The 1,153,433-nt window shown below is 44.8% G+C and overlaps 1 protein-coding gene across 1 annotated transcript; it reads right to left on the bottom strand.

Moving 5' to 3' along the window:
- Positions 1–232,145: 232,145 nt before the first annotated feature.
- Positions 232,146–854,463, bottom strand: LOC147711210 (rap1 GTPase-GDP dissociation stimulator 1-like). Its single transcript, XM_086921991.1, has 14 exons — positions 854,312–854,463; positions 661,542–661,646; positions 503,112–503,234; positions 447,532–447,657; positions 446,328–446,456; positions 411,523–411,648; positions 391,236–391,379; positions 383,726–383,857; positions 334,802–334,936; positions 326,815–326,940; positions 323,063–323,202; positions 296,537–296,663; positions 250,642–250,770; positions 232,146–232,758 (listed from the first exon to the last, which is right to left on the bottom strand). Exons 1-14 carry the CDS (start codon positions 854,313–854,315, stop codon positions 232,607–232,609), a joined length of 1,698 nt encoding a protein of 565 aa, XP_086778117.1. The 5' UTR covers positions 854,316–854,463; the 3' UTR covers positions 232,146–232,606.
- Between the last annotated feature and the right edge of the window lie 298,970 nt (positions 854,464–1,153,433).

Genomic DNA, 1,153,433 nt, shown 5'->3' with positions numbered 1-1,153,433 from the left:
AACATTGTTGCGGCGAGAGCGGTTCTCAAGGTCCTCCGCCTGCCCCTGTAGTTCGACGTGCTGTTCCTTGAGGAGAATGATTTCCTGTTGTAATACCTCAATTTCTTCATCCCACCCATTTTAGTGGCCCTCCAAGGTCGCCACTCTGTTGCCTATCTCCGAGACGTCCCGGCGGACCTCGCGGAGGTCCACCGCCAATTGGTCCTTGAGCTCCTGGAGATCCTCCTTGAGCGCTGAGAAAAGCGAGGTCATAAATGCCTGTGTGGCCGACGCATCCGCTCCCTCCGCCGCCTCTACAGCCGATACCGGGCCCTGACCTACAGCCTTAGATTGTAGCATGTCTCTGACTGAGCGGTCATTTCTTGGTCGTCCCGTTATCATGAAGGCCAGCTGCTCGTAATGCCTTATATGGGAAGTCTCTGTCACCGAATGACTCAGCAGGCCATACAGAGATGCTGGTAGCGGGTGGGCCATATACCGGGGTTAGCTTGGCAGGGCCTGGACCATTAGAATGTGTGTTCCCTGGTACTGGGGTCAATCTTGCGGGGGGCTTGTAGGCTGAATCCGTAAGCCGATGGGATGTATGTTGAAGAGCAGAGATCAGGCACGCAATTGGGTCAAGCACTTCTGTTTTGTCCCAAGATCAGCAGTGCCGACAGAGACTAGTGTGGTGTCAAATATCCAGAAAGGCACAACAGACAATCGCGGCCCAGAGGGGGGCCCGCCTCATTCGCCGGGGGGGATCGATAATGCCTGAGCAGCCACCGAGGGCAAGAGCCCTGCCTGTGTATCCCGGGCGTAGATAGTAGGTTTTGTGTAAAAGGCACAAGGCCTCCCTCAGGAGCTATGCCCAGGCAAGGGCGGTCAGGACGCATGTAGGAGCGCCGCCACCAGCGGGACAGGCCAGTGCCGCAGAGTAATTTGCACAAGGGTAAGTTCCTTCCGTGGTACTGACACGTTGCAATGGTGGGCGCCCCTACCGCCCCACAGTACGGCTGGTTGCAAGCACTAAACTGGCCTCTAAGTGGGCTTGCTACAGGGAAAGCACACCTCTGGGTCCCTCTAACACACTCTCACCCTCAAGAGAAGAACTGTGCAGAGATGCAAAAAAAGCTGCAGACGGGCAGGATGCAAGATGGCGGGCGCTCCTGCCCCCCCAAGGCAGTCGCGAGGCACGGGCCACGGGCACCGATCCCCGCCCCGAAGCAGACCCGCGCCGGCAGACCCAGATGTGAGCAGGAGGGCTCTACACAGACCTCGGGATCACGGAGGCTGCCCCTCGCACCAATCCCATCAACAGAATAAGGCTGCTCCGTCGAGTAGCGTGCCCGATAGCAGGTTCAGCCCACAGTACAGGCATTCCGAGATGGGGGTGCCCCCACCGCTTCTGAATTCGGTGGGCCGCGGGCCCTGGACCTGCCCCCCGGTGGGCCCTCAACAGGGAAGCACACCCTCAAAAAGGAAAGGAAACGGCGATGTGCCGAGCAGGCAGGACTCGTCCCAGGAAGAGCTGCAGCAAGGTGGCGGGCGATCCCGCTCCCCAGGCAGTCGCCTGCGTGGGCCACGGGCACCGATCCCCGCCCCGAAGCGGACCCGCGCCGGCACACTCAGGTGACGGCAGGGGGGCTTCATTTCGTCCCAGGGCCGACGAGGTCAACCCCGCGCTGATACCACTCCGGCTGGGCTCACCTTCAGTAAAAACCTCCCGCCCCCCCCCCCGGGGGTAGCAAGGCGTCGGGTACCCTGGGGAGGCAATGCAGAAGCAGGTACCTGGAGCACACAAAGGGCAAAAGTCCAGCCAGTGGGGTCTCGATCTGTATGCGGGGCTCAGCAGGGTGATCCGGTGCAGAACCCAGGCTGCAGCACTCCAGGCCTCTGCCTGTGATCTCCGGGCCGCACCTCATGGTCTACAGGCCCGTGGTACAGCACAGCGTGTAGCAGGTACTCAGCGGCCAGTTACGACCACCGGAGGCAAGCACAACAGGTCAGGCGATCGTTACAGGAGGCTGCTGCCTGCCGAAGCTCTGGATGGAGTGCTAAAGTAAGGTTTTTGATCTCAGCGGGCCGGAGCGATCGCTAGGCACGTCATAAGCAGTCGCCATCTTAGCCACGCCCCCAAGGAACTATTTTTAAAGCATATTTTGATAAGTGAAGATTTTGAAGTACTGTATTGTGGATTTTTATTGTTTTTGGTCATGTGTCTTAAGTATATAAACATATTGGATATTTTCCTAAACTGCTGTGCTGTCCTTTTGTAGTGCTTACGCTGTATTACTGTTGGTTATGTGCAAATGCTTTACACACTGCCTCTAAAATAAGCCTGACTGCTCGTGCCACGCTACCAAGGGGGTGAGCAGGGGTTATTTTAGGAGTGTAACTCCCTTATCCTGACTAGATTGGTGGTTTCTACCTGACTTTGACACTTGCCCTAGCCTGCCAAAAATCCAATTTCTAACAGTGACGAGCAGTGAGTCTGAACTAGATTTGTCTCAGCCACAAAGTGCCCAATCTTTGCAGGAAAGTGGACAACTGTAGCCACAGCCAGCAACAGTTTTTCCTGAAGTCAGATCAGAACAGGTGGTTGTGCTTCCTGCTGAGCGTGATGTTGTTCTTCAACCATTAGCTTCACAGTCTCAAGTGAGAAAAAGAAAAGATTTTCCACCATCTTGTCCAAGCCCCCCTTCTAATGCTCAGCAAATGGATTGGACCCCAGCCAAGTTTGGGACCCACCCATTGAGACCAGGGAAAAGGAAATTTCCAAAAAAAGCCTCAGAATTAATTAAAGTGACAGTTGTGACAAACCTGTGATTGTTAGTATGGAGGGCGGCTCAGAGGACACCTGAGGTGACCCCTCCTTTTCAACCTTCTCAGAGGGATGTGGTTCAACCACCATTGGTCTCCATAGTAGTAAGACCCCCGGTAAGACATGCATCCCCCACTGTCACAGTCGCCCTACAGAGAGGCAAAGACACAGCTAGCTACCTTCAGTACTATAGGCACTGGTACACTAAAAAAGTTATCCTCCCCAGTTTGGGACAATACAACTAGCAAGCAGGAAGCTAACATCCCAATATGCTCAGTTTGCCATGCAGGTGTTCGGGGTAAGCCAAGTTTGACTACGGTAGTGGAGGCCAAAAGTCTCATCTGAAAAAACATAACACAATCCGGTGGGACAGAGCACCTTAAAAAGATAGGTGGTGGTGGTGGTAGTGGTGATGATAGAGAGGGGAAGTAGCTCAGTTCACAGTGATAGATGAAGACGGTCATGAGGAAGAAGAGGATAATGTCATTACACAAAGAAGCAAACACAAGGAGATGATGGATGGAGTGCTGAAACTTTTCAAACACTCACCCCCAGTCACAGATCTGGGTTGAATCCATCATCATTGTTTAGCTCACTTTGCCACCCCAGTTCAGACACAGCTACATGCAAATCACTCTTGACCCTGTGCCTCATGGGAACAGTCCAGCCCGAACTGTCAAGCCATGTCTTCCCTGGACCAGAAACAAGCATCCTGGGACTGCTTTCGGGCTAACAGCCCTCTTCAGCCAGACTAACTTGAATCCAGTGGCAAAGAGAGCAAGGGACCCACGTCTGGGCATACCCTGCCAACTAAGGTCGTACAAAGCAAACACAAGGAGGTGATGGACAGACTGCTGAAAATTTTCAAACACGCACCCCCAGTCACTGATCTGGGTTGAATTCATCATCATTCTTTAGCTAACTTTGCCACCCCAGTTCAGACACAGCTACATGCAAATCACTCTTGACCCTGTGCCTCATGGGAACAGTCTAGCCCGAACTACTAAGCCATGTCTTCCCTGTACGGGAAACAAGCATCCTGGGATCAGTTTCTGGCTAACGGCCCTCTTCAGCTAGGCTAGTTTGAATCCAGTGCCAAAGTGAGCAAGGGACCCACGTCTGGGTATACCCTGCCAACTAAGGACGAACAAAGCAAACACAGGGAGCTGATGGACGGAGTGCTAAAACTTTTCAAACACTCACCTCCAGTCACAGATCTGGGTTGATTCCATCATCATTCTTTAGCTCACTTTGCCACCCAGTTCAGACACAGCTATATGCAAATCAGTCTTGACCCTGTGCCTCATGGGAACAGCCCAGCCTGAACTGCCAAGCCATGTCTTCCCTGGACCGGATTTCTGTACTGGAGTGAATGTATGACATTGTTCTGCATTCTGTCCATCAATTATTCTTTTTGCATTTGTCACCCCGAGTGGGACGGGTATGCCTAGACTTGGGTCCTGTGCTCTCAATGCCACTGGAGTCAAGCTATCCTGGTTGATGAGGGCTGAAAGCCCGAAACCGGTCCAAGGATGCTTGTTTCCAGTCCAGGGAGGACCTGGCCTGGCAGTTCGGGCTGCACTGTTCCCATTGTGCGCAGGATCAAGAGTAATTTGCATATGGCTGGGTCCCAACTGGAATGGCATGGTGAGCAAAAAACGACAGATTTAGGCCCATATCTCTGTACTGGGGTGAATGTATGACATTGTTCTGCATTCTGTCCATCAATTGTTCTTTTTACATTACACAAAGAAGCTCTGTCCCCTGTAGGGTGTCGGCATCACTTGCATCAACAACCTACAAATGGCACAAGACTCCGATGCATAAACTGCACCATATGGTGATTCCCACAAGACACAAATTGAGTCTATCAGCTCTGTTTCTCTCTGGACGTTGCCTGTGTCAGTGGCACCACAAAATAAATTAATCCAAGCTACATTTACAGGCATGTTTAGGCAGTAGGGGCCCCACAAATGTAATCAACTAACATCACTTTTGTACAACTGGACGCTGGCTGAAATGTTAGCACTTCACCTTCTCCCTTTTTCTTTTGTGGAAGGAACAGAATTTTTAGAATTTGAGGTCGCCATATGCCCAAAAAAGAATGTTCCTAGCGGGACCTATTTTGCCAGAGTTGGTGTTCCAGTACTCCATCATGATGTGTTGCAATTGGTTGGCCAAGCTATGCAGCAAAGTGCTGTTCAGACTATCTACCTGGTGACAGACATGCGGACCAGTTGTCAAGCAACAGATTACATGTGTATTACTGCACAATGGATCTCATTTGTGGGGTTAGGTAACAACTATATGCAGGTCTCCGCACTGAATACAGTTTTAAGGGCTTTCGGCGGCATGCAACAGTAGCAATGTTTGCAATGGAAAAATCTCATACAGCTATAAACATTGTGGAAGAGTTTACAATCAAGGTATTTGAATAGCTTTGACACAGACTTCTCCGATTTGGGATTTTTTATTACAGACAATGGCAGTAAAATAGTTAAGGTCATGACAACTTGTAGATATTTCAGGGTCCTGTGTTTGACATATTGGGTCAACCTGATTGTGCAGGACTTTCTAAAAATAAAAGATTTAGTCAGCAACATACTGGACACCTGCTGAAGAATCTCTGCTGATTTCAATCATTCTTTTAAAGCCTGGCAGCGGTTGAGGATCATTCAGCATGCAAATAAAGTATACAATGGCTGGCTGTGTAAGTGGGTGTGTAATTGTGCAGTGGGTGTGTCAGTGTGTGTTGATTGGATGTGTGGGTCTGTGAGTGGGTGTCAGTGGATGTGTGGGTCTGTGAGTGGGTATGTCAGTGACTGTGTGGGTCTGTCAGTGGGTTTGTGAGTAAAGGTATAGATGTGTACATGGATGTGTGAGTGCGTGCCTCTGGGCATGTGAGTGGTTCTCTGGATCTTTGAGTGGGCATGTGAGTGGCTGTGTGAGTGTAAGTGGATGTGTGAGTGGTTCTCTGTGTCTCTGAGTGGGTGTGTGAGTGGCTGTATTGGTGTGGGAGTGGTTTTCTGGGTCTCTGAATGGGTGTGTGAGTGGTTGCATGGATGTGTGAATGGGTGTATTATTTTTCTAATTGGGATCAGGATCTACAGATCCATTGTGGATTGACATTGGGGCTGTGTTGAGCATCAAGGTGGATCCGCAGTTCCTCGGGCGCCCCAAAAAACGTTTCGGGATAATTTCTTGCCCATGAGGGGTCCTTCACAGACTTCTCGATCAGTCCCATGGGGTCAGGATACCTCTATCCTAACCCCTAATATCATATTAACACTATATGCCCCCTCCCCTGGGAACCGTTTCCTGATTTACAAAATAACGACCACAACTTTTCTCTCTGGTTGTGTCCAGTCAATCAGGGTATTGCTGTTGGTGAGTGGATCTGCAGATCCAGTCAGTTAGAAAAGCTTTATTTTGACCATACATGCCATAAAAGCACATAGAAAAAAAGAGAACAATGCATACATTGTGATACATAAGAAGGAAAAAAACCACAACAAGAATACAATTTTATCATTATAAAAACTACATGCATGGTGTCTACGTTTTAAAAAATTGGAGTAGTCCAAGTTATAGAAGCTTTTGATAAATTCTTAGATTTACTCCCTGCTATATGTTCTATAGTTTGATAAAGTGCAATGTACAAGATATTTGTAGTTACTATATTCGTTTACAAGATAAAATAAAATAACATATTGCGACTAAAAGCGAATTCATTGATAAAAATGCCTGTCTGTTACTAAAAGCATTTTGACTTTATCTAAAAGGTATTTGTAGGGGATGTTAAAAAAGGGTCAGAGTTAAAACAGATACAATTCTATGATTAAAAAGGCCATCAAAAGAAGTTGATTTGCAGTGAGAATAACTATAGTGTGTATATGTGCAAACCGCATTGTTTCGTCTCTTGCATAACTTAACAAAAACGTATATATGTGGGAATTATTAGTAAACTACTGATTTCCAAGGGGAGTTTGCTTAAGGATGGCTCTGCGTGTGCACCACATAGAATATAGAAACCGTGAGATGGCAAACATAATAAGTGAATCAGTTTAGTACTTTAAAAGCCTATACACCTCTGCGCAATGTCTGATCCCTATGTTTCTGCACAGTTGCAGAAGCCACCATGTTCTAGACTTTCCATAGGCAGGGCAAAAGAAGAGGACGTGCATTTCATTTTCCTTAGCTTGGTCACACCCGGGGCAGTCTAAAGTGTGGGCTCAATGCCATTTGTTCCTGAATGCCCGAAGCGGGAGTGCCCCATGTCTGAATTGGATATATAGCTTTTTGGCTAGAAGCGGCTGTATGTGGTCAAGAGCCGTTTCCATCCTGTATTGCTGCTTAATGTCCCGAAACCTGGAGGTTAAACAGCCGGGCTTAGACCCCAGCCATAGTAGATCTAATTTAAATTCCCTATAAGAATCAAGTAGTGACCTTCTGGGGATTGTTGGACACATCTCATCTGGGATTGTCCACATATTTGACCTCCCTAGGGCCTGGCATGTATACCTAATATAGGCTAGCCAAGGGAGTTTCCCTGCACTGTGGATGTGCATGACATCCTTCAATTCATCTCTATATTCAGCCAATTCAGGTGTACTCCAGAGGTGTCACCAATATAGGAGGGGTCTGGAGGATACCACATCTGCTATAGGGTTGATCCCTACGTCCATCCTAAGTGGTTTTATTGGGGAGCTCATAGGGTGGCCCAACAATTGTCTGAGAAATGAGTTTTCGGTCATTGAGAGGGAGGTAGATGGGCAGTGGCCCCACAGTTCTGCTCCATACAATGACTCTTCCCTAGCCTGGGTCCTATATATTTCTGCTGCAGGGTCTATCACTTTTTGGGTGCAACTCTTGTAGACAAGGAAAGGGGCGGATAGTTCACCATTTTTTCAGTATCTTATTCTCGCATAATTGTCTTGGTGGAGATGTTGCAGCTGATGGCAAAGATAATCAGGAACTCCCATATCGAGAAGTATACCCCACAGCGGATCTCGTTGCACCAAGTAAGAAGCAGATTTAAGATCCACGAATGTGAGATAGAGGTTGCCACCCTCTAAAACCAACGCTGTGTATCTCTAATCACCCTTCGCTCTGCCGGCACCCTGCTGTAGGCAGCTAAGCTGTGTATCCACATCCATGTCACCATTCAATAAAAATGATTGATTCGAAAACCACGGTTTTCCAGTGGATAAGCTGTTATCTAAAGATCTAGTTAATGGTGGAGATCTTAGCCCTAAACCCTGCTTGTAGGAATGTTAATACATTATTCTCTTCTATCCAGGTTTGCAGACGCTCCAAAAGTACACAAGCGAAAAAAAATTGGGTGACATCCAGGAGGCTTATGGGGCGATAATTTGCTGGATTAAGTGGTGAACCCTTTTTTGTAGATGGGGATAATTTCGGGCCCGGCCCAAGTAGAGGGCAGAGCCATGCCTTGTAAGATAGCATTAAATATTAACCAAAGGTAGGCTGTGGGTTCAGAGTGAAATAGATCACCAGGAATCTTATCCAGCCACGGTGCTTTAGCTGTGAGGAGCTTACCCAGTGCCCCTGTAGTTTCCTTCATTGTGCAGAGTGGGGCGTCTAGATTTGGGGGTTCCACCTCTGGAGGTGGGTGTTTCTACCCTACCCTCATCTTCTGGTGTCCTAGAGTATAGCAATTTGAAATGGGCTCTCCAGACTTCTTCCCCCAAGGTTTGGTGCTATGGCCTGTTGGCCTTCAGATTTCCCTGTCTTGATTAGATTCAAGAAAGCTTGCATGTCATGGTTATCCAGTGCTATTTTTATTGCTTCCCATTAATCGCTTTCCCAGTTCTTTCTGGCTCTGGCTACAACTTTTCTATACTGATATCTGGCCCGGTGTGTTACCGCTACAACGCATCTTTTACAACGTAATGCTGTTACAACGCAGCTAATACATCGCAAATACCATTACAATGCATGCCATTACAACGCATGGCATTACATAGCAGATGGTATTACAACGCATACCATTACATCGTAAGTATTGGTAAGTATTTAATTTTTTTTTTATTTTATTTAATATGTTATTATTGATTTAATTATTATTAATTATAAAAAAATATTTATTTCGTTTTTAAATATTATAAATTAAATATATTAATTTAAGTATTTTTTAAAATAAGTATGAGTATAGGAGTATATGTTTTGGGGTACTGGTGTATATGTTTTGGGGTGTTTGGGTATTTTTAGGTTTTAGGGCAGTGTTTGGGTTTTGGGGTACAGGGGTGTTTTTAGGTTTTAGGGCAGGGTTTGGGTTTTGGGGTACAGGGGTGTTTTTAGGTTTTAGGGTAGGGTTTGGGTTTTGGGGTACAGGGGTGTTTTTAGGTTTTAGGGTAGGGTTTGGGTTTTGGGGTACAGGGGTGTTTTTAGGTTTTAGGGTAGGGTTTGGGTTTTGGGGTACAGGGGTGTTTTTAGGTTTTAGGGCAGGGTTTGGGTTTTGGGGTACAGGGGTGTTTTTAGGTTTTAGGGCAGGGTTTGGGTTTTGGGGTACAGGGGTGTTTTTAGGTTTTAGGGCAGTGTTTGGGTTTTGGGGTACAGGGGTGTTTTTAGGTTTTAGGGCAGGGTTTGGGTTTTGGGGTACAGGGGTGTTTTTAGGTTTTAGGGCAGGGTTTGGGTTTTGGGGTACAGGGGTGTTTTTAGGTTTTAGGGCAGTGTTTGGGTTTTGGGGTACAGGGGTGTTTTTAGGTTTTAGGGCAGGGTTTGGGTTTTGGGGTACAGGGGTGTTTTTAGGTTTTAGGGCAGGGTTTGGGTTTTGGGGTACAGGGGTGTTTTTAGGTTTTAGGGTAGGGTTTGGGTTTTGGGGTACAGGGGTGTTTTTAGGTTTTAGGGTAGGGTTTGGGTTTTGGGGTACAGGGGTGTTTTTAGGTTTTAGGGCAGGGTTTGGGTTTTGGGGTACAGGGGTGTTTTTAGGTTTTAGGGTTTGGGTTTTGGGGTACAGGGGTGTTTTTAGGTTTTAGGGTAGTGTTTGGGTTTTGGGGTACAGGGGTGTTTTTAGGTTTTAGGGCAGGGTTTGGGTTTTGGGGTACAGGGGTGTTTTTAGGTTTTAGGGCAGGGTTTGGGTTTTGGGGTACAGGGGTGTTTTTAGGTTTTAGGGCAGGGTTTGGGTTTTGGGGTACAGGGGTGTTTTTAGGTTTTAGGGCAGGGTTTGGGTTTTGGGGTACAGGGGTGTTTTTAGGTTTTAGGGCAGGGTTTGGGTTTTGGGGTACAGGGGTATTACGACTTTATATAAATTAAATTAATTAAATTAATTTTATTTAATTTAATTAAATTAATAACAATATTTACAAATATTAATTTAATTGTATTAATTTACGATTACAATTAAATTATATTATTTAAAAAAGTTTAATTAATTAAATTCTTTTAATTTTATTAAATATAATTATATTATGTATTATTTATAACTTAATTAAATTATAATTATATTTATTGTAATTAATTGCATTATATTATTTTCTATTTATAAATTTTTTATATATCATTAATTATATTATTTTAAATATATTAAATTAATATATTATTAATTTAATTGTATTAATAAACGATTATAATTAAATTATATTATTTAAAAATGTTTAATTAATTAAATTCTTTTAATTTTATTAATTATAATTATATTATGTATTATTTATAACTTAATTAAATTATAATTATATTTATTGTAATTAATTACATTATATTATTTTCTATTTATAAATTTTTTATATATCATTAATTATATTATTTTAAATTACTATAATTAAATTAATTACTGTTTTAAAAATGTTATATTATTTTTATTATTTTAAATTAATTTAATTAACTTTATTACATTTTTAAAAAAAAAGATATACTTACCAATACTTACGATGTAATGGTATGCGTTGTAATACCATCTGCTATGTAATGCCATGCGTTGTAATGGCATGCATTGTAATGGTATTTGCGATGTAAAAATCGCGTTGTAACGGAACGCGTTGTAAAACATCGCGTTGTACTGACACCAATCCATCTGGCCCCTTTAATCAGTGGTCTATCATTTGTTCTAATGGAAATTAGGAGGTCATGTTTTGATGCCTTACAGTGTGGATTAAACCAAGGATGTATTTGTTTGGGTTTCAGCCTTTTCCTGTTGCTAGTGTAGAAGAAATGGGCCAGGGCAGAAAAAGCAGGTCCTGGTAGTTTTTGGTGATTATCTTTTGGAAGGCTAAAGTACTGCTGGACACAGGTAGTTGGAACACAGCTTCTAGTAAGGGGACAATTTGTTGGTATTAAGAAGCAATTCTATCCGGTGCTTGGGTGAGTTCCCCCCAGTGTACCCGCCTCCCTCCTGCAGCCAGTTTGGCCTTCAGCAAGCAGAAGGGATATTTCTAAAACCAGAGGATCGTGGTCACTCTCGTGACGGGAGATGATCGTAAGGTCGAGGAGCCTATGCCATAGGCTAACATCTACCAGGATGTAATCTAAGATTGAGGCCAGCCCTGGTCTATTGAAAGTGAAGTTTCCGGGACTGTCGGATGGGAATCTACCATTACAGGCCCTCAATGAGTAGCTTAGTGTAAGCACATTCATTTGTAGGGCCAGAGGAGTCCATGCCCGTATTGGTGGGATACTGGGCTCAGGAATTGACCAAACTGAATCCTCTTCACTTGTAATGCTAGAATATAAGCCGTTAAGGGGTTCGAATTGGCAATTAAAGTCCCCACTTAAGATAACCTAGCAGTTCTCCGGTATAGTGGGGAGAAATGAGGATAGACAATCAAGCATATGAGAGGATTGCCCATAGCATACAGGACACACAGAATGTCAGAGGAAGGGGTCTCTAGTTGTTTGGCCTTGCAGACCAAGTGCACTCCGATCCAAGTACACAAGCCCCCTGAGGATCTCCCCCTGGCCCCTTGGACTGCTGGCACATGATATGACGCATAACCCACTCTAAATGTGTCTTCCCTTGACCATGTTTCCTGGAACATGCATATATCATTTTGGTCTATGAGTGCCCCCCAATCTGGAAGCTCCAGTTTTGTTTTAAGACCTGCTATGTTCCAAGAAAGAATCTGCAACCTTTGTGGGCCTACCATGTTGGCCAAAGGAGCCTGTGGGGTGGGGCATGCCTTTAATGGAGCCTGGTGTATACAATCAGGCCGCCCACCTCCCCTAAAGCTACATTTGTTGGCAGCTTAAATGTTACTGGATAGGGTAGTGTTGGAAGCTGGGGGACCACCCACCTTTGTCTGCTCCTTAGCTCTTCCTTGTTTCCCGTTCCCATCATTTAATACTGGGTCACCGTGTTTCTCACGCAGCCATGTGTTGCGCTGACCAATGAGCTTTAGTCAGTCAACCCAATCCAAAGGGCTGAATCTGTTAGTAACAGGGATGTTATATGTCAATGGTATAGAACAATCCCAGCCTACTTGCGGCTTTGCACCTCCCTGGTCACTCAACTCCCATCCATTGGCCATATTTCCCACATTGTGTGGCTTTTGCCTAGAAGGATAACAATATCCCAGGGGCAATGAAAAAATACCCCTGCATCCCTAAAGTGTCCCCAATCTAAGATGTGTTGCACAACCCAGGGTTCTGTGAAATTAATCACTACAATCTCCAGCAATGTCTTTTTGCTTCCACCCCAGCCAGCTTACCCTCCAGGTAAATATAATTTTGCTACAGTCTTGGTTAGGAAGAGGCCTATTGTTGGTTAGTCAGTAGATACATTTAATTTTTGAGTTCAGAGTGGGACTCCCGTGAGCCCCTTTCCAACTCTGGTACTCCGGCTAACACAATAGCATATGGAGTCGAGGCTGGGGGCAGGTTGATGCATGGTAGTGCGATCAGGGTTTCCCTGGGCTTTATGTCTGGTGGGGTCCTCTTGCGTCCCTCATTACTATAGCCAGCTTGTTGTGAATCTAGTGGGCCTAGTGTGATCGGTCTTAGCCTATCTGTGGGCTCTGGAAGAGGAATAGGAATAGTCCTCTGCCGGGAGTTGGCTCAATCCCAACTTTGGGGGGCAGTAAATCTAGGGCTAGAAGAGGCATTCTCGCATGTGTCTGTGTTGGGCCCAACAGGGACAGGTGTAGTGGCAGGAACAGTTGTTGTTACCTTGTTGGGGTGTGAGGCTGGCTCTAGTGGAAGAGATTTAATAGGCTCATCATTTTTAGAGAAGAATCAGCATTGCCCACCCACAGGTCCACCAATGATGCTACCTTGCCCATACAGGTTGTTAAAGCGTCAAGTTCATCTTTTATGACCGAACTATAGTGTTTTTTAAGGTCCAATACCAACTTAGACACCCAGAGATGTTGCTCTAAGGTCGTCGATAATTGCTCGCCAGCTCCCTGTTCCCCCAAGGGGCTGTCTGGTGGCGGAACTGGTACTTCTTTGTTCCTCTTTACTCCCTTACGAGCAGCGTGTTTCTGTTTCCCCCCTATCTTCTTCTTTCCTCCACTTCCCAGAGAGAACTTGGGGGCATGGCCCACTCCTGTCTGGGCTTGTGTCCTTGGGGGCTCTGGAGCTGGGATCGAGGTAGGATAATAAAAATGAAGAAGGAGTCCCATTGGCAGATGGAGTGGGGATTGGTGCTAAGATCAGTGCCAGTGAAAGGCGTCTCTCTGGGTGTTCAATTTCATTAGATTTTGCTCCAATTGCCCACTGTAGCATTTTATCAATTGCAGTTGGTTGTACTGTAGAGAATGCAGATGGAACTTTCTGGTGGGTAATAGTACCCTTTGCTGTGGGAGTGCGTTTACCCATAGCTGTTTACTGGGTCGGTCTCGGCAGTACAGTACTTGTGTGCCTTAATGGTTTTAATAAGAATACCCACAGTGGATCTGCAGCTCTAGAAATACATACATCTTGGATCTTTAATATCTCCAAAACTACTAAACAGATTTACACTAAGTTACAAAAAGCACTCTTTCCAGACCAAGATCTTGCTTTCTGCAAAATTTGGTGTACTTCCATTCAACGGGTTTGGCTGTAGTTAAGTCTAAAATCCCTAAGGGAAATTGCATGGGGAAAATGCATTTTGGGAATCCCCTTTTTTGTCTGCCCCTACTTGAAGAATCGCCCGAAACTTTCCAGACAGTAGCTGAAGTAACTGCTGCGCTAGTTTTGAAAATGTTATGAAGATTCATCAAATGGTGCCAAAATCTTTAGCTAAACAAAAAATGCTTTTCCGATTGAAACTAGGTTCTAACTATAAGTTCCTCCTGGCGACTACCAGTAGGTAATTAATATATATACATATGTGTGTGTGGGTGTGTGTGTGTGTGTGTGTGTGTGTGTATATATATATATATATATATATATATATTCACTGAAAAAACCATAGGTTATAGACCATATATAGTTAGGAATTAGCATTTACAAAACCTTGAAAATTCACTGAAAAAAACATAGGTTATAGACCATATATAGTTAGGGATTAGCATTTACAAAACCTTATTTTACTCACACAAAACCATTGAAATTCGCATATATAGTTAGTTGCACTAACTATATATCGCGCACCCGCAATCCACTGCTGATGATGTCACATATTACATCATTCATGACATGGTCAGTGACATCACTGATGACATCACTGATGACAACATCCAGTGACTGTATGTTTCTGTAAAATTAAAATATGTCTTACATATTGAAGAATGAGTGGATGTATAAGTGTCTGGATGAAAGATTTAGTAGGTGCATGACTGACTGTATGAGAGAGTGATTAAATGTGTCTCACTGAGAGCATGGGTTAGTGACTAAACTGTCTTAATTTGTGCATCATTATATCTGTTGTTCTGTAAACTGCTGCATGTGTTGATCAGTAGCTATATGATTAACTGTATGGGTTATTGATTGGTTGCCCAAGTATTTGTATGGGAGAGTGAGTGTGTGTGTGGGTGGCTGGGAAGTGTGTGACTCTGTGCATAGATGTGTGAACAGTTGATTCACTAGATGTATGGGTTCAAAACTGCATGTGGAAACAGCTGTATGGGTGGTTGACTGCGTGCATGAGTGTATTGGTGAGTGAATGGATATCTCAGTGCTACATGTCAAAGTAAGTACATATGTAAAACACAGTACATGTGAGAGTTGACATATATAAATTACTGTGTATATGAGCCAGTGAATGTGTGAGTGGCTGCATGGATCATTGAAAACTTGTATCAGTGATTGTATAAGAGAGTAAATATGTGTTAGAATATGTTTGAATAAGTAAGGTGTGTATAACTGTATAGTTGAGGAAATGGAGGTGTGATTGATTCTTTACATGGCTGACTAGGTGTATGAGTAACTCCGTGGATGAGTGACAATCTGTGAGTGTCTGTTTACACTGAGTGTATCTAAGGTTATATTAGAGTCTGAAGAGGTTCATCGTATTATCACATGAATGATGTCATCAGTGATGTTGTCAGTGATGTCATTTGAGTGGTCATCAGTGATGTCATCAGTGATGTCACTGGCCATGAATGATGTAATATGTGACATCATCAGCAGTGGATTGCCGGTGCGCGATATATAGTTAGTGCAACTAACTATATATGCGAATTTTAATGGTTTTGTGTGAGTAAAATAAGGTTTTGTAAATGCTAATCCCTAACTATATATGGTCTATAACCTATGGTTTTTTCAGTGAATTTTCAAGGTTTTGTAAATGCTAATTCCTAACTATATATGGTCTATAACCTATGGTTTTTTCAGTGAATTTCAATGGCTTTTTTAATAGCAAATATAAAAAGCTGTAAAATGTATTCTTCTTTTAAAGGAAAAATATATTTTATATCTTTTTAATATAATTTTTTTATGCATCTGCCAAACCCTGACCTCTTAATAGTGCACTGTGGTGGAAATGAGTTTGGGACTATGACTGGGGTTGGTCTGGAAATGCTTTTAAAGGACACCTTTCATCAATTGATGACACTTTTTCCCCAAACTGCCTTGGTATATTCCAATATATGCCAAAGACAGAATTGAAACTGGTCCAACCAATTTTGCCCACAATTTGAGAAAGCACGGAAACATGTGAATAAATCTGTTTCTGCTTACATGAGAGACTTTAGAATGGATTTAATATACAACAATAACTTGTGTTACAACATGTAAGATATCTACAGAGGAGATGGTGTGCACTTCTCCGATGAAGGGAATAGAATATTCCTCCTGAATTTAAAACTGTGCATTTGAACCTACTTGTAGGTACCTAAATTAGCCACAGAACCCAATAGCTCTTTTACCCTACCTCTGATCATTCAAAACGTTTATCTTTTTCTAACTTTTTTCACTATTTTTCACCAAAGTACGCTCCCCGGTTCGCTTACCGGTGCGCGTACCGGGCGCTCCCCATGCGTTTATTTGTTTTTTTTTGCCTATATGAGCGTCCTAAGCCCCCCTCAGAAAACCTAGAGGCTCAAGAAGTGTCAACCGTGCCCCCTTCTACCCATTCCGAACATTGTTTCCCCTCCATCTTGTGTCTCAATTCTACAGATACACAAAATGGAGGACTCCCGTAACGCTGCCGGTACGCGTATCGGGGCGCGCACCGGTGAGCGCTTGCTAAAAAAAGGTGGGAAAGTAATTTACAGAAAAACCACTGGAGACACTTTCATCAAATATAGAATAGGCCCTACTACATAGCAGTCCCTACCATTTACCCAAATTTGATGGAATTCCATTGAGACATTTATACTGTAGGCCTGACTAAATATCCTGAGGTAAATTACATGACAAAAACACATATGAAGTGTTAGAATTGACAACCAATTAAAATGTTACTTTCATTTTCATGTTCTACTATTATTTCATGACATTTGATTGGTTATGTACCTGAATATATATAAAGAAAGAGAGAGAAACACAGCCATTTTGACTACTACTTCCTGAAGTACATTTCAAGCGCATTTTCACTGACAACTTTAACTTCTTTTTGAAAGGTAAGATATAATTTAAAAAATTTGAAAGGAGAACTATGTTATGCACTTTAAATTAATTTAGGAAAACGTTTTCAGATAGTTACATATTGTCCCTCTATAAGAGTTAGTCATTGAGAAAGACTTAATTATTTAAATTATTGATTGAGTTAGGCTTCTGTGGTATAATTATGAATTTACTTAGGCTTCATCACAGGCACTTTTTAATAGTTCTACTTCCTGCCTGAAACCATGCACTGCCCAAAGATAACTTTACTGTTAAAAACTCACAAGTACCTGTCTGAACTTAACCCCTTCGAAGCTAATGACGAGCTGGGCTCGTCATGGCGCTTACCTGCCGTGCGCGGATGACAAGGCCAGCTCGTCATGAAATAAAGTAATAAAGCAATTCCCAGCACAGGACGGGAAAACGCCTAGCAGCCATGTGGTTAAACCTAACAGTGCCCTATCTCCACTGATATATTTATTTTGTATGCAATTTACAGCAAGAAAATGGAAGCACAGCAAAAAGAAAATACAATTTCATTTCAAATTAAGATTGAAAACAATCCTAACGATGAAAAAGAAGAAATAGACTTTTTTAAAATATACTGTGCAACTTTTTTGTGTTACATAGTACGTTTGCTCATAGTTACTTCCTTTCTCCCACTATATTATCTCCAATGTGTATTTAACATCTCTTTATCATCTCCTGCCTCCATGTTCTTTCTGCTTTCCTGACAGACTATGCTATGAATTCCATATACCACAATAACTTCTGAAACAACATGCAAGATATCTACAAAGGAGACGGTGTATATTAATTTTTAGACTCTGCATTGGTACCTACATGTTGCTACTTAAATTAAAAAAAAAACAAAAAAAAATACAACAAAAAGAACAATCAATAAACATACAATATTTGAAAAGTCTTTCATTCTTTTTTCCCCATATTACGCTCCCCGGACCGCTTCCCGGTGCGCGTACCGGGCGCTCCCCCCGCAAAAAAAACGATAATAATTTTTTTTTTTTGCCCCGCGGGGCCCTTTTAAAGCCCCCTCATCAAACCTAGGGGGTCAGGGAGGATGTACTTTGCCCCCTTATGCTCATTTCCCCCTTTGTTTTGGCCACCTCTTCTGTCTCGATTCTACTGAGACACAAGATGGCGGCCGCTCTGGACTGTTTAGAATGTTCACAGTCACCGGGGAGCCAATCCGCTTCTCCTCGCGAAGTTCCGTTACGCATCAGGTACGCGAACCGGGGCGCTAACCGGGACGCTGTCACAGATATATATATTTTTTTGAACGTTAATTTCTCAAAATCATCCACTGGAGCACATATATTGAGACCTAGCAAAGGCACATTGGGCTACCAGTCCCTACAATTTTGCCAAGTTTCATAGAAATCCATTCAGCCGTTCGAGCTAAAAGTGAGCCCAACCGCCCTATGGAAAACTCAATGTTAAAAACACGTTTTGGGACCCCCCTTTTTTCTCGGCCCCCATTTCAAGAACCCCCCCCCCAAACTTTCAGCGGACGCTCAGAAACAAAATGCGCCATTTTCCTGAAAATTTCAGCCAATTCCGTCCTTCAACGCCAAAGTTATTCAACATAGAATTTTCAGAAATCCCTATTCAAAAAAATCCTAACTATATATACCTACTGGCGACTGCCAGTAGGTAATATATATCTCTCTCTCTATATCTATATGTGTGTGTCTATGTATATATGTGTGTATATGTAAATATGTGTGTATATGTATATATGTGTGCGCATATATATATATGTGTGTGTGTGTATATGTGTGTGTTTATGTGGGTATATACATATGTATGTGTATGTTTATTTGTGTGTATGTATGTGTGTGTGTGTGTATATATATATATATTCAATGAAAAAACCATTGGTTTTAGGCCATATATAGTTAGGGATTTGCATTTACAAAACCTTATTTTACTCGCATAAAACCATTGAAATTCCATATATAGTTATAAGCGCTAACTATATATCGCGCACCCGCAATCCACTGCTGATGATGTCACATATTACATCATTCATGACATGGTTAGTGACATCACTGATGACATCACTGATGACATCTCAAATGACATCACTGATGACAACATGCAGTGACTGTATGTTTCTGTAAAGTTAAAATATCTCTTACATATTGAAGAATGAGTGGATATATAAGTGTCTGGATGAAGGATTTAGTAGGTGCATGACTGACTGTATGAGTGAGTGATTAAATGTGTCTCACTGAGTGCATGGGTTAGTGACTAAACTGTCTTAATTTGTGCATCATTATGTCTGTTGTTCTGTAAACTGTTGCATGTGTTGATAAGTAGCTATATGAGTAACTATATGGGTTATTGATTGGTTGCCCAAGTATTTGTATGGGATACTGAGTGTGTGTGTAGGTGGCTGGGAGGTGTATGACTCTGTGCATAGATGTGTGAGCAGTTGATTCACTAGATGTATGGTTTCAAAAGTGCATGTGGAAACAGCTGTATGGGCGGTTGACTGTGTGCATGAGTGCATTGGAGAGTGAATGGATATCTCAGTGCTACATGTCAAAGTAAGTACATATGCAAAACACAGTACATGTGAGAGTTGACATATATAAATAACTGTGCATAAGAGCCAGTGAATGTGTGAGTGGCTGTATGGATCATTGTGAACTTGTATCAGGGATTGTATAATAGAGTAAATATGTGTTAGTATATGTTTGAATAAGTAAATTTTGTATAACTGTATAGTTGAGGAAATGGAGGTGTGATTGATTCTTTGCATGACTGACTAGGTGTGTGAGTAACTCCATGGATGAGTGACAGTCTGTGAGTGTCTGTTTACACTGATTGTATCTAAGGTTATATTAGAGTCTGAAGAGGTTCATCGTATTATCACATGAATGATATCATCAGTGATGTTATCAGTCATGTCAAATGAGATGTTTTCAGTGATGTCATCAGTGATGTCATTTGAGATGTCATCAGTGATGTCATCAGTGATGTCACTAACCATGTCATGAATGATGTAATATGTGACATCATCAGCAGTGGATTGCGGGTGCGCGATATATGGGAAAAATGTTCTAAACCAATGAAAAGTGTTATTTTTAGGTCATATGACCAAGCCTTCCATCTTTAGGAAACCAAAAGTAAAATAAACCAATGAAAAGTTTTATAAACAAGTCACATGACCTGTTATGCGGCATAGGGCTACAAAAAGCGTAGAAAATCCGTTGGCACGTGAGGCGGCGTCAGTAGCGGACCGATGTGCGAATAGGCCGAAGGCAGCACAACGCGCCGAGATCCGGATGGCACCGAGGTGGTGTCCAGCAAATTGCCGCACTGGTGTGGCCATCCTACAATGCTGCGCCGAAAGACGGCGTGTCCAGCTGAGTTGCGGTCACTGTTGCGGTACAGTGACTCGAACGCGCCGAGATCCGGATGGCACCGAGGTGGTGTCCAGCAAATTGCCGCACTGGTGTGGCCATCCTACAATGCTGCACCGAAAGACGGCGTGTCCAGCTGAATTGCGGTCACTGTTGCGGTACAGTGACTCGAACGCGCCGAGATCCGGATGGCACCGAGGTGGTGTCCAGCAAATTGCCGCACTGGTGTGGCCATCCTACAATGCTGCGCCGAAAGACGGCGTGTCCAGCTGAGTTGCGGTCACTGTTGCGGTACAGTGAGTCAAACGCGCCGAGATCTGGATGGCCCCGATGTTGTGTCCAGCAAGTTGCCGCACTGGTGTGGCCATCCTACTATGCTGCGCCGAAAGTCGGCGTGGGGTGCCCCGTTGGCTTATGAGGTGATGTCAGTAGTGGACCGATGTGTGAATAGGTCGGAACCAGCACAAGGCGCCAAGATCCGAATGGCAAGTCCTGGATGTTGAGTGCCTCAGTTGAGAGTTCTGAGCAGTGCTTGTAAGACTATCTGAAGTTTATTATAAGAATCAGAGTAAGTTGAAGACTGTCTGAAGCTTATTTGCACCTTTTGCAGCTTCACTATTGCCCAAGGTGGTGTCCAGCGGAACTTTTTTCCTTTTCCTTTCTGCTTCTTTTCCTACAATCCGTTTCATCTGAAGACACGACCAGGTCCCTGAATGTGTGTAGGGGGACGCTATTGAGTGAATGAAAATGGCGGCTTGACACAAAGCTGACTCAAGCGTTACTGTTGATGCTATACAGACAAAAATTGGTTTTCAGTTTGTACATTCTTCAGGTTTTTTTTTTCCATCCAAGTCTGATTGAGAGTTTGTAGAAAAATGGCTTCAGATTTTCCACATACTACTCTTCAACATTCTTCCTAAATGTAACAATGTGAAACTCACTAGGAGAACGGCTGTTTCTGTTTCCTTTCAAAATGCTGCCAACAATATTTTCTGAATGGAAGACACCATCTTGTAGCATAAAGGGCCGAAAGGGGTTCTGGTCTGGCCGATGGTTGGTGGAGACATTTTGACTATATCTTGGACCTGCCCGGCCTCGCCCAAAATGGCGCCGGTATAAATGGGACTCGTAACTCCTTGCCCGCAAATGTATATCTAGAAAATGTTATTGTAAGTGGCCCTGTCCTATTTTAATTACAAAATGTATGTCCACCGATTCCGCAACTGTTAGACACCTTAGTTCTTGCAACCTAATGGCCCGCTCGTTACGTTCCTCTACAGTGTAAATGTCTCCTCATCATATACGATTTCAGTTTGCTCCGTGGCCGGCCCACGTGGTTATAGGCCCGTATTTGTATACTGACATTTTCACAATAAAGGTTTTTAAAACAAAACACGGTAGTAGTATTTACATTGGTAAAGTTTTTACTTTTAGTCACTGTTTTCGAATCAGTAAAAGGCAAGTGAAATAAAGCAGTCCAATTACATGACGGATAAAAGGTATAATATGTAGGAACGCAGTAAAGATAAATGGTCAAGGGCAGTTGTGTTTTTCATGTCTGCAACACAAAGTGATCGATAAGAATCTGATAATCAGGCGTATCGGCGACTAAGACAGCAGGCCGAATCTCTTTTACTCAACGGCTCCGTCATGGAAGGAAGAAACGCCCTTTTTCTCGAAAAAGGGATATATTTTACTTGCAAGACAGTTGTAAATTTTCCGGGAAAGTACATTAGCCTGGAATATTATAACATATGTTTGAAAAAAAAATATTGTTCGAAAACAATAAAAAGCGTAATTTTTAGGTCATATGACCAAGCTTTTCATCATTAAATTAACAAAAGTAAAATGAACCAATGAAAAGTTTTATTAACAAGTCACATGACCTGTTATGCTTACGTTACGCGCTGCGCGCCGCGCCTCGGATCACTTCCGGGTGCGCTAACGCGGCGTGTCATATAACGCATTACGCGACAACGTAGGTCAAGAATATAGTCAAAATGTCTCCACCAACCAGCGTTCAGAACACAACCCCTTTCAGCAGTCCAAAAAGTTCTGTTAAATGACAACAGAGGGGACAGGCAACAAGAACCATCAGTCAAAGAGGGGAGGGCAAGTTCTTCTCTTCCGGGTCATGTTGGGGCGCTACCGGAACTGATCGAATTGGTAGTCTACAGTGTTTCTGGATGTTTCAGACTAAAGCTGGCGTCAGCATGAGACCACTACCATCTCGTAGCTCCGTCGTGGCCATTCCACGAGCAATCATGGCAGCCGCTCCCCACCAGAAGCCTGCGGGAGTCGGAGGCCCCCAAGACTTTTGTAGAATCTTCACGGCTGAGGGGACGCTTTTCGAGAATGGGACCCAAGCCCTATCAGGGAAGCGTCCGAGTTCCAAGGTGTCCCAGGGCCATTTTAGTGGACCAGGCCCAAAACCGAAGAGCCGGCCGCCATTTTGAGAGTCCTGTGGCAGCCGCCTATCGCTGCACCGCAAGAGCGGGAGCAACTCAACTACATGATGAGCGAGACGCTGTAGTCGCAAGAGCGGGCGGTAAACAGCTGAATGGCGGAAGAGGCACAGTGTAGCAAAAGCGGGCGGAATGGCAACTAAAACGGTAAAGGGGCGCCCCACTACAGCTTGTCTTCAGGTCAAACGGATTGTGGGACAAGGTCCAGAATTGAAGAGTCATCAAAAGGCAAAAAGTTCCGCCGGACCCCGGGAGCCGGCCGCCTATGTCGGGGGCGATCTCAGGCTACACCAGTGCTATAAGACTTGGGGAGGGTGTCGGAGCCAAGCGTCTTCTCCGAGTCCATGGCCATCACACCGCCCCTCAGGGGCCTCCGTCAAGCTGTTTAGGAAGCTAACATATCACATTGTTTTCTAATGCAGTCAGGTCCACAAACGACACTCACTTACTTTGAGAATAGTGAAGCTGCAGTAGGTGGAAATCAGCTTCAGACAGTATAACAAGCACTGCTCAGAACTCTTAACTATGGCACCCAACATCCAGAACTTATGCTATTTGAGAATGGCAGTGACATCGAAGCATCTCAGGGACCAAAACCATTAACGTACTTTCACGTATGAAAATCTTACTTGGGGAGGGGGCAGGAGCGAAGCGCCCCCTCCCAGTCAGCGCCACCACACCGTATGTTGAAAATTTGAAGCCATCGTTCTACAAAGTCAACCAAACTTGGATTGAAAAATCTAGAAAAATGTACAAACTGAAAACCAGTTTTGGTCTGCATAGCATCAGTAGCAACGCTTGAGTCAGCTTTGTGTCAAGCCGCCATTTTGATTCAACAAAGCACAGGCATTGAAAAAGGCTCAAATTCAGAACTCTAAACTATGGCACCCAAAATCCAGGAGCTTGCCATCCGGATCTTGGAGCCTTGTGCTGCTTTTGATCTATTCACACATCGGTCCACTACTGATATCATCTTATAAACCAACGTTATGTAAATAGTTTTTTAATAAAATGTTTTACCCTGTTTCTTTGCTGGTGTGTTGTCTATATTTTTAATATTTGCATAGGGTTTGTCGTTATTTTGTGCGGGATGGGTGATGGAGCCGAGCTGTCTTGCAGCCCTCATGGTGTGGAGCTCAGTTCATCTCACTATTTTCGTATTTCTCATGAAGGGTTGTTCCTAATATTTCTATTTTAGCGAGGTCAAAAAGAGATCCAATTAGTGGCCTACTGATTTTGCTCGATTACTTTTATTTTTTTTACACGATTTTTCACTATCTGCAAAGACTAAACAGAGTATTGCGAAGCGCGAATATCTCCAAAATCTAACACCTGCCCTGAGCAGTTCTTAGCCATGTTATCCAATGGGAGGTGGATAACATGGCTAAGAGCATTTGCTCGATAATACATGAATATCGCTGACTTTTCTGCGATAATAGCAAGGTTTATCTGCGATAAAAATCGCCGATGTGCGGCGATAATTTTTGTCTCTAAACAAGTTAGAGACAAAAATTATCGCTAGTTGTTCGTAATATGCCCCCGGGTTTTTGCTTGCAGAAATCGGGAGGCGGGAGACTAGCACTGAAATCAGTAGTCACACGCCTGAATCGGGAGGGTTGGCATGTCTGAATTCTCTACAGCTGGGGCCATAAACTACATCCGCAGGGGTAGGTGATAGCCTAGGTCCGGCCTGGACAATCGGACACAGAGGAAGAGGAGTGTCAGAGGGTGCGGTAGTGAATAGGGTGAAAGAGAGGTGTCGGGAGGGCACAGGGTGTGATTCTCAGAGAAGAGCAGCGCAGATGGGGGGAAGTATATGGCCCATGCATGAGAGAGAGAGCGGGGATGACCAGTGCGTGGGGGAGATGCTTGCGAGGGTGGGGAGCCATGCTGAGGATCGGCGGCGTGCAGAGAGTGGGCCTGGTCAAGGCATCTAAAATGGCTGCCGTGCACGACAAAATTGTGGCATTGGACAAAAAGGCAAGATGGCGCAGACAATGTTTTTCAATAAGGATTCATTTATAACAAAATATTTACTCGCAGTGACAAAATGGTGGTCAACACTTCCTGATTTCCATCGAATCGAACGTTAACAAACGTCACGCAGCAAAAAAAAAAAAAAAAAAAAAAAAAAAAAAGCTCACGCACAGAGCAGTTTTTAACCATGTTATCCAATGGAAGGTGGATAACACGGCTAAGAGCATTTGCTGGATAATGCATGAATATCGCTGACTTTTCAACGATATTCATGCATTGTGGCCGATGTGCGGCGATAATTTTTGTCTCTAAACAATTAAAACGAAGCACAAAATGGCGAATTCCCGTTTCGCTACCAGTTTGCGGCCCAGTTCGCGGCCCGTGAAGCTCTTCTACCGTGAAAAATCATTTTTTTTTTCTTTTCCCCACGGGACCCTTTAATAACCCCAACAACATTCCTAGGGGGTCAAGAGGGGGATACCTTGCCCCCTTTCATTAAATTCCCCTTTCGTTTTTCACCTCTTCTTCTCTCTCGATCCTACCGAGAGACAAGATGGCGGCCGCTCCGGACTGTCACGCAGCAAAAAAAAAAAAAGCTCACGCACAGCCGCTGGAAGAGATGTATCAACATATATCAGCCTCCTCAGCCACCCTCAGGAAACATAGGGGATTAGGATACGTCTCCCGCACCCCCTTATACCTAATAATTTAATTAACGAAGCACAAAATGGCGAATTCCCGTTTCGCTACCAGTTTGCGGCCCAGTTCGCGGCCCGTGAAGCGCTTCTACCGTGAAAAATCATTTTTTTTTCTTTTCCCCACGGGACCCTTTAATAACCCCAACAACATTCCTAGGGGGTCAAGAGGGGGATACCTTGCCCCCTTTCATTAAATTCCCCTTTCGTTTTTCACCTCTTCTTCTCTCTCGATCCTACCGAGAGACAAGATGGCGGCCGCTCCGGACTGTTTAGAATGTTAACAGACACCGGAGAGCCAATCAGCTTTCTGCGCGCAAAGTTCCGAAACGCGAAAAGTAAGCGGACCGGATCGCTGCCCGGAGCGCTGTTACAGATATATATCTTGATTTAAACGTTAATTTCTCAAAATCCACTGAAGCACATATATTGAGACCTAGCAAAGGCACATCGGGCTAACAGTCCCTACAATTTTGCCAAGTTTCGTGCAAATCCATTCAGCCGTTCGAGCTAAAAGTGAGTCCAACCGCCCTATGGAAAACTGAATGTAAAAAACGCGTTTTGGGACCCGCCTTTTTTCTCAGCCCCCCCTTGACGAAACCCCACCAAATTTTCAGGGGCTGCTCAGAAACAAAATGTGCCATTTTCCTGAAAATTTCAGCCGATTCCGCCCACAAACGCCAAAGTTATTAGACATAGAATTTTCAGAAATCCCATAGGGAATTAATCCTAACTATATATACCTACTGGCGATAGCCAGTAGGTAATATATATATGTTTGTGTATATATATGTGTTTGTGTATATATATGTGCATATATAAATATGTATGTGTGTGCTTGTGTATATATATGTGTGTGTGGATATATATATATATCTGTGTGTGCATATATATATGTGGTTGTTTATAGATATGTGTATATGAGTGTGTGTATATATATATTCACTGAAAAAACCATAGGTTATAGACCATATATAGTTAGGGATTTGCATTTACAAAACCTTATTTTACTCGCATAAAACCATTGAAATTCCATATATAGTTAGTTGCGCTAACTATATATCGCGCACCCGCAATCCACTGCTGATGATGTCACATATTACATCATTCATGACATGGTCAGTGACATCACTGATGACATCACTGATGACATCTCAAATGACATCACTGATGACATCACTGATGACAACATCCAGTGACTGTATGTTTCTGTAAAGTGTAAATATGTCTTACATATTGAAGAATGAGTGGATGTATAAGTGTCTGGATGAAGGATTTAGTAGGTGCATGACTGACTGTATGAGTGAGTGATTAAATATGTCTCACTGAGTGCATGGGTTAGTGACTAAACTGTCTTAATTTGTGCATTATTATGTCTGTTGTTCTGTAAACTGCTGCATGTGTTGATAAGTAGCTATATGAGTAACTATATGGGTTATTGATTGGTTGCCCAGGTATTTGTATGGGAGACTGAGTGTGTGTGTGGGTGGCTGGAAGGTGTATGACTCTGTGCATAGATGTGTGAGCAGTTGATTCACTAGATGTATGGTTTCAAAAGTGCACGTGGAAACAGCTGTATGGGCGGTTGACTGTGTGCATGAGTGTATTGGTGAGTGAATGGATATCTCAGTGCTACATGTCAAAGTAAGTACATATGTAAAACACAGTACAAGTGAGAGTTGACATATATAAATAACTGTGCATAAGAGCTAGTGATTGTGTGAGTGGCTGTATGGATCATTGTGAACTTGTATCAGGGATTGTATAAGAGAGTAAATATGTGTTAGTATATGTTTGAATAAGTAAAGTTTGTATAACTGTATAGTTGAGGAAATGGAGGTGCGATTGATTCTTTGCATGACTGACTAGGTGTGTGAGTAACTCCATGGATGAGTGACAGTCTGTGAGTGTCTGTTTACACTGAGTGTATCTAAGGTTATATTAGAGTCTGAAGAGATTCATCGTATTATCACACGAAGGATGTCATCAGTGATGTGATCAGTAATGTCAAATGAGATGTCATCAGTGATGTCATCAGTGATGTCATTTGAGATGTCATCAGTGATGTCATCAGTGATGTCACTGACCATGTCATGAATGATGTAATATGTGACATCATCAGCAGTGGATTGCGGGTGCGCGATATATAGTTAGCGCAACTAACTATATATGGAATTTCAATGGTTTTATGCGAGTAAAATAAGGTTTTGTAAATGCAAATCCCTAACTATATATGGTCTATAACCTATGGTTTTTTCAGTGAATTTTCAAGGTTTTGTAAATGCAAATTCCTAACTATATATGGTCTATAACCTATGTTTTTTTCTGTGAATTTCATTGGTTTTTTAAAAGCTAACATCGGTAACTGTAAAATGTATTCTTCTTTAAATCTTAAAATATATTTTAGATGTTTATTAATAATTTTTTTTTTAATATTTTTTTTCTTCGCTTCCAGTTCGCGAACCGGGAAGCTTTCCGTTAGCTCATCTTGATGCCGCGACCTAGTCCGCGAACCGGTCAACGTTACGTTAGCGGAACTGTGACGCGTCGCGGAAGCGCGACGTATCACGTTGTCGCGTAATGCGTCTAATGACGCGCCGCGTTAGCGCTCCCGGAAGTGCTCCGGACCGCGAACCGGAAGCGATCCGGGACGCGGCGCGCACCGCGTAACGTAAGCGGAACAGGTCATGTGACTTGTTTATCAAAGTTTTCATTGGTTCATTTCACTTTTGGTTTCCAAATGATGTATGACTAGGTCATGTGACCTAAAAATAACACTTTTCATTGGTTCAGAACTTTTGCTTTTCCCAAATCATGTAAACCCCTCCTTCTTTCCTCACTCTGACTTTCATCTTGGTGAGAGAAAGACCATTTTCCTGGAGTTCAGCAATGGCTTCTATACTTGCTGCAGCTGGTGCACCCCCACCACCACCTCCACCTCCTCATAAGAAGAGAGGACCACCAAGTCCATTTATCTCCAACAGAGATGAGGAAGAGGAGGAAGAAGAAGAAGAGGATAGAGATCAACCACAATTTATCCCAGAGTTGCCCCGTGTTTCTAAGAGGAAAACAAGTTTCATCTGGCAGTTTTTTTCCATCCCTCCAGGGCAGAAGAAGGTGAATGCTAAATATGCCACCTGCCTCATCTGTAAATACAGATTGTCTAGAGGCACAGAGAAAAAATATAGTATGGGCAACTATACTATGCATCGCCATATGGCCAGGTGGCATCCCTTAAACTACAGCCGGGCTGAGTTAAGGGACCTACAAGACAATCCCCCGACAACTCCTGTGGCCAGATCTACGTCAACAATGTCTTTGACAGGAAGAGAGGCACAGGAAACTGTGCCAAACATTCAACCAAACTTTAAACATATGAAGTTCACCTGTATATATTGCGGTGCAATGCTCTCGTATGGGAACATGAGTGTGAACCTGATCAATATGGTGTTCGAAAACCATAAGTGCCCTAATGCACCCAAGCAGTAATTTTTTTTTTGCTCCTGTTGAGCCCTTTTCAATTCCTGTTTTTTTGTTGTTTCCCCTCCATAAAAAACACAAAAAAAACATAAAACTGTTCTAAAAATACAAAAAAATCAAAAAATGTTCAGAAAAAAAAATAAATAAATAAAACAACAAAAACAAAAAAAAAAAGTTCTTTTCAGAACTACCTCCCCTTTCAAATAAAATTGCTAGAATGTTTATCACTCTGGCAAGCTCTATTTCTTTTGGTTCGCTTCAAGTTCGCTGACCGGTTCGCGAACTTGAAGCGAACCGAAAAAATATTTTTTAAAAAAAAAGAAGAGTTAGTATAAGGGAAATAAACAGAGAATAATGTAAAAAGAAAGACAGCTATAGAGAGTAAATCAGAGATAGTGTCAGTGACATCATCAGCAGTGCATTGCGGGTAAAAAGAGTAGAAAACATTTACCTTATAATTCTTGTTACCTTTTTAAAATATTTTTTCATACTTTCAATCTGTAAAAGAGAGAACAAACATTTCCAAAAATATTAAAACATGTATTTAAAAATTAGAAAAGACAAGGCAAAAGGTTCAAGAACAAACAGTTTTTCAACAACTTTGACATTTACAGAAGTCTCTGCTTCTCTACGTCCCCTACACAATCCTAAAGATATATATTTTAAAGAAACTGTATCTTGATGTTGATGAACTGAGGCCTATTTTGGAACATGGTGCTTTTTTTGCACTGCTAATGTCTCACAATAGTGATGCAATAGCAGCGCAAAAAAGATGTAAAGCCATCATAAAATTGTGTCTAACATTTTAAATGATTGTTTCAGGATGCAAATAAGATGTGTGCTTTCAAGAGCTTTCTTTGAGGTGAGGCCTATTCATTTTTTTTAAAAAAAAAACAGTACCCAGGAGTACAGCACTGTAAGCATTAAAATTGACACTTACAGAAGACTCAGTTTCTCCATATCTACCTCACATTTCTAAATGTATATCATAAGTACAAAAAGCAGAACATTAATTATACATATTAAATGGTTTATTTTTGCTGTTCTCAGAATGTATCAAATTTCACTTAAATCAGTGACTTGAAGGTATTCATCATGTAACAGCGGGGAAAAAAAAACACAATCAAAATGATTGTGTTTAAAAAACCCATTCAACATAAGAAATCTGAATTCAAAACTCCTTAAAATTAACTTACTTTCAATGACGTCGAAGGATGTCCTATGAACAGCGTCCACTGTGTTGTGCTATAAATATTGTCAGCCCGCCACTTTCTGAAAGAAAACCTCCAACGATTCGAAAAATATGTTACATACAAGAAAAGACTTCTCACATTCTACCACATGTTTCCACTTGGCCAAATCATGTTGCAGCTATTCACAAGTCTTGTAATTCTTCCAATCAAATCCCGTCATTTTCTATTTTCGCAACTTTCTAAAAGAAAACATTTAAGATAATTTTCACAATCCTGGACTACTAATATCTTACCCTTCTTTGTCACTCATGTTCTCCTTTTCCTATGACACTGATACTGCTTACTATGAAGCAGACTTACTTGCATCAGGTTTATATAGTCGGATTTTACAAAATAACATTATAATTAAAAGTTTTGGACCAATAATCTAGACAGCATTGCAGACTTACATTCCCTCAACTTGATGAACCTTTTCCAATTCTTCACAGGAAATCCCAAGATTCTTTCTTTAAAATTTTGGTTTTAAAAACACCAGGTAAGAATTTTTAAGATCAAACGGCAATTTTTTTTTGAAAGTTACAACGGAATCATTGCAGAATGACCAGCCGTTTCGAGACTTTAAATAAGCTGTATAATGTCCTGAAGTTGTTGAAGGACCATCGTGATAGATAATTGCTACAGTTACAAAAGTCCTTCCTGATATTGAAAGCTGAGAAGCCACAAAATTTTTTATTAAAGTTGACAATTTTGATCCATCAGGCCTACATCGTTGCATCATTAAAATGACATACTGTCCATATCTACGTATAAGTAATGTTGACATCATTTCAGATTTACATTGGCTACACTCCATGTTGTGATCCGCTGCATTTACTAGCTTATTAAAGGAGACTGATTTACTGTCTGGCAAAGTTAAATATATAAATCTTTCTGAGTCTACACTAGTAGTACTTGATACCCTACAATTCTCGCAGTCATGCTGCCATTGATAAGAAAGCCCAAACAGTTGATCTACATCTACACCCTCATCTTGCAATATATCAAGCATATACATTAAAAACTCCTGACAATCTTGCTGATTATTTTCAGAGAAGTCTGTTTGACCTGAACATTCATCTAACAGATAACGAACTTCAGACACACTTTCTACTTTTGTTCGATCAGTGCTACATTTCTCGAAAACAGAATTCAACAAACAGCATAAAATTTGTTCTGAATTCAACAGAATCTGTTCTTTTAAACTCTCTAGTGAAAAGAGAACATTAACCACTACATTTGCATAGCAGTTGACACCAGAACTGTTTTCAAATTGAAAACCGACAACATCTTCAACAGAATCCACTTTCTTTCTGCTAACAATTTTCGGTTCATTGACTTTTAGTCTTTTTGCAACAACCTCCCTACTATTACTGCTATTTCTACGTTTCCGGCCTACCACACGTTTCTCAAACAAAGGATATTGAGGCAAATGTGGCGCATACTCTCTTCTTAACCTATTGTATTCCTTAACACAATCTAGATCCGCACAAATATTTGTGACATCACAGTCAATTAAGTACAATCCCGATAAAGTTCTAACTCGTGACAATGCCACATATGCCATACCCTCCTTGAACACAGAACTGCCAATATTCACCAATGCACAGTCTACACTTAAACCTTGCGATTTATGGATTGTCACCGCATATGCCAAGCAAACAGGAAACTGTTTACGGCGAACATATAAGTCTTTAACAAGCAAAAACCTAGCAGAACAACGACCAATTTGCTGTACTTCCTCAATGCCATCAAATTTAATTCTTAAAAATTCTATTCCATCTCTATTTCTGTATTTCTCAAAATCAACAACATTACCCATTGATCCATTTACCAGACCTCTTTCTACATGTAAATTCCTTCTCAAAATGATTCGGCAATTTAAACACACATTCAAAGTCTTTTCAAAACCCGCTGTTTTAGATATAGTCTTCTCTAATGAATCCAATTTTGATTTCAAATTGTCTGACAAAATAATTGTTGATCCCATATGCTCTAATTTGTTGATAGCTTCAAGTTTCACAATCTCTTGCTTTTCTAAATTCAACATTTTGTTGTTGAAGATGGCACATTCTGCAAGAGTTGGCATGAGACATATCCCGGATTTCTTCTCAGTAATTTTCTGAAAAATATTCTCAGGCACAATCTCTTGTTTGGGATATAAATTTGACAGTAATCGTGCATTTAAAGCTTCTTTCCCATGCTCAGTCACTTTTCCAATTCTAATATCTTGTAGAATATTCTTGTAATCTTCATCCTTTGCCTGACGCATATTTTGATGCAGTTCTGCATAATTGAAGTTTAACCATATATTGACGTTGCCAATGCTCCCTAGGCACTTCCTGGTATCTTCATGCGTGAGTATTTTGAACACAGGTTGACCTTTTACTGGTGTCAGCTGCAGAAGATCTCCGAAAACAATGATGTGTTTCCCACCAAATAACACATCATATTCAGTTTTAAGTACTTCTTGCATTCTCAAATGCACAAAGGCAAGCATGACATTGGAAACCATGCTTACTTCGTCAATGATAAGTAGTTTCATTTTCCTCAAGACTCTTGAAACTTCACAGCAAGCATCTCCAGATAACTTGTTGTATTGTAATTTGTTGTCATGCTCCACCGGCAGCATCAGTAGACGATGCAAAGTAATACCTTTAATGTTATGTGCTGCCAGTCCAGTAGGAGCGGTGACAACACAAGACAGCGATGACTCACTCCTTTCCTGCAAATAACAAGAGATTGCTTTAATGAGGAAACTTTTTCCAGTTCCCGCTTCTCCACTCACGTACAGTCGGACAGGCTTCAACGATGTACATGAGCACTTGTTCTTCTCATGACTTAATCCGTGCTCAATTTCCTTGGTAACTTCATCATATATTTTCCTCTGCTCAACGTTGAGTTGTTTTTCCAAGTCTTCTAAGTTAACTGAATCCTCCTGAGCATGTGCCATGGCTCTTTCTACTTCATTCATAGCAGTGGCAGCTTCATTTTCGATAATAGGTCCTCCAAGTGGATCTTGACTCAATGAAACAGAACTCTGACTGTCCTGAGAACTGTCTCTGGCAATCTCGGCTGCAATCGTTGCTTCCTGCTCAATTTCCAAAGTTAGCATTTCTTGATATTTAGAAAAAGCAGGACATTCTATGGACTCCTTGGCTGCATTGAAAGAGTCTTCGTAACAGAGGAAATCTCCAAGCAGTTCCTCTTCTGCACGCCAAGGCTTAAAAAGTTGCAAAAGTGCTAAATAAAAAAACTCCTTTTTTTCTGGAGATTCACCACTCAATTTTCGATGGTTTACTAATTGGCATTTTCTTTGCTTGACCAGGCATCCCTCACTTCCAATTACAGCATACACTCCTTTCTCAATATCTTCTTTGATGTTCCTCTTGAATATATAATTTTGGAGAACCTCATATAGACAAACATTCTCAAGGTGACTGCTTCGATTTGGATAATATGTATCCAACATGTTGGTCTTCAAAATGTCGGTACTGTTTGGTTCCTTTTCTGCCAAATACTCAATTTCCCGGACAGGTTTTAGAACTCGATTTCGCGTTGCAGCAAGACCAAGACTCGCCCAAACGAGACTCCTGGATTTGGCATAGAGACTTGCTGAAGACAATCGATCAGAACATTCGTAAGCTCCGATTTCTCGATGCGACAACATCTTCAGACTGAAACTGTACAACTTCTTGCTGAGGCTCTTTTCATGGGAAATGTCCTCCCACATATCCTTCAGTTCGGTCTTTTCTTTTTTGGTGATGTAAGATGTCACATACCGAGCCACAGCCATACAGTTGTCAGCCACAAACTGTATATCCATGTTAGCATTCCACATGGACAAAATCACTGGGTTGTAGTCATTGATGTACTTGGACTCTTCGTTCCTTTTCAAATTGTATGTATTCTTGGGTGATTTCCTCGTCACATTATGTCGCAGCGAAGACATCAAACTGTTCACTCTTCCTTTAGAAATCACCGGTCGTGGAAAGTTGAAACGACATTTGGTGTAGAACTTCTCCTTGTTTCTGAATTTACGACGACAGTACTTTCCACAACGATGGCTTTGGAAACGTAGAACTTGTTCTCTTAGACTTTTGTTCTCCGTTGCGTTTGGAACAGCACACGTAGAATATTGTTCGATGAAATTCATCACTAAGTCATCCGGATCTGTTCCAAATTTAGGTGCATCCTTGATCCACAACAACATATGTATATGAGGGGCACCTCTTGCTTGGTACTCCTTTCTCCAGAAGAAATCCAACACCTCTCCAAGAGGTGGATTCTTTTTATTTGTGATGAAAGACATCATAGCTTCAAATCTATGATTGAAGTACCTGCATACATTCACTGGATCCAAAGAACACAGTTCTCCAGGTGTCTTGAATTCAATGTTTTCAATATTTCCATTTGCCTCTCGTAGAAATTCAAGTAAGTCTTCCCAGCCATACTCGGCACAGCTCAGAGTGAGGAACCATGTTGGAGTTCCTAAGTTCCTCAGCATACATTTTAAATCACCATGACGACGGTACCAGTACTCATTAGTACCACGCTGACACGCCATGAGATTAATTAAGTGAGAATCCAAAATACTGTCTTGGACATTGACTTTATGCATAAAGTCACTTGCCGAGATGTTTCGCATCTGTATACCACTTTTTAAGATGTGGTTCACTGCATATGACAGTCCAGACAGATCGCTTTCAAACAGGAGATGAAACAAATAGGGAATGCATTGCCGAAACCTAGGATCTTCTGCATACAATCGTAAAGTCCGGTATTCAGACGCAGGAATTTGATGAGGTCGCTCATCATATCTTCCTCCTTGACCTGTGGGAAATAGCTGTGGGAAACACCGAGCTTCCAAACTTTCCTCCCAAACACTAATGGGACTCCCTTTGGCTTGTTTCATTTGAAAGAACTCAATAGCATTCCCCATGACTTCCTTGGAATGCAAAGGATGAACACTATAATGTTCATATATTTCTTCACTTTTAGAGGCCTCTACTTTCTCAATTTGGCCAGCACACAAATCGCTATCCTCTTCATCACTTACTTCCTCTTCTGCAACATATACATTCTTATAGTACTTATTATTTTTCTTCAAATACACTGTTGCCTTTTTGACTTTCCTAACATCCACTAAATCTTGCCATATTTTCTTATTCTTTGTCGGAACCCCATTAACCAAGATAACCAGAGGTTCCTCTTCCACTTTTTCTATTCCAATTGTGTTAATGTTTTTGTTCAAATCTAGAGGCAAATAAACAACTCTTCCCTTTAATCCTCTCTGTAAATCTGCTGGAGGCAACTTCCCTGTCTTTGGCTCCATTCTTACAATAGCCTGAAAGGGATGGATACTTTGAATCAAAATAGATTCATAAGTATTTAAATCCTTCAATTCAGAAGGAATCTCAACCAATTCCAGATTATTATGAACTGCCCTAGCAGGCATCTGGTTTTGGTTTAATTTATTACAACAATAAGTACACACACGTTGATCCGATCCCAAATCAAAATAATTTTCTACCATCAAGTATGTGGCAAAATTCTTCCATTCACTATTATTTTCCCTTTCACTTTTTGCATATAAATCCACTACCTTAGTCTGATTCTTATAATAAGTGCGTCGACAACATACACAAGTGAAATTAGGCCTCTCACTTGATTTCATCTGAAACGTGGCAATTTCCTTCTGAAAATTATCTGTACTGGAAACCTGTACATTATCTTCCACATTACCCTCTACTTCAGGGTCAATTTGAACATTCTCATCTTTACTACCAAAGTAACAAAACTCAATTTCTTCACAAATATTCTTCACATCTATTTCAGAACCATGCAAAAGAGCAGCACATAATTGTTTAAGCATAATTGCTGGACTCTTAGCATAATACAACATTCTCACTAATTTTCTCACTTTATTATGATGCACTGCTAGCATCCTGAAATGATGAAAAACACTCTGGCATACTCTCCTGGAAAGACAAGCCAGTGAATGACCACGCAAACCTGTCATTTGTCTCACTCTGCAAGGATCTAAATCTTGCAACAACTTCATTTTCTGCTTCAAACTTTTCTTATTAAATGTCCGTATAAAATCACAAAGCAAATTGATGGAAACCTGTCGCACACTGCAAATAGAACTACACTTCCAAATGTACACAGGACCCTTAGGACGTCTTCCTAAAACCTCATCACTTAGCGCCTCTTCTGTCTCTGTTGTCACAAGTTGTTCTTTTTCAACTGGACAACCATCCTTCACTTCATAAGCTCGACCACTGGTGTCAACTGCAAACACCAAATCATTATCCTGAAAATAACTCTCCTCATTAAAAAATGCCTCACAACTTGAACTATGCATCCATTCTCCGGAAAAAACTTCACAAAAGTTAGTACGATTTACTACTCTCTTCCATCTACTTTTTGTTTTGAAATCAGAAATTACCTTGCTTAGTTTCCTAATTCTATTGATTACCAAAATAAACAACTTTCGCTTAATTTCAAAAGCATGATCAATAATTTTCTCTACATTTTTCTTCTTCTTATAAAATGCCGCTTTCTGTTGGCCTTTCTTTTTAATATTTTTCAATAAATTAACTAATATCCTATTACGGACATTCGATTTCGAATGTCCCTAAACTGTTGTTTCCTTCTACTATCATGCACAGAGTTATCTCTTCCTCTACCAGTAACATTTGTGATGGGTCTCTCCTTTCCATTTAAATTACTTTTTTTTTTGTGGACTGAAACATTTTTTTGAGCAAAAGTTTTTTTACTACAAATATTTCTTAAGAATGATTTCGTGCTCTTACCCGGACCTTTGTTGCTGTTTTGACAAGTATTTGGGGAAGAGGACTGCTGCAATAAAACATCATCCTGCTGTCTTTGACGTTTTCTAGCCTTTCTTATTCTACTTTTTGTAGGCATTTTCCAAACTATGAAAGAATCTGCAGTTGAATCTGTGGAAAAATATAATATAAAATGTCATTAACCACTATTACCAAACAGTAAATAAATAACAGTCATCTAAAACTTAATGCCGTACTAATTATTTAACATAGCAAATGTTTTCCACCAGCACTGCATCACAAAAATGACACTCAATGGTACAAAACAGGCATACAACAATCATAAATCACTCCCTAATATTTTAAATGATTAATTCAGGATGACGATAAGATGTAGCCTATCTAAAGATTTGTTTAGGCCCAGATCTTTAGACTGGGGTGAATGTGTGTCATTGATCCACATTCAGTCCATCACCTGTTTTGTTTATTTGAGGTGAGGCCAACACATGGTTGCAGATAAGATTTTCACTGAAAAAAACCAAGGTAAAAAAACATGTGAAGGCCTACCAATGAAGTAAATCATTAAATGAAAACCAATACATTTCTGGAAATATGCACTACTAGTGCTTCATAAGATGTTTTGGGTCATATTTATAAGGCATTTGAGTGTCTATTATGCTATTTTACGTTCTTCATGGTGCAAATTTATTGTAAATACGCTCCCACCTGCGGTTGGCAAATTTAGATTTTGATTATGGGAGTTACATAGGCATGTTAATAATTTCCCAAAAATGGTGTATGACCCCAAACAACCTTTGAAGCAAATGCTCTTAGCCATGTTATCCACCTCCCATTGGATAACATGGCTAAGAAGTGCTTGCAAATGGGAAAAAAAACGTCCGCAATGCATGAATATCGCAGAAAAGTCAGCGATATTCATGCATTTTCCAGCAAATGCTCTTAGCCATGTTATCCACTTCCTAATAAATAACATGGCTAAGAACTGCTCAGGGCCCCATGAGGAACGCTTTCCATTTAAAAAGGGAAAAATAACATCAAAGACCCTAAAATGCCTTCTAAATATGACCCCAAACAACCTATGAAGCTCTAACAGTACATATCCTGAAATTTAATTGATTTCAAAATTCGTTTTTAAACACAGCATATAAATCAATTGTATACCTGCATTCATGAAGAAATGACTAAAAATGTCCTTGAGACACATGAAAGTGTTTTCTGGAATGCCCTAGCACCATTTTTTGGACACTATTAACATGGCTAGGTAACTCCCATAATCAAAATCTAAATTTGCCAAGCGCAAGTGGGAGCGTATTTACAAGACACTTGCCCCAAGAGGAACGCTTTCCATTTAAAAAGGTAAACATAACATCAAAGACAATCAAATGCCTTCTAAATATGACCCCAAACAACCTATGAAGCTCTAAAAGTACATATCAAGAAATTTAATTGTTTATCACAAATGCGATTAAAAACGGCCGCAATGCATGAATATCGCTGAAAAGTCAACGATATTCATGCATTATCCAGCAAATGCTCTTAGCCATGTTATCCACCTCCCATTGGATAACATGGCTAAGAACTGGTCGCAAATGCGAAGAAAAACGGCCGCAATACATGAATATCGCAGAAAAGTCAGCGATATTCATGCATTTTCCAGCAAATGCTCTTAGCCATGTTATCCACTTCCTATTAAATAACATGGCTAAGAACTGCTCAGGGCCCCATGAGGAACGCTTTCCATTTAAAAAGGGAAACATAACATCAAAGACACTAAAATGCCTTCTAAATATGACCCCAAACAACCTATGAAGCTCTAACAGTACATATCAAGAAATGTAATTGATTTGAAAATTCGTTTTTAAACACAGCATATAAATCAATTGTATACCTGCATTCAAGAGGAAAGGACTGAAAATGTCCTAGAGACACAGAAAAACGTTTTCTTGAATGCCCTATCACCATTGTTTGGACATTATTAACATGGCTATGTAACTCCCATAATCAAAATCTAAATTTGCAAAGCACAAGTGGGAGCGTATTTACAAGACACTTGCCCCATGAGGAACACTTTACATTTTAAAAGGAAAACATAACATCTTAGACACTCAAATGCCTTATAAATATGGCTCAAAACAACCTATGAAGCTCTAGCAGTACATATCCAGAAATGTAATTGATTTCTTAAATCGTTTTTAAAAACAACATATCTGTTTCAGCTTACATAACAGACCATGGAATGGGCTCCATGTACCACAATAACTTGTGTTACTGCATGCCAGAATGCTACACCAAATATGCAATTACAATTTCTCTATGAAACTAATTCTATTAGTATATCACTAGAGACAAAACCACATTTTAAAAACACAGCTTTCTTCATCATTTTCTCCTTAAATCATACTATTCTCTATCTAAATTAAATAAATCTTTTCTCACCTTAGCAAATATTTTTTGAGTTTTGAAAACAGTCTCAGAAATACACCAAATTGTCTTCAGCAGAAGAAAAAGGATGCACTCCAAAGGCTGCAGCTATTGAAAGCACAGAAATACAGATATTCATTTCACATATCTCTCATATTAGCCAATCATACCTCTTCCCTCACTTTTTTCAAATCAAAACCCTTCCCCCCTCTGCCCTCTCTGCCTTGTCTCCATAGCACCCACCTCCTGGAAGACCTCTCATGTTTGCAAATTCACACAACAATGTTTCAATTGAACTCTGAACTCTCAGTGCACCTGCGTATCCAGTGCAATCTTTCATTAAATGTTTCTTCCTTGACCATTCAAATTACATGTTTCAAAGAACACATCCATGCACCCTAACTTTCTGTTTTCAGAAATGGAAATGCACCAATCACTGCTAATGAATCATTAGCATTGGAAATCCACACTTTTTTTTCTTTAGAAACTCCTACTGTTTCAACTGCCCTTTCATTACCACACTTCATCTGACTGCAGAACAACCTTCTCCCACCATGTTTAAGGTCTGGATTGTTGGACATAGTTACATCCACTGGGCTCAAAGGTATGCTGAGAACAGAAATTTACCTAACCTCAATTTACAAGATGTGGAAATTAAGTGGTTGGGCCAAAGAGGATTAAAATGTCACCAATTGATACCATTGGTGAAAACCTTTATGCATTTGCCAAAACCTGACCTGTTAATAGTGCACTGTGGAGGTAATGATTTGGGCACTTTGACAGGGGTAGGTCTGGAAATGCTTTTAAAGGACACCTTTGAGCAATTAATGGCACTTTTTCCTCAAACTGCCTTGGTATATTCCAATATATGCCAAAGACAGAAATGGAGGTGGTCCAACCAATTTTGTCCACAAATTGAGAAAGCGAGGAAGCATGTAAACAAATCTGTTTCAGCTTTCATGAGAGACCATGGAATGGGCTCTCTGTACAACAATAACTTGCGTTACTACATGCAAGATATCTACAGAGGAGATGGAGTTCACTTCTCAGATGAGGGCAACAGAATTTTCATTCTGAATTTAAGACTGTGCATTGGTACCTACTTATAAGTACCTAAATGTACCATAAACCCAAAAGCTCTTCTCAGAGCTACCCTTCATCTGATCACTCACAATTATTATTTTTTTCTAACTTTTTTCATTAATTTTCCACAAAATTCGCTCCCCGGGGCGCTACCCGGTTCGCGAACCGATAGCTAACCTCGCGGAATTTTTTAAAAAAAAATTTTTTCCGCACATATAAGCCTCCTCAGCCACCCTCAGAAAACCTAGAGGGTCAAGATAAGTCTACCATGACCCCTTCTACCCATTCTAAACATTATTTGCCCTCCATCTTGTATCTTAATGCGACCGAAACACAAAATGGTGGACTCCCGTGACGCTTAAGGTTCGCGAACCGGGCCGCTTCCCGGAAAGCGGTCCTAAAAAAAAGGTGGGAAAGTAATTTACAGAAAAACGACTAGAGACACTCTCACCAAATATAGATTAGCTCATACTACATAACAATCCCTTTCATTTTCACAAATTTGATTGAAATTCCATTTAGCCATTAAGCCTGTAGACCTCTCTAAGTACCGTGAGGTAAATTACTTCACTAAACACATCTGAAGTGTTGGAATTGACAACCAATGAAAATGTTACTTTCATTTTCTACTTTTATTACCTGACATTTGATTGGTTATATACCTGTATATATATAAAGGAAGAGAAGGAAACACAGCCATTTTGACTACTACTTCTTGTTGTACCTCACATTTCAATAGCTTCCAAAAACTTCAACTTCTTTGTGAAGGTAAGTTATAATTTCTAAAAATGAAATATATTGTGCACTATAACTTAATATAGTAGACTTTTTCTGCTAGATATACACTATCCCTCTGTAGTAGTAATGTATTTAGATAGACTTCTCTGTTATAGTTATGAATGGAGTTAGGCTTGTCTTGGTTACATCACATACACTTTTTTATAGTCCTATTTCCACTCTGATACTATACACTGCCAAAAGATAAATTCACTGATAAAAACTGACTATCTAAAATTAATCCCAACATTGCCCTATCTCTACTAATATATATTTTTTTAATCCAAATTTCAGGCAAAATGGAAGGCGAGCAGCAAGTTTCTTTTGAGATGGACCTGCAAGAGAGCAGCCAGGAATTGATTGAACAAATTGACATGGAATTTATGGATGAAAGCTTGGATAATGAACTGCTGCAATGTGTCCAAGCAGTAGATGCCCTCCTTGCAAATGAGGACATTTTACAACCTCACAGATTGCAAAGAATATTTCAAGAAAATAATGACATTTCAGACACTGAAATGTTAGAAAGTTTAATAAATTATGAAAAACAATCAAAATAAAAAAAACTTTAAAAAAAAGAAAACAAAAAAAACGAACAAAAACAACAAATAATTAACATACAGTATTAGAAAAGTCTATCATTCTTGTATCCTTAAAGTTCGCTGCCCAGAACGCTTTCCGGTTCGCGAACTTGGCGCTTACCACGCAAAAAAAAAAAAAAATTTTTTTTTTTTTTGGGACCCTCCTAGGCCCTTTTAAAACCTCCACATAAAACCTAGGGGGTCAACGAGGATCTACTATGCCCCCTTATGGTAATTTCCCCCTTTGTTTTGGCCTCCTCTTGTCTCTTGATCCTACCGAGAGACAAGATGGCGGCCGCTCCGGACTGTTTAGAATGTTGACAGACACCGGAGGGCCAATCAGCTTCGCATCGCAAAGTTCCGATACGCGAAAGGTTCGCTAACCGGATCGCTGCCCGGAGCGCTGTTACAGATATATATCTTGATTTAAACGTTAATTTCTCAAAATCCACTGAAGCACATATATTGAGACCTAGCAAAGGCACATCGGGCTAACAGTCCCTACAATTTTGCCAAGTTTCGTGCAAATCCATTCAGCCGTTCGGGCTAAAAGTGAGTCCAACCGCCCTATGGAAATTAACATTGAAAAAACGCGTTTTGGGACCCCCCTTTTTTCTCGGCCCCCCCTCCACAAAACCCCCCCTAATTTTCAAGGGCTGCTCAGAAACAAAATGTGCCATTTTCCTGAAAATTTCAGCCAATTCCGTCCACAAACGCCAAAGTTATTAGGCATAGAATTTTCAGAAATCCCATAGGGAAAAAATCCTAACTATATATACCTACTGGCGACCGCCAGTAGGTAATATATACACACACATATACATATGTATGTATGTGTATGGGTGTATATATATGTGTGTATATATATGTGTGTATATATATGTGCGTGTGTGTATATATATATATACATATACACACACACACACACACACACACACACACACACATATATATATATATATATACATATATATATATATTTTTGAACAAAAGGGGGCGGCACAACTGGATACTATATTAAGCTTTTATTCACACAAACACTCCACCAACGCGTTTCAGCCTCACGGCTTTTCTCACGGTCAGTAAGTCCTTTTTTGCTTTTGGTTTATATACTGCCCCATGTTAGCCCTTAAGTGGCATTAGTTAGTTAGTACTATACTCAGACAATTACAGCACACCAGTCCTTTGTTTTAATTTTAATTTACTTTATTTTACTGTTTGCAATACGTTGCTGGTAGAACTACATATCCCATAATGCTACTTAAGGGCTAACATGGGGCAGTATATAAACCAAAAGCAAAAAAGGACTTACTGACCGTGAGAAAAGCCGTGAGGCTGAAACGCGTTGGTGGAGTGTTTGTGTGAATAAAAGCTTAATATAGTATCCAGTTGTGCCGCCCCCTTTTGTTCAAAAATTAATTTTGGGGCTTCGATCCAGCTCTCGGGTTGAGCACACACTGTCGAGCGCTCTCAGGCTTGGAAGGATCGTGTTGGATTCATATATATATATATTCACTAAAAAAACCATTGGTTTTAGGCCTTATATAGTTAGGAATTAACATATAAAAAACCATTGAAATTCCTCCTAGTTAGTTAGCTGGACATTTTATTGACATAAAACCCAATGAAATTCCATATATAGTTAGTTGCAATAACTATATATCGCGCACCCGCAATCCACTGCTGATGATGTCACATATTACATCATTCATGACATGGTCAGTGACATCACTGATGACATCACTGATGACATCTCAAATGACATCACTGATGACATAACTGATGACATCTCAAATGACATCACTGATGACATCATGACACACCAATACCAGTTACTACATACGCACTCACTGATTCCTACGTCTACGCACACATTCACTCATTCACCCATACAATCACTCGTACATACAGTCACTCATTATTACAACACTGTCATATGCACTCATACACCTATGCAGACACTCACACACTGCCACTCATCCATGGACTTACTCACACACCTAGTCAGTCCTGTAAAGAATCAATCACACTTCGATTTCCTCATCTATACAGTTAAACACAGAACACCTTACTATATAGGAGGAATTTCAATGGTTTTTTATATGTTAATTCCTAACTATATAAGGCCTAAAACCTATGGTTTTTTTAGTGAATTTCATTGGTTTTTTAAAGGCTAATTCCTAACTATATATAGTGTATAACCTATGGTTTTTTCAGTGAATTTCATGGGTTTTTTAAATGCTAATATATAGATATGTAAGGGCAGAAACCTATGGTTTTTTCAGTGAATTTGCAAGGTTTTGAAAATGCTAATTCTATTAGCGGATAACGTTTAAATATGTTACTATCCTTGTAGGACCACCTGAGCAGCCCTAGGGATCCGATTTTTGATGCATGAACGATGGTTGGATGCATGATGGATGAATGATTGTTGGGTGGATGCATGGATGGATGCATGCATGATAGATGGGTGAATGGATGCATGAATGATGGATGGATGCAGGATGGATGGATGGATGTGGTGCATGAATGGTGGGTGGGAGGGTGGGTGAGTGTTGGATGGATGCATGCAAGAGCTCATAAACATGAGACTCGCCTGCAACATCATTCACACTACAAAAGTTGTGGAGATGCAGCAATATCAACACAAAAATAAGATGCATCAGCCAACATGCATGGAGTATCAAACGACAACATACACCACTTATTGCCAAATCATAGCACGAATCATCTACAACGGGTCAGAATGGTACTAAAATGTGTCATCATATGAATTTAAAATTTGCAATGCAGATGCTTGAATGTAAAAATGAACACTTGGCATAGTACAGCCGATTCCATATGCAGCTGTAATTATAATTAACTTTTACGATCGGCTCAATAAACAACTTGGGCCAGGCGCAGGCAACAAGCAGCTCACCGACCCCCAGGCAGGCCGCCAGGCAGCAAGGAATCGCTCACCGAAAACCGGAAATAGACATAAGCAATCGACAGCTGAGCTTCTCTGCACAACGGCTGCAAGAAAGGAGCCAGTAGTATTTTTTTGAAAACTAACCTATACACCGGGTTATGTGTTTGTTTCATGAACTCTATCACACATTGGTATTAGATAGATTGGAGTGACAAGAATTATATATTTATAAAACTTCTTTTTAATTATTCTTTTTTTTAAATAAACTTCTCACAAGTGATTATGTGATTTTTTTCTCCTTTTCACACTTTTTTATATATATACATAAATAAACATTGATATTCTTTTACACAATTCCTGCAAAATACTAAACATAGATATATATCTAATTACAATAATTGATATACATATATTGATACATAAGTCAACAACTGATTATTCATAACCAATACAAAACTAGATCCAACAACGCGTTTCGCCTTCATCGGGAGTTTTGTATTCTTTACAGTGGATACTAAAATAGTAGAAAACACTCAATTAATTTTTCTCAAAGATGGAACAATCTATAATAGACAATATGTGACAGTAGTTATACCTATAATACACTAAATCTCTCTATTCTGTAGTTGATTCTGAAGCACCCTCTCCCAGTGCCAGAGACCCTCACCCTAGATGACTACAAGCTCTATCTTTATACATCAGTATCCACATATTTACATAAAACCTATACATGCTATATTTACATAAAACCTAAACATGCTATATTTACATATGTACATTCTTTATCTATATACACAACTTATTCATCTGATCCTTACATTAAACCTTCTCTGAGTTTGTATTATTTCGGGTTAATTTTGACATTTTCAAACTAGGTGCCCATTTAGAGATCATTTTAATTTTAAATGCCTGCAGAAGATGCCCAATGCAGTGATAGGGACTAAATGTGGATGGCTTGTACGTAATGTATCCTACCTTAAATATAAGAAATGGTGATTCTATGCGAGATAAAGTGAAGCAGTGTTTGGATGGCGACGGCTGGGACGGTCCTGGACAGATTTAGAATCTAAAGCAATAGTCTGTAATGAGAATACAGAGTCAACGGAGTCTGTCTAATGATCTAATGTGAAGTGAACCTTAAATTTGAAAAGAAGTACATGTGAGAGGATCTATTTAGGTGGAAATGCAATCTTTTGATTAAACACTACACATCGAGGTGTAGTTAGCGATATGTTCCTGATGTGGGGTTCTGCCAAATTATACAATTATCTGTCAAAATATAAAAATGAGATAACGCTTACTAAATGCTAAATGTTACTATCCATTAGAATGTAGCAGATAAGTCAATGGTACCTACTTGAGATTACGGTTTGAGTGTGTGCCGGCTCTGATGGCTGACTTTATGTTCGTGCAGGACGCACTAAAACCAGTGCTGCATAGAGAAACCAAGATAAACCAGGTGTAAGCACTCAATAATTCTTGAAAAGAGTTGCCATAATCATCTACAGCTGTGGCAGGTGAGCGTATCTTGAACGGGGCGGCATTGTAATGTTATCCTCATAAGATGAAGAGTAATACTAAAACTGTGCCACCCAAATAAACTTCTGGCAGAAATGATAATCTCATCCCATCAGTCTAAGCGGTATTCATAGCGAACTTGAAGCCTGCGAATGTTGCTGGCGTGCTCAATGCTCGCTAGGTAAACGCCACTTGTGTCTAAATATGCAATCATGTAGACCCTCAGCTAAGGGACCTCCGGCATCTAAGGGGATAATTATTCTACCGGATCCCCCGTCTATCGATATGGTCCTTACTTACTTACTTAAAAACCGTCCGTCACACCGTGTGTGTGTGTGGTATTTAAACCCACAGAACGCGCTTTCGTGCGATACTTCGGCGGAGGCATCGCGATGATAAGGATAGCGAGACAGAGGGGTTCTCGATGAATACAGTTTGAAGGCGGAATGGGCGCCATCTTTGAATATGTTCATGATTACGAGGGTACTCTCTTAATCTTTAACATTTGAAAAGACTGGATTAAGAAATAGAGATTCAGTCACTACTTGGCTAAAAAATGATGGACTCAACTATTAATGAATGAAATTAACTGAATTATTAATGTAGGTAAATTACCCAAAACGATGATTATATTTAAAACGGGATTATGTTTCCGCATTTCTGTATATAGAGATACAAAACCTGAATGCTGTATGTTTGACATAGAATCGATCCAATTATGAACAGAGTGCCGAGTATAATTGCAATTGGAAAATGTTCCGGTTTCTCGCAAGAAGGACCCGGCCAGTAGTAGCCAATCCTGATGCTGCGAGCCCCCGATGACGGCCAATCGGAGCGCGGCTCCTTCGTGCCAGCAGCCTATCAGAGCACGGCTCCTGCGTGCCAGCCACCAATCAGCTAGCTGCCCCTTCGGTTTGGTCTCCGTGGCTCTGGAGATGCGGGCAGCAATTTCTAGGGCAGTCTCAGGCCCCGGATAAATGTTAACAAGCACCTACGAGGACGAGGGGAGGGGGGGCGGGAAAGCACACGGAGGGGGCGGGAATAGCTCCAGAAATCACTTTAAGTGAAAGACAGGGAGAAGCGGAAACCACGTCCTCCCGGCCCCGCCCACAACCAGGCGGCGGCCATCTTAAGGCAGCTCGGGCGGCGGCGGTGATCTCGGGGGCCAAAACGAGGGGTGGGCACCCTCGAAATTAAAATTAAAACATTAAAATGAAAGAGAGAAACCCCCCAAGCCCCCCCCAATCCCCCCCCCCCCAAAAAAATCGCGAAAAATCGCGGGGTGCGCGCACGCGTTCGCGCTTATAGATATATAATTGATTTCTCTTCTAATTTTCTCAGGAACCACTGGAGGGATTTACACAATTTTACCAAAAGCGTGATCTGCATACCAGACACTACCATTTTGACAAGTTTGGTGTAATTCCCTTCAGCGGTTCAAGCTGTAGCTGAGTCTAAAGGTCCTATTGAAATTAACATGGGGAAAACACGTTTTGGGACCCCCCTTTTTTCTCAGCCCCCACTTGACGAATCCCCCCAAACTTTCAGGGAAGGAGCGGAGCGGAGTGAGCCATCTTCTTTGAGAAATTTGCGAAGATTCATCAACCAGGGCCAAAGTTATTCCCAATAGAATGTTGGGGATTTCCTATGGTAAACCGTCCTAACTATATATACCTACTGGCGACCGCCAGTAGGTAATATACATATATATATATATATACATATATATATATATATATATATATATATATATATATATATTCACTGAAAAAACCATAGGTTTCACACCAGTTATAGTTAGGAATTAGCATTTAAAAAACCTATTAAATTCACTGAAAAAACCATAGGTTTCACACCAGTTATAGTTAGCTGGAAATTTTACTGATATAAAACCATTGAAATTCCCACGTTATAGTTAGTCGGACTCACTATAACTTGCGCGTGCAATGCACTGCTGATGACATCACATATTACATCACTCATGACATGGTCAGTGACATCACTCATGACACCATCCTTGTGACATATTGACAGACCTCCTTTCACTATAATGTAACCCTTGAGACACATATTCAAAAATAGAAACTGAAATTTTTAAAAAAATGGAGATACCTATATCAGTTACAACAAGCAATTCAGTAATTCCACTATCTATATACACATCCACTCATTCACCAACAGTTCTATATAGTCACTCATACATATACTCACTCATCATATGAAGAGATACACCTATACATCCTGTTACACACCGACATTCATCCAAAAGTTACTCACACACATATTCACACGTGCAAATAAACTATTGAACAACCATTTATTTGAATATAGAGTTATACACACACTTCCACCTTACTTCTATTGAAAATTACACATATTTATTCTCTTAAACAATCACTTATAGAAACACATACTTATTTAAACAGGAACTCTTACAATCTCTTACTCTCACATATACTCACTTATATACATCAATATTCATATATACTAGATTAAAACATATGTAGTTACTGATAAAGACACTAGTGAGACAGTCATTTACTCACTAACAAACACATATAGACACTCATCCACCCATACAGTCCTGTACATATGCTGTCTTCAAAACACATACAAAGAAAGAGTCAGTCACTCATGCATCTATGTGCTAAGTAATACCCCCACCAAACCATATAGACACTCATACTGATACTAATAAAAATATCTAATAACCCATATACATACGCATGTAGCTACTTATCAACACATGTAGCCACTTATACACAAAGTGAAACACTAATATATATATTTAAATATTTAAACATAACTCACTAATATTTATTTTTCAGAAAGACACATATTCACTGGATGGTGTCATCAGTGATGTCATGAGTGATGTCACTGACCATGTCATGAGTGATGTAATATGTGATGTCATCAGCAGTGCATTGCACGCGCAAGTTATAGTGAGTCCGACTAACTATAACGTGGGAATTTCAATGGTTTTATATCAGTAAAATTTCCAGCTAACTATAACTGGTGTGAAACCTATGGTTTTTTCAGTGAATTTAATAGGTTTTTTAAATGCTAATTCCTAACTATAACTGGTGTGAAACCTATGGTTTTTTCAGTGAATTTCATAGGTTTTTTAAATGCTAATTCCTTTGTATATCGAGTTTCTTACCTTTTTTTTTTTTACAATTTGCTGTTTTTTTTTAAGTATTCATTTTTTTTATAATTTTTTTCTTTTGCGCTCTGGGTGCGCGCTCGGGGAAGCTTTCAGCTAAGCTCTCCTGTAAGCTTCTCCGTGCGCTCATCTGAAAGCGCACCCAGAGCGCAACTGTCGTTCGTGAAAAAAAAATATGAATGAAAAGTTAATAATAATGCAAAACATTTCGTACCATACAAATAAAATTTTTTTTTTTTAATATGGAAAATGATTATGCATTTCTATGAAAGATTGATGACGTCACTTCGGCGCGCAACGTACGTGCCCTCGGAAGCGCCTACGTGCGCGGCTCCTAAACGCACGCAAAAGCGCCTACGATCGCGCCACGTTTGCGCCCCGGAAGCGCCTACGATCGCGCCACGTTTGCGCCCCGGAAGCGCCTACGATCGCGCCACGTTTGCGCCCCGGAAGCGCCTACGATCGCGCTGCGTAAACGCACCCGGAAGTGCACCTGAGCGCGCAGCGTAAGCGCGTCGGGTCATGTGACCCTAAAATAACACTTTTCATTGGTTGCTAACAGTTTTTTTTTACAATGAATGAAATCCCCACCCATTTCCTTCACTTCTTCTTTCACTTTTGTGACTGAAAGACCTGCCTGTTTTGCTCTTGCATATTTCTTGGATAATCATGGCTGCCAGATCATCCAGCAGTGAAGATGACTTCATTGATGAAGAGCCACCTACCCCAAAGAAGAAGGGACATTTCATCTGGAAATTTTTTAAGTTTCCTGCAGACCAGAAAAAGGTGAATGCACCAAAAGTAGAGTGCAGGATCTGCAAAAAGGTCCTGTCACGGGGTAACCCCCTAAAAAAATACTCTTTTGGCAACTTCACCATGATTCGCCATGTGGAGACCAAGCACCCCCAGAATTTTGCCCGGGAAAGTGTCAGGGCTCTGGCACAGGAGGTTCCTAGAGATGGGGCCTCTACATCAACCGGAGGAGCAACTTCTTCTGGAAGAGAACAAGCTCAGGGGCAGGTAGCAAACATCCAACCTGCATTCAACCATGGGGTCGTCAGATGCAGATACTGCAATCAACTCCTCACCTATGGGGAGCAAAGTGTCCTGCTCATGGTTCGGGCATTAGAGAACCATCACTGCCCTTCCCACCCCTAATTTTTTTCTTTTCTTTTTGCTCCTGTTGAGCAGTTTCTATTCCCTGTTTTTGTTCCTCTTCAGTTAAAAGAAGAAAACCAAAAGTTCTTTTCAGAACTACCTCCAATTCTCATCAAAGAGCTATAATCTTAAAAAATGAAGAGTAAGTGAAATATAGTGCATTGATAATTGAAAGGAGAATGAGTAAGAAAGAACAGAAAGGTATGAGAGGTGAAAGGAAGTGAAGTAGGAGGACTGAAAGAAGGTGAGTGTTAGAAAAGAAATTTATGACACAGTGAATAAACTGGAGGCCTCATTTCTGAAAAGTGACGCATCGCTACGTGAAAATAGCGATGCGTCACTTATCTGGACGCACTCCTTATGACATTCCACATATGTCATATTTAATATATGACTAATCAATTCGCAAGGAGTTACAGATATGTCAGTATTTCTGACATATCTCTAAACACAAAAGTAACGCATTGCAGGAGTGCGTCACAAAAGTGACGCAACTCCAGTAATGTGTCCTTTCACATGGAAAAAGCACCATGTGAAAGGTTTGCTGTGAAGCAGGCGCAAGATTTTGGCGCAACTGCATCCTAAAAGTGACTCACTGCGTCATTATTACCAAGCTTTTTGCAAGGAACACCCCCTCTGCATGCATTATACCTGACACTATTTTTTAAAAAGTGACGCATCTAGGTACATGGGTCACTTTTTAAAACTCTGCGCCATATTGTATCTGCATCAGGTATAATGTATGCAGAGGGGGCAATCCCTCGCAAAAAGCTTGGTAATAACAACGTACTGAAATCTATGAGATTTCCCTGCGTCACTTTTAGGATGCTATTGCGTCAAAATTTTGCGCCGGCCTCGCATCACTTTTATGTTTACACATATGTCAGAAATACTGACGTATCTGTAACTCCTTGCAACATGATTCGTCATACATTAAATATGACACATCTGGAATGTCATAAGGACTGTGTACAGAAAAGTGACGCATCACACCAGCAGTGTAATAAAATGTGCCTCGTTGCACTATATTTAAAGGATGCAACAGCATCCTAAAAGTGACGCAGTGAAATCTCAAACATTTCACTGCGTCGCTATTACAAAGCTTTTTGTGGGGGAACACCCCCTCTGCATGCATTATACCTCACGCAGATATAATGTGGCGCTTGATTTTAAAAAGTGACCCATCTACCTAGATACCTCACTTTTTAAATATAACGCAACGCAACACATTTTTTTACACTACTGGTGCAATGCGTCACTTTTCTGTGCGCACTCCTTATGACATTCCAAGTAACGCATTGCTGGAGTGCGTCATAGCGATGCGTCACTTATCTGGACGCACTCCTTATGACATTCCACATATGTCATATTTAATATATGACTAATCAATTCGCAAGGAGTTACAGATATGTCAGTATTTCTGACATATCTCTAAACACAAAAGTAACGCATTGCAGGAGTGCGTCACAAAAGTGACGCAACTCCAGTAATGTCTCCTTTCACATGGAAAAAGCACCATGTGAAAGGTTTGCTGTGAAGCAGGCGCAAGATTTTGGCGCAACTGCATCCTAAAAGTGACTCACTGCGTCATTATTACCAAGCTTTTTGCAAGGAACACCCCCTCTGCATGCATTATACCTGACACTATTTTTTAAAAAGTGACGCATCTAGGTACATGGGTCACTTTTTAAAACTCTGCGCCATATTGTATCTGCATCAGGTATAATGTATGCAGAGGGGGCAATCCCTCGCAAAAAGCTTGGTAATAACAACGTACTGAAATCTATGAGATTTCCCTGCGTCACTTTTAGGATGCTATTGCGTCAAAATTTTGCGCCGGCCTCGCATCACTTTTATGTTTACACATATGTCAGAAATACTGACGTATCTGTAACTCCTTGCAACATGATTCGTCATACATTAAATATGACACATCTGGAATGTCATAAGGACTGTGTACAGAAAAGTGACGCATCACACCAGCAGTGTAATAAAATGTGCCTCGTTGCACTATATTTAAAGGATGCAACAGCATCCTAAAAGTGACGCAGTGAAATCTCAAACATTTCACTGCGTCGCTATTACAAAGCTTTTTGTGGGGGAACACCCCCTCTGCATGCATTATACCTCACGCAGATATAATGTGGCGCTTGATTTTAAAAAGTGACCCATCTACCTAGATACCTCACTTTTTAAATATAACGCAACGCAACACATTTTTTTACACTACTGGTGCAATGCGTCACTTTTCTGTGCGCACTCCTTATGACATTCCAAGTAACGCATTGCTGGAGTGCGTCACAAAAGTGACGCAACTCCAGTAATGTGTCCTTTCAAATGGGGAAAGCAGCATATGAAAGGTCTTGCCTCAGTCTAACACCTGCTGTAAAGCAGGCACAAGATTTTGACGCAACAGCATCCTAAAACTGACGCAGTGAAATCTCAAAGATTTCACTGCGTCGCTATTACAAAGCTTTTTGCGGGAGAACACCCCCTCTGCATACATTATACCTGACGCTATTTTTAAAAAGTGACGCATCTAAGTACATGGGTCACTTTTTAAAACTCTGCGCCATATTGTATCTGCAACATGATTCGTCATACATTAAATATGACACATCTGGAACGTCATAAGGAGTGCGCACAGAAAAGTGACGCATAACACCAGCAGTGTAATAAAATGTACCTCGTTGCACTATATTTAAAAAGTGACGCATCTAGATAGATGCGTCACTTTTTAAATATTGCATAACAATGCGCATTTTTTTACACCGCTGGTGCGTCACAAAAATTGACGCACAGGAAGCGCAAAACTAACAGCGCAAGGCCTTCATAAATATAGTCCTGGATTTTCCCCGTGCTTCCGGTGCGCGTACCATGCGCTTCCCCCGCGCAAAACGAAAAAAAATTTTTATTGCCCTGCAGGACCCTATTTTAGTCCCTACATCAAACCTAGGGGGTCAGAGGGGGTCTACTCTTCCCCCTTATGGTCATTTGCCCCTTTTTTTTTCAAACCCCTTGTGTCTCGATTTTACCGAGACACAAGATGGCGGCCGCTCCGCACTGTTTAGAATGTTTACAGACAACTGAGATCCAATCAGCTTCCTGTGCGCAAGTCGCGTGTCGCGCCTGGAGCGCTCTCCCGTGCGCGCACGGGAGAGCGCCTATCCCCGCGCAAAACGAAAAAATTTTTTTAATGCCCTGCAGGACCCTATTTTAGTCCCTACATCAAACCTAGGGGGTCAGAGGGGGTCTACTCTTCCCCCTTATGGTCATTTGCCCCTTTTTTTTTCAAACCCCTTGTGTCTCGATTTTACCGAGACACAAGATGGCGGCCGCTCCGCACTGTTTAGAATGTTTACAGACAACTGAGATCCAATCAGCTTCCTGTGCGCAAGTCGCGTGTCGCGCCTGGAGCGCTCTCCCGTGCGCGCACGGGAGAGCGCCTATCCCCGCGCAAAACGAAAAAATTTTTTTAATGCCCTGCAGGACCCTATTTTAGTCCCTACATCAAACCTAGGGGGTCAGAGGGGGTCTACTCTTCCCCCTTATGGTCATTTGCCCCTTTTTTTTTCAAACCCCTTGTGTCTCGATTTTACCGAGACACAAGATGGCGGCCGCTCCGCACTGTTTAGAATGTTTACAGACAACTGAGATCCAATCAGCTTCCTGCGCGCAAGTCGCGTGTCGCGCCTGGAGCGCTCTCCCGTGCGCGCACGGGAGAGCGCCTATAGATATATATATTTTTTTGAACCTAAATTACTCAAAATCCACTGGAGCACATATCTTGAGACATAGCAAAGGCACATCGGGCTACCAGTCCCTACAATTTTGCCAAGTTTGGTGGAAATCCATTCAGCCGTTCGGGCTAAAAGTGAAATCGACCGCCCTATGGAAATTAACATGGGGAAAACGCGTTTTGGGAACCCCCTTTTATCTCGGCCCCCGCTTGACGAATCCCCCCCAAACTTTCAGGGAAGGACCGGACCGCCATGAGACCATTTTCCTGAAAATTTCAGGCAGATTCGACAACCGGCGCCAAAGTTATTCAAAATAGAATGTTGAGATTTAACATTGAAAATTATCCTAACTATAACTACCTACTGGCGACCGCCAGTAGGTAATATATATATATTACCTACTGGCTATCGCCAGTAGGTATATATAGTTAGGATTAATTCCCTATGGGATTTCTGAAAATTCTATGTCTAATAACTTTGGCGTTTGTAGACGGAATCGGCTGAAATTTTCAGGAAAATGGCACATTTTGTTTCTGAGCAGCCCCTGAAAATTTGGTGGGGTTTCGTCAAGGGGGGGCTGAGAAAAAAGGGGGGTCCCAAAACGCGTTTTTTACATTCAGTTTTCCATAGGGCGGTTGGACTCACTTTTAGCTCGAACGGCTGAATGGATTTGCACGAAACTTGGCAAAATTGTAGGGACTGTTAGCCTGATGTGCCTTTGCTAGGTCTCAATATATGTGCTTCAGTGGATTTTGAGAAATTAACGTTTAAATCAAGATATATATCTGTAACAGCGCTCCGGGCAGCGATCCGGTCCGCTTACTTTTCGCGTTTCGGAACTTTGCGCGCAGAAAGCTGATTGGCTCTCCGGTGTCTGTCAACATTCTAAACAGTCCGGAGCGGCCGCCATCTTGTCTCTCGGTAGGATCGAGAGAGAAGAAGAGGTGAAAAACGAAAGGGGAATTTAATGAAAGGGGGCAAGGTATCCCCCTCTTGACCCCCTAGGAATGTTGTTGGGGTTATTAAAGGGTCCCGTGGGGAAAAGAAAAAAAAATGATTTTTCACGGTAGAAGCGCTTCACGGGCCGCGAACTGGGCCGCAAACTGGTAGCGAAACGGGAATTCGCCATTTTGTGCTTCGTTTTAATTGTTTAGAGACAAAAATTATCGCCGCACATCGGCCACAATGCATGAATATCGTTGAAAAGTCAGCGATATTCATGCATTATCCAGCAAATGCTCTTAGCCGTGTTATCCACCTTCCATTGGATAACATGGTTAAAAACTGCTCTGTGCGTGAGCTTTTTTTTTTTTTTTTTTTTTTTTGCTGCGTGACGTTTGTTAACGTTCGATTCGATGGAAATCAGGAAGTGTTGACCACCATTTTGTCACTGCGAGTAAATATTTTGTTATAAATGAATCCTTATTGAAAAACATTGTCTGCGCCATCTTGCCTTTTTGTCCAATGCCACAATTTTGTCGTGCACGGCAGCCATTTTAGATGCCTTGACCAGGCCCACTCTCTGCACGCCGCCGATCCTCAGCATGGCTCCCCACCCTCGCAAGCATCTCCCCCACGCACTGGTCATCCCCGCTCTCTCTCTCATGCATGGGCCATATACTTCCCCCCATCTGCGCTGCTCTTCTCTGAGAATCACACCCTGTGCCCTCCCGACACCTCTCTTTCACCCTATTCACTACCGCACCCTCTGACACTCCTCTTCCTCTGTGTCCGATTGTCCAGGCCGGACCTAGGCTATCACCTACCCCTGCGGATGTAGTTTATGGCCGCAGCTGTAGAGAATTCAGACATGCCAACCCTCCCGATTCAGGCGTGTGACTACTGATTTCAGTGCTAGTCTCCCGCCTCCCGATTTCTGCAAGCAAAAACCCGGGGGCATATTACGAACAACTAGCGATAATTTTTGTCTCTAACTTGTTTAGAGACAAAAATTATCGCCGCACATCGGCGATTTTTATCGCAGATAAACCTTGCTATTATCGCAGAAAAGTCAGCGATATTCATGTATTATCGAGCAAATGCTCTTAGCCATGTTATCCACCTCCCATTGGATAACATGGCTAAGAACTGCTCAGGGCAGGTGTTAGATTTTGGAGATATTCGCGCTTAGCGCGAATATCTCCAAAAGTTGGTAATAGAAGATAGCGATGTTAGGGACTGTTTCCAGTCGCTAACATCTTGGCACGCCACTTTGCATGTCATTAGTGATAAGTATCACTGACATGCAAAGCGGGGCCCAAGATGGTCGCTATCTCCTTTTAGCTGTCACTAACTGGTGTTAGCAACAGCTTGGTAATAGGGAGATATTTTTATCTCCGCTTTCTTGGCTTTTAAAGCCAAAAAAGCGGAGATAAACCCCCTTGATAATATGCCCCACGATTCCTTGGGGGTTTCAGCTGTTAATGTTATGTTATGTTAATGTTAAGCTACATTTGTAAAGCGCACTGACACCGGAGGTTTCCTGGCGCTGACAGGGCTTGGTATTGTGTTACATGGTAATTTTTCCAGGAAACGTCAGAGGGTCGATGCAGGGGTTCTAGAAGAGGTGATAAACCATTTAAGCCTCATGAACAAGCGCATGGTCTTTTAAAGATTTGTGAAGTACTCGGGGCGGCGGTGTGTGTGTGTCCTCTTTCAGGAGCGGGCGGGGGGGGGGGGCACTGCCAGCAACTTGCCAGGTCAGGTAGTGTTCAACACGTGCATCACCCTTTCTCTGCCTGCTATTGCGCTCCATGCTTCGGAAAGGTAAGAAAAAGAACGTGCATTTGAGTTTGAAATGTCCGATCCTGCAGCAGCACACTTCCAAAGCCCACACATGACAATAACCCGATTCAAGGCCCCATTCACCCGTTTTAAAAAAAATAGATAACACTCCAACAAAGTAAGATTATAAAACTTTATTAACTATTAACTATAACGAACGGAACAAAAACTAAAAACATTTAAACATTTTTCAACACAAAAAGCAACAATGGTTAGAAGCTGTCTTTTGTGCGAATAGTCCCAAGGCAGCACAACGTGCAGAGTTCTGGACGGCACCCAGGTGATGTCGCCTGGGTGCCGCACTGGTTTTGGGATCCTACAATGCAGCACAGAAAAACAGCGTGGGGCGTCCCGGGTGGTGCGGGGGGAGGCCTCGTCAGTAGCGGTCTGTTGTGCGAATAGTCCCAAGGCAGCAGAACGCGTTGAGATGTTGATGGGACTGTGTCCAGTGTCACATGGCTGACACAACATGTACGACAGGCACCCAGGTGATGTCCAGTAAACTGCCGCACTGGTTTTGGTATCCTACAATGCTGCTCCGAAAATTGGCGTGCGGCGGCCCGGGGGTGGGGGAGGCGGCGTGAACGGGCCTCCCCAGGTGGCGGCCATCTAGCTGAGTTGCGCTCGCTCTTGCGGCTACAGCGTCTCGCTCACCATGTTGTTGAGTTGCTTCCACTCTTGCAGTGCAGCGATAGGCGGCTGCCACATGGCTCTTAAAATGGCGGACGGCTCCTCGGTTTTGGGCCTGGTCCACTGAAATGGCCCTGGGACACCTTGGAACTCGGACGCTTGCCTGCTAGGGCTTGGGCTCCATTCTCGAAAAGCGTCCCCTCAGCCGTGAAGATTCTACAAAAGTCTTGGGGGCCCCCGACTCCCGCAGGCTTCCGGTGGGGAGCGGCTGCCATGATTGCTCGCGGAATGACCACGACGGAGCCACGAGATGGTGGTGCTCTCATGCTGACGCCAGCTTCAGTCTGAATGATCCAGAAACAAGGTGGGGCTTTCATCGTTTGGGAAAAAAAAATGTTCTAAACCAATGAAAAGTGTTATTTTTAGGTCATATGACCAAGCCTTCCATCTTTAGGAAACCAAAAGTAAAATGAACCAATGAAAAGTTTTATAAACAAGTCACATGACCTGTTATGCGGCATAGGGCTACAAAAAGCGTAGAAAATCCGTTGGCACGTGAGGCGGCGTCAGTAGCGGACCGATGTGCGAATAGGCCGAAGGCAGCACAACGCGCCGAGATCCGGATGGCACCGAGGTGGTGTCCAGCAAATTGCCGCACTGGTGTGGCAATCCTACAATGCTGCGCCGAAAGACGGCGTGTCCAGCTGAGTTGCGGTCACTGTTGCGGTACAGTGACTCGAACGCGCCGAGATCCGGATGGCACCGAGGTGGTGTCCAGCAAATTGCCGCACTGGTGTGGCCATCCTACAATGCTGCGCCGAAAGACGGCGTGTCCAGCTGAATTGCGGTCACTGTTGCGGTACAGTGACTCGAACGCGCCGAGATCCGGATGGCACCGAGGTGGTGTCCAGCAAATTGCCGCACTGGTGTGGCCATCCTACAATGCTGCGCCGAAAGACGGCGTGTCCAGCTGAGTTGCGGTCACTGTTGCGGTACAGTGAGTCGAACGCGCCGAGATCTGGATGGCCCCGATGTTGTGTCCAGCAAGTTGCCGCACTGGTGTGGCCATCCTACAATGCTGCGCCGAAAGTCGGCGTGGGGTGCCCCGTTGGCTTATGAGGTGATGTCAGTAGTGGACCGATGTGTGAATAGGTCGGAACCAGCACAAGGCGCCAAGATCCGAATGGCAAGTCCTGGATGTTGAGTGCCTCAGTTGAGAGTTCTGAGCAGTGCTTGTAAGACTATCTGAAGTTTATTATAAGAATCAGAGTAAGTTGAAGACTGTCTGAAGCTTATTTGCACCTTTTGCAGCTTCACTATTGCCCAAGGTGGTGTCCAGCGGAACTTTTTTCCTTTTCCTTTCTGCTTCTTTTCCTACAATCCGTTTCATCTGAAGACACGACCAGGTCCCTGAATGTGTGTAGGGGGACGCTATTGAGTGAATGAAAATGGCGGCTTGACACAAAGCTGACTCAAGCGTTACTGTTGATGCTATACAGACAAAAATTGGTTTTCAGTTTGTACATTCTTCAGGTTTTTTTTTTCCATCCAAGTCTGATTGAGAGTTTGTAGAAAAATGGCTTCAGATTTTCCACATACTACTCTTCAACATTCTTCCTAAATGTAACAATGTGAAACTCACTAGGAGAACGGCTGTTTCTGTTTCCTTTCAAAATGCTGCCAACAATATTTTCTGAATGGAAGACACCATCTTGTAGCATAAAGGGCCGAAAGGGGTTCTGGTCTGGCCGATGGTTGGTGGAGACATTTTGACTATATCTTGGACCTGCCCGGCCTCGCCCAAAATGGCGCCGGTATAAATGGGACTCGTAACTCCTTGCCCGCAAATGTATATCTAGAAAATGTTATTGTAAGTGGCCCTGTCCTATTTTAATTACAAAATGTATGTCCACCGATTCCGCAACTGTTAGACACCTTAGTTCTTGCAACCTAATGGCCCGCTCGTTACGTTCCTCTACAGTGTAAATGTCTCCTCATCATATACGATTTCAGTTTGCTCCGTGGCCGGCCCACGTGGTTATAGGCCTGTATTTGTATACTGACATTTTCACAATAAAGGTTTTTAAAACAAAACACGGTAGTAGTATTTACATTGGTAAAGTTTTTACTTTTAGTCACTGTTTTCGAATCAGTAAAAGGCAAGTGAAATAAAGCAGTCCAAGTACATGACGGATAAAAGGTATAATATGTAGGAACGCAGTAAAGATAAATGGTCAAGGGCAGTTGTGTTTTTCATGTCTGCAACATAAAGTGATCGATAAGAATCGGATAATCAGGTGTATCGGCGACTAAGACAGCAGGCCGAATCTCTTTTACTCAACGGCTCCGTCATGGAAGGAAGAAATGCCCTTTTTCTCGAAAAAGGAATATATTTTACTTGCAAGACAGTTGTAAATTTTCCGGGAAAGTACATTAGCCTGGAATATTATAACATATGTTTGAAAAAAAAATATTGTTTGAAAACAATAAAAAGCGTAATTTTTAGGTCATATGACCAAGCTTTTCATCATTAAATTAACAAAAGTAAAATGAACCAATGAAAAGTTTTATTAACAAGTCACATGACCTGTTATGCTTACGTTACGCGCTGCGCGCCGCGCCTCGGATCACTTCCGGGTGCGCTAACGCGGCGTGTCATATAACGCATTACGCGACAACGTAGGTCAAGAATATAGTCAAAATGTCTCCACCAACCAGCGTTCAGAACACAACCCCTTTCAGCAGTCCAAAAAGTTCTGTTAAATGACAACAGAGGGGACAGGCAACAAGAACCATCAGTCAAAGAGGGGAGGGCAAGTTCTTCTCTTCCGGGTCATGTTGGGGCGCTACCGGAACTGATCGAATTGGTAGTCTACAGTGTTTCTGGATGTTTCAGACTAAAGCTGGCGTCAGCATGAGACCACTACCATCTCGTAGCTCCGTCGTGGCCATTCCACGAGCAATCATGGCAGCCGCTCCCCACCAGAAGCCTGCGGGAGTCGGAGGCCCCCAAGACTTTTGTAGAATCTTCACGGCTGAGGGGACGCTTTTCGAGAATGGGACCCAAGCCCTATCAGGGAAGCGTCCGAGTTCCAAGGTGTCCCAGGGCCATTTTAGTGGACCAGGCCCAAAACCGAAGAGCCGGCCGCCATTTTGAGAGTCCTGTGGCAGCCGCCTATCGCTGCACCGCATGAGCGGGAGCAACTCAACTACATGATGAGCGAGACGCTGTAGTCGCAAGAGCGGGCGGTAAACAGCTGAATGGCGGAAGAGGCACAGTGTAGCAAAAGCGGGCGGAATGGCAACTAAAACGGTAAAGGGGCGCCCCACTACAGCTTGTCTTCAGGTCAAACGGATTGTGGGACAAGGTCCAGAATTGAAGAGTCATCAAAAGGCAAAAAGTTCCGCCGGACCCCGGGAGCCGGCTGCCTATGTCGGGGGCGATCTCAGGCTACACCAGTGCTATAAGACTTGGGGAGGGTGTCGGAGCCAAGCGTCTTCTCCGAGTCCATGGCCATCACACCGCCCCTCAGGGGCCTCCGTCAAGCTGTTTAGGAAGCTAACATATCACATTGTTTTCTAATGCAGTCAGGTCCACAAACGACACTCACTTACTTTGAGAATAGTGAAGCTGCAGTAGGTGGAAATAAGCTTCAGACAGTATAACAAGCACTGCTCAGAACTCTTAACTATGGCACCCAACATCCAGGACTTATGCTATTTGAGAATGGCAGTGACATCGAAGCATCTCAGGGACCAAAACCATTAACGTACTTTCACGTATGAAAATCTTACTTGGGGAGGGGGCAGGAGCGAAGCGCCCCCTCCCAGTCAGCGCCACCACACCGTATGTTGAAAATTTGAAGCCATCGTTCTACAAAGTCAACCAAACTTGGATTGAAAAATCTAGAAAAATGTACAAACTGAAAACCAGTTTTGGTCTGCATAGCATCAGTAGCAACGCTTGAGTCAGCTTTGTGTCAAGCCGCCATTTTGATTCAACAAAGCACAGGCATTGAAAAAGGCTCAAATTCAGAACTCTAAACTATGGCACCCAACATCCAGGAGCTTGCCATCCGGATCTTGGAGCCTTGTGCTGCTTTTGATCTATTCACACATCGGTCCACTACTGATATCATCTTATAAACCAACGTTATGTAAATAGTTTTTTAATAAAATGTTTTACCCTGTTTCTTTGCTGGTGTGTTGTCTATATTTTTAATATTTGCATAGGGTTTGTCGTTATTTTGTGCGGGATGGGTGATGGAGCCGAGCTGTCTTGCAGCCCTCATGGTGTGGAGCTCAGTTCATCTCACTATTTTCGTATTTCTCATGAAGGGTTGTTCCTAATATTTCTATTTTAGCGAGGTCAAAAAGAGATCCAATTAGTGGCCTACTGATTTTGCTCGATTACTTTTATTTTTTTTACACGATTTTTCACTATCTGCAAAGACTAAACAGAGTATTGCGACTTTGTGCTTGTTTGTAAATAGAGAATGATCCAAAGAGAACCAATTCTAAAACAGTAAATGCTTGGACAACAATCAATCAAATGGAGAGACAAGCAGGCACGACGGATTACAACGGGGGCAAAGGCTTGCGTTAACTACCGTTCACTATCTGCAAAGAGAGAGTACTACTAAGACAAAAGAGGGGGGGGGGTGCAGCGTTCAAAGCACATCAGCGTGCATAAATACGAAAATGTTTTTATCTATCACGTACTTGACATTTTAAAGCTTTTCATATTTGCTATTAAAAAACCAATGAAATTCACAGAAAACACCATAGGTTATAGTGGATATATAGTTAGGAATTTGCATTTACAAAACCTTGAAAATTCAATGAAAAAACCATTGGTTTTAGGCCATATATAGTTAGGGATTTGCATTTACAAAACCTTATTTTACTCGCATAAAACCATTGAAATTCCATATATAGTTATAAGCGCTAACTATATATCGCGCACCCGCAATCCACTGCTGATGATGTCACATATTACATCATTCATGACATGGTTAGTGACATCACTGATGACATCACTGATGACATCTCAAATGACATCACTGATGACATCACTGAAAACATCTCATTTGACATGACTGATAACATCACTGATGATATCATTCATGTGATAATACGATGAACCTCTTCAGACTCTAATATAACCTTAGATACAATCAGTGTAAACAGACACTCACAGACTGTCACTCATCCATGGAGTTACTCACACACCTAGTCAGTCATGCAAAGAATCAATCACACCTCCATTTCCTCAACTATACAGTTATACAAAATGTACTTATTCAAACATATACTAACACATATTTACTCTATTATACAATCCCTGATACAAGTTCACAATGATCCATACAGCCACTCACACATTCACTGGCTCTTATGCACAGTTATTTATATATGTCAACTCTCACATGTACTGTGTTTTACATATGTACTTACTTTGACATGTAGCACTGAGATATCCATTCACTCTCCAATGCACTCATGCACACAGTCAACCGCCCATACAGCTGTTTCCACATGCACTTTTGAAACCATACATCTAGTGAATCAACTGCTCACACATCTATGCACAGAGTCATACACCTCCCAGCCACCTACACACACACTCAGTATCCCATACAAATACTTGGGCAACCAATCAATAACCCATATAGTTACTCATATAGCTACTTATCAACACATGCAACAGTTTACAGAACAACAGACATAATGATGCACAAATTAAGACAGTTTAGTCACTAACCCATGCACTCAGTGAGACACATTTAATCACTCACTCATACAGTCAGTCATGCACCTACTAAATCCTTCATCCAGACACTTATATATCCACTCATTCTTCAATATGTAAGAGATATTTTAACTTTACAGAAACATACAGTCACTGCATGTTGTCATCAGTGATGTCATCAGTGATGTCATTTGAGATGTCATCAGTGATGTCATCAGTGATGTCACTAACCATGTCATGAATGATGTAATATGTGACATCATCAGCAGTGGATTGCGGGTGCGCGATATATAGTTAGCGCTTATAACTATATATGGAATTTCAATGGTTTTATGCGAGTAAAATAAGGTTTTGTAAATGCAAATCCCTAACTATATATGGCCTAAAACCAATGTTTTTTTCATTGAATTTTCAAGGTTTTGTAAATGCAAATTCCTAACTATATATCCACTATAACCTATGGTTTTTTCTGTGATATATATATATATATATAAAGAACCACTTCCCTGAACAGAAAAGCGCGGAGGTCAGAGAGGAAATCTTTGAAGGAGCTTTATTTCTCAGATGCAAGCGTTGGTAGCAGCAAATGCATTTCGGCATGTCAAATGCCTTCCTCAGTGCCCATGCACCAACAGAAAGTCTCGTAGTGGCTCCATCAATGCTGCTTCGCTATATGATGCGGTTGACACTAGACTCCTCCCCTAGTGAATTTGGCTCACCTGTTGGAGATCTCGTGAGGGTATGGGAACTCCAACTCCCAGCATGCAACATGTCCATGCTGCTGGGCCGGCGGTGTGGGGTGGCACATATATATATCCACAACTTTTGATCGCGCAGTAAGCCAAGCCTCTTCCAGCGGTGGGCTGTGACGGGGTCGCGGGCCCCTAATCTCCACCACAATCGTTTGTTGAAAGTACATATAAACATTATCACAGCCAGTGAATCCTTTCACAGCATGCTTATTTAAGTTCGGTTTCGGACAAAATCACTCGACGCGTTTCGGAGTCCAACTCCTTTCTCACGAGTACGGGTGTATTGCAAAATGCAAGTGTATATACAGTTCAAGTGACACACCTCCTTCATCATAAACAGTGAGAACAGACCCAGCGGCATATCACAGTGTAAGGAGCTTGAAAAACCAGATTTGTATTTTAAGTTAATGAATGAATCTCAAATCAAAATTCAATAAATACAATGTTACATCATACATTTCAAAATAAATAAACATTTGCGAAGCTAACTGCGTTGCACAATTTGATTTACACGGTGCCTTACTACCTTGCATATGCTTCTGCTCGCCATTTCGGACAGAGCAGTCTGAATGGAATGACTTTATTTTTACTCAGCGGTTCACGCGCAACAGCCTCATTCAAGCCCATGTGGGCATTGCAGTTACTTGGGTACATCAGATAACTAATCGACTAATTAATCTTACATGCTCACTGATGCCCTCGCCGCACGCATATATATATATATTCACTGAAAAAACCCTAGGTTATAGACCATATATAGTTAGGAATTCGCATTTACAAAACCTTATTTTACTCACACAAAACCATTGAAATTCCATATATAGTTAGTTGCACTAACTATATATCGCGCACCCGCAATCCACTGCTGATGATGTCACATATTACATCATTCATGACATGGTCAGTGACATCACTGATGACATCACTGATGACATCTCAAATGACATCACTGATGACATCTCAAATGACATCACTGATGACATCACTGATGACATCTCATTTGACATTACTGATCACATCACTGATGATATCATTCATGTGATAATACGATGAACCTCTTCAGACTCTAATATAACCTTAGATACAATCGGTGTAAACAGACACTCACAGACTGTCACTCATCCATGGAGTTACTCACACACCTAGTCAGTCATGCAAAGAATCAATCACACCTCCATTTCCTCAACTATACAGTTATACAAACTTTACTTATTCAAACATATACTAACACATATTTACTCTCTTATACAATCCCTGATACAAGTTCACAATGATCCATACAGCCACTCACACATTCACTGGCTCTTATGCACAGTTATTTATATATGTCAACTCTCACATGTACTGTGTTTTACATATGTACTTACTTTGACATGTAGCACTGAGATATCCATTCACTCACCAATACACTCATGCACACAGTCAACCGCCCATACAGCTGTTTCCACATGCACTTTTGAAACCATACATCTAGTGAATCAACTGCTCACACATCTATGCACAGAGTCATACACCTCCCAGCCACCCACACACACACTCAGTCTCCCATACAAATACTTGGGCAACCAATCAATAACCCATATAGTTACTCATATAGCTACTTATCAACACATGCAACAGTTTACAGAACAACAGACATAATGATGCACAAATTAAGACAGTTTAGTCACTAACCCATGCACTCAGTGAGACACATTTAATCACTCACTCATATAGTCAGTCATGCACCTACTAAATCCTTCATCCAGACACTTATACATCCACTCATTCTTCAATATGTAAGACATATTTTAACTTTACAGAAACATACAGTCACTGGATGTTGTCATCAGTGATGTCATCAGTGATGTCATTTGAGATGTCATCAGTGATGTCATCAGTGATGTCACTGACCATGTCATGAATGATGTAATAGGTGACATCATCAGCAGTGGATTGCGGGTGTGCGATATATAGTTAGTGCAACTAACTATATATGGAATTTCAATGGTTTTGTGTGAGTAAAATAAGGTTTTGTAAATGCTAATTCCTAACTATATATGGTCTATAACCTATGGTTTTTTCAGTGAATTTTCAAGGTTTTGTAAATGCTAATTCCTAACTATATATGGTCTATAGCCTATGGTTTTTTCAGTGAATATATATATATACATACATATATAAACATATATCATCTGTATATCTATATAAATACAAACATAAATGCATGCATACATATACTTATATGGATACAGATGCATGTTATTTACATGAAAGTTGAAAAAACACTAATAAAAGCAAAGCTAAAAAGCCACCTCATTACAAACAGAATGGCTTTAACTTAAACGAGGGCGAGATCTATTGCATTTTCGATGCTTGTTTACTTTGGTTCCATCAAGAAGGCATTCAGATGTGTCACACATTTGCCATAAATTCTGAATGTTAGCACTCTAGTTGCACATTAGATCACTGTAGTAAAGCTACTGCTCACCAGGGACGTCTGCTGCTGGTATTCAAAGTGCATGTTTCAGTCTGCATGTCAGAATTTTTTTAATGAAATAGAAGAGGATTTGTGAAGTCACTCAAAATGATCCCTAATTTTTCTTTCTGAAGCACTAATCATACTTTCTATGGCAAAATTAACCCCCTCATGTTGTTCCTTTTTAAATTGAGTGTTTTCAGACTTACCACTTCATTCCAATCAAGATGGCTTCTGGTGTGCCATACTTTTGTCATAAGTAAGACTGTTAGCGCTCTAGTTGTTCTTTAGAACACTCTGGGACATTCTGTCATTGGGCTATACTTGGGGTACATCTGTGTGATATTTGGGCTACATTTAGGCTCTTTTGTCTCTGGTGGCCATCTTGGGAGACTGTATGTCAGAATTTTTTTTAATGAAATTGAAGAGGGTTTGAGAAGTCACTCAAAATGTGCCCTAATTTTTCTTTCTGCAGCACTAATCATAATTCATATGGCAAAATATACCCCCTCATTTTGTTCCTTTTTAAATTAAATGTTTTAAGAGTTACCACTTTATTCCAATCAAGATGGCTTCAGGTGTGCCATACCTTTGTAATAAGTAGGACTGTTAGCGCTCTAGTTGTTCTTTAGAACACTCTGGGACATTCTGTCATTGGGCTATACTTGGGCTACATCTGGGTGATATTTGGGCTACATTTGGGCTCTTTTGTCTCTGGTGGCCATTTTGGGAGACTGCATGTCAGAATTTTTTAATGAAATAGAAGAGGATTTGAAAAGTCACTCAAAATGTGCCCTAATTTTTCTTTCTGCAGCACTAATAATACCTTCTATTGCATAATATACCCCCTCATTTTGTTCCTTTTTAAATTAAATGTTTTAAGAGTTACCACTTTATTCCCATCACGATGGCTCCAGGTGTGCTATACCTTTGTAATAAGTAGGACTGTTAGCGCTCTAGTTGTTCTTTAGAACACTCTGGGACATTCTGTCATTGGGCTATACTTGGGCTACATCTGGGTGATATTTGGGCTACATTTGGGCTCTTTTGTCTCTGGTGGCCATTTTGGGAGACTGCATGTCAGAATGTTTTAATGAAATAGAAAAGGATTTGAGAAGTCACTCAAAATGTGCCCTAATTTTTCATTCTGCAGCACTAATCATAATTCATATGGCAAAATATACCCCCTCATTTTGTTCCTTTTTAAATTAAATGTTTTAAGAGTTACCACTTTATTCCAATCAAGATGGCTTCAGGTGTGCCATACCTTTGTAATAAGTAGGACTGTTAGCGCTCTAGTTGTTCTTTAGAACACCCTGGGACATTCTGTCATTGGGCTATACTTGGGCTACATCTGGGTGATATTTGGGCTACATTTGGGCTCTTTTGTCTCTGGTGGCCATTTTGGGAGACTGCATGTCAGAATGTTTTAATGAAATAGAAGAGGATTTGAAAAGTCACTCAAAATGTGCCCTAATTTTTCTTTCTGCAGCACTAATAATACCTTCTATTGCATAATATACCCCCTCATTTTGTTCCTTTTTAAATTAAATGTTTTAAGAGTTACCACTTTATTCCCATCACGATGGCTCCAGGTGTGCTATACCTTTGTAATAAGTAGGACTGTTAGCGCTCTAGTTGTTCTTTAGAACACTCTGGGACATTCTGTCATTGGGCTATACTTGGGCTACATCTGGGTGATATTTGGGCTACATTTGGGCTCTTTTGTCTCTGGTGGCCATTTTGGGAGACTGCATGTCAGAATGTTTTAATGAAATAGAAAAGGATTTGAGAAGTCACTCAAAATGTGCCCTAATTTTTCATTCTGCAGCACTAATCATACTTTCTATGGCAAAATATACCCCCTCATGTTGTTTCTTTTTAAATTAAATGTTTTAAGAGTTACCACTTTATTCCAATCAAGATGGCTTCAGGTGTGCCATACCTTTGTAATAAGTAGGACTGTTAGCGCTCTAGTTGTTCTTTAGAACACTCTGGGACATTCTGTCATTGGGCTATACTTGGGCTACATCTGGGTGATATTTGGGCTACATTTGGGCTCTTTTGTCTCTGGTGGCCATTTTGGGAGACTGCATGTCAGAATGTTTTAATGAAATAGAAAAGGATTTGAGAAGTCACTCAAAATGTGCCCTAATTTTTCATTCTGCAGCACTAATCATACTTTCTATGGCAAAATATACCCCCTCATGTTGTTTCTTTTTAAATTAAATGTTTTAAGAGTTACCACTTTATTCCAATCAAGATGGCTTCAGGTGTGCCATACCTTTGTAATAAGTAGGACTGTTAGCGCTCTAGTTGTTCTTTAGAACACTCTGGGACATTCTGTCATTGGGCTATACTTGGGCTACATCTGGGTGATATTTGGGCTACATTTGGGCTCTTTTGTCTCTGGTGGCCATTTTGGGAGACTGCATGTCAGAATTTTTTAATGAAATAGAAGAGGATTTGAAAAGTCACTCAAAATGTGCCCTAATTTTTCTTTCTGCAGCACTAATAATACCTTCTATTGCATAATATACCCCCTCATTTTGTTCCTTTTTAAATTAAATGTTTTAAGAGTTACCACTTTATTCCCATCACGATGGCTCCAGGTGTGCTATACCTTTGTAATAAGTAGGACTGTTAGCGCTCTAGTTGTTCTTTAGAACACTCTGGGACATTCTGTCATTGGGCTATACTTGGGCTACATCTGGGTGATATTTGGGCTACATTTGGGCTCTTTTGTCTCTGGTGGCCATTTTGGGAGACTGCATGTCAGAATGTTTTAATGAAATAGAAAAGGATTTGAGAAGTCACTCAAAATGTGCCCTAATTTTTCATTCTGCAGCACTAATCATACTTTCTATGGCAAAATATACCCCCTCATGTTGTTTCTTTTTAAATTAAATGTTTTAAGAGTTACCACTTTATTCCAATCAAGATGGCTTCAGGTGTGCCATACCTTTGTAATAAGTAGGACTGTTAGCGCTCTAGTTGTTCTTTAGAACACTCTGGGACATTCTGTCATTGGGCTATACTTGGGCTACATCTGGGTGATATTTGGGCTACATTTGGGCTCTTTTGTCTCTGGTGGCCATTTTGGGAGACTGCATGTCAGAATGTTTTAATGAAATAGAAAAGGATTTGAGAAGTCACTCAAAATGTGCCCTAATTTTTCATTCTGCAGCACTAATCATACTTTCTATGGCAAAATATACCCCCTCATGTTGTTTCTTTTTAAATTAAATGTTTTAAGAGTTACCACTTTATTCCAATCAAGATGGCTTCAGGTGTGCCATACCTTTGTAATAAGTAGGACTGTTAGCGCTCTAGTTGTTCTTTAGAACACTCTAGGAGGCTGCAGTAGAACACAAAGGAATCAACTGACAGTCTCTGTCCTTGTTGGATGTACATGTTTTACTGAGAATGTCAGACTTCATTTTCACATGACTGAGAAAGATAATGTGAATTTACAGAAAATATGCTTTCAGTTTAGCTTATAGATCCCCTTCCAAACCACTGTGGGAAAATCATGAGATATTAGTTTTCTTTCAAACAATATTCATGATATCACAGCAGAAGGTTTTTTCACATGGTAAAATCACCTTAGAACCCACCACAATTCCTAAAACGAGTATGGTACCATCAACAAATGATTTATAATGTAACTAAAGTCCTAAAACCCTCTATTAACTACAATGCTTTTTAATGAGGTGCTATCATGTATATTGGTCCCAAGATGGCTGCCAACACTTCTTGGATGAAGTGCTGACAGCCAATCAGATCAGATGTGTGGTTAGGCTCCTCCCAGATATATATCTTTTTTTGAACCTAAATTACTCAAAATCCACTGGAGCACATATATTGAGACCTAGCAAAGGCACATCGGGCTAACAGTCCCTACAATTTTGCCAAGTTTCGTGCAAATCCATTCAGCCGTTCGAGCTAAAAGTGAGGCCAACCGCCCTATGGAAATTAACATGGGAAAAACGCGTTTTGGGACCCCCCTTTTTTCTCGCCCCCCCTTGATGAAACCCACCCAAATTGTCAGGGGCTGCTCAGAAACAAAATGTTCCATTTTCCTGAAAATTTCAGCCAATCCCGTCTACAAACGCCAAAGTTATTAGACATAGAATTTTCAAAAATCCCATAGAGAAAAAATCCTAACTATATATACCTACTGGCGACCGCCAGTAGGTAATATATATATATGAATATATACCTGAATATATTTGGTTTGGTGTCTGGCTTATGCTGTCCCAGTTAGTGGACTAGTGTGCTCATGAAGCCTCCTTTCGCCTAAAGGACGATCATTGAGTTGATGAATATTGCGTTTGTCTTAGTATCACCTTTCCCCAACTCCCAATTCCCATCCATTAATAAAACCCTAACCCTCTTCCACCAGGTTTTGTGATCTGTTGAGGTGTGGTTTAATAATTTATACCATAATGGATCACCCACTTGTGGTGGATGTAGCTAAATCAACACCAGTTGTTACAGGATCTTCGTAACTTAACAAGAGCCCACACCAGCCGTGTTACCCTCCTAGACATGAAACAGACATCATTATAGTGCATAGTCTTAGAGCAATTTCTGTCCAAGGATAAGTAGTACTAGTGTGCACTATGGCCTGATTCACAACACCTAAAGTTATACTTTTGATGTAAATTTACTATTGCAGTGTAGCTGTACTACCAGTTACTTCACAAGTAATAGGAGTTACTACTTATAAAGTTACTACGTATAATGTAAGTTAAGAGTCATAAACTTACACTGTATGAGTAAAGTAACACCAAAAGTGTAACTTACTGTACATTTGTGAACCAGGCCTTGTGCTGCTTACAACATCTATGCAACATGGAGTAACCTCCTTGTGACTAAAGGTTTTTTGTAAGTTTAATTTTATTTTTTTAATAAATTAAATACTAGCACCCCAGGTCGCTTGCTAGTTGTTTGACGTTTTTGTCATGGTGGTCTCAGTCTTGGTAACTCACTGTTTTTTTTGTTTAGCTGCCAGTGATTGATAATCATTCTGAATCTTTTTAAAGCTCGAGTTCACCTTGCAAGCATCATTCGGAAAAGGTGGAACCTCGTTTTTTTATGTCTTCCTCGTTAGCGCTAGCCCACTAAGATCAGCATTAAGAAGACCCTTTCGGACACCCTGCAATAAAGTTTGGGAGGATTGAGAGAGGTGTTAGACAATGCGCAATCTATTCAGGTAAGAACTAGTTAAGAACTAACAGGTAGATTCATCAAGCCGAAATCGGCTCGCAAAGGGCCAGATTCTGAGAATCTGGCCCTTTGCGAGCGCTATTTTTGCATTTGGGATTCATCATCCCAAATGCAAAAATCGCAATTCTAGAAATCGCTAAATTGCGATTCATTGCATTTAAGGAATCTCAATTTGAGATTCCTTAAATGCAATTCATGAACCATTTAAAAATTGCGAATTCGCAATCTGGGGCCGCTATTTACTGCGAAGTCTAACTACGTGGTAAATAGCGAAAACTTAAACTGCACTTTAGTGCATTTTTCTAAGTTGTATGTTACACACACACATGTCCTTTGGACATGTGTGTGCGCAACACCAGTGTACATTACCATTTCAGGGGTGCAACAGGGTGTCCTTTGGACACCCTGGCACCCTTGAAATTGCTTCCTTATTGGCGATTTGCGATTTGCTAATTGCTAATCGCAAATAAGGAATGACTCCCCATTCATTCCTATGGGCCTTTAGGCCCATAGGAATGAATGGGAAAGCCATTCCTTATTTGCGATTAGCAATGAGCGAATCGCAAATAAGGAAGCAGTAGAAATCGCATAAAATATTGCGATTTCTACATGCATCCCGTTTTGCGAGTCTTTAATAGCGAATCCTTAAAATTCGCTATTAAGGACTCGCAAAACATGACCATGATGAATCTGGGGGTTAGTACTGAAGTTGTTCTCGGGAAGAGGGGATTGCGATTTTTGTGTATGTTGTTGGCACACTCACTACAACAAAGGTACCAGAGGGTCAAAAATCTTACAAAGGAATGTTTGGATAACGGTTGGGAGTTATTACCACTAGCCATTCAACAACTCTTCTTTGTGAAATAGACAAGAGCCAAACTAGTGTCTAGTCTCTAACACCCATCAGTCACCACTCGGAACCGCCCTTCATCATTTGGGGTTCTGAGGACCGACACATCACCTGGTCTGATCTCTATCAGGAAGGGGCCTAGTAGATAGTACACGGTCCTTCCTGTAGGCAGGGCGGGATCACCTTTTGTTGAAAGAATCTGATTGTGTCAGAGTGATGTAACTGACGGGGTAAATTGAAAAAGTGCAGTGCAAAGAACAATGTGATACCAAGAGGTAAGGAAAATGTGAGTAAAATTGGTTTAGGAAGCAAAAAATTTAATTTAATTGGATACAGCTTCCAATGCCAATATTAAAAATAGCCAAGACAGGGAAAATATATAGACTGTCTAGTAGTGGAACGTGGTCAACATGTTTCAGCAAATAGTGGCCAAGTGGCCTTGCTTTCTTCAGGACCTTGTCATAACGACTAATGCTACTGCAAACAAAACCAAAGTGTAAAGAAATAGTGTTTTAAAAGTGAAACAACATGGATACTGGTATTTAAGTCACCTGGACCTCCTAGGTGTACTGTTCCGTATCTTCTCACAAATTCAGTTGTTCACTGATTTGTAAGATGTAGAGACCTCACCCCACCTGGCTGCGGCTCAGGACATAGGTGAAGCACCGCTCTTTCCGTCGGTACTCCAACGCGGCATCTGTGCCGTCTGGGGAGGTTGGCACACCACATTAGCTGTCAACAGTTACAGAGAGTAGGCCAAGATCAGTAACAAACTAATATACAAGCATCATTGGTAGGTGGCTGTGTGCTGAAAACCTCATTAATGAATAAAGTCAAACTTATATTTAGTCAGTTTTTCATTCCCATTCTGGTAGCAGGTTAGACTGGACTGTAGGAACAGGTAAATAACCTACAGAAGATTAAACACATTGCAAGGAACTTCAGGTAGGGGTAAATCTAGGGGGAGATGTCATTGTACAGTATAACAATTTTAGAGGAAAGCTTCTTGTCTCACTCTTGTCACAAAACCACAATGCTACACAAACTAGCAGTGCAAAGTCAAAATCTAAAGATAAAGGCCTCTTTATTTTCCTGACATTGGAAAACTCCCTTTCCACCCACAACACGGCCCACAAATTCCCCTTTCCAAACTCCCCTTCTTACACTCGCCACCCAAAACAGACCACTCCCTCTCCTCAAGCAAAACACAAAAGATTTCCCCTTCCATTCCCACGTTCTCCACCCACAATGGGCACTCTCACCGAAAATAAGCATAATAATAGGTCTTTGATGGCATCCAGGTCCTTTCAGACATCAGCCACCTCCTGGGCCAAGTTCTGCTGGCCGCACCTGATGAGTGCCAGCTCATGAAGGATGCAGTGGAAGAGGTGTTGGTTGATGATGATGAGGAGGAGGGCGTCTCCTGGTGGTTTATCCCTGGTGCTAGTTGTGGATCCCAGATGCAGGCGGTGGTGCTGCCGGTTTGAAGGTGGGTCTGGCTAGCAGCCCAAAGAACTAGAGGCCCGTTCCCACTCCTCCTCCTCTTCCTCCAGGGCCACCAGCCTGCAGTAAATCAAACTTCAAGTGTGATGTTCAGCACAAACATTTGTTTATATTGTCTATAGTAGCACAGTAGCAGAACACTGTTGGTCCCCTAGGGACATTGGAATTATTGATGTGATTAGTCACAGGGCCAAGTTTTTCCTGCACCTGCATCACAAAATGCAACAGCTCTGTCTGAAAGGAATTAAGCCAAAACTTCAACATAATCAGAAAGTGATTTCAGTTTAAAATATTTCTTAGGATGAAACTGAACAGAGGCTTTGTGTGTTAATAAATGAATTTTCTGCCATCAATGAGTAAGGCATATCAAAATTAATGGAACTATGCTGGCGGGTCTGCTTCTCTGCAGCAAGTTTTTGGGGCAGCCTTAACAGCGTGTTTTTAGCTTACTATCATTAATTCCGAAGGCCCTGCTCTTTTCCTAGTCACTTTTCAGTTCTACTCTGAGTCCAGACGCCAAACGTAGGGGCTAGTAGAGTTTGCCAGATGTGATACTCCGTCACACATGTGGTGGATAATAGATGTTACATCTTCAGTATTACAGAAGACAGTGCATAGAATATAAATGATACTTTTTATAATACAAGGGGGACCCAACGGATAGCTAAGTACCATGGGTATAACTAAGTTATCAAACAACAGCGGTCCTTAGCTAATTTACAAATCAACATAATACAGTATAGAAACACAATGGAAAGCTATACGAATTAAGATTTCCAAACCCAGCCGGGAGAGGAGTTTATTTTCTGGAGACAATGTCCAATCTTAGAATATACACAAAATAGTTTGACACAAGCCTGTGCCATACATAACAAGAAAAAGAGGAATAGAGTTAGGGTGAAAGGGGTGTCTTTCAGGCAAAGGAAGAGAGCTAAGACAGGGTACTGTAAGCAAATCAAAAAATAGTAATGACAGTATCGCCTGGAGTGAAGTATACACAATCACATTTACCAATATTATTAGTGTAACCCCACTTATTAATGTCGACGTTTCGATCCCTTAAGCTCGACTAGATATATGGGATCATCATCAGGACTTTTTGATAAAACATGCCTGAATGAAAAAGCCTGTTAAGGAGAAAAAGAAGAAGACAGAGATTTTTCATTGACTTTGGAGAATTCTGCACATATATACCGACTTTGTAACGATTTGCCAGTGCGTAACCAAGTGCATAGTGTTTGTGCCCTGGTGAAAAACATAATAACAACAGTAATGACATAATTCTCGGAAACGCGGTGCCATGCGTGAAAAAATTGCGTCAAGGAAGGTGCTTAGTTTGCTGGAGAAGGGATTTCCAATGTGAGTGATGGTGTCAGGCTTAGTGACTACGGGTAGTGTCCCTAAAGGGTTCCTACATAAGGATTGGTTTACTCATACCTCGGTGTGGCGAGGTGGAAGACCTCACAAGAAGGAGTGGAGGAGGGATGGTCCTTCTGCTCAGGTTGCAGTGTGAGTACTACAAGGAGATTCGAAAATAATCAGATTTGGGTTTGTAAATCTGAAGAAACACAAAAGCAGTGGAGAAGGGGTAAATATAAACCTACCACGTAGCTTTTATGTCAAGGAGGTCTTAACGGGGGTCCAGAGGAGAAATACTCAATTCAATGGATGATTATGAGGGTCCGTTTGAAACTGCATAAATTGGCAGTTCTGGAGACATAAGTGGAAACAAACAATAAAATATAATGAGCCCAGTGGGGTGGCAAAAGCCGGGAACCCAACTAAGGTGGTGAGAACATGAAAGACATACCTTGCTCCGCTGTTACTGTAAACGCGGAGTAGCTTGGATAATGCAGGCAACAATGGCCATGCACGTGGTTTTCCAACAATGTGGGGTTATAGACGCTAAAATGAAAAGGGAATCTCATGTCAGGGCATGGCTTGTTAGTGTGCCATGGAACATGCTGGGGAAATTAACAGGAGAGAAACTCACCGAATCTCGCTGGAGACGCGTCTCACCGGGGGCTGCTTGGACAATGCCGGATGCAGCAGAGCGACTACGGAACGCGGGCGGACTGGATACAATCTCGCCGGTCACGTGCCTGCTAAAGCGGACGTCATGGTTGATAGTAAAGGCGGGGGCCATTTTGGAGTGGATATTGGAAGGCGCTAAAGCTCTCCACGTGAAGGGGTGCACGCAAATAAGAACAGTGATAAAAAATGTGACAATCCCAATTAGTGACAAGTGTTATAAAGTTATTAAAATAAGTTCCCAGGTATTGAGTTTTAATCCTTTTCACTCTGCATTTAAGGGTGCCAACAATTGTTAACTTATATTGTGAGTCAGTTCATGAGTCCTGGATTGTAGCTTTACCAGGATATAATTGCATTTATTCTTCTGTTCTTGGACGGTGTGGACTGTTGCTGTCACACAGTCCGGATTCCATCAAAGCAGTGTGGTCCAGTCCTCGTTACGATTGAGTCCTTTTTGAATTGTATTGAACTGGATGATTGATTTCAGTTCCTCACGGTTCAGAATCTGTTGCAGGTTGCCACCTCTCTGGGGTAGTTTGATGGCTTTCAAAACGGTCCAGCGGAGATCATCTGCTGTATGGTTCAAAAGGGCAAAATGTTCGACAAGGGGTGCATTCGGGGTTCCACATCTTATGCGACTACGGTGTTGGCTTATTCTTGTTTTTACTTTTTGGGTCGTCTGGCCCACGTACATCATAGGGCACGGACATAGAATTGCATAGATCACATTGTGACTGTTACAGTTTGTGAAGTCCCTCATGTCAATAGTGATATTATTGTGATTAAACGTGCGCCCCTCAAGTGTCAGATCACATACAATACATTGCCCACATTTAGCATGACCTCTCAGTGGGGGCAGGCCCCAGTTAGACTCAATTGTGTTCATGTGAGGTGTTGCTGGTAGGGCCGCTCGAACCAGATGGTCTTTTACATTTCTACTCTTTTTAAATGCAAACAAGGGTTTGTCAAAGGTTAGTTGTCCAGAGTTTAGAGTTGGCCAATGCCTTAAAATTGTTTTGCGAATTTTATTGGAGACTGGCGAGAAAGTCGTGACACAGGCTATTCTGTCTGAACTGGGCCTAGTTTTAGGTTGGAGCAAGACTTCCCTGGGACAGTACCAAGCCCGTTTTGAGGCATTCCTTACTATTCTGCTTGGATATCCCCTTGCCTTAAGTTTGGAGCACAGGATATCTGCCTCTCTAAAATAATCAACTTTTGAGGAACAATTCCGTCTTATTCGCAGGAACTGCGAGTAGGGAAGTGAGTCCTTGAGGGCCTTGGGGTGGTTGCTGTCATACCTGAGCAACGTGTTGCGCTCAGTGGGTTTCCTGTAAAGGCGAGTAAGTAGCTCACCTGACTCATGGTAGATCATGAGATCCAGGAATGGTATTTCGGTCTTATGATGTGTGAGAGTAAACTGTAGATTGTCACAGTTATTGTTAAGCCAGTGTAGAAATGAATTCAGACTTCCGCTCTCGGAATTCCATATTAGGAAAATATCATCTATGTATCTGCGCCATACACCTATACTGACATTGAATGGGTTGGTATCAGCTAGGATGGTGCCTGTCTCAAGTGCATCCATGTACAACACCGCCAGGTGAGGAGCAAAAATTGCTCCCATCGCGGTGCCTTTTATCTGCTGGTAGAAGGTACCATCAAAGACAAAATAGTTTTTAGTCAGGCATAGTTCAAGTAACTGCAATATAAACAGCGTAGGTACTCTGTGAGGTCTTGGTCTGGAGTCCAATGTCTTCTCAACCACACGTAGAGCCGCTCCTTGGGGAATATTAGTGTAGAGTGACTCTACGTCTAGTGTACACAATGTCTGGGTGCTAGGGTCATAAGGCTGATGTTCAACAAGGTTGATCATTTGCATGCTGTCACGGACATAACAACATGTGGCAGGCACAAAATCCTTGATAAAAAAGTCCACGTAAGACCCCAGTGGCTCCAAAATAGAACCACAGGACGATACTATCGGTCGTCCTGGTGGGTTCTCAATACTTTTGTGAACCTTTGGGAGGGTGTAAATGACGGGGAGACGGGGACATTTGACATTCAGAAACGTATATTCCTTTTTACTGAGAAAGCCCTCGTCTCTGGCGTCTGTAGTAATCTTTTTAATCAGAACCTGGATTTCAGCCGTCGGGTTGCGGCCAAGTCTTAAATAGTGTTCCTTGTTGTTCAGCTGGCGTATGATTTCATTTTTATAGGTATCAATATTCTGCAAGACGATGCCCCCACCCTTATCCGCACTTTTAATAATTAACTCAGTGTTAGATTTGAGTGAGTCTATTGCTTCCTTCTCAATTTTGGGGATATTGTAAGGAATATACAATCTCTTCTTTTCAAGAAACTCAAGCTCTTTGAGAATGAGTTTTTCGAACGTGATTATCTCTGGCGGAACCATATTTGCCGTTGGTAAAAAAGTAGAGGGGGGACAAAAAGGAGTATTGCGATTAGGTTCGGGCGCTGGGTGTAATTGAAAGAATGCTTTCAACCGAACCAATCTGAAAAAACGGAGTAGCTCTGTCTGTAACTCCATAAAATTCGGACGTACAGTGGGAACAAAAGAAAGACCTTTCTTCAAGAGTTCCAGCTCAGAATGTTGTAAGATGTGATTGGATAGGTTAAAAATGGGCAATGTTTCAGTCAAGCTTTGTGTTGTGGGTATCACCACTGGTAAAAGTTGTTGCGGGTCCTCCGCTCTCCTGGGGCGTTGAACCATTTCCTGGGTTTCTTGGCCCTCCCTCTCAGTGGAGTGCCTGGCTGGCCTCTGGGTAAAAAATTCCCCTGTGCTCCTCCGCGTCCTCGTCCACGGTTGCTACCTCCCTCACCTGGATCTGAGTTGTCAGATGAGTCTTCTGAGGTGTCTGAGAAGCCTACTATATTTTGTCGTTTGTTAAAACGTCCCCAGGGTCTATTCTGAGGATTGAAGTAGGGTCTGTTGGTGTAGAAATCTTTATTTAGATAAGGATAAGTGGTTTCAGCGCTATAATTTTTAATGTCCTTCTTAATTTTGTTGGACTTTTTATTCTGTTCAATGCGATAATAATCAGCTATTGTTTTATCCACTTGCTCCAGTAATTTTTTACATTCAGCTGTGGGGTCGGAATCATTAATTTGTTTAAGCAGATCAGAGATTTCTGTCTCAAGTGTTTTTAACGTCTCTGAGGCAATATCAATACCAAGTGCCAACCACTGTCAAGAACATGTAGTTCCAATGTGACTGAAATTTGATATATATTTCGGATTATCTGTAAAGATACCCGGGATATTACGCACTTGAAGTCCAAGTGGGATTACTCCTGATTTGAGATAATCAGTTAACATTAAAACCATCAGTTGAAGCCTGACCTGTTTTTTCTTTAACTTTTCTAGCTGCTCTGGTAAGCTCGACTCAGCAGGTGTTGGGGCATCTGGGGTTTCTGATAAGAGTGACGGTAAGGTGCATAAATGTTTAATGTGGTCTACCGTATATAAAGGGGCATGGTCTGACATCTCCTAAGGCAAAAGGTAGAAGGAAAGAAGTATTCCTGGATATATAGAAGTGTATGTACAGGAGCACTAGGAAGGTACACCTCGAAGACGAGGTAAAGTGAGTTTAGAACCATTAAGACCTCCTTGACATAAAAGCTACGTGGTAGGTTTATATTTACCCCTTCTCCACTGCTTTTGTGTTTCTTCAGATTTACAAACCCAAATCTGATTATTTTCGAATCTCCTTGTAGTACTCACACTGCAACCTGAGCAGAAGGACCATCCCTCCTCCACTCCTTCTTGTGAGGTCTTCCACCTCACCACACCGAGGTATGAGTTAACCAATCCTTATGTAGGAACCCTTTAGGGACACTACCCGTAGTCACTAAGCCTGACACCATCACTCACATTGGAAATCCCTTCTCCAGCAAACTAAGCACCTTCCTTGACGCAATTTTTTCACGCATGGCACCGCGTTTCCGAGAATTGTGTCATTACTGTTGTTATTATGTTTTTCACCAGGGCACAAACACTATGCACTTGGTTACGCACTGGCAAATCGTTACAAAGTCGGTATATATGTGCAGAATTCTCCAAAGTCAATGAAAAATCTCTGTCTTCTTCTTTTTCTCCTTAACAGGCTTTTTCATTCAGGCATGTTTTATCAAAAAGTCCTGATGATGATCCCATATATCTAGTCGAGCTTAAGGGATCGAAACGTCGACATTAATAAGTGGGGTTACACTAATAATATTGGTAAATGTGATTGTGTATACTTCACTCCAGGCGATACTGTCATTACTATTTTTTGATTTGCTTACAGTACCCTGTCTTAGCTCTCTTCCTTTGCCTGAAAGACACCCCTTTCACCCTAACTCTATTCCTCTTTTTCTTGTTATGTATGGCACAGGCTTGTGTCAAACTATTTTGTGTATATTCTAAGATTGGACATTGTCTCCAGAAAATAAACTCCTCTCCCGGCTGGGTTTGGAAATCTTAATTCGTATAGCTTTCCATTGTGTTTCTATACTGTATTATGTTGATTTGTAAATTAGCTAAGGACCGCTGTTGTTTGATAACTTAGTTATACCCATGGTACTTAGCTATCCGTTGGGTCCCCCTTGTATTATAAAAAGTATCTAGCGCAATCACCAGGATTGCAGGGTTGTTCTAAACTCACTTTACCTCGTCTTCGAGGTGTACCTTCCTAGTGCTCCTGTACATACACTTCTATATATCCAGGAATACTTCTTTCCTTCTACCTTTTGCCTTAGGAGATGTCAGACCATGCCCCTTTATATACGGTAGACCACATTAAACATTTATGCACCTTACCGTCACTCTTATCAGAAACCCCAGATGCCCCAACACCTGCTGAGTCGAGCTTACCAGAGCAGCTAGAAAAGTTAAAGAAAAAACAGGTCAGGCTTCAACTGATGGTTTTAATGTTAACTGATTATCTCAAATCAGGAGTAATCCCACTTGGACTTCAAGTGCGTAATATCCCGGGTATCTTTACAGATAATCCGAAATATATATCAAATTTCAGTCACATTGGAACTACATGTTCTAGACAGTGGTTGGCACTTGGTATTGATATTGCCTCAGAGACGTTAAAAACACTTGAGACAGAAATCTCTGATCTGCTTAAACAAATTAATGATTCCGACCCCACAGCTGAATGTAAAAAATTACTGGAGCAAGTGGATAAAACAATAGCTGATTATTATCGCATTGAACAGAATAAAAAGTCCAACAAAATTAAGAAGGACATTAAAAATTATAGCGCTGAAACCACTTATCCTTATCTAAATAAAGATTTCTACACCAACAGACCCTACTTCAATCCTCAGAATAGACCCTGGGGACGTTTTAACAAACGACAAAATATAGTAGGCTTCTCAGACACCTCAGAAGACTCATCTGACAACTCAGATCCAGGTGAGGGAGGTAGCAACCATGGACGAGGACGCGGAGGAGCACAGGGGAATTTTTTACCCAGAGGCCAGCCAGGCACTCCACTGAGAGGGAGGGCCAAGAAACCCAGGAAATGGTTCAACGCCCCAGGAGAGCGGAGGACCCGCAACAACTTTTACCAGTGGTGATACCCACAACACAAAGCTTGACTGAAACATTGCCCATTTTTAACCTATCCAATCACATCTTACAACATTCTGAGCTGGAACTCTTGAAGAAAGGTCTTTCTTTTGTTCCCACTGTACGTCCGAATTTTATGGAGTTACAGACAGAGCTACTCCGTTTTTTCAGATTGGTTCGGTTGAAAGCATTCTTTCAATTACACCCAGCGCCCGAACCTAATCGCAATACTCCTTTTTGTCCCCCCTCTACTTTTTTACCAACGGCAAATATGGTTCCGCCAGAGATAATCACGTTCGAAAAACTCATTCTCAAAGAGCTTGAGTTTCTTGAAAAGAAGAGATTGTATATTCCTTACAATATCCCCAAAATTGAGAAGGAAGCAATAGACTCACTCAAATCTAACACTGAGTTAATTATTAAAAGTGCGGATAAGGGTGGGGGCATCGTCTTGCAGAATATTGATACCTATAAAAATGAAATCATACGCCAGCTGAACAACAAGGAACACTATTTAAGACTTGGCCGCAACCCGACGGCTGAAATCCAGGTTCTGATTAAAAAGATTACTACAGACGCCAGAGACGAGGGCTTTCTCAGTAAAAAGGAATATACGTTTCTGAATGTCAAATGTCCCCGTCTCCCCGTCATTTACACCCTCCCAAAGGTTCACAAAAGTATTGAGAACCCACCAGGACGACCGATAGTATCGTCCTGTGGTTCTATTTTGGAGCCACTGGGGTCTTACGTGGACTTTTTTATCAAGGATTTTGTGCCTGCCACATGTTGTTATGTCCGTGACAGCATGCAAATGATCAACCTTGTTGAACATCAGCCTTATGACCCTAGCACCCAGACATTGTGTACACTAGACGTAGAGTCGCTCTACACTAATATTCCCCAAGGAGCGGCTCTACGTGTGGTTGAGAAGACATTGGACTCCAGACCAAGACCTCACAGAGTACCTACGCTGTTTATATTGCAGTTACTTGAACTATGCCTGACTAAAAACTATTTTGTCTTTGATGGTACCTTCTACCAGCAGATAAAAGGCACCGCGATGGGAGCAATTTTTGCTCCTCACCTGGCGGTGTTGTACATGGATGCACTTGAGACAGGCACCATCCTAGCTGATACCAACCCATTCAATGTCAGTATAGGTGTATGGCGCAGATACATAGATGATATTTTCCTAATATGGAATTCCGAGAGCGGAAGTCTGAATTCATTTCTACACTGGCTTAACAATAACTGTGACAATCTACAGTTTATTCTCACACATCATAAGACCGAAATACCATTCCTGGATCTCATGATCTACCATGAGTCAGGTGAGCTACTTACTCGCCTTTACAGGAAACCCACTGAGCGCAACACGTTGCTCAGGTATGACAGCAACCACCCCAAGGCCCTCAAGGACTCACTTCCCTACTCGCAGTTCCTGCGAATAAGACGGAATTGTTCCTCAAAAGTTGATTATTTTAGAGAGGCAGATATCCTGTGCTCCAAACTTAAGGCAAGGGGATATCCAAGCAGAATAGTAAGGAATGCCTCAAAACGGGCTTGGTACTGTCCCAGGGAAGTCTTGCTCCAACCTAAAACTAGGCCCAGTTCAGACAGAATAGCCTGTGTCACGACTTTCTCGCCAGTCTCCAATAAAATTCGCAAAACAATTTTAAGGCATTGGCCAACTCTAAACTCTGGACAACTAACCTTTGACAAACCCTTGTTTGCATTTAAAAAGAGTAGAAATGTAAAAGACCATCTGGTTCGAGCGGCCCTACCAGCAACACCTCACATGAACACAATTGAGTCTAACTGGGGCCTGCCCCCACTGAGAGGTCATGCTAAATGTGGGCAATGTATTGTATGTGATCTGACACTTGAGGGGCGCACGTTTAATCACAATAATATCACTATTGACATGAGGGACTTCACAAACTGTAACAGTCACAATGTGATCTATGCAATTCTATGTCCGTGCCCTATGATGTACGTGGGCTAGACGACCCAAAAAGTAAAAACAAGAATAAGCCAACACCGTAGTCGCATAAGATGTGGAACCCCGAATGCACCCCTTGTCGAACATTTTGCCCTTTTGAACCATACAGCAGATGATCTCCGCTGGACCGTTTTGAAAGCCATCAAACTACCCCAGAGAGGTGGCAACCTGCAACAGATTCTGAACCGTGAGGAACTGAAATCAATCATCCAGTTCAATACAATTCAAAAAGGACTCAATCGTAACGAGGACTGGACCACACTGCTTTGATGGAATCCGGACTGTGTGACAGCAACAGTCCACACCGTCCAAGAACAGAAGAATAAATGCAATTATATCCTGGTAAAGCTACAATCCAGGACTCATGAACTGACTCACAATATAAGTTAACAATTGTTGGCACCCTTAAATGCAGAGTGAAAAGGATTAAAACTCAATACCTGGGAACTTATTTTAATAACTTTATAACACTTGTCACTAATTGGGATTGTCACATTTTTTATCACTGTTCTTATTTGCGTGCACCCCTTCACGTGGAGAGCTTTAGCGCCTTCCAATATCCACTCCTAAATGGCCCCCGCCTTTACTATCAACCATGACGTCCGCTTTAGCAGGCACGTGACCGGCGAGATTGTATCCAGTCCGCCCGCGTTCCGTAGTCGCTCTGCTGCATCCGGCATTGTCCAAGCAGCCCCCGGTGAGACGCGTCTCCAGCGAGATTCGGTGAGTTTCTCTCCTGTTAATTTCCCCAGCATGTTCCATGGCACGCTAACAAGCCATGCCCTGACATGAGATTCCCTTTTCATTTTAGCGTCTATAACCCCACATTGTTGGAAAACCACGTGCATGGCCATTGTTGCCTGCATTATCCAAGCTACTCCGCGTTTACAGTAACAGCGGAGCAAGGTATGTCTTTCATGTTCTCACCACCTTAGTTGGGTTCCCGGCTTTTGCCACCCCACTGGGCTCATTATATTTTATTGTTTGTTTCCACTTATGTCTCCAGAACTGCCAATTTATGCAGTTTCAAACGGACCCTCATAATCATCCATTGAATTGAGTATTTCTCCTCTGGACCCCCTTTAAGACCTCCTTGACATAAAAGCTACGTGGTAGGTTTATATTTACCCCTTCTCCACTGCTTTTGTGTTTCTTCAGATTTACAAACCCAAATCTGATTATTTTCGAATCTCCTTGTAGTACTCACACTGCAACCTGAGCAGAAGGACCATCCCTCCTCCACTCCTTCTTGTGAGGTCTTCCACCTCGCCACACCGAGGTATGAGTAAACCAATCCTTATGTAGGAACCCTTTAGGGACACTACCCGTAGTCACTAAGCCTGACACCATCACTCACATTGGAAATCCCTTCTCCAGCAAACTAAGCACCTTCCTTGACGCAATTTTTTCACGCATGGCACCGCGTTTCCGAGAATTGTGTCATTACTGTTGTTATTATGTTTTTCACCAGGGCGCAAACACTATGCACTTGGTTACGCACTGGCAAATCGTTACAAAGTCGGTATATATGTGCAGAATTCTCCAAAGTCAATGAAAAATCTCTGTCTTCTTCTTTTTCTCCTTAACAGGCTTTTTCATTCAGGCATGTTTTATCAAAAAGTCCTGATGATGATCCCATATATCTAGTCGAGCTTAAGGGATCAAAACGTCGACATTAATAAGTGGGGTTACACTAATAATATTGGTAAATGTGATTGTGTATACTTCACTCCAGGCGATACTGTCATTACTATTTTTTGATTTGCTTACAGTACCCTGTCTTAACTCTCTTCCTTTGCCTGAAAGACACCCCTTTCACCCTAACTCTATTCCTCTTTTTCTTGTTATGTATGGCACAGGCTTGTGTCAAACTATTTTGTGTATATTCTAAGATTGGACATTGTCTCCAGAAAATAAACTCCTCTCCCGGCTGGGTTTGGAAATCTTAATTCGTATAGCTTTCCATTGTGTTTCTATACTGTATTATGTTGATTTGTAAATTAGCTAAGGACCGCTGTTGTTTGATAACTTAGTTATACCCATGGTACTTAGCTATCCGTTGGGTCCCCCTTGTATTATAAAAAGTATCTAGCGCAATCACCAGGATTGCAGGGTTGTTCTAAACTCACTTTACCTCGTCTTCGAGGTGTACCTTCCTAGTGCTCCTGTACATACACTTCTATATATCCAGGAATACTTCTTTCCTTCTACCTTTTGCCTTAGGAGATGTCAGACCATGCCCCTTTATATACGGTAGACCACATTAAACATTTATGCACCTTACCGTCACGCTTATCAGAAACCCCAGATGCCCCAACACCTGCTGAGTCGAGCTTACCAGAGCAGCTAGAAAAGTTAAAGAAAAAACAGGTCAGGCTTCAACTGATGGTTTTAATGTTAACTGATTATCTCAAATCAGGAGTAATCCCACTTGGACTTCAAGTGCGTAATATCCCGGGTATCTTTACAGATAATCCGAAATATATATCAAATTTCAGTCACATTGGAACTACATGTTCTAGACAGTGGTTGGCACTTGGTATTGATATTGCCTCAGAGACGTTAAAAACACTTGAGACAGAAATCTCTGATCTGCTTAAACAAATTAATGATTCCGACCCCACAGCTGAATGTAAAAAATTACTGGAGCAAGTGGATAAAACAATAGCTGATTATTATCGCATTGAACAGAATAAAAAGTCCAACAAAATTAAGAAGGACATTAAAAATTATAGCGCTGAAACCACTTATCCTTATCTAAATAAAGATTTCTACACCAACAGACCCTACTTCAATCCTCAGAATAGACCCTGGGGACGTTTTAACAAACGACAAAATATAGTAGGCTTCTCAGACACCTCAGAAGACTCATCTGACAACTCAGATCCAGGTGAGGGAGGTAGCAACCGTGGACGAGGACGCGGAGGAGCACAGGGGAATTTTTTACCCAGAGGCCAGCCAGGCACTCCACTGAGAGGGAGGGCCAAGAAACCCAGGAAATGGTTCAACGCCCCAGGAGAGCGGAGGACCCGCAACAACTTTTACCAGTGGTGATACCCACAACACAAAGCTTGACTGAAACATTGCCCATTTTTAACCTATCCAATCACATCTTACAACATTCTGAGCTGGAACTCTTGAAGAAAGGTCTTTCTTTTGTTCCCACTGTACGTCCGAATTTTATGGAGTTACAGACAGAGCTACTCCGTTTTTTCAGATTGGTTCGGTTGAAAGCATTCTTTCAATTACACCCAGCGCCCGAACCTAATCGCAATACTCCTTTTTGTCCCCCCTCTACTTTTTTACCAACGGCAAATATGGTTCCGCCAGAGATAATCACGTTCGAAAAACTCATTCTCAAAGAGCTTGAGTTTCTTGAAAAGAAGAGATTGTATATTCCTTACAATATCCCCAAAATTGAGAAGGAAGCAATAGACTCACTCAAATCTAACACTGAGTTAATTATTAAAAGTGCGGATAAGGGTGGGGGCATCGTCTTGCAGAATATTGATACCTATAAAAATGAAATCATACGCCAGCTGAACAACAAGGAACACTATTTAAGACTTGGCCGCAACCCGACGGCTGAAATCCAGGTTCTGATTAAAAAGATTACTACAGACGCCAGAGACGAGGGCTTTCTCAGTAAAAAGGAATATACGTTTCTGAATGTCAAATGTCCCCGTCTCCCCGTCATTTACACCCTCCCAAAGGTTCACAAAAGTATTGAGAACCCACCAGGACGACCGATAGTATCGTCCTGTGGTTCTATTTTGGAGCCACTGGGGTCTTACGTGGACTTTTTTATCAAGGATTTTGTGCCTGCCACATGTTGTTATGTCCGTGACAGCATGCAAATGATCAACCTTGTTGAACATCAGCCTTATGACCCTAGCACCCAGACATTGTGTACACTAGACGTAGAGTCGCTCTACACTAATATTCCCCAAGGAGCGGCTCTACGTGTGGTTGAGAAGACATTGGACTCCAGACCAAGACCTCACAGAGTACCTACGCTGTTTATATTGCAGTTACTTGAACTATGCCTGACTAAAAACTATTTTGTCTTTGATGGTACCTTCTACCAGCAGATAAAAGGCACCGCGATGGGAGCAATTTTTGCTCCTCACCTGGCGGTGTTGTACATGGATGCACTTGAGACAGGCACCATCCTAGCTGATACCAACCCATTCAATGTCAGTATAGGTGTATGGCGCAGATACATAGATGATATTTTCCTAATATGGAATTCCGAGAGCGGAAGTCTGAATTCATTTCTACACTGGCTTAACAATAACTGTGACAATCTACAGTTTACTCTCACACATCATAAGACCGAAATACCATTCCTGGATCTCATGATCTACCATGAGTCAGGTGAGCTACTTACTCGCCTTTACAGGAAACCCACTGAGCGCAACACGTTGCTCAGGTATGACAGCAACCACCCCAAGGCCCTCAAGGACTCACTTCCCTACTCGCAGTTCCTGCGAATAAGACGGAATTGTTCCTCAAAAGTTGATTATTTTAGAGAGGCAGATATCCTGTGCTCCAAACTTAAGGCAAGGGGATATCCAAGCAGAATAGTAAGGAATGCCTCAAAACGGGCTTGGTACTGTCCCAGGGAAGTCTTGCTCCAACCTAAAACTAGGCCCAGTTCAGACAGAATAGCCTGTGTCACGACTTTCTCGCCAGTCTCCAATAAAATTCGCAAAACAATTTTAAGGCATTGGCCAACTCTAAACTCTGGACAACTAACCTTTGACAAACCCTTGTTTGCATTTAAAAAGAGTAGAAATGTAAAAGACCATCTGGTTCGAGCGGCCCTACCAGCAACACCTCACATGAACACAATTGAGTCTAACTGGGGCCTGCCCCCACTGAGAGGTCATGCTAAATGTGGGCAATGTATTGTATGTGATCTGACACTTGAGGGGCGCACGTTTAATCACAATAATATCACTATTGACATGAGGGACTTCACAAACTGTAACAGTCACAATGTGATCTATGCAATTCTATGTCCGTGCCCTATGATGTACGTGGGCCAGACGACCCAAAAAGTAAAAACAAGAATAAGCCAACACCGTAGTCGCATAAGATGTGGAACCCCGAATGCACCCCTTGTCGAACATTTTGCCCTTTTGAACCATACAGCAGATGATCTCCGCTGGACCGTTTTGAAAGCCATCAAACTACCCCAGAGAGGTGGCAACCTGCAACAGATTCTGAACCGTGAGGAACTGAAATCAATCATCCAGTTCAATACAATTCAAAAAGGACTCAATCGTAACGAGGACTGGACCACACTGCTTTGATGGAATCCGGACTGTGTGACAGCAACAGTCCACACCGTCCAAACACAGAAGAATAAATGCAATTATATCCTGGTAAAGCTACAATCCAGGACTCATGAACTGACTCACAATATAAGTTAACAATTGTTGGCACCCTTAAATGCAGAGTGAAAAGGATTAAAACTCAATACCTGGGAACTTATTTTAATAACTTTATAACACTTGTCACTAATTGGGATTGTCACATTTTTTATCACTGTTCTTATTTGCGTGCACCCCTTCACGTGGAGAGCTTTAGCGCCTTCCAATATCCACTCCAAAATGGCCCCCGCCTTTACTATCAACCATGACGTCCGCTTTAGCAGGCACGTGACCGGCGAGATTGTATCCAGTCCGCCCGCGTTCCGTAGTCGCTCTGCTGCATCCGGCATTGTCCAAGCAGCCCCCGGTGAGACGCGTCTCCAGCGAGATTCGGTGAGTTTCTCTCCTGTTAATTTCCCCAGCATGTTCCATGGCACGCTAACAAGCCATGCCCTGACATGAGATTCCCTTTTCATTTTAGCGTCTATAACCCCACATTGTTGGAAAACCACGTGCATGGCCATTGTTGCCTGCATTATCCAAGCTACTCCGCGTTTACAGTAACAGCGGAGCAAGGTATGTCTTTCATGTTCTCACCACCTTAGTTGGGTTCCCGGCTTTTGCCACCCCACTGGGCTCATTATATTTTATTGTTTGTTTCCACTTATGTCTCCAGAACTGCCAATTTATGCAGTTTCAAACGGACCCTCATAATCATCCATTGAATTGAGTATTTCTCCTCTGGACCCCCGTTAAGACCTCCTTGACATAAAAGCTACGTGGTAGGTTTATATTTACCCCTTCTCCACTGCTTTTGTGTTTCTTCAGATTTACCATCCCAAATCTGATTATTTTCGAATCTCCTTGTAGTACTCACACTGCAACCTGAGCAGAAGGACCATCCCTCCCCCACTCCTTCTTGTGAGGTCTTCCACCTCGCCACACCGAGGTATGAGTAAACCAATCCTTATGTAGGAACCCTTTAGGGACACTACCCGTAGTCACTAAGCCTGACACCATCACTCACATTGGAAATCCCTTCTCCAGCAAACTAAGCACCTTCCTTGACGCAAATTTTTCACGCATGGCACCGCGTTTCCGAGAATTGTGTCATTACTGTTGTTATTATGTTTTTCACCAGGGCACAAACACTATGCACTTGGTTACGCACTGGCAAATCGTTACAAAGTCGGTATATATGTGCAGAATTCTCCAAAGTCAATGAAAAATCTCTGTCTTCTTCTTTTTCTCCTTAACAGGCTTTTTCATTCAGGCATGTTTTATCAAAAAGTCCTGATGATGATCCCATATATCTAGTCGAGCTTAAGGGATCGAAACGTCGACATTAATAAGTGGGGTTACACTAATAATATTGGTAAATGTGATTGTGTATACTTCACTCCAGGCGATACTGTCATTACTATTTTTTGATTTGCTTACAGTACCCTGTCTTAGCTCTCTTCCTTTGCCTGAAAGACACCCCTTTCACCCTAACTCTATTCCTCTTTTTCTTGTTATGTATGGCACAGGCTTGTGTCAAACTATTTTGTGTATATTCTAAGATTGGACATTGTCTCCAGAAAATAAACTCCTCTCCCGGCTGGGTTTGGAAATCTTAATTCGTATAGCTTTCCATTGTGTTTCTATACTGTATTATGTTGATTTGTAAATTAGCTAAGGACCGCTGTTGTTTGATAACTTAGAATATAAATGATGCACTATAGTACAGCGAATGGAATATATTATTCATCACATTTGTCACAGAGTATCCCATCCTCCAAACTCCATATCAGGCGCTTAGTCACACATTATACACTGGCCGTCACAACAAATTATTTTCAACAAATACCTTCACTTGGCAGTGGGGAGTTAGTCTATGGGAAGGTAATTTATAGGGATTGGAATAGGTAGAGGATTAGCTATGGAATGGTTGGGTGTCACTGATCATGTACTTTAACGTATTCACATTGGTTGGCGGAAGGAAAAAATTGGAACTGTGAATCTGTAATGAAAGCCATGAAATATAAGCGACCCTTGACCTTCCAGGTAGGTCGCTCCCCCCCCCACTGCAGCTCCACCTGCGCTTGTGCCGGCATTTTGGTCTGTTTTCTGCCCATTCCTGGACGCTGCTCTTTCCCTCGCCCCGCGTGCCCACTGCTCATTTCCCGCCGCTGCTGCCCCTGCGGCCCTGCCCCCCGCGCCCACTCGCAGTCTCCCGCCTCCCAGCTACTCCTCCCTCCCAGCTCCCTTTCAAATGGCGGCGGCTGCGCAGCCGTACCTAAGGCAAGCCCGTCTGTGCCCGTCCATGCCTGCACCGCGCCCAGCACCAGAACCCCTGGACCCCGCGAACACCACAACACCAGACTCCACTACAACGCCAGCAGCCTCCACGCACTCAACGTCGGCCAAAACCACACCTGCTTCCAGGCCACCCCGAAACGGACCCACAGATCCTTCTCCTGCCGCACCTGCAGCTTCACCTGCGACAGAACAACCAAACCTCCAAGGACAGGACCCAACCACCTCCGCTGCATACTCCTCAACACCCACTCCGCTCGCAAACACGCCATCGAGCTCTTGGATCTGCTCGACACCTCTGCCGCAGACGTGCCTTCCTGACCGAGACCTGTGGAACGACTCCTCGGCGCCCGAAATCGCCATAGCCATCCCGGACGGCTACAAGATCACTCGCAGGGATAGCACCAACGGAACCGGAGGAGGAATAGCCATCGACCACAAGTCCACCCTCAAGGTCGCCACCCATGGAGACGACACCCTCTACACCACCGAACACCTGCACTTCCGGATCCACACCGACCCCAACACCACCCTCCGAGGCACTCTCATCTACAGACCCCCCGGACCCTGGGCTCAGTTCAGTGACACCATCGCCAACCTTGCCAGCATCCATGCACTTGCCTCTACGGACTACATCCTCCTCGGGGACCTGAACTTCCACCTCGAGAACAACAACGACGCCAACTCCGCCACCCTAATTTACAACCTCGGCCTCAAACAACTCGTCACCGCACCCACCCATGCCACCAGCCACACGCTGGACCCCGTCTTCTCCACAGGCACCCACGTCACCTTCGACCACACCACCGACCTCCACTGGACCAACCACCACTGCATTAATTTCACCTTCAAGAAACCTACCACGCACCACCGCACCCAACAGCTGCCTCGCCGCTGTTGGAGCAAAGTCACCGACGACCGGCTGATCACCACCCTTGCCCAGAACCCACCGACCGACCCCACCAACCCAGACGCCACAGCCCGCAACCTCAGATGGTGGATCGACGACTGCGCCAACACCCTTGCCCCGCTCAAGAAATCCATCAACAGCCACGCCAGCAAGAGAGCCACCTGGTTCACCGACGAGCTCCAGACCTCCAAACGCACATGCCGGAAACCGGAGAAAATATGGCTCCACGAACGCACACCGGACAACCACGCAGCCCACCAGGACGCCACCCGCAGACATCACCACCTCCTCAGATTTGCGAAGAGATCCTCATTTAAATACCGATTGGACAACAGCGCACACATCAGCAAAGAGCTCTTCAGAATCTTAAAGGAACTCTCCAACCCCAGCACCAACGCCAACGACATCCCGCCCTCACAAGAACTGTGCAACTCACTAGCCATAATCTTCCACCCCAAGATCGCTGACATCCACGGCAGCTTCAACATCACAACCACCCGACTACGCCAGACTCCACCGCCCCTGCGAACACCACCAGCACCATCCGCCTGACCTCCTGGTCCAACGTCAACGACGACGAGACACGCAAGGTCATGAACTCCATCCACTCAGGATCTCCGTCAGACCTGTGCCCACACCACGTATTCAACAAAGCAGAGGCAGCCATCGCACTCCAACTACGGAAGGCCATCAGCATCTCCATCAAATCAGCGACATTCCCGGAAAGCTGGAAGCACACCAAAATCAACGCCCTCCTCAAGAAGCCCAAGGCGGACCCCAAGGACAGCAAGAACTTCAGGCCCATCTCCCTGCTCCCATTCCCGGCAAAGGTCATCGAGAAAATCGTCACCAGGCAATTGGCTTGCCACCTGGAAGACAACAACATCTTGCACCCGTCCCAGTCCGGATTCAGACGAAACCACAGCACCGAGACAGCTCTCATCGCCGCCACAGATTACATCAGGACCCAACTAGACAACCGCGAAACATCAGCCCTCATCCTCCTAGACCTGTCGCCCGCCTTCGACACTGTCTGCCATCGCACTCTAAAGACACGCCTCCTAAAAGCCGGAATCCAAGAGTAGGCCCTTGACTGGGCCACGTCCTGTCTTTCCGGCAGAACCCAGAGCGTCTGCCTCCCACCCTTCCGATCCGAAGCCACCGACATCATCTGCGGCATCCCCCAGGGCTCATCCCTTAGCCAGAGGCTGGTAAACATCTACATGGCCCCCATCGCACAAGTGGCCCACCAGCACGACCTCAACATCATCTCCTACTCCGACAACACCCAGCTCATCCTCTCCCTCACCAAGGACCCACACAAGGCCAAAACCAACCTCCATGAGGGAATGAAGGCCGTCGCCGACTGGATGAGGAGCAACCGTCTGAAGCTGAACTCGGACAAGACGGAGGTACTCAACCCCGGACCCACCCCCTCAGCCTGGGACGACTCCTGGTGGCCAACCACACTGGGAACAGCACCAACACCCACCGATCATGCACGCAAACTAGGTTTCATCCTCGACTCCTCCCTCTCCATGGCTAAGAGGATCACCTTCAAGCTCCTCACCCACGCCCACAAAGCACTCCACAACGCCGGACCAGCCTACCTTAACAGCAGACTCAACTTCTACACCCCCATCCGCCAGCTCCACTCCACCAGCCTCGCCCTCGCCGCTGTCCCCCGCATCCAACGAACGACCTCCGGTGGCAGATCCTTCTCCTACCTCGCCGCCAAGACCTGGAACACCCTCCCTACCCACATACGGCAGACCCAAGACCTACTCGCCATCAGAAGACTCCTCAAGACCGGTTGGTCTATGGTCTCTCACGTTATCACCACTCTACACCCCTCCTCAGGGTGCTTCACTGGCTTCCTGTCAAGGAACGTTCCCTTTTTAAGACCGGCTGCATGGTTTTCCAGGCCCGCCAAGGCACTGCCCCGCCTTCATCTCCTCGCTTATAAAAGAATACGTCCCCACCAGAGAGCTTCGCTCTTCCTCCAAGTCTCTCCTTCAAATCCCATGCTTCAAACGCAAAAAGTGGGGTGGGACCAACTTTTCTACCTTGGCTCCCACTTTCTGGAACTCCCTCCCCGACCACCTTCGTTCTGCCACTCCTTATCTTTCTTTCCGTAAAGACCTAAAAACTTTCCTTTTCAAACAGGCTTTCTCCGTGTAACTTCCCCCTCTTCTCTACGACAGGTTTTATTTTGCCTCTGTTGCCGAACCCTCTACTAGCGCCAAGAAACCGTACGGTGCACGCTGCGCTCTATAAATGTTTTAAATTGGAAATTGGACCTGGCTGTTCGAGCAGTAGCAACACCCCTCCCCTCAGCGCCTTGAGATCCTCACGGGTAAGTAGCAGCTCTATAAGTACTCTGATTGATTGATTGATTAAGTCACTTGGGCGGAAAAATGCGGCACATGCCGAGATGGAATTTACATTTTTGGGTAGGCTGGGGCAGAAAGAATGACGAAGAGAAATACTAATAGGTGACTGAGTGGGCACTGGAAACACACCTTGTCTTCGGTTTATATGCTTTGCAGACTTTGTGCTGTGCTGATAACTGAGCAAATGTACATTTCACTGCCTTCACTGCAGCGACAAATTAAACTGTGCTGTATTTTTAGGTGGAGAAATACATGGGCAGGGAGGTGATGTGTTGGATATCTGCCTCGCTTAACTAATACAGTATTGTCAATAAGAAAGCAAGATGACTTGCCACTTGTCCCTGCCACCACTGGGACTGCTCCTACGACCTGCTGGGCCTCCTCCACTGTCCCTGGCTGGTGGCGGCGGCAATGTGCCACGGCTTGCCTGGACAAAAACATAATGCACCTATTTAGATACCAGGTTAGCCATCTAAGTCATTATTTTGAACAAGGTACAAATACCTCACTAAAGCTGTTATCTATCAATAGCTTCTATCAAAAGTATCACTTTGGGAGGTTGTGTTGACATTTTAAAAATCATTACGTCCAGTAAAAACATTTTTCTCCTAATGAAGGGACAGCGATACGAACAGATAAGAATGAAACACAATGGAGGGGTGGAAAGGAATGCAAACGACAAATGGTATTGGTTGTTAATGGTATCTCGTTCCTGCCATGCTGCACTGTCATAGAAACTGCAGGTATAAGAGAACATTGGAGGGCCATGACCACTCGACCTCCGTCCCTGTGCTTTTTGACTATTTCATCAATAAAACCTTCTCAGTCAATGTGGTTGGTGGATACTTTGGCTTATGATCATCTGTACTTTACCAAAAATCTGTTTGAGTACCCCTAATATGACTTGTTGCTCTCCACTGATGAAGGAATTATTCAAGAAACGCGTGTCCAGTGGTATACAGCACAGGCTGCACTGACAAGGGTGAAAAATTAAGGACTATTCCTGAAGTAAGTGTTATCATACCCTGGATTTACCATGATGTATTGGCACAAAATAGGTGGTGGGAAGTGAGGCAGTGTGTTCCCACCCATCTGTTTAAAAATGCCCTCTTGAGCTACAGAGCTGACCAGCTTGTGTTGATTCACCTGCGCCCAGTGAGTGGTACAGAGACCTGAGAAAACTTTGGGAAGCATTTCCAGCACCCCCAAAATGACTTGTTGCTCTCTACTGATGAAGGAATTATTCCTGAAACTTGTGTCTAGAGTTACACAGCACAGGCTGCAAAAATTAAATACTACTACTGAGTAAGTGTTATCAAGTGCTGCATTTCGCATGATGCATTTTGGCAAATTGAGTCCTGGGATATGAAGCAATATGCTACCAACCTTATCTAATCTCTCAAATATACACTTTTAATTTACTTTTTATAACAAATGTACATATTCATATGCCGGAAAAACAACTGTCAAAGGAGGGTCTAGGGGACTATATTTACCGACCTATCAAGCTCATACCCCTCATGAACTATGCTACAACAACAAAAAAACTTGAAGTACTGGAAGGTTGAGCAAAAGAAGAGGCCACAAAAAAGTGTCACACACCACTATCACAACTAACGGTGAAAGACCATCAGATGTAAAGAAGTCCTATCAGCCCACCCATGTGGCGGAACTTCGTCATCTAGGACCTTATCAGCAGGTTCTTGTATGGCCAAGCCCAAAGGTAATGGCTTGATGCCAGTAGATCCTAATGCTGAAAGAAGATGTGTCCTCACCGAGAGTGGTGCTGATAGGGTGCAGTGCTCAGAAAGATACGTGATGGTGATTAAAATGACGGTCAGGGTAAACAAATATGTTTATTGGTATCTACCAAGACGCCAAATATAAAAACAGTGTGATGACAGTGTGAGAATATCACTGTACAGTAAGCATATAAGATTTAGGCCAACATGTTTCTGCCGTTGTGGTATCAGTTTACCGGCATTCTTCAGGGCCAGGCTGGATTTATAGCTACTGCAACATCCACCATAGTTAGTGTGAAAAAATGATACTTAAATCAAGAAAACAACATGATTACAAAGATGGAATGGTGTGGCTTAGATAAACCACCCTACCGTATCCTCGTAAATAACCGTGTAACGAGGAATCCTTTCCTGCAGACATCAAAAAAAGGAAATTTTGTATGACAACAATGGAGCAACGTGCATTTAAATAAATGTGTGGACTCAAATTGTGGCATTCATTCACTCAGTGGGCCAGTCAATTTCATGACGGCCAAATTGTATCCTGTGCATTGTAAATAGTCACGTACAGATAATCTGTGTACAATTAAAAGTAATAAATCCAACATACATTTAACCAGCTTTGTGTGGGAAGTAAGCCTCACCTCACCCGGCAACGGCTCGGATAAAGAGGCCCCGACATGATGACTGTCACTATCTCAATATGTGCTTAGGTTATAATACAAAAAACAGAAAAACTTGGTTGTTCAAAATAGCCCATAAGGTCGAAAAACACGATGCGCTGCGCTGAGAGGGCTGCATCCCATTAGAGATATTATACTGATACTGAGGACCCTACCACCAGAATTGCACATGAGATTAAGATCCTTATTGAAGAAGCATCAGGTGAAGGCTGGATCACGCCCCAAGAGGCGAGATATTTGATCACGACCCACCCTGTTATACCTTACTTCTATTGCCTACCTAAGGTACATAAAGAAAAAAAGCCACCACCAGGACGTCCCATTATTTCGGGAATAGGCTCACTTTTGGAGCCTCTGTCCACGTTTGTGGATTTTTTCTTGAAACCAATTGTATCAGAAACACCAACATACTTGCAAGATACTGGTGATGTTTTGAGATTATTGGCGGAAGTGGAATTCGACGTCACGACTGACCTCTTGGTCAGTTTTGACGTCGAGTCTTTATACACATGCATTCCACACCAAGAGACACTGGACTGCATCAGAAGTCTCCTTGAATCGAGACAATTGAACACCATCACCCCGATAGGGTTCATCATGGAATGCGCCAGGTTGGCCATGATGGAAAACTTTTTCCAATAAGAGGACGAACTCTTTTTACAGGTCTCTGGCACCTCTATGGGGAGCGTTTTTGCCCCGAGCCTTGCCAATTTATACATGCATCAATTTGAGCAAGACCACGTCCTTCATAACAGCAACCCTTTTCTCCACCAGGTGTTGCTGTGGAGAAGATATATTGATGACGTGTTAGTTATCTGGAGAGGTTCCACCAATGACGCCGAGTTGTTCCACAATTGGCTCAACTCACAAAATCAATATCTGAACTTCACAATGGAATCCAGCAAAGAGAAACTTCCATTTCTAGATATCCTGATTTTCCCAGGAACAGGAGGCCTACAAAGTGAACTTTACCGGAAACCGATGTCACGCAATTCCTTGCTGTCCTATCATAGTTTCCACCCCCAGGCACTCCGGGATAACTACCGGTAGGACAATTCCTAAGAGTCAGAAGAAATTGTTCTTCCAAGACCTTATTTCAACAACATGCAAAAGAATTATCGATGCAGCTAAGGGAACGACATTATCCGAACCATCTGGTTAGACGTGCCTGTAAAAGAGCGTCTAATAATAACCGAGAAGCGCTCATTGAACCCAAGAGCAGACAAACATCCACAGATCGTATGACCATGGTACATACTTTCAACACCCTTTCCAATGGGGTGAAGAAGATTGTCCTTAAACACTGGAAAATACTGAATACAGTGTCGGGAGATGTTCCACGTCCCTTGTTTGCCTTTAAAAGAGGCCCTAGTATCAGAGACAATCTTGTCCACACTAGACCAAGATACCATCAAAAAGAAGTCACTAACACTCTTTGGAAAACAGAACCGGTACGTGGTCATTATCCGTGTGGAGGGTGCGCCGTCTGTCCACAGACATGTAAAACCCTGACAATAGATATAGGGACCAACAGACCATGGCGCCTAAATAACCACACAAATTGTAATTCAGAAAAACTGATTTACATGATCACATACCCGTGCAAGCTGGTGTACATCGGACACACTACCAGGAAGATTAAGCTCCGTATAAGCGAGCATAAAAGCACCATTCGGTGCAATAAACAATTTACTCGCTTAACAAATCACTTTTTGGAACTCAAACATAAAGCAGACAAACTCAAATGGGTAGTGCTGGAACAACCGTTCATCCCCCCGCACGTAACTGATGTGTCACGTTTTTTGTTCATAAGGGAACAACGTTGGATTTTCAAACTCAGGACGGATGTTCAGGGGTTGAATGATAACATACCTTGGGTATCTATCTGAAAGCTGATAAACCCATTCAAAGTATCAGGTATAGTTCACCCATTAGTATTTTCCAGTTTAGGACACGTGCTTTACCATATAGACACGTGTCTCTCCACATTGTAGGAAGCTGGCCGCGTTACATTGGGACTTGTAATACATTTGAAACATGGAGGTTGCTTGTCCTATGAACAGCATACACCACTAAGGGCCATTACAATTGTGTCGAAACCCAACATATGATATGCGCCCTCTCTGGTTTTCACTTAACAAGTTCCTTTAGAACAATCTCCTAAACTTTGGGTATGTGAAGAAGATACGCTAATTGCAGTGTTAGCAGGTCTATGACAAGATCTACTTTGTCATTTAAACCACAACCAATGCGTGAGAACATCTATAACAAGATTATACTATTATACACTGAAGCAGCGTTCCATGATAGTATTTTTCCAGCTGCACATGCGCGAAACACATATATCCAAACATCCAGTAAGATAGGTGTAACTCCCCCGACAGTCGCAGACTACCCTACCGAGGTAGCATTCAAGACACAGCACCATACGAGTCTGTGCATGCGCGAGGCAGTGACACCAGCCCGCGGCATGATGTAGCGGCTAGATAGGCGCGCATGCCCAGAATCGAGCCGTTCTGTGCCGCGCTTTGATTTGACGTCCCGGATGAGGGACGTACTTCTTCCACAGGTGTTTGATAGTCTGCGCATGCGTGAGGCAGTGACAGCTGCCCGCGGCATGATGTAGCGGCGAGACAGGCGCGCATGCTCAGAATCGAGCCGTTCTGTGCCGCGCTTTGATTTGACGTCCCGGATGAGGGACGTACCTCTTCCGCAGGTGTTCGGTATTTGCCAATGCCATTGCAATTAACGGGGGTATAAATACGCGGTTCCTTCCGTCCATCGGCACCTCCCCTTCGGTTCAGGCACACTCCTGGAGGTACCGACGGACAGGTAAGGACGCTAGGAACCCGCTCTTGATTCCTACCCGCTAGCCGCCCTAGTCTCTTTTTGCAATACTTCTTATGTTATCTCACTTAACCTGGGCGCAGGTTAGGAGCCTTGTAGTCGACTTTAGATTACAATACTGCAAATACAAATGCTGATTTTGTTACTCAGTCTCTAAAGTTGTCTTCATAATCCCTAATTTTTAATTTTGAATTCTGTAAACTGGGAATATTATTTAACAATAATATCTCTAATGGGATGCAGCCCTTTCAGTGCAGCGCATCGTGTTTTTCGACCTTATGGGCTATTTTGAACAGCCAAGTTTTTCTGTTTTTTGTATTATAACCGAAGCACATATTGAGATAGTGACAGTCATCATGTCCTGAAATTGTCCTTCTCCATATGTCCAATAGAGCGGGGCCTCTTTATCCGAGCCGTTGCCGGGTGAGGTGAGGCTTACTTCCCACACAAAGCTGGGTAAGTGCATGTTAGATTTATTACTTTTAATTGTACACAGATTATCTGTATGTGACTATTTACAATGCACAGGATACAATTTGGCCGTCATGAAATTGTCTGGCCCACTGAGTGAATGAATGCCACAATTTGAGTCCACACATTTATTTAAATGCACGTTGCTCCATTGTTGTCATACAAAATTTCCTTTTTTTGATGTCTGCAGGAAAGGATTCCTCGTTACACGGTTATTTACGAGGATACGGTAGGGTGGTTTATCTAGCCACACCATTCCATCTTTGTAATCATGTTGTTTTCTTGATTTAAGTATCATTTTTTCACACTAACTATGGTGGATGTTGCAGTAGCTATAAATCCAGCCTGGCCCTGAAGAATGCCGGTAAACTGATTCCACAACGGCAGAAACATGTTGGCCTAAATTTTATATGCTTACTGTACAGTGATATTCTCACACTGTCATCACACTGTTTTTATATTTGACGTCTTGGTAGATACCAATAAACATATTTGTTTACCCTGACCGTCATTTTAATCACCATCACGTATCTTTCTGAGCACTGCACCCTATCAGCACCACTCTCGGTGAGGACACATCTTCTTTCAGCATTAGGATCTACTGGCATCAAGCCATTTCCTTTGGGCTTGGCCATACAAGAACCTGCTGATAAGGTCCTAGATGACGACGTTCCGCCACATGGGTGGGCTGATAGGACCTCTTTACATCTGATGGTCTTTCACCGTTAGTTGTGATAGTGGTGTGTGACACTTTTTTGTGGCCTCTTCTTTTGCTCAACCTTCCAGACCTTCAAGTTTTTTTGTTGTTGTAGCATATGCATATGCAGGGCTTAATTTGTGCCGGTGCTTTCCGGTGCTTAGCACCGGCACTTAATTTACAGGGCCGGGTCTACAGCAGTCACACAGCAGAGGTGACTGCGAAGATCACACTATGCTATGCCTCAGACGGTGCTTCGAAGTGCAAGGCAATAAGCAGGCGCTACACAAAGCTGGATCACTGTTCCGTGTTCAGTGGTGTCCCCTCTGTGTAACTCTGTCCCATTTCTCAGAGGCTGCCGGAGCCCGCAGACTCGAGGTACCCAAATTTCGAGATAATTGCCCACTGAGAGGGGGCGGGGCCCAGAAGGGTCCTGGGAATGATGTTGTTGTGGCACGAGAATAAAGGAGGCCTGTCTCGTGGTCATGGGTAATCCTCCGAGCTCATTTGAATATCCTGCACTGAGTGCTAACAAGAGCTAATGCGCGATCAATGGGCCAAGGGGACACACACACTCTGCCCAGGACCCCGAGCCCCCAGCCCTTCAGAGTCACGTTTACAGGGCAGGGGCAGGGCACCCCTCTGGTCAGGACCCCCAAGCCCCCAGGCCCCCAGCCCTTCCCCTTCAGAGTCAAGTTTACAGGGCGGGCCTGCTCTCTGGCATCAGATTCTCTCCCCTCAGCTCACTTACTTAAAATAATAAATACACGAGGCCAGGGGGCATCCTGACATCTCAGCGGCGATTGATCCTAATGAAAGTTTCCATCAACAGCCCCCGGGGAGGGATTGCCCGATTTACAGCCTGATCCGCAGGGTGAGATCTGATGAGCCCAGGAGGAGGGGGGGGGGGGGGCGCCGTGCAGCGTATGGTTGGTATTACTTTCATTTATAGAAATGTTGTCAGGGGCAAGCAAGGGCAGAGGATTCACACTTCCAGTAGTACTTTCTCCTTGCGGGAGGGTCGGTGTCTGGACAATACTATTGAGGAGAATACTGCAAGCTCGTCTCTAACTGCTCTCTGCAGAGACAAGTTACGTTCCTAATGAAATGCATCAAATACCACTCTCTTTAAACTTGTGCAGTCAAACCTGCTTTCTGCTGTTCCCCGGGTAGTGTCAGGAGGTCCCGCATTGACACACTGTTGCAGAGTAGCCATGTCCGGTCCGCGCGCATTCTGTGGCAGGATGTTTATTTCCTGTCTGCAAACCGGGCCCCATGGCACCCAGGAAACCTCCTACTGCATGGCCCAGAGTTAAAGGAGAAAGCCGGTCTTCACTTCTTCCTGACCTCCACGTGTTCTTTTGCTGTGCCCTGTCCAGCCCAACTTGTGCTGAGTCTGGGTCATAGTGAGAGCAGGTGGCACAGATTGAGGCAAGATAGCTCGCTCTCAAACTCTGAAGAGGCAAGATAGTTCCACAGTGCCACGCCAGCAGCAGCTCCTCTCCGTGGATCATTCCGACAGCTATAAAGAGATTCGGGTAAGTCAGATATTAATTTATTATTCTGCTACTGATGACATTTGGTATGTTTTTACTAGAATAGGGAGGGGGCTCCAGCACGTCATAGCGTCTTGGAAAATGGGCACACTAAAGTTTTCTCTCTGTGCTGTAAATGCAGTGCCATCGAAGGTGGATATTTTCTCTAAACTAGCAGCTTTTATGATTTATTAGTGAAAAGTGTTAAATATCAGCTTTTATGATTTATCAGTGAAAAGTGTTAAATATCAGCTTTTATGATTTATTAGTGAAAAGTGTTAAATATCAGCTTTTAGGATTTATTAGTAAAAAGTGTTAAATATCCGTGATTGACAGTGGCACAATGAAGCAGCAGCCTTTATTTTCCCAGTGCAAAGAGACTTGTTATGTCAGAGATGAGGCGGGCGATTAATTTTCCCGCTGGAGAGAGGCCAGATTTTTATCTAGTGGCCGTTTCAGTTTTTACTTTAACCATGGAGTAGCCCAGGGGGTTAATATGCCTACTGGTACCGGCATATTGTATTGTATTTAACTGTATTGTATGTGGATAGCTCAGTGGGTTGCAGCTTTTGTCACAGAGATCCCTTTGTTACATGTGGTTCATCCACAACTGAAGCTGAGTTTGTGAGGGAGGGTGCTGATTTTTTAGAAATTAAATAATCGCTTTAAAAGCACCTGCTGCAGAGTTCGAATTTCTTGTTGCTCAAATGAGTGTGATTTCTGATATTTGTCTATTTCTATTGAATTAATTGCATGATTTTGGTCGCAAGAAAGTGCCACACATTTAGTCATTGAATGACTCATAAATCCGCTGAATGTATGAAAATGTCACACATAAGCAATCTGAAACATTAGCAGCTAGACTCAAATGGGTGCAATTCCTGATATCTATATGATTCCCTCGTCTTCATTGCTTGATTTTGCTCACAGGAAAGGGTCACTCATAGTGGGACACATTGGTGCCTCAGACAGTGCCAGCCTCAAGGGGCAGAGTCACAGCGACATCACAGAGGCCACAGAGTACCACACTTGGGGCAGGGGGCAAAGGGACATAACTGGTGCCTCGCAGCCTCAGACATTACCACCAGACACAGGGGGCAGACGGCACGCAGAGACACATCACTGGGGGGACGCAGAGAGTGCTAGACTCAGGGGTCAGAGAGGCATCACCAGCGAAGCCACAGTGTGTGTGAGGACCGCTAAGGTGGTACCGAGGGGGTCTTAGGTCACAGTCACAGACAGTAAGAGACTCCGGGGTCAGAGAGAGGTGGCGTAATTCGAGAGAACTCACCCCCTGCAGCGGTGTCTGTTCCCACTTCCCAGGCTCCTGTTGAAATAGTCATGGCGCCTGAGGCCAGCGCTTACCAGGCTGAGCCCCGTGGCCCAGCCGGTGGTACCTCAGGCAGCAGGCTAAAGGAAGAAGTGCTGGCACTGGCCCTGGGCAAAGAGGTTTGCCTCAAACTTCTGGCAGCGAGCAGAAGGGTCCTCGGAGGGGTGCAACAGGCTCCATAGGGTCTGAAGGAGAAGAGAGGCAGAGAGAGGCTCTTAGTAGACAATGTTGCAACAAAAGAGGCAGCATGGGACTGTGGGGAGAGGTTCCTAGAACAGGGACAGCTGCCAGAGGGAGCTATACCCGGGGGTGTGGACAGGTCACAGGTGTTCTGATAACAGCAGTGCTGTGGGAGGGGATAGGCTGGGACTATGGAAAGATGCTCCTAGGCCAGGAATATTCAGAGCCAGGAGGGAAAGCCCGGGCTTGTGGAGAGAGCAGTACTGGGAAAGAGGTTCTTATTTTAGGAATCTTCAGCTCAGGGAGGTACAGGCACAGGCTGGGGCTGTGGATTACTTGTGCAAATACTTCGTTAGGTATGTTTAACTGCAGCTACAGTTAATTATTTGAGCCAAATGCATTCAGTGCATTTTACACCGCCTGGGTGCTGCTTCAGGACTGAGGAGTATTTCTGTGATATCTTTTTTAGTGAGTTTCTTGTGGCTGTAAAATCCCATTTAGAGCACTGTATTATCAGAATGTTGTGCTTTTCTAACCTGCCTACAGTTAGGTAATAATGTTTTTTTAAGACAGACTGCATGTGTGATTTGAGGCTGATGACATATTGAGCGTCAGACACTAGCCTGGATGTTCCTAGAAGTAGAAGTAGTAGGGGAACCCCCTATCAAACCTTACTGTGAGGAAGGCTCCTTTGCTGAAATTCATCTGTCTTTTTGCAGTGCTGGTTGAGAAAGTGGGTGGAGCTCATATAGGAAGTGGGTGGGGCCAATGAAGGAAGTGGGTGGAGCCAGCGAAAAGTAGGTGTGGCCTCCGACAAAGATTTGAGCACCTGCACTTCATATTTTACAAATTAAGCACTGTTCATATGCCTGCTCAGTTAGCAGGATTCAGGAGGCGAGCTGGGATGGGAAGGGAAACAGGAAGACAGAGAGGACAGGTCAGGAAAGAAAAACAAAAATAGAGTACAAAAAGTCACACAAAAATACACACAATGGAAATACACGCAGGGAAAATCCGAAAGTAATACAATAGAGTAAAAAAAGAAGTGTGGAATTGAGAAAAGTGATCAAATGGGGTAGATATAATGGGATTGGATGTTGTACAATCCGATATTGTCTGGCTGTTTATTCTCAGTTTTAGGATGAAGACCCCGAGACACCGACCCAAGCAAATAATGTCCCCTGAGATTCACTTTAAATAAGAGAATAATTTCTGTCTCCGAGTGTTTTGTAGCTTTGCAGCGTATAAATTCGCATTGTTTGCGTTAGCCTGCCATCTAGTGGACATGTAACGAAATGCGCTGTTAAGATTTTTGAAACCCATTGAAAGCAAATATTTGCACCAATTCAATCGGCTCGCTACATTACCTCCCTCACTTGAGGGTCAAGAAGTGTGAAAAGTTCACTCCAGAAATCCATAAGTTGGCGTGGACTGAGGAAAAGTTACGAGTGACATTGCCATGAAATGCCCCCAAAGACATTGGCAACAAGAAAAAAATGACAATCAGAGCTGCTGTAATAAAAAAAACTGAGAATGTTTCATTGACAGAAGGTAGTGACATTCATTGTAATCGGTCACCACTGAAGTCCATTAAAGATTAAGTCAAAAAAAATTCTTAGTGCCATTGGTGGTTCTTCTAGTGGGAATGTAACAAAGGGCTGCAGGTGTAATAGACCTGCCTAAATATAAGGTAAGAGAATAATTGGGGACGCACTGCAGAACGGACGCTGCATTTGGGACCTTGCTGATTACCTTTCTTGCCGATCACCTTTCTCCTCCACCCCTCGCGGTACCCGCTCCGCGGGTCCCGCATCGCAAGGGGAGTTTGACCATCACCGGGGGCCACTGCTGAGGGACGTGCAAGGCGGAGTGGACTGAGCGAGGCGGGGCTGCGAGCGCGGGTGCTGGGACTCTGTTTCCCAGGAGCACCCGCCTGCCTGATTGTGACCACCTGGGCTGCTCTCCCCGACCCCTCCCCCCTGCCCTCGAGCCTTTTTAAACTCTTGTGCCTGGACTGCCCAGCGGGACGCACTGCAGAACGGACGCTGCATTTGGGACCTTGCTGATTACCTTTCTTGCCGATCACCTTTCTCCTCCACCCCTCGCGGTACCCGCTCCGCGGGTCCCGCATCGCAAGGGGAGTTTGACCATCACCGGGGGCCACTGCTGAGGGACGTGCAAGGCGGAGTGGACTGAGCGAGGCGGGGCTGCGAGCGCGGGTGCTGGGACTCTGTTTCCCAGGAGCACCCGCCTGCCTGATTGTGACCACCTGGGCTGCTCTCCCCGACCCCTCCGCCCCCTAGTCAGTGATTACCATATCTGGAGGCCAGTTCTCCCGCGGCGCGGGAGCGCGCGGGAGGGCGCCGGGAGAAGCCCGGGAAAAGGGCGGGACCGTCCTAGGCCGTCAGTGGCCGAAGGAGGCCGGGCTGGGCCCTCTCTCTTGATCCCTTCCCGCGCCATAACCAAGGAAATGCCCTCGCCTACACACCGGGAAACCCCCTCAAGGGATGGAGCCTCCAGCTCCGGGACTTTGGATAACTATTTCAAACCCAATAAAGGTGAGGCGGACATGGACGGTTCTCTTGAGAAACGCAGGGCGGACCGCAGGCGCTCCATTGAATCTATAAAAAACAGGCCCTTGATCGACATCAGCCCCTTCCCCACCACTCAAGAGGGAGGCGTGCTACCCAGTAGTCTAAATATTTCGACACTAGAGGATTTCCCTGTCCTATTAAGGGAAATCCCCCCCACCCCAGGGATAGCGCTTGTACAAAACATAGAGCCAGTCCCCCCAGAGACCTCTCATTCTCCCGTCAACCTGGTAACCCAAATTCCACCTATCCAATTGGCCAATAAGAGCAAGCCCAAAATAAATGTAGTGGTGGAGTTACATAGGCCCCCACCCAGTAAACGTGCTCGGAAAACAACGGGGGGCGGGGGAAACCCAAAATATCCCATCTGGATTTTGGCAAGAAACGGCCAAATATTGCTCTACCGGGGAAGCACATGGAGATAGTGCCTCCTTCTAAGCTCTCAAACACCGGAACCACTGCCACCACCAAAGAACAAGAGGGTACCACGCCAAATCCAAATAATCCACTCTCTGCTAAGGGGAACATTGAATTCCTACTCCGCTCCCTTCTACAGCCCATCACTGACAGCTTAAAAAAGGTCGAGATTAGGCTCACCTTACTAGAAACTTCTCTTACCACCCTGAGCACTCTAGTAAGTAAGCAGACAAAGTTAGTGGGGTACAGAGCAGGAATATCGCCGCAAAAATATCGCCTAACATAAATATCGCCGCAAAAATATCTACAGGAAGAAATATCGATGACAAAAATATCGTCTGACCAAAATATCGATAGACAGGTAAGTAATATCGTTAACATTAATATAGTTGTAATAAATATCGTTTACAAAAACATAGTTTACAATAATATCGTTTTTTAAATAATTATAAGTAATGTAGTGTTTTTAATGATTATTTTTAGTCAAAGTAGTATTTTTAGTAGTATATTATTATTTAATAATGTATTTTCAGTTGAATTTAGTATTAATAGTTCCGTAGCGGGTTGTGGGTTTATAGGGGAGTAGGGTGGGAAGTAATTTAAATATAATGAAATAATACATTAATTAATGTTTTAAATGAATATAAATAGTGTAATAAATAATAGTTAATTAATTTCAATTAGTTAATTGAATAATAAATATGTAATTAATTATGTTAATTTTTTAATTATTTTTAGGTGTGTGTACAGGATTTTTTTAGTGAAAATGTTTTTGGGTAAAGGGGTATTTTTAGGGTTCAGGGTCAGTTTTCAGTTTTTGGGTAAAGGGGTATTTTTAGGGTTCAGGGTCAGTTTTCAGTTTTTGGGTAAAGGGGTATTTTTAGGGTTCAGGGTCAGTTTTCAGTTTTTGGGTAAAGGGGTATTTTTAGGGTTCAGGGTCAGTTTTCAGTTTTTGGGTAAAGGGGTATTTTTAGGGTTCAGGGTCAGTTTTCAGTTTTTGGGTAAAGGAGTATTTTTAGGGTTCAGGGTCAGTTTTCAGTTTTTGGGTAAAGGGGTATTTTTAGGGTTCAGGGTCAGTTTTTAGTTTTTGGGTAAAGGAGTATTTTTAGGGTTCAGGGTCAGTTTTTAGGTTTTTGGGTAAAGGGGTATTTTTTGGGTTCAGGGTCAGTTTTCAGTTTTTGGGTAAAGGGGTTTTTAAATATAATGAAATAATAGATTAATTAATGTTTTAAATAAATATAAATAGTGTAATAAATAATAGTTAATTAATTTTAATTAGTTAATTGAATAATAATTATGTCATTAATTATGTTAATTTTTTAATTAATTTTAGGTGTGTGTACAGGATTTTTTTAGTGAAAATGTTTTTGGGTAAAGGGGTATTTTTAGCGTTCAGGGTCAGTTTGGGGTTTTTGGGTAAAGGGGTATTTTAATTATATATATGTATTATTGTTGTTATATAAAGTAATGTGTAAAATTAATTTATATGTCCACATTTATTAAGTTTATAATTAAAAAGTGTAGTAAATTTGTTTGAAATAGTTATAAAATAAAAGTAATGTAATGTATTTTGTTAATAGTACTTATATTTATTTATTATTTAATGTAATTTTAATTATTTTAAAAAGTCGATATTTTTTACATCTATATTAATTACAACGATATTTTGGAGTCGATATTTATGTACTTACCTGTTTAAGTATAGGGTGTCGATATTTTTGTAAACGATATTTTTGCAACGATATTTATGTCAGCTATATTTTTGTTATCGATATTTTAACACCCTACCGTTAGTGGAAATCCCTCCCCCGGCTGAGGAACCTTCCAAAGAAGATGCCGCAATTAATGCCAATAGAGCCCCCCCCAGAAGCATGCCATCTGCTCCCCCTCTGCAACCCCTTATGGCCATTCAAATTCAGGCACGGCACAACAACCAAAGCCCCAGACCTACTTATCATGCGGCTTTAACCCCACATAGCTCACAAATAGAGTCCTCTGGAATGCATCAAGGCCAGGTCAATGTTCCCCCACTCACGCCCGTTTGTCCAACTCCCAGACCCCGGAGGCCAGACCTTCCACCTGAGGCCAACAGATTAATGGTGGTTCTAGCGGGTGCCCCTCACTTAAGATCAGGGGAAAACGAGGATTACCAGTCACTCAAGAAAAAGGTAATCAAATGGCTCAATTGGAACCGACCTTTGCCTCCCCAGTATAATAACGAAATCATCATGGTGAGAAGGGTCCCATGGCTAGGGAAGACCAGGAAAACTATAGTGGGGGACTGTATCATGGTAACCTTTAAGGATCCAGGCACGGTTCGACATATTTGCAGAGGAATGAACCGTTCCCTGGACTCCACCATACAGACCCTCCCAGTATCTTTTTTCTTTCCCCCGATTCCTAAGCGTCAGGCCCCAATATACGATGACTGGACAAGGGTGGAACATAGACGCAATCACAAAGGCTCTGTACAACCCCTGTATTTTCAACCACCGGATACACCTTTTTGCGATTTCAATCGCTTCAACTGTCTGGACGGCTTGGATGGGGTCGACTGACTTACTGCCTGTAAGACAGCGTCAGGGGTTTTGGGTTCTTGTGGGTCGTTGGAGCATTTCACTTTGTCCTCCGGCCCAAGTTTTGGCCTATTGAATGACCCACCTGCCATAGATCACGGCAGAATCGAATTCTCTCACCTAGCCACTGATGGAGTAGTTGCTGCCGAGGGGATAACTTTGGTTCCCCTCCCTGTTGGCGAGGGGGAGAGGGGAGCCATGGTGCCATATGTAACTTACGCTGCTCTCGCTCCAGGCTTTGCAACTCAAGAGGAGCCAGGACCTACCTCTTCCAACCCTTGCGTTTTGACACCTCCCACTTCTGAACATCTGAGGATAATCTCCTGGAACATCGCGGGATTAGCAAACAAATTGGAAGAGCCGACCTGGGAAAAGTATATAGAAACTGGCGACATATGCATGTTCCAGGAAACCTGGGCTAGAGAGGACCATGGACACCAAGGCTACACATCATTCTTTATTCCAGCTAGGTGGGAAGGTAAAGGCCGCCCTTCAGGGGGCCTTGTGACATGGGTTGCTGTCCATCTGGGCTGTGTGGCATCACGGCTCCCATGTAACTCTGATGACATCCTGGTGGTCTCATTAACATGGCCAAATAAAGCAAACCTCTTGTTGGTTAACATCTATTCCAGGCCGATGGGAAAGGCAAAAGAATCACCGACTTTTAATGAACTCTCGAACTTTTTATCTGAACTGTCGACTGATTCATACTATGTGGTGGGTGGGGATTTTAATTCTCACTTTGAGCCACTCCCCGGCCTTCAGGAAGGGTTTTTATCAGATGAAGAAGCTAGGTGGGCAGTACCAGGGGTTGATGTTCCATCTCCGAAAGCTTGGACCCCATTAGCGTTGCAAATCATTGCCCTTACCTTAAGGTATGGACTTAGAGCGTGTAATGGGAGAGTTAAATCGGACACACCAGGTAAAAATACCTACAACCGCCGGGGAAGAGAGTCACACTTGGACTACATTCTGGTCCAACTAGCGAGGTGGTCAACTATACAGGATTTTAGGGTAATAGATAGGTTGGATAGTGACCACAATGCCCTTGAGTTAGATCTTGTTCATCCAGCACCTCAGGGCTTAGTGACCCAGGAAGAAGGGAACCACCCCACGCTCCTTATAGACAACAGTAGGAGAAGAATTAGGTGGGAGCATCTGGTCACAAAAAAGGACAAACTCCCACTGCTCTATGCAGAGATTACCCCTATCCTGGAAATTGTTGGGGACCTTGATAGTGTAGCAAGAAAAATAGATATAAGGAGCAAATTGTCTGATGCCCACAAGGAACTTATAAAAGTTGCGGCACCCCACTTCACATGTAAGGTACGAAAGCCAAGAGAGAGGTGCCAAGGCAAAACCCAATGGTACAATGTGGCCTGTAGACGGGCCAAAACAGAACTCCTCGGAGTAATAAAGGAGGGCAAAGGAGGGGAACGCCTTAAGCAATATAGGCAAGCCTATAAGAAACTTCTCGCCCAGGCTAAAATAGAATGGGAGGAAAACCAGTGGGAAGAACTCACTAAGGCCCTAGCAGTGCAAGATCAACGCCTGTTCTGGAGAATGGTGAACGGGGGATCAGGGAGTTTACATTCGGCAGTGGAGCCTAACATAGCTCCTGGAGTGTGGCAGGCCCACTTCCAGTCCTTATACAGCGCTGAGTCCGGAGAACTTCCTGTGTCAATTGAACCAGAAAGGCAGGGCTCTCAGGTGGACCAAATAACACTGAGTGAGGTCACTGCTGCCATTTCAGGCCTGGCTTCGGGGAAGGCCCCTGGGCTGGATGGGCTACCGGGAGACCTGTACAAGCAGGAGCCCACCGTCTGGGCGCCCTACCTCGCTGCTCTTTTTAATGGTATCCTCGGTGGGATGGAAATCCCTAGTACTTGGCTGGGGGCTGAGGTGGTCCCGATTTTCAAAAAGGGATCCCCCCTCCTCCCAGCCAACTACAGACCGATCAGCCTGATAGATGTAGCGCAGAAGTTGTTCGGCAGGGTTCTCCTGAATAGGCTTCAGGAATGGATTGAGGAGGCAGGCGCCCTCAGTCCATACCAGGCAGGCTTTAGGAAAGGGGTATCGACTGTGGACCAGGTCTTTAGATTGAACCTGGTGTACTGGAAGACAGTGAGGTTCGAGGGTGGCAGTTTGTACACGATTTTCGTGGACCTACGAGCCGCCTTCGACCTCGTGCCCAGGGGAAAACTCTGGGTCATTCTGGCAGGGATGGGCGTACCACCAGACATCTTATTGACCTTGCAGAGGCTGCACCATAACAATTATGCCCAGGTGAGGTGTGGGAGGTCGGGGGAGCTGACTGACAGATTCCCCGTGGGCAGAGGGGTAAGACAGGGCTGTGTGCTGGCGCCGACCCTGTTTTGCCTCTTTGTCAATGGGGTAATCGCTCATCTGAACGCCACCGACTACACAGATGCCCCCAAACTAAATGGCAACAGTGTGCCCGCAATAATGTTTGCGGACGACACACTGTTGGTATCTAAAACTCCCATGGGCATCCAAAGGATACTTGATGCCTTTGTGGCCTTCTGTCAGGACAGAGGACTGGAAATCAATGCCACAAAAACCAAATATATGGTATTGAATCCAAGCCCCAAACAGCGCCCGAATCCCCTGCTGGGAGCAGCACGGCTGGAAAGAGTAGCCACGTTTGAATATCTCGGCGTGACACTCAACGAAAATATGACCTGGGGGACCCATCAAACCAGGGCTAACCTTAAACTAGTACAAATTACCGGGGGTATCTCCCGGATGATGACCGGTTCGACCTATCGCCCATTGGGGGCCCTAATTCAGATATATAAAGCACAGGCCAGGGGGGCGATTCTGTATGGGGCTGAACTGTGGGGCCATACCCCATGTCGGAATCTGTCATCCACGGAAAACAGATTCATAAGACAAATTACCGCACTTCCTTCTAGCACCCCACTTCTCCCTTTGAGGCTTGATCTAGGGCTACGGCCTCTCGCCGACGAGATAAGTCTAAGACCCATTGCCTTCTGGCGCAGGCTTTGGAGCAGCGACGATCTCGCCGACTATAGGGCGGAACTGGTCGAACTATTAAAACACCCCAAGGCGCTCAGTATCCCCTGGGTCCAAAATATCCAGTCAACCTGCACAGATCTGGGGCTCCCCGAACTGTGGACTAAACCAGCAGATACAGCACCTAGAATCTCTAAGAGATTTCTGGCGAATCTGTATCATGAACACAAAAGGGTAAGGGCTTTAGCTACCCAGACAGAGGGGTCCCTTTCTTCTAAATTCCTGCAAAATAAGGATCTCTATGCACTTGAAAAGGCTTTTGATCCCATATATCCCGTACTCACTAGAAAGTTATTTCTCCAGTGGAGATACGGTACATTGCCTTTGCGCTCCTTTTCTAGCACCTGGTCGCAAGTCCCTTCCACTAAGTATTGCCCCCTTTGCGCTGACGAAGAGGAAAATGACTTACATGTGATCTTTTTCTGCCCAGCATATAAGGCAGCCAGAAAGTACTGGCTGCTGCCTTTGATTAAGAACTTGGGTGGCAGGGAATATATACCTATGTACAGGATTTTAAAATGTGATGTTTCCGGCCCAATCGTTTTTGCGCTTGCCAAATTTTTTACAAATGTATGGCATACGCGTAATCGTCTTTTAAAAAATGCTGGGTAGTCTGTAGATTGCTCTATTTTTAACATTGTTAATAATGTTTGAAGTGGATTCTTAAATCACGCACTGATGTTTTATCAAATGTGACAGAATTTTTGCGATTTTAATGTATGTGTATCTTTTATGACCAAATGGTCGAAATAAAGATTGGAAAAATGAAAAAAATGAATAATCGAAAAGGCTAGTTTGTAGAAAAGAAGAATGTGACAATGTATCCAAGTTTGAGGGACTCTTCTTGACTCAGCATTGTGCCTTGCCCCATTCGAAGATCCTGAAAACCAGAAAAGTAACAAAGACCACATTTTAAACGTATTGGTGTGATCCACTAGGCGTACCTGATCCCTGCGCCAAGGCATACTGACTCAAAACACGACATGGGGGCATATTATCAAGGGGGTTTATCTCCGCTTTTTTGGCTTTAAAAGCCAAGAAAGCGGAGATAAAATTATCTCCCTATTACCAAGCTGTCGCTAACACCAGTTAGTGACAGCTAATAGGAGATAGCGACCATCTTGGGCCCCGCTTTGCATGTCAGTGATATTTATCACTAATGACATGCAAAGTGGGCGTGCCAAGATGTTAGCTACTGGAAACAGTCCCTAATATCGCTATCTCCTATTACCAACTTTTGGAGATATTCGCGCTAAGCGCGAATATCTCCAAAAGCTAACACCTGCCCTGAGCAGTTCTTAGCCATGTTATCCAATGGGAGGTGGATAACATGGCTAAGAGCATTTGCTCGATAATGCATGAATATCGCGGACTTTTCAGCGATATTCATGCATTGCGGCCGTTTTTTATCGCATTTGCGATAAACCTTGCTAATAGCAAGGTTTATCTGCGATAAAAATCGCCGATGTGCGGCGATAAATTTTGTCTCTAAACAAGTTAGAGACAAAAATTATCGCTAGTTGTTGGTAATATGCCCCTTGGTCCCATTAACATTGACTTTCAATTCTTTGTGTTTTATTGCCATTTCATGCCTTAAAAATATAAATTGTTCTGTCTAGTTCCCTATATCTGATTTCAGTAATTATCTGTTTTCTTTCTGCTTTATATAACTTTTTTGATGCTTATATGTTAGTTTGGGATTTTCGTGTTCTTTACTTTAATGGCATTTGATGCTGCTTGAACTTAGCACACAATTCCATTGGGTATTTCCTGCTAATTGCACGATTGCTACCAATGGATATGCAGAGATTCACGTAGGAGTTTTGTGACCTGATGCCGATAACCCCACCTTGTGACCATCAAAATTATCAAGATCGATATTGAAAAAAAACCGCAATGCTGAATATTGCTATTGAAAGTTCCCCTACCGGGTGTGGACTAGTGTTGATGGGTCTTCATGCTGCTTCTCACCTTCGCTACTAGGTTTCTGATCAATAGAGCCTAAATGGTTCATCCAGTTCAGAAAGTGGTTTAGATACGAAGAGAGGGCGACTTAAAGTTGCTTACTGTTGTGTGTTGGTCTGCTTTCTTGGATGTCAAGACTATTAAGAAGATGTCAATTTTTATTTCTGTTTTCTGGCCTTGTTCTCAGAATTATATTTTAAGCAACCAGTACCTAAAGATGACACCATGCTGTTTTCATTGGCTTAGAATCCCGTCTAACCCTGTATACGCCCTCTTCTCATCTACCCACACACGTCTATCCAATCACCACACCAAGACTTTGTCCCTACCTACTTGGACCCTAATCAGAACTATCTGCTATGTTGCATTTGGCTTTAGATACTTTGTTCTGCACAGTTAGGGCTTCACTCCAGGAGCAATCCACCAGATCCCTCCAGGGACAGATCAACACAGTGACATGATCCCACAGTTGTAGGCATACCCAACCTGACAGATTATAGCCCTTGAGGAGGTTTGGAGTACTGTAGTATGGGCAACCTCTTTGTACACACTTAGCCCCAGATTTGTAGACCGCTCTAAAGGAATTGGGGCCACACAGGGGTCCCCCTATGAAGGCGGCCACCTCAGTGCCACATGATGGTACATAGCCCGCCGGGCTAGTGTTTCTGACCCTCTGGTGTCCAGCGGGTCCTGCTCATTTCCAGGAGCCAGGTACTACTGCTCCCGCCCACCTGACGATCTCTTTTCCAAAAGATCTGGGATTCAGCAACCTACGATAGACCAACGCAGAGTAGGTGCATATTGGTAGGGATACAGTGCCTAATGTGTTGTTTTTCCATCCTCGTATTCAGAATAACCATCGATTTTTCGGTAGGGCGAATGCCATCATCGGGTTACAACAAGGTCAATACATGGAATAAGTAAGTACGGGGAAGCGGGGAATGGTGTGAGGACGTGATGGAGACATGGGACGCACTGTGTGCCAGGCAGAAGCAGTTGGGAAGACACAGGGTTTTGTCTTACACACAGTTTTTTCTCCTTCAGATCTGTTGCGCGGTGCCCTTCGACCCAAAGAGCGGCATGGATAGCCAGGGCTCCCTTACTCTATTTTCTCAGATGTCCCCGGTGGAGGATTCTCTGCCAAGCACGTCACAGGAGGCACATTGGGCTGCCTTCATGCAGATGGCCAAGACCAAGGGGTTGGCATGGGCGAAGGGAATTTTGAACTCACATGAGCAGGAAGTTTCAGGGGTCTTTAAGTTTCAAGTTTATTTATTTATGGTAACAGAACTCAATTGAGGTCCACATAATAATTCAACAAAAAACAACAAGATTTCTTAAAAAAAGAAAAAAGAGAAATTTAAAATATCAATATAATGGTAAAAAACATTTAAAGAAATGAAACAATTGAAAACAAAACATTTCGTTCGGAGGGTTAAACATTGCTTCAATAAAGTCAAAAGCAGTAAAAATACCCAATTGAAGGCACATAGGTCTTAACCATTTGCGTCTAAAAGCCATAAGTACCGGAACAACAAAAATAACATGGTACATATCCTGGGAGTTAGAGTTACAAAAATCACAGATATCTGAACCACCATACCATTTGGACAGAAGACACTTCAGAGGGAGTAAATTATACCTTAACAGAAGGGTAAATCGCCTAACTCCATGAGGGAGATTCCAGCAAATGTATGGCTGGGGTTTTTTATTTCACAAAATTTACCAGTAGGGAACATTCCTCTCTTTGCTTTACTTGTCCCACTATCTACTCTAAAACTCAACTCCCAAGAGGCAGACTTTAAGGATAACTTTAATTGGGCTGCAGATAATGAAAAAAGGCCTTGTTCATCTAGCTGTAGTAGTATAACAGCCTGTCGGAAATTCCTTACAATTGAAGAATAAGCATTGAAGGAACCCAACAGCTCATTTTTTATTAGGTACCTCAGTGTGCCAGGCATCCCTCCAGCTATATTGAAAACCCAACGCACCACACTCGCAGCTGCCTGAGCCCAAGAGCTGCGCAAACCGAATTTTTGTCTTAACGAAGACGTAGAATGTGCAGTATTTACAGAAGCTAAGTTGCGTAATATTTTTCCTTCGGTAGAATCCCAAAAATTCCAACATGCCATATCTACTATTTCTAGTCCGTAGATTAGGGATGCGGGAATTTTTGCTCGGAAAACCTCGAGCAATATGGAAAAGTGCCTTCTACCTGTCGCCTTGTAAAGAGAGATAAGGCTCTTCCCTTGAGCAAGTGCTTTCCTGCTATTGTTCTCAGTGTGGGTTTTTTCATTTAAATTACTCGTGACACTCTTTCCAAGAAAGGGGTAGGATTTGACTACTTCTAGTCTTTCGCCCCCAACGGACCAGTAATAATTTTCATATTTGGATTTTCTCCTTCCCTGGAAGCACATTATTTTACTTTTTGAAATATTTATTTTTAAGAAATGAGCCTCAGCGTAGGAGAACAGAGCTTGTAAACGGCCATTCAAACCTTTTGGGGTAAGGTCCAAAATTAAAATATCATCTGCGTACAGTAAGCACGCTATTGGAGATCTCCCCAAAACTGGTGCAATACCATTACTAGATGATAATAGAGCCTTAGGGAGGTCAGCAATATATAAAGAAAACAACAGGGGAGCCAATAGGCAGCCCTGTTTAAGTCCATTATTTGTAGGTATAACCCTGGATAGGCCTCTCTCACCACCCATTAATACTCTGCACCAGGTGTCTGTGTGCAGTGCAAAGACTAACTTTAGTAAACTAGGGGGCATCTCTAATTTAATTAACTTGCTCCACAGCAGAGATCTGTCCACCTTATCAAAGGCCGTAGAGAAGTCAATAAAAGCCCCATTTGCACCTCCTCTACGAACTGTAACATATTTTTCTACCAGGATTTGAAGAGCAGTAAGGTTGTCTAGGGTACCATGTTTTTTCCTGAAGCCAGTCTGTTCTAACGGAAGTATTGCGGACGCAGATACCCAGTCATTTAAAGAATTCAATAAACATTTAGCAAAAACCTTGCCTATGGCATCTAATAGGGCTATTTGTCTGTAATTTTGAGGTAAATCTCTAGCCCCCTTTTTGTAGAGAGGAATTAATAAACTCCCTTTCCAGGAATGCGGAACGGTGCCATTGTTAAAACAAAATTTAAAGACTGGATATAAAATGTTCCCCCATAAAGTACTATGTGATTTTAGCACTGAAATCGGAATTTCATCTGGGCCTAATGCACCAGAAGAGCGCAGAGCTTTTATTGCAGCAACTATTTCCAATTCAGAGGGAGGATCGTATGGGAACAAGTCCTCCTGCAGCTTACCGGAATCAAACTTCTCACCATTACTGCTATATAGATTCTGGATAAAGTCAACCCATGTCTGTTCATTAATAGATATCGGTGAGGGTCTGGATCTTACCCCACATCCTTCTCCAATTAATGACCAGAAGGTTTTTGCCAGCCCGCTCCTAGTTGCCTCACGAAGTTTAATCCAAAGGGCATTTTCTTTCTCCCGTTTTAATCTAGCCTTCATCCTTTTTCTCCTTCTTCTCAAAAGGGATATTCTTTGTCTACGTTCGGGAATAAAGGAGAGGTACTGGGCCCTGACCAATTTATTTATTTCTGTATTTAGATGACGAAGATCAGAGGGAATTTTAGGAATTATCTTTCCTGATGGGGGCTTTTGAACTTTAGATTTTAAGGTATGCAGAAGGGACGCAAAACAAAGTAGCTCTCTACCTTCCCATAAGATTAAGTTCTCTGCAGTGTATTCTAATATATTGGTCAAACTTCTAATGGACCCTGAATTCCAATAACATTTCCCTTTTTTATTATTAACGTTCAACAAGTCATCCCCAATATTCCAAAGGACCCTTTGAGATGATGTTATATTTAATTTTACAAACAAAACATTATGATCACTAAGATCAGTAACAAGTACAGATAAATCCTTCAGGGAACTAAAAAAGGTGCTATCAACTATCATATAATCCAGGATCGAACCACCATTCCCTGACTTGTGTGTAAGATGAGCAGGACTATCCGAGGGGAGCCTTCCATTGATTATTATACAATCTGTTTCGGCTATACTCTCCAGGATTAGTTTCCCTCTTTTATTTGTTTTAATGTTCTCTGGGAATATGGCTTTAGGTATCAGGAACGTTTCCTCCTTTACCTTATTCCTGAATAACTCCAAGGCACTATTAGATATTTTACCATTTAGGTCACCTAATAATAAAATGTGAGGGGGGAAAGTAGATTCCTGAAGATTTAATATGAAAGAGCAAATCGTCTTAATACCAGAATTATAATTTATATCTGGAGGTAAATAGGCATTTATTATTACGAGTGATTTCTGGGGGGCATCTTTAGCAAAATGTATTAAGGTTATTGCCTGAAATAATTTATTCGAATCTAAATAATGGGTATAGTTCCAATTGACTTTATTTGACAAAAGGCAGTTTAACCCTCCCTTTGCACGGCCTCTCGTAGAGGGAGTAGCATTACTCTCCAATACATAATAGTCTTTTACAACCGGGAAATTCCCTACCAGCCATGTTTCCTGCAAACAAATGATGTCTGCTTCTAAAGAATGCAAGAATAGCAACTTTTCGGTACTCTGGATTAATCCAGCAGTGTTCCACGATATTATTTTTAAATTATTGTTAAAAATCTGAATTCATTCTAGGTGTAAAACCAGATTTATCTGATAGAACAGCGGGCAACCAACTCCACTCCAGATTGGCGTCCTTTACCCTGGTTTGTTTTATAGATAGCGGATTATTTACTGTCACCTGTCGCTCATTTTTTTAAATGCGTATTTTTAACTCTTCGGTCACTGCAGAGGAACCATCTGACGGACAGGATTTTATACCCTGATAAGTTAACATTTTTCGGGGTCTTTGGCTTTCTATTTTAACCGGAATAAAAGGATCGACATCGATTCCTCTTATTTGAAATTCTTCTGCCCATTGTAGGACGTGATTTGTTACCAATTTGGAATAAAATTTTACCCGTGCTATCTTTCCATTCTCTGAGTTTATTATTGTTATTACATCTAGATCTGCAGATTGAATCAATTTTAAGCTTTCTATTTCATGGAAACAGTTAACTAATGCAGATCTGTTTAAAATAAGATCTGGATCGAAAATAGGTATAAAATCAAGGAAGAAGGTATCCACATTTTCTATAATCTTAGGCACTGTCTTAGATACATATTCAGTTGAAACTACATCTGAGAAGGGAATAGCCAGAGGGTTAAGAATTAATTTTGGTTTGGAATCTATAATTGGAATTAAATTTTGATCATTTACCAATTTAATCTGCTCATCGAGGTACTGTTGATTTATGTGAGATGAAAATTCTTGTTGTATCTCTGTAGGGATCAACTTTGAAGTTCCCGTTGGCTCATGTAACGAATTAGAGACCAAATCCACAGGATTGGAATTATCCAGAGAAGGCTCTTGTTCACCTTCAAAAGTAATTTTCCTTTGCCTTTTTTTATAAAATCTACGGTTTGGTTTTCTTTTTTTGCATCGTTGTTTTTTAGATAGTGTTATATCAGGTTTTTTCTCCTTTAACGGAGAAACTTTATCTGGGAAAACAGGGAGGTTTAGTGTTTCTTTATTTGTTTGGGGAATGAAAATGGGGAAGATAGGGGGTAGAGTGTTAGTCAAGTTATCCTCCGTAGGTGATAAGGCCTCGATCTCTTGGCTAATAAGAGCTACACAATTACCGTTAATTGGATTCTCATTCCTATATACGGAAGATTCAGAAGAAACTGCAGTATGAGTGTTAGCTTTAACCAGGGGATCAGACGGTAAAGATACCTCAAGCGGTGTTTTTACATTTACTTCCTTATTTCCTTCCTTACTTGGATTTTTGGATGGAGTAATTATTTTTGGATGGGTGACACCTTCCAATCCAGTGTTATGACTCAACAGCGCCTTTAAAATCAGAGTTACTGTATCAAGTACGTTATCTGACCCATTAACTAATTTTTCCAAAAGTTGTAAAATAGATGAGATGAGCCGCTCTAAGGAGGATATGGAGTTAGATATTACATTATCTTCTCGTATATAAGAGTTTAGGGGGTCTTTATTTTGAATATGAGTAGGGCTGGGAAAAAAAATCATTTCGGGGGTGGAAAACTCAGAGTTTTTTGAGGGGGTACTGCTAAATAGATGTAACCTAGGAGTAGCTACAATATCCTGTGAGATAATGGAGTTCTGCGCTTTAATTAATCCTTTCTGGGACTCAAAATTTATATCAGGAAGGGTGAAGTCCTCTGGGGAAATATGCAGAGAGGAAGAAGTACCAGGATGGATTTTTTGATCTGCCTTTGGAGGGGGAGGAAGATTATGTACTACAGCCACAATAGGGAAAACAGAGGTGTTGCCTAAATCTGCAACGTTTACAGCTTTATCTTGGGTTTCGGGAAGATGGGCGGGATCTCCCTCTTGGTTCTTGTAGAGTATATCTTCTAAAGGGGGCAGGGCAATGATGCCTGATAAGGTACTATCAGTTTTAGTAACAGAGGGGTCTCTCACCTGTTCTTTACTGTCAATATTAATATTTTCAGTGAGGGCCCCCTCACGGTCTACTTTGTCTTTACCCTTATCCCATAAAGAGTATAGTTGACATTTACTTTTTAATTGTAAAGCTGACCCATCTCTGTTTCGCAAGGGGTTATATTTAGTTTTGGAACAGGCTCTACCTACTAAAACTCTTCCTGATCTCAATATTTTAGTAGTCATCTTGTCTAAAGGGACAATATACGATACCACCTTAAAAGTAATCAGTTAAAAGAGAAAAAAAGAAAAAAACACAAAAGAGTAAGAAGGAAACAGAATATATTCCACTAATTAGCAGTAAACATTAAACACTCTATCAGTCCTAAAACAAGCAGACTAAAGGGGAGTGGCCCAGCCCAGCTTCAATCGGTCTCTGTCGGTCACAGTCGGTCCCGCCCTTGTCCCGGGCTTCTCCCGGCGCCCTCCCGCGCCCTCCCGCGCGCTACCGCGTGCTACCGCGCAGCGGTGTTAATGTTCTACTTTTGTATAGCGGGGAGGATTGGGGGGCGTGGCCAACAGGGAGAGCGGCACCAGGTGTTTGTGGTGAGGTCAGCAGCAGAGACTCTTGGATCCTGTAGTCCTGCTGCTGCCGCGCTTGCAGCCCTGCTGTGCAGAAGTCCTCACTAGGAATCAGCAAGACCTGCTCCCCTCACAGTGCACACAGAAGCAAAGCAAAGCGCCACGGGACCCGCGAAGCGGGTCCGGCTAGGAGTAGTGCTCTGTCGTGGAAATAGCGCTTAGGAAGAGAGGCAATAGCAATAGCGAGCTCCACCGGTGTCAAGAGCCCAATCCAGCACAACTCTCTCGCTTGAAAAGACAATCCAGTGAAGGTAAGCGACCAGAGTTCTTTTAGTGTTTGAAGGGGGGGCGTGGCCAACAGGGAGAGCGGCACCAGGTGTTTGTGGTGAGGTCAGCAGCGGAGACTCTTGGATCCTGTAGTCCTGCTGCTGCCGCGCTCGCAGCCCTGCTGTGCAGAAGTCCTCACTAGGAATCAGCGAGACCTGCTCCCCTCACAGTGCACACAGAAGCAAAGCAAAGCGCAGCGGGACCCGCGAAGCGTGTCCGGCTAGGAGTAGCGCTCTGTCGTGGAAATAGCGCTTAGGAAGAGAGGCAATAGCAATAGCAAGCTCCACCGGTGTCAAGAGTCCAATCCAGCACAACTCTCTCGCTTGAAAAGACAATCCAGTGAAGGTAAGCGACCAGAGTTCTTTTAGTGTTTGAAGGGGGGGCGTGGCCAACAGGGAGAGTGGCACCAGGTGTTTGTGGTGAGGTCAGCAGCAGAGACTCTTGGATCCTGTAGTCCTGCTGCTGCCGCGCTCGCAGCCCTGCTGTGCAGAAGTCCTCACTAGGAATCAGCGAGACCTGCTCCCCTCACAGTGCACACAGAAGCAAAGCAAAGCGCCGCGGGACCCGAGAAGCGGGTCCGGCTAGGAGTAGCGCTCTGTCATGGAAATAGCGCTTAGGAAGAGATGCAATAGCAAAAGCGAGCTCCACCGGTGTCAAGAGTCCAAGCCAGCACAACTCTCTTGCTTGAAAAGACAATCCCCAAGTTTCAGGGGTCGTTGTCTACGGACCCATCCTGGAGCAGCAGACAAACACAGACACAGGACCTTCAAGGCCGAAACAGGTATGCAGACCCACAAAGATTTCCCCGCAAAACTGTCAGCACACAGAAGTAGAGCAGAGTTGATCCCTCGAGAATTCATCCCATCGACATCAAACCCCACCATGCACAGGACTGAGGCCTGGGGACCTGTTAGACAGTGGGTCAGCTTCGGCAAACTCTATCTGTGTGGACAAAATGGGTAAACTCATGGACACTATGGTCAGTTTCATACCAGAATTTAAAACACGTTTATTAGGATATGGCCCCAGGTTATTTCAATACAGAGATAACAGTGGCGGGGAGGTGGGACAATCAATTGCGAAAGTGTGGGGGACACAGTCAAGGCAAACTCAAACACCCAGCAAGGATCCTGCAGTAGCCGGGCCGACTATTCCTGCCGAGGTGGGAAAGCAAACAGGGCCTGAGCTGACCACAGTGGTTACAGCACAAACAAGCAGCGTGCCAGCATCCACCCTCCCAACCCACCCAGGCCCTCCTCTGCTATGCCAGATGCAGCCGTCAGTACGCCAGCTCCCCCGCAGCAGTTCCTGTCACACTCGTCCAGGCCCATGTCATGCCAAACGCCGACCCAGGCTCCAAGATGGTTCCAACGCTGGTACCACCCCTCCCGCCTCCTATTACTGTGGCTCCCTTGCTGTCTGGTTGTTGCTCCCTAGCATGTCAGATCCCTCTGGCAGCCACGGAGGGGATATTGCGGTGGGGGTTCATTGACATCTTCACCCTCCTTATCCATGGGCGTGATGGGTTAGACACAAGGAAGAAGGTAGGGGGAAGGAGGATGAGAAAAATGTTAAGTACCAAGCATGGCCGGAGAAGACAATTGAAAACTGTCTCGAGGCTTTCTCCATATTGACGGCAGTGATAATGAAAAAACACCCTGAACTGGGCCAAAGTTTATTCCAATACTCCAGGCCCATCCATAACGAAGTGCTCAAGTTGGGGGGGGGGGGGGGGGCATGGTTTGGTATAATTATGATACGGAGTTTTGGAAAAAGATGACCTGTGCCCCCAGATGAGATGGGACCAGAAAAAAGTGCAATTATGGATGGAAAACATGAGTAAGCACACCCCACAGCACAAGAAACACCAAACTAAATACCAGGGTGGGGACTCAACAGGAAGGGTTTCTTTCAGTCTGGGAGGCATAACTTTAGACATCCCTTTCGAGGAGTGCTGGGGGGGCAAGTCCGAGGGGAGGCTTCAAACGCACATTCTCGGGGACGTGTAGGCTGTTCAACGCCCGTGCTTGCTCCTGGGGCAAGTTGTGTAAATTTGCACACATGTGCAACAAGTGCAGGGCCCCACACCTCGCAGCAGCATTTTACAGCAAGTACGAGCAGCAGCCCCCTGGCAGGAACAAACAAGACAGTTGAGAAGGAACAGGTAAACCACCATCCTCCCCCCTTGCCTCCGACACCACAACACAGGTCGCCTCTGGTTCTACCAGCCCCTCTAACACGTGCCGGCCTCCTAGCTGGGCCAGACATTGTCCTAGCTGCGGAGTGCGCAGTCAAGGGCCCGTCTCCGGTAGCTCTTGATCACCTCATCCCGTTACTTAGCCGTTACCCCAACAGGCAGGACAGTCAGCTGTTAGCAAAAGGCTTTACAGAAGGTTTTAAAATCCCTTATGTCTGCACCTTGGCAATTAGAGAGGCAGACAACCTTAAATGTGCCAAGGAGCATCCGGCAGTGGTACAGGCCAAAGTTGAGAAAGAATGGGCATTGGGTAGAGTGGCAGGACCCTTTCCCGCTCTCCTCTTCACAACTTCGTTGTTTCCCCGCTGGGGGTGGTACCAAAAAAGGATCCTGGGCCATTCAGGCTGATACACCATCTCTCTTACCCTGAAGGTGAGTTACTGAATCATGGACTGGAGGAGGGTACCTGCTCGGTGTCATACTGCACCCTTGATGTAGCTGTGGATCTGGTCACGAGGGTGGGAAAAGGGGAAGGGGCATAGCTGCCAAAAGCGGATATCGAATCGGCCTTCCGCTTCCTGACAGCCCACTGAAGATAGTCAACATTTACTAGGGTTCAAAGCGGACAGCATGTTTTATTATGAAAGATGCATGACCGTGGGTTTTGCAGTCTCCTGTGTGTATTTTGAGGCTTTCAGCTGCTTTTTGCAATGGGCGCTCCAGGTAACCTATGATGTGAAATGGGTCACCCATTACCTTGATGATTACCTATTCATTAGGGAGGAGGGGACGCAGGACTACTGCAAAGCTCTTTCAGATCTTGGAAGGTTAGCTAACCAGTTGGGGGGGGGCTAGGTAAGACTGAGGGTCCAACGCAGGTCCTGACTTTCCTAGGGATTGAACTTGACACTATTGTGGCTAAATCTAGATTGCCAGCAGACAAGGTACAAGCATTAGTCCTGGATAGTCAGGCAGCCCTGGGGAAAGAGAAGGCATCCTTGGGGTCTATCCAGAGTCTCCTAGGGAAATTGAACTTTGCAGCTAGAGTGATCCCAGCTGGTTGGGTCTTTGTGAGGAGGTTAGCCAGGGCCACGGCCAAAGTCTAGAAGAAACACCACCTAATTAGGTTGAGTAAAGGAATGAAGAAAGAACTCAACATGTGGGCAGAGTTCCTGGCTAATGTCAATGGTTCAGTCAGCTGGAGAGCCCCCAGGGCTGGCAGCCCTGAGCTATCCTTGTTCGCAGACGCAGCGGGGAGGGAAGGCTTTGGGTCAATCTTGGGGAGCGAATGGTGCGCTGAGAAGTGTCCAAACGCATGGCACAAGAGAAAAATCACAGCTGTTGTGACGGTTCTGGAACTATTTCCAATAGTTGTTGTGTTCCACCTCTGGCCAGAGGCGCTGGCAGCCAGACGAGTGCTTTTCTGGTCAGATAACATGGCAGTGGTTCAGTCGATAAACATACAAACAGTGAGCTGTCCTTTGGTGCTATACTTGTTGAGAGAACTGGTGCGGGCGTGCTTGTTTAACAACGTGGAATGCAGGGCTAGACATGTTCAAGGGGTGCAGAATGTGGCAGCTGACTCTCTCTCTTGTTTTCAGTGGCGCAGTTTCCAGGAAGCGTGGCCGAAAGTGAGAGAGGAGATGACCCCTTTCCCACCACACCTCTTGTTCCTCTAGTTCTTCCTCCAGTGGAACAACGACTGAGGGAATTAGGTGAACGTGCCTTAGCACCAAGGACCATGAAGTGCTACAGAGCGTGCGCTGCTATGTCCTGCAATATAGTGGGGGCCTGGGAAGAGGAAATGACAGCCTTGGTGCAAAAGGTCCAAACCCTTGTAGTGTTGGCTAAGGATCAGGGCAAGAGCCACCTGGCTGCAGTAGGTCATTACCCTAAATTGAAGGGCCAGATTGATCCCACTAAGTCTGGGAAAGGAGATCTGGTTACAACAACTGGGGGACATGAGGTACTGTCAGGTGGGCCTGTTTGCAGCTTACCTGGCTCGGCGACCCTCGGGGGGAGGCTACTTATTGATCCAGGAGGAACGCACGCCCCTGACTAAGTTTCAAGTGCAACAAGTTATGAAAGCATGCATAACATTGTCAGGTAATACTGGTCCTGGCAAGTGTTTTTGCAGCCATTCATTTAGGATAGGGGCAGCTACTTCAGCATTCAAGGTAGGCATGTCACCAGACCGCATCAGGCGGGTTGCGCGGTGGGAATCCCAGTGTTTCAAACGGTAGGCTGAGTGTGCATGGTGCCACCATGTATTAATAAGGGTCCAGTCAACTTCTGTGTAAACTTAGGGGCCCATTAGGATCTTGGGCGGATCGCAACCGCCCGCATGGGGGTGGCGATCCGCTCGAAATCCGTCCCCGCCCACCACCCATCTCCCCCGGCCATATTACTATGGTGGGGGACCATGGTGGACGGAAAGACCGTCCGCCGTTTTTATGCCAGGTCAACAAGTCGACCAGGCGGAAAAGAGTTTAATAAGGTGGCGGTGCCTGTTAGACACCGCCAGCCATATTTTCATTGGGGAAGAAACATGCCTTTCCGTGGCAGCAGTGCAGCCACGGAAAGGCATGCGGGAATTGCTTGTGGGGCCCGTTACGTGCCCCCAGGGACCCTGGGGGGGTGGGGGATGCACATGCACAACATGGTGCCTGTCATGTTGTGCATGGAAATGCACAGCATGCCTTCCTGGCATTGTGGAGGGCGATGCTGAGTGCACCGCCCGCCACCATGTCAGGTATTCAGGATGCGCTCGCCACTGTGGCATGCGCATCCTAATGGCCCCCACGGGACCCCCGCCCTTATGGCGGGCTGTCCCATTTCCTGATATGATGGCGGGCGGACAAAGTTTCGCCCGCCATCCTAATGACCCTCTTAGTGCCAGCTTGCATGGCACCATGGGTAACGAGGTGAGCAGCATGCAGTTTTGGAAAAATTATGAGCAATTTTGCGGGGCATTATGTGGTATTGGTCTAAATATCAACTTTTTTATTTCGACAGAATAATATCGAGTTCAAAATTTCGAAGGGACAGAATATCGAAATCAAGAATATCAACGACCAGAATATCAACCTGAAGGTAAGAAATATTGTTTTTGTTTATATCGAAGTTAGTAATATCCATAGCAAAAATATTGATGTTACTAATTTCGGTATTAATAATAGTTTTATGTATTTTATTATGTATTTTGTTTGTTTTTTATAATTTTTGTTAATTATTGTACTAGTTTTAAAATATATGAATTACATTTTTAGAAGTTAGTAATAGTTTATTTAAGTAAATTATGCATTTTAATACCGTAGCGGGTTGTGGGTTTATATGGTAATAGGGTGGGAAGTAATTTAATTGTAAATAAGTAAATATTTCATTTTTATTTATTAGTATTGATAAATATTTTTATGTTAATTATTAATCGTTAATTAATTTGAATTAATTGGTAATTAATTTATATTAATTGATTAATTGGCAATTATAATAAGTGTATTAATTTATTCTTGAAGTGTGTTGTGAGGTTAAAGGGTAATGGGGTGAGAAGTAATTTAATTGTAATAAATTATTTTTTGTGTTGAGTATTGATAATTAAATTGTTGTTAATCAATTACTAATTGGTAATACATTTGTAATTTAAAAAAAAATCATTAATTATTAATTGGTAATTATATTTTTTATAATGTATTGGTATTAATCAATAATTTGTTAATGACTTATTAATTGCTAAATGTTTTTTTAAATGATTATTTGGATTTTTTATTATTATTTGTTAATACATTTGTAATAACTATTATTTAATTGTATTTATTTTCATTGTTAAATAATTATTTATTGGTAATTATTTTTAAATAATTATTTATTAGTATTGTTAACTAATTTGTTGTAATTTAATTATTAAATTATTATATTTCAAAAAAAAATATTATTCTAATTATTAGAAAGTTATTTGGACCCCTATGCTATTCAACACTTTCCCTACTGTTGCACCCTCTGGAGTTGGAATAGTAATTTTTACCCCTACACTATCCAACACTTTCCCTACTGTTGCACCCTCTGGAGTTGGAAAAGTAATTTTAACCCCTACGCTATCCAACACTTTCCCTACTGTTGCACCCTCTGGAGTTGAATAGTAAATTTTGCCCCTATGCTATCCAACACTTTCCCTACTGTTGCCCCCTTTGGAGTTGGAATAGTAATTTTTACCCCTTCGCTATCCAACACTTTCCCTACTGTTCCACTCTCTTTAGTTGGAACAGTATTTTTTACCTCTACACGATCTAATATTTACTGTTTTAGTTAATATAGTGTCTAATTTATTAAAAAAAAAATTTTTTATTTGTTATATATAGTTTTGATATTTGTATTTATATTATTGTTGTATGTGTATGTATGTATTTATAATTTATAAAATGTTTAACAATAAGTTATTAGAGTAATTAATTGTCTACAAGAAACTCATATTGCCTGGGCAAAGAGGGGATGTCTGAAAATTTTTGGATTAGAATTGGTGGCATGTTAAAAAAAAAGTTATTAGAGTAATTAATTATAAATATTAAGTAAGTATATGCTATATTTTATATCTATATGTTTATTTGTTTTTACATTATGGGGCCGATTCCGATTCGGGAAAAACCACTCCAAATAGCCGTACGGAGCTTTTTTCCTGTGCAAATAGTACCCTGCAACGTCCCCGTACGTACGATGAAGTACGATTCATACCAGGAACAGGACTCCGTACGAATCGTACAAAGTCCGTACGACTCTAATCTCCGTATGATTCTCCCTCTGAACCTGCTGTACGCGATATCCGTACGGTTCGAGGCAGGTTTTCCCGACCCAGCAAGTACGATTTGTGTCGGGTACGCACCATACGACGCTTTTGTTACAGGAGCCCAAAACGTCCGGAGAAGCAGAGTTCGCCTTGAAACAGGTACGGAACGCCCCCCGGGTACGGTGCATACACCCCATGTCTGCAGGGGTATGGTGCGTACCCCCGCGATCATGGGGTGTATGCACCATACCCCATGATCGCAGGGTGTACGCACCATAAACCATTATCTCAAGGTGTACGGTGCGTACACCCCATGATTGCAGGGGTAGGCACTGTACCCCTGCAATCATGGGGTGTATGCACCGTATGGTGTCTATGTGATTGTGTGGTTGTCGTACGAATCACCCTTACCTGACATGGACCGTACGAATCGCGTTCTCATACCCCGGTCTGGATCGTACTTGTCGGGTCGTACAGCATGTTTACGAATCGTATGGTTCACTGTGAGGGTCCGTCCGTGTCATACAGTTTCTCCCTTGCAATTCATACGGTTTGTGACGATTCGGACGGATTGACGAGATACTGTTCGTACTACGTGATTCGGACGGACGTGTGCGATTCGTACGGAGAGGGCTCCGGATACGATTCGGACGGACGCTTTTTTCCCCGAATCAGAATCAGCCCCTATATGTATTACTTATAATTTTAAACATATTTTAACTGTTTATTTTAATTATATGTATTATTTATTTAATTTTATATTATTTTTAAACATTAAATAAACAATATTTTTTACAACGATATTTTTTACAATATTTTTTTTCTTGATATTTTTGTACTTACCTTAATGAGGATAGGACTTCGATATTGTTGATGTCGATATTCCACCTCCGATATTTTTGACGTCGATATTTTCGACGTCGATATTATGTCAAACATTCTGAGGTATTATGTGTGCAGTTTTGATCTCTGAGCAAACTGTCCAATTTGTGTAGTATGTATAAAAATGTGTGCAGTGTTTCAAATAAATGGTGTGTTGCAACTCTGCATTTCTTTATTTTGCCAGCATCAAAGGGTTTGGATGATTGGCCATTCCCACATTTCCAGAGTGGCGTGGTGGGCCGAAAGCAGGAGTTGGAGACATGGGGTTTCCTTCCCTGAGATAGTCTGGTTGTGGTTCCCAGGCATGCGTTGGTCGAGTTTGCTGAAGAAGCTGTGGCAAAGACTGGGAAGGCTGATCCCTGTCCCAAAATTTGGTCATACACCTGGGAGGCAATGACTTGACTTTCTTGGGTAGAAAGGTCCTGCTGCAAGCAATGAAAGCCACTATGTGTAAACTGAGCAACCAATTAGGTGAATGTGAATTATGGTGATCTGAGATTATGCCACGTGTAATCTGGCAGGGGGCCAGGTCTGGTGAGGCCGTGAAAATCTCTTGCAGGAGAGTAAACAGCACAATGCGCAAATTCGCAAAACAAAGGGGTTTTGGATTTATTGGACACAGACTCTTACATGCCAAGTCCACAGGATATTTTGATGTTGATGGCGTTTACTTGTCCAGAGTGAGCATGGACCTGTTTCTTTTGTACTTGTGGGATGCCTTAGAATCAGCGGGGTGTTAGTAATAATGGTAAAGAAGAATGCCTGCCTTGGTGCGGGGGAGCCCTGGGTGTGACGGATGCCCCACCCAGCGCCATGGCGGAGTTACAGGGCGATCCCTCTTCAGGAGCACAACAAGGGTGCAAATGCCTAACAACTCCAGGAAGTCCTTACGGCAGGACCCAGGAGGAACGACGGCACCTCGTTAGTCCTGCGGGTGGTTGTAAACCTGAGCAACCAGAGGCTTGCCTGGATATGCTCTGCCCCCTCAAGGGGTGTGAGTAAATGGGTGGACTGGTGGTCCACATGATGTAAGGGGTAATCCTACAAAATCGTGAGCACCGATTGGTTAGGGCCATGGTGCAATTTGGCTCATCAGGTGGGCATGGCAGCTTAGGGCTGTCACTGCTGCTTGCCCATGGATCGCCTCTAAGTTGACCCACCATGTCGGCATATTTTATTGTGCAAATAAACCTGCAGCAATGTTTTCTCCAACAAACAATGTGTCTTGTATTTTTATTATGAGATTGTTGGGTTTTTGCAGGAGGGATATGTCGCTGATATTGGCAGTAAGCCGTAGTGCATAAAGATAGCTGTCTCCCCATCCTACACATCGATCTGCGCTGCTGTCCCTCAACCACCTGTTGTTGGATAGCTGGTGTGTGCATTTGGTTCTGAACTTAAATCCACTTCAATGTTGCAAGAAGATGTCTTTGTTTTTTGCCTACCCGGGATCAAATTGGTCTAGCAGGTCAGCCTTTTCCTGTGCAGCTTATGAGATACTGATTTCCATTGGTGTGAGTTGTAGCAAGAGAACATTCGATAGCCATGGCTCCCTCCAAAATTGAAAAGGCGGGTTTCAACATGAGTTGCTTGTAACCTGACCCTTCACTAGCCTTGTTTCTGTATGTAAGATGGGCCTGGTAGACTGGCATCCGTATATCTCTTTTTACTCAGTACAGAGAAGTGGGTTGGACAAGAGGCTGGAAACATGCAAACGTGTCTCTGCTGTGTCATAGTCCCCGCCAAACCACTTGTAGGAGGGACAGTCTAAAGGGACTAAATAGCACGTCACTGTTCTATCTCAAGAACGAAGGTAAAATGGTTTATGGGTTTAGATTAGCACCTGCATGAACTTGCTGAAAGAAACTCCTCCCCAGCCAACTGTGATTGTGATGCTCGTACCACTTCCAAATAAGCTCCTGTTCCCCCTTCATGGGTGTTGCCACTGCACGTTTCACGGAACCAGAGTGAGCTGCAAATTCCTCTTTCTCCACATCTCCAGAACGAGCTGTTAGGCTTTCCCATGCACACTACACCCGAGTACTCGTGTTTGACCATGACCATCCCAAGATCCCAGTCGGAGCCACTACCTCTTCCCCTCCAAACACATTGGCTCAGCCAGACACCCCAAGTATATGTGAGCTCTTGCCCACTGCTTGTAGGCACAGTGACGTTCTAGAAAACAAACCACACACACGCATTGCTCCTGGTGCCATGTAGTCCAAACACGCAGTTGCTCTTTAGGTGTTGTGTAACAAAGTTATTATTCGTAGAAGACGTCACTACCCTTTATCGAGATTGGAAAGTTAGAGTGGGGCTCACAGTCAAACAGTTGGCAACTTACATCCGGTTCCTAAAAGCTGTGTTCGAAAGATGAAGTTTATAGGTCAACTTCCAACGTCCAACCGAGAGAGAGAGAGAGTTGGTTCTTGACACTGCATGCAGGCCAAGCAAGGACCGGTGCACAGATTTTCAGCCCCCCCTCACTCGCCCCGACTACCAAAATATTACTTTGTCATCTGGAGCATTCTGCACCCATTGAAATCAACCATTGACAAAGCCAATATGATTGAAATTTGTATTGTGTATGAACAGAGACACAAAACAGCCACACGTTCACATTTACATAGGTGATACATGCAAACACGGGGCGTGGCTACGGCGCATAGCGGAATGGCTGCAGTGCCTCGTGAGGGAGCTCCGCACGCCGGAATCCTATACTGGACCATTACCATCCTTTTAATCAGCTGGGCACCAAAGTGTAGTATTCAAAGAAGTTCAATAACTTATAGTTAAATTGTAGCTTTAATGTAAGAAGAAAAGCACATCCATGTACTTCAGTGTCTGGTAGTAGAATGACCTAAAGGTACATCATAGCATTCTAACAGTGCACTGTAGAATACAGAACTCCAGAATCAAAAGGATACACAAGACATGAAGTCATGCAAGAACGAGACATTTAAAGGGAAATACCAGATACTACATATCCTCCCTTTTTCTGAAATAACAAATACCAAACATCCTCCTTTTTCTAAAACAAAAAAAATAATATTCCTAAATTACGTTCACATGACAATTTTCTAAAATCCCTAAAGTACAAATAGAAGATTCACTATCCACAACAATGCACTGTATTTAACAGTAACTTTTAACACTCTTGTCAGTACATATCACCATATTGCATTGAAACTTTTCAGATGTAGATTGAGTATCGTTGTCAGAATCATAATCAGAAGAATCAGTATCATTAACATTGAAAACTTTAGATGGCTGTGAAGAACTTCTATTACAGACTTTAGCATAATGCCCCACAACCCCACAATTAGAACATTTAGCAGATCTAGCGGGACATTTCTCAAATCCTGCATTGTGGCTCTTATCTCCACAACGATAACAAGCAAAGGAAAAAGAATTACTATTATTATACATTTTCTTGGAGAAAGATTTTGAGTTATAAGGCTTTCTGCGAGAATTCATATTAGATTGAAACTTCTAATCATCTTTCTTGTCCGGTAACTCCTTATTAGTTTTTGCCAAAACTTTATTAACCGTAGAAGTAGAAGTAGTAGCTCCAGATTGATCAGCTAAAGCTTTAGAGCTTCTATCAGATAATTCAGCTTTTTTCAATAAAGTTATCACATCCTTCAGACTAGACTCTCCCTGAATCCATAGTCTATCTTGAATACTTTTATTCTTAGAAAACACAACAACTTGATCCCGAATAAGTTCATCGTGCAGAACTCCAAATTTACAATGCATGGCTAGCAACTTTAATTGTGAAAAGTACTCCTCCACTGTCTCATTTTCCAATTGTTTTCTTTTGAAGAATGCTCGTCTGGTAACACCAATACAAACAGTAGGAGAGTAATCTTCAGTCAAGTCAGAAATTGCATTTTTGAAGATGTCACCATTGCCTGCTCTATCCGGTTTCTGCATTTGATTATAAACTCTCAAGCCTTCAGGACCCAAGCTATGTAAAAGCATACGCATTTTCCGTTCAGGAGATAATAATCCAACATTATCCTCCAAAGTAGCAATATAATTAAGAAAGTACTCTTTCCATTCAGACCAAATCTATAATTGGTTCTCCAAGTGAAGTCAAAAAGTCTTTAGGTGTGCTAATGTTTATATTAATACACGAAGCAGATGTAGGCATAGAACTAGTACTAGGTACATTACTAGTAGAAGCAGGAGTAGTGTTTGTCATGATGCCAGTGAAGACAAATTAATTGAGTGAAGAGAAAGAAAAAAAAAGAAAAATGGAACAATATAAATAAAAAAAAATAACTTACAAATTTGCTTCACTTTCTTAGTAACGTTGCCAAAAACAATGAAGATGAAGAAGAAAATGAAGTACTGATGTGCTTGTATGAAGGTGTAAGCAGCGTAACTTTTCAATAATGATGCATGTTGAGATGCCGATGCTCGCAATAAATATGCGAAATAGCCCGTTGAAGAAACTAAGCCAAAAGCATTAACTCAAGGAAATCCAATATGGCGGCACGTACACGTAGCGTAGGGTCATGTTGATTGACCTCTGACGTGTCACAAGTGCGAAGAAAACATCTTCCTGAAGCGTTGCTAAGCACTAGCGCAATGGAGCACTGAAGCGCGAGGCAGCAACGTTTGAAGGTAAACACTGTAACGCACAATGTCAGAGTGCGAGAAAATCCACTAAATACTACACTTTCCACGAAAATTTGTATATTTACTCACAGTTCTCGAGTAGTTCAGTACGGCTCCGGCAGTTGTTTTTCTTTTCCTCTTCTTTTTTTTATAATCGTAAAATATTTCAAAAAATATATATATATATTTCAATGGCTTACAGGAGTAGAATCGTAGGATACTTCGTTGGTTCGTTGGTTAGCTGAAGTAGAAGTACAATAATGTAGCTGAACAAAAATGTTCTCATGAAGAAGAAAACGGCAAAATAAATGAAGAGTTGGTATCATGAATCAAAAATATAAGTTACAAGGGTTTGTTCTTCTTTATCCCATCCTCGTCGCCAGTTTGTAGTATTCAAAGAAGTTCAATAACTTATAGTTAAATTGTAGCTTTAATGTAAGAAGAAAAGCACATCCATGTACTTCAGTGTCTGGTAGTAGAATGACCTAAAGGTACATCATAGCATTCAAACAGTGCACTGTAGAATACAGAACTCCAGAATCAAAAGGATACACAAGACATGAAGGCATGCAAGAACGAGACATTTAAAGGAAAATACCAGATACTACACAAAGATAAACCCATCTGAGGGCTTGTTTTGAGGTGGCACAGAAGACTTGCCCCCGCGCTTATACCCCGAACTCTGAGGACCAGTGGATTGCGGAGCAGCTGAGAAAATGGCGGCGCTGTGCTGGGTGATCTGAGCGCTCCCTGGCTGTTTGGGCTTCCGGAGCGGCTGCTGTGTGTGGCCGATGCCGGGGCGTGTGGAGCACTCTCAGTATCGGAGCCTGATCTGAGGCTGCCTCTCTGCGGCTGAGATGTGGCCCGCGGAGGCGTAGTGATCTGGTCGGCGAGGTGGGCCTTGACTGACAGAGGGCCGCATCTCGCTCTACTGGCAGTCCCCAGCCTGCGCTGCCTGACGTGAGGTCGCTGGCCCCCCGCTGCAATCAGGAGGCGGAGAGAGGAAGGCTGTCCGGCTCGACGACTCTGGAGGCTGCGGGGGTGAGGACACGGAGCGGGGCACTACACGTGAGGTGCTGTCGAGGTGAGTGGGGCACTGGTGCGGTCGGCCTCGCTGGGCCGGGCGGCGCAAGGATGGAGGGGTGCTCTGCCCATCTAGTGCGGAGGTGCCCTGCGGGACTTGCGGGGCCCATGGGGGGCATTGTCCAGGGTGGCGCTGCTCACTGTGACTAGCCGGGTGCTGGGCTATTCGCGGGGCCAGAGGGGCGCTTCCTGTCGGCCGCCTTGACCCACTTTTGGGCCGGATTCGGCCGCGGACGGGTGAGGTTCTGCGGGGGGGGCCCTGAGGCGGCCGTTAACGGCGGCAGGGCCCGTGTTGGGCTGCAAGTGTCTGCCCCAGGTGTAATAAGTGGAGAGCTGGCAGCGAAGAGCGGTGTGTTTCTGAGACGCGACGCACAGGCATTATGCCAGGAGCACCTGCCTTCCCGGAGATCTGCCACACTCTCTGGCTGACTACTAGTGCTATCGGCCTGCTGGTCCACATGGTGGGACACCATGGGCAAATCGGAGCCTAAGCAAGCAAAATGGACCTTTGAGAACAACTTTTTAAACCTTCAACTTAATAGAGCCCTGCTGAAAACTTCGGGCAGGGAGATCTTTTAAATACCTGAAAATTCTAAGACCTACAAAATTGATCAAAATTAAAACTATCCTTACCCTCAAGATTTATCCGGCAGGCGGGATGTACCAAATCAGACCATAGTACATGAGCATTTGAAATACATCAATTAACCAGAAAATATTTAGACATCAACTGAACGTTCCATCGACCTGTGACGCAAACCTTGAATATTACCTAGCTTGTGTGGCTACTCCAGAAGAAGGCGCTGGTTCGCCGAAACGCGCGTAGAGACTCAATTTGCCACTTTCTGTTTTTTAACTTATTTTATATATGCTGTCATTAATTGTCACCACTATATAAATTTTTAATTTTCCATTGTGTGATATATGATTTTACTGATGTTGAATGCTTCTCTCTTTATTTGTGTTATATGTTGTATTTTACAAGCTTCAAAATAAATAAAAAACATATATTTTTCCTAATTTATTGTAGCCACTTGTCCTTAAATATATTACATTGTTCAGTGTAGGTTGCCTAGGTTGTTTTTTGTCACATACCTTTGAGAACAAGCGGCAGACGCGCGCTGTGGATGGCTCGGGCGAGCAGAGCAACTCACTATGCCTGATGATGCAGAAGACGACAACAGGACGATACTCCTCGAGCTGCGCGCAGGGATGAAATCCATCAACAGCAAAATAGACGCCTTGGTGACCGGACTGGATATATTAAAAAAGAAAGTGGATAAACATGAACACCGCTTAGATGTCCTAGAGAACCGGGTGTCCGATGGACATGATGCGCAGGCTGAAACTCGCACTCAGATCTTACAAATGTAAAAGATACTTGAGGTGATCAGCGCAAAGAACGAAGACTTAGAAGCGCGCTCCAGGCGTAATAACATAATAATTATGGCCTTTGAGAAACCACGCCCATATCTAAGATGGAGCCTTTCATCGATAGCATGTTACGCGAACTCTTCGGGCCTGCTCTATCAAGTATGATGATCATGGAAAGGGCCAATAGATCGTTGGGGCCCAGGCCTAAGCCGGCAGCGCCACCGCGCCCGATCATTGCACGATTGCTTAACTATGCAGACAGAGCTGCTATCCTGAGAGTAGCGAGAACAAAGGAACCGGTGGTTTACAAAGGGGACACATTATCTTTTTTCCCTTACTACACTCCAGCTGTACTGTCGGCACGGCAGGAGTTTGTCTCAGTAAAAAAGTTGCTGAGGGAGGCGGCGGTGCCCTACACCATGTTATATCTGGCGAAGCTGAAGATCACCCACGAGGAGCAGTCTCTCTTCTTTACAGATGTGAAATCTGCGTAAAAAGTTCACGAAAGATATCTGCAAGGCAAAGCCGCGACGGAAACAGGCAGATGATGAGCAGACGGTGTCCGGATTGGATGACGCAGACTAAAAGACAGTATATTAGCATGGTCGCCTGTGGCCCTCTCTCTAGTTTGATATGTCTTTATTGGTCTCGGCTGTGTAACGATGTCCCACGCAGTATGTTATGGCGGAGCTGGGGGAGGGCGGGGATGCTTGCTGTACTTGATGCTTTCCTGGGTGTCCCGGATGGGTCTGTGCAATGTTCTTCAAGTTGTTCTCTGACTGAGACCTAGCAGTTATAATATAGAAATAGTTCCGGCGGCCGCACCTCGGTGCGTGTATACGTTGCTGTTCCTCTTCCCCAAGATGGTATGACCCGTATGGTTGTAGTAATGTGGGTGCTGGGGGGATATGGTCTCGACCTGATTGGGAGGTTGAAGTGGGTGGTGGGGTTTGTGAAGTTTTTGTATGATATGTGTTTCCTCAGTATTGAATTCAGTCACTTGTGCGAACTACGATGCATGTTTATTGCAGTGCTTGTGTTGCTCTACTGTTGCTTCCGTGGTCTCCCTCTGGATTCTGTTCCACGAACTGTTATTGTTAGGATTTTTTATGTCTAATGGCAGATAACTGTGCAATGCTAACTTGGAATATCCGCGGCCTCAATTCTCCCAAAAAGGTGAGGTAGGTGTTTGCATACTTAAATAGACACGAGATACAGATAGCGTTAATGCAGGAGACACATCTGGCTCTGCTTGCGGCATGTGGGACTATGGGCAGGTTTTTGTCTTACTGCTTCATATTCTTCCTATGCGAGAGGTGTGTTGATATTGGTTAAGAAAGGTGTAGATTTTCAAGCGTTACACAGGTATACGGATGAAGAGGGGCAGTGTGCTATGGTGTGCGGGAAGCTGCGGGGCACGTTAGTCACCATTATAAATATGTATGGGTCAATTGTGGACGATCCGGCGTGTGTGGACCGAATATGTGGATGATTGAGAGAATGGCCGGCTGCTCCTGTTGTCTGGGGGGGGATCTGAATACTTACTTGAATGTGCAGCTAGATAAGTCGAACCCTGAGACGCATCGCACCCCCAGAGTTGCTGCGAGTGTGATGAGGGCTATGGAGGAGTTCGGGCTGTGTGATGTATGGTGAGCACAGAACCCGTGGTTGCAGGAGGGTACACATACGACACCCATGCATGGGAGTTGGTCTAGGCTTGATTATTGGCTGATTGGTGATGAGCTAATGGAGTGGGTTGCTGAGGTGGCGCCACTTGCACGCACACTGTCAGATCATAATCCGGTGCGACTGGTTCTGAGACATCTAAAGGGAGCGCATTGTCCTTTCACATGGAGGTTGCACTCTGAGGCGCTCCCCGATCCTGTGTACGAGAAGACCATACATGAGGCTATAGTGCAATATTTCATGTTGAATAAAGGCACTGTTGATCAACCTGCGACACTCTGGGAGGCCTTCAAGGTCACCATCAGAGGGGTGTGCATTGGGACTGCAGCAGGCATACTTCGTGATATACAAACGCAGCTTCAGAGAATTGAAACCGAGCGGCGCGATTTTGAGCGCGACTATGCTAGCCGCCCTGAGCTGCCCAAACTGGCTCGGATACAAGAACTGATTGCGGAATATAATTCGCAGGCGGAGGCAGAGATTAAGTACGTATCTCGCAGACATGCAGCTAGACGGTACGGGGAAGCGGGCAGGCCAAGTCGGACGCTGGCGTTTAAGATTAAGGCGCAACTTGAACAGCAGCGCGTGGACAGGATAGTGGATGACGCAGGAGTTGAGCATTACACTCCGGAGGCTATCACGGAGCCTTTTCGTGTGTTTTATGCAGACTTATATAGCACGCGAGGTTCACTGCCGACAGAAGATGTTGACGCGTATTTAGAAGATATTGCATGTGCTTGGCTATCTGACATGCAGCGTAAATATCTATGTCTTCCCATAGATGAGCAGGACATTCAATTGGCAATTGCGGCGCTGCCTAATGGCAAGGCGCCTGGCCAGAACAGGCCCTTGGTTGAATTTTATAAGAAGTACGCAGATCTGATTGCGCCGCACCTACTGGAAGTCTATGCAGAAGCATACGACGCCGGGATGCTTCCCCCATCATTAAGAGAGGCACTAATTGTCACATTGCTTAAGAGGGACAAACCGGCGGAGCGTTGCGACTCATACCGCCCGCTATCATTAATTAATATAGATGCTAAGATTCTGGCTAAGATCCTCGCCACCAAATTGCAGCCGTTGCTGCAAGGGCTGATCTTACCTGATCAGTCGGGTTTCGTGCCAGAGCGGTCCACCTCGCATAACCTCCGCACACTCTTCTCCATGTTCCATGTATTAGAACCCACACTGGAAGCTGCGGCGGTGCTGTTGGACGCCGCCAAAGCGTTCGACTCTGTGGAGTGGCAGTATATGCACCAGGTTCTACGACGCATGGGGTTCCCCCCAATGTTTCTCCAGAGGATAACGGTGCTTTACACAGCGCCGTCAGCGAGGGTGCGGGTCGGCAGTCTGACATTTGAATCGTTCCTTATCGAGAGGGGAACTCGTCAGGGCTGCCCCCTTTCGCCCCTGCTGTTTGCGATCATTTTGGAACCACTGGCCTGCGTTATCCGTCAGCGTCATAGGGAGACCGCAATGAATTTTAATTATCGGGCGGTATCCATATCACTGTACGCTGATGACATGGTTCTATATGTGTGCAAACCGTCCAGATATCTGGCGCAATTGCTGCGGGAATATGTATCGTATATTTCTGGCCTACATATAAATTGGGAGAAGTCATTCATAATCCCGCTAATGGCCGGGACTGCACGGCCTGATCTGGAATTCCCACTGGTGTGGTCGGCAGACCCTGTTAAGCATCTGGGTGTGTGGGTGCACCGAGACCCCGCAGTTGTAGTCAGGGAGAATTATGGAAGGGTATGCTCGAAATTGGAGACCACAGTTGAGACCTGGCTGTTGTTACCACTGTGGCTGGCGGACTGAATCGCTCTTGTTAAAATGGTGGTTACCCAGGTTTCTCTATCTGTTCGCAAACGTGCCAATAGTGCTCAACATGGCCTTTTTTAAGACCCTCAGGGCCATTTGCTTCGGCTGGTGTGGGGGAGCAAGGCTGCGAAAGTGCAGCGGTCGGTCCTCACCAGGGGATATGAGCAGGGCGGATTCACAGCGCCAGACTTCTATGCGTATTACCTCAGTGCGCAGGCTCAATATCTTTATTATTGGTATAGGCCGCATGCCTTCACACCGCATGTTGCGGTGGAGGAGGGGGATGCGGCTCCCGTCCCACTGCACAGCGTGGTCACTCACCATTCGAGGGGCACCCCGAAGTCGGAGATCAACGCGGTTGATGCCACGGTCTCGGCTTGGCAGAGGATAGGGAAGTTAGCGCAGAAGTTGCGATTATATGCACCAGAAATGCGTCTGGAACATCATGCGCATCTGTCGGTCATGCACGAGGCTCCGTCTATGAGGGTTTTGAGGGAGGCAGGTCTCTCTCATATGCGGGATGTTTATCCCAACGGCACATTTGTCGCGCAGGAGGACTTAAGTCACATTACCAATCAGTCGCTTCTCTTCCGGTTCGCGATTCATAGGCTGAGGCATGCAGCCTGGGAGCATTATACCACCTTTCCGATTGAGCCTCCTGAACTGTTATCTTTACAATCTGTTCTCACCATACCCAATAATAAGAGACTGATATCCAAATTATATAACTTTATTAAAGATGAAACGGTGACTGGAGTGGATAAGAGCTGGGTCAAGTGGAATGCATGTCTGCCTGTGGATATTTCTGAGGACAACTGGAAGCATATCTGTGGACTAACGGGGAAACTCTGTATGAACGGTAATCTTAAGATTATCCATTTTAAGTACATGCATCAGGTGTATTACACCCCGGCACGATTGTATAGGTGTGGACTGCGTGAGTCGGCTTGCTGTGACAGATGCGGTCAGGATGATGCAGACTTTATGCATTTAGCGTGGAATTATCGGACGGTAGCTGCTTTCTGGGTCACGGTGGTGAATTGCTTGCATGAGATGGTCGCTGCGGACCTCCCCTGTACTCCGCTGGTGTGCCTTCTCTGTTGTGTGCCGCATGTGAAGGGGGTGAGTGGCATCTTTGTGTGACTGGCGCTGCTGATGGCTGCACAAAGAGTGGCTATCACGTGGGGGAGAGGGCGCCGGCCTGCCCTTAAGGCGTGGCTGACTGATCTGGTGTATTGCCGCGATAACCTCAACATCTATGCGGAAGAGCTGCCCCTCACATCGAGGCCGAGGGACATCTGGGAGCCTTTACAATTATATTTGCTTGAACACTCAGAGTAAGGCATTGGTTGGCACTAGAGCTCGGTGGGGGTGTGATATGTGGTGTAAATGGCTGAGGGGATCCTTCAACAGGAACAGGACACAACTAAATGAGGAATTTCCAGGCGGGCGGCTCGCACTGTGATTGTGATTTGTAGATGACACTGTTTTGTGATTGAGAATGTTTTTTATTTCTTTTTGTCTTGTTCTTGGGTTTTTTTTGCATTTTATTTTGGATTACATCTGTGTTTTTGTTTATTTGCTTGTTTACCAAGTAGGAGATTTTCATTGCGTTTCATGTAGATATTCTCAGATTTGTGAGATCGTAATTGTAGATGCCCTTCTTGATGTATTATGTATGTGCTTTATTTACAACGCAGATCTAGTTGTTTTCTTTGTTTTGTTGATTTGACAAGATAAATAAAACAAGCATTTACAATGCAATGGTTTTGCCTTTGTTAAAGTTAGAGCTATTGGCATTGCTCTTGACATTATTTTTATTTATGTTTTTTTTAACATAAATAAATGGCATTGTCATTTACAATGCCACTAGCTTTATCTCTCGCAAATGACACACACAAACACACACAGAGCCCCCCCACACACACAGAGCCCCCCCACACACAGCCCCCCACACACACAGCCACACAGAGCCCCCCACACACACAGCCTCACAGAGCCCCCACACACACACAGCCTCACAAAGCCCCCCCCACACACACAGCCACACAGCGCCCTCCACACACTCACACATAGCCTTCCACACACCCACACAGCACAAGCAGGCAACAGGGGCACACGGAGGCACAAGCAGGCAACAGGGGCACACAGAGGCACAAGCAGGCAACAGGGGCACACAGAGGCACAAGCAGGCAACAGGGGCACACGGAGGCACAAGCAGGCAACAGGGTCACGAAAACAAGCACAAGCAGGCAAAAGGGTCACAAGCAGGAATTGTAATTTAGACGGGGCTGAAGTGGAGAACGGTCAGTAGGGAAGTAGTGCGGCGGTACCAGGCCGAAAGGTGAGAGGGGCTGTCTGCACCCCAGTTTGGAGAGTTTCCACTACCTAACAGGGATTGGTGGGAGGGGGGCGTACTTCTTGCTTGCTTTAGGGCTGTTACTTTGGGGACGCAGTGCACGCTCTTGCCTGCTGCCGCCGGGACACGACAACAGGCAGGGAGAGGACAGGCAGGGAGAGGGAAGGGAGGGGACAGGCTGGGAGAGGGCAGGGAGGGGACAGGCTGGGAGAGGGCAGGGAGGGGACAGGCTGGGAGAGGGCAGGGAGGGGACAGGCTGGGAGAGGGCAGGTTGGGAGAGGGCAGGCTGGAAGTGGACAAGCTGGGAGAGGACAGGCTGGGAAAGGTCATTGAGGGGACAGGCTGGGAGAGGGCAGGCTGGAAGAGGACAGGCGAGATTTGCATAATAGAGTTTTTTCTTAAGTATAGGGCTGGTACCAGTGCAGATTTTAGTTAGAGACACTCTTCGTCAAACCAAGCTATATACATACTGCCTATAGGATCCAGCAGGCAATGAAAGAGCGGACTACTAACTGATACTAGCTTTGATGTTGGTCTCCGGAATGTAGCAAGTTTGACTGGAGCAGTTGGATCAATTTGGTCTTGTTGCAGTACGAGGTCGTCGCGTTCTTGCTTCCAGCAATTAATCATGACTAAATTTGTTGGTAGAGCGACTGGCATGCCACGTGATTTTTTTCCTACTTGTTGACACGATTAAATTAGTTGAGCTGTAGATTCTAGCCACTTCTGTTCCCAAGCCGAGCTCCAAGCGCACATTTAAAGTAGCCATTAAAGGTCATTGTCACTTTCTAGCCACCTCATGATGGTCATGTCAGCGATGATATGCCAGGATTCACTGTACATAAATATGTATTCAATCAAGGTAGCTTTAACGCATGCTCTGAATGTATGACCAGGACAGTCTTGTATAGTGCGACCATTCAGGGACCATAATTAGGGCCTATTTAGGAGGACTCTTAAAATTCTGCTGCGCTTTGAAGATCCTGTTTTGTGGACGTTCATATGGGGGAGGGGAGGGGGGGAAGAGACCATATGGACTTTTGCTTGCGCAGCTCCACATGCAGCATAGTTGAGTCAGAGCTAATATTCAAGTCACCACAGACAAGGTGTGAGGTCTGAGGTTTTTGCTACAAGGGGGAATAACATCTAGAAGCTCAACCTTTAATTTGGAGATACATCACTCCAGGTCATTGATGATAGTGCAGTAGTTCTTGATAGTATCAGGGGGACAATAGTATCAGTTGTACGCAGTTCACTATCTATTCTTACAAGCAGGATGTTTTAATTACCTTTGTGATGTTTTAATCTGTTAGAACAAGTATTTGTATAAACCCAAATTGCTAAACCACCATTCGGGCCTTTCTTTGCCTTCTCTTGTGACGGTTGTGCAGAAAGTCAAATAACCATCAAAGACCACCTCGCTGACAGACCCAGTTTCCTGGAAGCAGCAAATATTGTGCACTTAAATGAAGGCATCTCAATCCAGATCATCCAATTTAGCCCTGAGCTTCACTAAAGAGCAAAGAAAGCCCTGGAAGACCAGGCTTTGGATGCAGGACGCCAGCTGCCTTACCTGAAGAACAGGGTGCGGTACATCTGGTGCGCTTCATAGTGGTCCCCCTTCTCCACCCTAGCACGGAGTTTGCCCTCCACGCGTTGTACCCCTCCCCGGTTCCTAGCGCTGTTCTTTGAGCCCTCCTGCTCCGCCATCATTACGGACATTATTGGCCCGACTGTAGGCTGGCGTTGCGGGGCCGCCGTCTTGCCGGCTTCCGTAGCGTTTCCCGATTGGCTACGGTGGCTTGTGAGGATGGGGCGGGCGTGTCACTTCCGAGAGGAGAGTTCATTTTTCATCGCGTCCGCTAGATTCGTCCAAGTAGGTTAACGTGGCGGCCATACCTGAATGGTGCCTTCTGGCCTTAAATAACGCAAATTGTTAGGCTGCCTCTTTTGAAAAGTACTTTCAGATACCATTATGCCGTGACCTTCCTAGCAACAAAACCTCTTAGTAGGGCTATGTTTTCATTATAACTGTGACCAACACATTTCAGCATTATTACTACACTATCCGAACGCTTCTTGGTCAGATTTTTTATACATTGGGTTATTGATGGGGGGGGGGGGGGGGAAGAGCCTCGGGACAGACGATGCAGGCTGCTTCCTGCTCTCTACTCCTCCTCCTCCCGATGACGCGGCGGAGGCTCGGCCGGGCCAATCCCAGCGCGGCCTTGGCTGGAGGCAGACAGCTGCTTCCCACAAACAGGAGACAGGAGACAGGAGCAGGAAGGCGGGTGCCCTCAATCCCGGACCAGATTCGGGGGCGTTGACGAGAAGAGGCTTTCGGCTGACGTAGCCAAAAGCCAAAAATTCTCGGGAACGCCCCCGAATCTGGTCCGAGATTTACGGACACAGCCTTCTACCAATGGCTAGCCTCCATTTATGGAGCTAGCCAATGAGAGAGTGGGGACGGTCCAGTCCTCACACACACACATCATAAAGTTTTTTCTAGCCATGCGTACTTCGTACGCATTGGCTAGTCAAAACCTAAAAAGGATGAAAACTCGGTGGTCGTCAATGCCACCTTCCCTGCCATATGAACGTTTGAAAAATACCTGTCTAATTGAATTTCTACATAAGAAACAGCTTTTATACCCAACAGAACCACTATTTTCTTGACCTATCTGTGCCCAGGTTCTGAGGGATACTGGGTTGCCCCATTGTATACGAAATTCCTGCCATCCAGAGCAGAAACCTTGAGTCTTACCATCACTGTTCTCTACTTTCCGAGTACACATACTCACTCATCCGTACAAGTGGGGGGTATTAAATATCTGTGCCTTCTGCAACATATACAGACACGTTAATGTATAAGCCAATTGAGCAACAGAGCTGAGAAACATTTAAATGAAGCCATTCGTGGGGTGAGTCATTGAAACGGCTCTGGTGTGTTTTTTTGTCAGATTAAATAAACGTAAATTAAAATGACGCACATTAGGAGCTGGCAGTGGTCAGTAGCAGTGTTTTGCAGCAATGGTCCCTGCGGGAGTGTGCCAGGCAGAGAGAGAGCGGAGGGGCAGAGAAAGACGGGGCGAGGCTGCGGATGCACCACTGGGCTGGGTTTTCAGAGTATGTCCCGGCACCATGGCACAGAATCCATGAGCCCACCAGGGGACACTGCTGCATTGCGTCAGAGATGGGGGTCCAGCTTGAATGATGGCGCTTTTAGGGGCTGAAGGTCACACTCTCATATTTAGTCACTAAAACGTCAAATGCGCCATAAAGGGTAAAACCTCCCCAGAAGGAACCCACAATTTATATTCTACATGATAATGTGTTCATGGTAACCCAGCACACCTGTGTCGAGGAATAGCATCCCAGAAGCTGTCAAGCTGCCTGCTCCAATATCCTGAAAGTACTTTTATAAACTCGCAAATATGCGTTTACCGAGACAGAATTGAAAAACAAAAATATGCTGCAAGTAGATTTCCACAATAGGAAACCTCAGCAGCGAAAGGTACGATGAACAAAATAATTTTCCTTAAAACAAGGATTGTGCAGGGAAAATCACCTGCACAAAAATGTCAAATCTACGAATCGCCAAACTTCAGGCACGGAGGATCTTCGCCGGCAGAACTGTGAGCAGCGGAAAAAACGAAATACTGTCCAGAGGCTGCGGGCTCTCCCCGGATAATAAAGGTGGCAGCTGTTTGAATCCAGGGGTGATGCGGGAGCATCCCTCCGGGGGGGGGGGGGCGAAGAGCACAACTGGGAGAAAATCAAACAAAAAAGACGAGGATCAAACCGCTAAACGATCAGGGAACGAGCACATATGACGCGTCCTCTTATAAAACCAAATGTGCAGAATGTAAGCCGCAAACAATCTGTCTTTTAACGTTTCGATAAATTAACAAAAGCTTCAGGATTAAACAAATCCTAAAAGTGCATTATCATTGGCCACTGGGCAAAGTTTGCTTTGTTTATTCGTTTAGTAAATTAGTTTTCATATTACGATCGTGGAAAAAATGCATTAATGGTTAATTCACAAAATAAAAGACGTAAAAATCCGGAAAACAAAATATATGATTAGAAGTGGTGCTGAAAGCGCATTTTTTTTTTTAGAACAAGAGCGCTAACACATCTGGATAGGGGCGTGTTTCCTCGCCATTATAGTTCCGATTTTGCGGGTTCTTTCGCTCAGTCTCGTCTATTCTATTTTAGTTAACTCCTGACCAAACATATTTCTTATTTTGAGCCTCTGAGCCCATCCTAACAGTCCCGCTCGTTCAGTCACCCCGTCCCGAAGAGCTGCGCTTCTCTCTCAATCATGGCCCATCCAGGGAGGGGGCATCTCTGTGCAACCTGTATGTGTGTGCGCGGGTGTGTTTACAAGTGTGAAAGCAAGCATGCCATGTATATTGCATGAGGTTAGAAAACTATTGCATACCGCACAACTCGGGATTAATAGTGCCGGACTTTGCTCAGAAACCCTCTGCTCTCCAAGGGTTCGGCCCCCAACTCTCGGAACTCGAGCAGGCACTATCGGTCAGTGTCCATCTGTTGGAGGGCCCGAAAGAGTTCAGGGGCGTCCCCAGAATGTTCCCTAAACCAGAGTTATCGCTGAGGAAGGCAGGGTCTCGGGAGCGCGCCATGGCGATGCTATGGCCTCGCTGGTAAGGGCTGGTACCCAGGACGCTGGCTTCAAAGAGACTGCGCGGGCTCGACCCATCTCTGGCCGGTTGCCGCCTGCAGTGTCCGCGGTCCGGCAGCCCTCGCCGGCCCGGCCTTCCCGGTGATTAGCCCGGGAATTGATGGGTGGGGGGAGCCTCGGGACAGACGATGCAGGCTGCTTCCTGCTCTCTACTCCTCCTCCCGATGACGACATCTGGAAAGGGGCGTGTTTCCTCGCCATTATAGTTCCGATTTTACGGGTTCTTTCACTCAGTCTCGTCTATTCTATTTTAGTTAACTCCTGACCAAACAGATTTTTTATTTTGAGCCTCTGAGCCCATCCTAACAGTCCCGCTCGTTCAGTCACCCCGTCCCGAAGAGCTGCGCTTCTCTCTCAATCATGGCCCATCCAGGGAGGGGGCATCTCTGTGCCACCTGTATGTGCGTGCGCGGGTGTGTTTACAAGTGTGAAAGCAAGCATGCCATGTATATTGTATGAGGTTAGAAAACTATTGCATACCGCACAACTCGGGATTAATAGTGCCGGACTTTGCTCAGAAACCCTCTGCTCTCCAAGGGTTCGGCCCCCAACTCTCGGCGCCCGGGAATTGATTGGGGGGGGGGGGGGGGGGAGCCTCGGGACAGACGATGCAGGCTGCTTCCTGCTCTCTACTCCTCCTCCCGATGACGATGACGTGGCGGAGGCTCGGCCCTGGCTGGGGGCAGATAGCTGCTTCCGACAAACAGGAGCAGGAAGGCGGGTGCCCTCAATCCCGGACCAGATTCGGGGGCGTTGACGAGAAGAGGCTTTTGGCTGACGTAGCCAAAAGCCAAAGATTCTCGGGAACGCCCCCGTGTCTGGTCCGAGATTGACGGACGGAGCCCTCTCCCAATGGCTAGCCTCCATTTATGGAGCTAGCCAATCGGAGGAGGGGGCGTATCCCGACCCACACACACAACTCAAGAGGTTTTTTGGCACATGCGCAAAGCGCATGGCCAGTCAAAACCTAAAAAATAAAAAAAATAGGTGATACATGCAAACACACATATATATTTATATAAATACAGAGCAACATAAATACAGATATCCATGCACAAGCAGACCAATACATATCCAGGTATCCAGTCATGTTGACTAGCAGACAAATGTATACATAGACCACTGAATATGGAATCACTGTTTCACACAGACCGAGAGACATGTGATCCTGTGCTAGTTACGTGTGTAGCACATTATGCCAAGGCATATACTAGATGTGGTAGGGGAGTGACCAGGAGGAAACAAGAGAAAGGGCGCAAGGAAGGAACCATATCAATGGAACTGCTTTTCCTTAAAACGGAGCTATGAGGAACAGTTCTTCAGACATCTGGCATATTTACCATTAAAGTAGCAAAGGGTGTCTTTAAGCCAAGAAGGCTAACTACACGATCCGTCACTTCGGAAACGCTGGGCAGCACCATATTTACGAGAATATGGTGCAGTCTTGTTTTTCTCCATGCGCTGGCAATAAATTAAGCAGCCTAGCACCACTGCAGGCACCCTTGCACCATAGCGCAAGGGTGTCTGTGTTGCAGGGAAAGATTGTTTATGTGCAGGAAGGTCCCCCCTTCTTTAAATGGCGTTTGTAACTTCTATGTGGGCTGCTTAATGCAGCACACATAGAAATTGCAAAATGTCTTTTTTTTTTTTAAATGATTGTTTATATGCAGGAAGGAACACCTTCCTGCACATAAACAATCATTGGCGTTTTGCTCTTTCCATGTGTGCGGCACAATGCACCACACATGGAAACAGCCAAAACTAGGAGAAATTAAACATTTCTCCTCGTTTCGTCAGGGTGACACCAGGTTTTTCCTGGTCTTAATGTTGGCACTGCCCCATATTCACTCCACCCTTGTAAATACGGGGCAACATCAAAATCAATGGGAGATGCGGTGGAACACCCACAGCAACATCCATTGCCCTCCCCTTTCGTGCTAAGTATATCGTGAAAGGGTGCCTTATTTACAAGGCAGAGTGAGGCCATGTTAAGTTGCTTAACGCTGCCTTGTAAATACGGCGAAGCCCCTTTCACCACCACAATGTCACTAAAAGTGATGTTCCTGTGGCGATAGGGGCTTGTACATATGCCCCCTGGTACTTAAGGCAGAGGAAGCAAGGAAAACAGGGTGTAAGAGAAAGAAGAATACATAGATCAAGGGATGTTGTTTTAATGTGGCACTCTAAGTGCAACATGTATGGCCAGACATGGATCCCATGCTCACTGTGCTCTAGGGTCAAAGCTGCACCTTCCTGATGTCCTAATCCTGAGCGTTAATCTTCATTTCTCTTGGTCCCGTTGTCCTCGTCCTCTTCATCACATATAAGATAGTCCCATCTCCTGAACAGAAAAAAGAAAGAAGGAATGCTGGACCTTCCCCTCCGCCTCCCTCTGTGAGTACATAAGCTTAAAGGGCCCAGCATTCCTCCTGACAATACCAAGCCCAGATGAAGGCTGGCAAGTCAGGGAGGGAAGCCATGAAGGGGACGAGGACAACGGGACCAGGAGTAATGAAGATTACCGGTAAATAATAGGACATTTCCCCCAGGTCCCTCTAGTCTTCGTCCCCTTCATAACATATGAGAATACCCAAGCAGAAGCCGGCCATCATCAACAATAAACCACCAAAACCAACCGAAATGCAAAAAGGTCAGGGATTTATTGAACAGCTACAAGAAATTCAGGAGCACACAGCATTCAGTACACACAATCCAAAATTAACATCGTCCCCCAACAAATTCTGAAGGCGATAATGCTGAATAAAGGTGTTAGAGGATGCCCAAGGTGCTGCCCGACAGATCTCAGAGAGAAGGACACCACCAACCTCAACCCAAGGAATTGCCATTCCACGGGTTGACCTCCCCTGAACCCCTGAATGAGGAGGCGACCCAGAAAGAGAGTAAGCTAAAGCAATGACCTGCTTCAGCCAGGGACCAATGGAGGCAGAAGAAGCTTTACCCCATGAGATGACACACCGAAAGAAACAAAAAGGGACTCAGATTTACGAAAACCCGTAGTGCGGTCCATGTAGATACGCAAAGCCCTGCACACATCCAATAAAGACCAAGGAGGATCCCCCGGAGAGTCCAGAGCAGACCCCAACGCAGGCAACACCAGCTCCTGAGACCGATGAAACTGGGAGGAAACTTGCGGAACAGATGCAGAATCCAAACAGAGAACCACCCCATCCTCGGAAAAGTACAGAAAAGGCTCCTGTGCAATCAAGGCCCCCAACTCCCCCAGGCGACAGGCAGAAGTAATAGCCACAAGAAAGACCACCTTGAGAGTCACAAACTTAACGTCCACCTCCGACAGAGGCTCAAACAGAAGGGACACCAAAGCCCTAAGAAATAAGGGCAGATCCCACAAAGGAAAAGTAGGATGCACCACTGGACGAGACAGAGAAAAACTCCGAAGGAAACGCGAAACCACATCCTCAACATCAGACAAATTCCCCCAAGGGGAACGAAAAGCCCAAACAGCAGCCCACTGAGCTCTCAAAGTGGAAACTGCCAAACCTTCTGAATACCCTCCCAAAGGAGCTGCAGCACCACTTGCAAAGAGCACCCCAAAGGGGACAAACCCAGAGCCACACACCAACGACGAAAATTACCCAAATGGCAGTCATAAGACTTGAAGGTAGACAGGCGGCGGGAACCCTGAAGAGCCACAGCCAAATGCTCAGGGAAACCCCTCAGACGCCACCCCTGCCTTTCAACTTCCACACCAATAGACGCAAACCCAGAAGAAAACTCGACAGAGCAGACCGCAGGGGGGAAGGAGACAGAGGAAGAAACCAGGGACCCTGCAGGGACCCTGCACAGCCAACAACCGCAGAGTCGGAAACCAAGACTTAGAAGGCATAGAGAAGCCTGGACGGCCAGGGTAATTGTCAGGGCATCCACTCCCCAGCAACCCTCCTGATGACCCCGAGAGCAGAACCGGGGCAGCTGGGCATTGAGCCGGGAAGTAAAGAGGTCGAGAAAGGGAGACTAAACCTCCTGCACACAAGACGAAAAGCCACAGGAGTCAGAGACAACTCCAGAGAGACAGGGAAACAAGGGCTGAGGGCATCCACCACTCCATTGTCCGCACCCCGAATATGAACAGCAGACAGAGACAACAGACGCCCCACCGCCCAACAGAAAAGAGGAATCACCAGCCCGTTCAGGGAGGAGGAGCGAACCCCCCCTTGACGATTCAGGTAAGCAACCGTCACCATGTTGTCCGACCGCACCACAACATGGTGACCGAGCAACTGAACCCGAAAACCCATCACAGTTCCCTCCAATTGGATGAACGACGACTCTACGGAAGGCACCAAGGACCCTGAAGGGACAGGGAACCCAGGGTACCACCCCACCCGAAAGAACTGGAATCCGTGGTCAGGACGTCCGGGGAAGACGGCTGCAGAGGCAGACCCTGCGACAGAGGAGCCGACACAGTCCACCAAAGAAGGGCAGGGAGGACCGAAGGGGACACAGGAAGAATGTAATGGTTTCCAAGCAAGTTCCACAGGAGCATCAGGAATCCGAAGAGTAGTCCGGAGCCTTCCCCTACGGCCTTCCGACTCTATCAAACACTAGAGTATCGGATGGCTCGCCAGGGGAAAACAGGGAAACAAAACAAGGAAAGTGGGGGAAAACAATAGAGCTTGACTGTGCACTTCTGACTGGATGCTGGATAACGGGTAGGCTGAAAAGGAATATATATTAATGTCTACCTTTGCCAATCACAACATCAATGTGCACAATGTCCATAACATATATGACATACACTACATACCACACTAGATTCACTGGGCGGTGGAACATATAGTATTGTAGTATTAGGTGTTCGTTGTTCTTTTTTCTGTTTTAAACAAGACAGGAAAATCGTTATTAACTACTTCTCACTCTAGGCTGTGAAGTATCAATTTCCAAGGGGTAATTCTTACTCTTGTATGTTCTGGGGAATAACCCGGAAGAGTCCTTGTGAATATGTGTTTGAACCAATGCCTTGTATTTAACATCTGTTAAACAGGAAATACATTTAGTTCTTCACGCAAGATAATCACCAAATATATATATTGAAAAAGGCAGCGCACAGCGCTGTTACAGTGATTCTGTGAGAAGGCGCCTGGATATGACAAATTCTGGTCCACAATAAATCCCCACCAGATATATGGATGGCCCAGGAATGGATGAACCTGAACAGTGCACCAGGGAACCCAGCTACCAGAGTGGCGTAAGAATGCACAGGCAGTGCTCAGCCTGATGGCGGAGAACCAATCCCGGCCGCCGGGCGAAGCACCAGGAATGAGGGGGAAACCAAAAGAAAACCTAACGACCTACAGGAGCTGTATGGGATAGGCGCCCAGCCGGATGGCGGAGAATGGACCCGGCCGCCGGGCGGAGCGCTTTAGGACAGGGGGAAGGAAAGTGGAGGCGGAGCCCAGCCGGATGGCGGGGAATGGACCCGGCCGCCAGGCGGATCTCAAGGATAGGGGGACGATGAGCAAGGAAGAGAAAGCGGTAACGACCGCACAGGAGGACGAAAGGATAGGAAAACGTCACTCCACTGGAAAATACTGCCAAGAGCGCGAAGGAAGGACTCGAAATCTCAACCCTCCGACAGCGGGCAGGAACGCAGAGGAAGCAAAACCGGAACAAGCAATAACCAGAAGTCAGGCAAAACAGGTTGGGACGGAACCCACAACAACGGGAGCTAGACGCAAGAACGTGAAGCAACGTTCTGCTGGTCTACCCGTCTTTTATAATCATGTTCTTAAAGTTACAGTGCAGGAGGGATGTTGGGGCATGACAGCACACTCCCCCCACAATGTCCCCCTCCGGGTTTGGGCTTGTCAGGATGTTTCAGATGATACGCACGGACCAACCTGGGTGCATGAACATTAGATGCTGGTTCCCAAGTGCGCTCCTCAACCCCATACCCCTTCCAATGAATCAAGTACTGGATGTTCCTCCCCACTCTACGGGAGTCCAGTATGGCCTCTACCTCATACTCCTCAGTGTCTTGAATGGTTAGAGGAGCGGGTTTCTTAGGCAATCTAGTACCCGGAGCCACCGGCTTCAGCAGTGAAACATGAAATACAGGATGAATTTTGAAGGAAGGGGGTAGTTCCAATTTAATCGCCACAGGATTGATCATTTTGAGTACCTTGTAGGGACCTATATATTTGGGATTGAACTTGCGTGGACCTCTCAGTGCAATGTATTTCGTGGATAACCACACCTCATCCCCTGGTGTGTATATAGGTTCTAGCCTCCTGTGTAGATTTGCCCCTTCTGTGTTTCTCACCTTTGCCATTTCTAGCCTGTCCAATGTATGCTTATGAACTTCCTGTAATATCTTTATCCTGTCAGTTGCTGCGGGAGTTGGACTGTCTGTAGGGATCCCTGAGGGCAACAACTTCGGATGGTAACCATAGGAACAATAGTAAGGGGTGGCATTGATAGAGGTGTGGGGGCTGTTGTTGTATGATATCTCAGCTAACCATATTAGTTCATCCCAGTCTATCAGGGACTGCAATACCTGATTCCTTATGTACTGTTCAAAACATTGGTTAACTCTCTCCGTTTGCCCATCTGACTGAGGGTGGTGACTCGAGGACAATCTAACATCTATCTGGAGCAATGAACACAAACACCTCCAGAAATGCAATACAAATTGGGCTCCTCTATCAGAAACCAAGACGGAAGGGAAACCATGGAGTCGGACTATTTGCTGCATGAATATAGATGCCAGTTCGACAGCTGTAGGTAAACCCCCCAAGGGCACGAAGTGAGCCATCTTCGTGAATAGATCGACAACAACTAACAAAGTATTATTTTTCATCTTAGTGAGTGGCAACTCCACTATAAAGTCAAGAGATACAGTTTGCCAAGGGCCTGGTGGAGAAGCTAAAGGCATGAGTAAGCCCACTGGGTTCAAGTGAGATACTTTGGTCTGAGCACACACATGGCATGTTTTGACAAAGAATTCAATGTCTTTCAGCATAGTAGGCCACCAGAACCGGTCGCGTACAGCTTTGGTTGTTTTCTTGATCCCTGGATGACCGGCCACCGGATGGCTATGATACCACTCCATGACCTGTTCTTGTAACTCATGTGAGGGCAATACCACTCCACCCTGAACGTAAACATAACCTCCTTCAGTAGAGGTTGCATGGGCACCTACTATAGCTTGCATGTCTACTGTGGTCTGACTTTTCTTAACTTGCATTGCAAAATCCTCTTCAGTCCATATGCCCCCTATGATGTTTTTTCTGGGAATGATAAAGGTCTGATCGGCTGACTCTATGGGGTGTTGGAACCCCAATCGGGATAGTGCATCCGCCTTGCCATTTCTTTTCCCTGGTCTGTATTTCACGGAAAAGTCATACTCACTGAAAAATTGGGACCAACGCAACTGCCTCATGGAAAGAGCTTTAGCTGACTTGATATACTGTAGGTTACGGTGGTCGGTATACACTACAGCAGGATATCTAGCGCCCAATAAGTATTGCCTCCACTCCTCAAATGTCTTTTTGATTGCTAGGAGTTTTTTATCTCCCACTGCGTAGTTGTATTCAGCAGGGGTAAATTTATGTGAGTAATAAGCTACTGGGTGACACTCTCCAGACACCGGATCCGCCTGTGATAGAACACCTCCCACTGCCACCTGGGAAGCGTCTACCTCCACCACAAAGGGCAGGGCCGGATCTGGATGTCGTAAAACGGGGGCACTAGTGAAGGCCTCCTTAAGTAGCTGAAAGGAACAATTAGCTTCAGTAGACCAAAAGAATGGCACTCCTTTCCTCAACAGGGCCGTAATGGGTGCCACCAGGTCTGAAAAATTCTGAATAAACCGTCTGTAAAAATTAGCCAGACCCAAGAAACTCTGAATGTCCTTTACATTACGAGGGGCAGGCCATGAAAGAACTGCATCTACCTTAACGGGATCCATGCGGAGGCCCCAAGGAGACACAACATACCCCAAAAAGGGGACTTCTTGAGTGTGGAACGTGCACTTGTCCAGTTTGCAGTATAAACGGTTCTCCAGCAAACGTTCCAATACGTTACGTAAGTGATGCCTATGTTCAGTCATAGTAGTGGAGAAAATCAGTAAATCGTCTATAAATGCTATTACATATACGCCAAGCATGTCTTTTGGGACTTCGTTTATAAAACTGAAACGCCGCAGAGGCATTACAAAGCCCAAAGGGCATCACAAGGTATTCAAATAGCCCGAACTTAGTACAGAAAGCAGTTTTCCACCCGTCTCCCTCCTTGACACGTACGAGATGGTAAGCCCCACGCAATTCCAACTTGGTGAAATATTGGGGGTTGCGTACTCTGTCAAGGAGGGCGGCGATAAGAGGCAGAGGATAACGGTTTTTTATGGTAACATCATTTAGCTTTCTATAGTCTATGCAACAGCGAAGACCCCCTTCTCTCTTTGGGATGAAAAATAGAGATGAAGAGGCAGGAGACCGAGAAGGACGAATAAAACCTTTCTCAAGCATGAGGTCTAAGTACTCTCTCAAATACACGTTCTCTTTTTCTGTGAGTGCATAGGCTCTGCTACATGGGATTCTTGCCCCTGGCTCAAGATCAATACGGCAGTCGTAGACCCTATGTGGAGGAAGGATCTCCGCTTCTCTAGCATCAAAGACCGACTTCAGATCATGGTAACAAGACGGTAGTTCTGAAATGTTCTTACTGCTTTCTATACCAGTGGGTATTTTTTCAACAGCTGCCCCTACTGGGTGTGGACAAGTAACAGAGGGGAATGTTATTGTAGAGGTTTCCCAATCTATAGTAGGATTATGAGACCTCAACCAAGGGATACCCAAGAGTACTGGAAATTGTGGTGAACAAATGAAATCAAATGTTATATCTTCTTGATGGTTGGGTTCCATGTTCATATGCATTTGTATTGTGCGATGTGTAACAGGACCAGAGATAAGAGTGCTGCCATCTATGGTAGTGACTTTACTAGCTATCTCTTTTGGTACACAGGGTATCAAATTTTCTTTTGCTCACTCCTCATCCATATAGTTCCCGGATGCGCCAGAATGTATAATCACTAAAACATGTAGTCCGTTCGTTCCATGAGTTTGGTATGCAGACACATATAAATGGTTGGTAGGAGTGGAGGAATAATCAGAAGAGGAGACTGTAAGATCAGACCTACCCGGGATCCTTGTCTCACAAGATCCCGGGCTACCTAGTTTCCCGAGTACTTTGTTTGTGCGGGTTTAATAGGACATTCCTTTAGAAAGTGACCTGCTTTGCCGCAATACAGACAAAGCCTAAGGGTTCTTCTTCTCTGTCTCTCTTCGGGCGTCAGAGGTCCTCTTACTATGCCTATCTGCATGGGCTCGCTATCATCGCTAGTCTTCTCTGAAGTGGTAGTTTTCTTTTCCCAAATAGGGACATATCTAGCTTCAAACTTTCCTTTTTCTTGCTTCCTTTCCTGTATTCTATGTTCAATTTTGACTACTAAATCAATCAGATTTGTACAGGATGTAGGAAGGTCAACTATTTGTGAGAGGGCATCTTTTAAATCGTCTCTTAAGCCCCTATAAAACAACGTGCAGCGTTTTTCTTCGGGCCAATTGGATTCAACTACCAATCTACAAAATGAAGTTATATAAGCAACAAGATCTTGATTCCCTTGTTTAAGATTTAACAACTCTGTATCAGAGGAATGGGTATACATGTGCCTGTCAAAAAGTTTACGGAATTCTCTCTTGAATGCTGCGTAACTATGCAGTAGCGGGTCATCCCTGTCTACCAAAGGTATGGCCCAATCTGCCGCAGCACCACTCAAATACGAGATCACAAAAGCCACTTTGGCCTGATCAGAGGGAAAGCAATTACCCTTACAAGAAAAATGCAACTGGCATTGACCAAGGAAGTCGGCGCATCGCGCCGCATCTCCTGCATACCTTTCAGGGGGTGCTAGAGGAATGAAAGGAGGTGTAGTGACCTGTACAACAGATGTTCCTCCACCCGTAGCCCCTGCAGTTTGTTGTCTTTGTAGAGTATCTACCCTATTAATCAAAACCTGGGTTTCAACCTGCAAATTTCCTAACATGCCAGCTACATCTGCTAAGGAAACTGCTTCTAGATCCATAACGCTCGGGCAGAACACACCACGTGGGCTTCACGTTCTGTAATGGTTTCCAAGCAAGTTCCACAGGAGCGTCAGGAATCCGAAGAGTAGTCCGCAGCCTTCCCCTACGGCCTTCCGACTCTATCAAACACTAGAGTATCGGATGGCTCGCCAGGGAAAACAGGGAAACAAAACAAGGAAAGTGGGGGAAAACAATAGAGCTTGACTGTGAACTTCTGACTGGATGCTGGATAACGGGTAGGCTGAAAAGGAATATATATTAATGTCTACCTTTGCCAATCACAACATCAATGTGCACAATGTCCATAACATATATGACATACACTACATACCACACTAGATTCACTGGGCGGTGGAACATATAGTATTGTAGTATTAGGTGTTCGTTGTTCTTTTTTCTGTTTTAAACAAGACAGGAAAATCGTTATTAACTACTTCTCACTCTAGGCTGGTAAGTATCAATTTCCAAGGGGTAATTCTTACTCTTGTATGTTCTGGGGAATAACCCGGAAGAGTCCTTGTGAATATGTGTTTGAACAAATGCTTTGTATTTAACATCTGTTAAACAGGAAATACATTTAGTTCTTCACGCAAGATAATCACCAAATATATATATTGAAAAAGGCAGCGCACAGCGCTGTTACCGTGATTCTGTGAGAAGGCGCCTGGATATGACAAACTCTGGTCCACAATAAATCCCCACCAGATATATGGATGGCCCAGGAATGGATGAACCTGAACAGTGCACCAGGGAATTCAGCTACCAGAGTGGCGTAAGAATGCACAGGCAGTGCTCAGCTGGATGGCGGAGAACCAATCCCGGCCGCCGGGCGAAGCACCAGGAATGAGGGGGAAACCAAAAGAAAACCTAACTACCTACAGGAGCTGTATGGGATAGGCGCCCAGCCGGATGGCGGAGAATGGACCCGGCCGCCGGGCGGAGCGCTTTAGGGCAGGGGGAAGGAAAGTGGAGGCGGAGCCCAGCCGGATGGCGGGGAATGGACCCGGCCGCCGGGCGGATCTCAAGGATAGGGGGACGATGAGCAAGGAAGAGAAAGCGGTAACGACCGCACAGGAGGACGAAAGGATAGGAAAACGTCACTCCACTGGAAAATACTGCCAAGAGCGCGAAGGAAGGACTCGAAATCTCAACCCTCCGACAGCGGGCAGGAACGCAGAGGAAGCAAAACCGGAACAAGCAATAACCAGAAGTCAGGCAAAACAGGTTGGGACGGAACCCACAACAACGGGAGCTAGACGCAAGAACGTGAAGCAACGTTCTGCTGGTCTACCCGTCTTTTATAATCATGTTCTTAAAGTTACAGTGCAGGAGGGATGTTGGGGCATGACAGCACTCTCCCCCACAATGTCCCCCTCCGGGTTTGGGCTTGTCAGGATGTTTCAGATGATACGCACGGACCAACCTGGGTGCATGAACATTAGATGCTGGTTCCCAAGTGCGCTCCTCAACCCCATACCCCTTCCAATGAATCAAGTACTGGATGTTCCTCCCCACTCTACGGGAGTCCAGTATGGCCTCTACCTCATACTCCTCAGTGTCTTGAATGGTTAGAGGAGCGGGTTTCTTAGGCAATCTAGTACCCGGAGCCACCGGCTTCAGCAGTGAAACATGAAATACAGGATGAATTTTGAAGGAAGGGGGTAGTTCCAATTTAATCGCCACAGGATTGATCATTTTGAGTACCTTGTAGGGACCTATATATTTGGGATTGAACTTGCGTGGACCTCTCAGTGCAATGTATTTCGTGGATAACCACACCTCATCCCCTGGTGTGTATATAGGTTCTAGCCTCCTGTGTAGATTTGCCCCTTCTGTGTTTCTCACCTTTGCCATTTCTAGCCTGTCCAATGTATGCTTATGAACTTCCTGTAATATCTTTATCCCGTCAGTTGCTGCGGGAGTTGGACTGTCTGTAGGGATCCCTGAGGGCAACAACTTCGGATGGTAACCATAGGAACAATAGTAAGGGGTGGCATTGATAGAGGTGTGGGGGCTGTTGTTGTATGATATCTCAGCTAACCATATTAGTTCATCCCAGTCTATCAGGGACTGCAATACCTGATTCCTTATGTACTGTTCAAAACATTGGTTAACTCTCTCCGTTTGCCCATCTGACTGAGGGTGGTGACTCGAGGACAATCTAACATCTATCTGGAGCAATGAACACAAACACCTCCAGAAATGCAATACAAATTGGGCTTCTCTATCAGAAACCAAGACGGAAGGGAAACCATGGAGTCGGACTATTTGCTGCATGAATATAGATGCCAGTTCGACAGCTGTAGGTAAACCCCCCAAGGGCACGAAGTGAGCCATCTTCGTGAATAGATCGACAACAACTAACAAAGTATTATTTTTCATCTTAGTGAGTGGCAACTCCACTATAAAGTCAAGAGATACAGTATGCCAAGGGCCTGGTGGAGAAGCTAAAGGCATGAGTAAGCCCACTGGGTTCAAGTGAGATACTTTGGTCTGAGCACACACATGGCATGTTTTGACAAAGAATTCAATGTCTTTCAGCATAGTAGGCCACCAGAACCGGTCGCGTACAGCTTTGGTTGTTTTCTTGATCCCTGGATGACCGGCCACCGGATGGCTATGATACCACTCCATGACCTGTTCTTGTAACTCATGTGAGGGCAATACCACTCCACCCTGAACGTAAACATAACCTCCTTCAGTAGAGGTTGCATGGGCACCTACTATAGCTTGCATGTCTACTGTGGTCTGACTTTTCTTAACTTGCATTGCAAAATCCTCTTCAGTCCATATGCCCCCTATGATGTTTTTTCTGGGAATGATAAAGGTCTGATCGGCTGACTCTATGGGGTGTTGGAACCCCAATCGGGATAGTGCATCCGCCTTGCCATTTCTTTTCCCTGGTCTGTATTTCACGGAAAAGTCATACTCACTGAAAAATTGGGACCAACGCAACTGCCTCATGGAAAGAGCTTTAGCTGACTTGATATACTGTAGGTTACGGTGGTCGGTATACACTACAGCAGGATATCTAGCGCCCAATAAGTATTGCCTCCACTCCTCAAATGTCTTTTTGATTGCTAGGAGTTTTTTATCTCCCACTGCGTAGTTGTATTCAGCAGGGGTAAATTTATGTGAGTAATAAGCTACTGGGTGACACTCTCCAGACACCGGATCCGCCTGTGATAGAACACCTCCCACTGCCACCTGGGAAGCGTCTACCTCCACCACAAAGGGCAGGGCCGGATCTGGATGTCGTAAAACGGGGGCACTAGTGAAGGCCTCCTTAAGTAGCTGAAAGGAACAATTAGCTTCAGTAGACCAAAAGAATGGCACTCCTTTCCTCAACAGGGCCGTAATGGGTGCCACCAGGTCTGAAAAATTCTGAATAAACCGTCTGTAAAAATTAGCCAGACCCAAGAAACTCTGAATGTCCTTTACATTACGAGGGGCAGGCCATGAAAGAACTGCATCTACCTTAACGGGATCCATGCGGAGGCCCCAAGGAGACACAACATACCCCAAAAAGGGGACTTCTTGAGTGTGGAACGTGCACTTGTCCAGTTTGCAGTATAAACGGTTCTCCAGCAAACGTTCCAATACGTTACGTAAGTGATGCCTATGTTCAGTCATAGTAGTGGAGAAAATCAGTAAATCGTCTATAAATGCTATTACATATACGCCAAGCATGTCTTTTGGGACTTCGTTTATAAAACTGAAACGCCGCAGGGGCATTACAAAGCCCAAAGGGCATCACAAGGTATTCAAATAGCCCGAACTTAGTACAGAAAGCAGTTTTCCACCCGTCTCCCTCCTTGACACGTACGAGATGGTAAGCCCCACGCAATTCCAACTTGGTGAAATATTGGGGGTTGCGTACTCTGTCAAGGAGGGCGGCGATAAGAGGCAGAGGATAACGGTTTTTTATGGTAACATCATTTAGCTTTCTATAGTCTATGCAACAGCGAAGACCCCCTTCTCTCTTTGGGATGAAAAATAGAGATGAAGAGGCAGGAGACCGAGAAGGACGAATAAAACCTTTCTCAAGCATGAGGTCTAAGTACTCTCTCAAATACACGTTCTCTTTTTCTGTGAGTGCATAGGCTCTGCTACATGGGATTCTTGCCCCTGGCTCAAGATCAATACGGCAGTCGTAGACCCTATGTGGAGGAAGGATCTCCGCTTCTCTAGCATCAAAGACCGACTTCAGATCATGGTAACAAGACGGTAGTTCTGAAATGTTCTTACTGCTTTCTATACCAGTGGGTATTTTTTCAACAGCTGCCCCTACTGGGTGTGGACAAGTAACAGAGGGGAATGTTATTGTAGAGGTTTCCCAATCTATAGTAGGATTATGAGACCTCAACCAAGGGATACCCAAGAGTACTGGAAATTGTGGTGAACAAATGAAATCAAATGTTATATCTTCTTGATGGTTGGGTTCCATGTTCATATGCATTTGTATTGTGCGATGTGTAACAGGACCAGAGATAAGAGTGCTGCCATCTATGGTAGTGACTTTACTAGCTATCTCTTTTGGTACACAGGGTATCAAATTTTCTTTTGCTCACTCCTCATCCATATAGTTCCCGGATGCGCCAGAATGTATAATCACTAAAACATGTAGTCCGTTCGTTCCATGAGTTTGGTATGCAGACACATATAAATGGTTGGTAGGAGTGGAGGAATAATCAGAAGAGGAGACTGTAAGATCAGACCTACCCGGGATCCTTGTCTCACAAGATCCCGGGCTACCTAGTTTCCCGAGTACTTTGTTTGTGCGGGTTTAATAGGACATTCCTTTAGAAAGTGACCTGCTTTGCCGCAATACAGACAAAGCCTAAGGGTTCTTCTTCTCTGTCTCTCTTCGGGCGTCAGAGGTCCTCTTACTATGCCTATCTGCATGGGCTCGCTATCATCGCTAGTCTTCTCTGAAGTGGTAGTTTTCTTTTCCCAAATAGGGACATATCTAGCTTCAAACTTTCCTTTTTCTTGCTTCCTTTCCTGTATTCTATGTTCAATTTTGACTACTAAATCAATCAGATTTGTACAGGATGTAGGAAGGTCAACTATTTGTGAGAGGGCATCTTTTAAATCGTCTCTTAAGCCCCTATAAAACAACGTGCAGCGTTTTTCTTCGGGCCAATTGGATTCAACTACCAATCTACAAAATGAAGTTATATAAGCAACAAGATCTTGATTCCCTTGTTCAAGATTTAACAACTCTGTATCAGAGGAATGGGTATACATGTGCCTGTCAAAAAGTTTACGGAATTCTCTCTTGAATGCTGCGTAACTATGCAGTAGCTGGTCATCCCTGTCTACCAAAGGTATGGCCCAATCTGCCGCAGCACCACTCAAATACGAGATCACAAAAGCCACTTTGGCCTGATCAGAGGGAAAGCAATTACCCTTACAAGAAAAATGCAACTGGCATTGACCAAGGAAGTCGGCGCATCGCGCCGCATCTCCTGCATACCTTTCAGGGGGTGCTAGAGGAATGAAAGGAGGTGTAGTGACCTGTACAACAGATGTTCCTCCACCCGTAGCCCCTGCAGTTTGTTGTCTTTGTAGAGTATCTACCCTATTAATCAAAACCTGGGTTTCAACCTGCAAATTTCCTAACATGCCAGCTACATCTGCTAAGGAAACTGCTTCTAGATCCATAACGCTCGGGCAGAACACACCACGTGGGCTTCACGTTCTGTAATGGTTTCCAAGCAAGTTCCACAGGAGCGTCAGGAATCCGAAGAGTAGTCCGCAGCCTTCCCCTACGGCCTTCCGACTCTATCAAACACTAGAGTATCGGATGGCTCGCCAGGGGAAAACAGGGAAACAAAACAAGGAAAGTGGGGGAAAACAATAGAGCTTGACTGTGAACTTCTGACTGGATGCTGGATAACGGGTAGGCTGAAAAGGAATATATATTAATGTCTACCTTTGCCAATCACAACATCAATGTGCACAATGTCCATAACATATATGACATACACTACATACCACACTAGATTCACTGGGCGGTGGAACATATAGTATTGTAGTATTAGGTGTTCGTTGTTCTTTTTTCTGTTTTAAACAAGACAGGAAAATCGTTATTAACTACTTCTCACTCTAGGCTGGTAAGTATCAATTTCCAAGGGGTAATTCTTACTCTTGTATGTTCTGGGGAATAACCCGGAAGAGTCCTTGTGAATATGTGTTTGAACAAATGCTTTGTATTTAACATCTGTTAAACAGGAAATACATTTAGTTCTTCACGCAAGATAATCACCAAATATATATATTGAAAAAGGCAGCGCACAGCGCTGTTACCGTGATTCTGTGAGAAGGCGCCTGGATATGACAAACTCTGGTCCACAATAAATCCCCACCAGATATATGGATGGCCCAGGAATGGATGAACCTGAACAGTGCACCAGGGAATTCAGCTACCAGAGTAGCGTAAGAATGCACAGGCAGTGCTCAGCTGGATGGCGGAGAACCAATCCCGGCCGCCGGGCGAAGCACCAGGAATGAGGGGGAAACCAAAAGAAAACCTAACTACCTACAGGAGCTGTATGGGATAGGCGCCCAGCCGGATGGCGGAGAATGGACCCGGCCGCCGGGCGGAGCGCTTTAGGGCAGGGGGAAGGAAAGTGGAGGCGGAGCCCAGCCGGATGGCGGGGAATGGACCCGGCCGCCGGGCGGATCTCAAGGATAGGGGGACGATGAGCAAGGAAGAGAAAGCGGTAACGACCGCACAGGAGGACGAAAGGATAGGAAAACGTCACTCCACTGGAAAATACTGCCAAGAGCGCGAAGGAAGGACTCGAAATCTCAACCCTCCGACAGCGGGCAGGAACGCAGAGGAAGCAAAACCGGAACAAGCAATAACCAGAAGTCAGGCAAAACAGGTTGGGACGGAACCCACAACAACGGGAGCTAGACGCAAGAACGTGAAGCAACGTTCTGCTGGTCTACCCGTCTTTTATAATCATGTTCTTAAAGTTACAGTGCAGGAGGGATGTTGGGGCATGACAGCACTCTCCCCCACAATGTCCCCCTCCGGGTTTGGGCTTGTCAGGATGTTTCAGATGATACGCACGGACCAACCTGGGTGCATGAACATTAGATGCTGGTTCCCAAGTGCGCTCCTCAACCCCATACCCCTTCCAATGAATCAAGTACTGGATGTTCCTCCCCACTCTACGGGAGTCCAGTATGGCCTCTACCTCATACTCCTCAGTGTCTTGAATGGTTAGAGGAGCGGGTTTCTTAGGCAATCTAGTACCCGGAGCCACCGGCTTCAGCAGTGAAACATGAAATACAGGATGAATTTTGAAGGAAGGGGGTAGTTCCAATTTAATCGCCACAGGATTGATCATTTTGAGTACCTTGTAGGGACCTATATATTTGGGATTGAACTTGCGTGGACCTCTCAGTGCAATGTATTTCGTGGATAACCACACCTCATCCCCTGGTGTGTATATAGGTTCTAGCCTCCTGTGTAGATTTGCCCCTTCTGTGTTTCTCACCTTTGCCATTTCTAGCCTGTCCAATGTATGCTTATGAACTTCCTGTAATATCTTTATCCCGTCAGTTGCTGCGGGAGTTGGACTGTCTGTAGGGATCCCTGAGGGCAACAACTTCGGATGGTAACCATAGGAACAATAGTAAGGGGTGGCATTGATAGAGGTGTGGGGGCTGTTGTTGTATGATATCTCAGCTAACCATATTAGTTCATCCCAGTCTATCAGGGACTGCAATACCTGATTCCTTATGTACTGTTCAAAACATTGGTTAACTCTCTCCGTTTGCCCATCTGACTGAGGGTGGTGACTCGAGGACAATCTAACATCTATCTGGAGCAATGAACACAAACACCTCCAGAAATGCAATACAAATTGGGCTTCTCTATCAGAAACCAAGACGGAAGGGAAACCATGGAGTCGGACTATTTGCTGCATGAATATAGATGCCAGTTCGACAGCTGTAGGTAAACCCCCCAAGGGCACGAAGTGAGCCATCTTCGTGAATAGATCGACAACAACTAACAAAGTATTATTTTTCATCTTAGTGAGTGGCAACTCCACTATAAAGTCAAGAGATACAGTATGCCAAGGGCCTGGTGGAGAAGCTAAAGGCATGAGTAAGCCCACTGGGTTCAAGTGAGATACTTTGGTCTGAGCACACACATGGCATGTTTTGACAAAGAATTCAATGTCTTTCAGCATAGTAGGCCACCAGAACCGGTCGCGTACAGCTTTGGTTGTTTTCTTGATCCCTGGATGACCGGCCACCGGATGGCTATGATACCACTCCATGACCTGTTCTTGTAACTCATGTGAGGGCAATACCACTCCACCCTGAACGTAAACATAACCTCCTTCAGTAGAGGTTGCATGGGCACCTACTATAGCTTGCATGTCTACTGTGGTCTGACTTTTCTTAACTTGCATTGCAAAATCCTCTTCAGTCCATATGCCCCCTATGATGTTTTTTCTGGGAATGATAAAGGTCTGATCGGCTGACTCTATGGGGTGTTGGAACCCCAATCGGGATAGTGCATCCGCCTTGCCATTTCTTTTCCCTGGTCTGTATTTCACGGAAAAGTCATACTCACTGAAAAATTGGGACCAACGCAACTGCCTCATGGAAAGAGCTTTAGCTGACTTGATATACTGTAGGTTACGGTGGTCGGTATACACTACAGCAGGATATCTAGCGCCCAATAAGTATTGCCTCCACTCCTCAAATGTCTTTTTGATTGCTAGGAGTTTTTTATCTCCCACTGCGTAGTTGTATTCAGCAGGGGTAAATTTATGTGAGTAATAAGCTACTGGGTGACACTCTCCAGACACCGGATCCGCCTGTGATAGAACACCTCCCACTGCCACCTGGGAAGCGTCTACCTCCACCACAAAGGGCAGGGCCGGATCTGGATGTCGTAAAACGGGGGCACTAGTGAAGGCCTCCTTAAGTAGCTGAAAGGAACAATTAGCTTCAGTAGACCAAAAGAATGGCACTCCTTTCCTCAACAGGGCCGTAATGGGTGCCACCAGGTCTGAAAAATTCTGAATAAACCGTCTGTAAAAATTAGCCAGACCCAAGAAACTCTGAATGTCCTTTACATTACGAGGGGCAGGCCATGAAAGAACTGCATCTACCTTAACGGGATCCATGCGGAGGCCCCAAGGAGACACAACATACCCCAAAAAGGGGACTTCTTGAGTGTGGAACGTGCACTTGTCCAGTTTGCAGTATAAACGGTTCTCCAGCAAACGTTCCAATACGTTACGTAAGTGATGCCTATGTTCAGTCATAGTAGTGGAGAAAATCAGTAAATCGTCTATAAATGCTATTACATATACGCCAAGCATGTCTTTTGGGACTTCGTTTATAAAACTGAAACGCCGCAGGGGCATTACAAAGCCCAAAGGGCATCACAAGGTATTCAAATAGCCCGAACTTAGTACAGAAAGCAGTTTTCCACCCGTCTCCCTCCTTGACACGTACGAGATGGTAAGCCCCACGCAATTCCAACTTGGTGAAATATTGGGGGTTGCGTACTCTGTCAAGGAGGGCGGCGATAAGAGGCAGAGGATAACGGTTTTTTATGGTAACATCATTTAGCTTTCTATAGTCTATGCAACAGCGAAGACCCCCTTCTCTCTTTGGGATGAAAAATAGAGATGAAGAGGCAGGAGACCGAGAAGGACGAATAAAACCTTTCTCAAGCATGAGGTCTAAGTACTCTCTCAAATACACGTTCTCTTTTTCTGTGAGTGCATAGGCTCTGCTACATGGGATTCTTGCCCCTGGCTCAAGATCAATACGGCAGTCGTAGACCCTATGTGGAGGAAGGATCTCCGCTTCTCTAGCATCAAAGACCGACTTCAGATCATGGTAACAAGACGGTAGTTCTGAAATGTTCTTACTGCTTTCTATACCAGTGGGTATTTTTTCAACAGCTGCCCCTACTGGGTGTGGACAAGTAACAGAGGGGAATGTTATTGTAGAGGTTTCCCAATCTATAGTAGGATTATGAGACCTCAACCAAGGGATACCCAAGAGTACTGGAAATTGTGGTGAACAAATGAAATCAAATGTTATATCTTCTTGATGGTTGGGTTCCATGTTCATATGCATTTGTATTGTGCGATGTGTAACAGGACCAGAGATAAGAGTGCTGCCATCTATGGTAGTGACTTTACTAGCTATCTCTTTTGGTACACAGGGTATCAAATTTTCTTTTGCTCACTCCTCATCCATATAGTTCCCGGATGCGCCAGAATGTATAATCACTAAAACATGTAGTCCGTTCGTTCCATGAGTTTGGTATGCAGACACATATAAATGGTTGGTAGGAGTGGAGGAATAATCAGAAGAGGAGACTGTAAGATCAGACCTACCCGGGATCCTTGTCTCACAAGATCCCGGGCTACCTAGTTTCCCGAGTACTTTGTTTGTGCGGGTTTAATAGGACATTCCTTTAGAAAGTGACCTGCTTTGCCGCAATACAGACAAAGCCTAAGGGTTCTTCTTCTCTGTCTCTCTTCGGGCGTCAGAGGTCCTCTTACTATGCCTATCTGCATGGGCTCGCTATCATCGCTAGTCTTCTCTGAAGTGGTAGTTTTCTTTTCCCAAATAGGGACATATCTAGCTTCAAACTTTCCTTTTTCTTGCTTCCTTTCCTGTATTCTATGTTCAATTTTGACTACTAAATCAATCAGATTTGTACAGGATGTAGGAAGGTCAACTATTTGTGAGAGGGCATCTTTTAAATCGTCTCTTAAGCCCCTATAAAACAACGTGCAGCGTTTTTCTTCGGGCCAATTGGATTCAACTACCAATCTACAAAATGAAGTTATATAAGCAACAAGATCTTGATTCCCTTGTTTAAGATTTAACAACTCTGTATCAGAGGAATGGGTATACATGTGCCTGTCAAAAAGTTTACGGAATTCTCTCTTGAATGCTGCGTAACTATGCAGTAGCGGGTCATCCCTGTCTACCAAAGGTATGGCCCAATCTGCCGCAGCACCACTCAAATACGAGATCACAAAAGCCACTTTGGCCTGATCAGAGGGAAAGCAATTACCCTTACAAGAAAAATGCAACTGGCATTGACCAAGGAAGTCGGCGCATCGCGCCGCATCTCCTGCATACCTTTCAGGGGGTGCTAGAGGAATGAAAGGAGGTGTAGTGACCTGTACAACAGATGTTCCTCCACCCGTAGCCCCTGCAGTTTGTTGTCTTTGTAGAGTATCTACCCTATTAATCAAAACCTGGGTTTCAACCTGCAAATTTCCTAACATGCCAGCTACATCTGCTAAGGAAACTGCTTCTAGATCCATAACGCTCGGGCAGAACACACCACGTGGGCTTCACGTTCTGTAATGGTTTCCAAGCAAGTTCCACAGGAGCGTCAGGAATCCGAAGAGTAGTCCGCAGCCTTCCCCTACGGCCTTCCGACTCTATCAAACACTAGAGTATCGGATGGCTCGCCAGGGGAAAACAGGGAAACAAAACAAGGAAAGTGGGGGAAAACAATAGAGCTTGACTGTGAACTTCTGACTGGATGCTGGATAACGGGTAGGCTGAAAAGGAATATATATTAATGTCTACCTTTGCCAATCACAACATCAATGTGCACAATGTCCATAACATATATGACATACACTACATACCACACTAGATTCACTGGGCGGTGGAACATATAGTATTGTAGTATTAGGTGTTCGTTGTTCTTTTTTCTGTTTTAAACAAGACAGGAAAATCGTTATTAACTACTTCTCACTCTAGGCTGGTAAGTATCAATTTCCAAGGGGTAATTCTTACTCTTGTATGTTCTGGGGAATAACCCGGAAGAGTCCTTGTGAATATGTGTTTGAACAAATGCTTTGTATTTAACATCTGTTAAACAGGAAATACATTTAGTTCTTCACGCAAGATAATCACCAAATATATATATTGAAAAAGGCAGCGCACAGCGCTGTTACCGTGATTCTGTGAGAAGGCGCCTGGATATGACAAACTCTGGTCCACAATAAATCCCCACCAGATATATGGATGGCCCAGGAATGGATGAACCTGAACAGTGCACCAGGGAATTCAGCTACCAGAGTGACGTAAGAATGCACAGGCAGTGCTCAGCTGGATGGCGGAGAACCAATCCCGGCCGCCGGGCGAAGCACCAGGAATGAGGGGGAAACCAAAAGAAAACCTAACTACCTACAGGAGCTGTATGGGATAGGCGCCCAGCCGGATGGCGGAGAATGGACCCGGCCGCCGGGCGGAGCGCTTTAGGGCAGGGGGAAGGAAAGTGGAGGTGGAGCCCAGCCGGATGGCGGGGAATGGACCCGGCCGGCGGGCGGAGCTCAAGGATAGGGGGACGATGAGCAAGGAAGAGAAAGCGGTAACGACCGCACAGGAGGACGATAGGATAGGAAAACGTCACTCCACTGGAAAATACTACCAAGAGCGCGAAGGAAGGACTCAAAATCTCAATCCTCCGACAGCGGGCAGGAACGCAGAGGAAGCAAAACCGGAACAAGCAATAACCGGAAGTCAGGCAAAACAGGTTGGGACGGAACCCACAACAACGGGAGCTAGACGCAAGAACGTGAAGCAACGTTCTGCTGGTCTACCCGTCTTTTATAATCATGTTCTTAAAGTTACAGTGCAGGAGGGACGTTGGGGCATGACAAAGAAGACAATCCAGCTTGCGAGACACAGGATCCCAATGAGACAGAAGGTACAACCAGAGAGGATGGAGGTGAAAACGAGCCCAACCCACAGTAAACACTGTCAGCGCCATGAGACCCAGAAGGCGCAACAAGAGGCAAACTGGAAAGGAACCCCCCCTGCAAGAACCGCAGAGCCAGAGATACCAACATCAAGACCCGAGGCACAGGCAGGACCACCCTGCCAAGATTGGTCCGAAACCTGGCCCCAATGAAAACCAAGTCCTGGGAGGGAGACAGATGACACTTGGGGAGATTCAGAAGGAAACTTTGATCCCTAAACACAGAACACACCACCCCCTGATCCTCCAACAACAGGGAATGAGACGGAGAATGGATCAACCAGTCGTCGAGGTTAGGGTACACCATGAGCCCTCGAAGATGCAACACAGCCACCACCGGAGCCACAACTTTGGTAAATACTCGTGGAGCAGACCTCAGGCCGAATGGCAGGACCTGAAACTGAAAATGACCCCCTGAACACAAAACCTCAGGAAGCGACGTGAGTGGGGATGAATCGAGACATGGTAGTAAGCATCCTGAAGATCAAGGGTGCACATGAAATGGCCTGGAAGTACCAAGGGAATCACCCTCTGAAGAGCCTCTATATGAAAAGGCAGACAAACCACCCACTTGTTCAGGGCCTTCAAATCTAGGACCAGGCGGAACCCCCCTGTCACCTTGGGAACCAGGAAAATCCGAGAGTGATACCCCAGCCCGACTTCCAGAGGAGGAACTACCTGAAGACCACCCTTCCGAAGAAGAGCATCTAACCCCAGAGACAGCTCGGACCTTCTTGGACAGACAGGACGGCCAAGTAGTCGGACAAACCCCTGAGTCCGGAGGAGGACAGGAAAACTCTATCACATGACCCATGCTAATGATGTCCAACACCCAAGCGCCTGAACAGAACCTCACCCAGGCCGGCATGAAGAACCGCAGCCGATCTCCTACCAATGATCCCGGAACCCCAGCCACATAGTCAGGAACGAGGTTTCAGAGGGGGGGACTTAGCCTTTCGATTTCGGCCACGTCTGGAAGAAAACCGTCCCCGACCCCCAGAAAACTGCCTACGAGAGGAAGGACGGAAAAAAGACTTGGGTTTAGAGGAAACAGAAATAGAGGAGACTTGCTTAAAAGAAGAAGAATGATACTTCTCTTTAAACAACTTATGCACTTTTTTCTCCAATTCCTCCCCAAATATCATTGTCCCCTTGAAAGGTAGACGTAAAGAGCAAGCCTTCTGAGCAGAGTCCGTCTTCCAGTCTCAAACACAAGATTGCGACGAGTAGCCACACACGTCCCACTGGAAAGGGCAGGGGCCGCACCATTTCAAAGGACACATCCGAGAGGAACTACACTTGCCGCTCAATATGCTCTAGAAGACTGGAACAGCCAGTATTATCGTCCATAGACTGGTACAGGGACTTGAGATCCGAAAGCAAGGACTGCGAAACATAAGTCCTGTAAATGCCTGCCCTCAATGCCAAATGGGAACCATAATACACCTTCTTGAGGGAGTAATCAACCTTTTTAACCACATGGTCCTTCAGCACTGCATCCTCTATCAAGGAAGTGCGACCCACCAGACTGGCCACAAAGGAATTAATAGGGATGGAATCCTGCAATTCAGCAGCTATATCCTGCAAAGGGTACAGTTTAGCCATAAAACGGGGCAGCAAGATCCGATCAGGATCCACCCACTCTCTCTGCAGCACGTCTTTAATGAAAGGATGAATAGACACATCAACAGTGGCAGAGCTCTGAAACTGGCGCAACAAGGGACCACCAGACGTACTTGGAGCCTCATCATCCGGAAACCCCATGTTGGATATAACATGCTTCAGCAGCCCAGCCAACATGTCCTTGTCGATGTACTTTCCCTTGTGTTCAGAGTCACCCAACCACTCAGCCCACCTTCAGTGGAACCAGAAGACACCGGATCGGCGCCCTTAGACCAAGCACCATCACCTGTCATCTCATCTAGCAAAGTGTCTCTCTAATCAGACGTTTAAGCCTGGCATCACCGACTCCCTGCGACGCCGAGACCTGGCAGGAGAATGGGAGGAGAAGGAATCAGAGGAAGAGGAGCGCTCCCTATGGCGGCTCTTCCTCGCATGTTTTCCCATGAGGACTGGACTCAAGCAACCCAGCCAGCCAACAAAAGCCCACAAGGATCAGCAAATAAAGAGCACCACATCTTTGCAAATGATAGAGATAATGCAGCAAACACAGCCAAAATCCGCTATGCTGTACTCACCCGAGCGGGCTCCTAAATCCCCACAAAGTGAAGGAGCCCGCCTCGGAACGCCTGACGTCCGCCTTGCCATTACCGGAAGACAGGCAACCCGCCTTCGGATGGCCGAACACACCGCTCCCCCCCCGGCAAAGCCTTGGAAACCAGGAGGGGCATGCAGATGACCCCAGACAGCAAAATGGGGCCCAAACCACACCTCCCAAGCCCGGCAGGGAGGGTGAGGAACTGGAAACACACAAGGACACTTGCCCAACAGCATCCACGTGATTGAAATCCAAAACCACAGGAGCAGGAAGCTCCAGCAACGATCTCTCTCCGTATAGGCAGAGACAGAAAAAAGAACAGGAGGAATGCTGGGACCTGTACGCTTATGTACTCCCAGAGGGAGGGGAGGAGTATGTCCAGCATTCCTTCTTTTTTTCTGTGCAGGAGATGGGACTATCTCATATGTTATGAAGGGGATGAGGACTAGAGGGACCTGGGGGTAATGAGACCCAGCAGGGCGCAAGTCAGGCGGGTCGACGGCATCCACCCACTATTTTCACAGGGTGAATGCTGTACACTCTGCCAAGAAGTTGGGCCCTACAGAATAATGTGCTGAACTCGTCCTGGTGTAATTTTCAAACACCAGGACACATTCAGCAGCCCTTCACGTTGTCTGCTTTTGATCAGCAGCAATGCGCAATAGGGGAGGGGGCTTTCTCATTTCAGACTCCAGCTGGGACAGTAACAAAGGCTGAATTTGAGGGGTCATCAGGCCTCCTTTGGTTCCAGTACCCTGGCTGGGATTAGTTAGGTGCCTCACACCTAGATGGAAATGTAGTGAAGTGGAAACAAAGGCTCATGCCTTTTTTGCACTTCACAAATACAGAAGAGGTAGCTTTTCACTTTTTTTATGCTCTGTTTACGAGATTCACATGCGCTGTAAAATAGTCAGATGTGTTGGTTTTTCCCAGTGTTTACACTAAATACATGTAATTTATATATCACTAGCTTACCCGTCGCGCGTTGCTGCGATCTCAGAAGAAAGGAAATTTAAGGAAACTTGTTATGATAACATTCAATTTACATTGTGTCATTTTTATTTAAACTTATTCATTTTAATATGGAAAACATTTTGAAGTGTTGTGTTAATTCTGTTTATTTATTCAAGTGCTTGTGGATACACGTTTTTTTTTTGTTTTTCCGTCTGGTGCGTACACGAATAAATCAGAAGGTTTTCCAACGCGTGAGCTGGACACATACAGTTGTCCATGTGAGAAGCACATATTCTCCAAATGTAGTCCACACACTTGCAGCGATTGTCCTTGTGCTTTGTTGATGGTCATTGCAAAAAATGAGTCGCACCGGAAACTGTAAACGTTCAGTATTGGAAAGATTATGAGGGCCCTGGGAGGCCGGGGGGCCGGGGGCCCGATATTTAATTTTTTTTATTTTTTGCCAGAAACCTTCGTGAAGTGTACTCAACAACTTTTAACAAATGTTTTTTTTTTTTTTTATTATTATTATTTTTTTTGCCAGAAACCCTCGCGGGAGTGTACTCAACAACTTCCCAAAGTTTCATGGCGATCGGATGAATGGTGTAGTAATGCATAATGGACAAACAGACAGACAGACATACATTTGTTTTTATATATATAGATTTACTACCTATGAGGAGGTGTTGAAATAATGTAAGTGCCACTATTTTTCTTAATAGCTCCACTCATCCCAATGCAGGGTGTCAGAGTGTTTTACATCACATGTACATATTAAAAATATAATAAATAGATGCATTTGTAAATCAATGTACAAGATATGTTACAATAAAACTGGGGGAATTACAAGATGGAAAAGTCACACAAGATCTTCCTTAGCTCACTGTGCTATATTATAAGGATGACAATGCAATTGTGTTCAAAGACTTACTATCTACATAAAATAAAATCTGTCATTTGAATGTTACATCATGTGCTTTGCATGAGACACATTAACCCTCTATGTTACTTTGAGTAATACTGAGACGAGAGGAAACACAGAACTTTCCAGCAAGTGCATTAATCTCCAGAGTTATTTTAGAATTAATATTCACTCAGATTTACTGGGAACACACAGATCTCTGCAGCAGTGGCTTAACCTCATAAGATCTTTGCAACCAATTAATCAGAACAGATGTAATGTCAGTTTTCTTCTTCTTGTCACTTTCTTTGTGGCAGAGGTAAAATCTGAGGCCCAGATTTTGCATCAGTGTTAAGTCACTTTTCTGGCACAACCCTGATGCGAAATCCATTTTGGGATTTACAGTACCACACAAATCTCATTTGTCTGGGTTTGTAAAACAACCCCCCCCCCTCAAAGTTAACGCAAGGCAGCACATTGCCGTACCTTGCACTAACTTAAATTAGGTAGGTATTACGTGGGTGGTGCTAGGGCGTTCCTGTGCATCCATTAATGTTTTTTGATGCAAAACCATATTTACAATGACTTGTAAATATAGGTTTGCACCAAACTGGTGAGTTTATATGAGGCTGGTATAAGAAGAAATATGTCAAGTTCTGCTTATTTCGTCTTGCCATGTGTGCTGCATTCTGCAGCACACATTCAAAGAGGAAATAGCCTCATAGGAAAGTTTTTGCATGGCTTTGAGAAAAAAAATACACAAGGCAGCCCATTGCACTGAATTGTTGTTACTGTGCGTCAGGCAGGTTTTACATGATTGGTGTATTGGCATTCCCATATATCCACCAATGTATTTTGTGTGCAAATAATATAAAGGCAGGCACATTAGCTTTCCTTGGATCAATTCTCAAGTTCCACTTCCCTGTAAAAGAATCAAAGTTATTCTCTGTTTATGCGAGGCAGCATTTCAGCTAGGCCCGCTAATAAGTTCAAGTCTTAGAAGTTCCATGATGGCTTTGAGAAAGTCAAAGTGCCTCTGTGCTGCAGCGTGTCACTCAGACCCAGCCCAGTATTATCAGAACAGTATTCAGTCTTACCCACTCTCGCTGCAGTGGTAGGTCGCAGTGCCCTGTCACACATCTACAGCCCGGTAGTGAGCAAAAGACTGGATGCTACTGTAGAGGCTGCAGGCATCCACACGCACCTCTCCCTATGTTGTAAGCCTCCCTGAATTCAGCCACAGGTCTTGGGTCATCCTGGATTGTTGGGTTGATGAATCGTTGCTCTTCCTCCACGAGTAATGATTTGCTTCTCCTTCAAAGCTGCACGCTGCACCAAGGCAACAGTCCTATCACTTCACCACAGTCCCCCTCCTGGTATAAGGAGTTTGTGACAGTGCACACAGGGAAATGACCCCGTCATGGCACAGCATTGCAGAGTGCGACTGCCTTCTTCTCGACAGAGCATTGCACCAGGACGACAGACCTCAATCATCACAGCAGTACCCACCTGGCATACAGAGGTCATGGACTGCACACAGGTTTTCTGCATTCACTTTGTGCAATTAAGCCACTAAATAGACATCTCTTTATTTCTCCTATTTCACATCAAAGGTCAATGTTTTGTCTTTAATTCTTCGTGCATGAGGTTAGAGTGTGGCTTTCGGGCAGAAGTCACATAAAAGCCAAGTGTCAAATGTATTATATATGTGGCTTAGATTCTTATTACTAAATTCCAAGAAGGAGTGAGCAGAAGTTACACAGGGTTTGCATACCTTCCCAAACACCTAACAGTAGAAAAACAACAGGATCGAACCACTACCTTGCTTAGCCTATCTGTCTATACTAGCCCAAGGGGAACACCCTATGGTATTAAAAGAGCTCTCACCCCACTGGAATTCTAAGTGGCATGCTTCATCATAGAGTCCTCATCCAGACACCTAGGGGTCGAATCCGATTCGGGGAAAAGCACTCCGATTAGCTGTACAGAGCGTTTTTCCCGTACGATTCGTACACCTACAACGTCCCCGTACGAACGAGCAAGTACGATCCGAACCCAAAGCGCCACTCCGTACGACTCGTACCAAACACCATACAACTAGAAAGTACATATGGATTGTATCCGGCTGACGCGGTACGCTATGTCCGAACGTAAATAGGCCGCTCTTTCCGGACCTGGAAGTATGCTCCGTGTTGACGACACTCCGTACAGCCCTTTTGCTACGAGAGCTGAAAACTGCCGTAAAAGCAGAGTCCGGCCCGAACCGCACCCCGGTACGCGACATACGCGACATGAACCTCATCGTCCGTGTCATCCCAGGCCTGTATGCCTACGGCCTCGTACATCGAAACCGACGATGGCGCAGACGGTGAGTACAATGTACCACAACAACCTAAGTATACCTGTACGGTGCGCCACACGCCCACATCACCATTGCAATAGTGATATGTCCCGCACAGACCAGGTGCTGTGAGCGTGAGGGGTAGGTGTTCCGCCGATCCAGTGCCTGTCTAAAGGTGCATCTAACCTATCAGCGCTGGCCTCACGGGAGTATGCTGCGAGGCCCTAATCATTTCCCTTAGGGTCGCCTAAATAGAGCAGGACCCCGTGGCCCTCCTTACCTCCGACCCAGAGAGGTTGTATCTGTCTTCTTCAAAGTGAATGAGCATGTGTTTTTGTGTAGTACTTTGTTGAGGTCCTGACGAATCGCCGGTTGGCGAGAAACATGTTGACCACACCAGGGGGTTGAGTTAGTTTTCTGTATACCTATACGGCCTCTAGCTCCCCTCCCACCCCTTTTAACCAGGGAATCAGCCACGTTAATAAAAGTCAGTGTGGACTGATCACCCTTTTTAACTTTCACTCACTTTTGCACCGACTACACTTTCTTTCATCCTCACTCACATCCACCATCGGCAAGGAACAAAAGAACCCCGCCAAAAGAGTGCCTTTTGGTGCTCCGTCAGACATTGCAGCGCCGGTCTGTCGAGGGGCAGTGAGTCGATGATGACACTGGACACCCTCCAGTCAGGGTGTGTTTCACACCTAATACTCTGGGTGTGTGAGGCTCTCTAACTTCCGACAAGGGAACCCATCCAGTCACTTTACTATTTTCTCCACTCTGTCACACTTCCCCTGGGGAACTTTGTACTCTGCTGTTAGCTCATGTGCCGCACATACGCCATCAATGTCGGGGTACGTTGCGCCACACGCACACGCATATCACCATTGCAATAGTGATACGTGTCACACAAACGCCATTAACGTCGGGGTACGTTGTGACACAGGCACACGCATATCACCATTGCAATAGTGATACGTGTCGCACATATGCCATTAATGTCGGGGTACGGTGCACCACACGCTAGCGCATGTCACCATTGCAATAGTGATAAGTGCCGCACACACGTCTGAAAAGTATGTGTATGGTGCGTCACATCTGAGTGGTGGGTGCACAGGACTCCCAGCAGTGCCCAGACAGTATAGGGGGTGGGTGCACAGGACTTCTAGCAGTGCCCAGACATAGGAGGGGGGTGTAGATAGGACTCCCAGCAGTGCCCAGACATAGGAGGGGTGTGTGCACAGGACTCCCAGCAGTGCCCAAACAGTATAGGGGGTGGGTGCACAGGAGACATGTTTTGTGGTGTTTTGCGACTCGTTTGCATCCTCCTTGTGCTGGTTTAGGGATTTGCATGCTTTATTAGTGCGGGGTGTGTGTTTCGTATTTGTTGGTGCGGCTGGCTGATATGTGACGTTTTCGGGGTGGGGGTTTGGGTACGCTTCATTGAGGGGTGTGCGGTTCGTATTTGTTGGTGCGGCTTGCTGATACGGGCCATTTGGGGGGGATGTTCGCGTACGCTTTATTGATTGGTGTGCAGTTCGTATTTGTTGGTGCGGCTCACTCATGCGCCATGTTTTCCATTCTTTAAGCGCAACTACGTTTGCCCGTACAAATCGCATTGGCCCCGGTCTGGATCGTACTTGTTTGGTCGTACGGCATGTTTACAAATCGTATGGTTTGGGTTCCGACACCATTTCGTACAGGACTTCCATTATGGTTCGTACGGTTCGCTGATATTCGGATGTATTTTCAGGATACGGATCGTACTACGCAGTTCGGACGGTCTTTTTCCATTCGTACGGAGACGGCTACGAATACGAGTCGTACGATCTTTTTTTGCTCCCTAATCGGAATCGGCCCCCTAATGTATCTGGGCTGGCTCAACCTTGGTTGCCAAGGAAACTCTTTGGTTATTGGGTGGGTTCCTAGATTTAAAATAGTTTAAAGTGATGTAGGAGGCTGGCTTAGTTTATGTTTCTCACTCATGTAAGTGTAGCACCCTGCATTAATCCAGACAGACCTTATGGTGATTTTAGTGGTCTTAGACAACCTTAGAAAGCTCTCAAAGTGGTAGCTGTGAAGAGCAGCTTCAGGCTTAGTCCAGAAGGACTGTAAAGCAGCTTGTTTTACCAGATCTTAATCGTATTGCTACAGTTTAAGTGAAAAAAGGCCACACAGTATATTCATAACAAGCATTGGAAATGCAATAGGCCTCGCATTAGGAAAGTTTGAGCTATTGGTATTGTAAATGACACTTTTTTTATTTATGTGTTGGTTTTGAAAGAAGCAAAATTAATAGCTTTGTCAGTTACAATGTCAATAGTTTTAACTTTTGCAAATGTGACACCTATAGCATTTGTAATGAAATGTGTGTTGTATTTACGTGACTTAGATGTATTGATATTACAAATAACAATGTCTTTTAATTTTGTAAATAATTAATACTTAAATAAAAGTTATTGTAATTTATAATGGCAATAGCTTAAACGTTTGTAAATAACTTTTGTGAAGATTATGTTCAGTGTATTTTATTGTGACGAAAATCCAAGAACATTGCATTTGCACCTACACACACACAGAGCCACACACATATAGATGTGGTGGTGGTGGATCTGGGGGATATGGTGGTGGTGGATGTGGTGGTGGTGGTGATGGTGGATGTGGTGGTGATGGTGGTGGATGTGGGGGTGGATGTGGTGGTGGATGTGGTGGTGGTGGTGGATGTGGTGGAGGTGGTGGATGTGGTGGTGATGTGGTGGATGTGGTGGTTGTGGATGTGGTGAAAGTGGTGGTGGATGTGGTGGTGGAAGTGCTGGTGGTGGGTGTGGTGGATGTGGTGGTGGTGGATGCGGTGGTGGATGAGGTGGTGGATGTGCTGGTGGATGTGGTGGTTGTGGATGTGCTGGTGGATGTGGTGGTGGTGGTGGATGTGGTGGTGGATGTGGTGGTGGTGGATGCGGTGGAAGTGGTGGTGGATGTGGTGGTGGTGGTGGATGTGGTGGTGGTGGTGGTGGATGTGGTGGTGGTGGATGCGGTGGTGGTGGATGTGGTGGATGTGGCGGTGGTGGATGTGGTGGTGGATGTGGCAGTGGATTTCATGGTGGATGTGGAGGTGATGGTGGATGTGGTGGTGGATGTGGTGGTGGTGGTGGATGTGATGGTGGATGTGGTGGTGATTGTGGATGTGGTGGTGGATGCGGTGGTGGTGGTGGATGCGGTGGTGGTGGTACTGGTGGATGGGGTGGTGGTAGCAGTGGATGTGGTGGTGGGTGTGGTGGTGCATGCGGTGGTGGTGGAAGCGGTGGTGGTGGATGTAGTGGATGTAGTGGATGTGGTGGTGGATGTGGTGGTGGTGGATGTGGTGGTGGATGTGGCGGTGAATGTCATGGTGGATGTGGAGGTGATGGTGGATGTGGTGGTGGTGGGGGTGGTGGATGTGATGGTGGATGTGGTGGTGATGGTGGATGTGGTGGATGTGGTGGTGGTGGATGTGGTGGTTGTGGATGTGGTGAAAGTGGTGGTGGATGTGGTGGTGGATGTGGTGGTGGAAGTGATGGTGGTGGGTGTGGTGGATGTGGTGGTGGTGGATGCGGTGGTGGATGAGGTGGTGGATGAGGTGGTGGATCAGGTGGTGGATGAGGTGGTGGATGTAGTGGTGGATGTGGTGTGGTGGATGCGGTGGTGGATGTGGAGGTGGATGTGGAGGTGGTGGTGGTGGATGTGGTGGTGGTGGATGCGGTGGAAGTGGTGGATGTGGTGGTGGTGGTGGATGTGGTGGATGTGGTGGTGGTGGTGGATGTGGTGGTGGTGGATGTGGTGGTGGGTGTGGCGGTGGTGGATTGGGTGGTGGTGGATGTGGTGGATGTGGCGGTGGTGGATGTGGTGGTGGTGGATGCGGTGTTGGATGTGGCAGTGGATGTCATGGTGGATGTGGATGTGATGGTGGAGGTGGTGGTGGTGGATGCGGTGGTGAAGTGGTGGTGGATGTGGTGGTGGTGGATGTGGTGGTGGTAGTGGATGTGGTGGTGGATGTGATGGTGGATGTGGTGGTGATGGTGGATGTGGTGGTGATGGTGGATGTGGTGGTGGATGTGGTGGTGGATGCGGTGGTGGTGGATGGGGTGGTGGTTGTAGTGGATGTGGTGGTGGGTGTGGTATGTGGGCCCAATCAACCTGTTCTCGTCTGCAAAACGAATACCTCATACACCACTATCGCCTCATACACCAGCTAAATTTGCACTGAAAATGATGACATCAGGAAATTATTAGTCAATGGACCACAGCCGAGCACCCACCTAAAATCTTTAACAGTTACCCGAATGGAAGTGATTAAGAACACCTGCTTGAGTTAAGAACTTTCATGCATTCAACTCCTATAAGACCACCAAACCTGTGCAAGTTGAAGGTCCACGATAGAACATAGTGTGAAACAAAGTCCTTCAGTACTCCTCATTCACTCTAGCCGTGACTTGTCAGTAAGAGAGGACTCAATAAAAATAGTATACCTTTCTGCAGTGGTGGTATGGTATTCGACCACTGTAAACTCCAGTGATGGTTTCACAAAAGCAGCCAAAAAATCCAATGTTGCAATGTCACAGGACCGGGAACTAGACCGAGGGAGTTTAAAAGTATACGCCAGTATCTACCACTTAAAGTTCAACTATCTTAACATGATTTAACCCCGGAAGGAGGCATGTTCGCATGAATCACACAAGTTCAAAAACATACCCAACTTGACACAAGTCACAAACAAAAACTTTCAAAACTAGAAGACCATTTCAAGCTACCAACGCTGTCATAACCTAAAGAAAAAATTATCCAACCTCACACCATTCTTTTAGCACCCATCAACAAATTAACCAGGTCAACCTTGACCTAACCACCTCCACAGATATTCATGGCCCAAATGACAAAAACATCTTATAATTGGGTTGGTGTGCTTCTCCCAACCTGGCAAGCCAAGCCATTAAAAGCATCAAAAGTCAGGGTCTCATGACATCGCAAGAACCAAAGGTAACAATCAAAACTATGCATCAACTTCAAGACTCACCACTGCCACTAAAACGTACTATACCAGAGTTTAAAAACTGCACAGTCTTCATCGATTTCCACCACAGGCTTTCAAAACCTTTAGAATGGGCCACTAAAAAAATAGATGCCTGTGCAGCAACAACATTTTTGCATTAAATCGGAAATGCTGCCTTCACAACATAATCGATCATCTGAGGCATAATTTACAGATCTTTTACCAAACATTTGTCTGGCTCAGAACAAGCAAACAGTTTTCACTACTGTGAAGTTAACGGAATGCCCTCAGCTGTAGATTGCTTTAATCAGGCTTTTAAAGAGGTGTGATAGAATTGAGTTTTCGATGCCTCACTCATCCCCATAATTATATGCAAGTTAGCATCATGTGACTAACTGATACATTACTCTTGCTTTTGACATTATTATTCACCCATATGTGTGACGATATTAGTTCCTTAGCTTAGCCCGTGTGCCTCCATTTTGTGTATCCCCCTGGGCCTGCGAGTCGCACTCGCTCATCTGCCCCTCCCGTAGGAATAGAGAATTTCACTAAGACAGCAGTTTCTGTTTCTCAGCTAACGGTGGCTGAAACTAACAAGTCTCTTTATCAGTAATGTTCTCATGCCCCAGAGACGCTGAAGCCTAGCTCCACGACCTTGAGTAAAGATAGTGATGTATCTCTTGCAGGTGCAGATGCCTACTGTATGAGGACATTGTTCCTCTGTCTGGGTTTCAGTAATTTTCCAGAAGGGGCGTACCCCAATGTACTGTGTTGCATTATAATGTACTGCTGTGATGCAGAGAGTCAGTCCTCTCGTTCGCACTCCTAGGAGTGAGGTCGGACAGGGCCCTCTCATATGAGTCTATTTGGCCTAATAAAGACTGTTGTTTATTCTTCTCCACTGTCCGGCTGACTTTCTACAGAATACCTATAGGTGAGTGCGGTAAGTCACTCGGGTGGATTTGAGCCACGCTTATCAGATGGCGCCCGGATAGTGACCCCGCGATAAAGATCTTTCTCACCCGTAAGGGATTAGCAGAAGACCGGGGACCCGCTGGTCGGCACGGTGGGCCCGGGTACCCATCTGATGCCGAGCTTGGTTCTCGCAGCGCTGCCCCACCCTGCTGATCGTGAGAGGTCCCGGTTCGGATCTTACGCCGGGGTCCAGAAGGCGGAACCTGGAGCTGACCGTGTTGGTCCTGGCAGCCGGAGGTGGAGAACGGTAGAGGTCGGTACCGCGTAAGGTGAGCGGTCCACCTGTGATTGTTTGAGGAGCTGGAGTGCTCCGGGAGACTAGGGTGTCTCCAATGGTTTGAGGAGCCGGTGCGCTCCTGGGGCTAGTGTGCTCCGGGGAACTCAGAGTGCGAGTGGTGCTCTGACAGACTTAATGGAGGTTGGGAGGACATTTGTTTTTGGTCATCCGACCGGGTGGTACTGTGGTGGAGGCGTGGCTCATTGCGGGTGGACTCCGGAACTCACCCCGAACCCCTAGGGTGGCGGTTCAGCGGGAGTGGGTCCTGGGTCCCCTGTGGTAAAGTGCGCAGCGATCCTTAGTGCCACCCGGGTGGCGGATGTGTTCTCCATCCTCAGAACAGTTAGTGTACTGTTCGGTCTGCGGTAGGGTCCAGGTTCCCCAGGACTTGGTCGACGGGCCTTGTCCCATTATGGTAACACGTGTTTGGCAGGGACTTAATGCATAGGATGTACGTGCGTGGGCGAATGTAAGTGGTTGTGTGTGGAGATACTTGCTTGGTCTTTTGTGTCCAGGTATGTGTGGGTCTTTTTGGCGGTATCTGATTGAGTGAGTTTAGTGGTGTTTGATTGAGGGTGCAAGATGCCGCGTTTCAGTAAGTTGCAATGTTTTAGGTGTTGCTGCAGTTCAACTGATGTCAGATTGGCCGAGAGCCAACGCGCTCCTGTAAAAGATTCTTTTTAATTCTGAGATGTATGTGTAAATGGATTTATCCTGATTTTGTTTAATATTTTGATGCAGTTAAGATAGATTACTTACAGGAGAGACTGTTCGCTATGTACAGCTGTCAGAGCATGTTTAATTCCTAAGGGTGAAGATGAGGGCTTACTGAGAAAAAAAAGCCTGTAAGAAAGTACGTATGGAAATTAAATTGGCCCTAAAAGGAAGGGTTGTGGCCGAGAGAGGTTCAGCAAGGACAGATATGAGGACTTATGATAGCTTAGAATATGGACTACAGTTTAGTTTCAAAAGTAAAAAAAAAAAAATGTGTACATTTGAAGGTGCAAGGCGTTCCTATTTAAATGTGCTTGTATGATTGGGTATGTAATTCATGTAATATGATTTGGTTATAATTGGCCCGGTTTGAGAGCAGTCTGTGGGTTGCCTTTTGTTTGTGTAAATGTTTGTTTGAATGAAGTGAGTGTATCTTTTTTGCATGAGTTAATTGTCTGGTCCTTGTGAGCTACCTGAGACGGTTGCGCCTGGCTATCAGTGTTTTTTTATGTAGTGTAAAAGTGCATGCAGGGCTGTGCTCTATAAACAAAAATTTGGTTTCTTTCATCCCTTTAAATTGTGAGCAGTAGAAGATGAAGAAAAGAATGAGGATTTGATTACAAGTAATTAGAATGTATATTGATAAGAATGTAGTAAGGGTGTAAAGTTAGGAGGAGGAGAATTTTTTTTTTCTCTTTTAAATATGGCATGTCGAAAAGGTTAGAAAAGGCTTCTTGGCTTTGTCAGCGCCTGAGCAACGAGCACAGACTGCGAAGCAGATTTGGCCTTGGTGCTGAACACCAGGGGAGGGCTAGGAAGGCTGGCTAACAGCCCAGAATTTTTAGCTCTTGGAAGATGGTTGGGTGGAGTGTGAGATGCATTTTTCTGAACGACAAAGGAAGACTTTGAAAATGAATTTGGGACTCTGGGCTGGGAAGATTTACTATGGCAGTGTGTGAATTCTATTCCGTTCTGGAAGGGTTAAATAGAGAAAAAAAAGAAGAACGTGGGCAAGGCTATTGTGTAAGGTTTAGACGAGCAGAGCAGCAGTGACCTTGTGTGATAACAGCATTCCAATGGGTTCGCAGAGCGCAGACAGAAGATGATGGGGGGCTAGGAGGCCCAGGCAGAGATACACAGTTGGAGCCATGTAAAATGTGAATTTAGAGCGAGTTTGCATACTAATTAGTGCAACATGGATTTGTATGAAGGAGTTGATGAGAATACATGTGATTTAGTATAAGGAACAAATTATGAATAATTTTCCACAGGTTATTCCATTTGGACCAGTCAGAAACAAAAAAGGGGATTGTCTTGAGAAAAATTAATTTACACGATATTCTGTTTTACTGTTGGTCCATGTCATAGTATACAGGTTTTCTATTTGAATAAATATTGAATTGAAGGGGGGTCTCAGTGGAGAGAACGGTTGATCCAAGGGTACATATATAGTATTGATTGTGTCCCTCATAAGAATGGTCTGGTGAGAATGTCTATATAAATGTATATATTGGATTCGTATAAAAGTCTTTGTATGTGGTTTGTCCATAGGACACCATTGCAGTGGGCCCAGTGCCCCACCCGCTGAGTAGAGGTGCAGAGTGTGTTTGTGCAAATGTCAAAATGTTAACATGACACAGTTAGAGCTGTTATTTTATACAGAAGTAAGATGTCTGTGCAGAACAAGGGTTTGGTATATTTAATAAGAAGAATAAAAGTCTTGCACATGGACAGTAAATGTATATCTTTTCTCTTTTTGATGCTGCCTTAGATGTTATTATAACTTAGTCATGTGATTTTCATTGCTGCTACATGTTTTGTTCTTTTGGCTGGACATTGGGGATTCGTCCTGTCTAAGACAAAGAAATAGGTTTCTTTTTAGATTGAAAGGATGTGAGGGTGTGAATGAGCTCCGAGAATGGGTTTAAGGTGAGTATTTATACACAGTATTTTTACTAAGTGGTTGCTTTTTTTGGCCCAATATTTTGTGTGTTGTTTTTTTTGTGGTTTGATTTGTTTCGTTTCAGGGCAACGGGAAATATTATCTCTGTGTTATGGTGAGTATTGATGCAACTTTGTGTTAAAGATGGAATTACATGTGCACTGACACCACACCGCATGATGCATGACATGCATGAGAAGGATATAGTCCTCTGAGTAACTAATATTGTGTTTCCCTTTTGTGGTTTTTTGTGTTTGGTATATGTATTATTGCGTATTATTTTATGATATACGCATGTGAATATTGTGAGTTTTATGTTTTCTTTGGCTTATTGTGCATTGTTTGTTCTGTTCTGCGTGGTAGGTATGTTGATGGACTTTACGGCTGACACAAAATGCGTACTGGGTTTTGAGCTGCATGTATGGCATTTTGTTCTGTGTCACAGCTCCTTTGCATGTGTGGCTGGGATTCGTCTATGTTTTCTGTGCTTGGCACAGCCACTATACTTGCTGCTTTGGTATGCTTGTTTCTGTTTTGTATTGTTTTGACAAATTCATTTTTGATAACAAGTACAGGTTCCTCTGTGGGGAATTTGTTCTGGCCCTCAAATTTTATAGACAGCACTTTTAGTAGTGTATGTCTATTTTGTTACATGGTTGTTCCTTTATAGATTTCCCTTTTTGCCGCCATTTCCCTACTGTAATGGCGCATAGTGCCTGGTTATGGGGGATTTTTTATACTTTCCTTGTCCTGACTCCTTAATGGGAATAGAAGGTCTCAATAGAGGTTGGGTGTTCTGCAATGGATAAATGATAAGAATGAATTCTCGATATTAATAGGCACACACATTATTTTATGGCAATGACATTTGTACGTGTGTTTCTAGCCCTCTCAAAAGTGGTATGTATCTCCTACAATTTTGTTTCTGCCCAGTGCTACACTCAGGGGGGGTTGATGGTTTTGACTGAAGAGAAATACGTTTCAGATTTCCTTCTGTCAAAAATGGGGGTGGTAGCTAGCGTTCCGCTAGCTCTCCTATGAATTAGAAATAGGTAATATGTATATCGCTCTCTCCTCTTCTCCAGTTTTTATTAGTCTGTTCTGTTTTTGCTCTAAAAGGGGAATTTGATGTGGGTACCTTAGTTTTACAAGTGTTGTGTTTTAAAATTGTGCGGGCACACTACTAGTTCTTCATTAGCTAGTCTGTGAAAATTAACGCCATGTGTATTTACAAGTATTTTCCATACTACCTGCCAGCTTGAAATTATCTTCTCTCATTATGTGTACCAAAGTTTCCTCTTCCTGATGTGTTTTGACATTTTGTGCTGCTTTCTCCACCCGACCATCACAAGACATGGTCTACATAGTGAAATAGGTGAAAGATACTTATGTGATTCTCACAAAAATATCCTCAGCAAGTGTTTGATGATTTGCATAACAGTGAGGGTTCACAAAGTAGATGCTGTGTGCATACTATAGGAATAGCGTTTTGAAATTCCCTTTTCGAGGCTGTGTTGTCTTATTTTTTTTCTCTTCTCTTAGAATAAATGCATACGTCCTACCACAGGTAATACACTGGAAACGTCAAACATGTACTATATTACATATTGTTAGCCCAAATTTATTGACAGGCCTGGGATGTTTTTTTTCATTCAAATTCACACCGCCCAGCAAATGTTTGTGGCGCTTTGAGATAAGAAATTGTTTTGACCCTTTGTATGCTTTGACTAAAGATATTCGTTCTACTCATCAATAGGTAGCAGACACCCTGAAGCCGTTGCCGGAGGGGCCTGAACATTTCATCGATCAGCGGAAATACTGTTTGGAGCTCAGACGATTGGAACAACGACGGGTGCTGCTGACGACGTACACAGCACTTCGAGTTGAGGGCAGGAAGACGTGGACCCATGCGTCGATGTGTCGCATGTCGAGGAGGTCCCCCTGCCGTTACGCTAATACAAGTGGATAAAAGAGGGTGTTGCTGATGAAGAACACGAGCAATTGCCTAGCCCGATCTCTTGATCCAACGCCACACTGAGGGGAGGGGAGCGAAAGGTCACGTGCAGAGCCAAGTGCACCACAGAAGACAAAAGGCAAAGAGAGAAAGATTTGCAAGCTCCGATACTCCCGTTGATACTAGTGGTCAGGCGTTGAAGGGTCCGGTTCATGTTACAGATACACCCGTTTGTTCACTGACCCTGAAGTGCGAGGGAGCACTCGCTATAGTCTGCGGCCCCGGAAAAAAAGTGACAAGTGTAATGGACTGAACACTGGAAGAAGGGCTTAGTGGAGATTACAAAAGAAGATTTAGTGATAGGGATGGACTTTTAAGAGCCCTGGTGTTTAGCCGAAGATTATGTTCTATGAGACTATAGAGTGGTGTGGGGGGCCCAGACTAAGTGCTCCTCTGTTACAGCTGCCGTGTAATAAGCGACGTGGGATAAAGGTATGGATGGTAAAAGCCTGCCTGTGAGGCTTTGACGGACACAGGGAGAAGATCCCTCTTTAGGGTTGAAGAACCCCTCTGGCCGGTTTTAGGAGGACTGTCTGGGACTATTTTTTTAGTGTATGTTTTCATTTTTATATTTTTTGCATTTTTATATGCATCCTTTGGCCGTTTCATTCCCGACAAGGAGCAGCCTTTTGCGGCCCCTCGTAGACATTAGCCGGTTTCCCCCCTGGTTGACACTTGCCCGAAATGGAATAAGACTGTTTGTCATGATAGTGCTTATTGCCTTTCTTGTGACACTGGGTACATTGTTTGTTTCCTTTTTCTGGATAAGGCTTATCACGTACATGTGTTTGCACCCACACCTTCTGCTATTCTTGAACACAATATGATATAGTGGACAGAATTCAGAGAGAAGTTCTACTGTGGATTACGGTGAATGAATTCGTAGAAGAGGTTACAAAGAATATGTTTTTATTAAGATTTTGCATCACGCCCATGTTATTTATCACATTAAGGGTTGTTGGGGTTGTGGGTTTTTGCCTTCTGCTGCTTACAAGAAGAATAGATTTTTAGCACTTCCTTTGACACCTGTGCATAATTGCGTGGGGTGGTATACTTTGATAGGTCTTGTCGAATATTTCTAACAGCCAGATTTCCTGACTCCTCGACTGCAAGATAGAGGATAAAGAATGACAATGCGAGCTCGCCTTATGCCCCCCCTCTTCTCTTGGACGGTTATATACTGTCGGACGCTTTGATAAAAATTTTTACAGAGACATGTGAAAGGAAAGTGGGACGGTTTTTGGCTCCTAATGATACTGAATAAGACAGACAAAGTTTCTTACAGTTAAGTTCTTCCCTGTCCTACAGACACCCACCGAAAGGGAATGGTAGTGTTAAGTCTTTAGTACAATTGGCCGTAGTGGGTCCTATCGAGGTTAGCAATAGTTCTTGTAATGTAACAGCATCAATACGTTTACACCTTAGTCCCTCTTTGGTTACTTTCCCCAGCATCTATTTTGCGTGCGGGGACAATGGGTACTATGGTTGCCTGAAGGTTGGGGTGGGATTTGCTACATAGCTTTTATGATTCCACCTGTGTATGTTGCACTTTCTGACTATCACAAGACTCATCGTGGGTTTTTTTCAGTTCATCAGAGCAGCGTAAAAGGAGGGAACTCCAGGTCGGTGACGTAGACTAGGCAGATACTTCCCTGTAACAATGGACGGATTTTTCTAAGGGTCTCTTGCCTTTTTGCCATTCGACGACTGTCCAGGTAGTGCAGAAAATACATAGATTAGCGACTAAACTTCATCAGGATAATGGGACATGGTCCTTACAAGGGTGGCTCTGGGGTGTTTTCTCCTCTTGGGGTTGGAAAATATTGAGGGGTTTAGTTGGTGTGGTGAGCATATTACTGACGTGCTGCCTTTGCGTATACTGTTTTCCCCCATGTTGCTCAATATGTGCCACAAATTTGCGACAACAAAAGAAGGTGTCAGGTCAATATACTGCCTCTATTATTACTGAACTTCCTGATGCACATTGGTTGATGCTTATTGCTGATGATGTTTTGAATAAATATGATGCCCTGCGCTTAGAATGGTTGTGAAGGCGCTACCTTTTGGCAAATAAATGAATGGCACACAGTTAGCCAATGATGCTAAAAGGAGGGTCTGATCGAATTGAGTTTTCGATGCCTCACTCATCCCCATAATTATATGCAAGTTAGCATCATGTGACTAACTGATACATTACTCTTGCTTTTGACATTATTATTCACCCATATGTGTGACGATATTAGTTCCTTAGCTTAGCCCGTGTGCCTCCATTTTGTGTATCCCCCTGGGCCTGCGAGTCGCACTCGCTCATCTGCCCCTCTCGTAGGAATAGAGAATTTCACTAAGACAGCAGTTTCTGTTTCTCAGCTAACGGTGGCTGAAACTAACAAGTCTCTTTATCAGTAATGTTCTCATGCCCCAGAGATGCTGAAGCCTAGCTCCACGACCTTGAGTAAAGATAGTGATGTATCTCTTGCAGGTGCAGATGCCTACTGTATGAGGACATTGTTCCTCTGTCTGGGTTTCAGTAATTTTCCAGAAGGGGCGTACCCCAATGTACTGTGTTGCATTATAATGTACTGCTGTGATGCAGAGAGTCAGTCCTCTCGTTCGCACTCCTAGGAGTGGAGTCGGACGGGGCCCTCTCATATGAGTGTATTTGGCCTAATAAAGACTGTTGTTTATTCTTCTCCACTGTCCGGCTGACTTTCTACAGAATACCTATAGGTGAGTGCGGTAAGTCACTCGGGTGGATTTGAGCCACGCTTATCAGGTGAACATATTGCCCTGATAGTGTAACAATCCCCATTTAATGAACTGAGGGAATGGTTTTTGTCTGCAGCAGGAAATAAAGGTCTTAGGTATTTATAATGAATTAAAAAAGGATGTCTAGAATGATCCTTTTACTATGATTTTTTGTTTCACTATCAAGGCAGAGTCATGCTGACATCATATAAACGTCATTCTCAGGGCGGTATTTATTTCAACAAGGCACTCATACTTTAGAAGAATCACAAATATTTTGCAGCTTTAAAGTCTCCTATCTTGAGCCCTAAAGTGTCTGACATACAAATAGGACACATGCCATGATCCGCTGAGTTGTATTTAATGGGAAGTTTGCAGCACAAATTCTGAATTAAACTGGCTTTCCCTGCTGCATAATGCAGTCAACCCTGCTGCATAATTTGGTCTCCCGGTGCCAAATACTTCCAGTGGCACTGCTTGTAACACGCTGATCCCCCTCAGGTTGCACAAAGGTAAAAAAAAAACAGATAAGAGCAGTAAAACCAGAACAAATAAAAGTCTCTGACATTCCGCATTGGGTTTTATGGGTGATGTCTTCAGGTGTCAAGACTTGTTTCAGCTAGATTAATTTTGGCAGGGAGTCAGTTGGAATGAAAATTGCACTTGCTGATTCTAGAGATGTATAATGAATGCTTTCTCTGGCAGTATACAGGTTTGAAGGGTCCAGGCACCTGTTTCTGTTAAAACTATGATGTTGGCAGCCCATACTAGTAAACACAGAGCAGTGGTTGCCTACTCATGTTTATGAACAGCACTGTGTACAGCTTATAAACTAATGCATGGAATTTCTGTGCTAATGTATGCACTAAAAGTCGCATACTTGCATCAGTACAGCACATATACTCCTTCTGGGCCAGGGTATGGGCACTGTACATGTTCATGATAAGGGCCCTGATCCATTTATGTGAGGGGAATAGGGCTGCACATCCTATTGGCATGCTCTGCAGACCATCACATTCTAAACCTAACAACAGCAGTGTTTCATTGAGGTGTGTTTTAAGAAGAAATTAATTCTGGAGGCATACATATGCACAGCATGAACTATTTTAGCAACACTCCGGGTACCTGAGCTTTCAGAGAACAAAACACTGTTTTACTGTCAGAAAATGAGGATAACATCATTGAGGCACAGTTTGCCGTCGACTGGGACACTGCTGAGAGTACATCTGCTCCTTGCTAAACAGCAACTTTCAGTAAATAGTGAGCTGAAGCCATGTGATGTCAGCCATGCGGCCAATAGATGAGTAGAAACAGTGGCGTGGATAGACCTTTAACCGCCCGTGGCGGTAGCTTCTCTTGCCGTCTGACAGCGGCGTTGCCGGTAAGAGGGGGGCTGCTGACGATTATTGTGTTTGCCACACAGCCGCAGGTAAGCCACTGGGTGGAAGTAGATCGTGCTGGTCGTGAGACCTTGCAAATTGTCATAAATGAATATTAAGTGGCCCGACTGGTTAACAGTGAGAGCACTGATTGGTCAGAGGTAAGTTCTTAGAGGTAGAAGCAGCACATACAGTGTTTGAGACAAGTGGGAGACAAGGCAGTAACAAGCCCTCAGCATTGCTGTGGTGGGAATGGGGGGCTGGGAGAGGCAAGAAGGGAAGAATAGGGGCCGGGAGCAGCAGCCTTTGATGTGCCAGCCGGCCGGCCGTGAGTGAATAATTAGGGGAGGAGAAATGCCGGCTGGGGGAAGCTTGAGATGCCTGAGGAGGCTGGTGGCTTTGATGTGCACGCGCTCTCGGGCACTGCAACAAATCGCCGAGTTAGGTAAACTCTGTTTAAGCTGCAATATAGCTCGCCAGCTATGCGCATGCGCATCAGCAGGCGAGCCCTAAAAATAGGTATTTATGGGGCGTGGCTAACAGCAGGCAAGATGGCTGCTTACTGAGAAGGCTCAGGTGAAGAGGTGACCTTCTAAGCCAATCCGTACATTTATCCTGCGTGATTATAGACGCGGGGGCTCCCGCTGAAGCTGGTGACCGAGCGGCAACAGCTGAAGTGGCTCCGGTCAAAATCCGACGACGGGAACCGAGGTCTGCTGCAGCCACACGGTGACGGCCTGCTCCGTCTACAAAAGCCGGGGCCTCGATTTTGGCGCGCACCTGGGCGGACTCCGGGGAGGCGTCGCAGCCGATACAGCAGTGGGAGCGCCCACAGCCCATCCGTCTACGGAAGAGGGAGGCCTGAACACATACAGAGGCTACAACGGAGCCGCAGCGCCGGCCACTATACTTTGGAGTCCAGGGGCTTACACCGGGGGAGCGAGACCTACGTTTGGGAGAAGCCAGGGCCTGGATTTGTTGGGTTCGTCGGGCCCGCTCCACGCGGGGGCTCGGTGAGCAGACGGAGAGAAGGCCCGAGTGGCGGGGACACTGCAGAGTGTGTCTCCCCAGCAGCATTTCCCCAGCCCGCTGGCCCACTTGCAGATCTCCACAATGAGGACCTGAGTCACGGGGAGGATACTTGATTGTGAGGCCTGCAGACTACCTTGGAACCAGGCCTGGTTCTTCGACCAGCACTGAGGCCCCCCTCCGAGACGCTGGGGACTGACTGCGACTGGTAAGGGGCGATCAAGCCGTGGCCCCCCACCCGGCACTGGAATGGGGGCCCATTAACCCTTCAGGAACATTCCATTATCGCTGGCAGGAGAGACCTGGGTTGCCAACCGACCACTATCCGTGTTCGACTGCTGGTCCCGGGGTAACACGACCGAAGGCCAGGGCATATAGAGGGGCACCACCTCGCTTTCCTCCCCTCCCCCCCGTTAACGCATTTGACAGGGATCCTGTGGGGAGTGCGACACAGCAAGCGGAGGGCCAGCATTCTTTGGAAGACTGCCAACCGCAAACAATTCCATAACAGCGGGCGGCGCCACACCGCAGACCCCACTGACAACCCTACACACCACCATGACGGGCAGAGGCCCCAGGAATCAAAATACGCAAGCCAGGCTGGATAAATACGCCTATGGGAAGGACTTTCCGCTGCTACCGGAGGGGAAAGACTCCTCCGGGAGGGCCACAGGAGACAACACTTCCAAAAAAGTGACTCTGGAAGACATAATGGCAGCGCTCACCAGCGTACAAACCACAGTGGGTTCCATCTCCGCCAATGTGTTCTTACTGCGGGCAGACTTTCAAAAAATCACAACCAGAGTTACAGAGGTTGAGCAGGTGACAAAGACCTTGACTGTGGACACGGCTGCATTACAGAAAATGGTCTCGCGACTCGAAACGGAGAACAAAATACAGGCCGAGAAACTGGACGACCAGGAAGGGCGCTCGCGCAGAAATAACGTACGCATTCTGGGAATTCCAGAAAGTGAGGGTATCCAGGCGATGGATTTATATGTGGAGGATCTAATAAAAACCAGGCTGCAGCCAAAGGGGCTCTCCACCTTCTTTTCTGTGGAGCGGGCACATAGAGTACCAGGTGGAAGGCCTAAACCATGGGCGCCCCCCCGGCCGGGGCTCGCGCCTGTTCAATTTCCACAACAGAGATGTCATCCTCCAGACTGCACGAATCTCCCCGCAAATTTGTTTGCACAACTCCTCAATCTCCTTCTTCCCTGACTATACTGCAGCAGTTTCACGGCGCCGTCGCAGTTTCTTGGAGGTCAAAAAGGCGTTGAGAGCCAGAGAGGTACCCTACTCGATGTTATTTCCAGCAATACTGAGAGTCGTGGCGGAGGGGAAGACGTGGTTCTTCGACACACCTGAGGAGGCATATGACTGGCTTGAGGGATGGCGGAAAGCGGAGGGACCCCGTCACGGAAACAGAGGACAGCACCTTCGAACCGACAACGAAGAAGCAGGCAGCCAGGAATATCATCAACCCGAAGAGGACAATTCGCAGAGGGTGGATGCAGACGACCTCTGCAATGGATGAACCGGACCTGCGGAATGCGAACTGTAACATGGACACCTGTTTGTAAATAACACTATGGACAAGCCGACTCAGGACGCTGGGCTGATGCGGGCCCTGCGGAAAGGGAGGGTTACACTCTTCCCGGACTTCTTAGCCCCTTCACGCAAGTACACTGTTTTGGGTTGGGATGGAGCACTCTGCTATGTTGGGGTGTGGGCAGTTCGAAGTCCATCGGGCAGGGAGGCAGGGAGGAGGGTTGGACTTTGGGGTTGGGTAGTCAAGGTTTTTTGTTTCTTTGTTTTGGTTCACATCGGAAATGGCACTATAGCGTGGTATGTACAGCCGGACAGATCCTTATACGACATGACTGAGTTACAACCCCCTATACTTCCCACAACTCTAATGGCGGCAAACACCCCACTCACTAACGCCCAAGCTGAGGCCCCTGAGGTCCCCATAGACCCCTCACACTGCTCATGTGGAACGTACACGGATTGGGGGACAAAATTAAAAGAGGGTTGGTACTATGGGCCCTGAAATGTCAAGCTCCCACATTAGCACTCCTGCAGGAAACCCACCTCACAGGCGCGGCATGTAAGGCGATGGATAGGTGGGGGCTCAAGATGGTGGTGCACTCCGAATTTTCTTCAGGGTCTAGAGGAACGGGAATCTTGCTATGAACAAATTCTCCCTTTATAGCACTACAAACAAGACGTGACGATCAGGGGAGGTTTGCTGCACTGCAGGGTCAGTGGGAGGGTAGACTCATTAACGTGGTTCAGTATACATCCCTCCAGCGCTGCATATGGTGGCATTCCCGGCCCTCAGTGAATTTTTGCTGTCTTTGCCAGAAGGTGACTTTCTTATTGGGGGGGATTTCAATACAACGATGGATGCCAGCATTGACCGACACCCAGTGAGGACCTTGATACCTGGGGCCTCCCACTTATAGAGCTTCACAGAAGCATTGGGAATGGTGGATGCATGGCGACATACTCACCGAGTAGCTAAACAATACACATTTCACTCCACTGTGCACAACAGCTTGTTGAGGATAGATTACTTCCTGGCCTCAGAGTCCAGCCTACAGCATATAGAAAACATTGAGATTGGGCCCAGGGGTGTATCTGATCATTCGCCAGTTGTATTAGTCTATTCTTCCCATCACACTTCTTGCAAGTGACTTTACCGTATTTTTCCAGGGTACCTACAGGTCCCGCAGGTACGTAAGGAACTCCTTAGAACCACCAAACACTTCTTTACCGAGAACGTGGTACCGGTTAGCTCCCCAGCTATTCTGTGGGAGACCTACAAGACAGTTCTCAGGGGACTGGCAATAGCCTCCATCACGGGACACAAGCGTAAGAAGCACCACGACCTCGTAACCTTGGAACGGGAGTTGCAAGCAGCTGACACCGAGCATACAACTGACCCAACACCCGCTTCGGCACACACCCTCCACTTAAAATAACAATACAGGGAACACCTTAGACACGAAATGACGACAGCCCTTACGGCAACCAGACACAAAATCTATGATGTAGGAGTTAAAGCAGGGAAGTTGTTGGCCTGGTTGGATAGGCGGGCGCGTGGCACCAGGATTATAGCACCACTACGGACTGCCGAGGGCCATCTCACGTCGGACCCGGGGGCTATAGCACAAGCACCAGCTGGACACTTCCGGGTGGTATATACTTCATCCTCGACTACATAAGAGGCTGAGGCATCGGCTTTTCTAAAAGACATAGCAATGTCTGGTCTAGCGACGGAAGCTTCTTTGGAGCTTGAGGCAGAGCTCGCGGCAGAGGAGATACGCGCTGCTATCAGATTGTTACAGTCGGGTAAAGCACTGGGACCCAACGGGATCCCAATAGAACTATCAAACTTATGGCAGACACTCTGTGCCCACACCTCCTTGATATGTTCAATGAAAGTCTGGAGAGGGGGCAGCTGCCTTTGGATCAGAGAATGGCCAAGATTGTGGCTTTTCCGAAACCCGGGAAACCGCCGTCTGAGTGTCTCTCTGTTGTAAATAAAACAGCGATAATGTTAAGCATTCGCTGAAGACATGTTATTATGCCTTCGTTATAGTTTTCCCGCTCATACTTGGAAGTACGGCCGGACTCCATTTTGTTTTCCGGCGTCCATCTTATAGGCTACATTCCGCCATGTGCTCGCCACGAGGCAAGTCCTACCTCACTGATTGTCACCCCTGGAGTTTGCCCAGCAACAGGCTAAAAATAGTTCCAGCTTATCTAGCGCATGCCGAGTACGTGTAACATCTGTTTCTGCTTAGAGAGGATTGGAATGTGCATTCGAGGGGTTCCATGAACCGTTAACTCCACCCATGTATCGATCATGCTTGAGAAATGTCCTTATATGGTTGTAAATCACACTTTTTGAGCTGTAACCACCCACTTATAAGCCCCTTCTTTGTGTATAAAAGGGGACCGCATGTCCGAGTTCTTTGTGCTACCTTGTACAATACTGTAGAGTGTTGTGTGGGCTGTAGTACCACCTTTAAAGGTCTTTTAAACTATGTTTTTGTATTTCCAGTTTCCGTGCCAATTTCTTATGTAGTCTGAGGACTTTTCGTACAGAAGGGTCAACCCTTTCGCACTCACGGGCCTTGCTGAGGCCTGTACTCATCAGATTTTCGGAAATATTCCGATGTTCTAGAACCAGCGGATGTGATAGCTGATGTAAAGGAATTCCGTAAAGGTCTTTTTTTTTCTCCCCAGGTACCCGATGCTATCCGACGGTTATTTGCGTTACAGGATGAAATGTTTCGGCTACGGGACGACGCACAGAAACGGAAAGCTGGCGAAGAACAGTTGAATCGGAGTGGCGGCGGGAAGCAGTCATCCATCTTTTATTCAGATAAGATCGATGCAGTGCATGCTAAACCAATGCGGGAGGCAGCGCCTTTGTATGTTCCTCCTAAAGGAGCGGGTACTAGTTCGAATAAAGGGTCTCCTGATGCTCAAGGGTATTTTATCTATAACTGGGTTTATACTCCTTGGAATAGGGCCGATGTTATGGCATTAAAGGCAGCATTACCTGATCCCCGAAAGAATCCCGCAGCCTTCTACGAGGAAGTTGAGGGAGCTTTAAATTCCTGCACTATGACTCTGTCTGATATTGATTTATTCTTCGGCCTTATATTACCCCCAGATATGTGGAGATCAATACGAAAGGTTGATGATCTTCAGGCATTTAAAGCTCGATGGAGGGATCTCGAGGATGAGGACAGGAAGAGGAAACCAGCACAGAAACCGCCCCAGTCGATTTTAGACCTTCCGGCTGCTATTGTAGCTAAATTGAAAACGCTTATCCCCCCTAAAAAGATTGATTGGACTATGTTAGCGTCATGTAAGCAGAAGGTAGATTAATCAGTTTCAGATTTCTTTACTCGGTTTGAGGAAACTTTTCATGATTTTAGTGGGCAGTCGCTTGCGGACGACACGGGCTGACACCTTTTTGTTGATAAATATGTTTCAAATTTATTGGCAAGTATAGCAGCTCGATTAAAAGCGAGTGAAAGTTCTTGGACAACTTCGACACCAGCATCCCTCCTGACGATGGCTCAGTATTACGAGCGTCAGGAATTAGAAGCGAAGGGTAGTGAGGAAAAGAAATCTAAAGATCTAAAAACGAAGGTTATGTTAGCACAAGTATATGGGCCGCCTCGTAAAGGGAATGATCGGGGCGGCAGGAATTTTCCTAACTCTCCTTCGGGCCGTACTGATTTGGCCCGGGATCAATGTGCGTATTGTAGACAGAGGGGCCATTGGGCGAATGAGTGTCCGTTGTTGCGCGCTCAGCGACAGGAACGTGGGAAAGGGTCTATGAGGGGTAGAGGAAACTTTCCAGGCCCTAGAAACAACACGAATGACCAAGCTAGATTTGATTCTAATGTACGATCCCGAGATGGGTCCAATGTTTTTGATCGACGGAATCAGTATCAAATGTCTGACTATGCACCTCCCGAACAGCATGATTCACAATATGCATAGGATTGCGTAGGATGGGGTAAGGAACCAGTTGAAGTGCCAGTAGATCGGAGGGGTCCTTATGTTACAGCACATGTTTTGGGCTCTACTGATAGGTTCCTCGTTGACACAGGGGCTACTCCTAGTGCTTTGTCCAAAAAATTGGTTCCGAGGGCTCCCCTGTCTGGCTCAATGATTACGTCAATAGGGTTCGATGGAACGCCTTCTGTTAGCCAACTGTCACAACCTCTTGCACTCTATGTAGATCAGTTTGCTGCACCATGCCCATTCCTACTTTCCCCGAACACTCCTGATAATATCGTCGGCCTGGATATGCTCAAATATTTTCGGGCCACGATACGGTGCTCCCCTGAAGGAGTACATGTTATTTTAAATGACAATTATCCACCAATGGAGAGGGTGTACATGATTACTGTAGAGTCTGCATTGGCCTCTTTGCCTGAATCTTTGTGGGCCACGTCCGATACCGACGTGGGACAGATGATTATCCCTCCGGTACACATTAGTGTAAAGGAGGGAGCTGTGCTGCCACGCCTGCCTCAGTATCAGAGTTCACAGGAGGGGGAGGAGGCGCTCATACAGATAGTGCAGGATTTGAAAGTTGGGGTGGTTGAAGAAGTGCCATACAATGTGTGTAACAGTCCTATCCTACCGATTTTGAAGAAAGACACTGACACCAGGATTTACAGATTTATTATCGATTTGAGGGAGGTTAATAAGATAGTGATACCTCAATACCCAGTGGTTTCTGACATTACGACACTCCTTACTTTGGTCCCGCCAACTGCAACAACGTTCTCTGTTATAGACTTGAAGAACGCTTTCTTTTCGATCCCTATTCATCCTGACAGCCGATACCTTTTCGGTTTCACGTTGAATAATAGATCGTACAGATTCTGTAGGGTTCCTCAAGGCTATACTGAGAGCCTTGGCATTTATAGTCAGGCATTGAAACGACAATTGGATTCCTTTGTCTTACCGGACGGTGTGGCGCTTATACAATATGTCGATGACATCTTGTTGGCCGCCGACACCCTTGACCAATGTGAAGAGTGCACTTTGTCATTACTTACCTTTTTGGCATCTCACAACCACAAAGTCTTGTAGAAGAAACTGCAATATTGTAGACCAAAGGTAACCTACTTAGGTCACCTTTTGTCTAAGGAGGGGCGTGCACTCACACCAGATCGTATTCAAGCTATTTTAGACACACCAGTACCATCCACGCAGAAAGAAGTTCGAGCCTTTCTGGGTCTTACATCCTTTTGTAGACAGTGGATATTGGGGTTTTCATACATAGTTAAACTACTGTTAGGTTTGTTGACAAAGGATACCCAGTTCCCCTTCCATGGACGGATGAATGTGAGAGTGCTTTTCACCAATTACGTCAGGCCCTTTGTTCAGCACCAGTATTGGGCACCCCTGATTACACAAAGCCCTTTACATTGTATGTGCATGAGAGAGATGGATGCGCGTTATCAGTGTTAGTGCAGATGCACGGCGATAAGCAGCGCCCATGTGCATACTTCTCGGCAGTACTTGGTCCTGTTGCCCGAGCCTTGCCTGGGTGTTTTCGCTCAGTTGCGGCGACAGCTGTGTCAATACGCCAGAGTGAAGGGATATTATTATCTCATAAGCTGTTGGTGTTGGTCCCCCATGCTGTTGATGCCCTTTTGAATCAGACGAAGACGCAGCATTTAACTAGTGCTCGTCTGACAGGATACGAGATGACATTGTTGGCTCCTCACATAACGTTGAAGAGATGTGCAACACTGAATCCAGCTACGTTGTTGCCCTTTCCAGTGACTCAGCCTGAGGTGCAAGAGATGCATGACTGTGTCTTTGTGACCGAGGAACAGACAAAGGGTCGTATTGATTTACAAGATACGCCCTTTACAGATGTGGATGGAGAGCTGTGGGTGGATGGGTCCTGTTTAAAGTTACCAGATGGAACCACTTCCGCAGCATATGCAATTACCACATTACACACGATAGTGGAGACAGCACGCATACCACAGAAATAAGCTCAGGCAGCAGAACTGATAGCGTTGATACGAGCTTGTGAGCTTAGTGCAGGATTATGTGTGAATGTCTACACAGATAGCCGCTATGCTTTCGGAGTAGCGCATGATTTCGGCCTGCTCTGGAAGGAAAGGGGCTTTTTGACATCAGATGGAACTCAGATAATGTATGGAGAATTAGTACAACAACTTTTGACCGCACTGACGCTCCCTAAGAAGATAGCTATAGTGAAATGTAGTGCACACAAGAAAGTGACAGACAAAGTGGGACAAGGAAATGCTTTTGTAGATCGGGTGGCACGTGAAACTGCGATGCAGCCTGGCTCCACTTCGATGTGTGTTGTGAAGTCACAAGCTGAACGGTGGCATGATGCTATGGAGAAGGTACTAGAAATGCAAAAGACTGCTACTGAGAAAGAACGAGAGCAATGGTCCAAAGATGGAGAATTGGATGATGAAGGTTGTTGGAGGAATAAGCAGATGGATAGGTGGAAGTTACCCACAGCCTTCGTACAACCTATGGTTCAGATGGCACATGGGCTAGCACATGTTGGACCTTCGGAAATTGTGAAATTGCTTACGCGAGTATGGGAGCATCCAGAAATTGCTAGCACGGCTAAAAGAGTGGTACAGACCTGCATGATTTGCCTTAAATACAATCCGGGAAAAGGGACACGAACTCCAGCAGGAGGATTTGCAACACCCACTGCACCTTTTGAAGTATTGCAAATGGATTATATTCAGCTGGAACGCTGCAATAATCTAAAGTACGTCCTGGTTGTGGTTTGTGCATTCAGTAAATGGATTGAAGCATACCCTACTAAGGACAATACTGCAATGACTACTGCTAAGGTGCTTCTGAAGGAATTCTTTCCTCGTTTTGGTGTTTGTAGATTGTTGTGGAGTGATAACGGGCCCCATTTTGTGTCGGACGTTATTAAGTATGTCCTGAAGGGATTAGGCATTGTGCAAAAGTTCCACGCAGTATTCCACCCTCAATCAGCAGGGTTGGTAGAAAAGTACAATGGCACGCTCAAACTAAGGACTGCGAAAATTCAAGCCTCCACTTCTCTGACTTGGCTAGATGCTCTGCCTTTGGCGCTGTTGTCTATCAGATCGGTACCACACTCTCGGACGGGCTTAACGCCCTATGAGGTAGTTTTCGGGCGCCCCATGAATATATGGGGGGTGCCCAAACCAAGTTCAGTGTATGATGTACCTTGTGTTTTAATGAATGACTATTTGGCACAATTAACTGATAGCTTGGTTTCCATTCATAAACAGGTTCGAGAAGCACTCCCTGATCGGTCCACAGGAGAAGGTCATAATCTCCGGCCTGGTGACTTTGTCCTCGTGAAATCGTTTGAGAGGTCGAATAGTCTGGAACCGAGATGGTGTGGCCCTGAACAAGTCCTCCTAGCCACGAGAACAGCAGTACGGGTGACGAATCGCAAAAACTGGATTAATTCGATACACTGCCAGAAAGCGCAACCTGATCTGGTGGAACCTGCTGTACTGACTGACCATCAAGATATCCTGACTACGGAGAGAGGCCGTGCTGTGGTACCTGACGATCCTGAGGAGTTCTTCCCGGACCAGACAACGCCTGCATCAAGAAGATACGATCTGCGTCCAAGGAAAGAAGCTGCAATTGTATGAGAAGTTGTCAGAACGGTCCCCAGGTTTGTGAAAAGGAGAGCCAATGAGGCAAGGGGGGGGGGATCAGCCATGCATTAGAGTAGTGACACCCGTCTTGGCCCGATGGTGAAGAAAACAAAGGCTGCCTCAGGGGTAAGAGTTCTGACAACACTTTAGTTTCAGGAAGATACTGTGCACATTTTCTGCTCGAGATGGATAAAAGGAAGATTTTTGGTTCTGTAGGATTCATTTTCGTTATAGCAGTCATTGCTACAGTCATGTGGTTTGTTGAGGAGTAGGCTCCTGCCCGTGAACTGTATGTTGTTTCTACTCCAGTCCCTGATGAGCACTTTTTCTATACACTCCCATATCAAGAGCTGAAACATCGACAATCATATTTGAATAACACTTTCATTCAGATGTTGCATCATACCCACGTTGCTACAAATGCCACAGACTGTTGGATATGTGGGATGATGGCCAGCGCATCAAAAGAAAGGGGGAACGCCGTTCATACCACTTCCCTTTTCTCACAACGGCTCTTGTAGAGCATGGTACACTTTGCTTTTTGCCACAAGAAAGCCCACAGTTGGACGACTGATTTTCAAACTGAATAAAGAATGTCATCAAGATAAAGACGGCTATCCACAAGCTAACTGAACTATATGGGAGTGGGAAGAGTATCGACCGGACAATGAATCGACCCCTTATATCTTCACGAACACTAGAGACACTGTTGGACAAGAGAAGTTTGTGATTTCTGTGGTCCAAGCACAAGCTGATTTATGCGTACAAAGTGTAGGCCATATTCCTGTAGGTGTTAGTGATTGTATTGTTGTATTGAACATTGATGGCTAGAACAACAGTACTTTCATTGCTTCACATAACACCTATTTTGTATGTGGGAATAAGGGCTATTATCGATTACCAGCCGGTTGGTCTGGAGTATGTTATGTATCGTTTTTATTGCCACCTGTATTTTTGGTACCTGCATCACATCATAAAGACTTGAACTTGTTGAATAATGTAACAGTGAACAGATTCAAACGGACTTTATCCATCGATGATGTTGATCAGACGGACACTAGTCTGCAACAGTACATAGATTTTAACCCGGGATTGTTTTTCTTTGTGGGAGCTGCTTTGAATAGCAGAAAGATATGGCGATTGACAAGAGTAGTGGAAGCTGTTACTAATCAAACTGCTGCAGCTCTTGGGAATCTTACTAAAGAGCTACAAATCACTAGGATTGTTGCGTTGCAGAACCGAATGGTCCTCGACGTTATGTTAGCAGATAGGGGTGGAGCTTGTAGAATTATCGGAAGTAGTTGCTGTGTTTTCATACCTGACCATACTCCCTCTGTGTATAAAGCCATTAACAAATTACACAAAATTGCAGCTGATATACACCAAGAAAATGGGTCTTGGACTTTCTCTGGGTGGTTCTGGACCTTAATTTCTACATGGGGTTGGAAGGTCCTCCCTGGACTATCTATAATTGTTGCCGTATTATTCACCTGCTGTGTATGCATCCAATGTAGCCCTATGATATGTTCGTTATGTGTTTCACTTTGTGTACCCAATAAACAAGCTGTTGCGGATGCTGCCCATAAGAAAACTATAACTAGAGAGATAGCGGATATGATGAGCATTGATATAAACGATGAGTATTTAGTTTATCCAAGAAAACCGAATGTCTTCAGCAAATGCTGAAAGGGTCGTCTGTTGTAAATAAAACAGCGATAATGTTAAGCATTCGCTGAAGACATGTTATTATGCCTTCGTTATAGTTTTCCCGCTCATACTTGGAAGTACGGCCGGACTCCATTTTGTTTTCCGGCGTCCTTCTTATAGGCTACATTCCGCCATGTGCTCACCACGAGGCAAGTCCTACCTCACTGATTGTCACCCCTGGAGTTTGCCCAACAACAGGCTAAAAATAGTTCCAGCTTATCTAGCGGATGCCCAGTACGTGTAACATCTGTTTCTGCTTTAAGAGGATTGGAATGTGCATTTGAGGGATTCCATGAACCGTTAACTCCACCCATGTATCGATCATGCTTGAGAAATGTCCTTATATGGTTGTAAATCACACTTTTTGAGCTGTAACCACCCACTTATGAGCCCCTTCTTTGTGTATAAAAGGGGACCGCATGTCCGAGTTCTTTGTGCTACCTTGTACAATACTGTAGAATGTTGTGTGGGCCGTAGTACCACCTTTAAAGGTTTATTAAACTTTGTTTTTGTATTTCCAGTTTCCGTGCCAATTTCTTATGTAGTCTGAGAACTTTGCGTACAGAAGGGTGAACCCTTTTGCATTCACGGGCCTTGCTGAGGCCTGTACTCATCATCTCCTATCACCCAATCTCGCTACTCAATGCGGAAGCAAAAATACTAGCCAAGGTGCTGGCAAATAGATTATTAGCGCACCTTCCAAATTTAAACCATCCGGACCAATCAGGCTTCATGCCAAATAGAAATACAGCACTCAATCTCAGGCGCCTACATAACGCGTTAGCGTCGACACATGTCCTGCCGGAACCGTCGGCGGTCCTTTCCCTTGATGTAAGAATGGCCTTTGAAATGGTGGAATGGGCCTACCTTTATGCTGCGCTACCACACTTGGGCTTTGGCCCAAAGTTTTGTGCGTGGATCCGGCTCCTCTACACTGAACCGATGGCATGTGTGGCGGTGAATGGGCACCTATCGGAAGCTATACCGCTGGCAAGAGGGACTCGACAAGGTTGCCCTCTATCGCCGCTTTTTTTTCGCGCTGGTATTAGAGCCCCTGGCGGTGTGGCTTAGGGGGACCCCTCTGCTGCGAGGTATTAAATGGACGGAGGGATGGGAAGACCGAATTTCCCTCTACGCTTATGATATTTTGGTATACCTTACAGACCCAGAAAGCACTCTATCAGTGCTCCTTGAGATTTGCGACACTTTTGGGACAGTCTCCGGATATACGATAAACTGGTCTAAATCAGTTCTATACATACTAAAGGGACCGATGCCGCGACTTCCCCCGAACTGTCCACTGGCGATGTCCCAAGGCTCTTTTAAGTACCTGGGTATTCATATAACGACAGACCCCGCGGCCTTCTTCACCAAAAATCTGGTGCCCCCCTTGGAGCGCTTACGAAGAGATGTGGCGCACTGGGAATCTCTACCCCTGACACTGTTGGGAAAAGCGGCCTTATTTAAAATGATAGTCCTGCCCCGCTTTTTATATGCGCTAGAAAACACGCCATTTCCGGTACCCTTGAAATATTTTAAACAAATAGCAGCGCTGGTGTCTACGCTCCTGTGGGGCAGCAGGCCTTGCGCAATCAAAGTTACACCACAGCTGGTACGACGGGGGCATTGCGCTTCCCAACGTACACTTATATTATTGGGCTGCGCACCTCAAAATTATCAACCAATGGATACATGCCTCGCAGGCAGATCCAGCATATATGGCGGATAGGGCGCACCTTGGCATGGGCAACATGATGGCGGCCCTGTATTATAAGAGACAGGTGATGAAGCTAGAGGGCCCGACAAAACAGACAGCAATGCTATGGTACGCAGAGCAAGCAAGTTTGGGGTGGAGGGAGGACCATCACCAAACGTACCCCTCTTTGGGACGCAAAACAGTTGGGGACACCTAGGAACAGCAGGGGCTTTGATCAGTGGGATAACATAGGTATATCCACAGTGTGCGACCTATGTGACAAGGGGACGGTCATCCCATTTGACCAGCTTAGACAACAATACGAGCTTGCACCTACTGAAACATTCCGCTACATACAAATTCGCCATGCACTCCTGGCAGTACTACCACAAGATGTAGACATACCTGAGGATTCCCCCCTAGAAGACAGACTACTTACAGATTTCATGCCTAACCGCGCCACATCATGCACATATCGCAAATTGGTTAATAACCTACCAGCTCCCACTGCTGCATTGAAAGATAGATGGACGACAGACATTGGAGCCATGGACGAGGCAGAATGGCAGAGGCACTAGCCTCACCCAAAGAGGTGGGGATCCCGGCAAGACTCAGGCTTGTTCAACTCAAAATCCTACACCGCTCTTACCTCACCAGGAGCATGCTTCACAAAATAGGCAGGATACAACATCCATACTGCCTTAGGGGATGTGGGGACGAGGGATCCTTTTTTCATACAATATGGGACTGCCCGCTGATAACTGACTACTGGCGGAAGATCCTGCGAACAATATCCCAGACTGTGAGTGTATCCTTGCTGCCTGAGCCACGTCGATGACTTCTAAATATATGGGTACCTAATGACTTATCACAACATGGACAAACAAGGGTGCCATTTGGCCTCATGGTGGCTAAACGGAACATAGCGCAGAAATGGGTGGCCATTGAATTACCTTAGTTGGAGGCTTGGTGTAGGGACATGGACATCAATATGATAACTGAGAGGACTGTCTATATAAATGCCCCCAAAAGTGGACCAAAATATGGGCAGCCTGGAACGCTTATAGGGGGGATATTGGCAACCCAATGCCTGACTCTGATGATGATAGTTCAGACAATGAATCAGGGGAAGATTAATGAGGCGGGGTGGGGAGGGTACACTTTGACTTATACCATGATTAACTGGGAGGGGATAGGGGAAGATGAGAATTTTTGTCAAGATCGACTCAAACTTACTGTAACCTTTGAATATGTCCATGCTGATTGTCTCACTGATGTTTTGTGCAAAACTAATAAAAACATAAAAAAAATAGGTATTTAAGACACTCACTAACACATACCAATAACTCCTACTCGGAGATATACCATAATGCACATAATACTTTGCAGATAAAACAGGTAAGAAACACCAATAAACTGAGGTCCCCAGGGGGAGACCAAACCATATACTAAAATAGTGGTACACGGACCACGACTCAAGTCAAGACCATACCCAGAAGACGTAGAAGTGCTGGGGACCCAAGGAAAGCAACCAAGATAAGTAGCCAGGACCCCCACAGAGGCCGTGTTCAGAGTGGAGACACGCTGTGTGCTCATTTCTAGTCAATAGGTAAGTCGTGTTGCAATTTTAAGAAGAAGGACCCTTGCCTCTGGACCCTGAAGTAACCCCATGGAAGACAGAAAGTTGGAGAGCCACCCCACCCATGCATACCCTAGGAACCTTGATAACTACACCAGGGAAGCCGGGTGCACAGATGTGTGGTGGTGGTGGAAACACAGTCAAACTCAATAGAGAACTTCAGGAAGATGCTGTAAAGTGTGAAGTAACTGCAAACATAGGGGACATAATCTATGCCCCTCAGTAGTGACCAAGCGACATGGAAGATGAGTGCCCACTGATGCTTTGGTGATGCATGAGAGTTGACCTTGGAGCGGCAGCTGTGTGGACCAGGCGATGCTGTGGAGGACCAGAAGCTGTTCACGAGCTGTCCCGCGTCGGATGTCGAGAGTCGAGGGGTCGGGGTGTGTTGGAAACACCAACCAGCCTATGCAACTGCAAACAACGTGGCATGCAAAAAAGGTTGAGTGTTGGGACCAACAAGGTCCAAGTGACTCACCACACACAGGTAAGTCGGAGCAGGCCCCAAACAAGCAAAGGAGCCCACTTGATTCAAAGAAGTCCATTGAAAGGGATCCGAAGATCTCTGATGACAAGAGTCGTCAAGCCTTAGCAACAGCAAGCCTACGACGTGGTGCACAGGGGCTCGGTTCCACCATTGCCGATGAGGGTTACTGGCTGCAGACTCGGTCTGTAGACAGTGCAGGCCTCGAGGGAGTTGTAGAACTGCCACCTGTGTTACTGAGGCTGTCGAAGTCCATAAGAGCCTAACAAAAAGAGGGACAGAGAGGGCTGTTTAACGGGGTCCAGCGTATGTGCCCTGATGTTAGTAGACCAAAAAAGATAGTACGCTGTTCCCCAGTGTTAAAAGTTGACAGATGGAACCAAGTGATTGAAGGCACAGAGGAGGTGAATCCTCCTTGCTGGAACTAGAGTCCTCACATACCCAGCAAGCTAGGTGTCATGCTTCATCATATGGGCTCGGTCCTCGTCGGGTCGGGGGTGCAATACCCGATGGGAACGCATAAAGGGGCTCTTTAGCGGAAATCTTTTGTTCCTGCTGTATGGTGCTGTGGGTGTGAGAGCCCTAGGGAAAGAAAGGGACGGTGTAGATGTGTGTGGGTGGTTAAAAAAGGTTGGGTTGTCCGCAACGGAATTTTTAATAGAGTGTTAACCCACCTTGCTAAAAGCAGAAAGCGCGGCTGCTGTCTGGCTTAAGGGTCCAGGAGAGCAGGGTCCTACTCTATATCAATGGTCGACATGTTTCACGCAATTTGTTCTAAACAATACAGTGCATTTCATCAGGACCAAATAACTATCTACACTAAGTGGTAAGGGTGAATGGTGTCTACCCCTCACTAAGCAGTGTGCGAGCACGGAGTCCCGCCAAGGCTATTGGAACCTGGAGGGGATTACATAAACACAAAAAAGAAAAGCAGGCAAAAAGAGGTCAGTTATGTCAACCGGTACAGACTCACAAAGCGTGGTTATACACACACAGCAAGGAGTTCCAACGCAAAGCAGACCGTCTCAAGTGGATGGTACTCGAGGCGCACCAGAGCATCACACAGCAAGAGCTGCTCAGGATTGAGCAGAGATGGCTACATCACCTGGCCACGGACAGCACTGGCCTGAATGACAATATACCATGGGCAGCACTGAATAATAACTAACGGTTTGGCCCCACTATCACTGATGGCGGAGTAGTAAATAGGTCCGGTAGACGCTATCGGCATTCCAGACAGGCGGATTTATGCCGGAGATACTAAGGAAATTGAAAAGATGCTACTGATAAGCTTGTATATTGGAGACAGACGATGAAGTGGTAGGAACGGACATTGTATTCCCTTATGAAGGGCTGAAATAAATGCCCGAAATGCATTGGATGTGTTCCTAACAATGTCGAATGTTACATATATAAAAATCAAGTGATAAAGATGAAATGAGAAACAATGATTGAATAAGAATTACAAAAAGTGTGAAGAATAAAAACACTGAAATATCAAAACATTAAATTTGTGTTGAAACCCTCATTTTGCGCTGAGGGAAGATGGTGTGCCCATAGGTATGGATCTAGTGGCTCACTAGAAACACAAGTGTTTTAACCTAGAGGGGATGACATAAACACAAAAAAGAAAAGCAGATAAAAAAAGGTCAGTTATATCAACCCGTACAGACTCACAAAGCGTGGTTCAATGGTGAGAGACGATAAAGTAAACTCTCTAAACTCTATATACATATGAACGAAGGGTTAAAAAGCCAGATGACTGGTATCAGCCGCAAAAGAAACTAAAACAGCCAGGGGTGGCATGGAATGACACACCTGGCTCCTAAGAAACGTCTGCTTCAAAGGTTTCCCCGGCAGTTGACACCTCATAGTGGACGTCCTGGAGAAGGGGGAAAGAAAAGGAGGAAAACATGTGGGGCCAGACAGAAGGATGGGGACTGTTGGAATCCATACTTAGAAGAAGGAGGATTGGTCGTGGCACCAAATAAAGCCCAGATCCGGTCCCTGGAAGTATGACTCATTACAGCAACCAGCGCGTGTGTGGTCAGTCGTCTAGGTCTCCATGCTGGTTCGCCATATGCAGGCAAAAGGAGTGGGATGCCCCAAAAGCCAGTACAATGCAGGGCGGAAGGCAAATATGACGCTGCACTATGTCGTGGTCACCAGTGCGCTTCACGCCACCTCTGAACCCCAAAGCACTGTACAGTAAAAGGGGCTCCCCAGATACTGACTGCTGGTGATTACAGCAGAAACCCGGTGGATAGTCAGCGTGATGTGTTTTATCTAGGAACCCGATTCAATATTGTGACTTTATGCCCCTATACGGCTATAATCAATAATATCCCTATAATGGCATAAAAATCAGATCCATATTTCAGTAAATCGCCCTTGCAGCCCAAGGCATGGCTAAAGCTACTTCCTTAGATTCCTAGAGAGCACACTGAGTTCTTTCGACACACCAAACCTCCAGCAACCTGGGAAAGCCCTGCTTGCTTTGTTTTGATTTGTATTAGAACTCCTGCGAGCACTGTAAGAACGACCAGTTCTTAGTGACATCTTTATTGACGTCTTATGTCCAAACCTTATGTCAAACTCGGCACCTTTCAGGTATAAATATACCAACGTTGCCTTAAGCAAACACACAGTGGTGATTCTGGAGCAGAGCAGCTAATCTACTTTCCGAGAGCCCAGCAGAAGCGAGAAGCCCACGGACACTGCCCCTCCTCTTTGACGCGCTGAGAAAGACGGTGTCTTTTCTCCTGCCGAGAAAATCCAGCTCTGGCGTTTCCAGCCTACCCTTGCGGGTGACTGGAATATCGAGTCCTGAGAGAGAGATACCAGACCTCCTACATTCTCTTCCCAAGGTACAGTGCTGACTAAACCCTTAGAGAGAATTCTTGAACAGATCCATGGCAACAAACCTACTTAACTTAAACTGCTACTTACTTACTCCTTCCCACGTATTAGGCTTAGGTCAGGTACACCGGGGTAGGCGTAGTTTAGAAGCACCAGTTGAGGACGTTAGCCTATATGTATATATATATTTTATCCATTTTAAAGTGTCTTATGGCTAAGAAACCATATCAATGCTTTTACAGTATTATTTCATAATACTCCTTTTACTGTATGTACTTTACTTTACAATAAGTTTTGCAATTGTGGCAATTCATTTCTCTTGCATGAGAAGGAAGACTGCTCAATAAATAATACCTTTTATTGAAAACGCCCGTCTCTCTATTCTCTGCACCCTGGTGAAATTAAATATGCACAACTGACTGAGTGAAATAGCTGTCTATTGTTTCACACGACTCTAGAGATTGACTCTTATTCTGAGGGAGCAAAGTTGTCATGTTTATGTGGTTGTCGGAAGCTGAATCCCTTCTTGTCTGAGCCAGGGAAGCTGATCACTTCCTATTCATTCAAGAAAGTTTCCAGTGACCTCTGAGCTAGCTGGCGCAAACCTAAATTAAGTCTAACATAGTCAGTAGAGACCTAGAGGACCTCAGTCCTACGTCTACACTGCTGTTTATGTTATTCCAATGCGCAGGGCCTATAGGGAAAATAGGAACTACACTACAAGCGTACCCGCCAAGTAGAGTAACGAGTGGTACAGGCAACTCAATGGAATGCACACCAATCAAGGAGGCCTCCCAAGTACTAGCACAGCAGGCTAACCCACTCCAAAGCACTTACCTGTCCTCCTTGGGACCAGCACGGGAATCCTGCCCCTACACCTTCGCTGGGGAGCCGGTTGACTGCTATGCCATGATTGCAGCACATAAATACACCAGGCGAGTGGCGCCAGACCCAGCGGCGTTACGTGTGTCTGGACCAACGTGCGTCACGTGGTGGATGACGCGGGGGTGTTGCGTGTTGTACTGAGAGACCCTGCCATGGTATCCGCCATCTTAGAGTTGCCTACATCCAATTTAAAAAGCCGGTCTCAAGCTAATATTCTAGGGGTTATCAAAACTCTAGTTGGGACCATGGTGGCGGAGGGTGTAAATACACCTAATGAAACTGTGACAAATGTCAAATTGATTCCAAAGCAAATTGTCAAAGTGAGTAAAAATGGCGTGTTTCCAAAATGTCAAATTAATTCCAAAGCAAATTGCCAAAGTTAATAAAAATGGTGTGTTTGGAGACGTGTCCGCCATTTCAGGCAAGCCTGGTTACCAGAGGTAGTTGGTTCCTGGGGATTAGAAGTGGTTGCAGTGACCCATGGAGAATATATAAATCGTCCCTGTTGTACCCAACAGCAGTCTGCTAAGGTGGTCAATGGGCAGGAAAATGCTGTGTCTCCTGTGCGCGTTGAACCACTTGGGCTGGTTAACGCCCTAATAAGATCCTGGTGGGAAGTCGTATGCCACTGTGAGTGGATCAGTGACCCAAGCTGGATCCATAAGCCGTCCCAATTTAATCAGCCCACAGTTTGGCAAAAAAAAGAGAGCAGGGGGAAGGGGGGAGGGGGGTTGTTGTTGCTAGGCGTTCCTGTAGGATGTGACTAGCAACTAAATAGGGTCCAGGGAGTTGGGCATAATTCAGTAGCAAACTCAGTGGTAGTGGGACCAAACCGTTAGTTATTATTCCGTGCTGCCCATGGTATATTGTCATTCAGGCCAGTGCTGTCCGTGGCCAGTCGATGTAGCCATCTCTGCTCAATCCTGAGCAGCGTTTGCTGTGTGATGCTCTGGCGCGCCTCGAGTACCATCCACTTGAGACTGTCTGCTTTGTGTTGGAACTCCTTGCAGTGTGTGTATAACCACGCTTTGTTAGTCTGTACCGGTTGACATAACTGACCTCTTTTTACCTGCTTTTCTTTTTTGTGTTTATGTAATCCCCTCTAGGTTCCAATAGCCTTGGCGGGACTCCGTGCTCGCACACTGATTAGTTTTGTAGTTTTGGGGTAGACACCATTCACCCTTACCACTTAGTGTAAATAGTTATTTGGTCCTGATGAAATGCACTGTATTGTTTAGAACAAATTGCGTGAAACATGTCGACCATTGATATAGAGGAGGACCCTGCTCTCCTGGACCCTTAAACCAGAGAGCAGCCGCTCTTTCTGCTTTTAGCAAGGTGGGTTACCACTCTATTAAAAATTCCGTTGTGGACAACCCAACCTTTTTGAACCACCCACACACATCTACACCATCCCCTTCCTTACCTAGGGCCCTCACACCCACGGCACCATATGGCAGGAACAAAAGATCTCCGCTAAAGAGCCCCTTTATGCGTTCCCATCGGGTATTGCACCCCCGACCCGACGAGGACCGAGCCCATATGATGAAGCATGACACCTAGCTTGCTGGGTATGTGAGGACTCTAGTTCCAGCAAGGAGGATTCACCTCCTCTGTGCCTTCACTCACTTGGTTCCATCTGTCAACTTTTAACACTGGAGAAGTGCGTACTCTCTTTTTTGGTCTACTGAAGTATAGGAGCCCAGGATCAGTAAACTGGTCAGATATGTTGCGGTGCCTGCAGATGCTGGGGAGTGACTCCTTTACTGCAAGGGAGATTTCTTCGGGTGTCTTGGATCTCCACAGACCCTGTGAGAGACCTGTATGAAACATGGACACTGATGGTGCAGCAGATTTGCAGAAGGCGCAGACCTGGAGCAGTCGGAGTCTTCCCGGTTGCTGTTTTGATTCCTAGAGCGAAGTTCGATGCGGTCGGTCCGACATGGTCAGCCCGACGCAGTCAGGGTGTCCAGATGGATGAAGATGATACAGAGTTGAATCTCACGATGAATCTAGTTACCCACCCACAGGTAAGCCCTTAAATACCCTAAGAAAAGGGTTGGGATGAATCAGAGGTCCCTCCCAGAGGAGGGGTTGGACAGGGGGAGGATACTCCCATGTCCTTTGTCCAATTTTGTGCCAGAGAGGAAGCAATGGCTCCCTGAACTAGTTTGAAATGGAGTATGCAAAGATGGCACCAAATGCGCCCTTTAAGTATTCTCAGTGGTGCTAGCAAGGACCTCCACCCTGCCCAAATACACTAAACCCTGTCTGGGAGGTGGTCACACCTCCCTGTGACAGGATATCTATTGTTCTGCTCTCCGCTGTTCTAGATTGGATCAGCAGCAGGAGAGCAGAAACATGTATGTAATCTGCAGCAGCCCTAGCTTGCTGTCCGGTTCTGGAAGACCGGTACCGGGAGCACTGAGGGTCTCCTGGAGGAGCTTTACAGTGCATGGAATCATACCTCCCACACCGGCTCGTGTGTAGGTGTATGATTCCAACATGTTTGATATGAAACATGATAGGGTTTGTTTCATCCAGTTTAGAGATGGTCATTGTGTAATGACGTATGGCCACTCTACATGTGGTAATGGCTGATGCACTTACAACCCGGGAGAATGGACTACGAAGGTTGTAGGGGTATCTCACTATTTCAGGGACACCTTCACGCTCAGAACTGAGAACTCTGCACTTAAAACCTATAAGTCACCCCTAAGGCAGTGACCTCCGAAGTAGATCTTATATCTGTCGTAAGTGGTGCTAGCACCAGCCTACACAGGCTGCAATGGCAGGCCTGTAGTCACAGTTTGAGTGGTCTCTCATTGGTGGCATAATACATGCTTCAGCCCATGGGAGACTCCTGGTGTACCAATGCCCTGGGTCCCTCAGTGCCATATACTAGGGACTTATAAGGGTACACAAGTAGCCAATCTGGGGTGTAACTTAGAATTTACCAAGCCAATTTGAGGAGAAAGCACAGAGACGGGTGTCCTGGTTAACAGGATCCCAGTCAGACTAGTCAGAAACCGCATCACACCAGGCAAAAAGTAAGGGTAACCATGAAAGCAGATCCTACTTTTCTACAAGTGTCCTGAGGGTTAATTTTATTTTTACAGGACACCCTGACAAAGTTACAAATAGGTGGGAATGCACTAAGGAAATTAGTATCCTCTGTAACCCTGGGTCAACATGTTTCAGCCATCACACCAATGCCTCACAGGGCTAGTTGGCTTTCATCAGGACCTCACAAAGATCCCATTATCATCCTTTTTGTTTGCATTCAGTTGTGAAACTTTCATTCACCATACCCATACATACTGACTCATTTGGTCTCTATGTTCGCATTTCTTTAGTAGAGTCCTATCTAGAGCTCCATGAGGGTAAGGAGGCAGGTGGAACTTTATGTCAAACTTTCATCACTGGTCACTTCCCAACTGTAAAACTATTTAGTTCCTCCTTTCCCCACATCCTAGATTATTATACATGGTGCAACATTACAGCCTATTAACCACATCGCTGCTGTGGTTATTTTTCCCCTGTGCTGCAAATTGCCATTTTGCTGGTGTCATGACAAGCTCAGCTCGTCATCAGCACAGCTCAACTGTGCCTCATGACAAGCTGAGCTCGTCATGAGCATGGAAGGGGTTAAATCAAACACAAGAGAGAGATTAACCTAGGATCACAGATTTTGATCTAGTTGGGAAGCCGGGATTCATCCCAGGTTTTCTTCTTTAGCATTGTTTATTTCAGCCATTAGATGGACATACATTTATTTCTCCAATTTCTCCTGTTTTACATCAAAGGTTAATGTGAGAAGTTGGCCTGGTATATGCTGTTCAATATCTAGTCAACACCTTGCATCAGTTCAAACAACCTTTATGGTGATGGTTTTAAAGTCAACCTTATAAACCAGCTATCCTAGAGGTAGCGTGGACAGGACAGTCTTAGGCTAAAAGACTCTAGAGGGCATGTAAAGCCAGCTGTTTTATCATATGTAACCCCTTGAATATCAAATGAAAGGACACCACACAGGATATATATGAAATATATATGTATTTATTTACTAACACTCTCCTCTGAACTCTTTATGAGATCAGAGGCAAAAGCACATAACAAGTTACACTTAGAAATACTTTAAATAGCACAATTTACAGTTAGGCCGTAGGGGCACGTAAAACCATATACTAAGTAAGTGGTATAAGAACCATGACTTGGGAAAGGAAGAGGCCTAGGGCCTAGGGAATCGCTGGGGCTACACTATCTGACCCTTAGGTTAGGAGTAGGAGGCCCACAGGCGGCGTGTGCAGAGTCAGTACTCTCACGCGAGAGTCAATAGGAACGTAAAAGGTAAGTAAATGAAGATTTAGGACACTTACGGTCTAGCTAGAAGGATGTAACAACTAAAAACCTAGACACTTGGATAGTCAATACCCTTGGGAGCACTGAAGTACTCGCGTTACCTCACCCACAGGAAGAGGGTGCATAGGTGTGAAGATGTGTCGGGTTTCGCTGTTGCCGTCTATGGAGCCTGTGAAGAAAGATGCTGCAGGCGACCAGGAGGAAGATGTCCGGGTGGATCCAAGGCTGGATCGGAGTTGAAGAAGACCTGAAAGCAGAGGGGACAGAGTCTAGGTCACTAGCCAGTAATCGGGTGGAACCAGGAAGTAACCAGACGTTGTCGAGGAGCCATCAGGTGCTGGGGTGAAGCTTGTCGTTGCAGCCACGCGGGCCAGGAGGCGTCGAGGATGACCAGGTGCTGGAGAGGAGCTGTCCCACAAAGGTTCTCGCAGATGAAGGGGTCGGCTTCAAGATCGGTGCCAACAAGCCGAAGCAAAAGCAACCCACGCAGGATACACAAAAGGCTTCTGGTGCAGACGAGGAGGGTCTGAGGTACTTCATCTATGCAGGGAAGCAGGAGCCAGTCTGGAGCAACCAGACCAGTGATGGAGTTTCAAAAAGGATCATCGCCAGGGGCTACTAGCCAACGGGCCAGCAACGGGACAACGCGTCGAGCAGAACACAAGCGGAAGGGCCCCACGCAGATCTCGTGGAGTGTGGAGGGCTGGTCTTCGGTGCAGGTGGAGCTCGGCGTCGGGGTGTCTCAGTCCCCAGTGCACAGCTTCGAGGAGGCCTCAGGAGCTGTGCTGTTAGCAAGTTGCAGACTTTTCAAGTTACCTGCTTCCACGGGTCCCAGCACCTTCCACGGGGCTCAGCTGTGCTGGAGTCGTGCAGTGGGGTCAGAGAGATCCGGGAGTCAAGATCTTGTCAGGCTCTGTGCTCGGGTTCCGGCGGGAACGGGGACAAAGCAAGCCGTCGAGTTGCTGATGGTGCCTGGTTGCCCAGGGTGGTCACTCCTTGGCCACAAGGGAGATTTCTTCAGTCTTCAGTTGAATGTTGAGGTCCAGAGTTTTGTCTTCAGTTCGATTCCACGATTAATCTAAAGTCTACTGGTTCAGCTCCTACCTTTATACAACTAAAGGGGGCTGGTTTGGTCACTAGGTCCCTCCTATGGGTGGGACCAGGAAGGGGGGGGTGTTTACACCCCCTTTCCTTTGTGCAATTTCGCGCCAGAGCTGGGGCTGGAGTGCCCCAGCAACCGGTTTGAACTGGGGTATGCATGGAGCACCAAGAGTGCTCCAGGCAGTGTCTGATTCTATTCAGCCCTCCCTGTCCCAATACACATCCTCCTGTCTGGGGTGGGGCTCGCACCTCCCCAAGCAGGAAACCTATTGTCCAAACCTCCGTGACTGGAAGGACTCCCAGCAGCAGGAGGTCAGACTTGTGCCTGTGGTAGCAGCATCAATTTTGTGATGCTGGGGCTCTGGTTAACTTTAACCGGGATAGTCAGAACTAACATGTCTTCTCCCTCTAGAAGAGTGGAATGCAACCCCCTTTGCCAGAATTGGCGAGAGGGTAGTATTCCAAAGCGTGTGACACCTTACAAGACATGTTTGGATAAAGCCAAACCAAAGTTAGCATTTAACCGCGAGTTCATAATGCACTTAAGAGTATATGGTATGGCAATATCATAGAACAGCTATAAGGACATGGTTCCGAAAGCTGCCGACAGGCTCAGCTCATGCTAGAGCACCATCTCACATATAACCAAGCACTCTGCCTCCAGGATTGTTAAGGCCTGCCATAGGAGTGACTTATAGGTTACTATGTGTCTATATGTAAGTAGGTAAAGGAATACTACACCTAAGCAAGGGGTGGTTACACGACCTTGCAACAGCTGAGTGATCAGCCAGTTGTGTCTATTTGAGTGGCCAGCCAGGGGTGGCACAATACATGCTGCAGCCCCTGGTAGGCCTTGGTCACACCTATGCCCTGAGTACCTAGGGTACCCTTTTACAGGGGCTGACAAGGTGACCCAATTCCCAATTGTGTATGTACCTAGAATAACTGGTTTGAATTTAGAGAGAGTGCATCTGGGCTGTGGGTCTGATTAGCAGGCCCACAGCCACATCTAAGTCGAAAACCAGTAAAGCTAAAGCAAAAAGTGCGGGTACCATAGGAAGCAGACCCTACTCTCCTACAGTTAATGCTTTGTTTTAATTATTGAACAATTAAGTAGAAGATTGGGTGGTGGGCAGATGCTGCAACTGTAAACTTTTCACTTCAAATAAGGACTGCCTTGCATAATCCGGCTTGCTCCTTCATGACCCAGATATTTCAGTTTTGTTTCAGAAGAATCTAAATCTGTCACGCCACAACAAAAAATGATTTCCAAAAATTGTTTGCTTTATTGACGAGTTGCAATAACTTAATGTTGAAGAGCTGTTTTCCTTGAAAGGATGACAAGTTGCTTTTTTGTAACTCTGGAAATTCGAGAGCACTGGATATGGCTGTGTTAAATTTTGCCAAATTGTTACCCTGCCGAGGAATGGGTGGTTTTGTTTTTTTGCCCTTCTCACTCCTACCTACTGCAGCAATGTTGCAAAGTTTGCAATGCACTTTATTAAAACACAGTAACACAGGTTAGCTTTGTTGTTAGGATGCTCTTAGATTTGGGAGACTGATGTAATTCAAAGTAATGCTATCTATGAAATCAAAGATCATGTGTGCTTACCTAGGACTAGCTCCTTTAGGGTGAGGTTACAGTGAATGCCCACAGGTCAGTGTTACTGTAAACAAGTAGGCAGTGTATGGTGCACCATGTTGCCAGTGTAACATGTCTAGAATATGCAGATGGCTTATTAGCGAGCATAGTCTAGTATAGATTCTGATTACTGATGATAGTTTGTGGTGTCTCGCTGTTCCTACATCTCCCCACTTGGGTGTTTTTTTCTACGCAAACTAGTTCTATTTCCTTCGGAAGGCCAACATTTTCTTGAAAGTGCTAGTTGGCACTGAAATTGCATGTGCCTTTTTCTTGTGAGTAACCTTTGGCAACATTTCCTTCTCATCCTTGGAAACTGTACAGCTTACCATTATTTTGATTTGGAGCTGATAACTCTTACTCTGAAATGTATGGTCCATTCTTGGTGTACATTTTGCTGGTACTGATACCATGATGAGCAGTCAGGTTGCGCTGGTAAATTAGATGGTGGTTTAGAAATAGGTATGCTAACAAGAATATAAGAGATGCTAAATGTGGAGGTGACATTTTGGGGGTGCAGAGTGTAATTTGTAAAAACATAAATGCAGAGCCCCAAACCTTTTCTTAGGGTCCTACTGCTGATTGCTAAGGTTATGATAACCTTTTTCTGTCACTACCTTAAAATTGCTTATTCTTGCAGTTTCTTTTTTCATCCTCTTTTCTGCCTTCATCATTATCTTCTTATCTCTCTTTCTCATTTCTTCCCTTTCGGTCTTTCTTACTTGCTCTGAGTCATGGTATGTTGGTGAAAAATGAGCCCCAATCTCCCAAAATGACTGCAGGTGGGTAGCGCTAAGTAATAATAATTTGCATAAGAGAGTGGTCTCACCACTGGACAGCGCAGGCAGCTGAACCAATCACATTTACATGGAAATGTGCTGCATATGGAATATTATGTCAGGTAGAGTAGGCTGGTTGTAGAGTTAGTTTGTTCAATCCCTTGGTAAAGGAAGCTTTATGCTAACAAAAGGCAACAGAGTTTTATGTGTAGCTTACAAAAGTGTGAATCTTCTGCCTAAATCAGGAGGGTTTGCATGTATACTCAAATTGCGCTCAAATGTACTCATGTTAGACCTGCTAAACATATATGTGAGGGCTTAAGATCTGATGTCAATTCTTGTGATGCCACTTCCTGTAAAATGTGGCTTCTGATGTCACTTTCTATGATACCAATTCCTGTGATGACACATGTGATGTCATGTACCTTGATGTCACGGGCAAGGATGTTACGTGCCGTGATGTTACGCGCCGTGATGCCACATGCAGTAATGTCACCTAAATACTGCCTAACTAGGTTAGTCCCCCCACTTCTTTTTTTAGGACTTGTGCCCTGAGGTCCAGTGAGGCTGAACTCTGTCTGGGGTTGCTCGTGTTCCTGGTCAGAGCAGACATTAATTGGTGTTTCAGACTAGGCTCGTCCTTAGACTAACTTCCATGTGGCCGCTCCCAGTCTGAAGTGGTGCACTGGGCAAGAACACCTGGATGATCTGAAATGCCGCCCCAAGGATCGCAAGTGGACGAGACTTTTGTAAGCATTTTGCCTACTACGTTTGGGTATTTTACTATCCAGGTACAGGCATACACAATCAAGAGGAGGGAATACAAGTTTACATGTTTAGGGCAATGATTCTGCTCATCAACTCACTCTGAGTAAATGGGCAGAATCCTGTGCACACGAAAAGTGTAGTGGTTCCCTGGTGGAGACCTTGATTGAGCAATGATTATCAAAATGATTCAGAAAGATTCGTCTGGTTTGCAATAAAGAGTTTTAATGGCAAAACAAAAGATCAGTACATCCAAGTAGCATGTTGTAAATGAAAAGATACTGAAGCCGACACCTGTTTCGTCACAGCGTGAGGCAGCTGTGACTCTTCAGGGCTGAAGGAAGGAAAGGAGGTCGGTGTGTTAGAAGATTAATAAGCAAAATAAACATATGAGAATGCAGTAGGGATACGTGACCATGTGTGGGAGTGGGATTAAGAGTGGAGACCCTAAGTATCCAAGAAAACCTGGAACATATGTGCAGTGGAGAGCACCGAAGAAGAGTGACAAATGTGACAATTGTGTGGGAACAATCAACACACGTACACGCGGGAGTAAAAAGCACAACAGGTCGTAATGGCTGGTAGTAACAGTATTAAAAAAAAATTGGCCATGGGTGACCAGAATGGTAAAACTGACGTGCTAGTTGAAGCTGCGTCTAAAAGAAGACCAAAGTAAATATAAACAAAAGTGCCTGTGGATGGGCAAAAGTTATAATAGTTAGAGCCGTCCCGATAGGAGGTGTGGATGGTCAAGCCCAATTACAAAAACACGATACGTAGAGCACGGTATTGAGTAGTAGACACAATCTAAGAGAAGACAAAACACAAATGAATGAGCTGAAAGGTCCCTCCGTTTGTGGCTGTGTGAAAGCGAGTATAATACAGCTTGACTGGTTCATAAACAGCAAAGGTGTGAACCAACATAGTGGATACAAAGGTCTCAAAAGCGGTTCTCTTGACATGAAAGTATCGTATATGCAAATAGATAGTTGTACTCGAAATTATAGCCAAAACATAAACGAGCTTTAAAACGTAATACGTGAGTGTAAGTATTATACGGCAATGGTTAGCTTATTGTTGGAATTACACATACCGATAAGTACTTTATAAATGAACCCTGTTGGTATGGCGGTCCATCACAGATGGTAGTGGAATAATCAAACATAGTGGAACACAAACGGTCTCAACAACAGTTCTGTCGACATGAGGGTAACGTATGTGCAATAACACAGTTATACTCAAACCATAGTCTACAAAGAAATCATGCCTTAAACGCTGTCCGTGGATGTCAATATTGAACGACAAACGAGTGCCGAGACAGGTACAGTAAACATGTGGTTTCTAAAGTAAGGAAAAGGCGTGGGTGCATTGGTATTTTGCGGAGTGTCTAACGTGCGTGGAGATCGGGACAGGTGAAAGGGGCAGGTCCGTGTGTAAAAGACAACGGGATAAGGTAATGTTCAATCCACGTTGTGACGGGGTACCTTCCTAGCGGGGTACGTAGGTAAATGGGCATGGCGGGAACGGAAATGAAACGTACCTGAATCGCAGCGGTGGCGATCTTAAGTGAGTCTGCGGCGTGCGTGGTGATCGCAAGTCTTAAATGAGTAAGTGGCGAGACGGGTGTAGTATTCTCTTTATATCCATTATATGAACAGTTCTTGGAACTTAAAATACTCTGTGTAGGATATTCCTAAGGTTGTCAGTTGATGCTTGGTAGCTGATGGTTAGGGTGTTATGAATAAACCTCTACTTAAGAACAAGATAACTTAATTGTATTTCTTACAACTTTTCATTGGCGACGAGGACGGGATACAGGAATATACAGAAGAAGGACACCCTAACATCAAGCTAAGTAATTTTTAGTGAATGCCTGGTGAAAAGAGACTAAAAGGAAAAAACATTATATTTATAAAAAGAGGAGGATGATCGCTGTGGTAATTTTAAAATATAAAGAAATTACAAGCGAAAATTAATACGAATTTAAACTTCCCCAGCGGCTGTTGTTTTGTTTGGGTAGTCTATATTCTTTCCCTGCGACAGAAATGAAAGTTATTTGAAATTTGGGAAGGTGTGTGAAGAACTTTAATTTATTTTCGTGATTGCTTCACGTTTGAAATATATTTTATTCTCCGGCAGGCGATTGATGTATTGGGAAGTAAGCGTTATTCTTCTGTAACAGATTTTTAAAAAAAGGAGGAAAGACGAAAGAAAATAATAAAGGCGTTCTGAACGTAGGATGAAAAGAATTAACTTTGGAGGTATAAATCTATAAGAAAACATTTCTTTTACGGGTGTAATTCTTCAACCGCCATCGTTTTCAAGTATATTGGGAGTTCCTCTCTCTTCGGTGTCTGCTGCCAAATGATGACGCATTAGAACGTATGCATGCGTGTTGGTGAAAAGGATCAAAGGAAATAACGTGTGATCTTGTGTGCGTGTGGCTCATCGGCGAGTGAAGATACGTCACAAGGAAGTTGACTGAAGTCTGCGTCACATGGAGTCTGACTGAAGGCGTTTATGTGCGAGTTTTCACGATAGAAATAGAGGAAGCAGATTAAATTATCTTCTGGTTTTCGTTTCTCATTTTATTTGGAAACTGAAAGGAGGAGTACATGTAAGCTGCACATAAGAAAGTACTGAATGTACATTTTCATTATTTAAGAGAGGAAAACTGAACTGAATCTTTTAAGAAACATTTATATGTACATGAATTTTTGACTTGAATTTTTATTTTTATTTTTAAATTGAAATAAGCATAGAATATTATTTATGAGATAACCATACATGTGAGACTTTGCAGTGCTGTAATTTTAATTTAAGATGCAAAATGTAACAACACCACCGTTTTTTCTGAGTCATCCTGGAGAGCCAAAAGTTAAATGGAGTAAATAGAAAAAAATCTTTGCACATTATGCAAGGGTTTGTGGCACTAATTTAAGTGCAGAAAGAAAATATTCTTTGTTAATGCATTGTCTTGGGGGTGAAGGACAAGAAGTGCTAGAAAATCTACCAGCTTTATCTCCACAGGAGCAGAGAGGTTTAGATGAATATGAGGTATGTTTGTTACAACTTGATGAACATTATTTACCACGTGTGAGTACTATTATGGAAAGGTACCATTTTGGTAGAAGAGAACAAGGAAAGAATGAGTCAGTTGAGGAGTATTTACCTGCGTTAAGGAAATTATCATCTACATGTAAGTTTGGTGCTGCAAATGAAGAACGTTTAAGGGATCAGTTTGTTTTGAAGTGTAGAGAAGATTAGGGAGGAGTTGTGGCTCAAGGATGAGCCACCGTTGGAAGAAGTTATAGGTATAGCTAAGAGGGTTGAACATATGTTGAAATGTGTGAATGAGTTAAAGAATGAAAAAGCGAAGTGTAAAGAAAAAGTGGAGGAAGTGAAGGAGAGTGTTTCTCAGATAAAAGAAGTTAAGATCTGTCCAAAAGATCTAAATAAAGATGAGTCAACACCATCAAATATAACATGTTTTAGATGTGGAAAGACTGGTCATAAAGCAAATTCAAAATTTTGTCCAGCTATAAGTTTTGTGTGTCATGGGTGTGGAAAAAAAGGTCATTTTGTAAAATTTTGAAAATCAAAAGACAAGAAGGTAATTAATAAAGAGGTAAAAGAAATTATATGTCAAATAAAAGACAAGGAAGAAAAAGATCATCCTACTAGAAAGGTTAAGATTGATGATAAGGAAATAGAAATGAAATTTGACTCTTGTGCACACATTACCAATATTCCTAAAGAGATTTATGAAGAATGTTTTAAAAGGAGGAATAAGCTTTGTAAAATGGATGTGTGTCAAGGGGGATATGGTGGTGCTCCAATAAGATTGTAGGGTTATTTCGATGCTTCTATTGCAATGAAGAAAAAAATAATTGTGGGAAAGATCTATGTTTCAAAAGTTGGTGATTGTTTAATTGGGTGGCCTCATCAACGTTTATTAGGTGTGATATTGAATCCTAATTCTAATCCTCAAGTACAAATTGAAGAGGCTCAATCTAATTCTAACTCATACATAGATGAGTTTCCAAAACTATTTCGAAAAGAATTGGGTTGTCTTAAAGGTTATAAACATGGTATTAAGTTAAAAAAAATGCTGTACCTGTTGTTTCTAAAGTTAGAATAATTCCATTATCAATACAAGGAAAAGTTGAACAAGAATTTAAAAAGTTGCAAGAGCAAGATATCATTACTTCTGTTGAGGCTTCAGAATGGTTGGCGCCAGTTGTTGTCGTGAACAAACCCAATGGCGATATAAGATTATGCTGTGATTTAAGATCACTCAATTAAGAGGTTGTAGTGGATAAATTTCCTTTGCCTAATATAGATGAATTATTGACATCTTTAGGTGATTCAAAAGTTTTTACAACACTGGATCTAACTCAAGCTTATCATCAAATAGAGTTGACGCAGGATTCACAAGACTTAACGGCTTTTATCACTCCGATGGGTGCATTTAAGTATAAGAGAATGCCATTTGGACTTGTGTCTGATGCGTCGGTTTTTCAACGGGTCATGGCTTCAATTTTAAAAGGGGTAAAATCAGTGAAATGTTATCAGGATGATCTCTTGATTCATGGTGGAAATCAAGAGGAACATGACAAGACTTTGGGAACAGTTTTAAAAAGATTGGAAAATGCTGGTTCAGTCAGTGAAGTGAATTATGTAGGTCATAATATATCAGCAGTTGGAATTTCACCTAAAAGAGAGTTGGTAGATACCATAGAAAGATTGGTTTCTCCAAAAAGTAAAGAGGAAGTTGTTTCTTTTTTGGGGATGGTTGAATATTATGGTAAATTTATCAGAAATTTATCAAGTAAAACATGCAATTTTAGAAATGTACTAGGAAAAAACAAAGAGTTTAAGTGGTCAGAGGATTGTCAAAGAGAGTTTGAAGATATAAAAAAGATTTAGTTGATGGTCCAGATTTGCAGGCATTTGTTCCTTTTGAAGAAACCTTTGTAATAACAGATGCAAGTTCAAAGGGTTTAGGGGCTATTTTAAAACATAGGAGGAATGGACATGATAAGCTACTTGCTTGGTCTTCAAGGAGTTTGAGGGGTGCAGAACTGAATTATTCAGTTATAGAAAAGGAGGCACTAGACATATTTTGGGCTTTAAGAAAGTCAGGAATTTTTTATGGGGCATGGAATTTAAAGTATGTACAGATCATAAACCCCTAAAAGAAATATTTATGTTGAAAGGTTTAGATAGTGTTTCTTCGAAAATCAGAAAGTGGGTTATTGGTCTGCAAGAATTTAATTTTGCTATAGATTATATCCCTGGTGTAGAGAATCCTTCTGCGGATTGTTTCTCACGTTTAGTTGATGATGTTCAAGGGGCTGAAGTTGAGGAGGATGTTTCTGAATATGATGTTAATGTATGTGAGATTACTTCTGGTGCCAAACTTGAGGAGTAGTGGTTGGAGGAGAGCAGTAAGGATGGTGAAATTAGTAAAGTGATTGATTTACTTATGAGTAATTTCAATTTGGGCAAATCTTTGTCTAAGGTTTGGCACTTGGTTAAAGATGAATTATCTGTGGAAAATGGAATTCTGTTAAGAGGTTCCAAATTGATTCCTCCTAGTACTTTGAGGAAGAGGTTGATTGAAGAGGCTCATCAAGGTCATTTAGGTATTGTTAAAACCAAGGAAAGGATTCGATGTTCATTTTGGTGGCCAGGGATGGATCTGGAGATTGAAAGAGAAGTTAGGGAATGTTTACAATGTAAAGTTAGTGATAAAATGTTGGTTTCTCCACTGCTCCTATGGTTTGTCGCAATCTTCCTGATGGACCTTGGGAAGATATTGCAATAGATGTTGTTGGGCCACTTGCTGGTGAGCAGCGAACCCCTTATTTGATAGTTTTGATTGACTTGTATTCTCGATGGGCTGAGATTTTATCTGTATCTGAGGTCCTTCTTTCACAGAATGCAAGCGCATAATCCATGTAGCTTCCAGTCTTCTTATTCTGAGTTCTCGGTTTCCCCTCTCGGGCTCGGGTCGGTGACGTCAATCCCAAAGAAGGTGATGCTTTTCTTGGGTCCTTGTGTAGGCGCCTCCACATCGTTACACTGGACACGCTTTCAACGCCATATTACCTTCGCACCCAGGGAGACATTACCTCATCCTCCAGGGGTTCTGCCCCGCTCCTCTTACCGTAGTACGCATGTACATTGCATTCACTACCTTCCCTTCATTCTCGGTCTGTCCTTGACACACCCCACTTTTCGTTTTTCATTTTCCTTCAATTGTCCAATTTATTTGTCCATTGCTTCACACCCACATTCACCTGGCTGCCCCTCATTTTAGTACGGATTGCGCAGCTGCTATTGCGCTTGTGCTCCACTTAATTGGGACCTTATACTTATCATGTTCTGGCCCCGTAAGCACAGCGCGTTTTACCTCTGTTATGATTCACAGCGCATGCGTGCCTTTTTTGCCTCATCATACCTTCACGGGTTTTACAGTCTAGTCATTCACGTATCACGTGTCATATTAGTTCTTTGACCAATCAAGGCACGCGCTTCCTTATTTAGGACACACCCCACCACCCATGCCTTCATCCACAACCCGGATGAATACTAAGACGCCCGCACGGACCTGTGCTTATTTTCTCGCCTCTAAGGTAAGAGTCTTTAGACTAGGCGTAACCTCCATTCGAATTATCGCCACTGACCGTGTCCCTAGAGCCGGGCACATTGTTAATAGACCTTTCTCTTTACCCCATTCCGGCAGTGTGGAGACATACCTGTCTCTCCACTTACTCATTTAAGACTTGCGATCACCACGCACGCCGCAGACTCACTTAAGATCGCCGCCGCTGCAATTCAGGTACATTTCATTTCCGTTCCCGCCATGCCCATTTACCTACGTACCCGGCTAGGACGGCACCCCTTCACCTCGTGAATTGAACATTACCTTATCCCATTGTCTTTTACACACAGACCTGCCCCTTTCACCTGTCCCGATCTCCACTCACGTTAGACACCCCGCGAAATACCAATGCACCCACGCCTTTTCTTTACTTTCAGAAACCACATGTTTACTGTACCTGTCTTGGCACTCGTTTTTCATTCAATATTGACATCCACGGACAACGTTTAAGGCATGATTTCTTTGTAGACTGTGGTTTGAGTATAACTGTGTTATTGCACATACGTTACCCTCATGTTGACAGAACTGTTGTTGAGACCGTTTGTGTTCCACTATGTTTGATTATTCCACTACCATTTGTGATGGACCGCCATACCAACAGGGTTAATTTATAAAGTACTTATCGGTATGTGTAATTCCAACAATAAGCTAACCATTGCCGTATGATACTTACACTCACGTATTACATTTTAAAGCTCATTTATGTTTTGGCTATAATTTTGAGTACGACTATCTATTTGCATAAACGATACCTTCATGTCAAGAGAACCGCTTTTGAGACCTTTGTTTCCACTATGTTGGATCACACCTTTGCTGTTTATGAACCAGTCAAGCTGTATTATACTCGCTTTCACTTACGCACAAACGGAGGGACCTTTCAGCTCATTCATTTGTGTTTTGTCTTCTCTTACATTGTGTCTACTACTCAATACCGTGCTCTACGTATCGTGTTTTTGTAATTGAACTTGTGCATCCACACCTCCTATCGGGACTGCTCTAACTATTATAACTTTTGCCCATTCACAGGCACTTTTGTTTATGTTTACTTTGGTCTTCCCTTAGATGCAGCTTCAACTAGCACGTCAGTTTTACCATTCTGGTCACCCTTGGCCAATTTTTTTTAATACTGTTACTACCAGCCATTACGACCTGTTGTGCTTTTTACTCCCGCGTGTACGTATGTTGATTGTTCTCACACAATTGTCACATTTGTCACTCTTCTTAGGTGCTCTCCACTGCACATATGTTCCAGGTTTTCTTGGATACTTAGGGTCTCCACTCTTAATCCCACTCCCACACACCGTCACATATCCCTACTGCATTCTCATATGTTTATTTTGCTTATTAATCTTCTAACACACCCACCTCCTTTCCTTCCTTCAGCCCTGATGAGTCACTACTGCCTCACGCTGTGACAAAACACGTGTCGGCTTCAGTATCTTTTCATTTACAACATGCTACTTGGATGTACTGATCTTTCCTTTTACCATTAAAACTCTTTATTGCGAACCAGACAAATCTTTCTGGACCATTTTGATAATCATTGCTCAATCAAGGTCTGCACCAGGGAACCACTACACTTTTCGTGTGCACAAGATTCTGCCTATGATTCTTGGTACAGGAGACGTATCTCCTTACCGTTGCAGGGGCTGGTTTCCGTTGGGTTTGTTCCCCTGACCTGTATGCACCAGACTTTTACGCTCACAGCGACAACCAGAACCTAAGGAACACGCAGAGCGATATTACTTCCTTACACCTATCCAAACCCATTCTCCCTCCCTGAGTACCACTCTGAGTAAATGCTGTGTTGAATACTGTGTCGTAGTAATAATGATCGAGGTCACGAAACTAGGCATCGGATATTCTCTGTGGTTTTCCATCAATGGGAAAAAAAGGTCTTAAACCTTTAAGTTCCTGCAAGGGGCCGAACTAATTCATTGACCCTTCCCTCACTTGCACTCAAGCACACACTCCGTGGGTACGACTGTTTCAACGAAGAAATGTGCGCAGAATACAAACATTTAAAAAAACGTCTGGTGTGAAGTGCAAATTGGAAACACAGAGTGGTTGTTCAGTCACTAACCTGTTTGTGGGCAGGTTCCACCCTAAGCTTTGGTGTCAGCCTGTTCAAGGGGGTTGCAGTAATGCTCTGTGAGAGCCTTCCGTGCCCTCCTTTTGACAGTTCTCAAGGTGCAAGGTCCTCCTGCGGAGCTAGTGAAAATATGGTTCCTGTCTCTGCTTGGTACTCCCACTCTCCCTTTGAAGGGAAGTCTGGAGTCCCCTCATGAAGGGTATAGTCTGGTATTCTGTGACTGCGGTCTCAAGACGGGGAGCTCTTCGTGGGGCAGCTTGGGAGTCTAGTGGGAAGGACATCAAACCTGGGCTTCTACTGGAATTCTCTAGGGCATATTATCAAGCCCCTCATTGCCGCTTTAGCGGCAGTTTCCTGCCGCTAAAGGGGCGATAATATTACACCCGTTCTTGATAGTATGGCCCACTGTGTCTTCTCCAAAAGGGTCCCCAAAGGGAGAGTACCCTGTCCACCAGTTAGAATGCTCCTCTGAAGCTTTTTTTTTACCAGAGTCTGCAATATGGTGCAGGTGTATGGCAAAGGTGCTATCTCATTTTAACGGGGTCATACCCGTACTATTGAGGGAATGGCTGCATTGCATTGCCTAGGCGTTACTCTTGAGCCCACTTTCAGTGCTACGTGTAAAATCATGAACCTGTCGTTTTCTGTTCACTGCTGAAGCTATGGAGAGTAGAAGTTGTAAAACCCCTAGTACTATGTTAGATGGCGAAACTGGTAATGCCAAGAAAACTGCTTAACATAGTTTACATCAAATTGTTCATTTGACCAATCAACATGCGGCATCCTGTGCATGTCATTGCACAGGCCTTGTTACAGTGAAGCGACTGCTGTACACTGGTGGCCATCCCAACACAGACTCCACACAAGTCCAAGGACAAGGCATATAAGACGGAAGCCGATTGTTTGAAAATTAGGAGATAGTTTTTATTGAAAAATATTGTGACATGCACCCTGATGACTACAATGATTCGTATGCTCACAAAAAACACATCAGAACGGAGATTTGGGGTTGATCAAATTTGCATCAGGTGGGCAGATACACCTAGAAGGTGTTCGCTATGCGGAAAAAACCAGCATGCTTTCCAGACGAATTGGGTAAGGATATGGGGATCATGGGTAATGAACTGGTATTTGTGGTGCTGAGTGTGACAAGAACATTTTTATTAGGGAGTAATAAGACCTCTATGATTAGTTTTTTTGGTACATAGCCTGTAATAGCTTTAACTGATCAGTATAAACGTACATATTTTTCCAATCACAGGTTGACGAGATATTCATGAAATTAGGTCAGTGTGAGGCGGTTTAGTGAATTATTGCTAGACAGCAGGTTTTGCATTACCTTGCAAATTCATTTGCTGCATAAACAGATATAAAACAACACTGTTTTTATTTAGGTTGCGTGCCAGTTGGCTACACTTCTCTGCCTAGTGTTCAAAGACATCACATATCTGACGAGAAAGCAAAATTTACCAACACCCACTGTGGTACACACAATCTTTTGCCCCGTCCCTAAGCTGACAGATGCAACACCCTTCCTGACACCTTCTACAGTCAGCAGCGGTCGGTAGTAGGTGTACCTGCAGGGCGGTGACATGGGGAGGGGGAGGGGCAGGGTGGGGGATCAGTAATCTATGGATTACGGAGCTTTACAGGTAAGTAAAAATATAAATAAATAAAATGAATTTCGTTGCGCACACTGCATCGCATTTGGGGATGCAGTGCATGCAACGAAATTCGTCTTATTTATTTATATGAATACTTACCTGTAAAGCTCCGTAATCCCTATCTTACTACTCGCCACCCTGCCCCTCCCCCTCCCCACGTCACGCCCTGCAGGTACACCTACTACCGATCGCGGCTGCCTACAGTGTTCAAGGTCTGGGAACACTCTGTAACCGATACACAGATATCCGTCAAGAAGGAGGGGTGAATGGAATTCATAGGGACAACATTTATTATAAAAGAACATTGTTGGTGGACAAGCCCATCTTACACTGAACCACTGTGTGTCGCATGATATTGGCTCATTTGCCACAGTCACCAGGTGAACAGCCAATATCACACAGTGAAAGAATTGAGCTGGAAATCTCTACATAGAGTACATTTTTTAGCTCGGTTGTGGTGGGGCTACACCTTTATAAAATCTCTTATAGTTGGTTTCCTACCCAAGATACAGGGAGCAGCATTTTAAATCTTTGTTCACTCTTGGAAGGGTAAGAGAGTCTACTCAATCCCTGACTGGCTCTAGGTAAATGTAAATCCGTATTTGTAAAGGGCAAACTACTCACCCATACGAGTCTCAAGGCGCTGGGGGCAGTCGTGGAAATTAAGTGAGCTATTGCCCAGAGTCACATGGTGCTGAGCTGAGCTGCCCCCGGAGCCGAGGATTGAACGTGAATCCTGTGCTCCGAAGTCAGCTGCCCTAGCCGCTGCACCACACCTCTCCATTAAGTCGAGCCCACTCGCTGTGTCCCCGCCTCTCCATGACGTTTCATACAGAAAGAACTCAAAGCTTCACTCCCCCATTAGCCCAACCACCTCATTCATTGTGAAAAATGTTTCAGGGTTTGCTGGACTGTTTTGTTGTTAATTTTCTTGACCTTTGGCGCATCATTAGAGTGTATCTAGAGTGAATCTTGATCGACGACAAAATGAACTTTAAGGACCAAATAAATCAGGTTGCTTCCACCACATCGTACATCCTTAAATCATGCAAATAAAATGATGCCCCTATTACCTAAGGAAACACTACAAACAGTGGTATCAGCCCTCATAATGTCAAGACTAGACTATTGTAATAGTCTCTACCTTACTGTTCAAAAGGGATCAATGAACAAGCTGCAGATTCTACAAAATGCAGCCGCAAGACTTATAAAAGACACACCCAATTTCAAATCCATATCGAACAAAATTAAACAGCTCCATTGGCTTACGGTCAGCAAACATACTAGATTCAAGGCACTTTGCCTTGTATTTAAAGCTCCAGATGGCATAGGACCTAATTTTCTCCAACAACACTTTACCTGGTATAAACCAAATAGAGCATTGCGGTCAGCCTACCAAAAGCTCATCCGTATTCCTCGAAGAAAAAAAAGGGAATTGGGGAGGAAGGAGTTTCACGTTTAATGCGGCGAAATCTATCACTATCTTTGAACATAAGAAACATTCCCAACCTTTTGCCTTTTAGAAAGGCACTGAAAACTTGCCTGTTCACAACATAATTAGATAGGTCCTCTTGCTAAGCTGATTGTAGGTCTTCTCACAGCCCAATGACACCTTTGGGTATCAGTTAGCGCTTTACAAGTACAAATAACATTAACATTAACATTAACATATAGATGAAGGAAAAATCCTTGACATTAAAAAAATCCCACTGACAACCTAATGGAAATTAGCTACTTTTCTGACTTTTATGAATGAAACACCAGAATTTTTTTTTTAAAGGGTGAAGGTGTGTTCTACTTTGCACAGAAAAGAATTTTGTGGTGTCTTTGGGGACAATTTAATGATTTTTCATTTGAAAGACTGCAATTATATAAAAAAGGATTTAGATTTGAGCTGACTATCCAAAAAAGTGACTGCGGTGCTGGTTTTCGTCGCTGAGTATTTCTATGGCTGTCACCGCCTGCTTGACCACGTTGGCATTGCTGTGTCTACAGAGTCTCTCCAGAGTTTCTCTCATGTTGGATTCCTCCACTTGCCGCCTCAGCTCCTCTGTGGGAAATTAAAGGCAGAACTTTAGTCGAGCAGGGCCATAAACTCTCAACAGCAAAGCTCAAATTGTTCCTCAGTAGGTTGGTCAACAGGCTGGTTAGAAAAACACATATTGACATTTTCTCTTCAATTTATGTTTAATTCCTAAAATAAAAAGTTTTACTGTAAATGGTTTATTTAGAGGAGGGCGGGAATGGGGTTTGTACTTACCTCTCGATTCACCGGCCTTGTTTAGAGTCTGTGATTAGTTTTTCTTCAACCTGCAGCTACTGTCGATTACTGCTAGGAGGTAAACCCCCGAAGTAGACTGACCTCGGACGGGCTCACAATTTGGAGACCTTATACTCATACATTTAACATTGCTCACAGAGATTACAACCAGTGCCAGCTGAACAGTAAAACTACTGATGACTGTTGAAAAAGACCACTGCAGGCAATGTAATCCTTCTTACATGGAAAAATTGATTCCTTTATACCCATCCATCCATCCCTTCAACCTCAACATCCCATTATCATATTGCCATACATCAGTTTGTTTCATCAACATGTAGTTGGTTGTAAGGCAAAATATATAGTATGGCCAGAGATAAACCTTCTATGTGCAGTGGTAAGACTCATCAGGAAGTACAACCTCATGAAAAAATTTAAGAGCAGTCCTACATGTTCCACGTACACACACAGAATCCAACGCCCCCTCCACTTTTTCAGATGGACACAACTTCCAAAACCCTGAGAATCTGCAATTCAATAAAGAAGGCCTTATTATGCACCTAGAACTTGTTAGTTTCCTTTTTTTGTCTTCTGTCAGATTTGTTTCCAGAGGTATGATCTGATAGAATGGTGATAAGGTGCCTCCCTTTTCCTTATCCTCCTGGTCCTTGCCAGTCTCAGAGAAGAGGTTGTGAGGTCTGTTTTTGTTACATCTCGGTTGATCCCCAATATATACCATACACAAATATTGATGCAAAAATATCAATGTCAAAAATATCGACATCCTATATTTAAAATTGTAAATACAAAAAAGCCGAAACAAAAATATTGATGTAAAAAATATATAGGTGTATAAAATATCTATTTTTTATTTAAATACAAATTTATGTTAAATATATTAAATAACAAAATTAACTTTCGAAAAATTATTTAGGTTTGCTATACATTTTAACAAATATAATAAAATACATTTAATGTAAAAAATCTTTAAACATACATATATAAAATGTAGTATATATATCTAATTCCTTTAAAACAAGGAATAATCTGTTAATTTTAATTTATTTTATAATTTTATGAATATATAAAAATTCACAAATTACTATATATTTACATACACTTATACAATAAAATCTAATAAAAAAAACATTATATTATACATTAAAAATGTAAAATATTTAAAATTGATTTTTGCACTCCATTGAGTGGAACAGTAGGGAAAGTGTTGGCTAGCGGAGGGGTAAAAAATACTATTCTCACTCCAGTGAGTGCAACAGTAGGGAATTAAATTTATAACAAAATGTACCTCCATAATTAACATAATTAATTATCAATTAAACAAATATTATTCATTTCATTTTTTGTAAACAAATAAATAAAAATTAATTCCCTCAAACATTACCCGTATAAAAACAAAACATACACAAAATAACAATAAACACCACAAATATTTATCAATTGATAAATTAATAATAATCAACTAATTATTAATTAATTAAACAAATTACTTTCCACCGTCTACCCCAATAAACACCAAAATTACTTCGCACCCTTTACCATTATAAACCCCACAAATTACAACAAAAATTAATTACAGAATTGCCATATTTTAATTTTAATTAATTAATTATCATTATTTAACAAACAATTATTAATTATTTATAAATAGATTACTACCGACCCTATTCTCCTATAAACCCTACCACCCACTCCTAGAAAAATTACACAATTAACATCATTAATTAGAAATTATTTAATGATATGAACAGCCAATTAATAAATATTTAGAAATAAAATAACTACCACACTTAACACTATAACGTATAAATTACATAAATATTAAGAAATAAAAGATATGAATACATTTATCATAATTAAATTAGTCCACCCTATTCCCCTATAAACCCACAACCCACTCCCAAAAAAATGAGATAATTAACGTAATTGCCAACTAATTCATTAACAGCCAATTAATTATTAATAAATTAATTCCCACATTTAACACTATAAAATCTAAATTAAAAATATACCAATACATAAAAAATTATAATTAATTTTTTTATAATTAAATTACTTCCCACCCTATTCCCCTATAAACCCACAACCCGCTCCTAAAAAAGACAAAATTAACATAATTGCCAATTAATTAAATAATAATAATTAACAGCAAAATACTTAATAATAAATTAATTCCCACTTTGAGCACTAGAAAATCTAAATGAAATAAATATTTATACATAAAAAATAATCATTATTGACTTAAGAAGTGGGGCAAGATGGCGGCCGCAGTTGTGGCCGGTGAAGTGCTGTGAGCTGCGTCCGGCATGACTCCTCGCTAATCCCTCCTGCTAGATTCTCCCTACACCCCTACACCCATTAGACGGCGGCTTACCGTAGACATCAACACCGTCCTTCATCCATAGAACGTGAGGCTTCTCGAGCAGGAGTACCCTGGGCACGGAGGTGTCGGCTCGTGTCAGCGGTTTGGGGAAGCGGCTGTGGAGTTCGAGGAAGAGGCGGCCCCTGGAGTGAGCAGGGAGTGTCCGGCCGTTAGCCTGCAGACGCACTGCAGCTGTGTTCCTGCGGCCAGTTTTTTGGATTGAGTGCGGCAGGGGAGAGCTGTAACGCGGCGGCTGGGACGCTATCGGTGTAAAAGTAACTCCTGATACCGAATCCTACATCGAAACGGTGAGCTGCGTTGAGGAAAAAAAAACCAATTGGTGCTGCACTCCGTATACCGTTGTATACTGTCTATTGTATGCATGGTGCTTTAGTGCTTTACTGCAAATGAGAACCCAGTATAAACTATAGTGGGGAAAAAACAGCAAAGCAAAACGCCCAATTTTTTGGAGGTCTTTGAAGAGGTCTTTGAAGAGAGACCCTGCTCTCATATTCGTTTTCATATCGGAGCATAAATGGCGCCGAAAGGGAGAGGTGGCACGAGGAATCTGGGTGCGGCAGTTGCATCAGCCCCTGTGAGCACGCCAACAGAAGGGGGTGCAGAAGGGAATATGGCAGGTAATACAGCGCAACCCTGTATTATAGATGGAACTCTGGAGACTGTACTCACTGGCGTACATTCCATGGGCGCGAGTAATGCGCAACAGGATGCATCAGCTACTTTGCCTATTCCCAGCTCTCAACTGCCTCAAAAAAATGCTTCGACTTTATCAAGCCAAGGTTTACAAGAGGGGGCAGTGAGACAGCGAGTCGTCCCAGCAATCTTCAATAAAAAGGGTAACAAGTCCAAGGTCGACGTCTCTAACTTGGAGTTCCATAGTGATCAAGTGATGGCTGGATCTCAAAACGACCCGCAGAAAACTCTGTTACCTGATAACGATCCGCCCTTAATATCCCAACCCGAACTTAGGGAAGAAATTGAAATTGTCAATAGCGAGGAAGAGCATATACCGAGGGAGGCACATGGTGCTCTCAATACTACTAGTATAGGGGCGGATAATATTATAGTAACAGATACCCATCTGGGGGTTGAGAGCGGCAACGGGTCAGAATATGCAGGCTCAGATGGAAAATTTTACCCAATGTCAGATCTGACCATTCCATCAGATAAGGAAAATGAAGGAAATGATGAAGACAGCCTAAGCAACCTTGGTGACTGGGGACAATGCCGGGTGAGGAAGAACATGACGGCTTTGAACACGGCGCAACCTGTAAGACAGTCAGGAAAGTGGCAGAAGCGGCAGGAAACTTAGACCAGAACCAAGGCATCACATGTGCCCAGTTCAATTTGGATGAGGAGGAGATTAACGAAGATGCAGTCACTTTAGGGCTGATATACAAAAGCGTAATGGCTCACCGGAATGGGACCAGAGCTGAAGGACTGCGGACACAAGGAGCGGTGAAAAAACTCCAAAATGCAGTAAGGCGCCTAGTGAAAACCTGTACCGAGGTAACCACCTGGGTGACGGAGGTGGAACAGCGAGTTTCCTCAACTGAAGACAGCCTGGGAAAACATCAATCGGCCATTGAGACACTGCAAAAGTCAAAGGCGGACACAGAATGGAAACTCACAGATCTTGAGAATCGGGCTAGGCGCAATAACTTACACATCCTGGGCATCCCAGAAGGTAAAGAGGGGTCGGACCCCATTAGCTTCATCATTCAGGTCTTCAGGGAGGCTTTTCCGGAATTGAAATCTTGGAACTGGGACATTGCAATTATTCGTGCACATAGGTTTCCCTTCGTGAATCGTCGGCGTGACATTGGTCAGAATGCATATCCAAGGGCCATTCTGATCTGTTTGAACAACTTTCTTTTGAGAGAAGCTTTGTATGATCTTGCACGTCCAGAGGAAAGGAGGAACGGGGGTGGGTGTGAGTTTTTTGTCCGCCCTGACTTTTGCCCAACAACGGTGAATGAGAGATGGCAAATGCGGAAATTAATCGTGCTGTTCCAGGCAAAAGGCGCCCAATGCTTTCTACTCAACCCAGCCAAACTGAAGACTATATTTGAAGGACAAACTCGATACTTCACTTCTGGGTCTGAGGCTCAGCTATATTTGAATCAAATGGACAAACAGGCGAAAATTAAATTTCAAGTACTAACCCTAAGAAATAAGCTATAATGGACATTTTGCACTTTTAGGAGGGCATTTGAACTGAGTTGCAATCTAAGAGGGTGACTAAGGGTGACCAGGGGTGTAGGGGTGGTAACTTTGTTTTGTTTTTAGAATATAGGCCCTGCACATTTAATGGTTTGTTTTTCCCCCATCTAATTTTCTTTTAGGCAAATTTTATTATGGAGTCAGCATTGGAAATTTAGTGCAGGAATAGTGGATAGGCAATTGGTGCCCTGGGGACAAGGGCCTGAAATACTACAAATATGATGTAATGTTTGACTGGGTCATAGATCGAGGCCTGATCCCTTAGACTATCTGCGGATTGGAGAAATACTATATGCATGATGTAATGCTGATATGCTGGCTCTTGAAGTCGAATCAATGGGGGACATCCTGAAGAGGATATAAGAAGCTTGAAGCAAGGCTGATGTTTCAGGGTGTGGAATGATCAAATCTGTGGGGGGAGAAGGAGAGTCATGATATGCAGTGAAGGCACTTCTACATCGCAGAGGACATGGTCCTTAAGCCTCGTGAAGGGTGGTGGCGAGGGTGGGTGGGTGGGGTTGGGGAGGGAGGGGGTAAGGGGTGGAGTGGGGAAGTGGGGTGGAAAAAGAAAATAACACAGGAGTTAAGGTTGGGAAGAAACTTGTATTTTGTTGTTGTCGGTGAGCACGTTGCTAAAATTAGTTGGATCAAAGACGCAAAATTTGAAGTGGCTAAATGGCAGGTAGGGGTCTAAGGGTGGGCACGCTGAATGTTAGGGGGCTGAACTCAGTGGAGAAAAGACGAAGAGTTACACAGGAGATATGGGCTTTGCAATGTGATATCATATGCCTACAGGAGACTCATGTGGTTTGGTCTAAGAGACAACTTTTAACAGAACTAGGGTTCAATTTAATCGTATGCACTAAATATTCAGGGGCGGCTGGAGGAGTGGCAATTCTTGGCAAGAGTTATATAGGTACTGCAGGGAGGATACAATCTGATGGGCTAGGACGTTGGGCAATAGCAGAATGTGTTGTGGGCCACACTAAAGCTACTGTGTGTGTGGTATATGGGGCAAATCTAGATGAAGCAGAAACTCTCAATTTTATAAATGTGGAATTAGCAGCTTGGCCCACACCATTGATCATGTGTGGTGATTTTAATATAAACCTAGCACCCAACGTGTTAAATAATGAGAAGTCGAGATATACTGGCAGGAAGCCGAGAGTATTCAAAGCCCTAAAGGTACTCATGGGAGCTCATGGATTGGTGGATGTATGGTCGTTTTTAAGGGATGGGTCACCTGGGTACACTTTTCTTTCTTTTCCACATCGTACATTGGTTTGATTAGAATATTTATTTACTTCTGTATTGATGTTAAATCAGGCTGCAATTCAAGTATATCCTAGAGTGACATCAGCCCATGGGCCAGTTGTATTGACTCTATCTAGCATCATTTCTAGTGAGCGTCCACGACAGTTCTCCTTTGATCGCAAATTATTGACTGAACAATTTTTCATTGAGCATATGAATGAGTGGATCGTATCTTTTTTTAACATTAATCGGGGGAGCAGTAATGAGGGTTGTGTGTGGGACTGTTTCAAGGCTGCCTTTCGTGGGGAGACACTGAGTTTGGGTCTGTATAATCAAAAAAAGCAGGCAGCTGAAATAAAGGCACTCTACCAGGAGTTGATCAGGGCTGAAGAGGCGCTCATGGTGGGGATACAGACAGGGATCAATATAGATGATGAGATTAATGAAGTAGTGCATCTGAAGGCAAGGGTAAATCTGAGGTGGTCCCAGGAAGCAGCCAAGAACTTTGTTGCTAAAAAAAAACCCAATATGAATATGGCGAGGCAAGTGGCAGATGTCTCGCCCAAAGATTAAAAGCAAAAATTGCAGCCCAGCGCATCGAGAAGGTACTAGATCAAAATGGTGATTCTGTCAAGGACAAGCAGAGTATCGTGGAGGCATTCAGGCAGTTTTATGAGACGTTATATCAGAGTGATGAGTATAATGGTGATAATGCTGCATTATTGATTAGTCAATACTGTCCGAAGGATCTTTCGGTAGAAGATAGGGCAATGCTGGAGGCGTCCATTACTTTGGAAGAATTAGAATTAGCGGTAAATGGACTGGCTCTGGGAAAGGCTGCCGGTCCAGATAAATTACCTTTGGAAATATACAAAACGTTCTTTACGCTTTAAAAAAAGGATCTCTTGGCAACAATGCTAGCAGCACAGAAAGGCTCATCTCCCAAATCATGGCAAGAAGCAACTATAGTGGTATTTCATAAAAAGGGTAAGCCAGTGAATTTACCGGGATCATATCGCCCTATATCGCTCCTAAATGTAGATGGTAAAATATACTCGAAGATTTTAGCGAATAGACTTTCCATGGTCATCTCGGGTCTTGTATCAAAAACACAGCATGGGTTTATCCCTCAACGCAGCACTACTAATCATGTTGGTCGAGTGATAACTTTACTTGACTATGCTAAGGCTACTAGGGAACCCTTTTGTTTAATTTTATTAGACGCCGAGAAGGCCTTTGACCGCATTGCATGGTCTTTTTTGTGGGATATTTTGAAGGGTCGAGGATTTGGTCCAGAGTTTATTAAATCAGTACAGGTCCTGTATCGTCATTCGGTAGCCCGGATCAGTACCATGGGTTTGGAATCGGCGGTAGTACAAATCTGTAGGGGGATCAGGCAGGGGTGTCCCTGCTTCCCCGTATTATTTTCTTTATACATTGAGCCTTTTTTAAGAATGCTGGATTCTAATATGCATATAATCCCATTAAAGGTTCATATATATCAGGTTAAGGTGTTCGCATATGCCGATGACGTGGCAGTGGCCACGTCCAAACCCACCATGGCAATGCACGCTATTGAGTAGCTGGCGGTAGAATTTGGTAAATAGTCAGGATACAAGCTGAATTCGGCCAAAACCCAGCTACTCAGTATAAATATACCAAGCTACACTGATTCAAGACTATGCCAAGAGGTGGTATATTTGGGAGTTACGCTACGAGCATGTACAACTTCTTTAGTTAAAGTTAATTGGGATCAACTCCTGGCTGGTGTACGGAAAAAATTAGATCAGGCAGAATGCTTATATCTCTCATTAGTGGGACGATGTAATCTATTAAAAATGCTGATTCTTCCTCAAATTTTATATTTCTTTCGATGTGTACCCCTAGAAGTTCCCAAGACAAGTTTAGAACAACTGCAGGCAATATGTATGCGCTTTATGTGGTCCGGGGGTAAAGCACGAAGGGCTAGGCGCTTTATGATTCTGCCAAGAAATTTGGGGGGCTGGTCTGTACCAGACTTTACATTATACTACTACGCTTGTATGTTGCAAGGTATGGGAATTTTACTAACCGGCAAAGGGTCAGCAAGGCCTGCGGATTGTCCTTCGATCTATCGAATGTTGCTGGGGGTAAAAGTTAAAAATTGCCTATTTATGCACCTAGAACAAAGCTATTACAAACGTACGCGTTTTAAGACAATGGAGGCTGCATATAAGGTCTGGCGCATAGTTAGGGGGCTACTGGGCCTGGGGAAAATAAGGTGGTACACTCCATTGTCATCGTCGTTCTTCTTACCTGTAGATGTGTGGGATAGAGTAGTATACAATTGGAGGGAGAAAGGCATTAGAGTGGTGGGTGACCTGTATGATGCTAGCTATTTTAAATCTTTTGAACAACTACGAGAACAATATTTTCTCCCTAGAGAGCATTTTGTGAAATATCTACAGATTCGAAATTATCTAATGTGCACTGGGAGTAACCTTAAACCGAATCCTTTGATTGAGGACATTATGAAAGGGGCAAGGATTGGTGCTCTATATAATCATATGTTAGATACTAAAGAAGATGATATAGAGCAACAGAATAGTAAATGGGGCGCTAAACTAGGCAGACAGGACATTCAAATAGAAATTTCATTAGGTATGGCTAAAGACTTACTCCTGTCTGCAAAGTTGGCGGAGCAACATTTTAAATCAATTTACAACCTATATTACACCCCAGACAAGGTGTCCAAATGGCCAGGCGATGCAATACGGAAATGCTTTCGTTGTGGGCTTGTCTCAGCGGATGATGCCCACATTTTTTGTACCTGCACTGTATTAGCTCCCTTGTTGTCTCAGATAGAAAAATGTATTTCGGCAGTTGTGGGTAGCCAGATACAGTTATCAGCAGCACAGATATTATTTGGTGTTGAAATGGGCATATCGAGCACTAACATTCCGAAGAAGCATGTTAAGTTAATCTTCTTAGTGACTGCAGTTTATAGGCTGTGTATTGCATCTGCATGGTTGCACAAGGAACCGCCCGCTTTTGAAGCGTGGCGGTCCCGGTTTTTTTCGGTACATAATATGGAGCACAGCTTGTATGTTTTAAAGGGCTCCCGCAGAAGGAAGATTGGGAAACAGATATAGGGGTTAATCACAAATTATTTGGAGATGTAAGGGGGATTTGAGGGGAATGTTTATAATTTTTGTGGTCCTAATTGTGGCTGCTCATATGAAATGTATACCTAACAGCTGTTTCTTTTTGGTCTTTCTCTGTCTTTTTTTTTCTTATATCATTTTTGTAATTGTATGTGTCAAAATGACATGATCTGAATTAGTATGTGCTGGACAAAATGTCTTCTTTTTTTTGTTGTTGTACCAACCAACTCATGTGTTTCTGCATAAATAAATAAATAAATAAAAAATAAATCATTATTTACTATAATTAAACTACTTCCCACCCTATTCCTCTATAAACCCACAACCTGCTACAGAACTTAAGGATAAATGGTGTTCCCAGAAGACAAGTAATCTGCAAATCGGTTTAATCCAGCGTGAACGTTGCCTTTTATAGGCCCTACAGAAAAATAGAACATGATCAATGGTCTCTACTGCCTCGACTACCGTTAGGGCTGGTATTTGCCGTGTATATCTTATTATTCCACAAACAAGTAAAGGCTGCTAATGGTAAAATCCCCAATCTAAGTTTGACATTAAGTGAATGTGCAAAGGGTTTGGACACTACGTCTAGATATGAATCAAATTGAAATGAACAGTTAAATTATAAAAAGTAATATGTTAAGCTTCCTGAGACAACCCTTCAAATTTTTTCTCCCAGGGCGAAGTTCCAGTAGTACAGTTTCAACTTTTCAGGTGCCTTTCCTGTAAGCGCTGAAGGATATAGCCAAAAATTCTCCAGGCCTAGCTTAAATAGCTAACTTTTTATATGGGCAAGCCAGGGAATCTTTTCAGCATGGCAACCTTCCAGTAGAATCCAGGTCCATTCCCTATAGGGCTCTAAATCTTTGGTGGACCAAAGCCTTATCCAATATTGGATGCACGTCGATGCAGCTATATCCAGATTTAATTCCAGGTGAACTGGAAATGTTGGAGCACTTGGAAGAATTTTTAATAATGACTTTAGAAATGTATTCTCTGCTTTATCTAAAGTGTCCAAGTTGTAGTGTCCCCTAAGATCCACTTCATGTAGGGTGGCCCCACAGGCTTGGATCTTGTATATTTCCATGGTGCTGGAGATGGAAAAAGTGGATGCGCTATTTGCGAACCTTGCTGTGTACCCAGCTCTTTGCTTTTAATGTCATGGTGATCTTCCACAGCTGAGCTGCCCATCTTGGCTACTCCTCTAATCTAACTCCCAAATAGTCGAACTATGTACCCTCTCTAACACCTCAACTTTTGCAATTCTTAGTCTCCAAACCATAATCTTTGCCGAAAAGAGAATCTTTTCTAGCAAAATAGATAAACCTTTGGGGCTCTTCAGTAACAGCAAAATGTCATTAGCAAAAAGTAGACAATGTGATCTAGATCCGCCTCCGGAGGGAGATGTTCTTTTGCCGGACTGACAGTGTTGATGTTCTGTCTAATCCCTGCCTGAGGGTGGGATAGCACCTTAGATTGTTTTATCCAATCCCATAGTCTGGTTAATATTTGTGGGCTAAACACTTTCTGAATATTGTCAATTAAATGTATGGGCCTGTAATTAACCAGGTTTGATCGTTCTCCATTCTTGTAGATCAGGATTATTATGGCTCCTTCTTTTCAGGAGTTTAGGATCGTAGAATAAGTGTCTATGGTGCCTGCACCTAAAGGGTACATGCTAATTTTTTGAAAATTCATTGTTTGCAATGGATTAACCAATTTCTTAATTGGATGTCGCTAACAACCACAAAATATACATAACTGGTGAATGTGCATTAGACATTAACATTTTTCTTTATACGTTTGGGAAAATCACCAAATCCAAAAAAGTCACCAAAGGATGGAAACATCACAGTGCAATAAAAATTTGCGAAGTGAAAATCCTTGTTAAAACTCATGTGCATCCACATTTGAGACAACAAAAAATTGTAGAAAAACACAATGGGGGTGAGGGGATGGCAAAAACAGCCCCCATACTTTCTCATTTCACTCCCCGCCTTTAGGTAAGGTGGGGGGGGTTATTCCCAACATACCTGGTGAATGGAAGGGTGGGCATTAGGACGACAAGGGCAGGTTTGAGGTACACAAGTAAGATATTTCCCCTTTCACACTGTTTAGCAAAGTGGGGGAGTGTTGGCTTACTACTTCATGGCCCATTGGGAAGGCCATGGAGGGGGCTGTACCTCAAAAGATGGAGGGCAATACTTTTGCTCTTGCTGCTTGACAAGCTTTTTTGCTACCCAGCCTAAAAAGGTCAGGGTATATTTGTAACACCCTCGTCCCAGCAAGATGAGGGGGATATGGGGGGCGGGGTGAATGATAGAAAGGCCTTTGTGACATAAACATTTCTTGGATTTTCTATTAGTGGATAGCAGCGGCGGTTCCTTCGCTTTTCAACAATGAAAAAATAAAACGATATCAAAGTTGTTATTATCATTTTATTCTTCCGTTTTGAATCCAGTGTTGGGGTGGGGTGGGCCTTGGATGTCATCCCAGCCAGCAGAAGGAGGAAGAAATATTCGCACTTAAGTGCGCATGATTGTTTGGCTGGCTGTCGTAGGCCGGCCAAACAGTCAAGCACACTTTTTTGGGGAAAATATCTTTATTGGCATTTTGTAATCATACACAACCTTATACAGTAGGGTATTAAGTAAAAATAGTAAAAGTTGAACATGGCTTTTCCGATTTCTTCTCGTTTGGGCACATAATATATATTACAAGGCATTATTGCATCATTTGTATTTTTGTAGGCGGCCAGCAATGTGGAGGGTAAGAGACAGCCTATTAATCAGCTACACCCACCCATCTCTCTCAAAGGGGCTCTAGCTTATTATATTCTGCCCTTTTTTTCGTATTGTAGATGCGCTATGCATGCCATGTTTCTTACACCCTGGGGCTTACTAACTGATAGGGAATGCCGTGGTACTCACCAGCAACTCCATGCATCAGACATGCCGTAGATAATCACTAATTAACAAGATATTAGAAAAGGAAAACAGCCTCAAACAGTGCATGCGGGTGCCCATATTTCTGAAAGCCTTTATGTTAGATGTGATTAGACCAGTATACAGTCCTGCACACTTACTATGTTCTCCACCGGACTGTAATGCACAGCCTGGGGAGAGATCATGCACAGGATCGCAGTCCTTGTCCGAACGCCGAACCACTGTGCTCAGACCAATCACAATGCTGAGGTTGTGCTGGTGACAACAGTCTCGTGATTAGCTCAGGAGAGCCTATGTGCTTCCTGCTTCCGTGAGGAGAGACGACGGAGGAGAGATGGCAGCATGTCGAGGAAGTTATTTTTTTCCATTTTCACCCCCCTGCCCCGTCCTGTACCAGCCGCCACTAGTGGTTATGGTTGGAAAACCTTTTCTATGAACAAGTTTCATATCAGAAAGTTTTGGAACCCCCCATAACATTTCATTCATTTTACCAATGTGCCCCAAATTTGACATTCTCAAAGACAAGGTTCACAGTTACCCAAAGGTGCGGGGCGCACTCTCCCAACAGCGCGTTCAAGTTTTAGGCAAGAAACAGGAGCATCCAGCGTCAGCAGCGCCTGACGCGTTTCGGGCTACGCCCTTCCTCTGAGGCTTGCTGCTTACTCAATAAATGCCAGCACAAGGACTCCAGGTATACTCCCACATTTATTCAAATGTTATACACTCAGGTGAGTATGATCACCTCAAAGCTTTCTGGGACTGGTAGTCCTTAACATCAACACCCCAGTGGGCTGCCAGCAGAAATTGAGTCAAATATGATTTCCAATCACAAGTGCTTCTGTTCAGTTCTCACCCATGTAGATAAGCGCCAGTTGTATCTGCAGCGTTGATCATGGACTAGCCGCGGAACTGTCTGATTCCACAGCGGTGCGCTCCACCGGCCGGGTCGGCCATCATTAATTCAAGGTTCACAGTTACCCAAAGGTGCGGGGCGCACTCTCCCAACAGCACGTTCAAGTTTTAGGCAAGAAATAGGAGCATCCAGCGTCAGCAGCGCCTGACGCGTTTCGGGCTACACCTTTCCTCTGAGGCTTGCTGCTTACTCAATAACTGCCAGCACAAGGACTCCAGGTATACTCCCACATTTATTCAAATGTTATACACTCAGGTGAGTATGATTACCTCAAAGCTTTCTGGGACTGGTAGTCCTTAACATCAACACCCCAGTGGGCTGCCAGCAGAAATTGAGTCAAATATGATTTCCAATCACAAGTGCTTCTGTTCAGTTCTCACCCATGTAAATAAGCGCCAGTTGTATCTGCAGCGTTGATCATGGACCAGCCGCGGAACTGTCTGATTCCACAGCGGTGCGCCCCCCGGCGTATATACATATATATACAGATGTGCAGCACGTAATATATTGTTCATTAATACTGCCTACTGCGAAGCAGGGCCTTGACTCAGATCACAAGAGAAGTCTCGAGTGGCTCATGAGGCCACTTCATTCTGTCAACAATGGACGTAAATAAAATATCATTGTATCCGCATCTGTATATATGGGTTGGTACATGCTGTGGTTTCACATACAATAATGTAGAGCAAAGAGATGTATTTAAAAACCAGGATAAATCAATGTAGTGAATCACACTGAAAAGGCCTTTTGAGCATTAGCTGCGTTTTTATCCAATGTACAGTCAGTTTGTGAAGACGTAAACATTGGGAAGTCTGTGTTAAGTTAATAACATGGAATTTTACCTTTGCACTATAATATATCCATTTATCAATCAATCAATCAATTAAACAAAGAAATGTTATTAGGCCAATTATGGCAAAAAGACACAGATTAATATAATACAATCATAGCACAGAATTTAAAAACAAAACCATGCACAATATCAAAGCTCGGGTATTCAAAAGGTAACACTAAAACCACTTTGGAAAACCAAACCAATGCTTCAAATACATAACATACTAAAACAAAACTAGTAATAGAAACATCACACACCAAAAGGAAAACATTGGAACAATAGTTCCTCATGAACGATTAAGCATGGGCATTAACCTTCCACGGTTTTCATGGCTCGGACTGCAGTTTTAAGATAGAAGCTCACCCTGAAACATATCTGGAGTATTCAACTGCTGCAGATGATACACAGCTACACTACATCTGCGATGGCCCAATGACTTTAAAAGAGGTTTCAAGAAAACTCTACAGGAATAATCAAAGAAATTACAAAAGAACATATAACATAATAGTGACTGTGCAGAGACCCTATCACAAGGACAACAGATTACTGGTCTCCCAAGCTATCAAACAGATTACTAATACTCATGAGCAGCCAGACCATACCGGCTCTGAAACGGAGGAGGAGAGCCCGCTCCAATGGTGTGAGTTCTAATGAAGTTTAAAAATGGGCTCTGTGCTGGCAAGGTACCCATAATATGCCAGCACAGTGTTTTTCTTCAGTTCAATTTGTAACCTTCTGGTTTCATAGAATTCTCAGAAGAGCCTCAGAATCCTGGACTTGTCTGCTTTCTTAACCCCTTGCATGCGTGACAAATTTTCTCGCTGTGTGGGTCATTTACATAGTGGGCGGGATTCGGACTGCCCCGGGCCTTCGTGAGCACACGCCCCCCATGACTCATGACGACTGGGGGACGTCATGAGCATGCAAGGGGTTAATATTCATCTGGGACATTAAAAATTAAGCCAGTCCCAGCGCATATCGGGGCAGATTCACAAGCCCCTTGCGACACTTTTGCACCACAGCTGCGTCACTTTTTGTTATGCAGCGGTGGCGTAAACAATGTGTCACTTTGCTGCCCATTTTCAACGTTATGCATCTAGGGAGATGTGTCATGTTGTAAAGCCCTGCTCCACATTATACCTACGTCCGGTATAATGTCTGCAGGGTGGGCGTTCACACACAGGAAAGCCTTGTAGAAGTGACGCAGTGAAATCTACAAGATTTCACTGCTCCACTTCTAGGATGCCACTGCATTAAAACCCTAAGCCTGCTTGGAGCAGGCATAAGGAGTGACGCAGTGTATTGGGAATAGGCCACCCCATGCATTGACGGAGGTGCGTTGTGCTTGCGGGACCACACCAGCAATGGGAGACTTTTGTGCCAACAGATGCGTCAGAATTTCTGTCAATCCTTGCGCCATGGTGCACCATATTGTAAATACAGCCCAAAATAATGGGAAACCCAATCTACCCTTGACGGCCTGGGCGAAATCAAATAAACGGGTAAAGGTGCCTTCAAGGGATTTGTTTACAATACTTAGTTATATTATTTCAATTTATCATTCAATACAAGAGTTTTCAATCACTTGTTGAATAATTTCTTTTCCTATATAGATTTCCTGTGAAAAATAATTCTGTGATATTCAGTTCTATATAAAGTAAGAACCAAGATTAAATCATAATAAATATAACCAAAGGATATACAGACACAGGAGTATATAAAAGAGAATTTTATCTTGGAGCACTAGGGTTGGACGCTAATATGCGCAGTTTCTCTGATTATCATCGTATGTATATATCTATAGGAATCATCATGTCAGTCTACATACGTGAATACCCATGTGTATATTTGCATTTATGGTAGATAGTGGAATATTTGGGACTGTTAAAATATGATGCCTAGATCAAAAGAGATCAGCATTGCTCAAGTAGATCAAAGATAATTGAATAATGTGAAGTGGAGTTATGAATAGATAAGCTATGCCTAAACAGACTGAACGTAATAAATTGTTGAGTTGACTGAAAAAATAGATTAATAGACGTGCTCTTTATACGATCTCAGTTAAGACAATAATTTTTATATGAAAGATGATACTATGTGAATAATACATATGAATTAACATGACTGTTCGAATTTTAAATGACAAATAAACTATATTTAGCAATTTTTTTATATTGAATAAATAGGAATCAAGTCATTATGTAGGATGTGATTTTATTTATAAATACATAATTTGAAACTCACTGTCACAGGTGTTATAATTGATTTATGAAAATCTGAATTTCTATATATAGATGGTAATTATTGTTTATTCCATGTTTCAATAGGTGTCATCCATATTATACTCAATAGTCCTAAAGATGGTCTCACGGACAATTGCGTGAGAGACCGAAACGTCGACAAACACTTTTTTCTGAAAATAAATGGTATAAGAAAAAGTGTATACAGTTGTGACATTGTAAGACCATTGGTGTATTTACGATATTCTCTTGTTACATTGTGTGTTTAAACTTATAGTACCCTTTATGAATTTTTGAAAGATAAAATTCTCTTTTATATACACCCATGTCTGTATATCCTTTGGTTATGTTTATTATGATTTAATCTTGGTTCTTACTTTATATAGAACTGAATATCACAATATTATTTTTCAGTGGAAATCTATATAGGAAAAGCAATTATTCAACAAGTGATTGAAAACTCTTGTATTGAATGATAAATTGAAATAATATAACTAAATATTGTAAATATGGCGCATCCAGGGTAGCGCAAGGGTTTCGCATGGAGGAGCAGGGAACCTGGCACATCTGTACACATGGGTCAGTTTCTTGTAAATCTGCCTTCAAATGTTTTAGAGATGTATGTAACTGGTCAGCTGAGGCTGCCAGGAGCCTGTGGCATTAAAGATTGCTAGTAGATAACTAAAGTCTCTGACACTGCCCAAAGTCTGACCCACAATGATAAACCTGCAAGTATCAATACTATCTGGCCTACAAGCCATGATACTTACTGTAATTGGTGACCAGGCCTAAACTGTCTACAAAGTGGACAAAGCTGTCCACCAACAAACGCAAAGTATTAGGGGTCTGGGCCAACAGGACAGCGTCATCTGCATAGAGCAGAGCGGGCCCCTGTGTGCCTGCAACCTTAGATACATCGACCAATATATAATTGGTGGCTATTGAAATGCAATGGTGCTGTGGATTAACATATGGGCAGGATTGCAAGGAATGAGCACACACTAGTCTTGCAAAGGAAGAATCTAGGTTACCTATATAACCTTCACAGGAAGGACACTTTTCTTCCTTCCGGAACGTCCTTCTCCTCCTGATACATATGCCTGGTCTTTGAGTTTGCCGCTTTCAGCTTGAATACCGCACAAGGTTTGCATGCCTGATCTCTGGTACTGCACACATCTACTCCGATTGCTTAGTTCACTTCACTATCCCACTTCACTTGTTCCTCGCTTTTCACAGCGCACATGGTGCTCCATCACCTGGGGAGCTCTAACCTTGAGAGTCTGGTTCTTCTGCCTTCTAGAAGAATGTTTTCCTCCAGGCTTGCACAAGGACCAGGATTATATGAAAAGAAATCTTACGTGGTGCAATGATTATTGCAGTCAACCTTTTTGGGTTTCCAGTGATTTTGATTGTGTTGGATAGTTGGTTGTCAGCCTTGGTTTTTCCAGGACTTTACAGGTTTCACAGGGATTTTATTGAGTGCCCTTTTGGCTCTTCATTTTGGCCACTCACATAAACCCCATGTGAAGAAGTAAAGTATTCAATGTGCGGGTGCCCCATGTTTGTTATGCATAAGTAGTCAATTACAGTTGAATCGGTCCTGGCAACACTTATCAGCTCTCAAATTATCTGCTTCATTATGAGGAAAATGATAAACCATATGGGAAGGGGCAATGCAATACTGCTCATGATTGTGCATTTAAGGTTTAGGATAATTACCTGAATTCAGAAGGCTGCAAAGTAGTCCTATACAGTTGTATTTCACCTCGGGACCCATGCTGTCATCATCAAGGACCTTCTGTAGGATTGGAATCAGTCCTGCGTCCATGAATGACTCTTCTACAACATCTTGGAGCAAACAAAATAGTTGAATTAGTTATGCTGTGGAACAAAGACTATTCCCTTGGGGCAATCTGTTGGGATTGACTGCGTCCATACCCTGTTTTCCCTGGACAACCAGCATTATTTGTTGGGGTGTAAGCACCTCGTTTCCATCCCTCTATTTCCGCTCTGTGTACTGTGGACTTACAACACAGATCACTATGAATCTATATATATATATATATATATATATATATATATATATATATATATATATATATATATATATATATATATATATATATATATATATATATATATATATATATATATTCACTGAAAAAACCATAGGTTATAGACCATATATAGTTAGGAATTAGCATTTACAAAACCTTGAAAATTCACTGAAAAAACCATAGGTTATAGACCATATATAGTTAGGAATTCGCATTTACAAAACCTTATTTTACTCACACAAAACCATTGAAATTCCATATATAGTTAGTTGCACTAACTATATATCGCGCACCCACAATCCACTGCTGATGATGTCACATATTACATCATTCATGACATGGTCAGTGACATCACTGATGACATCACTGATGACATCTCAAATGACATCACTGATGACATCTCAAATGACATCGCTGATGACATCACTGATGACATCTCATTTGACATTACTGATCACATCACTGATGATATCATTCATGTGATAATACGATGAACCTCTTCAGACTCTAATATAACCTTAGATACAATCAGTGTAAACAGACACTCACAGACTGTCACTCATCCATGGAGTTACTCACACACCTAGTCAGTCATGCAAAGAATAAATCACACCTCCATTTCCTCAACTATACAGTTATACAAACTTTACTTATTCAAACATATACTAACACATATTTACTCTCTTATACAATCCCTGATACAAGTTCACAATGATCCATACAGCCACTCACACATTCACTGGCTCTTATGCACAGTTATTTATATATGTCAACTCTCACATGTACTGTGTTTTACATATGTACTTACTTTGACATGTAGCACTGAGATATCCATTCACTCACCAATACACTCATGCACACAGTCAACCGCCCATACAGCTGTTTCCACATGCACTTTTGAAACCATACATCTAGTGAATCAACTGCTCACACATCTATGCACAGAGTCATACACCTCCCAGCCACCCCCACACACACTCAGTCTCCCATACAAATACTTGGGCAACCAATCAATAACCCATATAGTTACTCATATAGCTACTTATCAACACATGCAACAGTTTACAGAACAACAGACATAATGATGCACAAATTAAGACAGTTTAGTCACTAACCCATGCACTCAGTGAGACACATTTAATCACTCACTCATACAGTCAGTCATGCACCTACTAAATCCTTCATCCAGACACTTATACATCCACTCATTCTTCAATATGTAAGACATATTTTAACTTTACAGAAACATACAGTCACTGGATGTTGTCATCAGTGATGTCATCAGTGATGTCATTTGAGATGTCATCAGTGATGTCATCAGTGATGTCACAGACAATGTCATGAATGATGTAATATGTGACATCATCAGCAGTGGATTGCGGGTGCGCGATATATAGTTAGTGCAACTAACTATATATGGAATTTCAATGGTTTTGTGTGAGTAAAATAAGGTTTTGTAAATGCGAATTCCTAACTATATATGGTCTATAACCTATGGTTTTTTCAGTGAATTTTCAAGGTTTTGTAAATGCTAATTCCTAACTATATATGGTCTATAACCTATGGTTTTTTCAGTGAATTTTCAAGGTTTTGTAAATGCTAATTCCTAACTATATATGGTCTATAGCCTATGGTTTTTTTCAGTGAATATATATATATACATACATATATAAACATATATCATCTGTATATCTATATAAATACAAACATAAATGCATGCATACATATACTTATATGCATACAGATGCATGTTATTTACATGAAAGTTGAAACGAGGGCGAGATCTATTGCATTTTCAATGCTTGTTTACTTTGGTTCCATCAAGAAGGCATTCAGATGTGTCACACATTTGCCATAAATTCTGAATGTTAGCACTCTAGTTGCACATTAGATCACATTAGCTACTGCTCACCAGGGACGTCTGCTGCTGGTATTCAAAGTGCATGTTTCAGTCTGCATGTCAGAATTTTTTTAATGAAATAGAAGAGGATTTGAGAAGTCACTCAAAATGATCCCTAATTTTTCTTTCTGAAGCACTAATCATACTTTCTATGGCAAAATTAACCCCCTCATGTTGTTCCTTTTTAAATTGAGTGTTTTCAGACTTACCACTTCATTCCAATCAAGATGGCTTCTGGTGTGCCATACTTTTGTCATAAGTAAGACTGTTAGCGCTCTAGTTGTTCTTTAGAACACTCTGGGACATTCTGTCATTGGGCTATACTTGGGCTACATCTGGGTGATATTTGGGCTACATTTGGGCTCTTTTGTCTCTGGTGGCCATTTTGGGAGACTGCATGTCAGAATTTTTTAATGAAATAGAAGAGGATTTGAAAAGTCACTCAAAATGTGCCCTAATTTTTCTTTCTGCAGCACTAATAATACCTTCTATTGCATAATATACCCCCTCATTTTGTTCCTTTTTAAATGAAATGTTTTAAGAGTTACCACTTTATTCCCATCACGATGGCTCCAGGTGTGCTATACCTTTGTAATAAGTAGGACTGTTAGCGCTCTAGTTGTTCTTTAGAACACTCTGGGACATTCTGTCATTGGGCTATACTTGGGCTACATCTGGGTGATATTTGGGCTACATTTGGGCTCTTTTGTCTCTGGTGGCCATTTTGGGAGACTGCATGTCAGAATGTTTTAATGAAATAGAAAAGGATTTGAGAAGTCACTCAAAATGTGCCCTCATTTTTCATTCTGCAGCACTAATCATACTTTCTATGGCAAAATATACCCCCTCATGTTGTTTCTTTTTAAATTAAATGTTTTAAGAGTTACCACTTTATTCCAATCAAGATGGCTTCAGGTGTGCCATACCTTTGTAATAAGTAGGACTGTTAGCGCTCTAGTTGTTCTTTAGAACACTCTGGGACATTCTGTCATTGGGCTATACTTGGGCTACATCTGGGTGATATTTGGGCTACATTTGGGCTCTTTTGTCTCTGGTGGCCATTTTGGGAGACTGCATGTCAGAATGTTTTAATGAAATAGAAAAGGATTTGAGAAGTCACTCAAAACGTGCCCTAATTTTTCATTCTGCAGCACTAATCATACTTTCTATGGCAAAATATACCCCCTCATGTTGTTTCTTTTTAAATTAAATGTTTTAAGAGTTACCACTTTATTCCAATCAAGATGGCTTCAGGTGTGTCATACCTTTGTAATAAGTAGGACTGTTAGCGCTCTAGTTGTTCTTTAGAACACTCTAGGAGGCTGCAGTAGAACACAAAGGAATCAACTGACAGTCTCTGTCCTTGTTGGATGTACATGTTTTACTGAGAATGTCAGACTTCATTTTCACATGACTGAGAAAGATAATGTGAATTTACAGAAAATATGCTTTCAGTTTAGCTTATAGATCCCCTTCCAAACCACTGTGGGAAAATCATGAGATATTAGTTTTCTTTCAAACAATATTCATGATATCACAGCAGAAGGTTTTTTCACATGGTAAAATCACCTTAGAACCCACCACAATTCCTAAAACGAGTATGGTACCATCAACAAATGATTTATAATGTAACTAAAGTCCTAAAACCCTCTATTAACTACAATGCTTTTTAATGAGGTGCTATCATGTATATTGGTCCCAAGATGGCTGCCAACACTTCTTGGATGAAGTGCTGACAGCCAATCAGATCAGATGTGTGGTTAGGCTCCGCCCAGATATATATCTTTTTTTTAACCTAAATTACTCAAAATCCACTGGAGCACATATATTGAGACCTAGCAAAGGCACATCGGGCTAACAGTCCCTACAATTTTGCCAAGTTTCGTGCAAATCCATTCAGCCGTTCGAGCTAAAAGTGAGGCCAACCGCCCTATGGAAATTAACATGGGAAAAAAGCGTTTTGGGACCCCCCTTTTTTCTCGCCCCCCCCCCTTGATGAAACCCCCCCAAATTGTCAGGGGCTGCTCAGAAACAAAATGTTCCATTTTCCTGAAAGTTTCAGCCAATTCCGTCCACAAACGCCAAAGTTATTAGACATAGAATTTTCAAAAATCCCATAGAGAAAAAATCCTAACTATATATACCTACTGGCGACCGCCAGTAGGTAATATATATATATATATTACCTACTGGCGGTCGCCAGTAGGTATATATAGTTAGGATTTTTTCCCTATGGGATTTCTGAAAATTCTATGTCTAATAACTTTGGCGTTTGTGGACGGAATTGGCTGAAATTTTCAGGAAAATGGCACATTTTGTTTCTGAGCAGCCCCTGAAAATTTGGGGGGTGTTCGGCAAGGGGGGGCCGAGAAAAAAGGGGGGTCCCAAAACGCGTTTTTCCCATGTTAATATCCATAGGGCGGTTGGCCTCACTTTTAGCCCGAACGGCTGAATGGATTTGCACGAAACTTGGCAAAATTGTAGGGACTGTTAGCCCGATGTGCCTTTGCTAGGTCTCAATATATGTGCTCCAGTGGATTTTGAGAAATTAACGTTCAAAATAAGATATATATCTGTAACAGCGCTCCGGGTAGCGCTCCGGTTCGCGTACTTTTCGCGTAACAGAACTTTGCGATGCGAAGCTGATTGGCTTTCCGGTGTCTGTCAACATTCTAAACAGTCCGGAGCGGCCGCCATCTTGTCTCTCGGTAGGATCGAGAGACAAGAGGAGGCCAAAACAAAGGGGGAAATTACCATAAGGGGGCATAGTAGATCCTCCTTGACCCCCTAGGTTTTATGTGGAGGTTTTAAAAGGGCCCAGCAGGGCAAAAAAAATAAAAAAAATTTTTTTTTGCGTGGTGAGCGCCTAGTACGCGAACCGGAAAGCGTTCTGGGCAGCGTACTATAAGGATAAAAGAATGATAGACTTTTCTAATACTGTATGTTAATTGTTTGTTGTTTTTGTTGATTTTTTTTATTTTCTTTATTTTTTAAGCATTTTTTTTTATTTTGCTTGTGTTTCATAATTTATTAAACTTTCTAACATTTCATTGTCAGAAATTTCATAATTGTCATTGAATATATTTTGTAGTCTATGAGGGTGTAAAATGTCCTTGAACTTGCTGCTCGCCTTCCATTTTGCCTGAAATTTGGATTAAAAAATATATATATTAGTAGAGATAGGGCACTGTTGGGATTAATTTTAGATAGGCAGTTTTTATCAGTGAATTTATATTTTGGCAGTGTATAGTATCAGAGTGGAAGTAGGACTATAAAAAAGTATATGTGATTTAACCAAGAGAAGCCTAACTCCATCCATAACTATAACAGAGAAGTCTATCTAAATCTATAACTACTACAGAGGAATAGTATATTGGGGCCATATGTATCAAGCTATTTAGAATGCTTTGGCAACATATTTCTGCTGATAAAAGCTGCAAAACTTTTATTGCCTATGTTGATGATATGGATCTATGTTATTTACATTTCTTTGCTGTTTCAATTAATCTTTTTCTGTTATTTTTTCTTTTCTGTTTTCTGTTTTTTCTCTCTGTTATTCCACATGTTTTAATCTTATTTTGAACATTCACTCACATTCTCCAAGAAACTCTTCTTTGTTATTGTTCTACTCTCTTTTTTTTCTTTCACTTCCTTATCCATTTTGTTTTTCGCAATTATACCCTTTTCCATCTTTTCTTCGGTAAATAGATCTATTAAACAGTATCTCTGGTTTACTCCCTATAGCTGTCTTTCTTTTAACATTACTCTCTGTTTACTTCCCTTATACTTACTCTTCTTTTTTTAAAAAAAAAATGTTTTGGTTCGCTCCTAGTTCGCGAACCGGTCAGCGAAAGGGGAAGCGAAGCAAAAGAAATAGAGCTTGCCAGAATGCTAAACATTCTAGCAATTTTATTTGAAAGGGGAGGTAGTTCTGAAAAGAACTTTTTTTTTAATGTTTTTTTTTTTTTTCTGAACATTTTTTTTGTATTTTTGAACAGTTTTATGATTTTTTTTTGTTTTTGATGGAGGGGAAACAACAAAAAACAGGCGTTGAAAAGGGCTCAACAGGAGCAAAAAAAAAAATTACTGTCTGGGGCGGTTAGGGCAATTATGATTTTCATAAGCAACGTTCATTAACGTTATGCTCATGTTACCACATGAAAGCAATGCACCACAATACAAACAGGTTAATTTCATATGTTTAAAGTTCTGCTGAATGTTTGGCACGGTTTCCCGTTCCTCTGCTCCTGTCAATGATATTTGCGAAGTTGACCTGGCCACAGGAGTTGTTCTTGGATTATCCTGCAGGTCACGCAACTCTGCACGGCTGTAGTTCAATGGATGCCACCTGCTCATATGCCGATGCATAGTATAGTTCCCCATGCTATATTTTTTTTCAGTGCCTCTTGATAACTTGTCTTTACAAATGAGGCAGGTGACATATTTAGCATTTACTTTCTTCTGCCCTCGAGGGAGTGAAAAAAACTGCCAAATGAAACTGGTTTTCCGATGGGAAACATGGGGCAACTCTTGTATGAATTGTGGTTCTTCTGTCTCCTCTTCCTCTAGTTCATCCTCTTCCTCCTCTGTGTTGGTGATGAACTGGGGTGGTGGTCCTCTCTTCCCATGAGGAGGTGAAGGTGGTGGTGGGGGTGCACCAGCTAAAGCAACTAATGAAGCCATTGCTCAAATATCAAAAAGGGTCTTTCTCTCACCAAGATGAAAGTCAGAGTGAGGAAAGAAGGAGGGGTTTTCATCATTTGGGAAAAGTATAAGTTCTAAACCAATGAAAAGTGTTAATTTTAGATCACATGACCTAGTATTACATCATTAGGAAACCAAAAGTGAAATGAACCAATGAAAAGTGTTATTACCGAGTCACATGATCTGCTGTGTTTACGTTTCGCGCTTTGCTCTGCTTTCCGGTCCGCTTCCGGGTCCGCTAACTTGGCGCGTCAAATGACGTATTACGCGACAACGCGAAACGTCATTCTAACGTAACAGTTACGCTAAAGGAACGTTTACCGGTTCGCGGACCGAGCCGCGGCTTTAAATTGAGCTAACGGGAAGCTGACCGGTTCACGGACTGGGAGCGAAACATAAATTTTTTTTTTAAAAAATTGTATAAAAAACATGTAAAATATATTTTAAGATTAAAAGAAGAATACATTTTACAGCTACAGATATTAGCTTTTAAAAAACCATTGAAATTCACTGAAAGATGAGATGTGATGTCATCAGTGATGTCACTGACCATGTCATGAATGATGTAATATGTGACATCATCAGCAGTGGATTGCGGGTGCGCGATATATAGTTAGTGCAACTAACTATATATGGAATTTCAATGGTTTTGTGTGAGTAAAATAAGGTTTTGTAAATGCGAATCCCTAACTATATATGGTCTATAACCTATGGTTTTTTCAGTGAATTTTCAAGGTTTTGTAAATGCAAATTCCTAACTATATATGGTCTATAACCTATGGTTTTTTCAGTGAATTTTCAAGGTTTTGTAAATGCAAATTCCTAACTATATATGGTCTATAACCTATGGTTTTTTCAGTGAATATATATATATATATATATATATATATATATATATATTACCTACTGGCGGTCGCCAGTAGGTATATATAGTTAGGATTTTTTCCCTATGGGATTTCTGAAAATTCTATGCCTAATAACTTTTGCGTTTGTGGACGGAATTGGCTGAAATTTTCAGGAAAATGGCACATTTTGTTTCTGAGCAGCCCCTGAAAATTTGGTGGGGTTTCGTCAAGGGGGGGCTGAGAAAAAAGGGGGGTCCCAAAACGCGTTTTTTGCATTGAGTTTTCCATAGGGCGGTTGGACTCACTTTTTGCCCGAACGGCTGAATGGATTTTCACGAAACTTGGCAAAATTGTAGGGACTGTTAGCCCGATGTGCCTTTGCTAGGTCTCAATATATGTGCTTCAGTGGATTTTGAGAAATTAACGTTTAAATCAAGATATATATCTGTAACAGCGCTCCGGGCAGCGATCCGGTTAGCGAACCTTTCGCGTATCGGAACTTTGCGATGCGAAGCTGATTGGCCCTCCGGTGTCTGTCAACATTCTAAACAGTCCGGAGCGGCCGCCATCTTGTCTCTCGGTAGGATCGAGAGACAAGAGGAGGCCAAAACAAAGGGGGAAATTACCATAAGGGGGCATAGTAGATCCTCGTTGACCCCCTAGGTTTTATGTGGAGGTTTTAAAAGGGCCTAGGAGGGTCCAAAAAAAAAAAAAAAAAATTTTTTTTTTGCGTGGTAAGCGCCAAGTTCGCGAACCGGAAAGCGTTCTGGGCAGCGAACTTTATGGATAAAAGAATGAAAGACTTTTCTAATACTGTATGTTAATTATTTGTTGGTTTTGTTGATTATTTTTTAATATTTTTATTTTTTCAGCAATTTTTTATTGTTGTGATTGTGTTTCAAAATTTAATAACATTTCTAACATTTAACTACTTTATGAATTACATATAAAAATGATTAAAGACTCAAACAATTTTTTAATATTACATATAATTTTATTTTTCGGATTGTTTTTCGAAATTTAATACAACGTCTAGCATTTCACTGTCTGATATGTGTTCTTGTTCAGTGAACATAAGTTCAAACATTTGACCGTCATCATAATGAAGTAAATGATCCACTGATTCCACACATTGAACTAATTCATGGTCCCGTGATTCATCCATGAAATCAGAGTCATCATTGTCCTCAATTTCTTTTTCTGTGTTGGTCTCCAGAACAATTTCGAAGGAAACATTCTGCTCACCTTCCATTTTATTGCTGTAATTTGCATAAAAAATAAATATATCAGTAGAGATAGGGCACTGTTGGGTTTAAGTTCAGACAGGCACTTGTGAGTTTATAACAGAGAAGTAATCTATGGGCACTGTATGGTTTCAGGCGTGAAGTAGTACTATTAAAAAGTGCCTGTGAAGAAGCCTAAGTAAATTCATAATTATACCACAGAAACCTAAATCAGTCCATAATTATAATAAAGAAGCCTTTCTCAATGTCTAACTCTTACAGAGGGATAGTATATAACTATCTGAAAAAGTTTACCATATTTACTTATAGTGCACAATATACTTCAGTTTTAAAAATAACAACTTACCTTTAGAAACAAGTTGATGTTATTAGTGATATTCTAAATGATATATACAACAACAAGTAGTAGTCAAAATGGCTGTGTTTCCTTCTCTCCCTTTATATATATACAGGTATATAACCAATCAAATGTCAGGTAATAAAAGTAGAAAATGAAAGTAACATTTTCATTGGTTGTCAATTCCAACAATTCAGATGTGTTTTGTGAAGTAATTTACCTCACGGTACTTGGAGAGGTCTACAGGCTAAATGGCTAAATGGAATTTCAATGAAATTTGTGAGAATGGAAGGGATTGTTATGTAGTATGAGCTAATCTATATTTGGTGAGAGTGTCTCTAGTCGTTTTTTTGTAAATTACTTTCCCGCCTTTTTTTAGGACCGCTTTCCGGGAAGCGGCCCGGTTAGCGAACCTTAAGCGTCACGGGAGTCCACCATTTTGTGTTTCGGTCGCATTAAGATACAAGATGGAGGGCAAATAATGTTTAGAATGGGTAGAAGGGGTCATGGTAGACTTATCTTGACCCCCTAGGTTTTCTGAGCGTGGCTGAGGAGGCTTATATGTGCGGAAAAAAAAACTTTTTTTTAAAAAATTCCGCGAGGTTAGCTTTCGGTTAGCGAACCGGGTAGCGCTCCGGGGAGCGAATTTTGTGGAAAATTAGTGAAAAAAATTAGAGAAAAATAATAATTGTGAGTGATCAGATGTAGGGTAGCTCTGAGAAGAGCTTTTGAGTTTATGGTACATTTAGGTACTTATAAGTAGGTACCAATGCACAGTCTTAAATTCAGAATGAAAATTCTGTTGCCCTCATCTGAGAAGTGAACTCCATCTCCTCTGTAGATATCTTGCATGTAGTAACGCAAGTTATTGTTGTACAGAGAGCCCATTCCATGGTCTCTCATGTAAGCTGAAACAGATTTGTTTACATGCTTCCTCGCTTTCTCAATTTGTGGACAAAATTGGTTGGACCACCTCCATTTCTGTCTTTGGCATATATTGGAATATACCAAGGCAGTTTGAGGAAAAAGTGCCATTAATTGCTCAAAGGTGTCCTTTAAAAGCATTTCCAGACCTACCCCTGTCAAAGTGCCCAAATCATTACCTCCACAGTGCACTATTAACAGGTCAGATTTTGGCAAATGCATAAAGGTTTTCACCAATGGTATCAATTGGTGACATTTTAATCCTCTTTGGCCCAACCACTTAATTTCCACATCTTGTAAATTGAGGTTAGGTAAATTTCTGCTCTCAGCATACCTTTGAGCCCAGTGGATGTAACTATGTCCAACAATCCAGACCTTAAACATGGTGGGAGAAGGTTGTTCTGCAGTCAGATGAAGTGTGGTAATGAAAGGGCAGTTGAAACAGTAGGAGTTTCAAAAGAAAAAAAACTGTGGATTTACAATGCTAATGATTCATTAGCAGTGATTGGTGCATTTCCATTTCTGAAAACAGAAAGTTAGGGTGCATGGATGTGTTCTTTGAAAGATGTAATTTGAATGGTCAAGGAAGAAACATTTAATGAAAGATTGCACTGGATACGCAGGTGCACTGAGAGTTCAGAGTTCAATTGAAACATTGTTGTGTGAATTTGCAAACATGAGAGGTCTTCCAGGAGGTGGTTGCTATGGAAACAAGGCAGACAGGGCAGAGGGGGGAAGGGTTTTGATTTGAAAAAAGTGAGGGAAGAGGTATGATTGGCTAATATGAGAGATATGTGAAAAGAATATCTGTATTTCTGTGCTTTCAATAGCTGCAGCCTTTGGAGTGCATCCTTTTTCTTCTGCTGAAGACAATTTGGTGTATTTCTTAGACTGTTTTCAAAACTCAAAAAATATTTGCTAAGGTGAGAAAAGATTTATTTAATTTAGATAGAGAATAGTATGATTTAAGGAGAAAATGATGAAGAAAGCTGTGTTTTTAAAATGTGGTTTTGTCTCTAGTGATATACTAATAGAATTAGTTTCATAGAGAAATTGAAATTGCATATTTGGTGTAACATTCTGGCATGCAGTAACACAAGTTATTGTGGTACATGGAGCCCATTTTATGGTCTGTTATGTAAGCTGAAACAGAGATGTTGCTTTTAAAAACGATTTAAGAAATCAATTTCATTTCTGGATATGTACTGCTAGAGCTTCATAGGTTGTTTTGAGCCATATTTATAAGGTATTTGAGTGTCTAAGATGTTATGTTTTCCTTTTAAAATGTAAAGTGTTCCTCATGGGGCAAGTGTCTTGTAAATACGCTCCCACTTGTGCTTGGCAAATTTAGATTTTGATTATGGGAGTTACCTAGCCATGTTAATAGTGTCCCAAAAATGGTGCTAGGGAATTGCAGAAAACACTTTCATGTGTCTCAAGGACATTTTTAGTCATTTCTTCATGAATGCAGGTATACAATTGATTTATATGCTGTGTTTAAAAACGAATTTTGAAATCAATTACATTTCAGGATATGTACTGTTAGAGCTTCATAGGTTGTTTGGGGTCATATTTAGAAGGCATTTTAGTGTCTTTGATGTTATTTTTCCCTTTTTAAATGGAAAGCGTTCCTCATGGGGCCCTGAGCAGTTCTTAGCCATGTTATTTAATAGGAAGTGGATAACATGGCTAAGAGCATTTGCTGGAAAGTGCATGAATATTGCTGACTTTTCTGCGATGTTATTTTTCCCTTTTTAAATGGAAAGTGTTCCTCTTGGGGCAAGTGTCTTGTAAATACGCTCTCACTTGCGCTTGGCAAATTTAGATTTTGATTATGGGAGTTACGTAGCCATGTTAATAGTGTCCCAAAAATGGTGCTAGGGCATTCCAGAAAACACTTTCATGTGTCTCAAGGACATTTTTAGTCATTTCTCCATGAATGCAGGTATACAATTGATTTATATGCTGTGTTTAAAAACGAATTTTGAAATCAATTACATTTCAGGATATGTACTGTTAGAGCTTCATAGGTTGTTTGGGGTCATATTTAGAAGGCATTTTAGTGTCTTTGATGTTATTTTTCCCTTTTTAAATGGAAAGCGTTCCTCATGGGGCCCTGAGCAGTTCTTAGCCATGTTATTTAATAGGAAGTGGATAACATGGCTAAGAGCATGTGCTGGAAAATGCATGAATATCGCTGACTTTTCTGCGATATTCATGCATTGCGGCCGTTTTTTTTCACATTTGCGAGCAGTTCTTAGCTATGTTATCCAATGGGAGGTGGATAACATGGCTAAGAGCATTTGCTGGATAATGCACGAATATCGTTGACTTTTCAGCGATATTCATGCATTGCGGCTGTTTTTAATCGCATTTGTGATAAACAATTACATTTCTTGATATGTACTTTTAGAGCTTCATAGGTTGTTTGGGGCTATATTTAGAAGGCATTTTAGTGTCTTTGATGTTATGTTTACCTTTCTAAATGGAAAGCGTTCCTCTTGGGGCAAGTGTCTTGTAAATACGCTCCCACTTGCGCTTGGCAAATTTAAATTTTGATTATGGGAGTTACCTAGCCATGTTAATAGTGTCTCAAAAATGGTGCTAGGGCATTCCAGAAAACACAATCATGTGTCTCAAGGACATTTTTAGTCATTTCTTCATGAATGCAGGTATACAATTGATTTATATGCTGTGTTTAAAAATCGAATTTTGAAATCAATTAAATTTCAGGATATGTACTGTTAGAGCTTCATAGGTTGTTTGGGGTCATATTTAGAAGGCATTTTAGTGTTTTTGATGTTATTTTTCCCTTTTTAAATGGAAAGCGTTCCTCATGAGGCCCAGAGCAGTTCTTAGCCATGTTATTTAATAGGAAGTGGATAACATGGCTAAGAGCATTTGCTGGAAAATGTATGAATATCGCTGATTTTTCTGCGATATTCATGCATTGCGGCCGTTTTTTTCACATTTGCAAGCACTTCTTAGCCATGTTATCCAATGGGAGGTGGATAACATGGCTAAGAGCATTTGCTTCAAAGGTTGTTTGGGGTTATACACCATTTTTGGGAAATTAGTAACATGCCTATCTAACTCCCATAATCAAAATCTAAATTTGCCAACCGCAGGTGGGAGCATATTTACAATAAATTTGCACCAGGAAGAACGTAAAATAGCATACTAGATACTCAAATGCATTATAAATATGACCCAAAACATCTTATGAAGCATTAGTAGTGCATATTTCCAGAAATGTATTGGTTTTCATTTAATGATTTACTTCATTGGTAGGCCTTCACATGTTTTTTTATTTTGATATTTTTCAGTGAAAATCTTATCTGCAACCATGTGTTGGCCTCACCTCAAATAAACAAAACAGGTGATGGACTGAATGTGGATCAATGACACACATTTACCCCAGTCTAAAGATCAGGGCCTAAACAAATCTTTAGATAGGCTACATCTTATCGTCATCCTGAATTAATGATTTAAAATATTAGGGAGTGATTTATGAGTGTTGTATGCCTTTTTTGTACCATTGAGTGTCATTTTTGTGATGCAGTGCTGGTGGAAAACATTTGCTATGTTAAATAATTAGTACGGCATTAAGTTTTAGATGACTGTTATTTATTTACTGTTTGGTAATAGTGGTTAATAACATTTTATATTATATTTTTCCACAGATTCAACTGCAGATTCTTTCATAGTTTGGAAAATGCCTTCCAAAAGTCGAATACGAAAGGCTAGAAAACGTCAAAGACAGCAGGATGATGTTTTATTGCAGCAGTCCTCTTCCCCAAATACTTGTCAAAACACCAAGAAAGGTCCGGGTAAGAGCACGAAATCATTCTTAAGAAATATTTGTAGTAAAAAAAGTTTTGCTCAAAAAAATGTTTCAGTTCACAAAAAGAAAAGTAATTTAAATGGAAAGGAGAGACCCATCACAAATGTTACTGGTAGAGGAAGAGATAACTTTGTGCATGATAGTAGAAGGAAACAACAGTTTAGGGACATTCGAAATCGAATGTTCCGTAATAGGATATTAGTTAATTTATTGAAAAGTATTAAAAAGAAAGGCCAACAGAAAGCGGCATTTTATAAGAAGAAGAAAAATGTAGAGAAAATTATTGATCATGCTTTTGAAATTAAGCGAAAGTTGTTTATTTTGGTAATCAGTAGAATTAGGAAACTAAGCAAGGTAATTTCTGATTTCAAAACAAAAAGTAGATGGAAGAGAGTAGTAAATCGTACTAACTTTTGTGAAGTTTTTTCCGGAGAATGGATGCATAGTTCAAGTTCTGAGGCATTTTTTAATGAGGAGACTTATTTTCAGGATAATGATTTGGTGCATGCAGTTGACATCAGTGGTCGAGCTTATGAAGTGAAGGATGGTTGTCCAGTTGAAAAAGAACAACTTGTGACAACAGAGACAGAAGAGGCGCTAAGTGATGAGGTTTTAGGAAGACGTCCTAAGGGTCCTGTGTACATTTGGAAGTGTAGTTCTATTTGCAGTGTGCGACAGGTTTCCATCAATTTGCTTTGTGATTTTATACGGACATTTAATAAGAAAAGTTTGAAGCAGAAAATGAAGTTGTTGCAAGATTTAGATCCTTGCAGAGTGAGACAAATGACAGGTTTGCGTGGTCATTCACTGGCTTGTCTTTCCAGGAGAGTATGCCAGAGTGTTTTTCATCATTTCAGGATGCTAGCAGTGCATCATAATAAAGTGAGAAAATTAGTGAGAATGTTGTATTATGCTAAGAGTCCAGCAATTATGCTTAAACAATTATGTGCTGCTCTTTTGCATGGTTCTGAAATAGATGTGAAAAATATTTGTGAAGAAATTGAGTTTTGTTACTTTGGTAGTAAAGATGAGAATGTTCAAATTGACCCTGAAGTAGAGGGTAATGTGGAAGATAATGTACAGGTTTCCAGTACAGATAATTTTCAGAAGGAAATTGCCACGTTTCAGATGAAATCAAGTGAGAGGCCTAATTTCACGTGTGTATGTTGTCGACGCACTTATTATAAGAATCAGACTAAGGTAGTGGATTTATATGCAAAAAGTGAAAGGGAAAATAATAGTGAATGGAAGGATTTTGCCACATACTTGATGGTAGAAAATTATTTTGATTTGGGATCGGATCAACGTGTGTGTACTTATTGTTGTAATAAATTAAACCAAAACCAGATGCCTGCTAGGGCAGTTCAAAATAATCTGGAATTGGTTGAGATTCCTTCTGAATTGAAGGATTTAAATACTTATGAATCTATTTTGATTCAAAGTATCCATCCCTTTCAGGCTATTGTAAGAATGGAGCCAAAGACAGGGAAGTTGCCTCCAGCAGATTTACAGAGAGGATTAAAGGGAAGAGTTGTTTATTTGCCTCTAGATTTGAAGAAAAACATTAACACAATTGGAATAGAAAAAGTGGAAGAGGAACCTCTGGTTATCTTGGTTAATGGGGTTCCGACAAAGAATAAGAAAATATGGCAAGATTTAGTGGATGTTAGGAAAGTCAAAAAGGCAACAGTGTATTTGAAGAAAAATAATAAGTACTATAAGAATGTATATGTTGCAGAAGAGGAAGTAAGTGATGAAGAGGATAGCGATTTGTGTGCTGGCCAAATTGAGAAAGTAGAGGCCTCTAAAAGTGAAGAAATATATGAACATTATAGTGTTCATCCTTTGCATTCCAAGGAAGTCATGGGGAATGCTATTGAGTTGTTTCAAATGAAACAAGCCAAAGGGAGTCCCATTAGTGTTTGGGAGGAAAGTTTGGAAGCTCGGTGTTTCCCACAGCTATTTCCCACAGGTCAAGGAGGAAGATATGATGAGCGACCTCATCAAATTCCTGCGTCTGAATACCGGACTTTACGATTGTATGCAGAAGATCCTAGGTTTCGGCAATGCATTCCCTATTTGTTTCATCTCCTGTTTGAAAGCGATCTGTCTGGACTGTCATATGCAGTGAACCACATCTTAAAAAGTGGTATACAGATGCGAAACATCTCGGCAAGTGACTTTATGCATAAAGTCAATGTCCAAGACAGTATTTTGGATTCTCACTTAATTAATCTCATGGCGTGTCAGCGTGGTACTAATGAGTACTGGTACCGTCGTCATGGTGATTTAAAATGTATGCTGAGGAACTTAGGAACTCCAACATGGTTCCTCACTCTGAGCTGTGCCGAGTATGGCTGGGAAGACTTACTTGAATTTCTACGAGAGGCAAATGGAAATATTGAAAACATTGAATTCAAGACACCTGGAGAACTGTGTTCTTTGGATCCAGTGAATGTATGCAGGTACTTCAATCATAGATTTGAAGCTATGATGTCTTTCATCACAAATAAAAAGAATCCACCTCTTGGAGAGGTGTTGGATTTCTTCTGGAGAAAGGAGTACCAAGCAAGAGGTGCCCCTCATATACATATGTTGTTGTGGATCAAGGATGCACCTAAATTTGGAACAGATCCGGATGACTTAGTGATGAATTTCATAGAACAGTATTCTACGTGTGCTGTTCCAAACGCAACGGAGAAGAAAAGTCTAAGAGAACAAGTTCTACGTTTCCAAAGCCATCGTTGTGGAAAGTACTGTCGTCGTAAATTCAGAAACAAGGACAAGTTCTACACCAAATGTCGTTTCAACTTTCCACGACCGGTGATTTCTAAAGGAAGAGTGAACAGTTTGATGTCTTCGCTGCGACATAATGTGACGAGGAAATCACCCAAGAATACATACAATTTGAAAAGGAATGAAGAGTCCAAGTACATCAATGACTACAACCCAGTGATTTTGTCCATGTGGAATGCCAACATGGATATACAGTTTGTGGCTGACAACTGTATGGCTGTGGCTCGGTATGTGACATCTTACATCACCAAAAAAGAAAAGACCGAACTGAAGGATATGTGGGAGGACATTTCCCATGAAAAGAGCCTCAGCAAGAAGTTGTACAGTTTCAGTCTGAAGATGTTGTCGCATCGAGAAATCGGAGCTTACGAATGTTCTGATCGATTGTCTTCAGCAAGTCTCTATGCCAAATCCAGGAGTCTCGTTTGGGCGAGTCTTGGTCTTGCTGCAACGCGAAATCGAGTTCTAAAACCTGTCCGGGAAATTGAGTATTTGGCAGAAAAGGAACCAAACAGTACCGACATTTTGAAGACCAACATGTTGGATACATATTATCCAAATCGAAGCAGTCACCTTGAGAATGTTTGTTTATATGAGGTTCTCCAAAATTATATATTCAAGAGGAACATCAAAGAAGATATTGAGAAAGGAGTGTATGCTGTAATTGGAAGTGAAGGATGCCTGGTCAAGCAAAGAAAATGCCAATTAGTAAACCATCGAAAATTGAGTGGTGAATCTCCAGAAAAAAAGGAGTTTTTCTATTTAGCACTTTTGCAACTTTTCAAGCCTTGGCGTGCAGAAGAGGAACTGCTTGGAGATTTCCTCTGTTACGAAGACTCTTTCAATGCAGCCAAGGAGTCCATAGAATGTCCTGCTTTTTCTAAATATCAAGAAATGCTAACTTTGGAAATTGAGCAGGAAGCAACGATTGCAGCCGAGATTGCCAGAGACAGTTCTCAGGACAGTCAGAGTTCTGTTTCATTGAGTCAAGATCCACTTGGAGGACCTATTATCGAAAATGAAGCTGCCACTGCTATGAATGAAGTAGAAAGAGCCATGGCACATGCTCAGGAGGATTCAGTTAACTTAGAAGACTTGGAAAAACAACTCAACGTTGAGCAGAGGAAAATATATGATGAAGTTACCAAGGAAATTGAGCACGGATTAAGTCATGAGAAGAACAAGTGCTCATGTACATCGTTGAAGCCTGTCCGACTGTACGTGAGTGGAGAAGCGGGAACTGGAAAAAGTTTCCTCATTAAAGCAATCTCTTGTTATTTGCAGGAAAGGACTCAGTCATCGCTGTCTTGTGTTGTCACCGCTCCTACTGGACTGGCAGCACATAACATTAAAGGTATTACTTTGCATCGTCTATTGATGCTGCCGGTGGAGCATGACAACAAATTACAATACAACAAGTTATCTGGAGATGCATGCTGTGAAGTTTCAAGAGTCTTGAGGAAAATGAAACTACTTATCATTGACGAAGTAAGCATGGTTTCAAATGTCATGCTTGCCTTTGTGCATTTGAGAATGCAAGAAGTACTTAAAACTGAATATGATGTGTTATTTGGTGGGAAACACATCATTGTTTTCGGAGATCTTCTGCAGCTGACACCAGTAAAAGGTCAACCTGTGTTCAAAATACTCACGCATGAAGATACCAGGAAGTGCCTAGGGAGCATTGGCAACGTCAATATATGGTTAAACTTCAATTATGCTGAACTGCATCAAAATATGCGTCAGGCAAAGGATGAAGATTACAAGAATATTCTACAAGATATTAGAATTGGAAAAGTGAGCGAGTATGGGAAAGAAGCTTTAAATGCACGATTACTGTCAAATTTATATCCCAAACAAGAGATTGAGCCTGAGAATATTTTTCAGAAAATTACTGAGAAGAAATCTGGGATATGTCTCATGCCAACTCTTGCAGAATGTGCCATCTTCAACAACAAAATGTTGAATTTAGAAAAGCAAGAGATTGTGAAACTTGAAGCTATCGACAAATTAGAGCATATGGGATCAACAATTATTTTGTCAGACAATTTGAAATCAAAATTGGATTCATTAGAGAAGACTATATCTAAGACAGCGGGTTTTGAAAAGACTTTGAATGTGTGTTTAAATTGCCGAATCATTTTGAGAAGGAATTTACATGTAGAAAGAGGTCTGGTAAATGGATCAATGGGTAATGTTGTTGATTTTGAGAAATACAAAAATAGAGATGGAATAGAATTTTTAAGAATTAAATTTGATGGCATTGAGGAAGTACAGCAAATTGGTCGTTGTTCTGCTAGGTTTTTGCTTGTTAAAGACTTATATGTTCGCCGTAAACAGTTTCCTGTTTGCTTGGCATATGCGGTGACAATCCATAAATCGCAAGGTTTAAGTGTAGACTGTGCATTGGTGAATATTGGCAGTTCTGTGTTCAAGGAGGGTATGGCATATGTGGCATTGTCACGAGTTAGAACTTTATCGGGATTGTACTTGATTGACTGTGATGTCACAAACATTTGTGCGGATCTAGATTGTGTTAAGGAATACAATAGGTTAAGAAGAGAGTATGCGCCACATTTGCCTCAATATCCTTTGTTTGAGAAACGTGTGGTAGGCCAGAAACGTAGAAATATCAGTAACAGTAGGGAGGTTGTTGGAAAAAGACTAAAAGTCAATGAACCGAAAGTTGTTAGCAGAAAGAAAGTGGATTCTGTTGAAGATATTGTTGGTTTTCAATTTGAAAACAGTTCTGGTGTCAACTGCTATGCAAATGTAGTTGTTAATGTTCTCTTTTCACTAGAGAGTTTAAAAGAACAGATTGTGTTCAATTCAGAACAAAGTTTATGCTGCTTGTTGAATTCTGTGTTAGAGAAATGTAGCACTGATCGAACAAAAGTAGAAAGTGTGTCTGAAGTTCGTTATCTGTTAGATGAATGTTCAGGTCAAACAGACTTCTCTGAAAATAATCAGCAAGATTGTCAGGAGTTTTTAATGTATATGCTTGATGTATTGCAAGATGAGGGTGTAGATGTAGATCACCTGTTTGGGCTTTCTTATCAATGGCAGCATGACTGCGAGAACTGTATGGTATCAAGTACTACTAGTGTAGACTCAGAAAGATTTATATATTTAACTTTGCCAGACAGTAAATCAGTGTCCTTTAATAAGCTAGTAAATGCAGCGGATCACAACATGGAGTGTAGCCAATGTAAATGTGATATGATGTCAACATTATTTATACGTAGATATGGCCAGTATGTCATTTTAATGATCCAACGTTTTAGGCCTGATGGATCAAAATTGTCAACTTTAATAAAAAATTTTGTGGCTTCTCAGCTGTCAATATCAGGGAGGACTTTTGTTACTGTAGCAATTATCTATCACGATGGTCCATCAACAACATCAGGACATTATACAGCTTACTTAAAGTCTGGAAACGGCTGGTCATTCTGTAATGATTCCGTTGTAACGTTCAAAAGAAAATTGCCGTTTGACCTTAAAAATTCTTACCTGGTGTTTTTAAAACCAAAATTTTAAGTAGAGGGAATGTAAGTCTGCAATGCTGTCTAGATTAAAAATCCAACTATATAAACCTGATGCAAGTAAGTCTGCTTCATAGTAAGCAGTATCAGTGTCATAGGAAAAGGAGAACATGAGTGACAAAGAAGAGTAAGTTATTAGTAGTCCAGGATTGTGAAAATAATCTCAAATATTTTATTTTTGAAAGTTGCGAAAATAGAAAATGTCGGGATTTGATTGGAAGAATAACAAGACTTGCGAATCGCGGCAACATGATTTGGCCTAGTGGAAACATGTGATATAATGAGAGAAGTCTTTTTTTCTATGTAACATATTTTACGTATCGATGGAGGTTTTCTTTCAGAAAGTGGCGGGCTGAAAATATTTGTAGCACAACAGAGTGGATGCTGTTCATAGGAGATCGTTCGACGTCATTGAAAGTAAGTTAATTTTAAGGAGTTTTGAAATCAGATTTCTTAGGTTGTATGGGTTTTTTAAACACAGTCATTTTGATTGTGTTTTTTTTTCCCCGCTGTTACATGATGAATACCTTCAAGTCACTGATTTAAGTGAAATTTGATACATTCTGAGAACAGCAAAAAGAAACCATTTAACATGTATAATTAATGTTATGCTTTTTGTCCTTATGATATACATTTAGAAATGTGAGGTACATATGGGTAAGCTGAGTTCTGTAAATATCAATTTTAATGCTTTCAGTGCTGTACTTCTGGGTAGTGTTTTTTTTAAAAAAAGAAAAGAGGCCTCACCTCAAAGAAAGCTCTTGAAAGCACACATCTTATTTGCATCCTAAATCAAGCATTTACAATGTTAGACACAATTTTATGATGGCTTTACATCTTTTTTGCGCTGCTATTGCATCACTATTGTGAGACATTAGCAGTGCAAGAAAAACATCATGTTCCAAAATAGGCCTCAGTTCATCAACATCAAGATACAGTTTCTTTCGAATATATATCTTTAGGATTGTGTAGGGGACGTAGAGAAGCAGAGACTTCTGTAAATGTCAAAGTTGTTGAAAAACTGTTTGTTTTTGAACCTTTTCCCTTGTCTTTTCTAATTTTTAAATACATGTTTTAATATTTTTGGAAATGTTTGTTCTTTGTTTTACAGATTGAAAGTATGAAAAAATATTTAAAAAAGGTAACAAGAATTATAAGGTAAATGTTTTCTACTCTTTTTACCCGCAATGCACTGCTGATGATGTCATTGACAGTATCTCTCATTTACTCTCTATAGCTGTCTTTCTTTTTACATTATTCTCTGTTTACTTCCCTTATACTAACTCTTCTTTTTTTAAAAAAAATATTTTTTTAGTTCGCTTAAAGTTCGCGAACCGGTCAGCGAACTTGAAGCGAACCAAAAGAAATAGAGCTTGCCAGAGTGATAAACATTCTAGCAATTTTGTTTGAAAGGGGAGGTAGTTCTGAAAAGAACTGTTTTTTTTTTGTTTTTGTTGTTTTATTTATTTTATTTTTTTTTGAACATTTTTTGATTTTTTTGTATTTTTAGAACTGTTTTATGTTTTTTTTGTGTTTTTTATGGAGGGGAGACAACAAAAAACAGGCATTGAAAACGGCTCAACTGGAGCAAAACAAAAAAATTACTTCTTGGGTGCATTAGGGCATTTATGATTTTCGAACGCCATGTTCATCAGGTTGACGCTCATGTTGCCATATGACAGCATACCACCACAGTATATACAAGATAACTTCATATGCTGGAAGTTGGGTTGAATGTTTGGCACAGTTTCTTGTGCCTCTCTTCCCGTCAAAGACATTGTGGAGGTAGATCTGGCCACAGGAGTTGTCGTGGGATTGTCTTGAAGATCCCTTAACTCAGCCCGGCTGTAGTTTAAGGGATGCCACCTGCTCATGTGTCGATGCATCGTATAGTTGCCCATACTGTATTTCTTCTCTGTGCCTCTCGACAATCTGTAATCACAGATGAGGCAGGTGGCATATTTAGCATTCACCTTCTTTGATCCAGGAGGGATGGAGAAAAACTGCCAGATGAAACTTGTTTTTCGCTTAGAAACCCGGGGCAACTCTTCGACAAATTGTTGTTCCTCTCTGTCCTCTTCTTCTTCTTCCTCCTCTTCCTCCTCTCTGTTAGTGATAAATTGACTAGGTGGTCCTCTCTTCTTATGAGGAGGTGGAGGTGGTGGTGGGGTTCCACCAGCTGCAGCAAGTACAGAAGCCATTGTTCAATTCTAGCTAAATGGTCTTTCTCTCACCAAGATGAAAGTCAGAGTGAGGAAATAAGGAGGGGTTTACATGATTAGGGGAAAGCAAAAGTTCTGAACCAATGAAAAGTGTTATTTTTAGGTCACATGACCTAGTCATACATCATTTGGAAACCAAAAGTGAAATGAACCAATGAAAAGTTTGATAAACAAGTCACATGACCTGTTCCGCTTACGTTACGCGGCGCGCGCCGCGTCCCAGATCGCTTCCGGTTCGCGGTCCGGAGCACTTCCGGGAGCGCTAACGCGACGCATCATTAGACGCATTACGCGATAACGTGATACGTCGCGCTTCCGCGACGCGTCACTGTTCCGCTAACGTAACGTTGACCGGTTCGCGGACTAGATCGCGGCATCAAGATGAGCTAACGGAAAGCTTCCCGGTTCGCGAACTAGAAGCGAAGAAAAAAAATATTAAAAAAAAAATTATCAATAAACATCTAAATATATTTTGGGATTTAAAGAATAATACATTTTACAGCTACAGATGTTAGCTTTTAAAAAACCAATGAAATTCACAGAAAAAACCATAGGTTATAGACCATATATAGTTAGAAATTTGCATTTAAAAAACCATTGAAATTCAATGAAAAAACCATAGGTTATAGACCATATATAGTTAGGGATTTGCATTTACAAAACCTTATTTTACTCGCATAAAACCATTGAAATTCCATATATAGTTAGTTGCGCTAACTATATATCGCGCACCCGCAATCCACTGCTGATGATGTCACATATTACATCATTCATGACATGGTCAGTGACATCACTGATGACATCACTGATGACATCTCAAATGACATCACTGATGACATCTCAAATGACATCACTGATGACATCACTGATGACATCTCATTTGACATTACTGATCACATCACTGATGATATCATTCATGTGATAATACGATGAACCTCTTCAGACTCTAATATAACCTTAGATACAATCAGTGTAAACAGACTCTCACAGACTGTCACTCATCCATGGAGTTACTCACACACCTAGTCAGTCATGCAAAGAATCAATCACACCTCCATTTCCTCAACTATACAGTTATACAAACTTTACTTATTCAAACATATACTAACACATATTTACTCTCTTATACAATCCCTGATACAAGTTCACAATGATCCATACAGCCACTCACACATTCACTGGCTCTTATGCACAGTTATTTATATATGTCAACTCTCACATGTACTGTGTTTTACATATGTACTTACTTTGACATGTAGCACTGAGATATCCATTCACTCACCAATACACTCATGCACACAGTCAACCGCCCATACAGCTGTTTCCACATGCACTTTTGAACCCATACATCTAGTGTATCAACTGCTCACACATCTATGCACAGAGTCATACACCTCCCAGCCACCCACACACACACTCAGTCTCCCATACAAATACTTGGGCAACCAATCAATAATCCATATAGTTACTCATATAGCTACTGATCAACACATGCAGCAGTTTACAGAACAACAGACATAATGATGCACAAATTAAGACAGTTTGGTCACTAAGCCATGCACTCAGTGAGACACATTTAATCACTCACTCATACAGTCAGTCATGCACCTACTAAATCCTTCATCCAGACACTTATACATCCACTCATTCTTCAATATGTAAGACATATTTTAACTTCACAGAAACATACAGTCACTGGATGTTGTCATCAGTGATGTCATCAGTGATGTCATTTGAGATGTCATCAGTGATGTCATCAGTGATGTCACTGACCATGTCATGAATGATGTAATATGTGACATCATCAGCAGTGGATTGCGGGTGCGCGATATATAGTTAGCGCAACTAACTATATATGGAATTTCAATGGTTTTATGCGAGTAAAATAAGGTTTTGTAAATGCAAATCCCTAACTATATATGGTCTATAACCTATGGTTTTTTCATTGAATATATATATATATATATATTACCAACTGGCGGTCGCCAGTAGGTAGTTATAGTTAGGATTTTTTTCAATGTTAAATCTGAAAATTCTATTTGGAATAACTTTGGCGCCGGTTGACGAATCTGCCTGAAAATTTCCTCAAAATGGCCTCGCGGCGTTCCGGTCCTTCCCTGAAAGTTTGGGGGGGATTCGTCAAGCGGGGGCCGAGATAAAAGGGGGGTCCCAAAACGCGTTTTCCCTATGTTAATTTCCATAGGGCGGTCGATTTCACTTTTAGCCCGAACGGCTGAATGGATTTCCACCAAACTTGGCAAAATTGTAGGGACTGGTAGCCCGATGTGCCTTTGCTATGTCTCAAGATATGTGCTCCAGTGGATTTTGAGTAATTAAGGTTCAAAAAAATATATATATCTAAAGCCGCGCTCCGGTACGCGCACCGGTACGCGCACCGGGCGCTTACCGCGACTTACGCGCAGAAAGCTGATTGGCTCTGGGGTGTCTGTAAACATTCTAAACAGTCCGGAGCGGCCGCCATCTTGTGTCTCGGTAGGATCAAAACACGAGAGGTGGCCAAAACAAAGAGGGAAATGACCATAAGGGGGCAGAGTAGACCCCCCTTGACCCCCTAGGTTTGATGTGGGGGCCATAAAAGGGCCCCGCGGAGCAAAAAATAAATACATTTTTTTTTTGATTTTCGCGGGGTGAGCGCTCGGTACCCGCACCGGTACGCGCACCGGTAAGCGTACCGGGGAGCGTACCATGGGGAAAAAGAATGACAGTTTTAAAAGTAGCTGTTTAAAAAAAAAAATGTTTTGTTGTTTTTTTTTATACATACACATACATATATATATAAATGCATATGCATATATATATATGCATATATGTGTATATGTGTGCGTGTATAGAGAGGTAGAGGTGTAGAGGTAGAGAGGTAGAGAGGTAGCGGTAGAGAGGTAGAGATTAGTAGAGAGAGAAGAAGAGAGAGGTAGAGAGGTAGAGAGTAGAGAGTGAGTAATAGAGAGTAGAGAGTGAGTAGTAGAGAGTAGTAGAGAGCAGTAGAGAGAGTAGCAGAGAGTGAGTAGTAGAGAGTAGTAGAGTGAATAGTAGAGTGAGTAGTAGAGAGTAGTAGAGAGTGAGTAGTAGAGAGTGAGTAGTAGACAGTAGTAGAGAGTAAGTAGTAGAGTGAGTAGTAGAGAGCAGTAGAAAGTGAGTAGTAGAGAGTAGTAAAGAGTGAGTAGTAGAGAGTGAGTAGTAGAGAGTGAGTAGTAGAGAGTAGTAGAGAATGAGTAGCAGAGAGAATAGTAGTGAGTAGTAGAGAGTGAGTAGTAGAGTGAGTAGTAGAGACTAGTAGAGAGAGAGTAGTAGAGAGTGAGTAGTAGACAGTAGTAGAGAGTGAGAAGTAGAGAGTGAGTAGTAGAGAGTAGTAGTGAGTAGTAAAGAGTGAGTAGTAGAGAGAGAGTAGTAGAGAGTGAGTAGTAGAGAGTAGTAGATAGTGAGTAGTAGGGAGTAGTGAGTAGCGAGTAGTAGGGAGTGAGTAGTAGAGAGAGAGTAGTAGAGAGTAGTAGAGTAGTAGAGAATGAGTAGTAGACAGTGAGTATTTGAGAGTAGTGGAGTAGGAGAGAGTAAGTAGTAGAGAGTAGTGGAGAATATTCCAAAGTTTGGCACAGCACCACTTTCACAATGAGTCCAATCAAATCATATCACTTAGAGTCCTTATTGAAGCGCTGAATCTTGGTGTATATTCAAATGCTTTTATTTTCCTTAAGTTTATGTACCACAGCCAGCCGAAAGGTTTCGTTCTGTACAACAGAACTTCTTCAGGGCGTTCTTATTTCCTTCAAGTTATGTCGGTATCCAGTTGTCATATAACTAGATATTTCTTCCAAATGTTAGACGAGACATAAGTATATTCTTATTCAAAGTGACTAGGTATCAATTTTACCCACACAATTCGGGCAGACTTGAGTAATTTATAGCATCCTCAAAGTCAGTCTTTCAAAAATTCCAAAGTATAGGACATGATAATCCAAATCCAAATGTTTCTCAAGAAAAGTAATTTACAATCGTTCGGAATATCGGTGTTTGGGCAGATATGATCCAGGGACCCCCAGTATGCAAGGGGAATTAGTCCCCCCTCTACAAACGCGCCAGTGGCGTGCATTGCAGAGAGGTGTAACAAGGGTGTGGCCTCATTACACTTCTCTGCAATGCAGCTCCCTCGCGCATACTGGAGGCTCCTGGTGGACCAGTTGACCCCAGGGACCCCCAGTATGCAAGGGGAATTAGTTCCCCCTCTGCAAACGCGGCAGTGGGCTGCGTTGCAGAGAGGTGTAACAAGGGGCATAGTCTCATTACACCTCTGCAATGCAGCCCCTGGCGCATACTGGAGGTTCCAGGTGGGCTAATTGGCCCCCAGGGGCCCCCAGTATGCAAGGGGAATTAGTTCCCCCTCTTCAAACATGCACGGGGGCTGCATTGCAGAGAGGTGTAAAAAGGGTTGTGGCTTCATTACACCTCTCTGCAATGCAGTCCCCTGGCGCATACTGGAGATTCCTGGTGGGCTTTCAGGTGTTATATAGTTAGGAATTAGCATTAAAAAAACCTTTGAAATTCACTGAAAAAACCATAGGTTTCACACCAGTTATAGTTAGGAATTAGCATTTAAAAAACCTTTGAAATTCACTGAAAAAACCATAGGTTTCACACCAGTTATAGTTAGGAATTAGCATTTAAAAAACCTATTAAATTCACTGACAAAACCATTGATTTCACACCATTTATAGTTAGCTGGAAATTTTACTGACATAAAACCATTGAAATTCCCACGTTATAGTTAGTTGGACTCACTATAACTTGCGCGCCTGTAATGCACTGCTGATGACGTCACATATTACATCACTCATGACATGGTCAGTGACATCACTCATGACATCACTGATGACACCATCCTTGTGACAGAGTGACAGACCTAATTTCAGTGTAATGTAACGCTTGAAACACATATTCAAAAATAGAAACAAACATTTTCAAAAAAATGGAGATACCCAAACCAGTAACAACAACCAATTCAGTAATTCCACCATCTATATACACATCCACTCATTCACCAACAGTTCTATATAGTCACTCATATATATACTCACTCATCATATGTAGTGATACACCTATTCATCCTGTTACACATCAGCAGTCATCCAAAAGTTACTCACACACATACTCACACATGCAAATAAACTATTGAACATCCATTTATTTGCATATACATTTATACACACACTACCACCTTACTTCTAAGGAAACTTACCCATACTTACTCTCTTAAACAATCACTTATAGAAACACATACTTATTTAAACAGGAACTCCTACAATCTCTCACTATATATACTATACTCACTTATATACATCAATACTCACATATACTAGATTAAAACATATGTCGTTACTAATGAAGACACTAGTGAGACAGTCATTCACTCACTAACACACACATATACACACTCATCCACCCATACAGTCCTGCACATATGCTGTCTTCAAAACACATACAAACAGTGAGTCAGTCACCAACCCCTGCAGCCACTTATACACAAAGAGAAACACTGATACAAACATTTAAATATTTAAACAATACTCGCTAATATATGTATTCACTAAGATACACGTAATAAGCCAGTTACCCAACCAATTTTTTTTTAAAAAAAAATCCATTTACACACTTATTTAAACATTTATTCTTCCATCGACCTTTACAAATACATATATAAAACAAATTTATTTTTCAGAAAGACACACATTCACTGGATGGTGTCATCAGTGATGTCATGAGTGATGTCACTGACCATGTCATGAGTGATGTAATATGTGACGTCATCAGCAGTGCATTACAGGCGCGCAAGTTATAGTGAGTCCAACTAACTATAACGTGGGAATTTCAATGGTTTTATGTCAGTAAAATTTCCAGCTAACTATAAATGGTGTGAAATCTATGGTTTTGTCAGTGAATTTAATAGGTTTTTTAAATGCTAATCCCTAACTATAACTGGTGTGAAACCTATGGTTTTTTCAGTGAATATATATATATATATATATATATTACCTACTGGCGGTCGCCAGTGGGTATACATAGTTAGGATTTTTTCTCTATGGGACTTTTGAAAATTCTATGTCTAATAACTTTGGCGTTTGTGAACGGAATCGGCTGAAATTTTCAGGAAAATGGCACTTTTTTTTTCTGAGCAGCCCCTGAAAATTTGGGGGGGTTTCATCGAGGGGGGGCCGAGAAAAAAGGGGGGTCCCAAAACGTGTTTTTAACATTGAGTTTTCCATAGGGCGTTTGGCCTCACTTTTAGCTCGAACGGCTGAATGGATTTGCATGAAACTTGGCAAAATTGTAGGGACTGTTACCCCGATGTGCCTTTGCTGGGTCTCAATATATGTGCTCCAGTGGATTTTGAGAAATTAACGTTTAAAAAACCAGATATATCTGTGACAGCGTCCCGGGTAGCGCTCCGGTTCGCGTACTTTTCGGCCGCCATCTTGTCTCTCGGTAGGATCGAGAGACAAGAAGAGGAGAAAAACAAAGGGGGAATTTAATGAAAGGGGGCAAGGTAGATCCTTCTTGACCCCCTAGGAATGATGTTGGGGTTATTAAAGGGTCCCGTGGGGCAAATAAAAAAAAATTGATTTTTTTGCGGTAGAAGCGCTTTCCGGTTCGCGAACCGGGTAGCGAATCGGGACGCGAAACGGGAATTCGCCATTTTGTGTTTTGTTTTAATTAAATTACAAGATGGAGGAAAAACAATGTGAGAAATGGGTATAAGGGGGTACGGGAGACGTATCCTGACCCCCTATGTTTTTTGAGGGTGGCTGAGGATGCTCATATATGTTGATACTTGTCTTCCAGCGGCTGCGCGTGGGCGTTTTTTTTTTTTTTTGCTGCGTGACGTCTGTTAACGTTCGATTCGAAGGAAATCAGGAAGTGTTGACCGCCATTTTGACACTGCGAGTAAATATATTGTTAAAAATAATTGTTATAATTTAATCCGTATTGATAAACATTGTCTGCGCAATCTTGCTTTTTTTCCAATGCCACACTTTTGTCGTGCACGGCAGCCATTTTAGATGCCTTGACCAGACCCACTCTCTGCACGCCGCCGATCCTCAGCATGGCTCCCCACCCTCGCAAGCATCTCCCCCACGCACTGGTCACCCCCGCTCTCTGTCTTATGCATGGGCCATAAACCTCCCCCCATCTGCGCTGCTCTTCCCTGAGAATCACACCCTGTGCCCGCCCAACACCTCCCTTTCACCCTATTCACTACCGCACCTTCTGACACTCCTCTTCCTTTGTGTCTGATTGTCCAGGCCGGTCCCAGGCTATCACCTAGCCCTGCGGATGTAGTTTATGGCCTCAACTGTAAAGAATCACACCTCTTCAAAGGAGTTACAGTAGATCAAGGCCCCGACCTTATGAGATCCGTCACACCACACGCGTTCCTACTATCTGATAACGATCCTATATTGTGATTGGGGAGGGGATTCTCACTGTGAGGGTGTGTGGGACCGAGCCTGAAGCGGAAGATTCCAGGGATGCCTTTTTGTACATCAAAGTCTTCACAATTATGTGTCACATTAAAAATATATAGCACTCCAACAAAGTATTAGGATTATAACACTTTAATAACTTATAAATATATACAACGCATCAAAAACAGTAAACACGTTAAAAAAAAATTTTTTAAACAAAAGCAACAATGGTCAGTAGCGGTCTGTTGTGCGAATAGTCCGAAGGCAGCACAACGCGCCGAGATCTGGACGGCACCCAGGTGATGTCCTTTACTTGCCGCACTAGTCTTGGCATCGTACAATGCTGCACCAAAAAACGGCGTGGGGCGCCCCGGGGGTGGGGGGGGGGGGAGACGGGGGTGGGGAGGCGGCGTGAACGGGCCTCCCCAGGTGGAGGCTCGTCTGCTGTAGTGGGGCGCCCCTTTAGCGTTTCACTTGCCATTCAGCGGTTTTCCGCCCACTTTTGCTGCACTGTGCCTCGTCAGTAGCGGTCTGTTGTGCGAATAGTCCGAAGGTAGCACAACGCGCCGAGATCTGGACGGCACCCAGGTGATGTCCTTTACTTGCCGCACTGGTCTTGGCATCCTACAATGCTGCAACGAAAAACGGCGTGGGGCGCCCCGGGGGGGGGGGGGGGGGGAGGCGGCGTGAATGGGCCTCCCCAGGTGGAGGCTCGTCTGCTGTAGTGGGGCGCCCTTTGACCGTTTCAGTCACCAATCATCAGTTTTCCACCCGCTTTTGCTGCACTGTGCCTCATCGTCCATTCAGCTGTTTACCGCCCGCTCTTGCGGCTACAGCGTCTCGTCCACCATCCAGTAGAATTGTGCCCACTCTTGCTGGCTGCTACAGGACTCTTAAAATGGCGGCCGGCTCTTCGGATTTGGGCCTGGTCCACTAAAATGGCCCTGGGACACATTTGAACTCGGACATTTGCCTGCTAGGGCTTGGGCCCCATTCTCGAAAGCGTCCCCTCAGCCTTGAAGATTCTACAAAAGTCATCGGGCCCCTGACTCCCGCAGGCTTCCGGTGGGGAGCGGCTGCCATGATTGCTTGCGGAATGGCCACGACGGAGCTACGAGATGGTGGTGCTCTCATGCTGACGCCAGCTTCAGTCTGAAACATCCAGAAACACTGTAGACTATCAATTCGATGAGTTCCGGTGGAGCCCCAACGTGACCCGGTAGGGAAGAACTTGCCCTCCCCTTTTTTGAGTGATGGTTCTTGTTGCCTGTCCCCTCTGTTGTCATCTAATGGAACCTTTTTGGATTGCCGAGTGTGAAAAAAAAAGGTGGGGCTTTCATCGTTTGGGAAAAAAAATGTTTCAATCCAATGAAAAGTGTTATTTTTAGGTCATATGATCAAGTATTTCATCATTAGGAAACCAAAAGTAAAATGAACCAATGAAAAGTTTTATAAACAAGTCACATGACCTGTTATGCGGCTTTGGGCTATAAAAAGCCTACAAAATCCGTTGGCCTGTGAGGCGGCGTCAGCAGCGGACCGATGTGCGAATAGGCCGAAGGCAGCACAACGCGTCGAGATCCGGATGGCACCGAGGTGGTGTCCAGCAAGTTGCCGCACTGGTGTGGCTATCCTACAATGCTGCGCCGAAAGACGATGTGGGGTGCCCGGGGGGGGGAGGCGGCGCAAATGGGCCTCTCCCCCCTCCCTAGGTGGAGGCACCTCATGTGCAGTGCGGCGTCCGTTGCCGTTTCACTCGCCGTTCAGCAGAGTTGCGCCCGCTCTTGCGGTACAGTGACTCGCCCGCCATCCAGCTGAGTTCCGCCCGCTCTTGCGGTACAGCGACTCACCCGCCATCCAGCTGAGTTTCTCCAACTCTTGCGGTACATCGACCCACCCGCCATCCAGCTGAGTTCCGCCCGCTCTTGCGGTACAGCGACTCACCCGCCATCCAGCTGAGTTTCGGTTACTCTTGCGGTACAGTGACTCGAACGCGCCGAGATCCGGATGGCACCGAGGTGGTGTCCAGCAAGTTTCACTGGTGTGGCCATCCTACAATGCTGCGCCGAAAGACGGCGTGGGGTGCCCGGGGGGGGGGAGGCGGCGCAGACAGGCCTCTCTCGCCTACCCAGGTGGAGGCACCTCATCTGCAGTGGGGCGCCCCTTAGCGTTTCACTATCCTTCCTGCTGCATTGCGCCCGCTCTTGCGGCACAGTGCCTCACCCCCCCATCCAGCTGAGTTGCGCCCGCTCTTGCGGCTACAGCGTCTCGCCCACCATCCAGCTGAATTGCGCTTACTCTTGCGGTGCAGCGAAAGGCGGCTGCAACAAGACTTTCAAAATGGTGGCCGGCTCTTTGGATTTGGGCCTGGTCCACTAAAATGGCCCTGGGACACCTTGGAACTCGGACGCTTGCCTGCTAGGGCATGGGCCCCATTCACGAAAGCGTCCCCTCTTTTGACTGATTGTTCTTGTTGCCTATGTCTTCTGTTGTCATTTAACGGAACCTTTTTGGACTGCCGAAAGGGGTTCTGGTCCGACCGCTTGTTGGTGGAGACATTTTGACTATATCCTGGACCTGCCCGGCCTCGCCCAAAATGGCGCCGGTATAAATGGGACTCGTAACTCCTTGTTGTGTACTGGTTGTCCAACCTTGTTATCACGAGATACATATGCAGTTTTGAAGCACATGGCGGGCGGAGACGAGTACTGATTGAACATTTGGACATCCCTATTGATATTAAGTTCTGATGTGTTATTGATTACTGTACTATTGAAAGATCGAATTAACGTCACCCATGGTACTTGCCCGCAAATGTATATGTAGATAATTTTATTGTAACTGGCCCTGTCGTACTTTAATTATAAAATGTACGTCCACCGATTCCGCAACTGTTAGACACCTTAGTTCTTGCAACCTAATGGCCCGCCCGTTACGTTCTTCTACAGTGTAAATGTCCCCTCATCATATACAATTCCAGTCACTGACCATGTCATGAATGATGTAATATGTGACATCATCAGCAGTGGATTGCGGGTGCGCGATATATAGTTAGTGCAACTAACTATATATGCGAATTTCAATGGTTTTGTGCGAGTAAATTAAGGTTTTGTAAATGCTAATCCCTAACTATATATGGTCTATAACCTATGGTTTTTTCAGTGAATATATATATATATATATATATATATTGCCTATGCGACTACGATTGATACTACAATAACTAACTAGGTAGTTTTTTTTTAACTTTGTATATTTTTTCGATCTACTTTTTTGTTACTTTTCTGATAAGAATAACGTCAAAATACAATATTTCACTGCATAATTTCAAGACCACTGCTTATGTTTATCCATTAATGAGACACCTACTGATGAGTGGTTGCCAAGCAAGTAATGGAAAAACGAATTCCATTGGGGACCTGTTTTATATTTTGTACATTTCCTTGGGCAGGGCATTTGCCACTGATCTTTTCTGTCCGGGACTGCTATTTAAGACATTGCAGAAGAGGAGAGGAAAGCGACTGATGCACATGAAGGAAAACTCCCTTTACTATAGTTTTATAAATGCCACAAGCAGCTAGAACTCTAGCATGTTCATTAATGGATCCAAACACAGGAAAAATTGTTCTTCCGAAGTGCCAAGATCCACAGCCGCAAGAGGTTGCTACATTGGTTAAGTAGGCATCCAGTCTAAATGACTGGTATCAACAATTCATTTCCAGGCGTCTCACATCCTACGACCATCACACACACTGGATCAGATTGCTACTACACACTTTTGTTCTTGGTAGTGCACCACAGGATGTAACAGAAAACTGTTCCTTGACTTTCGTACTCTGTAGGAGGGGCGCAACCCCCCTAGTGGATCATCGGTCCACTCTTGGGACAGGAGGTGCTCTGTGGAGAGGGATGAGCACAGCCATGTACAATCATCATCCGCATTTCTGCCAGAAAAGAAAGGTGCTGCAACATTTTACAAGGTCGAGGTGTTCCACAAAGTGGGTTGTAGGGATCCTCTTCCTCCAGTGATAGCTCTAGGTCCAGGAGTCATCAACAGTGATGCGTACATTCTAGCTCCAGTGTGATGGACACACTGGAGGGGTAGATGCTGCAGCTACAGAGTGTAGACATTTAGGAAAGTCTGTCTATGTTGTGAGCAAGGCAAATTCATCTTCAGTATCCCAATAACATACATTCTTTTTAATTTTAGCCATAATGCTGTACATATGCCTAAAACATTGACAAAGTCAATGCTTCGTGAATGCGATACCAATTGGCTTTGTCAATGCTTGTCTAACAACGTCAGAAAATCTCAGCTTGCCTCACCTAGGCAATGCAGGGTCCAGATCTCAGAGGAAGGGAAGTCCCTAGGAAGGGAAGGAAATGGTTACCATGCTACAGATCTAAGATCTCCATGCACCAGAAGAGGTATTGCTGTCTTAAAATGACACACTGGGAACACTTCGTGATGTGACTGTTTAGAAGTCAGAGGATAATGTCCTTTTGTGAGAAGTTTTTTTTTGGTTTTGCAAAACTTTGTTTAGAGTAAATTGCATTACAAGTTATGCATTCAATTACATAGTATGAGCTATTGCACGTTAACGAGGCATTCTAGTAACAACAGGACATTGAGAGTGCATGACGGTATAATCAAAATCTGAGCACAGAAACAACATTTTGTATTAGCATATATATTATTCCCAACATCACATTGCCATGGGGGCTTGGTCTGCAACTGTCATTGTGAACATCCTCGTTCGCGGCCACAGGGCCTGGGGGGCAGTCAGGGGATTCGTCAGCTTCATCAACCTGTTGGAGATAGGACACCTGGGGGGCCCAGATATCATTTGGCCTGCTCGCTAGGGGCATTAAGTTCCAGTATTCGCTTCAGGTGCAACTGACAATGTGCAGCGTCTGCTAGCCAGTATTTGGTAAATTGTGCCGGTTTACGGCCCCTGTGAATCGCCACCCTACGCCTGGCCAGCACCAGTAGCATTGCAACCAGTCTGCGGTTAACATCTGGGATTTCCTTGACATATCCCAGAAGGCATGTGAGGGGGTCGGGTGTAAGGGTGTCAGAGGTGATGGTACTAGTTTTCTATCTTTGGACATGACCAGGCTAAGTGTGCAAAAGTTGCGTAGGGGGCAGAGCATCACAAGCATCTTGCATCCTCCAACAGGCCCATTTTGTGAAGTGCTGCAGGGGTGCGATATAGTCTGTGTAAAAATGTTAAATGTATCAGGCGAGTCGATAATTGGGAGAGAGTTTTGGGGACCAGCCGCGGTCGGTAGTAGGTGTACCTGCAGGGCGGTGACGTGGGAAGGGGCAGGGTGGGGGGTAGTAATCTATAGATTACGGAGCTTTACAAGTAAGTAAACATATAAATAAATAAAATGAATTTCGTTGCGCGCACTGCATCGCATTTGGGGATGCAGTGCGCGCAACGAAATTCGTTTTATTTATTTATATGTTTACTTACCTGTAAAGCTCCGCAATCCATAGCTTACTACCCCCCACCCTGCCCCTCCCCCTCCCCACGTCACCGTCCTGCAGGTACACCTACTACCGACTGCGGCTGTTGGGGACTGATTGCAGCAGTACTGCCACTGCTCTGGTGAAGGCTCTGCGACTAAATCTGCTGCCCATTCTGTGTCCACCGGGGAGGCTGCGATAGTCACCGCCTACAGTCTAGTGGCGAGTTTACACTGAAAGGACGCTGTGCGGATATATTTGAGTGCTGCGTTTGACGGTGGAGGGCTGGGGAATGCATCATTCATGTTTCTGCAGGTTGCTCTTATCTGATAATATAGCAGATTGTTTAGTGGAGTTGCGTTGTCCGGGAGAGAAAAGAACTGTCCATTAAGATAGAGGTCAGCATTAGTGCAAATGCCCAGAGCCACGGCTCGACGTGCCATACTGCTAGTTTGCAGTGGAGGAACGGAGGGGTTGCTAGAAAGTTCCATGCGCGTGTAGGGCCTTATCCCCTTACTAGCCCCTTGCAACACTTTTACGCCGCTGTTGCGTCACTTTTGTGACACAGCGGTGGCGTAAACAATGCGCCACGTTGCGACTTATTTAGAACGTGACGCATCTAGGCAGATGCGTCACGTTGTAAAGCCCTGCACCACATGAAACCTGCGTCAAGTTTCATGTGGGCGTTCTGTCGCAGGGTGGGCGTTCCCTCACAGGGAAGCCCCGTAAAACTGACGCAGTGAAATCTACAAGATTTCACTGAGTCAGTTTTACGACGCTGCTTCGTCAAATCCTTACACCTGCTTGAAGCAGGCGTAAGGAGTGACGCACCACGTTGAGTATGGGTGGCCCCTGTGCATTGCAGGAGTTGCCTCGCGCTTGCGACGCGACTCTAGCAATGCGCCGCCTATACGCCACAAGATGCGTCACGCATCTTCCCTTCCTTGCACCATGGTGCATCGCATTGTAAATGCGGCGCATCTCTGGTGGCGGAAGGAGGGGATTGCATGACGCATCTGTTCTGGCGCATCCCTGCTGATTTGCAGAGATGCGCCAGAACATGTAAATATGCCCCTATGTGTCTGCGGGTTCCCTCCCAGGCCCAGCGAATGCTTGCAACAGTGTCTATTTTGCCTCTCTGCCGTAAATGGTAAGGACAACGTTGTTTGTAGCAGCCACGGGGAAGCAAGGTCTGCCTCGACTGCAAAACTTTGTAAGAAGTTGCGTCCTAATTGCATCGAGAAGATCCAGAACCCTTATGTTTGACCTATATCTCCCTTGTGCACTAGTCCGGCAGTTATCAGTGCATGGTGCAGCAACTGTTACGCATGACCATGATACAGCTGTTACCCATTGCATGGGTTAGCCTTATTGTTGCAATCAGGCATTTCAAATGGTATTTGAACCATTATTGGCGACTAAATCAAATCAACGACAGAATAGCCAATTATTTGCTCAATGTAATGTATTTTCTGAACAAGGGGCTATTGGCATACAATTAAATACGTTTCCATCAATAATGGAACGGCTTGTTTTGGCAGGTAAAACTTGGGTAGTGCTCATAGGGCAGGTCAGCTTTGCCGGATCACTGTGACTATTGAGAACACACTCAAATCAACTGACTTGACGAATGCCCCTGCAAACTTTCATCTGAGAACCAGGCAGTGGCAGAGCTGACCCACATCATGGTATGTTATGTAAGTTTTTAAAGCGCACTGAGGCGCAAAGTGTCCTGGCGCTGAAGAGCATCAAATCCTCGGCTACTTACTATCAGGTTATAATTCTGGGCGACTTTAATGTACATTTATGTCAAGTAGATTGCACCCTCACGAAAGCTACTTTGGATGCAATGTCTATGGTCACCCATTCTGAGCACACTAACCAAGGGCATTGTTTGGAGGAGTTAATAGCGGAAAACAATTTGCCCAATCTGGTGATTTTGTCTCCTTTTTTTTCTGGTAGGGGTTGCTCATCCATTATTGATTTCATCATGCATCTACTCCTCTGCTTGCTGCTGTTACTGTCCTAAATATTTCTTGAAATATCTTTAGTGACCATAACCCCGCAACGTTGGTTTTGGCCTGGAATTATGATCTTAACAGAGAGGTGGGCAAGAGTATCCCAAACACTTCTATCAGTCCAAGGGATCAAGCCCGTAGGCTGATAGCTGAGTTTTTTTTTTTCGAAAATGTATTTTTTGTAAGCAGCGTAGAAATTGCTTTATGTCTGGATAGTGGGACACATGACAAGTTTTAGATGCTTTTAATAGAATAACCAATCATATTGCTGAAAATGTGACTGCCCCAAGAAAGTCCAATGCTGGTAAAGGGGAAAGTGGTGTGACGGGAACTGTTCCAAGTCCCATCAGAATCTAATGGCTGCACTTAAGCACCAACCCAGGGACAAGAGCCAGATAAGGGTTTGTCGGAAAGCTTATAGACTAGCGATCCAGCGGAGGAAATAAAACATAGAAAAGAGGCGTGGGAAGGCTTGTGTGAGGCTAGTGTGTTGGCTAACAGCTCCAAGTTTTGGGAAATAGTAAACAGTGATTTACTTTCCGGCTTGGTAAATTCTAGAGTAGATTGCACCATTGCCCCAGAGAGATGGGTTCAACACTTTGAAGGGATGTATGACTGGGAGGTTCTGGGGGCGCCGAACACCCCATGGGAACCTGGACCTTAAATCTCACCTTTGATTTTCAACACTGAGGAAGTGCTTAAAGCCATCTCGGATACAGCCGGGGAGAAAGCTCCTGGCCCGGATGGGGTCCCCCCGTATCTCTACAAAGCCAACGCCCTGTTCTGGCCGAAGATTCTGACACACATTTTTGACGCGATCAGCAAGAGTGGTTTTCCAGCTTCATGGTCTAAAGCCAACATTTTACCATTTTTTTTAAAAAGTGGTAAGGGATGACCCAGTTTGTTATCGCCCCATTTCCCCCCTTGACTCTGCTGCTAATCATGGGGAAGGTTGTTTTGGCACAATTAACCTGCTAGCTAGCTAATCATAATGTTATTCCAGTGCTCCAATGTAGCTTTAGGCAGAGCAGAGGGACAGTAGATCAGTGTATAAACTTACAATTGGTAGTGGGAAGATATACCATACCTAAGAGACATATTGCCTTTATGGACCTAACTTTGGCATTCAAGCCAGTTAATAGATCCAAACTTTGGCCAATTCTCCTGGAGCTAGGTATGGACGCAGACATGGTGGCTTTCCTTCAAACATCTCATCTCAATCTCACGCATCGGTCAGGTATGATGTAAATGGTAGCCTGTCCGCCTTATGGGGGGTTAAGAGAGGGGTACGGCAGGGGTGCATTTGGCTCCCCTGCTGTTTACCATATATATCAATAAACTTGGGGATGCCTTGACAGCGGTTTGTATAGATATACCCAGGGCAGGCATGAAACTAATACCTGCATTTTGTTTATGCCAATGATGCAGTGTTGCTTGCACTTAATGCAGTGGGCCTCCAAAATCCAAAATCTTTTAAACGTTTTTATCGATTTTCTGGCTTCTCTGGATCTCTCTACTAATTTTACTACATCGCACACAATGACTAGTGGGAGCCTCAAGGCCGCTGGGTGCAAGTTCTTTTGTAGGGGGCCAGAGCTTACTAGGGTGTCAACTTTTCCCTACGTGGGAGTATTGTTTGATGACAGAGGCTCCTGGGTCGCCCAAAGAACTCTCAAAAAGAATACATTAGAGAGAGCCGTTGGTGCCACTATGGACTTTGCTAAGAGACTAGGGGCTAACCCTGTGCCCACCCTTTTAAAGGTTTTTAAAGAAAAACGCATCCCTATAGTAAGCTATGGTTGCGATTTGTGGGGGTACAAGGATGTTAGAGAATTACAGGCAGTAGAGAATACATTTTTGTGCAGACTTCTTGCCTTTCCGATCACCACTCCCTCTTTTATTATTTATGAGGAGCTAGGAGGGGGTTATATATCTGATCATATTGCTGTGGCACCAATAACACGCTGGCTGAGAATTTGATCAAATCCGGTTCCTACCCTGAGTAATCAAGTATTAAAGGACTGTAGTGCCCTATAAGGAGCCCTGCGTATTCTGTGGTTGGGATACGTTCAGGAACAGCTGATGAGCCTAGGCTGCTTGGATCTGTACAATAACCCAAAACCTTTAAGCCCAGGTGATGTGCAGGCCATCAAAAGCGTATTTCTGTCCAGGCGGCTTGGGGAAAGGTAAGACAGGGAACTTATGAAAGCCACAGTATGTCAGAACGCCTTGTTGCCAACAAGTTTGAGCGGGGAGGCCCTACTCTCATTTGTCAATAATCCCCACCATCATTTTATATTGGCCAGATTTAGACTCAGCACTATACACTGGTTCCGAACAGTCCCAATGGTTTTTAGGGCTCACCTGCTGTGCGCATGCGCATAGCTGGCGAAGCTCTAATGTGGCTTATCCAGAGGTTAACCACCACTGGCGATTCCACTGACGATTGCATGGAGTGCGTGCGCTTTTTAGGTGATTGCGCAAGCGCAAGCCCTAAAAAGCGCGTGCACAATGCCACCAGCCGCCTGCCTGCCTGCCTCGCATTACCACATCAAAGGCAGCCCTCCCAGCGCATTTCTCACCCGCTAATTATTCACGGCCGGCCGGCCGTACTTTCAGTTTCACGGCCGGAGGCCGTGTCTCCTTTTAAAACTTGTTTAACTTGTTTCTTTGAGGTATAAAGAAATTAGAGACAGGCGTTTTATTTAGGGATTGTAGACTTCCATGCATGCTGATTACCCATTCCGGGGACAGTTCCATTTCTATTTTCCACCTGCCCTGAACAATTGATAAATCAGCATCTCTAACCAACAGAATTCAGGGGCTATTCGGGAGATTTCTCTGTAGAGAGCAGGGCAGAGAAAGCCAAGTAGGGCTATGTCTTCCCGCCTTTCCCGCGCATGTGAAGGGGCACAGACGTCAAACACCATGCCTTTGAAATGCACCAACCTTTCATTAAATCTCAGATCCCTTAAAAGCAGAGGCCAATACCGCACGTTTTCCCTCCAGCTTGCCATGTGTCTTGCATTTCCGCCTCGTTTCTGGTGCTTTCTGTTTGTTCTTCACAGTCATTAACCGCCGCCTGCCATTAGAAGGCTGTAAAGTATTCCATGTGCCATTAAGGCATCCAAGGGTCTTTGAATGCGGAGTGCACGCATCCGCCTCTTTCATTCCAAACTCAGCTGTGACGCCAGCGCCTTAGTGACAGCTCCAATCTCTCGAACGAGTGTATTTGCATTGTGTTCGTCACACCGAAAATATCTGCACACAAGGAAGGAAGATGGAAAAGCTACCAGGTTACAATGTCACACACACAACTCCCTCGAGATTCGGGTTTTAGCACGAGCTCGGAGTGTGGAGTAGAGTTGTGTGTGTTGAGTGTGCTCCCCAAACATATTGCATCATAATTCGCACGAAGCACACCTGCAGCTCAATTTCTGTGTCACCCTCCCCTATCAAGGCATTTTTTTCTGAGCGGTGTCATAGCTAAGTGGGTTAATGTGCATGTTGTAGAGAACTGTGTGCAATTTGAAGATCATGGGTCCTGCGCTCACTAATGCAGCTCTCATTGTTAATGTGTCTATGGCCAGTGTTGTAACTTTCGTGAAAGTTGAGGTGTGTTCTCTAAAGGGCATGACCAAAAAAAGTGTAACTAGAAATCCTTTCTAAGATGCATGGCCTACGTAATATGGCTGTGGCTTAAAGCACGTGACCTGGCATGCATGAAGAAATTGAATGAACGCCACAAAACAGATTTATTTGTACCGTACTGCACAATTGGAACGAAACCAGTCGATCCATGGTCAGCAGTTTAACCACTCTGATGCTGAGTGAGTAAGCACTCAGATTCTAATATTGCTAAACAAATTTCTTGAAGTTGATTTGAAATACATCTCCAGATAATGTACTATCCGTTGTTTTATTACAACATGAGTGTTCTGACACCAGGGCCTCCTCGTAAAAGACCATTGAATCCAGCTCCACCGAGGCACCCATCATACAGCTCCACCGATGCACCCACCACACAGCTCCACCGAGGCACCCACCACCACCCAGCTCTACCGATGCACCCACCACACAGCTCCACCGATGCACCCACCACACAGCTCCACCTACACAGCTCCACTGATGCACCCACCACACAGCTCCACCAATGCACCCACCACCCAGCTCCACCGATGCACCCAGCACACAGCTCCACAGATGCACCCACCACACAGCTCCACCGAGGCACCCACCACACAGCTCAACAGATGCACCCACCACACAGCTCCACCTACACAGCTCCACCGATGCACCCACCACACAGCTCCACCGATGCACCCACCACCCAGCTCCACCGATGCACCCAGCACACAGCTCCAACCACACAGCTCCACAGATGCACCCACCAGACAGCTCAACAGATGCACCCACCACACAGCTCCACCGATGCACCCAGCACACAGCTCCAACGACACAGCTCCACCGATGCACCCACCACACAGCTCCACCGATGCACCCACCACCCAGCTCCACCGATGCACCCAGCACACAGCTCCAACGACACAGCTCCACCGATGCACCCACCACACAGCTACACTGATGCACCCACCACACAGCTCCACCGATGCACCCACCACACAGCTCCACCGATGCACCCACCACACAGCTCCACTGATGCACCCACCACACAGCTCCACCGGTGCACCCACCACACAGCTTCACCGATGCAGCCACCGCACAGCTCCACGGACACAGCTCCACCGATGCACCCACCACCACTGATGCACCCACCACCCACCTCCACCGACACAGCTCCACCGATGCACCCACCACACAGCTCCACCTAGGCACCCACCATACAGCTCCACCAAGGCACCCACCACCCAGCTGCACTGATGCACCCACCACACAGCTCCACCGAGGCACCCACCATACAGCTCCACAGGTGCACCCACCACACAGCTCCACAGATGCACCCACCACACAGCTCCACCTACACAGCTCCACTGATGCACCCACCACACAGCTCCACCGAGGCACCCACCACACAGCTCCACCGATGCACCCACCACACAGCTCCACTGAGGCACCCACCACACAGCTCCACCGATGCACCCACCACACAGCTCCACCTACACAGCTCCGCCGATGCACCCACCACACAGCTCCGCCGAGGCACCCACCACACAGCTCCACCGATGCACCCATCACACAGCTCCACCGATGCACCCACCACCCAGCTCCACCGATGCACCCAGCACACAGCTCCAACGACACAGCTCCACCGATGCACCCACCACACAGCTCCACTGATGCACCCACCACACAGCTCCACCGATGCACCCACCGCACAGCTCCACCGATGCACCCACCACACAGCTCCACTGATGCACCCACCACACAGCTTCACCGGTGCACCCACCACACAGCTTCACCGATGCAGCCACCACACAGCTCCACAGACACAGCTCCACCGATGCACCCACCACCACCGATGCACCCACCTCCACCGACACAGCTCCACCGATGCACCCACCACACAGCTCCACCGAGGCACCCACCATACAGCTCCACCAAGGCACCCACCACCCAGCTGCACTGATGCACCCACCACACAGCTCCACCGAGGCACCCACCATACAGCTCCACAGGTGCACCCACCACACAGCTCCACAGATGCACCCACCACACAGCTCCACCTACACAGCTCCACCTACACAGCTCCACCGATGCACCCACCACACAGTTTCACCGAGGCACCCACCACACAGCTCCACCGAGGCACCCACCATACAGCTCCACCGATGCACCCACCACACAGCTCCACCGATGCACCCACCACACAGCTCCACCGAGGCACCCACCACACAGCTCCACCGAGGCACCCACCACACAGCTCCACCTACACAGCTCCGCCGAGGCACCCACCACACAGCTCCGCCGAGGCACCCACCACACAGCTCCACCGATGCACCCACCACACAGCTCCACCGATGCTCTAACTAAGCCCCACCAATGCACCCACCACACAGCTCCACCAATGCACCCACTAAGCTCCACCAATGCACACACCACTCAGCGCAACCACAGCATCACTCAGCACCACCACAGCATCACTCAGCGCAACCACAGCATCACTCAGCGCAACCACAGCATCACTGGTTCAAATATGTTCTTTCAATGTTTCAAGCGGTTTTCAAGCTTTCTTGCTTTATTAAAAATCACAAAAAGATGTTAAGATTTCACTTCTGTTTTTGGATTTTCGTCACAATAAAAAACACTGAACATAATCTTCACAAAAGTTATTTACAAAAGTGTAAGCTATTGCCATTACAAATTACATAAATTATTTAAGTATTAATTATTTAAAAAAATTAAAAGCCATTGTTATTTGTAATATCAATACATCTAAGTCACGTAAATACAAAACATGTTGCATTACAAATGCTATAGGTGTTTGCGAAAGTTAGAACTATTGGCATTGTAAATGACAAAGCTATTAATTTAGCTATTTTAAAAAATAACACATAAATAAAAAAAAATTCATTTATAAGACCAATAGCTCAAACTTTCCTAATGCGAGCCCTATTGCATTTCCAATGCTTGTTTCAAAAGCCAGCAGCCTTGAAACCTTGCCCTTGTGATAACTTTTCGGAACAGGACGCATGGAATTTTATATTTTTCTACGATTTGTATAGCTCTCTGAGGCGTACATTTATTATTCGCTGGTAAGAAACAACCAATTTATACAAGTAAGGCCTGCATTGTTGTTTTTACAAAACGTACCCTCCTCTGCGACCTGTTTTAGGGTTGCAAGTTTTTTATAAGGTGCCCTCAGATTGGAGAAAAAAGCTATTTGTGGCCTAGAGGAGCCATCCTCCAATACCACCTCACAGGGCAGTTTTTGTATTTATTGAAAAATCGAATTTTATTGTAAAAATCTGAACCTGTTGAACCTGTTTCAGTTAATGCACCATGGCACTAGCATTTTATACGTACATTTTATTATGTTTTTAATTTGCACTCAGTAATACTTTTTTAGATTGTCCTTATGTCTGTAATATATTCCTTCTTTGCTGTAACTAAGTATTCAGTCAGTATTTATGTGATATTCATGTTTTATGGGCTTGTATGGTCTACACTGATCGAATAAATATTTCTTGACGATGATCTGGCAAAGCTGTGTGTGCGTGCACACGTGTGTGTCTTTGCATATGGAAACTCTGAATACACTTCTGAGTGAAGAACATAAGTTTGTGTGATAGACTCTCACTCCCGTCAACATTTAGACCTTCATGTCTCCACTTATGGAGTCGCTATAAGTTGGCCTTGTGAACACGTGGGGGTGACTTTTAGCATAATTTGTGATTTCATGTTAGATGGACCACTTGATTAAAGTTGCAGGTGAGGCAGAGAACACTTTTACTGGGTGTGAGCACTAGATGGACAGTATACTGTTCCAAAACGATACTCAAGCCCAGGAGATGTTAAGCCTCTTGGTAGGGTAGCTGGAGCAGTTGCACACGAACATCTTCTCTTGAATCCTCTTCTGCACTCATTTATTTGTATTCCAGGCGATAGCTTGAGGAGCCATTGACCTATAGGAGAGGTCACTTGAGAAGGCGATATACACTGGCGGAAGGATGAACCAATAACCTCTCGCGTATTCCCCCTCTACAGGCAAAAAATACTGCAGGTTATGATTGTGCCCTGCTTTCAACCCCTGCACTAGATGTTTTCTCTTGGACAATGTGAACAATCTGAGACAATGAAACTATATAACTCATCTCCTAAGAATATAGAATTATATTTGAAATCAATTGTGCATTTTGTAGACCTAGAATTATTTTGGATTTTGTAAATAAATATGAATATTTTTATAAATGTCTAAGGTGTGTTTGATTTTTGACTTCCAGTATTAATTGAAATCTATCCCAGAAAATGTTCCCCTGGGTGCTGGTGTCCACAGCTTAGAGATATGTGCTCATGGGACAGCCTGTTACATTACCGGATGACTCTTTATGTCAGGGCCTCCATCCACCTGGAGTTAACTTGTATTTTTGACAAAATTTGAGTTTGCAACACATTTATTAGCATTAATTAATAAAATGCAAGAGGCATATGCCAGATAAAAGCGTGGATTACTTTGGCTCTTCCATGCATAAGAAAGATCAGGCAACAGAAACAGATTGGCAATTAGAAACATCTCAACACAAAGCAGCCAATTATCAAGGTCGCCACGTTTTACCTAGACTGATCGCTGATGCAATGGCCAGAGCTATGAGGGCTTCGTTCTGCATAATGACGTGTGCGCTTGTTGTCATGGAGACCAGATGTTTGACTCCATGTGCTTCCTGCACAGCCTTCACCACTTCCTGTGGAAACCAAAACACAGCGTCACAACTTCCTACGGTTAGATCCAATGCATTTAGAATAATAGTCATAATAATGAGTATCATTTGTGACCAGCAGCTCCCCTTCCCAGTTCTGTACTTGTTATCAAGCTCTTTTAAAGGAAAACATCTGCAGGAAAGAATTGGAATCCTTTCAGTTGAAATAATATAAACCAATATCCACTTCGCCATTTACGGCAAGTGCAGGATGGAAAAGTCCTGCATGGGGACAGAGCTGCTCCCCTGCCCTAAGTGCCCCAGCTGCATGGATATCTGGATCCTGGTTATCACTGAGTGACCACGGCCCAGGGGGTGTCTTGTGGTAATGCGGTCTTGTTAGACAGGGAGGAGCACACCAAGCACAACCTTCATAGTGGTGGAGGGCTACAGCTCTTGCCAGGAGTTGAGTGACATGAGTGCAATGGTGGCAGTAAACCCGTTTGTTTTTACCCTTTTTAAACAATTTTTATTGAAATTGTACAATTTTTTTCCCAAGGTATCAGCACAGTAAATTACCAACATAAACAGGACAACAGAAATGCTAGATTTCAAAGGGGATAAAAAACAGCAAATCATAAGACCAGGCAGATGCTTAGGCAATATCACAAAAGACAAGCGACAAAACATGCCAAAGACACGAAATGTAGCCAATTACCGGAGCAAAGAATATACCATAAATCAAATTCAGCATAAACCCGTTTGAGTTTAGTAGTGGTGTGAATAGGTCTTTTTACGCGTGTCACAGGATGGGTGCTTATCGGACAACTTCTGTAAAGTTTCACGTCTGTGTACTTAACTCACCCTTGGCCTACATAGTGAATAGTGAATGTTATGTTATGTTAAGGTGTCTTATAGAGCGCGACAGCTGCCCCAGCGAAGGGGCGCCTCGGCGCTAGAAGGAACACTGACAGATAGCAGAGTAACACCAGCTAGTTAGTGGGGAAAAGAAGAGTCTTGATGCCCTTCCTAAATTCCAAGTAGTTATTAAGACCCTGAATCTGCACAGGAAGTGTATTCCATAAAGTGGCTGCTCTATAGCGAAAAGAGCGACCACCAGCCTGAACTCTAGGTATCCGAGGAACCACTACCAAATGCTGACCCTCTGACCAAAGGGGACGTGATGGGAGATACGGCGAAAGAAGATTGGTCAGAATAGGCAGGGTGGGAGATTTCAAAACCTTAAAAGAGGTACATAAGGCCCTAAATTCAATGTGCCTGGCCACCGGTAGCCAATGGAGGCGACGGATGGCACTGGACACAGAGCAGGACTTGCGCAGGTTCTAGGAGTGTTCTGACTGCTGCATTTTGTGTCCTTTGCAGCCTCTGGACCTCTGCTTTATTAGACCCTAAGTAGAGGGAACAGGCATGATCAAGTCTGGACAAAACCATCACTTGAATGATGCCCTGACGTGTAGAGGCATCAAAGAAGCCCATCAGTGGCCTGAGCCCCCGTAAAATTCCAAAGCAGATCCCTACTGTTTGTTTGGTTTGGGCTCAGTAGATTAAAGATGAGCTCAACCAAACCCCTAAATTCTTTACTGCTTGTTTGGGGGAAGGGATACAAAAGGGGATGAGTGTTTGTATTGTCAACGCTCCGTCCATCATCCCCTTTGGTTTTTCTTTGTTCGCCCTAAATTGGCAGGGTATGCTCAGACGTGAGTCCCTTGCTCACTTTGCCACTGGATTCAAGCAAGCCCGGCTGAAGATGGCTGTAATTCCAGAAACCGGTCCTGGGAAGCTTGATTCCGGTCCAGGGAAGACATGGCTTGGCAGTTCGGGCTGGACTGTTCCCATGAGGCACAGGGTCAGACTGATTTGCCTATGACCATGTCTGAACTGGGGTGGCGGAGTGAGCTAAGGAACAGTGATGGATTAAACCCAGATCTGTTGACTGGGGGTGAGTGTTTATATTGTCAACGCTCCGTCCATCATCCCCTTTCGTTTTTCTTTGTTTGGGGGAAGGGGGCATGCCCAGACTAGCAGGCCACCAGAGATCACTCCACAGACCATGGTCTCTGCCAACCAAAAGTACCTCTGACTTGTTGGAATACAGTTGGAGGCAGTTAGCAGTCATCCACTCTGCCACTGCCGCAAGGTCGCCCTGAAACTTGAGGGCATCTTGATTGGTGTTATTCGAGAGTGCCACCACTAAATGAGTGTCGTCAGCATATGAGACCATGGTCAGGCCCCTACTCAAGGCTAAAGCAGCCAAAGGTTGAACATAGATGTTGAAAAGTAGGGGACTAAGGGAGGAGCCCTGTGGAACCCCTTGTTTGATACAGTATTCACTAGACACAAACGGGGGGTCAGATACTGAGAATCACCTCTTGTGCACAAATGAGGCAAGCCACTCTAATGCCAGACCCTTGATTCCTACCTCCACCAGGCGTCTCAACAGAATATCATGCAACAATGTGTTAAATGCGGCACTTAAATCCAACAGGATCAGCGCCGATGATTGCCTCTTATCCATGGCTGACCAGAGAAGTTCTGTCACAGCCAGGGGGGCTGACTCCATGCTGTGACCTGGCCTAAAGACATTTTGAGAGGGATCCAGTATGTTATTAAGAGTAAGAAAATCCGACAGGCGAGAGTTCACATATGCCTCTGTAATCTTAGCAGCGGAATTACTTTAGCCTGTTTCCAGGCCCTAGGCACCGTAGCAGTACTGAGAGATTTATTGATCACCTGCGTCAGAGAGGGTAAGATGGTCGGCAATACCCTCTTAAATTGGTCAGGTTTGAGAGAGTCGGCAGGAGAACCCGACTTGATCATACTACACAGTATTCGTAGCTGATCTGCCGAAATCGGGGAAAAAGAATGAAAGGTATTTAGCCGCCGGCAGATTGCTGTGTACGGTCGGGAAGGAGCTACAGATATCGTCCACCTTTTTAACAAAAAAGGTGGCCAGCTCCTCACACTGCTTATTGGACTTGATGGTAGACCCGGCGCCATTTTGCTGGGATTGCAAACTGGCAAGTATAGAAAACATGCTCTTAGCAGGGTTGGCACTTTCGCGGATTTGAATAGAGAAAAAAACAGCTCGAGCCTGGTAAATGACTTCATGGTATTTTTTAATTGCTGCCCTTTAGGTGTCCTTGGCTACCGTGCAGAAATCCCTTCTCCATATCCGCTCCAGTTTCTTGCAACCCTTAGGCATGTCAGCGAGTTCAGTCTTATACCAGGGCCTTGTTTTGGTTTCACGACTACCTGACCATTTCATGGGGATTAAGCTATCTAGTGGATGCCTAATCCATTCTGAGAATAGCCTATGTACCTCATTGATGTCCTCTGGCAAATCAGGCCGAGTGGCCCAGGAGACCAGCCTCATATTGATCCCAATTCAGTTTGTGCCAGGGTGGTTTCAGCGAGGGCAACCGACCCTTGGACTGGGTGGGAATGACTCTGTGAAGGAACATAGAAACCAAAAAATGGTCTGTCCAACCCATCTTTACAGGTGCACACATTGTGATATGGGGTATATTGGTAAAGATAGGATCTAATAGATGACCCGCACTATGCGTAGAACCTACGACCAACTGCAGTAGTTGACACGCTGCAAGGTCAGCTACGAAATTCGCTATATCAGTGTCCTCGGTGTTGTCCAGATGGAGATTCAAGTCCCCCAACACCATGAAGTTGGGGGTATTAACTGCCAATGTGTTAACTGTATCTACAAGGGCCTCTCTAAAACCTCGGGAAGGTCCCGGAGGTCGCTACACAAGTAACCCAGACATAGTATAGTTTGGGCTCAAGGTAACCTTAAAATGGGCACTCTCACAACCGATAACCAACTGTTTAATGAATGAGCAAGGATAGCAGGATTTAAAAATTATTGCTATGCCCCACACTCTAGATGCTCTATTCAATTAAAGAATACTGTAGCCCTCAGCGAGAGCCAGGCCGGGTTCAGCTGTCGTGGCATCAGAGAGCCATTTCTCAGTGAGAAAGAGAGCATCCAGGGAAGCCTCCTCCAACAAGTCAGGAATGTCGGCATGATGTTTGACTAATGAGCGGAAGTTAAGGCTAAAGATGCTTGCATGCATCCTAGGCTTAGACGGGCGGTGACACAAGGGAAGAGTATATGTGGCTTGAAAGCCACATATTAAACAACAGAAAGGGCCCTCAACAGTGAGCCCACAGACCTGCTTACACCCACTTACGGAGGACCTCAGCTCTAACAGGTTCTCCCGAGTATAGGTGGCAATATCTCTCCTGGAGATGTGTGACACTTGTGTGTATGTGATGGGATGAATGTGTGCCTGGTACATATAATAGAGGCCTGTGGATTCCATTGCGGAAGTCCAAGGCCTGGAAAGGTTAGTGGAAGTGAGGACTGCAATCCAAAGACAGATGTGGATTGCTGACATTCCTGAGGGAACACACACAGGAGGGGTGGACTAGGGTATCCTTTGTGCACATCAAACGTGTCTTTGATACCGGGAATATTTTTTTTTATCACTGGGCCTGAGCTCATTGCCTGGGGATGGAGGGTCTGATAAGGCTGACACTGTAAGACCAGGGAATCTTGATAGAGGGGAAGGCCTAGGACTTTGAACCTTTGTGAGGCATATTTCAGTGGCGGCTGACAGCCAAGTGTGGCCCCATGTTACTCGCTTAGCCTGTTTTGAGAATTTGAGCTACTGCAGTTAAGGCAAACTGTCCCTTTGACAAAGGGCAGTGCAAAGGAGAGAGCACTTCAAAGGATCTGCCACTCACAACCCACATTGCAAAGGACTAGATACTAAATCACATCTAAGTTTTGATACTGACAATAAAGATGGGAGCTTTAGTCCCACAAGTTGTTCAACTGCACTGTTCTACAGCAGGGATCAACTGTGCTGTGCCTTGGCATGAAGAGAAGCTCACACAGCGTGTAACTGCTAAAACCAGGACTAGGGACCTTGATCTGCTAGTCTTCCATCGGTTGGAGAGGCTATCACCCGGAAAGCCAGGAACACTTCCTCTGTGACTGGAACATGAGTCTTCCGCCTGCATGCCAAGTCCAGTGTGCCGTGTGAGGGGAGGAAAGAGGCTGGACGGAGCAAGGCTCAACAGGGATCCTGGTGAGTGGTTCAAGTTTATTTTATTTGCATAGTTAATTGAAAATATTGCATACCAATACAAACATTACAAATACATTCAGAAAGTAAAGGCTGCTTCAACAACTCTCGAAACCTTTAAAAATGTTGACATTAGGAAGTGTGTTCCAAAATTGTGCAAAGTTTCCCGAGATTAAAATACTATTATGAATAAAAAGCTATTACATGGGTAAGCAAGTGTGCAAATCGTTTGTTAAAACCTATGTGGCACCTATGCTTACTCTATTTAAAAGTGCCTTGCGTGGACGTATGGTCTAACCATTGTCAGGCCTTACTGATTCAATTCACCCTGACAACGAGAACAATAATACAGGTCCTTAGTCAATTCGCAAGTTATAGTGCTGATGCCTTGTGCAACCTGAATACTTGGATCACCTGTGGGGTACGAATCTGGCATAGTAGGTGACTGAAGTGCGATTACCTTGTACAGTTTAATAGTTTTAGATGTAGCCATCCTTATTGGTTCGATTGCTCCATAGCAGCAAAAAAAAAAAAAAGCAAAAAAAAAAATATATATATATATATATATATATATATATATATATATTACCTACTGGCGATAGCCAGTAGGTATATATAGTTAGGATTTTTTTCCTATGGGATTTTTGAAAATTCTATGTCGAATAACTTTGGCTTATGAGGACAGAATTGGCTGAAATTTTCAGGAAAATGGAACATTTTATTTCTGAGCAGCCCCTGAAAATTTGGGGGGTTTTCGTCAAGGGGGGGCCGAGAAAAAAGGGGGGTCCCAAAACGTGTTTTTCCCATGCAATTTTCCATAGGGCGGTTGGCCTCACTTTTAGCCTGAACGGCTGAATGGATTTACACCAAACTTGGCAAAATTGTAGGGACTGGTAGCCCGATGTGCCTTTGCTATGTCTCAAGATATAGGCTCCAGTGGTTTTTACGAAAATTAACTTTGAAAAATGTAAATTGGGCTACATTGGGCTATATATATGTTGGAGCCCAAATGTAGCCCAATGTAGCCCAATGTAGCCCAATGTAGCCCAAAGATGGCCACCAGAGACAAAAAACCAAATGTAGCCCAAATATCAGCCAGATGTAGCCCAACTATAGCCCAATGACAGATTGTCCCAGAGTGTTCTAAAGAACAACTAGAGTGCTAACAGTCCTACTTATTACAAAGGTATGGCACACCTGAAGCCATCTTGATTGGAATAAAGTGGTAACTCTTAAAACATTTAATTTAAAAAGGAACAAAATGAGGGGGTTCATTTTGCCATAGAAAGTATGATTAGCGAATATATGACGAAATCCCGCATACCATCAGTCCGCAAAAAAAATCCCGCATGTACTATTAGGCCGCAAATTAAAATAACGAAAACTTTTAGAACGAATATGCCTTTAGCATACACTAAACAACTAAACTACCCTAAACCCTAAAACACTACCCCCAGCATGACCCTACACTACACAAACAGTACAACACTACCCTAAACCCTAAAACACTACCCCCAGCATGACCCTACACTACACAAACACTACAACACTACCCTAAACCCTAAAACACTACCCCCAGCATGACCCTACACTACACAAACACTACAACACTACCCTAAACCCTAAAACACTACCCCCAGCATGACCCTACACTACACAAACACTACAACACTACCCTAAACCCTAAAACACTACCCCCAGCATGACCCTACACTACGCAAACACTACAACACTACCCAAAACCCTAAAACACTACACCCCAGCATGACCCTACACTACGCAAACACTAAAACACTACCCTAAACCCTAAAACACTACCCCCAGCATGACCCTACACTACACAAACACTACAACACAACCCTAAACCCTAAAACACTACCCCCAGCATGACCCTACACTACGCAAACACTACAACACAACCCTAAACCCTAAAACACTACCCCCAGCATGACCCTACACTACGCAAACACTACAACACTAACCTAAATCCTAAAACACTACCCCCAGCATGACCCTGCACTACGCAATCACTACAACACTACCCAAAACCCTACAACACTACACCCCAGCATGACCCTACACTACGCAAACACTACAACACTACCCTAAACCCTAAAACACTACCCCCAGCATGACCCTACACTACGCAAACACTACAACACTACCCAAAACCCTAAAACACTACACCCCAGCATGACCCTACACTACGCAAACACTACAACACTACCCTAAACCCTAACACACTACCCCCAGCATGATCCTACACTACACAAACACTACAACACTACCCTAAACCCTAAAACACTACCCCCAGCATGACCCTACACTACGCAAACACTACAACACTACCCTAAACCCTAAAACACTACCCCCAGCATGACCCTACACTACGCAAACACTACAACACTACCCTAAACCCTAAAACACTACCCCCAGCATGACCCTACACTACGCAAACACTACAACACTACCCTAAACCCTAAAACACTACCCTCAGCATGACCCTACACTACGCAAACACTACAACACTACCCAAAACCCTAAAACACTACCCCCCAGCATGACCCTACACTACGCAAACACTACAACACTACCCAAAACCCTAAAACACTACCCCCAGCATGACCCTACACTACGCAAACACTACAACACTACCCTAAATCCTAAAACACTACCCCCAGCATGACCCTACACTACGCAAACACTACAACACTACCCAAAACCCTAAAACACTACACCCCAGCATGACCCTACACTACGCAAACACTACAACACTACCCTAAACCCTAAAACACTACCCCCAGCATGACCCTACACTACGCAAACACTACAACACTACCCAAAACCCTAAAACACTACACCCCAGCATGACCCTACACTACGCAAACACTACAACACTACCCTAAACCCTAAAACACTACCCCCAGCATGACCCTACACTACGCAAACACTACAACACTACCCTAAACCCTAAAACACTACCCCCAGCATGACCCTACACTACGCAAACACTACAACACTACCCTAAACCCTAAAACACTACCCCCAGCATGACCCTACACTACGCAAACACTACAACACTACCCTAAACCCTAAAACACTACCCTCAGCATGACCCTACACTACGCAAACACTACAACACTACCCAAAACCCTAAAACACTACCCCCCAGCATGACCCTACACTACGCAAACACTACAACACTACCCAAAACCCTAAAACACTACCCCCCAGCATGACCCTACACTACGCAAACACTACAACACTACCCAAAACCCTAAAACACTACCCCCAGCATGACCCTACACTACGCAAACACTACAACACTACCCAAAACCCTAAAACACTACACCCCAGCATGACCCTACACTACAACACTACCCAAAACCCTAAAACACTACACCCCAGCATGACCCTACACTACGCAAACACTACAACACTACCCAAAACCCTAAAACACTACCCCCAGCATGACCCTACACTACGCAAACACTACAACACTACCCAAAACCCTAAAACACTACCCCCAGCATGACCCTACACTACGCAAACACTACAACACTACCCTAAACCCTAAAATACTACACCCCAGCATGACCCTACACTACGCAAACACTACAACACTACCCAAAACCCTAAAACACTACCCCCAGCATGACCCTACACTACGCAAACACTACAACACTATCCTAAACCCTAAAACACTACGCCCAGCATGACCCTACACTACGCAAACACTACAACACTACCCTAAACCCTAAAACACTAGCCCCAGCATGACCCTACACTACGCAAACACTACAACACAACCCTAAACCCTAAAACACTACCCCCAGCATGACCCTACACTACGCAAACACTACAACACTACCCTGAACCCTAAAACACTACCCCCAGCATGACCCTACACTACGCAAACACTACAACACAACCCTAAACCCTAAAACACTACCCCCAGCATGACCCTACACTAAACAACCACCACAACTCTACACTACACTAACACAACACTACACTACACAACACTACACTACACTACACAATCACTAACCCACGAAAAAATTAACACAAACCCACTTACCTCTCTCGTCATCGTGGTTTTCACAACGCAAATGCATTTACCATACATGCCTTTAAAACGTAATTCTTTGTAAAGGCATGCGCGATAAATGCACATGCGTTTTGAAAAAATGCGGGATAATGGTATGCGAGCTCAATGACCTTGCGGGATAATGGTATGCGGACTGAAAGTCTGCGGGATAAAAAATGCGGGAAAATGGCTGCAAACCATGATTAGCAGCAGACTTCCCTGGTGAGCACTAGCTTTACTACAGTGATCTAATGAGCAACTAGAGTGCTAACATTCAGAATTTATGGCAAATGTGTGACACATCTGAATGCCTTCTTGATAGAACCAAAGTAAACAAGCATTGAAAATGCAATAGATCTCGCCCTCGTTTAAGTTAAAGCCATTCTGTTTGTAATGAGGTGGCTTTTTAGCTTTGCTTTTATTAGTGTTTTTAAAACTTTCATGTAAATAACATGCATATGTATGCATATATGTATATGTATGCATGCATTTATATTTATATAGATATGCAGATTACATATGTTTATATATGTATATTACCTACTGGCGATAGCCAGTGGGTATATATAGTTAGGATTTTTTCTCTATGGGATTTCTGAAAATTCTATGTCTAATAACTTTGGCGTTTGTGGACGGAATTGGCTGAAATTTTCAGGAAAATGGCACATTTTTCTTCTGAGCAGCCCCTGAAAATTTGGTGGGGTTTCGTCAAGGGGGGGCCGAGAACAAAGGGGGGTCCCAAAACGCGTTTTTCCCATTCATTTTTCCATAGGGCGGTTGGACTCACTTTTAGCTCGAACGGCTGAATAGATTTACATGAAACTTGGCAAAATTGTAGATATGGTTTGCCCGACGTGCCTTTGCTATGTCTCAATATATGTGCTCCAGTGGATTTTGAGAAATTAACGTTTAAAAAAATATATATATCTGTGACAGCGCTCCGGTTAGCGCCCCGGTTCGCGTACCTGACGCGTAACGGAACTTCGCGAAGCGAATCTGATTGGCTCTCCGGTGTCTGTCAACATTCTAAACAAACCGGAGCCGCCGCCATCTTGTCTCTCGGTACGATCGAGAGACAAGATGTGGTGAAAAACGAAGGGCGAAATGAAGGAAAGGGGGCAAGGTAGACCACTCCTGACCCCCTAGGATTGATGAGGGGGATATTAAAGTGCCCCGCGGGGCAAAAAATATTGCGATTTTACGCCGTAGAGGCGCGTCCCGGTACGCGAACCGGGCAGCTCACCGGGCAGCTAACCGGCAGCGTAGCTGTCAACATTGTAAACAGTCCGGAGCGGCCGCCATCTTGTCTCTCGGTAGGTTCGAGAGACAAGATGTGGTGAAAAAAGAAGGGGGAAATGAAGGAAAGGGGGCAAGGTAAACCCCTCCTGACCCCCTAGGATTTATGAGGGGGATATTAAAGTCCCCCGCGATTTTTCGCGGTAGAGGCGCTTCCCGGTACGCGAACCGGGCAGCTAACCGGCAGCGTAACGGGAGTCCACCATCTTGTGTTTTTGGAGCGTCCGGTTCGCGTACCGGGTAGCGTCCCGGTAAGCGTAACAAGGGGAAAACCAAGAGAAACAGTAAAAAAAAAATTAAGGGAATAGATTTCCAGCAAACTTGGCAAAATTGTAGGGACTGTTTGTTTGATGTGCCTTTGCAAGGCCTCAAGATATGTGCACGTGTGGATTTTGTCTAATTAATGTTAAAAAAAATATATATATCTGTAAGCGTGCTCTGGCACGCTTACGTTACGGGTTTTGTTTGCGCTGCAGAACCGATACGTCACGGTTATGCGACGCGTCATGAGGCGTCTCACGTGGCTACGTGATACGTCACGTAATAAAGAATATATTTTACAGCTATAGATATTAGCTTTTAAAAAACCAATGAAATTCACTGAAAAAACCATAGGTTATAGACCATATATAGTTAGGAATTTGCATTTACAAAACCTTGAAAATTCACTGAAAAAACCATAGGTTAGAGACCATATATAGTTAGCTGGACATTTTATTGACAAAAAACCAATGAAATTCCATATATAGTTAGTTGCACTAACTATATATCGCGCACCCGCAATCCACTGCTGATGATGTCACATATTACATCATTCATGACATGGTTAGTGACATCACTGATGACATCACTGATGACATCTCAAATGACATCACTGATGACATCACTGAAAACATCTCATTTGACATGACTGATAACATCACTGATGATATCATTCATGTGATAATACCATGAACCTCTTCAGACTCTAATATAACCTTAGATACAATCAGTGTAAACAGACAGTCACAGACTGTCACTCATCCATGGAGTTACTCACACACCTAGTCAGTTATGCCAAAAATCAATCACACCTCCATTTTCTCAACTATACAGTTATACACACCTTACTTATTCAAACATATACTAACACATATTTACTTTACTCTCTTATACAATCTCTGATACATGTTCTCAATGATCCATACAGCCACTCACACATTCACTGGCTCTTATGCACAGGTATTTATAGATGTCAACTCTCACATGTACTGTGTTTTACATATGTACTTAATTTGACATGTAGCACTGAGATATCCATTCACTCACTAATACACTCATGCACAGTCAACCGCCCATACAGCTGTTTCCACATACACTTTTGAATCCATACATATAGTGAATCAACTACTCACACATCTATGTACAGTCACACACCTCCCAGCCACCCATACACACACACTCAGTTTCCCATACAAATACTTGGACAACCAATGAATAACCCATACAGTTACTCATATAGCTACTGATCAACACATGCAGCAGTTTACAGAACAACAGACATAATGATGCACAAATTAAAACAGTTTAGTCACTAACCCATGCACTCAGTGAGACACATTTAATCACTCACTCATACAGTCAGTCATGCACCTACTAAATCCTTCATCCAGACACTTATACATCCACTCATTCTTCAATATGTAAGACATATTTTAACTTTACAGAAACATACAGTCACTGGATGTTGTCATCAGTGATGTCATCAGTGATGTCATTTGAGATGTCATCAGTGATGTCATCAGTGATGTCACTAACCATGTCATGAATGATGTAATATGTGACATCATCAGCAGTGGATTGCGGGTGCGCGATATATAGTTAGTGCAACTAACTATATATGGAATTTCATTGGTTTTTTGTCAATAAAATGTCCAGCTAACTATATATGGTCTCTAACCTATGGTTTTTTCAGTGAATTTTCAAGGTTTTGTAAATGCAAATTCCTAACTATATATGGTCTATAACCTATGGTTTTTTCAGTGAATTTCATTGGTTTTTTAAAAGCTAATATCTATAGCTGTAAAATATATATATATATATATATATAAATTAAATTTAAAATTAAAATACAAAATAGATGGGTGCCTAAGCGGTGTACTGGCCTGACAAATCTACGGTCTGCTCGTACAGACAAACAGTTTTTGGTTTTTGTGTGAACCATGATCTTAAGGGTCGCCAACTTGTTAGTTTTCAGGGTGCTTGATGATGGCTGGCTGTAAAATGTTGTAGTTGGAGAGTACTCCTGTCTTACACCAAACACTGCTCGTTATTTTTAGACAATTCTTTAAAAAGCGGATGTAAGAACTTTACCCCTTGCAAGATAGGGGAATTGAAGTGCCACTTAACCAAGTAATTGCCGCTTGTCTGCAAGAGCGAATTTTCAGCTGTTTTTTATCTTTGTTCCAAGGGCATACACAGAAAACGTGCTAGTAATTCTGCCTTGTACCCACAAAGTTGACAAGCTCGATTTTGCGACTGGAATAAGGTCTTTACAGCTAGATTCATCAAGCATTTTTGCGAGCGCAAATGGTGCGAATCGCTAAATTCGTCCGTTTGCGCCCGCAAAAATGGCATTTGGAATTCATCAATGGGTCATGAACTCGCAATTTGAAAAATCACAAATGATTGCGATTTTCCAAATTGCGATCGCATTTAAGGAATCTCAATTTGAGATTCCTCATATGCTATTCATGAACCTTTGAAAAATTGCGATTTCGCTATTTTTTGCCGCTATTTACCGCGAAGTCTGACTTCGTGGTAAATAGCGAAAACGGAGAAAAATGCACTTTTATGCATTTTTCTCAGTTGTATGTTATACACACACATGTCCTTTGGACATGTGTGTGCGCAACATCAGTCTACATTTTCATTTCAGGGGTGCTACAGGGTGTCCTTTGGACACCCCTGGCACCCTTGAAATCGCATCCTTATTTGCGATTAGCAATTTGCTAATCGCAAATAAGGAATGTGTAGGAATCGCAATTTATTTAGTGATTCCTACATGAATCCCGTTTTGCAATTCCTTAATAGCGATTCCTTAATAATCGCTATTAAGGACTCGCCAAAACGGAACAATGATGAATCTGGCTGTTAGTCTCCATGGTACCAGAACGAAATAGCATAAACTGGTGCTTGAGAACATAAGAAAAGTGAGCTGACCAATACAGAGTTGAAGTGTTGATTGTACAATTGAATGCAGATTTTCCCATGTTCGCAGCCCAGGCTGCCTGCATGCATAGATCCTTAATGACCTGGTTTAGATGGTTGCCCCAGGAGCCTTTTAGGTTGCTGAATTGTTGCTCCTCAATTTCCTTCCCACATAAGTTGTTAATAGAGCGCCTTTCAGAAGCACGCAATCTCCAGCACAGTTTGACGTAAGCGCTTTTGTATTGAAATACTTGATTTTTCAAACAAAACTCTAGGCGTACTTGGGCTGGTGAGGCTGAATTTGGAATGTGAAACACAGGATTTATAAACTTTCGTTTGTATTTTATTAAGAGTAACAGTTTTGGATCTTCATATAATTTCTGCACAGTAGGACAACATTGGCATCAACCGAGCTGACATTACGGAAAGAGGAGATGGCTAAACGATGGACAACTCAGTTTCTGCTTTAGTAGTTTGAACCCGTAGGTTAGCGGCTGTGCTTTTGCCTGAATAGCGACTAAATGGTATTTAAACGTCATTTGATGACCCACGTTAAATCCCAGATATTTTTATCTGGGTGTTACCGCCACTTTTTTCCTTCTAAAAAGTAGGAGTATGACTTAAATTTGAAGTCGATCAGCCCAACCACTTCAGTTTTGTTCAGGTTTAGCTCTAGCCCTTGGTTATCTATATAGCTTTTTAGGTCGTTCATGATGCGTTGCAGACCTACTGGAGTTTGACTCAATAGGACAATGTCATCCGGGTATTGTAGGCAGCCTAATATTTCTGAATCCAGAGTAGGTGGGTGGCACTTATCCAGTGGGAGACCGGAAATTCTTTGTGGAAATTTTGTTTGTGGCCGCTCTCTCAAATTTTGACTTGCGCCCAGGTCTCTGTATGTAATTCAATGACTGTCATCAATAGGCCTCTTATAAGGCCCTATTCTTCCGGTTTTGTCAATAATCATCCTTGGGGAACTTAATCAAAAGCAGACTTGAGGTCCATAAAACACACTAATAACCGCGATTTTGTATATTTGGCCTTCTCTACTAAGAGAGTTAATGCTGTTAGGTGTGTTAGTGTCCCCATGCCTGCTTTAAATCTGTCTGAATTCGTGCTATTAGTTGTTTTTCATCTGCTCCAGCTTTTAAATGAAGGAGTAGACAAGATGCATCTTTGCTTCGATGTTGATAAAAGCTTGGAGCCTGTGGTTTAGTGGAGAGGCTGGATTTCTCTTTTGTAGATCGGATATAAGATGTTGCCTTTCTATGAATCTGGTATTCGATTGATACAATAGAGATCATTAAAAGTGGTGCAAAATAATAGGCCCAGTAAGTTACATCACATTTGAATACTGTATTTGGGATTCCATTGACTTGCCTCACCTGGTTTTAATTTCTTTAAAATTCCCTTCAGCGGTTCTGTAGCCACAACTGAGATGTGGAGATCATGATTTGTGAACATCTGGGGCCTCATTTATGAAAAGTGACGCATCATGTCGCAAGGAGTTACAGATACGTCAGTATTTCTGACGTATCTGTAAGCGCAAAAGTGACGCATTGCTGGAGTGTGTCACAAAAGTGACGCAACTCCAGCAATGCGTCCTGCGTCCTTTCACGTGGGGAAAGCCCCATGTGAAAGGGCTTGCGTCAGTCTTACGCCTGCTGAGAGGCAGGCGCAAGATTTTGACGCAACAGCGTCCTAAAAGTGACCCAGTTAAATCTCATAGATTTCACTGCGTCACTATTACAAGGCTTTTGCGGGGGAACGCCCCCTCTGCATACATTATACCTGATGCAGGTATAATGTGGCGCAGGGGTTTAAAAAGTGACGCATCTACCTAGATGCGTCACTTTTTAAATATGGCGCAACAAGGCACATTTTTTACACCGCTGGTGCGTCACAAAAAGTGACGCACCGGCGGCGCAAAACTGACGCAAGGCCTTCATAAATAAGGGGCCTTATGCTTATCAGAATTCCCTTGGTTGCAGTGATTTGTGATGATTGAACTTGTCTTGCATTTGGCTATGGCAGGCTGGCTTTCCCCTATGCCCTCTAGCTCTGACGCTGTTTATATTGCAAGAACATGAGCTTCCCATGTAGGTGCATCAATACCTGGGTTGTTCTGTCTGGCTTTTCCAGATGCCAGCCTTATTACCAGCCGCCAGAATTGTTTACTATTGTGATGTTTGCTGGACATATGGAGCTTCATCCACAGATCCTCCTGTCAGTTTATTTTCTCTCCCCAGCAATTTTTATGATATTGTATTTTGAAATTTTGTAGCCTGGTTTTATCCAGTCTCTTACCTAGTCTTACCCCCTTTGCCACTTTTTTTGTTTCACGTGCTTTGAGGTTTTTGGTTCATAGCTCTCAGAAGACTTGCCTTCTGTGACTCCCGTTTTTGTTGACTCCATTTATCTTTCTTGGACGTAGTTTTTTATTGGAAAATTTGACAATTATAGCTCATTTAAAAGTACCCATGCCTTTTCTTGTTCCCCTGCTTCTGTTCTTACTTTTTCCTGTTTTTCTGTTTCACTTTTATGACCTTGATGGTTCCAGCACAGTGGAAGACCTCTGCCATCAGTTTCTCTACCCCAGGACCACACCATTTTAATCTGTTAAATTCTAGGTTACTGGGGCGGAGATTAAGTTGTTTATTTTACACAACTGATAGAACTTGCACAATTCAGGGTGGACTGAGGGAAGAGATTACTCTCTGTGCGGGGGAGTATTTGAAAGTGACACACCTGAGGAAGAGCTGCTTTGCCAATTAAAGTATAATCAATTGTTGAGCTTTGTCTACCTCTTAAGAAAGTAATTGAAGCAGGCGAGTCCTATTTCGTATTGCCATTCAGGAGCGTAAGCTCAAGTTTGTCCAGCCTCTCTCTGAAATTGGTTCTGCTGTGGGGAGAACCCCTATTTTAACTGAATTGCCTAGATCTGTAATAAAGTCTCCAGAGATGGTCACAATAGCATGCTTGTATTGCTTCTGTAGAGATTTTGATATTTTGAGCAGTGTTTCCATGTTTTCCCGTGTTTGTGCTTTCCTGGGGTGAATATTTACATTTATAAACAGTGCTGCTGTCTGAGTGGGGATTGGCTTCTAGTGCTCCTGCTTACTTGCTTGCATCCAACTTACTCTGAGGTCTATTTGTTCTGTAACCTAGTTGAATTTGGTGGACCAAAATAAGGAGAGGGCCCCTTTGGGGTGTCCAAATTTCAATGACTTTATTGCTGGAACATGATACTCTACGTAGCCTATGATTTGTGTTGGTTCTACACACCAGGTTTCTTGAGACAAGATGATATCACAGTTCTGGATAAATTTTATTGCATCATCTTCTTGCAGTAGGTTCACCAGCCCATGTGTGTTCCAAGAGCAGATGTTTATGCTGTTCGACTCCGTTGCAGAGATTGTGTTCTTCTTGTCAGGACCAGTTGATGACTAGACCTTTGCAAAACCTGGGCCTAGCCTGGTTGTTGGGAGACGAGGAGTCAAAATACACTTGCTGGAACTGGCCCTGATGGGATGTGCTTGACAGCTTCACAATTGTTAGATTTTCAAATGATCTCTGATTCATACCAGCTCCTGCCACTCCCCTTAAGACTGTGTTCCCTCTTGTTTTTGTAGGTAGCAATGGTTCTGGGTATCAGGAATTGGATTTTTGCACCATGAATTAAAGATGATTTGATTTGCCAGAATTTGAACAACTATATCGGAGGAGGTCCAGGTTGTTAAAGTTGCTTCTTTTTCACTTCTGTAGGGATGTGGTCAGAGTGGATCCCGGTGAACAGAGGGTGAGGTGAGCGGTCCAGTCAGGACTCTTGTCAGGGCTACTGTGAAGTTGCAGGACGTTGACAGGAACAACTGACATTGTTAGGGGCCATAACCAGTGTCTGCCAGAAGGGCAGCCACGAGGACTGTTGGGGCTATTGCCTAGTACAACTGACCTTGTTAGGGACGTCGCTTATGCCTGTGACTCCTTTATGCCAGGAGGGGCCCACTAGGACCGTTGTGACCATCGCCTGTGCCAGAGGAGTTGCTGCAACCAGTAGAAGGACTCGGGCTCAAGGTCAAATGCTGCCCTGCAACAGCGGTGCTGCCTCGCCAACTTACTGGCAAGAATCGCAAAGGAGAAGTCGCTGCACCCAGAAATTGTCCCGTCAGCGTGTAATCTCGCCAACCACGGAGAGCCATGTTGCAGCCCGCTCATTGCCAGAGTGTGGGAAGATGCAACCCGGCCCCAAACACTTTCTCAGGCTGCTGTAAGGTAGAACTGGAACAGGACCAGCAAGTCCTTTTAGACTTGCACAAGCCATGGGGAGCTCAGCCCTCAAAGCTAAAGCTAGACTTTTTGTGCATCACTAGTGCGTGCAGCACCTGTGGAGTTGCTTCCACCGAAGCGCCAGGGATGCATTGGTTAGTGTGGAGGAGGAAGTAAGAGGTCCTGGGAATGACACTACCTAGACTAGAGCTAGTGTGAGAGATTTTTAGTTTGTCTTATTTAATGTGCTGTGTTTGTGTGTAATAAATACAACATTTCTTACCAAAGGTAAGTACTGAACTGGACAATCAAATTGTTAGGATCATCGTGGGTATTTTGAGTATTGAGTATTTGCATTCCTTGCACCCATCTCCCCCTGAAAAGCCTTAGATTGTTCGACCTGTGCTACCACTGTGAGTCTAGTGATGGAGTAGTTGTTCAGGACCCATAATAGGTCAGGCCGAGGACAGCATGAGTAAAAGACCACAACCTCCCTGTGGGAGGAAGAAGGCTAAATCCGATCCTCACGATGTCTGCATACTCTGCTTTCCATCTACGCAGATTCCTGATCAGTGCCTACACTGTAAGAAGTTTTCTCATTGAACCCCGAGGGAGAGATAGATAATTTGCCTTCAGGACATGGCAGAACAGCGCAGGCAGCAAGTCCAGTCTCAAGGTGAGACCCCAGAGCAAGGAGAGGATCAGTCCTCTACCAGGGCTCTTACATCCACATCTGCAGGACGTGGAAGGTTCAAACAGAGAGTTCCAGCCAGAAAATGTCATGGTTCCTGGTTAACGTTGAGGGACTTGAGGTTGAGACCAGATATGGCTCTGACTTGCTCGCCATCCAGGACTGGATCACTGTCAAGGAAGAGATGCAGTGCAATGTTGAGGCACGGTAGACCTCATTTGCCGTCAACGCGCTCTGCAAGATCGATGTTGAGGAGCATATTGATGTTGAGGTGAGGTGCTCCATCGACTCTGAGGAGCGGTCGAAGTCGAGGCTTCAGAGGAGATCACTACCAAAGAGATGGTCAACATCGAGGACACAATAAAAGAGGAGAAAAAGATGCAAATCTATTCATCACATGATTCAGAGTACTTGAGGGCTTACTCTCCGGCTTCTCCAATAGTACTTCCAGATTCTCCATCTCCTCCAGCTCCACCTCATCCTCCACCTCTGGTGCCTACTCTTCCAGCACCCATGCCTCCTGTAGCACCGCAAAGGCCTAAATCGCACTCTAAAACACGTCATTGGTCATACCATCATAGGCGTCATTCAAGGCATTCATCCTCTAGGTGCTCTCGCAATCGCAGCCGTAGATCACAATCCAGGACACGTAAATCATCCAGACATCGATCAAGGCACACAACATCCTCTTCTATGTCAACTGGAAAATATTCACAGACACTATCCGATTCTTCACCACCTCACCTCTCTTCTGTGGATTACTTCACCACATTCCAGGAGGTTCTTGAGAGAGGGGCTGCAACTAAATATTTAGATATCAATCCCGCACCTACCACATCTGTCATCTTTGAAAATCTACACCAGCGGTCTGCTTCAAGACATCTGCCTCCATTGGTTCCGGTCTTTTAAAGCCAGCGAAGGAACTGTTTCTGGCACCAGCCTCAAACAAAACAGCTCCTTCGAGGCTACAGAAAAAAATATTGCCCTCCTGAGCAAGATCCTCTTTTTCTTAAATCGGATCCACCTCCTGACTCGGTGTTCTTTCTGGTAGCCAAGAAGCATCATGCCACCACCTCTGCTTCTCAGTTATTCCTTCTCAGGGACAAACAGGAAGCCTAACTGAAGGTAGTGAACAAAGGCCTCATGGTGTCCAACAAAGTCATCAGTTCCGCAGCAGACTCCTCCCTGTTGGCGGCACATTAATATTGTCATGGCATTGCCTTAAGGTGGCCTTCCTGGCTACACCTCATGTCTCGGAAACAAGAGTTGCAGCAAAGGATTTTAAATCTTCCTTTTTCTTCTGAGATCTACCCTCTTCAGCAGCTACAATGACAATGAGATGGCTTGCATGAACTCTGAAATGGTTACTCTTAAGGCTGTCGGCCAAGAAAGACTGAAAGAGAAAAGGTGTTACTTCAGGCCGTTCCAACGCTGGCTTCTCTCAGAGGGTTCAAACCCCTCATTGGTACCAGAGTTGTCAACAACTTCAACAACAGCAGCCATTTTAGCAACAGCAGAGTCGACAATTTAGAGGACGCTCTTCCCAACAGGACGCCCAAGGGGCTAAACCCACAACAGATGCCAAAACCTGAATCTTCGATTTCCCTTCTTCCGTTACCCACTCTGGTAGGGGGAAGCATCACCCACTTTCTGGCAGAGTAGCAGCAAATCACAAAAGACACTTGGGTTCAGAATATTATTCAAAAGATTCACCATTCCTCCTCCGACTATACAACCAAAACCATCCAGCTATCATCTACACATGCTTCCGGTAGAAGTCAACATCTTGCTACAGAAGCGTGCGTGGAGGTCATCCCCCACAATCAATGGGGTACATGCATCTACTCCAGATGCTTTCTCGTGAAGAAAAAAGGATGATTTCAGATCCATCTTAACTTAAAAGTAGCCAACAAATGGATTACGGGAGAAAAGTTGAGATGCTGGTATTACATCAGTTCTATCCCAACTACATTGGGGGATTGGCTCTGTTCCACAAACCTCCAAGACCCATATTTTCATGTGCCTATCGCCAAAAAACATTGCAAGTTCTTGAGGTTTTCTAGTGAGGCAGGACCATTATCAATTCCACGTCCTTCCATTCTGCCCCAAGTCAGCTCCCAGAACCATTTTGAATGGCATGGCAGTAGTTGCTGCTCATCTCAGGAGGCACCAAATCTTCGTAAATCCCTATCTAGATGATTGGTTAATCAATTTGTCAACTTCATAGGATGCCCAATGACATTTCAACTGGACATGCAATGTCCTTCAACGGTTGGGTCTTCACATCAACCACAAGTCCGTCTCCACCCCGAATCAGACTCTGTAATACTTAGGGGCCACCATCGACGCACAGCAGGCAAAAGTGTGTCCTTCGGAGGAGAGACTTTTATCGATCTGTCAGAAATGCCACCCTCTAATGGAAGCCTCTTATCCCACAGTAAGGTCAGTATCATCCCTTCTTGTCTCCATGGCCTCATGTATCCTCCTCACCCTGAATGCACACCTCCACATGCAACCCTCTGCAGGAATATCTCAAGGATCAGAGGGATCAAGCAGTAGGCAACTGGGAAGACTAGATCATTCTCCCCCTCATGTAAAGCAATCTCTTACATGGCGGTGCTCTTCGACCAATCTCCTTCACAGGATGCCTTTCCACCAACAGACTCCCTCTCAAACCATACTGACAGATGCATCATTACAGTGGTGGGGAACCCACATGGATCATCTCCAAATTCAAGGCACATGGTTTCTGAAGGAGATGACCTACCACATCAATCTCCTCGAGTTCCAGGAAGTACACCTTGCACTGAAAGCATTTCACCTGTCATGCTTGCTCAGATGGACAATATGACCACCATGTATTACCTCAACAAGCGGGGGGACATGGTCCAGACCTTTATCCCACGAAGCCCAAACAATTTGAGATTAGATAGTAGCCATGTACCTGCGGATCACAGCGACTCAGCTCGCAGGTGTGCAAAATGTGCAGGCAGATGCCCTCAGCAGGCTTCTGAAGTAAAACTATGAATGGGTCCTTCAAGATGACATTGTGCAAGATATATTCCTGCTGTGGGACTCTCCACACATCAACTTGTTTGCCGCTGCAGGAAAAAAAATGGCAAGACTTTGCTTTGAGGTACTTCCAACCAAGGACTCTGGGATATATGCTGTGCAGTGACTGGTCAGGTAAATGTTTTTATGCCTTCCCACCATTCCCTCTGATCCTGGCAGTCTTCCTCAAGCTGCCCCAGACTCATCCTGATAGCCCCGGAGTGGCCAAATCAATGGTGGTTCACAGACCTCTTTCACCGGTAACAGAGTCCACATCTCAAGCTGACATGCCGACCAGACCTGCTAACAAAGTTCGAAGGCCGGATGGTTCACCCCAATCTCTCCTCTTTGAATTTAACAGCATAGCTCCTGAGCTAGGGCAATATGGACACTTGAAATTGCCACAAGACTGCACGGAAGTCCTCAAGGAGACTAAACAGTAACCTGTTCAGCATGCGCCTTCAAGTGGAAGAAATTTTGCATTGGTGTTCCTCCAAGATCGTAGATCCTACTACTTGCCAGGAAGATATCATTCTCCCCTTTCTTCTGCATTTGTCAAAATCTTGCTTACAATTCTCCTCCATACGAGTCCATTTGGTGGCACTCACTGCTAACAGAAAATGTACTTCCTATTAGGCTTCCTTCAAATCCCTGGGTGCTTAACATTGTCCTTTCACGTCTCATGCAGGTCCCTTTTGAACCTGTTCATAAGGTGTCCCTACAGCATTTCACATGGAAAGCAGCTTTCCTTGTAGCAATTACATCAGCTCATAGGGTTAGCGAAATTCAGGTTTTATGCTCTCATGAGCCCTACACTGTCTTCCACTTTAACAAAGTAGTTATGAGGACCCACCTTAAATTTCTCTGCAAAGTAGTTTCAGACTTTTATGTCAATCAGACACTTTCATTGCCAACTTTTTTTCAGCACCCTTCAACTACAACTGAAGGAACTCTTCTTTCCCTGAATGTGAGGTGGGTCTTGAAGTTTTATCTTAGCAAGACTTGTGACATATATAAATTGGACCAATTTCTTTGATAAATTACCCCGTGATCTGTACAGGTTAAGCCTCTTCCAAACAATCCATCTCATGATGATAGTGTCTTGCATTCTCTTGTACTATCAAAAAGCCAACAAGACCTTATCAGCTAGACCTAAAGCCCACTCGCTAGAGGTAAAGCAGCTACTGCCACTTTGATGAAAAACATCACTATAGCAGAGATCTGTAAAGTGGCTAAATTGGGGTCTGTTCACACATTCATCAAGCATTGTTTGGATTCGGATGCTTGAGCAGACGCTCATGTAGGACAAGCCTCCATCAGAAATATATATGCCTAATTCGAACTGATTATCATTCCGCTGTTGTTTTCCTCCGCTCTTGGTGGGGATGGTCTTTATATTCTATTCAAATGCTTAGGACTATCAACGGAGATGCCGGGATACTTGGGAGCCGAACAGGTTATCAGTGTGGCAGGACATTTGGAGTACGTTTTACTACAAGCCTACCCCTTTCCTGCCATCCGTGAGAAACATTTATTCCACTCAAATTGGGCCGAATTTTTACGTACATCTCAGATGGAGAGATAAGTATACCCTCCATTCCTACACAAAGGGATTTCTAACTGTCCCTTCAACATAAAAATGTATAGGAACATTCTTTAACTAAATCAAGGGAGGGAATTTGTTGTTTTGCCCTAATGAAAGCCCAGGACCAAGCAGGCTGCTAAAAAGGGATGAAACATGTTGGCAGATACTTAGCGTCATAGGACCACCACCTCCAAAAATACCCGCAATTTTACATATTTTTAATATCTGCTACGTCCCTGTGAATAAAGGGATAGCTTGGGAACGGAGTAGGATTTTTATCTTTAGACCCCCTGGCCTACATCTCCTAAGCGCTCCCTGAAATACGGTCGAGCCCACCCTGACCTTTAGGAGTCAGGGTGAACACGATGATGAAGCATGACACCAATAGGGTGTGTGAGGGTTAAAAAGAAGGAGTTGCCTCTTTTCTGCACCCAGCGGTGTAAGCCACGTACATTTTATTGTCAAGCTTGATGGTTCTGGATACCTTACAGTAGTTATATCAATGGAGATCCCCTATGAGAGAAGGATGTGTTTCTTACCTGTAACTCCAGTTCTCTCATAGGGGAATCGCCATTGAAGTCATAGGTGACACACCTGCCACACGGTGGTTATAACAGAGGATATTTTTGGGTTATCCTATCCCTAACACATTCCTTCAAAACTGCAACTGCTACCTACTAGGCATGAGTGGATACTGGTGATTCCTGAGTCATTAAAGGCACAGACACTGTTTAAAACTCACATAATAGCAGCCTATATGGCTAAGCTGTCCTGCTATCCTTTAGCTCCTTACTTTAAAAAAAAGGATTTGTGAAAGAGATTTAAGTTGTTTTATTAAATTTTCATTTCAAAATTATACATCTGCAAGTACAATCTGAAGTATTTCTCCTATGTAGGCTGCTATCTAGGCTGCCCATTATGTTCTTTCTTTAGTGTTTATGCAGGCTTTCCTGTAGAAAGGCGCACGTCTAGACTTAAGATATTCAATGATGAAGCGCTCTGGGTTTCCTACGTGTAGGCGGAACCGTTCAAATTCTTATGGCTTCAATGGAGATTCCCCTACGAGAGAACTGGAGTTTCAGGTAAGAAACTAATTCTTCTCCTGTGATGTGCAATAAAACTAAAAAGGGTTCCAACTAGGAAGCACTCATACTATTGTAAAAAAATCATATGCAATGGTTATTTGTATTTATTTATTATTTTTATTAAAGCACGTGGTTTCCTTTTTTCTCCTCTTTTTATTTTTGTGGTATTATATGCTTGCAGTAAAGAAATGAAAAACAAAGGATTCATCACACTAGCTTGCCAAGGCCAGACCTATTGACCTTGCTACTGCTAGTTTTGAATTTGGTTACGGGGACAAATTGGCATTGGAATTGAATTGTAAACTGTGTTAAGGTGTCAATTTTCCTCAGTAAAAGATGGTGTGATTTTTATAAGATTTACATTTATGAACAATGAGTTACTTTTTTTTTTGCACATCAATAAGTTATTTGCGGCTAAATGGCTGATTTGTGTGCATATTTCTTAATTTCTCTTGGACAGTACTCAATCTGTAGCTTTGGGAAACTTCATGTCACCATCCTTTTCACTGCCATGCGGGGTACTACAGGGGTATTCTTTAAGCCCCACCCTTTTCAATCTGTATGTTACCCCACTGGCTGGTCTTAGCAGAGATTATGGATTCTCCCTGGTCTCATATGCCGACGATACTCAAATCGTCATATCACTAGCATGTAATCTTGAAACAACAGCTACTCAGTTCCATAACTGTATGCTTCACATAGGTACCTGGATGAGGGACAAATGTCTAAAGTTGAAATCCTCAAAGACGGAGGTCCTACAATTCAGCAACAATCCATCTTTCTGAACCCCCCCCCCCCCCCCTTCCCCCCGCAAGTGGTGTTCGTGTAAACCTGGAACTCTTCAAACCGAAGTGTTAAAGCCAAGAACCTGGGAGCGATCTTCAATACAAAACTATCTTTTGTGGTCCAGATCAACCCCATCACCTCCTAATGCTTTTGTGTTGTAAAAACAATTAAGAAGGTCCTCCCCCCATCCTGTCTGCCTCACAGAAAACGATGGTCACAGCACTTATATCAGCTAGACTTAACTACTGTAACGCCCTGTTCCTCAGTTCCCAAAAACAGGGCTTAAATAAGGTACAGACCCTTCAGAATGCGGGTGTCCGCCTTCTCCTAGGCAGTCCTAGACATAAATCTGTATCTCGTCCTCTAGTCCAGTTACACTGGCTGCCGGTTGAAAAGAGTATTAAGTTCAAGACCTTATGGGGCAGATTTACAAGCCCCTTGGGCCAATTTTGAGTCACTTTTCACATGGGAAAAGTGACGTAAAAATGGTGCAAAGGGCTTGTAAATCTGCCCCTATATATTTGTTTATAAAGTAGCGCACACAGCCTGGGCACAACGCAACTAGCACAGTTTTTCCAGCCTTATGTTCTGTCCAGATCTCTTTGCTCTTCTTCTAGTGGCAAACTTGTCGTTCCCAAATCTAAAACTGTCAGATGGCGTGAGAAGAGTTTTGTCACTAGTGCGCCACGGCTGTGGAACTCTGTACCCCTTGTGATTAAGAATAAACGAAATCTGCTGGAATTCAGGAAAAATCTAAAAACCTGGTTTATCATGGGTCTCTCATTTTGTCTATCACACCTCAGAAGCTAGCGCTTAGACACCTCCGGGTACTAACCACGTTTTATAAATATTATTTTAATTTCATTATTTGTGGGTACTTTGGTAAAATTCTTACTAATAATATTTATATATTTATAAGCAGAATACAAATTTAAGTCAACATCTGCCTTTTTCACTCTGCTCGTGACTCTCGCATTTATTACAATCTGTGAATAAAGTATTGAAAACATGACATCTTATTTAGAGCTTACATATTCGAGACAGTCGCAAAGGTTTGTTAGGTTTGGGAAGCTGTATAAGATGCCTTTTAATCCCTGGGTGTCCTCAAATTACAGATGTAAATGACTTGAATATTCTCCGAAATGACTGTGGGCATTTTACGACCTGAGGAATAACAATACATCCCAGCGCTACAACAGGAGATAAAGGGCAAAACTTGATACAGCCTACAGGCGCAGTTGGAGTGGTGCAAAATGTCTAGAAAGCATTTGTCTCTCACCTGGGATTTACTGTGGCGTAAGAGGGATGCCAGTAAACGATTTGCTTCTCCCCGCACACCTGCGTGATCCTTGGCTTCACACCACTGCACAAGCCTACTCAGGAGAATGCGGTCCTGTCCCAGTATCCTCGCTGCATCAGCTTTTTGGTAAAAATAGATATTTGAAGAAAATATTACACACTTATCTTAGATGATGTGTAACCAGGCTGAACCTATATGTGTTGGATCTAGGAGGCATTTAAGCTTTCTGTGATAATAGGTTAGAGCTGCTTCAGTCCAAATAACATAGGGGCATATTAGCAACAACTTGCGATAATTATCGCAAACCGCACATAGCGCGATTTTTTTCATTCGCCTCCTATTGCTGGATTTTATCGCGGAGATAACTCAGTATTACCAATGTTTATCTCCAAGGAGATAAAAAATCCAGCGATAGCGGCGAATTCCATCTTTAACGTGAGATTTCCAGTGATAAAAATCCTATTGCTAAGGAAAATCTCGCTAATAGGTGGGGACGTAGCCGTAGAATCCACCTCCGTTTGATTATTATGGCTAAGTCAGGTTTTTACCAGGTGTAAAATCCTGGCGCTAATCGCGGTTAGGGCACGGTTTTTTATCGCCTTGCGTGTATTGCTAATAGGCGATAGCTGTGTTAGCGACTGCTTTCAGTCGCTACCAGTTTGGGTACGCCCGCTTTGCATGTCATTAGCAATAAATATCGCTGACATGCAAAGCGAGCCCCAAACCGGTCGCTATCGCCTGGAATCTGTCGCTAACTGCTGTTAGCGACAGTTTGGTAATTGGGCGATAAATAAATCGCCGCTTTATCAGCAAAAAGTGCAGCTAAAGTGGCGATGACGCCCTTGCTAATAATGCCCCATAGTTGGATTACTGCAAAGATCTGTCTCTGAGGGCCTGAATTTGACTTCCCCAGTCTCAACAAAATTAACACCATTGCATTACATCAGTAGCTAACACATTACCAATACAAAATATCATCTGGGCCACAAAACATTCTTGATGAGCCTTGCGCCAAATCCTGCCATTGTCATCTCTTTTAGCTTGTATATTTTGCGAGGCTCCTCTTTACCTCAGGGCCAGTGAGTCATCCCGCCAAGGTCCATGGCCATAATACATATGCACTAAATTGCCTTCAATGGAGAGCCCCAGATTTTTTCAGGAGGAGTAGGTCAATGGCAGCAAGAGGGCAGAGCCTGTGACAGTTAGTCTGTAGTCTATCAATACATACATATCATTTTTACAAACTCTTCCCCCAAAGAAATTGACACGTCGAAACGGTTTTGTGTTTTGTGTGGTCACAAACAGACCACATTTAAAAAAGTCCAGTTTTCTGTCACTCGAGTTAAACCCCCAAATTTTCTTAACCCCTTCAGCGCGGCAAGAATTTTCGCGCTGTACTGAAGGTTCTATTGGGCCAACGGACTCATGACGGAACGGTTCCGTCATGAGCACAGGCAACCGACGCTCATGACGGAACAGTTCCGTCATGAGCACCGAAGGGGTTAAAACAACCTCGGTCATGTTTCCGATAGAAAGAAGCACATAAACCATAGCAACAAGAGAATGTCAAGCCTGGTTACCGTATTCAGAAGAAGGTGTGATCGAAACTAGATGCCAAACTTGACTACATTACTGTGGCGCTCTACCATGCAAACCACCTCCAAAGGACATCGCTGAAATTTGACTTTAGAAATTTTAAATGTGCGGCTGTATACTGAGCGGTCAGTATAATGGTGGGGTTAGGAGTTTCTAACTTCTTCACAAATAAGTAGCCAGAATGGATTTTAATCACGAGTCTTAATTAAATTGGTATCAGTTATTAGTAGTCTTCTTATTTTATTCTAGTAAAATTATCTCTGCTTGCGTCTGGTTTGGGGTTAATTCATATTCCAAATCGTACACTACAATTAATCATTGTCACAATCAAATCTTAGGGCCTAATTACGAATTTGGTGGTGTACAGTGGTGGTTTGGGACTGCTGCACCAGTGGTCCAACAGCTGTATTATACCGACGGCTGTCGGACCTCCAGAGAACCAACGCAACCGACAGGGAATCAGCGATCCCTGGCTTTAGCGCAGTGGTCTTGAGGGCAGCATATGCTTGGTGGTGCCACTGCGGCACCGCAAATAATATTACGAGTTACCTCACTCCAGGGCTCTCATGCCATGAAACTTAAGCCGGTGAGGAAACCGAGGAGGCCCTACAGGACCCTCTCCTGCCCCTGTGCATGGGGGTGCACATGTTGTGCCCCTTGTGTGCATGTACCCCTGTTCCTGCACGGCATGGACGGCACAGTCCATGCCGTGCAGGAATGTGCGTAGGCGGTCATGCAGCAGTGCAGTTCTAAGGCTCACATATGAGCCTTTGTCCTGCACCTCCGCGGGACCACCACGCCACCCGCCAACCAGATCTTGAAATTACTCTCAATATGGTGGGCGGCGGTCCTGTAGGGCGGTGTGGGAGTGGGGTGGTGGGGTGGCAGCCTGTTCCCACACCTCCAAACTCGTAATCGGACACTTAGTCTATAAAGAGCCTTTTTCATAATTGAAAGCTACTGCAAAATTAGGCTTTATTGAGCCCTAAAGAGGGCTCATATTTCCCTCAAGACTTGTAGGTAGCTGTGAGGATGATTCTCTGCAGCACAACATAACCTATTTGTTATGACTTTACATGTGCATGACTCCAGGGTAGGAATGGTGAAGGTTACATGCACAGTATTATAGTTCTTCAAGGTTGTTTTGACTCTTGAATTTCTGATGAGAGGTGTTGTGACCATGATCGAAAGCAGATTATTTTGTGACCCCTGGAAATGGACAGTTTATGAAGTGACCTACTAGTACATAGATTACACAGCAAAGTAAATGGTGGGCCTCAAAACCGGGTGAGAAACTTGAATGTTCTATTTACAATCTCCCTGTTCTAACATCTGGCCTTCAGTTTTTTACAATGAATCTGAAATATTTTAAAGCAGCCGCAGACCGTGAAGGTAAGAGCAGTGGGGCTGGGTGGGGGGGATACCGAAGACGACGAGGGAACATTATGTATTTATTGTGGTCTTCTGTCTATTTCCCCACAACCCCGTGCTACTGCTCTTACCTGCACGGGCCGCAGATGTTTAATAGCCCTTTTGAAACAAGTCTCTATGTATTCTTCATGAGTCTCTCCCTTAAAATGTATTTTACTTTCGGTTACTTTAGTTCGGAAATCAAAACCAGACTACTGGTTTGACTGAAGTGGTACTAAAGTGGGTGGGGGGCGAGGGACCTGTGATCAAAATGCAAAAAGATAGAGGGAGATGCCAAGGCAAAATAGCCATTCACCTGAAGAAAAATCAAATTTAAACAAACGTAAAATAAAGCAAATATGGTCTGTTTGTTATCAGTCCCTAAACAGTGAGAGGGGAAACAATCTACTTTCTTTCCCACAACCCCAAATAAATATGCATTTTTGCAATTTCGATGAAAAAACATTCATGTAAAGTACATTCATGCACTGCAAGTATTAGCACGCCATTGAACCATTTTGACAAGTGGTCAAGATGGGGCTAGAATTGAGGAAACCCAGTTACAAATAAGAAAGCTTATCCACAAAACCCTGCCTATCTTACTTTTTTACTTCTTTCGCAATTTAGAATTGTTCAGATATTCAGGCGGATCGGTTTTAGAAATCTTTGATTATCTTTCAAAGCTTCGAAGTTCCAGATGGCCTGTTCTGGCTAATCATACCTACCTTGGCCATCTGTCAACATGCGTAAGGTTCCCAGGAGTTTAAACTGCACTGGAGGCATCTCAGACCTGAGCAGCATCTGGATCCGGTCTGCCACGCCCTGCTCCAGCATCCTCACCTTGTTCATGACTGCAGCAGGAAAGATAGACATACCTTTTACACGGGGAGAACTAACCAAAGGCATGTTGCGCACACAGAGAAAATATGGAGATAAAGGGAAACTCACACATAGGCCAATTTAGGTCTTACCTTTCGGTCCTGTGCCTTTGAGAGGTTGGGATAGCTGTAAGGCATGCTAATCAAGCCTGGTAAATTTAAGCCTCTCAACCCTGCACCACGGGCTTATCAGGAAGAAACTAGGGTCCGGATTTACTAAGATTTTGTTATGTTATGTTATGTTATGTTATGTTATAGGTTGTTTTGTAGCGCGCTCTGCTACTGGGGAGTATCCTGGCGCGTTGCGGAGGTGACCAAACATAACACAGAGAGACAGCCTAGACCTAACAAACAAACAGATGGGTCTTGAGATCCTTCTTAAACTTGGATAGACACTAGGCGGTACGCAAATGAAGAGGGAGAGCATTCCAAGCCTTCGCAGTTACCACAGAAATAGATTGGCCGCCCAGCCTAGCCCGCTTATAGCGGGGAAGAGTCAGTTTGGCCAGCGAGGCTGACCTGAGACACGGAGAGGGAGTGTAGAAAGAGAAGCGCTTCCTCAGGTAGCCGGGGCCAAGCTCGTGGACAGCTCTAAATGACAGCACGAGAGATTTGAACATAATTCTCTGAGCTACAGGAAGCCAGTGAAGTGCGCGCATGTGTGACCGAACACTCTGCCATTTCGGAATGCTAAACAAAAGGCGGACCGCGGCGTTCTGGACAACCTGCAGTCGTTTGACTAGATACGCCGGGATACCACAAAACAAAGCATTAGCATAGTCCAATCTGGACAAGATGAGGGCACGCGCAACCGATTCCCTAGCTTCTCTGGGCAGCAGAGGGAAGAATTTTCTTAAAGCCCTTAGCGTAGCAAAACAGGTCCCTGACAGCTTCTTGATATGGTTCTCAAATCTGAGGTCTTCTCCAAACCAGGGGGTTGGGGGTTGGGGGTTGAATCACTTTTCTGGCACATCCAGATGCAAAATCTATTTTGGTTTTTACAAAGCCACACAAATACTGATTTGCATGTCTTTACGTGGTTTTGTAAAAAAAAAAATGTAGCGCATACTGCTGCCTTGCCTTACCTTGCTACTGTAGGCTTTAAATGGGAGGTGCGTGAGTGTTCCTGTGTATCCATCCATGTATTTTAACACAAACCCATATGTAAATAGACTTGCAAATATGGGTTTGCGTTAAAATGGCGCGAGTGTCTGAAGATGGTGTACTAAGGAGAAATATCTTGATTTCTTTCGTTTTTTTCCTCTTTGGATATATGCTGCATGACATGATGCAAGGGTGTCTGTGTTGGAGCAAGGCACCCTCAAGCACATCAGTGCTGGGAGCGAACAGAACTGGGCTGCTTCTTCGAAAATATGCAACTTCGCTTGCTGCGCTGTGTGAAATGTTAGCAAATATGCTCCTAGTTGTATAGTTGTGTATACGCCTGACAGCACCCAAAATTGACATGACTTGTAAAATAAGCTTGAGCAATTTTTCTTTTGTTTTGAGGAGCGCAGTATCGAAACCACTTTGGTTTGGGGAACAGTGGCGCAGCTAGACCTTAGACCATCCGATCCCTGTGTGTTTGAGGGGGGGGGGCTGCCCCCAATCTCAGTCACCCTTCCCCCCTTCCTACGCCTCTGTGAATTTATCATCCACAAAGCAGAAGAAAAAGACACCCAAAAAATGACAGGAACATGAGATTTTGTTAACTTTGTCTTTTTGTTGTGGTTTGTGAACCACACAAACGAATATGAAATTATAAAATGCTTAACATAAAGCCCCAAAACAACAGAATGCCGAAATTTAGCAGAGGTGGACCAGCTACGAAAAACCCGCGGTGAATCAATTCCATGGACACCATTACTTTCGGGAGGATTTTACACTTTTTACGCTTTGCAGAATGCTTCTCCCAAAACTATTCCAAAGCATTATGGAAAGATTCATGGGATGCATTGAATCTTTAAAATTCGGTGCTAGGGAACAAATGTCAAACAGGAGGAGCAAAATTATAATGGCCACTGATGAAACCTTTGTAACTGGGCAGTGTAAGGAGAAGTGTGGCTCACTGGTTGGAGCAGGCAGACCCTGAAGCAGAGGTCAGACCGGGGACCAGGGTTCGATTCCCGACACAGCAGGTTCTTGAGCTCAAATGTCCACGGACTCGATAATTCTCGCTTCGGTGCCTGACCTAATCATGGGCTCACACTTTGCAACTCTGGGCATTAAGCTTGCTTAATCTCCACAACGGCCCCCTGCGGCGGGATGCCTGGCTTTCACCTTGGGGATGCCCTGTAGGGGCTATCTCACAGTGAGGTAGTGTGGCTCACTGGTTAGAGGCGGCAGACCCGAGAGCAGAGGACGGCCCGGGACCAGGGTTCGATGCGCGGCAGGTTTCTGGACCCGGGTCAGCGGACTCGATAATTCTCTCGCCTCGGTGCCCACTCTGATCAGTGATCACACTCGGCAACTCTGGGCATTAGCTTGCCTCATCTTCACTAACGGCCCCGCCGGGGATGTCTGGTCTCACCCTGGAGATACCCATTAAGGGACCATCTCTCAGGGAAGCCAGGAAGGGTTTCGAAGCGCGGAGATACTCCCCCGGGAGTGATTCTAGCGCTATATAAACACGCAAATTAAATAAAATTAAAAGCCAGGACGGGTTCCCAAAGCAAGCGCGGAGATACCCCTTCAGGGGTCGATTCTGGCGCTATATAAGAAACATAATAATAACTTCAGGTCACACTCACTTGTCAAAATCTTGGATCTTTTATAACCCATCTATTTCATTGCGAGGTGGTTTAATTTGCTGCACTCTAACCCAATAGAGTGGCACACAAGTCACTTAACACCTAGTAACATGCGGCCATTGATGTGTTGTGGTGTGTTTGGACTTCATGCAAGAAATGGACTTATTGTGTGGATATGTGCACTCAGAGATACTGTAGCCTGGTGAACACGTTTAGAAAATACAGAAACGAGAAGAAACAAACATACATTTACAAAACGGACTCCCCAAAAATATATTTCTCGTGAATGTGTGTGCACTCGATATTCTGTAGCCTGATGAACACTCCTATTGTGTCAAAACTTTTAAAATATACAGAAACATGAAGAAAATTACTTACAAAATTAATATACTCAAAACGTACACAAACAGAAAAGAAAAACTAAACAACAACGGTTGGTTCATTGGGGGAAGCCCCCTCCACGACCTTTTAGAGTTTCTGTCTTGTTCGCCACAGTGGTAGAAGTGGACGGGGACGGAAGGGCACGGCGTGCCCCTACTTCTAAAAAATATTTCAGTCCGTTCCCCTACTTCTTTCTGACAAAATATCGTCCCGGGACGGCAAACAAAAACTTTTCCTTTCACCTTCCAGGGGCTGCTCGCACTTCTCTGTTGAGCTCCAGAGGCTGCAGCAGCTCCTCCCTGAGCGCGCACAGACCGAGGGTGGCCCATTGTCATTCTGATTGAGGTCGATTATCTCCTTTCGAATGACAATGCGCCTGGTAGATGCCTTTCTAGGAAGCCCTTGGGCCAGCGGGGAGTGTGGTTAAAGGGTGACAGAGATATCTTTAGTGCACGGAGAGTTTACACATCAGCAGGGAGTTTACACATCATTGGGCGTTTACAGTGAAATGGCAAAGTCCGCTTTTCCGCCATTAGCAGAGCCCTGGGGGTTTCCTTGTAAAATGAAACCACTCTGGTACAATATCCAAAGTTACCTGTTCAAGAACAGCTGGCTCCGAGAATGCTGCCGCCCTGACGAGGCACATTTGCGTTGAATGCATTGAGTCACTGATCTGCTGACTGCCAACTAAATAACTGAGTCAAACATAAGTAAACAAGGTTGTACTTCCAGGAGCCTATGGGCAGCTCAGTAGGGCTGCGCGCTATTCTCTGGTCTATGGGCAGCTCAGTAGGGCTATGCGCTATTCTCTGGTCTATGGGCAGCTCAGTAGGGCTGCGCGCTATTCTCTGGTCTATGGGTAGCTCAGTAGGGCTGCGCGCTATTCTCTGGTCTATAGGCAGCTCATTAGGGCTGCGCGCTATTCTCTGGTCTATGGGTAGCTCAGTAGGGCTGCGCGCTATTCTCTGGTCTACGTGCAATTATATCAGACACACAGTATGCAGGCCCAAAATCCTAATCTTCCAAAGAATCCCCAGATATAACATCCTCGCTACAGTGAGGCACTATAAATATTGTGAATGGGAACAGACGGCTTTTAGGCTGCACAGCACTTGGGAACATGTGCTTCAGATGCGGGACAGGAGAGGTGACAGGAAAGGAGAGGTGATGGGACAGGAGAAGTGATGGGGCAGGGGAGTGAAGGGGCAGGAGCGGTGCTAAGGAATGGGCAGGAGCGGTAACCGGCAAGAGCAGTGAACTGATAGGGGCAGTGAACGGATAAGAGCAGTGAACAGGGCAGGAGAAGTGATGGGACAGGAGAAGTGATGTGGCTGTAGCGGTGATCGAGCAGGAGTGCTGACCGGACAGGAGCAGTGAATGGGCAGGAGCTGTGACGGGGCAGGAAAAGTGATGGGGTAGGAAATGTGACGGGCCAGGAGCAGTGACAGAGCAGGAGAGGCAACATGAAAAAGAGATGACTGGGCAGGAGAGGTAACTGGGCAGGAGAGGTAACTGGGCAGGAAAGGTGACTGGGCAGGAAAGGTGACCGGGCAGGAGAAAGGGCAGGAGAAGTGACAGAGCAGGAGAGATGACAGGGCAGGAGAGGTCATGGGACAGGGGAGGTGACGGGCAGGAGTGGTGATGGGGCAGGAGAGGTGACGGGGCAGGAGCGGTGAACGGGACAGGAGCAGTAAACGGGGCAGGAGCGGTGAACGGGACAGGAGCGGTGAACGAAGCAGGAGCGGTGAACGGGGCAGGAGCGGTGAACGGGGCAGGGGCAGTAAACAGGGCAGGAGAAGTGATGGGCAGGAGAGGCGACGGGGCAGGAGAGGTGACTTGGAAGGAGAGGCAACAGGACAGGAGAGGTGACCCAGCACAAGAAGTGACGGGCAGGTGACATGACAGGTAGGTGATGTGATGGGCAGGAGAGGTGATGGGCAGGAGAGGTGACGGGGCAGGAGGGGTGACGAGGCAGGAGGGGTGACGGGGCAGGAGCGGTGATTAGGCATGAGCAGGAGTGGTAACTGGGCAGGAGCGGTGAACAGGGCAGGAGCAGTGAACGGGGCAGGAGCAGTGAACGGGCAGGAGCAGTGAACGGGGCAGGAGCAGTGAACGGGGCAGGAGCAGTGAACGGGGGGAGCAGTGAGCGTTGGTGATCAATGTACCTGCTGGAGAGAGATGGGAGCATGTTTTGTCTAGTGGCTGTTTTACTCATCTAAAGTAGCGCAATGGGGTAATATGCCTGCTGCAAAGAACATGTACCATGCATATCAAAGAGCAATATGTTATGTGCATAGTTCTGTGGGTAATGCTTTGTGTTCACTTCCCGAATGAAAAGACTCTTAAATACAAAGGACCTGGCAGTTCGGGCTAGACTGTTCCCATTGGGAGCAGCATGAAGACTGATTTGCATATGGCTGGGTCCAAACTGGAATGGCATGGTGAGCAAAAAAACTATGGATTTAGGCCTAGATCTCTGTACTGAGGTGAATGTGTGACATTGTTCTGCATTCTGTCCATCAATTGTTCTTTTTGCATTTGTCACCCCGAGTGGGACAGGTATGCTCAGACATGAGTCCTGTGCTCTCCATGCTATTGGAATCAAGCTATCCTGGCTGATGAGGGCTGAAAGCCCGAAACCGGTCTAGGATGCTTGTTTCTAGTCCAGGGAGGACCTGGCCTGGCAGTTCAGGCTGGACTGTTCCCATTGGGTGCAGGATCAAGATTGATTTGCATATGGCTGCCTCCAAACTGGAATGGCATGGTGAGCAAAATAACAATGGATTTAGGCCCAGATCTCTGTACTGGGGTGAATGTATGACATTGTTCTGCATTCTGTCCACCAGTTGTTCTTTTTGCTATATTATGAGTGAGCAGCTAGCTGGCTGACATGAAAATGAGGGAGCCTTTGTGGGTTTGAGTGAGTCTTTATTCTCCTGAAGAGTCCCTACAAGACAAAAAATAATCATGGATTTCTGAACAATGAGAGTAAAAGCATTAAGGTAACATGTTGTTCCTGCTTACATTTCACACGCTTTACATAAACCTGTATTCCCTATGAGTGTTTGCTTTTCCTGAATAAACCTCAAATAAACATGTTTATCTATTGTTTTAATTAAATAACGTTATAAGCTGTAACTGGTCAGTGAAATGCTAAACGTTCAAAAAATTGGTATGTTTTGCTATTTCTAGCCACACCCCTGACTCCGCCCACTGATTCAATCTTCGGTTATTCCCGCCCCCCTGATTCTCCACCCACAGTTCCCCTACTTTTTCTTTCCCACTTCGACCACTGGTACGCCATCACTACTAAGGGCGCGGAAGATGAAGTAAAAGTCACCGTTTGTGAGCTCTGCCACTTCATTCTGCACACAGGCGCCACATTTCACAGGCTGTACTCCAAAGCGTTTTGAGTGGTAGTTTAATGCAGCTAGCTGGTGTAACCTTTCTGCCTTAAACACTGCGGTTGTGCCAATAAAGGCACCTGGTGTTGGTGTTCACTTCAGAGGCCCACAACACCACCGACATAGCCACAGTATGAACAAGCATTTGCAAAGCAAGCAGGTCTGGCGTTGGTTGCAAGCTTTTTGGCTTGGTGAGTGCCTGTTTCCTTTTGCCACGATTTTTGTAAAACGTTATTGCTATGGGAGCTAAAGGATCAATATATCCCCCAAGAACCTTGTTTACAAGCAAAACAATATTTTTGGTTTCAAAAAGCAACCATTTACCACTGCAGTCCCTGATGCTGAAAGGAACTACTGTGTGCTCCTTCTGAAAAAGATGAATGCTGCCACTCACAGGGTTGTTAGCTAGTGGGAGAAGTGGCTAGACCCAATGCCCCATGCTACAGAGGGCGCAATAAAAATGTGAATGACAAAGCAACCGACCAATAAATGAAGATAGCCTGCTGAAAGTTCCTATGTGAATATTATGTAGATCATTTTAAAATCAAAAGGTCTTGTCTAGCCAGACCTAATATATCATTTTAGTAAAATCAAAAGGTCTTGATTCATGCCAGACCTAACAAAGGAGTGGCATGGTGAGGTAATCAAGTTTAGAGCAGAAAGAAAACCCAGAGGCAGAGGTGGAGTTCTCTAACAAACACTTAAGAGGCCTCTGTGCCCCCTTCAGTTGGCAATACCAAACAAGAGAAAGGTGAGTCCAGTGAAAGGGATATATTTCCCAAGTGTACTGAGAACCTCCCTGCAGCATTTGCTTAACGTTCATTGGTCACGGGTGCTTGTCCTGGGACGGTGCGGTTCCGCAGTGCACTCAGCATAGCATGCTGTACCGAGACGTCGTGCACTAAGCACCACCCTCTAGCATTTGCTTAACGTTCATTGGTCACGGGTGCTTGTCCTGGGACTGTGCGGTTCCGCAGTGCACTCAGCACAGCATGCTGTACCGAGACGTCGTGCACTAAGCACCACCCTCTAGCATTTGCTTAACGTTCATTGGTCACGGGTGCTTGTCCTGGGACGGTGCGGTTCCGCAGTGCACTCAGCACAGCATGCTGTACCGAGACGTCGTGCACTAAGCACCACCCTCTAGCATTTGCTTAATGTTCATTGGTCAGGGGTGCACATACCTGGGACGGCATATTTCCACCGGACACTCAGCGCAGCATGCCGTACCAAGACATTGTGCACTAAGAACTACACTCTATAATTTGCTTAACATTCATTGGTCACAAGTGCACGTACCTGGGATCGCGAGGTTCCGCAGTGCACTCAGGGCAGCGTGCTGTACCGAGACATCTCCATTTTCCACGTGCTGCTCCAGCAAGTCCAGGAGTTGATGCACCACGCCAAGCTCCACCATCCGGCCACAGTTGCTGTCTGCAGAAAGGGATCAGAAAATCAGAATGAAGGACACTCAGTCCTAGCAACCCGTGCCTTCACAGTCTTGAGGGAAAGTTGTCGTCAGCTTTGTGCGTTAACTGCCAGGGTCAGGAAAGGTAACAACCAACATCCAACAATGAACAACACTGCCCATCAATGCAGTGACATACACCCTGACCGAAGCAAGGAAAATGCCACTGCCCACCAGGTTGGGTAGCAATTGGGGGACAGTGGGCCTATGATGCCACTGGGACTTGGCCCCACCCACCTGCTGTATCAGGGTCGGATTGGGATCACAATTAGGCCAGGGCACTCCCCAAAAAGTGGCCAACATTCACAGATGGCCCCTTTCATGGATCACCATCTGTTAGTCTCATTGGAATCTGGCCAGTTATTTTTTGTAAATTAATTATTTTATTTTTTTATAGTGTGAACTCGGTCCTAAGGCATTAGAGCAATGTACACGAGCATCACTTACCTTACACAATCGATTCCTATTTTAGGTATGGAGAATAAGTGCTTTGCTCAGAATCACAGATTGTTGAGTGACGCTGGGACTCGAACCTGGTTCCAACGTTGACAGCTCTAGCCACAATGCCACATCCAATTTTATGCAATCCCCCTCTCCCCAACAAGGCCTAAAAGACGCTGGGGCAGACGTGACAACACCTGGCCCCTAAGAGGCCACTTCTCCTACTCGCCTGCTCCCTAGCTGACTGTAGCCCCAGGGCGATGACCTGGAGGGGAGGGGTCAGCACTTAGGTGAGAATGGTCAAATGGTGCAAAATCACCTGCCTCCCCCAGCAAAGCCCCTGCATACTACCGCCCTCTCCACACCCATCATGGCCTAAACGCTATGGCCCAGCGGGGGGGGGGGGAAACATTGCTTCTGGCATGGCAGGTCACACGAGGCAGGGCGCTGGGGTGTGCATACCCCAAAGGCCAAAGCAACACCGGGACCCCAGCTTCAGTTTACAGCATGGCAGGGGAGTGCCCTTGATGCTGGCACCACATTAGAGTGGCCTGGCAGGGACTGGGGAAGAAATTACGTCTCTGAGCCTCCCCCAGGTGACCCTCAGGCACCGGCATTTCGCCCAATGCCCAACTGCCCGCCTTTCCAATCCACCCCTGTGCTGTATCAATGATAGCTAAGCACCTGCAACAACGCCATAAAGATACAGGGCAGTAAAAGAATGAGAATTCCCATCAGGATGGTGCCTCTGAAAGGCACAGTGCCAGTGCAGTCACTTGAAAGGCCCACCTGACTTCATGAGCCCGGGGCCTACCACTAAATCTCTGATTACCCAATAGATCTGTCATCTTTGTCTAAGAGCTTACGGATGGTTAGAGGCAGTCCATTCAATTGGAATAAATGAAATACAATATACATTCAGAAATGTAATACATAAAAAGGAAAACAAAATAGACCATGGCGTGACTAAGGATAACAATACCTCATCAAAAGAAAATTGCATTGGTAAAAAACTGAAAGCTGTCAATTCAATCATAGCATTTGATTTTCCATATTGATGGAGTGCTCATTTGAAACCCTGCTCAATTTTTAGGTCTAGCTATAGACATCTTTGGTTCTCAAGAAACAAACCTAATGTTACCCCTTCTTTATTAAAGTACAGTAAGATGTTATTAGAGCGAACGTACCTCATTTATGAAAATTGTCGCATCGCTGTGATAAAACAGCGATGTGACACTTTTCAGTGCCACCTCCTTGCGACACATGAAAGTGGCGTATTTACTGTACGGCGCTCCATGTCGCAGGGGTTGAAAGATACGTCAGGAATCCTGACGTATCTGTTGGTGCAAAAATAGCGCATTGCTGGAGTGTGTCTGGCAAAGGCCTGCATCACCACTTATGCCTGCTTCAAGCAGGCGTATGGATTTGATGCAGTGAGGCCGTAGAAGTGTTAAAGAGAAATCTCATAGATTTCATTTCAACACTTTCGGGAACCTTTTCTGTGCCGGAATGCCCATCCTGCATACATTTTACCTGTCAGAGGTATAATGTATGGCAGGGTTTACAAAGTGACGCATCTGCCTAGATTCACTTTGTAAATATGGCACAGTCACAAAAAGTGATGCAACAGTGGCACGAGGGCCTCAGAAATAAGGCCAACTTGTTTTGAACAGTCCCCTTCAGCCACCGGCTCTCATGTGGTTCATGCTTTTCCACTACTTGAATAGGATGTTCATCATGTCCATGGTATTTCATTTTCTGGGAGCGAATATCAATCAATTCTTTTGTTAGAGGGGGCATCAAATGCTCCTCCTTTTAGACTGAGGATGTGATATGACTGCAGCTTATAATTATGGAAAGCTCTTGAAGCAAAGCCACTCTTTGATGTATTTACTTGGCTGACACAACATAACACAAGTTATCCTAAGATAACACAGCACAACATGACACACAATACAGCATTGCACATCATGACACAATCTAATAGCATTCTGTAAGATAGCATAGCAAAGCATAGTACAACATAACGCAAAATACAGTAGTGCAAAGCATGCAGTAGTGCAAGCTTTAAAATAGCACATCCTAAAATAACATAGAAGGATACAACATAACTCAACACACTAAAGCATAACATATATCCTAGGACAGAATGGCATGTAGCATGGTCTTAACACAGCAATGCATAGCACAATATGAATTATGTAAATGTAACAAATAATTGAATAGAATTAAATATAATAGTATAGAAAAGTACAACCTAACACATGTAGAGTGTAAGGTAAGATCACTTAATTGAATAATAGCTTCATAGAAAATAGCTGTACATCACCTGAAACACAAGTATTTGAATCACTGAGTGTTTGTGCATATATGTTTGCTTCCAAAGTTGAGAGAGCAAGAACCAGTGAATTGGGTAATAACTTGTTATACGTGTCTAGCGACATTGTCAGTAGTGCCTGAATACCCTCACGGGTGACAAGAAGTGCTCTACAAATCCATTTTACATTACATTACATTATGCTATTTCCCTCCAATCTTACCGGGTCAGCAATGCTTCGCAAATGCAGGTTGCGGCATGTAGACACTGGTGGAGTTTCACATCGGCGGTCCCCAATTTATATGTGGTAACACCGTGTGACATACAGACAATCATCACTTAATTCTATATATAACAGGAGAGAGAAAACACAACGAATCGCACTACTGGCATGATCAGTTGCATCACCTATGGTGAGCAATCGAACCAATAAGGAAAAAAACGAAGAGTACCCTTAAATAAGTATCAAGAGTGACTGTAAAAATAAATGGCAGGTTATGGAAAAAAAGAGAGAGGGAATCACAGAAACGTGTCTTCGTCCCCAGAGTGGAATACATTAGTTGTTGTGAGGTGAAAATATTTTGGACATCACATACTCTCAAGCTGTTCATGGGACTCTGGATCTTGTCTAACATTTCTTCATGGTTTTCTTTAATGAATGTGTCCATGTAGCATTGCCTTTTGTTTATTGAATTACATGTTGTATATGGTGTTAATTGTAATATGTATTGTAGAAGAAAAGACCAAACATTTATGAAATTCTTTATTGATAAAAATAATTGCATAAAATAAATATGAGATTAATTCTTTAACACACTATGGGGCATATTACCAAGGGCATTATCGCCGCATTAGCGGGACTTTTTCCCGCTAATGCATGGCTAAGAGCATTGTCACGATAATGCATGAATATCGCTGATTTTTCAGCGATATTCATGCATTTTGCAGGATTTTTACCGCTTTTGAGATAAACCTTGATAGTATCAAGGTATCTCAGCGGTAAAAATCCTCGGTGCTCGGCGATATTTTTTTCCCGCTAACCAAGCAATAGCGATAATTATCGCTATTACTTGGTAATATGCCCCTGGATTCGTGTAGATGTTGTGTTAAAAAAGTGGTTATATATTGATGACCATGTGGTGCTTACATTTTTGTGTTATGTAGTATAGATTCCTCCCCACAGTTGGGCATGACTGGATCAGACCCACTTTTTTGGTGAAGCGAGGCAATTTAAACACCTGCTGGTGGCGCTTTAGTGGACTAGCCACATAAGTAACCTAATAACAGCAGTATTTTTTGTCAAGTGTTGCAACTTTGGATAACCACTGTGAGGTATGTCTTTAGATGGAGCTGGGTGAGGGGAGACTGCACAATGTCAAACAGCAGGAGAGCACAGAATAAAAAGAAATGATAATTAGACAGGAGAGCTGAAAAACAGGGAACCATTTATTCCCCCCAAAATATTTCTCCATTTTTATGTCTACTCCAATATATTATGTACATTATTAAAATACGAAAGGGGTACTTTTATGTTTCCCCAACTATACTGCAGTTCTAACATTTAATAGTAATAATAATATGAATTGCAAACCCGACCTATAGACTTTGACAATGTTTTCATAAGAGATGATTTTAATGTGAATGTGCCTGTCAGCTAGCTCTCAAATATGTTCACCAATTATGGGATCATTAACCCTTATTTGAGGCATAAAGATGTGAGGTTTATTTGTATCTTCAGGTTTTTACAGTCTATATTTTTGATTGCTTCATGGAAGCTATAAAGTGGGGGTTCTTCAGTAAAATATGCAGTTTTGAACGCTCACTCAAGCTGCAACTAAAGGTTTACAAATTAGGAAATGAAGACTAACACAAGAATGTAAGTTTAACCAATTTCTCTAGACATTTAAAAGTTGTAAAGTGGAGTATTTTGTTGTCCATGCCAAAGTCTGAAGGTTTCAAGGCTTTTGTTTGCATCACCAAGTGGATCATTTAAGGTTCTGTATCTAGGAATGAGTAGGTCAAGAGTTTCTTGAATTGCTTTAAATCAGTTATCATTTTTGGTAGGAAGGGGCTTAACTTGCCAACTACAACCCCCCCCCCCCTGAAGAAGTTGTGTGTGCCACATGAGTTTTAAAGATGAGATTATAAATTAGTCCAACACAAAGCTTCCACAACTTAAATAGAAGCATCCAGTCCATAGTAGAAAATACATTCAAGCTGGACTAGATTTCATTTAGTTACATGGCAAATCCTGCTAACGTATTCCAGCCCTTAGGACATATTATTTAGCAAAAATATGAAGCATTCCAGTAGACAAGATCCATTGTGTAGACTATAGAAAGGTGCTGAGGAAAAGCTTGACCATTATGTATGTCTCGGTACAACATTTTATACTAACAGAGAGAAAATACTGCAATCAATGTTTAGTAATGAGAGGAATAGAAATATTAGAAAGCTGTGTTCTGGTGAAGGGTTTGGAGTGGGTCTCTGATCTAGCATCGCTCTATGCAGACAACTTGTGGGTGCATCTCCGTGAGCCGCAGGAGTCGAGTGCCAGAGTCCTCCGCATTTTGTTGATCGTCTGTGTTTTCCTGGCTTATGGTGAACCCTGCTAAGTTGGTGGTATATCCTAGAGATCTGCTGTGGGCCTAAGGGCTGCAGATCTCTACCAAGGGGTTTAAATATTTGAGATATTGCATGTGAGGAAGTGTGGGAATATAATATACTCAAGTGTCCAAATTAAATGGAGACCTCACGGTTTAGTCATGCCTCACCATGGCCATCATGGGTAAAGCAGTTATATTTAAAATAGTCTCTCTGCCTCAAATCCTTTCCCAAATTTAAAACTACACATTTAAAATACCACGTAGCTTATTGGAGCATATCCTGTCGCTGATCAGAAATATCTGTCTGGAAAGGTAAAGCCTATGAAGAGCAATGGTAAAGTATAGTAAATCACTGTTTGACAGCGCATAGGGGCTGAGGATGTCCTGGCATATTACTTGATAGCACATATAATGGTGGCTAAGGAATGGCTACATGCAGCCCAATTTGACCCCGCCAATACAGCCGGAAGAAGGGCAATGGGAGATGTTGACTTTCTCACTGTCTGTCAAGGGTAGGCAACACTGCCCCAGTGATGAAAATAAGACCCAGAACTCTGGTGGGAGACACTTTGGGCCTAATTTCTGGCAGTTCATGAATTGCCAGACTCACAGTGGCATAGCGGCACTGGTCCAGCCACTGCTGCAACAGCGGTCTGACCGCCCCATTACAAGTTGGGCAGTCGGACCGCTATTGCACCGCCGCAACCGTCAGAGATCCCTGACAGTGGGGCAACGATCTTGAGGCTGCAATATGCTTGGCGAGACTGCTGAGGTTCCCACAAGCATGCACCCCAGTACATGCACGGCATGGACTGCACCAGTCCATGCCATGCAGTCACTGCCTTTGATGTTTCCATTGCAGTGCCTATTTTATGGGCACTCCAGTGAGAACGCCAAAAGAGCCATCCACCAGTGACTAAAAAAGTCATAAACTGGCGGGCAGTGCGCACACAGATTTGGCAGTGCGGGGCGGCGGTGAAGCAGTCCTGCTCCCTCATCGCCACACTCATAATCAGGCCCTTAGAGACTTAGGATGGCACAAAAGGATGACTAAAAACTCCCATTGTGGGTTCAGAACTATGCTCCATGAAACTGTTGTCCCAAAGGGCTTCCATGGATGGGACGCAATAGGAATTGCTAAGTTGGGTGACGGACGTTATGTCTGGTAGCCAGATGAGCTCATTCCTCAGTCTCCAGGAATCATTTGGTGTGTATAAACATCAATTCTTTAGATATTACACCACTAATTGAGAGAACTATTCACCCCAATTTTAACCTACTTGAAGCCAAGATCTTAATGGGCCATATGGCATGTAAGAAAATCTCGTCACTATATCGTTCATTGATTATACATGCACCTGGCATCTTTGGTTTGCTCTAGTCAACGTATCACAGAGATGTGGGAGTGATCACAGGTGAGGAATGGCAGGTGGCTTAAATGGCTGTTGGAAGGTGGCCATTGCTGCTCAGCATAGAATAATTCAGTAACAGTTCCAACACAGAGTCTACATTATCCACCTCAAAATTTGGCACTTTGGGAAGATTCAGTCCTTTAACTGTCTGTGTAGTGGAGGTAGCCCTGGGGATTTCCTGCAAGCAACATAGTAATGTCCAGTGCTGTGGGGCTGCTGGCAGGGTGTATTGACCACTCTTGGGGAAGTGTTAGGCTAGATATTGGACGCAGATCCCAAGCTCACTCTACTCCATGTAACATCTGGACTGACACTGATAGATAAAAAGAAACCTTCAGGCACATAGTCTTGTTGGTTGCCAAATATGAGATTGCTTGAAAGCAGAGAAGCGGTCATACTCCTGCCCTTAATAAATGGACTGTGAGGTTAGCAGCAACAGGGGACTGGATCTACCGGTCAAAGAGGACTGTCAATGGCCTGCACACACATACTACAATTTAAGAAGGCTCGTGGGAACACAAGGGTATAACTCAGGACCCAACGAGAAAGAATAGCAGCACTTGGTGCACATTGGTTGCTTAAGGCATATTAGAACAAGAGGCACCGAGAAGCATGTGTGTGGTGGGAGCAGTGAGATGGTGCTTGGTTTGTCTCTCACTCACCTCTCTGCACTGATTGATACGATTGATTCCTTATGTCTTGTAATGTCAATTAATGCCAATAAACCTATTAAGTAAAAAAGAAAAGCTGTGGTGTTTGGTGTTCTAGAAACAGAATAGTTTAGTATTCTACCTCCAGTCCTCGGATGTTAGGGGAAATTGTACTTATGGGAGTCTTGTCAGACTCCATTCATGGAATGCATTCCCATTCGCAGCAGAGAGAGTGTGGAAAATTATAGACCGGAAGATTCGAAGGATCGACTACTGCCTCTTTTATACCCAACATTCTATATTTGTCATATGAGCGGGCTCCATTTTAGGCAATTCCTGTTTTTCCCTAAAAGAGTCTCTTCAATAAATGTGCAATAGCAGTGGCGGCTCATATCTACTGAGGGGAGAGTGGTGGGCAAAAAAAAAGAAAAAAGAAAAACACTTACCCGATTGTGTCCGACGACGTTCTCCTCACTCCGACCTCTTCTGCTGGGACTGCAGTACCGGCCCCAGCAAACTCCCTCGACCAATCTTGGCCTGCTCACAGGATGTTAACCAGCATATGAGCAGTGCCCTGATTGGTGGGAACGGCCTCTTCTGGCGCTCCTGAGGTCACTGGATGCCTACACTTTCTCTCAACCTAGCTGTCTTAAGACAGCTGGGTTGAGAGGTTTAAAGTGCGCATATGTCTGCCTGGTCGTATCAAGATGGCTGGCCAAAGAGACATGCACACTTTAAACAGTGCAAAGGCAGCCCTGTGCCCACCACTCCTCCCTGCTGTCACTCTGCAGGCTCTGCACCATCCTGACATTCGGTTCTGGACTGACGATGAAAAATAAAATGGTAATAAATTCCCATTTTATTTTTCATCTCTGGGGCTTTGGGGGGCCCTTAAGTTGGGTGATACTCTTCCGCTCCAATGGAGAAGCCGCCCCTGTGCAATACATGTATTCATGCCCCATTTGACGATGGGGAGATAGCCCATGTAATAAAATCAAACGCTCTCTTTAGGAAGCTTCTAATATGTGCAGTCTTATGTGCTTGAGCAACCAGAAAAATAGACTTCATTCTCAACAGAGGGAGAGGAACAAGCACCAGTAAGCAGAAATCCTGCATCAAGGTACAGAACTAGGGCAACTACCATAAAATCTGTGCAACACATTGTGCTTGTCTTTTCTAAAGACCAAAACAAGGAGGGATGCATTATAGCGATTTACAATTACTATGTCACTATGCAAAACTGTGGCTGAATATTTTATTATCTACGTCTGGGCAAATTTAATAATTTCATTTAATGCAGCGCAACATCCAAAGTCACTACATTGCATTGTGAAAAAGGTAGAGAAGAGAACAGTATCATATCTACTAAGATATTGTGCTTCTGCTCTCTCTCCAAGTGCTGGCCAGTAGTGGCCAGCACAGATCCAGGGTGGCGGGCGGTGAGTAGTGGGGGAAGAGAGTTGTAAAAAACAATGGAAAAAACCCGTAACACTTTGTTGAATCTCTCCTCCGTCGTCGCCGCGTGTCTCCTCTGTCTTCTTGCCGCATCTCTCACAGCCAGGAACAGGAAGCGCATCCAGGCTCCCATGACCAATCACAACACTGCAATGCAGTGTTGTGATTGGTCTGAGCGCTGTGGCTCGGCACTCAGCCAGGGAATGGGAGCCTGGGTATGTTGTCCACCCAGGCTGTAATGAAGCCTGGGTGGAGAACATGCATAGTCTGCATGACTGCTTGGCTGGCCCGAGAGTGTTACTACACAGGCTTTGCATCAATACCCATGGTAAGTAACATGGAAACACCCATGTACCACTCAAGAGATGCCATCTTGGCACAAAGTAACACTGAGCAGCACATACAATGCATTGCATTATTTTTAGGCAACTTTCCAGCACAACGCAAGTTTGCACCAGTTTGGTTCACTTTTGTTTACTTGCACTGGTGCAAAGTGTTGATAAATCTGGCTGTAATGCCAAAGGATTTTGTTATATTCTACTTATGGCATATTTCTATGCATGCCTTTATCCACTTCATGTTTTCTAGTGGAACGCCTTTGGAATGCCTCTGCACTGTGATTCATCATAGAATGTTGGCTGGAGTTATTTACAACATTTTGATGGCGACGAATTGATCCTACCCACGTGTTCAGCTCAAGAAATCAACCTTCAAGAAACCAAAACTATCAAAATCTTCATCAATGAGGCAAGATATTCTAAAGTTTCATCTATTTCAAACTCCATCTCTTCAAATACTAATTCTGGCACCGAGACCCACCAGTGACCATTTCACCGGTCGCCCCCAACTTTTTTGTGCCAGATTCCTCTTCAAGTCTAAAAATTGGTTTTCACAACAACAACACTTCATCAATTAAGGTAACTGGCTGTTTCCTTTCTGACGCTATGCCTTTGCACTGTCTGGTAAAGAAGTGTGCTCTGATCTACACTAATTTTGTATGCTGTCTTAACAACCAAGTCATCTTAACTTTCAAGCATCATTCAAGAGTCAAACCACTATGTTCACAAAGTCTCTACTAGCAAGGTTCCTGCCTCAACAAACGCTTATGGACTATCAGAGGAGTATCTTGTGAACATTTTGTCCATCTATAAGGGAACTACAGCGCACTTGGTTCTGACAGCACAAATCTGTTCCTGATGTTTTTACAGTGCTTCTTCAATTTCTACAAAAGTTCATGGCTCAGGGTCCTGCAGGGTGCTGTTTCATGTTTCCGGCGCTGCTATTTACAAGGGTAAACACATCATCTAAATCTCAAAAGGAAACTCACAGTAAAGACATCTTCTACATCTCAAAAGGAAGTTCACGTTTCCGGCACTGCTATTTACAAGGGTAAACACATCATCTAAATTTCAAAAGGAAATTCACAGTAAAGACATCTTCTACATCTCAAAATGAAGTTCACGTGTAAGTTTATTTTATTTATATTTCAGCCCTTTTATCCCTCGACACAATCTCCGTGGGACAATCTCCACTCATTTTCCAGTTTAAAGGGAAGTGGTTCAAGACCGTGTAATCCTGTACTTTATTTCCAAAAGGGGAGGACTCATGCCCAGTGCTGTTTATTTTATTAAGCACTTTCCCGTTTTTTGGTACATTAGCGGTACTTGCTCTGTTTATCTATGGCAGTTTAACTGCTGCTTAGCTGTTCAAATTTGCCTCGCGCTGTCAAGTTTAAGCGCATGCAGGCCTACCTGCTTCTTCGAGTTCCGACATATTCTTTGCTGGTTGTGGACGTCCGCATGCCTAGACATGCTGTGAGACACCCGGCTCAGCGTTACCAACGTGACGCCATTTTGGATTTCCATCGTCACACAGAGGGGGAAGTTGCGGCACGACAGAGTGTTGCTGACGTTCAACGTAGATCTTGACAGATAAGTTTTGACTTTTACCTCAGATGACGATGTACAGTGGACTCATGGCACCAGCTTGAGTTCAAGTAGTCATTATTTTTTTTTTGCACACATGGGATTTCGACTTCGATTTCTTCCGTAATTAAGACAACCTAAGAGCATGGTGAAACTGTTTTTTTTTTTGGGTACTTGTGGTTTACCTACCAACAATATCGAAGTAGAAGTACTAGGTTAATGTTTCTTTTAGGGTAATTTAAGCAGTAATGCTCGAAGATTTTTCAATTCATCGATGTACTTGTATAATCCAGGTTTTCTGTTTTGTACATTTTGTTGCTTCAATGTACATCAACGGGGTTTATACTGTACTTTAGTACTTTCTTCTCAGTGTTCTATTACCCAAATGTTGCAATCCATCAGGGTTCGCATTTTCGAAGTTGCACATTTTCAAAAGTTTGTATTATGTTTTTTTTTTTCTTCAATATTTTCAATTGGTGCAACATTATTCTATTTCAATGTATGGTGATTGCCTACAAGGATTGCAAGCTTTACTTTTAGAGAGATACACATGTTTTCAATTTCACTTTTATTTGTGTTTGTGTATACGAACATGTGTTTTTTTTAAATGTGCATCAAATCTGCATCCAGTCCAGTTGTGTTCCTTCTTGGGATTACATTGTGGTACTTTTCGACGTACTCACATTTTTCAAATAGTCACGTTCAAGGTATTTTCTAATGTTTTCAATGTGTGACTTTTAAGGTTTTCAATTTCTATTGCTGCCTTTCAATATTTCAATGTTTGACCTTCAGAGGTTGTCGACATGGAGGATTTTCCATCTCAATGTTTTTGAGGATGTAATTTCTATTACAGCCTATCAATGTTTTAACATTATTCATTAATCATTTCTACAGGTTGTTTATGAGGTTCTTTTCCAAATATTTCAATATCTATTCAACTTGTTTATTAATGCTGTTGAACAGGGTGGTATGAAAGATCTTTATTTGTTCTTTCCTCTGCTTCTGTTTGGAATTTCCATCATATAGTCAATGTTTCACCTTTTTCATACTCTCCTTAGCTGTGGGTGTGTCTGGAGTGATTGTTGGGTTGTTCTTTTTATTCTCTTTCTCGTCATTTTCTGTAGAGGAGAATGAAAGCTCTTATTTTTCTTGTGTTCCAGTCTTGCTACCTATCTGTTCCACGTTTATGTTTTCGTTGGGAACAAAGGGCAGAATAGTTTCTATTTATGTCCTTCTGCTTTTCTGTCTCAGTTCCTATTTATGTCCTTTTGTTTTTCTGTCTCACTTCTCTAATCTCTGTGTTCTTTCGCTTTTTGCTTTGTCTTGTGTTTACAGAGTGGGAATGTATCTGATCTATTTTCATTCATATATTCTCTGTAGTTTCTATGCTTCTTGCTGTTCATTCCTTCCTGTCACATCTGTCTGGCCAGTGGGTGTGTCAGCTCATAATGATTGGTACGCTTTTTCTTTCTTTCATGTTCTATGTTCCTATGTTCTCTATTTTGTTGTCGAAGAAAAGGAGGTATGTTATATTCTACTTATGGCATATTTCTATGCATGCCTTTATCCACTACATGCTTTCTAGTGGAATGCCTTTGGAATGCCTCTGCACTGTGATTCATCATAGAATGTTGGGTGGAGGTTGAAAGAAACACACAGTTATGATGGGGCTGAGCTGCCTGCTGGCTGCTCCTGGTGGGTCTTGTTCTGGACGTATTCCTGATTACTTAACATCTCAATAAATACCTCTTGGAATACCTCAACTTGGCTGGAGTTACTTACTACAGATTTATAGACATATCTCAAAGCTGTTTATCTGATCACAAGAAATGGGTTCTGTGTTTACAAAGAAAGCAGTCATACTACTTTAGACTGTCACTGCATGATTTAGAAGAAAGAGTACGAGAACAGAAGTTTCATCAAACCCCACCCAAAAAAACTCCAAATGCAATGCAGCGCGCACGCAATGAAATTCATTTTATTTATTTCTTTGTATACTTACCTTGGTTAAGCCATAATCCGGAGTTTACTACCCCCCACCCTGGCCCTCCCCCGTCCTGCGTCACCACCAGGCAGCACTCCCTCCAGGAGCCTCTACTGTAATAGAATAAATAACTGGAAAGGGTTGCAGTTAAAGGCCAACTTGTGTTTAGCAGGCTTGAAGTAATTTAGCACAATAGCTCACCGACACAAATTTTGTGCTTCAAAATAGATTGAAACTTGATTAGACAATAGGAGGAAGAGATTCAATTAATCAAGAACACACAGCTGTCTTAGGTGCACAATGATAAAGCAGTAGTAGTAATAGCTTTATTCGATAAAAACATATCATAAAAGCTAGTTTTGAAACAACAAATTGAGACCGGCTGCCTACCTGTGTGAGGAGGGTTGATCTCCCTGTCACAACACTAAAGAGCTGTCTTCACGCTGCCAAAGAGGAGTCTGACGTTTCTTCATTTTTAGTTTTCAAATTACCCAGCAACACTGTCTATAAGCCAATGCTCTTCCATCAAATGGAAGTAGCTAAACCTTTCAAAATCAAGATCTTGTGAAGTGGCACACAAAAGTGGCAGGAAATTTGAAACTGCTGTCTGTAAAATGTGACTGAGTTCCGCATGAATGTCTATAGTTAGACATTCATAGTAGGACTAAGGTAATACTTCTTATTGTAACAACAGACAAGAATTTTAGGAATTTTTAGCCTCACCTCAGTAACTTTCTAGATTACATCCTAAAAATGTTCTAAACACCGAGTCATCTTTTCATCATTTTATTCCTTTTCACAAGATGAATCTATCATGATTCAGAACTTAAATGTTCACAAACCTAGATGTTCACAAACCAAGCATAGTCTGTGCTGCCCTGGTAGTCCCCCCTCGCCTCGAGGGGGGCAGGGGCCGTGCAGCAGGGAGATGTGTTGCTAGCCGCCCCAGAGCCTCTGACGTTTGGTGGGCATGGTCAGTAGGCCGCAGGGCTCCTCGAGTGGCAGCGCACACTCAAGCTGATGGCTGTGGATTGCTGAATAGGCCTCAGCGAGGCGTGACAATCATCAGGCTCACAGGGTCGGTATCACCCACTGTGCGGGGTCACATGTTATGCTACCCCCTCATGGTTAGTAGACCCCAGTGGGGATGGTGGGGCGGGCGGAGGCAAGCATTCAGGTGGGCAAAACTCTCTGTGGGCTGGAGGAGCTTCACACAGAGGTGGCAATATCCACCGACGGCCAGACTCCACCCCCTGATCTTTGCTTTGACCATTTTTTGTGATTGTAGACTGTTACTATCCATCTCTCACTTTTCACTACCTGCCTGAATGGTCAGTGATCCTGAAAGGCCAGTATGGCTGGGGAAGCCAGATACATGTTCAGCTCGCCTCTGGGAGAACTGTGAGGCAGAGGTAGTTTTAGTCATGTTCTGCATTTACATCTGGAGAGTCCTGGGGAAGAGTGATTCACATGCCAAGCTCACATATGAAGGGCCAGGAGGATTGAGGCTAAAACAATTATGTCAGTTCCCACTCTGAAAAGCGGTCTTGGACTGGCCTATCAGGAACTCTGGCGCTACCATGTGAGGCAGCTTGAAGGAGTCACTATGTGGGATGCTTTTCTGGTCCAGTGGGCCCAACCCTGACACACTAAAAACGTTCCACATCCTGGCCCTTTCAAGACAGCCCACCTGGCATTGCCAGAGTGCCCCACAGCCAACCCAACATTGGAAAAGCCAAAATAGATAGGACAGAACAGATCTACATACCTAGGACTGAGGAACAGTCACCAACTATCTGTATATTCATCAGTAGGGATGAAGGAGGGTCAGCCAGAATCCAGATGCCCCTCTGGTGGACCATTCCAGCTAGCTAAACCGTTAGAATTTATCAGCATATTTCAGGAGCGCCCCTTCAGAGGTACCTGTGAAACCAGGGTCATTTTAACAAGTTTATTTGAAAACTGCACTGTAAAATGCAACAGTTGGTTCCACAAACTTTGCAACATATTCTTCGGGGAAAGTCGCTGAAACAACCCCTGCGGAAGTGGGGTTTTATTCACTCAATTATTGGGATTTGGGGTGGCTATTCCAAAGATCAATAGCGAGTCCAGTTTACACTACCAACCCTGAGCCCTGTTTTATCTTCATGGGCTTGCTTTTTAAAATCTTTACAGCTTCTTCCTGACCCATCTTGCTTGTCACTGTGCACACTTTCTCCAATCTGCTGCTCTCGCCTCCTCTGCCTTTCCCATTCCCTTTAACGTGTGACATCACTCGCCATAAAAGCGTGTAATCCTCCGCAGAACTCATCCAGGTTTTAGAAGACTGAGCTTTTAATCCTAAATCCTGCGGCGATCTAATAATAGAATCAGATCTTATTTGACATGTGGTGCACATATATTTTTCAGTGATTCTAAAAACCTTTTAAATTCTTTGAGGTAAAAGAGTCTTCAGGAATTGATACGAGCTCTAATGTTTTGCAAATTAAAGATAACGTTATAGAGACTGATTCCCGAAATATTCAGCAGTTCAATTTAAGTATGCACACAGCTTAATTTGCAAGTACAGATTCACCTATCTGTGTGTTATTTGAATCGGAATATGACCCAAATGGTAAGAAATCAGGAACAACGCAAATGAACAGATTTTGTGCATTTTTTAACCCACGTTATCGACCCTTGCACACAATTTACTTTAGCATTTACCAACCGCTGCATGACAGTAGCAAATGTCCATGAAAAACAGCAACACAAGAGCAGTTTGAAGCAAAGGTCTCATGGGACCAAGTGCTAAAATGGTTCCAAATGTTCATTGCTCCCATGTGAGCAATCCAATAAGCATCAAGGTAATGGAAGGAGTGTTTGAATTAATCTCATCCACTGACAATTGCTGAGGCCGCCTTCCAGTCCATTGTTCTTCCCCACTTGCCATTCTAGACAAAACCTGCAATAGGACTGGTCCAACAGGACTAGTCCAGCCACACCTCCCAAGCCAGACCCCTTCCCAACAGAAACACAAAGCAACCCCAGACCTTTTTGAGTCCCTGTCTGGGGGGGGGGGGGCGGGGGGGGGGGGGGCTCCAGCCTGGCAGCTTGGATTGGAGCAGGACAACGGCTGTTTTGCATATGGCAGGTCTCTCGCTTGGTGGCCAAAAAAACAATGGCCTAGAAGCCTGAGTAATGACCTGGGCTGAGATTAAATCACACATTAATTTCATCACCTTATTGTTTGCAGCAACAGACACCTATTTTAGTGCTGGCTAACAAATCTAAATATTTTAAATGCCCTGCAAAGCTCAGAGCTGAAAACCATACTCGGAAATACAATAATGAGTATTCATAGACGTCGAATCACCATAATGCCTGGGGTAACGGAAGTGAGATCATGTACTCTTTGGCCCTGTCTCTGCAGCATCACAAGAAGTGACATCACATGACCTAATACTCTTATGACACAAGAAGTTAAGTCACATGACTGTATACCCCAATGACGCCACAATGACCAAAAAAGTGAGTAAAGGAGATGAAAGTTTAATTTAGTCACCACCCATACATTACCTAGAATGCATCAATCGTGTGCAAGGGTTGCATCATTGGCTACACATGATACACCCGTCTTATGCCGAACAGTAATCATATGTCTTAGTATAACCGTATATAATAAGGCAGAGCGCCAATGGCCCGAGTACAGGTACCAATATGTGGACACTGCTCCAAGACCACCAACCCAAATTTTTTAGAACTTGAACACTGCCTCGAAGCCATTGATCAATGGGAATTTATTGACAGTGAGATTCTAAAATGCTGCAAAATAAAGAAATGCCAGCCTACAGCCTTCTAGCCTCTGTAACTCTGCCCGTTCTCGGTGACGTCTCCTGAAGTGAGATATCTGGGAGTTAGTATGGATTTGCCCTCGAGTGAAATAAGTGAAAATAAGTGTCATGTGGTCGGGGGGATTCGACAAACGACCATGCAAGAAAATTAAATAAATAATTAATTTTCCCTCTCTGTTGTCTGTCGTAATCCCCCCCACTCCCCACCTGGCCCCACCCCTCTTACTTGCACGGGCCATGGCTTGCTAGGGGACCCAAGGAAGTGCCCAGTGGTAGCAAGGGAGTACTCAGGGGTCACAGGGAAGTGCATAGGGGTTGCAGATACGTCCCCTAATTTACATACATGACCGTATTGCGTCGGTTTTTGCACCCATTTAAGAGTTTTCCCCAAATTATTGAGGAATAATAGCGAGAAACTGTCTTTGCACAGTTTTACACACATGATTCTCACATGCAGTCCCAGATGTACTAAAGGCTTATGTTGCCCTTGGGTCATGCAAGGTGACGCAGGGGCAATGTAAGCCCTTAAGTGAGATTTGCTATGCGCACCGAGCCACTTTGCGTGGCTCTGATTGGCATAGTAAATTGCAAGTTGCTGCCTTTCATTACTCTGCCTTGGAAAGGCATGCCATGGGTGGGGGGGGGGCTGTTCCCACAGGTCCATCCATGGGTTTTGACTCATTCGCAGATTTACTATCAATAGTAAACCTTGAATGCATCAAAAGGCAAAGCCTTTCCAGGGGAGATGAAACAAAGGGAAATCATGTTTATTTCTCCTTTTTTCCTCTTTCTTCGTGTTCTGCTCTACAGCATAACCTTAGAAAGATGAAAAAGCCTTATGGGATTGCCTTCGTGCAGGAAGGTCTCCATTCCAGCACAAAAACAATCCTGCCTGCAATGCAGGCACGCAGGCACCACGGTGCAAGCTTGCTTGCATTGGTAACCACGAGAGCAGGAATGCACCATACCTTAGTAGATAGAGCATATTCCTGCCCTCTCCACTTGACTCACAAACAAGTGGTTCTGTTGGGTATTGGCAATCTCTTTGGGTTAGGCTGAGGACAGCTCCAAAACACACAAACAAGCAAAACTCTCTGATATTCAAAGTTGTATATATATTAAAAAACAGGAAAAAGAAACAATAAATTGGAATTACTTCATTCCACTAAGCGTCGATACGCTTAGTGGAATGAAGTAATGAAACGTCGACGCTCTTCCATTTGGCCAAGCTAATTCCAGGAATATGGACACTAACCCCTTGTTTTCCTTGGAACTTTTACTCAGATAAAACTGGCCACAAAACGATAGAAAATACATCGTTCTAACTTCCCTCGGTCCCCCTTTTTCTGTGATTTTATTGTAAATAAACCTCTCCACTTGACTCAGCACAGAGCAGCAAGTTGTCTTGCTGCATTAAGCTGTGTCAATGTTATTAAATCTGCCCTGCAGTTTTGCCTATGAAATTTCAACTAAGTACTACATGGAGGAAACTGCATGTACATAACTTCCAGCACGAAACACACTTTGAGTGCAACACATGATTTAATATCAGTTGCAAGCACCCCTAGCGCCAGGAAACCGTTGGGTGTATGTGCGCTTTACAAGAATTTTAACATAGCACATAACATAACCCCTTAGGAAGCACTCACAAACAGAGCATAAGTATTTTGCTGTTTGAGAGCTGCAGGTGGGAGACACAGGGATCTTTAAAAACCAAGAGATCAACAATAGCTGTAGCTGAAAGAGTTAATTTTCAGCAGTGTCGCCCGGTTTGCCATTTTGTAGAGTTTTTGACTGTCAATCGATACCATTAATTACAATAGCATATGTTCAATGATCAGAAGCGCTTCGGGGCACATTGATTATTATTTCATGAAACGTGCAACAGCAAGGGAACTTGCTGCACTGCATGAACAAGAGAGAGCACCAATGCTCCATATTTACAAACATATGTAGCACGTCTGCCCTCTCTTTGCGCTGGCGCACTATGTGCCGCCTAGTGTCAATGCAGGCGCCCTTGCACTATAATCAACGGGTGCCTGAGTTATGGGCAGGATTGTTTTTATTCAGGAAGGGGTACCTTCTTGCACAAAAGCAACACTTAGAGGTATATTCCTCTTCAATGTATGCTTCAGAATGCAGCGTACATGGAAAGAGGAAGGAACAGGAGACATAAGATGTTTCTCTTTGTTATGCCTCTGTTCGGAAGAAGCACCATTTCAGCACAAACCCAGTGTTCCAAGAGTTGGAAATCTGGGTTTACATCAAAATACATGGGTTGATGCACAGGAATGCCCATGCTCCATCCATGTAACGCCTACCTGACACAAAGTAACACAAGGCACAGCTATGCACTGAACTATGCAAAGCCACACAAGTCGACTTTGTGTGGCTTAGTAAATGTCGAAAAATATTTTGTGTCAGGGCTGTACCACAAAACTGATGCAACCCTGAAGCAAAATTATAGTAAATCTGGTGCACTGCCTTGTTCTACATAAACATGAGTATCCCAACAAGTGGCATAAAGATGTTCAGCTTCTTTAAGCCTGAAATGCAGAGATAGATCTTCTGGTGTGTAATGAGGCAGAAATTAATTTAACAATACCACATCATACCTTTTCCTCATCCCAATCGTTTTCCAGTGAGTTGAGTCTGTCTTGTTTACAAACCACTTGCCAAACCAGGAGCCCTCACTTGAAGCCTGAATATACTTAGTGATATTTTCCAATATATCAGCTCGTTCTGCTAAAGCGGGCAGTGCCCTCTCCTGTATGAGATGATGGATTTCCATCTCCCTGGTGGAGCGGGTATCAGACTGACTCGAGGAGCAAAGGACTGAGAGTGGTACAATGCCCTTCCACAGTGGGTGAACAGAGATGTGGTTGCACAGGGATGTGGGTGTCCTAGGGAATGATCCAGCCCTGAAATAAAGGTATTTATTTTAAAGGATACTCACAGCAAAGACGTCCTGGTAGTGTGGGAATGGTTGAGGCTTAGATGCTCGGTTGACGTGAAACACTTTTTGTTTTTTGCAATGTGAGTCAAATGGGCATACCTTATCTATGGGTAACTGTTCACCATAATGTTATTTTTCCCCAATTGGAATGAAATGACTGCGGACGACAGAAAGCACAAGAGTGAAAAGTGCTACTTTGGCCAGTGTTAGTGCTTTCCTTGTACGAATTTCATGGACTATGAAGCACTGTCGGTCAACAAAACCATGCATTCAATAAATGTGAAAGACATTAAGCTCAACAAGAAAGGCAGAGAATGCTTACGTTTTCAAACCATAAAGGTTTAGTAAAGGTTAAAGGTTTACAGAAGGCAAAAATCAGATTATTATCATTTAATGATCAATATCCATGATCTTCAATGAATTTGCAATTGGAAATTAAATCATAATCTTATATAGCAGAGGACAAACCAGCATGGAGTCGCCGCAAAGAGAAAGACAAAGGAAAGTTAGTTCTCTCACTTGAGAGAACACTCTAAAATCTCCTGCTCTGCTCTATTCTAATTCTGAATCCAAGTCTGACTGCTCAATTCAAATCTGCATTATAATATTATTATCATTAAAGATTTGTAATGAGCACAGCTACCCCGAGGGGTGTCCCGTCGCATGGCAGGAGGGAAGTATGAGGAGAGCAAAGTGGTAAGATATAAAGAGCCAGGTCTTCTGGCCCTTGCGAAAAGCAGGAAAAGATGTGCTGTTCCTCACAGAGTCTGAAAGAGAGTTCCAAAATTTCGGGCTTAAATATGCGAAAGAGCTTCCTTTTATGTGGGACAGACGGAACCAGGGTACTGTAAACAAGACCTGTTACGAAGATCTCAGATATCAAGAAGGATGGTAAGGGCGTACCAGATCTAGAATGTAGTTAGGTCCGACTCCAGCTTTCGCCTTGAACATATAGCATTGTGCTTTACATTTGATGTGATTCAATATTGTAAGCCAGTGCAGCTCATGAAAAAGATTTAAGACTGAGGCAATTTGGGCAACTAATAAAGAAGCCTGGCAGCAGAGTTCTGTACAACCTGCCGCCGACGGATGGTAGTTTTATCGGCTGTCAAATACAGTACTTGCCGTAATCAAGTCTGGAGAAAATAAGAGCTTGGATCACCATCCTTTGCGCAGAGATGGGATCAACCAAAGAATCTTTTTAAACCACTTGAGCACTGCAAAGGAGGTGGACATTACCTTAGCCACTTGCGGCTTCATGGATAACAAATCATCCACCAGGAAGCCCAGGTTCTTAACCTTAGCAGATAGCATGTGTAAAGCACCTAAGGAAGCAGGCCAATGCTGTGGGCCCCAGAGAGCGGGGTTCTTGTCCAGAATCATGATCTCAGTTCAATCCCCATTGATCTTGAGTAAGTTGTTATACATCCAAGAGGAGATACGACTCAAGTGCAAATTGAGGTCAGAAGACCCATGATTCTGAGCAGATGACAAAGGGAAGATGATCTGAGTGTCATCGGCATAGGAAAAAGGGACAGCTCATTGCTCCCTATCACATCATCCAAAGGGCAGATGCAGATGTTAAATAACATCAGGCTCAACACCGACTCCAGAAGAAAGTTGTTGTAAGTAAACTTGTAGAAATGACCGAGGTAGCCAGGAGGTATATTTTCATGTAGAGGGTTTATTCATAAGCAGTTACAGGTTACAAGAAGGTTTCATGAAGATCTCATAAAGGTCCCACCAGGAGCAGCATCTTGGCTACTCAGCCCACTCTCTCCAACTGTCATTCTCCACACAAGCAGGCACACCAACATTCCAATCTCTCTCTCATCAGGCACTCCAACATTCCACGCAGACACCACATTCATCCTGGCTGAGTAGCTAAGGAGAGGATGCATCAGAGGTAATCAAGTTACAACAAAAGGGCTTGAGACTTAGACCTGACAGTGGTAGAGAAAACCTGAAAAGACCGATATTTAAGAAAAGATTGGAACCATTCCAAAGCTGAGCCATCAAGACCAAGTGCCATCAGTCTTTCTATTAGAATAGAGTGAGACACAGTGTCTAAGGCAGCACTAAGATCTAACAAGATGAGTGCAGCTGTTTCTCCATCATCCAAGTCCTGCCTTAGAAGCTCAGTAACCACCAGGAGGGTGGGTTCAGTACAATTTCTATCCCTAAAGCCAGACTGAGAAGTGTGAAACAATTCTGAGCGTTCACAAAAGAAGTCAACTGGGAGTTAACATGCTTCTCCAGAACCGTGGAGAAAATGAGCAACAGAGAAATGGAGCAGAAATTAGACAGATTAGCTGGGTCCAGAATAGCTTTTTTTAAAAGGGCAAGGACCATCGAATGTTTCCACTCTTGGGGGACAACCCCATCATACAGGGAGGCATTAAGAAGATCCATAATCATTACTAGTAGGTTGAAATCCAGCTGGCTGAGCAAGTGAGGTGGTAAAGGATCCAGGGGGGAACCTGACTTGGTGGACTGCAGACTACATTTAAAAGATGTAGTGTCCAAAGGGGACCATAAATTAAGTTTAGTTTATTGATTGGAGGTGAACTGAGAGCCCTGACAAGCAACAAGGGACACATTCTGACTGTCAGATATTACAACAGTGTTGTTTGGTTATACTCCCTGTAAGTGGTCACTAGGCAACTGAGAGTGAATCTTTTCAAGTTTTTGAATGAAGAAAAGAGCAAGCTCCTCACGTTGGATTTGAGAAAGCGGAGGACAGGAAGGCAAATTGCAAAGGTCAGATAATTCCTTCACCACCGTAAAAAGTGTTTAAGAGCAATTTTCAGCGCTTAAAAGTTTATAAGAGTAAAAAGCGGTAGATCTGCTTTTTACTCTTACTATACGATTCTTACGAAATTACTAGCAATACGTTTTAATTCAATTGCAACAGATCTTATCCACCCAGATCAGAATGGTTTTGTGGCAGGCCGGCAATTAGCAACTAATACCCATTTTCTTACAGAAGCGTTAGATTATTTTCAAGTTAAAAAAGTCCCAGCCTTAATTTTATTATTAGATGCGGAGAAGGCTTTTGATTTAGTAGTTTGGTCAACTTTATTTGTTATTTTAAAACACTTTGGTATCCCTTCACAAATTATTAGTTTAATCCAAAATGTATACACGGGAGACAGAGCAAATATAATTATAAATTCTGTTATGGTAGGCGCAGTTTCTGTCGGACGGGGCACCAGACAGGGTTGCCCCTTATCCCCTATCCTTTTTGCTTTTTTTTTATTGAACCGCTAGCCATTGCTATCCGTGAATCTGTAAATATCCCTCCACCTATTACATCTTTGGCAAAAATTAAACTCTATGCCGATGATATCATGTTGATAACTAAGACAGACATCCAATCTCAAACCGCTGTTTAGCAGCTCTTTGAAGAATTTGAGGCTCTAGGAGGATACCGAATTAACAAAAAAAACCCAGAAATTTTAGTATGTGGTGGCGGGGAGGTGGTTTTACACGCGGATTTAGCTGGCTGTATCAATCCAAGACCAAAACGATATTTAGGGGTTATGTTTTCCACCTTGGTTGCTGAGTTATTTACGTTGAATTTTGACCCACTTGTACGAAAAGTTCAATCCTTATTTACTAGATGGGGCTCACTACCACTCTCTATTATGGGACGGGTGGCACTGATAAAGATGTCTGTTTTACCACTATTCAATTTTTTATTTTCAGCTGTCCCATGCTTTCTACCCAGTAGTTTTTTTTCTAAAGTAGAATCCCTATTCTCGAATTTCATATGGGCTAAAAAACGCCCCAGGATAGCAATAAAGATACTTTACGTAGATACTGAATTGGGAGGCTTATCTCTCCCCAATCTCAGAGATTATTATAGCGCATATTTTGCTCAGTATTTAGAACGATTTAAATCAGAAAGACAGAATCCACATTTTTTTATTAATTTTTTCTTTGACAAAATTAGTCAAGAGGCTCAAACCCCTGTTCCTTTGCACATCCCTAAATCGCCAAAACTCACTCGATATAAAATAATGTATTGGTTTTTTAAACGTCGGGACGCTCTCCTGAAAAAATATTCTCTTCCGCAGTTCAATTCTAGAACTCCTCTAAGGAATGCTCTCATTTTTATGAGAATTAAAATCGGATCTGATATTGTTTATCAATGGGAGCGAGCTGGGTTTAGTACTTTATTTGACTTTATAAGAGAAGGGACTTGGCTGTCACCAAGAGAAATGCAACAATTAATCCCAGGGAAGTTTTTGTTATTTAACTCATATGTTTCGATTTTTAAAGTTCTGGGACAAGTGGAAGTAAGAATGATTGATTCTCCTTGTCAGCTGTGGGATGATCTATTTCTGATTTCTCAGAATAAGAAACCAGGAGCATGGAAACGTTATTTGGCTCAATACACTGATTTAGACCTTAGTACAAGAGCCATTAAAAAATGGCAAGAACAAGAAAATCATGCTCTTACTATGAATACCTGGAAGTGTATAAACAAATTGAATTTTAGTGTTCTTCGTGGATCTAATTGGAGGAGAATGATTTTTTTTACTAAATGGCTTCTTTATCGAACTCCTGCTGTCATCTCAAAAATGTTTACGAACGTTAATGCTGTCTGTTTTAGATGTAAGCAACATAGTCCCGCCAATTGGTCCCACATTACAGTTCACTGTACTAAAATCGTTCCCTTTTGGACTGACATATTCAAATACTTACAAAAGTTTTGTGGGATTCAGATTGATTATAATGTTAAATTAATACTTTATGGATATGATAGTGATCTCGGCTTGTTAGGACAGTCGGTTAAATTGTTATTTATTGTGATGGCAGTTGCGAGGTCCTTGGTTCTACAGAATTGGAAATCAACTCAAGCTCCTTTGTTTAATATCTGGCTTCAGAAAATGAGAAATGTTAGAACAAGCGAATTTCGTTATGCAAAGCGAATTGGGGGGATAAGGAAATTTGATAAAATTTGGAAATCATTCTTTGAGTAATTTTGGAAACTGTATTATGTAAAATGATTTTGAATTGTTTGGATGTCAATATACTAGTTGAAACTTGATACAAAAACTTCAATAATAAAATGTGTTAAAAAAAAAAAAGAGTAAAAAGCGGTTCAAGCAAATTTACAGAGCCCATGATATTTTTTAATGCTTCTCTGTAGTTACTTTTGGTGTCCTCTGTATAGGACTTTCTCCATAGCCTATCCAGGACCTTGCATTGTTTCTTCTCAAGTTTTAACATTTCAATAAAACTGGGAGCTGGCGGCAAAGAGCGGCCTGAGCTTTATACAGTAACTGCTAAAAGCACAACTCTACTTGTTTTGAAATAATTCTATTATTTTCAATATTAAACATAAAACAGAAGCTCCAAGCGCACAGAAAAGGTTGTTAAGCAAATATATATAAAAAATAGATAATAAAAAATAGTTTTGAATGTAGCTTTCAACTAATACATATAGTAGGTAATAAATAATAATTTTAATATTTTGCTTTAAAATTTTTCAGTACATAAATTCAAGTAATAGATGGTTTGAAAGCTAGTATATACAATAATTCGATCTGAGTCTAAAACATATTGCAATAACCGTTTAAATCATTCCTGTTCCAACTAGCAGTGAATAACAACTAACACCCCTACCTATAGTTTTCCCCAGTCAAGCTGCAAAAACTAGAACGCCCTAATGGCCAGGATCTCAAAGTTCAGTAGTTCATGGTTCCATCCTTGAACTCATGCAAGGTCGGTTATTACCACCCTCTAAATTATCCTGAATTATCAGGGATCTATTCAGTGCAATTATATCCGCTTCCAGGGTCAACAAACAGTCCACAAGGTGTTTCCGTGTTCGTGCATTTTCAATCTTTCTCCACCCTTTTGTCAATTCCCGAAACAACATATCATTCTCCAGTCCCTCCCATTTAACCAGTACTTTTCTCTATCTAGTTATTTGAGGGCCACACTTAGGCTTCCAATGCATTGTTAATTCACATTTAGCCAGAATCAATGCCAAAACCTTAAATCTATACTTCGTTTTAGGGCAAGGATATCCCCCAAGAAAGCAGGTTAAGGGAGTACAAGTAATCCCCCGTAAAATGATGTCATTTACACAACTCACAACCTCTTTCCATTACCCAGATAAACCTGGCAGGACCAAATCATGTGGAACAATTCTACCCCCAACTCTCCATATTTCGGACATTTTGCAGCAGCAGTCACATAGAACTGGTTGATTTTTCCAGGTGTAAGGTATGCTCTTTGTATAATGTGCATCAGGTATATGTGCTAGAATCCCCTTCCTCTCCATATCTGCAATCTGGAGCTCTAGGTCCGTCTCCCACTTCACTTTCAGCTCAGCGAGAGGAGCAAGGACACCAGCATGCATAGCACGAAATGGTCACAAAACCGCTTTTACACGGCCCGTCGTAGTAAAGAGTAGTCGACATGCTTGATGTGTTACAGCTCAGTCCCTCCATTCCCCCAATGATTCACAATCGTGGCAACCACAGCCCTGTGTAAAAAAAAAATGGCCACCAGAAACATCAAACTCTTCTACAAAGTCTTGAAATAAAAGTAATGCTCCATTCCGGTATAAATCACCTACATGAGTAACCCCATAATCAGCCCACCACTCAATTCCTCCAAGTGCACCCACAAAAGCCACTGACTTTATCTATCCAAGTGGGAAATCAAGTTATTAGGGCACTGGGACGCGGATCAGCTGTAACCAACGATGCCAGCACTTTTGTATTACCAGGAGCTCCTGAGAGGCCACTGGCAACCATCGCGAGGAACCAAGAGGACTTGCGATCATTCCTGCAAAACAGGCAGCGAGACACCTATACCCTCACCAGGGTTCTTTCTACTGTTAAAAGCACAATTATAAGAGTTTTCACCCATACTCACAGTTCTCGTAAGTCTGTCCAATCAGATTAAACCAAGATGACACAATTATGTGCTTGTTAGGCTGTCAGACTCCTCACAATACGAGTTTCTCCCAGACTCCTTCAAATGTACACTATGCTTAACAGGATGAGATACAGGGGCCAGCCTGTCCTCTTTTAGTGTCTTCATAAATGTGACACTCCTTAAACATTCTGTTATTATCACTAAGAAAAGAAGTCATTATTTCTTCAATTGGGAAAGAAGGCACTTCTTCACCAAGAAATAAAAAGTTTAAGTGTCACAAAGCAAGATAGCAAACTACAGTAGCCATTTTAAAACGCAGGCCTACATTAACTCTAGTCAATCTAAACGGAATTAAACATAGTTTCTCTCCTACAAATAGTAATTGCATGTCTTTGCGTTACTGGCATTTTGATACAAAACATAAAGACAAAGTATCATCATTATCAAAATCTGGTCATATCCTGCAAAAGCTTTAGCTTAAAATAAAACAAAACACTGTATTAAACGTGGGCATTAGCTTTCTCCTTCTACCTCCACTTCCCATCTCAGCACCCCTTCCCTTCCGCTCCTCCCCATCTTTCCTTCCACTTCTCCCAAGGGATCAATGCAGGGAAGCTGACTTGGAGACGCTGTAGAGGGGCTCACCGCCTCACACCTAAGCAAACTGGTAGAGCACAGGGCCGGCTTTAGGGCGGTGCCACCAGTGCGGCCGCACTGGGCGCTGACCTAGAGGAGGGGCACTTACCTCAGGGAGGGCGCTGTGTTTAGCAATAACTTACCATTTAAAGCCACCTGCTGCAGAGTTCCTTGTGCTCCAGCTTTCAGGTACCAATGAAGATGTCAAGATAACTCTTATAATTAATGCTCCTGCTAGAAAGAGATATCAGACTTTTGTCTATTGGCAGTTCTGACTCACCGTAAAGCAGATGTTTCGTTGATCACAGAGAAGCAGTGGAAGCCTGGGTGTGTCTAAGAATGTCCGGTGACATTTTTGGAGAGCACCTCTGCGCTGTGCAACCCCCCACCTAGCACCAGTTTCAGAAAGAACGCTACAGCTGTGGTCGTTCTGCAGATGTGTCGAAAGGAGGGGCTAGGTGACGCCTCCTTACTGCTGTATGTAAGCATTGTAGGGGATTTGTGAGCGCTGCGATTGACAAGTTCTCAAAATTGGTGAAATAAATCCAAACTTCTATTTCAAATGTGGACATTTTTCCCTGATATAAATTTGACATTTTAATGGAAAAAAGTTGATCAAAGTTCGAGAGTTCCCAGTGACAGAGATGCATAAAGAGCATATGAAAATGTGTTTTATTTTTTTGCTGAATAATATAATTATGATAACAATAATAACATGATTACTATATATAATTAATAACAATATCATAGTAATAACTATAGAAATAATAGAACAGCATAATTAATATGAACGCGTTTGATATGTGAATATAGTTATCATATTTTCTTCTTGCTAATGAAGTTTATTCCTTATGAGACGCAGTGAAACAATTCTGTGAATTGTATTCAAGAGGTTCATTCCACAATATTTGTATAAATAGCCTGTTTTTTTTATCTTAAAAATGTTATGACTTAGTGAACTCTTATTTATAGTGAGGAATGTAGTTCATTCAGGGGTAGCTTTTCTGCTATGGCGGAGGAGCTTTTCCCTCTGCTTGATAATAACATTATTTTATTATCATTTTATTTCTCACTGAGCCAGCTGAATCACAGGGGTGGGTCGGGCCATACTGGGCTTCAGGGAGGAGGAGTGATGGGCTCTGTAAGTGTGCATGTCGGTTTGGCCGGCCATCTTAGGACGCCCAAGCCGACATAGGCACTTAGCATTTCTCCAACCCAAGCTGTGTTTCACAGCCGGGTGAACACACAGGCTACTGGCCCTGTGTGAGCGGCAAACTAGGCTGCTCAGACCAATCCTAGCATTTCTCTCATGCTGGGTAATAGTAGGCCAAGCATGAGAGGAGCATTGGGATTGGCATCTAGGGTCTGCGCAGTATACCCCAGCAGTGGCAGCTGGTGACATTTGAAAGTGGTGGGGGGCGTAAAAGTTCGGATTGAGTGCCCAGTGGTAAGCAAGGGGGGTTTGGGAGGGTTCTCCCCCCAAAAAATTTTGGAAAAAAGAGTGGGTTAATGGTGTATTTTCAAGCATATTTGAGAAAGCAACAAGGTTAAAAAACAATTATTAAAGTATAGTTATGACATCAGTAAAGAGATTTCATATGATAATGATCTTTGAGACTTTTAGGGGGGTAATGGCCATCTGAGTCTCGATGTAGAGGCCAGAGAAATGTTGAGCATGGTTAAGTAGCATCTGTCTCTTACTGGAACCTGTGATGTGTGCAGAAACCGGGCACTAAACCCAGTACTGAGATCGCCTCTAGAGCCAGCCTATATTATAACTGAATTTACATGCCTGGGAACTCAACTCACCCTGACTCCTGGATGCTTATTTTACAACAATTTAGTTGTCAGCTCCTTTTTTATGTTGACCCTTTCAGATCAGAGTCTTCAATCCTGGAAAGTGGATTTCTCTGGATGACATGGCATGTAAATCACAGCTCTATGGTGCATACATCATGACACACTGAGGCCTTCTTACTGCAGCTCACAGTGGGATAAAATGCTGGTAGGTGCCTTTGGTCAATTACAGAGAAAGTGTTTGACTCCAAGCCCCTCTCTTACATAACATAACATATGCATTTGTAAAGCGCACGTTCACCCCAGCAAGGGGCATCTTAGTGCTGAAATAACAGATGTATATTTTTACCCAACTCAACGGTATTAATTTTATTGACCTCAAATGGATGAAAGGCTGGGTGGACCCATTGGGATTTGAACCTGTGACCATGAAGTCGAACACATGCCTCTGCAGTGGATGCCTTAGTCCACTGAGCCACCGGACCATATCCTCTGTCCCTGTGCCCTATGTGCATCCAATGAAAGCAAAAATCACGTCACAAGTTTTTTTCCTGGAAACAGACTGTATTGCGGAGTTTAATTAATCACTTGAGTAAACACATTTCGTATTCCAGGAATCAAACGTTAATGTGAGAAACAGATGCACAACATCAGGGTCAGACTGGCGAACTCACAATAAATAAGCCCGAGATAGCTAATAAACCGGCCCACATGCCTGGATGCAAATTTGAACTTATGAAGACAGAATAGACACGGTGACGGTGTAGCTATAATTTTACAAGGCTAGGGTTGATATTATTAAGCAGTTTCACTTTCACGCATTCCGTCAACCAAATGTTAGGTGGGAAAACCAGATGCACGCACAACATCAGGGACGTAGGAGACACTAAAATTCTGGGGGGGACAGGGACAACCTTGTGGACTTTCCAGTGACCCTATACAAATCACCGCCCGTTAAACAAATACAATCGCATACTTTCGAAGTGAAATATTAAGAAAAGCAGGCATGTTGTAACAATTTTCATTTATGCTTTATTGTTATTTACATTCTTATAGTAATCAGACCAAATGTTAAAAAAAACATGCATATGAATCATCTTGATGCACCAAGCAAACATAGGTGGCTGACTTAGGGTGGGGGCGTCGTGTTTGCAAGTGCATTATATATTATGATTTGAAAAGTACCTGCTGCTGCATTCCTGGTCTCCAGCAATTTTCAGGCAACAATAAAAATGTGAAGATAACTTTGGTGATTAAAGTTCTTTATTGAGAGAGATCGAAGGTTTGTCTAGTGGAAGTTCTGACTCTTGGTAAGGTAAACACAGTGGGCTAATATGCATGCTGCAAAGAATGTGTACCATGCAGATCACAAAATGCATATCATGTAAATTGGTCAGTGAGTTACTACCTTTGTCTGAGAGATTCTGTTGGTATTTGCAGTTTATAAGTTAAAATCCTAACATTTAACAGTGAGCTATTAACCGTCATCAAAGAGCTGCATGAAAACTTCAAGGTATAGATTAGAACATTATGATTTTTCCCCAATATTTCCTTATCCAAATGTTGGAAAATGGGTTCATTAGGATAGAAATCAATTCTGATTATTAAAGAGAACCCCCCAACCATGGTGTTTTGTTTTAAATTCTGAGTGTGTGCTTCTTTAGTGTTGCAAAGCCATCCTGTGCCCTGGGCACTCCCCAACGTTTTGATGACTGGTACTGGTGGTATCTGACTCTGACTGACCCTGGCCTCTGCCTGAACAGGCACAGGGCCAGTGCTATTCTGAAAGAGACACTTAAAGATACTGTGAAAACACCTACATACACTAGGGTGCACTATGGGTTAGGGTACCCCTATGATTAGCGTGACCTCTCCTATAATGCCCTAGTTCATAATAGGGCAGGGAGATTAGAACTACCTTTAAGTCCCTAGAATATATTAGGGCATGGCAGTTTAGAGGCCAGCAGCCCTTTCTGTGTTTGCATGTGTGCACTGCTGAAGCCTGAGGTCAGTTTAAAAGTAGCCCTGTGTTGTAGGACTGCTTTTAAAATGCAAATTGTGCCCGAACGCGACTTTTGGGTTTGAGGAACTTATAAATTGATCAACTACAATACTGGGGCAAAATTAAGTTAAGTGGAAAAAATGACAACCTAACTATGGCTGTATCATATTTGCCACATAATACATCATCTGCTGCATAATCTAACGATTTGACCCAAACAATTTTGTAGCTCAAACGGTTAAAAAATTACTAAAATAAATTTGACTTATGTTGCTGTGAAGTGTAGGGCCCTTTGCAAAGGTTGACTGGTCACCTTTCCCTGTGCTGCATTTGCATGTTACACAGGTACTAATGAGGCAAAAGCTTTGCAGAGGCTGTTAGTATGTATAAATATGTTAAAATAATAAAGTATCAGGTCAGCTAGTCAGACTGGCGAACAAAAAAAGTGAATTGCTAAAAACCGGGCCAAATGATTGAGGACAATGACGTGCAAATTGGGGCAAATTTGAAATTGTAAAACAGTAGAGACTTTCAGTGATGATGTAGCTATGAATTTACAATGGTAGACCTCATTCATTTGTATTTTGTAGTCGGTGTTTGCTGTTTGCAGTAATATTAGGGAACAAGTGCACAGCAGTAAACACCAACCCAGGTGACTGCTGGCAGCAGCAGAACACAAATCAGGCCTACATTTGACGGCGCTGTGACTCCTGTGATCTTGATACTGTAGAGAATTTTATGATCAGTATTAGGCAGCTTCACTGCATTCCGGCTACCAAACATTAATGTGAACAAAACAGATGCACGCACAAACGTGAGCATGTCGGACACCAAAATAAAAGCTGCCCGAGATAGGAAAAACACCGGCACAGCACACATGATGATATGTGCAAATCGGGGAAAATTTGAACTTGGAGCTACACGGTGACTGTGTATCTATTATTTTACAAGGGTAGACTGCATTAATTAATGTTTTGAGTTTAAGTCGATGTTTGTGCCAGTAATATTAGGGAACAACACAACAGTAAAACAACACCAACCAAGGCGGCAGCAGCAGAACACAAAACAGGCATGGCCAACATATGTCAGTGCGGCGGCTTCTGCGATCTTGTACTTGTAGAGAATGTTATGACCATTATCAGACAGTTTCACTACATCACACATTCCGGCAACCAAATAAATTTTAATGTGAGAAAAACAGATGCACGCAGAACCCAAGAGTCACTGGTTCAGACTGGAGAACCGAAAATAAATCAGATTCAGCACGTGAGCACATCCGGTACCAAAATAAAGGCATCCCGAAATGGCTTAAAAGTTTCAGCATGACTCGCAGGTGGAGGGAGAGGCAGTCGCGTGGGGAGGGGGTCTTGCGGGGGTGTTCAATTTAAAATACAAAATAAAATAAAAGTTAACTCACCTTTGTCGGCCTGGTTCCGCGCCGTCTTCTCTGCAACAGGAAGCAGCCGCAGGCAGCCTCTCTCCACTCCCCTAAGCCAATCACAACGCTGCAATTGCAGCATTGTTATTGGCTAGGACGCCGACTACACAGGCGCCTATGGGGAGGCCATTTTCTCCATGTAGGCTGCATGCAGCCTAAATGGAGAAAGGGCAGGGGCGGCTCCTCCATGCAGACAGAGGAGCATCACCCCACTGCTTTCTCGCAGTGCGAGAAGCAGAAACATGAAGTGGTATTATAAATACAATTTTATGTTTTTGCATCTCGCACTGAGAAAAAGCAGAAGGGTTTGATTGGGAGCGGGTGGGTAGGTGGCCCTGCTCCAGGGCAGGCAAGGAGTGGCTTGCCCACTGTTGTGGGCCCTGACTGTTTAGTCGGCCCTCTGGGGCTGACCAAAACAGTCATGTGCACTTGCCCTTTTCTCCATGTAGGCTGCATGCAGCCACCATGGAGAAAATGGCCCCCCATAGATGACTGTGTTGCTGCAGCTCAATATGGCAAACAGATTGTTAAAATGTAACACCTCAACCAAATCAGAAAAATTGTTCAATAGTTTTGGTTGCCTTCATGTTCATGGGTTTCTATTTACCTGTTTAACAGGACCTCAATAAGAGAGACGCATGTCCAATGTGATACTTGATCCGTGAATCCTGAACTTCTGAGTCCGTAATCAAGTGTTTTTCCTACATTCCTCAAGATGCGGCAGACATTTATAGAGACGTCATAATGTTGGGGGAGTTCAGCAGGGCCGACATGGAAACCAAATCAGCCCTGGGAAAAATGTTTAAGCCAGTTCCATGAAGCAGGAGGCAGTGACCAGAAGGGATCCTTCGGGCGGGGTTGGGTAATGGCAACCTATTCTGCAACGAACACAGCCCACCAGCCTGCAGCCTACGTGGGAAATGCCAGAGTGGGACAATAGGCAGTTCAGCTCTGGAGCTTAACACGTCTCTTGAGGGCAGATTTACAAGAAACTGATGCATCTCTGCATCATAGCAGGGATGCATCAGTTTACTTGTGTCGCGCAAAGAAACCCTTGCGCCACCATGGATGCAGCTCATTTATAATGTGGCGCACCATGGCGCAAGGATTGACAGAAGCGTCATACGTGTGTGGGCGCTAGGTCACGCATTGCTGGAATCGTGTCACAAGCACGATGCAACTCCAGCAATGCTTAGGAAGGCCTATACCTATTGTGCTGCGTCACTCCTTATGCCTGCTTCAAGCAGGCGTAACGTTTTGACGCAGTGGCATCATAGAAGTGTCACAGTGAAATCTTGTAGATTTCACTGCTTCACTTTTATGAAGCTTTCTTGTGTCCGAATGTCCACCCTGTATACATTATACTTGATGCAGGTATAATGTGGCGCAGGGCTTTTCAAGGTGATGCATCTCCCTAGATGGGGAAAAAGTGATGCAACAGCTGTGCAAAAGTGTTGCAAAGGCTTGTACATCTGCCCCAAAGTTTGTATTTTGTGGATTTCTGCGCCATCATCCCTTAGCTAGATCTCAGGAGTCAATACTGTTGTCCTCCGTGGAGTCTGCACACCAAACAACAATGTGGTTAATGGTGCTGATGATGAGCCCTGATATGTTTGGGCTATTAAGTTACCAGTCCTTGTTGCTTTGAGACTGCAGGAATCCAGGGAATCTAGGGATGCCTCCTTTAAGGGAGATTTATCCTTCCTCAAACTACTGTACTTTGCAGTTTCACACAGTTTTTAAGAGAGGTTGATCGTTACGCAGTTGTTTCAAGAGCCGAAATGTGAAATGGGAAAGTAAAGATTGTTCAGCCTATGTTCCCAGGGCTCTCCTCTGACATTAACTTCAGGGGTAGGAAGGGGTGAAATGAGGAATTATGGGGCATTCTGAAACTTTAACCCTGCTGTCTCTCGCGGTGGCATTAGGTCAGGCATTTATGTATCTTGAACCTTCTACTAACACAATGTAGTTGCTGAGATATGTCAGATACCTCCCACCTACACAAAATGATGTTTCTTTCTCATGTTCTGCATGATCCCCGTGCTTTGGGAAGCAACAGATTGTATGGCTGCATGACAAAGAAAGCGTCAAAGAGGAGAGGTCAGGGATTTGTAGAGGAAAGAGTGGACAGGAAGTAGAAGGGAAAGGAGGGGAATAATAAAGCAAGAGAGAATATAATCACCATTAACTGTGCTATAATATGTGCTTCAGGAACCACAAAAGATGGATTGTGAAAGATAAATGTAAAACAAGACGCTACCATTGATGAAAAAAATGTATATGTACAGATCTCAACTTGTGTCCTCTGACCTCCTGACCTGTGCTCCTCTCATCAACACCAAGAATATCAGTGCAGGCCAACTTTTCTCCAGTGCTAACCCTAGAAAATGCAAGCCAGCCTGTTCTGAGATATCTACTGTCCCTGCAAATAATGTGCCAAACATCCCTGTGGATGGAAGAAGTGGCGCATTCTAATCATCACCTATTTGGAAACTTGACCTGTTTCTGACTGCAGGCAGCCTTGTTAGACTTATGTCGCTGACCACTCAAGCCTAATAACCCTGTCTGTACAGGCATCGGCTTGTGGGAAACCAGATGACTGCTGATGATGGAGATGGGGTCGTTTTTTACCTGTAACTCCAGTTCTGTAGTAGGGGCATCTCTATGTGATAGTCATAATCATGTGAATAGTCCCGCCCATATGCATGAACCCCGGAGCACTTCAATAGATATAGTTTCTTAAGTTGTCCTCTTCTGCAATCCTGCATAGGCACTTAAGAAATAATAAAAGACAGTAATGAAGCCTGAAACCAACTAGGCTACACTGGCCAGTACTTCATCCTGAAGTAAAAAAGATAGCCAGGTAACAATTAAATTTAATTATTTTACTAAGTTTCACACATAGCGAAACTCCCCTTCACAAAGACCCTTTTTTCATGATAGAGATGAAGGTTTAGACAGACAAGCTCCATAGGCTGCCATTATGTGTCTGTAAATGGATATCGTGCCTTTAAGAATCCTTCCAGAGACCCTCTACATCCCATGATGCACAGCCAAAGACCAGTTACTTTCAGTTCTTTCTGAAGGTGTATAAAGCAAGGCCTGCTGCATTCAGGACATTACTGTTTCATCCACCGGGCAGGAAGGCGGGTTGCTTATAACTTTCACAGAGATACCCCTACTTCAGAACTGGAGTTACAGGACAGAAACTACTCCTTCTGTAGTAGGGGATCTCTGTGTATAGTCATAATCATGTGAATAGAATGGCAAGCCTATCCCAAAAAACAACCCCAGTGGAGAAAGGAACAGACAGACCCACTATTGTGCAAATAGATTCCTCAGTGAACTCAGCCTGCCCAACCTGAGCATCTGCCCTGGCATCAGAGTCCAGGCAGTAGTGTTTAGCAAAGGTATGGACTGACTTCCAAGTGGCAGCCTTACATATTTCTGCAATAGGGATTTTACAAAGTAAAGCCGCTGTAGCAGCTTTACCTCTGGTAGATTGAGACCTAGGCTTACTAACTAATGTCTTGTTGGCTTTCTGATAACACAATTGAATACAGAACACAATCCACCTAGAGATGGATTGCTTGGAGGTAGCAAGACCTGTCCTGACAAATCCATAATTAACAAATAATTGATCCGATCTAGGAATCTCCTTAGTCTTATCTAAGTAGAATTTCAACACCCTTCTCACAACGAGAGAATGAAGGGACCTCTCCACAGAGGAGGAAGGATGCTGAAAAAACGTGGGCAAAGTAATCATTTGATTCACATGAAACTCTGACACAACCTTAGGAAGGAACTTTGGGTGAGTTCTCATGACAACCTTAGATGCATGAAACACATTATAAGGCTCTTGACAACAGAGAGCCTGGATTTCACTCATCCTGCGAGCCGATGTTATGGCTATAAGGAAAGCTGCCTTTCAGGACAGATGCTGGAGAGAAGCCTTATGAATGGGCTCAAAAGGCTCCCTCATTAGTCTAGACAGCACCACATTAAGCTCCCATGGAGGCGAAGTACGTCTAATGGGAGGAAACACCTTCTTCAAACCTTCCAGAAAATCTTTGATGACTGGATTTGGAAAAAGGAAGTTTGTGAAGGGCATTTCCTATAAGCAGTCAAAGCTGCTAGGTGAACTTTGATGAAATTAAAATTAAGGCCGGATTGAGCCAAATGCAGCAAGTAAGGAAGGATGATGTCCTCCTTGCAGGCATGTATGGTCTGCATCTTTAGAAGCACACCAAATGCAAAATCTCTTCCATTTATATGCACAGGAAGTCCTTGTAGATGGTCTTTTTGCTTCTTTTAATATATCCATGCAGTTCTGAGGGAGATTTAAATGTTCACACTGCACTAGCTCAGGAGCCATGCTGCCAAATTCAATGACGAGAGGTTGGGATGCACCATCTGCCCTCCGAAATTCATTAGAAGGTCCGGCCAACACGGAAGTCGACGATGCGGCAGGAGAGACCGGTGTAGTAGGTCGGTGAACCACCACTGAGGAGGCCACTCTGGAGCAATGAGTATCATCTTGGCCCATGATTGGGAAAGTTTGATCAACACTGTCGAGATCAGGGGAATGGGTGGAAACGCGTAGAGAAAGCTGTTCGGCCAGTTGATCCACAGTGCATTCCCCAGCGTCCCTGGTTGGTAAAACCTGGAGGCGAAGTCTCACCATTTGCTATTTTCTACGGTGGCAAACAGATCAATTTCTGGAGTGCCCCATCTTCCAAAGATTTCTCTTAACTCTTCTTCGTTTAAAAACCATATGTGATTTTCTTGAACGAGTCTGCTGAGCGCGTCTGCCTGAGCATTCTGCACACCTATAATAATAAATAATAAAGAGCTTATAGAGCGCTCAGTAACGCCATCTCGGCATGTCCCCGCGCTAAAGCTACCAGCGATCACCATGAGAGCCAATGACCTACGCAGTGTATAGTTGTGTTTTAAGCTTGGCCCTGAACAGCGCTTCACTGCTCTCCAGTCTCAAGGCAGGAGGAAGTTTGTTCCATTGTTGAGCTGCTTGGACCGCAAAAGATCGTCCACCTATTCTAGCCTTCCTTATCCTGGGGACTGTCAGCAACCCGGCACCCTCCGAACGGAGGGTCCTTGTTGGTTCATATCGGCTGACTAGATCCTTTAGGTAGGCGGGCGACCTGCCCCAGACAATTCGGTGACAGAAGAGGAGGCACTTAAACAGGACATGTTTCTTCACAGGCAACCAGTGAAGCGCATCCAGCGCCTTTTTCGAATTAGCCCTCCTAGGTCTTCTTAGCACCAGTCTAGCGGCGGAATTCTGTATAACTTGCAGGCGGCCCAGGCTGCCCTCGGTGGCCCCTAGGAACAGAATGTTTCCATAGTCCAACCGAGAGGTCACCAATGCCTGTGTTAATGTCCTTCTGGCCGCTATGGGTAGGAGGTCTAAAGTTTTGTTTAGGGTCTTTAGTACTCCAAAACATTTGCCCACAAGCCGCCTTATGTGGCCATCATATGAGAGAGAGGGGTTCACCCAGATTCCTAGATTCTTAGCCTCCTCACAAGGTATGGGGGTAGGGCCCAGGCATGAAGGCCACCACTCAGCTGACCAGTTGTTGCTTTTACCCCCCACCACCAACACCTCTGTCTTAGAGCCATTGAGTTTTAAGTAATGGGAGTCCATCCACTCAGCTAGTGCCTGCATACAGGATTTAAAGTTGGTGGGGGTGTTGGAGGTGTTCTGCGATAGGGAGATCAGCAGCTGGGTGTCGTCGGCGTAAGACACCAATTCCACCCCAAATGATTGTACAACCTTCGCCAGGGAGGCCATGTAAAGATTAAAAAGAGTAGGGCTCAGAGCTGAGCCCTGAGGCACTCCCTGATCTAGTGGCATCTCGTCTGAACGACATGTCCCTTGCTGTACCTGGAAACATCTTTCCGTGAGAAACGACTGTAACCAGCACAGCGCAGGACCAACGACCCCAGCTTCGCTCAGACACCGTAGCAGGATGGAATGCGCTACGGTGTCAAAAGCCGCGCTTAGGTCGAGCATGATCAGGGCCATTGTGTGTCCTGCATCTGCCCCTGCTCTTAAGGTCTCAGTGGCCCGTAGGAGAGCTGTCTCCGTAGAGTAGCCCGCCCTAAATCCTGATTGTGAGGGATGAAGTAAATTCCATCTCTCCAGGTGCTCCGTAAGCTGAGCATTTACCACCTTCTCAGCCACTTTCGCCACGTACGGCAATAAGGAGATAGGTCTGAGGTTTTCCAGCACCTCCATGCTTACATTCGGTTTTTTCCTTATTGGCAGTACTATGGCCTTCTTCCACTCCATAGGGACTTGTTGCGTGGAAAAGGAGGTCTGTAATACATGTCTGATGTGAGGTTCCAGGGCTACCAGGCCCTCTGAGATGACCCAGGCCGGTGCCGGGTCGTTGGGGGAACCGGACTTCACACTGCGACAGATCTTTATTAGCTTGTCAGCGGCGGGAACCTCGAAAGTTAGCAATGAGGGGTCAGGGGCTACAGGCAAGCTACCTGCTATAAAATCTATGCCCTTATCTGGTTGTTGGGTGAAGGAGGCATAAATAGCTTTAACTTTGTTAGAGAAGAAGTTAGCGACTCTATTGCATCCCTCCCTGGTGGCCTTTATGGGGGTGTTAGAGCTGGAGACTAGTGATATTTCTTTATATATTTTAAACATTTCGCGCGAGGAGCTCTCGGCAGCCTCAATGCGTGTTTGGAAGTATTTGTCTTTAGCTCTGCGCACCGCATATTGGTAGCTTCTGTGTGCTAAGCTATAACTGTTTTTAGCTTGTTCGCTCGGGTTCCTTCTCCAGCTCCTTTCAAGTTTTTTACAATTAGACTTGATTTGTTGGAGTTCAGGAGTGAACCATGGGGCAGTACGTTGTCTGCCTTCTCTTGTTTTACTCTTACTCATGGGGGCTAGCTCATCCAAGGTGGCAGTCACAAGCAGATTAAATTCCTTATTCGCCTGATCACTGTCCGTGGCACGCAGTGGTTGCGCTTTCTGGATGGCACCTATGAAGTTTTCTTGAGAGTATTGTCTCCATTTACGTCTCATAGTATTTCCCAACCCATTCTCAATGGCCCTAACAGGCTGGTAAAAACATTGGAAAGGGACCAAGAAGTGGTCGGTCCAAGGGAGCTGACAAGGAGTAAGTGCTTTTATCATGTCCCAACTGGCGAAGATAGGGTCCAAACAGTGGCCCCTCTGATGTGTAGCTGCACCTAGCACATGAGTGGCCGTTATCGTCAAGTCCCTGGCCAGCAGCCAGTTCCAGATTGTCTGTGCTTCCCGGGACAATGTGCAAAATCTCGAGTCCCCCTGCTTGTTGAGATAGTACATTGTTGTTGTATTGTCCGTCTGTACAAGCAGGGACCTTGTTCGAAAGGACAGCTGGAAGGCTTTCAGCGCTAAGTGAACCGCTGTGAGTTCCAGGAAGTTGAAGTGATACATGGTCTCCTTCAGGGACCCCGTGCCTTGCATCTGAAGGTGGTCTGAATGCATCTGTCACAATGGTCTGAGCCAGTATCTCTTTGTGGAATGGAATCCCTCAGAGGAGATTGTGAGGCGAACACCACCACTTCAGGGAATGGACAGCATGCTGCGACAGCTAAGTCCTGTCCTCCCAACTCCCTTGTTTCTGGTCCCACTGATCCTCCAGAAATTCCTGGAGAGCCCGCATGTGGAGGCGTGCATGTGAAGTGAGGAAGATACAAGAAGCCATGGAACACATAAGAGAAGACACCGTCCTCACCGTCGGCAAGGGAACCGACATGAGAGCCTGAGCCTTCCGAAGGATTGATAAGCGTCGCTCCTCCAAAGGACACACGCTTGACTTGCGTGTATCAATGGAGGCTCCCAGGAACTGCAGACACTGGACAGGAGTCAGGACAGACTTTGACAGATTGATGTGAAGACCCAAGCAATTCAGCAGAACGGCCGTCCTGTTGAAATGCAGTTGCGCCTCTGGAAACGTGGCAGCTTTGATCAGCCAGTCATCCAGATACAGATAGACGAACACCTTGTTCTTCCTTAGGTGTGCTGCGACCACCGCCATGCATTTTGAAAAGGTCCTGGGCGCAGACTTCAGGCTGAATGGAAGCACTGTATATTGGTAGGGATTAGTGCCGATCAGGACCCATAGGAATTTTTGATGTTTCCTTGCTATGGGCACATGAAAGTACGAGTCTTGCTCATCTAGTGCGCATAGCCAGTCTCCCTGATGCAGCTGAGGGTAGATCTGGTGCAGGGACAGCATGCAGAACTTTTCTCTGCAGATCCATTTGTTTGCTTGTCACAAATCGAAAATGGGTGTGAATTCGTTCTTGTCCTTTTTGTGTACGAGAAAGAACCTGGAATATAGACCTTGTCCCCTCTGAGTAGGAAGAACCAATTCTATCGCCCTTTCCCTTAACAGGGTATCGGCCTCCACCTGAAGTTCGCGCAATAGGTATTGTCAGAGAACTGGTGGTATCGATGGAGGAGGTCTGGTGAAACGTAAACAGTATCCATTGCGAATAATTTTCAGCACCCAATTGTCCTGACTCATCGTTCTCCACTCTGCCAGATAATTTTGAATGCTTCCCCCCACCGGAGTGGGTAAAAGAAGAGGGGGAAGTAAACTCTCAGGCCTTATAAGCAGCGGGGGCCTTGTTCTCCCGTGTTGACTGCTGGTTACCCCTGCCTCTCTGACGTCTCTGAAACGGTTGCTGTTGAAACTGCTGCCGCTGTTGTTGCTGTCCAGCCTTACGGCCCTGCCCATGCTGGAATTGTTGAGAATGATAACGCAGTTGGAAAGGGCAGGAACTCCTACGCTGCTCCTCAAGCTTCTCCAAGCCAACAGCCTTGAGGGTCTCAACTTCAGCCTTCATCCGGGCCATCTCCTCGTCCGCATGGGAACCAAAGAGAGTGGCACCCGAGAATGGGAGGTTTGCGATGCACTACTGGACTCAGGTTTCAAGGAGGTGAGATGCAACCATGAATGGCGTCGCAGAGTAACACCATGGCAATACCCATGGGCTGCACGGAGGGAGGTGTCCGCAGCCGCACTGATAATCTGATTAGAGACCATCAGTCCCTCGTTGAGTACCTCCTGGAAATCCTCACGCTTGTCCCTAGGTATGAGGTCCATGACCTGGTGAAGAGACTCCCATAAGGAGCGGTCGTACCAGCCCAGGAGGGCAGTAGAGCTCGCCGCCTTCATCGAAGTGGCTGCAGTGTTGCAGACTTTCCTCGCCGCAGAATCAAGCCTACGGCTTTCCTTGTCCGGAGGGACTATGGTCGAAGGAACCATAGCATGCTGCTTCTTCGCCGCCACCACGATGACTGAATCCGGGGTGGGTCTGCCCGAAGAAATGCAGGGTCTGAGTCCGGGGGGGCGGTATTTCTTCTGGAGCCTCGAAGGCGCCGATTTTACTGAGGCAGGTGTCAAGAACAATTCCATTGTCAGTTCCTCCAACCTGGGTACCAAAGGAAGCAGAGGACGAGAGGCTTGCTTCCGTTGTAGTGTTTCAAAAATCACCGATGTAGTAGGGGCAGGGACCGACAGCGCAATGCCCAGTTTCATCGCTCCCCTTACAAGAACCTCCTGAAATGCGGTAATGTCATCGATAGGCGACCCTCGCGGAGGTGGAGAATCAGACAGTGTTGGTGAGTATCTTCCCCCACTAGAGGACTCTGTGTTTCTGGTATATCGGGAACGTGACGACGACGTCAGCGCGAACTTGAAGAAGACCGGTGCCGGCTGAGAGAGCGATGTCTTGGCCGGGATCGTGATCTTGGCTTTCTTGGTTCCGCCGGGACCACTGGCAAAGGTGGAGCAGGCGGAGCTAAGGAGGAGGCAGAGGTGGAGGAGGCAAAGGAGGAGGTGGAGGAGTAGGCATCCTGGGCCATAGAGGCGACTGACGAGGAGCCACAGGCTGAGCAGGTTCCAGTGACCTGGTTGGAGAATAGGTCCTGGAATACTCAGAGTCCGAGGTAGATATTACCCTCCTCCACTTGAGGACTGGTCTCGAAGAGGAAGCTCTGTAAGTGGTGCCCCTTGATGGCGAGGCTGACCACAGAGGGTGACTGGTCTCTTGACGTCGAGCTCCGATGGAACCTCCTCGACGTCGACCGATTCCTCGACGGCAACTTTCTTCATGATGTCGATCTTCGCCTCAAAGGTGACCTGCCTGTCGACGGCGAGCAAAGGTGTCATCTCGATGGCGAGCGCCGATATCTCCTAGACCCAGATCGACGGCGATGATGTGTCGACATTGACTGGAATGTCCTCGACGGCGACCTCGGCCGAGGTCTCGACATTGGTGCCCTCGATGCTGATCTTCGACGTTGTTTAGACTCAGAGCCCTTAGTCGACGGGGAGCATGTAGTCGTCATACATGGTTTCGACGTCGATGTCGTCGACTTTGATGCCAACTGGGACCGGCGTCGTTTTTGAGCCTTTTGTCGACTGGGGAGTCGCCCAGAGGCCTACGCATGGGTTGTGGAGGAGGAAAGGCTCTCTCCATGCCCAGATGTCCCACCTGCAGCCTGTTGTCTTCTGTGCTCCAGGCCTTGAAGACAAATCTTCTCCTGGTCACGTCGGGTCCTCCTGGAGAAGGATTTACAGATGGTGCAGGAGTCAGGAACATGAGATGCAGGTAGACAGAGTATTCAAACTCTATGGGAGTCCGACTTGGCCTTCTTCCTGCCACATTCCGGGCACTCGTCAAATAAAGATGGCATTTTGACAAGAAAAATGTGGGCTAACTGCCCAAAAAAGACAGCAAAAGGAAGGTAAAGGCCAAAGACGTCGAATGAAACACTCAAACAAAATATAAAGCTCAATAATTGAAAGATATACCACTAATGGTAGAGCTCAATGCTCCAGGGTCCTGCTAGCAGGAGCCAGAAAAAAGAACTGAAAGTAACTGGCCTTTGGCTCTGCATCATGGGAACGGAGGGTCTCTGCAAGGATTCTTAAAGGCATGGTATCCATTTACAGACACATACTGGAAGTCTATGGTGCTTGTCTGTCCAACCCTTCATCTCTATCATGAAAAAAGGGTCTTTGGGAAGGGGAGTTTCTCTATGTGTGAAACTTAGAAAAATAATTACATTTAATTGTTACCTGGCTATCTTTTTCACTTCAGGATGAAGCACTGGCCAGTGTAGCCTAGTTGGTTTCAGGCTGCATTATTGTTTTTTATTATCTATTAAGTGTCTATGCAGGATTGCAGAAGAGGACAACTTAAGAGAATATATATATTGAAGTGCTCCGGGGTCCACGCACATGGGCGGGACTATTCACATGATTATGACTATCACAGAGATCCCCTACTACAGAATTGTATGAATGTATGTATGCATGTTCTCGGTCTCAGCCAGAGCCTGATAACTGACTTGGATCTCCTTACCAGTTAACACAGTACCTTGGCACATATATATAAATGCCTATTCAGGTATTACCTGATTAGATGTGAAAGTGTGTTTTTTATTCTTTATTTATCAATGCACAAGGTTGATTATCGTAGAGTGAGGAGAGGAATTACAACAGTAATGTTGGTAGACAATCTAGACCCACGAGGAGACATCATCACTTCCTTGTGCTAGACTATGACCACTATTCAATTCTGGCACACGCTGCTCCTGCAAGCAGCCCATCTTAGTAGTTGGTTACATTTGTCACCCTGTCATTTTATACTTAACAAGAAGCTGTGGTCCCTCCCAACATGAACTGGACACAATATATAGACGGGCATTAATGGCGAGCATGTCCTTTCTGCGTTAATAAATCTAGCGTCACATTTTGTTTTTTGTGAAATTTGTTCGTGCCACATGGTGTTTGTTCTTGAATTTTACACCTTATTATAGAGTAATCACACAAACAGCTTCATTCATTTAAAACATTTTTGACAGCAGTATGCTCTTTAAAATGTTTTTTTAAAGGAGCAATTGGCACCCGGTGTTGTGTGGAGATGCTCCATTCACCGCAGCTGGATCTAAAAAGATATACAGTGCAGTTTTCTCACAATTGGTAAATCTTTAGCCAGATCACATGTCTAAAATCTGTGGGGCATATAACCAAGGGCCATTATCGCCGCATTAACGGGACTTTTTCCCGCTAATGTGGCGATAATTTCATCGCCCTATTACCAAGCTGTCGCTAACACCAGTTAGCGAAAGCTTGTAGGTGATAGCGGGCATTTAGGGGCCCACTTTGCATGTCAGCGATAAATATCGCTAATGACATGCAAAGTGGGCGTGCCAAGATGTTAGCGACTGAAAACATCGCTATCTCTGATTACCAACTTTTGGAAATATTCGCGCTAAGCGCGAATATCTCCAAAAGCTAACGCCTGCCCTGAGCAGTCCTTAGCCATGTTATCCAATGGTAGGTGGATAACATGGCAAAGAGCATTAGCTCAGTAATGCATGAATATCGCTGACTTTTCAGCGATATTCATGCATTTCGACCAATTTTTACCGCTTAGGAGATAAACCTTGATAATAGCAAGGCTCCTAAGCGATAAAAATAGGCGAAGCACGGCAATAAAATTATTGCCCCTAACCGAGCATAGCGATAATTATCACTTATGCTTGGTAATATGCCCCTGTATTTTTTTGCGTATCTAATAATGAAAGTGCAACTCTGCGCTACCATACTAGGAAAGTATTTCCCCATTGCCGGCTTCTACTTGCCCTCTTTGATTTTTGAGAGGTGAATTGTATGCTAACTGCAGCACTTCTGGAAGTCTCCAATCAGTGCTGGACTGGCTGTAGCGAGAAGGGTGAGCCGGTTTTGGACCCGTGGGGGCAGTTTTTTGTTTCTGGGGGCTGGTTTTGCAAAATCGTCCCCTTGTAACAAACCGCACGCTGCAGAAGAGTTCTTAGACGCATCCCCCCACCTTCGCCCCATGGGGCTTGTCGGATCTAATTGCCAGGGCTGGTTTTGTGATCCCAGTCCGACCCTGTCTCTCCATTGCACGCTATCTCTCTGCTCAGTTGAAGGGTAGGCTTGTCCATCTAGGGACAGCACTGGAAAGAGAACATGAAGCGGAAACAAAACATTAGCACTACTCATGCTACATTTTAACCCCTTGCACGCTGCGCTAATTCTCCCGCTGTACTGGCGAATTAGCGAGTGGGCGGGATTCGGACGGCCTCCGCACACGCCCACCGTCACGTGGGACGGCCGGGGTTCGTCCGCAACACCAAAGGGGTTAAGCTTGCACAATGAGTGTTTACACAGCATGTGGACTCACGTTACAGATTTGAGTTATGAGTTTCGAACTCAGGGGCCTCATCTACAAGAAAATAACGCAGCGCAGCACTGTAAGACATTTAGCTACTCCGTCATTTTCAAAGCATAGGGATGCGTAGTATTAACAACAATACGATGCATCTCTGTGCTTTCCCCTCCGTTGGCGCACAATTGGCTGCCATGCACCAGTGCTGGCACCCTTTTGTCATTTTGCAAGGGTGCCTGTGCTGTGATGATGATTGTTTTTGTGCAGGAAGGGACACATTCCTACACAAAAATAATCATTAATGGCATTTTCCTCTTTCCATGCATGCTGCAAAATGCTGCATGCATGGAAAGAGCAAAAAACTAGGAGAAATAAAAGTATTTCTTCTCGTTGCACCATTCCTACGCCTCCCTTAGGGAGGTGTAGGATTCGGAAGCATTCCAGTTTTACAAAATGTTATAAATCTGGGAATGTGTCAAGTTCCATGGATGTTGCGTGGGAACACCCACAGCAACACCCATGGACCGTCCTTTTCACGCCGAGTAATGTGTGAAAGTGACCCAAATTTACAAGGCTGTGAAAAGTCACGCAGGATGACTTTACGACAACGTGGCCTTGTAAATATGGGCAAGCCCATTGTGCTGCCAGTGTGTCAAAAAAAGTGATGCACCGGCGGCTCAATGGGCTTGAAAGTCTCTTGACTCTGACACCATCTCACAAGGTCACAGACTGTTCAGCCCTCATGCATCCTCTCCTTTCACCCAAGCTCATTCCTGCACTAGTTACAAGATTGATGAGGTTGATCCAACATTACCCTGTGATGAGTTTGGAAAGGGAGCTGACTGGCCTCCCTGCTGGTTCATGTGGAGCACCAGGCAGTACAGGGCTAAAGCCTCAAAAGCCTGGGATGGCCTTTCACAGTGAGGCTCCTGCATTCATGTGGGAGAGGGCCCCTCAGCATAGCAGACCAGGACTGTGAGCTGGTAAGCCCCTCACTGGTGGTGCATGTGCTGTTGCAGACTAACCTGTGATAATTTCCTGGCTGCTGCCTGACATTCCCTAAGATGGGGGTCGAAGGGTGACAGCCAGGCACACTGCCTCACAGTCTTACCAGTATTGTATTTTTCACAGCACTGAACTCATTAAAAAGCATAAGGAGTTTGACTATAGGGGTGGTGGGGCCCCAGAAGCCCATACAAACAAGCAGCCATTGCTCTGTTTCAAAGTTGCCTAGCGCCAACCCTACTGAACTTTGGGGAATCGTTCTTGAAACACAAAGTTCCATTAGAAGTGTTTTCATCATTCCAAGCTTGAGGATCAGATAAAGCAACATATGTGCTCCCAATTGCTAACAAAAGTCAATCAAATAAACTCAGGATAAGCTGGCGGAAAGAGCAACATTTGTTTATTTATTGACTAGTCTCAATTGTAGTTAGGTGGCTCTGCTGCCCAGTGGTGACTAGCCCTTGCAGTCTAGAGTCCCCTGCAAGTTCTTCTGGGAAGTTTTATTGACAATATGTCCACCATCACGTCAGGAGAACTTTCGGCAAAGAAGCATTGACAGGCAGCCCGTCATGCTGTGGAAACATGGCCGACGGATCAACTACTTTTTTTCTTTCGAAGACAGACCCATAAATCTCGGGAATGTCTTCGAGAAAGCAAAAAACCAACCTCCATGAGATGGCTGTGGAACATTGTGTTTTACAAAGAAATAAAGTCTGAATGGTCTACGCCACGCGATTTTCTTAGATTGAAAAAGAGTGATCCTGCAAGAATATTGATTGGAGAAGAGTGCTGATTGCACAAAGGATAAAAGTTACTACATGTGATGTGCTCTGGTGTTTGTGCTTGTCAACCTCCATGAGATGCAGGGAGTTTTCTCCCTCCATGTGGGGGACATTTGAGTATTTTTTTCATGTTTAGGTCTGCCCTGATACATGCATCGCACCCTTCACCTCTAACTCTAAATAAAGCAGATACTAATTTAACTCCTTTGTTATTCATATTGTAGCACAAAAGTAACAAAATTCATTAAAGTGGTGTAAAATCTCAAGGGAAGAACAGACGGCACGGAGCAACCGTAGGCTACGAGGTTACTAAAAATAATATTGCAGGAATGACCAGCACAAATAAAAAAAAGGCCTTAATGGTTGACACTTTGGGGATACTTGTCTATCTAAACTATCCAAGTGTAAGTGTGCTGATCACATGCGAGCCGTCATTCTATTACAATAACTGCCAGTGCTTTCACCATTAATAGACATTTTTGCGGTCTTCATCAAGACCGAAAGATTGGTTTCATTCAGTAAATGGGCACCACCAATTTAGAATATAAATCAACATGTGAATATAAAGAAATTATTTTTCTGGACAAAAATGAAATGTAAGCCCTTCTATAAAAAAATTGAAGCATTTACTCACTTTGATTACAAATTATGGGGGTTAGTGGCAGTTTGTGATATAGATGGTTATTTACTAAGGTTTTTTTCTGAGTATTCATAGTCCTTGAAAGATGAAATGCATTGCATCGCCCCAGTGGCATAGCTAGCCCTTTGGCTGCCCATGGCGGTCCATGCGGCGGCCGCCCTGCGTTGCCGCATTGAAGAACAGGTGCTGGTGAGGTTTCTCCGCATGCCGCTCTGCTACAGTCGTATTGAGGAGTGGGTGGGGGGGATGCTTGTGATTGTCGCCCTGAGGTGGCAGGTAAGAGGGGGGGGGGGGGGGACGAAGGGTGGGGCGGAGGAAGCTGCTGTCCCCAAAATTCGTGCTGACTGGGCGGACCGCCCCCCACACCCTCTTGCTACGCCACTACATCGACCCTTCCACGAGTGAAGAGCAAAATGGCACAGCACAGTGATAACGCCTGCACAGAGACGTTTTAAGGCTTGGGCAAAGTGGGCAATTGCCCAGGGCCCCCACCTTCTGAGGGTATCTTTTGGAACGTGAACCTTCTCTCTACTAGACATCTGCCACTATCCATACAAAACTCCATCGACAGAAGTCATCTAGTCTATTTCTCTAACTAAACATCTCTACCTCCCTGCCTTCTGTAAGATTTGTTTTTGTCGGTGTTTGAACGAAAAAGAATAACGATACATAAAGTCAGATTTGCAACACAAGTAAGCAAAACAGTGAACTCCTTCGTTCTCTTTGATAGGCCAACTCACCATTTCTTGCAAAATTTGCAATGGCCAGAGCTCCTGTCATCTGCAGCACGGTGTGCCTGGAAGACAGCCAGGCAGGGACATTCTTGTAGACTGTACCACAGCCATTGTCAAACAATTTCTGCATGGAATCATCTGGTGTAAAAAGGGAATGGAGGACACACTTTATGTTATGTTAATATTTTCTTTAATGCATGACTACTGCATGCGGCCTCTCATCAAAGGGGCACAGCAATCTTAAGTTATATTATTACTTTGTTAAGCATACATTGACTGCATGTAGCCTCTCAGCAATGAGACATTGCAATCTTATGTTATAATATTACTTTGGTAAGTGCTTATTTACTGCCTGCAGATCGTCAACAATGCGACAGAACAATCGTATGTTATATCATTATTTTTTAAAGCACATAACTACTGCATGCAACCTCTCCACACTGGGATAAAACATTGTTATGGTATATTATTACTTTTTGAGCACGTCACCTGCATGCAGCCTCTTAAATATGGTGCATAATAAAAATATGCTATATTATTATGTTTTAACAATATATCCACAACACACATCCTCTAGGCAATGAGACATAACAACCTTCTGTTATTACTTAGTTAAGTTAATATATATTGCATTCAGCATTTCAGCAACGGCATATACCATTCTTCATCTGCTGTTTTTTTTGTTAAGTGCATGACTGAGCCATATAGCCCCTCAGTACTGCAAAGTAGCTTTTCTACTGGTTAGTATAGAGATTCACAAATTAAAGTGCCTCTGTCCCCACATACTAAACCAGGGGTTCTCAACCTTTTGACTACTGGGGACCCCCAATTTATTATTACTGGAACCCAGGGACTCCCGAATCATTATTGGAATCCGGGGACTCCCTCCACTGAGTCATGACTGCTAGCCGAGGGCCACAGCCTAAGCTTGTGGATGATTTGAACCGCAAAACAATACACAGACATACAGAAAAAACATGCAAACAAATGATAACATATTTTATTTAATTTGCAAACACACATAAACAAATCTAAAGAGTTCTTATAACTTCCTGTGAATGGGCATTTTAAAAAGTGACATCATTCGACCTTTGATGATCATTTTCACTCACACATGCATGCTTACACATACACACACATTCTCATTACACACACTTTCTCTCATGTAAAGACACATGTAAACCCACACCAGCAAACAGACATACAAAACACATTTAAAAGCATGTTTTTGTATTTACCCCAAAAGCGGTACAAAAGGGGGTGGTGATGGACGGAGCATCCAAACCAATCAAACACTCACACCCAGTCAAAAGATCTGGGTTTAATCCATTACCGTTCTTTAGCCCACTCTGCCACCCCAGTTCAGACATGGCTATATGCAAATCAGTCTGACCCTGTGCCTCATGGGAACAGTCCAGCCCGAACTGCCAAGCCATGCCTTCCCTGGACCGGAAACAAGCTTCCGAGGACCGTTTTTTTGCATTCCAGCCGTCTTCAGCCCGACTTGCTTGAATCCAGTGGCAAAGTGAGCAAGGGACTCACGTCTGAGCATACCCTGCCACACTTATGGCGGCCAAAAGCGGTACAAAAGGGGGTGGTGATGGACGGAGCATCCGAACCAATCAAACACTCATACCCAGTCAAAAGATCTGGGTTTAATCCATCACTGTTCTTTAGCCCACTCTGCCACCCAAGTTCAGACATGGCTATATGCAAATCAGTCTGACCCTGTGCCTCATGGGAACAGTCCAGCCCGAACTGCCAAGCCATGCCTTCCCTGGACCGGAAACAAGCTTCCGAGGACCGGTTTCTGGCATTCCAGCCGTCTTCAGCCCGGCTTGCTTGAATCCAGTGGCAAAGTGAGCAAGGGACTCACGTCTGAGCATACCCTGCCACACTTATGGAGGCCAAAAGCGGTACAAAAGGGGGTGGTGATGGACGGAGCATCCGAACCAATCAAACACTCACACCCAGTCAAAAGATCTGGGTTTAATCCATCACCGTTCTTTAGCCCACTCTGCCACCCCAGTTCAGACATGGCTGCATGCAAATCAGTCTGACCCTGTGCCTCATGGAAACAGTCCGGCCCGAACTGCCAAGCCATGCCTTCCCTGGACCGGAAACAAGCTTCCGAGGACCAGTTTCTGGCATTCCAGCCGTGTTCAGCCCGGCTTGCTTGAATCCAGTGGCAAAGTGAGCAAGGGACTCACGTCTGAGCATACCCTGCCACACTTATGGCAGCCAAAAGCGGTACAAAAGGGGGTGGTGATGGACGGAGCATCCGAACCAATCAAACACTCACACCCAGTCAAAAGATCTGGGTTTAATCCATCACCGTTCTTTAGGCCACTCTGCCACCCCAGTTCAGACATGGCTATATGCAAATCAGTCTGACCCTGTGCCTCATGGGAACAGTCCAGCCCGAACTGCCAAGCCATGCCTTCCCTGGACCGGAAACAAGCTTCCGAGGACCGGTTTCTGGCATTCCAGCCGTCTTCAGCCCGGCTTGCTTGAATCCAGTGGCAAAGTGAGCAAGGGACTCACGTCTGAGCATACCCTGCCACACTTATTGCGGCCAAAAGCGGTACAAAAGGGGGTGGTGATGGACGGAGCAACCGAACCAATCAAACACTCACACCCAGTCAAAAGATCTGGGTTTAACCCCTTCGGTGCTCATGACGGAACGGTTCCGTCATGAGTCTGTTGGCCCAATAAAACCTTCAGCACAGCGCGAAAATTCGCGCCGCGCTGAAGGGGTTAATCCATCACCGTTCTTTAGCCCACTCTGCCACCCCAGTTCAGACATGGCTATATGCTAATCAGTCTGACCCTGTGCCTCATGGGAACAGTCCAGGCCGAACTGCCAAGCCATGCCTTCCCTGGACCAGAAACAAGCTTCCGAGGACCGGTTTCTGGCATTCCAGCCGTCTTCAGCCCGGCTTGCTTGAATCCAGTGGCAAAGTGAGCAAGGGACTCACGTCTGAGCATACCCTGCCACACTTATGGCGGCCAAAAGCGGTACAAATGGGAGTGGTGATGGACGGAGCATCCGAACCAATCAAACACTCACACCCGGTCAAAAGATCTGGGTTTAACCCCTTCGGTGCTCATGACGGAATGGTTCCGTCATGAGCATCGGTTGGCCTGTGCTCATGACGGAACGGTTCCGTCATGAGTCCGTTGGCCCAATAGAACCTTCAGCACAGCGCGAAAATTCTCGCCGCGCTAAAGGAGTTAATCCATCACCGTTCTTTAGCCCACTCTGCCACCCCAGTTCAGAGATGGCTATATGCAAATCAGTCTGACCCTGTACCTCATGGGAACAATCCAGCCCGAACTGCCAAGCCATGCCTTCCCTGGACCGGAAACAAGCTTCCGAAGACCGGTTTCTGGCATTCCAGCCGTCTTCAGCCCGGCTTGCTTGAATCCAGTGACAAAGTGAGCAAGGGACTCACGTCTGAGCATACCCTGCCACACTTATGGCGGCCAAAAGGGGTACAAAAGGGGGTGGTGCCCCACATAGCATTTGCCGCACGGACATTTCAAAAGATAAATGACGTTGTTCGAGTTACAAGTAGCGTTCACTTTGAGTTTGATGGGATACCCTTTCATGGGATGGCTGATGACATTGCCAGTAATGCAGTTGTTGCAGTTGGAACAGTTATAACAAGGTCTAAGTCCTTTGTAAACCATCTGTGTGTCGTCTTTGTAGGGTTTAGAGATAATTTCTTTTAAATTCTTGCCCCGTGTAAATGCAAAGATGGGAGGTCTGTTGAACAAGCCCCTGAAATCAGGTTCCAGGGTGAGGATGGACCAGTGTTTTCTGATGATAGCCTGGAAGCGGTTAGATGTTTTGGAATATTTTGATACAACAGTCAAACGTTCAGAACTATCTTTAGGTTTGTGTTGCAGCAATGCAGACCTGCTTGTTTTATCACATCTTGTCTTGGCTAGATCCAGTATAGGGATAGGGTATCCTCTGGCTTTAAGTCTATCAAGGGTGTTTTGGATTTGCCTCTTGCATTCATCTTTGTTGGAAACAATTCGTTTTATCTGCAGAAGTTGTGCATACGGTAAATTGTTTTTAAGGTTTGGACGATGGAAACTGCTGTAATGCAAAGTAGAATTTCTATCTGTGGGCTTCCTGTACACAGTGGTGGACCATTCCCCTTGGTTCCTGTGGATTTCCACATCCAAATAGTGGATGAGTCTCTCATTATGTTCCCAAGTGAACTGAATTCTGTCATTGAATCGATTCTGAGGACCGGTTTCTGGCATTCCAGCCGTCTTCAGCCCGAACTGCCAAGCCATGTGTTCCCTTTGTATTTACCCCAGCAGCCAGGGAAGGTCAAAGTCCAGCTAATTGTACTCCATGTTTATTATACTAATAATAAATTATGAAACATTGTTCACTATTAGTGCAATAACAAATTGAGAGAAAATAAAGAATGGAGCCTCAACCGACGTCCATAAGGACACTGTGTTCATGGCACGCACTAATTTTACGATCTGAGTCCAGGGGTCGTAAAGGCAGTGCCAGGGGTCATAAGGGGAAAGCCAAGGGGCGCAACTGTGAATCCTAAATGACGTCCATTGATCTGAGAGGGTTAGTTGGCTTGGGTCGTCCATGCACTTAGGTTATCTAACAGCAACGAGTAGTCCAGTCTGGACCATAAGTTGTGGATGAGTTCCCTCATTCGCTTGGTAATTTCTCACATGCCTTGCAGCTTGAAAGTGCGGTCTCCTGCTGTCACTAGATCTGTCTGCAGTGGGGTCAAGTATCACATAGATGTCCTCACCCGAAACAATAGATCCCATGCTAAGGTTCCACCTCCTAGGCCACAAATCACCCAAAAAGAGGCACGGTCCATGTTTGGCCCATGGGTGCATACTTTTGCCGTGGGTAGTGTATGTATACGCGCATGCTAAATGTAGCGCCCTTCCGGGTCTGCAAATTTATGAAGTGGAGCGCCTGGGGCACCCTGCCTTATAAAAACAGCAACACCACAAGCATATGACGAGTAAGGTGCTGAAATACTGAATAACTTTATATTCTCTTTATGCATAGAGATTCGTGCTCCATAAGTTGAGTTGCTTCAGGAGACCTTTTACTGAAGTAACATGTTCACTTCACAACTCACCTACACTCACTAAACTCAAACTACACATACATTCCTTCACCAGACTGTAATGATCCCAGCCAACTACTGCTCTTATTCGGATCACGAGCCAAAAAAAACTTATTACATGAACTGTAATAGACCATTAATGCTCACTTTCCAGTCTGGTGGTCACTTAACCATCAGCCCCCACTAACCAGAGGCCAGACTGTGTGCCAGGAACTACTGCTCCAGAGCTCCTTCCTGCCTAGCGATCTGTGCCCTCTGTCTCCCCATGAATCAGCAGCAGAATGCTTTATGAGACTTCAGAAATGATTTATGTCAGCACATTCAGATAATAATATCGACCTGTACAAATATCACACCCGCAATATCGACTACAGCTAAATCATCAAGGAAGCATTTAGCCTACATAGGAAAGTATAACATTACTATTCCTTCGACATGTCGTTCGACATTGTTGATGGTATTTTGACTGCTCTATTATGACCCAGGTAGCTTTAATGGAACCAGGGTCCATAGTTTTTGACAGCCCCTGTTTAGTTTCAGGTCCTAGAAGCGACTGGTAATTAAGAAACCATATGTGGGGAAAAGGGAAGACACAACTTTTGGTGTCTCCTAAGTCTTCTATTAGTATTGCAGTGCCAGCTGCATAACAAAGGAACAGGTCAGACCTGCTTTTTATTAGATAAATACAGTTTGTGACAGGAGTCTGGGCCTTCAAACAGGGTAGGTCTGGAGCCAAAGGTCGCCACTCCCCTGGATGCTTGACAGCTCTGTGTTGACCTCTCACTTCTAAGACTCATCTAACCTAGCCACCACTTATGTCCTTATTTGGGGCGTTCTCCAGGAGAGTGATCCCTGTCTCAGGGCTCAACACATCCAGAACATTCATCCATAACAAAGAGATCTAACCTGCTGCCAACTTTGACTTGCAAAGTCCCACATTTAGGACAACAGGTCTTCCATGCTTACCTAATCTTTATCAGAGAACTATAAACCACGCTCTGGTTCTAATTTATCAGCACCCACTACACAAAAACGAGTCTGCCTTCTCTCCTTCACAGGTTTATGCATCGTTTTCCCCTATTCTCTTTCATGAAGAACCAGAAACAAAGCTCCTGAAGTGTAACTAAGGTGTGGACCATCGGTTCTGGAATGCTACTATGCATGTTTCAGAGCTTTGCTGCAGAAATTACAGGCCTTATCTACAACAAAGTAACGCACCGCGGTGCCACAAGCTATTTGGCTGCGCTGCACTGTGTTACTTTGGAAGCAGAGGGATGTGTCATATCTACAACAATATGACGGATCCCTCTGCTCTCGCCCTGCGCTGGCGCACAATTGGCTGCCATGTGCTGACGCAGGCACCCTTGCACCATGGTGCAAGGGCGCCTGTGTTGAGGGGATTATTGTTTTTGTGCAGGAAGGGACACCTTCCAATACAAAAACAACCATAAGAGGTGGTTTCCTCTTTCTTTGTGTGCTGCAGAATACAGCACACATAGAAAGAGGAAAAAACGAGGTGAAATGACATTTTTTTCCTAGTTGCACCTCCCCACGCCTCCCTTGGGGAGACGCAGCATTCTGACTCATTTCCAAGTTTACAAGTTCTTGTAAATCTAGAAATGCGGCAGAATCAATGGGTGTTGCATGGGAACATCCCCAGCAACACCCGGGGCATGCCCATTTCACGCAAAGTGATGCATGATAAGGGGCCGTATATACAATGCCACGAAAAGCCATCCATGGTGGCTTTACATGGACTTGTAAATATGGGGCAGCACACTGCACCGCCGGTGCATCACAAAAAGTGAAGCACCCGCGGAGCAAGGGGCTTGTAAATTTGCCAACTGATGGATGAAGGGGGTAGTAACTTGCCTCCCTTAAACATCCCTAGCCTTATTTTAACCACTGACGGGGGACCAGTTATTAAAATTTAATTTACCCTCGGGTACTGTGACCCTCGCCAAGCCGTTTTAACTCACACTTCACCTTACACCTCACACTGCACTCTCAGTAATAAAACCAGCTCCGCTGTAATCAGGCGTCGCAGCACACCCGGGACACATTAGGTGTCACTGGGTGGGCCCGATGATGAAGCATGCCAACAACTAGGTTGGTTGGTGAGGGCTTCATGAACTCACCAACGAGGTGCCCATGACAAGTCTAATCAGAGTCCTAACAATATTGGTTATATTTAAGCTAGTCTCTTTTGATAGCACAACGCTTTTAAATTTGCCCCTTCAAACCCATGAAGTCCTGGTCTTGAGGAACATGCTGGTGAGTAGAGGCTTCAGGGAGTAAAAAAAATGAAGGCACAAGGAAAGATATTGCCACAAAGCATTGAACAAAGCCATAAAATTTAAATGTATCATGACCTTAACAACCCTTACCTCCGAGAAGCAGTGATACCATAAGATCAGAAGAGGCCTTCATGCTGCACATATCGCGTGTCTGTGTGCTGTCCTGCAGTCGGGTTAGGATCTCACAGAGGTTCTCCTGCACTCCTTCTTCAACTAGCTGAAGCTTTAACGCATCTAGAGAGTTCCAAAAAATTTACAAGCCATGTAATTACAGCCAATGGGAATCGCTTAAACATTATAGATGGAGATTGACATAGAAGAATTTTGCCATTACTTTTCCAAATTACCTGATAGAAGTCCAAAGATTAACAGTTAGAGGACATTTCTATGTGAATATATCTACAACAGGACTATTAGTCCATTCATGTTTTAAGACAATTTTACCAAATTGAAAGTGCTTTAAGGGCGTGAAATACACAAATACACAATATGGTTATGTACTCTGTGAGACATCATCACAGGCCTGTATGTAGAGCTTTAGCATCCACTTCCCTCACATATGATAAGTACTTACAAATAATTTCTTAGGAGCTCACCGCCCATTCTGCCCAATGCCAGGTTTCCTGCAAACCATGGTTGCCTAATCTTGATTCCACCTCATCCCCTTTTCAAACACCACCCTACACATCCTATATCTTTAGTTCACTCTACAAGTTCTTTTTTATCCCTGATTTCTCCCTTCCTCCCAATTCTTCTATCTTTCTTTTCCTCCTTGTTTCTCCCTGTCTTTGTCTCTCTTTTTCAGAATCAGTCTGATGTTGAAAAATCAATGCAACTCCCAAAAAACGATTTAGAGTGTTGAGCGTACTGATGAGTTCTTGGAAGTTGCCAAACAGCCAGCTCAGTGAACAGTGTCTGTTGCTACGCCTGCAAGGATGGAGTTTGAGCTGGCCAACCTGGATAACTACACTGTGGCTGAGCTCAAAGAGTTCTGCAAAGAGAGGGGACTTCCAGCCAATAGAAACAACAGGATGTTGGAGCTCCAGAGGGCTCTGAAGGCCTGGGCGGAGGTTCATCAATCACTTGAAGCAGCAATAGACCAGGAGTAGGAGGATGATGTGGAGGAGCAAACTGAAATCTAACTCTAACATCGTGACTGGCTGAGCTCTACTATTCCTCACACCCGCACTTTAAAAGCATTTTTGCACCACTCATAACCGGATTCGCCGTTTTTTCTTCTTATCTCTGTTTTAACTTTCGAATTGAGCGCTTAGCACAAATCTCATATTTTAGATATTTGGGCAGAATTTGGTTTTATCTATTGCTTTATTCCTTACTTGCTCGTGTGGCACTCCTCTCTCCCTCCGCTTCTGCTTGGTGCTTTGCCGGCAGGTCATTGATCGTGAGGCTGTTGGGGAGCGTCGGCCCGATTTTTGGGCGCCATCTTGGTGTGGTAGCGGCCTAGTGTTCTCACTAGCCTGACTATTTCTGGATGGCCACACAAGTGTACAGCCCCGTAATTGAAATCTAACTCTAACATCGCGACTGGCTGAGCTCTACTATTCCTCACACCCGCACTTTAAAAGCATTTTTGCACCACTCATAACCGGATTCGACGTTTTTTCTTCTTATCTCTGCTTTTAACTTTTGAATTGAGCGCTTAGCGCAAATCTCGTATTTTAGATATTTGTGCATAATTTGGTTTTATCTATTGCTTTATTCCTTACTTGCTCGTGTGGCACTCCTCTCTCCCTCCGCTTCTGCTTGGTGCTTTGCCGGCAGGTCGCGGATCGTGAGGCTGTTGGGGAGCGTCGGCCCGATTTTTGGGCGCCATCTTGGTGTGGTAGCGGTCTAGTGTTCTCACTAGCCTGACTATTTCTGGATGGCCACGCAAGCGCCCAGGTCGCGCGCCGATGGTGTGCCATCAGTGCCAAGTCAGTGCTCAGGGCGAGCCACTCTGCTCCGAGTAACATCGTTTCCATGCAATGGTCCAGTGATGTGATCAAAGCCCTGAAGCCCACAGTATATTCCACCCTTGGAGGTTGCTCCCTAGACCCCACAGAGAAAATTATGTCGGTGAGAACTCTGGGTTTCGCCTTACGCCTAATCCTAAGCCTGGTCCTTCGGTCACTAGAAGGTACAAGGCCTGCTTGATCAATGCAAGGTCAGTAAAGAAACACTCAGTAGATATAGCTGACCTTATCACTGACAACCATCTTGACATTCTGTTTGTTACAGAGACATGGCTGGATACCTTCTCCAACCCGATTGTGGCCCTTGCCACTCCGGCTGGCTTTGAAGTTCACAGGGTCGACCGCCCCACTGGGAGAGGCGGCGGCCTGGGTATTTGTTATAGGGATGAGTGGTCTTTGCTTTCTGAACCATCTGTCCTTTGGGGCGATTGTGAGTTTCTGAATTTTTGCCCATTTTACACTTGGGGGCTCTCTGCTTTATTGTCCGCCTGGCCCGGCTAGGGGCTTTTTAGACTCCTGTGGAGACGCCCTGGCGGAACGAGCATTACGCTATTCGAAATTACTGATCCTGGGTGATGTGAACTTACACCTTGATCTTCCAGAGGCCTCCGATGCCTTAGACTTTGTTGATGCTCTTCATTTGGCCAATCTTTCTCAAAGAGTGTTGTCTCCCACGCATTGTGGAGGGAGTTTCTTTGCTTTCCCTTTCATCCATTCCAGCGTTCCACACTTACGGTTGGGGTGGAGGAAGCGGAAGCGGTCTAGTGCTCTCACCGCTCTCCCCCATAAGACCTGCTGTGCTGGCTGCCGCGAGACGGACGCGCCCTGCCCTGCTTGAGTGGTAGGCTTGTTTTTAACTCACAAACTGGCAACTGTAATTTTTTTTTAAAAAGTCATCTTACTTGATCTTATTGGCACCACTGTACCTTCTCTGGGACGCTAGCGGCGCACTAATCAATCTGCTGCTACGCTTACTTTAGGGACACATTTTCACACTCCCCGGTCAACCGCGAGCCAGACTCGATTGTTGTGGAGGGAGTTTCTTTGCCTTCCCTTTCCGCCATTCCAGCGTTTCACACTTCTGGTTGGGGTGGAGGATGCAGTCTAGTGCTCTCACCGCTCTCCCCCATAAGACCCGATGTGCTGGCCGACACGCAGCGGGCACACCGGCGGCACACCAGCGGTGTGCCAAACGCAAGCCCGTCTGCGCCCGTCCGCGACAGACCTGGACAGGAGCCAGTACCCATGCCCGGCTACTGGCATTTTCAGCAGCTCAATTAGGATCTCTTCAGGGGATGTACGATCTAGATGGAACCTCCATGGCTGTTCAAGTGCACAAGGGCATGTTGGCCCACAATGCCAACTCAGCTCGCTTCGGCCACCCTCCACCTCAGGAGCGCTGAATTAGCCCACATCAATCTAGATGCGGAAAAAGAGCCTATTGCCTGCACGAAGAAGCCCAGCGATTTGGAAATCTATTATCTAAACACACGGTCCCTTGGGAAACACCAGCTAGAGATATTTTCTCTGATAGATACACCAGGCCTGATATCCTATTTTTGACAGAAACGTGGCTGGCCCCTGATTCGATCCCTGACATCTTGGCAGACATTCCGGATCCGTACTATATAATTCACGTAAATAGGGAAACCGGTAAAAAGGGCGGGGTGTGGCAGCAATCATTAACCAGAAACATCAATTCACCTCGCTCACAACCAGACAGATCCCTCATATGGAAAGCCTTACAATCAAATTAGAATCGGCCCAATCCTCCCTGGCATGCGTGATCATTTATCGACCCCCCCCAATCTATGCCCTCTTTTCCCCATGAATTCGGCGACATGATTGCGCAATTGGTGATTAATCACTCAAGAGTACTAATAATAGGGGACTTCAACTACTTGCCCGAGGACAAAAATGAATGCATATCCTCACGAGAATTCACGGAAGTCCTTGTTAGCTTAAATTGCACGCAACATGTACAATTAGCCACACACATCAAGGGTCACTCCCTTGATCAAGTGTGGACACAAAATTTGACCATCTCACAGTTGGCAATCTCCCCTTGCACCTGGTCCGACGACTGTCAGATTACCTTTACAATCTCTGACATCCCTGCTCCTATTATCTCAAAGCCAGGCAGTATGAAAGCAAGAAATTGGAGCAGAGCTTGCCTCGATACTTTCCATTCCATCCTGGTAGATACGGCTCCCCTTACCTACACCGGATCCATTGCCACCGAAACCAGGAACCTTACCTCTTGGTTAAAGCTGGCTAGTGATAAAGTAGCCCCCCTGAAAAATATTAAAACAAAGGGCATATTACCAAGCAATAGCGATAATCATCGCTATTGCTTGGTTAGAGACAAAAATTTACCACTGAGCTGCAGTGATTTTTATCGCAGATAAACCTTGGTATTACCAAGGTTTATCGCAAATGCGATAAAAATCAGCCGCAATGCATGAATATCGCTGAAAAGTCAACAATATTCATGCATTACCGAGCTAATGCTCTTAGCCATGTTATCCACCTCCCATTGGATAACATGGCTAAGAACTGCTTAGGGCAGGTGTTAGCTTTTGGAGATATTCGCGCTTAGCCGAATATCTCTAAAAGTTGGTAATAGGAGATAGCGATGTTAGCGACTGTTTCCAGTCGCTAACATCTTGGCACGCCCACTTTGCATGTCATTAGTGATAAATATGACTGACATGCAAAGTGGGGCCCAAGATGGTCGCTATCTCCTACTAGCTGTCGCTAACTGGTGTTAGCGACAGCTAGGTAATAGGGAGATAATTTTATCTCCGCTTTCTTGGCTTTTAAAGCCAAAAAAGCGGAGATCACCCCCCTTGATAATATGCCCCTTGAAGAGCTCATGATGCCCAAAGATGATTTTCTCCTAGCCTAAAAGAACTCAAACTAAGACTCAGACAAGCTGAGCGAAAATGGAGAAGGAACTATAGACCGGAACTCAAATTATCTTATTTGTCCCTCCTCAAAGAGTATAAGCTCTCCATTCTCTTTTGTAAAACCGAGTACTTTTCGTTAAAGATACAAAATTCTGCCAATAAAACAAAAGAGATCTTCTCTATTTCGGACGAATTGACTGGCCCCGGGAGAGTCTCTGCGCAACCAGTACATTCACAACCTCTTTGTGACTCACTAAACCACTACTTCTTTGATAAAATAACTATAATAAAGGCCAGCATCCCTGTGAACAACACCTCCATGGGGCCATCTGTTGTATGGCAAAACCGGGTTGTATTAAACCATTTCCCCCCTATCACCACGGAAAACTTCCTTAATCTGATCAACAAAGTTAAATCGGGGTCTCCCCTTGACAGTGGCCCACCTCACATTTTGCGGGAAGGTTTCCGCATCTGTCCTGACCCTCCTATCTCTCTACTTAACACCTCCATTAGTAGTGGCACGGTTCCTGAATCTTTCAAAAACGCGGAGATACTTGCCATTCTAAAGAAACCTGGCGCTAACCCTCAAGTGATGAGCAACTATCGCCCGATCTCTCTATTACCTTACTTGAGTAAGATCTTGGAGGCCCACGTGGCTGGCTGTATGAGCTCTTTTATAGAGGAGTCACACCACCTTGACCCCCACCAGGCAGGTTTCCGACGAGCTCATTCGACAGAGGCAGTCATTCTGACAGTCTTGGATGAATTAAGAGGGGCGCAGATCAGAACTCTCCCCAGGCACTGATACTTCTTGATCTGTCAGCTGCATTTGACACGGTCAATCATAACATCTTGATCGACCGTGTCCGCAGTGCAGGGATCGGCGGCCAGGCACTGAAATGGATCCAGTCCTTTCTGACAGACAGATATCAATCAGTTCGCCTGGGCAATTTCTGCTAAAAAAAGGAAAACTTCAATGTGGAGTCCCACAGGGCTCCTCTCTATCCCCGCTCTTATTTAATCTGTATCTGCACCCCTTGATCCTCGCATTGAAGGAAATGGAGGTTCTGGTCTTCAACTATGCAGACGACCTCCAACTAATCTTCAACATACAACCTACTAGCTCCTCAGAGTCCAACTTGAAGTTTGTCATGACATACATCAGCAACTGGATGAGTGCTAACCAGCTCAAGCTGAACCCTGAAAAAACGGAGCTCATACTGGCAGGAGGCACCCTCAATGCTTGGAACACCAATTTTTGGCCAACATCTTTGAGCTCCTTGCCTGTCCCGGCACTTAAAGTAAGAAGTCTGGGGATAACAATAAGCAACAACTTATCAATGACTCCTCAGATTAGCTCCTTAGTGTCGACCTGTTTTTTCCTTCTACGGAAAATAAAGAAAATAATATTTAAATATAATAGGATTCCTCTCAAGGGAAGCACCAACTTTGGTCGTTATGGCGCTCATCATTTCCCGACTGGACTATGCCAATTCTCTTTATGCTGGAATTCCGGCTTATCAAGTCCAGTGCTTGCAGCTGATTTAGAATCATGCAGCCAGACTTATTCTCCAACTTCCTGCGCGCCAGCATGTGAAACCAATGCTGAGACAACTCCATTGGCTCCCGGTGAGTCAACGTAGTGCTTTTAAGCTGACCTGCATTGTTCACAAGGCGCTACATGGAGCAGGAGCGATGGCCTCGCTATCGGCCCCATGTCATTAGAAAGTGAGGACGGTTTCTCCCTCTAAGCCTTGGTTTTCCCCAGAATTGAGGATTCTGAAACACACGTGTAAAAGGACTGAGAGGGCTTGGCGGTCCAGCGGTTATTTGCATGAGGATAAAAAGATTCTCAGAGCTAAACAAAAACTCTACTATGGAGCCATCAAAGAGGCAAAAAGCCTCCACTTTGCGCATCGCATTGAAAATGCAAATAATATCTCGAAATTTTTTTTCGCCATAGTGCAGAGTTTTTTGGTCCCTAGCGCGCAGGCGGCTGTGACCCCTGTCTTGGACTCCTGATGTAATACTCTTGCCTCCTTTTTCAGGGACAAAACACTTCGTATCCAGGAGTCCCCTGTGTCGGTCCCTAGGAATACTAGGGTGATTCGTTCTGAGTCTTTATCCAGTATCAACCCTACATCCAGCTTTCCTGAGTTTAATAAGGTCACTCTTGCCGATTTTTTAAAAATTCTCAAGGCCCTTAGATCTGGCTCACCGAACGATCCTTGTGTAGCCAGACTGTTGGCAGATGTAGCGGACACGGTTAATGGAATCTTATGATTAACAAATCATTGTGATATTCATGGGTTCCTAAATCTTGGAACTATGCCCTAATCCTCCCTCTCCTTAAGAAACCTTCTTTGGATCCAGCTACTCCGGAGAACTACAGGCCGATCTCGTTGTTGCCTGGTCTAGCAAAGATTTGCGAGAAGGTGGTCACCGCTCAACTTACTAGATATGTTGAGGGGGCCAACCTCCTCCACCCGGCTCAATCGGGCTTTCGCGCCTCTCACAGCCCCGAATCGGCATTGTTGGAGGTTTCAGAGGCGATTCGTGAGTGTCTGGATGCCGGCGGGAGAGCAGCATTGATTATGCTGGATCTCCCCGCGTCATTCAACACTGTGCCCCATGCCATGCTCCTCAAGCGCCTCAGCGAGATTGGTATCTCGGGCTTGGCCTTGAAATGGATATGTTTGTCTCTGGAAGATCATCAACAGCAGATCTGGCTTCCCCCGTGTGTGTCTGATCCTCTTCCGTTGCTGCCTGGGGTCCCGCAGGGGTCATCAATTAGCCCTCTTCTTTTCAACCTGCGTGCTCTTCATTGGCTTAATGTGGATTCACCCATAAAATTTAAAATGCTAACAATCGTACATAGAGCCCTTTATGGGTTAGGCCCGGTCTACCTGCAGGCCAGAGTGGCCTTTTATAAACCAGGGAGACAATAACGCTCTTCCAATCAGCTTTTACTACAGAATCCCCGTTTCAAGCATCGGCACCTGGGTGGCAATTCTTTTTTGCGCCACGCAGGGTTGGCTTGGAATAACTTGCCTTTCTCTCTGCGAAACATTCAAGATCCTCTGATGTTTAAAAAAAACTCAAAACGTTACTCTTTTAAGTCTGTTCTTATGCTGGTCTACTTTGGATTTCGGAAGCGAGCGATGGGATACTCTTGAGTAGCTAAGCACTTTACAAATGTAACATAACATAACATAACATAAGGAGGACCTGGGTGCAGGTTCTGGAGTGCAGCCCACAGGCGAGGGAAATGACTTGTTTGCTGAATTGGAACTCTCTCCCAGAGTAGAAAGCAGTATGTTCTGAGGAGCTGGCAGAGAGGAAGGATGAAAAAGAGTTTAGGCTGCAGATGGCCAAACTCAATATCAAGGAAAAGATACTAGCCATGGAGGTTGAACAAAAGAAGGCTGAGGCTGAGAGAGCCTGGGCAAGGGAGAAACTGCCCATGGAAGAAAGGAGCTAAGTCTCAGGGAGCTGGGTATCAGAGCCAGACAGGGAGAGTCCAGCAGTAATGGTGGCAGCAATACCACAGAGATCAATGGAGATAAAAAAAGTCCACATTTCTAAAGACCTGGGGCTAGATGTAGGTAATAGCAAATTACCGAATGGTAAATACCGAATTTTACCGATTCGGTATTTACTAATCGGTAATTGCTATGTAGGAAAAAAAATTGGTAAAAATACCGAATCGGTAAGATTCGGTAATTACCGAATACCGAATCAGTATTTGCCATTGATTCCTATGGGCCTTGAAGCCCATAGGATTCAATAGCAAATACCGATTCGGTAATTACCGAATCGGTAAAAATACCGAATTTCCAAGGGGGACAGGGTGTCACTTTGACACCCTGTTGCACCCCTGTTTCTGGCTTGTGTGCCTTGGGACACACATACATGCCCTTAGGGAATGTATGTGTGCCACATAGCTCAGGTGTACATGCACAGATGTGCATGTACACAGAAATTAGTAATTTACCACCCAATAGTATTGGGTGGTAAATAACGAATTTCTAAGGGCCTGTGGCACTGTAAACTGTGCCGCCTACATATTGAATTACAGAATCGGTATATTTACCGATTCGGTATTTTACCGAATCGGTAAATTTACCGAATCGGTAAATATACCGATTCTGTCATTTTCTAGCCCCCTACATTACAATACCCAAATACTGGTCGGTAACGGCCGAAATCGGCCGTTACCGACTGGTATTTGGGCTCCTACATCTGGCCCCTGGTGCCTTGCTTTGTGGTGGAGGATGATATGGACAAGTTGTTCTCAGCCTATGAATTAGCCCTAAGGATGCACAGAGTCTCAGTGGAGTATTGGGGGTCTCTGGAAGTATATACCTGCTGTGGGGAGGGACAACCTGCTCACACTAGAGGTAGGAGACCAGATGAAATATGCCCCCATGAAAGCCATTGTTGCCACCAAGTTTGGATTCACCCCAGAGTAGCACCGCTTGTCGTTTAGGGACAGTCAGAAACTGCCAAAATAGTCTTGGGTGGATTTCCTTAACCGCATCGCTGCGGCGGCTTTTCCCGCTGTGTGCGGCAATTTTGAAAAAGCCGCGTTACATGACTAGCTCAGCTCGTCATCAGCACACGACCGCCGTAGCTGATGACGAGTTGAACTCGTCATCAGCAGCGAAGAGGTTAATCATTCCAGTAAAGCACTGAATGGCTGGGCGTGGGGCAGTAAAGTGAATGATTTAACTGGGTTGTACAATCTTGTTTTGAGAGATCACATGCTTTGTGGAGCTGCATCCGCACGTTGATGACAGCAAGCTCATTGACCCCAGAGAGCTTGCTAAGGAGGCAGACCTCAAGGTCAGCACCAGAGTGTCCAAGAAGGTATCGGGGAGGGGGATCAATAAAAGGGTGGACATTGTCCCTGTCAGAAGAAGGAGGAGGGAGACAAAAATTAAAACAAGGAGTTCTCTAAAAGACCCCAAAACCGATCCACCGGGCAAGATTCCAAATCCCCACCTAAGCAGAAGAACACATTCCCTGATCATAAATCCTCAGGGAAGTTCACCCCCAAGTGATATGAGTGCCATCGGGCTGAGTACTTCAAGGGTGATGCCAAGTGTCCAAAGAGGTACAACCCCCCTCCCCCCCCTATTGTTGGCGGACACCAAGGTTGAAGTGTAGTCCTTGGGGAGGAGATTGCCCCAATTAGAATGGGCGGGGAGTGAAGAGGTTACTCGTTGTCCCTGGGTGATGGAAAGATGGTGCCAAGGGCCCACATGCCTAACAACACTAAGAAGGCAGTGGGTCACCATCAATGGATAGCGGGTTGAGGCTGTGAGAGAAATGGGAGCCAGCATGACAACAGTCATGTGCCATCTGGTGTCTTCAGAGCAAGTAATCCCACATGTATTCCACCAGGTTATATTAGCTTACAACCATGAGAGTCACTAGCCAGTGACTCTGGCTCTCTTTGAACAGGTTCCTTGAGGATATCTGTGAGTCCATCCATGCATATGGACTGTCTGTTGGATAATGACATGGAGCACATCATCTGGTAAGAGGTGAAGCTCTGGTTCCACCTAAAGATGTTGGGGTTGCCTGAGTGGGTGTGCCTGAACACACTTTCCATTGAAGCCAGAGAGGGTAATCAGGAGGACCTGGAGCCTAGAATAATGGCCCATGTACTTGTCAAAAAGAGGAAGCGCAAGTGGTGTGGGAAACCCACTCCAGAAAGTACCCCAATCAGGGATGAGGCTGAACCTGAACGCGACGCCCCAAAACCTCCAAGGGAGGATATTGCCACCTTGGGAAACCTACCTGAACGGGTAAGTTGGCTGAAGGAAGCGGGTCACACCAGAGAGGAGTTCTGTAGAGGGCAGATGGCTTGCTGTCCCCGGAAGACCTATAGTGGCAGTCCGAGGCCCAGGCAGCTGTTACACCTTTGGTGAGCACCTGATTTACGGGGAGAATGGTCGCATGTACAGTGAGCCTAAGATTCTTGAGCCTGGTGCAACTAGTGTGGTGGTAGTCACCCAGCTACAGAACCTTCCTACTGTTACTGGTTCACGATGTTCCCCTTATCAGGTCCTTTACAGCAGGCAAAACCTTTTGGCAGACTTGTCACCCACTTTTACCTGCCCTTGATGAAGGCGACATCAGATGTTTTCTGCAGGTCACGTCCCTCCTGTTAGGCCAACGGGAAGCCAGTAAGGTTCTTCTTCCTGTTGCTGGCCCCCCTTTGAAAGTGTGGGCATCACCATTGTTGAGCCTCTGGGCCCCAAGACAGCCCTAGGCAACAGGTTCATCCTGATCTTAGTGGAGCTTGTCACCCAGTACCCAGAGGCTATACCTCTGAGGACAGTGTCTAGCCCTGCCATTGCCAGGGCACTGAGTCTACCACTGCCATTGCCAGGGCACTGCTGGGGAACGTTACCTGAGTGTGCTTCCCAAGGAGATAGTATCGGTCCGAGGTACCAACTTCATGTCAGAATACATTAAGTCCATGTCGGCAAACGTGGGGTAACCGACAGGTTCTCCACACCCTATCATCTGCATGAACTTGTTGAGCGACTTAATAAGAGCCTCAAAGGCATGATCATGGGTCTGTCAGCGCCCTCGAGGCAGAAGTTGAATGTCTTCTTGCCTTGCCTATTATTTGCTTACATGGAGGTACTGCAAAAGGGGCTTGGATCCACCCCCTTTGAACTTCTGCACGGTCATCCTGTCAGACGGCCTCTCATCTTGGTAAAGGAGGGTTAGGAGTACGCTTCAGAGAAAACCTGTCAGTATGTGGTCAGATACATGCTGGCCCTCCACACCCAGATGAAGTGCTTCTGGAAGAAGATGAAGGAGACTCTGAAAGCTAGCCAGGAGGTTATGAAGCTCTGGTAGCCAGAAGGCAACTCTGGATGAGTTTCAGCCTGGCCAAAAAGTATGGGTGATGGAGCCTGTAGAGTCTCGGGCTCTTCAAGACCAATAGTCTGGGCCCTATGAGATGAAAGAGCACAAGGGGGAGGTCACCTACCTGATGAACTTCAAGACCCCCAGGAGCCACTTGTGGGTCCTGCACATCAATTGCTTCAAACCCCACCTTGAGAGGTCCGCAGTTATCATGGTCCTGGTCACGCATGATGGAATGGCGGATGAGAGCGAACCTCCCCCTGACATCCTTTCTTAAATGGAGCAGGATGGGTCAGTGGAGGGTATCAACCCCTCCCCTACTGACCCTAGAGATATAGAGGGACTGTTACCAAGTGTTGGGGAAGTTTGCCTCTCTCCTCTATAACCCCAGGGCTCACAACAGGGTTACCCATGATATTAACGCTGGGGACAGTATGCCTGTGACGAATAAGATCTACAGGTTATCTTATAAGATGAGAGCAAGCATAAAGGTGGAAGTCTCCAAAATGCTAAAACTGGGGGTAATTGAGCTTTCAAGCAGTCCTTGGTCCAGGTCAGTGATGCTGGCCCCCAATATTGCCCCTCCAGGTACCAACCCCGAACTCTGGTTCTGCGTGGATTTCAGCGGGATCCATGTAGTTACTACGACATCATCCCATCCCCGAGCCAATTAGCTCATTGATCTGATGTCTTGGTACTGGCTGATCACCTTGACTGAGGAGGCCAAAGAGAGGTCTACATTCTATATACCAGAGGCCCACTTCCAGTTTTGCGTGATGCTGTTTGGGTTGAAGAATGCCCCTGACACCCTCTGTAGGTTGGTCAATCAGGTCTTGACAGGGTTGGAGAACTTCAGTTCCGCCTACATAGATGACATTGCAGTCTTGCATTCCAGCTGCGGGGCACACCTATGCCACCTCAGGGAAGTGCTTCAAGCTCTGCAAAAGGCCTGACTGACTACCAAGGCTAGGAAGTGCCAGATAAGGCAGAGTTCCGTGGTCTACCTGGGTTTCAAGTTTGGAGGGGGCAAGGTACAGCCTCTCTAGGCCAAGATTCAAAGCATTCTGGCTTGGGATCCTCGCAAGACCCAGACATAGGTGAAGGCCTTCCTGGGCATAACCTGTACTACAGGAGATTTGTCAATGGTTATGGCACAATTGTTGATCCCTTGACAGATCTGACTTTTAAGATGCAGCCCAAGCAGGTGATCTGGATGGAGGTTTGCTAGAACGATTTTGATACCCAGAAGAAGGCCATGTGCACTGCACCCATGCTCAAGGGCCCTGATGTCTTCCAGAATTTCATCGTGCAGACAGATGCCTCCGAGCATGGCATAGGGGGTGTGGTGTCACTGCTAAATGAAGAGGGCCTAGATCAACTAGTAGCTTTCATCGGCATGAAGTTTCTTCCCAGGGAACAGAGGTGTAGTGTGATAGAATTGAAAGCATTTGTAGTGGTCTGGGCACTAAAGAAGTTAACACAATACCTGTTTGGGGCTCAATTCCAAGTGCAGGCAGAGCACAGAACCCTCTGATGGCTAATGCAGATGAGAGGTGAGAATCCCAAACTGTTGAGTTTGTCATGCTCCCTACAGCGAATGGACTTTACGGTGGAGCTTCGCCCTTGAGCTGATTACACCAATGCTGATTGTCTCTCCAGGTTCTTCTGTCTTAGTCATGAGAACTCCCAGGGTGAGTAGTTCTCTTTGCTTTCAACTAGGGGGGTGTCACATGTTAGACCTTGCATCCTTGGTGTGGTATTCCCACAACTTTTTGCCTTCAATCCTCCTGTTTTTTGCTGACTTCAGGACTCTGCGTACTTTACCACTGCTAACCAAGTCTAAAGTACTTGTGCTCTCTTCCTAACACATGGCAACATTGGCTTCCACCCAGTTAGCACATTTAATTTACTTATAAGTCCAAACTAAAGTGGTATTATCTGTAACCAGGGCCTGTAAGTATAATGCTAACAGTGGGTCTGAAGCATTGATTGTGCCTCCCACTTAAGTAGCCCTTTTAAATATGTCTCAGGTCTGCCATTGCAGCCTTTGTGTGTAGTTGTAAACTGCCATTTCGACCTGGCAAAATAAACTTTCTTAGAGGACTAAACCTTATTTTAAATTCATGTCATCACTAGAATAGACACTTAACAACCCATAGGGCAGGGTGCAGAGTGTTTAAAAGTTGAACATATACCTTTAACTGTTACATGTCCCGGGGATGAAAAACATTTACATTTGTTTTTTACTTCTGAAAGGCTTTCCTCTCCCATGGGACAACATTGGGTTACCTTAGTACATTTAATAAGTTATAACTTTCAATTGAGAGTAGGTAGGACGGTCGAGCTTGGTGTCTAAAGAATTTTTATTTAAAAAAGGTAAAGTAGGATTGTAAGTCACAATTCTGAAAATGCCACTTTTAGAAAGCTAGAAGGTAAAGGTGCCTACAAGGGATTCATTTAACAATTATTGTTCAAATTAATTCTATGTTGGTTTGGGTGACATCTAATGACAACCATCGAAAAAAACTCAAAAGAATGAAAAAAAACGTTTTAAGGAAATACAATTCCAACAGCCAGGTGTATCAAAAAGAGAAATTAATTTTATATTTAAAAAACATTAAAGTAGGGGCACAAAAATAAAAATAATCAAATCAAAAACATACAATGACAACAGAAAACATATATATTAAACATACAAAAACATCCTGATTCTCAATGTACAAAAAAACATCTTCATTAGTTCAAAACAATGGGTGGCACCTGATGTGCTGCTCTGCTTCTAGAAGGACTGCTACTCTGTTGCCCTGCTGCCTGGGTGAGATGGACTGGATCTGCATCTTCAACCCAGGACCACCAGAGAGACTTCAAGGGCTAGTTAGCTTGCCTTCTGACCAGAGCCTCAATGACAGAAAAGGCTCCAATACGCCATCGCGTGATGCACCCTCGATGCAGGACATCTCAATGCTCTGCAACCTGTATTTAAGGCACTTTGTTCAGCTGGCCTATCTTGGTCGCTGTACCCGGCCCTCGCTCCAACCCGATTGGCTTGAACTTGTGACTTTGCCTTGGTCTGATGTGACCAAATAACCCCAATTTGTGATTTATGCAGAGTGGGCCCAGTTTATTGATATGCATACACTTGGAAGCTAGATCCTCCCTCTTAATCGCCATCAAACAGCAAGCTAGGAGAGAGATAATAGCAAGAAGGGAGGCCTACAAGAAGATTGTTAAAGTTTCCAAAAGGGTTTGTGAAGAAGGGAAGTGGGAAGGCCTACTGGATTTAGCTAGAAAGGGCAATCAGCGTACCTTTTGGAACTTAGTTTCAACAGGGAGGCAAGAGGGCTATTGTCCAATCGAGACCAATATTGCCACAGCAGACTGGGTTGATCACTTTTCCAGCCTTTACTCTGAAAAGGGAATGGATATTGATACCCTGCATTTCTTGTGGCACAACAGATTAGTAGATGGGGGCAAAGAGCATATCAGAGAAGGAATCCCATCTATCACAATACTGGAAGTAAGCACTGCAATTAGTAAGCTCATTCCAAACAAAGCCCCTGGGATGGACAAGATCATGGGTGCTCTGTACCTAAGTGAGACCACTGTTTGGAGCCCATATTTGACTTTACTCTTTAATGCCATCGTGTTAGGTGCACCAATTCCCTCAACTTGGGCAGGGCCCGAGATTATACCAATCCATTAGAAAGCTCCCCCCTTGCAGCTGTCCAACTATAGGCCGATCTTCTTAATAGACACCTCACAGAAGCTGTTAAGTAGAATAATACTTGAAAGTTACAGGAATGGATGATTCTAACTCCATTACAGGTGGGCTTCCTGGAGTGTACTAGTACTGTGGACCAGGTCTTTCGACTCCAACCTATATTCTGGAAAACTATGGTTTTGAGAGGTGGCCGGCTCTATGTTTTTTTTGTTGACTTGCGGTCTGCATTCAACCTGGTCCCTAGGCCCACATTCTGACTGAAATGGGCGCACCCAATGAGCTCTTAGCTATCCTAATGAAGCTCTATGAACATAACTATGTCCAGGTCTGTTGTGGCCAACTGGATGAGCTGACAGAACCATTCTGTGTAAACAGAGGGGTAAGACAGGGTTGTGTTTTTGCCCCTACCCTGTTTTTGTCAATGACCTTATGACATATCCCAACCATTGTGATGGTGATGCCCCACATCTGACAGGCATTAGGTTTCCTGCCCTAATGTTTGCCGACGATACATTGCTACTGTCTAAATCACCAATGGAGCTTCAAAAAATCTCAGACTGTTTTGAAAACTTCTGCAGGCAAAGGGGCTTGAGATCAAACCCTAAGCTCAAATGGTCCCCCAAGGAACATGTGCATACCTTTGAATTCCTGGGGCTGGGACTGGCCCTCATAGAGCAGCTAGATTAGTGGTGCCATATTAAAAGTTGTAGGCTTAAACTAGATCAAACCACCGGGGGTTGTCCAAAGCACAACAAGAATCTCACTTTCGCCCAATCTAGCAGTAATTCAAATAAACAAACAGCAGGCCCTAGGAATAGCCTTATATGGGGTGGAGCTTTGGGGCCCTAAGGATATGGCCAAAATGGTAATAGTGGAATATCGATTCTACAAAGGCTGACAGGTTTACCAATGAACACCCCTTTGCTTCCTCTAAGGTTAGATATGGGACTCAAGCACATTTCAGATGGGGCTGGAGTGATAGCAATCTTTTATTGGAGACATATTAAGGCTAACCCTGAGCTCCATTCCTATTGTGAAGGGTTAAAGGAAGTCCTAGACATCCCTGAGTCGGAAAGCATACCCTGGATCAAGCACGTAAGAGAGAAACTGGGTATGATGGGGGTGTGGGAACCTGAGGGATAATCCGCAGGTAGCTGCCTCAACTAACAAATTATTTTTGAAGAGAAACTATGGGCAGTATAAATTGTCTCAATTGCACATTTGGCAAATTAACCAAATACTGTCATTTGAGGAACGACGAATTTAAGCTAGAACAGTTTCTTGATGAGATTGAACGCCCAGCAGCAAGGATTTTATATCTCCAATTTCACCACCAAATGGGCCCAGACTCATGAGACAGTCAGGTTTGCATGGCCCTCCTGTAGTTATAACAATGAATCAGAAGAGCATGTTTTGTTCTTCTGTCCAGCCTACTGGAAAGGAAGGAGAACATGGTTAGCCCCTGTTTGTTGGAATCTAGGAGTCAAGAAATTTGAGAGGACTTTCATATTTCAAAATCAGATTCGAGCCAAAGCCTGTTTTTTGCTGTATCACAGTATTTGTTAATTGTGTGGAGGATTAGGCAAAAGATGAGCCAACAACCAACGCCCTGGCATTCATGAGGCTCTGTGTCCTCCCTAATTTGTTATCAACCCTGTCTCTGCAAATGACTCAATGGACTTTTCAAGTCCACGTAACAGAAATGTTGCCGAGGTTTGACACGGTTCTTCTACAGCTGGTACATGCCAAACAAGAAAGGTCTATTACTGTAAATTCATTGTATACGCTTGATTGTTCCCATTTTAATTCATACAGTATAGTTTGCATCTAAATATGTTTTAATATTTGCATCTGTACTTTTATGGTTCAGCGAGCCGAACTAAAGTTATTGCCTGTCTGCTTTTAATAACTATTCCCACTTAAATCTTTAAATTCCATATCTCTGTTTTTACTGATTATTGTGTCATTCTGGTGTCAATAATTGATTACATTTTCCTCTATTTTTCTAACTTGATGTGGAATTTTTCTTGTGATGTATTTAAACCTTATTGCCGTTTATGTGCTGCATAAATACTGTAAATGTTGTCTCTAATTTAAGCCTGACTTTAATGTGCCAAGCTACCAAAGGGGGAGGCACAGGTTAATTTGGGGTACACTTGTGTTGCACCCTGATAATAATTTTGGTTGCTGCTTGAGCAGGGCTTCACCCCCTTCAACCAGTAACCCAATTTTCTACACCTGTGTACCAATGCATAATGTCTGTAAAATGGCCCCCAATGCATAGTTTGAGTAATACCAGCAGGCCAGTGGTTCAAATGACTACCAGTGAGTAGTAAGTCGGATTTTCATAATTTTTAAATCTGTAATAAGTGCTGTATAGTAGAAATGCCTCTCAAAACAACAGGACACTGCAAGGCTATGTTAGAGGTGTTAAATGATTTTTTCTCTTTAACTAAAGTTTTACTCTATTACTGTAGTCTGAATTATAATTATGCCCCTGATATGGGTCAGTCCCCTTCATGCTGCAAAATGAATTACACAGTGTGAGAAACAAGATAGTGCGTCTGTCATTAGAGTGGATTGCAGATTCCTTAATTTCATTGCTCGTCGAATTCTTCACTGGATATGTAAAGAATAGGTCAGTATGTTTGTCTGATTTGTGGGTGGTTACCTCCGTTCTCTGTGATTCTGGGTGGGCTGGTGCTCCTACACCCTATTATCACAGGGTTTGGAACACTGGGCCTGTTTAATGGAGCAATCATTCTGTCTGGTAAAATCATGAGGCTTTGGCTCCAGTAGCAGACAGGACTCTTTTCCCATTTGTGTACTTGTAGTGCGAAAATGCAATGTTCCTCTAAGCCTATTCATAGGTAACAAGGACCCCCTGAAAATATGGATATGGTAATTCCTAGGTTAGGGATAAACAACTCATGAAATGTAACAACCTAGGCAATTCAGTACTTGGTGCTCATAAATGGAGTGACAAAGGAGAGAAAATTACTAAAAAGAATAAAATTAGTGACACTTTATGCCACTTTACCCCTTTTTCTTCTTATACTTTTTTTAATTGTAATTTTTAACTGTATTGTGATATTATGTAATGCTGATTTTACTATTTTTGCAGTTGATTAATTATACTTGAGAATCAACTTTTTATTAGTGTTTTTTATCTTTCATGTTAATAAAATCAAAGTCGCTAATGTTCCTCTAAGCCAACAGTTAGCTTGTCTTCCCCACCCACCTGCCACTTTCTCCAACCCCACTCCACACAGAGTCTGCAGAATTCACCTCATCAGCACAGGTGGTAAAAGTATGCATTAAACCCCATGGAACTTGGAGTTTTGGTAATTCCCCATTCGAAGGGGATTAATTTGCACTTGAACATTACTTGTGTAGTTTTACTGCACAGTAAAGTACATTTTGTGTGCAGCTTTACCACCCTGCCAGTACCATGAAGCTTGACAGCAGGTTCCTTGAGTCATAAATATCTGTTTCGATTGGCCGGGAGGAAGGTATGGAAGACACTTCAGCATTCCCTACACTTTTGCCCTTCTCATTGTGGTTATAATCAAGCAGACCCTTCCGGATCCAATTAATGTTTCCTTAGGTGCAGTGTTCCAACAAAACTCCCCTTGTCCCTGGTGTTTTTCAGTGTTTATGTGAACCCATTGATGGGTGCTACCCAAAAGTTGCTTCTATTCAGTGCTTTCATTGAACAGGACTCAGAAATTAAATCTAATAATCAGCGCGCTCAGAAGTGGTTGACAGATGGCTGGCTTGCCCTGACCACTGAGAAGAGGGAACCTATTTTACTTTGATCTTTGCATGCTATGGCTAAACTGGAGAATCACGGCTGAGTTAAGGGGACACTGACTTTAGAAATAAGTTACGGGTTTGACAGCACTGGCTACAGAGTTCCTTGTTTGTCCAGCAGTTTTCAGACAATAATTAAAATATGTCCACATAACTCTAGTGATTAATGTTCCTGCTAGACAGAGATCTGAGTTTTTTCTAGTGCTAGTTTTGACTCATTACAAAGTAGTACGGAAAGTTAATATGCCTGCTTCAAAGAACATGTACCAGTCAGAAAGTAGAACTGTATTTTATGTGGATAGCTCAGTGGATTACTGCTTTTGTCACAAAGATCTTTTTGTTACTTGCAGTTCATGGTTTAGGTTAGGTGTTTTTCCCCAGTCTTGCTTTATCCTAATTTTGATCAAAAGGGAGTGTTTGAGTAGAAATACATACTTATAAGTAAGACCAACCTCTACCACTGTGGTACGTTTTAATATCTGAGTTTGTGCTTCTCCTGGCCAAACACTCCTGAAATGTATTGCCTACTGGTATGGATGACGTGATTCCTACAACTTGCAATCCTCACAGACCCTCTTGGTGAGTAGTGCGCTATACAAATTCTTAACTTGAACTTGAACTCTCTGTATAATGTAAGTGTATGATGTGAAGTGCTCTGACACCCCACACTGATATGAGTTGTGCTATAAAGCAAATTAAATGTATGTGAGAAATGGGCTGTTAACAAGTGAGGGGGAACCGTTGGAGGGTGGTAGTAAGTGAATTCATGGAGAAGGAGGTCATGGGGGGGGGGGGGGGGGGCGGGGGGGTTGGTGTGAAAAAAAATGATTATTCAGCCAAGACCCACCAGCGCTAAAGCCGGCCCTAATAGCCAGAGACATTGCTGGTGTACTGTTTCAATACTCAAAAATCAGCCCCAGGGGTTGGGATTGAACCTGTGTAAAGGTAAAAAAAAACCTATGCAGAGCAACAACCCACATTGAATTGCCACAATATCCATAATGCTTGTGCACCAGGGCCTTCTCACCCACACATGCACACCACAAAGACATAGAACACTTAAGACACTTTACCATTCTCTGCCAACACCTGAAGCACCTCGATGATGATTTCCAGGCGCTCGTGGCTCCCCGCTCTCTTCAGCTGCTTCACCAGCTGCTCACACACCTTGGTTCTGCTTAGAGCCTCCTTCGCTGTCTCTGCTCGGTGAAAGCAATGGCTATGAATTTAACGTTATCCTAATTGGGAACGGCACAGAGCAAAACCAAAATTCTTTGCTTAATTAGAGGTTAGTAAAGTATAATACATCATGGTGTCATCAGTTTTTGGGACATGGAAAAACAGACAATAGGAGATGTATGTAGTCTGCAATTCGGTATGTAACTGTTACAACGCGATTTTTACCACGCATACTGTTACCACGCATACCATTACAACGCAGGACCCTTTACAACGCATACCTTTACAACGCATGACATTACATCACAGATACTATTACAACGCATGCCATTACAACGTAAGTATGGGTAAGTAAATATAAATTAAATTAATTAATTAAAGTAATTTTATATATAGTTTGGGTTTTGGGGTACAGGGGTAATTTTAGGGTTCAGGGCTGGGTTTGGGTAATGGGGTACAGGGGTATTTTTAGGGTTCAGGGCTGGGTTTGGGTTTTGGGGTACAGGGGTATTTTTAGGGTTCAGGGCTGGGTTTGGGTTATTGGGTACAGGGGTATTTTTAGGGTTCAGGGCTGGGTTTGGGTTTTGGGGTACAGGGGTATTTTTAGGGTTTAGGGCTGGGTTTGGGTTATGGGGTACAGGGGTATTTTTAGGGTTCAAGGTTGGGGTTGGGTTATGGGGTACAGGGGTATTTTTAGGGTTCAGGGCTGGATTTGGGTTTTGGGGTACAGGGGTATTTTTAGGGTTCAGGGCTGGGTTTGCGTTATGGGGTACAGGGGTATTTTTAGGGTTCAGGGCTGGGTTTGGGTTATGGGGTACAGGGGTATTTTTAGGGTTCAGGGCTGGGTTTGGGTTTTGGGGTACAGGGGTATTTTTAGGGTTCAGGGCTGGGTTTGCGTTATGGGGTACAGGGGTATTTTTAGGGTTCATGGTTGGGTTTGGGTTATGGGGTACAGGGGCATTTTTAGGGTTCAGGGCTGGGGTTGGGTTTTGGGGTACAGGGGTATTTTTAGGGTTCAGGGCTGGGTTTTGGTTTTGGGATACAGGGGTATTTTTAGAGTTCAGGGCTGGGTTTGGGTTTTGGGGCACAGGGGTATTTTTAGGGTTCAGGGCTGGGTATGGGTTTTTAGGGTTCAGGGCTGGGTATGGGTTATGGGGTACAGGGGTATTTTTAGGGTTCAGGGCTGGGTTTGGGTTATGGGGTACAGGGGTAATTTTAGGGATCAGGGCTGGGTTTGGGTTATGGGGTACAGGGGTATTTTTAGGGTTCAGGGCTGGGTTTGGGTTATGGGGTACAGGGGTATTTTTAGGGTTCAGGGCTGGGTTTGGGTTTTGGGGTACAGGGGTATTTTTAGGGTTCAGGGCTGGGTTTGGGTTTTGGGGTACAGGGGTATTTTTAGGGTTCATGGTTGGGTTTGGGTTATGGGGTACAGGGGCATTTTTAGGGTTCAGGGCTGGGTTTGGGTTTTGGGGTACAGGGGTATTTTTAGGGTTCAGGGCTGGGTTTTGGTTTTGGGATACAGGGGTATTTTTAGAGTTCAGGGCTGGGTTTGGGTTTTGGGGTACAGGGGTATTTTTAGGATTCAGGGCTGGGTTTGGGTTTTGGGGTACAGGGGTATTTTAGGGTTCAGGGCTGGGTTTGGGTTATGGGGTACAGGGGTATTTTTAGGGTTCAGGGCTGGGTTTGGGTTATGGGGTACAGGGGTATTTTTAGGGTTCAGGGCTGGGTTTGGGTTTTGGGGTACAGGGGTATTTTTAGGGTTCAGGGCTGGGTATGGGTTCTTAGGGTTCAGGGCTGGGAATGGGTTATGGGGTACAGGGGTATTTTTAGGGTTCAGGGCTGGGTTTGGGTTATGGGGTACAGGGGTAATTTTAGGGATCAGGGCTGGGTTTGGGTTATGGGGTACAGGGGTATTTTTAGGGTTCAGGGCTGGGTTTGGGTTTTGGGGATCAGGGGTATTTTAAGCGTTCAGTTTTATAAAAAATACTTACATTTAATTAAATACATTTATTTTAGAAATGTTAATATTTATTTAAAAAAGTATATATATATATATTTTTTTAAAAATTACAATGACATTAATAAAAAATGTATTTATTAAATAAAAATAATTAAATATTTATTAATTACACTTTAAAAAAATAATATAATAATATTTAAAAATAATATACTTACCTATACTTACTTTGTAATGGCATGCGTTGTAATAGTATCTGCGATTTAATGTCATGCGTTGTAAAGGTATGCGTTGTAAAGGGTCCTGGGTTGTAAAAATTCCGTTGTAATGGTATGCGTGGTAAAAGTATGCGTTTTAACGTCATACATCCCTGCAATTCACTCCTTCAGATACTTTGGGTCCTGATCATGATACATCTAGAGCAGTGGTTCTTAACCTTTTGACTTCTGTGGACCCACACTTAATTATTACTGGAACCCAGGACCCCACTGATTCATGATTGGAAGCCGGGAACCTCCACCAGTCCTTAATGTGTGAAAAAATAAATAAGTGCCAGGGCCTTTGTTAGGAGGCCACTTCAGCTCTCACCCCCCTTAGCCCCTGCCAGCACTGCCAAAGAATACAGACACAACACTAGCACACTCTTACAAGATTGACAATTCAGACCTTTCCAGGCCCCCTAAGCTATTAGAATGGCTAGGACGGTGTGTATTAGTCATTTTGAAGGTATATTGAATTTATAAATATATGTTATTGTGCTCATCTCTAAATAAAATATATAGCGCCACAATGTGGCAGACTATCATAGGTGCAGTGTTGAAAAGTGCTGGTGCCAGTGATGGAAACCACCGGCTCAAATTAAGCAATGACCCCCCACTGAGTAACTACTGGAGGTCGCTTACTTTGATCTAAGTTTATTTGATCATTTGAACCACAAAAAACATAGAAACACAATCATTCATCAAACAAATATACAAATGATGAAATATTTGATTTAATTCACAAACAAATTTAAAACAAGCTACATTTGAATTTTAATGGGAAGGTTGGAGCTTTTCCACATTCAATTGACGTCACTCATCCATATTATATTGCGTTCGATGCAATTGCCCTGGTCCCATGAATCAATCTGAGGATAGTAACTTAATTTTTTTCCTCCAATTTCAAACTCCTTCCCATGTGCCGTAAGCTCTAAAATGTTCAGCTCTGCATTTTTCTTCTCTATTTCTGCACACTTGATTAATTTGATAATTATATTTAATTATATTTAATTTTCTAGACAATCATGAACCCCCTGAGTAGGCTTCAAGGATAGCCAGGGGTCCCCGGACCACAGTTTAGGAGCTACTGTTCTAGAGAGCTAGGTGCTATTTATTGCACCTGATAAACCGGGGTTTGGAATGTATCAAGAGCGATGAATTGAACCTATTCGGGCTTTTGGGGATTGAGCTCTGGATCTTGGTGCTTCCTGCACCAAATTCCACACGTGATGGTAAATACCATAAAAGGCACAATATTCAACACCTAGGAATGATAGTAAGTTCCCTAACGTATTTGAGCATCATATGTAATCACACTTAAACGGATTCTGTATCAATATTTGCACTGTTAAATAATCATGCAAAGCTGTAGCCTTTATGCTCCGTCATGGGTGCTGTAGGGGTGGCACACATTGCTTGTGTGACATTTAGGTGGTATGTTACTCTCCAAACCCTCAGATGTCCCAGATCGTCCTGTCTCCTGGACATGCAATAAAGCTGTTTATTGTCAAAAGCAGAATAAAGGGAAGCTGCAGTCGATTATCTCACTGTTTCAACGTGGTTTTAGGTGTGGTGAAGCAGGGTAGTTCAAACAGTCTCCATAATAACTCCCTTACTGCTTGACCATCTCACACTCACATAAGGCAGAATCTATATGGCTGAGATACCCGCCACCCCCTCTCAACACAATCCCCAAGAATTGGGAAACCGGAAACAGTTCTTGAACTTTTGGAAGGCGGGAAGGGAGTCACCCTTCCCGGCCGTATTTATTAAAATATGAAACAAAAATAAAACATTAAAATAACAGTTTCATATTATGTACAATTTCATTTCCATATTACGATGTTTGGCTAACCTTAACAGATCTCTAATACAGAGGTTCTCCTAGCCGAACTAACATCCTACAAAACATTTGACTTGAAATTGTACATCCTAACGTTAAGGGCCAACGGCAAGGTCGTAACCGGTGTCAGATCCCTAAACCAGACATACCCCCCTCACTTGTGAGAGGAGCGACCGCACAGAGGCGTACCTCAAGTGCATCTACCAATTTCCCTTTGTACTTGACGGGGGCCCCAATAAACTCGACGCCATTTAACGGTCGTTCGAGGACTCGTGTGAGGTGTCTAAAAGGTAGCGTAAACCCCCTCCCGCACCCCACACGAATTACCCATCTGCCGTCGCAGATGTCCTGGCCCCGGGAAATTCCCCAGGAGGGGCCGTAGCCCCTCCTATCCAGGAAGGGGCCTTGACCACCTTTCCTTTCCTTCCGGCGGCCTCTCCTTAGACAGGACCGCCTCCCCGTTGAGGGGCCAATTGGCCACCTCCCCCGCGCGCTCCCATCCGTAATGGGTGACGCCCCCTCATAGGGATCTTCGAATTACTGCTCACCGATCATGACCTTACCGCCCGACCAAAATAAATACGACAATTCTACCTAATTTACTAAGATTAAAAAACGAACATGACTTATTACAAGCATGAATACTGATCAACATTAGTGCAAAATTACTTTATTTGCAAAAACATACTGAAAATAACCATTCTTTATTGCATATTCAAAAATTTCACGACGATCATCACAACCTGCAAGAAACAGAGTTACCAGATCAAAACTTTATTCAAAACAACTAGCTGTCCTCAGGGGCTGGTGGGTGGGTCAAAATTGGCTCTTCGTTCCGTCTCGAGCTCACGTGCAGCGGGGAGGTGCAGCTTCAGAGCACAGGAACAAGAGGATGCTTTCTTGGCTTCCGCTCCTTTTATCCGTCTTCAGGGTGGGCGTAAACCCGCCCCCGCCTGCCTCCGAGGGCGTGGCCGGCCGCGTCGGTGTCTAGGCCAGCCCACTCCCGGGCGGGAAAAAGGCGCGCCCCGGCTACGCCGCTTCAGGCATACCAGCCGAGACACGCCTCCCGCCCAAGATGGCTTCCCGGGGGGATCGTGGTACTCCACCATACGTTCGGGGGGACCGAATGGTCGCCCCTTTCCATATGGCTGAGATACCCGCCACCCCCTCTCAACACAATCCCCAAGAATTGGGAAACCGGAAACAGTTCTTGAACTTTTGGAAGGCGGGAAGGGAGTCACCCTTCCCGGCCGTATTTATTAAAATATGAAACAAAAATAAAACATTAAAATAACAGTTTCATATTATTTACAATTTCATTTCCACATTACGATGTTTGGCTAACCTTAACAGATCTCTAATACAGAGGTTCTCCTAGCCGAACTAACATCCTACAAAACATTTGACTTGAAATTGTACATCCTAACGTTAAGGGCCAACGGCAAGGTCGTAACCGGTGTCAGATCCCTAAACCAGACATACCCCCCTCACTTGTGAGAGGAGCGACCGCACAGAGGCGTACCTCAAGTGCATCTACCAATTTCCCTTTGTACTTGACGGGGGCCCCAATAAACTCGACGCCATTTAACGGTCGTTCGAGGACTCGTGTGAGGTGTCTAAAAGGTAGCGTAAACCCCCTCCCGCACCCCACACAACTTACCCATCTGCCGTCGCAGATGTCCTGGCCCCGGGAAATTCCCCAGGAGGGGCCGTAGCCCCTCCTATCCAGGAAGGGGCCTTGACCACCTTTCCTTTCCTTCCGGCGGCCTCTCCTTAGACAGGACCGCCTCCCCGTTGAGGGGCCAATTGGCCACCTCCCCCGCGCGCTCCCATCCGTAATGGGTGACGCCCCCTCATAGGGATCTTCGAATTACTGCTCACCGATCATGACCTTACCGCCACAGGCCGGATAGTTGACCGGCTATCCGGACCCCCCACAAAACACTCCTACCTAAAGGTCATGCTGAAAACCCTTTAACCAGGCTAAGAAGTCTCCTATGAGTAACTCGTTCCCCACCCGGGACAAATGAACACCGTCCCCCAAATACATACTGTCCCCTTTGATACAACCATGCGAAACAGAATGCAGTGTATTTGAACGAAACAATCTACTCACTTTGTTATTTATCTTCTTTACTGAATGATTCAAAGCAGTAACCGAAATAGCCCCCCGCCACACTTTCCGTGGGATCATATGGGACCATGCAATTGTGCACCCTGGAACTCTTCTTGCCAACCAACTTACCGTGGAAAGCATCGCCTCAAGAAGAAGTTGTCTACCAGTGGCCACGAGATCGTTACCCCCAAGATGGACTATGATTATAGACGGCGGTGACCTCGTCCGCTCTAACAAACCCTCAAAAAAGAATTGAAACTGGTCAATACAGAGCCCGCCCTTTCCGTAGAAGGACACCCTGTACCCGTATTCCCCAGCCACGTGACTCATATCACCTGCTTTGAATACGTCCGCGGCACGCCTCACGTATGAGTGGCCCACGACCCACACCTCCTTATTCGCAGACGGTGATTTCTGACCGCTGTCCCCCAGGAGTCGGGTCGACCGCACAGTCCGCCCTGCTTCGTAAGCTTGCGTAACTGAAAATTAAACAGAGACAAGAAGCGTGAGTATACCTTACAGCGTCACAACATGTGCAACCGCACATACCTTTTGTAACAGTTAGAGGACCAACGCCCCACACGCTTCACTTGCTCCACACTCAGACCCCTGGCTGTAGCCTCAGTAGCAGCCCCTATCCGAAAGGAATGGGTCCCGAACTCGCCGGGGTTCAAGCCCGCGGCAGAAGTAGACATTGCAAGCACCCTCCGGAACTGAAACCTCGTCAGTGGGGAGGCGTCAGTGTGCCTCAACAAGGTCCCCCCCCATGCTGCTACCCTCTGTGCCAAATATTCCTCTACGCACACCACAGGGCACATGGAGGACCCGGGGATCCTCTGAATGATTACACAGTCCCTGATCGGATTTGGACCTAACAAACGAGACCGTCATGGTCTCCCCCCTGACCTGAATGTGTTCTCGGCACAGCCCCCCCATCGAATCCCGCTTGTTCTTTGCCACTAATTCGCTCACCCGCATAGCCCCATGGAATGCTAGTGCAAATGCGGCTCGGAACAACACTGCTTCGTACTGGGATGAACACGTTGCCGGAAGTACGGACAACAACAGGGCCAATCTATCCAGACCTATCGGGTGCCTATCGTCTACTCTGCGACCCTCAAGGCGTTGCCACCCACGTAGCGCTTTCTGCACAACGAAAGATGCTGTCGGGTCCTGGATCCCATGAGCCTTTGCCACAAAGGAAATGGCGGCCCGATGCCTCTGGGCCGTAGCCACTGATTTACCTGCCTGACGTAAAGAGAGCAGGAATTTCACCACAAACTCTTCCTGACCCCAAAGCTCCCCCCCGGCAGCACCCAAAAAGGCCCAATATGAACGGAACGCCCCTTCATATGCCTTCCTCGTCCTGGGTGCTAAACTCTCTCCCACGAGGTTTTGTAGTTCGGGGCACCGAGAGACCAGAGAGCTTCGGGAAAGGGTGCCGCCAACGGGTCCGCTGTGGGCAGAAAACCCCAGAAAGCCTGCATACGGAAACGAGAAAGCGCATCAGCCGCTTGGTTCATCACCCCCGGCACGTGTCGCGCCCTAAACAGTACATTCAGTTGCATGCATAACAACACAATTTCCTTGAGCAGTCTCAGAATCAATTTGCATCGTGCTGCCTGACTGTTGATACACTCAACCACGGTCATGTTATCAGACCAGAATACCACAGAGTGATCCCTAAACCCTTCCGGCCATGTTTTCAACGCCACCAGAATAGGGAACAATTCGAGAAAAGCAATGTTACTCGTCAACCCGCATTCATGCCACCATGACGGCCATTTTTGTGCCGACCAATGTGTACCCAATATGGCGCCAAAACCTATACTCCCCGCCGAATCTGTCCAAAGCCCCAACTCCTCGGAAGACACCGCTGGTTTGTTCCAGACAATTCGACCATTGAAATCCGCCAGAAATGCGATCCAAATGCGCATGTCCTGGCGAACCTCTGCCGAGAGTCTAGTGCGGTGATGTCCTTCCTTCAAGCCGACCATGGATTGCGCAATCGAGCGGGAAAAGGGGCGCGCCATTGGTATCACTCTTAAGGCAAAATTCAATTGACCCACCACCTGTTGCAATTGATGCAGGTTTACTTTCATTGAACGAATACATGTCACAAGGGATAACCTGAATTTTAACACTTTTTCCATGGGTAATCGAAAACAACCTTCCACTGAGTCGAGCTCGATCCCCAGAAACTCGATCAAGGTCGAGGGACCCACAGTCTTACCTGGCGCCAATGGCACACCAAATTGATTCATTAGAACACAAAATTCATGCAAAGCCTGTCCACACTCAGGATCCCCGGCTGCCCCCAAAAACAGAAAGTCATCGAGATAGTGCATAACATGTTGAAAACCTGTCTTCTTTGTGAATACCCACTGCAGAAAACAACTGAATTTCTCGAAATAGGCACATGAAATCGAGCATCCCATTGGTATACATCTATCCATGTAATAGCGACCCTGAAATTGAAAACCCAGGAGACGCTGGTCGTCTGGATGTACCGGGAGCAACCGGAACGCTGACTCGATGTCCGATTTTGCCATCAGCGTCCCGGGCCCCAGGCGATTTAACATGGCAACGGCCTCATCGAAAGATGCGTACCGCACCGAACACACTTCCGGGTCTATCGCATCATTCACGGAAAGACCACGTGGGGCTGATAAGTTATGTATCAGCCGAAACTCACCCGGGTCCTTCTTGGGGACCACCCCTAGAGGGGAACAAACAAAGTTAGCAACTGGTGGCAAATCGAAGGGACCGGCGACACGACCTCGAGTCACCTCTTTCCCAATCTTTCCCTGCACCACCGCCGTATGCTGCAAGACCGACAGTTGGTTCTTACAGTTCGGTACACCCCGAAAATCCCCCGCCGGGATGCGGAAACCATATGAAAACCCGTTTCGTAACACCCCAGCGGAAGCATGATCCGGGTATTCGCTGAGCCAAGGAATCATTGCCATGGTATCAATCGGGGTAGGTAAAGGCGCCCCTCGGACTGTATCAGACCTGTTTGGCGCCTCCCTTACCCCCGTTATCACCCGTTTTGGCTCTGCACATGGACTCAGGATGGGATGACTGCCCACACCCCCCACACTCATGTCTGAATTTGCATGACCCCTGGGGCCTTGTACATTTCCCTCTGTTAAAATTCCAACAGATCCCCCTTTTACCTGTGCTGCCACTCGGCTTCGAGTGGTACTCGCTACCTGCACCCGTCCGAAAGGGTGTCGCAGAGTTTTGGCGGGAAGATTCCCCCCCATTACTCCCTACCAATGGTACTTTCAACATTCCCGTACTCTCCATTTTTTGCCATGACACGGAGTCATAACAATCCCAAGACAACAATGGGTTGTGTTCTTTAGCTTTTCTAAACAGATTGTCATAGCAGAACCACTGATTGCCCCCATATGCCACAGAATACTCCATAATACGTGACTGATAAATGGGTAACTCGGTCAGCAACTCGGGCCTGCGCTCACTCATGATGGATGTAAAAATTCCCCACGCTCTGCCCCAAGTACCAATGGTCTCGTCGACCTTAAAGGCGGCCATTTTTGCGCGCCAAACACTCGGATGCATGAGCTCCTTTTGACTCTTTACATGCTCTATCTCATAATGGTCGGTAAGCAATGAAAACATATTTATATACTTATCCGCCCAAATCAACTCTTTAATTTCTAGCGGGACATGCTGTGCAATCTTTTCCTTTCGAGAAGGCACAGACCCCTCCCCCACAATCGGCAATGGCCGCTTACCTGAAGTAGACCCCGTGCTTGTCGCCGAACTTGGGCCTGCTGTACTTCCAGCCGCCGGAACCTGTAAGGGAACAGAAGATGTTGCCTTCGCAGTCTCCCTCGATTCCCGCAGCTGCCTCATAACTGCCCGGGGGTCGTCAGCCGTGGCGCCCTCGCTATCTTTTCCCAACCACGCTGCCAATTGTGCCGCTAACTCGGGGGCATATCCTCCCTGTTCACGGGGGTGACCACCACAGGAATTGGATTCCCTTCTTTCGGCACCGGGATTGGCTCCTCACGTGGGGTATCGGGAACCGGGGTGTCTCCCCCAAGTGCTCCCCTTCTGGGCCTCTTACTTTTTTCACCGGGAACCGCTCCCTGTAAAGGCCGTTTCGTTCCTCCCGGCCCGTCTTTAGCCTCCACCTTTTTCTTCAGATCGGCTATCTCCTTCATGAGCATGCGGAGCATCTGCTCGGTACCGACCCGCTTTCCGACTTTCTTAGGCATTCTCAGACGGGATATCTGTAAGACAAAAAGAAAGATTACAACGCTCAAAATTGGCTCTTCGTTCCGTCTCGAGCTCACGTGCAGCGGGGAGGTGCAGCTTCAGAGCACAGGAACAAGAGGATGCTTTCTTGGCTTCCGCTCCTTTTATCCGTCTTCAGGGTGGGCGTAAACCCGCCCCCGCCTGCCTCCGAGGGCGTGGCCGGCCGCGTCGGTGTCTAGGCCAGCCCACTCCCGGGCGGGAAAAAGGCGCGCCCCGGCTATGCCGCTTCGGGCATACCAGCCGAGACACGCCTCCCGCCCAAGATGGCTTCCCGGGGGGATCGTGGTACTCCACCATACGTTCGGGGGGACCGAATGGTCGCCCCTTTCCATTTGTCTCATGTCCATCGCCCACTACTTATACCAGTCAACAGTAATAAACCAAACTTCATCAGCAGGACAAGCATGTAATTGGACAGATCTGCCACATACCTCTGGCCAATGGAGAAACTTTTTCTTGGCCCTTCAGGGCTCAATGGGTGCAGAAGTGTGGCTCAATGGTTAGAGCGGCAGACCCTGATGCAGAGGTCTAGCCTGGGACCAGGGTTCAATTCCCCGCCTCGGCGGGTCTTGGGCTCAAAATTCCATGGACCTGATAATTCTCGCCTCGTGCCTATTCCAATCATGGAGTCCCACTCTGCAGCTCTGGGCAATAGCTTGCCTAATCTCCACAACGGCCCCCACAACGCTAAGGATGCCTGGCCTCCACCTTGGGGGTACCCAGGAGTGGACGCCTCACAGGGAAAGCCAGGATGGGTTCCACAGCGGTATTCGTACAAGCGCCTTGAGACCCTTGTGGTTGAGTAGTGCGCTATACAAGTATCAATTTACATTTTTTCAATATAAAGAAATGCACAAGCTAAAAATGTCAAGCAAGAAAAACAAGGTACTGCCTTTTGTTGCTATATGAGAACATTGGTCCCTATGATCCTTGTAAAATAAGGATCCACAACTTGTAGGTAAAAAGTAGAGGTTTATTCCAAGAAAAGATCCCATCCACAGGTGAACATCCAGCCAGCAATAAAGTAAGATAGCAACTGCTTAGTGGTCAAAGGATAACATTCCATCTGAGAATCCAGTGTCTCATGACATCAGCGCAGCTATGTCATGAGGCACAGACACACAGGACCAGGATGCCACACATCTCCCTTCTAATAACAACAAGACAATTATAAGAGAAAACAAAACAAAGCTAAAACAATAATCACACAGTGACGTAGTCTTTTAAATATTTAGGAGAATGAGAAACCCTTGCAGACTTGCGAAGAAGTGAGGAGGACTCAACTCTAGGAGTTTGAGAATGACGACTGCAAGAAGCTTCCACAAGATCATTTCTAACCACCACCACCCTGTTCAAATTCCAAACACGATGATCAGCAGTTTTGATGGCGTTCTTGAAAACTTTGATGACACGAATAGGCTTCTTAAAGGTAGCAGAAAGAGCCTTATTGTTTTTGCAGGGATTCTTAATAAGTACCCAATCTCCCACTTTAACAGGTGTGACCTTAACAGAATGTCTCTTATCAAACATCCTTTTTCTAGACTCAATTCTAGAAAGTTCACGCAACATCCACTCATCAGAGTCATCACGAGGAGGTGGTTGCAAGTCATTGACCCATGCCGGTACCACAAGGGTATTAGGAGTGCGTGATCTAAAAAGTTCAAAAGGAGTCTTTCCAGTAACGGCATGGGGAGATAACCTGTAAACCTTAACCTTCTTAAAGACATCTGTTCTCCAATCTGTACCAGCAGACTTAGCCATTCTAATAGTCTCTTTAAGGACACGGTTAAATCTCTCAACCATACCATTGGTTTCTGGGTGGTAAAGGGAAGACCTTTTGTGTTTAACTCCTTGCCCTAACAGAAAATTCTCCATCTCTTTAGAGACTAATTGGGGACCATTATCTGTGAGGATGGCGTTAGGGATGCCCTCTCTAGCAAAAAGTTTAGTTAAAAAATCCACTACATGCCTAGTCTCGATACCACGAGTTATGGCAATTTCTGGCCATCTAGAAAAGAAATCAACCAGAACAAGAACATACCACTCACAACCTGCTGAAGTAATAGGCCCCAAAATATCCAAACCCACTTCTTTCCAGGGCGCATCCGGTCTGTCTCTAATCACCATGGGTTGGACTTTAGGTTTTACTACCTTCTCACTAAGAGCACAGTCAATGCAATCCCTAACTTTGCGCTCTACTTCCAAATCCATATTTGGCCACCAATATGAGCTCCTTAAAATCTCCTTAGTCTTAGAGATTCCTAAATGACCGATATGTGCTAAAGACATAAGCTCATCCCGAAGAGCTAAGGGTGGAACCAATCTAGTTCCTCTGAAAAGTAAACCATTTTGTTCAGAAAGCTGATCCTTGACATGCCAAAATTTCTCAAGACCTTCATTACACTTAGGTTTAATCTTCCATCCTGTCATTAGGAGTTTAAGTACCTCAACCAGAGTCGAATCTTCCTGAACCATCTTCAACCACCTCTCTTTATCAACGACAGCCTCTTCTACAACACAAACCATCTCATCATCAACATCACAATCTTCCTCATCCTCAACCTCAGAACTGGGAACAAGGCGAGACAAAGCATCAGCTACTTTGTTTTCTACTCCAGGTAGATACTTTACACTAAAATCATAATCCTGTAAACCAACAACCCATTTTGTGATTCTACCAGACACCGCATCTATACCTTTTTTCTTTAAAATTTCACAAAGCGGCTTGTGATCTGTCCTGACCTCAAAATTGGTTCCCCACAATAAGTTTTTAAGCTTCTTGACTGACCAGTAAACAGCAAGAGCTTCACGCTCAATCACTGAGTATCGAGTTTCAGCTCCCTTCAAACTCCTTGACAAGAAAAGAATGACCCTCTCAATACCTTCAAATTTCTGTACAAGCACTGCACCTAAACCTTTCAGGCTTGCATCAGTAATCAAAATAGATTTCTCAGAAGGATCAAAACTGCTCAATTTCGGAGCAGAAGCTAGCCTCTCCTTGATGACCTCAAACTCACGCTGACATTTCTCCCCCCAAATGAAGTCTACACCCTTCTTCAACAAATACCTCATATTGGTACACAAAGAGGCAAAGTCTTTCACAAATTTGTTATAATACTCAGCAAGTCCCAAAAAACTCATCAACTCTTCCTTGTTCTGCGGGGGAGACATCTTAGAAATTGTAGAGATAAGATTTTCCTTAGGCAAAATACCTCCTTCTGTAATGGTGTGACCTAGATAATCAATGGAAGTTTTTCTAAATTTACACTTCTCAATCTTAACAGTCAAACCTGCATCACACAACCTTCCTAGAACAGCAAATAGCCTAAGATCATGTTGAGGATTATCTATGCCAAACACAAGAATGTCGTCCTGATAGACTCTAACACCATGTAAACCTTTTAAGACTTTCTCTAATGCCCTCTGAAAAACCGATGCGGCTGACACTAAACCAAATGGTAGTCTAACGAACCTAAAAGTGCCATATGGTGTCACAAAAGAGGTTAAGTCTTTCGAATCCTCTTCCAATCTAATCTGATGGTACGCGGACCTTAGATCAATGGTGCTGAAAATTCTAGCACCTTTAAGAAGCATAAGCATGTCCGCAATCTTGGGTAGAGGATAGTGATCAGTAACCACACACTTGTTGAGTTCTCTTAAATCAACACAGAGACGGAGAGAGTTGTCCGATTTCTTGGCTGCGACAATCGGGGCGACCCACTCCGTTCCCTCTACTGTCTCTATAATGCCTCCCTTGACCAGCTTATCAAGTTCATCTTTAACTTGTTCTCTGACCGCTACAGGTACATTACGCACTTTGCAGCAGACAGGTACAGCATCCTTCTTCAAGATGATACGATGACAATAGTCATTAAGGCATCCTAAATTTTCCGAAAAAACTTTAGGGAATTTGGATTTCAGTTCACTAGTGAAATCATGAGAAACTAATGAAACAATTTGAGGTGTGCAGGGAAAGGGTTCTTTTAGGAGAATAGGGGGTGTCGAATTCGGATCAAGCATAACACCCAAATCCTTGAGAGCAAACCAGCTTATTATGCTATCTCCTTTTTGAGAAACATAAATTTTTGCTTTGGCCAACCTATTCTTATAATTAATCATACCTTCAAAAACTCCAAGTAGTTTAATGGGTTGACCAGCATAACCAAATGGTCTTATATCGGGGCGTGAGAGCTCAAGTTTATGTCCCAACTTACTCAAGAAGAAATCTTTTGCCACAATAGTAATCTTTGCCCCAGAATCGAACAAAACTTTGGTAGGATAACCTTCTACCAAAATTTCATCACAAGGGGAATTCTTTGCTTCCTCAGCACTCACAGTTTGAATATAAATTTGCCCACAATCTAGGTGTTCATCTAGATTATCATCATTTTCAAAATCATAAAATATTTCATTCACTCTACCTCTATAGTTTCCCCCTTTACAACATGAGGTGAAGTGTCCTTTCTTTTTGCACTTACTACAATAAGCTTTCCAACCTGGACATTGTCTATCAGTGGCAAAATGCCCTATTTTACCACATCTGTAACACTTTACTTGAGAGAAATCCAAACTGTTTTCCTTTCTTTTATAAGGAATTTTGTTCGAAACATTTTCATTTCTAGAGTCTTTTTGCTGATTTTCACTTGTTCTAGCAGTAGATTTCACAACATTCACAGTCTCTTTCGTAGTTTTGTTGTCACCATTCTTTTTGATGACTTCTACACACTTAATAGAATGTTCTATCCTCTTAGCAATAGTAAGAACTTCCTCTAAAGAAGGTTCATCCTTTTGCCACAATTCCTCTCTCACCTTTTCAATATAACACCCAAGCATGAACTGATCTCTAATATGCTCATCAAGACTTGCCCCAAACTTACATGAGGACGCAAGTTTCCTTAACGCTGTAATATAGTTCTCAATTGTTTCTTCTTCCATTTGTGTTCTCCGACCAAAATGATATCTTTCTAAAATTGTACTGACTCTAGGAAGATAATGCTCATCCAGTTTTGCAATACATATTTCATATTCATTTAAACTACCGTCATCAATGTCGGGTAAATGATCGAATACCTCTTGTCCTTCTGCCCCCAAACAGTGTAAAAGTAGAGCTGTCTTCCTTTCAGCACTCAAACTAGATCCACACACCCTTGCATACCTTTCGAACACTTTACGCCATTTTTTCCATCTAATAGGTGGATCCCCAGGTGAGGACAAGAAGAAAGGGGGAGCAGTGACATTTTGCATTTTGTTGTTGAATAAAGAAAATTAGAGCACAAAATGAAAATAAGAAAAGAAATATCTACTATGTGTGCGTGTCACAGAAGTGGGACACACAAAATCAGCTCCAAGTGAGTGTATCAAATAACAATGTGTGTGTGTGTCACAGAAGCAGGACACACTATAATGTGTGTGTGTCACAGAAGCAGGACACACTACAATGTGTGTGTGTCACAGAAGCAGGACACACTACAATGTGTGTGTGTCACAGTGGCAGAACACACAGCAGGGCTTTCCAGTGAGTGTGTCAAATATTAGAAAAGGAAAGAAAACAGTACCTTAAAATTGTTGATAGAGAAGGTGGCAAATATTGTAGATAATAAGAGAGTTCAGGGTAAAATAGAAGAATAGCGATGACTAGCGGTGTTCATAACGCGATTACCGCGTAACGCGTATATTGTGAACTGGAAATCGAAAAATTCCCCAATCAAAGATGGCGCCCACGTCTGCGTGACTCCCAGGGTGCCTTGCGGCACGTTTGCGTGTCTCCCGGCAGGCTTTGTGAAGAGTCGAGAAGCGAGGTGAAGCAAGATGTTTATCTTCCAAAGCTTCCAGATTCTGGCAATGGCGTTCTCTTGGAAAAGGCAGCTCGTGAGGACACTCGCTCGTGAAGGCGCTTGCAAAGACGTTGGCAGGTAGGAGACTATTCGAAAAATGCAGGTTGCAGAGATCGAGTGCGCTATATAAAATACGCGCAAAAGTGTCTGAATTAGTAATTAAAAAGTCAATAAAGTTAGCACCGCTAGGTTACACCATCAGAAATATGCAGGAAGAAAACAAAGTGGTTTGTTTTCTTGTTAAAAATTAAGTTGAAATCTTCTTACCCTGAAAACGGAGATAGAAGTCTCTTTCTCTTTTAAAGTCCAGTGCAAAGTTATTCAATTATGTTCCATGTTGAGAGTTGAATGCCACCAGGGTATCTCGGGTTGTTCCAAGTATCCAGGAATTTTCAAAGGAACAAATCCTTTTTAAAGGAACAAATATTTTTTTTTTAAAAAAAAATCTTGAGATAGGTGTTGAGATCTTATCTTCTTCATCCCATCCTGCGTCGCCAAATGTAAAATAAGGATCCACAACTTGTAGGTAAAAAGTAGAGGTTTATTCCAAGAAAAGATCCCATCCACAGGTGAACATCCAGCCAGCAATAAAGTAAGATAGCAACTGCTTAGTGGTCAAAGGATAACATTCCATCTGAGAATCCAGTGTCTCATGACATCAGCGCAGCTATGTCATGAGGCACAGACACACAGGACCAGGATGCCACAATCCTGGGACCGGACCTCTACGCATACCTTTGATATCATCTCTCAAGTCAGCTTTTTAATATGGAAGGCTATGTAGCTGTTTGCTGTTATATGCTATGTGTTTTATGTGATCCTTTGAATGGAGCCTGTGATATCAGAGCGGTGGCATGGTGTGAAAAAGAACAATGGATTTGACCCAGACTGGGTGCTTGAAAAGTTCCAGCACTCCACCCATCATCTTGTTGTTTTTACTATGCTCATACTAAGTGGTCAGGTGTATGCTCAGACGTGGGTCCCTTGCTCGCTGTGCCACTGGATTCAAGCTAGCCTGGCTGATGAGGGGTGACACCCCAAAACCAGTCCAAGTATGTCTGTTTCCTGGCCTTGCAGTTCGGGCTGGACTGCTACCATGAGGGGCAGGGTCAAGACTGATTTGCATATGGCTGGGTCCCAACTGGGGTGGCATGGTGAGCAAAAGAACAATGGATTTAACCCAGATCTCTTGACTGGGGGTGAGTGTTTGAAAAGTTTCAGCACTCCATCCATCATCTTGTTGTATTTGCTATGTGCTATCAAAGTGTCACAGGTTGACTGTCTCGAGGTGCGTGGAATGATGAAGCAGATACAGAGTTTGCCTCTGAATGGTTTTCTTTTGTGTTTTAATGTTTTTGTTGACACATTTGAAAGTATGAAAAGCATTTTTATTGACAATAAGCAAACTATGGTTATCACTTTATAAAGAAGTATTACTACTATTAAACAACATATTCATATTAAAATAACTATCTTAATAATAGATAGTAGAATTGAAAATAAAAATAAGAAGAGAGGAATAGATGAAAGAAAGAAGTAATACAAAACTGCATTCCATTTAAGTGTATTAAAGCAGTTGAGTGGTCATACCACGTAAGTAACATTACTGTTCATACTATTTCATTAGCTATTTCTTTAGCTGCATAGAAGCCCCACACGTCTTTACTCACATGATATATATCATAGTTAGATCAGCATTTCCCTGGGAAATGTGCTTTTTTGTATTACTAATAACTTTGGCACCGTTTGACGAATCTCCACAAAGTTTTCCAAAAAAGTGAACTTTTCAACCTAGTGTGTGCATGGAAAATTTTAAGGTCATCCGTCAAGCGGCGGCCTAGAAAAAGGGAGGTCACAAAACGCAAAATCCCCATGCAATTTCCATAGACTTCTTTAAGAAACGCAACCACAAACTTGCTGAACAGAATGACACCAAATTTGGCAGGAAGCTGGATCTTGGTCGGCAGATTGAGATTTTTGTGATTTGATGTAAATCCGCTCAGTAGTTTTTGAGAAATTAAGCTTCAAATGTATTTGTATGTCTGGGCGCTCTAAGCAGCTGGCAGCATCATGAGAAAAATGTTGCTGGCAGCAATTACAGGACTTGGGGACTCAGTCCCCTGTTCATAAACTTGTATTACAAAAATTATATAAGAGGGCAGAGTAGGGATACTCTGCCCCCTAGAACCTGTCGGGGGGGGGGGGAGGAATCCCAGAGGCACCACCTTTGAGCCAAAATTAAAAAACAACCCAGCAATTTTTGCTGTCATATCATGGGACTCCTGCTGGATTCTGGCAAAAACAACAAAATAGTGGCCGGGGGATGCATTCTTTGATTCCGGAGGGCACACGGCCCTTCTCTGAGCTGGTCCCAGGAACCTCCATCCCCAGGGCCCAATTCAATAAATTTGGAGAGGGGGCATGCAACCCCCTTCCCCAAACCATATTTGCCCCAGGCACTCCATCCCCGAGGCACACTATATTAATATGGGAAGAGGGGAAGAGAGGAGTAGCCCCCCACCCTCCTCAAGCATTTTTCAGCCGGGGATCCAATCCCTCAGGGTATATATATGAGCCCAATTCCTTTTGGAGTGAAAGCTTATTTAATTGAAAACAGCGAGAAACGCCTGACGCGTTTCGGATCAGCCGCTCCTTGATCACAGTATACATTACCTACTAGCAGTCACCAGTATGTAGTTATAGGTAGGACAATGTTTCCATGTGGAAAAGCGTTTATTGTTTTGCCAATAACTTTGGCGCTGTTTGGTGAATACTTATAAAATTTTCAAAACTAACATCACTCACTTCAGCTCCTGTGTTTAAAGTTTTGAGATGATCTGTCAATCTGGGGCTGAGAAAAAGGGGGTGGGTACCAAAACTAGTTTTCCCATTTTAATTCCCATATGGATTTTGAACGTGCCTGGAGCCCGAACCGCATAACGGAATGACACCAACTTTAGCAGAAATCTAGCCCTTGATCCAGAAAGCATGCTTTTTGTAATTTGGTCGAAATCCGTTTAGTGGTTTTAGAGATATTAACTGAAAACCAAATTTGTATATCTATGGACTCAGATCCTCTGCTGATCCCCTCGCGATGAATCCGCGTCTCCACGAGGCAAAGCAAGCCCCTGAATAACTGACCGCAAGTTCACATCATTGATTTGATGAAAAGAAAGTTAGTGCGCATGCAAGGTATGTCAGAGAGTACAATTGGTTAAGAAGTGTATATGCTCCTCACTTAGTTCATCATCCTATTTATGAGAAGCAGATAATCGGTCCTAAGTAAGCATGGGCGGATTTTGCGGATCCACGATCCGCGGATTTTGCGGATTTGCGGATCGTGGATCCGCAAAATCCGTGGATTTTGCGGATTTGCGGGTCCGCAGATTTGGGGCGGGGCTTCCATGCGAGTGCACATGCCTCTTGTGTGTTTAAAAGGTCAGAGAAAGATCAGTTCAGCAGATGAAGAGAAAGAAGCCCCTGGTCACAAGAACAGCACGGGTATTGTGCTCGTGAAAGTCAAGGATGCAAAGGCCTCTATCCAGCATCACAGCTGATGTTCCACGGTAGATTTGGGATGAAGGCACACCTGCCCAGCCTCGACGACGCTCACGATTGTTTTTGGGCTAATGAATGAGTCACTGAATTTGAGCTTCAACTAGTTCGAGCGACCATGTGTGTGTTACTATGCAATCGCCCCGAAGGGCGCAGGGGTCCCTGAGTGAGCTGTCCATCATAGTGGGTAAATGGCGGGAAGACGGTGCAAACCGCGAGTGTGTGGGCGGGGCCAAACAGGCATGGCTTCAATGCGAGTTCACATGCCTCTTGTGTGTATAAAAGGTCAGAGAAAGATCAGTGCAGCAGATGAAGAGAAAGAAGCCCCTGGTCACAAGAACAGCACAGGTATTGCGCTAGTGAAAGTCAAGGATGCAAAGGCCTCTATCCAGCATCACAGCAGCTGATGTTCCACGGTAGATTTGGGATGAAGGCACACCTGCCCAGCCTCGCCGACGCTCACGATTGTTTTTGGGCTAATGAATGAGTCACTGAATTTGAGCTTCAACTAGTTCGAGCGACCATGTGTGTGTTACTATGCAATCGCCCCGAAGGGCGCAGGGGTCCCTGAGTGAGCTGTCCATCATAGTGGGTAAATGGCGGGAAGACGGTGCAAACCGCGAGTGTGTGGGCGGGGCCAAACAGGCATGGCTTCAATGCGAGTTCACATGCCTCTTGTGTGTATAAAAGGTCAGAGAAAGATCAGTTCAGCAGATGAAGAGAAAGAAGCCCCTGGTCACAAGAACAGCACAGGTATTGCGCTAGTGAAAGTCAAGGATGCAAAGGCCTCTATCCAGCATCACAGCTGATGTTCCACGGTAGATTTGGGAAAAGAAAGCACACAAGCCTGGCCTGTTGTAACTATTTTACGATGGCGCCGGCAATCTGCCAGCGCCATCCTAAAATAGTTACTAAATTAGCTTCAACAGGAAGCTCTAATAGATAAAATCGAGCACCTGCTTTATTTTATCTATTAGAGCTTCCTGTTGAAGCTAACTTAGTAACTATTTTAGGATGGCGCTGGCAGCTTGCCGGCGCCATCGTAAAATAGTTACAACAGGCCAGGCTTCAACTTTTGCCCCCGGATCCGCCGCTCACGGATTTGCGAATTCTCGGTAAATTCGCTGGAGTTCGCAGATCGCGAATTTACTGAAAATTCGCAAAATCCGCGAGCGGAACGGATTTTTTGCTCATACTTAGTCCTAAGCGGAAGTTTACAAAACAATCGATGGATGTTGCTCAAAAGATGGAAAAGAAACAAGGAAGTAGGTGTTAACCTGAAAAAACTGGAAAAATGAGGGAGATATTGTAGGTTTCCAGTTGGAAAATAGTAATAGTTTCAGCTGCTATTCTAATGTTTCTCTCAATATACACTTCCATTTACCGTATCTTATAAATGCAATTCAATATAAAGCAGACAACAGATTCTGTTCCCAACTGGGTCATTAGACAGAACATTTACATAGTAGTAGAACTGTAGAACATTCTGCTTTAAGTATTTGAGATCTGGGGCCTTGCTGGCTTGGAAGGCAAGAGAGGAGAGATCTCGCAACATGATTAAGGAGCTGGTGGTAAGCCCCTTGCGGGAGGTTTCAAACAAACTTGAGGTTATGCAGAGACCTCTGTTCTCCCTCTTTTCTGCATTTTACATGGAAGACACGTTTCCTGACCTCCACAAACTTAGGGAATGGCTTGGAGGGATGGGCCTCCCTGGGCTTTCAGAGGAAGGGAAAGAGCTTATGGAGGTGCTGATAACTCGGGAGGAAATTAGTGGTTTTCTGTCATGCAGTAAGAATGGGAAGGTGGCAGACCCAGATGCCATCAAGTCGGAAGTGTATAAGCTCTTAAGGGAGGAAATTGTCTCAGTCTGGGAGACGTTGTTTAAGTCGATCTATCAGGAGGAGGTACAGAGCCCTGACTCATGGAAGGGATCTACGATTGTTTTGATCTTAAAACCAACAAAAGATTCCAGGAAGGCCGATTCATATCGTTCAATATCTCTTTGAATGTGAACTATTAGGTGTATAGAAGTATTTTGGCAGGGAGATTGGCTAAACATGCTCCTTAACTTATCCACCGAGATCAGAAGGACTTTGTTTCGGGGAGGCATATTCACAAACTCACTGAGCAGCCGATAGGTTGTACAGATCTTGCCACGACCCATTCGCTACCTTTGGCTGTTGCAGCCAAGGCTTTTGACAGGGACTACTTGTTTTGTCTCAATGTTACAGGGGTTCTATGAGAAGACACTGAGAATTTTTCTGTTTCAAGGGGTACTAGACTGCCCCCTCTCTCTATTAATATTTAGTATTTACATGGAGCCGTTAGCTTAGCTCCTGAGCACTGATGGTCAGGTCATTCCCTTCATGACATCGCAGTTCAACAATAGAATTCCGCTGTATGCAGATGACCTAATCATTTTTATCTCAGACCCTGCAAGCACTATCCCTGGGGTGGAATTTCTGCTAAAGGAGTTTGAGGCCCTTTCAGGCTATCTAGTGAATAATGCAAAGTTGGTGTTGATGTGTTGGAATACACCAGAATAGAAAGGGAAAGTGCCAGCCATGATTAAATATCTGGGTATCACGATCTCAAACCGTTTGTTATTACGAAGTTTAACTTGGAGAGGGTGGCAAAGGAGGTGGACAGTTTACTATCCAGATGGAGGAACCTTCCGCTTACACTATATGGGCGATTCAGTTAAGTTAAAATGATGATATTACCTAAACTGATCTACCTGTTTAACTATATTCTTTTAACTTTTCCAGTCTCTGTATTGGATAGGATTCAGGCAACAATAGGAGGCTCCATATGGGATTCTAGGGAGGGCCATACTCGCATGGAAAAACTACAGTTTAGGTTAGAGAAGAGGGGCTTGGCCCTCCCAGATCTGGAGCTTTATTGTATAGCCTTTCAGTTCAAAAACTGCAGAATGCTCCTGGATAAAACAGTAGCCTCAACGTGGGGGACAGTGGTGGGAGAGATGGGAAGAGAGTGTGGCTCTGAAGGATTTTTATATAAATTTGGGGCAAAGATATATTTTTTAAAAAGGTTTGTTTGAAGGTCTTGAAGGCTGCTTTGCTCCTCTGGCTTGGGGTGAAGAAGAGATTGGATATGGGCTATTATTCAGATTTTTCACCAATCTGGGACACCCTGGGCACCCTGGAGTGTCTGAAGAATGAGTTGAGCCCTCCCCTGTGGAGAGCAGGGATTAAGGTTTGGGGGGAGCTAGTAACAAAACATGGCATTCTTCCTTCGGAAGTTTTAGCAGCTAAGACCCAGAATTCCTTTTCCAGATTTAAATATATTCAGCTGTCTTCTTGGTTTGGGGCAAATTCAAAGGAGATAGGTGGAGTGTGGGAATTTGAGTCAGAATTGACGAATGGATCTCCGAAGGATAAAGCGGTGGCTATGTGGTATTGGAGGCTACACGATGCAGAGGATAGAAAATTGAAGGCCCCACACTCAGTCTGGAAAGAAGGTATTCATGGGACCAAGACACAAAAAGTTTGGGAAAGTTCTTTAAAATTACTTTACTCAGTGGTTAAGCCTGCCAACCTGAAGCATAATCCCTTCTTCACTATTAATAGACTGTATTGGACTCCTCAAAGGATAGTGAAGTTTGTACAAGAAACTACCCCCAGATGCTGTAGGTGTGGCCTTTTAAAAGCGAATGACCAACATGTTTTTTTTATATGCCCAGAGAGGACAATTTTCTGGCGGGGTGTTGAGGATGTGGTTAGGGATATTTTTGGGATGAATATAATCGTGAGCCCAAATTTGGTTTTAATGGGGGTGGATACCTCTCCCAGAAAATTTCAGCCATGGCCACAGCAAGCTTTTCTGTTTTTTCTGATGCTTTTGTCTAAGAGGGAGATCTATAAACGATAGACAGGACCGCTACCTTCAAGAGTGGGGGATTGGCTTCAAGCAGTGAGCTATAATTGCTGAATGGATATAGTCTGTAGACCTGAGGGAGCTAAGGAAAAGAAAATCTGGGCTGATTACCAAAGATGGGGCGATATGAGGGTTGAATAGGCAATCTAATGAGTGGTCCTATGATTACACCTGTGCACAGCCATAAACCATGGATCTGGTCTAGCCTGAGTGGCAAGGGCTAATAATTGTATGCAACAGGCTAAGGGCAGGAAAGTGTTCATTGAAGGGGCCTGACTTTTAAGTAATGGTGATATGAGGACAAAAAAAGCATTTGAGATCTAGTAGACATATATAGTCAATCTGTAGTATTTACTCTCAAAACTCAACTAGATGCATAGGAATTTATTACGGCCATCCTTGGAGTTTCGGAACATGAAGAAGTAGATTTTGATGACTTATTTGGACTGAGGTATGCATGGAATCATGCGTGTGAAGATTTCTCTTTTACATCAACCACTCAAAGTGATTTCTCTACTTAATATCTCTGGATTCTAAACTGTGCCTTTTGACGGATTGATTAAAAAGGCTAGCCAAATTATGACCTCCCAAAATTCTAGATCATACTGTGTGTCTACATTACGATTACAGAGAAGTGGGAAAGACATAACATAAATCCTACAACGATTCAGAGCAGATGGATCTAAAATTTAAACTGAAATTACAAACTTCAAAGCAGGACACATTTCAATTTCTGGAAGAACATGCACTATACTAGCTATCATCTTTCATGAAGGACTTCACATAACTTCAGGACACTACACTGTGTACTTAAGAAGTGTAAGTGGATGGATTTCAATAACAGCAAGCTTACAATGAAGCAAAAACTGCCTTCAAACTTCCAAATTCATACCTCTTCTTTCTTCAACCAAAGTTCTAAGGAGCATTACTGTTTAAAAAGTGGTATACAGTGTTTTTTGTTCTTCATGGATCATCAGTGTTTAACCCCTTCCACGCTCATGACGAGCTGGGCTAGTCATGGTGCAGCCTCCTCGCACGCTGATGACGAGCCCAGCTCGTCATGTAACATGGGTTTTTAAAAATCTCAGCATACGGCCGTAATTACAATAGCGCCCATGAGGTTAAGACATCATGCAGCCTATCAAGGGTGAGGTCTTCAAAACCGACTCCGAAATTCCAATGTACTCTACATCTCTTTCAAGTAATGGACTACTTGCAATATCATAACAGTAAAAAACAATTCTGATATGTTTCTTTAAATTAGTTCAGTAGCTATATCTAAAGTAATTGATCAATTATTTGTAGTGAGTGCAATGCACAGTGTCGCTTATTTATAGGGCCATACTGTGCAGTTCTGTTTTTTTTGTACCATCCACATGATTGTTTTTTCCCCTCTGTTCAAGGATGAATATGTATTCAGTACATCGTTTATGGTGTACAAATATGAAAGCTGAGAACAGAAAAAAGGGAAAATGAAATGTTTATATCAAATGTATCATATTTTTACAGTGTTACAGCTGTGTAATGCTTCATTAATAACAGAAACATTTGAATTGCAGAAAGTTAAACTTTACTCTGGAAATGTATATTATGTAACATGAACTTCTACAGTTTTCTCTCTTTTTACAGATATCAATGGAACCCTTTTTACAGTAGGTGTAGGTGACTAATTACTTCTTTAAATTATAATACATCCAATAAGACATATTGACGAACACTGCTGGATACACTGTGAAACTAAAGCACACACTTATACAGATAATAATATAGCCTGTCACACACTGATGCACATAGCGAGACACCCATGAACACACTTATTCATACTTTGACATGCCCAGTTACACACTGATTCAAACACCGAGACAGCTACAAACACACCTATCCAGGATACACTCATACATACAATGACACACCAAAGCACACACTGATACATTCCATGTCTCACTCAGACACACACTCACTCATACATACATACACTAATATACCCCAGGACAAACTCATACATGTATTGACACAGCATAGAAATGCACTGATGCATTCACCGACTCACTCAAATTCTCACTCATGCATACACCCACACACTCTGGGACACACTCACACATACAGCGACACACCCATACACACTGATGCATTCACTGACACACTCAGATACTCAGTTGCACATGCACTCAGACACCCAAGGACTCACTTATATATGTACTAACACACCCAAGCACACACTGATGCATTCACTGACACACTCACTCACTCACTCATGCATACACTCAGACACCCCAGGACACACTCATATATATACTAGCACAGTCAAGCAAATACTCTGATGCATTCACTGACACACTCAGGCACTCACGCATGCATACACTCAGACACACTGGAACATACTCATACATCAACTGACACATCCAATCACACAATGATACATTTACGGACACGCCCAAGCAAACAATGATACATTTACTGACACACTCAGACATTTCGCCATACATATACTCAGACACCCCAGGACACACCGATACACATACCTACACACCAAAACACATACTGATGCATTCACTGACTTAATTAGACACCCCAGAAGACAGTCCTACATACACAGACACAGCAAAGCAAATACTCTGATGCAGTTGCTGACTCACTCAGACACTCACTCCTACATACACTCAGATATCCCGGGTCACACTCATAGATACAGTAACACACCCAAGCACTCACTGATGCATTCATTGACACACTTAGACACTCAGTCGTACATACACTCAGACGCCCCAGGACTCACGTATATATATACTGACACACCCACATACAAAGATATATTCACTGAGTCTCACTCTGACACACCTATTTATGCATACACTCAGACACCCAGGGACTCATTCATGCATATACTGACACAAGCAAGCTCACACTGATGAATTCACTAACTCACACAAACACTCACTCATAGATGCACTTAGATACCCCAGGACACACTCATACATGTTCTGACACTGGAAAACACACACTGTTGCATTCACTGACACACTCAGAAACAGTAAGTCATACATGCACTCAGACACCTTGGGACTCACATATATACACAGTAACACACCAAAGCACACACTGATTCATTCACTGATACACTAACTCATACATACAGTCAGACACCTTAGGACACACCCACACATGTGCTGACACAGTCAAGGAAATACACTGATGCACTCATTCACAGACTCAGGCAGTCACTCCTCTATACCCTCACACAACCTGACACACCCAAGCATAAATTGATGCATTCACTGACGCACTCAAACACTCAGTCCTACATAAACTCAGATGCTCTGGGACACACTGATACATACACTGACTCACCAAATCACACTCTAATTCATACACTGAGCCATCCACAGACACAGTGATACAGAGACTAAGACACCCTGGCACACACTCATTCATCTGCTTTTTTACCCAGACAACATTCATACATACACTAACACATCCAAGCCCACTCTAATACCTACCCCCGAGACACCCACATACACAGTTTTACAGATACTGAAATACCCTGGCAGACACTTATGTATTGATTGACATACCCAGACGCAAACTCATCCTTACACTGAGACACCCAGCAACACACTAATAAATACAATCGCACACCTCCACACACACTTATTCATGCACTTATTCGCCCAAAACACACTGATACATACACTGATACACCCAGGCACACTCTGATCCATACACTGACAACCAGGCACACTCTGATTCAAGAACTGACACACTCTGGTACAGACTGATTCATACAGTTACATACCCAGGCACACACTCCTGCATATACTGACACACCCAGGCACACACTTACACACACACTGATACACCCACACACACATACACTTATACAGCAAAGCACACACTGATATATATACCTACTTGCTATGCCATTGTAAGGTATACAGTTACACACCTAATATCATAGAGAGAAGCATAAACTACAATAATAAAGAGATAGAGCCAGTTCTTCCATTAATTAAATGGTGGTTCTAAGAACAAAGTTTTTTTGGTAGAGTATTGTAAAAAGTTTTTTTAATGTTTTTTTGGGAAAACTAACAAAAATACAAAAAAGCACAACAATAAACTGGATACAGCATACTTGCATTGCTCTGGAAAAACAGTCTCCTGTAACAGCAACAACAAAATGTAAGCACAACAATAAAATTGACAATCATGCTTTTAATAGCATAAAGAAAATCAGAAACATTAACAATTTTAAGTGCCACAAGTTTGTGACAGTTGTCATAGTTTGTCACCATCCCATCCAATATATCTGGTATGCTAATTTCAGCGGGAATTAGAGTCTGTGCTTAACTTGAGGCACCTGCAGCATTCCCTGGTGTTGTCTCGCTCTCCCTCAGCATCCACAGGGAGGCATGTTTGTGGATGGGCCTCAAGTGTTTCCACATGGTTGCAGTCCTGTGACTGTATTTTTTGGCAGTGCCACATGACAATTGTTTGCCCCACAAGATATACTGCACATATCTGGCACAAACCTTTTTGTGCTATAACTCAAAAGAGAGCCCCCCTTTATAGTTAAAATTATTTTTCAAAAATTCGGCGACCCTTGAGTAAATTCCGATCATGTGATCCGAACAAAAATCAAAGAGTAGGACCTGTCTATGTTTGGCAGAAGGACTACGGTACCTAACATTTTGGGAAAAACAAATAAAATGATACAAAATGTATGCTCACTACTTTCTCTTTCTTTTACCACCATATGTCTCTAACTCCTCCTTCCTCTACTGTGTTTTTACTGCTTCACCTTGCTGCTTCTGCCATTTGTTTCACTGCTTTCTCTTTTCTCCACATTTTTTTATGTGTGCCTTCTCCTTGCTTTTAACTTCTTCATACAACTCTCTCCTTCCTTTTTCGCATATTACTTGAGTGCTTTCGCCTTGCTTTCACCTCTTTCAGACTTCTTTTGACTTTGTTTTTTATATTACCAGTCCTTGGTTACCCTTGTTATTACTGCTTTTGCCTTCATTTTTCCTCTGGATTGTGTACCCTCTCCTTCCTGGTCCCTTATTTTCAGTGCTTTAACCTTGCTATTTCTCTCCTTTTTCTCTGCCTCATCATTGCTTTCTCATAGTTTTCACAACTTTTTCCACAACTGTTATAAGTTGCTACGGCTTGTTTTTCCCTTATAATGTAGGGTTGCAAACATATGGGTGGTTGGCCACAGGCAGGACCTGGCTGCAGACAGGCACTGTGGATGCCCTCCCAATGAATTTTAAAAACCATTGATATACACGGAAAAACCAGGGACGTTATAGTTAGGCTCACATTTAATTCATACAAGACCATAGGAATTCAGCAGTTATGGTTACCTGAGCTGACTATAACTTATGCCCCTGCAATGAACTGCTTATGACCTCAAATATTACATCACTCTTGACATGGTCGGTGACATCACTAGTGAAGTCTCGAATGACATCACTGATGACATCATCAATTGATGATGAGTGTTTTGTTAAAGTTTATGAGGGTTAAACATACATTCTAAGATACTATAAAAGTTAAATTAGTATACTTGTCACCACTGGGTAATTATGGTTAGGACTACGTTTCCATAGAAAAAGCATTGTTCACTTTCCCAATGACTTTGGCACAGTTTGGCGAATTGTCACAAAATGACCCCCCAAAAAAGCTTTTCAACCTCAGATATGTCCTGGAAAGTTTCAGGGAGGTCCGTCAAGTGGGCGCCAAGAAAAAGGCGGAGTCCCAAAACAAGTTTTTTCCATTCATTTTTCTATATGAACTTTAGACACAGCTGCAGCCCAAACCACTGAATGGATTTACACCAAATTTAGCAGAAAGCTAGATCTTGGTCCAGAAAGAATTCTTTTACTGATTTGGTTTTAAATCCATTCAGTAGTGTTTGAGCAATTAATGCTCAAAACATTTCTATATATTAAATTGAGGAGGACCGAACAGATTTTTAGGAGAGATCTGATTGGCTGTCATCACATCAACAATTATATGGCAACAGCCATCTTAGGATTCAGAATTCAGTCTTGAGTCCTAAAAACAACATGCAAAAGAAAGATATAAGGAGGCAGGGTAGGAATACCCTGACCCCCTAGGCCTGGCGGTGGGGTTTGCAAACCTGCAGCAACATTAAACAGGCACCGGCAAAGCCAATAGGTCTTGCCTATACAAGAGCTAGTGACTTTGACAATGTGGTTTTGCCATGTTGTACACCAGTGTGGCTGCTGCTCAGCATGGATTAAAGTTGGTGGCATGGAGTGTCCTAAAGTGGAGTGGGAGATGTAGAGTGTCGTAGACTGGATTTGTTGTAGTAGAGGTTTGTACAGTGGAATAGGGGGAGCAGAGTGTTGTACAGTTGAGTAGAGGCTAGTATAGTTCAGTGATTCAGTGGCAGAGAGTGTTATAGCGTACAGTGTTGTGGAGTGGCATAGAGTGAGTGGAGTGGAATAGAGTCAAGTGGGTTGGAGTGGTTGGAGGGAGTGGGTCGATTGGACTGTAGTGGGGTGGGGTGGATTGGAATTTAATACGCTGGTTTAGAGTGTGGTGGGCAGGACGGATTGAACTGAATGATCTTTAGCACCTTCAGACCATGGTATTTTAAGTGAATACCCTCTCTTTGGACAAGTTTTGCATAGAGTGTAAACTGTTCTTAGTAGATACTTTGTAATACTCTGTGTTGTTTTCCCATGAGAGTTTCACTGTCTGCAAACAGTGAGGTAAGAAGCAAACTCTCTCCATAGAGTAAACACTGTTTACAGTACCCACTTTTCTACTCATATCCACTTCATTTCTCAATGTAGGTTCAATGACTGTGAGGGGTTTGATACAGGTAAAGTGTGTCCGTACGTAGTAGGGCATTAGTTATGTAACAGGGCTCGAGTATCCAGAGGAACTTGATTTTCACTGAACAGTTGTATAGAGATTGAACACCGTGTGCAGTACAGGTTATCCTTATACCAGTGGCTGATACTCAACATGAACTCGGCTACCTAGGAAGTGTATGGTACAGGGTCAATGTTGCATATAACACAAGCTAGCTTCACCATTGAGGGTTTTATATATATAAAAGAAGTAATAATGCTTCATATTATTCTGAGCTATTCTGCACGTACTTTCATAGTCCTCAAGCCATAACCATTTATTGATCAATGTGAAGAACAGAAGCTTGGATGATGTTATCAGTGATCTCATCAATGATGTCATTTGAAATGTCATAAATGATGTCATAGAACATGTCATGAGTGATGTAATATGTGAGCTCATAACAGTGCATGGTGGGAATGCAAGTTATAGTTAGCTCTGTTAACTATAACTGGTGAATTTCTACATTTTTTTAGTTCAAAACGTTAATGTTGCCTCTGACATATTCACCTAACTATAACGTCACTTTTTCTAGTGAATTTCTAAGATTTTTGCTGCCGCACCACAGTCACTCAGCTTGGACTGGTTTTAGAACGAACAAATCAGACCCGAATTCTTGTGCCAAACAGTGCTTTATTCCATCAGTTACAGAATAACACCCAGCAAGTCCGCATGACGCGTTTCGCCTCTAGCCAGAGGCTTGATCACATGATACGTTGCTAAAAAGGGATGAGGGTACTTATGGAGCTCACAGACTACAAAGGGGTGGCGCTAAATGTCACTGGCCTGCCCCAATTGAAGGGCTTGATTAGGATCGCGGTTTTCCCGCATCCTCCGGGCCGGCGGAAGCCACCGCCGGCCCGGAGGATGCGGGAAAACCGCTGCGGAGGCACAGAGGACCCACTGCCAAATTAGGATGGCGTGGGTCTCAAAATCCGTCTGCTGCTTTTCCGCCGCGGTCGCCTTCCGACCGCGGCGGAAAAGTTCTAACATGGCTGGCGGTGTCTGTCAGACACCGCCAGCCATATTAGGATAGCGGAAAACATATGCTTTTCCACGGCGGCTTTTCCGCCGTGGAACAGCATACGGAGATTGCCTTCGGGGGCCCGTTGCGGGCCCCCTTGTTGACGGGGGGTGGGGGGTGCTCATGGGGGGTACCTATGGTACCCCCCTGCATTTGCGTGGACAAAGCGGCGGGCACCGCGCGGTGCCTGCTGCTTTGTGCACGCAAATGCCGTGCATGCTTTTTTAACATTGCGGCGGGTGCAGCTTGAAGCTGCACCCGCCGCAATGTTAAAGATTGGAGATGTGACCGCCACCCTGGCGGTCACATCCTAATCTGCACGGAGGGACCTCCTACTCTATGGTGGCAGACGGACTCAGGTCCGTCTGCCATCATAATCGGCCCCTTACTCTTTAGCGTTAAAAACTGTTCACATTAATGGGACGGTGTCTGTTTATGTTAAATCATGGGCGCAGTGCCCAATTAATCACAAAACATGGTCATCAAATGACTGTGCAATATAAATGCTGTGCAAATATGTGCAGTAATAAGTTAACATTCTATATACAATGATAATACCGTATATAAGAAAAACTCAAAAATAGAGAAATGCATATAGATAAATATATACAAATTTTGTTATAAATTTCATGATATATACATTATTTACAATAAAAGACAAAGTGTCTAGTTTTAAAAATAAATTTCCCCCAATTTCAACTAGTAACCTAGTAGCAAATATAATGTGCAAATTTCGGCAATATATATATAATTCTTATCAAGAAAAACACTTGATATAAATTATGCTTTTTTTTTATATAAGACCAACCGTCACAGAGACATGTTGATATATATTTGATAGACACCATTCCTAGCTAAAGAGAACAAGAAAATGTATAAGACATTCTTAACCATCATAATTCATCTGAGCTCCAAATACCAATACTCATCGTGAACCCCAAACATAAGAGCATAAAAGTGCAATATTTATCTTTAACAATCTAATTTTCATAAGTTTAAAAACATTTCTTATCTTTCAAGGGTAAGGAAGGAGGTCATATATCATGTTTAATTTTGTAGGTTAACACACCACCTTAGATGTAAAAAATGCTAATCTCATCATATTGGACATTGTAATAGGCATAAAAATGAGGGTGATGCTCACTAAAAGAGCTTAGCCTAAAATCACAGTAAACACACCTCTTCATGTATATCCCTCAATTATAGAACTAAAGACATGTATATAAATCTTCACTCACGTTAAGACCTCGTGGGGCCTTACTGTCCAGTTCAATTATATACCTCGTTTCTAACAGCCGGAGCTTCACATCTCTGTCTCCCCCTCTCTTAAGTGGCATTACACAATTGATTGCATAGTATTGTAGAACTGATGGATCACTTTTGTGAAAACTCTCAAAATGGCGGGCCACCGGGTAACACTGATCTTTACCCACGATCGCCCTAATGTGCTGCAATACCCGTTTGTGCACCGGCAAGCGAGTGCTGCCCACATATCATAACTCACACGGGCATTGCAGCACATAGACTGCAAAATCAGTCCTGCATGACATGCGTTTCTTAATCAGTATAGGTTTACTGTTGAATGGCACCGTATACTGGGTTTTGTTACACCCATTTGTACAGGCTTTACATACAGCGCACTTCTTAAAACCACAGCTGAGGGCGCCCGAAGTGTCAGAAATCGGCTTTTCAAGAAAATTACTGACTAATCTGTCTGACATTGATATGGACTTTCTGAATGTGATGTTGGGTTTGCTCACCACATGTTCACCAATAACAGGATCCCCTGTTATTAAATTCCAATTTTTATAGAAGATTCGCCAAATCTCCTTGTGTTGTTTACTGAATGTTGTTATAACTCTGGGCTTGATTGTTGTTTCTTTGATTAACGATGCACTAGGTTTGTCCTTGACTGCTAACGCTTCTTCCCTTGTGATGGCTAATGATCTATTAATTGCCCGCTGTATGATTTTTACAGAATAGCCTCGGGACAAAAAACGAGCCTTGCTTTCCTCCTGGGCTTTCTGACACTCGATGTCAGAGCTACTTATCCGCCTAATTCGCAGCATTTCCCCAAAGGGAATGCTGCTGATTAGGTGGTGGGGATGCTGACTGGAAGCATGCAGTACGGTATTACCAGCCGTGGGTTTTCTATGCATCCTAGTGGCTAATCCAGTGTCTGTAATGTATACCTCAGTATCAAGGAACACCACTGACTTGTCATCTATATGTGATGTAAACTGCAAGTTTAAGTTGTTTTTGTTCAAATCCCCCACAAAATATTGGGTCTCTGTCATCGACCCTCACCATATCATGAACAGATCGTCTATGTACCTTAAATATAGGCATACATGTTCCTGCATTTCTGCCAGTAGTGTGCCCCCCGCGACATGCTCCTCCCAGAGTCCCATGTGGAGACATGCCAGACTCGGGGAGAAGCATGCCCCCATCGCGACCCCTCTAACCTGCTGGTACATTTGGTTGTTGAATAAGAAATAGTTCTGTTCAAGGTAAATTTGGATCATAGATAGAAGCATCCTATTGTGTGCTGAAAAATTAATCGGTCGCTTGTTTAAATAGAATTCTACAGCTTGCATTCCATCAGAGTGTTTGATCGAGGTATACAAAGAAGTTACATCGAGTGTTATCAATAAACAATTTGAGCTCCAGACAACATTGTTCAGTTTTCTAATAAAATCAGAAGTGTCTTGTACATATGATTTTAAACATTTCACCCATTCCTGAAGAAAGAAGTCTATGTAGCGTGATATATTCTCCGTTGAACTGTTTATAGCCGTTATAATCGGGCGTCCAGGTGGTGTTGTTATGTCCTTGTGTACCTTCGGTATCAAATAGAAGGTTGGAATTACCGGATGGTCTTTTTTCATAAATCTGTAATATGTATATATATTCTGCTTATGAAATGTATAGATTTGAGAACATGATCTATAAACTCTCTACCTCAGATGTTGGAAATTTTCCTTTGTCTTTTTATCACATCACAGTAAGAGTTGGGAATGCAATAGAGAGACCCTACTCACCTAGGTCTGCAAGATTGGACAGGGCTACCAGCCCCACGCTCACAAGGACATCATTGTCTGGAAAGTCTGTGAAAATTCGGACAAGTGAAGCAACTGCTCCAGCCTCTACTAGCTGCTCCTGAAGTTCACCTAAATGTAAAGCAGGGAAAACATAGTTCATAATGGAGACACCTCCCAAAGAGGCAGGGAATACTAACACGTGTTGAGCAAAGCAGAGGTAACAATTACAGGCCCAAGAATCTCCCAGTTAGATCTTCAAAGGGAATTATTCCTTGCAGCGATGATAACCCAGAAGTTTCAGTTCATGCAGTACAGATTTGTGGATCATCTAAAGTAATATCTTTGAATAAAAGCACAGCCAATTCACTTATTTGCCCTTTCAGGGGTGATAAAAGGAGTACAATTAAGTAAAATGACAAAATCATATATTATTTAAGGGTAAAGGATGATTTGGTGTGTAGTGTAAATGGCCAACATTATCTTGTGCATAGCTATGGAGCAGTCTTGTTACCTTTATATCATGTCTCCTAATAAAACCCATGTTAATCACTAGAAAACACCTCAGTGTGTTGAGTGATATGAGTAATATGGCTCAGTGTATAGAGGCACCCTATTCAAGTAGTACGGCCAGGGGCATTAGTAGATGATGCCCAGCACAATCCTGTAGCTCCTTGATGGGCAATGTGAAGTAAGGTGTTTACCAGTCTGTCTCACCTTGGATGGCCGATTCAGCAAAGCAGAGGAAAGTTCAAAGGATATGGAACCCGAATGCCATTCACTGCTACCACAGACAGCAGGGGTCACATCAACTGTACAGTGTGGAGAAACTAGCAATGTTTGGCTTCTATTCCATACACTACACACATTATGTTTTGTGTGGTGTAATGTGGTATTGTTTTACAGCACAGTCCTCACATCTTATCCCATGGTTGACTATTGACCATTGAGGACACTTAGTATAATGAAATGAGAGGCTACTGCCGATTTTACACTGTACTGGTTTCCACAGCATAAGCACATGAACTATACTAGAACCCAGTCAATTATTAATTGTAGACTTCACCTGAGAGGCCAGTGGTAGTCAACTAGGATGGGAAATATAATAATGTTTACTTTCCGTCATCTGAATGCTGGCATTCCGCAGAGAGTGAAAAGGCAAGATTGCTCTAGAAGACTCGCTTTGCAGCACAGTCTGGACACTTACAGTTTTCGTAACAGAGACGACCGATAGCCCTGCCAGCATGGAGAAGAAGCTCTTGGTCTGATCTCTGCAAAAGGGAGACCAGTTCCAGAATCAGGCCTGCATCAATACAAGGCTTGCGCATTTCTTCTGCAAAATGAGGGAGAGAGAAGAAAAGATCAATCACCAGGACAAAGAAAGCGGGATGAGAAAGTATAATACATACACTAATACATAACACTTAGCAGTTGGGTAGTTAATTGTAGTTCACACAGACTGCATAATATTTCTATATACTGCTTCATACTCACATTAAACAAAACTGCTTTGGGTCATATCCATCACCCAGTAATGTACCAGTCCACAGTAATAAACCACCCAGCAAAAACTGAACAGGTATGGAATACTTGAAGAGATCTGTCAAATGCCGCTGGCCAATGAAGGACTTTAAATGGTTCACCACTGCAGGCCCCAACTAGTGACATGCCTTAAGAGCCTATTGAATTTTCACAATGGCAATCGGAAGTGGGATGATAGTAACAAAGTCCATCCGTGATCCCAGCAGATCTCTGATCCATGTCTTTCTCTAGCCTACGCCAACTTCCAACCTTAAACTTTAAACAAAATATCTCAGAATTGATAACCCAGTGAAGTAACCCACTAAAGTGGACTAAATGAAAATAAGAAACACCTGCTTACTGAAAACCATAAACTGCGTGCCTGTCTCCCACTTCCTCATCCATTACACTGCTAATCCTTGCGCCCCAAAACACGATAGGTGCACCTCTGTGGTCCTCACACCCTTCTAAAAACACACCCTACATGGTGTAGCATACTATCAATGTAGGCACATGCTTAAAGCTTCTCACATAGGGGTAGTAAGCATTATATAAATATTGTAATACAATATAATATCGCAGAGAAAGAGGAAAACATGAACTGGAAAAAGTGATAGGGAGCAGTTAGAATGATATACCTAAGAAAAATGAAAGACAGTGAGGTTGGAAGAAGTAAGGGAGGTGAAATGAGGGAAATGAGTTAGAAGAAAGATGATGTAACAAGCAGGAAAGATGGGAATTGTTAAGTAAAAGCAAGGATCGAAGGGGAGGGTTAAAGAGTAAAAGGAGAGACAAATGATGGCATAGAAAGAGCAAAGAGAAATACAGAATGGAGACAGAGAACTAAAAAAGAAAGGCAATTAGTGGAAAAGTGACACTTTGACATAAGGAGCAAAAAAAAGAAAACGTGAGGCAAAAAGGAGAGTGGAAGCAAACGGTGGGAAATAGTAGAAAGAAAAACATAAAAATCAAAGAGAGAGAGAAAGGATTTCCTCCTTTCTCTCTCTCTTTGATTGCTTTTGGTGGGAAAAAAAAGAGAGCAATTTTTTTCCAGCTGATGAATTTCATAAGTCCGTAGCAGTAAAAGAAACACAGACGAAACGTATAGTCATTACATCAATGGCCATTAATTAATTTACATCCCATAAGGTATCAGAGTTGGCTTCAAGTGTGCCCACCCTTTTAAAGAATGCACAGTTTTGGTTCCTGTGAAAACATTATTCATCATAGCCTGTATGACATTTACTTGTAAAGAAATGTGGTGTATAACCACCATAGACTTCAATGGAGTGGTCCTAATGTAAGGATACAGGATGAAGGCTGCTGTAAGATGCTGAGGATGCTGTGCAGTTGATGGGGGCTTTCTGGGTTTGCTCCCTGGTCAACAGTCCAGGTGTGGTGACTTTGGCCAGAGGGATCAATGCCCCCTGAAGTACTGTTTGGTCCAGCAAAAGTCAAGTTGCCACTTGACTACTGGTCTCTGGTCACAGCTAAACCAGCGGTTCTCTTTGGTGAAGGCTAGTGTCTGTATTTGGTGGCAAAGCTGCACTCATATGATTCTCCCAGGTCCAGCAGACTTGGACACAGCTTTTGAGTGTCAGGGTTCAGTCTCCCGGCTACATGTTGGCGGTCCATGCTGATCAAGCAAATGCGGCAACTGACTTGCCAAAGTGAGCTTCTTCAGCTTTTCTGGCCCTAGTGCTGTACCAGAAAGTCAGCCAACTAACTCTGAGGCTCGGGAACAACTTTTCTATGAGTCAGGCACTACAGGCATAGTCCTATCTTTGCTAGCCCAAGGATCAGCAGGTGCAATCCAACGGTTGGTGCAGTCTCTCTTGCCAAGTCCAGGGAACAGAAGGACAGCTCTCCATCGATCCTCTTTCCAGTCCAGACACGATCTGAGGTCTGGGTGCTGGGGTACTATATTTATGCCCAGAAACTGTCCTCGAGGGATGTGGTGGTTACTAGCCACTGAACTATCAGGTCCCCTCCTACCTGGTGACCACTTCCTACAATGTGTAGCATCTGGCTATCCCAGAGTACACTACTCTGCCAACTTCCACAATGGATAAACACTTCTATTGGTGTGTGGAGCTTTGTAGCCCACCTAGAGAGGTGGCTACCTGAGGGCTGCATCTCCACGGAAAAACTGGGTTGTCAACTGGATTTTCCTCTCTGTCCCTTAAGCTAACCGGTCAACTTGAACAAAGAAGCAACCTCTGTCATGTGTGTCCATCATTTTCCCTTCAATGGCAGCTTCCCCTTTAAAGCTTGCCTTTTGGGCTCACACCCTGTGTGGCTTTCTGCCAGGGAGAGGTAACACCTCTTCCAAAGACAGGCCATTATTGTTCCTGCTTCAGGGAGTGGTTCACACTTCTCTTGTGGGAGACAGAAGGTTGTCTTGTGGCCAGCATCTGCGAATGGCCACTGGAAAACTTGAGCAACGTAGTGGCGACTTTCTAAAAACTGCATTTACCTAAAAGTCACATTAAATTAGACTTGGTCATCAAGTTGGATTTAATGCAATTATTATTTTGATACCTTGAAGTATCAACTTTAGTATTCCTACTCAGGAGTTAATACAGCGGAGTTGTCCATGTGTAGCTCTGTACTCACTAATAGGGCTACTAGGCTTTCTGCAATAAAAACTAAATTTGGTGTTTTTACTGTTAGGGCACCTAAAAAAAACATGATCACATTTTAATACACAGCACCCTGGCTTAGCACTCGGTAGACCTGCTGGAGGGGTAACTAATATATATATATGAAATTACACACCTGCTCCACAGTCACAGGGAAAACAGGTACGGACCATAGCTCGTTGTTGAAAATAAAGTGCTTTTATTCGGAGCAAATAGAATTCAGCAGCATTTAAGTCCTGAATGGGTCAGTACCCATCATGACGCGTTTCGACCGCGTTTCCACGGTCTTGATCACATGACACGTAGGCGGGACCCGTGCATTTAAATAGTAAATCAAAACACACCATTTAAAAGTGAACACACCCCTAGGCAATACAACTGGATGACATACTAATGTGTATAAATGGTTTAACATCTTGATATATTAGTACAGTGACTATTGTAAAACCGAGAGGGGATGTAAATAGTTAGACACGCTGTCAACACCAAAATCTATGTTTAAAGGCATTAGAAAAATCTATGATAAATCTGAATAAATCATACCATTAACAGGTGAATAAATGCCTAAAATGATAAAAACATGTGTAAAAGCAATATGTCTAAGAAACCCTCTGTTCAATAATGGATGTTAAAAACATCATGAAACATGAATATAAACATTTCATCCTGCAATGATATTGCACGCTTCCCTATAAAAGTGCAAGTAAAAAAGTGCTGGTGCTTGCTAAGTGCAAGTTGCAAAAATGTGTGAAATCATTAAGATCACCATAAACAAGTGAAGCTGCTTTAAAAAGACCTGATAATCCTGAATAAAGAGAAAGTGCCATAACAATGTTAGAACTAAAAGGCAGACACGAGTGACAGTGTGATTCATTTAAATTCATATGATGTAGTTAGTAAAGTACATATGGAAAACAGACATGTTTGGAGAATGCACTATTCTTAGATTCAGCAAAGAAGGAGGCAGTCAACAGTAACACAGGTTATAGAAAATTATAAAGGTCCTCCCCTGTGTTCAACCCATTGGGCATTCTGGTGTCGAGTTGGAGTGTGAAATGGGATTCCAGTTGGCGAAGTTGTTTATCCCTATTGCCACCAAGGATCGATTTGGTCACAGAACATATGACCAAGTATTTCAGATCATTGAGGTTATTATCGTGGACCAGTTTGAGATGTGGGGCAACTGGGTAGGAGGGGTCGGAATTGATAACTGCACGTAGATGTTGGAGAATCCTGTTATATACTTGAAGCTTAGTGCTTCCCACATATTTGAGTGTACAGGTACATTCCAACACATAAACCGCATACTCAGTGCGGCAAGTATAATGACCTTGGATTTTAACTGGTCTAGTGTCAAATGCAGTTGTGTACTCCTTAGTATTAACCCCAAATTTGCCGGCCCGACAGGAACTGCATTTGTTGAATCCTGTTCTGGGCAATAACCAAGAGGTAGACATACTGGTCTATGGGCTGCTTTTGACGAGTGCATCCTTCATAGAGGGTGCACGTCTAAATGTTAAAGCAGGTAACGGAGGTAGATGTTGAGATAAGGTCAGGTCTGTCAATGGCCTAGTGGAACTGTGGCCAGGGGTGATGGTATTAGACTTGCCCTGGAGACATTCTTCTCTAGTCAGACTATTGACCATATTAAAAGGGGAGGTTTGGGCACGGCCATTAGTTTAAATGGCAAAGTTGAGTTAGCAGTTTAAAACTGATCTGCCGGGCTGCAGGCTGAAAGACATGTTTTAATTGTCCTACTCATTGTGGTACAATAATTGCTTCAGCCCTGGTGAGCCACTTTGACTTACAGGCAGTGCTTAATTTGAGCCGGTGGTTTCCGTTGCTCAGCACCAGCACTTAATTCTTAGCACCAGCGCTTGTGATAGTCTGACACATGGTGGTGCAGTCTGCAAAATGTGGGTTTGAGCACAACAATAGCTGTTTATTAATTTAATATACATTAACAATCACTAATATGTGCCACCCAAGCCATTCTTATAGCTTTGGGGGCCTTGAATAGTATGAATTGTCACATTTGTAGGAGTGTGATGGTTAGTAGATGTGCTGGTATTGTAATTGACAGCATTCGCAGGGGCAACGGATGGTGCAAGCTGCTTTGTCCCCCTGACAAGGGCTCTGGCACGTATTGTTTTACAGATTACCACTGCTTACAGGCCCTGGGTATTCGTGGCACCATATACTAGGGACTGATGAGTAGGTAAAGATATATCAGTTGAGTATAAGCCAGTCAAAGATATACCTTTAAGGGTCAGGGCTCTGGCTAGTTAGCAGCCACAGCACACACTAAGAGTTGAAAAACCAGGACCATCAGTCCAAAACTTTGGGGGTGATCATGGAAAAAGAGGCATTTCCTTACATCACTGTTTCATGATTTATCAATACTTTATTTGTACTGAGGGTCTCAAGAATTGAAACATTCAGTCTTAAAGCATAGTGTCTTCCATTCATTTTAACCCCGGATTGATCAGCATCCAGTTATTGTATCTCAGAAGTTCAAATTTCGCTTCTGCTACCTAAACCTCCTTGTATACACTTTCTATTCTCCCTGCTGAGGGTATTACCCATGGCAGAGGGTACGGTCTCGCCTTCTGTGTCTAGGCTCACTCTGTAAATCAGCATCCACCCCATGAAGCCAGTCAGGACATCGGCTTTGGCCATTTTCATGTGGGCCACCAAAGTAGGTTTTTCTGACTCTGTATCCCTAGGGATTCATGAATGTGGAGGCCACGACATGGCATCATATCTGAAGCACTGGTATCGTGATACAGACCTACATGATCCTGAGTGGCCGGGGAGCTTATGTCTTTACCGGCAAGGGTCAGACAAATACTTCCAAATTACGAATGAGCAGTTTTTCCGAATCTGTGCCAGGTCCTCATTTTCTGTTCCTTTTGTATGTCCTGCATTTGTTGACATTTTACTGATCAAGTACTTGATTTGAAAATCTGTTGTCACACTTTTTTATATTTTGCACAATGCAGTATGGTTGTGCAAAAGATAGTACATTTAGGCCCTATTTTCACTGCCTTTGCTGAAAGACATCGTAGCATGGTGAAGAGCATTGTTAATCTCCAGGAAGGACTAAAATCGATGGGTCACACATTTTTCAAGCTCCTTTCTGCTGGGAAGAAGTTGGGGATACTTTGGAAGTGTGAAGGCTTTCTTGAAAAAGAGATAACTTTTTGAAACGGCTCCTTCTTAAATTCAATTAGGACAGTGTCAGAGGATAAACGCATTAATTAGATTAAAAACAACTGACTTTGTCGTCTCAAAACATTTTTTTCCATATTTGGGGAGGACAGATTTCATCAGAGGAGCCATCATCCCATCAAGGCATCTATAACAGCAAAGCTGATGGTGAGAAGGGAAGAGTTTGCACCCTTTGAAGTTCAAGGATTCCATGTCAAAATTGATTTTTTTTTTAACTACAAACTTGATGCTTAAGGGTCTAAGGGTCTGACAGCGAGGTCTGGGAGTCTGGCCACTTATATGGCTTTTTGTTTTACACCATAGTCATGCATGCGTAAATGAGTATTTATTAGTAGAGTTGCGCTAAATAAGATGTATGATTGTGCCACATTTATTTTCAGTGGCAGCCGGCACCGATCGTAGGTAGTTGGGTGTGTGCGGTGAGGAAGCGGTTGTAAAATAAAAAAATAAAAAAAATGTACCTTCTCTCCGCTTCCTCACCGCCTCTCTCCTCCGTAGTCCCTCGCTCCAGCCTGAACAGGAAGCATACCCAGGCTTTTCATAGCCAATCACAATGTTGCAATGCAGCGTCGTGATTGGTCTGAGTGCCGTGGTTTGACGCTCAGACAGGCAGTGGGGGACTGAGCATGTTCGCCACCCAGGCTGCAATACAGCCTGGGTGAAAACATGCAAAGTGCACATGAATGCTTGGCCGGCCTGAGACGGCAGGCGAAAAATTCATACACAATTACAATGTGTGCTCACGACTCCCCCTGCTCCTGTTGTCAGAGTAGCTGCACCCCACCCTGTAAAGTTGCCACAGCAGGAACAAATAAATTGATAATAACACTGAGTTATTATCATTGTATTTTTCCTTTATTTCACTGTTAAAAAGCAGTGGGGCGAAGCTTCTCCTCCTCTGTTTATTTTCACAGCAGTGGGGGAAAACAGAACAAGGTGGCTGGGCAGGATAATTCACACAACAATTCTCAAATCACACAGTCAGAATGTACTGTGTAACCACTGGTTTGTATTCCAAACAAATTTATTTTCTTTTTCACATAATTTCAAAATCTTTTGAAGGAACAGGCACAAACAGAAATACTGTCAGATCAAAAGGTTCATATATCCAGTATCTACAAACATACACATTTACAAATGTACAAATGTATCACACTTGCAACAACGAGTCAAGCAAAGCAAATATTGACACACCAGAAAACACCAGAAAACAATAGAATATATAATGATCCAATTGAATTGCAATTATATACAGTGAAAAATTAGTGCATGAACGCAGGAAGAAATCCAGTCCTTGAAACTAAAAAACCATGAGACAGGCGGGAAAAAGAAAATAAATTTGTTTGGAATACAAACCAGTGGTTACACAGTACATTCTGACTGTGTGATTTGAGAATTGTTGTGTGAATTATCCTGTCCAGCCACCTTGTTCTGTTTTCCCCTATTGTTGAGATCCGGGCTGGCCAGATGTAGGATCCAATACCTTCACTGTTTCACATATTTTCACAGCAGTGGCATAAATATAAATTAGTCACCACTGTGTAGTTATGGCTGAGACACACTTTCCATTGAAAGGGCATTCATTAATGTGCCTAAACCTTTGCCTCTTGTGAATGGATCAGCAGATTTGGCAATCTAATAGTGTAGTCAGCTAAGGTTCACTAAGCCAAATGTTGTGCTCTGATGTGCAAGTGAAAAAGGTTAATGGGGGATGAAAAAAGATTAGATTTCCAGTTTTACCTCTCATATGAGTTTTTGCTCAAGCTTACAGCAAAATTTGCTTTTTTTTACAGCAAAATTTTCTGAATGGATTTATACAAAACTTGGCCGGAAAACATAACTTTATTCAAAAGCTTGTGTTGCTGTTAGGTAAAAATCCGTTCATATCTCTGCAATTTAAATTCACCTATGCAGTGTTCGCGAATGCTGTCAATCACATTTGATTTTTTAGCTAAATGTGATTGGCTAGTGAAGATGCTGAAAGTTTTCTTTTTGCCATCATAAAATTTGCAAATTGATTGTGGAACAAAATTCCCAAAGGAACACTATTGTAATAGCAGCCATTTTAAGTAGGAGATTTGTCTGCCAATTTGTGCAAAAAGCTTGTAACTTTCACAAAAGGTTAAAAAAAGACAGTAGGTGTGCGATAGAAAGATAGGTAAAAGAAAGAGAGAGACTTAGAAAAAAGGAACAGATTGGGAGAGTGAAAGACTGTGTGCAACAGGTGTTGTGTGCAGCTGAGTTTAGGCACCTGTGGCAGACAGACAGACAAGGCTCCACAACTAAAGTCCACTGAATATGGCTTAAGGCTTTGGGATTGGGTGCTTACAGTGAGCTGGGCACAGGCCTCCACACAGGCTGATTTACGACCAATACCTGCAACACATAGTTAAAGGCTGCACATGGTAGTACGTTCTTAACAGTTCCAACCCCTACAAAATGAAGATTCATTTTTGGACAAGATACATAGATGAAATCCTGATGATCTGGCAAGTGTCAACCAACACCATACCGGAATTCCTTCGATGACTCAATATTTGTGACAAATGTCTTAAATTTACATGTACAACACATAAGAACACACTAGGCTTTTTGGATGCCACCATTTTTGCTGATGGCTCAAACCTCAAAATGACTTATTACAAATCTACTGCCAACAATAGCCTTCTCTCTTTTTTTTTCAAAGGTATGTTTATTGATATTTTAAACACAGAGAAAAAATGTGACAGTCCTGCACAACGTACCACACAGGGGGTAGGATTGAAATCAGCCCAAACTCATCACTTTAAGCCGGACATAGCTCCCTTCAACCAGACCCTTAACATACAGAGTAGCGCTCTAACAGGTGCAGTTCCTGATATAGACGGGGTGTACCAAACAGCCTGTGAGGTAAGTGGGAGATCGGTGAAAGACAGGGCAGATGTCCCCACATCAGTTCGGCTGAAACCTAAGTGCCCCAGGCAGAAACTAACAGCCGCCACCTTACGCTAGGTCAAACGGCGAGCTTCCACGTGCAAGGTTCCTGGTAGGCATTGTCATGGAAGGAGCGATATGAGGGAATCACATTAACAACAACAAAATACAAAAGCCCCCCCTTCCCCCCCACAGCCCTCCCCCCTCCCCAGTGGTGTTAGCGACTTCAGAGGACAAAGGTCAAGGCACGTAATGTTGGGAGTTCACAGTTGAAATAGGTGAATAGGCTCTAACGCTAGCAGGAAACACTGCGGACGGCAGACCGTTGGAGAGAAAAGTGACCAATGGGCCCCAGCGGAATTCAAAGTTCTTAAAATCATCCAGGAAGATGTCAGCCATCCTCTCTAAACTCAATAGCTTCCAAAGGCGCGAGTGCCAAAGGGAAATGGCTGGTGTCTCCCTCCGTTTCCACGCCGCAGCGAGGGTGAGCTTGGCCGCCCTGATGCTGATCCACATAATCTTTTTGTCCGCCCTAGTCTGATGTTTGAGACTAGGATCACGGAGACCCAGTAGGGTAGTGGCCATCGAGGTAGGAATGGGGTATCCCAGCATCTCCTTAATTTGAGCAAGAGGTTCCTCCAAAAATGGACGGATGATAGGGCAATCCCACCAGATATGCTGAAAGTCTCCTAGTAGCCCACACTCCCTCCAGCATCTATAGGAAGTGTTAGGGAATATCTGTCGCAGCTTGGCCGGATGTAGGTACCAATCCATCATGGTTTTCATGTGTGCCTCCCTAAGTTCCACGGAGTGGTTAAACTTGGCTATGTCTGACCATAAGTGTGTCCACTCCGCGTCAGAAATGTCCCGTTGAAGGACCTCCTCCCACATGGACATGTATTGAGGCCTAGATGAAATCGCAGTGGAAAGTAGGAACCCATATATAAAGGTGATAGCACCCTTCATGGAGGAGGTTTTGGTCAGAAAGGCTTCGAACTTCGTGAGGGGTCATGTAGCTGCATCTCTCACCTGAGGAGACAGTGCCCAGTGGAGTAATTGGGCGTGGTGATAACGTTCATTCTCCTGAACCCCATAGTCCCTCTTACAGTTGTCTAAGGTGAGTGGGTCAAAGTTATGGAATAGGTGTGTTAGTGCCAGACAGCCCCCTTCCTTCCAAGCATCAAAGGGGCCCTCAGTCAACGCTGGGTGAAAAGCGGGATTAAAGTGTAGTGACGTAATGGGGGAGGGGAATGTAGTCCACCTATCATCCTTGGAGACAGAGTCTCAAACCTTCACAGTGGTGCAAGTGGGGGTTCTGAGGTAGGCATTTTTGGGCCTGTCGCTCTTGGGCTTCCATACCAGGTCCCAGATCATCCTCCCAGCCACGCTCCGATCCATGTGCAGCCAGTGTTTCTCTGACTCTTGTTGTGACCATTCTACTATCACTCGAAGTTGCGCCGCTTTATATTACAGATGAATGTCAGGTAGCCCTACGCCAGCCTTCTCTCTTTTAACAGCTCCCATAAACGTCAATTGAAGCAGAATCTATCCTTCAGTCAATTTTTGCAGATTAGTTGCAACTGTAGCGACATAGGAGATTACAATAAGCAAGCACTGGACCTGAACAAAAAAACCTGAAAGAGAGAGACTATCTGAATCACATCATCAACAAGCGCCAAAAGAGAGCCAGGAACCAGAATTTAGACAACTTTCTAGAACAAATGGAGGAAACCACGCATGACAACTTCATCACTTGTGTGACTATGTACTGCACAGGCCTAAACCTCATTAAAAAAGCCATAAACAAGCATTGCAGTAAAATAACATCAGTTACCCTAAAATGGCCGAAGCCCAGATTTGCCCACAAGAGGAGTAAAAATATCTGTGACCTATTGGTCCATAAGCGACCTTTAACAAGACTAGAACAAGCATTTGCAATGCAATAGGTCTCGCAATTGCGAGATTTTGAGCTATTGGCATTGTAAATGACAATGCCTTTTATGTATGTGTTAAAAAAAACTGTAATAATAAAAGGCATTGTCATTTACAATACCAATAGGTCAAAGTTTCTAAAATGCGAGCCCTATTGCATTGAAAATGCTGGTTACAAATGTTGTTAATTACACTTGTTGGCTTTGAAATGTTCTGAGAAACATAAAAAAAAGAGTTAACGCGCACAGGTGATAAATGAATGACAGCAGGGTGATTGGGTGTTCTTTTAAGATGTAAAATAGTCCATCATGCATTCCGAAGTAAGCTTTTTCTGGAAGTAATGACTTAAAAAACAGGGATCAGTGAGGCCTAGCTATGCAGTCACACTGGAAGAAAAAGGCCTCCTCGTTCAAAGATACCACACAGCCTAGCAGAAATGAGAAATCTACTGCTGAGAAAAAGTCACTGCATCTGCCTCAGGGGGAACGTTTCGGTCAAAAGGAAGCTGAACATGAGCCTGATGGGGTAGGGGACACAAGTGTATCTGGCAGAGAGGATTATCAGGATGGCAGCGCCTGGCTAAACATGCATGCGTTTCTTTAGTAATGCGCGTACATCCCGTCATTAAGGTGCATCATATCACGTTACGTTCCCAGAACATACAGAAAAAAATGATTGCCAGTATTCTTGTCGTGCATTTTACACATTTGCCAATATAAGTGTGCCATAGAGGCATGTCATAGGATATTGTCATTGTCTATTGAACAGCGTTATAAAGCGAAGCAAACCCCCTTTGCTCTACAGTCCGAGCGCTTCAAAATTTGCATCGGATCGTATGAGGCTGAGTAAAAGGGGACACACGCTGTATTTTACCTTCACCGCCCCTTGGAGGAAATAAAGATAGTACTAGTACAAATAAAGACCCAAGTCAATTATGACTACTGTGATGTTTACACGCTTCTCCTCTCCACTGCCAAACCAAAACTATGCTTTCTTATACTGATGCTACTTAGGTAAACAAACCAGACAAGCGACTGCTCGCACTCTATGGTAGAGTGTATGCAGTGTGTGACAGCCGCATGCAGGCTCTCCTACTGCCCGAGTGCTATTTGAATGGTGACCAGGCATTTGGGGGTTTAACTTTCCTGGCATAACCGGTGCGAAGGACAGCGATTTGTGAGAAACGTAACACTCATTCTATGTATAGCTGCGCAATGTGTTTATCCCTCAAGATGTGCCTTCTCCGCTCCCAATGACAAGACCAAAGACTGTAAAATAAAATGCACGTTCACAATTCTCCCAGCCTCACAACATGTTGGCACGCGCATTCAGTCCCTCCTCACACCCCTACCGAAGGTATGCATTAGCTGTGGCCTCCAGCTGCACACCAGAAGGGTAAGTCCACTCTTCCTCCAGCTGCACGCCGGGAGGGAGCCCCTTCCCAAGCGGTACGTTCACTATCTGCACAGCACCAACCGTGTGGACTTTAACACTCCTTCTAATTGGCTTGTACCCACTTTTCCAACAGTTGCACGCATCACCACCAGCCCTTACGTGCCCATACATTTAACCTGTCCCCACAGCTACACACTCTGCCGGCAACACTTCATGAGCCCTATATTGACAGGTACTAAGCCCCTGCAAACGTAGCCCTGTCCAGGGGGGCCTTCATTCACACTATCAAATCATTGGTACCCGTTCCCAGATGATGCATTCACAGCTGTACACACTGGTGGCACCCCTCAAGGGGTCCTGCATTCACTAGTACCCCCAAAGGTCCACGCTGGTCAAGCGCCATTTTATGAGCTCTGTATTTGCCTCCCCCACCACAGCTACACTGTAGTGGCACCCCTTCACGGGGCCTGCATTCACTCTATTCCCACAGCTGCACTCTGCTGTCACCCCTCCATGGGCCCTGCATTCGCTCGTACCCTCGCAGCGCTCGCACACCTCCTCAGACCTGCATTCATATTTCGCACAGCTGCACATTGCTGGACTGCCTCTATCCCCCACAGCTGCACCCATTCGCCAGATGATGTATTCGCATTATACTCAGGACAGCATACTCTGCTGACACTACTACATGGGCCTTACATCACACTATCACAGTAATGGCACACTTTTCCTGGGCCCTAAAGGCAGCTGCTCAATTAACTTTTGGCCCTCACAGACTGCCCCACAGCCCTTGTCCTCATTTATAAGGGGCTGCCGACAGACAAAGGACACATCGGTGCTACCATCACTGAGCCTCACACTACCCAGCAGGGACAGGCTTTGAAGAAATCCTATCACGTTGGTTGAAGGAAAACTAAAACAAGCCGCAACCAGACACACTGACCTACCAGAGAAACTGCTATGCGCCAGACGTGCAGAGTAAGACTTTGTTCCCTGCACCGCGCACGCGCGTCAGCCGTTTTAAGCCTCATGCAGTTTCACTTTTTCAATGTGCCCGCGCACTTTTGTATAGTATTTACTTACGTACGTGACGTCTATCACTTTGCATTGGTGATAACTGAAAGTTAAATGCTTTTATTCGGGATTAGACCCACTGCAGGTCCCCAAATGGCCGGACCCTGGCGCTCCGAGCGGCCCACTCCCGCCGGCGCAACAACTCGAGGAGCCCCCTACTGCGTGGCGGGAGGATATGCGGAGGTTAAAGGGTGGCCCTAGCGGCTCCTTCCTGCTCATCCTGCTGCTGGTGCTGACCCTGACCGAGCCGCTGCAACCAGGTGAGAATGGTGGGGCTGCTGAGAAACCCTGAGGTTGGGCTTTGGGGGGCACTGTGTGAAGGGGTGCATTACGACCCCCTCTCCATATTGTATCAGAAGGAGCAGATCGGAAGAGAGATGATAGAGTAGGAGCAGGGGCGAGTCTGTATTCATTGCCTCTGGTTCAGGCTGAGAGGGGCTTATAAAACAAGCGAAAGCGTGTTGCTCACCGGGGCTTGAGGACATCCTGAGCTGAGTGCGCGTGCACATTGAGACACTGAAACTGCATGAGCCTTGCGACAACGGAAGGGGGACAGGAGATGTGCACATCACAAGTTAACTAGCGTGTGTTCAAGGGCATGTTCACAATCCCCAGTCGCCCCTGCGCGTGCCCATCTCCTGCCTCCCTTCCAAAGCAAGTCAGTAACAATAGATCTTGCTAGCGACAGCGCTTTCGCGCTGCATTGCCAGGCGAGACTTAAAAAAGGATCATGGTCCTCACCATGTGGGGCCATCAACCTACAGTAAGACATAACCCTTATGGATCCTGTGCAGTGTGTCTTCTGACAAAAGCGACAAAGACCCTGACATTGAGTGATAACCTTGAATGGACCCTGAAACGGCATACTAATTGCAACACCACTCCTTCAATATATATGTTCATGTGCCTATGCAAACTAAGATACATCAGTATGAATTGCCATAGAGTTAAAACAGATTGGAGAACACCATACCAATATCCGATGCAGGAAAGCCACCACACAAATGAGTAACCATTGCCTTACTTTACAATGCACTGCAAATGAACTTGAATGGGTGATCCTGGAGATATTGGATGAAATACGCAGTGTTGCAGAACGTATTCTCTTTCAAAAAGAACAAAGATGGGTATACATCTCAGAGCTTTCGATACAGGGTTGAATGACAATAACTCCTGGTTAGCATCTAATCGGCAGTAAATGAGATGACCTATCAATGACATAAGAATAACTGGACATCACGGTTAAAGTGGAACCCAGCGAATATATGCCCCTTATTATTCTTATTTTTCAGTGTTTTGTCACTGTATTTCTGGTTTTTCGGACATGATGACAAAATAATGTCAACTACTAGGTGTCTATTCTAAAAGCATTATGGCCATCATTTATCATGCACTAGTGAAATTTATCAACAGCCACAGGTCAAAGAGACGAGGTATTCGGAGTCCCTCCATATTGAGTTCTAAGTTTCTGCCTAGTTTGCATGTGTAGTAATCCGGAGTGGGGAACACCTTGATATGTATGAGCGCCGGGCTCTCTCTGTCAGTCTGACACTTTACACTTCAGAATCCCGCTAACATGATATATATGAAGCTGTGAAAAAAATACCAAGGAAGATAAGAGACATAATAAATGGAAAAGAAACAACGGGATAGAGAAACGATTAAATAAAGCAAACGATTGAACAAAAAAGGAGACAGAAAAAAAGGTCTGCGAACACTCAAAAGAGATTGTAGTAATGTTTATGGGCCTCTTTCTGCGTGCATGTTAAGTTATCATGGCTTATTCGAAGTTTAAACACCATTTTTCCTTTTTGCTGCTTTTGCACACAACACTACTTGGCTGTTTTTGCTGAGTTAGCTTTCACGAAGTTCTATACATGAGAAAAGGTTTGTTTTCGACATCTTGAGACATACATCGTGTCCCCAGTCTGTACAGTGAGTGCTAAGTCGCCAAGGTTATCATAACGTGCAAGCCTGTTTATCGGCGTGTCAGTGTAACACATTCTAGACACAACAATTTGGCAGCTGCAAGCCGAGTAGGATTCTGGCACCTTTATCATAGCACACTTGCCAGAATTGAACACACTTGGAAGATTCCAGGCATGCAGAGAGACTAACCGGTCCTGATGTAATTTACACTTATTAAGCGGACAGGTAAATGGGGTCCCCCTAAGAAAGCTCAAGACCTTCTATAGTTTTATAATACATAGTTCCTAGATAGGGAGGGTGCTTTAAATAGGCGCTTTTTATCACCAGTTTGCACTATCATTGTAGCATGATTCCTCCTTTTGTATTTTATGGAATTGTAACCATGCTGTCCGTATTATTATTATCCATATGTATGCTTATGTTGATTAAAATACTGCGCTTGAGATCACGTCGTTAAAATAAACATTTTAACCTTACCATGTCTCTATTTTCCTCCTGTTGTGGACTGGTATGAGCAGAAAATAACAAAACAGTGTTCTCACTTCACACCATTCCTGAGATGGCCCTAAGTTGCATGTTCTAGGTTGTCTAATCATTGGTTTCTTTGCTATGGGACGAAGAACTAATGTGACGCTGATTGCTAGTCTGGTAGGGGATTTTGGGTACTAAGGTGAGTTTTGGCACACCCTAATTCACTGATGTCCTAAGTTTCTGTGCACAGTTCTGTATTTGCACAGAATCTCTGTTACAAGATAAACAGATTAACACACAAATGAAGGAAATGTGACGATTTAGAGAACTGCCAGGAATTAAATACGAATAGCAAAATTAAATGAAAACTAAAAAAGACAAACAGAAAGCAATATATTGAAGAAAGGCGAGAGAAGAAAACATGAATTAAATTAAAATACCAGGCGGAAGAAATGATGAAAAATAATCAGGGGAAGAAGCTGAAGAGAAGGAAAGAGATTGAAATACCTGGTAGAAGAAAGGATGGAAGAAAATAAATTGGGGTCGAAAGTTAAGAAGAGATAAAGAAATAAAAAAGAAAGGTAAATGAAGAATTGTCAACAGCTGGGACTAGAAGGAGGAAAGGGGACGTAGATTTAATTAATTAAGGGCATACTAAACTAAGAAAGAGTGTTTCTATGTTTCAGTAAATAACAGTCACCAAACTCGAGACATATGTAGTTGTATACACACGTAATGGCCGAAATATTTTGTTTTAATAGGTGAAATAAGCATCCTTTAATGTATATACATGCAATTAGAGTGCAATACAGGGTATTTATTTTCGCAGAAAATCTAATTTTCCCCAACTGCAGGCACTGTGTGTGTGAGAGAGACTGTGTGTGTGTGAGCCTGTGTGCGTGTGTGAGACTGTATGTATGTGAGATTGTGTGTGTGTGTGACACTGTGACACACTGTGTGTGTGTCACTGTGTGTATGTGTGTGTGTGAGACACTTTGTGAGTGTGAGACACTGTGTGTGTGAAGCACTGTGTGTGTGATACTGTCACTTTCTACTACTCTCTACTACTCACTCTATTACTCACTCTCTACTACTCACTACAACACACTCGCTACTACTCTCTACTGCTCACTCTATTACTCTCTACTCACTCTACTACTCTCGAATACTCACTCTACTACTCTCGAATACTCACTCTACTACTCTCTGCTCACTCTAATACTCTCTCCTACTCACTCTCTACTACTCTCTACTACTCGCTCTGTACTACTCTCCACTACTCACTCTCTACTACTCTCTCTCTACTTCTGTCTACTACTCACTCTGTACTTCTCTCTACTACTCACTCTATACTACTCACTCTCTACTCTACCTCCTACCTCTCTCTACCTCTTGTGCTACCTCTCGCTCTACCTCGCTCTCTGCCCCTCTCTCTACTACTCTCCACCTCTACCTCTCTACGGGCAGACATATGCACATATATATATATATATCGGCGTGGTTCTGCCGAAGAGGTCACGCACCGCCATAAGAGCGCCAATGCTCTCCCAGCAGGAACCAAAGTTTGGACCGACAAAACGGACCGGGAGAGAGGTGCCGCCGAGGACTGGACCTCGGTATTGGTCCCTAGTCAGCTCGAAAAGTGGGCTGACACGGGGTAACTTCAAGCCATTAAAACTGCTCATCTGGACAGCAAGATTAATTCACCGCCCACTGGAGGGTTTTAAAACAACAGCCGTCGGAACCACAGGCTCCAAAATGCAACATTAAATGGGAATGCTTTCCGTATTAAAATTCCATCGAAGGAAATGTGGCAAAAACATCAACTAAACTGTGGAACCCACGGACTGGATTTGAGGTGCAGGACACTACTTGAAAAAGTTTCCTGGTGAAACGAAACGCGTCGTAAAGTCCGGTATCATGCTGCTCCTTTAATTAAAATGACCCATAACGAAATCACGTGTGCGACTCAGCTTCTTTCAGTGTGGAGAGAGGGTTTGAACATTTACATCGGCGTGGTTCTGCCGAAGAGGTCACGCACCGCCATAAGAGCGCCAATGCTCTCCCAGCAGGAACCAAAGTTTGGACCGACAAAACGGACCGGGAGAGAGGTGCCGCCGAGGACTGGACCTCGGTATTGGTCCCTAGTCAGCTCGAAAAGTGGGCTGACACGGGGTAACTTCAAGCCATTAAAACTGCTCATCTGGACAGCAAGATTAATTCACCGCCCACTGGAGGGTTTTAAAACAACAGCCGTCGGAACCACAGGCTCCAAAATGCAACATTAAATGGGAATGCTTTCCGTATTAAAATTCCATCGAAGGAAATGTGGCAAAAACATCAACTAAACTGTGGAACCCACGGACTGGATTTGAGGTGCAGGACACTACTTGAAAAAGTTTCCTGGTGAAACGAAACGCGTCGTAAAGTCCGGTATCATGCTGCTCCTTTAATTAAAATGACCCATAACGAAGTCACGTGTGCGACTCAGCTTCTTTCAGTGTGGAGAGAGGGTTTGAACATTTACATCGGCGTGGTTCTGCCGAAGAGGTCACGCACCGCCATAAGAGCGCCAATGCTCTCCCAGCAGGAACCAAAGTTTGGACCGACAAAACGGACCGGGAGAGAGGTGCCGCCGAGGACTGGACCTCGGTATTGGTCCCTAGTCAGCTCGAAAAGTGGGCTGACACGGGGTAACTTCAAGCCATTAAAACTGCTCATCTGGACAGCAAGATTAATTCACCGCCCACTGGAGGGTTTTAAAACAACAGCCGTCGGAACCACAGGCTCCAAAATGCAACATTAAATGGGAATGCTTTCCGTATTAAAATTCCATCGAAGGAAATGTGGCAAAAACATCAACTAAACTGTGGAACCCACGGACTGGATTGAGGTGCAGGACACTACTTGAAAAAGTTTCCTGGTGAAACGAAACGCGTCGTAAAGTCCGGTATCATGCTGCTCCTTTAATTAAAATGACCCATAACGAAGTCACGTGTGCGACTCAGCTTCTTTCAGTGTGGAGAGAGGGTTTGAACATATATATATATATATATTCACTGAAAAAACCATAGGTTTCACACCAGTTATAGTTAGGAATTAGCATTTAAAAAACCTATTAAATTCACTGAAAAAACCATAGGTTTCACACCAGTTATAGTTAGCTGGAAATTTTACTGATATAAAACCATTGAAATTCCCACGTTATAGTTAGATGGACTCACTATAACTTGCGCGTGCAATGCACTGCTGATGATGTCTTAATAAGCCAGTTAACCAATCAATTTTTAAAAACCATCCATTTAGACACTTATTTAAACATTTATTCTTCCATCAACTTTTACATATACATATATAAAATATATTTATTTTTCAGAAAGACACACATTCACTGGATGGTGTCATCAGTGATGTCATGAGTGATGTCACTGACCATGTCATGAGTGATGTAATATGTGATGTCATCAGCAGTGCATTGCACGCGCAAGTTATAGTGAGTCCATCTAACTATAACGTGGGAATTTCAATGGTTTTATATCAGTAAAATTTCCAGCTAACTATAACTGGTGTGAAACCTATGGTTTTTTCAGTGAATTTAATAGGTTTTTTAAATGCTAATTCCTAACTATAACTGGTGTGAAACCTATGGTTTTTTCAGTGAATTTCATAGGTTTTTTAAATGCTAATTCCTAACTATAACTGGTGTGAAACCTATGGTTTTTTCAGTGAATTTCATAGTTATTTAAATGCTAATTCCTTTGTATATCGAGTTTCTAACCTTTTTTTTTTTTACAATTTGCTGTTTTTTTTTAAGTATTCATTTTTTTTATAATTTTTTTCTTTTGCGCTCTGGGTGCGCGCTCCGGGAAGCTTTCAGCTTAGCTCTCCTGTAAGCTTCTCCGAGAGCTCATCTGAAAGCGCACCCAGAGCGCAACTGTCGTTCGTGAAAAAAAATATGAATGAAAAGTTAATAATAATGCAAAACATTTCGTACCATACAAATAAAATTTGTTTTTTTTAATATGGAAAATGATTATGCATTTCTATAAAAGATTGATGACGTCACTTCGGCGCGCAACGTAAGTGCCCTCGGAAGCGCATACGTGCGCGGCGCATAAACGCACGGAAAAGCGCCTACGATCGCGCCACGTTTGCGCCCCGGAAGCGCCTACGATCGCGCTGCGTAAACGCACCCGGAAGTGCTCCGGAGCGCGCAGCGTAAACGCGTCGGGTCATGTGACCCTAAAATAACACTTTTCATTGGTTGCTAACAGTTTTTTTTTACAATGAATGAAATCCCCACCCATTTCCTTCACTTCTTCTTTCACTTTTGTGACTGAAAGACCTGCCTTTTTTGCTGCTCCATATTCCTGGATTCATCATGGCTGCCAGACCATCCAGCAGTGAAGATGACTCCAATGATTTCATTGATGAAGAGCCTCCTACCCCAAAGGTGAAGGAACATTTCATCTGGAAATTTTTTAAGTTTCCAGAAGGCCAGAAGAAGGTGAATGCACCAAAAGTAGAGTGCAGGATCTGCAAACAGGTCCTGTCACGGGGTAACCCCCAAAAAAAATACTCTTTTGGCAACTTCACCATGATTCGCCATGTGGAGAGGAGGCACCCCCAGAATTTTGCCCGGGAAAGTGTCAGGGCTCTGGCACAGGAGGTTCCCAGAGATGGGGCCTCTACATCAACAGGAGGAGCAACTTCTTCTGGAAGAGAACAATCTCAGGGGCAGGTAGCAAACATTCAACCTGCATTCAACCATGGGGTCGTCAGATGCAGATACTGCAATCAACTCCTCACCTATGGGGAGCAAAGTGTCCTGCTCATGGTTCGGGCATTGGAGAACCATCACTGCCCTTCCCACCCCTAATTTTTTTCTTTTCTTTTTGCTCCTGTTGCGCAGTTTCTATTCCCTGTTTTTGTTCCTCTTCAGTTAAAAGAAGAAAACCAAAAGTTCTTTTCAGAACTACCTCCAATTCTCATCAAAGAGCTATAATCTTAAAAAATGAAGAGTAAGTGAAATATAGTGCATTGATAATTGAAAGGAGAATGAGTAAGAAAGAACAGAAAGGTATGAGAGGTGAAAGGAAGTGAAGTAGGAGGACTGAAAGAAGGTGAGTGTTAGAAAAGAAAGTTATGACACAGTGAATAAACTGGAGGCCTCATTTCTGAAAAGTGACGCATCGCTACGTGAAAATAGCGATGCGTCACTTATCTGGACGCACTCCTTATGACATTCCAGATATGTCATATTTAATATATGACTAATCAATTCGCAAGGAGTTACAGATATGTCAGTATTTCTGACATATCTGTAAACACAAAAGTAACGCATTGCAGGAGTGCGTCACAAAAGTGACGCAACTCCAGTAATGTGTCCTTTCACATGGAAAAAGCACCATGTGAAAGGTTTGCTGTGAAGCAGGCGCAAGATTTTGGCGCAACTGCATCCTAAAAGTGACGCACTGCGTCATTATTACCAAGCTTTTTGCAAGGAACACCCCCTCTGCATGCATTATACCTGACACTATTTTTTAAAAAGTGACGCATCTAGGTACATGGGTCACTTTTTAAAACTCTGCGCCATATTGTATCTGCATCAGGTATAATGTATGCAGAGGGGGCAATCCCTCGCAAAAAGCTTGGTAATAACAACGTACTGAAATCTATGAGATTTCCCTGCGTCACTTTTAGGATGCTATTGCGTCAAAATTTTGCGCCGGCCTCGCATCACTTTTATGTTTACACATATGTCAGAAATACTGACGTATCTGTAACTCCTTGCAACATGATTCGTCATACATTAAATATGACACATCTGGAATGTCATAAGGACTGTGGACAGAAAAGTGACGCATCACACCAGCAGTGTAATAAAATGTGCCTCGTTGCACTATATTTAAAGGATGCAACAGCATCCTAAAAGTGACGCAGTGAAATCTCAAACATTTCACTGCGTCGCTATTACAAAGCTTTTAGTGGGAGAACACCCCCTCTGCATGCATTATACCTCACGCAGATATAATGTGGCGCTTGATTTTAAAAAGTGACCCATCTACCTAGATACCTCACTTTTTAAATATAACGCAACGCAACACATTTTTTTACACTACTGGTGCAATGCGTCACTTTTCTGTGCGCACTCCTTATGACATTCCAAGTAACGCATTGCTGGAGTGCGTCACAAAAGTGACGCAACTCCAGTAATGTGTCCTTTCAAATGGGGAAAGCAGCATATGAAAGGTCTTGCCTCAGTCTAACACCTGCTGTAAAGCAGGCACAAGATTTTGACGCAACAGCATCCTAAAACTGACGCAGTGAAATCTCAAAGATTTCACTGCGTTGCTATTACAAAGCTTTTTGCGGGAGAACACCCCCTCTGCATACATTATACCTGACGCTATTTTTAAAAAGTGACGCATCTAGGTACATGGGTCACTTTTTAAAACTCTGCGCCATATTGTATCTGCAACATGATTCGTCATACATTAAATATGACACATCTGGAATGTCATAAGGAGTGCGCACAGAAAAGTGACGCATAACACCAGCAGTGTAATAAAATGTACCTCGTTGCACTATATTTAAAAAGTGACGCATCTAGATAGATGCGTCACTTTTTAAATATTGCATAACAATGCGCATTTTTTTACACCGCTGGTGCGTCACAAAAATTGACGCACAGGAAGCGCAAAACTAACAGCGCAAGGCCTTCATAAATATGGTCCTGGATTTTCCCCGTGCTTCGCCGGTGCGCGTACCATGCGCTTCCCCCGCGCAAAACGAAAAAAAATGTTTAATGCCCTGCAGGACCCTATTTTAGTCCCTACATCAAACCTAGGGGGTCAGAGGGGGTCTACTCTTCCCCCTTATGGTCATTTGCCCCTTTTTTTTTCAAACCCCTTGTGTCTCGATTTTACCGAGACACAAGATGGCGGCCGCTCCGCACTGTTTAGAATGTTTACAGACAACTGAGATCCAATCAGCTTCCTGCGCGCAAGTCGCGTGTCGCGCCTGGAGCGCACTCCGGTGCGCGCACGGGAGAGCGCCTATAGATATATATATTTTTTTGAACCTAAATTACTCAAAATCCACTGGAGCACATATCTTGAGACATAGCAAAGGCACATCGGGCTACCAGTCCCTACAATTTTGCCAACTTTGGTGGAAATCCATTCAGCCGTTCGGGCTAAAAGTGAAATCGACCGCCCTATGGAAATTAACATGGGGAAAACGCGTTTTGGGACCCCCCTTTTATCTCGGCCCCCGCTTGACGAATCCCCCCCAAACTTTCAGGGAAGGACCGGACCGCCATGAGACCATTTTCCTGAAAATTTCAGGCAGATTCGTCAACCGGCGCCAAAGTTATTCAAAATAGAATGTTGAGATTTAACATTGAAAATTATCCTAACTATAACTACCTACTGGCGACCGCCAGTAGGTAATATATATATATATATATATAAATATATGTATTCATATATGTATATATGTGTGTGTGTGTGTATATATATATATATATATATATACACATCTGCATATCTATATAAATACAAATATAAATGCATGCATACATATTCATATTTGCATACATATGCATGTTATGTACATGAAAGTTCGAAAGACACTAATAAAAGCAAAGCTAAAAAGCAACCTAATTACAGACAGAATTGCTTTAACTTAAACAAGGGCGAGACCTATTGCATTTTCAATTCTTGTTTAGGACTTGTGCCCTGATGTTTACCGTCTTGAATATGAACCGTCTTTCTGGGATGTATGTTGCCCATCTTGTCGGCATTGTTTACTTTTGATTTAACCTCGGTCGGTCACAAGCATATTTCCTAGCATGACAATATACACAAAACAGGTCCCTGGTGCAGGGGCGGCTCTAGGCTCATGGCGGCCCTGTGCAGGGAGGGTAAGTAGGGGGCCCCGGAAGAGGGGGTCTAGGCGGGGCGGAGCGCGGAGGCCAATGAAGAGGGGGGGGTCAGGGTGTTTGGAAGTGGAACAGAGCCGGAGGCCGCCAAATCCCTGCCAGGGGCCGCCACGCAAATATGTATCCATCCTCAGAGGATTATTATATTAAGGATATATATTGGCGTGGTGGCCCCTGGGGTTTGGTGGCCCTGTGTAGGTGCACAGCTTGCACATGCCTAAAGCTGACCTATTGACAAAAGATAGCTGCACCTACTTTATCACCTCTCCACCCCCCCACTCACACACACAAAGTGGCTAGCTACGCCACTGTTTATCACCGAGTGGTGCGACTATTAATATTTTCAAAGTCCCGTCCGCTCCGCAGCCTCACTTCCATTTCATTTCACTATGTCGACTGTCCAGTGGGAGACGTGCGATACATATCCCATCAACATCTTTAATTTCTGGCTGAATCGTAATGAATGTATAAACGCTTCTGCCGGCTAGTCCCGTGTTTAAAATACTTTGAAAGATCCGATTTATGATGGGCATAGGTGGAATACATTTAGAAGTATAACCAACAACAAAAGCATTATTCCAACGCCACATTTTAACAACATGAGCCCTCCACGTCTATATGGGATGATTAACGACATTAACATACACAGCATGTTTTCCTTACCTGCGAGCTCAGAGTCAATTAAAGATTATTGTCTTCTCCTCACTTTTCACCTCCCTAATTAAGGCCACCTGGAAGAGTAGACAATCACCCTCTCCTCAGACCATTTTAAGATTCGGGATGAGAGAGACACGCAGCAGCTCTGCGCAGGACGGTTTAAGCCAAGTTAGTGGAAGGCTTGGTACTATTGAGCGCTTAGGTGCAATCATTTTTATACTGTCAAGCTTAACCTTGGCCCCTCAACCTTACCCTTAGGCTAAAACATATTCGTCCTAAATCCTCTATCCCGTGTTAATTACACCTATTTTAACTAAGAGTTTCTTATGTTTTCCATAGATTTCTATTTTCACAGATGCTTTTTCACCACCAACACAGATTATTTAAGGTGCGTATCGTTCCGAGTAACATAGATATTACCACACACTTATTTTTAAAGGGTGTTTTCAAGAATGGGGGAGTCACGTTAGTGTCTTTCTGCCTAAGGGCAAATGGCTTATTTTCTACTATTTCTTTCTACTATTTCTTTCTACTTACACATGCTATTTGGTACCTTTATGTCTCTATTAGTGATGGTATTAGTTACTGCTTTATTAGTGTCTCACTGGGTGAGTTGGGAAATAGCCTAAATATAAAACAAACATTTGCAATGTAATAGGTCTCGCATTGACGCAAGTTTAAGCTGTTAGCATTGTAAAGGACAATGCTTTCTATTTATGTTTTGGGTTTTAAAACATAAATAAAAGGCATTGTCAATTACAATAATAATACAATAGCTCAAACTCTCGTGAATGCGAGACCTATTGCATTGCAAATGCTTGTTCAGAAAAGTGCCCACGACATCCGGCTTCTGCTCCTTGCAACTGGACAGGACAGATATTTTGCTTAATCACTTGCTGCTTCTTAGTTGGGGGCTTTTACAGAACCCTTTTTGAAAGCAAAAAGGCAAGGCCAATTTCAGTGGCTAAGGCTGCTTCGAATGAAGCACAGTTTCATTATGGCTTTCGTTTTAAAGTGATTTTTTTTGTGGTCATGAAAATACACAAAAGTAAGCTCTCTATGGTTTGTACAATATTGCACTGCTTAATTTACAGACCCAAACATATGAAAGCTTCGCTGTCTATATATTCCATTACCAAATGTATATAAGACGTAAACATTAATATTTAAAGAACTCACTCAAAGGTGGCCAAAACTGGAAATACGCGGTAGCGTAGTATTGTCGTCCCCTGAAATAGCACTTGCAGGGCATGTCTGGAAGGTCAAAAAGAGAGTGGCCTTCTCGGAAAAGCGAGATATGAATTTGAGTAGATAGTGTGTATTAATTGTTCATTTCAGAACTATTTAATTTGGAGTCAGTTGGACTGATTATTAATAGTTTTAAAATGCATAGAATTGGCCTATCTGTCTTGTGCCTTTCACTGTCCTTTAGCCTTAGTGCGTTTGTCACCTAATAACCATCTTGGAGGGAGGAGGAGTTACAGCGTTACCTTGTTAGGAGACTTCCTGAAGGTCCTGTGTTGCGCTGATGCCGTGCACGAGCAGAATCTCCAGGCAGGGTGGGCGGGGCCTAATGGCGACAGAGCGGACATAAACCCCGCTTCCGAAGAACACAGACAGAAAACCAACGACTATAGGTCTCGCCAAGGCGAGCAGCGCATGCGCTGCAACGCAGGCGAGACCTAAATAATTACTCTACACAAATTGTATTGTTGCATTAATTTTCTTTTCAGTTATGGGCCAAAGACTGTTTTTTTTAGTTTTTTTTGTTAAACTTCTGTTTATTATTTTCTTAATGCAGAACCAAAAAAACCCAAAAGCTGTACATTCACGTCATTTTGCTGATACAGCACAATACATTGGGATACAAACAGTACTGTTATACATTTCATCATAAATAGTGAGGGCACTTTAGATATCAGTGCTATACAGCAGAACCCACAGCAAGATACATTGCAACCCTCAGCACACAGAAGCATTGTACTGCATGTGTTGCAACTTAGCATGCAAGCATAAATCAAGTATTTTCAACAGTATGCTTCAATAATACCATACAGTGCTGATGAGCTTCTCCATGTCGAATGTCGTATATAGCTCGGCACGTCACACAGCACGGAATGTGGCAACAGCTATATCAACTGAACAGCTTCTCATCCTGTAAGGGAACATTTGGGAACCTGTGATACGTGTGGGCGACAGCTACGGTGCATGTAGTACGGGGCTCTCTTGTGGGTGCTCCAACAGGTAACATGTCAGGGGGCCCAGATGTCTTTAGTTCTGGAGGCACTCCGTAATAATTACGCATATGTAGTGAGTTGCTCTTGACAGTGCACTAGGTCATTAATCCATATCTTAAACTTTGGTGCCCTCCCCCTGCCCCATCGGCAAGCCACCTGTCTTTTGGCCATTAGCAGTGCGAGTGCTACGTATTTGCGGTGCGCCGCCTGCAGCGGCTTAACATTGCCCAGCAGGTCCAGCAGAGGTGTAGGTTCAATGTGCACGTTGACCATTAAATCCAGAGCTTCAAAACCCAGCTTCCAATATTTGTGTATCCCTGGGCACTCCCAGGCTAAATGTAGAAAATCTGCCCCCAAGGCCCCACATCTGTCACCTATCGTATCCCTAAGCTTATAACGATGCAATCGGGCAGGGGTGTAATATAATCTATGTCGAAATTTATAGTGGATAAGGTGAAGCCTGCTACTGGCTGAAACCTGCTCTGTTTGCGACAAGCAGAATTCCCACTGGTCATCCAATAAAACGAAGCCCAGTTCCGAGTCCCAGCACTCTCTAGCCAACGCAGGTGGCTCTTCTTTCTGCCAGTGTACCGTGTGATAGATCAACGAAACAAGGCGCTTGGCCAATGCGTTTTGAAGAGTTAACTGCAGTGGCGCAAGGACTTCAGGTTCAGTCGGAAAATCTGGGGTGAGGGCCCGGATTACTTGTCTCAGGGGGATGTATAAGAAAACATCAAGTGGTGTCTGGGGCAAGTCCTGGAACATATGCTTCAATTTCCTGAATTGTCCCTCATGATACAGATCCCCAAGTTTTAATGTGTGTGCGCTCCTAAAACTTGTGAAACACTGCCTCTTGGAGTAGGGGCACAGTGGGGTGGTACACCAGTGGGAGTAGCGGAGAGTATAGTAGCAGGGTACTCAATACCGACCTATGTAGGCCCAAGCTGCGACAGTACAAGTGACAGTAGTCGGTGCCTTTTTCCTTACGGTAGGTGTCTCATACAGTGCACCCTTTATAGGAACTGGATGTGCCAGCCAGTTTTCTGCTTCTACCTGTGGCATATATCGGGGCTGATGTACCCAGACGTAAGCATAATGGGCCTGTGCAGGGTAGTAATACAATTCAAAGTTGGGGACTCCGAATCCCCCTTGGGAGTAGGGCAGATGAGGACATTCCATTTCAGTCTTAGTTTTTGCCTCCACATACCAAGCGCAGCAATTCAGATCTAAGCATCTTAAAAATTAGGTCTCTTGGTGAAATAATATGTTCATATATAAATAACGCAATTGTGGTAGTATCACCTTTTTGATTAGGGACGCCCACCCTGCCATGGAGAGTGGGAGCGTGATCCAGCGAGAAACGTTCTCCATTATATGCATTAGTGTCGTACCATAATTCAGTCGCATCAGCTCATCCCTATCCTTCGTGACACGAATACCCAAAAACCTCAGCTTGTCCTCGCACCATTCTAAAGGATAATTTAATGGAAAGGGAGGCGTTGCGGTCGTCAATGGGAAAATACAAGATTTGTCCCAATTGGTTTGAACCCCAGACAGTTGCCCAAAGACAATAAACTCCCTGAGGATTGGATTGAGGTTGTACTGCGGATTTTGGACATACAGTGTAATATCGTCTCATATAAAGAGATTAGTATCTGCCTCATATTGCACCGTACTGCTCTGTCCTGATAGTGCTGCCACAGCTTGGCCGCCAATGGCTCAACTGCCAGTGCGAACAGTAAGGGTGACAGAGGGCACCCCTGCCGGGTGCCTCTTGTGACCTGGAACGCCGGGGACACCCTAACGTTAATAAGTACCTTGGCGACTGGTGAACCATATAAAAGCTGGATCCAGTAGAGAAAAAGGGGAGGAAAGCCCATCCGCAGCATCACCCCAAAGATATAGTTCCATTCTATTTAGTTGAATGCCTTTGTTTCGTCCAAAAAAATGCAGCTCCGAGGGTGCATTGTTCAACACAGTAAAGAGTGTCCGCAAATTGTGAGACGTGGCCCTTCCGGGAGCAAAGCCGGACTGGTCGGGCAGAATTTGATTCTCCATCAATAAGCTAAGCCGAGTAGCAAGGAGTTTGGCCAGTATCTTTACATCACTATTGAGGAGAGACAGCGGTCTATAAGAGTCGCACTTTTGGGGCAACTTCCCCGGCTTTAGAAGCAAAGTAATAAGGGCCTCTCTCATGGAGGAGGGGAGGTGGCCAGTTTCTAGAGCATCTTCATAGACTTCACGCAGTATTGGGGCAATCTGATCAATGTAAGTTTTGTAAAATTTGATGGGAATGCCATCCGTCCAGGTGGCTTTCCCGGATTGCATATGCATGATTGCCTCCTTCACTTCATCCAGCTCGAACGGGGCACACAAAAACTTTCACTGTACATCGCTCAGCCACCCAATTGTCATGTCCCCCAAATAATTATCCAGGTCTAACTTATCAACTCTTTGTGTGGTGTACAATTTAGCGTAGTGTGCGGCAAAGGCATTGAGTATGTTTGCAGTATCTCTATACAGTATCTCCCCTGGACCCTCAAGATCCAGCACATAGTTTGTGTATCTCGGCCGTCTAATTGTGTCTGCGAGAGCCTTGACCGGTCTCTCCCCCTCTCCATACTGCTGGGCCGTCCAGTAATGACCTCTAAACCGCGACTCTCTGTGAGCTGCATCCATGTATTGCGTGAGCGTTTCTCTGAATTTCGATTGTGTTTGGCCATCTGGTTGCGTAGCAAGGGTAGTCTCTAATGCCTTGAGCTCCATGTCGAGCTTGTGCAACATGTTCATAATATCTCGGAATACCCCGCTCCCTTTGATATGCAATAACCCCTAAGTGTAACTTTAAAAGCCTCCCATACAGTCTCCACACAGTCCACTGAGTCTTTATTCCGCACACAAAAAATCCCCTATTTCCTTCCTCAATTCCTCCTGAAACATAGGGTCTAATAAAATAGAGGTTTGCAATCTCTAACTGTTACGGTGGGCCATAATCTGCGGAGGATGAAGTAAGCCTGACAGGCGCATGATCCGAAGATGTACGAGCCAAGTGTTGTACCTGGGAAATGGCTGGACACAATCCCCTGGATAGAAACCAATAGTCTAATCTTGCCCATGATGCTGCCTGTGCAGTGTAATACGTTCCTTCTAACTTGTGGGGGTGCATATGTCTCCAGGCATCGATCAAGTTATACTCATCCAGTGTATCATGCAAGACAGCACGCGCTTCAGTCTAGTGGTGGAGGCGGGGTGAGATCTTTCCACATCTGGGCTGCGTGCAATGTAGAAATCACCCCCCAAATGATGTGGTTGGAGCCTATGCCAATTATTTTTGCCCACAACTCAGTGTAGAAGTCTGAGTCATCCACATTCAGCCCATAACAGCACGCCAGGGTGACCGAATCAACCCCTAACCTACCCCATGCCAGACAATACCTCCTCTGGGTGTCCCGGGTGGTCCCAGCCAGCATAAAAGGTGTGCGCTTCTTAATGAGAATGGCTGTTCCCCTCGCATATGTGGAGTAAGAGGAGAAAACCCTGTGCTCAGACCATCTACTGGCAAAAGTGTTGACACCGCAGGGGCCAAAGTGCGTCTCCTGCAGCATGGCTATGTGCACCTGATGTCTGTTCAGGTAAGTCAGTATATGTTGCTTTTTGCGCGGGTCCCCTAACCCCCTTACGTTCCATGTAAGTATATGCAGCTTCTCTGGACGTGTATCATCCATGTGTCCATGTACTCGTCGTATAAGCGGCCTGCATCCAAGTGATACCGGTCATGGTGTGTACGCGCGAGTAGTGCCTCGCTAAGCTGTGTGGTAACAAACCAACACTGAAATCTCCCATTAATAATGCTGATCTATGATGAATACTGTTCTGCTCAATGACGGTCATGCAGGAACTCCACCAAACCCCCCAAATACCTCCCTCCACCCACTGAAGAAGCCCCAACTTGCCAGAAATATTCTCCTGCCCCCCTCCCGTACCCCAACAAAGACCACTAAAAGAGAAAAAACATCTTCAGTCTGCATACTGATAGCACAATCCTGACGCAAAACCCTTATGCAATGCATCAAACATAACTCTCCCTCACCACCCCCTTCCACTGAAACAGCCCCAACAGGACAGTAGTAGACTCCCATCCCCCCACCCTCTCCAGTACCCCAAACAAAAACAAACACAGAAACAAAAACAAAGGCAACACTACAAGTTCAGTTAACATTATGCAGTGTACATTCCCGGGGAATATCCATCAGGGGACATTTCTAGGTGGCAGCACAGAAACCCCTCCCCCATTTGAGTCCTCCTAGGATGGAACCACTGGACTCCAATGGGGGTGGGGGTGCCCGGTACATGACAGGTACAACTCCGTAGTCCCATCAAAACGTCACGCCAAACAGTCCCTGGTGCCTAGCTTCACCTCCACCCCCCACTTTCCGCACAATACCAGTTAATACTCAAGTAGTGATGATAAGGATATGTGTCACCGCGAGTCGTCTTCGGCGCCAGTCGATGCAGACTGTTGTGAGCCCGACATGGCTCCGTCAGTTCGATGTGCACATTTCACTTGTTTGAGGAACTCCTTTACTTGCTGTGGGTTGGTAAAGAATTTTTGTTCGACCTGATGAGTATTCCTGAGTCACGCCAGGTACAATAATACATAAATCGATTTGCGCCTTCCTCAATTTACTTTTAACGTCTAGGAACTTGCGTCTCGCCTCCTGTACTATGGGAGTGAAGTCCGGGTAGCTGGAGAACGTGTTTGCGTCATAGGACATGGTCTGCTTGCTCCTTGCTGCGCGTAAGGCCACGTTGCGGTCCCTATAATTCAAAAGCCTCGCTATGGTGGGCCTTGGATTGGCTCCCGGGGGGGGCCGCGGCCCAAGTGAACTGTGGGCCCGCTCCACAATGAACTGATTCGAGAAGGATTCAGCTCCTATCGCCGACAGTAGTATTTTTTTTCTTTCTACATACTCTTCCATTCATCCTGTGTTTGTGGATTCTGGGATTCCAATTACACGTGTATTATTGCGCCGACTGCACGCTTCCAAATCCTCGTTCTTGGAGGCTATAACTCTTAGTAGTTTGTCCATGTGGACAAGCTGTGTGATGTGTCAAGATGTTGTGTCTTCCGAATCAGAAATGCGCCGTTCCGTTTCCTTAATTCTGTCTTCATGACCCTCCAGTTTATGCGCAATTGCGTCCATACGTGAGGACATGCGATCAACTTTGTCCACTATGTTGGCGAAGCCTTGCCGGACTTCCTGCAGTATGCTCTGCACGCCGTGAGCCTCTGCCGCTGTCGCATTCTGGGCCTCGCCCCCTTCCTCCAGACCGCGATCCTCCTGTGCGCCATGTGTGCTGCGTTTCGCTTCAAAATTCTATTTTGGCTGCCTAGTGTCCGGCTTCCCCATGTTGGCACACATTTGGGGAATATCTCCAAACCAAGTCACTCCGCACTCCCACACCACAGCTCTTAGTGGCCTCGGTCAGTCTATCTCGTCGCCAGTGGTCAACCTCCCAACAGCTTTGTGAAGACTCTCAGGTATATAAGTCAAGCATGTATCTGGCTCTCTAGCCTCCGTGTAACTCTTTCAGAAACCCCACACACAACAATTCCAGGGCTAGCAGCACAGCATCGGCATTAACAGCCTATAACACTCTTGTCACCTAGGCAAGCTCCTGCGCCATTTACAACAAGCTGGGGAGGCTACTGTTCTGGGGGTGCCTTCTCTCAGTGCGACGCTGTGCATTCAGGAGAGGACATTCCAATGATCTCTCCAGCAGTATGTGCCCCCAGGGCCGCCTTTTGCTCTGCCCGAGTCGCCTCTTCCAGAAATGGCGCCACAGGCCTGGGCCAGACTGGTCTTTGTCAAGTCTAGTGGGGGTTCACTGGCCCTAGCACTCACTTTCCTTCCTCCTCTCAGGCGCGATCACAGGTGGTGGCAGACCGCTCCAGGGAGGGGGGGCGCAGCGTCGGGCGAGACTCAGCCGGTCTCTGCAGCCGCCACAAAACCAGACGCTGCTCATAGCCCACGTACTCCCGCCGACACTCCCACAGGGCAAATCTCTTTGCGCGTCGCTCTGCGCCAGTGTCTCTACCTTTCAGCAGCGCAACTCGGGCCCCTCTCCACAGCTTGCACACCGCTGCCGCTAGTCCCCGCCGTCCTGCAGAGTCCTCAGTCACCTCTTGCTGGTGTGTCCCAGGGGCTTCCGCCACCCAGCTCCGTTCATGCACGGGCGGCGCAAGGTGCTCAGGGCTGCCACTCTCGCCCGTTCTGCCTGCGTCTGCTCCTCGGGCCTAGTCGGCCCCAATGCAGCCTCGGTCTCCGGTAGTTTCTGTGTTCCCAGCAGCGTCTCTCCTAAGGCCACTCCTCACCTCGGGCGGATCTTTCACTTGACAGCAAAAGGTCAGGGCAAGATCAAATCACCTCACATTTTCAGCGATTCTATCTGGGGGGTTCCTCTGCCAGGCAGCCAAGTTTCAGTTGGCAGATGGGACCAGAAGTACGATAAATGACAGGATAACAATTCCGAGCTGCTTGAGTCCCACACTAGTGCGGCCATCTTGCTAGTGCACCACCTAGCGCCCCCATGGGCCAAAGACTGTGACTATAACAGACTTCCGTCTTGAGGGGAGTGTGCTCTTTGACGAAGGACGGATGAGTCAATACACTTACCTGCACTATCTGTGGAATGCTCTGAAGTTTTAGGTCTTCCGTACTCCTGACGAAGTCCACAGACCCATATGGACAGTTTCCGGATGAAACATGTGGACCCGGCCACTAAGTGTTGTGGATCAGTAACCTATCCACAGAACAATGGTCTCTTCTCCCTATCCTGATTTTCTTCCCTGAATAAAGATTTACCTACAGGATAGGAGATAATTTTAAACTGTTCACCACTGTCGACATCCACACAGTCTCCCTCCTGGTGGAGGCTGTGGTGTCACTTTGAGAACAGGGTATTCAAGTGCTAGACCCACTGTGACACTATCCACCAAACCACATTAAGTGGAGATAATATACGCAGGGTACTGTGAGCGTGTGGTTGAGGGTCTCTGAGATAACATTCCTGAGATTCTTGTATAGAGAGTTTTTGTGGTTCATTCTTCCCTTTCCTTGATTAATGACTATGACTACAGACTGGCCATATGGCCAACCCAAGCTACACATAGCCAAAGGCTGACACATGGTGGAGTTTGGATTCATGCGGCCCATAGGGCACTGGTGTTGCCTAACCCCACAGGGTTGGATGCAGGGGTTGGCATCAGGGCACATGCTGCAACCAATCCTCTCTGTGCATTGCGAAATGCATTGTGCAGTAGGAGTTAGAAATAAAAAGTTTTATTAAAAACATAGACATTAGCTAAAAAAACACAATTAAAACTTGCAAAACCCCTAAAATTGGCCAGCTGTATATTGGAATGCACACTATGCAGATCATAATCCACATTGATTGCTATAAGAAAAATACTAATGTGTTAACGTACTTGAAAAAGGTTATCAAACATGAGTTAAACATGCCAGGAGATGCAAGTTATTGGGTGAAATGTGTGTGTGCATGTGAATTCAGTGGGTTTGCATGTTTGAGCCATAACCATAATTCAGTTTTTAACTGTGGTTGTTTTCAAGAGAACATTTAGGATACATAATATGTATCTGTGAAGCATGGTCCAATATTGTAACTGAGGGTTCTGGTGGCATCATAAACAAGAATGCCAAAACCCAAGTAGTTGGTAAATGTCACTAGAACCCCAAGATGGCAAAATAGGACCATAGTAAACGTGTTACCCGTTATATATTTTTCTATTACATGTTATTTGAGTTAGTTATCTTGGTAAAGCTGTTTTCTTCAAAGTACTGCTTAAAGAGGGCACTGTGCCTGGGCCAATTCAATCCCCTAGCAGATCTAGAAGTAAGGAAAAACTGCAGGCCAGATTTATTAAAGTGCTGTATTGCCATTACGTTACACAAGATAACGCAAGGGCAATGCAACACTAAAGTCAGATTTACCAAGCCTTGGGAGGCCCTGCGGTACAAGGTAAATCTGGAGTAACATAAGGCAGTGCAAGTTGCTGCCTTGTGTAACTTTGCCCAAGGGAGACATTTCATTGATGGGGCTGGGGTGTTCCACCCATGGACCTTAGCGCATTTCCAGATGTACCTTGAATGATACACCTGGGAATGCGTCAAAATGCTACGTCTTCCCAGAGGAGGCGTAATGAGGAGAAATATATTTATTTCTCTTCGCTTTTTCCTCTTTCAATGTGTGCTGCATTATGCAACGCACAGAAAGAAGAAAAAATACTCAGAGGACTGTTTTTGTTGAGGAAAATGTCTCTTACTGCACAAAAGTAATCCTGCCTGCAACGCAGCCAACCATGCACCGTGATGCAAGGGTGCCTGCATTGGCGCTAGACAGTCAAGGGAGGGCAAGCACAAGGAGAGGACAGAAATAGACCCTATAATGTTAATATGGCGCATTCCTGGCCTCTACCTTTCCCGCATCAAGGTGTTTTGCTGCGTTGGGTGAAATATTGATAAATCAGTCCTTGAGTCACAATGGATCGAAGCAAGGAGACGTGCACTCTGGATCCACATAACACCAACTAAGGTACAGCTTAGGCTTTTTCCGCATGAAAGTGCAATGTCAGATAGAGTCAAAGCACAGTTGCATTTGACTTAATTGTGTGTTTGGAATTAATGCAGCAGAGTGTGGGCCTGGCTGTTTTTCTCAGACTATTTAAAAGCATGTCTTTAGCTAATAGCACTTCTTGTCTTTTTGCTCCTGTAATCACCCCCTCTAGCACTCGAGGTGACACTATACGCTAACTCCCTTCACCGACAGCACAGCATGGCTTCGAGGCCCAAATTTCTATGAGCTGCCTTTATCGTACAAAGGAGGGATGATCATATAACTAGTGGTGTACTTTAATTTCCTCTTACATACATTATCCCCATCTAAGTGCTCCTCCACTTTAAACCAGGCTCAAATCTAATTCCATAATAATCAGACCAGTCTCCCTTTTTTAACCCAATGCGACCAATTTGGAATAAGGTTTTCGAAAAGTGGCAAGAGTAATATTTGTCATTATTTTCATTTCGTTATGCACTTGACCATAACGGGAAAAATACGTCATTTCCTCCGTAGGCTTTCCGTGCCTAGATATTAAAGTCAAGGATGGCGTAACAGCGTCATCTGAAATGAGCAATCTATACGCCAGAGTGGGAATTTAGGATAATCTAAATGCAATGCACAAAGGAGTTTCTAAATATCACTTAACAATAGTGTCAACAGTGGGGGCTCCACCATCTTCTCTTGTGTTGGCTTTGGTTACTAGCACCAGTTTCAGATCTTAGGTCCACTTGGACATTTGTCAAGCCCTTACTCTCATTCAACCAGTTGTGGATGCAAACAAGAAGAACTGGAGAAACCATTTCCCATTCGTGCCCAGCAGTCAAGTGGCGTATGGTTCTCGGTGTCATTTTTTAATACCCTTCTTGTTGGCCAGTATAAAAACTGCAGATTTCTCAGAGGATGGGGTCTGTCTGGCCAGTAGGAATCACAACTTCTATGAGTTACATAAGGGCATAGTCCCAGAGCGTTGGGTGTGCAAAAAATCAGTTGGTTCACACATAGTGGTCCATGGATTTATCCTTTTTGCACACGTCTTCAGGCTAAAGTGAAAAGTGGTATAGCGCCTAGAGGACCAGCGTGTTCTCCTTTCGCATCAGTGGTCATAGGTTCTATTTTGTGTGGGGCATGTAGCTTCTGGAGAAACTTTACATTGTCATTAGAGTAGATAGAGCAATTCAAAAGGATTACATGCACAAGCTGAAAAGGTCTCAACCAATTTCTAAACATCGTCTCAATCCTATAACAGTGTAGCTTTAAAGATGGTACCCATCATACCTTAAATTATGCATTATATTTCTTATCATTGCGTAACTGATCAACTACTTATAATTGCTTGATTACTTTTGGCTGCCTTCAAGTGCACCCACCAGAAGGTATTCTTGATGACACTAGTTTTTCAAAGCTACAGTAGTTTTCCTGTGTCCTGATCTCAAAGTGCAGCATGCAAGGGTGTTAGACTCTGTCCTTCCATTTATAACACAAAAGACAGAAGAGTTTATGATTTCTAAAAGTCAGATCCCTGTTTTGTTAGTCTGAGTTGTTTGTAAGATTATTTTAGGGAACCCCATGTACAATCCTCATCTCCCTGATCAGAGTCTTGCATACGTTTGCTGATTATTTCAGCATAGACGTCCCACCCCACTCTACCAACATTGAGTGGCCAGAGGTATGAAGAAAGTGAAGAATCACTTTTTCTCAACAAAATCACTAGGTTATGTTAGAAGTACCCTGTTAATTAATTCCTGTGTTATAAACATTTTCAATACTCCCTTTGAGTCCTTCCACCACTGCAAATCTGATCTGCATCAGTTTAATGCTCTTAGAGGTTCCACATGTCAGCAAACAATGGACAGAATTTGAGACCCAAATCCTGTGGGCAGCATATGGTTGGAGCTTTTGGCATTTATTTTCCATCACCCTAAAGGCTGTATACCCTTTTAGATGAAAGTTGTCCCTAGCCCACGTTTCTTGTACAACAAGTACCAAAGGGGAATGCAAATGAAAAACATTTGTGTCTTATAGCCAAAACCTGCTATTGAGTTAATGCACCCTCTTTGAAACAGGGTAGGGCAGCCTCTCAATCATGTCCTGAAATTTCTCATCCTTGGCCATGGTTACTAGGTACCGAATTCACATTTGCAATGCCCGCTACATCCTCTTGGCAAAGTTCATGCTAACAGTTCTGTGGCCAGTTCACAAAATATTTTCAGGCTTATTTACATGCCCCTTGCACCACCGGTGCATCTCTTATTTTGACACCCAGACTGCATAGTGCGCTGGTCCTGCGTGGCTTTTCATGGCCTTGTAAATATGGCCCCTTTTCAAGCATCACAGCACAGAAAGAAGAAAACACCATCCATGGTTGTTTTGTGCAGGAAGGTGTCCCTTACAGCACTACAACAACCATCCCGGCAATGCAGGCACCCTTGCACCAAGGTGCAAGGGTGCCCACATTAGAGCATGGCAGCCAATTGTGTGTTGCTTTGTTGTAAATACAATGTATGCTTGTGCTTTTAAAATGATGCAGCTCGGTGCAGCAAAGTGTCTTGCAGTGCAGTGCCACGTCATTTTGTTGTAAATGAGGCCCTCTGTGATTACTGGAGACTCCATTACTTTTTTTAAAGTACTTTCAATGGAAAGAGAAGACAGTGCGTTACAATTGTCTTGATGAAACTGTGACAAAGTTGATTAAAATAAGGAATGAATCAAACCCAATAATGTTCTGATATTTTGGCCCGTTCCTCGGCTGTTTACGGAGAGCGCAAAGTTCTAACCACCTCACCTTCACTTATCGCCAGCCTCTATATGATTGTTAAAAATATTATGGGTAGTATTTGCAAGCCCCTTGCACCACCACAGCCTCACTTTTTTTTCAACGCACCAGCGGCGCAGTGTGGCTGCTCATATTTACAAGGCGTCACAAAGCCACCCTGCATGGTTTTTCATGGCCTTGTAAATATGGCCCCTTTTCAGGGGATGTATGACATTACAACGCATGCTTTTACCACGCATGCTTTTACAACGCAAGTATTACAACGCAAACATTTACAACGCATAGCGCTTTGGGGTGCTGGATAGTGTATAGTTTAATTTACTATTCCAACTCCAGTCCCCGTGGACACTAGGGAAGGTGTTGGATAGTAAATTAAATCTATTCCCTATCCTAGAGCGCCCCCCAGCGCAATGCGTTGTAATGGTTTGCGTTGTAATAGTTGCGTCTTAAAGGCACTGCGTGGTAAAAGTTGCGTTGTAAAGGATGTTCCCCATCTTGCTGCATTCCCAGATGTACAACATTTTGTAAACCAGGGAAGGCATAAGGAGTTGCAACGAGGAGAAATACTTTTATTTCTCCTCATTTTTTTCCCTCTTTGTATGTGTGCTGCTTTATGCAGCACACATAGAAAGAGGACAATGGCATCAATGATTGTTTTTGTGCAGGAAGGCGTCCCCACAATGCAAGCACCCTTGCACCATGGTGCAATGATGCCTGCATTGGCACATGGCAGCCAATTGTGGGCCAGCGCAAGGGAAAGCACTGGGATGCGTTGTATAGTTGTAAATACGCTGCATCCTTGTGCTTTTAAAATGACGCAGCACAGAGTAGCAAAATGGCTTGTAGCGCAGCATAATTGTGTTGTGAATGAGGCCCTATACATTTAGTAATTAGCATGACAGTAACTTGCACGCAGTTCGACCAAAGAGTAAAAAGCTGCCAATTTGAACTGCAGAAGATCAGTGAGCAAAAATGGAATCAGAACCCGAAAGCTTGCCCTCAATTAGCCTCTTCTAGCCTTTGGCAAGCCACAGACTGGCCCACTCTTAGCCAAGGCTTCACCCATGTTGAACCTGCCATGGATGCAACACCGGGTCCTGATTGGGGAGGGGGTGTCTTCAATAGACAGGTGGTAAAGGAAGTGCCTTTCAGGTGTAACAGACCCTCCAGGAGCAGGGGCGGTGGGTGACATTTCAAAGTGGTGAGGCGCAAAGTGATGTGCATACAGCACCATAGCGAGTGAGCGCAGCGAGCGAAGCCCGACTCCGTAAAGAGGGGCTTGGGGGGATTAGACCCCCCCCCCCCAAGAAAACTTTGAAGAAAAATTGTGCATTTTCAAGCAAATTTGAGAAAGCAGGAAGGTTAATAAAGCAATTGTGAAAGTGCAGTTATTACATTAATAGATGGCATAACATAGGTAGCAGCTTATTCAGTATAACCACAGAGCTTCATACATTCCGTCCTATTACGCTCAGGTGCTGAATTCAGACTATAAGACTTTCATGAAAATCTCAGCTCTAAGAGTAGAAGAAGTTGCACAGCAGTTGGGAAACAGCCTTCACAAAGCATTGGGAAAATGAGAGGCAATTACTTGAAAGCAAACTGAAAGCAATGCATCAAGTAGTAACTTAAAGCAATGCATCCAGCAAAACAGTGCATGCAGTCAACCATACAAAAGTAAACTAAAGCAAGTGTGAACCTTCACTTTGAAAGCAGGGTGCTAGTCAACAGGCCAGTCACATACATTTAAACTGAAGAAGAGTACACCTCAGCATGCAGGCACTAACATAAAAGCACCAAGCAAGTCAAACAGTTTAATGAAAGAAAAATGAAAGCAATACTTCCAGCAAACTAGACAGTGACTCAAAAAGTAAACTGAAGCAAGTGCACACTGAAAGGAATGCGCAGTCATAAGTCAGACATTCACATAAAAGCAACTTACCAAGATACCCAATCAATTACATGGGAAAAAACTTGAGCCAATGCACCCAGAAAACCAGATCAGCACACCAAAGCATTCCACCCCTGATAGGATGGCAGCTGTGCTCTTAGGGTCACCTCTCAGTTTTTTGGCAGGGTTGAGCACCCCCCAGTTTTATGCCCTGTGCGCCTGAAGGGGAGACAGGCAAAAGGGGTCATAATGGGACATCTGGCACAGCCACTTTGTAATCGAGGTCACCCACCCAGCTCAAGACTGAGTTACAGGCTGATCTTAAATCTTTAAACAACCACAAGGGTCTCCAGCTAGTTGGTTCTTGAGCCAAAAGAGTCCTCAGCTCACTGGGAGTCTTTACATCGCGGCTGAGATGACATGACAATGTACCTTAATCCGGAGCAACTGTGGGGACTGGTCTGGGTCTGACTTGGTACATCAGAACTGCCCCATACCTTACTGCATTAAAAACATTCAACAGTTTCTGGAGTGAGCCACTTGTACAAGTGGACATAAGTACACAGAAACTCTGGAACTGTCACAAGTAAGCAATCTGAAGTCTTGGCAGCTGTAAATAAACACTTTGACTGTCAGATCACCAATTAGCAATTAAAAGGCTTAAAAGCTCACAAAAAGCAACTTAATTACTCCAAATGTGAATGTCACTTCAGACCAGCTTTCGCCTTTCCCTTTATTTTCACTCTACACACTCCAGCAGGCTGCAATCACCAGGGAGGAACACATCCAGCTCACAATTTGACTTCCCAACAATAAAACCAGCAATTTACAGAGTATTGGGTTGTGACAATCAAGGGTTCACCGGTTTGGACAAATGCCAAACACCTTCACAAGCTTTCATACAATGAAATCTCCTAGCTTTCCCAGACTGCAGCCTTCAATATTTATGCTGTTCGCACGCCATATGCAGAGCTCTTTTATCATGCGCAGAAGATGGTGCAGTCCTGTCACATACACACAGTCCAGGCACTGAAGAAACATTGTTCGAGCTTCGAGAGATTACTTTTGAATTCCAGTGACGTCTACATTCCTTCCAAATTGTTATGAAAAATGTGAAATAAAGATGTTGCCAGCTCAAACACATTTTGTCAGTAAGCCTTTAAATTATCTTAGTGAACAAAGAGCGAGGCTAAGACTCGAACAACACTTAGTGCTTTTTCTTGAGTCTCCGTTTCACATTGTGTTGTGTGCTACATGTATACATATTTATGTACAGACTATAGCTCCATACAGTGAAAACATGTATACTTGTAGTAGCACACGTGGCTAACTGGAGGTCCGTGAAAAAAGTCAAAAAAGCACTAAGTGCTTTTCGAGTCTCAGCGCCGGCTCTAATAGATCCTGTGATTCGGGGCAAATCGCTTCGCCTTGTGGTGCTTACAAACCTCTGAGATAGTGTAATGTAGCCAGGGTGGGTGCACAGGTAATACCCACCAAATCCTTTGGGTCGAGTTTGTAAAACAACAAACTCTCCTGAGTGAACACCACGAGGCTGTTAGACTGCACAGCTTAAATAGAAAATGCCTGGGCTACCAACTGGACTCTGTTGGACCTCACCTGTGACGCAACAAACAAGGGCTCAGCTTCAGCTACAGAACGATATCCGTACCTCCTACCGGTGATTCAACGCTACAGGGAAAAGTGCTGAAACGGGGTCACCACTATCCCCTGGGAATAGTTTTTTTCAGGACACCTTCCCTTTTCTCTGTAAGTGTCTTTCAGTCACCACTTAAAGGGACTGCAAAGTGCCGATTAAAAGCAACTGCCCACATAAGATGACGGTAAAGCTGAAGCAATAAAACTGACAATTATGAATAAAAACAGAGAACGAAACACCACATTTTAGCAGCGTGGCGAGTCAAGTCAGAAGGAACATCGAGAACAAGTCACTAATAATAACAAATTAAAGAGAGAACATTCAAACCCACAGTTGCAGGTGTTTGGAATTTTCAACACTGAACCCCCCCAAAAACGGTATCCCAGCACTTCATCAGAGTGGAAGGTAAAATCCTGCAATTTGGTGTCTGTGCAACTGGGTCAGACCACCTCTGAACAGCGGGATGAGGTCTCACGAGGGCATAGGAATATCAGGAACAGGCTCTGGACATCCGCATGGGAAACAGCATATTGGTCTTAATCTTGTGCCCAGGACCTCTTTCTATTCTCTATCTGTCTAAAGATTCAGGCACCCTCTTGCCTTCCCACGAAAGGTTTGCACGCGTACATTGTTAGTTTTTACATTTTTGACTTGATTCTGCATGTTGTTCACGTTTGGAGAGCTCCAGTGTAGTTTGTAGCTGCTGAAGGCACTTCTGCTTTGGGTGTGCAGATACTTATTGCAGCAGTGCTGGGTTCTAGGCAGGGCTCTCTTAAGGTGTGTGACCAATGCTAGAGACAGGCCTCACTCTATGCACATTGATGCCTCCTTTGCCCTTGAAAAGTAGTTATTCTTCATTCTTCATTGTAACTTAAGTTAATGCTAGAGGCTTGAGCAACTTAGAGCACGCAGCCTCTGCAATATTTTACAACAGTTAATTGCCCGTCCACAATATTTTATAAAATGAGCCTTGCATGCAGACTATTTCAGCAACATTTACAAATTAACATCTGTTATGAAATGATGGAATTATACAACAGACAAACATAAATACAGGTATATGAGTCCGCCATAAGTTCATCCTAGTTTGCATGGAGACAAGCACATCGATCTTTTGCTAGTGCTTGTGCGTTACTTTACACATAAGAAAGATGTAGAATTGTTTGGAATCATCCTGTAGGCGCAGATTGCAAACGGCTAAACTGAGTTTGGGAAACATGGGCTGGAGCTTTATGCTGTTGTTTTTGTCGGGGTCTGAAGATTAAACAGCATAATACAACGCGAAACCCTGGCTTCTGCCTTTTGTCACAAAGTGCATTGTCGAATGACATGGTGTCTGCAGGACAGATGTGAGGCAATACATTCCACCGCTTCCTTTACCAACAACGCAGAAAAGGCAGTATTTTGGTATTTGGCGAGAGACCTTGAAGCTTTGCAAGTAAATAGTTGTCAGCGTAGCATATGTAAAATGAGTCGGTGGATAAAGGAAAGGACTCGGGCTACTTCACCAAGGTTTTAGAGGGAATATTGTAGTATGTGGTCGGCAGGGAACCCGTGGGATCTTTTTTTGTAGTTGTGTTTTTTAAATTTTATTTACGAGACGAGAATCTACTGTAATATGGTGTGGTGATTGCACCGAAAGGGGTCCTGCGATAAAGTTTACCGCAATATTGCAGTGAAAAGCCAGCGATGCAGGCTGCTTTAAAAGCACGATAGGAGTGTACTCCTTGCTGTTTGGATGACATATCATTGTCTGCAGTGTACACAAACTGGTATTTTAATGTAGATTGCCATTCTTGCAATAGTTTATATGCGCTTTGTTTGCTGGAGTTGGATGTTTTGTTATGTTATGTTATGGTCATTTATTATGCGCACAGATGCTCCAGCAAAGGAACGTCCTGGCGCCCGACAGGGTACCAACACAACACAACTTAAAGAAAGAATGCAAAAGGAGCAGATTTAAGAAAACAAAAAGGTCTTGACAGCCCTACGAAAAGAGAGCAAATCACTGAGGGCACGTATCTCTGGGGGAAGAGAGTTCCACAAGACCGCAGCGCGTACACGGAATGAGCGGCCGCCAGCACGGCTGCGCTTAAAACGGGGAACTGCAGCAAGTTCAAGGTCAGAAGATCTTAAAGAATGGACCGGAGTGTAGGGAGACAGAAGATTCAGAAGAATCAGGGCAGGAGAGCCCTTGAGGATTTTGTAAGACACACAGAGTGCTTTAAATTGGATCCTCTGCTTAATGGGCAGCCAATGGAGAGAACGCAAGGTGTTGACAACAGAACAGAACCTGGGAAGACCCGCGATTGCATTCTGCACGCGTTGAAGGCGGGTGATTTCGGCCTGATTTAGCCCCACCAAAAGGGAACTGGCATAATCAAGGCGAGAAATCACCGTCGCTTGCATTACAAGTTGCCTGGTAGCTGCGTCAAAAAATGTTAGCACAGGTTTTAAGCCGCGCAGGATGCCAAAACAACATGCTGCCATGCGCTTTGTGTGGCAGACAAAGCTGAGGGAAGGGTCCCCGAGATTTTTTACCTCCAACACCGGTGCCGGCGTGGGACCCAGTTCCGATGGCCACCACATATCGCCCCAGAGTTCCGTTTGCTTGCCGAAGATCATAATTTCTGTCTTTTTTGCGTTCAACTGGAGACAGTTGGAAGTCATCCAGCTGGCGACCGCCCGAAGTCCATTCTGGAATCTAGGGGCGTCCACGTCCGGGTCCCCACTGAGCGTGACGGCTAGCTGAGTATCGTCAGCGTATGACACCATGGTCATACCACAACGCTTGACGACCTCAGCCAGCGGTTTCACATAAAGATTGAATAACGTGGGGCTTAGCGAGGAACCCTGCGGGATCCCAAGATCCAGAGGATAGAGTTTGGACTGATGGGGCGGAACGGCCACGCAAAAAGAACGGTCAGCAAGAAAGGAACGGAACCACTGGAGCACCGGGCCGACAACACCTGCTTCCTCTAAGCGCTGCAGAAGAATCCTGTGCGAGACGGTGTCAAAGGCGGCGCTAAGATCTAATAACACAAGCGCCGCCGTTTGACCTGAATCCAGCACGGAGCGCAGATGTTCCACCATAAAAAGGAGGGCAGTCTCCGTGCTGTGCCCAGCTCGAATTTGGATTGCAGGATTGCCCCTGTAACTAGGGTGACCAACTGGCATAGGTGGAAATTCAGGCCGGGGAGTGTAAAAATTCAGGACCGAGGTCGCCCCTTCCCTGGGCCTTGTATGCTTTAAATGGCAGAAGAGGCTCGGTCTCCCGTGTGCTCTCCATTCACAGCCCAGACATGTCCTTCCCGGACCCCTGAGATTCTCCTGCGCCCGCCGCAGTGACACCGAGAGCGTGCAAAGAAAGCCAGGGTAGTTCATTTCACTGCCCTGATCTCTGGAGTCTGACTTCAACAGACAAGTGCCCCTTCTGCGTTTCACTGGAGCGAGGGATGCTGGAAGCAGCCTACATCTTGCATCACCGCTCTTAAATAAGGCGCCTCTCTTGCACCGGCCGACGTGACTGGAGTTTCCTGCCTTTAAACCCGGAGAAGAGACAGCCCCGAGGTTTAAAGATGGGAAGCCACAGCTCTTTCTTCATCAAATCAAGCCATACTGCGAGCTCCAGCAATGCGCCTCCCTCCCAGCCTCCTGCAAACAGGAGCACGCGTGGACTCATGGTCGGTTCCTGGCACCGCAGCTCTTGTCTTTGCCTCTCCTCCAATTGGAGGACCTTGGCGCCTTCACTGGAGCGGAGACCCCGCCCTCCGTCCTCAGCCTATCCTGGCGCTGGAGCAGCGCCAGGATTGGCTATGGAGGCACATTTGCTGCTCGCCCTGTCGCCCTTTGGAAACCCGGGCTGTGGCAGCAAACAAGCACCCCTGGGTCCCGCTGGGGAACTTACAGTGCGCATGCTTGAGAAAGTTGCCAACTTTCCCAAGCAAGTAAGTTCCCCAGCGGGACGGTCTGCTGCAGCCTGAGTGTGGACCGTCACTCAAGCTGCAGCAGGCCACCCCCCCTGTGCAATTCCCGCCGGCGGCTGATCTGTTGCAATGCAATGTATTTTATTTAGAAGATTGGCCGGCGGCCGCAATGCGGGTCCATGGTGGCTGGTGGGGCTACGCCCCGCCCTAATGGACGCACCGCTGCTGTCCAGGAGGCCGGCCACTGCCCCAGTGCAACTATAGTTACAGATGTAGCACCAGGTGGGGTGGGAGACAAGCTTCCGTGGACTGATGCAAATGAAAGATTTGCTGCTTGTAATGGGCCAAGCTGGCAGCACAGCCCCATCCAACATAGAACCAGTTGTAAATGTAGTAGAAGGCCACAAGGATGGGGAGCTGTGTCAATAGCCGAGTAGCAAGCCCTTGGTATAAGGGGCTGTCCCGGCAGCAGCCCACAACTCCAGCAGAGCTTCAGACAGATTTGGAGGACCAGGATGTGTACCCTATGTGTCATAGGGACCGGACAGCAACAACGACAGGCGAATGGCAAGAGATGGAGGGGCATATTCCCAACAACTAGCGATATCTATCGCTAAATGCGCTTAGCGACTTTTTTTTATCGCTGCCTATCGCTGGATATTTTAGCGGAGAAAACATGCTATTAGCAACGTTTTTCTCCAGCGATAGCGGCGTAATGCGAGAATATCGCTGAGAATACAGCGATATTCTCGCATTAGCGACAAAATGGTCTTAGCCATGTTATCCACCTCCCATTGGATAACATGGCTAAGAACTGGTCAGAGCAGGCGTTAGTTTTTGGCGATAGCGGGAATATTTCCATCTCTACGCCAGCCTTGTGAATAGGCGATAGCGACGTTATCGACTGCTTTCAGTCGCTAACGGGTTGGGTACGCCCACTTTGCATGTCATAAGCGATAAATATCGCTGACATGCAAAGCGGGCCCCAAACCGCTCCCTATCACCTTCAAGCTGTCGCTAAGTGCTGTTAGCGACAGCTTGATAATAGGGCGATAGAATTTTCGCCGCTTAGCGCCCGAAAACGGCTGCTAAACCGGCGAAAACCGGTGGAAAGTGCCTATCGCCCCCCTTGATAATATGCCCATTGGTATAACAGACTTTCCTGGCACTTGAGTAGTTTGTACATATATTAACTTATCATTACTCAAAGTGGTCAAAGGTGTATTTCACAAGCAGTGCTTAAGACAATATTGTGATATGTTTTATGGAAGAAATCTTTCAGATGTAAGGATTTGCATATGTAATTCCTATAACTGAAGGGGTTCTGTTTGCCTCTGTAGGGATTAAAAGATGTTTTGGAAATAAATGGGATAGGACATAGGAGGTAACTAAAAAGCAGAATTAATCCAGTCGTACTGCCTGCACTTGTAAAGTTGTAGCATAAAGATTACCAAACTATTCAGCAAAACTGTTTTGATCTTCCTACTTTATGCAGCTTCTGACATCAGCTTGTAGTCTGCACTTTTCTTTGTAAACACATTTTATTGAAATATATAAATTTAGAACAACATGGCCAGTGGGGCCCATTAAAATAAAAAATAAAATAGTTCTGCTGGTTTCTCTATGCTGCGCATCAGGTCACACGTGCTGGCATCAGCCCAGCTACCTCTTGTGGCAGAAGAGACTGTGATTGGAATTGAACCACAGCCTCTCACTGATATGAGTCAACGCCCATAGCTTCACAATAGCTCCTAAAAGCCATTAGGCCTTGTCATCTTTTGCCATTGCCAGTGCCTTTTACTGATGCTGGTCAACTTCGGGAAAAAGAAGAAAAATAGTTATTGCTGATATTGTTAAGCATCGGCAGAAAAAAGGAAGCTTTAACGTGGTGATACGCATGCATGTGATGATTATACATCAGCCAAAGCATAATGACGGGCACATGCGCCTGTATCAACACGCATGTGCACGTGTGCCTCATGATGTTGTGGTGCCATTTTAACTTTTCAAATTACCACTTCAAGATGGCAGACACCCAAAATGGAGCAGTAAATTAAAAGACAGACTATTCAGAAAAGAACAGCCTGACAGCAAATTGTAGTTGCCAGGCTACCCCCCTAATAAAACAATAAAAAAAAACAAGAGGGAGCAGCAGGAAGTAGTGAAAGACCAGATAGGAGGAGGGAAAGTAAATGCTGCAGAGCAGCAGGAGCAAATGCAAGAAGAGGCTCCCCATCAACACCAGACGCATCGTCACCAAGGCCCAAATCACCAGCTGTCTGGACTACGGCAACGCACTTTACACAGGAATCCCCTCTCACCTCCTAAAGGGACTTCAGACCATTCAAAACTCCGCAGCCAGACTCATCCTCTACCTCCCCAAAAGGACCAACATCACCCCTCACCTCAGGAAACTCCACTGGCTCCCCATACAGACAAGATACGAATTCAAGATGTTGATCCACACCTACAAGGTCTTGCACAACCAAGGTCCAGCCTACATCAACTGCTCCATGGACTTCCATCAGCCCTCCAGGCACCTGCATCCCTGACCTTCGCCTACCCTTTTGCATTCACTGGAGCAACAGTAGAAGATGCTCCTTCTTCTACCTCGCAGTGAAATCATGGAACATCCTATCTCTGCACATCGGAACCTCTACCTCTCTTCTGGAATTCAGGAATGCACTCAAGAACTTGCTGTTCAACTGATCTCTCGGCAGCTGCCTCTCTTACAGCGCCTGTATACCCTTCCGGGTGATTAGCCGCTCTTTACAAATCCACTGATTGATTGATCGATTGAAAGGGGTGGAGGAGCAAGTGAAGGACCAGGTGAGGGGGTTTAAATAATAAAAGGCAAGAAAAGAAAGCCGAGCAGGACATGGAAGGGTGGTGGAAGCAATGATGCTCTTTGGGGAGCAAACCAGAGGGGGCAGGGGCGTGAGGGAGAAGCAGCACACAGGAGAGAGGGATAGACTAAGAAAGCACACGCTCACTCTTGAAGTGCTGAAAAATAAACATAAAAATGGTGCTCCCTGATGTGGAGCGATAGAAAAATAGAAGGCATCCAGTCGAAAAGGAGGTAAATAAGCTATTCTACAGAGTAGGCGGAAACAGAAGAAGAGATGGGACATAGCGGAGCCCTAAAAAGAGTAGTACCCTCACCACATCTGGGGAAACACACACATTGGTGTACTTTTCCCTAACACAGAACGTACTTAAATCCGAAAGATAGGCCATTCCACTTAGAGAGGGTGACCCACTTATTACATATGGTAACATTACCGCAATTTTGTATTTACAATGATATTGCAAGTCACCTTGGAGTTACACGCCTTCTGAATTGTGCCTCTGCATGTTCATTCAGCTTCTTGGAGACTTGCATTATCTTTGGAAAATAAAGCAGTGGGTATATTATTCCATGTATCAGTATGCTAAGAGTAGAATGGACACTTGTTTAGCATTCATTTTTGGGATATCTGCTTTCTATAGATCCTGGACGGTTTAATCAATGTTCAGTCGATTGGATCCATGTCAGATTTTTGTAAAACATAACTTTACATTCAAACAATCAGAATGGAATTCATTTACATAATCAATTGTAGCCCTTAAAATATGGCAGGGCCTGGTCTTCCTGACCTTATTTTGGATACATCTGCTGTGGAATAAATGGTATCGAAAACAACTGAACACAAATGTAATAACGTGATTACTGCAACACAAAATAATGTAGGATACACATGCGTAGAGAGCACTTCATTTCAAAATAGTAGGAGTCTGGACGTTTTTGTAACAACCTATGATGAAATGAATTTTATTGCATCTCATGCTTTTACAGGAACACAGTGCATACTTGGGTGACATAATTTGACTATTTAATAAGTGTATAATGTAAAGTGTTGCATTTATAATTTAACACAGAATGAGTTTTTTATATTTTCTATGGAACTTGTAAACATTTTTAAACATTATGGTATTTTAATTGGGAAATACGAATAAAAGATTTATTACCATGCCATTCAATATGCAGTAGTTTGTTTAAGATGATCCTGTGGACATAAAACCTGGGGTAGATTTACAATAAAATAGTACAACGCAGAGCAACAACCAACGTTGCTGTGTTGTCGGGGAGAGAGAGCAGCGTAGAGCAATGTCTACTAAAGATGATCTGAAACTTTCTTTCCCTGCGCTGACACACAAACATGCAGCCTAGCGCCATGCAAACACATTTGCATCATAGTACAAAGGTGTGTGTGTGTGTCTGTGTGATTTCTATCATAGATTTTGTACTGAAAGGTGCTGCTAGGCAGCTAAGCCTAGACATTTGTAATAAACAGTTCACAGATTGAATGAGTGCGGTAGCATGCAGCAAACATGAAATGTTTGAAATGTAAGGAGAAATAGAAACACTGCACCTACTATCTGTCTGTTTCAAAGAGGCATTAATTCTTGTAGCAGAGCTTCATCTAACAATTTTAGCAGATAACGCTTTCGGCATATTTACAAGGAAGTAGCGGTGCGCAGCGTTAGCCTTCCTGGCTTAACGCCACGCTCAGCAACTTCTGAAACTAAGGGCTGCATTGTATTTACAAGAATACAGTGCCGCATTGTATTTCCCTCTGTGCTGGTGCTAATATAGCTGCCTAGCACCAATGCAGGCACCCTTGCACCATAGTGCAAAGGTACATGCTTTGAGTGGAATGATTGTTTAGGTGCAGGAAGATGTCCTTTCCTTCACATAAACAATCTGAAAAGGCGTTTTGAAACTACTATTTGTGCTGCTTAATGCAGCACACATAGAAGTTACCAAACATCATTTTTGTAAATTAATGTTTATGTGCAATAAGGGTCACCTTCCTGCACATAAACTATCAATGGCATTTTGCTTTTTCTATTTGTGCTGCACAACTCAGCACACATAGAAACAGCAAAAATGAGGAGAGATAAAGCCTTTCTCCTCATTTCGCCAGGGTAAGACCAGATTTTTCCTGGTCTTAATTTTGGCGCCACCCTTGTAAATATGGGGCAGCATCAAAATCAATGTATGTTGCAGTAGAACACCCACCACAACGACCATTGCCCGCCCCTTTCACACTAAGTATAGCAGGAAAGGGTGCCTTATTCACAAGGTGGCACTAAGCCAAGTAAAGTGACTTTTAGTGATGTTCCTGTGGCGATAGGAGCTGTAAGTATTCCCCTTTGTGTCAAAAACATGTGTGGTTGCATTAGAATGCCAAAATGCCCATATTGAACCAAATTAGTGCATAACAGGCAAAGTTCTATTTGCAGTACTAAAAGGGTATATTTTGTGTTCAAAATATTGTATTGAATTTCAAAGGGAAAAGGACAATACAAAAAAGAATAACGAATGGTAGATAGTATATTGGGAAAATACAATACATAAATTCAATTAAAAGTGTATAGGTAAAAGGTAAGGGCCACATTTATCAAACTTTCATGCAGTGCAATTCAGCAAGACACCTTGTATGAAAGAGGGAGAGCAAGAATGCGCCATATCTATCAGGATATGTTGCATTTCGGTCCTCTGTCTACACTGCCGCACAATAAGCAGTTTCACTTTAAATATTTTATAAGAGGACCATAGACAAATAAACAGAATAAAATAATTTGTTTAACCCCTCCCCTGCTGATGACGGAGCCGCTCCGTCATCAGCTACAGTTGAGCTGTGCTGATGATGGAGCGGTTCCGTCATGGCCCGGCCGCCGCGCCTGCGCGGCGCTGATTTCGCGCCTGCGCGGCAGGTTTAATGAGCGGGGCGGGTCATGACGGAACCGCTCCGTCACCAGCACAGCTCAACTGTAGCTGGTGACGGAGCGGTTCTGTCACCAGCATGCTGCGGCCGCCCCGCCCCTTTAGCGCTGCGGCGGAATAGCCGCCGCAGCGAAAGGGTCAATATAGGCCACAGGAAGCCCACCAGAAATGTTTTCCAACTGTATTTTTTTCACTAAGAAAAAGTACATTGACTTCATTTGTGTTATATAAGTTTTTGTAAAATTTTAAAACAGCATGTGGAGATGCAGGAAAACCATTCATGTAAATTCCTGAATCAAAGATTTTGATACTAGGAAACCAGTTTGTGAAACAATTACGAACAGAGTTGCATAAAAATTCATACTTCCACGGAAGGCAATAGAAACTTATGTTGTAAATCTAAAAGGGTAAAAAGGCACCACTATTAAAAATATCACTAAGATAAAAAATATCAGCGTTAAATTAATCCAAGATTCCTAGAATTTGATGGTGTGAAGAAATTGTATCAGGGGATTATGCCATATAGACATTTATGTAGTAGCAGAAACAGGTGATTGGAAAACAGAATCAAAATCTTGCAAAAGTAATTTTGTAGATTTTAAAATAGTAAAAGATTTTTACTAAAGTATTAGAATTAGACTTGGATAAAAAAGCAGGTAGTGTAAAGGGTGAGACTAATCCCTGTTCATTATGAATCCATTTGCGTGAGTTAGTTAGGTAACCCTGACTAAGCAATAATGAACCTTGTTTTAAAATTAAAGCTTTATGATATTTATGAAAGTTTGGTAAGCTAAGACCACCATTGATTTTTACAATTTTGAGTTTAGTATAGCTTAAACGTGGCAGTTCGTGATTTCAAATAAATTGAGAAATGTTTGGGTAATTTTTTATAAAATGTGAGAGGTAATTGTATTTCAATCATGGATAAAATATAAAATATTTGAGGCTCGATGACCATTTTAATGGATTCAATTTTACCCCACCATGAGAGATGCATGGGAGACCAGTTATGAGCTTTTTCTGTGATTTTAGAGTAGATATTCAAAATTCAAGTTAATGGAATGTTTAATAGAGTGTAAGAATTGAATACCTAAATATTTCATTTTCTATTTTTTCCATATGATATCAGTAATATTTAGCATATCAGGAATCCAAAGGACATTTAAAGTAAAAAACATGTTTTATTAGTGTATCCTGAATCAAGGGAGTAGTTATGTATAAGAGTGAGAATATTAAATATGGAGTTTTCTGGATTGCTAATAAATAGTGAAAAATCATCTGCACATGCTGAGGTTTTAATGATATTGTTTTTAATAGTGATAAGAGCTGATATAATTTGCATTAATGAATTGCTAAAATTAAAGTCAGAAAGAGTTTGAAATAAATATAGCTAATGAACTTTATTAACAGCTTTCATAGCATCAAGTGCTAGAAGGTCAGAGGGGAAAGATAGAGATAGAATATCTTCAATTGCATAGCATAGAACAAAAGCCTGATGTTATTGACAGAATATCTATTTTTCATAAAACTTGTTTGATCTCAGAGAATAATAGTTGATACAATGTTAAGTAATCTAGTGGCAAGAATGTTTCCATACATTTTACAGTTGTGAATAATTAAAGTTATAGGGCGATAGAAACTTTAGTATGATCTTTATCTGGTTTTGGGAACCTCAAATACAACAGTAGTGATAACGTTAGAATAAAATAGAACTCAGCATACATTCTCTCACAACACAGCCAAGACCTGGAACGAGCCACCAATAGACATCAGACGCGCCCCCTCCCTGGACACCTTCAGGAAGGCCCTCAAGACCTGGCTCTTCGGCTGAACCGAGCGACCCCCCCCCCATCACCTGAGACCCTTACGTGTGGGTAGCCGCTTTATAATATCCTGATTGATTGATTAAATACACTCGTTTGGACCTTCCGAAATCAGTTTAGGCAGGCAAGGCATACTCCAAGCACTTAATGGAGTCCAGAGGAAATCACTAGTCTTGTGTGCAAGCGTTGCCATCCAAAACAGCTACTGATACCCATCAACCATTTTCACATAAGTTGTCCTCCACTTCTGCAAAATCTACTTATATATGTACTTTAGCAGTTAATGAAGGTGTAACTCAGTTTTTAGTTACTCAGACATTTAAGTGTGACCGTTCATGCTCAGGTCCTCTAGCAATAAGAACATACCTTCTCCTAATATTAAAGATGACCATATCTTTTGAATAATAGAGTGGAGTAAGCCGACTCAGAGCGTATGGTATTAGGGGCACACCAGAGGTCAATACTCATTTAGTGGTTTTATTTCTCAATTGCTTTGCAGCCAAGAAACTGCAAACTGTTCTCTGGTACTGCAAACCTGTCATCTGTAGTACACTAAATAATTTGAAAATGTGGCCACTGCAGATCAATACATCTGTCAAGTAGAACAGATCGATATATAGGAGGTGCTCTTAAAGGCCTAGAAACTAGAAAAAATGATGGGTGAGCCAATAGTGAATTTAGGATGGAAAGCAATGGGTTAATGGCTCGGAAATCTGGTGCTGGTGGGATAAAATCAATGAAATGCTAGATAGATACCAGACTGTGAAGAGAGCTTCAACTTCCCTGCAGGTCATCAAGCTTGTATTTTCATGATCATTCCTTCATTTTGAAGTCAAACAAGCTTTATTCGACGATTGTCATAAAAGCAACGTACAAATAAATATAAACATATATCAGAATTAACATTTTTTAGGTACAAAATTTCTAGGTACATTACATGTAAAAATATATATCCATTTCATCATTGTACATTGATTTAAAATTTAAATTTAAATTTAACACCATGGGTACAAATTAATCATTTAACAATCTATTTCTAATGGTCCAGGCCCAGCCTAAAAATGTTGCCACAGGTATATAAACTGGCATATCAGTGCAGGAGCGGATAATTCTAATTGCCACCGACCCTCTATCGGTGCCCATCAACCTGCACATTGGGCGAAGCCATATTCTCCGGGGAACTGCGTACATTTTGAAGATACCTTTTACCAGCACTGAGTAATTAACCAAACTTTCGTGCAAGGTAAAATATCCTTTTGCAACGGTCTAGTCTGCATCTGCTTCACATCTGACTACTGGCTCCCAAAAAAGGATTTCTGCAACTCAGGAAGTTCACCCTATTTTTAAATTTAATGAGGCACTTATGATCCAGCCATGCAAGAATAGAAAGAATAATACTCTTTTTCATATTGCACTTACTAAGGCTACTTAACAGCAACATAAATGGTAAGCTTTGTTATCCTGTTCCATGGTACTGGACCCCAGATGGATGAAAGACTGCGGAGTCCTCTGTAGAATTCAAACCTGAGAATTGCAGGTCACACTGTCATCTGGGCTGAGCAGACCTACCAGCTTGTGGCACAGTACAACAAACTTAACATAACTCAGACAACAAACTTAATAAAACTCACAGGCCGTCATTTAGAGCAGGATGCTGAATCTGCTGTAATACACAGAATATTAATCATATTGAAGGGGTCATTCAGTGAAAAGATTTTTCTTATAACCTGTTGTTACATCATCAACAATCACTAAATATTAGAATTACGTAATGTCCTTTTGTTTGATGACAATTTATTGGGTTGTTAAACCTATTGGGACACCTTTCACTGGATGGCAGCTTTAGCACAGCCAAGATGTGCTGTGTTGGACTTAGAGTGTTGTACACTTGATTGAGGTATAAATTGCAGAATATTTATTTTTGCAGAGTTGCAATTAGCTTTGTGCTGGTCGTAATGAGTCTTGTTATTTCTCTGCTGTGATACAGAATGACCCGATTGGGAATGCAATACAAGCACTTTTCAATTGTGATAACAACACTTCATTGTAAATCAATAGAATATAATAAATGCACGACTATCTCATTACTGCACACTTGTCACATGTTTCAGCCACTCTAAATTAGTAGCTTTGTATTTATCTGTGGAAGTTGTTTTTTTACCCCTGGGATTCCCAGTGTGGTTTTTGTGGGGTCAATACAAACCATAACCTCTGATAAGATGGCAGGTGCATGATGCTGTAGTCTTACATCTTTGGTAGAGCCTATAGGGAAGCCTGTAAACTGAATTTAGTTGAAGGAATTCGTCTCACTGAGCATGCAATAAATAAAATAGAAAACTTTCAAGTACAATATTCCAGTTTACCATTCTTGGCCAGCTCTGCCAGTACTTGAGCTGCCTTCTGAGCCCTCCTTGCGTCCCCCTTCAGGAGCCTCGCCAAAGCCGGAAGAATGCCATTGTCCGTCAGAAGGGTGGCACATCGTTGTTCTGTAAAGATAGTGACTTTTAAGTATTTGCATCCATGCCTTCCCATAACATATGTAATTAAGACACATACATGTTTCATATTAAACTAAATTCACTTCCCGGGTTCATTATACATATTACCTCGTCATCTTCTTCCCAAACAAACCACCATGAAATAACTGAATGTGAAGAGGTATTCTAAAGGAAAGTATCATCAAAGTAACTATAATACCCATAAATAACTATATATCTCTACATTTAACTTCACATATAAATCAATTCTTGATTCCAGATTATGGCCACTTTGTTTTCCTCCCTCCTTGCCATGTTCTGAATGGTAATTGATTCATAGACCATATCTGTGTGACCTGAAGAAGGTGGGTGGTTGGCTGATCACCAACACCGAAACGTGCATTGGCACCAGCGATATGGCCTTTGGTAACACCGCTTGTAAAGAATGTATGATCAATAGTGTAACGAGGTAGGGATGCGTACCCCTCGTGAATGGTGGAGTCCTTGCCCTGCTGACCATACATCGCCTCCTTATTTACAGACTGAACAGTGGAAGGACGGTCTGATCGGCCCTGACGACGAGGAAGAAAATAGTGGCTCCTTTAACTGGGCGTTTGCATCTGAGGAGGAGGAACTGCCCCCGAAGGACGTCAGCGAGACAAGACTGGTCAAAAGTCGGGAAGCGATATACGCAGGGTGTGTGATCACTCCGGAGGAGCGGAAGGGGGAAGCAAGCGGCACGGAGCAGAGCAGAGGAAGCGGAGGAGACGAAGAAAGAGGCATCCTGAAGGAACATCGCGGAGAAGACGGAGGGACTGAGAACGGAGGAAAGCCAGGAGGCCAACGACCCCGTGAACCGCTGTGCTACACTCCCTAGGGAGGAGTGTGGCTGTCACAGGTACGGCGGCGTTGGGCAGCCTGAGTGGGGAGCCGGAGCGCTCGAGTGTAAATAGTGTAAAAATCCCGGTTCGTCCCTTCCCTCTGTAGTTTCCCTTCCCTTCCATTACCCTTTTCCTCCCCGATACCTCACCTCCACCCCCCCCTTGTTCACCGAGCACTGTACAAAGATTGAGAATGTTTCACTGGGTTTGCCCTCACATTACCCGGTCCCTCTTGGTGCACCACCCCTAGAGGACTTGATCTAACGGCCTCCCTCTTTGTTGGTCTCTTGCATGTCACGGAGCCGGCGGTATCCAGAGTGACGACCCACCAAGCCCCACCAAAAGACGGGAGAAGACCACCGCCACGGACCCAAGTGCTTTTGCCCGAGAGAGATTGACCCTGCGGAACCGAAAGACGTTTATGTCCAAACCCCTGAGACCTATAAAAATAAAACCATCTTTGACCTCACTACCTGGTGTCACGGTCGTCCCTACTCCCACGCCCAGAAATACAAAATGTATATTACATATGTGTAACAAGAGGTGAAAATAGGATACAATATGCAGGTCAAGATACAAAACAAGATGGCTCTATGAGAAATATTTGTAAATTGTGTTTTGTGTGCAAATAAGTCATCAAACCTATTGGTGAGAGTATGGAATCAGGACGTTTCTGCTATGGCTATACACATTTGATGTTTTTTTAGAAGATGTAGGTTAGATTGAAATGCTTAATTATGGATGGTGTGTGTGATTTGTGATTGTGAGGAAATATATATGTTGATGGTTGGGAGGACGGTAATTGTTTTACCATAAGTTGTTTCTCTAATGATGTATATTTAAAATAGAAATGAAAAAGTTAAAAAAGAAAATTTTAGAAATAGGATTTCTGGTTGGCTAGGGCATGCGCATAAGCCAGGCAGAAACCACCACTCTAGTCAGGGCAAGGGAGTTACTCACCAAAGATACACCCTGCTCACCCCCTTGGTAGCTTGGCAGAGCAGTCAGGCTTATCCTAGAGGCAATGTATAAAGCTTTTGCTCAAAACACTCACACAGCACTGACACACTAGGCACACCACAAAAGAAACCCCACACAAGGTTATATCAAAATAGCCTTTGGATTACTCATAAAACACATTAGAACACAATCACATATATACAGTGTGCCACCTTGCACTAGGTATGACTTTACAGGGGATTATATACATTACAGGGGCAATCGGGCCACTGTCAAAGCCATTAGAATTCACAGATAGTGAAAATAAAGCAACCAGTAACTACTGGCAAGAGGCACTTAGCATATACACATTAGGCATACATCATGGCCTTACTGAGAGAAGCATATTATGTAAAACATTATTAGCCATAGCGCAGTGCATATTCCATACACGTAGCAGACCCCTCTTAGGGATAAAACAGCACCCTAGGTGATTCCTAGACCATATCACCTCAGGCCCCACCTAAACATAGGGGGTGACCATCAGGCTGACTGGCTTTAACCTTGGGGGCCCGCCTTGGTCTTCCCAGCAATGCCCTTTGTCCATAAGTCAGGGCTTCTACTAACTAGGTGTCTCTTAAGCATCTTCCTGCAATCTGGTGTTGCAGCTGCAAACACCGATCCTTGCCCCCAAACTCACAGCAACACAAAAGCGACCCCGGACAGTCTCGGTCCCCGAGTGGGGGGGGACCCGACATCTTGTTCCCCCTTCTCTGCCTCTGCCCATAATGGGTAATGCTCCTGCCCTCACAGCGACCGGAGCTAAATGCAAGAAGCTTAGCCCCACTAACCGGGGCCTCTACTCTCCTCGGAACAGTCGTGGGAGACAGGCGGTCAATGGCAAAAGGGAGCCCGCAAGGCTCCGGTTCTTCTTCTGCGTGGTCCGGTGAGGCTGTGAGGCTTCGACCCAATTGCGCTGCCCCAACAGACTCGGCAACAGGCGGGGCTCTCCTCGCCACTACGAGAGCCCCGCCTCCAACCAGGTATGGACGTTGCCTGACTTCCGGACGTCGTTCTGGGCTGTTTCTGCTTGCGGCCTCGGCCCTGCCCACAACCAGGCAACAGCTGCATGGGTTCCTGGACGCTGCAATTTCATGGTGTGAGTCTCTGTCGTTTTTGCCGCTTTCTGGCCACTGCGCCCACCGTCCTTAGCAGATGGAGCCCACTCCTGGGGCTCGTACACCAGGCACACGCTACCCCGCAATGAGTAGGCCACCAGTGCTGCCACTCACAAGAGTGCTCCTTCACAGGCAAAGTTGGAGCCCCCCTCCTTGGGCTCAGGCAATGAAGATGTAGTGCCCTCGAGATGCTAAGTCCAAATTTTCCTAGGGCAGAGCTGGGCACAGGCAGGTCAGCACGTAGGGACCCTCAGGAGACAGCAGCGGGGTCTCACGACGGTTCCTTCTAACGCCCAGCAGTCTTTCAGCTCCAAGCAGGTACCACAGCACACTTCATGGGGCTACAGCTCCAATATTTATACCAGTGCAAGTTTTTGTTCTGCCCTGGCACAGGGCTCTGTGCTCGGTCTAAACCAGATCTGGGGGCACTCACACCTCTCTTTTTAGGTGCACAACAACCCTCATTGTTAGTGCAGGCTCTGGCCCCAGACACCACAGGTGGGCGGAGCCAGCATTGTGGAGGGCAGGCACAATCCTATTTAGTGCAGGTGCTACTTCTCCCAGTACTCCAAAAGCAGATCGGCTATTCAGCCTAGCGCTGACTCACCTAGCCCCTCTGGAGCCACTGCACTTCCCCAGCAGTCCTGTTGGAACCTCGAGCCCTGAGGGAGCCGAGCTTTCATGTGTCTTCCTTTTCACAGCCAACTTTCCTCTACACAGGATGTGGTGTTACGGCCATGGCTGTCAACTTCAGAACTGGGCAACCAGGTTTGAGTATTGGCATCAGCTCAACATCCTGTGCTTCTGAGCAAAGCACATAATCACCCATTTCTATATCCTAGGCTAAAATTGTATTTCACCAAAACTTTTTTTCTTCATTATCACGTATGCTAGTTCAGAATACCAGTTGTACAAAAACCTATTGTGTGAGATTTAATAGATTATAACGTCGCTCTATAATATTCTGAGCAACATACTTGACAATTGTCTTGCCTCTTAGTTCACTAATGGTCCATGCTTAAATAGTAGCACTTTTAATAAGTACTTTGCAGTGCTATAATGTGATGTATTAATGTCAAAGCTTCCACAAGTAAAAGAAATAAACTCTCTTCACTATTCGAAAAAAGCGTATCATATTTTATGTCATGTTTGTTGAATAATTTATATAGCACACATTTTTGCTTGTGCACGGGCTGTAATATCTGAGCCAGACTCTTGGCTCGGCTCTGCCTTGGCTCTCCCTGTTAAACTGAAGGTTCACCCACCTCTGTCTTCACAAGGCAATGCAGGTCCTGTTTTGCGTTTAGTACAAAACTTACTCAGATAAAACTTGTCAAAACTCAATCGTACTTGTAAGTTAAATAACGTCAGGTTGTTTAATGTGCCTTAATATTAGCAGTTGGGTAGGGATCTCTGACACCTATATGAGCGGAGCTGCTTAAACTGAGATCCAAGTGACCTCAAACAAACATGAACTGGGCTTGGCCAATCTCAACAATTTTACTTTTCTATCTGGAGGATGGTATTTTGCAAGACCGGAAAAAATTATATGTGTATATTGTATTACGGTCTAATGTGACCACTTTCACATTCCAGCTTCACATTGTCGTTCTGTGAGATCTATGGTATTTTGCACTTGTTTATTCAATTTCTATAACTCAGGGGCATATTACCAAGGGCCATTATCGCCGCATTAGCGGGACTTTTCCCCGCTAATGCGGCGATGATTTCATCACCCTATTACCAAGCTGTCGCTAACACCAGTTAACGACAGCTTGTAGGCGATAGCGGGCATTTAGGGGTCGCTAACATCGCTATCTCCTATTACCAACTTTTGGAAATATTCGCGCTAAGCGCGAATATCTCCAAAAGCTAACGCCTGCCCTGAGCAGTTCCTAGCCATGTTATCCAATGGTAGGTGGATAACATGGCTAAGAGCATTAGCTAGGTAATGCATGATTATCGCTGACTTTTCAGCGATATTCATGCATTTCGGCCGATTTTTATCGCTTAGGAGATAAACCTTGATAATAGCAAGCCTCCTAAGCGATAAAAATAGCCGAAGCATGGCGATATAATTATTGCCGCTAACCAAGCATAGCGATAATTATCGCTTATGCTTGGTAATATACCCCTCAGTGCTCACAATTAAAGTAAGTTGGTGTGCCCTGCTGCACCAAGCAGCTACTGGAATAAGTTTACAAGGATCCTTTTGTGGACACCCCAATTTTTTTTTTTTTTTTTGAAAGACCTTTATTAAAAGCAAAGTCATTGTCATCACCAATTCTCTTACAGTTTCATATTGCACCGGATTACACAACACAGGGACCTTGTGGTCAATAACAAAGGATTACCATACACAGCCATAGCGCCGGCATCCCGGAGGCCCGGCAGCGTGATTTAGAGACGTTAGTCCAGTGTAACCAAGAGAGGAACCCCTCCATGAGCAGCAAGTAGAACAGTGTGACAACTGGCCATCCCAGAATGCAATCGCGGCAGCAAGGTCTTATTTCGAAAGAAGGTCAAAGGAAACTACCCCAACTACCATCCCAACACCCCCCCCCCTCTCCCGAGTGTGACTGTGGAACTACTACCATCTTGTAATCGTGAGCAAATCATGGTGTGTCTACTGTGTGTCCCATATCATCCCCCGTCAGTGTTGTAGTCCCCCCCAATTACCACTCTCACCCGCCTCCATGGATCATAATTTTCGATGCAACACCCTCCCGCTCCTCCACACATTCCATCCCTCGTCCCTCGGGGAAAGAGCCTCATATGTCCAAACCACTAGTCCGACACCTGGTCTTGGAGGTCAACAACCTCGGAGGTGTCCGAGCCGTCGTCCTCCCCCTTTTGCAGGTGTTCCTTGTAAAGGTTCCAGAAATTTTTTGGCCTGCTCCTGGGCGGCAACAGTTCGCTGTACAGTTCTGTTTGAGTGCAGCAGTATTGTAGATCCCTCAGCCATCTAGTCTTGGCAGGGAGGGGCCCGCGCATCCAACAGGCTGCAACCACTCTCCTGGCTAGCAGCAAAGCCATATCCACCAGCCGGCGCAGGGAAGGGGCCAGAGGCTTAGAGTAACCGAGGAGCGCAAGTGCCGGAGTACGCGGCAGCGACTCCCCCAAAATCTGGTCAAGTTCAGTAAACACCTCCCCCCAAAAAGCCTGTACACCGGGGCAGAGCCACGCCATATGAAAGAAACCAGCTACCAGTGTTCGGCAGCGCTCACACTCCGCCGAGGGGCGGAGGCCATAGCGATGTAAGCGTTCGGGGGTGTAGTACACCCGCTGAAGGAATTTGAAATGCACCAGCCTGTGCCTGCCATTCAGGGAGATCTTGCGCGTGCTTGAACAGCAATATCGCCACATGACGTCATCTATGGGGGTTTGAAGATCGTCCTGCCAGGCTGCTCTAGCTTTAGAGGGCTGTAAGCGCTGATGCGTCACCCCTAACCTGTTGACCTGTGAGACTAATTTGGCTGGCGATTTGGTTTTAATAATATGAGTTAGTTCAGGGATCTCCTCAGGCTCCGCCATGGAAGAGCCCAGAATCTCCCGGAACGCCGAACGGAGCCTGTGAAATTGGAATTTCTGCAGCAAGGAGGGGCCCGACTCTGTGGGAGCGAGCTGATCCCAGGTCTTCAGTGTACCTTCGGAGAACAAATCCTCCATTTTCACTATGCCAAGAGCACGTAAAGCCTCAACTACTCCCTTCTCGCCCAAGGGGTCCAGCCAGAGAGCCCATTCCACCGGCATCAATGGGGAGTACAACAGGTCACAGCCGCGGGCTCGCGCCAGGGCGTGCCATGCGTGGTTGGTCACCTTAAGGGAGTCCATCCGGCCGAATGAACGATCCGCCGGGAGGCAGATCGTGGCAGGCAGGGGGAGCGGGTCTGCGAACAGCCTTTCCAGTATAAGATGCGGCGTGCGTGCGTCACCATGAACCCATGAGTGCAGATGAGCAGCTTGCGCCACTCGGTAGTAGCGCTCCAGGTCCGGAGCCCCTAGACCCCCCATCTCGCAGGGGAGAGTCAGAGTCGCCCATCGTACTCGTGGCTGCTTGTCGCCCCAGGCCAGTCGGACCAAGACCTGTGTGAGTTGTCTAAAAAAGGTCTTCGACAGAACCACTGGAATGTTAAGAAAAAGGAACAGGAATCGGGGTAGCACTATCATTTTCATGATGGCGATCCTGCCCAAGAGGGATAGCGGGAGTCTAATCCATGCGTCGACATCTTCGACCAATTTATTGAATGCTACGCCGTAATTGTCCCGAACCAGGACCTCGGGATCAGTGTGCAAACGGATGCCCAAGTACCGGACCGAGTCCGTAGTCCACTGCAGCGGGTACTCCATGTCAAAGGGTTGTGTGACCGGGGTGAGAGGGAAAGCGATGGATTTGTCCCAATTCACCCGCAGGCCCGAGAGTGATCCAAAGCGGACCACCTCCCTAAGAATCGCGGATAGGTTCGACTCCGGGTTCCGGACGTACAGCAAAGTGTCATCAGCGTACGTCGAGATCCCTATTTTGTAGGTGGGAAAGCTTATACCCTCCAGACTGTGGTACTCCCGTATAGCACAAGCAAGGGGTTCCGCCACCAGCGCATAGAGCAACGGCGACAGAGGGCAGCCCTGTCGGGTTCCCCTGCCAATGTAGATCGGCTCCGACACTCTATCTCCCAACCGCAGTCTGGCCGAGGGGCGATGGTACAGCGCCCCGATTCTCTGCAGAAACGGTTCGCCCAAGCCCAACTTCCGTAGTACTCTGATCATGAAAGGCCACTCGACCGAGTCGAACGCCTTCTCCATGTCTAGGAATATCGCCAGCGCTCGGTTCTCCTGCTTGACATGTTGCATCGTGCCCAGCACCGTGCGTATATTGTAGGTTAAATTTCTACATGGGACGAATCCAGACTGTTCCGGAGCGACCAGCTCTGGCACCAACAGAGCCAGGCGATTGGCAAGGACTTTGGCATAAATCTTTGCATCCACATTCAGCAGACTAAGTGGCCTGCATGAACTGCAAAGATCCGGGGGTTTCCCTGGCTTTGGAATAGTGACCAGCAATGCCTCACGCATGGTGAGTGGCATCTCACCATCCTCGCAGATAGTGTCAAAGAGGGCAACTAAGTGCGGGAGCAAAATATCTTTGAAGGCTTTATAGAAGCCAACCGTAAGGCCGTCGGAACCCGGCGCACTTCCCGATTTCATACTCGCAAGGGCCTCCAGGATTTCGTCCTCGTGGAAGGGGGCCATCAAAAACTCCCTATCCGAATTCTTGAGGAATGACATGGCGATATGGTCCAAATAATCGTCCATTTCGCTCTCCACGCCCTGCGTCTTGGATTGGTAAAGTTCAGCATAATAGCCTCTGAAGGTCTCTAGGATCTGTTCCTCCTCCACGACCGTATCACCCTTCGGGGTCCTCAGTTCTTCAACAACCAGAGACCTCCGAGAGCCCCTAACCATGCGGGCCAACAGTGCACCTGGCCTATCCCCCTCACCGTACACTCGGGCCGTGGCGTATTTGCCCATGTAGAGAATTTCTCTGTCCGCCAGTGCTTGATACTCTGACAGCAACTGGGTGAGTGCCGGGCCATCGTCAACGCTAGGAGCCAATAATTGTCGGTTCTCTAGTTCCGCTAGCTTAGTTTCTAAAGCAGTAAGTTCCCGCCTGATGGAGCGTAGCACACTGGAGTGCTTAGACATAGCCACTCCTCTAATGAACACCTTAAAAGCCTCCCAGACCGTAAAAAAGTCATCAACCGAGTCTAGATTAGTTGCAAAATATTGTTCTATGTCTTCCGCCAGTTCACCTCGAAAGGCATCATCCAGCAGAGCGAAGGGAGGGAACCTCCAGGTGAAGGCCGGTATCCCCTTCCTGGCAGTGGAGAGGTGCAACAGAATGGGGGAGTGGTCCGAGAGTGTGCGCGGGAGAACCTCGCACGCGCTAATACCACTAAGGACCGGAGGAGAAGCTAACCAATAATCTATCCTAGTGTGCACGTTGTGATAGGCCGAGTAGTGTGTAAAGCCGCCTTTCGTGGGGTGTTTGTCCCTCCAGACATCTACCAGGTCTAGTTTAGTCATCTCGGCTCTCATATAGGCAGCGGAGGCCACCGGTCGCCGAGCAGGGCCCGCAGAGCGGTCCCTGACAGGGTCAAACACAAAATTGAAATCCCCCCCCCCACAACATCCCAGGCTGTGCATGAGACCTACAGTGGGCGGATAGGGCCGCGTAGAATTCAGGGTGATCATAATTGGGGCCATAAATGTTAACTACCAGCAGGTCAAGTCCCCTACCCACACACCTAGCTAGGACATATCTACCCTCCGTGTCCGCCTGTACTGGGATCAATTTCAATTGTGAAGAGGGGTTGGCCCAGGTTAACACTCCCCGGGCATGTGTCGTGAAGCCAGCTGCCACTATGTGTCCCGCCAACCCTCTGGATTGTAACATCCTACTGTTGATAGGCAAGTGGGTTTCCTGCAACAGGGTCAAATCAACATGGTGTCTGTGTAGGTAGCCGAGGACCTTTCTCAACTTTCGGTAGTCGTTCAGGCCTCGCACATTCCTGGTCATCAATTTCAGCGTGTGTGGGGCACGTGTGGGAACATTCATCGCAGTATCAGCCATTGCAAGGGCCTATGAACCATGTTAGCACCAGGGACGGAGAGAACAGGACATAGCAGTACACTATTCCCCATAGTAGCCAGCCGGCATTTCCATACAGTTACAGTTCCACAAAGCAGTCCACTCACATCAAGCACATACCCCTCAGACAGACCAAGGCAAAAACCCCCAACAACCCAGACCCCAAATCCCACCCCCTGCTCCCCCGCCCACCCACAGCCGACCACCCCCAACCAGGTCAGACAGGTCCCAAAAACTACCCCCATCAACCCGAGAACAGCAGAAAGTTAGTCGTTTCGAAACGCAACTCCCTGGGGAGTCACACAACCAAAGGCACCGGGGCGAAGCGCGCCTGAATAGTACACCACCACCAACTGTCCCAATGTATCTGGTCAATTCGGCACTTCATCCCAGCCCCGCCAGTAGTCCAGTGTCCATAGTAAAGCACGTCAAAAAGCCCCCCCCAACCCCGCCAACCCCCCGACAATGGTATGTTGTTCAAATCTCACTCCTCAGCAGTGTTAACCAACCTCCTCACCAGCAACCTTTATATCACTAGACTGTGCAGTGCGTTCGCTGTCCCTCCAATCAAAATAGTCAGTCCCCATGTAATCCTGACTTACCGCCCCCAGGGGTGTGGCGCAGCTCTACCATTTCGAGGGAACGTGTCCCACCCTCGGTAGGGAGAGCCAAATGTTCCGGCAGAACCCCTCTAGTCTTGCTCCTCCAGGTTCGAAGCTGAACCTGCGTCGTCTTCCTGGCTCTGCCGAGTCTCCTTGCGCTCCCGTGTCCATACCTTCAGGGATTTTTGAAGTTCTTTGGGGTCCGTGAAGAAATATCATCGCCCTCCTGTGTTAATGCGAAGCTTGGCAGGGTACAGCATCGCATAGTCTAGGCCCAGCGTACGCAGTTGCTTTTTATACGGCGCAAACTGTCGCCTCTCCTCCTGTACCTTGGCCGTAAAGTCCGGGTAGAGGGAGATGTCCATGCCCTCATGTTGGAGCTTACCCTTGTCCCTCGCCAAGCGCAAAGCAGTGTCCCTGTCGCGGTAATTGAGGAGCTTCGCGATGATGGGGCGAGGAGGCGCGCCCGGCTGCGGTTGTGGGCCCAACGTACGATGTGCCCGTTCCACGATGAACATGGGGGAGAAAGCCTCCTCCCCGAGTAGAAGTTTCAGCAATTTCTCGACATAGAGCTCCATCTTGCCAGTTTGAGTCGTTTCCGCCACTCCTGTTATACGGATGTTGGACCTGCGGGAGCGCGCCTCCAAATCCTCCGTCTTATCACGGATAACCTGCAAAAGTCTACCGAATTGCTTTCTATCCTTGTCCCATTCGGTCTGCACCTCCTCAGCTTCCGTGAGTCGACGTTCCGCCATATCCAGGCGCTCCGCATGCTTGTCCACTCGCTCCGCCATGCGGTCCATGCGGTACGACAGAGCGTCTATTTTGGAGCCCACAGACGCAATACTGTCCTGAATGCCCTTCTCCATGGCGGCCAACATGTCCCGGAGCTCTGTAGGCGCTTGGGCAGTCGCAGCGGCTCCCTTCGGGGACGCCTCCGGGGCCGTTGCATCGGTTCCCTTCGGTCGACGCCGGTCAAAGGAGAGCTTTGCCTGAGTGGCGTCGTTTTTCCCCATGTTTTTCTCCTGCCGCAGGGGGACACAAAAACAATTAGTACCCCGCTGCCTCCAGGCAGCGAGGGCAGCGTAGGAGATACACCAGCCGGCGATCCACTGCCACTAGACACTGGGCCTGCGCCAGAGGCACGATGCATCCAAGATGGCGCCCGGTAAGGAGGTTCAACGATCTCCGATCACTTTGGCGATACCCGCCCTCGACACTGGGCGATCTCAGTTCTAATGTCTCAGCACCGAGTACTACCATTCAGGTGTAGTATAGGGACGCGGGGACAACAGGACACACCAGGATAGACATGTCCCCGCGATCGCTCCGAAGTGGCGACTGCTCCGCCTCGTAGTTCAAATGCACAGTGACCGCTCCACTGGAGACCACGACGTGAGGGGTCAAATGGTCCCGATATGGGGCGGCAGCAATTACGAGCGGGACGCTCCGGACAAGGAAAGTCCACTTGTGAGTCCGGCTTGTGGCCACCGCGCCCCTGCCAGGTTCCGAGGCCGCACGTCAGGCGACGTCGCACGGCCTTCTCCCCAGGATAGTCCGCGGCGTCAGGCCCAGTCCGCCGCCGCCAGGTCGCCGTGGAACCTCGTTTCAATCCACTCGGTGGGGCTCGCCAGCCAGGGTCTGTAAGTCACCCAGTAGAACCCAGGGGTGCCGGAGGGTGCAGGAGTGCAAGATACAGCAGATTGGACACTTCGAAGGATAATTTAACAGGATATTTCCGGGGCTAAGGCGAGGAGCCGAAAGCTCACGCGTCCGCCATCGACGCTGGCTATCTCCGCCCCCCCGTGGCCCCAATTTACTGCATGTGTTTATCGTCTGATGATGAACAGGAATATTGGGAACTTTAGGAATACAATTATTACACTGTGACAGATGAACTGCATTCTGCTCTTCTGGCTACTGGTTCAATGTAGAGTATACTAGGGCTGAGAGAGACACAGAGAATGGAGGGAAGGACAATAGCAAAAATAATAGTTATGATAATAAATAATAAGGGCAACAACTTCTAGAACAGTAATAACCATGATTAGCATGGATAGGTGCACACACACATTTAAAGCAGAGAGGCGGATAAATATGTATCTGGCAGAGATATAAATAAGCTGGTGAATAGATATATAGACAGCTAGACCAACAAACACTGTATAATTATTGGGGAACTTTAAACAAGATAGAATAAAATATCCCTACAAATATTTCTGTAGCAGGACACAGATGGTGATCTGGGTCACCTGTCATTCAACCACTAAAAAGGGGGACCCCTGACAAGTAAATGGAGGCAGATATAGCAGGGGAAATAAGGACAGCCAACAAATGAAAATTACCTGCATGAAAGGTTCAAAGAGGCCCTAGGGAAGGGTCCTGATACTTACAAACACACGCCGGTGCGAACAGAGGCAAATATCAGAATGAGATTGTTTAATCAAAATTGTTTTTCACTTTTATTTTCATGTTATCAAAAAACACTTTATCAGACATTAGCAGAATAAATACATTACAAAAGGATACTCAACATCCAATTTATACTGTTTGTAAGTATCAGGACCTTTCCCTAGGGTCTCTTTGAACCTTTCAGGCAGGTAATTTTAATTTGTTGGTTGGCCACCTGTCATTTAAGCCACATTTTTTGTTGTAGTATTGATATAGCTTAAACTTGACCCTGAGGTCAGGCGTGTAACAAAGCCCCCCCCCCCCCCTCCCCGCAGCCACCATGGTGCGGGGGTGCGCCCACGCTCCAGGGGGCCCCCTCAGCACAATAATCTGGCTGGAGAGCTCCTGAAAGATTCTGGAGGGGGCCCTCCACGTACCAGGGAGGCCCCCTTAAGTTTCATTACAGCCAGTGCCGGGGGTATCAAAGCGCGTTACATGAGCACCAGTTACATTACAGAAGGACACATTCATTTTTTTGGGCACGGGAGATTAAGTGATTTGTCCCAAGTCACAGGATGCTTGAGCCTCCAGCCAGACCCGAATCTAGTTCCACAGCTTTAAAGTCGGCTGCCCTAGCTGTAAAGCCATACCCCGTCCCATATAGATATAGATATAATGTATGACAATGTAAATTCTCTTTGATAACATAAATCAAGACAATCATTTCATTCATACTGAAGGTCCTGAGAGCGGCTGTTTGCACTAACTCTTTATAAATGTTTCAAACATGAATTTGTACTGCCAGAGAAATATTACCCAGTGTTTGAACGCACAGACGTTTGTAATCGAACTGGGTAACACCACATAATATAAGTGCCACAATGACAAGTTTCACAAGGCCTTTTTGGAAAACTAATTTCCTCAAATTAAATTTGCTTGTAATTTGTGGAGTCAGTTCAAAAAACAGAAACAGTCACTGAAGGAAAGAGAGCCTTTTGTGCTAGTGAAGATAACAGACACGGGACAGGACAACTGCATGTGAAAAAGGTATACTATCCAAACATAGCTTGATTAAGGGGAGTAATGAAGACCCTGGCAGTAAACAGTTTACAATTGTCCAGCACTAACGTGACTTGGTCACAGAAGAGAGGAGAGCAGTGTCATATGGCTCTCAGGCCTATCTCCTACTGACAGCAGGCTGCTGCAAGCAGCCCTTGTCATGGGCATCCATGTACTTATTTTGATTGCTGCAGAAAAGAGGGGTAGAGGGAACACCGAGGTGGGCAAGACCGACAAAGGAGGATGTAGCAGTGGCCGGTGTTTGGGACGAGTGGCAGGTCAGGTGGGCGCAAAATAAAATAAAAATGTCTAAAAATCGTACCTTCAGCCGGCCGCGTCGCGCTTGCCTGCTCCTCTTCTACAGGCGGCACAGCCTCCCAGAATGTTCTGCCGCCAATACTGAAGCTGTTCATACACAAGGGAGCAGCTTCAGTATTGGCCTGTGCACCCTCGATTTGTGCTCCAGGACAGACTGCGGGTCTGTGCCTGCTCTCTCTAGTACAAAATACACAATTAGAAAAAGGGGTCCAAGGAGATAATTATTTAGAGACCAAGTAACAGTCTACCCCCAATCACAGTATGCCAAAACACAGTGACTATTTCTGGTCTGTTAAGCAAAAAATCCTACAGTTCAAACAACATAGTGAGGGTCGAAGGTTAACCTGTGTAGATATGGAAATGAATCCCATCAGCCCACCGTAAGGCAGAACCTCATCATCTGGGATTGTGTAGTACTGGTGTATGGTAGGCGTCTCACCCAGTGTGTCGTGAAACGTCCTAATGAACACCTCCATTGATGGAATTAGCCATGAGATGATGACTCAGTGGTGCTGGAAAAACTATATGCAGTGTAATATAAGTGTAGAAAGGTGAAGTGAAAATTGACTTGTATGATACCAAAAAGTGAGTTTAATAAAGGGATATCATTCATTTCAAAACTTTATTCGATTCAATGCAAAGAATCATAAAAGTAGAAATACATTTACAACACACAGTAAAAATTCATTATAAAAGACAGTTTTACAGTTTATGGCACTATGAAAATTCATTGGCAGGTAAAGTCACATAACCATATTATTACGTTAAATTAATCATCTCTGGGTAGTACATAATTCATCGAGCAAGGGTATTTTTAGGAACAAGTAAAAAAAGAACCACGGTGCAGGAGTATAAAGTGTACATATCAAGTGGTCTGATTCTTGGGGCAAAATTTTAGCCATACCGTTTCCTAATCTGAAGTGATACGCGTATAAAGTTCAACATTGCACAACAGACTGTAGGGGATGACAGAGATATTAAGAAATCATAACCCTCTTTGTGATGGCGTATTTGTTTTTCCTTGAGAATCGGTTTGATAAACCTGGTTCTCGGGTCTTTATATAAGGAACAAAAAAGAACAAGATGCATTGTGTTTTGGCTATCTTTGTTATTACAGTTGCAAGGGGGGAGTTCCTCACACCAGCCCCTCTGTATAGGGAATGCAAAAAGAAAATGCAAAGTATGTAGCCTAAATCTTGTCAAGTAAAAACGCCATTGTACATGGTTTGTGAAGGTCAGATAAAACTGATGCTGTAAGGCAGCCTTGGGGGCATAGGGGCTGTCCATGCAATTTACAATCGAAGATTTCCAGTAATTCGATTTAATTACATTTTTAATATCTCCCTGTATATTTTCAGGATTGTCGAAGGTATCACCCAAGCCTATTTTATGAAACATTTCATTTACGTAGGATATCCAGGGGATTTGATTCATATTTGACAATTTTAAACAGTCCTGGATGATATCCTTAGTGAGCTGTAAATCCTCCGATAACCATATTTTGCCCCATAACAATAGAGGCGAAAGACGAATAATGTCACTTACATAATTTAAACCTAGTTCATTGTGGGCGAATTTGTTTGAGGAGCCTGATGGGATGGCCAAGACACGTTTTAAAAATTTGTTTTCCATAATCTGTACCGTGTCGGGGCTATCTGTCCCCCAGACCCCTGCCCCGTAGGTGGCAATCGACAGACATTTGGCTTTATACAGAGTTTTTAAATGTATAATGGGTTTTTGGCCTAATTTGCCACAGAAGCGGAACAATCCCTCTATTGAGCGACTAGCACTCTGGACTCGTGTCTTCATTAACGGTGCCCAACTTAATTTGTGATTAAAAAGGTTTCCCAAGTAATTAAAATTTTCAACCTTGTCAATGACGGAGGTACTCACTGCAAACTGTCTGCTCTTGGTGCCCTTCGGGCCACAGACCATGATAAAAGACTTAGCAAAATTCACTTTAAGATCTAGGTCCAACATAAATTTGTGAAAGGCATCAAGGCAGTGCTGCATACTATTTGCAGTAAGTGTCATGAGTACCGTATCGTCGGCATAGGAAAGCATTGGAATGCTTCTGCCATTGACTTTTGGGAAATCATGGCAATGGTCCAACAAGTATTTTTCCAGGCCATTAGTATATACAAGGAATAAAAAAGGAGCTAATATGCATCCTTGTCGGACACCCTCGGTCGAGGGAATGGACTTGGTTTTCTCTCCCCCTGGCCCAAACCTTATGGCCACCGTAGTAGATTCATGAAGTCTGCGAAGAAGAGTGACCAGGGGTTCCTCGAAACCCATTTCCTCCATCATTTGCCACAACTTACTACGACACACAGTGTCAAATGCACTTGATAGGTCCATAAAAGCAAGATGAATTGAGGATTTTCTTGCCTTTGTGTATTTCCCAATAATTAGGGCCAAATTAAGGCACTGTTCAACAGTGCCTTTGCCTTTTCTAAATCCATATTGGGAATTTACAATGAGACCCACCGAATCCGCCCATGATTCTAATCGTGCTAAAATAACCCTGCCCAAAATCTTACATGATGCGTCAATTAAAGAGATTGGGCGATAGCATCGGGGATCTGATCTATCGCCCTTCTTAAAAATTGGCACCACCACTGCCTCCTTCCAGGATGCCGGAATATGGCTAGTGACAACTGCTTTAAAAACATTCAACAACACAGGTGCCCAGACTTTGACATTGTGCTTAAAAAAGTCCAAAGGTACTCGGTCGGGGCCAGGTGCTTTTAGTGATGTGCCTTTTAATAACGCATCCTCCACTTCTTGCAGAGTCAACGATAAACTCAGGGAAAGGGAAGATTGGGGGACCACAGATACCCTTACATCTCCTGACGATATCACGCTTGGTTGGATTTTATGAGGATTAAAAATGTTCCCAAAGTGAGTTTCCCATGAATCACAGTCAATCTCCATCACAATATTATCCATATCATTATTTGCAAAGAGGGGGCGATTGATGACTTCCCAGAAAAGTCTGCTATCCTTCAATTCTGTTGACTTTTCTAAGTCTTCCCAGGCTTGATTTTTTAAACCCAACTTCCTTGATTTAATAGCTTCTTTATAAGCTAATCTAGCTGCTCTAACCGATTCTATATCCCTAGGTTTTTGTTTTAATGCTGCTTTCAGCGATCTCTGTGTTGCTGAACATGCAGCATCAAACCATCTGGGGCCTAACTTTTTATTTTTACCAATTGGTTTTATTAGGCGCTCAGCTACATGCTCACATAGGGATTCAAAATTACCTATAACCTCTTCTGGACTGGTTGTAGGTATGAGGCAAGCCTCATATTCAGCACTATATCCATTTAGGATCTCTGCCTCAAGACCCACCGCGTCTATTTTGCCCCATTTAAGGGTGATACCTTGATTTTTACTATACTTTACCGGTTGCTCCCAGATAGAATGTTTGGGTTTAACCGGACAAGACAAGGTTAGAATTAAAGGATTGTGGTCACTGGCAGCATTAGGTATTACTTCCAACTTATCGACATAGGAAAGGTGCCCACTAGAGACAATTACAAAGTCGATAAAACTCATAGTGCCCCTAGTTCCCTGAAACGTCGGTATAGGCACAGAGTTTGGGCCAACCCAGGGCTCCAATATGCATAAATCATTTAAAATAATGATATTATTTAACGCATCCCCCTGAGGTGTGTGTTTGAAATGTGACAGCGGTTGATCATGTGAGTCTGTCAAACCACACACCTTTGAATCACCATGGGCACATAATGAGCAGTTAAAATCTCCCAACCAAATAACAAATAGTTGGGGTTGTTCTTGACGTACCCCAGCTATGGCCCTTTCTAGTTCTGAAATTACAGTTGTCTCGTTGTTGTCAAAGATATTGTAGTACCAATTGATCAACAACAATGGTTCAGGGAACAGATTAACCAGCATCAACACTTGAAACCAAGGTGAATCAACTATTATAGAGGCCGCAAGTTTACATAATTTTAAGGAGGTTGCTGACATTAAACCACCTTTTGCCCTGCCCATTTGAGAGGGTATTGCTAAGGTGTTAAAAGCTTGAAAACCCTCCATACTCTGGGCAGTTCTACTCCATGTTTCCTGCAGGCACAGGATGTCACAGTCCCCCACAAAGTCCAGCCATGCCTCATCCTCAAGTCTTGATGCAAGTCCAGCAATATTCCATGAGATTAGGCCCATCTTTTGATCATTTTTGTGTCTCATGTCTGGTTCTGTTACTACTTCTAGATTGTTCCCAAAAAGGATTGGACTTGAATCACATTCTCTGGCAGAAGATACCTTAAGAGCTTGAGCATCGGAAGTTTGGTCATCATCGGTGGGAGCAATCTCCAGTGAGTTGTCATTGCCACTTTCCCCCTTCTCCCACAAGCTAGGTTCTCCTATTGCTGGATTATCCATAATCCTAGGAGGATCTTGTGATGGTCAATCGATCTCTTCCATACCTACAAGTGGGTTAAAGCGATTTCTCAAGGGGACATTATTTGGGGGCCATCCTACATAGTCCTCTCCCTGATACCTTGGTCTTAAGTTGTTATGCCAAGCTTGCAGGGGGTAATTGTTATTACTATGGATTGGGCCCCAGGAGAAGGCATCACTCTGTTGGGAGAGTCCCCAGTTGTTCTGGCTTGGCCATATAGCCCTATTTCTGTGGGTCCACATAGGATACATTTCATTGTTAAATACCTGCCTAGCATTCTTGTAAGGGAGGGTTTGGGGTACAAAATTCAGGCTTGGGTAGAAATACTCCAGACCTATACACTGGATATCCCCAACTCTAGCAAATCTCGGTTTACTACAGATGATATCTTTTACCCAGGTGTTACTAAAATTGATCAGGATACAATCCCCCTCAAGATCCTTCTCACTCGGGCCCACCCAGGGGACTCTACGTACACTAAGTATATTTGTTTTAGAGTCAGAGGGGAGTGGTCTGTTAATGTTAAGCCAATGTGTTATTTTGTTTCTTAGTTCCTGGGTAGATTCTGTTTTATTAGGAAGGAGTGGGGGTACTCCGGTAAGTATTACCATAAAAGGGGCTGAATCTGGCGGCAAGTTCAAGGGTGGTGGTTTCTTTCTATATACTGTCTCACTATCAATACTTTTTGTATTTTTTACGGAACCCTGTAAACCTGTTTGTTTTCGCCCTTGAGTACTTCCCTGTTTGGGGGTCGCGGCTTCCGTCGTTGATGCCACATTGCCCATTTTTTGACCAGATGTCCCTACAACATCCACCAAAACAGGTTTAGAACGGGGTTGTGGTATAGGTTTTGTTCGAACTAGAGGGACCGGTACCACCTTAGGGTTAGCAGTTATAGGTGTTTTAGCGTTTTTGTTCATATTTTTATTCTCACTCCCCTTTTTTGGGTCACTATTGTTGACATTACAATTTTTATTCTTGTTGCTTATACCCCCCTCTTCAGGCAATTTGTTCTTACTTGCTAGAGTTTCAAGAGAATTAGTATTAAGAGAAATAATGTCTTCCAGTTGATCTAACTTCAGATTAACAATCTGAATTTTCTCTAAAACAGGTAACAAGAGCATCTGGACTAGTTTCTCAATTTCCCCCAGAAGGCGGTCATTGTTGTTGGTATTAAAGGAGAAAGTTTTCTGTCCCATGTCAGCTAATTGGGGACCCTTTTGCTTAGTAGGGATTGTTAGGGTTTTAGATGGTACTGACTTCGCTAACTTTGGTTTTGCCCCTTTCCTATGAGTGCCACCTCTCTTACGTTTATTTGGGTTATGGGGTTCCTGCTGAGATACCACTGTCTGATCTTGTGTAAGGGTAGGCCCATTATTACTTAAATTACTCGGGTTGCTATCTATTACATTTACCCCCGTAATATCTGGTGAAATGGGTATGGGAGTAAGTGTAGATGCTTCAACTTGGGAATCCCCTGGGTCTGCTATCAGGACTGTCTGTGACTCAGGGATTATCTCTAGATTTGGGCTAGCCTCCAAATTACTATCAGAACAAAGTAAACTTTGCTCAGGAGTAGGTGGTTTAGTAGGGGTAATTTTCAATGCAATATTCCCCAGGGACGAGCGTTTTCCTGTAATCAGGTCAAGTGATAGACGCTTTTCTGTGAGGGCAATTTCCTTTTCTAAAATTCCAGTTGCCCGGCTTATAAAATCATCCAATGTTCCAGTGGCTTTACCATTGTTTGTTTTAACGGTAATCTGTCTGCCCTTCCCTGAGCGTGTGGACATCATGAGAGTTAAGAAAAAGGCACAATTTGTAGTGCCAAGATTTATAAAAGAATAGTTAAAAAATTGATAATGGAACAATCTGGGATCGATAGTAAAAGAGAAAGGGAGGTAGCCCCGACCCGACCTTGTACGTCCTTGGACGGCCTTAGACGGCCCCGCCCTTGTCCCGGGCTTCTCCCGCTCGCTCCCGCTCGCTCCCGCTCGCTCCCGCGAAGCGGAGGTACTACACTCTTGATATACTACAGCTATGTTTCCAATTGGTGATAGGCGGGGGGCGTGGCCAGCGGGGAGAGCAGCCCAGGTGTTACTGGTTGGGCGCGCAGGGGCTCCTGGTCACTGGAGTCCCCTGCCTTGCTCGCAGCCCCGCCGGTTCACTTGCCTGACCCCCGCGCTCCTCCTCAGCTCCCGGTGCAGCCCTCTGATGAAACGACGCGCTGCGGGACCCGCGAAGCGGGTCCGGCGAGTCGTAAGGTCAAGAAGAGGAGGGATAAATCCACAGGGCAGCTGGTCCGCCGCAATCCTCCAGCAGGCAAACAGCAGGTCGCTACAATCCGTTTAAAGTGTCCCACAGGCGTTGGTGTGGAAGCAGCTTTTGTCTCCGTTGGCGGGGGGGGCGTGGCCAGCGGGGAGAGCAGCCCAGGTGTTACTGGTTGGGCGCGCAGGGGCTCCTGGTCACTGGAGTCCCCTGCCTTGCTCGCAGCCCCGCCGGTTCACTTGCCTGACCCCCGCGCTCCTCCTCAGCTCCCGGTGCAGCCCTCTGATGAAACGACGCGCTGCGGGACCCGCGAAGCGGGTCCGGCGAGTCGTAAGGTCAAGAAGAGGAGGGATAAAGAAGAGGAGGGATAAATCCACAGGGCAGCTGGTCCGCCGCAATCCTCCAGCAGGCAAACAGCAGGTCGCTACAATCCGTTTAAAGGGATATCATAGCGTCAAAGCTAAAAACAGCGTGTGGGTAGTTTGACAATATATACTTGGTCTCTAAATAATTATCCCCTTGGACCCCTTTTTCTAAATGTGTATTTTGTATTTTGGAGCAGCTACGGCTGCGGGTCTTGTCGTACTTTGTACTTTATGTCAGTTAGATTACAAGATGTCTTTGCTCACCTTGTTAACTTTTTTGTTTTCTCACACCCACGATGGCAGACTTTGTTGGTCTCTCCTTTGACGATGTGGTACTGAACTCCATCCTTACAGAGAATCCAAGTATTTTGGATAGTCTACTCACTGTTAGACCCATCCTCAGGCTGACTGGGCCACTGTGCCTTAACCTTAAAAAGACACACTCACGCACCTGTATCCATGGGCAAGTCATGGCTGAATATTTACATGGCAAATGTTCCCCTACAGGGTTGATAGTCGCAAATACCCCAAGACTATTTCTTACTGACAAAACCTATCTCAATGATTGGTCGTTGATCGCGTGGCGATGTACACGCAACTGGCTTATCTTGATTATAACAACAGCCAAGAGAGTGGCGGATGCTATCCTCATTGAAATTCAAATTCTCGAAGGCCAGATCAAGACCACCCTCTCAAGTACTCTCTATCAAAAGAATCTAGAAGAGACAAATACATCTAACAAAGAGTATAAAGACTCTATCCTTTTCACTAAAATAGATAAATTCAAAAAGGATTTGGCGAAGTTCTCTTCAGACAAGATTTTCCCCTACACCAGCGACACCTTTACACGACCCGAGTACAATAAGAAGGGTAGACGCCATGGTTCCAATTTTTCCACCTCTGCCCCTGACCAGAGTTTAAGTGACTCAGATCCAACAACCAGCGGTACCCCACAAGGGAGGGGTAGGGGTCCACAACAGAGTTTCAACCGGAGAAGGGCTACACACAACACTTATTACCAACAGGGTCCGTGGTGGCCTCCAACCCCATGGGGTTCCCAGCAACCACAATTCCAATACCCCATGCCACATTTTCAACCTCCGCTCCTTGATAACCAGGCCTTTTCAGGGCAAGGCCAAGGTCGTTATAGAGGGAGGCGACGAGGTCAACCCCAAGTGCATTGCGAAGACGAACCAATCTTCCGTAACACACGGAGCAGGCGTGGCCAATTATTACAGCAACAACAAGCAGGACCTAACACAGAGGGCAGGATCACTTAGCTCTCGTACCATCACAGAGACCGAATAGCCAGGTTTTGTAAAAAGGCTCTGGCTTTGTTCCAACAAATCAGGGGCACCCTTTTTGACTACGATGTGAAATTTTGTTTGTAAAGTGCGTCTTCTACCTTTTGGAATTGGGCAAAATCAGCTCTGAGTCTGTCCTCATGCGCAATAACATACATTCTAGTGGAGCCCAATGACCACAAGATTTAGTGCTGTTTATGCTCATAGCAGCCAAGCTGGAAATAAAGAACCACCGGCCTCTCCAGTACGCACGCGCACAATAGTTCTGCTTGCGTTTCAAACTGGCGCATGCGCCTAAGATGAATTTACGTAGATTCTCATTTGGGGTATGCACAGATGAGCGCCCCCTTTTCTGCGCATGCCCGAAGCCAGCAGCGGACGCTACTTGGAGAGTTCCCTCTGCGGTCCGCTATTCTCTTGTTAGTAACATCGACCAATTGTCTTTAAGCCGGTCAGCAGGCCGACAATAACGAATCATAAGCAGACACCCTGCCCTAGTCGGTACCTCCCCCTCGGCTTAGAAGCGATTCTGAGGTACCGACGGATAGGTAAGGGTTATGGTACGCCTGGGAGCTAGAGTCTTTGAGCTTTCCTTTTTTGTTTGGATTCTTGTTATGACCAAATCAGGGCTTTGGAGTCCCCTGACATCCCCTCTGGTTTGAAAGTGCTTGTGTCGGCCCTCTGACTATGGGTCGTGTTTGAGACCGCTCCACTTACAGTATAGCGGTATTTGCTGGTGCATTTCCGACACTGTCTGGACTGCATCTAATGAGCTCTGCTATGGTCTTTTCCGCCGTTTGGTGGAAACAAAGCACGGGGAGCCAGTGGCTCATATCGTGCTTGTACTTCATCTAGAGGTTTGGAGTCTATTTTTCTGCAATAATAGATATAGACGGGAAGCGTAGTGAGACACGCATGTTCCCCCCTTTTTTCAATTCTAAAGGTTTTTTTATGGATGCATCATTCAAAGTGAGAGACCTTTTTTCTGTTTTGTCACCTGGGTGTGGGATTTTAAGTAACAAGGTTTACTAAAGGTTCTAGTCTTTCTAGAACCGGGAGAAAGTGAACAGAGAGGCACTAATATAGGCCGCTGTCATTTTTATCTACCTACAAAGCAGGGCCTCTTCACCTGAGCAGTCGCCAAGAGAGGTGAGGTCCACTCCCAGGAATATTTGGGTAAGTGAACAACAAAAAAACCTTTTTGCAGCATTATTGTATTAGAATCCCTTTTTGGATCAAATTCAAAAGAATTTTTCATACAGTCAACACGTAGTGGTTTTAAGTTGAGTTGCATTGTGTACTGTGTTATCTCTCTCTCAGGAAAGAATCCACTATTGGAGTACTCAACCTACACATTGGAAATTTATGGTAGGCTGTATTGTATTAAAAATCTTTATTTTGACATTTATCTTTATTTAGATTCACCAATGCAGTAGTGTAAAAAATATTTCTGGTCCTGAAGAAAGCCTGTAGTTGAGTTTTGAATACGACCGGCTGAAACATGTCGACCTTCCTCTGTCAACTATAGGTAGTTATATTGTCAAACTACCCACACGCTGTTTTTAGTTTTGACGCTATGATATCCCTTTATTAAACTCACTTTTTGGTATCATACAAGTCAATTTTAACTTCACCTTTTTACACTTATATTACACTGCATATAGTTTTTCCAGCACCACTTAGTCATCATCTCATGGCTAATTCCATCAATGGAGGTGTTCATTAGGACGTTTCATGACACACTGGGTGAGACGCCTACCATTCACCAGTACTACACAATCCCAGATGATGAGGTTCTGCCTTACGGTGGGCTGATGGGATTCATTTCCATATCTACACAGGTTAACCTTCGACCCTCACTATGTTGTTTGAACTGTAGGATTTTTTGCTAAACAGACCAGTAATAGTCACTGTGTTTTTGCCTGCTCTCTCTAGCCCAGCTGCGTTACTGGGTTGGAGAGAGCTTTCACTGTTCATGAAGGTTTGGCCAGCCTGAGACAGCTGGCCAAATCGGCATGCGCAGTGCAGAGAGTGCACATACCACTCCCCTCAGTGCCTGTCACCCTCAGGCCCCGCTCCTAAGATTCGGGCAGATTGGAAATGAAAAATAAAACAAGTGTTTAATATCATTCTATTATTTTTTCTTTCCTGCTGTTTTTGGGGTGCGACGTTCTGGAGGAACCGCTGCTGCAAGGATGTGGAAGGAAAGAAGTGCTATGACTCAGTCAGTGTTATAGCTCTTTTCTTGTAATGTCAGGTGGTGGGGGGAAATTAACAACTGAGAGAGGGAAGGTGTGGTTGAGGACAACAGGGACAGAGGAAGAGTGAGGACAACACATAAAGCTAAAGGAGGGAATGCGGGTGGGGCAGGCAGACGAACAGGAGAGAAAAATTGATGGGAGAAGGACATGAGGGAGAAAGTTGAAACAGATGCACTCCGTTAGAGTGCTTTAACTGAAAGATGTATAATAGCACCTAAAAAATGAGCAGTGTAGGGACACAAATAATGCGTCTATGCTCCAGGCGAGGGTCCAACAAAGAGGACGGAAAACTACGGCATCTGACCTACAAAACCAAGCAAATGAGAGTGACAGTCAGTGGCTGCCGGCACAGGTAAGGACGGTGGTCGGGGTGGGGCGGGGAGTCGAGAGATGACGGGATAGGTAAAATGAAATAAAAAAAATAATAAAACCACTTACCTTGTGCTTGCCGCTTTGCCCACTGTAAGCGAACTATACATCTCACAACAGGCAGATATGTAGTAGTCTAGACTTAAAAAGAGACTTCCCTTATTCTGCTGACTGACAAATAGAATGATTTTAGGACAGGCTCAACACCTCAGTGAGGGCAATTAACTAATTAACAAACCACTAACCTTGTGCTTGCCGCTTCACCCACTGTAAGCGAACTATACATCTCACAACACAGGGTGAGTGGCCGATCTACCCTTCACTTCTTGTTTTTCTGCAAATACTACACAAAGTATAGCAAGGGGCTCCTTTTCCCTTTCTTCGACAGGAGCAGGCCCAATAGTCTGGACTCTGCCTTTTTGAGTAAGCTCTTCCTGACTGATGAAGAGCTTGTTTTTCGTATTAGCACATTTCTGAGGGTTGCCACTCGGGCATGTAAATCAATGTTTAATCCTTGGGTTTTTAAAGTACGAATGGATACATTTTACAATTGTTGTCAATGAATTTACCGTTTTTAGGTCTCACCAACACAGCAGGCATGCGCTGCATAGGAGAGAGACCTAATGCCATTGGCACAGCTTTGGGAGCAAAAACATGCACGTGTTGCATTGCTTGCAATGGCAACGCGTGCACGTCTGGCGATTTCCTAGCGGGAGCGCACGACTCCATATGGTGGCACCATATGGTCGCAATCATCATTGTTGGATTTAGTTTCAGACTCGCTTTGCACTTTAAGTGGCTTTTTTGACGTTTATATTTATAACTTTCTTAAGACGCACACTCCCTTGCGCTCTGTATTACTTACTTATTTTTACCTTTTGAAACATGGTGGGCTGCTTTTCTTCACTTATGTTGCCCCGAGGCTACATTATTCATCGTGAAGAGCGACGGGTTTGCACTCTCCCTTAACGCTCAGTGCGTGCGGAGCTACTCAATAAATGTTTGGGAGTACGGGCCTTCGGTCTCCTCTGTAGTTATGCCTCACATAGCTTGCACGTTTTCAGGCTGCTTACCTGTGACATTCAAAAGTATTGACACGCACCCCCCCATGAGCTCTGTATTACTTCCTTGCTATTCTGTATGTTTATTTGCAGCGCTATCTGATAGGCAGGACCTTTATTGACATTTGCCATGGTACACTTTTTATTAAAGGGTGATTTCCTTTGTGAAGCCATGTTTTTTACCAAAATTACAGGTGAATAAAGGAGTGAGAAAGTTTTGTTTTCCTAGTATATTCATACATGTCTCATTTGAACTTGTAGCCTTCATTGCCTATTCCACAAACATTAAGTCCAGTGTATATTGAAGCTGATTTTGTTGGAATAATTTCGAAATTTGTGGTGCGGACACATGTTTTGAAGTCTTGGTTTGTTGGTAAACCTTGGCTTTGTGTTCTTTGTAAGTGCTGCTTCTGGTGTCGGGTACCTTTCTGCTGCTGTGGGAGTTAACTGAAGCAATGCGCTGCTTTGTTGCCACAGATGTGAGCGCTGCTGTGATTAGACTATGCATGGGTTGGATGACTGGGGACTTAGTGAATTTAACAGGGCCGGTTAAGTGTGTGTTTCGGAGGCATTCACTGGCTACGACTTCCTCTGAGGTCCTTCATCCGTCACGGGCCACACTGAGAAATCAGGACAGAGCTTGGTCAGCTTTTCCTGACTGGCTACTGACTCTGCCCCGGTCCTACTAGCTTGTCAGGAAACACTACCCTCCTCTTTGCTAGTCCATCCAAATGTAGTGTGTCAGAAGTAGTGGTGTTCCTTAAAGTCCCTAACTACACAGGGGTGTAGTGGGCGCCACATAGCACTAAGATTAGCAGCCAGCTTGGGGACTGAGCTCGATTTTCAAGTCGGCTGAACTTACTACAAAGTCCTTATGCATTTTCTTTTTAAAAAGGCGCTACTGCTTTGTAATCAATGGTAACCCAACTCTGGAGGGAGACAGACCATGGTAACTGTTTTGGTATTTCGCCCTTCATGACCATAAGCTACTTAAGTGGCTTGTGTTCAGTTTGCACCGCAATGAATGTTCCGCCACATAGGTTTGAACCTGTTATAGAGCAAGCAGTGGCACAGTAGTCTTTCTCAGTCCTGGTCCAGTGGTATTTCCTAGGCAGTAATGGCCACTTGAGGAGGATCATTGACTGTTCTGTGCCCTTTTGTTCTGATAGGGAGAATTCGCTCATGCCCTGTGGTCAGATGTGCAATTTTTCATGGCGCATGGTTGGATAAAATCAGTTGGCTGTAGAAAAGATGTGTCACAGAATCTGTTCCATCTTCTGAATCGCTTCTACACATTCTTGAGTTTAAATGAATCTTGAACAGCTTTTTGGATCACTGTCAGTGCAACTATGCTGCCAAAGTACTCAACAAACTTACAGTAATGCCTGTTAAAGCTTAAGAAGGCCTCTATATGTCATTAGAACTTGGGGGGCTACCAATCAATGCTCATTTCATTCTTTATCTCCAAAGGTGTACCTTGCTGCCATCTTTCTAGTGCCAAAGGTAGACCACTCAACTTTGTACCACTTGGGTGCCTTAATGGCATACTTGGCATTGAACACAGCTGTGTCGTCCAAGTGGCGGACACAGAAATCACACAGCTCAGTGAGGAAGTGATTCAGTAACCTCAGGAATGTTGCAAACAATCTCTTCAAACCAAAAAGCATCACTGAGAACTGGGCCAGCTAGTCCTTGTGGTGTTGACAACACAAATTTCACATTGTAGCGGTTGGGCATTCTGCTAATAACCACTGGCCAGCGTTGACTAAATGTCGAGAACCAAAACATCGTGCAGGTACATGCATATAGGTAAGTATACATTTACTATTCCTAAATCCAAATGTACATACACTGAAGACGCATATATGGTTACGGTACATATATCTACAATTAAGTACTGTAAACCTATACTTATCTATATACACTTACCTTCACAATATTTTGTTTCTTGATATTCAGGCCTCACAATATTTTGTGCCTGATATTTTATATGCATATCCCGATCAGCTCACAGAATAAGGCAGGCACTTATGTGGTGACAGCATGAAGCCTCAGCAGACTGCACTGAATCTTAGATCTCCGCAAAAAGCGACAATACTCCAGTAGGCCATAGACGCATTTTACGTCAGTTGTAATAAGTACACATGCCTATTTAAAGTCCTTATCTACTCATTTTTAGGTCGAGCCTGGGCGGCTAATGCTCTGCGATGCATGCTGTATTCAGGTAGGGACTTGAAGCTCTACCCACTCTCCACCCTAAATTTTAATTGGCTTGGGTCATTGTCCACTATAAACTATGGCTGTTCATTGGTCAATAGGCTTAGTAGTCCCGCCTTAGTACCGTCTTGTCCAATTTTGTAACCTGCTATTGCGACACCCCTGTTACATGTGCTGTTACTCGGTAGGCTTAAATTACAACCTCCAAGCACTATTTTCTCAAATAGCTCTGTCCTGCAACATAAATAAAAGGCATTGTCATTTATAATGCCACTAGCTAAACTCTCGTAAATGCGAGACCTATTGCATTGCAAATGCTTGTTATTTTTGAGTGTGTAACATTGTATCATACAAATAGTCAACTTTTTCTTGCTCTTATTGCTACTCTTCCCTTGTCATTTATAATTTATTATGTACTTTTATGGATACAATGCTTATCCGAATAAAGTTTCATGAACTGAACTACATCTCACAACAGGCAGCTATGTAGTAGTCTAGAACTAAAAAGAGCCTTCCCTTATTCTGCTGGCTGATAAACAGAATGATTTTAGGACAGGCTCAACACATCAGTGAGGGCAATTAACTAATTAACAAAACAAAGAGGTCAAAGAGCCCCAATAGAATTTGCTAATCAGAATAAAGCACTTCAAGCAAACTTAGGCGAGGTGCAGAATGGCTTCAGAGAGACAAGATCTGTTTGCCACTGTTCATTTATACCTCAAACTCTGGGGGTGGGGAAGGTGGTGATATTGTCCAGTGTGTCCTCCCACTCAAAAATGTGGGTGTAGCTAAATCCTTACCAGTTCACCATAGATACTACGACTATGTCCCCTCTCCAACACAGTAGAGAACTGATCTATTTCGGAAGTCAGAAAATAAATGTTAAGAAAATTTGAATTTTGCCTCATCAATGCACAGATGTATATGGATATGCACAGAATGCACACACGACATACTCTATGCAAATTCCACAGGAATAGCAAGCCTCCCAAAGCTAAAGACATTAGGTCTGGTCTTTATGATCTACTGGCCTTGGCAATGATTTTTTGAAGACACTGTGATACATTGGCTAAAATAGAAAAGAATTAAAAAAGAGTATAATAGCATGTACACATTTGTACGTATCATGGTGCTATGGCAGCCCAGTACGAAAACATCTGTGCGTGCCTGCGCATACAGAAGGACTCAATTGCCATTGTGTTTATTGATAACCTTGGGTGAAAAAACACAGGGGCCCATTAGGATGGCGGGCGGATTGCCCTGGCCAGGCTGCCGGTAGCCACCGCCAGCCTGGCAGGGGCAATCCGCCCTCCATCCGCACCTAAATTCCCCCCCGCCATATTAGGATGGCGGGGGGGGACAGCGACGGATGGAAAGACCATCCGCCGCTTTTCCGCCCCGGTCGCCTTGCGACAGGGGCGGAAAAGGTTTAATATGGTGGCGATGTCTAATAGACACCGCCAGCCATATTATGATGGGCTCCTTTAGATGCGTTTCCGCGGCGGCGATGCTGCCATGGAAAGGCATGCGGTCTTCACTCTGGGGGCTCCCTGCAGGCCCCCAGAGTGAAGGAGAGGTGGGGGGTGCACACGGGGCACAAGCGGCTGGCACCGCGCAGTGCCTGCCTCTTTGTCTATGCAAATGCATTAATGCATTTTTAGCATTGTGGCGGGTGGTGCTGAGAGCACCGCCCGCCACAATGCTAAAAATGCAGAATGTGCCCGCCACTGTGGCGGGCACATCCTAATACCCCCCACGGGACCCCCTCACTTATGGCGGGCGAACCCAAACCCAAAGTCCGCCCCGTCATTGTTATAAACAAAGATGAAGGCTATACACCAGTGTCGCTTTGGTTAGGCACTTTAATGAGAACAGACGTAGAAAACCCAACCAGCAAGACCGGGACCAAACGGGCATCTAACTGCCGTTGGACCGAACACTCAACACGTTAACAGAATCAGAAAGCACGAGCTCAGCACGCGACACAAGCTGAGGCAGATAAAGGCACAGGGTGAATATAACACATATCTTTCCTTAAACAATAAATAAAGAGAAAGTAACAAAATCAAGTTAGGCAAGAATTTACATCAACATACTGTAAAGATCAAATGAAGCACGAAAATTAATGATACTACATTCAACCCACAGTTTTCCCTTGAGATCACAATGGACCATGTAACCCCACACCCTTCCTTAAACAAGCTATATTACACAAAGTCTTTTAAATAGGCAGGTGTAACCCTTTTACGAAGTGGTCTGCAAATCTTTTCTCCAACAACTTTTTAAGTGTCCGGCACTGAAATTGTTGGCTTGTCTCTCTTTTGGTAAAGTGCTACCCTGCGGAGATTCCAAGTTTGTCCATTCTGTAACTTTATGTAGTTACCAACAACAGATTTAACTTGGTAAGGCCCTCTAAATTTGTTAAACATCCTCTGATTTCCACCTGGTTTCACTTTTACCAAGTCCCCTTCAGCTATATTAGTTGAAGCACTGTGATTTTTCGGGATGTTGCAACCCACCTTCACCACTTTCTCATGTAGCCAAGTAGGAATCAGTTTCGTACCTGCTGATCTCCCCCTCATGAGTTCAAAAGGCGTCATGGACATGTTGCTATGAATCGTTGTGCGGTATGCCCACAGCATTTCTTTTATCTCTTTCTGTACTGAACGACCTGAGGCTAAAGCAAGCTGCATAGTGCCCTTAACAAGTCTGTTTACCCTCTCGCATAGTCCATTCCCTTGTGGGTTGTAAAGCGAAGTACGCAAATGCTTTAAACCCAAAAACACAAAATAATCCTCCATAATAGCAGAAGTAAGCTGTGTGCCATTATCTGTCAAAACCATAGAAGGAATCCCTTCACATCTAAAGATCTCATCAAGAACTTTGACAGTGGACTCAGCAGTGATACTTTTCATAAAGGCAACCTCTACCCACCTAGACGCCGAATCCACTAATACCAAAGCAAATTTCTCAGAATCCAATAGGTCATGAAAGGGACCTATGAAGTCGATGCAAACCTTCTGCCACGCACCATCCTCAGAAACAATCTGCCCCATAGTATCCTTGCTTGCACAAACCTGTAACCTCTTCTCAGATTCTTTGCAAGGCTGACACTGTTCAACCCAACTCTTTACTAGTGCATCTATTCCCGGCCACCAAAAGTCAGCCTTAACGCGTTTGCCAGTAAGGGTTTGGCCTAGATGGCCCTCATGCGCCAAGGCAATGATACGGCGTCTAAGAGATGCAGGTGGTATATATTTTTCACCCCGCACAAGAATGAACTCGCTCTGTAAAGAAATTTCATCTTGTAACTGAACATAAGGCCTAAGAGTAGGTGAGACCGTACTTTGGCTGGACACTCCTTCCCTACACATCTTAATTAAACTTTCCATGACAAGATCCTTTTTCATTTCCTCCATCCACTCCCGCTTAGATATAGAACAGGGTAAATCACTTGCCAAGTCATCTAAAAATGCGACCACACTCTCGGTCACCATCTCTTTAGGCTGCACCTTAGTGTCTGGCAATCTTGATAAACAGTCCGCAACACTGTTGCACCAACCAGGTAAGTACTCCACATTGCATGTAAATTCTTGGACACTAACTGCAAGTCTTGCCAACCTCCCTGAGCAATTTCTAATACCCACCGGGGCTAGAACCTTCAATAGGGGCTTGTGGTCAGTTCTAAGTGTAAATGTGATTCCCCATAAATACACTCGGAAATGTCGGGTTGCCCATGCAGCCGCTAATGCCTCACGCTCTATGACCGAGTAATTCCTTTCGGTCTCAGTCAGAGAACGCGAAGCAAACGCAACAGTGTTTTGTTTACCATGACCCTTTTGTGTCAGAACCGCTCCGATCCCAACAGAGCTTGCATCCACAGTGAGAATGGTGTGAAGTGACTGTTCAAAACTTGAAAGTATATTAGCATCCAAGATATTCTGTTTGATCAATAAAAAAGCATTTTTCTGATCAACACCCCAAGTAAAGCCCTTCCCTTTTCTCATGATGATTCGCAAAGGTTCTACTTTCCCTGCAAAATTTTTTACGAATTTTGCATAGAACTCCACCATGCCCATAAAAGATCTCAGTTTGTCTTTATCATCAGGTTCAGACACATTACATATTGCACTGACAAGATTTTGTTTGGGTTGTATCCCATGGCCAGACACGTGATACCCCAAATAATCTACTTCTTCAACAGCAAATACACATTTCTCCCTTCGCAACGTTAAACCAGCCCTTGAAAGAGTGGTTAGGACTTTATCCAAAATTACATTATGATCATCAATGTTCAAACCATGAATCAGGATGTCGTCCTGGAAAAATACTACTCTTTCAATGTCTTTGAGAACATCAGTAATAATTCTTTGGAATGCCCTTGCTGCTGAACAAAGGCCAAAAGGAAGTCTCTTGAATTGGTAAGTTCCTTCCGGAGTGATGAACGATGTGAACTGCTTGGAGTCCGGATGAAGTTTTACCTGGTGGTATGCGCTGCGAAGGTCCAATTTAGAAAAGATCTTTCCTCCACCCAAACTTAGGACAATTTCGTTTATATTGGGAAGTGGGAAGTTATCCATTATCACAGCCTTATTAAGACTTCGCATGTCCACACCGAAACGCAAAGATTTGTCCGGTTTCTGTGTGGTCACTACTGGACTCAACCACTGTGTAGCCTCTACAGGTTCAATATGTTATCATCCAATAACTGTTTAATTATCTTTCTGACCTCATCCCTAGCGGATAAAGGTATTTTCCTCACGGTGTGTTTTACAGGTGCAACGCTCTTCTTGGTTTTTATAATATGTTGGTAACCAACAGAACTCTCCCAATTTCTCACTAAAGATGTTCTCATGCCTTTTGGGAATAGTTTCTAAATCCCCTTGAACGCTATTGCATTCATTTTCACCGTCTACACACATTACAGGCGGATCTGCTCTCGGATTCACTCTCATGTTTAATTCATACTGATGTAACCATCCCAGTATTGCAGGACCATGTGGGGATACATAAACTTTACCTTGAGTAGTCCTCCCCTTAAACTTAATACTGGCCTCAAAGAAGCCAAGAACACCAATGCTCACCCCTTGATAACCTCTCAGAGTGATATCAGATTTGATTAGATTTGATTTGGTGCATGAAGAATCATACAATTTCTTTGGAATAATAGTATAAAGTGACCCAGTATAAACCATTAGGTTTACTATGCTCCCATTCAGCTCAAAATCTGCTTTAGGTCGAGACAGAATAACACCTTCTGTTATCTGTTGGCTCCCAGCACCTGTAATCATCATTACCTCCGCCTCATCATCTGTGGTTTCACTCTCAACCATAGCAATCTTTCTTGAACTATTGGTTCTACACATACGTGCAAAATGCCCTTTTTTTCCACATTTTAAACAATCTTTAGACAAAGCTGTACAATTCTTGGAATCGGCTAGGTGAAAAGGGCTACCACATCTGTTGCATGAACGTGTGGTCTGTCTGAACTTGTTTGTTGTCCCACTTTTATTAAACGAGGTTGTGGCTTTCCCCCCTTTATTCGCTTGCCTCCCTTGTATTAAACCAATGCCTTCTGAAACATCTCCTTGCAAAGTTGCAATTTCTTGACTATTTGTATGCCCATGTTGTATTCTCTTAAGCTCTTTCATACATCTATCACTCTCTTCAGCAACTTTAGCAATAGTAATAGCCTCTGTGAGAGTGGGGTTTTTAGCTGCCCACAATTTTTCTTGTGTTTTCTTGCTAAGACATTGCACAATTAATTGATCACGGATCATTTCATCCTGTATGTTTCCAAACTGACATTTCACTGAAAGTTCTCTCAACCTAGAGACAAATTCATCAATTGTTTTATTTTCCCTTTGAGGAGCAGTGTAAAATTTATGTCTGCGCATTACTACATTTTCCTGCTTAGCAAACCTTGTATACAATCTAAACAAAGCGTCTTTATAAACATCATCAATGTCTAAAGGCGGACTTGGTAAATACTTAAAGATTCTTTGTCCCTCCTTCCCTAAAGCACCCAGTAGCAGAGCCTTCTTCCTGACAGCAGAAAACTTTGTGCCATCCAACGCTACAATGTAATTCTCAAATGCCTCACACCAATCATCCCATTCCATGGATGGTTCACCCGGGGCACTTAGGAAAGGGACAGGGGCTTGGATGGTATTATTTACATTCATTATGAACACTTTAGATTAATATTTACAGCAATATAATCAGTTTAGGCAACAATACTAAGACAGAATATAAATCAGGATGAAAGTCTCTTTACAAGTGAGTGTATCACTGTTGTAGATCCATAATACTCGTGATACACCAATTTAAAGTGTGTGTGTCACTGTTGTCTGTAGTTATGATTGTGTGACACACTGTGTAAAGAAATTATTTTAAAGTGTGTGTGTCACTGTAGTCTAAGTTTAATTTCAATTGTAGCCGTTTTTCTCAAATGACGCTAGTATTAATATTAAAGGTACTGCATTTCTTCAGTTAGAATGCAGCTCAAGTACGTTTCCCTTTTAAATTGTTTTTCCCAGTAGTGGGGCCCGCTGATAGTGTGTTTCCGTTTTAATGTTATTTCCCCTTTAACTGTGATGCCGTAGGGGCGCTGTTGCCTGCGTTGACGGGCTGAAGATTTATAGTTAGAGCTCCGTCACGCTTCACACACGATAACTCTTCTCCCGGTGAGTAATTTCAACATGTACCTTCTTGTAAGGCTTACGTTACTTGTCTTTAAGTAAGCGATCCTTCCTCAAGAGATCGCAGGTGCTTTTTCCGTGGTCGGGTTTTCTTTTCCTGTCAATTTCTTGACGCGCCGTTCGTTTGTCAACCTCTGCCTTCGTTCTTGCTCCGATGTCGCCAAAATGTTATAAACAAAGATGAAGGCTATACACCAGTGTCGCTTTGGTTAGGCACTTTAATGAGAACAGACGTAGAAAACCCAACCAGCAAGACCGGGACCAAACGGGCATCTAACTGCCGTTGGACCGAACACTCAAAAACGTTAACAGAATCAGAAATCACGAGCTCAGCGCGCAACACAAGCTGAGGCAGATAAAGGCACAGGGTGAATATGACAGTCATCCTAATAGAGCCCACAGTGTGTGCATGGGTTCAAGGGGTGGCTGTTGGACTTGGCCCTTAGGGCAGGTTCACCCCTAGACTTTTTGCCTTATGTGTAACCCTGTGTCAGTGATTTTTGGGTCTCTGCGCACTTTCCCCTGAGTCCCAGAGTGAAAGTGCGTGCGTGTAGTATGGCTGGCCTGCCCTCCCATAGGAATGCATGGGGAATGTGTGTGTCCCTGGTAGTTCCTGATGCGTGGGGAGTGCAGGCTCGAGTTTAGTATGTGTAAACTCGTGAGAGTGAATGCTGCGAGATGGTGTCTGCGGCATGTATGTGTCTAGAAGGGAAGTGCTACTTCTGGACATTGAGATATGTGTGCAGTGAGGGTGCTGGAGCGTGATTGGCTGGAGCTGGCTGGCATGCCAGGCTCCAGGAAGTCTGGATGGGTCTGCCCGGTGGTGAGTGGGAGATTAGCATGAGTGATGTGTGGGAGGAGTGTACCTGTGTCCTGGATGGGCTGGGTTTTCCCCACACAATGCTGGCTCCGCCCCCCTGTGGTGTGTCTAATGACCCTAGCCTCCCCAGTGAAAGGAATGGGTGGTTGGGCCATCAAGAGTGCTCCAGAACCAGCTGCGACTGGTTTTTCCCCCACCCTGCACCTTGAAACAAAGGATTTGTTAGTATAAGAAGGGGCTGTGTCCCCTTGAAAAATGTTCTGCTTTTGGATCCTGCCAGAGGGGGCTGTTGCTGCTGCTGGGGCCAGGAGGACCGCCACTTGGGGAGTCTCCCTGCCTGGAGACCCAGTGTGCTGGCTCTGGCCCAGCCTTGCCCCCCTGCCTGCCTCCAGCCCCTGCTGGAGCCTTGTCCTGTCCTCCAGTGCTGGGGAGCACTGAGGACGCCTTGCCTGCAGCCTGAGAGCGCTGCTCTCTGCCCTTCAGCGCTGGGGAGCGCTGAAATCCCTGCCTAGCGCTTGGAAGCGCTGGATTTTGCCCCTAGCGCTGTGAGCGCTGTATTTTGTCCTGGAGGCGCTTGGGAGCGCCTGCCCTTCGTTGCTAGCGCTGCTAGCGCTTGGTGTGCACAGCCGGTGCCCACCCGGCATCTGATCGCCCCGTGTGGTGATTTGGCGGCGCGGGTGCCACCCCGCTCATTGCCGCGTTGATTTGCCCGTCTTTGGTTGATTCACGAGGGAGCCCACTCCTCGGATCCTAGGAGCCCGCCTGCCTGCCTAAAAGCGAGCCGCCGCGCTGCCCGCGGCGACCCGGAAGCACTGGGCCGGCTGACCAATTGCAGCGCGGCCCGAGACAGGCAACCCGGAAGTCCCGCCCCTCGCAGCAGAGAAGCTGCCTGCCGGGTCCCCGAGGCTCCCCGAGTGGAGAGGAGAGCCCCGGGACGAGAGAAGAGGAGCCCCGCCGCCCAGGAAGAGTCCTGGACCTTCGAGGCCCCGGAGGAGAAGTGTGGAGAGAGCCCCCGAGGAGCGGGAGCTCTCGTGCAGGAGCCGCCGCCCGGGAGTGAGGAGCCCAGCAGCCGGTGAGTGAAAGCCGGCCAGGGAGAGAGGCGCGAGGTCGCGCACCCTCTCCGCCCCCCCTGCCTCTACTCGAGCGGCCCCACGTGACAGCGGGCCGCTCCACCAGGGTGCACAGTTGTTTCCCGAGTCCCCCAGAGGTGGGGACTCCCACAGAAGCGCCCCACGTGGTCGAGGGTCCCCCGTGAGGGGCCCGACGCCCACATCATTGTTGAAGAGCCCAGAGAGGCTCCTGGGGGCCATTTGTTCTTTGAGCCCAGAGAGGCACTGAGTGTGCCATTCCCTCGTTTTTGGAGCCCAGAGAGGCTCCAGCCCTTTTGCGTTGCAAGCCTAAGAGAGGCTCGAGCGCCCATTCTGTTGAAGAGCCTGAGAGAAGCTCAGGAGGGCCAGTTCTTGTCCAGGAGCCCAGAGAGGCTCCACAGTGCCACGGCGGTGGTTCTTGAGCCAGAGAGGCTCCAACGTTGCCCTAACTTTCCCTGCACCAGTTGCCCAGCACTTTGTGGACAACTGCTACGTTTAGGCCCTGACATTGGGACACAGGGACTGTCACAGGTGGTGACTGATTTTAGTTTGGCTCAATAGTTATTGATTTTACACCTCTGAATGTTAATACATCATGTGTTTTATCCTTGCACCCCTACAGGTATTGTGATATGTAGGTGGTTGTTTTCTCCCTAGTACAGGTGGTGCTAGTGAGGTCCTGCAACCAGTGATTACTGGTTGTGTGCCCTATGTTTATATTGTGTGCTACACTGACTTTACTTTCTAAAGTGCTATTACTGAAAGTATTGCTTCTAAAGTGCTATTACTGAAAGTATTGCTTCTAAAGTGCTGTTACTGAAAGTATTGCTTCTAAAGTGCTATTACTGAAAGTATTGCTTCTAAAGTGCTGTTACTGAAAGTATTGCTTCTAAAGTGCTATTACTGAAAGTATTGCTTCTAAAAGTGCTGATACCCTTGACGGTGGTCCAAGTGGCCCTGTCCTGTACAAATATCCCTTGTAAATTCCGCCCGTGCCTGTTGGCACAGTGTAACAAGATGTGTGTTTTATCTGATGTATATTTATTATAATACAAAGGCTATTTTTATATAACCTTGTGTGGAGTTTTCCTTTGTGGTGGGCCTTTGGTTGTTGTTGCTGGGGTGCGTGCGCAAATACTTAACTTACATCGCCTCCAAGTTTAGCCTTGCTGCTCGCGCCACGTTACCTAGAGGGCGAGTGGGGGTTACCTTGGTGTGTGCCTCCCTTGCCCTGACTTGGGAATGGTGGTCTCTGACTGACTTTGGTGAAAGCCCTCGCCAGCCAGGGATCCCATTTCCAACAGTGGCTATTTTGGGGAAAACACCACACGAGGGAGAGAGCAAGAAAACACATGGACATCCATGCAGTGCTAAAAGAAAAAGTAACAAAGTTGCTTCTTGAATGTGAGCAACGGAAGCATGCGGCTCATCCGTACAAAAGTATGGCAAAAAAGCTATTCTCCAGGAAACAAGCTTAGGAAAGAAAGTAATTAAATAAGAAGGAAGAAAAAGAGAGTGATAGGAAAATTAACCAATGATAAGCAGTGGGTTGTCCCTAAGCCACCTCTGAGTTTTGATTTTGTTAAAAAGAGGTATTTTCAACAACAGGCAGTTAAAGATGATCGTTGGCTGAGACCTAATAGATACTCAGCAATTGTAGCATTTCTGTGACATTCCTGTACTGCATTGTTATCACCCAATTGAAATGTGCACTCAATTTATAAATACAGATTCACTAGTATTGTGTTACATTTGTGTCTAGAATGTTTTCATTTGGGATCAGTGTGGGTAAAGAAAGTTAATTTTCGAACAAGAAAAATCAGACCCCAGTTTGCTACGAAACTGGGAACCATGTGGGATAGTTAGTAGCACTTCTGGTTGTGCTTTGTGGTCCTACCAACTGCATAATGTGCGCTATACACTGTACAAATGTCTCTGAATCAATAGGATAGCTTGGATGCCATAGGCCTTGGTGAAAGCAAGGAATATGACCCATTTAAGTGCTGTTGGCGGTGGTAAAATACAGCACATACCGGGGATCAGTGGGTCCCGGTGGTGCACTGTGCCACTGTACCTGCAGTACGCCCCTGCTCTTAACATAACATAAATTAATGACATCTATAGTACTTGCTTCTCAAAACTAGAAAGCAGAAAATTCTGAGTGTAGGGAAGTGGGGGAAAAAATTTCGCTTCGGGTATCACGTTCACAGAGTATGATTTGCAGTTTTATTTTAAGCACTGTCAGAAATGATCGGGCTGTGCTGAGAAACGGCGTAGCCTCCTTTAGGACTGAGGTTGTATTGCCATGGCAACAGAACGAATCTCTGATGCTTGGGATTTTAAAAAGCTCACACTTCTGTCCTCTATTTACTGACAGGTAAAATAACCGGCTGTCACCTCGAACAAAACATACATGAATCTGCAATTAGCAGCGCATAATTAGCACCGTCAGAAAGGCCTTTAGCGTGAAATCTAAAAAATGTAGATTTGAATGTTGGGGCTTTTTCATATGGGATCCTTCAACTCTAGGAGTGAGTTAGCCAGATTGTCCCACACGGTACGTTGAATGTGTCACTGGCCGCACGTCCTGATGGGAAAATGTTTGAACACCAGCCTCTCTTAATAACAAGCCGCGTTGCCTAATATAGGTGTACATTGTATTTAGATCTCAGAAAAAAATATCTGGTGCCAGATGGAGTGTAAAAATACTATACACTAGAGTATGAATGGGAGTCAAAAAAATGTAGGGTCGATAATATTAAGCAAATACACAAAAGGGAAGAATGCATGCACATAGGTGAACACAAACAAAACTTATTCACAACTAAAAATGACCTCAGTGATATGATCTAGGTTTATAGGATTCGTATGTATTAGGATTTGTATGTATTCATAAAAATCGTTTTTTCTGTGGCACTTAATAGCACTTTTTCTCCTTTCTAAGAACTGTAAATGCAATTTTATCATACTCAGTTTACCGGCGTCGGAAGGATAGATGACTGAATCAGCCTTGCGGTGATTCAAAATTGTCACCTGCAGATCACTAGATAAATCACAGGAGTGCACAATTCACTATGTCATTTTGAAAAAGCAGGTAGAGTGTCAGTAAAAAAACACATTAAAAAAAAAATACTTGTTAACTTTCATCACAAAATAATGTGTGATACCCAATCACAATTGCTCCCAAAGCACGGCTCATGACTTCGCACATCATGTCACAGAGCCCATCAGACATGTTCAAAGGCCTATGCGCTCAATTCACAAAAGTAAATTTGGTCTTGAACATAACTTATTGACCGAATGTACCCTTTTTGCATCTTCCAGAAATTCACAAGGGGGTGTTTAGCTGGTGTAAATGGTTTATGAGGAACAATCCACACTTGAAGCTCCCACACCAGGGGTGGCAAATGAGCATCCCAAGGAATGGTTTGCCTTGGAAATTTGGATGCGCCCACAAACTTGAATGTTTGTCGGCATTCACAAACTCTGATCCAACCCTTTCACACACTGGAAATGGACAAAGATTGACACCAGGCTATGTATGGAGTAACCCCTCTTCCAGGATTGGAAGATGAAAGGCTCGCTTCCACATTTGGTGGACATCCACTATGGGGAAAAATGTGTTTCTGGTAGGGAAGAAAATGAAATTGAGATTACTATCGAGAATGCCTCACATGGGAACAGGTGGATAGATTCACCTGGCATTTACAGTAGATGCCTAGAAACCTACACTTCATCCTGCCATTCAGGCAATCCATTGAGAATTTTGATGATTAGCAAACCTGCACTTACCTGTAGATTCAAGTGTATTGGTGCAGATGTGCTACTTTGTTTGCGAATCTGACCCTATAGTTTCATAAAGCTTGTTAGAGTTGGCTTTTTCAGTGGGTTCACCCCCAGACTTTTTGGCCTCCTGTTTTTGACCCTGTGCTTGTTGGCTATAGGACTCTGTGCACTTTACCACTGCTGATCAGTGCTAAAGTGCATATGCTCTCTATATAAATTTTACATATGGATTGGCGTTTCCATGATTGGCATATTTGATTTACTGGTAAGTCCCTAATAAATTGCACTGAGTGTGCCAGGGCCTGTAAAATAAAATGCTTTTAAGTGGGCTTGCAGCACTGATTGTGCCCCCCACATGAGTAGCCTGAAAATGTGTCTCATACCTGCCACTGCAGTGTCTGTGCGCAGTCCGAATAGCCATGTAAAGCTGGCAAGTGAGCCCAGGCTCTAACCTTCCCTTGTCTTAAATGTAAGGCACCCCTATGGAAGGCCCAAGGTACTACCACCGGCAGAGTGCAATGTCTGTGAAAGGTAGGACATGTAACTATTGTGTGTGACATGTCCTGATAGTGAAATACTGCCAATTTCGTTTTTCAATATTGAAAGGCTATCTGTCCCATAGGATAGAATAGGAAACATTTTTTAACTTCTTACAGGTATAACTTCCTATTGGGACAAGAAGAAAAATAAAGTTAAGGATCTCTGAACTCAGAATTTAAAAACACATCTTTCAGTAAAGATGGTTTTTAAATTGTGTGTTTGAAATAAGGGTGGGCGTAAAATCCGTTTCGCGGGCGAATTTGCGGATTTTCTGCGATTTCGCGATCCGCGAATCTTGCGAAATCGCGGTAAAATCCGCGAATCAGCGGGGACGAATTTTCAGCCAAGCAAGGGTTACAGCAGCAGGTGCAAAAGTTGAACCTAATTTCTTTGTAACCTTTTACAAAAGGGTTACAAACAAATTAACTTCAACTTGGACACCTGCTGCTAATTGCTTTCTGGCGCCTCATTGCCTACTTGCAACTATTCTCTGACCCTGCTCTGACCCTTGAAGCAGGGTCAGAGAATAGTTACAAGTAGGCAACGAGGCACCTGTCCAAGGAATTAAACCTCATCAGGAAGCATTTACAGATATAAAAAACAGGAAGAAGGGAGAGGATGGCAAATACACCCATTTTGAGTTGTCAGGAGGGGTTAAACTAAAAGAGACCTTTACAGCACAATTTTCATATGCATTTTGCTAAAAATAAAAAGCTGTATGTTCTGTAGGGGCAACTCAGGAATCTGGCCCTTCAGGGATCCGGCCTCTCTTTCTTTCTCTCGTTCTCTCTCTCCCTCTCTCTTTCCCTCTCTTTCTCTCTCTTTCTATCTATCAATCTATCTATCTATCTATCTATCTATCTATCTATCTATCTATCTATCTATCTATCTATCTATCTCTCTCTCCCTCTCCCATAAACGACTGCATGGGTAACTTCGCTATGCAAGCGGCTCGCGAAGACGCAAAAAGCCCCGCGAACACGCAAAAAACCCAGCAAACACGCAGAAAAACAAGAATCCGCAAATTCGCACAAATTCGCGAATTTTGCGGATCGCGAATTCACAAATCCGCAAATTCGCAGATCGCGAATTCGCAAAATTCGCCCATGCTTAGTTTAAAAATGCCACTTTTAGAAAGTAGGCATTTTCTTGTTTAACCATTCTGTGTGCCTCTGTCTGTTTGTGGATTGACTGTCTGGTTTTGAAGTGACAGGGTCTGGGGATGTGAATTCACTGTAAGACAGCCACTGGTGGGGGGGAGGGTCGAGGTGTGCAAGGCCCTTTCTGGATGACTAGGAGCTGAGCCGAATAGACCTTGGCTGCATTTAGAGTAGTGAGAGGAGTTTTTCTTGCACTTGAATAAGGCCTGTCTCCCTTGCACAATGCTGTCTCCACCCTGTCATCATACTGCACCAGTGAGGACAGAACTAATTTGGACTGGGCTCAGGGACCCTTGCACCAAGAGAATAAAGACAAAATGGGGTATAAGTAGTAGACTTTCAACCCCAGAACTTTAGATAACTTCTGGCCTCAAACTGAACCTTTACCATGGAGAAGAGCTGAAGAGCTGTAAGGAGAAGTACTGCCCCTTTGCTGTGTGCTGTGTGGGGTTGGCCTGCAGTTGCTGTTTCTGCCAAGAAAAGGACAAAGACTGGAACTTTGCTGTGAATCTTCTTGAAGAAGAATCTTCAAGGGCTGTGCGTGCTGGTCTCCTATTCTGAAGTCTAAGGGACACACATACTTCACAACCAGCTCCCCAGAACTATGCTCCTGAGAGTTCTGACCTACCAGGAGGTGCCCAATACAGTTCTGAGCCTCTGGATGTTGTTCCTGCTGTTTGAGGCTGCAAGAAACCTGAAGAACTAGAAAATCGATGCATCACTCTTCTTGTGGCTGTTTTACCTGGCGCATCACCGCTGTGCGAGAAGAATCTCCATGCATCGCCGCGCTGCTGCAGAGACGACGCAGAGACAGTCGCGGCTGCAAGAACTGATGCAGCATCGGATTGCGGCTCAAGAAACCGACACAGTGCCGCTTGCCGCACCGATCGCTAGCGCATCGCACCAGTGCGGTAAGTTTTCCCGACGCGTCACCCACGGACCAGAACCGTCTTCGAGTCGATGCATAACTTCACCCTACAGTCCAGATTCGGTGTATCACTTCTCCTGCATGCAGCAGAACTGTTGCATCACCACCCCAAGTACTCAGGAACTGATGCATCTCTTTGTTTCTCAACACTTCCTCTCTGTGCAGATTTTTGGCCCTGTGTATTTTGATGCATCTACATGTACTTTGTGTAGAATCACGCATCCATAGTTTTCTATGGACCAATTTGCTTTAAACCTTTTTAAAGTCATATTCTTATTACATGTATGTTGGATTTTTGTTGTTTTGGTCTTGTTGAGTTTGGATAAAGATACTTTAGTTTTCTTAAACTAGTGTGGTGTCCATTTGTGGTGTTATCACTGTATTACTGTTTGTTTTGAGTACAAATTCTTTACACATTGCCTTTGTCATAAGTGTGTCTGCTCATGCCAAGCTACCTTGGGGCGAGCAGGGGTTATCTTAAATGTGTATCCCCCTTACCCTGACTAGAAGCAAGGGTCCCTATTTGGACAAAGGTACTCTGCGAACTAGAGACCCCCCTTTTATAATCAGGCTAGGCTATTGTTTGAAAAATAATGGGTGCCCTCTGTCCCTCTGAATCCTGTGTGTCTCCAGGGAGCCATGGAATCATGGTTGCTTCCATCTACACAGAGGCCAATGTGGTAATGCACATTTTCAGGTTACCAGCAATGCACATTCTCCTGAGGCTCAAGGCCACAGCAGGATGTCTTGAAAAGTGTGCATGAGTGCTTAATTTAAACTGGTGGTTCAGGTGGAGTCCACCTGCACTAATTTTTTCAGAGACCAGCACTTATTTTTCCTCATCAGACTTTGATCCAGATCAAGAGAGCGAAAGAGAAAAACTGTAAAACAGAGACAAAGGAAGAAAGCACGGATGAAAGAACCTGCAAGAGTGAGTTACAGCAGCAGAGAGTGTCTGGGGGCAGATGAAAGAGCCTTCAGGGGGAATCAAGACTACAAAAACCTTGGTATTGGCACCCCCAATATTCTTAGCACCAGCTGCGGGCATCAGACCAAAAATGTAGGCACCGGCACTTATTGTTTTACAAATTAGGCACTGGAAGCTGATCGCGTGATTTAAATAGCACTCCAGTGCAGGGTGGTGGTTCACAAACGTGCAGCTTCATCTGCCAGAGAGCTTTAGCAGCACCTTGTGACCATTTTCCCTTTCCTAGGACCCACAGGTGGAGGCTGATGAAGGCTTCACTAGCCCTGGACATGCAAGCCAAACACAGGGGTTGCATTCAGCCTGTCTCTGCTGTCTACACGATATCAAATCAGGAAGTGGGTCATTTTGTTTCACCCTTTCCAAGATGGCCCCTCAGCGTTCACTTGAGCAGCCATCATCCCTATCCGTTATGCAGTTACACTTCTGTCTTCAATTTCCTGTTTCCTCCTAAATAAAGAGCTTTAGCCCCCAGTCCGATGCCTTGTAAATGCTCCAGTAAGTTTTTGTTAACATGAACTTTACCACTCAAAGCTACTGATTTTTGTCCATGCGTCATGCCCCTGCTTTTTACCAACTCTTTTAGGAATCCTTCTTCTGCTTGGATCTGTGCCTTTCATGCCCTGCTCTGCAGCGCAGTCTGAGTATGTGACTCCTCTGCTATCTTGATCTTCTCATATGTTTCCTTGCTTGTGTTTTTACATCCTAGCCTTTAGGAGATTTTATGCTACCTGGGCGTTTTCTTCCAAATAGTGTTTTTTCTTGAAGACACCTTTGCTTCAGGAGGGAAACATTTGAGTGGAGCAGCACCGTGGTCGCAGAACGGAGTCCCACTCTCCTGTGGAAAGCAATGTAGGAGAACAACTGTGGCTTGCATTCAGTTGCTGTCTGTTACTGCAGAAAGGCTGGCCATTTCTGGGTGGAGATGTTCAGGGTGAGGCAAACTGGAAAACTGCTTTCTGCTTCATTGTCTGCTGCACTGGAAATATCGGTTGGGAATCTGTCACAGCTATACAAAAGGGGATGATGGACGGAGCGTTTAAGCAAATCAAACACTCACTCCCAGTCAACTGATCTGGGTTTAATCCATCACCATTCTTTAGCTCACTCAGCCACCCCAGTTCAGACATGGCCATATGCAAATCAGTATGATCCTGTGCATCATCGGGAAAACAGCAGACAGCTGTCTCGGCTGCCAGAAGCATGATACTAATTGGAAAGAGTCATCTGTCCATTTTAGCCCTCTGATCCGTACTCGATTGCTGAATGTAAAGGGTGTGTGAGCACTTTGCCTCGGTGTTTTGCTCCATGTCTGATATAGAATGACACTTCGACAGTAACAAGTATGCTGTGGATGCACTCAATTACCCACCACAATTAGAGAATGCGGATGACTTTTGTTTAGTCCAGAGTATGCTAGGCCTGGGTTCTAAGCTTTGACCAGGCTCAGTACTTTGATCTCTTTGCTTCCGCTGGAGCATCCTGGGCCTTTGCAGCGTAATGTCTTAGTCAAGCCATCAATGACTTTCCCAATGGCCGCTCAAATCTTTTATAGCTGACACAAAACATTGGAAGGAAGAAAACATCAACAATCTCATTTAACTTGTGAGGTCCAGGTGACTTCACATTAGGGACCAGGAATCACTGAATACAATTAGAGTTTTATTTTGATTACCAATCAATCCAGTAAATATGCAAGCCAAATGCAAATTCAAAAAGTACATTAGTCGGATAGGCACAATAGAATATCTCAATTGGTTGAGACAAAACAAAATGAGATACAGAACTGTGACAGGCACAATTATACAACAACAAATAAATGTGAATAAATGTTCCATAAAGAAACTGTCCTTCTCTACTGTAACATGGTCAAGTGTAGGATCATCTATTAACCTTTTCTGTGCTGATGACGGAACCGCTCCGTCATCAGCCGCGGTGGCGCTGTACTGATGACGGAGCGGTTCCGTCATGGCCCGCCCAACGCGCCTGTGCGGCGCTGATTTTGCGCCTACACGGCGCGTTCTATTGAGCGGGCGGGGCCATGACCTGAACCGCTCCGTCATGAGCACCCCTCAACCGAGGCTGGTGACGGAGTGGTTCCGTCACCAGCATGGGCGCGCCACGCGGCCCCCCTGCCCCCTTAGCGCTGCGGCGGAATAGCCGCCGCAGCGAAGGTGTTAAGGGTTTCTAATTCGAGAGCCCTTAAGAAGAAGGTATCAACATGATCAGACTTCAGTAGAAGTCCAAAGAAAAAGGAATACGTGTTTAGCATTTCCACTTGTAAGGATAGGGCAAACGCAGAGGTCTGTATCTCTCAAGTTTAAAAGGGAATCTTCCTTACTCAAACTATGGAAACAAAGATATAAAAAGAAACAGAAGATTCAAACACATGTTATCTCTGTTCGCACCACCAAGAACCAATCAGAGCACTCCTCAAGTGTATCGGAAACATAGCTCTGAATTCCTAATGCATCGAACTAAGGCTGCCGTTCTCAGTTTTGAACAACTTGCCATCTTGGTACAAAGGGGCGGCTCTTCCGCTAAGGCAGAGGAGTGTCGCCCCACTGCCTTTCAGCACAAAAATAAAATGATAACTACGCAATGTTATTATAATTACATTTTTCCATGCTGAGGCAGTTTTGTGGTGCGGGTTAGGCAAGGCAGCGCAGGGGGAGGAGTAGTGGCAAAACCTTTTCATTCTGCCATGAGGGGAGCAGCTGTGTTATTCCCTCTGCTCACCTTACCTGCACCATTCCAGCGCCGTGAGGAGAACGGCAATCATTGGGGCATCCATGTTCCCCATCTACCGCTTTGCCTCCATCGTCTTTCTTGTCTAATGCCATGTTCATGTTTGTCATGTTTTTTATGAATTTCTATGTTGCTGTTGTATTTAAAATTGATTACTCTCTAAAAATCTAACAGCATGAAATCTAACAAAGAATTATAAAACAAAAATATTGACATAAAATAAAATAAAAAAATTAAATAATTTTTCAATCAATTTGGTGATTAGTCTTTTCTATGTGGGCTCCTTCCATTACTTTGTAGGTTATCAGTTTAGTCTACTTATTGTTATTTGTTTACTTAGCTATAGACCTTTTTCAAATTGGCTGTGAGTGGAACGGCCAGGCTGAGATTCCATTACCCAGGAGGCTCCCTGTGGTGCCGGCGAAGGGCATCACTGTGGGGCGACTGAGGCCCTCAAAGGCAGCTCGGCATCACCGCAGCGCAGGAGGCGCGCGGGAGGGGCGCGGGCGGCGCCCGGGCATAGCCCGGGCCAAGGGCGCGCCCGTCCTTGCCCATCATCGCCAGGAAGAGGCAGGGCAGGGCCAACCCCTTCTCATCTGCTGACAAGGTCCTCCAAAAAGGTACTGTTGCCCTTTTGCGTTTCTACTAGTATAGGTGCTGCCCTGTGACTTGTAAATTGTGAATGTTCCCTACACAGATGGACAAAAGAGTGACTAACTCATTATTATTTTCTTGTACTTGAAAGACACTTTTGGATTAAAGACTCTGTCCTGAGTGCCTGGAATTTTACATTGTATCTTGCACTTTATTGATATTTCAAAGATTGACAGTTTTTATTTTTAGTCGTCAAATAGAACATAAACACCTAGCACTTTCCGAGGATTGCAACAGTGGCTCTGAGGAGCATTTTTATAGTTATTTTAAGTTACTTGTGTCCCATTTTTGATTTGCATTCTTGCACATTGCTTGTTGCACATTTGTATATTGTGCCAAGGAATTAGCCACCTATAGCAGGTTTGCACTTAAATAGGGGCTGGTGTATTCTCCATAGGGTGTCTTTAGATCAACTAATATGAGTAAGGGAAAAGTGTGGTCGGTACATTAGATGCCTTCATTTTGAGGGCCGAATCGTCCCTCATTCACGACATACAAATGACAGAAAGCAGGTTATCACTTGACCCACAATCCCTGTTACGTAGACTTTCTCTAACGCCTGCACTCCCTGACTCCCTGCCAATAATATCCCAGGATGCTTAGACAGGTTGAGCCCACGTACAGTTGTGCCCTCTAGCATAATGATAAATTCTGGCTCGTGCCCTCTTAGTGAACATGAACCCACACCCGCGAAACCAAAGGCGACCACCAGAGGGCAGAAAGCTAAGCTTAAATCAGGTGGCAACAGTGAACCCCCTACCACAAAAAGAAAGACTCAAGGGTGTTCAAAATCAAAATCTTCCCAGGGAACCCCAGAAGGGACAATATCATCTATTCCCCTCATCAGTGATGATAACAAAGGTAATCCCATTCTAAGAAATTAGACTACTTCAGGGCATTTGAGAGTACTGAGGAGGGGAATTTTTCGAGAAGGTCAGAAACCATGTTATCCACCTTGCTAGAGCCCATGTTCCAAAAAATAAGTGTGATAGATGCAAGGTTGGCTAAGCTAGAGGGATCCATTAGCTGTAACCCCCCAGCAGTCCCGGGAATGAGCTCACATTCAAATACAGATGACTCAGCCAAGAGGGGTAACAAAGATGTGGAGGAAGGGGCGAGGGGTGGGTCCACTGCAAGGATTCTAGTGAACAGTGAGGGACCAGATAAGATTAGTGTAAATAGCACCAGCGCCAGCAGACATAACACCGGGATTACCCCATGCCAGCCACCCAATAGACCAGGATTGCCCGGATTGTATAGGGAAAGGGGGACAACGGATAGGATCCACCAACCCTTGGGTCTTCGGTTATAGATCTTCCATCAGAAGCTATTCCATATGTTGTGATACTGGGAAATGTACCCCCTCCGTCGTGGGGTAAAAGAAGACTATGTGCAATTGAGAAACAAACTGACACATTAGTTCTCACATAATACCACCCTGGGCCATTGTGTAGTTAAAAACATTCTAATGGCACGCAGGGTTAGTTGGATAGGGAGTTCAAGTAAACCGGACAGTGGTGATTGTGTTATCGTTGATTTTGATAACCCCTTCACTGCTTGATGTATTTTATCAAGGGACATTAGTCTCACTCCTCTAACTGGATCCGTTTTAGAGGCTCTACGACTGGGCTATTTTTATAAACCAGCCCCCCAAAGGGAATCGCCGGAACACGATCACAGGGCATGCCAACTAGGAAGCTGGTTAAATAAACAAGTACCCACACAACAGCTCTCGGCTTTAGCCCATTCTGCTTCTGCACTTGATGGGCAGTCTAATAGTACCCATGCACTAGCTCTAGACAATAGATTTGAAGTCTTATCTGGGCATTAGAATTGTGATTGACTGCCCGCTCCAGTATCTCCAGGACCATACTGAGATACACCCCCTCAGACCTATGAGGAGTTAGCTGTGAGGCAGACAGTTGCGAGGCACACTAATTTTATTTCTTGGAATATTGGAGGGCTAGCCAGTAAACTCCAAGATCCACAGTGGATAGGTTATGTGAAACAATACTCTGTAATTTGCCTACAAGAAATGTGGTCGATGGATTGCAACCTCTTCCTTGAAGGCTACAAAGCATTTTTTGTCCCGGCCACTCCTTCAGTGAGCGGAAGATCAAGGGGTGGTTTAGTTACTTATATTTCTGTGGCACTGGACTGCAAGTTACAGGTGCTCCCAACTACACATCCAGGAATTTTGGCACTGTCAGTTTTGAGGGGAGATATCAGATGGGGAATCTTTAATTTTTACAACTCGGTGGCTAGTCCACATGAGGAGTGTAACATTACCAGCCTGAGAGCTATCCTAAAACAATCGAGGGGTGCCCGACTTTTAAACTTTATGGTCTCCGGTGATTTCAACATACATCCCTGTGGCAAACCATTTACTTCCTGCATATCGGAGCTGGATTGCCCCTGTATGATGGATTTTCATTTTGAACACCACTCTCAAGGGGAACTGCTGAATAACCTGTTAGACAAACTAGACTTGGTGGTTATGATGTCTCTAACTGACCCATCCACCCATTTCCTTATCCCAACGTTTAAAGGAAATGGAAGACAATCTTTTATTGATTTTATCCTACTCTCCTCATTGTTGCAATCCTCTTTTAACTCTTTTAACATTTCAGCAAGTGAATTTAGTGACCATAACCCCCTAACAGTTTACCTGTCTGGTCCATTCTCGCCAAAAATTGGAGAGGCCCCTAAAAGAGGCATCTTGAAACCGACGGGCGCTAAGCGTAGACTAAAGTGGACGCAGGTATCTCCCGACAGTTTCTACGACAATGTGAAATCATCTTTTGCCTATGAACTGTCACTATACACATCGAAGAAGGCCACCCCCAATGAGATCCTTGGAGCCTACGAGATAATAGCGCTAAAAGTGGGCAACATATTAAGTGTTCCAGCCAGAGGTACTGCATCACATGGCCCAAGATGGTTTGACTCACAATGCTCCAAATCAGTTAAGTGACTGAGGAAAGCCTTTGTGGCCCAACCAAGAGTACAATCTGAGGTCAGTGAATGCCGCAGGGCCTACAAGCTAGCTCTGGCCAAACGAAAGTGTGCCTTGAAGGATGATGCTTGGCAGGAGAGAATTTATTCCAGCGCCCTGAGGAATAGCGCAAGTGTCATGAACGGGCCTCTGTTCAATAAAGAAGGGAGGAGGGATGGAGACACACATTATGAGGAGGAGTGGGCAATCACGTTTGACTCCCCGCTGGAGCCCACACTTAGTGAACCCTGGAGCAGCGAGGTCGCTGTGATAAGTTTTGACGGGAGTGAAATCATGGACGGAATCCTGGGGCTTACCATCAATAAAGCCCCAGGCCCAGATGGGATCCCTCCTGATTTATTCAAGTCAGACCCCTCATTCTGGACCGCGGTTCTCTCATCACTTTTTAATGCTGCTGCAAAATATGGGTGTCCCCAGTCATGGGCTTCCTCAACCATAGTCCCCGTTTTCAAAAAGGGCGATCGAAGTACTACCCACTGCTACAGACCAATTTCACTTATTGACTCGGTGGTCAAAGTGGTGGGTAGGGTTCTCTTACAGAGTCAAAATACATGGGCAGACGAGAACAGGATTATGTCGGATGTCCAGTGTGGTTTCCGGCTGGGGCACTCCACTGTTGCGCAATGCCTCAATTTATATATGGTATTGAGTAAATGCACTGTCGCTCACCTCAGAACCATCCACCTTGCCTTCATGGATCTGTCATCTGCCTTTGATTGCGTAAACAGGGCAAAGCTGTGGCAGTCCATGAGGGCGATGGGGGTAGAAGATAGTATTGTTAATTTTCTTGAGGACCTGCACTCATCGACCAAAGCCAATGTCAGATTCTCACAAGATCTGCATGTAACAATGGACTTTGAGACCAAGAAGGGAGTCAGGCAAAGCTGCATTCTTGCGCCTTTTTTATTTAATTTTTACATCAAAGAACTAGAAAGTGTGCTGTGGGCAAGTAGAGCTGACTTTCCTTATGTAGGACAACGGGGTATTCCAGTTTTTCTTTACGCAGATGACGCCATCTTATTATCTAGAACTGAACTGGGTTTACAAACCCTTTTAACTGCACTCTCGGGCTTCATGTCAAAACGGGACTTGGCTATCAATAATTCGAAGTCCTATGTTATGCAAGTGGGGAAGCATACAAAAAAAGAGTATTCAATTCAGAACTGGCAACAATCAGATCCCCCGTGCAAGTGTTTTTTCCTACCTGGGGGTCTTATTTGACGATCAACACAAATGGAAGCCCCTAATGTGACACAGGTTAATGCAGCTATTTTTAATGTTGCCTCTAAGGTGGGGAAGAAACCAACAGGAGCCATGTTACAAGTGTACCAAGCAAAAAGCTTAGCCATAGCAAGCTACGGCAGTGAGATCTGGGGGCACTCGGCAATAGAACCCCTCCAGGTAGTGGAAAATGGGTTCTTAAAAAGATTATTATGTGTCCCGAAAGGAACCTCGAATATGGAAGTACATGAAGAGTTGGGGGTCTCATACCTATGTGATACTCTTGCTTTGCGCCCCTTGACTTTCTGGTTAAAGTGTTGGCTCAATGATGATTTAACCCTTACTAAATTGATCCTTAAAGAATGTTTGTTCTTAGATAACATGAACCGTATTTCCTGGCTCAATTATATTAAAAGAGGATTTGAGTGGTTGGGGAGGGGTGATTTATTCTCTAAGCCAGATGTTATTGAAAAAAGGACATGGAACTTAACCAAGCTAGCCTTTTTGAACCGAAGGTGTGCAGACCGAGAGGCAGTAGAGGCCCGGAAACCGAGTGTCCGGGCATATCTTCTTCCTAAATCGACACCCCTAACAGAACCATATCTTATGGGATCCCTAGCGTCACACGAAAAATTTCTTCTAGCAAGGTTCCGGCTTAATCTTTTTCACCTACTGTTAGCAAGACCTAAGGGGGCTTCAAGAGGTCAAGTGCTAGCGGCCTGTGGCTGCGACAGTAAGTCTCCTCAGGATCTGCTACACTTCCTGCTTTTTGTAGACTGTATGAAGTCCCAAGGAGGGATTTTTTTAGTTCCGATTTTGAAGAAATTGAGTTTTAAACAAGTCAGACCAGCACTTATGTATCTTCAACTGTTGAAGGACGATTGTATTATTTTTATTGTTGAGTTTTTAAAGGCATCCCTGAAATCTAGGCACTTTATGGACATGTAGAGTCTACCAATCATGACAAGATTTTATATGATTTTATGTGTAATAATGGAGCATGGGTGTCCCCTTTTTAAATTATGTCAATATTTTATTATTTTTATGTATTGTATTTGTGTAACTTTTATGGTTTTAAAAACCGAATAAAGTTTATTGACTGACTGACTGAGTAGTAGCACTGTCTAAGTGCACTTGATTGTTTAGCCTTCCGTCTTGGTCCAGCCAAACAGTCATGCACACTTTGCCTGGTCTCTCCCCAGGCTGTATTACAGCCTGGATGGGGAACATGCCACGCCCCGGATGGAAAACAGCCTGGTCTCCACCCAGGCTGTATTACAGCCTAGATGGAGAACATGCCCAGGCTCCCATTCCCTGTCTGAGTGCCAAACCACAGTGCTCAGACCAATCACAATGCTGCATTGCAGTGTTGTGATTGGCTTAGGGAGCCTGGCTGCTTTCTACTTCCTGTTAGCAGAAAAGCCAGGAAAAGAGGACAGAGGAGGCCAGCCAGCCAGTAGGTAATCTCATTTTTTTACACCACCCTCCCTGCCTCATTACCAAATCACAACTAGGGGTGTGAGTGGCTATATGGGTGTATGAGTGGATTTATCAGTGGCTATATTAGTGGATGAGTGGGTGTATGAGTGGCTGTATGGATGAGTGAGTGGATGTGTGTGTAGATCTATGGTGTGTAAGTACTGGTATGCGTCTGTGAATGGGTTTGTGACTAGTTGTGTGGGAGTGTATGAAAGGTTCTATGGGTGTGAGTGGGTGCATTAGTGATTTTGTGGATGATGTCATCAGTGATGTCACTGATCATGTCATGAGTGACATAAAATGTGAGGTCATAAGCAGTGCACTGTGGGGGTATGAGTTACAGTTAGCTCAGCTAACTATAACTGCTGAATTTCACTAGTCCCTGTAACCTTTGCTCATCCCCCAGGTCCTGACCTTTTAAAAATGTATTTATAATAGGGAGTGGGGCTGGGACTTTGGCCCGGGCTCCACATTCCCCGGGGCCCAGACTTTTAAGTTGTGTTTTTAATTGGATAGGGGTCCACGCAGTCCCCTCTCACTGGGCCGATTTTGTCCCTGGGTCCCCCATCCTCCAGGGCCTGGTCCTTTTCCAATGGAGGAGGGGGGACGGGTGGACCCCCTCCCTGGGCCGATTTCAGCATTGAAACCCACTTCCCCCGGGGTCCAGCCATGTCTATGGGCGCACCTAGGGCAATAAGTGTGCTACTGGACAGCAGGGGAGCCTGAACGCTCCTGCGGACCCTGCTGGCTCTCGCCTCCTGTGGGAGCCGGCATTGCTTTCAGTCGAATGCTCAGCTTTCAGCAAGGGTGATCATTTTCATAGCTTTCGCTTGCTGGAAGCGGATTGGTTGCTGTGGCTTGGCGGAAGCGGTTGACACACTCTAACCAAGTCACAGCAAACAGCTATGTCCTGGGTTGGCCACCCCATGACGTTGGAGGAGCTAGCCCTAGGAGGTTTGGAGGTGGCTGTCCCCGGGGCTGCGGAGGGTAGCATGGCCCCCAAATTAATGTGTTTAGCCATGGGGAGGATCCCAGGATGCCGGCAGGCCCAATGGGCCCCCACACATACATATTCTTTGAAGCCCGGTGATATAGAAGTCCTGGGGGCTGCGGGGCTACAAGGGCCCCCTACATTAATTTCACATTTGCCACGGGGAGGTGGCAGTCCCCAGGTTGAGGGGGTTTGCTGTGCAGGCATCCCTGCATAAATTAAAAACGGTGCCCCAGGGAGGTGGCACTGAGCACCCCTCTCCTTTTTGTACCTCCTCATCCCCAAGGACCTGGCCCACTCGGGGGCTAAAGAATGCAGCAGCGTGGGAGCCCACACTTCTTTTTACAAATATTTCTATGGATCCCGCGGACCCAGCGCAGATCCTGACTTTTTTTTAATGCTTTTTTGCCCTGGCAAGGTCTCTCTGAGCCCCCATGAGGCCTAGGTGATCAGGGCATTCCTACCTTGCCCCTTCTCTTTTTTTGTAATGTTTTTTGTGGGACTCAAGCAGAGTCCCAAAATGGTAGCCAACATTCCCTGATTTCAAGTTTTGGCAGCCAATCATATTTGAGACCAAGACCTGTTGGATCCTCGGAGGATCTGCATCCCTATATGTACAAATTTGTATTTTCCATAATAGTTCCAAAATGACTGAACAGATTTACGCCAATTTAGAAAAAAGTCACTTTTTGGACCAACAGCTACCTTTCTGCCAAATTTGGTGTAATTCCGTTCAGTAGTTTGAGCTGTAGGCAAGTCTAAAAAAGCTATAGGAATTAACATGGGAAACACACGCTTTTTGACCCACCCCTCTGCTTTTTTTCGACCCGCGCTTCACAGATCACCCCAAAACTTTCATTGTGCAAGAAGAATAATTGGGGCACTTTTTTGGAAAATATTGTGAAGATTCATCAAATGACACCAAACATATAGGCAAGTAAAAAAACACTTTTCCTATGGAAACTAGATCCTAACTATAACTACCCCCTGGAGCGCACTTAAGTGCAGTAATGTTTTCAGGCAATCATAAGGATTGCTAAATTATTTAATCCAGTAGGACTCCAAGCAAATATAAACCAACGTGTTTTCGCATTGCACACACCTTAGTCTTGCCACATAATGCAAACATAAGAACAACCACCAGGGGTCACTGCCTCCCTGATGTGAAGAGCAAAAGCTCTAGCTCCGAGAATGCTTGAAAATGTCTTAAACTTTTTGTGGAGTCATATTTGACAGACCCCAGGAAACATGGGGCTATTTTATGTAAACTATTTCTGGGGTGCTGCTGCACTACATGCAGAGCCTCAACACGCTGTACTAATATATTGATGGTGCACCTGCCAAAATTGGGGCACCACAGAGCATAAAATGTATTAGAAAATTAGCCCACAAAGGGCATTATGGGGGGCTCTTTCCCAGGAGCTGTAAATAATAATTGAGTGGGTCCCGGCTGATTATGTATTATGAATTTAAGCGTCCTCATGCTATATTGTTTATTTTTCTCTGGAGTGCTCCGGTCCTACCCAACACACCCTAGCTTGTTTTTTCATTGAAGGGGCTGCGGGCAAAGCCCGAAGTCCTATGTGGCCATATCTTCTCCAATACTCCCTGTAATCAGCTCCTGTGATCTGGGGCAGCGTGGGAGCTGGCATTGTGAATCTGCTTGCTTCGGGCAGGAACACCTCTTTCTTTCAGCTCCAGCTGGCTGGAGGAAAACATTATTCCCCTATCCGCCTTGCCTGTACTGAGGACAGGCAGAGAGATAGTGGCCAAAGTGACCCTCCCTGCGCCAGACATGGGTAGATGGAGTGGGTAATGCACTGGCCATTACTGTTTTTGTGTCCCGGAGGTTGGGGTCACCAGGACACAAGTTTGCATTTCCCTGGGGTCATAAGTTGGCACGGGAGTGGGGCCTCATGTCCCCATCCAAAATAAATAATGAGATGTGAACCGACTTCCTGGCCCTGGCCCAACCAGAGGGTATTTAAATAATATGGAGTGGGCTCCATTTTTTTTAACTCAATCTTGCAGTGGAATCCCAGGATCACAGTAATTTTTTTTTATCTTATAGACCTGTTTTTCAAGACCGGGGACCACACCCCCGAGTCCTGTAACGGCCGCCGCCACATTTCTATTCATGTTGCAGGCAGCGAATCAGAGCGTTCGCTTTGAAAAAGCTCCCACCGCCAATCAGAAGCTTTACATTTTTTTAATTTCAGACCAACACTCCAGATATACATGCATTTTGAACCTTAATTTTTCTAAAACTACTGAATGAAATTACACCAAATCACAAAAAGCACGCTTTCTGGGTAAAGAGTTACCTTTCTACCAAATGTGGTGTAATTCTTTTCAGCCGTTGGGGCTGTAGCAATATTAAGAAATCCCTATGGAAATTACATGGGGAAATTGTGTTTTGGACCCCCATTTTTCCCAGCTCGCGCATGATGGGCCACTCCAAACTTTCAAGGAAGGAGCTGAAGGGAATTAATTTTTGGGGAAAGTTTTGTGGAGATTTGTCTAGCGACGCCAAAGTTATTAGCAAACCATAAAACCTCTTCCGATGGTAACTAGGTCCTAACTAAACATACAGAGTGGTATATATATATATATTAGATTTGGAAAAATGTCAGAATGAGGCGCTGGAAAGATTCCGTGCTCGAGGGTATGATGTCACCCTTTTATTAGAGGCAAAAGACAGGGCTAACCAACTGGACAGGGATAATTATCTGGCCTCCATAAATGTGGACGTTACATCTAGTCCAGTTGAAAGGGAGGTTGAGACAGAGCGTAATAACATCAGTCTAATAACAACATTTAATGAAGAACACAAAAAAGTGAGAGGAATCTTGAAAAAACATTGGCCCCTGTTGAAGACAGACATTAGCCTAGCCCCACTCATACCAGCTGAACCAGGGGTGGTGTTTAGAAGAGCTCCGTCCATGAGGGACATGTTGGTTAAATCTAGTCCAGAGGTAGTAATGAAACCTCACCGGATCTCCAACAAATGCGTTTTTTTTAAATGTATATCTTGCAGAGCTTGCAAGTTCGGTGTAAATACCAGTGAGTACTGCTCTGCTTTTGACCCTAACCCTATTAAGATCAGGGATCATTTCACCTGCCGCACGGACTTTGCAGTGTATGTGCTCCAATGTACCTGTGGACTCAGGTACGTTGGTAGTACAAAACTACAGGCTTTTAACCACATTTTGCAACACCTACGAGCTGTGGTCAATTCGGATGGTAATTATCCGGTAGCCCGGCATTTTGAATTGGTTCATAATAAAAATCTAAACGAACTGAGATATTTCATCATTGATGCGGTGCCCAAAAACATCAGAGGGGGGAACAGGGAGAAAGCGTTGAGACAGCTTGAAAGTAAATATATCTTGTTGTTAGATACCAGAATCCCGAATGGATTAAACACGGGGGAGGACCTTTATTGCTTCCTCTAGTAGGGTGCAGTATCGGGAGCACTGAAATCCTACCTGCCATAGCACCAACTTTTATGAATCTGTTTGGGCAGGGGCAGGGGTAGAATAACTTATAAAATGTAACACCGAGTGGACATGAATGGATATATTGTCTATAAGCATTGGGTACCCCTGTTTGACCCCGTATCCCTTCAAGCTGTCCACAAACCATGGAAAGGGCGCTATGCCATAATATTTTCTAGATGTTATACCCCTGTTTGACCCCGTATCTCTCCTAGCTAGCATTATATCATGTAATGGGCACTTTGCCATAATGTTTTCGATTTGCTATATTACAAGCTGTGTCTAATTTGGTTTTCAGCGTTGATAATATTGTCAAATGCATTTACTTCTGTTAGTGGGTGGCATGTAACTCTTCATAAATAGAGAATTAATTAACGTGCCATCACCATTGTACTCCCCGTATATATATGAGTTGGATACTTGGTTTTATCAAGCACAATTTTGCACATCAGCACTATTTTGCACCTTTTGAAATAGCATATTTTGCACGTTCCCTGTAAATTGAGACTTTTGTATCAATTTGAGACTATAGATTCATAATATGGAGTGAGTCAAGAATTTGATTGGCAATGCACTTTAATCCATAGGTAACAGTATGGAAGGATATATTTTGTAAATAATGTGTAAATATATCAATTTACCTCATCAAGTGTTTATATATGTATATATTAATATGAATTTACTTTGCCTTTTGTATATGGACCAATGTAAATTGTTAATTGGATCTCAGACATTATCTCCGTTCATGAAGTATTTTTTCCATGTCTATGTTTTGCCTAAGTCTCAGTGGGGACACTCACAGTATATAAATTGCACTTATTGGTTCTTTTGGTCATGTGATCAAGGCTGCCGTGTTGCAGCCGAAACGCGTCATGCTGGGGACAGAAGGTCAATAAACCACCTTTAATTTGAAAAAAGCGCAGTTTTTGTGGTCTGTACCTACGTTGTGGAGTCGGTATCTAATGCCGATGAGTAGGAGTTGGAACGGATATATATATATATATATATATATATATATATATATATATATATATATATATATATATATATATATACATATATATGTATTTATATGTATGTATATGTATGTATGTGTACGTATGTATATGTATGTATATATAAATATATATGTATTTATATTCAAGGCACATATATGTGGCAATAGGTGTAGAAAATCTGTACATACTAACCTGTCAAGATTTTTGCCCTCAGTATTTTGACTACGATATTATGGTAGCACAATATTACATACTCAATCATACACAATCAAAATAAGGAAAGATATCTCAGTTATCCTGATATCTTTAGATGCAAAAACCTGTCTGACATGGTGAGTATGGAATTCCTTAAAGCAGTTTTGGGAAAGATAGGACTAGGTCCAAATATGATACAATCGATCTATTTTATTTAATAATACCCAGGCCAGAATCATAGTGAGTCAGATACATTTCAATTTACAGGGAGGGGCTAGACAGAGCTGCCTCTTGTCACCTACCCTTTTCATCCTTAACATTAAGCATCTCTAAGAAGAGAAAATGGACCTATTAACAGATTGTTTTTCGGAGCTGACAGCATAACATTAGTCTGTGCTCCCAACTCCCGAGGACTCTTTAATTACAATTGCAAAATGTCATGAGGACTTTGAGAAAGTTTTGGGATTCAAAATGAATAAAGATAAGTCAGAAATTATTAATAGCTCAATCCTGAAAGGAGGAGAGGATCAATTCAAAGCCTGAAGCTTGATGAAGTGGGCGAAATCATCTATAAAATACCTAAGAATAAATATTACTAATTGGCTCCATCTTAAAGTCCAGATTATGTCAGCCATGGCAAAATGGAGAGGTTAGTTTATCTCTTGGCTGCAAAGGATCAACACTGAAAATACGCATCCTCCCTTGAGTATACATGTCCTTCACAAATTACCAATGATGGGCCCATTTGCTGAGCTTAAAGACTTCTTAAACCAAGTAATCAAATTCATATGGGCGGCAGATTCAGTGAGGCTCAACAGAAGGTTACTGATGGCTCCACTACACAGAGGAGGTCTAGCAGGCCCGAATATGCTCCACTACTACAAGGCAACACAGCTATGAATAATAGGGGAATGCTTGTTTAAGGATTCGGGAAAACGTTGGACATTTTGGGAGTGGACATTAGCGAGCTCTTCCCTTTGGGATATCCTATGACTAAAAATAAAAGTGAGGTTGCAAAAACTATATATCTCAGTGATTACTAAAACTCCCCAACTGATAAGCGATAAGGTGGGAATCACAAGTGGTCTGACATCTTCATTGGTCTCATAAACACCAATCTACTGTGACCCAGCTCTCACACCGGGTATAGACAGTGGGAGGTGTGACAATTGTAAGAAAGAGGAATGCTTGATGACTAAAGATTAAGGCTTGGTAAGGGCAAAGGCGAAATCCTTCTCAGAATGCAAAACCGTCTTCCAGATGATCAAATGCAATATACCCAAATTAGGTACCGAGTATGGAACCCGCAAATATAGAAGGCCTCCACCAGACCCCTGACCCCTTTGTGACATTTCTAGCACTGTATGACATGAGGAAGGGCCTGGCTATGAAACTCGTATAGCTCAATATATTACAGGCAAAACATAGAACTGTAATTATCAGGAAAATTCTGAACAAGAATTAGGGAGCAAGAAAAGTGAAGGAGGATGGAACAGCATATGCATAATAGCTTTGAGAAAATATCTATTTTTTGAATGTCCATCTCCCTTTTTTGCTGAATGTAGTTGTTAATTAGTAAACTCTGCACATTGGAGCACTGTTGGCCAGTGCCCGATGTATGTGCAGTGACTCCTATATAAATAGAAATTGGTGATTGGCACATTTGACTTGCCTATGATGGTTAAATTTACCAAGGACATAGAAAGTTAAATGTCACATGTGGACTGCAGCACTTATTGTGACGTCCATTATTGTGACAAAGGAAAATGGCTTCAGACCTACCATTGTAGCTTAACTGGTGCAGTTTAAGCTTGTAGCCCGACCTGTCAAAATAGCCCTTATGAAAACCTTCCATTTAATTAACTAAAAATTAAATTCATATTTGTTAAGCGCAGTGTTATCCCAACCGGGAATTCTGGGATTAGTCCAAAAGCGTATGTGCCATTCAACATTCCCTACTTTAAAAAGGAAAAAATTCTTATAAACAGAAGGAAATGCCTACAATAAAATAATTTCCAGATCCTAAGATGCTTCCTAAAAATCACCTAATTTCCCACTTGTGTCAGGGAAAGGGGAGCTGATTCTACGCTTTGCTCCCAAAAACAGAGAAGGAACTTCAACATCTGGTTTTCAGTCTGAATTTCGGGATCTGAAAAAGTTTGGTACTGGATCTTTTAGGTCTCCCCATTCATGAAAAGGTCTGAAAAAAATTACGGGCCAGTTTGATGAAAGGCTTTGAAAGTAATCATTAAAGATTTAAACAGGATTTGTTTCTCCATCAGTAGCCAATGGATCAGTAGGCACCTGGACACTTAGCTTGCCACTTGCCTGTGGCCTTCAGTTCCTGCTTGTTCCAGGATGATCTAGTAACACCGCAGCTGCCTGGGGTTTTGCCACTGGGTTCTTCCCGACTGGATTTTCCCACTCACGTTCTTCCTGGAAACAGAAGTCTCACCAATCCCAGGACCGTTCAGCGGGCACATGCAACTGGCATGCTGCTGGTGCACCGGTCTGCGCCTGGACCGTGCCCAGTGCAACGTCCCCTAGCCCACCACCCCCCTAAACATACACCATCATCCATCTTCATACCCTCGACGCCACTACAAACACTGCCACTGCGCAGATCCATGTTCCACTGTAGGACCTTTCACATCACCCACCGCCACTTCTCCTGCCACCTTACACACACTAGCTTCACCCCCAACACATCACAGACATCACCTGAGAAAAAAAAACTTGCATTCGCCCTCCACAATACACGCTCACTATGTAAGCATTCCACTGAAGTATGGGATCTCATTGCCACCCTCACAGCTGCCATCGTCTTCCTCACTGAAACCTGGCTCAAACCCATATCCGCCCCAGGCATTGACACAGCTATCCCCGACTGATATAAAATCACTCACCAGGGCCGCACTAATAACCTGGGAGGAGGAACAGCCATCATCCACAAAGAGACCATATAGTGTATGGCCACCACTGAAAATACCACCACCCCCATGGAAGATCTTAGCTTCAAGCTCCACACAGATAACAAGACAACCATCAGAGGCACCCTCACATACAGAGTCCCAGGCCCACGCTCCAGATTCTGCACCACCATTGCAGACTTCATTGATCCACTAGCTCTAGACTCCGAGGACTACATCTTCCTCTGCACCTTAAAATTCCACATCAATGACCGAAATGGCAAAAACACTGCACACCTCCTCGACAGTATGACCAGCCTCGGATTGACCCAGATCATGCATGATCCTACACACACCGCAGAACATATACTGGATCCAACTTTCACCTCCAGCAACCACAGCCATATGACAGAACTCACATGGACCGATCACTCCATGCAGTGGCGGCTGGTGACATTTGAAAGTGATGTGGCATAAAAAAATTGGGGTACTGTACTGTGGCAAGGGAGCGTAGCTAGTGAGCCCGAACACTCTACAAGGGGTTCGGGGGGGGGGGGGCTGGGGGGGTCTTTCACCCGAGAAAAGTTTGAAAAAGAGTGGACAAATGGTGCTTTTTCAAGAAAATTTGAGAAATTAAAATAATAATAATAATAATACATTTAAATAACCTAACACATTAAGTCAAGTTGGAATAAAGTAATTAGAAGTAGCAATAAGAAGTAGACCTTAAAAAATTTCAAACAAATTACAGCATGGGTTTTAGTGAAACGTAAGGTGTAATATAATGACTTTCTCAAGTAAATGTGCTGGAGATTAGACTCCCAAAAGAGTTGATCTCTTATTTAAATAAGTGTATGGCACACATACTTTATGATGAGGAGGCATACTTTAATTCTATAATTTTTCCCTGTGCCGAAGGGCTCATTATTTTTTGCATTTTCTAGCATGTCAGAGATGCTATACAAGCTAACACAGAGTTTACTCATGTCAGACTTCTACGGTATTCCCGTTGGGGAGTCATTCACAAGGAATAATTCATTAGTTGACATTTTTCATCTGCTCCTGTCAGAGGTAAATCCCAGAGAAGAGCCTGTGTCGTCTCACCACGATGGCCTTGCTCCTCGATTCTCTTCAGAGATTCAGTGATGAAGCGGGGCTCATAGCAGCAGCTCAGCGCCTATGGCCTCAGTTACTGACAGTGCATCGCAAAGTGAGAGAGCATAGTTTAAGCAGATGATTTTCTTTTAAAAAGGAGACATTTCTCATTAATATTGATTAATATTGATATGCAAGATTTGGAGACCAGGGGTATCATGTGGAGGTCATACTATGGGATAAGTGCATGCTGTGCTTAATTTGTGCCACTGGTTTGCGGTGGTGGGTGCTAGCTTTATTTGTGGGGACTGCAACTTATTTTTCATCAACAGGCTTAGCCCAGAGCAAGGGTGATAAAGTCAGAAAAGGGAGACAGACAGAAGTAAAGCAAGGTAAGAAAAGAGAGACAAGGGGATAAAGCAGGGATGCAAAAGAACCCACAATTAAGTTAAACAGAGAGGAAGTACTGGGTGGTGGAAGGGAGAGACATTAATTTGAATCAAGAATAAGCAGCATTTGTAGTGTGCAACCCCAGCATGTGGGAGAGCTGGCAGCAGCTTTCTACAGGAGTTTTTTTTGTTTGTTTGTTGTTGGAGTTTTTTATAGCTCGAATTCGACCAGAAGGTATCAGGGCACTTTACATGATCACCGATTGCATTAATGATGGACATATTAATTTTGAGATTAAGTGAGTTGTCCAGAATCTCAGGAAACTCTGGCCCGACTCAACCTAGACCCATGGAACCACATGTCAGAGAGATGCAAAGATGCCAAGACAAAACTAACCCATAGTCCACAAAAGCACCCCATACCTGTTAAATCTGATCTTTCCCAACCTCAAAAAGAAACAGACTTCTCACTACCGAGGGTTGGTATAGCGAGGCAACATAATTTATGCGAAAATTGCATTTGTGTTCACTGCAGGAATATAAGGTGCAAGACAGTGAAAAGGAAATGTTGGGAGGCGCTTTTACTAAACTTATTGCTGATCTAGCCAGACACTGCCGTGAAATGGAAAATGTAAGAAGCGCATTTAGCGAGCTTGCCTGAGCAGTGCATGTATATGTCCAACACAAACACAACCTCAAACCCAATAGTTCTCTATTCGGGTTTTCTGCATTGACTGTGTCTCTGTGCTCTCTTCTTTCCTGTGTCTCTATCTAAAAGGAACAGCTGAACTTTAGGTGGAGTGCACGAGCCGGGGCTGTCTGTCCTCCATATGAGGCTGTCCCCGAGGCTCCTTGGGTAATAACCTGAAATAGTCCATCCACCTTGGTTTTATAATCTCGAGTAAATTAGTGCCGGATGTTGTGAGCTTTGCCAGCAGTAACAGAGGCCTATTGTTGTCACGTTAGCGTTCTGAGGGTTTCAATGGAGGTCTCTGCACATTTCCAGTTCCGATTCCACCTCACATCGGGACTGGATTATACCCCAGCACACATGACCTCATCTGGATCTGGGGTGTTCCCTGTAGAGCTTGCTTTTTAGGTATCACGCGCTGCTTAGGAGGGACCTCTTGTCATTGCTCTGTACTTTATTGGAAACTCATGCACGTTTTGCACTGTTTCCATTAAGTACTCATGCATGCGTTTGCCTTGCGGGAGCGAGTAGGGGCGCCATCTGTTTGCAATTATTATGCATTGATGTGTGCACTTTGTGCACTTTCAAAACATTATTTCTCAATCAATATGCAGGTTAATAATTCTAGCAGTCGCGTCCGGCAAGTGGGCAGGCAGGTGGGGGGACGGTAATGAAAATAAAATAAAAAACATACCTTGGCTACCTCCGGATCACGCGCCACTGCCTCAGCTCCTGCTGTTCATGGCCACTTTTAACCAAGGCAGCCTCCCTCCCCTAAGCCAATCACAACGCTGCAATGGCAGCATTGTGATTGGTGCTGTGCAGTAGACTGCACCCCTGCCGGGCGCCTAAGGTGAGGCCATTTTGTCTATGTTGGCTGCATGCAGCTTACATATAGAAAATGTAGAGTGCGCATGACTGGTTTTGGCGGCCCTGGGGCTGACCAAACAGCCAGGGCCCATAACATTGGGCAAGCCACTCCCTCCTGCTCTCAAGCAGGACCGCCCACCAGCCCGCCCCCAACCAGGCACTTCTGCTTTCTTGCAATGCGATAAGCAGAGACATAAAATGGTAGTTTTACCATTTTATGTTTCTGCTTCTTGCACTGTGAGAAAGCAGTGAGACGATGCCCCCATGCCCCAATGGATGAGCCGCCACTGCTTCACCATCCAATTCAGCATCTCTAATCCCCGCAGTGCCACCCCACAAGATGGCCAATGCCCCCTACCAGAGCTGGAACAAAATTTCAGAGACCAGCTGAGCAAACACCCTCAACACCTCCAACCCTGCTACTCCCACCAGCCTCAAATAGGGAGTGAAAAACTTCAGTGCCTGGATCACCAATTCAGCAGACAGCATTGTCCCAATCAAGAGCACCAGCCAGGGACAAACCTCCAAAAAGGTCATCCAAGAACTCAGAACAGTGAAATTAGACAGCGAATAGTTAGAGAGGAGATGGTGCACCAGCAAGGACACCTCAGACAGGACTGTTTTCAAGACCTCCCTCAACCTCTACCACCCACTGCCTACTGAGGGCAACAAAGAAGACAGCCATTGCCACACACATAGAAACCAGCGCCCGCACCAAGGAACTTTTCAACATTGTTAAGGAATTATCCAACCCGGCTGCCAGCGAAAACAACATCACACCCTCACAGGAGCTGTGTGGCAACCTCACCCACTTCTTCCATGACAAGATCACAACCATATACAGAAACTTTGAACCCCAACCCACACCTACAGACATACTCAACAGATATGCTACCACAGTTAACAACACAAACCACACACTGACCACCTGGAACATGCTCTCCACCCAGGACACCACCCCACCATGAAATCAATCCACTCGGGAGCTCCCACAGATCCATGCCTGCACCATGTCTTCAACCTCGCAAACTAAAGGATGGGCTAGGAACTCACCACCCTACTCAACACCTCTATCACCACAACAACATTTCCCTACGCCTGGAAACATGCCAAAGTCAGACCACGACTCAAAAAACCCTCTGCTGACCCCAGCAAACTTAAAAACTACCAGCCAATCTCCCTGCTGCATTTTCAGCGAAGGTACTGGAAAAAATCATAAACAATCAACGCATGACACACCTCGAGCTTAACCAGCTACTAGACGCCTCCCAATCTGGCTTCTGCAGCAAGCACAGCACAGAAATCACCCTGATTGCTGCCACAGATGATATCCAAACCTTCCTCTAGTGAGGAGAAACAGCAGCTTTGATCCGCCTTAACCTTGTGGCAGCCTTCAACACTATATCCCACCACACACTGATCGGAAGACTGCACCACATCAGCATCCAAGGGGACGCATTCAGATGGATCCCCTTATTCCTCACATGAAGAACCATCTTCCACCTTTCCCCTCCGGACCCAAGGAGATCACCTGTGGTGTCCCCCAGGGCTCATTCCTCAGCCCCAGGGTCTTCGATGCATATATGACCATGCTAACCAAAATCGGCATATACCACAGTCTCGACATAATTTCCTATGCAGACAGCACCCAACTCATCCTCTCACTCACTGATGACTCCACCACCACCAGAACCAACTTTCACAGATGCATGACAAACATCGCTGACTGGATGAAGAACAACTGCTTACAGCTGAACACTGACAAGACAGAAGTATTTATTCTTTGGCAACAGCAGCAACAAATGGAATGAATCCTGGCAGCCATCAGACCTAGGACCCACACCCACTCCCTCCAACCACGCCAGAAACATCGGAATCATCATTGACATCAAACTCACCATGAAATCACAGATCACCACCATCTCCTCCACCTGCTTCCTTTCTCTGAGCATGCTACTTAAGATCTTCAAGAGGCTACCCCTACACATGAGACACACCCTGACACAAGCCCTCATCACCAGCCAACTGGACTATGGCATTGCCCTCTACGTAGGAATTGCCACAAACCTTCTACAAACCGTACAGAATACCATAGCCAGACTCATCCTCTGCCTTCCCTGACAGACCCACAACACACCCCACCTCAGGAAACTCCAGTGGCTCACTATACAGAAGAGATGCCAATTCAAACTGCTGTCCCATGCACACATAGCTTTGTACAACCAAGGACCTGCCTACATGAACCACCACCTGAACTTCCACCCACCGTTGAGAAGACTATGTTCCCACTCGCTTTCCCTTGCCCATACTCCAGCCACTATGATGCTTCATTTTCCACATCCCAGCAAACACCTGGAGCAGCCTCCCCATGCACCTCCGGACTATCACCTCACTTCCAGAATTCCGAATGGCCCTTAAGACCAGGCTGTTCAAATAAGCCTCCGGGGCCTGCAAGAGCCTAGATACCCTATTGAGTGATTAGCCACGCATTATAAATCCTGATTTATTGATTGAGTGGAGAACCCTCAGCTAATACTATGGGGAACTCCTATGAGGGAGTTTAAGCACCAGTATTACAACAGTGTTGTGCACAATCTGCAAATTGTTAATTAAATATATTTGGACATATCCAAATAGAGACTGTTACAATAGTCAGTCCTAAAGGTAATTAAGGCATGCTCTACCGTCTTCCTAGCCACAAGAGGGAGAAACTCAATGATTTTTTTTAGAGATTTGATGAGAATGCAAGACAGGTTCAAAACACTGACCTTAACTTGCTGACTGAAGAAAAGATTCCTGTCAAACTTTACCCTAGATTCCTTGATAAAGTCGTAGAAAGGACAAAGCGAATCCAAAGGGGATGATGGACGGAGCACTTGAGCAAATCAAACACTCACTCCCAGTCAACTGATCTGGGTTTAATCCATCATCATTCTTTAGCTCACTCCACCACCCCAGTTCGGACCGGTCTCAGGATGCTTGTTTTCGGTCCAGGGAAGACATGGCTTGGCAGTTCAGGCTGGACTGTTCCCATGAAGCACAGGGGCAGACTGATTTGCATATGGCCATGTCTGAACTGGGGTGGTGGAGTGAGCTAAAGAATTATGATAGATTAAACCGAGATCAGTTGACTGGGGTGAGTGTTTGCTGTGCTCAAATGCTCCGTCCATCATTCCCTTTGGTATCGCTTTGTTTGCCCTAAGTTGGCAGGGTATGCCCAGACGTGGGTCCCTTGCTCACTTTGCCACTGGATTCAAGCTAGTCTGGCTGATGACAGCTGATTAGCCAAAAACCGGTCCCAGGATGCTTGTTTCCAGTCCATGGAAGACATGGCTTGGCTGATCGGGCTGGACTGTTCCCATGAGGCACAGGGTCAGATTGATTTGCATATGGCCATGTCTGAACTGGGGTGGTGGAGTGAGCTAAAGGATGATGACGGATTAAACCCAGATCAGTTGACTGGGGGTGAGTGTTTGATTTGCTCAAATGCGCCGTCCATCATCCCCTCTGGTATCGCTTTGTAGAAAGGACGGGCAGGCAAGTCCATCCTGCCGCCAGCCCCAGGAGGAAAACAAGTTGGTTTTCCCAAAGGGAACAATATCTGTTTTCTTCGTATTGCACCTGAGGTGATTACGCTTCATCTAACTCATGACTTTTGTAAAACAGTTTTAAAGTGTAATTCAAAACCAAAGGAAATCTTATTGAGGGACAAGATCAACTGGGTTTTGGCTGCATGTGAACATTGGTAATTACAAATGATTCAATAAGAGATACCAGCAGAGACATGTGTACAGTGAACAAAGTAGGGCTAAGAGAAAAGCCCAGCACAACCCCATACATCACACCATTCCCTTTGAACAATGTGACAAATCGTAACTGCCCATTTCCTATCTGCTAGAAAAGATTGAAACCATGACCAAACACAGCCATGGATTCTGATACTGGGAAGTTGCTGTAGTGATAGATGATGTGATAGTGTTGAAGACTGCTGACAGATACAGGAGAATAAAAACTGAATTCTTGCCAGTAGCAGAGTGATCTTTATGGACTTTGAAACTTTGAGAAGAACTGACTCAGAAGAGTGCCATGGTCTGATTCTAGATTCATGAGAATGAAGGAGCTTAGGTCCAAATAATTACCTAAGTGAGCATTGACTAACTTTTCCAACAGGGAAGTGCTTCTGATATTGGTCGGGATCTTGGGATTTACTGTAGGCTTTTTAACAGGGGTTGAACCACCAACTTCCATCTGTTCAGCAAAAAGGCCTGTGTTGATGTTAGGTTTATAATATAATTCAAAATAGTATTTATGATGTCAAAGGCTTTCATCAGAATTGGTGGAGTACATGGATCAATGGGCGAGGTGGACTAGCAGAGTTCATGGCACATTCTGATTGCTGCAACGTAATCCGCATGAACTCAGCAAATGAAATTTTAGAGTTTAGGGTGTAACAATTAAAGATCCCAGTAACACTTGAATTGCTTTGATCTTCTGTTTGAAGAAATCCAATACGCTATCACATAAATCTTGAAAGGGCTGAATTGCAGTGGAACAGACTTTAGGCTGGAGAAAGCCCTTAGCAATCTGAAAAATCTCCTGTGCCGCATTTTTTGCCAATTCTGCTCTAGTAGTAAATTTAAGTTTTTGAGCTCCCTTAATCGATGTATGATAGCTTGTAATAGCTAATTTGTAACTGGCTCTGTCATCTGGGTGATAGTGGGATCTCTATTCCCTTTTCAGTCTATCCTTGCAAGCGATGAAGAAAACCAAGGAGCAAATAAAGCCTGACACTTACGACTGTGTGTTAGACCTGGAATTTATTGGCGTGTTTCCCCAGTCTTTTTGCTTTCCGACCTCCTGGTATTGAGGGCGTGCTGGACTTTGTTGTTGCTGGTTTTGTGTCTCTTTGCACTTTCTTACTGCTGTTCAGTGTTGAAGTGCAAGTGCTCCTACTGTAAATTGTGTCATGATTGGTTTTCCATAATTGGGATATTTGATTTACCAGTAAGCCCCAGTACAATGCACTGTGTGTGCCCAGGGCCTATAAATCAAATGCTACAAGTGGGCTTGCAGCACTGGTTGTGCCACCCACAAACGTAGCCTTTCAAAGGTGTCTCAGACCTGCCACTGCATTTAAAGGTTGACTGACAGGGTCAGATTCTGCATCAAAGAAGAGGTTTCTAATATGTTGGTGTTAGGGGTGATAGAGCCCTCCAATACTAGTTGGGCCATCCCAGTGATATGGGTCCCAAAGGCTGCAGCAACCGGTGCCACTCCGGAACTTTGGTTCTACATGGACTACCGTAGGTTCAATGCCATCACTAGGACTGATGCACACCCTATCCCTTGAGTTGATGATCTCATAGATCGTTTGAGAGCTGCCAAGTTCCTCAGTACGTTTGATCTAACGTCTGGGTACTGCCAGATTGCCTAGACTGAAGGGGCCAAGGAGAGGTTGGCATTCTTAACACCAGAGGGGCACTACCAGTTCCGGTTGATGCCCTTTCGGTTGAAGAGTGACCCAGCCACCTTTCAGAGGTTGGTCAACCAGGTGTTGACTGGAGTGGAGGATTTCAGTGCTGCCTATTTAGATGACATTCCAGTGTTGAGTTACAGCTGGAATGATCACTTGCACCACCTCTGGGAAGTGTTGAAGGCTCTGCAGAAGGCAGGCCTCATGATCAGGTACAGTAAGTGCCAGATCGGGCAGGGGTCTGTGGTGTACTTAGGGCCACCAGGTGGGAAGTGGCCAGGTGGCCCCTCTACAGACAGATTGACACCATTCCGGCTTGGGAGCTCCCCAAGACCCAGACAGAGGTGAGGGCCTTTTTAGGTCCCCCGGGTTACTATAGGACATTTGTCAAGGGCTGTGGCACCCTTGTTGCCCCTTGACTGAACTGACTTCTATGAAGCAGCCAAGGGAAGTGATCTGGACTGATGCCTGTCAGACCTGAAGGCAGCCATGCGCCCGTGCTGAAGGCACCCATCTTCTCCAATGAATTAGTCGTGCATACTGACACTTCAGAGCATGGTGTGGGAGCCGTGCTCTCACAACCGAAGGAATAGGGCCTCGACTAGTCTTTAGTATTCCTTAGCAGGAGACTACTCCCCAGGGAAAAAAGGGGGAGTGCCCCAGAGCGAGAAGCTTTTGCAATGGTCTGAGTGCTGAAGAAGCTAAGACCCTAACTGTTTGGGACTCACCTCCGAGTTCAGACAGACCACAGGCCCCTCAGGTGGTTAATGCAAATGAGGGGTGAGATCCCAAAACTGTTAAGGTGGTCCATCTCCCTACAGAGAATAGACTTTACGGTGGAACACCGCCCTGGCACGGAACACGTCAACGCTTATGGTCTGTCCAGGTTCTTCTGCCTTGATGAAGAGAATGAGTAGTTCTCCCTACTTTCAGTTGGAGGGGACATGTGTTAGACCTGGCATCTTTTGGCGTGTTTCCCCTGTCTTTTTGCTTTCTGACCTGGTTTTGAGGGCGTGCTGGACTTTGTTGTTGCTGGTTTTGTGTCGCTGCACACTTTCTCACTGCTGCTCAGTATTGAAGTGCAAGTGCTCCTACTGTAAATTGTGTCATGATTGGTTTTCCATGATTGGGATATTTGATTTATTAGTAAATCATTAGTACAATGCACTGTGCTAATAGTGGGCATGCAGCAGTGGTTGTGCCACCCACTCAAGTAGCCTTTCAAAGGTGTCTCAGACCTGCCACTTCAGTGTCTGCTTGCAGTTTTCACTGCCATGTCAACCTGGCAAGTGCACCCACTTGCCTGGCCCAAACCTTCCCTTGACTTACATGTAAGACACCCCACAGGTAGGCCCAAGGTAACCCCATGGGCAAGGTGCAGTATTTGTGAAAAGTAGGGGGTGTACTGGTGTGTGTGACATGTCCTGATAGTGAAATACTGCCAATTTCGTTTTCACTATTGAAAGGCTATCTGTCCCATAGGCTAACATGTGAGTTGCTTTGCAACATCTTACAAGCATAACTTTACTTTGAGACAGGAAAGAGAAATTAAGTTTAGGCTTCCTAAACCCTTGAATTTAAAAATACATTTTTTAGTGAAGATGATTTTTATGTTGTGTGTTTGAAAATGCCAGTTTTAGAAAGTGCAAAAAGAACAATCAATGGACAGAAGGTTGAACAATGTCAAACTTTCACCCCGTAAAGAGATCTGGGCCTAAGGCCATCATTGTTTTGCTCCACATGCCATTCCAGTTTTAAACCAGCCATACGCAAATCAGTCTTGACCCTGTGCCCATTGGGAAATTTTAGAAAGTGGGCATTTTCTTGTTTAACCAATCTGTGTGCCTCAGCCATTTTCTTATTCACCGTCTGGGTTCCGAGTGACAGGAGAAGGGATGTGCATTCACATTAGACAGACACAAGGGGGGTTGAGGAGGGTGACTCATAGCCAGGCTGAATAGACCTGGTTGCATTTAGAGTAGTGGTAGGAGCTGCCACTTGCACCTGAATGGAATGGGCCTGTCTTCCAGCAAACTTTCTCCCCCTCCTGGAGTGAACCTGACCTGAGCCAGGCAGAACTGGTTTATGTATGTCAGTTTAACTTTATTTGCTCCCACTTCAAAGGGAAATGTGGTAGAACTCTGTTGGATTAGGAAACCTTCCAAGAAGAAGAGCTGGAGAAGCTGTTAGGAGAGACCTGGGGCCATATTATCAAGAACGGCGATAATATTATCGCTGCTTTAGAGGCAGGGCACTGCTGCTAAAGTGGCGATAAGGGGCTTGATAATATGCCCTTGTGAATTCCCATAGAAGCTCAGGTTCTGGTGTGAACCTGGGCTTCTATGGGAATTCACTAGGGTATATTATCAAGCCCCTCATCGCTGCTTTAGTGGCAGTTTCCTGCAGCTAAAGCAACGATAATGTTATCGCCGTTCTTGATAATATGGCCCTACCACTTTGCTGTGGTGGCCTGCAGTGGCTGCTTATGCCTTGGGCAGTGGAAGGACTGGACTGGACTTTCTGCCTCTTATTTTCCTGATTTTCTCCAAGGGCTTGAGGTAGAGCTTGTCCCCAATTTAAGAAGCCTCAGGAACAAGAGGGACTTCAAGTTCATCTGCTACCAGCACTGGGTACTGTGTGATTGTGCTGCAACAGAAGAAAAAGCAACCCAACGCCATTAACGATGCTGCTGCCTATTTGATCTGAAGGCACAGCAGATGGCACCACCACATCTCGCACTGCAACCCTGGTCTCCCCGATGCCACAGTCCAACACCGCCACTGAGCTGCTGCTTGCACCGTGACCTGTGGGCACCGCTCTTTGCACTGCCTCACTTCACATCGACGCCCTGGTATCCAAACGATGCCGCTCCATGTCAGCATCGATGCTGCTGCATGCACCACGGTTTGGGGGCACCACTTGTAAGTTACACCACAGCATTGGCACACTGACGCTGGCACCATCGACTCCAGTTCGTCAGCTGACTACAGTGCTGCAACAACGATGACGTTGTTACCTTCACCATACACTGCCAGCACCGCAACGAGCACCACCCCATTTCGCAACGCAGTCCTGTTCTCACCAACCCTGCTGGACACAGTCACTGATCCACAGCTTGCACAGTGAACTGAGGGCACCGTACCGCTGCACTTCGCACCACAGCCCCGACGCGTGCCGATGACAGCTGTCCCGTCTTCAACCACATGGAATTCGAACTGCAACTTGTGTGACTTCAAGGTTCCAACGACTCCTGCACCGGCCTCTGGAACCAACGTCTTCCGACGCCAGCTCTTCGGAGCTCACCGTGATGTCCCGACACCCTACATTTCTAAAGGTGCAGTTTGCGGGTCTTCCCGACACAGTAGCTGGCCTGCGATGCGTGATAGCCCCGGACGAAACTATTGACTTCAAGGAACTGGATTTAAAGTCTACTTCTTCTTTATGTGTATTTTGAATAACTGTATGTTGGATTGTTCTCGTTTTGATCTTGTTTTACACAGATAAATATTGGCTATCTTTCTAAAATTGGTGTGGTGGCCTTTTGTAGTGTGTTCACAGTATTACTGTTTGTTATATGCAAATGCTTTACACACTGCCTCTGACACTTCTGCGGGCTCCGTGTCCTGAAAGCACCGCAGAGGGCACCGACGCACTTCGCACCACAACTTTGGTCGCACCGACGACTGCCACCGAGCCACTGCTTGCACCGTGATTTGTGGGCTCTGCCCTCCGCACCGCCTTGCAGCACTCTGCCGACCTGGTCTCACCGACTACGTCACTGACCACGACACCTGTGACTGCACTGTGGTTTGGGGGCACAGCTTGTAAGTTACACAATGCCGCATCCCACACCGCAGTCTGGGCCGACGGATTCCAGCTCCCATCAACCGGCACTGTAAATTGCACCGTGACCTGTCAGCAGTGCCACGAGCACCGCCTCACTCCGCACCGCAGCCTGGTCTCACTAACGCCATCACTGAGCCGCTACCTGCACCACGACTTGAGGGCACTGCGCGGCGCACTGCTACGCTCCTCATTGCAACTGCGATGGCTGCAAAGAGTGGCCTGCACAGACGCAGTCAGCTGGAACCAAAGGTACTGTTTACGAGTCTGCTGACGCCAACACCGGTCCGCACCAACGTGGTCAGCCAGAAATGTTGGTTTCTGTTGTTTTCAGAAGCTCAGTAGCCCCGGACAGAGCTACCGGCTTCAAGGAACTGCATTTTTAAATCATACTTGCAAAGTGCCTATTTTTGATTACTATAAATTGGTCTTTTATCATTTTGGTCTTGTTAGCAAAGATAAATATTGCATATATTTCTAAAACTGGTGTGGTGTCCTTTTGTAGAGTTTTCACTGTTATTGCTGTTGGTTATGTGCAAATGATTTACACACTGCCTCTGAAATAAGCCTGACTGCTCGTGCCAAGCTACCAAGGGGGTGAGCAGGGGATGTTTTAGGAGTGTATCCCCCTTATCCTGACTAGAAGGAAGGGCCCCTATTTGTACAAAGGTGCAAACCATTGCCAACCAGAAACTCCCATTTCTAACACGGGGTAATAACTTTTTACTACATCACATAAACATGTGCACCCAGCTGTTAACTATATATTGAGTCCTTTTTATGTATAAAGCTTTTAGCAGTTAGTAAAAGACCAGCATAATACCTAAAGAGAGGATAGTTTACTCTTTCTAGCCATTCCTCTGGCCCTGCTCCACGGACTCGAGAACAGGTGTTACTCCTTCTCCCCCATTTAAGTCCTAAACAGTTTCCATTCATTTTGTATTTTTTCATTTTGACCACACAGATGGCTGAGCCCTGTATCCCTATATGCAGTGGTTTTCTAAGTTTCTCTTTGTAACGATCTGCTTATAGGTTTGGCCAGATGTGGATGGGATACTCGATGAGCCATAGGGCTGTAACACACTCAAAGGCCCACAAGGCCGAAACACATATGGGGTGGCTTGAGAAACCTTTCAGAACTGATACTCAATAACAAATAACCATTGGATTAACCTCTAACCTTGTGTTCTAAATTAGCTTGGCACTGTCTCCTCGGGGGTAGTTAGTTCTATATAACTTTACTTACAATACAATATCACCCAGAAGTTAGGACTGGGGTTTTTCTTTTTGGGATTGAAAAAAAGTATGATTTGCATGTAGCTGTCCCCTGTTTGTAATGGCGTAGAGGGGCTTACAACAACAGATGAAATTAGCCCAGAGTTAGTGGTAAACTGCACAGCTTCTTCAGAAATACCACCAGCTATCACTTAAGTGCTGTTCCTCCTTTTGTAAGCCGTGATGCCATCTTTGCCGTTTCAGAGACAAACACATACCCCTCTTCAGAATGTTTCCTTCCGGTCCATCGGCGGCTCAGTGCACTGGTGCAGAAGTATTCCTCTGCGCTTCTGGCATTCTTTGTTGCATCAGATGCCCGTGCCCTCGTTCTTTTGATTTTTTTTTACCGAGCCCACTCCAGATGGCTCTCAGTGCTGCTCGCTATTCTGCTACGATCTTCCCGGAAGGATAATGCCTTTTTATTACGACTTTAATGGCCGCTCTGCTTCACAGAATGTCACGTTTCGAGCTCACTGTGACACGATCTGTCAATGTCAAATTAAATCTGAAGCTCTGCCAATTTAGTAATGCAGCAGCCTGGGAGAGCCGCGCGCTGCCTGTCAACGCGGCGTCTTTCTCCGCGTTTTAAAGTCGGCCTTTGCAGGTGTGACGTGCGTTGGGACGCACTGAGTTGGGACTACCGTCAAAACATTGCGTCCATCAAAGATGGCAGCCAGTGACCTGCTGCGGCATCCCTTCCGTCTGAAGGACTATGAAAGAAAGCACCAGTTCTTCAACCCCACATACCCTTTTTTAAAAGAACACGAATAATCATATATCTGCGCAACGCTGATGTTATGTGTTTCCGGATCAGTACATTAGGTAGAGTTATATACAGTGGTAGAAGTGCATTAAAAGCGTACGGGAACTGTGATCCTGAGTCCAAAGGGTCGGGGTCAGCACGGTTGAGGGGAGGGATGAAAGGCACGACTAAAAAGGAGCAAACGATTATGTAACTATTTTGTTGATTTTTCACCTTCAAGTAACTGGTGTAAAAAAACGCACACCTTTTGCAAGTTAAACTAATCTGTGAAAGGTGCACTGTTTTACGTTGTGAAACCTTTATTGGTTAATGCAGTACATGCACATATATGCAAGAAGTAACCAGAGAGGCACAACTTTGAATTCTGGTGTGGAGAATAGTGTTTTCTAAGGGGGGCTGGGGGGGGGGGGAGCAGCCCCCCCCCCCCCCCCCCCCGCCTGGCGATTTGGGAGTGCTTGGTTGGGGGTTAGCTGTAGAACCTTCCAGAACGTTTGGGCTCTTTTGGTAGGTTTTGGTAGTACCTGCTATTTAGGCCCCTGACTCCTCCTCCCAGCCACCATTTTAGGTTTGGTGACCTGGTGGCTGGGAGGTTTTAGATAGTCTGTAGAAAAATTTTGATTGAGGGTATTTGTCAGTAGTTTATCTTGTCATTTGTACTAGCTTTTCATTACTACTTTAGTTATGGAAGATTTTCGTGTCCTAGAAGCAATGAGGTTGCTCTCTGAGGCTGGTCGTTTGGATCTCTTGGTCGGTGGGGGGCCGGCGCGTCCCCAGCGTCAGGCCTCTGCCGGAGTGGCTGCAGTGGTTGCGGCGTGTTCGTCGCCGAAAAAGCGCCGGGCAGGTCAGGTGAGTGAACGGGGCCAGTCTCGCACGAGGAAGCCGGCCCCTTGTAATGCAGCACTCGTTGTTGCGGAGGGTGGAGAGGGTTTTGTGGGGAATGGCGTGCTTTCGGGTGTGAATGTGGAGGCGGGGTGCCCATTTGGGATGCAGGTTACGGAGCGGTCCGGATCCGCGTCTCACCCGCAGGTGGTGGAGGCTTTATCTATCAAGTCTGGTGCCAAACGGGGGGGGGGCGGATAGGAAGCAAGAAGCGCTCCGCCTCCGATCCTGTGACCGAGCGCATGTCTGGGCCGGTTTCAGGTTCTGTTGCACGTGGACCACTCAGGGGGTCATTACAGTTGGGTGATACACAGGGTGTATGGCACGGGTTTCCACAGCCATCGGACATTTTGTCAAATCCTGTGGGGCGCAGTGTAGCTGAAACTCAGTTTATTGGAGGCGGTGCTATGGGCGGTTCAGGGACAGGTGAGGTAGAGGTACAGGGGGGGCTTGTATTCCAAGGTGATCAGGTTTTTTCAGGTTCTGATGTAAGGATTGCGCAGTATAATGATGAAGGGAATGTTGGCAGTCCTTTATTGTTTTCCACTCCTGCTTCTCAGGGGGTTCCAGTATCTGTGGTGGGGAGTTCCAGGGGTGAAGGAGAGTGGGCCCAAATGGTTGAAGGGGGTTCTACGTCTGGAGTTGTTTTTGAGGCAGAGGGTCCGACATCTGGGGCTGTTGGGTCACTTTTAGTTCTACAGCAGGGTTTGCAGAGTTTTCATGGTGCTCATCAGTTGGTTCCTGGTACTTTCTCTGTTCATGGCAGTGGTGTGGGCCAGTTCGGTGGCTTTCGGTCTCAAGGGTTACACATTTCCATTGGTGAAGGGGATGGGGATTTCATGAGAACAAGGGGTGCTAACAAGTCATGTTTTTCTCTTCAAGGCGAGGGTAGGGTGGGGATGGGAAGGCCGGAAGTTGCTAGTTCTTCTGGGGCTTGGCAGGATGTGGGGGAGGTGGTATTCACCTGTTACAACGCATTTTTTACAACGCACTACCACTACAATGCAGGCATTACAACGCATACGATTACAACGTATAGCGCTGGGGGGCGCTCTAGGATAAGAGGTAAGTTTAATTTACTATCCAACACCTTCCCTAGGGTCCACGGGGACTGGAGTTAGAATAGTAAATTATACTTACCACTATCCAGCACCCCAAAGCGCTATGCGTTGTAACGGTATGCGTTGTGAATACCGCGTTGTAATGGTATGCGGAGTAAAAGTATGCGTTGTAACGTCATACATCCGGGGGAGGTTCCCTTGGATGAGGTGGTGCCTGGTACATTTTCACAGTATGGTCAAGGTTTGGGGCAGTTTGGTGGTGTTTCATATAAGGGGCCTTCCAGGTCTGTTCCTCATTGGTCGGAAGGTGCGGGTGGCTCCCATTTAGAACTGCGTCACTCTGGTTGGGAGCGTTTTGGCAGTGTATGTGTGGACCAGGATGGTCTACGGAGGGAAGTTGTGGAACAAGGGGTGTTGGAAGGGGTTTTACGTGGAGGTCCCTCGGCATTTTCCTATACTAGATTGGATTGGAGTGAGGATGAGGATGTGGTAGGTGATTCTCCGGTGAGGAAGGTGCCTTCGAGGAGTATCGGTAGGGGTTTGTCTCTTGATAGGTTGCAGGGGAGGTCAGTTGGTAATGTTGTATTGCAACGGCCAGGGTCTGGTGCAGGTATGATTATTAGGGATCCCAGCACACCAGTCCAAACTTTTTCTTTTCAGGAAGGAGATCGGCACGGTGGTCCAGACTCGGTAGGGTGCGGCCCAGCCCAGCTTCGCCAAGGCGAAGGGACAAGAGCGCTTAGCGCGGCCCTCTCTGTTCCACCGAGGGAGCCCGTCGCGGTCAGCACACGAAGGTCTGGCGCGATCTCGCTGGCCCTGCCGAATAGCAGGTCTAGGTGATCAACCTTGCCGTCGGCTATGGAGCTCCAGAGTCAACGCACGGGAGGTACAGGCGGGTACAGTCTGCTCCCCCCGCCAGGAGGATATTCTAATCAGTCTAAGTGTAATGTTGCTGTTGAGGGGTTGGGTAAGACCCCAAGTGTTACTTTCCCTCCTGAGATGGAAGTGGTGGTGTTAGATTACAATGAAGAGAGTCCGGAGGAAGGTGAATTGCGTGAGGTGGTTGGGGGGGGAGTCCTCTAATGTGTAACACAGCCACTTCAGGAGAAGCGAGAGCGTGGCCCGTCAGTCAGGGCTCCTCGGACGGCCTGCTTTTGATGTTTCAATACCTCGGGTGGAACCTGTGAGAGCTGTTTCTCTGTTGCCAGTTGAGGTGCCAGTTACACAGGCCAAACCTACAATGGTGTCTGTGGGGACTGCAATGGGTGGTGTTGCTGGGATTGAGGAAGGGAGATTGTTGAAAGGGAGGTATGTGAAAGATACTGCTGTGGGCACGGACAAAGCTCTGGGGTCTGCAGGGGGCAAGGTCGAAAGTAGTGCTAATACTGAGGCTGCTGGAGGTGTTAAGGAGCCTCTTGACAGCAAGGAGCTGAAGATTAAAAAATTGCCCTACATGGGTGTTACTAAACCTTTGGGCGCTCATTTAATGTTGGCTACAAAGGAGCGCATTTGGAAGGGTGAGTATGTTGAAATATTGAAACTCCTTCACCGTGAAGTGCGTTCTAAGGAGGGTTCTAAGGAAGAGGAGTATGAGCTTGCAAAACGTCCAAGAGTTCCGTTGACCATTGAGAATTGGACGGCGGCTTTTCTTATATATGCAAGTGTTTACTGTGAAAAGTTTCCAGAGCGCAGAGTATCTATTTTTAAAGACATGGATGTTATTCGAAAGGCACAATTGACTGGAGGAGGATATGCTTGGGCCCAATATGATGAGGAATTTAGAGCTAGGATGGCATGGGATCCTGAGGCAAAGTGGGGAGACTTGGATACAGATTTATGGCAGCATACGATGGGGGCTGCATCAGGGGGTAAGACAATTTTTACGGCCAGCGGTCTGCCCTTAATTTACCGGCCCTTTCAGGGCAAGCCCACCCGTCGTGGAGTGGGAAGTGCTTCCAATACCCAGTCAGGGAGTGGTACGTGTTGGGAATTTAACAAAGGGTTGTGTAGCAGAGAATATTGCAAGTATAGGCATGAATCCTCCGGCTGTGGTAGACAACACCCCTTGGTTAGATGTTGGGGTAACAAACCAGCGGGTGGCCAGCAGGGGAATCAGTCAGGTACAGGAGGTCCTGGGACTTCCCAACAATTTCAAGGGGGTCGGGGAGGTAGAGGTGCACAGGGTACTGGGCCCAAGGGCTCATACGCCAGTTAAACTGGCACAGTTACAGCTTGCCCTTCGGGATTATGAAGATGAAGGTGTTAAATAAGCATGGGCAAAAAATCCGTTCCGCTCGCGGATTTCGCAGATTTTCGGTAAATTCGCAATTTGCGAGATTCGCGAATTTCCAGCAAAATCCGCGAACGGAACGGATTGGGTCAAAAGTTCAAGCAGACTTTTGTAACTCTTTTAGAATGGCGCCGGCAAGCTGCCAGAGCCATTCTAAAATAGTTACAACAGTCAGCTTCAACAGGAAGCTCTAATAGATAAAGTAAAGCAGGTGCTGCTCAAATTCAGTTACACAATTATTAATCACCCCAACCTTGGGGTGATTAATGATTGTGTAACTTAATTTGACCTTCAACTGGAGCACCTGCTTTACTTTATCTATTAGTGCTTCCTGTTGAAGCTATTTCTAGCTATTTTAGAATGGCTCTGGCAGCTTGCCGGCGCCATTCTAAGTGGGGCTGAGGGCAGAAGGGCACAAAAGTGGGACAGAGGGCAGAAGGGGACAAAAAATGAGTGGGGCAGAGGGCAGAAAGGCACAGAAACAAGTGGTACAGAGGGCAGATGGGCATAAAAAACGAGAGGGTGGCAGTGATTAAGCAGGCAAACAAAAAAAACCCGCGAAATTGCAAAGCGCCTCGCGAACACCCGCGAACAGGCAAAGCGCCTCGCGAACACGCAAAAACAAAAAAATCCGCAAATTCACGCGAATTCGTGAATTTTGTAGATTGCCAATTGGCAAATCCGCAAATTCGCGAATTGCCAATTCGCAAAATTCGCCCATGCTTAGTGTTAACCGCATGCGCGCTAGCGGGTTTTCCCGCTGCGCGCTGAAATTTCAAAAAACCCGCGTTACGTGACAAAGCCAGCTCGTCATGCGCGAAGCGCAGGTAACGCCCATGACGAGCTGGCTTTGTCACCAGCATCGAAGGGGTTAAACAGAGACTGCTGGAGGGATTTCAATTTGGTTTTCATTTGGGTTATTTGGGACCAAGGCAGAGACGTTGGGCTGACAATTTAAAGTCAGCATCTGAACATAGTGCGGTGGTGCAAGACAAATTGAATAAAGAGGTACATGAAGGAAGGATGGCAGGCCCTTTTCATGACTGGCCGATTCATGACTTGATAATTTCACCTATTGGTGTGGTCCCTAAAAAAGAGCTGGGGCAATTCAGAATTATTCAGCATTTATCATGGCTGAAGGGGTCATCTCTGAATGATTTTATTGATACAGATGCTGCTTCGGTTTCCTATTCCTCAGTTGACGTGGCCATGTCACTTGTTATGAACGCAGGCGCAGCTGCTGAGATGGCTAAGTGTGACATTAAGTCTGCTTTCCGGCTGCTTCCAGTCCATCCTGATGATTGGAGTCTTCTGGGTATCCATTTTGAAGGAAAATGGTACTTGGACAAAGCATTGCCGATGGGTTGCTCTATGTCATGTGCTCTTTTTGAATGTTTTAGCACTTTTTTGCAGTGGCATTTTACACACCAGTCTGGTCATTCACTGGTAACGCATTACCTAGATGAATTTTTCTTTGTTGGTTCCCCGGGCTCCGCGGAGTGCCAGACAGCTTTGGACACTTTCCAAGGGCTCATGGAGGATTTGGGGGTGCCTTTGGCTCCTGAGGAAACATTGGGTCCTTCCCCGGTCTTATCATTTTTGGGGATTGAAATCGAGTCAGTGGCAATGCGGGCTCGCTTGCCAGAGGATAAGAAAGTGAAGATGCTGGAGTTGTTGGGTGTCATGTTGTCAAAGAGGAAGGTGTTTGTGAAAGAAATTCAAGTGCTTTTGGGACACCTCAATTTCGCGTGCAGGGAGGTGAGAGCAGGGAGGACTTTTTGTCGTAGACTGGGCAGGGCCCTGGCGGGACAGCATTTGCCTCACCACCGTGTACGCCTGTCAGCGGCCGTCAAAGAAGATTTACGTATGTGGGAATTTTTTCTCAACTCCTTTAATGGAGTGCCTTTGGTGAGAGATGTTGATTTCCAGTGGGATGTGCAAATGTTTTCGGATGCTGCAGGCAGTGAAGGTTTTGGACTGTACTGGAATGGAAAGTGGTGTGTGGAACACTGGCCCGAGGACTGGTTGAATGGGGGTAGGAGCAGTGGCGGCTGGTGAAGTTTGAGAGTGGTGGGGCTGGGGTTGCGAAGGTATGAGTTAACATAACATTAGGGTAGCACAGGATTTTTTTGCGAGGTCGGTCGCGATTTCCTGCGCAAATCTTGTTTTAAAACTTAAATAATTTATTTTCAAGAACAATTCTTTTAAATAAAAAGAGCAAAACACCATAGATGTTTTTAACTTCAATGGTTCCCCGTTTAATGGAAGTCCTTATTTTGGCATATTTTTGTATTGCAGCAATATATAAAGGAAATTAGCAACGAATTGAGCACAACAATTTTGTGATGAGCAGAAGCAGAAAAAGTTCAGTTGAAATGAAATTCTTTTAAGAGACAATTTTCAATTAGGTGGCTGTTCAAACAGCCAGGCACCAGCATCCTGCTGACTAGTCATTGAAAGTGCAAAAAAAAAACCAATCATGCATGCTCTGCACTTCAGGCGGCATAACCGTAAAAGCTTCAACAGAGATAGGCAAATGATTGATACTATTAATCAAAGGTACTTTGGCGTCCAAAAATGTCTGCAGAGCGGGAAGCAGACAACTCGAGTCTGCGAAGTGTGTATTCAAAATTAATGAAGACACACTGTGCAGACTCGATTACTTGGCTTCCCGGCTGCCTGTAGCCTTAACTCCACCCTTTCCTAGTACATCACAGGGTGGGTGCCACCCCACCTTGTGACGTGCTGGGAAAGGGTGTGGTGACCATGCTCTCACCTCCCTGAGTGACGGAAATCCCCAGAGATACAGGGATTCAGTTAAAGACGCCCGGGGCTGATTCATTCCCAGGGGATCAGGGGGAGGAGACTGGTCGACAAGGCTTTGTATTTGCCGAGCTGATGACCTCACAGGCCTCAGGGCCGTGACAGCTTCAGCCCGGCAAATGCTCTACACTTTCAGCAAGCCTAGGGGGCAGCATTTAAGGAATGCTTGCTTCTGTCACGGATGGAAGCAAGCACAGTGACTGACACGGCGTCGGTGCATCAGAGAAAGCACAAAATGTGTGCTCATTTTATATAAAAAAAAACATTTGTGTGCCAACAAATTGCTTTTAGTTTTATTTACTCTGACTCTGTCCTTGGCAATGAAAGTAAGGGGGGCGGAGCCCCGACGCCCAACAGCAGAAACCGCCACTGGGTAGGAGTATAACTTTTTTAGAGCTTTTCCCTTTGCTTGTAGCCTTGACTCTTTGGGGGAGGATTTGGCGCATAAAAAAGTCCTTTTCCGAGTTGACAACATGGCTGTGGTAGAGATTGTGAATCGGCAATCTGCCAGAGATGAACAGGTATTGAAACTCATGAGAGTCTTTGTGTCTTTGTGTTGGGCCGCTTGAAGCATGACATTCATTTTCGCGCTTTGCACATCCCTGGTGTGGACAATGACATAGCGGATGCTTTGTCTCATTCGCAGTGGGGGAGATTCCGAGGACTGGCCAGGGAGGCGGACAGATCACCGACCCCGATGCCGATACATCTGTGGCACGTAGGCAACGTCGGGTCTTACAACTGGTGGTAGGTTCTTTATCTGTATCTACGCGTTCTGCTTATTCTTTGGCCTGGAAGGAGTTTTTGAAATCTGGAGCCTGTAGGCGGAAGGAGGTTTGGCGTCGTTCTGAGGACGTGGTTAAATTCATCTTGGACCTCATGGACAAGGGTCTGTCAAGAGTGACTATTTCAGGCAAATTGGCGGGCGTTTCATTCATAGGAAAATTGTTTTGGGGTTATTCCCTCTCTGCTGGTGAGATTGGCAGGAGAATGCTTGAGGGCTGGGCAAGAGAGCAGGGCAGTAGTAGAAGGCTGCGGGCCCCCTTATCTTGGCAGACACTAGCACGCTTATTGGCGATGTTGCCCTCTGTTTGTTCAGATGACTTTGAGGCTTGTTTGTTTGCCATGTTAATGACATTTATGTTCTTTGGTGCTTTTCGGGTGTCGGAGTTGTTGGGTTCTAAATCCAAGGGAGGGATCTTTTGGCGAGATGTGTTTTGCTCGAAGGAGGGTGTTCATGTGTGGCTGGCTAGCTCTAAAACTGATCAGAGGAAGTTGGGTAAAGGAGTGTGGTTGGAGGCGAGTTCCCCCAGAATTACATGTCCATTGCTGTTAGCTCGCCGATGGCGTTCTTTATCTGAGGGTGGTGATGATGACCCTGTTTTTCAACATATTAATAAAACCCCTGTTACAGCTTATCAATTTCGCATGGTTTTACGTAAGGCTTTACAGCGCATTGGATGGGGAGCTATATGGCACGCACTCTTTTAGGATAGGCGCTGCGACTGACGCGTTTAATAGGGGTTGGTCGAAGGGGGACATCATGAGGTTGGGGCGCTGGTCATCAAGATGCCTTCAGCGATACGTGAGAGATGATGCGGAGGAGGCGTATGCGTCATCTTCCTTTACATGAGTATTTACTGTTTTTTCTCTTTCAGGTTCAGTTGCTGGGCCCCGATCCCAAGTGGTGACTGTTTGGATTGTGGGGCACTCGTTTGTGAAATGGGCCCGGATTCAAGCGGCCCAGAGTTATTTTGGTGAAGCGTTGGGTTTTAATGCCCAAATGTTTAATATTGTTTGGAAAGGTAAAGGCGGTATGCTCTGGAGGGAACTGATTCCATGTCTCAACAGCAGTTTGGTCGGGGGTTGCTGACCGGATATTTTAGTGATCCATTTGGGTGAGAATGACCTTTGTGCTACTAAGGGTGTTGTTTTATTGCGGGCCATCAAGAAGGATCTGGCGCTTATTCAGGAACATTGGGCTGGTTGCCGTGTTTTTTGGACGGAATTGGTTCCATGTAGGATCTGGAGAGGAGCGGTGAATCCTAGGGCGGTTGATTGAGCCAGAAAGAAGGTGAATGCTGAGGTTTCTAGATTTTGCCGTCAGCTTGGTTTTGGGAGAGTGTCTCATAGAGAGATACGTTTTGAGTCGGTAGAATTCTTCAGGGATGATGGGGTTCATCTTTCCAGAGTAGGTATGGATTTGTATTTGTTAGAGTTATGAGAAGTTTTAGCGAGGTCCTTGACTATGCAGCGGTGAGTTTCGCAGGTTTTTTCCTTCTTCCTTTTTTCCTACTGGGGGGGCAGAAAGGCGGGGGGTAGTTTTTCTCCCCCCCAACTTCCTGGGTGGCGGGGTCTAGTTGTTTTAGGTCTGTTTTGTGTCAGATTTTGGTGATTAATGGTCAGGTTTGTTTATCGTCAGAGGAAAGATGAGTTGGTCATTGGTTGACCGTTTAGACGTTTTTCGGGGGTTTTGACAGGGGTGAAGGGTCAGGCAGGTGATTGGTTATGGAGGGCCTGGTATTCATAATGTTATTGGGGTTGTTGATGACGTATGTTTTATAATGATGACGTCAGGTTTTATAATGATGACATAATGTTTATATGATGATGTAATGTTTTTATAATGTTGATTGTAATGTTTGAAATGGTGTATTGTATGGGTGGGGGAGGGCCATGAAATATTTGGGGAGGGGGTGGGGGCGGGGTTTAGGTTTATTTATTTATTTAGTGAGGTTTAGTTTTGGAAGGCTTTGCCAAGGTTTATTAATTTGTAATGTGCACCTGTCCCTAATAAAGCAGCCTTTTCCACATTCAAGTCTTTTTGGTCTGCTTTAACCTCCCCCCCTCGCCCTCCCTCCCAAGGGGGGTTTAACCTCCCCCTCGCCCTCCCTCCCAAGGGGGGCTTGGGGGGCCAGCCGACCGCAGGGAGGTGCCCCCCCCCCCGGGCAATTTGGGAGGGCTTCGGGGGGGGGGAATGGGGTTAGCTGCAGAACCTTCCAGAACGTTTGGGCTCTTTTGGTAGGTTTTGGTAGTACCTTCTATTTAGGCCCCTGACTCCTCCTCCCAGCCACCATTTTAGGTTTGGTGACCTGGTGGCTGGGAGGTTTTAGACAGTCTGTAGAAAAATGTTCCCTCCCTCCCTCCCTATATAACATTTTTTCCTTTAGTGTAGTTTTCTTTTTCAGCTTTTATATTTTCCCATTTCCTCGCTTTTTACCTTTTTTCCCCCCTTTTTAAACTTAGGGCGTTTTTATTTGGAACAGGTGTGCAGGGGATTCTTTTCTTTTGTATTTGTCGCTTGGAACAGGTGCTGTGCGGGGTCTAGTTGTTTTAGGTCTGTTTTGTGTCAGATTTTGGTGATTAATGGTCAGGTTTGTTTATCGTCAGAGGAAAGATGAGTTGGTCATTGGTTGACCGTTTAGACGTTTTGGGGGGTTTTGACAGGGGTGAAGGGTCAGGCAGGTGATTGGTTATGGAGGGCCTGGTATTCATAATGTTATTGGGGTTGTATATGACGTAATATTTTATGATGACGTATGTTTTATAATGATGACGTCAGGTTTTATAATGATGACGTAATGTTTATATGATGATGTAATGTTTTTATAATGTTGATTGTAATGTTTGAAATGTTGTATTGTATGGGTGGGGGAGGGGCCATGACATTTTAGGGGAGGGGGTGGGGGGCGGGGTTTAGGTTTATTTATTTATTTAGTGAGGTTTAGTTTTGGAAGGCTTTGCCAAAGTTTATTAATTTGTAATGTGCACCTGTTCCTAGTAAAGCGGCCTTTTCCACATTCAAGTCTTTTTGGTCTGCTTTAACACCCCCCCTCGCCCTCCCTCCCAATGTTATGTGGTCCCAGACTGTGACAGAAAGCACCTTGACATTGGTGCAACAGTAGCCCCTGCAGCCCCCTCAGTGCGGGGTAGGGGAGGCCCTGAGCTCCAGGGGACTCCCTCAAACATTGTGCAGACACCTGACTTGAGAGCTCCTGACTGGGTGCAAAGCGCGGGGGCCTCCCTTATGTACTTTGCAGGGGGACCCCATCTAGATTAATTACGCCACTGCGCTTTGAATGTGTACTTCATTAATTCAAACTTACATTACTGACAGTGTAAGATAGGCTGCCACAAGGTGCACAAACATATGAAGTTTTTGATTAAAAAACAAGCTTCCAAAATATAGATCTGAGTAATGTGTGGCTGTACATAATACAAACAGTTGTATGACTGTCCATTAAAAGAACGCAGTCCACAGCTCATCTGGTCACCATCAATGTTGCCCAAAAGAATACTCTTTAACACCCTTTGCTTGCGCTGCAAATTCCGCCGCAGTGCAGGCGGGGCTAGGGGGTGGGCGTGGCGCACCGTTACTCATGACGGCTCCACGCCGTCATGAGTCACAGGCGGCGTGTGCTCATGACGGCGTGGAGTCGTCATGACCCCGCCAACTCACTAATTCCCCCGCACAAGTGTGGAATTAGTGCCGCGTGGATGGAGCGGCAGCGGCATGACCGCTCCACGCCGTCATGAGCAGCCACGGCCCGTGGAGGGAGTTGCGGTGGGGCGGAAAGGCGGGGCGGGGGAGGGGCAGGGTGGGGGGTGCTAAAAACCGGAATATGGATAATTGGAGGTAAGTAAACAATTTAATTAATAAAACGAATTACTTAGCGCTGGCTGCATCGTATTTTGCGATGCAGGGCGCGCTATGAAATTCGTTTTATTTATTAAATTGTTTACTTACCTCCAATTATCCATATTCCTGTTTTTAGCACCCCCCACCCTGGACCTCCCCAGCCCCGCCTTTCCGCCCCACTGCAACTCCCTCCACGGGCTGTGGCTGGTCATGAACAAACACCATCCGTGACTCATGATGGCGTTGAGCTGTCATGAGCACGGAAAGGGTTAAGTAACTCCATCACTAAAACCAATACAGGCTTCCAAGCATCCTTTACATTAGCAGATTAACCAAATGAACACATTTACATTTCATTCAGGGAGCAGACCCCCTATCAAGAAGACCTGTTTTCTTATACCGTCCCTAGGCTTCACAGCACAGGTGTGCCTCTCTTCCCTTCACTTCAGCTGAGGCATCTCAAATGTCTGAATCAACCATCCCAGGATGGTTGTATTTGAAATAATGTAGGGGAACAGTTTTTGTCAATTTACAAAATTATGGGCATGTCGTGACCCTCCGATCCCACCCTCTTCGACCTCTGGTTATATACCTATGAGAACGTGCATAATGGCCAGCACTGCAGGATTTAAAACTGGGGAACCAGCAGTGCTTTAATTGGGAAAAAATAAGTGCAGGTACTCATTAAAATGCGCAAGAGGTGGGCGGGGCTAGGGGCGGGGCTAAGGGCAGGACATGATGATACTTAACGACTTCTATAATAGTTGCAGTGCACACCAAAACACATCATAAATGTGTTTATATAAACAAAGCAGGTTAACTCATTACACAAAATGAAAGAGAAATGCAATAATATGTTAACATTTCCTTTTTTTTGCAATAGTTGCACCTTCTTAATGCCATACTGTTAATTGCTGTTGTTTAGCACAATACTATATATTTTTGAGCAAGTGAGTAGGAAGAAACTGAAAATATCCCCACTTCGAACCAAAGCTCTTATGGCACCAAGCAAATCATCATGACCCTCCCCAGAAGATATCTCTTGTCTCTTCCATCGATCTATCCATTCATCCTTTCATCCAACCATTTACCTGCTGATGTTCACCATTTACCGTTTACATTCTGTTGTCTATTCAGTTTTTCATCCTTCATTCAGTTGATTTTCACCATTCCGTCTGTCCAACCTTCCTATCCAAACCTATCCATCCTTCCTTAAACCTATCTATTAATCTTTTCACTCATCCATCTCTTTATCCACCTTTTCACTCATCCATCAATGTTTTCACTCCTCTATCCATCAACCCTTTCACTCCTTAATACCATCCGCCCTTTCATTCCTCCACCCTTTCACTCAATCCCTCCTTTCACTCATCCATCATCCACCCTTTCATACATCCTCTCTACCTTTCATTCATCTATCCAATTTTTAACTTATCCATCCATCATCTGCCCTTATATCCAATCATCCACCCTCTTTCACCCATCCATTCACTCATCCATCCATTCATCTGCACATCCACCCTGGCTCACTCACTCACCAACCCTCCCTACTACGTTATTTATGAACCTTTGCCGCCGAGCAGACATGTACACACAAAGGACCACCCATTTTCTTTAAAATACCTCCTGAGAGTTTCTTGATTCTTTCTCTCTCACTTTTTTCTTTAAAAAAACAGGATTACAAATGCAGGCAAACAGACAAACATAAGCAGACACACAAAAGATTTCGGTATGTTAAAAGCCATGTTATACTCTTCAGTATGTCTTTATTAATTGCCACTGCCAAGGGATTGCCAGGATTTCCATGTTTACGCAAATGCAGGGGATAGTGTGAATGTGTTGACAGCACAGGGCCAGAATGGACCCCAGAGCTGCCAAGGTTTCAGATTGCTATGTGTGACATTTTCATATTTTCATTGTAATTATGAGTGACATTTCAACGATATGAGTGACACTTTCTCACTAGCAAAATGAGGGAATCGTATAAATATAAAAAAAGACACATTTCAGTCGAGCTGCTAATGTTTCAGATTGCGTATGTGTGACATTTTCATAGATTCAGTGGATTTACGAGAGTCAGGCAACAACTAGATGTGTAACACTTAGAGGGGCACATTCTTGCGAGCATAACCACGGTATGAAGTCAATGGAAGTAGAAAAATATCAGAAATTGCACTCATTTGAGCAACAAGGAAGTCAAACTCGGCAGCAGGTGCTTTTGAAGCTATTATTTAATTTCAATAATAATCAGCACCCTCTACCTCAACCTCAGCTTCAGGTGCGGCCAAACCACATATAACAAAGAGATCTCTGTGACAAAAACAGCAACTCACTGAGCGATCTACATACAATACAGTACAATACAATATGCCTTTTTGAAGGCACATTAACCATCTACGCTACTTAATGGTCATAGTGCAAACTGTCAGTAGAGAAAACTCTGGCTTCTCGACAGCGGCAACAATAATCCCATGAGTTATATCTGATTTAGCAAGTCTAACTGTGCAGAGAAAATAAAGGGTGCTGCTTTGTAGTGTCACTGTCAAGCAGGGATGGTAAACACTTTGCACTACTAATAAATCAGCAAAACTGCTAGTTGAGACAAAACGTAGCGCATATTCAGTCCAGACAGACAACTCTAGTGTGCCCATTGGCAAGGCCCCCTGCCATGCTGGAGCCCCATAATCATTTTCGTAACAAACATTTTAAATGTCAGCAGCAGGAGAATATTAAATTATCTCTTTACAGCTGTCAGAACGATCCACCGAGGAGCTGCTGGCCTGGCACCGCGTGGATCTCTAGCCTGTCTCTTCTTCAGGGAGTGAGACAGCGAGCGCTGCTGCAGTGCCTCTGCCTGTGCCCTCTGCTCCCACCATGAAACTCACAATGGCGTGGTGAGTTTGTGGCAGAGGTCAGGAGGAGGCGTGCAGGTGATGGATTCTCGAACGCCGGCTTCCTCCTTCAACTCCATGCAGCAGGGGAATTTCATTCGTGCACTGGGGCCGGCTGGCAGGCAGGAAAGGCAACATCCTGCCACAGCCTTGGCTTATAAGAAACAGACCTTGAAGCATTTGGCGTTAGGAAGGTGGGCGCCTCAGTGCAGAAACAGTTAGATTAGCGCTCCAGGTGCCTCTTCGGTCGCATTGTCTGAGCATTAACCCTCAGATCAAGAGAAAGGACTTGTGAAATTCCGCCACCCTTTTGTCTGATAACATTTCTTATGTTCAAAGTGTTACCCTGCACTGACCTTTCACTTTTCACTACCTGAAGTGCTGCGCTTTGAAAATCACACTCGCGCACACCAGCAGGTAAAATGAATCTCCACCCAGCTCTCTCAAGCACAGCATGACGGCGAGCATCGGACATTATTTAAAAGAGCCCTGCTGAATGGCTCAGCTGGGGTTCTGATGGGCGGGAGGGGGCTGCAAAAGCGGCGACTCTGCTGCCAGTGACATGTCCCACTCCGGCTCACCAGCACAGCCACGAGCAGACCTTTTCATGAGTACCGGTACTCTCCTTGGGCAGTAAATAAGTGCCGGTAATCAAAGTGATAAATTTAGGAAGTGCCGGTACTCAGTACCGGTGAATACATACCCATTTAAAGCACTGCCCATCAACGAAATCAGCCCCCAGCTCGGCAGCATGTCAAAACGCCCGGTATCCAGTCCGGCCCTGACTTTACTACCCAGCTGGAAGTCAGGGTACCTGTATTCCTTACTTGCACTGAGGCACATGGCAAAAATGCGACGCAATTGGCCCCCATCCAAAGCATGCCTGTATCCTTTGGTGTCCTGTTCTAAAAAACACGTACCTCAAAACCGTTATTGACGCACATCCCATCGGTTAGCTGCTACAAAATAAAATGGAACTCAGAATCAAACACTGTAATGGCTCACTGGTTAGAGGCGGCAGACCTGAGAGCAGAGGACGGCCTGGGACCAGGGTTCGATTCCCGGCGCGGCAGGTTTCTGGACCAGGGTCAGCGGACTCGATAATTCTCTCACCTCGGTGCCCACTCAGATCAGCGATCACACTCGGCAACTCTGGGCATTAGCTTGCCTCATCTTCACTAACGGCCCCACCAGACCGCCGGGGATGCCTGGTCTCACCCTGGAGATACCCATTAAGGGACCATCTCTCAGGGAAGCCAGGAAGGGTTTCGCAGCGGTCGAAGCGCCTTGGGACCCTACGGGTAAGTAGTGCGCTATATAAATGCCTATACATACATACATACATACATACTGTGTCTCAATCACATTTTTGAAGTACATTTCTTAAAATCAATTTACTTTTGTACTTCTTGGAAATCCAACGGTTGAAGAGAACAGTACATTAATTTCACTGAAGAAACACACGTCCCTTTCAGGCAGCGTGCAACATGTTTTTTAGGTATAGCAGAGAGACCTATTGGGGTCAAACCAGAAAGCTAAAACCAGGCGGATTTCGACCGAGTACATGTGTGTCCGTGCACGCGCTTTCCATTTGCTTCCCGAGCCGCCTGCCTGCTTCACACATCAAAGCCATCAGCCTCCTTCCCACCTCCCCCCTAATTGCTTTCACTTTCACGGCTGCAAGGCCATGAGCTACTTCAAAGGGATCCGCTCCCCGCCCCCCCGCTTGCATTTCCCGTACTTGTTTATTGTTGTCCCTGTATCTGGTCTCGCTTTCTGTTTCTCTTTATATCTATAACCTTCTCCTCTCACACTTCCCCTCTTATCGCCCTGTTGTCACTCCTCTCTGCAATCTTCTCTCCTCTTTCGCCTGCCCTCTCTCTTTATTCCGTCTAAAACACCCCTCTCTTCTCTCGCTTCCTTCTATTTGACCGATATGCTTTGCATCCACAGCTGTAATTGCACTATACACATGGCCACTGGAATATGCATCAGGGGAGGGCCAAATACTGCAACAGCCTTGAGTAAACTATGCAGGAAGAAAAGGGACGTATTTGCCACTGCGCAGCAGCATGCTTGATAGCTTTTTGTTGTAGTAACTTTTGGTCCGTTTGAGTTAGAAACCAATAGTGTGTTGTTAGCATCAGCACATTAAGAAGAGAATGTTGGATTGCATGGCAAATCTATGATTAGGTGGAAATCAAGACATTTCTAGTGGCCCTCGCTTACCCCCTGACAAGACCTATTAACTTTGGCAGTAGAGTTTACTACATACCCTTTAAATAACAAGCATTGGCATAGACAATAGGTCTAGTTTCATTAGCATGGCCTCCTTTCACTCTTTGTTTTTGCACAACGCCAACCTCTTAGGGCACCCTCAAAACCAGGCGCGTAATATAGGCTCATGCAGGGTGCGTAATTTAACCTTGAGGCTTCTGGTACGCACATCGGCATGTTAACAGAAAGCACAACAGCGCCACCCATGCATGGGGCTTAATTTAAGCCGGTGTCCCATGCTCCCAGAAATCCATAGGTAGGGGATCTTTGACACCAGCCACAGACCCCTTTCATCCCAGATAGGTGCGTGGAAACCGCCGAGCTGTAGTAATTGCTTTTTTAGATGGAAGAAATCCCAAAAGCTCAAAACGCCTCTGTTGCTACCCTGCCGGTAACCTGTCTTTTCAAGCAGCACCCTCCCTTCACAAATCAACACACTTCTTGACTGGACATGGGCTTTTTGAGATGCTGTGCGCTATTGTTCCAATAGTTGCTGCTGAATATGTTAAAAAGGGCCCCACAGCGAGGCTTCTGGAGTGAGCAACCTGCATAAGATCACACATGCTACCCAGCAAATGTCCTAAAACGGTCTCAGTGAGAATGCAGACAACGTAAAAAGCCCCCCCAGATGCGAGTCCCTATTCCTAATGGGAGTGACAGCATCCCATATGACTCAAAATACATACCAATTAGCACCCGTCTGTAAGGATTAACACAACAAACACATGAATTAAACACTGCAGAATGCATGAACACATAACAAATGAACCCTTATACAGGACTTCATGACTAGTATTGGGCTCCAATAGTGTGGCTGTGTCTCCTCCCGAGCCTGGCCGCTCTCCTCCTCCTCAATCTTATCTTGTAACATTTGCATTTCATTCAAAGACTGAAAGCACGTCAGACTCTGTTTCCCCGAGGGCACCTATTTCCTCTTCTTCCTTCTCTGACTTTAGAGTGGGAGAACCCCCCTCCCCCACCCCCCAAGCTGTTTGTCCACGCCCATCTGGTTTATTTAGCTCTATTGCGATTGGGGGGTCCAGCAGGATTCCGGTGCAAGCTACTAGACCAGCACTTATAAAATTCAGAAAATATTCATACAACAAAAGGTGAGCTGTGGAAAGAGGGTATTGTAGTGGATGCTAATGCATTACTTGGACATGGAAAGGTTGAATATTTGAATATATTGGTTGGGTGTGAAGTGAAGTGGCACAGCACAAATTCAACCCCCCCCTCTCCCCCCCAATCCCACAGCCTAAATAAACCAGCCCAGGAGGGGTTGGGCCCCCTGAGTCACACACTTCTCATCGGGTCTGGAGCGTGTGCTTCCTGCTGGCACTTGGAGAGTTGGCAGCTACAGGTGGTGACGCCAACACCCCATGCCAGTAGCTGAGATAGTACAGTTCACCTCAAACATGACCATGCACCAGAGTGCATGAATTACATAAAAGATACAAATAGATAAACTCTAAATTCACATACAACTAATAGTAAGTAGATAAGTCTGCTAACAATACTAACTAGTGCTTAGAGTTACATACATACAAGTTGCAAATTTACTCAAGGTTACACTTTAAGAAAAGTTGCAGCGATTAGGAAGCCCCCCCTCTGCTTTGTAATCATACCACCACACATTTACTACTATTCAGACATGCACTCGCTCTCTGTGTAATGTTTAACCTTTCTCTACCGTTCTTGACTTCAACTCCACATTCTCTGAGTCTTCTTTCCTAGGTCAGTCTCCCTTTGTATTTCCTGGTCTCTTTCTCTCCCTCCCCCTTTATTTCCTTCTCCTCCTCTAATGAAATCACTGGCAACACGGAGCCATGTGGAAAAAAAATAACATTCCCGTTTAATAGCTACAAACTTTGGAACTGCAATACTGGGAAGCCATGTGTGGGGACTTTTGGGCTCAGACTTTAACAAGAGGAATCTTTTACCAATGGTATCCAGGGGATTAACCTTACTATTTAGCCCAAAACTGATTAGCAAGTATATTTAGCATCTGACACTCACGGTAGCGAAGTTGGGCAGTCCACGACTTACCAAGAGAGGGGGGGGTGGGGTTAGAGACTCAGAATTCTGACACACTCTTCTGCCTCACGCACCACACCGGCCTCACGCACCCGGGAACTCAGAATGCACACTACACCCACATACACTGACACCTCCTCACACACTGCCCCCATTTCACTGCTCTCTCACACATTAGCCACTCAGAGTACTTTAGGCCACACACTGCACACTTACAACCCGCGCACGCACACAGCCCGCACCCTTATACACTTACATTTTTCCCTTATACAATTCACCCTCACACACTGCTTTCTTACGATGTCAGTATGTTTTTTTTCAAATTATACACTAAAACACACGTTACAGGATGAAAGCGTTTCCAAAAGGCGTCATTACATTTTAATTTGAATTGTAGGGGGTTGTAAATGCCTGTTGATGACATGTGTTTTATGCTTCTTTTTTGTATAACTACATTATACAATAAGTGCACGTGGACGTTGCAGTCTACAAATGTGGTGGCGCCGAGGCCCCCAGCTCTCACTCTCTTACCACAAACATTAAACTCACGAAGCACAACACCCCCTCCCTCTCCATATGGTCGCTAGTTTTCTCTTTGATCTCCGCCGCACGTTCTCACTGGCTCCTCTCCACCCACGCGTCTCCAGCTTCCATGGAGTTACGTACTTCCTTTTACATGTACTCGCACAAACTCGATCATTGTTTTACATGCAAACATGTTGCCTGCGTATATTACATTTATTTACTTGCATTGCTTTAGTAAGTCACATTTACGCGCCCAAATTAGTTCGTCATTGTTTTGTATAAAAATATTTCCTTTAGACCAATTACAATCTAAGGCAAATTTTAAATAGACATTCTACGCAAAAAACACTGTTATTATTGGATTCACTACCACATCACTCGAGGACACCAACACATCACTCTGAGACATCACCACATCCCTCAGGGACACCACACCATCACTCAGGGACACCCAATCTTCACTCAGGGACACCCCGACATCACTCAGGGACACCAGCACATCACTCAGGGACACCAGCACATCACTCAGGGACATCACCACATCACTCAGGGAAACCACACCATCACTCAGGGACACCCCGACATCACTCAGGGACACCAGCACATCACTCAGGGACACCAGCACATCACTCAGGGACACCACCACATCACTCAGGGACACCCCCACATCACTCAGGGACACCACCACATCACCATATCACTCAGGGACACCCCCACATCACTCAGGGACACCACGACATCACTCAGACACCAGCACATCACTCAGGGATACCACAGCATCACTCAGAGACACCAGCACATCACTCGGGGACACCACGGCATCACTCAGACACCAGCACATCACTCAGGGACACCACAGCATCACTCAGACACCAGCACATCACTCAGGGACACCACGGCATCACTCAGAGACACCACTACCCCACTCTTGTACACCACCACATCACTCTGGTACACCACCACATCACTCTGGTACACCACCACATTACTCTGGTACACCACCACATCACTCATGGTCAACACCACACCACTCAGGGACACTACCAAATCACTCCGGTACAACAACTCACAATATCACTCTCCCTCACTATCTCACTACCTCGCAAACTCACTCTCCCTCACTATCTCACTACCACACTGTCTCTCACTGCCACACTCTCTCTCACTGCCATACTCTCTCTCTCTCTCTCTCACTGCCACACTCTCTCTTTCTCACTGCCACACTCTCTCTCTCACTGCCACACTCTCTCTCTCTCACTGCCACACTCTCTCTCTTACTGCCACACTCTCTCTCTCACTGCCACACACTCTCTCTCTCTTACTGCCACACTCTCTCTCTCACTGCCACACACTCTCTCTCACTCCCACACACTCTATCTCTCACTGCCACACACTCTCTCTCACTGCCACACACTCTATATCACTGCCACACACTCTATATCACTGCCACACACTCTATATCACTGCCACACTCTCTCATAACAAAACATAACAAAACATAGCATAGCATAACAAAACAAAGCATAGGATAGCAAAACAAAACATAACATAGCATAACAAAACATAGCATAGCAAAACACAACAACACATAGCATAACAAAACATAGCAAAACACAACAAAACATAGCATAGCTTAACAAAACACAACAAAACATAGCATAGCAAAACAAAATATATAAAATAGCATTGCAAAACATAGCATACCAAACACAACAAAACATAGCATAGCACAGCATGAAAAACATAGCATAGCAAAACAAAGCGTAGCATAATAAAACACAACAAAACACAGCATTACATAAGAAAACCTAGCATAGCATAACAAAACATAGCATATCATAGCAAAACACAGCATAGCATAACAAAACACAGCATAGCGTAGCATAAGAAATCAAAGCATAGGATAGCAAAGCATAGAATAGCATAACAAAGCATAGCAAAACATAGCATAGCATACCAAAACACAGCATAGCATAGCATAACAAATCAAAGCATAGGATAGCAAAACATAGCATAACAAAACAAAGCAAAGGATAACAAAACAAAATATAGCATAGCATAACAAAGCCTAGCATAACATAACAAAACATAGCATAACACAACAAAACATAGCATAGCTTAACAAAACACAACAAAAAATAGCAAAACAAAACATATCATAGCATAGCAAAACATAGCATACCAAACACAACAAAACATAGCATAGCATAACAAAACATAGCATAGCAAAACAAAGCATAGCATAATAAAAAACAACACAAAAACATAGCATAACAAAACATAGCATAGCATAACAAAGCATAGCATAGCAAAGCATAGCATAGCATAACAAAACACAGCATAGCATAGCATAGCATAGCATAACAAATCAAATCATAGGATAGCAAAACATAGCATAGCATAACAACACAACATAGGATAGCAAAGCAAAACATAGCATAGCATACAGCATCACTCAGCACCATCACAGCATCACTCGGGGGCACCACAACATCACTATGCGCTACTACAGCATCACTGAACGCAACAGCATCACTCGTTCGCCATCACAACATCACTCAGCGCCACCACAGCATCAATCTGTGCAACCATTTAACAACAACTGGTTCAAATATGTTCTCTCAATGTTTCAAGCTTTATTACAAATGTAACAAAAAGATGTTAATATTTCAATTCTGTTCTTGGATTTTCGTCACTATAAAATACACTGAACATAATCTTCACAAAAGTTATTTACAAATGTTTAAGCTATTGCCATTATAAATTACAATAACTTTTATTTAAGTATTAAATATTTTTTTTAAATTAAAAGCCATTGTTATTTGTAATATCAATTCATGAAAGTCACGTAAATATAATACATATTGTATTACAAATGCTATAGGTGTCACGTTTGCGAAAGTTATAACTATTGGCATTGTAAATGACAAAGCTATTTTGCTATTTTCAAAACCAACACATAAATAAAAAATGTGACATTTACAATGCCAATAGCTCAAACTTTCCTAATGCGAGACCTATTGCATTGCAAATGCTTGTTTTTGTTAGGAGCTGCTGACTTGCTTGGGTTAATACAATGCATAAAAAGCCACGCTATCAATTCAGCGGAGGGAGCTGGAGTTCCAAAATTAATTTCAGTCCAGTGGTTATATTTTTATCATAAAGGAAGTGCCCCAGGATGTTGTAGCAATAGTCGCAGCTGAACCCGGCTGCCGGCCTCCGAGAAACGCAGAACTGACAACTTCCATTATATTATTTTAGTTTTTTAGTTACAGTGGGGCATTTTTGGAATCAGCTCCGACCACTCAGCTGGGCTTTCCAGTGGACGGGTCGGTTAACTTTTAGTTCTTGTAGTTTGGGTAAGAAAGTTGGCTAATATTAGAAATTAATTATTTTACTGTATTTTCCTGTGGTTTTATCTATATTTTCTCCTTAATATCGTCCTCCACAGGCTACTGCAACTTGTGGGCACATTATTTATTTATATATATCTTTTTTTATAGCGTGCACCCGTTAGAGCCCTTTACAATAAAACAACTGGGTTTAAGAGAATAACGTAGCAAATGCAAAAGGACCAATATATTAATTTTTAAGAGAGAACAAGGTTATCTGAGCGAAGTGAAGTCAGTGGCAATAAAAATATCAAAATGATGGAGTAAATTGTTCAACTAAACATGAATTGTAGGGGAAATATAGTGGAACACCTCTAAATAAAGGTGGAAGGTTAGATGAGAAGATGAGCATAAAGTGTGGAAATGAGGGGAAGCACAGTGAGGAAGGCCCAAAGGTGACAACAGCAAAAGAATGGCGAGTACAAAGATGAGAAAAAGAAAAGCAAAATAGACATCAAATTCAAAAGATGCAGTGCAAATACATGGGGGCGAAAATTAATATAGGATGTGAAAACTGGAAAAACTATTTTAGGACCATAGTCGAAATGCTTTTAAAACAGGAGGATTTTCAACTCCTTTTTGAATGTCATCAGAAAGTGAGTGGAGTGTAGAGCTGGTGGGAGTGCATTCCATAGTCTTGAGTGTAGCAGAGTGATTGTGTCCGTGACCACTTAAAAAAAAACAGGCTTAAAGAAGACATTCAGCACTGCGCAATAGCAGTGGGCCACCAGAAATGCTATTTTTTTCAGTCAAATACATGGGAGTTGAAATTTGCAAGGATGTGTAGGTGATACAAGCCACCTTAAACTGTGGTATAGTTTCGACATGACACCCCTGGATCATTAGAAGTACAGGAATAATGAGGTCAATTTTTTTTGCATCCAGAAATAATAAAGCGAGTTGCAGCACGCCACACTGCCCTAGGGGTTGTGAGACAGAGTTTTGGCAAGCTGGTTAGGATTGTTTTGTTATCTAGTCTAGATAGGACAAGGGTTTGTACTAATGCCTTAAGATCCTTGTTTCAGTGTAAACCGCCTGATGCCCCAGAGAAACCCAAGTTGATAACATGCACCCTGGCCATAATATTCATTTGGGATTTAAACTTAAGTCTGTTAGTAAGGAATGAATCCTAATGATTTAGCATTCTCCAGAATGGAGTGTTCACACTCCAGTATGTGGCAGGAATCAATCCATGATAGAAAAGGAAATTAGGACTTCTTGGGAGAGATGAGAAGCAACTCAATTTAAAAGGGGCTGAGTTGCAAGTGCTGACTAGTCATATCACCTTTGGACAATTTCCAAAGTTTTTGACAGTGGGGTAATATATTTTGGGGTTGAGTGCTTGAGATAAACATGTTTCATCAGTGATTTGGTGATACTCGATATCTACTAAAATGACCCCAAATGGTTCCAGGAACAGCATCGATGAAGTGGTGCAAAGGTTTCACGTTGACAGCAGTGCTTAGATATTTCACTAAATGGGGCCACGTTTGCAGTCCAGTTTGGGATCATCCTGAGGGCTGGAAGATGAGGGTAAGGAGAATTCAATAGATATTACTTTGTCATCACAGAACTGCATACAATCTTCAGATATTGATTTAGGATTTTTGACAATGAAAGCAGAATATGGTACTTTAGACATGTTGGCGGTGTCTAACAAAGATCTTATGTGGCGGGCCTTTGCTGTGCTGATATGTTTTTGTTATACCTACTGCTTACTTCCCCGCACTAAGTCTAATTCAAAGGTGAGGTAGTTTATCTTCTCTTGTTTTTTAGCACTCCCAGGATTTCTGTTCTTCAAACAGATTTTTGGAAAATCAACATTGCAGAAGTTTTTCAGACCCTTTTAGGCCTCGGGTATAACAGCACCTTCTGTTGCGTGACACGTTGGTAGCTTACAGTGGGCTTAGAGCCCACCAATTGCTTACCATTTCTTGACTTCGAAGCCATTCTCATTTGCTTGCTTCCTATTGGTCAGCTTCCATAGGCTTTCCTTCATGTTCTTGTGTTTGTCTCTCCCATGCAGCATGAGCGCTTTACTTGTGTCTTTCAACAGTTCATTTTTCAGGCACTGATTTTTACTTTTAGTTTAAGCACTCTATTAGGGAGTGTGCGCTTTTCTCTTGTCTTCCTCGTGTACTTCTCGCCACTGTGTGTTCCCCTTTGTCGTCCTCCGTCAACTGCCATTCTTTTTCCAACCCCACCCCACCCCACCCCTCTTCCCTTTCAGTTCTTGCTTCCCCACCAACCCATGTGTATTTGCTCCCACAGTGCTACCTGCTGATCCTCCATTACCCATTTGCTCCACCAGTCCCACCCACCTACTCTCAATGTTCGTGTGTTTCTCCAGCCTCTCCAGTCTCCCCTCCTTTGTCCCTGTGTTTCCCCATCCCCTTCCACTCACCTTCCAAAGTCTGTGCGCTTCCCCATTTTCCTTCCCATCCATCCTCAGTCTCATGTGCTGTCCCACCCCCACCCCCCACCATCGATTGTCAGTTCGCTTCCTCTGCTCGTTCCGCTGGCCCTCTATTGTCAGCTTGGTGCCCCAACCTCTCCTGCCTGCTCTCCATTGTAAGCTTAGGGACTCAGCCTCTCCTGCCTGCCCTCCCCTTTCAACTTGCTGTGCTGCCCCCCTAGCCCAGTCTCCATTATCACCTTGCTGCCCAAGTCCCTCCTGCCAGTCCTTCATTGTCAGCTTGCTTCCTCAGCTCTCTGTTGTCAGCCAATCGGATTTATGTTATAGAAATTCATTCAATATGTTGTAAATTCTAAACTTTGAAATGTAGAGTTAGCTGTGAGTTTAGGTTTATTTCTCCCTCTGGAAACACTTGGGCCTAGATGTATCAAGCCTTTTGCGATTCGTTAAGGCCGAAATTCGCAGAATTTCGGCCTTAAGGAATCGCAAACGGACATTTAGCATCTTTTGAGATGTATCAGAAATTAGCAAAATAAGGAATCGCAAAAAATTGTGATTCCTTATTTTGCTTATGCATTTAAGGAATCGCAATTTTGCGATTCCTTAAATGGCATGTATGAAACTTTTTAAAATTGCGAATTTGGGTTAAGGAATCGCAAATTAACACCAATTTGAGGTTCGTGTTAATTTGCGAAATCCTTTTAAAAAACAAAATTTGACTATTTTGAAGGTGGCATGTGACACACATACATGCCCATAGGGCATGTATGTGTGCCATATGCACACACATGTAAGTTTCAGGGGTGCAGCAGGGTGTCCATGAGACACCCCTGCACCCTTGAAATAATTCTCAAATTGCGATTAGCAAATTGCGAATTCGCAATTTGAGAATTACTGCACAATCATTCCTATGGGCCTCCTGGCCCATAGGAATGCATGGGGAATTATTCCTTATTTGCGAATTCGCAAAATGCGAATTCGCAAATAAAGATAAGTAAGGAATCGCAAAAAAATGCAATTTTTTACATACATTCCATTTTGCGAATTCTAAATAGCGATTCGCAAAAAATCGCTATTTAAGATTCGCAAAAAGGAATCTTGATACATCTAGGCCTTGCATGCTTACTCTGCTCTTCCGCTATGACTACACTCACTGAGTGAATCTAGGATCCTTTTGATCCCCAACTACAAATATCCGATTCAGGGAAGCCCACAAATCTATCTCATCATTATGCCTTTGAAATATCTACCCCATCTCTTCCCGAATTCTACAGCACAAATACAACAGGCGCATGTAGTGTGCTGTGATGATATCTAGTTCCATGCCTATTTATAAGAGTGTGCTGGGAGTTGTTAGGCAGTTTCAGAGTTTCTCCTACACATTCACAGCTGGACAATGACTAATAACTTTTGCGTCAATGCTTTTAAAATAGAGATGGCGGTTTTCCTGGATATAAACCGATTTATTCCCTTAAAACTATCCTTTCTCTTTTGCAGGCGACCTCACCTCCTGGGCTGTCCTCCTACCACCTACAACCACTTCACCTTCAGCGGAAATCATTTGTCCTTTGGTCCACATGTTGATATCATGGTTAAGTTAGCCTTCAAACATCTAAGGCTGGTGACGTCACCTACCATCTATCACTCCCAAAGTGAACAGCAATAATATTGACAGTATATACCTACACACACACAGTGATGTTCTTTGGTACATCTTTCATGCAACCCTCTTGCTTCAATTGATATAGAGCCAACACTTTCTATGCAAATATATTCAGATTTACGGGGAACCTAGCTACCAAAGTTCACAATACAAACTTTGATCATTTGAATTCCAAATAGCAAATGGGCATTGCATTTATTCAAAATATAGGAAGGAAGATCAAATGGCTTTGTGTGCTTCTAATGGCTCCACATTGGCCTCTTTCTGCCTGATCTGGAAGCCACTTTATACACGGCTACTCTTTATGTCACATCTAAACAGATAAATGTTATGTGAGAATAAATGCCTCTGTTGTGGAAGATTTAGATAGGAGGCTACGTTAATAACAGATGCCTTTTGCAGATAACACATTGCTGACCAGTAAATCCACATATATCAGTCTTGTTGGTTTTGGAAACAGTCAAAGTAACAGGTACTCTTTTTTGGTCACAGGCAGACTTGATCAATGCTGAGTCTTTTCTCCTGAAGTTTTCCTTTGCCATAATATGGCAAACACCAACTCGAAATTTTCCAGCTCCTTGACTCTAACAAACCAGACATACTTCTTTTGTCTGAAACTTGGCTCACTACTGAGTCCGAACCTGATATTCTTGCAGCAGTGCCCTCAGGCTACTACATACTTCAGGCCAATAGGCCCTCTGGGAAGCCCGGAGAGGGGGTCGCAGCAATTATCCACCATAAACTCAGGTTTACAGCTCTAGGAATTACTGGCATACCCTCAGTCGACAGCCTTATTTTGAAATTCAAATCGTCCCAATCCCCTTTTATCTGTGCTCTCTCCTACCTACCTCCCAATCACATGCCCTCTTTTCCCCAACAGCTAGGTGAAATGATTTCCCAACTAGTTATCAATCATGCCAAGATTATTATTAAAGGCGATTTCAACAACTGGCCTACGGATGCCCAGGAAAGTACCAGCTCCATAGAATTCACGGATCTCCTATCCGGTTTGAACTGCATGTGCATGTTGCCACCCATATTAAGGGACATATCCTGGACCAAGTCTGGACCTCCAACTTGGAAATCACACAACCTCTAATCTCCCCATGTCCATGGTCAGACCATCACAAAATCAAATTTTCTATGGCCTGCACCCCCCTCACCAAATCTCCACTGACGGGCAACCACCTCGCTAGAAACTGGAATCGGGCCAACATCGGCATTTTCTGGTCCCTTCTAAAAGCCTCATCACCCAGCGAACAGGACTCCCTCTGCAAGCAGGCAACAAGCATCAAGCATTGGCTTGAATCAGCCGCGACATTGACGCTCCTTTTAGGAGAACAAAACTCAAACGCCCCCATGAAGCTCAACATTGGTTCTCCGACGAGCTGAAAACAAAAAAACTAGCACTCAGGCAAGCCGAGCGCAACTTGAGATGAGAATATGCCCAAGATAAAAAAGCCACCTACATTACCCTTCTAAAAGACTATAAAAACTCCATCCTCCAGACTAAGGCAACTTACTTCTCCTTGAAAATTACTAATTAAGCCACTAAGACCAAGGGCATCTTTTCTATAGGCAACGAGCTATCACAACCCGACAGAGTGTTAGCAAAACCTGTCTCTTCACAATCACTATGTGATTCCCTGAATAAATTCCCATGTGTTGGATTGAATACCACTGATCTTTAGGGAAGAGTTTCTCATCCTATTAAAAAAAGTCGGATCAGGCTCCCCTACTGATTGCTGCCCCCTCACATCTTACAAGAAGCTTTCTCTACCTGCCCATACCCCTCTCTCACTCCTCAATAACTCTCTTAGACAAGGCTCTGTCCCTGACACCTTTAAACATGCCGAAATTGTCCCAATATTAAAAAAATCCAACACTGACCCCCTTAATTCTGAGCAACTTTCGCCCTATCTTGTTACTCCCATACCGTAGCAAGATTCTAGAGGCCCATTTAGCAAATTGCCTCAGCTTATTTATTGAACGCTCTCAGTTCCTTGACCCCCAGCAAGCAGGATTCAGACCTGCACACTCTCCGGAGTCTGTCATCCTAGCAGTCATGGACGAGCTTAGGAAGGGGGCCGATCAAAACATCACTCAGGCCCTGGTACCCCTGGATTTGTCAGCTGCTTTTGACATGGTCGATCATGACCTCCTGATCGATCGTGTCAGCAATGCTGGCATCCAGGGTCTGGCTCTGAGGTGGATCTCCTCCTTCCTACACAACTGATTCCAGGCAGTCCGTCTCACCAACTTTTCAGCTGAGAAAGTCAGGCTGACCTGCAGGGTCCCCCAGGGATCCTCTCTCTCACCCCTTTTATTTAATCTGTACATGCTACCCCTGATTCGGTCCTTACGCAATAGCAAAGATTCAGCTTTTAACTATGCCGACGACCTCCAGTTGGTGTTCGAAATTGATTCCTCTAACATCTCAGTCTCCAACTTTCAAACCACCATGAGCCTCATCAGCGAATGGATGTATGCCAATCAACTAAAACCCAACCCAGAAAAGACTGAGCTGATTCTGACCGGAGGTACCCCCAACCCCTGGAACTCTAACTTCTGGCCACCTCTCCTAGGCAACCCTCTTCCTCCAGCAGACTCCGTAAAAAGCCTAGGGGTCATAATAAGCAACAATCTGCCTATGCAATCTCAGTTTGGCGCGGTGGTATCCTCCTGTTTCTTACACTAACGAAGAATCCGGAAGATCTGCAGATTCCTAACCACCGAGGTCCTGACCGTAGTTCTTCTGGCCTTGGTCATTTATCGCATTGACTATGCCAACTCTCTCTATGTTGCCATCCCGGCCTATAAGGTCCACCACCTGCAATTGGTTCAAAACCAAGCAGCTAGGCTCATCTTCCATCAACCCAGACACCAACAAGTCCGTCCCTTGATGAAGAGCTTCCACTGGCTCCTGGTGGCTAAACGCTGTGCATTTAAACTGGGCTGTACCATCTTCAAAGCTCTAGCCGGTCAGGGCCCTGCAGTCATCTCTTCCATGATCCATCGCTATGTCCCCACGCGTGAACTTCGATCCTCCCACCTGAACCTTCTCACCATCCCCACTTTTAAAAGGAAAAAACACAGTAGCCTTAGATTCTCTCTCCTGGCCCCTCAATTCTGGTATTCCCTCCCCACGGAACTCAGATCAGTAACTTCCTACGCCCAATTCAGAACACTCCTTAAGACTCTTCTGTTCTCACAGGCATATGAGTAAGCTTCTGTCATTATACTACTGCTGCCTCCCGCTCACAGCGCCATGAAACCGCCTGGTGTAAGTGCGCTCTACAAATATCATTAACATAACATAACAGAACATAATACATTTGTAAGCAAGTTCCGATGCACACAACAAAGTATGTGTGATATGATTGATCACAAACACGTAGCAAGGATGGAGTCATACACATGTGTTCTTATTGTGTCGTTTTATTGGAATACATATAGTTGGAACATGAGACTAGGCTAGTCCCCTCCCTCTTTCCCCTCCTTTATTCATTTGTAGACACTAACTGGGGGTGTACCTGGGGATTAACCTGGTTATGCTCCAAGCTAATCCCGGTGGGGTTGTGAGCCTCAGCCTGGGGTTGAGGGGTGATGGGTCTGGTGGACCTAGCTGACTACAATTTACGTTGTGAATATCTGCAAGGACCTGTACCGGGTTGGGTATATGTAATGACATATCGGGGGTGCGGGCAGAGCCAATTAGACCCAAAGACGATCTTTTGGCTAGTGCTAGTTCCTGGGAAACCCTTCTTTCCATAAGTACGATACCTTGATTGATTAGAGAGTTGGTACGCACGATGAAATCATCTAATGTTCCAGTCAATTTTTTCCCACCCGCCGCTGCCATACTTCTAGTTTCGCTACATTCCATGTTCCTCGCCAAGACAGGGAGAGGAAACAGCGAAATCCGCGAACGCTGTGCACTCGTGAGGAGTAGCGCTTCAGAGGGAGCAGCGCGCAGGATAGCGGCAGCTCACAAACGGCAGCAAGGGTCCAGTCCCAAAGAAAAAGCAGAAATGATGTCCCACGCAGGTATGGAGGTCCAGAGTCTTTAGCGGCGTTGGTGGGGGCGTGTCAGTCAGGGAGAGCGGCCCAGGTGTCTCAGGTGTGGCCAACAGGGGCTCCTGGGAGATGGAGTCCCCGTACCACTCGCTCGCAGCCCTGAGGATTCACAAAGCAGCCCACAGCAGTTTTGCAGGACCCAACCTGCTCTTCACCAACTCCCGAGGTCTGCACACACAACGAAGCGGGACCCGGGAAGCGGGTCCGGCGAGGAGTAGCGCTTCAGAGGGAGCAGCGCGCAGGATAGTGGCAGCTCACAAACGGCAGCAAGGGTCCAGTAACAAAGAAAAAGCAGAAATATTTGGGTGCAATCAGCCTTCAGATGATATATGATAACTTGATATGATGATCTACTAGAGAGTACTAATTTTTCTTCTATTACGAATTTGGAAGACTTTAGAACTGCCTCTGGTAGCAGACAGGCCAAAGTGATGTCAATAGGGACCACATAGCAAGAGTGATCCGATTTACAGAACGTGCTCAATAAACAAAAGACTCACTTATATGTAATATAAAGTGTTTAATAATAGTAATTACTTTAATAGTGAAAAATAGAAACCAATAGAATTGGTCCAGTCAGGTGCAATACCTTGTGTGACGTACTGATACAGATCAGGTTTAAATTAAGCTTTTTATTAGAATTGTTTTCACAGCATAATAGAAGTACAAAACAACTATCCAATTGTACTACTTTGTCTGTGTTATGTTATGTTATGTTATGTTATTATAAGCTTGTAGAGCGCTATATCACCCAGGTGTATCTAAGCGCTGTCAGCGGATACACAACATCAGTGGGTACAAATGCTAAATCACAGAGGTCCCCACGCCTCCTCAAAGAGCACCGTCTTCAGCTTTTTCCTAAACAACAGTAGGTTTGTTTCCTTCCTGAGTTCCGCGGGCAGGTGGTTCCATGCCAGGGGGACAGTGCTAGAGAAGGCTCTGCCGCCCTTGGATGTGAGGTTATACCGAGGGCAAAGTAGGTTACATGCTTCAGCCGACCGGAGGGACCTAGTGGGTAGGTACCTAGAGAGCCTATCTTTGATGTATTTAGGGGCTGAGCCGTAGATTGCCTTGTGAGCAATGCAGAGGCTTTTAAATGTTATTCTTTGGGGAATGGGCAGCCAATGTAAACTGCAGAGTAGGGACGTAGCTCGAGTGTGCCTAGGTTTGTTAAAGATAAGCCTGGCCGCATCGTTCATTACGACCTGTAGTCGGGCCAGAAGGTTGTTTGGGAGGCCATAGTATAGGGAGTTACCATAGTCCAGCCATGCAAGGATTAAGGCGGAGACCGCCAGTCTCATTGTGGAGAAGGACAGCAATGAGGAGAGTTTCCGCAGCTGGCGAATCAGACTCACACAGATGCCCACCACAGATGATACCTGCTGAGTCATAGATAGTAGGGCATCAATTTTGATGCCAAGAATTTTAACTGCTGGCACTGGTTCTGGAAGTGGCCCTAATTCAGCCTGCCAAAACTGGTCGCAACAAGGATTAGCCGCTGTAGTGATTCCCAGGACTACAGTTTTGTCTGGATTTATTTTTAGAGAGTTAATCGACATCCAGCTGATTGTGAATTTGAGTATGTTCTGCATTCTCAAATGAGCCTGAGCAGTGTCGTCAATCTGAATCAGAATCTGTGTGTCGTCTGCATAATTGTAGACTCTACAGTCCATCCTGTTCAGTGCCGCGATCAGTGGCTGAAGATAAATGTTAAAAAGCAGTGGTGACAGAGCCGAACCTTGGGGCACGTTGGTCCCCTCCCTCTTCCCCCTCCTTTCTTCATTTGTAGACACTAACTGGGGGTCTACCTGGGGATTAACCTGGTTATGCTCCAAGCTAATCCCTGTGGGGTTGTGAGCCTCAGCCTGGGGGTTGAGGGGTGATGGGTCTGGTGGAACTAGCTGACTACAATTTACGTTGTGAATATCAGCAAGGACCTGTACAGGGTTGGGTATATGTAATGACATATCGGGAGTGCGAGCAGAGCCAATTAGACCCAAAGACGATCTTTTGGCTAGTGCTAGTTCCTGGGAAACCCTTCTTTCCATAAGTACGACACCTTGATTGATTAGAGAGTTGGTACGCACGATGAAATCATCTAATGTTCCAGTCAATATTTTCCCGCCCGCCGCTGCCATACTTCTAGTTTCGCTGCATTCCATGTTCCTCGCCAAGACAGGGAGAGGAAACAGCGAAATCCGCGAACGCTGTGCACTCGTGAGGAGTAGCGCTTCAGAGGGAGCAGCGCGCAGGATAGCGGCAGCTCACAAACGGCAGCAAGGGTCCAGTCCCAAAGAAAAAGCAGAAATGGTGTCCCACGCAGGTATGGAGGTCCAGAGTCTTTAGCGGCATTGGTGGGGGCGTGTCAGTCAGGGAGAGCGGCCCAGGTGTCTCGGGTGTGGCCAACAGGGGCTCCTGGGAGATGGAGTCCCCGTACCACTCGCTCGCAGCCCTGAGGACTCCCAACGCAGCCCACAGCAGTTTTGCAGGACCCAACCCGCTCTTCACCAACTCCCGAGGTCCTACACACAACGAAGCGGGACCCGCGAAGCGGGTCCGGCGAGGAGTAGCGCTTCAGAGGGAGCAGCGCGCAGGATAGCGGCAGCTCACAAACGGCAGCAAGGGTCCAGTCCCAAAGAAAACGCAGAAATATTTGGGTGCAATCAGCCTTCGGATGATATATGATAACTTGATATTATGATCTACTAGAGAGTACTCATTTTTCTTCTTTTACGAATTTGGAAGACTTTAGAACTGCCTCTGATAGGAGACAGGCCGAAGTGATGTCAATAGTGACCACATAGCAAGAGTGATCCGATTTACAGAATGTGCTCAATGAACAAAAGACTCGCTTATATGTAATATAAAGTGTTTAATAATAGTAATTACTTTAATAGTGAAAAATAGAAACCAATAGAATTGGTCCAGTCAGGTGCAATACCTTGTGTGACGTACTGATACAGATCAGGTTTAAATTAAGCTTTTTATTAGAATTGTTTTCACAGCATAATAGAAGTACAAAACAACTATCCAATTGTACTACTTTATCTGTGTGTTACAGGTTTGTTGGAGGCGTGCTTAGGAGTACTGATAAATAGAGTTAGGTACACAAACATGTACCCCCTTTAGGACTCCAATGGCCCGACACAGCCCTGACCATATTAGTAAATCAAGTTCTAAAACTGATATTTCAGTGGGAGCTGCAGCAGTGTCCCATCAATCAATTGCAATCATCTTTATTCAGTCAATGAAAAACATAGAGATGTACAAAAGAAGCAAGAAATACAGTTAAAAACATTTACACATTCAAAGTTATGGTAATATGCCTGTTACATTTGAGAAGAAGCTAACAATAGTGGTAATTAAAACATCAAACTTCTTAACTTTGATACCACCATTGAGAAAACATAACAGAACAGGTCAATTCATCAGTAATCATTTGCAAGAAGATATTGTGAAAATTCAAGGACTTAAGGTAAGTAATCAGGTAACTCTTACGAATGTCAGCAATCAATTTACAAAGTAAAGTAAAGTGCATAATGGACTGTACAAAAACGTTATCCCAAGGACTAACAGCCACGGCCTGTGGATGGACTTGCGGTGGGGCAGAAAGGCGGGGCAGGGGAGGGGCAGGGTGGGCGTGCTAAAAACCGGAATATGGATAATTGGAGGTAAGTAAACAATTTAATAAATAAAACGTATTTCGTAGCACGCCCTGCATCGCAAAATGCGATGCAGCCCGCGCTACGATTTTTGTTTTATTAATTAAATTGTTTACTTACCTCCAATTATCCATATTCCAGTTTTTCGCACCCTCCTCCCCCGCCCTGCCTTTCTGCCCCACTCCCTCCATGGATCGCGGCTGAGGACAAAGGATGGATTGGTCAGTTGGAACCCATACCCTCACCAAACTAAACAGAAAGGGCACAGCACACAATCTGAATCTCATCAGTAAAAGCTAGTGTTCTCTATCAAGCTGAGGTATGGCTCAATGGTAGAAACAGTTTTTAATATGACTTGTAATCTTAAAAATAGCTTGAGTAGTTAATTATATCCCTATAATACTACAGTGGTAGTAATAAAATCCCAATACTTGCTATATTACGATTACCGTGGTGGGACCTCCATAGGACCGCTGATACTTGATTCCATAGTGCAATGGTCAGAGACTACAATATGCTGGCGGTGCAGCAGTATATTATCAGTTTCCTCACTGCCCTCCTTTTCATGGTGGTGAGCCTGCCATAAATAGGGTGGGGTGAGAAAACTGTGGTGGGGGGCCTGTATGCATGCACGACCAGTTTCTCTATGGCATAGACTGCATGACATGGTGCAGTCCATGCTGTGCACGAACGCGCTTTGGTGGTCCTACAGCAGTACATTTCTAAGGCTCAAATGTGAGCCTTAGAACAATACTGCCACGGGACCGCCAAAGAAACTGACTGCCAGAACAGTAATGTACTTCTAATCTGGCTGCCAGTGTGTGGATGAGTTTTGCGAACTCCCAGCAGGGCACAGGCGTGGCAGCCTGCCGGGAGATCACTAAACTAGGAATGAGGCCCTAATCTGGCCCATCCATATCCGTGAGAACACTATTACTGTAGTATAAACAAAGAATTTTCATAGTAGTACCCAGGGACGGGGAGTAGGCAAAGACATGTTATGATGTTTTTTAAAAAAAGGCTGGTGAAGTTCTTTTTGACAAATGTATGAAGAACTACTTGGTGGTAATGGGAAGAGTTGTCTGAAGAATCTGTTGTCTTCTATTTGAAAAGGATTGGCACAAGATTAACCACAAATCCCAGCTCCATAAGTGGCAATCGATATAAATTTACTTTTGTGAATGACCAGTATAGGAATTAGGTGGTTAGATACTAGTTTAGGGGCGAAATCAAAGACTGCCCATTTGATCTAGTGAATTGTTGCCTCCAGGTAGTTAAAAAGCTTGACCATTTACCAGAACAGTCAAATGGGACTTCCAATTAAGAAACTGAGTGTACCTTGCTGATAGAATATTTGTTGATCCTGAAAGATATGGATTATTTGGTTTTAGGACTTCAAATCATAATAAAGGCTCTTGATCAATTGGTTCTGAGCTCAAGATGGTCTATAAAAGAAACTAAGATCTCTAACAATTTCTGGAGACCATTAGCATTTTGGACCATTAGCACTACATCATCTGATATAGTAATGCGGAGATTGGGCTACAACCCACTTGTGGCATAACTTGTCCTTCAGCACTTAAGGTATGTTTGGGCTGGATAATATAGAACATAAAAAGGAATGGGGCTAGAACACAGCACCGCGGCACTCCTCTGCGTTGACTGAAGAAATTGGTAAATTCACCACCCACCCCATAGCTTACCTTGGCTGAGATTTTAAGATGTAATTGTTTCAGAAAACTCACAATAACCATGTCAACCCCGAGGGAATACATGATGGACCAAAGGTTAGTTCTCTTAATGCAGTCAAAGGCAGGTCCATATGGGCATGTGGATAGACCCGCTTTATTAACCGTGTATTTACAAGTCACTAAATGTAAATTAAAGCATCATACTGTGCTAATCGCAGCCGTAAACCATATCGCAGGTCTGAAATAATGTGAGTATCATTGGCCCAATTCACCAGCATGTCCATAATAGTTCTATGGCTCAATATACCAGCCCGTCCATAATAATTCTATCTGCAATTTTTGCAAGGGAAATTGGACTAAAACATCAAGATTCTCCGTAATCATACTGCTTAAATACATGGACAGTAATTACTTTTGACCATCAAGAGGGAAGGTGGTGCATGTGTCTCTATTTAGAATGTTAATAATAACTGGTGTCCACAAATCAATGTAATTTTTATAAAAATCCATAAGCACCCTATCAAACGCTGGTGCTTTTCCATTAGGACTGGTCATAATTGCCTTTACAGCCTCCTCAACAGAAAAACAGTAGGAGGGACACAATGCCATGTATAGTTTAGATCAGTGTCTCTCCTAGTGTTTTGTTCAGAATAAATTTTACTAGAATATGTAACCCAATCATTGGCTTGAATAGACACTGTTTAAGTAGGATAAAGATTGTTAACAAAAAAAGAGAGCTTATTGCCTTCAAGAAAGCACCCCAATCCTTTAGAGCATTAGTATCTTGTAATTTACTTTAAGTTTCCTCGCTTGATACAGTTTTTCTTACCAACAGTGAATTATGGTAAGCATTTCTACAGTCCGAACCTCAACCTTGTCGCGTGGTGTTTTATTTTTTTGGGATGCAACAAGAGAATGGGCCATCGTGTACAACATGTCAAACGATTTCTACTTTTTACCTGTTTGCATTTCCTAGTAATGGTAAGAGACCTTTAAACCACATTGCAAATTGAATGGAAGGAAGTTGATATTGAAACAGGATCTGCATTACCATCAAGATATCTGTTAGAAATTGGGTTTCTGGTTGGCAGAGATATCTGCCCTGTCCAAGCAGGATCCACAATTCTAGTCAGGGTACACACTAAAAGATAACCTGTGCTCACCCTCTAGCAGCTTGGCACAGAGCAGTCAGGTTTATCTAGAGAGGCAATGTGTAAAGTATTTGTGCAACACAACACACAGTAACACAATGAAAAGACCACAAAAAGACGCCACACTAGTTTAGAAAAATAGACAAAAAGTTTATAAATAAATCAAGACCAAAATGACAAAAATCCAATAAACAGAAGTTGAGTTAGGAATTTTAAAAGTATAAAAAGAGTTCTAGCGCTTAGAAGCAAATATTGCCAATGGGGGTTATCTGGTCACTCTGGACCAGGACAAAGTCAAGAGTTCAAGCTGACCACAAAGGAGCACTGGCTGAGGACAAGAGCTACACAAGCCCGGACACCTGAGTACCTTGATCCTGATTGCGACCGCGCGATGCATGGTGCAGACGAGCTTTGATTCAATGTCAAGCCCACAGTCAAGGTGATGCATCAACTTTCTTCATGCATTGGTGGCGATGCATTGGTTCCAAAGACATAGCACCGAGCTGAGATGCATTAGTTCTGAAGTGCGATGAGCAGGGTTTCTCCATGGAGTCAAGGAGATGCATCGGTCTCCTCACTGCTGCTGCCACGATGTGTGATTCCGATCCATCAGGGTTCTCAAGGCGATGCGTTAGTTCTGAGAGTGATGCGACGATTCTACTCACGCAACTGGGGCAATGTGCTAGTTCTGCTGCTTGCAGGGTGGAGATGCGTTGATTTCTCTGGTGCAAATATCTGGGTCCACTTTAAGTGAACCAGGCACAAGAGCAGATGTAGAGACTTTGATAGCCCTGAACATCAAGCAACAGGAGGCAATCCAACTAGACCTTGGAGATAACTTTATTTGTGAGGCAGAATCTAGCCCTCCCTCAGCAGGATCAGAGATCAGCAGGCAACATGGCAGCAGAGCACAAAAGCAGGTCTTCCATATCAGCAGTCCCGCAGAGTGTCACTCCTTGATACAGCACAGGAATTTGTCTGACTGAGTTCAGTTATAAGTCCAGAAGAGTCTTATTTGGTGGGGTTAGAAACCCAGTACTTATGCCAGATGTGCCTTTGAAGTGGGGGTGACTTCAAAGAAGGGTCTTTGAAGTGCACAAAAGCCCTTTCTTACCAGTCCTGGCTCCAGCCTAGCTGTAGGGGGTATGGACTGGAGTGGATTTATTGAATATTTGATAAGAGAACAATTTTCAGCACATTTACGAATAGTTGGCCTTTGCTTATGTATTGTTTATTTGCAAATTAATTTATGTAGGCGCAAAGGGTGTTAATACATGTAATCATGGAGAAATTGATTTATTTGTGTAAACGAGGGATTATGGAATAGCATATTTTTTTATATCACTTAGATTTTTTGAGTTCGCACTTATATTATACATAGAAGACGAGGTAGAGACGGGGGGCTTTATTGATTTGAATGCATCACTAGTGGGAATTGGGTAGCGGAGGGTGCATTGCCGGGTTAGTAGTTTGAGAGCAGTATTAGAGTAACCTGGCACAGCGCATGAGAACAGGTCACATGGTTAACATTCTAGTTAGGATTGGGTGGCAACAGGTGAGGAGGTGGTTAAAAACTAACAGATTAGGCAGATTTTCTGAGATATTTGGGGAAGGTGGATGAGGCGGTCAGGCTGCCAGCTGCGGCTTCATCAAGGTATTTTAGCACTATTTCGAATGAAGGGGAAATCGAAATATGAGAGGGTTTGGAGTTACAACGACTTTATTGTTTTAAAGTGGGTTTTGAACACAGAAGATCGGGAATGAGACATCCGTTTATCTGTTTGTTTCAGGGGGTTTAGTGTGAGAGGGCACACAGAGTTGGAAAGGGGAGGGAGGGGATTGCATGTTGTTTGAGTAGTTGGGTTAATTATTTAGGAAATCACTGTGTGTTGGGTTGAGTGGGAGGCAGCAGGCTTAGGCACAAGGTGAGCGTTGCACAATCGTTTTGTTAGGACTATGATTTAATAGTTAAGGTTAGCAGGGTACAGCTGGTTGAATTTTCTTTTATTTTTGTGGAAACCCCTGACTAAGAGCCCATGAGGCTCGAAATACATTGGGAACATAACGTGATGAGCCTACTCTGTGTTTCACCTTTGATTGATTATGTTGCTGTGAAAAAGCCTAGACGGGCACTCAGTAAACATTGGAAGACACTAAAATAAAGATGGAGGGTGAAAGGATGCTGTCTCAGCAGTGTTTTAATGAAATTCAAAAAGTGTTTAAACAATGATTACTATGGGTGGGGTGCGCACAAGCGCCCCAGGATACATTGCTGTGCCTTGGGATGGTACACATGAACCTGTTTCGCATGCATTAATCGACAACATAAAATTTGAAGAACGGGTTTACATAAGGGAAGGAGTGCATTCTCTAATAATAATTTTTCCATTTTCTAAAAGTGGCATTTCTACAATAGTAATGTTAAATCCACCTTTAGCAGTAAAGAGGATTTATCATTACGATTCCAAATGTATAGATTGATGCACAAAGTGTAGCTGTCACCCACCCCAGATGTTATTGGAGACAAACTGCAGGCACACAAAGTGCAAGAGCAGAGATATGTTACTTTCTAAAAGTGGCATTTCTACAATAATAATGTTAAATCCAACTTTACCAGTAAAGAGGATTTATCACTACCATTCCAAAGATATAAAACATGATACAGCTGCTCCTGTCTAATCAGGAATTACAGCTTAAAAATGTATTAAGGAAATCCCAATGTTAACCTACGAGCGGAATAGGCCTCACAGCAGTGAAAAATGAATTTGAGTGCTTTTCACTACGAAGACATGCAAAACCTAAAAGTACAAGTCCTACGATATACGTTCACAGCACCTTGCCTTATGGCCTACCTAGGGCCTACCTTGGGGGTGACCTATGTGTAATAAAAGGGGTGTTTATGGCTTGGCAAAAGATTTTAAATGTCAAGTCAAAGTGGCACACAGGCACAGCAGTGGCAGGCCTAAGACATGTTTAAAGGGCTACTTGTGTGGGTGGCACAATCTGTGCGGCGGGCCCAAAAACAGTATTTAATTTACAGCCACTTGGTATATGGTGTACCACTTTGCAAGAGACTTACAAATAAATTAAATATGCAAAGTGTGTGTACATCAATGTTACTGTGTTTAGGGGAGAAGTACATGCACTTTAGCACTGGCCAGCAGTTGTAAAGTGCCAATAAAAAGATTCTGCAAAAAGAGAAGGTAAGCAGGCAAAATGTTCGGAGGAAGACCAGTCTAAGGCTGACAGGTCTAATGCCAATGTAAGATCTCATTGAAACTTGTGGCTACCAGCTCTCTAAGAAATAGGGAGTAGTTCACCAAAGCTGTGAGAAGTTGGCCTGATATGTGGTGTTTCCAATTCTGGAGCCACCTTGTATTAGTCCAAACAATCCCTTATGGTGTCTGGTTGTAAGTCAACCTTGTTAGACAAGCTATCCTAGGGGTAGCATGGACTAAGCAGCCTTGAAGGCTTAACTTAAGAGGTCGTGTTAAGCGAGCTGTTTCACCACATACAATCCTGTAATACCAAATGAAAGGACACCACACAAGTATATATTATAAAAATATATGTGTTTATTTCTAAATTAATCCCCAGTACTCTTTATGAGCAAAGGGGCACAAGCGTTAAATCAAAAGCACAGTATAACATACAAAGTAGCACAATTATGGATGAGGGCGGGTTGCCACTCAAACCCTATATTAAAAAAGTGGTATAAGAGATACCAATCGAACAGTGGTTAGGCCTAGGGCCTAGGGAATCGCTGGGAGCAGTCAGGACTAGCAATGCTGAAGTCGGGAGAAGCCCGCAGAATTCGGGTGCAGCACGTAAAGTGCGGCTTGCACCAATGCAATGTCAATGGTGCGTAACAGGTACACAAAGTTAGTTTAAAGATACTTCCGCTGGACCTAGAGGAACAATACTCAAGACACAGACCCTAGAGGTGTGTACCAGTGTAGGAACACCGGCGTTGCAATGTTACCTCACCCACAGGAAGTGGGTGCCCAGGGTCGAAGTGGCGTCGGGTTTTGACACGCAGGCTCTTGGTGCTTGGAGCTGAAGATGCTGCAGGCGATGGGAAGCAGAAGTGTCCGGTGTGATCCAAGGGTGGATCGAAGTCGAGAAGAATCTGAAAGCAGAGGGGACAGAGTCTGGGTCACTCAGCAGTGACCAGGGTGGAACCAGGACGGAACCAGGCAATGTTGGGCGCAATCAGATGGTTGTCAAGAGGCTTCTCTCCACTGTCACGTGGGCTCTGGGGCATCTGCGACGTCCAGGAGCGAGTCACCATCTGTCCCACGCAGGCTCTCGCCGTCAGCACCGTTGGCTTCAAGATTGGAGCAAACAGCACTTGGCAAAAGCAATCCACGCGGAACCGGGAGATTGCTTCTCACTCAGACCAGGAGGGTCAGAGTGTGGGCTCCTTTTCACAGGAGCTGGTGCAAATCTGGAGCAACCAGAAAAGCAAATCGGTTTAAGGTTTTCGTCGGCACAGGGGCCACAAGCCAGCTGGCAAGAGACCGGGCCAACGTGTTGAGCCAACACGAGCAGAAGGGCCCCACGCAGCACTCGTCGAGTGTGGAGGGGGTAGCTTTGGTGCAAGTGTAGCTCAGGGTGGGGGCTTCTCAAACCCCGGTGTACAGCTTCGAGGGTCACTCGTGGGCTGCACGGTCAGCGTCTCGTGGCCTTTTCAAGATGGCGTGCCCCACGCTTCTGTTCGCCTCCACGGGTCTCAGCTCTGCAAGAACTGTGGATCGGGCTAGAAGAAGGCAGGCAAGCTTGATCTCGTTGATCTCTGTTGCTCGAGTTCCGGCAGGAACTGCAACAAAGCAAGGGTTGAGGTGCTGGATGGTGCCTGTTTGCATAGGGTGGTCACTCCTTGACCACAAGGGAGATTCTTCAGTCTTCTAAGTTGAGTAGGATGTCGAAGGGTCCAGAGTTTCATTTCTTATGTTTTGTCAGGATAATCTGAGTTGCATTGGCACTGCTCCCACTCTTATTCGAATCTGGTGGGCTGGATTACCTGCTAGGTCCCTCCCTATGGGTGGGACCCAGGAAGGGGGTGGATACACCCCTTTCCTTTGATCCAGGCCACGCTGGGACTGGGGCTGTGTGCCCCAGAACCGGTTTGGCCGGATTATGCAAGGGGCAGCCTTGTGCTCCCCAGGCAGTGTCTGGTTTCTTTGAAACCTCCCTGCTACAATCCACTCTCTCCTACAGGAGACGCTTTGTCCAGGCCACCATCTGCCGAGTTTCGGTCAGCAGCAGGAGGCCAGACCCGTGTCTGTGGCAGAGGCATCCATTTTGTGGATCTGAGGCTCATTTTAAATCTGAATTATTCAAAAGGGAATGGACACTGGTGTCTACTAAACCTTCGGTTAGTCTTTGAAAACCCTCATAGACAGCCTGATTTAGTCGATGCAGTGTATCTTTTATCCGCCCGTCAGGCGTCATGGCATATTCATAGGGTAGTCAAATAACGTGCGGTATGCCTGCCTCACCCGAGGCTACCTCTGGTCCAGGTAGAAGTGTCCAGAAATAATAGGAAAGGGAAAAGTATAAAAACAGTGTGTCACCAAAAAAGAATTTTTAATGAAAAGGTTGGCACTGTTGTTAAAAAATTCGATATATATGTAATCGGGCAACTAGATTACCATATATCTATATATATATGGATGCGTCAACATGTTTCAGCTCTATGAGCCCAGCCGGGTCTGTAGAGCTTTCGTCAGGACAAAAAGACAAAAATACATACACAGAAGGTACTTACACAACTTGTGTAGGTTCCTATAGCTATTATGGAATTTCTTATACAGTCACCTATAATGTGGGAACACAAACCAATACACTATATTATGGTATGTTAAATGCGGTGAGTAGGCATAATACTTTTCTTAAAGCACACAGACTAGAATTACTAGTAAAAGGTATGCACCTAATTGTAGATACATTAATAGTGAGAAGGAAGGAGGGCAGGGGAAAACAGGTTTCAAGTCTCTAAACACAGAGAGGAGGCTACTTGTGCAATTCGTGCTTATTGGTGGGGTAGGAGTGGAATGCTAAGAGTGCAGGGTCCCTGTAGTGACAGACTTCTGTAGTTAGACTACAAATCACTGCGTTGGTGTTATTAATGTCGAGCATCTGTTCTACAAAAGCGGGATGTTATTATGCATTTACGCGCTTGGTACTGGGGGATGCCTGTTAATATCGTACTTGCACGCATATGGCAAAACGTCAAATACATCAGGCTATTCCTAATTACATCGATAGCAAGATGTCCCAAAGTGGGGAATATCTCCTGGCTGTGATTACACGCTTTACAGCGGGATGTGGTTCACTCTGGTTATTAAGGTCTCTCAGAGATGGTTGCACGCACGGATAAAAAAGCGGCAAACATTCTGCAGTTAGAGCCTAGTCTTTAAAGTATGTAGCACGCGGGAAATTTATCTTTGCTGCAAATACGCGCTACGCTTGTTACGCGCATGTATTCAGGCGCCCAGCAGTGTATTGTAAATCACAATGAGAGCAAGGTCTCTTAAAGAAAGTTGTGATTCTTGTTTGAAAAACGGTGTCAGTGTCACAGTCACAGGTTCGTGCTCAAAAACTGTTGTCAATTACTACGCTGCTCTATGGGTGCCAATTCCAATAAAGTGCATATTTACACATGCAGCAAAATTTCAGAAAAAATACCTAAATAGGCGTTCTTAGAGGCTTCTACAGGAGTGAAGAGTCGCTAGGAGTGGTCTTTGCTAGAATAATTTACCAACTCGGTTAGAATATAATAGGTAGGACTTCTTACCCGAGTAAAGTCGTCTTCAAACATAATTCTTACCCACGAGGACCAGCTTTCAGTCCCTGTGCTGACTCTGCCCCTGGTTACAGGCGGGGCTCTGCCTACCAGTCTTTAGGCAGGAGTCTAGACACTAAAAAAGGACTAAAATACAAACAAGTTAGTCCCTCCAAGATGGTTCCCTCCACCAGTTCAAAAAACGAAATGCTTTATTTATATTTTTTAAACATAAAGGCTCAAGGACCTGGTGTTTACTTGAAAGGGGTGCAATATTAACCAACTCAAAAGCGGGCATGGGCACAGTCCTGCTACTATGGTTAGCTTAAGTTCCTGACAAACAGAGTTCGTCAGTGGATTTAAGAGTATCAATATATATTTACATTATGGTAGTCGTACTCCACTTAGACATTGGGGAAAAGAGTGACAGACATCCGTGGGATGATGCCAATTTTATATCACAGTTACCAAACTGGATGAGTTGTTCCTGCCATCCTATTCCCTGGAGTCAGTTTTATTGAAAACATCTCTATTAAAAACATCTAAAACATGCACCTGAATATCAGACTTGCAAACCATTCTGATGATGGCAGGAACAACTCATCCAGTTTGGTAACTGTGATTTAAAATTGGCATCCATTCGGCTACCATCTCTAGGCAAGTGCCTAGGGCGCAGGATGATCCCTTAGGGTGGTTTAATGCCACCACCAATTGGGTCATCTGCATAGGTGATGATCTTTACGCCGAATGGAAGGACTATCTCTGCCAATGGGGACATATAGGTGTTAAAAAGCGTGGGGCTCAGGGAAGAACCTTGGGGAACTCCACGTCTAAGAGGCCACCGGTTTGATGTGGCAGTGCCTTCAAAGACTTGGAAGAACCAGTCTTTTAGAAAAGACTTGAACCATGTTAGTGCCAAATGTGTCACTCCAAGAATTTGTAGGCGCTCAAGAATGATGTTATGATCAACAGTGTTGAAGGCGGCACTGAGATCTAAGAGGATGATTGCCGCTGAGCTGCCCTGGTCCATGAGTCTCCTTGCCTCCTCTGTTACAGCTAGAAGGGCCGTCTCACTCCCGAGCTGAGGACGGAATCCTGTTTGGGAGAGATGAAGCAGGTTATTGGATTCTTTGCAGTACAGATCAGCCATGTGCATCCGTCACATCCATCTGAGCAATAACAGCCAAAATGGCCGCTTAGGAACTCACATGCTAAGTATCTGCTCTGTTGAAATTAAATCGTGTTATATTCTGAGGGCTAATACATAAATAGCCTTTTTAATTAAATGGGATTAGAGTAGAGATAAGTGGTATACAGTGAAATCATTTTATTCTAATCTAACATCTTGTCTTTTTGACTTCTCTGTTAGTTCGTATTTGGGTCTTAAAGAGAGCTAAGGGCTGACACCCATGTGACACCCATCCGCATGCGTGGTAGAGGCAACTCCGGAGTCATGATCTCAAGTCTTGGAACCTGATCAAGGACACCCTTTCCACATGTCCTGGGAACCAGCTGAACATCCTGAAGACTCAATTTACAACCGTACAAAACTGTATACATTGTTGATAATGCATTATGAACATGGGTGGGAAATAAAGCTTGGGAGAAACAAATTAATGGGCAAGAACTTAAGACAAAGGTCTTAAGAAAAAGTATTACACTTAGTATGGTGTGATGATCATCCCCTGGGTCTATCCAATCAGAATTATGAGTTTCATAAGGTTGAAACATTTAGGGGTGGTACATGCCATTAAGAAAATATAATTGGGATAGTTAGTTAGATTAGGGAGCTCAAGCGCTGCCAGAACGCTGAGAGATAGAGATGCTGTCCGATTGCCGACCGAAATACTCAAAGAAGAAGACTTGGAATTTTCAAGCAAATAAAATTAGGAGGTAATAGAATTAGAAGAGCATGAAAGAATCGAGGAGGAAATTAGAACCAGAGAAGGGTGAGACGCAGGCGTCAAATCCAGAAGAGGCTACCTGTCCTGTCCTAATCCTGTCCTGAACCTGTAACCTGAATTTCCTAATGGGACCACAACTCTTGGCCAGAGGGGTCTGATCATACACCATCCTAGGTAACTATAAATCTGTGTATTGTGTCAATGTGCATTTTCTCTCTGTCCTCTCTTCCTGAGGTACTTGTCATTTAAAACTATAGTTTAATCTAAATAAATCTAATTTTACCTCTTCAGAATGATGGAGTTAACACTGTAATTTGTTTTTGATTCATATGGAAAAAATCAGATAAACATTTAAACTTATTCAAGTCTGTGGTTATTTAATGAATAAAACAGGTAAACATTTATTGGCCATAATTGCCAAATATAATCAACTAAAATAGATCCATTTTGTAAAGAAAGGTCTTAGAATTAAATAGGCTTAAGGCTGAGAGGCAAACAGACATACAGAGTTAGCCCTAAAATTGATCCCCAGCGGGGTGTCATCGACCAGATAAAGAGTGAGTGGTGTTTATGGGCCTGAATGAGTATTTAGTGAATATTGTCCTCAGGTTGGTTTCCCTTTGGATCAGTTTGCTGGTAGCAGAGGGATGTTTTTTATTGATTAGTTTGGTGATTATTGGTTATAGATTTATGTATTAAAATTTAGAAATTGAGTTGTGAAAAAGTGAGAGTGATTGATAGCAAAGAGTTTGCTGGTGAAATTTTGGTGTTATATCACCTAGAAAGGGTAACACTGGAAAAGTAGCAAGTTCTTCTGAGCTTATGTGAAGAGTAACGGAAAGGATTTTACTTGCAGTGCATGAAGAGTAAGCGGAAGGTTTTACTCGTAGTAAATTAATTTAACCATTGGTTTTGGGAAACCGACAGGGTAGCGAATGTTTTTATGTTGTTATTGATGAATATTTTAGTGAAAGATTAAAGGAAAATAAGTTTTTGTATTACCTTGTGAAGGGAGGGTAGGCTGCCGGAGTTGCACTGACGTAACAAAGTGCCACGCTGGGATGGTTGAGTAAGCAGGTGTGTGTGACAAGATCAGGAGGGGTCAGTTGTCACGCTGACCTAATCAGGTACCGCGCTGGGATTAGTCGAAACAGCAGGCGTGTGATTTACAGAGGATTGTAAAGGAGGGGTCAGTAGTGAGGAGTGAATACTGACATCACACTAGAGCCACACTAGTATTGGATAAAAGAGTTTTATAAAATTAAACCTGATTGGAATAAAGAATAAAAAGCGGCAATAAGATTGGAGGAACGAAGTGTAAACAAAGGACACATTATTGTCAAATTAAAGTGAAATTTGTATGTGGAGGCATGATCCAACCTTAATAGGGAATCACTCTGATAGAAGATATTTGGGTTTTGCTAGACAAGAATACATAAGAAGAATAACTATAAAATGTACGGAAAAATAGAAAAATGTTGTTTATGCAAAGAATCTTTTTTTTTTAAGATAGATCTTTTAAAACTAGAGAAGGAATTCTTATTCCACCACCTAGAACTCCTGCCTCATTTATGATGATGGAAAAGGGGTATCATATCTGTGTATGGATAGAAAATGGGATTGAATATACAAAAGGTGATGGAATAATACAAAAGGTGGTAGTAGTGTCTGACGGATGGCACCTCAGAAAATAATATATAATCAGACTGGGCAATGATAAATATTAGTAACTTCTTTAGTCACTATTAACAATAGAACAATTGGTTATGGTGCCTCTAAGGGTAACAGATTTGCCCTACTACCATGGGTACATAAATATACAGGTACTGATAACAGTCACTGTGCGATACAATATAGCATGATAATACCCCGGCACTCTAAAAGTAATGCCCCTTCTCATGCATAACCTTTAAAAGATGACTTCATCAGATTGTATCACCAATATGTTAAATTAAACAGATATCCTGAAACATCACAATTTCAGTCAAGACTGTTAAGACCCTATTACAAAGAACATATAAGTGGGGAAACTTTTTGTAAGCTGTACAGTCTTGATCAAGATGCGCAAGAACATCCGACACGTGTTTCATCATCCAGTGACTTCCTCAAAGCTTTCTAGAAAAGGTTATTTCATGTGACAGCAGCCGATCCTGTTTCTTCATATTTTTTGCCGGATGCGACTATGACACAACACTTAACAGTGTTTTTCTTGTTTAGTCCAAAAGCTACTTCGATCTATGTAACAGGCTAGAGTTCCGGAGATCAGCCTATCAAGTAGTCCCGAAAGCTTGTATCGTGGATCCTATTTATATAAATCTGTCAGATTCCACGTCTATGATATATTTTCAAAGCGTGTTATTTCGTTAGAATTGCAAAGACAAATTCCAAAGTGTGCTTGTCCCTGTGCGTTTGTCGTGGTTCCTATATCAGGTATTGAAAGGTACAAGTAGCCTTAGAAATCTATTAGTGGAACAGGAGCCATATTCAAATTCAGCTCAGGCTATAATAGGCCCTGCATGGCAGGTTCAGTGATTCGGCGGCGTGGGCTTCCAAATTCGCGTCTGACAGTGTATGGATAGAAAATTGGATTGAATATACAAAAGGGGATGGAATATTGGCTTTTCCAGAACATGGTACATTCAATGGATGAATCCTTCAGAATTTAAGGAATAGGATGAATGAATTAGAGCCCAGTCTAGGTTGACCCAGTATGAAGCTTTAGAACATAGGTCTTCAAAGTGTGGGGTGCGCCCCCCGGGGGGGGGGCGCAGCATCACCTCAGGGGGGGGCGCACTCAACTCCACCTTCCATTGCTGCTTTCCACGTACGTTTCCTGCCTGTGTTGCAGACCCCCATGTCGAGTTTGGGCTCTCCCTGATTGGAGCAATCAGAACAGCCAATCAGTATATGGTTCCTGCAGCACTGAGGAAAAGAACAGCAGTACATATGCCAGGAAGTGCCCCGAATTTTGCAAACATAAAGCTGCAAAAAATTTTACTTTGTTGATAAAGCAGCGCTTCATCGCTGCTGCCTTTCGCCTCCTGATTGCTGAAACTCATATCGGGTTGCTGACCTTTGCCTCACTTTTGACGCCACTCCCGTTCAAAAAGTAATGTTTCTAAAACCCTGAGGGTTTCCTGTTGCGGAATATTTGTATATAGGGCTTCGATGTCAAGCCCTATCAGGAATTCCTCCTCTGGGTTTAAGGGTATGTCTTTCAATAGATGCAACACATCTAGTGTGTCCCTTAGGTAGGTGGGTAGTTTCTGGACCATAGGTTTTAAATAGAAATCACAGAACTCCGAAAGGGGTTCCAGCAGGGACCCCATCTCAGAGACAATGGGTCTCCCGGGAGGGGGTCGCACTGCTTTGTGGATCTTCGGTAAGATGTAGAAGTACAAAAGGTTTACTTCATCAGGTCGAAATTGCAGTTTAAAATTGCTCTACAGGCTGAAGTGGCAGGCCTGAGACATTTTTTAAAAGGCTACTATATTGTGTGAGATGAGGAGTACTGCTTCCCAGTAGTAGCATTTAATTTACAGGTCAGTGGTACATATAGTTCCAATTACTAGGAAACTAAAAGTAAATTAAATGAATGAACCAGGTAGATGCCAATTGCACCAATATTTAGGGAGAGGGTGCAAGCACTTTAGCACTGGTTAGCAGTGCTAAAGTGCACAAAGTTCCAAAATCCAACCAAAATAGGTTCAGCAAAATAAGGCAAAAATTTGAGGGTGAACTCGGAAAAGGGCTAGGTACAACACTCATCATCCATAGTCACCGTCATTTACCTATATTCACAATGTTTTCACTTTTTTGGCACCGTTTTTGTATAGTGCAGTGTGGACCTCACTTTGGGTGCTGATGTTACAAGTAAGGAAAATATAAAAAATATTAAATATTTGACAAAAATATTGCTATGAACATGTGCTAAGGTATGCACTGCCATGTACTTATTGCTATCTTGAAAAAGACCCAGGCTTACGAGCCAATAGGGGTCAAAACGTGTTGGCTGTGCATCACCCAAATTGATTAGATCACCTGAAAGACAAAAAAGAAACGTCACTCTCCACTCCACTGTATCTTTAATTGCAGTAACGGCGATTCTTGAAATGTGGTTATAACACACAAGAATGTATATGTATTAATGTTGGCATTTCCAAACCTTTGTGAACAGTAGATCTTATTGGGCATCGATCAGGATAGTTTCTGAGACCTGAACTGTCAAAAATCAACGCATGTATGGTTGTGCCTTTCCATTTCTCGATAATGGTGCTAGGTGAAGAAAGGGCACGAGGACTACTTGCTACGAAGCAAATATGAATTAATAATATGAAAATTGTAAATATTCAATCTTGCGTGCATTACACTGGGGCACATGTCGAAGGGATATGTTTTTCGCTCAGTTATCTTTTACTGCTCTTTTTTTTTTTTTTTTTTCCATGACATTACTATATCTCAAGTTACAATTTACAATAATTCAGACTGCCAAATTATACTGGGTAAGCTAGAGCATTATTAAAAACAACTGGTAGAAACCCCTTGAAGGGCGAATAACCAAACATAACCCCATGTATACAGCTAGAATAATATTCCTGATTGCATTATACACCCGCCCTGAGGCCCTATGGAAGTTCTAAGTTTCCTGCCACCCTATTCTTCCAATCTGTTATTGGTTTCCAGATCTGCAGACCTAGGGATCTAGCATTCTTCCCTTTTCTGGCGTATAGCGGTTTTTCCATGTTGTATATATACAAAAGCCTGGCCAACCATTGCTGCATAGTGGGGGGGAGCTTGTCTCGCCATGCTGAAGCTATGCATAGACGAAATACTGCCATAGCTACGAACAGAAAGTTCTCCAACTGTGGTTGTTCTCCAGTCCCGTCCAATCCCATTAATATTACTTGGGGTGTCATTGTTAACTTACAATTCAGTGATCTATCTAAAAACCCTTCGATTTCTTTTATCAGAGGAACTAGGTTGGGGCATTCGCCAAACATGTGAGCTATGTCTGCCTCCTGGCTGTCGCATCTTGGGCATGTTATGCCTTGTGTGCCCCCCCACTGTGCAATTCTGGCTGGAGTGTAGTATAGCTTGTACAAGGTCTTATAGTGCTGGGTTTGCAATGAAGAAGAGCGGAGAACCTCCTGTCCCATCCGCAATGACTTCTCAAAGATCCCCTCCCGAATCCCTAGCGCATCCATCCATTTTGCTTCAAATTTACCCAAGTCATCTCCCCTGTGTGCTATAAGTTCGGCATAGAACCTTTTTATCGTGCAGCTGTGTCCCGCTTCTATTATTTGTAATATTGTATTGTCCCCAAATCCTAGAGGTCCTCCTCTCTTTCCAGCCAATAAGCTTCTTGTCTGCAAATACTTAAAAAACGTCCTTGTACTGACCCCAAATTTTCTCTGTATCTCTGAGAATTGGCGCACTCCTAGCGGGCCTATCAAATCCCCCATTCTTTTCACTCCTAACCGTCCCCATTCCTTGAAAACAGTATCAGCAAAGATCTCTGGGGGTAATGTGGGATCATTCCCTAACCTAGTGTATGCATGGTATCTACCCAGTCCAAAGCTCTTTTTAAATGCCTTCCACACCTTATAGGCTGCCTCCAGGGTCTTGAATCTGGTTCTCTTGAAGTAACTCGGTTCAGTATATCTCAGGAACACATTCTGAGCCTCCTCGCCTAAAATCAAACCGAAGATCTCTAACGAGCCGGTATAGAATTCTTCTTCCATCTCGGCCCCGCCAATAAGGCCCGTTATTTGCTGCAACACTGCTGCCCAGTAATAGAGTCTCAGATCAGGTAGTGCCCACCCCCCCTCTCTCTTGGTAATGCCATATATTTTAGTGCCCTTCTTGTTTTGCCCTGTGACCAAATAAACCGGTTTATTATGAGCTCTATTCTACCAAACAAAAGTGGGCTAAAAAATAGAGGTATAGTTCTAAATATATATAAAAATTTCGGGAGGAGATTCATTTTAATATAATTTACCCTGCCAACTATAGACATGTGCAGATTATGTACCCTATCCAAATCCTTCTTCGCTTTCGCGATGATAGGAGAAGTGTTTAAGTCCACTAGATTGCCCAGGTCAGCCGTGATTGTTATTCCTAGATAAACCCCCTCAGCCACCACCCGTGAATCCGTGCATGTTGCATATATGTTCTTTATGATTTGTGTCTTAGTTTTATTAAGTGCGTACCCCGCGACCCGCCCAAATTGCTCCGCCTCCTGTTCTATTTTACTGATGGCCTCTGATGGTGAGGGTGTGATAATCGCAATATCATCTGCGTATGCACTGCCATGTACTTATTGCTATCTTGAAAAAGACCCAGGCTTACGAGCCAATAGGGGTCAAAACGTGTTGGCTGTGCATCACCCAAATTGATTAGATCACCCGAAAGACAAACAAGCATTAGAAATGCAATAGGTCTCGCAGCATTAGAGTTAGTGCTTTTAGAATTGTTAATGGGTTTTTTTGTAAATCTTTAGCATGAGGGTGAGGGTGAGTGAGGGTGAGTGAGGGTGAGTGAGGGTGAGTGAGGGTGAGTGAGGGTGAGTGAGGGTGAGTGAGGGTGGGTGAGGGTGGGTGAGGGTGGGTGAGTGTGAGTGTGAGTGAGGGTGAGTGGGGGTGAGTGGGGGTGAGTGTGGGTGAGTGTGGGTGAGTGTGGGTGAGGGTGAGGGATTGAGGGTGAGGGGTTGAGGGTGGGTGAGGGGTTGAGGGTGAGTGAGGGTGAGGGGTTGAGGGTGAATGAGGGTGAGGGAGGGTGAGGGGTTGAGGGGTTGAGGGTGAGTGGGGGTGAGTGAGGGTGAGGGGTTGAAGGTGAGTGAGGGTGAAGGTGAGTGAGGGTGAGTGTGGGTGAGTGTGGGTGAGTGTGGGTGAGTGTGGGTGAGTGTGGGTGAGGGATTGAGGGTGAGGGGTTGAGGGTGGGTGAGGGGTTGAGGGTGAGTGGGGGTGAGTGAGGGTGAGTGAGGGTGAGGGGTTGAGGGTGAGTGAGGATGAGGGGTTGAGGGTGGGTGAGGGTGAGTGTGAGTGAGGGTGAGTGAGGGTGAGTGAGGGTGAGGGTGAGGGTGAGTGAAGGTGGGTGAGGGTGAGGGGTTGAGGGTGATTGAGGGTGAGGCGTTGAGGGTGAGTGAGGGTGAGGGGTTGAGGGTGAGTGAAGGTGAGGGTGAGGGTGGGTGAGGGGTTGAGGGTGAGTGAGGGTGAGGGGTTGAGGGTGAGTGAGGGTGAGTGAGGGTGAGGGGTTGAGGGTGAGTGAGGATGAGTGAGGGTGAGGGGTTGAGGGTGAGTGAGGATGAGTGAGGGGTTGAGGGTGAGGGGTTGAGGGTGAGTGAGGGTGAGGGGTTGAGGGTGAGTGAGGGTGAGGTGTTGAGGGTGAGTGAGGGTGAGGGTGAGTGAGGGTGAGGATGAGGGGTTGAGGGTGAGTGAGGGTGAGGGTAGGTGAGGGGTTGAGGGTGAGTGAGGGTGAGTGAGGGGTTGAGGGTGAGTGAGGGTGAGGGTGAGTGTGGGTGAGGGTGAGTGTGGGTGAGGGTGAGTGTGGGTGAGGGTGAGTGTGGGTGAGGGTGAGTGAGGGTGAGTGAGGGTGAGTGAGGGTGAGGGATTGAGGGTGAGGGGTTGAGGGTGGGTGAGGGGTTGAGGGTGAGTGAGGGTGAGGGTGAGTGAGGGTGAGGGTGAGTGAGGGTGAGGGGTTGAGGGTGAGGGGGTAGGTATTTTGGGATGCGAGGTGACACCGCCACGAGACCTTGTCATAAATGCATAAAAACATATCCCTATAAAAAGAAAACAAAACACGAGATAAACAACATCCCTTAAGGAAAGTTACGTGCTGTGAGCCGCGGGGAGGGCTGTCGGAAACACCTACGGAACTGACATTTTAGAAACGCGTGGGCTGCAGGAAGGTCCCCCGGCACCTTGCAGAACAGAGCCTGCTTGTGATTGTGAACAGTGTGTGGTCGAATCTGCCCTCCAGCGGAAGGAACGCATCACATTGTAAATGCACGCAGCAGGGGGCATCATGATTACCAGAGTGGGCACAATAGCACCGGAATACCGCCTATGGAGGGGTGTGGGCAGTCTGATTCTATCAGGCAGCCCCCTGCACGTGCTGCGTGGGGTGGGGCTTGAACTACAGGCCGGGGAGCTTTGTGTACTGTGCTTGTGTGACTACTTTCTGTAAAAAACAAGTGGACACTAATGTGCTATTCACAACAGCAAAATGTCATTTTTTAAGACACAGCTGGAATGATGATGGTTGCACTGTGACATGGAGATTAGTGAGGTTTGGGTTATAGCAGGCTTTGGTTTACTATTTGGAAGTTAATCAGGCATGTTTATGATACCCTTTCATGTCTTCGAACTTTCAAGAGAGAAGAGAGGTGTCGGTGTTCTACAAGCAAGGCATTTTCCATAGTGCCAGGAGAGTGCATATGACAAGGACAGTAAATCAGAAGGCATTTCCAATGTATGAATTAAATCTATTTATTACAAGTCTACTGAATGATGTGTTGCTCATTTAGAAAATAAACCTACAAAGGAAGACACTACATTTTTCTTGACAACTTAGGGAATGGCCGACGAGGATAGCTTATGGAGGAGCCACTGTCAAACAAAGGTGCTGCAGTATACAGACTCACACTCACTACCGCAGGCCGTGACTTGTAACAGAAATAATTTTCGTTCTGGAATTAAACATGAACCCGCTTCCTTCTCCGTGCCACATATAAAAAGATTTTCAACAGCTTGGCTAGGGAGGCTTCAACTAGCAGTATAGATGCTGACTGGCAAATCTTTTACTTTATGCGTATTACCAGCTTTGTTTTTGTTGCTCTAACAAGCACACGGCGCAATAACGAGACTGAAACAATGTTACAAAACCTTGAGGGTCAATGTCAGCAAACTACATGGTGCAGGGACAAAGAATGGACAACATCACATTATAATTATAAAAACATAAGGAGAGATCACACTGACAGAGCATCCGTACGGTGCCCCTCAACAGAAACAAGTGGATATGTGCCATCCAAAAGCAATAGGCGAAAACGATGGGTGTGTGTCACGCTTCAGCAGCTTTGCTTGTACTATCGATTCAACACCGGAAGTAACTTATGGAGGCAATGAGGAGATGCACATGTGCAAGTGCAGCAGGGAGGGGGTGGGCAACGGAGAGGAGAGCAGGGGGACAGGAGTACGGAAGGGAGTCTGCTCGAAAAAAGTATGCATTCCTATTGGGTTCTCAACACAAATCAGGGGTGAGGTGCCACTAAGTAATGAAAAAAGCCGGCCGATGAAAGCCTGAACATGCCTGCCATACTGGGTGTTGTCTGCCGGGCCGCGGGATACGGGGCAGACCTGTCTTGACTGCGATTGAATGCCGAGGATCCCGCTCCGAACCGGATTTGAAGACGAGCCTGCGGTGGACTGGCTCTGCGGCCTGAGCACCTCTGTGGTGGTGCGTTGAGACCTGGGGCGCGCTTGTAGCCCCGGTGAGAGGCCCAGGGAAGCAGGAGGTCCCGACTGGTGCCTGGAGACATGGAGCGTTGAATAACAAGACGGACGGACGGAAGAGAGGGGAGGGGGGAGGAGAAATGCGACACGGAGGGAAGGGGAGGGGGCGGAGCGGGGAGGGGGCGGAGAGGGGAGAGGTGCGACACGGCGTTAGACGGAAGGAAGAGAGGGGAGGGGGAGGAGAAAGAGAAATGCGACACGGCGGGAGGGGGCGGAGCGGGGGAGAGGGTGTGTGTGTGTTGTTAGGAGACGGACATGCACGCGCCCGTGACTTTTAAGGTCAATGCGCATGCGCATAAGCTTAATGCGCATGCGCATTGACCTTAAAAGTCACGGGCACTGCAAGGAATCGCCACGATTCCTTGCAGTGCAGATAAAGAGTGGATAACTCGCAATACTCTCGCCTTGCTCGATGCGCATGCGCATCGACAGGCGAGACCTAAAAAGAAACGTCACTCTCCACTCCACTGTATCTTTAATTGCTGTAACGGCGATTCTTGAAATGTGGTTATAACACACAAGAATGTATATGTATTAATGTTGGCATTTCCAAACCTTTGTGAACAGTAGATCTTATTGGGCATCGATCAGGATAGTTTCTGAGACCTGAACTGTCAAAAATCAACGCATGTATGGTTGTGCCTTTCCATTTCTCGATAATGGTGCTAGGTGAAGAAAGGGCACAAGGACTACTTGCTACGAAGCAAATATGAATTAATAATATGAAAATTGTAAATATTCAATCTTGCGTGCATTACACTGGGGCACATGTCGAAGGGATATGTTTTTCGCTCAGTTATCTTTTACTGCTCAATTGTCTGGGACACACTGTTATCATGTTGCATTGCTATTGTGTCTATGTGCCACAAAGGAGTAGTGGTGGACCACTTTAAAGTAGGTGTCATCTTCCTGTTTAGGAAGCCTCAATGTGAAATGTTTCGAAGCTTGTTATTAGAAAGATGAAACAGAATCACTTCTTACAAAAAGGGTATTTTTCAACCAATGAGAGTATAGCAATTTATTCTACCCCTGGGCGAAATTTTAATTACGATGGAAGAAATATTGAAATTCTTATGCAAAATTCTTGCAATTTCTCAAAATTACACATTATTCCATTTGCGTAATTGTTTTACCCGAGCATGCATCTCACATAAAAAGTGATGAGACAGTTAAATCACATTTTGCTTCAAACTCGTAATTTTGTGAAATTTTCTTGACATTTTGTGTAAATTCAGGTGAAAAAAATTACACATTTTTGCCCGCCCTTAATTTGCACAATAGCACATTTTCAACAGGATATTTGCACATGCACACACTGTGATGTGTGTGCTCAAAATACCCATCTTTAAAACATCAGCACACTGCACAAAACTAGATATTAGGTTAGGGCAGTGCTCAATTTGAGCCGGTGGTAGGCGTTGATGGTGACCGACACTTATCTTTGGAGACTGGCACTTATTTTTTCTTATCAGACATTTCCCCAGACTAAGACAGGAGGGAAAAACACACAAACGGGATATGAGGAGGCAGAAAAAGACGGAAAAACGGTCACCAGAAGAGAAAGCAGAAACCTCAAAGTGTGAGATGAGAGGGCAGGCAGTGTTTGGCTATGGTTTTAAGAGGCCTGGGGCCTCATTTATGAAAGCCTTGCGCCACGGATGCGTCACTTTTTCCCATGTTAAAAGTGACGCACCGGCGGCGCAAGGCCTTCATAAATAAGGCCCCTGGAGTGGATTCAGAAGTATGCAGCCTTGGCATTCAGTACGCTGACATCTAATAGCGCCGGCCAGGCTTCTGAGCAGTGCTTTTGGTACCGGCTCGCATATTTTTTACAAATAAGTACCAGGTTAGAAATAATAGGTAGGTTTCATTTTCAACCTTACCACAAGGACGGAAATGTAAACATTCGCTACAGAACAGAAGCTCCTAAAACTCATGCAGGGGCTTTTCAGGTACTTTCTAATGATGGTGGGCTTTGCCCAGGAAAGGGAGCTCAACAAATGTGTAGAGGACCTCAAACATCGCCATATTGCAAGTGCATTATAGCCTATAGCTCTCACATGGTGACTGGAATATCCACCGCGTTTCAAAGGAGTATTCTAACCAGCGCCTTTAAATAAGGTCCTTAGTCTTAACACATTTGATCTACTTAAATACCAGTGGGCAGAACGTATGCACAAAACAGCTTATCGGATACTTGTACCTTGTTTGAGAAGTTTACATTCATCCTCCAAAATGTACAAAGGCTTACAGTGAGATTCCATCAACTTCTGCATCACTATGCTCACCAAGGCACTGAATTGTACTTCTCAAGGATATATTTAAACCCAAATGCAGAAGGATATTAATAATTCTGGACCTCTGGGCATGGCCTGAGTTGCCTGACTTGCATTTGTCACTTGTATATTTAGAGATGTTCCGGTCTGGGAATTATTTTCATTGTGTGCGGAAGGAGCATAAAAAGGGACCGTGGGCGGGGTCCTGGAAAAGGACAGAGATCATGGAAAAGGGCCAGGGCTTTGGAGAATTACCTCCAGCGACTAACTCGCTTAGAAAATCTCTGTACTCAACAGGGGTTGGGTACTGCAGAATCCATCTTCCTCGACGCCATCCCTTGTTCAAGCAAGAGCAGTGTATGAAGCAGTCCTTCTCTGGCAATGCAAAAGATTTACAAGGAGGCCCTAGACTTACTGTACCGCACTTGTTATATTATAGGGAAATTGTTTATGTGGTGTACAGATCATGGGAAAAAGTCCTCCTATTTCCCAAATTTGTGAATAAAATTCAAATATGCTTTCTCAACTGGATGATCAGCCACACTGTATTTAGAAACTCGAGTTAAATAATAAAATGAGTCTTTCACATTCCAATTGGTCACAAGAAGTTTCAGGGAGACATATTGTTAAGTTTTCAAATCCTTTATTCTTTTGAAATCTTCAAGACGTAGCCTACGTGTTTTGTCCCATCTCGGGACTTCTTCAGGGTTCAAACATGCAAAGAATTCCTGAATGTGATGCATCGTCTCAGGTGCGTAAAAGGATAAAATCTTGCTCTTCTCATTAGGCTGATGGATATCAATTTCAGAGAATGTTTTGTCAGAGTATTTCAGGCCAATGTTGGCCACCGCATCTGGTGCCCATGGTATTCAGCGGAGACAGACTTTCTCCATGAGTGGTCTCCTCATGACACATACGGAGACCACTCGTGGAGACAGTCTGTCTCCACTGAATACCGCGGGCACCAGCTCCACGAGTGGTCTCCCTATGACACATATGGAGACCACTTGTAGAGACAGTCTGTCTCAACTGAATTCCGCGGGCATCAGATGCGGTGGACGACATTGGCCAAAAACACTCTGGTGCCTGTCTTCCTACCTTTAAAAAAGGAATGCAACACCCTCCTATTCCAACAACACTTTGGTATTGATTATTCCAAGTTTTATAACCTAAATCTTCATTGCTTTGACTTATTTGCATTGATTTGGTGTTCACTGTTTTAATTGACTAATTTTAATTTGTCCAGAACTTCCTTGAATACTCTTCAGCAGGCAATTGTTTGAAGAGGGCCGATACCAGGTGATAAAAGGTGGCACTTTGTGAGTTGACCAGTGGCATAACAATAGCCCCCAGATCCCCAGCGGTGCAGTGGGCCCCTGAGCTCCAGAGGCCCCCTCCAGCACTTTGCACGGAGGTCCCTCGCCTGAGAACTCCTGACTGGGTCCGGAGCGTGAAGGGGGGGGCTCCATGTACTTAGTAGGTGCCCCCTCAAGTTTCATTAGCACCACTGGAGTTGCCAAGTTTGCCTTTATCTATTTATAAATGGATTTTATCATATAGCACATTCTTTACTTGAAACAGGTATTGGAGAGCTACACAACAATCATACATTGACATTATGATAGAACATTCAGCAGTTACAAAAAATGTAAAGATTCATTACTGGTATGAGAGAGAGAAGAGAACGGGGGATGAGGAAGAAACAAGAAAGATAATGAAACTTAAACGTATAGGAACATGATGAGGCTTAGCTCTCAATTTCAGATTGCATCAAAAGCACAGAGATCAAAACCGCATTTTAGGAGTCACTTATCCTTTGACTGGAGTAGTATATGGTCCAATGGCACCTACAAGGGTTTCAGAGCGCTGTCTGTACGAAGACAAGAACCTGGTTCTGTCGAATAAATGTTCAAAATGTAAGAATTTACTGAGCGGACCTAATGTACGATAATTTCACAAACCCAACAGTTTTTTCAGTAGGATTTACATATACACATAAACGGTAGAAAAGCTGTTTACTTTTTAACAAGATATATTTTATTTATTTATTTATTTATTTATTTATTTATTTAGCACATTTATTGAGCGCTTTGTTACCCGGAGGTGTCCTGGCGCTGGTTTGATAGGGCAAACGTGAGAGCGCAGGCTTACTGAGTGAAAAGCCAAGTCTTGAGTCCTTTTCTAAAGGCCATCAGATTCTGAGTTTGTCTTACAATAGTTGTTAGACCTGGCACCTTGGCGTGAGTCTCCCTTCCACTTTTTGCTGATGTGCCTCCGATGTTTTGCTGGTTTTCCGATACTCAGGGCACTGCGCCACGGCTGACCCGTGCCGCAGTGCAAGTGCTCCCTACTGTAAATTGTACATGTGATTGATGTCCATGATTGGTTCATTGGATTTACTGTTAGTCCCTAGTAAAGTGCACTAGGAGTGCCAGGGCTTGTAGATGCCAATACTGCTGGTGGGCCTGCAGCGCTGGTTGCGCCACCCACCGAAGCAGCCGTAAGATGTGTCTGGGGTCCGCCATTGCAGACCCCGCGTGCAGTCGCGTACTGTCACGCTGGCTGGGCAAGTGCACCCACTTGCCAGCCGCCAAACCTTCCCTTAACTTCATATTAGTCACCCCTCTGGTAGGCCCGAGGGCAGGGTGCATTGTAAGTGTAAGGTAGGACAAGCCCTGATGTGCGTGGCATGTCCTAGTAGTGAATTACAACTAAATTCGTATTTCACTATTGTAAGGCTACCTGCTTCCTTTAGGCCAGAACGAGCGGCTGGAATTATTACACCCTATAATCCCAGCCGGCTCAGGGAGCACGGTAGAGAGTCGTGTTTAGTATGCCTGAACTCAGAATAATAAAATATTTCTTTTAGTAAAGTTTATTTTAATATCCTGTGTTTGCAAATGCTACTTTTAGAAAGATAGCATTTGCTTGCTTAACCATTTCAGCCCGCCTCTGCTGGTATGTGTATCTGACTGTCTGGGATGTGTGAGTGACAGGGCTCGGGGATGACAGGTGGTGAATGCGCAGATTACACCTTAGTGGGAGGTAGGAGTGGCTCTTGACTCTGAATCTTGCTGTGCTCTGCCACCACAATGCTGGCTCCACCCTCCTGGGGAGCGACTGATGACTCAGCCGACACCTGGCCCAGGAAGGGCGAAGCCCCATCAACAAGGTACTTCTGGCTGCCCCTGTCCACACAATGGTGGCTCCACCTCCTGTGGGGCGTCTGATGCGCCTGCCCCTCACACTGAAAGCAGAAGCCGGAGTACACCCACCAGAGTACTCAAGGACTGAAAGTGGCTATGCAAAGGCCCCCCTGGCCTGCGAGAACAAAAGAAATGCAGTATAAAAGAAGGAGCCCTGCTCCTTGTAAATTAGATCCTGTTTGTGCTACAGAAGGAACTCTGCCCGACGAGAAGGACCGGGAAGGACAAGGAAGAGTGCTGACTCTTGCCTGTGTCTGGTGCCTTGCTGCCGAAGGAGAGGAAAAGGAAAGACTACAAGAGACTTTTGCTTTGTGAAACTTTGTGCCAAACTCTGCTGAAGAGATCTCCAAGGGCTTGCTGCTGAACTTGCCCCCTGACCAGCGCCCCAGGACCAGTGGGCGCTACATCCTGAAGAAAGCGACTGTGTGTGCTGCTTATCGCTGCAGTACTGACAGAAGGGTCTGGGAGCGCTGGGCAAGCCTGCCACCCTCCCCGTATCCAAGGCATCGACACCCCCCCAAGCACCGTGACCGGGGCCCACAGCAACAGCGAGAGCAACGTGAGGTCCAGCCGCCGCTGGCCCGAACACCGTGACTGCACCTGCACTGGGAGCCCGAGAGCAAAGTAAAGGAGGACCCGTCCGGTCCAAGCTCCCGGATTGACTGCGTCAAGCCACCTGCGAAGACGGACAGCTGCCTATGATAACCCCCCTCTGGTCGGTATCCTGCCCGACAGCTCAGCTGTGAGCGCACAGCTGCAACCGGCACTTGGCTGGGTACGTCCTGCACTTGGGGACCGTACTGCCACTTGCCGCCACCACCCAGCCGCCGACCCCAGGGTCGGAGCAAACGTCGAAGGAAGGACCCTGCCGCCACAGAACACCGCCGCCCCGGATGACCCGTGACCTGCCCGGCTGAGAGCCACAGCGAACAGCGACCCCGGAAAAGCAACGCGACGTGGGACAGCTCCCCTGGAAGCCGACCGCTCCAAAAGAATCGAAAGGTACTGTGTTGTATCCACCCGGTGCGAGTGTCCTGCAATCCGAGCTCGCACCGCGCCATCTACTCCCAACACGAGCCTACTCTGAAACCGAGGCTCGCACGGCGCCCGGCCCCCGGGGCCCACGTGGAGAGCGCATTGAGGCGCTACGAGACACTGAACCTTGTCGAACCTGGGCAGAAGGCCCAACAGACTGCGTATTGCTAAAAGAGAACTGTGGCAACCTGAACTCAAGTAACCTGGAACCGATATTGAAAGTTTGATAACTGTATTTACAAGCCTGCTTATATATTTTTACAAATACAGTTTGGTGTCATTGTGTGGTGGGTTGGTTGTGATGGTGTGATATTGCAAATGTTTAACCCTATGTGCCCCAAAGATTAGCCTAAGACTGCTTAAGCCACACTACCTAGAGGGTAAGCAGAGGTTGTCTGGAAGGTAACCCTCAGCCCTGACGAGGAAGAGAGAGTCCCTGCTTGTCGCCAGTGCTACACTGCGCCAACTAGAGCCTCCCCCTTCCTACAATAGTTGATTCCACTAAAGAAGCAACATAACTTAAAGTGGTGATCCGTGCGCGTGCATAAGGTGCTTGTTAAATAAGGAAGTGCGGCGAATAAATATATCCACTATTGATCATTTTTGATTATTCAGACACACTGAATAATCAAAACTGAATGATCCATACTGTTTATATATTTATTCACGCGTACTTATTTACTGCACAAATAACTCTGTTGGGCTTGTGGAAGGATCGTACACTACGGACTCTCTGTAAATTCTTAAATTTTCAAAATAGTTCCAGCATAACCACACTGCTATCTATATATTGTAACTAACCCAGGTTCTAATAAACAAATGGTACCTCATACTTTGTTGTGTATGCAGCAAGACATGGGCATAAAGTGAGGTTAGTGATTTCGAAGAGGGAAGGCTACATTCACAAATGATGGGGCATAATATCAAGAACGGCGTTAAAAATCATCGCTGGTTTAGCGGCAGAAAACTGCCGCTAAAACAGCGATAATGGGCTTGATGATATGGCCTTGTGAATTCCAATAGAAACCCATGTTCTGGTGTGAACATGGGCTTCTATTGGAATTCTCCAGGGCATATGGTGGAGAAGTGTGGCTCTCTGGTTAGAGCAGGCAGACCCTGAAGCAGAGGTCAGACCCGGGACCAGGGTTCGATTCCCGACGCGGCAGGGTGTTGAACTCAAATGTCCACGGACTCGATAATTCTCGCTTCGGTGCCTGACCTAATCATGGGTTCACACTATGCAACTCTGGGCATTAAGCTTGCTTAATCTCCACAACGGCCCCCTGGCGGAGGGATGCCTGGCTTTCACCTTGGGGATGCCCTATAGGGGCTATCTCACAGGGAAAACCCAGGATGGGTTCCCAAGGCAAGCGTGGAGATACCCCTTCGGGGGTCGATTCTGGCGCTATATAAGAAATGCAATAACAATAACAATATTATCAAGCCCATTACCGCCTCTTTAGCAGCAGTTTTCTGCCGCTAAACCGGCGATAATTTTAATGCCAATCTTGATAACATGCCCCTTCATTTTTTTTATACACTGACGTAAAACATTTAGAAAGACGAATAAATAGGAGTAGTGAAGAAATGGTTATAACGAATCATTGGAAAAAACATGACACCGATACTTCGAAAGGGAGAACAATGCAAGTCAATTTTAGTACAGAAAGACTATGTAAATAATGCCTGTGACATAATCAAAATAGAAACTGCAACATGAACACATCCAGAGTAGGAGCTTTGATAGTGGACAGAGTACTCGGATTAAGAGAGGAAGTGATCAGGGCCGGCCTTAGGCATGTGCAAGGTGTGCACCTGCACAGGGCTGCCAAACCGCAGGGGCCGCCACGACAAGGATCGGAAACAATCATACATATTCTCGTGGCGGCCCCTGGCAGGATTTGGCGGCCTCCGACCCCGGCTTCCACTTTTCCGTTCAGAAGCTGTGAGACCGGTGCAAGTGAAAAACGTGTTGGGGCAGAGAGGGGGGGGGGGGGATTTTGAAGGCAGTGAGCGGGACGTGGCTCAGGCCTAATGAGACCTAATTGCCCGCCTCGTAGACTAGAGGCCCACTCTATAATCAAGGAACAGAAGGCACCACCGATGGAAGACTTGCGGAAAAGGATGACGCTCAAAGGTCCAGTAGAAAGGCTCTGGGACTCGAGCAGAAGGAGGGGGGGGGGGGGCGCTTAGAGCAGAGGATGTGTCTTATTAAAAAAACCTATAGGAACCTTACTTCCAACTGTTACTTAGACAGCAATACATCGACTCAACTTGGAAGACACTATGAAATAGACATAATTAAGATGTCATCTTTTTAAATTCCGCTGAAACAGTTTGACGGCTCCTGGAAAAATAATCAAAAACTTTGAGACTCCTGTGTACACCAGAAACCTTAGAGCAGATGTTATGCCTCTGCACTCGCATGTGAGACATGCGTAGTAAATATCACCTCCCGACTTTCAGGAAGTTATCGCTAGCACAATAAAAGAAGCAACAGACCTTTAGTCTGCATTGCAAACAAACACTTTTATTGTGAACTTTACGAAGTTCTTGGAGCACATTTACAGTAGACTCAAAACTGTTGATGGCTCAAAACTGGTAATTCAGTCTCATGACGGGGTGTTGACGTCAGCCTAGGATGATACATTGTAAGAGGGAAGAGGGTAGGCAGAAGATGATGTAAAATAAGGGTCAAAGGTGCTTGAAACGTGAAATTATATTTTGGATGCGCCAAGCGATGAGGTCAAGTAGTCAGAGATCACTGTACAGGGGAGAAAGGAAGCAGGAGGTGAGATAGTCAGGTGGAGGTGTTTCTCCACGAGGGATTTCTTTAGGTGAGATAAAGATTGGCAACGAATGAACATATGAGATGTAAGGAGACAAAACGTCCACAATTTTAAGTGGATTTCTCAAGACGGATCTACAAAGCCTAGTGTAGAGGAGTGGGGAAAGATCTTTTGCCTTCAGAATGCCGGATACAAGCCCCTCAAATAAATCTAGCTCTTGAGTGAGATGGAACAATCTTTGCACCTGGATTCAACGGCGCTCCAGAGAAAGCTTAGATTTAAAAAGGGGAAAAATGCCAACGCACATTTGACATGTTGGGTTCAAAATGATATAACGATTTACTATTTTCTATATGAGGAGTACCATCCATAGTTTACAAGGCTGGTAAAGCCGGAGCCCTTCCACATGACACAGTGTAATGGGTACATATCAAATGGCAACTGAGAACACATACTAGATTTAAGCAGCTGACAAGAAATTCAGTACAATGAAGCCAAAGTGGTAGGTCTTAACTCCTGTGGGAGTCTTTGCATGATAATGTGCATGGTGGTTAGTGGGAGGGATGCCTGCCTGATCTACCTCTTGTTCTATGGTGGGATGTATAACCTCCAAGGAGGCTGCAGGGTGGCAATTGAAAGTTATCCGAAAAGAGTTGCAGTGATGCTAATACTGCTCCTGCAGGGCAACTCCTACCTAACTACTGTTGTCCTTCATCAAGAGTTGTTTGTGTTGCACTTAGCTGTTGTCCTGCCTAAATATTATCTATACTACTATTATAAAGAGAGAACACAAACCTTTTGGCAAGGTAAACTCGGGAACCACAGCGCCAATCCACACACCCAATACATTGTTGTAATCCTCAGGGTGTGCAGATGGACATAGGCTATAGAAATTTTTTTTAAAATGTAAATTAAAAAATATAACTTTAAAAAAAAGTAGTGCCCTGAAAGTAGCGCCGGCCGTGACGCTGCGCTGGCCGCGACATAGCGCTGGCCGCAACATACGTGATGACGACAAGCAGCGGCGGTGAAATGAGGAGCGCGGGGAGGAGCGGCAGCTCAGGTGCGTCATGACGAGGAGGAGCGGCGGTGAAGTGAGGAGCGCGGGGAGGAGGGGCGGCTCAGGTAAGGCTCTGGGACACGGGAAATGTCGGGGCGGGAGGTTGGCCCTGAACAAAAACTGAGGTAAGGCTCAGGCTCATGAGGCAGCATTTCAGGCTTGCGTGCACTCCCGCCCTGGCCCCCGCCCGCCACGACATTGTCTGGGACACAGACAATGTCGTGGCGGGCGGGGGCCGGGGCGGGAGTGCACGCAAGCCTGAAATGCTGCCCCCTTCTGCCCCAGGCAACGCTGGGGCGGGCTGCTAGTTTTCACTATAAAGTATAAAAATAGGTTTTCTTACTTATGTCTAATCTCCTAATGTGCATTTTGAATTTGTGGTGTCCTTTACGGCCTGTTTATCTGCTTAATCCACAACATACTTTGCATCTCACTTTCCTTGTTAGCTTGTTATGGAAAGGGGAGACAAAAATCCACCTTGCGAAAATAGAGCACCAAACAAGACTATAGCAAAAAACATTTAAACGATTCAACTGTCCACACAAACAAACTAGATGCGTTTTGCGACACATTATTTTCCACTTCTTTCCATTTATATATCCAGAATAAAAAAGAAAACAACGTGAAACCTCATTCTTGACAAGAATCACAGGAGAACTCAGTACTTGCCAGGGGATGCAAGTCCCAGTTAACCTTGCCTGAGGCCGCACTACAGCTGAGCGCCCACGCCCATGGGGAAAGCCCACATAACAGCTCACTGCTCCCGCTCCGCGTGACGCGCGCGGGTGCACCCCGGGCAAAGCCCGGGCTAAGGGCGGGCCCGTCTGAGCCCGTCAGTGACTGGAGGAGACTGGGCTGGGCCACCCTTCTGACTACGACATTACCGCAAGGGCAGTCTTCTACTAACTTATTGTTTGTTGCTGGCGAAGGGTCCTACTAAGCAGGAAGCTTGCTTTAACCCCATATCCCATCTAAAGATGAACAAGCGAGAGGGGAAGGGGAGAAATGCTCCACCTTGAGGAAGTGTGGTGGGGACATTGGACTCATTTCTAATTAGAGCGAGTTCCGTCCTCACGCATAAGATATCACTGACTGAGCGCCGCTTATCTCTTGAACCCTTCCAGTCTAAAAGATCATCTTTGGGTGGCCTGCTCTCTGCTCGCACCTCGACCGCAGTCTGGCCACAGCGACTGACCTTTCTGATATGGCAAGCAGGGCCGGACTGGCCGTTGCGGGCACCGGGCAATCCCCTGGTGCGCCGCAAGGGTGGGGGGCAATTTTGGACCCCTAGGGGCCGTTTTTGTTACATGGCCGTTTATGCTGCAAAATCGGCCCTGTAACAAAATCCGCCGAAAACCGGCCCCGGCAAAGAGCGTGGCCGCACCCCCAACCTCCCCCCCCCCGTGGCCGGCTGAGCACTTTGCCGGGGCCGGTTTTGGTTCCCAGTCCGGCCCTGATGGCAAGTGACACTGTACAGTATTTAAATGGGCCACTGGAAGCACCCTCTGCTCTGGAAGCCATTATCACACACTCACCAGCTGAGTCTATGCAAGAGTGCGCTGTAAGTAGCCCACTCCCACGAATTTGGACGAGGTCTGCGCCTCCATCTAAAAATAAAATCCCTGTCTCAATTCCAGATCCTACATCTAAGAGGAAACGGGGTGGGGGCTCACAGAGACCGAAAACCACAAACATTTCAAGGACAAATAAAAATGGAGGAGTTGCACCACTAGTTGCAGCAACTATCGTAGAGTGTTTTCCAGCTGCTCCTGGAGTTTTGAACTTAGACCCAGCAGAAGATTCCTCTACTGAAGCTAATGAGGCGATGTGGAATAAACTGGGAAACTTAATTTCAATATCTTTAAATCCTATTATCCACAGACTAAGCAAAATCGAGGAAAGACTAACAAATTTCGAACAGCAGTTTAAGTCTAATCTCTGTGCTATTGAGGGCTTACCGGCTCAAAGTAAGCCGCCTCCAGCGCCCATGTCCAACAAGCTGAGTAACACTTTTCATCCAACTCTAGACCTTCCAAACTACCAGCAATTAGGCTATTCCCACTTCCCCGATGGGAAACCGTGAATGCAGCGTCCAACTTTGATGCTGGTACGGCAGCTTTGTTTTGGTATTCAGCTGAGCCAGGGAACATACCAAATGGATTTTCTCACTCTATCGTGAGCTCTTTGGGGGAGGAAAGTTCATCCACATTGCCAGCTGGTGACAACGCGCATTTGGCATCTACCTTCTATACCCGTGCTACAGTAAACCAGGCTAGTCCTGCACCAGGGTTATATGGCCCGAACCTTCTATGATGTATGGGAGATCGGATCATAGCTTAGCCTTGGAAGGCTACCAAGCCCTACATCTTCTCCTGGCTGCCATCCCTTTGGTATTGGTCTTGAAGAATGTTCCAGCTTTGCGGGAAGGACAGATTGAATCCACTGAACAATTACTGGCCAAAACTATGCCCTGCTTCAATGTACAATTGAAGTATGTTTGGGTTTGGGACAGGGATATATGCAATCAGATGATCATGGCCAGACGTTCAGAATGGATAGGTCACTCTAGGAAGGAAGGGAGGGGCGAATGCGTAGTTGCCAATTTTAATAATGAGTATGTTGTCAAATTTCTCCTGGACATCCTGGGTAGTAGTTATCTAGGGAACCATTCTGGGAAAATTTCAGTCCTGCCCCTAGGGTACTTTTATAGACCCCGCCATCCCCCTTCAAGAGGGTGGGGCACCTTACGCGCAAGGAGACATCCATGGGCTCCCCCAAGAATCACACATAGACTCCCTGATGTAAACCTTGCTAATAGATTTGCCCCTTTGTCCGATCTAGATGCATGCGACTGACTACTTCCAGCTGTCCCGCCCCAGGTAGTGAACCCTGATATTCAGCTCGTCCCTTCTCCCTTGACTGATATGAGACAACAGGTAGTAAACTCAATCCCCCCTGAGAGTATAGGAAACCCGACATCTATAGATAGGGGAGGTAGTGATGGAGCAAGGTTTCGCACATTAAGCGACTTGCTTGTATTCATAAACCTCGAAAAACCCTAATTAACTAATCAACCTGTTTGTCTTACTAATTTTGCACCTTTCTACACTACATGATGTGTCCCAGTGAAGCTTGCCTATGTGTTTACTAATTGTAATCCGCTTGCAGTAAAATGGCCGCTGCTACGCGGGAATTTAGTCTGCGCATGCGTCCGTCACACCCATGTGACGTGACGTACTCGCAGTTCTGGTGGGAATTTATTGCTCATGCGCAATGCACTTAAAATGGCTGCATTGTGTTCTCTTCTCACATGCTCTGAGCTTGCATTGCCGCTTTTGCAAAGCTGTTTGTTCTGCACTTACCCTAATGCAATAGTTATTATAAAGTAAGGGATATAGTATAGCCATTTCATGGTATACAGTGTAATCTTTTATTCTGTGTTTCTAAATTGTTTTCGCTTGCTTTTCATGTATCGTATTCTTTGGGCCTGGGAGGTGCTTACTACCCCATCTTGGAAGCCCGTATGGTGCCAGTCACGTGATGGGGGAAAAGAAAACCATGCAGCAGTGGAACCCAGCCAGCTGGCAGCCTTGCCCAAGATGCTCCTGGGAATCGACCTGTAACCCAGCAGGACGAAGCTGAACTGTACCTGAATTTGTTACATTTGTAATAAACTGCTGTATACTCTATTGTTCTCTGTAATACATATGCCATGGGAAACTAGAATTTAGGGGGTGGGTTCGAAAACTGAATATTAAGCCTGAGAAAGTCTAAAATTTAGGTGGTGTGGTGACTTAACCTCCTCCTTTGTCCGATCAGAATTTGGGGATCCTTACTCTTGCAACATTTGGGGGTGGTACACTGACCCGAAAAACAGTATAACTAGCCTAGATTTAGCTAGAGAAATTGTCCGACTTGTCCGAATAGCTAACCTGTCACTGACCCAATGCACTCTATAGGTGACTGATACAGAGATCTGGGGAGCACTCTGTCCGAATCTCCACAGACCCACTCAGGGTTCTGGGGAACCTTAAGTGCTGGCGAAGCACTTTGCTGGGAGATTCGAATACCCAATCAGGGTTATTGGCAGACTCCTTGCAGAGAGGGAGTAGCGCAGGCGTTGCAACCGAAGCTGCCGGTGTTGGTCGTACCCTTTTGTGAACCCAGTCCTGATCCGAATCCTGGGGTTATCCTGTCCTGACTGACCATGAGCTGTACCTGCTCGCCTATTGGCAACCTAAGTCGTTGAGAGTCCTTTTCCGTCTTTCCAAACTGACCTGTGGCCAGGGTTAGTCTTCACTTTATCCTAGGTAAATATAAAATCTGTGTGGGTGTTCGTTTATCTAAACTTGCTGTCCTAACGTCTCGAATAAAGCATAATTGCATATGTTCCTTTTTCCCATGTCCTTTTTTTACTTGAGATTTTCATGCATTATTTGTCTATTAGTATGTTCCACTTTTCTACCTACCTTTAGTCAAATGCAAAATCATTTTCTTATATAGTTTATGCTCCATTCTTACCCTCCTATAGAAACTAAGCACATCTGGATAAATCATAATTCATAAAGTTTTGTTTCCTCTGAACCGTTAGTGAATTTCGAAAGTTTACTTTGATTAGCATGTTTCTTTACCCGCCTTTAGTCAAGTTGTGAAAGTCTGTTGATCAAAATAGCGTGTTCCTTATTTTCTCCTTCCCTTTAATTTTGATTTCTAAATGATTCTTTGCCTCATTCATAGCTATACGATGTTTCTAATTCTAGTTATAGATAGTTTGATCTGTGTTTATCTTCTACTCATGGCATAAGATGATGATGATTGATTAGATAAAGGTTTTCCAAACTTCCTGAGTCTGTGGTCATTATAAAGAGTACAAACATTATTCAATTGAATATGGTATTGTGTTGTCTACTTATTCCACAGCTAGCTCCTTGATCCATTGTGATCTTAGGTACCTGTGACGAGGATTGGTAAGTCAGGTACATGGGAATGAATAGAAAGGAATTGAATTGCTGGTAGTATAGTGTAGGTTACCTGATTAAAGTGTAATGAGAATATTTTATGGGCCCAAGTGTGCATTATTTGGTAACAAAGTTAGTCGGGTGACCTGCGCGCTCTATCAGTAGTATGGTTTCTTTCTTATTAACTCTAATATCTTGGAATATTGCCGGTCTACCATCTAGGATTATGTCCTCTGATTGGTCATGTTTCATTGAGAACCACAACATTATTGTCCTCCAGGAAACCTGGTCACTTAGAATGATCTTTCGTCCTGGCTAGCTGGCCTTTGGTAAACTGGCAACTGCAGGTCAGAAAGGGAGACCCTGTGGGGGATTGATTATTTGGGTTAGACAGCGGGTGGGTTAACAGGTGGAAGAGCTAATGATTCATAGCCCTGATATCCTGACCATTAAAATCCATTGTGAATATGAGCCAAATCTTATATTGATCAATGTGTATGCAAGAGGGCTAGCGGGAGGGAAAGCATCACCAACCATCTCTGGATTGGACTCATTTATTGAACCCATGAAAGGGGCAAATCACTTGGTGTTGCTGGTGATTTCAACTGTACATTTGAGCCATTTGGTCTTGAAGATGGCAGCCTTACCAGTGTCGTGTCCCTTGAACCAGGAAACACACAGGAAACGGTGGGGCTGATCAGGTACCACTTTATTACAGATGTTGTACAGCGTGCTGCTGCCCCAACCTCTCACCTCGAGGTCCTGCTTCTGAGTGTCCCCTGTCCCCTCCCCTGACCGGATGTGGTGTCCGGTGTCCCTTGGCTTTTGTCCTGTGTCCCAGGGTCCTAGTGCCCCTGTCCTGGGCACGACATCTCCCCCCTTGTTGCAAAACAAACATTTTTTTTTTAATGCGGCCTGTGGTCAGAGAGAGGGAGAGAGAGAGAGAGAGAGAGAGAGAGAGAGAGAGAGAGAGAGAGATGTTGTTCGATGGCCCATAGGCCTCTTCATCTACACCTCCTCAGTTAGTCTCTTTGGTTCCATGTGTTTCCTTCTTGATCGCTGTTTTCTGAAATCCGCTTGAGCTTCTTCCTTTTGTGTGTATTTCTACAGTTCTTGCTTTGACCTTTCCGCTTCTCTTGCTTCTACCTTGCTGATATGCGAAAGGTGCCCTGTGACGTGACACTGGCCAAACTGCCGCCTTTGCCATCCGTTCTTTTGCTTTTGTCATCTTCAACTTGCCTCCGGGGATCTCGTTGCTCCATTTCCTCGCTTGTCCTTCTTTGACCATCGCGATGCCTCCTTTCTTTCTTTTTCGTTTCGTCGCATGTCTTCCTTTCTTTTCATGAGCCTTTGTTGTTGCGTTTGCTTTTTGAGCTCTTGCAGTAGTGTCTTCTTGTCCCACTCTTCTTTCCCTTCTTGTGTGTGATAGTCTCACTCTTCTTGATTCCCTCATCACCGTTCCATTTCTGCTTTCTTGTGCCACCACCTGTCTTCGGTGATTTCTTTCTTGTTTATGTTGTGTCACCTTTGCTACCAGTTCTATTTCGTTGCCATCTGAATTTGGCTCTGAATTTGGCTCTCTGCGCAGCCTCCGGTCAGCGTGTGCTGGGTCGTCCTCTGCCGTCATAGCAAATCTGATCTCTTTCAATTCTTTGTGGTGCTCTTCGGTCCATGTGAAACGTTTTCCTTTGTTTGTTAGCCCCCTCAGTGTGGTGCTTGTGGCAGCATCATCTTCTTCCAGTCTTTCGGTTGCCATGAGACCCATCATTTGCGTTGTGATGTTGCTCAACAGGCACGGCGCTGTTTCTTCTGTGAATTTTCCTCGCTCCATTTCTTTTGCGTCTGCTGTCGCTCTAGCCTCCGCTCTTGCTAGGGCCAGGATGTTTTCTAGTGATGTTGGCTCTTTTAGTATTTTTGCACGGAACCCAGTGTCACGGCAGCCTTCAATAATTCGCAATATTATTGCTTGTGTGTTGTCAAATTTGCCAAATTCACAATGTGTTACAAGTTTCCTCAGTCTGGTCGCAAAGTCATCTGGTGTTTCGTCTATTTGTTGAGACGCAGTTGCGAAAGTGAATCGTTCAAAATCAATATTTCTTTGCTGGTCAAATTTCGTTGTTAAACATTTCTTTAATTTTTTATAAGTAGTTGTTTCCTTTGTTGGTAGCGTCACTAGGAGGTCCTCAATGTCATCGCCTGCAAAATTTAGTAATAGACCCAGTTTCTTTGCCTCTGTCACATCAGTCTCTTCCATGTATCTCTCCAGATGTCTGATCCAATTCTCCAACCTTATTCCTACTTGTGGCTCCGACAAGTTGAATGGTGGTAGTTTTCTGTATTGTGCACTTTGTCTTTCTGGCTTGGGGTCTGTCATTTCTTCTTTTCTGCGCTCTTCTTGACACTCTTTCGTGTGCTCTTCCTGGTACTCTTTTGTTGTTTCCCGTGCTCTTTCTGGCACTCTTCTGTTTTCTGTGCTCTTCCTGGCACTCTTCTATCCTCCGGGTACTCTTTTGTTGTTTCCCGTGCTCTTTCTGGCACTCTTCGGTTTTCTGTTCTCTTCCTGGCACTCTTCTATTCTCCGTGCTCTTCCGGCACTCTTCTATTCTCTGTGCTCTTCCTGGCACTCTTTTGTTATTTCTTCTATTGTCTTTTTCTTTTGTCCTCTTTTCTTTGCCTGGCCTGTGCTTGTCTGTTTTCCTGGTGCTCAAATCGGCACTTTTTCTTTTTAGTCAGCACTTTACCGGCTTTATTTTCTCTTGTTTGTCCTTATTTTCCTTTCTTTCTTTTTGTTTGTTGCCTTTTTCTCTTATGTGCTGTTCTTTGTCTTTGCTTGTGCTTTATTAGTGCTCAACTCAGCACTTTCTGCTCCTTTTCAACTGTGCCTGCCCTTTTACCTTGACACTCTCTTGTATCAATTTATTCTTCCTCTTACAGATCCTTTGTTTTCTCTTGTATCCTTTGTTTTCTCTTGTTTTCCTCTTTTAGGACACTTTTATTGCTATTGTCCTTTGATTTCCTTTTTGTTTGCCCCTTTTCCACCTTCTTTTGGTGCTTTTATTCCTTATTTAAGCCCTTTCTCGATTTTGCCTGTTTTCAAAATGGCTGCTCGTTTTCCTTTGCTTCCTATTGGTCGATTCACCTGACCTTAAAATGGCCGCCGAGAATCCCGCGAGATTTCTAATCCAATCGCCTTTCGCCTGACTCCAAAATGGCCGCTCCTCTTTCCTGCTTGCTGATTGGTCTAAACCGCCTGACTCCAAAATGGCCGCCGAGACTCTCGCGAGAGCTCGCGCCGATTTCTTCTCTTTCGCACGCTTCTACACAGCGCTTACCGGATCAGTTGGGGATCTTGCAAACAGTCGGGGTGGGCTCCCGCGTCGCTGCGCTCGATCGAGGGGCCGCTTTTCTTCTTTTCTTTCGGCGATGCAATCCAGGGTGGGCTCCTGGTTTTCTTCGGTGATTTTCTTCATGATGGACATGCGTGGAGTCTTCAGATACCTTCGTTGCCAGTTGTCGTGTCTCCTGACCCAGGAAACACACAGAAAACGGTGGGGCTGATCTGGTACCACTTTATTACAGATGTTGTACAGCGTGCTGCTGCCCCGACCTCTCACCTCGAGGTCCTGCTTCTGAGTGTCCCCTGTCCCCTCCCCTGACCGGATGTGGTGTCCGGTGTCCCTTGGCTTATGTCCTGTGTCCCAGGGTCCTAGTGCCCCTGTCCTGGGCACGACAACCAGCAATGAGGATGCGGTCTGGGGTATACCACTCTTAACGCTGCCCCAAATTAAGAAATGGACAGAGGCAGCGCTCCAGTTAAAAAGCTTATCTTTGGAGAGGGGTCTCAGGGCTGTTAATGGAAGGTCGAAATCAGATAGTGAAGGTACCCACACTTTTAACAACGGGACAAGAGCAGTAGAATCGACTACTTCTTTATTAATTTAGAATTATGGTCAAGGCTTGTGGACATGAAGATCCAACGCAGAACGGAGAGTGATCATGACCCGTTAGTACTGACTCTAGAGGCAAAGGGACAATATATGGTGAGGGCAGGAACTAAAACAGTGACAGCAGACGTAATTATATCCCAAGACTGTGTCCGAATAAAATGGGCAGGTGTTTCAGAAGATGAGGGAACTATGGATTTGAGAAAGCTAACTTTTGAAGACACGCTAACAGCTCTTTCAACTACAGATATGCATGAGGCTTCACCCCCTGCCTTTACTAAGGTTCATTAGGACCTTATTGTAAAGCTGAAAGATTTTTTTACAAAAACCAAAAGATCTTCAAGGAAGGCTACCCAAAAATCAGCAAATAGTATGATGGGGCATGCAGGTCCGAATTTAGGCATCTCTCTTAAGCTATTCGGTTGGGAGTACCGCTGGAGGTTAGGAAGGCAAGGTCTGAATATAAGAAAACCCAACTAGAGCAAAGAAGACCTTTGATGAAAACAGATGGAAGGACTTGCTATATGCAAGTAATGGGAAGAACTGGCAGCTATTCTGGCAGTACAAAAGGAAAGGGAGGTAGAGGGAGGAAAAAGGCATAGGCTCACCCTCCAAATACTGTAGTCAACAGAAGATTTCTGAAACAGAAACCAAAAAGCCTAGCCGATAACTATAATTCCATTCACAACACTCATTGGGATTGGATTGGTGGGTATAGTAGATGGAAAAAGAGAATTGCTCTTTTTCTTGGTGTCCCCTCACTCACCAGGATTGCCCCATGGTGACATGCTTCATCATAGGGGCCATCCCAGTCCTCTACGGACTGGGGCGTGCTGCGACTGGCGAATTACGTAGGAGCACTTATAATTTGACTATGTGTGGTGCGGGTGTGATTAGCACCTACTCGCGCCTCTTCGGACCGAAGAGGCGTGAGTAGGTGCTAATAAGAGGGAGGTATCCTGTTAGCAAAGTGCTGGGATACTGAACCCCTTCGAGTCCATGGGGCGCAGTTAGGTCCAACTACATGAACCTCGTGATTCAATTGAATACGTAGGTACTATATGCATGCACTAATGTCGATTGCAGCCTTTTATTAAAAAGCTCATTGCAGCGTTTAAGGAGTGCCGAACACAGGGCTGGTCCCTGTGTAGTCCCGAAGAAGTGCTTGGGGTATGCACGAAACATGTTGACAGGAGTTGATAGGTACACCTTGACACATTGCGTTTAGGTATCCTAGTATTTCCACCCCATATTTTAATGTTACCACCTGGGAGCAAGAATAAAGTTTATTGAAAGCCTACTAAGCAGGTATTTTTAAACTAATCACTTAGACCACTCCACTATCACACCCGCACCACACATAGTCAAATTATAAGTGCTCCTACGTAATTCCCCAGTCGCAGCACGCCCCAGTCCATGGGGCAACCCTGGTGAGTGAGGGGACACCAAGAAAAAGAGCAATGCTCTTTTTCCATCTACTATACCTACCAATCCAATCCCAATGAGTGTTGTGAATGGAATTATAGTTATCGGCTAGGCTTTTTGGTTTCTGTTTCAGAAATCTTCTGTTAGCTATTCTGGCAAACAGTTAAATGGGGTAGTGGAGACATAGGGCTTGTACCAGTTAACAATGTACCATCAGAAGTATGGGTCTCGCACTACCAGACTCAATTTGCATCTATGAAAGGTAACCTTAGACAATATCCACAACTAGCATCCAATACTGTCCTAACCTTTGACATAGGGAAGATCGAAAGAGTTTTGGATGGTGTCCCAGCAGGCAGGGCCCCTGGCCCAGATTGTATTCCGGGCAATATATTTAAATCTGATAGGCAGAACTGGTTTAAATACATTCATACATTATCTAATGCCCTGGTGAGAAGTGCCTCTCTACCAGAATCTTGGAGCGGGGCAGAAATTATCCCAATTTACAAAAAAGGGGACTGCGCCAGCCCAAGTAACTACAGGCTTATAAGCCTCTTAGATACATTACAAAAGATTGTGGCCAGACTCGTGTTAAGTAGGGTAAATACCTGGATAGATCACCAGAGCATTCTATCCACTTTCCAAGTGGGCTTCCGCCCTCATGTCAGTACCATCGATCAAGTTTTTAGACTCATGATGATTTATTGGAATACTGTGGTTTTATCTGGGGGGACTCTCTATGCTGCATTCATAGATCTAAAATCAGCATTTGAGCTTGTGCCCCGATACAAGCTGTGGGACACATTAAAGGAAGCAGGGATCCCCCTGAGATTTTATGCTTTATTATCAAACTTCATGAGTCTAATTATGCCCAGGTACGTGGGGACAACATGGTGAGGTAACAGATCATTTCCCAGTGAATAGGGGAGTTTGGCAGGGGTGCGTTTTGACCCCCAACCTTTTCTCTCTGTTTATAAATAAGGTTATCTCATATTATACTGTGTATCCAACTGATGCCCCTACTCTTGCTGGTACCAAGGTCCACTGTTAATGTTTGCAGACAACACCTTAATTTTGTCTAAAACACAATCTGGTCTGCAACAGGCCCTTGACAGATTCACTCTCTTTTGTAACGACCATGAGTTAGTAGTTAATATTGATAAGACCAAGTTCATGGTGTTGCATAAACACAAAACAGTGAAAGGCAGTGTAGAAATGAATAATGCTTCCTTGGAGCAAACGGATACCTTTACGTACTTAGGAGTGACAATGGGCAAGAGGATGAACGGGAAGCCCCAGATAGATTTACTGGTCCTCAGGCACAATCAATTAGCAGGGGCTCTCTTAAAAGAGCACCGGCTATCCAATACTAAACCAGTAGGGCCGGCATTAACAATCTATAAAGGGAAGATCATGGCATCAATAATTTATGGTGCCGAACTCTGGGGCTTTGAAAATCTAGGTCCTTTAGTCCTTCCCCAGAACAATTTTCTGAGATCATTGACTGGTCTCCTTCAATTGACCCCTCTTAAACCCCTACTTTTAATTCTGGGATGCATTTCACTTGAGGAGGCAGCGGGTTTTAAACCCCTGGTGGCCTGGAGATGCCTATGAACAACCCCGGAGTTAGCACCTTATGCTAATGTAGTAAAATACATTAGAGATGCAGATTTGTCCTAAAAAATGACCTGGTTACAAAAGATTAAGTGCACAATCTTTGATATGGGGCTTAGACACCTGTGGGAGGACCCTGAAGGGAATCTATTCCCATCAAAAAATGATTTTAATGCCCTATATAGGGACATGGTCTGTCACAAGTCCATGTCATTGGTGAGTAGTGCATCCCTGACAAGCATCTTTTTAGAACACAAGTATGAATATAGGCCGGAGGCTTACTGGGATTTTATTACGAGACCTGGTGACAGGAAAGTATATCAGCAATTTAGAGTGGGTTCTCTCCCCCTGAAATCTTTTACGGCAAAGTGGCACGATGCCCCAGACACAAAATGTCCCATGTGTCCATTTATGGAAGAGACCATATCACATGTACTGTTTGTGTTCCCAGCCTATAAGGGCCCTCGACATATTTGGCTCAAGCCAATTTGTTCAAATCTCGGCACAAGATCATGCCAAATAGCACTGCGTATCTTAAAAACAGATACATGGGAAGACGTAGTTATAGCTATGGCAACATTTTTGAGCTGGACATGGGGCCTTAGAATGAATAGTTTGGGTGCCAAACCTGGCTCTATTCTGCATTAACTTACCTCTTTATATATTGGTGCGATGTGCTCTCTGCCAATTGTATATCCATGGGTAAACTGTTTTATATGTGGTGTTTTATAATAATTCCCGTGCGTTATGGATATTAATTTTACTCACCACTTTTATTACTGGCAAATTTTATTACTTAAAATTGTATGTCATAGCGTGGAAATGCTTTCTTTTTATGGAACCATTATGAAAATTCCAACCACTATGACTATTGTCTTTTAAAATATTTAAGCTATTTTGTGATATGTATGTATCGTATATGTGTCTTTTATGATTGTAAAATATCAAATAAAAACTCATTTGACTTGACTTGACAGGATGACAGTAAGAGACAATTAGTTTCTGTGAAATAAAAACTATTTTCACAAAAGGGTGACACTTAATTTTGTGACTTACTACAGTCTAATGATTAAGAGGACCGGCCTCCCTCCACCAGGGGCCCTATTACACATTATCATGATTTGCGCCCAGAGCACCTTTCAAAGGGTGCACCAGGGACAAACAATGGTAATGCGCCCTATTATGGTGAATGTGCAGGCAGCGCATTCATGTGAAAACACAGAGCAGCTGCTATGTGTTTTCACTGTGCAGGCGGCACCCGCCTGCACTTTCAAAGGGGTTTAGAGATCCCCTTGCAGGCAGAAGCAGTCAGTGACTGCACCCGCCTGCCAGGGTATGTCTGGGGGGTCCATGGGACCTCTTTACCCCCTGCAGAGGGCTGCTGTGAGGAGGCACACTGACAGTGGCCACCTTTTAAATGGTGTACTGCCAGTGTGCCTCCTGAGGGATCTTTGACTCTGCGCTCGCGTCTGTAATATGGTGCGGGCGCAAAGTCAAAGGAATTCCTTCATTTGCAAAGGGCACGCCCCTATGCAAATGAGGGAACACCCTCTGTTGATAGCACTGGTGCATTAAGCGTGCCAGCGTTATCGGTATTATAGAAAGGGGCGCACAAGCGTCTGCGCCCCATTCTATAGTACCAAAATGCCCCTGGGGGCGCGCAAAGTGGGTGCAAACTCCCATTGCGCCCCCGGGGCACCATCCGTAATACGGCCCCAGGTGCATACAGGATTTTGCCCCTGATCAGGTAGCCGTGGTTACCACACCCAATGGGTGAGCCAAATGCACACAGGTATGGGGCCACTCAGGGCCACTCAGGGCTTTAGGTGGGCCAGGTCTCACTGTTGCTGAGCACTGGCAGTTTTTTATACGGGTCTCTATCGGGCTCTGTTTTGTGCCCTGGCACAGGCGGTCCGTTTTTTTCCGAACTGCAGTGACAGCAGTGCTCACACTGCTCACTTGTGGAAAAGTAATAATGTAAATAACAAGGACCCCCTGTTAGACAAATCAATGCGTGGTACAGGGAAATAAACAGTGTAAACAAAATAGCGGATTACTAACATATGTAAAGGGAGAAATTGCAAGAAAGACACAACTAGGTCATTAAAAAACTAGATTTCATTTAATATATTCATAGTTTTGACGTTAAAAACAATTAATTAAAACATATAATATAAATCAGTAACACAGACAGTAAATTGCTAAATGATCATATAAATTTTTTTTTTTGGCATATAAAGAAACTTATACTGGTGGCAAACAATGTTATTCTATTCGACGCGCGTTTCGGCGTAGTTGGAACGCCTTCTTCAGGAGCCACAGTAATATCTGAAAAACACATTTAATACGTAAGTAAATAAGTAAGAGAGAAACATATATGAAACTAATTTTAAAAAAACGCTTGAACCCTGACAGCTTCCTTTAATGTCTATACTTGACACAATGAGTTAATACAACTAATATGAGGACCACCAATAATCAGTAGAAGTGTGAATTAAGTAGACCTTCCTCTAGACTACCAGTTCCTTTTAATATAGGCTTTTCGCTTCCCGTGGACTATGTGAACATCATCATGTCTCGAATATATTGAAATCATATTACTTTGGAACAAGGGTTGTCTCCCTCATCCTGATCAGTTATGACGATTTATATATACACTGGTCGCTATTCCATGACCTTAGAAATTTCTTTCCTTTTCTCACAATTACCACTGCTCAAAATATAATTATGTTAGTTTGTAACTTGTATAGCTATATTCCAGTAGCTATATAAGTAGGGAGTTATTGTGATCTAGGCACTACATATCCTTCTAGCTCATTAAATTTGTTTGTATTTTGAGACTGTGCTCTCCTTTTTTTAAATTAGTTTCATATATGTCTCTCTCTTACTTATTTACTTACGTATTAAATGTGTTTTTCACATATTACTGTGGCTCCTGAAGAAGGCGTTCCAACTACGCCGAAACGCGCGTCGAATAGAATAACATTGTTTGCCACCAGTATAAGTTTCTTTATATGCCAAAAAAAATTTTATGTGATGATTTAGCAATTTACTGTCTGTGTTACTGATTTATATTATATGTTTTAATTAATTGTTTTTAACGTCAAAACTATGAATATATTAAATGAAATCTAGTTTTTTAATTACCTAGTTGTGTCTTTCTTGCGATTTCTCCCTTTACATATGTTAGTAATCCGCTATTTTGTTTACACTGTGCACTTGTGGAAAAGTGCCATGCCAGGTGAGTGTAGTAGGGGAAGGGAAATCTTTTAAGAGAGTCATTTTCTCTCTGGATTTCCCTTCTCTTTTTGAAATTCCGGAGCAGCAACATTGTGGTGGTGTCACCAGGGCATTAAGGGAAGCTTTTTCAATTTTATATATACAAGCCATAGTTGCTGCTTATTTATCCTATGCAACTAACAACCATTGACAAAGCCAATAGTCCTGACTTGCTGTAGGTATGATGTTACTTGTTGTATCATATATATCTGAATGCAATGACAGAAGCAGCAAAATACAAGTCCGGCCCACACTATGCTAAGCACAGATTTTTAGGTTACATGTATTTAAGCCACGCCCTAATTATTCAGCCACACCCCGTTGAGACCCCCCCAGTAATTAATTTCATCCCACTTAAAGCCCTGGGGCCACTTACACAGCACAGAGATATCCGATGCCGGACACGTCACCCACACATTTGTCGACAGCGGAGAGAAGGAGGCGTCTGCCTCAGCCTTGATATAATCTCTAACCCACAGGTTCACACATTTCTCTGCAATTGCCTGGTCTCACTGCTCCAATGAGCAATGTTACTTCTGGTTCACATTGACAATGGGCTGCAAAATTACGTATTTAAGGAGTAGTTATTAGTGAGACACGTTTACTTGCATTGTGTTACCAAATGGGGAAGAAATGTCTAGCGAAATACGTACTGTCTTCATCAAGCGCCAGAAGGACCGTATTCAAGCTTTCCAGGACCTGCTCCTCGGGTTCCGACTCGGACAGCTTCAGACACTCCAAGTGGCGACTCAGGGACTCTGTGGGAGCAAAATAAAAAGGAGAAATAAAATGTCAGGGCATATCAAAAGCACTTGAGTTCTATCTACCATTTCATAGTGTCCACATTCTTTCTTTTTTGGCTCATGACGAAATGTGTCTAAACGACCTTCTTGTTGGACCTCAAAATGTGGAGAAATAATATTAAAATAACTGTGTTGAAAACGGGCCAGGTCTACAGTCTTGTAAGGTGAACACAGTTCCCAGCTGGGCACTCTGGGCTTTAGCATTAGCACGCCAGCTCCAGAGAGTTGCATCAACGGAAATGTGTTTATAGTCACAATGACCAAACGCCCTCTTGGGGCCTAAGCAGGTCAACACCTAATGTTAACAAGCATTTGCAATGCAATAGGTCTCGTATTAATTAAGTTTGAGCTATTGGCATTGCTAAATATTGCAACACCAATTGCAACAAAAGTCTATAAATTGTAGGCCAAAAAAATGTGTATGTATTTTTGTAGCAATGGTGGCATGCTGCGCTTTAGATGAATATGTCTAAAAGTAAAGTGCTTAGTGGCGCCACCTTGGCAATAATGTAATCATACTTAGTAATCCAAATATTCCTTGTTTTGTATTCTAGATGCTTGATGTGACAGTGAGGTTTTGTAATCTGAAAGTGTGGCCTCTGCGGCAGAACAAAACTCCCTCTTGTCTGGAAAAAAAAGAACAGACACATCAGCATGATAATGGGCTCTAGTTAAATGCTTCCGGGCCACAGACACCGTGAACTCGTCGAAGTTTCTTTTAACAAAAAGGTTAAAGAGATGCCTTTTTTTCTGAAATAAAATTCATTGTAGATGATCAGAAAGACATTCCTATGAACAACAATGAGGAGTGGTGGCAGAAAAAGAGAAAACTAGAATCTAATTTGCATTTCATCGAGCAAAGCCAGAAACGGCGGGGGCGGGGGAGCGGATTCCTTTGAAGTGTTTAAAGTCTGATGCCGGCTGCAAGCAAACCAGCATGAGTGCGGAGAGAGGCTCACAGGCTGCCAAATGGTGTGCACTGTAGGCAATCCGCCTGCTTGGGCGCATTTTTGAGAGTCCCTACTTAAGTCTCGGGAACAACGCATGCGCGTTGGTTCAACGAGACCTAAGAAATAAAAATGCAGGCTTTGTTGCAGTTTATTGATAACCAGTGTTTGCAGGGGGCCAGGGGAGACGAGAGGGCGCTACACTCAATACTGTGCTGCAGTGAGTATCACTTTTCCATCCTGTATAAGCTGATCTGATCAATGCTGCACTGATGGATGCCCTCCATGTATTGTTGCAGGGGCATCGCTGCACAATGAGGTTCACTCTTTGCAGCACTCTAGTAAGTGCATGCATTGCTTTTTGCACCACTAAGTGATGTTTAAGAATTGGACTATAAATCCCAGATTGCAAGTGCATGCTCTTGGCTAAAAAATACTGTTAGTTGTAGGTAGTGCTTAATCTGAGAAGGTGGTTGTAGGTGGGGCCCGCCGTCACTAATCTTTGGGGAGTGGCACTTATTTTTCCTCATGAGACTGACGCAAAGCAAGAGAGAGAAAATACAAAATGGAAAAGAAGGAAGAAAAGAAAGACGGAAAAATATTGACAGAGGGAGAAAGAAAGGATGAAAAATAGAGTGAGTTAATGGGGCAAGGAGACATGGTGGTGAATGAAAGAGACATCGGATGGAATCAAGACTACCAGCCTTGGTTTTCGGCAAAACAGTCATTTGTCAGCTGCACTTATTAATTTACAAATAAGGCCGTGGTGTAGGTAACACACATGAATGGGGCCCATTGAGTCCATTTTGTGGCGTTTAATCACTGAGACCCCTTTTCAGTACTGGCTCATATTATTGCTAATCTGGCATTGTAGTTTAGAATGTCAGTGTGTATTAAAAAAGAGAAAGTGTGCTTGGTGTCGTTATGTTTAGTCATTGTAGAGTAGGAAATTTTGAGACCAAGGGCCAGATGTAGGAACCCTAATACCTGTCGGTAACGGACGAAATACCGACCAGTATTAGGCATTTGGGATGTAGGTGGCTACATTTCAGATTCGGTAATTTACCGAATCGGTATTTAATAATTTTTTGTTGCAATCGCACCCCAACTACAGAAGGTCATCAACATCTCCTTTGAAACAGCAACATTCCCGGAAATCTGGAAACACGCCGAAATCAACTCCCTCCTCAAGAAGCCCAAGGCGGACCCCAAGGACCTCAAGAACTTCCGCCCCATCCCCCTGCTCCCGTTCCCGGTGAAGGTCATCAAGAAAATCGTTAACATGCAACTGACCCGCCACCTAGAAGACAACATCATCTTAGACCCGTCCCAGTCCAGATTCAGATGCACCACAGCACCGAGACAGCCCTCATCGCCGCCACAGACGTCATCAGGCGCCAACTAGACAACGGCGAAACATTAGCCCTCATCCTCCTGGACCTGTTAGCCGCCTTCGACACGGTCTGCCATCGCACTCTAAAGACACGCCTCCTAGAAGCCGGAATCCAAGAGAAGGCCCTTGACTGGACCACCTCCTTCCTCTCCAGCAGAACCCAGAGCGTCCGCCTCCCGCCCTTCCGATCCGAGGCCACCGACATCATCTGTGGCATCCCCCAGGGCTCATCCCTCAGTCAGACGCTGTTCAACGTCTACATGGCCCCCTCGCACAAGTGGCCTGCCAGCACGACCTCAACATCATCTCCTACACCGATGACACCCAGCTCATCCTCTCCCTCACCAAGGACCCGCACACAGCCAAAACTAACCTCCACGAGGGAATGAAGGTCGTCGCCGTCTGGATGAGGAACAGCCGTCTGAAGCTGAACTCGGCCAAGACGGAGGTACTCATCCACGGCCCATCCCCTCAGCCTGGGACGACCTCTGGTGGCCGACCACACTGGGAACAGCACCGACACTCACCGACCATGCACGCAACCTGGGATTCATCCTTGACTCCTCCCTCTCCATGTCTAAACAGGTCGGCCCAATCTCCTCCTCCTGCTACAACACCCGCCACATGCTCCGCAGGATCTACAAGTGGATCCCGACCGAAACAAGAAGAACGGTGACCCAAGCCCTCGTCAGCAGCAGACTGGACTACGGCAACGCACTCTATGCAGGAATCCCAGCCTAACACCTACGACGGAAACAATGCATCCAAAACGCCTCCGTCCGACTGATCGTCAACGTCCCCCGCTGCAGCCACATCACCCCCACCTGAGAGACCTACACTGGCTCCACGTCGACAGGAGGATCACCTTCAAGCTCCTCACCCACGCACACAGAGCACTCCACAACATCGGACCAGCCTACCTTATACGCAGACTCAGCTTCTACACCCCCACCTGCCAGCTCCGCTCCACCAGCCTCGCCCTCGCCGCTGTCCCCCACTTCCAACGAACAACCTCCGGCGGCAGATCCTTCTCCTACCTCCCCTCAGCGCCTTGTGACCCTCACGGGTAAGTAGCGCGCTTTACAAGTACTTTGATTGATTGATTGATTGATTGAATAAGATGTAGTGTCTCTTAATCACAAAGTAAAATGGGAACAAACTGTTAGGCACTTATTTGTAATATTTTGGTGTATGGCAGAGCCACAATCCTTCCAGCTGAGCTGAACTACATCAAAAGAAAAGGGCAGGAATGCACCGTATCTATGAGATATGGTATATCGCTAGCGCACAATGGCCGCCATGCGCCAACGCAGGTACCCTTGCATCATGGTGCAGGGGTGTCTGAGTTGAAATCAGGTTGTTTTTGTGGGGGGAGTGGAAACTTTCCCAGACAAAAACAACCATATGCCACCTCTGGTGAGTAGTAGGTTTTGATGCATTCCCGGTTTACAGCATGTTTTGAATCGGGGAATGTGTCAAATGTCATAGGTGTTCAGTGGGACCACCCACTGTAACGCCCATGGCATGCCTTCCCATCGCAGTGTGACGCAAATCAGCGACTTGAGCTGCGTTGCATCACACCATATCTACGAGGCCATGAAAAGTCATGCAGGAGTGGTGTACGTGGCCTCGTAGATATGGGTAAGCTCAGTGCACCGGCGTAACGTCATAAAAAGCGACTTTCTGGCAGCACAGTGGGCTTGTAAATAAGGCCCTCAGTTCGATCGATTGAAACCAACGCACATTAATTTGACTTTGCGTGATACCTGCAAAGTTGAACAAACTCTGCTATAGGGCCCATTTTTCTTTCCACTTGATACTATTAAAACCTTAGAATGGCTTTATTTTGGATTATAGGAGGCACGCTAAAGGTCTTGACACATGATGCCATTTACTTTCAAAATAGCAAATTGGCAATCATTTAGGGGGCTGTGCAATGGTAACTAATATGCGTATTCGCAATTAACACCCATAATGACATTTGCGCTTATTTAATTTTGATGGTGAATTTATCTGTAAAACTGCGTGTGTCATAGAAAATGTAATGTATTCTTTTCAAGGGATGAAAGGCCCTGCCCTAATACCTCTACATTATGCCAGCGGTAAATGCACAGGTAAAAAAGTGCCAGCGCATACCATAGCAGTTTAACAAGTGTCGTCTTACTTTTACTCGAAATGAAATACTCGCTTATAAAGGAAAACCGAAGCATTATTTCCACTATAACGTTTTACGTCTTGCATTACATTTGCAAAAAATGCCCACATTCTCCAAAATCTCTAACAAACTCAGCTGCACAGCAAAACATGTCTTGCCCCCTAAATACCCCACATTGTCAAAGACAGCACTTTGGTGTTCAGTAGGTCACCAGTGTCACCAACAGGGAGTCAGCTCAGAAAAAGATGGAATCTATCTTTGAAGCAAAATGAAGGACACCATGCCTTCTCTTTTAGAGGCAAGAATTGATTAGTACTTCAATTTTTTTTAAATTCCAATTGTGAGCATGTTCTTTCTTTGCCATTTGCACATTTTCCAAAATGGAAGCTTCAGTACTGTTCTACACAATAGGCCTGATTTTTGGCATTTTGACGTAGGGCAGTGCAGCAAGGCATCTTGCTGCGCTGCCCTACGCCAAAGTGAAAGGGCTGGAATGCACTATATTTAAGCAACATGGTGCATTCCTGTCCTTTCTGCCTGTGCTGGTGCCGTTTTGGCAGGCTACGCCAACATAGGCACCTTTGCACCATGGTGCAAAGGCGCCTCTGTTTCGGGCAGTTTTGTTTTCGTGCAGGAAGGGGCCCCTTCCTGCACAAAACAATCCTACAATGCACTTTTCTCTTTCTATGTGTGCTGAATGCACCACACATGGAAATAGGAAAAAGCGAGAAGTAACATATTTCTCCTTGTAACGCTCTCTGGAGGCGTACGGATTTGACGCTACCCTAAGTTTACATCACTTTGTAAATCTGGGGCAGTGTTAAATTCCATGGGTGTTGCATGGGAAAACCCATGGAATACCTCCCGGGTGCAGAGTAAGGCGATGCAGTGATTGCGCTGCCTCGCCTTACTTGTGATTTATGAGGTCACTCAAAGCCACGCAGTACGGCTTTGCATGGCTTCATAAATCTTTATGAGAGCCCTGCGTCATGCACGTACAACTTTACGTGGTACTAAAGCAACTCAAGGGCTCTCATAAATAAGCCCAAATGTGACTAAACTGCAGTCATGAGATGTTCAACACACTACTTTGCAGTCAATTCAATTCTTTCTTTATTCAGCCATTAAAAAAATGTAAAAAGGAGCAGGTTTAAAAACACATATAGTACATTATACATATTCCACACAAATATAATCAGGACAGTGAGTAGGACAAAATTAAGTAACACAATAAGATCACATTAAAAGACCAAACTGTTCTGATAACAAAGGACTGATTTTAAAAACATCTGCATAAATCTCTGTAGTGTATCTCTGTCGCCGTAAGCATAAGTAAATATAGCAGAGCGAGCCTGCAGTTACCAAATCCCATTTTCTTTATAATTAGAAAAAGATATCTCCTTGAAAAGGGCATAAAAAACTTACAATAGAACATAAAATGAAGCAAAGTTTGCAGGAGATAGTCAGCCATAGGGACAAGGGCAAAAAGATTCCATACTAAGCTCTCCCAGCGGGAAACATAGCTGCCTTAAAATTGAGCCCATTCTGAACCTTGTCAGGAGCATCCGCTCCCAAATGTGGCTAACAAACTCGAGATAAGGCTCAGGACCTAAGGTTGTCAGTAGTGAAATATAATTCTCAACAGATGGTTTTAAATGCCCCCCCCCCCTCCTCGCCTCGTCTGACATTCATAACATTATGAATAGCCCACATCTCATCTCTGTCGGTAAATTATAGGGAGCGGGAAAAAGAGACTTTCTGCCCAAACTCTCAACAGTAATTTTGATGTAGTGAAACCAGGGGATGGTAGGACCAAAGTCACAAGAGAGAAATCTTTTATGATATTCTTGTTCATACTGCACATTTGTTGCGCCATTGGAGATCCACAGTTGAAGAGGCGCAAATGTAATACTATCTATACAGCCTATCCCCATTCTTCGTGCATATCATAAACAGAAGATCTCGGTGGTAGACCCAAAATAGTTGGCAGGCACGATTTTCTTCAGTTTGTAATGAGCGAACATTGAAGTTTCCCAAATCCCGACCCCAAACGTTACCATGGGGAGGCACTCGCTTTTATAATTTTCTGAAATTGGGATAATTGGCTTCTCCCCTAGGTTAGTTGCCAGGGAAAGTAAAGCACCCTGATTACCAGCAAAATGCTCTTTCCTAGCAAGCTGACAGGGACCCCAAGTGCAATTAGTGTCTAAAGTTACCCCCTCTCCCCCCACCCGATAAGGAAAAGATGGGATCTTCTCTAATCGTTTGCCCTTCATAGTAAAGAAACAGGACTTCAAGGTTTTGAGACCACAAGCCATATTGAATGATTTTGTAAAGTTTGTCTCCATGTTTAACCACTCAATTAAATGCATAAATGACCCATGTAAATGATTTCAGCCGTTATGGGTTCTAGCCATGATAGCTGCATTGTCCGTATATAAAAGGACAAGTAAAGGTCTGTTATTAACAAAGGGCATGTCCACCAATTCTCCAGGAAGGCAGCCTCAAGTTCATTTGTATCCACCAAAAACAAATTTGTTGCTAGAACACATCCTTGCCACACCCCTACAGCTCACCCAAAAGGATCTGTACATACGACCTTTCACTCAAAATCGCCCACAGCTTGGACCGGTTGACGCTATTAAATGCAAAAGTAAGGTGTATGACGGCCATATAAACAGGACAGGTGTTAGCCACGGTGTATTTATAAATAAGTAAATATAGATTCAAACACTGTTCAATGGTCCCCAAACCCACCCTAAATCTGTATTAAATCACTGAGATAATATTGCACTTAGAGGTTCACTGAAGGAGTCTCTCCAACAGAACCCTGCCTACAATTTTCAAGTTTGAATCCAGGACAGATATTAGGTGATAGCAACAAGGGTCTTTGTGATTGTCTTTTTTGAAGAAAGGGACTGATATTGCCGATCTACCTGACAAAGGGAGCCTGGATGTACAAGCCGCATTTATAACGTTAGTCAACAAAGTTGCCCAAAACTCTATATTATATTTATATAGATCTAATGCAGTGATACTCAACGTACGCCCGGAAGTGCACGCGGCCCTCCTGACCTTTACAGGCTGACCCCTGAGCAGCAGCAGCACTGGGCTGCTGTAAAATCCACTCAGCCCCAACATTTAAAAAATGTTAAATAAACAGCAGGCACTTATTTAAAGGCTAATAGCAGTTATACAAAAGGTAGTATCTAGGCCCCTAACTTTAGAAAAACCTTCATTTTTACAGACAGCAAACATGCAAAAATACAATAGTCTTTTCAAAAAGAGTATTTCATTGACCTGTAAAACCATTTCACCTTAATTAATCAAATTATAGCAGTACATTGAGAAGTATTTTTTTAAAGTGATAGTTTTCTTATTATTTTTTTTTATTAAGATTTTTTCAGAGAAAACAACTAAAACAAAATAGCATATCATTCACAGCATTGTACAGTGCAGTCATTGCATGCACACATCTTCCTGTTACATCATGTATTAGCGGTAGGCATTGCATATGAATTCCGTCCTGGTTTATCTTTACATTGGTTAATAAACACACTTCGATTATATGACGACATAATGATTCTATACATGGTGTTTGCCAACTGAGTACCTCAGTGCCTCATTCGCAGGGGCCTGCTTCCGTACAGGGCTCCTTTACACATTTAGCTTTCCAATAGATCAGTGTATCTATCCTCACTTCCGTGCCCTCATCATCCCATAACATCCTGCCCATCTGTACTGGCTAGTGTAGCATCTGATGTGGACAGGAGGTAAGTTTTCAGGGGGTCCCATATATCTCTAGGTCCAAAAGTAGGCTTTAAGCAAATCTGCTTATGTGAGTGATTTTTCTTGCCATACTATCATGTCCTGAAGCCAATCTTTGAATTTGGGGGCCCGTCCCCATTTATAAGCAACTTTGCATTTGCTATCAGAAATCCCAACGCTGTTTATTTCTTGTGAACTGTTTCGACTTCTTCAGTATAACCTAGTATGGCAGTGATTGGTGATATCTGGAGTGGGGAACCCACCATCTGTGACGCTGCTGCGAATACATGTTGCCAATACTCATGAATCGCTGGGCACTCCCATGCCAGATGTAGAAAACTTGCCCCGTCGTGCCTACACCGCATGCATCTGTCATCATCCTGTAGGTGAAATTTTTAAAGAACTTATAATGAATCAATCTTAGCCTACTATTGGCTGTGATAATCCCTATCTGTTTGCAGCAATATTCCAATTGCTTATCTGATAATGTTGTGCCCAGTCCGGATCACTGACAGAATTTCGACCTCAGAAATATCGACCTACAAGAATATCGAGTCAACAATATCGAGGGCAAAAATATCGACATCCTATCTACAACATGGTAAGTACAAAAATATCGAAAAAATAATATCGATGTAAAAAATATCGATGTTAAAAATATCGTTTTTTTTATATATATAAATGTAAAAGTAAGTATATAACACTAATAAATAAAATATACATATTTAAAAGTATCTAATAATGTTTAAAATTAAAAAATAATACATATATATTAATAATACATTAATTAAATATATACAGTAAAGATATAATATATATGTACTGAACAATAAGTATTAATAATTAATTTACTAATTTATAAATTAATGAAATATATTCTAATTTACTAATACATTTACAAACATAAAACAATAACATAAATAAAATGTAAGTAATATAAAAAATAAAATAAACATGTGATATTTTAACAATTAATTATATAAAACGTTGGATAGCGTAAGGGTAAAAATTACTATTCCTACTGCAGAGTGGAACAGTAGGGAAAGCATTTGATAGCGTAGGGATAAAATTACTATTCCCACTCCAGAGAGTGCAACAGTCGAGAAAACTGACCCTGAACCCAAAAAACACCCCTTTACCCACAAACTGAAAACTGACCCTGAACACTAAAAATACCCCTTTACCCAAAAACTGAAAACTGACCCTGAACCCTAAAAATACCCCTTTACCCAACAACTGAAAACTGACCCTGAACCCTAAAAATACCCCTTTACCCAAAAACTGAAAACTGACCCTGAACCCTAAAAATACCCCTTTACCCAAGAACTGAAAACTGACCCTGAACCCTAAAAATACCCCTTTACCCAAGAACTAAAAACTGACCCTGAACTCTAAAAATACCCCTTTACCCATGAACTGAAAACTGACCCTTAACCCTAAAAATACCCCTTTACCCAAGAACTGAAAACTGACCCTTAACCCTAAAAATACCCCTTTACCCAAGAACTGAAAACTGACCCTGAACCCTAAAAATACCCCTTTACCCAAGAACTAAAAACTGACCCTGAACTCTAAAAATACCCCTTTACCCATGAACTGAAAACTGACCCTGAACCCTAAAAATACCCCTTTACCCAAAAACTGAAAACTGACCCTGTACACTAAAAATACCCCTTTACCCAAAAACCCAAAAATGACCCTGAACCCTAAAAATGCTCCTTAACCCAAAGTTAAATAATATTATTTAATTAGCAATTATTAATTAATTAACAATAACAATAAAGTAAATATATTGGCACATAAGCTGTAATTAATATAATTTAATAATTAATATCATTTTTCCCCAAATAATTAATTAACAGTAACTAAAAATTATATATATAAATAAATTACTCTAATTAATGTAATTAACTAATTAATATTATTTAATTACCAATTAATTACTAATTTAAAATATGTTCAAAATTATATTAATTAATTAACTAATTAATATTAATTATTTGCCAATTAATTAGTTATAAATATTTAAAAACATATATTAATTAATTAATTAATATTAAATTACTCCCCACCCTATACCCCTATAAACCCACATCCCGCTACAGAAAATATATATCAATTAATCAATTAATTATTTCCCAATTAATCAATATTAATTAGCAAATAATTATAATTAATTAATTAATCCTACTAATTATTAATCAACTTACCATAATTAAATTACTTCCCACCCTATTCCCCTATAAACCCACAACCCGCTCCGGTACTAAAACATCAAATTTCCTTATAAATTTATATATTATTATAGAAAATGTATACATATATACTAGTAATTGTTTTAAATACTTAAATTAAACATATAACACATACATAATAAAAAACTATAAAATAATACAAAAATCGATATTAGTGTCATCGAAATTATTAACATCGATATATATGCTATCGATATTACTAACTTCGATATTACTTACATCGATATTAAGTATATCGATATTACTTACCTTGGGTCGATATTCTGTCCTACGATATTCTTGCCTTCGATATTATGCTCCTTCGATATTTCAGACTCGATATTATGGTAGGTCGATATTTCCAACTCAATATTTTGACTGTCTACGGCCCAGTCCACCTCCCAGTCTGTGTGTGATGATATCTGAGATATTTTGAGTGCTTTTTGTGTACTGTGCTAGATCAGCGAGGTTACATGCTGGGGTGGTTCTGATTGCAATTATTCGGGTAGTGGTGGGAGAACGTGTGGTTCGTGTGAGAACTCTGGAATGGTAGCCAGAACACTTTGCCTGAGTCTCACAAACATGAATAACTCTATTGATGTGGGTATATTATCGAGAAAGAACTGTTCTTTTGTCAGGAACTGTCCATCTATGTATAGATCCTCCCATGTTTTTATCTGGACTATATCTAAGACTTGCCTACATAATACATCATAAGTGACCCGTAGGTCCAGATGGTACACTAGAGGCAAGCAGGAGAATACAACATCTGCTTATCCAGTCTGGTGGCTATTTTACTCAACGTGGTGTTGGCGCATGATATCATTGTGGGATCAGCATCACGATGATGAGGGGGTAGGATCCATATAACCCATTTCATCTGCATATCATCCTACCCTGATGAGGGGGTAGGATCCATATAACCCATTTCAACTGCTAGATGTGGCAGGAATGGGGGGGTGGATGGAACCAATATGTTGCATAGTGTGCTTGTGCGCAGTCATAATACAATTCAAGATCTGGCACCTTGAGTCCTCCTTGTGAGAATGGGAGAGTCAATACCTCCCATTTAAGCCTTGGCTGCTTGCCTCCCCATGCCAATCGGATCATTGGTGTTCTCAGAGCCTTAACCCCTTGCCTGCTGATGATGGAACCGCTCCGTCATCAGCTGCGGTGGCGCTGTGCTGATGACGGAGCGGTTCCGTCATGGCCCGCTCAGAGCGCCTGCGCGGCGCGAATTCCGCGCCTGTGCGGCGCGAATTTCGCACCTGCGCTGTGCGTTCCATTGAGCGGGGCGGGCCATGACGGAACCGCTCCGTCATAAGCACAGCGTCACCGATGCTGGTGACGGAGAGGTTCCGTCACCAGCATGCGGCCGCCGCGCGGCCGCCCCGCCCCCTTAGCACTGCGGCGGAATAGCCGCCGCAGTGAAGGGGTTAAAATATGGTTTCCCTGTGTTATATGGAATATTCGTGAAAAGATAGAGCTTTCTGGGCAATATTACCATTTTTATTAGCGAGATCCTTCCTGCCATGGACATCGGCTTAGATATCCAGCGAGTAATGGAATCTGTTTGGGTATCTAGAGTTGTACCATCATTTTTACACATAAAATCACTTTTGTCTCTAGTAATCTTAATCCATAGGTATTTAATCTCCCCGTACTCCATTCCAGGGTATAGTCCATTGTGTAAGGTGTAAGATTGTCAGTGAGGGGGAACATGTTTGATTTACTACAGTTAATATGTATGCCTGAGTAGTCCCCAAACTTGGTAATTTCCCGTAGCATTGGATTTATATTGTCTTGTGGGTCTTTAAGATATAGAGTTATATCATCTGCATACAGAGATGTAAGGAGATGTCTGGTGGGATACCCTAGTGCCCGCTCTTTATGGTGCTGTCTCAATTTTGCAGCTAGCGGCTCTATTGCTAAAGCAAATACTATCGGAGATAATGGGCAGCCTTGCCTCGTTCCCCTTGTGATTACAAACGGGGAGGAGCTTGCACCATTAAGGAGGAAAGTGGCCAGGGGCTGTCGACATAGAAGTCCTATCCACTTAAGAACGCCCGGGGGCATCCCCATATGTCGAAGGATTACGGTGAGGTAATCCCATTCTATGTAATCAAACGCCTTAGTGGCATCAAGAAACGCTGCCACTGCAGCTAGGTCTGGGTCTATGTCCTGAAGAGCCGAGAACAGGGTACGGAGGTTGTGTGATGTCGCTCATCCTGGTATGACCCTGCCCTGATCGGGCAATAACAGTTTACTCATTAATAACTTTAAGCTAGTTAAGAGGGTCTTGGCAAGGTGTAACAATTATCAGCGAAAGTGGTCTGTAAGATTTGCAGTACATGGCTGGGTTTCCAGGCTTAAGCAATGAGGTTATTATGGCTTTTCTCATGGTCAATGGGGATATACCATCTTCGTTTGCCTCATTGAACACCTTTTTAAAAATGGGGACTAACTGTATGGCATAGGTTTTATAAAACTTCACTGGCAGCTCATCTGATCCCGGAGCTCGTCCAGATTTCATTTGCATGATGGCTGCAGTGATTTCATCCTCTTCAAGGTCCGCTGCTAGAAAGTCTCTTTGAGAGTCCCCCAGCCAGGCCAGTGCGATGTCTTCTAGGTATGGTGGAAGGTTTAGGGGTTATCTCCTCTGTGAGGTATACAGGTTTGAGTAATATGTTGTGAAATTGTGTAGAAGATCAGTGGTATTTTTATGGAGAATTCCCTCAGAGGCATATATTTTGGTTACATAATTGGAGAATCTGGGTTGTCTAATGTAATCTGCTATGGATTTCCCTGTGTGATCTCCCTCTCCATAAATCCTTGCTTTGTGATATTTACTTCTAAACTTGCATTCCCTCTCGGCTGTGTCTTTGTACTCTGTTAGCGTATCCCGTAGGGTAACTTTTGTGATTCCCTCTGCAGTTGGATTACTCATTTCCTGTTCTAGGTCTTTTATCTCGGCATCTATCTTACTAAGCTGCACACAAATATCCTTTGGTATACCCCCACCTTTCGTAATGCAGATGTCCCCTCATGGTGACCTTAACTGCTTCCCACACCATGTTACGCCCAAAGAAGTCTTGTATTTTCTGTCCTATCTCATCCTTAAATACATCGTCCAGCAGAGCCATGGGATTTAGTCGGCATTTATGATATGGCGACCCACATCCAGGAATGCATTTTCACTGGGGAATGATCAGAGTATGTTCTTGCTAGGTGTTCAGCCTGGTCGACCCAGTGACCCATTCCCTTAGAAATTATTCAGTAGTCAAGTCTGGACCATGTTGAATGTGCTGCGGAGTGATGCATGCCTTATCTGGCAGTAGGGGGCAATTGTCTCCATGCATCTAGAAAATAGTTATCTGCAATAATCCCTGCAAGCTGTCCCTGTGCTGCAGTATAGTGATGTGTTGACATAGGAGATCTGTCTAGTGAGGGCGTCACAACTGTGTCGAAATCTCCTCCCCAGAGGACAAATGTCGACCCCACAGTGAGTATTTTACCCCATAATGTAGCAAATAAATGGAAATCAAACATGTTGGAGCCATAACAATTGGCTATTGTAACCGTATGGGACCAAAGGCTGCCCCACATTTTGCAATAGCGTCCTTGCGGGTCAAGAAGGGCGCCTCCCGGTACAAAAGGATCACTACCCCTCTAGCGTATGTGGAGTAAGACGAGAAGTGGCGGTGCGATGCCCAAAGAGCAGCGAAGCTCGGCGATGCGGAGGGGTCTAGGTGTGTGCCCTGTAAAAGAGCATTTGAAGTCTATCCAAATATCCCAAAATGTGCCTTCTTTTACGTGGGTTATTTAACCCTTGGACATTCCAGAACATACAGTGTAGTTTAGCTAGTGGCCTCGAGCCTGCCATTATCTAATGATCCTGATGGATATAATTCTACTGATACATTGCAGCTCAGGCCTTGCCGCCTCGCTGCTTTAGGGGTCCGCAGGGCCCAGACAAGTCTCCATCTGCTCTCCGGTGAGTGCGGATGCAAGCCCCGTAAGTTTTGTTCCTCGTATTTCAGCAATTAGTCCGGATTGTTGCTCAATGTTTGGTCCAGGCAGCCAGAGCTTCACCTCCGTACGGCCATCTTGTTTGCGCACACCCTAGAACCACCCAAAGTGATGGTTTTCAAACATGAATTTAGAAACAAGCATGCCCCCCTGCTCCCAGGACAGCGATGCCACTAGTGATTACATCCAAGCACAGGAGATGGTTTTGTACAGCATGCATCCTGAAGTCCTGTTTTTGAGGTTCTATTATATGTGATAATAACGAAAAAGGAGGGAAATGAAAATACAACAATTGCTTGGGGTCACACAATTTGGTCAAGTGGAGAAGCTGGAATTCATCCCAGGTTTTCTGGTTTCACATTGTGCAATTGAGTTCAGCTAGTAGATATACATGCTTTGCTTCCCCTACACCCACTCTACAACCCCCTACCATGCTGGCATCAGTGCATCTCTCGGTCACAACAAAGACCAAACTGTAAGGGCCCCCGGGAAAATGTTTGCTAGTACCCATGAGCTAACGGAACTGCATCAGGACCCTGTGCCTTATTACAGGAATCATAACTGAGTGCAGCCACCACTTCATGCAGTTCAAAAGAGAAATCAAGGGGGAATAAGGGTAAAGGCTCCTGACAACCACAACTGTCATCTTGGGGTGCCAGAAAGAACCTTTCAAAGTGCGCAACCCACTCTTCTGGGCCAATGTTTTGGGGCAACTCCTGTACAGAGAGCTAGAGAACTTGTTGGAATTAACTGCTTTCCAGAAATCATATGTATCTTTAAACTTACAAGAGCCCACTAACTCATCCCAAGCCTCTGTCCGCAAGTCGGATTCTGATGCTTGAGTGCGATCTGAAGCTTGGGGTTGGCAAGTCTGCAAAACAGAATCAAACCACCCTGGAGAAATAACTGTCTGTCTGGGAGTTTTGGTTAGCAGCTTCCTTACATAATGACTCAAGGTAGCATACGCCAACAATGCTTCAGAGGGCTCAGCTTTTACAAAAGACACACATCCATATACCTGGGTTGCTCTAATTAATCTGACAACCCTTCTCCAGGAATGCATATTTCCATGCTCATCTACGACGATCATCTACGACCATTATTGTTTTTTAGAAAACCCCCTTAGTTGCCCCTACCTCAAAATGTTGATGCCCTGCCGGAATGGTCAATATAGTCTCAAGGGGATTATGCTCACTAAACATTTTCAATGTAACATATAACTCCACTATAAGTATTAACCAACTCCCTGGAGGCAAAGATGCAATATATTGTCATGCAACCCCTCTGACAACAAAAGTGGGTACTCTGGGGGGGGGGGGACAAGGGGACACTGTATGTGACTCTGCACAAATTGTGTGCCAATAGACAACTGTACAATTGTTTGCCTGTTGCATCCATATTTGAGGCCTTATCCCTTGAATCCCTCATGCTGAAGGGGTATGTACAGATAGCAAGCTGAGGTCCTCAATTTAACATTAAACTCTCCCCCAATCAGCACATTAAAAGATTGACCTGCGATAAGCTGTTTATTGTTTAATTCATGAATAAATTAAAATAACCAAGTTAACTCTAGGGGAAAATCATAATTGTACAAATTGATCAACGTGAGGCTAAAACTATCAGACCACTGAAGTTTGTTTGAATCACATTACTGGACACAGAATTGGGGGAAATAGAACAATTTAGTGTAGCTTTGAACCAAGTCGATCTCTCCCAACTGCTGCAGGGATTGCAAGTTCTGCGAAAACGTATGTATCCATCAAAGAAAGCCTGTTTTTGATACCAGGGGCCAGATGTAGGTAGGTAATTTATCAAAAAAGAAACAGACACTAGTAACACTTTAGGCCATTGGTAACGAAAGTTTTAGAGTAACCTCAAAAACCCTATGCCAATGTGGTTGTTGCGGTATATTTGGTTCATCCGCCCCGCATATGGGTTGTTGGCCGTTATCATTGGTTACTCCAAATTAGTGGTGTTGCCAGCCTCAACCCGAGGCACCTCTGGCCTGTAGTGCAGTGTCCAGAGAAAAGTGAAAAAGTGTGTCAAAATAAGACTCTCAAAAAAAGGAAGAAAGGTTTAAAAACTGAAAAATCACCCTGAATGATTTTAATTATTGGTGTGATTTCCAGATTAATAAAATGAATTCGATACTACTCAATTGATCGAGTTACTAGATCATAGTAGTTAAGTACAATTATTACACAAACGTCGACATGTTTCAGCTCTGTCGGCCCGCAGGGGTCTATAGAGCATTCGTCAGGACTAACATTTAAACAAACAATATACGTATTACTCACACCATTTGTGTCGTATTTTGATAATAACCTGTGTAAATTTCCAGGAATATTGACTCCTCCAGTTTTCTGAAAAAGAATAGGGAGAGTACATAGAGAAATACATACTTATTGGGAACATCCTGATTTAGGCTTGTGCATTAGATGGAATAAGATTATTATTCGTTCATTCCAGAGTCTTATCTCTGTAGGAGGGGAGGTGGTGAAAGGTTCGGGTTTTTTACGCTATAAACATAGTTGTGGAGATCGAAAATACATTAGTTTGGCACGTTGTCATTTGAAAGAGCTGGTTGCAAAAGTTTGTAAAGACACACTACGTAGGGTGGAAAAACGGAGAGGCAAGTCTTTGACTATTACGCGCTGGCCTATCAGGGCGCAAGGGTAAAAAACCTCTTAGGTAAGGCAAACGGATTGTTTTTAAGCACAGCGCGTTTTCATACCTTGGAACTGGAAAGTACTCGCTTGCGTCGGGGGAACCCTCTGGACACAGAGCTGTGTTAAGAACGTATTGCGTTAATAGATATTTACTCGCGGTCACCTTACCGGGATTCAGTTGTTAGTGTAGCATCGCTCCGCCATTACCCGCGTTTAGTTGCAACCTCGTCTTGTGCTGACTCTGCCCCCGGAAATGCATAACTCTGGCTGGGCGGACATTTTAAAGGGGCAGGCGCTCCGAGTTACGTGTTCTGGGCGTGTCTGAATTTCTTGTTTTTTGTGTGAACGAACTTTATTAGTACATGGAGTAGGTCTTTAATCGATATTTATTACAGGGAATATACAGTTTCTTGTGTTCTTTATACAGGATCATTTCGCAAACTGGTGCCACGGAATGGAATCATTAAGTCCGTTTTCATGGGTTTTGAGGCGTTCCACCCACCTCTGTTCTTTCTCAAATAATGTTCTTTCGCATCTCTGGGACTTATCAGTTAGCATTTCGATTACTGTCCAGTGGATGTCATCGCAGGAATGACCTGCTTGCACGAAATGGGAGCACAGTTTGGTGGTATTCTTTTTTAATCTAATATTGCTCCGATGTTCGCCAATTCTTGTTTTTATTTTTCGACATGTCATTCCAATATAGCGCTTGCCGCAAGGGCAGCTCACTGTATAGATGACATGTGTCGAATTACAGTTCGTATGTTGGCGCTGCTGCCAGAGGAGAGTATCGGAAAGTTGTAGTGTTTTGGAAGCAGTTGTCGTTTTACATGCTATGCATGACCCACATGGATAATGTCCGATTACAGGTGACATGGTTATATCTCTGGTAAGGACTGCCTTCACTTTCCTTAGTGGTCGGGTATGTACTAAGACATCCTTGATGTTTTTGGATCTCCGATTTGCGAACCTTGGTCTAGGCCAGTTGAAATGTCCTGTGTGGAGGATATGCCAGTTCTTATTTATTAGTTTCTTTACTTCATAAGAAACCTGGCTGAATGTTGTAACACAGGTAGTCAGATCAGGTGTTGTTTCTTTTTGAAATGTTTGAAGGAGACATTCTCTCGGTTGATTATTTGCTCTTTTCTTGCAGAGTCTGATGGTTTTCTCTGTGTAGTCTCTCTGCCTCAGTCTGTCGCTTAATTCATTGGCTTGCCGTCTGTAGTCTGCGTTGTTGCTGCAGTTTCTCTTTAAGCGCAAAAACAGACTATAGGGAAGATTGTCCCTCAATGGTTTTGGATGAAAACTTTTATAGGACAAAATGCTGTTTTTTGCTGTTGGTTTTCTGAAAGTCTTTGTGTGTAACTCATTGTCCTTTACGAATATAGTTATATCCAGGAAATCAAGGTTACAACTAGTGGCTGTGTGTGTAAATTTTAGCCATGGGCCAAGGTTGTTGAGCCAGTTCATAAAAGACTGTAGATCCAGCTTTTTATCCCAAATCATAATAATATCATCAATGTATCTCTTCCAGTACAATATACTGGAAGAGAACATGCTGACACCATTAGTTATGTGTAGTTCTTCAAAGTGACTGACGTAGAGCCCTGCTACCGAGGGAGCGAAGGCGCTCCCCATGGAAGTTCCATGGATTTGAAGATATAAGTCATCCCCATAGGCAAAGAAGTTCTCCTTCAGTGCTAGTTTACAGCACTCGAGGATGAAGTGTCTTGGTGTTTTAAATTGCCAATCTCTCGTAAATAATACATCTTCCAAGACTTGCATAGTGTCATTTTGGGGAAGGCTCGTAAAAAGGGCTTCCACATCAAGGCCCACAAGTAGCATAGTTTGTGGATTGAAGGGTTTTTTCTCTATTTGTACCAAAAGATCACGTGTGTCCTTTAAGTATGCTGGTGTTTGTTGGACAAGTGGCTTAAGATATTCATCGGCAAATTTAGAAAGCGGTTCTAGTATTGAACTGATGCCCGAAACTATCGGACGGCCTGGCGGTGGGTTTCTGTTTTTGTGCGTTTTAGGCAGAGAATAAAAGTAGGGAGTGATGGGCTCTTTTGTCATCAGATAGTCTGCTTCCCTAGATGTAATCCAGCCTTTAGTCTCTGCTTCATTTACCATAATCGAAATGGTATTCCTGAGTCTTTCAGTGGGGTCTGAGTCAATCTTTTGATAGAACCTTGTGTCCGATAGGAGAGCTAAGCACTGTGAGTTATATCCTTCTTTACTCAAGATAACAGTTCCACCCCCCTTGTCCGCTGGCTTGATCACTATTTCATCATTGGTTTTTAAAGCCTCAAGGGCCAAGCGTTCCTTTTTACTCAGATTTTGGTAGGATTTTTTTATTTTTCAGTTTGTCTACTCCATTTAGAAGTGCCTGCTCAAAGGTCTGTAATTCTGGGTGTACAGTTGAGGTCGGAGGATTAAAGGTGGATTTATTCCTCAGAGTAGTATCACCCTGTTCTATCATCCCAATGTTGGTGTTCTGATTGGAAAAGAAGGCCTTCAATTTTAATGTCCTACAAAATTCTGCTAGTTCGCTCTTCAATTTGAATGTGTCAAGTCGGGGGGTAGGTACAAATCCCAGTCCTTTGTTGAGGATTTCGATCTGTTCCTTTGGTAATTCGATACCTGAGAGGTTGACTACGAGAGATTGGTTTTGCTGGTGGAGGGGTGGGATGCTGCCATACTGCGTGTCTGCACATTCCTCTGTAGGTCTTGCCATCTGAGGGATTTTTTCTTTCCTCTTGGCTGGTTTTGGCCCCTCGATAAAAAATGAGGTTCTTTTTGGGTAGTGTGCATGTTGTGCCCCATCTGTTGGTCTCCCAAAGTTGGCATTTGTTGCATACCAGGATTAAATGGATCCATCCAGCCTCCATATGGTGGAACGAATGGCTGGTAATATGGCATGTTGTAACCATGAAAAAATGGTCTCTGCCATCTATTTCCTCTCCTTGGGCGGTTTTGTCTATAATTATTCCTGCCTCTCTTGGGGAAATATTCATCCGTACTATTGAATGAATTATTCGAGGAGTTGTTTGATTCATTATCTGATCCTGTATCCTGTGGGGAATACTCCTCAGCAGTATATGGATGCATCTTCTCTTGGTTGAATTTTTTCAGATCTTTACCAAGTTTATTCAATTTGCTTTGTGTGAGAAATTCCCGAGTTTCCTCCAATTCTTTATTAATTTCATCCAACCTCTGTTTGTAGACTGCGGGATTGATGCCTTTCTTTAGCTCCTTCTCGCAATCTTCAATCTCTTTTAGGAGCCTATCTGATAATCTTTTTGCGGTTTTAACAATGAGTACTAGATAGTCGAGAGTACACTTCCATGATATTGAGGACCAGTCCCGTCGGAAAACTAAGTCACTCAAAAAAATACGTGGGGCATTATTGACCCAAAGACCTCTTGGTGCTGCTTTGACTCTCAGGTATTCTGTCATAATAATACCATGTATAGATGTTCTGATCTGTTCCCTTTTCTTCTCCGTCAGTTTAGCCCAGTCATCTGCCTGTGCTAATGCTTCCGTGAGTTCAGTGTTCTGTAGAAGTGATTGTCCTGCCAAAATTTCTTCAATGTCATTAGCGTCAAAACTCAAACCAAAGTTCCCCTCCATTTTGAGTTTCTGGATGATATATATATATATATACAAGATGTATATATATTTTAAATCCCGCTGCTGCGCGCAGCTTAAGTACCAATTAATCAATAGGGGGGGATTAGGGATTTGAATGTCTGTTTCATTCCCCAGGGTAAATAGGTAATTTATCAAAAAAGAAACAGACACTAGTAACACTTTAGGCCATTGGTAACGAAAGTTTTAGAGTAACCTCAAAAACCCTATGCCAATGTGGTTGTTGCGGTATATTTGGTTCATCCGCCCCGCATATGGGTTGTTGGCCGTTATCATTGGTTACTTCAAATTAGTGGTGTTGCCAGCCTCAACCCGAGGCACCTCTGGCCTGCAGTGCAGTGTCCAGAGAAAAGTGAAAAAGTGTGTCAAAATAAGACTCTCAAAAAAAGGAAGAAAGGTTTAAAAACTGAAAAATCACCCTGAATGAATTACCAGATGTAGGTAACCAAATATCGGTCGGTAAACAGCTGAAAATACCGATTTTCGGCCGTTACCGACCGGTATCTGGATACTGAGATGTAGGGCATTAAAAAACACAGATTGAGTAAATTTACCGAATCGGTAATTTTACCGAATCGGTAATTTTACCGAATCGGTAAATTTACCGAATCTGTTTTTTGAGATGTAGGTAGCACTGTAAACAGTGCTACAGGGCTTTAAGGATTCGTTATTTACCACCAACTATTAGTTGGTGGTAAATAACGAATTCCTATGTAAATGCAAATATGTGCATTTACACCTGTAACATGTGGCACACATACATGCCCTTAGGGCATGTATGTGTGCCACATGGCACACAAGCACTAATCAGGGGTGCAACAGGGTGTCAAAGTGACACCCTGCCACCCTTGAATTTTTTGGTATTTACCGAATCGGTAATTACCGATTCGGTAATTGAAATTCAATCCTATGGGCCTCCAGGCCCATAGGAATCAGTGGCAAATACTGAATCGGTAAATACCGATTCGGTAATTACCGAATCTTACCGATTCGGTAAAAAATACTGAATTATTACCTACATCTAATTTACAGATTCTAAAATACCGAATCGGTAAAATTCGGTATTTTAGAATCGGTAAAAAAGATTTACCTACATCTAGCCCCAAGTCTCTTGTAGCCACATTACATCAAGGGGATGAATATAGTTTATCCAGGCCTCAATACTTAGAACATCCCTCCCCAACGTTCCAACTGACTAATTTCAGTTTGAGTTCTTGAGAACCCTGAGATTCCAGTAGACATATGATAATTGCCGAGCTCGCCTTATTGAACAGAACACACAAATTCAAAAGGCTTAGGACTTAAGAGTCGTTCATTGTCAAGGCAGCCAGCGAGTAAGGCAAATGGATCGGATGCGATACACGGGCTATATACTCCTCAGGCGCTGATGGACCCCTTTGAGGGCTCATAGTAGGGGAAAAACATATCATTTGGAGCCAAATTTAGAAGTCTTTAAAAATACCCTAAAGGCAACAGCTTGGTGGTCGCGAATGGCGGTATGCCAGATTTGGCTGAATCTAGTAAGCCACCAGCCAGATTGGCCTCCTAAAGTTAAAAAAATGACACAGTCACATTCAAATTTCTTAAGCAACAGGCACACCCATGTTGATCTCCATACCATTAGAATAACGCTATATTTAAATCTGTAACACTTGACATTTTGCGTTGGCCAATGACAAACTTTCTTTTTCAGGTGATCGCGCGGCTAAAGGAGGTACATTGGTTAAGACAATAAAATAGAGACACATGGCTGGCAGAAGATTAACAACTGGGGCTACATCACAAAAGGACCCCAATTCATTGTCTGGCTCCTTGTTTCCCACCTACGGTGCATAAATTCTCCCTATTGGGGCAATTAGATCGCAAACTCCCCCTTCTGTCCGAAACCAGGGAGATACTAGAGAGGTAACTGCAGGCACAGGTTGAGCGGGGAGTAGGCCTGCTTTATCAGGTGCCGAAAGTCCTAACCATAACCTTGTCCCCTAGTTTTTGCTCGCAGTATATCTATGGTCTCCAATCGTTCAAACAGGGGTTTAAGACTAGTATCCAATTAAAATCTAAGTTTGCCCTATAAGAGATCAGCAAAAACATTTACGTCTAAAAGTGGGGCTAGTGATGCAGCCACCTTGGACTCTTCTCCAAGGACAAGCTCCTGCATCCCATGCTTTGGGAGAGTGAAGCACTCTAAATACTTTGAAAGCTTTTCTTAAATTCAATATTGTATTGAAATGCAATTTATGTGTCTCACTTCATTAATTTACAGTGACCTCACATCTTCAATATTTTCCACATGCACACGAAGCCAGCAACACTTGAAAGCAAGCAGGAAACATTCAAATTTATAGGCAGGTCAGTCACCGCACCACTAGTGAGTCAGACCTTATGGTGTCTTTCTGTCTATGAACATGTAGGCATCAACTAGTGACTCCCCTCACATGCCTGAACCTGCAGCCTGTACTTCACTGGATGCTAGAGAATAAGGTTACCATTTCTCTTGTGCTGTCCTACATATGCCTTGTCCCTGACCCTGTCATGCAGTACTTTTTCAACCTCTTTGGAAGGGAAGTTGTGTTGACACCTCCTTCATCGATCACAGTCCAATCCATTTCCAAATGCATCGCCTCCCTTTCTGGGAGGTCTTGTAACCCTAGCAGATATGGTAGAGATCCCATGACTCCTGAGGTCACAGAGGCATGTATGCCATAGTTCTTCTGGCGTAGTGCTCAGGCCTTATTTACATCCTTTCTGTTCAGATGCCCTTTCAATGCACATTGCAACTGCAGCCTGGCCAGGTATGACGTTTATTTATTTATTTATTTTTTAGAATGGGAACAGAGACTTGAGCTTTTTAATCAGAAATGCTCTTATAAATATATATGCTAGGTGTGGTACAAAAATCGCGTTGAGAGATTGAGATCGAGAGCCATAATCCATGGATATGACGAGTTGCAAAAAAGAAGGGCAAGAAGAGAGTGAAGTATTTAATATGCATTACATTACACGTGTGTTATAGGAGATTGGTATAGTTACAGATATGGATACATAAATAAGCCTGCATTTTAAGCAGATATTCAAGGAACTTCAATAAACTCACACTCAAGGAAAAGGGGTCTTTAATGCAACCAGTGAGATTCTACCCCTAGGTCTAGAGAGGAAGTGCATGCCAGTGATGAGGTCCATTTAAACAGAATGAAGGAATACTAGATCTACTGGAGATTTAGGTACTGTGACAAGTTCGATATCAGAAGATAAGAAACATGCTGAAGGTGTGTGTCTGAATATAAGTTCAACTAGATAGGGTGATAGCCCATGCATCAGGCCTGTCTACTGGAAGCTGAGGTGGGATGATGTGGACAAGAAACATATTTTATTAATGTTATCTGCGGTTGAGCATTTCTACTGTGGAATTCCTACTGTTACATTCGTGCAAGAGTTATGTCTGATTATAACTAGAAATGGATGATGGACTTAGCAGTGTTAAAGGAGGGGTCAGACCTCAAACATTTAACAAATGCTTGTAGAAATGGAGATGTTAAAAAGGATTGAGGTGGGAAACACAGAGTAAAGGTGTAGGAGACCTAATAATGCAAAGGCAGAAAGCAGCAGAGAGGGTACAAGAGTGGTTCACATTTTTTAGGATGGGAGTCAGCTCCAAGGGAGATGTCTTAGAGAAGGAGGTGAGTGATTGTGAGGTTATGTTTGTGGAAGAAGGGGAGAATGACGATGAAAAGAAAGCTAGTAATGGTGAGATGGTGGCTTTACTCTTGTGAACGTTTGCATGAAAGAATGTAGCAAAGTCAACACCAGCGAGATTGGTGGGAGACTGAAGTAAAGGCAGAATGAGGAGGGAAGGGTAATGCCTGAACAGTTCTTTAAGATGAGGTTAAAGTGATCCAATGAGGTTGTGGAAATAAATTGAGAGTCCCTGTCAAGGGGTATGTTTATGGCAATGGGGGTGTTTTATATTCTTCAAAATCCTCTGAAGAAAATTTACACATTTGTGAAGCTGCTAATGTAACATAACATTTAGGTATAATGGAGGATTCCAGGGTTGGGCGTTGAGAGCAGAAGGGTGAAGGTGCAAAAATGACTGTTTGTCACCTGCCAAGAGTGTGATTGAAGTTACTGAAGAAATAAGAGTTGTGCTGGCGTGAGAGAACGAGGTGGACGGTATGACAATACAAAAGGAGAGCATTGTGGCTGATTCTGTGTTTAGTATTCTGGCAGCTATCAGCACATGAGTACTATATTTGAGACGCTTTAAGAGTAAGACAGACAAGTGCATGATCTAAGGATGAAGGGTTAAAGGCTATAATGATGCAGAATTGCACGTTGCAGAGGATCAAGATGGTTACCATGTGAGTAAAGGATGTGACAGTTGTGAACATTAGTAAATGGTAGGAGAACAATTACAAGAACGGCGATCACTGGACAACAAAAGGGGAGAATGGGTTAAGTTGTAGGTGAAATAGTTAACATTATCAAAGGCATTGATAGGAAGTGCTATCTTAATATCAACTCCAAACTATAATTTGTCCATAATATCGAAGATAAAATATCATCAGTGCCGACATATGTGGGATAGAATATCAAGAGTAAGTATATCATTATTTTCTTTGTCAATACTGTCAATATATAAAATATAGTATACAAAATATTGTTGGGTAGACCATTGTTTTATTATTTTTCCAAGGACTTATTCATTTACTATATTTTACTTACATTTGTTAAGTTCATTTTACGTATTTTTACATTTATATATTTTTGTGATTGTTGGGTTTATTGGGTGCTTTGTTGGGAAGTATGTTAATTCTATACATTACTATTTTATATTTCATTTCTATTTTAAAATAATATTCATTTGAAATGTTATCAAAGTATTTTCAATAATTTTTTATAATACATATTTTTTAAATTTGATGTGATTTTATTTTATTGGGAGATTTGGTCGGTGATGTTTTCCATTAATTATATGTTAAGTAAGAATTAACTTTGCTTTAATTTAATATGTAAAAATCTTATTTATGTGAATTAAAAAATATATAATAATTCCTTACTTTTTCAAAATATTTGCTGTGCACCTGATTATATTTGGAAGCTGAATGTACATACATGTTAGGGGTTGCAAATAATATCAATTAATTTGCTTTTAGTATGTTAATATTGTAGATTAATTTTAAGAAAAAATTGGGTTTCAGATTTTAAATTTAAATACAAATTTAAATAAAAGTTGTATTTGAAAAAATGAAAGGGGTAGTTTTTATGCATTAATAGTTGTTACCTATTTTCAAAATTCTTTTTTTTTTAGATATTTGATGAAATTTAGAGTTATGACAGAAAATACAATCATATTTAGAAATAAAATAAAAACATTTTTAATGTAATAAAATTAAATTATTGTATTCATAAAAAGTCTTTGATTAATTCTTTTTTTCTTTTTTCCTTATATACTAACAATCTCTCTGAGGTTATGCGTGGAAAATGTAAAGACGTCCCAGTGGTAGGATCCCTCTCATTACCAGTCATGCTTTATGCTGATGACGTGGTCCTACTGGCCAGAACCCCAAAGGCCCTACAACTTTCTATCTTGATATATTCCACCTTTATGGCAGAGTTAGGCCTATTTGGCAATAAAACTAAGTCCTATGTAATGGCAGTGGGCAGGGATAAGAAGAAAATATTAATGCATTTTAATTGAAACTGCAGAAATCTGGACAGGGTGGACAATTTTATGTACCTGGCATCTTCTTTGATGAAAAATTAAACGGGGCTTAATGGTCAGAAACCAAGAGAACCAGATGAAGAAAAGTATCATCGGCCTTTGGAAGTTTGCAACCAAACTAGGGAATAAACTAATCAAAGAAATGCTAGACTTTTACTAAGCAAAAACAATATACATTGTGACCTATGGTGCAGCGATTTGGGGAATAGCTTATGTTGATGCCAAAAAAGTTACAGAGGACACATTTTTTTAAATTGTATCTGTGCCCAGTACATGACCAAACATTCTGGTCTACGGAGAGCTCGGCTTCTCGTTTATATATGACACTTTAAAAATTGCCTCACTCTTTAGCATGGTTCTCAATTTGGAAAAGAGAACGGTCCTCTTAAATCAAATCGTGATTAAGGACATTATATGCTTGGACAGAGCTTCCTCGATAAAATGGCTTGCATATGTAAACAGTCTTTAAGCAAGCTAGACCTTGAGTTTTTATTCACTACGCCGCTTGAGTGTATATCATTGTCTAAATCCAGACTAAAAGAACTTCTCATTGCCAAATACACTCAAGATAGGTGACAAAAAAAAAATAACTAAAATTTCAGTTACCACTTACTGTGCCTTACCAACTGTGGTAACTGGCCACCAATCCTATCTCTCGTTTGTTACTAACAAAAGACATAGTTTCCTATAGGTGAGATTTAGATACCCCTTACGGCCGGGTTTCCAGCACAAACGTACTCGGTAAATCAGCTGTCTTCATCCCCCTGTGACACCCAGTCGACCCAAACTAACTCTCATCTTATCTTCTTTTGCTTATTTTATAAAGCAGATGAAAAAGTTTATCACCCCTTTGTTGAAAAAAACTCAACTTATGCTCGCATAACCAGGCCCTTAAATCTCTTCAATCTCTGGACACCCCAAATGTGTGTTTTGTATTCTACCTGTGCACCTGTGAAGGGAACTGGAGTCAGAGGGCAAGTCATTAGTTCAGCTGTTGTTTCCTGTAAGTGTATCTGTTGTGCGTTACCGCCCACATCTACCAACTTTACATCAGCATCCATGCGCGGCCTCTGAAGCTCCCTCCCCTCCCTCCAGGTGTCTCGAAGGTCCTGGAGTATTGAGACTCACGCGCTTGCTATAAGGATTTTGCGTAGTCCTGGAGCGTCCTCACGACCAAAACCGCGCTTCCTGCCTGCACACAATTTGTGAGGGAGCCAAACCATGCTTCCAGCTGCGGGGGCTCCGGGCGCCTCCAACGTCTAGTGAACAAGCGCTAAACAGAAACAACCCTAGGTCAATGAACCGAGATGTCACCTTGTGTGTTTTGGATCCGCGATAGAGGCCCAATAGGCACCCCTCCCAAGCAGGGCCGGTCCGAGGATTTTCGGGGGCCTGGGCAGAATGGAATGTGCGAGGCCCCTGAAATTTACCTAAGTGACACCTTCTGATCTCGGGAAGCTGCTTTGTGCAGACTCCACCTGGGCCACAGCTCCTCCTCTAAGCCACCCCAAGCACCTCTTGTACAAACTAATGCGGACTGAAGATGTGAGAATTGCTTGGGGGCTGAGTTAAACCTGTGTGGGCTAAAGTGCTGACAATGGGCGCCCTGCCGAGTCTCTGAATGGGCGGCCTGAGAGGTGTCCCCCTCCCCTAGGCCTTCCCACACCATCCCTTAGAGGCCACAGGAAGGGCCCAATTGTGAAGAGACGCATTTCTTTCACTCTGATCGGCAGGGGTACACACACGAAGACTGGTGGGGTGTTAATTGACATTGTGGGGGGCCCCATCCTGGCAGGCAGAGTGCGAGGCCCTGGGCAGCTGCCCACACTGGCCATGCCTGGCGCCGGCCCTGCTCCCAAGTGTTTGCCACTGCACATTCAGTGCAATCCGTCAGGTGAGTAATAACTGCGGGCCAGTAGGCTGTGAGAGCAATGCAGCTCCACAACATATAAATTAGGCCTGTATTCACCAGATTGCACCTAGGACAAAGCGCGTCGGCTCGCTGAAAGTATTTATTTATCGTGTTCGACGTAAGGTCTGCTCTGTGTACTATGCAGTAATGTATGAGGTGGAATCTGGCATTTCTGGGTATAAATAAGGGCCTTTCCAAGATGTTTGCCCATTCTCTGTCAGTACTTGGACGATGAAAATCAGCCTCCCAGTGACGCCTGAGGGTAGGTTCTGTGCTGCGTGCTTTCGCAAGGATTCAGCAAACCACCTTATGAGATGCCTCCCTGTGCCCATCACGTGAATATATTGAATAGAGATGTTTGGCATGGGCTCCTGTGTCACATCTCCCCACAGCATCTGCAATGTTGTGATCAGGGAAGTAAGGAGCAGGAACTGCCCTTGTGGTAAGTCATCCTCAGTCACCAATACCTCAACGGGCGTTAATTGACTGTCCTGATAGAGGCCATCGAGTGTCTGCAGTCCCCCCCTTCCCAGGTGGAAAGTTCCATCCCATTGATCCCACCTCATCCTCTCGGTGTGCCCAGTACGGGGCAAAGTGGGTGCATTTGGGATAAGGGTGCTGGTAAAGTATAGGGTACACCTGAATGAATGAATGAGTGTTCCGTACATTTTCTCTTAACTGCAGATTTTTATTTGCTGTTCCTTGTTTTTAAACTGTATCACTGTCTATTTTGTACACTACAATTTTCGTTTTTAAAAAAACTGCATTTCCACTTACTTGCACACAAAAATTTTAACTCATATAGAACTTTGTTCTATAAATACATTTTCGCTTAAACTACTTGCGGTGCTTACTTTGGTATAAACTGTACCTGTGTTGGTCTTTTGCCTGGTTTCCTTCGATTTTGCACTTTGTGGTATGGCCGTTCCTAACTCCCAGCCACTCTAGCCACACTAACGCCTCTCGTTGGTAGGTAGGCGTCACCCAGAGCGACACTCTAGCCGCTCGCTCTGGTCCCTGGCTCTATTTCAGTGGCCAGATGCAATCGCACAGCGCGCGCGCAGCGGGCGCACTCCGGCGTGCCAGAAGCAAGCCCGTCTGCACCCAGCCGCGTCCTGATGCGTCCAGCGGCAAGAAACTATGGCCAAAACACGAATAAATTAAAGAAGAGAATTACATACACAGCTGCGCAACTTCATAAATACAGTAAATCCACCTCTTCTGAATGCACTGTATGTATTCCCCCATACCTTGGCTTTATTTGCTCCCACTGTAACTTTACACTGGGTCCCATGCGTTCTATAAAAACTATCACCAGAACTGGTTTTCAGGTCTGTCGCAGCCCTGTACCTGCCAAGACGGCCTGTAGCCAGAATTTTAATTTTCAGAGCCTCAATTGTCACTCTTTGGCCAAAAACAAATATCATATTTTTGATCTTCTTAGCATGGAACTTCCAGACACATAATTCCTAACCGAAACCTGGCTCCATGCAAGCTCAGGCCCAGATATCGCCACAGCCCTTCCACCTGGATATGTCATCGTTAGGAAAGACTGGGACACAGGCAAAGGCGGGGGGATTGCTATAATTTTAAATCTATTTATTTTTGTACATTTGAAGTCCTTTCAATCATAGATTGTGAAGCTGCCTTGTTCAAACTTTCTGTATATCCTCAGCTGACCCTGTCTGGTATTTTAATCTATCGCCCCCCGGGGAACCCATGTCCCTGGGTTTCCACTTTTTCTGATTTCATTGCACCCTTCATTTTGAAGGCAACAAACTTTACAATTCTTGGTGATTTGAACCTCCACTTAGAGGACAATCAGAATAACATCTGCCGTACTTTTTTGTCTGAATTGGAGGTTTTAAGTTTACGGCTTTGTTACTTGGGCCCTTCTCACAGGGCGGGACATCTTCTTGATCCAATGTTTTCTAATCTCAGTTATGATTACAGTATTCCTGCGTCTCGGTTAGACTGGTCGACCATTTTTTAATCTCATTTAATTTTCAGTGTCCTACATCTAGGGTAGTAGCTTCTGTGACTAACTCAGGTAATTTCAGACTCTGAAATAAGCTGAACATGGAGTCTCTTAACACTCTCTTGGTCACTAGCATACCTGATACCACTTTTCCATGCTCTCATTGAATGCTTCTGTTTCGGACTGGCTAACCACGGCCATTGATACTTGTTTGCCCCTTGTGTCAAAACGTAGTTTCACACATCATCCTCCCGCACCATGGTTTACAAACGACCTTAACATCACCAAGTCTAAGTGTAAAGCTCTAGAGAGAAGATGGAGAAGATTGTACTCGCCTACTCGCAAAGATGCTTATAAAGCTGCTCTCAAAAGTTATCACTTAGACTGCAAAACGGCTCGCACTTCTTATGTTGCAAGTACAATCACTCAGGCATCAATTTGTCCACGGGCCTTATTTTCTGCAGTAAAGAAGCTAGCTGGTTCCGATACTACCCCCCCTCCCCCTGTTCTTGACGAAAGTCAATGCAATAATATCGCTAACTTCTTTATCCAGAAGGTTGAACTCATTCACAGGTCACTTTTGGCTTCTCCCTCCTTGTACAGTATGACTTCTCCATCTGACCTGATGAATTGCAGTACTTCCAATTTGACAGCTAAACTTTACTCCTGGGATCCTTTTGATGTGACGTCCTTTCAAAACTCCTTAAATAGCGTCAAGTCTGGCTCTCCACTCAACCCTTTGCCCATTAATATCATACTCCAGCTCTCTTTAACATCTAAAGGCGTTGTTATAGAAGTTCTCAATGCCTCTATGCGGGAGGCTTCGGTTCCCCCCAAGTGGAAGCGGGCCATGGTCATCCCTCTACTGAAAAAGGCCGGAGCAGATTCTTCTGTACTAGCGAATTTCAGGCCTATATCTCTGCTCCCTTTATTTTCCAAAATTTTGGAAAATCATATTTATAGGCAACTGACTGAACACATAGAAAAAGTGGGTTATCTGCATTATTCTCAATCCGGGTTCAGGGCCAATTTCTCTACCGAAACTGCTCTGCTTGGGGTCACTGAGAAGGTGCGCCAACATCTTGACCGAGGGGAAACAGCGGCACTCATTCTATTAGACCTGAGTGCCACATTTGATATTGTGTCACATAACATCTTGCTTAATGCCCTCAGAACACTTGGGGTTGAATGTCTGACTAAATATCGAAATTAAAAATATCGACCTACAAAAATATCGGAATCCTATCCCTAACAAGGTAAGTACAAAAATATCGGAAAATAATATCGTAGTACAAAAATATCGGAAAAAAAATATCGTTTTTTAAAATGTATTAATAATGATGTTAAAATAATTATAAAATACATATAATGTTACAAATATTAATTAAAAATATTAAAACATAATTTAAAAATTAAAACTAATACATATACATTTAAAATAAATTAAAAACTTAATTTAATGTAATTTTATATTTTGTAATTTCATTTAATTGATTTAAATTTATTTCATTGTTTCCCTGTACGACTGTACCCCAAAAACCCAAAACTGACCCTGAACCCTAAAAATACCCCTTTACCCATGAACTGAAAACTGACCCTGAACCCTAAAAATACCCCTTTACCCAAAAACTGAAAACTGACCCTGAACCCTAAAAATACCCCTTTACCCAAAAACTGAAAACTGACCCTGAACCCTAAAAATACCCCTTTACCCATGAACTGAAAACTGACCCTGAACCCTAAAAATACCCCTTTACCCATGAACTGAAAACTGACCCTGAACCCTAAAAATACCCCTGTACCCATGAACTGAAAACTGACCCTGAACCCTAAAAATACCCCTTTACCCATGAACTGAAAACTGACCCTGAACCCTAAAAATACCCCTTTACCCAAAAACTGAAAACTGACCCTGAACCCTAAAAATACCCCTTTACCCAAAAACTGAAAACTGACCCTGAACCCTAAAAATACCCCTTTACCCAAAAACTGAAAACTGACCCTGAACCCTAAAAATACCCCTTTACCCATGAACTGAAAACTGACCCTGAACCCTAAAAATACCCCTGTACCCATGAACTGAAAACTGACCCTGAACCCTAAAAATACCCCTTTACCCATGAACTGAAAACTGACCCTGAACCCTAAAAATACCCCTGTACCCATGAACTGAAAACTGACCCTGAACCCTAAAAATACCCCTTTACCCATGAACTGAAAACTGACCCTGAACCCTAAAAATACCCCTGTACCCATGAACTGAAAACTGACCCTGAACCCTAAAAATACCCCTGTACCCATGAACTGAAAACTGACCCTGAACCCTAAAAATACCCCTGTACCCATGAACTGAAAACTGACCCTGAACCCTAAAAATACCCCTGTACCCATGAACTGAAAACTGACCCTGAACCCTAAAAATACCCCTGTACCCATGAACTGAAAACTGACCCTGAACCCTAAAAATACCCCTGTACCCATGAACTGAAAACTGACCCTGAACCCTAAAAATACCCCTGTACCCAAAATTAATTAATATTATTTAATTACCAATTAATTATTAATTAACAATAACAATAAAGTAAATATATTAGCACATTTGCTGTAATTAATCTAATTTAAATATTAATATTATTTAGCACAATTAATTAATTAAGAATAACAATAAATTATATGTAAAAATTACTATAATTAATTTTTTAAATAATTAATAATAATTAATTACCAACTAATGAATCATTATAAATATTAAAAAAATTATAATAATTAATTAAGTAATTAATAGAAATTAATTACCAATTAATTATTAATTAAAATATATACAAACATATATCAATTAATTAATTATTATTAAATTACTTCCCACCCTATTCCCCTATAAACCCATAACCCGCTACAGAACATATTTATCAATTAATAAATTAATTAAAAATAATTTAAAATTAATTCTCAATTAATTAATTAATAATTCCTAATAATTAATAATTAATTTAACATAATTAAATTACTTCCCACCCTATTCCCCTATAAACCCACAACCCGCTACAGTAGTAAAACACAATATTTAATAAAATAACATTAAACAAAATAATAAAACATAATTAATACAATATAATATACACTAAATTTATTTAAAAATAGATATTAGTAACATCAAAGTTATTAATTTCGATATTATTAACATCGATATTTACAACTTCGATATTACTGATATCATACCAATATCGATATTTAGACTGTCGATATTACTTACCTTCGATATTTTTGTATATCGATATTTAAACTTCGATATTTTTGCTTATCGATATTAAAAAATCGATATTTTGTCTGTGTACCCTTGGGGTTTATAGCATTGCCTTATCTTGGTTTGCCTAATTTCTCAGTGGTCTCACCTTTCAGGTCTTTTCTGCCAACTCATCATTTAAGATCTGCGAATCAGCACACGGAGTCCCACAGGGCCCCTTGCTTTTTAACCTCTACGTTAGACCCCTGGCTAAAATCGTGGAGCAGGCAGGATTATCCCTCTATTCATATGCCGATGATACGCAGATTGTTGTTTTCATTGTCCACCACCAAAGACGCTACAACATCTGCCCTTCAGTGCGGCCTATGAAAAGTGACAGAGTGGATGCGCCTTGAAGTTGAATGGGGACAAGACGGAGGTTGTTATCCTAGGTAAGCATAAGGACCAACGGGGCCCTCACCACTGGCCTCACGAAATGGGTCCCTTTCCTGTTCCTGTTGCTCATGTCCGCAATCTGGGCTTCATTATTGATGACAATCTTTCCATGAGACAACAGGCAGCTAATGTGGCTGCCATCTGCTTTACGAACTTGAGATGGCTTCATAAGATCATCTGGATGCTCCCTGTCTCTACCCAACGCACGGTAGTACAGGCACTTATCACCTCTCGCCTCGATTACGGTAACGTTCTTTACCTTGGTAGTTGTCAAACTGTACTGAGAAAGTTACAGGAAGTGCAGAACTCTGGAGCACTCCTTCTCTGCCAAGTTCCCAGACAGGCTTCCATCTTGCTTTATCTTTGTGACCTCCACTGGCTACGAATCGATCAAAGAATTAAGTGTAAAACTTTATGTTGCATTTTTAAAATCAAACAAGGGGCTGCACCATCGTATCTGCAAGAGCTCATCTATCCCTACATTCCTTCTCGTCCCCTGCGCTCTGCAGCTCATGGGGACTTTGTTATCCCCAGATTAAAATTAACAAGAATGGGAGGTTGCTCCTTCTCTTGTCTCGGCCCCAAAATCTGTAATTCTCTTCCTGTGTCTTTTAAAAATCACTCGTCTTAAATGAGCTTTCGAAGAAATCTTAAAACTTGGCTTTTTTAGCAGTAAATGTGCTTTTAACCACTCGCTTTCTAGCAACTTGTGTGCTAGGCGCCGGGAAACCCCTTTTGGGTATCTGCGTGCATTACAAATTTAATTTAATAATAATAATGATGAATGAATCAATTTAATTAGATTTATATAGCGCATAGCTACTCTGAGGCCCCCTAGTGCTTGTGGAACGGACAGATAGAATTATCATACTAATGTGAAGTGCTGAACAGATGGGTTTTGAGAAGTTTTCGGAAGGCCAGTATGTTTGGTTCCCCTCGAAGAGTAGGGGGAAGGGAATTCCAAAGTTTGGAGGCATTCAGGGAGAAAGAGTGTCCACCCCTTTTGGATCTTCATACTTTCCTTGGGGTGGCAAGTAAAGTGGAGCTGGAATGTAGCCTCCTGGGTGGTTGATAGGGGTGACCAGGGACTGAATGATGGCTGGGCCTGATTTCCACATTGCTCTATGGGCCAGGCATATGGCCTTGAAGTGTATTCTGGACCGAATTGGAAGCCAGTGAAGATTCCTCAAGGCACGTTTTGCTGATTGTCTCAGAGGAATCTGGAGCAGTTGATGAGCCGCACAATTCTGGATTACTTGCAATCTCTGGATTGTGGACTGAGGGGCGCACAGATACAACGCGTTCCCATAATCCAAGCGGAATAGTGTGAGGGCTTGCACCATAATCCTCCTCGCCTGGAAAGGGAGCATGGGTAGAATCTTTCTTAACATTCTCATAAGGCCAAAGCAAGTGGCGGAGAGCTTAGTGGCTTGGTGATTAAAGCAAAGAGAACTGTCGAGCCATATGTCTAGGCTCTTAATCTGCAGCTTTGGGTGGGAGTGGGGCCCAGACAAGTCGGCCATATAAGTGTTGAGGAGGGTTATGGAGATTTTCCCAGAATCATCAATTCGGTCTTGTACCCATTTAGCTTGAGGTGGGAATGGTCCATCCATTCGGCTACCACCTCTAGGCAAGTGCCTAGGGCGCAGGATGATCCCTTAGGATGGTTTAATGCCACCACCAATTGGGTCATCTGCATAGGTGATGATCTTTATGCCGAATGGAAGGACAATCTCTGCCAATGGGGCCCTATAGGTGTTAAAAAGCGTGGGGCTCAGGGAAGAACCTTGGGGAACTCCACGTCTAAGAGGCCACCGGTTTGATGTGGCAGTGCTTTCAAAGACTTGGAAGAACCGGTCTTTTAGGAAAGACTTGAACCATGTTAGTGCCAAATTTGTCACTCCAAGAATTTGTAGGCACTCAAGAATGGTGTTATGATCAACAGTGTCGAAGCCAGCACTGGAGTCTAAGAGGATGAATGCCGCTGAGCTGCCCTGGTCCATGAGTCTCCTTGCCTCCTCTGTTACAGCTAGAAGGGCCGTCTCTGTCCCGAGCTGAGGACGGAATCCTGTTTGGGAGAGATGAAGCAGGTTATTGGATTCCAAATACTGTACCAGTGTGGAATTTATGTGTCTCTCAATCAACTTACTCAGCCATGGAAGGAGAGAGATGGGGCGATAGTTGGCCATATTGGAGGGATCTAAATTGGGGTTTTTCAAAAGGGCTCTGACCAGAGCACATTTCCATGCCAGGGGTACCATGCCGGAAATGATGGAGGAGTTTAAAGCATCTAAAATGATTGGGTGAATGGCATTGGTGACTAATGAGAGGTACTGCGGAGGCGTGGGGTCCATGGGAGAGCCCGAAGTTACCCTAGAAATAAGAGAATCCAGGGCATCTGCATCTAACAGAGGAAACTCTGCTAGAGAGCACTGTGGTTCAGGATACAGACTTCTAGTGCTGAGAGCTGTAGATTCAGTTGGATGGGTAGGAAAAGGCAGACATATCAGATGAATTTTTTGATGAAAGTATTCTGCCAGGTAAATATAACTTGAAGCATCTGTAAGCCACCACCAGCATCAGCTGATCAGGAACTACACCCTGTCTCCCAGATATTGACAGCTGACCCATTTGGCCAGCCATTGCAGCTGTGCTGCCAGGTACTTGTGTTTCCTATTTGGCATTGCGTGTCCCCTGCAAACTGGCAAATTTAACTTGGACAGCATGTAATGTAATGTATGTGTCTTGTAAAGCGCACTGCTGCCCTGAGGCGTCGTGGCGCTGTAGACTGCTGGGGAACCCATCCTGGCTATCCCTGTGAGATGGTCCCTACTGGGTATCTCCAAGGTGAAACCAGGCATCCCCGGCGAATGTGGGGGCCGTTGTAGAGATGAGGCAAGCTAATGCCCAGAGTTGCTGAGTGTGTTCCCTGGTTAGAGTAGGCACCGAGGCGAGAATTATCGAGTCCGCTGACCCTGGTCCACGACCCTGACTCGTCGGGAATTGAACCCTGGTCCCGGGCCGGTCTCTTCTTCCGGGTCTGCCGCCTCTAACCAGTGAGCCACACCACTCCATGACTCAGCAACGTGTACCATGCCAGATGAATTCCCTCATAGTGCATTCGAAAGAGAAGAAGACGGGGGATCGGATATAGAGAGGCAAATTAGTGAAAAAGTAAAAGAGTCGGGCAGTACCACCATCCTAAGTAGTGCTATGCGGCTCATATTTGTTAGAGGTAGGCTCAGCCAGAAGATCACCTGTGACTTGATGGCAGTTATCACACGTATCAGGTCTTCAGGTTGATGATAGATCCTGACCCTCCAAGTAGCGATAGACAGCGGGTTGCCACCGCACGCTCTCACCATTAATAACCAGTACTGGATCAGGGACAATCGGGTCGAATGGATACAGACACGATTTTGAACAGTTTACACGCAGACCGGAAAGTGATGCGAAGTGTGTTCACAACGTCATCACAGGGCTCCTATATGTCTAATTGTATACAAATACCCCAACTGAGGCCCATGCATTGCCCACGAATCACAACTTTGGGTGATTCCCATTCTGTCCCCTTGTCAGTGCTCAAATTTGTGTTGGTTTTGAAAAAGATCAGTATAGCAGTGTTCAGTGATGCATGGAAGGGTGGGTCCTCGAGTGCCATTGGCTGGACACGCAAGACACGTGCAACGTGACAGCATCTGGCCACTTCACCTGGGGAAGCTATGGATTGTGATACAAGTGTGTCCGCCCCATATAATTTATGTGTTGCATGCAGGGAACAAATCAACTGACCCTACAAAGTGATTGATGAGGACATGGATATCAATTGGTGGGGAGTAAAAGGAGTATACCCTTGTCCCGGGGTTTTTTTACCCTTGTCCCGGGGTTTAGTGCTTGCCAGAAATCAGTTAAATGCCAGTGGGGCAGCTAGTCTAAGGGGATTACATGTAGCTGCTGTGTGCTGGAGTTGGGGTAAAAATCTGTCTAATGTTGTGTCAAGAACTGTGTTAAAATCCCCTCCTGTTAGCCAGGGGAGTGTGTTCCAGCATGCCAGTACACCAGACAAGGCATGTTGGGACGCCTAATCTGATTTGGGGGCATATATGGTCCCACGTAATATGTGTTTCCCATCCAATCGGCCTCTTACAAAGACATAGCACCCATGAGCATCTATCACTGACTCATAATTGCTATATATCCATAATGACAATGACACCCACCTCATTCCACTGGCCTTTTTGCTACCCTATTGAAAAACAAGCACTGCTGTATGGGGTTTCATCCTCTGTTCTTTCTAGACAATGTGACCTCAGGCTCTGCCAAGGAAAAGAATAATAAAAACCAGAGAAATGCAGAGTGGTAATGTGAACAACAAAGTGAGAGAGAGGAAAGGAGGTTGAGATAATGAGGTTTAAATGACCACCAATTGCTACTTCTTTTGTATTACTCATGATTTATTTTCTTTATTTAAAAGAGAGCAGCAAGGAACGTTTGCACTGGAAATACTGTACATTAAAAAAGTTCTCATTTCAGTTTATTGTTGCATGAGATTATACATTGTCATAAGGTGCCAGAAAGATAACCTGAAATGTATCATAAATAGCTTTGAAGACAGGCATTGACATTTGTAAGGAGACATATTCTTGGATGGCTCCTCCTCCCTTCAAAGCTCCTACAGTCTGGCCACCTGTTGAGGCAGTGGTATCTGAACGACTGCTAATACCAGAATTGTTGGGTAGAGAGGAGTGGCTTGCTATGTGCCCACTGGTCAAAATATCAAGTGATACAATATCAGTCTACTGTGATATTGCATTCATAAAGGCAGCTATCAGAATATTGGCAAGGTAAGTATACATAGGTAACTAAAGACTTATTGTTCATAATTCCACATTCTTCACGATATTGTGGTAGCTGACATTGTGGCTACAACATTCTGACAGAATGACATTTAAAAAACTTGATATTGTTGGAGAACACCTTACCCATCTATTCTCTTTGCATCTGCACTGTTGGTTTCCTGGACCTTATCTGAATAATTTACATTACTAATTGTGTTGCTTTTTTCATGTTAAGCATACATATATTTATCTGTTTATATAGCGCTAGAATCGACCCCCGAAGGGGTATCTCTGCGCTTAAACAGACTTAAGAAAGAGGCAGTGGTTCCTTAGCAAAATTAAACATCACAAAACAAGAAAGTTTTAAACAATTTTCTGAACGTAAGATGTTCAGAACACTGTCTGAGGGAGAGCGGAAGGTCATTCCATAGGCGAGGGCCCAGATGGGAGAAGGTTTTTCCTCCTAGCCTGGCTTTTTTTACAGAGGGTACTTCCAGGAGCTGTTTACTACTAGAGCGGAGGGATCTAGACGGAACATAAGGTACAAATTTCTCTGCAAGGTATAGAGGGTCTAAATTATATAGTGCTTTATGAATAGTACAACAGGTTTTAAACATGATTAGTTGGCGAATCGGAAGCCAATGGAGCTTTACAAGAAGGGGATGGGAAGAGTTCCTTGGAGGAGCATTCAGGACCAGCCATGCTGCCGTATTCTGGAACACCTGCAATCTTTTTAATGAGCTTTCATTGGCCGATATCAACAGGCCATTGCAATAGTCCAGGCGACTTAATACTAATGCTTGGACCAAACTTCTGCGGGTTGAATCAGGAAGCAGAGGGAAGGCTTGACGCAGTAAACCTATTACATGGAAACATGAGCCGATTGTCTGGGCAACATGTTCTTTTAGGATAAGTGATCGGTCCAAACGGATACCAAGATATTTTACTATGAGTTTAGGAGCAGGATGGAGACCAAACTCAGATGGCCACCAGTCAGGGGTCCATAGTAGGGGGGCTTCTCCAAAGAGTATTACCTCCGTCTTCTCTACATTACACTGCAGAAAGTTATCTACCATCCAATGGGATATAGCTCTCATCCCATTAGAGAAGGCCAACTGAACTGCAGCTGTAAGTTTGTCAAATGGGAAGAGAAGCTGCGTGTTGTCGGCATATGATACGGGAATAAACCCATATTTCTTCAGGAGATTGGCCAAGGGAGCAACAAAGATATATATATATATATATATATATATATTACCTACTGGCGGTCGCCAGTAGGTAGTTATAGTTAGGATTTTTTTCAATGTTAAATCTCAAAATTCTATTTGGAATAACTTTGGCGCCGGTTGACGAATCTGCCTGAAAATTTCCTCAAAATGGCCTCGTCGAGCTCCGGTCCTTCCCTGAAAGTTTGGGGGGATACAATAAGCGGGGGCCGAGATAAAAGGGGGGTCCCAAAACGCGTTTTCCCCATGTTAATTTCCATAGGGCGGTCAATTTCACTTTTAGCCCGAACGGCTGAATGGATTTACACCAAACTTGGCAAAATTGTAGGGACTGGTAGCCCGATGTGCCTTTGCTATGTCTCAAGATATGTGCTCCAGTGGATTTTGAGTAATTTAGGTTCCAAAAAATATATATATCTATAGCAGCGCACCGGTGCGCGCACCAGGGAGCGCTCCGGGCGCGTGACGCGAGGTGCGCATGGAAAGCTGATTGGCTCTCGGGTGTCTGTAAACATTCGAAACAGTCCAGAGCGGTCGCCATCTTGTGTCTCGGTAAAATCGAGACATAAGAGGAGGCTAAAACAAAGTGGGAACTGACCATAAGGCGGCAGGGATAGACCCCTTTGACCCCCTAGGTTTGATGTGGGGGCTATAAAAGGGCCCCGCGGGGCATTTAAAATATTTTTTTTTTTTTCGTTTTGCGCGGGGGAAGCGCACGGTGCGCGCACCGGGGAGCGGCCCTGGGAGCGCACTATGATGAAAAAAGGTGACAGAGTGTTTAAAAAATGAAGTTTTGATTTAGAAATTGGAGGTAGTTCTAAAAAGAACTTTTTTTTTCTTCTTTTTGTTGTTTTATATTTTTTTTGTGTTTTTTGAACTTTTTGAACTTTTTTTGGCTTTTCAAAACAGTTTTATATATTTTTTTGTATTTTTTTGGGGGGAGAAACAAAAAAAGGGAATTGAAACTGGCTCAACTGGAGCAAAAAAACAAAAAACCCAAAAAATTACTTCTTTTTGGGGCACTTGTGATTATCACCTGCAAGGACGATGAGTTTCACACTTTGTTCCCCATAGGAGATAAGCTTGCCACAAGCAGTGCAAGTAATTTTAAAATCAGCAAATCTCAGCTGAATGCAAGGCATCACCTCGGATGTTTCTGGTTCCGAGGAAGTGGGTTGGTTTCTTTGGGAGGGGGTCCTTGATGAATGGGGGAGGTTACTGGCCAGTTCCCGGAACTCTGCACGAGAGTAGTTGTTTGGATGCTTTCTTGTCATGTGCCGAATCATGGTATAGTTACCAAAAGAATATTTCTTATTTGGGTTGCCCCGTGAAAGTTCATCATTGCAGATGAGGCAAGTGACTTTGGGCGCATTCACCTTTTTTTTCCCCTCTGGAATTGAAAAAAACTGCCAAATAAAGTGTGGTTTGGGTTTATAAGGTGTATTTTCTTCTGGCAGCCATCTTCTTCTCCCCTCCTCCTCTTCCTCTTCCTCTTCCTCCTCCTGTTCTTGACCACCAATATAATTTGGAGCTGGTCCTCTTGGTTGTTGTGGTGGTGGTGGTGGGGCAGATGCACCAGCTGATGCTACTAATGAAGCCATTATTTAGAGCAAAAAAGTAGACAGAGCAACAAACAGGTCTTCCTCAGTCAAAGGACAAAGTCAGAATAAGGAAAAAAGGTGGGGTCTTTCATCATTTAGAAAAAAAAACTGTCCTGAACCAATGAGAAGTGTTATTTTCAGGTCACAAGACCAGGGGCTTCATCATTATGAAACCAAAACTGTTATGAACCAATGAAAAGTGTTATTTTCTGCTCACATGACCCGACGCGCTTACGCTACGCGCCCGGGGCGCGCCCGGGGGCGCGCCCCGGGTCGCGCAGCGTAAGCGCGTCGGCAGTTTACGTTGTGCGATCGTATTCGCTCGAGTACTTCCGGGTGCGCTTACGCCGTGCGTATCACGCGGTCGCGGCTACGCGATACGTCACGATCATGTTTTCGTTTGCGATATTGGCGCTCACGGGGCGCTCCCCGGAGCGCGCCCCGGGGCGCTTTGTATTCGGGGCGCTCCCCGGGGCGCGCTCCGGGAGCGCTCCCCAAAATAATTTAAAAAAAAAAAATTGGGATAATTGTAGGGACAGGTAGCCCTATTCTGAAGTGGTTTGTAAAAAACATTAACTTTAGAAAAATATGTATTGTGCTACATTGGGCTTAATATATGTTAGAGCCAAAATGTAGCCCAAATGTAGCCCAAAGTAGCCCAATGTAGCCCAAAGATGGCCACCAGAGATCAAAAATTGAAAATGTAGCCCAAAATTCAACTAGATGTAGCCCAACTGTAGCCCAATGAGAGAATGTACCAGAGTGTTAAAAAGAACAACTAGAGTGCTAACAGTCTTATTTATAAAGTGAAACTTATAGTTAGGAATTAGCATTAAAAAAACCTTTGAAATTCACTGAAAAAACCATAGGTTTCACACCAGTTATAGTTAGGAATTAGCATTTAAAAAACCTATTAAATTCACTGAAAAAACCATAGGTTTCACACCAGTTATAGTTAGCTGGAAATTTTACTGATATAAAACCATTGAAATTCCCACGTTATAGTTAGTCGGACTCACTATAACTTGCGCGTGCAATGCACTGCTGATGACATCACATATTACATCACTCATGACATGGTCAGTGACATCACTCATGACACCATCCTTGTGACATATTGACAGACCTCCTTTCACTATAATGTAACCCTTGAGACACATATTCAAAAATAGAAACTGAAATTTAAATAAAAAAAGGAGATACCTATATCAGTTACAACAAGCAATTCAGTAATTCCACTATCTATATACACATCCACTCATTCACCAACAGTTCTATATAGTCACTCATACATATACTCACTCATCATATGAAGTGATACACCTATACATCCTGTTACACACCGACATTCATCCAAAAGTTACTCACACACATATTCACACGTGCAAATAAACTATTGAACAACGATTTATTTGAATATAGAGTTATACACACACTTCCACCTTACTTCTATTGAAAATTACACATATTTATTCTCTTAAACAATCACTTATAGAAACACATACTTATTTAAACAGGAAATCTTACAATCTCTTACTCTCACATATACTCACTTATATACATCAATATTCATATATACTAGATTAAAACATATGTAGTTACTGATAAAGACACTAGTGAGACAGTCATTCACTCACTAACAAACACATATAGACACTCATCCACCCATACAGTCCTGTACATATGCTGTCTTCAAAACACATACAAACAAAGAGTCAGTCACTTATGCATCTATGTGCTAAGTAATACCTCCACCAAACTATATAGACACTCATACTGATACTAATAAAAATATCAAATAACCCATATACATACGCATGTAGCTACTTACCAACACATGTAGCCACTTATACACAAAGTGAAACACTAATAAATGTATTTAAATATTTAAACATAACTCACTAATATTTATTTTTCAGAAAGACACATATTCACTGGATGGTGTCATCAGTGATGTCATGAGTGATGTCACTGACCATGTCATGAGTGATGTAATATGTGATGTCATCAGCAGTGCATTGCACGCGCAAGTTATAGTGAGTCCGACTAACTATAACGTGGGAATTTCAATGGTTTTATATCAGTAAAATTTCCAGCTAACTATAACTGGTGTGAAACCTATGGTTTTTTCAGTGAATATATATATATATATATATATATATATATATATATATATATATATATATATATATATATATATATATATATATATATATATATATATATATATATATATCCAAGCTGTGTTTGTTCCCGGGGCCTCCCGGGTTCAAAACAAAAGAAGCCGCCACTCCAGTCAGTGTATTTTTCAGAAATCCATAGTTTTATTATTCGAACCTCTGCAGCATATTGTCACAGCGAAAACCAACGCGTTTCGTGAGCTCCCAACTCACTTGATAACAACCGTGATCAAGTGAGTTGGGAGCTCACGAAACGCGTTGGTTTTCGCTGTGACAATATGCTGCAGAGGTTCGAATAATAAAACTATGGATTTCTGAAAAATACACTGACTGGAGTGGCGGCTTCTTTTGTTTTGAACCCGGGAGGCCCCGGGAACAAACACAGCTTGGACATATTGCGGTTTGGTTCTACCGCGTGAAGCGACGCACTTGCCAGCAGCGCTGAAAAACAGGAGGAGAGCGGAACCAATCTGGATTTATATATATATATATATATACTAATATAATAAATAAAGAGAGCGCCCAAACCTTTGAGGCGGGTAATCTCAGGAACCACAGCACCAATCACAACACCCAGTACAGCGTTGGAAAGGGCAGTTACAGCAGAAGGACATAGGCTATGCAGACGCCCACCATATACAGTTAAAAGGTAAAAGAACCGTGACAGCAAAGTAGTCCCTTGTGGGCGTGTCTGCGTTGTGCTGTGGGCGTGTGCTGGGGGCGTGACAAACGCTAGGGGCGTGTGGTACGTTCAGCCCTTCCTACCATGTCTCATATTGTGTGATAATCCCACCCTGTTCCCTTTAAATACCCCTGCACCCCATAATCATAACCCACTCTTACTCCTTAAAATACCCCAACACCCTTAAACACTAACCCATTTTAACCCTATAAATGTACCCTGTACCCGAAAAACCAAACCTATCCCTAAACCCTAAAAATACCCCTGTACCCCAAAACCCAAACCTAGCCCTGAACCCTATAAATACCCCTGTACCTCAAAACCCACACCTACCCCTGAACCCTAAAAATACCCCTGTACCCCAAAACCCAAACCTAGCCATGAACCCTAAAAATACCACTGTACCCCAAAACCCAAACTTACCCCTGAACCCTAAAATACCCCTGTACCCAAAACCCAAACCTAGCCATGAACCCTAAAAATACCCCTGTACCCCAAAACCCAAACCTAACCCTGAACCCTTAAAATACCCCTGTACCCCAAACCCCAAACCTACCCCTGAACCCTAAAAATACCCCTATACCCCAAAACCCAAACCTAGCCCTGAACCCTAAAAATACCCCTGTACCCCAAAACCCATACCTATCCCTAAACCCTAAAACTACCCCTGTACCCCATGACCCAAAACTATATCTGAACCCTTAAAATACCCAAACACCCCAAAACATATACCTCAGTAGCCCAAAACATATACCCCTATACCCATACTTATCTTATCCAAACATTAAAAAAAAACATGCTTTTACCATTCATGCATTTACAACGAATTTCGCTGTAAATGTATGCGTGGTAAAAGCATATAAAAATGTAATGCCATGCGTTATAATGGCATTGCGGAGTCATGGTACTTTCGTAATAAAAGTATGCGGAGTGATGGTATGCGGAAAGAAAGTTGCGGGAAAATGGGTGGTTACCCTCCCCGGGTAAGTACATTGGTGGCACGGCGGCCCACATCTCCTGCAACATACTCATATATTTTCACCACCCATTTGAAAAATGCACAGGTCTCTCTCATTGATGGCCAGCACCGACATACACTTTTAGACACACCTCCCACCAAAAGTTCTAGAATTGCGAACTTTAGAGCTGGGGAGCTACGTTCGAATCTCGGCATCAGCTCAAAATCCTGTGATTCCAGGCAAATCGCTTTGTCTCCCCGTGCCTACCACAAATGAATGTGTTCTTCTGTAATGTAAATTTTGCTCATGCCATGTTGTCGAGTTCGCGCTATATAATATTGCAAGGAAAAATAAAGTAGGGAAACTCGAGTTCACACACTACTGAACGCGCACTCTTAAGTGCATCAGCAGTGCACTGTGAATCAGAGCGTTTCAAAGGCCTGTCGCAGATAAGAAATGCTATCAAAACGAAATCCTACAAAACAATATACTACTGGCCGGCAGAACTTCATACCTGGACAACGTCGGGAAGGGCTGCTAGTATATATACATATATATATATATATATACACACACATGTCTTTGGGTCTGCTAAAATTGGGGTAAAAACGGTTTTATTGCAAGGCTATTATACCCACCTCCTTTGGTGACACATTTAAGTGGCTTATGGATATGACGGATGCACATGGCTGATCTGTACTGCAAAGAATCCGAATATGTTATGTTGTAATTCCACTTGGCCTTCAGTTTTGTTTGGAACTCTGCCAAATATTCCTCATATCCTACGTCCTCTGCTTCCTCCATTCCTCTTCTTTCCACAGGACTTGATGCAGCAATTACCTTGACCAATCCTGGCACTGCTCTCTTATAGCATGAGAGCAGCACCCTGATTGGAGGGGGAGGCCTCACACAGCGCTTCACAGCACTCTGGAGGCCTGCACTTGCTCTAACCCAGCTGTCCTAAAGTGCGCATGTGTAGCTGTCCGTCACAAGACGTCCGGCCAAAAAGACATGCGCACTTTAAACAGTACGTAGACAGCCCACCCTCCTCCCTGCTGCTGTCAGTCAGCAGCGGCCCCGTCCCCGTCCTGACGTTCTGTTCGGGATGGGTAATGAAAAATAAAATGGTAATAAATGTGCATTTTTTTTTCATCTTTGGGGTTTTGGGGGGGGGTGGATTTTAAGTGGGGGCTGCTCTTCTGCTCCAATGGAGTAGCCGCTAGGCGCATATTCACAGATGGTAGAATATAATAGTCGAATGTACCCGTGAGTCACATTTCTTACAGCTGTTGGGTTATTGACAGAAAACGGTCTTGATGTTTAGATTGCCTGCAGCCGTGGAAAGAGCACAGCACATGGTAGGTGACGTTGGTGTTTCGTCTTCCATTAGAGGTGGCTGTAAATCAAGGGATGGCCTTGCCAACCCAGCTCCCTAAATTTGGTCTAAAATAGCTGTTGCTGTATAAAACCTAATTACAGTCCACAAGGGAGGAAACACTAATTTCATTTGGCTGACATCTCTTGCTAGGAGCTTTGTTCATTCGAGCAGAAGAGCCTCAGTGGCCAGGAAATACGACACACATGGAGCCCCCGAAGCACTACCAGTTGCAAGCAGTAAACAGAAAAGCAGATGCAACCATTCTGTGCATGGTAAGCCTTTCTGAATGCTAGAACTTTCAAAGCAGCTTAGGCATACTTTGTACTCAATTTTTTCCGATAGTCTTAATAGCAGAAAATCTAGATATCGAGGGCCAGATGTACAAAACCCTTAGAGATCGCCAACCCTGTGATTCACAAAAACCCTTTTACGAGAGTGAAAATTATTTTGCACTCATACAAGAACTTTTGAGATCCTTTCTGAATCGCAATTAGGACAGGTTGTGAAAGAGGTGTACCCCATTTACTTCTGATTTGAAAATTAGTGTATCAGTGATTGACACCTGAGCGCAAACCCTATATGAGTTACCGACCTCTGAGTTCGGGTTGTAACTGTTTTGCAAAGCGAAAGGGGTCCCTGTATGGCCGCTTCCCATTTGGGAATCGCAAAAGTAAAGGGGTCTCTTTAGGACCGCTTCCCATTTGGGATAGGGGGCCCAACTGGCATGGGTGCAAATTCAGGACAGTGAGTGTAAAAATTCAGAACAAAGGGTCAAAATTCAGGATAAAAATTCAGGAAAGGAGGTCAAAATTCAGGACAAAAAGTAAGTTTTATAGACACATCAGAGGAGGTTACGCAATTGTATATAAGTAAGTAAATGGACAACCACGTAAGTACAAGTAAAAATAAGTTTATATGAGGTTGAGACAATTGTGCACTTCATGGTTTTTTCAGTATGCGCGCAACTTTAAGCAAATGTGCAGATCTTTTGTGGTAACACATCCGCCCCCACCTTTCCAGCTCCCAGAGAAAACACCTGATGCCAGTCGGGCCTTGCTACCACCCTCCAATGGCGCCACGCATCTTCACATAGACCCTCTCTCATGTGTACTTAATTTCTTCTATAGTGCTACTCATCCCAAGTATGTGGGGCAGAGTGTTGGAAAGTGTTGCAACACACACACATATTATATAGAGACAATCACTCATATAAATGTGAAAGTCATTGTATAGAAAATGTTGATTAAGATAATGGGGCTTACAATGTGTAATCATACTTTCTTCCATCATTCAGTCTTTTACCATTCATTCTGTCCTTCCATCTGTGTGCCCATCCTTGTCCATATTCAACCATTTACAAACCTATCCATCATGTATCCTTGCATCCATCATTTCACTCATCCATCCATCATCCATCCATCCACCCTATCCATCCGCACACTCATCCATCCACTCTTCCACCCATCCATCTATTCACTCATCCATCCAGCCATTTACCTTTCCAGCCATCCTTTTACTTACTCATTCATCCACCCAGTCACTCATCCTTTCACCCGTTCAGTCATCCATTTACCCATCCTCCCTTTCTCTCTCAATTCCCCTTTCACTTAGCCATCCATTCTTCCATCCACCCACCCATCCATTTACTCATCCACTCATGAATCCATCCATTGAACCTATCACTCATCCATCCTTTCACTCATACATCCATCCTTTCTCTCATCCATCCACCCTTTCACTCCTTCACTCGTCTATCCATCCTTTTGTCCATCTACCTGCCCTTTCACTCACTCATCCAGCCTTACATCCACCCTTTCACTCATTCATCCGTCCACTCACCCTTTCACTGATCAATTCCTCAATCCACCCTTTCACTTATCAATTCATCAATCCATCCATCATTTCACTCAGCCATCCACCCATTCACTCACCCATCATCCACCCATTCACTCACCCATCATCCACCCTTTCACTCATCCATCCATCCATCATTTCACTCATCCATTCAACCATCCGTCCACCCATCCCATCCCTTCACTTACTTACTCACTCACCCTTTCACATTAATTATGAGCTGTGTCTTTGTCTGCAGAGTTGCAGACAGAAGAGACCCATCAAGAACTCCACCCTCGCTTGGGTTCTTAAAACAAAGGGTGGGGTTAGGGAAGGTTCTCTGTGCCCCTGCACATAGGCAATCTGAAAAAGTGGAAGGAATGAGTCATGCATGATGAACAGTGCCTGGACGTGGGGCAACTGTGACATGGTGTTGTTTCCAGAGCTTTAAGTGGGATGAAAAAACTAAGGGGGGGGGTCTCTCCAAAAGGGTGTTCGATGTAATTAAGGGCGTGGCTTAAAACACATAAGCTAAAAATCTGTGCTTAGTATAATGTGCCGCCCGACTGGTATATTTGTTTGCATCCAGATATATAATACAACAAGTAACGTTACACCTAGAAAAAGTAAAGTTACACCTATAACAAGCCTGAACTATTGGCTTTGTCAATGGTTGTAGTTGCATAAAATAAAAAAGCAGCAACCATGGTTTCCTTGAATATAATATTGAAAATGCGTCAGTTGTAAAACTATGAGACTCTGAGAGACCAATAATCCTTTTCTTTGAACTTTTTTTACCCCTTCCTTTGATGAACTGGATTCTCACCTAGCAGCAGCATGTGGGGTTTTTGCACTTCCATGTGACCGAATGCCCTGCCCTGGACCAAGGCTGGGGGAGGCCACCACATGCTGTGCCAGCCCAGACTGACCCATTGTCATTCTGTATGTGGCAATGAGCCCCACACAGAATGATAATGGTCTTTTACAAAAAAAAGTGTTTTGTTTTGAAATCAGATGGTAGTCTCCTGTCCATTGCAGGCGACCATCCCTGCGATTGCACGCAATCACAGGAGATCACCAATTGTAACCTGCCTAATGAATATCCTTTTGGCAGACAATTAAGTGATCCCATGTGATGATTCTATCACTTTGTTGTGAATGGGATAATAGTATATCAGGCACAAAGTACTTACTTTCCCCAAACAAAAATGAAACATATTCTTTCATAGCTTCCTATATCAATCTAGAACATTTGTTTTCTCTCCAATAAAAGTTAATATGCCAGGAAATGAGCAATTTAAATGGGCAGGTCTTGATTCACAAAGATGGTTTTGGAATTTGCTTCCTCCCTGCACTACTCTCGGGATGTCTGGGGTGACAAAATGCTAGTGTGAAGTCCTTTGTGAGTGTGTTGAGGCAGCGCCTTTGTAACCTAGGTATAGTAAGGGATAGCTCCGCCCTCACCCATCCTGTCTGGCTAGCCCATCCCCACAACATCTAATCCCTCTTTGTGACACTATCTGTGAGGAATACAGAAAGGCCAACTGCCAAGAGCACGTAGTCATGTGACACAGGCTGCAGGCACCAAATGGTTAATACAAGGAAATGGCAGCTTCCTTAAGGCATCTGAAAACTACCTACATTGTGTACTTGGCCCTCTTTGTAGGGTTAACCCCAATCTTTTTGCCTTCTCCCCTCCAGTTTTGCTGAATTCATTTTTGTTGACCTTAGGACTCTGCACACTTTTCAACTGCTAACCAGTGCTAAAGTATTTGTGCTCACTCCCTAAAACCTGGTAAAATTATTGTGCATCCAACTATCACTTTAATTTACTGACACATTCCTATTACAGTGGTACTACATGTACCCAAGGCCTGTAAATGAAATGCTACTACTGGTCCTGCAGCACCGATTGTACCACCCATTTAAGCAGCCTTTTAAAACATGTCTCAGGCCTACCCTTGCAGCCTGTGAGCAGTTTTTAACTACCAATATCACCTGCCAAACAAAAAAGTTTGCCAGGCCTAAACCTCCCTCAATAGCCCGCAGGGCAAAGTGCATTGCATTTAAAACGTTGGACATGTACTTTTAAGGGTTGCATGCCCTGGGAGTGAAAACGTCCTACATTTGTTTTTCTCTACTGTGAGGTCAACCTTTCCCAGAGGATAACATTACGCTACCTTATTCCATTTAATAAATGCTAACATTTGATTGGGAGCAGGTGGAAATATTTTGCTTGGACTCAAATGAATTGTGATTTAAAATACTCTTTCATGGTAACGTCAGATTTGATATTACAATTTTGAAAAATCTAGGAGTCCTGGGCCTGTTAATTGCTGCCCCATCAGGAATGCAGATTGCCTCCAGACAGTGAACAATAGGACATCGGTGTTGTTGGGAGAGGGCCATCCTGCCCGAATGAAAGGGGCGTAGCTGTTCGCTGCCCTACTTACATTTCGAAGTAGCTGCTTCATCACAATCACAAGAAAACCTGGTGTCAAGAACTTGACACCAGGCTTTTGTCACCTGAGACATTTTGGGACCTGGGCAGGGAAGAAGGAAATTCCAGAACTATCTGTGGGGGTAGGGGGAAACTACAGATGATTCTTCCACTTCAACGCTGGCTCTAGGTATAAATAGTGGACCATCAGACTCACTCTTCAGTACACTTCTGGACCTGCAGAATACTACAGATGGACGGCCTTGTTTTTCAGAGGAATGCCCTGTTGCTTGTGGTCTACCTTGTTTCTAAGAGGACTGACATGCTTCTACCAGAGGACTGCCTTGCTGATTGAAGGAGAGAGTTGCATATACTGCAACCCAGGACTACCTGAGTGACTCCAAGGGTCAGTTTGCTGACCACCTGTTCTGAGCTACAGTGACACAATAAGCTCCAGAAGGCCTCTCTGCAACTGTTCAGCTTATCTGTTGCAACTGACCCTGCCTGGACCTTCAACTGGACCAGCCTAAGCCTTGCTGGCCCATGCTGGAGATTTTCCAGATTACCAAGAGGTGCCTCCCAGGTCCTGTACCCTTGGCTCGCATATGTTATGCTCCTCCTGTGAAAAACCTGAAGTTTTTAACTCTGCGCGCAGGACTTTGAGAAGGGAAAATGTTTAGTGTGACTAACTTGATCCCTGTATCTGCCCACACTCCATCGCGGTCGGTCGGAACTTGTGACTTTGTCCCAGTCTAAAGCGACCAAATACCCACAGTTTTCACTTTCTGCTTCTTGGTGCTTTTGTTACTTAAACCCTTAAAAGTACAAAACACTAGTTCGACTGATTGAATATTTGTCATTTTTGTTTCAAATAATTTATTCAATTTTCCCCCTATTTTTTTCGTGTGGATTGTAACCCTGACAAGGATTGTGGTTGTTGCTTGAGAAGAGTCTTCACCCTACACAACCAAAAATCTAATTTCTCACACTACTCTGGTGGAGTTTCCACCACTGAATGGCCTCTTGGTACCGACCAGTCCCTTGCTTGTGCCCCAACTGGGAGCAATCAAACCACTGTGGTTGGAAATGAGTCACCCTGGTCCTTTGGCCATCAGAACTTCCCCTCTAATTCTTAGAATGGGCATTGGAACCCGTTCACAGAGCTCTATTCTAGGATCTGTCTGGGTCACCGTGGACCTCTCCTTCATTCTTCTGGGAGAACCTGAACCACCCCCCACTTGGCCACCTCCAGGTACCCTCTTAGACACTGTAGTACTAATCCAGGTCTATATCCTTTTCAAGCTCACTGGGGTCAGTGAGCTTCTGGTCAATCAGGTGTTGTTATAGCCCTGCCGAACAATGAATGAACATGTTCTCTCTTGCAACAAAATTATATAGCCCCTCATAAGTGTTTACCTCACTACCCTTTACCCAACCATCCAGTGCCTTACAAAAGTAGTTCACAGAATCCATTCAGGTCCATTGGAGCAACTTCTGGCTGCTCCTAAACTTCTGTCTGTATGTTTCAGGTGCAGGACCATGTTTCTTGATAAGTGTGTTCCTCATTAGTGGATACCTCACCCTGTCTCCTTTCCCTAGGGCTCATAGACCATCCATCCCGTCATTGCGAATGTGCCTCCAGGGACTGCCCCCCATCCTGTACATCTCTAGGGCAAGCACATAGGCCTCAAACCACTTAACAATGTTGTCCCCCCACAACAAAGTTAGGCAACAGGTCATGGAATGTGGACCTTCGTGTCTCCATTGGGCACAGAGGTATCACTGCCACCATTTCTTACAGACTCTGGGGCTTGTTTGAGTTCTAGGTCCAGCTTGTTTAGATTCAGTTCATGAGCCCACAACTTTTTTTCTGACAAGGCCCATGCAGCCACAACCCATTCCTTTGCCAGGGCTTGCTCTGCCTCTACCTTCCCGTCCCCAAGGCTCTTTCTCCCTCATCTTTTCTCTCCTGCAGTCAGTCTGGCTAGCTGCAGCTTCAGCTTCATCTCAGCCTGTCTATCCATCAATTATTCTGGAAACAGGTTTTGAGAGGATACACTGCTTCCTGCAAGGAACCAGCAAAGGCCCTCATCTCTGTGGGCCCTCCTTTCACCTCTGGAGCCATTTCCAAAGTTATTTCCTTACTACTCATCATCATTCTGAGGGTCATCACTCCCTTGGTCCTCTATTGAAACCTTCTACCTGCAAGATTCATAAAAAGCATATAGGGCTGCCCGAAGGTCCTGTTTAACCCTTCTTTGTAACCGGCCCTCTATCCTTGTAGAACTGCTTCAACACCTCATATTATATTATGATAGGCAGTTTGGATCCATTATCATTCTGGCAATGTATCCAATGTTGAACAACAAAAAGTCCCATGTGCAAAAAGGTCAGGCTAGAATTAATTTACAAAAGTCCAACTTTAATTAATAAAGTCCAACATAGAGGTGCTATAACTGAAAAGATACTCATCTCAACTCACTGTGGTACACCATTCAGAGATTGCAATGAGTAGACTGGTAGAACCCAAACTACAGACCCCATGGCCAATAACATATCTCAGCACAAAAATACCTTTAAATAGGGTCTGAGGCAATTTTTAAGCCCTGCCTGGATACCTTGCCCCAATTGACAATACTCACTGACCTAGGGTATCCAAGGGTCTAGAACAATGTTCTGGACACTATAAATTCTAGAGAACAAACCTAACAATGTGAAGGCGCCACAAATAAGGAAATATTTCATAAATTTCCGGATTCCCATCACTCACCAACCTGGTGACATGCTTCATCATCTGGGTCTCCTCTTGAAGTCACTCTGGTGACACAAAGGGCTACAAGCCCATCATAGTGATTGGGGAGCCAGAGGATGTTTTCATTCAGTTGGTAAAGGAGGATAACTAACTAGACTACCAGATGAGTGCAGTTGACTGTGTGGCAAATAGGTGCAGTGCATCAGTGAAAAGTGAGGATTAAAATTGAATTGCGACAGACCCTGTATTTATTATTGTCTCCCCCAATTCAAACTAAAAACAGTGCAATGACAGTTTTACCAAATAGCTGTCTGAGATTACAACTTGGCCAACATGTTTCGGCACACCCGGACATCGATCTGTCCAGTGCCTTCGTCAGGACCCACCAAAATACTGCTACTGCAAACAATATGAAAAATATCTATTAGAAAATTACTTAATATCAGTACACTAGAAGTGGTTGTAAACGATACAACCAAATCACCTGTAGTATGGAGTGTACGATCCTTCCTCTGTAAAAACCATATACCTGGAGGTATCTGTAAAATAGGAAAGGAAGAGTATGCGCCACATTGGGGTTCATTAACAGAAAATAAAGGGTTTTCAGACCTAATAAAATAGTGACATTACATTGCCATCTATCATTCTCCAACAGTGGATATAAGCCATTTATCCTTCCTAGAATTTATAAGGGGGCTACCTCACCTCACCTGGCAACGGCTCAGGGAAAAAGGAGGCACCGCTCTAAAAAGGAAAGAGTAGAACAGTATCTCAATTGTTGTGGTCTTCTACCTCTCCTAACATCCTATTAACTGTCATTGTGCTCCCATCAACATCAACATACTTAAACATATACACGCACAGAAGCACAGAATTAAAAACAGCTTATAGAAGCTTGTTGTACTTCTCAAGGGACTAATGTTGCACCAACATCATTTGCAGCATAGTGCCCTAAGTAATTTTCTAATAGATATTTTTTCAAATTGTTTGCAGTAGCACTATTTTGGTGGGTCCTGACAAAGGCACTTAACAGATCGATGTCCGTGTATGTTGAAACATGTTGACCAAGTTGTAATCTCAGACATCTATTTGGTAAAACTGTTGTTGCACTGTTTTTAGTTTGAATTGCGGGAGACAATAATAAATACAGGGTCTGTCGTAATTCATTTTTAATCCTCACTTTTCACTGATGCACTGCAACTATTTCCCACACAGTCAACTGCACTCATCTGGTAGTCTAGTTAGTTATCCTCCTTTACCAACTGAATTAAAACATCCTTGGGCTCCCCAATCACTATGATGGGGTTGTAGCCCATAGTCTCACCAGAGTGACTTCAAGAGGCGACCCAGATGATGAAGCATGTCACCAGGTTGGTGAGTGATGGGAATCCGGAAATTTATGAAATATTTCCTTATTTGTGGCACCTTCACATTGTTAGGTTTGTTCTCTAGAATTTATAGTGCCCAGAACATTGTTCTAGACCCTTGGATACTCTAGGTATGTGAGCAATAACATATCTCTCCTGGTGCTGATAGAATAACGATTCGAAAAAAATAATGGTGTATTGTTTTTATAAATAATGTATGGTATGCTTCCTTCAGCTCACACTGCCTATATTAAATGAGGAACACTCTTTATAGTGTTTATGGTTGTACTATACATGATCAAAGTATTCTCTCAAATGACATCTTGACAATTGGCCGGAGTTTAATCTTCAGTTTATTTACATAGGCATATGCTTTCACTCATAAATAAGATGACACCAGCCTGGTACTATTTACACATGGACAAATCTGCTTGTAGTGCATGCATACTGAACATAGAAGTCAGAATATCGATGGTACTAAACATAGAGGACAAAAGTTAAAAAAATTATCAACTGGTAGGTAAGTCTAGATTTTGTGTAGCTTACTCCACATATATGTACCTATAAGGTACATATGCTTCAACATACATAGATGTAGAGCTAGGAATTGAAAATCTAGACTTCCCTATATACACTTACCTTTTGATATTTTGTCTCTCGATAATCTGGCCTCGATATTATTGTGCCCTGATATTCTTCATGTGTACATTCTGTAGTATAACGTGTGTGTAGGGGTTGTTAGTGAGCGTCCTACGATGGGGCAGACTGGTTAAATATGTGAACACCAATAAAGTTGTGAGTTTGTGGCTATTGACAAAATTGCCAAGGGGTGGAGGAAGTCTCTATTCAGACACGTCAGTGCCTGTGTAAGGTGACATTTCTCTTGTGGTCTTGATTCCACCTTATGCCTCTTTAATCCAATGTCAGACACTGCCTGCCCCTCTTTTTCACTCTTGCAGGCTCCTTCTTTTTTCTGTGTCATGGTTTTCCTTTGTTTTTCTTTTTTCTTCATTTCCCCATGTGTGTTTCACCTCTCTAGCTCTGGGTCAAAACCTGATAACGAAGAATAAGTGCTGGTACCAAAGAATTGAGCTCTGGTGGGCATCACCTGCAACCACTGGCTCAAATTAAGCACTGAGATCATCGTGCAGATGAAAGCAACTATATACGAACAGGGTTGTGTTAGACATTTTGGTCACGAGCCACACATGCTGCGAACAAGAGTGTGGATATGCCTGTAAAAGACCAACATTTGTTTACATGGGAGACTGAGTAGGAGATAATGCAGCTCTTAAGGTACATTTTGATCATTATAATAGTAATTAGGAAAAATATAAACACATGCAGAAATTCTGCCATAACAAGCAAGAAACTGGGTACAAAGCCTTTAATGAAGCCGAAAACTGATCATCAGGCCAGTCTGCTCCTTGTAGCAGTACAATCTTGTTGTGGTCAAATAAAAGGCATTTTAAGTTTAAGTTATCATTTTCAATAGGAGGCGCTAAACCGTAAATATTTTTTACTGGGTATTTTCTACAATCCTGTCGAACAGCGATGGCACTGCGCTTGCAGTGAAATATTTTTCAAAACTGAAATTTGAGACACGGCCTGCCCAGCTGGGCTAGCTTTGACCTTCAAGTGTCCCCAACCAGGACAGAACCTAGACAAAAGAAATGAGTGATTGCCAATAAAGTGAAAGATTCGTACGATTTGGCATGGTAAATAAGAATCCTCAGATGCTGCAGGCTGCAGATCCACACTTGAAGAGCCCTTAACGCACCACTCACCTGGAGACTGAGGGCCTTCTTTAGAGTTTGACGGACAGGATACTCCAACAAAATGTGACAGATATCCCGCCCGCTGTCTTTGTAGGGCTATAGTCAATTATTCATTTGAAATACTGTAGACAGGACATCCACCAGCTTTGTGACATAGTTTCCTGGTACCAAACTTTAAATAAAGGCCCTGTATCTCCAATAAGGGGCTACCTATGCCACCTCTACCAAAAGACACTATCAAAATACAAAAGATGTGCGTCCTAGCACACCCTCATTGCAAGATGAGTGGCTAAAGCAGGGGAGGTGAAATTATCTTGTCAGATCACCAGCTGCCTAGGGTCTAAGCAGCAACACGTCTGGCAGCCGATGTCGTTCAACTCTTAGATTTATATGTGCTAGGATCAATCACTTTTAAAAAAAACTATGTTTCATTAGATTTTTCTCATGAGCATTAACTTTCAAGTACATTACATAAAGGCAAAGTATCCGCACATTGGCTCATTTACTAATACTCATGAGCAAAATAGATAAGTAAGTACCTTTGCATTGTATTTATGTTATCTAAGTCACTCAAATTTTAACAAATACCAACACTCTATTCAGACAATGTCACACTCCACCCAGTATTACCAATGTCTGTGTCAGTCAATATCCATTCCCACATTGTTCCTGTCTCCCCAAGTCCAGGGCTCCCAGTATTCTACAGTAATAATAAAATGCTCAGAACTCAGTTGCAGCATTCAATTCACAGGTTTAGAAGAGCAGTTTCATGAAATTGGGCACACCATCTCAAGCCTCTATCTGGCAGATGCATCAACGTAGCCTTTTGCTATTCCTTAATAGCGATTTTTAAGGAATCGCTATTTAGGAATAGCAAAAGCCTATGCATGTAGGAATCGCTATTAAAATAGCGATTCCTTAACATTCCTTAATTGCTACTCGCAAATTGCTAGTCTCAATTAAGGAATGCTGTCCCATTCATTCCTATGGGCCTACAGGCCCATAGGAATGTATTGGAGATTGCATGAGCAATTTGCGAGTACCAGTAGATACTCGCAAATTGCTCATGCAATTTCAAGGGTGCAAGGGTGTCAAAATGACACCCTGCTGCACCCCTGAAATTGATCTATGCACATATGTTGCACACACACATGCCCTAAGGGCATGTGTGTGCGCAACATGAAACTTTGAAAAATGCACAAAAGTGTTTTTTTCAAAGTTTTAGCAAATTACCATGAAGTCCAACTTCATGGTAATTTGCTCCCCCTATTAGCGAATTCGCTATTTTTTTTACTTTCATGCATTGCATTTAGGGAATCTCAATTTGGGATTCCTTAAATGCAATCGCAATTTAAGGAATCTCAATTTAGAGATTCCTTAAATTGCGATTTTTGCATTTGGGATGATGCATCCCAAATGCAAAAATACCGGGAGCAAAGGGGCAGATTCTGAGAATCTGCCCATTTGCTCCCGGTATGTACTTTGATGCATATGCCTGTTTGTCTCTTGCAAAACTGATCATTCTTCCACATCCATAAAAGATATGATCACTTCTGGAATAGGTTTGCTATGAATCTTTTATAGACACCCTTCTGCTCCTCCACTAGCATGGACGCTTACCCTCTTCTAAAATGTAAATGTAAATGTAAATTGATACTTGTATAGCGCACTACTCACCCGCAAGGGTCTCAAGGCACTTGTACGAATATTGCTGTGGAACCCATCCTGGCTTTCCCTGTGAGGCGTCCACTCCTGGGCACCCCCAAGGTGGAGGCCAGGCATACTTAGCATTGTGGGGGCCATTGTGGAGATTAAGCAAGGTATTGCCCACAGTTGCAGAGTGGGACTCCATGATTGGAATAGGCACCGAGGCGAGAATTATCAGGTCCGTGGAATTTTTTGAGCCCAAGACCCGCCGAGGAATTGAACCCTGGTCCCGGGTTAGACCTCTGCATCAGAGTCTGCCACTCTAACCATTGAGCCACACTTCTCCATCACTCTTCTAGGGACCACTTTTCTGTTGCTGCGTCCCATCTGCTGTACAGTGGCCCTCTTGGGATCTCCGTTGTTGTGCAATAGCTCCGCATGCGATGAGAAGGAGCAAGACAAAAAATCTATTACCCACTTTCTTTTCCCTCTTGCGCCGGTTTTGCCCTTGAAGACATAGTTCCATTGTTTGCAATGCTCAATGTCCGCTGTAACCCTTGTCCAGAACTCCGTTATAAGGGGGCAGCTCCAACCAATATGTGTAAACGCAGCATCAAGTACTAGACATTTAGGGCAACAAATGTTGTCTACCTGCATCATGGAATTTAATCTATTTGGGGTAAGAAAACGTGTGTGGAGGTGTTGGACCTGGCCCAGTTTGCAGGGTGATCCCCAAAGTTTTGCCTTCTTCCTCCTATTTTCTCTGACCTGTTTTTGTTGGCTTTAGGACTCTGTTCACTTTTCCACAACTAACCAGTGCTAAAGTGCATATGCTCTCTGTCTAAATTGTATTGGTGTTTGTTTTATCCATGATTGACATAATTGATTTACTAGTAAGTCCCTAGTAAAGTGGACCAGAGGTGCCCAGGGCCTGTAAATCAAATGCTACTAGTGGGCCAGCAGCACTGATTGTGACACCCACATGAGTAGACCTGCAAACATGTCTCAAACCTGCCACTGCAGTGCCTGTGTGTGCAGTTTTAAACTGCCATTTTGACCTGGCAAATGCACCCACTTGCCAAATCCAATTCCCTTTTACTAAATGTAGGTCACCCCTAGTGTGGAGAAGTGTGGCTCACTGGTTAGAGGAAGCAGACCTGGAAGCAGAGGTCAGCCCGGGACCAGGGTTCAATTCCCGGCTCGGTGGGGTCTTGAGTCCTAAAAAATGTCCATGGACTCGACAATTCTGGCTCCAATGCCTACTTGATTCACGGGTTCACACTCTGCGACTCTGGGCAATAGCTTGCTTAATCTCCACAACAGTCCCTCGCGGCGGGATGCCTGGCTTTCACCTTGCGGATACCCTGCCGGGGTTATCTCACAGGGGAATACCAGGATGGGTTCCCTAAGCAAGCGCTTAGAAACCGGTGGTGATTTGCACTATATAAATTCCTGTACATTTACATTTAATGTAGGTCCTAGGAATCCCCATGAGCAAGGTGCAGTGTATTTAAAAGGCAGGACATGTACTGGTCTGTTTTACATCTACTAATAGTGAAATACTGCTAATTTAGGTTTCACTATCACAAGGACTATCTCTCCCATAAGGTAACATGAGGATTGCCTTGAAATATCTTTTAAGTGTAATTTCTCATTGGGAGCTGATAGAGATTTGGAGTTTGGGGTCTCTGAACTCACAATTCAAAAATACATATTTTGGTAAATTTGTTTTTGGGGTCTCTGAACTCACAATGCAGAAATACAAATGTTGGTAAATTTTTTTTAATTGCATGTATGAAAATGCCACTTTTAGAAAGTGGGTAATTTCTTGCTGAACCATTCTGTGCCTCTGCCTGTTTGTAGAATTCATGTCAGGGTTGGCTGACAGTTTGGCTTTTGTGCATTCACTCTAGACAGTCACACAAAGGTAGCTGAGGTGTGCCTTGCACATCATGATTGGCCATCACTGGGCTGATGGAACTTCCTGAGCTAGACTGGTGGAACGAGTTGTCACTGACACCTGAATACGGTTTGCGTCTGTTCTCACAGATATATTTCTCCACCCCTCTGTAATGTGTCTGGATTCAGGTCAGGGAAAGGCAGGGTCTTGTGCACTACAAAGCTACAAAGCCTTTCCTTTGATGTTTGCCTACTTTAAAGGCAGAAAGGGGACAAGTATTGGACCTCTGACACACCAAAATAAACACACTTCTGGAATGAGGAGATTTTGCAAGGAAGAAGAGCTGGATGCTGTAGGAGGGACTGCCACTCTGTCTGTAGCTTTGTTCTGTTGGTGTGCTTCTTGCTGCTTCTGTCCTGGGAGTGAACACACTTGACTTTGCTTTCTACATCCTGCTTCCATGATCCTACAAGGGCTTGTGTGTGCTTGCCTCCTCTTAAGAAGTCTGAGGTCATCAAAGTCTTCCCCTGCCAGTACCCTGGCTCTTCTGCTGAGAGTACTGACTTGCCAATTGGTGTTAAATTAACGCATCGCTATTGCCTGCTGCGAAGCGTGGTTCTCATGGAAACATTGACCTTGCTTTTACTGCAGGCCCTAGCTGTTCGGCGCAGCTCTTCAGAAGAATTTCCACAGTGTCAGTCTCGAGCACTGTGTCATTGATGTCTGTGGCTCCGACTCCGATGCAGCACCTGCCCGTGACTAAAGAATCGACGCAGCACCTACCTAGCGATGTGAAATTGACGCAGCGCTTGCATCGCTGCTGACTCATCGACACAGTGTGTCTGGCTTTTCGGCGCACTGTCCCTTGATGCTGACTCTTCATCGACACCATGCCACAGTAAGGAACGGAGGCCATTTGTCAGAAAACTGAAGCATCACCTCCCCTACCAGTAAGGAACCAACACATCACCTTCCTAGGCCATTAAGGAACCAACGAATCACCTCTCCTATGTAAAAAGAAACTGATGCATCACTTTGCTTTTACGGAGCCTCACCTCCCCTGCACCTTGCACCGTCTTTGACTTTTGACGCATCTATGGTACTTTGTGCTAAAACAAATGTATCCATTGATTTCTATAGACTAAACCTGCTTAATCTTTTAAAGTGATAGTTAGACTTGTGTATGTTGGATTTGTCTAATTTTTGGTCTTGTTTTATTCAGATAAATATTGTCTATTTGTCTAACTGGTGTGGACTTCTTTTGTAGTGTTTTCACTATTTTACCGTGTGAGTGCAAAAATACTTTACACATTGCCTCTGACTGAGATAAGCCTGACTGCTCATGTCTAGCTACCAAGGGGGTGAGCAGGGGTTATCTTAGCGATGTGACTCCCTTACCCTGACTAGATGGAGGGTCCCTACTTGGACAGGGTGCCATCCACTGCCAACTAGAAACCCCATTTATAATAGGAGGTAATTGAACTTTGTGTATTGATAGCGAGTATTCCTGGAGATCGTATGAACATGCTCTAGGGCCTGCTACTGTTCCTTCCTCCTGAATCCTTTGCCCAGCACTTCCTGTCATTTAGATCACAATGTTGGCAGCTCATCAAATGTTATTGACAGAAGCACGTTCTACAGCTATGAAACCAGCCTGTGTCTGTTACCAAAAGTCAGCAAAGTCTTCAAAAACCTGTGCATTTGCAGTTCAGCAAAACTTAGTCGCCATAGCTGCTGTAGGAACCACATCAGCGCAGCATATGACAAAAACTGTGCCTGAAGCAAACTGCCTTCCTTAACCATGGCAACTAGGGGGCGAAAGGTCCCCTCGTTGTAGCAGTCTTCTATAGTATCAATCCCTAAACTGGCCCATTCCTGCAACTATCTTTCTGTGTAGAATCTCTCTCCAGGTGTAGGCAGCCCCATCAAGGGCAAAGCGAGCAGGGGCTATTTCATAACAGCCTGATAAAGGCATATGTCTCAGATCCTGGTGCCTCCCACCCCCTCTCCCATAAGCCCAAACTCTTCAAGATTTAGAGGAAATACCTCTCCCATAAGAACCCCGTTCTTTCAACCCTCTAAGAAACTCTGTGCATACCATATAAATCTATCAATTAGCAAAGCCTTTGCTTGCAGTTAAATCTATTCAGTAGTCAAAGGGAGCAGCAAGGTCCACCCATTCTCGCTGTCCTCTTGGGTAGAGTGCTGAGAACACACCAGCACAAGTGAAGGGAATGAGCAGTCACCCATCCAGAGACAGAGGCATTGTGCCACAGGCCCACTTGCCATCAAAAGCAGAATTACCACAGCATCGTCCAACTTATTTCCAAGTTGTTGCGTACAGAAGAGCCATCTCTCACTTGTCACATACAGTAAAGATACCCCTCACTTGAAACATCAACACATCAACTCTGTTCGCTGAGAGCAGAATTATCCACCCCATTTGACAGAATAAACCCCGGACTGATACTTCACTCATTACATTCAGCAGAGCTATCTTTTGCCTCTCACAGCAGAAGACATCCGTACGTCTCATAATCAGCACATCTATTCCCTCAATCGCTACAGACTGCAGAGCCTTTCATCACTGAAGGCAGAGCATTCACTTGCCCTTCTAGCTGCTGTTTACTCAGTACACGCAGGAGAGTCATCTGTCTCTTGTCAGAGGCTGCATAAGTATGGCTCCTTTGGCACAGTCTGCACATCTATCCTTCATTGCAGACAAATAGCAGAGCTATCAATAAGATTTGGCAGGTTAACCACTTTCTTGGCTGGCTAATTTCTTGGTCTTTGCAGACGGCAGATCTGTAATTCAACTGTTGCAGAGACAAGGTCTATCCTGCATTGCTTACCAGGAGCAAAGCTCTAATTGCTCCAATGAGCTATACCCGGATAATTCCATACCTGCCTGATGATTATCTGTCTAAATGTCTGTCTGTCTAGCGCTTCGTCTTTCTTCATCCATCCATTGAAGCCTGTGAACCTGGGACATAGATTCTCAAGGACAACAACTCTTGAAGGTAAGATAAAAAAGTACTTGGGAATGAGAGCTACAGAGTTGGCTTTAGTGGAGGAAGAAAACATCAGAGATTATTCTGCTGTGACAGGGCAACTAGGGGGACACCGACATATGGGTACTGCTGACAATGGGCTGATTACTATGGCGCCTAGTGGCATCAAGTTCCCGGAGAATTCAGAGGATTCCAGAGCACAAGGGGATCGGGCAGGGATGGCATCTGTCTGTTGGCCCTCCAGAGTAGGCTGGACCATGGTGGGCGATTAGGACCCACCATGCACATGGCACAGGCCTTCAACCACCCAGTACGCACTGATGCCCATTATTTGGCATCTTTATTGTTACAGATGCTGAAGGGGAACATGGCAGTCATGGAGGTAACTTTCCTTGATCATTCCACTAGTCAACAGTGATGTCAATGACAGTGTATTGTTCAGCTGTAAAGTGCCTTGCTAGTCAGTTTATTGGTGGTTGGGTTGGTACCAGCTACACAGTAGATTCTCAAAATACATGACATTCCTCCTACATCAAGTTTACTTATGCTCCATGAAGTGGCTGTTATTGCAAGGTTGCCTAACCATCTAGGATTAAGAGGGTGGTCCAACACACTTTATCTTGGATGCCTCTGTGGAGCATCTTTGTATGGTTTCACGGTCAGTGTGGGGCACAGTGCCCAATACACCAAGGGTCTGGTGCGGGACTCACACAAAGCTTCCTGTGTGACTTTATGGTCCATTTTCTTGGGTTATCGGTGCAGAAAGAAACCATTACCTTTGTGACTGGGCTCTTTAAAGGCCTTGCACTCCAATTCTTCTTTTAGTTTCTGCTCATCTGTACATGTCTGTGTCCATTTTTCTGAGGATAACTTCCAGCATCTCTTCATGCAACAAAGATGTGGCTTCATGGTGTACGTTGTGCAGTGACTGTGAGAGGAGAACTGTGACCTGGTGTGGCAATCAGATGAAGTGAGCATTAGACACAGTGCTAATTTTTCTGTGTGCCACCGAAGTAAGTATCTTTATGACCTTTTGTTCATTTTTTTCATAGTCTATTGGTCAAGTTAATTTTAAGTACTATATTGGAAACTTTCTCTTCTCTGGAACCAATACTTCTTGCAGTCAGCAGTGCCAACTTAATTTTTCTCATTGACTTAACTCAATCCAGCTCTGATATGGGAGCAGTGGGTAGGGATTTTTAATAATGTTTTTTTTGTCCTCATTTGTGCAATAAAAGTTAGAAGATTAATAGGTCTCATATTCAATTCAATTCAATTCAAAATTAGCTTTATTCGGTATTTTGACAAAAAACCATAAAAGCATACAAAATACAAACATAGGCAGACTAAATAGCTTTTCTCGTTATAAAAACTTCTTACAAAGATACATATCATGAGTACAAAACAGGTGAGGATCGTTAAAATGCATACAAAATTTCTAAAATTCATTAAGGACTCATGGAGTTCGTACAGACTCCTGTGTTACGTATTATTTGATGTGATAAGGTACAATATAATATGATATTTTTTGTTTTATCCATACAGTCCTAATCATTACCCATGGTCCCTCTGCACTTTACAATGAAGGTCAAAAATGTTATTGCTGTCACTATGGTGATTTCATCTTGCATCATGTACAATCTGACCAGTGCAGTTTTACAGGTTCTCAATCCCCATGTTTTTAACAATGGTAACAGGTATCTTTTTCTCCCCCACTGATAAAATTTGCAAAAGAAAATGCAATGTAGGTTTGACTGCTTGGATAGGTCGTCACATGGACATTTTGCCAAGTTAGCAGACCAATCGTTCGGGGCAGGAAATGATATTAACCTATAGAATGACTCCGTCCTCATTCGAGTCAGGAGCATTCTATGATAGCAAGAATAGGTTGGGGCTAGGTAAGCATGAAGGCCTGTACCATATAGGATGTTACGATGGGCTACTATTGTAGACTTGTGCCCATCTAAGTACCATCTCCGTTCCTCCAGTAAATCAAGACATGCCACTTTTAGGTCTTTTTTTGCTATTTGTGAGCATGATGTAGGATTTAGGTAGAGATCTGGTTTGCCAATGGAGAACAAAAACTTTTTCACATAGGCTAACCATGGCTGCTTACTGGAAGCGAGATGATTCAAGCAGTCTTGGATTACTTCCCTGTTAAAACCTGTATCATCGCATGTCCAGATCTTGAACCACAACATCACTGGAGCTATTTTGATCAGGTCGGTGATATGGACTCTATTCAATTCATTGTGGCAGATGTGGAGCGGGGGACTGATAATAGGTGTCTCAGGAAAGCATTTTCCACTGTTTGGATTTGTGTGCAGTCTGCCAGTCCCCAAATGCCCGCCCCGTATACAGTAGTGGAGACACATTTCGCAGCATAAATCTTAAGTAATATGTCTACAGGTTTCCTGCCCAGTCTTTTAGCAAATTGTTTGAGGGCACCTATCGTGCGAGAGAAGGCCAAATTCCAGGAGGTTATTGCTGTTGACCATGTACCCCTGTTGTTAAATATGATACCTAAATAGGAAAAGGTTTTGGTCATGGCGATCTTGGTATTATTAACGAAGGTTTTACACTCTGGTATGATTTTCCTAGTTGTACATGACATTGTGAATGTTTTTCCCTCGTTTATTTTGAAACCTCTCATGGTCATGAAGGTTGAGAATCCTGTTAGCGCTTTCTGAAGGCCCAACTGGGTACGAGCCATAATCACGGCATCATCAGCATATAGTAATAGTGGTACTGAGATGCCGTTTATTTTAGGGTAGTCCACTTCGTAATCTATTAAAAAGTCTGCTATCTCGAAGTTGGAACCAATACTTCTTGCAGTCAGCAGTGCTAACTTAATTTTTCTCATTGACTTAACTCAATCCAGCTCTGATATGGGAGCAGTGGGTAGGGATTTTTAATAATGTTTTTTTTGTCCTCATTTGTGCAATAAAAGTTAGAAGATTAATAGGTCTCATATTTCATCTGTTCAAACTGAGATCTTTCTCTTCTCCTGGGAATGAGAGCGGAGGTCTTTCATTCTCATGAGACCCATACCCTCTGTCCTCATGGATCAATGGGAGATCCCCACCTGGTTCCACCAGAGCGTCTCCCGTGGATAGGGCTTTCCTGCTGATTGCCATAGTTACTGGACAGCTTCCCCTGCATTATGGTCTCTTATGTTCCTTTTTTAAAAAAAAAATCTTTATTTACCTTTTCCAAAGAAAATCACATTTAACACATACTTATCAAATAGTACATTGCAAGCCCTAACCATTACAATCGTAATAGAGCCATATCACATAATAAGAAAAGGAGCAGGCGGAGGCATTTGCCGCACAGCTATGAGACCTAGTATTCTGGGCAGTAGAGCGTGCATCAAGAAAGCCATAACTACAATTCACAGGAAACACGGGGAGGACGGGAGGGGGAGGGAGAGGAATATAGACATATGGATATATTCCATATAGGGTATCAGCATATCTTTCAATTACATAGCGGAAGTTCTAGGCGGCATACAGGCACCACATCCTTACTTCACATTCGTCCCATCCACACCCAAGAGACCATCCGTTATTTCGGCCATGTTACTTCCCTAGAACAGTATAATGTATATATTCTCAGCCAATACCCACGGGGACAATCTGGTGGTCCAATTGTGTTTGGTGGGTAGACATAGCCTTGGCAATGTATGCGCAGTAGGGGCCCCAGATGTCCACAGGTCTAACAGCAGTGGGGATCATCAACGAAAACTCCTCATTATTAGTGTTGCAGAATGCTAGACTACGGAGCCAAGAGTTATGTTTTGGAGGGCACCTATCTCACCATCGCAGTGCTACCTCACGTTTGGCCAGCAGAAACCCCAAAGCGGCCAATCTACGCACACTGCGAGGAAAGTCAGCGACATATCCTAGCAAGGCGATCTCCGGGGTGGGAACCAGATTTAGAAGCAGTATATCACTGAATGTACGGTGTACCTGGGACCAGTATTCCTGATTGAGGGGGCAAGACCATGAGAGATGTGCGAAGTCAGCAAACGGAGCCAAGCATTTGGGGCAAGTGTGGGAGCGCTCAGGTTCAATCCTGTGTGAGCGAGCCGGGGGGTGGTACAATCTCCGCAGGAATTTAAAGTGTAATAGTTTATGTCTGCTGTTAAGGGACACCTCCCTGGTAGGCCTACAACACCATCTCCATTGCTCATTCGAAATGGGGTAGCCCAGGTCCGTCTCCCATGCCGAAAGAACTCCGGAGTCAAGCGAAGGGAGAAAATCACTGCACATATGATACATTTTAGAAACCAAATGGGCACCCGAGGGGTGTTGAATTAACAAGGTAAGAGGGGGCACTTCCTCCGGGGGTAGACTAAACGCAGAAAAAGAGGCCCGCAACATGGAACGCAGTCTGGTCAATATAAAAGAATCCATGAACGACCGGTCAGTAAACCGGTGGTCTTCCGATATTGAAAAAGCGTGTCCCTCAGGGAACAAGTCTCCAATAGTGGAGATCTGAAATTTGGTCAAGGTGTGGTGTACTATGGTCTACCCTGTGATCGGTAGCCATGCAGGATTAGGGAGGGGGAGGGCCGGTGAATACAATTGCTCAAAACCGATGTATCTGCGCGGTCTATCCCACGCCCAACAGGTCGATGACACCGTTTGGATATCTCGTGGGTCCCGGGAGAGACCGGCAGGTAGTGTGGTGGATAATCCCCTGGGAGGACCAAGTCAGCTTTGGGTTTTAAATAAATAATGCGGGCATCCGGCTGAAACCATGGGTAGGCATGGGAACATTGTGCAATCAGAAAATACAAATAAAAATCCGGAACCCCAAAACCCCCACGCTCATAAGGGAGGGTTAAGACTCTCCAAGAAACGCATGAGACCTTGTTACCCCACACAAGGCGCAATAGCAGTGACTTCAATTGGGAGAAAAAAACCTTGGTGAGAGGGACTGGTATATTGTTAAAGAGATACAAGAACCTAGGGAGTACAACCATTTTGATGATGCAATACGACCAGCCATGGACAGGGGATGGCGGTTCCATCTTTCAATCTGGCCCTCTAGTACAGATATCGCAGTGCCGTAATTCAACCTGATGATGGATGCTACGTCCAGGTGGACATGAATTCCCAGGTATTTCACAGACTCCCGATTCCACGTAAGTGGAAAGGGACAGGGCCACTCCATCGTGCTGGGGGTGAGTGGGAATATAACTGACTTAAACCAATTAATTCGAAGCCCCGAAAACTTGCCAAACCTAATGATCTCCAATATCAAGGGTTCTAGGTTAATTTGGGGCTGACGAACATACAAGATAGTATCATCAGCGTATAACGACAATAACAAAGGGCCGGTTCAGAATTGGAGACCACAGTGTAAATGTGTCTCCTGAAAAAGTCTGGCAAGTGGGTCCATTGCCAGAATGTACAACAACGGCGACAATGGGCACCCTTGGCGTGTACCTCTAGATAGGGGGAAGCGCCCTGTGATGGTGCCATTTAGTCTCAGTCTGGCAGTGGGCAGTGTGTACAACAGTGCAACTATGGATACAAAGCATTCAGGCATCCCCATGCGCCTCATAATGAACAGAAAGAAGGGCCATTCTAAAGAGTCGAATGCCTTCTCGGCATCAAGGAGAATCGCTGCAGCAGGGACGTCAGGGTCGATGCAATGCATCACTGAGAAAAGGGTCCTAAGATTAAGTGAGGTGGACCGGTGCGGGACAAAAACGATTTGAACCGGGGAGATGATGTTTTCCATGAGCAACGACAGCCGGATAGCCAACACCTTAGCGAGGATCTTATAATCCAAGTTTAGTAGAGAAAGAGGTCTGTACGAGCCGCACAAGGTTGCATCCTTACCCGGCTTGGGGAGTAGCACAATAACCGCCTCCCTCAGTGTCGGGGGCAAGTGTCCCGTTTCTAGAGCCTCAGCATAGACTTCTACCAAGCGAGGAAGAAGTTCCTCCTTGTATGTCTTATAGAAGTCAGCAGAGAAGCCAATCCAGCCCAGGTGCCGACGACCCCTTCATTGAATCTATCGCCTCAACAATACTATCTGTCGTAATGGGGCTGGCCAGGAAGTCTTGCATGTGTTTCTCTAAGTAAACCAGCGCAATCTCATTCAAGTAGGCGCTGCGCTCGGAGTGGTTTTATAATAGGACAAGAAAATGTTGCATATCTCGGGTGTAGAGTGGTGGACTTCTCCCTGCAATCCCTGGATCTCAGTGATATAAGGAGAAGCACTAGGGGGGCGAAGTAAATCTGCCAACAACTTCCCTGGTCTGTCACCCTCTCCATACTGGCGAGCAGTGTACTGTCAGAACAGGAAGCGCAGTTCTCTCTCAGCCTCATCTCGAAATTCAATCAGCAATTTAAGACGCCTAGTCTCTCCCTCAGCAGAGCGGGATCCGAGTTGTTCCTCATCGAGCGTGGCAATCTCTTTTTCAAAGCGGGACAGAGTGTTGTGGATGTCGCGCAACACCCCTGTGTGTTTTGCAATGCAGACCCCTCGAATGGTGGCCTTGAAACCTTCCCATAGGACAGCCCAGGAATCTACTGTGCCAGTGTTAAATTCAAAATATTCATCAATGGCCTGCCTAACCCCTTCCCCAAACACCGGGTCTGCTAAGGCCTTCCCTGGAAACCGCCACTGACACTCATAGCCACCTACCCTGGGTATCTTCAATCTAAGAACAATGGGGGAATGATCTGACCAGGTGCGTGGGAGTGTGAGGAGGTCCCCCACCCAACCAACCACCCCGGGGGAGAGGAGCCAGTAATCTATCCTAGTCCAGGTGTGGTGGTATCTGAAATAATGCGTGTACGCAGGTGGTGCGGGGTGTAAGCGAGCTTCGATGTCTACTACTGAGAAATGTGAGCATAAGTCAAGGAGCACAGCTCGCGAGCGAGGTTTAGAATCCGGAGAGGAAGAGGTGCTACCTCTACCCGGGTCCAACAACAGATTGAAGTCACCTCCCATTATCAACAAGCCTGGAGATAAACTGAGCAAATGAATCTGCAAGTCCTGAAAAACGGAAAGGGTGTCAATATTGGGGCCATATATCCCAACCAGTGTAATCCTGTGTCCCAGTAGTGTTCCGTCAACTATGACATAACGGCCATCTGTGTCTGCAATACACTGTGTTAGCGCAAAGGGGGTACATTTATGGATACATATTGCAACCCCTCTGGAGTATGCGCTGTAACAGGAGAAGTTTCGGTGTGTACCCCAACTCTTGGCGACCTGTGAGGCACTCCCAGAGGACAAATGCGTCTCTTGGAGTATAGCTATGTCAATCCTGTGTCTGGAAATATAGTTAAGGACCTGTTTACGCTTTTTAGGTCTATTAAGCCCACGAACATTCCAGGACATTATCAACAAATCGGAAGAACCTAGCTGCAATCCTAACTTGGCCATCGGGCAATGCCTACCAACATTGAACTAAACGGTGAGTAGCTCTCATCCCAATCCAGGAATCGACAAAGAATGCAACATACAAGGATGATTCTATACGAAACAAACCCCCCCACCCCCACCCATCCTCTTACAAACCCTCAAGAGGAAAACCCAGTAACCAATAGCAGGAGGATCATACGTCATACATGTCACACTAACATTGCACATGTTATAGAGTCCTGCAAAAACAAAGACAACAACGGCTCTTGCCTTGGAGTGCAGCAACGCCACGACGCTCGGGAGAGCCAATCCAATTTAAGTACGGATAAACCTTGGTGAAACTATTCAATGGGTCAAAAATTAGTCAGCACTGAAAGCTTGCGAATATGTCAACCTTTGCCACTGTCCGGAAATAATTCGAAGCTGTGCTGGGAGTCGCTCCGCTCCGGGGACGGCCCTCTGGAGTTGCTGGTCAATAGGGAACTCTGTTTTTTTATAGGACTGGCAAAACTCCTGTGCCTCTGTGGGGGTGTCAAATATGCGGTATCGGGCGGCCACCTCAACCTTTAGGCGCGCCAGGTACAACATCCCATATTTGAGGCCTAGATTCCTCAGGGTGGCCTTAACACCTGTGAACTTTCGACATGCCTCTTGCACCATCATGGTGAAATCCGGATAAAAGGATTAGGCACTCCCTTGCCACCGCATCTCCCCCTTCTCACGGGCACGCGGAGAGCTGCGTCGCGGTCACGAAAATTCATGATCCTGGCAATAATGGGATGTGGTGGAAGTCCTGGTCGGGGACGGGGCCCCAGCGAGCGGTGGGCTCGCTCAACCACAAGCCCCTGAGTGAATATTTCCCTTCCGAACAAGTCACCGAGCAGCGTCTCGACAAACTCGTCCAGTCTGCCCGTCTGAGTCGTCTCCGCAACTCCTAAAATACGAATGTTGTTGCGCCGTCCAAGTGCTTCAAGGTCCTCGTTCTTTATGGCCACATCTTTCAGGATTTTCTCCACACGTTCAAGCCGCTTCAACGACTTGTTAGCAGCATCTTCTGCATCAGAGACTCGGGATTCCACAGCATCCAGTCGTCTTTCGTGGACTTGGACTTTCGACCCCATGTCCGCCAGTTTCTGCTCCAGTGTGTCGAATCTACTATCAAGTGCCCTGAAGCCCGCCCTCATTTCGCCCATCATGGCTGTGACCATAGAGGCGGTGTCACCTTGCGTTGGGAGGACTTCTGCGCCAGTCGAGGATCCAGGTGGGGCATCGGTGGCAAGCAAGGGGGTCTTGTCGAAGCTTAGCTTCCGTTGATTCGGGTCTCTCTTCCCCATTGTGGCACTGGACACCTGCGGCTCATTGAAGATGGAAATGTGGCCCAGTGAATACTCTCTGCCTGACGCCACCGGGCAACCAACCAATCTTAGGGCATCTGGAGTGCTCGGGAAGGGAGTCGCAGAATGAGGCCCATAGGGCAGAGTAGAACGTATTAGATGTTGTGCGAGATCAGGCCTGTTAACTCATACGGCAGGGTATGGGGCTGAGGCAAGCCAGAGGTCTGGTGCCAGCACTCCCGCCACTGGTAAAACGGTGAAAGCCAGTGCCACTCGGCTCCCACAGACACCAGGACAGTAGTTATGACCTAAGGAGAGATGCCGGCTCAATTAAGCTACTGGAGTTGTTGGTGGGGCCTCACATGAGCTCCGCAGCGTGACCTCCAGAGATCCCCTTAGTTCCGGTGTGGCGTTTCAGTAGGATGGCGGGGCACCCAGCCCGGCCCAACCGCCCCCGCGACGCCAGTGACGATACACGCCAGCCCCCAGGCCCGTTGGGGAGAGCCACCAATCGAACCCCCGGCTCCGGCCTATCCGCCCGGTTCAAGGACCAAAGCTCCCACTAGAGCCGTGTGACAAAGGCCGCCTCCCCTTAAATCCGGGCCAGAGAACAGCGCCCGCGCTCCCAGTGCCCCGAGAGAGCACAGGACCGGCCAAAACGCCTCTGACGCTGCACTCACCTTCTTGTTGGGTGCAGGCAGGGAGAGTCCAAGGGGGGTGGCGCTCGATCCCCTCCGCCGGCGTCGGTCTTCCAGGCACCTCCGAGCCCGGTGGAACAACCGGATGACAGCAAATCGCTGTAGCTTCAGGATGGCATGAGGCTACAGGAGTTTCTTTAGCTCTTCACCTCAGGATGTGTGGAATTGGCCTCCCGAGCTCCGGAGCTTCAATCGGAGGCGGACATCTGGGTCGCCTCCGTGGCCACGCCCCGTCTCTTATGTTCCTTTATTCTCCTAATTTATACTTCTTTTCACACATATCCCAAAATCTGGTGGTATTGAATGTTGACACTTGCCGGTGAGGAGGAATTCACACTACCCGTAGATCTGGGGGAGGGACCTGCTGCCGTTGGATATATAAAATCTATGGCAAGTATCGATGTCAGCTTTGTGGAATACAATTAAATCTGCACCTCTCAGAATTCTTTTTTTTTTTACAACACACAGAGCGTGCTGGACAATGAAGAGGCTTACGAAGCAGGACAGCCAAGGGGTGAAGAATTGCCCCAGATGCGGAGAAGAAAGAGCAGACAATATCCATATGTTTCAGCAGTGTCTTCAACTCCAGAGATACTGGCATGATGTGGGTAAGGTACTTACAGAGGTGATGGGTCAAGGAATACCAACCATAATGAGCGATAGGCAAAATATTCTGCTATTTTTGCTAACATTGTTGGCAAGACGAGAGATATGTTTAAAGTGGCATTCCAGAGCCCTCCAATGTTATGGGAATGGTTAGCATTGGTCCAAAGGATTAACAACTTGGATCACAGTAGAGCTAATAATGTTATTGAGGGGGGAAAAACTTTGGGGCATATTATCAAGCCCCTTATTGCCGGGTTTTTGGCACTTTTCTGACAATAACGAGGCGATATTTGCATCGCCCTGTTATCAAGGCAGTGTTAAGGCAATTAACGTGGCTTAAAGCCACGTTAATTGACTTAACGCTGCCTTGGTAATAGGGCCCCTTTCACGATGAACTCATTGTGAAAGAGGGCGTGCAGTGGGTGTTGCGGTGGGCGTTCCACCGCAACACCCATTCACTTTGACGCTGTCACTTATTATCAAGAGAGGCGATAATAGGTGGCAGCGCCGAATTTAAGACCAGAAAAATCCGGGTCTTAAGATGGCGAAATGAGGAGAAATGCTTCATTTCTCCTCGTTTTTGCTTTTTTCATGTGTGCTGCCTTGTGCAGCACACATGGAAATAGCAAAATGCGAAGGTTTCTTTGTGTACAGGAAGGTGTCCATTCCTGTACATAAACAAACCTCTTTTTAAAAATGCCAATGTGTAACTTGCATGTGTGTTGCATAAAGCAGCACACATGTAAGTTACAAAATGGCATTAAAGGTTTGTTTATGTGCAGGAAGGAACTCCTTCCTGAGCATAAACAAACCTCCCTGCTCGCAGACACCATTGCACTCTGGTGCAAGGGGGCCTGCGCTGGCGATAAGTTGTAAAACCTATTGCTAGCGCAGGGGGAAACGCTAGACTGCACCATATCCTTGGTAATATGGTGTAGCCTAGCGTTTCCGAAGTGGCGAAGAGAGGCGTTAAGCCAAGATGGCTAACGCCTCTCTTCGCCACTTTGTTGATAATGTGCCCCTTTACCTGGATACTTAATGTTCATAGGGTATCATATTATAGGTCTGGTTCGACAGCAGAGCTATCTGTAAAACCTACTGTTACCAATGTTTTAAAATACACACTAAATTTCCTCTCCACAAAGCAGTATTACTGTTTCGTTTCATGCTATTGACTATGTGGTGTATTAGTCCACCTCTTATGGAGTGTGCCTATTTCAGTGCACGAGGGACTTTCTTACATTTAATAAAGTACAATGAACTGTCAGATATTAAGTTTATTTTTTCATAGCTGCATAGTACACAGAAAGCAATCGTTTTGGTTCTGTTTTGTTTCACTGCAACATGCGTTTTTATGTTTTAGTCTGGAATCTAAGGGGTCGATTAGGATGGCGGACGGATTGCCACTGCCATGCAAGCGGTGGCGATCTGTCCACCATCCGTGCCCGTCGGCAACCAATTTCCCCCCCCCGGGGAACCACGGAGGACAGAAACACCGTCCACCGCTTTTCCGCCGTGGTCAGCTTGCGACCGTGATCGAAAAGCTCCAATATGGTCAGCCATATTAGGATGGGCTTTGGGGTATGCCTTTCCGTGGTGGCATTAAGGCATACAGTCTTTGCTTTGGGGGCCCGTTGCGGGCCCCCAGGGTGAAGGGGGCATGGGGGGTGCACATGGGGGTTACCTATGGTACCCCCCTGTGTTTTCAAGTACAACATGGCAGGCACCGCGCTGTGCCTGTCATGTTGTTCTTGGAAACGCACAACATGCCTTTTTAGCATTGCGGCGGGAGGTGCTTCAAGCACCGTCCGCCACAATGTTAAAAATGCGGAATGCACCCACCACTGTGGCAGATGCATCCTAATTCGGGGCACGGAACCTCCGCCCTTGTGGCGGACGGTCCCTGCCCCAGACAGGACGGCGGACGTATAAAGTCCGTCCTCCATCCTAATCGACGCTTTAATGCCGAACAGAAGCTATTGACCTGGCTAATGTTTATTTCTTTTTTTGCCTTATGCAGTCAGTGTTAAAAGAGATGCCATCAGGTGTTAAAGAAACAAGAAACACATTTTGCAAAGTCCATGAGTATTGTAATGGAGGTACAAATATTTTATCCGTTTTTAGCAAGGCAGAAGAAACCAGCCTTGAAATGTGCATTTGGGTTCCTGGTTGAGCAAGTAATTTAGAAACAATTGTTTTTACAATGGTTTAATAAACTGACTTAGGCGAGGTTGTGGACTTGTAGGAATCCATCTTGGCTGGAAGCTATTGCAAAACTGTTGAAGTGGTCTTATAGATGTAAGAAACAGTTGAAAGGAAAGAAAAGAGAGCTATACGTTGTGGAAAGCACAAATGCAATGATCTATTATTGATGTAGAAAGAGGTGGGAGAGATTGAGTATGTGAGTAGAGCTTATTGCAAGCAGTTTGTGTCAGGGAAGCAGCTGTTACACAGCAGATGTGCGAGCTTGTTCTGCCTTGGGCAAGGACTGTGGTAGGGTGGGGAGAAAGTGAAATTTTGTCTGGGTGTTTAGAGAAGGTGCTTTATGAGTACAGACAGATGAAGGTTAGAGGGTGAGGGGAACGAAGGGGAGAGAATGTAGCCTTATGGCTAGAGCGGTCAACCTCGAAGCTGGGGAACGGGGTTTGTGTCTCTGCAACGACACTCAACATCCTGGGATTCTGGGCAAATCACTTAATCGCCCTGTGCCTAACAAAAATGAATGTGCCTTTCTGTAACGAAACTGTTGCTATGTAAATCACCCTGATACCCGATGTCTCGGGTCTAGTTTGCGCTATATAAAATTCTATTAAAAAATGGTAGTGGAGGGGGAAAAGATTTGATGTGTGCGTGGGAGGTGTAGCACCAAAGACAGTTGAAGTTGCAGATTTAAAGCAAAAATGCTGTACCTGTGAACACCGAAGTGAGGGATGTCTGTTGTTGTGAGAGAGTAAACATGAATCGTGTTAGAGGAGATAGTGATGGAAGGAGTGTTCAACCTATACTGCCTTCTAGGTTTCTTCCCTCAGCTGAAATCACGAAAAAGGTGATGGACCACATGAGATTCTGTGTGGGTTTATTGAACATGAACCAATGTGTTTTCTGGGATAGCTTTCTTCTACCTAACATTATTGAAACATTATTATTGCTCAACAGAGCACGGTTCTTTTCAAAACTGGGAATGAAGTACGCATGTGATGGAGCAAATATTTGCAAGTAAGCAACTTGCTTGGATATAATCCTCTCATATAACATTGTAATAAATTACTAATATTGTTTGTAGTACTAATTCTACACGACATTTTACATTTACTAGAAAAAGGGGAAGCTTGCCTATGTGTTTTACTAACAAGTAATCTGAGTGCAACTAAAAATGGCTTCTAACGCGGGAAAACAAACTGCGCATGAGTCAACTGCTTGACGTCTTAAGGCTTGGAGGGAAACTTTGCTTCTGAGCAATAACAGTTAAAATGGCCGCTTAGGAACCCACATGCTAAGTATCTGCTCGGCTGAAACGAAATCGCGTTATATACTAAGGGCTAATGCATAAATAGCCTTTTTAATTAAATGGGATTAGAGTAGAGATAAGTGGTATACAGTGAAATCATTTTATTCTAATCTAACATCTTGTCTTTTTGACTTCTCTGTTAGTTCCTATTTGGGCCTTATAGAGAGCTAAGGGCTGACACCCATGTGACACCCATCCGCATGCGTTGTAGAGACAACTCCGGAGTCATGATCTCAAGTCTTGGAACCTGATCAAGGACACCCTTTCCACATGTCCTGGGAACCAGCTGAACATCCCGAAGACTCAATGGACAACCGTACAAAATCGTATACATTGTTGATAATGCATTATGAACATGGGTGGGAAATAAAGCTTGGGAGAAACAAATTAATGGGCAAGAACTTAAGACAAAGGTCTTAAGAAAAAGTATTAAACTTAGTATGGTGTGATGATCAACCCCTGGGTCTATCCAATCAGAATTAGGAGTTTCATAAGGTTGAAACATTTAGGGGTGGTACATGCCATTAAGAAAGTATAATTGGGATAGTTTGTTAGATTAGGGAGCTCAAGCGCTTCCAGAACGCTGAGAGATAGAGATGCTGTCCGATTGCCGACCAAATTACTCAAAGAAGAAGACTTGGAATTTTCAAGCAAATAAAATTAGGAAGGAGATCGTGGAAGAATCAAGGAGGTAATAGAATTAGAAAGAAGAGCGTGGAAGAATCGAGGAGGAAATTAGAACCAGAGAAGGGTGAGACGCAGGTGTCAAATACAGAAGATGCTACCTATCCTGTCCTAATCCTGTCCCGAACCTGTCACCTGAATTTCCTAATGGGTCCAAAACTCTTGGCCAGAGGGGTCTGATCTTACACCATCCTAGGTAACTATAAATCTGTGTATTGTGCCAATGTGCCTTTTCTATCTGTCCTCTCTTCCTGAGGTACTTGTCATTTCAAACTATAGTTTAATCTAAATAAGTCGAATTTTACCTGTTCAGAATGATGGAGTTAACACTGTAATTTGTTTTTGATTCATATGGAAAAAATCAGATAAACCTTTAAACGTATTCGAGTCTGTGGTTATTTAATGAATAAAACAGGTAAACATTTATTGGCCATAATTGCCAAATATAATCAACTAAAATAGATCCATTTTGTAAAGAAAGGGCTTAGAATTAAATAGGCTTAAGGCTGAGAGGCAAAACAGACATACAGAGTTAGCCCTAAAATTGATCCCCAGCGGGGTTTCATCGACCAGATAAGGAGTGAGTGGTGTTTATGGGCCTGAATGAGTATTTAGTGAATATTGTCCTCAGGTTGGTGTCCCGCTGGATCAGTTTGCTGGTAGCAGAGGGATGTTTTTATTGATTAGTTTAGTGATTATTGGTTATAGATTTTTGTATTAACAAACCTGTTTGTATTTTGTTTTATGTTGTTTGAAAAATCCCAGGAAGTGTATAGCGGGTGATGAATGGAAATCATACTGCAGTGAGGTTACTCATCAGACAAGTGGGAGTGATTGATAGCAAAGAGTTCGCTGGTGAAATTTTCGTGTTATATCACCTACAAAGGGTAACACTAGAAAAGTAGCAGGTTCTTCTGAGCTTATGTGAAGAGTAAACGGAAAGGTTTTTACTTGCAGTGCATGAAGAATAAGCGGAAGGTTTTACTCGTAGTAAATGAATTTAACCATTGGTTTTGGGAAACCGACACGGTAGCGAATGTTTTTATGTTGTTATTAATGAAAATTTTAGTGAAAGATTAAAGGAAAATATGTTTTTGTATTACCTTGTGAAGGGAGGGTCAGCTGCCACGCTGGGATGGTTGAGTAAGCAGGTGTGTGTGACAAGACAAGGAGGGGTCAGTTGTCGCGCTGACCTAATCAGGTACTGCGCTGGGGCCTCATTTATGAAAAGTGACGCATCGCTGCGTGAAACCAGCGATGCGTCACTTTTCACTGCGCACTCCTTGCGACACCAATGATGCGTCATATTTAATGTATGACGCATCATGTCGCAAGGACTTACAGATACGTCAGTATTTCTGACGTATCTGTAAGCGCAAAAGTGACGCATTGCTGGAGTGTGTCACAAAAGTGACGCAACTCCAGCAATGCGTCCTTTCACATGGGGAAAGCCCCATGTGAAAAGGCTTGCGTCAGTCTTACGCCTGCTGTGAGGCAGGCGCAACATTTTGACGCAACAGCGCCCTAAAAGTGACGCAGTGAAATCTCATAGATTTCACTGCGTCACTATTACGAGGCTTTTTGCGGGGGAACGCCCCCTCTGCATACATTATACCTGACGCAGGTATAATGTGGCGCAGGGGTTTAAAAAGTGACGCATCTACCTAGATGCGTCACTTTTTAAATATGGTGCAACAAGGCGCATATTTTACGCCGCTGGTGCGTCACAAAAAGTGACGCACCGGCGGCGCAAAACTGACGCAAGGCCTCATAAATAAGGGCCCTGGGATTTTATCGAAACAGCAGGCATGTGATTTACAGTGGATTGTAAAGGAGGGGTCAGTTGTGAGGAGTGAATATTGACATCACGCTAGAGCCACACTAGTATTGGATAAAAGAGTTTTATCAAATTAAACCTGATTGGATTAAAGAATAAAAAGCGGCAATAAGATTGGAGGAACAAAGTGTAAACAAAGGACAAATTATTGTCAAATTAAAGTGAAATTTGTATGTGGAGGCATGATCCAACCTTAATAGGGATTCACCCAGATAGAAGATATTTGGGTTTTGCTAGACAAGAATACATAAGAAGAAAAACTATAAAATGTACGGAGAAAATAGAAAAATGTTGTTTATGCAAAGAATCAATTTTTTTTCAAAAGATAGACCTTTTAAAACTAAAGAAGGAATTCCTATTCCACCACCTAAAACTCCTGCCTCATTTATGATGATGGAAAAGGGGTATCATACCTGTGTATGGATAGAAAATGGGATTGAATATACAAAAGGTGATGGAATAATACAAAATGTGGTAGTAGTGTCTGACGGATCGCACCTCAGAAAAAAATATATAATCAGACTGGGCAATGATGAATATTTGTAACTTCTCTAGTCGCTATTAACAATAGAACAATTGGTTATGGTGCCTCTAAGGGTAACAGATGTGCCCTACTACCTTGGGTACATAAATATACAGGTACTGATAACAGTCACTGTGTGATACAATATAGCATGATAATACCCCGGCACTCTAAAAGTAATGTCCCTTCTCATGTATAACCTTTAAAAGTTGACTTCATCAGATTGTATCACCAATATGTTAAATTCAACAGATATCCTGAAACATCACAATTTCAGTCAAGACTGTTAAGACCCTATTACAAAGACCATATAAGTGGGGAAACTTTTTGTAAGGAAGACTCAAAGCTGTACAGTCTTGATCAAGAGGCGCGAGAACAGCCGACACATGTTTCATCACATCCAGTGACTTCCTCAAAGCTTCCTAGAAAAGATTATTTCATGTGACAGCACCCGATCCTGTTTCTTCATATATTTTGCCGGACGCAACTATGACACAACACTTAACAGTGTTTTTCTTGTTCAGTCCAAAAGCTACTTCGACCTATGTAACAGGTTAGAGTTCCGGAGATCAGCCTATCAAGTAGTCCCGAAAGCTTGTATTGTGGGTCCTATTTATATAAATCTGTCGGATTCCAAGTCTATGATATATTTTCAAAGCGTGTTATTTCGTTAGAAGCACAAAGACAAATTCCAAAGTGTGCTTGTCCCTGTGCGTTTGTTGTGGTTCCTATATCAGGTATAGAAAGGTACAAGTAGCCTTAGAAATCTCTTAGTGGAACAGCAGCCATATTCAAATTCAGCTCAGGCTATATTAGACCCTGCATAGCAGGTTCAGTGATACGGTGGCGTGGGTTTCCAAATTCGCGTCTGACAGTGTATGGATAGAAAATTGGATTGAATATACAAAAGGGGATGGAATATTGGCTTTTCCAGAACATGGTAAATTCAATGGACGAATCCTTCAGAATTTAAGGAATAGGATGAATGAATTAGAGCCCAGTCTAGGTTGGCCCAGTATGAAGCTTTAGAAGAATGGGAAATGAAAGGCATTTGATCAAGACAGATCAAGAAGTACTACAGGTCATAGAGGATTTTATCCTAAAACGTTGCATATAAAACGTGAAGATCAGATGAAACAAAGGAGACAGGCAATGGTTGCTGAAGGACTGTATCCTGTATTAATGTCAGATGAGCAGTCTGGAGGAAAGTGTACCAGGAAAACTAAACTTGTGACAGGTTGTGGAGAATCTGAAGATGAATTTATGGAAGATATTCTAACAAAGGATCCTCCACCATATCAGGAAGCACCCAATATAATTATACCAAGTGTTCCAGACCTGAAAATCCCACTAGTTCCTCAAATTTTGCATGATTAATTAAATGGAAGAATATTACAGGAAAAAGAAAGAGAAACAATACATAAAAATAAAGAAGAGTTAATACAGAAAATAACCCAATTGAGTGTACATCCTGAAGCATTAACCATAACAGTGACTATAGGTCCTGTTGTCCAATTATATGGGGATGCAAGAAGCTGTTCAAAACCACCAGTTAAGGCTTCTCCTATAGTAGACCCTAGAAAGGACAGCTTAATAATTGAAAATCAAGCTAGTGAATGTGAGTCTGTAATATCACTAATGGATTTACCAATAAGAGAACAGAAAAATGAGACCCCAAGGAGAGTTACACCTAGTTGTGCAAAAGAAATATGAATGGAAACTTCCACAGGAACTAAAAGTGCTACCATTGTGTCCCCAAAATAATTAGAAAGATGGGCATAGGGAATGGACAAAACATTATTTTGTTGTGAATGAGATAATTGCGCCTTGTCAGTATTGACCCAAATACATGGTTTAATGGGACGTCTAGTGGCATATTTTTACGCTACCATGGATCCCGTAGCCTCTGCAGTACCTGGTTGTTTAAAAGCAGTAGCCGCTGCTTGAACGAGTCTTGAACAAAGTGAATCTATTGTATTGGGACATCCTGCGACCATTTGTAAGGTTGCAAGTTGATTTCATTCAGTTACCACCATGTGTAGAGGGCTGAAGTACATCCTTGTCATAGTGTGTTTGTTCTCACAGTGTGTGGAGGCATATCCGACCAGGAGAAATGACAGCATAAAAGTTGCCAAATTATTATTGACGGAACTCATACCAGGTTTTGGTTTTCCAGAAACGGTGGAATCAGATAGAGGATTTCATTTTAATAATGAAATAATTTAATTGATCTGTGAAGCATTCAAGATTGAACAAACATTGCACTGTGCTTACCGTCCAGAGGCTTCTGGGGTGGTGGAACAACTTAATGCCACAATAAAATCAAGATTAGCAAAGGTGTGCACATCTACATCACTGTGTTGGCCAGATGCATTGCCTCTTGTTCTGATGGGACTCAGCAACAACCCCGACAGAAACACAGGGATGAGTCCCCATGAAGTACTCATGGGAAGAACAATGAGATTAGACTTCATACCTTGGCACAGATTGTTAAGCATAACTGATGATCTGGTATTGGACTGTTGTAAAAGATTGGCTGACCTAGTGCGTTCTGTCGCTCACCAATTTGGAGAAGACGCAGAGGCCAGGCAGCTGGATCAAGCACATGATCTAAATCCAGGTGACTGGATGGTACTGAAGAATCACACCCGAGAGACGTGTCTACCACCCAGGTGGAGTACCCCAAAACAGGTCATACTGGTTACAACAACAGCAGTGAAATGTGCAGGCTTGCCTAACTGGATACACGCCAGTCATACCAAAAGAGTACCAGCTCCTGATGAAGAAATCCAATAACAAGAAATCAAAGTTGAAGGTGCAGAAGGTTGTGCAGCTGAAGAGCCTAGAATAACAAACTCTGAAGTAGCTGATCAAGTACAACCAAGCACTAGTCAGGAGGTTTGGGAACGAGTAATTGATAATACCTGATGTGAAAATAAGAACCAGAGGCAAAACAAAATCAGAGAAGCTAGAAACTAGTGAGGACCAGACAGGTATAGAAGATCAAGCTCAGGAAACAGAATATGAGGTTGTTGAAAACCCTGAGCAGGAACAGATAGGGATAGAAAAATACACTCAGACTGAGTCGAGCAAGTATTTTCACAAATCTGGAGGAGGGACAAGCAGATGTAAAAGAACACGTTCAGGCAACAAACAAGTCAACTACATTAAAACATGAGCAGAACAAGATATGAATAGGTAAACAAGTTCAGAGAGAAGAGCAGGCTAAAGAAGACTCTGTACAGGGACAGATAGACAATATCTCCAAAGAACAGACTAATGCCTTAACCACCCTTCGAAACGACCCTACGGTCACTATAAAACAAGCGGATAAAGTCTATTGTTGTTTGGGACACCACCGAATATACGGCCGAGGTCATGAGGCAGCTCAATGACCCCGCATGTTATAAGAGAATTCCAAAAGACCACACCATTGAACTGCAGAACCAACTATTTTCCATTTTGCATGAAGGATACGAACAAGGCTTTTTGGGCCCCAAGGAATATGAATATTTACAAAACAAACATCCCAAGACACCAATGTTTTACATCTTGCCCAAGATTCATAAAAATCAAACAACTCCCCCGGGAAGGCCAATAGTAGCAGGATGTGATTCACTTCTTGAACCAATTGCCAAATACGTGGACTGCTTTTTGAAGGAGTTTATGAATCTTGTGGTCTCATCCTTACAAGACACGACAGACTTCATCAATAGACTGGATAATATCAATTTCAATAGAGGGAATGATTTAATGGTCACAATGGATGTGACATCCCTCTATACTCAAATCCCCCAGGATGAAGCAGTCGCAGTGCTTTCCCATTTCTTAGATCTAAGAGTCAGACCGGTCCAGGTGCCAACTCAGTTTCTAGTAGACCTGGCATCATTTGCCCTAAAAAATAATTACTTTTGCTTCGGCAAGGACTTCTTTTTTCAAATAAAAGGAGTGGCGATGGGGTTCCCTTTTGCCCCAGAGTTGGCGGTATTATTTATGTCCCTGTACGAAGACACTTTTGTTCATAACAATAATCCATTCAGAGAACACATAGGAACGTGGCTACGTTTCATTGATGACGTTTTTATGATTTGGACGGGCAGCGAAGAGAATCTCATGCTTTTCCATAATTGGTTGAATGCTAGAACAGCCTACATCCAGATTAGCATTTCTTATTCGGCCAATAAAATATCATTTCTAGACGTGGAGGTATTTCCAGCTGAAGGCAAAGTAGTTACATCATTATTTACCAAACCGACAGATAGAAATAAGGCCTTATTGTTCTCAAGCAACCACCCCAGAAGCTTAAAAGAAAATTTGCCATATGGCCAATTTTTACGCATCCGTAGGAATTGTACATTCAATGAAGATTACAATCTGCATGCTGGGAATCTCGTCACCAAACTGTGCGAACGCGGTTACCCCAAAAAACTGGTGCGCAACGCAATGAAGAGAGCTAGATGGACCCCGAGGGAGTGTCTTTTGGAACGTAGAAATAAACCACAAATGAAACGTCAAGTTGGCGTCACCACCTATTGTCCAAATGCCAACCAACTCCAAAAAATCATTGTGCTGGCGTGCGATGGCTGCGAGATGTCTCATGTAGACGTTGAAGAGGGTGGGGCTGAGTGAAGATCCTTGCGGTACACCGCAGATGACTTCGGTGGCCTCGGAACGGAACGGGGGGAGGCGCACTCTCTGAGTTCTGCCGGTGAGGAATGAGATGATCCACTCCAGTGCCTTCTCTTGGATACCGATGTTGTTGATGCGTTGAACTAGGGTGCGGTGGCAGACGGTGTCAAACGCTGCAGAGAGGTCCAGGAGGATGAGGGCCGCTGTTTCCCCGTTGTCCAGCAGGGTTCTGATGTCATTGGTGGCTGCGATGAGGGCGGTCTCGGTGCTGTGGTTGGCTCGAAAACCAGACTGCGAGGGGTCGAGGGATCCGTTTGTCTCGAGGAAGGCTGCAAGCTGTCTGTTGACGGTCTTCTCGATGACTTTGGCAGGGAAGGGGAGGAGCGAGATGGGGCGAAAGTTCTTGAGGTCGGTGGGGTCCGCTGTTGGTTTCTTCAGTAGGGCGCTGAGCTCGGCGTGCTTCCAGCTCTCCGGGAAGGTGGCGGTGCTGAAGGAGGCGCTGATGATGTCCCGCAGTTGGGGTGCGATGATGGCGTCGGCCTTGTGAAAGACGTGGTGGGGGCAGGGGTCGGTCGGAGATCCGGAGTGGATGGTGTTCATCATGCGGGCTGTCTTCGGTGGTCACCGTGGTCCAGGTGCGGAGGGTGGTGGTGGAGGGCGTTGGTTCGACGGTTGGGTGCGTTGATGGTGCGCCGAAGCTGTTGTGGATGTCGGCGATCTTGCGGTGGAAGAAAGAGGCAAGAGAGTCGCAGAGGTCCTGTGAAGGAGTGATGTCATTGTTGCCGGTGCTGGGGTTGGAGAACTCCTTGACGATGTTGAAGAGTTCCTTGCTGTCGTGGGTGTTGTTGTCCAGTCGTTCCTTCAGTGATTTCTTCTTGGTAGTGCGGATAAGCTGGTGACACTTGCGGGTGGCGTGTTTGAGGGCGGTCATGTTGTCTGTGGTCTGGTCTAGGAGTCAGGCTTTCTCGAGGGTGCAGCAGTTCTTCTTGGAGTCCTGACTTAGTCGGTGAACCGGAGGCTTTCTTGCTTCTGGGTCTGCTGGTAGGGTTCTTAAGTGGCGCGAGGTCGTCAGCGCAGTCGGACAGCCACTTTGTGAGGTTGCATGCTGCTTCGGTGGGGTCCGTTGTGCTGGCGGGTGGGTTCTGATTGTGGGAGGTGGGTGAGCTGTTCGGCGGTGATCTTGCTCCAGCTCCTGTGGGGAACCGTTTGCGGGTGGTGGTGGGTCGTGGTTCTTCTGAAGCTGAAGTGGACGCAGCTGTGGTCGGTCCAGTGAAGTCCTGTGGAGTGGCTGAAGATGATGTGCTTGCTGGATGAGAAGACTGGATCAAGCGTGTGGCCGGCGTAGTGGGTGGGGGTGTTGACCAGTTGCTTGAGTCCGAGGTTGGCGAAGTTGTCCAGCAGGGTGGTGGTGTTGCGGTCGTTGTTGTTCTCCAGGTGGCAGTTGAGGTCCCCGAGGAGGATGTAGTCGGCGGAGGGGAGGGCATGTGGGCTGATGAAGTCAGCGATGTCTTCGCTGAATTGTGTGCGGGGTCCTGGGGGTCTGTAGATGAGGGTGCCTCTGAGGGTGGTCTTGGGCTCGGTGTGGATCTGGAAGTGAAGGTGTTCAGCCGGCGAGAGGGTGTCGTCGGAGTTGGTCGTGATGCGGATGGTGTTCTTGTGGAAGATGGCGATGCCTTCTCCAGTCTGGTTGGCGCGGTCCTTCCAGGTGATCTTGTTTCAGTCCGGAATGGCGATGGCGATGTCGGGCGCTGAGGAGGCGTTCATCCAGGCTTCTGTCAGGAAGGCGACGTCTGGAGAAGTGGTGTCGAGGAGGTTCCAGAGTTCCACGGCGTGTCTGTGGACGGAGCGGGTGTTGAGCAGGATGCACTTGAGGTGGTTACTGCTGGTGCTCGTCTTGGCGGGTGCGGTGCAGGTCCGGATGCAGGAGAAGTTGCAGGCTTGGCAGCAGAAGGGTCCGTGGGAGCGTTTTGGGGTGGCTCGGTAGCATCCGGAGGTTCGGCCGGGGTTGAGTGGGTTGAGTGTAGCGGCGTCGTAGGACCGGCTGATGGGTTGGCAGCCTCGGGGGCCAGGGGTCCTGGCACTGGAGCGGTCCAGGCGCGGACGGGCGCAGACGGGCTTGCCTTTGGCGCGCCTTCAGCGCACATTCGGCGCTCCCGCTGCGCGTTCGCGTGGGCATCATAAGAGAGGAGCCGGGAGGGAGGAGCAGCTGGGTGGCGGGAGCGGGGCGGCAAATGGGCAGGAGGGGGGCGGGGCCGCAGGGAGTCAGCGGCGGGAAAAGGAGGACAGAGGGCGGCTCAGCTGCGGCTGGGTCGTCCGGGGAGCTACAAAAAACGGAGGAAAAAGGAATATACAACTGAGGGCAAGGCACAATACAGGCAAGCAAAACGGCAAAACAGAGGCAAAGAGAAAATAAACACGAGGGCAACACACAATGCAGGCAAGCAAAAACGGGAAATACAGGGGCAAAAAGCAAATATTCACGAAGGTCAGAGCACAATGCAGGCAAGCAGAAAGAGTCAAAGCAGTGGTGAGTGGGGGTGACCTCGCCTGGTTACACAGTGCAAGTACATGCTGCAGGCTGCAATAGTAGAGAAAAATCCCACTCTGGACATGGGAACACCCTCTCGGTCACACACATATACTAGAACACAATAATATTTTATCAATTCACAGGTTTCTCATGTGCTTATCATGGAATTAATTTCCCAGACTGTTATCTATTGCTGTTACAATAAATATATCTATTTAAAGTAGCAATACATAAAAAAGAGCAAGTCAGCAAAATACAAGAGCCCAGTGAATTATACAGTAAAGAACAGGCCTTTGTGAACAATGCTAACTTAAGACATTAATCAATGATGCACATTTAATAGGTGTGTGCACATTTAAACATATATGAATATAATATTTCTTTACTACTTTTAGTTCATTTTGCATAAGTCACACAATAAGCAATCAAACTTTTCGCCGTAGGTACAGACAAGAACTACGTTGAAAGTACATACATGTCATGTAACATTAATGCATATATTGAATAAATGTTATTTTTTAACCTAAAATGAGATTTTCATCGTATAAGGATCATTGAAAGCCAAGAACGATATCCCTAAGAGTGGCACAACAAATTAGCACACATTTAGAAATCTCAAGTAATATTATCATTATGCACACCATTTGCAATCAACAGCTGATTTGTAAATTTAAAGAAAGGTTTAGCTGAATAATTCAACAGCATTTCTCTTTTCCATCCCTTGTAAACAAATGCGTAAGCTCCAAAAAAGTTATAGCTTCATGAGGTGGTACCATCCATTCCTCTTCAATGGCGAATGGCTTGAATCCTTCAATATTATTGCCAACATTTTACTTCACATTTATCTATTTCTTTGGCAGCCCTTCAAAACAGCCACCTTGGTTCTATTTCCATTGACATTTTGTCCTGTGCACTGCAATGTTGGAGAGTGACGCCCATATGCTGATGCTATGGAGTAACATTGCTTCTCTCAGCTTGGTTGCTACTCATGGCCATTTGCCACCACTTAATCAGCTGTGCTGCTGCACTCTGCTCCATTTTGCTCTGTTCCAAAAGCCGGAGCTCTGGTTGCAACCAATGGCCCCCGGATGGCCACTGCATTCGTAATGGCCCTTAGGCCACTCGGGTGGTCAAACAGAGTTGGTGTTGCCGGTGGCGTTTAAGAGCGTAGAGGCTTGCTGTCTCTAATGGCTCCAGCAACATTTGGTGGCTCGGTCGGTGTTTTGTTCAGGAATGTTGTTAGAGTGTTGTTTGAACCACACCATGCTGAAGCTTAGGTGAAACTAGTGCAGTTTACTGCTGCACTGGGCTAGAGGCGCCTTCCTGTAGATCAGCTGATTAGCGGAGCCTCAGATGCCATTGTGATAACCATTATCTTGGAAGCGGCGAGGCGAGTGTGCTGCACCGCACTGACTAGTGCTTTGGTTGGGCCCATATCCTGCCCTGGTCCTGACCATGTCATGCGCCCCCCATTGCGTCTGACCACTTGTTGGAACAACATCATGGTACGAGTTTGGCGGTCTTCCAATTAGTGCCGAACATGAGGACTATAACCTATCAACCACCCCGTTGAACATGGACATTCTCGAGGAGCTGCTGTGTCTTTAAATCTGCCATGAATCCTGCGGATGACCTCAGACTTTCCTTAAGGAGGTCCTTTTCTGTATGTCCTAAGCAGAACCATTCTTGGACTCCAACCCGATTCCTGGTCCTCATTGTGTAGCCAAATTGGTCTGCACTGTTAAAGTGAACATTGATCAGACAAGGGATGCTAACTATCTTTCCCCTCAGTGGGATGTACAAAAGATCCATTGGAGGACCAAGATAGAAAGTAAGTAAGCAATTTAGTGATCCAGTAGTGGAGGAGACTTAAAACCTCCTGACACCGGGTGAGCCCAGAAACGCTGTATCACATTTGTCCATTGTAGCTGCAAGTACTAACTGGAAGTCTCTGCCTCCCGATGTTGGAACAACATTCACCCTACTCACTTTCAGAAAACACATTAAAAGCCCACTTTTCATACTTTTAGGCATACGCCCTTTCCCCTGCTGAAAACATAAAGCTGCTATACTAAAAGGTTATTAAAAGGAGAAAAGATTAAATATGATGCAGGTTAGAGGTGAGCGAAATTGTGTAAATCTTTTTCATGAAATTTCAAGGAAATATTGAGAAATTGAACTTTCAGAGTGAAATGTGGTTTGCTGGTTTAACAAGTGACTTTTACGCAAGTGCACACCTTGCATAAAAGAATCTTAGGTGACACAAGAGACTAGTTTGAGTCAGTGAGAGATTTTCTCTCTGAAACATTCTCTCATCCTCAGAAAATATGCAAAAATTTCATGTAATGCGAAATTTAGGACTGATGAATTTTGTTGGAGTCATTTACATTTGCCATTATTGGTGGAGGTCAGCAGGATCTTCATAAGTGAGGCCAGGACACAAACACCAGTCCAAGTTATGAATGTGTTAGGACCTTCCAATAGTGAACAGGTATGAACATGCCAAGATACTAACAGCAAAGTTTTGCTCAAGGAACAATGGTGAAATGCATTCTAAATAACACAGTACCTTAAAATGGTCCAACTTTATGACAAGTTTCTAATGAAAAACTAGCAAGAGATAAAGATCTGGCAAGGGGTTGCAGAAGAACCTGCATTGGATCCTCTAGCCCAGGTGGGATTCTACTACCTGATATGGAAGTATTTGCAGAGTTCCACTCACCCTACATCGAGAGTGTAAGGGATATATTTAAAAGAATGTCCGCTAACCCTATTTTGTGTTAGTTAACAGCAATTTTCTTAACGCTGTCTAGCGCCAAAAACTACTGCCCTCTTATCGACGTAATTACAATACATCGCTACATGACAATAGTATCAGCTAGCCTTGGCAGAAACTGCCATTAACACTAGCGTCATGGTGATACATTTTTTTACGGTAGCGAGAGAAAAGTGATGAAAGGCCAATAAGTGGCAACAAAATTCATGTTAGTCAACCCAGTGCCTATAAATACACCTCTAATGAAAAAAATAAAATAAAAACAATGGAATGCAGAATGGAGCATCCAGGGTCACATTCAGCACAGGTCAAAAACCCCACAAAACCCCAACAGCCAGGATGACAAGCCAGAGTCCAAGGGGAAGAGGAAATGCAGAATCAGGGCATCAGTTATGAAAAGTGCTGCATCGCTGGGGAAAACTAGTGATGCAGCACTTTTCATAGCACCATCCTTGCGACACCATGGCAGCTGAGACCTGGAAGCGCGGACAGTCTCCGGGGCCTGGAGGCCTTGCTGTGCCTACGTCTGAGACCTGGAGTAAGAGGTGGCGGGCAGTGGAGTCGCTGCAGCCAGCCAGTGGAGGCGGGCCACATCTGGCCCAAGCCTATGGGCCGTGGCGGTAGATATTGAGGAGCTGGCGACCGCCCTTACCTAGTGGAAAAGTCTGGTACAAAAGGAGAGGGTTAACCCAATGTAGTCACTGGGACCTGGGTATATAGCGTTAAGAAGAAGGGGTCCCAGTGGGAAAAACGTATTATTAAAAAACAATCTAAATATACTCAATGAAACCAAAAAAATGACAGCTATAATGTTTAATTCACATTATAGTGGAAAGTAATCAATAACACAAATTACAGTTGTAACAGTGCCCCTGGGGGGTAAGGGGGATGTGCAGTCGTGAGGGTGGTGTAGGAAGGGATAGTGACAGTAAAAACGCGTAATATTCACACATATATATGAATTCTCATGTCAAAGAACGGACAATAGGAAGAACATAAATCAACTTAAAATTCAGAATACACATGCCCCATTGTCCATACAATGGAGGGATATGGGTAGATCGGGGCTGTGTGTTGAGGTGAGGAAGTCGACGTTTCGACCCAGGTGAAGCAGGAATTAGTGAAGTCCTTGCAAGTGGGTCTTCATCAGGACCCCTTCTTCTTAGTGGAAAAGTCTGGCAGGTTGGATGGAGACACGCTGCTGACCTGTGTGAGAAGACCTCCTGGTGCCCGTTTGAGCTCTGATCGGTGGAGGCGCTCCTGAGCACCGACATAGGGAGGTCTGCATTGCATAACACGCACCACCACTACAACGCAGTGCACAGAGGAGATTGCCAATGTTGGGCCTCGCCTACCTGCATCACAGGCCGGAGGATGTGGTGCTGCCAAGATGCTGAGAGGGTAGGGCCACTGAACTGAGCTGAACGTTTGTGGTGGGAGCACTGCAACTTCACGCCTACCTAAGGGGGCCCTGTTGCATCACCTGCATTGGGAGGTTCCACAGTGAACTTGGTGGCGACTGCTGTACCCAGGCTTGTGAAATCCCACCTGGCTGAGTCACAAATTTGGAGAGAGCACATTGGATTTAGCCCCTTTGTTGATGTCCAGATGAAGAGAAGGTGAGACACAGAGTGGAGGAGACCCGTGGGTCGAGTCGGGCCCAGGCCTAGAGTCAGTGGGAGGCGCACACCATGCCCTGAGCAATCCCTGCGCTATTGCTGACCAACATCACCGAGGGCACTGCACAAGACTGGTGAGGGACCCCACTAACTGGCTCTAGTCACTGATATCAGCCGTTGGTGGTGGCGGGTGCCAGGGGCACGGGGTCAGTTCGGGCCCAGCCCTAGGGGGGTGCCTCTTGATCTGCTTTCACTCTGGGGAACAGAGAATCTGGTTGCCGCTGTTTGATCGGAAAAGGCAACCAGGTGGTGCTGCCTTTCCTTGGACCCTGGTAGTGAACTCTTGGGTGTATGGGGGCTTCCATTGGTTCGCCCGAACAAAGATTCCTGGCTAGCATACACCTGACAGGAGGAGAGGGGCCGGCTGGCCATGCTGCACTCATCACATGTCATACATAGACAGTGCCTGGGAATCTGGCGCAATGATGGCACCCCTGTACACGGAGGTGACGTTGACATTTGGACGCTCCTTCATGTCCGTGAACCGAGCAGCTGGTGATCGCAGGCTGCCGGGGCAGGTGCAGTGGACAGCTGGACCCCAAACTAGACTCTGTACCCGCAGCGGGTACCTCTCTCACACAAATGTGCACTTCCTTTGAGGACTGCATAGACAAAATCAAAGTCAACTTCACCCTGGAGCATGCAGATCATCACAAGCTGACTTACAAGGTACACAACATTGAGCAAGAACTGGCCAAAGTCCCTCTGAGTCTCCTGAGCGCAGCTTTGGAAGGGTAGCAGCTAATGGCACATGTGAAGTCACTGTAAGGAACAGTGGAGAATGCAGAGGGCCACTCCCAGCGTAACAACCTGAGAGTGTTGGGCCTGCCTGAGGGAACAGAAGGGGCTGATGCAGTGGCATATACTGAGACATGGTTGCGTGGCCTACTGCCAGCAGGTATACTCTCCCCATTCCTTGTTGTGGAGCAGGCCCATTGAGTGGTGGCAAGCTGTAGGCTGCTGGGGACAGGTCCTAGACCCTTTCTCTTTTGTCTCCTACAGGGATCATGATGCTGTTGTGAGGGAGGTATGCAAGCTCGGGAAGTGAAAGTGGAAAACACCCCAGTTATTTTCTTACCTGACTACGCCATGGGGGTGCAGAGGAGCTTGTCTAGAGGTTAAGCGATGCCTCAGAGAGTTGGGCATCCAATACTCCCTCCTCCACCCATAAAGGTTGCGAGTTGTCTCAATCATTGATAGCGTTGAACAGTGCTGGACCTGGCTGCAATCTGCTGGTCGCCAGGTGCTGCTGACAGGGAGTGGTGGGTCTGCACAACATGCTGTCATTCAGGGATTCAGTTGTACTTGAAGGTGTAGTAGGTGCAGGCATCCCTGTCACAACTACAAGCCACCCCCAATCTGCAGCATGTTGTAAAAGAGAGGCCGAAGGAGCTGCATATGGTGCCGACGAAGCACAATCGGACTCAGAGACAGGAACCTGCCACTTCCCCTGAAAGCTCCCAAGTGATGTGGGCTCCACTGCAATGTGGTCAACCGATGCGGAGACCGTGCAGCCCCGGATGTGACTCCTCAGGTGGCAGAAACCCTAATTTAATGTTCACTGGTTGTGCGTCTCTCCTTCCATGGTTACAGATAGCTCTGGAGAGTCTCTGGCTTTCAGCAGTCCCTGGTCTCCAGCTTCCTGTTGTTGAAGTTCCAGTCTACTGAGGAAAGCACTTAGAGGGGATCAGGTCCAGTCATCACTCAAAGAGAACAAAGCAGTTGTCCAGGTGAGCGATGCATGTCAGGGGTGATGGTGGTGGTCTCCTTGATTTTCCTAGCTTCAATGGAATGAGGTCCATGGCATTGTTGACCTTGCCAAGGATGAATTGTGGGAGTTCTTTGATTATCCAAGGGCCTCATTTATGAGGCCCTAGCGGCACTCTTGCAATGCCATGATTTCACATGTTTGATGTTCCGGTTGCGCAATGTGCCACAGCATGTTTACAAGGACACGCAAAGCCACTTTACATGGCTTTTCATGGACTTGTGAATATGTGCCCCTTTCATGCATTAAACAGTGTGAAAGGGTCTTCCCGTGCAGTGGCGGCCGGCATGGCTCACGGGTGGTGAAGGTGGGTGCAGGGGTCTGGCTGTGCTTCCTGTTCCCCAAGGTGAGCAGGAGCAGAGAAGCGGGACCCGGCAGCAATTATATATCTATATATATATACACATATATATATATATATATTAAAGGCTTGCAGCTGTATGCTGGTGTCTGTGTGCTTCTTGCCTGAGGGCACCTACGGAGCTTTAATTTACAGGCGGCCGCCCGCCGCGAAGAATGCACCACCCCGCTAACATTGGGGCCCACGCGGTAAGGGATTTACCGAGCCGTTGCAGTGGGGCGCTGACATTGGATTTAGGATAAGCCCACATGCTGAGGCCCATTGAGGGCTTGGAACTTTGATAACAGAACATTATCGTGCACCCATTTAGGGTTTTATTTTCCGGCACTACAGCTCCCATAATGCTTTGCTCAGTCTTAGTGGAGCAGCCCATCTGGGGGCGTGCATAATAAGCAGTATTTGAGTAGGAGAGTTGTGACCGGAATTCTCTCTATTTACATATACATATGTATATATATATATATTCAATGAAAAAACCATTGGTTATAGAACATATATAGTTAGGAATTTGCATTTACAAAACCTTATTTTACTCGCATAAAACCATTGAAATTCCATATATAGTTAGATGCGCTAACTATATATCGCGCACCCGCAATCCACTGCTGATGATGTCACATATGACATCATTCATGACATGGTCAGTGACATCACTGATGACATCACTGATGACATCTCAAATGACATCACAGATGACATCACTGATGACATATCAAATGACATCACTGATGATATCATTCATGTGATAATACGATGAACCTCTTCAGACTCTAATATAACCTTAGATACAATCAGTGTAAACAGACACTCACAGACTGACACTCATTCATGGAGTTACTCACACAACTAGTCAGTCATGCAAACAATCAATCACACCTCCATTTCCTCAACTATACAGTTATACAAACTTTACTTATTCAAACATATACTAACACATATTTTCTCTCTTATACAATCACTGATACAAGTTGTCAATGATCCATGCAACCACTGACACATTCACTAGCTCTTATACAGTTATTTATATATGTCAACTCTCACATGTACTGTGTTTTACATATGTACTTACTTTGACATGTAGCACTGAGATATCCATTCACTCACCAATACACTCATGCACACAGTCAACCACCCATACAGCTGTTTCCACATGCAATTTTGAACCCATACATCTAGTGAATCAGCTGTTCACACATCTATGCACAGAGTCACACACCTCCCAGCCACTCACACACATACTCAGTCTCCCATACAAATACTTGGGCAACCAATCAATAACCCATATAGTTACTCATATAGCTACTGATCAACACATGCAGCAGTTTACAGAACAACAGATATAATGATGCACAAATTAATACAGTTTAATCACTAACCCATGCACTCAGTGAGACACATTTAATCACTCCCTCATACAATCAGTCATGCACCTACTAAATCCTTCATTCAGACATTTATACATCCACTCATTCTTCAATATGTAAGACATATTTTAACTTTACAGAAACATACAGTCACTGGATGTTGTCATCAGTGATGTCATTTGAGATGTCATCAGTGATGTCATCAGTGATGTCACTGACCATGTCATGAATGATGTAATATGTGACATCATCAGCAGTGGATTGCGGGTGCGCGATATATAGTTAGCGCATCTAACTATATATGGAATTTCAATGGTTTTATGCGAGTAAAATAAGGTTTTGTAAATGCAAATTCCTAACTATATATGTTCTATAACCAATGGTTTTTCATTGAATTTTCAAGGTTTTGTAAATGCAAATTCCTAACTATATATGGCCTATAACCTATGGTTTTTTCAGTGAATTTCATTGGTTTTTTAATAGCAAATATCAAAAGCTGTAAAATGTCAAGTACGTGATAGGTAAAAACGTTTTCGTGTTTATGCACGCTGATGTGCTTTGAACGCTGCCCCCCCCTCTTTTCTCTTAGTAGTACTCTCTCTTTGCAGATAGTGAAGAGTAGTTAACGCAGGCCTTTACCCCCGTTGTAATCCGTCGTGCCTGCTTGTCTCTCCATTTGATTGATTGTTATCCAAGCATTTACTGTTTTACAATTGATTCTCTTTGGTTCATTCTCTATTTACAAACAAGCACAAAGTCGCAATACTCTGTTTAGTCTTTGCAGATAGTGAAAAATCGTGAAAAATCGTGTTAAAAAATAAAAGTAATCGAGCAAAATCAGTAGGCCACTAATTGGATCTCTTTTTGACCTCGCTAAAATAGAAATATTAGGAACAACCCTTCATGAGAAATACGAAAATAGTGAGATGAACTGAGCTCCACACCATGAGGGCTGCAAGACAGCTCGGCTCCGTCACCCACCCCGCCCAAAATAACGACAAACCCTATGCAAATATTAAAAATATAGACAACACACCAGCAAAGAAACAGGGTAAAACATTTTATTAAATAACTATTTACATTACGTTGGTTTATGAGATGATGTCAGTAGTGGACCGATGTGTGAATAGGTCGGAAGCAGCACAAGGCGCCAAGATCCGGATGGCAAGTCCTGGATGTTGGGTGCCATAGTTCAGAGTTCTGAGTTTGAGCCTTTTTCAATGCCTGTGCTTTATTGTTTCCCCTCCATCAAAAACAAAAAAAAAATATAAAACTGTGCAAAAATACAAAAAAATCAAAAAATGTTTAGAAAAGCAGTGCTTGTAAGACTGTCTGAAGCTTATTTCCACCTACTGCAGCTTCACTATTCTCAAAGTAAGTGAGGGTCGTTTGTGGACCTGACTGCATTTGAAAACAATGTTATATGGTACCTCCCTAAACAGCTTGACGGAGGCCCCCGAGGGGCGGTGTGATGGCACGGACTCGGAGAAGACGCTTGGCTCCGACCCCCTCCCCAAGTCTTATAGCACTGGTGTAGCCTGAGATCGCCCCCGACATAGGCGGCCGGCTCCCAGGGTCCGGCGGAACTTTTTGCCTTTTGATGACTCTTCTATTCTGGACTTTGTCCCACAATCCGTTTGACCTGAAGACACGCTGTAGTGGAGCGCCCCTTTACCGTTTTAGTTGCCATTCCGCCCGCTTTTGCTACACTGTGCCTCTTCCGCCATTCAGCTGTTTACCGCCCGCTCTTGCGACTACAGCGTCTCGCTCACCATGTAGTTGAGTTGCTCCCGCTCTTGCGGTGCAGCGATAGGCGGGTGCCACAGGACTCTCAAAATGGCGGCCGGCTCTTCGGTTTTGGGCCTGGTCCACTAAAATGGCCCTGGGACATCTTGGAACTCGGACGCTTCCCTGATAGGGATTGGGTCCCATTCTCGAAAGCGTCCCCTCAGCCGTGAAGATTCTACAAAAGTCTTGGGGGCCCCCCGACTCCCGCAGGCTTCTGGTGGGGAGCGGCTGCCATGTCTGCTCGTGGAATGACCACGACGGAGCTACGAGATGGTAGTGCTCTCAGCTTTAGTCTGAAACATCCAGAAACACTGTAGACTACCAATTCGTTCAGTTCCGGTAGCGCCCCAACATGACCCGGTAGAGAAGAACTTGCCCTCCCCTCTTTGACTGATGGTTCTTGTTGCCTGTCCCCTCTGTTGTCATTTAACAGAACTTTTTGGACTGCTGAAAGGGGTTGTGTTCCGAACGCTGGTTGGTGGAGACATTTTGACTATATTCTTGACCTACGTTGTCGCGTAATGCGTTATATGACACGCCGCGTTAGCGCACCCGGAAGTGATCCGGGGCGCGGCGCGCAGCGCGTAACGTAAGCATAACAGGTCATGTGACTTGTTAATAAAACTTTTCATTGGTTCATTTTACTTTTGTTATTTTAATGATGAAAAGCTTGGTCATATGACCTAAAAATTACGCTTTTTATTGGTTTCGAACTTTTTTTTTTATAACATATATGTTATAATATTCCAGGCTAATGTACTTTCCCGGAAAATTTACAACTGTCCTGCAAGTAAAATATTTTCCTTTTTCGAGAAAAAGGGCGTTTCTTCGTTCCATGATGGAGCCGTTGAGTAAAAGAGACTCGGCCTGCTGTCTTAGTCGCCGATACGCCTGATTATCAGATTCTTATCGATCACTTTATGTTGCAGGAGAGGAAAACACAACTGCCCTTGACCATTTATCTTTACTGCGTTCCTACATATTATACCTTTTATCCGTCATGTAATTGGACTGCTTTATTTCACTTGCCTTTTACTGATTCGAAAACAGTGACTAAAAGTAAAAACTTTACCAATGTAAATACTACTACCATGTTTTGTTTTAAAAACCTTTATTGTGAAAATGTCAGCATACAAATACGGGCCTATAACCACGTGGGCCGGCCACGGAGCAAACTGAAATTCGAACTTTCAATAGTACAGTAATCAATAACACATCAGAACTTAATATCAATAGGGATGTTGAAATATTCAATCAATTCTCGTCCCCGCCCGCCATGAGCATCAAAACTGCATTCATATCTTGTGATATCAAGGTTGTTCAACCAGTACACAACAAGGAGTTACGAGTCCCATTTATACCGGCGCCATTTTGGGCGAGGCCGGGCAGGTCCAAGATATAGTCAAAATGTCTCCACCAACAATCGGCCAGACCAGAACCCCTTTCGGCCCTTTATGCTACAAGATGGTGTCTTCCATTCAGAAAATATTGTTGGCAGCATTTTGAAAGGAAACATAAACAGCCGTTCTCCTAGTGAGTCTCACATTGTTACATTTAGGAAGAATGTTGAAGAGTAGTATGTGGAAAATCTGAAGCCATTTTTCTACAAACTCTCAATCAGCCTTGGATGGAAAAAAAAATCCTGAAGAATGTACAAACTGAAAACCAATTTTTGTCTGTATAGCATCAACAGCAACGCTTGAGTCAGCTTTGTGTCAAGCCGCCATTTTGATTCAATCAATAACGTCCCCCTGCACACATTCAGGGACCTGGTCATGTCTTCAGATGAAACGGATTGTGGGACAAGAAGCAAAAAGGAAAAGGAAAAAAGTTCCGTCGGACCTCGGGAGCCGGCCGCCTATGTCATGTGCGACCTTTGGCCACACCAGGGCAATAGTGAAGCTGCAGCAGGTGCAAATAAGCTTCAGACAGTCTTACAAGCACTGCTCAGAACTCTCAACTATGGCACTGAACATCCAGGACTTGCCATTCGGATCTTGGCGCCTTGTGCTGGTTCCGACCTATTCACACATCGGTCCACTATTGACATCACCTCATAAGCCAACGGGGCACCCCACGCCGACTTTCGGCGCAGCATTGTAGGATGGCCACACCAGTGCGGCAACTTGCTGGACACCACCTCGGTGCCATCCGGATCTCGGCGCGTTCGAGTCACTGTACCGCAAGAGTGACCGGAACTCAGCTGGACACGCCGTCTTTCGGCGCAGCATTGTAGGATGGCCACACCAGTGCGGCAACTTGCTGGACACCACCTCGGTGCCATCCGGATCTCAGGGCGTTCGAGTCACTGTACCGCAAGAGTGACCGCAACTCAGCTGGACACGCCGTCTTTCGGCGCAGCATTGTAGGATGGCCACACCAGTGCGGCAATTTGCTGGACACCACCTCGGTGCCATCCGGATCTCTGCGCGTTCGAGTCACTGTACCGCAAGAGTGACCGCAACTCAGCTGGACACGCCGTCTTTCGGCGCAGCATTGTAGGATGGCCACACCAGTGCAGCAATTTGCTGGACACCACCTCGGTGCCATCCGGATCTCGGCGCGTTGTGCTGCCTTTGGCCTACTGTAGCCGCAAGTGCGGACGCAACTCATTTGGACGGTGAGTGAAACGCTAAGGGGCGCCGCACTGCAGCCGAGGAGCCTCCGTCTTGGGGGAGACGCACAGCCCCCACTGACTGACGCGACCTCACAGGCCAACGGGGCGCCCCACGCCGACTTTCGGCGCAGCATTGTAGGATAGCCACACCAGTGCAGCAACTTGCTGGACACTGACTCGGTGCCATCCGGATCTCGGCGCGTTGTGCTGCCTTCGGCCTATTCGCACATCGGTCCGCTACTGACGCCGCCTCACGTGCCAACGGATTTTCTACGCTTTTTGTAGCCCTATGCCGCATAACAGGTCATGTGACTTGTTTATAAAACTTTTCATTGGTTCATTTTACTTTTGGTTTCCTAAAGATGGAAGGCTTGGTCATATGACCTAAAAATAACACCTTTCATTGGTTTAGAACATTTTTTTTTCCCAAACGATGAAAGCCCCACCTTGTTTCTGGATGATTCAGACTGAAGCTGGCGTCAGCATGAGAGCACCACCATCTCGTGGCTCCGTCGTGGTCATTCTGCGAGCAATCATGGCAGCCGCTCCCCACCGGAAGCCTGCAGGAGTCGAGGGCCCCCAAGACTTTTGTAGAATCTTCACGGCTGAGGGGACGCTTTCGAGAATGGAGCCCAAGCCCTAGCAGGCAAGCGTCCGAGTTCCAAGGTGTCCCAGGGCCATTTTAGTGGACCAGGCCCAAAACCGAAGAGCCGTCCGCCATTTTAAGAGTCATGTGGCAGCCGCCTATCGCTGCACTGCAAGAGTGGGAGCAACTCAACAACATGGTGAGCGAGACGCTGTAGCCGCAAGAGCGGGCGCAACTCAGCTGGATGGCCGCCACCTGGGGAGGCCCGTTCACACCGCCTCCCCCACGCCCCCCCCCCGGGCCGCCCCACGCCAATTTTCAGAGCAGCATTGTAGGATACCAAAACCAGTGCAGCAGTTTACTGGACATCACCTGGGTGCCATCAACATCTCAGCGCGTTCTGCTGCCTTGGAACTATTCGCACAACAGACCGCTACTGACGAGGCCTCCTCCGCACCACCCGGGACGGGACGCCCCACGCTGTTTTTCTTTGCTGCATTGTAGGATCCCAAAAACCAGTGCGGCACCCAGGTGACATCACCTGGGTGCCGTCCAGAACTCAGCACGTTGTGCTGCCTTGGGACTATTCGCACAAAAGACAGCTTCTGACCATTGTTGCTTTTTTTGTCAAAAATGTTTAAATGTTTGTTACAGTTTTTGTTCCGTTCGTTATATTTAAAAGTTAATAAAGTTTTATAATCCCACTTTATTGGAGTGCTATATATTTTTACAAAATCGGGTGAATGGGGCCTTGAATCGGGTTATTGTCATGTGTGGGCTTTGCAAGTGTACTGCTACAGGATCGGACATTTCAAACTCAAATGCACGTTCTTTTTCTTACCTTTCCGAAGCATGGAGCGCAATGGCAGGCAGAGAAAGGGTGATGCAAGTGTTGAACACTGCCTGGCCTGGCAAGTTGCTGGCAGTGCCCCCCCCCCCCTCGCCCGCTCCTGAAAGAGGACACACACACACCGCCGCCCCGAGTACTTCACAGATCATTAAAAGACCATGCGCTTGTTCATGAGGCTTAAATGGTTTATCACCCCTTCTAGAACCCCTGCATCGACCCTCTGACGTTTCCTGGAAAAATTACCACGTAACACAATACCAAGCCCTGTCAGCTGAAACCCCCGAGGAATCGTGGGGCATATTATCAAGGGGGTTTATCTCCGCTTTTTTGGCTTTAAAAGCCAAGAAAGCGGAGATAAAATTATCTCCCTATTACCAAGCTGTCACTAACACCAGTTAGTGACAGCTAAAAGGAGATAGCGACCATCTTGGGCCCCGCTTTGCATGTCAGTGATATTTATCACTAATGACATGCAAAGTGGGCGTGCCAAGATGTTACCGACTGGAAACAGTCCCTAACATCGCTATCTCCTATTACCAACTTTTGGAGATATTCGCGCTAAGCGCGAATATCTCCAAAAGCTAACACCTGACCTGAGCAGTTCTTAGCCATGTTATCCAATGGGAGGTGGATAACATGGCTAAGAGCATTTGCTCGATAATGCATGAATATCGCTGACTTTTCAGCGATATTCATGCATTGCGGCCGTTTTTTATCGCATTTGCGATAAACCTTGCTAATAGCAAGGTTTATCTGCGATAAAAATCGCCGATGTGCGGCGATAATTTTTGTCTCTAAACAAGTTAGAGACAAAAATTATCGCTAGTTGTTGGTAATATGCCCCCGGGTTTTTGCTTGCAGAAATCGGGAGGCGGGAGACTAGCACTGAAATCAGTAGTCTCACGCCTGAATCGGGAGGGTTGTTATGTCTGGATTCTCTACAGCTGGGGCCATAAACTACATCCGCAGGGCTAGGTAATAGCCTGGGTCCGGCCTGGACAATCGGACACAGAGGAAGAGGAGTGTCAGAGGGTGCGGTAGTGAATAGGGTGAAAGGGAGGTGTCGGGCGGGCACAGGGTGTGATTCTCAGGGAAGAGCAGCGCAGATGGGGAGAAGTATATGGCCCATGCATGAGAGAGAGAGCGGGGGTGACCAGTGCGTGGGGGAGATGCTTGCGAGGGTGGGGAGCCGTGCTGAGAATCGACAGCGTGCAGAGAGTGGGTCTGGTCAAGGCATCTAAAATGGCTGCCGTGCACGACAAAATTGTGGCATTGGACAAAAAGGCAAGATGGCGCAGACAATGTTTATCAATAAGGATTCATTTATAACAAAATATTTACTCGCAGTGACAAAATGGTGGTCAACACTTCCTGATTTCCATCGAATCGAACGTTAACAGACGTCACGCAGCAAAAAAAAAAAAAAAAGCTCACGCACAGCCGCTGGAAGACATGTATCAACATATATGAGCCTCCTCAGCCACCCTCAGAAAACATAAGGGGTCAGGATACGTCTCCCGCACCCCCTTATACCTAGTAATTTAATTAAAACGAAACACAAAATGGCGAATTCCCGTTTCGCTACCAGTTTGTGGCCCAGTTCGCGGCCCGGGAAGCGCTTCTACCGTGAAAAATATTTTCATTTTTATTTTCCCCACGGGACCCTTTAATAACCCCAACATCATTCCTAGGGGGTCAAGAGAGGTATACCTTGCCCCCTTTCATTAAATTCCCCCTTCGTTTTTCACCTCTTCTTCTCTCTCGATCCTACCGAGAGATAAGATGGCGGCCGCTCCGGACTGTTTAGAATGTTGACAGACACCGGAGAGCCAATCAGCTTTCTGCGCGCAAAGTTCCGTTTCGCGAAAAGTAAGCGGACCGGAGCGCAGCCCGGAGCGCTGTTACAGATATATATCTTGTTTTGAATGTTAATTTCTCAAAATCCACTGGAGCACATATATTGAGACCTAGCAAAGGCACATCGGGCTAACAGTCCCTACAATTTTGCCAAGTTTCGTGCAAATCCATTCAGCCGTTCGAGCTAAAAGTGAGGCCAAAGGCCCTATGGAAATTAACATGGGAAAAACGCGTTTTGGGACCCCCCTTTTTTCTCGGCCCCCCCTTGACGAAACCCCCCCAAATTTTCGGGGGCTGCTCAGAAACAAAATGTGCCATTTTCCTGAAAATTTCAGCCGATTCCGTCCACAAACGCCAAAGTTATTAGACATAGAATTTTCAAAAGTTCCATAGACAAATAATCCTAACTATATATACCTACTGGCGATAGCCAGTAGGTAATATATATATATTCACTGAAAAAAACATTGGTTATAGACCATATATAGTTAGGGATTAGCATTTACAAAACCATAATTTACTCGCACAAAACCATAGAAATTCGCATATATAGTTAGTTGCAATAACTATATATCGCGCACCCGCAATCCACTGCTGATGATGTCACATATTACATCATTCATGACATGGTCAGTGACATCACTGATGACTTCACTGATGACATCTCAAATGACATCACTGATGACATCACTGATGACATCATCCAGTGACTGTATGTTTCTGTAAAGTAAAATTATGTCTTAGATATTGAAGAATGAGTGGATGTATAAGAGTCTGGATGAAGGATTTAGTAGGTGCATGACTGACTGTATGAGAGAATGATTAAATGTGTCTCACTGAGTGCATGGGTTAGTGACTAAACTGTCTTAATTTGTGCATTATTATGTCTGTTGTTATGTAAACTGCTGCATGTGTTGATCAGTAGCTATATGAGTAACTATATGGGTTATTGATTGGTTGCCCAGGTATTTGTATGGGAGACTGAGTATGTGTGTGGGTGGCTGGGAGGTGTATGACTCTGTGCATAGATGTGTGAGCAGTTGATTCACTAGATGTATGGGGTCAAAAGTGCAAGTGGAAACAGCTGTATGGGCAGTTGACTGTGTGCATGAGTGTATTGGTGAATGAATGGATATCTCAGTGCTACATGTCAAAGTAAGTACATATGTAAAACACAGTCCATGTGAGAGTTGACATATATAAATAACTGTGCATAAGAGCCAGTGAATGTGTGAGTGGCTGTATGGATCATTGTGAACTTGTATCAGGGATTGTATAAGAGAGTAAATATGTGTTAGTATATGTTTGAATAAGTAAGGTGTGTATAACTGTATAGTTGAGGGAATGGAGGTGTGATTGATTCTTTGAATGACTGACTAGGTGTGTGAGTAACTCCATGGATGAGTGACAGTCTGTGAGTGTCTGTTTACACTGATTGTATCTAAGGTTATATTGGAGTCTGAAGAGGTTCATCGTTTTATCACATGAATGATATCATCAATGATGTGATCAGTAATGTCAAATGAGATGTTATCAGTGATGTCATCAATGATGTCATTTGAGATGTCATCAGTGATGTTATCAGTGATGTCATTTGAGATGACATCGGTGATGTCATCAGTGATGTCAACAGTGATGTCATCAGTGATGTCATTTGAGATGTCATCAGTGATGTCATCAGAGATGTCATTTAAGTTGTCATCAGTGATGTCATTTGAGATGTCATCAGTGAAGTCATCAGTGATGTCACTGACCATGTCATGAATGATGTAATATGAGACATCATCAGCAGTGGATTGCGGGTGCGCGATATATAGTTATTGCAACTAACTATATATGCGAATTTCTATGGTTTTGTGCGAGTAAATTATGGTTTTGTAAATGCTAATCCCTAACTATATATGGTCTATAACCAATGGTTTTTTCAGTGAATTTTCTTGGTTTTGTAAATGCTAATCCCTAACTATATATGGTCTATAACCTATGGTTTTTTCAGTGAATTTCATTGGTTTTTTAAAAGCTAATATCTATAGCTGTAACATATATTTTTATTCTAATTCACAAATATATTTTATATATATTTGTATTATATTTGTTAATTCAATTTATATTATAGTTTAAATTATTTTTTCTTGTTTCGCTGCCGGTCCGCGAACCGGTAAACGTTCCGTTAGTGCAAATACCGCGTTAGAAAGGCACATCGTGATGCGTCCCGTAAACGCAACATATCGCGTTACTACGTAATGCCCCTTATGACGTGCTGCGTTAGCGCACCCGGAAGCATTCTGGAACGCGAACCAAGGCGCGAAACGTAAAGCCCGGGAATCTATCCGAGGTACGGCGCGGAACGCGGAACGTAAGCATAACAGGTCATGTGACTAGTTCTTAAAACTTTTCATTGGTTCATTTTACTTTTAGTTTCCTAATGATGGAACGCTTGATCCTATGACGTAAAATAAACACTTTTCATTGGTTTAGAACATTTTCTTTTCTCAAATGATGAAAGTCCCACCTTTTTTCCTCACTCCGACTTTCATTTTTATGAGAGAAAGACCTGTTTTTGTTTGCTAAGACATGGCATTTGTATTAGCTGCAGCTGGTGGATCTCCACCACCTCCACCACCACCAAAGAAGAGAGGACCGACTAGCCAGGTCATCTTCGACCAGGAAGAAGAAGAAGAGGAAGACGAGGAACAGGAGCAAGGGACAAGTGGCTTTCTGAAAGAAATGCCAAGAACGTACCATGTGAAAGTGAATTTTATCTGGCAATTTTTTTCTGTTCCTTCTCATGAAAAGAAAGTTAATGCCAGGTACGTTACCTGCCTCATCTGCAAAAAAACACTCTCGAGAGGGACCGAAAAAAAATATAGCTTTGGTAATCATACCATGCATCGGCACATGGAGAGTTGGCACCCTCTTAATTATTTCAAAGCACAACTTCGAGATTTGGTGGATAACCCCCGACCGGCAAAAACATCCACCAATGACTTAGCAATAAGTGAGTCAGAGGCAAGGGAAACGGTCCCAAATCTGCAAAAGAACTTTGGGCAGATGAGATTGACTTGTGTAGCATGTGGAAAATTAATTTCACACGGAGAGATGAGTATTACTTTAATAAATAGATCATATGAAAATCATCAATGTTCAAAACGTCCTAGAAAGTAAATTTTTTTTTTGTTGCTCCTGTTGAGCCATTTGAAGTAAATCATTTTTGTTTCCCCTTCCTCAAAAAAAACGCCAAAAAATATAAAACATCAAAAATAATAAAAAAAAGTTCTTTTCAGAACTACCTTCCCTTTTAAAAAAAATTGCTAGAATGTTTAGCACTCTAGCATCCTCTATTTCTTTTGATACGCTTCCCGGTTAGCGTTCGGGTACGCAAACCGGGAGCGAACTAAAAAAAATATTTTTTTTAAAAAGACGAGTTAATAAACAGAGAGTAATGTGAAAAGAAAGACAAATAGAGGGAGTAACACACAGTTACTGTTGAAAGAGGGACTGATAAAACAAGTGAAAAGAGTAGTATAAATAGGTAATAGAAAAAGAAATGAAGGAAGTAGCAAAGACAGGAAACTAAGGGTTAAAAAAAAGAAGCAGAGGAACTAATAAAAGTTAAATCTGATAGACATGTAACGTAAAGAGTACTAAACGCTTACCTTATAATTGTCATTACCGTACTGTATTATCATTTTTATACTTTTAATCTGTGTAAGAAAGAACAAAAAAATGTAAATTAATACAAGATGATAAAAAAAGAGTGAGCATGAGACAAAATGAATGTTAAATGTGGTATACTAGTAAAGTGCACAGCTGCCCCAGCAAAGAGGCGTCCCGGCGCTGTATACCGCTGGGGAACCCATCCTGGCTTTCCCTGTGAGATGGTTCCTCCTGGGCATCCCCAAGGTGAAGCCAGGCATCCCCGGCGCTGATGGGGCCATTAGTAGAGATTAAGCAAGCTATTTCCCAAAGTTGCTGAGTGGGACCCATGGTTGGAGTAGGCACCGAGGTGAGAATTATCGAGTCCGCTGACCATGGCCCAAGATCCTGCTGCGTCAGGAATCGAACCCTGGTCCCGGGCCGACCTCTGCTTCTGGGTCTGCCGCCTCTAATCAGAGAGCCACACCAATCCATATACATATTAGGAATCACAATTCAAAGTAGAAAATGAATTAAACATATTTATTGGTTTATTTTTGCTGTTATCAGAAAATATCAAATTTCACTGAAAACAGTGAGTTGAAGGTATTCATCATATAACAGCGGGGAAAAAAAACCACAATCAAAATGATTGTGTTTAAAAAACCCAAATAATATAAATAAGCAGAAATAGGAACTTCTCCAAAGTAACTTACTTTCTATGACGTCAAAGGATATCCTATGAACAGCTTATACTCTGTTGTGCTGTTACTATTTTCTGCCGGCCACTTTCTGAAAGATAAACTCAATTGTTTTAAGAAAACTGAGACATACAAAGCAATTTGAAACAGCACACTAAGTTACAGCAACACCTAGAATCATTATAGTCCAATTACCTACCCTAAATTCTGACTTCAAAAATCAAGTCAAAAGGCAACATTGCTTCATGCTCAATTAGTAATGTTTGCTGAAAGACTAGCCATTTTTTAAATTTCAAATAAGCTGTGTAATATCCAGATGTTGTCAAAGGACCAGCATATTATATAATAGCTGCAGTTGCAAATGTTCTTCCTGAAATCGATGACTGTGTAGCCAAAACATTTTTAATTAGACTGGACAACTTATTTTCTTCCAGTTTATGTAGTTGAAATTGTAAAATGACATTTCATCCATAAGTTTTCAAAAATAATGTGGACAGCATTGCAGACTTACATTTCCTCTACTCCTTATTTTGATCTGCTGCTTGACTTTGCTTATAAAAACAAACAGTTTTCGCTCTGTACTACAATTATCCACAAGGCCATATATAGTAGGAGCCATTAGAACCTCTGTAAATTCCTCTAAACAAATCCCAAGCTTCCTTTCCTAAAATTTTGGTTGTAAGAACACCAGGTAAGAATTTTGAAGGTGGAAAGGCAATCTTTTTTTGAAAGTTAAAACAGAATCATTGCAGAATGACCAACCGTTACCAGATTTCAAATAAGCTGTATAATGTCCTGAATTAGTTGAAGGACCGTTATGATATATAATTGCAGTAGTTATAAAAGTCCTTCCTGATATTGACAACTGCGAAGCCACAAAATTATTAATTAAAGTTGTCAATTTAGTTCCATCAGGCCTACATCGTTGGAACATTAAAATGACATACTGGCCATAACTTCATAAAATTAACGTGGACAGCATTCCAGACTTACATTAGCTGCACTCCATATTTTGATCGGCTGCCTTTACTAGCTTATTGAAGGATACTGATTTACTGTCAGGCAAAGTTAAATATATAAATCTTTCTGAGTCTACACTAGTAGTACTTGATAGCCTACAGTTCTCGCAGTCATGCTGCCATTGATAAGAAAGGCCAAATAGATAATCTACATCTACACCCTCATCTTGCAATACATCAAGCATATACATTAAAAACTCTTGACAATCCTGCTGAATATTTTCAGAGAATTCTGTTTGACCTGAACATTCGTCTAACAGAAAACGAATTTCAGACACACTTTCTACTCTCGTTCTATCAGCACTACATTTCTCTAACACAGAATTCAATAAACAGCATAAACTTTGTTCCGAATTGATCACAATCTGTTCTTTGAAAGTCTCTAGTGAAAAGAGAACATTAACAACTACATTAGCATAGCAGTTGACACCAGAACTATTTTCAAATTTAAAACCAACAACATTTTCAACAGAATTCATTTTATTCCTGCTTACAACTTTAGGTTCATCGACTTTTGGTCTTTTTGCTACAACATCCCTACTATTACTGATATTTCTTCGTTTCCGGCCTACCACACGTTTCTCAATCAAAGGATATTGAGGCAAATGTGGTGCATACTCTCTTCTTAACCTATTGTATTCCTTAACACAATCTAGATCCGCACAAATGTTTGTGACATCACAGTCAATCAAGTACAAACCCGATAAAGTTCTGACTCGTGACAATGCTACATAAGCCATACCCTCTTTGAATACAGAACTGCCAATATTCACTAAAGCAGTGTCTACACTTAAACCTTGCGATTTATGAATTGTCACCGCATATGCCAAGCAAACAGGAAACTGCTTACGGCGAACATATAAGTCTTTTACAAGCAAAAACCTAGCAGAGCAACGACCAATTAGCTGTACTTCCTCAATGCCATCAAATTTAATTTTTAAAAATTCAATTCCATCTCTATTTCTGTATTTCCCAAAATCAACAACATTACCCATTGATCCATTTACCAGACCTCTTTCAACATGTAAATTCCTTCTCAAAATGATTCGGCAATTTAAGCACACATTCAAAGTCTTTTCAAAACCCGCAGTTTTAGATATAGTCTTCTCTAATGAATCCAATTTAGATTTCAAATTCTCTGACAAAATAATTGTTGCTCCCATATGCTCTATTTTGTCAATAGCTTCCAGTTTCACAATCTCTTGTTTTTCTAAATTCAACATTTTGTTGTTGAAGATGGCACATTCTGCAAGAGTTGGCATCAAACATATTCCGGATTTCTTCACAGTAATTTTCTGAAAAATATCCTCTGGCAAAACGTCTTCTTCTGGATATAAATTTGACAGTAAGCGTGCATGTAAAGCTTCTTTACCACGCTCAGTCACTTTCCCGATTCTAATATCTTGTAGAATATTCTTGTAATCTTCGACCTTCGCCTGACACATATTTTCACGCAGCTCAGCATAACTGAAGTTTAACCATATGTTAACGTTGCCAATGCTCCCTAGGCACTTCTTGGTATCTTCATGTGTAAGCAGTTTAAACACTGGTTGTCCTTTCACTGGTGTCAGCTGAAGAAGATCACCAAAAACAATGATGTGTTTGCCACCGAATAACACATCATGCTCTGTTTTAAGAACTTCCTGCATTCTTAAATGCACAAAAGCAAGCATGACATTGGAAACCATGCTTACTTCGTCAATGATAAGAAGTTTCATCTTCTTCAAAACTCTAGATACTTCACAACAAGCATCTCCAGATAACTTGTGGTATTGTAATTTGTTATCATGCTCCACTGGCAGCATCAGTAACCGATGCAAAGTAATCCCTTTAATGTTATGAGCTGCCAGTCCAGTTGGAGCGGTCACAACACAAGACAGCGATGAATCAGTCCTTTTCTGCAGATAACATGAAATTGCTTTAATAAGGAAACTTTTTCCAGTTCCTGCTTCTCCACTCACGTATAGTCGGACAGGCTTCAACGACGTACATGAGCACTCTTCCTTCTCATGACTTAATCCATGATCAATTTGGTTGGTAACTTCGTCATATATTTTCCTCTGCTCAACGTTAAGTTGTCTTTCCAATTCTTCTAAGTTAACCGCATCCTTCTGAGCATGTGTCATGGCTCTTTCCACTTCAATCATGGCAGTGGCAGCTTCATTTTCAATAACTGGTTCTCCTAGTGGAGCCTGACTCAATGAAACAGAACTCTGACTGTCCTGAGAACTGTCTCTAGCAATCTCGGCTGCAATTGCTGCTTCCTGCTCTATTTCTGCATTCAACATTTGTAGATATTTTGGAAAAACCGGACATTCTATGGACTCCTTGGCTGCATTGAAAGAGTCTTCGTAACACAGAAAATCCCCAAGCAGTTCCTCTTCTGCACGCCAAGGCTTGAAAAGTTGCAAAAGAGCTAAATAGAAAAACTATTTTCTTTCGGGAGATTCGCAATCCAATTTTCGATGATTTATCAATTGACATTTTTTTTGCTTGACCAGACATCCCTCACTTCCAATTACAGCATACACTCCTTTATCAATATCTTCTTTGATGTTCCTCTTGAAAATGTAATTTTGAAGAACATCATACAGACAAGCATTCTCCAGATGACTGCTTCTATTTGGATAATATGTATCCAACATGTTGCTCTTCAAAATATCTGTACTGTTTGGCTCCTTCTCCGCCAAATACTCAATTTCCCGTACTGGTTTCAGAACTCGATTACGCGTTGCAGCAAGACCAAGACTCGCCCAAATGATACTCCTAGATTTGGCATAGAGACTTGCTGAAGATAACCGGTCAGAACATTCGTAAGCTCAGATTTCTCGATGCGACAACATCTTCAGACTGAAACTGTACAACTTCTTACTGAGGCTCTTTTCATGGGAAATATCCTCCCACATATCCTTTAGTTCTGTCTTTTCTTTTTTGGTGATGTAAGACGTCACATACCGAGCCACAGCCATACAGTTGTCAGCCACAAACTGTATATCCATGTTAGCATTCCACATGGACAAAATCACTGGGTTGTAGTCGTTGATGTACTTGGACTCTTCGTTTCTTTTCAAATTGTATGTGTTTTTGGGTGATTTCCTCGTCACATTATGTCGCAGCGAAGACATCAAATTGTTAACTCTTCCTTTTGATAACACCGACCGTGGAAATGCAAAACGACATTTGGTGTAGTATTTGTCCTTGTTTCTGAATTTACGGCGGCAGTACTTTCCACAACGATGGCTTTGAAACCGTAAAACTTGTTCTCTTAGACTTTTGTCTTCGTTTGTCTTTGGAACAGCACATGTAGCATACTGTTCTATGAAACTCATCACTAAGTCATCCAGATCTGTTCCAAATGTGGGTGCATCTTTGATCCATAGCAGCATATGTATATGAGGAGCACCTCTTGCTTGATACTCCTTTCTCCAGAAGAAATACAATACCTCTCCAAGAGGTGGATTTTTCTTGTTCGTGATGAAAGACATCATAGCTTCAAATCTATGATTGAAATACCTGCATACATTCACAGGATCCAAAGAGCACAGTTCTCCGGGTGTCTTAAATTCAATATTTTCAATGTTTCCATTTGCCTCTCGTAGAAATTCAAGTAAGTCTTCCCAGCCATACTCAGCACAGCAGAGAGTGAGGAACCATGTGGGAGTTCCTAAGTTCCTCAGCATACATTTTAAGTCACCATGACGGCGGTACCAATACTCATTAGTACCACGCTGACAAGCCATGAGATTAATCAGGTGAGAATCCAAAATACTGTCTTGCACATTGACTTTATCCATAAAGTCCCTTGCCGAGATATTTCGCAGTTGTACACCACTTTTCAAGATGTGGTTCACTGCATAAGACAATCCAGAGAGATCACTTTCAAACAATAGATGAAATAAATAGGGAATGCATTGTCGAAACCTAGGATCTTCTGTATACAATCGTAAAGTCCGGTATTCTGAAGCAGGAATTTGATCAAGTCGCTCATCATATCGTCCTCCTCGACCTGTGGGAAATAACTGTGGGAAACACCGAGCTTCCAAACTTTCCTCCCAAACACTAATGGGACTCCCTTTGGCTTGTTTCATTTGAAACAACTCAATAGCATTCCCCATGACTTCTTTGGAATGCAAAGGATGAACACTATAATGTTCATATATTTCTTCCTTTTTAGAGGCTTCTACTTTCTCAATTTGACCAGGACACAAATTGCTGTCCTCTTCTTCACTTACTTCCTCTTCTGCAACACATACATTCTTGTAGTACTTATTATTTTTCATCAAATACAATGTTGCCTTTTTGACTTTCCTAACATCCACTAAATCTTGCCAGATTTTCTTACTCTTTGTCGGAACACCATTAACTATGATAACCAGAGGTTCCTCTTCCACTTTCTCTACTCCAATTGTATTAATGTTTTTCTTCAAATCCAAAGGCAAATAAACAACCCTTCCCTTTAATCCTCTCTGTAAATCTGATGGAGGCAACTTCCCTGTCTTTGGCTCCATTCGTACAATAGCCTGGAAGGGATGGACACTTTGAATCAAAATAGATTCATAAGTATTTAAATCCTTCAATTCATAAGGAATGTCATCTAATTCCAGATTATTATAAACAGCTCTAGCAGGCATCTGGTTTTGGTTTAATTTGTTATAGCAATAAGTACACATACGTTGGTCCGCTCCCAAATCAAAACAATTTTCTACCATCAAGTATGTGGCAAAATCCTTCCATTCACTATTGTTTTCCATATTACTCTTTGCATATATATCCACTAACTAAGTCTGATTCTTATAATAAGTCCGTCGACAACACACACAAGTGAAATTAGGCCTCTCACTTGATTTCACCATAAACGAGGAAATTTCCTTGTGAAACTTATCTGTACTGAAAATCTGTTCACTGTCTTCCACATTACCTTCTTCTAGTGGTTCAATATCAACATTGTTCTCTTTACCAGCAAAGTAACAGAACTCAATTTCTTGACAAATATTCTTCACATCTACTTCAGAACCATGCAAAAGAGCTCTGCTTAATTTTTTAAGCATAATTGCTGGACTCTTAGCATAATACAACATTCTAACTAAGTTCCTCACTTTATTATGATGCACTGCTAGCATCCTGAAATGATTAAATACACTCTGGCATACTCTCCTAGAAAGACAAGCCAGTGAATGACCACGCAAACCCGTCACTTGTCTCACTCTGCAAGGATCTAATTCTTGCAACAACTTTATTTTTTGCTTTACACTTTTCTTATGAAATGTCCGTATAAAATCACAAAGCAAATTGATGGAATCCTGTCGCACACTGCAAATAGAACTACACTTCCAGGTGTACACTGGTCCCTTAGGACGTCTCCCTAAAACCTCATCACTTAGCGCCTCTTCTACATCTGCAGACACAAGTATTTCTTTTTCAACCGGATGACCATCTTTTACCTCATATGCTCGACCACTGTTGTCAACTGCATGCACCAAAACATTGTCCTGAAAATAACTCTCCTCATTAAAAAATGCCTCACTATTTGAACTATGCATCCATTCTCCTAAGAAAACTTCACAAAAATTACTTCGATTAACTTCTCTCTTCCATCTACTATTAGATTTGAAAACATAGATTACCTTGTTTAGTTTCCTAATTCTATTAATTACCAAAATAAATAACTTTCGCTTAATTTCGAAAGCCTGATCAATAATTTTCTCTACATTTTTCTTTTTCTTATAAAATGACACTTTCTGTTGACCTTTTTTAAATTGTTTTAGCAAATTGACAATTACCCTGTTGCGGAACATTCGCTTACGAATGTCCCTGAATATATTTGCCCTTCTACTGCCATGCACAGAGTTATCTCCTGCTCTAGCACAAACTTTTTTGACGGGCCTTTCCTTTCAATTTAAATTGGCTCTCTTTTTCTGGACTAAAACTTGTTCTGTAGTTATACTTTTGTTTCTACAAATGTTTCTAAGGAATGATTTTGTTCTCTTACCCAGTGTTCTCTTCGTCCGTTGAGGTAATTCTAATGTAGAGGACTGCTGCAAAATGTTAGTCAATTGCTGTCTTTGACGTTTCATAGCCTTTCGAATTCTATCTTTAGACGGCATTCTCTAATTTCCAAATAATCTGCAGTTGAATCTGTGGTGAAATATAATAAAAAATGTTATTAACCACTATTACCAAACAGTAAATCAATAACAGTAAGAATTAGATTCAACAATGCTATAAAAATGAATAAAATAAAAGAATTCACAAGGGTGCAGGGGGTATCACTTTGACACCCTCTGGCACCCTCAAAACAGGAACAGGTGCCATGTGGCAGGCATACCTGCCCTAAGGGCAGATCTGCCTTTCACATGACATAGGTGTGCATGCACACATGTGCATGCACACCGGAATCGGTATTTTACCATGAAGTTTGATTTCATGCTAAAATACCGATTCGTTAAGGCCTTTGGGACTCAGAAGAGTCCCCCCTACATAGCAAATTTACAGAATCGGTAAAATTACCGATTCGGTATTTTACCGAACCAATAATTTTTCCGATTCTGTAAATGTAGATTTACCTACATGTGGCCTTGGATTTAGGCCCCTACATACCGATTGGCCATTTACCGGTCGGATACGGCCGAAATCGGCCGTAACCGGTGGGTAAATGACATGGAACGGCCACCTACATTGGGCCCTAAGTGTGCATGCATGTGATTTCAAACTAAGTTTTAAAACCTTTTATGTAAAACAATAATACACCTACATACATGTAAGGACAGGTCTGCCTTTCACATGACATACGTGTGCATGCACACATGTGCATGCACACCGGAATCGGTATTTTACCATGAAGTTTTATTTCATGCTAAAATACCGATTCGTTAAGTCATTTGAGACTCAGAAGAGTCCCCCCCTACATAGCAAATTTACAGAATCGGTAAAATTACCGATTCGGTATTTTACCGAACCAATAATTTTTCCGATTCTGTAAATGAAGAATGCAAAATCGCCTTTGAAAGCAGAATGCAAACACTTGACGCAAAACATCATTTTAAATAGACAGCTGACTTTCTTATTTACGCAAAAAAGCATTCTACTCTTTAACTAAAATATATAAACAATAACTCACCTTTACAAATTCTTTTTGAAATTGAAAACAGTCTCAGAAACACACCAATTATTCTTTACCATAATTAAAGGTATGCACTCCAGAGGCTGGAACCAACAAAGGCACCGAAACGCTGATATTCAACACACATATCTCTCATGTCAGCCAATAAAAACTCTTCCCTCACTTTTTTCAAACCAACACCCTTCCCCCCTCTGCCCTTTCTACCTCTTTTCCATAGCAACTACCGCCTGCCAAACCTGTCATGGCCACAAGTTCACACAACAATGTTTCAAATGAACTCTGAACTCTCAGTACACCTGCTAATCCACTGCAATCTTTCATAACAACATTTTTAAATAACCATTCAAAATACATCTTTCAAAGAACACATCCATGCACCCTAACTTTCTGTTTTCAGCAATGGAAATACACCAATCACTGCTAATGAATCATTTGCACTTAAACTCCACAGTTTTTTACATTACAAACATCACTATTTCAACTGCCATTTCATTCCCACACTTCATCTGACTGCAGCAAAAACTCCTCTAGCTATGTTTTCAGTCTGGATTCTTGGACATAGCTACATCCACTGGGCTCACAGGTATGCTGATAACAGAAATTTACACAACCTCGATTTACAAAATGTGGAAATCAAATGGATTGGTCGAAGAGGATTGAAATGTCACCAATTGATACCATTGGTGAAAACCTTTTTACATTTGCCAATCCCTGACCTCATAATAGTGCACTGTGGAGGAAACGATTTGGGCACTTTGACTGGGGAAGGTCTGGAAATGCTTTTAAAGGACACCTTTGAGCAATTGATGACACTTTTTCCTCAAACTGCCTTGGTATATTCCAATATATGCCAAAGACAAAAATGGAGATGGTCCATTCAATTTTGTCCACAAATTGAGAAATCGAGGAAGCATGTAAATAAGTCTGTTTCAGCTTACATGAGGGACCATGGAATGGGCTGCATCTACAACAATAACTTGCGTTACTACATGCAAGATATCTACAGAGGAGATGGCGTGCATTTCTCAGATGAGGGAAACAGAGTTCATACTAAATTTAAGAATGTGCATTGGTTCCTACTTATAAGTTTCTAGAACATACACAGAACCCAAAAGCTCTTTTCAGAGCTACCTTAACTTAGTGTACTCTTTTGAAATTTCGAATGTACCTTTTTTCACTTATTTTCACCTATATTCGCTTCCCGATACGCTACCCAGTTCGCGTACCGGCAGCTAACCACGCAAAAAAAAACAATTTTCTTTATCGACATATATGAGCCTCCTCAGCCACCCTCAGAAAACTTAGGGAAACAGCATACGTCTAAAGAACCCCAATCTACCCATTCTGAACATTATTTACCCTCCATCTTATATCTCAATTCTACCAAAACACAAAATGGACGACTCCCGTAACACTGCAAGTTCGCGTACTGGGAAACGCACTGACAAGCACTCGCTTCAAAAAGGTGGGAAAGTAATTTATAGAAAAACCACTGGAGACACTTTCACCAATTAAACAGTAGCTCATACTACATACCAATCCCTACCATTTTCACAAATTTAGTTGGAATACCATTTAGCCATTTAGCATGTAGAACTCTCTAAAATCCCTGAGGTAAATTACTTCACAAAACATATCGGAAGTGTTGGAAATGACAAGCAATTAAAATATTACTTTCAATTTCTACTATTATATCATGACATTTGATTGGTTATGTACCTGAATATATATAAACAAAGAGAGAGAAACACAGCCATTTTGACTACTTCTTCGTGAAGTGCAGAACAACAAAAAATCAACTGATAACTTCAAGTTATATTTAAAAGGTAAGATATTATTTTTAAAACTGAAGTATGTTCTGTACTGAAAGCTAATTAGAAAAACATTTTCAGACAGTTTTATTCTATCACTCTGTAATACTTATAGAATAAAATAGACTTCTCTGTTTTAGTTATGGCAGGGCCAGTCCAAGGATTTGCGAGGCCCTGGGCTAAAAGGGAACGTGCGCAAGGCCCCCTCCAAATGACATAAGTGACCACTTAGAAGGAGAACATTCACAGACACTGTGGGGGCCCCATTGTCCAGCATTTTGACGCCCCCACAGTTTTAACTTTTAATCCACACGCATTTCTCACACCTTCATAGGTGTGAGAATTGATTGTGGTCTAAAAGTTAAAACTGAGGGTGCGCCAAAATGCTGGACAATGGGCCCCCCACAGTGTCTGTGAATGGTCTCCTTGCAATTGAGGGAGCGTCTCCTTCTTCCTCCCCTATACCTCCTGACACCATCCATGAGAGGCCCAAGGAGGGGGCCCCCTGCAATAGACCTTAATTGCAGGCGACACCTTTCTTTGTGATAGATCTCCAGGAAAACAAAAGGACACATCACCAGTGCGTGGCACCATGCCGGTGGGCTGAGTGCGAGGTCCTGAACGGCAGCCCACGCTGCCCATGCCTAGCGCCGGCCCTGAGTTAAGGATAGAGTTAGACTTCTCTAGTATAATTCAGAATTGACTAAGAGTTTATTTGATAATTTTCTTCATATTTCTACTTCCAATTTGATACCATACACTGCCCAAAGAAAAAAACACTGTTTAAATAGCCAAACTGCCTGTCTGTACTGAAACCCAACAGTGCCCTATCTGTACTGATATATTTATTTTTTATGCAATTTACAGAAAGAAAATGGAAGGACAACAAAATGAAATTAATATTTCATTTGAAATTAATATGGAAAACAATCCTAAGGAAGACAAAGATGAAATAGACTTTTTGGATCACTCTCTGGATCAAGACTTAATTAATTGTGTAGAAGAAATTGAATCATGGAATGAAAAGGAGGACATACCTGATGAATTAATGTTGCAAATTCTTTTAGATTTTGAAAAATCACAACAATAAATTTTTATTTAAAAATTAAAAATAGTTTGAGACATTGTTCTTTTTTATATGTAAATTATGAAATAGTACCAAAATAGATATAATATAAAGTGAGACTTAAAATATACTGTGCAACTTTTTTGTGTTACATACTAACTTTGTTCATAGTTACTTCCTTTCTCCCACTATATAATCCCCAATGTGTATTTAACATCTCTTTATCATCTCCTGCCACCATGTTGTTTCGGCAACAGACTATGGTATGAATTCCATATACCACAATAACTTCTTTAACAACAAGCAAGATATCTACAAAGGAGACGGTGTTTATTAATTTATAGACTCTACATTGGTACCTACATGTAGCTACGCAAATAAAAATAAAGAAAAAAAACCAACAAAACGAACAATCAACAAACATACAATAAGTTAAAAGTCAATCATTCTTGTTTCCTTATAGTAGGCTCCCCAGACCGCTTTCCGGTACGCACCCCACGAAAAAAACAATTTTTTTTTTTTTTTTTTTTTGGCCCCGCGGGGCACTTTAATATCCCCCTCATCACTCCTAGGGGGTCAGAAGGGGTCTACCTTGCCCCCTTTCCTTCATTTCCCCCTTCGTTTTGGCCTCCTCTTGTCTCTCGATCCTACCAAGAGACAAGATGGCGGCCGCTACGGACTGTTTAGAATGTTGACAGACACCGGAGAGCCAATCAGCTTCGCTTCGCAAAGCTCCGTTACGCGAAAAGTACGCGAACTAGTACGCTATCTAGGATGCTGTCACAGATATATCTGTTTTTTAAAACGTTAATTTCTCAAAATCCACTGGAGCACATATATTGAGACCCAGCAAAGGCACATCGGGCTAACAGTCCCTACAATTTTGCCAAGTTTCGTGTAAATCCATTCTGCCGTTCGAGCTAAAAGTGAGGCCAAACGCCCTATGGAAAAATGAATGGGAAAAATGCGTTTTGGGACCCCCTTTTTTCACGGCCCCCCCTTGATGAAACCCCCCCAAATTTTCAGGGGCTGATCAGAAACAAAATGTGCCATTGTCCTGAAAATTTCAGCCGATTCCGTCCACAAACGCCAAAGTTATTAGACATAGAATTTTCAAAAGTTCCATAGAGAAAAAATCCTAACTATATATTCCTACTGGCGACCGCCAGTAGGTAATATATATATATATATATATATATTCAATGAAAAAACCATTGGTTTTAGGCCATATATAGTTAGGAATTAGCATTTACAAAACCTTATTTTACTCGCATAAAACCATTGAAATTCCATATATAGTTAGAAGCGCTAACTATATATCGCGCACCCGCAATCCACTGCTGATGATGTCACATATTACATCATTCATGACATGGTCAGTGACATCACTGATGACATCACTGATGACATCTCAAATGACATCACTGATGACATCACTGATGACAACACCCAGTGACTGTATGTTTCTGTAAAGTTAAAATATGTTTCACATATTGAAGAATGAGTGGATGTATAAGTGTCTGGATGAAGAATTTAGTAGGTGCATGACTGACTGTATGAGTGAGTGATTAAATGTGTCTCACTGAGTGCATGGGTTAGTGACTAAACTGTCTTAATTTGTGCATCAGTATGTTTGTTGTTGTGTAAGCTGCTGCATGTGTTGATCAGTAGCTATAAGAGTGGCCATATGGGTTATTGATTGGTTGCCCAAGTATTTGAATGGGAGGCTGAGTGTGTGTGTGGGTGGCTGGGAGGTGCGTGACTCTGTGCATAGATGTGTAAGCAGTTGATTCACTAGGAGTATGAGTTCAAGAGTGCATGTGGAAACAGCTATATGGGCGGTTGACTATGCATGGGTGTGTTGGTGAGTGAATGGATTTCTCATTGCTACATGAGCAAGTAAGTACATATGTAAAACACAATACATGTGAGAGTTGAGATATATAAATAACTGAACATAAGAGCCAGTGAATGTGTGAGTGGCTGTATCGATCACTGTGAGCTTGTATCAGAGATTATATAAGAGAATAAATATGTGTTATTATATGTTTGAATAAGTAAGATGTGTATAACTTTATAGTTGAGGAAATGGAGGTGTGATTGATTCTTTGCATGACTGAGTAGGTGTGTGAGTAACTCCATGGATGAGTGACAGTCTGTGAGTGTCTGTTTATACTGAGTGTATGTAAGGTTATATTAGAGTCTGAAGAGGTTCATTGTATTATCACATAAGTGATGTGATCAGTGATGACAAATGAGATGTCATCAGTGATGTCATTTGAGTTGTCATCAGTGATGTCATCAGTGATGTCATTTGAGATGTCATCAGTGATGTCATTTGAGTTGTCATCAGTGATGTCATTTGAGATGTCATCAGTGATGTCATCAGTGATGTCACTGACCATGTCATGAATGATGTAATATGTGACATCATCAGCAGTGGATTGCGGGTGCGCGATATATAGTTAGCGCTTCTAACTATATATGGAATTTCAATGGTTTTATGCGAGTAAAATAAGGTTTTGTAAATGCTAATTCCTAACTATATATGGCCTAAAACCAATGGTTTTTTCATTGAATTTTCAAGGTTTTCTAAATGCAAATTTCTAACTATATATCCACTATAACCTATGGTTTTTTCTGTGAATTTCATTGGTTTTTTAATAGCAAATATGAAAAGCTTTAAAATGTCAAGTACGTGATAGATAAAAACATTTTCGTATTTATGCACGCTGATGTGCTTTGAACGCTGCACCCCCCCCCTCCCCTCTTTTGTCTTAGTAGTACTCTCTCTTTGCAGATACTGAAGGGTAGTTAACTCAGGCCTTTACCCCCGTTGTAATCCGTCGTGCCTCCTTGTCTCTCCATTTGATTGATTGTTGTCCAAGCATTTACTGTTTTAGAATTGGTTCTCTTTGGATCATTCTCTATTTACAAACAAGCACAAAGTCGCAATACTCTGTTTAGTCTTTGCAGATAGTGAAAAATCGTGTAAAATAATAAAAGTAATCGAGCAAAATCAGTAGGCCACTAATTAGATCTCTTTTTGACCTCGCTAAAATAGAAATATTAGGAACAACCCTTCATGAGAAATACGAAAATAGTGAGATGAACTGAGCTCCACACCATGAGGACTGCAAGACAGCTCGGCTCCATCACCCATACCGCACAAAATAACGACAAACCCTATGCAAATATTAAAAATATAGACAACACACCAGCAAAGAAACAGGGTAAAACATTTTATTAAAAAACTATTTACATAACGTTGTTTTATAAGATGATGTCAGTAGTGGACCGATGTGTGAATAGATCGAAAACAGCACAAGGCTCCAAGATCCAGATGGCAAGCTCCTGGATGTTGGGTGCCATAGTTTAGAGTTCTGAATTTCAGCCTTTTTCAATGCCTGTGCTTTGTTGAATCAAAATGGCGGCTTGACACAAAGCTGACTCAAGCGTTGCTACTGATGCTATGCAGACCAAAACTGGTTTTCAGTTTGTACATTTTTCTAGATTTTTCAATCCAAGTTTGGTTGACTTTGTAGAACGATGGCTTCAGATTTTCAACATACGGTGTGGTGGCGCTGACTGGGAGGGGGCGCTTCGCTCCTGCCCCCTCCCCAAGTAAGATTTTCATACGTGAAAGTACGTTAATGGTTTTGGTCCCTGAGATGCTTCGATGTCACTACCATTCTCAAATAGCATAAGTTCTGGATGTTGGGTGCCATAGTTAAGAGTTCTGAGCACTGCTTGTAACACTGTCTGAAGCTTATTTCCACCTACTGCAGCTTCACTATTCTCAAAGTAAGTGAGTGTCGTTTGTGGACCTGACTGCATTAGAAAACAATGTGATATGTTACCTTCCTAAACAGCTTGACGGAGGCCCCTGAGGGGCGGTGTGATGGCCATGGACTCGGAGAAGACGCTTGACTCCGACACCCTCCCCAAGTCTTATAGCACTGGTGTAGCCTGAGATCGCCCCCGACATAGGCGGCCGGCTCCCGGGGTCCGGCTGAACTTTTTGCCTTTTGATGACTCTTCAATTCTGGACCTTGTCCCACAATCCGTTTGACCTGAAGACAAGCTGTAGTGGGGCGCCCCTTTATCGTTTTAGTTGCCATTCCGCCCGCTTTTGCTACACTGTGCCTCTTCCGCCATTCAGCTGTTTACCGCCCGCTCTTGCGACTACAGCGTCTCGCTCACCATGTAGTTTAGATGCGCCCGCTCTTGCGGTGCAGCGATAGGCGGCTGCCACAGGACTCTCAAAATGGCGGCCGGCTCTTCGGTTTTGGGCCTGGTCCACTAAAATGGCCCTGGGACACCTTGGAACTCGGACGCTTGTCTGCTAGGGCTAGGGTCCCATTCTCGAAAAGCGTCCCCTCAGCCGTGAAGATTCTACAAAAGTCTTGGGGGCCTCCGACTCCCGCAGGCTTCTGGTGGGGAGCGGCTGCCATGATTGCTCGTGGAATGGCCACGACGGAGCTACGAGATGGTAGTGGTCTCATGCTGACGCCAGCTTTAGTCTGAAACATCCAGAAACACTATAGACTACCAATTCGATCAGTTCCGGTAGCGCCCCAACATGACCCGGAAGAGAAGAACTTGCCCTCCCCTCTTTGACTGATGGTTCTTGTTGCCTGTCCCCTCTGTTGTCATTTAACAGAACTTTTTGGACTGCTGAAAGGGGTTGTGTTGTGAACGCTGGTTGGTGGAGACATTTTGACTATATTCTTGACCTACGTTGTCGCGTAATTCGTTTTATGACACGCCGCGTTAGCGCACCCGGAAGTGATCCGAGGCGCGGCGCGCAGCGCGTAACGTAAGCATAACAGGTCATGTGACTTGTTAATAAAACTTTTCATTGGTTCATTTTACTTTTGTTAATTTAATGATGAAAAGCTTGGTCATATGACCTAAAAATTACGCTTTTTATTATTTTCGAACAATATTTTTTTTTCAAACATATGTTATAATATTCCAGGCTAATGTACTTTCCCGGAAAATTTACAACTGTCTTGCAAGTAAAATATATTCCTTTTTCGAGAAAAAGGGCGTTTCTTCCTTCCATGACGGAGCCGTTGAGTAAAAGAGATTCGGCCTGCTGTCTTAGTCGCCGATACGCCTGATTATCAGATTCTTATCGATCACTTTATGTTGCAGGAGTGGAAAACACAACTGCCCTTGACCATTTATCTTTACTGCGTTCCTACATATTATACCTTTTTTCCGTCATGTAATTGGACTGCTTTATTTCACTTGCCTTTTACTGATTCGAAAACAGTCACTAAAAGTAAAAACTTTACAAATGTAAATACTACTACCGAGTTTTGTTTTAAAAACCTTTATTGTGAAAATGTCAGTATACAAATACGGGCCTATAACCACGTGGGCCGGCCACGGAGCAAACTGAAATCGTATATGATGAGGAGACATTTACACTGTAGAAGAACGTAACGAGCGGGCCATTATTTGACAAGAACAAAGGTGTCTAACAGTTGCGGAATCGGTGGACGTACATTTTGTAATTAAAATACGACAGGGCCACTTACAATAACATTTTCTAGATATACATTTGCGGGCAAGGAGTTACGAGTCCCATTTATACCGGCGCCATTTTGGGCGAGGCCGGGCAGGTCCAAGATATAGTCAAAATGTCTCCACCAACCATCGGCCAGACCAGAACCCCTTTCGGCCCTTTATGCTACAAGATGGTGTCTTCCATTCAGAAAATATTGGTGGCAGCATTTTGAAAGGAAACAGAAACAGCCGTTCTCGAGTTTCACATTGTTACATTTAGGAAGAATGTTGAAGAGTAGTATGTGGTAAATCTGAAGCCATTTTTCTACAAACTCTCAATCAGACTTGAATGGAAAAAAAAAACCTGAAGAATGTACAAACTGAAAACCAATTTTTGTCTGTATAGCACCAACAGTAACGCTTGAGTCAGCTTTGTGTCAAGCCGCCATTTTCATTCAATCAATAGCGTCCCCCTGCACACATTCAGGGACCTGGTCGTGTCTTCAGATGAAACGCATTGTAGGAAAAGAAGCAGAAAAGAAAAGGCAAAAAGTTCCGCCGGACCTAGTGAAGCTGCAGCAGGTGCAAATAAGCTTCAGACAGTCTTCAACTTACTCTGATTCTTATAATAAACTTCAGATAGTCTTACAAGCACTGCTCAGAACTCTCAACTGAGGCACTCAACATCCAGGACTTGCCATTCGGATCTTAGCGCCTTGTATTTTTGTTTTGTTCTTGATGGAGGGGAAACAACAAAAAACAGGCATTGAAAACGGCTCAACTGGAGCAAAAAAAAAATTACTTCTTGGGTGCATTAGGGCATTTATGATTTTCGAATGCTGTATTCATCAGGTTGATGCTCATGTTGCCATAGGACAGCATAGCATTCACCTTCTTTGATCCAGGAGGGATGGAGAAAAACTGCCAGATGAAACTTGAAACTTGGCCATCCAGATCTCGGCGCGTTCGACTCACTGTACCGCAACAGTGACCGCAACTCAGCTGGACACGCCGTCTTTCGGCGCAGCATTGTAGGATGGCCACACCAGTGCGGCAATTTGCTAGACACCACCTCGGTGCCATCCGGATCTCGGCGCGTTCGAGTCACTGTACCGCAACAGTGACCGCAATTCAGCTGGACACGCCGTCTTTCGGCGCAGCATTGTAGGATGGCCACACCAGTGCGGCAATTTGCTGGACACCACCTCGGTGCCATCCGGATCTCGGCGCGTTCGAGTCACTGTACCGCAACAGTGACCGCAACTCAGCTGGACACGCCGTCTTTCGGCGCAGCATTGTAGGATGGCCACACCAGTGCGGCAATTTGCTGGACACCACCTCGGTGCCATCCGGATCTCGACGCGTTGTGCTGCCTTCGGCCTATTCGCACATCGGTCCGCTACTGACAGTGACCGCAACTCAGCTGGACACGCCGTCTTTCGGCGCAGCATTGTAGGATGGCCACACCAGTGCGGCAATTTGCTGGACACCACCTCGGTGCCATCCGGATCTCGACGCGTTGTGCTGCCTTCGGCCTATTCGCACATCGGTCCGCTACTGACGCCGCCTCACGTGCCAACGGATTTTCTACGCTTTTTGTAGCCCTATGCCGCAGAACAGGTCATGTGACTTGTTTATAAAACTTTTCATTGGTTCATTTTACTTTTGGTTTCCTAAAGATGGAAGGCTTGGTCATATGACCTAAAAATAACACTTTTCATTGGTTTAGAACATTTTTTTTCCCAAACGATGAAAGCCCCACCTTGTTTCTGGATCATTCAGACTGAAGCTGGCGTCAGCATGAGAGCACCACCATCTCGTGGCTCCGTCGTGGTCATTCCGCGAGCAATCATGGCAGCCGCTCCCCACCGGAAGACTGCGGGAGTCGGGGGCCCCCAAGACTTTTATACAATCTTCACGGCTGAGGGGACGCTTTTCGAGAATGGAGCCCAAGCCCTAGCAGGCAAGCGTCCGAGTTCCAAGGTGTCCCAGGGCCATTTCAGTGGACCAGGCCCAAAACCGAGGAGCCGTCCGCCATTTTGACAGCCATGTGGCAGCCGCCTATCGCTGCACTGCAAGAGTGGGAGCAACTCCACAACATGGTGAGCGAGACGCTGTGGCAGCAAGAGCGAGCGCAACTCAGCTAGATGGCCGCCACCTGGGGAGGCCCGTTCACGCCGCCTCCCCCCCCCCCCCGGGCCGCCGCACGCCAATTTTCGGAGCAGCATTGTAGGATACCAAAACCAGTGCGGCAGTTTACTGGACATCACCTGGGTGCCTGTCGTACATGTTGTGTCAGCCATGTGACACTGGACACAGACCGCTACTGACGAGGCCTCCCCCCGCACCACCCGGGACGCCCCACGCTGTTTTTCTGTGCTGCATTGTAGGATCCCTAAACCAGTGCGGCACCCAGGCGACATCACCTGGGTGCCGTCCAGAACTCTGCACGTTGTGCTGCCTTGGGACTATTCGCACAACAGACCGCTACTGACGAGGCCTCCCCCCGCCCCACCCGGGACGCCCCACGCCAATTTTCGGAGCAGCATTGTAGGATCCCTAAACCAGTGCAGCACCCAGGCGACATCACCTGGGTGCCGTCCAGAACTCTGCACGTTGTGCTGCCTTGGGACTATTCGCACAAAAGACAGCTTCTAACCATTGTTGCTTTTTGTGTTAAGAAATGTTTAAATGTTTTTAGTTTTTGTTCTGTTCATTATCGTTAAAAGTTAATAAAGTTTTATAACCTTAATTTGTTGGAGTGTTATCTATTTTTTGAAAAACGGGTGAATGGGGCCTTGAATCGGGTTATTGTCATGTGTGGGCTTTGGAAGTGTGCTGCTGCAGGATCGGACATTTCAAACTCAAATGCACGTTCTTTTTCTTACCTTTCCGAAGCATGGAGCGCAATAGCAGGCAGAGAAAGGGTGATGCACGTGTTGAACACTACCTGACCTGGCAAGTTGCTGGCAGTGCCCCCCCGCCCGCTCCTGAAAGAGGGCACACACACACCGCCGCCCCGAGTACTTCACAAATCTTTAAAAGACCATGCGCTTGTTCATGAGGCTTAAATGGTTTATCACCTCTTCTAGAACCCCTGCATCGACCCTCTGACGTTTCATGGAAAAATTACCATGTAACACAATAGCAAGCCCTGTCGGCTGAAACCCCCAAGGAATCGTGGGGCATATTATCAAGGGGGTTTATCTCCGCTTTTTTGGCTTTAAAAGCCATGAAAGCGGAGATAAAATTATCTCCCTATTACCAAGCTGTCGCTAACACCAGTTAGTGACAGCTAAAAGGAGATAGCGACCATCTTGGGCCCCGCTTTGCATGTCAGTGATATTTATCACTAATGACATGCAAAGTGGCGTGCCAAGATGTTAGCGACTGGAAACAGTCCCTAACATCGCTACCTTCTATTACCAACTTTTGGAGATATTCGCGCTAAGCGCGAATATCTCCAAAATCTAACACCTGCCCTGAGCAGTTCTTAGCCATGTTATCCAATGGGAGGTGGATAACATGGCTAAGAGCATTAGGTCAATAATACATGAATATCGCTGACTTTTCTGCGATAATAGCAAGGTTTATCTGCGATAAAAATCGCCGATGTGCGGCGATAATTTTTGTCTCTAAACAAGTTAGAGACAAAAATTATCGCTAGTTGTTCGTAATATGCCCCCGGGTTTTTGCTTGCAGAAATCGGGAGGCGGGAGACTAGCACTGAAATCAGTAGTCACACGCCTAAATCAGGAGGATTGGCATGTCTGAATTCTCTACAGCTGGGGCCATAAACTACATCCGCAGGGTTAGGTGATATCCTGGGACCAGCCTGGCATCTAAAATGGCTGCCGTGCACGACAAAATTGTGCCATTCGAAAAAAAGGCAAGATGGCGCAGCCGCTGGAAGAGATGTATCAACATATATCAGCCTCCTCAGCCACCCTCAGGAAACATAGGGGATTAGGATACGTCTCCCGCACCCCCTTATACCTAGTAATTTAATTAACGAAGCACAAAATGGCGAATTCCCGTTTCGCTACCAGTTTGCGGCCCAGTTCGCGGCCCGTGAAGCGCTTCTACCGTGAAAAATCATTTTTTTTTTTATTTTCCCCACGGGACCCTTTAATAACCCCAACAACATTCCTAGGGGGTGAAGAGGGGGATACCTTGCCCCCTTTCATTAAATTCCCCCTTAGTTTTTCACCTTTTCTTCTCTCTTGATCCTACCGAGAGACAAGATGGCGGCCGCTCCGGACTGTCACGCAGCAAAAAAAAAAAAAAAGCTCACGCACAGCCGCTGGAAGAGATGTATCAACATATATCAGCCTCCTCAGCCACCCTCAGGAAACATAGGGGATTAGGATACGTCTCCCGCACCCACTTATAACTAGTAAGGGGATTAGGATACGTCTCCCGCACCCCCTTATACCTAGTAATTTAATTAACGAAGCACAAAATGGCGAATTCCCGTTTCGCTACCAGTTTGCGGCCCAGTTCGCGGCCCGTGAAGCGCTTCTACCGTGAAAAATCATTTTTTTTTTATTTTCCCCACGGGACCCTTTAATAACCCCAACAACATTCCTAGGGGGTGAAGAGGGGGATACCTTGCCCCCTTTCATTAAATTCCCCCTTAGTTTTTCACCTTTTCTTCTCTCTCGATCCTACCGAGAGACAAGATGGCGGCCGCTCCGGACTGTCACGCAGCAAAAAAAAAAAAAAAGCTCACGCACAGCCGCTGGAAGAGATGTATCAACATATATCAGCCTCCTCAGCCACCCTCAGGAAACATAGGGGATTAGGATACGTCTCCCGCACCCACTTATAACTAGTAATTTAATTAACGAAGCTCAAAATGGCGAATTCCCGTTTCGCTACCAGTTCGCGGCCGCGCTTCTACCGTGAAAAATCATTTTTTTTTTATTTTCCCCACGGGACCCTTTAATAACCCCAACAACATTCCTAGGGGGTCAAGAGGGGGATACCTTGCCCCCTTTCATTAAATTCCCCTTTCGTTTTCCACCTCTTCTTCTCTCTCGATCCTACCGAGAGACAAGATGGCGTCCGCTCCGGACTGTTTAGAATGTTGACAGACACCGGAGAGCCAATCAGCTTTCTGCGCGCAAAGTTCCGATAAGCGAAAAGTAAGCGGACCGGATCGCTGCCCAGAGCGCTGTTACAGATATATATCTTGGTTTGAACGTTAATTTCTCAAAAACTACTGGAGCACATATATTGAGACCTAGCAAAGGCACATCGGGCTAACAGTCCCTACAATTTTGCCAAGTTTCGTGCAAATCCATTCAGCCGTTCGAGCTAAAAGTGAGTCCAACCGCCCTATGGAAAAATGAATGGGAAAAACGCGTTTTGGGACCCCCCTTTTTTCTCGGCCCCCCCTTGACGAAACCCCCCCAAATTTTCAGGGGCTGCTCAGAATCAAAATGTGCCATTTTCCTGAAAATTTCAGCCGATTCCGTCCACAAACGCCAAAGTTATTAGACATAGAATTTTCAAAAGTCCCATAGAGAAAAAATCCTAACTATATATACCTACTGGCGACCGCCAGTAGGTAATATATATATATATATATATATATATATATATTTTCTCGGCCCCCCCCCTATTTTCTCGGCCCCCCCTTGACGAAACCCCCCCAAATTTTTAGGGGCTGCTCAGAAACAAAATGTTCCATTTTCCTGAAAATTTCAGCCAATTCTGTCCTCAAACGCCAAAGTTATTAGACATAGAATTTTCAAAAGTCCCATAGAGAAAAAATCCTAACTATATATACCTACTGGCGACCGCCAGTAGGTAATATATATATATATATATATATATATATATATATATATATATATATATATATATATATGTATATATTACCTACTGGCGATAGCCAGTAGGTATATATAGTTAGGATTTTTTTCCTATGGGATTTTTGAAAATTCTATGTCGAATAACTTTGGCGTTTGAGGACAGAATTGGCTGAAATTTTCAGGAAAATGGAACATTTTGTTACTGAGCAGCCCCTAAAAATTTGGGGGGGTTTCGTCAAGGGGGGGCCGAGAAAAAAGGGGGGTCCCAAAACGTGTTTTTCCCATGCAATTTTCCATAGGGCGGTTGGCCTCACTTTTAGCCTGAACGGCTGAATGGATTTACACCAAACTTGGCAAAATTGTAGGGACTGGTAGCCCGATGTGCCTTTGCTATGTCTCAAGATATAGGCTCCAGTGGTTTTTACGAAAATTAACTTTGAAAAATATATATTGGGCTACATTGGGCTATATATATGTTTGAGCCCAAATGTAGCCCAATGTAGCCCAATGTAGCCCAATGTAGCCCAAAGATGGCCACCAGAGACAAAAAAAACAAATGTAGCCCAAATATCAGCCAGATGTAGCCCAACTATAGCCCAATGACAGAATGTCCCAGAGTGTTCTAAAGAACAACTAGAGTGCTCACAGTCCTACTTATTACAAAGGTATGGCACACCTGAAGCCATCTTGATTGGAATAAAGTGGTAACTCTTAAAACATTTAATTTAAAAAGGAACAAAATGAGGGGGTTCATTTTGCCATAGAAAGTATGATTAGCGAATATATGACGAAATCCCGCATACCATCAGTCCGCAAAAAAAATCCCGCATGTACTATTAGGCCGCAAATTAAAATAACGAAAACTTTTAGAACGAATATGCCTTTAGCATACACTAAACAACTAAACTACCCTAAACCCTAAAACACTACCCCCAGCATGACCCTACACTACACAAACAGTACAACACTACCCTAAACCCTAAAACACTACCCCCAGCATGACCCTACACTACGCAAACACTACAACACTACCCAAAACCCTAAAACACTACACCCCAGCATGACCCTACACTACGCAAACACTACAACACTACCCTAAAACCTAAAACACTACCCCCAGCATGACCCTACACTACACAAACACTACAACACAACCCTAAACCCTAAAACACTACCCCCAGCATGACCCTACACTACGCAAACACTACAACACAACCCTAAACCCTAAAACACTACCCCCAGCATGACCCTACACTACGCAAACACTACAACACTACCCTAAAACCTAAAACACTACCCCCAGCATGACCCTACACTACGCAAACACTACAACACTACCCAAAACCCTAAAACACTACACCCCAGCATGACCCTACACTACGCAAACACTACAACACTACCCTAAACCCTAAAACACTACCCCCAGCATGACCCTACACTACGCAAACACTACAACACTACCCAAAACCCTAAAACACTACACCCCAGCATGACCCTACACTACGCAAACACTGCAACACTACCCTAAACCCTAAAACACTACCCCCAGCATGACCCTACACTACGCAAACACTACAACACTACCCTAAACCCTAAAACACTACCCCCAGCATGACCCTACACTACGCAAACACTACAACACTACCCTAAACCCTAAAACACTACCCCCACCATGACCCTACACTACGCAAACACTACAACACTACCCTAAACCCTAAAACACTACCTCCAGCATGACCCTACACTACGCAAACACTACAACACTACCCAAAACCCTAAAACACTACCCCCAGCATGACCCTACACTACGCAAACACTACAACACTACCCAAAACCCTAAAACACTACCCCCAGCATGACCCTTCACTACGCAAACACTACAACACTACCCAAAACCCTAAAACACTACACCCCAGCATGACCCTACACTACGCAAACACTACAACACTACCCAAAACCCTAAAACACTACCCCCAGCATGACCCTACACTACGCAAACACTACAACACTACCCAAAACCCTAAAACACTACACCCCAGCATGACCCTACACTACGCAAACACTACAACACTACCCTAAAACCTAAAACACTACCCCCAGCATGACCCTACACTACACAAACACTACAACACTACCCTAAACCCTAAAACACTACCCCCAGCATGACCCTACACTACGCAAACACTACAACACAACCCTAAACCCTAAAACACTACCCCCAGCATGACCCTACACTACGGAAACACTACAACACTACCCTAAAACCTAAAACACTACCCCCAGCATGACCCTACACTACACAAACACTACAACACAACCCTAAACCCTAAAACACTACCCCCAGCATGACCCTACACTACGCAAACACTACAACACAACCCTAAACCCTAAAACACTACCCCCAGCATGACCCTACACTACGCAAACACTACAACACTACCCTAAACCCTAAAACACTACCCCCAGCATGACCCTACACTACACAAACACTGCAACACTACCCTAAACCCTAAAACACTACCCCCAGCATGACCCTACACTACGCAAACACTGCAACACTACCCAAAACCCTAAAACACTACACCCCAGCATGACCCTACACTACGCAAACACTGCAACACTACCCTAAACCCTAAAACACTACCCCCAGCATGACCCTACACTACGCAAACACTACAACACTACCCTAAACCCTAAAACACTACCCCCACCATGACCCTACACTACGCAAACACTACAACACTACCCTAAACCCTAAAACACTACCCCCACCATGACCCTTCACTACGCAAACACTACAACACTACCCAAAACCCTAAAACACTACACCCCAGCATGACCCTACACTACGCAAACACTACAACACTACCCAAAACCCTAAAACACTACACCCCAGCATGACCCTACACTACGCAAACACTACAACACTACCCAAAACCCTAAAACACTACCCCCAGCATGACCCTACACTACGCAAACACTACAACACTACTCTAAACCCTAAAATACTACACCCCAGCATGACCCTACACTACGCAAACACTACAACACTACCCAAAACCCTAAAACACTACCCCCAGCATGACCCTACACTACGCAAACACTACAACACTATCCTAAACCCTAAAACACTACGCCCAGCATGACCCTACACTACGCAAACACTACAACACTACCCTAAACCCTAAAACACTAGCCCCAGCATGACCCTACACTACGCAAACACTACAACACAACCCTAAACCCTAAAACACTACCCCCAGCATGACCCTACACTACGCAAACACTACAACACTACCCTAAACCCTAAAACACTACCCTCAGCATGACCCTACACTACGCAAACACTACAACACAACCCTAAACCCTAAAACACTACCCCCAGCATGACCCTACACTAAACAACCACCACAACTCTACACTACACTAACACAACACTACACTACACAACACTACACTACACTACACAATCACTAACCCACGAAAAAATTAACACAAACCCACTTACCTCTCTCGTCATCGTGGTTTTCACAACGCAAATGCATTTACCATACATGCCTTTAAAACGTAATTCTTTGTAAAGGCATGCGCGATAAATGCACATGCGTTTTGAAAAAATGCGGGATAATGGTATGCGAGGTCAATGACCTTGCCGGATAATGGTATGCGGACTGAAAGTCTGCGGGATAAAAAATGCGGGAAAATGGCTGCAAACCATGATTAGCAGCAGACTTCCCTGGTGAGCACTAGCTTTACTACAGTGATCTAATGAGCAACTAGAGTGCTAACATTCAGAATTTATGGCAAATGTGTGAAACATCTGAATGCCTTCTTGATAGAACCAAAGTAAACAAGCATTGAAAATGCAATAGATCTCGCCCTCGTTTAAGTTAAAGCCATTCTGTTTGTAATGAGGTGGCTTTTTAGCTTTGCTTTTATTAGTGTTTTTAAAACTTTCATGTAAATAACATGCATATGTATATGTATGCATGCATTTATATTTATATAGATATGCAGATTATATATGTTTATATATGTATATTACCTACTGGCGATAGCCAGTGGGTATATATAGTTAGGATTTTTTCTCTATGCGATTTCTGAAAATTCTATGTCTAATAACTTTGGCGTTTGTGGACAGAATTGGCTGAAATTTTCAGGAAAATGGCACATTTCGTTTCTGAGCAGCCTCTGAAAATTTGGGGGGGTTTCGTCAAGGGGGGGGCCGAGAAACAAGGGGGGTCCCAAAACACGTTTTTCCCATTCATTTTTCCATAGGGCGGTTGGACTCACTTTTAGCTCGAACGGCTGAATAGATTTACATGAAACTTGGCAAAATTGTAGATATGGTTTGCCCGACGTGCCTTTGCTATGTCTCAATATATGTGCTCCAGTGGATTTTGAGAAATTAACGTTTAAAAAAAATATATATCTGTGACAGCGCTCCGGTTAGCGCCCCGGTTTGCGTACCTGACGCGTAACAGAACTTCGCGAAGCGAAGCTGATTGGCTCTCCGGTGTCTGTCAACATTCTAAACAGCCCGGAGCGGCCGCCATCTTGTCTCTCGGCACGATCGAGAGACAAGATGTGGTGAAAAACGAAGGGGGAAATGAAGGAAAGGGGGCAAGGTAGACCACTCCTGACCCCCTAGGATTGATGAGGGGGATATTAAAGTGCCCCGCGGGGCAAAAAAAAAATAAATAATTTTTTTGCGATTTTACGCCGTAGAGGCGCGTCCCGGTATGCGAACCGGGCAGCTCACCGGGCAGCTAACCGGGCAGCTAACCGGCAGCGTAGCTGTCAACATTGTAAACAGTCCGGAGCGGCCGCCATCTTGTCTCTCGGTAGGTTCGAGAGACAAGATGTGGTGAAAAAAGAAGGGGGAAATGAAGGAAAGGGGGCAAGGTAAACCCCTCCTGACCCCCTAGGATTGATGAGGGGGATATTAAAGTCCCCCGCGATTTTTCGCGGTAGAGGCGCTTCCCGGTACGCGAACCGGGCAGCTAACCGGCAGCGTAACGGGAGTCCGCCATCTTGTGTTTTTGGAGCGTCCGGTTCGCGTACCGGGTAGCGTCCCGGTAAGCGTAACAAGGGGAAAACCAAGAGAAACAGTAAAAAAAAAATTAAGGGAATAGATTTCCAGCAAACTTAACAAAATTGTAGGGACTGTTTGTTTGATGTGCCTTTGCAAGGCCTCAAGATATGTGCACGTGTGGATTTTGTCTAATTAAGGTTAAAAAAAAATATATATATCTGTAAGCGTGCTCCGGCACGCTTACGTTACGGGTTTTGTTTGCGCTGCAGAGCCGATACGTCACGGTTATGCGACGCGTCATGAGGCGTCTCACGTGGCTACGTGATACGTCACGTAATAAAGAATATATTTTACAGCTATAGATATTAGCTTTTAAAAAACCAATGAAATTCACTGAAAAAACCATAGGTTATAGACCATATATAGTTAGGAATTTGCATTTACAAAACCTTGAAAATTCACTGAAAAAAACATAGGTTAGAGACCATATATAGTTAGCTGGACATTTTATTGACATAAAACCAATGAAATTCCATATATAGTTAGTTGCACTAACTATATATCGCGCACCCGCAATCCACTGCTGATGATGTCACATATTACATCATTCATGACATGGTCAGTGACATCACTGATGACATCAGTGATGACATCTCAAATGACATCACTGATGACATCACTGATGACATCTCAAATGACATCACTGATGACATCATGACACACCAATACCAGTTACTACATACGCACTCACTGATTCCTACGTCTACACACACATTCACTCATTCACCCATACAATCACTCATACATACAGTCACTCATTATTACAACACTATCATATGCACTCATACACCTATGCAGACACTCACACACTGCCACTCATCCATGGAGTTACTCACACATCTAGTCAGTCCTGTAAAGAATCAATCACACTTCCATTTCCTCATCTATACAGTTAAACACAGAACACCATACTTTTCACACATACACTAACACATACTTACTCTCTTATACAATCACTGATACAAGTACACATTGATATGCACAGAGTCACACACCTCCCAGCCAGCCACACACACACTCAGTCTTCCATACATCCACTCATTCTTCAATATGTAAAACATAATTAAACTTTACAAAAACACACAGACACTAGATGATGTCATCAGTGATGTCATTTGAGATGTCATCAGTGATGTCATCAGTGATGTCATTTGAGATGTCATCAGTGATGTCATCAGTGATGTCACTGACCATGTCATGAATGATGTAATATGTGACATCATCAGCAGTGGATTGCGGGTGCGCGATATATAGTTAGTGCAACTAACTATATATGGAATTTCATTGGTTTTATGTCAATAAAATGTCCAGCTAACTATATATGGTCTCTAACCTATGTTTTTTTCAGTGAATTTTCAAGGTTTTGTAAATGCAAATTCCTAACTATATATGGTCTATAACCTATGGTTTTTTCAGTGAATATATATATACATATATATATACATATATATATATCCATACTAATATAATAAAGAGAGAGCCCAAACCTTTGAGGCGGGTAATCTCAGGAACCACAGCACCAATCACAACACCCAATACAACGTTGGAAAGGGCAGTTGCAGCAGAAGGACATAGGCTATGCAGATGCCCACCATATACATTTAAAAGGTAAAAGAACCGTGCCAGCAAAGTAGTCCCTTGTGGGCGTGTCTGCGTTGTGCTGTGGGTGTGTGCTGGGGGCGTGACAAACGCGGGGGCGTGCGGTACGTTCCGCCCTTCATGCCATGTCTCATATTGTGTGCTAATCCCACACTGCTCCCTTTAAATACCCCTGCAGCCCATAATCATAACCCACCTTTACTCCTTAAAATACCCCAACACCCTTAAACACTAACCCATCTTAACCCTATAAATATACCCTGTACCCCAAAACCCAAACATATCCCTAAACCCTAAAAATACCCCTGTACCCCAAAACCCAAACCTAACCCTGAACCCTATAAATACTCCTGTACCTCAAAACCCAACCTACCCCTGAACCCTAAAAATACTCCTGTACCCCAAAACCCAAACCTAGCCCTGAACCCTAAAAATAACAATGTACCCCAAAACCTAAACCTACCCCTGTACACTAAAATACCCCTGTACCCCAAAACCCAAACCTAGCCCTGAACCCTTAAAATACCCCTGTACCCCAAAACCCAAACCTACCCCTAAACCCTAAAAATAACCCTGTACCCCAAAACCCAAACCTATCCCTGAACCCTAAAATACCCCTGTACCCCAAAACCCAAACCTAGCCCAGAACCCTAAAAATACCCCTGTACCCCAAAACCCAAACCTAGCCCTGAACCCTTAAAATACCCCTGTACCCCAAAACCCAAACCTACCCCTGAACCCTAAAAATACCCCTATACCCCAAAACCCTAACCTAGCTCTGAACCCTACAAATACCCATGTACCCCAAAACCCATACCTATCCCTAAACCCTAAAACTATCCCTGTACCCCATAACCCAAAACTATATCTGAACCCTTAAAATACCCGAACACCCCAAAACATATACCTCAGTACCCCAAACATATACCCCTATACCCATACTTACCTTAGCCAAACATAAAAAAACATGCTTTTACCATTCATGCATTTATAACTAATTTTGTTGTAAATGTATGCGTGGTAAAAGCATATAAAATGTAATGCCATGCGTTATAATGGCATTGCGGAGTCATGGTACTTTTGTAATTAAAGTATGCGGAGGGATGGTATGCGGAAAGAAAGTTGCTGAATAATGGGTGATTACCCTCCCCCGGTAAGTAGATTGGTGGCACGGCGGCCCACATCTCCAGCAACATACTCATATTTTTTCACCACCCATTTGAAAAATGCACAGGTCTCTCTCATTGATGGCCAGCACTGACATACTCTTTTAGACACACCTCCCGCCACAAGTTTTAGAATTGCGACTTTAGAGCTGGGGAGCTACGTTCGAATCTCGGCATCAGCTCAACATCCTGTGGTTCCAGGCAAATCGCTTTGTCTCCCCGTGCCTACTACAAATGAATGTGTTCTTCTGTAATGTAAATTGTGCTCATGCCATGTTGTCGAATTTCCGCTATATAATATTGCAAGGAAAAATAAAGTAGGGAAACTTGAGTTCATACACTACTGAGCGCGCACTCTTAAGTGCATCAGCAGTGCACTGTGAATTGGAGCGTTTCACAGGCCTGTCACAGATAAGAAATGCTATCAAAACGAAATCCTACAAAACAATATACTACTGGCCGGCAGCAATTCATACCCGGAAAACGTCAGGACGGGCTGCTAGTAAGGCTATAAAAAAAAAGCTGCTGTGACGTCAAAAAATGTATGCGGTGGCGGCGTGAAGTTCTTGTAAATATGCCAAGTAGAATCTTAGCCCTTTCAAATGAAAACATTTCAGACTGGCAACTGCTTGCATCTAAGCAGCAAAAAAGAAATAACTAGCCATTCTGTAACACATACTCTTAACCTTGAACAGCATGAAACTGAAAAGTACAGGACACAATAAAAATAGGCAACAGGATTTCAGAGTTGTGTATTGCAGTTTGACCATTTTTGATTTTGTTTTTTTAAAGTTTTATTTGTGATAATGGCTGTCTATCCAATCACGTACCTCTCCTAAAAATTAGGAAATATATACGAGCCAACACTTGGGTCCCTACGAGGCTACATGAGATTATGGGTGTCAAAATACAAGTAAAAAAAGAAGCCAGGGGACCAAAGATGGTCAGATAATGACTCCCATACATATTCACAACCAAGGGGGCAACAAAGAACTCTGTAGACTTCGAAATGCAATATCTCATAAGGCAGAATAATATATTGTCAGTGCTAATGCTACTGGCATTAATCAAAAAAGGGCAGGAACCATTTCTACATTACAGCGTCTAAGCTGATACTCCATGTCGGGGTAGTCGATGGCATCCAATGCTGCTGACAGATCCAAGAGGACTAAGGCAGTGGCACTGCTGCCATCAAAGGCCAACTTCAGGTGGACAAGCAGTGCCACAAAGGTCTAAGTATCTAGCAAGCAACAGAAGCCAAACAAATGGCTTTCAAAACATTAAATTCCAGGTAGATAAGAAACTTGTCTGAAAAATTATTGCCAGAGACCAAATAAGAAACAAGGCACAGGTGAATTAGCTGAATCAAGTCCAGCATTCTTTAGGAGGAATACTCTCACCTTTTGAAATCCAGAGGAAGTGAATAGGAGGTAAATGAGTATATAATCAGTGTGGGATGAAGTGGAATGACGGGATTCAGAAAAACAAGGACCCCCTGGACACTGATGTCAGTGAACTCCTAGGGCAGGGATAATAATGTGTGAACAAAAACCCTAGGCAGTCAACAGTATGGCAAACAAGTAAAATAACATGACAGCGCAAAAACAAACATAGGAAATTCAAATAAAAATGATCATGATTTTAATGAAAACAAGTAAAAATCATACATGTAAAGGATTATTTTTCCGCCCCTCTGGTTTGCGGCGGATATGCACGTCGTCACGTCGGGGTTATGAGAGCATTATCCCGCTTTCATTTTGTTTTCCAAAGTTACCCTGCTTGGAGGAGGCCCTTTTTAAAGATTGATGTAAGGCACTGACGGAGCGTTGTATATTCTTAACATATCGTCGGAAGGAAAATACGGCTCTATAATTGAAGAATTTTAAATATATACATCGATACCCGTGGATATCTTTTATCAAGTTGACCCATTTGAAGCCCTATCGACATTGACACAACAGGAATACAACTGTTGTGGCCAGTAATTTTTCTGAGTGCCAATAAATTGTTCGTTTGTTTCCTGAATGCAATCCCTGCTATATCTCCTCAAAACTATATCACTTTCATTTTGTGACTCCTGAAAAAGGCGTTTCTTGCGCCGAAACGCGCCTCGAGTTTCACTCGCCACAGTGTGGTCTTTTTTAGATACCAGTGATATTATTTTGTATAAATGTATTATGTATGATGAAATAATAAATGTATGAAATATTTGTCCTTTAATTTTAATGTTAATATCATACGGTGATAGTTATACCATTTACATGTATGATTTTTACTTGTTTTCATTAAAATCGTGATCATTTTTATTTGAATTTCCTATGTTTGTTTTTTCGCTGGCATGATATTTTACTTGTTTGCCATACTGTTGACTGCCTAGGGTTTTTGTTCACACATGAAGTGGAATGACCACAGAAGCAGGGCCTACTTTAGCAGTGGTGGCGCCTGGTGCGTAAATCTTTCGTGACACCCATAAATTGACTCTTTCACCACAGATTCCCTTACCACCTCACTCTAACAGCCCCTTTCATCTCTCCATAGCCCCTCTCTCACACACGCATTTCGTTTGTTTTATAGTGCTACTCATACCATGTAGGATGTCAGAGGCTTTTACATCATACCATTAGAAATGGGGTTTCTTGTTGGCTAGGGTATGCACCTATACCAGGCAGAAGCCACCACTCTGGTCAGGGCAAGTAAATTACACATCAAAGATAACCTGTGCTCACCCTCAAATCAAATACGCCAAACAGGTGTAAACCAATCACACCATGTTTTGAGGAGAGGGCACATGCAGTTTAGCACTGATTAGCAGTGGTAAACTGCCCAGAGTCCTAAAGCCTACAAATAGAAGGCCAGAAAAATAGGCAAGGGAAGACAAAACGTTTGAGCATAACCCTGCAGAAATTGCCAAGTCCAACTCAACCCCTTTCCAGCCTAAAGACAGGGGAGACTAATCAATACTTTGATAGACTTCCCTGACAGGCTGATAGAACATGAACCCTGGCCGGCTACTCCAGGGGCAAGTGCCAGTTCTACACCTCTCTGAACCCAGTTGGATCCCTCTGTCTATACTCTCAGGCCTCATTAGGCTAACCCATGGGGAATCCTTCTCCTCACCTGCGGACCCCATCTGTGAAGCACCTGACTTAAACTTATTCACAGTACCATCATTGCCAACAAAGTTATGTGGCACCTTCCACCCCTTTGGTGTGTCATCTGTCTCCAACCCAAGTAAATCTCTGTCCACAAGGACAGCAACCAATAGAGGCCACTGACAGCTGTCAGTATCTAGAGCCAGGCCTCCAGGGGTCTCTGTCCTCTCTGGTTTGGGGGACGGTAGCCTCAGGTACATCACAGCCTTCCTCCACTCAACCTCCCACCAGTTCAGGGGTGGTATCCTGAAACTGGTGCTCCAGCCCAAGGTCTGTACCCTAAGGCTGATGAGGAGCCAGGGGCTTGGTCTTCCTCCCCCTGCCCTTCTTTCTGCGGTTTAGTACCCTCCTTTTGGGATTGGTACCACCAGAATCCAGAACTGTCAAGCCACTTGTGGCAGCCATCCTGCACAATTCTCCCGTCAGGTCAGGGGTTCTATCCTGCAACTGGTCCCCGCAGCCCAGGGTCTGTCCCCCTAGGCTGAGCGTGTGCCTGGCAAAGCAGGACTTCCAGGGGAGTAGCCCTACTCCACCTCCCTCCCAAGGGAAATACATTCTTCATGTGTTGCGCAAGAATCTCCTTGGCGCATGTCTCCAGCCCTCTGTCCATCTGACAGTGCATGGATTTTTCCCAGGCCAGAAGTGGTGTCACCAGGGTCAGTCCTGATGTGCTCTTATCTCAGAGCTGGCAACCCCTGGCCCACTGGTCCTCCCACTGGTGAATGTCTCCCCCTCATACCTCTGCATCTGAACTTCTGCACCTTCTTCTGTGGAGTGGTACTTCCAGACACCACTACTGGTGGGACGCTTGTGGCTGCTGCCCCAAGTTGTCGTGACATTACATGGTTCCCCTTCGCAGATGGTCTCCCGGAATAGATTAGACTCCCCTCCTGGTGTTCTCTCAGGGCACTATTCAGGCTCTGGGACTGGGGATTGGGCACCAAGTGCATCTACTTGCCCCACCTCTGCTACTACTCTAAGATCCTCGACCCATCCAACTACACTAGGACTTGTCTGAGCTACTACGAACCTCTCCCGCCTTTGGCTGGGGGAACCTGAGCGATTCCCTCTGGCACTCACTCAGATGTCTTCTTCCTTTGCAAGTTCCCTGGGGTCAGAGAACTTACACTCGAACAGGTGTTGACGTAGCCCTGGAAAACAACAAAGGAACATGTGCTCTCTGACAAACAGATTGTACAGCTCTTCAAAATTGTTTAGTGTGCTACCCTTCACCCATCCATCCACAAATTCCTCCCAAGACTGGCAAGACAGTTTCCGGCTGCTCCTGAACCTCAACCTACACTCTTTAAGGGTGAATCCATACTTTTTATCAAGGCCTCCTTCATGGGGGTGTACCTCTGCCTATGACTCCCTTCTAGGGCCAGTAGGGCATCCCTCCCTTAGAAATATAACTCCCCAGGCCAGTTCCCCTATCCTCCTCAGGGATCCTGTGCACTGCCAGAGCTCTCTCTCATACTCCTGCAACTACTGATGTATGTCATCCTCCTTCTTGATGCTAGGCACCAAGTCCCTGGGTATGTGAATGGTATCTTTACACTGAACACAATATTCCTGCCACCACTGGACTCTACTTGCAGCGCTTGTAAGTCCAGAATCCTCAAACTATGTTCATGGGCAAATTTCTTTTCCTCAAGAGCAAGTTTTGCTCTGGTGAAGTCCCTCTCCGCCTCCACCCTCCTCTTCTCAGCTAAAGCTCTTTTAGCCTCTGCCCTTCTCTCTTCTGCTGCCAGCTGAGCCAGCTGTAACCCCGGTCCCTCTAAGCCTGTCTATCCTTGAGCTTCTCAGCAGACAGGTTGTGGGATGTGACCATACTCCTGGCACTAGACCCAGCAAGAGACTCCCTACTTATGGGGTCCTCTCTTTCTACTGACGTCCCTGCCCAGTCATTTTCTCCCTCCTCCTCAAACTCCTCATTGCCACTGCCCTCTAGGGATACTGGTTGGGAACCCTCCCACTCAGAGTCATCACTGATCTCTGGGTGCTCTTCAGTAGGGGTGGGCAGAAGTCGCGTAATGGACTTTCGTGGAGAGGCATGGAAATTGAACCAATTTCCGTGCCTCTCCGCAAATTTCCGTTACGTGACACTCGCCCGCCGCCCGCCCGCCCGCCTCCCGCATGCGCAGTTTCAAAGAAGAAGGCGCAATAGACAGGAAGAGATGTCCCAGCGACAAGGTAAGTGTTTTAACTCTTATTTAAGCTTTAATATTTTTAATATTGCAGGCGGGAGGCGGGCGGGAGGCAGGCGGGCGGCGGGCGGTGGCCGGACATTTCCATTCCGCCCGAGTGTGCGGAAATTTGCCACGGTTTTCCGCCTTCTTTGCGGAAGGCGGAAGGGCAAATTTCAGCACATTCCTTGGGCGGAACGGAAATGTCCGCCCACCCCTACTCTTCAGGGTCTTCCTTGGTACCACCACCCTTTTTTCCCAAGACTTTTATATGGCGCAAACTTGACCCCAAGGTATCAGGTATCAGAGCATTTTACATGAGCACCAGTTCCATTACACAAGTACCTATTCATTTTTGTTAGGCACAGGGAGATTACGTGGTTTGCCCAGAATCACAGGATGTTGAGAGTCATTGCCGAGACTCGAAACCGGTTCCCCAGATTTGAGATCGACCACCCTAGCCCATTAGGCCACATACTCTCCATCCTTCTGGCAGGGCCGGACTGGGAACCAGAACCGGCCCTGGCAAAGTGCTCGGCCGGCCCCCCCTCCGGGAGGAGAGGGGAGGGGGGAGAGGTGCGACCGCGCTCTGTGACAGGGCCGGTTTTCGGCCGTTTTTGTTACAGGGCCGTTTTTGCAGCATAATGTCCCTGTAACAAAAACGGCCCCAGGGGCCCAAAACCGGCCCCCAACCATGCGGCCCACCGGAGAATTGCCCAGTGCCCCCAACGGCCAGTCCGGGCCTGCCTTCTGGTCATCTTTTAAAGTTGCTTTCCAGTGTGCATTTTCTGGATCAAACAGAGCGCTCTGAAGCCCTCAGTCAGTGGATTCTCCACTCACAGCTAGTCCCCTCTCCCTGCAGAACTTCTTTAACTCCCCCAAATTGCAACACAACAGGTCATCGAGATCAAAGGTAGATTCCATTATGGCAAGGCACAGGAACACTGGTGTAACAACAAGAGTCCCAGGCGTAAGGATATAAAGTAAAGAGTAAACAATAAAAATGACCAAAGTGAGAAAACAGTAGAAAACAAAGCACGTAATGGCTAAGTGCAGAGTTGTAGTGCGACAATGAGTTACTGTGGTATCATGCAAATGCAAGTCCTATATTTTTATGCAGTATTATAGTGAGCCCATTGAAAATAATTACAAGTAGGCATCAAGTGTGGGGCACAGAAGCACCTGTGCACCTACTATTGGTGATACAGTAATGTGAGAAGTTTTCCTGAATGCAGCAAGTTAGTAATTGGGGGACTTCCGCTGAGGACTCACACTGTGATGCCACAATCAGTCACGATACGCCCCAACCGGAGGGGGGCGGGGAGGACACACACAACACAGAATTCAGTGGGGAGACTTCACTGGGTCCCCCACATGCAAAATTACAAAGAGGCAGCTGCCTGTGAAAGTGCAGTGCATCTGCAGAAAACACAGGCCATACACAAAGGAGGGCGGAGAGGCTCCAGCAGGGCCTCGGAGGTCCTGTCTCCCGCTTTCTGCCATCACAAGCAGGGGCTGGTGGCATCTGTGGCAACTGAGCCGCCCACTACGGAGTGCAGGATGGCAGTACCTCCCCGGCCCGACAGTAACTTCCTTACATGACACAAGGCTGCTTGGGCGCAACTCTAAGCCGCAGCTGCGATCTCCATGGTAAAAACAAAACTGGAGTCCCATTGTGATGATTATTTTGTCTCAGATCAAAAGATGCCGGTGTGCAAGATTGGCCATGCCCACAGGTGTAGACGATGGTTCCAGGACTTTCATCAGTGCTGATGCCTTTCTGTTGCCCGGCTAAATGCTCCTGCATGATGGCAGACTGTCAGCTCAGCGTGCACGGCATGTGCAGCGCAAGTCAAGGAGGGGGGACATGTTGGTCCCTAGAAACCACGCCACTCTTCAATACTCCTCCTCAGTACACAAGGGATGGTTAGAAGTTTTTAGGTCTCGCCTACGCAGCGCTGCATAGGAAAAAGACCTTTAGCCATCGCTACACTTTTGCAGACAAAAACGTGCACGCGTTGTATTGTTTTCAATGGCAACGCGTGCACGTTTGGCGATTCTCTTGCTGGAGCAAGCAGCGGTGCCATATGTTAGCAATTATCACGCCTTGCTGCTCGCTCCCGCAAGGGAAACCGGCACAGGCCCCCTCCTCTCTCCCCTCCCCCTGCTGGCTCACAAGGCGTGCACAGGCACTTGTTTACTTTAAGCGAGAGGCACACACGTGCTTGTTTTCAACTTTAATAGGTGTGGCATTTAGAGGATACATCTTCTAACAGTGTACCAGTAACCAAGCAACGGGAATACAGAGAAAGCAAAATTGAAAGGCACAGCTAAAAATAAAGTTCAAACAAGAAAAAACATGCAACTTAAAAATCTGCAGTGATCACATGAAGTTAAAACAAAAAAAACTGGTATGAGCGAAATTTGGCCCGTCATGAACAGGTCTGGCTTTAGGCGAGCAGAGTTACGGTAACATCACTGCAGAGCACAGACAACAGGTGGGAGGACTCCGTGCGATGGCATATGAGGAGCAAGTCGCCAGGCTGCGCTTTCACTAGCCCTTCACTCGAGCAGAGCCAGGAGATAACCAGGCCAAAGGGCAAGAGTTTAACTGGGAGGGCAGGGGGGGTTGCGGACCATGGAAGCCAGCAGGTCCGCAGGAGCTCACAGTGCGGGGGGCATGCAGCACTCACCAGGATCACAAGGCTACTCTGCACATCTCCTAGCCACAGCTAGACCCCCCTGCAGCCCTAGACACTGCACCTTCTCCAGGACTCCCTCTCTCCTTACAAGAGCCTGTCTCACCAGAGCCCCCCTCCCTTCTAAGAAGGGGCCCTCAGTAAACCAGCACAGGGAGCAGGTCCCCCTTTCAGCCCTAGTGCGCCACCCATATTGCAGATAGTGGTGGCACAACAGGTTTGTATCCATAGAAGTTTCACATTTACCCTCACTGACTCCCGGCGGAAGGTGTTGAATAGAAGAGACGGGAGATCTCGAGATCTACAGGCGCTAGAAGAGCCTTTCACACACAAGTGGATATATTGAGTACAAAGGGACATAGCACACAACCATAGGTAAGGGACCCCAGCTTTAACCATGTCACATTTCTGCTCTTGCACTGCGTGCTGGATCCTGCAGTCCAATGACCTGAAGCAGCTGTGGCAGGCTCCTCGCACCCACACCTCGGGCATGCCTTTCTGTCCATGCAGGCGATAACCTCTCACTAGTCTCACCTCATCGCTCTGCATTACACACACTCCATAGCTCCGCCACACCCCCGGCGAAATGTATGGTTTGTGTTTTTTCCTTTTTCTGTGGGGCGGGGTTGAAAGGCAGAAGCCATTTGAAGCTGAGCAAGCCCATTTTCTAAACCAAAGCATTTTTACAAAAGTAAAATTATTTATAAATATATTACTCCAAATTTTGCCTACTAATTTGGAAGGGTAAATATGCCCCGGTTAATGACATGAAAGTGCACATTAATATCATTGCACCTTTTGCGTTTACTTTTACAAAAAGCATCTGCAACGCCAATAGGTAAACAAGCATTGGCATAGCCAATAGGTCTCGCTTTGGGACCTTATAAGTATTTAGTTATGCAGCACAATATCCTTGGTGCAACAACAATAACTGTTGCATAGTTAAACACTTACAAGGTCCCAAAGGCGAGACCTATTGGCTATACCAATGCTTGTTTTTTGCAGTTGCCGGTCCCATGGCGAACATGCTGATAGGGAGTCTTTTCTGGTCTTGAGACTCTGGGAAAAACAGGGGACAAGCAAGCATGACCTTGGAGAACAATGGGGCAGAAGGCAAGGAGCGGGCAGGCAGGCCAGCACATAAAGTTACTTTTAGTAGAGTGGCAGTCCCTCCAGTAGCCTAGCAGGCAGCAAGTCAGCACAACAAAGCAAGTAGTCTCCATGGCGGTTCCCCCTGGCAGCACAGCAGTCCTCTGACAATCTGCAGTTTGTAGAGCCAGCAGCATCTGGTTACAAGTCCAATCAGTGTCTAAATACAAGGGGTCAGATCCCCAGTACTTATAATGAAAACTGTCTTTGATGAATGTGTGACCTCAAAGGAACCCTTAGGAGTGTGCAGCAATCTCTTTCAACCTAGCACTGGCTCCAGAGGATCAATAGGAGGTAAATCAGTCTTTTGTGTGATGGCGGAAACACAACCTATACAAAAGTGAAGTGTGACCCACCTCTACCTCTCCCAGCCCAGGAAGACAATAAATATGCAGATGAATGCAGATGTAGCCCCTGTCAGACCCAGCCCTTCCTGTGTTGTGGGTGTCTGGAACATATGCATCCAGTGTAGCTGTCCCCTAGCCCAGACAAGGCTGCAAAGAACAACGACTCATACGGCACAGTGAAATGGCCAGTTTCTAAAAGTGCTCGTTCTAAAATAGTAATGGAAAATCCAACTTCACCAGTAAGTAGGATTTATCACCACTATTATAGACATACAAAACATCACAACACCATTCCTTTCTGATGAGGAATTACCACTTAAAAGTATATAAGGGAATTCCCAATGCCAGTCTATGAGATGAGTAGGCCTTACAGCAGTGAAAAACAAAATAGGCTGTTTGTAACTACCAGGACATACCACATGTGAAGGTACATATCCTACCTTTTAATTACACAGCACCCTGCTCATAGAGCTACATACGGCCTACCTTAGGAGGGACCTAGGTGTAATGAAAGGGGAGTTTAAGGCTTGGCAAGTAATCTTACATGCCAAGTCAAAGAGGCAGTGAACTGCGCACACAGGCCCTGCGGTGGCGGACCAGAGACAGATTTGAAAGGCTATTTCTGTGGGTGCACAAGCCGTGCTGCAGGTCCACTAGTAGCATTTAATTTTAGGCCCTGGGTATATAGTATAGCGCTTTAGAAGGGGCTCATAAGTAGAACAAATACAAATATACAAACAGGTGTAAACCCATCATGCCATGTTTTAAGGAGAGCACTTGCACTTAAGCACTGATTTGCAGCGGTAAAGCCCAGAATCCTGAAGCCAAAAGAAGGTCAGAAAAATAGGTGGAGGAAGGCAAAACGTTTGGGGATAACCCTGGAGAAAGGAACAAGTCCACTACATACACACAATTGTCAAAAAAATGAATCATACAAGTGTGTAAATCATTCAATAGGAAATGTCACATACGGCAATGTGGATTTCAAGGTGTAGGAATCACATGTCTTCCATTCTAGTAGGCAGAACATTTTAAGAAAGTTTGGTCTGGGGAAACACAAACTCTGGGTTTAAAATGCACCACAGTGGTTGTGGTTGTTTTTACTAATAAGTATGCATTTCTGTCCAAACAAACTCTTTTTAGCAATATTAGGATACTGAATGACTGGGGAAAAACACAACATTCTAACCTATACCATGCAGATTACATGCAGCTCTCTGCGGACAGTTCCTCGGTCACGGTCATATATATACGGATTGTAACTTATGGACTACAAGTAACAATAGGATTCCTGTGACAAAGCAGTAACCCACTGAGCTATCCACATAACTTTCAGTTATTTTATCTGCATTGTATATGTTCTTTGCAGTAGGCACCATCTGCGCTACTTTATGATGAGTCAGAACTGCCACTTGACAACACTCATCTATCTCCAGCAGGAACATTAACCACCAGAGTTATTTTGACGTTTTCATTGTTGCCTCAAAACTACTGAACACACAAGGAACTCTGCAGTGGGTACTTTTAAACCCACAAGTTATTTCTAAACATATCACCACCAGAGGTCAGCACCAGGGTCGGATGCACCGGTCGCATCACTCTAGCGCCAGACCGGCACAGAAGACAAGGACGGTTAATCTTAACAGCACAAAGATAATTTGGGATAGAGTCCAATTGAGTACCCCCAAGCACCAGATCCATTCAGAGCTCATCTACCCCAACATACCCACCCTTCCACTTTGACTAGCTTACGGTGTGCAAGTAAAGTTCATTTGGGACTCTGGACACTCGTTTATTTCTTGCTATTTTTTTTTGTTTTTGTTATTTATTAATACCACCTTACAGCAGCATCAGCATGCGTGTGTTTGGAAATAGAGAGAAAACTAGAAAGACTGAGATTTTAATGAACACTCTTAAGAGCACATGAAACAATTCAACAGTGCAGTAGCAGGAACAAATTTGCCTGTGGGATCCCTCCTCTGTGTTATTCTTCTCTTGTTTTTGTACATGTTAGACCTGGCATATTTTGGCCTGATTTCCTGTCTTTAAGCATCTGACCTCCTGTTTTTTTGACTGTGTGCTGAACTTCGTTTTTGCTGGTGTTATGACTCTGGGCAATTTACCACTGCTGAAAAGTGCAAAGCTCTGTGTCTAAAATATAAAGGTATTTGGTTTCTCCATGTTTGGCATATTTGATTTACTGATAAGGCCCTAGTACAGTGTACTACTACATGCGCACAGGGCCTGTAAATCAAATGCTACTAGTAGGCCGGCAGTGCTGATTGTCCCACCCACATGAGTAGCCCTTCAAACTTGTCTCAGGCCTGCCACTGCAGAGCCTATGCATGCAATTTTAAACTGCCATGTGACCTGTCAAGTTCACCTACTTGCCAAACTAAAGATATAGAATGCACTCCTTGTTTTAGTGTTCTGACTGTTCTCGTGCTCTGTCCTAGTAGCACGGAAATAGCATTACCATGACGGGCTGGTAGGTTGACACTAGAGCTGGCGTGGCTTGAGACTAGTGTGCGATGACCCACCAGCCAGATATGGTAAGTTCACCTACACGCCAGGCCTAAACTTTCCCTTTGCCTACATGTATGGCATTCCCAAGGTAGGACCCAGGTAGCCCCATGGGCAGGGTGCGATGTATATAAAAGATATGACATGTACTATTGAGTTTGACATGTCCTGATAGTGAAAAACTATTAAATGAAGGTTTCACTACAGCAAGACTTCTCTCCCAAAGGTTAGCATTAGAGCTGCCTTGTAACACCTTACAAGTGTATCTTCTAATTGGGAGCGGACAGAAAATTGGATTTTGGTGTCTCTGGACTCAAAATTTAAAAACTCATCTTCTAGTGAAGTTGGTTTTTAAATTGCAGGTCTTAAAATGCCACTTTTAGAAAATTGTCATTTTCTTACTTTAACCATGCTGTGACTCTGCCTGTCCCTAGAATACACGTTTGGGTTGGATGGCCGTTGGGCTTTGTGAATTCACTCCAGACAGTCACACACAAAGGGAGCTAGGGTGTGCCCTCCATATTCTGATGGCCCATCACCAAGCTGATGAGTCTTTCAGAGCTAGAGTGGTGGGAGGAGTTGACACTTTCACCTGAAAAGGGATGTGCCTGTCCCCACACACAGAGCTACATACCACCCTGTGGTAGGTCTGGAGCCAGGGCCAGGAAAGGCAGGGTCTTATGCATTACAAAGACCTTTCTTTGAAGTTTCCCTACTTCAACGGCTAAAACAGGTATAAGTACTGGACCTCTGAACACTTCTTGACAGGGGACATTATGCCAGGAAGAAGAGCTGTTGTGCTGTCAGGAAGGAATACTACTTCGTTGCCTGCTTTGCTGTGTTGGCCTGCTGCTTCTTGCCAGGGAGTGAGAGGACTGCACTTTAATCTTGGCATCTGGCTTTGTAACAGTTCTCCGAGGGCTTGACTGAGATTGCCTTCTGCTGCTGATGTCTCAGGGCCATCAAAGACTTCACCTGCATCTTGCAACCAGCACCTAGGCCCCCCTGCTGTGAGTCCTGACCTGCCAAGTGGTGCCAAACCCAATCATAAGCCCGTTGTAGGTGAATTTAGTGCTGTAACCAAGAAAATCGACGCCTCAATGCCCAGTGTCTCTCGGAACCGGGGCCTTTCTGTGAAATAGACTCATCGCCACTGCCTGCATGGAAGCTGTGGATACCACTGGCTGGGTGTGTGACACCACAACCTCAACTTCAACCCAGTCTTGAACTTGTCGCAGACGTGGCAGCATGAGACTCAACACCATGCCACCGACTTCCATGGTGCCCCATCCCGACTCATCCGCATCCCCGGCCCTGCGTTACTCCCGATCAATGCATCGCCTTGGGCACATTGATTTGACTTTGACATAGAGGAATCGATGCTTTATGCTCTCGGCATCGCTGTCGCCTCAACACCAAATCACCTTCTGGATTTGAGATCTCGCACTCGCACCTGACTCATTACCTACTCTGCGCAATACATCATCCCGGAGTGGCGAAAGCTTCAACGACACTGAATCGCCTTCAGGAACCGACACCTCACCTGCAACCACGATGCCTCACCTCCACTGCGTGGCACTGCGTTGTGGTCTCTGACACGTATCCTTGGTTTCCAATGCTGCCCATTTGGCTTTTGACAATGCCTAGGTACTGAAGTGCTACCTGATAGCGCCAGTGGGAGCTATATACTTCTAAGCATTGCCTTTTTTATTTAATCATTGTGTTTTCACAGTGTTATTGTAAGTGTGGGTGTGCACAAATACTTTACACATTGCCTCTTTAGTTTAGCCTGACTGCTCTGTGCCAAGCTATCAGAGGGTGAGCACAGGTAATCTTTTAGTGTGTACTACACTTACCCTGATTAGAGTTTGGGTCCCTACATGGACAGGGTGCATACCTCAGCCAGCTAGAGAGCTCGTTTCTAAAAGTAAACACAGGGGGGCCTCATTTATGAAAAGTGACGCATCGCTGCGTGAAAACAGCAATGCGTCACTTTTTTCTGCGCCCTCCTTGCGACACCAATGATGCGTCATATTTACAGTATGACGCATCATGGCGCAAGGAGTTACAGATATGTCAGTATTTCTGACGTATCTCTATGGCGCAAAAGTGACGCATTGCTGGAGTGTGTCAAAAAGTGATGCAACTCCAGAAATGTGTCCTTTCACATAGGGCAAGCCCCATGTGAAAGGGCTTGCGTCAGTCTTACGCCTGCTGTGAGGCAGGCGTAAGAAATGGACGCATTTGTGTCCTAGAAGTGGCGCAGTGAAATCTTATAGATTTCAATGTGTCACTTCTATGACCCTTTCTTGTGTCAGAATGCCCCCCCCTGCATACATTATACCTGGCGTAGGTATAATGTAGGGCAGGGGTTTACAAAGTGACGCATCTACCTAGATGCATCACTTTGTAAATATGGTGCAACAACGCACATTTTTTACGCTGCTGGTGCATCACAAAAAGTGACGCACCGGCGGCGTAAAAGTGACGCATGGCCTCATAAATGAGGCCCCGTATCTGGTCGTGTAGGTTTTGGGGCACCAAGAACTATGCAAGGACCCAGGTACATATAGACGATCCGTGTTCCTGGACAACTCGTTAATTGAAAATTAAAATACACTTTTCAGTATCACCAGAACAAAAACTGTTAAGGTACTCAAAGACTGGACAACTGCTGGAAACATGAAATTGAGCTACAGCTTCATTACTACAAGAACGATTGACAGTTTTCAATCCAAAGAGGGCTGCAACAAACATAGATCATGGCCTCCTGCAGACATGGCTCTTTTCATAGGGAAAACTCTTGCAATCAAGGACTCCGGCTCTGTGCACCAACAAACAGTCTTTTAGAGCAGCGGTTCTTAACCTTTGGTACGAGGACCCTGGGGGTCCGCAACACCTACTCAGGGGGGCTGTGACTACTTAGAAAATTCAATACTATTCATAGATTGTTAAAATGTATATAAAGAATCAAAATATTACATTGATCATTTTAAAATGTTCTGTAAATGTGAATGAATTTGAAATTATAAGCTAAAATTAGGTTGGTATCAACTGATTTATTATTGAAGAATTGCTTGTTGTTTAGACAGAATAAAATATGGGTCATGGGTGACCTCAACAGAATTTGGAAAAGCTGCTACCTCCCATTAACATGAAAATGTTAATTTTATAGCTGTTTGAAAAAAATCTAATAGATCATCTTTTGTGTGTTTGATGAAAGCTTGTGTCTGTATTTTTATGTATTGTTTGTCAGGTAAAATCATCGTTTTTATTTAGGCTGGAGTCCCCAATTTCCCATAATGTCTCAATTTGCGTCCCTGGAGTCCAATAATGATTCAGTGAGGGTCCCTGGGACCCTGTAATAATTATTGTCCACAGATGTCAAACGGTTAAGAATCACTTTTTTCGAGTTTGCGTCCAGCATACCTGGAATGCACCAGGCTCATCTACAGGTCTTGATTCAATGACACGCCTACCAAGAATAGGCCATAGTACAGATCAAATATGAGTGTTGGAATTATGTATTCTTATAATATACTAGACTACCCTTCGCGCGTTGCTGCGATCTCAGAAAAAAGGAAATTTAATGAAACTTGTTATGATAACATTTCATTTAGATTGTGTCATTTTTATTGAAACTTATTCAGTTTAATATGGAAAACATTTTAAAGTGTTGTTTGAATTCTGTTTATTTATTCAAGTGCTTGTGGATACTCAGAATTTTTTGTTTTTCCGTCTGGTGAGTACACAAATAGATCCGAAGGTTTTCCGACGCGTGAGCTGGCCACATACAGTTGTCCATGTGAGAAGCACGGATACTCCAAATCTAGTCCACACACTTGCAGCGATTGTCCTTGTGCTTTGTTGATGGTCATTGCAAAAGCGAGTTGTACCGGAAACTGTAAACGTTCAGTATTGGGAAGATTATGAGGGCCCTGGGGGAGCGGGGGGCGATATTTAACACATTTTTCTTTTTTTTTTGCCAGAAACCTTCGCGGAGTGTACTCAACAACTTTTAACAATTTTTTTTTTTTTTTGCCAAAAACCTTCGCAGGAGTATACTTAACAACTTCCCAAAGTTTCATGGCGATCGGATGAATGGCGTAGTAATGCATAAAGGACAAACAGACATACTTTCGTTTTTATATATATAGATTATCAATCAGAAAACCTTTTCATTTGATGAAACAATAATATTTTATTCTTGTAATAAGAGTCATCCTGTTTATTCCACAAATATATTCTTTAGTTGAAGAGATTGTAAGGTTTCAAGCAAAACATCAAAATTCCCTGCAGGCCCTGGTATGTTAACAGTACAACCTAACACCTCCATATGCTGATCATGACCTAATTGGACAACAATAACTTACAGATGTTGTCAGGGGATCTTGTTAACATCGTGCTTCATTCCGTACAGGATTTACACTCTGTTTTTTTCTCAAGAACTTAGGGCAATTACAGGTTCTGGGGTTGTTGAGCTTGTGGGGGTCAGGTAATGCTTTTTTTTACTTGGGGTTCCACTTGATTGCAAATGTTTCATGCATGGGCACTACACTTCCTCAACTCTCTGAAAAATTGTTCTTTCTGACTCTAATTCATGGGGCTGAGGGGTGAGGAGGGTGGTGTGTATGTGTGTGTGAGGTTGTGCTGGGTTCTGTGTGCTTTTTCTTGCTATTAGGACCATCATTTGGTAGTTGATGTCATTTTGAAGCTTATCAGAGCCATATGAAAAACCCTGCTCCTGGTGCGGTGTATGCAGAAACCTATGGCTAAATACGTGTCCTGCAGCTTTAGCAAGATCTGGTTGCTCAGTGGATTAATGCATCTACTTTTGGAGCCCGTGATTAACGTCATTGTCACAAGTTCAAATCTCAGTGGATCCAGTCTCCATTTCATCCTTCTGCCTATTGCTGGAAGAATTACCCGCCCCCCGAAATTTGGCTCTAGTTGCGCCTCTGGAGCAGGGTAAAAATAAACATCTGTTATTCAATGTGAGGACCTGCCCCCACCATGGTGTAAACATGCACTTTATAAAACAAGGTGTGTACATGAACTGATATGCCTGTTTGAGCTTGGAATTTCCTTACAGCATGCACCTTGGTTTCATTCTGTCATTCAGCCCCGACCTTGAACTACATGATCTAAAAGGCTGTTAGTCATTTGACCTGGCCTGTTCACTTTAAGGAGGATATGAGGTAGCACGATTCAAGTCAAGTCAAGTCAGAGAATTTATATAGCGCACTACATACCCTGAGGGTCTCAAGGCGCTTAGAAAGGGGAGGAGGATTACTTGTCAAATATCCACATTTTAAGTTGCTTTCTGAATGCTAGGTGGTTCTGGGTAAGGCGAAGGTAAGCGGGGAGTGAGTTCCATGTTTTAGCAGCCAGGTATGAGAAGGATCTGCCTCCCATGGTGGTCTTATTGATGCGAGGTACAGTGGCGAGGGCATGGCTGGAGGAACGTAGTTGGCGGGAGGGGGTGTAGAAGGACAGTCGTGAGTTGAGGCATTCGGGTCCGATGTCGTAGAGTGATTTGTGTGCGTGGGTTAGCAGTCGGAAAGTGATTCTCTTATTGACGGGTAGCCAGTGGAGGTCTTTCAGGTGACCAGAGATGTGTTAGTTGCGCGGGATGTCTAATATGATCCTGGCTGAGGCGTTTTGGATTTGTTGGAGTTTCTTCTGGAGTTTAGCGGTAGTACCTGCGTAGAGGGTGTTTCCGTAGTCCAGTCGGCTCGTGACCAGAGCATGGGTGACTGTTTTCCTTGTTTCGGTGGGGATCCAGCGGAATGTTTTCTTGAGCATGCGAAGAATGTTGAAGCAGGATGAGGATACGGCGCTGACTTGTCTGTTCATTGAGAGTGAAGAATCCAGGATGACGCCTAGGTTCCGTGCGTGGTCTGTCGGGATGGGTGCTTTTCCAAGGGCTTCCGGCCACCAAGAGTCGTCCCATGCAGAGGGGGATGTACCTAAGATGAGGACTTCTGTTTTGTCTGAGTTCAGTTTCAGACGGCTTTGTTTCATCCATTCGGCAACTTCTTTCATTCCTTCGTGTAGGTTGGTTTTGGCGGTGCTGGGGTCATTGGTGAGAGAAAGGATTAGTTGAGTGTCATCCGCGTAAGAGATGATGTTGAGGTTGTGTTGGCGGGCTATGGCCGCGAGGGGGCTCATGTATACGTTGAAGAGGGTGGGGCTGAGTGAGGATCCTTGTGGTACGCCACAGATGACTTCAGTGGCCTCGGACTTGAATGGTGGGAGGCGGACTCTCTGGTTCTTCCGGTGAGGAACGAGGTGATCCATTCAAGTGCTTTTCCTTGTATTCCGATGTTATTGAGGCGTTGTAAAAGGGTGTTGTGGCAGACTGTGTCGAATGCTGCAGAGAGGTCGAGGAGGATGAGGGCGACTGTGTCTCCATTGTCCAGTAGAGTTTGAATGTCGTCTGTTGCTGCGATGAGGGCGGTCTCAGTGCTGTGTTTTGCTCGGAAGCCAGATTGTGAGGAGTCGAGGGATTTGTTGGCTTCGAGGAAAGCGGCGAGCTGGTTGTTGACAGCTTTCTCGATGACTTTGGCCGGGAATGGAAGGAGCGAACTGGGGCGGTAATTTTTGAGTTCGGTGGGGTCCGCTGTGGGTTTTTTCAGAAGGGCGGTGAGTTCAGCGTGTTTCCAGTCTTCCGGGAAGGTGGCGGAGTTGAAGGAGCAGTTGATGACGTCTCGGAGGTGCGGTGCTATGACGGAGTCTGCTTTGTTGAAGATGTGATGAGGACATGGGTCTGTGGGGGATCCTGAGTGGATGGAGTTCATCAGGCGGATGGTGTCCTCAGTGGAGATTGGGTTCAATTTGTTAAGGGTGTTCACGGGGGGAGAATGTTCAGCAAATGGTTGGGTGGGTTGGTCTCCGGGATGGTTGTCGAAGCTGTTGTGGATGTCTGCAATCTTGTTGTGGAAGAATGAGGCTAGGGAGTCGCAGAGGGCTTGAGAGGGGGTGATGTCGTTGGAGTTGGCCGAGGGATTGGAAAATTCCTTGACGATGTTGAAGAGTTCCTTGCTGTTGTGGGCGTTGTTGTCTAGTCGATCCTTGAATGCTGTTTTCTTGGCCTTTCGGATTAGTTGGTGGTGAGTGCGGGTGGCGTTTTTGAAGGCGTCCTTGGTGCTAGTGGTTGGGTCTTTTTTCCAGGCCTTTTCAAGGGAGCGGCAGAGTTTCTTGGACTTCTTAAGATCATCGTTGAACCATGAGGCATTCTTGCTGCCAGGTTTGCTTTGACATTTTTTCAGTGGTGCTAAGGTGTCGGCGGTGTTGGATAACCATAGGGTGAGGTTGGCGGCGGCTTGGTTTGGGTTAGAAGAGTGGGCTGGGGTGTTTAGAAGGAGCGATGCGGAGATCTGGTCGGTGGTGATTTTGTTCCAGTTTCTTTGCAGAGTTGGTTGGAGGTGGTTGTTGGGTTTTGGCTTGTTGTAGGTGAAGTGAACGCAGTTGTGGTCAGTCCAGAGGAGCTCCGTAGTGTGGCTGAAGGAGACATGATTGCTGGAGGTGAAGATGGGGTCGAGTGTGTGACCTGCGATGTGGGTGGGGGAAGTGACTAGTTGTTTAAGTCCGAGGTTGGCGAGGTTGTCCAAGAGGGTGGTGGTGTTGCGGTCGTTGATCTTTTCAAGGTGAAAGTTGAGGTCTCCCAGAAGGATGTAGTCTTTGGAGGGGAGCGCGTGTGGAGTGATGAAGTCCGTGATGTCTTCACTGAATTTTGCGCGGGGTCCTGGTGGTCTGTAGAGGAGGGTGCCTCTGAGTGTGGTTTTGGGGTCGATGTGGATCTGGAAGTGGAGGTGTTTGGAGTTGGCGAGATTGACGTCTGAGCTGGTTGAGATGCGGATTGATTTCTTATGGACGATAGCGATTCCTCCTCCTGTGTGGCTGGTACGGTCTTTGCGAGTGATCTTATAGTCTTCAGGGATGGCAATGGTGATGTCTGGTGCGGAGGAAGCGTTCATCCATGTTTCCGTTAGGAAGGCGATGTCTGGAGAGATGGTGTCTAGTAGATTCCATAGGTCGATGGCGTGTCTGTGGACCGAGCGGGTGTTGAGAAGGATGCATTGTAGGTGATTGGGGTCGGGAGTCTGTGGTGTGGTCTTAGCGGAGATGTTGTCGGTGCCGCTGAATTTGCAGGAGTAGCAGGAGAAAGGTCCATGGGTGTGTCCAGGAGCGGCTTGGACGCAGGTGGGGGCGCGACCGGGGTTAAGGGCTAGGAGGGTGGAGGCATCGTAGGTAATGCGGGAGGGCTGGGCAGCACGGGGGGCAGGGGGTCTGGCGCTGGGCGCGGTCCAGGCGCGGACGGGCGTAGACAGGCTTACCTTTGGCGCACCTTCGGCGTGGCCGTAGCGCGTGGACGCTGCGCGTTGGGACATTCGACATAAATGGAGAGTGGAGGGGGCGGAGCGTGGGCGGGGCAGCTGGGAGGCGGGAGCTGGGAGGAGACACGGGCAGATACAATGTCAACAAACACTCCACCAAATGGCCGACCGGCAGCAGAAACGAAACTGGGGCAAAGCCGGAATGCGAGACAAGGTACACCAAATGCTGTACAATTAAATCTCAAACACAGTGCAGGCGCTTTAAACCTTCCCGCAATGCAGGCCAATGAGCACAAATTACGTGTGCAAAATAACGATGTTAGGCGCGATACAAACGCTGCAGTAAGTCAAGCAGGCACCAAATCACATTAACGATACCAAGCGCTGCGCGCACCACGAGGCGCTCAATCTGGACAGTCAGGCAGCAATCAGGGCAATCAGGTGACTTCAAGCGAAGCGTCTGAAGGAAGCAAGGCGTGAGTGGAGCAACCGCTGTGGATGAGATGCAGCTGGTTACAGATTGCGAGAGGACGGGGCGAGGTAGTAGAGCTCGTGGGTGGGCGGGGCAGCTGGGAGGCGGGAGCTGGGAGGAGACACGGGCAGATACAATGTCAACAAACACTCCGCCAAATGGCCGCCCGGCAGCAGAAACGAAACTGGGGCAAAGCCGGAATGCGAGACAAGGTACACCAAATGCTGTACAATTAAATCTCAAACACAGTGCAGGCGCTTTAAACCTTCCCGCAATGCAGGCCAATGAGCACAAATTACGTGTGCAAAATAACGATGTTAGGCGCGATACAAACGCTGCAGTAAGTCAAGCAGGCACCAAATCACATTAACGATACCAAGCGCTGCGCGCACCACGAGGCGCTCAATCTGGACAGTTAGGCAGCAATCAGGGCAATCAGGTGACTTCAAGCGAAGCGTCTGAAGGAAGCAAGGCGTGAGTGGAGCAACCGCTGTGGATGAGATGCAGCTGGTATTACTCTGGTAATACTCTGTATTCCTAATACTCTCTATCTGTCATCATGTCTCTATAATTCTTACAAAAAATCATTTTGTTCTCCACTAGTGCTACTATGGACTTGCTCATGCCACAGAAAGCACAACAGCCTCCCACACATGCGCTGCCGATTATCCTCTAACCTTTCATTTCTACTTGAAATGTTATAAATTCGCCATTAACTTACAACACTTCGGTCCTGATTATGATTAACCCACTGGGGTTGGTAATTATTGCATCTGATAAGATCTGACACTGAGGTGTTCAGTATTTTTTGGATGCAATAATTATCTCCTATTCCAACTTTTTAGGGAATGACATGACGATTTAGGTGCTTACTGAATCAAAATCTGCAAGTACCTGTAAATAACAGGTCTTGATAAATTCAAGAAACCTCGAACCATTTCTAATGGCAACCTCTGCGTAAACAGGTGTTTGCACTGGGATCACAACTTAATGAGCCATTTGTAATGAGGCTATTGGTTGACAATGACGTACGAAATTCCTACAAAAATTAAACAAATCTTAAAGCCATGTCATTTTACAGTCTTTCATCAAAAGAAAATTTTGGCCAACCTCCGGCACGAGCCGATGGTACAATTTGCATCTAGGCCGGTTTGTCTTTGATAGACAGTCACTGGTAAGTAATGGTGGAAGATACCAAATGGGTACTGTCAATGTTCAGGATCTATAACCTTGTTGTTAGTGTGGTGAGGACACATATACCTGTAGACACCTTTAGCCAGACAGATTCATCCTTGCCATATGCGAACACCTTGGAGGTGGAGCGGTTGGTTCAATTGAAGTATTGTTAAGTGAATGATGACTGTGCTACTGATTATTGTTCTTGGCCAACAGTACAACCCCTGGAGGGTCCAGGCCGATCTCCTTACTATAAATGGTACCAGAGTTTGCCCTGCATAGTCCAGGGGGATTTTTGACTATGGCTAAACAACAAGAACACAGACAACGACCACTGCTAATGCACCAGGGTTTCATTGATTGCCAACAATACCATAAAATAAGATTATCAATCATATAGAAACAAAGTCTGTATATTAGGATGAGGGCTGGTCTAGGGGCTAGATTGTGAACTTGACATCCTCGGATACGCGCATTCTCTTGTCACTCACATCCTACACCAAAATGTTTCCCACTTAGGCTACATTGCAATTCAAAACTCTTCAACCAAGCACTCCACCTTGATGTAACATACTACCAGCCCACTAATGTAATTTGGTCCCTCGTCAGGGATATGAAGCGCAATACATATATACAATGCACTACAATACAATATAATTTGAATCCTACTATCAATTTCCACATTGACCACCCTGTAGGAAAGTTCATAGTATGCCCCCTGCCTCAGTTCTCTCATTGCCCAACCTGGGAGCAGTTAAAAAGTTGACAGCAATTCCATATGAAAAAAAAACAAGCCAATAGGCATGACTCACAAAGCGAAATTTACACTTTTTTGTAAGTTTAAGTATTTTTTGGTATCCACAAACTACATGTTAATAGTAAGTTTACGGCTTTGCAGAGAACTCCATACACAAAACCATAAGCCTGTCCTATCTTTTTGTATGAAGAGTTTTCCGCCCAGCCTGCTGAGTCTCCACAGCAAACTTACTATTAACTCGTAATTTGTGAATACCCCAAAAATCGAAACCTACAAAAAGTGTACATTTACCTTTGTGAATCAGGCCCTGTGTATTCTAGTTGAGGCTATCATCCGTTTCTGTTAATAGCTAGTGTTTCTTTCCAGTCCAAGTAATACATACCTTCGAGCTTTAAGCCTTTCCCACCTCCAGCACAATAGATATTCAACAGATTTTAGTGTTTCAAAGGTCAGGAAATAAATATATGCATTAACTCATAAAATTGTTTTCCAGGCATTAGAGCAGAGCATATTCTTGTGTTTGTTTCGTTGTATACCCGAATGAATTATTAAATAATGCCCTGCCAGGCAAAGACAATTTGATTTTCAATCTGTTTTGAATTGATTGTTCTTACTGGGCAGCTGCAGATTCCCTGATATTTTGTTTAGGAATGAAAATGCATCTGATAGCTTGGATGTGTGACAGCCGGTTCCTTATTTTGAGGAGTCATCTATGTGTGGATGACTTTGATGGTCTGCTTCAGAATGGAAATAAGATTTTAAAACAGCTCAGGTAGTTTGAGAAATAAGTTTTAAGGTTAATTTTGAATTAAAGAGAGAGGACTACATTTTTCAGATAAAGAGGAAAACCAGTTGAGTGGGCTCTATATCATTTTTGGGAGCTTGTCAATATTTTCTTCTCTCTCTAGATGCTTGGGATTAAACGTGCAACACGCCAGATCAATGGAAAGAGGATCAGTGTCTCCTGGTTCTTTTAACCAATGAGTTCCTCTTCTGATTGGTTGGAATAAATAATGAATTGGAGTATGCTTTTTGGGTGTCCTTGGTTTAGCATGGCACAAAATGGAGGGTGAACACAGCTGATGTGTTCAGTAGCCATTCAGGTTTGGTGGTCCTTCCAATTGACTAGAAAATCACCCTAAGCTATTGAAGGGTGAAGGTAGACAAAGAGGACAGCAGTAATATTCTCTCCACTAGGGGGCATATTTATCATTAAGTCACGCAGCGCAGCAAGTCACCTTGCGGTGCTGCGCTGCGTGACAGGGAAAGGGGAACACATCAATGTAGTCACTCTTGCACCACGGTGCATGCAGCAGCGGCCCGTGCAGCTAAGAGTGGTGGGGCCGAGTAGGGGGGATTTCGACAGACGATGAGCAAAAATTAATAATTCATTAAATGTCCCCTCGTCGTCCGTCGAAATACCCCCGACTCAGCCCCACCATCCACTGCTCTTACCTGCAAAGGCCGCGGTTGGGTGCAAGGGTGCCTGCGTTGCAAGTAGGATTGTTTTTGTGCAGGAAGGAACTCGTTCCTGCACAAAAAAAAATCTCCTGAGGCATTTTCCTCTTTCCAGCACACATAGAAAGAGGAAAAACCAAGGAGAAATAAAGATATTTCTCCTTGTTACACATCCCCTGGGGATGTGTAGCCTTTTGGCGCATTCCCAGGTCTACCAGTAATGGCAAATCTGGTAATGATCCAAAATCTATGGGTGTTGCATGGGAACACCCACTCACCACCCATGGAATGCCTCCCTGGGTCTGAGTAACGAAACCCAGCGATTTAAACTGTGTTGCGTTACCCCGGATTAATCAAGCCATGCTGGGCCACACAAGATGGCCTTTTGTGACTTGATGAATCACACTTAAGGGTTGCGTTACTTTTGCACCCCATTGCGTTGCCCGAAAGCGAGGCAACCCTATGATAAATATGCCCACTAGAGTTGCATTCCCAGAAAATAATATTGAGATTGTCATAAGCAATTTTTTGTAATTCCATTATACATCAATAGACTACCCACAAAAATAGAGAACATTTGCACATGCACACCGAGTGGTGCAACATAAAATGATACCCCCCCAAAATGTTGAGAGGGGCTCTCACACGCCAGAGATATTCACTTGCCTTTTGTTACCTGCAGGAATGGTCATGGGTCTGCACTGTGTCATCAGTTATCATGGGGCACACAGCGACTGCTTTAGAGAGACACACACACATATTGAGGCCCCCCATGTACCAAAGACTGGGGACCCCTCCGCACTGGGTTGCTGGGGTGTTTGTTACGCACCTGTGTACACCTACCCATAAACTGGCCTGGCCTATTGATCTGCTATAATCAGCAGATTTACAGTTTGGGTAAAGGGAAAATGTGCATTAACTTTTTTCCCTAGTTTTTCTAAACATGAAACATATTTTAGTATATGAAAAACAGGCATTTTAAGGCATGTGCAAAATGGACATTTGCCCAGGGCCCCCATCTTTAACACCATGCGTGCTAGCAGAATTCCGCTCGCACGCTGGGTTTTGCGGAAACGCACTTTAGGTGACGAGCTGGGCTTGTCATCAGTGTGCGAGGAGGCTACGCCATGACGAGCCCAGCTCGTCATCAGCGTCGAAGGGGTTAAAGGGACGTCCTAGGAAAACGAACTTTCTCTCTACTTTATCTCTGCCTAGCCTATTTTTCTATCGAATCTCTTTCTGACTGGGCCTATCTCTAACAGAATCTGTCTCTTTCTACTCAGTGACATCATAAAGACTTTTTAGGGTCCGTTCAAGACGTTCTATTACAGATAGACCCCTCGACCACTATACAGATGAAAAGTATATTTCTCTCTTGGTCCTGAAGAAGGTGATATAAATCTGTTGTTTTCAATCGAAACGTGCGTAGACCAGTGATCACAAATCTGGGAGTCCTATCCAAGAACCAAACTAAAAGAAGAATCAACCAGAAATAAATTTGATGGACTTGTGAATGTCTAATCGTGATTTTGATAATTGTGACGGATAGGAATAGTGAACAAGACTCCTCTACAGATGTGTTTTTATTGGGACTTTTTTGTGTGATATGATTGATGGTATATATGAGAAGAATGAAAGGTAAGAATGGAAGGATGATGGTGTAAATTTGGAGGATACGATAATCTGTATCAAAACTGAGAGAAGCTAACTTTGGTTTCTTCCCAAATGAAATGTCGATATGATTTTGTCTCATTTGTAAATGTTTTTATGAGTATATGACTTTAATACAAATTATAAAAAAGTACATGAAAATATAGAAATAAAACAATATTTTTGATAAATAAATTAAAACTAGAAGGAAAGTAGCTTTTGTGCTGGTACTTTGTTTTATGGGGAAATGTCCAGTCTGAGTAATCACCACTTTAGAAACTAGATAGGCCAGATATGAGGTTGTTCTCATTGTATTTATCTTCCTTCCCCCTCCTCTTAGGCCTTAAATTAACTGGGTGATACCTTTGTGTATTCAGGCCATTAAAATCTCTTAGCAAGACTGATGATACTGGCTCTGCTCTTGCTCTTCTTTCCTCATTCTCATCCATATCGATCAATCAAGTCTTGGACCTTGTCATATAAATATAGTCGATTCAGAAAAGGGGGTGGTGATGAACAGAGTGTCTGAATTAAGCAGACCACTCTTACCCAGTCCAAAGATCAGGGCTTGAACCATCACTGTTATTTATCTCACTGCACCATCCCAGCTCAGAACCTGGCTATATGCAAATCAGTCTGTCCCTGGCCCAGTGCATCATGGGAACAGTGCAGACTAAACTACCAAGCCAATTCTTCACCAGAAAGGAGACAAGCTACCGGGGACCGGTTTCTGGCATTTCAGCCGTCTTCGGCCCGGCTTGCTTGAATCATAAATGAGGCCCCGGATCTGGTCGTGTAGGTTTTGGGGCACCAAGAACTATGCAAGGACCCAGGTACATCTGTCCATCACCACCCCCTTTTCTGAATCGTTTTGTCCACCATAAGCGTGGAAGGGTATACTCAGATGTGGGTCCCTTGCTCACTGCACCATCAGGATTCAAGCAAGCCGGGCCGAAGACGGCTGAAATGCCAGAAACCGGTCCCCGGAAGCTTGTTTCCTTCCCAGTATAAGAATTGGCTTGGTAGTTTGGTCTGCCCTGTTCCCATGATGCACTGGGCCAGGGACAGACTAATTTGCATGTAGCCAGGTTCTGAGCTTGGATGGTGCAGTGAGCTAAAAAACGGTGATGTATCAAGCCCTGATCTTTGGACTGGGTAGGAGTGTTCTGCTTAATTCAGATACTCTGTCCATCACCACCCCCTTTTCTGAATCGTTTTGTCCACCATAAGCGTGGAAGGGTATACTCAGATGTGAGTCCCTTGCTCACTGCACCATCAGGATTCAAGCAAGCCGGGCCGAAGACGGCTGAAATGCCAGAAACCGGTCCCCGGAAGCTTGTTTCCTTCCCAGTATAAGAATTGGCTTGGTAGTTTGGTCTGCCCTGTTCCCATGATGCACTGGGCCAGGGACAGACTAATTTGCATGTAGCCAGGTTCTGAGCTGGGATGGTGCAGTGAGCTAAAAAAACGGTGATGGATCAAGCCCTGATCTTTGGACTGGGTAGGAGTGTTCTGCTTAATTCAGATACTCTGTCCATCACCACCCCCTTTTCTGAATCGTTTTGTCCACCATAAGCGTGGAAGGGTATACTCAGATGTGAGTCCCTTGCTCACTGCACCATCAGGATTCAAGCAAGCCGGGCCGAAGACGGCTGAAATGCCAGAAACCGGTCCCCGGAAGCTTGTTTCCTTCCCAGTATAAGAATTGGCTTGGTAGTTTGGTCTGCCCTGTTCCCATGATGCACTGGGCCATGGACAGACTAATTTGCATGTAGCCAGGTTCTGAGCTGGGATGGTGCAGTGAGGTAAAAAACGGTGATGGATCAAGCCCTGATCTTTGGACTGGGTAGGAGTGTTCTGCTTAATTCAGATACTCTGTCCATCACCACCCCCTTTTCTGAATCATATAAATATAGTCAGCTTCTCCCCTGGACCCTTGCCCCCTAAATTGCGCATTAGACTCCCTCGTTATTAGCCAACGAACTGGCGATTATTTCTAATTAAATGATTAACCAAGGCTATTTTCCAAAGGCCTGGAAAATTGCATCAGTTCTTACATTATTTAACCCCTTCGATGCTCATGACGGAACGGTTCCCTCATGAGCATCGGTCGAGCTGTGCTCATGACGGAACCGTTCCATCATGACCACTCCCATTTTCATTAGGGCCCAGCACCGGCGGTAAATCTGCACTGCACGGATGAGGTTAAGAAATCTTATCTGTTTCCTTGGCCCCGAACAACTATCAGCTAATTTCTCGGTTCAGTTTTAGGGCAGAACACAGCATGGAGTGAGCCTTAACCCCTCCCACGCTGATGACGGAACCGCTCCGTCACGCCCCTCGGGTGGGCTGTGCTGGTGACGGAACGGTTCAGTGACGGAACCGTTGAGTCACAAACACAGCTAACCCGAGGGGTGTGACGGAGCCGTTCCGTCACCAGCGTTGGAGGGCCGCGCGGCCCCCCGCCCCTTAGCACTGCGGCGGAATAGCCGCCGCAGCGAAAGGGTTAATAGTGGCCTCAGAAGAATTTTGAGCCATTCTAAAAGCAGGATCAAATGCAGCTTTTATCCATTTAGATCTCTCGGCTGCATTCAACACAGCCAACCATGTTATAATGGTTGACCGACTCCATTCTCTCAGCATCAGCGGAGCTCTCTGGCTTTGCTAAAATCTTTTCTATTAGATAAAATGCAATTTGTGGGTCTGTTTGATTTTTTCTCTAACTCCTTTTTGCTACCATGTGGAGTCACACAGGGCTCTTCTTTGAACACTACGCTTTTTTAATCTTTATGTTAATCTTCTGATCATATCACTCAAAAAACTAAGGGGCATATACCAAGAAATAGCGATATTTGTCGCTAAGCAGGGTTAGCGTCAATAATTTTATCGCCGCGCTTCGACGATTTTTATCGCTGAGATACCTTGCTATTATCAAGGTTTATCTCAAAAGCGATAAAAATCATGCGAAATGCATGAATATCACTGAAAAATCTGCGATATTCATGCATTAGCGACCAAATGCAGTTATTCAGCCACCACACAGATAATCGTCTCAGTGACCATCAACCCAGAAGTCTCAGCTAATAGATTCTTTGGCGGTATGAAAGAGATCAGAAATTGGATGTCCAACAATTGCCCAAAGCTCAATTCCGGGAAAACCGAAGTGCTCTTGTTGGGCAATAATACATCTTTCTGGTAACCTACTAAAAGGCTTCAGGAATTGCATGCTTTGCCTACACCAGTCTCCAAAGCTAAAAACGTTGGTATTATCTTTGATGACAAATTGACATTCGAGAAAAACATCAATACGCTAACCTTCTCTTCTTTTTTTACCCTTAAAATTCTGAGGAAGATTTTTCTCATTATTCCCCTAGATGTACAGAAACTGGTGATTACCGCTCTTGTACTTTCAAAGCTTGATAATTGCAACGCACTTTATGTCAACCTACAGCAGATACTTTTAAACAAGTTATAGGTCCTGCAAAACGCCGCTGCACGTATGATACTAAGAATTCCCAAATATCATTCTGGTTCTCTTACTCTGGCTCAGGTTAACTGGCTACAGGTATGTAAGCAGATAGGTTTTAAATCTCTTTGCATTGCTTTCAAAGCTCAGAATGGCGCCGGCCCAGAATATCTGAATCAAAAATGTATTCGTTACCAGCCATCCAGAACCTTGTGATCGTCTTCAACTTTCAATGTTATGGTTACCAAAGTTAAAATAGCTAATTGGGGTGGTCGAAGTTTTATCTATTGTATTATAAAACGATGGAACTTCCTTACTCTCTTCCCTTAAGGCAAGTACAAGCCTTCATGCTTTCAGAAAAGGCCTAAAAAACATGGGCTTTTCAATCAATAACTTCTCTTTTGGCTGGCTCCTCGTAACAAACACATAAAAGCACAGAAAAACTTTTGCTAAAATTGTAATCATTCCACAAAAAATAGCTCAGTGCCAAATTAATTCTTAAATCTTACAGAGTTGATAATACTCAGTGGGCCCATTCAAACAATAACAGGATATAATAAATAGGGTAGGCTACCTACCCCTGTTTTATAGATTTGTTGTAGACTACAATTCCCCAAAACTCTAGATTCAAAGGGCTGTAAAATCAGAACAATAACGAAAACAACAGCTCCTCGCATGGGAAACTACACTCAAAACTCTATATCGTAACAACTAAGCTCCTATTTATAATATATGTAGAGCTCTAATGTTCATTTGCCGTTACCCCATGTGCAGGTGATGCCAACAAGAGGCAATCATATAAAATATGGTGCAGAGCAGGAATATCGACGTAGAAATATCAAGGGACATAAATATTGCCGCAACAATATCATGGGGAAGAAATATAGACAACAAAAATATCATGGACAAGAATATCGACTGAGAGGTAAGCAATATCTATTCCAAAAACATCGATGTCTTAAATTTAGTTTACAAAAATATAGTTGTCAAAAATACCGAATTATTAATAATGTTAGGTATTTTTGTGTTTTTAATGGGAATTGTTTGTCATTTTCTTGTTTGTTTAAAATTTTTACTAGTTATTAATTTATTTTAAGTTTAATTTTTTGTTTTTTGTTCCATAGCTGGTTGTGGGTTTATAGGGGAATAGGGTGGGAAGTAATTTAATTATATAGATTTAAATAATAATTTATAGTAGTTAATACTTTTTTTTTTATTTGAATTTTGCGTCTTTAGTTCCGTAGTGGGTTGTGGGTTTATAGGGGACTAGGGTGGGAAGTAATTTAATTATATCAAATGTATTGAATAATTAATGTGTTAATTGATTAATTAATAATTGGTTAATAATTAATTGTTAATTAATTTCAATTAATTAATAATTAATTATGTTGGGTAGTAAGTAATGAATGTTTGATTGATTAATTATTACATATTTTACAATTAATTTCCATTAATTAATTATTAATTATTAATTGTAATTGTGTAATTCATTTTAGGTGTGTGTTGTGGTGTTTATATGTGTAAATGGTGTGAAGGGTGATAAGTAATTCATTTTTTTTATTGATTCATTATTAAATATTTTTAAATGAATTTCCATTAATTAATTAGTAATTAGTAATTGTAATTGTGTAATTAATTTCAGGTGTGTGTTGTGGTGTTTGTGCACATGGTGTGAAGGGTGGTAAGTAATAAAAGATTTTACTGATTAATTATGACATTTTTAAATTCATTTCCATTAATTAATTAGTAATTATTAATTGTAATTGCGTAAATAATTTTAGGTGTGTGATGCAGTGTTTATATGTGTAAATGGTGTGAAGGATGGTAAGTAAGTATTTTGTTTGGAATAATTATTACATATTTTAAAAATAATTTCCATTAATTAATTAGTAATATTAATTGTAATTGTGTACTTTATTTTAGGTGTTCGTTGTGGATATTATAGTGTTAATTACTGTGTAATCATTTTTTCTTATCTTTGTTAATAATAATATATTTAAATGTATATACTGTTGCACTCACTGGACTGGAAATAGTAATTTTTACCCCTCAGCTATCCAGCGTATTCACTACTGTTGAACTCACTGGAGTGGGAATAGTAATTTTTACCCCTACGCTATCCAGCGCTTTCCCTACTGTTGCACTCACTGGAGTGGGAATACCAATTTTTACCCCTAGGTTATCCAATGCCTTCCCTACTGTTGCACTCACTGGAGTGGGAATACTAAATTTTACCCCTTTGCTATCCAGCACTTTGTCTACTGTTGCACTCACAGGAGTGCGAATAGCAATTTTTACCCTCCCGCTATCCAACGCTTTCCCTACTGTTACACTCACTGGAGTGGGAATAGTAATTTTTACCCCTACGCTATCCAGCGCTTTCCCTACTGTTGCATTCACTGGAGTTGGAATAGTAATTTTTATCCCTCCGCTATCCAGCGCTTTCTAATACTATTGCATTCACTGGAGTTTTAATAGTAATTTTTAACCCTCTGCTATCCAGCGGTTTCCCCACTGTTGCACTCACTGGAGCGAAAATAGTAATTTTTACTACTCCGCTATCCAGTGCTTTCCCTACTGTTGCACTCACTGGAGTGGGAATAGTAATTTTTACCTCTCCTCTATCCAGCGCTTTCCCTACTGTTGCACTCACTGGAGTGGTAATAGTCATTTTTACACCCTTGCTATCCAACGTTTTTACTACTATTGTGTTTATTTTGTTAATAAATGTATGCTTTATTCTCTTTTTTAATAGTTTAATGTGTTATTCAAATATATAATATTTTATTTAATTTTTAATTATTTATATATGTGTATATTTTATTTTTATATAATTGAATATGTTTATAAATTAAATAAAGATGATAGTTAATCAAATGTATTTAAGTAAATATATGTATATGAACACATTTCTTTGTGTTTGTATTTATTAAATTACGTTTATTTGTTATAAGTAGTTAAAATACATATTAAATGTAATTTATTTTGTTCATAATATTAATATTATTTAATTTATTTTATTTAAGTTATGTAATTTGTGAAAGTTGATATTTTTACTTCTATATTTTTTACATATATATTTTTGTGTCCATATTATTGTACTTACCTGTTTATGTATAGGGAGTCGATATTTTTGTTAATGATATTTTTACATCGATATTTTTTTGTCAATATTTTTAATATAGAAATTTTAACATGGAAGCATAAAATATGTATGCAGCACCTCTCCCCGTGTACAGCTACATAAAACATCATAAAGTTTATGATGGTGCTCGTTAGCTGGTATGAATCCCACCCTAAATAGACCTGCTATTTTCGGAGGAGCCTTTGCCTCTAATGCATTTGTTATCTAATTTCTGCTTTTTAAACACTATAGTCTTGATGGCTACAAAATGTGCTCAGTCTCTATTATTTCTTTCTGCCCCACTCACCTGTGTTAAGGTATGGCACGAATATACTGGGTGTTGATGCAGAAATTTAGCTATTGCAACAAGTCTTGATCATTTAAGATGAAGGAGCATATTTACAAGCCCCTATCGCCACAACAACATCACTTTTCACGACGTTGTGGTGGCGATAGGGGCTTCGCCTTATTTAAAGGGCAGCGTTAAACTACTTAACGTGGCTTAACGCTGCCTTGTAAATAAGGTACCCTTTCACGCTATACTTAGCGTGAAATGGAGGGCGATGGGTGCTGTGTGGGCATTCCAGAGCAAGCCCATTGATTTTGACGCTGCCCCATATTTACAAGGGTGGCATAAATATGGGACAGCACCAAAATTACGACTGGCCTAACCCTGGTGCAACGAGGAAAACATTTTTATTTCTCCTCGTTTTTGCTGTTTCCATGTGTGCTGCGTTGTGCAGAACGCACAGAAGCTGCAAAACGCCATTGAATGCTCATGTGCAGGAAGGTGTCCTACCTTGCACATAAACAATCATTAAAAAATGTTTACGTTTTGCAACTTCTATGTGTGCTGCATTAGAAAGCACACATAGAAGTTACAAAACTCTATTTAAAGATTCTTGCACCTAAAAAATATTCCCAAGCAACAGAGACACCCTTGCTCTATGGTGCAAGGGTGCCTTTGTTGTCACTAAGCAGCTGAATTTAGTGGCAGCGCAGAGGGAAATGCAGGGCTGCACCATAGTGTTGCAAATATGATGCAGCCCTGCGTTTCAGAAGTGGTGGAGCGCGTTGTTAAGCCAAGAAGGCTAACGCAGCGCTCCACCACTTCTATCGTAAATATGCCCCGAAGAGTCAGTTGCAATCTTACAAAACGATCACAGAAGTATTGATACTAAGCTTATCTAAGTTGCAAAATGTATGAAGCAATCACAGAAACTGACAACAAAAACATATTGCATTTAAACTAAAAATGTACAGAGGGATGCTAATTCGCACTTGTTGCAGATTTCTCACAAGGACTGATATTGGCACACAGATCACAATCTATTGAGGATGCAATAATTAGTGATAACGGTCCAGAGTAAAAACGTATCTTATAGATATGACAAATAGTAATAAGAAGACTTGAGAAAACCACTTACAAAGTAGTCATATGGGCCTTCCATAGAACAGCATTGTATTGCCTTTGCTAATTCTACAAAGCACTATGGATTGTATCAGAAAACATATACAATATAAAGAAGTATCACACAAATAAATGTATTGACTTTAAGGGGCACAAATGCAAATGTTGGATATGACATGCCAAAGTTAAAGTTCACAGGAGAGATTTGCAATCAGGTACATAAATTACAAAAAATCAGGAGGTTTCGAATTTTTCTAATGAAACACAGTTCACTAAAGTAATCTTGTTTTAGAGCTAAGATACAGTAAGGGGTGTGGCCTGGTGCTGATAGAGTGAGCAGCAACACTCAATAGCTCCACTCAGCTGGCTGCCATCGAGCGCCATCCTGAGCTGATATGCCCAACTAACTGCAAAGACAGGCACCCTTGACCCGCCTGGAGCCTTGACACCCTGCAGGGATACAGCGGGCTGTGTTCGGAAGTGGGAACGCTTACTTTGGAGACCGTGCTCTACTGCGAGGCTCTGAACTAATATGGCAGCATTGACGATGCGGTCCCCTGCTTGCAAACCTCTAGTACTGAAAGCCCTGGGGATCCGGTTGCTACCCACCCAGAAGACGGTTGCGGATGAGCAAGCAATCACACATTGTTCGGCCTGAGAGAGGCGTTTGGCCTGTGGGAGCATTCCAATAAAGATGGTCATGGTGACAATTGAAGAGTCAAGCAGTCGGAAGGAGAGACCTGGTAAGCCAAAACCAAACCAACAGCATAAGGATATCGGGGGGAAAATCCCCTGGGTCTTACAAGAGCAGCGGAGCGCGGCCAGCTCAGGCCACGGCTCCTTAAGTCCCTGCACGCTTTGCCACTCTACACCATTGCACTCTGTCTCACTGCACTCCACGTCACTGCAACGCTATGCTACTCTACTCTACTCCATGATATGCCACCCTCCAACACCACTCAACAACGCTCTATGTAACTCCCACTATGCCACTTGACTCCACTCTGTTCTAAAACACACTACTCTGCTCCACTCTGAGACTCGACTCTATAACACTTTACTCAACTAAGTGAGTGATACATTTATAAAGCGCAACTATTGCCGAGGCGTCTTGGTGCTGAGCTGTAATGAGAGTGGTAACTGGCATGTGGAAGGCAGGATTAGGTTGATGTTGTTGGAAACAGTCAGGTTTTGATCGTTCTCTTAAACAGAACTCTTTTAGGTTGTAGCCTGATTGAGATCGGCATTTAGTTCCGAAGATTGGCTGCCCCGTAGGAGAGGGTTCTCCTACAAGACTGTACTCCATTCTCCTACAATACTCCACTTTATGCCACTCCACTCTACAGCACTCTGCTCTACACCACTCTATGCAACACTCTCAACACCACTCCATTCTACAACACTCAATGACACTCTGCCACTATAATCTACGCCACTTCATCACACTGCACTTTGACACGTGACTCTCCTATACCCCACTAACTTTTAGCCATGCCAAACAGCAGCCACGCTGGTGTACAATATGGCTGAAACATATTGGTAAAGCCAATAGCTCTTGCAAAGGCCAGACCTTTTGGCGTTGACATTGCTTGTGTATTTTAACCGATACTGAAGGCCATTGGCAGAAGACATTGGCAAGTCACTTAGTCATAAAGGCAAAACCTATTGGCTTTGCCAATGCTTGTTTTTGTATCAATTATTTGCTCTGCTAACAAACTAAGAAAACTGTTTATTTATTAACATCCTGTGTATGTCAAACAAGTATTACTACTCGAGATCATCCTAGAATAATACATCTGCATATTGAAACCGCCATGAATTAATACAGCCAGAACCCACCCTACGGTAATACATCCAGATCATGAAATCATAGACTAGTACTGTCCCAGTCCAATTCTAAAAATATCCTTGGATCATCCTTGAGTAATGCAGCCTCATTCTGAAGTAATTACAAGAGGATTCTGTAATAATACAGCCCCATTCTGAAATACTCATAGGATCATTCTGGAGTAGCATAGCCTGATCCTGAAATCATCATGGGATCATCCTGGAGTAGTACATTATCATCACATGTTTTTCACTGAAATAATCAAGAACCGATTCTGGAGTAATCCAGCCTAATCCTGCAATCATCATGGGATAATCCTGCAGTAGTGCTATAGAGCTAAGGTACCCCTATTACTTTGAGGTCCAAGAGTAGGGGGAAATAGGTACACAGTATATACAGAACCTTTGTCAGACCTATCTAATTGGCCAATAGGTAATAACTCTACAAACAATTTCAGGTATACAATACAGATACAAAGTTTCAGGAAAAAGTGACTTTCATTTAAATTATGTTTTATTATTCAAAACATTTTTTTTTCTTTTTACTTTTCTTATATATATATATATATTTCTTTTTTAATAAAATCGATTTATAAATCATTACAGTAACATGTGAAAAATAGAAAGAAAACATCAAATATTTGTACAATTTCATGAATTATTGTTTCAATGACCCCCATAAAACAATTATAAAGTACTCAAGTGAAATCAATATCATAATCTCATTCAAACATTTCTCACAATTCATTCTTCTCAGACATACAGGCTCTCATACTGTGCAAATGTAGTTATAAAGAAAACAACATCTAAGACAAAGACCTATTACAAAGATCCTGTTTGTTCTATATCTGTACTTTCAGAAGGCATCAGTCCATTAATTTACTTAGTGATTGATCAGTTATCTTGACATAGTTCTTAGATGGAATTCTCAGATGTGTGTAATTGGCCTACGCACGTTTCGTTGAAAGCAAGATGTTATCACCTTCATCAGGGCCAAAAAACATACAATTCCAATTAAAAACTGGGGGGTTTTGATATATGTTTTCAGAAAAAAAGGTAAGTGTCTTTCCTATATCTCTGTATCGGAATTTCGACGTGTTAAGTGTGGATCTCTTCATTTGTATTACAGATTTGCCATAGGGTTGTATACCTGAAATTGTTTGTAGAGTTATTACCTATTGGCAAATTAGATAGGTCTGGCAAGAGGTTCTGTATATACCATAATTCTGCAGTAGTACAAGATCATCACATGTTTTCCACTGAAGTAATCAGGAGCTAATCCTGGAGTATGTTTCTCTGATGACTCTACAGAGTCATCTCATTTAAATATTCCACCCTGTAGGCATACTTCAGGATGGCTTTGGATGACTTCCCCAGATAATTGCAGGAATAGCCTGGCTGAGGTCATCAGATGACTTCAGAATGACTCCAAGATGATCTTCCTTTTTGACTTGTGCTGGGCCCCGTGCTTGAAACACTCAAGTGCGCGGCCCTGAAGTTTTGAGGCTGTATTGTGTCGGTGGAATATACTGGTACGTGATGCCTAGTTGTGAGTGGGAACTCTCGAGAATCGGACAGCTGTGATGTACATGCTGACGTACTGCAGGCTAATGAGGCGAGTCCTGACTCCTATGTGGCTGACTGGAGAAGCTTGTGTCCGCTTGGTGCTGCCCTGTGTGATAACACTGAATGAAGTGAAGAGAGAACAGGGGCCTGGGTTAGTCTCTGGCGAAAGAGCTCCACCTGCAATGATTTGCTGGCACCTAAAGAACAGTAGGGCGTTGAGTGGATTATAACAGAGCCCAATGACTTGGCAGCAGCTGCGGTCACCAGTGTGGGGATGGATGACTTGGAAAGTGAGGGCTACTCACAGATGTCTTGTTGCTGAGGGCCTGTTGATAAGGGAGATGAGGGCTGCCGCCTGAGACCTGGAGTACTGACTTAAACTGCCCAGCGCCAATTGTTGCTTTTCTGGTACTTGCATTGCTTTGGAGGGATACCTGTTTCTTTCCATTACATAACAGGAATGAAGCAAACACCAGGCAGCGACGAGGAGAGACGAGTAAAAGCTGCCCGCACCCAATAACGATGGGGAAATCAACCCCTAAGCGTGACCAGAGCCCTGACCTTGGATCAGAGTTCCAAGACAAGAATGAGAGCCCTACTGATGCACCAGAGACCCTCCAGAACCCCTCGCTGCAGTTTATTCTACAGCCCCTCACTGCCTCCAGTGAGAGACTGGAAGCGAAAATTTACTCCATCTGCACAGAACTGGGGCTCTTGCGAGATGACCACTGATGACTAGCTGAGAGGGTGACTGCAATTGAGCGACAACTAATGGAATCGGCAATCATTTTATCTGCCCTGAGGGATCGCCTGACACCAATTGAAGTTAAAGTGCGTGCGCTGGAGCTTTGGGCAGAAGATACCACAAATCATTCCGTCAGAATAACATAAGGGTGGTGGGGCTGCCGGAGAATATAGAGGGCACCAATATGGTGGACTACGTGGCACACTGGCTACGCACAGCGGTAGCATCAGAGGGACTATCACCATACTATGCACTAGAAAAGGCGCACAAGTTCCTATTGAGACCACCGTAGCCGGGAACTCCCCCGAGATCTGTAATAGCGCGACTTCTGTACTAGAGAGATAGAGATCATATACTGGCACAAGCAAGGAGTAAAGCCGACCTCCAAATGGATAACATAACAGTACAGATTTTTCCTAACTTTTCTAAAGAAGTACAGAGGCAGAGAGCTTCCTTTCAGGACGCCAAAAAGGAACTCTGTCGCCTTGACCTTTAATATGCAATGCTGTTCCTGGCACGGCTGAAAGTAATGACCCTAGAGGAGATGGAGTTTTTCGCTCATCCCAAGAGACCTGGATTAGCTGGAGACTAGACGGGACATAGGCCCTAGAAGGGGCCTGGAGCGACAGAGGGCACAGCGGACTGGCGCCCGCAGCAGAAGGAAGAAGAGAGGATCCATAGTGCCCTCTCACGAGAAAGTACAGCTGGGACATCAGAGCACGAGGAAGGTGGTAGCACTGATCAGTGGTAGGGAAGCGGGATCAACAACACTGGTGAGCGATGTGCCAGCAAGAGATTCAGATGATCAGTGGTAGGGAGGCAGGATGAACAACACCGGTGAGCAATGTGCCAGCAAGAGACTCGGACTCTCTGAGAGTCTGAGTAACGAGCTGGCCAAGGTGACACTAAAATCATTTGACTACATCATCTGAGTAGTGCAGCAGACTGGTATGGTGTGGAAGTTTTTCTGAGTGTTTCTGGACGTTGTCTTGGAGTGCTCGCACAGTGCTGCATATATGAAAAGGGAGTTGGCAAGTATTGAGGTGTTTTGAGCTGGTTGGCTGGTGGGCTGAGCGGTAGGGTAATGGATCCATACATCTCCGCTGGACACTCTGTAGGCACCCCCCTTGATTCTATAGGTCTTTTGCTATTGTTTGGATGGGGGATTCTTATCTACCTGCCCTAGGGAGGGGGAGTTGGAGTAATGGTTGTGTGCTTGTAAGTTTCACTGTTAGGGCTATTGAGCTCATAGGTCACTGTTGCTGCTCTGTTTTGCTGGGAATATCCAGGTTGAGCATGGGGTGACGGGAGGGGGGACTCATTCTCTACTGGGCAGTACTTTGAGCTACGGAGGGCCCCCTTATGTGCAATTTTCTGTCCTGGAATATCCGGGGAATGCAGTTTATGGTCAAGAGATGTAATGTGCTTTCCTACTTAAACAGAAGGGGTATCCAAATGCCTTCTTACAGGACCCACGCTGCAGTGTTGATGGTGAGGGCAGGCTTACTACACTCTCAGTGTATGCACGTGTGGTCCTCATATGGATCAGAGCAGGATGCCCTTCCAACTGGTGGAACACATAGTAGACCCTGAGGGTCGATTTGTAATGGTACGCAGCCAGCTGGAAGGTCGACACATATCCATGGTAAATGTATTTGCACTGAATGTGGACCAGGGCACATTCTTAGCATCTGTATCCTGACGGATGGCTCCCTATTTGATCTCCCAGATGATTTTAGGGGGAGACTGAAATTGTGAGGCAGATATCCTTGTGGATCGCTCACATACCCTCTGAGGGACACCCAGACTGTATGTACGGCACGCCTCTTTCAAGAGGCAACACCACTGGGGACTGGCAATTTTATGGAGGTAGATCAACCTGAATGGGAGTGATTAATCCTTTGTTTCCGGGCTCCAAGAAGTACATGTCCAGTTGGATACTTTCTTGTATACCCCGGAAGTTCATAGCTTAGTTTAGAATATAGAATATTTAGCCCGTGCTATATTGGACCCCAATCCAGTCCTTTTGCGCTTACACTGGGCCCAGCCATACCCACGTTGAGACTCAAGCCGGAAGTGCTGGAGGACCAGGCCTTTAGAGAGACGATACAGGAGAAAATAGTCCAATTTGTTGTTGATAATGCTGGTACGGCGTCCTCCCCGCAGATGGAATGGGATGTACTTAAGGCGGTACTCCAGAGCCATTGCCTGGCCGAGGCAAAGAGTATAAGACATACCCTACTGGGAGAGGTCCAATGGGCTGAAAAAGTACGTAGGGAAGTAGAGATACAATGCCTGAATCACCCAGAATTACAGAAGGCTCTTTTGGAGGCAAGAGAGGAAGTGACGGCCTAGGTAGAGCACCTTAGGTGTTTTGACTGTAAGCATTATATGGACAAAACACATGCCAAAAAGAGATAAACCTGGGTCTTTGTTGGCCTGACTGACTAACTAGTTTAAACAGGAATCAATGAATCTTGACCTAGAGGATCAGAGGGGCAATAGAGAGTACTCCCAGAAGGGAACTAACAATATATTTGCTCAATACTACTCACCACTTTACACAAATATTACAGAAGCAAATGTGATGGCCACTTGAACCTTCTTGGGGGAGCTCCCATTACTGTGCTTGGAGGAGGAAGAGACGAGGGTCCTGGGAGAGGATATTTCGCACAGGAAATATTGTGCACCATTAAGCACATGGCGCGGAATAAGAACCCGGAGATTGGTGACTTACCGGTGGAATTTTACGCCACCTACTCCTTAGAGCTGTCACCTAAACAAGTGGAGTTGCATAATGCGGCTAATAGTACCTGGTGGGCTGCCGAAAACCACTAAAGAGGCCGTGATCATTCTCATACTGAAGCCCGGAAAGCTGGCACAGGACCGCTCTGCATATAGACCTTTGTCGATGTTAAACATCGACTATAATATTCTAAGTGAAATGTTAGTGACCCGCCTGCTCTCCTATATCACATGATTTACACACTCAGACCAGACAGGATTCATCCCTGGCAGTTACACAGCAGCTAATATCAGATGCCTTGTAGCGATTATGGAAGCTAACGACTATCAAAAAGAGGAAGCTGCCGTCTTCACTATCAATACTAAAAAAGCATTCAATTGTCTCAAATGGCACTGTCTGTATGAAGTGATGCTACACATGGGATTGGGGGGGTGCTTTGTAGCCTGAATGCGGCTGTTATACAAATGACTGACTGCCAGGGTGCGTACTGGTAAGGCCATATCGGCGAGCTGCCCAGTGGAGCGTGGCAAGGGTTCCACCTGTCTTCTCTCCTCTGTTCTTCGCAATTGCGATGGAACCCTTAGAGGCCTATGCAAGAGCTGGAAGGGCATTCAGGACTTGACAGTACGAAAACATTGCCACAGAATAGCGCTATAAGCGCACGATTTGTTACTGTTTTTGCATGAAACAGAGGACCTGAGGGCTGCTAGGGCCATGCTGGAGGAATTTGGAATGTTGTCTGGGCTGCGGGTTCACAAGCAGAAATCTGAACTTTTTCTCATGACGTGGAGAGTGGACCCCCCAGCACATGTATCTATGGTACAGTGGGAACCCCACTGCTTGATCCACCCGGGGGTTAAGATATACTACGACAATGGCGGTCCGTTGGAGGGTGGTGCAATTGGATCCCTGAGGTCTTCTATGAAGTTATGTGGGATGCTTCCATTATTGGTGATGGGGAGGATCACCCTTTTTATAACTTTTTCTATACTCCCCATATGGATATCGGGATCACGGTTTAGGGAGCTGGAGACCCTGACAACTGAGTTCATCTGGGGACCATGTCGACGAAGAATAGCATTAACCAGTATGCAACGTCCGATGGGTGAGGGGGGGGGTCTAGAGGTCCCTGATTTTGAGTTTTATTATGTTGCGGCCCAGCTACAGTAGTTGATCCAAGGGATTGTAAATTGGCGCAACCCAGATCGGGCCCCTGGCCCCTTTGTGGCACTGCTTCATGATCTACTTGGGATTTTCCTCCGTATATGGCAATCTAAGGCGAGTAATTTGCATGAATTTCGCACTATGGCAAAGTGTTGGAATAGGGGACTGCAGAGACTGCGTATTAAGACTCCTTATACAATGGACTTGCCTAGTGATTTCTTACATGTATCACCAGATTGGTGAGCTGGTGGGACTTGATCCAGTGGGCTCGGGGGAGTAATGAAGGTGGGTGGTCTGTATTGAGGACTGCAGAGCAGAATTTGACCTACCACATGGGCATTTCCTACTTCACAGGGCACTCATGACGGCGATTAAGAAACACGGGGGAGGGGGATCCACTGAACCCACAATGTCTCAGAGCTGTCAGTACATGGCGCTCTCCGCAGGTGTCGTACAAATGATTTTCTGTCTGTACAAGGCACTACGAGGAGACCAACAACTACCTGTCGACGCTTGGAGGGCTAGATGGGAGGAAGACCTTGGCCCTCCTATTGTCCTGAAAGACTGGGATAAGATTTTAGATTTTAGAACGCACATCGAAAGTCTCTAGGAATACACACTTCAAACTGATTAACTATTACATGCTTCATAGGGCAGATGAGCGCATAGGCAGATATTTCCATGTGCCTGACACAACATGCCCCCAATGCGGAGGCACAAGAGCCCACCTCTTCCACGTGTTTTGGTCATGCCCTGCGTTGCACACTTTCTGGGAGGGAGTTACATGCACAATACAGGAAAGCATTGAGAAGGAGATCCCACCAACCCCGGGTCACTGTCTCCTCAGTTGCTTTCCACACCCTGCAAAGGCAAAGATAACTGGGACGTTTCAAGATCTAGGGCATATTATTGCTAAGCATGAAATAGTGCGTAATCGGAAGGCAACAATGGGTCATAGGCTGGCAACTTGGAAGAGTGAGATGGTAAAGTAGGTGAGTTGTGAGGCGAGGGTACTCCTGACGGAGGCACAGGCATGGGGAATATAGGAGGAGCCAGAGCGTGGGGTGCATTAGTGAACAGCCTGACCAACCCAGAGCTGGCTTCAGCTGTGGCCTCCCCAATGAGCTATATGCATTGCAACGGATGCCCGCTATGCTCTGACTACCTTCCATCACAAGACGTGGACCTGAGTGGCCCACTAGGTGGGTTGTGACCCTACCCAAGACTTTTTATTAGGACTTATAACCCTTCCTTTCTCATAAGCAACCCTGGATTCAGCAAGAGGATATAATGTATTGACCTATGGGAGGGAGGTGGGCGGGGAATATTCTGGTTGTTGTTTAATTCTTTCTTGATTAACATTGACATATTGGGTTGCTCATTATGATGAATTGTATTCTGATACTGCACTGCGGAGCGGTTGTAACACATGGTTTGATTAACTATAAAAACTCAATAAAATCTGTTTTTAAAAAAGAGCTAAGATACATTGAGTTTTAGCAGCTGCCTGTTGTTTACAATGAGAATTCAGCTGTGCCCATTGTAGGTGCAGAAGGGCAGAAGTTTTAATGGAGAGAGGGTCACAAGAGAGAGGCTGATTCGTGGTTTCCCTAGGAATGCCCATTAAATAAAAGGACCTGTAGATCTTATATTCAGGTAAGGTATGATGTGGCCTTGTGTAGAGGAATGAAGAGTGAGTTCCAGGTCTTTGTTTCACTATGCAAAACATATGTGGAGGATAATGTATTTTTCATGAAGCTAGAAGCTTCAGAGCAGAGAAGGATTTTTTTTGCTGTGAAATGCAAGTCATCCTTATTTTGTCCATTTCTGGGATACATGTTTTTTTGTTGATGGATTACCTTATGAGCCAGGCAAGAAGTTCTGAATATGCAACTACGTTCCATTGGAAGTCAATTCAGGGATTTAATTACAGATGAGATGTGGTCATCTTGAAGCGATCCACAGCCAAGCTAGCCAGTTAGATTTTTGTTAGAGTTATAAAGAGGGTGTTACCAGAGTTCACCTTTGACATCACTGAGACTTGAATCACAGTTTTGGAGTCACCCTCCAGTAGGACATACTCCATGTTTATAAGACTCCTAAGCTGGTGGTGCTCAGCTGAGAGACTAATGTCTTATATATGCTCTGGTTGAGTTTGTTGTCTCTGAGGAGTGTCAGGGACTTGGCAACATTTACATCACACGACAGATGCCTTTGGAGATGAGAAGGTGGAATAATGTGTGGATGGGGAGGAGCAATGAGGAGCACTTCAGTTTTCTGAGGATGTACTCTAAAGTGATGCCATCACATTCATTGATGGATTTCATCAAAACCCTGGTTAAGAGGTGGGAAGTTTTTCTAAAACGTGACTGATGTAAAGCTGTGCATTGTTGTACATTAGGAGGCCCAGCCCTTCAATTACTTTGATGCCAGTTCTAGATGCGGACCCACACCCACAAGGGCCTGCACAACAAAGTACCAGCATATATCAACAAACGCCTGACCTTCCACCAACCAACCAGACACCTGGGAGCATTGTCTTTCTCGCTCTAAGACACCCCATGGATCAGTCGAACCAACAGCAGAGGAAGCTCATGGCAGCCAAGACCTGGAACAACCTTCCCTGCACCTCAGGCCCGCTCCAGCAATTCAGAAGAGAACTCAAGACCTGGATGTTTGTATGATCAAACCTACATGCAGCAGCTAGCAGCTCCAGCACCACATGTGATTTGCCACACTCCATAAATGATTGATTGACTTTGTCAAGCAACTCCATGTATAAATTAAAAGGGTTGATGGAAGTATGCAGCTTTAGTAATTACAAAACTACTCAATGGTGGCATCATCTTTGAAATTGCAATTTCCCATAGCAGTATATTGTGATTTGTCTTTTTGATTGGTGATGGAACAGTTTAATCATTTTTCTCAGAGACTCTGTAATAACTTTAAGTGTTTTCAGGAGCACTGCACTACTGGTGATGCTTAAAGCGTCTGCAAAAAGAGAGGGACCAGAAACCAGGTTTCCCCTATGTCCCATATTCATAATATGTCACCAATGATTTAAAGATTTGTTGTCTAGGCATGACAATACTGCCTGACTCAGACTGACTTTCTGTATTTTCCTGCTTCAAGTGAGTTAAGACACATCTTTTGACTGTTTGAGTTATACAGGCTTATTAGAGCCTAAATCTTGACCTGACCTTTTTGAGACAATCGTGAAAGACTCTGTGACAGGAGTTTTTTATCTGGTTACCACAATAGTGGCTGGAAAGGGGTTTTTGCTTAGGCTACCAGACTGACATCGTACTGACTGAGTAACACGAGGGAGGGCCTCAATAATATATAAAAGTAATAGGCTGCATGTAAAGCGGGAGTGATCCGAAATCAATATTGTTAAATCAACCTATCAAGTTGGCAACATATTGAACCTGCTCCCAGATTAATAGGTAGAAGCTAATATCTGAAGATCTAGGGTGCTCGTTCTCAACAGTAAGAGTATCTTTTATTATTGAGAAATTCGTTTCTCTGTGGATCAAATAACTCACATCTGTTAATTAGGCACCAAAGACAAGAATCAAATCATTATTTTTTCTGTGTTATTTGTGAAGAAAGCAATTACATCCTACTAAGATCATAATATGTATTAAAACTATTTAAATCCTGCCCCAGCAATCAGGATACCCTCATCTGGCAACTACGCCTACAGAAAAAGGCAGGAGCACTCAGGCTGATCTCCCTACTGCTACTAAATCTTGCAACCAGTCCAGCTGGCTCCTGAAACTCCTCTCGGCATTGGGACCTCATTCAAACCGATGCAATGCTCTTTCTAATGTGGATTGACTTTTGGATTATGTCCAACTTCTCTCTCAAATATCTCCTTACAATGATAACTTCGTGGGTGACGGTCTCTAACAAAGGGTCCTATGAACAACCGCATGAGTCCCTCTTTCACCTTTATGAGTTAGAACATCACTGGCTTGAAGGATAAGATTACCAGCCTGGCTTGGCTAAATTGAATGGCAAAATATGATTTCATTGCGTCACTGAAATCTTGGGCAAAACACAATAGCATTATGGGTCCCTTTCAATTTGGGTTTCATCAGGGACTGGGCACAATGGACCAGTGCTTAAACTCGAATTTGATCATTGGCAAGCACACCATTGCCAAGTGTTGCCCGCTGTACCTGGCCTTCATAGACCTGTCAACAGCATTTGACTGTATTAACCCTTTGCGTGCGTCGGACGGCCCCCGGCCGTCCAACGTCACGGTGGGCGTGTGCGGAGGACGGCCCGGGCCATCCTGACCACGCCCAGTCATAAATCACCCGCACCGCGGCGGCATTCCTGCCGCTGTCAACAGGTTAATAGAACTAAACTCCGGCTGATGCTACTGGATTTAGGGGTTGATGTGGCACTGGTGATTTATTTATACATTAATAAGTTTGTGTCGTGTTTACACCAAGGCCACTCGAGACATCTGGATGATCGCTCAGGTCCCTGCACCAGCGCTGCTTTATGCAAATGGCGCGGTTCTTATGGCACGTACTCCAGGTGCATTACACACACCAGTGGAAACTTTTGTATTTTCAGAAGTGAACTGGATTTGGTCACCAACTATGAGAAATCACATATCATGGTATGCAGGCCAGGTAAGGAAAATATGTCCAACTTAACAGTGAGGGGGAAATCACTTGACGGCGAGAGCAACTTTAATTATTTAGGGGTCATTATGGATGCTGCAGGTTCTTGACAGCCACAGTTAGTTGCTCACATTTGAAGCTTAGCAGATCGGCTGGAGCACTATTTAAAATAATGTATGCCGAAGGTAGGTGGATTGTGCCTCCCTTACTGAATATTTATAATATACCTGGGTACAATATGATACAAAAAATCAATGGTCCTAAACCTTACTTGCAAAACGTTGACGCCCATATTTGTCTAACCTGGATCACAAGCCTCTAACCCATATGTGCTATATAATGATATGTCTATGTACTACAAAAGTGAATACAAATTAATTCTATTGATTTATACTGTTACCAGGTTTCATAAGATTGATATTTGTTATCAGTCTAATTTATTAATAATTGTAAATTCCTTTTCTACTTTACTTCTTGAAATTTCTTTCCATTTTCTCCACACTTGAGCACTTTCCCTTGCACATTCCTTCGGAGCAACCTCCCTCCCTTGTCTTTCTTAATTTCTGTCAGTAAGACATTTACTGGAGGTTATTTATGATTAAATAAAAACTTTTGTGATTGTTGGACAAAAAGTTTGATTGTTGCACTTTTGGTATATTCATTGCATTTAATGGTTGAGAGCTGACAAAGAGCATGCTCTAAAATTGTTTGGAATTATTATTCCAGGTTTTAATCAATATCGTTTTGCAAGTAAGGTTGAGGACCATTGTTTTTTTTTGTATTCTATCTGATAGATATGGCGCATTCCTGCCCTTTGCTTTTGCCGTAGGGCAGCGCAGCAGGAAGGCCTTAATGTATTAATTTACCCGGCATATTTGACGCACCTTCCACTTTAAAAAAGTCTGATAAGATGAAGGTTATCAATCAAACATTATCTTATAATACACGCACCAGCTGATTCCACACTACATCTGACCCTAGCACTCACACACTGGGAAAGATCATTACTCTTTTGCTTTAGAGCTAGCATGCTGTGGCGGAATTGGAGTTTTCCGAGTACCTGTGGTACTTTGGGTCGGTCAGTATCGGGTTGCCTCTGTGAGAGTGGGGTAGCTAGAAGTGTTGCTGCCCGTGGTAGTCCCTGCAGCGGCTACCCTATGGCTGTTTGCAAGAGCGGGGTGGTGCTGGTGACACTTGCAGTGGCAGTATCTCCAGCACTTAAGTACCCCCAATGTCTGTTTTGGTGTGTGTGTTCTTTTCTCAAAGCAGTAGTGAGATGTAGGAAATCAATGGAGGGCTAGATTTCAGTGTATAACAGATTCCAAAGCCCTGAAAATATGCCAAAGGAATTGTGCTTTTGGTCACCGGGTGATATTGAGGCAAACCTGTACTTCTGGGAGAATGTAGTGGTTGCTGAACTCTGAACAGGTTATCTTTACTTATGCTGCTATGCTGTTAGTTACAAACAGCTGAAATCCGATTGCACTTTGCTGAGTGATTTTGTTGTTGTTGTGCATGATGTACGAATTTATTCTATGATTCATTTTTTTAAATGTTTTATTATTCATGTATCTTTTATGGCTATATTGGTGCCGGATAAAGTTTATGAAACTCAAACAGAAATAACTGAAATTATTTTTTCAGGAAAAAGTGGAGGGGGATATGTCACATTTAATGAGATGAAAATCTATAAAGTTACAGCTGCTTAATAGTGGCATCATTAAGCAGAAGACTGAAAGATAAAATATCAACCTCTAAGTCCAAAGATTTATTTAAGAAATAAAAAATATAATTAAAATATGTGAGCTGATTTCACTACATTATGGAAAACTTGAAATAACCCATTAATCAATGTAGAACTTTTTATAGTACATCTAGGATTGGTCAAATGATTAATAGGAAATTGACGAGAGGCAGGCACAATGACCTGTTATCAATGTTATTGCTGAGGCATTTTCTATGTTACAATTGATTTTTTTCATCAGTGAATCTGTCTGACCATATGGGGGATACATTCAAATTATATTAAACATGTTATACAACCATTGTTGGAAAATGGGTTATTGGTGGGGCCAAATGAAGGTCTGCTACTGGCAATAAGGCCACTAAAACATGGAAGGACTGAACATAGGTCTTAGAAAATTATACCTATGCTTAACCCTTGGTAACATGGCTGCGAGCAAACAGCCTTAACTTCAAAGACAGGTATGTAAAGCATTTAAAAACACCATTTCTGTAAATAATTGAAACACAACACACAATAAAAATACAGCACCATTTTCTAAAAATAGGAAATATTTGTATCTTTAAAGGGACACCAAAACAAGAAAAGTCCAAAGTAGGGAACCGGAGATATGAATTTTGAAAGATTTAATAAAATATAGGACTTAGAAGATTATAGCACCATATTGTGATACCTGCTCGCGATAGACCAGACCAAAGCCAAAGTTTCAGGCTGGCCACAATGGAGCCCTGAGCGGCTACAGCTCGCGGCAGGTCCCAATCAATCAATCAATCAATCAATGACATTTATAGAGCACGCTACATACCCGTAGGGTCTCAAGGCGCTGGGGGAGGGGGGGTGCCGCTACTGCTCGAACAGCCAGGTCTTCAGCTTCTTCCTGAAGGAGAGGTGGTCTTGGGTCAGGCGCAGGTCGGTCGGGAGGGAGTTCCAGGTCTTGGCGGCCAGGTAGGAGAAGGACCTTCCTCCTGTAGTCTAGTCGCTCTTCGGATGCGGGGGACGGCGGCGAGGGCGTGGTTGGCTGATCGGAGGTGGCGTTTGGGAGCGTAGAAGTTGATTCGGCTGTTGAGGTAGCTCGGGCCTTGGTCGTGTAGGGCTTTGTGTGCGTGGGTGAGGAGGCGGAAGGTGATTCTTTTGTTGACGGGGAGCCAGTGAAGGTCTCTCAGATGTCCGGAGATGTGGCTGGTTCGTGGGATGTCGAGGAGGAGTCTGGCTGAGGCGTTCTGGATCCGCTGGAGTCTCTTCTGGAGCTTGGCGGTGGTACCGGCGTAGAGGGCGTTGCCGTAGTCCAGTCGGCTAGTGACGAGGGCCTGGGTGACGGTCTTCCTGGTCTCGGTGGGGATCCACCAGAAGATCTTCCGTAGCATGCGTAGGATGTTGAAGCATGCCGAGGAGACGTTGTTGACTTGCCTGGTCATGGAGAGGGAGGAGTCCAGGATGAAGCCCAGGTTGCGTGCATGGTCTGTCGGTTTGGGTGCGGTGCCCAGGGCGGGAGGCCACCAGGAGTCGTCCCAGGCGGAGGGTGAGGAGCCCAGGATGAGGACCTCCGTCTTGTCCGAGTTCAGTTTCAGGCGGCTGGTCGTCATCCACTCGGCTACCTCTTTCATCCCTTCGTGCAGGTTGGCTCTGGCGGCGGCGGGGTCGTTGGTCAGGGAGAGGATCAGCTGGGTGTCGTCGGCGTAGGAGATTATGTTGAGGTTGTGTTGGCGTGCGATGGCCGCGAGGGGGCTCATGTAGACGTTGAAGAGGGTGGGGCTCAGAGAGGATCCTTGAGGGACGCCGCAGATGACTTCGGTGGCCTCTGACTTGTACGGTGGTAGGCGGACTCTCTGTGTTCTTCCGTCCCAGTCTCAGTGTCTACCGTCACACTTTGAAACTTTTCTGGAGCTTTTCTCCTCGAGGCCCCTCGGAGCTCCCAGCCAGTCCGGATTCGGTGATGGTTGGCCGGCTTGACCTGTGACGAGGTCCTGGTCAACTTCCCTGGAGCAGACTTAGAAAATTTCTCAAGATCGCTTCAGCGGGGCAACCCAGGAATCCAGGCCGGCATGCGATGGAGGGCAGGTGGCTTGGCTCTTGCGGTTGGTCCTAGTCACCTTTTCTACGAGCGGACTTAGAAACTTTTCTGGGGCTTTTTCTTGCGGGGTCTCTCGATGCTCCTCATGTAGCCGGATCCAGTGAGGGTTCGCCGGCTTCAGATTTTCTCTAGTCCTGGTTAATCTCTGGAAGTTGGAGCAATTGAGCTTTTAGCGGGACAAACCTGGCTGGCTTGGCCGGCACGGGGTTGAAGGCAGGTGGCCTGGCTGGCCAGGTTGAGTCGCTCCCTCTATAGAGTTTTTTTCAAAGTTGGTCCAAAGTTCTCCAAACTTCTTGAACTTCTTCCTGAAATTGCTCAAGGGGTCCCGAAGTGTCTCAAAGTCACTCCAAGGGTCTGGAAGCTCCAAGATGGTCCTTGAAAGTTGAGGACTTCTGTTCCACAATCCACTGGTACAATACCCTTACAAATCCGCTGATGGTTCTCCAAAGTGTAGATTTAGTTGGTGATGTTCCAGATGGGCTCTTTTAACCTGTAGCTTTCAGGGAATCCACTCCTTAGTTCATTTTCAGCAAGATAATCCACAGGGCTGTTATTTCAGGTGGTGCAGGCTTCAGAGGTCAGGCCTTGGAAATCTTTGCACAGCAAAACTTCTCAACAGGGCACTTCTTGCTTCAGTAAGTTTCAAGCAGCAGATCTGGATGGCTCTGCCCCTCTCAGATACGTATTCCAAGTTCTCTGGGTCATGCAAGAGGTCATTTCCGACCAATGGGAGCAGGGTAACTCCTCAAGGTATGACCACATCCTGTAGAGTGTGGTATTATTTTGTGCCAGAGTGCATCAAATCCTCAAAATCCATAATGGCCGATTTTCCAGCAAGGAGGTAAGAGCAGGCTAAACACACCCCTAGGATGGCTAATGTACTTAGACTCTCCCCCTGCATCTGCTCATATCTTTCTTAATCCTACCATCTGCCTAAGGTGAGAAGTTCAGAGCTGTAAGTGACAATGGTCTCTGCTCTATCCTTTGAAGAGCATAGTTTACAACTCCTCCCCCTGGCCTGGCATTCCTATGGAACAGCACACTGCCCTGCCAGCAGAGCTGGTTAACCCAAGGGGCTCTTTATCACCTCTTCAAGGCAGCCTGGCTAATCCACTTAACTCTGACCAATCAGGGCAGCTCACTGGAAGGCTGAATTTTGCCCTACAAACAAGAAGTCGTATAGCTTCTTGTATGTACACTTTAGGAGAAATTCAACAATATGATAATATTTGATTTATTAATGCCATTCTGGGAAGTCTTTGAATGGCATTTCTATCCCTCTCCTATTAATAGTTATTAATCAATAACTTTCTACCATGTTAACCTATTTAACTGGGGTTTTACAATGGGAAAAATGACTTGGGCCATTTTTCCAGCACCAGGACTTACAAAAACACATTTTATAAGTACTTGCCTTATATCTACAGGAACCCCACCCCATGGGCAACTAGGGGAGACTTTAGGGGTTCTGAATCTGTCGAAATATTGCAGATTCTCCCACTACAATGCTCCTAGCATCAAAGTCGAATTTGAGCAGCACTTTACCACAATGTCCGGAGTGAAATTTGAAATTTCCCTTTACCCAGGCATATAAAAACGAATTTAAGGTGTACCTTATAAATAATTGACCCCCCAAAGATGGGATACCCTGGGGGTCCCTAATATGCTGAAACTTTGTAGGTTATCCATTTTTAAGTGCCCCAAACACCAAAGTCGAGTTTGGGCACAATTTACCTTTTAAAGGCAGTCCTGGCATCCAAGGCTGTTTTTAAACTGACCTCAGGATTCAGCAGTGCACACATGCAAGTGCAGAAAAAGGCTGCTGGCCTCCAAACTGCCATGCCCCAGGGTACTGGGGACTTCTAGGTAGTTTCAATCCCCCTGCCCTATTATATATTAGGGGCCTATAGGGGAGGTCATGCCAATCACAGGGGTACCCCACCATACCATTGTGTACCCTAGTGTATGTAGGTGTTTTAATTGTATTCTAATGTGTCTCTTTCAGCATAGCACTGTCCCTGGGCCTGTTTAGGCAGAGCCCAGGTACAGTCAAAATCAGTTACCATCAGTACCAGTCAGCAAAAAGTTGGGGGGGGGCGGGGGGGCCCACGGCACAGGATGACTTTGCAACAACCATCCAAAAATAAGGGTCTGATTTAAAATGAGCAGAACACAACATGCATAGACATTCAAAGTGGCATCCATTAAGTATGCAACCCATCCCCAATCAGTTGCTTGTTAGTAATGATGATAATCACTATTTTTGCAGGAGAAACTAAAAGCCAGACGCTATTAAAGCAAATGTTCAGAAGCATAATGTGATGTTAGGTAAATGTTATTGTTTGTTTTGTGTTAGAAATGGAAAAACCAGTGTCCCGTGAATTTTTCGTTAAAGTGGAGGCATTCTCAACATTATCTGTGACAATATAAATAAAAAGGAAACACGAACATTGACATTTGATGATAATCATCATATTACTAATACTGACATAGCAATATAACCTACTATAAGGATATCATATTTGGGGATCTAAATATGGGCTAACTTTGAACATTTAATATGTATTCATTTTCTGGATTTGATTTTCAAAATGTGCTTGGACGTTAGTACTGGGACTAAACTCCTTGTACTTCTTACTAGGGTTCAGCTCATAAGGATGACTACCCAAGATGAAACTCTGTTTCAGGCAATTGCCCAAAAACATGAGCAAATAAGATATATTCCTTGATGTCCAAATATTTGTGGATTTCAGTATCGATTCTGTCTCGGTGTGGATCGGGTGGCCCTCTCATTGCCATACATTATTATTTATTTCTATCATTTCTAGATGGCTCAGAATAAAGTTATCACAAATTTATCATACACAATTGGGAAAGTTCGGAATATAAAAGAAATTATCTGAGCTAAACAGGATTTACTGCATACTGCTTTTTGCAAAATCACCTTCAACTTCCCCCATAGCGCTATGCTCCCCCAACCAGCTCCCTGGCTGTTACTTCAACTCTTTAGTACAGCCAAAAACACAAGGGAACATCTGGGTAGACTCAATACATTTGCATTAATAACTGTACAGCAGACCAACAGTTTCCTCTCAACCGATGTGTCACAAGAAATTGTCCTGGTCCTGGTAGAGAGACGACCAAACTTGGACTACTGTAATACCCAACTCAAGTGTCACTCAGTGAAAGCTGTTGCAAACTCAAAGGGCCAAGAACCGGACAACTTGAATTATCCACAAACTGCATTATTCAGATGATATCACTACAACACCAATAGCTCTACATTGCCTCCTGATACTTGAAAAATCAAAACCTGTCCATACGGGTATGACTAGAAGGTTCTCACCCTCCAGATTTTGCCAACCATCCAGCTAAAACAAATAGGCTGTGGGGAGGAGGCATACACACATAGGCATGCATGCACATAGTCACATAATGCACACTTGTACACACACACACATACACACACCCACTCCCACCATCTGAGACTCAAGGATACTTTTCTGTGATTCTGCGATGAGCTGAAACCCTATGCGTCCTGCCAGCCTTCAGCAGTGGGTAAGCTTAATGCCCACTTAAGGCCATGTTTTTGGCACAACTGTTCAATCTGACTGCAAGCAAATCTCACCAGCCAAGGCTTCAGATTAGAGGAACCAACTATCAACACTAACACGTAAAAGGCTGCTGAAAAGGCTGAGAAAGAAGTATATGCACCATGCACCTCATCCTCACTCCCCCTCACTCCCCTCCAAAAATCAATGGAATGAACTTTGAATGTATCCCATAGTTTAAATTGCCTTTTTGCCGATACGCTTATTTTCATAGTTAAAGTATATATTTTGCCAATGAGGGGAGCATGCTTTATTTGATTTCTTGCAGTTCTTTCTCTTAAAATGTCAGCATCTTGTTCCCCTATCTGGTTTGCGGTTCTGTGCATCTTCACTATCTTCACACATTCATTTCCCTGTCAATTCATTTCTCAGTACATGTTTTCAACAAGTCATAAACTTTGACGCGCTGTCACGAGACACTTGATAGCAATGATGGGTACACGGGAAATCTAAGTAACACTGAAATTAAATTGTCTTTTGAAAGATACAGGAAAGTAGTGAAATCGTGCGGGGCATGGTAATGCAGGCACTGTACATATCCATAAACATACCTTAAAGCGAGAGAACGTTCTAGGCAGTGCCTTTAAATATGCAGAGCACTGTGGCGTGTATAATTAATGCATGAGCCATAAACTAACAATAAACGCAAAATTGTAGGCGATACTTCGCGTTCTCTCACTCCTTTCTATGTTCCCTTCCCCTGGTAATTGGCGCGTGCTGGGTGTTATTTCGGAGGGTACCGGTCTGCTCCCCTTCCTCCTCATTAAAATAGCTTAAACCCCTCTTTTTTTTTTTGGGGGGGGGGGGGGCAGCGACGGGGCGAAATCCCCAAAAGAACTGCGACACACACTTCTCATAAAGTTGGTGGGCGCGTAGAGCCCCAGCGTCCCCCGATGGCGGGCGCGGTGTGCCAGGAGGAGGTAGGTACTCACCCATCTTCTGACAGAACTCTTTCAAACAGAGATGCCGGGAAAGCAGCAGTGCGGGCGGCGCGTGTCGTGGGCGGCTCTGCCTCTGTCCCTTACAGCCACCGAACTCTGAGCAGAGGACTGTCAGCACATCTCCTAGCAGCAATCTCTCTCTCTCGCTCCATTTCTCGCGCCGTCTCTCTTGCTCTTTCTCCCGTGCGAGTTCTTTTTTCTGGCTCGCGCTCACTCTCTCTCTCGCTCTCTCTCTCCCCTCGTCTCTCTCTCTCTCTCTCTCCCCTCGTCTCTCTCTCCTCGCTCTCTCTCTCCCTCATTCTCTCTATTAAATATAGACATGGACTCTCAGTCTGTGCGTCGCTTCGTTCCCTTTGCCTTAAATGCATTGGCAGAATTGTGTACCTTTACATGGGAACTGAAAGACCCAGAGGCATCTTTAGGATATTGGGGGCCCGGCAAGACATATTTTGGGCCCCCCTATTAGCGGTAACTATTGTTTTTACCACATTCTGTTAATTTAAACCGACGTGATGCCTCACATTATCGAATTACATGTTAAACCTTCTAACATGAGGTCACATAAAAAAGGCCTAAATGTATTTTGCCCAAAAGTCCTCAAACTGGCACTTGGTAGAGAGAGATAAAAAGTGAGAATTAGAGGTAAGAAAAAGAAAAGGAGAAACGTTGAGATAAATAGACAGGAGGGAGATGGAGACAGAAAGATCCCCTCCCATAAGGCCCCTTATAGCGCTAGCACCATGGACAATAGTCCACTTTGCCCACACGTTTTAAGGTCTCTGGAGTAACCACTATACTGTGTCTGCCGTTCGTTTACTTCTTACCTTCCTCTCTAACCCACCTTTCTACTCCCTATTACACCCTGCAATCAATCAATCAATTAATCAATCTATCTATCTATCTATCTATCTATCTATCTATCTATCTATCTATCTATCTATCTATCTATCTATCTATCTATCTATCTATCTATCTATCTATCTATCTATCTATCTATCTATCTATCTATCTGTCTGTCTGTCTGTCTGTCTGTCTGTCTGTCTGTCTATCTATCTATCTATCTATCTATCTATCTATCTATCTATCTATCTATCTATCTATCTATCTATCTATCTATCTCTCTCTCTCTCTCTGTCTGTCTGTCTGCCAGACTGCTTGTCTGTCTATCTATCGTTTAGCTATCAAAAATGCAGTAAGTGTTTTGGGACCGGTCCCCAATGGTCTGAGGGCCCTACTGCGCCCAAATTATTGATGATTTACTGCCCAACCAAGGTGGGGACCCATTTTCCTTACTTGCATTAGGACCAATGGCACTCTTGCTCGGCCCCTGCTCTCCCTGTCACCCCCACTCTCCATTTCTGTCGTTTCCACTCCTTCTCCATGCACTCCCTGCTTTGTCCAGCTCTAGGTCAGTTTATGTTTCTCTCTGCACATAAAACTCTTCGATTTCACCGATGGTTTCCTGGTCTCTTTTGTCCTCATACCTTTCTAATTATCCCTGCCTCTATATAGCCCTCTTTCCTTCCTCGAATTTTTCTCCATGCCATCCTATCTCTGTCTTTTTCTAAAATGTGCTTGCTCCATGCCTTCCGTCCCATTATATATTTGTTGATTTGTTTATTGGATTTTAAAACAAACCAGGGTGCATTTTTACCATTACAGGCTATAATGAATAATGTCCTGTTTCGCCAAGCACCCCATTCTCTGTATTTACCAGTAATTTTTCAAAAGCCCGCCTTTCTTTATCTCCATTCTTTCCTCTCTATGCTCTTTCCTTTCGTCCTTCATTCCCTTTCCAATGGTCGGTAGCACGTTCACACTCCCTTCTCCTCTTCTACTCGCCCTTCATCCCTGCTTTTCTTTCTCACTCTCACTCTCCCTCGCCCTTTCCGCCTCCCCCTAGGCGCTCCCCATCCTTTGGTTCTTTGATAACCCAGCTTCCAGTGCCATTAATGCCCTGTAATTGCTTAATACCAGGGCAGGGTCTGGGCTCGCGGCTCTCGGATGTCATCCCAGCGTGCACGTGCAAACTCCTTTAGAAATGTCATCTCTGCGCGAGGCCTGCCGGTGCCGTCGCCCTCGGCAGGGGGGCATTATTCAAGGCCTGACACACATTCAGAGGATTTCCTACTGTACTCCTTTCACGGGCCTATTTATAGACCCTTTTCATATGGCAGAGGGAAAAAAAAGCCTCTCTAGCTGCATTAACTGTAAGCATTGCAGAAGTCTGAGCCTCGCTCCTCTCTGGGTGACCTTACCCTGTCAAACCAGTAAACTGGGCATTGCGCAGTTTTAAAACGAGTAATCCCTTCTGAGCCCAGCTGAAGGGAAGTGTTAGGATTATTCTGTCAAATGAAAAAAGGATAATTTTTCAGGAAGATGCACTGACTCATCTCTGTCTGTTGTGATACTTGGAAAGCGTGCCTGTGCTCGGGTACATGCTGGAAGGAAACGGTCCCATCTCCAGAGGTCTTTGAGTAGTCAGAAACGCTGCTCTAGTTACAGCGATAAACCGTTCAAAGACAATGCGCTATCCGATTTGCTAACATGAGGGGCCTTTAGGCCAGATTTACTACATACACGCATTACACATGGTTTAATTACGCAATGTTGCCAACCCAAACTTTTGCTCATTTTAGGTGACTGTTTTCATTTGGTGTCAGTATTCCACGCAGTGCTATTTTGCTCTAGTTTGTGTGGATTTTAGCAGTCATGGGCCACATTTATGAAAAAGTCACCTAGCTGTGATGCACTGCGTAACTTGGAAAGGGAAGGAATTCGCAATATTAAAGGCATATGGCGCATTCCTGACTTTTCTACCTGTGCTGGAACGCAATGGATTGCACCCCTGCACTATGGTGCAAGGATGATTGCATAGCGTGCAGATTTGTATGTGTGTAGGGGACTTTCCTGTACAAAAACAATCCTGAGAGGCATAGTCCTGTATCTACCTGTGTTGTAGAATGCAGTACACATAGAAAGAGGAAGTAACAAGTAGAAATAAAGATAGTTCTCTTCATTAGGCCTCTCCTTGGGAGGCCTGTCTTTTTGGTTCATTCCCGGCTTCACAAGGTCTTTTAAATCTTGGAATACATAAAAACCATGGAAGTTATGTGGGAACACTAACACTTCAGGCATGGAACGCCTTCACAGTGTAGAGTAGCGCAACACAGCAATTTGAGCTGCATTGCGTTACTCCAGATATTTGGCACTCAAATTCACACAGAGTGGCTCTGCGGGGCTTTAAAAATCTGACTTAGATGTTTGCGTCAGGCTTGTACCACGTTGCGTGGAGCAAACGTGACATAACCCTCTCATAAATGTGCCCCTAATTGTTTGTTTTGGTTCTAGGGGTGTGTTCACTGTTCTTGTCTTACAAAATGCTTACATTTGTGTAACTTTACGTCACATGAGTACTGCACAAAATCTTAGTGAATCTGGTCTCTAGGGTTTGCCTACATGCACCCAGAGGTCGAAGTGGGCAGGATCGGCAGGGCACAGCATGCCCCTACTTCTTAAATTTCATATATTTCGTTCCCCAAATTTATTATTTTAAACAAGCGTTCGGGGACGGGCGAAACGGGCAAAGAAGGAAAAGGACTCTGTCTTTTCCTTCTTGCCCAGAGAAGACGAGGACAGTGTTAAATTCTCCTGCCCTGCGTCTGTCAGCTGCCACCCGTCCTCTCTTTCTCTTTATTCCCTCTCTTTCATTTTGGTTCCTCCTCACTTACTGAAAACCGAGACCCCAAGAAACTGGAATTATTCAAATTCACACAGAGTGGCTCTCAGGGCTTCAAAAATCTGACTTAGATGTTTGCGTCAGGCTTGTACCACGTTGCGTGGAGCAAACGTGACGTAACCCTCTCATAAATATGCCCCTAATTGTTTGTGTTGACGTCTAGGGGTGTGTTCACTGTTCTTGTCTTATAAAATGCCTACATTTGTGTAACTTTACGTCACCTGAGTACCTGCACAAAATCTTAGTGAATCTGGTCTCTAGGGTTTGCCTACATGCACCCAGAGGTTTAATGATATAAGCAATGGATAGTGAAACGTGTCCCTTCCAGGCCTTGTAGTCATGTCCTTCGCTTTTCATGCAAAAGCACTCACTGATTTCTGAAAGATGAGTGTAAAAGTGTTTGGGTAACCATGTTGTTCCTGCTTACATTTCACATGCTTTACTTAATCTTGCATTGCCTATGAGGGTTTGCTTTTTCTAGGATGTTGTTATTTTTTTAGGCAGCATTTTGTTCATGTGTAGTGCATAATTTGAATTGAGTCACATCCAGTTGTTTATAGTGTGTCACAATTGAGTTGTAGCTGAAGACAGCGCAAGTTTCTCTCTGTGGGGCAGGATGGTGTTCAGTGGGGGAGAGGATGTGGCACTATGGTCAGAGCTGCTAAATTTGGAACTGGGGACCCAGGTTCAGCCTTCATGACCAGTTCATCAGACCATTCCCCCTGAGGGAGCACATTCCCATGCTAGACCGTAGAAGGCCCAGCAAGATCTTAAAAGCCCTGATGTCTTAGCACCTGCAGGAGGACCCTAGCGGTGGCAAGTGTGGGTTAACCTTGAAGGCCTGTCCACCACAATTCTTTCTGAAGTTCAACTCCATTCTTGCAGGTAGGCCCATGAATCAGCACACCATAGAGTGACAGTGACTCGGTCACTGAGGTCACAGGACCCTTGAGCAGGGTGCCTCTAGGTCAGTGCAACTGCACCGGGCGCTGACTTCAGGTGGGGGCGTCGTGTTTGCAAGTATAATGTGGTTTTAAAAGCACTTGCTGCATCCTTCCTGGCCTCCAGCAATTTTCGGCAACAAGAAAAATGTCATTATAACTCCAGTGATTAATGTTCTTAGTTGAGAGAGATGGCGTTTGTCTAGTGGAAGTTTTGACTCATGGAAAGGAAGCGCAGAGGGTAATTGTGCCTTCTGCTAAGAACATGTACCATATGGATCACAAAGTGCACATAATGTAAATAGGTCAGTGGGTTACTGCTTTGTCAGAGAGACCCTATTGTTACTTGCAGTTAATACATTAAATTCCTAACATAGAACAGTGAGCTATTAACTGTCATGTAAGAGCTGCAAACAAACGGCAAGGTATAAATTATTGCGTTATAGTTTGTTCCCCAGTCTTTGATTATCTTAATGTTGCAAAAAGGGTTGATTTGGATTATGGATAGGAATAAATTCTGGTTATTAAAGAGAACCCCCAACCATGGTATTCCGTTTTAAATTCTGAGTTTGTGTTTCTCCAGACCAATCACAATTAAACGTTGCTGCCTACTAGTATGGTTGTCATGTGACTTCTACACCTTGCAGTCCTTTGTCTTAGGTAACCTTTCCTATACAGTGATTTACACACGTATGATTGATTGTCTCTGTGTAATATGTGTGATGCAAAGGGCTCTGACACCCTAGACTGGTATTATTGGCACTGTACATTTTCTGATGCTTTATTATTTTGAAATTTTTACACATGCTAACAGTGTCTGCACAGATTTTTCCTTACTAGTACTAGTGGAACATACAACTGCAGCAGTGAGAATGGTGATCGGTCAACCTTTGCAGAGGGCCCTCCACTTCACAGCAGCACAAGTCAAATTTTTAGTAACTTTTGATCCGTTTGAGCTATAAACAATGTATTAGTTTAATCGTCAGATTATGCAGCAGATGATGTATTATGTGGCAAATATGGCAGTGCCATAATTATATGGAAAACATTTGCAAACTAGGATATTTTCCCATTCAAGTTTGAACTGCTCTTGTGGAAAAATGGAGGAGAAGTGCTGATGAAAAAAACTCCATGGCTTGGAGACAAATGGCTTGTGATTCCACTTTTGAGCGTAATTGAGACGTTCTGTTATTGTAAACGTACCCCTCTTTGTGAATGTATTTTAATTTCAAAAACTGATAATAAACCTTAAATAAACATGCGTATCCATTGGTTGAATTAAATAACGTAATAAGCTGTAACCGGCTAGTGAAATGGGAAACAAATACAAAAAATTGCGATATTTTGTTCTTTCTGCCACACCTCTGATTCCCCCCACAGATCCAATCCTCAAGTTATTACCGCCCTCTGATTCTCTGCCCACAGTTCCAGTACTTTTTTACCCCACTTCGGCCACTGCATGCACCTTTATGGTTCTGCTATTCAAAGCTTTGTCCTTGCACTGGAAAGCGAGTCTTCTTTCCCTATGTTCCCTTTCTCTAGGGCGGTGGTACTCATAGTACGGCCCGCGGGTCGCCAGCGGACCGGAAGGCCTTCATTGGTGGCCCACGGACCTGGCCATGCCATTTTTACATTGCTAGTGAGGCCGACAGTAAACACAGAAGATGACTGCAGCAGCATACGTAGTGAATACGTATCAAATATGTATTCACTACGTATGCTCCTGCAGCTATCTTCTGTGTTTCCTGCCGGCCTCTGGCCTCTGTGATCTCACATATGGCACAGTCGGAAAGCTTTCTAAAAGGCCCTTTAAAAGTCAGCTGTAAGCTTTTTCACAGCTGACTTTTAAAGGGCATTTTAGAAAGCTTTCCTTTTTGTGTTGCCAATGATATCCTCTTCTATGCCCTCTTCTCCCGCAGCCTCTACTCCACCCACAGAGACACACACAGACACACATACAGAGACACACACACAGACACAGAGACACAAAGACACTGTAGCACACAGAGACAGACACACACACAGACAGAGAGACACACAAACACACAGCCAGAGATACACACACAGAGAAAGAGAGACAGAGAGAGACACACACACACACACACAGTCAGAGACACACACACACACAGACAGAGATGCACACAGACACACACACACAGCCAGAGACAGACACACACAGAGACAGACACACACACACACATACAGAGATACAGAGACAGAGACACACAGAGACAGACACACAGAGACAGACACAGACAGACAGCCAGAGACAGACACACACAGACACACAGACAGAGATACAGAGACACAGAGAGACAGACACACAGAGACAGACGCACACAGATAGACAGAGACAGACACACAGAGATAGACACACAGAGACACAGAGAGACAGAGATACACACACACAGACACAGATACACACACAGAGACACACACACAGAGACACACACACAGAGACAGACGCACACACAGAGTCAGATGCACACACAGAGACAGACGCACACACAGAGACAGACGCACACAGAGACAGATGCACACACAGAGACAGAGATGCACACACCGAGACAGACACACAGAGACAGAGGCGTACACACAGAGACAGAGACCCCCACTGACCCCTCCCCCAAATATGCGGCGCTCGGCCGCAAACCACACTCTAAATTTGTCCCCTGAGAGAAAGTTTGTGAGTACCCATGCTCTAGGGGGCTAATGTGGAGTTTTCTTTCCTGGATTGTCAGTGGTGAAAAACGAGGGTTCTGATTTATCAACAACTCTATACTGGTGCAAAGTCACACAAAGTAATGCAAACTGGCATAGTGTTCATGAAGCACTTACTTTCAAGTCCAAACCGTTTTTTGCGCTGGAAAATAGTAAAGCAAGTATCTCCTTGTGTAGGTTTGCATTACTTTGAGTCAAAGGGGGGCCTTATGGGTATTACATGGGCTTTATCACTCTACCAGCTTTTTCGGTCTCAGCCTGCGATGGCTGCGCTTGCGCAGTCTCACTGGCGTGACTTAATGACGTAGAGAGAACATTACTAGTGAGGTTAAGTCCCGCCCCTCTTCTCCATTCGCTGGCCTCCTAAACGGTGGCCAGCCATTGGAGAAGAGGTCCTAGTGACGTTCTTCTTTCTCTTTAAGCCCCATCCTTTTCAGTTTGGGTTCCTTGACTTACTGCTGAAGTAAAATGTTTCTTATCTTCTTTATGGGTCCAGATGGCCCCATAAAGAAGATAAGGAACCTTTTACCCCAGCAGGAAGTCTGGGCGCCCGGTCTGAAAAGGACGGGGCTTAGACACAAAGGCGAGCGCTTGTTTTAATTTATTTTCGCTTCGCCAATGCTTGTTAGTGATCCGAACCCCTATACCTAGGTTTTGTCAGCCTCCACTGTGGCATCCTCCCAAGAAAACTCCTGTGGGTTGAATTCGTGAGGCTTAGGAGAGCCAAAGTCCTTGCCTTTGCATGTGTTCACGGTTGCACAAGTAACATGTTATCACAAGTCAACTGCACCAGTTCAGACCAAACTGGACTGAAGCAGCACATTTTCCTCGGCTCGTCTAGGCTCTCCCTACCCAACCCATACTACGGTGACCCCTCCCCTTTCTTTCCAAATGAACCATCATCCAATTGGGGCTTGACAGCTCACGCACACCCTTTTCCCAATCCTAGACAAACATTTCCCCCACCCCTCTTTCACACACCGCTTCTCTCACCTCCCTGCCAGCGCCGGTCTCACCAAGACTAGCTATGATCTCTGAATCCCCTCCCCCGTCCCACCGTGACCCCGCCTCCCCTTCACGAAGGTCGCTCTCTTAAACCCTTTCTCCTCGGCTTTAGTGCCATCAACTGCTACAGCGGTCAGTCCAAGAATCTTTTTGGCTTAAAAAAGCAGGCACGAGGGTCGTAATTTGACGGTGATCGGGTTAGCGTTAAGCTTTGCTACACGGATTTCCCCTTAACTTGACTATGGTGTTTGGACGCCATTTTGAGCACATTGGCGGCCAATTTTATATGAATGCGTCGCCTCGTGGTCAGCATACCCTTTGTCCTTTCTCTGTACCACTGACCACTCGAATTTGCCCAGCAACAGGCTATTTTTAGTATTGGTCAAACTCACACATGCGCAGTTAAACCCTCTGTACTAGTGGACAGTCATCACTTAGGAATGTTCTTCAAACTGACCAGTGGTGTTGTAACCCCTCCCATGAGTTGGCTGTGTTCCAAAAATGACCCTATATGTACCTAAACTTTGTAAATGTGTTCCGCCTACACTTTTTATTACTGTAAAACTGTATAAAAAAGGCCTTGCACCGATGTTCGGTGTGATACTTCTTGCATTGCCGAAGGGTGCTGTAGGAATGTACCACCACCCCATGGGGTCTTAATAAACTTGTCTTTTGCATTTTCCAGTTTCCGTGCCAACATCTATTTCATGGTGTAGCGGGTTTTGCGGTAATATGTAGGCCTGGAGAACCCAATACCATAAATTGGCGACCACAAAGGGACTCATCGGCGACTCGGATGCCCGAAGGAGAGGTCGTGACGAAGGATTGGAAACTCGCCATGGACGCATACGCTGCCACTGAGTGACCCGAGTCTTGGCACCCACGGTGTTTTCTTCCTTTCCTTCTGATCTGACCTTCCAGGTGGCGCCGGTCCTCGACTGAGATCCTGCTCGTTCGAGTTGTCGTACAGTGCCAATTTGGCTGATTCGGTTAAAGAACTTGGCAGTTGGAACCTGGATATCTGAGAATTTGGTAAGCTTGTGATTGGTAAGATAGTCTACGGATGCTTACTGTGGCTCTTTGAATATGTTTTGAGATAGCTAACATTTGGTTCTATGATTTGAATTATATGTGCAGTGCACTTCACATAGGCGGGCATGTAGAGATATTTCTCTAAATTTGTCTTTGTTTGAACGGCACACCTTGTGTGAAGTATATTAAGTGCCATTTTGTGATATCGCATTTCTGTGATATTTTTGACATGCCTGTTTTAAGCACACTCCGAGGAATGTGTTGTCTTGGAAAAGGTACCAATTATCGATTAAATGAATCTCAGCCGGCTCCCCCAGAGGGGACCCCTAATCGCGAAATGTATGTAAAATTCGGCATTCCCCCTATTTTATATAGTACATTGTGGCACAAATACACGAAAGCTGATCCTGAATTGCAATGGCCACTACATGGGTCGTTTGATTTACGAAAGGTTCAGTATGTGGAGCAATGTTTGTTTCAGCGTAGGTCAAGACAAGATATGTTTGATTGTGTACGTATGTGGGAGAAAGGGGTGCGTGAAGGAATGAAGCGTGAAATAGCCTTGGCGGACAAAGAACAGCGGAAGGCTGCTCGGGATAAGGCTTTACAGCTGGAGGAAAAAGAGTTGCAGGAGAAGAAAGAGAGGGAGGCACGGGAACGTAATTTGCAAACGAATGGTCAATTCCCTATTCGACGTCCTCTTTATCCTGTCCTTACTAATGAAATTGATGATTTTTCATTATTAGATCGGTGCCCGCCTCCGTAGGTTCTACCTACTGCCCCAGATGAGGATTAGGACGGAGATGGTCAAGGGAGTAGTCGTGTTAGGCTAAGTGCTAGCGAAGCTGCGGAATTGCGCAGCTTCGCCCGTAAACTCAATTTGAATAAAATAACTATGTCAGAGATTAATGATGAGATGAGTAAGTGGTCTGAGTGAGAACGGTTGTATTTCTTGAGTCAGTTTGGAGACAAAGTTGTAGAACGATTTAGGAAAAATTCAACTGATCTAGAGCCTAAGGATATATCAGTTAGTCGTGAGAATATGCGTAAAGGTCTTTTTGTTATTGCAGATGCGGATGGGTTTTTCCAACGGTTGGTCCAGCTACGGGATGAGGCGTCAAGATTACGGGAAGCGAGAAAAGCATCAGAGGCGCCTGCGCCAGGATCGACGGAGATATCCAAAGAGTGTTCTATCTTTGGAACAGATAAGAGTTCTACGGTTCATGCTATGCCTATGCGTGAAGCTGCACCTTAGTATGTCCCTCCTAAAGGGCAAGGTACAAGTGACGACAAATTGTCTGGGGATGCAAGGGGTTATTTTGTATATAATTGGGTTTATACACCTTGGAATAGAGCAGATGTTATGGCACTGAAAAATGCTTTGCCTGACCCCCATAAGAATCCGGCAGCTTTCTATGAAGGAGTGGAAGGGGCTATTTCTTCGTGCGTTATGACGCTAGTTGATATTGACCTTTTCTTTGTGTTAATATTGCCCCCTGATATGTGGAGAGCAATTCGAAAGTTCGATGATGGAGCGGTTTTGGGGGCGGATTGGAAAACGTTATCCAAAGCTGATTTAGACAGGGAGCCTGCATGTAAGCCATGTCAATTAATTCTAGATCTCCCGACGGCTATTTTGAATAAATTAAAAACGCTTGTTCCCCCTAAAAAGATTGATTGGACCATGCTATCCTCTTCTAAGCAGAAGGCGGATGAGTCGGTGTCTGACTTCTTCTCACGTTTTGAAGAAGCATTTCATGATTACAGTGGGCAGTTACTAACAGATGATACGGGTAGGCATTTGTTCGTTGACAAGTATGTAGCGAATCTCCTACCAGAGATCGCAAAACGTTTAAAGACTAGTGAAAGTTCCTGGACCACGGCGACCCCTGCTTCTTTATTGACTATAGCTCAGTATTATGAGCAACAGGAATTGGAGGCTAAAGAAAGTACTGATAAGAAAGCGAAGGAATTAAAGACGAAAGTGATGTTGGCTCAGGTTTATGCTACACAGCCGAGAGGGAATGATAGAGGTAGGCGTGGTTCGTATGGTACGTCTTCTGGTCGTACCGACATTGCTGAGGATCAGTGTGCATACTGTAAGGAGTTTGGACATTGGGCCTCAGATTGTCCGGTGCTTCGTGAACAACGTAATCAGCGTGGTCGAGGAGGTGGAAGGACACGGAATAGTTATTCAGGAGCGAGGGGTGGAGCAAGTGATCGTGGCAGGTTTGAAGCGAGGGGTCGTGGTCAGGCTGATAATAATACTTTTGATCGACGAAATCAGTACCAGATATCAGAGGGTGAGAATGTGGAATCTCAGGACTATGTACATTCATAGGATTGCGTAGGATGGGGTGTGGAATCGGTTGAAGTACCAGTAGATCAAAGCGTTCCATATGTATTAGCGGGCGTTTTGGGTTCCACTGATCAGTTCCTGGTTGATACAGGAGCTACTCGTAGCGCTCTGTCTAAAAACTTGGTTCCAAGGGCTCCCCTGTCTGGCGAAACGATTACATCCACAGGGTTTGATGGAACACCCTCTCTTAGCCCATTGTCACAACCCCTTACATTTTACATTGACAGATTCTTTGGTCCGTGCCCGTTTTTATTGTCACGAATACTCCAGACAATATTATGGTGTTAGAACTGGGGGTCTCTAGTTGGCAGAGGTAGGTACCACTGTCCAAATAGGGACCCTTGCTTCTAGTCAGGGCAAGGAGATAACCCTCTTAGATAACCCCTGCTCGCCCTCAAGGTAGCTTGGCCTAAGCAGTCTAGCCTAACCAGAGGCAATGCGTTAAGTATTTGTACCAACACTCACAGTAACACAGTGAAAACACCACAAACTGATTCTACAACACTTTAGGAAAATAAAGATATTTATTCTAAACTACACAAGACCAAAACGGCAAAAATCCAACATACACAATGCAAGGTTATGGTTTCAAAAAGAGTTCTTCAGGTTGTAATCAAAGTTCTTTAAGTTACGATCAAATAATCCACAGATGCGTGAAAAGTTCACAGTTGCGTCACGTTGACTCGCAGTACCTTTTGGATGCAACAAAGTTCCACAAGCAGGAAGCTGGTGCGGTGGAAAACAAGCGATGCGTTGCTCCTGAGACCCTGGGGAGGCGATGCGACAGCCCCGCTGCAGCAGCGGGCGTGTGGCGACGAATCCGGTCTGTATGGGGAGGAAGGCAGCTTGCATGGATTCCGGTGCGTAGGTTCCGTGGGAAGTCTGTTCTCGCAAAGGCACGATGCGATGATCTCGTAGGGGCTGCGACGATCTCCGGGGCGACGATGCGTGGTCCAGCGGTGATCCTCTCACTCGCAGCTCCTCGATGCGATGGTTCTGCGACGATGTTCGCAGCGATGTGATGCGGTCCGCAAGCAAGCGGTGCGGCGATCTCACCCAGCGACGACAGGCTCTGCGACGACACTCGCAGCGATGTTCGATTCTCCCGCACCGGTCTGGTGCGTCCCGCAAACGAAGGGTGCGACGGCTCCGGCAGCGGCGTCAGGCGTCAGGCGCTGCGCCGATCTCGACCTTCGTAGCAGCGGGAAACTTCTCGCACTGTCGGGGATGCGCTCCGCAAGCGAGCGATGCGACACTTTTCAGCTTCAAAAGTCTCTCAGCTTAGTTTCAAGCTTCCCAGCTCAGGTTCAACTTCCAGAGGCCCCACAACTGGATCAAGCACTCTAAGAAGGACAGAACTCTCTCAGCAGAGTTCGGGGAGACTGGGGGTGAGTCCTTTTGTTCCTGGGACTTCGAAAACAGGGAGCCAGCTCTTCTCGGGCCCTTGGAGATTCCTTCAAGACAGGGGACACAGCTCACAGCAAAGTCCATCCCCTCTCCTTGGCAGCAAAGCAACAGCAGGTCAGTCCAGCAAAGCAACAGCAGGACAGTCTTCCTTCTTCCACGTCAGCTTTCTCCTCGGCAGAGGTTCCTTCTTGATTTCCAGGATGATCTAATTTTCTGTTGTCAGGGGTCCTGTACTTATACCCCTAAAGTCTTTGTTCTCTCTGTGCATGTGGGCCCTGAGCCCGGTCTGGACCAGTTCTGGGTGGATCCTGAGCACTTTGTTTTGCTGGCTGCATCTTTCCTTTCAGAGTGAGGGGCAGGGTCCTCAGCCGCCCAGCAGGAGGTGGAGCCAGCATTGTGGCAGGCAGGCACAGCCCTATTCAGCCCAGGTGCTAACTCCTCACACCACTCAGGTTGCAATTGCTTCATTCAGCCTAGTGCTGACTCATCCAGCCTCCGGGGGAATTCCCCAGCCCCTGTCACTCACAAACCAGACAGTCAATACACAAACAGGCACAGGCACACAGAAGGGTCAGACAAGAGAACAGCAACTTTCTAAAAGTGCTGTTCTCAAACACAGGATTTAAAAACCACCTTTCCTAAAAGATGCTTTATTAAATTCTGAGTTCAGGGATACTAGATACTTATGTCCTATCTTGTTCCTATGGGAAGAAATGCTGTTAACCACTGTAGCCAGCATCCCCCATGTTAACCTATGGAGCAAGATAGCCTTACAATAGTGAAAAACGAAAATGGCTGTAATTCACTACCAGAGCATGTCACCTGCACTAGTACATGCTCTACCTTTCACATACACGGCACCCTGCCCAGGGGGGTATCTTGGGCCTTCCATAGGGGTGACTGATGTGCACGAAAAGGGAAGGGTTAGGCCTGGTCAGTGGGGACACTGACCAGGAGGACATGGCAGTTCTAAACTGCCCGTAGGCGCTGCAGTGGCAGGCCCGAGACACCATTTTAGAGATACTCCTGTGGGTGGCACAATCAGTGCTGCAGGCCCACTAGTAGCATTTGTCATCACCAGCCCTGGCACACCCCGTGCACTTTACTAGGGACTTCATGGTGATACAAATATGCCAAACATGTATATCCAATCGGAAAAACAATTTACATAGAGAGCATATGCACTTTAGCACTGATCAGCAGTGGTAAAGTGCGCAGAGTCCTATTGCCAACAGCCACGGGTCAGGAAAAATAAGGGAGGAAGAAGCAAAAAGTTTGGGGATGACCCTGCAAAAAGGGCCAGTTCCAACACAACCCCCTTCCAGCCTAAAGCCAGGGTAGACCAAACGATACCTCGATGGGATTCCCTGCTTAAGGCGATAGAACACGGAACCGGGCCCAAAAAGCAGGGCAGTCCTGTTCTACGCCGTCCTAAACCCAGTTGTATCACTCTATCCATACTCTCGGGGTCCACCATGCCAATCCATGTGGAACCTTTCACCTCACCTGTGGACACCACCTGTGCAGCACCTAATCTTAATTTCCTCACAGGTGTGTCCCAACAGACCAACAGCAAGCCACAGTGACCACCAACAGTGATCAGGGATGAGACCCAGGCCTCCTGCCTCTCATGGCTCTCAAACCCCTGTGGCATCAGAGGATGGGGGGCAGTAGCCCCAGGTGCTTGGCACCCTTTGTCCACTCTCTCTCTTGTCAGTTCAGGTCTGACACTCTGGCACTGACCCACCAGTCCCGGACCGGTATCCGTCCACCAAGACAACCATAACACAACTTTCCTACCAGTTCAGGACCTCCCTCCAGCAACTGGTCTCCCAACCTAGGGTTTAACCCCTCAGGTTGCACCGGGGTCAGAGGCGAGTGCTCCCTCCCTCTACACCCCCTTCCAGAGCGCTGCACCCTCCCTACTGGAGGGGTACCCTTTGGGAACCATATTGGTCAGGACACTGGTTACAGATGTCCTCCCTTCCAGGTCAGGCAGATCCTGAACCTGATCTCCCAACCCAGGGACCAAAACCTGCGGTTGTGCATTTGCCTGGCACGCCAGGACTTCTGGGGACTCACATAGTACCCCCTTGAGGGTGACACACAACTCATGTGTCCTGTGACAGTCAGCCTGGCGCAGATCTCCCGACCCCTGTCCACCTGACAGTGCGGGAAGATCCCCCAGGACAGAAGTGGTGTCACCATGGTCACTCCTGGGAGACTCAGCCCTTCTGACTGGTCCCTGACCCACTGGTTCTCCCACTGGGGACTCCTTCCCCCTCTCACCCCTCAGTCTGGACTTCTGTACCCTCCCAAATGGAGCGGCACTGCCAAACACCAGAACTGATGGAGTCCTGGTTACAGGCACTCCCCGTTCAACAGACACTGGTAGATCCTCCTCAAATGGCCTACAAGGACAGTCTAGGTCCCCAACCTGGTGTTCCCTTAAGGAACCCTCCAGGCCCTGAGACTGGGTTACGGGCACTGTGAGACACACCGTCCCACACTCATTCCTTCTCCACTGAGACCGGACATGAGCCCCTACACCCCTCCCACTACACTGGGACCTAACCGGGCTACACTGAACCTCTTCCACCTCACAGGTCTGGAAGATATCTAAGCCACTCCTTTTGGGATCACTCCCCAATGCCTCCTCAGACTCTCTGGAATTCACCAAGAGGTCTGCCTCCAACGCAAGCTCTCTGGGGTCAGAGGACTCACACTCCACCGGGTGTTGGCATAGCTCTGGAAAACAGGGACTTAAAATATGCTCTCCATCAAATGAATCACACAGCCCCCCATAGTTGTTAACCACGCTACCCTTTGCCTCACCCTCCAGTGCCCCACACACGTACCCCACAGCACTCTCCTGAGACTGGCAAGTCAGTATCTGACTGTCTCTGTCACACAACTGAGGAAATATAAATTTTATGGTCAAGATGTGTTCCCTAGCGCGTACCCCACCGACTCCATGTACCAGCTTAAAGTGCATGTAACTTCCCTCCTGTGTCAGCTATGAAGACGCAAATACATTTGCGTCCAACGTTAACTTGTCCTCTTTCAGATCCACTATGAATGGATTATATAGTCCGTTCCTAAGTATGCTATGCCACCGTCTTTTTGTAGTACACTTTACATGTTTTTCTGCTCTGGCAAAGAAGGCCCTGAATTTCTGCCATCGAACCTCTTTTCTGGCTCTTGACTCTGACAGCCTCTGCCCAGGCTACCTCTGTACCCGTGAACTCTGACTTACTTCCAGCGCGGCCCTTCGCGCTCGGCTCAGCCTGCTTTCTGCCAAGACTGACTTCAACCTTCGAATTATCTGATCCGCTCCCCGAAAATACATTCCTGCCTACTAGTTTAAGTAAACATCCTCCCAGCTGCAGAGCCAAAGGGCCGGCCTGTCTTTGTGTAGTTAATTCAAGTAATTCATAGCCTCTGTTACCATGCTCCCGTGGAAGGCCCATGCCCCCACGCTTCTCATGTAGACACTCAGGCGCTTACACACGCACTCTCTGTCAGTATAGAATAGCTTCTGCCCTAGAGACCTTTCCGCCCAGATAGTATGGTTCCTAAACATCAGATATCAGATCTGATAGAAGTACAAGTTGATCTGACATGCCAGACTTCTGTCTCTTTCCGTCAGTGTAAATGTCAAGTCCCCTGCACCCCTTTCATCACACGTCATGCAGCTGCGCGCGCATCCAAGCTTCCGATTTCTGCTGACATTGCAGCAATTCTGTTAGCATCACCCCTTGGTGCCACCCACTTGCGTCACCTATCAGTGACGTTTCTAGCACACACCTCCAGTTCACGCCTCTTGCTTACGTACTAGTACCACGTGTATACTGTTATCTTGTCTTCTCTCAACTGTTACGCCTCCTGCACTATTACTTATGATGTGAATTAAGTATATAAGCTATGTATCATTAATAAACTGTAGCGCGCTCATCTATCCCTTCTGACACCCCTGTGGTGTTCAGAATCCGATATCTTGGTCACGACCATTCCTTTATGAGGAATAAAAAACCCTTAGAAACTCTAACACCACGGACTCTGTTTTTTTCATTCCGATTGAGTTATTATTGATTAAGTACTTACCTGCATAGAAATTAAGAGAGTAAATTAATTATTTACGTCATTTTGGCGCCCGAACAGGGACCCCTCCCCCACCTCACGCGCCGGTTGGCGCATTGCAAGCTCTGTCCCCTGCCGTCAGTTAGACGGAACCTACGCGTACCGGCAGGATTTCCTGCATCTCCCTCTGACCCAAGGAGGTGACGAAGACTGCGATCAGTGCCCAGACGAGGCGGTGAGGAGTGCGGAGGATCCCGACCAGAGCCTAGTCGAAAGAAGCAAGGTCCGAGGTGTCAAGAGGCCCACCAGGTTTTCCGAAGTTTTCCGAGGTTTTCCGAAGTTCTCCGAAGTTTTCCGAAGTACCGAGTCGAGTCCAGTCGAGTTTTCCGAGGCCTTCTGTTTCCGTGCTTCCCGGTGAGTACCATTGCTGGGACGTATCTAGACGGGTTTGGGTACACAAGTCCGGTCTGCACTGTTTTTAGGCAGTGTATCTGTACTGTTTAGCAGTATATCTAGTATCCGAATTTCTGAATTTCTGCACTGTTACAGCAGTGTATCTGTACTGTTTAGCAGTACATCCGGTATAGGGGGTAGTCATCTATGTCCCAAATGTCTTTTCATGTGATTAATGTTGTGGTATGAATGTGACCGTTTTATGTGCATTATTGTGTTTTCTTACATAACTAGTTATATTCAGAATTAAGTATCAAGGATCGCGCATTCAGTATCGAGTAGGCAAGATGCCGTTTTTTAACAAGTTAAAGCAGATAGGAACTAGGAAAGGGATACTAGAGGAAGAAATTCCTATCCCCCCTAGGGACACTCCAGGCAACTTTATGTATAATAAGCATGGCATAGATGCCATATTGTATCTAGAATTATGGACCGATTATACAAAACACCTAGACGAGAGACACAGATGGCCAGTTAATGGAACATGGGATGCCGAGTGCATCATGAAGGTAGAAGAGGCATTACGGAAAAAGAAAGCCAGACAATCTCAGAAAGACGCCATAGAATTCTGGCGTAAGGAATCACATAAACGTGCAGAAAGAGCACTCCGTAGAGAAGACAGACTTAAAGAATCAGATAGAGCTCAAGAAAACGAATTAGTTACTGAAGGAATCCGAGTAAAAACAGAACAAATAGATCGCATCCGAAATAGCCAAGTAAACGGCATGTATTTTATGGCCGAGGGTACACCTGACGCCATTTCAGAAATACCGAAAAACCTGCCGCCACCACTGGTTCCAACTAAAGTAACTCATAGGACCACTAAAGATATATTCCTGAATTCCTATCTAGAAGATGTAGCTCCCGCTTACACCAATCTGCCTGTCCGCGCCCTGCCTACTGACAGGGACGAGGGTGGCACCCCGCCCCCAAATCATGCTCCGCCAGTACCACGACAGACCTCCCCCGTTCCGCCAGCTCCGCCACTTCCCACACCCAAGATTAACATACCGAAGCAAATCCAACCTGATCCTACTAAACGACAAATTCAAGTTCAGATCCAGACTCCCCAGGGAGATAATGCCCAAGCGTCCGCCTCAGGAGGTGCGACTGCGGGTCCTCGGACCCCGCCATTAACACGCAGATTCAATTTCAGGGACACACAGAGTCCTCTCACGTTCCAGTCCCCCCGCCTTGAGGCATTCAAGGAAAACATGTCCGTTTGCAGATATGATCCAGTACCCGGAAAAGACGACCTAATGATATTGGCATCACTACGGTTAAGATCTGCTACTGATATCTTGCTATGTTATGTAGGTATGAAGGAACGTCTAGATAGAATATACGAGTTTGTTCAGACGGGGAAAGACCCTGACAGCATCAAGGATGCCATGGAGAAACAGAAAGTTGACATTCAAGCACAGATATTACGATTTTTCATAAACTGTCTAATAAGAGAACGAGATAGGCCTGAGACCGATCAGGAGGAAATAGAAGCACTCCACAAGTGGGGTCAAAATATATCGGAAGGAAAACATGATAGACAGAATTGCATAGCTAGCATGTACAAGAAAATAAGAAAGACAGTAATAGAGATACACGAAAAAGAGAAAGACAAAGCTCCCTCCGAGGAGGAAGGAGAATCTGAAGAATCAGAAAAGTCTGCAGATACTATAGCATATGTAGGTAAGGGAAATTACCTTAGGAAGGGAATCCGTCCAGAAAGCAAGAGAGTTTTCTTCTCTGCCTTGACAAATCCGAATTCTGCTGAGCATCAGTTCCAGGAAACTGATAAAAGGCTTCGAGATCGAGTTGGGTACCACGTACTCAATTCTATGGATGAACAAGAACTGGCCCGATCAGCTGTATCATGGGCCGAAAATGCAGACATATATAATGATGACACGGTAGCGCAGACATTCCTGAACCTCTCCCCCGACGAACAGAAATTAGCAGGTGTATACATGATTCAGCACCTCCTCATCAAATACCGAAAACATTATTCTGATCCAGGTCCCTTACACGAAACACTAAAAGCACTACTTATGGATAGATGGAGAGGTTTAAGCACCAAATTAATTCAAATAATTCTAGAACAACGACATAGATATAATACCTTTGTAAGCTCTGAATATGTTCCCGCCCCGCCCCCAGAAAGGAAAATGTATCACATACAACGCCTGAGTGGCGTTGAAAGTCAGAACCCCTTACGAGAAGTGCACCCTGTTATGGGTGCGGATCAACACTTGAAACGTGTATATGTACACACGCCACTGACTAATTTAGAACTGTTAGAAATGAAGAAACTAGTTCCGTGTCATGATAAAGACCCTGCAGGTTTTCACAGAGAGCTTAAAGACATGTTACTGATGGGGGATTACACGTATGATGATATCATGAAAATGTTGAAGGTATTATTGCCCACGGGTATCTTCGAGAAGTTGAAGGAAAAGGAATGGGAGGTGGGGGAGGCAAAGATTGCATGGGCAGAAATAGAGGAAGAAGAAAGAAAACGGGTCCCAGGGGTAGGCCTTGGGGACAAAACTAAAGCATTACCAGGTTTGATAGTACAGGTCCTGCCCAGATTATTGACAACTAGAAAGGAAGATTGGGACGCGATCTCGTCCTGTAAACAGAAACATGATGAAGATACTAGTGACTTCTACTCAAGATTCGAGAAATGTTTTATTATTAATAGTGGCCTCCAACCAAGTAGCGAGTCATATCCGCATCTTTTTGTATCAAAACTAGTCGAGAACTCCCTACCATTAGTTAAAAACAGAGTGTACAAGGTTGAAAGTACATGGCAGGCGAACACGCCATCACAGATGTTACAGATGTTACAATATCACCAGAACAGAATTAGAGAAGAGCAAGATCAGGAACAGAAACGTATGAAAGACACGAAGATGAAAATGTTAGTAGCTCAGACGGTCCCAGCTGATGGTCACAGAAAAGGTGGGACCCAGGCAAGTCACCCTACAGCGCCCGTTAAAGGGACATGTAACTACTGCAAGCAGCCAGGTCACTACGTACATGAATGCCCAGTTCTGAAACATAACATAGCGACAGGTAAAACTAAAGAAAGACCGCATCCGCCTAGACAAGACCATAACCAGCATCAGTCTTCACAGAATACACAGAATACACAGCCTATGCATGCTTCTTCAGCTCCAGCACAGACAGTAGCAGTACCACAGCCACAGCCCATTGCCGCGTCTCAGCAAGTCTCACAACAGATGTATCAGTATGCCCAGTCCGCCTATCCAGATTATCCCCGATATACATGAAACAGCCTAGAGAGGGAAGGTGGCTTGCCCCTTATTGAGATTCCCGTAGATCAAGAAGGTCCTTATGTACACAGTCAAGTATTGGGAAAAGATAGAAAGTTTTTAATTGACACAGGGGCAAGTCGCACCACAATCAGCCATGATGAAGTTCCAGGGGCACCCCTCTCAGGCTCACAGAATGTTTCCCTGGGTTTTTCAGGACAGCCCATTGTAAATGAGGTATCGCAACCAGTCCCCCTGGCTGTGGGTCCATTATCACGTGTTACAGACTTGTTACTTACAAAATCGTGTCCAGAAAATCTGTTAGGAATTAAAACATTGAAGGCTCTAGGAGCTATAATATGCTGTTCCCCAGAGGGAGTTAGACTCTTCCTACGGGATTTCAAGGGTCATTATGTTTTGCGAGAATTCGATGTCAGATTGAAAAATGTACCAGACTACTTGTGGGCAAAAGGCCCAACTGATGTAGGTTGTATGCACATTACACCATACCGTGTTACACTCAAGGCAGGTGTGGTTCTACCACGAATCAGACAATACAAGTTACCACCAGATGCTGTAGTGGCTTTACTGAAATCATTGAAGAGCTCATTGCCCAAGGAGTGGTCGTAGAGACCGACTCCAATGTCTGTAATTCACCCATCATTCCGATTCTTAAACGTACTGATCCCAATGCACCGCCAGTATATCGGTTGGTGATTGATCTTCGAGAGTTGAATAAATGCATTATACCACAGTTCCCTGTGGTCCCTGATATCTCTTCCCTATTGACTGCTATTGATTCAGAAGCAACGTTCTTTACTGTAATTGACCTCAAGAACGCCTTCTTCAGCGTGCCTATTGATCCAGAGAGCCAATATCTCTTCGGATTCAGTTTAAATGGACGCAGCTTCAAATTTTCGCGCGCACCTCAAGGATTCACAGAAAGCCCCAGCATCTATAGTCAAGCACTGAAAAGACAACTAGATTGTATTCAAATGCCAGTTAACACCGCTTTACTGCAATACGTCGATGATCTACTGATCACCGCACGAAGTGAACCCGAATGTGAACAAGCATCACTGACAGTTTTACACTTTCTGGCCGACAAGGGACACAAGGTGTCTCCTTCAAAGCTACAATTCTGTGTTCAGCAAGTTGTGTACTTGGGTCACTTGCTGTCCAAAGTGGGGAGACAGCTCACTCCCGATCGCATTCAGTTAATTGTAAATATGCCACGACCCCAGACACAAAAGGAAGTGCGGGCCTTCATAGGCCTCACCTCGTACTGCAGACAATGGATTCCTCAATATGCATTTCTAGCTAAACCACTCATCCAGTTAACAACACAGGAGGCAGCAACTTCGACTGTCCTCCCTTGGACTCAGGAACACACACAAGCCTTTGAGGAATTAAAGAAAGCATTATGCCAAGCACCAGTTTTAGCGACACCATGTTACAGCAAACCGTTTACACTTTTTGTTACAGAACGTGATGGTACAGCGTTGTCTGTCCTCACCCAAGATCAAGCAGGTTCACATAAGCCTTGCGCTTATTTTTCGAGTACATTGGATTCAGTAGCCCAGGCACTTCCTGCGTGCTTGAAGTCAGTAGCAGCAACAGCACTAGCAATAAGACAAAGTGATTCAATTGTTTTAGGACATCAGTTAACAGTACAAGTTCCACACTCTGTAGAGGTTCTTTTAAACAGAACCCAAACTCAGCACTTGACTATAGCACGACTGACAGGTTATGAATTAACGCTATTCCAGCCACACATAGAAATCAGACGCTGCAGTATCTTGAACCCAGCAACACTGTTACCTACGGTTATGACAGATCCAGTTCCGCATGATTGCATAGAGATCATTAATGCAGTAACAAAGCCCCGACGAGATTTAACAGACGTTCCATTGACAAATCCAGACCTGACACTTTATGTGGACGGTTCATGCATGAGAACAAGTACAGGAGAGTTAGTGGCCGCGTATGCCGTGACCACTGAGACTGAAGTTAAAGAAACACATCGTATTGATACACTGTCTGCTCAAGCGGCAGAGCTCATCGCTCTGACCCGAGCCTGTATTCTAGCTAAGAACAGAAATGTCAACATATACACTGATTCCCGTTATGCGTTCGGAGTTGTACATGACTTCGGCATGCTATGGCAAGAACGAGGTTTTCTGACCTCTCATGGTGCCAAGATTCAACACGGTCCCCTCATTCAAGCACTGTTAGAAGCGATACATCTGCCTTCAGCCATATCCGTCATGAAGTGTAAAGCACATACTAAAGTCACAGATTCTGTTTCCCAGGGTAACGACCTGGCAGATCAGACAGCAAAACATACAGCATTAACTCACACTCAGACAACTGATACGACAAAGACAACAGATCCGACAAACTGTATGACAGTCAGGGATCCCACACTAGATGTTATCGACATTCAGACACATGCTACTCCAGAAGAAATAAAGAAATGGATTGAACTAGGAGGGATCCAGACAGATCAAGGTTGGATGACGAAGGGAAAATCTACATGGTTTCTCCCTGACTCTATGGTCCAAGTCATGATAAATACAGCACATAGTCCTGCACATCTAGGAGAGAAAGCGATGTTAGACAGTTTACAAAATCTCTGGAACAATAAACACTTACGAGCAGCCGCAAAACAGAAAGTGCGTACTTGCATGATCTGTTGTCAGTTCAATCCAGGAAAAAGCGTCCCTGTAGAGCAAGGTGGATTTCATCCTCCTGATCACCCTTTTGAAGTCCTCCAGATGGATTATATCCAGATGGACCGTTGTCGAGGATTCAAATATGTTCTCGTAGTTGTCTGTGCTCTGTCCCGTTGGACCGAAGCGTACCCAGTCCCAGATTACACTGCTCCGACCACTGCCAAGCAGCTGGTTCGTGAATTCTTCCCACGATACGGCTTGCCTCGTGTCGTGTACTCAGATAACGGTCAGCCATTCTCATCTGCATTAATGAAAGAAGTTTCTTTACTGCTAGGATACCAGTGGAAGTTCCATTGTGTCCGACATCCTGAAGCCGCAGGCCTTGTAGAAAGGCATAACCAGACACTAAAGATCCGCCTTGCCAAAATATGTCAGGAGAAAGGGGTCGACTGGATAGTCGCCCTGCCAGTGGCACTATTCTACATGAGAATGGTCGCCCATTCGAGATCAGGGCTATCCCCGTACGAAGTGGTCTTTGGCAGACCACCGAATATGTGGGGGACGCCCATTCCGAAGAAAATCACTGATGTTGATTGTAATATGTTGACAGATTACCTTGCCTCCTTGATGTCTGCACTCCAATCATGTCGTTCACAGGTTGCCGCAGCCTTCCCTGACAACACTGATGTAAAGCCGCACGACGTCCGTCCTGGCGACCTGGTTCTAGTGCGCAACTTCGACAGAAAGAGTCCGCTGGAGCCTCGTTGGAAGTCCCCGAAGACCGTTCTTCTCACCACAAGGACGGCCGTGAAAATAGAAGGGAGAAAGGGGTGGGTTCACACGAGTCATGTGAAAAAATTCTCTGGACTGAAACCTGATCGAGACTCGTCCACCCCCACCAAAGACTGTGTCGAACAAAAAGACTTTACAGAATCTGAACGAGAAAAAACTCCTCAAGAAAGTTATCGCATGAAACTCCGATCTAGCAAGTCAGACAGTTTAATTGTTTAAGTCCTCCCCTAGGTGAATCGGTTAAATAGTTTCTGACATGTATCCCCTAGATCGAGATAGAGAGAGAGAAGCCAAGAAACGTACATACTGTAAATCACTCCGTAGTCACTGTATAGTGACCCTATTAATAATGTTTACTCTAAGTATTTTAGTTATTGTTGCCAGCTTTCTGCTACCTATATACTGGCCTATTTTCAAGCGTGAACAACCTGTTTACAATGTCTCTGCTGAACACACTTTTAGTGAACTACCTGCACACGAACTCTCTTACAGACTTGCGCTGCGCAACAATACATTCATTAGTATGTTACACCACTCCCATCAGACGAACAATGCTACGGATTGCTGGATATGTGGCCGACTCCCTCCCTACCAGAATTACAAGGGAGCTCTGCCCCTCTTTCCGTACCCATTCACTCACAATGGCTCCTGCGGAGCATGGTTTAAAATAATTAACTCCTTAGATCCTGATATTGCTGTTTTCGATGGGGGCTGGGTTTGGGGAAATCTGAACTTAGTCCTGCTAGACGTCTGTTACCCAGATAAGGAGGGACTCCCCACTAGAATAGGAACTGATCTAGAAAATGAAGTGTATGGATTAGGTAATTATACAATTAGCCTTATGATTCTCACTGTTGAATCCGAAGACACGCCAGTTCTACCCATTATCTCAGTATTGCCAGTCACTGGTGAATTATGTATCAAGAAGAAAGGTTCAGTACACTTAGGTCATAGTAAATGCACTACTGTGGTCGAATTCAGTGATCATGGAAAATCGTCCTTTAAAGCTATTAGTCATTCTTACTTTGTTTGTGGTCATACCGCATACATACGTCTACCTCCAGATTGGGATGGTACCTGTTACATTGCATTCCTTCTGCCACCTGTTTTCCTAGCTCCCCCTGATTACCATAGAAATACCAATCTAGTAAAGAATAGACCCAGAAGAGATATCCCACTTGTCGACTACACAGAGACGGCATGGGAACAGTACACCCATTTTAATAAAGGATTCTTTTTCTTTTTAGGACCTGTTCAGAATAGTAAATTAATACGCAGATTAACTAGAACACTTGAAGCAGTAGTGAATGAAACTGCCTCCGCCTTAGGTAACTTAACAGAAGAGCAGTCCGCCATGCGGGTTGTTGTCCTTCAAAATCGTCTTGTTATTGACGTCATCTTGGCAGATAGAGGTGGAGCCTGTAAGGTCATCGGGTCAAGTTGCTGTGTTTTCATACCACAAAACGCACCATCTGTATATCAAGCTATCACCCGTCTCCATAAAATTGCGAATCAGATACATAAGAATCCAGGCACCTGGACTTGGTCCGGTTGGTTCTGGACAACGTTAACAGCTTGGGGATGGAAGATCCTATCCTTCCTAGGCATTGGCCTAGTCCTAGTATTCAGTTGCTGCCTGTGCCTGCAGTGTGGGCCAGCGATTTGTGGACTGTGTGCCACGTCATGTATTGAACATTCCAGTTTTCTCTCAAAACGTAAACGAAAGAAAGAAGAACAAATAATGTTGCAAGAACAAACTGATCAATTTATGATGATTAATATCTCATGAAGGGTCCGCAGGGAACAAGGAGGGAATGAGGAAATATAAATTTTATGGTCAAGATGTGTTCCCTAGCGCGTACCCCACCGACTCCATGTACCAGCTTAAAGTGCATGTAACTTCCCTCCTGTGTCAGCTATGAAGACGCAAATACATTTGCGTCCAACGTTAACTTGTCCTCTTTCAGATCCACCATGAATGGATTATATAGTCCGTTCCTAAGTATGCTATGCCACCGTCTTTTTGTAGTACACTTTACATGTTTTTCTGCTCTGGCAAAGAAGGCCCTGAATTTCTGCCATCGAACCTCTTTTCTGGCTCTTGACTCTGACAGCCTCTGCCCAGGCTACCTCTGTACCCGTGAACTCTGACTTACTTCCAGCGCGGCCCTTCGCGCTCGGCTCAGCCTGCTTTCTGCCAAGACTGACTTCAACCTTCGAATTATCTGATCCGCTCCCCGAAAATACATTCCTGCCTACTAGTTTAAGTAAACATCCTCCCAGCTGCAGAGCCAAAGGGCCGGCCTGTCTTTGTGTAGTTAATTCAAGTAATTCATAGCCTCTGTTACCATGCTCCCGTGGAAGGCCCATGCCCCCACGCTTCTCATGTAGACACTCAGGCGCTTACACACGCACTCTCTGTCAGTATAGAATAGCTTCTGCCCTAGAGACCTTTCCACCCAGATAGTATGGTTCCTAAACATCAGATATCAGATCTGATAGAAGTACAAGTTGATCTGACATGCCAGACTTCTGTCTCTTTCCGTCAGTGTAAATGTCAAGTCCCCTGCACCCCTTTCATCACACGTCATGCAGCTGCGCGCGCATCCAAGCTTCCGATTTCTGCTGACATTGCAGCAATTCTGTTAGCATCACCCCTTGGTGCCACCCACTTGCGTCACCTATCAGTGACGTTTCTAGCACACACCTCCAGTTCACGCCTCTTGCTTACGTACTAGTACCACGTGTATACTGTTATCTTGTCTTCTCTCAACTGTTACGCCTCCTGCACTATTACTTATGATGTGAATTAAGTATATAAGCTATGTATCATTAATAAACTGTAGCGCGCTCATCTATCCCTTCTGACACCCCTGTGGTGTTCAGAATCCGATATCTTGGTCACGACCATTCCTTTATGAGGAATAAAAAACCCTTAGAAACTCTAACACCACGGACTCTGTTTTTTTCATTCCGATTGAGTTATTATTGATTAAGTACTTACCTGCATAGAAATTAAGAGAGTAAATTAATTATTTACGTCACAACCCACACTCTTCTGGCTGGTCTTCACTCACACACACCAAGGTTTCTACCACGGGGGAACCCCTCTCCCTGTACCTCTCATCTAGAGATAGTAGAGTGTCCCTCCCACCACCAGGAATATGGTCCCCTGTGCCAGTCCCCCAATCTACTTCAGGGACACTGCACTCCACTGGAACTACATCATAAACCTGAACCCCCTGGTGTATGTTGACCCCCTCCCTCAAGTCAGGCGCCACATCTCTGGGTGTTTGTACCTTTCTCTCAGCACTGGAAACTATATTCTTGCTGCCACCATCTGAACTGGACTCCACCTCCAACTCAGCAAAGCTCACTTCTTGAGCTACCCATGTTTCTTCTTCAGCTGAGACCCTCATAGCCACACGCATCTTGAGCTCCAACTCAAGCTTCCTCATTCGTAATTCATGGGCCAAGGACAATTTCAATTCCTCCAGGGCACGGGCATATTTGCTCTCCTCCGCCGCCCTTTCCATTTGCTTCATCTTCATTTCAAGCCTCAACATTTCTAATTTATGATCTCTAGCCCTTTGGTTTTCCTCCAACTCCTCTGGGGAAAAACTTTCAGCTGAATGGTTGCTTCCAGCCCTTGAGGCTGCTCTGGACACAGGCAGATCCTGAGGCCTGAAACCATCCCTTTGTGCATCCTCATCCACTTCTGCATCTTCTGTCTCCCCAGCCTTTTTGGTCTCCCACCAGGCCTTAAGGCCTCCTGTCGCTCCTCCTTCTTGGAGCGGCGCTTCATGGGGTATCCAAAGTTCCTGCAGAACTGCCTGAGTTGACCTACTTTGTAATCACTTAACATTTCAATATCAAACTCCAGTTCTGCAACATCACTTGCTGGTTTACCATTCTGAGACATGATGCTTGGATTCTTTCATGGTTACGATCAAAAATAGAACCAAAAATAAAAAAATGTAGTATGCGGTGGCGTAGTGGTCTGCACTCACTAGTGATGTACACCAATTACTGTGGGTCAAGTACAAATACAAGTTCAAATCCCACCGCTGCCACCAATGTTAGAACTGGGGGTCTCTAGTTGGCAGAGGTAGGTACCACTGTCCAAATAGGGACCCTTGCTTCTAGTCAGGGCAAGGAGATAACCCTCTTAGATAACCCCTGCTCGCCCTCAAGGTAGCTTGGCCTGAGCAGTCTAGGCTAACCAGAGGCAATGCGTTAAGTATTTGTACCAACACTCACAGTAACACAGTGAAAACACCACAAACTGATTCTACAACAGTTTAGGAAAATAAAGATATTTATTCTAAACTACACAAGACCAAAACGGCAAAAATCCAACATACACAATGCAAGGTTATGGTTTCAAAAAGAGTTCTTCAGGTTGTAATCAAAGTTCTTTAAGTTACGATCAAATAATCCACAGATGCGTGAAAAGTTCACAGTTGCATCACGTTGACTCACAGTACCTTTTGGATGCAACAAAGTTCCACAAGCAGGAAGCTGGTGCGGTGGAAAACAAGCGATGCGTTGCTCCTGAGACCCTGGGGAGGCGATGCGACAGCCCCGCTGCAGCAGCGGGCGTGTGGCGAAGAATCCGGTCTGTATGGGGAGGAAGGCAGCTTGCGTGGATTCCGGTGCGTAGGTTCCGTGGGAAGTCTGTTCTCGCAAAGGCACGATGCAATGATCTCGTAGGGGCTGCGACGATCTCCGGGGCGACGATGCGCGGTCCAGCGGTGATCCTCTCACTCGCAGCTCCTCGATGCGATGGTTCTGCGACGATGTTCGCAGCGACGTGATGCGGTCCGCAAGCAAGCGGTGCGGCGATCTCACCCAGCGACGACAGGCTCTGCGACGACACTCGCAGCGATGTTCGATTCTCCCGCACCGGTCTGGTGCGTCCCGCAAACGAAGGGTGCGACGGCTCCGGCAGCGGCGTCAGGCGCTGCGCCGATCTCGACCTTCGTAGCGGCGGGAAACTTCTCGCACTGTCGGGGATGCGCTCCGCAAGCGAGCGATGCGACACTTTTCAGCTTCAAAAGTCTCTCAGCTTAGTTTCAAGTTTCCCAGCTCAGGTTCAACTTCCAGAGGCCCCACAACTGGATCAAGCACTCTAAGAAGGACAGAACTCTCTCAGCAGAGTTCGGGAAGACTTGGGGTGAAGTCCTTTTGTTCCTGGGACTTCGAAAACAGGGAGCCAGCTCTTCTCAGGCCCTTGGAGATTCCTTCAAGACAGGGGACACAGCTCACAGCAAAGTCCTTCCCCGCTCCTTGGCAGCAAAGCAACAGCAGGTCAGTCCAGCAAAGCAACAGCAGGACAGTCTTCCTTCTTCCACGTCAGCTTTCTCCTCGGCAGAGGTTCCTTCTTGATTTCCAGGATGATCTAATTTTCTGTTGTCAGGGGTCCTGTACTTATACCCCTAAAGTCTTTGTTCTCTCTGTGCATGTGGGCCCTGAGCCCGGTCTGGTCCAGTTCTGGGTGGATCCTGAGCACTTTGTTTTGCTGGCTGCATCTTTCCTTTCAGAGTGAGGGGCAGGGTCCTCAGCCGCCCAGCAGGAGGTTAAGCCAGCATTGTGGCAGGCAGGCACAGCCCTATTCAGCCCAGGTGCTAACTCCTCCCACCACTCAGGTTGCAATTGCTTCATTCAGCCTAGTGCTGACTCATCCAGCCTCCGGGGGAATTCCCCAGCCCCTGTCACTCACAAACCAGACAGTCAATACACAAACAGGCACAGGCACACAGAAGGGTCAGACAAGAGAACAGCAACTTTCTAAAAGTGCTGTTCTCAAACACAGGATTTAAAAACCACCTTTCCTAAAAGATGCGTTATTAAATTCTGAGTTCAGGGATACTAGATACTTATGTCCTATCTTGTTCCTATGGGAAGAAATGCTGTTAACCACTGTAGCCAGCATCCCCCATGTTAACCTATGGAGCAAGGTAGCCTTACAATAGTGAAAAACGAAAATGGCTGTAATTCACTACCAGAGCATGTCACCTGCACTAGTACATGCTCTACCTTTCACATACACAGCACCCTGCCCAGGGGGGTACCTTGAGCCTTCCATAGGGGTGACTGATGTGCACGAAAAGGGAAGGGTTAGGCCTGGTCAGTGGGGACACTGACCAGGAGGACATGGCAGTTCTAAACTGCCCGTAGGCGCTGCAGTGGCAGGCCCGAGACACCATTTTAGAGATACTCCTGTGGGTGGCACAATCAGTGCTGCAGGCCCACTAGTAGCATTTGTCATCACCAGCCCTGGCACACCCCGTGCACTTTACTAGGGACTTCATGGTGATACAAATATGCCAAACATGTATATCCAATCGGAATAACAATTTACATAGAGAGCATATGCACTTTAGCACTGATCAGCAGTGGTAAAGTGCGCAGAGTCCTATTGCCAACAGCCACGGGTCAGGAAAAATAAGGGAGGAAGAAGCAAAAAGTTTGGGGATGACCCTGCAAAAAGGGCCAGTTCCAACATATGGGAATAGATTTGCTCAAATATTTTCGAGCAACAATACACTGCGCTTCTGAAGGAGTGTGGGTTATTTTGAAAGACAATTACCCAGATGTAGAGAGATTGTGCACTATGCAAGAAATTGAAGCGCTAGCCTCTCTCCCACAAACGTTATGGGCTACTTCGGACACGGATGTGGGACAGATGCTTATTCCCCCTATTCGAATAACTGTTAAGGAGGGCGTGTCTCTGCCACGTGTGCCGCAGTACAAAATCTCTAGGGAAGGTGACGTTGCCTTAACTCACATTGTACACGACTTGATTATTGCACGCGTTGTGGAAGAAGTTCCCTATAATGTTTGTAACAGCCCTATTCTTCCAATCTTAAAGAAAGATACTGATGACAAAATCTATCGATTTATTATTGATTTGAGGGAAATTAATAAGATTGTAGTGCCCCAGTACCCGGTGGTGTCCGATATTACCACCTTACTTACTTTGATTCCGCCCACTGCCACCACGTTTACCGTGATTGACCTGAAAAATGCCTTCTTTTCCATTCCCATCCATCCTGATAGCAGATATCTATTTGGCTTTACATTAAATAATAAATCGTATAGATTTTGTCGAGTTCCTCAGGGCTATACGGAAAGTCCTAGCATTTACAGCCAGGCTTTAAAACGGCAGCTTGATTCTTTTGATTTGCAGTCTGGAGTGGCTCTCATTCAGTATGTTGACGATATTCTACTTGCAGCAGACACGCATGAACAATATGAGGAGAGTAGTCTAGCTTTGCTTTCCTTTCTTGCTCAGAACAATCACAAGGTTTCTAGGAAGAAGCTCCAATATTGTAGACCAAAGGTGACCTACCTCGGTCATCTTTTGTCTAAGGAGGGACGTGCATTGACATCTGATCGAATCCAAGCGATTTTAGATACACCAGTCCCCCGTACTCAGAGAGATGTGCACACTTTTATAGGCTTAACATCTTTTTTGTGGGCAGTGGATAATGGGGTTTTCACACATTATAAAACCTCTGTTGGCGTTATTGTCCAAAACTACACCAATGCCCCTTGAATGGACAGATGAATGCCAGAATGCTTTTGAACAAGTGAGACAAGCCCTTTGTTCTGCACCAGTGTTAGGTACACCAGATTACACGAAGATTTTCACATTGTATGTACACGAGAAGGATGGGTGTGCATTGTCAGTCCTAGTGCAGACACACAGGGATAAACAGAGACCTTGCGCGTATTTTTCGGCAATACTTGACCCCGTAGCACGAGGATTACCTGGGTGTTTTCGAGCAGTTGCAGCAACAGCAGTGGCCATACGACAGAGTGAGGGAATAGTTTTGTCGCACAAATTGTTGGTGTTAGTTCCCCATGCAATAGACGCTCTGCTAAACCAAACGAAAACCCAGTAACTCACGAGTGCACGTTTAACAGGATAAGCTCACACTGTTGGCGCCACACATCACACTAAAGAGATGTGCTACCCTGAACCCTGCTACTTTATTACCGTATCCAGTTGCTGAGGGCCAGGAGGAAGAACACCATGATTGTGTTTTCCTGACTGAAGAACAAACAAAGGGTCGTGTCGATTTACAGGATACGTCACTTCCAGATGTGGATGGGGAACTGTGGGTTGATGGATCGTGTTTGAGGCTGCCAGATGGTACAACTTCCGCAGCATATGCGTTCACGACACTTAAGACAGTGGTAGAAGCAGCACGAATACCACAGAAATCGGCCCAAGCAGCGGAACTGATAGCTTTAACAAGAGCATGTGAATTGAGTGCTGGCTTGTGTGTGAACATCTACACTGATAGCCGGTATCCCTTTGGAGTAGCGCATTATTTTGGCCTACTCTGGAGAGAGCGAGGGTTTTGGACTTCACATGGAGTGCACATCATGCACGGAGAACTAGTGCGTGATCTCTTGAATGCGTTACTTTGTCCAAAGAAAGTGGCGATAATCAAATGCAGTGCACAAAAGAAAGTGACGGACAAAGTAGGACAAGGAAACGCTTTTGCAGATAGCATAGCGAGGGAAACTGCTATGTTACGAAATGCCTCGCCAATGTATGTAGTGAAATCGCAGGCTGAGCGATGGCCGATGCTCGAGAGGAGATACTAGATATTCAGAAATCAGCGTCTAAAGCAGAACTCGCAACCTGGGCAGCGGTGGGAGTGCTGGATGATGAGGGTTGTTTTTTTTTTTTTTTTTTTTAAACCTTTATTTGTCATTTATCAGTGGCATACAACACAGAGGCATAAACGTCAATACAATAATACGATTCAGTACTGTTCATGGAGCATACAATGTAAATAGCTCTTCCACTCAAGGGCTGGCACAGTGCATACAGCGCGTACATCAGTTTAGACTGAGGGGCCTCACCCCACAGGGGCCCCCCCGCTGCCCAGTTAAGGGAGGGAGCATCGAGGACAGTAGTACATTCCATTACATAGAGGCATCATGGCAGACCGCGTGTGCTTTCACCCCGGCACCCACAGTAGTGCATGTGCAGGCACCGATTAGCAACCATCCAACCCCGTCCCGAACAAACCTGTGCGGCACGTGCAGCCAGTGCGGGCAGCTTCGTCCCACAAGGGGATGGCAGTCAGTGGGAGAGTAACCAGGGTAGGGCGCATCCCAGAACAGGGACCTACGCTCATTAGTACAGCAGCCTCCTATCTCAACCGGCAACCACAGGGCGAATGCGCCCAACCACTTCCATTGGCCCACGTGCTAAAGCTGCAGAAGATGAGGCGAGACCAATCATGTGAGCAATGCAATGCGTATCGTGTTACCTCCGGAGTTCACCGTGTCACTCCCACCACACTCGCCCCATCCCTCCCCGGGCTGGGCAGGTCGTGCACATTCCTACGTGTGAAAAGTAGTGCGGTGCGTGTGGTGTAGGGCTGCAGCACCCGCTCATGGGCCCGGCTCAGACCCGTCATCTCCAGAGGCGTCGCTGTGAGTCGTCTGAGATAGCCAGTACACTTGTAAGGGGGACCAGAAGTCACAGGGTTTGCTACGGGCCGGCATCAGTTCTGCATAAACGCCATGCTGATCCTGGCAGTACTTGAGATCATCCAACCACTCCTTAAATTTCGGCGCCCTTCCCCTCCCCCATCTGCAGGCGATCCTCCTCTTGGCAAGTAGCAATGCGACATCCACATATCGGCGGTCGGTCTTGGGCACATTCCTGGTGTAGCCCAGCAGCATCACCACTGGGTCCATGGGGAGGGGGCCAGCTATCATCACCTGGAGCGCAGCGTGTACCTGCTCCCAGTATTCACGGATCGCTCCACACTCCCAGGCCAGGTGGAGGAAATCCGCACCCTCCGCCCGCACCTCGCACATCTATCATCCTCCGATAGTCGAAAACGCAGCTTGCGTACTGGGGTATAATAATATCTCTGCACGAACTTATAATGAATAATTTTCAGTCGGCAGCTGGGGGAGATTTTGGCAGTGACCGAGCAGCTATACGCCCATTGCTCATCTGTGAGGGCAGTAGGGAGCTCAGAATCCCAGGCAGCTCGCGCCTTAACCGGAACAAGGGGACGCTGCTCCCGAATGGCAGCGTATAATCTCGATACCAGGTGTCTGCCGTCTGACACCAGCATTACATGCAGAGGCAGAACTGTGCCCGGTTCCTCCGGGAAACTCAGGAGTATGTCTCTCATACCCTGGCGAAGCCGGATATAATAGAACACTTCCATTGTCGTCGGCTGGGTGCCCTGAAATAGCTGGTCCTTGGTGCGAAACTGACCATCCTGGAAGAGATCGCCCCAGACATTAACGTGTAAGCGAGTGCACATAGATCGGAATCCGCGTTCCGTCAGGAGCGACAGTTTTGGGTGGTACGCAAGGGGCATGGCCGGCGAGTATAGCATAGGGGCGTCCAGTAGTTTCGTCACCCTTCGCCACGTGTCTATAGTACAGGTGACAGTGGTGGCTGGCGTTTCGATATCTCCCGTCGATCCCAGCAGCATACCCCTGAGCGGCAGGGGGTGAACAATCCAGTCCTCCGCCGCGACCTGCGGCATGAAAGGGGCGGGGTTCACCCAATAGTAGGCATGCTGAGCCTGAGCGCTGAGGTAGTACACCTCCAGGTCAGGCACGTCGAAACCCCCCCTGCTGTACGGCTGTGTGAGGAGCTTCCAGCTCAGGCGCGACTGCTTGCCTCCCCAAAATAGGCGCAGCAATTCTGATCGAAGTCTTTTAAAGAAGTAGGCCCCTGGGTAGTAAGGTATATTCTGGAAGAGGTATAGAAACCGCGGTAGGACAACCATTTTGATCAGGGAGGCTCTGCCTGCCATCGACAGTGGCAGGGCCATCCAGCGAGTCACGTTGTCGGTCAATTGCGAGATGGCCACCCCATAGTTCACACGAATCGTGTCTTCTTTGTTGAGGGACACTGCGATCCCCAGGTACTTTAGGTCCGAGTCGCACCATTCCAAGGGGTAATCCAGCGAAAAGCGGGTCACAGATGCTGTGAGGGGATAGAATTGCGACTTTTTCCAATTGATGTGTACCCCAGAGATGCCTCCAAAGAAAACAAATTCCCTCAGCAGGGCATTGAGATGGAGCTGCGGGTGCCGCACATACAAGGTGACATCATCCGCATAAAGGGATATGCCGATCTGGCGTTGGTTGCAATTAAAGGCGCTAGCCTTATGTAATTGCCGGATCCTGCAGGCTAGTGGTTCAATGGACAGGGCGAAAAGCAGAGGCGACAGGGGGCATCCCTGCCTAGTCCCCCTTGTGATCGGCATCTGTGCCGACAGCATACCGTTAACGATGACTCTGGCAACTGGAGAGGTGTACAGTAGCGTCACCCAGGCTATGAATATCCGGGGGAATCCCATCCTGCCCAATATGGCCAACAGATATCCCCATTCCACTGAATCGAAAGCCTTGGTGGCGTCCAGAAACACTGCCGCGACCGGGAGCTCGGGCGATATGGTGGGTACGAGGGAGAATAGCGTACGGAGGTTATGGGAAGTGGCCCTCCCCGGGATAAATCCCGACTGATCAGGCAGCACCAAAGTGTTCATAAGGAGGGACAGCCTAGTCGCGAGCACCTTCGCCAAGATCTTCGCATCGCAATTCAAGAGTGATAGGGGCCTATAAGCATCAGTATCCACTGGATCTTTCCCTGGCTTTAGTAACGAGGTGATCGCCACCTCCCTCATGGAGCCTGGTAGTATTCCGTCCTCTAGGGACTCTTCGAACACCTCCTTCAGTACTGGTGCCATGATGTCTATATAGCACTTATAAAATTCAGCCGGCAGGCCGTCAAGCCCAGCAGCTTTACCATTACTAAGCGACATGATCGCCTCACGAACTTCATCCAGCTCGAAGGGACACCCCAAGAATGCGCGGTCGCTGTCGCTCAACCAACAGAGTGCTATATCATCCAGGAATGAGCCAAAGTCCACCTCCCCAGTCTGTTGGGTAGTGTATAAGCGTCGATAATGCTGAAGGAAGGTATCCTGTATCCCTTTAGTGTCTCTGTGACACCCGCCCATCCCATCAGAGATTTCCAAAATATGTGTGGCAAATCGTTGATGTCTGGTAAGGGCTGCCAGGACCTTCCCCGGCCTATCCCCCTCACAATACCGTCTGGCTGTCCAGTATTTGCCCCGGAACTTCACTTCTCTGGCTGCTTCATCCTCATAGGCCGAAAGCTTGGTTCTAAACGCCTTCTCCAGGTCAGGGCAGGGAGCGCGGGCCATCTCAGCCTCTAGAGCCTTAAGTTCCGCCTCCAGGGTAGTCAAGGTACGCACAATCTCCCGCAGAATGCCACAGCTCTTGGATATCGTAACACCTCTCACTGTGACCTTAAAGGCCTCCCATATCGTCTCTACCTTGGCCACAGACCCCTTATTCCGAGGAAAAAAGGCCTCAATCTCCTCGCCGAGTTCCTGCTTAAAGACAGGATCAAGTAGGGCCGACGGAAATAGCCTCCATGGAGGACGCATCCTCGCATATCCAGGCATCCCAATGACGGCCAGCACAGGGCAATGGTCCGAGTATGTACGAGGCAGGTGTTTCACCTGGACGAGGCCCCCAGCTAGGCCACGAGAGATAAGACAGTAGTCGATCCGTGCCCAAGAGCGCGCGTATGTGGTAAAGTGTGTGCCCTCTCTAGTGCCCGGGTGTAAGTGCCTCCAGCTGTCTAGTAGACCCGCCTCCGTGAGTATTCCCTGCAGGGCGTCCCTGGCCTTCGTGTTATATTGTCCACTCCCGTCCGACCTGTCCATCCCCGGGTGCAGTGAGAGATTGAAATCCCCCCCCCCAGACTATGTGTGTGACCTCGACCTCTAGCATGTGACCCCATAGCGTTAAGAAAAATCCCGGTGTGTCGACATTAGGCGCGTAACAATTCACCAGCATTATCACATCGGTACCCAGCCGTCCCCACAGAATCACAAACCTCCCCTCACCGTCTATCCGAACTCCCATCTTTTGGAACATCAACCGTTTGTTTATAAGGATAGCAACCCCCCTGGAATAGGTGGAATAGGAAGAAAATTCTCTCACGGCTGCCCACCTGCTTGCGAGGCGGGGAGCACAACTCGGGTTCAGATGTGTTTCCTGAAGCATCGCTATCTGCACCTGATGCCTATCCAAATATGCAATTACATTCCTACATTTCCGGGGGTTATTAAGTCCCCGTACATTCCAGGATAGCAAGGAAACCGTAGCTAACGTATTATCACCCGACAGTATAATCACAATCCATAAGCATGCAAAATGCCAGCTCCCCAGCCCTTCGCAGTGGCGTAAACAGCACCAGTCTCATCATACGCAGGGATCGACTTTGTAATGAGCCATCCATACATTCACCCCCCACATCCCCCGCAACAGCCCTCCAGCCATGCAGTACAACCTCAACAGTTCTGCCACTTTCAACAACCCCTAACGCAACAATCAGACTCCCCCCCCCCCTCCACGCACAACACCTCAACTCCCTTAGCACCATCCCACCCCCCACCCACTGAAGCAACCCAATCTTGCCAGTAACGGATCCCCACCCCCCACCCCAAACCCCAAACACAAGAACCATACCCAAATCATGTGGGGCATTCCCTCCTGGGGGCAAAAGAGGTGCACGCCCATACACCCCCACACTCCCCTCCAATCCCACGCACGACATACGGGGAAGACAGAGAAGAAGGGGTGGTGCCTGGCATATAGAACTCCTGTGGGCCGGAGCCGAAACACCGCACCATCAAATTACCTACTCGCTGGACCCCATGCTTGGCCATTAATTAGAGCAGGGGGGTCAGACACAGTCCCAACAGCGTCCCCCCTCCCATCCGCACACCCTTCAACTTGCGCAGTAGTCAAATCATAGCAATAGCGCACAGCACGCAACATAGCTATCCCTCAGCATGAAGCCTATACAGCTCCCAAACTTCTACTTGTGGCATCGCCGGCGGGCGAGGCCGATCCATTGGGAGTAGGGCAAAAGTTCCATAGCGAGTCTCCACAGTCCGCTGGTAGGCCAGCGTCCAAGCTTTCACAAAGGCCCACTCCCTCCAATATCCCTCTCGTCAGGCAGTGTGCAGTGTAAGAAGGTACGCACCCTACACACCTCCCACCGCACGCTTGTCTTTCCGCCGCGCCATACCTCTGTTCGAACCCAGCTCCACGCCAGCAGCGGTCCCAAATGCTCAGGAGCCAACAATCATCCAGCAGCACACCAAGGGTACAAGGAAGCCCTCACCAGCGCCTCCGCGGGTAGGGCAAGATGGTCCTAGTCTCCAGGGCATGTAGACCCCAAAGCAAGTAGCAGTTGGTCAACAAGGAGTCGACGACCAACCGCAGAGCAAACCCCCAGCGTCATTCATCCTGCTCGGCTCGATTGCCGCCTGCCTCATCCTCCTCATCATTGCGCCTGTCCCTCCTGGCGGTGCGGATCCTTTTCACGTAGTCCTCAGCTTGCTGCGGGTTCGTAAAGAAGTGCTGTTTGCCCTGGTGGGTCACCCTGAGGCGTGCCGGGTACAGAAGAGCGTAATCTACCTGCAAGTCCCTTAGTTTCTTCTTTACATCTAGAAACTTTCTCCGCTGCTCCTGTACCATGGGCGTGAAATCCGGGTAGAGGGAAAAATGTACTCCATCGCAGACCAGGTTCCGGCTCGTGCGAGCTGCCCTGAGTGCTACATCCCTGTCGCGGTAATTGATTAGCCGGGCGATAATGGGACGCGGCTGCGCCCCCGGCTTTGGCACTGGACCTAGAGAGCGGTGCGCCCGCTCAACAATGAATTGGTTAGAGAAGGCCTCCTTGCCCACCGCGGTAAGTAGTATGCGTTCCACATAGTCCTCCATTCGACCAGTGTTGGTGGATTCCGGAACCCCCGTGACGCGGATGTTATTGCGTCGGCTCCTCGCCTCCAACTCCTCGTTCTTAGCTGCGATCACCCTAAGGATATTGTCCATACGGGTTAGGCGCGTTTCGTGAGTGTTGGAGGTGTCTTCAGCAGTGGAGATACGCCGCTCCGCCTCCGTGAGCCGCTCCTCGTGAACCTCAATCTTCTGCGCAACTCCGTCCATCCTGGAAGACAAGCGGTCCACCTTGTCCACGATTGTTGCGAAGCCTTGTCGCATTTCATCGATGAGCAGCCGCAGTTCCGGAGCCACTGGGGCAGGGGGCGTCTCAGCGCTTGCCGGTCCCGGGGCGCCACCGCTCCCCGTGGTACCCCGCAGTGGTTTTCTGGTGGCAGGGGGTTCGAAGGACAGCTTGGGCTGTTTGGCGTCATTTTGGCCCATGGCGCCAGATCAGGTGATGAAAAGCGGGGCGGGCCCCTGGTGAGCAGAAGAGCACAGGATCCCCCGTTGACCAAGGCTCCCGAGACAACAGTTCTCCACTTGGCGAGCACCCCGAGGGCTGAGTTGGCTGGTGCACAGATCGGCAGACCACAGGGGGCCGCAGTCCCCCCCTCTCGCCTCAGTCACAACGTCCAGAGCGCTTTGAATGCACTCGTCCCTTCAGGTGAGACCTAGCGTGCACAGAAAGGTACAGGCAATGTTCGAGGGCGGGAGTGCTCAGGAGGCGGCGGTCAGTTTGGCGAGATGAGGCCCCAACCACTCCCGCAACGCCCGTGACACCTGCGTCAGAGCCGGCCACCAGTGTCCCAAACTCCGCAGCCTTAGGCAGCTCCTTCCCGCCGGAGGTCCAGGGTAGCCAGCGGGAATGTGCGCGGCGGGGGCGGGAGCACCACAGCGTCCGTGAGCAAGCCCAGGCGGGCCGCGCCGATATCTCAGAGAGCACCAGCCGAGCGCTGGTGCTGAGTGCCTGTCCGCTGCACCCCGCGACCCAGCGACCGGCGTTCAGACTCACCGCTGCACTCCCCCGATACGCCGTCCGCCGGACTCCCGCCCTCCAGGCCGCAGATGGCGATTCCGGGGCCCAGCCGCCTCGTGTGGGTCCGCGGCCTCGCGTAGTCCAGCGGCCAGCGCACTGCAGCAGTCCCTCGCAGAGCCTCCTCCCGGCAGTCACTTCCAGCCCCGTAACTCGGGAGGCGGGGCACGAATCGTCTCAAAACTCGGGTGGGCACTGCAGGACGGGTAGTCTCACACTCGGTGCGAGTCTCAGGCCCCGACCCTCAGGTCAAGCGGATAAATGCAGGATATTACTGGCCAGGCTGCCAGAGCCTCACAGAGGTGCGGCCATTAGCTCAGGCGCCCTCTAGCACCCCCTGATGATGAGGGTTGTTGGAGAAGCAAAGATATGGAAAGATGGAAATTGCCTGCAGCTTACTTGCAAGCAATGGTCCAAATGACACATGGATTCGCACATGTTGGAGCTCTCGCAATTACTAGATTGCTTACGCGAGTTTGGGAGCATCCTGAGATTGCCAATACGGCCAAAAGAGTAGTGCAGACCTGTCTGATATGCTTGCAGCACAATCCTGCCAAAGGGACGCATACTCCGAGGGGAGGGTTTGTTCCACCTACTGTACCATTCGAAGTGCGACAAATGAATTTTATCCAGCTTGAGCGTTGCAATAACCTTAAGTATGTCTTAGTGGTGGTGTGTGCTTTCAGTAAATGGATTGAGGCCTTCCCCACGAAGGATAATACAGCGCTGACAACAGCTAAGGTTTTGCTCAAGGAGTACTTCCCACGCTATGGTGTTTGTAAATTTTTGTGGAGCGATAATGGTCCTCATTTTGTTGGGAAAATTGTGGAATATGTTATGAAGGGATTGGGAATTCAGCAAAAGTTCCATGCTGTATTCCATCCGCAGTCAGCAGGTCTTGTGGAAACGTACAACGCTTCTTTAAAATTGAAGCTAGCAAAGATTGTGGCATCCACGTCTTTGAAATGGCCGGATGCTTTGCCTCTGGCATTGCTATCTATTAGATCAGTGCCCCATTCCCGAACTGGCCTCACACCTTATGAAGTGGTGTTTGGAAGGCCTATGAATATATGGGGAGTTCCTAAGCCTCGATTGTTACATGATGTGCCTTGTATAATGATGAACGATTATTTGACACGATTAACAAATGATTTGCTTTCTATTCATCAACAGATTTGAGAAGCGCTCCATTGGAGAGGCTCACAATCTTCGTCCTGGCGACTTCGTGATGGTCAGATCCTTTGAGAGAACAAGCAGCTTGGAGCCGAGGTGGCGTGGACCCGAGCAAGTACTACTAGCGACTCGCACGGCTGTGCGAGTCACGAACAAGAAGCGCTGGGTGCATTCCACTCATTGTCGCCGAGTCTTTTCGGATCTGGTGAACCCAACTGTGTTGTTTGATTATCGAGACATCTTGGACGAGGAGAAGAGCCCAGCTGTTATGTCTACTGAATCGAAGGGAGCCTTCCCGGATCACACTGTCTCTGGAAGAGAGAGCTACAATCTACGACCAAGAAAAGTAGTTGTTTTGTGCGAGACTGGTTGAGTTACCGCTCCAGGTTTGTGAAACGGAAGCCGGGAATATCAAGGGGGGGGAATCAGTTCTGCCAAGTGTAGCGACACCCGTCTTGAATCTCGGAGAAGAAACCAACGGCCACCTCGGAGCTCAGCACTCATATTTTTCTTTTTTAGTTGCTTTCCTTTTTGAGACATTTTGAACTTTGAACTATGGCATCTACTACATTGCGAAATAAGAGAATTCTTGGTGCAGTACTCTTTGTTATGACAATTGTGGTGATAGCAGTTATAGCTTGGGTGGTAGAACTACTGGTGCCGGCAAGAGAACATTTATTGCCAACTACCCCAATTCCATCTGAACATTTTCATTTTACTCCACCTTATCATGAAGAACGACACAGACAGACTTATTTGAATAATAGTTTCATCCAGATTCTGCATCACACCCATAATATGACAAACACTTCGAACTGTTGGGTATGTGGGATGTTGCCTGGGCATCAAAAGAAAGGAAGCACTCCGCTTATCCCACTCCCATTCTCTCACAATGGTTCTTGCAATGCTTGGTATACTCTTTTATTTACTTTGCGATGGCCTACAAAAGGTGGACTGCTTTTCCGACTTAACAAGGTCTGCTTTAATGATCGAGATGGTTATCCACGAGCTGAAGGAACTAAGTTTGAATGGGAAGAATATCGACCTGATAATGTCTCCTCGCCACGAATTTATAGTAACCAACGAAATGTAAACATGTCTAGTCTGCATGTAATTACCGTCATTGATACGAAAGCCGATTTGTGTGTCTGAAATAAAGGTACAATCCCAGTAGGAAGAAGTGAATGTAACACCACTCTCACCTTTGACACTCCAAATGGTATCACCTTTGTGGCTTCACGAAACACTTACTTTATTTGTGGAAATAAAGGTTATCACCGTCTCCCTATAGGATGGTTAGGGACATGCTATATATCCTTTGTATTACCCCCTGTGTTTATTGCCCCTTCTATGTACCATAATGACTTCATCCTGTACCATGATTTTATACTGAATAGAGTAAAGAGAGCATTAGCTCTCGATAAAATAGATCAGACTGACACTTCTCTGCAACAGTATGTTGATTTTAATTTAGGTCTCTTTTCATTTGTTGGGGCTGCCTTGACTAGCCGAAAAATAAGACGACTGACACGTGTTGTAGAAGCTGTTGCTAATGAGACAGTTTTTGCTTTAGGAAACTTGACTGAGGAACTTCAAATTACCAGAATTGTAACACTCCAGAACCGAATGGTTCTAGATGTGGTATTAGCTGATCGTGGGGGTGCATGTCGCATTATCGGAAGTAGTTGCTGTGTATACGTGCCAGATAATTCACCTTTTGTATATGATGCAATATCTAAGTTACACAAGATAGCTGCTGAGATACATCCTGATAATGGTACTTGGACACTTTCTGGGTGGTTTTGGACGTTACTTAGTACTTGGGGTTGGAAGTTGCTGACAATCTCATGTGTAATAATTGGAATATTGTTCTTCCTATGTCTCTGTATTCAATGTGGCCCTATGTTATGTTCCATGTGCCTTTCTGCTTGTATCCCGTCCAAACGAGCTATTGTCAAGAACGAACAAATGATTCATAGAGAAATAGCAAATATTATGTCCATTGATATCGATGATGAATACCCTGATTATGTCCACTATGAGGTAGCTTCAGCTAAACGCTAAAAGGGTCGTCTGTCGTAATTTGACGGTGATCGGGTTAGCGTTAAGCTTTGCTACACGGACTTCCCCTTAACTTGACTATGGTGTTCGGATGCCATTTTGAGCACATTGGCGGCCATTTTATATGAATGTGTCGCCTCGTGGTCAGCATACCCTTTGTCCTTTCTCTGTACCACTGACCTCTCGAATTTGCCCAGCAACAGGCTATTTTTAGTATTGGTCAAACTCACACATGCGCAGTTAAACCCTCTGTACTAGTGGACAGTCATTACTTAGGAATGTTCTTCAAACTGACCAGTGGTGTTGTAACCCCTCCCATGAGTTGGCTGTGTTCCAAAAATGACCATATATGTACCTAAGTTTTGTAAATGTGTTCCGCCTACACTTTTTATTACTGTAAAACTGTATAAAAGAGGCCTTGCACCGATGTTTGGTGTGATACTTCTTGCATTGCCGAAGGGTGCTGTAGGAATGTACCACCACCCCATGGGGTCATAATAAACTTGTCTTTTGCATTTTCCAGTTTCTGTGCCAATATCTATTTCATGGTGTAGCGGGTTTTGCGGTAATATGTAGGCCTGGAGAACCCAATACCACACGAGTCTGCAGAGAACAATCACAGAAACACTAACAGACCCAGTCATGCCCTCACATACCCTCTCACCCTCACACCCACTCACAAACCATCACCCCCACAAACCCTCACCCTCACACGCTCTCACCCTCACCCCCTCGGTGAGGGTGAGAGGGTGAGGGCATATCTCCATGCTACTTGTTTCCAAAATATTGTTTGACACCCATGCCATATCAGTGCGGGAGCGTAATTTATGCGCTGCTGAATAATAAATATAACCGGCAACATCAGGATGTAATACCCTCCAAGCGTCTTTAATATTGTGGATGCGCCCAATTTCTAAAATTGCTACCTTGGTTTTACGCATCTGATAGAGCGCACAGGTCACCCGATCCTTATTTACCAAATGATATACGTTACTGGGCCCTTCAATAATTTTACCATAAATCAGGTAACCTTCACAGCGCTATCAATAATTCGGGGTTCCTACTTTCTATTTATTTCACATGTGCCTGACTTACCAATCCTCGAAGAAACAGGTACCTATGACCACAATGGATCAGGAGCTAAAATAAGGGTATTAGGTAGATAATCACCAACACCACAACACATTTATAATTTATCTATATTTTGTAATAACCACAAACGCAAGAAGTTTTAAAAACCTTTATCTAATATGCCATGAGAATAAAATTCACACAGATCAAAACATCTAAGACCAAGATTAGAAAAATGGTATAACTATGAATCAATGTAAGGATCATCTAACATTAGAAAATATAAAAGAGAGGAAAAAAGGGAATACGCTGATTTAATCTAACAGATTTGTATTTGCGTTACTAAAGGATAGGTAAGACCAAGAGAACATACTACTAAATGCTAATTGGAATATACTAAGGAATTTGGGAAACATGTGCTTCAGAATAAATGCAATTTCTATAGGAAGGGTAACAGTGAAACATACTAAAATATGTAATCAATTCAACATTTGTGTAAGGGTACAGGAAGATAAGGAACATGCTAGTAAAATACTTTCAGAAGAGTTCAAGTGTCAAAGGTAATTCACAGGCAAGATTTGCTCTATTAGGAAAAATAGGAGAGAAAGATTCAGATGGACAAACACCCACATATTATTTATATTTACCTAGGACAGAATGAGGACTAACCCTGGCCACGGGTCAGTTTAGGGAAAGCGGGAAAGGACCCTCAAGGACTTGGAATGCCAGTAGGCGAGTAGGTACAGCTCATGGACAGTCAGGACAGGATCACCCCGGAATATGGATCAGGACTGGACTCATCTAAGGGTACGACCAACACCTGCAGCTTCGGATGCAACGCCTGCGCTACGCCCTCTCTGCCAGGAATCCGCCAATAACCCCGATTGGGTTCTCAAATCTCCAGCAAAATGCTTCGCCAGCACTTAAAGGTTTCTCCACCCCAGACTAAGTTTGTGGAAATTACGGACAGAGTGCTCCGCAGCTCTCTGTATCAATCACCTATAGAGTTCGTAGGGTCAGTGACAGGTCAGCTACTCGGACAAGTCGGACAATTTCTCTAGCTAAAACTAGGCCAGTTATACTGTTTTCGGGTCAGTAGACCACCCATAAATGTTGCAAGTGTAGGGATCCCTGATTTCGGATTGGACAAGAGAGGTGGTTAGGTCATTGACACCACCTAGAATTTGGTGTTCCCACAATTAATATTCATTTACTTGAATCCACCCCTTACATTCCAGTTCCCATGGCATAAGAGTCCCGAAACAATAGGGCACACAAACATTATCATGAAATGTAACGTTTTCAGGTACAAGTTGAAGTTTTCTCCTGGAGCAGGGTTCACTTTCCCAGGAGCATCTTTGCTTCGGCAGCCAGCTGGCTGAGTTCCACTGCTGCGAGCCTCGCACGTCCCCTTTCACATGATTGGTGACACATGGGCTTCCAAGATGGAGCAGCACCTCTACTCCCAGGCCACCGGATAATGTTACATGAAAAGTAAGCGAAAACAATTTAGAAACACAGAAAAAATGAATACACTGTATACCATTAATAGCTGCACTACACCCCTTACTTTATAATATCTATAGCCTTAGGAGTTAAGCAGAAATAAACAGCTGAGCCAGAGCAGCGGTGGCAAGCAGAGAGCATGTTAAAAACAAAGCGGCCATATTAGCAATACTGCGCATGAGCGATAAAATCCCTCTAGAACTACGAGTGCGTCACATCAAATGGGTATGACCGACGCATGCGCAGACTGGAATCCCGCATAGCAGCGACCATTTCAGTTTGCAAGCGTAGTTATGATTAATAAACACATAGGCAAGTGTCTCTGGGACACCCGCGTGTAGTGTAAAAGGGAAATATTAATACACGAAACAATTTGATTACTTTATTAAGGTTAGGCGAGGGGTTTGAATTCAAGCAAGTCGCATAACGTGCAAATCCTTGCTCCATCAATCCCCTCTTTGATGATATTTACTATCATCACTATTAATGGAACCAGATGCCAACTTTCTCTTTCACATCTCATTCATCTCAATTTCCACAAATTTGTTGTTGATCCTTTTTTTTGCATCCTTATTAGGATGGAAACTTTTGGCTTTTTTATAAAATCTGATTTTTCAGCTCTTCTAATTCAAGTTCATCAACATTCCTTTTCACTCCTCTCTTATTCACAGAATACTTCTTTCTGCATTTTTAACATTTGCAGCAAATTATTATTTTTAGCACAATTAAACTAATCCCTGCTATTGGCATCAGTATTTTACTCACAAGACTTTTACCTATGTTAGAAAACCAACTACCTACAGAGGAGAGACCATCAGTTAGTCTATTCCAGGCACTGTCAACCTCCAGTGGTTTGAGCTCTTTTTCCAAATTAGTTATGTTTCTCACATATTTCTTAATTTCAACACTTTTATCAGGAATGTAAGTGCAACAATGTTGCGCTTTCAACATTCTACAGACTCCGCCCTCTTTTGCCAATAAGGTGTCAAGAGCAAGTCTATTTTGTAAAACCATTGCTCTGATCGCAACCATTTCAGTATTGACCAGTAGGAAACCAGCAGCAGTGTCAGTAGATAACCGATCCACTACTGTAGACAATTTGCAAATTCGGTGTGTATTCAGAACCACTCCCACTGCAGGCATCAATGCACTAAATATATCACCTATTATTTCTCCTACACTTTCTCTTCTACTACGCACTAAGCCATTAGTATTTTCATTGCTTCCAGCGGCATCATTCACATGGTATATTTTCGGGAAGACAATGCCAAAATAACAGCTTCCATACCAGTGATTTGAAATAAGCCTTGTTTCCACATATATAATAAATTCCGGGAAACACAGGTTCTGACCCATTTTTGAAACCCCAACCTCCAATTCCCTTATAATTGTGTTCGCATTCACTGGAACCGATGAATACATTGTTATAAGAACTAGTCTTTTCTCTATGAAGACTAAGTTTCCCCTTTCTTTCGAAATCCAGTAACAGTGCAGCATTCTCCTCACCATGTGAAGCGCTTTCCATGTTTTCTGCCCATTTAGGAGTTTTCTGTCTTTTATCATTAGCCTTTCTTTGGAAACTTTCCCTTCTTTTCTCTGCCATTTTCAAAAACATTTTCTCTTGTTCATGTAATGAACTGGTCAAATTATTTCTATGTGCTTCACCTAAATCTATGTCACCTATAGTCAGAAAGTATTCTACCATATAACGAGTCACATCGCTTTTGGTATGTACAATATTCAGGTTTCCCCGAATAGGGAGTTCTGAAAAAATTACGTCAGAGTTTGAATAGTAATACTGTAGGGTGCTTCTGTAAAATAAACTTGTTAAAATACTACAGGAAATTCCATAGGTTAGGGGTAAATGGTGATAGGTCACACCTTCAGCTACAGAAGTGGGTAGTTTTATGCAGACATAACAGTCATCTATTTCCATGGCTTCTACATAGTGAACTAAAAAATTGGCAAATACATTTAAATGTGTCCTGTTTTTGATTCTATGATAATGTAGTCCTTCCTCATCTGATGCATGTAAGTCCATTTTTGTCTGCCTAAGGCTAGAGGTTTTCTCACGTCTTTCTACACTTTGTGGTGTCTCTTCTGTCGGCAGAACATCTGAGTCCTTTGTCACTAGTTTAGTAGGGTACACATTAGAGTCTTTGCTTATCATGAAAGGTATTAAGACTGTTAGTCCTATCCATATTATCAATACTATTGCTACGCTACATAAGCATATTTTACAGCATGTTTTATAGCAATTCTGTCTAGGTCTTCCATTCACATTTGAATCAGACATTGTGGCTTAAAAGAATTTTTTTTTCAACCCCTCTTTGTAACTTTACACAGGTAGCTTACACAAGTTAACCTTCAGGTTGGGTCTTCTTCTTCGGAACCCTGATCAGTGACCAATTCTCCGTCACTTTCCTCACTTATTTCGAGGTCTTCAAATTCTTCAAGCACTAAGTAAGTCCATTCGGGACCTTGATAGTTTTCGTTTTGTCTTTTTATTCTGCTACTTCTTCTTTTAGGTTTGACTCCAGCTCTTTCTTTTTCACTGGCAGCCCTTTTCCGGTCTTCTAGTTTTTCTTCTACAGTTTTCAATCTTAGTTTCAATCTTTTTATGTACCTGGGTACACTCTTCTTCCTTTTGAGTCTTTTAATTGGCACTGTGATCTGGCTCTCTTCACGTGCTCTTTTATTTTCATTCAGTTGTGGCACATTTGATTCAACAGTATCTTTGTCCCTTCCTGTCTGACTAGTTCCAGGTCTTACTTCATTTTCTTCCGCCTGGTTTCTAAGCTGGCCTGGTTCAGGTGTATGCTGACTTTGAATTTCATTTGTCTCAAATTCGGTCTCCTGAACACGTTCGTCTATTTCTAGCTGTTCCTGTTCATGCACTTCGAACCCTTGATTTTCTTCCGCATGAACTTCAGCCCTAATTTTTAACTGTCCCTTTTCGGCCTCTGGAGTTTTTGGAGGAGTGTCGATAATTTGTTCTGTCCCTATCTGACCCCTCTCTTCATCAGGATTGACATGGATTTCGATGACCTGATTATTTCCGTCTATTCCTGTGTCGTCCTCACTATCCCACTCTCTATCTAGGTAAGAGTATTTTCTGGTTCTTATTGGATCAAGAATCAGATCGTCTGCTGGGATCCATTCGTCTTGACTGGTGCTCGGTTGTTCGTAATCAGCTAGTTCAGGACCATCGTCTGGCGACCCTTCAGCTGCACAACCTTCAGCCTCAGTTGCTTCTTCTTCTGTCACCCTCCTGGTATGGCTGGCATGTATCCAATTTGGTACGCCTGCACACTTTACTGCAGTTGTCGTGACAAGAATCACTTGTCTAGGCTTTCCCCACTTCGGTCCAAGGCAACTCTTCCGGGTGTGTTTCTTTAACGCAACCCAATCGCCTGGTCTCAGATTATGGACTGGAGTTGTTGGCCAGGCGACGGAGTCCTCCCCAATCTGGTGAGAGATAGAACGCACTTGGTCACCCAGCTGCTTGCAGTATTCTAGTACCAAATCATCAGTAATACTTAGCAGTTTGTGTCCTGGAACCCATGCCTGCCGCATCACTCTTCCCATTAGTATCTCATGGGGACTCAGACCTGTCTTTCGGTCTGGAATGCTTCTCAGTCCCATTAGGACAAGGGGTAAAGTGTCTATCCAATTCAATCCAGTAGAGTTACACATTTTTCCCAGCCTTGATTTTATAGTGCCATTCACCTGTTCGACTACTCCAGAAGCCTCTGGATGGTATGCACAATGCAGTTTTTGGGTAGTTTTGAATGCTTCATAGAGCTGAGTTAATACATCATTGGCAAAATGCCCACCTCTGTCCGATTCAATTGTAACTGGAAAACCGAACCTAGGTATCAGTTCCCTTAGTAACAACTTAGCTACAGTGATAGCATCATTTTTCTTGGCTGGATAAGCCTCCACCCATCTTGAGAACAGGCAGACAATGACCAATACGTATCTATATCCTCTGCACATGGGGAACTGAATAAAGTCAGCCTGTAGTCTGATAAAAGGACCCTCTGCCAATTGTACTTGGTAACACTACTGTTTTCTTCACAGGATTAAACTGCTGACAAGTTAAGCACCTCTGGCAGAGTGCCTCTGCAATGTTCCTGAACTTCGAATTGTACCACATCTGTTTGAAAACACGGACCATCGCATCTCTCCCTATGTGTGAGTCTCCATGTATCAATCTGGCCATGGAAGCGATCATACTGTCTGGCAACACAGGCATACCCTTATTACAGACAATGACACCATCTCTATCCTTCGGTTGACAACCATCTTTCTCCCATCTCTCTTTTTCTTCTTGTTCTGCAGCCTGATGCAACCCTTTCAGTTCCTCCCAAGTTGATACATCCTCAAACACCATAAGTTGGCAGCTGTTTCCGACTCCCCCCAATTTGATGTTCAATGACATTTTATTTCGGGCACAATATTGGGCTATTTGGTCAGCATATCGATTACCAGCTGTCACATTGTCATTGCCAGATTTGTGAGCAGCACACTTGACCACTGCCAATTCTTTTGGTAACTGAATTGCTTCCAGTAGGTTCTGTACCACCTTTCCATTTCTGATAGGGGTACCCGAGGAAGTCATGAATTCTCTTTGCAGCCATAATTGGGCGACGTCGTGCACAACCCCGTAACCATACTGGCTGTCGGTGTATATGGTTACTCTTTTGTTTTTGCCATTTTTACAGGCTCTCGCCAATGCAACCAATTTGGCTACTTGTGCAGATTTTACTCCAATTAGGTAGGATGCCTCTATTGTCTTTTCTAGTGTGACCACAGCATAGGCAGCACTTAGACCTCCATCCTCATGTCTTAAGCATGACCCATCTACAAAATATTCAAGATCCTCTATTGGCAATGCTGTTTCCTTGATGTCTGGACGTGGTTTAGTGCTAAATTCAGTCAGATCAATGCAGTTATGCTCGATCTCTCCCTCGACTTCTGCACCCTGTGTATTAGGTAACAAGGTAGCTGGATTCAGTATGTTACACCGGGCAATCGTTACATTTGCTGCACCCACCAGGATTCTTTCATACTTAGTCAGCCGACTAGGTGTGAGGTACTGGGTTTTCGTTCTGGTCAGTAAGATTACAACAGTGTGTGGCACATACACAATTACCGGATGTACCATGACAATAGACTCACTTTGTTCAAGACTCGTGCAAGTTGCAGCTACTGCCTTCAGACATCCAGGCAATCCAGCAGCCACTGGATCTAAAGTGGCAGAAAAATATGCCACCGGACGTCTGGTCAAACCATGGATTTGAGTCAGGACTGAAAGTGCACAATTGTCTTGTGTGTCACAAAACAAGGCAAAATCTTTTGAATAGTCAGGCATTCCCAATGCAGGAGCTGAGCATAGGCAATTTCGTAATTTTATCCAGGATGTCATGCTTTCATCATGCCATTCAACAGGATCTTTGGCTCCTTTCTTGGTCATCTTTATTAATGGTTTTGCTAGGAGTGCAAATCCTGCAATCCACTGTCTACAGTATCCCACTACTCCTAGAAACATTCTGACTTCTTTCTGAGTATGTGGTAATTCCATGTCTCGAATGATCCTAATTCTTTCTGAAGTAACTTTCCGGATAGCTTTTTCTATCTGGTGCCCCAGATATTTCACTGAATTTTTACAGAATTGTAACTTGTCTGGTGATACTTTATGTCCCCCTCTGCCTAAGTGATTCAATAATGCAATAGTATCAGTAACACAGTCATTCCGACTTTTAGACGCTACCAAAAGGTCGTCTATGTACTGGACCAAAACTGATTCTCCAGGTAAGACCAATGATTCAAGGCATCTTTTCAAAATCTGACTTTCTGTGTACCCCCGAGGGACACGATTCCAGACATAGACGTGACTGTCAAATTCAAATGAGAAAAGAAAATTGCTGTCTGGATGCAATGGGATGGAAAAGAATGCGTGACATAAATCAATGACGGTAAACCATCCAGCATTCCATGGAATTTGGTACAAAATCACTGCAGGGTTTGGCACAATAGGACAACAAGGGACAACAATCGTGTTTACCTTGCGCAGGTCCTGCACTACCCCGTACTTCCCACTAGGATTTTTGATCCCAATTATGGGTGAATTACAAGGACTACTCATTACTTCCTGTATGATGTTGGCTTCTAGCAATCTTTTTATTTCAATGGCTACTCCAGCTTTCACATCTGCACTCATTTTATACTGCCTGGTATTCGGGTAAACAGCATTTGGTTTTATGGCTATTTGAATCGGGTCTACATTTGCCATTAGTCCTACATCTTTTCCAGTGAAATCCCACACCTCTGGTATCACTGCCTGTTGGAGCTCTTCAGGTAAGTCTTGTATTGTTAATTCCTTAATTTCGGAGTCAGGCCTTAATAACATTAATTTTAAGCATGGGCGAATTTTGCGAATCTGGCGTTCGCGAATTTGCGTATTTGCGAACTCGCAATCAGCAAAATCCGCGAATTCTCGCTTTTTTTTTGTGTTCGCAAGGGTTTCTGCCAGTTCGCGAGGGTTTGGTACCAGTTCGCAATTGCGAACTTACTTGTCGGCTCGCAACGGTCGCGACTATGTTGTTTCTATGTCTGGTTCATCATCACAGGTTCCCAGCACCCTCTTTTTAACCACTGCCACCCTCTGTTTCACCCATGCCACCCTCTGGTACATCAATGCCACCCTCTGGTTCATCATCACTGTAGATTCTGGGGGGAAAAGCAAGCACACCTGCCCTGCTTCAACTGACATGAATTCATTTGGGGTTGGTTTACTAATGTGTCACTGTTTTAAAATTCCAGTCTGGCACCTGCTTCCTTATCTGTAATTTGCTTTCGGTTGCAGTACAACTTTTTTTTCCAGGACCTTTGTGGCCTACTTGTAGCTATTCTATGAGCCTGCTGTGAGGGTCAGAGCAGGGTCATACAATTGTTGCAACTAGCAACTGAACTCTGGAGGGGCCCCAGTCAGGAAGCACTACAGGGAATGGTTACTATTACTAATGATGAGTTTGAACTTTTGCACCTGCTGAGTGCTTTCATTTTTGAAAATTCTTTTTCTGCAGAGCAGCAACTGTAATGCCCCAAACAAACATAGGCAACTGAACTCTGGAGGGGGCCTTCAGGAAGTACTACAGGGAATGGTTACTAATGATGAGTGAACTTTTGCACCTGCTGAGTGCTTTCTGCAGAACAGCAACTGTCATGCCCCAAACAAACTTACTTATGAAAGTTGATTTCTAATCCAAAATTGAACCAAAGAGAGTCAAAAGGCCTCAAATCCCAAAAAGTGCAGGCAAATGTCAACCTGAGGAGTTATTCTGATAAAAATCATCATTTTCAGAAGGTCTATGCTGCTTGCTAGTGAATTTCTTGTGCAGAATTGCAAATTTTGTAATTTCGCGAGCGCGAGATTGTTGCTGCCCGCCGCACCTACATGTTCGCAATTGCGAACTCTCGCGATGCGTCGCCAAACTCCCGCGGGATCCCGCAGCAAGATCCAAAATGGCGCAGCACTCGCAAAAATATCGAGAAAAACAACTTGGCAAACGCTGAATGACGGTAAGTGAACGCCGCACGCCGCAAAATTGTATCACCAAGAAAAAAAATCCGCTGCATGCGAATTTGCGGATTTTGCGGGAAATTCGCGAATCTCGCTGATCGCGAATTTACCGAAAATCCGCAAAATTCGCGAGCGGATCGGATTTTCCGCCCATGCTTAATTAATTTGTACAAACCATCTTCGTCTGGGGTCTGAATTTCAATGCCCTTTGGTGTGCAAAAGATGGTACAGTTCATTTTGCACAACAAATCACGTCCCAATAAGTTCACCGGACTGGAATCACAGACGACAAATCTGTGCATCTCTTTAAAATTTCCTATGGAAATCTCCATTGGTTCAGTTACTAGGGTACTAATTATCTGGTTTGATACGCCCACTACTTGGATTGCTTCTCCCGAGAGGGGTAGGTTTGGAACGTCTGCTGTTCTCACAGTAGAACGGGTAGCACCAGTGTCCAATAGAAAGGTGACATCTTTTCCTTCAACCTTTCCTTCAATGTATGGCCCTGTCTGGTCTACCGGTAAGGAGGCGCCAAGCACGCACTCCTCGTCCTCCCTCCTCAGGCCCCGTCAGTAAGGTTCATCACAGAGGAATGTATCATTCAACAGGAATTGCGAGGTTGCTACATTTCTATCCTCCCTTCCTTCCCACACCTCGACTGTCTCATTCTGCTGATTTTTGTTCTTATAATTTGGCCTAGGTGCACGAGGCAAATGACTCTGTTTTACCTGTTGCTGGGTCTTTCGGGGCCACTCTTTCTGCACCTGTGGATTTAAATCATTATTTGGGACATTACCAGTCTGTAAATTCGGACATTCGTCTCTCCAGTGCCCTTCCTGACCGCACCCGTGGCAGGGAAATTTCTTCATAGCCTCTTCGCGACTCATTATAACTCGAGGCTTCCCTCCTCCCCAAGCACCTGTGTTTGGGGTAATATTGTTCAATTTACTTAACTGCTTTTCTTGTTGTTCCGCCAATTTCACTTGAGCCCACATAACCTTTTCCTTTAAGGCCTTCCGTTTGTTTTCCATCTCATCTTCACAGTACTTGGCGTACTTCAGGACCTCATCTACAGGTTTACCCTGCCAACAGATCTTGTTATCTCTAATCCACTGGGAGATCTCAGGTCTCAATCCCAACACGAATCGATAAATGAAATGGGTCATTTCCTTCATTTCAATATTATTGATTCCACTGTAGGTCTTGAACACCTGTAACAGTCGCTCATAATTGGAATGAACAGTCTCATCACGATTTTGGGTAGTTCTATCTATGCGGGTCCAATCAGTCTCTTTGGCTGGCACTTTCCCTTTCAAATATTGTATTACCTTGTCATACTGCCTCATTACATTCGGAGAGGGAACTCCTGTTCTTGAGTCTCTTTCATACTCTTCACTAGGCCAATCAACTGCAATTTTACATTCCGTCCATAAATCTACAGGAACTACAATGTCGAAGAACCCATCTAGGTCCTTCAGGAGGCATTTTTGTACCTTGACGAATCTCTCAACCTGCCTATACCACTCTACCGGCTTCTCTCTCAACTTTGGGAAATCATTGGTAAAGGACACAATATCCTGTCGGGACCATGGAACATGTACATATTTTCCTCCAGGCACTTCTCTCATGGGGTACAAAGTTTCTGCTTAATTGACCTCTTTCAGGACATATTCAGAAGTCTTTGGTCTAGCCTTACTGTCTTCCCTTTTCTTTGCCCATCTGGCTTTCCATTTGTCTAAATCTCCTCATTTCTGTAACAGGTTCAGTAATTCTCGTATTTGTACCTTTTTCCCTGACACATTCATGTTTTCCAGGTCTTTGTCAGAAAATTCTGCTCTATACGGTTTTGTAATACCTTGGATCGACTAATATCTATTCCCATATCAGCTGCTGTATCCATCAGTTTCTCATGGAACACTCTGGTGTTTCGGGTAAGGCTCTTGCATATGAATAACAACTCCTCTTCACTTAGCGTATTTAATCTGTCCAGTCCCACATTCCCAGCCATCAGTTCTTCTATTTCTATCCTTAGCTTGCAAATGTCTAATGGTTTTGGCTGGGGAGTTGTTTTTTCTAATTCTCTGGTCCATCGATTTATTTCTTCCGGAGTCACCACTGTGGCACTTCGAGTACCTGAAGCTGTTTCTATCAGGACTTCCTTTGCACTAGTCTGTGTTCTTGTTCGAGGTACACTGCTCTCTGGTTCCATTATGGGCAGATCCAACAGGGAGACCACAGATTCGCATTCACTTGCCTGATCATCAACTATGAGAGGCTCTTTTCTGGGTGGCGCTACAGTTGGTGTAATAACTGGCGTTTATGGACTAGCCTGTCTATCCCCATAGAGAGGAACAACTGGACCAATAGTCACTGGAATTGTCAGAGCTTCAGGACTAGGATTTAACAGGGATATTTTCTGAATGAGTTCATTTCGCTGTTTAATTAAAGCTTCCTTTTCTTGTTCCTGTAAAACCTTTTCAATCGGTGTTTCATGTATTACTTGTGGAACTAAAGGAGGATACAGACTTGGGGCAGTTGGGACTGTCGTTCCTGGTCTTTCATCACCAAATGGCCTATAGTTCGGGAAGGTTGTATCAGGCCTACAAAATCCCTCTTTACCTGCTACATCTGTTTCACTGGCCCTCCTTTCTCTAGGGTGTTGAAAAAACTGGTTTTTCGAGCTCATGGACCTAGATTCCTCATCATACGGTGGTGGATTTTTCATTAATAAATCCTCCAGGTATTCATCTTCTGAATCACCTGCAGACATTAGGTGTCGGGCTTTCTCGGTGCTTTTTCCTCCCTCGGGTTCGTTTATCTTAAATACTGGAAATAGTCCCTCGACCATCATATTCTGTCTCCACTGTTTCATCTTTTTCTCTTTAGCATCTCGCTGCAATTTTGGGTACCATTTACTCACTCCCTTATCCATTCTGGGTCTGTCTCGCTCTAAAGCCTCAATCTCCCATTCTTCTAAAGCCCCATACTGAGTCAATCTCGGTCTGGGATGTAAGTCATTCATTCGGGTCCTCAAATTAAACAAAATTTTACTGTTAAAGGTACCATCTAAGGGAAATGCTAGGATTCCGTCATCTTCAGTATATTTTACCCAGTTCTCCAGCCATACACAGGTATGATACCCTTTATCAAACATCATGAATGATGTAGGCGTATTAGGTGGTGGAATAATTACACCTTCTCTAGTTCTAATGGGCTTGTCTTTCTTAAAGTAATTCTTGATCTTATCAGCAAATGACAATTTTCACTTGCTTCCGTACATATTGTAAGGTCTGCCTCTTAGCATCTGATCCTTGCGAAACCCTAAATGCTGTGGATCAGGTAAGAATTCAGGATACCACATAGACTGCATAACCAAAAGTTCTGTGGTTAACTACGTCTTTTGTTTACAAATCCTCCTCCAATACCAGTGCGTCTTTTACCAACTACACCAACCAATCAGCACTGTGATTGCAAACAATTTCAACCAATGGGTGTGTGGCCTTTTTCGCGAGAAGCGGTCTCACGCTCCGGCACTCACCCCTCCTTTACAATACTAGCTTCGTTACATGCCCACGGTTTCAACCAATACCAGCGCGGCACGGAGTGACATCAGCGCAACCTTGCGACCTCCTTCACAAGGTAACGGAAACTTTGAATTTTTCTTAAAGTGCAAGTGCTCTTATTTAGTTTACAACGTATAACATTCACCACTGTACTCGAGTGTCTAACAAGAAGGAAAGTTTGGTTTCACTGCAAGTAAACCTCTTCTGTCTACTTTTCATACACTATGGATAGACCCTTCTGCCTACCCTTCACACAAGCATAAGAGAACTTGTGACTTCTTTGACTCATCCACTCTTTCCGGGATATATACTAAGTCTAAAGTTTCACCAATGTACTCTTTTGCTATCATCCAAGCTCCGATGAACCTACTACTCCTTCCTCGTGTGATCCTTACTAGGTAATATCACAACTGAAGTTTTATTAACGAACTCGTTGCTATCATTTATTCAGCTATTCATTCAGAAAATCCTAATTAGCGCTTCCGGTTCTACCTAACCATGCACTAATCTTCCACACAGCCAGTGACCTCACAGCCAAGTGGATTCTACTCACCACCCGCTATTCTATTCCCCAGGGAATTTCCAGACAACATATAACAATCACTAACAATTTTGTTAATAAACATTCAATATAGCAGCATTTAAAAAAAAGAAAACATTAAAACATTTCATAACATTTCAAACCACAATTTTTGCAGTCGATCGATCTTAAAGGAAAGTATTACTTTTAGCAGCACATTTTACATTTTCACAGTTTGTCAACAATTAACCTATCTACCTGTCTCAATTAGTCCTAACCATCCTCTGCTACCAGAAAATTACTGATAGAGCGCGCAGGTCACCCGATCCTTCTTTACCAAATTATATACGTTACTGGGCCCATCAATAATTTTACCATAAATCAGGTAACCTTCACAGCGCTATCAATAATTCGGGGGTCCTACTTTCTATTTATTTCACATGTACCTGACTTACCAATCCTCGAAGAAACAGGTACCTATGACCACAATGGATCAGGAGCTAAAATAAGGGTATCAGGTAGATAATCACCAACACCACAACACATTTATAATTTATCTAAATTTTGTAATAACCACAAACGCAAGACATTTTAAAAACCTTTATCTAATATGCCATGAGAATAAAATTCACACAGATCAAAACATCTAAGACCAAGATTAGAAAAATGGTATAACTATGAATCAATGTAAGGATCATCTACCATTAGAAAATATAAAGGAGAGGAAAAAAGGCAATACGCTGATTTAATCTAACAGATTTGTATTTGCGTTACTAAAGGATAGGTAAGAACAAGGGAACGTACTACTAAATGCTAATTGGAATCTACTAAGGAATTTGGGAAACAAGTGCTACAGAATAAATGCAATTTCTATAGGAAGGGTAACAGTGGAATATACTAAAATATGTAATCAATTCAACGTTTGTGTAATGGTACGGGGAAGATAAGGAACATGCTAGTAAAATACTTTCATAAGAGTTCAAGTGTCAAAGGTAATTCACAGGCAAGATTTGCTTTATTAGGAAAAATAGGAGAGAAAGATTCAGATGGACGAACACCCACATATAATTTATATTTACCTAGGCCAGAATGAGGACTAACCCTGGCCACGGGTCAGTTTAGGGAAAGCGGGAAAGGACCCTCAAGGACTTGGAATGCCAGTAGGCGAGTAGGTACAGCTCATGGACAGTCAGGACAGGATCACCCTGGAATATGGATCAGGACTGGACTCATCTAAGGGTACGACCAACACCTGCAGCTTCGGATGCAACGCCTGCGCTACGCCCTCTCTGCCAGGAATCCGCCAATAACCCCGATTGGGTTCTCAAATCTCCAGCAAAATGCTTCGCCAGCACTTAAAGGTTTCTCAACCCCAGACTAAGTTTGTGGAAATTACGGACAGAGTGCTCCGCAGCTCTCTGTATCAATCACCTATAGAGTTCGTAGGGTCAGTGACAGGTCAGCTACTCGGACAAGTCGGACAATTTCTCTAGCTAAAACTAGGCCAGTTATACTGTTTTAGGGTCAGTAGACCACCCACAAATGTTGCAAGTGTAGGGATCCCTGATTTCGGTTTGGACAAGAGAGGTGGTTAGGTCATTGTCACCATCTAGAATTTGGTGTTCCCACAATTAATATTCATTTTCTTGAATCCACCCCTTACATTCCAGTTCCCATGGCATAAGAGTGCCGAAACAATAGGGCACACAAACATTATCATGAAATGTAACATTTCCAGGTACAAGTCGAAGTTTGCTCCTGGAGCAGGGTTCACTTTCCCAGGAGCATCTTTGCATCGGAAGCCAGCTGGCTGAGTTCCACTGCTGCGAGCCTCGCACGTCCCCTATCACGTGATTGGTGACACATGGGCTTCCAAGATGGAGCAGCACCTCTCCTCCCAGGCCCCCGGATAATGTTACATGAAAAGTAAGCGAAAACAATTTAGAAACACAGAAAAAATGAATACACTGTATACCATGAATAGCTGCACTACACCCCTTACTTTATAATATCTATAGCCTTAGGAGTTAAGCAGAAATAAACAGCTGAGCCAGAGCAGCGGTGGCAAGCAGAGAGCATGTTAAAAACAAAGTGGCCATATTAGCAATAATGCGCATGAGCGAAAAAATCCCCCCAGAACTACGAGTGCGTCACATCACATGGGTATGACCGACGCATGCGCAGACTGGAATCCCGCATAGCAGCGACCATTTCAGTTTGCAAGCGTAGTTATGATTAATAAACACATAGGCAAGCGTCTCTGGGACACCCGCGTGTAGTGTAAAAGTGCAATATTAATACACAAAACAATTTGATTACTTTATTAAGGTTGGGCTAGGGGTTTGAATTCAAGCAAGTCGCATAACGTGCAAATCCTTGCTCCATCACATCCTCCTAAATGCCCTCCGTCTTGTAGTGTCAATATCATAGTTCATGATTCAGTGAAAGTCATCAAATATCAAATGCTCCCCCTCCCATTCAAGAAGTTCAATATTTATCTTATCCATAACAGTGGGATCGTCTATATTTGGGCCGTAGACCACACAAAACGAGTACTTCTTATCTTCTATAATAAGTTGGGCGATAGCCCATCTACCATTTTATAGGAGGAGCAAGATGGCGGACTGAAGCCACCTCGGAGTTGCAGCAGGAATCCCTCTCTCCCACTGAATATGGAGTATGGAATGTATTGACCATAAAAATTACTGAGGATAAAGACGTGGCTGAACCGTTCAAGGCAGGAGGAGGCAGGAGGAGGTGCAGGTGCCGGGGTCACTGGCTCGGCCCGACCTGATCTGGGCTGAGCCGCTAGTGGTGCATGCACGAAGCTGGGAACTCATTCTAGCTGCTACCTGGGACGCGGACACGAACTCCGGGAACAACAGAGCCGCCGCCGGTGACCGCAGCGCTGGGAGTGGAGAACTGCGGCGGGTGAGCAGAGAGGAGTGGCGGAGGATTGTGGCATGGGCCCGCAGCTCGACGCAGGAGAGCCGCGGAGGGCCGCGGCGAGAGCCACAGCCTGGGACTCGCAGGATTGAGACATCCAGCTAAGGCAGGACGCGGGGGAGCCGCGTCAGGAGGGACAGCTGAAGCGGGAAAGCCGACGAGAGCCTCGGCAGGAGTTGCAGGTCGAGACACGTCGAAAACCCCAGCTGAGAGTTTAGCGGGAGAACGAGTCTGCATGAAAGCCGACTCCGCTTTCACATCGATATATTGTTGCACTGCATGGCCACATTGCATTGTGGAGGAACAGTGGCGAAGTGCTGAGAAGACTCATGCAGGCATAGCTGGAAATCTAAATCCCACCTGGATTTTTTTTAAACTGTACAGAGGTGGTCTGGAGGATAAATGACACAGGTGAAAAAGATAAAAACTTGTTTTCTTTCTTTGCCTAAACCGAGCACCTGGAAATTTGGGTTACTTTGCTGCCATATCTCTACACTGCTATACTGCTGTACTGCTATACTGCAACACAGCATGGTTACATTGTAATGTGGTTAATAATTAACTGCGACTAACTACGGCGGAGCGGTGAAGTGGTGAGGGGAAAACCGTTTTTTTTCTCTAAAAAAAATATATATATATATATATTTTTTTTAACACCTGGCACCTGCATGTGGATTTGAAAACGATCTAGCGGTGGTGTGGAGGCAGGTTTGGACCCGGACCTGACACACGCCAACAGATTTGCCGTCACCCGATAAAAGACTCAGAAGATAAGGCACTGCATAAGGTACTTAGATAAGAGGAGAAACCCTTGGATGCTGCGATTGAAAGGGACTCGTATGTGGCTGTTATTGCGGGAGAAACACCCGTCCTTGCCGAAAATCCCAGGCCATTTGGAGCCCCGTTTGTGGGCTTCTATTGTCATCTACCCAGTCTCCTGCCCCGCGGAGGCTAGCATGGAGCAAATTGCACAGACAAGGATACAACACTTTCAATATAGGGAGATGGCACCTAAAAATCCGGCAAGATCCACGAGAGCTGGTAAGAATGTGGCAAACGAAAAAGCTAATAGCTTTGTAAATGAAACAACTGCACATGAAAGAACTGGCTTGCCTTTGATTAAACCCCCAACACTACAGCCACCAAAAGTAGCCGTAGATCCGGGTAGCAAAAGTGGAAGCGAGAATGTACAAATGCCTAATAGCAGCAATACTGTCAATCAATCAATCAATCAATCAAAGAATTTATATAGCGCACTACTCACCCAGAGGGTCTCAAGGCGCTAGAGGAGGGGGGTCCGCTACTGCTCGAACAGCCAGGTCTTGAGTTGATTCCTGAAGGCGAGGTGGTCCTGGGTCTGGCGGAGGTGGGTCGGGAGGGAGTTCCATGTCTTGGCGGTGAGGTAGGAGAAGGACCGACCCCCTGTGGTGGCTCTTCGGATGCGGGGGACGGCGGCGAGGGCGTGGCCGGTTGATCGAAGCTGGCGTTTGGGAGCGTAGAAGTTGAGGCGGCTGTTGAGGTATCCTGGGCCTTGGTTGTGTAGGGCTTTGTGTGCGTGGGTGAGGAGATGGAAGGTGATTCTCTTGTTGACCGGGAGCCAGTGCAGATCTCTCAGGTGTCCGGAGATGTGGCTGCGACGGGGGATGTCCAGGACGAGACGTGCTGAGGCGTTCTGGCTGAGGCGTTCTGGATCCGCTGGAGTATCTTCTGGAGTTTGGCGGTGGTTCCGGCATAGAGGGAGTTGCCATAGTCCAGACGGCTGGTGACGAGGGCCTGAGTGACCGTCTTCCTGGTCTCGGTGGGGATCCATCTGAAGATCTTACGTAGCATGCACAGGATGTTGAAGCACGACCAGGAGACGGCGTTGACTTGTCTGGTCATGGAGAGGGAGGAGTCCAGGATGAAGCCCAGGTTGCGTGCGTGGTCTGTTGGTTTGGGTGCGCTGCCCAGGGTGGGGGGCCACCAGGAGTCGTCCCAGGCGGAGGGTGAGGATCCCAGGATGAGGACTTCCGACTTGTCCGAGTTCAGTTTCAGGCGGCTGTTCTTCATCCATTCGGCTACCTCTTTCATCCCTTCGTGAAGGTTGGCTCCGGCGGTGGCGGGGTCGTTGGTGAGGGAGAGGATCAGCTGGGTGTCGTCGGCGTAGGAGATGATGTTGAGGTTGTGCTGGCGTGCGATGTCTGCGAGGGGGCTCATGTAGACGTTGAAGAGGGTTGGACTGAGCGAGGAACCTTGAGGAACGCCGCAGATGACTTCGGTGGCTTCTGATCTGAACAGGGGGAGGCGGACTCCCTGTGTCCTTTCGGCGAGGAACGAGGTGATCCATTCCAGTGCCTTCCCCTGGATTCCGACGTTGCTGAGGCGCTGCACTAGGGTACGGTGGAAGACAGTGTCGAAGGCCGCGGAGAGGTCTAGAAGGATGAGGGCCGCTGTTTCTCCGTTGTCAAGCAGGGCTCGGATGTCGTCGGTGGCTGCGATCAGGGCGGTCTCGGTGCTGTGGTTGGCCCGGAAGCCAGACTGCGAGAGGTCGAGGGATCCGTTCGTCTCGAGGAAGGCGGCCAGCTGCTTGTTGACGGTCTTCTCGATGACTTTTGCAGGGAACGGGAGCAGCGAGATGGGGCGGTAGTTCTTGAGGTCGTTGGGGTCGGCTGATGGCTTCTTTAGTAGAGAGCTGAGTTCGGCGTGCTTCCAGCTCTCCGGGAAGGTAGCAGTGTCAAAGGAGGTGTTGATGATGTCCCGCAGGTGGGGTGGGATGACAGCGTCGGCCTTGTTGAAGACGTGGTGAGGCCAGGGCAGGGGTCGGTCGGAGATCCGGAGTGGATGGTGTTCATCGTGCGGATGGTGTCTTCGGTGCTGATCGGGGTCCAGGCGCGGAGGGTGGTGGTGGGGGGCGGTGGTTCAGTTGTGGCGGGCATCGGTTGAGTGCTGAAGCTGTTGTGTATGTCTGCGATCTTGTTGTGGAAGTAGGAGGCGAGGGAATTGCAGAGGTCTTGCGAAGGAGTGATGTTGTTGTTTCCGGCGTTGAGGTTGGAGAGCTCTTTCACAATGTTGAAGAGTTCCTTGCTGTTGTGTGCATTGTTGTCCAGTCGTTCCTTGAATGCAGTTTTCTTGGTGGCGTGGATCAGTTGGTGGTGTTTTCGGGTGGCGAGCTTGAGGGCAGTCATGTTGTCCTGTGTAGGGTCTCTGCGCCAGGTTCTCTCGAGTAACCCCAATTGTGCAACAGGGCAATAACGCGACCTCTAAAGACTAGTCTTGTAGTGCGATCCCCGCCTCACTCCTAACTCAAACTCCTGTTAAAGAGTCAGCGGAAACAACAGCGGATCTGACTTACGTACTGACAAGCTATTATGCTGCGAGGAGAGAGAGAAAGAATGTCGGGTATAGCTATCATGGAAGAGTGAAGAGGCATTAAAAGTCCCGGTGGTGTCGGGGTAGTTTACTCGATTAAGTATACACATAGGGATAGTCTGTGGGTAAAACATGTATTAGAAAATATTCATTGTTAATTCGCTTACATGGCGTCTGTTGTATGTTGTTGATTACATCGCGCCATGTTTTGAAAAAAACGCCATATTGTTATGAAAACAAATTCCTTTGTTATTTACTGCGGAAGTTCGTAATTATGCAAGGTCTTATCTTGAAAACAGCATCCAAATCTCATTGTTAACTGTTACGGGTTCATTACATCAAATGCATGGTATTATTAAGTCGGCGCATTGCGAGCAGGTTAATTATTGTCCCTGTCCGTAAGTGCCAGTTTGTTAAGTGATAGCGCTATGGGTCGGCGTCTTTACCATAACCCTTTCAGCGCTGCACAAATTTTCACGCTGTGCTGAAGGTTCTAAGAAACGGGCGTGGCCGTGACGGAACAGTTCCGTCATAAGCACAGCCCAACCGGCGCTCATGACGGAACCGCTCCGTCATGTGCACCGATGTGGTTAAATGTAGAGAAATCGGGCTCCATCTTGTAAATACATAGAGTGAACACTAATACATGAAAGTGCAACAGCTTTACTGACAAATGTTGATATCACTGCATGTCAGCAATTACTGTATACTTGTCTTTTCCTTAGGTGCAGATATAATGTATCTCCACTACCTACAAAAGTGGTGAGTAACCCACTTTTAAAAGATTAGGAGCCACAATTGGCTCTTATACTATTGATCCTGACAAAAGCCTCTAGAGGTACAAGAAGGCTGAAACATGTTGATCACACTCACCAGTGCGTAAGGCTATTAACTAGGCCTACAACTGCACGTCACTGTTTTTAACTTCCTACACCTTTGATTTGAAGAATAAAAATACGAGAGTCATGGTATAAGGAATTTTAACATCTTCACTCACCAGAGCACAACACACCCTCTTTTTATTCCTATTTCTGGCCACTACTGTTACACCAGTTGGTCTTTCTCCATGTGGAGGTCAGAATAACAAAGGAAAAGACCCAATAATATTGCTGTTGCGACACTGAATGGAGGAGAACCAAGATATACCGCCTGACGCCTGTTTTTGCATCTGAGGGTTTTTTACAAGGGTGGCTCCTTCCAGGTTATCATAGACCCTGGAAAAAAGGACAAGTGGTTCATTCTTCCCCCTGATTTTTTGCTCTAGCCTGAGGAAGCAGAATGAACTATAATTTCTTTTCCCTCACCATTGATTTTTGTAACTTTCTGCTAAGGCAGGCGGTGTCACTGAAAGCTCGACCTAATAAGCCAGTCACTATAGAGTCGATAAGTTTTTTTGTCAGATCAGACTTAAGTAAAATTACTATGGAGAAGCGCTGGAAGTTACGACAATATATTGATCCAACTTGCACCCTTGAAAAACCATCTAATCAAGCAAGGCAGCAAAAAAGCCCCCTGGTTCAACGATGACCTTAAGAAATCCAAGAAGCTCTGTCGTACTCTCGAGAAAACCTGGAGAAAAAACCCAACCACTGATAACCTAGCTACCTTCAAGAACGCCATCCGCAAACACCACCAACTAATCTGATCCACCAAGAAATCAGCATTTAAGGATCGACTTGACAACAATGCCCAAAACAGCAAGGAACTCTTGAACATCGTCAAAGAATTTACTAACCCCACCGCAGGCACCAACGACATTTCCCCCTCCCAAGACCTCTGCGACTCTCTATCCTCATTCTTCCACAGCAAAATCGCCGAAATACACAACAGCTTTGAAAACCAGTTCAAAGACATGTCCACTCCACCAATTTCTGAACCAACACAGCCATCTAACAACCTTTGCACCTGGACCCACTCACCACCGAAGACACCATCCGCCTGATGAACTCCATCCACTCAGGATCGCCAACCGACCCATGTCCCCACCACATTTTCAACAAATCCGGCTCCATCATTGCACCCCATCTCCGCAATGTCATCAACTGTTCCTTCAACTCCGCTACCTTCCCGGAAATCTGGAAACACGCTGAACTCAGCGCCCTTCTGAAGAAACCCACAGCAGACCCCACTGAACTTCAGAACTACCGCCCCATCTCGCTCCTCCCATTCCCTGCCAAAGTCATTGAGAAAGCCGTCAACAGTCAGCTCGCCGCCTTCCTCGAACTCAACAAATCCCTCGACCCTTCACAATCCAGCTTCCGAGCCAAACACAGCACCGAAACCGCCCTCATCACAGCAACAGATGACATCCGAACACTACTGGACAACGGAGAAACAGTTGCCCTCATCTTACTTGACCTCTCCGCAGCCTTTGACACAGTCTGTCATAGCACCCTTATACAACGACTCAGCAACGTCGGAATACAAGGAAAAGCATTGGAATGGATCATATCGTTCCTTGCCGGAAGAACCCAGAGAGTCCGCCTTCCCCCCTTCAAATCAAAGGCCACCGAAGTCATCTGCGGCGTACCACAAGGTTCATCACTCAGTCCCACTCTCTTCAACGTATACATGAGTCCCCTCGCATCCATTGCCCGCCAACACAACCTCAACATCATCTCCTACGCCGGCTACACCCAGCTGATCCTCTCCCTAACCAAAGCCCCAATCACTGCCAAAACCAACCCTCAAGAAGGAATGAAAGAAGTAGCCGAATGGATGAAGAAGAGCTGTTTAAAACTTAACTCGGACAAACCGGAAGTCCTCATCTTAGGATCATCCCCCTCTGCCTGGGACAACTCATGGTGGCCACCGGCCCTGGGATCCGGACCCATACCTACGGACCATGCACGTAACCTGGGCTTCATCCTGGACTCCTCCCTCTCAATGACCAGACAAGTCAACGCCGTCTCATCATCATGCTTCAACATCCTACGCATGCTCAAAAAAATCTTCTGATGGATCCCCACCGAAACAAGAAAGACGGTCACCCATGCACTGGTCACAAGCCGTCTGGATTACGGAAATACCCTTTACGCTGGAACCACAGCCAAACTACAGAAAAAACTCCAACGCATCCAAAACGCCTCAGCCAGACTCATACTGGACATCCCTCGACAAGCTCACATTTCCGGCCACCTGAAAGATCTCCATTGGCTCCCTGTCAACGAGAGAATAACTTTCCGTCTCCTCACCCACGCACACAAAGCCCTCTACGACCGAGGTCCCGAATGCCTGAACACGCGACTATCCTTCTACACCCCCTCCCGCCAGCTACGATCGTCCAATCAAGCCCTCGCCGCAATTCCGCGAATTCACAGATCCACCATGGGAGGAAGATCCTTCTCCTACTTGGTGGCCAAGACCTGGAACTCTCTCCCCACTCACCTCCGCCTTACACAGAACCACCTCTCCTTCAGAAAGCAACTAAAAACTTGGTTATTCGATATGTAAAGCACCCCCCTCCTTCAAGCCTCTTGAGACCCTCTGGGTGAGTAGTGAGCTATACAAATTTTTGAACTTGAACTAAGGCCATGGGTGGTCAAGCTTTCGTGCAACAACCAGCGCATCTAAAAGTATTCAAGAATGGTCATACATTTTGTTTTCTGATGACCTAGAACCGGAAAAAATGGTGGAAAAATGGCGGAGAGAATCTACTGAGAAATAAGCAGAGTAATAGTACAGTGATTGACTATATATAATGATTTGAAATGCTAAAGAGTTAAAATGGTGCAGGTAGCGGTTTAAAAATTGCTGATAGTAGATTCTCTCTTTTTTCTCTTTTTCTCTTTATATTGTTAAATAACGGCTTTAGGATCATGATGTAACAAAGTATTTTTTTGTGTTTGTCATGGGGTTGCAGGGCAGGACGGGGACTTTAACCCATCTCAATTTCCGCCCCGTGAACAGGACTCGTGCGGTCCCTTTAACGTTGCCGGGCGTTCCCGGAGGAGGAAACCCCAGGTGGGACGTCATCGGCTTTCCACCAATCAGGATCCGAGGCGGCGCTCAAAGACTGACTCCACGAAGTCAATGGCGCGAGAGCCGGATGGAGAACGAGTGAGGAGACGCCGGAGCCAAGCAGCTACTTCAAGGAGAAGGTTCGCCATCGAGAAGAGGAAGAGGACAGACAGCCCAGCGGAACGGAGACGCCAGGAGGCCAACGTCACCACGAGCCGCCCCGCCACCCTTCTGGAGAAGTGTGGCTGGACAAGGCATGGGCCGGTTAAAGGGGCTATTTACTTCACGGGCTGGGATGGGTTAGGGGTGGTTTGAGGGAGGTCACGGGACTTGGTCTGTGTGCGTTCCTGCTCTCCCGTTTCCCTGAGCACACACACAGACCTACCGGTATTGCCTACACAACTGATTTACTTCAAGGGCTGGGACGGGTTAGGGGTGGATTGAGGGAGGTCACGGGACTGAGTCTGTGTGCGTTCCTGTTCTTACATTTCCCTGAGCACACACACAGCCCTACCGGTATTGCCTACACAACTGGTGTCAGTCCCTGGTGATTCCCTCACTCCCCGTCCCCCCACCTCTATCAACCCCAATACCTCGGAGCCAACAGTAATCTCTGGGTTTTTCTTCTCTTCTTTTCCCATGGCCTGAACTGCGGAATACCTGCTGGCCGCTGTCGCTATCCTTGACAGCATGACGCAAGACCCGAGAAGGACGTCGGACCTTGACAGCACAACGCAAGACCCGAGAAGGATTCGGACATTGAATATTATTTGATTCCTTTTTGAGACGTCCCGATTGAAGGAGACTGTATATCTTTGAGTGGTGTTCCCCCTCTAGTAATGAGGGTTGTTTTCCTTTTGACTGGCTGCTAATTAAAGCACCACCAGTGAAAACGTACAAGTTCTTCTTGCTTACTTACTTTACAACCCCCCCCTCCTGCATACCTGACAGTGTTATATACGGTCGTATTGGAGATATTTGCAGGGTTTTTGGGAGAGAGGGATGGGTACTGCCGTGACTCTTTTGGCTGGCCAATCAAGGGCAGATGGTTAGAGAGAGGATTCCTGGGGGCGTGTGTTAGAACTGGCTATTTCTGGTAGGCTAAGGCTGACGCCAAAGCCAGGCAGAAACCACCATTCTAGTCAGGGCAAGGGAGTCACACGCCAAGATAACCCCTTCTCACCCCCTGGTAGCTTGGCACGAGCAGTAAGGCTAAACTCGGAGGCATTGTGTAAAGCATTTGCGCCAGCACACAACAGCAACAACATACTAGGCACACCACAAAAGGAACTCCACACAAGGTTATTTATAAAATAACTTTTGTATTGTAAACACACATCAGATAGTATCACACATGTACATTGTGCCACCTGGCACGGGCAATATTCACAAGGGATTATTTACAAGACAGGGCCACATGGGCCACTGTCAGAATCAGCACTTAGTAGAAATGAAATACTGTCAGAAATTAGAATAAAAGAATATAAAATCACTGTAGCACAAAGTAACAGTTATAAATCAAATCCAGTAACTACTGGGAACAGGTAAGTACCCCCTACGCAACCCTAAACACCTTAGGAGAATGTCACGCAGGGAACCAGGACCTCACTAGGACCACCTGTACTAAAAAGAACAACCACCTAAATATCACACAGCATTTAGGGGTATAAGCACAACACATTACACATGGTGCATGAAAACACATTCAGCGGTGTAGTAAAGGGAAGCACATGATGCATAAACCTACACATTCAGCGGTGTTCAGAACAAAGCACATGATGCAATAAAAATACATTCAGAGGTGCAGCGCAAGAAGACACATGATGCCTAAAACATTCAGAGGTGCAGCGCAGGAAAGAAAGACACATGATGCATAAAAATACATTCAGCGGTGTTCAGAACAAAGTACATGATGCAATAAAATACATTCAGAGGTGCAGCGCAAGAAGACACATGATGCCTAAGACATTCAGAGATGCAGCGCAGGGAAAAGGAAGACACATAATGCATAAAAACATTCAGAGGTGCCAGAGCAATACAATAGCGCAAAAATCACATGATGTCTAAAAACATTCAGAGGTGCAGGAATAACACATGATGCAAGAAAACACATTCAGAGGTGCAATAACCATACAATTGCGCAAAAACTCACATAAGCCACCCTCTGTGGCAGTCCCTAGGCCAACTGGCCTTGTTGGGGCTAAGACGCCATGTGTCCGGAATGTCAGGGCGCGCTGCCAGGCAGCGCCAGTCAAAGGGTGCGCCACTGGCGCAAAACCTAAACATTGCAGGTGCCCACTACTTGATGGGCACCTGAGAAATCCCAAGACCTAAACGGTGCAGCTGCCCACTAATTGCTGGGCAGCTGGGAATCATCAAAACTGTGCCACTGCTGTGGGAGCCACACAGGCTCTTACCCCACACTGCGACCAAATGCTGGAGCCACACAGGCTCTGGGCACGTCACACATGCCCCATGGTGCAGAACGTTGGAGCCACACAGGCTCTTAAACAAAATACTAGGCACGTTGGAGCCACACAGGCTCTGACACTACACATAGTCCAACGTTGGAGCCACACAGGCTCTGAAACAAATATGCCCCATGGAGCCCTCCCAGGGCTCTACAACGTTGGGGCGACCCGCTGCAAACCGGGGCCACCCTTAACTGCACCACGATCGTGGAGCGCACAGGCTCCTTAAATCATTGTGGCCCCCGGAGCCTCTCAGGCTCTGACACAAAGCTATGCCCCTGAGCCACCACCGGCGCTTCACACTCGAGGGGGGGCGGGCACCGGCAATGTGCCCCGACGCCCCCTGCTGCCCCAAACAGTCCCGGCCCCACTCACCGGCTCGCAGGCTTCCTCTGCGGGGCTCTCCTTCTCGCCCCCTCCTCGCTGGGGGAAGGCAGCACTTTCCTTCGGCCACCCGAGGAGGCGGGGTGATCTCCCGACCTCCCCACACAGCACCACCTTTTCCCGGGGCTCCCTCAGCACACGGGGAGCCCCGCAACAGCCATGCTTCCTTCTCTCTGTCGGCCTCTTCTCTCGGGGCTCCCTCTCGGGCACGGGAGCCCCGCAGCGGCCGCCGCCATCTTCCTCTCCTCAGCCGGCCGGACTGGCCAATCAGAGCGCGACAGCAGGCGGGACTTCCTCCGAGAACCGGAAGTCCCGCCCCACATCAGGCACTACGGTGCCTGACTTCCTGGTCGCGGCGCGAGGGCCGCGGCGGTGATAAAAAGTGGCAAAATGAGGGGTGGGCACCCTCGGTTTACAAAATAAACATACCAGCGAGGTAGGCACTCCTAGAGGGGCATATAAACGGGAGAATACCCGTCCATAAAAAAAAAATAAAGTGCACATGAAGCACTCGGGAGGCACACCAAGGGCAGGAGCGCTTCCCACACGGGATAACCACAGCGCCCTGCCAGAAATCAGGATAAAAGCACCCACGAGGCGCTGGGGAGCCTAGAAATCACCAAAACGCGCCAGAAAGGACCCCCACAGCAAGGAGGGTCCCAGCAGCTGTAGGGCATTACAGGACAAGGTTTCCAGGGCCAAAACAAGGTCTCCCATCACCATAGGCAAGGCATAGGGTCTCAGGAAGTCCTTCAGTAGTCCAGTCATCCAGGAAAGTCCATCAGGTTTCCAGGGGCTGGGCAGGGCCCAGGGATTCCCCTGGGCCCAAGCAGCAACACGCCCCTGGCAAGATTCAAGTCCAAAAATCAAGAACAAATTCGAAGGGGACACAGCCCCTTCTTATACAGAAAAGGTCTTTGAAGTCTTTGTGCAGGCAGTGTGAGAACCAGCTAGAACTGGTTATAGGGAAGTCCCTTCAGTATCAGGGACAGAGGTGACAGTCGCCCAGCGGGGAGGTGGAGCCAGCATTGTGGTCAGCAGGCACAGCCCTTCACTATCAGGTGCTATCTCCTCCCACTTCCCTGGCAGCAGATGCTGCCTTTCATCCACGGGCTGACTCAGACAACCTCCTGGGCTCTCCAGCCCCTGTCACCCTCAAACCAGTCAGTCAATCGACAAGCAGGCCCAGGCACTCCTGGACCAGGCTCACCAGCCAATCATACGCCAGACACAAATTACACAAATATGGCAACTTCTAAAAGTGGCACTTCTAGACTAGACACAATCATGCTGCATATACCATTTCGCAGCATCCAGTCTCACAAGTTCTCTCATACCAAACTCACCCCTGCACTCCCCATGCATCAGGAACTACCATGGGCATACATATTCCCCATTCATTCCTATGGGAGGGCAGGTCACTCACCACACATACACAGAGAGCTCAAGCACTTTACACTGTACCACAGTGAAAAAGTGCGCAGAGGCATACAATCACCACCACCAGGTTCCAGAAACAGGCTAGGAAAAAGCAAAAAGTCTCGGGGTGAACCTGCCTAAAGGGCCGGGTCCAACAGCGTGGCTTGCACGTCAAGAGGAGGCGGCAGCTTCCTTGTGAGCTCCGCAGTGCCGCGGGTCTCCACGGTGCATTATAGACCTCTTTCGCCACCCTGAAGAGCCCCAGTGAAGTCCTACCGTCGTCGGAAGATGGGCTTCGTATGAGGGACGCTTCATTTGGTGATATCTACGCGCTTCTCACCATTTACAGCTGCCGGTAATTTTTATTTGCTGTGGACGCGGATGGCCGCCATTTTGTGCCGCTGCGCTCGCGTCCCTCTCAGCTCAACGCGTGTTGCCGGTATGCTGCCTCCTCAGCCTGTAATTATATTGTGTATCCACCTCGTTTCCTTCAACTATCCAAGTGTGGTGTAAAACGCAATGTTTTTATTTGATTTTCTGCTACTGCTTTTGTCAACTGCTTCTGCCTCTCTGTTAATATAAAATAAACGGCCGCCATTTAAAAAAAAAACAGCTGAAAACCCGTTTTGGAAGCATTGCCAATACTGTCATGATATTTATTGGCATCTAAAATATTGTGTCCCAGAAATGGCTTTCTTTTTTCTACAGAAGCCTTATATACCTTGAAAGATTTTTATACTCTTTTTCTGTTTGGAGACCCTTTTTCTTTGACTGACTCTGATTTCTTCCCTCAAGGAATGGTCTCTTTTCTACATGCCATAGTATACATACCTCTCATTTTGGAACTGATATATGCTGCATAATTTTGAGCTCTCCTATTTCTATTTCTTTGCATTTCTACACCCTGGAGCAACATTTCCAATTTTGACCCCAGTGTTTTCTGCGAAACGCTTATTTGCAATAGTCATCAGTTCCTTACCTGATTTTGTGCCTCTTTTCATGCTTTCAACATGGCTCATGACTCAACTAATACAAAATCTTCTGTATCTGGAACAAAATCAAAGAGACCAAAAAATGACCCACATTCTCTTATTCTCTCATCTCCAAATCCTGTTTTGGACTCCATCCTGGAAGAAGTGCATGGTCTACAACCGTTTATGATTGCGACCAATGAAAAACGTAATCAAATCGAAGAAAAGTGGGTGGTCATGGAAGGTAAAGTTTTGAATTTGGAACAATGTGTCAGTGATATTCAAGATGCCTCCTCCAGGATTCCCTTATTGGAACAAGAAATTCACAAGCTGAAGATAAATATGTCGAGGACATTGAAAATCGTAATCGAAGGAATAACCTACGACTTTTTGGCCTTCCAGAAAATATTGAGGGGTCTGACATGTTATTATTCCTACAGAAATTTCTGCCTGAACTTTTGGAGCTTCAACCTCTTAAATTCTCATCTCCTCAATTGATTGTTCTAATATTGTAGTTGCAGGTGACTTCAACCAATGGTGAGATCCGTTTTCTGATAGACTCTCCTCTTGTAAATTTCAACCAGATAAATCCCATAAATCTTTTCAATCTGCCATTACCTCTCGGCCGTTATATGATGTTTGGAAAACCTGTAACCCCGATTCTCTTGAATACACTTTTTTCTCCAATGTACATCATACCCACTCTAGGATTGATTACATTTTGGTTAGTAAGTCTCTCCTCCCCTCTATTCAGAAATCCAAAATTGGTTCTATTTTTATTTCAGATCATGCCCCCGTCTATGCTGTCCTGGACCTTTCCCTTACCTCTTCTAATTTTAGCCGGTGGAAATTGAATTCCTTTCTTTTGTCTGATAAGGATTTTATAAAGGAAGTTTCTATTTTTATTAATGATTTTTTTACTTTCAATAACCCATGTGACACCTCTATTCCTAACAACTGGGACGCTTTTAAAGCTGCCTTTCGCGCATTTACTATTTCTTATGTCTCTAACAAAAAGAAACTAAATAGAACTAAATATGAGGATCAACTACAGAAAATCAAGGGTCTAGAACATACATACTTTGGGGCATATTTACAATAACTGGCGCATCCCTGCAAATTAGCAGGGATGCGCCAGTTATTGTGCGCCACAGCTCCGCTATTATGGATGCGCCGCATTTACAATGCGGCGCACCATGGGGCAAAAACGGCAGAGATGCGTGACGCATCTATGCTGTAAAGGTGACGCATTGCTGGAGCCCTATCTAGTTAATGCTGCGTCAATCCTTACGCCTGCTTCAGGCAGGCGCAGGGTTTTGACGCAGCATGGGCCTAAAAGTGACTGAGTGAAATCTTGTAGATTTCACTCAGCCGGAACGCCCCCCCCCCCTCCTCTGCACAGGAACGCCTACATGTGGCGCAGGGCATTACAACATGACGCATCTCCCAGATGCGTCACGTTGTAAGTACCTCGCACCATGGACCAGGATTTGTGCCGCCGCTGTGTCACAAAAGTGACACAACGGCAGCGTAAATGAGCGCAAGGGGCTTGTAAATCTGCCCCTTTACCTATAAATCCAATGTTGCTCTTCATGATCTACTTGTAGCAAAAACTGAGCTTAATAAAATTGCCACTATTGAAGCATGTAAAACCCTACTCAAGATAAAGTCTATATTCGACGGGGGTCAAAATAAAGCGGGGAAAATGCTAGCAAACTATTTAAAAATCAAATCTGAACGTAAAAATGTTGGCCCTATTTTCAATGGATCCATTAATAAACTAGTCTCATCAGATAAAGAAATTGCCGAGGTCTTCCATGATTATTATCAATCTCTTTACACTGATGATACACATCCCTCCACCCAGAACTTAACTCCTTTTTTCGCTGGTATCCCATCTCCACCATTGCTTCCTGATGAATTTGACCAATTAGAGAAAGATATTACTTTACAAGAAGTCCTTAAAGCCATTAACTCTTTGAAAAAATCGAAGGCTCCAGGCCCTGATGGAATACCTGCTGAATTTTATTCTTCATTCCATTCAATTTTTGCTCCTAAACTGTTGCAACTTTTTAATTCATTGATTGCTGATGCTAGGGCCTCTGGGTCCTTTATGGATGCATTGATTGTCATTATTCCCAAACCTGACAAAGACCATTCCCATTGCAAAAATGATCGTCCTATATCATCAATTAATTATGACTGTAAAATTTTCGCTAAAATTCTTGCATCCCGTCTTGATTCTATTGTCCCTCTATTAATTAAAACTGATCAAGTTAGTTTTGTGAAAGGCAGATTAGCCTCTGATAATGCTCGTATGTTTTCCAATATTTTTTCCCATGATAAACAATTAAAAGCTCCTCTTGCAGCCCTATCTTTAGATGCTGAGAAAGCTTTTGAACCTATTAATTGGCAATTTATGTTTGAAACTCTCAAATGGTTTGGTTTTGGCCCCTCCTTTATTTCATTTATCAAACTTTTATATTCTTCCCTCCGAGCCAGTATTTTTGTCAATAACCAATTCTCTAGGGGCCAGATGTAGGTCGCCCAATAACGGTCGGTAACGACCATAATTACCGAATTTCGGGCGTTACCGACCGGTATTAGGCTACTGAGATGTAGGTGGCCTAAATTGAAAATTCTGTAATTTACAGATTCGGTGTTTTAAGGAATCTGTAAATAACCGATTCCTTAAAATACTGAATCGGTAAATTACCAAATTTGCAATGTAGGGAGCATTCAAATGAGTGCTTTTCCCATTTTAGGATTCGTAATTTACCACCAACTATAAGTTGGTGGTAAATAACGAATACCTTTGAAAATGCAAATCTGTGCATTTTCAACTGTGCCATGTGGCTGACATACATGCCCTTAGGGCATGTATGTGTGCCACATCTGCACACAAGCACGATTCAGGGGTGCAACAGGGTGTCAAAGTGACACCCTGGCACCCTTGAATGTTTCCCCCATTTTACCGAATCGGTATTTACCGATTCAGCAATTGCCATTCATTCCTATGGGCCTTCCGGCCCATAGGAATGAATGGCAATTACCGAATCAGTAAATACCGAATCGTACCGATTCGTTAATGTTTACCGATTTTTTGCTACATAGCATTTACCAATTCTAAAATACCGAATCAGTAAAATTCGGTATTTTAGAATCGGTAAATGTATTTTACCTACATCTGGCCCTAGGTTTTTTCATTGTCTAGAGGCACAAGACAAGGTTGTCCTCTTTCCCCTTTATTGTTTATTCTTTGCCTTGAAACTATTTTAGAGCGCATTAGAGCTAACTCTGGGATTTCTGGCTTTAAGCTGTCCTCTGTTGAAACTAAAATTTGTGCATACACAGATGACATATTGATTTATATGGCTAACCCAGTTGAATCTCTTCCTCATTTTTTGGATGAGGTTAGTTTATACTCCTCTATTTCGGGTTATAAGCTTAACTTATCCAAAACAGAAATGTTACCCTTAAATTCTATTTGTTATCAATATATGTTCAATAATAATGATTTTTCTTGGTGTCCCTCCAAAATTAAGTACCTTGGTATTTGGTTTTCCTCATCCCTAGTGGATACGCTTAAATTTACCTTCAACGCCCTTTTGCAAAAACTTCAATCTCTTCTCCAAATTTGTTCCCCCTTATATCTTTCCTGGTGGGGTAGACTAGATACTATCAAAATGATGATTGCTCCCCATGTGTTATACACTGTTTCTATGCTCCCCACAAAAATTCCTAAAGTATATTTTTCCCGTTTAAACTCCGTTTGCACCAAATTCCTATGAAATAATAAACACCCTCGTATTGCTCTAAGTAAACTTATTTGTCCCAAGAATGAAGGTGGTTTTCGCTTCCCTGACTTTAAAACTTATCATTCTGTTTTTTTGATTAAACAATCCTTTTCTTTAGCCTATGAATTTTTGGAACCCCCTGTTCCCAGATGAGTTCTTTTTGAACGCTCACAGTTAAAGGATTTTTCTTTTCAACATATTGTTTTTATGTCGAACTGTTCTTTTTTGGTCAAGGTTCTTGTCTTAAAACACTCCCAAACATTGCTTTATAACACATTCTCTAAGGATTTTACTCCTCTCCAATGCTTTTTATCTTCTATTGTGTGGTATAACAAATTTCTGAAATACAAAGGCAAATCTTTTTACTATAAATACTGGAAGGAGAAGGATATCTTGTTCGTCCATCAATTTCTTTCTAACTATTCTGTCATTCCTTTTCATGACTTACAAATCCCTTATCAATTACCTGACTACATGAATATACCATCATTACTGCTGCCATACAAACTCACTTGTCTACATTTTCACTACCCTCTACTTTACCATCTCTCACTCCCACTACTCCACTATATCCTTTATTTTCGACTCAACAACCTAAAGCTGCGCTTGTATATAAATTGCTGTTATCTAATGTTATTGTTTGTTCTAAGTCAGCTATTGAGACTGCTTGGGAAACTGACTTGTCAGTTTCCCTATCTGTTTTAACTTGGGATAGACTATGGTCTAAATTGTTTTAAGTTTCTGCTGCTGCCCGTATTGCTCAATCTTTGTTTTTTATTTATCGCAGAGCTATTATTACTCCTGTTAGTATTTGTAAGTTCTCACCCACCTCTTCCCCACTTTGTTGGTCTTGTTCTAATGAAATGGGCACGCTTAAGCATCAATTATACGAATGTTCATCTGTTTTATCCTTTTGGAACTCTGTGTGGAATATTTGAATGACAATGTTTAATTGTACTACTTCGCTAACACTATTTGAAGTTTTTTAGGTTCTTTATCATCTGATTTAGATATCATACCCTCTAATGCAAGATTACTTGATCTTTTCATTGCTCTAGCTTTTAAAGTTATTTTATCTTCTTGGATGGATAACTCCAAACTGTCTTTACTTACCTGGTGGAATTTTATTTGTGATGAACACAGGATTGCTGCTGCTTCCTCTTCTTCTGTTACTTTAAAAATTAAATCTGACCTCCTTTGGCTTCCCTTTTCTACCTACCTTTCTTCTAAGCCTCCCTTCAGATGGCTTTGTCTCTTCCTTTCTTGCAAATATTCCCCTTATACATGACTTGACTCTTTTTTCTTTTTCCTTCTCCTTTCCTTTTCTTTTCTTTCCTTCTCATCCTTCTTCTTTCCTCCTCTCTTTCTTCCTATCCTTTCTTTTTTATCCTTCCAATGTACATTTTTCATGTGTCATATGCCTCATGTATTATTTTATTCAGTTCAACTTGTGTTTTCATATGGCTTGTGTAATGCATTTGCAAAATCCTAATAAAAATCTATTAAACAAAAAATAAAGAAAGAGGATTCCTCCTCTACGAAGAAGTAGGGGGTGGGTGGGGCGGATAGGGATGGTGAGGAATGGGGTTGTAAGGGGGCTTAGGGCTGGGGGTCCTCGGAGCGGGTAAAATCAGTAAAAATGACATGAGGTGAGTTTTAAAAAAGACAATAAGTGGCAAAGGGGCGGATGTATCAAGATTCGATTTTGCGATTTCTAAATAGCGATTTTTAAGGAATCGCTATTTAGAAATCGCAAAATGGAATGTATGCATAAAATCGCTATTTTTTTCCGATTTCTTCTTTTTCCTTATTTGCGAATTCGCAATTAAGGAATAATACCCATGCATTCAAATGGGCCAGGAGGCCCATAGGAATGATTGTGAAATAATTCTCAAATTTCAAATTCGCAATTTGCTAATCGCAATTTGAGAATTATTTCAAGGGTGCAGGGGTGTCTCAAAGACACCCTGCTGCACCCCTGAAATTTACATGTGCGTCACATGCCACCCTCACAAATGCCAAATATGGCATTTTCAAAAGAAATCGCAAATTACCACCAACTACAAGTTGGTGGTAATTTGCGATTTATTAACCCAAATTCGCAATCTGAAAAAGTTACATACATCTCATTTAAGGAATCGCAAAATTTGCGATTCCTTAAATGCTTAAGCAAAATAAGGAATAGCAAATTTTTACAATTCCTTATTTTGCGAATTTTTGTTACATATCAATAAATGCTAAAATGCCTTTTGCGAGTCGCTAAGGCCGAAATTCTGCGAATTTCGGCCTTTGCGAGTCGCAAAAGGCTTGATACATCTGCCCCAAAGTGTTTTGCTTATGTTTTTTCTCTTTTTTTCTAATATGCAGGGAGCAAGGGGAGGTGAGAAAGCTACTATTATTGATAAAGTAAGGTGTCTTGCTTGGAATGTGGCAGGGCTAAATAGTAAGAACAAACGGCGCTTAGTTTTTGAGGAGTTAAGGATGTATAGACCTGATATAGCTTTACGCTCTGAGACACATATATGCTATAAGGACCACAATGCCCTTAAAGAATTAGGGTATAAGGTTGTTGTGAGTTCTGACTTAAATGTGTCAATTAGAGGAGTCGCTATTTTACAAAATACATTTTTCAAAGCTGAGATAATTAAAACCTCCACATATAAAAATGATGGTTATTCATACACAATTATTTGCTAATACTGTGGAGGCTGTTGCCTGCTGGGTACACATTTTCAGGGTCTGACAGGGCAAAATTAATTCAAACAGAATGCTCCCTTTTGACCAATATTGTTCAATAAGAATGTTTTCCCAGTAGGAGTTAACACCAATGCGTTTCGAGCCCCTTATACATATTCGGGGTTCTCTTCAGGGCTTTAGACTGAATAAAATGTGGAATAAAAGGCCCAGAAACATTTAACTATAACTTTAGCACTCTCATTAATCTTTTCGTGAGCATTACAATTTCTTCTTCAATATATAAGTATAGTACCTGTTATGGATCATAATAAGGCCAGAACTCCTTTGCTAATTAGGATCTGGAATACAATTGAGTTGACTGCAGATTAAGGTTATTATTCTGGCACATAAAGAAAAAAACGGGCATTAGAATTGTGGCTTGTTTCACATAGGGGACGTCAAACAATTGTAAGTGAAATGGAGTTGCTCAACTTACTTTCGAGTTCTCTCTGTTCGTGTTAACATCTCAATCAGGCTCTTTTATCTCTTTCTTCCCCAACGGCATCAAGCTCTGATCAGTTTATATATTGTCTTGCATTACTGTAACAGAAACAAACGCACTGTCAATGATACACAGGCACAGTGCGTCCATTGGGGCGTAGGGGCGTAGCCCCACTAAGCCACATGGATGCACCGTCAAGCACAGTGAGCATCTAAAAATATTTTTGGCAATCCTAACATCCTCAAGAATGTTATAAGCACTGCAGCGCTACCGGCCGGGAATCTGGGACACACCTGATTCAATCCAGAGACAGTGCACGCGCCAGGGGGTGGGGCTGGGCTGGGCTGCTCAGCTTGAGTGACAGTCCACACTCAGCTGCAGCAGTACTGCGCATGTGCATTTTTGGGTTCTAACAAGCCCGAACGTGCGCAGTACTACCTTCCACTACCTTCCCCTTAGAGAGGGACCAAGGGGGTGCTGCTTCTTACAGCAGCCGGGCCGCAGCCCCTGGGGTTGAAAAGGGCGAGTAGTAACTGTGCCCCCCTTTCCAATCCTGGCGCCGCATGCAGCACTAGTATTGGCTGGTCCACTGCGCAGAAGGGCAGGGAATCCATTATTGGATGCCGTGCGTGGGTGGTGTAACACTGCCTCAGCCTCACTTTATATGGCCAGTCACTGTGTGACTTCATGTGAAGCCATGCATTGATTGGCCATTTCGGGTCGCGCCCTCACGCTGGCTGGCTGTAATGTCGTAGGTGACGTTAACTCCAGTACTGACTACAGTAGAGTCAGAGTGCTGTTGTCTGCTGCTGCGTTACTGTAACTGGGCATCTGCTGGTGCCTGCCTGGTGCGAGGAACCTCTTCCGACCCATTGCTATTGGGGAAGCGCTGTAGTGGTTAGTGGGTGCCCCTGAGAAATGGAGCAAGCCCCGAGTGCGCTGAGGGCCTCCCCCTGGGCCTTGTGCGGTGACTGGCCAATGGCCTCCCACTATCTTTGCCGGGACTGGCAATGGCGGCATAACCGTGTGGGGCAGTTGGCATTTACGCTGCTGGAACCCCAGGCTGCGGTACTCAGAGACAGCTGGAGGACAGCAGAGCACTGTGCACCTCACTTCAGTTTGTGACGCAGCTCACGTTCGGCACCAAGGCACCAAAGAAGAAGGGCTAACTTGCGAGTCAGGAAAACCTCGGGGAAACCTGCCACTAAACTAGCACCGGCAGCAAAGCTGAAGAACTGACTCCAGCCCGAGATAAACCCAAGTAGCCCTGATCAACCTTTGAAGGTGGTATTAAGTGAGAGCAGTCCCCGTGAGCCACTGGGCAGGAGCAGCATAAAGGTACTGTGGATGAATGTAAGTGCAAAAGGTTTTTTGACGTGATGCAGAAGTTTAAGTGTATGGTAAATCTGTCCTCCTAAGCAGAATATGTAGTCAAACAAAAAAAGCAACAAATGACCACATTCCCCAGTAAAAAAAAAAACCCTCATTCTGCGAGGCTTCTTTTAAACAATTAATGTATGCATGTTTCTGACACAGTCTGTGCTTGTAAATATGTGTACGTGTGGGGGTTGGCCTCTGTCCTGTGTCCTCGTGAAGTGTGCATGTGTGCCCACTGCCCTGGTGTGAACATATCGTGTTCATGAAGCGTGAATGGGCATTGGCACCATTATGACAGATTATGTGCATGGACAGAGTTTGCTGTTAAAGGCATGCACATGAGGGTGGTTTATCCCATTGGTAAATGTGCTTGGGGCCCTTCATACTGCCAGATGTGGGGTAGGGTCGATAGATAGAGGCAGTCAGTGTATCTTTTAAGTATAGGACCCCTGAGGAGGCTCTTCCTCCTACACCCCTGAGGTATGGAGCGCTAAGGAATCTGATCTAAAGCCCTGTAAATTATTGTTTTTATAGTTATGAAGACATACCATTTAAGCTGAAATGTTTTCTCCTGGTGAGTGTTTACTGTTGCCTGCTGTAGTGTGTAGAGTGATAGTAAACATTCATTTTGCCACACAGTCTTGAAGACGGGAAAGCTAGTCAGAAATGTCGATGGTGGGGGGGCGTGGCTTGGCGCCGTGGGTGATGGCGGCACCTGAGTGAAGCTCCGCCGAGGCACCGGGAGACTCACCTTTCTACACCCGCAGTTCCTGTAACGGAGGTCCCATCTCGCCGTCGGAACACCTCCGCCATGCAGTGGCACTCTTAAGAAGCTTTCTCCGGCGTAGAAGACGGAGGTAATTGCTGCTCCGTTTTTGAGGACGCTCCGGTGCTCGCGGCCGCCATTTTGCGGGTCCCGTCACGGAGCAGTCCTCCCTTATAGGCGAATGCGGTTTACCTTTCAAGCCTGCATATGTGCGCGGCTGAATCTCTGGACCACTTCTCTGACCCCCTCGAGTTCCAGGCTTCCTGTGCTGCTTAAATAGCGTCCTACATTTGCAGTCAAATTTCTCCTCACACAGCGCGGCCACCATTTTGCGCGCTTAGGAGTATTTCTCCTTACATATTGGTTTGTTTACTACGCATTTCTTACGCCTCATGGCTTGACTTGGCATAAATATATTATCTTCTGGTCACCTTTTGAAACGATTTTATTGCCTAAATTATCGTTTCTTGTAAGCAGGGATGGTATATTACTTATTGTCCCCACCAGTTGATATATGTTCATAGGAATTGCCTCAACGATGCAGATGCTTCATTCCTGCCTACGTATCACTTCATTGGCGACTTGGTGATACTTACTTACTATAGGCTTTGCTGTTTGGATGCTCTCCTCAATCCAGATGGTTCTCCATTTTTGCTTAAAGTGCCTCTTGGATTTCAACTCAGTTTTTGAATTTCTTCTATGACACAATTGGCTGCACATATCCATCCTAACAAAATGTACTCTCCTTGTTTGCAGTATTATTTTGCCTGACTTCTCTACTCAATATTTATATTGGTTATATATGCTTAAGCTCCTCCCTCATTTTCCTCAGGCTTACCACCTTACAACTGGACTTGTCTACTAGTGACTTTACTCGCTATACATAGCGTCTTTTTTTTTTCTTTTTGTAGTCCAGGATCAACAATTTACATTTCCTGTTTGTTTCTTTGCTTCTTTATATGGGACGACAACAACACATGTCTCGCTTCTCCTCCAAAGTAACTACAAGGGTGGCTTTTGTTAAGAACTCTAAAGTTTTTTCAGCTTTTTCCCAACTAGAGGACTCTGTTGCATCATCAGGCTCAGAGGCAGTCATGGATACTCCCTCTCAGACACCATCAGAAAAAACAACTGCTAAGCGACTAAAAAAATATCCTCCTTCCCCACCTAAGTCATCGACACCAGTATCCATGGAGCTATTATTGGAGGAAATCCGATCATTTTGTCCTTTTCTTGAGGAAATTGGAACTTTGCGCCCTTTTATGGAGGAGACCAACACCAAACTTCAAGTTCTAACAGACAATTGGTCTCAAATTGAAACAAGAGTCTCTTCGGTGGAGCAGTCTGTTGCATCTTTTCAAGAATCTCAAGCCAAAGTTACACACTTGTCTTCACAGGTGGGAGCTCTTCAAAAGCAGGTGGAGGAGTTAGAAAATAGAGGCAGGCGTAATAATCTTCGCATTTACTACCTGGTGGAGGGTCTTGAAGGGTCTGACCCGCTTGCCTTCTTTAAGTCCTTCCTTCCTAAATTACTACATCTACCGCAGGATACATCTCTCAACATCCAACGTGCGCATCGTTTGGGCCGTTTGCCTACGTCCCTTTCCATGTCACAAAGGCCAAGAGGCGTCATCCTTTATTTCTTAGAGTACACCGATCTCTTGAAAGTTCTAGCAGCTGCCAAGGCTCTTCCTAAACTGACTTGGTCTGATTCTCCGTTGTTCTTCGCTCAGGACTATGCCAAAGCAACTGCTAACCACAGGAAAGCTTTCCTAAGCATGAGAGAGGTCCTACGTTCCATGGGTGCTCGTTATGGCTTGTATCATCCATGTCTGTTCAAGGTCACGTATAATAACAAAACTTCCACCTATGAAGATCCAGTGAGACTGCAAAGCTTCATTAATGCACATCGTACCTCTCCCATGGATGCCTCTGGTCCTTCGTCCTCCTCCCCAGGCTGACTGTTGACATTGCACATCTTTAAATTGTTCATGCTCTCTCTTCACTTGCATTTCCCTTTTTGATGTTTTGTTTATTCTTTCCGCCTGTTTGAAAATTCTATCTCTCCCATTGCTATGTTACTGTTTGCTTCATGTTTCTGGCTGACTTTTGTTTCTATTAGCCAGTTCGTGTTCTAGCCGTAAGTTCTGTTGTCATGGTTATCCCCTTTTAAAGTTTCCTGCTTGTATGATTGTTTTACTCCTTTTAATCTTGTGATGTTATCCACTAAGTTGTGTTCCCTGGTCATCATTTACGTTACAGATCTTTGTATTACCTTATCAGTTTTTCCCCATATTTGTTTCCACAGGAACCCTTCGTTGTCTGATGACATCTCCCCGGTTCCTTGCCCGGCTGACCTCAGTTGTGTTGCCTTCCCTACATGGCCCCCTCAACTTCTTCTCGTATTTCCCCTTAGTAGGTATGTTTTCCTCATGTTTTTTGTACCTTCTTTGTTTTTTGTCCCTCTTCACTTCCCCTTCCTTTATCAACAAATTTCCTTTTTTGCATAATGATGATGTTTTATTTTTTTCAGGTTGTATTTCCTCTTTCCTCATTTTCATTAATTTCTATTTCTCACTCCTTTTTCCATTCTTCTACATTCCCTTTCTATTTTTCGTTTTCTACTCATTACTCTTGGGTCTTTTTCCTATTCATGCTTTCACTCTCATTGCATATTTCTTCCTTTTTCTTCAACTTACTTTCATTTCTCTTCCTATACTTATGATCATTTACTCCTCTTTCTCTAATTTCTTTTTATCTCTTCTTTATTTTTCGGAATTATTGGCTTACCAATTTATGGCCTTATTGTATAAACTATGTCTTTAAATATAGTTTCATGGAATGTTAAGGGTATTAATTCCCAAATTAAATGACAGAGCATTTTATCCCACCTAGCCAAATTAAATATTGACATTGCATTCCTCCAAGAAACTCACCTTTCAGATATAGAATCTGAGAAACTTAAGAGAGGTTGGGTGGGTGAAGTCTTTTACTCACAGGGTGATGGTAAACGTAATGGTGTTGCTATTTTATGTCGTAGGTCACTTCCTCTCATAGTCATCTCTCAAGACTCAGATACTAATGGTAGATGGAATCATGTCAGACTATCACTTAGAGGTGTTCCAATCTCCCTCCTTAATGTTTATGGTCCCACGAACGGTGAACCCCTTTTTTGGGCTGAATTTTCTCCCCGCATCACCCAATTCATGGATGATAATTTCATCCTTGCGGGAGACTGCAATCACCCTTTTGATCCTTTTCTGGACAGGAAGTCTGATGCCACTTATATTCCCACAAAACCACACAAACTCTTTACTCAAGCTATTTCGCAGCATAAGCTTGTTGACTCCTGGTGTTTATGTAATCCAACTTTGCAAGAGTTTACTTTTTATTCGCCCCATCACCGTTCTCAATCACGGCTTGATTATATTTTTGTTTCACACGCACTTACCCAAACTCTCCAGGCGGCAGAAATTGGTCCGATTTTGCTTTCTGATCATGCCCCTGTAATGGTCAGTCTTGAAGTTTTACCCAAAATTGATGGGCCTAAAAGGTGGCGTTTCAACAATGCCCTCCTTCTAGATTCCAAGTTCTCCACTTCTTTTTCCGCCTTTTTTGATGATTTTTTTCTTTTTAATGATATCCCACCCATTTCAAAACATACTCTCTGGGATGCTTTTAAAGCAGCTGCTCGTGATTTCATTATTAACTTTGTCGCTAAAAAACGAAAGTCCGCCCGCCAATTTACCAAAAACCTTCTCCATGACATTAAGAGATTGGAACACGCCTATTTTACTTCACATTCCTCGGATAGTCTGACATCTCTGGTTGCTGCCAAAATTAAATTTAATGAAAAGTCTACTGAAGATGCTTCTTTATATTTGCTTAAATCTAGTGCCAAGTTCTATGGTGGTAGGAACAAAGCTGGGAAGATTCTTGCTAATTACTTAAAGGTCAAACACAATAAAGTAAATATTGAATCGATCTATGATGATGATGCCCATTTACAACATAAGGATGCTGACATTCTCACTACTTTCTCACATTTCTATGAGACCTTATACACTTCAGACACCCAATCTTCTCCTCAGTCTCTTGCTCAATTTTTTTCTACCATTCAAACCCCTACTTCTTTCCCTCTCGACCTTTCCTCCTTAGAATCTGACGTTTCACAAAAAGAATTGCTTGCTGCCCTTCAACGTTTAAAACTCAACAAGGCTCCCGGCCCTGACGGTTTTACTGTTGAGTTTTATCTCCACTTTTCTAAATTACTCATTCCAAAACTCCATTCCCTTCTTCACTCTTTTGCTGAATTAGGTTCTTCTTCTGGTACCTTTTCAGACGCCCACATTTGTTTAATTCCTAAACCCGGGAAGGATGTCCAATATTGTAAAAACTACAGACCCATTTCCCTAGTTAATATAGACTACAACATTTTTGCTAAATTATTAGCGACTAGATTAGATCATTTGCTCCCCGACCTCCTAGGAGATGAACAATCAGGCTTTGTTAAAGGCCGTTACATCACTGATAACACAAGACTCTTATTTAACATCTTAAAAAAATCCTCACATCTCCAATCCCCTCTCGCGGCAATAGCTTTAGAAGCTGAAAAAGCGTTTGACAGGGTAGAGTGGCCCTACCTCTTTCACACCCTTAATTGGTTTGGGTTTGGCCCTAAATTTATTTCTCTAATTTCGCTATTATACTCCCATCCACGTGCTGCAGTTTTCGCAAATGGCCAAATTTCTCCTTATTTTGATCTTCGTAGAGGTGTCCGTCAAGGTTGCCCTCTTTCACCCCTCCTATTTAACCTGGCCCTAGAACCCTTTTTGTCCAAACTTCGTCAAAACCCTGATATTCATGGCTTTCAAACTAAGGATCTTTCCATAAAACTAGCTGCTTACGCAGACGATATCTTACTTTTTATCTCGAACCCTACTGTTTCCATTCCCGCTTTCTTAGCAGAAGTACAACATTACTCCTCAATCTCTGGTTACAAACTTAATAACGATAAATGCGAAATTCTACCTCTGACAAAGTTCACTTTTAAGAATGATTTTAGTGCCTCAAATTTCACCTGGAGTCCCTCTCACATCAAATATTTAGGTTTACATATTACCCCCTCCGTCCCTGATACTGTTTCCCTTTGCTTAACCAAGTGCATCCAGAAATTATCCGACCTCACGGCCAAGTGGCACCCTCTATACTTGTCCTGGTGGGGTCGCCTAGATACTATCAAAATGATGCTCTCCCCTGTTGTTCTTTATACTCTATCCAATATTCCCATCGCTATTCCAGCTAAGTTTATAAAAAAAATAAATTCAGTCTTATCTTCCTTTTTGTGGCATAAGAATAAACCCAGAATGTCTCTGGCTAGGCTCATTCGTCCTGCTTCTGAAGGTGGTGTTAACTTCCCGAATTTCTTAGCCTATCACAAGGCCTTTTTGTTACGTCTGTCCTCCTTTTGGTTACAAGATCCTGACTCTCCCTGCCCTTTGTGGACCAAGGTGGAACACCTTTTTCTTTTACCTTTCTCTTTTGCTGAATGTATTTCCTTTTCCCGCAAGCCCTCCTCAATTCTTACTCCTTTACATAAGTTTACCCTTAAACTCCTCTTATCCTCTCATCCTCCGCCCACTGCCTGTATTGCTGATTTCCTTTCCTCCACTATATGGCATAATAAATACCTTTTGATCCGAGGTAAGCCTATTCTTTGGAAGTCTTGGAGAGCCAAAGGTTTGCTTTGGGTCTCACAATTGTTTTCACAATCCACCTTCCTGCCTTTTCACACTCTTCGCCTCACCTTTAACTTACCCCTCTCTTCTATTCCCCAATATCTTCTCCTTAAAGCATCAGTTATGGAAGCTTATAATACACTCCTCAAATCCCGCCCTCCTACATCTGCTCCTGATCCTATTACTCACCTTCATTCTACTTTACTAACCCTTCCAAAAGCTTCTGTCCTATATAAGCAACTTCATACACACGCTCTTTCCAGACTTAAAAGCAAAGTAGAGGAGCAATGGGAGAGTGATCTTTCCTTATCTTGGCCAACTTCCTTTTGGGATAAGATTTGGATGAAGATTCGTAAAACCTCCAGAGCTGCTTCTCTAACGCAATCTCTATTTTTCATTTATAACCGTTTATTACATACTCCTTCCACCCTTCACAAACGTTTCCCCACTACACCAGATACATGTTGGTCATGCACTTCCCCAAATGCTACTCTGTTTCACATGCTGTTTCTCTGCAAGGAGGTCCATGCCTTCTGGTTACAAGTTTGGGCTCAAATTAATGTTATTTTTTCCACCAGTATTCCATTTTCATATACTCAAATTTTTCTGGGAAGCCTTTCACCTTGTTGGGACCGCAATGATCTTAATGTTCGAATTGTTGACTTATTATTGGCGGTTGCCTTTCAACAAATCACTATCAACTGGAAGTCTACGTCCAGTATCACTTTCAAAGCTTGGTGGTATAATGTTTGTCACAACCATAGACTTGATAATGCTTTTGTTTTTCCTGCACAGATGGCAACTAAACGTGCTGAGTTATGGCTTCCTATTACGTTGTATTTAGATAATTGTATAATCCGCTCCTTTCGTCCTCGACCTGCTCAGCAGGAGGTTTCTAAACCTCCTTGATACCCTTTACATTTCTTCATGTTAACCTAAACTATTTTACTGCATAGCTATATTTGCATCTATTTCTACTACATATTTATTGTACCCTTTATTTTTTATGCCTTGATACCCATGATTAATTTCTATATTTCGAATTGCTCATTTCAGATTGCATTGTTTTTCTTTCTTTTTCTTACTTAATCATCATATGTTCCCCTTTCCCTCTTACCCCCTTATTGTTTTTCCTCATAATACTTGTTCCTATTTTGTATTATTACCATGTATTCCTTTAATAAACTTATTTTTTGAACTCAAAAAGAAATGTCGATGGTGACATTCACATTTAAATCACTGAATTGACCTTCTGTATTTTTTTATTTGTTAATTGGCAGTTATGTCTAGGGTTGATGGTGAAATTAATATTTGAAGCAAATTTGTCTAATGTGGATATTCAGATTGCTTATGTGAAACACTTCCATAGTTTTAGTGTACTGTACAATTTTCACACTATAGTAACTGTTGAACATATTTAGCGCAGTAAAAAGTGGGGTAGTTTCGAATAGGTTTAAGTAGTTCAGGACTACACGTTCGCAATTGCTTTATAAACCTCCTTCCTTTTTTAAAAATTGCTTTAAAATGCACCATATGTCACTGTTTTCTTTAAAACCTTCTTTGGAGGAGAATGCCCAAACACCCTTTCTGTTGGTTTTGCTTGCACGCTTCGTAAGCTCGAGACGGAACACTCATACCCAAGTTTTACGCCCTACCACTTTCAAATGTCACCAGCAGCCACTGAGGGTACATTGTTGCCACGTTTACTTGCAGTGTTCCGTGGACATTCGCAGCAAAGGGCGTTTTGTCGGTGTCCGTAGAAACAACTTAAAAGTTACTGTTTCTCGGAATTTGTAATACCAGGTTAGGATGTGACCTAAGTCCTCTGAGGGAAAGTAACATATCCTACAGTAATAATCAGGTACAGAATGACTCCATTTTAAGCAGTATTTATAAGGAAACATGTTTACCAGTCAACCTAGGGATCCTCGCCCAGAATGTCCCTGGGTTATGGAGGTTGTTGGATACGGAATGCCTTAACAAAGTGGTGTCTGAAAATGTAATCATTTTCTAACATGAGACATGGTTATCTGGCATTATGCCCTTTTTTGATGGTTTTGTGCAAAACGTTAGGGAGGCCTGACATAAGGGAACTGGGTGCTGGACTGAGGGCTTATTGACTCAGGTTTCGACAAAAAACTGGAAATGGGATAACTAAAGTCAATATGAAATTTGAATGGCTACATGCCTGTGGTACATGGCTATACCCACATATTGTACAATGTGGTTAATGTATATGTTGACCTTGCTGATAAGGAATAAAGTAAGGAGCAGGTATCACGTTACAAGGAGGACATATGTAATTTGTGTGCTTTTTCAAAAAGTGTTTCATGGAGAATTGCATGTGATATGCAACAGAGTTTAGCTGATGATGGCTTTATTTGCTTAAATGCCAGATTTAAAGCAGATATTCCCACCAGTCAATCTTTCCCTATGGATAATCTGAAATGGTCGACTGATTATTTGTTTATTTAGTTAAGGTATTTTGACCTGTGGGAGAATGTTCAGCTTCTAAAGGTTAGAAACAGTGACCAAAGTCCTTATGTATAAGATTAATATTATAGATTCAGGTAAGGGAGTGTGTACTTCCCCTGCAAACTGATTTCCCCAGAGGATAGACTACTTGCATAAACATAAATAGCGCTAGAATGTGAGCTACGAGGGCGAGAAACAACTCGCCCTCTTAGCTCCCATGCAATTCTCTGAGGATCTTGAATGTAGTATTATTGATAAAAGAATTTAACGGCTTGGTATGACGACAGAAAGTAAACAAAGTGGCCGACTGCTTGGTAGTTTCTCTTAAGGAACATTTTTACAATGGGGCTTATTTACAAGCCCCTTGCGCTGCTACTGCGTCACTTTTAACATGGGAAAAAGTGATGCACAAGGGGCTTGTAAATAAGCCCCAAAGTCCCTTATACCCTGTTTGATTTAACTCACAATGCCAAGACTTAAAATGGAAGCTGAGAAAACTCAGACAAAACATATGTTCAGTGTTAAAGGATGGCAGGCATGAGAAATTTCAAGAACCAAAAGCAGAATTGTAAGAAATTGGGTTACTGGTTGGGGAGAGAGTAAAACACTACTCAAGCCACCGCCACAGTCCTTGACAGGGTGAGGCACAAGCAAATCCCAAATTAAGCCGTGCTCAACCCAGTGAAGTCCGCTGAATGAAAGTACCTTGAATCCGTGTTGCAAAACCTTGAAATGTCCTGCATAGCGCAGCCAGATGCGATGCATCTGTTCTGAGGAGCTGCAAGGCTGCAATGCAATGTCCTGTCTTGTGGTCAAGAATCCCTTTGACGAGGGTTTGTGATGTAAATCCGGCATCGAGGATGCGTCGCACAGTCAAGGCGACATGTTGGTTCTGAAGAACTGCGAGGCCGCGATGTGACATCATCGATGCTGCCATTGACTAGTGGTTTGCCGATTCAAGGGTCTGCATTGGTGAAGCTTCGCACAGCGGCGATTCCGATTTGAGCTGCAAGGTCGATGCAGAGTCCTTGCGCTGGGAGAGGTCTCGCAGCAGAGGTGATGCATTGGTTCTGTTCGGGGTTGTTCTGCTTAACAGAGGAGATTTGTTGGTTCTTCTAGGTACACAGGCGGGCTGGCAAGGCACCTTTAGGTCGACTTCCAAAGGTCCAAGACTGGGGTGGCACCACTTGGCAGGGTACGACTCAAAGATGGCAGAATCCAGGTGCAGGGTTCAAAGTTGTTGGAGCCACCTGTCCCTGATGCTCTATTCAGGAGGCCAGTCAACTAGCCCTTTGGGGACCTGGGATTCAACAGATGCAGGTCCAGTCCTTCTCCAGCAGGTAAGAGGGCAACAGGCAGCAGGTCAGAACAGCAGGGCAGCTATTCTTTCAGAGCTGAAGTCTAGCACAGTGACAGTCCTATCAGCATCACACCAGTCTTTCTTCCTGGCAGATTATACACAGGTCAAAACGTGTTCTAAATATCAGAGCAGCGACCACATGCAGACACCGCACCTCCCCCTTGTCCCAAATATCATTTATCAATGCAGTCCTACTAAGTGCACCAACCAAAGCATCTGTTGCTCCAAAGGTGCGGCTCCTAGGTCATATTGAATCAAGTATCACAGATGGTGGTGCACCGACAAGTTATAGTCCATTCAAACAAAAGTCCAGTTCCAAGTTGCTTATATTCCAAATCCTCTTTATCTCCTTTAGTGATATAAAACTAGATAGCTAATGTGTTTTGTTCACCACATGTAAACTTCCTCAGGGCTGTAGAAATATATATAATGTAACATATATACACCTAAAAAAGCAAAAAAGTCATTTCACATACGCCACAAACACATATAACAGCAACAAATACAGAGAGACCCGTCACCCACAACTCCATGAGCACCCCTAGCATTTAAAGTTACATATATTCACAATTACAGTTAAAACAAATGTAAAACATTCTAAACGTGTGAGCATAAGATGAAAAATACCCGTGTGAGAGATATATTATAACATGCAAGATCCTCATACATTGTGGTACACCATAAGTGTGGCAGGGTATGCTCAGACGTGAGTCCCTTGCTCACTTTGCCACTGGATTCAAGCAAGCCGGGCTGAAGACGGCTGGAATGCCAGAAACAGGTCCTCAAAAGCTTTTTTCCGGTCCAGGGAAGACATGGCTTGGCAGTTCGGGCTGGACTGTTCCCATGAGGCACAGGGTCAGACTGATTTGCATATAGCCATGTCTAAACTGGGGTGGCAGAGTGGGCTAAAGAACGGTGATGGATTAAACCCAGATATTTTGACTGGTTGGGAGTGTTTGATTGATTCAGATGCTCCGTCCATCACCACCCCCTTTTGTACCGCATCCTCATACATTAACATTTCGATCCATCATACTTGATATTCAATATATTATCTGTCAGCAATGTTATCAACCAATGTGACGATTCACATTCAACATTTAATTTATTTATATGTGTGTAGCATCATGCACAATACATCAGCCACATAATGTACATATTGTCCAACGATGCTTTATCCTAGAAATTGGATACCTTGTTAAATATCAGGGAACTCTCAGGGACTGGACAGAAACTTTATATCAGAGATAATAATATGTCATAAAATATTCCTTCTCTAACGTATAGCTGAGGTGGTCCTCTCATCCAGCTAAACAAGAGTCATATGCTTCTCAACAGAAAACTGGGCAATGTCCCCTTAGTCTCACCCTGGTGCCCCCCCTTGCTGGATTTGCGGATAATGACACATTGGGGGATATGTATAAGGAATTGGAGGAGAGCGGCGTTAGCCTTCCTGGCTTAACGCCTCTCTCCTCCACTTCTGAAAAGCAAGGCTGCATCATATTTACAAGAATGTGGTGCAGCTTTACATTTCTCCCTGCGGTGACACTAAGTTTAGCAACTTATCGCCAACGCAGGCACCCTTGCACCAGAGTGCAAGGGTACCTGCGTGCAGGGGAGGATTGTTTATGTGTAGGAAGGTGTACCTTCCTGCACATAAATAATCCTAAAAAGCCATTCTGTCACTTTCATGCGTGCTGCTTCATGCAGCACACATAAAAGTGACACCTTCCTGTAATTAAGCAAACAATGGCATTTTGCTTTTTCCATCTGTGCGGCGGAAGGCAGCACACATTGAAAAAGCAAAAACGAGGAGAAATAATGCATTTCTCCTTGTTTCGCCATTTTAAGACCAGTTTTTACCTGGTCCTAATTTTGGCGTTGCCTCCTATGTACGCAACACTTGTACATAGGGGGTGGTGTCCAAATTTATGAGTGTTGCGGTGGAATGCCCACCGCAACACCCATTGCCCACCCCTTTATAACGTGGAAGGGGGCCTATGTACAAGGCAGCATTAATCCACGTTAAGTGGCTTAACACTGCCTTGTACATAAAGCAAGGCCCTTATCGCCACAGGAACGTCACAAAAAGTGATGTTCCCGTGGCGATAGGGGCTCGTACATATGCCCCATTGTTTTCAAACAAATATCCACCTCCACAAGACATCCCACAATGAATCATGTGAACCATAGTGAATGTATTACATACCACTTAAATTCCTATGTCCACCAATTGAGCATTTTTTGCTTATTTCCACCCATTGTCAATTCAATGCAGTTCCTTTACATACATGTGATCCTCATATTCACAACCGATGTCAATACCTCAATCAGTTTTGGCCATTAAGCCTCTGTAGTTGACACCTACAATTGGATAACATATATGTGCTACTTTTATTTAAAGACACAGACCAATAAACAAAGAAACGCACCGCCTAGGTCCACCCCGATCTACCGTGATATGTCCTTCAATGGCTTTAATCAGTTGAGGATGCTCTTCAATAGTTGTCAATGCAAAAATAACAGTTGATGGAAAGAATGCAGAACAGTGTCATACATTCACCCCAGTTCAGAGATCTGGGCCTGAATCCATCGTTTTATTTTGCTCTCCATGCGAATTCCAGTTTGAACCCAGCCATTTGCAAATAACTCTTGACCCTGCACTCAATGGGAACAATCAACTTAGGAAGTGGATAATTTCACTTCAAGAGTATGATTTTGAAGTTGACTATATTCCTGATGTGATCAATTGTTCAGTAGATTGTTTGTCACGTTTGGTGGATGCTAAGAAGGTTGGCCAGGAAGAGGAAAAACATGTGGATGAAGGGATAAATGTGTGTGAGGTGACGATGGGTGCAGTCGAAGAGGTGGAATGGAAGAGTGAGATAGACAAAGACATGTCAATTACTGAAGTAATTGAGTTGTGATTGAAAACCCTTGGTCTATGGTTTGTGAAGAATTGTTGTCTATGGTTTGTGAAGAATTGTTGGTGATGGATGGTATGCTTGTTCGTGCAAACTAAACTCGTACCACTGTTAGGGGTACGGAAAAAACTACTCAACTTTGCACATGATGGTCATCTGGGTATAGTGAAGGCCAAGGAGAGATTAAGGATGCAGTTATGGTGGCCAGGAACGGATAAAGATGTAGAAAGGATGACGAGGGATTGCATGGAATGCTGTGCAAGTGATGAGATTTTGAAAAATAAACAAATGCCTATGGTCTACAGAAAGCTCCCAAAACATCCCTGGGATGAAGTTGCCACAGACATAGTTGGACCATTGCATGGTGTGAGTGCACACCTTATTTGATGGTTGTGTTGGATATTCAAGATGGATTGAAGTAAGCTCTGTTAGAGACATTTCTTTTGCAAGTGTGATTACATTTTTTGTGGAGATATTTAAGAAGGAAAGCTATCCTAATTCCATTCTTTCAGCTAATGGTCCTCAGTTTTGTTGATTGATTGATTGATTTATTTGTAATTTGTACAGCGCATCTCTTGCCCGAGGGTGTCTTGGCGCTATAGAAAAGTTTGTAACCACAGAGCTGATACAAGTTATGGCTGTTGCCCAGAAGACTCCTAGTCCTGGGAGAAGAGCCATGTCTTCAGGGCCTTTCTGAAAACGAATAAGGAGGGGGTGGCTTTTAGTGTCAGTGGTATGCCATTCCAGAGGGCAGCTGTCATGCTGAAAAAGCTCTTCCCTCCCCAGGTAGTCCTCTTAAAAGGAGAGATTGTCAGGTTCATAGCAGAGCCTGCGTGAAGAGTCCTCCCTGGAATGTACCATTTGAGCTTCTACTTAAAACGGACTGGCCCCAGTCCATGCAATGATTTGTATGCCAGGCAGAGAGTCTAAAATCTGACACGTTGTCTGACTGGTAGCCTGTGGAGTTTCTGGATGGCTCCCCTGGCTGATTTATATTTAGGGATTTTAAAGAGAAATATGCAGCTGCATTCTGCAGCGTCTGAAGCCTTTTCTTGGGACCTACGGCAAGATTGAGCTAAAAGCTATACAGCAGTCGTTCCTTGAAAGTATTAGTGCAATGACTACTGTTTTCAGAAGCTCAGGAGGCAGAAATGTTTCAATCTTTTTAATAAGCCTCAACGAGCAGAAAGATGTGGATGTAGTTTTATTCACTTGGTCTTTCAGCTTCATCTCTTTGCCTAAAAGGAACCCAAGCTTTTTACTTTATTAATTCGTTTGGCAAGGAGGCCCAACTCAGGCGGCCACCACTCTGGCTCCAGAAGGAAGGATTATTTCCAAAAATAATGACCTCCGTTTTGGCTGCATTTAATTTAAGACAGTTGTTATACATCCAACTGCTTAAATGGCTCATGCAGGCTCTAAAACAGAGCCTGAGTTATTGTCAGGTTTTGCTAATGACACCACGATTTGAGCGTCATTTGCGCAAGGAGTTAGGTATAAGCCTGACTCCTTGATAAGTGTAGCCAATGGTGTAACACAAAGGTAGAACAGTGATGGGCTTAGGGCATAGCCCTGAAGGACTCCAAAGGGCAGGAGAAAGGCCTCAAAGTGAAATTGCCCAGCGCCACACTTTGTAGTCTATTGACTAAAAAGTATTGGAGAAGATTTAATGCTGTATTCTCTATTCCCAGGATCCGAAGGCCGCCAACCAAAATCTCATGGGTGACTGTGTCAAACGCAGTGGAGAGATCAAGCAAAATTAAAGCTGCTGTCCCTCCCTTGTCTAGCGTTTCACGGATGTCTTCGGTGGCTAACACCAGGGCAGAGTCAGTACTGTTTTTTTCTGAACATGTGTTGTGTATTATCAAGCAGATAGTTTTTTTCTATAAATTCAGCTAGTTGTTATTCATCACCTTCTCCACTAGTTTTGCAGTGAAAGGGAGTCTAGAGATGGTTCGATAGTTGTTTTTGTCCGTGGCATTTAGATTTTCCTTTTTCAACAAAGGCAGAACGGAAGCAGACTTCCATAGTGTAGGAAAGACTCCCCAGTAAACATCTTTTTGAAGATTTGCCCCAAATGTTGGGCCACTTGTGCAACTAAAATGCAGAAATATTTGAAAGAATGTGGGATAATCAATTAACGGAGTTCAGTTTATCAACCAGAAACCAATGGAGCTTTGGAGAGGGTGAATACAACTCTGAAAGAGAGCATTCAATTTTAATCTAAATTGGACATCTGTCGTACAAGACTGGATAACAGCATATTGTAAGTCTCCTCGCTCAATAAAGGGAAGATCACATTTTGAATTGTTCAAATGAAGAGTATCCAACTCAAAGTTGTGTCAAGGTTGGATGGTGTGGAACAAAGGGTTGAGGAACAATGAAACGGGTGATTGGAGGTGTAAAGAACTTGAACAACAAAAGGGTATGAAGCAGTATTTTGATGAAAGGAAATGTGTATGAGCCGATTGTGTGGTTGTGGGTGACCATGTTAAAATAAGGGCACCTGTAGGATGTCAACCATGGTTAAAGTATACTAAAGTGAGACGAGTTGGTAAATTGTTTAAGAATGCTGTGAAGACTGATGATGGGAGAATTTGGAATAAAAGAAGGGTTGTAATGGTCAAATCAAATTCAGATTCTGCTTTTATGCAATATAGTTGTGATAGTAATCAGTATTCTAGAAATGGTAGTGATTCACCACTAACAGGGTCATATTCTTTGTTAGGCTATGTCAGAGAAAGGAGCCAAAGAGTGTGTAAACAACCTTTATATATGAAAGATTATGTGTGTTTTGTATTGATGATTTTATGATACATTTTGCTCGTACATTTTAGTTTTTTTTCTTAATTATCTATTATATATGTAAAAGCCTTACATTAAGAGATGTAATTAGTTCTTTATGTTAAGTTTCTATTAAGTTGTAAAGAGGGAAGAGGTTTGATGTGCCATAATCCAAGGTTCTATTTGGATCTTGGAATGTAAGGATGTTCTTATGAGGCAATTGCTGGAGGCGGTTGATGGATGAGGTGAATAAACTTGAGGTTGAAACCTACTGAAGGCTTGGAGCCTTCCTTTTTAGGTCTCGACTATTCTATCCCGCAGGGATAGATAGGCGAGAATTATAGTAAGCACTTCAAAAACTCTACCAAACTTGCGGATCACGCACAGTTCATGTGTGCTATGCGCGTGCATAGCACAGTTCATGTGTGCTATGCGCGTGCACATCATCACCAGCCACGTCATACCACCATTTGTCTGTGCCTCGCATCAGACTTCAAAGGCTACCGCTCCCCCACCCCCGCATCAGACTTCAAAGGAATGCGCTCCCGCTCCGCTCCCCCGCCCCGCCACAGCAATGCAGAGAGCTTGTTGTTGTTTGTTCACCCCCAAGGATCACCATGATTACTTGTGGCATACATCTTCTCCCATTATAGGTACTGGCTCAGGGACTTTTTTTTTCATCTGAAAGAGCTCTGCATGCAAGTGTTCGAGTTTCCCTTCCCTTAATCAGCGCATCGCCTCTTCACGGCTGCCCGCTTCATCTTTCACACCAGACCACTTACATTTTTTATTGTATTTCCTGATTAGTGCCCACATAGGTACATGCGACAATGCTCTAGTCCTTCCATCTTAAACTTTTAAAATGGAGGTTTTCCTTGCATTACAACCGAAATAAACACAGAGAGAACAGAGGAATTTCTATTAGCGAGAGCCGACTCTGCACTGATGCTCCACGACGTGCTGCGACTCTGCACCACACATTAACTGTGGCCACTGCACGGTGTTGGCAACAAAAGGCAGAACCACTCCTCTTATAAACGTAGCACGTCTGTACTGCTTCTTCAACCATGGCCTGGGCTTTAATCAACATGCAAGCATTCCCATAATGTACAAAGTCACCTTTATTTAGTTTCAGCTACAGCCCCCACCCTCCCACCCCGCAGTAACAAATTTGCTTTAGGCGTGAGGCGATGTTTTGGGTTTTTGTTTTAGTCTAGCTTCCCGCATTGGTAAGCCTGCATTATTCTTCACGCCACACACTGCTGCACGCCTCACACTGCTGCACGCCACACACTGCTGCATGCCACACACTGCTGCACGCCTCACACTGCTGCACGCCTCGCACTGCTGCACGCCTCACACTGCTGCACGCCTCACACTGCTGCACGCCTCACACTGCTGCACGCCTAATACTGCTGCATGCTGCACCCTGCTGAATTACACACACTGCTGCAGTCTACACACTACCACACGCCTCACACTGCTGCACGCCTCAGACTGCTGTACGCTGCACACTGCTGCATTACTCATACTGCTGCATTACTCATACTGCTGCACGCCACACACTGCTGCACACCTCCCTATGATGCACACCTCACAACACCACCACATCACTCAGGGTCACCACCATATCACTCTAGGACACCACCATATCACTCTAGGACACCACCACATCACTCTAGGACACCACCACATCACTCTGGGACACCACCACATCACTCTGGAACACCACCACATCATTCTGGGACACCACATCACTCTGGGACACCACCACATCACTCAGGGACACCACCACATTACTCAGGGACACCACCACATCACTCAGGGGCACCACCACATCACTCAGGGGCATCACTAAGGGGCACCACCACATCACTCAGGGACACCACCACATCCCTCACGGACACCACCAAATCACTCACCGAACACCACCACATCACTCACTGAACACCACAACATCTCTCACGGAACACCACCATATTACTCTGGGGCATCACTCAGGGGCACCACCACTTTACTCACAGACAGCACCACATCATTCACAACAGCACCACATCATTCAGGGACACCACCACATCACTCACAGACAGCACCACATCACTCACAGACAGCACCACATCACTCATGGACACCACCACAGCAACTCTGGGACACCACCACATCACTCACAGACACCACCACATCACTCGACACCACCACATCACTCTGGGACACCATCACATCACTCAGCCCAACCACAACAGCTTCACTCAGCACCACAACATCACTGTCCTTGCTTGCTACTAACAAGCATTGCCATAGCCAATAGAACTCGCATTAGGAAAGTGTAAGCTATTGACTTTGTGAATAACAATGCTATCAATGTATATATTTTCAAAGTCAACACATATTAAAAAAAATTGTCATTTACAATACCAAAAGCTCACACTTTCCTAATGCGAGACCTATTGCATTGCAAATGCTTGTTGTTATGTGGAGAACACCACAGGAGGAGGAGTGTAAGTTTCACAAATAAAGCCTAAGCACTCAAACCTCAGCTCATTAAATTAGTTAGTTACAAAATATCAGAAAGCAGAGTTTGTCATCGCATCTGAGTATGGAGTAAATTTACAAAATGCATGATCTGTGTAGGCACAAAGCTAAGCAGTCATATATTTGGCTCCTTACATGCATTCACTTGTGTGTCATGAGATGATAACCTCACTCACACCATGACCACAAAATTCAGGTAAAAGAAACAGACTGTGAGTGTGAAGGCAGCCTCCTCTATATTACTGCTGAGACACGGACTAACCTCGGTACACAGGCCTGACAAACGCCAATATTGGGAGCGAAAGAGTAGGTATGTCACCGGGCAAGTAGGGATGTGGACAACACCAACCGACATGTGTCACCCACAGAGTGTCAAGTACCAGTCAATGTCTTTGGACATGTATTGAGAACTAAACATAACCTGCCCATTTATGCACATAGTTGGACATGTTCACAATTCTCCATCTTGTCTGAATTGCATTGTTCCCCAAAAAACATAGTCCAGCATCATGGAGGAAGGAGGCCAATCTGTCTGCATTAACTCACTCTTAGGTTCAGTTATCTATGTAATGGGTATGATTTGGGGTGCAGTGGACATTCACATCAATCAATATGCCATTTCTGTACCCACAGGGTGAGCTGGGAACACCCCGGAACAAATCTGGACAGCCAGTCCCAGACGCTGGCTGACCAAGAGCTCTCCAGTGTTGACGACTCTCAATCGTCCTCAGACGACAAAGACCAACCTGGCCCATCAGGTTTAGTCGACCCAGAGCACCAGCAGTAGCTACAGCAGGATCCTCTATGACCACTCCCGCCTCAGCTGACAACACCCAGCTGCCCCCTACCCTGACGGACACAGCAGCCTGGGACACCATCGACAGCTCAGCAACACAGAGCGTTCTGAAGTTGCCGGACAACAACACCCAGTCAACGAGTAATTAGGTTCAGTATTGACTGTGCCACCACCAAGTGGGCCTGTTCAGGTGGGTAGGAGTGTTGGAAGGGGCCATGTGGATCCAAACCGTTGTGCTGCTCGTGCTGCTGAAGAAGATCACCCAAACCTCTCCGGGGTGATCAACGCCTACCAGGCTTACCAGGGAGAGATGGGCCAGGATTTAAGGGTCCTCCGCAACCTGAAGCAGCTGCAGGCTGGGCAGAATCAACACCTGGACACATTTAACCAGAAAATATATGATATGACTGGGGTGCTGAGGGGCATTGGTACCAGCCTCCGCTGGACTGCAGATCACCTAACCACACCTTCCTCTAGGCCCTCAACATTGGTTACAACAACATCTGCCCAAGCCACAGGGAGGGATGTGGCATCTGGCAGAGAGTCCACAGTACCACAGGAGTCTGCAGCTGAGGCCCCCCGCAAAATGTGGGAAGGGTCATCTGAGGGAGAATCCATGAGAGTCAGATGGCAATGCATCAACTCCAGGAAGAGACAATGTGCCCCTGATATCCTTCATTGTGTGCTCAGCGTTCCCTTTGTTGATTGTCAGCAAGAGCGGTCCCACATTGGACGGAGGGTCAAAGTGGGACTTTGGACTCAAATAACTGTGGCTTTACCTTGGAAGAGTTAATCTACAAACACTATCAACTCCTATCTGCATGTTCCTTTTGGTTTTTTTGTGAGCACACCACCATTGTGTTTAATACTCTCCTGACTTAATGCACAAAAATAAAATATTTCATACTGAAATACTTGCTCATGTTGTGACTTTGAATCACAAATATACATATTGTGATGACCCCCAAAATCGTAAAGAAGAAATTGTCAACAAGATTGGCAACTAATTACTTTCAAATTGTAAACTAAGGGCTCATGAGTAAATGTACCTTGGCACAGCATGACAGATATACACAATTGAGTTATCACACAACCTGTAGTACATGATAGAGATGCAATGGAAATCTATTGTCGACAAAACTATCCCCATTTGTCTGCACAGTCAACAATCATTGTTTGCAAACCAGGTCATCATTGTCAAATATGGATTCAAAGACATCAATGTGGAACAGAGGTTTATTCTCAAGATACAACATGGTTCCTCAACACAAAGCCAAATCACATCACACAGTACTTAAAGTGACTAAAAGCAAAGTCAACTGACTATCAGGTCTCAAGGAAGTGCATGCCAGGGAGTTCAGAAAAGGTTCCAAGTCGGAGTCTGTCACAGCATCATGTGTCAGGTGAGGTCACAACTTCATAGTCCACTCTGTGGAACACTAGGCAAAGTACCCTGGTAAAACAAATCACAAAGAACAGAGATATGAAATCAGGAATAAGGTTCTGCATACCATGTCTTCTTAAGCACAAAAATGTCAGTATAAACATTAGCCAGCCTTCACTGTAAGACTGTAAATGTTAATCTGCCCATTTCAAAGACATCTTAGTAAAAAACTGATCAGGACAAGTATCAGACACTCACAAGCATACATACACATTGTCCACCAGCAACCCAACAACAAACAATTGGGTATAGTCACCTCCTCTCATTGCATACTTACACTCATGTGAAGAAGTTGTGGATAAGCTGTTGTCTCAAATCCCCGGCACTGTGATCATGGCCCAGTCCTGGATCCGCACTCGGTGGCACCTCCTCGTCTCTGCTGTCCATTATGAGAAGTAGTTCCTTCTGTATTTCTGGGTTATGTAGCATGCTGCAAGCAGTGATGATCTGGTACACCTTCAATGGGTCATATTGGAGGGCTCCTTCCACTCTGTCAAGACAGCAAAACCTTGTCTTCAGTAAGCCAAAAGTCTGCTCCACGACTTGTCTGGTCCTACCATGGGCCTCATTGAAGAGCAGTTGTGCTGGGGTGACTGGGTTGCGCAGTGGTGTCAGGGCTGGCTGGGATATCCAGAGTTTCTTGCAGTGAACACACAAAATACGTTAGTTGTCTGACAACAGATCACTGTCTCAAACACAACAAACACACACTGCAACATATGCATACAACATCACCTACCAACAAGCCAGGCATGGTCAGGTTGCAGTTGATACATCAAATGGGGATGATGCTGTTTCGCATGATGTGTGCATCATGTGCCGAACCAGGGAAATGGGTGCAGACATGCGAGATGGACATATCCGCCAAATACACCACCTGTACATTGATAGAGTGGTAATATTTATGGTTTAGATACACCTGTTCATTGGCCTGTGGTGGGATCAATGCAACATGGGTGCCATCAATGGAGCAAATGACATGGGGTATCTGTCCAAATGGCAAAGACATCACTCTTGATGTCAGATAACTCTCAAGATTTTGAAAACTGTGCGTAGTGGTCCAGGTGATGGAGCAATGCCTGCAAAACATCCCAAAGGACATTGCTGAACATGGGCTGGGACATTCCACCCAATGTTGCCACTGTGTACTGAAATGTTCCTGTGGCATAAAAATACAATGCTGCCATCACCTTGAGGGTCAGTGCTGTTGGATAAGTAAGACCAGGCTGCAAATGAGGTGACAACTGCTGGATCAACTCTTCAATTGTTCCTCTCGTGAAATGATACTTCTTGGTGATGCCCTGTTCTTCCATTATTTGTAGGTCAGGGAATGGCCTGTACACTGGAGTCTGTCTGCGATACCTATGTGTAGAGTGTAAACACAGTTGGTATAAGTTCACAATGTCCCAAGCAACATGCACTTTGACAAACAGCAAAAGAAAAATTACCACACCTAAGACTAGATGTCAATAGAAATGCACATTTCAATGAATGAGGTAGTCCTCACATACATGTCACAGCATACTGACTCTTGATGGACATGTTTCCAAGGTAAGGTGACACAGCAATTACAGAGCAGCAGTGAATGTCACTGGTCATGTAAAGCTAGGATGGCATACCCCACAACTCACAGCCAAATAAGCCTAGATATAGTTTTATGAGAACAATCACATGTTTCAAATGTACACCCAATATGATCATGTAATGCCTGATATGTATGACACCACATACACACAGTGTCTTACTATGGAAATCATGTGCAGTACTGTCACAGAGTGGACACTGTCATGTTTGCATTACACATACAATCACATACACAAACCATTACCTATGTAGAAATCCCATAAAATGCTGTTGTCCAATGAAGTGTGCGACACAAAGATACACTAGAAAAACACATATCAAGCATAAGCGTTTATTGCTGCTTTGTACACAGTCACAGTTGAGTCATTCATTTGTAAATGCATCACATGGACTTGTAAAACACACCACCTTTCAACTTTACACATCACACAGACTGCACATTGCGTCACACTGTGCCATGATGCAGTGACTAGGTAAAGACTATACTTACACTCCCAAAAAGCGCTTTGTAACTGCGACCAAGCCTAAGGGGATAAGTGGAGTTGTGTGTTCCCCAGTTGTTAATAGCCTTCCAGTCAGTGTTACATGTGCCCCTCAAGGTTAGGTCATCATGGGAGTGTGAGCATTTCAGGTAGATGTCCTTTTCAACAGGAACTAGCTGCAACCAGCCTGGATTTCTTCTAAATTAAAACATTTAGAAAAGAGTCTGGCCTGCCGACCGTTTACTCAAAGGATGCAGTAGGCGCATCATGTCCAATTCAGACAGAGCCATTGGCTTTAAGTTGTCATGGTGACAGACATGGTATATATTCAAAGGACACGGTTGGCACATCATGACTGATTTGGACACAGCCATTGGCTGTTAGTTAATGTGGTGACATACTCAGGTTTCTATTGAAAGGATGCGGTAGGCACAACATGACCGATTCGGACACAGTCATTGACTTTTAGTTGTTAAGGTGCCAGACGCAGGTTTCTATTGAAAGGACATTGTAGGGGCAACGTGACCAATTTGGACACAACAACAACAAACAAAGGTGGAAAGGGTCTATGGGGGATGCGAGATTAAGGACCTGAAAACACCCTACCCCTATTGAACTAATGAAAACACACACAAGGGGTGCTAAGGTATATAGTGGCCGAGAAATGTCAAATGTGTACTCAATGGATAGAAGTATAGACTGTGAATGTGGGAGAGCAGAGCAAAAGTGAGCCCATCAGCCCACCCATTGGCGGAACTTCATCATCTGGGATTTTGAAAAACCAGCCTGGTATCCACTAGGTGTCTCACCTTGAGGGAATTGTGAGTACAACCACTAGTGTATAGTACACCAGTGATGGAAATCTAGGTAGCAGTGTGTGAAGGGCTGTGGGAAGTGAAAAAAGTTGCAGTGTTTAAAGCATATGTGCTAGTTAGAAAGTGGTGAGATAAAATTGACTAGCATGGTGCCTAATAAACCTTTATTCAGACGGTCACCATGGTGACAAGATTAAAAGCAGAGTGTGAATGGATGAAAACAAATATTACCATCCTTGGATGAATCAATTGGTCGCATGTTTCAGCCTAGAAAGGCTTTCTTCAGGACCTATTACAACACTACTGCAACTGTGATAGTGAAAAAGTGTATACGTACCATGCCAAAATCAATAACCTACCATCCCTGTGTGTGTATATTGGTAGGAGATGAAGTCATGGTGTATAGAAACAATCCGCTCCCAAAATTTTGCTTGGGGGTGGCCTCACCTCGCCTGGCACTCGCTCAGGTCAATGAGGCCCCGCTATGTCCGTCGGTACCTCGATTCCCTACTGAGTCAAGTGGAAGGTGGACACAACCATTGGCTGTTAGTTGTTATGGTGACAGACATGGGTTTCCATTCAAAGGACGTGGTAGGCGCAACATGACCGATTCAGACAGCCATTGGCTCTTAGTTATTATGGTGACAGGCACGGGTTTCTAATGAAAGGACGCCGTAGGCGCAACATGACCGATTTTAACACAGCCATTAGCTGTTTGTTGTTATGGTGACAGATGCGGGTTAATATTTAAATGACACGGTAGGCGCAACATGACCAATTCGGACACTGCAATTTGCTGTTGGTTGTTATGGTGACAGATGCGGCTTTAGCAATATATCCGCGGTGCCTGGAAACCGACTTGGTAACCTCTCATTGGCAATTTATCAAAATCACTCGCGGTCCGATGATATGTTTTCTGACCGTGTGGTAGGCCTGTCATCTGCAAGCAATGTATTGCATTGAACCAATTCGGAAAATGCGACCGACGCGAACCTATCGCTTTGGACAAATTAAATAAAGACCGTGTAGGAATTGGAGGTCTCTGGGTGGCAGAGGTAAGTACTTCTAACCGCACAGGGACCCTCCTCCTCCAGGAACGTTGCTGAGCTCTTAGTCTGACCCTCAGGTGGAAAGGTCATGCATCTATGGTTGTGGGCAGTAAGGGTTTGTCCCACTACAAAGCGACACCACACCAGCTGGTTAAATGAAAAAAAGGTTCTTTATATACTGAGTATCATCAGATTCGCAAAGTCCAAAAATACACCATATGCTCAATTGGGGGGTATGGTCATCCTCAGGGGCGTGGGGACCAAGGGACAGTTTATTTATTTTATTTTTATTTATTTTTGTGATTTGTTGAGCGCGGCGAATACCCGTGGGCGTCTCGGCGCTAATTGATTCCATTAAAATCCCTGATCGCTCATGACAGGCTGTATTGGACTACTGATCGAAAAGCCAGGTTTTCAATAACTTTCGAAATTGCATAAGTGAAGGGGAGGACTTGATGCAGATCGGCAGGGAATTCCAGAGCTTTGAGGCCGCAACTAGAAAGCGACGGTCTCCCCAAGATACTGTCTTGGATCGAGGTACCACTAGATGATTCAAAGTGGTGGATCGAAGCATTCTGGTTGGTTTATAGGGTATCAGATTTGCCTTAAAGAATTGGGGAGCTTGGTCATGTAATGCTTTATACACTATGCATAGAGATTTAAATTTTATGCGGTTGCGGATTGTTAGCCAGTTCGATCGGGGAATAGTTCCTAGGGGTGTACCTTGCTTTCACAGTTCCAAAAGGTAGGCAGTCCCCGGTTCACAGGCTCGAGGTGCCCAGCGTTCGGGCCGTGGTCACGTTACGGAGGTGGGTATGTCGCATACCTAGCTGTTAACTCTCAATCCTCGAGTCGCGGGGGGACTGCTGGTCAGCGGGGGTGGTGCTTACGGGGCGTACGGCTCTCAATCCTCGAGCTGCGGGGTAGGGTGCTGCTATGAGTGCGGAGCGTACCAGGTGTATGGCTCGCACTCCTTGAGCTGAGATGACTCTCTTGGGCTGTAGGTGCGGTGCGTACCGGGCGTACGGCTCTCAATCCTCGAGCCGCGAAGTCCGGTGCTGCTAAGAGTGCGGGGCGTACCAGGTGTACGGCTCGCACTCCTTGAACTGCGAAGACGCCCTTGGGCTGCCGGTGCAGTGTGTACCAGGTGTTGAGTCTAGCCGTGACAGCATCAGCAGGGCTCTCCGGGTCCAGGGGGCGAAGCAAACTTCGATTCCAAGTCGTACGAGCCGCGACAGCGTCAGCAGGGCTCTCCGGGTCTAGGGGGCGAATCGTACCTCGAGTCCAAGTCGGACGAGCCGCGACAGCGTCAGAAGGACTCTCCGGGTCCAGAGGGGGCAAAGCGTACTTCGAATTCAAGTAGGACGAGCCGCGACAGCGTCAGCAGGGCTCTCCAGCTCCAGGGAATCGACAACCCTCTCCAGCCTGAGAAACTGCCAGTTATAGTACTTTTTCTCTTTGAAGTCCGGAGGTCTCCCCGGGGATTTCCTGCCGGCTGGCACCTCAATCCTTTGAAGTCTTGCCGCAGGGCTCCCAGACGGCCGGCGGGGAGTGGGGCCGTCCCTTAGGGGAGGCAGGAGGTGTGATCGAAACTCCTCCACCCCTCTCACTTGGGAGAGGTTCGCTACCCTCAGGCAGGGGAGGCAGCCTGGCATGGCGCGTTTGGCGCCCATGTTTCCCTTGGTTCGGGGTCCTGCAGGGGGGGTCTATGGAGTCAGGGGCCTTAGGGAAAGGGGATTACTGTACTGGGCATTCTCGTACTGCTCTAGGCCTAGGCTTCAGGGATCCGGGGGATCTAGGCTGAGGTCTCTGTTATTTCCCCGGGGTCATGGGGGATCGGTGAGGGCCGAGGCTCGGGTTACCTTAGGGAGGGGCTCACACGGGGCTACTGGTGGGGACATGGTGGCTTTTAGCCTGAGAGTGGGTCATGCACAAGGGACGCCTAGGGGAGTGGAGGTATGGAGACATACGCCAAAGATGCTAGGTCTAACACACGTCCCCCCAAGCTGAAGGCAGGGAGAACTACCCATCCCTTTGGGAGTTCTCTTCACTAAGGCGGAAAAACCTGGACAGACCGTCAGCGTTGGCGTGGTCGGTACCAGGGCGGTGTTCTACGGTGAAGTCCATCCCCTGGAGGGAAATGGTCCACCGCAACAGCTTTGGATTCTCCCCCTCATCTGCATTAACCATCAGAGGGGCCTGTGGTCGGTTTGGACCCGGAAGTGAGCAGGTAGAGCCTCAGTTTTTTCAGGGCCCAGACCACTGCAAAGGCCTCCAGCTCGATGATGCCCCACCTTTGTTCCCTGGGTAGTAACCTCCTGTTAAGGATTGCTACTGGCTGGTCGATGCCCTCCTCATTTAACTGGGAGAGAACTGCCCCTATGCCATGCTCCGAGGCATCGGTCTGGACAACAAATTACTGGGAGTAGTCAGGGGCCTGAAGTACTGGGGCGGTGCACATGGCTGTCTTCAAGGTGTCAAAAGCTTTCTGGCAGGTGGGGGTCCAGTGCACCTTCTTTGGCTGTTTCTTGGAGGTCAATTCTGTCAGTGGTCCCACCCTGCTGCCATACCCCTTGATGAATCTCCGATAATAACCGGTGAGGCCTAGGAAGGCCCTCACCTCGGTCTGGGTCGTGGGGGGTTCCCAGGCCAGGATGGCGTTGATCTTGGGTTGGAGGGGCACCACCTGGCCGCTCCCTACCTGTTGCCCCAGGTAGACCACCAACCCTTGCTCAATCTGGCACTTACTGGCCTTGATGGTGAGATCAGCCCGGCGTAGGGCCATCAATACCTCCCAGAGGTGTCGCAAGTTTTTTACCCAGTTGGTGCTGAACACGGCAATGTCATCCAGGTAGGCCGCGCTGAATTCTTCCAGTCCTGCCAGCACCCGGTTGACCAGTCTCTGGAAGGTGGCAGGGGCGTTCTTCATCCCAAAGGGCATCACCCGAAATTGGTAGTGTCCATCGGGGGTGGAAAAGGCGGACTTCTCCTTTGCCCCTTCTTTGAGGGCGATTTGCCAGTACCCCGAGGTCAGGTCGAAGGTGCTGAGGTAGCGTGCAGCTCCCAGGCAGTCAATGAGTTTGTCTGCTCGGGGGTTGGGGTGTGCATCCGTTCGGGTGACAGCATTGAGTCTGCGGTAATCCACGCAGAACCTCAGTTCGGGGGTGGTACCAGGTGCGGCCACCTTTGGGAACAGGACCACTGGGCTGGCCCACGGACTGTCGGAGGACTCCACTACTCCTAGGGAAACAATTTGGGAGACTTCCTCCTTAATGCAGGACCGAACTCTGTCTGGGACGCGGTAGGCCTTGTGCCGTACAGGGGGGCAGTCCCCAGTGTCTACATCGTGGACAAACCAATCGGTGACACTGGGGACCAGGGAGAATAGATCGGAAAACTGTCTCAATAACTGGCGACAGTCTTCGTGCTGTTCAGGGGTTAGGGAGGTGAAGAGAACCACCCCCTCTATGGAGCCATCCTTTTCCTTAGCACACAGGAGATCGCGTAGAGGCTCAGTTTCCTCTTCCACTCCATCATCGGTGGCTAGGAGCATGCTCACCTCAGACCGCTCGAAGTGGGGCTTGAGGCGGTTCACATAGAGGACCCTTAAAGGGTTCCTGGGAGACTGTACGTCCACTAGGTAGGTGACCTGGCTCTTGCGCTCCACCACTTTGAAGGGGCCGGTTCACTGTCCTGGAGAGCGCAAGGTTCCACCAGGGCCATCACCCACGCCTACTGGCCAGGCTGAAACTCGACCAGAGTGGCATTCTGGTCCTACCAGCGTTTCATTTCTTCCTGGCTAGCTTCTAGGTTTTCCTCTGAGAGTTCCCTGAATTTCCGAGTCGGATTCCTTAGGGCCAGGATGTATCGGAACACATCTTGGGGAGGGTTCCGGGGGGTGGTCTCCCAGCCCTCCTTGACCAAGCTTAGAGGTCCTTGGACGGGGTGACCATAGAGCAGCTCGAATGGGCTGAACCCTAAGGACTTCTGGGGGACTTCCCAGTAGGCGAATAGGAGGCAAGGCAGGAGGACTTCCCACTTACGCCTCAGGGGCTCCTCGAGGCCCAATATCATTCCCTCGAGGGTGCGGTTGAACCTCTCCACCTGGCCATTGCCTTGGGGGTGGTATGGGGTGGTGAACTTATAAGTAACACCACACTCCTGCCACAGGGACTTCATGTATTTGGAAATGAAGTTGGTCCCCCTGTCACTCACTACCTCCTGGGGGAATCCCACACGGGAGAATATCCCCATTAGGGCCTGCCCCACCACGGGGCCGTCACAGTTCTGAGGGGGATGGCCTCGGGGTGGCATGGTCCACCAGGACTAGGAAGAATCTGTGGCCCATGGCGGTCCTGGGATCCAGAGGCCCCACAATGTTGATCCCCACTCGCTCAAATGGGGTACTGACCACTGAGAAGGACAGGAGGGGAGCCTTGCGCCTTCCCCCACTCTTCCCACTTGCTTGGCAAGTCGGGCAGGATTTGCAGTGGGTTTCTACGTTTTGGCGCATCAGGGGCCAATAGAAATGGGTGACACGCCGGTGGTAGGTTTTATCTTGGCCCAGGTGCCCCGCTAAGGGCACATCGTGAATCAGGCCCAGTAGGAAGTCCCTGAAGCGTAGGGGTACCACCAGCACACGGACTGACCCTAGCTCAGCCGACTTAGGCTAGCTATATAAGAGGTCATTCTCCCAGTAGATCCAGTGGGACCTGGACTGGTCGCCTATGAGGGAGGGGCAGGTGGTTTGCTCCTGGCCGAACTCTTCCCTGGAAGGTCCACCTGCTTGTCGCCACTGGGCTAGTCCAGGTAGGTCACCTAGTTCCGTGATCTGCTCTCCTGTAGGGCCCAGGGTATCCCTCTTAGGGTATGCCCCCTCCTGGGCCACGGGGCTGGAGGGGTCCGGTTGCCTGTACTCTCCCCTGTTCTCTTCTAGCGCTGTGACCTGGGCTAATCCCTCAGTCTATAAATCAACAAAGGGGAGAGAAAGGGTATTTCACAGTGCAGGTGGGGAAGGAACTCCTGGTCCCCTGAACTTAGTATATCACAACAAAAAGAGGAGTGCCCCCTTGAGGTTCGTTACAACCTCTGGTTTATAAGGTGCATATATTGTACCCCAAATTGGGACAACCTTTGTCCTTAGAAGACCCCTTACTCACCAACCTAGTTGGTGACATGCTTCATCATCGGGGTCCCACCCAGACAGCCGAGTGCCATCTGTGTGTGCTGCGACACCTGACTACAGTGGAGCCGGTTTCGTAATTTTTATATGTGCAATTAGGATTAAAGTGCGATAAAAGTTGTCCAATGCTACTCACTCATGGACTTTATTCCGGAGTAATTGGGCAACGGTTAAAATATAATATGGGACACCCTTGCCTGATTAGGTAGGCTGTTGGTGTCAGTAGAGGCTGTGTGCTATGATGAAAAAAGTGAAAATTGGTCTACATGTTTCAACCTATGTGTAATTGTGAGGTTTTCATCAGGACCGGTGTGTTGAAGACTGCGTGGTGTACACACCCTAAGGTGTACCCTGCCCTCGACTTTGTAGTGTCAAAATCACAAACTTGTGATTTATTATAAAAAGGTGTTCTTCATCTTAATTCCAGGAAAAAAACTAGAAGCGCTCACATTTCGGGCTTCATGGGCTTCTCCGGGCCTGCCGTAGGAGATATCCATGATTTGTGGGTAAAGTCTCGAATGCAATGAGCCTAGTGGGTCACGCGGATGGAAGCCCCGTGGGTCTTCCATCCGCGTGAAGCCCATCATAGCACAGAACTGTACTTACACCAACAGCTTACCTAATCAGGCAAGGGTGTCCCATATTATATTTTAACCGTTGCCCACTCACTCGGGAATAAATTCCACGAGTGAGTAGCATTGGACAACTTTTAACACACTTTAATCCTAATTGTACATATAAAAAAGACGAAACCAGCTCCACTGTAGAGAGGTGTCGCAGCACACCCAGATGGCACTCGGCTGTCTGGGTGGGACCCCGATGAAGAAGCATGTCACCAACTAGGTTGGTGAGTGAGGGGTCTTATAAGGACAAAGGTTGTCCCAATGTGGGGTACAATATATGCACCTTATAAACCAGAGGTTGTAACGAACCTCAAGGGGGCACTCCTCTATTTGTTGCTAATCCCTCACTCACTAACCATGAACAAACTGAATGGCTATACAGTCAAATGGGCCAAGATTGACCCGGTCGAAGTAACAGAGAAGATTCTTGAAAAATCTAAGCCATGGATACTTGAATGCTTATCTTCAGATACTACACCTCGGTCAATCGCCAATAGCTTCAAGAACATCTTGGAAGCAATCGGTAATGAACTCTTTGTCAAGTTAAAGAACATTAAGCCCTCTACTACGAGATGGTTCGACGCAGCTTGCCGAAAAGCCCTCTCAAGCTTAAAAGAAGCCTTACATAGACCCACAAGAAACCAAGTGGAAATCTCCAACTTAAGAAAACTCTATAACCTAGCCAGACGGGAACGCAAAAAAGAAATCAAGAAAGACCTATGGGCACAACTCCACGACAGCTGCCAAAGAAAGGATAGCGCCCTATTCTGGCAAGTTATAAGATCCCCTTTTTTGGCCGACAATGCAGAAGGTCAACATCTAGATGTAGCAGTTACGGAGGATGACTGGGTTATGCACTTCTCTAAAATCTTCGGTCCATCCTCACAAAATGCCACAGAAACAGGAACAGAACAAAGTGAAGCCCATACATCGAAGAATAACATCTACCCGATAAATATCCATTTCCATCATAGTGAAGTTATTAAAGCAATTAAGGCATCGAAACCAGGCAAGGCTCCGGGCCCTGATGGAGTTGCAATGGACATTTTTCTCCACAACATAGAACTCTGGTCGCCGATAATTACTCAGGTTCTGACAGCAGTAACATCGGATGGGCTCTTCCAGTCTTGGTCAACGTCAATCCTGCTACCCATCTTTAAAAAAGGCGACCGTAACGACCCAGCCTGCTACAGGCCAATCTCCCTTCTGGATTCCATGGGTAAAATTGCAGGTCGAGTGCTCCTGGACCGTTTACAATCTTGGGCCCAGGAAAATAACATCATGACCGACCTGCAATATGGTTTCCAGAAGGGGCTTGGGACCGTGGAACAGGCCCTGAACCTTGCCCTCCTGACCGGGAAATACTTTGGCGCTAAAGGAGGTAACATCTTCCTCGTCTATGTCGACCTCAGTGCGGCATTTGACTGCGTCCAACATGAAAAACTTTGGAAAATACTCAGTGACCTCGGAGTGGATCCACCTTTAATAGTCTTCCTCCGTGAACTTTATTCCAATGCTTCAGGGCGAGTCAGATTCGGTACCAACGGTGAGCTGTCCCGCTCATTCCCAATAACAAAAGGAGTAAGACAGGGTTGTGTACTGGCTCCCTTCCTGTTCAATCTTTACACCAATGGACTAGAGCATTCTATGCTGGAAGGGAGCCAGGATCTACCCCAGATAAACCACCGACCAATACAGACACTGCTATATGCAGATGATTCAGTCATCCTGGCCCGCACACTAAATCAACTTCAAAAACAAATCAATAAATATAGCAGTTTTATGGACTCACTTGGCCTGAAAATTAACATAAAAAAGACTTTCAGCATGCACATTGGCCCTAGGGTCAAAAACCCTAAACCAATATTGGTGGATAACACAAAGTTGGAAAAAACCTCAGTCTACCCTTATCTGGGAATTCTTGTGGATGATGCTTTAAACTGGCGTCAAGCTACGGCCACTAGAAATCTCCTTTTTCGGCGTGCAACATCGGCCCTGATTTCTTTTTCGAGAAAACTGTGGAAACCTGCTCCACCAGAACTCCTGAAAGTCTACTACGCTAAATGCCACAGTGTGGCTACCTATGGAGCAGGCGTGTGGGGGCACGGCCATATTGATCACCTACAAATATCAGAGAACGGCTTCATCAAATATGTGCTGGCTCTCCCGCAAAGCGCCCCGAACTTTGCTTCCCATAGCGAGCTTGGCATGGAATACATTACAGACACTATCCGTTCCCAACCTATCTTATTGTGGCAACGTATATGGTCCAAACCCGAGTGCCACTTAACACGATCCCTGATCACAGACTGCTTAGCTCTAACAAATTGGCATAAGATCTCATGGTTGGTCTACGTACGGAACTTTTTTAATGACCTTGGCCACAAGTCCTATTTCGATGACCCTCCTAGTATCGAAGACATCTCCAGGAAACAGCTAAAGTCGATGTGCTTGGCTCACCTTAGAGAGCTGCGAAACCAGACGGAGATTACAAAAACTTCGAATACCCAGATTTGCGCAATACAACCTCTCAAAGGTATGCAACTCTACTTGTCCTACTTTCTGTCAAACCAGGAGAAATTTTTATTAACAAGATTTCGTTTCAACACCTTTTTTCGTTTAGTTTCTTTTCCTGAAATCCACAACTGGTCCCGCACGCTCACAAACTGTCCATGCGATGGAACATCTCCACAAATAACGATTCACATTATTTTCTTCTGCAAATATTACAAATCTCCCCGCAAATCTTGGATTCTTCCACTTCTTCGATCTAGTGGTCATAGACAGTGTTATCCTGCATTCCTGTTTCTGCAATGTTTGGACTCGCCACATGTAGCTAAATTTATAGCGACTTTTTTAAAAGCCACTATCACAATACGCCAAAAACTTACAAACTGAACCGAAATACCTAAGCTATAAGTTCTTTCTCACGCACTTTTTAAATTTTGTCCTTTTTAAATTTATGTTTATGATGAAATGTTTTGCTCTGTTTTAAATTATGTACTTTTTATGATTATACAAGTGGTAATCAAATAAAAGTTATTGAACTGAACTGATAATCCCTCAGGCTCCAGGTTCTTTTGAGCCCCCATCTTGGCGGTCATGGACCGAGTGGTGGCGCACACCCACTCGGGCAGTCCTAACATTCCCAGGTGAGCTTTCCGCTCCACCTGCGCCCACGGGGAGCTCTCCAGATCATTGCCCAGTAAACAATCTGCCGGCATGGCGGGTCTGACAGCTACTTGCAAGGTGCCTGAGATGCCCTCCCACTCAAAGGGAATTTGGGACATTTTGCAGAGACTCTCTGAATTGTCTGCCGCAATGACGGGGCAGAAGAAGTGAGGTACAATTTGCTCCTCAGAGACCAGATGACAGCGGACGGCCGTGACACTCGCACCGGTGTCACGGAGGGCCCCTACCTGGTGCCCATTGATGGTCACCCACTGTCGGTATTTCTTAGTGTTGGCCGGCAGCGGGACTCCAGGGACCATCTCTCCGTCTCCTAGGGAGACCAGGGACATTGCTACGGGCTCCCACTCCTCAGGAGCCTCTAACTCCTCCCCTAGGGCGACAGTGGCTACCTGGCGGGTTGGGGCGCCAGAGGGGACTGGCTTTTTGTATATGGGACATTGGGTATCACTGGCGTAGGGACCTGGTTGCTGGCATCTATAACAAGATAGGGCGTTCCTGAGCCCAGGTCTGCCTGGTGGTGCCCCGGGACTTGTCGCTGGGGGAGATGGGGAATTTTGCTGCGGGGTTCCCGGGGGGGATATATTGAGGCCCTCGCTGTCGGGGAGCCTGCCCACTCCTGGCACGGGCCCCTGGGAACCCGGATGTTTACCCAGTGGTCTGCCTCCACAGGAAGCCTTCTAGGGTTAGTAAGCTTGCTATCGAGTAGGTGCTGGCGCAGCTCCACAAAGCAATTTAAGGATAGGTGCTCCCAGGCTATTAGGTCGAATAATTCTTTGAACATGGTGACCTTGCTGCCCTTGATCCAACCCTCTAGGGCTCTGCTGTAAAAGTTAACATACTCTAACCAGGTGGTGCCCGAGAGCTTCTTGCAATCCTTGAATCGCTGCCTGTACATCTCTGGGGTGAGCCCATACCTAGATAACAGGGCCTCCTTCAAGTGGCTGTAGGAATTTAATACAGTGGAGGGTAGGTCTAGTAAGGTGTCTCTCCCCTCACTCAGGAACCGCCCCCACAACCCGGCTCCCCAATCCTTCTCTGGGACCCGTTGGGAGGTCATAGCTACCTCATAGGCTTTAAACCATTGTTGAATGTCATCATTCCTATAGTATTCCTTTACTACGTCCTTGGGGATGTGTACCTTGGCTTCGACCGGGGGAGGGGCCCCTCGGTTCCCCTGGGGCTCGGCTTCCTCATTCCTAGCCTTGAGCTCGAGCTCCCTCAAACTCCGTTCATGCTCTAACTGGAGTTTTCTACCCTCAAGTTCTTGCTGTAGCTTTTTCTCTTCCAACTCCCCTTGGAGTCTCAACTCTTCCATAGCTAACTTTCTCTCTGCTAACTTCAGTTCTCCTTCTATTTTGAGCTTTGCCAACTCTAACTCGTGGGCTCTGCTATTCTTTCGGTCCGCCCGCTCCTCTGGGGACAGGGCTCTCTCGGATGCGCTACTTCGTGCAGGGGAGACTGCCCTTTCTCTCTTGAACTCTGGGTTCATCCGGCGACCCCTCCCGAAGGCCATTTCCTTCGACATGAGGGGGAGGGGCCCAGGACTCCACCCAGGCCTTCAGGGCTTTTGGAAATCCTCCTTGGTGCTTAGGCCAGTGGTCGGAATTTGAAAGCCTTTACAGAATTGTTTCAGCTCCCTATGGGTGTAACTTTCCAGTAGGTCTTCCTGAAAGGCCGGGTTCACATTGGGTACCGTAAGACTCATGGTGGTCGGAGGATGAAGTCCTCTTCCAAGCAGTTCTGGGAATAGTCGGACAAAAATGCTTATTTCTAGGGCTTGTCCTTTCTAGGTAGTATGTCAGTGACTCACTGGGCAGTAACCATAAATGCCAGTTCGAGATCCTTCCGCTGCTACCAGTGTAGGAATTGGAGGTCTCTGGGCTGCAGAGGTAAGTATTTCTAACCACACAGGGACCCTCCTCCTCCAGGAACGTTGCCGAGCGTTTAGTCTGACCCTCAGGTGAGAAGGTCATGCAACTATGGTCGTGCACAGTAAGGGTTCATCACACTACAAAGGGACACCACACCAGCTGGTTAGATGAAAAAAGGTTCTTTATATATTGAGTATCATCAGATTTGCAAAGTCCAGAAATACACCATATGCTCAATTGGGGGGTATGGGCATTCTCAGGGGCGTGGGGACCAAGGGACAGTTTGATCTGGGAATAGTTCCTTGGGGTGTACCTGGCTTTCACAGTTCCAAAAGGTAGGCAGTCCCCGGTTCACGAGCTCGAGGTGCCCAGGGTTCGGGCCGTGGTGATGTTATGGAGGTGGGTACGTAGCATACCTAGCTGTTGACTCTCAATCCTTGAGTCACGGGGGGAGACTGCTATTCAGCGGGGGTGGTGCATACCGGGCATACGGCTCTCAATCCTCGAGTCTCGGGGTACGGTGCGGAGTGTACCAGGTGTACGGCTCGCACCCCTTGAGCTGTGATGACTCTCTTGGGCTGTAGGTGCGGTGCGTACCGGGCGTACGGCTCTCAATCCTCGAGCCGCGGGGTAAGGTTCTGCTACGAGTGCGGGGCGTACCAGGTGTATGGCTCGCACTCCTTGAACTGCGATGACTCCCTTGGGCTGCTGGTGCGGTGCGTACCAGGTGTTGAGTCTAGCCGCGTCAGCGTCAGCAGGGCTCTCCGGGTCCAGGGGGTGAAGCATACCTCGAGTCCAAGTCGGACGAGCCACAACAGCGCCAGCAGGGCTCTCCGGGTCCAGGGGGGCAAAGCGTACTTTGAGTCCAAGTCGGACGAGCCGCGACAGCGTCAGCAGGGCTCTCCGGGTCCAGAGGGGGCGATGCGTACTTCGAGTCCAAGTCAGACAAGCTGCGACAGCATCAGCAGGGATCTCCAGATCTAGGGGGCGAAGCGTACTTCGAGTCCAAGTGGGAAGAGCCGCGACAGCGTCAGCAGGGCTCTCCGGGTCCAGAGGGGGCGATGCGTACTTCGAGTCCAAGTCAGACAAGCTGCGACAGCATCAGCAGGGATCTCCAGATCTAGGGGGCGAAGCGTACTTCGAGTCCAAGTGGGAAGAGCCGCGACAGCGTCAGCAGGGCTCTCCGGGTCCAGGGTGCGAAGCGCACCTCGAGTCCAAGTCAGACGAGCCGCGACAGCGTCAGCAGGGCTCTCCGGGTCCAGAGGGGGCGATGCGTGCTTCGAGTCCAAGTCGGACGAGCCGCAAGAGCATCAGCAGGGCTCTCCGGATCCAGGGGGCAAAGCGTACTTCGAGTCCAAGTTGGACGAGCCGCGACAGCGTCAGCAGGGCTCTCCGGGTCCAGGGGGCGAAGCGTACCTCGAGTCCAAGTCGGACGAGCCGCGCCAGCGTCAGCAGGGCTCTCCGGGTCCAGGGAAACTACAACCCTCTCCAGCCCGAGAAACCGCCAGTTATAGTGCTTTTTCTCTTTGAAGTCGGAGGTCTCCCCGGGGGTTTCCTGCCGGCTGGCACCTCCATCCTTTGAATTCTTGCTGCAGGGTTCCCAGACAGCCGGCAGGGAGTGGGGCCATTCCTGGGGGGAGGCAGGAGGTGTGATCGAAACTCCTCTACCCCTCTCACTTGGGAGAGGCTCGCTACCCTCAGGCGGGGAGACAGCCTGGCATGGCGCGTTTGGCGCCCAGGTTTCCTTTGGTTCGGGGTCCTGCGTGGGGGGCTATGGAGTCAGGGGCCTTAGGCAAAGGGGGTTACTGAACTGGGCATTCTCGTTCTGCTCTAGGCCTAGGCTTCAGGGATCAGGGGGATCTAGGCTGAGGTCTCTGTTATTTTCCCCGGGGTCATGGGGGATCGGTGAGGGCCAAGGCCCGGGTTACCTTAGGGAGGGGCTCGCACGGGGCTACTGGTGGGGACATGGCGGCATTTAGCCTGAGAGTGGGTCATGCACGAGGGACGCCTAGGGGAGTGGAGGTATGGAGAACTATGCCAAAGATGCTAGGTCTAACAGACCGCCTTTGCTGTTTAAATAAAAGTCTGTCTGTTTTACAGAGATTTCACTTGCCTGTACTACCTGCATCATTCCTGCATCTCCCCATCTCTCTGCTGCTGTGTCAACATCCTCTGGGAGCTACCATGGCATGTACAGATGGCAGGGTCCCAGCTTTTACCCAGGATGAAAACCAGGTCCAGCTGGACAACCTCCTGCCTCTGTACAGCCAACTCTATGGCAAACCAGAGGAGCAGGTCAGGTGAGTGATGATCCCACTGCATTGTCATTGGACATGTGCAATTATCTTGCACTACTGGCTTTAGGAATCTCATGGACAAGCATGTAAACTGCTTTTGTGAGTTTAAAAGTGTGTGGATAACTCTTCTGGACAGGTACATTGCTGTAGAAGTGTGTGTGCTGGGGTAAACATCTTTTCACTGTTATCATGGGATGGAGTCATCATTGAACACAGGACAACTGCACATAATGCCAGTTCCCTACCGCTTAAACATTGTTGCCAATCTGACCATGACCTATGTGTACAAGTTTTGACTCAGAAACATGTTGCATGTGAACTAAGGGTCTGTCACCATGTCATCCTTACAGGTCAACACCCATCAGAAGGCCGAGCTGCGGAGGACCATCGCCGGAAGGTGTGCTCCATGGGGGTCGCCAATGGGCACATCCATCATTGCAGCAAACATTGGCAGGACCTTTGTGGCTAGACCAAAAACATCATGGAAAGTCCAGCTAGGACTGTCAACTCCAGGCAAGAGGGGTGGGTGCCGAACACTTGCCCCCCTACAAGCTTTATATCCTAGCAGTGGTCTTCCCTGACCTGGATGGGAAGTTGAAAGCCACACAGCAGCAAGGAGGGGGTGAGTATGTAGGCCACTGGGTCTAACACAAAAGAGAAGTGTGGGAGTGTCCCTTTCTTAGGACGATTCCCCTCACCCTCCTGAAGATGGCATGCTTCATCATAGGGGATCTCGTACTATGAACCTAGCCATAATGTAGGCTACAACCCCCTCTCTGGGAGAGAGGAGCCCAGGGATGTTTTGAAAGATGATGATGTAGACTAAACCTCTAGATGAGCTGGATTCGGGGAGGGGTAGTGCAAAGAGGTGAAGTGAAGTTAAGACTAGAAAGAAAAGAAGTGTTGAATAGAAACAAGTCTGTCCATTCCTTATGCCAGGAGAGACGTGGCCCTAATGTGGCCCATCTAGGAACACCCTACGGTCTGCAGGAAGTCCCAGATATACTTATGCGTGTGTGGTGATCCCGCTCTCTGTCTGGTAGCATGAAGCATATTGCGTCAAAGGACGCTGGTCTACCCATAGAAAATGAAATATGATATGGGAAATGTAGTTTTAGATAACAGAAACCTGGAAACAGATCGTGTGACCGCTGTTTAGAGACAAAAACAGAACAAGAAATGTAATATTGTCACTCTCACTACATACTAGTTGGTACAGATGACCACCACGATCAGATCATGTGTGAAATATCAAATATTGTAACACTCCCTGCCAACTGCATTATCAACCATATTTATCTAACAAATACTGAGAAGATGAAATAAATCAAATGAAAGGCGAAAGGGGAAGAGTGCAAAAGGTGCCACACATGTCAATTAATCATAAAAAGTATGCAAAAAATGAATTAATCTGCAAAACAGCAATATTGCAGCTGTAAAATGTGCCCACCTTATAAACGACAATGTGCACCATAGATGGTTTCTCACATAAACACAGGTAAACAGACTAGATAGGGTATTCCTAAAAGATCAATGGATAATGATCCTAAAGTGACTGTAAGTCACAGTCCTATGAACAATGTTTATGTTTGTTTATTAAAACTTTTATAGCGCGCTCTATTACCACGGGGTATCCTGGCGCGGTGAGTAAATTGACAACAGAAGTGCTGGATCAAAACCAAACGAACTGTTAGAGAGGGGCATTGAACAGATGAGTCTTGAGTTCCTTCTTAAACACAGTAATGGTTGGCGAGGCTCTAAGGAACAGGGGGAGAGCATTCCAGGCAGAAGCTGCTTTAACTGAAATAGATTGGCCTCCCAGACGGGCGTATTTGAATTTAGGGGTGGCCAGTAGGCATTGATTGGCCGATCGTAGGGCACGGTTAGGAGTGTAGAATGAAAACCGTTTCTGCAAATACGTTGGTCCCTGGCCATGAACTGCTCTGAATGCCAACACAAGAATTTTAAACAGAATTCGATGTGGTACTGGTAACCAGTGCAAACTGCGTAGGTGGCTACGCACACTCGACCTCCTAGGGAGAGAGAAAAGCAGACATACTGCAGCGTTTTGTATCACCTGTAGGCGATGAACCATGTACGCAGGTAGGCCACTAAATAAGGCATTGGCGTAGTCAAGCCGAGATAAAATCAGAGCTCGAAGAACAGACTCCTTGGCTGCCCTGGGCAGAAGAGGGAAAAATTTCCTCAGGGCTCGCAAGGTACCAAAGCAGGTGCCGGTCAATTTTTTTATGTGATCCGCGAACTTCAGATCCTGACCGAACCAGACCCCCAAGTTCTTAGCTGGGCCTCCCGTCGCACTGGGACAGGGCAGGTCCGGGGGCCAAATCTGATCCTTAAAATTGTCAGGAAAAGAGCCGAAGAATAAGACCTCGGACTTGTCTTCGTTGCACTTAAGTTGGACTTGTGCAAGCCACCTGAATACTTCCGACAAACAATGCTGGACTGCTGATGGATCGGACACACCCTTAGGCCAGGTGAATAACAGCTGTGTGTCGTCTGCGTAAGCTATTATCTTGGCTCCCAGGTGTTCCGCCAGATATAGTAAAGGGGTCATATAAATGTTAAACAATAAAGGGCTTAACGTAGAACCCTGCGGGACTCCAGTTGACAGTCTCTTCGGGGCCGAAGAGTAGGGGGGCATCCAGACCTGTTGAGTTCTATCGCTCAGGAACGATGACAGCCAGTCAAGGGCCAACCCTGAGATGCCGACGGCTCGCAGTCTGGCAATCAGCAAGGCATGGGGGACCGTATCGAAGGCGGCAGAGAGGTCCAATAAAATCAGGACCGCTCTGCCACCTCCGTCCAGGCACTCACGAACTGCCTCCGAGACCTCAACTAGAGCTGTCTTGGTGCTGTAGGCCGCTCTGAATCCTGACTGAGCAGGGTGCAGGGCGTGGGAGGACTCAATGTAGTTGTCCAGTTGCTTGAAGGCCACCTTTTCGCACACCTTCGCCAGAGCTGGCAACAGTGAAATGGGCCGATAGCTCGATGGTATTGCTGGGTCTGTACCGGCCTTTTTTAACAGAGGGAGCAATTTTGCCTCCTTCCAACTTCTCGGAATCGAGGCCATGGAAAGGGAGAGGTTAATGATATACGTCACCTCTTGATTAATAATGTCCGCTATCCCACCCAAAACCCTGGCTGGGCAGGGGTCTGAAGGAGAACCAGACTTTAAAGCAGCCAGGATTTGCCGTATGTCCGATTCCGAGGCCGGGAGGAAGGCAACAAACTGATCCTTTAGACATTTTCTATCCGATCCTAAAAGGACAGGTGGAGTCGTAGAGGACTTTTGAGCCACTTCTAAGTCCAATTGGATTTTTGCAATTTTGTCCGTAAAATAACAGGACAGTTCTTCACACCATTGAGCGGAAGAAGGGAGTTGGGGTTGGGCAGTACAAGGAGATAGGAAATTTTGGACGATTGGGAAGATCTCTTTACTGTTGTTTTCCGCCTTCTCAATTCTGTCCGAATAGTACCTGCTTTTAGCTGTCTTGATCGCAGCGTAATAGTCCTTTTGGGCTGCACGTAAGGACTTCTTTGCTGCTGGCAGGTAAGCTTGTCTCCATGCTCGCTCTAATTTCTTACAGACCAGCTTCTGTTCGCGCAGGGCATGGGTGAACCATGGTTGGGAGTGTCTTGACCGCATCCGACGGACACCCCCACATTAGTGGAGGTAGCGACACCATTCGCTATCCAAAGATTGAATGCGTCAACAGTCACTTCCAGCTCTATCATTGGAGCCGGACGGGTGTCGGAAAGGGACTCAGATAAGGACATCAAATTAATCCGTGGGCGATGTACCAAAGAAGGAATTTTCCTCAAATCCTCATCTAACTGCCAGGCAAACTTAATCATGTAGTGGTCGGACCACACCATAGGCATCGGGGTGGACAGACTGATGTCAAAATTAGTACAGATCAAGTCAAGAACATGACCTCCCACATGCGTGGGGGCATCAACCCATTGAGAGAGGTGAGCCATGCTGAAAGTCTCACTGAGACGAGTAGCTTCAGTGGTATTCACAGAGTCCACAAGAATATTAAAGAAAACCAGGGAATCACATCATTAAGCCCCCGGCTGTCACTTCTGAGTCTGAAAACCCATCGCTTGAATTTAAAAGACAAACTGGTACATACAAGACCACCCGTCAAGTTGGTTATCCACCAACAAACCATCTGGGACGCTTAGCCTGTGAGAGGCCATTTTCGATGTGGGACATGTAGTGTCTGTGCCCAAACACAACACACTGCAAAACAACAGTTGATGGACAGAATGCAGAACAATGTCATACATTCACCCCAGTACAGAGATCTGGGCCTAAATCCGTCGTTTTTTTGCACTCCACACCACCCTAGTTTAGACATGGCCATATGCAAATCAGCCTTGACCCTGTGCCTCATGGGAACAGTGCAGCCCGAACTGCCAAGCCATGTCTTTCCTGGACCGGAATCAAGCATCCTAGGACCGGTTTCTGGCTATCAGCCATCTTCAGCCAGGATAGGTTGACTCCAGTGGTGTGGAGAGCATGGGACTCACGTCTGAGCATACCCATCCCACTCGGGGTGACAAAATGCAAAACAACAGTTGATGGACAGAATGCAGAACAATGTCATACATTCACCCCAGTACAGAGATCTGGGCTTAAATCCATCGTTTTTTTGCACTCTACACCACCCCAGTTCAGACATGGCCATATGCAAATCAGCCTTGACCCTGTGCCGCATGGGAACAGGGTCGACCTCTCCACTCTTCTGACAGATTGAATACCCCTCTGTCGAAGATTGTCTCTTTTTAATCCTAGCCTATGTATGCGCTATTAAATTAGGTAGCATAATACAGAGCTAGTCTTAACTTCACTTCACCTCTTTGCGCAACCCCTCCCTCGAACCCAGCTCATCTAGAGGCTTAGTCTACCTCATTATCTCTTTCAAAACATCCCTGAGCTCCTCCCTCTCAGAGAGGGGGTTGTAGCCCGCACTATGACTAGGTTTATAGTGTAAGGAGATCCCCTATGATGAAGCATGCCACCTTCGGGTGGGTAAGGGGAATCGTCCTAAGAAAGGGACACTCCCATACTTCACTTTTGTGTTAGACCCAGTGGCCTTCATTCATGATTTTGAGTTATGTGGTGGGGATACGGCTCCTGCAGGCCTCTAAACTTCCTCTGGCCCTTTTATTGTGTGAAATGGGGGGGGGGGGGTAGTATGTGCATTGTCTCTCAACTTGTTTAACCATGCATTTTGTAGTTTCTTACCCTACTGGCCCTTTTACAGGTTGTAAGACACCCAACACCACTGTTCATTGGTAAAAGATGCCTATGCACACGAATAATTAAATGCCTGGTTATGCCCCTTTCATCAGGAACATATGAGAAAGATAGGTTCAGGGTAGTGACAGTAGTGCTATGCTCATGTGATCTGAACAATTATAAGAACATGTGCATGGAGATGAGGAATCTTAAAGACATGTTAAAAAAGATACCTTAAAAGCGCCGGGCTACAGAATCTACAAAGAATTAGCCTCAATAGAGGAAGCTTGATTAGGGCGCGCTTGCCGTCCATGAACTACTTTGATTAAATTGCAGAGCTGTCAATAGAAGAATGTAGGAGCAAAACGGTTCTAAACTAGAGTTAAAAGTGCTATTTAAAACAACAGAAGCTCTGGACAAACATACCTTAGTTGAATAACAGCGTTACCGCATGGAGCAAAACAGCATGTAGAAAGCCACAGGTTAGCTCGGCTTTTTAAGCCGCCCCACCCAAAGTATTTAATCGGGCAGCGTGGATTAACGTTTGAATTGAAAATAGTAAAAGGACAATATCCGTCAGAAATAGCGGCCATCTTAAAAGTAATGGATTGGTCGACTTTAATGAAGGTTGGTTACTAAAATAGAAAAGGGACCATATCGAACTGAAATGACGGCCATTTTAAATTGTCTGAATCTTGGAAAGCAATTCAAAATCGACCCAGAACTGAAGTTCAACATTAAGGGGGTATCTAACCTAGTAAGTTGTGGTGACAACAGTTGTTTCCCCATCCAGATGGCGCACAAACTGGAACCTTAGGCAACAGATCATATAATAGATGGTCAACAATCACATCTCAATAATATACTGCTGATATCAAGTATTATTCACAAAGCTCATTATTAATACCAAAGCTCATATAATTACTGCATATTATATAAATGCCCAGTAATTGGCATGTGACATTGTGGAAAATCCTTTAACTGTTACAGACAGTGTACATATGTCTAAATTATAAAAATCACAATACATATGTTTGAGACAGTATACATATTTTGAATTATACAAATCTTTGTCTAAAATAAGCAAATCACTTTCAAACATACATGACAACTTAAGCCTTAGCTAGACATATACAATATAGTAGTACTGTCAACTCATTAGAAAACATCAGTAGTCTCTGTATCGCTAATTACCACCTTCAGGCTACTTCTTTACACAAGGATAACCTTGGCATGTCAAAGGAGTAGTGATTATAATTATGACCAAAAGACCAATTGCAATCAACATAACTCAGATACATGTCGAATGAGCTCACAAGCAAGCAAGAGAGTGCCACTCCGTGAGAGAGTTCATACCACTTTTAACACTGTCAGCACGGCAAATCCAGTATTGCTCTTTGAGTATCAATTCACAGTCAACATTGGACTGCCTGATAGTGGGTTTTATAACCTCAATAACACACCAAAGCATTTCTTTTCCAGTGTGTTTCATGAGGGTAAAATGATCCACCAGTGGTGCATTTTCAGTTTTACAACTGACTCTAGACTGATGCTGGAGGATCCGTGTTTTGACTACCTGTGTCGTTTTGCCAATATATTTCAGACCACACGGGCATTCAATACAATATATGACATTTTAATGTATTACAATTGGAAAAATTCCTCAACGCAACAATGTCTCCATTCAGATCAAAAGTTTTAAGGTTATTGGGGCTCTGACAGGCTGCACAATGATTGCACTTGTAGTGTCCTATTAAGGGGCTTAGCTGTCTCATTTCTTCCACTACATTGTTCTGAGGCATCTGATAAGCATGCACCAATCGGTCTTTCAGGTTAGATCCTCTTTTGAACGAAAATAGAGGTTTATCTGTCAATTCAGGTAGAGAAACTAAAAGAGACCAATATTTTTTGACAATGTGGTTGATTTCATTTGTTGCGGTACCAAAGGTGGTTACACAGGCAAGTTGGGGAAGTGTTGTCTTAGGTTTCACTGACAACAACGCCTCACAATTGTTATACCAAGCTCTTTTTAAAGAGCGTTTCAAAGCTTGTTTGGGTAGCCCCGGGAACTGAGCTTCTCTTTTAGTTTCTTGACTTCCAAAAAATAGTCAACCCTGCTTGTGCAGTTCCTTCTAAGTCGAAGGAACTGCCCAAAGGGGAGCCCATCCTTAAGTGCCTGTGGATGGTGACTATTATATTTGAGCAGAGTGTTCCTTGCTGTCCGCTTGGTGAACAAGGTGGTATATAGCGTGTTCTTGATGCCCACTTTGACAGAGATATCTAAGAAATCCATCTTGGGTTTGTCACTTGACAGCGTGAATTTTAAATTAGGATTTCTTGAGTTGATCCACTGATGTAATTCGGAAAGAAGATCTTCATTCCCTTTCCAAATTTAAAAGATATCATCTATATAACGCATCCAACAACTGAGGTTGGCTGCAAATGTGTTACTAAAGTCTTGAATGTATCTGTTCTTATAATCATTAACATAGATATTCGCAATATTTGGAGCGTACACGGCCCCCATTGCAACTCCTTTTAATTGTTGGTAAAATGTTCTTTCACATAGAAAAAAGTTTTCACGAAGTGGAGAAGCGTGGCTCAATGGTTAGAGCGGCAGACCCTGATGCAGAGGTGTGGCCTGGGACCAGGGTTCAATTCCAGCCTCGGCGGCTCTTGGACCTGATAATTCTCGCCTCAGTGCCTAGTCTAATCATGTGTCCCACTCTGTGACTCTGGGCAATAGCTTGCTTAATCTCCACAATGGCCCCAGCAGCGCTTGGATGCCTGGCTTCACCTTGGGGGTTCCCAGGAGTGGACATCTCACAGGAAAGCCAGGAAGGGTTCCACAGCGGTATGAATACAGCGCTACGAGACCTCTGGGTAGAAGGCGCTATATAAATACAAACATATTTACAATGCAGTCAATTATGAAATGGGTAGGGACTGAAAAGGGCCTAGGTCTAAGATTTAACAAATTTTCTAGAAGCACTAGCACTTCCTCTTGTGGAATGTTTGTGTACACACTCTCGATGTCCATGGACACCAAGAGTTCGCAGGACGGATCAAAAGGATGATCCTCAACCGCATTTATGACAGCTGTGGTATCTCTGATGTAACTCGTGACCTCAGTAGCGAAAGGACGGATGAAAAAGTCTGCATACTGTGCCAATGGTTTTAAAATGGAATTGCAACCAGAGACAATCAGTCGACCTGGGGGTGCAGTGGCATTTTTATGTACTTTCGGCAGAATATAAATAGCCGGTACTGTAGGATACTTGTTGATTAGAAATGCTGCCTATTTTTTGCTAAGTCAGCCACCAATAAAGCCTGTTTTGCTAAGCTCAGAAATAAACTTTGAGACATTTAGTAGGGTTGGTAGAAAGTTTTCTATAATGTGATTCTACTGAGATTTGTTTCAAAATTTCAGTTGTATAAGGCTCTTGGTCCCATAGAACGATGCCACCACCCTTGTCTGCGGGTTTACTGATGGTATCTGGCAATGCCTGTAGTTTTCTGAGAGCTGACTGTTGCTCTTTTGAGAGATTGTATTTAACGTAGGAGGGTTTCTTAAAGAAGAGGGTGTTAAGTGAGGTGGAATCAATTGTTTTATCCACTAATAGATATGCTCCTCTAGCCTCACCAAGTGACCTACCTGTCCCCATACCAATGCCCCCGTCCTAGGTTTGTTCGAGGATGACACATTGTTGCTCTTGTAGTCACTCCTCTGAGGATTTAGTAGCGGTTATTGGGGAACTCAGAGGGGCGATTGTGAGGATGCAAAGTATGCCGATGGAACTCCTTGCTCCCGTTTCCTCCTCACACATTCAGACACCCAATTTTAGCCAAGGTGGTCAAAACCTACACTCTGTCCGAGCTTCTTCATACTTACAGGGGGGTCAAAAAATGAATTCTTTGGGTATATTGGGGGTCACGCTAGAACCATCTAGGGGGATAGGAGGCGCACAAATCAACACATCCAATGGCCCAGAGAGGGGAGATAGATCATCCCCCCTTGTTACCCCCCAGTAGTGTATTGCAAAAAGCACAGAATACTGGCGCCTCTCGGACCATACCATCCTCCTTAGGTCCAAAGCAAACCAGGGTTGTGAGCACACCTTTAAATGTAGTCTTTATGGCCAATGTTCCCAAACTTACCGACCCTAGTAGATATGAAATCAACGATTCTCTAATTAACAAATCGATCCATTGGATCAGACATGTGTGAGGGTGCCGCTCTATTATCAGGGAAGACATTATTAAAGCTAAGAGATGCACCTCTCCCAACGCTCTATTGGATAATATTGAGTTAACCGTAGTGGATGCTACTCTGGTTGATAATCTGGTTGCACTTGAGTTTAGAATGTCATCCCCAGACTGCTCGCGAATTCAGCTCAGACGCTACCCAATTATACCTGTTTGTAGTGAGGCGAAGGAGTTCGCCCCAGGTAGTGGAGGGGTTTCATCTGCGTTGGACGCAAATGATTGACTCTATTACAATTCTTCTGAGGCAACTGAAAGCAGGTATTGTCCCATATGTTATGAATCCTTAGGTTCAAATCACTACAGGCAGCCCCTGGCATCCCCTTTGCCCATACCGCAAAACACTGTTAATAATAATGATGCTCCCCACCCAAACACTCAAGCACAGAAACATTTGAAAATCCTTTCATGGAATATAGCTGGTCTAAAGAAAAATATGTCTGTACCATCGTGGAAAGGGTTTGTGGGAACCCATGATGTATGCCTATTCCAGGAGACTTGGAGCGTGGGGGCGTTATACAACTCAGGCTATACCACATTCAATACCCCTGCCATCACTTGCAGAAAAGGCAGACCGTCTGGAGGCTTAACAGCATGGATTAGAATAGATTTGGGGTGGTCTGCATCTATACATGATAGCGATAGCCACAATATCATGTGGTTAACTCTAAAGGGCCCTAAGGGTGGCGAGTCCCTGGAACTTTTCAATGTTTATATAAGGGGGACCGTGAGTGGCAAGTCCTCTGTAATTCTGAACAAGCTGGAAGATCTTTTATCCAAATGCCATCTTACTGCTAAAATCATTGTAGCTGGCGATTTTAATTGTACATTTGAGCCATGAAGACCTTTTTGATACTATTGATGAGGACAGTAAATGGGGTGTGCCCCCCTTAGCTTTGATGCCGGTTAAAAGATGGTCCGAGATTATAACACAAGTAAACGCCATAATTTTGGAATTTGGGCTTAGAGCTGTCAATGGCAGAACCCCTTCTGACACACGGGGGGAAAATACTTTTAACAAACTAGCATGCCCATCCCGAATTGATTATATTCTGGTGGACTTGCGTTTATGGGTAGATGTCATCGATATGGAGGTGGGCCATACCAATGACAGTGACCACAACCCATTAATGCTAAAAATGAATAATCGATGGGCTCCACAGTCTATAAATCTATCCTCTAGTATGAAGGCCCAACTTCCCACTAAGGAGTTAATAGTGTAAAATTGTGGCAGGCACCTAAGGTGGCCCAAGGTGGCGGGGGAGGATCTAAAGATTGCGCATATCTCCACAATTTTAGCTGCAAAGATAGGTGATTTGGAGGAAGCCATGGTATGAGTGCAAGGGAGGGAGAAGATTCCGCAAATCCACCGAAAAACCATTCGTTCGATTGGTGCACACTTCATAGGAGGTTGCCGCACAGGTCCTGTGAAGAGGCAACAAAGAAACCCTAATTTATGGTTCACAGAGACCTGTAGAGAGAAAAGGCATGTTTTAATAGTAGCTGTAAAGGAGAAAAACTCTGTCATGGTCAAAATAGCGAGAAAGTATTACAAACTATCCCTGAAATTAGCTAAGCGTGATTGGGAGAAGGCCCATTGGGAGGACCTAAAAGAGGCATTGAGTAAGAGAAATTCTGCTTCCTTTTGGGCACTAATTAAGAAGAGAGAGAGGAGTGATAATACTGCTATTCCTAATCATATTGGGAGCCAGGTTTGGTGGGATCACTTTGCTCACCTATATGCGGAGGAAGTTGAGGGGGAACCAGAAAATTCGCCCGGTAATCAGACCACAACTCTCTTCGAAGCCAGAAATTCATTTAGTCTGACTGAGGTCGTGAGTGCCATCAACAGTAAAGCAGCAGGCCCAGATGGTATCCCGGGCAATCTGTTTTTAGTGGAACCACACAAGTGGGCCCAATATATTATACTCATGATCAATAGTATAATGGAAGGAGCGGAAGTCCCGAATTCGTGGAAAGAAACAAAGGGAATACCCATCTACAAAAAAGGCTATCGTCAGGACCCCGCCAATTACAGGCCTATTAGTTTATTAGATTGTATGCAGAAAGTGGTAGGCAGAACCCTCCTAAATAGGATTCAGCTTTGGATGGAGGAGGAGGGAATCCTTTCCAATTGCCAAGCAGGCTTCAGGAAAGCAACTAGCACAGTTGATCAAGTCTTTAGACTACTTCTCCTTTATTGAAAAGTGGTAGTCATTGGTAAGGGAAGTCTATATCTTGCGTTCATTGATCTCAAGACGGCTTTCGACTTGGTCCCACGCGCAAAGCTATGGTCGGTGCTACAGGATGTAGGTATTCCCCCCCCCACATTCTATCACTTTTAATTTGCCTCCATGAGGATACTTACGCACAAGTTAGATGGGGGAACAAGGGCAAACCACGGAGAGGATACCAGTAAACAAGGGTGTCCACCAGGGTTGCGTATTGGCTCCCACACTTTTTTCACTCTATGTGAATGGTGTGGTCGATTTTTTGAGCCAAGTTCCAGTTGACGCTCCATCCATGGCGGGGGAAAAAATTGCCACCCTTCTTTTTGCGGACGATACCCTTCTAATTTCAAAACCTCCGATGGGTCTCCAAAAACTCCTTACCCGTTTTCAATCTTTTTGTTCAGCAAGGGGTCTTTCTATAAAGATTTACAAGACTAAGTTCATGGCTTTTAACCCTGGGAACCATTTTAGACCTAAACTCGTACTTAATGGCTCCCTTCTTGAGCAAGTTCACTCTTTTGATTATCTGGATATTGGGCTCTCAGATAAAATGCTATGGGGGCCCCATCTGAGTAATATGCTTTTAAACCATAAGCGGGTCGCGGGAGCTATTTCAAGAGAGCAACGTTCTTCCTCATGTAGATTAATTGCCCCGGCTTTGGTGGTATATGAAGGCAAAGCGGTGAGTTCGGCAACCTATGGTGCCAAACTCTGGGGTTTTGAAAAAATAGTAGAGATTCAACGATCTGAGAATTAATTTATCAGAGACTTGGTCTCTGCTCCTATTTATACTCCATTAAAACCCTTGTTCCTTGACATAGGCAGACGCCCGATCAGTGAGGTGACCAGACTCCGTCCCCTCTTGTATTGGGCTAGACTAAGATGCACCCCTGAATTGACACATTATACGGCTGGCCTTTCTGAGCTGATCACCCTGGACTCTAACAAAAGGGTCAAATGGCTAAGGGATCTGAAGGACCTTATGTTTAAATTGGGCCTAGCCGAATCTTGGGAGAATCAGGCCCTTTGACTAAGGCAGAGCTAAAAAAAGACCTACTGGAACTGGGTTAATCACCAGCTTCTACAACACCCTAGGCTTGGGAGATTAAGTGATGAATTTCTCCTCCACAAACAAGTAGGTTATCAGGAGCCATACCTAGATTTTATTAGAATCCCTAGAGATAGGACACTTTACATGCAGTTCCGATTTGGGTCCCTAAATAAAAATTCCACGCTTGCACAATGGGAGCCAAATAAATACACCTCAGCCCATTGTCCGTGCTGCCAAGCCCAGCAAGAATCGGTAGCCCATCTAGTATTTGCATGCCCTGCTTACAAACAGGCAAGGTCAAAATGGCTTAAGCCAATTTGTGCCCAACTGGGAACAAAAAACCATTTAGTGGCACTTCGTATTTTGCGAACTGATGCCTCAATGCCTCCGTTTGTCTGTGGAGTTGCCAAGTTTTAGGGCTGTGCATGGATTATCCGCTTAAAAACAAATATTGAGGTAGTAGGTCCGAAGGTGTAGCCTAAAAACCACTGTTTAAGCGGACTCAGCACCATGTCCTTTTGCCTTGTTAACCTTGATGCTTAGCGACACCACGCATGAGATATCTGAAATAGAAACTGTGTATTTTACCTGGTAATGGCAATTTATTATTCTGGAAAAGTATGTTTCCCCCTAGGATGGCTAAGAAGTGTAATGTTTTAAATCTCTGTTTTTAATTTTTAATACTTTTAAGCACTGCCAAACTTTTATATTCCTTTTATGAATTTGTAATGCTTTTATGATACTTGCTATCGAATAAAGCTTATTTGATATGATATGATATGATAAAGAAATTATCATCTTCGGTTAAAACTGCATTCTCAAAGGTGATAATTTCCTTTGATACCATAGCATTGGTAGGAAAAAAGGTCGAGAGATTATGAAGACCTGTGATGTCATATCTGAGTGGTGTGATCTTATTAGCAAAAAAATTCAAACTCAAATTCAAACTCAAAGAGCAATGCTGGATTTGCCGTGCTGACAGTGTTAAAAGTGGTATGAACTCTCTCACGGTGAGGCACTCTCTTGCTTGCTTGTGAGCTCATTTGACATGTATCTGAGTTATGCTGATTGCAATTGGTCATAATTATAATCACTACTCCTTTGACATGCCAAGGTTATCCTTGTGTAAAGAAGTCGCCTGAATGTGGTACCTAGCGATACAGAGACTATTGATGTTTACTAATGAGTTAACATTACTGCTATATTGTATATGTCTAGCTATTGCTTAAGTTGTCATGTATGTTGTAAAGCGATTTGCTTATTTTAGACTAAGATTTGTATAATTCAAACATATGTATACTGTTTCAAACATATGTATTGTGATTTGTATAATTTAGTCATATGTACACTGTCCGCAACAGTTAAAGGATTTTCCACAATGTCACATGCCAATAACTGCTCATTTATATAATCCGCAGTAATCATATGGGCTTTGTTATTAATAATGAGCTTCGTGAATAATACTTGATATCAGCAGTATATTATGGAGATGTGATTGTTGACCATCTATTATATGATCTGTTGCCTAAGGTTCCAGTTTGTGCGCCGTCTGGGTGGGGAAACAACTATTGTCACCACAACTTCCTAGGTTAGATACCCCTTTATTGTGGAACTTCAGTTCTGGGTCGATTTTGAATTGCTTTCCAAGATGCAGACACTTTAAAATGGCGGTCATTTCAGTTCGATATGGTCCCTTTTTAGGGCTCGGGCCTCCCCCACGTAGTGGGCGGAGCTTCCGAGCTCTTTAGTATTCGAAAAAAGAATTCAGAAAGGGGTCCAGGCTGGCACATTCCTTAGAGTTTTATGGCATCTGCCTAGTGATTCGTCTTCGCTGTGCTGTGTATTTAGTAGCGTTGACGTGATAGGCTGTATGTAATGTACGTGTGCCCGATTTGGCATATCCTGTGCGCGAACGAGCACGGAGAGTGATTAATCTTAATTAGGAGCTGTCAGAGTGCCCGTGTAATGCAATCCAGATGTTGTGCGCGCGTTAACCATCTAGCAGTGCGTTTGTCGGGCGCGCATCAAGCAATGCGTGACGTCAGCACATGGTCGTAGGCAGCACGGAGGGCCAGTCCGGCACTTTAGGGACACATGTCAAGCACTTTTGTGCTGTGAGTTCTAAGGGAGCCCCAGTGCTGAGGAGGCAGACGCCGCATTCCCTGTTTGCAGCCCCAGGCGCTGCTTCCTGCCACAGCTGAGTTTGATTAAATCTCTTGGCATTCCAGCAAGTTTAATGGGCTGCTGTCTCCCAGCCTGGGAGCCCTGGCAGACCGACAAGCCATCCTCCGAGCCTTGCATCCTGGCCTCTGCTCCAGCTCAGACAGGCCAGCGCCGGCGGAGGGAGAGAGGGAAGGCGTGAAAACTTTGGGACTTTTCTCCCTGAGACTGGAAAGTCGACCTCACTGCAGGATTTTCCAGCCACTTCAGCTTCGCGGCATAGAAACCCTGTAATCACGAAAGGGGGAGAGGGGGTCGCGGCTTGAAGAGCGGTGTACGGTGACGGCTGAGTGGTGGAGAAGGGATCTCAGCGCCACACATCGACACCTCTTGGAGGAGGCGCACCCCACTGACAGGGCCTCTGCCCCATCCAGCATGATCCGGGCACCGATGTGAGCCCACCGGTCCCGCGCAAACGTAAGGCTCACTTCTACCACCGGCCAAAGCTTGCTGCAAGGGAAAGGTGCGGGTGAGGTCTCTCACGCTGGCACATGAACACTGCCGGCTTTAGGCATGAGCGGGCTGGGCCCAGGCCTAGGGCGCCAAACTTCAGAGGGGCGCACGGAGCTGTATGCAGTTAATATTGGGGAGAAAAAAAATAGGCGACACTCTCATCTTGATCCAGCCATACGTGTGACCCTGCGCTCTTCTTTCTCTGTCAGATTTGCCCATTTAAACCGGTTTAATTCCTTCATTGTATCGGAGAAGATGCTTTAACCCCTTCGATGCTGATGACGGCCGGGAGCCGTCATGGCACACGGCGCTCGTGTGCTGATGACGGCCGGGAGCCGTCATGGCACACGGCGCTCGTGTGCTGATGACGGCTCCCGGCCGTCATGGCGCCTACCTGCGGGAGGAGGGCTGCAGCTCCACCCGTGTGTCCGCGATCTTTTTTTTTTTACCGCTGGAGGCAGGGGAAGACCTTCCCGTGCCTCCCCCACCCGCCCCCTCCCACGTCACCGATGACGTCAGCGCGCGAGCCGCGCTGACGTCGGCACTTGTTTACTTTCTGTTTCCCCACCGGTGGCCGCCATTTCCAAGCTGCGCCTCGGTGGGGAAACAGGTACGGACAGCGATCTCGCTGCATCGAACTTTCTTTGCGAGGCACCGGGGGACAGAAAAGAGTTTGCCTTTCCCCCCGGTGCCTCTTTTCTGCATTCCTGCTGCACGGTCGTGCAGCAGGAATGCAGAATAGTCCGATTTTTTTGTTTTTACGATTGATTTCTGTTTCGGGGAGCGGCCCCTTGAGCAAGGGTCGCTCCCCCAGGGGTGCATAATATTTTACTGTGCTTGCCCCCCCCGGGGGGGGGGGCAGGAGATATATTTTAGATTTTTGTAGCCCACTGGACCACCAATGCAACATTGTTTGGGGAGTGGCCCCTTGGGCAAGGGTCACTCCCCTTGGGGGCATGTTTTTGGCTGTCTGCCCCCGTGGGGGGGCTGATGAAGCCATGCTTTTTGTTTTTTGTAGCCCACTAGGCCACCAGGGAGGAGAGTGATCCCTCGAGCAAAGGTCACTCTCCATTTAGGCCCCACTAGATCACCAGGGATGTGTGTGGGGAGTGGCCCCTTGGGCAAGGGTCGCTCCCCAAGGGGGCATATAATTTTACAGTGTCTGCCCCCCGGGGGGGGAGGGGCAGGACATATATTTATGTATTTTTGAGCCCCCTGGACCACCAATTTTACTCTGTATGGGGAGTGGCCCCTTGGGCAAGGATCACTCCCCTTGGGGGCATGCTTTTGGCTGTCTGCCCCCATGGGGGGGGCAGATCAAGCCATGCTTTATGTTTTTTGTAGCCCACTAGGCCACCAGGGATGGTTATAAGGAGAGTGTCCCCTTGGGCAAGGGTCACTTTCCATTTTGGCTCACTAGACCACCAGGGATGTGTGTGGGGAGTGGCCCCTTTGGGCAAGGCTCACTCCCCAAGGGGTGCAAATATGTCTATGGTGTCTGCCCCCCTTATATTTTGTATTTTTCTGCCTGCCTGAACCACAGATTTTGCGTTCTATAGGGAGTGGCCCCTTGTGCAAGGGTCACTCCCCTTGGGGGCATGTTTCTGGCAGTCTGCCCCCTTGGGGTAGGCAGATCACGTCGGTATTTTTGTTTTTTGTAGGGCCCACTAGGCCACCAGGGATGTTTAGAAGGAAAGTGACCCCTAGGGCAAGGGTCAGTATCCATTTGGCCACTAGACCACCAGGGATGTGTATGGGGAGCGGCCCCTTGGGCAAGGGTTGCTCCCCAAAGGGTGCAATTTATTTTGGTACATTGAATGTTTGATAATGTATTGGCCCACTGGAGCACCAATTAAGCCATGTGTGGGGGGTGGCCTCAAGGGCAAGGGTTTCTCCCCTTTTACAGGGGTGAATATTTTATTTATACTCTTAGGCCCACTTACCCCTTAGCTTTGTTGGTGTATTGTGTGTTGACTGGTGCATTATTTGAATATGTGATTGTAATGTTTTTTCTTCTCCTTTTTATTGTAGTGTAAAGCTTGTGATTCCTGTTTGTGGTTTTGGCAGTGGTTGTTCTGCAGTTTTGCGTATTTGCATTTATTTGGTAAGAAAAACATTTTTGTAGGGTTTACTTCAAATGAGTATTATTGTTATGCATAAATGTCTTTTTTTGTAAGTGCTGTCATAATGGCTGTATTTCTGTTTGTGTTCTGAGCATGAAATTGATTGCGATGTTTTTTGCGTTGTTTTATGTGTAATTTGTTTTTTTACCTTTTTCTTTTTTAGTGGGATATTGTTGATCCTTTCCGTGTCTGTGCAGAGTAGGTGGTGCTGAGTCTAGCTGCTTCTGTCAAGTGAGTGGTATAGTGTTGGAGTATATAGGTCTGTGAGATAAAGCAACATTGTGTTTATTTCTTTTTTTTCAAAGGATTTGTTGTTCACGTGTTTGACAAATAATCTTTTTTAGTTAGCATTATGGCTAGCCGTAGAATGACTGCTCAGCAGGTGATTAGTTTGCTTCTTGAATCTTCCTCTGAGCTGGATTATGAGACTGACAGTGCGTCTGAGGGAGAGGATGATTCAGGCAGTGAGTTTTCTCTCCACATGGAATCATCGGATGATGAATCCACTCTCAATGCCGACGAAGTGCCTGTTTTAGAGGAGGAGATTGATGTGCCGATGCAGCAAGAGACATCTGGCTTGCAGCCTGGTGCTGCAAGCATTCCCATTGGAAGTGCTGGACTCTGGGTTGATCCAAAAATGGTGCAGCCGGTGTTGTCTGACTTTACTGGTTATGCAGGGTGTAAAGTGGATTGTGAAAATTTCTTGCCTATACAGTTTTTTAAGTTGTTCATGGATGATGTCTTTTTGGCTGAGATTGTTGAGCATACTAATTTGTATGCGGAACAGTTTTTGAGGAAGAACAGTGCCAAACTTAGGCCCCACTCTAGAGCTACCCGTTGGACTCCCACAAATCTGGATGAGATGAATAGGTTTTTCGGTTTGACTTTTTTGATGGGCTTGATAAGGAAGCCTTCCCTGGCTTCATATTGGTCTTCCAGTCCCTTGATGTCAACGTCTATATTTCCTGCAGTTATGTCTCGTGATATGTATTTACTTTTGCTTCGGATGCTGCATTTCGTTGACAATGATTTGGCGTTGCCAAGAGATCACCCTGACTATGACCGCCTTTTTAAGATTAGGCCTGTTATTGATCATTTTGTAGATCGATTTTCAGAGATCTATTCTCCAGGCAAAGAAATTTCTATTGATGAGTCTTTGGTCTTGTTCAAGGGTCGTTTACTTTTTAAGCAGTACATTCCTAGCAAGAGGGCACGTTATGGAATTAAGCTGTATATGTTGTCTGAGAGTAGGACAGGATATGTCTCCAATTTACGTGTGTACACTGGTAAGGATTCCACTATTGACCCCCCTGGTTGTCCGTCCACTTTTGGAGTGGCAGAGAAAATTGTCTGGGATCTTGCTAGAGGACTGTTTAACAGAGGCCACCATTTGTACCTTGATAACTTCTACACTGCTTTGCCATTGTTTAAGGAGTTGTTGAAAGTAGACACTTTTGCCTGTGGCACAATCCGCTCTAACCGTAAAGGTTATCCGAAAGAGCTTGTTTGCAAAAAGCTTCAGAGGGGACAGTGCAGTGCCTTGCGTAGTGATGAACTGCTAGCTGTAAAATTTGTCGACAGGAGGGATGTGTACATGCTGAGTACCATCCATGATGAAAGTACTACATCTATGCCTGTTTGGGGTGCTGTTGCAGAAGTGCGTAAACCTGTGTGCATTGTAGACTACAATAAGCACATGGGTGGTGTTGACAGAGTTGATCAGAGGTTGGATCCTTACACTGCTATTCGTAAGTCTTATATTTGGTATAAGAAGTTGGCCGTCCATCTGTTCAATTTAGCAACTTTTAATGCTTTTGTTGTGTTCAAGGAGTGTTCTCCTGCGTCAAAGTCGACTTTTGTTCAGTTTCAGGAGTCTGTGATAGGCAGCCTTGTTGTTGTGGAACAGGCACATGTTCCTAGAGTCGGAGTGGTGGAGGAAGTGGCTAGATTGCGAGATCGCCACTTTGCTGATTACATTCCTGCCACGCCCAGAAAAAACAATCCCTGTAAGAGATGTAAAGTCTGCTATCGAAGAGATGTGCGGAAGGATACTCGTATGCACTGTGCTGATTGTCCTTCTAATCCTGGGCTTTGTATGCCCAGATGTTTCAAAATGTATCACACTCAAAAGAAATTTTGGGAGCTACCGTGAGTCTAATGGTGTACTGCCTGGTCTGTAATGTTTTTTATTGGTTATTCAGTTGCATCTGTGGCATTAGTATTTTGTTTTTTAGTTAACGCTGTTTGTAGTTGTAGTTTTATATCTAGTTCCAAATGGTTTGTAATTTTTTTCTTTGTTTTTAAAAAAAAATTATTTGGCGGTGTGCATGGATTGGTGTTTGGCTGGCGGCGTGCATGGACTGGTGTTTGGCTGGCGGCCTGCATGGACTGGCACTTGACTGGTGGTGTGTCTGGACTGGTGCTTGGCTGGCAGTGTGTGTGGATGGGCGCTTGGCTGGCGATGTGCGTGGGCTGGTGCTTGGCAGGCGGTGTGTGTGGGCTGGTGCTTGGCAGGCGGTGTGCGTGGGCTGGTGCTTGGCAGGCGGTGTGCGTGGACTGGTGCTTGGCAGGCGGTGTGTGTGGTCTGGTGCTTGGCAGGCGGTGTGCGTGGACTGGTGCTTGGCAGGCGGTGTGCGTGGACTGGTGCTTGGCAGGCGGTGTGTGTGATCTGGTGCTTGGCAGGCGGTGTGCGTGGACTGGTGCTTGGCTGGCAGTGTGTGTGGAGTGGCGTTTGGCTTGCGATGTGCGTGGAGTGGTACTTGGCTGTCTGTGCATGGAGTGGTGCTTGGCTGGAGGTGTGTGTGGAGTGGTGCTTGGCTGGTGGTGTGCGTGGAGTGGCGCTTGGCTGTCTGTGCATGGAGTGGTGCTTGGCTGGCGGTGTGTGTGGAGTGGTGCTTGGCTGGTGGTGTGCGTGGAGTGGTACTTGGCTGTCTGTGCATGGAGTGGTGCTTGGCTGGAGGTGTGTGTGGAGTGGTGCTTGGCTGGTGGTGTGCATGGAGTGGCGCTTGGCTGTCTGTGCATGGAGTGGTGCTTGGCTGGCAGTGTGTGTGGAGTGGTGCTTGGCTGGCGGTGTGTGTGGAGTGGTGGTGTGCATGGAGTGGTGCTTGGCTGGCGGTGTGTGTGGAGTGGCGCTTGGCTTGCAGTGTGCGTGGAGTGGTGCTTGGCTGGTGGTGTGTGTGGAGTGGTACTTGGCTAGTGGTGTGCATGGAGTGGTGCTTGGCTGGCGGTGTGTGTGGAGTGGTACTTGGCTGGTGGTGTGCGTGGAGTGGTGCTTGGCTGGTGGTGTGTGTGGAGTGGCGCTTGGCTGGTGGTGTGTGTGGAGTGGCGCTTGGCTGGTGGTGTGTGTGGAGTGGCGCTTGGCTGGTGGTGTGTGTGGAGTGGCGCTTGGCTGGTGGTGTGTGTGGAGTGGCGCTTGGCTGCTGGTGTGTGTGGAGTGGTGCTTGGCTGGTGGTGTGTGTGTAGTGGTACTTGGCTGTCTGTGCATGGAGTGGTGCTTGGCTGGCGGTGTGTGTGGAGTGGTACTTGGCTGGCGGTGTGTGTGGAGTGGTACTTGGCTGTCGGTGCGCGCTGAGTGGTGTTTGGCTGGCGGTGTGCATGGTCTGGTGCTTGGATGGTGGTGTGGGTGGACTGGCGCTTGGCTGGTGGTGTGTGTGGAGTGGCGCTTGGCTGGTGGTGTGTGTGGAGTGGCGCTTGGCTGCTGGTGTGTGTGGAGTGGTGCTTGGCTGGTGGTGTGTGTGTAGTGGTACTTGGCTGTCTGTGCATGGAGTGGTGCTTGGCTGGCGGTGTGTGTGGAGTGGTACTTGGCTGGCGGTGTGTGTGGAGTGGTACTTGGCTGTCGGTGCGCGCTGAGTGGTGTTTGGCTGGCGGTGTGCATGGTCTGGTGCTTGGATGGTGGTGTGGGTGGACTGGCGCTCGGCTAGCGGTGTGCGAGTAGTTACTTTTTGTTGGACACTACACACACTGCTAGGTGAGTGACACTCCACGCAGTCCATCATTTTGTGTTGTTGCAATGTCAGAAATGTGGGCGTGTGAAAGTGATGGGCCCTTGAATGGCGCTGTCTGCTGGTGTGAGTGTTGAAATGTGATGGGTCCACGGCTGGCGGTGTGAATGTTTTGTATGTGTCACACGTACGAAAGGTGTATGAATGGCCTGTAAAGAGGTTGGTGCCTTGACGTGGCTTTACAGCTCACGAGCTGTGAGTCAGTGGTTCAGTTTATCATACTTTCAATTATACGCAGTGTATTTCATTTTTTTGAAATTACTTGCGAATACAATTGTATGTACTGAATCATCACTCACCCTCGTGCCAAATCCAACCAGAATGTGTGTGTGCTTGCGGATTAGATGGCTGTGCAGTAATGTTTGTCTTTTATCTCTTTCTGAAGTAGGATGTACCTTGTCCCTTATTGTGATTGTTGTAATGTGTTGCTGTTCTTTCTGGATGGTGTCAATGGTCTGGTTTGTATCAGGTATGAAAGGCGCGTGAATGGCCTGTAAAACGGTTGGTGCCTTGTCGTGGCTTTACAGCTCACGAGTTGCGAGTCACTGGTTCGGTTTTTATGCATTTATTTATTGACGGAGCATTTCATTTTTCGAAAGTTCTTGTTAGTAAAATTTTATGTACTGAACGATCACTCGCCCTCGTGCCAAATCCAACCTGTATGTGTGTGTCTTTGAGGAATAGTTAGCCGTGCCTTGAATGTTTCACTTTTGAGTAACTCTGTTACGGTGTACATTATAGCTATAAATAACTTACTAAATTTAGTTATTATTGTTAAACCATGGAAGTATATGGTCATGTCTTTCTGGTGAATTCTATTGATTTTTATACAGAATCTCCTGCAAACTTGAAATTGTCTGTCACAATTTCCTTGAATCACACGCTCTCAAATTGAAAACGTAATTCTCCACCGTACAATTTGAACCGTTTCCTGTTGCAGCCACTATGCCTACCCACGCAAGTGAGGTACCATTTTTATCGGGAGACCTGGGGGAACGCTGGGTGGGAGGAAATTTGTGTGAGCCCAGTGACGCCACGCTTTCCCACACAAAAAAGTGTGAAAAAACTGACTTTTTCTGCAAAAATTGAGGTTTGTAAGGGATTCTGGGTAAAGGAACGTTGGAGGATCCACGCAAGCCATACCTCCTTGGAAGCCCCCAGGTGTCTACTTTTCAGAAATGTGTGGGTTTGGTAGGTTTTCCTACATGGCCGTCTCGCACGGGGCCAAAAACCCAGGTAACCCCTCTTTCAAAAGCTGGTGGGATTGACATTCAATACCACCAGCTTTTGCAAGAGGGGTTACCTGGGTTTTTGGCCCCGTGCGAGACGGCCATGTAGGAAAACCTACCAAACCCACACATTTCTGAAAAGTAAACACCCGGGGGCTTCCAAGGAGGTATGGCTTGCGTGGATCCGCCAACGTTCCTTTACCCAGAATCCCTTGCAAACCTCAATTTTAGCTAAAAAAAATCATTTTTTTCACACTTTTTTGCATGGGAAAGCGTGGCATCACTGGGCTCACACAAATTTCCTCCCACCCAACGTTCCCCAAGGTCTCCCGATAAAAATGGTACCTCACTTGCGTGGGTAGGCATAGTGGCTGCAACAGGAAACTGTTCAAATTGTACGGTGATGAATTTACAATACCCAAATGCAAAACAACCTTGATTTTTGGGGGGGGGGCACCTGAGTCTTTGGCCCAGGGCTCGGTGGTATTCTTTGAAAACTACCAAACCCAAACAGTTCTGAAAAGTAGACACCCGGGGGAGTCCAGGGAGGTATGGCATGCGTCGGTCCCCCAATGTTTTCCTGCCCAGAACTCCTTGCAAACCTTAAAATTAGGTAAAAATATCACTTTTCCAAACTTTTTTGCGTGGGATCTCCGTGCCGGCAAAAATGTCCTACCACCCAGCGTTCCCCTTGTTCTCCCGAGTAAAATGATACCTCACTTGTGTGGGTGGGCCAAAGGCCTGTGTCTAAGGCAGAGGGGCTTAATTTGTAAAACTCAAATACTACTTTTTCAAAATTCATTTTCGGACTGTTCTGCTTTGGGGCACCCACACAAGTGAGGTATCCTTTTACTCGGGAGAACAAGGGAAACGCTGGGTGGTAGGACATTTTTGCCGGCACGGAGATCCCACGCAAAAAAGTTTGGAAAAGTGATTATTTTACCTAATTTTAAGGTTTGCAAGGTGTTCTGGGTAGGAAAACGTTCGGGGACCCACGCATGCCATACCTCCCTGGACTCCCCCGGGGGTCTACTTTTCAGAACTGTTTGGGTTTTGTACTTTCAAAAGAAAACCACCGAGCCCCGGGCCAAAAACGTAGGTGCCCCCCCCAAAAATCAAGGTTGTTTTGCAATTTGGTATTGTAAATTCACCACCGTACAATTTGAACCGTTTCCTGTTGCAGCCACTATGCCTACCCACGCAAGTGAGGTACCATTTTTATCGGGAGACCTGGGGGAACGCTGGGTGGGAGGAAATTTGTGTGAGCCCAGTGACGCCACGCTTTCCCACACAAAAAAAGTGTGAAAAAACTGACTTTTTCTGCAAAAATTGAGGTTTGCAAGGGATTCTGGGTAAAGGAACGTTGGAGGATCCACGCAAGCCATACCTCCTTGGAAGCCCCCGGGTGTCTACTTTTCAGAAATGTGTGGGTTTGGTAGGTTTTCCTACATGGCCGTCTCGCACGGGGCCAAAAACCCAGGTAACCCCTCTTTCAAAAGCTGGTGGGATTGACATTCAATACCACCAGCTTTTGCAAGAGGGGTTACCTGGGTTTTTGGCCCCGTGCGAGACGGCCATGTAGGAAAACCTACCAAACCCACACATTTCTGAAAAGTAGACACCCGGGGGCTTCCAAGGAGGTATGGCTTGCGTGGATCCTCCAACGTTCCTTTACCCAGAATCCCTTACAAACCTCAATTTTAGCTAAAAAAAAATCATTTTTTTCACACTTTTTTGCATGGGAAAGCGTGGCATCACTGGGCTCACACAAATTTCCTCCCACCCAGCGTTCCCCAAGGTCTCCCGATAAAAATGGTACCTCACTTGCGTGGGTAGGCATAGTGGCTGCAACAGGAAACGGTTCAAATTGTACGGTGATGAATTTACAATACCCAAATGCAAAACAACCTTGATTTTTGGGGGGGGGGGCACCTTAGTCTTTGGCCCGGGGCTCGGTGGTATTCTTTGAAAACTACCAAACCCAAACAGTTCTGAAAAGTAGACACCCGGGGGAGTCCAGGGAGGTATGGCATGCGTCGGTCCCCCAATGTTTTCCTGCCCAGAACTCCTTGCAAACCTTAAAATTAGGTAAAAATATCACTTTTCCAAACTTTTTTGCGTGGGATCTCCGTGCCGGAAAAAATGTCCTGCCACCCAGCGTTCCCCTTGTTCTCCTGAGTAAAATGATACCTCACTTGTGTGGGTGGGCCAAAGGCCTGTGTCTAAGGCAGAGGGGCTTAATTTGTAAAACTCAAATACTACTTTTTCAAAATTCATTTTCGGACTGTTCTGCTTTGGGGCACCCACACAAGTGAGGTATCCTTTTACTCAAGAGAACAAGGGGAACGCTGGGTGGTAGGACATTTTTGCCGGCACGGAGATCCCACGCAAAAAAGTTTGGAAAAGTGATTATTTTACCTAATTTTAAGGTTTGCAAGGTGTTCTGGGTAGGAAAACGTTCGGGGACCCACGCATGCCATACCTCCCTGGACTCCCCCGGGGGTCTACTTTTCAGAACTGTTTGGGTTTTTTACTTTCCAAAGAAAACCACCGAGCCCCGGGCCAAAAACGCAGGTGCCCCCCCCAAAAATCAAGGTTGTTTTGCAATTTGGTATTGTAAATTCACCACCGTACAATTTGAACCGTTTCCTGTTGCAGCCACTATGCCTACCCACGCAAGTGAGGTACCATTTTTATCGGGAGACCTGGGGGAACGCTGGGTGGGAGGAAATTTGTGTGAGCCCAGTGACGCCACGCTTTCCCACACATAAAAAGTGTGAAAAAACTGACTTTTTCTGCAAAAATTGAGGTTTGCAAGGGATTCTGGGTAAAGGAACGTTGGAGGATCCACGCAAGCCATACCTCCTTGGAAGCCCCCGGGTGTCTACTTTTCAGAAATGTGTGGGTTTGGTAGGTTTTCCTACATGGCCGTCTCGCACGGGGCCAAAAACCCAGGTAACCCCTCTTTCAAAAGCTGGTGGGATTGACATTCAATACCACCAGCTTTTGCAAGAGGGGTTACCTGGGTTTTTGGCCCCGTGCGAGACGGCCATGTAGGAAAACCTACCAAACCCACACATTTCTGAAAAGTAGACACCCGGGGGCTTCCAAGGAGGTATGGCTTGCGTGGATCCTCCAACGTTCCTTTACCCAGAATCCCTTGCAAACCTCAATTTTAGCTAAAAAAAATCATTTTTTTCACACTTTTTTGCATGGGAAAGCGTGGCATCACTGGGCTCACACAAATTTCCTCCCACCCAACGTTCCCCTAGGTCTCCCGATAAAAATGGTACCTCACTTGCGTGGGTAGGCATAGTGGCTGCAACAGGAAACTGTTCAAATTGTACGGTGGTGAATTTACAATACACAAATGCAAAACAACCTTGATTTTTGGGGGGGGGGCACCTGAGTCTTTGGCCCAGGGCTCGGTGGTATTCTTTGAAAACTACCAAACCCAAACAGTTCTGAAAAGTAGACACCCGGGGGAGTCCAGGGAGGTATGGCATGCGTCGGTCCCCCAATGTTTTCCTGCCCAGAACTCCTTGCAAACCTTAAAATTAGGTAAAAATATCACTTTTCCAAACTTTTTTGCGTGGGATCTCCGTGCCGGCAAAAATGTCCTACCACCCAGCGTTCCCCTTGTTCTCCCGAGTAAAATGATACCTCACTTGTGTGGGTGGGCCAAAGGCCTGTGTCTAAGGCAGAGGGGCTTAATTTGTAAAACTCAAATACTACTTTTTCAAAATTCATTTTCGGACTGTTCTGCTTTGGGGCACCCACACAAGTGAGGTATCCTTTTACTCGGGAGCACAAGGGAAACGCTGGGTGGTAGGACATTTTTGCCGGCACGGAGATCCCACGCAAAAAAGTTTGGAAAAGTGATTATTTTACCTAATTTTAAGGTTTGCAAGGTGTTCTGGGCAGGAAAACGTTCGGGGACCCACGCATGCCATACCTCCCTGGACTCCCCCGGGGGTCTACTTTTCAGAACTGTTTGGGTTTTGTACTTTCCAAAGAAAACCACCGAGCCCCGGGCCAAAAACGTAGGTGCCCCCCCCAAAAATCAAGGTTGTTTTGCAATTTGGTATTGTAAATTCACCACCGTACAATTTGAACCGTTTCCTGTTGCAGCCACTATGCCTACCCACGCAAGTGAGGTACCATTTTTATCGGGAGACCTGGGGGAACGCTGGGTGGGAGGAAATTTGTGTGAGCCCAGTGACGCCACGCTTTCCCACACAAAAAAAGTGTGAAAAAACTGACTTTTTCTGCAAAAATTGAGGTTTGCAAGGGATTCAGGGTAAAGGAACGTTGGAGGATCCACGCAAGCCATACCTCCTTGGAAGCCCATACCGCCAAAAACCCAGGTAACCCCTCTTTCAAAAGCTGGTGGGATTGACATTCAATACCACCAGCTTTTGCAAGAGGGGTTACCTGGGTTTTTGGCCCAGTGCGAGACGGCCATGTAGGAAAACCTACCAAACCCACACATTTCTGAAAAGTAGACACCCGGGGGCTTCCAAGGAGGTATGGCTTGCGTGGATCCTCCAACGTTCCTTTACCCAGAATCCCTTGCAAACCTCAATTTTAGCTAAAAAAAATCATTTTTTTCACACTTTTTTGCATGGGAAAGCGTGGCATCACTGGGCTCACACAAATTTCCTCCCACCCAGCGTTCTCCAAGGTCTCCCGATAAAAATGGTACCTCACTTGCGTGGGTAGACATAGTGGCTGCAACAGGAAACGGTTCAAATTGTACGGTGATGAATTTACAATACCCAAATGCAAAACAACCTTGATTTTTGGGGGGGGGGCACCTTAGTCTTTGGCCCGGGGCTCGGTGGTATTCTTTGAAAACTACCAAACCCAAACAGTTCTGAAAAGTAAACACCCGGGGGAGTCCAGGGAGGTATGGCATGCGTCGGTCCCCCAATGTTTTCCTGCCCAGAACTCCTTGCAAACCTTAAAATTAGGTAAAAATATCACTTTTCCAAACTTTTTTGCGTGGGATCTCCGTGCCGGCAAAAATGTCCTGCCACCCAGCGTTCCCCTTGTTCTCCTGAGTAAAATGATACCTCACTTGTGTGGGTGGGCCAAAGGCCTGTGTCTAAGGCAGAGGGGCTTAATTTGTAAAACTCAAATACTACTTTTTCAAAATTCATTTTCGGACTGTTCTGCTTTGGGGCACCCACACAAGTGAGGTATCCTTTTACTCGGGAGAACAAGGGGAACGCTGGGTGGTAGGACATTTTTGCCGGCACGGAGATCCCACGCAAAAAAGTTTGGAAAAGTGATTATTTTACCTAATTTTAAGGTTTGCAAGGTGTTCTGGGTAGGAAAACGTTCGGGGACCCACGCATGCCATACCTCCCTGACTCCCCCGGGGGTCTACTTTTCAGAACTGTTTGGGTTTTTTACTTTCCAAAGAAAACCACCGAGCCCCGGGCCAAAAACGCAGGTGCCCCCCCCAAAAATCAAGGTTGTTTTGCAATTTGGTATTGTAAATTCACCACCGTACAATTTGAACCGTTTCCTGTTGCAGCCACTATGCCTACCCACGCAAGTGAGGTACCATTTTTATCGGGAGACCTGGGGGAACGCTGGGTGGGAGGAAATTTGTGTGAGCCCAGTGACGCCACGCTTTCCCACACAAAAAAAGTGTGAAAAAACTGACTTTTTCTGCAAAAATTGAGGTTTGCAAGGGATTCTGGGTAAAGGAACGTTGGAGGATCCACGCAAGCCATACCTCCTTGGAAGCCCCCGGGTGTCTACTTTTCAGAAATGTGTGGGTTTGGTAGGTTTTCCTACATGGCCGTCTCGCACGGGGCCAAAAACCCAGGTAACCCCTCTTTCAAAAGCTGGTGGGATTGACATTCAATACCACCAGCTTTTGCAAGAGGGGTTACCTGAGTTTTTGGCCCCGTGCGAGACGGCCATGTAGGAAAACCTACCAAACCCACACATTTCTGAAAAGTAGACACCCGGGGGCTTCCAAGGAGGTATGGCTTGCGTGGATCCTCCAACGTTCCTTTACCCAGAATCCCTTGCAAACCTCAATTTTAGCTAAAAAAAAATCATTTTTTTCACATTTTTTTGCATGGGAAAGCGTGGCATCACTGGGCTCACACAAATTTCCTCCCACCCAGCGTTCCCCAAGGTCTCCCGATAAAAATGGTACCTCACTTGCGTGGGTAGGCATAGTGGCTGCAACAGGAAACGGTTCAAATTGTACGGTGGTGAATTTACAATACCCAAATGCAAAACAACCTTGATTTTTGGGGGGGGGCACCTGAGTCTTTGGCCCGGGGCTCGGTGGTATTCTTTGAAAACTACCAAACCCAAACAGTTCTGAAAAGTAGACACCCGGGGGAGTCCAGGGAGGTATGGCATGCGTCGGTCCCCCAATGTTTTCCTGCCCAGAACTCCTTGCAAACCTTAAAATTAGGTAAAAATATCACTTTTCCAAACTTTTTTGCGCGGGATCTCCGTGCCGGCAAAAATGTCCTACCACCCAGCGTTTCCCTTGTTCTCCCGAGTAAAATGATACCTCACTTGTGTGGGTGGGCCAAAGGCCTGTGTCTAAGGCAGAGGGGCTTAATTTGTAAAACTCAAATACTACTTTTTCAAAATTCATTTTCGGACTGTTCTGCTTTGGGGCACCCACACAAGTGAGGTATCCTTTTACTCGGGAGAACAAGGGGAACGCTGGGTGGTAGGACATTTTTGCCGGCATGGAGATCCCACGCAAAAAAGTTTGGAAAAGTGATTCTTTTACCTAATTTTAAGGTTTGCAAGGTGTTCTGGGTAGGAAAACGTTCGGGGGCCCACGCATGCCATACCTCCCTGGACTCTCCCGGGGGTCTACTTTTCAGAACTGTTTGGGTTTTGTACTTTCCAAAGAAAACCACCGAGCCCCGGGCCAAAAACGCAGGTGCCCCCCCCCAAAAATCAAGGTTGTTTTGCAATTTGGTATTGTAAATTCACCACCGTACAATTTGAACCATTTCCTTTCGCAGCCACTATGCCTACCCATGCAAGTGAGGTACCATTTTTATCGTGAGACCTGGGGGAACGCTGGGTCGGAGGAAATTTGTTGATCCACGCAGATTCCGGAACTTTCCACCACAGAAATGTGAGGAAAATGCGTTTTTTTTTCCAATTTCTTAGCTTTGCAAGGGATTCTGGGTAAGAGAACCTGGGGGTAGGCAGTCGAGTCACCCCATCCTGTATTCCCCTGGTTGTCTACTTTTCAAAAATATATAGGTTTGCTAGGTTTCCCTAGGTGACGGCAGAGCTAGGGTTCAAAAACAAAAGGTAGTCTCTTTGCCCAAAAAGGGCACAATTTCACTGAAAAATTGAGTTGTGACCACGTTGCGTTTTGCGCTGTTTCCTGTCGCAGCCACTATGCCTACCCACGCAAGTGAGATACCATTTTTCTCGGGAGACCTGGGGGAACGCTGGGTGGGTGGAAATTTGTTGATCCACGCAGATTCCGGAACTTTCCACCACAGAAATGTGAGGAAAATGCGTTTTTTTTTCCAATTTCTTAGATTTGCAAGGGATTCTGGGTAAGAGAACCTGGGGGTAGGCAGTCGAGTGACCCCATCCTGAATTCCCCCGGGTGTCTACTTTTCAAAAATATATAGGTTTGCTAGGTTTCCCTAGGTGCCGGGAGAGCTAGGGTTCAAAAACAAAAGGTAGTCTCTTTGCCCAAAAAGTGCACAATTTCACTGAAAAATTGAGTTGTGACCAGGTTGCGTTTTGCACTGTTTCCTGTCGCAGCCACTATGCCTACCCACGCAAGTGAGATACCATTTTTCTCGGGAGACCTGGGGGAACGCTGGGTGGGTGGAAATTTGTTGACCCACGCAGATTCCGAACTTTCCACCTCAGAAATGTGAGGAAAATGCGTTTTTTTCCAATTTCTTAGCTTTGCAAGGGATTCTGGGTAAGAGAACCTGGGGGTAGGCAGTCGAGTGACCCCATCCTGAATTCCCCTGTGTGTCTACTTTTCAAAAATATATAGGTTTGCTAGGTTTCCCTAGGTGCCGGCAGAGCTAGGGTTCAAAAACAAAAGGTAGTCTCTTTGCCCAAAAAGTGCACGATTTCACTGAAAAATTGAGTTGTGACCAGGTTGCGTTTTGCACTGTTTCCTGTCGCAGCCACTATGCCTACCCACGCAAGTGAGATACCATTTTTCTCGGGAGACCTGGGGGAACGCTGGGTGGGTGGAAATCTGTTGATCCACGCAGATTCCGGAACTTTCCACCACAGAAATGTGAGGAAAATGCGTTTTTTTCCCAATTTCTTAGCTTTGCAAGGGATTCTGGGTAAGAGAACCTGGGGGTAGGCAGTCGAGTGACCCCATCCTGAATTCCCCTGGGTGTCTACTTTTCAAAAATATATAGGTTCGCTAGGTTTCCCTAGTGCCGGCAGAGCTAGGGTTCAAAAACAAAAGGTAGTCTCTTTGCCCAAAAAGTGCACAATTTCACTGAAAAATTGAGTTGTGACCACGTTGTGTTTTGCGCTGTTTCCTGTCGCAGCCAGTATGCCTACCCACGCAAGTGAGATACCATTTTTCTCGGGAGACCTGGGGAAACGCTGGGTGGGTGGAAATTTGTTGATCCACGCACATTCCGGAACTTTCCACCACAGAAATGTGAGGAAAATGCGTTTTTTTTCCAATTTCTTAGCTTTGCAAGGGATTCTGGGTAAGAGAACCTGGGGGTAGGCAGTCGAGTCACCCCATCCTGTATTCCCCTGGGTGTCTACTTTTCAAAAATATATAGGTTTGCTAGGTTTCCCTAGGTGCCGGCAGAGCTAGGGTTCAAAAACAAAAGGTAGTCTCTTTGCCCAAAAAGGGCACAATTTCACTGAAAAATTGAGTTGTGACCACCTTGCGTTTTGCGCTGTTTCCTGTCGCAGGCACTATGCAGACCCAGGCAAGTGAGGTAGCATTTTTTTCAGGAGACCTGGGGGAACGCTGGGTGGGTGGAAATTTGTTGATCCACACAGATTCCAGAACTTTCCACCACAGAAATTTGAGGAAAATGTGTTTTTTTTTCAAATTTCTCAACTTTACAAGGGATTCTGGGTAACAGAACCTGGAGGTAGGCAGTCGAGTGACCCCATCCTGAATTCCCCTGGGTGTCTACTTTTCAGAAATATATAGGTTTGCTAGGTTTCCCTAGGTGCCGGGAGAGCTAGGGTTCAAAAACAAAAGGTAGTCTCTTTGCCCAAAAAGTGCACAATTTCACTGAAAAATTGAGTTGTGACCAGGTTGCGTTTTGCACTGTTTCCTGTCGCAGCCACTATGCCTACCCACGCAAGTGAGATACCATTTTTCTCGGGAGACCTGGGGAAACGCTGGGTGGGTGGAAATTTGTTGATCCACGCAGATTCCGGAACTTTCCACCACAGAAATGTGAGGAAAATGCGTTTTTTTTTCAATTTCTTAGCTTTGCAAGGGATTCTGGGTAAGAGAACCTGGGGGTAGGCAGTCGAGTGACCCCATCCTGAATTTCCCTGTGTGTCTACTTTTCAAAAATATATAGGTTTGCTAGGTTTCCCTAGGTGCCGGCAGAGCTAGGGTTCAAAAACAAAAGAGTCTCTTTGCCCAAAAAGTGCACAATTTCACTGAAAAATTGAGTTGTGACCAGGTTGCGTTTTGCACTGTTTCCTGTCGCAGCCACTATGCCTACCCACGCAAGTGAGATACCATTTTTCTCCGGAGTCCTGGGGGAACGCTGGGTGGGTGGAAATTTGTTGATCCACGCAGATTCCGGAACTTTCCACCACAGAAATGTGAGGAAAATGCGTTTTGTTTTCCAATTTCTTAGCTTTGCAAGGGATTCTGGGTAAGAGAACCTGGGGGTAGGCAGTCGAGTGACCCCATCCTGTATTCCCCTGGGTGTCTACTTTTCAAAAATATATAGGTTTGCTAGGTTTCCCTAGGTGCCGGCAGAGCTAGGGTTCAAAAACAAAAGGTAGTCTCTTTGCCCAAAAAGGGCACAATTTCACTGAAAAATTGAGTTGTGACCACGTTGCATTTTGCGCTGTTTCCTGTCGCAGCCACTATGCCTACCCACGCAAGTGAGATACCATTTTTCTCAGGAGACCTGGGGGAACGCTGGGTGGGTGGAAATTTGTTGATCCACGCAGATTCCGGAACTTTCCACCACAGAAATGTGAGGAAAATGCGTTTTTTTTCCAATTTCTTAGCTTTGCAAGGGATTCTGGGTAAGAGAACCTGGGGGTAGGCTGTCGAGTCACCCCATCCTGTATTCCCCTGGGTGTCTACTTTTCAAAAATATATAGGTTTGCTAGGTTTCCCTAGGTGCTGGCAGAGCTAGGGCTCAAAAACAAAAGGTAGTCTTTTCCTCCAAAATGGGCAAGATTTCACTGGGAAATTGAGGTGCGTCCACGTTGCGTTTTGCGCTGTTTCGTGTCGCAGCCACTATGCCTACCCACGCAAGTGAGGTACCATTTTTCTCGGGAGACCTGGGGGAACGCTGGGTGAGTAGAAATTTGTTGATCCTCGCAGATTCCAAAACTTTCCACCACAGAAATGTGAGGAAAATGTGTTTTTTTTGTCAAATTCTTAGCTTTGCAAGGGATTCTGGGTAACAAAACCTGAGGGTAGGCAGAGGAGTCACCCCATCCTGAATTTCCCAGGGTGTCTACTTTTCAAAAATGTATAGGTTTGCTAGGTTTCCTTAGGTGCTGGCAGAGCTAGGGTGCATAAACAAAAGGTAGTCTTTTTGTCCAAAAAGTGCAAAATTTTACTGGGAAATTGAGGTGCGACCATGTTGTTTATTGCGCTGTTTCATGTCGCAGCCACTATGCCTACCCACGCAAGTGAGGTACCATTTTTTTCAGGAGACCTGGGGAAACGCTGGGTGGGTGGAAATTTCTAGATCCACGCAGATTCCAGAACTTTCCACCACAGAAATGTGAGGAAAATGTGTTTATTTTGTCAAAATCCTAGCTTTGCAAGGTATTCTGGGTAACAAACCCTGGGGGTAGGCAGACGAGTCACCCCATCCTGAATTCCCCTGGGTGTCTACTTTTCAAAAATGTATAGGTTTGCTAGGTTTCCCTAGGTGCTGGCAGAGCTAGGGCTCAAAAACAAAAGGTAGTCTCTTTGTCCAAAGAGCGCAAGATTTCACTGGGAAATTGAGGTGCAACCACGTTGCGTTTTGCGCTGTTTCGTGTCGCAGCCACTATGCCTACCCACGCAAGTGAGGTACCATTGTTTACGGGAGACCTGGGGGAACACTGGGTGGGTGGAAATTTGTTGATCCAAGCAGATTCCAGAACCTTCCTCCACAGAAATGTGAGGAAAATGTGTTTTTTGTCAAATTCTTAGGTTTGCAAGGGATTCTGGGTAACAAGACCTGGTGGTAGGCAGTCGAGTCACCCCATCCTGAATTCCCCTGGGTGTCTACTTTTCAAAAATGTATAGGTTTGCTAGGTTTCCCTAGGTGCCGGCAGAGCTAGGGTGCAAAAACTACAGGTAGGCACTTTGCTAAAAAAGGGTCAATTTGTAACTGCAAAATTTAGGTGTCACCACGTTGCATTTTGCGCCGTTTACTGTCGCAGGCACAAGGCCGACCCACACAAGTGAGGTACCGTTTTTATCGGGAGACTTGGGGTAATTCAGATTTGTAAATCAACTGTTATTACCAATTGAGCTTTTGCGCATTTCTCCCTTTCAATGAAAGACATTGTGTAAAAAAAAAATAATTTTGAAAAATGACCAATAATTCTCATGCTAGTATGAGTATTCCCAATTTTGAAAATTAGCAATTATATACTGTTTCTGAACTCTATATTTTGTACCCAATTCAGAAATACATAGGTGTCTTTCATACAGATTTTTCCATGTATACATTTTCCAAGACAAAGTGCTCTATACCCAGTAAATGAAAAAATACCATTGCAAGTTGCTGCTCAGTTTTTGGATCTGGGTTCGTCGGGTTCTTGGTGAAACTACAAGTCTTATATATCTCCACAACCAGGAAGGTCTAACGGATGTAACGGTATATTGCTTTCCAAGAGCTGTCAAAATTAGAAAAAGTTATAGGTGAAAACGTTGAGACAAAAGGCTGTTTTTTTCAACAATTTTTCAATTATTCCAATATTTAACTGTTAGTTTCTATAAAGAAACCTTCATGGATTTAGACAAATGACCCCTTTCTGAATTCAGAATTTTGTCTACTGTTTGAAAATGTACAGCTTTCTAGGATCCATTATTGCTTTCAAACTCATTTATATCATTAACTGGAAAGAGGTGGAAAGCTCTAAAAATAGCAAAAATAGGCTATGTCCCAGAAAAATGCCAAAACTGTGTGAAAAATGTCAGTTCTCTGACAAAAGACTGTCATTTCCTAAAAGCTGAGAAAATGGAGATTTCAGCCCCACAAACCCTTTTTTGATAACATTTTCAGGGAAAAACCCAGAGGCTTTCATTTGCAGCCCGTTTTTCCCATTTTTCTGAAAAAAACAAAAAAATCACTATATTTTGGTTCATTTCTGGGACCCCTCCAAGGTAATCCACAAACCCTGGGCGCCTTTAGAATCCACATGATGTTGGAAGAAAAGGACGCAAATTTGGCGTGGATACCTTATGTGGTCAAAAAGTTACAAGGGCCTAAGCGCGCACTACCCCAAATCCCCAAAAAAGGGCTTAGCACAGGAGGGGAAAAGGCCTAGCAGCGAAGGGGTTAACACCCTATTAGCCCCTTTCCTCGCCCTCCCTCTCATTCCTGCTGGCAAATATCAACACACCCCTCATCAGCGTGACACAGGTGAGCTGTGGATGATTTAGGTGAGCTGTGGAGGTCTGGAGATGTTTGTGTTCATAGGCCACGGACTACTCATGCGAGGATTGATGGTCAACACAAAAGAGACCCCCTCCCCCCTCCCCCACCTCATCTTTTTTTGACTAGCATCAGTATGGGTGCCGCATTTCTGTCTGGCCAGGGCGCTATCCTAGATAAGGCCAGCTCTGCCTAGAAATGAGCAGCTTTTAGGTTCTTGTGTTTTACTATGCATGCATGTGTAGTCCTACATCTATGGCGATAAATAAAGACCAGCACCAGTATAGTCCAATCATAACTACATATAGCTCAATACGAAGGAAAGCACAGGGCCAGCAACTTGAGGTCTTTTCAGGTGCCTTATATGCCCATCTGGCACAGTAGTAGGTAACCTTCGCACACATCTGACACGGTTCACAGATAGCCGCTACTGCTGTGCACATCTGGCAGAGATTCGGGTAACTACTGCGTAATGTGGCAGATTTCTCGAATTACAGATAATTCTGCAAAGGTTCCAGCCAAGTCGTTTGAATGCAGGTAGAACGCGCGTACATGTGGCCTTGCAGCACTTATGCGCACATCTCTCTGAGGGATTGAGCTACAGGGTCATTTCCGTGGCCATTTTTTTGAGATTCTGAGATATAAGTACCTTATGCAGAGTTTATAGGCCACACAAGACTCTGGCACACATCCCGGAGACAAGTGGGGTTACACGTACCAGGGGAGAGGTGCAGGACTGCAGGCATCGCCGGCACAGATCAGAGAGTCTCCTCCGGGTACCAGCACCCCGTCTGCACATCCGTACCAGGGGAGAGGTGCACTGTTGCAGGACTGCAGGCATCGCCGGCACAGATCAGAGAGTCCTCCGGGTACCAGCACCCCGTCTGCACATCCGTACCAGGGGAGAGGTGCACTGGTGCAGGACTGCAGGCATCGCCGGCACAGATCAGAGAGTCCTCCGGGTACCAGCACCCCGTCTGCCCATCCGTACCAGGGGAGAGGTGCACTGGTGCAGGACTGCAGGCATCGCCGGCACAGATCAGAGAGTCCTCCGGGTACCAGCACCCCGTCTGCACATCCGTACCAGGGGAGAGGTGCAGACAGCCCGTGCCCAAACCTGGCTGAGCTCTTCGCTGGCAGGTACCAGCCATTCGCTCTTAGCCGAGGTGGGAAAGGTTGTAATCATGGCCTGAGTTATCTATTGACTGAATGTCCGAGGAACCGAGAAGAGTGATACACACTGTCAGTTTAAAGTCACCAACAGGAGGAGTGAGATCATCGTAGGTCAGCAGTGTCTTGTACCGCAGCACTGGACTGAACAAGACGGGCCCTGTGGGCTCGTGGCCCCTAGTCATAACTGTGGCCCCCACGGCTGTCGGAGGCATGTGACCTCGTCCCCCTGTATCCAGAAGGGGCAATAACCACATCTGATAGAAAGGCAAGTCTGTACGCTGGAAGTGTAGGGAAATCTGCAGACTGACAGCACAGGGGGGGTCTGTAATCTCAAGCAACAGGAATGTCTGTCCGCTGGTGAGGACAGCGAAGCCTGCACACTGACACTGTGTGTAAACTTCCACTCTGGCACCACCGAGAAGCCTGCACCCTGAGACTACAAGGGCTCAGGGAAGCCGCTGCACTCACAGTGCAGTGAGGACACGCGTGCACTCTGCTGCGCCATGGAGCCGGCCCTCAGTACACAGGAGCCTGCTCTCTGGCACTCGAGGGAGCCCGCTCTAGGTCAGTTTGTCGAAGTCTTGGCGATCACAGTCTAGGAACCTCCAATGAACCCTGGTGTCTTCCGGCATAGGGAAAGATGCCCTCTGCCAGAAGGAATTCCTACACACGGATATTAAAAGGGACACTGTCTGCATTTTTTGCTAGCACAGCACAGGGAAGGGTGTACGCTTACAGAGTATTCATAGTTAACACAATAGAGGTACTTCTGTACTTTAGTAGTACTGGATAGCAGCCTTTGTATTGACAGTGCTGGTGAGTCTGCAGAGTCCGTGTGCTGTTACTGTACGGGCCTATGCATAGTGGCAGCATAAGAGAAGTTGTGGAAGGCTTTACATTGGCATTCGAGGGGAGTCCACGCTCAGTACAGGGAAGCCTGTGCTCTGACAGTACATAGAAATCTGCAGTCTGGCAGCGTAGAGAAGTCTGCATGATGACGATGTATGGAAGTCTGCATACTGACAGTACGTGGAAGTCTGCATACTGACAGTACGTGGAAGTCTGCATACTGACAGGACACATAGGTCTGCATACTGACAGTACATGGAAGTCTGAATGCTGGCAGTACGTGGAAGTCTGCATACTGACAGGACACCTAAGTCTGCATACTGACAGTATATGGAAGTCTTAATACTGGGGTTGATTTTGCACTGGATAAAACTGGAAACAAAAAGAAAACGGAGCATGTTTGGAGGTGTAAATTTACCAACCATTGGCGGATGGGCTAACACTTCAAACAGTGCGACAGAACGATGCTTAGGGCCACCAGAAAAATCCAAAGTGATTGGGGAAACTTGATAACAAATAAAACAAACAAGTTATAATACATTTGACACAATTTTTCGTCTACTGACCGCTCTTTAAAAAGGGAAATGAGTAATTTTACAACTAAAAAGTCGCTTTATAGATTTCAATGGAAAGCACTTTAGAACCAGTTTTCTTAAAGATTTCAGCAACCCCCTTTGACAATTTTTTTCTGTGAAATGACAGTGAATTTATTAAATATTTGAATTCCTTCTTCAAGTGAGTAGAGTAGTGAGTAGAGTAGTGAGTAGAGTAGTGAGGTGAGTAGAGTAGAGTAGTGAGTAAAGTAGTGAGTAGAGAAGTGAGTAGTGAGTAGAGTAGTGAGTAGTGAGTAGAGTAGTGAGGTGAGTAGAGTAGTGAGTAAAGTAGTGAGTGCAGAGTAGTGAGTAGAGAAGTGAGTAGTGTAGTGAGTAAAGTAGTGAGTAGTGAGTAGAGTAGTGAGTAGAAAGTAGAGTAGTGAGTTGTGAGTAGAGTAGTGAGTGGAGAGTAGTGAGTAGTGAGTAGAGTAGTGAGTAGTGAGTAGTGAGTAGAGTAGTGAGTAGAAAGTAGAGTAGTGAGTAGTGAGTAGAGTAGTGAGTGGAGAGTAGTGAGTAGAGTAGTGAGTGCAGAGTAGTGAGTAGAGTAGTGAGTAGTGAGTAGAAAGTAGAGTAGTGAGTAGTGAGTAGAGTAGTGAGTAGAGTAGTGAGTAGTGAGTAGAGTAGTGAGTAGTGGGTGCAGAGTAGTGAGTAGAGTAGTGAGTAGTGAGTGCAGAGTAGCAGAGTAGTGAGTGCAGAGTAGTGAGTGCAGAGTAGTGAGTAGAGTAGTGAGTAGAGTAGTGAGTAGAGTAGTGAGGTGAGTAGTGAGTGCAGAGTAGTAATTAGAGTAGTGAGTAGAGTAGTGAGTAGAGTAGTGAGTAGAGTAGTGAGTAGGGAGTGCAGAGTAGTGAGTAGAGAAGTGAGTAGTGAGTAGAGTAGTGAGTAGAGTAATGAGTAGAAAGTAGTGAGTAGAGTAGTGAGTAGTGAGCAGAGTAGTGAGTAGTAGCAGAGTAGTGAGTAGTGAGTGCAGAGTAGTGAGTAGAGTAGTGAGTAGAGTAGTGAGTAGTGAGTGCAGAGTAGTGAGTAGAGTAGTGAGTAGAGTAGTGAGTAGAGTAGTGAGTAGTGAGCAGAGTAGTGAGCAGAGTAGTGAGTAGAGTAGTGAGTAGTGAGTGCAGAATAGTGAGTAGTGAGTAGAGTAGTGAGTGCAGAGTAGTGAGTAGTGAGTGCAGAGTAGTGAGTAGTGAGTAGTGAGTAGTGAGTAGAGTAGTGAGTAGAGTAGTGAGTAGTGAGTAGAGTAGTGAGTAGAGTAGTGAATAGTGAGTAGAGTAGTGAGTGCAGAGTAGTGAGTAGAGTAGTGAGTAGTGAGTCGAGTAGTGAGTAGTGAGTAGAGTAGTGAGTGCAGAGTAGTGAGTAGAGTAGTGAGTAGTGAGTAGTGAGTAGTGAGTAGAGTAGTGAGTAGTGAGTAGTGAGTAGAGTAGTGAGTAGAGTAGTGAGTAGAGTAGTGAGTAGAGTAGTGAGTGCAGAGTAGTGAGTAGAGTAGTGAGTAGTGAGTAGTGAGTAGAGTAGTGAGTAGTGAGTAGAGTAGTGAGTAGAGTAGTGAGTAGTGAGTAGAGTAGTGAGTCGAGTAGTGAGTAGAGTAGTCAGTGCAGATTAGTGAGTAGTGAGTGCAGAGTAGTGAGTAGAGAAGTGAGTAGTGAGTAGAGTAGTGAGTAGAAAGTAGAGTAGTGAGTAGAGTGGAGAGTAGTGAGTACTGAGCAGAGTAGTGAGTAGTAGCAGAGTAGTGAGTAGAGTAGTGAGTAGAGTAGTGAGTAGTGAGCAGAGTAGTGAGTAGTGGGTGCAGAGTAGTGAGTAGAGTAGTGAGTAGAGTAGTGAGTAGTGAGTAGTGAGTGCAGAGTAGTGAGTAGTGAGTAGAGTAGTAAGTAGAGTAGTGAGTGCAGAGTAGTGAGTAGAGTAGTGAGTAGTGAGTGCAGAGTAGTGAGTAGAGTAGTGAGTAGAGTAGTGAGTAGTGAGTAGAGTAGTGAGTAGTGAGTAGAGTAGTGAGTAGTGAATAGAGTAGTGAGTAGAGTAGTGAGTAGAGTAGTGAGTGCAGATTAGTGAGTAGTGAGTGCAGAGTAGTGAGTAGAGAAGTGAGTAGTGAGTAGAGTAGTGAGTAGAAAGTAGAGTAGTGAGTAGTGAGTAGAGTGGAGAGTAGTGAGTAGTGAGCAGAGTAGTGAGTAGTAGCAGAGTAGTGAGTAGTGAGTGCAGAGTAGTGAGTAGAGTAGTGAGTAGAGTAGTGAGTAGTAAGTAGAGTGGAGAGTAGTGAGTAGTGAGCAGAGTAGTGAGTAGTAGCAGAGTAGTGAGTAGTGGGTGCAGAGTAGTGAGTAGTGGGTGCAGAGTAGTGAGTAGAGTAGTGAGTAGTGAGTGCAGAGTAGTGAGTAGTGAGTAGTGAGTAGTGAGTAGAGTAGTGAGTAGTGAGTAGAGTAGTGAGTAGAGTAGTGAGTAGGACATCACAGGCAGCAGCTGTGCAAGCTTCTTACACTCACAAGGAGACCACAGGCAGCTGAGGTGCAATCTTCTCCCACTCACAAGAACGACATCACAGGCAGCAGCAGTGCAAGCTTCTTACACTCACAAGGAGACCACAGGCAGCAGAGGTGCAAGCTTCTCACACTCACAAGAAGGACATCACAGGCAGTAACGGTGCAATATTCTCACACTCACAAGGAGATCACTGGCAGTACACACCACATGAACACACTCCATAACACATAGCAACAATGCATTGGCATTTACAATGCCATTAGCTCAAACTCAAATAAATCCGAGCCCGATTGCATTTCTAATGCTTGTTTATTTTAGTAACCAACCTTCATTTAAGTCGGCCAATCCATTACTTTCAAGATGGGCGCAATTTCTGACGGATATTGTCCTTTTACTATTTTCAATACAAACATTAATCCACGCTGCCCGATTAAATACTTCCAGGTGGGGCGGCTTAAAAAGCAAATCTAACCTGTGGCTTTCTACGTGCTGTTTTGCTCCATGCGGTAACGCTGGTATTCAACTAAGGTATGTCCAGAGCTTCTATTGTTTTAAATAGCACTTTTAACTCTAGGTTAGAACCGTTTTGCTCTGACATTTTTCTATTGACAGCGCTGCAATTTAATCGAAGTAGTTCATGGACGGCAAGCGCGCTCTAATCAAGCTTCCTCTGTTGAGGCTAATTCTTTGTAGATTCTGTAGCCCGGCCCTTTTGAGGTACCTTTTTTAACATGTCTTTAAGATTCCTCGTTTGTATCGAACGCGTTTTGCCCCAATGAGCTTTCTGTTTATTGGACTTACTTAAATGAAATAAGCCTTTTTGTTACACTGGTTGCATATTGTAACAGCTTTCGTGTAGTTCACGCATGTGACACACCCAACGATATTAGTTTGTGTGAGATAGTCACCTTTACATTTCAGTAGGATCGTTTTAAGATGCGTTTTTCTTCGACTTCTTTGTAAGATATTTGATCTTATAATAATCGGTTCTGAATTGCCATGTGCTACCAGTAATAACCCTATTAGTTTGCTGTATAGCACGCCAATTCAGACGTGCGCCTATGTGATGTCATGTAATACATGACTATCGCTGTATGATTTTATCTACTATGTCCTGAATTGCCCTGATATAATTCTAAGCACTTTGGCATTTTGTTACAGATTGTATACACAAATACAGCATTTTGCAGCCATTCTTCTGTATTCACAGAGACTTTGGTCCAAGAATCAAATACAGGAAATTAATTTTCCTTCATTACAGGTATGCCTTTTTTCAGTTAGTCCAAATGGTATAAAGGAGAACTAGCCTGAATAGATCAACAACACATTCATGTTGTTCTCTTTTCCTGATTGTACTTCATCTGCAGCAGTATCCATAGATCCAGTACATGGTACTAGGCAGTTGTTTGCTACCTTGAATAAGTAAGCAACACATCTATTGTTATGTCAGCACAAATAGGTGAAGGTGGTGGCAACATTTGATTTCTTCTGGGTGGTGCATGAATTGGATATCTGCTCTTTGTGACTCATCAGTCACATTTTTGTTTTTCACACGGGTTTCTTAGTTCTTTGATGTTCTCTTTCGCAATGCAATTTGTTTATAACTTCAAAGTAACATATTGTATTATGTTGATATAGGCGTCTTTCTTCTCAGCCATAATTGCTCTTGTCCTGAAGATGGTCTGATGGACTACAGCTGAACAGACCGAAATGTCGACCTCATTCACTAGTCCTAAGAAATTTTGCAATTCTGGAGCAATAAGTATTCTCATCAAGAGATTTGTTGCTTATGACTTAATAGGATTAGTTGTTTAGTCATGTACTGTTAGGCCAATTTGATTTTACTTCTTTACTTGACTTTGTGCTGAATGATTTTATTCATTTGTACTCCATTTGCAAACAAAATATATAAAACAAGATATATTTTTCAAACTACTAGGTTCTCCCCTGTGCTTCATGTTAAGATATCTTCTTTGATGTTGTCTAATGACACTTTGGCATTTGTTCCATTAGGACTAACCCCCTGATTTATCGTTGAATAACGAAAGATTGTTGTGAATCAAACTCCTTGAAGGCTCCTTTTACTATTTATAATACTGCCCGAGCCTCCAAGGGTACAACGGGTTCCCCAAACTATCGATTGCAAAGAATTAAAGGCAATGAAACATGTTGGCCTACTTAAAATGGGTATTATAATATGTTATGGTTTTAAACATTGGGCAAGTCCACGATTTCTGATGAAAGGGTTAAAATTGTGTGTGTGAGTCTTAGCTCATTTTTAATTTGACTTGAAACAGTTCTGTGTCTTTCACCTCACGGGGTCTGGTTTTCTTACTCTTTATTTAGTGATTTTGTTCACTAAGTACACCTCCACACATTTACTTTTCTGGACATTACACACTTTTTTCTGAGAAAGTTGCTGATGATGATGATTACGTGGGCAAGCTGGTGAGAACCTGCCAGTAGCTCCTCTGGTGGTGTGCATGTGAGGCACTTTCTCTTCTCTCTACACCTTTTTCGGGTTGGGACACATATACTGATGTTCAGTGGTTATGTGATTGTGAATGGTCTGACAAGCACAGGTTTTATGATACCTGATAAATTGACCTAGTATCTTGGGCATAGAGGACCAGATTAAACTATATATGCTTTGAAACAGTTGTTGGTTGAGGTGGACACTCCCTGACCCCGGTCTTACTATAAAAAGAGAAATAAGTGCCCTGTCAGCCAGATATTTGTTGTTTGAATAGTTGATGGGTGGAGGGCTCTCTGGTTTTAAATTGCCCCTCTATAGCTCCTGGTTGTTTAGGTAATAGGTGCCGGGGCAATTTAGATGTTTTCAGAGAGTGTGAAGAAGGAGTTTAGTTCAGAGGCATTCCTTGTATAGGGGACATGAAGTATCCTCATTCTTCCAAAGCTAATGGTTTGAAATGGGGGGGTGTTTGAATCAGTCTGTGTGACCTTGTAATACTGGGTTAAGCCTGGGCAAGGTATGCTAGGAATAGTTGGATATGCTAGAGGTAGAACCAGCTAGCAAGGGTTGGAGTCTGGCAGGAGATGAGAGCTGTAGTCTTGTCAAGTACTAACCTGATTGTCCACGAAGACACAATGATGACTCAAGCTGCTAGTTCTCAACTCTCCTAAGCTCCTCATGAACATGCTGTACCTCGATATTGCAATAGCAGTGGCGAAGTATATCCAGGCTGTTAAAAGGTTATTTATGGAATAGGGAAAGGAGGAGTTGTCCGTGCATTGACAAACAGCATTTATAAACAGGGCAATTTTAATTGGGTTAAATAGAAATGTAAAATGTTCAGATTACATATGTGTTTTAGACTGTGCTCATAAATTGAGTATGGAATTGTTTTAACCAAATTAAGGGTGATGTTAGGAAAACTAAGTTATCTGTTGCAAGGAGACAGTGAATTTGTAATAATTCCTTTTTGTATTTTAATGATGGCTCTTGTACAATTGTAATAATTTGCTGTGTTTTATTGTTTTTTATGTTGTTTAATGACCTATGGTCAAAATAAACTTACCTTTTGACTGACTGACTGAGGTGCAGAACCCGTTTAGAGTTTTTCAGAGAGTGTAAGGAAGAAGTTAGGTTCAGAGGCAATCCTTGTATAGGAGACATAAAGTATCCTCATTGTTCCAAAGCTAGTGGTTTGAAATGGAGGGGGGCGTGAATCAATGTGTGTGACCTTGTAATACTGGTTTAAGCATGGGCAAGGTATGCTAGGAATAGTTGGATATGCTAGAGGTAGAACCAGCTAGTCAAGATTGGAGTCTGGCAGGAGATGAGAGTTGTAGTGCTGTCAAGCACTAACCTGATTGTCCCACGGAGACAGAATGAGGACTCAAGCTGCTAGTTCGCCACTCTCCTAAGCATCAAAGCACTATCCACGAAGTGTGCACGATGAGCACTGAGACGAGTCAGGGGAAAGAGGATTGCATGAGAGAGAGAGATGTAAACTCCACAAGGACTGATGCACCTTTCTCGACCTTCTGTTGGACTAATGGAAACCGAGCACCTTCTGGTGAAACTGAACACGCCCTGAAAGTAAAAGGACAGATAAGTCGCCTTCCCCAATTATCTGAACCATACAATAGATTGCTCGGGTTTCTGCAATAAGGTGACAGCGTGTTCTAACAAATTGACATTGATTGTCCTAAAGACTTTCTCAATCTCTTTTTACCTACCTATATGGGAGTATGGAAGCTGCCTTCTGGGTCCAGCTGGGATCAAGGACTGGTTAGATGACTAAACTGAGTTCACATGGGGTAAATACAGGAGTTAGCAACACCATTATTGTTAACACTAGTGTGTTCACACAACAGGATTGTTTTGCCCTCTTTTAACATTCACATGTATGATCACTATTGTCTTACTGCTACCTCACAGTAAGCGCAGTAAACACCTCATCAAACCAATTCCACTGTTCAAACACATGAAAGTTTAGATTCATGATAACACACAAGCAGTTTAGTCTCGGATTATACAGCAGCATTGAGCATCATAATACCCCATAGTAACAGACTTGTGAAATATGGATTCTTGCATTGGGCGTTATTTCCAATGGGTGGCACTGTTTACCAATTGAAAACAAAGATTAAACAAACATCATCACGATCCTCACACTTCATATTTTACACCATCTAAAAACACATGCAAACATTGCAGGAAACATGATATTAAAACGTTCCCCTCATAAAATGGGTTGCATGGACTATAGTGCCCAAATACTTGTCTTGTGCGCACACAGCACTTTACAGCCTTTAATTGCTTGGTGCACCTGAGATGCTGAGTATACCAACTGGGTCTCAGATGAAAGCAGGTTCCAAATCTGGACTTCGACTCGAGGACCGGAAACTCTGGATCAGGAGCACTAGAGGATGCAACCGGCTCGGCTTTGACAGACTGATAGCAAGCGGTGATTCTGTAACCGGTGTAGTTTAAATACCCTCTTCTCAGAACCTCACCTGTGATTTGTCAAATGGTCAACTACCACCAAGACTGTAGTAAACACATCCTGACATTTTGGGAGTGCTACCACAAAATCCAAAGACAGTGTGCCAGGGTGCAGGTGGTACTGGTAAGGGCATCAAAGGACCTGCAGGAGCTTGGGGAGATCTTTTCCCTTGAGCACAGGTTACACAATTTGCTACAAATCCCCTTGCATCTTTGGATATGGATGGCCACCAGAAATGATGTTGAAGGATCTCCAATGTTTTCTTTTCCCCAGGATTGTCGGCTAGCTTGCTAGCATGACACAATTCCAAGGCTCTTTTCTGTAAGGCTCTAGTGGGTAGATACAATTTCTGTGCAACATATGTCAACCTCTTATGACTAGAGAGGTCAGTGCTGCAATGCTGAAGAGGGTCTAGTGCATTGGTGGTTTCCTGTTCACTTTTAACCTCATTTAAGAAATCTGGGTTAAGGACCGTGGCCCTCTCTACCTTCTCTGGCAAAAAGATCAGGGGTTGTTCTTCTACTTATTCATTGTTAGCATAACTCAACTGGGACAGCGCATCTGCTTTCCCATTTTTCCTCCCTGGCAGAAATTGAATGACAAAGTCGTAGTCATTGAAGAACTGAGACCAGCGAAGCGGTTGTGCTGACAGGGCTCGTGCGGATTTAAGAAACTGGAAGTTTCTATGGTCTGTTAAGATTATTACAGTGTGCAAGCTTCCCAAAAGGTAGTGCCTTCACTCCTCAAAGGCTCTCTTGATTGCCAACAATTCACAATCTGCTATTGAATAATTTACTTCAGCTGGAGTCAGTTTATGTGAGAAGTAAGCCACTTGGTGTAATTCGCCTGAGTGGGTATCACGCTGCGACAAGAGCCCTCCCACCGCTATCTGAGAAGCATCAGCCTCAACTAGGAATGGTTGTGTAGTGTCTGGGGGGGTTGTAAAATTGGGGCCTTACTAAACCTGTCTTTTAGGAGCTGAAAAGCTTGATCAGACTCTTCTCCCCAGAGAAACTTCAGTCCTTTACGCAATAATCTTGTGACTCGAGAGACAAATGTGGAGAAGTGGTCAATAAAATGTAGGCAAAAGTTGGCAAAGCCTAACAAACTTTGCACCTCCTTACCATTTTGGGATGCCTTCCACTGGGTTATTGTCTCAACTTTTCTTGGGTCAATTTGGACTCCATCAGGAGTCAGGATGTAACCAAGAAACTTCACTTCTTGGGCATGGAAGCCACATTTCTAAAGTTTGGAAAAGAGACTGTGCTGTTGTAAAACTTGTAGGATGGCCTTAACATGGGTAACGTGTTCTTTGTGGGTGTTAGAGTAGATAAATATGCCATCTGCACATTGATCGTTAAAGTCCCGCAGCCTCAATGATAAAATACTGAAAGGCTGCGGTGCATTGCAGAGTCTGAAAGGCATGACGAGGTATTCATACAAACCAAATTTGGTTCTGAGGGCTGTTTTCCACTAGTCTCCCTGTTGAACTTGTACAAGATGGTAAGCATCCCGCAAATCCTGTTTTGTATATAAGCATGCATTCTTGACTTGATCAATGAGGGTAGAGATCAAGGGCAGAGGGTACCTGTTCTTAAAGGTGACTTTATTTAAGGCTCTGTAGTCAATATAGGTCCTGAGATCCCCCTCTTTCTTCGAGACGAAGAACAATGGAAACAAATCTAAGGACCGTGACCGTCGCATGAAGCCTATAGCCAGCATTCCATCACGGTACAGACAAAGGTGTTTGGTCTCCTTTTCGGTGTAAATCCAGCTACATGGGATTTGTGCGCCATGCTGAAGGCTAATCCTACAGTCCAAAGGACGATGCAGAGGCAGAGCAGTAGCGTTCCCTTTGTCAAAGACATCAGCAAACTCCTGGTAAATAGGAGGTAACTCATGAGTGATGTTTTCTGCAGATGCACTCATAGCCACAGTGCTCCACTAGATAAGATTTCGTTCCAACAATTGTGTACACAGAACCGAGACTGCAAGGTAATTTCTTGGGTGACCCCAGGCACCAGCAGGGTTATGTTTCTGCAACCATAGGATTTCCAAGATAATGTTCAATTGGGGTGTGTGAATTAGATCAAACTGGATTTGTTCACAGTGACCTTAGAAGAGAAGCATAGTCATCTCACAAGTTGTTCTAGTGATAGGGCCGGAAGACAGAGCACTACCATCAATGGTGTTAACAACTTCAGGACTTACTTTGGAAAGGAGTGTTATGTCTAATCTCTGTGCCACAGTTATATCCATGAAATTTCCGATAGATCCCGAGTCCGCAAGGAAGTCGAGAGGCACCAAGTCATCAGCTTGACTCCATCCTACCAAAGCTAAAAACATGCAGGTGTCTATACTTGGTTTGAGAAATTGTTTGAGCTAGAGAGTGGGAGACTTCTGGATGGTTGTCACCCAAACAACTAGTCTCCACCATCACCGGGTGTTTTAGTCTCCCCCTTCCTCTGTCTTCTCATTTCTGCCATCAGGGATTTCAGCTCCCACATTCTTTCTCTTGGGTTTGGCCAAACTACCTTTTAGGAAATGACCCTTCTTTCCACAGTAGAGACACAATTTCTGATCACGCCTCCTTTGCCTTTCTTCCTTTGAGAGTGGTCCTCTAAGGGTACCTATTTGCTAGGACTCGCTCTCATAAGAGTTTTTAGTTCAGTCCTGTTTCTGATCTCTTATCACAACTACTTTTGTATCAGAGTGACCGCTGTCTCTTCGTCTTTCAGAGAGGAGATGATCTAGTTTGACAACCAAATCAATTGACTCCTCGCAGGTGTCCGGTGGATAGACTACCTGTGTCAAGAGGTCCTTAAGCTCATCCTTTAAGCCTCTGTAAAATAGGGACCCAGTTTTTTGTGCGGCCACTCAGCCTCCGCTACCAGTCTATTAAAGGAGGTTATATACAAAAGAAGTTCATTATTTCCTTTCTGTAGATTAAGCAGTTCAGTATTTACTGACTGCATAAACGTGTGTTTCTCAAACAGTTTTTCACCTCTCCCTTGAAAGCTTGATAAATATATAATAACGGGTCATCCAGTTCTACCAAAGGAATGGACCAGGAGGCAACTAGGCTAACCAGATAAGTGTGAACAAATGCCACCTTGGACTGTTCGTCTGGAAAAGAAGACAGGCAACACAAAAAATGAAGTTGGCATTGGTTCAGGAATATCGCAAATGTAGCAAGATCACCCACAAAACGCTCTGGAGGAGCTAGCGGCACAGGAGGTGGTGTAGTGAACTTGAATAACCAGGGCAGAACCAGAGGCATATTGGTGAAACCCAAAAGCTCCCCGAGTTGTCTTGGGTCTTTCTCCAAAGGTCGCATCCCAAGAAGTCTTAGGAGAAGGGTCTGGAGGGGTGACTTGTAAAGCATCTAAATCCTGCGATAACGCTTTGGAGTCTTACGCTCTAGATTCTCTAACATATATGCCAAATCGGCCAGGGAAATGTTCTGCGACTCCATTGTGTCCAGGTGGGGAGTAAGCGTGGGCCTGCTGTACTGTCAAGAACTTACCTATTTGTGCAACTGAGACACAATGATGATTCAAGCTGCTAGTTCCCAACTCTCCTAAGCATCAACGTGCTATCCATGAAATGTACATGATGAGTACTGAGACGCGTCAAGGGAAAGGAGATTGGATGAGAGCAAGAGATAGATGTAAACTCCACAAGGACTGACACACAACGTCCTTGGCCTTCTGTTGGACTCGTGGAAACCGGGCACCTTCTGGTGAAACTGAACATGTCCTGAAAGTACAAGGAAAGTATCTGAACAGACACTAGATTGCTGAGCTGAATTATTTCTCTGTTTTCTGCTACACCTGGAATAATCCTCTTTCCAGTTTTAGATGCTCCCTCTCTCCCTAGACTGACTCTAGTGATTCTGCTGGGGTTCCTGCAATAAGGTGAAAGCCTTACCTAACAAATTGACATTGATTCTCCTAAAAAAATTCTACATTTCTTTTGCCTACCTTATGTAAGTATGGAAGGTGCCTTCTAGGTCCAGCTGGGATCTCTGACTGGTTAGTTGACTAAACGGAGTTCACATGTGATTCACATGGGGTAAATAAAAGAATTAGCAACGCCTTTATTGTTAAAATAGCTGTTGAACACACAACAGGAATGTTATCTTTTAACATTCACATGTATGATCACTATTGTCTTACTGTTACCTCACAATAAGCACAGTAAACACCTCATCAAAACAATTCCACTGTTCAAACACATGAATGTTTACATTAATGATAGCACACGAGTAGTTTAGTTTCGAATTATACAGCAGCATCATCATAATACCCCATAACAACAGAATTGTTCAAATATGCACACTTGCATTGGGTGTTATTTCCACTGGGTGGCACTGTTTGCCAATTGAAAACTGAACACTTGTAAAGATTAAACCAACATCAGCATGATCCTCACACATCATATTTTACACAATCTCAAAATATGCATTCCCGCAAATAGTTGCTACTGTTCACAGCTATCCAAACTTTGCAGGAAACATGATTTTTAAAACGGTCCCCTCATAAAATGGTTTGCATGAATTAAAGTGCCCAAATACTTGTCTGGGCACACAACAGTTTACCGCCTTTTAATTGCTTGGTCCACCTAGTTTTCATTCCGATGGGATGCTGATTAGAACAATTGGGTCTCAGATGAAAGCAGGTTTCAAATCCGGAAGTCAATGTGAGGACCAGCACCTCCAGATCAGGAGCCCTGGAGGATGCAACCGCCCTGACAGCAAGCGGTGATTCTGGAACGGGCGTGGTTTAAATACCCTCATCACAGAACCATGCCTGTGATAACCCCACAAGACTGCCACATTCTGCTATGCATCAATACGCATTGGTACAATGCAAACATCCTTAAAAACAGTCAGCATTGACAAATGTAAGTTTTGGCAAATGCACATATTGAGCCTTTGTGTACTCACCGATGGGAGCCTTATGAACATGGCCTTTGAGAGTGGTTCCTCGCCTCACCATGCCAGCAGGCTCAACAAGTCTGTGCCACTATGGTGAGAGATGACTGATCGGGGAAGTGCCATTGGGTAAGTATAGTTGTTAATGTGCTGAAGTCAATGGAGGTATGGCGCATGGGACTGAGATGTGGATGTGACAGGGCCACGGTGTGACCAGCTTAAACTTGTCATTTCTAACAAAGTGGATAAGTGCATGTCAAGGGTATACACCAGTTATGTAATTTATGGTGCTGTATGGTAAAATGTGTGGTGTTGTCCAGTTGATGTATGTCGTGTTTGAATCTGTGGGTGCATTTGTTTTTTAAATGACTATCTGTAGAACTTCAGCAGAGTAGGGTGGGTGAATGGTGAGATGCGAATAACTGAGGACATATTCATTGAGCAATGTAAGTGTCTTGTTGAGAGATGTGGTGATGTGTTAAGTGTGAATGTCAGAGTTGGCTGTGATCTGCACATTGTGATAAGAGTGCAGTCCAAGACATTATTGAGGGGGAAACTGGTGATGAGAGTTGTCCATTTGACATGTTACATTTAAAATCTGCTGAGGAGGTGAGGAGTACAGTACATTGTGTACTTGTCATGTATGCAAGTGGTGCTGTATACATAGTGATGAAGAGTGGTGCTGTGAATGTAGGTGTGGATGTAAGAAGGGCAGCGCCAGTATGGGATTGTGGGATTCTGGTTGGAAGAGTTTGAGTACAAGGCTGGAGCTTGTGGGGCAGACATGCTTTTCCAGATAGCGGCACCAGAGGGGGATTGTGTATGTATGATAGTTCTGAGATGAGCATGTACTTTGAGGTGGATGTGAGAGTGGTCATACCTGCACAAGTAGAGATTATGCAGGACAAGAGGTAATGTATGTTGACATGTACATATGTGTAGATTATATGAATGTAAGTAGGCAAATACATTTGCCAGATAAAATATGAGGATGTAGTATGTGTTTGCTGCAGCTTGCTGTCTGCCTCTGAATTTTCATGACTGATTGTTTGAATGGCCGCTTTGAGTACACTGGCATATGCAAAACCTATTGTCCTCACAGGACAATTTGTCTCCAGCTAGACTTGCCTTGTCTGATGTCTGGGTGGGCATCATGGGCAAATTATGCTTTGTAGGTAGATGTTTTCACTGATTGATCATTGATCATTCTTCTCCTTAGATACTGCCCTGGGATGGAGGAGTTGATTGCCTATATTGCGCTGTCATGATGCAGAAACATTGGATGGCAGTCCATAGCTTAGAAGGCTATTTTCTCCCCCCCCCAGTTAAAAGTCAAAGATGTGTGTTGTTGGGCCACCTGGGGTCAGACTACTCCAGAAATGTATCCCCACACTACCCAGTAGACTACACACATGGGTACTAATGGCATTCTGACTTTGAATGTCAGAGGTATGGGGATATCAAGGGAGGTGAACTCATCGTGATATCTCTGGATATGCTGATGAAAAAACATTTCACTGTACCAATTCAATTCAATTCAATTCAATTCAAAAGGTGCTTTATTCGGTTTGTAAAGAAATACAACCATATAGCAACATACACATAAAAGGAAATTTAACACAATACTAAATTAAGCTATCACAAAAACAATCTTACACAGTAGCGCTCATAGTAGAAACATTTAACAGTATCAATAGTGCATAGTCATTAGGTCATTCAAGTTTGGCTAAGATTTTAACAATCCTGCGACCTATAATTATGTGCAAATATGCAATTTAAAGTGCTAAATATTGTCTCTATATTAGTATATGTGCAAATTGGCAATTCTAAAGTGCATATGCAATTAGCAGCACCTAGACTGTCTATTAATTAAAAACAATGATAAATGAAACAAAGTGCAAGTGATAAGCCAATCCTACGATAAATCTAATACAGTAGCAGCAATTAGTCCAACAAACATATGTGTGCAAAATACAAATACATAATTCAGCAGCATCAATTTAAAGTGCATAGTACATTTAGCAGCTGAAGAAATTCATATAATAATTGATTTTCTTGCAGAGATACATTTTAAAATATAAGTAGCCACATAAAAGCATACATCTGGGGACTCTAGGTTAAACACTAGTGTCATTGCTGTTTGTAGATGATGCGTATTGTATTTTAAAAAGATGGGTTTCAAATAATATTTCCTTAAAAAAGTATAAAAAGTACAAGTCAACATAAAGTGACACGTGCTCTGTTTTGATTTGCCATCACACGGGCATACACAAGTTCCAGGTTTTTTAGGCACAGGGAAAGCCACAAGGTGATGCACAATTCCTAGGCGGAGGCGGGTTAAAACAAATCGATGGGAGGGAATACTAACTATTACAAAATAAGATTGGAAGCCTACATTAATATTATATTGTTGGTAAAGATTGAATGTACTCTGTTTGGTATATTTTTCCATCCTAGTCTCTTCTGTAAATTTCATAAACGAAACCTTCAGCTCCCGCTTTGATAAAATAGGGTCCATTATTAGTTCATTATAAATGTCCAGTCCATATAATGTTTTATACCAATTATGTATATGCTTCAGCCAGGGGATGTTTGATCGGCGATCAAGTTTGATACAATCTGTTATTACGTCCTGCGTAAACTTGGTTTCCTCCTTTGCCCATATTGAGCGCCATAAGGATAGAGGACGAAGGGCAATTAGATCATTGATATAGTACATATCAAGTTCCTTATGTATTAGCTCCGTTGAAGCCATGACTGGAGCACTAATTAATCTTTTTAAAAACACATTCTCCCTCACCTGGATAGATTTGGCACACTGTACATCATACCCCCATACTCCAGCTCCATATATAGCTGAGGAAATGCATCTAGCATTAAAAAGGGTTAGCATTTCACGAATTCTGCGATCCCCTAGTTTAGCGGCAAATCTAAATATACAGTTTGTATTCCGGGCCATTTTGAAAAGGACACTGTTTTGTTCATTAATCCATTTCCCATTTCCCGAAAAGGTGATGCCTAAATAGCAGAAACTATTAACAGGTTCTAGTTTCTCTCCTTCTAAAAAAAATTTCACTGTACCAAAACACACATGTGACACTGGAACATTACACCCAGTTCCATAAGTGTGTGCATTGTCAATATTTTTTCATCCTCTAATCTGGTTTAGCAAGGGTAGCCCTTGTGTACGTCCATACAAGGTACCATTTTCCACATTGAAAAGTACCACAGAGACTGATGGCAATGATGTCTTCAAAGAGGGTCTCCTTGAAGATTAGGGTGCAGTTTTTCATTACCAAATGTGGACGAAGCAAGCTTCACTCTGCACATATCCTTCATCCTCACAAGCTGCACCCATATACCTGGGCTTGACGATGGCTGTGTCAATTGTGTCAGAGAGCCACAGGTTTAGCTCCCCTGTGCCCCCCGGCATCCTCTCCAGTGGTGGCAGCTTAGCTTACACAATGTGCTGCACACTGTTCCCTCCAACACTGTCAGTGGATCCTACGTCCTGAGACTCATGCGTACTCCTACTACTCTGCAGTACACAATCTGCACATTCAGAATGGTATTATTTGTTACCAACTCACACTTCAGCCTGAGGAGCTAGATGATGAATTGCTGTGAATAGCACTCTCAGAGCATTACCCTATACACATACAGATTGCGTGTCATTTGCAGGGCCTCCAAGCCACAGATGGTGACTGCATCCTACATTGTTGTTGGCACATGCTTTTTACTCATTCCTGAAGGATTTTGTCGCCAAATATTTCACTGACGACGGGACACAACAACATCTAGGTTTTTGGGAGTGCGAAGCACTGAAATCAGTACTGAGTGGCTGGGTCTGGGGAATTGCCTGTTTTCTGGGCCAATATCCACAAGGTTTTGCTGTTCAGAGGCATCACTATTTCATCAATTGACTGCAGTTCAGTAGCAGGCTGTAATGTTAGCTACACTGACGAATGCTCAAGCACACCTCAACCATCTGATTGAGCAACTGTGTTGCATTTACTGTGCAACACAACAAGCGGAGATGCACACACCGTGGGATACGTCAGGTCAACTCCTGCACTGTCTCCGCTGTTGCTCAACAACCTAGCATATGTTGCCGATTATGGATTTCCTGCCAAAGATGCACACGAGTCAGGCAACCATCCATGAATCCTTCACAGTGTATTGTTGTGGCCCATGCATTCCCCCTAGTATGAACGCAAGAAAGACGTTTCTGGATTCCTGAATGAATTAAATCTACCTGTACTTGGTCTGGCAGCTTGTGCAGTGATCAACGCCCCATTGACTGGTACAAGAGATACTCCGAGTGATTCTGCAAACTGCCACATTGACCACTCATGTTGGACAGCCTTCTGCCCAGTCTCGATGATGCTTATGAGCGTGTATATGAACACAGGTCACAATATCTCTCTTGGGCCACCTTGAGGGAATAGAGACAACCACAATAAATGAGGCAATTTCTGCAGTGTAGATTGATAAAACACAATAGTGACCTAGCTAAGCCTATGGCCACACACTCCTTTGACCCTGCTTGCAAGGAATTGTTACTCCTTGGTGTAGTGGTGGCGCCTCACCTGCTGGTACACAAACAGCATCTAGTGCATGGTGTCCAAAAGGATTCTATCGCATGCAATACCGTTGATTGTGTGTACCTGTTTGCCACTCTGTCAAACGTGGACATGGCAGGGCGGCTGCAACAACACGTGTTTTTGATGCCAAGTCAACTGCCCAAATCAAGTGTCATCCTCTTTTAGATTGTGCAGGGCAACTAGTCGGGGCTGTCACCTTTCCCTACTTCTCTTTGCCCTCACAATGTAGCTGGTAGCACAGCAACTTTTTCAGGTGTGTTAATTGTGGTGAGTTCCACTGGGCGATGACGTACATGTAGTATCCATTGATGCAAACAACAAGCTGCTCTATATTCAATCTATCTGCAGTCATTCAAGACGTTTGTGTGAGACACTCCGATTTGCAGGGTGTATTGAGTTTGTGTGTTAACTGGGCCAAGTATTGCATTTTTGCCCTCTATGTGGATTATCCTCCACAAGAGCTGAGGGTGGACGAGCAGAGTATGATACATGACCTTGATGTTTTTTAGTACTTATGTATCTGTAACTGTGATGATGCAAAATATCTCATAGGGTGAATCTTAGCAGTGCCATATCTTAATAACGTTTATAGATGTTTTTTATGTTCAATCTTCCAGTTACAGGTCACGGCTATATTTCACTTTTGAAGGAGATACTGCTCCCCTGTAACTCGTGTTTTTGCCATCACCATACAGTGGATGTGCCTAATGCCACTTCCAGGGACTTTGACAACATGCTGCAAGTGTTGATCTGCAATAGTGGCATAAGTGTGGCCATGGGTAGGCTGCATCTGCCAAAGCAAAGACTGTCAAGGTTGTGCATTTTAAAAGGAATATTATGTGGCAGGACCACTCAATGGCCAGTGTTAAGTCTGTTTGGTAGGCTGATGTACAAAGTGATCATGTTCTCCAAATGCAAGCATGGGCGTCCGCAGGTGGAGGGGGGGCAAGGAGGGGCGCTTGCCCCCCACCGATCACCCGGCCCGCTGTACTGGTGCTGCTGTGGTGTGTTTTAAAATGTAACTGAGTGGGGAGTGGCATTTTTATTTCATTTGTAAGAATGGATGGATCTTTTAATTTTGTGAGCAGGCCTCTTCATTATATAATTTTAGGCCAGCAGCACCAAATCCCTATAACATCATGAGGAGTGCTGCACCACCTAACCTATCTTACGCTGTAAAGAACCGCAGATAAGGACAGTGGTGTTAGTCTGCAGGGCCATAAATATTAAGAGCGGGAAAACCGCTGTTGATCGGCAAGATCAAGAGAAGGTCTGGGCCTGCCTGCTCCCACACTTTGAAGTAAGTCTTTACCTCTCCTGTTTTCTGTCTCTGTCTAATACAAGGACGAGTAGGAAAGTGACATTTATTTTCGTTCAGTGCACTTTCTGAGCAAAGGCCAGCCCTGCCCGACGAAATTCACTGGATGTAAGGATGCTGCAAATCACAAGGCACATTTGGAAGCTGCAGTGTAATGTTTTATAGAAGCGTGTTTTTCTGGAAAACCCCAGATCGTTACGTTCATACCAGATTTTCCAGACAAAGAGCGACTGATTTCATTAACACTTCAGCATTAGGGAATCAGATATTGTGAAATTATGGTTTGACTGGACTGAGGTGTAAACCGGGACCTTCACCTCAGCGCATTAATAATTACCAGTATTCGTACAGGCTACTGCCACTGTCTGGTATGCAAATCGCCTATTTTAATGATTATTTCTTTAAAAGCTTACACTTTTGTGTTTCTCGCCCAAAAAGAATGCAGGTCTTTTTGGGCGAGAAAAAAGACCTGCCCAATTCCATCTGGGGGAGGGGGCAGGCAGTACTGTGTACACAAGGCAACGGAACCATTGAGAAGAATCATTTGGACCAGCTACCTTTCACGATTATGTCTCTGATGAATCTGCTGGAATGTCTTTCATGAACTTTCCATTTGAGTATTAGATTTCAGTTGTGGTTTATGTTGCACCAACGTTTGTGTTCAAATTTGCAGCTCTTAATGCCACATAGCAAGGACCTCGAGTCTCACACGTCTGTAACGAAGGTTGAGAATGAATTGTCTTATGTCTCATTTGCCCTCAATCCATTTCTTGCTACAACCCGTGCTTGCTTAAATGAAGATCTGTGTGGCAGTGAAATGCATAGACTAGGGATACAGGGCTAAAGGGTTGTCCCAGTTAGCCGTGAGCCCCGAGACCTGCTGCCGTAATTCACCCCACCACTTTCAAATGCCACTAGCCGCCACTGGGTGGAAAGCCCCAAATTCCACACATCATTCCTGATTTATATGAAGAAAACTCATAATTGGAAGTATTTGCCTCACTAGGTAAATAACTCACTCACTCTCAGTATTGGTATTCACACGATTTAGTAATATCTCAACACACTGTACCCCATTTGTGGTCGATGCCAAAGTCATAAACTACATTTCCAGCAAATAGAACTAAAAACACTGGCCGTGATTAACTACAGCGCTATCAAAATGAAGTTTTCAACAACAATGTGCAATGACGATGCTTGTATTAACTGACATACATTGTGAAGTTTATTTTTATCCAAAACGCATACTATATATTATTGATTTTACAAAATGAATTTGTCCGTCTGTAATGCAACTGGTGCTCATGTAAAGCGCTCTGATACCTTTAGGTCAAGTTTGCGCTATATAAAACTACAATTTAAAAAAAAGAAAAGCAAGAGTTGCAGATGTTCTAGAGCTCTTTCAGTGTTCGAGGCACTTCTAGGTTCAAATGCGTATACCTCAATTGGCTAACATTTCATCTCTGCAACACATGTCCTGCTAAAAATAATAAAAACCTTCCATTTTCTTACATGTGAGTCACCCCTAAGGTAGGCCCAATTTAACCCTGTGGGCAGGGTGCAGTGTATGTGAAAGGTAGGACATGCCCTGATGTATGTGGCATGTCCTGATAGTGAAATACTGCCAATTTCATTTTTCACTATTGTAAGGCTATCTGTCCCCATAGGATAGAATAGAGAGTTTGCTTATAACATCTTATAAGCGAAACTGCCCATGGCAACAAGATAGGAAAATAAAGTTTGATATGCCTTAACTCAGAATGTTAGGATGCATCTTTTAGTGAGGGTGATTTTTAGGTTTCGGCTGCAAAAAGCTGCGCAAGCAGCTTTTGCAGGAGAAATCTATTGAGTTACAGTATGTGGCTCTGGAACCCGCCCTCTGTTTCATTGGCTAGCTCCATAAATGGAGGCTAGCCATTGGAACAGAGAGGCGTCCGTCATGGCCGGACCAGATTCGGGGACGTTCCCGAGAATTTTTGGCTTTTGGCTACGTCATGCTACGTCAGCCAAAAGCCGGGAACACCCCCGAATCTGGTCCGGCCGGGCCGTGCTTGCTGCTGTCCTGCCTTCCTCCGTGTCCCTCCTCCTGCCGTCCCCCCTCCCCTCGCTGTCCTGTGCACGTTTCCCGCCGTCCGTGTCCTCTCCCGCCCCCCTCGTCCTTTCCCGCCCCCCTCCCGCCGTCTGTGTCCTCTTCCGCCGTTCGTGTCCTCTCCCGCCCCCCTCCCACCGTCCGTGACCCTCCCCCCCCGTGCTGAATCAGAAAAGCCCATTGGTCACTGCCCGATTGTCCTATTGGCTAATCCGACTCTGCCCCATAGAATTCCACAGCGTGGTATGACCTTTGATCTGTCCGGTTCGTGTCATGCCGTATGCGTTAAACATCCAAAAGATTTGATATTTTTAAAATACCACTTACCCAAATCAATCGATTATACAAACGCAACATTCAGAAGTAAATACATGCTTGCGACGCTGTTGCTACACACTGGAGTGTGCAGACAGATGTGGTAAATAAGTATCGAAAATAATATAAAATGGAATCCTATATTCTCTGCCGGGCGGGCTGGGTAGCCGCGCCCCTCTCCATTCATAGCCATCCCTCCGGGGCGGGGCCGCCGCCGCCTCCTCGGGAGTGAGTGACTTCACACTCATTTGAAGAGTACTACCGGCCGTGACCGGGCACCATGGCGAAGAGCGGCCGGGCGCTGAGGAGGGTGATCACCGGCTTGGCGGAGTGCCCGGCTCGTGGCAGGATGAAGGCTGTGCGGCGCGCCTCCGTTACCGGGTATTCTAATTATTCTCGCCGTTCATAGACGAGCCTTTTTTAGTGCAAAGTGTGTGGTGTATGCATACTGACACCTCCTTGTCTCGTGACTGGGAGAGAGCCCCTCGCTGTGCGTGAGTTCGCGCTGTCCAAGCAGGTTTTTAATGCGGGCCCCGGAGGCGTTTCATGTTGGTCGGAGACGCTTTACTGTCTTGAGTTTAAATGTGGCACAGGCACTCTCTTGGTTGGGGGAGGGCGCACACTGCATATGAATTGATAGTTGCGCTCTTCACAGACCGGTTTACTTTAGTGGCGGTGTGGCGGGTGAAGTGTCTTATTTTAATTAGAGGAATGACACTTTTAAACGAAAGCCTGGCTGGTAAGGAAAAGTGGCCATGAATATTCTAAGCCATAGCTTTTGACAGGTCAGTTTATCATGTTACCAGAAATTATAGTGTGTTCCTGCCCTCACACAGTCCCCTTCAATCTACCTAGCTGTGCAGTGTTGCTGTAGTATGCTGTGTGTTGTCTGTGGAAAGGGATATTTTCTTTTAAATAAATAAGTACTGTTGTGATTTTAGTGAATTCCTTTACAGGTTGTGATTGATTACTTGTGGTTCAGTGATACCTAGCTATACGTTATATTGCATCTGAGTTTGATATGTATTCAGTGTTATGTTTAATGTGTTCTGTTGGTGGTGTTTGTTGCTTAAAATAACAGTTGTGTGAGCCTCAACTTAAAAATAACAGTAACAACACAAACATCTTCATGACTTATACGCACAAGTGCAGCTGCAGTATTTGTGTAGTTGTGTACCATTTATGCAGGTGTGTCCCAAACTGTGAGTGCAGCCCACTGGTGGGTCCTTTGTTAGTTAACAAAAGTCCAAGCAACAAATAACGATGAATTCAAATGTATTTCCGTAGTCACATTTGCTGTACTTCAAAGACAGAGGCCAAATGTTAGTCTGTCTTCTAACAAATTGCTGCTTTTTTAGGTTTCGGCTGCAAAAAAGCTGCGCAAGCAGCTTTTGCGCAGGAGAAATCTATTGAGTTACAGTATGTGGCTCTGGAATCCGCCCTCTGTTTCATTGGCTAGCTCCATAAATGGAGGCTAGCCATTGGAACAGAGAGGCGTCCGTCATGGCCGGACCAGATTCGGGGGCGTTCCAGAGAATTTTTGGCTTTTGGCTACGTCATGCTACGTCAGCCAAAAGCCGGGAACGCCCCCGAATCTGGTCCGGCCGGGCCGTGCTTGCTGCTGTCCTGCCTTCCTCCGTGTCCCTCCTCCCGCCGTCCCCCCTCCCCTCGCTGTCCTGTGCACGTTTCCCGCCGTCCGTGTCCTCTCCCGCCCCCCTCGTCCTCTCCCGCCCCCCTCCCGCCGTCCGTGTCCTCTTCGGCCGTTCGTGTCCTCTCCCGCCCCCCTCCCGCCGTCCGTGTCCTCTCCCGCCCCCCCCCCGTGCTGAATCAGAAAAGCCCATTGGTCACTGCCCGATTGTCCTATTGGCTAATCCGACTCTGCCCCATAGAATTCTACAGCGTGGTATGACCTTTGATGACACTGAAATCTTAGACAAACCCTAAGGGGTCAAGCATTGCCGGCCTTTAGTCTTGGGAAAGGCAGGCACGTTGATCGATGTGTTCAGAGACGAATAGAAGTGACCAGCGTAATGCCAGGCAACTGTTTGTATACAAGTAGGAATAGTGAGGAACTAACGACTGGAAGGCGGGTAAAAGGTCATATTCGTCCAATGCGAGCTCTATGGGCGGGGTTTGCTCGCAGGTGAGAGCGGAAGAAAATGGCGTCTGTTGGCGGCTCCCGGTGGCAGAACAACTTTACGGTTTTAATTTATATTTTAATACTTCTCGCGGAGGTCTTACTGGCAGACCAGACTGACGAATATCTGAAGCGGGAGCATTCCCTGAGCAAGCCGTACGGGGGTAAGAAATGGCGCTTGTGGACTCGAGTTAAAGACTAAGATGCAGGCGAACTCTGGGGGTAAAGTGGAGTCACGTGAGAAGGGCAGGCTTGCTGTCAGCTGCCGTACCTTTAAGTCCTGTGTACGCTCAAGTATAAGTTATCATTTAACATCGTCCCTGACGAGGCACAGTGGCTTTTTCGGACAGCCGGAGTCCGGTTTTGTAATTTAGATGTGTTTTGACTATGTGGGTAGATCCGGACTGACCATTCTGCGGCTCTGGTATTTAAACGTCAGACAGTAGGCTAGGTGGTTGCTTTCAGAGAAGGATGGGCTCCCGAGTACCATGGCCTTACTTTAGCAACAATCTCCAGGGCTAGAGTGATCGTTTTCTTTAGTGTTGATTTTGGTTCCTAGCCAGACACTGGAAATGGGGTCCGTCTTTTTAACCTTATGGATTTGTACAGAACATGATCTATCTTTGCAAATTATGTACCTTCCCTCCGTCACAGATTACAACATTATCTAGGAACATTTTGCGACCACCCCCTGCAAATTGCCACAAGTCCTGCAAGCTCGGTAAGGTGCTGCGCAGCCTGCACACTCACCTCCTGCACACTGGGTACATACTCCAGCCGCCCCTGCACACACTACACCCCTGCCACAAATCGTGGGAACTAGGCATGGGGCTGCTCCGTCTTTTTTCACGTGTCTGCCATTCTAACTGTTGGTACTCACTTCTGCCCTCACTGTGGACAGTTGCTAACAGTGTAGACCAACCATGTCCTTTGATTGCGTCACTTTCCATTCGTGCTCTGCACTCTTCAGTTATTTACAGAGTCTGGCACAGAGTCTGGCACAGGGACTTATCTTTGAGGTTCTAGTTTTAAAGGTCCCCAACAAAGTTGCTCTGAAAAGCTCATGCCTTACATTAAACCTTTTCAAGCCCTTTGGTTGTAAACGGTACAGCAGCTACGCGTTGATTTCTGATGGTTACTCTGTTAAAGAAGCTATTCGTTAATTTACATGTCGGGTTTTACACAGGGATATGTATTGAAAGTAACCATTGTTAATATTTTTCTTCATTAAATAATTTGACAGGTTGGATTTTTCTACTTCATAGTTTGCACCACTAAGAGAAATGTCATAAATAGTCTGTATTTAGAGTGTGTTTCTGTTCTCTTGTTGACAGTCATTAGAATGAGTAATGAGACTCTTTAGCTCAGCTGTCTTTTGAAGGCAAATGATCCTTCGTGGTTTACCCTGAACAGCATGAATCCTCTGTCATGTGGTTAGCCTCACTTCTACACTCGTTAGTCTAAGGTCTCTACTTCTGCTGATGGTCTTAAGAACGTAATACAGATGCTTTAAGGCACAACCATGAGAATGAATTGTGTCTTTTGTATGTAGGAAAAACCTTTACTATCGGATAAGTAATAAATACAATTTTTATCCTTTACACATTTCACTTTAATCACACAAGCTTATCTGCTTCGAGTAAAGTGTACAGGGTGTGTGTTCACTTGCTGTAAGGAAATGCTGTTCTTTCGGAAATATCACATTTAACTTCCTTTCCAGGCCAGTTTACAAATAGAGCTAAAGCAAACCTGTACTATCAAGGCCAAGCTCTGTGTGTGTGTGTGTGCGGCTGGCTGTGTGTGCGGCTGGCTGTGTGTGCGGCTGGCTGTGTGTGCGGCTGGCTGTTTGTGCGGCTGGCTGTGTGTGCGGCTGGCTGTGTGTGTGTGTGTGCGTGCGGCTGTGTGTGTGTGTGTGTGCGGCTGTGTGTGTGTGTGTGTGCGGCTGGCTGTGTGTGTGTGGCTGGCTGTGTGTGTGTGTGTGTGCGGCTGGCTGTGTGTGTGTGCGGCTGGCTGTGTGTGTGTGTGCGCGGCTGGCTGTGTGTGTGTGCGGCTGGCTCTGTGTGTGTGCGTGGCTGGCTCTGTGTGTGTGTGTGTGGCTGGCTCTGTGTGTGTGTGTGTGTGTGTGTGTGTGGGTTTGTGTTACTATCCTTGTGGGGACTTGGGTGTGATAACACACTCACGCTGTGGGGACTTGATTGCACTGTGGGGACCTGAACTCAGGTCCCCACAAGACAATGTCTTCTAAATGATAAAAAACGACTTCAGGAACATGTGTGCCAATTTTTACAACTTTTAAAAAAATTGCCTTGTGGGGACCTGTGTTTCATAAAGTGTGTTTATAATTTTGCTCGCTCTGCCCCTGTAGACAGGAAGTGGTACTGCAGTCTTTAACACACTTTGCATTTAAACACACTTTGCTCAGCAGAAACACACATTAGCAGCAGAAAGGACGGACATTTCAAAGTAAAAGCTGCATAGCACTATGTTTATCCAAATATTTTTCATTTAAATGACCTTTTTTATATTAATTAAAATTAACTTTATTGACATTAAGCTAATGAATTTCGACTTTTGGGGTCTGTAAATTGTCCATTCTTTTAAGACATTGCTAAAAGCAATTAATTGGGTCAGTTTTGAATCCCTGAATACTTCACTATTGCCATTTTATCCGTATTTGCAATTAAATAATGATGATGGAGTAGAGTGGCATAGAGCTGAGTAGAGTGTTGAACAGTTGAATACCGTGGTGTAGAATAAAGTGGCATACAGTAGTTAGGTGTAGAGTGGTGTGACACAGAGGGGCATAGAGTGGAGGGGCATATAGTGGAGGGGCTTACAGAAGAGTGGAGTAAAGTGTTGTTGAGTGGAGGGGCATAGAGTGGAGAATACTGGAGTAAAGTGTTGTAGAGTGGAGAAGCATAGGGTGGATTAGAGTGTTGTAGAGTGGGGTTGTGTGGAGTAAAGTGGAGTGTTGTAGAGTGGAGGAGAGTGGAGCAATATAGAATAGAGTGGCATAGCGTAGAGTGGAGTCAAGTGTCACATAGTGTAGTAGTATAGAGTAGTGTAGAGTGATATCTAGTGGTGTAAAGTGCAGGTTCTTATAGTGGAGAGGTGTACAGTGTCGTGGAGTGTCAGAGTGCAGTGTAACAGAGGAATAGAGTAGAGTGTTGTAGAGTGGAATGGAGTGGTGCAGGGTGGAGTATCATAGAGTATACTGTCGTAGGGTGGAGTAATTTGTCATAGAGTGGAGTAGAGTTGCATAGAGTTGACTAACGAGCAGGGGTGGGCTGGCGGCGGTGCTGGTAAACTCCGCTACATGGGAAGCACATTCTTTTACCGAACTTCATGCTCCAAGCGGAGTGTGAAATCTTTGCAAGCTCTGCCAGCGGAGCAGAGTTCACCACCCATCCCTAGTGTAGAGTGGAAGGTCACAGAGTGGAGGAGCGCAGAGTGGATTAGAGAGTCATAGTGGTGTGGAGTTGCATTGAGTGGAGGGTTGTTGAGCAGAGGGACCTAGAGTGGAAGGGTGTATAGTGGAGGGGATTAGAGTTGAGTAAAGTGTCGTGGAGTGGAGTGACGTAGAGTGGAGTAAAGTGGTATGGAGTGGCATTGAGTGTCGGAAAGTAGCATAGAGTGTCATAGAGTGGAGTGTCGTAGAGTGGAGTGTCGTAGAGTGGAGTGTCGTAGAGTGGAGTGTCGTAGAGTGAATTAGAGTCACACAATGGATTAGAGTGGAGTGACATAGAGTGGAGCAGAAAGGCCTAGAGTTAAGTGGCGTAGAGTGGTGTAGTGTAGAGTGGAGCAGAAAGGCCTAGAGTTAAGTGGCGTAGAGTGGTGTAGTGTAGAGTGGAATAGAGTTGAGTGGAGTGTCATAGAGTGGAGTGAAATGGAGGGCTCAGAGGAGTGTCGTAGAGCAGTGTACATTAGAGTAAAGTGTTGCAGATTGGAGTAAAGTGTTGCAGATTGGAGTAAAGTGTTGTAGTGTGCAATGGAGTGGAGTGGCATAGCATAGAGTGGAGTAGAATGTCATAGATATGAGTGGCATAGCATGGAGTGTTGATGTGTATAATACAGTGTGCTGGGGTGTAGTAGAATGGAGTGGCATAGAGTGTCATGCAGTAGCATATTGTTATAAAGTGGAGTATCATATTGTGACAGAGTGGAGTGTTGAAGAGTGGAGTACCATGGAGTGGAGTGTGCCAGGAGTAGAGTATAGTAGAGTGAAGTGTCGTAGAGTGGAGTAGAGTGCCATAGAGTGTAGTAGAGTAGAGTGGAGTGGAATGGTGTGGTGTAGAGTGGAGTGGATTAATGTAACATATAGTACAGTGGAGCAGCATAAAGTGTTGTAGGGTGGCGTAGAATGGAGTGTTTTAGAGTGGCATGAAGTGGAGTAGAGTGTCATACAATGGATTTCATAGAGTGGCATAGAGTGTTGTATAGTGGGGTGGTGTAGTCTAGAGTGAAGTAAATTGCCAGAGTGGAGTGCCAGCTGAGTGCTGGGCAACCCTGCACATCAAGAAAGACCTCCTGTCCCTGTGTCATGTGAATGGGGTGCAGTGCTCCCCTAACAAGGGTAATAATCTCTGGCTTTCATTGAAACAATGGGTACACTTGACCCAAAAACTATACCTTGGTGAATGTTTTAGAACAGAGTAAGTGGTCTTTGGAATACTTTCACACCCTTATTATGAGTGGGACAGTAAATTTCTGTATGAGCAGTAACTCTTGCTACAGCAACTACTGGAATGATGAGATTTATGAAAAACAGAACACCCCAACAACTTCAGCCACAATTCTGATGTCAGCCCACTAAGACCCTGATTATGAGTCAAGTGGAGAGAAATTTCATTATGGAATTCTCATCCACCTATTCATGAGCGGTCCAAAATTACTACAATTAACCTGATTTTAGTGAGTGGTAATTCCACAAGAAAAAAATCACTCAAGGCTTTGGCTGCAGCAGCCTAGCTACATGCCTTGATTCTTTTTCATGCAGGGCCAGTACTAAATGCTCACCCATCAGAGCTTGTCTTAACCTCCCTCTACTCTCTACACCCTCCTTGCCCCAAACTCACCCCATACAGAAGCCCCTGCAAATATTTACGTCCTACTCAGAGCAGGTGGTAAATGTATGCAATAAACCCTCCAGAGATAGGGGTTCCATGTGGGTTTGCAATAGTACATTTGGTTCCACATGGTATTTCCCATTCCATGGATTCCAACTAGTAATTGTGCATTACTGGGGTGGTGTTACATGTGGATTTAACACCCCATCATTACTGTGTAATGAGTGCTTCCATTGTAAAAGAGTAAGTGCTAGTGTCCAGAGCTCTGCTCATGAACCTGCGAATGTAGCAATTAAATGTCTGCACAAATACCAAGGCCTTGTGTCCTTAAATCTACCTCATGTCTCTTTAATCCAACACTAGAAACTCTCTTATCATGGTTTGTTTGTCTTTCTTTTCCACCGTCTTTCGGCTTTGTTTCTTTTTGCTCCTCTTGCTATAAATTAATGTCCAATGCTGAAAAATAAGTGTCAGTCCCAAAAAATGAGTACCGGTGACTCCCACTGGCAACCATCAGCTCAAATTAAGCACTCTGTGTAACTCATAATCAGGCCCTAAAATGAGATTGTTACTACCAACCTCCTGTTCTGCATCACAGACACCAGTGCTTGGAACAATAAGGTCTTTCCATGTGATCTGCTTCCCCTCATGCTGATGGGCAGAAGCTTATACCTTCCTCTAACTCTCATAATTCAACAACCACCATCAACATCTATTTGCAATGGCATGATAATATCTTAATAATAATATCTTTAACCCCTTCGCTGCTGATGACGAGCTCAGCTCTTCATCAGCCACGGTGGTCGTGTGCTGATGAAGAGCTGAGCTCGTCATGTAACGCGGGTTTTCGCAAATTGCAGCACAGCGCAAAAATATGCACCGCAGCAATGTGGTTAACAACATCAGAGCACCCCCAAGTGGCTTTTCCATAACTAGGCTCTCAAGCACACCTGCTCACTAACAAGTGATGGATTATCCTACCACCTGCTTGGCTACCCAGTCCACTCTCATCCCTGTTTTGGTTTAGTGCTCCTCCCTGGCATCTTTCTTTTTAATTACTGATCTGACTTGGATCACTAACCATAACTAATTTTAAAAGCCTGCGCCATTTTATAGGCAGGCATGTGTGATGCACGTCACTACAAAATGATGAACAGGTTCACGTCAAGAGGTTCTTTAAAAAAAACTTTAGGCATGCTGCACAGCATCAAGGACGATGTGCAGCATGGATAAAATCCAACAGGTCAGAAAGGAGGGACCAATTAGATTTGCTAGTGCTTGTTTTTTATTTACAGCTGATTAATGTTTCTTTGCAATTAAATAGGTAAAAATACACACAAACAGCACTAATATCCACTATGCACATGATATTAGTAATTGTTCATGAGTTAGCAGAACCAGAAACACAGTAAAACCTGATTGTAGTTTTCAGTGCTAATGGAGAAATGAGCGACATTTTTACTTATCAATTCTAGTGCTAAAACGGGAAAAATATGCGTATGAGGTCACTTCATACTATTCATCAGACAAAATGTCCCAGAAAGAGGTTTCATTAATCTTTATTCCTCCTTATCACACCATTTGATGCAGCCTGCTGAATGACATACTTTAAATCGAATGAGCACTTTAAAAATTATTTCTTAGTTTGTAATTCACTCTTTCCTCTGGACATTTGTGGCCTACATTATGGGAACTATATTTGGTTTAACAAGTTATGTATTTTTTATTTTTTTTAACAGATGAAAATTACAATTAATAGCATTGAAACTTGCAAATCACGTTTATGTATTGGTTTGTAGGTTGGTATGTAACACATTTCACTATTAAATAATAGGCATTTACTATTTTTGGGAGTTTCAATGATGTACGATGAGAAAAAAAGACGTTTTTGTGTAAAGTAACTTCAGTGATTTCCTTGCAAGTGCCCTGCTTGCATTACAATAAACATTGCTTTCAGCTCTTCGCCTTTCAAATGAAGTTGCAGGCACCAATGAGTTTTTCCCCGGCTGGGGGAAGGGAGAGGTGTTCCTAAAGTGCTGGCCTCATCCTTTGACTTTGACCTCCGCTTCCAGCCACGGAGATGAAAAACAAAGGGATAATTAACCTATGTTAACACCTCGTCAGGTGGGTGGCTTGGAAACCTTTGTGCTGCTAATCCCGGGCTCTCTTCGCTCCTGTTCTGAGGACGCTGCAGGTTGTCCTTTCTAAAGTTTGCAGACAGCTTTTTGCAGGGCGTTTCTTTTTACTGTGCTCTAAATGCAAAGTTCCCGTCTTTGTTTTAATGGTGATGAGGGAACAGAAGTAATCTGACTAGCCCTCAATGCATTTTCATTTCATTTTGTGTGTTAGAAGTAAATCCAAAGGCCCGTTTTCTTTGTTTTAAGAGGGAAAAATACTACGTTAACACTTTAATTGTACAGTATAGACAGGAGCAGCAATAACAATGTGTATGTATTTATCTTGTATTGTATGCGCCTCTTAAAAAAACTACTATGTTTAACATGCAGAGAGATGCATGAAAGCTTTTCCCTCTCTACAGCATTCCAGCCCCTGATGCGCCCATGACATTTTTTTTTTGCACTAAGCAACCCGTACTGCCAAATTTGAGGTACTTAAAAAAAATCACCATTTTATTGCTGAAGAGGGACATGCTAGTATGATTGTCGACATAATTAAATACCAGTTCACCTTGTGAGTAATAGAAGAATTTTAGAAGCTTTGAAAACGTGTAAGGTATTTTATGAGACCTATGTAAGCCTCTGCATCACGGGACAGCAGTGCATGATTGATGCACTCAATTGAAAGAGGCCAGGCATATCGAAATATGTACAGGGAGGCAACACCCATTGGGCTGAAAGGGCTCCGGCCCCTGTCAGCTGCTGTAAGAGGGGCCAACTCAACTGGACTGCAGCAGACGGACCAAAGGTCACTCGTGCTTGAAGTCGGAAAGCCATTTATAATTTTACTGGCCTCCTATTGGTATATTATTTTTGTTCATTGCTTCACATACTTTCACTTTCTTAATATTAAACAGCCATGTGGGCTACATAATGTGTCCTGGCGTCCAGTGTCGGATTGGGATCACAATTTGGCCTGGGCACTGACAAAAAAAGTGTCCCCCATTTGCGGGGCGTGTCCCACATTCACGAGGTGTGGCCCACATTTGCGCGGCGTGCCCCACATTCGTGGGCGTGCCCTTTCATGAAACACACAAGGAATGTAAGTGGAAGGATATTGTTCTTGGGAAGGACACAGGGCCAAGGTGACAATGTCCTACAAGCTGAGCACCTGAAAAACAGCCAGGCCCCTTTCTATTACCAAATTATTCCCAGCCCACCAGCGCAGGAGCATCTGAAAACAGCGAGGCCCCTTTCTATTACAAAATTATTCCCCAGCCCTCCAGCGCAGAAGCACCTGAAAACAGCGAGGCCCCTTTCTCTTAAAAAATTATTCCCGGGCGTGGCCAAGATGGCGGCGTGAGCGGTTGTGTCGCTCCGAGCTCCCGCCGACGGCTGATTAAAGCCGGGCCAAGTGTCTTTTATAGCTTCTTGACGGCCAAGGTTGAGGGTCCGGAGCGGTCCCTGCCCTCGTTTCTGGCCAGTGTGGCCGTGAATCCGGCGGCGTTGGCGCTATAGCGGTCAGGAGCATGAGTCTGGTGGTGCAGCCTGCGGGCCTGGTCGGCAGGCCCGGGAGACGACGAACGGCGCGAGTCGGTGCCACAGCTGAGGGCTTACTGGTCTGGAGAAGGCCGGGGTCAGAGAGGCGGATCCGGTGTGCGGCCTTGGCTGGTGGGGCAGTGGAGGGAGTTATCCGCGACGGAGAGGCTGAGGTGTGGTCCGGCCCGCGTGGGTTCGGCGCGAGGCCCCGGCTCTGAGCTTGCTGGGGGCTGCTGTGGACCTGCCGGAGGAGGCGTGGTTCAGCCCGCACGAGTCCCACGCGAGGCCCTGGTTTTTGGTTCGGCCGGGGCTGATACGGATCCACCGCTGAGTGTTGCTGGCCCCAACATCAACCAGAAGGAAGAAGTGACGGCCCGGTGAGCACAGTGGGATCGAGCTGGGCCGAGGAGCCTCCTTGGGGGCCTCAGGAGAGCAGAGCAGGGACGACGGAGTGCCCGGTGAGAGGTCTGGTGAGCGGGGGTGAGTGTGGCCCATTGGGGCCTTGCCTGGATTCCCCCGGGGTACCTGTCTGAGTTGCGCTGTCAGGGGCACCCGCGCTTGTAGGGCCTGGAGGCCTTCCGGGGCGGGACTGGTCAGATAGCCATCTTCACTCCAGGGGGTGGCCGCCTAAGACTCTAGCTTGCGGCGGGGGTGTTTTCTCGCCCCCCTTTTTTTTGTATGGGTGATAAAGGGAAGGTCCGCGGCCTGGCTTGGTCAGAAAGGCTGGAGCATGGTGTGGCGACAGGAGTAGCTGAGACCTGCATGAATACCTTGTTGACGTGATTGGCAGTAAGCTGTGGACGCTGGTAAGTGTCCTTCTTGAGGTGGGGCTATCCGGCCTCATAGTGGTTTTGACGAGGACTCCCCACGGAGGGCCACAACAGGAAGAGCCAGGGTCTGGTGCGGATGAGAAGAAGGTGTTGGATAGTTGGCGGCTGACGGTGGTGGTGGGGATGAGGAGTGGGGGACCCAGCGCATCTGCAGTGTAGGAGGGACCCCTTTGACCCTACCGTCTGGCGTTGGTTCGTTTGGCGTTCGGGTCTCCTCGCTTAAAGGGTGTTGCAGGGTGAGCGTAGCCCCAGTCTGAAGTCTTGTGGTGCCGGTCGAGCGCAATGTCCACCTCTAGGGGAAGGAGAGAAAAGACCCTTAAGGAACTGTTCGCTAAAGGCCCGGAGGGTCAGCCGACCGACTTGGGAGCGTAGTCTGACCCCCCCACTTCCGACCGTGGGGATGGGTCTGAGCCTATCACTAAGTCCTTCCTTGAATCTTTGTTCAACACTTTGCCAGATTATATCCATTCCCTGAAACGGGAACTCAAGGAGGATATCAAGGAGGTTCGCCGGGATGTGGATGCTGTAGGAGAACGAGTTGCAGATTTGGAAGGGAAGAGCGAAGGGAGAGACACCGAAGTAGAGGAGATAATAAGTATCCATGATCAGCAAGTGAATCTCCAGACCCACATGGAGGATTTAGAAAACCGCTCCCGGCGCCATAACGTCAGGATTCGGGGTGTGACGATGGCTGAGGATACAAAGACCTATTTAGTTTTGCTCGCGAGCTTTTCAATCAAATACTGGGGAGCCCTCTGGATACAGAGCTTCGTCTGGACAGGGCGCATCGAGTGGGTCCCCCGCGCTCTACCTCTGCTCCGCCCCCAGATATTTTAGTATGCGTGCAGGACTTATGCACGAAGGAGGAAATCTTGCAAAAGGCCCGTCAGTTGCATCCTATTCATTTCAGAGACCACTCGCCAGTCCTTTTTCAGGACTTGTCCGCCCTCACTTTGCAGAAACGCAGACTTTTCAAGCCAGTCACGGCACTCCTGCAAGAACGCAATATTTCTTATAGTTGGGGCCATCCGTTCCGTTTGATGTTTAAATAGGACAACAAAGTTTATCAATTGCGTTCCTTGTCAGAGGCGTGCCGCCTCCTGGGCATTGACCCGCCGGCGGATGCCGGGGACTCGACTAATTATGCTACAGGCGGTGACGATTCCAGGCTGTAATGGCGACAGCAGAGACGGAGGAGACGGGCGAGGAAGCCTCCTGCGGCGGTGATTGAAGAGGGTCAGCGGGCTGCTGTGGAGACGGTGGCATCGGGGCTGGCATCGACTTGACCTGGCTGACTTGTTCCGTCCTATGGCCTGTAGTTTGCACTTTTTCACTTTGGCTCTAGCCGTTGGCGGGAGGGGATATATGTTGGAAATTACTGAGTTACCTGTGTTGCTGTGTTACCAAGCATCTACGGATGATGGACAACTGGCTTGAAAGTGTTTTCTTTTTTTTTTTCTTTGGGGTTTGGGGAAGGGAAGGGGGTTTGGGAGAGAGGTTGGAGTTCTTTGTCCACCACAAGCTTTGGTGTGCATTTGGCATCTGAAGTTTGGCACGCTGCGAGAATAGACACTTATGGAACGCACTTGTTGTTGCTGGGTGATAGGGTGCGCTGGAGGTTCCAATATTCTGTGGGTTAGATGCCAGTCACAATTTGAAAATACTCACGCTTAACGTGAGGGGCCTAAACAACCCAGTTAAGCGCAAGGTGTACTGCTCTGTCTAGAACAAGCTCAGGCTGACATTTGCCTCTTACAGGAGACGCATCTCACCGAGATTGCCATTGTCTCCGTTCCCGGAAATTTCCCCTGCAGTTCTTCTCTTCCAACTCTACTAAGACAGCGGGGGTGGCTGTATTAGTGTCTCAGAGATTTAAGGGCAAAGTCTGGCATAAGTTGGCAGAGATTAAGGGGAGGCTGTTAATCTATAGTTTCTCTTTAGGTCCCACTGAGTTTACTATTGGCTCTGTCTACGCACCAAACGATGGTCAGGAGAGGTTTTTTCAAACTGCACTTACGGAAATCACATCGACACCAGACCGCCACATAGTTTTGGGGGGAGACCTCAATATGGTTTTTGATAATGTCATGGATAGGTCCTGTCAGCGTGTTTCGCAGGTGGGTGCCTTATCCAAAGAGGGACTGGCTCGTCTCAGCAAGTTAGGTTTTAGGGACCTTTGGCGCAGCTTTCACCCCCGGGAGCGGGAGTACTCTTATTTTTCTAATGTGCACAAAATGTATGCCCGGCTCGATTACCTGCTTGTGACCCTGCCCACACATGCCCTAGCTACAAATGTTGAAATTGGGGTTGCCTCCCTGTCTGACCATGCGCCACTGTTTGTGGTCCTTGCTCTCCCCCCTGTTCAGTGAGCGCTGCGGACATGGTGCCTTAGAGAGTCATTATTGCACCGTAAAGATGTGATTACACGAATACAGCGCGCTATTGCAGACTATCTCTCACACAATACCTGCGCAGATACTCCTCTTGCGACAAAGTGGGCAGCTGAAAACAGCGCAGCTCCTTTCTCTTAAAAAAAATATTCCCCAGCCCTCCAGCGCAGGAGCAACTGAAAGCAGAGAGGCCCCTTTCTCTTAAAAAATTATTCCCCAGCCTTCCAGCGCAGGAGAACCTGAAAACAGTGAGGCCCATGTCTATTACAAAATTATTCCCCAGCCCTCCAGCGCAGCAGCATCTGAAAACAGCGAGGGCTCTTTCCCTTAAAAAATTATTCCCCAGCCACCCAGGGCAGGAGCATCTGAAAACAGTGAGGCCCCTTTCTATAAAAAAATTATTAGCCGGCCCTCCAGCGCAGGAGCATCTGAAAACAGTGAGACCCCTTTCTATAAAAAAAATATTAGCCGGCCCTCCAGCGCAGGAGCATCTGAAAACAGCGAGGCCCATGTCTGTTACAAAATTATTCCCCAGCTCTCCAGCGCAGCAGCATCTGAAAACAGTGAGGCCCCTTTCTATAAAAAAATTATTAGCCGGCCCTCCAGCGCAGGAGCATCTGAAAACAGCGAGGCCCCTTTCTATAAAAAAAATATTAGCCGGCCCTCCAGCGCAGGAGCATCTGAAAACAGTGAGGCCCATGTCTATTACAAAATTATTCCCCAGCCCTCCAGCGCAGCAGCATCTGAAAACAGCGAGGCCCCTTTCTATAAAAAAATTAGCCGGCCCTCCAGCGCCGGAGCACTGAAAACAGCGAGGCCCCTTTCTCTTCAAAAATTATTCTCCAGCCCTCCAGTGCAGAAGCATCTGAAAACAGCCAGGCCCCTTTTCCTTTAAAAATTAGTCCACAGCCCACCTGCGCAGGAGCATCTGAAAACAGTGAGGCCCATCTCTCTTAAAAAATTATTCCCCAGCCCTCCAACTCAGGAGCATCTGAAAACAGCGCAGCTCCTTCTCTTAAAAAATGATTCCCCAGCCCTCCAGTGCAGGAGCACTGAAAACTGCGAGGCCCCTTTCTCTTAAAAAATGATTCCCCAGCCCTCCAGTGCAGGAGCACCTGAAAACAGTGAGGCCCCTTTCTCTTAAAAATTATTCCCCAGCTCTACAGCGCAGGAGCACCTGAAAACATCAAGGCCCCTTTCTCTTACAAATGTATTCCCCAGCCCTCGAGCACCTGAAAGGTGGGAGGCCGATTCTGGCACACAATCACCCCTCCCCAGCCCACCATCAGCATGATTGCTTGGCAGGGCAAGGGGACAAGGAGAGGCCACAGCTGAACATCGCGGAACGTCCGGCTGCACAGCGAAGCCGCTTTCCTCTCCCTGTCAGTGCTCTCTGTGGACTGGTAAAGGGAGGAAAAACCACCCACAAAGTGCACTGAGACACCGGCCCTTCAGCCCATACCAGAGTGCCCGCAGTGCCAAACAGCCCCTGCTGGCGTATTGGTTTAAAATAGAAGAGACCACAAACGTAGAACAAACAGCAGGTGTAGCCATCCAGGGTCTGACCAGTGTTTGGTGCCTTGCATGCTCCCATTAAAACAAAAGGAGAAAAGGGAAGTTACTAACGGTATGACATCAGGGCTGGCTTTAGAGCTGGTGGCGCCGGGTGTGACAATGTTTGTTGGTGCAACCCAATGACCACCTCCACCACGGATTCCCTCAGAACCACCCTTTAACAGTGACCAAGTCTCCATAACCACTATCTCTCTGATGCATATAGAGCACACTCTCTCAGATACATATATATTGCCGTCTTCTCACCACAGAAGCCCTCACCCTGACCCTACTGGCTTCGGTAATCTCCAGAATAGATTACGCCAACCCACTTTATGTTGGTATCCCTGCCTATCAGCTGAATCGATTGCAGCTGGTTCAGAACCAGGCCGCTCGGCTAATCTTCTGCTAGCCTAGGCATCAGCATGTCCATCCCCTGTTAAAGACACTTCACTGGCTCCCTGTTGTAATTTTAAATTGGGCTGCACTATTTTTAAGGCCCTGACTGGCCTCGGCCCGTTATTCATCTCTTCTTTACTTCACCAGTATGCTCCTTCCCCCCACCTCCTTTCTTCTCATCTGGCCCTACTTAAGACATCTGTCTTTAAACGCAAGAAACATGGAGGGCTTAGATTCTCGTTTCTTGCTCCATCTTTCTGGAATGCCCTCCCTTTAGAATGCAGGCTTACCACTTCCTATACGCACTTCAGATCTATGCTCAAGACCCACCTGTTCCGTAGAGCATATAACTAGACTTTTCTCTATTCTTTTTTCCGCCTTGACAGCTTCTTTTCTGTCCATCTGCTCACAGCGCCAAGAAACCATTAGGTGTTAGTTGCGCTCTATAAGAACCTTTGCATAAGAACCTTTACATAACATAACACTCATACCAGGGTAGGGTCTCAGAGCACTTTGCATCACACACACATTACACAAAGACAATCAATCATACGTGTGTAACTTAGCATATAGGAAATGTGACATAAGACAGAGGACTATAAGGTGTAGGAGCCACATGGCATACAGACTGGTGGGCAGAATAGTTTAATAGTGCTTGGTTTGGAGAAACACAAACTCAGAATTTTAAAAAAGAAACACCATAGTTGGGGGTTCTCTACAATAATGAGAATAGATTTTTGCCTAAATTAATCCTTTTTACAACACTAATCTTTGCTCAAATCTATACTTTGCAGGGTGCTTGCAGTTTTTTGATAAAAGTTCAGTACAATTACAAAGTGCATAGAATGTAAATAGGTCAATGAGTTACTGCTTTTAAAAGAGACATCATTTAGTTTTTTGCAATTTATAATTTCAAATCCTATATTAGGATTTTAACCTATAAACTGCAAGTAACAAAATGATGTCTCTTTTAAAACGAGTAACCCACTGAGCTATTTACATTCTATGCACTTTGTAATCTACTCAGTACTTGTTTTCTACAACAGGCATATTAACCCTATGTGCTACTTTATAGTGAGTCAAAACCTCAACTAAACAAAACTCCGATCTCTCTTCAGGAAGAACATTAATCTCAAGATTTATCCTGACATATTTTTGTTGCCCGGATATTGCTGGAGGAAACGAGCGTGGGAGCAGCAGGTGCTTTAAAATAACAATAAACTTGAAAACATGGCGCCCCAGGGAAGTCAGCACCCGCTGCAGTGGCACCTGTAGAGAGCCACCCGGGCTTCTCTTTACTTTGTAGCAACATTCACACGCATCCCCACACCCCCGGGGCGGGCTCGCTCCGGGGTATATAATAAAGAAGCGGAAGACCGCTCGGGGTCTTTACGGCACCCAGTAACCAAGTGTACCTGTTGTCCTTGTGTCGGCTGTTCTGCCCACGTGCGAGGCCCAGTCCTCACACTCTACATTGGCGACGAGGCCGGTACTGGCCTCACGCTTGCCCGGCCCTGCCTCCTGCTCGGAGCTGCGGCACGCCTCCGGCACCTGTGCATCGGTGCGCTGCCTGCGCCAGGGGAAGATTGACGCGGAGCCCACCCGCTCTGGCCAGAGGCCTGCCTGCATCGCAGCGTTATTGCGTGACGGCTCGAGGCCCGCCCACGCGTCTCCCTTTGAGGGAGCGCCTTCAGCTGGCGGGACTCGCCGCGCGCGCCTGACGGGTGAGTGAGTCATCGAGCAGCCACGCCCATGCCGAACATCCGCAGCCTGCACGGCCCTGACACAGTGTGCTCACATCGAGGCACAAAGCCCCCCCAGGCGTGCGAAACACCAATACGCAGCCTCTGAAGGGGAGGGGTGAAGCAGAGCGACGCTGCACGTCAGCTCCCTAATCCTTCCGGTTTGCCCCATCTTTCCCAGCCTACGTGGGACACGGCCTTTCAACCCCTCTGCCTCGGGCACGGCAAACAAGCATTGGCCGATACAAGTGTGATTGGGACACTGTGCAGGAGTGGCCTTATGAACCACTGAAGCGGTGCTTCGGAGGGGAACTGCGGAGCTGCACCTCAATACTCTGCCCCAGTCTTCCTGCACTACATGCCTGAAGCCCCACACGCCTGCAGAACACTGTTAAGAGTAACTGTGGTACCATCACCGAGGGGGGAGCAATACCTGGCATACTGCTTCCCAGGAGGCCGCAACACATCTCGTGAAGGGAAACACGATGACAGACCCAGCACCAGGAGCTGCAGCGCCCGCACCGCCACCACCTAGCCCTGCAGGACCCGCCCAGAACATAGCCGCAGGCACGGGCCCCCAAGCAGCTAGCCATGCGCACACAGGCGTTGCACCACTTCCCCCATTCAGCGAGTCGGCTGACCCTGCGACGGCAGCGCCGAGGTGGAAAGCGTGGCTCGGAAGACTTAACCTTTACTTCAAAGGAACCCGCGAAACAGACGGAACGGTCAAGAGGTCACTCCTCATCCTGTACGGAGGCCCTGAAATATATGACCTCTTCAAGACACTCCCTGACACCGGACGGGAGGATGATTCCAAGGTTGCGGTCGATGCCCTCAACGCTCACTTTGACCCTCAACTAAACAATGATTTTGAGAAGTTCAAGTTCAAGAGAGCGTGGCAAACAGAATCTGAGTCGGTTGACATGTACTATGCCATGCTGGCCAGCTGCAATCCTAGAGAGGAGATAAGAGACCAAATCATTGTGGGGTGTCGATCAAAACTGCTGAGGAAACTCATCCTCAGACAGCCTGGGATTACATTAGACGAAATTCTCATTCTTGCCCGCTAGCACGAGCTGTCGGATGCGCGGGCCGAAGAAATGGAGGCTGCACTACGCTCCCCGATGGCACTTCCCGCCGTATCCAAAATGGCGCCAATCAAGGAAGAAAGAGTGGACGCGATACAAAGAAGACCACTGCCCAACCGTCCGCAACAATGGCCATCCAGAGGCACCCAGTGCGCCTACTGCGGAGAAGATCACCTGACGACCGCAACATGCAGCGCAAAAGGAAAAACCTGTCTGAAGTGTGGCCGAATGAACCACCTTGCAGCGGTGTGCCAAGGAGGGAAATACAGGCCAAACGCTCCAAGATCCCGCACAGGAAATGGACCCAGGCCACTAACACAACGTGTCGGGCAACTGTCTCTGGAGTCCGACCATCCACCCCTGACAACCAAGCTCAGGAAAGAAAGGCCCCGATATGAGGATGACGATGATGACGAAGTGTACATCATCTCATACGTTAGCAGGGTTTCCACGAAGAGGAGACCACCACCCATGTGCACTCTCTCCGTCGAAAATTGCAAAAAACAGAGTTGATGGACAGAATGCAGAACAATGTTTTACATTCACCCCAGTACAAAGATCTGGGCCTAAATCCATCGTTTTTTGCACTCCACACCACCCTAGGTCAGACACTGGCTATATGCAAATCAGCCTTGAACCTGTGCCTCATGGGAACAGTCCAGCCCAAACTACCAAGCCATGTCTTTCCTAGACCGGAATCAAGCATCCAAGGACCGGTTTCTGGCTATCAGCCTTCTTCAGACTGGATAGCTTGACTCCAGTGATGTGGAGAGCCTGGGACTCACGTCTGAGCATACCCAGCCCACTCGGGGTGAAAATTGCAAAAAACACAGTTGATGGACAGAATGCAGAACAATGTCTTACATTCACCCCAGTACAAAGATCTGGGCCTAAATCCATCGTTTTTTTGCACTCCACACCACCCTAGGTCAGACACTTGCTATATGCAAATCAGCCTTGACCCTGTGCCTCATGGGAACAGTCCAGCCCGAACTACCAAGCCATGTCTTTCCTAGACCGGAATCAAGCATCCAAGGACCGGTTTCTGGCTATCAGCCTTCTTCAGCCTGGATAGCTTGACTCCAGTGATGTGGAGAGCCTGGGACTCACGTCTGAGCATACCCAGCCCACTCGGGTGAAAATTGCAAAAAGCACAGTCGATGGACAGAATGCAGAACAATGTCTTACCTTCACCCCAGTACAAAGATCTGGCCCTAAATCCATCGTTTTTTTGCACTCCACACCACCCTAGGTCAGACACTGGCTATATGCAAATCAGCCTTGACCCTGTGCCTCATGGGAACAGTCCAGCCCGAACTACCAAGCCATGTCTTTCCTAGACTGGAATCAAGCATCCAAGGACCAGTTTCTGGCTATCATCCTTCTTCAGCCTGGATAGTTTGACTCCAGTGATGTGGAGAGCCTGGGACTCACGTCTGAGCATACCCAGCCCACTCGGGGTGAAAATTGCAAAAAACACAGTTGATGGACAGAATGCAGAACAATGTCTTACATTCACCCCAGTACAAAGATCTGGGCCTAAATCCATCGTTTTTTGCACTCCACACCACCCTAGGTCAGACACTGGCTATATGCAAATCAGCCTTGACCCTGTGCCTCATGGGAACAGTCCAGCCCAAACTACCAAGCCATGTCTTTCCTAGACCGGAATCAAGCATCCAAGGACCGGTTTCTGGCTATCAGCCTTCTTCAGCCTGGATAGCTTGACTCCAGTGATGTGGAGAGCCTGGGACTCACGTCTGAGCATACCCAGCCCACTCGGGTGAAAATTGCAAAAAACACAGTTGATGGACAGAATGCAGAACAATGTCTTACATTCACCCCAGTACAAAGATCTGGGCCTAAATCCATCGTCTTTTTGCACTCCACACCACCCTAGGTCAGACACTTGCTATATGCAAATCAGCCTTGACCCTGTGCCTCATGGGAACAGTCCAGCCCGAACTACCAAGCCATGTCTTTCCTAGACCGGAATCAAGCATCCAAGGACCGGTTTCTGGCTATCAGCCTTCTTCAGCCTGGATAGCTTGACTCCAGTGATGTGGAGAGCCTGGGACTCACGTCTGAGCATACCCAGCCCACTCGGTGAAAATTGCAAAAAACACAGTTGATGGACAGAATGCAGAACAATGTCTTACCTTCACCCCAGTACAAAGATCTGGGCCTAAATCCATCATTTTTTTGCTGATTAGAACCTAGAGAAACCTTTGGTAGATTCTTTGCAAAACTAAATCTATGCAAAAGACCATACCTACTTCCTCCCTCATACTTGACGTAGGTTAGGTACATTGGGGTAGGAGTATTTAAGAAGCACCAGTTGAGTATCTTAGCCTGTGTATTTATGTATGTATTTTTATATGGCTTAGAAACCATACAATGCTCTTACAGTATTATTTTATAATTCTATTCTTTGCGTACGCATTATTCTATGCTAATTCCTAACTATAACTGGTCTGAAACCTATGGTTTTTTCAGTGAATTTCATAGGTTTTTTAAATGCTAATTCCTAACTATATATAAGGCCCCAAACCTATGTTTTTTTCAGTGAATTTCAAAGTTTTTTTAATAGCAAATGTCTATAGCTATGAAATGTAATATTTTTGAAAATGAATCCTATATTATATTTCTATTTAAATTTTGTTTTTTAATGTATATTGTTTTTTTTATTGAATTTTTTTTTTGCCTTGGAGCGCTCCCGGTGTGCGCCCCGGTGAGCGCTCCCGGAAAGCGCAGTCTTTTGAAGCGCCCCGGTGCGCGCACCGGGGAGCGTCCCGTTAGCGCCAATGCCGCGGCCGAAAACATCATTGTGACGTACCGCGTAGCCGCGTCCGCGTGATACGCACGGCGTAAACGCACCCGGAAGCACTCGAGCGCATACGATCGCGCTATGTAAGCATCCGACGCGCTTACGCGACGCGCCGCGGGGCGCGCCCTGGGTCGCGTAGCGTAAGCGCGTCGGGTCATGTGACCTGAAAATAACACTTTTCATTGGTTCATAACAGTTTTGGTTTCATAATGATGAAACCCCTGGTCTTGTGACCTGAAAATAACACTTTTCATTAGTTCAGGACATTTTTTTTTCCAAATGATGAAAGCCCCCACCTTTTTTCCTTATTCTGACTTTGTCCTTTGACTGAGGAAGACCTGTTTTGAGATCTTTGAGGTATATTTTGTACTTTGAAATGGCTACAGTAGCAGCATCAGCTGGAGCATCTGCACCACCACCACCACCACCAAGAGGACCACCACAACATCACATTGGTGGTCAAGAAGAAGAGGAGGAGGAGGAGGAAGAGGAGGAGGGGAGGAGGAGGAGGTGGCTGGAAGAAGACAATACCCCATACCAACCCAAGCCACACATTGTATGGGAGTTTTTTTCTATCCCTGAGGGAAAGAAGAAAGTCAATGCAGCAAAGGTGACTTGCCTTATCTGTGACCAGGAACTTTCAAGGGGGAACCCTAATAAAAAATATCCTTTTGGTAATAATACCATGATTAGGCACATGCAGCGCAAGCATCCGAACAACTATGCTGCCGCAGAGATGAGAGAACTGGCCAGCAACCTTCCCCAATCTACACCCATCACCTCCAATCATAAACAACCCACTCCATCGGGAACAGAGACAAGGGAGACGATCCCTTGCATACAACCTCGGTTTGGTGAATTCAGGATCACATGTATTTTTTGTGGGAAGACCATCTCCTATGGTGAACAGAGCCTAAAGCTGATCCTCCTTGCTGGTGACAACCACAATTGCCCCAAAAAAAACTATTTTTTCCCTGATTCTTTTTTGCTCCAGTTGAGCCATTTTCAATTCCCTGTTTTTTATTTCTCCCCATAAAAATAACAAAAAAAATACAAAATAGTTCATAAAAGCCAAAAAAAGTACAAAATGTTCAAAAAACAATAAAAAAAAAAAACAACAAGAAGAAAAAAAACTGTTCTTTTTAGAACTACCTCCAATTTATAAAAAAAAGGCTTCATTTTTTGAAAAGTCTGTCATTCTTTTTCCCCCTTGTACGCTTCCCGGTGCGCTCCCCGGTGCGCGTACCGTGCGCTCCCCCCGCACAAATCAAACAAATTATTTTTTTTTGCCCCGCGGGGTCTACTCTGCCCCCTTATGGTCATTTCCCCGTTTGTTTTTGCCACCTCTTGTGTCTTGATCCTACCGAGACACAAGATGGCGGCCGCTCCGGACTGTTTCGAATGTTTACAGACACCCGAGAGCCAATCAGCTTTCCGTGCGCAAATCGCGTGGCGCGCCCGGTGCACGTACCGGGGCGCGGCTATAGATATATATATATATTTTTTTTACCTAATTACTCAAAATCCACTGGAGCACATATCTTGAGACATAGCAAAGGCACATCTGGCTACCAGTCCCTACAATTTTGCCAAGTTTGGTGGAAATCCATTCAGCCGTTCGGGCTAAAAGTGAGGTGGACCGCCCTATGGAAATTAACATGGGGAAAACACGTTTTGGGACCCCCCTTTTATCTCGGCCCCCGCTTGACAAATCCCCCCCCAAACTTTCAGGGAAGGCCCGGGGCGCCGCGAGGCAAATTTGAGGACATTTTCAGGCAGATTCCTCAACCAGCGCAAAAGTTATTCACAATAGAATGTTGAGATTTTGCATTGAAAATAATCCTAACTATAACTACCTACTGGCGACCGCCAATAGGTAATATATATATATATATATATATATATATATATATATATATATATATACAAAATCCAATTTGCTGTGTACTGGTGTGCTGCCAGATCACTGGTGGTGCTTGAAAGGTGGCGCTACCGCTTGCGCTTAGAAATGTACAACATAGTTCCCAACCGTATCTGATTGAGAAGCCAGCACTCTTCATCGTGAGTGTCTCATTTATTGCATAGGTTACAGCAGACACATGGACATAACAGGGACGCGTTTCGGCAGTCTTGCTGCCTTTATCAACCTGGATAGCTGGAAAGAGCCCCAAGAGCAGGTAGAAGGAATACTTTGAGAGAAAGAAGAGCTTTATGAGGAGAGGATTTTGGAAAAGGTGATGGACAGAGTTTCTGAATGATGCAGAATACTCCTACCCAGTCAAGAGATCAGGGCTTAATCCATCACCGTTTTTTAGCTCACTGCACCATCACAGCTCAGAACCTGGCTTCTGGCATTACAGCCGTCGTCGGCCCGGCATGCTTGAATCCTGAAGGTCACATCTGAGTATACCCTCCCACACTTATGGTGGACAAAATCGATTTTGGAAAAGGTGATGGACAGAGTTTCTGAATGATGCAGAATACTCCCTTTTCCAAAACGATTTTGTCCACCATAAGTGTGGGAGGGTATACTCAGACGGGAGTCCCTTGCTCATTGCACCATCAGGATTCAAGCAAGCCGGGCCGACGAGGGCTGTAATGCCAGAAACCGGTCCCCGGAAGCTTGTTTCCTTCCCAGTATAAGAATTGGCTTGGTAGTTTGGTTTGCCCTATTCCCATGATGCACTGGGACAGGGATAGACTAATTTGCATGTAGCCAGGTTCTGAGCTGGGATGGTGCAGTGAGCTAAAAAACGGTGATGGATTAAGCCCTGATCTATTGACTGGGTAGGAGTATTCTGCATCATTTAGAAACTCTGTCCATCACCTTTTCCAAAACGATTTTGTCCACCATAAGTGTGGGAGGGTATACTCAGACGTGAGTCCCTTGCTCATTGCACCATCAGGATTCAAGCAAGCCGGGCCGACGACGGCTGTAATGCCAGAAACCGGTCCCCGGAAGCTTGTTTCCTTCCCAGTATAAGAATTGGCTTGGTAGTTTGGTTTGCCCTGTTCCCATGATGCACTGGGACAGGGATAGACTAATTTGCATGTAGCCAGGTTCTGAGCTGGGATGGTGCAGTGAGCTAAAAAACGGTGATGGATTAAGCCCTGATCTATTGACTGGGTAGGAGTATTCTGCATTATTCAGAAACTCTGTCCATCACCTTTTCCAAAACGATTTTGTCCACCATAAGTGTGGGAGGGTATACTCAGACGGGAGTCCCTTGCTCATTGCACCATCAGGATTCAAGCAAGCCGGGCCGACGAGGGCTGTAATGCCAGAAACCGGTCCCCGGAAGCTTGTTTCCTTCCCAGTATAAGAATTGGCTTGGTAGTTTGGTTTGCCCTGTTCCCATGATGCACTGGGACAGGGATAGACTAATTTGCATGTAGCCAGGTTCTGAGCTGGGATGGTGCAGTGAGCTAAAAAACGGTGATGGATTTAGCCCTGATCTATTGACTGGGTAGGAGTATTCTGCATCATTCAGAAACTCTGTCCATCACCTTTTCCAAAACGACTTTATGAGGAGAGGACCATTTTATTCTTGAATTATAAAGACAATAATTATAAAGATGGGCCAGTTCTTAAATCTATTTCTCTATTGTAATAATCCTAAGGTGTCAGAACAAATCAGTATGGGGAGTTCATTGCAATCAAAAATACAGTTTTATCTTCTTAATTGAGACTAGAGTTGTTTGGGATTGGAAAAGAAAATGAGAACTCAGATACTTGGAATTTTAAGGAAGTGTGAACCTTACTGGATGAACACAGTTTAAATCAGTTAAAGTTGCATTTGAAGTAGAATTCAATTCATAGATATGGGATAATTCCAGTCTATCTCTAGTGGTGGCTTGAGTACCACTATTATCACATCATCTCATGTGCATATATGAAGTGCACATTCACACCTGAGGGTATCTTGTTGCTGAATACCATATGTTTTTGTTATCCAAGTAAATAGTACTTATTGTATAGACCTTGGAAGGAATAAAGGCTGAGTGGTAGCTCCAGGATTCAAACATGTGAGAGAGTGGTCAAACACATATTCCTCAAGTGGATTAATTCATTTAATAAGCTTATTTCACCCTTGAGGCGGAAGCCGGGGGTTCTCTGCGCTCTCTGCGCTCTCTTGTGTCTCTCCAGTATTGCGCTTCGTTATTGACTTAAAAATAACAATTTTTTAACAATTGTAAATATTTTAAACTGTAGTTATTAAATTTAGCCCCCACCTTGGCGTGAGATTCGCGTCGCCCAAGGCTGCTTCCTGACCTGCCTACTGGACATAGCGCCGCCGCTATATGGCGCTGGTCACCTACTTTACTCACTTCAGGCGCCATCTTGGGCAGGGGAAGGCTGGCGGTCTAGCTGATCGCTAGTCCCGCCCTCCCAGGATACAAAAGGGTGCCTGTCACTACCCTCGAGGTATTTGTTTATTTCACCCTTGAGGCGGAAGCCGGGGGTTCTCTGCGCTCTCTGTGCTCTCTTGTGTCTCTCCAGTATTGCACTTCGTTATTGACTTAAAAATAACGATTTTTTAACAATTGTAAATATTTTAAACTGTAGTTATTAAATTTAGCCCCCACCTTGGCGTGAGATTCGCGTCGCCCAAGGCTGCTTCCTGACCTGCCTACTGGACATAGCGCCGCCGCTATTAGGCGCTGGTCACTTACTTTACTCACTTCAGGCGCCATCTTGGGCAGGGGAAGGCTGGCGGTCTAGCTGATCGCTAGTCCCACCCTCCTCCCACCCCAAACAATGGATAAAAACAACAGACCCGCCCGTCCGCGCAGCGGGGGGCACAGCGGGCGCGCCGGTGGTGCGCCAAAGGCAAGCCCGTCTGCGCCCGTCCGCGCCAGGACCGGGCCGAGGGCCATTCCCCCTGGTCCCCCGGGCTCCCTTGGTACAGACCCATGTGGCCCATATACATCTAACAAGCTCATGCTTCTGCGACCCCCCCAATATCAGTCATGTCTCCTATTTGATCCGCTGCTATTTATTGGGGACTCTTCCCAAATATGTCCCTGCTGTAAAATACGGATACCCTTCAATCATAAACCTTCCCCCACTACCAAGTCCAAACTTCCCAAATCTATCGCATTCGCCCTTATAAATGTCCGCTCGCTTGGGAAACACCGACAGGAAATAGCTGACTTAATGGAGGACAATAGTTTAGACCTGTTATTTATGACAGAAACTTGGATGGATAGTTCGTCAGAGCCAGATATAGTGATTGCAGTCCCAAAAGGCTTTTCTATCCACAGATTGGACAGACCACACAAGAAGGGTGGTGGGATTGCCATCATTGTACGTGACACTTTCACTGTCAGAACCAACATGATCCCACTACCATCCTGTGAAGCCTTGCAATTTGCTATCAAGCTGACCCCCTCCTATAATTTTAAAGGGATCCTCTTGTATCGTCCACCGGGATCAAGAAACGGTTTTATTTCAGACATTAGGTCCTTTTTGGAATCGTCAGCTCTTGATAGTTCCCTCACTGTCCTCAGTGATTTTAACTTTCATTTTGATAAAACTGAGGACAAAGATACCGCAGCGCTGCTAGGGGATATGACCACCTTCGGTCTCCCACTGCTAGTCAAATCCTCCACACAGGATGGGGGCCACATACTTGACGGTATTTTCACCAACTCTCAGGACCTATATATCTCTCAAATTTTTCCTGTCACCTGGTCAGACCACCACGCTATTCTGGCATCACTAACCATTCATGACATTGGTGCCTCCTCACTTCCTTCTAACACTCACCAGTCCTTCCAGGCATGGAACGACATTGACAGTTCCAGCCTGGAAACTTTCCTAACCAACTCTATTCCCCCCCTATCAACTGATCCTAATATTGCCACCACTCAATTCTACGAGTGGGTGGGCTCGGCGGCATCCGCCTTGGTTCCGGTCAAACAACGGTCTCGTAATAGATCTAACCCGTCGGCCCCCTGGTACTCAGCGGCCTTAAGAACGCAAAAACAACAGTGTAGGAATAAGGAAAGGCACTGGCGGAAAGACTACTCTGTAGAGGCTAAAATGAATTACAAAGTAACGGTAGCTAAATATAAAACCATGATTAATGAGGCCAAGAAAAAATTCTTCAGTGAGAAAATCGAAATGGCCAAAAATTCAAATAAAGCTCTGTATGAAACTACTAAGCAGTTAGCAGGGTATTCCCCTAACCTGACTCCACCTCCCTCACAACCCCTTTGCGACGCCTTAGCTACTTTCTTCTTCAGCAAAGTCAACGACATTTATTCTGCCTTTGCCAAAAATACCAATCGTCCCACTAACACGGCGACCGTCGCTCATACTCGACCCATTCTCTCTCAATTCGCAGAAATCTCCAGCTCCCAGATTGCGGATATAATATCCACCATTAGATCAGGTTCTGCACTTGACCCTTGCCCATTCAAAGTATTGCTACCTGTCATTGAAGTGGTTCTTCCTGCTATCACTTCTATCTGCAATACCATGTTTAGCACAGGTGTTTACCCTGACATTTTAAAAAAAACTCTCATCAAACCACTTCTAAAGAAACCACACCTTGATATGGAAGAACTTAAGAGCTATCGGCCTATTGCTAGCCTACCAGTTCTGGCTAAAATAGCGGAAAAAGCTCTAAATCAACAGCTCTCCGCCTTCTTGGAGCAACATCATTTACTTGATGATTCCCAGTTTGGCTTCCGCCAATTCCATGGGACGGAGACGGCTTTGATTAAAGCGGCGGATGACATAAGATCTATCCGTGACGCGGGGGGTACAGCAGTTCTGATACTGCTTGATTTATTAGCAGCATTCGACACGGTCGATCATGCTACTCTGATCGACCGTGTCGAAAACATGGGTGTCCAGAAGAATGCTAGCATACTTCTGGCCTCTTTCCTGGCCAACAGAACCCAGGTGGTCACAATGGGACCTTATCATTCTTCCACCTTGTCTCTGCCATGTGGAGTACCTCAGGGCTCATCCCTAAGTCCGACACTTTTTAACATCTATGTGTCGGATTAAGCCAATGTCATTCGGGCACATGGGATGAGCCTTACCTCCTAAATATCAAAACAAGTCGGAAGAAATCAATCCAATGTATTTCAAAAACTTCTTCTTTATTTTTCTTCTTTTCCAGACACTCAGTACTTTTTCTTTTCTTTTCCTTTGCCAACACGTGTTTCGTCCTAACTAAATATAGTTAATGGACTTCGTCAGGGCAATGAATATCTTTACTCGATCAAGGGGGTCCTGGTATATCTAGACGCCGATTATACCAGGACCCCCTTGAATCGAGGCACATACATGTTTTACACGACTCTATGTGACTTAACTTTGAATATTGAAGATTATGAGAAGAAATGGTACCTAGTGGACATCCTCCTATGAAGGAATTCTCAATCTGTGATCGTCTGAGGTGTTGCCAAAACTATAGAGTAAAGATATTCATTGCCCTGACGAAGTCCATTAACTATATTTAGTTAGGACGAAACACGTGTTGGCAAAGGAAAAGAAAAGAAAAAGTACTGAGTGTCTGGAAAAGAAGAAAAATAAAGAAGAAGTTTTTGAAATACATTGGATTGATTTCTTCCGACTTGTTTTGATATTTATTGGTTGCTCTTTGTGAATTGATCTCAAGATATTGCTTGAGTAATTGCTCAGGAGGAGAATTCTTTAAAATTCATTATATAGACAAAATTCTTTTGCCTATTTTTACAGTTTATGACAAGGGACTGTATCTCAACCTTTGAGCAGTACTAAGCTAGATAGACCTTTCATCTTATAGGAGCACTATAAGCGCAAAAAGCCCCTCTTGTCAAGTTGTTAAATTACCCGAGCCTTACCTCCTATGCAGATGACACACAGATGGTCCTTGCCATTAAAAACAACGGCCACAAAATAGCGGAAGATCTTAAATCAGGCATGGTAGCAATTGGGAGCTGGATGGCTTCTAATTGTTTAAAGTTAAACTCCGATAAGACGGAAGTAGTCATCTTCGGACCACTGACCCCTGCATGGTCATCTAACTGGTGGCCATCTTCACTGGGCCCTCCTCCCGAGCCTGTCAGCAAGGTGAGGAATGTGGGGGTCATCTTTGATGACCGTCTCACTTTTCATCCACATGCTAATCAGATCACCTCCTCAGCCTTCCACAAACTGAGACTCATCAAAAAAATCCTCCCCTTCCTTCCTGACACAGCTGGTAAAACCCTGGTCACATCCCTTGTATTGTCCTCATTGGACTACTGTAATGCTCTATTTCTCAATGCACAAGAAGGAATATTAAACAAATTGCAAATAATACAAAACTCAGCTGCCAGGCTTTTGGGAAATATTCCCAAATATCAATCCGCCTCAAACACCATCAGAGAGTTACATTGGTTACCCATCAGAAACCGAATAAAATGTAAAACTCTCTGCATTGTGTACAAAGCCTTGCATAATCTGGGACCAGCCTATCTCGTCCAAAATCTGATTCCCTACTGTCCGTCCAGAACACTACGTTCTTCAACTCTAATTGATCTTGTGGTTCCTCGCACCAAAACGGTTTCATGGGGTGACAGAAGATTCCTGGTGTCAGCTCCAAGGTTGTGGAACACACTGCCCCACTCGATTAAAGCCAGTCCTTCTCTCTGGACCTTTTGTAAGCAACTTAAGACCTGGCTTTTTAATCATTAGACACCGCTCCCACTTCTCAGGTTAAATACAACAGATATCTCAGCGCCGAGACGCCCATGGGCCTTTGTTTGTGCTTTAGAAATGTCATCAATAAATAAATAAATAAATAATAAGCCACCAGACTAATACGATCTGCATGGGCTCTTCAACATACCTTTCATTACACACATCACTGTGGAGACTTGAATATGGCTGTAATCACACATTATCGCGGTGGGAACTTAAACATCACTGTAATCGCACAACATCTCTGTGGGGACTAGTACATGACTGTAATCATGTACTATCTCTGTGTGCTATCCCTGTGCATTCCATTAAACACACACAACTCTGTGGGCACCTGGGCATGTCTATAATCACTCACATCCTCTTTGGCAACTGTGGTAATACTATAGTCACACACCATCACTGGGAGGACCTCAACATCTCTATAATCACACACTATCTCTGTGGGGACCTTGGCATCTCTAAAATTACACACTATATATGTGGGGACCTGGGCATGTCTAAAATCACACACTATCTCTGTGGGGACCTCAACATCTCTAAAATCACACACTAGCTCTGTGGGGATCTCAACAGCTCTATAATCACACACTATATCTGTGGGGATGTTGACATCTCTATAATCACACACTATCTCTGTGGGGATCTCAACATCTCTATAATCACACACTATCTCTGTGGGGACCTGGGCATGTCGATAATCACACACTATCTCTGTGGGGACCTCGACATCTCTATAATCACACACTATCTCTGTGGGGACCTTGGCATCTCTAAAATCACACACTATATCTGTGGGGACCCGGGCATGTCTAAAATCACACACTATCTCTGTGGAGACCTCAACATCTCTATAATCTCACACTATCTCTGTGGGGACCTCAACATCTCTATAATCACACACTATCTCTGTGGGGATGTCGACATCTCTATAATCACACTATCTCTGTGGGGATCTCAACATCTCTATAATCACACACTATCTCTGTGGGGACCTGGGCATGTCGATAATCACACACTATCTCTGTGGGGACCTCGACATCTCTATAATCACACACTATCTCTGTGGGGACCTGAGAATGTCGATAATCACACACTATCTCTGTGGGGACCTCAACATCTCTATAATCACACACTATCTCTGTGGGGACCTCGACATCTCTATAATCACACACTATCTCTGTGGGGACCTTGACATCTCTATAACCACACACTATATCTGTGGGGACCCGGGCATGTCTAAAATCACACACAGTCTCTTTGGCGACCTTGGTAATACTATAGTCACACACCATTTCTGTGGGGACTTGCGCATTTCTGTAATTACACGCAAGCTCTGCTTTGGCTTGAGCATCATCAGCTTTGCACTCTCTGTATGGGGCTTTGTGAGTACTGAAAGGTAGTAAAGTTAGACTTTTAGTCTAAATTTACATTTGTGAAACTGAAAAGTACAAAAGTTAGATTTTTTCTTTAAGTTTACCTTTATGAATGGGTCCCTATTTTAATAAGGACTTAAACAAAACGATCTTCATACGCTATATCTGTGGGGACTTAAACATCACTATAATAACACACTATCTCTGTGGCGGCTGGAAATAAACTATAATAAAACACTATCTTTGTGGGGTCTTGAGCATCACTATAAAAACATACCATCTCTGTGGAGACTTGAGCATTCCTGTAATTAAACACAAGCTCTGTTTGGACCTGAAGCACCAGGTAGTGCCAGGAGGCACAGGGTCAAGACTGATATGCATGTAGCTGGGCCTGAACTGGGGTGGCGTAGTGAGCTAAAGAACGATGATGGATTCAACTCAGATCTGTGACTGGGGGTGAGTGACTGAAAAGTTTCAGAACTCCATCCATCAACTCCTTGCATTTGCTTTGTTCACCCTAAGTTGGCAGGGTATACCCAGACGTGGCCCCTTGCTCACTTTGCCACTGAATTCAAGCTAGCCTGGCTGATGAGGGGGTGTTCCTCCTAAACTGGTCCCAGGATGCTGTTTCCAGGGAAGACCTGGCCTGGCAGTTTGGGCTGGCCTGTTCCCATGAGGCACACGGTCTAGACTAATTTGCATATAGATGGGTTCGAACTGGGGTGGCGATGTGAGCTAAAGAACAACAATGGATTCAACCCAGATCGGTGACCGGGGGTGAGTGATTGAAAAGTTTCAGCACTCCGCCCATCATCTCTTTGTGTTTGCTTCAACTTTAACATCATCAGCTTCACAGTCTCTGTATGGGGCTTTGTGAATATTGAAAAGTAGTAACGTTAGACTTTTGGTCTGAATTTACCTTTGTGAATACTGAAAAGTAGTAAAGTTAAACTTTTTGTCTAAGTTCACCTTTGTGAATTGGGCCCTATTTCTATGAGGACTTAATCACAATCACCTTCATGCACTATCTCTGCGGGGACTCAAACATCGCTATAATAACACACTATCTTTGTGGGGACTTGAACATCACTATAATAACACACCATCCCTGTGGGGACTTCAACATCTCTATGATAACACACTATCTCTGTGGGGACTTACACATCGCTGTACTACCATGCCATCTCTGTGGGGACTTGAGCATTCCTATAAATACACACAACCTCTGTGTGGACTTGAACATCTTTAGCTTCACACTCTTTATAATGGAATTTAAGCTTTGAATGTGCACCCTATTTCAATGGAGACTTAAACATAATGATCTTCACACACTATCTCTATGGGGACTTGAACATCTATTTTGTCTAAAATTTAAGCAGCTAATCAAGCTCTGGTTTCTACTTGACTATATTCCTTGGTTCCATATGTTAATTTATTTGTGTTAGTTCTCTTATCTCCTAAGATTTTAAGCAATAATAAATCGGTTGAATACAGTGTTAAGTGTCTTTCTTTAAGCATGATATGATATTTTCTGGCACATTAACATAATCTGTGTTTAATGTATAGCCCTAGTATATATGCAGCAATTCATATATGAATAGATTAAAATGTTGTTTGTGTATATTGTTGATAAAATAAACATTTAGCTGTGTGCCTACGACTGTATCCAATCACAAATAGTGTTACAGACTAGGTCCCCACAAGGATGGTAGCACGTGTTCAAGTCCCCACAAGGATGGTGCTGTGCGCGTGATTAAATAACAATATATTTGCAAATTTGAAGCAGGATCCTGCATCATGATTTTTTTCTTAACATTTTTCTGTTATTAGTGTATTTTAAAAACATTGGGAAAGGTAAGTCCCCACAAGGCAGGTATTCGCACATAGTCCCCACAAGGATGGTAACACGTGTATGTGTGTGTGTGTGTGTGTGTGTGTGTGTGTGTGTGTGCGCGGCTGGCTGTGTGTGTGTGTGTGACTCTGTGTGTATGTGTGGGTGCAAATGCAATAGGTCTCACATTTGCGAGAGATGAAGCTATTGCCATTGTATATGACAATGCCATTTATTTATCTGTTTCCAAAACCAACACATAAATACAAATGTTGTCATTTACAATGCCAATAGCTCTAACTTTTCCAAAGGCGAAACCATTGCATTGTAAATGCTTGTTACATTCTGGGTTTGAAAATATCACGTATAGAAAGTAGGTACTTTATTGCCTAACCATCCAGCGTGCTTCTGCTAGGTTGTGTATTGACTGTCTGGCTTTGGAGTGACAGGGGCTGGGGATGTACATTCTGTTCAGACAGCCACTTGGGGGCTGAGGTATGTCCTGCCGTTCCAGGGAGAGTCAGAGCTGGGCTGAATATATCTGGGATGCATTCAGAGTAGGGGGAGGAGATTTCTTTCACACCTGAATTGGCCTGGTCTGCCAAGGACAATGCGGTCTCCACCTCCTGCCAGGAAGCTGCACCAGAGAGGACATAACTGGTTTTGGCTGGGCAAAGAGCTTCTCTGCCTAGGAGAACAAAGGATTTTGTATTATAAAAAGAGGGGCCCAGACCCTTGACGCACAAGTTACTGACCTTCGGTACTGATATATCTGTAGGAGACATTAGTTAGTGATAGATTCCTTACCTTAGAATTACCCCAGGCGTCAGACTGGATCCAGAAAGTTTTCGTCAGCAGTACCCCTGCGCGTCGGAAAGTGGAGTTGTGTGGCTCCACGTCAGTCATTGGCGTCGTGATGACGTTGCAGCACCAGCAGCAGCAGAAGCAGCAGCAACAGCAGCAACAGCAGCAACAGCAGCAACAGCAGCAGCAGCAACAACTTAGACGCCACCCTCACGTGCGGACGTCAGTTCTGTACAAAACTTTCTGCGCCAGGAACACAGAGCCATGCAAGATACTGACCACTGGTGCATTAAAACTAGGGCCCTGAAAGGGATGACCTTAACCCTAGAAATCATTTTGCAGAACTGGGAGGATGGGTGGGGCGGTAAGGAATCTACCACTAATGTTTCTTACAGATATATTGTTACCTAAGGCAAGTAAATTGTGCATCTGAAAGAGACACATTAGTGATAGATTCCTTACCTTAGAACAGATAGAGCAGACTCCAGGGCCTTAAGCAACTTTGGGGACTGCTCCCGCTAAGTTTTCAGAACCATGGCCCGGCAGTTTGGGCACGACGTGGGGTCGAGGTCGCGCCTCAGGCAGTAGAGACACTAGCGGTGCGGGTCAGTCACCAACATCATGCGGGGACAAACTTCGCAAGATTTAAATACGGGCATCCCTACAGCATCAGGAGTCGCTAGACTCAAAACGAGACCTAAAAAGACAGACAAAAAGTTCCCAAAAAAAAACTCTGTCAAAAATTGACTGGGTGTACTGCTCTCTCCGGATCTGAGTTTGCTGGTGTGAACAAAGCAAAACCAAAGGGGATGATGGACGGAGTGTCGAACATTGCAAGCACTCACCCCAAATCAACAGCCTTTGGTTTTGCTTTGTTCGCCCTAAGTTGGCAGGGTGGGTCCCTTGCTCACTTGCCACTGGATTCAAGCTAGCCTGGCTGATTCCGATTAGCCAGAAACCGGTCCCAGGATGCTTGTTCCTGGTCCAGGGAAGACATCGCTTGGCAGTTCGGGCTGGGCTGTTACCATGAGGCACAGGGTCAGACTGATTTGCATATGGCCATGTCTGAACTGGGGTGGCGGAGTGAACTAAAGAATGATGGTGGATTAAACCCAGATCAGTTGACTGGGGGTGAGTGGTTGCAATGTTAAACACTTCATCAATCATCTCCTTTGGCTTTGCTATATCAATTGAAAGTCATATTTTTATTACTGTATTGTGGATTTTTGTTGTTTTGGTCTTGGCTGGTTCAGATAAAGATGACTTATTTACCTAAACTGGTGTGGTGTCCATTTGTAGTGTTTTCACAGTATTACTAGATGTGTTCACAAATGCTTTACATACAGCCTATGAGATAAGCCTGTCTGCTCATGCCAAGCTACCAAGGGGTTGAGGAGAGTTATTTTAGAAGTGTATTCACCTTACTCCGACTAGAAAGAAGGGTCCCTATATGGACTAAGGTACCTACCTCTGCCAACTAGAAACCCCCATTTCTAACACTGACCTTCTGTTAGATCGTTAGGTTTATGGTGTTGTTTGATTTAGTTCCATATGCTCCTGTTGTGGTATGCTGGATTCCTTGCTGAATGTTTGTTCGGACCATCCGACCAGATCTGCATTTCCTGATTAATAAAGATGATTTACTATAGAGCCTAAATTGTGTACAGGGAATGATAATGAGGGGATAGTGAGGTTCTGATGAGGAGATGTCATGTGACATTTATTGTACGATATGCCAGCAAACGCATTTCCCTGTGTCTGTCTTTTTGTATGTGAGAAATTGTCTTAGTTTGGAGATGAGAGTCTTCCTTCATCCAAGGTTTTGTATGGTGAACCATCCTTGGTGTGCAGATGTGAGGGCTGCTTGGTGCGGATTGTTATCACTTTATCTATTTTTTTAAGCGTCGTGACTCCAAGTGGGACATTTTGATACCCGGTCCAGACTGTACAGGTAGGTATCCTATCCTATCCCATGCCCTGCTGGCTGGCCTGAGTGAATAGTGATGGGTGAATGGCACAGGTCCACAAGGGGCATGCCAACCTGGCCTGGCAAAGCATAGTGTGCTCCATGTATTTGAGGGTGGTGTGCAGGCTATCTGACTTGTGTGCATGGTAGTGATTGAATGTAAGGGAGTCCTCTGTCTGAGTCCTGCTTTGGATCTGTGCTGTTTCCTTCCCATTTTGTTATTCCTGACACATACAACATCCCATTCTGGTTGTGTCTCCCTATGATGAGCAGTTCTGACACTGCTGTATTCATCAGGACACAATATGTGAGACTGTGCGATTGGTCCGATGGGGGAGTGGGGTCCAGGTTGGACTGTAGTATTCAATTTGTTGTTTGTAGATATGCATTGACCGGTCAACAATTTGTACATCCGCTAAAGTGAGGTGTGAGATAGTAAATAAGCTAGGCCTAGGTTATCCATCTGATTAGGAGGATGTATTGTCTTGTTGCTAAGTAGATCAGCTATTGATTTTGATTTAACTTTCCTGTGTGATTTATACATGTTGTATTTCTTTGGCAGTTATCCAGAGTAAAGCATGTACTTCTATGGTGTTTGGGAAATGTAAGGTATGCCACTTCCTGCAATGTGACTTCCTCCGACATGAGATGTAGTGGTCTTTGTATGTGCGTCAGATATTAGGATTTGGCCTGTGAAACAGATGCATGTAGGTGCAGACTTGGTGTCAGTGAGTATGTGTATGCGGACAAACTTTTGTGAGTACATTGGAGTTCTGTTGCCCTGCGATGCTTCATTGTGTGTTGTGGTGGACTCATGCATTCACTTTGTGATACATACATATATGTGGCTATGGGCATTCCTCTATTTAATGGTCTGACTGAACCTACCGGATGGTGACATTCCCTCATTTGACAAAGACAACATAAAAAAATTGCTCCACAATCCGTAATCATCACTTTCATTGTAGCCTCAGTGCATTTACCTGACAAGGAAGGTATCAGAAAGCACAATGCTGCTGATCAAGGGGGTGAGGGGTATGTTAAAATGGACAATTAAACTTGCCTCCCTAAGGTGCCCCTGCATACAATGTAACCATCCTGCACTGGCCATGACCTAAAAGAAATGGGCCGGTGGGGTAAATAACTTTGCTTCTGGCAGGGCACTTGAGGCAGGGCACCAAGGTGAGTATGCCCCAAAGGCTGGCCTCAGCATCAATTTACAACGCAGCTGTGGAGCGGACAAGATACTGGTGCCACATTGCCGTGGCCTGGTGGGGACTAGGTAAGTAAGTCAGTCTCTTGCGGTGGTTTACAGAGCCCCCCCCCCCCCAAAAAAAGCGTCCCACAAGTGACCCTTGGGCACCAGCCCATTGACCCATGCTCGATTGCCCGCCTTCCCAATCCGAGCCTGTATAGAACACTTTCTAGTAGAACGCAACACCCATAGGGCTCAATGGGCTTCAGGGACCCCGTCGTGTGTGTCAGTCTAGGCTGAGACAGTTTCCCCACACACACAGATAGTTCCTGAGCTGCTGTGGGTGGCCGGTCTGTCGTCTTATCGCAGCAGCACCTGTGTATTTCACAGGTTTTTATGGGACCATGTACTAGATGACGAGACTTTGTTGGTTTTTTCAACAGTCCCTAGAGCACCAGCATCTCCACTCTGCCCATTCCTTCAAGTTGCCAATTACTTTTGCTGCCACAATGTGAGAATGCATTTCCTGACAAGTAACCTTCGTTTTTTTGTTGTTTTTTTTGCAGTTTTCTGCAGCTTGTACTACACCTGAAGGTATTGAGGCACTTTGCATGAGCACCAATCACATTTTTAAGGTCACTTTGCTGGAAGGATTAGCACCCCCCCCAATCAATCAAGCTCTACATTGTTGGAAGTATTAGCCCCCCAATTTGGCTCTACATTGCGGTGAGCATTAGCCCCCCCCAATTTGGCTCTACACTACTGGAAGTATTAGCCCCCCCCCCTCCGATTTGGCTATAGTTGCGCTCCTGGTTTCTACTTTGTCGTCGTTCGTGGGGTACTAAAATTTTTCTCGAGGGGTAGGTGTCTAACTTACCATCTGTGACAAAAGCGTTGGTTGGGGTTCTAATATTCATTGTAGATGTACAGTAGGAGTATGACATGCACAATGAAATGCATAGCTGCACAGTCTCGTCGCAGGAATTGCGTTGTGATGAGATTTGGAGTTGAAATACTCTTCTTCCGCCTGCTCTGACTAGGTGATTGGTCCGACCGATTTGGCGCGTCCTTAGTACGCATTCTAATAGGGCGGGCAGATGATGACTCAGATGTGGCTCCGAATGGCTCCATTCGTTGTTTCCGGAAGCTTCCCGGTCAGAATATTCAGTGGTATTTGGAGTAATCAAGTCGGTTGGTAAGTAGTAGGTTTTGGGCATCATAATGTGTTGGGTGTGAAAAATTAATCTGGGTACGAGTAGGTCGGATGGTCCGACTCCTAAAGGCTTTCGGATGCCTTTCCAACCAACATAGTACCTTCCAGGTGTCCTTGTGAAATCTAGGGGAGAGTATTCATCAGGGTCCAGTGGCTCCTTCCAATTATTGCCACATCCAAGCCCAAAGGAATAGGGCACAGGCTTCCAACTGGGTAGTCTGCCACCAGTGGGTGGCAGATTCAGCGTCTTGTGATGCCTATCCGGCTCAGTGTACGGGAAGTGCGCCGCCAGAGGGTGACAGCGAGTTGGGGACATTGGCAGTGGAGTCATCACTGTGGAAAGTGGAGGTGGCACAACCAGTGCCACATCCAATACAAGGGGCCTATTGGCAGAAGACCAGTAGGGTCCCCTCCTGATTCCACAGGGTCCAAAGACAATACAGCAAAGAGGTGTCCACCCAAATATGAGGTGCAAGGCCTCATAAAATTCACAAAGTTGGGCAAGAAACTCATGGAGATGGAGATAGCCCCTGGAACAGGCTCAACCACATAGCCTGGCCTCGAATGCCAATGCTCCATAGTCTCATTGGATGAGTTGGATGGATAAAACGAAGTCGAAGACCTCTTAGACCACTTCTTCTGTTTGTGGGACTTAACCGAATGCCAGGACGACTTCAAAGACGATTGCCTGGAGCAGCTTCGTGACCGATCCCAGGACCTTCCTCTTGACTCGGCTCAGGATAGTCGATGTATCGCAGCAGTGAGGAGCTTGAGGGCTCAAGGCATAACATTTAGTGCAGGTCTCTGCATTGTAGTAGTGCTCAAGGTCCCAAAGATAGAGAAGGTGTGGGTCTGTCACCGACATTTGCCAGGGACAGGCACCACAGGGCTTGAAACCAGCCTTCCTTGTGGACATCCCAGCCATACCAGAGAAGAAGTCTCAACAAATTAGGTGACAAAAGGTCAAAAACAGTCAGTCAAAAAAAAGACTCTGTAGATCTTCTCCGGATCCGCGCTGACTGGTGCGGAAAAAAATAAAAGAACCAACATCAGCGTGCAAGGATGGGGCATATGTAGGCACTGCACATGCTACTGGCAAAAGAAAAACAAGCAGCCCTGAGGGACATTAGTGGGTCTTTAGGGGGTAGGTTAATGAAAACTGTGCCTCATGAAAAGGCCACCACACTCCCAACTCCTGGTTCCAGTAGCAGAACATTACTGTGGGTGCCTCATGATTGATATCAGCAAGGGACAGTAAACTGTGGCAGTGTTCATAATGAGCCTATTGAGATCGAAGGAATGTAATGGCTTACGGATCTGCCATAACTTTCTTAGTGCATGAAGACAGCTGGGATAGTAACCTTAGGTGGGTCTGTGCTTTCACATGAAGTAGGTTGGTGTTAGATATGGGGGTCCCTAGTTGGCAATGGTATTCACCTTTGACCAAATAGGGACCCTTACTTCTAAGTCAGGATAAGGGGATTACACTCCCTCTCACCCCCTTGGTAGCTTGGCATGAGCAGACAGGCTTATCTCAGAGTCAGTGTTTAAGCATTTGTGAATATACACAGTAATACAGTTAAAACACTAAAGATGGACACAACACAGGTTTTTATAAAAATAAGTATTCTTTATATAGACTTAACACAAGACCACAAACGACAAAAAATCCACAATACTATACTTAAGATTGCTTTAAAGATGATAAAAGTTACTTAGTTCAAGTTGATGATAAATGCGACAAAGTTCTCAACAAAGTACCTGGATGCGTAACGCAAAATAAACAAGAGGCTCGCAAAAGGGGAGATGCGTCATTTCCATGATCCGGGGGAAATGATGCGTCGTGCCTCAATGCTTACGCAGAGTAGGGGATGCATTGTGATCCTTACCAGTGCGGGGTGGATTCGTAGATTCTCGGCCTGCGGGCCCGTTGCAGTGCGCAAGATGGCGCCTTGATGCGATGCGATGATCCAGTGGTGATGCGAGAAGATGGCGCCCTTTATGAGATGATACAATGACGGTACGATGATGATGCATAGGTGCCCTGGAAGCCTTGTGACGACTCTGTACTTTGGAGCCACGACAGCTCCTGTGACACGCTTCTCCGGTGATGCGATGGAGACTCTCGCGATGGCATCACGCTTCTCCGGTGATGCAACAGCAGGCAACTTTGATGAGCACATGCTTCCAGGGAGATGTGGCGAAGGCTCGCTTCTACTGCGATGCGATGATTTCAGCTGCGGTGGCGACCCGCTTCTTCTCGTTTCATTGCGCTTCCAGCGACATGCAGGCTTCTGCAGTTAGAATTCCCAGCAAGGAAATTCAGAGGGGGAGATGAAGTATTTTGTCCCTGAGACTTCAGCAGGAGGCAAGCACAGTTCAAGCCCTTGGAGAATATTCTGTAGATGATGCAAGTCCTTAAAAAGTTCCTTCTCCTTTCCTTGGCAATGAAGCAACCACTGCAGGCCAACCCAGCACACTGGCAGAGGGGCAGTCAAACTCCTGCAGCGTCCTTGGTTCTTCTCCTTGGCAAAAGGTTTCTTGTTCCAGAAGTGATCAGATTTCTTGGGATCAGGGAACCAATATTTATACCCCCAAATCCTTTGTTCTCTGAAGGCAGAGAGGCCTCTGCCTAGTCCAAACCAGTTCTTGAGCACTTTGTTTACATGGCTCTCTCCTTCCTTTCACTGTGCAGGGCAGAGACATTAGCAGCCCCACATGAGGAGCCAGCACAGGGAAGGGAAGGCACAGCTCTGGAGCACTTTGTTGACAAGATTCCTTCTCTCCTTTCACAGTGCAGGGCGGAGACATGAGACAAACCACAGGAGGTGGAGCCAGCATTGTTGAGGGAAGGCCCAGCCCTATTCATGCCCCAGGTGCAACTCCTCTCTCCCATCTAGATGCATCTCTCTCTATTCACCACTGGGCTGCCCCAGCCTGTCTCCTGGAATCCCCCAGCTCGGTCACTCACAAACCCAGACAAGGAATACGCAACCTAGCTGAGGCAGGCCTGGACAGTTAGGCAAGAAAAGACCTACTTTCTAAAAGTGGTATTTTCAAAAACAGAATATTAAAACCAACTTTACTAAAAGATGTATTTTATCATTCTGAGTTCAGGCATACTAAATTCGAATTTCTACCACGTTCCCTGAGTCAGTTAGGATTATAAGAATGTAATAATCTAACTGCCCATTCTAGCCCATTCTAGCCCATTCTAGCCTATGGAGAACAGGTAGCCTTGCAATAGTGAAAAATGAAAATGACTGTAGTTCACTATTCGGATATGCTACACACACCAGAGTATGTCCTACCTTATACTTACAATGCAACCTGCCCTTGGGCATACCATAGGGGTGTCTAATATGAAGCAAATGGAAGGTTTAGGGACTGGCAAGTGGGTGCACATGCCAAGTCGACATGGCAGTACCAGACTGCACACAGGCCTTGCAATGGCAGGCCTGAGACACACTTTACAAGCTGCTTCTGTGGGTGGCATAAACAGTGCTGCAAGCCCACCAGCAGCATTTGATTTACAAGCCCTGGGCACACATGGTGCACTTTACTAGGGGCTGACCGGTAAATCAAATAACCCAATCATGGAATCTCCAATTAGTACATCAATTTAACATATGGAGCACTTGCACTGTGGCACTGAATAGCAGTGGCACAGTTCATACATGGCCATATGCAAATCAATCTTGGCCCTGTACCTCATGGGAACAGTCCAGCCCGAAATGCCAAGCCATGTCTTCCCTGGACCGGAATCAAGAATCCTAGGAGCTTCTGGCTATCAGCCGTCTTCAGCCAGGATAGCTTGACTCCAGTGGTGTAGTGAGCATGGGACCCATGTCGGGCATACCCTTCCCACATAGGGTGACAGCAAAACACACAAGATGATGGACGGAATGTTGCACAATGGCAAAACATTCATCCCCAGTCACAGATCTGGGTTTAATCCATCGTTATTTTGCTCACCAAGCCACCCCAGTTCAGACATGGCCATATGCAAATCAGTCTTGGCCTTGTGCCTCATGGGAACAGTCCAGCCCGAACTGCCAAGCCATGTCTTCGCTGGACCGGAAACAAGCTTCCGAGGACCGGTTTCTGGCATTTCAGCCGTCTTCAGCCCGGCTTGCTTGAATCCAGTGGCAAAGTGAGCAAGGGGATCCTCTAACATATATCCTCTTCTGGCCCTCTTTTTGATTATATTACAATATGAGCAGTTCCCATAATACATTACTATATGACGTTCTCAATTCATACATTGGTATAAAAGTCATCATTCATATGTTTTCCCAATGAAGTATCCAACATTAACACAAACAAAATATTCAATACAGCAGTAATGATCCTCAGAGTGTGTGTGTGTGTGTGTGTGTGTGTGTATGGGGTGTGTGTGTGGGGGGGTGTGGTGGGGTGTGTGGGGTGTGTGTGTGGGGTTGTGTGTGTGTAGGGTTGGGTGTCTGTGGGGTGGTGTGTGTGGGTTTGTGTGTGGGGTGGGGTGTGTGTGTGTGGGGTGTGGCGCCCGAACCCGCCATAGGTGGTTCGGGCTCGCTCGCTGCGCTTCCTCGCGTTACCGTGTCCCTAAACATTTTTTCACAAAAGGGTGTGTCACCAACATGAAAAGTTTGGAAAGCTGTGCAATAGTGGATACTGTGGGAGAAGGGAATGCTTTTGCTGATCAAAGAGCGAAGGAAACTGCCAGATCTAAATTACATTGTATGTAAGTTCAGCCAGATGGGTTGAGGAGTCTGATATGTTTGATAACACCATGGAAAGTGTCCGAGAAATACAGAAAGAAGCTACCCCTGCTGAACAGTCCCGTTGGGAAAATGAGGTGGGGAGGTTGGATGATAATGGCTGGTGGATGCTTCCCAATGCATTTGTTAATGCTGTAGTAACTGTGGCTCATGGAACAGCACATGTTGGAGCAAAAGGCATTTGTGCTTTGTTAGATCCAGTTTGGAATAATCCTAGTATTGCCAAAACTGCAACTCATTTAGTTCAACATTGCATGGTTTGCTTACGACATAATCCAGGAGGGTGGGAATCTGTTCTCAGTGAAAATTTTGCACCCCCGTCCTTACCTTTTGAAGTACTTCAGATGGATTATATTCAGTTTGAAAGAATGAATAGTTTGAAATACGTTCTGGTGCTGGTTTGCGGTTTCAGTAAATGGGTAGTAGCCTACCCCACCAAGGAAAACACTACTCTAGCGACAGCCAAAGCCTTGATGAAGGAGCTTTTCCCTAGATACAGATTACCTAGAGTGATCTGGTCAGATGACGGGGGGCACCATAATGCAGATCTTATCAAGCATATCTGTAATGGATTGCACATAAAATAGAAATTTCATGCTGCTCGGCATCCCCAGTCTGCAGGGTTGGTTGAAAAATATAATGGAAGTTTGAATTTGAAAATGGCCAAAATTCAGGAAAGCATCGGGTGAAAGTGGCTTGACGCTTTGCCCTTAGCTCTAATGTCCTTACATACCACCCCCCATTCCAGATCAGGACTGTCACCGTATAAGGTTATTTTTGGGCGGCCAGCTAATGTTTGGGGTTTTCCACGACCAAGAAACTTTCGAGAGATCGATTACCCAATGATGACAGATTACTTGTATACTTTGACTAAAGACCTTCGTTCTATCCATCAACAGATGTCAGACACGCTGCAGCCCCTGCCAGAGGGTCCCGGACATAGTTTGTAACCTGGCCAGTGGGTGTTGGTGAGGAATTATCAACAGAAATCTAGCCTGGAGTCTAGGTGGACCAACCAGTCCAAATCCTACTGGCTACTAGGACAGCGGTGAAGGTGAATGTTCAGAAACATTCCATCCACATTTCCCATCTGAAGAAGATACCTTTCCTGCTTCCTTTTGATCAACAGAATCCAGAAGGAGTTTTGACCCAGGAGAGTGAGAGAGCTCCTTGTGTTGTTCCTTTTTCTGAAGCCCAGGGAATCAAAATGCAAGAGGAAGGAGCATCAGGCACGGAAGGGGTCTCATCATCAACAGTAGGATTGGCTCCGGAATCTGCTGCCCCGGTTTTGCACAAGGAGTTCATGACAAATCAGGCATCATGAATGCCTCTTCATCTGTTTTGTTCGCTGACCAGGAATCACCTGGTCATGTTTGCTACAACCTGCGGCCCAGAAAACAACACGTACCCGCGACAAATATGGCAGGGGATAGGGAGAGACTTGAGTACTACGGCATTGCTAGATTAGTTCGGGGGTGCTGAGCAAGACACTGGACTGAACACGTTGAAAGCTGGAATATCGTGTTGCTCTGTTCAGAAAGAAAGACTAAGAAACTGAAAAAGGGCCCAGGTTGCAACTGTGTATAAAATCACTGCAAGGATCTGTCTTCTTTTGATGAACGATAGGAGCCTGCCTGTGAGACTCTAGACGGACACAGGAAAGAAGTACGCTCTGGCAGGTTGGACTGCGTCCCTTAGTGTAGTTTGGACTTTTAGTTAGAATCTATTCCTTTGGTCGTTTTATTCCTGAAGAGGAACGCCCCCTCACGCCTCGATATGTGCCTACTTATGTACCCATGTTTTCTTCTTGGGCAACACGTGTGAACGTTGCTTTCGTAATCACCATTGCAGCACTTTTTATCATAATAATGAGTGTATTTTTATATTTTATAATTTCATCATCCTGTGCATACTGTATTAGGAGCTTCCACTCCACTGACTGAACATGACTTTCTTACTTTTGCTCCTCATAAAGAAAGGCATCGCCAGACTTATGTTAAAAATGTATTTGTAGAAATGTTGCATCAAACGCATAGTGCTACAAATACGACCAATTGTTGGGTTTGTGGTCTGCTACTGTCAGTAATGCATAGACATGAACTTTTTATTTCGTTGCCTTGATCTTATTTGAGAAGTTGTGAGGCCTGGTTTAAATTGTTGTCTATGATGTACCTGCATTACACGGTAGATTAATCTCGATACTCTGAACGTGATTATGAAATTATCCTGGCCTATATCGAGGTGCACCAGGGTTTTGACCCACAGGGAAATAACGGGGAAGGATCTCTTGACCCACATGCCTGCATGAATTTATATACAGACTATGAAAATGCTACATGGTTGAAAAGCGAAATTCTGATTTTGCAGAATTTAATTTTACTCAGTACTTTCAGCAATTTCAGGATAGAAATGTTACTGATGACAAAGCTATCCCGGTGCCTATATTAAATAGTACCTCTGTATCTGTGTACAGGGAACAGGGCACATTTTAGTGGGAGACAGTCGTAATTATACTTTTCGACTACGTAAGTAGTCCACCGTTGTTAACCCCTCCGAATGTTTATTTCGTGTGTGGCGAGAATGCCTACACATGGCTTCCCCGGGGATGGACAGGTCGTTTCTCCTTGGCACATTTGTCCTTTCTGTATCCACCTGTTTATATAGCACCCTCCAATTATCATAAAGATCATCGGCTAGATGGACAAATTTTGCCTGTAGTACGAGATCAACGAGAATTGGATACATCTGATATAGATCAGACTGATACTCCTGAACAGCACTTTATCGACATTGTCAAGGGAGTATTTCCTATTTGGGGGCCCATCATCACTAGTAAAGAAGTAAGGCGCCTATCTAGGGTAGTTGAGAGAGTTATAAATACCACAGCTGGTATATTAACTAATCTGACTGTAGAGCCTCAGGCTACGAGACTCGTTTCTCTTCAAAATCCTATGGTGCTAAATGTTATCTTAGCAGATCGAGGAGGAGCTTGCCGCGTGATCGGCAGCTTCTGTTGCGTGTATATACCTGACTCCGCCCCCTCTGGCTATTTAAAAGTTGCACCGTTTAGCTTCTGAAATACATGCAGACACTGGTACCTGGTCCCTTTCCGGATGGTTTTGGGGTTTGTTGTCTACCTGGGGTTGAAAGATTCTGATGATATTAGCTGGCATAGCAGGTGTCATCTTTGCCTTTTGTCTCTGCATACACTGTGGACCTGCTTGTTGTTCTTATTGTGCATCAAAAATAACTTCCTCTGTCACAGAGCCCTCCCCAACTGAAGTCAAAGCCCAAATGGTCCAACAAGAAATACAAGAGATGATGCATATTGACTAGGATATTTGTGAGGACTAATTTCTTGATTAGCTACTTCATGCTAAAAGGGTGGTTCGGAGGGATGAAATCGATTCTCTACATTTATCGTGGTCTTTTATGTTAGCATGATGTAACTATAAATATATATGTATACGTATATCATAGTTTAGACTACTCGGTTACGGTAATACAGTAACTCCTTCTTTTCTCTCTTGCATTGTATTTCTTTATATGCAGACTAAGAACCAGACAGACGTCATTTTGTCAAACATGTATTAGACTCGGACGGTGGTCACGTGCTACCCTCCAGCAGCCGAGTAAGCCCCGTTAGTTGAGTTACACAAAACAGCTGATTTCATACTATTCTTTCCTGTTCTGAGACCCAAGGTCGCATCTGGTTTCAGAGGTGATGAGCGCATTCCAGGAGGCGCCATACCCGTGCTCCCAGGCACCAAGACGAAAGTGAGTCACCTCTCCTGACCCTCCCCAATAATAGCAGAACCAGACTTCTAAACTAGCTTTGTGTGCCATATATGGTCTTTCCTTTAAGCCTACCAGTATTTTTCCATGTACGGTGATCTCATGTAACGCCATGATAGTATATATGCCATGTATTGAGAGTGAATAGTCAGTCTTCTCCACGCATTGGCTGGGTGACGTTGGAGAGGCTCCGCTATAGAGTATTATTTGTTTAATAAACGATTGACTTTTTTTCACTGCCAAATGACTGATTATTTGGTAAGAAGGTAATTGGGGGCTATTGGTAGGTATAGCTCCAAAGATTATTTTTGTAACACGACAATGCAATAAAATCACTTTACGTGTGTTTTTCTAACTCAGGGCTGGATTCTGGATTCAGCCCTGGTGCATTTCCTGCAAACAGTTGAAATAAATCATTTTGTTATACAGGCGATTTTTATGGAATATTTGTAAGTTTGAAAAATGGACACTTAGAAGGTTTTCTGGTAAAAACCAGACAATGGATTCCTATGGAGGAAAATTGAGTTAACAGTAAATCACAGTTATAACTACTTTTCAGTTCTGTGCTGTGCTGAAAGATACACCACAGGGGTCTCTCCTGATAACAGGTGAGTAATTCGGAATTCGTTGATCGGCTGATTTTTTGTGAATATTTTAAAGTTGCAAAACTCCACAATTCGAATTTTTTTTGAGTGAAACCCAACCAATGTTACCCTATGGAGAAAATGAAGGTATCAGTCTTTGGGTAAGTACTCGGCTGGCAGAGTTAAGGTTCTGGGGGTAGACTCAGGGGTCTTTCAGGGTCAGTTAAGTACAGTTGTTACACCCTCAGTGGCACAGGTGCAGCCGGGTGCAGAGTGAGTAGGCCCAATGTTATCCTATGGAAGATGGGGGCCTTCGGTTGGGGGGGGGTAGCAGTCAGACCACGCGGCTGTGGGTGCTGAGCTCCTGGTCACTTTAACAGGGCAAGTGGGGGAGTAGAGTAGGGTAGTCGCTGCACTCTCAGCGGCACTCAGGTGGCTGGGTGCAGGGTGCTTTTAGGGCCTTCTGGCGCCCAATGTTATTGAATGGGAGACTTGGAAGTTAAACAAAGGCTGCAGGCTCGGGGACGGAGAGTCTTCAGGTGCGACCACCACTTCAAGAGGAATGTTGGGATCTTGGAGGACAGGTAGACACCCAGGAGTTGAGCACAATGAGCCATTGGGCGCTGGGTGCAGGGATGTCTTTGGACGTTGGGAAATCTTACCCTCAGCTGGTCGAGGTTGGAGGGGTCCCTTGTTGTGAGGCTGCAGGCGTCGTCAGGATCGTTAATGAGGGTCTTTGGACACTGGATTCTGGGTCACAGTCACCACGGGGATGTCCTTGTGGTCAATGTCCACTCAAGCACGGGCTGGGCTCGGTGAGTGCAGAGTGTGCTAGATTCACAGTTCCTGGCTGGCACCAGGGGTTGCTGTTGTTTGAGCAGAACCACTGCTCGTGGTAGTCTCAGTCTTTTAGATGAGAAAGGCATGCAGGTCCTTCAGGGTTTTTGAGGTTGCTGTCCACAGGAAATGCGGGGTTTTAGCAGGTTCAAGGCTCAACAGCCCGGGAGGGCTGGGGCCAAGTCAGTTGGTGTTGTCCTCTTGTTAGCAGCTGTACGGCACGTCTTCTTTCTTCTTGTTTTCAAATCGGGATCTGAGGAAAGAAGGATCAGGGTTTCCCTAAATACTAAATTTAGGGGCGTTACAGATAGGGCCAAGGCAGGGACCAATGGGTCCCTGTCCTGGGGTAAGTACACCCACTATCCTGCCACTCTCCTGTGGGAGGGGGGCAGGAGCCTAGCTCTGATTGGGTAGGGCTCCCTATCCTCAAGATTGCGGTAGCCCGAAGTTGTGCTTCACCTCGTCTCTCCCACCAGAGGGGTAGGGTTGGCGAGGCTGGCACACCCCCTTTGTTTTTCCCGCCTGTCTTCCTGCCAGAGTGGGGATCAGAACCGGTTGGGGCCAGTTGCTGAGTACAGCAAGTGGCCTGGAGAAGCTCACAAAGGGGGTATGTCTTTGAAGCTACCCCTGCCCATTCTGGGGGAGGAGGCTTGGCACCTCGTCCCAGGATGTGCATTGTTTCAGGCCCCCGAGAGCGGCAAGCTCTCGACCCAGGGGTCCAGAAACATGTTTGGTGGTGCCAGCCTCGGTAGCCACGCAGTCAGGACACTGGAAGTTGGTTAGGTTTCAGGGGCATCTCTAAGATGCCCTCAATTGTGCATTTGGCATTAAATCCCACACTGGCATCAGTGCGAGTTTAATGTGCTGAGAAGTTTGGTCCCAAACTTCTCAGTCTTCAGTGTAGCCATCATGGGGCTGTTTAGTTCATAATGACAACCTCCCAGCACCATATACTCTTAATGGCATCACTGTACTTACAGTGCCCAGGTATGGCCCTAGGGTACTGTTGGGGCGCACGGCTCATGCACCTGTGCCCACACCACTGGCATAGTGCACCCAGCTAGAGGGGTGACTGATGTTTTCCAAGGCAGTTTGTTTTGTGGGCATGGCACACAGAGATGTGTTCCATGTCGACTATTTGTTTATTGTTGCACCAAAACGCTCCGACTGCAAAGGCAATGTGTGTGTGTCAGGGTACAGGGCCCCTAATGGTGGCACAATAAGTGCTGCAGCCCTTAGGGGTCTTCTCTAGTCACATTGCCCTGGGTACCTAGGGTACCATTTACCAGGGGCTGACACGTGGCCAGAGATTCCAATTGGGTTTAGGTTTCAACACAGTTTTAGGGAAGGGACACAGGTCCTGGGTACCAGATTGGCAGGAGCCCAGTGCACACTCAGTCAAAGTATATCAGCAGTTCAGCAAAAAGTGGGGGGATATCATGCAAGAAAGGTGGTACTGTCTCACCCCCCACCCCCCCCAAGGAAAGATAGTGATCAAGCAAAAGATAAAAATAAAAAGTAATCTAAAGCCCTCCAAAAACCTGTTCAGGAGGGTGAGCCAAGATAATCTACACAGTATAAGGGTGTGTACCAGGGTAAAAACAGCGATGCCAAGAAGGCTTGGTGTCAATAGGATTGTAAGGCTCTTGATCACTGAACTGGAGACCTCAGCTCTCCCAACGAAAATAATCCCTCTAGTGCACCTGCAGTAAATTTAGTAGTTAGTCTCCATATGGGATCACAGGTGAGCCCTGACCATGTCAGAGAGCTCACTGAGGCAACTTTAGTCTCAGAGGGTCAGGCGGATGTAGCTGCCCTGGCCGTCTGGCCCAGTAGCCTGTAGGGATACAGATAACAACCATATATCAATGTGTTCAGAGTTGAAGCATGGAGAGACACTAGTGCTAGTGTCATAATGGTGGCTGAGCAGCTGGTGTCCTGAGTCCTGAGAATAATACCTGACTGGTGAGACCTATACAATCCTCAGTGTTGATAATCAGACTAAAGTGCATTCCATGGTGATGGTATCCTTAGAATGGGGAGGGGTTACAGGCCACAAGTGAGTAGTGGATGTGAGAAGTTGCCCTTGCATATGCTGTCCACTAGTTATAGTGGGCACCTTGCACCAGTCCAAACACCCCCTATTGAAGATAGGTTGAAGACAACCTTTATTGAAATTTATCCTAATGGTAGCTATGGAGAGCAGCCTTCAAGCTAAGTATTGAAGGAATATAAAACAGTTTGTTTTACCAGTCTATAATCTCTAGAATGACCAAATGAAAGGAGAACTGCACCTGGTACATTTGTAAAATATATGTATTTATTCTAAACACACCCTGCTAGTCTTTTTATGAGGCTAGAGGTCAAAACCAATAAGTTACACTTAATAACAAACAGTAAATTAGCACAATATACTTTGAGCCCTAGGGGCGTACCAAACCATATATTAAGAAAGTGGTATAAGAACCATGACTTGACTAGACACAAGGCCTAGAGCCTGTAGAATCACTTTGCCCTCAAGGAACCACACAAAGTAGTGACACAGGGGACCCACGGAGGACGCTTGCAGTGTGAGAACACAACCGTGAATCACCGTTAGCTTCTATGGGGAAAGTCGCAGTTGGAAATTTAAAGATTTGGACACTTAGGAGAGGACTTTGCGCAAACCCCTCTTGACTTAAGGGGTTCTAAGGCCAACACCCAAGGCAGTACCGGAGTACTTGAGTTACCTCACCCAGGGAAGCCGGGTGCTTAGGTGTCTTTTGGTGTCGGGAATAGTCGTCGTTTTTCAATGGCGATCTGCTTCAAAGTGCTGCTGCGGTTGAAGTGGAAAGTGTCCGGTGTGAAACAAGCCTGGATCAAAGATGAGAAGAACCTGAAAGCATAGGGGACAGAGAATGGGTCACTTGCCTGTGAACAGGGGCACGAACGTCGAATGCCCACAGATGTTGGGTAATTTCAGGTGAAAGAGCTGAAGCTTGACTCTTCAGCCACGAGGACCAGAAGGTGTTGATGACAACCAGGATCTGGAATCGAGCTGCTCCTCAAAGGATGTCAAGTGCTGCGGTGTCGTTGACCAGATTGACCCAACAAGGTTTGGCAAAAGCAACCCACACAGAAAGTAAAGACATAATTTGGTGTGGACCAGCAAAGTCCGAGGGACTCTCCACACGGTGGGGAGTCATTGCACGTCTGAAGCAACCAGGGAAGCCCAAGTAAAATCCGATTTGCCGTCATAGGGACCCACCAGTTGACAGACCAGGGATCACAAAGGAGCCTCAAGTGGAAATGCAAGAAGCGGACTCATGGAACTCTCGTGGAGTGATGGCCAACAATCTTCAGTTGAAAAGGCCCTCGGAGCTTGGGCTACAAATAACCAAAGCACAGCTTCAAGAGACGTTGAGAATTGAATTTACTTGCAAATGTGCACGGTGTACAGGGGTTCCCGTTCCACGTCACTCACGAGGTCTGCTGGTCCCAGCTTTGCTGGGGACTTGGGTCGGCCTCTGAGAAGTCTAGAAATCCACCTCTGATGTTGCAAAGTTGTTGGAGTCCAGCAGGAGCTTCGGAGATGCAGACTGGCGAGATGCATCGTTGGGGTCTGCCAAGCAGAGGAGTCACTTCTTGATCCAAAGGGAGATTTGTCCGTCCTCTAGTCTTGAGTAGACCGTTGAAGTTCCAGGATTCAGTTTCAGAGTTTCGTCCAGGTGTAATCTAAAATCCTGTTGCCAGAGGTTCATTACTTATACCTAAGAAATGGGTTGGACTATCTCTGTGGACCCACCTATGGGAGGGTTTGGTAAGAAGGGTGGCTACGCCCATTTCTATTGTCCAGTTTCTTGCCAGAGCAGGTGCCGGTAGCCCCTGCAACCGGTTTGAACTGGGCTATGCACAGTCACACCAAAAGTGCCCCCAGTGCAGACTTCAAAGCACTCATCCACTAATGCCTGTCTGGGAGGTGGTTACACCTCCCTGTGACAGGAAACCTATTGTCCAGGCCCCCCTGCCGGAGTTTCAGTCAGCAGCAGGAGGCCAGACTCGTGTCTGTGGCTGCAGCATCCATTTTGTAATGCCAGTGCTTTTTTAAACTGGTACCAGGCATACCGGTGTGTATATGTCTCTCTCTTTAGAAGGGTGGAATTCTACCCTGACCGCCAGGAATGGCGGGGGGGTCGGATTCCAAAGCGTTTGACACCAAATACAGAATGTTTCCTTGCAGCCATTCCAAAGTTATCATTTACTGCAAGGTTATAATGCACTTAAAAGTATGTGGTCTGGCTGCATCACAGAACAGCCTCAGAGAATAGGCTCTGAACGCTACAGAGGGGCCCTCAGCTCATGCTTGGACACCCTCTCACACAAAACCAAGCACCCTGCCTTCAGGATTGATAAGGTCTGCCATAGGGGTGACTGATAGGTTTCTATGTACAGTGATTAAAGGTAGATATAGGTAATCTATATCTAAGTAAGGGGTGCATACACCACCTTACCCAGGCTGCAGTAGCAGCCCTGTGGTGTCATTTTGGAAGGCATCTGCTCTGGGTATTGGATGAGCATCAGTCCTAGTGACTGCATTGAGACCCCTGTTGTGTACACAAAACCTCATCTCTCTCTTACCACCTGAGGTGTGAGGTTTAGGTACCAAGACCACTGGACTAGCCCAAGAGTTATCTGAGGGTTCAATAACTCCCAATTCATACATTTTCCGGACTTCAGTCCTAATACAGTCCCTGACATGGTCAGGTTGCCTGTAAATCTAATGTTTAACAGGCAGACTGTCCACAGTGTGAGTAGTTGGCCTGCAATATGATGTCCACTATTCTAGTGGGTACCTTGCACCAGTCCAACCAACCCTTATTGACGGTAGGTTTAAAGTCAACCTTTATAGAAAACTATCCTAGTGGTAGCTGTGGAGAGCAGCCTTCAGGCGAGTTAAGCAAGTTGTTTTACCAGTCTATAATCTCTTGAATGATCAAATGAAAGCACATCACACCATGTATATATCAAATATATATGTATTTAATCTAAACACAACCCGTCTGGTCTCTTTATGAGGTCAGAGGTAAAAGTACAATACAAGGAAATTAATTAGCATACATTATGCCCTAGGGGCCTAACAAACCATATACTAAAATAGTGGTATAAGAACCACTTGAAAGATGGAAAGCAGGCCTTGGAACTGTAGAACCGCTGGGGCAACCAGGAATCACCCAAGGTTAGGACGCAGGAGGCCCACGGGGGACGAGTGCAGTGTCTAAACACAGCCGCAGATCACCATTGACTTTCTATGGAGAACGAACAAGTTACAATTTTAAAGATTAAGGACACTTAGAGGTGAACTACAATAGAACCCTTTTGACCCACGGGATCACCTGAGTGCTCGAGTTACCTCACCCACGGAAGCCGGGTGCATTGGTGTCTTTTGGTGTCGGGTTTTGTCATCGATTCCAATGGAGAGCTGCGAAGAAATGCAGCAGGCGACCAGAGGAAAAGTGTCCGGGTGGATCCAAGGGTGGATTGGAGATCTGAAGAACCTGAAAGCAGAGGGGACAGAGTCTGGGTCACTAGCCAGTGACCAGGATGGTGATAGGAAGATGCCAAACGATGTCAGGTGCTTTCAGGTGAAAAGAGGTGAAGCTTGACTCTTCAGCCACGAGGTCCAGAAGGCATCAACGATGACCAGGAGCTGGATTCGAGTTGTGCCACAAAGGATCTCGAGTGACGCACTATCAGAATCTGGATTGGACCCAACAAGATTTGGCAACAGCAATCCACACAAGATGACAAGATTGGCTTTGGTTCAGACCAACAAGGTCTGGAGGACTCCTCCTTTGGAGAGGTATGAGAACACATCAGGTGCTCACTAGACAATGGACTAGGAACCCCAAAGGCGCCTAGAGCTAAAAATGCACAAAGCGGGCCCACGGAACACTCGTCGAGTGTAGGCCTCTGAGCTTCGGTGCAAAAGGTGCTTGGGCATGGGCTTCAAATACTCCAATGCACAACTTCGGGATACCTCGGGAAGTAGGTGCAGTTGCAAAAATGCAGGATGTCCAGGAGTTCCAGTCCCACGTCTCTTGTGTCAGCTATGGGTCTCAGCTTTGCTGGTATCTGAGGGCAGCTTCAGAGATATCTTGAAGTCCATGTACTATGTCTCAGATTCTTCGGGATCCAGCGTGAGCCTCAAAAATGCAGACTAGCAAAGATGCTGTTGGTGGCTTTTTGGACAGGGTGGTCACTCCTTGACCACAAGGGAGATTTCTTCCGTCTTCCAGTCAATATGGAATGTCGAAGGTCCAAGATGTATGTATCAGAGATTCATCCAGAAAAATCTAAAGTCCTAGGGACTTAGATCCTATTGCTATAGCAAGTTTAGGGGTTGGACTAACTCTAGGGTCCCACCTATGGGAGGACCTGGGGTGGGGGTGGTTACACCCCTCTCCCTTTGTCCATTTTTGCTCCAGAGCTGGGGCTGAGTACCCCAGCAACTGATTTGAACTGGGAAATGAATGGAGCACCTTGTGTGCCCCAGGCAGTATCTGAAAAGCATTCACTGGATGCGACCCAACCTGCCCCAATACACTAAAGACTTTCTGGGGAGGTGCTGGCACCTACCTGGACAGGAAACCTATTGTCTAGGCCTCCACTGCTGGAGTTTTGTCCAGCAGCAGGAGGGTAGACTCGTGTCTGTGGCAGCAGCATCCTTTTTGTGATGCTCGGGCTCTGTTTAACTTTAACTGGGTATACAAGTGTGGACATGTCTTCTCCCTCTAGAAGGGTGGAATGCTGACCCTGCCGCCAGAACTGGCAGGGGGGTAGTGCTCCAAAGTGTTTGACACCTTACACAATATGTTTTGATAAAGCCAAACCAAAGTTAGCATTAACCGCAAGGATTATAATGCACTTAAGAGTATATGGTATGGCTACATCATAGAACAGCTATAAGGAGATGGTTCCGAAAGCTGCAGAGGGGCTCAGCTCTTGCTAGGGCACCCTCTCACACAAAACCAAGCACTCTGCCTTCAGGATTATCAAGGCCTGCCATAGGAGTGACTTATAGTTTAATATGTGTCTATATATATATAGATACAGGTATACTATATCTAAATAAGGGGTGATTACACCACCTTACCCAAGCTGCAGGTGCAGACCTGTGGTGTTAGTTTGGAAGGCTAACCAGGGGTAGCATAATACATGCGTCAGACCCGAGTAGGCCTCTGGGGTACCTATGCCATGGGTACCTAAGGTACCATATACAGGGACTAACAAAAGTGACCCAGTAGCCAATCGGGTATGTACCTAAAGTACATGGAATATATTTTAGTGAGAAAGCAGATAGACTGGGGCCCTGAATAGCAGGATCCCAGTCCAACTAAGTCGAAAACCAGTAAAACACCAGGCAAAAAGTGGGGGTAACCATGCAGTTAGATTCCACCTTCCTACACAACCCCCTTCCCCAAACGAAAGAAAGGAGATAAGGCTAACCTTGTCCAGTTGAGACTATGTTGACTAAGTGGTGATATAAGGAAGTTCTTGCACTAGCATGGTTACCCCCTGTCTTATGGCCCACTAAGCAATCCCTCACCCTAAGGGTATAAGAGGATCTCCACCATAGGGAATTACTACCTGTGGGGTGTTTTGGTAAAGTTAAAGGCTGGTGTTGGGATTTAATATTGAAGTGGGACCCTACTAAGGGTGGGCTCAGCTTCCTCAATCAGTGTCCACCATAAAGGCCTTTCTTTCCATGACTGAGTTGCACTGTGCTCTCAGGGTCAACCTTTGGCTGCCTACAGCTGGAGGTTCGATCCCTTTGGGTGGGACACTGGAGGGACAGGGCAAGTTTGGAACCACTGGGTCCCAGGTTTGCCTTTGCCTAACAGAGCCCATCTGGGGGAGGTCCCTACACGAGGATAAGGGGGATCCCTCAGAGGGTTGAGGAATTTTTACCTGGCAAGGGCTACTAGACTGGGTGCCCCTAATCTGCTGATGAGGGGGGGGGGGTTCGGGACAGGGGCCCCTTTGTTGGGGTCCACTGACCTCCCTGACCTCTGCAGCCCTGAGCTGACTAAGGTAGGGTAGAGAGGGGCAGGTTACCTGCTCCAGACTGGGTACCACCTTGGAAGGGTCCACTGACGTCAGGGGCTCTGCCAGGCGTGGCCTGACTACCCTTGAGGCAGTTCCTTCACAAGGGGTAGAGTAAGTTCCGTGAGGAGGCTGACCCTCACCTAAAGTCTGGTGGGAGGGAGACTTTGCTTCCTCCCCAATGCTTTCTGTCTGAGTGGAGTGATCCATAGTTTCAGGCTTCACAACAATAACATCTGTCTGGGTTTGGGCTGTGACCCTCACAGACCCACTAACCTTTTGAGGAAGGCCTATCATCTTGGAATGGGCCTCTTTTTCTACCCCAGGCTGAGAGTTCTAGATCATTGCCTAGTAAACAATCTACAGGCAAGTTTGATGACACTGCCATTCTCTTTGAGCCATTGACTCCTCCCCATCTGAGAATTATTACAGCTATGGCATGATCTGACTTCACTCCATCAATGTTGGTCACCTGGTATGTAAACCCAGGTAAAAGCTGTCTGGGGACACCATTCTCTTGTGACTTAGTACAATCTTTCTTCTGGTCACCACCCTGATATTTAGGCCTAACCCTGGTTCTGACCCATTTGTCTGCCTTCTTTCCCAATCCTGGGGGAGAGTTCAGATCAGTGTCCACCGTGTGCTGGTGTAAATGCTGATTCTGACGATTATTAAGGATCTGCTCCCTCATAATCAAATTATACAATCCTGTAAAGTCTTGCACTTTGCTGCCCAGTAACCATCCTTCCAGAGCCTTAGTAGCACAATCAACAAAGTCTACCCAGGCTTGAATCTGGACCTTTTGGGTATCTCTGACCGTTATCCTGTATTGTTCAGTGGTTAGGCCAACCCCCTCAATCAGAGCACTCTTCAGGACTGTATAATCATCAGCATCCTCTTCTCTAACAGTGAGGAGCTTGTCTCTACCTTTGTCTGCAAAGGAGGGCCACATGATAGCTGCCCACTGCTCCTGGGGGATCTTCTGAACTTTACAAGCCCTTTCCAGTGCAGTTATCCATTTGTGGCTGTCATCCCCACTCTGGTAGGGAGGTACAATCTTGTTTAAATTCCTATGGTGATGAGATCTCTCTCTACCACTAGGGAAGATGCTGCCACCATGGGAATCTATTCCCATCTTCTGTCTAACTCTTTGGAGTTTTAGGGACTCCCTCTCTAAGGCTACTTGCTGTCTTCTGATTCTAACTTGAGCTTCCTCATAGTTCAGCTTTCTTTCTCTCTTCTCCTGGGAGGTGTCCCTCCTGTGAGAAGAGACAGAGGTCCCTATAGATACACCAGAATGTTCAGAATCCAAAGAGGGAGATCTGGGCCTTGTAGGCATACCTCTAACTCTTGCTGGTGGAACAAAGAGAGGGCCCTCATGGCCTTCATCCTCATTGCCAAGAGGAGCTTCATTATCCAGGTCAAGGTCATTGTCACCTTCCTGGTCAGCATCAGAGGTCTGGTCCTGGTCATCCTCACCAGTGGGCCTTTCCTCATCTGCTGCCCCACCCACTCCGTCTACCCCTTCAGGCACTGTGGCACCTCCTTGGTAGTTTTGCCTGTCTTCTTTCTCCTAGTAGTACACAATGCTCTCATTTCTAAAAATGGGAATGTGTCATACTTGGATGCCAGTACAGTACTGACATCTGGCAGGGACCCACTGGTTCCTGGCCTTGAAGACATCACTAGTGAGGTGTTGTGTGTGCACCTACCTACTCTAGCGTGACCTACTAAACTCTCTTGAGTTGTAGAAAGGGTGTGCTAAGCCATTGACACACAACTCTGAGTTCAGTAGTACTTACTGTATTTTAAACTTGTATTATATGTACCTCAGGTACCTTTAGTGGTTTTCAGTTAGTCAATTCACTCGAAATTATCTGGTAAAACAAAGGCAAGCTTTAATCCCAACCGCTGCACACCAATGTGAGACGTTGGCCTGGCATATCCTGTCCACTAGTTATAGTGGAAACCTTGCACCAATCCAAACAACCACTTATTGATGATAGGTTAAAGACAACCTTAATTGAAAGCTATCCTAGTGGTAGCTATGTAGAGCAGCCTTCAGGCTAAGAATTGAAGGAATGTAAAGCATTTTTTTTACCAGTCTATAATCTCTAGAATGACCAAATGAAAGGAGAACCACACCAGGTATATATATATATATATATATATATATATAAATTATATGTATTTATTCTAAACACACCTTGCTAGTCTCTTTATGAGGCTAGAGGTCAAAACGCATAAGTTACACTTATTAACACAAAGTAAATTAGCACAATATACGTTGAGCCCTAGGAGTGTACCAAACTATATATTAAGACAGTGGTATAAGAACCACAACTTGAATAGACACAGGGCCTAGAGCCAAAGTAGTGACCCACGGGGAACGCGTGCAGTGTGAGAAAACAGCCGTGAATCACCGTTAACTTCTATGGGGAAAGTCGCGGTTGGAAATTTGAAGATTAGGGACACTTAGGAGAGGACTTTGAGCAAATCCATTCAGACTTAAGGGGTTCTAAGGCCAACACCCACAGGAAAACTGGAGTACTTGACTTACCTCACCCATGGAAGCTGGGTGCATTGATGTATTTATGGTTTCGGGAATAGTCGACGTTTTCAATGGCGATCTGCATCAAAGTGCTGCTGCCGTCGAAGTGGAAAGTGTCCGGTGTGATACAAGCCTGGATCAAAGATTAGAAGAACCTCAAAGCATAGGGGACAGTGAATGGGTCACTTGCCAGTGAACAGGGGCACAATAGTCAAATGCCAACCAATGTTGCGTGATTTCAGGTGAAAGAGCTTAAGCTTGACTCTTTAGCCACGGGGACCAGAAGGTGTCGATGACAACCAGGATCTGGAATCGAGCTGCTCCTTAAAGGATGTTGAGTGCTGCTGTGTCTTTGATCAGATTGGAACGAACAAGCCTTGGCAACAGCAACCCACACAGAAAGTAAAAAAATGCTTTGTTGTGGACCAGCAAAGTCTGAGGGACTCACCACACGGTGGGCAGTCAGTGCACATCTGAAGCAACTAGGGAAGCCCAAGTAAAATCAGAGTTGCCTTCACAGGGACCCACCAGTTGATGGACCAGGGATCGCAAAGGAGCGTCAAGCGGAAATGCAAGATGCGGGCTCATGGAACACTCGTAGAGTGTAGGCCCACAATCTTCACTGCAAACGGGCCTCGGAGCTTGGGCTACAAGTAACCTAAAGCACAGCTTCAAGAGATGTTGAAAAGTTAATGCATTTGCAAATATGCTCAGTGTCCAGGGGTTCCAGTTCCACGTCACTCACGAGGGCTGCTGGTCTCAGCTTTGCTGGGGACTTGGGTAGGTCTCTGAGAAGTCTAGAAATCCACCTCTGGTGTTGCAAAGTTGTCAGCGTCCAGCTGGAGCTTCGGAGATGCAGACCGGCAAGATGCATCTTTGGTGCCTGCCAAGCAGGGGAGTCACTCCTTGACCCCAAGGGAGATTCTTCCGTCCTCTAGTCTTGAGTAGAGCGTCGAAGTTCCAGGATTCAGTTTCAGAGTTTTATCCAGGTGTAATCTAAAATCCTTTTGCCAGGGGTTCTTTACTTATACCTAAGAAAGGGGTTAGACTAACTCTGTGGACCCACCTATGGTAGGGTTTGGAAAGAGGGGTGGCTACACCCATTTCCTTTGTCCAGTTTCTTGCCAGAGTAGGGGCTGGTAGCCTCTGCAAACGGTTTGAACTGGGCTATGCACAGGGAGACCAAATGTGCCCCCAATGCAGATTTCAAAGCACTCTTAGAGTGCACCCACCCAGCCCCAATCCACTAAGGCCTGTCTGGGAGGTGGTTACAGGTCCTGTGTTGTAAATTGACAGCAATGAGTTAGCATTAGCAGAAGTCATCCTGTATTTAGAAGTTATCGTATCCGATTTGTGAAAGCCATTTTGTATTTCTGGCAGCCATTTTGTTTGCCATGTGCTCGCCAAGTGCTCTGTCCTACCTTTTTGTTAACTGCTCTTGAAATCTGCCTAGAGACAAACCATATTCAGCATTTTCCACCTTCGCACATGCCCAAAAGGACCTAGCTAGTAAAATGCACCTGCTTCTCTAGTATAACTGTCAGGCTATTTCTGCTGCTGTATGGAGAAGTAACTCTCCTCCCACTTTGTTGAACAAGCAGATCTTATATGCCCATCTTAGTCACTTTGCATGCTTACATGAGCCAGGACTGCCCCTTGGTGTTATGCTTTGTATGTCTGTTTTCAGTACTCCTCAGACTGCCTCATTCAGTTGCTAAGGCTTCTGTGTGACGTAGTCTCACTCATTTGAGGTTAATAAAGATGTACTTTTATATTTCAGCTTCTGTGCCAATTTCTTCTTTGTTGGTTTAAAAGGACTAAGTATCAGTGAGACCCCTGAGAAGGTATTTTGATTTCATGACCTGTGACAGGAAACCTATTGTCCAGGCCTCCCCTGCTGTAGTTTCGGTCAGCAGCAGGAGTCCAGACTTGTGTCTGTGGCTGCAGCATCTATTTTGTGCTGCCGGGGCTCTTTTAAACTGGTACGAGGTATACCGGTGTGTACATGTCTCTCCCTCTAGAAGGGTGGAATTCTACCCTCGCCGCCAGGACTGGCAGGGGGGGGTAGGATTCCAAAGTGTTTGACAACAAACACAACATGTTTCCATGCAGGCATTCCAAAGTTAGCATTTACCGCAAGGTTATAATGCACTTAGGAGTATATGGTCTGGCTGCATCTCAGAACAGCCTCAGAGAATAGGCTTTGAATTCCGCCAGAGGGGCCCTGCTCATGCATGTTTTCAAAGAAAAAGTTTACCTACAAGGGATTTTGTTTGTCTAAAGTTTTGGCAACTTTTTATGACAACTTTTTAAAGTCTCACCCTAAACAGTGGTGGAAAATAGAATAAATCAAAATACAATGTAATTACAATTTATCAACTGAATCATCAATCATACACGGGACAACAAAATATCTTTTCAAAAAAACATTTGTATATTTAATATATATGTATTTTAAAATTTGTCAGGGAAAGGCAACAAAACAGTATGTAAGGTGATGTCAGATAACCTATACAAAAAAACTATGTTAACACCTTCTCAATGTTATTTCAACACTACATGTTGTACAGAAATAGATGTTGGAGTCGACGTTTCGGTCTGTCAAAGGAATGAAACCATCCGACCATCTTCAGGACAAAGTGTTGAATGTAGCTCCCTATATAATACAATGTTAAATAAACAATATTGTAACACTGTATAAGTAAGTTAAATTCAAAAATGGCACCCGTGTGAAAAAATTAAAAAGGTGGTTGAACTTTAGCCATCACCAAAGAATAAAATTCTGCGTAATTAATTTGGAAAAGCGCTCTTATTTATATTACTTAGATAAAAGTTTACAGTTGAACTGTAACCTGTTCTATTGCTTTAGCAGGTGTAATTGTTGGGAAATTCTTTAACTGAAACTGAAAATAGAAAAAGCGAAATTTACTTTTCAGTTAAAAAATTTCCCAACAATTACATAAGTTGGTCTGATGGTTTCATTCCTTTGACAGACCGAAACGTTGTTTTTTGAAAAGATAAAAAGTTGCCAAACTTTAGACAAACAAAATCACTTGTAGGTAAACTTTTTCTTTGAAAACTTTATTGCCCATACCTGCAAGGGTATATTGGGTTCCCACTCCATTTGAATACTTCTCATGCATGGGCACCCTCTCACACAAAACGAAGCACCCTGCCTTCAGGATTGATAAGGCCTGCCATAGGGGTGACTGATAGGTTTCTATGTACAGTGATTAAAGGTAGATACAGGTGACTTATATCTAAGTAAGGGGTGCATGCACCACCTACACAGGCTGCAGTAGAAGTCCTGTGGTGTCCTTTTGGAAGGCTTCCCAGGGGTGGCATAATACATGCTGCAGCCCCTGATAGGCATCTGGGGTACCTATGCCATTAGTACCTAGTGTATCATATACTAGGGACTCCAACTGACTAGATGAAGGTTTATTTGTTAAATGGGTAGAATGAATGTAATGCTTTTTTTATTTATTTTTTTAGACTGCATGTAATGCTGTAAATCATTCTGGACTTTTTGTAGTAACCCGGTATAATTATATGATAATATGTTTCCAGGTTCAAGCTTAGATTTAAGGATTGGACTGGCAGGTATCTTATTTTTCAAAATATATGTATTAAATACATATGTGCCATGGGATAAGCTGTTATCAATTTCAAAGTGTATAATTCTTTTTTTCTCTACTTGATGGTTTGCTGAGGTGTAAATATACGACCCTGGTCGCTACTAATGTCCCACAACCGCAGTACATGTCACTGTTTGTATATATGCTTGGTTCGCAGTCCTCAACCGATATTTACTACCCGGGAATCTCAGAATTGAAAAGGGCGGAGACCGGTGGCGTCTTTAGATATATTCATTCGTCCGTAATCCCTGCTACAAAAAGTCCAGAAAGATTTACAGCATTACATGCAGTCTACCCATTTAACAAATAAACCTTCATCTAGTCAGTTGAAACATTTTCCAACCATCCTACATGTCAGTAAAGCCCCATATATTTGGTTCTGCAAATAGGCGGGTTCCTGATGAAGGCAGCAGTGCCGAAACGCTCGTAGTTCCTATTCTGCCGCTTGCCGTCATCAAATTATTTGTTGTCTTTCATAAAATTTCTGTTTATTGATCAATATTTTTCTGATTTGAGTTGAATATACATGTATATAATTGGAGAGTATAAGATATGGATATACATGCACAATTTTATATGTGTTGAATTTACACAGTTGAAGATTAAAAGAATGAGTCATATCATGAATTAATATAAAAAAGAAATGAAAATAAAATAAATATATATTTTTCTATATCATGCTGTAGATTATTTGTATTTGCACCTAGAATATATATGTACTCCTAACTGAAAATATATGTTTGGTATTGCTGTTTTACCTAATGAGTATTGCCAATTCCTGCCATAAGTCTAACATCAGGCTTCCATGGGAGCCCATTATTATTTATTATGTATATTTATTATTATGTATTTTGCTTTCTGAGGGGAACTTCCCGGGCTTGGTCCCTGAATATGAGGCACTAGCACAATCTTCCCCCAGGGGTGTCACCTTGACTACATGTAAAGTGTTATTACTACAGGGTTGTTTACTACATTTTGCATTTCCACCATTCTCCCTGGTGGTAGTATTAAGGCATGCCGCACCCTCCCATTTTCTTTCTAAGCATGACAGTTTCTTCATAATGCCCTCTACCCCAAATTTCGGGCAGTTAAATAACTCTACTCTTAATGTATCAAAAAGGGTAGGAATATGAGTTAAAATTAATCCTTGGCCATTGAGTTGTTTTCAGTCTGAAGAGGCAGCCGCTCCTCCATAATTGGATGACTTCTAGCCCAAACTTGTGTAACCAAATCCTTATTATTCAGTCCCGAGTTGGCACCCTTATTCCTGTTTTTCTTTATTGGTGCAATAACGGACTCCTTAGGTGAAGTTGTGTCCGGGCTACCATTGAGTCAAGTTAGTGGTTCCTGACCAGCACTGAGGTCCTGGTGGACCTCAGTGCTGCCTTCGGCACGGTGTCGCACGAGGTCCTTCTGATGAGACTGGAGGAAATTGGAATCACAGGGACTGCCCTAGGATGGTTTAGAGACTTTCTTTCCAACAGGTCCTTCAAAGTCTCCACCCCCCCTTACATCTCTAAGGAGCATAACATCGGACAGGGAGTGCCGCAGGGCTCATCCCTGAGCCCCACCCTGTTCAATGTCTATGTCCGCCCTCTTGCAGAGGTGGCTAGAAGGAGCGGACTGGCATTGGTGTCCTACGCTGACGACACCCAGCTCGTGGTGGCTCTTAATGACAACAGTGGTCTGGAAGCTCATCACTTCAAACAGACACTTACTGACATCACCAACTGGATGACGGCGAATTTCCTCCAGCTTAACGCGGGGAAAACAGAGATACTGCTCCTGGGAAAAAACACCGCGTCCTGGGGAGATAGCTGGTGGCCTGACGTCTTGGGCCAACCTCCTAAGCCAAAGGAATGCGTTAAAAATCTGGGAGGCTGGGTGGACTCGGCATTGAAGTTTACCCACCATACTAAAAAGGTGGCTGCCACCTGTTTCGGCATTTTACGCAACCTCAGACCTATTTTGAGGTTCTTCGACTGCCGTACCCGCCAGTTAATTGTCCAGGCGACCATCCTTTCAAGACTGGACTATGCCAGCTCTCTTTTATTGGGGGCTAACCTTGCCGAAACTACCAGATTACAGAGAGTCCAGAATGCGGCTGCCAGGGCGCTGGTAGGCCTCCCCCGCCACTCTTTGGTGGCCGGAGCCTTGAAAAAACTGCACTGGCTCCCGGTGGGCAAAAGGATCCAGTTTAAGGCACTCTGTTTAACCTTTAAAATCCTTAAAAACGCCTCTCCCCCAATGCTGTGCCCCCTCCTGTCGGAGTATATTCCTAGGAGGTTGCTTCGCTCAGAGGGACAACATCTCGTGATCATCCCTCGTACCAAACTGGCCAGAATAGGCGGCCGATCCTTTAGCTTCCTAGCTGCCAAGCTATGGAACAGTCTTCCGGGAACAATCCGTGGCATGCAGGACTTTTTGGCTTTCAGAAAGGCCATCAAAACTCACCTCTTTCAGTAATTGCTTCTTTTTTTCTCTGTGCCTCTAATTCTCTGCATTTAGTCTTCTCGCAGCGCCGGGACGCCCCTTGGCTGGGGCAGCCGTGCGCTATACAAATCACTATAACATAACATAACATGTGTTCAGCAGAATGTTCCTGTCACAAATAGAGCCACTGGCCCCCATTGCAGATTCAACAACTACTTCAGGTCCTACAGTTGCGTTGGGCGGAGTTGCCAGTGGAAGGGTGTTACTAACTACAGTCTCCCCTCCCCTACTCAATTGAGCTTCGACATTATGGATTTCAGTTGTTATGGCACCCACAGCAGTAGTTAAATAGGACATAATGGAGGGGCAGCTACGAGGAACGTTTGCTTTCATTTTCAACAAGTCATTTGAAAAAGGTAGTTGCGCTTATCTATGCTGGCTTCAACACGAAAGAGGGGTTTCCCAGCACGGCCTCCATCTGTTGCAGATGAGCGCAGCCCAGGCACGCCCGTGCACGTCCTGCGCTGCAGGAGCTTGCGCCTGGATTTAAGCCGCCTCCAGGCATTAAAATATGTAAGCGTCTCCGGCTGCCTAATGTCCTGGGGCTTGTAGACCCCCCCCCTCAAACACGGGCAGCAAGTCAGGGCTGAAAGCGGTTGTACAGACTCAATTTTAGGTCTGTAAACATATCTGAGTGGGACAGCAGTTATGGTCTCATCCAGATAGTTGGGAGGCTCAACGTATTTATTTAAAAGTTCATCAATCAAGGTCCCCACCATCTCCCTACTTCGGAAATTCATGACCACACACTCTCCCTGCCATGATTTCCTAGTGCTACCCACCCAAATACCTCTTCTTAACATTACAATGAGGCCAAAATTAGTGTTTGAAGCAAACCAGTGGACAACCTGTTTTTTTAAAGTCCCCCAAGTCTCATTGAGCTTGCTATAGGATATGCAGATAGAGAATGATGATAGCAGACAAGGTAGAAAGGCCAAGCAGTAATGTTGGCTGGTCTGACAGCGTCTATGGTGGGGCAAAGAAAGGAAGTTGAAAGGCACAGCAGAGCAATCCAGGAATGCAAAGCAAAGGGGTAAACAATATTGTTTGTCTACATAGGTAGACAGCAATGTTCTCCGGTAGATACTGCAGCATTACTTCCCTTGTAGAGTAGTGCAAGTTTTGAAGCTCCTCAATCAACATATTAAGAAACCTGAATTGGAACTTGCCAGTACTACAGTGCCTGTTGATATGGCAAAGTCGTAAATTATAACATTTTTAAAACAGGGGCTTGCTCTAATACAGTGTACCGAATACAGTTGCAGGCGTTTTTTATTTTCACTTTGATTTATTTGAATGCCCTTTGTAGCTCTTTGCTCACAATGTCTGAACATACCATATTGTTTCAACATGTCACAGAGAAATACACTGAGGATACTGCAAAGCTGGCAAATTATGGGAAAATGTCAGTGGCTTCCAGTTTCACCCAAAAGGGGAAATTTTGGTCTGGTGGGTCTTTATTGATTATAACCGGTTGAAACTGAAAACTGAGCAATACAAGCTACATAAGAAAGACATGCTTACTTGAAAGATGATGTTGATAAATAGGCTTTTTTAAATTGTGTGCATTATTTCTCAATACAGTTCTCCTTTCTCATTTATCATTTAGTGTTCTGCACACAAAAATATTTTACATTAAAAATTAACACATGACAAATCTTAGAGTGTGCTTGCTTGCCTATTGTGATCAGACTTCAAATAAGGATCTATTTATCATTTGAAATGTGCTCCTTGTAGTGGGGGGGGGGGGATTTTTTTCATTATGGCACTCAATTCACAAAACAGCCCCTAGCAGCTACTGGAAGCAGTTCACCTCAAGCATTTCAATGAAAGTACTCCCAAGAAGAGAGATTAATACCGTTATTAGTCAATTCCATGACAGCCAGAGAGAATTACTCGTCTGGACTTATCCAAGATGTGAACTACAATGTCCTAAAGCAGTAGCTGATGGGGGGCTGTACCAAACCAACCAATGACTGAAGACTGTTCACCCAAAGCGACTCTATGTGTGTTTGTTCAAAATTAGCAGAGAAGGTTTTTTTTTATGCAGGCATAATATCGTACATGTTCATTACTTAGTTTGTGAAAATATTGTGGGGCATATGTCCAACGAAGTGACAGAGTGCTGTGTTAGCTTTCCTGGCTTAACGCTGCACTCTGCCACCTCAAAAATGCAGGCCTGAACCATATTTACAACAATATGGTGCAGCCCTGCATTTCCCCCTGCACTGGTGCTAAACTTAGCCAATGCAGGCGCCCTTGCACCATAGTGCAAGTGTTTCTGGGTTGAGGGGAATATTGTTTATGTGCAGTAAAGTCTACTTCCTGTAAATAAACAATCTTTAAATGGCGTTTTATAACTATTATATGTGCTGCTTAATGCAGCACTCATAGAAGTTGCAAAACGTAATTTTCTTTTGATTGTTTATGTGCAGGATGGGTCACCTTCCTGCACATAAACAATTAATCACAATTTGCTGTTTCAATGTGTGCTGCCCAATGCAGCACACATGGAAACAGCAGAAACAAGGAGAAATAAAGCATTTCTAATTTTTTCACCTGTTTAAGACCAGGATTTCCCTGGTCTTAATTTTGGCACTGCCTCCTATTTACACTGCCCTTTTAAATAGGGGGCCACGTCAAATCAATAGGTGTTGCGGTGGAATACTCATTGCAATACCCATTGCCTTCCCCTTTCATGTTAAGGACAGTGTGAAAGGATGCCTTATTTACAAGGCAGCGCTGTCTTGTAAAGGGAAACAACCTTTACAACGCAACTTGTACAACGCACTACCATTACAATGAAACTTTTACAACGCAACATCCATTACATCGCATGACATTACAACGCAACCATTACAATGCATGACACTACAACGCATATCATTATAACGCATGTCATTACAAAGCATACCATTATAACGCATACCATTACCATCCAACACTTACCCTACTGTTGCACCCCCTGGAGTTAGAATAGTAATTTTTACCCCTACACTATCCAACACTTACCCTACTGTTGCACCCCCTGGAGATAGAATAGTAATTTTTACCCCTACACTATCCAATACTTACCTTACATGCAATGTAATGTTATGCATTGTAATGGGATGCATTGTAAAAGTAGTATGCGTTGTAATGGAATGCGTTGTAAAGGTAGTATTTAAAAATTAGTTGTAATTGCCTGCGTTGTAATGAAATGCGTTGTAATGGATGTTGTGTTGTAAAAAATGAGTTGTAAAGGTATGCATTGGAAAAGTATGCGTTGTAACGTCATACAACCCTTGTAAATAAGGCAAAGCCCCTATCGCCACCACTATGTCCCTTCCTGCACATAAGCAATTACACCCTAACAAAATGGCTCTAGGGTGCCTGCGCTGGCACTAGGCAGCTTTTTTAGTGCCAGCACTACGGACAATGCAGGAGTGCACTGCATTCTTGTGAATACGGCGCATTCCTGCATTTTGAAAGAGTCGGAGTGCAGCGTTACCAATTTTGGCATAACACAGCGCTCCGCCAGTTTCTTGTAAATATCTCCAAGTGTGTGCTACCCAATCTGTGCTAGCAAGGTTTACCATGTGTTTGGAAAACATTTTGAGCAGGTATCTTGCATTAATTCTGTACGAGACGTTATAAATCTTGTACAGTTTTCAAACAGATGATCACCGAAGTCTGTGTTTGGTAAAATGGATAATTTACATAAAAATTATGCACATTGCATGTGGAGAAAAATGCACTCACCACACCAAAATTTGGTTATAGATAATAACAAAATGATTTTATTATTTGCTTTCCCACCTTCACATAATTTGAAGGTCAGTTGCCATGGTGATCATAAAGCCCTCCCTGGAAAGAATCAAACTCACAAGTCAATTAGCACCAATAACAGCAGTTTTTAAAAAGTGACTTTTTATTCATAAGCAATGATTTATTTTAAGGCACATTGATAACAAAATAATTAAGATAATGAGTTGGTCGTTAATAGGCTGGTTGGACTACAGCAACGCATTCAATATAAAATCCCTATGAATTTACTGTTGAATAACCTGGGTATGTTCTTGGATTGCACTTATACAATTTGGTGTAAATTAAATTCAAAGGGGAAATGTTGTCATCTTCCATTTCAGCTAAGTGTATTTTTTCTTAGTGATATGTACCTGGACTGTGTGAGAGCACCTGATTCCTTGGTAAGGAAGGTACGGAATGAATGTGTGGCGAGTATTATATCCCAGAGAGTGTGGCTGCAAACATACAGATTAGACCTCAATGGGCTCTCTGTCTGAGTTTCATAGAGCCCGCAGGAACAAGGCATTTTTCCTTCACTTACAGTGCTTACACTTAAAGCGGTGCATCGCTTACTCCTTGGTAGTGGTTCATTGAAGAATACAAGTTCTCAAATGGTTTTCCTGCAAGGAGTGCCCTTGAATGACAAATATATGTCAATGTATGATCTCCATAGTAAGGTTAGTTTGGTTCCTACTGGGTTTAGAAGTTTTAGTTGAACTCGTAGATCATGGAAAGAGTTACAAATCATGTGATTTTGTGCATATTCTGGGCAGCTAAGGTTCTTCATATGGTATTATAAGTTCTTAGGTCCCTATTTAGCGTATCGGCAGACATGTTACTCAAGAAAGTGGCAGATGTCTTATTGGCCGCCTTGCTAGTACATTATAGTTAATGACTTTCTAAGCCCAGCAGAATGGACATAACTGTGTTTTGATAGACTACCCTGTTCACCAAAATCTAAATATGGCCATTAGCTTGAACACATGTGCCAAACAAGCATTTGCAATGCAATAGGTCTCGCATTAGGAACGTTTGAGCTATTGGTCTTGTAAATGTCAATTTTTTTATTATTGAAAATAACTAAATTAATAGCTGTCATTTACAATGCCAATAGTTATAACTTTCGGAAACGTGACACCTATAGCATTTGTGATGCAACATGTTTTGTATTTACATGACTCAGATGTTTTGATATTACAAAGAACAATGTTTTTTTTTAAATAATTAAAAGTGATTGTTATTTATAATGTCAATAGCTCAAACTTTTGTAAATAACGTTTGTGAAGATTATGTTCAGTGTATTTTTATTGTGACGAAAATCCAAGAACAGAAGTGAAATATTAACATCTTTTTGTGACATTTGGAATAAAGCTTGAAACATTGAGAGAACATATTTGAACCGGTGATACTGTGGTGGCGCTGAGTGGTGCTGTGGTTGTGCTGAGTGATGCTGTGGTTGCGCTGAGTGATGCAGGGGTTGCGCTGAGTGATGCTGTGATTGCGCTGAGTGGTGCTGTGATTGCGCTGAGTGGTGCTGTGGTTACGCTGAGTGGTGCTGTGGTTACGCTGAGTGGTGCTGTGGATGCGCTGAGTGGTGCTGTGGTTGTGCTGAGTGGTGCTGTGGTTGCGCTGAGTGGTGCGGTGGTTGCGCTGAGTGGTGCGGTGGTTGCGCTGAGTGGTGCTGTGGTTGCGCCGAGTGGTGCTGTGGTTGCACTGAGTGGTGCTGTAGTTGCGCTGAGTGGTGCAGTGGTTGCGCTGAGTGAAGCTGTGGTGGTGCTGAGTGGTGCTGTGGTGGTGCTGAGTGATGCTGGGGTGGTACTGAGTGATGCTGTGGTGGTGTTGAGTGGGGCTGTGGTGTTGCTGAGTGATGCTGTGGTGGTGCTGAGTGATGCTGTGGTGGTGCTGAGTGATAATGTGGTGGTGCTGAGTGGTGCTGTGGTGGTGCTGAGTGGTGCTGCTGAATGCTGTTGTGGTGCTGAGTTGTGCTGTGGTAGTGCTGGGTAGTGCTGTGGTGGTGCTGAGTGATAATGTGGTGGTGTGGAGTGATAATGTGGTGGTGCTGAGTGAAAATGTGGTGGTGCTGAGTGATAATGTGGTGGTACTGAGTGATGATGGGGTAGCGCTGAGTGATGATGTGGTGATGCATAGGGCAGAAAGGCACAAAAAACGAGTCTAACTTTTTGGTTTATTTTTATGTAGTACAATTGCAATAGTGTGGTAGCGCTGGGAGTGAAAATATCAATTCCAAATCTACGTTGAAAATAGACACCCATAAATAAGATTTGCTGCTGCAGAAAAATGAAGCTCCTTGGTGCTGTGCCAGACCCGGATATTTTGGAACATTTTGGAACTACCTGAACATCCAATGGCTTTTGCCCACTATGTTGTACATGTGCGCTGTAAAGCCGATCACTTGTCCCCAGTTTGACCTTCTTCTTGCCAGACCCCAATCTGCAGCTTGCTTCTTCTGATGCTGTGGGTGGAGAGCAGACCTCAATAGAGCAGCCAGACACACTCTCCAAGCAACCTTTCAGTAAATTACAAACACAGGCAGCTGACAACGCCAATAGTCCTGACTTGTCGTTATGATGCACTTGTTGTATCATATATCTAGATGCAATGACAGAAACAGCATAATACAAGTCAGGCGGCACACTATGCTGAGCACAGATTTTAGCTCATGCGTTTTTTAGCCACACCCCTAATTACATTGGCCACGCCCTTTGAGAGACCCCCAGTTTTTTCATCCCACTTAAAGCCCTGGCCACATGACTAGTAATTGAGTTTTGTTAATGCATGCAGCCACTGAGCTACTCTGACAGAGAGAAGAATACCTGAATGACCAGTTTACTTTAGATTTACTGCAAGTCATTTCACGCTAGTCTGGGGCATTATAATGGGACAAAAGTCCTCTTTGACTCAGGGGACGTTTTACATGCGAACAAACGAAGAGATGTCTGAAGCATTTCAGGAGTGATGTGGAGCTTCTTTAGAGAACACTTAAGTAGATCGCCTGTATGCTGAAGTCACTCGAGCATGCGCAGACTGCTGTAGGCATCTCCAGGGTGCACCCGCGAAAGTGTTTGAGTGGTTATTGCTAAAGCACTCAGAAAAGCTGTGCTTCACCGGGAATATTAGGAAAGAAGGGCCAAATTAAGAATAAGTACAAACACTTCAATAGTTTTAAATTTGACATATCACTGTCGGACATTCCGATACATGATTTAGGGTTTAAAGCCACAACAGAAACTCCAAAACATTACTTTAGCCCATTGATTTAAAAACAAAAATAGAAAAGGACGATAATGCATGTAGAATTCATTGCCGGTCCCCCTGAGATGGAGGCTTCATGTTTTAAAACTCACTTTGATAACTGCAAACCTTAAGCTAAAGCTAATATAACTTTTAATTCACTAGCTAAGCTCTTTAATATTCGGTTAAAACGTACATGTACATTGTCAGTGGAGTCAATACATTCCCCTGAGGTGCGGTACCCTGACATTCAGTTATGAGAGTATACATTTTCGTTACGTCAGAATTAGTAAGAGATCACTGGCTTTTTAGTAGTGTTCACGGCCTCCTTGTTATCATGCAGCAAGGCAACTGTGCTGCTAGAGTGCCGTGGTGTGTCATAGCAATCGCCTAAAACCAGGAAAGGTGAAGCAGCGATCAGGAAGGGGGGGGTTAAGCTGCAAAGCGGGAGGGTGTTGGGAGACCGAGGACAGTACAGGCGCCCTCCGAAAATAACGTCATGTCAATAAAAATGCACAAAAAGACGAGTGAAATAGAAAAAGTGGAAGGAGAGTCAATAGAGCACATCTGCAAAGCAGTAAAATGCATATAATCGAGCAAATCAAAAAACACACTAGATAACACTGATGACAGCACGCGGCATGATTCATATGAGATAAAATGTATATATAAACGATTTTGCAGAAGTTCCTCAGAAACGGTTCAGCTCCATTTCAGAATATATTCAAGCTTTATTGGCTTTCAAAAATGTGGATAAAATACGCATTCAGATGATATAACACCAATAATTACAGACCTGTTTACAGAAGGGAACCTTCCAAAAAGATAAGGAAGACTACACCCACTTCAAAGAGGTTTTTGTGTGTCCTTCGTATTAGTTCTAGCGCGAAAGCCTCCATTCTCCCGCTCACGAGAGTGAAGGAGGCAACAGCTGCATTTGTTTTACAATTAAAATAACAAAGAGGATCACACAGCCACCCGGTGGGTGAAGAAATGCTGTGCAGTAGTCATCAAGCCCGCTCCTGTATGCAAAGCAAAAAAAAAATACGCAGGAAGGAACAAGCTCCACACAATTGATAAGATGGCAATAATAAAGAACAAGTTCTATGAAGGACACAGACAAGGATTAGGCTTGTTTATAGCTGTAACCGCTTGGGGGCAGTGTTTCTTCACAAAAGTCCTCAATTAAGGAATGCATGTGCCACGAGTGCTGTGAGGGGGCTGGGCAAGCAGCAGATGGTCCTGTTTATGACCTGCGGAGGCATGAAGTGGCTAGTGGCAAATGGACTCAAAGCGCCGGTCGCTTTGATGTTCTTGGCTTGTCTTGCTTGGTGGGGGAGCGGATTTCTGTGCACGCGCATTTCACATGAACTGCATGGATTCCATAGTGTTCAAGAGAGTTTGTTTCCCTTGCAATAGGTCGAACAATTAATCCCTGCGGGATTTAATAGTCTCGACCTAAAAATGGGAACTCCGATGCGCTCTCACAAATAAAATGTACTGAGACGCGCAAGCATAAGGAGCACATACACAGATTCTGGCCCCTCAAAAATACATAAGTGCACTTGATGCACACCCAGAACACGCTAATAGAGTCAACAAAAACTGACATATACACAAAGCACACGGACGGGGTCTGACGGGCAGATATGTCAAAGTGCGTCCGCAGTGGCAGCTACTGATACACATGTGGAGCAAATGCACACACTCAGAGTGCTTTGAAGAATGTGCTTTATGTATATAGATTTTTTTTTAACTCCCTCATAGCGCTGTACAAAACCTTTAAGTTACCCTAATCACCAAAACACCAAAACACCACAACACGTCACACAACATCTAGAAAGCAGGGCATCTCTACCAGGCTGTGTGTTGCACGGGGATAGCAGCCAGCCTGCAGACATCGAATGCGGAAATATCAAGGTACAGCCGGTGGCCGGGATGAGGAGCTATGATGACGCCAGGGGAAGCCTCGAGCAGCCGAGTATAGTTGAGATGAGCTAACCCATATGGGACTGGCTGAGGAGCGCAGTATCTTCCCCATGTCCCACTCCTAAGGCTCTGCAGTGAGGGAGCAGTTGCTCGCTTCGTTCAGCAGCAAAAAAACCAAGAAGACCCTGGTGCGTAGAGCATATGGGTACAGCTGTGTAAGCACTGATCTCACTTTTTGGAGTGGTTGCAGTTGCAAGACTACAGACGGTGACTGGGCGAGACTAGAGTAACGTCCATACCTTAGAGAGCATGCATGAGTGCCGCGCCATGCAAAACAAAAAACAAAGGCACATGCCAGCACATTAAATGTGGGACAGTGTGTGATAACGTTGCTACAGCAACTTGTTCCCAATGTATCTGCTGAATCTGCAGGTAATACCGATTTGTGTAGTGCATATCACTTTAATCACTTAACAAGCATGTAGTGCAGCGGCTGGCCGTAAAGCAGGGAGGATGTGTTTATAAAAAAAAAAGCGCAGCGTCTCGCACTTAGACTGTGTTAGCGATTAAAAGTTAAGGGTTGCAGTTGCTTAAAGAAGCAAGTAATGTCAAACTTTACCAAGCATGAAGCGCAGCGGTCGGCCGTAAAGCAGGAAGGGAGTGTCTTTAAAAGAGAAAGTGTGGCGACGTCTTTCATTGATCGCTGCACTTGAGTCTGGAAAATAGGTCAGGTACGTTGATAAGCCAGATGACTTGTACTGGCTGCAAATAAAACAAAAGAAAACCGCGCGGTCACCATGTTTTGTTTATAATGCACAGCGTGCTGTGCTCACCAGGGCGCATTGCATGCAGGAGTGCCACGCCATGCAAAACTAAGGCGCGCAGTCACTTAAAGAAACTAATGTAAAAGTGTGAGCAAGTATAAAGCACGGGGGCCGGCTGTGAAGCAGCATAGTGCGTGCAGGTGTGCAGCACTGTGCAAAGCTAAAGAAAGGTGTGTGGTCGGTTAAAAAAACACTAACTAATTTAAGGAGAAATGGAAGACACGGCCTGGCGGCCGTGAAATGTGAAGCAGTGGGCAGGGGAGCGAAGCACTTTGAAGTGAAGCTCTCGGAGGAAGGCGGCTCGGGAGCGAGGGAAAAGCGCGTGCTTGTGATCACGTGAACTGTTGAAAATCCGCCCGATGGTTTGAGAACTTATTTTGCCCACTAAAATTCTCCTCCATCCATTCCTTGCGGAGTGGGATAGGCGAGACCTAAAAAGGCATTTAACTCTTTTAAAGTAGGAGGTGTTCAGGGTAGCAGAATCATAATCATAAAGTTAGATTCTGTTCAAAACGTATTTATCTACATTTTTAGTAACTAATTGCATAATTTGGTACTCAAACAATATTTCATAGAAATAAAATCACATTTTTAGAGTGTCTGCGTGTTAATTTGACCTCATATGTAAGATGTTTTTGTAATGATATAAAAGGAGTAAAATATTTTAGGTGTAAGTGGCAGAGGGTAAGAAAGTACCCTTTTACATATCTTATTTGGGCGAATCTTATTACAATGAAGGTTACAAGTGGCCCGGTGGTGTCCCAATGTGGATAACATTCCATGCCATTTTGACAAGGCTGTTATTTACTGACCTGGGGTTAGTAGGTCCAGAGATAAAGGGCACTGCGATCCTTGATTCAGAGAAAACAGACCCTCTTGCTGCTCAATTGGGAGATCAATAAATGCTTCCACCCCAACTCTCCCCTTATTAATCTGTCCTCAGCCCTTCCATCTGCATCATAGCCTTAAAATACTGCTGCACCGTTTACCACCTGCCCAAAGTAGGTGATCATGAGGGTCAATTTGGGAGGGACTATTATTTCCCTTGGCCGGTAAACAGTATGCAGAATTGGACCTGGCAGTCCTGGTTCTACATGTTAGTCCCCATTCTTGGAAACATAAATTGGTAATCCCCAGATTAGGTGCAGGGATATCAGCTAGAAGCCGAAATTCCAGATCCCGGGATCCACACAATTAAATTTAGGAAGCTCACAGTGAAGGCCGGAGTCTTTTCAAACACTGTCACTATAAGCAATCACTTCGAATGTTGTATCATTTTGTTATTGTTAGTTCAGAATAATAAACTTATTAAGCAGGAGGCAACAGTTTGCCATTTTTTTTAGGAATTTTTGGGCTATGAATAAGGACAAAAATAATTATTTGCTTTAATATTATTGTATATTGTTACCAAGGGCTTAATTATGCTTTTGTTGTGCGGCTCAGGTGACATGTTTTAATTATAAATACAGTTAATAATTATTTTATTTACTTCAGGTAAATATCCAACCCTTTAGGGCTGCATATCTGAATTATATTAGGAACATGCACATCTGACTTATATCAGAAACATATAATTAAGTGCTTGTACAACTGAAATGAGACTAGATTAAAATAAACTTTTTATAGAACACATCGGAATAGCTATCAGGTAGCTTACTAGGAGCATGCAGGAGTTTCTTGTAAACAGCAGAAATATATGTTTTGTAAAACAGTACATGGCCGTGCCTTACAAGCTAAAAAGAATTTACTGATTTGGGCCTCAAGCAAGAGAGCTGGGTGAGCTAGAACTTAAAAGCACTGGCCTCACACTGGAGTGCTACCTCTCAGCTTACTCTGCTCCAGATCATGCAATTGAAGTGCAAAGGATCACACCATCAGTCCACAAGGAGTCGGTAACTTCTTACTTTTTGCCCTCCCTACATTTCCTAACAGCTTTCCATCACCCCTGCTTAGTTTCCAATGAATGAATGATGCACCCAGGATCCAAAGTTCAGATTTCACTTGCGTTGCTTAATTAATTGTATTTGTTTTTTATTAGGTCTCATAGAGTACTGCGCACGAGACTGTGGGTTTTTAGGTGAGTTACACTAGCTGGCTTTAAGTCCCGCCCCTCTTTTACATTGGCTGGCGTCACCGTTTAGGGTAAACGGTGGCCAACCATTGGAAAAGAGCGTCCTCTGACGTACCCTTTTCTCTTTGTAGTCCCTCCCATTTGGACGGACTTCCCCGTCTCACTGCTGGCGTAAAAGGTTTCTTATCTTCTTTATTGGTCCAAACAGATGGCACCATAAAGAAGATAATAAACCTTTTACGGCAGCAGGAAGTGAGGGCAGTCCATCCAAGTGGGATGGCAAAGACAAAACTCTACGTTATGCTGAGCGCTTGTTTAATAGACGCGCTCTGTGTGGGCAGCCTGCTGTGAAGTGTGGTGGCGAGCGCTTGTTTTTTTACTGTGCCACATGTACTCACTCGTGTGTTATGTTCCTGCTCTCGCAGGAGTAAAACGCTTCAATTCACAGCTGCTTTTGAATTGTTTGACAGTGCCTAGTTACGGGGAGCTGTTTATGTGGCGCGGTGGCCACTGCTTCCCAGCTGGACACCTCTGTTTACCCCAGGAGGGATCTGTCTTGAAACCAGAGGCATGGTGCCACGAAACAGCTGTGCGCTGGTGGTGGGCCATGTTTTACCACAGGAACCGTGCCTCTCTCATGGGCAGCCTTAGGCATGTGCAAGCTGTGCACCTGCACAGGGCCACCAAACCCCAGGGGCCACCACGCCAATATATATCCTTAATATATTAATCCTCCGATGATGGATGTATACATATGTGCGTGGCGGTCTCTGGCAGGAATTTGGCGGCTTCCGGCTCTGTTCCACTTCCAAACACCCTGACCCCCCTCTTCACTGGCCTCCACGCACCACCACGGCCGGACCCCTCTTCCGGGGCCCCCTACCTACGTTCCCTGCTCAGGGCCGTCATGAGCCGCCCCTGCCTCTCTCTACACAGACACAGTCTGTTTCTGCCAGCACCATCGGCCACCGATGAAAGGAATAAAAGTAAATAAAAGCTGTTCCTACGCCGACACGTGCCGCCCTCTCTCTCTCTTAACAAGTCGCAGGGCAGCTCTGCAGTCCGAGTCTCAGTCCCTTCCAGCTGTCTGTTTGCAATAATGGAACAAGATTGGAGCAAGCACACACCTCACACAGAAAGAAAGGAATTAAAATATTTTACTTGTAATTTTACTGACATAATGTAATTTTTTCTGTTTTTGTCTAATTGTTTCACCTTTTGAAAACTTCAATAAAAGTATTTTGAACATAAAAAATATATATTTTAGTTGTGGGGTCTTGGCACGGACTGTCCTCCTGCACCCAAGCCCTGGCTACACTTCCAGTGCTTGTAAATGTACAGAAGGGTGGTTGGGGGTGGGGTGAGATCTTTATCTCAGGAGCTGTAAATTCCCCCACAGGAGGACGGCACCTTCATTGCCCCCCTTGAAATCCTGCCCTTCAGTTCACATCCAGGCCCTGTACGTGGGAGGGGCGGTGGGGAGGTCACTTTCCTCTTAAAAATGCCGTTTCTGAGGGGGAAACCTCACCCTGGGACAGCTCGCTCCAGGAGGCACCTTCCAGCCTGCAGCTTCCACCACTCCACCTTTGATGCCACATTCATCAGGTACGGATGTTGGAGGGTCAGGGATGTGGAAGGGTCCAGAGACGTGTGTTATGTTCTTTAATTCACCACCCCACAGCACGGGCACCCCCATATACATAAGCCCCAGCCCTGGCCGGGCACAGTGTGTCTGTGATTGTTGAACCTCGTTGAGACGTGACTGCTAGAGCGCCACTGCCTCCGATGACATCACTCTCTGCGTCTTCTCTTAGAAGACCTCCCTGCGAGGGTGTGGGCACTGTATTATCTTTTTTCACGTGAGGTTGTAAGTAAAATAATTTGGAAATACAGTCTGCACCAGGGGCACTCTCCGTAGATCTTGGAGGCCAGAATACTTGATTTACAGGTTGTGCCCAGGAACAATCAACAGGTACGGGTGTTGGGGGGGAGGGGGGTGGAAGGGTCCAGGGACGTGTGTTATATGCTTTAATTGACCATCCTACAGCACTGGCTCCCCTCACATACATAAGCCCCAGCCCTGGCCGCGCGCAGTGTGGCAGTGATTATTGAACCTCGTTGAGAAGTGACTGCTAGAGCGCCACTGCCTCCGATGACATCAATCTCTGTGTCTTATCTTAGAAGACCTCCCTGCGAGGGTGTGGGCGCTGTATTATCTTTTTTTCACAGGAGGTTGTAAGAAAAATACTTTGGAAGTACAGTCTGCACCAGGGGGGCTCTCCGTGGGTTATGGAGGCCAGAATACTTGATTTACAGGTTGTGCCCAGAACCATTAAACAGGTACGGCTGTTGGGGGGGAGGGGGGGGGCAGGGGTGTGGAAGGGTCCAGAGACGTGTGTTATGTGCTTTAATTTAACATCCCACAGCACGGGCACCCCTCACATACATAAGCCCCAACCCTGGCCGGGCGCAGTGTGTCTGTGATTGTTGACCCTCGTTGAGACGTGACTGCTAGAGCGCCACTGCTGCCGATGACATCACTCTCTGCGTCTTCTCTTAGAAGACCTCCCTGCGAGGGTGTGGGCGCTGTATTATCTTTTCCACGTGAGGTTGTTATCAAAATAATTTGAAAATACAGTCTGCACCAGGGGGACTCTCCGTGGTTCTTGCAGGCGAGAAACCTTCATTTGCAGGTTGTGTCCAAAGTACACACTAAGAGGCCTGCTCTATCTGAGTTTTACTACAACGGCCGGCGGCGTTTGGTTTTTTTTTTCGGGGTCTGATCGCACATTTTAGGGGCTATCTGGTAAATATGTCATTTTAGGGACGGGTGAGGCCGGTCTAAGCTTATCTTCAGTCAGAACCGTGGGCAAGACAGTCCATCTGGTAAAACTTTATTGATGTGGTTAGAAGGTAGCACGTGTAGGTCACTTTTCTAGCTGTGTGAGTCGATGCGCCTGCTGCAGAGACCTAAACCCCCAACTTGCACATATGTTTGGAGCTGGAGAGCTGGTTGGCTAGGTGTGAGGTCCAAACTTTTGATGGACACTTCAGTGATTTCAGGTGTGTTCGTCTAATTAGTTACATAAAAGCAAAATAAGACTACAACACCCAGAATGCATTTCGCTATCACACAACTTCTAACTGTGTTACCTAGAGCATGGCCCAGGGCTGCATCGGCCTCCTCAATTATAGTCACCCTCCAGGCTCAGCAGGCCAGTGAGACATAAGACTATTTAAATTGCTTTTGTCAACATTCACAAAATGGAAGTGGACCCCTTCTCATGTGCAAATGTGTTACCACTACCTTTGTGTAGGCAGTAGTATATTGATGTTTTACCACTGTATTTCGGGGGCAAATCCTCAATGCGTCCATTCCAAATTTGTATTTGAAGAGACAACCCAAACATGCCCCTCCAAATACTAATTTGGAATGTAGATGCAAACCAAAATTTCTGTTCGGTAATGTGTTCAAGATACGCAATTTAAGTTTGCTACATCTAAAAGGTGTTTTTGCAGTCGTAAACAGCACGATTTTGTGAATCAGACCCTGTACACGTTCCCTTTTTTATATTCTCTCTCACCCCCCACTCTCTTTCGGATGTCTCTATTCTCTCTTTCATGCTCACTGTCTCGCTCTTCACAATACTTTGCTGTTGGTGATGAGAGCGTTTGGCTGCAGACTGAGTTTGAACCGGTGAATTCCCCACGGGTCTCTGGTCCCTCAGGACGGGCAGAGTGCAGCGCTGTGAAAACCTGCCTACTTCCACGGAAAAGTGACGAGCTGTACGTCGAGGCCACGTGCATCCTGCAGAAATATTCGCCTGGAAGTCTTTGATAACAAATAACACCCATCCATGTCTGCCCTTGCTCGAGGAGCATTCTCACAGGCGCCGCGGAAGGGGCTCTGAAGGGGCAGCGTGTACAGGGAAGGCTCGCAGCACAGGCAGTGATGTACACACGGGATGTATGTACACACGGGATGTATGTACACACGGGATGGATGTACACATGTATGTACACACGGGATGGATGTACACACGGGGATGACAAAGCTGCACTGCCCTGGGTGCGGACATACCTAAAGTGGACATCAGGGTTGATGCCCGTCTGGGATGCACAGCGCTCTGACGTAACACTGTGGCATTGTGAATTCACCATAACCTCATCGTCGTGACGCTGAGAAGGGCTACATAGGCAGGCGCGTGGCTGGCAAGACTGTTAGTCCGACATTACTGACAAGGTGCTAACGGGAGTCGGAGGGCCCGGCCCTTGCTGACAGGAACCAAACTCTCAGCCATGGGACCCGGGGCCTGTGGATTTCGCAGGCGGAAGAGGAGTCGTTGGATAGGCCTCTGCTTGCTGACCTTGATGTCACTGGGGACCACGCTCTACCTGTACAAGCACTTACAGGAGAAAGTGCAGAGCTCCGTACAGGAGAAAGTGCAGAGCTCCGTACAGGAGAAAGTGCAGAGCTACGTGAACGAGCTCCTGGAGTTCAAGCCGCAGCAGGAATCGCTCTCTTGGCAGCTGGAAGCAATGTATGAGCATCGGGCCAGGCTGGAGCTGTCCCTCCAGAAGGAGCGTGCGGAGCACAAGACTAAGGACGATTTTGCAGGATTTAAAAAATCGACGCTCAGGAAGGCGCCATGAACCAATTTGTCGCCCCCCCCCCAACCCCCTTCTCTCACAAGATCCTGAAGAAACAGCATGGAGTGAAAAAGCAGCTCCTGGACTTGCAAGAGCAGTATAACTCTCTAAAGCTGGAAAACCGGTGAGCTTTGGAGAGCCAAAACCACAAATATGCACAGCTGAAACTGCAGAATGAGGAACACGTGAGGTTGCTGCTGGTTGCAAGCTCTCAATCGAAGGGGCCACATTCGGAATTCAACAAATATTGGATTCCACTCCATTCTTCTAAGCCAGGTACTGAAAGCAATATTACTCTCTCCCTTGCTGAAGACAGTAGTGGAACATCTCTTATTCCCAGTCAATGAGGAGAGACTAATGGAAGCCAGGCTACTCTTCCCCATTCAAAGAGAATCTACTTGCTCTCAGCCAGCAGATAATAGTGGAAACTACTCTCCCTCTCTCACTGAAGCATAACGGAAGGAATGCAATCCATTTCCACCCGAAAGAGTATTGGATGCTGTTTTAATCTCACCTTCCTGGCAGAGAGTAATGGAAGTTATTGCAAACTTTTTTACCTGGAAGAGAGCAGTGGAAGTCACCAGACTCTTCCGGCTCCGAAGAGAGTAGAACTTCCCCTACACTCCGGCCAAGACTGGAGTAATGAAAGCCAACCACATCTCCACCCAGAAGAGAACAGTAGCAGCCATGTCACCTTCTCCACCCAGCCATTATATACACTCCCTTTCTCACCATGGTAGTGCCAAGGGGCTTCAAATATCCTTTGACCGTGAGAGGCACCTGCAATAAAACATCAGAAATAAAAAATAAAATAAAAAATAATTTTTAAAAACTGCTGTTAGAGGTGGATTTCTGTAAAATAAGTCCAATGGGCCAGTATAGCTGCATTCATACTACAAAATGCAACTATATTGCCATTAACTAAAAATTACGGGGCATATTATCATGGGGGTTTATCTCCTCTTTTTTGGCTTTAAAAGCCAAGAAAGCGGAGATAAAATTATCTCCCTATTACCTAGCTGTCGCTAACACCAGTTAGCGACAGCTAGTAGGAGATAGCGACCATCTTGGGCCCCACTTTGCATGTCAGTGATATTTATCATTAATGACATGCAAAGTGGGCGTGCCAAGATGTAAGCGACTGGAAACAGTCGCTAACATCGCTATCTCCTATTACCAACTTTTGGAGATATTCGCGCCAAGCGCGAATATCTCCAAAAGCTAACACCTGCCCTGAGCAGTTCTTAGCCATGTTATCCAATGGGAGGTGGATAACATGGCTACGAGCAGTAGCTCGGTAATGCATGAATATCTCTGACTTTTCAGCGTTATTCATGCATTGCGTCCGATTTTTATCGCATTTGCGATATATCTGCGATAAAAATCGCCGCAGCTCAGCGGTAAAAATATTGCCGCTAAGCCAACATAGCGATAATTATCGCTAGTTGTTGGTAATATGCCCCTACATTCTACCGACAAGAGAAAACTCTTAAACATTGTTTGGGTGGGAAGGTAAGTGATGAAACCTAAGGGCATACGGATCCTTCATTCATGTACTAACACAAGAAGCCCTATACTGATGAACAATATTTCTATTATTAAACCAACTCATCAGAAGATGGAACCAGCTAGCAATGGAAAATGGAAGTGTTTATTTTCTGGTGCCAGCAACGCGCCAAGCACCCAGTTATTAACACGTAAAGTCCAACTTCTCGTTTTGCACCTAGGTCGGTACAAGATGAACACAATGCAAGCACCAGCAGCCACCACAGTGGGGGCCTCTTTAAGCTCTTTCATGGAACTGTAAGATAGACCTGGAATGTCCCCTTACTGTAGGAGACCTTCCTCACTGACAAAGTGCTGGATGTGGAGAAACAAGAAAAGACTCCCTTGCTTCTGCCCATCCCACCCAGGGCCAGAGCCAGGCATGGGCAGCGTGGGCAGCTGCTCAGGGCCCCGCACCTGCTCGCAGCCGTGGGGCCTCGCACCTCTAAAGACTTCAGAGGTTCGAGGCCCGGGGGGCCCCCGGAGAGTGTATATGTTTTCTCTTTTTAATCAATCTCCCCTGCAGCCCCGCCTCTGTGGGCCAAATGGCTGCATCTGCATGTCGGTGACAGCGCATTAGACAGGTACTTAAAGTGCCCTCACGTGTAAGGGCGCACAACAAACAATAGAATGGCAGCGATTCACAATGAAAACTACTCACCTAGGAGGAGGGGGAAAGGGAGCAGAGGGGTGAATTAAAGGGGTAAGAGAAACGGAATAAAGTTAGGGGGAGCAGATAGGTGTGAGTGCGGCAGTGAAACACGAGGTGCATGCAGAGGAGCAGAATCAACATGTAAACTTGGATGGAGCATGGTTTAAAGTGTGCTGGGTCACTCAAGTCTCAGACCCGGTAGTAAAATAAAAAGGACATTGAAAAGGGCCCTTACCGGGCCCTATATTCATGTCCTTAAGTTTGCCAGCAAAAACTTTGATCCAGGGTTTGCACTGTGAATGTATAACATGTCAGCATGGTCAGTCTGGTCTATAGGGCATTCAGGCTCTGCCCCATGGTCTAATCTGATGGGCAGGGCTTTAAGTGGGCCAGGTCCTGTTAGTGCACAGCTCTGGCGGTTCTAAAAGTCAGGTTCTGAGATGGGCCAACTCTCCATTTTTGCCCTCATCCTCTGAGTAAAAAAACCTTAATTCTGCAGTAGTTCCACCCTTCTCTGCCTTTAATGTAACTTCAAGACTGGTTATAGTTCTTTCACAGTCTCATGTCAGAACTGAAGCATTTTCAATATTATTTAAAACTAAGCCATAGATGTTACTTATTCATCGTATGCAACTAAGAATCACTGGCAAAGCCAATATTCCTGGATTATTGTAGGTGTCATTTTACTTGTTGTATTATTCATATCGAGGCAATGACAGAAGCAGCAAAATACCAGTCAGGCAGCACGCTATGATCTGTACAGATTTATAGCTTACATGTTTTTAAGCCACACCCTTAATTACATCAGCCATGCCCATTTGATAGACCCCCAGTTTTTTCATCCTAGTTAAAGTCTTGCTGTCAAGTCAGGATGTTGACCGTTTTTATGCCTATGTGTTGACCTGCTTTATGGTCAGGTGAGCCGGTTTTTACTGTTGATTTTCATTATATTAAAACAAACATTGCCGGCTGCAAACCCAAATCAATGCTGCCTTTCATACCTTACAAAAACTTATACAGCATGTCTTTACAAGTTGAAAACAGTCCTTGTTTGCAAACATTAGGCACTTTTCTAGCTAACTTACTCACTAATGGGGGCACCTTTTATTTTGCTACTGGGGGCCTATTTTCTGTCCCAGTCTGACGCTGCATGTTGCACAGGGCCTCTGGAATTATGCAATTGTGCGTCTGTGGCGATTTATACAGCATGTCTTTACAAGTTGAAAACTGTCCTAGTTTGCAAACATTAGACACTTTTATAGTTAACTAACTCACTAATGGGGGCCCCCTTTATTTTGGTAGAGGTAGCCTATTTTCTCTTCCAGTCTGACGCTGAATGTATTGCAGGGTCACTGGAATTATGCAATTGTGCGGCAGCGGCGATTTATGCATAATTATACACTTGCTGCATTTGCCACATAATCCATCATCTGCCGCACAAGCTACAGATTTTAACAAAAAAAATGTGTTTCTAGCTCAAAAGGTTCAAAGTTAATAAAAATGCAGCAACACGTCTTGCTGCATGTTGGAAGGCCCTTAGCAAAGCTGGAGTAGTCAACTTTCTGTTTCCCACTGCTAGGTTTGGATGTTAAATTGGTACTAATGGGGTGCAACCAATTCCCAAAGAATGTTAGCAAGTTTACAAAATGGCAAAAAAAGAAAAGTAATACTATTTCAAAATGTGCTGCATTATGCCGCATAATGTGCCGTTTTATTTCCACATAATTTGCTTGCTTTGCCACAGAATTTAACCCTCTCCTGCGGCATAACTCCAGTGGCCCTGATGTTAGGGTAATCCATGACAGTGCTTTTGTTCCAGTTTATATTTCCCATGCTTTACTTATTCTTGCATTCCCAAGAGAGCTAGCTATTTCCAGCATGTGTGTTTCTATATTTCATTTCACAGCATATTACTCTTAGAAGATGCACACTTTGTACTGAGTCCCCTCCAGGTGTTTATAACAGATTACAGTTGAGCACTTTGGAGTTGAGGCTCTCACACCTTGCCTGTCTGTGGGTCAAAAAGGTGTTCAGATTACATGATCATTCAATATATGGCCTCTCTTCAGAGTACAAAGAGCAATGGTCCTGCATTCCAATAGTGATCCTATGCAAATGCGTGTGAAGGAGCTACTTATTGACCAAAACAGTGACAAGGTTGTAGTAAAATAATGCATTGTTGTTATTTTTTTTTAGCTTAAACAGCTAACAACAATTGACAAAACCAATACTCCCGGCTGTTTTTAGGTGTATGTCAGTTGTGCTATATTTCTGGATTCAATCACAGAAAGCACAGGGAGGAACTTAAGTACCAGTCAGATGGAACACTCTGTGAATCACAGAAATTTAAATTAATGTGTTTAATCTGATAAGCGTGGCTCAAATCCACCCGAGTGACTTACCGCACTCACCTATAGTCGCTATATAGGAAGTCAGCCGGAGAGTGGAGAAGAATAAACAAAAGTCTTTATTAGGCCAAACACACTCATATGAGAGGGCCCTGTCCGACCTCACTCCTAGGAGTGCGAACGAGAGGACTGACTCTCTGCATCACAGCAATACATTATAATGCAATACAGTAACGAGGGGTACGCCCCTTGTGGAAAATTACCGAGCCTCAAACCAGTGAACAATGCTCTCATAGAGCAGGCATCTGCACCTGCAAGGGATACATTATTATCTCTACTCAAGGCCATGGAGCTATGCTTCAGCGTCTCTGGGTATGAGAACATTACTGATAAGGAGACTTGTTAGTTTCGGCCACAGTAAGCCGAGAAACGAAAACTGCTGTCTTAGTACATTTCTGTATTCCTGCGGGAGGGGCATATGAGCGAGCAGGGCCCGCAGGCACAGAGGGTTACACAAAAATGGTGGCACACAGGCTAAGCTAAGAGGCTAATATGATCACGCATACATTTGAATATAAGTAAAAAGCAAGGATAGTAATTCAGCATAGGTGCATATACGAAATTCATTAGTTAGTCATATGATGCTAACTCGCACACCATCATGGGGTAATTAGAGCATTGAAAAGTGAATTCTATCAGACCCTCCTTTTAGCATCATTGGCTAACTATAGCCTCATTTATTTGCAAAAAGGTAGTGTCAACATCCATTCTATGGGCAGGACTATATCTTTTTAGTCTAGAACATCTTCTGCAATGAACATCAACCAACTGGCATCAGCAGGAATTTCAGTAATCATAGATGTGGTATATTGACCAGGTAACTTCTTTTTCGGACCCATATTCGCAGCACACATTGAACAACATGGAGGGAGGCAGTATATGCAAAGGCAGCAAGTCAGTATTACACTCACCACACCAGCCAAACCCATCAGTATTTTCCAACCCCAGGAAGAGAAGGCACCCCAGAGCCACCCTTGTAGGGACCACGTCCCATTATCTTGATGTAGTTCAGGCGCTAACCTATGTAATTTCTGTACCGCCAAATTAACAGTCGGGGCGGAGTCAGGTATATATACACAGCAGGACGTCCCGATGACGCGACAGGCCCCGCCCCTATCAGCCAGTATGACGTCAAGCACCATCCTATTCTGGATCGTAAATAATCTCATAGCCTGAATCTCTACAGAAATGTTAGTCGTAATGTCGGCTTCAGTTAGAACTACCTTTTCCATTACCCTAGACAGTCGCCTAATAGCTCTGCTGTTGAATATTGGACCCCAGAAAGGAAGCAAACCCTTCAAAAAATCAGTCCATTGTTGGTACGAGGTGTCCGTCTGATCGACATCATCTACCTGAAGTTCCCTCCTTTTACGCTGCTCTTGTGGCTGCTCCTGAGGACTGGGGAATCGACGATGAGTTTTGTGGTAATCAGAGGGAGCCACATACACAGGGGGAATCATATAGGCCAGGTAGCACACCCCACCCCAACCCTCGGGCAACCATAAGTATCCACTATCACCGCAGACAAAATAGATACTGGGTGGGGCAATCAAAGAGGGGCTAAGAGGTAAGCGTATTGAAGCAGTCACATTACAAGAGCTATTGCCAACTTTGACAGGACCCCTTCCCTCTATACAGAAAAATGGAGAAGGACCCACCACAGCCAGTGGTATCAGAGACTTGGAACTGTCGTTACTCCTCGGGGGGTGTCTGTAGGACAGAGTGGCATTCAATTTCAGGAAACTATCCCTTAGTCTGTCGGTATCATTTGGTGTCAGGAATCGACCCAGCCTTTTCTCACATGTCTCTATAAAAGTCTGGTCGAAACGTCCATCAGTATATATTCGTCCAAGGGAAGATGGGGGCAGAGGGCGTACTCGCATTGTCATTGTCCACCCCCTATTCTGCAGTCGAGGAGTCAGGGAATCTGGCTGCTGGAAGTATTTAACAAGACCTATAAGAGTATACCACCCCACACAACTATTCACTGGCGTCAAAGGGAGGGCAAGGAATCTGTCCTTCTTATAAGCAGCAGAAGGTAAAAGCCCACAAACCCAACAATCAGTCAAGTTGGTAGTGGCATGTGCATGGTGCAAAGTCTTAATAAAAACATTATCCTTGTAGCTTTTACGCAACATTCTTTCACCATAGTCAACAGTAATCATATTGTGTTCAGGAACAGCAGTGGGTGTGGGTATGAATACATGAACGGGGTAAGCTTTGTCTAGAAAAAACAATATTCCAAGAGTCACTAAAAAGGCAATCAAAACAATTATTATGACCACAATCTTTCCTTTCCGGGGAAGGGCCAACCAAGGGGAATCAGGCACAGGTCTTGGAGGAGCCGCAAAAGGCTGCTCCTCATCAGGAATTGGACGCCCAAAGGGATACATTCTGAAAAATCTGTCAAAATATCAAAAATCTAAAAAGGGAAAAAATCACACTTCTACTAGAAAAATAGTCCCAGACAATCCTCAACCGGCCAGAGGGGTTCTTCAACCCTTAAAAAGGGATCTTCTCCCTGTGTCCTTCAAAGCCTCACAGGCAGGCTTTTACCGTCCATACCTTATTCCACCGATGCTGTTCAACAATTTGTAAACAAAGGAAGCACTTAATTCGGGCCCGCACCACTCTATAGTCTCAAAGAACACAATCTTCGGCTAAACACCAGGGCTCTTATAAGTCCGTCCCTACCACTAAATCTTCTTATTCGGAAAATCCACTAAGCCCTTCTTCCGGTGTCTAGTCCATCATTTTCAGCACTGTTACTCGTTATTTCTTTTTCGGGGCCTCAAATTGTAGCGAGTGCTCCCTGGCACTTCGGGATCAGTGAAAAAAACAGGCAAATCTGTGGCAGACGCTGGACTTTCTGATGTCTCTTCACTAGTAGCAAGGGGAGTGGTAGAGCTCACTGAATTCTCTATTGCTCTTCGCTCTTCTCCAATCAGTGAAGCATCCGAGAAAGGAACATACCTCGGAATAGACTCATTCTCTTCGTCAGCGATGCCATCCTGTACCCATTTGTCATAGGGTAACGGAAGCGGGACTCTTTTCACGTGTGAGGCATGCGTCCACGCCTTCCTTCCGTCGACCCGGAGTGCTGTGCGCGTGGTGAGGAGCACCTGGCGCGGCTCTGACCACCTTGGCTCCAGACAAGACTTCCGCTGATATCGTCGCACCACAACCCAGTCCCCTGGGTGGATGGAATGTCCAGGCCCCTCCGGCAACGGCTTCAGAGTGTCTGCTACCTGATGATGAATAGAACGGAGATCTTTAGTCAAAGCATACAGATAATCTGTCAACAGAGGATATGGCACTTCAGAAAAACATTTAGGCCTGGGCACTCCCCAAATATTGGCCGGACGGCCGAAAACCACTTCGTGGGGGGAGACGCCCATTTTTGCATTTACAGTGACTCTCGTTGAAAGCAAAGCTAAGGGAAGTGCGTCTGGCCAACGGAGACCTGTACTCTCACATATTTTGGCCATCTTCAACTTGAGCGTGCCGTTAAACCGCTCCACTAGTCCTGCTGCCTGGGGATGTAAAGCTGAATGAAATTTCTGGGATATGTGCAAACCTTTACATATTTGTTTCACTAATTCTGCATTGAAGGACGTGCCATTATCACTCCAGATCACCCTAGGTAATCCGAAGCAGGAAAAATATTCCTTTATCAACATTTTTGCAGTAGAGATGGCTGTGCAATCTTTCGTAGCGTACGCCTCCACCCACCTACTAAAGGCACATACGACTACAAGGACGTACTTCAAGTTATTGACCCTTTCCATTTCGATGTAATCCATCTGGATCACCTCGAAAGGGAAAGAAGGGGGTGCAAAATTTCCAGTTGGGACAGGAGTACCTTTTCCAGGATTGTGTCTCAAACACACCATGCACTGACGAACCAAATTAGTGGCCATTTTAGAGATATTTTTATTACTCCACACCGGGTCTAACAGCTTACAGATGCCCTTGGCGCTCACATGGGCAGGCCCATGCGCCATTGTCACTACTGGAAGAACATACGCATTCGGGAGCATCCATCGTCTCTTGTCTGTCACATCTGTCCAACATTCATCCGCATCTAGTCGTCCCTGCCCATCCTTCCATGCTCTCAATTCCTCATCTGTCGCTTTGGCCTGTATGTTCTTGACACTCTGTACAGTGTCTGCGAACATATGAACATCTAGGACCCATCTAGCTGGTCCTGCCACAAACATTCGTGGTGATTTTTCTCTAGCAGTCTCTTTTGCTGTTTCATCGGCGAAAGCATTGCCTCGCCCTACATCATCCACTATTGTCTTGTGTGCGCTACATTTTATCACAGCCAATCTTTTGGGTAGTGTCAGGGCCGTTAACAGTCGTAATATCAGTGGGCCATGTTGGATGTGTTGTCCGTGAGAGGTCAGGAATCCCCGTTCTGCCCAAAGTCGCCCATAATTATGAGCCACGCCAAAGGCGTATTGGCTGTCAGTATAAATGTTCACATCTAACCCCTCAATCAACTCACATGCTCTCAGTAAGGCAATAATCTCCGCAGCCTGGGCAGAATTGTAAGGTATCCTAGAAGTCTCCACCACCGTTTGTAATGTTGTTATTGCATATGCTGCCGTCGATGTACCGTCTGGTAATTTAAAACAGGACCCATCCACATACAACTCCCCGTCTGGTTCGTCCAAGGGCCTGTCTGTCAGATCCACCCTCCCCTTTGTCTCCTCTTCAGTCCTGAACAAACAATCATGTATGTCATCGTCTTTGGTATCTGTATCTGTGGGGATAGGTAACAAGGTGGCAGGGTTCAGTGTAGCACACCTTTTAATCGTAACATGGGGTGCAAAAAGAGTCATCTCATAACCCGTAAGACGAGCACTAGTTAAGTGCTGCGTCTGTGTCCTGTTCAGCAAAATGTCCACAGCATGCGGTACCATTACTGTGAGGTCTGATCCCAGTACGAGCCCTGCCGATTGTCTTATAGAAACCGCAGCAGCCGCCGTGGCTCTCAGACAGCTCGGCAGCGCTCTTGCCACATTATCGAGCATGGCAGAGAAGTAAGCACAAGGTCTCTGCTTCCCCCCGAAACACTGAGTTAAGACAGACAGCGCGCAACCTTCCGCCTCATGTACGTAAAGGACAAAAGGCTTCTGGTAATCAGGTGTCCCAAGAACTGGCGCAGAACATAAAGCCATTTTTAGTGACTCAAACGCTTCTTGACATGCGGGGGTCCAGGGTAGGGGCTCGCGCACTTCCTTGGTAGTCAGATACAATAGGGGTTTTGTTAGTAACGCATAGTTAGGTATCCACTGGCGACAGTACGATGTTATGCCCAAGAACGCGCGCACCTCTCGCTGCGTGTTAGGTACCTGCATGTTAGTGATCGCTTTTATGCGCTCTGGCGTCAATCTCCTCCCCACTTTCGAAAGGAGGTGACCGAGGTAGGTGACCTCCGTTCAACAGTATTGAAATTTCGGAAGGGACACTTTATGCCCCCTTTTAGCCAAATGGTGCAACAATTTCACAGTAGCATCCCGACAACCCTGCTCGTCGTCCGATGCTATTAGGATATCATCCACATGTTGCAACATGACGTTGCCAGGTGGAAGTTCCAGTTCATCCAATTGTGCCTTTAGAGCCTGACTGTATATGCTCGGACTCTCAGTGTACCCCTGAGGAATTCTCTTGAAGCGGAAGCTTCGGCCAGCCAATGAGAATCCAAATAGATAACGGCTTTCCTCATGTACTGGAATACTGAAGAAAGCATTTTTCAAGTCTAGGACAGAGAAATATTTGGCCGAAGGGGGAATCATGGTCAATATTGTAGTGATGTCCGAGACCACCGGGTACTGTGGCTCCACTACTCTATTTACGTGCCGCAAATCAATCACAAATCTATAAACATCAGGAGTATTATCAGTAGCATCAGGTGACCGTCTTTTAAGGATAGGCAAAATAGGACTGTTACATATGTTCGAATCAGTCTCTTCCACTATTCCAGACCGTATTAAATCTTGTATTATTTGTAGCAAGGCCTTCTCTCCCTCCCTAGGAATTCTGTATTGTGGAACTCTGGGCAATTTGGCTCCCACCTTCACTCTTATTGTCACCGGGGCAATATCAATTTTTCCTACATCAGTATCACTGACAGCCCACAAGCTGTCGGGTATGCCTCGGAACTCAGGTGGTAACGGGTCATCTTTTGAAAAACACTGCAATGGGCGGGCAACATTCGGGCCTAGAGTAAGGTACACGCCATCCGGAGAACAATAAATGGTGGCATGCAATCTCTTCAATAAATCTAAACCCAGCAAATTTTCTCCACAATTTGATGTCAATAAAAACGGTGAATCAACAGTAAAAGGGCCAATCGTTAACGTGAGAGGTTTAGAAATGGGGCTAATCACCGGAGTTCCTGCGAAACCCACGGATATATTATTCTTGCCAGACAGAGCCGCCCCTGGGACCCGAGAACGAGCCACTGAACTTTTCATTGCACCCGTATCCACTAGAAATTTTTGTTGAGACCCCATTAAGTCAGCTTCGACGTAAGGTCCCCTCTGATCAACTTCCATAAGTACTGGTCCCAGGCTCTGTCCTACGCTGTCCTAGTTGTGGGAGAACCCTGTCAAATCGTCAACTGAGTAATCATCGTTATAGTACTGACCACCACCCCTCTGCAACTGTTGCCTGTTTGTATTATTGTCAAAGTAATTTCCACCCGGTCTCCCGCCTCCTTCCGACCGTGCCACCTGTCTCCCAGCATCACCACCACCTCTTCCTCGCCTGCGCCCCACACCAGTACTCGACTGAAGCAGCGGGCAATCCCTCCACCAGTGCCTCTCCTGCTTGCACTTCGCGCACTGATTCTGTCCCAACCTTTCCCTGCTCTCACCTCTCCCAAATCCGCCTCCGCGACTCGGCGCCGCACCCCTGCCTCTGCCTCTCGCCACCTGCTGCAACAAAACCCTTGTCTTTAAATCCTTAGCCTTCTTTTCCTGCTTGTCCTTGCTCTCATTTTCCCTGTGCTCGTAATATTGCGCCATACTGAGTATTCCCGAAGGAGAGGACGTCGTCCACGTGCTCTCCGACGCTTGCAGTCTAGCTGACATTTCAGGCAATAAGTTCGTGACAAACCTGTTGACAAAGAGCCGTAACCCTCCATCCTGTGACACATCCTGCCCACTAAAATCCATAAACGTTTCCTCAAACCTCGTAAAGAAATCAGAGACCGCCTCATCCTTTTTCTGCTTACAAGCCGTTAACTTGTCCCAATCTACCTTTTTCGGGGGAATGAGAGAATGCATATACTTTATAATACGCCCTGGCAATGCTAGTATCTCAGCCTTCGGCTTCTCCCCTGGCTTACGCTCCTTGTCCCAATCCTGCAACTCCTGCCATGTACCTCCTAACTCTTCCACGTGGTCAGTACCTTTCACTTGCCGCCACACATCGACGGGGACCAAAAGCCCGAAAAACAATTCAACATCGGCCAACGTCATCACAGTGGAAGACGCCGCTTCTGTAAGCTCTTTGTAATAGGCAGTCGGGTTCTTTCGAGAATCCGGTAGCTGGGCCTTCAATGATAATACCTCACTTCTCTTCCATGGCGTATACACCCATTGCTCCTGGAAATGTGCATCAATCCTGTTCCTAGTAACAGCATTCGTTACTGGATCTAGCAACTCGGGGACCTCGGGATGAAAAATAGGGTGCACCTCGCGCATTGGGTGGAGACCTGGGAAATGGGGTGTGCCAGCAGAGGGTAATTCATTCCTGTATTGTAATAGTGCACGTAAACTACTCATCACTTCCTTCACCCCTGTATTCGTTCTATAGGCTCCGGTCTGTATATCTCGTAAAGTCGCCGGAGCCACACCTCCATACCCCTGCTCCCAAAGCGGTATCAATACATTGGACATATGCCACAAAGCGTGCTGCTGCATCAAAGGCTCAAAATCTTTCATGGTGGACCAAATATCTTCAAACGAATAAATATTATTCCTGGCCCACTGACATGCCTGATTAGCCACCATGCTCCTTTCATCTAAACCAACCGTAGAACGCGTAAGCAACTTCCGTACCTGTGACAGTAGTCCGCTACCTGCGCCTCGACTCGGTGTTAGCATTTCCTGGCCGGGGGTAGTACTAGCTGAAACAGTAGGAAGTGCTAAAGAAAATTGGGAGGGGGCGGGTGAAGTTGTCTGGAGTAATGAAACAATTGGTGTTGAGGGCGAGGATTGTTGGGGGGCACTTGCTGAAGGACCCGGAGCTCCACTAACGGGGGCTGAAATTGGCAAGGAGGGATACAAGGACTGTGGGGCATAAGGGGGAGGGGGTCGGGTATTCAAAATGTCTTCCATCTCATCCGGGCCGTCCTCTCGCACTACATAACTTTTATTTTCTTTCAACCTACAAAGTCTATCTGAGCGCTCCATTCGTAGCGCATTCTCATTTCCAACCTGCTCTCTCGCCTTCTGCGCCAAAGTCTGGGTGGACTTTTTATACTCCTCTTTCTCCTCTCGTATCTTGCGTTTCCTGGCCTCTTTCTGCCACACTCGCAAAGAGTCGAACATACTCTGACGGCTACGCTTAGCAAACAATTTGTCCTGCAAGTAGTCCAACTTAGCTTCATCAAAAGAACCCGTCAAAGGCCATTGTAAATCCACATTATCAGCAGTGTACCGGTGCCACAAAGTACCAAACAAAAGCGGGACCAGTCCATGTTTGACATACATATCAAAGCTCGGAGTCCCTTCAGGGGGTGCAGGTTGGCTCTCGGCCAGTCTAGTATCTGAGGGTCGACAACAGCATCCAAAACATCGTAACTTACTAAAACACGGCATCTTTACTTCGGTGTGAAAGAAAACACTTCACCACAGACCAGCTCGAGCTCGTTCATACACACACATAAACATACATTAGAAAACCACACACCCACATACACAATATCTCCAAACACGTGTTACCAAATGGGACAAGGCCCGTCGACCAAGTCCTGGGGAACCTGGACTCTACCGCAGACCGAACAGTACACTAACTGTTCTGAGGACGGGGAACAGATCCGCCGCCCGTGCGGCACTATGGATCACTGCGCACTTTACCGCGGGAAACCCAGATCTCACCTCCACTGAACCACCACACTAGGAGTTCAGGGTAAGCGCACCAGAGTCTGCCCACAATGAGCCACGCCTTCACCACAGTACCACCTGGTCGGATCGCTACCGACAATTACATCTAATACGTCCCCAACCTCGTCAAGTCTGTCAGAGCACCAACTCGTACTCTGAGTTCCCCGGAGCACACTAGCCTCAGGAGCACACCGGCTCCTCAAACCGCTGGAGACACCCTAGTCTCCCGGAACACTCCCGTTCCTTAAACAATCACAGGTGGACCACTCACCTTCCGTAGGCGGCACCGACCTCTACCGTTCTCCACCTCCGGCTGCCAAGACCAACACGGTCAGCTTCAAGTTCCGCCTTCTGGACCCCGGCGTAGGATCCGAACCGGGACCTCTCCCGATCAGCAGGGTGGGGCAGCGCTGCGAGAACCAAGCTCGGCATCAGATGGGTACCCGGGCCCACCGTGCCGACCAGCGGGTCCCCGGTCTTCTGCTACCCCCCTACGGGTGAGAAAGATCCTTATCGCGGGGTCCCTATTCGGGCGCCATCTGATAAGCGTGGCTCAAATCCACCCGAGTGACTTACCGCACTCACCTATAGTCGCTATATAGGAAGTCAGCCGGACAGTGGAGAAGAATAAACAAAAGTCTTTATTAGGCCAAACACACTCATATGAGAGGGCCCTGTCCGACCTCACTCCTAGGAGTGCGAACGAGAGGACTGACTCTCTGCATCACAGCAATACATTATAATGCAATACAGTAACGAGGGGTACGCCCCTTGTGGAAAATTACCGAGCCTCAAACCAGTGAACAATGCTCTCATAGAGCAGGCATCTGCACCTGCAAGGGATACATTATTATCTCTACTCAAGGCCATGGAGCTAGGCTTCAGCGTCTCTGGGTGTGAGAACATTACTGATAAGGAGACTTGTTAGTTTCGGCCACAGTAAGCCGAGAAACGAAAACTGCTGTCTTAGTACATTTCTGTATTCCTGCGGGAGGGGCATATGAGCGAGCAGGGCCCGCAGGCACAGAGGGTTACACAAAAATGGTGGCACACAGGCTAAGCTAAGAGGCTAATATGATCACGCATACATTTGAATATAAGTAAAAAGCAAGGATAGTAATTCAGCATAGGTGCATATACGAAATTCATTAGTTAGTCATATGATGCTAACTCGCACACCATCATGGGGTAATTAGAGCATTGAAAAGTGAATTCTATCAAAGCTACGCCTTTAATTACATAAACCTCACCTCTTTTAGAGACCCACCCAATTTTTTTCAGGCCACTTATGGCCTGGGCTTGTGGAAAGGGAGACAGGGGAAAAAGGAGAGTTAGGTGTAATGTGCAGAATCAATGCAAACAAGATGGTAGAGAGATGAGGTGAAGGGCATTGCATGTAAAAGACAATAATGTAAGTGGAACAGAATCTACAAAAAAAGGAAATAGGCAGGGGGACTGGTGAACTTTGAAATGCAGAGGTTCCTAATGAAACATAGAATAATGTTGTGGTGTTCCAGGCAACCTTTACCCTTCCCAGTGGTTTTGGGTATTAACCCTCCCCAAGAATAATTTGAAAAGTGGCAGAAGATAGTATTTGTGGCTCAGATTCCATAAGTATGTGAAGCTACATGTGTGATCTATTCTATCCAGTCTGCACCGCTTTCCTGTGCCTCATTCCCATATAAGAACTGCACTCCTGTCTTTTCCCTTCTTCCTTCCGTAATCCCCACTTTCCCATGTGCTCCATTTAATCCTTTCAATCAATACACTTTCCTGTCTGTAACATTCTCTGCTAGTAATCACCTCGCCTTATTTTGTACTGTTCTCTACAGAGGAGGCTCCTCCACTAGGGCGAAGGAGCATCGCCCCACTGCTTTCTCGCAGTGCGAGAAGCAGTAACATAAAATGGTAAAACCTCCATTTTGTGTTTTTGCTTCTCGCACTGTGAGAAATCAGAAGGGTTTGGTTGGGGGTGGGTGGGCGGGCAGGGCAGCTCTAGGGCAGGGGAGAAGTGGCTTGCCCAGTCCTGAGGGTACTGACTATTTGATCGTCCATCTGGGGCCACTCAAACCAGTCATGCGCACTCTGCAGTGCACCTTACATGGAATAATCCACTCAGAGGTGCTAAACCTCTGGCTTGTGGATTTTATTTGATCTCTGCTTTTTAATCTTTATCATCCCCCGTTAGCCTTACTCATACAGTGCTTTGGTTTCTTGCTGATATATTGTGCATATTGATACCCAAACATGATTTCCCTCAGTTGCAACCAGGTCTCTCATGAAGAATATGTTTGCCCGTGCATGCTAGCATTTGATTTCTGAATGAAGACATATTCATTAAAACCTCATAGTGACACCAAGTGTTATAATTTTTAAAGGATCTCATACCATATGGTGTTCTCTTTGGTGGCTGGTGGAAGTAGGTCAATCGCCCACATTGGCAGAGTCAGCAAAAAAATCTTGGATTCATTTTCAAGCATCCATGTTTCATCCACTTGCCTTTACTACATCCATAAGAAACAGAAAACCCTTCCTTTTCTGCCCTCTCACTAGGGTAAGGCTGTTGTACAGTCAATTATCTTCTCACAAGATTATGCAAATACCCTCTTTTTTGGGTTTCCTGCCTTTTTGCATTCATTACAATTCAGATCATTCGGAACCATGCTAGGCTCCTTATCTGAGATGGCTGCATTGTTATGCCATTTCTTTACGCCTTTCTGCTGTCTGCTGGGTTTTTGGTCCAAAACCCCCTATCTGCAAGGTGCTATCCATTTGTCATTGTGAACTGCATTAAAAAGGTTCTCTCTTTCTACTGCACTCCTTATGTTCAGTCCAGAACCCCATACTCTGTGCCAACCAAAATCCTATGCCATCCTCAAACTTAGATGGTCCTGATTGGAGGCAGAGCCTTCTCCTTTCCAGTTGTGCAGGACTGGAACTATCTCATTCTTGAGCTACGGTATAGCTCCAGTCTTTTGGAAAACCTATTAAAACTGTCCTTTCTCCACATTAATAAAGTCTGCACCTCTCCTTTGGACATCTCATTCCATTCAATAGAACAATAACCAAGTTTAATTTATTTAAACTACATTTAAACTTCATTCAATCTATTAAATAGAGATTCGAATATCATTCTATGTACATTTTATTACGATTATTTAATGCTACTTTAACCATTTTACTGATATCCAAACTAGGTAAGCAGCTTCTTGCAAAGCAGCTTCATCAATGCCATATAAATAAAGGCCAATTTATGTTACCTTCTATGATGTCACTTCCTGTGAGGTTAAATCATATGCAAATTGGGACCTTGCATGTTCCTATTCAACCCGGCGCCCTACATATCCTAGGACCGACCTTGATCCTACGATCTACTTGCAAGTGAAATTAGGAAGAGCACACCCTTTGTCAATCTATGCCATGCTTTTATATACATAGATTTAATGTAGATTATGCAAATCTACATCCGTTACTACAAAACAAGAAGAATATTAAAATGTCTACCCTGAATTAATCTCAACCACTAATACAATACTTGCCTATTTCTGGATTGATCTTTTCTGATGGAGGGAGCCTTGCTACACTGAATAAATACCAGGTAAGCACTTTTGCAGAATACGAAAGAAAGATGGACACACGTCTAGTCAAGTTTTTTCTTTACATGAACAATTTTTGAATTTCTTTTCAAATTAACCAAACAACCTCTACTCCCATTCTTATATTAATAAAAAAATAAGGACAATCCTATTTTTATTTAGATTTTCTCAAGATTTATTAGTTTGAAACTTAGTAACTTCTGAGGTGCCATACGATTCTTGAAATTCTTAATAAACTATAACATTAAGGTCCCAATTACAGTCAACTCAATTAATTGCAACATTGAGGATCATACACCTTGCCTGTCTGTTTTGGTCAAAAAGGTGTTCAGATTACATGATCATTCAATATATGACATCCCTTCAGAGTACAAAGAGCAATGGTCCTGCATTCCAGTAGTGATCATATGCAAATTTGTGTGAAGGAGCTACTTATTCATCAAAACAGTGACAAGGTTGTAGTAAAATAATGTATTGTTGTTACTTTTTTTTAGCTTAAACTGCTAACAACAATTGACAAAACCAATACTTCCGGCTGTTTTTAGGTTAATGTCAGTTGTTGTGTTTTATTTCTGGATTCAATCACAGAAAGTACAAAGTGGAACTTAAGTACCAGTCAGATGGAACACTATGGAAATCACAGAAATTTAAATTATGTGTTTAAGCTACGCCCTTTATTACATAGTCCACACCTCTTTTAGAGACCCACCCATTTTTTTTCAGGCCTCTTAATGGCCTGGGCTCGTGGAAAGGGAGACAGGGGAAAAGGAGAGGTAGGTGTAATGTGCATAATCAATGCAGACAAGGTGGTAGAGAGATGAGGTGAAGGGCATTGCATGCAAAAGACAATAATGTAAGTGGAACAGAATCTACACAAAAAAGGTAATAGGCAGGGGGACTAGTGAACTTCGAAATGGAGATGTCCCTAATAAAACAGAGAATAATTTGTGGTGTTCCAGGCAACCTTTACCCTTCCCAGTGGTTTTGGGTATTAACCCTCCCCAAGAACAATTTGAAAAGTGGCAGAAGATAGTATTTGTGGCTCAGATTCCATGAATATGTGAAGCTACATGTGTGATCTATTCTAACCAGTCTGCACCTGTGGTTCTGAAAATTCTGGGCCCTGCTATAATATGGTACCGAGGCCCAACACTCGTGTCACAAAATATCGTCGTACCCTGACGAATTTGGTGTCAGCAGACCGGTAATGATTAGGACATTATCCCCATGCATTTGCGTCATGATTGAGTGATGCTATCACCTTTAAATCGTGATTTCCGTTCCAAACCCTCGGACTCCATTTTGTGAACGGCATCCATCTTATGACTTGCCCTCATATAGTCAATTGATTAAAGCCGAGTTTGATCTGAAAGGACATGTCCACCTTAGCTGACTCCCCCATGACCTGGCCGAACTGACTCCACTGCCTCCAGCCAAAACCTGTTCGGGCAGTCCCTAGCCCAGTGGCCGAGTAAGATAGCATCAAGGCACAACATGCCATAAACCATTCACTACATACAAACCAAGTTATCCACACACATACACCTGTCCCTGTCTCTTGTTTATGGCCAGTTTTACGATGAGGAGGTGCCCGAGTTTATTGGGGTTTCATCGATATCTGATGGTAGTTCTGGGCAGAGCTAGGTAATCTATCACTAACTGTACACACAAAATTATAGGCTGGCCGTCATGACTTCGCTTTTTCTTTTGTTGAACAAATATGTATATGGTTGCATCGTAAAACAAAGAATTCTTGCCTGAAGTGTAATATTTTGTATAAAAGGAGAAGCCTGGGTCTGTAAAAACGAACAGTCTCCTGAGAATCTACATCCCGTGCTGTTGTACTTCTAGGACACTTGTTACTTGGTTGCAGCCAATAAAAACTGATCTCTGACTTCACCTAGAAGACTCTGTGTTTCTGTGGTCCGGAACAGGGAGAACTCAGAGGTCTTCGGGTGTTATCCCCTGGCACCACCGGGTTCCTAAAAACCCGGCACCTCAGTTGGCGCCTGTGAGAAGTTGGCCCGATATGCAGCGTTCGCTATTCTAGCGACCACTATGTATCGTTCCAAACGACCCTTATGGTGATTGGTTGTAAGTCAACCTTAGACCAGCTATCCTAGTAGCGTGGATACGAGCAGTCTTCGGGCTAAACTCTTAAGCCAGCTGTAATACCATCACATACCCCTTGAACACCCAGTGAAAGGACACCACACAAGTGTTATGAAAATAAACAGTATATTTATTAGAATCACAACAGCCCTGTACTCTTTATGAGGACAGGGTACTAAGCACAGAACCAAAGCTCTTAGAAAATACTTCAAGTGCACAATTAAAAACAAGTGCCCGAGGGCACGGAAAGTTTAGTGGTCTCGGGCAGACCCGATAAGGCAAGTCGGAAGCGAGGGACTCGGGACCCTAAAGTAAGGAGGCTATGCAGGCACCGAAATGCCGAAGTTACCTAGCCACGAGGGCTGCGGCTGCACAAGTCTTACAGGCGTCGGGGTCTTCGCTGACGAGCCAGGAGCCGGAAGAAAAGGAGTTGCTGGCCGGCGACCAGTGATGAATAGTTCGTAGAGATCCAAGCCTGGATCAGTGATCGTGGATACCTGAAAGCAGAGGGGACCAAGTTCGTACTACTAGCCAGTAGTCAGAGGGTACCAGGAAGGCACCGGATGGCCGTCACCTCGACTAGGTGAGTGGGCGACGCTAGGCTCTGCAGTCTCACGGACCAGGAGGCATTGTCAGCGACCAGGATGGAGGTGCGAGCTGTCCCACGAAGGTTGATGCTGTCGGCGTTGCTGGGCCCAGGATTGGGGCAACAAGCCTTGGCAGATCTCGGGGCCACGTGGTGGGCCTAAGATGGCGTCTTGAGTGGACCAGGAGGGTCCGGGGTGCTCCTCTCGAAAAAGGGAGCAAGGGCCGATCTGGAGCAACCAGACCAGCAGCGCTGGTTGTCGGATGTCGTCAAAGAAGGGCACAAGCCAGCGGCTAGTGACCAGACAACGTGCTGAGCAGCGAGCAGAAGGGCCCCACGCAGATCGTGGAGATGCTGGGAGACTGCACTTCGGTGCTGGAGCTACTCAGGGTCGGGGCTTCTCGGACCCCAGAGCACTCACCAGAGAATTGCTTCGATGGTCGTGCTGATTAAGAAAGCGTGCAGGTTTTGATGATGGCCGGTCCCTCGAGGTCTCGTCGCACCCACAGATCTCAGCTGAGCTGACGACGTGAGTAGAGGTCAGAGGTGCCAGGGAAGCCGGTTCTCGTCGAGCTGGGCCGTCGGATCCTTGAGGAAGGACTTGCAGCAAACCGCAGAGTTCTTAGTTGGTGCCCGCTGATGCAGGGTGACTACTCCTTAGCCACAAGGGAGAAATCTTGAGAAGAGTCTCGAAGTCCTTTCGTAGAAAGTATTCTTGATTCAAAGATGATCTTATTTGGAAGGGTCCCCGCTCCAGCCTTTATCCTAAAGAAAGGGGTGGGTACATGACTAGGTCCTGCCCTAGGGGTGGGACCAGGAAGGGGGGTAGTTACACCCCTCTCCCCCTGGTGGACTTTCCCCAGGTCATGGGCTGCGCGCCCCTGGAACTGGTTCTAGCCGGCAGATGCGTAGTGAGCACCGGGGTGCCACTCCGCAGTCACCTTCTTGCAAAGCCCTACCTACCCAGAATACACAAACCCTGTCTGGGACGGTGCGAACACCGCCCTTGACAGGAAACCCTTTGTCCGAGCTCTCCTCGCTGGAAGGTCTCCCAGCAGCAGGAGGTCAGACTCGTGTCTGTGGTGGCAGCGTCCATTTTGTGGAGCTGAGGCTTCAGTTAACTTTAACCGGGGTTCACAGTTACGTACATGTCGTGTCCCTCTAGAAGGGCGGAATGCTAACCTCATCGCCAGAATTGGTGAGGGGGCAGCAGCCCGATTCGTATGACACCTTACTCGACATGTCTTGATAACGCGATACCGAAGTTACCGATATGATACGCGTTATCATGGAACAGCCATTGGGTCTTGGTTCCGCAAGCTGCAACCGGGCTCGGCTCGTGCCAGAGCCCAATTCACACGGTTCCATGCACTCTGCCTTCAGGATTGTCAAGGCCTGCCATAGGAGTGACTGAGAGGAACTCGGGTGTCCATTTTAAGGTTAGGTATAGGGATACTACACCTACAGCAACAGGCGAGTACGCCACGGGCCCCAGCTGTCGTGCAGCCAGTTGTGTCAGATTTAGATGGCCATCCAGGGGTGGCATAATACATGCTTCAGCCCCTGGTAGGCCCTGGGTACACTGATGCCCTGAGTTACAGGGTCTGACAGGGTGGCCCAGTTCCAATTGGAAATGTACCTAAGGTACATGGAATCCATTTTAGAGAGAGAGCAGTAGGCCTGGGGTCCTGATTGGCAGGGCCCCAGGTCAACTAAGTCGGAAAACCAGCAAAACACCAGGCAAAAAGGCGGGGGTAACCATAGTCAGGTATCTACCTTCCTACACAACCCCCCCCCCCCCCCCCCAAACGAAAGGAGATAAGGCTATCCTTGACCAGGTAAGCCTATATTGCCTGAGTGGCCATATGAGGTGGTACATGCACTGACATGGTTACCCCTGTATCATGGTCCACTAAGCAATCCCTCACCCTAAGGGTATCTGAGGGTCTCCACCATAGGGAATAACTACCTGTGGCGTGCTTTGGCAAAGTAAAATGCTGGTGTGGGAATGGAGTACTGAAGTGAGACTCCACTACTGTTGGGCTCAACTTCCTCCAATCACTATCCACCATATGTGCCTTTCTTTCCAGTACTGAGTTGCTATGAGCTCTCAGGGTCAACCTCTGGCTACCTAAAGCTGGAGGCTGAGTCCTTCTGTTTGGCTTACTGGAGGGACAGGTCAGGTTTGGGGTTTTTAGGCCCCAGGTTTGGCTGTGCCCAACAGTGTCCAGCTGTGGGAGTTCCCTAACTAAGTTTAAGGGGGATCCCTCAGGAGTGTGTTTTATTTTCACTTGGCTAGGACTACTAGCTTCAGTGATCCTAATCTGCTGATTGGGAAATTCTTTTGGACAGGGGGCCCTTTGGGGTCCACCACTGGCCTCCCTGACCTCTACAGCCCTGGGCTGACTGAGGCAGGGCAGAGAGGGGCAGGTTACCTGCTCCAGACTGGGTCCCACCTGGGAAGGGTCCACTGTCATCAGGGGCTCTGCCAGGCTAGGCCTGACTACCTCTGGGGCAGTTCCTTCACCAGGGGTAGAGTCAGTTCCCTGAGGAGGCTGGCTCTCACCTAGTGTCTGGGAGGGGGAAGACTTTTCTTCCTCCTCAATGCTCTCTGTCTGAGTGGAGTGATCCATTGTTTCAGGCTTCACAACACTATTATTGGTCTGAGTTTGAGCTGTGGCCGTCACAACTCCACCAACCTTTTCAGGAAGGGACTCAATTTGGGTTTGGGCTGTGACCATCACAGCCTTGCCAACCTGTTCAGGTAAGGCATCTTTCTGGGATAGGGCTGTGACTGGCACAGCCCTCCTGACCTGTTCAGGGAGGACATCTTGGACTGGGGCTGTGGCTATCACTGCCCCACTACCCTTACCATGGAGGTTTACCATTTTAAAATGGGTTTCTTGCTCTACCTCAGCCCAGGCTGAGGTCTCTAAATCATTCCCCAGTAGGCAATCTACAGGCAAGTTTGGTGACACTGCCACTCTCTTGTGACCAGTGACACCTCCCCAGCTGAGATTTACTACTGCTATGGGATGATCTCTCTGTACTCCATCAATGTTCACTACCTGGTATGTGGCACCAGGCATAAGTTGCCTCGAGGGGACTAGGCTCTCAGCCACCATGGTGATGCTAGCCCCTGTGTCTCGGTAGGCCTCAACTTTTGAACCATTGATGAGGGGCTCCTGTCTGTACCTGCCCAAAGTGTTGGGACAAGTGGTGAAGTTGGCAAACCCCATGCCAGTCTCACAGACAAGAGTATCTAAGTCCGGGGACCTGGTTAGGCCAGAGTCCCCAGGCACTCCCAAAGAAAATGCACCCAGATTCTTGGGGGCACTCCCACCACCTGGGGGATTACTACTAGTAGTAACAGGAGGCTGGGAAGCTTTATTTGGGGGTATGTTCTCCTTATTGTTGTTGGCCTTGGGACAACTGCTGCCAGTTTTGTAATGGCCCACCTGTTTGCAGGTGTGACAATAAGGTTTCTTTTGGGTTTTGGGAGAAGTTGGGGACCCACCCTTTTCAGAGGAAGTTTGGGGCCCTGTGGTTTGATCAGAAGATTTATTCCCACCCTTCTCTTGAGGCTTGGTCGATTCCTTCTTTTGGTCACCACCCTGGTTCTTAGGCCTGACCCTGGTTCTGACCCATTTGTCCGCCCTCTTACCCAATTCTTGTGGAGAAGTCAGATCAGAGTCTACCAGGTGCTGGTGTAATAACTGGTTCTGACAATTACTTAAGATTTGCTCTCTCATAATTAGATTGTACAATCCTTTAAAATCAGTAACCTTACTTCCCAGTAGCCAGCCTTCAAAAGCCTTAGTGGCACAATCGACAAAGTCAGACCAGTCCTGGGACTTAGTTTTCTGGGTATCCCTGAACAGCAACCTGTACTGCTCAGTGGTTAAGCCGAACCCATCAATCAGTGTGCTCTTCAGGACCTGGTAATTGTTAGCATCCTCAGCTCTAGTAGTGAGGAGCTTATCTCTCCCTTTACCTTCAAAGGAGAGCCACAAGATAGCTGCCCACTGACTCTGGGGGACGCACTGTACAGTGCAGGCCCGCTCCAAAGCAGCAATCCATTTGTGGATGTCGTCCCCTTGCTTAAAGGGGGGCACTATCTTACTCAGGTGTCTAGTGTCTAAACTCCTGTTTTCCCGTTGGGAAATTCTGCCACCAGTGGGAATTGTCCCACTCAATTCTTGCTCTCTAGCAAAGGCGAGTCTTTCTTTGGCTAGGGCAAGTTCTTCCCTTTCGATCCGCAGATTGACTTCCCGCTCCTTCGCTTCGTACACTCTCCTCTGAGGGGATGTCATCCCTCTTCGAGCAGAGCCTCGAGAGCCATTGGTTCGAACGGATCTGTTAGAGCCTCTCGAAAGAGACCTAACTCGTCCGTTCCCAATGTTAAGCTGGCCCGAGAGAGGGCCCAGGGGTCTCCTAGTACCAATCTCGTGCCGGCTTAAGTTGTCCTGGGTTAGCTGACTAACTATGACTGGACCTTCGTCTGCCTCGTCCCCAGATGTCTCTGGTTCCTCGTCCTCCTCTTCGCCCTCGGCGGAGAGATGGATAAGGTCAGGGTCACCTCGGGTTCCCTCGAGGGGAGGCATCTCCATTTCTGGATGAGAAGGGTCGGTGTTACCCGCCCTCCTAGCATCATAAGTCTCCAAGAGACCAATCAGAAACGGAATGGTAGGGTTTGCACCCTGTTTTAACTTCCGAGATGTACAGATCTGTCGCATCTCGTGGAAGCTAAGTGCAGCATATCTGGAGGTGACCTGTGGAGGGTCGACTGACACAAGGGGAGACTCAGAGTTTCCTCCTTTGTCCGACATGCTGCTTCTAGTGTGGTGTAAGTGATGCACCTACCTACACTATGGGTTTACCTACTGATCCCTTGCTAAGAGTTGTAGCCAAGGTGTGCTAAGCCTTGAGGAGCTGCAACAGCTGGTTCAGTAGAACTCAGAGTATTCTAAGCTAAGTTATATGTACCTGGAGTACTTATGTGATCTTTCACAAGATATTCTTAGGATACGCGTGGTAAAACAACAGCAAGCTCAAATCCCACCGCTGACACCAATGTGAGAAGTTGGCCCGATATGCAGCGTTCGCTATTCTAGCGACCACTATGTATCGTTCCAAACGACCCTTATGGTGATTGGTTGTAAGTCAACCTTAGACCAGCTATCCTAGTAGCGTGGATACGAGCAGTCTTCGGGCTAAACTCTAGAGGGCATGTTAAGCCAGCTGTAATACCATCACATACCCCTTGAACACCCAGTGAAAGGACACCACACAAGTGTTATGAAAATAAACAGTATATTTATTAGAATCACAACAGCCCTGTACTCTTTATGAGGACAGGGTACTAAGCACAGAACCAAAGCTCTTAGAAAATACTTCAAGTGCACAATTAAAAACAAGTGCCCGAGGGCACGGAAAGTTTAGTGGTCTCGGGCGGACCCGATAAGGCAAGTCGGAAGCGAGGGACTCGGGACCCTAAAGTAAGGAGGCTATGCAGGCACCGAAATGCCGAAGTTACCTAGCCACGAGGGCTACGGCTGCACAAGTCTTACAGGCGTCGGGGTCTTCGCTGACGAGCCAGGAGCCGGAAGAAAAGGAGTTGCTGGCCGGCGACCAGTGATGAATAGTTCGTAGAGATCCAAGCCTGGATCAGTGATCGTGGATACCTGAAAGCAGAGGAAACCAAGTTCGTACTACTAGCCAGTAGTCAGAGGGGACCAGGAAGGCACCGGATGGCCGTCACCTCGACTAGGTGAGTGGGCGACGCTAGGCTCTGCAGTCTCACGGACCAGGAGGCGTTGTCGGCGACCAGGATGGAGGTGCGAGCTGTCCCACGAAGGTTGATGCTGTCGGCGTCGCTGGGCCAGGATTGGGGCAACAAGCCTTGGCAGATCTCGGGGCCACGTGGTGGGCCTAAGATGGCGTCTTGAGTGGACCAGGAGGGTCCGGGGTGCTCCTCTCGAAAAAGGGAGCAAGGGCCGATCTGGAGCAACCAGACCAGCAGCGCTGGTTGTCGGATGTCGTCAAAGAAGGGCACAAGCCAGCGGCTAGTGACCAGACAACGTGCTGAGCAGCGAGCAGAAGGGCCCCACGCAGATCGTGGAGATGCTGGGAGACTGCACTTCGGTGCTGGAGCTACTCAGGGTCGGGGCTTCTCGGACCCCAGAGCACTCACCAGAGAATTGCTTCGATGGTCGTGCTGATTAAGAAAGCGTGCAGGTTTTGATGATGGCCGGTCCCTCGAGGTCTCGTCGCACCCACAGATCTCAGCTGAGCTGACGACGTGGGTAGAGGTCAGAGGTGCCAGGGAAGCCGGTTCTCGTCAAGCTGGGCCGTCGGATCCTTGAGGAAGGACTTGCAGCAAACCGCAGAGTTCTTAGTTGGTGCCCGCTGATGCAGGGTGACTACTCCTTAGCCACAAGGGAGAAATCTTGAGAAGAGTCTCGAAGTCCTTTCGTAGAAAGTATTCTTGATTCAAAGATGATCTTATTTGGAAGGGTCCCCGCTCTGGCCTTTATCCTAAAGAAAGGGGTGGGTACATGACTAGGTTCTGCCCTAGGGGTGGGACCAGGAAGGGGGGTAGTTACACCCCTCTCCCCCTGCTGGACTTTCCCCAGGTCAGGGGCTGCGCGCCCCTGGAACTGGTTCTAGCCGGCAGATGCGTAGTGAGCACCGGGGTGCCACTCCGCAGTCACCTTCTTGCAAAGCCCTACCTACCCAGAATACACAAACCCTGTCTGGGACGGTGCGAACACCGCCCTTGACAGGAAACCCTTTGTCCGAGCTCTCCTCGCTGGAAGGTCTCCCAGCAGCAGGAGGTCAGACTCGTGTCTGTGGTGGCAGCGTCCATTTTGTGGAGCTGAGGCTTCAGTTAACTTTAACCGGGGTTCACAGTTACGTACATGTCGTGTCCCTCTAGAAGGGCGGAATGCTAACCTCATCGCCAGAATTGGTGAGGGGGCAGCAGCCCGATTCGTATGACACCTTACTCGAAATGTCTTGATAACGCGATACCGAAGTTACCGACATGATACGCGTTATCATGGAACAGCCATTGGGTCTTGGTTCCGCAAGCTGCAACCGGGCTCAGCTCGTGCCAGAGCCCAATTCACACAGTTCCATGCACTCTGCCTTCAGGATTGTCAAGGCCTGCCATAGGAGTGACTGAGAGGAACTCGGGTGTCCATTTTAAGGTTAGGTATAGGGATACTACACCTACAGCAACGGGCGAGTACGCCACCGGGCCCCAGCTGTCGTGCAGCCAGTTGTGTCAGATTTAGATGGCCATCCAGGGGTGGCATAATACATGCTTCAGCCCCTGGTAGGCCCTGGGTACACCGATGCCCTGAGTTACAGGGTCTGACAGGGTGGCCCAGTTCCAATTGGAAATGTACCTAAGGTACATGGAATCCATTTTAGAGAGAGAGCAGTAGGCCTGGGGTCCTGATTGGCAGGGCCCCAGGTCAACTAAGTCGGAAAACCAGCAAAACACCAGGCAAAAAGTCGGGGGTAACCATAGTCAGGTATCTACCTTCCTACACAACCCCCCTCCCCCCCAAACGAAAGGAGATAAGGCTATCCTTGACCAGGTAAGCCTATATTGCCTGAGTGGCCATATGAGGTGGTACATGCACTGACATGGTTACCCCTGTATCATGGTCCACTAAGCAATCCCTCACCCTAAGGGTATCTGAGGGTCTCCACCATAGGGAATCACTACCTGTGGCGTGCTTTGGCAAAGTAAAATGCTGGTGTGGGAATGGAGTACTGAAGTGAGACTCCACTACTGTTGGGCTCAACTTCCTCCAATCACTATCCACCATATGTGCCTTTCTTTCCAGTACTGAGTTGCTATGAGCTCTCAGGGTCAACCTCTGGCTACCTAAAGCTGGAGGCTGAGTCCCTCTGTTTGGCTTACTGGAGGGACAGGTCAGATTTGGGGTTTTTAGGCCCCAGGTTTGGCTGTGCCCAACAGTGTCCAGCTGTGGGAGTTCCCTAACTAAGTTGAAGGGGGATCCCTCAGGAGTGTGTTTTATTTTCACTTGGCTAGGACTACTAGCTTCAGTGATCCTAATCTGCTGATTGGGAAATTCTTTTGGACAGGGGGCCCTTTGGGGTCCACCACTGGCCTCCCTGACCTCTACAGCCCTGGGCTGACTGAGGCAGGGTAGAGAGGGGCAGGTTACCTGCTCCAGACTGGGTCCCACCTGGGAAGGGTCCACTGTCATCAGGGGCTCTGCCAGGCTAGGCCTGACTACCTCTGGGGCAGTTCCTTCACCAGGGGTAGAGTCAGTTCCCTGAGGAGGCTGGCTCTCACCTAGTGTCTGGGAGGGGGAAGACTTTTCTTCCTCCTCAATGCTCTCTGTCTGAGTGGAGTGATCCATTGTTTCAGGCTTCACAACACTATTATCGGTCTGAGTTTGAGCTGTGGCCGTCACAACTCCACCAACCTTTTCAGGAAGGGACTCAGTTTGGGTTTGGGCTGTGACCATCACAGCCTTGCCAACCTGTTCAGGTAAGGCATCTTTCTGGGATAGGGCTGTGACTGGCACAGCCCTCCTGACCTGTTCAGGGAGGACATCTTGGACTGGGGCTGTGGCTATCAATGCCCCACTACCCTTACCATGGAGGTTTACCATTTTAAAATGGGTTTCTTGCTCTACATCAGCCCAGGCTGAGGTCTCTAAATCATTCCCCAGTAGGCAATCTACAGGCAAGTTTGGTGACACTGCCACTCTCTTGTGACCAGTGACACCTCCCCAGCTGAGATTTACTACTGCTATGGGATGATCTCTCTGTACTCCATCAATGTTCACTACCTGGTATGTGGCACCAGGCATAAGTTGCCTCGAGGGGACTAGGCTCTCAGCCACCATGGTGATGCTAGCCCCTGTGTCTCGGTAGGCCTCAACTTTTGAACCATTGATGAGGGGCTCCTGTCTGTACCTGCCCAAAGTGTTGGGACAAGTGGTGAAGTTGGCAAACCCCATGCCAGTCTCACAGACAAGAGTATCTAAGTCCGGGGACCTGGTTAGGCCAGAGTCCCCAGGCACTCCCAAAGAAAATGCACCTAGATTCTTGGGGGCACTCCCACCACCTGGGGGATTACTACTAGTAGTAACAGGAGGCTGGGAAGCTTTATTTGGGGGTATGTTCTCCTTATTGTTGTTGGCCTTGGGACAACTGCTGTCAGTTTTGTAATGGCCCACCTGTTTGCAGGTGTGACAATAAGGTTTCTTTTGGGTTTTGGGAGAAGTTGGGGACCCACCCTTTTCAGAGGAAGTTTGGGGCCCTGTGGTTTGATCAGAAGATTTATTCCCACCCTTCTCTTGAGGCTTGGTCGATTCCTTCTTTTGGTCACCACCCTGGTTCTTAGGCCTGACCCTGGTCCTGACCCATTTGTCCGCCCTCTTACCCAATTCTTGTGGAGAAGTCAGATCAGAGTCTACCAGGTGCTGGTGTAATAACTGGTTCTGACAATTACTTAAGATTTGCTCTCTCATAATTAGATTGTACAATCCTTTAAAATCAGTAACCTTACTTTCCAGTAGCCAGCCTTCAAAAGCCTTAGTGGCACAATCGACAAAGTCAGACCAGTCCTGGGACTGAGTTTTCTGGGTATCCCTGAACAGCAACCTGTACTGCTCAGTGGTTAAGCCGAACCCATCAATCAGTGTGCTCTTCAGGACCTGGTAATTGTTAGCATCCTCAGCTCTAGTAGTGAGGAGCTTATCTCTCCCTTTACCTTCAAAGGAGAGCCACAAGATAGCTGCCCACTGACTCTATGGGACGCACTGTACAGTGCAGGCCCGCTCCAAAGCAGCAATCCATTTGTGGATGTCGTCCCCTTGCTTAAAGGGGGGCACTATCTTACTCAGGTGTCTAGTGTCTAAACTCCTGTTTTCCCGTGGGGAAATGCTGCCACCAGTGGGAATTGTCCCACTCAATTCTTGCTCTCTAGCAAAGGCGAGTCTTTCTTTGGCTAGGGCAAGTTCTTCCCTTTCGATCTGCAGATTGACTTCCCGCTCCTTCGCTTCGTACACTCTCCTCTGAGGGGATGTCATCCCTCTTCGAGCAGAGCCTCGAGAGCCATTGGTTCGAACGGATCGGTTAGAGCCTCTCGACAGAGACCTAACTCGTCCGTTCCCAATGTTAAGCTGGCCCGAGACAGGGCCCAGGGGTCTCCTAGTACCAATCTCGTGCCGGCTTAAGTTGTCCTGGGTTAGCTGACTAACTATGACTGGACCTTCGTCTGCCTCGTCCCCAGATGTCTCTGGTTCCTCGTCCTCCTCTTCGCCCTCGGCGGAGAGATGGATAAGGTCAGGGTCACCTCGGGTACCCTCGAGGGGAGGCATCTCCATTTCTGGATGAGAAGGGTCGGTGTTACCCGCCCTCCTAGCATCATAAGTCTCCAAGAGACCAATCAGAAACGGAATGGTAGGGTTTGCACCCTGTTTTAACTTCCGAGATGTACAGATCTGTTGCATCTCGTGGAAGCTAAGTGCAGCATATCTGGAGGTGACCTGTGGAGGGTCGACTGACACAAGGGGAGACTCAGAGTTTCCTCCTTTGTCCGACATGCTGCTTCTAGTGTGGTGTAAGTGATGCACCTACCTACACTATGGGTTTACCTACTGATCCCTTGCTAAGAGTTGTAGCCAAGGTGTGCTAAGCCTTGAGGAGCTGCAACAGCTGGTTCAGTAGAACTCAGAGTATTCTAAGCTAAGTTATATGTACCTGGAGTACTTATGTGATCTTTCACAAGATATTCTTAGGATACGCGTGGTAAAACAACAGCAAGCTCAAATCCCACCGCTGACACCAATGTGAGAAGTTGGCCCGATATGCAGCGTTCGCTATTCTAGCGACCACTATGTATCGTTCCAAACGACCCTTATGGTGATTGGTTGTAAGTCAACCTTAGACCAGCTATCCTAGTAGCGTGGATACGAGCAGTCTTCGGGCTAAACTCTAGAGGGCGTGTTAAGCCAGCTGTAATACCATCACATACCCCTTGAACACCCAGTGAAAGGACACCACACAAGTGTTATGAAAATAAACAGTATATTTATTAGAATCACAACAGCCCTGTACTCTCTATGAGGACAGGGTACTAAGCACAGAACCAAAGCTCTTAGAAAATACTTCAAGTGCACAATTAAAAACAAGTGCCCGAGGGCACGGAAAGTTTAGTGGTCTCGGGCGGACCCGATAAGGCAAGTCGGAAGCGAGGGACTCGGGACCCTAAAGTAAGGAGGCAATGCAGGCACCGAAATGCCGAAGTTACCTAGCCACGAGGGCTACGGCTGCACAAGTCTTACAGGCGTCGGGGTCTTCGCTGACGAGCCAGGAGCCGGAAGAAAAGGAGTTGCTGGCCGGCGACCAGTGATGAATAGTTCGTAGAGATCCAAGCCTGGATCAGTGATCATGGATACCTGAAAGCAGAGGGGACCAAGTTCGTACTACTAGCCAGTAGTCAGAGGGTACCAGGAAGGCACCAGATGGCCGTCACCTCGACTAGGTGAGTGGGCGACGCTAGGCTCTGCAGTCTCACGGACCAGGAGGCGTTGTCGGTCCCAGGGACATAGAATCGGTTAGAGCTGCTAGACTGGCCTACAAAGAAGCTATTAAATCAAGGAAGTTGGACTTAAAAAATCAAGCCTGGGAAGATCTAGAAAAGTCCACGGAATTAAAGGATAGCAGGCTTTTCTGGGAAGTCATCAATCGCCCCCTTTTTGCAAATAATGGTATGGACAACATTGTGATGGAGATTGATTGTGAATCATGGGAAACTCACTTTGGGAACATTTTTAACCCACACAAAATTCAATCGGATGAGCTATTGTCAGGAGATGCAAGGGTATCTGCGGTTTCCCAATCTTCTCTTTCCCTGAGTTCATCGCTGACCCTGCAAGAAGTGGAGGATGCTCTATTGAAGGGCACACCACTAAAAGCACCCGGCCCCGATCGAGTACCCTTGGACTTTTTTAAGCACAACGTCAAGGTCTGGGCACCTGTGTTGTTGAATGTGTTCAAAGCAGTTGTCACTAGCCATATTCCGGCATCATGGAAGGAGGCAGTGGTGGTGCCAATTTTTAAGAAGGGCGATAGATCAGACCCCCGATGCTATCGCCCAATTTCATTAATTGATGCATCATGCAAGATCTTGGGCAGGGTTATTTTAGCAAGACTAGAATCATGGGCGGACTCGGTGGGCCTCATTGTGAATTCCCAATATGGATTCAGAAAAGGCAAAGGCACTGTTGAACAGTGCCTTAACTTGGCCCTAATTATTGGGAAATACACAAAGGCAAGAAAATCCTCAATCCATCTTGCTTTTATGGACCTCTCAAGTGCTTTCGACACTGTGTGTCGTAGCAAGTTGTGGCAAATGATGGAGGTCATGGGTTTCGAGGAACCCTTGGTCACTCTGCTTCGCAGACTTCACGAATCTACCACTGTGGCCATAAGGTTTGGACCAGGGGGAGAGAAAACTAAGTCTATTCTCTCGACTGAGGGCGTCCGTCAAGGATGCATATTAGCTCCTTTTTTATTCCTTGTATACACAAATGGCTTGGAAAAATACCTGTTGGACCACTGTCACGATTTTCCAAAAGTCAACGGCAGAAGCATTCCAATGCTTTCCTATGCCGATGATACGGTACTCATGACACTTACAGCAAACAGTATGCAGCATTGCCTCGATGCCTTTCATAAATTTATGTTGGACCTAGACCTTAAAGTAAATTTTGCTAAATCTTTTATCATGGTCTGTGGCCCTAAGGGCACCAAGAGCAGAAAGTTTGTAGTAAGCAACTCCGTCATTGACAAGGTTGAAAATTTTAATTATTTGGGAAACCTTTTTAATCACAAACTAAGTTGGGCCCCGCTAATGAAGACACGAGTCCAGAGTGCTAGTCGCTCAATAGAGGGACTGTTCCGTTTCTGTGGCAAATTAGGCCAAAAACCTATTATACATTTAAAAACTCTGTATAAAGCTAAATGTTTGTCGATTGCTACCTACGGGGCAGGGGTTTGGGGGACAGATAGCCCTGACACAATACAGATTATGGAAAACAAATTTCTAAAACGTGTATTGGCCATTCCACCGGGCTCCTCAAACAGATTTGCCCACAATGAAATAGGTCTAAGCTATGTGAGTGACATCATTCGTCTTTCGCCCTTATTGCTATGAGGCAAAATATGGTTATCGGAGGATCTCCAGCTTACTAAAGACATCCTCCAGGACTGTCTAAAATTGTCAAACATGAATCAAATCCCCTGGCTATCCTATGTAAACGAAATGTTCCATAAAATAGGCTTGGGTGATACTTTTGACAACCCTGAAAATATACAGGGAGATATTAAAAATGTAATTAAAACCAATTATTGGAAATCATCGGTTGTAAACTCCCTGGACAGTCCCTATGCCCCTAAGGCTGCCTTACAGCACCAGTTTTATTTGACCTTCACAAATCATGTGCAATGGCGTTTCTATTTGACAAGATTTAGGCTACACACTTTGCATTTTCTTTTTGCATTTCCTATACAGAGGGGCTGGTGTGAAAAACTGCCCCCTTGTATCTGTAACAACAAAGATAGCCAAAACACAATGCATCTTGTTCTTTTTTGTCCCTTATATAAAGACCCGAGAATCAGGTTTATCAAACCGATTCTCAAGGGAAAACAACCATGCCATTATAAAGAGGGTTATGATTTCTTATTATCCCTGTCATCCCCTGCAGTCTGTTGTGCAATGTTGAATTTTATACGAGTGTCACTCCTGATTAGAAAACGGTATGGCTAAATCTTGCCCCAAGAAACTGACCAGTTGATATGTACACCTTATACTGTTGCATCGTGATCCTCTTTTTAATTGTTTTTAAAAAAAACACCCCAGCACAATGAACTATGTACCTCCCCGAATCAACTAATTGAAAGTAAAAATATGGTTTTGTGACTTCGTTTGCTAATGAATTTTATAGTGCCATAAACTGTAAAACTGTCTTTCAAAATGAATTTTAAACTGTTTGTAAATGTACTTTTACTTTTATGATTCTCTGTATTGAATCGAATAAAGTTTTGAAATGATGAGTGGGCGACGCTAGGCTCTGCAGTCTCACGGACCAGGAGGCGTTGTCGGCGACCAGGATGGAGGTGCGAGCTGTCCCACGAAGGTTGATGCTGTCGGCGTCGCTGGGCCAGGATTGGGGCAACAAGCCTTGGCAGATCTCGGGGCCACGTGGTGGGCCTAAGATGGCGTCTTGAGTGGACCAGGAGGGTCCGGGGTGCTCCTCTCGAAAAAGGGAGCAAGGGCCGATCTGGAGCAACCAGACCAGCAGCGCTGGTTGTCGGATGTCGTCAAAGAAGGGCACAAGCCAGCGGCTAGTGACCAGACAACGTGCTGAGCAGCGAGCAGAAGGGCCCCACGCAGATCGTGGAGATGCTGGGAGACTGCACTTCGGTGCTGGAGCTACTCAGGGTCGGGGCTTCTCGGACCCCAGAGCACTCACCAGAGAATTGCTTCGATGGTCGTGCTGATTAAGAAAGCGTGCAGGTTTTGATGATGGCCGGTCCCTCGAGGTCTCGTCGCACCCACAGATCTCAGCTGAGCTGACGACGTGGGTAGAGGTCAGAGGTGCCAGGGAAGCCGGTTCTCGTCGAGCTGGGCCGTCGGATCCTTGAGGAAGGACTTGCAGCAAACCGCAGAGTTCTTAGTTGGTGCCCGCTGATGCAGGGTGACTACTCCTTAGCCACAAGGGAGAAATCTTGAGAAGAGTCTCGAAGTCCTTTCGTAGAAAGTATTCTTAATTTAAAGATGATCTTATTTGGAAGGGTCCCCGCTCCGGCCTTTATCCTAAAGAAAGGGGTGGGTACATGACTAGGTTCTGCCCTAGGGGTGGGACCAGGAAGGGGGGTAGTTACACCCCTCTCCCCCTGCTGGACTTTCCCCAGGTCAGGGGCTGCGCGCCCCTGGAACTGGTTCTAGCCGGCAGATGCGTAGTGAGCACCGGGGTGCCACTCCGCAGTCACCTTCTTGCAAAGCCCTACCTACCCAGAATACACAAACCCTGTCTGGGACGGTGCGAACACCGCCCTTGACAGGAAACCCTTTGTCCGAGCTCTCCTCGCTGGAAGGTCTCCCAGCAGCAGGAGGTCAGACTCGTGTCTGTGGTGGCAGCGTCCATTTTGTGGAGCTGAGGCTTCAGTTAACTTTAACCGGGGTTCACAGTTACGTACATGTCGTGTCCCTCTAGAAGGGCGGAATGCTAACCTCATCGCCAGAATTGGTGAGGGGGCAGCAGCCCGATTCGTATGACACATTACTCGACATGTCTTGATAACGCGATACCGAAATTACCGACATGATACGCGTTATCATGGAACAGCCATTGGGTCTTGGTTCCGCAAGCTGCAACCGGGCTCGGCTCGTGCCAGAGCCCAATTCACACGGTTCCATGCACTCTGCCTTCAGGATTGTCAAGGCCTGCCATAGGAGTGACTGAGAGGAACTCGGGTGTCCATTTTAAGGTTAGGTATAGGGATACTACACCTACAGCAACGGGCGAGTACCCCACGGGGCCCCAGCTGTCGTGCAGCCAGTTGTGTCAGATTTAGATGGCCATCCAGGGGTGGCATAATACATGCTTCAGCCCCTGGTAGGCCCTGGGTACACCGATGCCCTGAGTTACAGGGTCTGACAGGGTGGCCCAGTTCCAATTGGAAATGTACCTAAGGTACATGGAATCATTTTTAGAGAGAGAGCAGTAGGCCTGGGGTCCTGATTGGCAGGGCCCCAGGTCAACTAAGTCGGAAAACCAGCAAAACACCAGGCAAAAAGTCAGGGGTAACCATAGTCAGGTATCTACCTTCCTACAGCGCCCAACTCGGGGCGGTATCAAGCGGTGACGGTCCAAGCCAGATGTTCGTGAGGAGCTTTGTGTGAAAATTCCAGAGGACGGCCAGCCACTTCAGCGACCCCTGTATGTCGACGTGGTTCCGAAGGTCTTTGCTGCGAGGTTCCCCGCGTCCTGACGGCTACGAAGGACTGCTGCCCTGACTATCGCCCTGTTTTGGACCCAGTGATCCTTGGTAGAGCGAAACAATAGACAAGTCTTATAGTGACGTCATCGATCACCAATACTTCAGTTAAGTATAAGTGGAGCGTCTCCCAGTCCTTAGTTTGTTCTTAGTTTTGGTATCCTTGAGATACACCTTGTTTGGAACTTGCAAGCGCCAAAACCAAGGGATTCGTGTATTCACGAAAATATCGTATTCGATCATCCTTTGAAGTTTGAAGCTAGACTAGTGAGTGGAGATGCCTGGTCTTAGCAGACTTGGAAACTTGTTTTGTCTTGGTTGTAGTAAGGACTCCCGTTTAGAGGATTCGTGTTCGGTTCCTCCAATTGGAACTCCAACATATGAACTTTATGTGAAGCACGGAGTAGGCCCTATCACATATAATGAGGTATGGATAAAATACACCAGAAAGGATGGTGTTTTAAAATGGCCCCAATATGGTAGCTTTGACGCAGAAATTTTAGATAATCTCGAGGTCAAACTCTTTAAGAAGAAAGCCCGGCCGGCGATGTTTGACTCTTTTTGCTTATGGCGCAAAGAAGCCAAACAGAAAGAAATGAAATTAGCTAAGAAAAATAAAAGAGGTATGTCAATGGTGCAAGCTGCCATTGCATACAGGGATAATGAGGAAGAGCAAGAAAGTGAACAAATGCTCAGAAGCAAGAAGTTAGCAGTAGATAAATGCTACCCGATGTTGCCCCATGAAGGACAAGGTTCAAAAGAGACATCAGAGAAGGATCCATTAATGTCCCATTTGCTGAGTTCATCACCCCCATATGCACTAGATGCTACCGCACCCCCGAAGCGCTTTGTTATACCGCGCCCCGGTGCACGAACCCCAGTTCTTACACAAGCACCAGCTCCTCTTCAGCTGGTTCCTATTTCTCCGGCGCAGCCCTCTCAAGGGCCGCCGCCTTTGCTACATACTTCATCTACTGTTTCTGCGACTTTGCCTACTACTCCAACTGTTACTACTTCTGCTACTGCCTCGACTTCCTCTGCCACTGCCTCGACTTCCTCTTTACATCAGCCTGTCTTTTCTGGCACGTCTGCCTCTCCGCAAGCTTCTCCTTCTGTTCGACAGAGAGTGGCAAGTACTGTCACTGGTCTGTTCTCACCTTTCTTTGGGTCGCCTAAGACGACCCCTAAAACAGGACGTAGACAGTTGCGTAGTCAACTGCCTGATTATCAGGAAAGAGAAGTGCTGAATGAGCTAGCAAGCAAATGGGTCACTGATACTGTAAAGTATGATGTTCAGTCTGTTATGGTAGTTTTCCGTCAATGGGATGCACCCACTCAGAGATATGTATTTGAAGAGATGTGTGTATACCTTTGCGACGATTTGGAGACAAATGACCCGAAACGCAAAATGAAGGAATTATTCCGTATGCGTTTTAAGTTCTACGAAGGCATGATTGTAGGTGCCGATGTTGAACGAGCGATAGATTTGTTGTTGTCTTATAGTAGTAAGGGAAACGTCTCTAGATCACTGTATGAGGATGACATGTCAGGTAGGAAAAAGGCGCGACAGTACCCCATGAGAGAGGTTCCTCCAGTTTGGAGGGATGGTGATGCGAATGCGAATCCAGCAATTCTGCCGCATTTCCAGCGTGTATGGGTACATGTCTCCTGGAAAAGATCCGAAGTTTTAGCACTCAAGCAGACATTGCCTGATCCTCGTAAAAATCCTGCCGGGTATTATGAGGAGTTATCACAGACTGCCAGCTCATGTATAATGAATTTAGCAGATGTAGACATGTTGTTTGGGAATGTTGTTCCACAGCCCTTATGGAGTAAGATTCGTCATGCATATCATGACCAAGAACTAAGTGACGCGTGGGCTAACATCACTACTGCTGATGCTTGACAAGTTGGTGGCTCTAAGCCTGAGCCTCTAGTAGCTGAACTTCCTGGTAGAATTATTACCTATATGAAGACTTTAATGCCTGAATTGCGTGTAAATTGGGATAAGTTGTCTGCGTGCAAACAGAAGAAAGATGAGAATGTGTCTGACTTTTTCACGAGGTTCGAGGAGACTTTCGTCGATCATAGTGGTCAAGATATGGCTACCGAGGGTGGCCAGAGATTGTTTGTAGACAAGTTCGTACATAATCTACTTCCTGAACTATGTAATAAACTGAAAGATTCAGAGAGTGCTTGGGCTGTTTCCACGTCAGCGCAGATTTTAGCCACAGCCCAGTACTACGAAAATAGACGCAAATACGAACTAGATAAGGCAGACAAAAAGACTAAAGATTTGAAAACTAAAGTCCTTCTCCAGCAAGCTTATCCACCTCGTAATAATAGTCAGCCCTATTATCAGCAACCTCAGCAGTATTTGAGAAACTCACAAAGAAATGAGTCTTCTCAACAACGTTTACCATATGGTCCGAATCAGTGTGCGTATTGCAAGGAAGAGGGTAATTTCA

This window comes from Lissotriton vulgaris, chromosome 5, assembly GCF_964263255.1.
Source record: "Lissotriton vulgaris chromosome 5, aLisVul1.2, whole genome shotgun sequence".
NCBI lineage: Eukaryota > Metazoa > Chordata > Amphibia > Caudata > Salamandridae > Lissotriton > Lissotriton vulgaris.
This window is presented reverse-complemented; position numbering and strand designations above follow the sequence as displayed.

Coding starts and splice junctions, on each gene's coding strand:
- LOC147711210 (XM_086921991.1), bottom strand. Junction 411,649..446,327: donor GTCCAATCTTGCAGACCTAG/GTGAGTAGGGTC, acceptor TTCACCGAGCAG/AGACAGCGAAGGAGGCTCTA. Junction 391,380..411,522: donor TCAGGTGTTGGCAGAGAATG/GTAAAGTGTCTT, acceptor GGAACTCTCTAG/ATGCGTTAAAGCTTCAGCTA.